At 49.0% G+C, this 1,058,844-nt stretch overlaps 25 protein-coding genes and 2 long non-coding RNA genes across 72 annotated transcripts; 16 read left to right on the forward strand and 11 right to left on the reverse strand.

Annotated features, from left to right (window-relative positions):
• The first annotated feature begins 7,380 nt into the window (after positions 1–7,380).
• On the forward strand, positions 7,381–144,484 carry ANKRD11 (ankyrin repeat domain containing 11). 5 transcript variants are annotated; one of them, XM_065848301.2, is made up of 14 exons: positions 7,381–7,586; positions 31,760–31,839; positions 79,883–79,969; positions 108,537–108,681; positions 116,765–116,903; positions 128,708–128,878; positions 129,890–130,093; positions 131,811–131,953; positions 132,398–132,545; positions 133,214–139,929; positions 141,110–141,208; positions 141,315–141,458; positions 142,531–142,623; positions 143,284–144,484. In XM_065848301.2, exons 4-14 carry the CDS (start codon positions 108,595–108,597, stop codon positions 143,467–143,469), a joined length of 8,130 nt encoding a protein of 2,709 aa, XP_065704373.1. In that variant the 5' UTR covers positions 7,381–7,586; positions 31,760–31,839; positions 79,883–79,969; positions 108,537–108,594; the 3' UTR covers positions 143,470–144,484. The 5 variants fall into 5 exon arrangements, with proteins under 5 accessions (XP_065704373.1, XP_065704372.1, XP_071670642.1 ...); XM_065848300.2 differs by lacking the exon at positions 79,883–79,969; XM_071814541.1 differs by lacking the exons at positions 31,760–31,839; positions 79,883–79,969.
• A 2,907-nt stretch (positions 144,485–147,391) lies between these two features.
• SLC22A31 (solute carrier family 22 member 31) lies at positions 147,392–150,909 on the forward strand. The gene is made up of 9 exons (XM_065848205.2): positions 147,392–147,848; positions 148,387–148,490; positions 148,566–148,720; positions 148,828–148,996; positions 149,321–149,466; positions 149,571–149,679; positions 149,749–149,963; positions 150,073–150,184; positions 150,282–150,909. Exons 1-9 carry the CDS (start codon positions 147,495–147,497, stop codon positions 150,628–150,630), a joined length of 1,713 nt encoding a protein of 570 aa, XP_065704277.1. The 5' UTR covers positions 147,392–147,494; the 3' UTR covers positions 150,631–150,909.
• Positions 150,898–156,977, reverse strand: CDH15 (cadherin 15). Its single transcript, XM_065848180.2, has 14 exons — positions 156,828–156,977; positions 154,857–155,009; positions 154,536–154,691; positions 154,324–154,468; positions 154,081–154,241; positions 153,758–153,886; positions 153,457–153,642; positions 153,128–153,381; positions 152,846–152,988; positions 152,540–152,776; positions 152,235–152,474; positions 151,698–151,834; positions 151,477–151,632; positions 150,898–151,402 (listed from the first exon to the last, which is right to left on the reverse strand). Exons 1-14 carry the CDS (start codon positions 156,876–156,878, stop codon positions 151,205–151,207), a joined length of 2,346 nt encoding a protein of 781 aa, XP_065704252.1. The 5' UTR covers positions 156,879–156,977; the 3' UTR covers positions 150,898–151,204.
• A 4,914-nt stretch (positions 156,978–161,891) lies between these two features.
• On the reverse strand, positions 161,892–222,196 carry ACSF3 (acyl-CoA synthetase family member 3). Of its 8 annotated transcripts, none has more exons than XM_065848497.2 (11): positions 222,070–222,196; positions 221,010–221,203; positions 218,199–218,930; positions 216,486–216,641; positions 206,642–206,796; positions 206,021–206,166; positions 201,322–201,434; positions 187,802–187,928; positions 165,784–165,918; positions 165,078–165,189; positions 161,892–162,174 (listed from the first exon to the last, which is right to left on the reverse strand). In XM_065848497.2, exons 3-11 carry the CDS (start codon positions 218,898–218,900, stop codon positions 162,057–162,059), a joined length of 1,764 nt encoding a protein of 587 aa, XP_065704569.1. In that variant the 5' UTR covers positions 218,901–218,930; positions 221,010–221,203; positions 222,070–222,196; the 3' UTR covers positions 161,892–162,056. The 8 variants fall into 8 exon arrangements, with proteins under 8 accessions (XP_065704569.1, XP_065704570.1, XP_071670648.1 ...); XM_065848498.2 differs by lacking the exon at positions 222,070–222,196 and adding an exon at positions 221,921–222,063; XM_071814547.1 differs by lacking the exon at positions 165,078–165,189.
• A 3,521-nt stretch (positions 222,197–225,717) lies between these two features.
• LOC139829085 (uncharacterized) lies at positions 225,718–234,034 on the forward strand. Its single transcript, XR_011741330.1, has 2 exons — positions 225,718–227,418; positions 231,713–234,034. It is a non-coding gene; the product is annotated as an uncharacterized lncRNA (long non-coding RNA).
• Positions 234,035–248,731: 14,697 nt separating this feature from the next.
• On the forward strand, positions 248,732–277,806 carry CBFA2T3 (CBFA2/RUNX1 partner transcriptional co-repressor 3). Of its 6 annotated transcripts, XM_071814551.1 has the most exons (13): positions 256,951–257,024; positions 265,578–265,672; positions 267,052–267,198; positions 268,560–268,637; positions 269,653–269,894; positions 270,241–270,330; positions 271,993–272,174; positions 272,256–272,512; positions 272,605–272,690; positions 272,900–273,089; positions 273,232–273,300; positions 273,496–273,686; positions 274,352–277,806. In XM_071814551.1, exons 2-13 carry the CDS (start codon positions 265,648–265,650, stop codon positions 274,640–274,642), a joined length of 1,848 nt encoding a protein of 615 aa, XP_071670652.1. In that variant the 5' UTR covers positions 256,951–257,024; positions 265,578–265,647; the 3' UTR covers positions 274,643–277,806. The 6 variants fall into 6 exon arrangements, with proteins under 6 accessions (XP_065704261.1, XP_071670653.1, XP_065704264.1 ...); XM_065848189.2 differs by lacking the exons at positions 256,951–257,024; positions 265,578–265,672 and adding an exon at positions 248,732–248,955; XM_071814552.1 differs by lacking the exons at positions 256,951–257,024; positions 265,578–265,672; positions 274,352–277,806 and adding exons at positions 248,732–248,955; positions 274,251–274,332.
• A 561-nt stretch (positions 277,807–278,367) lies between these two features.
• Positions 278,368–283,832, forward strand: PABPN1L (PABPN1 like, cytoplasmic). Its single transcript, XM_065848493.2, has 8 exons — positions 278,368–278,441; positions 278,986–279,160; positions 279,657–279,759; positions 280,235–280,287; positions 280,770–280,876; positions 280,992–281,079; positions 281,196–281,341; positions 282,094–283,832. The coding sequence occupies exons 1-8, from the start codon at positions 278,422–278,424 to the stop codon at positions 282,131–282,133; spliced, it is 732 nt and encodes a 243-aa protein (XP_065704565.1). The 5' UTR covers positions 278,368–278,421; the 3' UTR covers positions 282,134–283,832.
• Positions 283,833–285,434: 1,602 nt separating this feature from the next.
• Positions 285,435–289,234, reverse strand: TRAPPC2L (trafficking protein particle complex subunit 2L). The gene is made up of 5 exons (XM_065848353.2): positions 289,151–289,234; positions 287,560–287,732; positions 286,531–286,618; positions 286,337–286,416; positions 285,435–285,618 (listed from the first exon to the last, which is right to left on the reverse strand). The coding sequence occupies exons 1-5, from the start codon at positions 289,181–289,183 to the stop codon at positions 285,573–285,575; spliced, it is 420 nt and encodes a 139-aa protein (XP_065704425.1). The 5' UTR covers positions 289,184–289,234; the 3' UTR covers positions 285,435–285,572.
• GALNS (galactosamine (N-acetyl)-6-sulfatase) lies at positions 289,227–335,297 on the forward strand. The gene is made up of 14 exons (XM_065848096.2): positions 289,227–289,371; positions 293,009–293,132; positions 294,313–294,387; positions 295,397–295,499; positions 298,023–298,166; positions 299,056–299,122; positions 299,232–299,359; positions 300,166–300,305; positions 301,485–301,588; positions 307,983–308,119; positions 310,387–310,489; positions 318,846–318,967; positions 329,304–329,421; positions 332,693–335,297. Exons 1-14 carry the CDS (start codon positions 289,273–289,275, stop codon positions 332,777–332,779), a joined length of 1,551 nt encoding a protein of 516 aa, XP_065704168.1. The 5' UTR covers positions 289,227–289,272; the 3' UTR covers positions 332,780–335,297.
• A 5,909-nt stretch (positions 335,298–341,206) lies between these two features.
• Positions 341,207–344,853, forward strand: APRT (adenine phosphoribosyltransferase). Its single transcript, XM_065848097.2, has 5 exons — positions 341,207–341,425; positions 341,752–341,855; positions 342,734–342,867; positions 343,760–343,838; positions 343,958–344,853. Exons 1-5 carry the CDS (start codon positions 341,346–341,348, stop codon positions 344,098–344,100), a joined length of 540 nt encoding a protein of 179 aa, XP_065704169.1. The 5' UTR covers positions 341,207–341,345; the 3' UTR covers positions 344,101–344,853.
• A 1,552-nt stretch (positions 344,854–346,405) lies between these two features.
• Positions 346,406–351,024, reverse strand: CDT1 (chromatin licensing and DNA replication factor 1). 2 transcript variants are annotated; one of them, XM_065848643.2, is made up of 10 exons: positions 350,552–351,024; positions 350,074–350,238; positions 349,760–349,980; positions 349,089–349,283; positions 348,839–348,984; positions 348,453–348,556; positions 347,993–348,181; positions 347,492–347,626; positions 347,209–347,410; positions 346,406–347,114 (listed from the first exon to the last, which is right to left on the reverse strand). In XM_065848643.2, exons 1-10 carry the CDS (start codon positions 350,912–350,914, stop codon positions 346,951–346,953), a joined length of 1,884 nt encoding a protein of 627 aa, XP_065704715.1. In that variant the 5' UTR covers positions 350,915–351,024; the 3' UTR covers positions 346,406–346,950. The 2 variants fall into 2 exon arrangements, with proteins under 2 accessions (XP_065704715.1, XP_065704714.1); XM_065848642.2 differs by having other exon boundaries at positions 349,089–349,286.
• A 2,204-nt stretch (positions 351,025–353,228) lies between these two features.
• PIEZO1 (piezo type mechanosensitive ion channel component 1 (Er blood group)) lies at positions 353,229–378,186 on the forward strand. Of its 2 annotated transcripts, none has more exons than XM_065848027.2 (51): positions 353,229–353,403; positions 360,054–360,149; positions 361,207–361,329; positions 361,640–361,682; positions 361,771–361,933; positions 362,809–362,947; positions 363,219–363,432; positions 363,663–363,828; positions 364,047–364,151; positions 364,262–364,340; positions 364,424–364,515; positions 364,596–364,856; positions 364,975–365,086; positions 365,209–365,387; positions 365,471–365,619; positions 365,808–365,987; positions 366,063–366,151; positions 366,695–366,852; positions 366,927–367,103; positions 367,213–367,338; positions 367,429–367,629; positions 367,708–367,912; positions 368,076–368,180; positions 368,711–368,864; positions 369,397–369,640; positions 370,272–370,368; positions 370,448–370,616; positions 370,696–370,785; positions 370,906–370,994; positions 371,190–371,261; positions 371,841–371,950; positions 372,026–372,122; positions 372,273–372,350; positions 372,441–372,616; positions 372,690–372,811; positions 372,897–373,061; positions 373,132–373,390; positions 373,465–373,653; positions 374,035–374,329; positions 374,446–374,572; positions 374,660–374,807; positions 374,886–375,100; positions 375,563–375,721; positions 375,798–375,945; positions 376,040–376,228; positions 376,317–376,409; positions 376,509–376,681; positions 376,753–376,875; positions 376,965–377,044; positions 377,138–377,336; positions 377,448–378,186. In XM_065848027.2, the coding sequence occupies exons 1-51, from the start codon at positions 353,340–353,342 to the stop codon at positions 377,695–377,697; spliced, it is 7,536 nt and encodes a 2,511-aa protein (XP_065704099.1). In that variant the 5' UTR covers positions 353,229–353,339; the 3' UTR covers positions 377,698–378,186. The 2 variants fall into 2 exon arrangements, with proteins under 2 accessions (XP_065704099.1, XP_065704100.1); XM_065848028.2 differs by having other exon boundaries at positions 372,444–372,616.
• Positions 378,107–381,959, reverse strand: CTU2 (cytosolic thiouridylase subunit 2). Of its 2 annotated transcripts, none has more exons than XM_065848030.2 (15): positions 381,837–381,959; positions 381,266–381,337; positions 380,784–380,862; positions 380,646–380,705; positions 380,512–380,572; positions 380,229–380,338; positions 379,868–380,139; positions 379,656–379,791; positions 379,418–379,549; positions 379,229–379,320; positions 379,041–379,132; positions 378,875–378,956; positions 378,734–378,800; positions 378,599–378,657; positions 378,107–378,496 (listed from the first exon to the last, which is right to left on the reverse strand). In XM_065848030.2, the coding sequence occupies exons 1-15, from the start codon at positions 381,908–381,910 to the stop codon at positions 378,355–378,357; spliced, it is 1,530 nt and encodes a 509-aa protein (XP_065704102.1). In that variant the 5' UTR covers positions 381,911–381,959; the 3' UTR covers positions 378,107–378,354. The 2 variants fall into 2 exon arrangements, with proteins under 2 accessions (XP_065704102.1, XP_065704103.1); XM_065848031.2 differs by having other exon boundaries at positions 378,107–378,501.
• Positions 381,960–381,981: 22 nt separating this feature from the next.
• Positions 381,982–389,009, forward strand: RNF166 (ring finger protein 166). Of its 2 annotated transcripts, none has more exons than XM_065848500.2 (6): positions 381,982–382,175; positions 383,462–383,618; positions 384,408–384,520; positions 384,701–384,815; positions 385,668–385,775; positions 386,818–389,009. In XM_065848500.2, exons 1-6 carry the CDS (start codon positions 382,003–382,005, stop codon positions 386,881–386,883), a joined length of 732 nt encoding a protein of 243 aa, XP_065704572.1. In that variant the 5' UTR covers positions 381,982–382,002; the 3' UTR covers positions 386,884–389,009. The 2 variants fall into 2 exon arrangements, with proteins under 2 accessions (XP_065704572.1, XP_065704573.1); XM_065848501.2 differs by lacking the exon at positions 381,982–382,175 and adding an exon at positions 382,188–382,344.
• Positions 389,010–389,924: 915 nt separating this feature from the next.
• On the forward strand, positions 389,925–393,137 carry MVD (mevalonate diphosphate decarboxylase). Its single transcript, XM_065848329.2, has 10 exons — positions 389,925–390,050; positions 390,740–390,810; positions 390,900–391,014; positions 391,094–391,240; positions 391,311–391,510; positions 391,610–391,684; positions 391,841–392,059; positions 392,140–392,255; positions 392,328–392,436; positions 392,866–393,137. Exons 1-10 carry the CDS (start codon positions 389,981–389,983, stop codon positions 392,944–392,946), a joined length of 1,203 nt encoding a protein of 400 aa, XP_065704401.1. The 5' UTR covers positions 389,925–389,980; the 3' UTR covers positions 392,947–393,137.
• A 486-nt stretch (positions 393,138–393,623) lies between these two features.
• On the forward strand, positions 393,624–396,149 carry CYBA (cytochrome b-245 alpha chain). 2 transcript variants are annotated; one of them, XM_065848138.2, is made up of 6 exons: positions 393,654–393,826; positions 394,511–394,580; positions 394,775–394,849; positions 395,053–395,136; positions 395,212–395,293; positions 395,379–396,149. In XM_065848138.2, the coding sequence occupies exons 1-6, from the start codon at positions 393,769–393,771 to the stop codon at positions 395,559–395,561; spliced, it is 552 nt and encodes a 183-aa protein (XP_065704210.1). In that variant the 5' UTR covers positions 393,654–393,768; the 3' UTR covers positions 395,562–396,149. The 2 variants fall into 2 exon arrangements, with proteins under 2 accessions (XP_071670655.1, XP_065704210.1); XM_071814554.1 differs by lacking the exons at positions 394,511–394,580; positions 394,775–394,849 and having other exon boundaries at positions 393,624–393,826.
• Positions 396,150–396,937: 788 nt separating this feature from the next.
• Positions 396,938–399,197, reverse strand: IL17C (interleukin 17C). Its single transcript, XM_065848554.2, has 4 exons — positions 399,176–399,197; positions 398,542–398,564; positions 397,857–398,182; positions 396,938–397,559 (listed from the first exon to the last, which is right to left on the reverse strand). The coding sequence occupies exons 1-4, from the start codon at positions 399,195–399,197 to the stop codon at positions 397,310–397,312; spliced, it is 621 nt and encodes a 206-aa protein (XP_065704626.1). The 3' UTR covers positions 396,938–397,309.
• A 1,844-nt stretch (positions 399,198–401,041) lies between these two features.
• ZC3H18 (zinc finger CCCH-type containing 18) lies at positions 401,042–448,704 on the reverse strand. 7 transcript variants are annotated; one of them, XM_065848384.2, is made up of 20 exons: positions 448,545–448,704; positions 447,855–447,938; positions 439,692–440,302; positions 436,342–436,426; positions 433,219–433,367; positions 432,866–432,958; positions 432,130–432,287; positions 430,487–430,519; positions 428,847–428,964; positions 427,303–427,601; positions 416,926–417,126; positions 415,864–415,989; positions 414,164–414,265; positions 412,345–412,488; positions 410,450–410,602; positions 408,232–408,392; positions 407,417–407,613; positions 406,016–406,112; positions 404,244–404,340; positions 401,042–402,146 (listed from the first exon to the last, which is right to left on the reverse strand). In XM_065848384.2, the coding sequence occupies exons 3-20, from the start codon at positions 440,286–440,288 to the stop codon at positions 401,948–401,950; spliced, it is 3,009 nt and encodes a 1,002-aa protein (XP_065704456.1). In that variant the 5' UTR covers positions 440,289–440,302; positions 447,855–447,938; positions 448,545–448,704; the 3' UTR covers positions 401,042–401,947. The 7 variants fall into 7 exon arrangements, with proteins under 7 accessions (XP_065704456.1, XP_065704455.1, XP_065704451.1 ...); XM_065848383.2 differs by having other exon boundaries at positions 428,838–428,964; XM_065848379.2 differs by having other exon boundaries at positions 408,238–408,392; positions 448,545–448,559.
• A 1,527-nt stretch (positions 448,705–450,231) lies between these two features.
• Positions 450,232–452,167, forward strand: CIDEC (cell death inducing DFFA like effector c). The gene is made up of 5 exons (XM_065848352.2): positions 450,232–450,408; positions 450,575–450,716; positions 450,822–450,971; positions 451,496–451,680; positions 451,794–452,167. The coding sequence occupies exons 1-5, from the start codon at positions 450,359–450,361 to the stop codon at positions 451,978–451,980; spliced, it is 714 nt and encodes a 237-aa protein (XP_065704424.1). The 5' UTR covers positions 450,232–450,358; the 3' UTR covers positions 451,981–452,167.
• A 1,078-nt stretch (positions 452,168–453,245) lies between these two features.
• ZFPM1 (zinc finger protein, FOG family member 1) lies at positions 453,246–487,216 on the reverse strand. 6 transcript variants are annotated; one of them, XM_065848348.2, is made up of 10 exons: positions 487,004–487,216; positions 472,748–472,870; positions 470,850–470,939; positions 460,947–461,080; positions 458,719–458,821; positions 457,416–457,628; positions 456,803–457,027; positions 456,379–456,474; positions 456,097–456,246; positions 453,246–455,944 (listed from the first exon to the last, which is right to left on the reverse strand). In XM_065848348.2, the coding sequence occupies exons 1-10, from the start codon at positions 487,041–487,043 to the stop codon at positions 453,750–453,752; spliced, it is 3,369 nt and encodes a 1,122-aa protein (XP_065704420.1). In that variant the 5' UTR covers positions 487,044–487,216; the 3' UTR covers positions 453,246–453,749. The 6 variants fall into 6 exon arrangements, with proteins under 6 accessions (XP_065704420.1, XP_071670657.1, XP_071670656.1 ...); XM_071814556.1 differs by having other exon boundaries at positions 456,803–457,024; positions 472,748–472,873; XM_071814555.1 differs by having other exon boundaries at positions 453,246–455,941; positions 472,748–472,873.
• Positions 487,217–492,634: 5,418 nt separating this feature from the next.
• Positions 492,635–727,016, reverse strand: ZNF469 (zinc finger protein 469). Of its 6 annotated transcripts, none has more exons than XM_071814560.1 (6): positions 726,663–727,016; positions 684,689–684,755; positions 587,910–588,001; positions 540,180–540,292; positions 511,250–511,319; positions 492,635–507,171 (listed from the first exon to the last, which is right to left on the reverse strand). In XM_071814560.1, exon 6 carries the CDS (start codon positions 506,988–506,990, stop codon positions 494,283–494,285), a length of 12,708 nt encoding a protein of 4,235 aa, XP_071670661.1. In that variant the 5' UTR covers positions 506,991–507,171; positions 511,250–511,319; positions 540,180–540,292; positions 587,910–588,001; positions 684,689–684,755; positions 726,663–727,016; the 3' UTR covers positions 492,635–494,282. The 6 variants fall into 6 exon arrangements, with proteins under 6 accessions (XP_071670661.1, XP_071670663.1, XP_065704489.1 ...); XM_071814562.1 differs by lacking the exon at positions 726,663–727,016 and adding an exon at positions 724,637–724,785 and having other exon boundaries at positions 540,180–540,228; XM_065848417.2 differs by lacking the exon at positions 726,663–727,016 and adding an exon at positions 724,637–724,785.
• A 5,232-nt stretch (positions 727,017–732,248) lies between these two features.
• BANP (BTG3 associated nuclear protein) lies at positions 732,249–862,133 on the reverse strand. 4 transcript variants are annotated; one of them, XM_065848137.2, is made up of 13 exons: positions 862,000–862,133; positions 852,261–852,405; positions 851,428–851,522; positions 849,949–850,148; positions 833,387–833,509; positions 832,661–832,836; positions 820,524–820,763; positions 804,201–804,368; positions 796,396–796,526; positions 792,958–793,020; positions 790,865–790,909; positions 737,298–737,441; positions 732,249–733,052 (listed from the first exon to the last, which is right to left on the reverse strand). In XM_065848137.2, the coding sequence occupies exons 2-13, from the start codon at positions 852,328–852,330 to the stop codon at positions 732,981–732,983; spliced, it is 1,527 nt and encodes a 508-aa protein (XP_065704209.1). In that variant the 5' UTR covers positions 852,331–852,405; positions 862,000–862,133; the 3' UTR covers positions 732,249–732,980. The 4 variants fall into 4 exon arrangements, with proteins under 4 accessions (XP_065704209.1, XP_071670666.1, XP_071670667.1 ...); XM_071814565.1 differs by having other exon boundaries at positions 792,958–793,029; XM_071814566.1 differs by lacking the exons at positions 732,249–733,052; positions 737,298–737,441 and adding an exon at positions 768,074–768,109 and having other exon boundaries at positions 792,958–793,029.
• Positions 862,134–868,374: 6,241 nt separating this feature from the next.
• On the forward strand, positions 868,375–892,358 carry CA5A (carbonic anhydrase 5A). Of its 3 annotated transcripts, none has more exons than XM_071814568.1 (7): positions 868,375–868,648; positions 878,212–878,409; positions 882,061–882,179; positions 883,776–883,871; positions 884,047–884,109; positions 885,961–886,116; positions 887,473–887,556. In XM_071814568.1, exons 1-7 carry the CDS (start codon positions 868,519–868,521, stop codon positions 887,479–887,481), a joined length of 771 nt encoding a protein of 256 aa, XP_071670669.1. In that variant the 5' UTR covers positions 868,375–868,518; the 3' UTR covers positions 887,482–887,556. The 3 variants fall into 3 exon arrangements, with proteins under 3 accessions (XP_071670669.1, XP_065704398.1, XP_065704399.1); XM_065848326.2 differs by having other exon boundaries at positions 868,376–868,648; positions 887,552–892,358; XM_065848327.2 differs by lacking the exon at positions 868,375–868,648 and adding an exon at positions 876,682–876,920 and having other exon boundaries at positions 887,552–892,358.
• A 3,473-nt stretch (positions 892,359–895,831) lies between these two features.
• SLC7A5 (solute carrier family 7 member 5) lies at positions 895,832–934,273 on the forward strand. Of its 2 annotated transcripts, none has more exons than XM_065847963.2 (10): positions 895,832–896,522; positions 910,261–910,386; positions 920,402–920,507; positions 921,243–921,287; positions 922,647–922,770; positions 923,458–923,561; positions 924,084–924,180; positions 924,528–924,677; positions 925,812–925,989; positions 927,954–934,273. In XM_065847963.2, exons 1-10 carry the CDS (start codon positions 895,937–895,939, stop codon positions 928,007–928,009), a joined length of 1,572 nt encoding a protein of 523 aa, XP_065704035.1. In that variant the 5' UTR covers positions 895,832–895,936; the 3' UTR covers positions 928,010–934,273. The 2 variants fall into 2 exon arrangements, with proteins under 2 accessions (XP_065704035.1, XP_071670671.1); XM_071814570.1 differs by lacking the exon at positions 895,832–896,522 and adding an exon at positions 902,832–903,168.
• Positions 934,274–946,892: 12,619 nt separating this feature from the next.
• LOC136107502 (uncharacterized) lies at positions 946,893–948,307 on the forward strand. The gene is made up of 3 exons (XR_011741331.1): positions 946,893–947,184; positions 947,301–947,443; positions 947,543–948,307. It is a non-coding gene; the product is annotated as an uncharacterized lncRNA (long non-coding RNA).
• Positions 948,308–951,329: 3,022 nt separating this feature from the next.
• KLHDC4 (kelch domain containing 4) lies at positions 951,330–980,043 on the forward strand. 3 transcript variants are annotated; one of them, XM_065848592.2, is made up of 12 exons: positions 951,330–951,549; positions 953,403–953,494; positions 955,368–955,446; positions 956,377–956,475; positions 959,340–959,476; positions 966,660–966,752; positions 967,538–967,697; positions 974,467–974,548; positions 976,496–976,704; positions 977,993–978,392; positions 979,039–979,152; positions 979,445–980,043. In XM_065848592.2, exons 1-12 carry the CDS (start codon positions 951,451–951,453, stop codon positions 979,618–979,620), a joined length of 1,740 nt encoding a protein of 579 aa, XP_065704664.1. In that variant the 5' UTR covers positions 951,330–951,450; the 3' UTR covers positions 979,621–980,043. The 3 variants fall into 3 exon arrangements, with proteins under 3 accessions (XP_065704664.1, XP_065704665.1, XP_071670670.1); XM_065848593.2 differs by having other exon boundaries at positions 979,039–979,143; XM_071814569.1 differs by lacking the exons at positions 951,330–951,549; positions 953,403–953,494; positions 955,368–955,446; positions 956,377–956,475 and adding an exon at positions 957,269–957,346.
• Positions 980,044–986,137: 6,094 nt separating this feature from the next.
• JPH3 (junctophilin 3) lies at positions 986,138–1,042,210 on the reverse strand. The gene is made up of 6 exons (XM_065848569.2): positions 1,041,916–1,042,210; positions 1,040,774–1,041,384; positions 1,024,090–1,024,867; positions 1,004,634–1,004,758; positions 998,867–999,786; positions 986,138–987,717 (listed from the first exon to the last, which is right to left on the reverse strand). Exons 2-6 carry the CDS (start codon positions 1,041,153–1,041,155, stop codon positions 987,637–987,639), a joined length of 2,286 nt encoding a protein of 761 aa, XP_065704641.1. The 5' UTR covers positions 1,041,156–1,041,384; positions 1,041,916–1,042,210; the 3' UTR covers positions 986,138–987,636.
• Between the last annotated feature and the right edge of the window lie 16,634 nt (positions 1,042,211–1,058,844).

The following is a 1,058,844-nucleotide window of genomic DNA, read 5'->3' on the forward strand; positions in this document are numbered from 1 at the left end:
AATGAACATTCTGTTCACCAGGCCTGCGAGGCTCATCTTTCCTGCCCAATTTCTTCATATGCCTTCAAAAATCCGTGTTTCTTTCTCCTCTCCTGTCTTGCTGCCTAGGATGGTTTGTGCAGATTTTTCTCCCTCCCTCCTGCCTGCATGTCTCCCCTCAGGTGGCTCCAGGGCAACTTTTAGGTACCATCACTGTTGGTAGTTCTCCCAGCTCACCTGTCCTGAAGTATCTTGGGCATTATTGAATGGGAGGTTGCTGGGCTACGTAAAATAATAATAAATAATTATCTCCCTTCCCAGCAGGTCTGAATTAGCATCCTCTTTCTAGAAGAGTCTCTTAGGATGTTAATTGTCATCTGCCCCCTGGGATGTGTCTCAGTAAACCTTCTCCCAGCAAGGTCTATTAGCATGTTAATGTCCTCCTCACTCCTGGAAGTCTCTTTGTATCACTGGCTTAATCGTCAAACAGCTTAATTTACAGACACAAAATTAAACTGGTTGCAATTAATCCACATTGGCTGGCCATAGCTGGCAGTGTCGTGGTGGGGAGGTGACAGTGGCTGTGCAGACACCAGTGGCTCCTCTGCCCTGCAGATCCGGCCTGGTGCGGCCTAGCTGCCCAGGAGATGCTGTGTGGCCTCATTGCCACCCATCTCCACTCCACACTGGCTCTCCTGGCATGAGGCTGAAGGCTGCAAAACCCACGTCTGTCCCCTTGGAGAATGTGAGGAGCCTGGTCTGACCCGGGCACACGCAAAAGCAGAGGTGAGACAGGCACTGCAGAGCTGCAGTGGGGACTGACAGCAGAAAAAGCTCCGGCTGGGCAGTAACAAGAGCAGAGCACAAGCCTCTGTTCTCTGCCAGCCCTGCTCAGGCAGGTGGCTGTCACAGAGCATCACATCTTCATCTACCGTGCAGAGGGATCCATGGTGGGGGGTTATTGACACTCCAGCTGTTTGAAGGAGGAAACAGCTCCTTTGGAAATGCCGACTGATGGGGAGGCTCCCTCCAGCATGGGCACAGAGCTGAGACGTGTGGGATCTCCAGTGCGGAACCACGGGATGGAGCAATCGCGGCACAGTGCGTTGGGAACTAAGGGGCTGTGGAACCCCCAGTGCCCCCAGCCACTGCAGGACATCAGCACCACATGCATCCCACCTCCCCTTCGCTCAAGGCATGTCACACATCCATCGATTTTGTGATTAGACCTGTTGCTAATTAGGCCTGATCTATTTTTAAAGAGTTGCATCAATGAAACAGAATTACAGGCTGATGAGAAGTGAAGCATGCAGTGCAGACAGGACTTCACTGACTCCAGCCAGCCAATCGGGTTGAACCATGCCTGCCTTTCAGCTTCACTCCAGCTTCAGTGAAGACAAACCTGCACCCATTTAATGATGGAGGGCAACAAAAGCTGAACAGGTCCAAACTCCAGCACAGACCACCCAGCTGAGTACGGGTGGGCTCACTGACTGCAAAAGCAGCGTTTCAGGTCTGTAGGGCAGCTGGGCTCTCACTGTGACACTCCCAGCCAGCAGATGCAACCCTTGATGTGACAAAACCATCCTGACTGGGAGGACTGGTTATCTACAGACACAATGGAGCTGATTCCTCCTTTCACATGGTGCCTCAGAGGCAACCAGATGGTGAAACACCAGGTGGGAGAGCTGGGGGGTCCTCACTGGTGCCAGCACAAAATGATGCCAGGAATCAAGAGGTTTTGCCCTGTGTGCAGCCAGTGACCGCCACAGCCACGCTGCAACTTCAGCGTGGGCAGCTTGGGCTGTGCTGCATACGTAGAAGTGAGCGCTGTCCCCTCTGCGTGAGCAAGAGGTGACCTTGGGAAAGGTGGCTTCAGTGGCTGCCCTCAGCCTGGCAATGTGCTCCTCTGGGAGTCAGCCAGCATGCTGAGAAAACAGATAGAACCTGATCCAGGCTCGGCCTCGCTGGGCTGTGCTCCAGCCATGACATCACTCAGTAATGCCACGTGTATTTACTACAGGGGAAAGGTGTGGGACTGGAGGCTGAAATCTCTGGTTTATCGCTGAGCAGGTCAGGAGCAGGCAGCAGCATTAGCAGCCCCAGCCCTGGAATTTTCAGGCCAAGAGAAATCAGTTTCTACAGCCAACTCCTATCTCCTGCTTTCGTGCTCCCTGTAAGACAATCTTGCCCCTGTTGCCCTTGTCCCCCTAGTCACAGAAAGCTCCTTACAGATGCCACCAGCCCCTCAGCTGAGCTCAGACTCATTCCAGCCCAGCACTGTGCAAACTGAGCGAATGGATACCTGGAATCAGGTGGCCACTGCGCTATCCACAGACTTCACATCAATAATGAATCAAAGGATTAAATGTAGAGCTGAAGCTGCTAGGAGGTAAAGTCAGACTTTTATTTAACAGATGAAGGCTCGCTGTGTTACCCACCAGGCCAGGACTCCTCTGGGCAGGACAAAACCACACAGCTTGGCGCTGGACAGGAAGCCCCTGCGTGTTCCAGCAGCCCTCAGCAGTATGCATCTCTGTCACGTACCAGATGGGTTTTTTAGATTACTTCTTTGCAGATGACAAGTCAAGGTCAAGGGAGAGATGCTCCCCTTCAGCACAGCAAGGCCAAGTATCCAGGAAAGCCTTAGGCTTAGCAACAAAGGACATGCTTAAAAGACCACAGGCCTGTCCTTCCAGCACAGCAAAACTCCTCAGCAGGGCGAGCTCTGCTCAGCAGAGAGCCTTTTTGTACCAGCCAGCCCCAAACCATCACACTGTTCCTCCAGGAACAGCTTGGGATTGCTGCAAGTTCCAGAGCTTCCCGCTGCCGTGGCCAGAGCCACTTCCCTCCCTGCTCCTCGGTGCACACAGGGCAGCGCAGCACCCAAACAGCTCCTTCCGAGGGGCAGGGATGGCCCCCAGCCCCACAGTGAGGCAGACTTAGGGACACTGCGCCGGGCTACAAACTCTTATCTTTGAGTCATCTTTGAAGACCAGAGAGTTTCAGACAGGTAGGCGACAGATGGCGATAGGCAGGGGATCCCAGGGACTCAGCCAGCGCCTGAACCGCCTGCCAGTCACGGCTTATGTGTCACTAGAAAAGCAAAGGAAATGCAGCCATGAAGGAGCAATGCTCAACACGGGCACCGCCTGGCTCAGCTTGCAGGGTCAGAGCAGGAAGAGGGAAACTCAAAGGCCACGAATGAGCAGATTTTTCCACGGGAGTGCACTCCCCAGAGAGCTGCTGACGCGCGTGGAGCTTGGGAGAAGCCCTAGAACCCATCTGTGTGCAGGAGGAGGCTGAAGTCATCTTCAAACCCCACAGACTGGAGGAGACCGGTAAGCTCCGAGCGAGCAACTGTCGCTCCACACCCCTGAAATCCAGAAACAGGCTAGAAACCTAAAGCCTGTCATTAGGAATCATAAAAACAGTAATTAGAGCAGGACTGTCACGAGTTCACGCCTAGAACATCAATACAAGACATTTCCCCAGCAGCAGGGGCCCACTGCCCTCAGAAAGCATCCTCCTCCAGGGATGCAAGAGGCCTAAACCTCCACAGACTTATTGTCTGCACAGGTGTAACATCCTTTGGGAACCACATAAATAGATTTACTATCTACAGGAGCAGCTCAGAGCTTTGAGAGGCCCAAAAATGCTGCTGCTGTGCAGGCCAAGTGTGTGGTGTAACATGGGAGCTAAATCAGGCCTTGGTGCTTCCCTGGGCTGGTACTGGACTCAGCTGATGACACTGCAAGCTGCACTGAGGAGTTAAACCTTCTGAAGAATGCTGATTTTGATACAAGTGAGCTGTTGCATTAGTTCAGCCTTATTATTTAATCACATCTCCTAGATCTGTGAGCAACCACCTCATTATAAAGCAGGTGAAAGCCCCGTCTTCTGTTTCTTAATGGCATCACAGGCAGGAGGCCTTAAGTTGCAGTTGTCCTTTAACAACAACAAAAAAATACAAGGATGGCTTAAGAGTAGTTTTATTTAAGAAAAATGAGATAGTGCGCAGAGTTAGGGAGGTTTCTGCTGCAGTACCCGGAGCACCAGCTCTGCTCCTTGCTGGCTTTCCAAATGGCTGCTTTGTTTGCCAAAACCATCTCTGTTCAAAATGTTCATAATGACATTACCTAAAACATAAGCCAAGCTTCAAGTAAAGGTTCTTCTCATAAAGATCTTCTAAAGTTTTATTCTCTTGGCCTCTCTGATGTTGGCACTGAGTGGTCACACAGGATTTAGCCTGACGTCTGACCGCAGCTGTCGTAAATCACACATTGTCTAATCTATTAAAAATAGTTTCCCATCTTCATGTTCTGATAGGAGCCTGAGCGGCAGAGAACAGCCCCCACAGTAACACACTGTATTTTTGCCCATATAATTGACATGATGGGAGCTCAGCTGAAGTGGTGAGATATGAACATGGTTACCCATGGGCTGCAAAAGCTGGTGAGCACCCGACACAGGTGCCAGTGCCAGAGATAGACAAGGAAAAGAGTAACAGAGCAAGGACCAAAGCTCACAGAGCTCTGTGCCCAACATTAGTGTCCTTTTAGTTTGCTGTGACAGACAGAAATAGGCCTGAAAGCACATTCCCCAAGTGGCCTAATTTCTCTGCCCTCACACAACGTTCTCTTTCCTCCTCAGCACCAGAATATTTGTTTTATTTTAGGATTTGAGAGCTCACAACCTTTAGTGAAGGATAAAGGTGCTCAACAACTAACTCTAATGTTGTTTGGTTTTCTTTACAATGAAGTTGCAAGGAGCAAAAGCCATCCCAGGGTAACAAAACCAAGCAGATTAAACATTCTTATCACAGAATTCTCACCTAGAAAAAACACGGAACAGCCCCAATTGAAATCATCCCCCCCACTCCCACTTTCTTTCACCAAGTGCTTTTAATGTCCCTCCCTGAAATAGGTTGATAATCCACACTGTTGCATTCAAACAAAAAAAAGGTCAGGATGACAGAGAAAGCATCTAACTTCCGCCTCAGCTCTGGATCTTTGACCTGGATGACATTCATGGCTGTCAATGAAGCTGTTAGAGCCAACTATATTTAGGAAATGAAAAAACGTGTTTCCCCTCTCATCTACTAGCTCAGAGGCACCAGAGAGGCAAACACTTATTTTCAGCGAAGTATGACAAGAAGCTTAATGAAAGGAAGGACAAAACCACCCCAACAACCTTTCTTTTGACTGGTTTAGTAGGTCTTATGGAGGAGGAAGATGGGTAGAGATAAAGACTAAGCCTAAGTAGAACACAGGACCAGCTTAACAGGCTCAGAATAAAACTCTCTCATGCTGTTATTTAACAGCAAAGTCGGACACGTGCTCCTGAGCTGCTCCTGCATCGCTGCCCAGCCCAGCAGAGAGATTTTTCTTCCCAGGGGACTCTTGGCATCCTCAGCACATGAGAACACTCCTTAAAGCTGTCAAATGTGCAACTCGACGTGGAATTGCATGAAGAAAGGGAGTTAAAAACCCAGAATGATTACTGATGAGGTTACTGTTAGAAATAGTTTGAGAGCTGCTGCCCCAAGGGTTCCCCATCCCCAGCAACCAAAACAAATCCCAGTGACGCAGCCACACAGGCAGCTGCCACCCACACCAGGGCACCTCGGCCACCCACTCTGGGTGCGGAGCTGCGCACGTGTCCCCATTTGGTACCTGCTGTGACGATCTGCTCTGTAAACAGGATTCTTCGTCCCTGGGGATTGCACAGAACGTGCTTTACCCTGAGGAAATAAAGGGGCTCTGGCACTAGGTGTTTGGTATGAAATACAGATACACAATGAGCATTCCAGTCTTGCAGAAGGGTCATGCTGAGCTCAGGGCAGCTGCGTTTGAGTATCAGGATCTCCCAACACTTTTGGAGTTACCGTAGGGCTGGAGAGCACAAACGTAACCGGCAGGAACAGCGTGGCTGTCCGGAGACATGATGGCCTTGCTGCGGCTCGTGGCCCAGCGGCAGCCAGACAGGACGGGCACTGGCAGCGCTTGCTCCGGTGCAGGAACCGCGGCATCATGTGGTTGCTGGTCTGCATGGCACCGACAAGCACGACCACGCTTACTTCTGCCGCTTCCACGAGCCCAGTGGGACAAAGGCAGGCGCCTAATCCAGCAAAAGCAACTATCCTCGTCTGCAGAGCCACGAGTTTTGTGGTTTAGAAGAGACCCTGTAAATAAAAACAGCACAAAGGCCTCTTGGTGTTATGCAATCAGCGTCTGGAACCAGAGGAAAAGGATCAGAGAAAAAAAAAAGGCACAACAAACACTATCTGGTCAGAAGTAAGTGACCTGTTCCAGGGCGAGAATGAGCGCAGCTGCTGTAACGCACCCGCAGTGTTCAGTGGACATCACCTGGGGGGCTGGCGGAGAAACCAGCGCAGAGGTGGCAAGGGATGGCATGAGGGGTGCACCCTGTGCTGCTGCACCGACACAGAAACGACGGTTTATGTCAGTAACTTCCAAGCAGTTCCACCCTAATGTGGCCCCTTTTAAAAGCCAAAGCAAACATTTTGCATCAAGAACATTTGATGAGAAGGTGACCGAGGACCGGAGCCCCCAGCCCGTGACCCGCGGCGCGGTGTTCGTGGCAGCAGGCGGGACCGAGATGCCGGTCATTGCCGGTGCCGCCAGCCCCGCCGCACCGGAACGCGTGACCAACCGCCCCCGCGCCCACCGGCGGCCTCTCTCCGCCCAGGCCGTCACCCGGGGCACGTCGGTAGCAAACGCCGCAGCCGCGGCACCGGACACGTAAAAACGGGGAGTCCCCGTTCGCGGTGGCTGGCACAAACAAGGGGTAGCGCCCGGTGCCGCGGCGGACACACCGTGAGGGGACGGGACTGCTTGGCTGCGCTGGGGCCGGGGGCACCGGGGTGGGTTTTAACAACGAGCTGGGGGGCCGAAACTCTAGGGAGAGCCCAGTCGAAACGGACACGGGCCTGACCCTGCACCACCCGCCGCCGCCGTCCCGTGCAGAGCCTTTGCCGGGCCCCCGGGCACTGTGTAGCCAGAGCGGGCCGAACCTCATCACGCCCCGCACGTACCGCGCGGCCCCGCAGCGCCAAGACCGACCCACACCCCGCCCCGGAAACACCGCCACGCTCGTGACCTCTGCAGAGACCGCCAATGGGCGGCCGCGCCGTTAAGACACGTCAGCCAATGGCGGCCCGTCCCTCTCCGCCTTGCCCCGCCTCCCCGCTCCCGTCGGCCCCCGCGCGCGGCGCGGTGTTGGGGGGCTGCGCCGCCGCGTTTCACCTCCCTCCGCTTCCCCCACCCCGCACTGACGTTGCGGCGGCGCTATCCACTCTTCCGCCAATGGGGTGCGCCGACGCGGCGGGCCAATCAGCGGCGGCGTCTCAGCGGTGTCTGATCGGGCGGCAGCGCTGCGAGCCGAGGCCGAGCGCGGCGGGGCCATGGAGCGCGCGGCAGGCACGCGCCGCCGCCACTGCCCGCGCGCCCGCCGCTAGTCCCGCGCGCCCGCCGCGCAGCGCCGCCACTCACCCCCCCGCCGCCCCTCTATGCGGCGGGGCCGGCGGAGCCGCAGGCCGCGCTCCCCCGCCACGCTGCCCTCGGCCTGCTGAGCGCCCAGCGCCGGTAAGGGGCGGCGGGGGGGCGAGGCCCAGGCCGGGGAGGAGGCTGCGGCGGCCTGGGAGGGGTGGGAGCGCGGCCTTGGTGGGGCCGGGGGTACTGAGGGGGTGAGAGCAGCGAGGCCGGGGGGGGCACAGGGGGCGGGGGGCGGACACCGGGGCCGGGCCGCGGGAGAGCGACGTGTTGAGGGGTGGAAGAGAACGGAGCGTTTTGTGGGTGGTGGAGGAAATTTGGGGCTGTTGAAGGCGAGGAAGGGCTGTGGGGGGGGACTGTGCCGTGGGGTGGGTTTGGGGGCTCATAGCTCAGGGGCTGATAAATATCTGGGGTGTGGAGGTCTGTGAGAGCCGTGGGGTGTGTTTGGGGTGGAGGGACCACGGGGCTCTGGGGGTGCCCGTCCTCCTCCACCCCGGTGTTTTTGGGGGGACATGGCAGCGCGGGGGGGGTGTGGGGGGGAGCGCATTTTGGGGTGAGCGCTGTGCGGGGAGGAACAATACCAAAAGTTGTCTGAAATGGTAATTTCCGTTTCCCATTTCATCATCCCTGGGTAGGCGTTAGCTCTGCTGTGAGTGCGCAGAGGATGGAGCTGAACCCAGCTGCCCCAGCCGCGCTTATTTATTTATTTTCCAGTTTAATCTTTAAATTGCTCGGTATTTTTCTCCTTGGAGGAGCCTTTGTGTGCGGGGAGGGGCTGCTGGACACCTTTGCCCCTTAGCAAAGAGACAAAAAAAAAAATTGAACCCAAAACAGCTGCACTTCTGCAGCCCAGAATGAACCTCCCCCAGGCCAGTGGATTGATGGCGTGTTTAGAAAGGCAAATCGCCGCTCTCCCCCAAAGGAGCCCTCCGTGCCCTCTGCCCTTTCCCAGAGAGAGCAGCTGTCTGGCGAGGGGCTGTGCGTGCGGTGGAAAATCGGCCCCTTCATTGAGGCACAAGAGCCGGTGTGTTTACGGGTTGGCTTCTACTCGAAGCTTAGGGATGTGTTTTGATATCCAGTTGCAGGAAAGGGTTCCTCCCCCCTCCTGGTTTCGTACACAAAGTGCTCTCTTACCGCCGGGGACATGGCCCTATAGGCAGAGAACAAATTCCAGGCAGCTCTTGAAGCAAAATTCTCTCTTGAGATGGCTTCTGAAATTGGGTATAGACTGCCTTTTTTTTTTTTTCTCTCTTTCTTTCCTGTGTAGGCAAAGACATTTAGCTGAAAACATCATGCGGATGTAATGCTTTGTAGTGGCTGTGTGCTTTCTTGAAATGCTGGAATTTGTATAAATGTAAGGAACTTGGAGTTGAATGAATTTTGCCTTTTTTTCTGGTTTGTTCATAAAATGGAACATTTTTATATAATCACTCTAATTATTTCCTTTTTTCTGGGAGAAAAAAAACTCTCCATGGAGTCACAGAGAGGGAAAAGGAGATTAACTGTCGCGTGTTTTCAAATGGCATTGGTACGTTCTTTTGTGTTTGCGCTACCAGGAACTAAATATTTGACTTGATTAACTTAAAAAGTTGGCGTTTATACAAAATGGATTTACTGGCAGATTGAAGGCGCGTATTGGAGCACTTTGAGATGGTTGTAGGGGGAGGGGGTTTGAAGTGCTGCGTGGGGCCAGAGCTGCGCTGGCCCCTCCAGTCTCCGCAGGGAAATTAGGCTCCTTGTGCCCGTCAAGCGTCTCCCTGCAACCGCCTGACCTGTTTTCTCACCCTGGGAAGTGCTGAGGCCGTGGAAGTTCTTGCTGCAAGGTGGGGGTCTGTACACAGTCCTACTGCCTTCTCACGTCTGTCCCCAAATCAAAGCCTTGCCTGCGCTCCTGTGTCTGTCCTGGCGTCTGCTCTTGGTGCCTGCGCGTTGCAGAGCTCAGCTTTTCTTTGTGCTGAGCTGCTCCAGGTGTCTGTGGCTCCGGGAGGTGGTGCGAGAAGGTGTAAGACGTGCTGGGGCACATCTGTGTGTCCTCCCTGGCGCAGGGCGCTCTGGCTTGGGGAGTCTGGGGCTGTGTGACGGGCGAGCTGGGACTCGCGGCCCCTCCGGACTCTGAGTAAGCGCCGAGGGTTTGGTTGCAGACCCCACAGCAGACAGAGCTAGCTGCCCATGCAGTGAGTAGTATGGTGGAGTCAGGAGCACATACGAGTTTCTGCCCCCAAACCTGAGCAGTTCTCATCTATTTTCATTGCTTATTTCTGCTCTAAACAGCCGTTCCACGAGCCCTGGTCACGTAGGCGTTAGCGGCTTTGACAGGCTGGAAACTGGAGATGTTAGGTTTAGTGTTTCACAATTGTTTTTACCGTTCAGTTCTGCTTCTGCTTTTAAAAATGAACTCTTGTCTGTATCTCCATTTCATCAAAAACGTTGCACAGGGTGAATTGATTCTTAGTATGGGGGAAGAAAACTCAAAAAAAAAAAAAAAAGACCAAGCCCAAACAAAAAAAAAAAAAAACCAAAACCAGAAACCAACGGAGCACAACAGCCCCACCAAAACAAAAAAACCTCCAGTGAAGCCCTGGGCTCCATTTCTTCCTTCGTGTGTGGCAGCCAACCTGTTAAGATTATTTTATTTTCTACTTATGTTTAGATTGACTAAGTCTCCAAAAATGCTCCAAAGCAAAGTGGAGTGCATGGTGGTGTCGTGCCGCGTTCTGTGCTGCTCAGCAGAGCAGACAAATGTATTTCTCTGGGGTCAGTGAAGACTCGTCGTGTTAATCAATACCGAACCAGCAGCGTTCCCTTTGCAGTAACCCAGATGCAGAACCTACAACTGGTGGTGATTATTTTAACTGTGTAATTGTAACATGGCTGTGTGATGACAGTGTTTCCTGCAGATACTTCAAAGGAGGGTTCCTGACAAGTATATCTTTACAGCGTTTAATCTGTACTCTTTGTCTTTATGTTGTGGCTTTTGGACATGTGTTTGAAGTACTAAGTTTTTTATTTTTTTTCCACTCCTGTTTTTCTGTACATTAGAAGGTGGCAATACTCTGTAATAATGAAGTGTCTCAAGTGTGGGAATAAACCCAGGATTCTGGGGACTCCCACGGTGGCTTGTTGCTTTTGGTTAGTTCTGGATCCATGCAGTGACTAAGGTAAAAACTAGGAAGAGCTTCAAGTTACTGTGAGGAAATGCTGGTATGTTGGTTTTTTTTTTTTTTTTTTAAAAAGTGCTTGAATCTTCTCTAAGTCCATGTGTGGCTTTGTTTGGGGGGAAAATAGGTTCTGTGGTGACCTGAGTCTTAACTGGGACAGTCTAATTACTCTGTGAAGAAATCCTTCTCGGAGGAAAGGAAATGCCCAGGACCAGAGCTGGTTAATTACATTTGGTAAAATTACCCGGTGATGACTTAGTGACGAGGTTGGCCCCTCTCCCTCCCTCCGTGCTGAGTACCTGAATTTCAGGCTCGACAGTCTGCCTGCTGGATTGAAATTCTTCCTCGGTATTAAGATTTAATGGTGGTAGATACCTAGCAAGTAGTGGCAGGTATGGCTGCTTTTCAGTACAGCAAAGCAAATAATACTTGGAAATATTTACATGGTGGTTGTTATTCTAATCGTATTTCCTTGATGAGGCTCTAGTAAAGGTGGTTTGTCTGCTGCCTCTATTGCAACTGCGAACTGTGTATATTGTGGTTGTAAAAGGCCGTGGAGAGAAACTGGTGTCTCCATAGCAAAGATTTTAGCGTTTCGTGATAAACTCATGTATATTTTTACCCCATCTAATTTAAAACTGTCTGCACGACGCTTTACAGGAATGATTTGTATGCAGCTTTTAAATATTTTTTCTTTCCTGCAGGAGAGATGAGAGGCACAGAGCTGCTGTTGGAGGGTGCAGAGCGCTGGGATTCTCACCAAAGTGTCGGGTCATTTGTATGCCACTGGCGCACGGTCATAAAACATCCTCGCATAAATGTTAAAGGGAAGCTTGTGTAGTCAATTATTGGAAATCACCAGCATCCTAAACAGTGCGGGTTTGTGCAGCCAGAGCCTTGTGGGGTGTGGGTGGGCAAACACTGTGGAGGGACAGGAACCATCAGCCCGGCTTGGAGCAGGTTCCACTGTACCTGGAATTTTCAAGCTTTCCTGTGTGAGAACTGGTGTTTTCTGGTGTATTTTCTCATGCAGCTGTTGGGTATTTAAAGATCTTAATGGGAGTCTGGGTGGCAGTGCCAGCTTCATCTGTGGCCGGTCACAGGTGATGCCAATTTGTAATCCTTTACAAGAATATAAAAATAAAAAAAAATAAGCAGCAGCTTAAATGCTAATAGTGAAAAATCTGTTCAGCATGCAGTGTGTGTGTGTAGAAAGCGGGCACAGCATTGGACTGGGGAGTCTCTGTCAGCTGAGGGCTTTTAAAAATCAGTTCTAATTTTTATGCTGTATGTGGAATGGCTAATCCCATAAAAGCCTCGCACCTTTTGACAGATGAAATGCTGCTGCTCTTAACTTATTTGAGCGAAATATTTTTATAGATGGTATTAGCTCTGTGGCTCCGAGGGTAATGCAGTCCTTACACGAGAAAGATCTTGCTTTGATCTGACAGCTTTCAAGATCCATTTCCAATCACCGAGTTCCATTAACTCTGTTTATAATGGTGCCCTCAGACTTTTTTTTTTCTGTTTATGTGACTCTTTAGGGTGTTAACATTTCTGCGTATATGAGTTCTGTTTAATAAACCGAAGGAGTAATTGGGGTCAGAAAAAGAAATAATCATGTTAGAAGGTGTGGTTAATTCTATCAGGTGTTTTGGGCTCCAAAATTCCTCCCCTTGATTCTTCAGTGTTTTCCCCCAAATTGTAGGATGTAGAAAAATGATCAAATCGCCACCAGAAGAGGCCAGCGGGGCAGGGTGGTCCCGTCCCTCTCAGCACCGCCGGCTCTGCCAGACCATGCCGTGAGGACCCGTCCTGACCCTTCCTGCCGCTCGCACTTTTGGTAGTGGAAGGACACGAGCTCCTCAAAAGGACTTGTGAAACCTGTGTCTCTTCTAGTTAATTTTCATTTTCTTCCATGCGTGGTATGAATAAGTTGTTCTGCTTGTTGTGAACAGAGGCTGGAATTGCGTTTCGTGAAGGCCGAGGAATTGGGGATGCTGCCCCGAATCAGCCCGAAGCCTGGGCAGTCCTGGTGGAGCGGGGTGGCGGTGACGGGGTAAAGCGGCTGCTGTAGCAGCAGAAAGTGCTGTTTTTTTCTAGGTCAGGGTTGAAGGCGCTGTCAGGGCGGTGATGTGGAGCATATATTACTGTCTGCATTGTCCCTGCCATATGGATGTGTGCAGCGCTGCCCTTGGCATTCATGCATTGAATTATTTATACTCTAAAAATCCATAGGCAGCCTTGCTTCCCCTGCCTCAAAGAAAACCAAACTTATCCCATTAGTGTTTTTAAAATAAACCTTCCACTGTAAGTCATTGCAGTGGCAGGTGCAAACTATTGATTGTATATTGTGTTTATATTAGTAAACCAAAGGTTACAACGTTCGACATCGCGTGGAAACGTTGAAAAATTAATTCTGCTGTTCAGTGCAAGAGTGTTAGTGCTTGTACTGGGTTCATATGTGAGTGAAGTGCATGCGTGTTTCTTCTTTGGCAAGAACATTTACAGGCTTTGAAAATGGAAATGGGAGAGAACTTTTTAGCATGTGTAAAAGCAGCTTTGTCTAAGCTCTGTATTTTTTAAGAGATTGACAGCTTTGCAGTATAGAAAAGGTCTAAAATAATTTACCTTTAGAGCAGCATAATGCAGCTAAAACTGTATCACAGGCATGGCAAAGAAGGGAGATGTTACCCTGTAAAACATGCACCGCGATCCAGAGGCAGCCTGGGCCAGATTTTGGAAATAAATACTGTGCTGTGCTGAGTATCTTGATAGGAAATGAAAGTATGTGTAATTAGGAACTCCTAATAAAATTACATTAAATAGCTTTAAAGGAAAATAAGGTGAATGGAAACTTCATTATTAAGTATAAAACTCTTAACTGCAGCTTGTGCTGCATCTTAGTTTTCAATAAAGCAGCCATGCAAGTGCTCCCCTCCCCCTGTGCACAGCGTTATCAGCTTATCTGGGTAGGAGTTCAGAGCCGTAAAAACTATATCCTGCTTACACCTTCCAGTCTATCCTATGACCTGCTCTGTGTAAACAAGTTGTACCAGGAGCTCCACATTACTAGTGAGTAGCTGGATTTTCTGCAGGCCCATTGGGTCCAGGAGCAGCCAGGCTGAAGTTCCACCAAGTTCTTGTTGGGAATGGTGTCCTGAGAACTGTGACAGAGCTGGTGTCCTGCTGGCTGTGGTGGTGCTGGGACCCTGGGAAAAGCCATCATCTTTGGGGTAAACTTCACACTTCGGGTGTTTTCCACATTGCATGGCGTGGTGGCTGTTGCAGATTGTTGTAAGGACACAGACTGCTTGCTGCACTGGCCGTCCTTCTGCCGTGGCATTGCACCTCGGACGGACTGAAGATGTAAGCCTATTTATAACGTACTGCTACAGTGATATCTTTAGATAGCTGGATAAGATTAGCCATGCTGATGCTGGGAAGAGATATAGGTAGATGTGGGGAAGGGGGGTGTGGGTGGGGGAAACAAACATCCTGCCCATGGCTGGTGGTTTAAATAGCACTGGCTGAGCTGGTGCTCTAGTTACAGGCTTTGGCTGCTTCCCACAGTGAGCTGTCTCCTTGGTTTCATCTTGCAGCGAGGCACAGGCAGACACGCTTACCCAACGAGATCGTGGGTCTGCAATGAACAAGCCTGTGTGTTTCCGTGTGTAAAACTACCTTTCTGAGCAGTCCCAGAGTTGAACGCACTAGCCAGGTTTGACGAGGAAAGGTTGCGCTCCTTGAACATCAATCGACCTTTGACTCCAACTCTTTGTCCTACCACCTCAGAATGGACATGTGAGAGTATGCAAATTTTGAAAATGAGGAGAGCTGCTACCTGCAGTATCTCCTATGGTTTCCTTCCTGGCTGTAGCTGCCCCTTGTCCCCACAGGGTGCAGGTGGTGGCCGTCCCACTCATCCTGGGGATGCTCTGGCTTTGCCAACAGCCCAGGAGGCTCCTGTGTTTGTGACCCTCGTCTGAGGTGCCTGGCATGACTCAGAGCTGCTCTGTTGTGGCGAATTAAATCACCTTCCCATGTGATCACTGCTGGTACTGGGGTGTTAAACTTGTTCTGTGGGGAGAGCTGGATTGCCTTTGAGTTAGCCCTAAGAGATCAGACGAGAAGTCAACTTTGTGGCTTTTTCCTGGTGTGCTGAGTAGTGCTTCTTAATGAGAAAGCTACAGGTCGTAGTCTTAAAATGCTGAATTTCCTTCAGCAGTCTGCTCGGTCTGCTGACTTCCTCTGCCTCACCCACCATTGTGTTTCTTCCCCCTTCAGTCTGTCCCTTCCCTCCTGTGGTGGAGGTTCTGCTCTGCTCTCGCCTTGGTCCTCCTCATCCAGGATTCTTGTCTCTAATTTTAGCCTGTCTGCCTTTTGACGTTCCCTCCCGTCTGTTCCTGCCTTTCTGCTTTTCTCTGAGATCATCCTCTCGAGATCTGGGCCTTGTTTTTGCATGGTGGGAGGAAACTGATTGAGAATGGAGTGAAGCTGCAGGAGGTGAAGGATCTGGGGGTGCGTTGACTTCTGCCAGGGATGAGATTTTGGGGTGCTGGCAGTGTCAGGTCTGCTGTCATGTGCCTCCTGTGTGTACCACTAATGGCTTGTCACTGTCACCACCTATTGTCTGTGGTTAGACCAGCTCTTTGAATCTTTGTCATATGGATTTGTCCTGTGTTTGAACAATAGGACTCTTTTTCACCATGTTACCAGTGATAGTTGTAGGCAGAATTTAGTCTTAGGGAGTAGTGAAGGGGATGGCAGTCTGCAAGAATCCTTCTGATGGTGTATGCACAGACCTGCTATCTTGTCTGTCTGATGCTAATTCGCTCCATGCAGGCTGCAGTAGAGCCGAGTGCACGGCAGGTCTGGCAGTCCCCGATCCCCTGTACTAGGGCACGAAAGCTGCAAGCCCTGTGTTGCTTCCCTGGAACTGTACTTCATGTTGGCACGCGTTTGCTTACATTTACAGAGAAAATGGCTTTTCCTATGCGGATGCGTTTTTGACACAGTAAGCCGGTTCTCTGCAAAAGGCTGTGGGTACCTGACCCCCAAGCTCGGCGTCCCAAAAGGTGCCTTGGCCTGGTGGGATCCACCTGTGTGAGGATCGTGCTGCGGGCATGATCTCATTTGTGCCCAGAATATAAATACTTGCTGCTGCAGACATGCAGCCTGTGGTTTTAGAAGCACATTTGTGAAAACAACATTCAGCCCCTCTACTGCTGCAGCAAAGAGCTTCAGCAGAAACCCAATCCTGGCAATTAGGGAAGGTTTTAAAAGGAACCTAGCAACTGCTACCGTAGTTCCATTTGCAGATTTATTTTTTTTTTAGCCTAAGGTTTGTAGCTGTTTTCTTTGCGTTGTGTGGAGACAGTCTGCGTATCTCTGTAGAAAGGTGGAGGGAGTCGTGGTTGTGCTGAGATCAGCGAGTAAATGAGCTGAAATGCTGGTGGTGCTGCCGTGGGCTCTGCAGCGAGCGCGGCACAGGGACTGGGATGGACCTGCCAGGGTGTGTTGGGTGTTTGTGGGGAACCCGAGCTCACCTGTGCAGAGTTTTGTTACTTTCTGACCTGACTTGCTTGTGTCAACAGTTGCAGCAAGTGATTAACGAATGGTGCTTTCCCCGAGCGTGGTTATGTAAAATGTTAATACGCCGCGGTTTTTTTCAGATTGGCTTTATAACGTGTGCAGGGCTTTCAGCCGAACTTCAAAGAAGGTAGTTTGCTTTATGGCTGAACCTATGAGCAGTTTTATGTGCAGGGTGGAGTGAACTTGTGGAGAATATTGCAGTTTTCCCACTGTCATAAAAACTTATGATCCTCATGGTTTGAGTATTGTTCTGTAGGTGGAGGCACGAGGCAGATGCAGAGGTCGGGAAGCGCGTACGGAGCAAGTTCAGATGTGCCAGCGGAGTCAATGGCGCCTTCTGTGTTCCCAGCTCGCTGAAATGGGTTCAAAAAGCGCCTTGTGCTCTTTCTGGGTCTTCCTCAGAAGCTGCACCTGTGTTACCCGCGAACACACAGCCCATTTCCATGGGAAAGGAACTTGGCAGGGGACGTGAGCCACGGCTCAGAGGGGGCTTTTTTCCAATGCACTATTTTAAAGCGTTCTTAAACGTGGCGTTTCAGAGGGGAAAAGAGACTGAAAGTCAGTTTATAACCTACTTTCTTTCTTTGGGCTTTTCCTTGGGGAACGAGCCAAATGAATTAAAGAAAAAAACAAATAAGTGGCTACCTCTTGAATGAACCTCATTGCAATTTACTGAATTCCTGCTTCAGAAGATATTTAAAAACTGAGTTATTCCCTAAAAAAAGGACTGTTTAGGCTAAGTGATCGTGGTCGGAGAGTAAGATAACCTTTTAAAGCCTCACTTGTGGGCTTTTCTAAAAGTATCTGGTGGAGGATTCTCATTGACCTGTGCTGCTTTTGAACCTGGGGAGGTACAAGATCCTCCGAGTTGTAGAGTCAACGCTGCAAATTCTGAGCTATAAACCAGTTTTCAATAAATAAGTTATAGCTGATTAAAATAAGTCACTATTCCAGTTTCAGTCATATCTCTCTAAATATTCTGAGTGCCTTAGTCCCTCGTTTAAAACATTTTCTCCTGGGATGAGAAGGTACAAATGTGCTCTTTGTTTGCAGCCAGGAAAATTAAGGGATCACAACATTCAAAAATGTACATGCTAGATCTTCTGAAAAACTGTTCCTTAAAGGGTGTATACTAGATCTGAATGTGCAAATACCTTTGTTAAGGTGGTTTGTTTTCCATTCTGTTAGCTTGGAGAATTCTGAATACATTAAAACTTGAAGAAATGAAAAAAGACTATGATCCTTATCTTTGGCTGATCCATTAGCTGTTCCAGCCTTTTATTTATTTTTGTAAACACATGTGTGAATGTAAACATTCTATCCAGAATGGCCTTGCAAATGTTTCTGCATTAACATATATTGTCATGGAGAATAATTTTCATTTAACTGTAATTTGCTTTATATTTTCCTCCGCGGTTGCCGTGGCAACGCGGTCCGATGTGGTGGCTGCTCAGAGCTGGGTGATGCTTTGCTCTCTAATGGACCTCTGTTAATCACCGCCCTGCTCACCCAAGGAACTGGGATTATTTGCAGCAGGCGCTTTATTTATATAAACTTGTAAGATGTCTGTGGTACCTCAGCTTAATATTCAGAGTTATCAAGGGTGCTTTTCTGTTCTGCAGAAGTTTTAAGAACTGTCTATGGTGATTGCGGAATTGATGTATATTTACTTAGATTTAATGTCTGTTAGACTTCATTTTCAATTAATTTGCTGTAATAGCCTGACTAGCAATGCTCTTTGCTCTGGCTCGACTTAAGACATTAAATCTCTGAAACACAGCGATGAAACATTCGTTGTCCTTATCTATGCATAAAAAGTTGAGTTGCTTTTCCTAATGATGTGTCTGTGCCTTCCTGGGGGTGGTTGCAGCTGGGTGAACACCTTTCGACCTCAGACGTGGCACCTGACAACAGCTTTGGCCAACACTGGTACCAGAGCACTTAGTCACACTTAGAAGGAAAAAACCCAAAACCAAAACAAAACCCCAAACGTTTCCATTTGGCCAAGAGCAGATAGAAGCAGAGGGAAGATGGATTTTAGTCGCATTTGTTGCCTGTCTCTGGATTTGGGGTCTATTTTGCATATCTCGTTTTTGGCCACCATGTCCACCTTGTGCTGTGGCTGCTGTTCTTACCTGTGCCCGTGTTTCCCTCAGATTTCCTACCACCCGTGCTCGGATGCCTGATGTTCTAGGGTACGCTGAGGAAACAGAAGGCTGCTGGTCTCTGCTTTCTGGATGGCTTGTTGAAGCCTTGGGAGGACCTACTACTGAGATCTGAGTCGTGGTGGCATCAGTTCAAGCTGAACTCGTCAATTAGCAAGTGATTCATTTTTGCTTAATAGATTGAGCTAAAGGAGAGAAAAATCAACCACATGGGATTCTCTTTTGTCTGTGTACTTTCATGGCAGAAACCTTAAATTGTAACTTAGAGGCTTGAATTTCACTTGCCTCCCCAGAAACCTCAAACTGAATTTTTAGGTTGGTTTTAGACCTTAGAGGAAACGTGTGTGTTGGCCCTTTGCTGCTCTTCGGGGTGAGATGCCGAGTGTTGGTTACGCAAGTCTGGGTGACTCTGGCACGTGGACGCGTTCGGGTACATATGGTCTCGCATTTATTTCTCGGTACTTTACAGAAGGAATTGAGTAACATTTGGTTCTATAACGCAGCATTAAAAAACCAGGCGTTTTTTCCTGCAATGCCGTATAAACAAGTGCTGATGACATCCTATTTAAAGCGTTTGCAGGGGGAAGGGCTGACTCCAGTTTTATTTTTCTTATACCTACACACCATATTTTAGTAGAATTTTGCTTGCTGTCCGTGAAAGCTGTGCGCTGGTATAAATTGGCTGTTTTTTAAGGTGTATATGCACAGTGGTGTGTGTGTTTTGTTCCTCAGTGCTGCTGCCCTGTGCCCATTGCTGCATGGCTCATGCTGATGCGTTTTTGCCGATGTGAATCGTAGTCAGAGACCAATCTCATTTTAATAAAAGTCTGAGAAGTGGCTGCGCTGTAGTCAGAAATTTTGGGTCTGCTGTAGTGAGAAATTTTGGGTCTCCTGTAGACACCTTGCATTCCCCCCTTTTTTTAATGTCACATAAATGCGCAGAATTGACCATTAGTTTGGGGTCTTAAGCGACATGTTTGGGATACTCAAATATGCCTCTTCAAACACGGTAGAGAATGTGTTCTGACAATGCCGGCATCTCTAAGCTATCAGATGGGACAATTTATGGAACAACTAACACTTTCTCCCTGTAATTCATAGGTTTATCTGAATTTTATTCCATTTTTGCTGGACTTCAGCTACCCAAAAATCAAATGTTCCATACTAGGTGCTTTGTAACATGGAAGTATTTTGTTTGAGAATTTAGTGTTATGTAATAGCGCAAGAAAACACTAGGAAACATTTTTTTGAGCTGGTGTTGAGTTGCTATTTCCAGTATCATAGGAACAGCTTTGCGTGGGACTGAAGGTGGAGGCACACGATGGGTGTTTAGCCCAAGGTTTGGGTCAAGGAGATGTCATTATATCGATGGAACACGGGTGGGCAGCCCGCTTAACGTTTTTAGAAGAAGCGGAAAACCCACACGACCCTGTGGTCTGTACGTAAATGGGTGCAGATGATGGGTAATGTGGGCACAGTATTTGGTTTTTGACTTTTTCCCAGTCTTAGGCAGCTGTCTCAGCAAAGCTTTGAGGTGTGTTTTCCTGAGGGTTGCTTGATGAATTATATTGTGAGCATGGTTGTAGGTATAAATTATGTGGTGAATAAGTGACCTTCTGTGGACTCATTGAGTAGACTCCTGCACCTGATAATTGGGTTAAACATTTGTTAGCACTGCAAGAGCAGAGTGGCTTCGGTGGCAAAGAGAGTATTTGACTCTTTCTGGAGCTTCGCTTTGAGAATGTTTTAAGGTTCGCTTATTTGCCCTTGGGTTTGGTCTGACAGCTAATACCTTATCAGAAGTCGTGAAAAAGTGTTACTTAGAGATAAAACACTGTAAAGTTAAACTGTCGTTCTGCTCCCTCCTTTTCTTGGCCACCCAGACTGAGTTTGAGGCACTTTTCTCCTGTGCGGTGCCTGGCGGATGGTGCTGAATGTGGCTCTGTTGGTTGGTTGGGGCTATGGGAGGGAGGGCAGTTTCTGACACAGACAAACAGTGTGAATGGGGCTGAGCTGTGGGGCAGTGATGAGTTCAGAGGAGCTGCCGTGTGTGGGGTTTCCGCAGGAGTGGGTGAGTTGTTTCCCTGTGGTCCGAGTGGCCTCTTCCCAACCACCCTCTCGGAGCGTGGGGAGATCAACCTCCCACATTCACTGCAACCTGGAGACCCACACCGTACTGCCGCCTGCCAGCCTTTGTACCTAAAAATACATTTGTGCTGCTGCACAACGGGCTCAAGGCATGTTAATCCTTTCTTCTTTAAGAAGGAGACTTGTGTTACTGGCTGAACTATGGGGTAAATCGTATTTTTGCTGCGCAGCGTTACCATTTTTCTTCTTTCAATAGAGAAATGTGGTGGGAATAATTGTTCTGGTTGGAATTCCCTCTCTGACAACAATAGCAGAAATGGGGTGGGGCTGTTTGCAAATGTTTAATGATGAGAAGTTTTGGAGGAGCAAGCTCTCCCGGGCTGCTCAGCCTTCCACGTGATTCCCATTGCTGTTTAGTCTCCGGCAGAAGCGGCGCCGTTCTCACAACTGGCTGCTTGAATAGTTTTGGCCACTTCTGTCTCTTCTGAGCGCAACTGCTTGAGAATGCTTTGTCTGCGTCGGATCTCCCTTGCTCTACTGCATTATCTCATTCAGCTGCGTTAATTTGATTGTAATTCAGCACTTTTTGCCTGGATGAGGAGGAATGAAAGCCTACCAGGCGAACACCCCTGAGTTTGGAGTTGTTGCCGCCTCCATGCAGTGATCTATCCGGCGGGCAGACAGCTTGCTGCCCTCCACACCTCCCTGGAGTTCAGACAAATTCAGACATTGTGCTTCGGCGTTTCTGCCTTACGGAGTCTCAGTGGTGAAGCTTCTGTTTATTGTAAGGCTTTATTTCTAGGTAACTTTGGAGGATATTTTCTGGTAGCGGCAGGAGAAGGGCTGGTTTAGACCCAGCGCTGATAGCCGTAGGTGAGTTTCCTGCCTCGCGTTGAACAGCTCAGCAGCTGATGTTCTCGCTGCGAGTTGTAACTTGCAATCCTGCTGCTTGTTCCCTGGGGAAGCGCGATGGGCGTCTGAGATCTGGGAGAGAGAATGGCTTGCACCAAACCTTGTGTATGTGTAGCTCTGGTCTCTGTGCTGTTTTCTCTGTGTTTCCAAGAGAGATGAGATGTGTTTTTTACCTGTCAAGATATTTGAGATTCAGGGTGTATCTTCCTCCTGCCTTGTTTGGCTGATTTGGACTCACGTGGATATGGGAGCTCATCTGCTGGACTTGCACCGGCTGCACCTGCCGCAGTTCTGGGACCTGCCGCTGGTGCTGGCCGGCAACAGGGCTCAGACAACAGAAACCATTTGTAAGGAAACTTTCTGTGGAATATGGATGGCATTAGAGGGACTCGGGCTTAAAATTAGAAACTGTTTATGATGCACAGTTGTAGTTGTTTACCTTGAACCATAATTATCTTATTTCCTGAGTTAAAAACGTCACGTCAGCTTGCTGGAGCAAGATTTGATGACAAAGGAATTGTTTTTAGCCACCAACAGAGCAAAGAACACTTCAAATGTGTGTCTAAATATGATTTTATAACCTAAAGTATAGCGCACTCAGGGTTTTAAATTGGCTCTGAAAGTTGCGTGGGCTTATGGGTAGGCCATTTGGCCGGGGATCAAGGGACTGAGTTTAATCCGAACTCCCTGTCCTTTTGTCCTCTGAGCGCTTTCCTTGCCACCCCCTGCGCTGTTTGTTTGCAGGAAGGGCTCTGCCCTTTCACCGCTGTGCGCAGGGTTTCTCGGGGTGTGGTTTCACACACGGCGGGTTCACCATGCACCCCCACCTCTCGTTCACCCTCCTGTGCTGGGCGGCTGGGGGCAGAGGAAGATGAGCGGGTTTTCTGCTGGGCTGGTGGGTTAAGCTGATTTATGACCACACGGCGGTGGGAGAGGCTGGGGATCCAGGGCGGATCTCACCGCTCAGCCCTGCTCCATGTCACTGGGAACGTCACCTCCAGCCCTCCTGAGGTGCCGGGTACCGCTGCCGCACACAGACATGCCTTGGACTTATTCTATTATTTGATCTTCGTGCCCTCCTCCTGCCGTTCCCCAGACCCGCTGCTACCAGGGGGTTCGTTTTTCAGGAGAATGGAACACGCAAGGGGAGCGACTTCTTTAATGAGGGCAACTGCTGCTTAAACCTGTTCAGGGCTTATAATAGAAGGGGAAAAAGTAATCAGTGGAAGCTGTAGGTGCTTTCCATTTATGTGATATTTTTAAAGATTTTCGTTTTATTCTATCCTTAACTTGCCAGGACCTAGACAATAAGGGGAGATGCCATGTGTGAATCAGGGAAGCGTGTCTGTGATGGTTTCTCCTTGCGATGTAATTTGAGGTGATTGTAAACCCTTTGTCCTGACTCTGGAAACTGATGACGTGAGCACGTTTTAACGGTGGCATTTTTCACGTTGCTTTCTGGGGACCTCCAGGGTCATCAAGCTATGTCTGCTGCAGTGGCAGGTGACGGTGTCTGGTCCTTGTGGGGGCTGCACGTATCTGGTGTGAGCCCTGGAGCAAGACCTGCATGTTGACGAGAGAAGAAACCCAGATCTGAGTTGTTGAAGTCTCCAGTTGGAACGTTCATGTGGCTACACAGCATTTTCCTGGCCAAGGAGGCTGCAAACCGCTGCTTGGAGCAGGTGGTTGTGCGCTTCTTGGGTACGCCTGCTCTGTTTTTTTCCTCTGAGGGACACTGTGTATGTTCTCAAAGCCTGAATGGTGACTTCCTGGACTCCTCCTTGGCTAATTAGTGTGTTTTAAGTGGGATGCCTGCATCCTTCTCACAAATCAGCTTTCAGAGAGGACAGGAAATAGTTCAGTTATTAATAGTAACCTATATCCAATTTGCCACTGAATTGCATGGTTGCAAATATCTGAGACTGTAAAGGTGACAAATGTGTCTGTCGCTCTTTTTTTCTTCCCAAGAATGGTCTGTATTTTCTCAATGTGTTAAAATTGAGTGTGGAGTAAGAAATTGCCAATTCATATTTTTAAATAAAGCGATGCTCTTCCCAGGCGAGTAGCATCGTTAACCCTCCTTCCTTCCTGGAGAAGAACTTACAAAGGGAATTGGAGTGAAACGGATGAGGAAAGGGCTCTTAGTCAAGCTCCGGGGAAGGTATTCGGTCTAATGATGGGCAGTGTGTCCTGCTTCAGACTTGTATTTAGGAGGAACGAAAAGGAGAAGGCGCCTGAGATATGACGACAGCAATGATCTAACTTTAAATTACTGGTTTGATTCCAGAGAACATGTTTGTTTCTGTTGGGTTGTGGAAGGCCAGCACCATGGAGCTGAATTAGGACAAGTTGGAGCTTCATGATTTTTTAGCTCGGCCCCATTCGGTTCAGCACGATGGGTTGTTCTGAGCTCTCAAAGATGGACAGTGCTTCTGTCTCTTCAAATTCACCTTTGAGTGTCCCTTTTGATGGCGTATCAGCATGTTCTTTACTGTGCATCTTTTCGATCCCCAGTGGTGGACATTCCCCTGATCCTGGGGGTCGTTTGTGTTACGAGTACAGGTGGGTTTTTGGGCGGCTGTGACTGTCTGAGCCAGAGAACCTGGCAGCCCAGTTTGCCAGATGAATCTGTGGTGATTCTGGCTGTTTGTTGTTGAAAACCTCAATTCTGTAGCTTTTACTCAAAACTAAGTTTTCTAGTACCTGATTAATTTATTTTAGTTTTCCCATAAATGTTTCTAATGGTCACCATCTGGGGATGTTACCGCTTGTGCTGTTGAATCCAGCGGTGCTGGTTTTCCTTTATTACTTCTTGTTTGTACGCTCGAGAAGAACGTTTGTTGTCTTTGCCTCCTACCTTTTGCTTGAACTTCTTATGTGTTAGTTTCTGTGTTGGCCCAAAAGTCTTTTCCTACACCGTGCTTCCTAAAACATTTGGTTTTCAGCTGCATTATGTCCTTCATTGTACATGTCTACATGTATGCTGCTGTACTTAAGCTTTCAAAAAAAGTGCTATTCATACTGTCGTCGTATTATCTGACTATAGAATAATTGGGTTGGACATGTACTACTTTTCAGATGGGGCTCAGTAGATGATTGAGATATGGAGGTTACAATTTCTTCTCATTTTCATGTGAACTAAAAATAATCACAGAACTGTTCTGCTTTGAGTATTCACACCATTGTGCATCCTCTGTGTCTTCCAAATGGCTTAGGAATTAACTGCTACCCATACCTGACAATAACCAGCTTGAGGGTTCTGTACCCGTTGACGCTCAGTTTGCTGGCTGGACGACCAACCAGCTCCACTGGTTTGAGAGCAGATACGATACTGCTGTTCTGTGCTGATGGTTTTCTTGGAAACACATTCTCAGGGGCTTAACACGTACATTGGGTTTTGCTGTGTACCAGGAACACTGACGTGTTCTTCCCAAGGAAGACAGTGTCTTTGCTTTGCATGTGCACATCACTTAATGAAGAAATGAACCTGTTTATATGTCTCTTGAAAGAGGTTCAACCAGGCTGGAAAGACCCAGCAATCTTAGGTAATTACATTTCGTATTGGAGCTCTAAAGAAGAAAAATAGTGTCTGGAGGATTATTTGGAAGCACTGGGGCTGACAAACAAGGATGGCTGTAGCTCCCTGGGCTGCCAGAGTGGCAGTGGATACCAACTGTGTTTGGGTGCATAACCATTTTTTTATTTCTATCCATGACAAACATAGCCACTTGCTCTAAGTGAATGCCATTAGAAGGCAAGCATTGTTCATGTACTTAAGACTTCTGTATCCATTTGCTGATAAAGTGCATGATCTTTAACGTATTTAACATTTTTAAAAGCAGGGGAGGTTTTTTTTTTAAGTTACACAGACTAAATCGTAGGCTGGAAAGCAGCTTGTCCTCCAGCCCCAGTCTTGTCTCCGCTTGCCAGGACAGAAGGACGAGCTGCAGCCTTGAGCTTCGCTCCAAGGTTGGGTAAGGAAATTGCAGAAACTGTATTTTGACTTAATACTTTCCACTCATCAGAGAAGCCACAGAAGGGTGGTAATGGTGAAGGGGGAGAGCTGAGGGAACATGCTTGTGTGTTTCTAGAGCTCTTAATTGTCTGCACAGAATTGAAAAATCTGCTCGAGTGGAAACTGTTGAGGCTTGTTGGGCTCCTCTGCCACCCCACGCGAAGGGAGAACCGGTTACCGAGAGAACCAGTTACCGCAGGGATTGCAGCTCTTGGGTTGTGCTGGGGCTCTCACAGCCCCGGTTTTTTTACCCTTTCACAGATCTTTCCGAGAGAAATTCTCTGTAATTTTAGGAGTTGGCAATTTTGACGTATTCTCGAGGGACAGAGAACTTGAAATATCTGGTGTGAACAGATAACCAGTAATGAAGTTGGAACATCCAGTAACTTCAGAGTTGTGCTCAACTGCCTGTTGTGTGTTTGCAAGGGTTACACTCAGGGAAATGTTGGGCTTCTACTAATAATTAGGGTTTTAATTTAATGCAGTTCAAATGCAAAGGTAGTTAAGCACTTTTATGTTGTCTTTTGACCTACTGAAATGAACTGCAGAATTTTTGTTTGAACTTCTCAAGTCTCATTTCTATAAAACAAGACGTAGAAAGGTACCGTACACAAGTGTCGTTTCCCATTCCCCTTTGTAGAGTGGACAGCAGTGGTGTCAGCAGTTCCTCAGGGCCAGCCCAGAATACTGGTGGTGGGAGCTGAGCCCCAGTGTTAGATCAGTGTGTCAGTATTGTGATGAGTGTCATTTAATTGGTTGAAAAGAGCAGAAATCTTGAGGAATACTTGGAACACATTGAAACCAGGTGTTGGATGTCACAGACCCTGGATTCTTTTTGTTTGCTGGAGGTCTCTGAACAGCTGGGTCGTTCCTGGATTTAGAGGACTGTCAACCCACAGCTTTTGTGGCCTGTCGTCTGTGTTAGACTTTCAATTAGAACACTTAAAGGACAATTTGGTTCCACAGGAACCTCATCTTTCCCTTCATGCTTGTTTTGGTGGGATAAATAGAGCCTTAGGCTCTTCAGCTCATGTATAAGTATCTTGATCTGTGTTTTTCAGGACAGTATCAGGTTATTTTGTATTTTTATCGAGTGGCAAAGATGACAGGAGCTTTAAAAAATGTAGATCTCAGCACACATACTGTCTGCAGGGCAAAATAAAGGAACTTTGAGACCAAGAATACATTACCTGCTTAGTTTCTGAAACCTATCAAATTAAATTTTACTTGATGTTACATTGTGGTCACAATCAAACATACTGAAAGGTTTTTTTTCTTTTTATTTTAAACACTAGTGGAATTCTCTCTGTGCTTTGGCATTTTGGTACTGGATGTGTCCTCTGGAAGCGCCGGAGTGGTCACGATTGAGTCTGGTCCCCCGAACGCAGCGTGGATGTGTCAGGGATGCTCAGTCTGGAACCTGCTGATGCAGGGCGTTTCAGTTGAAGGTTATTTATCTCTAATTTCTGCGTGTTTCTTGGAAACAGCCCTTTCTCCCCCATTCAGATCTCCAGTGCAACACCTTTCCTGTTCCCCTCTCTTCCTGATGGCTGTGTGGAGCGCTCTGGATGTTCTTGTCCAGGCTCTGCAGTGAAATTACCCCAAGTGTGGTGATTTTTATTTGCCGTGTGTCCCCTCGAGGGCCAGAGAAAAGGACTGTTGGATCTCGGGGGCGTGAGCAAAACCTACAGAAAGGAGCAGAGCCAGTAATTTCTGTATGTGAAACACTTTGATTTCTTCCCCAAACTCCAGCACTTGTTATTTTGGTTCTTACCAGACTTTGGTGCTATAACCAGGCAAGAAAACAATCCCTGTTGTTGCAGAAGGTACCTACAGATATTCCCGGAAGATAACAAGTATGTGAGGTCTGTAGTACTGGTTGTTCATGGATTCTCCCCCCAGCTCTATTTCCTCAGACAGGTGAATTGCAGTGTGTTTTTCCAGTTTCACAGGTTTCAGCAGGGTGGAAGGTGGTCTGGGTGCTGTGTGAAGCTGTGCAGACACCCCCCGTGCCCATGGATAGCGTTGGAAACGTTTCTCTGTTTCCCTCCCTCCGCATGTGTTGTACCTGCTGGAGCTGATCTGGCAGCCTGAGCTCCCTGTGCTGTGTGTTCTCCACTGAGTGTTTGTGCTGGAGCCCTCAGATGCCTCATTGATATGTTGTCTCTTGCTGAAATTATTTTGGGAGAGGCAGCTGAGCACTGTGACAAATGCTGTCCTGCTCCCTAGAGACCGTTTCCGTTCCAAGTTGGTTTAAACCAGAATCTATGCTCGTGCTGGGATCCTGTTACACTCTTTAGCTCTGGATCACCATAAAATCTGAACTGATGCAAGTCTCTCTTTAAATCTAAACACAACTTCATACTTTTTGCTTCAAAGAAGCACTAATAAGACAAAAAATGTACTTGGTTCTGGAGATGTTGGCCTCTTGATTCTTTAATATCTGACTTTATCAGATGGGTTCTTTCCTGCTCCCTGGAACCCTTGTTGCATTCAATTGATCACATTCAGAAATAGCTGGATGTATAATGTTGAATCTCAAGCACATTCTTTATAGAGACAGAGCTGGTCAAGTTTTATTCTTTTATGGCTGAGATTGATCTATGAATCCACCTCCTGCCTTGCTACTGAGACCAGTTGGTGTTTCCCTGCCAGTCCCAAACTGCTTTGATGGAAATAGTCTATAGTTAATGTGAGTATAGTTTGTTTGTGATTTGTTGTTTGTTTGTTTTTAGGTCACATCTTGTGAGTGTAAAGCGTTTGCCATCTACAAATACTGATTTCTCTAAAGTTTTAAGATACCCTTTTATTGAAGAAGTTTGAATTACTTAATTCTTAATTTTTTCAGTGAACGCTGGGAAAAGTTGCACTGTGTGCTCTAAATCTGAAGTTCACTGATCTGCCTGGGAGTGCAGCAATGTGAATCAATAACTAATCAGTGGGAACTGCTGAGGACAACATGTTAAAGAGCAGAATTTGGTGCGAGAGCTTGGAGGTGTGTTTTTTTTAATGGAACTGTCTGCTTATGCAGAGTTTCCAAATTACTTGATGTTAATATAAAATAAAGCATCGCAGATCTTGAAAGCTTGAGCCTGTTTTGAACCTGAATCTGGTTGCTTTGAACACTTAATTATTTGGTCCTTTTCCTGCCATTTGAGCGTGCAGGGAGGGTGAACGGTTTGTGGTACGGAGTGGGTTATGCAGCTGCACTGAGCTTGGCCGCCGGTCACCAGAGGAAAAACAAGGATGATGACGTTAGTTTGTGCAGTGATACCTTTTCATCAGACTAGAGCTAAGAAAATTGGATGGATAAATGTGTCTGTTCATTATAATTTAAGGGTTTGGAAGTGAAGTTGGTTTTAAATTGAAATGTTGGATTCTGCAGAAGAGCAACATGGTGCGAGCGGCCAGAACACGTGTAGCCAGTGAGGTTCTGCCCAGCATCTTCTGCCAAGGTATTTGCTGTACTTCATAAATGATGTGACAACCATTTCATAAAAATGCTATAGCGTTTGTTGTGGAAGTTACTTGGCTCAGAGCTGATCACTGTTGCAAAGTTACAATACTGATGTATATTTTATATGTGAGCTAAGTGATGAATAAAATTGCTGTATGGAGGCCAGGAAGCAGATATAAATAGATCCTCAAAATTGTGTATCAGTATGTCACGGGACAGGATTCCTGTAGAGTTTTAGGATGGTTTTGTTCAGAATTGATCATGATGGCTACTGTCAGCAAGTAACACTACTGATTTTCCAGGTAATGTAGTTGGAAGTTCAGCTTTTTTCTTTTCCCCCAGTGTATCTTTTGTCTCTGTTTAAGCGGGTATCTCTAATTAGAGTTGTGACTTATTATGGAGGAGAAGAACGTAAGAGGAGTAGGACAATGATGGCGGTAGAGCTGCGGTGCAGGTGTCACCATCGCACCGTGTGGGTCTGTGTGGGATCCCTCAGGGCCCCACAACTCGCCTTGGAAAAATCCATGAGGTAGCCGTATGTCTCCATCTCCTTTTGCTCTTTTGAAACTGTCAGAAAACTTTAATTTGCTTCCGTTTTACTTGTCTGGAAAAGTCTACGTGCTGCAGGGTTTCCTTTGAGCAAGGACCATGCGCCCTTGCATGTTCCTTTGGGTTTTTGGGTTTATTTTGTCCTGTTCCTTTTCACTGTGGTTCCCCAGACTGAACTGGTAGCGGCTCTACCCTGGATGCAGCTGTGTTGCTCATCTCAACATCTTCCCTTTGACTTTTCATCAGGGAGTAGAAGCTTTTCCAAACAAAGGAGGCTCTCCCGGGTTCTGTGTGTGTTCATCCTGGGGACTTTCCTTGATGGTTCTTCAAACCCAGCCCGCTGGAAGGCAAGTGTTGCACATCCAGCAGCGGTTTGTAAGCAATAGAGTATAAAATTGGACTCCATGTCACGAGCTCTGCATAGGCCATCCTGTGGACTGCGAAGTTGTGAAATGGTTATGGGAAACTAAATCTGTTGCTGTTTAAAGCAACGTGGTATGAGCAGGCTGGGCCTTAAAGTGGTGCAGGCAGAATTTGGGAGAATGATAATAGGTTAAAACAAGGTTTAAATAGTGGCTGTTGGCTGCCCCAAAGGACTTCCATGGTAAAAGCGTCAGTATGAGGTGTTGAGAAAAGAACACGAGCAGCAGGGTGTAGGGGGGAGGAGAAGCAGAGTGTGAAGGTCCTTGGGATGGAGCTGGGGGCAGCTGCAAATGGAGCAAGTGAGTAAAATGTTCTGAAAAGAACACAGTTTGTACTTTATAGCTCCCCACTTGCGACTTTCTATATGTAAGTTTTTGAATATAAAAACAGGTTTTAGAATTTTTCCTTTTAGAAGAAAAGGTGATTTAGAAGAAATCCAGATTTTCCATTGTTAGCTGGAACAGGGGTCGGTTGCTGTGTCCCTCAGTGTGGTTTACATGGTCTGGAGGTCGGATGGGACATGGGGTTTTGGGTGGGGAGTTTGGCAGGAGCAGATGTGGAGCTCCCAGTGAACTCTGTGGCCAGGGCCTGCACTGCTGTCGCTGCTGCTTGCCCGGCACAGCTCATTTCTGGTTAAATAGATCCTTTATTGAGCTGCTTTGCTGTGGAAGTAGAACCGGAGCTCAGGTATTGCTGTTGGGTGTCTAATGCACGTTTTGAAGAAATTCTGCGGTTTTGCTTAGAGTGTATGCTGACTCCTTCCATATGTGCAGGTCCCTTACAGCTGCAAGTGAGAACCTGCTAATGCTAAGCACGTATCTGGAGCTGGTTTGGTTCTTCGTGGACACAAAAAATCTGGCATAAGACAGTGTTTTACACATGGCTCTGCCCCTGCTCTCTGGTCTTGCACATTGCAAACCCTCAAATGTGCTTATGAGCAGTTCAGGCTTGCCCTTGCTGGTGTGACTTGTGTGGCTCCTGCCGAGCCATGCAGTCCCAAACGTGTCCCCTCTGCAGCTGAGAAGCCGGCTGGATCACCTGGAAACCCACAGTGACGTTTGTGGAGATCTTGTCTGGAACAGACTAGCTTGCTCTGGCTGGGAGGTGAATTTCTTGCAGTGTGTGTGCCGGTCGGACAGAGAGTGGCAGGTCCAGCAGCAGCACCGAGGCTGTGGGGACGGTCCCCCGGAGCCTTCCCATGCCCCAGAGGGGCACAGGGCTCAGGAACCGGGTTTGGGGCTGGGAATCGTCTGCCAGGCCTCCTATGTACCGGTTCCTGAATGTAATTCTGCTTTGCCTTGTGTTCTGAGAGAACTGGAAATTTGTAGCTGGAAAAATATCTGTGAGGGAGAGCCGTTTAAAAAATAACAGAAATGTAGAGATTTGTAATAGATTAACTGCTTTTCAAAGCAAGGATCCAAGATGTGTTTGAAAGGAAAGTGCTTATGTCCCAGGTAATTGCACAGAAGGTGTTTAAAAGGTGAATCAGTGGCACGGGGCACCCGGGATGGCAGCCTGGGCAGTTCGCTCATCCCCGCGCACTCTGTTGGGTCAGGAGTTTCTCATCACTGGGGATGTGACTTACCTTTTTTCATTTAAAAAATGCCTGTAAAACAACACAGATTGTTACAGAAACCTTGAGACAAGTACATTTTTTTGTTTAGTCTACTATCAGAAAGTTATGGAACTTGGTTCATGCTCTGCTAAGCTTTCCACAGTTTCTTTTATTCATCTATTTGTGCAGACGTGTTATCAAAAGGTTTATTTATCAGAAGGTTTATCTCTGGTTTAGGCGAGGGGTTTTATTTGGTAGCCTTCGTGTACTCAAATATAGCATGCTTGTTGTGAATAAAATTAAATTGTGTGTTTTAGTTTTCTAATGAAATAATTCCTGTGTTTTTCAGATTACACAGCGTTTTTGGGACACACCTCTGTTGGATTTTAATATATGTCCTGCTAAAGACAGCTTTCAACTATGGAATCGGTAAATATTTACGTTGTTTCTGTCCACATCTTTTATTACCCAACAAGTGCTTGTGTCCATGGCAATGTTTTTGTTGGTGTGTGGATATTTTTCTTTTCATATTTTCTTTATTTTCTGAGATTTGAAGGTAAAAATTGCAAAGTTCCGTGGAATGACTTAAAGGTACTAACTGTAATACCTTAGGATGTGTCTTTAGTTCTAAGGTGCCCTTTCAGTTTCATGTTATTTCCCATGTAACAGGTTTTTCCCTGAGTTCAGTGAAAGCCCCAGTGAACTTTGTGGTGGGGACAGTTCTAGTGCTGCTTTGTTCACTGGATTGTGGAGTTTGTTTGGGCTGTTGCGTGCTGGGTATTCAATATCCTCTAGTGTATCATGGGCTTCTTTCTTTCTTTCTTTCTCTTCACTTCAAAAAAAAAAAAGAAAAACAAAACAACGGTCTGTTAAAAAGTGCCAGTTTCTCAATATAATATCTCCTTGTGATTAGTATAATTGAAACAGATGGCACCTGTGTTTCATTTTGGGCAGAGAAACCTCCCAATATGCTGAAACTGCAGTTTGGTGCAGTGTTAGGATTCAACTTTTTGGTAGCATTATCAGATATAGAAATGACAGGCTATCCTGGAGTGGAATTTGGGGTGGGGGAAGAGATGTTTGCTCAGGCATTTTGGAGAGGATGAGATGAGTGGGGCCGGTGCTGTCGGCTGCAGGTGTGACTGGGAGGAGGGAGCTGGTTCGTGCTGGTTTTCTGTGCGTTGCTGGCAGTTTGGTGGTTTTTGAGCTGAATAAAAGCCGTTGTTTGCCCTGCTCAGTGTTGCTGTGTGTGTCATGGCGATGGCGTGAAGTTCAAGGTCATCTCAGTGTTGCCAGAAATGCCATGGAGAGTCTCTCATGGGGAACCTGCAGCGCGGGGCGCTTGGCTGACCCCTGGGCTTGTGCTACAGTGGGATCATGTGTTGAAATGGTCGTTGTGATAAAGGCTGTGGGTTACTCTGCGTGGAAATGCAGGTCTGCCTTATCAGGCAGCTTTGCAAGCCCGTAGGTTTATTTTGTCCTGGGTTTTGAGAAAAAAAAAAACCCACACAGTCCTTGCATTTAGTTTATCCATAATAATTCCAGTTTAGTTTGTCTGTAATAATTCCAAGGTATTCAGGTGGAGACAAGGCATTATTTCAATTTCCCTTGATGAATATTAATAGCAGTAGAGGCCTTTAAAGGTGAAGCAAAGCAGGCAAGGCATCGGTGACTCCCCTGCTGCAGTGGAGCAATGAGAGCAGCTGGAGCAGGAGCCCTTTTGCTGGCTGCTCTGCAGTCCCTGCAAAAACCGAGTTGAATCCTGATGTCAATTAGAAAGCAGGCTGTTTACTACCTATTATATTTCACAGCTTGGTGCAAAGATTTCTTATTATTCCAAGTTTTGAAGTAAATGGTGTTTTGCGTTTTTGCATGCAAGATGTACTTTTAAACCAGGATAGTATTAATTGCAGTGCCTTTCACTTAAACTTACTAAACATTCAAACAGATTTGCATAGTAGACTTGCCCACTGGGCAAAATCACTTGCTTCCTGACAGATTATGGAGCTGTATGGCAGACTGCGTCTCTCCAGGGCCTTCTGTCTGCATCACTTGCCTTTTGGCCACTAATATCTTTTAGGATTATTCCTGAGAGCTTATATCATGCACCACATCGCTGTGGCAGCTGCCCTTTGGAAAAGTTTGCCTTTTCTCTATCTTTTCAGCCCTTTTCTCTCTGGATGTTTTGTACTTTGTGTATATGTTGATGATGGCTCTAGCTGAAACCGTGGATGGAAAAACTTGACAGATGAAGGTTGAGGATGTGTGATGTGACAAAATATTCACGCTGTGTAGAAAGAAATAATTAGTTTCAAGTCAGATGTTTCCCTGTCTCGTGAAACAAACAAAACAAAAAAAAAAGAAAGAAGAGTGATTTTGCTTTGTGGGTCTTGTACTGGGAAGGGACTCGGGTGTGCACTGTGCCGTTCCCGTTGGTTGCAGACCTGGTGTGGGTGTTTCTGTCCCTGGGAGGTGGTTTATTCCCATCTCACATGCCCGTCCCGCTGCTGGTGATGCTGTGCTGCTAGCCTGGTCACCGAGATATTCTGTGTTTAAATAAAATGGAAATACATGGAGGTTTTAGTGGCTGGTTTGCGGTATGACGCGCTGCCCGGTTGGGCTGGCGCTGCGGTGGGTGCTGTAGGCTGTGCTGGTGCAGGAAGGGTTGGGAAACTCCGAGATTTCTCCATTTCGGTAGATGGCTCCTTCATTGCGAAATACGGGAGTTGCTGCAAACATTGCTGCCCTCAGTTCTCTACAACAGACTTGAGATTTTTATGTTTTGTTGTTTTGGGTTTTTTTTTCCTGCAGTTTGTGTAGCAATAACAGCAGAGGTTCCACGCAAATGGGTGGGGAAACAGAGAGTCCAGTTGACTGTGAGATGGCAGCTTCACGTAGCCCGGGTGGCTGCAACACGGCAGCTCTCACACCACAAGTAGGATGGGTATTTTCTCACTGAATTGTTTTGAAAGGTTGCCCGAAACCAGGCAGGTTCGTCGCTGTAGCTGCTTTTTCCTTGTTGACAGCGAGAAGCAGCTGCTGCCCTGGGCTCGCTTGGGACTTGCTGGGTTTGCAGCTCTGGACCCAGTGCTGGTGGGATTTGTGGTTCCCAACAGCTTCATTGGGCAGCACGGGGGTCAAGGCTTTATCCACACAGAGATTACAACAGCTTTTGATGATGGCTTTGGCACTGGTGTTTTACAGAGTTCATCATGAATATGTAGGTGTAAGATTAAAAGAATGAATAAGGTAGTGCTGCTGAACAGAATTGCTTTTCAGAGCCGCAGCCAAGCCGCGTTCTGACCTCCCGAGAAGGAGACAATTGTAAAGCTGAGGCCCGTCGTGGAAAAGCAATTACAGTACATGCTGCCAGGATTGAATTGTCCTCTGAAAGTCAGATGCTGCAATAATGGTCGTGTTGTTTAGGTGGAACGTGACTTTACTTAACTGCTTGTTATTTTTCTATTAATGTTCTTAAATGTGTTCATGAACAGTTTTCAATTTTTACTGCTTTGAGAGAAATAGAGCTTAGTATTCCACAAGGAAGGCACTTCTTTGCATAGAAGTGTTCTTCTGAGCTTCCAGCCTCTTTTTCCACATTTCAATTCTTATCCCTTCCAAACGAGAGGGGCTGGAAGATCACACACCAGCAGCACCACGCGTGTTCTTTCTTTAGCAGGTCGGTCACAGCCGAGCTGAGCAGTGAGGCTCTGGGTGCTACGGTAGGAAATGTTGGCTTTTGTGGTGAGCATCTGAGGTGTGTGAGGCAGGGCCTGGAGCCGTGTGCAGGTGGAATTAATAGTCGCATGTAGCATTAAAGAGGGAACTGTGTGGCTTGGGTTCAGCTGTCCTGCCGTGGGCCTCACCCACCCCTGCAATGCTGGAGCCCTTTCTCTCAGAAAAAATGCAGATTTTGGAGGTGCTTTAGAGCAGCTGGGTAATTTTCCAGGTGCAGGTTTGCCTGGAGTGTTCAGAGGAGGCGATTTGGGTTCGTGCCGGGGGTGGGTCAGAATTCCCAGCCCAGCTCCCTTTGGCTCCACTCAGACGCTGTCCTGCGGGAACCTCAGGTGGGTTTCCATGGCCCTCAGGAGCTGGCAACTTTTCTGTCTGTCTGTTTTCTGGATGATCTACATTTAATTTTTAAAGCCACATCTTCACCGCAGGCAGAGGTGGCTTTATTGTGAACCCGGGTCTCTTCATTGCTCAAAGGAACTTGCATTTTTGGACACCAAACACCTCTGACACCTGCAGAAAAGATCTTTCAAATCCTTCCCTCTACCCCAATGAAAAAGCTGTAATCTCAGTGTAAGCATCTGATTTGAGTGTTTGAATTGCTGCTTTTACAGTTCTCTGTATTTTATCAGAATTTGTTAAATTGCCAATGTTACTCACATGCCACTTTTGGCAGATGCCACCTACGTGCCCTCAATTTGAAGGCACCTTTCAGGAGAAGTGTGGGTAGGGAGGTTCCTTTCTCGCGTGTCAAATGTTAGAGAGTGAAGTGCTCGCATTAATTCACTTTCACCAGCCTTTCTGCTGCTAATAAGCCAACCTGGTCTGTGTGCACAATGCAGTGCCCTTAATGAACAGATCTAAGCTAAGCAGGAACTTCTTTGAAAAACGTCTTGCTTGACTTATTCTCTGGGTGTAGCTCAGTTCTGCGTGTCCACCACAACACCAAAGGAAGTTGTTGGTAAGAGCAGTTCACAACCTCGTGGAACACTGGGCCTCCTTCCTCTCGTGTCCTGCTCAGAACTAGAAGCAGCCATGGCAATAATTACCGAAAAAGATGGAAAATAATTTTTGCTTGGTTCGTTGATTTTTTGACTTGTTTTTGAATAATTTTATTCTCCAAAAGGACTACATTATGGTTACAAAAATCCTATTTAAGAAAGTATACTTTTGAATTAAGATTTTTGCAGATTTGTATCACCTAATGTATTCTACACTTAAAAATCACAGCTGAGTTTAGGAATAAGTTCATTAAAACAAGCTTGTCATGTAGATGGTGCACAGGATCATCATTTCCAGTAACTGGCAGAGTGTTATTAATATTTGATGGGAGAAGGTTCCCGTGAGGCACGTGGTCCGGGTGACACGTGGAGATGATTTCAGGAGGGAGCTGAAGGTTGGTTGGTGTGTAACGACCTGTTCCCGCTGTGGTGGTTGTGTGACCCATTCAGGGTGCAACCTTCTGTGGGTGACGCGGTGCCGGGTCAATCCCGTGTGTCCCTTGCAGGAGGGACCGGCCCTGCAGAGGGTGAGGGGCAGGCTTTGGGTTTTTACTGATTTCTGGGTGTTTTGTGTTCTTGACAGAGGCTGCAGTTGTGATCTGTGCTGGAGACCGCAGGCTGACAGGCTTTGGAGGGAAGGGGCGGGATGACACAAGTATGGCTGGAGTGGTTTGTTTTTGGAGATCTCCATCGTGCCGTGATGCGGTGCAGCTGATGCATTTGGCAGCAAGAGGTGTGCAATCTGTTCTACCCGAGGAGCCTGCAGACCAACGGGCTGCGGATAGACCAGGCTCACTGTTGTGCTCCTTGAATGAATAAGAGTGTAGAATGTCCCTGTTCCTTTATCTTTTACTCTTTTAAATAATAGTATAGAGAGTTGTGAGCCTGATGATGATTTTGGCACTCAAATCCCAGAGTTCTTTAAGGGGGAAAAGTAGTTTTTGGTGTTTGCGGGAATGTGTTCCTGTTGTACGGGTGCTGAGGGAGGCGGATCGGTGACTCGGGCATCTCCGGTGGAACAGTCGGTGTCCGAGAGGTCCTGGTCACCTGCCCCACACCCCGAGATGGGGATCAGTGCTGGGTGGTGTAAAGCGGCAGGAAAAAATGGAGTGTGAGTTACATGGAAACCTTGCATAGAAAACGGTTTGGCTGAACCACCGGAGCGTCTGACTGTGACTGGCAGGTGCTGTTTGTTTCTTTAATATGTAACTGTGGAAGGGGGAAATTGTTATTTTTCTAGGGAAATGCAAAATTGATGGATAGACTTTATAGGTATTCTTTGGAAGGGGACTTCTGATAAAAACAGGAAGTGCTCCTGAGAAAGTCAGTCTTGGCTGTCGAGTCTGAAGATGGGGACTCGGCATTATTGTTATTTCTGTTCCCTTGGTTAAATTCTTGGCAGAGCTTTAATTTTAGAAGAGCAAGGCAACAAGGGCTGAGATTTGCAGGCTCAGTGTAATTCATTACTGACTTAATTAGATGCTTGAGAACTCAGGTATTCTGACAGATTTTACAACGCCGCATGTTATCCCTGTGTTATAGTAGTTTGCTGGACTTCTCCAGCAGAAATTCAGAGAGAACTTCACTGAAATGTCTTTAACAAGTTAATGTTTTAATTAGTATTTTGATTTGGGATTGGGACTGGATGAGGTGGATTGTTTCCCACTTCTGGGGATGGATGGGAGCCAGGAGATTTCGGGGTGTTTTTCAGGACTCCAACCGGATCTGAGTGTGGGTTTTTGGAAGGGGCTGTGCCGGGTGCAGCAGTGAAGCCAATCTCTGCAACACTGGGGGGATGGCTGAAACTCCCTGTTTCCCCCCAGGGTGGTCTCAGCTGTAATGCTTTTAACTCTTGAATTTGGAACAGAGTTAGCAGCTCACCTTTGGGGGTGGCAGCTTGTGAAACTGTCAATACTATTGCCTGTAACCATCTGCTCCTACCACTTAAGTAGCTGCAAAAATCAGTAATTCATTATTTTTTTGAGGAGCCTGGGTGTAAATCTTCTCCCTTGTTATTTTTATGAGCTCCCTCGTTACACAAGACAAGCGTCTCCTCAGTGCTGGAAAGGCAAAACAACATCTTTAATCTTTCATCTAAATTTATTTGAAATTTAAATTCAAATGGTTACCAATATCAGAGGATACTCAGGGTCACAGTAGCTGTTTCTGGCGCCTGGATCTCCCCATCAAACAGAAACGTGTAACTGCACCTGCGGAACTGCTCCTGGGGTTGAAGGACATGGTCGGTGTGTGTACAAGGGGTTTAGGAAATAGATGTTCTGTTTGGTTTTTGTGGATTTGTTGTGGATTCTTAATCTTTATTTAGTTATTTTTGTCCAGGTGAGTTAATAATCCAGGTGGGCTGGCTTTGGTGGTTCTGATGTGAAGTTGTTGTTGGTAATTAGGGTCACGGAGGGAGAGGTGGTTGTGGTGTGGGAGTCACTGGAACACTGAAACAGCATCGATGGTAGGACAGACAGACAGTTATCCAGGGCTGGAGTTTCACTTGTAGGTTTAAATTGCAGAATGGAAATGGATTGATGTCTAGTAATGATGGTGGTGTTTTGGAACATGTGATGCTGGTTACTGGGTTGTTTCCAGCGCTGTCACGGGGGGGACAGTGGTGACACTTTTTACTACAGAAGGACTTTGCAGCCTGAGGATGGGCACTGTCCGGAGGTTTTGCTCCCTTCCCATCACTGGAGTCCAGGTTTCGTAGCATTTATTCTGGTGGTTATCTGATCTACACAACATCTGTTGGATGTTGATGGAGTTTGTGTGTTGCACGTATCCGGACTCATCCTATGATACAATAACGTAAAAATACAGTATTATCTTGCAATAATATACAAGCAGCAATGACCAGAGCAGCTCTGCCCTTGGGTTGGGTGCATCCCAAGGCCTATTGTATCCGCATGGGCTTTGCTGGAGATGGAGCAGGGCCGGGAAGTCCTGTGCCCTCAGCATCATGGCGGGTCCTGCATGCGAGGGGAACAGCACTGGTACGATGAACAAATGGGGAAGCTCTTGGAGGACTTAGGCCTGGCTGTAATGAATATTTTGGAGGATATGCAGCATAGGAGGGTCTCTGAGGACTGAGAAGCCCAGAACAGTGCATCTGTTGTTCCTGGCAGCCACAAAGAAGGACCTGGCATTCCACTGCCGGTTCCTTGTGTACCCTTAGAAAATTTTAATACTTGCAGGCGTTGGTGGTTTTTAGGAAAAGTCATTAGCCTAAAAGTTGTTGTGCATCTTGCAGGGAGACTTGGACTCTGCCAGGCAGAGCTCAGGTGTTTCTGAGATTCCATTATCTGTGACTTTCCTTGGCTTCAGGTGATAACATTTGACATTAATTCAGAGTTTCCTGGCAGTCCTGATGCCCAGTTTGTCCCCACGCTGATGGGGACCCCAGTACTCTGGGGTGTTTGTGCTCCCAGGCACCTCCAGCTTGGCCCAGGCCTGACTCCCAGCCCAGCTTAGCTGAGCTCGAGTGTTCAGCCCAATGCTGACCGTGAACTAACACAGGGGGAGATACATTGAGGAGCTGGGAGAAGGACAGAAGCTGGTCAGTGCGGGTGTGGGGAGGTGCAGCAGGAGCAGTTATTTCATTTTGGGCATTTTCATCCTTTTGTAGGACTTTTCAGCTGTTTAAACTAACGGTCTAAAGATGAAAAGGTTAATGTTGAATAGCTCCGGTTGTTGTTTGTGGGATCCAGACTTACTGCTGGTGTCATATAAGAAGTAGACTTCCTTTTCATGTTACACAGTCAGAAGAGAATTATTTTTTTGTCTTCAGTAGTTTTTACCTCATTGTTGTAGTCTTGTCAATATCCTGTGTTTGTTTTTTACAGGAAGCCTTTCAACATTTTCTTAATTGGAATTAAGTGTTGTATTAGAAATACACGTTTTGGTGGAAGATAATGTAGGAAAGAAATATTCACAGAAATGTATTTTAAGTTAGTAGAAAAACATTCACTGGAGAGCTTTGCTTTGGAACTTCAACTTGTGAGAGGTTTAATGAAAGGTTTCTGTGCTCTTGGGTAATAATAAAGGAATAAACCAGCTGTAGTGCTCCTGAATTCTCTTGAGCAACTAAGCTTGGAGACTGATAGTAAGTCTATTTGTTGTCATCTTCTCCCTTCTCCTGGTTATTTTAGTGCTTTAACGTAAGGAGCACCTGAATATGAATGATGTACTTGAAGGTTTGGTTAAAGATACAGAAACTTTCCTCATTCCCTTGACCTCAATCTTGCTGAAGGTAGGAAAGCTTTTAAAAAATACAGGTAGCGCTGGCTGCACGTGTGCAGCGCTATGTGTACGTGCATATGGATTTTGAAATGTCCCCTCTTTCAAGGTCATATGCAAAGTGCAGGTTACATTTGCTGTAGAAATCTCTGTTATCGGGGGGTTATTCCTGTGGTCTGAGAGGCACCAAGGAGACGTTTTCATCCATCCAGCCCCCGCAGAGCCTGGACCTGGGGGAGCAGAATGTGGGGTCATGCTCTTCACACTGCGGTCCTCACAGCTGCTTCATCTATTTCTTTTTATGTCATACTTGCAAAACAGCACCAAGCTTTGAGATGCTCCTGTGTAAGCTTCGGTGGTGATGAGCAAGAGGATTAATTAGATGTTCAAGGCAGACAACTGGAGCGGGAGCCGTGCGCAGCAGCGGTGTGCAATGCTGGCACCCTGGCTCGGCGCTGGCCCTTCCCAGCCCCGTGTGCACAGACGCCGCTGAGCACTGGAGCAAAATTTAGTAAGCAAATGATGTGAACAAAAAAGCTCCACTTTGATAGTTTTGCACAGGCTGGAATAGTTGTCAGTGAGGCGATTGATGCCGGTTTGATCACCTGGTGGTGTCTTCCTGGTACATCAGGCTGAGATGTGGATTCCTCCAAGATGCTGCTGTAGACTTAGACTTACTGGTTTGTAATGCTAAATTAAGGAAAAAAAAAAAAATTCAAATGAGATTGCAAGTGTGGGGTTTTTCTGTGTTCTGTCCCATACGATTTGTGTACATTTGAGCAGGTCTTGCTGCTTCCAGAAGCTCCTGCCCCAGGAGGAGGTGGTGGCTGTGTCGGGTGTCACTGAAGTGGGTGCTTTGTTTAGGGAAAATTCAGCTTAAAAAAACACCTCTTCCCCATGCGGAGCTTTCCTTTGCTCACAGAAATAAGTTTCTGTATTCGTATTTAATTTACAGTGCCTCAGAGGAATGAAGACAAAACTGGACTGTATTTTTCTGCCTAGTCCTTGTTAAATTTCTTTGGAACAACTCGGATACAAACAAGGAGGACAGAGTGTACTGGGCAAAGCTGTGAGACATTTTTTGTTAAAACCAGAAGTGTTCATAGCTTTAACATTTGAAGGTAAAAACCAGTGAAGTCCATCAGATACCTCAGAGTAGTTCCAGTTACCACTTGCACTTTTCCAGTTCCTTTGCCTGTGTGATTTTGTGTAGCTTTACCTCTTGACACAGATTTAGATTTTTTATTTTCCCCTATTATTGAAAACCTTGCATTTCTGATAATGGCAGTAAAGAGCTGTGCTCTGTAGCTTAGGAGAAAGTTGGGTCATAATTCAAGTCATGGTCCTGGGGAGGCTTCAATTAAACAGCGTTGAGAGGCTGTATTTTGCAGTTTTGCAAAGTTGGATTTTTTTCCTGTTAAAACCTTGGGGATCCCTGGGAAAGGAGGTTGATCCTGTTTTTTTTTTCTGCTGGGTGAGTAGGAATTTAAAACTTCACCCCCCTGCTTTGACCTAGTTATGAAACCCGTGCCTGTAAAGCATTAATTTGCTTTTCTGTAGAGCCACCTTGAGTTTAGACATTAAAGGATGGTGATAAATCTGATAAACTTAGAATATTTATTCCAGTGGGCTATAAACTATCTTCATTACTCTGGAATTAATCAATGACTTTGACTTCTTTTTTCCCGTGCTCAGCTTTACTTTCACAAGGTATAATTAAAAAAAAAAAAGGCTATAGTTTTCCTTTTTGTTCGACTGTGCTGTTGTTGAACTATGTGTGGTTTGGACTGGAGCCCTCCAGAATGTTGGCAGAAGTTCTTGTCTGGAAAGAAGTGGTAATTCTTTTGGGGTTGAAAAATGGGGAAGGAAAGATCGGTGTAGCAGAGATGATTTAAAGCAGAATATATGCGTCAATATGCATCTATCTGAATGTACGGTAAGGTTTGTGTGATTTTACGCAGGGCACAGAGTGATGTTCATTCTGCGTTGTGCAGCCCCTCGAGATGTTTGTGCTCTGGGGCTGCGTGGGGACTTCTGCTTGTGGCTCAAAAACAAGCCAGCGTATGGAAGTATATACATGTATATCTAGACAAACTGAAAGGGGAAATGTGTGCTTCTTTCAGCCGAGAGGATTGTCATCTTCCCTTTTCCTGGACAAAGTAAGAATACTTCTCTAAGAGCAGCAAGATTATTGCATTGGCAATACTGGAGCTCAGAATAAATTCACAAACTCTTCAGGCTGCGTTTGCCAGCAGGAACACGGGCAGCGGCTGCCCCAGCTGCTCATCTCAAAAGCATCATCTTCTTGCAGAAATCTCTGTCCAAAGTCAGGATCAAGCTTAGAGTTGTTCTTAGTCTAGCAATGCTAACTCCTACGTAGTTTATTTTTATTTATTCAGCTTTGTTATGCTGTGCAGGTGATGCACATGCTCTGACTGGAGGGACAGCCATGTCCCTGTGTCTGTGCAGTGTCCTTATGTTGTTTGTGGCCTTGATACCAGGGTCCAGGGCCTTTCCTGGCTCCACGTGTGAAGCTGGGCTGGGATTTGCAGCAAGGTCTGAGCTGGGATCACTTTCACAATGGTGTGTTGTGAGGACCTGTGCACTTTGAAGAAAGCAGGTACGAAACCCGCGTGAAGTGCGAGACGAACGGCAGATATTCCTGCATCACGCTTAAAATCCAAAAATGGAAAAACTCGCTACGTGATTTCACTGTAGTGGCGTAATGTTGATGACTCTGGTTTAGAGCCGTTTTAACAACTTTTGTGACGAGCTGGAGATGCAGAGGTCGTGGTGGGTTTACCTCTAGTAGCCTCCTTTGTACCTTTGTGATGAAGCAACTTAGTATTGAAGTACTTGAACAAAGAATGTATCTAGAAGTGGCTACTGGTCACTCTGGCAAATACTTAAGACCAAAGCTGCTATTGTTTTTCTCTTAGTTAAATAACAGTCAAACTCATGCTGTGGCTTTTTTCTTTTCAATGGCAGTATCATGTGAGTTTCACACATCCCTGGGCGCAGGGTGGGCAGCACACAGATGCATTGTTGAGGTCCCACATTCCAGGGAGATCAAATGCTCCGTGCACCACATCAGCTGCACATCTGCAACTGCTCAATCCTCTCCGGCCCTTCCGGACCCAGGTGCTGTGCAATTACTGGGTTAAAGGCACCGAGAGCTGCTGCTTCTAGGTCCTTTCTGTTGAATTCTGCCTGCTTTGATTCCCTACAGCTGGTGAAACAGTTAGACTTGGTTCAGGCATGTGTGGAAGAGAGCTCATTTCATGCTTGGAATTGTAATTATGTTCTTTTCTTTCAAGCTGCCAGCAGTAAAAGATGTCTTCTAGTGTGTATTATCTAAATAAGCTGTAGCGTTTAAATGTTTCCTTATTTCATTTTAAGAATGTAGCAAAATAAATTGTGCTTACTCTTGTAGTTTTTGTTGCAGAGCAGTTGATTCCCTGTAGCTCTGTCCTGAGCTCCGGGTACGCTCGGTGTGGCTGTGAAGTTGCTTTCCAGAAGCTGCACAAGGAGCCAAGTGAGGGCAACGGAGCCACCCTGACCTACCCAGCATGCTCAGGGTATCTGCTGGTGACAATCCATTCCATCCCCGTCATCTTCTACATTTACAATAGCAGCTGCTTACTTCTAGTGAATTTTCATCTGTTTAATAGAGATGAGCATGAGACAGACTACAGTGCAGACATTAGTTCTCTCTTTAAAACAGCCTTTTTTCCTGAGTTTTGCCCCGTGAGCGGATGTGTGTCAGCGTGCTGGTCAGCAGCGATGCTCCACGTTCACTGCTGGAGGCTGCAAGTCTGGGATTTGGGGCATTTCCATGTCATGCTCTTGGTGCCATCAGCTGGATTGGAGGAGGAAAGAGCCTGACAAGAACACAACTGGTTTTAACTCACCCTTTTGGGTGTATCTGCAGCTTGGATCTGAATACCCTTGCAGTTAGCACCTAATGTCTCTCTCTCCTCATCTTTATTTTCCATGTTGTGCCAGCTGTACAGGTCAGATCCTTCCCTTGGAGGAGAAATACTCTTCCGTGAGAGCCTTTCAGTGGCCCGATCTTTGAGAGGAACGTGTCCTCTCATCCCCTGGCTCGTGGATGTGCCGTCTCACCTTGGGTAGGGAATGCACTTATCCACATCTCATCCCAGCACACAATTCTTCTTCAAACTGACCTGATCTTCTGGAGCGGGCCCTGCACATGCTGTGACCAGCGAGTTTCTTCGGAGCTGAATTTGTTCCCTGGTCCTGGGCTTTTGGCTTCCTTATAGAGATAAACATGGTTTTTAGATGCCGCTGCTGCAGCTTTTCTCTGATTTTTGGGTGTTTGGAGTTAGCACTTGCTCTGCTTCCCCACGTCTCTGGGGTCTGTCTGCTCATCCCGCGGTCTTGAGCCATTTCGCTGTCTCGGTGATTGACTGGAAGTCACAGTGGATAAATCTTTCATGATTGGAAACCACTTAAGCCACGAGGTGGCTGATGATCACTGGTTATTAGTGGAGAGGTTCTACCAAACAATCAGGGAAAATTGAGTGGCAGAACATATAATTTATGACTTCATCCCGGCACTGTGGGGGCAAGTCCGTGAGAATCGACACAGTGAAAGAATTATATTTGACAGATATTTTAAAGAATGACTCCAGTTAGTGTCATTTATGGGTGGAATGTGTGGACAGATCCCAAGTCCAAGCCCTCTTAGGGCTGGTGCCAAAACCAGATATGAAAGAGTGTGCAAGAAAATGAAGATGGGCTATGTGACCGAGGACTTGACTTTTCTGATAGTGGGCAAAAGAACGTTCTAAGGGTTTTTTCAGTAATTTTTCTGTGATAATAAATTTACAGGTCCTACTTAGTGTTGTTTGAAATTCATGCCTGAGGGGGATCTGTTGGAGCTTGTAAATGGAGCAGTACCTCTGCGTTAAAGGCATTATCAACACACGGAGAAGACCAGTTAGAGAAAGTTCTGGAACATTCTGGAAATTTATTGCATTTAATGAGTGCTTGTAAAAAAAATGCCTGTAAAATTATCTCTGGGATATCTTAATTTCTGCCTAGCAATGATATATGGCATAGGAGAAATCTGTTGTCCTTTGAAATGTGTATTAAAAATACGCGGGCAAAAGCCTCAGTGCTCCTGTGTGCAGTCTGATCTTCCTCCTCGTGCAAGTGACAGATAAGTGCCGTTAACTCCAAAGGAGGAAAAACTCTAGAAAAACGTTATTTCTTCAGATGTTTTGTAGTGGTTGTGCCTCTGAAAGTATTAATCTCTCTCTTGTCACAATTTGGCACTCGCTCTCGTTCCCAGCAGCGGTTTCCCTGCTAATCCCCATCTGGAAGGTTTTGCTGTACCTTACATTAATTTCTGATCTGCTCTATGGCCTGACATGGTGTGAGGGTTTGTGTTCACCTCGAAGGACATCGCAGACCTTCCTATCAGACCCGGCTTAAAACATCGGGGCAGTTTAAGTGCCTGTAAGAGTTCCTGGAGCAGTGGCCTGTGCCGCTCGCCTCTGCAGTGACTGTGTCAGTGTTATTCTCTTGTGGCCCTGAAGAAATTATTTGAGAAATTTGGTTTCAGGTGTGGGGTTTCCTTAATGTGAGTAGCTCGCCTTGAAAGTGGCAGATATTGTCACTTGAGCCTGTGGACGGCAGCTGCCAAGTCAAACATCTGCCTGCTCCAGAGGCGGGTTTGGGTTTGGTGCCTTTGTCACTGTGTATGTGAAAAGTTGCTGTTGTGTTGATGAGGATCATCTCAAAGTGTTGTCTCACTTCCTTCTGTGTAAGTGCACAAAAACATTGAGGAAGAATCCCGAGTTTAACCTTTTAAAATGCAGCATTTCTCCTGTTGCTGAACTTTTGGCCCAACATGTGAGTCCATCCTGTGCCTACAAGGATGTGAAGCTGTAGGCTTGGGTTGGGGCTCCGTGTACCGCAAATGCACCCCCAGTGCAGACAGGCCAGGGCATGAGTCTGCTGGGTTTAATCTCAGGTTTTGTAACTTAAATTTTCAGGAGCTGAAGTTTCTGCCAAGTCTCTGTTATAGACCAAAGGTAGGGAGAGAAACCCTTTAGCTAACAGAACATTTATTACCTTTTGGGGTTTAGATTTGTAAAAACAGTTCAAAACGAAGCTTTCAAAGCAGCCATCCTTTTTTCAAACTTTCCAGGCTTAGCCTACAAGGAGACACAGCCTTGCTTGGTTTGTGCGTGATTTTTCCCTTGTGATGCAGTGAAGCTGCTAACGAAGCAGCTCCCAAGGCTCGTGCTCTCTTCAGGATTTGTTATTGGGTCCTGCCGGAGCTGCTGGGAGCTTTGCCTTGTGCCCAGAGTACTAAAGCTCAGTCTGGAGTTCAGACCTAGTGTACTGCTTGTCTTAGCAAAAGTAATCCTGCGATTCCCTGCTATGCCTGGGTGAGGTTCTGCCGGCTTTAGAGAATGTCTGTGGTGTCCAAAGAGCCTGGAGAAGGGAGCTGGCAGTCACACTGCGGAGCGGGAGCGTGTAAACTTAGCCTAAAGATAATTTATGGTTTCTAAAGCTGCTGCTGAGTAAAACTTTCCAAGGCTGGCTTCTGACCTAGCTCTCATCAGTGCTAAAACTGAGAACAGTCATCTGAAAGTAGCATTTTTATTTGTGTTGAGGGGAAGGAGGAAATTAGGCTACCTTGCTTCTCAAGCAGCTCATCCGCCGTAGTTCTGTAGCACATGTGAAATTGTTTCTTTCAAACTCAAACCACGGGGTAACTTTTCCGTTACCTGAGCCTATACTGGGCTTGTCAGTTAAGACTGATTTAACCTTGGCTTATCGCTTAGTGCATCCCGGGTTTTTGCTGGGTTGATTCCAGCAGCAGGCGCGGTGTTGGGGTGGTACCGGACCCGTTCTCGCTGTCCCCGCACACATGGGCCGTGTCTCGCTCCTCCGCAGCAGCTCTGGGGGAACTCGGGGTCACGCCGGGCTGAGCTGTTGGCAGCAACACCCCCGTGTTGGCATGAGCTCTCCCAACGAGGAGCTGGAGAGCAGAGGAAGATTTCTCCTTGTTTTTGCAAATTAGCAAATGAAACACTAAGTAAGTGTCTAAACTCAGTTTTCTTCTGTTGGTTTGAGTGGTGGTGTGCTTGGAAACCTTCAATCTTCATTGGCCCCAGTGCGCTAAAAACACCTTCTTTCCAGCCCAGGGACTGCTTCTATCTTTCCAATACATTTGACTCACTTGCTAGCGAATCATTTTTATAACACTTGAGAAACTGTATAGCTTCAGAAGAACAGGCTGTGTGCTCTGCCTTGTATTGGGGATTCTCTTCCCAAGTATTCTGAGATGCTAAAAGAAAAAGCCCCCTTTGGGGAGCGAGAACTCTGCCCAACCGTTGGGCACTGGCAGGACAGATAGCGGCGCTTGGGTTCATCAAATGATTGATACTGGGTTAACAACAGTGTGTTTTTATTTGGCGACCCATTGGGACAGGCTCAGCAGCCCTTCCCTGTTCCGTGGTAACTGAATTCCTTTCGGCAAAGGCCAAATCTCTATCAGTTCCCAAGCAGGAGGTCGTGATGTTCACATACTGTCCCCCTTCCCCACCCAGGCTGGGGACAAGAAACTTCTCATCTCCCCTTGGGCTGATAGAGCAATTCCTTCTTCCCACAGAAGCTTCAGGAATTTTTTGTTTTTTAGGAAGTGCAGTATTGATACTAATGGTTTTCCAGGGTTTTCTGTATGAGATGGTTGGTTTCTGTTCTTCATGGCTTAGTCCACTGAATTTTGCATCTGATTTGGCATTTTAAAAAGGCCTGTTTTTTTTTTTTTTTTTTTTTTGAGCTGCAGTAGCAGGGGAACCATTGCTTGTGGTCAAAGTCCCATTCATATGTCAGTTTGGGCGAGAAGCAGGGATTATAAACCAGTTCTGTAGTGCTCAGAAACCTGGGAGGTGATGTGCGAGGGTCTGTTGGGCACCCAGTGGGGCAGACAAGGGAAACCAAGGAGGAAGATGGAAAATTTCACTCTAACAGTCAGTTTGAGATGGAGTTTATCTGACAAGACCGGCCAGCCAGAGCTGGAAATATCAGCCTGTTTCTCTCATTACCGAAATACTTGTTTGTAAGTAATTTTGAGAGTGAAGGGCCCAGGTTTGAGTATCTTGTAGAAGGGTGAGGATTTTCCCTTCCTGCCACTAACTGAACACACATCTCCTTATTTAATCAACACATGAATCTAGAGGTAAGAAAACCTTTTCAGAAGGACTTATTTTCAGTTATGGCAGAGGAGTTTTTACTAGTTACCAGTGAGCAGGGTGCAGGGGAGCTGGCCAGGGCAGGTGCTCCTGTCCCTCCTGTGTTTTGCTGCTTTTGAAATGTTTCATCTCAAATAACATGTCTGAGCTGTGGTGAAGGTGAGTGACCCTTTGGGTGAATGTCTCTGTCTTGGGGACAACACTGATCCATTTCTTTGTCCATTTTTGTTTCTTGAATTGTTCTGGCTTTCTCCCGTCCACGTTTTTACAGGGTAGGCACTGACAAGTTATTAGAGATCTTGCTGTGTGTTGTGATTTCTCGCTTTTAGGGTTTCGTGTAGAGAGCATTTCAGTTTTTACAGTTCCCCAAGGAAGTGATGCGCTGCTATTAAAAATAAAACATTGACTTATCACATTTGAGGCCTGGCCTTGTGATTGCAGGAAGCTTTCAAGTGGCAGTGAATTACTTGTTGGCACCTTCAGCCACGGTGCCCGTGACTGCAGTGCCATCAATGGGGGGATGAGAAGAGCCTGGTGAGCCCTGGCCTGGCTGCCCGTGGCCACCCGCTCCTGCAGGTCCTGGTGACACCGTTCTTGGTTAAACCTGGTCTCGGGGTGGGTGTTGGTCACCCGGAGCCCGTACAAGTGTCTGCACGTGGTGAGCGTGTAGAACTTTCTGGGTGGGAGACACAGGGAGCTGGAGAGACGGTCCCTGCGCAGGGACCGTGTGTCTGCTCGAGTGATCCCGACAACTGCTGTGGTGGTTCAGGTGGGTCGGTTTCAGAGCAGCTCTTGTTCTGGAAAATCCAGCCCCCCTTGCAGGGCTTGTTCCCTTTTTCCAAAAACCTCCCGTGTTTGGCAGGATGGGGGTGGCAGGGCTGTCACCTCCCCATGGGACAAGGGTCCCCTCGGCTGCCTGAGCCCAGTGTCCCTCCAGACCTGGCTGTGCGGGGGGCCCTGGGCCTCATTTCCTCAGGAAACTGGGCTAAAAATACAACTGAAACACTATGGAAAAGGTTATACATGGTTGCCTGTCCCAAGCAGCCTCTCCTCCACGTGTCCCTGCATTACGAACGTCCTTGAAGCCTCGTGTTCAACGTGGGCACTCGCTGGCTGTTCCTTATTCTCTACATTCACTGTAAATGTGGTGTTAACAAGTCTGTCTCTTAAAAACAGCTCCCTCCACATCCTTACTCCTGATTTTGGTTTCCTTTTTGATGATAAGAGAACGTCTGTATTGACTGGAGCTTTCTCTGGTGAAAATAAAGCTGCAATTGGAGTCAGAGTGGACATAGAGGCCATTAAGAGCTTATCTTGTAATGAGAATATTCTTTGATCTGAGCATCAGAAATAGAAAAGGACTTGTGGCTGTGGAGGGCTGGAGGGCCATTGGGCTCTGCCAGGTTTTGTGTGCCCATGGGCCCCATGTTTGATGTCCATCTGGCCATTCTGTAGGAGCAAAGCTGCGTGTGGGTGATCACACTGGGAGCTTTTCACCGCATAGGGGGCTTTGGTGAGGCCGGAGGGTCCAGCCCTTCTCACCGGGGTGGATGAGGATAACGAGGAGCATACTTGGGAAACATCTCCTGCTCCTCATCCCTGGTGTTCCACTCTGGTGTCTGCGGATGCTCAGGATGAAGAAAAGGGGTTTGAGCCTGTCTAATGTTGGGCAATCACATTTACATACACTTATAGTCTTAAAATATCCCATTTTAACAAAATTGGGCAGTGTAACCTTGTGTTCCTGGGATACTGCTGCTGGGCACAAGTTTTGTGATCTGTGTGCAGTGGCCACGTGTGGGTGGGATGTGAGGCCCTTCATGTGGGCAGAAACACCAGCGCATCTGGCAAAATTTTTATTCTAGGACTTTATTTTGTCTCCTCCAGTTGTTTAGTGTGACCTGACAGGGAAGAGTCCTGGGCTTTAGGTATAATTTCTTTTATTTACAAAAAAACCCAGCCTGAAATGATTGTGCTCACTCAGGAAGCCGGGTCTTACCTCGGGCTACCCATTCTTGTCCTGTGTCACTGCTGGAGCTGCAGGAACCTGCACTGAGGTCACATCGAGGTGGGAGCTGATCTCAGTGGAGAGGTTTGTGTGAAGAACGGTGACTTCCATGGCTATTAAGAGTCCCTGTTTAAATAGATTGATTTCTTTTAAATATTAATTGAAACAATGACTTGAAATATGAATGTGTTCTCTTAAAGAGCTTTAAAACATCACACTGAAATAATAGACAAATTGAAGCTGAAACATTACATTTTTTCCACAAATATGGACAGGTTCCAGGACCATAAAAAGAGTTTGGAAAGGCTGTAAAACACATGTTAAACAATTTTTACTTGAGGCACCTTTAGAAATCTCTTTTCAAATAAATTAAATATTTAACTTGAAAAAATAATCTTTTTTTTTAAAAAAGGCTCTGGTAATTAGAAACAGAATGCTTCTTGCTTAGCAGATGCATATTTAGAACGCGACACAGTGGCACAGTAGAATAAAATTCCAACCATGTGAAACAGCAACTGTACTTATGGGTGTTCTTTCAAAAAGCAAATGTTTGACTTCACTGGCATAAGGAGATCCTCTGTGTGTTTGGTTTTTAATATTTACTATGGTATATATCCTGAATCAGAATTAGAAAAATAAATTATTTTAAGATTTATAATCTATGGAAAGACCAGGCAGCATATAGGCCGTGTTGCTTTTAGGGTCTTCAACTCCTGGTCTGATCAAAGAACCTTAATATTTGATGCTGAAATTAGGTTATGAATGAAGCACCACTGCAGTTTTCTACAGGAGGTAAAACTGGTGTAACTGATACGTATAAATTGTATGGATAATATATTTAAAATTAAATGTATTTAAGCTTAGCATTATTTGGAAAGGAGGACAGACTTTAGATCTCAGCATAGAATGTACTAATACAACTCAAATGTTGAAGCCATGGGCACTTCTCGAATTTTTGGAGCCTAGACACGTGTGTTTAAATTACGGAGGGTTTTGAAGACGGTGCCTCCTAACTAGAGATTGATTCGAGCTGTATAAATGCCAGTGATATGTCATGTGTTAAGTATGTATTATTTCCAGTTTTTACAGAGGAGTAAATTTTGATATTTAAACTTTTCCAAATGTCAGCTGCTTTTGCACACGATCATCTTGCTGTGAGCGCTCTGGGTGCCACGGAACCGCTTCACGTGTTACCCCGTTCACACGAACTGCTTCAAACGCTGCCGCCCCCCGACCTGGGGGGGTCAGAACTGTGGTGCTGGAACACAGATGTCACCAAAATGGGTCAAATTCAGTGCTAAATCAGTAACAACGTCAATACATGCCAGTTTTGTTATTGATTGGTGCAATAAACATTCCCAGGGGAAACAAATACAATGTGCAGTTGATTCAGCAAGCAGATTGAAAATATTTTTGCCATCATCATCAAGTTTCCCCGAAGCAGAGGCTGCTCTTGTTAGACCAGCGTTTGTCTTCAAAGCTACTCTGAGGACCTCGTGGTGAGGAGGGAGCAGAATATTAATTTAATCTGTTTTATAGCTGCAAACCTGACGGTTTTTCCCTCTCAGGCTTTATTGAACGGAACATAGTTGTTATGTTTGACTTCAAAACCAACCAAACAAAAAGAACAGTTCAAGTGTTTGAGGAGGGCAGGGCCAGGATTTATTGGTCTCCTGAACATGTCCATGGCCATGGGAGCGTGTGTTTATCACCAGAACAACCTCAGAGCCTTTGTGGAAATCCTCACTGGTGTTTTGCAAGCGAGACGTCAAAAATGCCTCAGAACTTGTGGCTGAATGAAAGCGCTGTTGGCCGCAGGGCCTGTCTGTGTGGCTGGACCAGCCTGCACAGCAGGACGGGGAGCACTGGTCTCATCTGGGCCCCCTCCCAACAGAGAAATCCCCAGGGCTGATGCTCTTGGGGAGAGCTCCCTGCTCCTCCTATAGCCACTTCCCACTGCTAAAGAATCACCAGAGTTACGTCCTTTGTTTTTAAAGAAGTTTTCTACACATTATAATAAACCTCTTGTAATTAAGAGGATGATTTCCTGCCTTCTTGGAGGCGGTGTCTCTGCAGTAAAGCAACCGGTGTTACACGGGGTCATTACATGACCAGCACGGCAGATTTTTCTTTGCAAAAGCAGCTTGGAGCTGTGTTCTCTGTGCAAAATGCCTCTGTGAGTCCCATGGGAATACTTGCCAGACTGGGAATTTCTGTGCATGTTAGTCCCATACTAGACAAGATTCTCAGTTCCTACTGAGTAATGGTGAAGGCTGATGACTTTCAGTATTTTTCCTAAGCCTCAGCAGAACTCAGCTGACTTAATCTTTAATGGAAATGTAGGAAAAGGCATAGTTGAGACTTTATATAGTAACCAGTTCAACAAGTTCTGTCATCCCACCTCCCTTGGAGGGATTGCTAAGGAGCTTGTTGGTCTAGATGCTTTTAAGGATGGTATTTAAGGTGTAAACGTGGTTAACCTTTTACACATGAAAGCTTGCTTTTCAGCCAGAAGATACTCTGAACGAAGCAGCAGCAAGGCCGGCTTCAAAGCTGCTCAGAGAATTGTTCGTAAACACACTGTTTCTTAGTGCAAAAGAGTTAACTTTTCTGACCGCTTGTTTCTGAACTGTCTGATCTTTGGATCTAATGCCAGAAAAACAGAAAAACACCATCCATTTTCTTAGGGATGAGGAGGGCTATGTGCTTGCAGTTTGACAGCAAGTGCTTCTATTCTAAGTGGCAGCTTCTCTGTTGGAAAGGGGAGAACTGAAGGTCTCTGGAAGCAGGGGCGGTGGGTTACAGGTCTCTGGAAGCAGGGGCGGTGAGTTCCAGGTCTCTGGAAGCAGGGATGGTGAGTTCCAGGTCTCTGGAAGCGGGGACGGTGGGTTCCAGGTCTCTGGAAGCAGGGGCGGTGGGTTCCAGGTCTCTGGAAGCAGGGGCGGTGGGTTCCAGGTCTCTGGAAGTAGAGGCGGTGGGTTCCAGGTCTCTCCAAGCAGAGGCAGTGGGTTCCAGGACTGTCTGAGCTGTCCACAAGCTGCTGAGGAGCAGAGCTGTGTTTGTAGGGACAGATTTGGTTAACAAACCCAAAGCCCTCATACAAAACTTCGTTTCAGAGTTGCAGATGAAAAGGCACCAAATTAGCGTATGGCTTTGGCTTCTCATTATTTTTAAAAGCAGCACTGTCTTCCAGCCTTGATGTGGTGTGTGTTCCAACACCAAGCGCTGTTCTCTTGTTGACGGAACCTGTTCTTGGTGGGCGTCACCTTTGCTGTGGCTCCAGGTTGCCGTAGCTTTCAGTAACTGGGTACAAATTTACGCAGCTATTAAAGAAATTTCCCCAAATGGCTTGGTTTCTCAGCTGCACTGAAAGTATGTGACTGTTGGAGGGGAAAGGTACCGCTGGTTCAAAAGGAAACAGCTTTTAAAGATAAGTTTCTGAAGAGCTGCCTGTAAAGGTTGGATGGTTAGAGTTCTGAAAATTGTGTAGAAGTCCATAATAGTCACCAGATGCTTCAGAGGTGTTGGAGAAAAACTACTTGGAGAACAGAATTACAGATTTTAGAGGAATTACTTGGGGAAATATAATCATGTATTGTAGCAAAATTACTTGGGAAGCACAGTCCTGTATCTGCATGTTTAGAGCGCCGAAACACAGCGGAGCAGTTCTGTGTTTGATACAGCTTCTGCAGGGTGTGGATGCAATTTGAGTTAACTTCTCAGTTTCATGTGAACTGGTACGTGTGGTCGTGTCGTGAAGCACCTTTTTTCACTCTCTGGGTAGCGGGGTGGGGGGGCGGAATACGGGCTCAGACCCCCTGGCTCAGGGCTCGTCTTTGAGCAGAAAGCCCTGGAGAGCAGGTGGCTGCTTTGCTCGCCGGAGGATGCGGTCCTGGCCGGGACATCTCCTCGGTGCAGGACGTGGTCCTGGCCGGGGCGTGTCCTTGGTGTGGGACTCGGTACTGGCTGGGACATCTCCTTGGTGCGGGACACGGTACTGACCAGAGCGTCTCCTCGCTGCGGGATGCGGTCCTGGCCAGCTCCCTGTGGAGGAGCTGAAGAGGCTCCAAGAAAGGCACATGAGCGGGGCAGGCTGCCAGTGGAGCCGCTGCTGTGCTGGAGCACGTCGGCTGCGCTGGGCACGGCGAGAGCCGCTGCTCTTCTCAGGGTGCAGGGACACCCGGGTCTTTTCTTGGTGCCGTTTAAGTTTGGTTTTGGGCACGGCGGGGCTGTCCTGGCTGGGTTTCTTGGGCGGAGCTGATGTCCGAGCTGAAGCTTTGGCGTCCGAGACATTCCCGTCTCGCATGGAGTGGGACTGACCCGGCGGGCGTGGGACGAGGTGGCCACTGCCCCCGCTCCCCTCAGGAAACCAGACCAGAGGAATTCTTCACATCTGACCATGGCCAGACTTCTTTTTTTTTAAAGGCAGAGCAGCTTTTCAGTGACTTTAACTGAAGAGGACCCCACTCCGTTCTCAGTTCGCAGGGCTGCGTGCTGTGCCGGGGCCTGGCTGCGGTGCGGGCCAGGTTACTGGGGTCACCGTCCTTCCCGGAGCACGTCCCCCCGGCTGTGCCTGCTCTGCTCTGAGTCATTTCAGCTGCTCTGACGCGTTTCGGGGCCGGGGCAGCAGCCGTTTCAGTGCTTTTCTCTGGGTCGTGCGGTGCTGTTGCCGTATGGCTTTAACAAAAAATGCCTGGTTTTAATCTGTTTTTTTGATCCGACTCCTGCTTAAATGTTAAGTATAGAAGTATATTTATTAGGACAGAGGACATATTGTAATTCCTGTTTCTACTCGTAGTTTTTTCTAAACCCATTAAAAGTTATATTCCACGTGGGTTCTTTCTGCTACAGAGTGTAGGTTTCAATACTTCTCAACAATTGTGCCAGCACAGCTGCTTGTGGGCTCATCAGAATTGGATTAGAGATAGCAGATTTTATTTTTATTTTTAAAAAAAGGAACTTTTTTGTCTGGTTGTGTTTCTTTCCAGCTGAGTAAGTTCCTGGATCTGGTTTGCAAGCATGGCAGGTTGGTGAAGAGGATGGAGTAATTTGACATGGCGCTTTTGAGCGAAACCTTGGGTGTGCTGGGACATGCTGGCACCCTAAAAGTTGTTTGAAAGGGGTTGTAAAGATGGCGTTGTTACCAAACGCTGGCTGCAGTTTGCCTGGGTCTTGGCTGTGTGCTTTCTGTTGGATGATCCACTCAGTGCGTATTTAAAACTAAAGCTAAAAACCTTAAGATGCTTGAACACGTCCGTGCGTGTGGAGGCACCAGAGATGCCTGGTGGTTCTCGCCGTGCTGCGGTGGGGTGACCATGGGGAGCCGACTGCTGTGGGTTGCGCAGGACCCGCTGGGACACGTCCTGGCAATTACTCGGGCTTTTTCCTTCTATACTTAAAAATACCTTATAGGGAAAATGAATCAAATTGAGCCTGAGCTTCTGGAGATGCAGTGACAGAAATAGCAAACGGTTTTATTGTGAACTTGCTGGCAAGCGCGAGACATCTCTGCGTTCAGTTTAAAGGGTTTTTCCCCCTCCCCCCACCACGAATGCTTTTCAAATTCTGTTGTCCTATTTGGGCAATGAGGTTTCTCGAGCTGAGCGGCAGGTTCTGATGGCGTGCCCGTGTTTCACGGTTCCTCGGACGAGCTGGGGTAGGGGTGCAGCCAGGGTTTGATGGGAAGATGGAGCCAGAGCCTGTGTGTGGTGGGAGAGCCGGGCGAGAGGAGCCGAGCACGGAGCACCCCCAGGCCCCCCCGCCTGCCCCCTTCCTCCCAGACCATTGTCGGCTTTCCCTCTACAGTCTCCCAAGGAATTAACTTGTCCCCACATCGCGGAGACGCGTACACACCAATTTGGTAAGCTTCCTTGCACCTGTCTGATGCACTTTACAGCCTCGGCGTCACAAAACTGTTTGTCATTCAGGCGGGACAATGTCTTCTTGTCTGCCGGGCTGCCAGCGGGGGGGACACGGCTCGGCGGGCGGATGGGCTTCCCATGTGAAATCAGATGGGAAAACAAATTGCTTCCAGACCGTCGTTTCGCAGGCGGGAGCAGCGATCCTGCTTGAGCTGCCTGGTTGTCGTTTACGTTTTCCGTATCTAGGTTAAATATCAAAGGGTATAAATGTGGGTGAAGAAAACACAGGTAAAAAAAAGAGCTTTTTGAGGGCTCCGAAGGGTCGGTTGATGTTCTGCATCCTGGAGAGACAGGCTGGTGGTTCTGATGGCACTGAAATACAGGCCTGGAGAGATCCAAGGCGGAGGATGCACAGAGATCACTGTTAGTGCTGGGGAACTTTCTGGTCACATTTGCAGAAATAACTTGGTTCTTGTTCAAGGTTTCTTTTCTGGGGAAACTTTCTGCGTAGTGTTGTTCTCACAAGGACGACTCATGCCTGTAAATATCATGAAACCTTGCGTGTGACTCGTCTTGTAAGAATAGCTTTGTGATGTGTGTGTGCCTGGAAAATGTTGGACTGTAGGAGAATCCAGCATTTTTTCCATGTTGGGTAGGTGTATCTTAAAGAAGACTCAGCAATGTGACAGTAACTGTCTTTTGACAATTAAACGGAAATACAGTTCAGGATTTTAAGTAAACATGAGAATTAAAGTTGAGCAGAGATAATCTAGAAGGTAAAGCCCAGACTCACCTGTCTGTACGTTTGCAAAGCACAGGTGTGCTTATAAGCTGTTTAAAAGCTCAATAAACCAAAATGCTTTATATTATATAATACAAACTTGTACATTTTGCCATTATGTGTGGATGATCTGTAAGTGGGGTGGTAGTTCCAGGGGCTCTGTGGTGCTTTGCAGGAATTCTCAAGTCAAAGTCTCCTGTTTCGGGTCCGGTAGCCACTTGGCCCATGGTCATCGTGCTCCGTACCCTGAGCACCCCTGGCACTGTGTTCGCTGGGCCTCCAAAAGGACCTGGTAACCATAGTGCAGCCTGATTGCTGAGTGTCCTTTTTACTCTCCCCTGTTCCCACGTGTCCCCAGAAGGCTGTTATTGAGCCTGAGTAGTGTGCCCTGCACCAAGCTGAACAAACCCTCATCTGTGGGTTGGAGTAGCAGAGAGACATGACAACCTTGGCTGCAGATGTGATTGTGTGAGGGGCCAGGGAAGCTGTAGTGCCACCTCCTTTTCCCCATAGTGTCACATCCTGTTCCTCATAACACCATGTCCTTCTTGCCGTTTCTGCTCCTCTGACAGTGTTGGATATGGGGCAGTTCTGGACTGTTTTGTTACAACCCAACATTTTGGCCACCTGAGTATTCAGCCAGGGAAGTTACCTGATAAATGAATTGTTCTGTTGCAGTAAGAGCTCTGCTGGGTGCATGGGGACAAGCAGTGGCGGTGACAGGAGTCCCAGACAGTGCCATCTCCGGGGCAGAGGTCCTGAATGTCCGTTTGGTTTGTCATTGACTGATATATTCTACCTGTGAAGAGAGCTGAGCAAAGACCTTGAGTAGTGGTCCCTGCTGGCAGGTGATGATGTTGAGGTCCCGCTGATGTCTGTCACCACTGTGTAGGTTTGGTGGGATTTGAATCATAGAATCATTTTGGTTGGAAGAGACCCTCAGGATCATTCAGTCCAGCCATAACCTCACTCTGGCACTAAACCATGTCCCTAAGAACCTCATCTAAATGAAAAATGGTAGAGATTAAAATGGTCGTTGGGTAGTCCCTTTTGAAGAGGAGCTGTGGTGTTTGGCAGCTCATCTCTGGTGTCTGTGTCCAGCAGGGCTCCTGTTGGGTTCAGCCATCTGGAGCTGCGACATGTTCCCCTCCCTGCTCCCCCCCAGGCTGCCCAAGCGCGTTATGACTTCGGTTACTTTTCCCAAAGTTTTACAGTTCCAGCGCAGCTTTCCTGCCTAGACGTCTTCTGGCCCGTCTTTAGTGTGGGCTTGAGGCTTTAGGCAAAACATCAGTCAGCAGATTCCACCCAAGTACTGAGACAAATCAACAGTCTGTGTGAATCTGGAGTGAAGGAGAGGGTGTGCAGGTGTTTGATGGGAGCACCTAGTGAGGCTCTGCTTTCCACTGCGCACACAGGCGACACTGTGCACATGGCTGACCACAAACCATTCAGGATTTCTTGCAGAAAGGCTGAAAAATGTGTATTGCTCAGGCTGCTTTGGGATCTCTGGATGAGCTTTGTTTTGACAGTGGTTGTACCTGTGGCCATAGCGAGGGGAGCAGTGTGCCCCGCTCAGAGCCGAGGGACCAATGCTGTGATGCTGCTGTGAGTGATGCTACCGAGATGGGGATGTGTGAAAAACAACCCCGGTGCTTGTCAAACACCCAGCATCCCTCTCCAAGCTTGAAGATGCTTTGATGCTGACAGGACCCTGCAGCGTTTATGGTATTGAGTGAACACGGGGAGCGAGTGGGTGACAATGAGATGGCCCTGAGCTGGTTCCATCTCCCTGTTGACTGATGTCTTGGGCATCATCTCTTTGCACGGGGTAAAACAGCTCTGCAGCCTCCCTGAGTGTGCAATAGCACTGACGGAGGCTGAAGGCCAGGCCAGGCTCAGCTGTGTGTCAGAGTGCCAAAAAGGGGAGAAAACTCTAACATCTCCCCAAAAGAGGTGAGAATGGTCATTTTCTACCCGTTAGTTTTTGTCTCAGTTTGTAGCACAGTGGAGGGTGTGGAACCGCTGCTGCTGGTGACTGCGGCGGCTCGAGTTTGATGTGTTTTCTCAAGTGACTGTGCTCACAGGCTGGTGATCACGTACCCCAGCGCACCCTATGAGCTCACCGGACCTGCTGGTGCTGCCGCGGGGCCGTAACCGGGAACCCGCACCACAAACTGCAGCTCCTCAGCCCTGCCATGGCAGGCAGGCAGCCTCTCTGAATCAAAGGACATTTGGGGCTGATTGTATCGCTGTTCTGTTAGTAATATATTTGGTACTTTTTAGAATTGAGATCGTTGTGCTGAATGCAGTGCCTGACATTGAGACTTGGAGGCTGGGGATGTGGATCTGCTTTCAGTGGGGCCACAGGAGCTCTGGAGTGTGTGTGGCTGGAGGAAGGGAAGGAGGATCAAGCAAGGGCTCAGCTCACTGCTCGTTTTGCTCTTCTCAGCAATTTCCTGGGCACCCGGACAGAGCAGGGTCTGTAAGGACCGGCTGCTGAGGGAGAACTTCTCAAGCATCGTGATACTTGAGGGAGAAACTGCATGTCCGTGTGCTCAGGGGCAGTTGAGGTGTGGGCTGGGAAGACGCTTTGGACCTGGGTGTCGAGATGTTTGTGCGGGTGAGCACGTCTCCTGCCCCGGCCCCGGCAGCGGAGCTCAGACCCGGCCGGTGCCGTGGGGGTTTGCTGGGCGGCACCGGGGGAGAGGATGCAGCAAATACAATATGGGGAAAGATGAAAAAATGAGTGGGTGGCAAGGAGAAGGAAGAGGAGGAGACAACCCAGACGATGAAGGAAAACAGGATCTTCTGTAAGAGATGGGAATATTGGAAGGAAGCCAGGAAGGAAGCCTGAGAAAATGGAGAGAACACTAGGAAGCCAGCGTTGCTCTGATAATTTCAGCAGGTATTCCTGGCATGCGGCGTCAAGAAACTGTGAAGCGTCTGAAAGCCCGGTGAAAACTGGTGACGTGCAGCGAATAATCTGAATATGTTTGAGTTAAACTTTCACTGTCTTGACATTTTTTCCAGCAGGGTTTGGTGTGTGCTGTTTGCCTGTGTGGGGAACTGCCCTTGGGGTGTGGGTGGGTGTTGTCGTGGCTGGGAGGAACGGTCACCTATGCAGGCTCCTCTGTTCTGAGCGATTTAATCGATTTTTCTGTGGATTCTGCTGGGGATCCCTCCCTGCCAAAAAAAAAGTAAAATCGCTTTTGGAGTTGGTGCTTGTCTATGTAGGCAGAGCAGCCCTGGGCTCTGCGGACAGTGCCTGGATCCAGGTGGTGCTGGGCTCCCACCCCGGCCCCAGAGCTGCCGAGTCTCTGGCGCGGCTCAGCGCGGTGAGACGGGCTCGGGGAGGAGAAGCAGCTCCTGCTCCAGCACCGCAACCCATTGGTTGGTAAAAATAACTGCTGCTGCTGTCAGCGCCAGGCTCGCATCTGGCTTCCCCGAGCGAGCCGCTCCAGCACCGGCTGCCGGGGGACACGTGGTGGGTTACGGCTGCGGTGCCGTCTTCTCCTCTGCTGCCTCTGCACGGCATGGTCGTGGCAGCCCTGTCGTGACAGCCCTGCCAGCTTCAGCCTGTGCATTTGGGAAATGCCTTTGTGTTGGTGGTTTCCTGCAAACCAAGGTTTAATAACAGAACCGCTGCTGCTTGGTAGCCCCATCTTAATAAAACGGGAAACCATCCCTGAGTTAAAGCAAAGCCGTCTCTGGGAAGGCTGTACCCTGCAGCCGGAGGTTTCGCTCAGGGGTTTTTGGGTGCTTATGGAGAAGGTGAACAGCTGAACAAGTGTGCAAACCATGTCTTGCTCCCTGATTGCGCAGTTTGGGCTGAGTAGGTGTTTAAACACAGTTTTTATGAACACAGCCATTTCCAGCGTCGTGATTTCTTTTTTTAGTCTTGTTTTTTTTTCAGCGTTTAAGCTACTGAAAACAGGGAGATACCTAATGGAGGCATGAATGCTCTGTAGACAGAGAAAGAAAATGAAGCAGCCTTGCAAACTTATTGGAACATCTGCATCTGCTCACCTGGATGACTGAGAGTAGACGCTGAACGTTCTACACTCTTTAAAAAATTTAATTACTGGGCTCCAAAGAGTGTTGCAAACCTGTTAAATAGGCCAGCTCAGAGGGTGCCCTGCGGACTGAGCTGCATTCCTGAGCGGGGCTGCTGCCCCAAACCCGGACTAAACTCACACGTGCCGGGAAGAAGAATTGACACACAAAACTGCTGTGGATGTTTTGTGCTGTTAGTCTGTGCTGAGCCCTGGCTCACCCACCGGAGCTGCTGAGCCCGGGCTGTCTGTGCCACACCAGATGTCTCTTCCATTTGCAACCCGTAATTCCTAATCCTTCTTGTGAGAAACGTCTCAAATGGAGCTGCAGGACCTCATGAGCTACTCCTTGCTCTGTCCCGGCGCCTCCTGAGCGCAACACCTCTGGAGACGTCCATCATCCCAGCCCCACAGCAGATCCAGCCCTACGGAGTCCTTGGTCAACAGCCCCAGCTTGGTTTCCATCGATGTGCAGTTTGAGTTGATGAAATTTTTAGTTTTAGAAGTTATGAACTGGCTTAGTAGATACGTGGGATTTTGCAACTGAAGTAGTAGTGGCGTTGCTTCTATGCTGAAAGCATTTGGGAAAGGCTTTCCAAAATTAAACCCAGAGAGGTAGTGGATGCCCCATCCCTGGAGACATCCCAGACCAGGCTGGACGGGGCTCTGAGCAACCTGAGCTGGTGAAGATGTCCCTGCTCATGGCAGGGGTGGCACTGCATGATCTTTGAAGGTCCCTTCCAACCCAAACCATCCTGTGATTCTGTTCAGGTTTGTACGTGTGTTAGAAGGAGGGAAACAAAACCATCCCGCAGCCACGTGTGACTCCATGGGTTTGAGGCCAGCACAGGCGTTTGGGGCCACCAGCAGCCCTGGAAACCTGGCAGCAAAGCGCACTGCTGCAATCTGGGAATTCCCCTTGCTGCTGTTTAAAGTACGAGATACACAGAAGCATTTTTGTTGTAGTAACTAGAAAAATATTTTCAAGTTATCAACAATTTTGTTTTCAAATTACTCAGATTGAAGTGTGTAGCTTTTTTTGGGGGGAATTCAAAACAAGTAGGATCATACCTTGTATAATTACTGCTCCGTGGAAATTTAGTGTTTTTCACATACATGCACAGTCTGTGTCCCTGTGCTTTGATTTGGGAACACTAGCCTATTGTTTCTCTTGTTTCTAATGCAAGTGCCATCATTATATTTTTGTCAGAAAAACTGTTTAAAGTATTGACTGAGCAGGGGACAAATGAGATCGTCTGGTGAATGTGCAGCTTGGGAATTTCCAGAGGTGCAGATGGGCTGAAGGAGGAGTATGAGTATGGGACCACTCTCCACCTCCTCTTTAAGAATTTAGACCAAATACTGGAGTTAGGGGAGCAAAGTCCAAACTGGTCATTAGTCTGATGTCATCTGGGCCTTCAGCTCCAAACCCCTGGGGACAAGGGCAGGGGATGAAAAGCAGCCACCTGACGATGATGTGTTGCAGGTTTTTAAGGCTGCTTTTTCATAACTGAGGAAACTTGGCAAATACCTGATCTACAGAGTCATTTCATGCTGGGATTTGAGATTTTTTTTAAGCACTTAAATGACGTGATTTTTGCTTTAATTTCTCCCTTTCCCTTAACTGAGCAAGGCCTAAGCAGCCAAGCCAAGGCCAGGCAGTTTTGGCTTCTGCCCTGGGAGCCTCCAGACACTGTCATTGCCCCCTGCCCATGTTCTTTACAGTGGACTGGCTCCAGCTGCAGTGTTTGCAGGTCGATTTTATTTTTAAAGCAGATTTTATTCCATAAAAATAAAAGTTCTCTGCTTAAAATCGTGCTCTGATGTTGGTTTAGTATTTCCTTTATTTAAGGTGTAGTGATGGCAAGGAAATAAACTCTTGTGGTTGAGGGCTGTGATGTACAGAGTTAATCTCTGTTCCCTCTGAGGAAGCTCTGTGCATCATGTAAAGCATTAGCTTTCATTTCAGTCATTGATTAACAGCTCCCAAACCTACTCTATAGCCTGCAAATCTTGAATTTTGAATAACAGAGATTATAGCGTGTAGTCAGAGTGGCATAATTTAGCCTCAACTATTTTATGCTTTCTTTGTTTGGTCAGTCAGCTTGAAAATTTACCTGTCTGTGATGAAAAAAAAATAATTGTACGTTTTGCCTGAGCTGAGGTTTAATTTATTTTAATTCCCTGTTAAGCATGCAGGAGTCTGTTCTGTCCCCAGGAGCTGGCAGGGCTCAGCTCCCGGCTCTCTTGGCGCCTCTTTGTAGTCACTGGGTTCCTGGGGTTCTTGGGGGCCCTGAGGTGCAACCCCTCTCCTGGAGATCGCTCTGGTTATGATGGTTGTGACTTTTTTGATGTGCAGACCTTACAGGCTTCTCTTGGCCTTTTCCTTTCTGCTGGTTTAACATGTTCTCCTGCCCAGGTAGAATCACAGGATGTTTGTGTTGAAGGGACGTTCCCAGCTCCCCCAGTGCCACCCCTGCCATGAGCAGGGACATCTTCACCAGCTCACGCTGCTCAGAGCCCCGTCCAGCCTGGCCTGGGATGTCTCCAGGGATGGTTCATCCACCACCTCTCTGGGCAGTCAGTCATCAAACATCCCGGCTGACGGAGGCGACTGCTGACTAAAGCAGCTCGTGAATCAGCGACGGATTTGGGGTGTTCTGCGTCTCCCATCTGCAGCCCAGGTGGGCACTTCACCCCAGGCTAGTACTGGTCTCTGCCGTGGTGAGGGACAGAGCTGGGGCTCGGGGGGCTCCGGCACCCACTCTGCCCCCACCCAGCTGCGTGTAATCCTGGGGGCAATGCTGCGCTGAGCAGCACAGAGAACTCAAATCTTATCTCTACATGGGATTTTGCTTTTTATCTCCCTTCCTGCCTCTTAATTGATAGAGAGTATTACCCAGCACAGGGATGGGCTCTGGGAGATGCTGCCACCGGGGAGTCTCAGAGCAGAGCTCTGACTTTGGGGCTGCCTGTCCTGCCCAGACATTTGCACTTTGTCACTTGCTGTAGGTTTCCCAGCTTGAGGAGTTTCAACATCTAAATGGAAAGCTCCCATGTGAATTGAAATAGCACCTTGGAGTCCCTGGGACTGGGTGGGAAGGCAGCTCTTTGGGCCACGTTCCTGTTGGGGCTCGAAGGAAAGGGGCTTGTGCAGGATCCACGACCCCGCGTGCTGGCTCCAGGCTCTCGGGAGCTGCTGAGCAGTGACCCGTCCTTGCAGCGGCACAGGCTTCACTGCTGGATTCCAGAATAATTTCTCCTGGAAACTGGACTGTTGGGAGGTGCAGCTGTCTGGGGTTTTTTTCTTTCTTTTAAAGTGACTATACTCTTGTGTTCCTCATCCTGTTTTTATGCATTTAACGTGCCACCAGCTTTTTATAATTGCTTCCAACTGAAAATAAACAGCAAGAGCTTTAGTAGAGGTAAAAATACTATTTTATTTCAGTAGGAGATTGGGGAATCTATCGGTAAACAACACAATTCAGCTTCAAAGCCCTTTTCAGCTAAAGTGCATTGTTCATCCTTTGAGCCCTTCTGCCTCACACCCTAATAAAAGTGGAAATCAGGCGTGGGGGGTGGGGAGCAGCAGCAAACACAAGCTGAGAACTGGAGATCAAAAGGACAAACAGAAGCAGAAGGCAGCGAAAGGGAGGCACAAAGAGTCACAGCTGAGCTTGCGAAGGCTCCAAGTGATGGAGGAGCGAAAACAGCTATTAGAAAAGGCGAAGGAACAATGGGGTGAACATAGCATGTTTTTAGCTTTCATTTCGGTTTAACAAAGCCGCCTTCCACCAGCGTCATTGCACGGAAGCTGTGGCCTTAATTCATCTTGAAAGTCACTGGCTGCAAACACGCTTCGCGCCCTGGCCTAGCAGCGAATCTCTGAGGGATGGATCAGTCCAAGGGCCGTGGCTATGGTTATTTTCTCCTAGTTTATACCGTGGCAACACGTTTCCCAGTTTGAGTTGTTTCTGGTTGGTGAGAGCTGGAGTCAAGGGGACTGTGGGAAAGAGGAGCCACAGCCGCCAGCGGCTCTTTTCGCTTAAATTGCCTCTTTCAAAGCCCAAACCTGCTCCCTGAGCACAGCAACAGCTTCTCCAGCCGATTGAACCCGCTCTCAAAACCTGGCAGCCTGCATGCAAACCCAGCTTTGTTCGTAAAGCCTCGAGGCTTTCAGTACAAGTATTTATTGTAACAAATAATTTATACTGGATTAAGAATGAGGAATATTATTTCTGTAGCGCCAGCAGCAGGTGTTACTCAGGCCAGCACTGGCCGAGGAGGCCGGCCTGTGGAGTGGCCCCCGGCATCGCAGCGGCACAGGCTCGGTCTTGCCTTCCCTGGCTTAGCGCTGGAAGCTGCTTATTCCCTCTGCCTGTCTGCCTCAGAGCTGCATGTTTGTGGGGGCTCATCTATGGCAGCCCCTGTTCCCGGGGTGCCCCAGGGCTGGGGACTGCAGGGAGGGGAAGAAGAGGGGGCTTATCTGGCAGCCTCCACCAGAGAACTGCCACCAAGCTGGGCTTTGCGAGGTTTGTGAGAGCTGTGTGGCCGGGGAGATGGCTGCCAGGCGTTCTCAGCTGGGCCAAGCCTTCGCTTTGGCCGTAGGAGTTTCTAGACCTCGGTTTGATTGCGAAAAATAATAGCTGGGCAGGTCAGTGCAGTCGTATCCTGCTCGTCCCGCACAGCCCGTGTTTGCTTTCCTTTGTCTGGGGCTTGTCCTGCTCTGACTTGCCCCATCAGCCTGGCTGGATGCGGCTTTGCAGAGCAAAGGCTTCTCTGGGAGCTGCTCTCTACCTGCGCGCTTAATTAAAAGGAAGAAAGATGTGTTCCAAAAATACTTGGCTTTCTCATCTGACACGGAGTGTGCTGCGAGGCTTGCTGAGCTGGGCTTTGGGAGAGGAAGGAACACAGCGTTGGGCTGACGTAGCATCTGAATAGCCGTGTGGGGCCCAGGGAGCGAGAGTTCAGGAGGGGGCAGGGAGAGTGAAATGGATGCTGAAATCCTGAATCTGCTGCTTAAATTTCCTGTGTCCCTGGAGAGGGAGGGAGCGCAGTTCAGCGGTGCGTGTTTGGCTTGGCTCCCTCTTACCTGCTGTCTCCTCCTGAGCCGGGCGCTTGGGGCAGAGGTAAAGGATGGGGGATTTTTTTTATGTTGCGAGAAAGCACTTTTCCCTTCAGCAGCATTTTCTTGTTTGTGGTTGGATTACATTAAAAAAAATAATCCAGCATTATTGAAGAACGAGTGGGCGAATAGCTGCATCAACTACCATGGTAACTTTTAAAGGGCTTCACCCGTAACTGTCAGAGCTAGATTTTTAGTGCTGTAGTGACTTCTAATGTAGAATAGATTCTAGGCCATTTAATTAATTATTTTGTCTCCTCATTTAAAAATAACACCAAAATCCCCTCTTTTCTGGGCTGCCTTCCTGTTGACGATGTTCTTGTGGCTCAGTCTCCGGGTCACCGTGCAAACCTGCTCTGCTCCGCTGTCCTATTGCTGCTGCGTCCTGTGCCAGCAGGAGGAAACATGGAACAAGGGTGTTCGGTGCTCAGACCTTGCTGGTGGGGCGGCTGATGTCACATCGCCGGGTGTGATGTGGTGCCCATAGAGCTTTGTGTCTGGTCATTTCGGAGGGTTTTGTGGCATTGGGTTCGAGGCAGACTTGACTGTCATTGCACTTGTAGCCTCTGCGTGAGGCAGACCTGCTTTCTGGTTGTGTCCCTGGCAGCTTCCTCTGCAGCACCACCCATCTTAGCTTTGCTCAGCATCCCAGCAGAGTTTAAAATGGTTTCATTCTGAATAATTGATTTCCCGGAGAGAGAGCTGGTGAAGGGAAGTGCGGGGAGTGCTGCAGCAGGAGCCACAGCGCGGGCTGGGGACGGGACCCCCGGGGCAGCCCTGTGGCCCCGCAGACTGTTGTTCCTCCGGCTTTTTCTACCGAACAAAAGCTCTGGGTCCCGGGGAGAGGCTCTGGTGGGATCCCCCCAACCCACTGCCCCACTCCCGCACCTCTTTGTCCCCCTTTCCACTGTGTCCTCCCTGTCTGCGCAGGCAGCGGGTGCCACGGCACGGGCAGGTGGCCGAGTGGTGGCATGGCCGGTTTGCCGGGGTGCGACGCTTCTTAATTAATAGTTCTGAGCTTTAGTAACGAGTTTCAAGATGGAGGCAGCTCCGCTGGCCTCCCTGTGGCACAGTGTGGGTATGTGCTGCCCTACTTCTCTGCATCAGACAGCCCTTTCTGAAGCCCTACAAAGAGGTCTGAATGCATTAGTTTACATGGAATTAATCTCCAGATTCCAAACATGCTTTCAAGCTGGTTTGGCCTTATTTTCCTGCAAAAGGAGGCCAGCTCCGTGTTGTAGGCAGCAACTGTTGTAAGCGAGAGTTGAGCTGGAGCGGTGAGAGACTTGCACAGGCACTATATTCAACCCATTAAAAGGAATTTTTGGCTCGTGGACAAAACAAATTGAAAAATCTCATTCTTTGTGTACCACATCAACAGCGACAGAAAAACAGAGCAAGGTTGTGGGGTGATCCTCCTGGTGACAGCCGTGCCTTTTGTAAGGAGCTTGGGGCCTGAGTTTCGATAGGGGAATAATAAAGATTTAAAACATGCCACAAATGATTGTATAGAAAATCTGGGGTGAGGGGAGCACTGGAAAAATGTCGTAATAGGAGGTGAGGAGCTGGGAGCAGTGACTGAGGTGCGGTGCCGGGTCTGAAATTCCCGGTGCTCCTCGGTCTGTGCCGGAGCGACGGGGCCCAGGAGGCGAGAGGCGACAGGAGCTTGGGCTCCTGGGGTTTTTTGGGGTAACCTGTCAGCCCTCAGCAAGGAACAGTGGTGTGGGGGTGGGGAGCATTGTATTCAGAAGTGGGTGAAATGGAAACGAGCCAAAATTCTGCAAATTTGTAAGGAGCAGCGAACACTGATTTCTTTGAGAAGAGGTTGGTGCGTTTGCTTTCAAGCACAGCCCTGGTAGGAGTATGCAAGGAAATGGAAACTCTGCTCCACTGTGCAGGGTTTTTCGTAATTTAACCAGGCAAAGATACACGAAGATGCTTATTTTGGGAGATGGTGGAATGTTTCTGTGATTTCAGCAAATTTTGGTTTGCATAGAGCATCTGTAAGAGGAGCACACCCACAGTTACGTGTAGTATGTTCTATTTGTTGGAAAAAATGCTTTCCCTTGAATTTGGAAGTGGTTTAACCCAGAGGAATCTTTGCTGCATTTATTTTGCCTCCCTGTTTAGTATCCTAGAGCTGCCACGTTCTCAGTGCTCATCTCACAGACCAACATAAGTCGTTTCTGTCCGAATGATACCCGGATTGCAATGGGCAGAGCTGAGCTCTCAGCTGCAGGAAAATAATTAAAAGGAATTGAGATTGTTCTCAAAAGGAAAGCGTTGAAATGATGGCAGGAATACCCCTGCGGGGTCTTCGCGTTGCACCTGGTAGCCTGCTGTAAAGCTAACAACTCACATTAGGAAGACTTCGTTTAGGACCGGCAGGTTTTTTTCCCCTTGTTGACGTTGAACATGTAGAAGCACGTAGTGTTTGAAACCCGATATGCAAAACACTGTATTAGTAACCGACTACATAACATTCCTGTGCCGCAGCTCGGCTGCCTCCAGCGTTGTGCTGATTTTATAAGCTCGTTTGAGCTGGTGAGGGGGGGACATGGAAGGTGAGAGTGGTGAGCTGGAGTCAGGGGCACAGCCGCTTGCCTTTAGCCATTGACACGGCGGCTGCTGAGCCGGGGCTTGTTTGCTCTGGCCAAAGGGAGGAGATCCCGACCTCACCTGGTGTCTGTGCAGCCCCGAGAGCGTGTGGGTGCCCTGTTACGGCCGTTCCGCTCCCAGACAGGAGGGTTTGGGCACGCGAGGTTGTACCGGGAGGTATCAGCTGGTGAACATTTGGCCCCTTGCCTGTGCAGAAAGCAGATTTATCTTCAGCAGATAAGCAATAGCAAGAAAACACGATGGTGAGCTTTACTGCGTGCTGTTTTTACTCCAAACAAGTTCTTTTGCAAAAATGTCTGCTTTCAGGCAACCGGCAAGGAAACTCAGAAGCCAGGTAGTGTGACAGTGTTTGGCTAGAGAGCAGGTTCTTACTTGGCCGTCTTGGCATGAAAAGGAGATGCTGCAACAAATCGCTCTGCCACTTTAAAATGTATTAAAAAAAAAGATAGTTGAGATCAACAGCGATGCTGGACTAGAGCGCAGCCTGCTTGCTACAAATATATGAAGAAAAAGCCACCAAAATAGAAAATGTCATCATTGCTCGTTGCTGAGAGCGATGGCGGCGCAGGAAGTTTCCCTCCCCCTCCCCGGGCTCCGCTGCAGCCCCGATCAAAAGGACGGAAAGCTTGTTTACAAGATGTATGCAAAATACATTTGGGAAGAAATATAAGGGCTTTACAGACCGGGAAGCGCTAAGAACATTTGACATCATGTTAATATAGGTTGCAGTCTGAGGCTATGGAGCGTGTGACCTGAAGTCATCGTACCGTTGAGGAGCAGACCAAGAAGGCGCGTTTCTCCGTGGGGTTGTGTCTGCTAAACTGCTCGAAATACCCACCGAGAAGCTTCCTTTGTGAATGCAAGCTCATTGTTATCACAAAATCTGAACAGTATGCCAAGAAAAGCGTTGTGTCCGCAGCACCAGGACCAGTGGTGCTGCTGTCCGTGGGGTGGGTTGTGGGGCTGAGCGCTTTGAGCAGCCATCCCGGTGTTCCCAGGTGGGATGGAAAGTGTTTGGAAGGTGGATGGTGGTTTTGAAGCTGCTTCAGAGTCTGGAGTGAATTGGTAAAGGTCTTGCTAGACTGATGGTGGATCTGCGATAGACTCGCTGATGTTTGTGCATGTACAAACAGCCTTCAGCCTCGCTCACCTTCCTCTGCCTCTGGGAGAGAGGCGCTTTCCTACCTCACAGGGAGTCTTAAGGCTTAATCCATTGTTTGTAAAGCTCTTTAAGATCTTTGTTTGGGAGCACTAGAATCTGGAGGATTAAAACCAATTTATTTTTGTGTATCTTGTATAATGTGCATCTCAAAGACTTTCCAAAGAAAGGGGAATTGCGAACCGGAGGGAGATGGCAGGTCCGTAAGGTAAACGCCAGGGAGGAAGCGGCTTGCAGGAACAGAGAGGGTAAAAGCAAAAGACCGGTTCCCCATTGTGGAGACTTGGCTGTAGGGAGGAAAGGGCTGGGTGAGGTAGAACTGTCTTCCTCTTAATCCCACTTGAAGACCCATCTGGGCAGTGCTGCTGGGAAGGGCAGCGTGCAGGTTTTCCCTCTGCTCTGTCTGTGCCCTTTGATCGTCCGTACTGGGAAGCAGAAATCTCCCCTGTTCTCGCCCGGGCTGATTTCCCAGCTCTAAACCACCAAATAAGCTCACAAGAATTAACGTCAGTGATCTGGGCAAGGGTAATTTTGTAAAACCGAGTCTAGAACAGTCAGTGAATGGCCCCACTCCCCTCTCACCGCGCTGTCTGCAGACGTGTGGCATTTGCCCTGGTCTCTGCTCCAACATCCGTGGCCTGCCCTGGCCCCACTGGGGACATCAGTGAAGGTTCATCCTCCAGGGGGACCCTGGGTGGACCGAGACCTTCGCTCCTGGGCTCCTCACACCTCCCAGAAAACTGTCACTGGTTGGGTGTCCCCGTGGGGACTTCCCTCCCGCCGCTGCGGACCTCCCGATGCTGCTGTTCTACGTGCAGGTGCGGGTGCTTCTGCCCTTGGACAGGGCTGTGCCACCGTCCCTGTGCCCCTGGTGCAGCACTGGTACCATTGTCCACAGCTTCTCTTCATCCCCAGAGCCTCATGTGCCAGGTCTGAAGCCCTGGAGAAGAGGTGACCCAGAGCTCTGGACACGGTGCCTTGGCTCCTGTGGGGAGGCACAAGCTGGTGATGAGATTTTCTCCCTGGGTGCAGGCCTGAGTGCTTTGTGTAGGTGCGTTGCCATCAGGTGATTCTCAGCATTTTAAACACTGTATTTTCCCACGTGAACTTGTTTGGGGTCACAGAACGTTTCTGTTTTCCTCTGTCGTAGCTGAACATAAGATGGGGCTGAACTAAAGGCTGCGCTGGTTGGGATTTCTGGTTTGGGTTCCCACCAAAAGATGTCCTAAATACCTGTGGTACAAGCAAGTGTCAAGGCTTCCAAATGATGTCCAAGCACACTGGAGACCCTCAGTATTTTGTTATCTGAGCCCTGTGATTTGACAGAAACGGAGAGCTCAGCAAAGCGACCACCGGCTGGTATTTGCTGGTGTTTGCCTGCCGGACAGGCTGGCGTGGGGCTGGGCTGGCCAAGGCTGCTGTTGGTGAGTGGGTGTAGGTGCGGGCAGGGAAGTTCTTGGCATGTGAGTGTGCTGGAACCGGCGAGGCCGAGTGCCGGTGCCGAGGGCTGCTCACCTGGAAACCACAGCCAGAGAGTTGGGACGGGACACAAGGGACCCTGTGCATCGCTCAGCTGCTGCTGCTTTCCTTGGCCTGGCACCCTAAGGTTGGGTTTATCCTAAAACTAGGAATATTTCTGGTTCCTCAGCACCCCTGGGGTTGAAGCACTTGCTGTGTTATGGGAGCTGCTGACAATTATTTGGGTAGTAGGTGGGACCAGCTCACAGACTGGCTTTGCAATGCCATAGCTAATGAGATTAACGTCGTATTCACTTAAAAAACAAAAGGAGCTGGTTGTTTGAATGGGACTCAGAAGACTCGTTTCATGCGTTAGGGTTGGAAACACAAGCTGTTTAGCTCAGTGAGGAGAAGGTTGAGAGGATGTGATGGGTGGGAAGCGCGTCTGTCCCTGGGGGCAGAGCCTGGGCAGGGTCTAGGGGTACATCCACCTCCGGAACATCTGCTGCCCCCGGGCTGCGTGCCCATCTTGCCTGACACCCGTCCTGCTTGCTTGCTTCTGGGATGTTGTTTAAAAATAGAGAAATCCCTGCCCATTGGATGTTGAAGCTAAAGAAAATCAGCTGAAAAATAAAGCACCAGATTTTTTTAGGAAGGTTGCTGGTGTGAGAATAGCTTATCTTGCGGCTGTAGCAGACCTCACACCCCTTAAACGTGAGGGTGTTAGGCTTGCCTTTAAATACTGTCTTGGTTTTAAAATATCTGCTGTGATTGTCCATGTTTGTAGGAAATGCAAGGAGAATTAACTCAGGGAAGCTCCTGTTCGCTGATACAACTGCAGCAAGTCCAAGGATTTCATTAATTTGAACTATTTGCTTATTTTTACTGTTCTTTCTTCACTTCTTTATGTCTGTAACTCTCTTGCCTGCTCCGCTGATTATTTCTGAAAAACCAGTTGCTTCACAAGGGCACTCCAACGTACCCATTAGCGATGCAGCCGTGCTAAATTCCTGTAGGTCTGGGACACCTTTGCTTTACCCCCTGTGATCTGAAAATCTCATCGGTGCTGGTTTCCCCGCTTCCTCATGCTTCTGTGCAACCTCAGTTCAAAGTTATTTGATGGGGACTTGAAATGCTGTTTGAGCTCTAGAAGTATCATTTCCCTCAGAATATATTTTTTCTTTTGTTCCGCTTGATCTTGCGACTATTAAGTAGTTTTGAATAAAGATTATTTTTAGTCTTTTGCACCCTCTGCAACAAAGCACAGTAGCTTTGAACAGGCACCAAAATTTTCTCTAGCACAGTAGAGAAATTATTGCAAACTTGACGTAAACTTTCTCTTCCCAGTGACCTCGTTCAGTGTACGCAGAGCTAGCGTGCGATCCCCGGCCCCAAACCATCACATCAAATCGTTGTAATGTTAAGAAACCCAACGCATGTGGAGCAGAGGGGCATGAGAACAGGTTTCCTTAGACCCCTGTGGGCTGGGAGTTGAGCATTTCAGGAGAATTTTTCATTCCTGGGGCTTAATCCATGGCACATGAAAAACCCTGCCGGATCTGCTGTCGGAGATTTCATGAAACTCCGCAGCTGCTGGCAGATCTTCAGGTTCTTACTTGGGTCAGATGTAACCTCAGCCGATGTAAAGCTGTGATGCAAAGCATGTGTTGCAGTGGGAAGAGTTGCTGGGGTTGCTGCAGCAGTGGCTGGAGTTGAAATGAGCCCCACGTGCTGTGAACAAGGGCTCTGCCCGCGGCAGCGTGAGGTGCTTGTGCCGGGTGGAGGTGGCGTTGGCACAAGGGAGCGGGGTGGGGAGCTGTGCTGGACGAAAAGGAGAAGCTGGAGATACCGGTTGCATTCAGAAATCTGCTACTGGTTTTTCGTGAGTGAGCAATAGCCTGTAATTCCTGGTGCCTGAGCCCCCTTCTCTGCTGCGTCAGACTAACGTGTTGGAGATATCGCTCATGGTGACATCCCAGCCACACGTTTATTGTCCTCTCCTCCTTTACTTCATTATGTCTTGATCTCTGTAACCTCTGTAACATGTGTACATGCTGAAATGAGATTATCTTTAAAGAGCCCTTTATTAAAAATGTACTGACCTTCCTAATCAGAAGAAATGTTCCTGTAGCTACTTTTCTCCTTTCCTGCACTTCGACAAGTAGTGAGGGCAGAATGGTGAATCATCTCACCAGGGTGACAGTTTGGGCTGAAAACCGGGCGGATTTATCCAGATGCGTCACCACCGTGATGGTCCCCAGCACCCACGACCCTGCCCACTCTGCTCACACAGGGGTGCCCGGGACACCTTCCTCAGGCTGGGCTTGCAGTTCAGAGCAGCTCCAAACCTCGCTAACCTTCAGCTTGATGATGAGCGCGATGCTTGAGCTCCTGCTCTGCTCGACTGACTCGTGGCCAGACTTCTTGGGCAAGCGTTTGTGGCGGCTGCCCGGTGATTTGTGCGTGGTGGGTATGGCTGGTGGCTCTCTGGTGGATCAGAAGACCCTGATTAATGTCCTCACCACTTCCCAACCCAAACTGGCCCTGGGTCCAAGCTGACATGGGACCTGCACCCACTCTGGTGTCAGCAACCCCAGCTCAGAGCGACCACCCAGCCATCCCTGCCGCAGGGCACTGCCGGGCGCCTTGCAGAGGGATGAGCACGCTGTAAAAGGGCATGTGAGGGGCTAAATTACAAATGATTTGAAGCCTCCTTTCAGTGCCTGCTTTTACTGAGAGCTTTACAGCTATTTGAATCCAGTAGCAGGAAAGCAGGCGGTTTCCCGAGCGAGGCTGCCAAACGCTGGTGGCACCCGCGGAGCAGATGGGTGTCGTGTCTCTGCCCAGCCCGGCAGCAGAGCCCTTCCCTGAGCTGTGTGTACTTGTGCCTGGGATCCTGGTTTCCTTCGGGGATTACTGGAAACTCCCCACATCTGTGTGCTGTTTATTGCTTTGGAGCTGATGGCTGGAGGAGCAGGGTGGTCTTGCTGCTTTACCATTGGTAATTATTGCCGGAGCTGACGAGCCTTTCCTGTACGGTTCTGGTGGAGCCCTTGGCGTGCAAGGATGATCAGAGAGGAGGTTTTTTTCCCCTTGTAAAATATATTCCAGCTCCAGTTTGTAATGTGGTGAGAGGGGGAGCGAGAGAAGGGAACAACAGCATTAGCGGATGTAGAAGTAGCTGGAATGAGAAGCTTTTGTGCCATTAATAACAGCCCTGGCTGGCAGCCAAGGCTGGGAGTGTGGGATTAGCCTGAACAATCAAGACTGCGGGATCAAAACAAGGAGGCAGGAACAGCGAGGTCACGCTGCTGCCATCTGCGCTGCCGCAGTGGTGGGAGGCGGCGGAAGGGGAGCCGTGCCGGCAGCTCCCGAACGGCCCTGCGCCCCTGCGCCGCGGCCAGCCCTTGGGCTCCCGGCTCTGCCAGCACCTTCCCGGTGTTTTTGGGAAATGGCTTCTGAAAAACACGAGTGGCTCGATGGGGCTTGGTGGTGCGCTTGGCTCCGGGGTGAAGGGCTGAATGGTGGTTGTGACGGTGGGTTTGGGGTGGGTGTTGGTGTGCCAAGGCCTATTAGCCGCCTGGTGCTGGTTGCGAACCCGTTGGTGACCCGGGGCAGGTGTGCTGCGGCTTTACCGGGGACATGGCAGCATTGCCTGCACCGACCCTTCCAGGGCTCCATGTGCCCTTTACATGGTTTCCAAAGGACCAACAGGAGATTCTTGCTGAAAGATGAATTTCAAAGCAGATGGAGGCAAATCTTGTTCAGCTTCACCCTGGTCTCCATCACCTTCTGCTGAAATACCTTCCGAGAGTATCAGAAAGCAAAATGATCCGCATCATTTACGCTGCTTCTCCTCTGATTCCCCCCCTCTGACCTAGTAAATCTTTCTGTCCTGCAAATGTAAATACAAAAGCTGAAATGCAGTAGAAGCAAAGCAGCGTCCCACAAACAGCCTCCCAGCTCTTGCTAAAAATATCTCTGCGCGGTGCAGTAACTCCCAGGCATTCTTTTGTCTGACTGCTTTTGAATTCCCTAATTGAAGTTGGTTGGAGGGCAGTGCACCAGTTTCCTGAATAGCTCAGATGTTGATTGTGAGTTAAAAAACAAGAGCAAAATTGTTTTTCCTTTGTGCAGCCGTGCTTTTATTTACCTCCCCCCCTCCCCACCCCCCCACCCCTACCTTTTTAATCTCTGTATTTTTACTTGCAATTTTATTTTATAAGACAACTGCATTAAATATATGTGTGGAGAAGGGGCCCAGGAGGCAGTGAGCAGGCAGGCGCAGTTTTCGGTGCGTGATGCCACGTGCACGGTGGAGCCGGAGTGCCGGAATGGTCCAGCCTGGCGCAGAGACGCGCTGCAAATGGAGCTTAACGTAGTAGGAAGTGTTAATAATGGTTCCTAATTGCCTACTAATAACTAAATATGTGGAATTTGGCAGCAATTGGGGTATAGTTTTCTCCTGCAATCTGTCCGTTCCCTCCAGAAAGAACAAAGTTGCTTCACTGACGTACAGCAGCACCTCTTAAATTCACCGAAGGTAATGGGGGAAGTCTTCCAGATCCCGCGTGGCTTGCAGCCCTCGGCAGAGCCCACAAGGGTCCTTCCCTGGGCAAAAACTGCCGCGTCTTGGTCCAGCACTACAGGATTTAGCAGAGGAAGAAGAACAAAATCAGGCTGTTTTTCTCCCTTTTTTCTTTTTCTTTTGAACTTGGAAATACAGCAGCCCAGGCAGTTTTCGAGTGCCGGGAGCACCATGTGTTGCGGGCGGCTCGTCCGGCTCTCAGGGACGGGTCCCTGGGATCTCGTGGGGACGGGTGGAAAAGATTGTGACCAGTAATTTGTGATAAGTCACAGTTGGTCTGAGAAGCTCCCCAGAATATATCTGTTGGGTAAACGTGATAAACCGCGAGTGCTCAGAACTCCTCTGTGGCTGGTAAACAAACACAAATGTTGCTTTCACTCAAGCCTCAGTAAATTAAAGGTTTGAAATTGTGATGGAGATTGGAGAGCAGCTGATTTCAGATACTGCTTCAGGAGCCGGGGTTTATTCAGGCTCTTGGTGATGAGCCGTGTTTTGTAGCTGCTCAACAGCAGCAGAAAAACAAGCACATTTTTTTCTGTTTTCAGGGATAACTGCAGTGAAGCGTGGGGGGCCAGGGCTGTGCTGGTACCAATATACCTCCCCATCCTTGTGCACCTCGGCAGGCCCCAAAACTTCCATGGTGCACGGGGTGGGTGCTGGTGCTGCCCCCGAAGAGGGCGCAGGGACCGGTGCCGCAGCCCCTGGCCTGGGGACACAGGGAGCCAGGCTCCTCCGGCGTTTCCTTGGAAATGGAGCATCTTCGTAGTTCGACACACACAAAAATAGGATGCCTAATGGGCGAGCTGGCAGCCTGCGTGCTGGGTTTGCTGCCGCTCGCTCTGCCGCGGTGAAAAAAATGGCGAAATGGGTCTGGGGGATCCTGTGGCAGCGGGCACCTCGCTGTCGGGCACGGCCATGGGGGCCCAGCTGCCGCCTCCACCTGGCTCTCCTCACCCCCCTTCCCGCAGCAGATGGACTCTGGAGGTGAGAAACACTCTCATTTCCCAGAACCTCTCTTCTTCTCCAACCCCACAGCTCCTGCTGGCAGAGAGGCCAGTGGCGCCGAGCAGGGCTGTGCCGGAGCTGGGCAGGATGGCTGCGGTTCTGTGCCCTCTTAGCTCCTGGGTTAACGTTTAACCTGTTGGCATTTCAGTACCTTGCGTTGTTTGATGTTATGGGGCACTTCGTTCAGCTCTCGCCTACAACCGGGCACAGCTTATCTGCTGCGAAGGAATGTGAAGAATTTCATGGGGAGGAAGATGAGACTTTTTGCTTTCTCAGTGGGGGAAGCCACGTCTGGGCAGGTGACATTGTCATGTTTTCTGTACACAGACAGCTCCCTGCTTTGGGAGCCTGTACGCTAAGTTTCCACCTGGCCAAAGCATTTTACTTCGGACTGTAAACTTTAGAGGGGAGTGCACTCAAATGGAAAAGTTGACGCAGCCTTATCTGCGGCGCAGCCTCGCGCTGATAGAGGAATCCGAGCCCTGGCTTATGTCAGGCTTGAAGCTTTCCCCTTTCCTTCCAGCAAACCGCATACCGCTGCCTTGGAGCCGTTCCTTCATCAGGGGCATATCCTTCAAGGAGCATAGTTTGGTCAAGAATCGGATCTGGGTTCATTTAAAATATATTTTTAGTTCCCCGCCGACTGCCTCTGCTCCCTCCTTGCCTGATGCCGTTTGAATGGTCCCTCTTGGAGGGCTGGGCAAACAGCAGCACCCCTTCTCCAGAAACTTTAGCCCTTGTCTTCTGTAGGCAATTATTCTTGCAGGAGACATTCAGGTCACTCGTTCCCCTCGTGCAGAAAGTGACGCTTCTATGAATGACTGATGCTTAACATAGTCAAGGGTCACCTTACCCAGCTCAGGGTGCCCACGGCTTTCATTACAGTGTGTGGGAACGGCCTCTCAAACTCCTGCCGGCTCTGCCGCCAGCACTTCATTAGCGGGAAAAAAAGCCTGGCAATAAATGTGCCAGCTGTGCCCAGGCCCCATGGCCAGCGCGGCAGAGCCGTCCCAGTGCACCGTGGTGAGGTGGGAACCGCAGCTCCCCCTCACACCATCACCCTGATAACTGACCCGAAACAACGTCTGTGGGTCAGGCTGACATCTGGCACGGCACCGGCACCGCTGCTGGGAGGGAAGCGCCAGCGGGGCTGGAAGGAGCCGGGGGAGGACAGGAGGGAGAGAAAGGACGGACTGGAGCTGTAGGGCAAGATGTGAAACTGGAGAAGGGGCAGAATGTAATGCTCCGTGATTTTTGCAAGCGGCCGGCTGCTTCCACAGGATGTCTCGGGGCTAAGGGCACTGCTTGTTTTCTAGCAAGACCCTACGAAGAATAAAAATAACGGTTGCAGTTAATTGCCACGTATCCATCACGCCTTGGTTTTCATTTGTCTCAAGGCAGGATGTGCTTGCAGATGAGTTTGGAAAATAGCTGAGGATCAAATGTTGCGTTTTGTTCATCAGCACTGAGTATTTTGCTCGCTGTTCTTGTTCGGTGATGCAGATCTGCACGTGTATTCAAAGTCTGTAGCTCATATTACAGTTTCCTTCCTGCCATGGGCTTCTGTTTTCTGTGCTCACACCTTTCTGGAAGCCTCCTTTTGGACTGTGGTACGCTCTGCTTGGTTTTGTATTAAAGGAGTCTTTTCTGTAAGGATTGAGAAAAATCTTTTTGCTTTAGGTGTGTAAAGGGATAATACTCTTTAACAGCATTTCAGAATGCTGAGCCTGCTACAGTGCATTTTGTTTAGCAAAACCCATTTCCCGAAGTGGAGAAGCTTTTGCAGCTGAAGCAGAGGTTGAGGGTTGGTGCTGCGTTGTCCTGTTGGAAATCCCTGTGTGCTCCCGCTCCATCCGGAGCGCCCATCGGCAGTTTTGGGCACAGGCACTTTGTGGCCGTGCAGGGCTGAGATGGGACACGAGCGCAGCTGCGGCACCCCGGGTTACAATATCACCCATTTCTGTGCCGAGGTTGCCCCAAACCAGCTTCCTTTTCTCGGATGCTCTGAACACATCGCGTCTGCAAACAGGGACTGATGCTTGTGACTGAATTCTCTCAGATGGGAATTTACTCTTTTAAAACGGCTTTGATGGTCACACAGAAGGGTTGTTTACTGGCTGTACACACGCTTTGCTGTCTTGGTCCCGTGCCTGGCTAAGAATAGAACCCAGAGCATCACTCTGCGCCCCGTACAGCTGCGGCTCTTGGAAAACTGACTTGCCCGAGTGTTTTGTACGTTTGCGGCTGAGTCGGCAGCGGAGCTGAGGCTCCAAGCTGCCGCTTCTCTGCTCAACCCCCTCATCAGCGTTGCTTCTGAAAGGACTATAGATAGCGTGTGCAAGCTGATATTACAAAAATAAACTTCTCATAACCTCCCTTTGTTTTCTGTAAATCCCCAGACTTGCAGGTCCGCACCATTATCCATGGGCACTCACAGGACCATCCTCACCACCGCGTTCTCCCCACTCTGTTTAATTGCAAAGGAGCCTTTTGGAGCAGCCCTTAAAAACCCCTTTCGCCGCTGCACTATCCGCATTAAATGAATGGGGCTGTTGTACATCTGACAGCTGCCATTTTAATGCTTGGTGTTGTATTTCCTTTCAGGAAGCTCAACCTCACGAGGCAGATTAGGACTGTGAAATCCAGGTTCCATTAGAAACCATTGGAAATGAGTTCCCAGGTTGTTCTAAGGTAAATCAATAATGCACGTAATCTCCCTGGCCGGACTTAGTGACTGAGCCAACAGTTCATTTAACCACTTTTTTTTTTTTTTAAAAAAAAAAACACTTTCAAAATCATTCCTGTTGAGACTTATTTCTCACTCTGAATTGCTGTTACGAAAGGTTTGGGCAGCGTTTGTTTTTGAGCGCTGCCGAAACTTTGGTAATTTCCTCATCCTGGTGCTGAGAAGGAGCCGCGATCAGGGTGGCAGTGCCGAGCCTGGCACCGGTACCGGTGCGTTTGGTACTGGAGGATGCTGCTCAGGGACCCTCTGCTCCCGGACTCACATGTGGGTCCTGGGGGAGCCCTTGGCCTGTCCCTGTTCCCCCCCGGCCTCTTCCTGTCTGGGGGCAGGAACATGTTCCTTTGTTCATGACCATTCCCAAGCGCTCTGTTGTGCCGCCTCTGCTGTTTCACACACCGATCCTGGAAGGAAACAGGAATTTAGTTACAGAATAATCAAATCGAGAAACATGAAGCCTTTTCAGTGTTGCAATAACAGGTCTCGCTAATTTTTAATTTATTTGAAATGAGCTTTAGTAAGTGGATTGTCCTTTCTCCGAGCAAGTATTCCAAATTCCTGAATCTTTCACACTAAATACGATGAGGGACCACTGGTTTTCTCCTCTTCTGTTAGTGAAGCGAGGAAGATGATGAGCCTGTGAGCTCTGGTGCTTTCCCGGCCGGCATCGCTCTGTTCTGCGCCCTGCTTGGGATCAGCCTATTCTGCGTCTGCTGAATTCAGTGAATTTTTGTATGAGATAACTGCTGGTGTCACGTGATAGTCATCTTTTTGATTTTGTAGTAGGTACCTTGCCATTAAGTTTATCGTCTCTTGGAAATTCAGCCTTATTTAACAGTACGTGAACTGTCAGATGTTAAAATCCTGACTCTTGAACCACTAGGATGGGACAAGACTTGGCTTGACATAGGACTGTGGTCTTAGAAACCCTGTAATTCCCCCTTCTCCCCATGCACTGATATTACTATCAGCTTGTTCTTTTTGGCTGTGGCAGAGAGAAGATGGAGTTGCTAGAACATGATCTATTTTGATTACTAAAAATCTCAGCGCTGCTGATTTAGTCAGCTGGTACGTTACGAATGTGGGTTCTGTGTGTTCAAACTGTTCTTGTTTTTTTGTTGGTGGTGTTTTTTTTTTCTACTTAATAAGTTCTCCCGATGGTTGCCATGGAAATAATCCCGGGTTGGGAGGATGCGCAGGTCCGGTCCTGCTCCCCGCCCGCTGCCCCGCGGCTGCTCCACAGCCCCTTTGGAGCTTGGGGTGGAATCCTCCTGGTTTTCAGGGTGCAGAACATTTGCACAAACCATTCACTCCTGCTTTTCGCTGATTGAAGGTTAATTGTGCTTTTCTGTCCCATATTTGCCTGAATCCCGCTCATGTGAAATGCTTCGACTGTTGCTTTGCCGGAGTTTCTGTGGGGTCTGTGCTGAATTAGAGGGAATTTCCCCCACTTGGCTCCGGGTGCTGCCAGTGCCACTGGAGCCTCTCCCGACCCCATTTGTGCCGCAGAGCAACGAACCCGCTTCCTCTGGGCCCGCGTTTTCAACAGCTTCCTTTTTGTGTAAATGTTGTGTTTTTCATGAAATTGCTGCACGTTGTTTTCAGACTCGATTATTGGAATTTTGTTTGTCTAAGCCAAACCTGGGTAGTTCTTGTTGCTTGAAATAAGACAACCAGTCCTAACTGCAGGAAAATTCACATTGTTTTCCTGGCTTCTTACTACTGAAGCTTGTATTTACAGTGGAATTGACTCGTTTGTTTGTTTGTTCGTCTGTTTGAGGTATGGGGTAAATATTTAATGCAGCGTTCAGGGTATATGAATCCTGGTGGGCAGGAGCAGCAGCTCATCTCCCTGCACCTCAGTTTTGCTGGAGCAGTTTCCTGGGGCAGCATCTCTTGCAGAGGCCCTGAAATGGCTCAGGTTAAAATCAAATTGCTTCAATTTAGATTTTGGGCCAAACCAACAGCAGGGTTAAAAACGCTTTGCAAGGGTCTGAAAAGTGGTTTGGTAGATTTAATTTTGGGGCGAGCACTGGAAGAGGTGGGTGATGAGTTGTGGGGACAAAGTCTTGGGAACCATGTTGGGCTGGGCCAGCAGGACATTGTCTCTTCTTTCCCACTGTGGGGTTGAAATATGGGTGAATCAGAGCTTGGCTCTGCATGCTCAGCTTGTACCTGAAGCAAACACCTGTGGGAGATTTTTTATATATATATATATTTTTTTTTTTTTTTTCCTGACATGCTGAAGTGAGCTTCCTACTTCCCCCCTCCCATTTCCATACATTATTGAATAGCTCTTGCTGTGACAGGTAGGAAAACGTGTGGTGCAGCCCTTCGCGTGGCACGGTGACAGACCTGAAGAACCCCCCGGCATCACCCACGTCCCCAATTCCACCCCGGACCCCTGAAACGCTCCGTGTTTGGGTCATCCCACTGACCATGGAGTCTCAAATGCAGATTTTAAACAGCCCAGGCAAGCACCTTAATGCAAATTATGGAGCCCACAACTTGCAGCCAGTGCCCACCATCCTGGTGCAGCTGGGGAGGGACAAACCAACCGTGGGTCCCGCGTCCCCTGACACAACTCGGGGTGTATTAAATTAGCGAGCGGGGTGACAGCTGGGCAGGAGACTGGGAACAATGAAGATAAAGTTGGCTTTCAGCGATGTGACCCTCTGCAGGCTGCGCGCCAGGGGACTTTAAATAATGGATGGGAGCAGGGCCCCCGGCCAGCTCGGTAATGCACAGCGGGTCCGCGGCCGCAGCGCCCGGCGCATCACCCGCCTCTCGCCCAGGCGCTCCCATCACCGGCGTAATTTCGCTGCTTTTAAATAATAAATCATGCTGGGAGTTGAAATACTCCTTCACCCCATTCAGGCCTACTAGGGTGTGTAGCTACACAAATGAATTTTACATATGGCAAGATAAATTTTGTATCGAGCTAAAGGAAATTTCTTGCAGGGGGAGTTTAGCCCTCCTGATATCAGTGACGGGGGTTTAGGGTATCAAAGGCAGGTGGTTCCATCGAGTGGCTTTTGATCTGGCTCGGTGTCTGGAATGATTTTGAAGCTTGGCTTGGGGTCACTGGCCTGAGTTCACGGGTAGTTTGTGGGGTGAAGTTCTCCGATGTTGCAAGTCAGAAAAATCCCCTGGGCTGCGGCCGTTTCCACCAGTGGGTGCACGAGCTCCCCAGCCACAGGAGCTTTCTCTTCCAATGGCTGAAGATTTTAAGCGATGAAAAAAGCTTGATGTAACCCAAAACCTAATTTCTTCTGCCTAAGTCTTTAGATAAAGTCCTGTAACCTCTGCTTATCTACATATGGGTGTGGAAAAGCTAAAATACGCTTTGACTTTTCCAGGCTCTGGGACGGGGAGGGATTGGGGTCTCACGCACATGGAAACACTTTTTTTGATGGACTCTTGCAGCTTTTATGCCCATTTGTGTGGGTCTCCAAGGATTCTGAAAATGGGATTTTTTTAAAAAAAACATATAACTGCTACACTAGAATCTGTGAAATACAAAGTACAGGGGTGTTGAGCATGGTGCAGCAGGACGGTGCTGCCAGAGCTGTGCCAGCCGGTGGATCTCTGACATAGTGATCTGGGGACAACCAGCCTTGTCTGCAGGAGGAATAAAATGCCGGAACGGTGTCACAGGAGATGGCTTAATTTGTTGAAAGAAGATAAGGAACAGATTTTGGTTAAGGGTGTGATTCAAGGTAAGATTAGAAACACGTTTTGACATTACAGGGTGCTGGCACCGAGGGCTTGCATCTAGGTGTAAGATTTCTTTTGTGATCCTGCACAAAAAATCCTCTGCTGTGCTTGACACTGAGGATGACGTAGATGTTTGGGACCCTCTCCCAGGACGCACCTGTCCTGTGTGTGCATCTCATGGGACTCAGAATCTGTGCAGGGTCACTGAAAACGGTGGTTTTCATGCTTGCTAGGGCAAGACTTAAAGAATTATTATTTCCGAATCAGGAAGTGAGTGATGTCGAAGAGCTACATAAGAAAGCGTAAGCTGCTTACGGTGGATTAAAATGACTGACCGTTTAGCTATGCAATTAGATGGGAGATGGTGTGATAAATCATGAGTAACTAGCTTACCTGTCCCATGATGTTGTTTATCTCCGGGCACATGTGCACCAGTTTCCATAGGATGTTTAAACATTTGCATTTAAAGACATAGGGCCATGAGAAGGGGGTGAATGTCTGTGCTTTTTGTTGTTTTCTGACGTTCAAGGATAACTAAGAAACCTCAGGTTTGCCCTACACATCAGCACCTGAGCATTGTGCTTGCTTCTGGCAGGACTTGTGTGTTCCAGGTGAGGCTTCAGCTGGCGCAGTGACGCCCGTTCCCTCCAGCTGCCGAGCATGTGTCCCCACAAAGGTTTGAGCTGTTACCAACCTGGATTTGCAAGTGCTCTGGGCATCAGGAGGCTTTCATAGGGCATGAATGTGTACGGTATTTTAAACCATCCATTGGTCCTGCCAGATGGCCGGGTTCTGGGGTGATTTGGGTACCTGCAGCTCTGCCGTCCGTCTGTCTGGGGCATCGGTGCTGTGAGGCCCCAGGACCAGTGGTTCAGTGATGCCAGGTTTGCTTTTCTCATCCCGAGAACTTCTGCCTTACCTTCCTCCAGCTCATCAGTGTCTCCTTCACCTCCCACGTGTGTACAGCTTGGCAAACGCCCTCAAAATCCTTGTGGTTTTTGGCCAGCTCCAGTTTGGAGAGTTGGCTGGTCGGAGGAGCGGCGCTTGTGTGGGAAAGCAGCTCAGCCCATGCAAGATGCTGTTGAGCGTCTCCTCCATAACGACGTGACTGTTTGAATGGGTTGTTTTCCCAGGTGATGGTGACAGGTCATGGTGTGGCCAGACAGGAGCCCGGCCCTGCAGGTGTGCTGCCTGTGCAGTTCTCACACTAAACGAGTCATCCAGAATTTCAGGCTCTTACTGAAGCTTTGACTCCAAAAGCTCTGAGGTACACAAACTGTGATACAAGGTACAGAGAGGGACTTCCAAAAGAAAAAAATGAAATAGATGAGAAGGATGCCAAACAGACATCGCAGCGGTGTGCTGCGGGCAGAACGCGCGGCTGAGCCCCGCAGGAGATGGGCAGGAGATGGGAGATGCTGCACCATCCATCAGCTGGGTCCCCCCCCCGCCATCCCCAGCACCATCGTCCGTCCTTCCCCAGCACCTTCACCCTTCCCCGCGCTCGGGAAGGGGCCTGTGCTATTCTTAGCCTCGGCAGAGGTGCTACTGCTCCAGCGAGACACACACAGCAGCCTTTGATAAAAGGAGCGGGGAGTAACCATGGCAGTCTGGTAACCATGGATTACAGAAATTAAAGGCATAAAGCAAATAGCAGGATTATCTGTGGCATGGTGGTTTTCTGGTGAACAGAAGGCCCTACCTAACTTCCACATTTAGGTGAGGCACTATAAATTACCTGTAGTTAAAAAATAATGCTAATTAAATTCAAACGCAATAACGATTAACACTGCTGATCTCAATTCACTGAATTTCCTTGCGACTAATTGACAGAGGAAAAAAACCTCAACCCTATAGAGAAGAAAGGAGGGGGAGTTTCTTGCTGCTGGCTCTGTGCTGCATCCCTCTTCTGATGCACCTGTCAAGTTTGCATTTTCTGTTTCCCTAGCCTTGTTATTTTTTATTTTTAGTGCAAGGCACTTCACAAATGAGCCGGGCTTGCCTTGCCCATGCCTTTGTGGGCCAGTGCCCGGGGAGGTGGCCCCAAGCTCTGCCCATGCTGCACCCCGGGGACTGCGTGGCAAACACATGGGGAGTGCCGACACCAACCCCCCAGCACCGTCCTGGCCCTGCTGTCCTGGCACCACTTGCCATGCACCCTGCGTTCTTTGCACAGCGAATATTGCTTTCAAGTTCAGCGAGTGCTGAGACTCTGCATAAATGGGCCTGCTAAAGATATTTTTTGACATTTGCAAATCCCATTAAGCTCGTTTCTCCCTTCTCCTCTCTCTCACTCCCAGCTTCACGCGGGGCACTGCAAAGGTTTGTGTAGCTGGCCGGGTCACCCCCTGCACCGCAGAGCTCAGAAATATGGGTCACAATGAAACGAGGAAAACAAAAAGTACATTGTCCTGATGTGGGATGCTGATGGCTGATTGAGGGACTCCATAAATGGACAGTTTGAGATCTTAATGAGGTACCAAACATGAGGTAATTCGGAATATGCCCCTTTCGCGCTGTCTGCTCGCCGGCACAGCCTTCCAGCGATGGGATCCTCGGCGTATTCCTGCATGATGCTGTTTGAACTGCTCTGTACCGCAGGCAGGGGCTGGCAGCATCAGTTCCTGCGTGAGTCAGTGATAAAAAGCCCATGAGCACATTGTTTATTTTCTTATTTACAAATGATTCTCCTAAGTTGAGGTTATTCCTCATGGCTCTAAGCACAGGGTTGGATGTTGGAGCAGATCTTTACCCTTCGTGCTGTCTGGGGTTATCTGCAGATTTTTCTCCAGGCTTTTCAAAATCAAATTTGAAAAAGGATTTCTGTGAAATCTTTGTTTCTGGGAAATTTCTGAACCAGAGTAGCCCGTGGTGGGACAATCAGCCAGCGGTGCTGTAGGTGTGTAATTACACAGGTTTTGGGGAGCGGGGATGCAAACAAGTTTGCATACATTGAATTACAGGCGGTGTTTTAATAGTATGTTTTTTAGGTCTTGGCTCAAATCCAGAATTTTTTCGTGCTATTATCCTCTATTTACAGCTTTCAGAAATCAGCTGATGTCACTGCACATATGTTTAGAGCCGTTGCTAAGGTGATTAGCTCCAGAATTCAACGCCTACGCAGTTCTGATGAAAGGCTGAGAAACTGCTCGGCAGCGTCTGTTCAGCTCCGTGCATTGTCGGTTTGAACCATCAAGAACCATAAAACAATGTTACCTGATTTTAGGGTGAATACGTTGGCCTTGACTGATAATCATGCATCAGGTGTTACAGGAACAGAACCTTTATGTGCCGCGTTTAACCAAGTCAGAGAACATTGTTCACTGGGAAAATGTTTAAAATTGCCAGGTTCTCCATTCCCAAGAGCCTGTGCAGTGCTGGTGCGTTCAGGGTCTCCTCTGACAGCTTGGGAGGCAGAACTGCCGGCTATAGTTGTGTGTCCTCTCAAATGGAAATTAAATTTACCTTCCTCTCCTCTTGTAGAGAGCGGGATGGAGTTGCCTGTACCAGCAGGGCTGGGACCCCATTACCTGCCAGGCTCCTGCCAGTGCAGCACAAGAACAGCTTTTGTTCATGGCTGAGAAACCATGAAATACAATAAAGTTGCCCACAGCCTGCACCAAGAAAGGGCTGCCGGATTACATTTTAAGAGCATTATAGATTAAAACTGCTTCTGGGTTTAAGTCAGTGCATGAAATGTATATGAAATATCTTCTTTCCAGTCCAGGGTACTTTGGTGTCCTTAAAAAATTAAACCATTTTTAAAAATTGCAGTTTAAACTTTGAAAAGATGTGGATATGTACATGTATTTTTCACCCAGTCATCCAGTGCACACAAAGTATCTTGAATGGTAACAAACTTTTTCTTCCCTGGGCTCTCACTGTTCTCCCACTGTTTTGTTTTCTTGCCCGTTTTTAAAGGATACTGGCTAAGGCTTGGCCTAGTTTGCCCATCATCACACCGTGAAACAGCGCAAACATTCGCCTAACGCAGCTGCCTATATTTTTGTACTATGGGCTGTGCCAATATAGCCCTGCCCAGCAAACAGCTGAGTGTCAGTAGTTGTGCAGCATGTGGTTTTGCACAGACCAGGACTGAAAAGATGATTTTGCTCATTCCCTCCCCTGCTGTCTGCGTCAGGGGCTCAGTGCAGGTGCAGGTGGGGACCTGGCCTGGGTGTCCCTATCACTGGGCCGTGTTTCCAAGGAGGAAGAGCAGACAGGTTGATGCATCGTCCTTCCACCCAGCCCGGCTCCCAGACCTTCTCAGGCCCCTTTCCTGCTCCTCCTCCCCCCCAGATTGTCTGTCTGGGGCTCCAACGCTATTCCCAGGGCCCGAGCAGGGTGAATAGAGGTTGCACAACCCCATGGGGCTCCGCGGGGAACAAAACCCAGATTACGGCCTTTCTGCACAGAGCTGGAGGGGCCAGGGGACATTGATATGCAGATCTGCGTGTCGGGGGCCGCGGCCGCATTGTGTTCACATGTCCACATGTGAGGTTCATGGAGCCACGTAGAAAAGAAACTAAGTAAAATATTCTGTGCTGGAGCGTGGTACGGGAAACGCGGCAGTGATGGAGCAATTTTCCAATACAACCCTAATTCCAGGAGGCCGTTATGACTAAATTGCACTGTTGATATAAAATGTTCACACTTTCCGAACCTTCTAATTTTCTAAGGTTCATTTCAAGTGGATTTTTTTTTTTTTTTAATTTTTTTGCTAGGCTCTGCTTTTGCAAGAATGACATTAAAAATGTGAAAGTTGCTGTTTGAGTGAGTTTTGTTCTGTCCTGGGGCCAGGCTGCCATGCACAAAAGCAGCGGGAGGTTTGGTCATTATCTGATGTCTTTTACATGAGACGTACCCCCTCTGGAGAGCAGCACAAGGCCCTGCAAGTGTCCCCGGGTCCTGCTCACCTTAGGGCAGGTGGCTTCCCCAGGGACTGCCCCTGTTGAGCAGCTCGGATGTGTCTGTTCATGATCTGCCGGTCCCATAATGGTGTAGAACGTAGAAGTGAAGCCTTTGTTGAGAGGTAGGAATGGCAGCGTGCGGATGGTGAACCGCAGGAGAACACTTCTGAGACCAAAATTTGGCGTGAGCTGCAGGAACTGGAACCCATCACGTAACTCTCCAGAAGAAAAAATGTTCTAAAGCAGAAGGAAAATTGATAGGCTGGGTCGGGCTGGCTTGGGGAGCAAGGAGCCTGGGCCAGGAGAGCCCTGTCAAAGAACCGTCATTGGGTTGCTCTGGTTGGAAAAGACCTTTAAGATCATTGAGTCCAACCATTAACCTAACCCTACCAAGTCCACCTCTAACCCATGTCCCTGAGAACCTCACCTCTACCACTGTTCAACCCTCCAGGGACGGTGACCCCACCAATGCTGTCCCTGTGCTCTGTGGAGCGTGGGACCCTGGGGGAACGGAGCTGCAGGGCAGGGTCAGGATGCTGCAGGGACCATAGGAAAACTAAAGAAACAAGATATAGCTGAGGTTTTATCTCAGTATATAAGCATTTTAGGAATTGTACCTTAAATAAATGAACTAGCAAACAAACTCGTAACTCTGAAATGGCATTGTGTATTCTGCTCGGTGCAGGAATCTGTGATGACATTCCTGGGACAGAGACCTGCCCTTGTCAGCGCTGCTGGCCCAGTCATGTTCCCAACATCTGCAGAGAGAGGGAAACATTGCATTTATTTCACCATTTCTAGAAAAGTCTTCTGCCTTGCTTTCAGCCCAGCTTCTCTGAAGAGTGCTGGGCTTCCTCCTGTCCTCGTCTTGCACCTGCTCCGGTGTTGGGGCGTTTTCTGGCTCCTGCAGCTCCCGTCTTTGTGCTGTGGGTGCGAGGGGATTGGGGAGTGCAGAGCCACCCATTCTGGGAATCCAAATAGAGCTCCATGTGATCAAGTGCTCACAAAGAAATCAAGTAATCCATACTTGGGACAAGTTCAGGGCTTAAAATTCTTAATAGCCTTGTTCCCGGGCTCTGCAGCATGTGCTGCGCTGAATATGTTTTGGGAGTCAAAGTCTTTGCTTCTGATGGTTTAATTTGGACAATGAGTATCACTTAATAGTAGCATTTTATTACATTCGTTTCACTCTTACTTTTCAAAGAATCCTTCTGATGCATTCAGGCTCCTGCCCTTTGGATGCTAATGGGTTTCTGCTGAGATTTTGTTTTTGTTATTACGTAGCACCAGGGCTCCCATTTGCAGGGGCTGGGTATGGAGAATGCTGGGCCTGAGACAATGCGGCCATTCACCCGCCCTGATACAATGGGCTGGAACGCTCATCATGGCAATTAGCATGCAGAGCCCCGTCCTAATCAATGCGTTGTGCTGGGCGTCTCGGCTGCGCACGGCTCGTACGGCTCCTGCAAAGCGCTGAGCTGTGCTGCACAGCCAGACCATCCTGCGCGTTTCGGCGCTAAAATAAACGTGTTCCTGGATCACTTTGTACAAAGCAAGAAAAAATTTCCCAGTTTGCATTGTAGCACAAGTGGAGCATCTGCAAAAATCACGGTAGATGGAGTCCAGCGCTATGTCGTGTACAAAGGTATTTTTGCAGTAAAAACCACTACAGATATGGTTGATCCTTGTCCCCTGTGTCTGTGTGGGCTGCTGGAGCCGAGGGACAGTGTGGTGCTGGCTGATGGGGCAGCAAAAGGGGCTCCCCGGGACAAGCCTGGCTCAGCGCCCCCAGACAGGCCTGGCTCAGCGCCCCCAGACAAGCCCGGCTCAGCGCCCAGCACTGCACTATCCCGGTGCCTCTGTGTGCAATACTGCTCATCTTCCCAAGAGCTGCAGGGAAACATTAACTCACAGTGGATTATTTTTGCAGCCTTTCATATATTCTTTTAGTTAGTGCATGTTGTCTCTCCTTACTGACCATCGCAAGCACCTGAGCAGCTCCACGTGAGATATTGTGTTTGATGGAGCAGTAGCATCTCTGTTTTGTCCCAGCGTGAAGTTCAGAATGACTTTTAAATGCACTTTCTGGTAGTATGGTTGTGTTGTGTAAAATGTAAAAAATATCAGTGTTTATTTGGCCTGCCCTGTACCAACCCAGCAGGCTGAAATGCTGACTTTCCTGTTCTATAAGCAACGGAGTAATTGAGCCTGAGCAGGGGAAGCCTGGAGGAGGATCTGGCGAGCGCTGGGGAGAGGGAATCACCCCACTGTCCAGACAGGTGGGTCAGGGTCAGAAGCATCGAGGCCCTTCAGCATCCCCATCGTGTGCCCTCCCGCTGTTTGCTGAGTGTGGTGCTGCTCTGGTTGCACCAGACCTGCTCACAAACCTGCCCATGTAACAAACCGTTGCTGTTCAGCGACAGCCGGGCCTTGAGACCGTGCTCTGGCTGGTGTTTCTGCCTTGCTGTAGCAGGACAACGTTGCAAGTTAGAGGAATTCGTTGAAGTTTGTGCCAGAGGAGCCGTAAGTAGAGGCTGTGCGTGCAGTAAACATACAATCCCAGAATTTGTAGGAACATATGCAAAGCATCATCATCGAGAGCCTGGAACAAAGCTCTGATATGCTGGGAAATACCTGTATCTTCCTGAAAGCAGTGTACGGTTCCCCATTTGTTCACTTGATAACACCTTTTGATCTAATGCTGGAGTAAATTAATCCATCACAAAGTGGGGAACAGAGACTCAGATAAATCCTTGCAGAAACAGGGAAAACCGGCTAACAGGGGAGCATGTCCTGCGTGGCTCTAGCCAGGCAGAGCGGGTTTGTTCTTCCAAAGGTCAAGCCAGCGATCTGGGGGAGGATACCAGACCCATTTAATTCGCTGTGATCCGTGGGCCAACGCAACCACGTTTTGCTGTGGTTCTGTGTCAGAACCGGCGCTGGAGCAGCCGGGTAATCTCAGCCTGGATAATGTGGGCACGGAGAGCCGGCAGCGTTAGTGAACCTCTGGGCCCAGAAAAGCCTGGAGGTTGTGGGGATGAGCCGGTGGTGCCCAGAGCATCTGCTGGAGGGGTCAGGGGGAGAAGCAGGAGGTGCTGGAGGTGGATGAGACGTGTACGATCACTTCAAGAATATACTGAGATGGGGAAATGTGTGGTTTGTCTGTACACCCTCTGGTTTGTACCTTGAGTAGCTCATTATACTTTGTGTTGCAAAAGCCGTTTTTAATCTCTCTCAATCTCAGTCATGAGGCTCTAAGGTGAAAGGGTTTATAGGGACCAAAATGAATCAGGCCAGTCCCCCTGGGCACCATGAGGCCGCTGCCGAGTGACACAGCCCTGGAACAGCTGCACCATGTGATGCGGTGTGCCGGCAGGTGCCAGGGGCTGCTGGACTGCCCAGGGTGGCCAAAACATGACGTGACCCATGGCTGGGACACGAGGCTGCTGGACTCTGTCCCCGGTGGCTCCTGGTTCAGGGCAGCGGGGATCGATTCTGCATCCAATCCATGCCTTGGAAAGGGACAAACACAAAGATGGGTTGGTTCACAAACCGCAAACTAGAAAATATTTTTTCTGCTCAGTAGCATGGCACTACCAGGCACTGTTCAGAAACCCTTGTCCTCCTCTGGACATGTCACTTCGGCATCTTCCTGCTGGAGATCCCACAGCAGCACGGGCTCCTCGTGTGCCACCTCTCCATGTCCGTGGGGCTCCCTGTGCTGGTCCCTCATGCCGTCACCACCATGCCCAGCCCTGCCTGCGCTCCTCCCACTCACTGCCATTGCCCAGCAAGTGCTGGTGTGGAGAAGGAGAAGAGGACTCGTTGCACACATGCTCATCCCTGGTTGCTCCGTTTGCTGTGTTCTGGTTCCACATGCTCCTGGTGTTGGGGCTGTGGCACAGCAGCCAGCACTGGGTGGCACCGGTGGGTTTGTCAGCGAGTGGTGTTTAAGCCAGTTGTAGCTGATGCCTGGCCGTAAGGAGTCTCATTAGTTGTGCAATTTTCCGTGAAGGTTTGTTTGACCTCTGTCAAGTGACAAAGTGTGGGTTGGAGACCTTGCCCTCGAGTCCCACCGGGCTGAGCTGCCTGTCTGAGCTGCAGCTCTTGCCAACATCAGCACCTGGCAGTGTCGGGCGCTGGGTGAGGGTTCTCACTGTTGTTGGGTGAGGATGCAGGAGGGTTCTCAGCGGTGTCTGGTGCTGCTGGCACCTGCCATGGCCATCCTGCCTCCCTCTCCTCGTTCAGTGCTACTGCCATCAAGAACAACAAGCCCGGGAAGTGACACAGTTCAGAGGAACTCCCTTGGCAGAGGGATCATCAACCCAGGCAGGCTCTGCAATTCAGGGCACAGCCCCAAAAATGATTGTGTTTGGTGCAATGGGATGGAAAGTGGGAGCAAAAGCGGCTTCAGGCAGCGGCTGTTGACAAAAGCGATGCTGGGTGAGTGGAGCCTCAAGTCCCCACGGGGCTGAGCCCATCAGATGGGCAGCGCGGTGATTTCAGTCACCCAAACGCCCCTTGATCTGGCCTTAATTCGGGACGCGGTTTATGGAACTTAGCGGTGGATTTTCTGGCTGTGACGCTGGTGGCTGCCCCTCCTCACTGCCCGGTGTGCAGCACGTCAGGGGGAAACCGGCTGGGAGCAGAACTGTGTGTAAAAAATGACAAACGTGTTTTAAAGCCAGATAAATTCCTTCATTTACTTGGTAGTGAGTGGTTACATTGGAACCGCCAATGGAAAGGGGAAAAAAGCCATAAAGATGTTTCACAAAAAATGGTGTAAACCACTTTTTCACTAGGCAGTTGTTAAGCAGTTAGGATAGGAAGTGGTTAGAAAGGCTGAAAAGCGTGTTGAAAACTTGTAGTGGTGCTGTAGGAATTGGGTGTCGCGGTGAGGTCCCCGACAGAGACGCGAATCAGAGCACGGAACACGAAGCTGGGGGAGCCACATGCCGTTTAAAGGAGATGAATAAGAGATGGCCGAGCCATGTCCTCGTCTCGAATAAATAAATAACGTAGGTGTGACCTTTCCTCGGTGTTCTGATACTGTTTGCAGCCTGTGCTCTTGTGTAATGCCCCACTTGCCGTGACCAGCAAACCTGACTCTGCAGCGAGATGATTTTTTTAAAGTTTTTAAGGCTTCCTAATGGCCATAGATTTACAGGGTAGCAGTCACATGTGAGTGGTAGAGAAAGCATGACAAAATTTTGTTTTCCTCTTGTTGTATGAGAGAATTTAGCGCTGAAAAAAAATGTGAAGCCTATGGAACTCAGAACCAGGGAATTTCAGAGTAGCAAAGAATTTTAGGGTTTGTTGCCCATTCTCCAGTGGATCTGTGTGCACCAACTGCAGCGATTCCCTACGATAGACTTTACCCGTACAGCACTGAGGCATCAGCGCTTTCCAATGAATTCTAAATAAATGGCTTCATTTGCAGGCTTGGTTGTGACTCACACCCTTAGGCTGATGGCAGCAGCAGCGTGTTTAACTTGCGCTAAAATGAGGACGAAACTCAGATTAAGGTTTGAGTCACGGGCTAAAGATACAAAGGAATAAGGATGGGAGAGAGAAAAGCAGCGGGTGAAGTGCCCAGACACTGCAATTCCCGTCCGTCCGGTGCGGCTGTGACAAAAGTAACGGGAAATTTGGTTTGGGAGGTCTGAGAGGAGAGTGGGACAGGAGAAAATAAAACACAAACCCAGCAAGCTAATGCCGAAGGAATGGGTGACTTGACTTCAAATCCTTGTACTTTTACTTAACGTTGTGAAAATAGGTTGTGGCAACGTGTGGGTCATGTAGAGTAGGGAGTAGAGGTGGACGTGAAAATAACTTTGGATTTGGTCAGTAGAGACCTCTGCATGTGTAGATGGGAGTGAGATATGGTGGTGTGATACGAATGGAGTGTATTGATCCCAAATGAACGGTGCACATGGGTCCCATACAAACGGAGCACACAGGTCCCATACGAATGGAGTGTATGGGTCTCGTGCAGAGCTGCTGTTTCCCCGGCCACCGGGGTGTGCGGTGGGGCGGCAGGAGGAGCAGGGCTGGTCTGAAGGTCACTGCGCTGCCCGAGCTGCTCGGGCTCATCGGCCTCGCAGAGCAGCACCCCAAGCCCTTAGCCTTTAGAAGAACATGAAAGAATTTCTGTCCGGATCTATTTATATTGATATTCTCAAACACAAGGCGAGTAAAATGTTTTTGGAACTGCTGGGGAGTTCATTTCATGTACTAGAGATACGCAGCCTGCACTTTCCTTCCAAAAATAAAGCAAGGGGGGGCAGGACTGGTGTGTATGGACCGCAGTGCTTTGGGGAAGGGTCTCCTGAGCACCGAGGAAGCTGTGCAGGGACGGGAGAGCCCGTCTTGGCGTGCCGTGTGGATCTGTACGGCACAGGCTGCGTGGGGAGCTGAACAGGTTTTGCAGGAACCACATCCAAGCCGGGTCCATGCGGCACCACGAGCTGCGAGGTCTCTTATAAAACAATGCTCACACAACAGTCTTTGTAAAGTGAAAATTGAGCTGCTGCAGCAACTGGTGCATCCTGAAATCCCTGACAACTGCCTTGTAAAGTTATCTTAAAGCCTATCTGTCTTGACAGTGCCTCTTAATGGCTTACTAATAATGCTCTCAGATTTGCTGGAGCTGTGCCACAGCCCTGCTGCAGGTTCGTGATGATCTGCTGTGCTCTCCTCCAAGCTGAGGTCTCCTCAGTTTTCCACGGCAAAGCTAAAAATCCCCCCAGACCGGCCACCTTGGGAGGTGTTTCCTGGGGCATGGACTGATGTTCAGCAGCATTTTGTATTGCGGTGGAGCCTTGGGTTCCCCATCACCTATAGCAGTTTTGTCGAGGGTGACATGGGAGCTACTGGGGATTTCTAAAAATTAAAGTAATTGCCTGAATTCCACAAGCAAAAATTTCAGCTCCATGAACACATATTGCTACGACGTGGGTTTTGTGCATGTCGGTGTGGGGATAGGGTTGTGTAATCCAGACATACAGCGCTGGATTAAATTATTGTGTGCTGCAGGGTATTAAATCTCAGTGTTTTCTCTGCGGTGGGGGTGGGAAGGGGATTACTGGTGCAGACCAGCATCGCTGCTAAGCTGAAGGATGTTTTTAATCTAAAGAAAAATAGCAACCAGAACGCTTAGCGCATACCTGGGCTTTAGTCATTGCCAAAGAAGGTTTCATGTGCAATCCTGACAGCTCTGCTCCAGAGGTGGGGGCCGCGGGGGGAGAGACGTCAAAGCAAGAACAAATGGAAGCAAAGAGCTTTGCTGGGGAAATATTTGAATGGTTAGTTTTACTTGGTAAACGTTTGGGAAAATGTGCGGGTTCAGCCAAGCAAATGAAGAATCCTTGGGCTAAAATGGGAACAAAATGCAGCATAAGGCTGGGTTTTATATTTAAAAAGTCCTGACGTGCTGCGTGCTCCAGCAAACACGCCGGTGCCAGGCACTCCTCTCTGGCCAGTCTTTCCTCCCGCTCCCCTGGCGTTCACTTACACCGTGTTAATAATTACTAGAATGTACTTTCAGGCAGGTTATTTGTTTTCCCCCCTCATGATGTGCAAGAGCAGATAATGAAATTAATTTGCACACTTTGTGAGTTTGCAAAGCCGGCTGCGGCCACGTTGCCGTGACACTGAGCGGGTGCCGGTGGCTCCGGGGCCGGTGTTTGCACAGCCGGGGCGCCAGGCTGCGAGGGAGGGAGACAGCTCGGAGGGACACGGGGTGTGCTGTAAAACCCCTTCCTAGTGCACTGATGCCAATCAGCAGAGCAGGTAAACAGCCAAACGAAGTCCTGAAATTCCGGTGTTGCTTCTGCAGGTTGTGGAGCTGATGTTACCACCACTCAGGGGCCTGCTGGTGAATTCAGATGTCAGGTTATAGCCTTGTCTTTGAGCAATGAGTCCTGTATCCTCCAGCTCACGGTGTGCAGATCACAGGGTTTCCTGGCAGCGCTGGGCACGGTCCTCGGGACTGGCGGGGTGTGCGGGGTGGTGGTTTTGGTTGGGACCTGGCTGCGTGTCCGTGGGGAGCCCTGGGGAGGTGGCAGAACTTCACTGTGCAGGGGGACCTGCAGCTCCTGCTGTTTTCCGTCCCCTGTGCCATTGTGCTTTGCTGGGGAGCATGAAGCACCAAGACTGTCAAGCTCGACACTCCTGTCCTGCTCTGGAGACCCCAGGGCCGAGCCTGTCACCGGCGTCCCCACAGGCACCCTCCTCTTGGCATGTCCGTGTGCCAGGCTGGGGTTGTGTCCCAGCTTGTGAGAAGGTTCAGCCCTCGGATCCGGAGGCAGAAGCTGGTTGTGCTCGGGGCTGCAGCTCACAGGTGCGGCAGGACCATGAGGACCAAACCCATCCCTTTTCCAGCTGCGACACTGCTCAGAGCACGTGCGCTGTGTGCCGGGTGCCAACCACGTCAGCCTGTGCAGACCTGCAGGACGGGGTATAAATAGCTCCGCTCCGGTTGTACCGTTCTTGCCTGTATCCTGATGATTTACACTGCGGGGCTTGGCTCTGCGTGTCCCTTAGTGTGTTATTTTGATCCATCTGCAGACTGGCTGTGGGCTGCTCTTAGGGCACAGGCTGCCTTTCACTTGTGGCTTATGTTGGATCCCCTGGGGTCAGTGAGCCTTGCTTAGATCCCTCTCTTCTCCAAATTTCGCTGCCGAGCACCATGTTGTCACGTTGGGCTCCTGAGCCCGGGGGAGGCAGACAGATCCAGCACGCCGTTGGGAGACAGACCTGGCTTTTTTGAGGAAGACAGGGAGGCGGCAGAGAATCTGGGTTTTTTCTTTCCTTCAACTTGCCACACGTATGTTTTGTCTGAACGTTGCCTTTTGGAAGCTGCGGGGGCTCCTGGGCGAGCGGCGCTGGGGACGTGCCGTGGGACAGGGACATCTGCAGAGCCTCACGCTTCCCGCGCGGCACGTGGCTGCTCAGCTGCCCAAATGCCGCTCCAAATATTCTTAACTTGGCTCCGTTTTCAGCAAGTGTTTAAGCAGTAGCTTTATAACAAATTGTCTTACAAGAGGCTTCGTGTACGTGTAACTGAATTATGTTCAAAGTTGGGAAAGGCTCTCAGTTCTTTTTGAAGAGTGGGGGCCCTTGTCCTTACAGAGACGATCTGTTAAAGCAGGCCCATTTTAACAGCTTACCATCACTCCTGCTCTGATGACCCACTCAACAATAACTTTGTAGAGAAAATTGAATTTCCCCTGTACAAGAATAAACCCTTTTTGGTAAATGCATTCCTGTGTCTTTATATACAATAGATCACCTTCAATAGCATTGTAGTTTGAGCGATGGAAATGGAGGAAGAAGAGAGGGGAGCTGCAGATTTGCAGAGAATTAACCTTGATTTGATTCTTGGCAAACCAGCAGCAGGACTCTCGTTGTGCCCAAACCTTTCCTGCCATCCCTGGGAAGAGGATGGACACTCGGTTCTTACGTGCGCACGGCCGGGGTCACTGGCAGCGAGCAGAGCCAGGGACAGCCGAGCCAGCGCCTGCTGCACCGGGAGCGGGGAAACCAGGTGGGGAATTTGGCTTCTGAAACAAAACGAGCAGGAGTGACGAAGGTAACGGGCAAGGTGCTTCTTGCTGTACACCTGGCAGCCTGTGCACAGGCGTGTGGTTTGCTGGGAGCCTGTCAGGAGCCACAGCGGGTTCTGATCCTGTTGTGCAGCGTGTTGAACAGCGGCGTGGCCGTGGCTGTCGGCAGCAGACACGGCTGCAGACGGAGCTGCGAAATCCGCTGTTCTTATCAGCGTGGTGGGGCTGGGGGAGTAGTGTGGAAAGTGTGGTGACAGTTTTGCTGGGACAGGGAGCAGCGGTGGTCAGGAGGAAGAATTAACAGAGCAAAACTGTGCGGGGGCAGCTCCAAGAGCAGAGCGGTGTGTGCGGCTGCCTGGGAGCCCCAAAATCTGCCCAGCAGCCCCGAAATCTGCCCAGGAGCACCGGTACCTGCCTGGTGGCCCGAAATCTGCCCAGCAGCCCCGGTACCTGCCCGGCAGCCCCTCCACAGCATCACTCCCTATCCCTCGCTGCCAGCACTGCCGCACAGACCTGGGAACCATCAGGAGCCTTTCCCCTTGCCCAGCCCGGCTGTTGCCCAGTGCTGGCTTCATACCGGGCTCGCTCCACAATGCACAGTGTGTTGTGAGAAAGGGAAAGGCTTCCCTGCACGAGCACTGCATTGACACAAAACCCAAACTTTATATGGCCAAGACTTATTCCCCAAGTTCCTTCCACACTTACAGACTTCCCTGTTTAATGGGAGCTATGAATCAATCTTTTCCATATCTGGAATATTGTGTCCAGTTCTGGCCCCTCAGTTCCAGAAGGACAGGGAACTGCTGGAGAGGGTCCTGCACAGGGCAACAAAGATGATGGAGTGGAGCATCTCCCGTGTGAGGAAAGGCTGAGGGAGCTGGGGCTCTGGAGCTTGGAGAAGAGGAGACTAAGGGCTGACCTTATTAATGTTTACAAATATATAAAGGGTGAGTGTCAGGAGGATGGAGCCAGGCTCTTCTCAGTGACAACCAATGATAAGACAAGGGGTAATGGATTCAAACTGGAACACAGGAGGTTCCACTTAAATATGAGAAGAAACAACTTCTCAGTGAGGGTGCCAGAGCCTGGCCCAGGCTGCCCAGGGAGGTTGTGGAGTCTCCTTCTCTGCAGACATTCAAACCCGCCTGGACACCTTCCTGTGGAACCTCAGCTGGGTGTTCCTGCTCCGGTGGGGGGATTGCACTGGATGGGCTTTCGAGGTCCCTTCCAACCCCTGACATTCTGGGATTCTGTGGAGGAAGAATATCACATGAGTTTGGTATTTTGCTGGGAGTGCAGTGGATTTGCAGCCTTGATGCCTTGTCCCACGCTGGGTTTGGTCGCTGGCGGTGGGTTTGGCTGCTGCACATCGTGGCGGAGGGTGATACCTGTAAGGGCTGGAGGTGGGACATCAGCCTGGCTGTGGTCCTGGGCTTGGTACTGGAGAAGGAACCTCCTTCAGAGCACAAGCCAGCTCAGGTGCCTTGGATATTCTCAGGTGCGGATCTCCTGCCAGGGTGTTTTGGGGTTTAGGAGCCTGGTTTTCTGAAGCCGGTACGGTGTTCTGGTGCTGTCGGCTGGCGATGGCCTCCGGGTCACCTGCTCCAAGGCAGGTTCTCGCCAACACCCAGGGGGAATTATCCTTCTTGTGCCTTTCCAGTATTGGAGGGTGAATAAAACTTTGAGGAATGTGTTAACAGAAGCATTGGGAGGCTAATGTGGCACTTCTGATAGTACCCTCTGTTAGTGAAATCCTCTGGTCTGGAAAATCAGAGCATCTCAGCTTTCCCTGTCTTCCCTTCTCTGCTGGAATGATATTTAAAGGTTCAGGGTTATTTCTGGATTTGTGTTTTATTTTGGTTTTGGTTTTTTGTAGCGTCCATCTCTATTCAGTTGTTGCCCTGTCATTTAAAAGCTGCCAGTAGGATAGCAAACAAATACCAGTTTTGCTGCAGAGTGTTTTGTATATGGATAAAACCTCCGTCTAGAACCCACTGGCCTCAGTTGAAAAGGAGAAAGAAACAGAGAGCCAGAGCGAAACTCCTGGATTTGCAGATGCCAAACAGGAGTAAATCACTGAAGTTCTGTGTTTGCTGTTTCTCCAAAGCTTGATGCCTTCAGGGCTTCTGCCTGAAAAGTGGCAATGTGTGAGATTTTCTTCTGTCGCCTGGTACTTGCTCCTAAATCCACCAAAATAAGCTGAGGTTCCCAGGCCTGGGGGAAGCTTTGCATGTTTGCAGTAGGCACGAGGCTGCTGTGGTGGGAGAGGGAAACCGCCAGGAATTGTGCAAGAGCGGGGAGGAAGATGAATGTTTTGCTGAGATTACCCTGGGCTTTTCATGCTCACAGCTGGGAGATGATGTTATGTGGCTGTTGCGACACTGTGGATTGAACATGAGTTTAAACGTGGACATCCTGCAGGATTTGTTCCAGTCCCCAGGGCTGGAGGAGGCTTTTTGCTGGGGTGTATCCGGTGTCTTGTCCTGGCTTGAAAGGTCCCATTGCAATGACCATGACACCTTTGGCAAAAGATTTTTGGGGTTTCTTTCTTCCTCATGTAATTAACGTGCTTCATCATCATCTCCTCTGGGTTCAAGGACTTGTTTAAGTCATGCAGGTTTCTTTGTAGTAAAAGCTGGTCTTTGTCTTTGACTTTAACATAATGAAGCATGTAATTGGACAGGACTGGGGCAAGAGTCTTGGAATTTTACTGCAGCGTGTATGTACATTGTATATGTGGATATCTTTGTCAATACATGTGTGTGCATGCACAGAGAAACACACTAGGAACATGCAGCGTTTATTGAATTAAAGCAGCCGAACTCTGAGGGCCAGCTCTCAATTCGCTGGTGAATTCTCCCCCTGCATCCCAGCCCAGCTGTGCCACGGCAGCACAGACACCAACTTCCCAGGGCAAACACAGCACAAAGTTATTGGTGATTTAACCACATAATGGAGACACCTCTGCTAACTTAGGCGGCTGAAAATAAGCTCATTCTGCTTTCTGTTCCCTTCCCGAGCCTTCCCTTTCTGCAGCAGATGGGGCTTGCAGGAGCTTTCTGTAGGGATGGCGTTTGCCCCGCAGCCTCCCCTCGGGACACAGCACCAGTGCCAGGACTGGGAAGGTGGAAGATGTGCAGGTGGGGACAGAGCTGAGCATGCCAGCAGACCCTGCCAGCCCCTGGCACCCATGTCCCCACGCTGCCACCGGCACAGCTCACTGCCAGCACCCGCAGGCACCGCCGCTCCATCCGCTGCCCTCGACTTCCCTTAGAGCCAGTCAGTATTGCATCAAGGACAGCAACGGTCAGGAATTGTCTGTGCTAACATGTTTCTCCATCTTGCAAATCGGGCCCAGCTTGTTTTTGGTTCTTGGCTGATGTTCACAAAGCCCTTGAGCTGTGCTTCAGCAGAGCAAACCACAGCCACAGCCGCCTGCTGGCACGGGGGGACCCAGAACCCAAACGCCCCAGTTCCCAAACCGGCCTGGGAACACAGCAGATCATGCAGATTCGTGTTGGTTGGTAAATTTTGCCAGAATAAAGCAGCCCTGGGGAATCCCCGTCTGTCCCGCTGCCGGGACCAGGCAGGCTCGCAGCAGGGGCTGGACCGTGCGTGCCGGGGCGGCTCGTCCCGCTCACATCTCCGTGAGCTGCGAGTTGAGGCTTCGCACTCCCCAACACATCAGGGTTGCATTTCTCTCCTCTTTTCTGTGTGCAGCATGGTTGAACTGACTTTTTTCCTCTTAAATGCATGTGACGTGCGATACACTGTGCAGTCTGCTGAAAGTCAGCATTGCCTATCCCTCTGTAGGTGCACAGCTTGGCTTTGTATGGCTCTTTGGGATGTGCTTAATTAGAGCAATACTTTTCCCCATATGCAGCAGCAGTGCGAATAACTGAGTGGAGTTTATCACTGTTTGAGGGAGGTTGATGTGCAAGCAGTCTGGCAGATGGTTGCATTGGCAGACATGGTTACAGCTCTCCCCTGGTTGAAGCCTGATGGGTTTCTGTGTGAAGCAGAGGGGAGATGGACAAAACAATGAGTCCAAATGGGTGATCTAGACCATCCCAAGGATACCGGTGCTGTAATGGCAATTCCACTCTGAGTGATGGTGTGGCAGCGCCCTGCTCCGCTCCAGCCTTCCTGTCACACACCGCCCGCTCCAAAGGTTTCCCCATCGCAGCTGATCCCAGACTGCTGCTCGGAGAACCGACTGAAACAACAATTTTTAACCTTGGCCAGAAACCAGAGAGTCAGCGGCATCCAGAAGTGGAGCAATATCAAGAGGCAGCTGCATATAGATAATTGAGGGAAGGGTTTGTGGGAAAAACTGCTCCCGGAGAAACCACACAGGCAGAGAGGTTGCTCGTGGGTTCAGGGTGCTGTCAAGGCTCGCTTGTATTTCGGACATTGTGTATCCTGAGAACGGTCCCAGCTGGAGTATTCTGACTCACAGGGCAGAAATTTCCAAATATAATCTCGTTAAATAGCAGCAGTTTGTGTAGTAGAAAATCTTAAGAGTTGTCATAATTCAAGACCATTGCCTGCTCTTCAGATGCTGGAGCGGGAAGTGATGCCTTTGGGTGACATGTGGAGGGACTGTGGTTTGAATTTCACCCCTTACAGGGATGGTTTTGTGTAGCGAGTCATCGCTCGAGAACTGCTGAGGATATGGACTTCGACAGTGCTCAGTGAGGTCTTGAGCATCATCTTGGCCGCGGTCCTTGGAGACGTGGGTGCACGTCCATGTGCGCAAATCACTCAGGCTGAGCTTCTCCGTTGCTTTATTTTCTGCAGGTCCTAATAAACACCGGGAAAGTGCATCTGTTTCACAAATGATTGAAATACTAACAGCTACCTTCATTCGCTTGGCTGGCGTGTGTTTGAGAAAGCAAGCAAGCCTGGACCGAGCCCCACGCAAACCCATCCCGCAGTGTCAGGAGGTCAGGAAGCACTGTGGGTTAAGGCGAAATAAATATTTGAGAGAGGTGGAAGAAAGGACTGTTTTTGTGGGGACCAGGCGTTGATTCTGAGAACAGGAAAGAAGGAGCTGCGCAAAGAGCTGAAGAAGGATGTTTCATCTGTAGGAACTCCTGATGAGCAGCAACATCCCCCTTTAAAAACCAGAAGCAAAAAGATAGCAAGTTCCCCAGGGGAAAGAAAGATGTTGGGTTGAAGGTGAGGATGTGACGGAGCTGTGAAAGTGGGGTGACCCTTCATGTCCCCACAGGCAAGTGCACTTTTCAACCGCTGCATTTGGGCAGGGAAACGCAGAGATCCCTCCATCTCCCTTGTTTTGGTAACAGCTGCAAGAATTAACACCTCACGCTGCGCTATCTTATTAATAGCTAATGGTTGTGGTTACCTGGTTGTAAGGCCAGTGCCTGGAACACGCCGTGTTTGCCGTGCCAGCTCCCGCCGCCCCGCGCTGTGTACCGTGCTGGGGAAAATGGACTTTGCTCTTCTGGAGCCGAGCTGGAGTGCAACAAACAATGGTCCCTTGTTCCCCAAAGTGCACGTCCTGCCAGTGCTCACAGCCAGGTTTAGGTACTTACCCTGAGCTGTGTAGGCCTGACAGGTAAAGGAAAAACTGGTGAGGATCTGGGCTTTGGTGCTGGGAAGAGCACAGAATGGGTTGTGCATGGGCAGCGCTGGGCTGAGGATGTGATGGTGGCTTTTTTGAACACACAGCCTGTTAGTGACGAACACAGGGACTTAAGCGCAGGTGTCACCGTTAGGCACGGCTCAGGGACGGGCTGCACTGGGGGACAAATATCTTGGTGATGGAGAAAGGCACGGTTCAGCATGTTGAAAGACCTTAATTTACAGTTTTTCTCCCCACACTTTCTAGTGCTAAGGCCAGGGGAATAAAATTTTGTGTGTGATCTATGCAAATTGTTATTTTAAGGCAATATTCAAAGATTCGAGGGCACCTGTTTTTTTGGGACGGGGCCCTTGAAAGGAGCCTGAGATTTTAAAATTCTCATGTTTCAGCAGGCCTTGTTCATATTCCAACCTTTTCAGACCAAACAAATGTGTTGAATTTGTGCAAATAACGTCTGTGCCTCTAACTGCCATCCTCACACTGGAGTTTTTTGTAATGGCCAAGAGCCTCCAGCCAGCTTTCTTCTTATTGTCTGGCATTTCAAGAAGCCTGCGCAAGCTTTTTTTCCTCCAAGCTGTCAGGGTATGGGCAGGATGCACCGCACGGGTCCCGGACATGAGTTGATTTGTTGTGGCTCCAGCTGGAGATGACGGGAGCCTGTGGGGCCGGTCCCACGGGGGTGCAAGGGCAGAGGGGCTGAAACGGGCAGGACTGGGCAAAGCTGTTGCTCTGCCTTGGATATAAATCTGGAAGCACTGGAGGACTTCAGCGCTATTTGCTTTTACTCCTGTCAAATATGGATGCTGCTTGCTGTGCCTGTGAGGGCAGGAGGGGTAGGGGTAAGGGACTTAATGTACAGCGAGTCCATTGGGTTCATTAACAAGAAATCCCTCCTGCGAGTGGGGTCCAGCCGTGTATGTCTCGGTCTGTCCCGATCTGTTCATCGCCTTCACTGGGAGCCCAGTCCCGGCTACTGGGTGTGCCTGGTCCCCACAGCCTCCCAACCAGCCTGATGGGACACACCACCCTCCTTTCCCTTCCCATCCCTTTTGGGGCCACTGCCTTTTGACACCCTCCTCAGAAATGCTTGGTCTCCGTGTGTGGCTTTGGCTTGGCATGCCCTGGGCAAAATAAAAAAAATAATAATGAAAAAAAAATCTGCTGATTCCTCACTCCAGCAAGGACAGAGGACAGGATTGGTGGGGGGGGGGGGGTGTGTGCAAGGGGTGATCGTGGCTCGAGCGGTCCCGTGGTTCGAGGGGTGCTGATGGCTTAGGGTTGCTGATAGCTCAAGGGGGTCTCATGGCTCGAGGGGTCTCATGGTTCAGGGTTGCTGATGGCTCAGGGGTGTCTCATGGTTGGAGGGGTGCTGATGGTGAAAGGGTGTTGACAGCTCAAGGGGTTCCATGCCAGTGAGCACAGCCCCCATAGCCGGGCCAGCTGCTGACTGGGGAAAACATCTCATTTTGTTTTCCCAAAGAGATGCGAGGGATTATATTCTGTTGCACTCACTCCATCTCCCATTTCTTATTGTGCAGCAGACATATAATAATCCAGTTCAAGGGGCTTAGTTAATTGTTTCCTAAATAGGAAGGGTGCTGATTGTTTCCTGGTAGGGGAGTGAGGTGCAGAGGGGTGTTGTGGAAAGGGGGCGGCTCCTCCAGCTCCCAGATTAAGGAAGGATTGAAGCCAAAGTGTAATTGTGCAGCCCTAGATTTGTGACTTTGAAGCACTCGGCTGTCAGTCCACTGAGCTGGGGATCGCTCTTCCAACCCGGGAGTTTGTACCTCCCCTCTGACTCTTATTAAACGTGCTTAAAAATGAAATGAAGACTGCGAGCCTTGTTGGTAATTGTTGTGCAAATGTAATACTCCCTCCAAGCTGTTAAACAGGCCAGTGCTCTGTTTACACGCGAGGCAGCCAGCTTTCCAAGTGTAATGAGTCAGCGAGATGAACAGAAGGGGTGCAGAATTAATCTGGCATCCGTCTGGCCTTTTCTCAGTTAAACAGGTTTTGGAAGCTCCACGTGAATAGGTACCTACCCCGGTTACAAACAGCCACAAAGACGTCGGGAGTGGGGAGAATTTATTTGAGAATAAGTTGACAGCGTGCAGGCCATGGAGCAGTTTTACTGAGGCACTGGAAATGACGTGGTTTTAATTTTTGGCTGTTTGTGGTCCGGAGCAGAGTGTGTCCTGGTCCAGCTGTGCTGGCCCTCGTGCTCATGACCGGCGCAAGTGAAACTGCTTGTTTTTCATATCGTCTGCAAGTGCAAATAAATTTCCATTGCCTGGCACGTCTGAATTTCCACTTCTTAGGTTTGCAGTGAATATTGAAGTGAATCTGTGCGGGTGGGCGACTCCATGTCCTCCGCACTGACCTGGCGCTCCTGCTGGCTCCTGTCTCCTCCCCGGCACATGCTCCGGCACCTTAATGAGCACTAGGAGGTGAGACTGAGGGGAAAAACATTCTTAAACTTTACAAATCGGTTAGTGATGGCTGACAGAGTGAGTTCTCGCGGCTGTCAATGTCTGAAGCCACTTCTGGAAGAAGCAATTGCAGTGCCTGGGACCATCGATGTGCACGGGACACCTCAGGCTCCAGGGCGTTCAGTGGAGCTGGTGGCACCTCGGTGTCGCTGAGCCCTTGGCTGGGAGTGTGAGGACAGTGCGGCCGGAGCTGCTGGCTCTTGGCTGCAGGTTCTGTGAGCTCCAGGCTCTCTCCACGGGGCCGAGCATGCCCAAGCACGGCCTGGCTGCCTTTTTAAGGTGCTGTTTTCAGTCAGCCCTTGTGGTGCTTGAACTCTGGCACCGGTGCTGGGCTTCAGGCCCTTCAGATGATGAAGAGCAGGAATTTGGACGCGCAGATTTCTGCAGCCATTCCCTCGCTCTAACAGAAGATTTTTCTCTTTGCATTTTCTCGTTATGGACATGCTGGGTGCGTATACTGAATTTTCTGCACTCTCCCCAGCTGCAGCGATGAGGAAAGCTGATCAGCCTGCTCATGTCTTTGCCAGTTCGGATCCTTTCCTGCTCTTGCATCCAGAAGGAAAGGGCTGGGGTCCCAAAACTCAGCACGACAGCTTGTCCCCGCAGGGAGCAGGGGGCACAAAAAGGCCTCAGTCCCCAAAAGCCTCCGTTCCTAAACACGGGTATCTGTCCTCCTGTGGTGCAGGTGGAGGAGTCAGGGTGGAGGATGAGCTGCCTTGGAAAGCAGAGTCTCTGCTGAAGATGCCAGCGCCGGGGTGTCTTAGCACTGTCTGTGCCTGGTGCTTTGGTCTGGGAATTTGTGCTGCTGCGGGGCTGGGATGGGGCTTCTGAATGACTTTGAAAAAAAAAAAAAAAACAAACCCACAAACCAAACCAAAGGACCCTAAATCCTCTGAAGCGTAAATCAAGCACTTAAATTATGAAGGGATTTCCAGGGAACTTGTAAAATACAAGGCTGATGAAAGCGCCATGCTAGTGTCCCTCCAGCCTGTGCCGCCATGTCCTGCCCCGGCGGCTGCGGTGCTGGGACCAGCACCCGGTGAGAGGCGCTGGGCTCTGCTGGTGCTGCCGCGACACGGGTCACAGTCCCCAGAGCTTCGTCCCCTCGCCTGAGCACACCAGAGGGTTTGGCTCCTCTCCTCTCCTCTGTTTTCTCTCTCTCCCCACCCACAGAATTCCCATCTTGTGATGGAGCACTGCATGACTCTGTTCCTGGACAATTTCCTGCAATTGTAGCTCTGCAGAAACCCAGCCGCTATTATAAGAAGTTAATGGGTGCAATGTGTAGCGTTGTCAGGTGGCAATTAGCTGGGGAAAGAGTTTTCAAATGGTGCCTGTTTATGCCGTTTCAGCGTAAGTACGAGACCTTTGCTGTAGGGCTTGATGTGGGTCACTTCTTGGAGATATACTGTTGCACCGATGCTTTTTAGCCTCTGGTCTCCAGAGAGGAGATATTTTTATTCACCTAAAAAGGCCTCGCCTGCCTTGGCTTCAGACAGTGTTTCTGATCCCTGTTGTAGCTCATGCTTTGCTGTATTTCAGATGTCGGTTGTCTTTTCAGCCCTGTAACCAGGCAACACATGGCAGGAGCAGGCAGCGCTTTGTTATTCCCCAAATTGTCTCACCTGGGCCATGACTGCGGTGCAGGGTGAGGAGACTGTGGCGAAGCACCCAGAACACTGGGCCCCTTTGCCCGTGTCTGGTCTTCTCTCATAACGGTGGCATGTTCAAGAAGCGCATTTTATAAGTAGGTTTTGTAATTTAGCGATGCATGTATTGTTGCTGCGAGTGTCTGGGAATTTGGGGTGACAGACGAGGTGTCCCTGCCCCAGACACCGGCCCGGGATCTCTGTCCCCACACCCCAGATGGAGCTGTAGCCACAAGAAGCTCTATGCAGCTTTGTAGTGATGCTGTAGATGAAGAACAGGAGGGATGTTGCTCTCTGTTAGGGCACAACCCGTTTTAGGCCATGCCTCGCACAAGAAACAAGCCATGTTTGCAGCTGCAGGTCCTGGCTTGCTCCCTGTGTGGAAGGTGCAGGAGCCAGCAGCGGGTTTGCCTGCTCTGGTCTGCGGTGCACGGCACTTGGAGCTGCTCTACCATCCTGGGGTGGCCATTGGAGAGCTCGGTAGGGATCCATCCCTGCGGGAAGCATCTTGCCTTATTTCCCCAGTGGAAAGATCGTTTTGAGACATCTAACTTCTCTTTTCCTCTCTCTAAACAGACGGTTGATGATGAGGCGATGGCAGCATAAATGAAGATCAAGTAAGGAAGGCAGAACGATGCCCAAGGGTGGGTGTTCTAAAACACCACAGCCAGAAGATTTCTCTCTCAGCAACGACATGGTGGAGAAACAAACGGGGAAAAAGGTACTGTGTTTGGTTCACTTGCCATCTTCATTAGGGCTGCTGCCCCTTATGCCTGATGTCTTCAAGCTGTGGCCGTATTTCCTGTGGCCAGAGGTTGCCATGGGTTTTCATCAGCAGAACCAGGTCTGTGTGTTGGCACTGCCACCAGCGGGCTCCGCGTCATTTCTCAGTGGCTGCAATTCCCAGGCAGTGCCGCGGAGACCCAGCCAGTCCGAGCCATGGGGGATGCTTTGGTAGGTTCCCTCTGCAAGTAGTGCACATTTTTAAGGCTTTCTGCAGTACGCTGGGGAAGAACCGAGTAACGCAGGATGGCGCAGGCGCGTGCTGTGCCAGGGAGGAGTTTCTCCTCCTCCCTCTGTGGCTGGAAATGCTGCGTCTGTGTCAGACTCGGCTGCTCTTACCTCACCCAGAGTCTGGGCTCTGAGCGTGGCCTGACCAGCCCCAGCATGTGAGCTGCTCTACTGGAGCCTCGGCTGCTGGGGCTTCGTTGCAAGTGTTCGGGTTTTGACTGGGCTTGAGGTGAGATTATCCAGATGAAATCTGAGTTTGAAAATAAATAAGTTCATGCTTCTCTCCTTCATTCCCAGATTTCTCGTTTTGCTCCAGACTCAAGCTTTGCCTCCTCTCGTTCAGCTTTTCTTCATGCTTCTCAGTATTATTAGTTGTGCCAAAAGCTCGGTATGGATACCTTTAAATAAAAATTAAAACCTACATCTACTGCATTGTGCTATGGAAAAAAATGCCATCCGCTTTCCTGTCACCTCCTTGTCGCAGTTCCTCAGCATCCCCCAGGAGCTCCTGCCAGGCCCCGCCAGCTCAGGCTGAGCTTTGTGAGCACCAGCGATGCCACGTCACTCGCTCTGTCGCTTCCCCTATTGATGACACTAACTCCTCTTATGACTTAAGTCACACTATTGCCAAAAAAGGAAAATGACAAATAACCATTGGGAAAATCCCAGGCGGAAATTTGGTTATTGTATGCGCTGGGAGCACCTGCCCCGTTCCCTTTTCTGCGTTGCCGAGTGTGCGGGTCGGGCACGGGAGCCGCCCCGAGAGCAGCAGCGTAGCTTCTGCATGGATGCTCTGCTGGGGGGACAACAACTGGTGACCCAGCTGCGCTGCTGCAGCGGGGACACACCAGCGTTTACCATGGCAAACGAGGCTGAGCGCAGCAGCGCAGGGTATGCAGATACGGGGTTTTGTCTGCGCCGCGTAAGAAGCTTACTGTTGGCGCAGGTGCTTCGGGAGGGAGAGGATCAGTTATAATATGAATCAGTTCCCCTTTTATTTCATCCACTCGTGGCAGCTTAAAGGCTGCATGTTATTTACAGAGCAGGTTTGTTGAGCAGCGCTAGGGATGCCGGGAGCTGGAGTTATCTCCCGCTGGCTAAATAACTAGGACACGAATAATTTTATGCTTCCCATTCAGAGGCGTCAGCCTTGGAAAGTGGTATCGAGTGAGGATGGGGAAGAGTCTTTCTGCTCACTTAATTCTGGTCATCTCAACAGAGAAAAAACTTGAAGGCTCTTGTCCTCCAGGGACCGAGCTGAGATCCAGCCTAAGTGGCCCAAGCACAATGTGCAGCAAATCGCCCTGTTTCTGGTTAACTCTGAAGCGTGAGCTGGAGCGGTGACTCAGGGTAAAAGCACTTGGTTGTTAGACCTCCACCTTCCAGATTAACAACCTCCTCCTTCCAGACTGCTCTGCCTGCCTGTCAAGCAAGCCACTGCTTTTGATTTTGGGCAGAGCCTGAGCGGCACGCAGGGACCTGCACCTCGGGGCTGCCTGCCGTGGCGCATGGGGCAAGCGGAGCAGAGCAATATCTGCATTGCCACTTAAGTGTTTTCCTCTCAACGCAACCTTCCTGTTGATGGTTAACCTTAAACAGGCTTTATGTTGGGGCTGTGAAGCCCCAGCTCCAGAGGCGTGGAACAGCACAGGATGTTCGGTGGTCCTGGTGTCCGGGCGGGCTGAGCGCTGCAGGAAACACGCGGGTTCTGCACTCGGACACGTTGCAGCCGCCTCCCCGGGAGGCTGCCCTTGCTGCAGAGGGCTCCTGCCCTGTGGAAGAGGATGTGAGCTTCTGCCTTTCAGCTCTAGAGCTAATTACAAGAGGGAACTCCTCCTAGCTCTGCTCCCTGGCCTCTCATGTGAAGGACGCGGTAACTAGTGAGATGTCGTTTGCACTGGCGCAGCCACGAGCGCAGAGTGGTTTAAAGACCGTGTCTGTGTTGCCCTCCAGGGCCGACGGCGTCAGATGCTTCATGTGTGTGGCTGTTGCTGAGCGAGGAACTGTTTCTGCCGGGGTTGACGGGGTGGCCGGTCGGGCTCTACCAGCCTTATAAGGCTGCTCACAGCCTGCCCGGGGCGGGCGCTGGGCGGCCCCGGGGGCTCCTTCTGTTTGAGTTCAGTCTGAAGGGGTTTATAAAAATATGTATGCCATATATGAATAATACTTCTTTCTGGTGTAGATGCACAGATGTACCAGACGCAGATTACTCATGACTTAGACTGAGCAGAGCATCGCAGCAAGAGCGATACCAGTCGTCGAAACCATTTCCTGATGTGCCAGGACCTCTGGCTGTGCGGTCACACTGACTGCTCGGGGGTTGCGGCAGAGGAGTTGTCTCTTTATGGCAAAACGCTCCCGCTTGCATAGTCCAAATTGCATTTTTGCTGCAGCAGTTGAACACTGAGCAGAACAGCACTTGGCCCTCAGTTCTGGATGTGCTTGTAGTAACTGAGCAAACTGGGCAGGCAGTGTTGGGGAAATGCTGACGGTGCTGATGTCCCCTGCGCCCGCGTGATGGGTGGTGGGTCCTGGGTGAGGAAGCCTCATTGGGGGTCACAGTACCTCACTGTGGGACACGGTACCTCTCTGGGGGTCACGGTACCTCACTGGTACCCATTCTGGATCAAACTCAGTTTGCTTCCACAGGAGTGAAGGGGAAAAACTACTACACCTTTTATCCCTAATAATTTTAGTTGTATAAATACATTTTCCTCCTATTTCTTTATTTTTCCTGCTGTTCAAAAAAGTTTTTGCTTTTGCTCCTCCCTCTTCTCCCAATTCCAGAAAAGGGAACATAGTCTTTATTTCTCGTTTCTTCTTGAAACACTTTGGGCTGTTGGGTGTTCCCTGTGCCGGGCTGTGTGTGCAGCACCCACCAGGCCCGACATGCCAGAGCTCAGGGTGACAGACACCGCAGAGCGACGTTCCGAGGAGACCAGCAGCCCGTGGGCATCGCAGGGTATTTCTTACACACCTGGAGCTGGAGGCACATGGAAACAGGGCTTCAGTTCCAGGTGTCTCCATACTCTGGGTAGAAATGCTCTCCATCCCTGTTTGTAATGCGGGGTGCAAACCCTTCTGCCCCGTTTCTCCCCCCACGGCAGAGCCCTGTTCAGGACACGACCGACTCCTGTCTGCGTTAGTGCAGGGGAGCTCCTGCTCTCCCAGCGTTTTGTTTTTTTGCAGCGTGGGTTGTTTTGCCCAAGGCAGCAGTTCGGTGTGTAAGGTCGGCGTGGGCATCACCCAGGGGCACCGCGCTGGAGCCCTCAGTCCTTCTGGGTTTCTCCCAGGCGACCGGCGCCGCTTTTGTTCCTTGCTCCTTATTTTTTTACTAGCGCTACAACTTGAAATACTTTCATTTTGGAGAACAAAGGGCTGTGGGGATTTCCATTGCTGGTAATGCAAGTCTTTGCAGAAGAGGCTGGGCCGTGAGTCAGGTTTTGTTGGTGTGAGTGCGGGTTCTGGCGGGGCCATGGTGCAGGTCTGTGCGGTGCAGGTCTGTGCGGTGCAGGTCTGTGTGGTTCAGGTCTGTGCGGTTCAGGTCTGTGCGGTGCAGGTCTGTGCGGTGCAGGTCTGTGCGGTTCAGGTCTGTGCGGTGCAGGCCTGTGTGGTTCAGGTCTGTGTGGTGCAGGTCTGTGTGGTTCAGGTCTGTGCGGTGCAGGCCTGTGTGGTTCAGGTCTGTGCGGTGCAGGTCTGTGCGGTGCAGGTCTGTGTGGTGCAGGTCTGTGTGGTTCAGGTCTGTGCGGTTCAGGTCTGTGCGGTGCAGGTCTGTGCGGTGCAGGTCTGTGTGGTTCAGGTCTGTGCGGTGCAGGTCTGTGTGGTTCAGGTCTGTGCGGTGCAGGCCTGTGTGGTTCAGGTCTGTGCGGTGCAGGTCTGTGCGGTGCAGGTCTGTGCGGTGCAGGTCTGTGTGGTTCAGGTCTGTGCGGTGCAGGTCTGTGCGGTTCAGGTCTGTGTGGTTCAGGTCTGTGTGGTGCAGGTCTGTGCGGTGCAGGTCTGTGCGGTGCAGGTCTGTGCGGTGCAGGTCTGTGTGGGCGCTGGCGGCACAACCCAAATCAGCCCTGCTGCCTGCAGCTGCAAAACAGCCACACGTAGCTCAGCTGCTCTGCTGGAAACACACGTTTCTTTGCATGGGTTTGTATGTGGCAGATTTTTGCATCTAAAAGAACTGCATGTTTGGTCTTGCTTTGCAAACCGATGTTTGGACAATAAGCTGACGTGGCTTTTATTCGAATGTGTCGTTAATGACCTGAGCAGGTTGGTATCAGGTCTCTCTTGCTGATGAGCAATCGTTGCAGTCAGCACAGACACAGTTAAGCATCATCGAAGCATCGCGGCTTGGGCAGCTGCTGGAGCCGGTTCCTGATCAGTTCGTGCTCCAAACCCTGACAGTGGCTTCTGATGCATCTTTTACCTGCAGCAAGTGCAACTCAGGGTGGGTTCGGTTATTCATATTAGTAAATCTTACAAATAACATAATGTGACAGCAGGGGTTTTCCTGAAGTCGTGGTCTGCTCTCTGCCCTTTGCCAAAGCACCTTCTGTCAACACCAACAGAGGGAACTTGTTTCTGTTGCTGAGCTGCTCAGCACCCCCATTCCCCAGACTTACCCTATCCCGGCCTTTAGGAGCCCTGGGCCTGACTCACACACAGATGTTCGTACAAGCTTCTCTCCAACATCGACAAATTTGGGTTTACTCCTTTTGTGAAACCTGATTCTTGTGCCTTTCAGATGAGTCTGAGCTTAACTTTGAACAGGAGATGGCCTAAAAGTGAAGACAGGTTTTACTGAAGAAAAATACTACGTTCTTCATTACAAAATCGGAAACGATTAGAGAAGTAAAACTTAAAATAAGAAAATTAAAATGCACTATATTTTCAGGAATATGGGTCTCCAGGCTGCCTTAGTTTCTCTGTGGTGGTTTCACTGCAACAACTGCACGTCGCTGCTTTCCTGGGGGGAGCAAAGTTTGGATCTTCTTGGCTCCAATTAGTATAAAAGGTTATCATTCTGCTACTGTACAAATTAATCTTCAAAGCAGTGCTGGGACTGCCGCCACTTCCTTCGTTCCTTGGTGTTAATCTTGCTGAAGGTGCTAGCCGGGCAGCTCGCAGCTGGGTGCACATGGCATTTCCACGCAGGGCTCCCCGGCTGACCGGGAACAGCTTTTGCCTCATTCCTGTCTTCTTTGTCTTGCCTCTGGCACGGAGCTTTGAACAACATTGCGATAACTTTGTACAGGAAGTTGCATTTTTACCTGTCCTGCGCTTTATCCTGTTCCCGGGTGTGCGGAGATCCCGTATGGCATTGGCACAGCAGATGAGCGATCTGGCTGTGGGCTCCACAGCCCACCCGTGCCCACAGGTTCAGCCTTTCGCTCCACAGCAGCCAAATCCAAAGATGAGGGGAGTTTTAGAGAAGCTGTGTTGTAAACAAGCCGTCCTCAGTAGTGTGCTTTTAAGTGGGGTACAGGAGCAGTGGTGCTGCTGGCTGGTGCCTCAGCTGGGTCTGCAGGAGGCAGAGGGTATTCTGGGCAGCAGAGGACACGATGAGATGGGTTTGCTCCTGCTGAAATCTGTTTTAAGGTAACAGACAATGAAAAAATTGTACTTTTTTGCATTGAGCGCAATTGACGTCTTGTTGGAGTGCTCAACATGAAACTGGTGTGTGGAAGAATTGCTGGGGTGTAGGAAACCCCACTGGAGGGCTGGGGCTGAACCGTGTCCTGCCTGCTGCTACCAGAGCAGGCAGATTGTCACAGAGTCAATCACAGATGGTTTGTGTTGAAGGGACATTCCCAGCTCCCCCAGTGCCACCCCTGCCATGAGCAGGGACATCTTCACCAGCTCAGGTTGCTCAGAGCCCCGTCCAACCTGGCCTGGGATGTCTCCAGGGATGGCTCATCCACCACCTCTCTGGGAACCTGGGCCAGGCTCTCACCACCCTCAGGGGCAACAATTTCTTCTTCATGTCCAGCCTGAATCTCCCTCCTTTAGTTTAAAACCATCACCCCCACTGACACAGGGGTGGAACAGCCTGCTCGAAGGGCTGGGGTGGGGAAATTCCCGTCCAGACAGTGAGCACAGTCAGGGCAGGGACGTGTCACTTGTGAACTGTCAGCTGGGACTGTTCCACCTCAGGGTCTTGCAGAAGTGCCTCTCTCCCCCGGGGCTGTCACCGCTTGGTGCTGGCAATCCCGAACTGCAGGTCAGGTGTGAGAGGTGCAAATGCACCTCCCGAGTGTGAATCGGTGCCGGGTTTCACCAGCACGTTGTGGCCAATGTTGTGGCTCCCAACAGTGGAGTAGCTCAGGTGGTGCTGGTGCCCTTGGCGTGGGCAGCAGAGGAAGAGATGAGCATGTGGGCTTCTCTGGCTTTATGTTCTTTGTCTCAGACCCTGACTTTTAAGGGTAAAAATTGTTGGGCTGATGGTTGTCTTGAAGTGCAGTTGAAGTTTTTGAGGGGGATACTGGGGCCACATCCCTGCAGTCGTTACACTCCGGGAAGATGATGCTTTACCCACATCGACACAGCCTCAGGGTGCTCAGCACTGATGCAGTTAGTGGGGTTTGAGCGTTAAACTTGCACTAAACCAGGGAAGGAAAGGCCAGACCAAGTGACCTGTTTGCAACAAGGGGGTCCTAGGCAATGCTCCGTGGTCCCTGGCACAGGTTACACCTCGAGCTGCTCTGAGCAGCACCTGGTGATGGAATTGAACGAGCTTTTTCACGTCAGAAAAAAAAAAAAAAAGACAACAGCATTTAAATCCAGACCGTTTAAACGAAATGCCGGAGTGTTTATTTTGGCTGCTGTGACTTTGTCCTGTTGCTCCACTGACTCCCGTGCCAGGATGGGCTCTCGAGCGGGGCTGCCCTTCGTCGGGCTCCGAAAGACAGTTCTGTGCGCCTGAAGCTAACCATGCCTTGGCCACGAGAGCCACTGTCAGACAGGTTTGTTCACTTGTTTTACCAAAAAAGGGATTCCCCAGCCCATTTTTCCAGTGCTCACTGGGGCAAGTGAGGGGGGCGAGCGGGGGTGCAGCTGGTGGTGTCGCACTGCCCATCGCACCAGGGACGCGCCAGAAGAACCTGTTGGTCTGAGTGAACCGTTTCTCTTTAATCAATGGGCACAGTCTGGTCGCCAGAGAGAAGCTGGGGAAGGGGAAGAAGCAGCGTGTGTGGTGACACCGTGATCCTGTGACCGCTGGCACTGGAGCCACCCAGGACCTGGGTCTGTGCACACAGCATGACCCAGCCGCTCTAAACACAGGAATTTCACTCACATTTGCTTGTCTGATTTTCCAGAGATGGTCTGGCATGATTTAATGTATTGAGATTCTTTTACTTAATATAAATTTAAAGCTTAAGGTCTGGGATTTGCTGGGTTATTGAAATCAGATCTGTCACAAAGCTGCTCGTTCTGCCCTTGTTTCCAGAGCAGTGGCACAGTTTTCAAACCAGCAGCTCTTGCTCAAAATAATTCTGTGTCTCCAACAGCAGAAACACAAGTGCGTGACTTCAGTCTGTATATATTCTCAGCATGCTGAATTCTTGAAGTTTGAGTTATGTACCAGCTCTCACTGTTGCTGTCTCAATACTTGGTGATGTTGTCTCGCTCAGGATGTTTCTTCATAATTTCTTCCAGCTGCTCATCCCGAGCAGTCCCAGCATCACCTGCTGCACCTCAGTGCACATTAAAATCCAAACCCACACGAATAAATGAGACTCTGGGAAAGGCGTTAGGTGGACACAGTTTGGGAAGGCCCTTGTTAATCTGGTCTCTTCTGTTTCTAGGATAAAGATAAAGTTTCTCTAACCAAGACTCCGAAGTTGGACCGGAGCGATGGCGGCAAAGAGGTGAAAGAGCGAGCAACCAAACGGAAGTTGCCTTTCACTGTTGGAACAAATGGAGATCAAAAAGACTCGGATACAGGTACAGAAATGACATATTACACCTATAGAAATGACATATTCCACCCTCGAAATGTGAGTGTTGGGGAGCACCCGGTGTCCCATGTACAAGCGATCCACACTGAAGTGTTCTATCGAATTTCCTGTATTTTTTAATTGAAGGAAGAGGCGTGTGGACACGAGGGGGACTAACTGCGGTATGCACAAACACATCTGGAGCTCAGTGCATTAAGGCCCTTATGTTCTTAATAAAATATTTAGTGGAGAGATGGCTCTGTGAGGAGACAGCCTTTCCTTCGGCTGGTGATCTGCTCTCCTCCGTTTCTAACTAGTCTGCTTCGTGAACAAACCGAGAAGCAGTGCTGGGCCTGCTAGTAAGAACTTGGAAAATGAGAGAATGAAGCTGAGAACTTTTTAAAAGAAAAAAAAAGGGGGGGCAGGAAAAAAAGTATTGCATGAATCTGCCCGAAGTAAACCTGATACATACATGTATGTCTATATAAATATATCTATGTATACCTCTCTAGCCATGCTTTGTTGTTTCGGGGTTTTAAGCTTTTAGTACTTCACTGTCTTAAAGGTGAACAATTAATTCCAGTTGGTGTGTGCACAGGGTGGTGTCAAACACCCGCAAACCTGTCTGGAGGTGCCAGTGATGGCTGGAGCTGTGAGTTTGGTGATGTTGGCCGGCTGGGCCCAGTGGGGTGTTCAGGTTGGCGTTTTGGGGCCCATGCAGGTGGTCCTTGGGACCGTGGGGGTGTTAAGGTGACTGTTTGCCCCTGGTTTTGGGGGCTGCCGAGGCTGCTTTGGGCATTGCAGCAGCACTGAGCAACACGGCCATGATACACACCTGGTTTTGGGGAGCGCGGTGCTGCTGTGGGTGTCCAGCCCGGCTGTGTCGCGGTTAGGCAAGTCACTTCTTGTGGCAGAAGAGTGGCCGGTACACGTGGGTCTTGCCCACTGTGGCCCCACGTAGCTACAGAGATGTTGAAAGGGCTGTTTTGATTTGTAAAACAATTGGGGAGAGCTGCAGGAAAGCTCTGATGCGGAGAAAATAATGGTATTTGGTTGTGAGGGGCTTAGCTATGGCTTTATGGCCAGAGGCTACCGTAGGCTCTTTCTGTACATTTCTGGGAAATCTGCACTTGGAAATAGTTCTGGTAAGGATCACAAATGGTGCAAAGAGATAAATTGGGCTGCAAGTTGGGAATGTGCTTAGAAATGGTCAAAACGCTGCGTTTGCTCCGCTCTGGGACGGTCGGACGTGCTGTGTCAGCCCAGCTGAGCTGCTACCGCTCTCCTCCGGTTCAGAATTGGGGAGGGTGGATTTTCAGACCTGTGAGTGCCGCCCGCGTCCCGCAGCCGCGGTGGGGCTGTTCACGGTGGCACGTCCTGAGGCTGTCCCCACATTTCTGGGAGTTTCCATGCACCAAGTGGTGTTTTTCTCAGTTTCTGGACTCCCTGTCGGAAGAGAAATCACAACGCTAATTCATTTCATTAAACAGCTCACACCGATGGTGGTTTGCGGGGATGAGGGGGCAGTTTTGCGTTCGTGGCATGTGGATGGGCAAGTGCATCGCAGAGTGAATAAATGGGGGTTTGCAGGTGTGTGAGAAGGGGTGACCCAGCCATGGGGAGCAGACGGGGTTACAGACACGGGTGATCCTGCCCCTCTCCAAACACGCAGGGTGGAGAGGCCTTCAGCACTGTTATCCCGACTGGGATAAATTCAGGGGAGAAAAGGCGGCCAGGGCAAGGCAGAGCTGATCAGCCAGAGCCCATAGCTGCTGGTTTTTGTCAAGGATGTTTCTGCCACATTCAATACTTGGTTGAGAATTTAAGCCCAAACTTGCTTCAGGGCTGTCTGAGTGGCAGCTCAGATGTCACGCAGGGCTCCCCCAGCAGCACTTAGCGCTGCTCACAGGGCTCTGCTCTCTCTCTGCGGTGGACATGTTGGAAATGTTGGTGCCGGGGGCAGCGGGAAGGAGCCGAATTCCAGGACAAACAACAGGGTAGGGGCAGATGCTGCTGGGGCGGCCAAAGCGTGCAGCCCCAGACGTCCCTGCAGTCGCTCCCGTGTTACCCCCTGCCTTAGCAGTTGTGTTGCTCTGCATCCTCAGACACATCTTCCTCTTCCTTGTCCACGCTCCCTGCGGGGGCTTTTGCACTCAAAGACACATTTAAAGATGACCTGGGCTGGACAAATGCTGAAAAGGTGGAGGCAAGTCTGTAACGATCTGTTTGGTGGGGAGGAGGGAGCAACAGGGAAGCCTCTGTCTCTTCTCTGAGATCGTTCACTCCAGGAATCAGATGCTTGAGGTGGGAGAAGCCTTAACTGGCACCTGGCACATCGCTCCCCTCTTGCACAGGTCCTTGTTACAGTTCCTTCTATTGCTTGCTCAGGCTCCAGGCTGGCTTTCCTTTAATAGGATTTGTATTTGTGGGTGCACAGAAGTTGCCCCGCGTCAAATGGGGACAGAGGGGATCTCCTGAGCCTGCACTGTGATGAGAAGTCCTGGTCTAACACCCGTCTGGCAGCGCACACTCAAGCAGGCTCTGCAGGATGGGCTTCTGTCCCCACCAAAGGGGCTGCAGCCCCCAGTCTCTCCCCTTCCCAGGCAGAAGCTGCTTTTTTCCTTCTGTTCCTAAACTTTGATTTCAGCTCTTTTGAGAAGTGGGATTGCAACATCAATATTCACTGTGCCAGTTGCAGAGTTGACCTTCGATGGTTTACGTAACGCGGTCACTGCTTCCTGGGCTGCTGCACACAGGCTGTTGTGTGCATTTGAGGGTCATTTTGCTTGCTTGTTCCACAGCCACTTGGAATTTAGCCATAAGGATGTGGGAGCTGGGAGAGCTCTCTTTTTGCCTGTAGTGCGATATTTTTTCCCCTCTTTAAATGTTTAAACAATAGCGTGAGTCCCTCATCCTGATCCGTTGCAGTGACTCCTCTTCCTTAGCACAGCGTCTCTGTTCCTTTTTCCCCGGTAGCCCTGGCTCAGCGGTGACCCGTGCACGCTGTGTGGCACAAGAGAGCTCTGAGCTGGGTTTCCCTCGCCGTGATGGGTCCCCAAGCCCTCCCAGCGGTGTCTGTGGGAGCCCTGGGGTGTCTGCCAGCCATGGAACAGGCAAAGCAGGCGGGTTGTCGGTGTGAGAGATCCCACCTCCCTCACGGCCCCGTTTGCCTCCCCCGTGGCTGCAAACCTTCACCCACAGGATTTATCCCAGGCACCAGTGCCGCCTGTCACTGGGACGGCTTTTCCAGTCGCACTGCAGTGTCCCCAGGAGAGGGGTGTGTTTGGGGACGGGTCTGTCCCTCTCCTTCGCTCTCAGCCTTTCCTTTCCCCTGCCCTTGCAGCCCACTCCTTGCATTGGCTCAGTGTGCGCTGCTGGCAGAGTGCTGACGTGTTCAGAAAGCGAGCGAGCACGTGATTTTATTCTTGATATTTTTGTTTGCAGCACCCGCCTCCAGCACAGCGTGCTTCTCCTGCACCCTGATCCCGACCCAGTGCTCCCAGTGCCGCCCCAGTGTGTTGGTGCAGGGAGGGGGTTTGGCGTGGGCTGCAGGAGGTGCTGCTGCCTGGTGCTGCTCTCAAGTGTGTGGTTTGGGTACAAAGGTTCAGTGAAAAATCTTTTAAAATTATCTCCTTCAAAATGGTTTCTAGAGCAACAATTCTGGCTCTTGGATTCCTCAGAGTTAACTAAACAGTCTGTAGGGGAAAAAAAAAAAAAACACATAAAGCTGTGAACCCCCTTCTGTGCCTGGGACTTCTCCTCCCTCTCCTCTCGCTCCTGCGGCATCTCCCCACATCCACAGACCCATCTCCCCACATCTACAGACCCATTTCCCGACATCCACAGACCCATCTCCCCCCATGCACAGACCGTGCTGAGAGCCAACGTGCTGCCTGGCAGCCACTCAACCAGCAAAGCAGCTTTTTTCCAGCAATTCCAGCAATTTGTGAGGTTTCATCCAAACAACCCCATATCCCCAGCGCTTGGGTGTCCCCAGCCCTCAGTGTCTCCAGCCCTCCAGTGTCCCCAGCCCCTTGCCATCTCTTGCACCCCCCTCCCAGCTCTCTGTTGTGCTCCACGGTGTTTGGAGGGGGTGCTGGTGCCCCCCGGCTGTCGCTGGCACTGCTGCAGGGCTGGGGCAACGTCCGTCCATCCATCCATCCATCAGCTCCTCTCTGCCTCGGGGTGTCCAGCAGCTTCCTCACTCCCAGCCGCAGGTTTCTGAGGTTTTGTGTTGCAGTCACCACGGTTTATTTAGACCCCGTGCTATATTTGTTAAGTGAAAAACCGAACCCCTGGAGCAGCTTCCCCTGAAGGTGCCGCGGGTGCTGCCATCCCTCTGCAGAGCACCTGAGCGCTCGCTCCGTAGCTCCGCCGGAGCACAGGAGGGTTTTGCTTTTTGGGGAAGAGGAGAGAAGCAAAAGCCAGGCCTTTGAGCTGATGGGCACACACAGGAGGGCTCTCAGGAGCCCAGGGGCTTGTAGCTGGCTGGGGAGATGCTGCTGCTGGACCGGGGTTCGCGTGAGTCCGGTCAGCAGGAGCTTAAAGCTGCTGCTGCTTTGCAACCTCCTTCGTGCTAATCCCGTGGGTATGTTATGTGACGCTAATTACTAGGTTAGCAAATGCTTGATGAATCAGATGACCTAAACCATCCTCCTCTCCTGGAGCTGGCTCTCGGGTTGCCTAATGCCCGCGAGTGTTTGGAGCGGCATCGCATGGGAACGGACTCGTTAGTCACAAGTTGCGAGGCTGGCGAGGGAATCCGTGAGAAGCAAATTGCTGGCTTATTAAAAAATGCATCTGCGTCCCAAACCGCGCTCGTTTTCTGTCGCTGGCCTCGCTCTGATGTGTGCAGCTGGGGGACTCGAATGGGCTGCGCTGCATTGGGTCTTTCTTTGGTTGGATAATTTCAGTCCTTTTACTAAAATAGTCAAGAATCTGTTCTCACCTAGCAACCAGGGAGAGAGTGAATGTCAGAGCTTCTCCGTTTCTAACCAGGCTCCATAATGCCGGTACAGTGCGGATAGACTGGCAAACACCAGCCTTCAGATCACCCTTAGAAACTCCCCGTGTGCACCAGCCATCTGGGAAGGGCTGTGCGGAAAAGCAGGTCGTTTTATGACGGGAGTTGCCATAAATCTCCCTCCTCCCCCTGCAATCACCTCCTTAACATGCAGAGTGAGAGGTTGCAGTGTGCTGTGTCTCTGTGAACCAAAAATCTATCAATGATGGCTTTTTCCTTCATACAAGAGCTTTTATCAGCGCTGTCTGCGGTGTCCTGCTCCCGGAGGGGAGGGCTGGCCAGGCTGTGCAGAGCCTTCCTCCCCATCCTCCCTCCTCTGCCTCTTTCTTTTTCATGGGAAATGAAAGGTCTGGACCTGAAAATTGGTCTTTCTCTGAATTATTTGTGCTTAACATGGAGATGGTTGTTTCTGATATAAGCCTCTGGGTTCCTCTTGCAGCAGTTTGTTAGCCAGTGGCCACTCTGGCAAGAAGATGCGTGTACACATTTCTGCACAACCCTGATGTCTGTCCTGCAAGTCTAGGGAAAAAACAAACAAACCCTCTGGCTGTTGCACAGCATTAAACCTCTCTAGCTGAATTATGCTTCTAAAAATTCCTGCAGCTACTGGGTTTGGGGCCTGGGGACACTCTGTCCCCGGGGTGCTGGGGTGAGCGGTGAGGACAATGGGCTCAGCCCCACGCACAGTGACCTGGTGTGTTATCAGTGGGCTTGTTCCTCCCACCAGCATCTCTCCTCCGCTCATGTCAAAGCCGATGTCTCCACCATCATTTCAGCTTAGCCATGCAGGGCGAGTCTCTGGCTCCGACCGTCTCCATCCATCAGATGAGGAGCATCACTGCTGCACGGGCCACCCCACTACAGCTTTTCCTCTCATCTTCCTCCTCAGTTTCCTTTTAGGCACCTGCTTTCATTGTCTCTGCCCCCCGGTTTGTTTGCACCGCAGGCCCTGCGGCATGTCCGTGCGCTCCTGGTGCAAAGTGTCACGTCCTCCTGCATCCTCCCCCAGCCCAAGTACCGGGTTCTCTGCTTTGTGGTGGCTCCGTGCAGCCATGCCAGCCCTGGCTGCCCTTCTCCCTGCGCTCTTTGCGCTTCGCGTTCACCCGACTTCTCCCCTGCTCCCTTCTCTTCTGCATCTGCCCGTGCCGTTGTGCTGCTGCCGGTTTTACACGACTGCTGCCCTTACCCTGCTGCTGGCCTCCCCGCACCCTGGCATCACCACCCACTCGGAGCCTTCCTCAAACCCTGGGCTGTCCGTGGAGCCCTGGGTAGTGTTTAGCCGTGCTGCTGTAAACCTTCCAGCTCCTCATCAGCCCTCAGCACGCGGTGCCCCACGTCCACAGCCCTGCGAGCGTGTGAGCACCTGCACGCCGGGGCTGCCTGCACAGGTTAAACCTGCTCTTCCTCTGCCTTGAGCTGACGTGCTCCAAAATGGTTTATGCCCTACAATTCTGCAGTAAAAATGAGTCACTCTTACGCACGCTAGGCTGTGGATGGGAAAGCAGAGGCTTGTTGGTCTCTCGGGGGTGCAATGCAGTCTCTACTGCTGTCTGTGCCAGTCTAATTTATTCTTATTGATCTTTTGTTTGTGTGCTTGCTCGGCAAATACACTGTTGAAAATCCCGACTCATCGGCGAGCCAGTTTCTCTGTGCAGCGCTGCGATGTTCAGCGTGAGCTGCTTATTTGGAAATGGTATTTTTCCTCAGGGTACCACCTTCTATGCATGTGTTATCATGTCAGGGCAGTTTAAACAGATGCTTTTTGCATTACAGGGCATGAGGTGTTTGTGGGGAGCGAGGAGCTGTGCTGCTCGGGGTTGGAGCTCCCGTCCCCACAACCTGCCAGCGTCACAGGGCGTGTATGAGAAATCTCAGAAAGATTTCCTGTCACTGCCCTTCTCTTGCTGCTTCCCCGCCTCTCTTCTCTGTCCCGCTCTGGCGAGGGCACGCAGAGCACAGCACCCAGCGCCGCTGGGAGAAGCAGCACCTGCCCTGGGACCTCCACGGAGCTGCTTATGGGCTCCCAGCAGCCCCAGATCTGTGCTCCCCATTGCAGCTGCACAAGCATCGTGTGACCCAGAGTCTAATTCGGGCAGGAGAACCACCCGCGGACTGATGCTCAAACCCCTTTGTCCCGGGAACCTCCTCCTGTTCTGCCTTTCGCAAGACTCTCAGCTTTAGCGCGATTAAAGGGAGCAGAAGTGGTTCCCCGGCTGCGTTCGAGCTCTGCTCGGCTCCTGCTTCTTTCCCCTTTAAGCTGGTGCAGGCGGCTCCTGCTGGCGTCAGCGCGAGGGAAGAGCCAAGCAGGAGCCCTGAATTAAGCCGCAGCAGCGCCAGGTTGAGGCTTTGCTCTGGAGGTTTGCACAAGGCTGAAGCAAGCAGCACATGAGCTGCTTTAAAAATAGCTAAATGGAGCTGTGGCTCATCCCCGGGCGCGTCGCTGGGTCTCCTTCCTGCTGGGATCCGTGTGCGCTCCAGCCACCATCTCTGGTCATCAGCCGTGAGGCTCCTTCCCTGCCCACCCTCTGTACCGTGGGTTTTGCGCTTCCACGCAGGGACTGCCATGCGTACAACCCTGCTAAAGGGGTTTTAGTGTAAAATAACCTTGATTCTCGTTTGCTGAGGTATTTACCACTGTGAGTGTTTCTCTTGATTTGCCCGTGTTGCTGCAAGGTGTTACAGAAAAGCCTTTAATCAGAGGAGTGGCCTGCAGGAGCCAGTGGCACTCAGTGCAGCTACCCCTTTTAAATCTGCTGAAAATCAAATTCTGAGTCAAGTCTTCCTGGTTGAAATGAAACACGTTTGCAGCTCTTAGCCTGGGACCAGCCAGCCCAGAGCCTTCCTGGTGCTTTGCTCACGTGAGGCTGAGCAGAGGGTTCCAGGAAGACCTTATTGTGGCCTTTCCATACTTAAAGGGGCCTGTAAGAAGGATGGGGACAGACTTGAGCAGGGCCTGTTGCAACAGGACAAGGGGTGATGGTTTTAAACTAAAGGAGGGAGATTCAGGCTGGACATGAAGAAGAAATCGTTGCCCCTGAGGGTGGTGAGAGCCTGGCCCACGTTCCCAGAGAGGTGGTGGATGAACCATCCCTGGAGACATCCCAGGCCAGGCTGGACGGGGCTCTGAGCAACCTGAGCTGGTGAAGATGTCCCTGCTCATGGCAGGGGTGGCACTGGGGGAGCTGGGAACGTCCCTTCAACCCAAACCATCCTGTGATTCTATGACTCTGCCTGGCGCTTCTACTGATGGTGAGGACAAGACGATGCCGCCTTCGCCCTGGGACACACATGAGCCCGAGTCCTTGGCTGCTTCACCACAGTGAGCGAGAACGCAGCAGTCGCTTTCCAATTTATTTTTATCTTGTTGATCACATGCTTTTTAATGTTAAATGTTCCGTGGAGGAGGAGATTTCTGCAACTGCAGGATTAATAGGAGTTTAGGGGGGTTCAGTTGAGCTTGGTAATCAATTTTTGCAAACACAGGCTCATGCTGACAACCTGCTGCAGCCAAGTAATATTAATGAAAGTGTTCCCATTCTAATTGTGGCTCTGTATGCACAGAGCAGCCCTCCACCACGTACAGCGCTTGTGCATCGCTTGTACTTCCACGACGCTGCCGGGTGTGTGACCCCCTCGAGCATCTTTGTCCCTGGCTTTGCGGCACGGGACGGCGCCGGAGCTGCCTGCGGAGCCAAGGCATGCGGCAAAGCCAGGCTTTCCCCAGCGGGGATTTAACAAACCTGCTTCGAGCGGCGGCTCAGAAGCCCAGTGAGGAGCAGGAAGGTGCAGCCTCTGTGGCTCAGGTGTCCGTGTGCCCGGTGGGATGCACTGCTTGGGCTGCTTGTTTCCTTACTGTAAGCACATTGAATTTAATTTTATTTTAAGCCATTAAAAAACTTTCACTTCCTTGTGATCTGGTTTAATCTTACAGCTTCCAGGGCGACCAAAATGTGGCTTTGGAGAATTAGACTGGGATTCTCCTTCAATGCACAGGTGTGTTTCCCAGGCTTGTATTTGAAGAGGGGTGGCCTGTGCTGTCTGGTCAGAGAGATTCCCTGGCACGGAGTTGCTATTTTTTAAATGTACAGGCTCCCAGGTGCAGGGGGTCGATGGAAATCCTCTGCTCTGGGTGAGATGTTTGCAGTGGGAGAGCAGCAGGCAGTGGCACCTTCGTGCAGGGACAAGGTTTTCAGAGCTGCCCGCTCGTCAACCAGGGAGCACAGGAGATGCGAGCGGCACAAATGGAGCCGAGCGGTGCAGACGTTCCCACGCGCTGCTGCCCTCGTCTGCTGGAGACTTTCGCTCCGCTGGCAGTTTGGTGAATGAACAAGGAAACCTGCACTTCAGCACAAAGTCCGGTGGTTGAGTTTGAGCCTGTCTCTTGGTGGTTTTGCCTGAGCTGCTGGACTTTGCCCAGAGGCAAAGGAGGTTTTGTCCTGCTGGTGGCCGCATGGGGTGATCTGTGTCGCCTTGTACAAAATGACGAAGGGCTGGGTGAGCAGAGCGGGTTAGAGCTGGCGGGCTGCAGGATTTGCTGTTCCCTGGTCACAGGCCGGGTGGTGGGGCAGCGTCTGGATGCCGTTAGTCCATCAAGCATCTATGTGATCTGTTCCAAATCCTCTTGGACCTCCACATGTCCCCAGACACTTTTGCCTCTCAGTTTCAGGGCACTGGAGCTGGGGACCAGGTGATACATTTTGGGGGTTTCCCCTCCCTGGCTGCTGGGAGCCCAAGCCCTGCTTCTTGGAGAGCATTAGCAGACATTGACCTGTTTGCAAACCTCCTTGTATCATCCCTCTAACACTTTCTGGGATTCTCAAAATAACCTTCAGCAAAATAATAAGCATGTTTGGAGTCAGATGTTTGTGTAGAAGGGTGCTCTTGCCTGTGCTCCATCACTGGAGGAGCTGTCGTGCTGCATGGGCAGGGACAGCAGGACAGGTCGCAGCGCTCCTCGTTGGGGGAGCAGGAACGTGCGGCCTTGATGTGATAGATAAATAACCCCCTGGATTCCTCCATGGCTCCTGGCAGCGTCCTGGCCAGAACCAGCCCCTGCTGCGGCCGAGCCCACGGGACCCGAGGGCTGCACGAGTCAAAATTCCTTTTCGTTAAAAAGATTTTTACTTTGTGCTTCAAAGTCACGGGCGGGATTTGCTCTCTTGGAAAGCAAGTGCGGTTGGTTTGAGAACAGAGCTGCTGTTTATGCAGGAGGTTTTGAACAGCTCGGCCGTGCCGGGTGTGTTCATTACATCACGGATGCAGCGACGTGTTTTGCTGCTCAGGTTCTTCTAGCAGCATCAGACTGGCTTTGATTCAAATGGGTGTTGGGGTGCGCGATGTGAGGGTGAGGAGCCACTCACCTGCCTTTGGGAACTTTGATGGCTGCTAAGAATATCAGCAGCAGCACTCTGCACGCAGCAGGAGCCCTGCAGTTAGTCTGGTTATAAACAAACTGTGTTGGTGCTTAGAAATAGATGTGAGCGAAGTCGGATTTTCCACTCGCACGCACCATATCTTCCTTCTGCTGCTCCTAAACCCTGTGGGTTTAGGACAGTTGCTGGGTAGGAGGGATGCAGCTTGGCTGCTGGCAAGGAATTGCCGTGCTGCTCTGCAGATACGTATCCTGCCTCTCCTCCACGAAAGGAAATTTAATTTTTGTTTCCTGAACTAGCACCTCGAAACTGTTCACCATCACATCCCTGCAGTGAGACCGCGGCTCTGCAGCCCCGCGGTTTGTGCTCCCACCAGGCAGCGTGCACAAGCAAGCAAACCAGGAGCGCAGAGGAAGGGCTGCTGACCCCCCTCGCGTGCTAAAAGGATCAGTACTTGCATAAAGAAAACTGGAAAAGTGCTCAAGAAAAGCTGTAGGGTCAGGGTTGTGGCAGAGGTCGGGTGTGCGAGCCGGGCTGAGCTGGGCAGGGAGGGAGGCAGCGAGTTGCACCGTGCTCAGCAGGGACCAGTTCCCAGCAGCTGGAAGCAGGGCTGCTGTGGGAGGCACTGGGAGCACAGCTGGTGGTGCAGGGAGGGCTGGGGTTTGGCCGACCCTGTGCCCACGGCCTGGCAGCAGCTAATCCCAGCTGGATGATTGAGGAGGCCAAGTGTCAGGCTGGGATTAGCGGGATGACAAGCTGGGCACAGGGGTTTCTTCCTCCCCTCCCACTTTTTGGGGGGGTTTTCAGATGCAGGAGGGGATGTGGCTGAATAGTCATTGCCCTGACTGCGGGCGGGTGCTCTGTGCTGGGCTGGAACCCCCACTTTGGGAGGAGAGGACCAGCCCAGTGCTCTTCGGGCCAGCAGAGCCCTTAGTTTGGTGATGACGAGAGCATGAGATGGCAACGTCTCCAATCTGTCAGCCTGTATCTTGTTAGCACTCATTGCTGGTGCTTTTAGATGCCTCCAGTCCATGCTGTGGTGGTACAAGGCTGCGTCTGCTCCTTGAAGCACCATCGGCATGAGATGGAGGCTCCTAAGAGCAAGATGGAAGGTACGATGCTGGCAACAGCCCCACAAAGGACCCGCTCCCTCCCTCTCCCACTGCTGTTTGACAGTTTGGGGAGAACCGGCCGTGTGGTGCATGTCCCAGCTGCAACCGCAGCAGCTGCCACGAGTACCAGTGCCCCCAGCGCAGGTGCCCCCAGTGCAGGGATGCGTCCGTCACTGCAGGCTGTTGTACTTGTGAGATGCAGAAGCTGAGCTGGAGAGCTATTAACACTTTGCTCAGAAACAAATGGGTTTTTTGGTTACAGCAACATTCATGGGTTGTGTTTCTGTGTCTCCTTGCACCACAGAAAAGCAGGGTCCCGAGCGGAAGAGAATTAAAAAGGAACCCGCCACCAGAAAGCCTGGCTTGCTCTTCGGAATGGGCCTTTCGGGGATCCGGGCAGGCTACCCGCTCTCCGAGCGCCAGCAAGTCGCTCTCCTTATGCAGATGACAGCAGAAGAGTCTGCAAACAGCCCAGGTGAGATCCCGAGGGGGTTTGCTCAGAGATTTTGCTCGTATACTGCTCTGTGGGGGTTTCCCCGCTCTCAGTGCTGCGGACCGGATCCTGGAGCGGGGACACGGGCACCCCCGGGCTGTGCTGTGGCTCCGGGCATGGGCCGTGGCTGCCGTTCCTTCCTCCAGTCCACGATGGTGGCAGGAGATGTCCCCCAGGCCACGCTGAGCCTGCCCTGGCCACTTAACCAGAGCTTTGGTTCCACGGGAGCCTCCTCCACAGCACAGCTCCGCGTTTCCATTGGCCTCTCAGCTTGACTCAGTAAAGGAGCATAGTGAAAACAGTTAAAATACCATCCGCTGTGGGTTTTTCAATGTTTCTTGTTGTGGAGAGGGATAGGACCCGTAACCAGTGCAGCTGTAACTTGAGATGCGGAGCAGCTGGAATGTGTTTACCACGGATTTTGTGTTTTAGTAATTTTTATCTGTTGCATACATGACCCCGCAGAGTTTTTAGAGGCACTGTGCTGTCTGTCTGTGCACATCTGCAGCCTACACACAAACATTGCAGCTTTTAGCCACATAGTTTGTTCTTAACACCCATCTAGCAGCTTATGTTGCTGTTACTGGGGGAAAAAAAGTGAAAAAAAAGACAAAAAGCTGTGTTGTCTTCAGAGGGATGAGGTGCTCTCCCAGGAAATGTGCAGCCTCATTCCAGGGCTGCCAGACCTCACATGGACTTGGGAAAAGCCACTTCCCTTAGGAAATGAGGTTTTAGAGTAGGGAGCTACATTGTTTGCCCCTAAATCATGGGGTCGCCTGCAGCCCCTGCAAGGGCCGCAGCTCTCTCTGGTGGGCTTTGGCAGCCTGCAGTTAATATCTGCATTCGACACACACAGGCTGTTCTCTGTCTGCGCTGCTGCCTTACGGGGAGCGGCGTTTTGGGGAGAGGCGACACGAAACGTGTTGCAAGAGCTCCCTCTAAGGGCTTCGGCCTTGCTTGGAATTCCTGACTCTGTTTCTCTCCTCCCTGCAGTTGACACAACACCAAAGCATCCCTCTCAGTCCACAGTTTGTCAGAAGGGAACTCCTAACTCTGCCTCCAAAACCAAAGATAAAGTAAATAAGAGAAACGAGCGGGGAGAGACTCGGCTGCATCGAGCTGCCATCCGAGGAGATGCCCGGCGCATCAAGGAGCTCATCATCGAGGGTGCGGATGTCAATGTGAAGGACTTTGCAGGTAAGCAGCCCGCAGGGCAGCACACCCATCCGGGCCTTTTCCCACCCACTTGAACATTCCAAGAATTGCTCCTGCCAGGAAAAGCAGTTGCTTTTTAACATGGGTTTGCTATTTGTAAAGAAGGGAATTAACCAATAATAAGGATGTAGTCCTTTTGGAGGAGTCTTGCCATCCTTTTAAAAAAATACCCTAGTGCAGATTTGTCGAACTAATAAATCCCTGAGCAGGATCGGTTCCCTTGGTGCAGTTTGGCAGCTGAGTTGCCAGGCTGCTCAGTCTGCCCTGACCGCGCTCCCACTGGGCGGTGACACTGGGCTGCATCCATAGTGACCCCGGGGGCTGCTGTGGCTCCGCGCTCTGGATCTGTGACCCTTTTGTCCCTTTTCTCCAGCCCTTCCATGTGCATGCTGTCTTGGAAGTCTGGAGGGGGGTTTGCAATGGGAAATGGGCTGGTTTAGCTCCTTTTTTTACTTAAAATATGGGAAATTATGTGCACAAAAATACTGAGAAGAGTGGGTTTGTAAAGCCATCGCTCCAGCATTGAGTGGCTGATGCCTGCAGCGTTCTGGGCGCTGTTTCTGAGCACCGAACGTGGGGGTGCCGCTGGCAGGAGCGGTGCCAAGGACAAGGTCAGGCTGCAGCTGCGCCAGCCGGGCAGCTGAGTTAGAGGAGATGATGGTAACACCTGCTCCTCGTCATCCTCCTCCCCATCGGTGCTGCCAAACTCCCGATGCTGGGAGCGGGGAAAGGCGCCTGGGACGGGCACAGCCCTGAGTCCCAGGCGAGATGTGAGCGGTGCCGTTCGCACACCCACACCAGCAGCGGGATGGATCAGCATGGGGCACCTTTTCTTCCAGCACATCCGAGAGCCTGACTTTGCTCTTTGCTGTTCTCTTTGCACAATTTTGGGGCTATAAATAGCTATGCGTGTTCCTCTGCCTGTATGATTAATATCGGCGCTAGACTGAAGTATCGGTTGTGATTAATTCTGGTCACAGGTGCCCCTTTTTAATGCTCCAAGTGAAGGTAACAGAACGAGCTCCCACGACGCTATCAGCAAAATACCGAAGGAGCCAGGCACATTTGCTGCGAAACTTCAAAACATCCTCTGCTTAAAAATAGTCTGTTTGAACATGATAAAATATTTCATTCTGCGTTCTTCAGAGGTTTGTTTGAGAACCAGAGCCGCCGTTACTGTGGAGACCTGCTGTTTGGTTTCTCTCTGCACTGGGCCCTGTTTTGCAGCACGCGGCCGCTTGTTTGGAGAGCACAGAAATATTAGTGAGGTCTGTGCGGGGGATGTTCCAGAGCCATGTCGCAGTTCGGAGCTCAGTCCGGATCTGGGCAGCAGTGTTTCTCTTACAGAGAAGTTGGAAGGGGAAGGGATTTTAGATCTGCCTTCCACACAGCATCAGCAATTCTTTTAATTTCCCCCGCAAAATTTTGCCTTTCCATTTCCCGGGGCTGTGCAGTTGATCTGTTTGTAGCACATTGCTGTGCCAGAAGGAAAAAAGGGGTTGATGTAACCGCCACTGGGGTTGGCAGAGCTGCAGGTTCCTGCTGTGCCAGGGGGAACCGGGCAAACAAGACCAACTCCTTGGCCACCAGAGCCACAAGCCCCTTGGTGTACCAGTACCGATCTGTGGATGGAGGGTTCTTCTCACCGTCTGTAACCCCCCGAGGGTGACGTCCCTGCTCTGTGTCCCTGTGCTCGCAGGCTGGACGGCGCTGCACGAGGCGTGCAACCGCGGTTACTACGATGTCGCGAAGCAGCTGCTCGCTGCAGGCGCCGAAGTCAACACCAAGGGTTTGGATGACGACACCCCGCTGCACGACGCAGCCAATAACGGGCACTTCAAGGTTGGTTTTTGCTGGATTTCATGGCTTTGTTTTTAATTCTTTTTTTTTTTTACTTGCGCTTCAAGCAACCAACTATGCAAACACAGAGATTCTAGTTATTTTATTATGGTTTGCTGCTGATAGCCTTGTAGCGGGTGAGAATTTCCCTGCCCCAGTGCTGTTGAGAGCTTTACTTGGTGTTCCCCTGCCTAGGGGACAGTTCTTTCTTCTTCTGAACTGGGGGAGGGAGTGTGGCTTTGTGTCTTGTTTTTCTCCTTTCTTTCCTGCCCAAGTTGGTTCATCTTGCTGGTTTTTGACTCTTATTGCCAGCTGTTGGCACCGTAAGGTGTGTGCTGAGCACAGGCTGCTTGAGGACATCCTCCTTTTAGTTATCTATGAAAGTTTTACAAAAAACCTGGAATCGAAACATCGTGAGCATCTTCAAGTCTCAATTTCTGTTCTCAGGTGGTGAAATTATTGTTACATTATGGAGGGAACCCTCATCAAAGCAACAGGAAGGGTGAGACACCTTTAAAAGTAGCTAATTCTCCCACCATGGTGAATCTGCTCCTGGGAAAGACCACGTACCCCTCTAGCGAAGAGAGCTCAACAGGTGAGATTGACCTTTGTGTGAACGTGGGAGTGATGTTCGTGGCCTGCAGCTGTCTGTTAATACAGAGACGTTAAGAGGACAGTGAAGTTAGACCCTTGTCAGAATATCTGCACGCTGCTGCCACGGTCAGGAGTCCGTCCGTAGCTGTAACCCAAATTCTGAGAACATAAGTGGCAGCCATAGCTCCGGGAGCTCTAGCTGCTTGCCCTGGCAGCCTACGCTGAGATCACTGCCCTGGTGCAATCGAGATGTAGGATTGGAAGCCAATCACAGGTAAATGGATGTCTTACCTTTGAAATGTGGGTCATATTCCCTTGTTTGCCCCACCAGTGCCACCACTGTGGCTGTGCCAGAACCGCTGCAGGTCTTAATTAGCGTTAATTGGAGTTCCGGTCTTATGGGGAATATCGACCTACGCTGTTTGCAGTCGTAACGCGTTAACGTGTTTTTCTCTTGGTTAAAACCCTGGACGTTGTTTTGAGGAACACCCTGTGTGGGTCTGGATCTCCCAGCCTGGCGCTTGGAGCTTTTAGCTGCAGACATGGCAGGGGCTGGGGGGCAAAGGGGCGGGAGGGCCCTTCGCAGGGGTCACGTCTGCAGCAGATTGCTGATATTCCCTCCCCAAAACCCCTCGCAGCCCTTAACACATTATTCTCCTCTCTCTGCAGAGACCTCAGAAGAGGAGGACGCCCCTTCCTTCGCTCCCTCCAGCTCTGTCGATGGCAATAACACAGACTCAGAGTTTGAGAAGGGTTTGAAGCACAAGCCCAAGGCTCAGGAGCCGCCCAAAACCATCACCCCGGTGAAGGATGAGTATGAATTTGATGAGGACGATGAGCAGGACCGGGTCCCGCCAGTCGACGACAAACATTTGCTGAAAAAGGATTACAGAAAAGAGACTAAAGCAAACAGTTTCATTTCCATACCCAAAATGGAAGTGAAAACTTATGGTAAAAATAACACAATTACACCAAAGAAAGCTGCCCACCGCATCCTGTCGGACAGCTCGGACGAGGAGGAGACCAGCGTGGCAGTGGGGACGGGGGAGAAGCTGCGGCTTTCGACCCACTCGATATTGCCCAGCAGCAAGATTCGGGAGCCCACCAGCACAAAGCCGCAGAAGGAGAAAAGCAAAGTAAAAAAGAAGCGGAAGAAGGAGACGAAAAGCAAAGAGGTTCGATTTGGCAAAAAAAATGACAAATTTTGTTCCTCTGAATCAGAGAGTGAAAACGTGGAGAGTGAGGAGGATGATAGAGACTCTCTGCAGAGCTCTAGCTGTGTAAAGGACTCCAGGCTAGTGCTAAAAGAATCCTCCTTGTTTAACTCTCTGTCTGCCTCGTCGACCTCTTCTCATGGGAGTTTAGCATCCCAGAAACATAATCCCAGTCTTACAGAACAGCACTCCAAGCACTGGAGGACGGACAATTGGAAAACCATTTCTTCTCCAGCTTGGTCAGACGTCAGTTCCTTATCGGACTCCACCCGGACGAGGCTGACGAGCGAGTCAGACTATTCGTCCGAGGACTCGAGCTTAGAGTCGCTAAAGCCAGTCAGGAAGAAACCAGAGCACAAAAAGAAAAACACCTCACACAACACTGTTTCTGAGAAAAAGAATTCATTCCATAGCAATGTGGATGGAGCAATTCCAAAGCTGGACAAGGAGGGGAAGGTGGTTAAAAAGCATAAAACAAAACACAAACATAAAAACAAAGAGAAGGGACAGTGTCCCATCAGCCAAGACATGAAAATAATCAAAACCTTTTCTTTTGAGTTTGAGGACTCTAAACAAAAGCCTGAGAAAGGCTTGATAGTAGAGACAGAAAATCCAGTCGAAAACAAATTGAAAGTGTTAAAGCATGAGCGAGAACATAGCAAGAAAGAGGAAAAGCTCCCCAAAGGTAAAGTGGAGGAGAAGGAATGGTTGTTTAAAGATGAGACTGGAAAATCCTCGAAAGAGGAGAAATCATTAAGAAAAGTCAAAGATGGTAGTAAAGACATAAGCAAATCCTTCAGAGAAGGATTGAGTAAATCAGAAAAAGAGAAACCTGTAAAGGAGAAATCTCCCAAAGAGGAGAAGCCGAGAATACACAAGGAGGAGAGGAAGAAGAAGTCAAAGGACAAGCAGTCAAAATCGGAAAAGAAGAATGAGCTGAAGGAGGAGAAGGTTTCTAAACTAGAGAAAGAAAAATCCTTCAAGGAGGAGAAAGAAAAATGCAAAAAAGAAAAACTTTACAGGGATGAGTCTGGGTTTGACGAGTTCAGTAACAAAACCCAGTTTCCCGAAAGCGAGGACACAAAGTTCAGCCTTTCGGATGATCAGCAAGAGAGGTGGTTTTCAGACTTGTCTTCTGATTCATCCTTCGATTTCAAAGGTGAGGACAGCTGGGATTCTCCGGTAACAGATTTCAGGGAGATTAAAAATGACACCGTGGCAAAACTAATAATAGAACCTGTGAAAGAGGAAATTAAAGACAAGAAAAAGGAAAACAAAACAAAAGAGAAGAAGGAATACAACGAGAAACGTAATGAAAAGGACATTTTCTTAAAGAAGAAAGAGAGGGACTATGTGGACAAAAGCTCTGAGAAGAAAAAGGACCAAACGGACAGACATAAAGTTCCTCCTAGTTATTTGCCTGAAAAAGATAAGAAAAGGAAGGATTCTGCAGAGGGTGTCAAGGAGAGGAAAGAAAAAGATACAGGTGAAACCATCAAAGACAGAAAAGATTCCTCGGATGGCTCTAAAGATCGAAAAGACACCAAAATGAAGCAGGAGGAGCCCTATCGAGACGACTTTAAAGAATACGGCTGCGAAACATTCTTCAAGGATAAATCTGACCCTGAGTTTGGTGGTAAAGCTCTGGAGAGTTGGGAGAGGCACCATTCTGGGAAGGAAAAGGAGAAGAAGGATGCTCCTGATAAAGAAAAAAAAGAAAAGGTAAAGCCAGAAAAATACAAGGAAAAATCCAAAGAAGGTGACAAGGAGAAAACTGAAAAAGTTGCTCCTGAGAAAATCCTGAAAGACAAAGAACTAGACAAGAGTTTCAAAGAGAAAAAAGAAACTAAAGAGAAGTACAAAGACTTGCACAGCAAAGACAAGGAAAGAAAGAGCTCTTTCGACCAGGTTAAAGAGAAGAAAGAGAAAAACTTCTCGGTGGATCGAGAGGACTTCTCCGAGAAAAAGGACGAGAAGAAAGGCAAGGAGAAGAGCTGGTACAGCATCGCGGACATCTTCACGGATGAGAGCGAAGACGAGAGGGACGATTACAGCCTGAGCGGGTTCAAAGTCGGCGACTCCGCCGGGAGCGAGATGCACCGGCTGGACAGTCTGCAGGACAAGGACGACGGCGCGGCCGCCGAGAAGGAGTCGTACCCCGACAAACACCGCAAGTACTCCGAGCGGCAGCATTCCGGGGAGAAGCAGAAAGATAAGGACTCCAAGGAGAAGAAAAAGGACAAAGGAACATCGGAAGGGGGAAAAGAGAAGAAGGACAAAGGTTCCTTTGAAAAACACAAAGAGAAAAAAGATAAAGACTCCACCGAGAAGTACAAGGACAGGAAAGACAGAACGTCCATAGACTCCACTCAAGAGAAGAAAAACAAGCAAAAGCTCCCAGAAAAGGTTGAAAAGAAACACGCCAGCGATGACAAGGTAAAAAGCAAGCATAAGGAGAAGCTGGATAAAGAGCATTCCAAAGAGAGAAAGTCTTTGAAAGGCGGGGAGTCGGAGAAGAGCCTGCTGGAGAAGCTGGAGGAGGAGGCTCTGAATGACTATCGAGATGACTCCAACGACAAGATCAGCGAGATCTCTTCTGACAGCTTCACAGACCGAGGGCAAGACCCAGGACTCACCAGCCTCTTCGAGTCTTCTAACCTCTCTCTTAATGATGCTGAAGAAAAGTTTAAGGACTCTCTCCCTTTACCCTGCTTGCAGGACAAACTCAAGGAGAAAGAGAGGCACAGGCATTCCTCATCTTCATCAAAGAAAAGTCACGAGAAGGAAAAAGCAAAGAAGGAGAAGACAGAGAAAAAGGAAAAAACAGAAGAATTCAAAGATTCCAGCAGCAGGAAGGATTCCACTCATTACGAAAAAGATTTCTCTGTGGATGGGGAGGCTTTTAGCTCTTCCTACAACATGAAGGCAGAGCCTGATGAGGAACCAGAGAAAAGCATTGATTACTTATTTTCTGAAAAGAAAGATAAAAATGATTCTGAAAGAGAGCTGTCAAAGAAGGCGGAAAAAGAAAAGGCTTATGGTTCCAGTGCCATCAGCACAGTTAAAGAGAAAAAGAAGCGAGATAAACACAAGGAAAAATGGAAGGAGGAAAAGGAAAAGCATCGAGACAAACACGCAGATGGTTTCTTTAAACATCACAAAGACGAGCCAAAGTCAACGCTCAGAGACAAGGACAGTCCTCAAGTTACTGCCTTCAAAGATAAATCGAAGGAGGACAACCTCAAATTTGGTGAGACTAAACTGAAGGAGAAGCTCAAGGAGAACCAAGAGAAAGACAAATCAGAGTCCATCAAAATAAGCAACGGGAATGAAAAAATAACCCTTTCCAAAGACAGCGGCAAGAAAGATGCCAGGCCAAGGGAGAAGCTCCTGGGAGACGGTGATTTGATGATGACCAGCTTTGAGAGGATGCTGAGCCAGAAAGACCTGGAAATCGAGGAGCGCCACAAAAGGCACAAGGAGAGAATGAAGCAAATGGAGAAAATGAGGCATCGGTCCGGAGACCCCAAGTTAAAGGACAAACTTAAAAGCTCGGAAGAGGCACGCAAGAGGAGTCTGGATCTGGCAACGAAGAAGCCGTTAACGCTGGATACTCAGCTCAAGGACAAGAAACTGAAAGAACTGGGTCCGCTGACTCCTATACTGTCACCAGAAAACAAGGCTCAGCCCGCGGCTGGGCCAGACTCCAAGGACTGGATCGCAGGTCCCCAGCTGAAGGAGATCCTCCCGGCGTCCCCCCGGCCCGACCAGAACCGGCCCACGGGCGTCCCCACACCGGCGTCCGTCGTCTCCTGTCCCAGCTACGAGGAGGTGATGCAGACGCCCCGGACTCCATCGTGCAGCAACGAGGACTACACGGACCTGATGTTCGAGTGCGCGGACTCGCAGCACGCGCTGCCCATCTCCACCATGTCCATGAACGCCTGTTCCCCGTCCTTCTTTGACAGATACGCCAATGTTTCCAGCGGGCTCCCTGAGAACCCGAGCCAGACCCCAACTCGCACCATACCCTCCACCAACCTCTACCGTTCTATCTCAGTTGACATCAGAAGGGCACCTGAAGAAGAATTCAGCGTCGGGGATAAATTTTTCAGACAACAAAGTGTCCCAGCAACATCAAATTATGACTCTCCAGTGCAGCATTTAATGGAGGAGAAAGTTCCCCTTCCCTCTGTTCCCGCAGAGAAGTTCCAGTGTTTATCTCCTGGGTATTACTCCCCAGATTATGTGGTTTCTTCACCCAAAGTGGAAGCTCTGCACTGTGTACCGGGACCTGTCAGCGCAGTCGCTCAGTCGCCTGAAAGTGTCTTTTCTGGTTTACAAGCAAAATCCTCCCCTTCGCACAGGGATGAGTTGCTGGCTCCTTCGGTAGAAAGTGCTCTGCCCCCCGACCTCGGCATGCCCTTGGACACCACGGAGGAGCAGCAAGCAACGGCCTCCATTATGCCACCAGAATCCACTTACCTACCGCCAATTGAAGAAAACCATTTTAGTTCAGGGATGCCGGAACAAAACAATATAGACTGGGACAACCCTTCTGCCAGGAACCCCGACCCCGCCATTCCTCCCAGCCTGATGGGGAACCCGGCAGAGCACCCTGTCAGCTGGTCCATGGGCTCGGAGCTCCTCATGAAATCTCCCCAGAGGTTTTCTGAGTCCCCTAAACCTCCGCTCTGCTCCCTGGAGCCGATTCACCCTCCAGCAGTAGCCTTCATTCCCACAGATTCCTCCTACCCCGTTTCTCCCATCTCTTACCCTCTGTCCGTGTCTGAACCGGGGCTGGATGAAGTCAAGGAGGATGCGGAGGAAGCAGTTCCAGGAGAAATAGCGAACGCGGAGGAGCAAGCTCCGTACATGTCCCCTACTGGGTTAGACACATTCTTCAATAATTGCAAGCCTCTCCCAGAAGAAGCACCTGAGATACCTCCAGAGCCCCCCTGTGTGCCAGCAGAACCTCAGGCAGAAGCTGTCAGCGTGCCAGAAAGCAACTATTTGGAAAACAATAACGCTGCGCCTGCAAATACAGAAGAGCCGGTAACGTGGCCTGATCCCTTCACCAATACAGAAGATGACTTGGACCTCGGCCCCTTCTCGCTGCCGGAGCTGCCGCTCCAGCCCAAGGACGTTGCAGAGACAGAGATGACAGAGGCAGAAGCGGTAGAAGAAAGTCCAGCAGCAGCTTCAGAAACAAGTGCTGGGATCATCAAAGCGAGCACGTCTGTCATAGGGACCGCAGAGCCGGAGGAGCTGCCGACCGGCCAGGCGGCCCCTGTCCTGCCTGTGGAGACAGAGCCACAAGCAGAGGAGCAGAAACCAGAAGCAGCTGCGCAAGAAGCCACCTCGGAAGCACTGAATGGAGCCGAGGAAAAAGGAGTGGAGGACTCGGAAACGCAGATTTTCCAGCAGACTCCGTCCGAGTCTGCTCAGGCGGAGGTCAAAGAGGCAGAGGCCACGCACGAAGAGCTGTCCTTATCTGGCGGGGTGGCAGAGAGCGGCCCCCAGGCCTGTCCCCCGGCCGAGGGCAGCGTGTCACAGGAAGGGGCTGCGGCCCGCGGCGCCAGCCAGGTCCCCTCTTCCCAGGCAGACACACCTGCAGGCAACGCTCAAGCAGAAATCATTGAACCGGTACAAAAACCAGTAGCAGAAGCTCCCAAACCACCCAAAATAGAAGAGATTCCTCAGCGGATAACCAGGAACCGGGCTCAGATGCTCGCCAACCAAAACAAGCAGAACGCTGCCTCTTCAGAGAAGGAATTTCCTCCAGTGTCTGCACCCGCCACACGTGCCAAAGGCCGCATCTCGGAGGAGGACGATTCCCAGGCTCAGCACCCGCGCAAGCGCCGGTTCCAGCGCTCCAACCAGCAGCTGCAGCAGCAGATCAACACGTCCACCCAGCAGACAAGGGAGATGATACAGCAAACCCTGGCAGCTATCGTAGATGCTATAAAACTGGATGACATTGAACCTTACCACAGTGACAGATCCAACCCCTACTTTGAGTACCTCCAGATCAGGAAAAAGATTGAAGAGAAGCGGAAAATCCTCTGCTATATTACTCCCCAAGCTCCGCAGTGCTACGCAGAATATGTCACCTACACGGGCTCCTACCTGTTGGATGGGAAGCCTCTGAGCAAGCTCCATATCCCAGTGGTGAGTCACCTTCTCTCTTTAAACTACAGCATTGGGAACTGTCCCCTCCCTTGCTGCTACAAGCACCACGAGCGCCCTTGCAATGCCGATGGCACCTCAGGCATGGCTTTAGCTTACTTTTAGATCATGCTTATGACAACAAATCTAAGCCTCAGTAGGTGGATGGCTGCGTGATAAATGCATCTTCTGAGGTGCCATGTTTTTGCAGAGAAGACCTTAGGCTTGGCTTAGGAACCTGAGATTTGTTCAGGATTTAGAGCTAGTTTCTATGAATCCAGTGAATTTGAGGCTGGAAGGCAGAACTGCTTTTACAAGTGGTACAATAATTGGATAATGAACCTAAAAGACTGTAGGAAAAAATGTTTCTTAACCCCTTTTTTGTTTTCCCAAGCACTGATATTTGCCGTGCTGGTAGCAGATGCTCCTTGGCAGCGGGGTCTGCGTTTCCCTGCTGTGTTCGTGAGCGGACTGGCTTGTACAAATGCATCCGTAAACATAAAGCTGCAGGCACTAAATCCAGGATCCAGCCTAGAGGAGGAGAGTCGGTGCCCTGGCCACGTCAGGCTTCGTTCCCGGGTGAAATGCTCAACTCTGCAGGTGTTTCTGTTGCAGTGCACTCCATGCAGGAGTTCCCTTTTGCAGGTGTTCCTTTTTGCAGGAATCACTACACGCCTTTGCCCCCATGCCACGGTGCTTGCAGCCTGTGTTCTCATCTGCTTGTTCCCTCCCAGACTGACCCGGAGCCACCTGCTCCTCTCTTCTGCACCTCGGGCTGTGCTTGGGGAGCACTTTGCTCCCCAGGACAGTGCAGCACGGATCAGGACACAGGCCCCTTCCCAAACTGCTCGGGCAGTATTTCTCCAGCAGCATCATCCCCTTTACCAGACGCGCTCAGGCCCCTTTACAAGCCACCCTTGCAGCGCGTGGGGTGATTTAGGCTCTGGTTCTGCAGGCTGAGCTCGTCTCTTGGCACTGGATACCTCTTGGCCGGTTGTCTTGCCCCTCACTGTGGTCTGAGCACTGGCAGGATGTTGTCCTTTGCCACCAACCTGCTGAGGACATGGGCGGTGAGCTCCGGTGGGGTGGCACCAATGCCCCCACCGAGCCCTTGGCACCCAGTGCTGTGGCTGTGCCGGGGATCGGGCAGCCCCGGCTCTGACCCTGCTGTCCTGTGCTGCAGATCGCGCCACCACCATCTCTGGCAGAGCCGCTGAAGGAGCTGTTCAAGCAGCAGGAGGCCGTCCGGGGAAAACTGCGGCTCCAGCACAGCATAGAGCGGGTAAGGAGGGATCTGGGGAAATCCCTGCTGGGGAAGAGGCCCTGAATTTCCTCTGCTGGAGATACCAAGCCTGCCACGCTCAACGACTTCATTTGCTCTTCCCCAGGAGAAGCTCATCGTCTCCTGCGAGCAGGAGATTCTGCGAGTTCATTGTCGGGCAGCAAGGACTATTGCCAACCAGGCTGTGCCCTTCAGTGCCTGCACCATGCTGCTGGACTCCGAGGTCTACAACATGCCTCTAGAAAATCAGGTCAGTGCCTGTCCCGGTGGAGAAGGGATGTCTCAGAGGTGCTGTGCAACACTCCGAGGGAGACAAGGCTTTTCTGGAAGGAGGGAGGGAATTACTGGTGCTCTCCCTGCTCAGGTGTCTGTCACCCATTATGGATCAGAGGTGCAGGACATCCCACGGGAATCCTCCCCGGCACCTGCCCAGGTTGCCTAATCCAACTCGGTTTCTGGTGTCGCATGTTCTGGGATACCCCATGTGCGTGAAACACATCTGGAAACACGCAGCTTCAGGGAACATCGTGTCTCTTTGGGAGCAGAGCTGACTCATGTTTATTAGTGAGTCTCAGGACCCTCTGCCCTTCTTCCTTCATCAGGTTCATCTGCACACTCGAAAGGTTTATTTTGCTACACTCTGGGATGTCTTTTCCTGTTGAAGGAAGGAGAGAGAGCCATTAAATTGATTTGTGCCTGAACAGTGGCTTTGGAAGAGCCGGCCTGTCGCACAACCCACAAAAAGTGGTCATTTCTTCCTTTGATTTCACATAGTTCAGTGCTGGAGAAGGAGGAATCGTGTCCGATCTCCGCAGCCAGTGCTGTGCGGCTGAGGGGGTCCCCAGCCAACCCACCAGCACCGTCCGCAGCCCCAGCCCCGCAACTGCTGCCCGCCCTACATGGCAGGAGGGTCCTGAACTCATTAGTGACCCAGTGTATTGATCCAGGAGCCTTGGTCTGTCCCTTGGCATTTCCTAAACAAGTGCTGGTGCTTCTCCAGTGACGGTGTTATGATGTAGGGTGTGAGCTGAAGGAGGCAGAGGGGTGTGGGTGCTGTGACAGGCTGGCATGGACAAGTTCTCTGCGAAGTGAAAACAGGGAGTGCGTGTGCATGTGTGTGCGTCTCTGGGGGGAACCCCTGGCAAAGGGCTGCAAGAGCAACTGGGAGCAGCGTGTTCTATTCTCCCTCCCCCCAGACCCCTTGTTTCTGATGCTCGTGTGCCCTAAGAGGGGTTTGAGTATGGCCTGTTAGACCTGTGACTGCTTAAAGTAAGAAAAAAAAAAATCCACCACCTAATCCCCTTTTGTTGTCTTTCGCTTAGGGAGACGAAAACAAATCAGTCAGAGACCGTTTCAACGCACGACAGTTCATCTCCTGGTTGCAGGACGTGGATGACAAGTACGATCGGATGAAGGTGAGAGGGGTGGGGGGAGCATCCACGGGGGCTGCCGGCGCGCAGCTGCCTCTGCTGGCTCCCAAAAGGAGGAAGGGAGACGGGTTCTGCTCCGAGTTGCGTGGCTGGCTGTTCACTCTGCTTCGCGCCATATGGTCTGGAGCTTTCTCGGTCAGCTGAACCCTTGGGGCTCGCTCTTTGCCAGCGACACATGCTGCAGCAAGCTCCAGACCTATGGCCAGCATCAAGATGGCAGGAGCCCACACTGAGCGTTCTGCAGAGCTCTGGGTGACAAACCCTGGCACAGCAGGCAAGTGGGGACAATTGTCCTTTCAGGTGGTGACACAGAGATGGTTGGCAGCTCCTGCAAAGGGATCAGGACCCTTCTTTGGGCAGCCACTGGGGACTGTCACTGCTCTGAGCACCTACGAGCCTTTAAAAGCTGCCCCACAGGCCCTTTCGGGTTTGCCCCTGCTCCTGCTGGAACTGGGCTTGGCAAACGTCCCAAGTCCAGGTTTCCGTCTGTGAGGATGTGTGTGCCATCCCTCGCTCCGCTTGCTGCTCTGCCCACCGCAACGGCCACGGGTCCCCGGGCTGCACAGGCTGGGACGGGCAGCAGGAGCGGTTCCTGCCCTCTACCGCTCACCCCTCACCTCCTCCTGGTTTTTGTCCCCACTCCAGACGTGCCTGCTCATGCGACAGCAACACGAAGCTGCCGCCTTGAACGCGGTGCAAAGGATGGAGTGGCAGCTGAAGGTGCAGGAGCTGGACCCCGCGGGGCACAAATCCCTCTGTGTGAACGAGGTGCCCTCCTTCTATGTGCCAATGGTCGACGTGAACGATGACTTTGTGCTCTTGCCGGCATGACAGTTCCAAACCAGGAGACATCACTGAACACTGGCAAGGACGGGAGCCCTCCGAGGTCGGGCGGTCGAGCTCACATTCACCCTTACCGCTTGCTGATGAATCCCTGGTCAGAGGAGGAGGAAGCAGCTATCGGCAGAAAAACAAAACAATAAGAAAAATAATTGCACTTTCTTCACAACGCGTCCCTCGCTTCCGGACTGACGGCAGCTCCGCCGGGCAGCGGGCCGGGGCGCACCTCCCGGTGCAGGGAGGCAGCCGGTCTGCGCAGCAGTGAGCGCCCAGCAGGCGAGACTGGTGGGGGCACGGAGGGAGGAGGCCAAGGACACCCTTTGCGTGGTGCAGAAGCTGCTGAGCGGGGCCAGCGACCACGCGATTCATGTACTTGTGAACACCGTGATTTCCAGCTCTCTGTTTTCCACCGGTCGCGGATCTCCGCTCGGAGAAGCTGCAGTAGGAAACCATGGGGGGAGGGGGGGTGTTTGAGTTTCTTGTTCCATCCTGGGTATGTCTAAAAACACAAAAAAATTAAAAAAAAAAAAAGACACAAACAATTGGAAACAAAAAGACAGCGTCCAAGTTGGGCAGAGGCGGCTCTGAAGGTGCGGACGGCTCCGGGTCCGCTCGCCGCCGTGGGGAGGAGCGGAGGAGCCGCCTGCGCACCGTGCGCCGGGGCGGCACGGCCGGCGGGGAGATGCTGACGCAGAGAAAGGACTTTGCCAACTGTGTTTTTAATGGAGTAAAATCCATGTGGTTTATATATTTTTTTCCTTTAATCTTGGGCATTTCGTTTCTCTTTCTGAGAACATAACTTGAAAACACTACAGAGCCAATACTCATATAAAGAAAAATTGTATCCCATAAATGCTGTACAGTTTTTATATACATTAACAATGTACTTTTGCTGCCTTCTAGATAATTTATTTTGCAACACATTACTGCACAGTTGTAAATAACTTATGTACTGTAACATCACTTTCAGTTATGTGTAAAGAAATAAATAAATTAATTAAAATTATCTTTGTATGTATAGTTCACCCTAGGCAACACTTTCCCTATCAAGGACAAAATAAGTGCCGGGATGGCGTGTGGTGTCACGTGGAAGCCCGTCTGATACTCTCAGGTATGCGCAGGTCCGGCCGCGGTCCGTGGTGTGGGGATGCTGACCTGATTTTTAGCACCGTGTTGTTTTTTTCCTCTTCTGTGTTGGGTGGTACCAGAAACGCGGCGGTGCAGCTGGTTGTGGCGGGGTGGACCACGCGCCAGCTGGGGGTGCACAGTGATGTGATGGGGGACGTTTGAGCTGGGGCTGGTGGGTTTTACAGACCCTGTGTAGCCGTAGCGGCTGAAAGTTGAGGAGCTGCTGTTTTGGGGCTGCAAAGCTTGGGGAAGGACGGGGGAGACCAGCGCTGCCTGGGACTGCAGGTTGTGGTGCTGGGGCACCGGCGCTCGGTGCTTTCTGAATCAAGAGGCCAGTTGCTCTTCTTTCCTTCTTTTTAATATTGTTTTCAGCCATGTGGAGACAGAGGAGTCTGTAATCCCACAGAAAGATGTGCCTGGATCTGGCAGGAGCAGTCATACAGTGCTGTGCTCAGCCCCCAACGTGTCCCAGTCTGCAACAGCCTGGGAGGGACGGGGGGAGGCTTGGGGACATTCTGGGCACACACATTGCCTGGGTTTGTGGCAGGTGACACATAGCACGGGTTTGCAGGGCTGGGGACACGTGGCGGGGGGGGTTAAGGCAGGGACACGCTGCGGGGTTTGGGACAGGGACACGCTGCGGGGTTTGGGACAGGGACACGCTGCGGGGTTTGGGACAGGGACACGCTGCGGGGTTTGGGACAGGGACACGCTGCGGGGTTTGGGACAGGGACACGCTGCGGGGTTTGCAGATCGCTGCTGGGGCTGCTCCATGGTGGGAAGGAGCTACCCACTCGGCATTGCCCGACTCGCTCTTGGGTTGGGTGCCAGCTGTTCCTGTGGCCATCCTGCTGCCCTGTGCCGGCACCACGGCTCGGGCTTAATGCAGTTGGGAAAGTCGACCCTCAAGAACAAACTTCCAAGAACATGGCTGGAGACAGATTTAAGTGCCTTTTCCGAGACTATGCCTTGCTCACACCTGCTGCTCGGCCTTCTCTGGCTGCCCCCAAACACTCACTGCTGGCGCCTGGTTCTGCTTTCTCTGGTGGGCTCTGCTGGATGCACGTGCTGGGTGAATGTCTCAGTTGCTGCTTTTGGAAGCAGAAACGTTAGAAATGTGGTTGGGCTCCTCATCCTCTGCTCAGCTGGGGGGACAGAGAGGGCACACTGAATTCTCAACCACTTTCCAGCCCCTTTCGCCTCTTTCTGCGGTGCAGGCTGTCGCTCAGCCCAGGCAGCCATGCTCCTGCAGCGGGAGGTCGGGGAGCACCGAGCCCTCCGCGGGGCGCAGGCAGCACAGGCAGGAACGGGCAGCACAGCCCAGTGCTGCCAGTATCGGGGCAACACGCAGGTCCCTGGCAGGACCCACTGCACTGAGACGGCTCCGCACCCGGCCCCCCTGCTCAGCCACCAGCTTTGCAGCTGGTTGAGGAATTTTCCACCGTCCTTGGGCCGGGGAGCTCAAGGGTTTCACTCCAGTGCCTTCCCCTGACCCCTCTCCTGCCTTGGCACCGTGGGCTGGTTGCCCAGGGGTTTCAACAGAGCACAAGAAAGCAGTCACAAGTGACATTTATTTCTTATCTCCAGCCCTGCTCTATCTTTTGTTAAATCACCATAAAATAATCTCTGTAAGCACAGAGATACCTTTAATCAACCATGTAGAGCAAGAAAAGTCCTGTTCTGTCTTCTCAACCCAGTGCTGGGAGGCTCCGGAGCCCCCCGGGGTGAGTTTTCTTCCTGGTGCTGCTGAGTCGGTGGATGCAGGTACCTCCCAGGCCAGGGCAGCATGACGCTCTGTAACGCACCCATGTCACTTTTCCATGCTGAGGTTTGTGGACACAGCTCTGGGTACTGGGGGCCTGTGCTGCCGCAGCCCCCTCGTCCTTTCAACTGTACAATTTCCCAGGGAGGGAGGCAAAAAGCGAACACAGGTGTGGTTTTTCTACCGTTGCACATACTGAGCTGAGTGCCAGAGCAATGCTGCTGTCCCAGAGATAATGTTCGTAAATGGATTTTGGAAAGAAGGAAAAAAAAGGGTGTTTGCAACTCACCTGCTTTGGTGGCTCTTCTCATGAGCTCACTGTGGCACTGGGTGCGAGCAGCTCTCACCAGTTCCCTTTCTGAAGGGGCAGAGCCCACTAGCCCCCTTAGACGTTTAGGGGGACCTGAGTGTGTTTGTGGGTGGTTGGAGCAGGGTCTTGGCATCCCTGGCTGCACCCCTGGGACCCCCAGCACCAACTGGACCTGCCGGTCCCCCAGTGCTTGTCTGGAATCCCAGGGAGAGGGGAACAGAACCAGGCTGGGGGGATGAACAGGGCTGGGAGGTGAGCGGCGGGGGATCTGTGCAAATCGGGCTTTGGGGGTTTAACTGGGCTGGGAGCACAAACCAGGGCTTGGGGAGTGAACGTCTCGGGGTGGGGGGGAAACCGGGCAGGGGGGTGAACCGGGGTGGGGAGTAGTGAACTGGGGAATGGGGTCCGAACCGGTTTGGGGAGGGCGAATGGGGCTGAGGGGCCTGAACCAGGACTGGACGGGGCGAACCAGGCTGAGGGGACTGAACCAGGCTGGGGGGACTGAACCAGGCTGGGGCTGAATGGGACTGAGGGAGTGATCCGGGCTGGGGACGCGAACCAGGGTGAGAAGAGTGAACCGGGGTGTGGGGAGCAGATCGGGCTTGGGGGCTGAACCGCGCCTGGGGAGAAAGAACCAGGCGGGGCGGTGAACCGTGTTGGGAGGTGCGAACCGGCGCTGGGGGGCTGACCCGATGGGGTTAAGGAGGGCAGAACCGGGGAGCGGGGGAGTCCAAGCCGGACGGGGCCGGGGCGGGGCCGCTCCGCCCCCGCCTGCCGGCGCCGAGCCCGAGCGGTCCCCGGTGGCGGCGGCGGGTGATGGCGGCGGCGATGGGGGGGTCGCGTCCGCGGGGCCGGCGGGCGGCGGGGGGGTGGCTGCCGTGCGCGGCGCTGGCGCTGGGCTGGGCTCTGGGGTGGGCGCTGGGCGCCGCGCCCCCCCACCGCTGCCGGCCCGACGCGGCGCTGCTGCCCCCCACGCTGCGGCGGCTGGCGGGGGCCGCGCTGCTCCGCGCCGCCGTCCCGCGGCTCCGCGGCGGCTGGAGCCCGTGTCAGCTCTACCGGTACCGCCCCGCGGGCAGCGGCAGCGCCCGGCCGAACGGCACCGGGCCCTGCACCCGCGGCTGGCACTACACCCTGCCCGCCGCCGGCCTCCGCTCCAATCTCGTCACCCAGGTCTGGGGCGGTCACCGGCTTGGGGGAGAGCCCCTGGGGCCGGCGGGGTCGGTGGTTTTGGAGAGGGCTGGGGGCGACCCCTGGATACAGAAGGGGTTGTGTTTGTGGGGAGAGGCTTTGGGGGTGGATGTCTGGGGAGGGGGAAAAGGAGCCTGGGGGGGGTGCAAGCTGTGGACACCAGCAAGGGTCCCGTGGGAAAGTGCAGGGGGCGGGGAGAGGGACTTTGCATGGGGGAACCAGGGATCCTGGGGAAAGGAGAAAGGTTCTGGGGAGGTAAGGTGGGAGATACCCCTGGAGGGCCTTCGGGGGAGTCTGGGGGGAGCCCTGGGGGAAGGGGTATTGGGGGGATAGGGGACAGAGCTCTGAGGGCTCTCAGAACTGTCCCTCCACACTGAGCCCCACATTTCTGCTTGTGGTATAGGGGCCGGCCAGAGGCCCCCCAGGCAACTTATGGGGTCAGTGACCTTGTCTGTCCCAGCCCTGTGGGGGGGGTTCTGCCAGGACCGCGCTGCTGACGTGTCTCCGCTGTTGCCCACAGTGGGACCTGGTGTGCACATCGCGCTGGAAGGTGCCCCTGGAGCAGACCACGCACCTGCTGGGCTGGACGCTGGGCAGCATCACAGCCGGCCTGGCCTGTGACAGGTAACTGAGGGTCCCTGGGGCAGCCCCCCCAGGCAGGGGGGCACCATCCTCAGCCCTGCTCACTGTCCCCCACAGGTTTGGCCGCCGTTCCGCCTTCGTGGTGTCCCTAGTGCTGGCGGTGCCCTTGGGCCTCAGTGTGACGCTGGCCGTGAACTTCGTCATGGTCCTGGTTGCTCGGCTGCTCTTTGGGGCAGCGCTGGCAGGCGCCTTCCTCTCCCTCTATGTGGCACGTAAGTGTTCGGCAGGGCTTGGCAGTGGTGTGGGGACTGAGGATGCTCCAGGGTGCAGGATGCCCCGCAGCCATGGCACCCACGGTGCCCCCTTGCCCCCCCTGCAGGGCTGGAGCTGTGCGACCCCCCCCACCGGCTGGGGGTGACCATGGTGGCTGGGTTCTTCTGGATCGCTGGGGAGCTGCTGCTGCCAGGGCTGGCGCTGCTGTGCCGGGACTGGCGAGTGCTGCAGGGCGCTGTCACCATGATCCTGGCTCTGCTGGCTGCCTGCTGGTGGTAAGGACCCCCCTGGGCTGGGGGGCTGTGTGGGCAGAGGGGGGCTGCTGAGCTCTGGGACTGGTGCCAAACTGGTACCGTTCCCGGGGAGCACCGGGACAGCACCCCAGTCTGGCACACCTTGCCCGGGGCTGCGCTGGGGATCAAAGGCTGGCCAGGGCTCTCCAGGTGGAGCACGAGGACCCCCCCGCCTCGAGTAAATGTTTGCTCAGGTTTGAAGTTGAGAGTTTCTGGGCAGTGTTGCTCTGAAGCCGGGAAGGGGAGATCAGTGCTGGAGGGGGGCCAGGCCCCTGGGGAGCCCCATGACCCCAATGCTTTACCTAGGTGCCCGGCGCTGCTGCTGGAGTCCCCACGCTGGCTGCTGGCCACCAGACAGCTGGAGAGGGCCAGGAAGACCCTGCAGGCGCTGGCCGAAAGCAGCGGCCCCGATTCCAGCAACGGCTCCTGCCACCAGGAAAGCTTCCTCGCGGGTGCGTGGTGGGGGCCATGCAGCTGCCAGACCCCTCCCCAAACCAGTGGTGCCAGGGGCAGTGGGACAGTGCTGGCTCTAACGCGAGTCCCGCTGTCATGGCAGAGCTGGAGTCCCTGTCTGAGGGGTCTCCACAATCCCGGTACCACGCCGTCTGCGAGATCTTTGGCACCAGGGTCATCTGGAAGAACAGCGTCATCCTTGGCTTCACGGCGTGAGCAGGTGGAGGGGGTGGTTGTGGGGGGGTCCTGTTCACAGCCACCTGACCTTGCTCTTCCCACAGGTTCATTGGCTCTGGCATCCGCCACTGCTTTACCCGCAACCTGAACCCCCACCTGCCCCATTTCTTCTCCTCCTACTTCGTGCTGGTAGGCACTGAGGCGGCCGCTTGCCTCTTCATCTGCCTGACGGCCGAGCGCTTTGGGCGCCGTGCCGTCCTCCTGCTCTGCACCATCCTCACCGGCATCTCCTCCCTCCTGCTGCTGGCCCTCACCCAGTGTAAGGACAGAGGAATGGACAGGGGACCCCAACCCCCTTCGATGGGAACAGGATGCTTTAGGGGGTGGATGTGCAGGCTTTGAGCTCTGATGGTGTTTCCTCCCCCCAGACCTGCTGGACCTCATTGTCCTGACCCTGTCCGTGGTGGGTGTCACTGCCTCTCACGCCGTCACCATGCTCAGCATCTTCTTTGCTAGTGAGGTCCTCCCCACCGTGGTCAGGTAAGGGGGGAGCTGCCACCCTCCCCATGCCACACTGGGGTGGGGGGCACCCAGGCGTAGTCCCCTGGGTCCCCTCTGAGCATGTTTTCTCCCACAGGGGTGCTGGGCTGGGCCTCATCATGGGGGCCAGTTTCGTGGGCAAGGCGGCTGCCCCCATCACCGCCATCCCCAACAGCCGGGGCTTCTTCCTGCACCATGTGGTGTTCGCCTCCTTTGCCATCCTGGCCGTCCTCAGCATCATGCTGCTGCCCGAGAGCCAGGGCCGCAGCCTGCCCCAGTCCCTGCAGGACGGCGAGAGCCAGCGCCGGCCCCCCCTCTTCCGCCGACCCCCCCGGGAGGACCACCTGCCCCTGCTCGCCCCCCACGGCATCCCCCACGACTACTCCCGCATCGCCGCCTCCACCAAGAGGATGCTGAGCCCCCCAGCCGCCCCCTGTGAGACGTAGCTGTGTCCCCCCAGGGTCTTCCTGTTGCTTGGGGGGCTGAGCATGGTGCTGGGACCCCTCCCATGGAGAACAGGGACCCACACCTGTGGTGCTCATGGGGACAGGGGAGTGCACCTGTGACACGTGCAATGGCTGGGAATCAGCGTACCCACCCCACACTGGGGCTGGATCCTGCCCCAGGAGGAGCTGTGCTGGGAGTCCTGGGGCAGGGGTGATGGCCCCCCGGGGTGGTTGCAGCAGGTGCCTGTGGCTGCCAATAAAAGTGCCTTGTTTCTACAAGTGCCTGGTGTGGTGGGGGCCCCGCATGGCACCCTCGCCACCAGCTCCCTTTTCTGGGGTGTTTATTATGGGGGGAAACAGGGGACCCCTCACCCCCCTGGTTCTGCAGGGTCTTTCTCTGGGGTGTCCCCTCTGGGGGTGCTCTGCCTTCCTGTGGTTTGCTGGGCAGGTGTGTGCAGGTGTGCGAACCCGCACGCTGAGGCCTCGCTCGGTGCACCCATGTGCAAAGCCCCTGCACCTGGGCATCTCGTGCACACGTGTGTGTAAACCCCCTCTCGCTGCCCCGCCATCCCCGCTACTGCCCGTACAGGTCTGCCAGGCGGCGGAAGCGTGGCCCCCACTCGCTCAGGTAGTCGTAGTCCTGGTCCTCATCTGTCAGGCTGGAGACGATGGAGCTGAGGGGGCTGGCGATGGAGCCCGAGCCCTCGTAGTCGTAGATGAGGGCGGTGTCGTAAGGGGGAACGCTGGGGTCACTGTCGGCCGCCTCCAGCCCCTGCGGGGACAAGGTGACACCGTCAGCCCCGCTGGGGGGCTGAGTGCAAGGGGGGGACCGGGTCCTGTCCTCACCTCGTTGATGAAGTCCTCGATGTCTGAGGGGCTGCTGGGCAACTTGCGGGGCCCCGGGGGGGTGGCCGAGCTGAGCGGGGCGTCCCGGCGCACCGGGGGCTTGACCCGCGGTGAGAAGAGCTCGGGGTGCCGGAGCTGGTTGATGTCGTAGGCGTCCTGCAGGATGCGAGGGGTTAGGGACAGCCCCCCCACCTTGGACCCCTCCCCCGGGTCCCGCTCACCTGGTCCTCCTCGCCCCCGCCCTGCTCGTCGTAGTTGAGGATGTTGTCGCGCATGTCGTCCCGCGAACGCTGCAGCAGCCCCTTGCGCAGGGCCCGGCGGCGGCCACGCACCCCCGCAGCCCCCAGCCCCGCCAGCGCTGCGGGCACAGCGAGGGTGGGCACGGCGGGCACAGGGGGACGGAGAGGGGGGACACGGGGTGGTGGGGAGTGCTGATTGGGTTGGAATGAGGTCGGTGGGGATGCAGGGAGGGATTTGGTGTGGGGGTGCTGGGCGTGGGGGTGATGGGGTGGGATGGGAGGTGAGGAAGATGGTCTGGGCGGGTCTTGGTAGGGGTGAGAAGGAGTTGCTGGGGTGGGGTGTTGGGGTCATGGGTAGGGACCGGAGGGGGTGTCCTGAACCAGGATGGGTGATGTGTGGGGGACGAGGTGACAGCATGTGCTGGGGGCGGGGTTGGCAGGGGTGGCCAGGACCGGCACAGGGCTTGGGTGCCGGGGGGGCAGGATGGAGGGCTGGGGGAGGATGGTCAGGGGTCTCACCGAGGAGGAGGATGCTGCTGCCGAGGATGATCATCAGCGCACCGAGGGTGACACCGGCCCCAGCAGTGGCAGCAGCCAGGACACCGTCCTGACAGATGCCGTCCCGGCCGCAGTGGCACACAGAGAGGTTCAGCAGCTGCTGCTGCTCCCGCGGGGGGGACCCCGAGTCCCGCAGCAGCAGCGGGAGCGAGTAGAGCCCCTGGGGCAGCTCCGCCAGCACGGCCAGCACTGCATGGGTCACTGTGGGGGAACAGGGGTGAGCGGGGTCACCCCCATGCAGCAGCGCCCCCTCTGCCAGCCCTCACCATTGAAGCGGGTGATGCTCCAGTTGCGGGCGAGCTGGGGGTGCTGGGGGCTGAGCTGGAAGTGGAAGGGGGCACCGTGGGGGGGTCGGTCGTCGTCTGTGGCCCCCAGCAGCAAGTTCCCCCCGCGGCCTGGCCGTCCGCAGAGCACCCCAGCCAGTGGCTGCAGCAGCGGCGCGTGGTCGTTGACCTCCAGGATCTCGATGGAGAGCGTGCCGGTGGCAGAGAGCGGGGGTTCAGCTGGGGGCACAGAAAGGGGTTCAGCAGGGCACAGAGGCGGGGTCGGACGTGTTGAGAGGGGCTGCTCACCATCATCACGGGCGAGGACCAGGGCGATGTACCAGCCACCCTGCAGGTAGGCGGAGGGGTGCAGCAGCTCCCGCTTGGTGCGGATGGTGCCAGCATGGGGGTCCAGCTGCAGCCAGTCCGCTGGATCATACAGCAGCGCATAGCTGTGGGTGCAGGGGGGTGCACGCTGTCATCCACCCCCAAAACACCCGCCATGGGCTGCGTACACAAGAGCCTGAACGCAGTGGGCACTGGGAAGCAATGTGATGGGAGCGGGTGAAAAAACCTGTGTCTGGGACTCACGTGAGGGTCTGGAGCTGGCGGATGTCGGGGTCGCTGGCAGTGTAGGTGGTGACAGGAGTGCCTGGGGGCGCCCCCTCCAGCACACTAACCCGCCGTGGGTTCTCGCGGAAGATGGGCGCCTCATTCACATCCCGCACCCGCACCCGTACGGTGGCCAGTGCCCGGGGGCTGGCGGGGGCTGTGGGCTCCAGTGGCCGCTCGTTCTGCACTGACACCGTCAGCTCGAAGCGGTCCCGCACCTCGTGGTCCAGTGGCTGCCAAGAGGGGCCACGGGTCAGCCAAACCATGGGACCCCTCCCTACAGAGCCCCCCAGCTGTCCCGGGCCCACCTTGGCCACAGAGAGCACACCGTCGTTGGTGTGGGGGTCAGTGTGGATGATGAAGGCGCCCTCAGGGTCGCCCTCCAAGATGGTGAATTTGGCCAGCCAGTTGGGTGATCCGGCCAGGTCCTTGTCGTGCACGAAGACCTTGCCCACGTCCAAGCCAGTCGCCTGCTCCTCCACCTCCATGGAGAACTGGGGGGGAGAGGTGTAGGGCTGGTATCTGCCCCCTGGGATGCTGCTGCCCTGGAGGGTATCAGGTCCCACCCGCTGACCCCCACGTGTCCCCACACCCTGCCCCAGCTGCTACCTCCTCCTTGGTGAACTCGGGGGGGTTGTCGTTGATGTCCTCCAGGTAGATGACGGCTGTGGCGGTGGTGGTGAGCCCATCCCCAGACATGTCAGCTGCCTGCACCGTCAGGTTGTACACCCCCACGGTCTACAGGGAAGGATGGGGGGCTGGTGCTGAGCCCCTCCAGCTCCCCTGGGAGCCCAGAGGTCCCTCAGCTGATGGTCACCCCCCGTGTCCCCACACCTGTGGCTGCTCATGGCTGGAGCTGTGGTTTCACCAGCTGGGGGGTCTATAGTCCCAGTGCTGCCCTGGTGCTGCCCATGCCCCCCCGTGCCCGCTACCTCTCGGTCAAGGCCGGGCCGTGCGGTGCAGATCTCGCCGGTCGTGGCATTGATGCTGAACATGCCGGCAGTGCCCTGCTCCAGGATGGAGTACCGCAGTGCCGCGTTGTCTGTGTCAGGGTCATCAGCATCAGTGGCATCTGCTGTCATCACACAAGTCCCTGCGGCCACAGGAGCATCCCGGTGGGTGTCAGCATGGGGGCTGGCTTGTCCCCACAGCCACAGCCCCCCGGCTGGACCCACCTGGCTCAGCCCCCTCCACCACGTGCCCTGTGAAGACATCCTGCCGGAAGAGCGGCCGGTTGTCGTTCTGGTCCACCACGATGATCTCCAGGTCGGTGGGGTCCTCCAGTGTCATGCCGCCCAGGTCCAGCGCGAAGGCTTTCAGCTGTGGGTGCAAAGTGGGTGGGTCGGGGCCCAGCGGGAGGGTGGAGGCAGCCAGGCAGCATCCTTACCCGAAAACGATCGTTCTCCTCCCGGTCCAGCATGGCGTTGAGGAAGACCTTCCCGCTGAACTTGTCGATGGAGAAGATGCCCAGAGGCTCCTCATCCACCCCCGGCCCCTTGATGCTGTAGATCACCCCCCCAGGCTGCTGCTTGTCCGACTTAATCTGTCCCGGGAAAAGCAGGGCTGGTGGTCCCGAAGCTGGGGGTCTGTCCCCCACCTGGGGTCCCACTCTGCACCGAGTGAGTCTTCCCCCATGCCATGCCCTCATGCAACTCCCCTGACCAGGGTGCCCGCACCCCACTAGCTGGTGAGGGGGGTCCCTGCCTACCTGTACCAGGAGGTGGGGGATGCGCTTGTGGTTCTCCGAGATGCTGATGGGGGGGATCACCCAGGCCCTCTTCACCCGCCTCAGGCCCTCGTGCTGCCACCAGGCCCGGGGGCTGCCCAGGGCTGTGGCACCTGGCTGGGCTGGGCTGGCACCCTGTCAGGGGGACATGGTGCTGCTGGTGACTCCGAAACCACTAGAGTGCCGTGCAGTGCTGGGGCAGGCGGCAGGACCCCGGTGCACAGTGCAAGGGTTACAGTGCTGGGGTGCATGGTGCCATGGTGCATGGAGTCATGGTGCACGGTGCTGGGATACACAGTACTGCGGTGCACGGTCTGGGGTGCACGATGCTGGCACACCCTGGTGGGGTTGGGTCTGGGGGAGCGGAGAGGCTACCCAGCTCCCCCATGGGGGTCCGTGTCAGTCCCCTGACATCCTGATGTGACCGTGACAGGTGTCCTGCCAGGCTGGCTGGGAAGGGGTGTCCCACAAATGACCCCGGTCGTTCCCCAGGCACAACCCCATAACATGGCTGGACTGTGTCCTGTGGGACCCCTATGGTGGGAGTGAAGGGGTTACCCCAGGAGGGCAGGGTCTGGTGTGGCCCCAGCCCATGTCACCCTCACCACACCAATGTCGATGTCACAGCAAGGGTGGGAGGGTCAGAGATCAGTTTAGGCTGCATGGGTGACCTGGCTGGGGCACAGAGCTGGGGTGCTGGGTGGGAATAGGAAGATGGGGAGGGGCTGGGATGGAGCTGGACACTGTGAAGGGGGGGATTAGGAGCAGGGACTTGGGAGGCAGGGCTTGGGGGCACTGCAAGAGGGGCCAGGGAGCTATGTGCGTTAGGATGGGTTTAGGGGCTGTGAGGGACTGGGCTGGGGGGTCAGGTGTTTGGGTGTGTGGCATGGGGGTCCAGAGCTGTGGGGAGCAGGCTTGGGGCTGGGAGCTGGGGATAGGGAGTGGGGCAGGGAGCTGTGCATGCAGCTCAAGACCCCTCAGCTCCATGGCCATGGCACATTGGTCAGGGCTCTGTCCCCAGGGAAGGACATTTGGGCACTGCCAGGCTCTGCACCCACATCTGCACCACCCCCACATCTGCACCCATCCAGCTGCACCATTGGGTGCCAGGGAGCCTCGGGTCCCTGCATGAGGACCCTGCCCAGGGTTGGGGAGTGGAGCAGCGGGGATGGCTGTGCTGGGGGTCCCTGGGGATGGTGAGGGGCTGTGCGGGGACTGGGGGGGGGCTGCATGCCGGTCCCATGGGATGGACAGGACAAGGATCTTGTTTTCAGGCTGTGATGAGAGCTTTCCTGTGGCTTCCAGCTGTCCCTCTGCCCTCCCCAGGCAAGACCCCCCCCTTTGCAAGGGGCTGCTGAAGCTCTGGGTGGATGGGCAGGGTGGTGGGGGAAAGGGGCATTCTGCTGCTGGGGGAGTCTGCCCCACAGATCTGCTTTCCTTCCCCTGCCCTGAGCACCCGGCTATGGAGCCCAGGCCAGAACCTCAACAGCCCCATATGACTCAGGCCTGAAACCACAGTGAGGGGCTCTGGGGGGACATGCATGGACAGGGGGGTGCAGGGGGGTCTGGGAGCACAGCTGGGGTGGGAAAGGGGTGAGCAGGGTGTTTCTGAGCAACTAACCCGCCCCCCATATTCCAACTCCCGGTTCACAAATGCAGGCCGTGTGCTGGAGGTGCAGGCTGCCCCCCGCTGATGCCATCTGTGGGGTGGGAAATGGCCCAAGAGGGGCACTGAGCCCCCGTCACCTCCATCCTCATCCCCAACACCCCCAGGGACATGTCTCTGTGGGGTCTGGGGTCCGGCTGCCCACCAGTACTGTGTCCAGGTTTCCCAACCCGGCCGGCCTTGCCGGGGCACAGAGCTGGGGGGGGTTCCCATCCCCATCCTCATCCCATCCCCATCCTCATCCCATCCCCATCCTCATCCCATCCCCATCTCCCCGCACCCCTTACCCGAGCACAGAGGGGGGCGAGCAGGCAGGCAAGGAGGAGCGGGGGACCCATGGCAGAGCAGGGCGCAGTCCGGCCGCCAGCCCTGAGCCGCTTGTCGGCCCCGAGCTAAAATAACGGCCGGGCTGGCTGAGTGACAGCACATGTGCTGCCGAGCGGGCCGCCCCCCCCCCCGGCCCGGCAGCTGTCCCTGCCGCCCCCCCGGCCCGGAGCCTGCAGCCCCTGCCCGGCGGGGCCCGGCGGGGCGGGCGGCGGGGGAGCCGGGGGATGTTGAGGGGCCCGGGGGATGCGGGGGGGTCCGGGGGATGCGGAGGGACGCGGGGAGGTTCCCGCTGCCCGGCGCTGGGTCGGGGCTGCGCGGCCCCCGGGGCAGGTCGGGCGGGAACGCGGCAGCTGTCGCGGGGCGCGCCCCGGGGATGCCGCGACGGGGCGGGCGAGAGACCCGGGCCCGCTGCCCCCGCCACCACTGAGCCGGGACCGGGACCAGCACCGGGACCGAGACTGACACCGGGAGCGGGAGTAGGACAGGGACAGGAACCGGGACAGGGACAGGGACCGGGACAGGGACAGGCACCGAGACAGGTGCTGCCCGCCCCACTCCGCCGCGTCTCCCGTCGAGGCGAGCCCGCCTCTGGCTCCCCGACCGCTCCCGGGACCGGGGCCAGGACTGGTGCCGGGACCGGTGCCGTCTGCGCTGTCGGTGGGACCGAAGCCGGTGGGGACTCGGGAGAGGGACAGCAGCGTCCCGCGGTGTCCCGGTCGCGGCGGGTTCCCACGGGGTGGAGCGGCCGTGGGCTGCTCCCGGAGCGCCTGCAAAACCCCCCGCCCCGCTGCCCCCCGACCCCCGGTGCCGGTTCCGGCGGCTCCGCGAGGCCGCGGCACCAGGTGGCAGCATCGTCCCGGCCACCGGCCCCGACACAGGCGGTCCCCGGGGTGCCGCAGCGGGGAGCGTCCTCCGCCCGCCGGACCCGGCACCGGCGTCACGGCTGCAGCAGGGCTGGAGAGCCGCCCTCCCGGGAAGGGCGGAGGGGCCTGGCGAGGATCCTCGCCCTCTCGGGGAACCAAGCCCCGGGCCTGGGAAGAGGTGGGGTGGTGGATTGGTGACACTGGTGGCACCGCCATGTCCCTGCTTGGCTGTAGCGGGAGTCCTGCCCGGTCAGCACTGCTCCCCTTCTTGGGATTAGGTGCCCTTGGTGCCCTCCTGATGTGGGACATCATTTGGAGTGTGGTGACAGCATGGGGCACTGACACAGGTAGGGCACCAGGAGCGGGAAAATGATGCAGGATGCAGGACGTGGGACACAGGATGTCCTCTGTTCATCCCCAGAAGCTGAGCGGTGGTGGCAGGGCTGTTGGTGTCCCCAGGGGCAGCAGGAGGGGACACAGAGCTGTGTCATGAGTGGGCGAGCATGGCTGGGCCCTGGCACAGGCAGCAGCGCTCACTTGCCTGTCTGTCTGTCCAATCCCATCCGTTCACCCCGCTTGCCCTGTCACCCTGCATCAGTGTCACTGTGAGGAGCTGCCCCTGTGGCACTGGCTGGGGGTCCTGGCAGCTGCCCCTGACCCTAACACGCCGTGGCAGCAGGGCGGCCGAGCAGATGTTCCCTGCCACCGGCACTGCAGCACGGGGGCGGCAGACGTGACGGGCTCTGACAAGGCGCCAGTCCCAGGTCGTGGTGTCGGTGCTGCCAGCCATGGGAGCTGCCTGGTGCCTGTGGCGTGGCCCTGGCTGTGGCACAGTGGCAGGACCCCCCATCCCAACCTCATCCCCACACCACAACCCCCTACCCTTCTCTCCCTGCAAACTGGGGCTCCCACTGGGGTGCAGGGATTCTGGGTCCCACAAAGGCTGGGTACAAACAGTGCTAGCCCAGGCCTACAAACCCCCCTTGCCATGACAGGTCAGAGAAGGGGTGACCCTATGCCAGGTCCTCCCCTCCCAGTTGCCACCCTCTGATCTGCCCAGACCAGTACAAGAGCTGTGAATGTTGAGACCAGTTGTGCCCGCACTGTGGGTGATGGGACCAGTCATGTTCCTAATGTGGGTACAGCAGGACAAGTTGTGCAGGGGCTGGGGAGTCTGGGCAGTGCCCCATCCCCACCGTGCCCAGTGGTGGGGAGAGCGAACAGCCGGGAGCACAGAGCCGAGCAGTGAGGTGCCAAGTGCCGGCACAGCAGCCATAAAGCCACTGGAGCTTCGGTTTTTATATGGCAATAAAAGATAATGTCAGCTATAAAGCGCGAGAGCAGCTCCCAGTGTTTCGAGCTACCCATCGAGCCTGGGGCAGCTGGGGGGGAAATAGGGGAGTGGGCTGAGGGTAAGCAGGTCCCCGAGTGCCCCAGGGTGGGCTGCGGGCATGGGAACACTGCGGCGGGGAAGGGGACACTGCGGGATGGCTGGCAGCAGCAGTGGTGCTGGTGTTATGGCCAATGCATTAAAGATGCTACTTTGGGTTGTTGTTGTTGTTGTTTTAATGGTTTTATTGTGGGATGGCAGGCCGGGCCTGGCAGGGCTTAATGAAGGAGATTGATGGCTTAATAGCCTGGAGCCATTACAGGGTAATTGAATGGTTGTGTACATATGATCAGGCCATCGATGGGGACATGGCTTGCAAGCGAAGTGCCTGGAGCTGCGGGGGGGACACGTGCAATCCCCATGCACCACACAGGGATGCAGCACAGGATGGCAAAGCTTTGGCCTTGGGGACCCCACCATGTGTCCCCGATGTCTGGGCTGTGTCGGTGTCGTGGGGCCACATCCAGTGATGACAGGATGGAGCAGATCTCCAGGTTCATCCAGTGGCACTGGGTCACCAAAACTGGCCAGCCCAGCTTCCAGGCTGGGCTCTGGGCACCATAACCAGGTGCATTAATGAGGCTTTTAATTAACAGGTCCCATCTACAGGGATGAACAGCAGTGAGGGAGCAGAGATGGGAGCCATGGGGGCCAGCATGGGTAGCAACCCCAAAGCGGGGGCTGCAGCCATGGCCACCGGCACCCCAAGGCTGCACCACCGACCACCCTCCCTGCGAAAGCCACCACCAAGGAGAAAACACCACAGAGCCACAGCCGGGTCCCCATACCAAGGTGTGAGTCAAACTACTCATTTGAGTGTGTGACAGCCAGGTGTTTTACAGTATTTGCTACCTGTGATCATCCATCAAAGCAATCGATAGCGTTCCTGCAGAGTTTTATTAATGATCTTGTCACCGGGCTGGTGCTGGGTGCCTGGGGTTGTCGAGAATGATAGATCATTAAGAGCTTTTGCTGCTATTTATTCTCCAGTGACCTTGTCTCTCTCCATTGTTGCTTGCTTAAGAGTTATGAATGTGAGACATGATAATTTGATATTGATCTATTTGGTAAGTTAAAAAATTTACTGCATCGTTGATGTTTTAACAAAGGAGCTGCTCGGTCCCTCCTGCAGACCGGTGAGAGCCGCTGGTGCTGTGGTGCGGGGACAAGCCAGGCGCTGTGCTGGTGCAGCCACTGTGCCCACCAGGCATGGGACAGTGAGGGGTGGCTGCAGGAGCTCTGGGTGTCCCAGGTGTCCCTGGGGAGCCCCGTCCCAACGCCTTCTGAGCCTCAAGTACCAAAATCCAGGTGCTGGCACTGCCCTGGGAGATGCTGCTGTGGGCAGGGTGCAGGGATGGACAGAGTGGGCGCATGGCTGGGGATGGGATGGGGGGGCTGCAGTGGAGGAAGCATGTCCCCATCTCTGTCCCCATCCCTGTCCCCATCCCCAACCCATCCCTGCTTCCTCTGCCCAGTGCCTCGTGTCTGCTAGGTATCCCCTCCATCTCACAAATTGTCCTCCCAGATGCCTGGGGCTCTGCTGACCACAACAAAGGTATTTGATGTAATTGCTTGTGCTCCCAATTCCTCTTGCCCACTCTGGTGCTTCCAGGGTCCCATCAGCTGGCGGGGAAATCTGGGGCTCCCCGTCACCCCCTCAGCACCATCCCCACACACCACAGGCCCGTTGCCACCACCCAGCCCCTCCTGATACCTGGGGGGTGGACCCCCAGGACACGGCCACCGTCCCCTCCCGGCGTTATCGATCCCCATTGCTCGCTGCCGCGCGACCGGCAGCTCACACTTGAAGTCAAACAGGGACAAAAATCTGTTTATAAAGGTGGTGTTTATCGACACTGCCTGTCCTCCAGGAAATCAATGACCTTCAGACGCGGGTGCCGGTGTCAGCGCACACACACAGGAGCACATGGGGACCGTAACTCACACTGCATCTGCTCCCCAGTGCCTCTGACACCCTGCTTGGCCCCCCTCACCCAACCGTGTGCCCCCCATGACTTGCACCCCTCGCCATGCCGTGGCCATGTCCCTTCCTCCCCTAGTCTGTCTCCCTCCATGGTGGGGAGGGTCACAGTGGTCCCCAGCACCAGGGGGGTCTGTCCCCGGGGTGCCAGCACTTGTCCCCTGCCATCGCTTTGTGCAGGGACACAGCTGGCACAGGAGCACCTGGGTGGGGAGAGGCACAGGGTGAGTAAGCACAGCTGCTATTTATTTGTGATTTGGTATTTATTCTTCACACTGTTGGGAAATGGGAGGTGGGGTTTGGTAGGGCAAGGGGGGTGGGTGGTAGCAGTTGATGGAGTATCACATGGAGAGTAGGGGCCCAGGGGTCGGGGGGACACACTCGCCCTCTGGGGCTTTCCGTCTCTGTAAATCTGACTATGGAGAGAGTTGCTGAGTCCGTGGGAAAGGGCAAAGAGGAGGGAAAAATTACCAGGCCCCACGGCAGCTGGCTGCAAACAGGAGTTTCATCTGGTGAGTAATTTAATCTGGTGATGAGCTGTACATGGCCTGAGGCAGAGCTATAAGGATGCAGAGGTGCTTGTGGTGTCAGCTTTTCACCTGCCTCCCGGCACCTACATGGGGGCTACACAGAGCAACTTTGGCCAGCATGTGCTGCTGCTGCCAGCACTGGCACAGGTGGCGTCCTGTCCCACAGCATTGGTTCCCTTCTGCCCTGAGCCTCCTGCAAACGGCTCCTGTGCAAGGTGGCTCTACAGCTTGGGCTCAGTTCAGCCAAGGAGGAGACCACACAGGACAAACCTTGCTTTTATTGCACTTTTTTCATGGACCAGACTGCAATGAGCCCAGAGCTACTGCTGCTGATCGCTGTTGGGGACACGTCAGTGCCGCTGCAGAGTAAGGACGGGTGCGATGGAGGAACCCCCGGCCTCCCCATCCTGGCCTGGGGCCACGTGCTAGGCTGGGTAAAAGCGCTGCAGAAGCTCCTTCTTGTTGACTTTTCCCATCTGATTGCGCGGGATCTCCTCCACCACGATCAGCTCGGTGGGGATGGTGTATGGCGCCATGGTGTCCCTGCAATACAGAAGCACAGTCTGTTACGGCTGACAGAGCAGCGCTTGAGGAACAATTTTTTTACACTGAGGGTGGTGAGAGCCTGGCCCAGGTTCCCAGAGAGGTGGTGGATGAGCCATCCCTGGAGACATCCCAGGCCAGGCCGGACGGGGCTCTGAGCAACCTGAGCTGGTGAAGATGTCCCTGTCATGGCAGGGGTGGCACTGGGAGAGCTGGGAACGTCCCTTCAACACAAACCATCTGTGATTCCAGCCCCTCCATCCTCAGAGCCTGATCCAAGACAGACCCACTGGGGATTTGCTCCAGGACCCTCTGTTGCAGTGCCCAGCCAAATTGCCCTTGCTCTCCAGGCAGTGGGACCATGGGACAGCAGCTTGGGTGGAACTCTGACCATGCCCTGGTTCCATCCAGGTTCAGTGCTGACCCAGGAGCGCAGCAGGGCTGAGCTGTCGCAGCGTTCGCTGGTCACACATCGCTGTGCTGCAGACCGGGGGAGTGGAGAGCAGTCCCTCTGCAGGATGAGCTGTCCTGGGGGCACCCACAGCACCAGCAGCCTCTAGGAGCCCATTGATGATCCTATGAGCTCATCTCTGCCACCATTTTGCTCCTGCCTGTGCTGCCTGGCCAGACCCTGGACCCAGCTCATCGCTCACTGTGTTTGGGGCTGCCCAGGGACCCCAGTACCCGGCCCTGCTACCACATTCAGCCCCATCGCTGGGGATGCCACCTGTGTGGGGTCCCTAGGCTGCCAGCCCTGTCATGCAGCAACCCATGAGCACAATGCACCCCACCAGCACCCCAAAACACCCACCCTGCTGCAGATTTGTCAGTTCTCCTCATTAGCAATGGGGAGGGAAAACAGCTCAGCAGCGTGACGGCTGCCGGACCCCCTTGTGTTCCTGGTGCTGGTCCCCAAGGAAGATACTGCAGGTGGGTCCCCTCCCTGTGTTCTGCCATGTGCTCCAGCCGCGGGGGGTCTCTCCTCTGTGGGAGGGAGCCTGAGCACTGAGTGTTGCCCCAGTGCGCCTTGCTGAGCGCGGAGGGGGGGCTTTCCTGCCTTCTGTTGCCCGTGTGTCACCAACCTGGGGCCATGCCCAGCTCTGGCAGTGTCCTGGCACTGACTCTGATGCGAGGTGCCAAGTCTGCTGAGCCCTTCAACCATTGCCTGCCCTCCTCCCCCTGCCTGCCACCAGCACCCCTGCCATATGGATGCCACTAACTCGGGATGGCGCCTGTCGCCGGGAAGCACAATTGGAGGCGAAAGCCGCAAAATGAATCACTCTGAAGAGGGACATGTGTCTCCTGCCAGGGAGTGCGAGAAAAAGGTTCAAACGAATGTAAGTGACATAAAAAATAAAGGGGAGAGACAGGGCGAGAGGGAGAGATGGGGGGAGCCTGGAGCTGGCACTGGGCAGGGAGCAGCAGCTCCTGTGGGCCCTGGGTGGGCGGCTGGACACCCCCAACCCTCTGGGGGTTTTGTTTCAAGGGCTCCTGACCTTGCTCAGCACTGGGGGAACAGCATCGTGTCTGCCTAGAGAGCTAGGGACAACAGTGGGGATGGGCACGCAGGGATGAGGGGGAGCAGCCTCGGACGGGGGGCACAAGGACACCCAGAGTAACACCTGAGTGACCTGCAAAGCACAGCTGTGGGTGGTGGAAGAAGGGATCTGCAGGGGTCATGGTGTCCCTTAGGGATGAGCAGCCACCCCGCAGCATGGTGATGATACCCCTCCCCACTCTCCATCGCTCCTGCTGAGGCCAGGGGGGTTCCAGGATGGAGGATCCCAGAGCACCAAACCCTGTACAGACCAGGACAGGCTCAGCCAGGCTGGGAAGGGACATCTCAACTTGCAAGGGGACATGAGCAAACCGAACAGAAGCTGCAGGTAGCTGTGGGTGCCCTGGGAGGAGCAGGAGTCACAGTGGGTTTCGGTGTGCACAGCACAGAGGTGCCAGTGGTGGTGGGACATCCCAGCAGGGGCTTGGCCCCCTTGCCCCAGCAGCCACCCCTGTGGGTTTGTTTCTTTGTTTGCTTCTCTTCTCCCACGACGTGACGGTTTAATCAGAGCAGCAGCCGGCCAGCGAGCATCTTCCTTGCATGTGCTAAATTGCAGTCCCCCAACTGTGATTTTTGCAAATCCAGGGGAAATCTTTAATTGGCTGCTGCGTGGCCCCTGATGAAACAAGTGCTCCTGCCGCTTGCAAAATAGCGCCAGCCTTGCCAAAAATATCCACCGCCTGAAGGAGGGAGTTACCAGGAAAAGAAAGAATTTGCTATTAAATATTTTGTTAGTGGAATATTAGTGATAAACCTGGTGATTCTGCTTCCTGGCTCCTGCCTGCTTATGCTCCCACAGCCTGTGCCCGAAACCTCAGCGCTGGCCGTTCTCTGACCGATTTGAAGCAGAAGGTGCAGGTTTTGATGCTGAAACCTTGCAGGACGCAGGCAGCTGCTCCGTGCCGTGCTCACGGGTACTGCGGTGGCTCCAAGCGACGTCCATGTGCTCTGGTGTCATCCTGCTCTCCAGACCCCACAGGAGATGTCTGGGATTAACTGGGGACTGGGCTGGTGTCCAGCATGGCGGGGGGAAGGTGAGCAAGTGGTGACTGCAAAACCCAGGGAAGAGCTGTGCAAATTTTCTCGCTGCTGAGAAAATATGAAGCTTCCCCTGCCCTGGCACTTGCTGGTGGCTGAATTCAGGGCTGCGGGGTAAGAGCCACTTGGTTATTTATCAAAGGCACTTTTGGGGTGAGAGGCCCATTTATTTCCATTATCTTAGTGGAGCTAAGTTGGAGCTGCGTTTTTTTCTCTATCCCCAGAGCCCATGGTACTGTGTCACCGCCGAGGCCGCTGTAGGCTCGGAGTGTGCTGTCCCTGTGCCGCTCACCCCGTGGTGTCATACCTGGCCCAGTCCTTCAGGTCCTTCACGGAGAGCATCTTGCCCTTGCGCAACTGCACGACAGCGCTGACCCGCTGGCCCCACACCATGTCCGGGGGCCCAATCACGGCCACGTCTGCAGAGAGAGCAGAGGACTGAGGGCTGAGCACCCCAAGCGATTCCTGGCGCTGGGGGAGAAGAAGGACTCAGCACCGCTGGTAGGTGCCAGCGGCAGGGAAGGGCAGCGCGTGGAGGATGCTGTGGGACGTCAGTATAGGAAAACTACGGGATTTTTGTGCTGACACCTTTTCCAAGAAAAGAGCTTTTCATCAAGGAAAAGGCAGGAAGCGCCCCATGGTTTGAGTGAGTCCAGGGGGAGGAATACGATGTACAGGGTGGTGTGGAGCCGGGGGCAGCGCTTCCATCCCCTCGTGCAGGGTCACACACAAGGGCAGGATAGACTTAATTATAGTCTCATTTCCAAAATCAGATGAGAGCTGCTGCTGACTTGGCACTTGGCCGCAGGCTTTGCGGCTTCGGCCCCGAGAGACGAGTAACAGCAGCTTCAAACGCAGCCTGCTCTTCGCTCGGCCCCAGCCTCTCTAACGGGGGGCTGGGAAACAGCCCCCAGCCACGAGCCCTCGGGCAGCCCTGCGTCTGCACTGGCTGAGCTGGGGCTGGGGCCGCGTCCCTGTGCCCCCGCCGCAGGACCCAGGGAAGAGCAGTGTACCTGTGATGTGTGGGTGTGCAAGCAGATGCCGTTCCACCTCCAGAGCGCTGATTTTGAACCCCCCGTTTTTGATGATGTCTACCGAGGTGCGGCCCTTGATCCAGTAAACGCCGTCTTTGTATGCTGCCGTGTCCCCTGGAAGGCAAAGTGGGCTAATCAGGGACCACCCCCTTGTTTCTCCTCTGCCTTTCCTGCCACGTGGATGTGACAGTCCTGGCTCCCTATTCTGGCACATGGGGATGGCCATGCTCAGTGTGATACCCACGACCATCTCTGCAGCGACGCCAGGGATGTCAGCCTGCTCCCAGGGACACGCTGAGATGACCCAGCCACTGCTTTTCTGTGGAGGGACAGGGAAGAATAAGACTTGTGCGTCCAGAAGCTCTTTAATACAGAAGCAACGGACGCAGGAGCCATCGCTGCAGGTGGATGTGGTCCCCAGTGACCCCTCAACACGGTCCACCAGACAAGCAGCTCTGGCTCAGCCCCTTCCTCGTTTCATCTGTCACAAAGACCTCAGTTGTCCCATCCTGGTAGGACGTGACTCCTCCTGGACCTCTGCTGCCTCTACCACTGCTGGGGCTGCTCAGCCTCCATCACGTAGTCCCCAACATCTTCTTCCTCCCACCCGCTGGCCCATGTGATGAGACACCCACCTCCAGCTGCCTATGAAAGCCACGTCGGGTGTTTCCCAGCACCTCCAGCACTGTGTGTGTGTCCCGGTCGCAGTAACCAGTCCTGCCACCCCCTTGCTCTGAGGACATCCAGCAGTGAGGGGTTTCCCTCTGATTCCTGTGTGGCTACTGCTAATAACGAAAGCCGGAGGACAATGTTGGGAAGACGAGACTGCCCTGAGCAACACCTTGACTCCGACCTGTCCCTTCTGTGGGGGGACAAGTCATATGGCAGGTGTGACATGGTAATTAGCTGCTGGCGCCAAAGCCGGGAAGATTGAGAAGCAAGGTCATGTCAGCACAACCTGGCTAAATGCTTAACAAGCTGGCATGCTTTGATAGCTGCTTAAGATGATTACTCACATCCTGCTAATAGAGCCTTTGCCAACCAGGGTGGGCAAGGAGGGGCTGGGGACCTCTCATTTCCATTTCAGAGCCTTAATGGCAGCACCAGGGGGGCCCTTAGCATCAGTCTCCATCCTCTCCTTAATTGACAGGTGCTGCCGTTGTGTCCGCACACCCGGCCCGCTCCCCGCTGCGGCTCCGCTCCCAGACCTCATCTCACCACTGGTTGGAAGGCTCAAATGTGGAGATGACACTGAGATAGGCAGAGCAAAAGAGCAGCTTCCAACAAAGTGGGGTGAACCTTTGCTGGAGTTCCCATGCTTGCTCACCTTGCTCCATCTCCAGGTACGCATTGAAAATCCAGGGCAAGAGAACAGCCTGGGGTTCCACAGCCCAGGAGGACCTGCCCAGCCTCAGGTTTGGGGTAAGCTGTGCAGGTGGGCTTGGGATGGGTTGAGAGCTGGGGACTCCATTGGGTGGCCAAGAGAAAAGCCTCCCCAATGCCAAGCACCATGTGGCCCCTGGTTCTCTCCTACAGATATGAGGTCCCCACTTCTCCAGGGGACTCACTGTCACCCAGCAGAGATGAGGACACCACACCATTTGCAGAATCACATAACAGTTTGTGTTGAAGGGACGTTCTCAGCTCCCCCAGTGCCACCCCTGCCATGACAGGGACATCTTCACCAGCTCAGGTTGCTCAGAGCCCCGTCCAGCCTGGCCTGGGATGTCTCCAGGGATGGCTCATCCACCACCTCTCTGGCCAACCTGGGCCAGTATTTTACCACCATAACTGTAACAAATTTCTTCCTCATCTCCAGTCTGAATCTCTCCTAATCTCAAGTCGCTGAACTCCACCTCTGCCTCACTCCCCTCCTTCCCAGTGCTCCTTCTGGCCCTCCCAGTGCTGCTTTTTCCCCCGGTGTCCCCCAGTTTTACAAAACACTCCTTCCAGCTGTGGAGTTTGTATGTGGTGTGTGCAAAGGCAGCAAGTACCCGGAGATTTCTGGTGTCAAAGCAATGAAATATCAGCATCAGTTGTGAAATTTGGGCTGCTCCCCGAAGAGCTGTGTCCCAGTTCAGCTGGCACATGCCAAAATCCTGACCAGCTCATCCTGCTCAGTTCAGCCCGGGAATGATTAATTGTGCCCGTATTTGCCTGCTTGCCTCTTGGCGCTCCTGCGGATATTGAAGGCTGTGTGGAATATCTTTAAGTTTTGGGGGGAGTTTTAAACTGGAGCTGAGTGTTCGGCTGCTCAGGGTTGAAAGGAATTCATGACTGCTGTGATAAACTACCTTCTGTGCCCAGTACCGCTGTGGCAGGTGTGACTGACACAGGACTGGAGAGTGAACATTAATTAAAAGGTGGCACTGGGGGAGCAGAGAGACACGAGCTCTGGCAGGGAGATCAGGAGCTGCTTATTGACACAGAGAAGACAGGGAGAGGAGAGGGAATTCAGCCCTGGTTCGGCGATACACAGATCCCCTGTTGCTCTGTAGGACTGAAGCACAGGAAAGCTGCCACACTGGTATTTTCTCCTGTGCTGCGATGGGGAGGATGGTCCTGGGGACAGGAGATACACATCCCTGTGTGCCCTTAGGTCTGTTGGGAGGTGTCAACCACAGCTGGTTTCTCTGGAGCCTGTTTGAAAAGCAAAGTGCCAGGGGAGAGCCCATCATCAGAGTCTGATCTCTGCCCCACTCCTGTCCCTCTGTGCACAGTGGGACACACAAGCCCCAGCAGATCCCATTTCCCCTGAGGGAATTCTCTGGGATTTGCTATCGGCAGTGGGATTTTGGGGCACAGCTGTACCATAACCAACCACTGAGCTGGCAGCAGCCGGAGGTCCTGGCACCATGTGCCACCAAGGGGACACACCTCGAATCCTGGGTTCAGTTTTGGGCCCCTCATGCTAAGAAAGGCCTTGAGGTGCTGGAGCGAGTTGAGAGAAGGGAAGGGGCTGGAGCACAAGTGTGATGGGAGCAGCTGAGGGACCTGGGGGGTTCAGCTGGAGAACAGGAGCTGAGGGGAGACCTTCTGATCTCTGAACTGTCTGAAAGGAGCCTGGAGCCAGGGGGGGTCAGGCTCTGCTCCCAGGTAACAAGCCAGCCCTGCACGGCATGGCGGGCGGTTGGCATTATTATTGTGATTACTGTGAGCTTCTGGGACGAGCTCTGTAATTTTCCCCCATCTCTTTCTTTCTGTCTCCTCTCTCCCTGAAGCGGAGCATCAGGCTCTCGCTGTCAGTTCCCGTGCTGACAGGCCAGAGCTCACTCCGGGGAACCGCCACCACCGAGGACAGCCACATTACCCTCTGCCCCACACCATCTGCTACCAGCCCGGCACATCAAGACAGTGTGTGCGCCGGCACATCCAGCGCAGCAAAGGTTTCCTGGGGATTTCCTGGGCCAGCGAGACTAGTTAAAAGGATGCTGTCGTTTGCTTAATGACTCTCCTCCACATGCTGCTGTTTAACAGTGCTAAGAGTGTAGTTTCCAAACCTGGCACTGCACCAAGGGCCTGGGGCGAAGGTTGTGCCCGGCTCGCCGGGGCACCCGACGCGGGTCCTTGTGCACAAGTTCCCCAGCCCTGCAGACAGCCCTGCTGCTGGCAGCGTGCTCTGTTCCCTGTTTTTTTCTGCTCCGTTATTAAAGCTGCCACCTCCAGAGAGCTGCAGCCCACAGTGCTCTTTGCCCAGCAGCCTCGGAGCGCTGTGCCTGTGTGGGTGAACAGAAGTGATGGGGAGGATTTTTTGAGCAGAGAACAGGGCTTTTCCCCCATGAAATGACACCACCTTCCAAGCCATCTTCCTGCTGTTCCTCCTTTCCAGTAGCTGTGCTGGGGGCTCTCGGGGAGCAGTGCAGGGACAGGAGGGATGTGCTAGAAGCAGTTCACCAAACAGTGGCTTCAGCACATGTGTGATCCTGCTTCTGAACCACCAGCTCTTCTTGTCTGAAATGGAAACAACTGCTCTAGCTATCAGCAGGTCATGCAAAATCCTCAGGGCAGGGCTCCAGGTTGTGGGATATCTTGTCCTCCTGTCATATCAGTCTTGTCCCCATTCTGCCTCGGGAGCTGCCCAGCACTATGCTGTTGTTTGAGGAGGATTGATGTGAGCTCGCAGCAGTGACACAACCTCATTTTGGCATGGTGAACCCCAGCAGCACCCCATCACCTCTCCATCTTCACTCCCAAGCCTTTCTATCCTGTGGCACAGAGACACAGCAGCAGGTCAGGACAGCCGTGCCTGTTCTCAGATGCTCCCCCAGCATGGAGACAAAACGGTATTTCCTTCCTTGCAGGAAGCTGTGCAGAGAAGGAGATTTTGGCTGATGAGAAGGTGAGTGTCTCTGACACCACATCCCCATCTCTGCGTGCCCCGGCCAACCTCCGACTGGGCTCCTTTCATCAGACAAAGCAGACAGTGGCAGGAACCGCCACCACACGTGGCTCGGTGCCGGGGCTGCAGCGCAGCTGATGCCGGCAAGGCCGTGGGATTATTGTTTCCCTGACAGCAGCCGTCACCGCTACCTTTGGATTGGTTTCAAGATGCTCCGTGGGCATCTGTTCCGTGAAATGTTAAAGGCTCTGCTGAGCTGCATACTGAACAGGCTCCTGTGCCGGCTGGGCTGCGGGTAGGCTGCACTTTGCTGGAGTTTCAGACTATTATCTATATAGAGATATTTAAATAAATATATATAATAATAATAGAATGGTTTGGGTTGGAATGGATCATCTAGTTCCAACTTCCCTGCCATGGGCAGGGACATTCTCTACTAGACCAGGTTGCTCAAAGCCTCATCCAACCTGGCCGGTTATACATACATATGTGCGTGTATGTATATATAAATAAATAAAACCAAGCACCAGGCTGGCTCATTCAACACCTCAAAGTGAGCTGTGGACATCTCTATCAGCCTGCAAGCTCAGTGGGTACCACACCACAAGCTGGTGTGAATCATGCCATGAACCATCAGACACTATGTAAAAGGTATAAAAGACCTTTTTCAGGTTACTTTTATTTTAAAAAATGAGGCTTTTTGGTAAGATCTGTTTAGAGGTAAGGGTTGTCTATAGATAGCTACTTGGCAATGGCTGTAGGATTGTAGTTTGGTTGCCCAAACCAGCTTTAAGAAGCAGACACATGGCAATGGAAACCCTATTTCCAAACTCAAACCCCAGAGTCTTCTGCAAGAAGGCTTTTCATGTTGCAAAGTACTTCTCGCAAAGATGTAAAGAGTCCTTGTGATTCTGCCACTTGGTTTGTGCCCGTCCTTCGCAGAGTGGAAAGATCTCCCAGGGACTAAGCCACAAGAGCCTCTTTGCGCCCAAGAGCAGAGTTCCAGGAGCAAACCTGCCCTGGTTATGAGCTAACTTCCTCGCCCATGGGTCAGCTTGTTCCGGGCAAACACGGCAACGCTTCTACATCAAAGGTGTCATGAGCAAATATTTGAACCAAATATTGACCAAGAGAACACTTGGGCTGAAGAAATGAAATGCTGAGCAGCCTGGAGAAGCTCTGAGATAGCAGAAGTGCATGGGAGAAAAATGAGAATTTTTAGGTAAATCATGAGGAATGATGACTTAAGCCTAGTCTAGATGCAGAGCTAGAGCTGTCCTAGGGTGTGCTGGAAAAACTCAGCGAACAGTGACAGTGTTGCCCTCATAATGGGTCTGCAGACACAATGACCCTGCTCGCCGGGGAAGATGTCACTCGATGACTGGAAGGACAGCAAGATGAACAATTGTTTGGTAATGTGTCACCAGCTTTGTGACAATGATAGTGTTGGTTGCAATACGTGAGCTGCAGCTGCGGCTCTGTGAGCTGAAAACTGGCACAGCGAGATGACACGAGAGCAATGTGGCACCACGCTGACCCACAAATTGTCACCTGGCCTTTCCTGGCTTCTGGGAGGTTATTCACCATCCCCACATTATTTATATACCTATTTCTTTGCTCTTTATGCTCCCCAGAAGAAATGTGGCAGGCGTTTCCCAAGCAGATGGGAAGCAGGACAGGACAGGCACCTGAGGACGCGCTGCAAGGTTTGCAAACCCGAAGGCATGCAGTTCACCAACACCACAAACAGATCCTGGCTCCAGAGCATCGGAGCCAGCCGATTTTGCTGTTTGCAGCTGCAATATGGAAGATTCGCTCAGGACCTCCCTGCCTGTGTTGTTGGGCAGGGTTGAAGCTGGGCAGATCTGGCACCAGTAACATGTGGCAGGGCAGCAGCAGGGAAAAGCAGGAGGGAAGGGGTGCTGGTGCCTGGGAGTCTGTGGTGTCGGAGGAGAAAGTTTTGTGTGTTATCAAGCCTGGTCTGGCTCGAGGACGTGGCTCCTGGAAGGCAGGAGAGCTGGGACACTGGTGACTCTGTCTCAGCACCCTGCTGCGAATGTCCCTGCCACTCCTGGCCACAGTTACCTGATGCTTTTGCACACCAATTTCTGCACAGCAGAAAATACTGAGGTGTCAAAACGTCCCTTTGAAGGGGAATCTGTTTGGTTAAGAAGAGAGAAAACTGGATTATTTCTACCTTCCTGCCACGGTGGCAGCTAATGTTCTCATGGGAGCTCCAGAACCTTGCTCAGATGATGCAGAACATCCCCCTGCACTGGGCACAGCCCTTGCTCTGGAGAATGGTGCTCTGGGGCAAGGTTGCGTGTCCAGTGCTGTCGTTGCCCACCCCACCATCCCAGCAGAGTGACTACAAAGCACTTGTGGGCCCAGCAGGCTGGAGCTGCTGGTTTAATAGCTCCCTGGCTGCTGGAATAGCTTTTCCAGGTTTGGGAAGTGCCTGTGGAATAAAGGCATGGGTGAGGAGTGCAGGGAAGCAGGTTGGGTCTGCGGGGCTGGCAGGGAGGATGCTGGTGGGCTCTTCCCTCCCTGCAGCACAATGTGGTTCCAGTACTTTCTAATAATAATTAGGCCTGTTGCTGTCAAGGAATCATTCCAGATTTTGCAATTTAAGCCTTGGCTTTCAAATGCGTTGTGCTAAGCCCAGTGCTCCTCAGGGAGCTGGGCTGGAGAGTGGAGATGTCTCATGGCCACTTTTCCAGGAGACACAGAATCAAAGAATCTCTTTTTTTGGAAGAGAACCCCAAGATCATCAAGTCCAACCGTTAACCCAACGCTGGCTCTAAAATATGCTCCTAAGAACCTCACTGACCTGCAGAGACATAGAAGAGACCTGTGTGGCTGCCCATCTGGTGACAGTTCCCCAGGACAGGACAGGATGGCAGGGCCATCTGCAGAGGCCAGCAGACCTCCCTCACATCCCATAATGTGCCCTGGAGACGCTGGACAGTCCATGAGGAAGTGTTTTGGTGGGTCACGCTCCCCTGCTGCAGCACGGACCCTGTCCCATGGCCATGTCCCCAGCCCAGCTCAGGATCAGCTCTGCTGTTTCAGGGGCTGGACCAGTCCCATCACCACCACGAGAAATCAGCACTGGTCGCTCCAGCTGTGCTGAGTGGAAAAACAACCCCCAGCCAGCCCCATTCCCGGAGCCGGCAGCTGGCGTCGGGCTGTCAGGGGGTACTGGGGAGAGCGGGGTGCCCCCAGCTCCGTGCCGCCAGCAGCAGCGAGCGCCAGGCCCTGCTGCCACGCTGTGGATGCTCCTGCCGGGCTCACACCTGCTCTTTTAGGAGACTTCAAGCTTTTTTTTTTTTTTTCCCAAACTCCAGGAGGAATCCCCTGCTGTCAGCTGTTCTCCTGGCACCATGATCCCTCATTTCCAGAGATTTCGTCTCAATGAGGCGAGGTGCTCGCCCTCCCGCATTCCTCCACTCTGCCTTTACCTGGAGAATCGCTGCTCTCACCAGATGAGCGCGTCGTGTTGGGGCTCCCAGCTGGCAGAGCCCCGGGAAGCTCGCAGGGAGGCAGTCGGAATGATCAGTCTTTGCCCTTCTCTGGTGCCTTTCAGCCGAGGATCTCAAAGCACGCCGATCCAGAGGCTTAATTAGGCAGAAACGGAACAGCTGGTGGGATGTGAAGTGGCCTCACTGGCTGCTCGCACCGCAGAGCAGCGGGCAGGAGGTTGAGCATCCGTCTCTGCTCTGCCCTGGGATTAACTCCTGCCTCTCTCCCGCTTCCCTGTAATGATACTTGATGCTCCTGGTCCATCACAGGCTGAGGCAGAGCTCACTCTCTGGCAAAGAGACACACATCAGTGGTGAAGATGATGATTTCTCTTCTAGGTGGGATTGGTCCAACAGTCTGGGCAGGTGGTGAAGACCCTGAGCCTCATCCTGATACTCTCACCAGTTCAGAGAGCAGGGCACAAACCAGGGGACTCGAACCCCCTTCGTCTGAACAGGGTTTTATGGCTCAGTCCCTGTGCCAGGATTTACCAGCATGAACAGCTGAATTGGGATGCAGCTGAGGCTTGTGATGGTTGCCCTGCCTGCCCAAAGGCAGCTGTGGGACCACTTCTTTTCACAGGTTTTACTCCTTTCAGGGCATCTCAATGTCTCACTGGTCCACTAAATCCAGGGAAGTTATTTTTTTGCAGGTAACACAGGCACGGTGGAACCAGGAGGCTGGAGGTGGAAAAACTATGAAGAGGTGAGTGTGAAAGGTTGTCTATAGGAATTAGCAAATCTGTTCTCCCTGCGGCCAAGTGCCCACCGTGCTGGGCAGAGGGATGGGAAGCTCTGCGATACATCTCCGTTACGGACATAGACCTTTCCCTCCCCCCACGCAATGAAAACTGCATCAATAGATCCCCCATCTGCTCACATACATCACACACTTCACTCCAGTTTATTAGCTGGAATAAATCATAAATATTTCATTATACATCAACGACGCTCGACTCCGGGAAGGCGCAATCCATCACCTCGACACTCCTTGCGACCTGCCGCCATGCAATAAGCTTTCCAGTCTATTAAACAAGATTGATACAGTGTGCTAGGATGGACTAGGGGAATTTATTTGTGGAGCACTGGGAGAGGGAGGGCACCGAACACAAGGTGCCACTGGGCAAATGGGAGCTGCTCTGGTCAGCCCCTTAGTCCGGGCAGCCCAACCAGAAAGTGATGGAGCAGCAGGAGGCAGAGCCCTCCCCTGAGCACGGAGCAAGGCGAGGAGATGCTGCAGCAAAGGAGGGCCCACACAGAACCCCAGTTCAGGTCCTGTGGAAGGAAAGGGAGCTCCAGCTCTGGGCTGGACCACAGGGCTGGATTAGCAAAGCTCCAGCACAAAGCTCCCAGCTGTGCCCTGCTCAGCGCACGGAGAGCAGAGCCCGGTGCTGCCGGGGCTGCACGGCAGCAGCAGCTGCTGTTATGTGCTGTGCACAGGTTCCTCAGCACTAAATAAAGAAATATACCTACTCTGGTGCCAGCATTTTGCTACTCTTCGTAGCTCCAGGCTGGTTTTAATGCCACACCTTTTCCTTTCCTTCTGCCTACAGTGGAGGCAAACATTGACTCCAGCTGAGCAGACGCCAGCAGCAAACAGTGGGGCAGCCTCTTCCAGGGCTCTGGCACCCCCAAAGTAAAGAATTTTCTTCTCATGTTCAGATGGAACCTCCCACGTTTCAGTCTATGCTCGCTGCCCCTCACCCTGTCATTGGGCATCACTGAACAGAGTCTGGTCCATCCGCTTTACACCCACCCTGAGATACTGATCAGCATCAATAAGACCCCTCTCAGCTTCTCTTCTCCAGCTGAACAGCCCCAGCTCTCTCAGTGTCTCCTCATCAGAAAGATGCTCTGGACCCCTGAGCATCTCTGTGTCCCTCCACCAGACTCTCCCCAGCAATTCCTTGTCCTTCCTGAAGTGGGGAGCCCAGAACTGGACCCGGGACTCCAACCTGAGACCTCATCCCTCCACATGTCCCTGTAGGAGCAACTGCACCATTGCTGCCAGTAACCTGCCGGTTGAATATTGGGTGTGTAACTGGCTATTGAGTTATCAGTGTCCGATGGATGCTCGGTGAGATGCTAACCTGGCACACAGTGAATCTGGAGCATCCCCATGGCTCTGCTGGGATTGATCGAGGCAGTCGAGTTCCTGAGGGGCATTGACACAGCCCCAGCAACGATGATGTATATGCATGTATCTATTTAATGAAATGCTAAATGATAGGCTAAATATACAGAAGCAACTTTAGCTTGATTTATTACACGGAAATGAATAATGTTTGTCACTGCTGTCAGCCATCTTGGCAAAGAACAGAGGTTATGAGCACAAATTGTAGCTAATTAACAGTAATTATCAGCTCTGAAATTCTGGGCTCTGGCTCCTTTGCAGAGGTCGGTTGTACAGCAGCGTGTCCCAGCTCACAGGTCACTGCTTGGGCTGCCAAAGGCTCCTCACCCCCATCCACCCCAGCACTCCAGCACCCGTGTTCTCTGCTATCAGGCTGCTTTCCTGGGGTTTGCTCCATTCCCCCTCTGCTCCCTGTGGCTCCTGGCGTCCCTGACTGCTTTGGCAGGGAAACACAGCAGGAAAACCCTGTGCTCCTCTGCAGCCCCCTGGCATCAAAGTCAGCCAGAGCCAAGCCCTGGTCCTGACCCTTCGCAGGCTCTTGGATCATATTTTGAGTTACAACAGGACCTGACAAAGTTCCTGTTAATCCTGATCCAGGGTGTGAAGTTGAAATCTTGAACTTGTGCTTTTGTACTACTTTTCCATCCTGTGCAGACCACGATGGTGAGACCTGCCGAGCTCCCAAGGACTGGCTTGCTGCTGTCTCCGGGGCCATTTTGGTTAGAGAATCATTTTGGTTGGAAAAGGCCTTTAAGTCCAACCTTTAACTAATGCTGTCATAGTAGTGGAGCAGCTCTTTGTGGCACCTCAAGTCCATCTGCTCTCACCTGGTCACTTGGACCAGCAAAATGCCTTCCCTGGGCTCATGAAACACAATGACCAAAATTAAATGGGCATTTTCTGCAGGGGCGTGGGGCTGCCCCAGGGCACTGCTCCGCTGTGGTGCACCGAGGGTTTGGTGTGTGCCTTGATCATTAATAATGCACCAAAGGCTCCTGAGGGGAAGAGTTTGAAACTTCTTTGAAAAAAACACACACATGTTAACAATGCACCAATTATTCATGTGGAAACCATCTCCCCCTTTCCAGCAACTTTCGGAGCTCCTGTTTGCTCAGGTGCTGTCGGAGAGAAGAGAGGACGTCCAAAGACCCTGATATGCTGAGGATGACACAGGTTGCTCCCCTGCCTCCCCCATAAAACAATATCTGGGAGTAATAGGTGTCTGTCACACTTTGCGGGCCATCGTCCACGGAGGCAGAGCAAGATTTCGGCACCGTTACAGATTTCTACCTGCATGAAATCTGGAGGTAATTTAATGGCTCACGAGAAAGGAAATAAATCTATTAGAATGGAATTGCTGTTTGTTTACATATCTTGCCATGAACATCACCAGCAGCAGCAGCAGCAGGTGTATGTGCAAGCACCATTTATTTACATAATAAAATTGCCGAGTAGATTTGCAGCTCAGGGGCATCCTCGGCGCTCCCTGCGCGTGCCTGACTCCCATTAGTGCTAATGGCAGGCGCTGCGTGCTCAGCGAGCAGGGAACAGGTCCTCCGACTGCCCTGATGGCTGCAACTAAAAGCTGGAGGGACAAAGATGTCTCCATGGGTTGGTTCCTCTCCCTGACTTGGTCGGGGTGGCAATTGCATCGCAGCCTCAAGCTGCTTTGCGGTCCCCCTCACCTGCCTGCTCCCATGAGAGAAGGGGTTAACCAACCCACTCCCCACTCTCCAAACTTCTCCAGAGACCCCTGGAGTGGTCAGCACAAGGGAAAAAGAAAAGCAGAAAAAAATAAAAACCCAGCCTGGAATGAATTCTCGTCATGCTCTGCAGCAGAGAAGTTTGTTTGTATTCCACAGGCAGCAGCACTGAGCCTGCTGTCAGAGCCACGCTGGGAGAAAGGGCAAACCCTGCCGAGATGAAAGAATGTGAAGCACCAGCACAGCCTCCCCTGGCATTTACACCTGGAAAAAAAAAAGCATCACTCAAGGGCACCTCACAAAGAGCTGTGCTAATAAGGCACTCCTGCTCGCACCGTACGGCTGTGCCGGCGGAGCGGGAGATGGAGCGGTGCCGGGAACATCGGCAGCATCTCCCAGTACCTGGGAGGTGGAAGCTGCAGCTAAGACAAGTCTGATTTCAGCACAGTAATTCTGAGCAGCACTCTCCCTGACTCTGCTTCCAGCCAGTGGGACAAGGGGACTCGGGGACCTGCAGCTGGTCAGACAAGGAGAGCAGACACCCCTTGTGTAGGCTGATAGATCTGTGATACCTTCCTCTCACAGCCATATTTTTTTCAAGGTTCCTTGAGTTTATTAAACCTCAGGTGAGAAGCCGGGACGATGCTCACTGACCCCTCATGACTTGCCCACACATCCCATGTCCTTCACCTTCCCGGAGCCTGTTCGGTGTGAGTCCCCCTGGCTGTGCTCTGCTCCACAACCTTGACCCGACCACAGCGAGTGGCTCATGACCCCACACAGCCCCCGCTCTGCTCAGGAGGACCTTTCTCACCTTGCTCAGTCAGAATGCTCTGCACAGGTGAGAAGGCCAGGCAGGATTTAGGCAGGGCCAGATTAACCCCTTGTGATGCTCAGTCCTGCTGCACCATTCTTCATGTAGAATGCCTCGAGGGGGCATCATCTGGGCAGTCTGGTATTAAAGAACTGATGTTCCAAAGGGTAAAAAGCACAGGGAACTACACGATAGGAAAGATGCAGGTTATTTTTGGTCCAAGAGGCTATAAAACCAGCCAGGAGACTGCAGCAGTGAGGTTGTGGTGGATGTATCAGGTGGGTTCTTGGCTGTGTACCAAAGTTTGGAGCTTGGGGTTCTGCACACAAAGTCAAGGCTGCAGGATCTCTGACGTCTGCAGATGTGTACACAACATACACACATCTGGCAGCTTCTTTCTTTGTGAACTGTGAAGCTCACTCATCCTTGGCACCATTTCACATTCCCGCACAGACCAGGGGGCTCCAGGTGAGTTGAAGGGCTGGGTTAAGGCTGGCGGTGGGGTTGGCAGCTCTCTAAACCCTCAGATGAACAGAGCCAGCAGCTTCAGCTTCATCTGCAGCCACATCAGGGGAGCTTGGAAAGCACCATCCACCCCATCCCCTACAAACCCCAAAGACGGGCTTCCCCGCGTGCTCGAATGGCCAGCGGGCTTTGGCCAGCAAATACAAAAGCACATCTCTGTACTAGTGTTTCAGGGCCTCAGGAGGTACTCCAGCCTGGCCTTGGGCTGGCGTCAGAGCCCCCTTACGTGACATACGCCAGCAGACAATGTCCTGGGCACCAGCTTTCGGCCAGGAGAGGACAACACCAAGTAGATTAACAGAAAATCGGAGCTCAGTGGATTCTGGCAGCATCCTGGCTCCCTCCTGCCCTTGGCAGAGCTGCCGCCCCTCATTTCAGGGTTCACTCTGCCCACATAGCTCAGCACGACCAGGAACCCCAAACCCCTCAGCACATCCCAGACCTGAAGGACAAGCAGCAGCTGAACCCCCCAGACTGCACACCCTGCCCCAAGGATGCCACGCTCTGCTCATGGGAGAGAGCAGATAAAGCTCACATAAAGCTTTGAAGGTTTCTACAAGACTTGGTAGGGTCACCCATCTTCAGCAGGAACTCCGGGGTGAAACAAGGAGGCTGGGAAGAGGGAGCCCCCCTATGTACAGCCAGAATTACTGCAGATGGGTTTGCCCAGAGGACAAGCCAGAAAAGAAAATGGGTAAGTAAAATGAAAAACGTTGTCTGTTTGTTTTTTCACATTAGCATTTAAATATTTATAGAAATCCCTGCAGACAACAAGATGAAAAAGCAAATGCAAAGACTAATAAATAAGTAAATGCTCCAAGGTGTGGCAGCCCAGCTGAACGCGGCTGCCACTCAGCTGCCAAAACTTGGAAGAGCACATGCGTGCATGGCTAAAAATAATAATTGCAATAATAAAAATCTGAGACTAAACCACTCTGCTTTGGGTTCTGCCCTCTGCAGAACAGCTGAGGGATCAGTTACACCTTAGCTAAAGAGAGCACTACCTCTTGTTTTCCAAGCCATGACTTGTCCCGGTCTCTGGCGAGACGAATTATTAAATAACGCAGAGATAACGATGCGAGGCTGTTGACTAAGAGAGGCAGTGGTGGGATCTGGGGAAAGTTATCTGCCTGAAATTGTTTGCTTAAATATACAGAAGCCTATACTTTTGCTTACAGCATAATGCCATTAGTCGTAAGTGAATATGTTCTCAATTGTCTTGAGTGAAACCTAGAGGGATGAGAATTGTTGGAAGCAAAGAACCTGGAGCGATCGCATCTCGGCAGCTCTGTCCCAGCGCAGGGTGCGTGCCAGAGCCTCCCAAAGCCAGAAGTGTTCTGCTCTTCTCCAAACACCGCCACCAGCCCAACAAAACACCCAACAAAAGCTTCAACACTTAACGGCGCCCAGTCTTGGATCACCCCTCCTAAAAGGGACCCCTCACTTTCCAGGGCTGAGGAAGGATGGAAATCAGGCCACCGGTTCCCCAGCTTGTCCTATGAGCCATAATCAATTTGTGCAATCCCCCGAGCCTGCTCCACTTAGGGCTGCGCTGGGTTATGTAAATCAAATGCCAAAAACTGTTCAGCAAGTGAAACAGATTGTGTGGGCACCAGCAGAGTGCCTCGAGCAACGGGAAACCCAGCAAACGAGGAGCAAGGGAAAGCTGAGGACACAAAATAAGGCAGAAAAATGACAGGTGGCCAAAGGTGCAAGGAAGGTCTATTTTTCAACAGATTTCCTCTTGAGCTGGGCATCTCTGGCAACAGGCAAGTGTCAGGACCGAAGATACTCACTATCACCACCCAAGCTTGTGGAACAGTCATCCTCATGGTCAGTGAAGCCCCATTCCCACTCTGTGCTGCTTCAGGGGAAGCTCCCAGTAAGAGATACAAGGCAAAAAGCCCACCAGGACATTATGAGGGTGCACAGCAGCTGGGAAATGGACCCACAGGACCATCAAATTCAAAACCCACAGCATAATGGCTTCATCATTCCCCCGAGCAGCTCCAGCTCTCTGTTCCAGCTGCCCCCGGCCTCTGCAAGGTGAAGCTCCTACAAGAGCTCTGAGAGAGCAAACCAGCAGGTTTAGCTCCTGTCAGATTGTTGCTGGAGTGAAATCTCCATCCCAAGGGCTGGGCTTGGTGGTTTGAACAGGATGAGGCTGAGCAACAGCCGCTGGTCTTGGCAAGGAACAGGAGCAAAGCACAAACCATCTGTACACAGATCACAGCTCTTGTTTGGAGCAGCGAGTTGCCAGTCTGGCATCTGAAAAGCCGAATGCTGTTTGGATTTGGGGTGATCACTTCAACATTCAATCGTTACCTTTCTTACCCTGATGGTCTCTGCTGGGGCACAGTAAATCCACCCCCCAGTCGCTGCTGCATTTCTCTCTCCTGCTGAAGGGGCTTCCCAATGTCCGGTGGCCACAGGACAATCAGTGACAGTAAAGACACACCAAAAACTCAGCTTCACAGCGCCCGAACCTTTAGCATGGAGCAGTGACAATCCCTGGGGCCCCAACCCAGCCACTCTCAAGCCCACACATGCTCTGACAGTGGCTGCACTGGGACCACGGCCCTGTCCTCTGCCCGACTGTTCAGAGGTCTCACTCAGCTCATTTGACACTGACCTTGCCCTATCACGTTTTTAATTTTGCACTGGAAGGAACATGCTACTTACATAGCAGTAAAGAGACACTTAAACGCAAGTCTTGCCAATGAGCCAACAGGCTCTGCCAAGCTCGAGAAACATGATTGTCCAGCCCATTTCTTCACCACATCCTGAGCTCAGCACTGCTCTTCTCTTAACTTGCCAGCTTGTGATTCTCCTGCTAGATTTTCTGAGAGTCCTGCAGAGCTCGGCTTGATGTCTCTACAACACAACCCAGCTGGAGCTGCGGACGGGACTCCCTGCATGAACCCCTGGGATCAAAAGGGAAGAGTCAGTTGGAGCGGTCGGAGCCCCTGTCCCTCCAGGCTGCAGGAGCAGCGTTGCCAGAAAAACGGCCTCAACAGTCAAAGCAAATATAGACCGAGAGGGAACGGCCTGGATTTTGGAGATGTGGGCAACTGCTGTTCCCACCGACCCGCAGCTGGGCTGCGATCGCTCTGCACCTCTGAAAACTGGACTCTGCGTAGCAGAGGTTCTCAAACAAGTGAAGGGTTGGCATCCAAGGTGTTTGATACTAGAGCAGAGCTTTGTAAAGAGGCAAATTCTGTGCCAAAAGCTGCGCTCATTTACAGCTACCAAAATCCCAAGTCATGCCGAACTGTTGAAAACATCCGTCTCATGAGCAGTTAAGGAAATACATGGGTTTTATTTTGCTGTGTTCTGATGACCCTAAGACTTCCAGGCCTGGGACAAACCTGGTATTATCCCCTTATTGTTCAAGGAGAAAGAATAAACACTGAGGCAGGATGCAGAAAAAGTGAATTCTCACTCCACCATGTTAGAAGCATGTGTGTATAAGGAACATTTTGAGATTATAAAGGAATCTTTACACACGGCTGATACACTAAGCACCACACCATCTTCACATTTTTACTTCTAGAAACATCTCTTAATTGAGTGCTGGGTGGAAACGCAAGCCCAGCACAGGGCTGGGCTGGTGTCACCAGAGAGGCTGTGCAGTTGTGCCACAGCCACTGTCCTGGCCCATAAGATCCAGAGGAAAATCAAATCCTTCCTAAAGCAGCACATGGAGAAGTGTTTGGAGCATGCTTGGCATTTTTTTTGGCCTCTCTCCATGTAATTTACAGGAACGTGGGTGAGTGCTGCCATCCTGCCCAACCCATGAGCTTAAACTAGGAGAGACTCAAAAAGCAGCTCCTCAGCCCAGACCTGGAGGGAGCCAACGCTTCACCCTGTGGGCTCACCAAACCCTAAGTCACATCATCTGCAACACATTATAATGAAGGAATAATTTCTTTTAAAAAAAGAATTTGCATTAACTGGATGTGTGACTAGGAAAGACACTGCAAACAAACAGAAAACCTGCAGATTAGGATGCTAATGAGATGCATTTCTATTTATAATCTGCCTTGATCAGACTAAAGTACTTTCTGTTTCAGGTGTCGGTGCTACAGCCACGGATGTAAGCAATTCCCCTGGCAGGGAAACACCTGCTTGTCTCTGGGGGACAAACAAGTGCCAGGGAGGGTTGGGCTGCATGTCACTTGCCACTTCTCCTGCCCCTTCTCCCTGGGGACCATCCCCAGAGCAGGAATGGGCTGTGTCTGGCCGAGGATGACCTGGCCCAGACACTTCCTACAAACATTTCTTCCCCTGACTGGGCATTCACAGCTGCAGCAAGAGCTGGTCCCGTTTTGGAGCAGCCCAGGGTGCTCCCAGCTAAGCCACGGCTTGTCCTTGGTGCCCGAGTTCATAAATCACCGTAGAAAAGCCTGAGCTGAGAGAGCGGCACGTTCAGCAACCACAGACGGATGCTCTGCCCGAGCCCGGCAGCATCCCACAGCCTGCCAGAACTGACAGCTGCTTCTCATTTCTCCTCATGATGTCTTATTCCATTTAATTTTTTTTTTTCTCTTCCCCTGGATCTCCCTCTTTCATTGCAGAACATCAAGAGATAGAAGGTCCACTCCGTTCTCCTTTTAAAGCCTTCAACAACAGCATATAGGAAGTCTTTTGGGCCACAGGAATTATTGTTACTGGGAGTGTGGGGGGGTTGTGACCTGACTAAAAGGATCTAACAAAAAGTCAGTGATAAAACAGGACTTAGCATTGTGCAAAAAAAGCTACAGGGCTGTTTTTTAAAATGCAGCTTAAGGAAATAAAAGATATGAGTCATCATTTTGAAATGTGCATCAAACAAGTTAAATAACTCTTACTTTCTTAACGACATATTAATCAAAGTGCATTGATTCTTGAATCAGATTCTACTACCAACAAGCTTTCTATCTTCTCCATCCTGATGTGTGCATTAAGAGAGTTTTATTCTGACAGATACAATATAGCAATCAATAAAATCTTATTATATGGAGCTGAGATACATGGATTTGTTGCAGGATTTATGCACTACTTTCAAACCCAGTGCTATTTCATGTCTCAGCCTTAACCTGTAATTGAAAATAAATCTCCCTGAATACACCAGATTCTAATTTTCTGGATGTATGGGCAAATGTGAATGGAAGCTGGCCTTCCCTCAGGGAGAAGTCTGCTTTCTGATCGTATCCCTGCCCCATGCACACCACTGAATCGCCACATTCCCCCAGAGAAACCCCCGACCCAGCCCCACGTGCAGCTCCATCACCCTCCCAAACTCTCTGTCCCCTCCCTCATGCCTCCAAAGCTGCTCGGTTGCTGCCTCCTGGGCAGAGATAATGCAACGCGACAGTGGCAGAGCCTGAGTGACACCAGCATCGCATGCCTGGGATGCATGAATACAGCTCAGGGAGCAGGATGGCCGGAGAAGCTGGTGTTTGTCTGCTGCTTCCTCCAGCTCCCGGGGTTTACTTGGTGATTGTTCAGGGAATCATAGAATAGTTTCGGTTGGAAGGGACCTTTCAAGGTCAAATCCAACCCCCCTTCGTGAGTCAATCTTTACCAGTGCAGGTTGCTCAGAGCCCCGTCCAGCCTGGCCTGGGATGTCTCCAGGGATGGTTCATCCACCACCTCTCTGGCCAACCTGGGCCAGGCTCTCACTACCCTCAGCGCCAAAAATTTCTTCCTTCCTTATTGTTTTCCTTCCCTCCTTCCTGCTCAGCAGCACGTGAGTGTGCTCGGGGGTTGCCTGTCCCCTTGCGGGGCTCAGGACAGCTGGGGAGGTACAGCAGGGGACAGGCGGCTGCGGGCGCTTTTCCTTTGGGGTTGTCTCGGCCTCCCAGGGCTCGGTGCCACTTGGATGTGTGACAGCAGGTGGATACCCAGCAGTGTCCCTGGAAAGGCCTGGAGGGAACTTTGATCTAAGCAGCTCTGTCAACAGCGTTAATACAATAAAAATAATCAAATTCACTCAGATGGAAATGAGAGAGACGGAGAAATCAGCAGACAATGGTGCAAATCGGAGGGAATAAAGAGGACGGGAGCAACAGTAAATCACTTACACAACACCATGAGTTCAGACGCTTCACAAAAGAGACACGAGCTTGAATCCATCAAAAAGTCACCACAGCATTGTGCCTTTTTGTCTGCTTATTTTTTCCTATAACACATATGCTCGTACTTGTTCCTTCTCTAACTGAAGGTACAAACCGGGTACGTTTGCCGAGGGATTTCTGCACAATACACACAGCGCCTGCCTCTCGTCCTGGGGGAGAAAACACGGGTTTGCAGTTGTTGCACTAAGCGCCTGTTTTTTATAAGATTTCCGCAGAAAGTGAGCAGGGAGCTGCAGGACTGCGCTGTGAGACGGTGTGGGTGGCCAGAGGCTGCATCACTATTTTTTCCTCTTATCATGGAGGTAATGACCATTCCCCAATGCTCAACATGAGGTTGTTTTCTTGGGGAAGATAGTTTCACGGGAGAAAAGGAGATTTTAATAAAGGGGTTGTCAGTCTGAAAGGAAAATGACTACTGCCATATAAGTGTTGCCTCTTTTTTTTTTTTGGTTCCTACACTCTCTGAAAAAAACCCCATGATAACTCAATTTACAGGAACAGCAACCAGAAAAAGAACTGGCCTGAGGAAGGTACTGGGAAAATAAATCACACGCAGTCAGAAAAGACTTAAAAACTAAAGAATCCTCGGTGAGCTTTGGATTGCACAGCTCAGTGAGTGCCAACCACGGGACACCCCTCCCCGTGTGTCCTGTCACCCCCGAGCAGTCACCTGCCAGGGACACATCCCGACGAGGAGCAGCGCCAGCAACACACCGGGGTGCCCCTTGCAGTAATTATTTTTCATTCGCTGAATTGCCATTAACTATGAGAGCTGAGGAGGTACTTTCACTGTCTCCACATTCGCACTCTCCAAACCCCATCCCTGCTGCAGCTGGTGCACATTCCCCGTGTCCCTGGGGGATGCGGGGACCTGGCCACCGCCTGCAATCACACCGTCACGGTTTTAGGTGACCTTAGGTCACTTGGTGGGGACACATGAGAGTCCGGCAGGGAGAGGAACCTTAGCACAGAGGCAGAAACACTGTTGCCAGGGTTTTGGGAGCACCATACATACACGGCCTCACCTTTAAGCACTGACCTGCACAACCTGCAAGGGGCTGATATCACAGATTATCACCCGACAGCATCCAGGATTTGCCTTTTTTGGATTCTGCCAGTGTTGTTTCCACTCCAAAGTTACCCACCCCTGCTCAGAGGCGGCAATTCACCCTCCAGATCCCAGTTGCTGTGATGGGACACAGCCTCCCCAGCTCCCTGAAGTGGTTTTTGATCATCACAGGGACATTTGTTGTCTCTGAGTGATCTCCAAAGGCTGTCACCGCGGTGGGGACACGCAGGGTGAGTGAGGGGTGACAGAGTTCGCTCACGGCACTGCTGGCTAAATGAGGCTTGGGAAAAACATAGAAACACAGCCCCATCAACCTGACATCCGCGAGAGACGGAGCGAGCGGTCAGGAGCGGAACGAAAGGAAAGAAAGGCAGAGTGAGGGAACGTGGTTAAAAGCTCTCTGTCCTCCCTCAGCAGCTCGGGGACATCGCGGACACAGCCTGCCCGGGTTTCTGCTACTGGGGGGGTCAGCCAGGCATCCCCCAACCCAGCCTGAGGCCCCCACGCCTGCCTCCGCTCCCCCCCTTTATTTCCAGCTCTGAGCTTTGCTCAGCTAGCGAAAGGGTTAAGTTTAATTTATACTGATTTCTATTTAATATCATTCTCTCCCCGTAGGAGCCGGCAGCTGTGAGCTGATTGTAGTCTCTCATTATGCAGTCTGTATCACTAATGGCCTGTGACAAAGGCATGCCATCTTCCCGGCCTTACCCCCGAGAGCCAATTAAACACACATACTCCCTTCCTGTTTGCAGCGCATTACAATGAAATTAAACTGAATTTCAAAATCATTTTCTCCTAAAGACATCTCTTTGCAATAATTAATGCATGCTATTCCTTTGCATCTGAAATATTCATCAGGAGTGTTGACGAAAAAAAATTTTTAAAGCTGATTGCCCTGCACCCCGCACATCGCTTGATGATGCTCGAGTCCCAGCCTGCGGTACCCACCCGGGATGGGGACCCGTGGTGACACTGCTGGCAGGGCAGTGCCACGTCTGCTTCGGGATAACAATAATAATAAATCACAGCTTCTTCAACAACTGCAAATAAGATTACACAGAAGGTATCAGAAATCCAGCCTGACTGCAGACTCAATGGTGCTGCTGACACACAGTAAAAGAGGGGAATGGAAAACAGAATCACAGAATCACAGGATGTTTGTGTTGAAGGGACCTTCCCAGCTTCCCCAGTTCCCCCCCTGCCATGAGCAGGGACATCTTCACCAGCTCAGGTTGCTCAGAGCCCCGTCCAGCCTGGCCTGGGATGTCTCCAGGGATGGCTCATCCACCACCTCTCTGGGAACCTGGGCCAGGCTCTCACCACCATCAGGGGCAACAATTCCTTCCTCATGTCCAGCCTGAATCTCCCTCCTTTAGTTTAAAACCATCACCCCTTGCACTATCACAACAGCCCCTGCTAAAAAGTCTGTCCCCATCTTTCTTATGGGCCCCTTTTAAGTCTGGAAAGGCCACAATAGGGCCTCACTGGAGCTTCTCTTCTCCAGCTGAACACCCCAGCTCTCTCAGCCTGTCCCACAGCAGAGCTGGTCCAGCCTCCGATCGTTTCTGTGGCTCCTCTGGCCCCCCTCCAGCAGGTCCATGTCATGGACATTCATGCCCTGTCATATCTATTCCATTCAGGAACCGTCTTCAGCCTGGTATCCCCTTCAATTCATTGTCCCATATGGTAGGCAGGATTAGACTTAAGAGTTCTCCTCTGAGAACTTGCTGTCTCAGCCACAGCAGCTCCCCTTTCCCCTTTCCCCTGTGGTACCTGTTTTGAACCAGCCATCAGGCGTGAAGGCGTCTGCGGTTTCTCTGGGGCGGTTCCAGTACTCACGGAAGACTGAGGGTCCCTTCACCAGCAGCTCCCCCTCCTGCCCCTCGAGACCCGGGGTCACCTAGGACAAGCAGTGACATGGTGAATGTGAGCGGTTGTCCCTGCAGCCACATTGTCTCCACCACCTGTCCCCAGCACCATGGCTGTGGGGACAAGCAGGACCCAAGTGTGCGTCCTCCAGCCTTTGCCCGCCTGCCCACAGCAGCACCTCCTTCCTTGGGTGGAAGGGCTCACCTCTGTGCCTTTGATATCCGAAAGCCCTGAAACTATCCATTCACGTTACATGAAAACAAGAACTGTCATCCTGGAACCACAGTCATAGAATTGTTTTGGTTGAAAAAGACCTTTAAGATCATCAAGTCCAACCATTAACCCAACCCTGGCACTACCCCATGTCCCTGAGAACCTCATCTCTGTCTGTTCAACTCCACCAGGGATGGTGACTCCACCACTGCCCTGGGCAGCCTGTTCCAATGCCCGACAGCCCTTTGGGGAAGAAATTGTTCCCAAGATCCAACCTCAACCTCCCCTGCCACAATGTGAAGCCATTTCATCTCATCCTATTGCTTGTTCCTTGGGAGAAGAGCCCAACACCCTCCTCAGTCCTGGTGGGCTGACACCTCCCAGCCACTGGCAGAGCAGAGGAGAGCTCTTGCACGCAATCATGCAGTAGATATTCTTGGAAAAGGGATGGTCTTTTCTGAGCCCAGGATGGCCTGATGCAGACCAGCTTCACAAGAGCTCTCTGCACCCGTTCCCACCCTAGCACCCACCAGCCTCAGGAAATCATTCGGGAAACCCCCATCCCCACCCGCTGCCCCTGGTGCCTTGGCACAGTCCAAGCAGTGGGATGCTGGGGGGGCATCACAGAGCTTCCTTTGCAACCTCCAGGTACACCCATCAGGGCACCCACCTGCTCAGGGTGCCCATCTCCCATCTCTCTTTGGCCAGATGGCCCTTCCCTGCGTTGAGTGCTCTTGGCGGATGGATGAAGCTGGTCACAGAGGCTGCATCCCCAAAGACCCCCTCATCCCCGTGTATGTCCCCAGTGTGCTGCTGCCCTCCAGGCCCCTATATCTTGCAGCAACGGTTGCAAGCTGACAGGGTGAGTAGGCAGTTCACCCGTGGAAACAGCCACAGGGGACACCGGCCACCAGCTGCTGCGCTTGGCACTCGCGGGAACCTGTCACCGGGCTGGTAGGGGTGAAGCTCTGTCCTCTGCAGAGAAGGGACACGTGGACCCCTGTTTAACACCAGCCAGGAGATCAGGTCCTGCTCTGATGTTGAAGGCACCACTACCGCTCATCCTAGATGTGTCCTCAGGGATGGGACTGTCCTCCTGCCCACCGCGAGGCAGGGGACGATGTGCCCCTGTGACTGTGCCATGCTGCTGTCTGCTCTGTTGACAGACAGAAACCTTTGCTTTCCAAAACTGTCAGCGTAACGCTTTATTTTTTTTTCTCCCCGAGGAGGTGGCAGGAAACACCATCTGATTTGTTCTCAGGGACACGCGGCTCCTCTCGGGCTCACAGGAAGGTGACGGTTGTGGTGACAAGTTGGTATCCTGCAAACCTGCACGGGCAGGTTTTCTATGGCAACAAAACAAATATCCTGCTGTTATGGAAACCGGGGAATCGCGGGAAGGTCACAGACATGCCTGATGTGGCACAATATCTCATCTCCCCTGCACGTACGTGACTCTGTAATTATATATATATAATTATAAGGATGCTGGCTAAGAGATGAGGCACTAGAGAGGCATGAATGTGGCACCGCTTGTGGGAGAGCATTAACCTCAAGTCCTCTGCAGGGAAGATGTGCAAAGCCACGGTGGGGATGGAAGGTTGCTGTGAGATGTGCCTGTACACACCGCTCCATCCCTTCGCAGAGAACATTCCAGTAACGGGAAGGCCGAGCCGCTTTGTACCCGAGCTGCTGCAACACGGCCGAGATCTACCTGGGACCCCAAAAGTCAGCAATGCCAGAAACGCGGCTGTGAGGGAAAGCGGGAATGGCAGAATCCCTGAGCAGGGCAGACTTGTGTCTCCGCACAGTCTTTGATGGAAACAAAGCTTCTCTAATGGGAAATACTTAGAAAGCTGCTTTTAAGGTACAATTTTTGTTTGATGTAATTTCTTCCTGATGTCCTGTCTTGGAGGGTGGGGGTGACACAGGGCTCTGTGCACATACAACCCAGGCTTTTCTACAGAATCACCTAAATCCCTTGCTGTGTCCCAGGCTGGGCTGAGCCCCCAGAACCCTGCCCGACCATCATCCCCTCTCCCCGGAAGGTGGTGCAGGAGAAAAAGATCCTTAAAGCTGATAAGAGGAGTTTAGCTAAACAAGGACAAGGTGAGGATGGTGCTGGGGATCTGCAAGAACGAGCCTGAAGACCAGACTATCCACAAGCACAGAGAAACTCGGGGTCCAGGGAAGCCCGGTACCAAACCCGGAGCAGCAAAGGGGCAAGAGGCACAAAGCTGGTGCGGGCAAGCGCAGCAGGGATGCGGTGAGTAATGCACAGGAACCGGTGAGGGTGTTTCAGTGCTGGTGCAGATGCTGCCGTGAGGTCTCACACACTGCAGCCCCTTCTTCTCACTCCTTTTCCTGCTGGTCCAGCTGTGGCATCACAAAGTAAGCAATTTCCCTGAGCACCTCAGTGCCTCCATCTTCCTAATTCCAGTTTTGCCCATTGGGTAACGCAGCCCTTACATCCCTGCCAGTGACAACTCCCGGGGACAAGTCCACCCACTCACTTCCCTGCAAACCCTGCTGGATCCCATCCACTCCATCCCCGCTAGAGAGAACGGACTATCGAAACTGCCTGTGTCTTACAGACATCTTAATTACTAGTGTGAGCCTCCGAAGTCAACCCCTTTAGCCGTCAGGCTCTCTGACTCCCCCAAAAGTTGTGGGGGTTGGTGGGGTAAGTAAGGACAGCAAGAACCCGCTAACAGCTGCCTGAGTTTCATCTCCACCTCCTGTCAAGATTTTGTCTTCTGCTTTTTGGCAGTGAACACAAGAATGGGTGTAAATTTGGCCACTCCAAACGCCTTCAGCCCCAGCCTGCCCCGTGGAGCCCTGCACAGGTGTCACACCATATCACACCGTGTCACACCATGTCCCACCAGCACAACCCCGTGCCGTGCCCCGGTGCGGAGCAGCGCAGCTGCCCAGGGATCCATCCTGCACAGCGTTCACCTGCACACTGCAACGTCTTGTGCGAACCCAGCCTTGAACTGCCTCCAAATTTCTTGTCATATCAGCTCCAATTTTGGCAGCGGCTCAACCCACATCTTATCTCGAGCAGAGCTCCTTGGCAGCAGGCACCTCCCTGTTGTGTAATTTAATGATGTTATGGCTGGCTTGCAAACAGTAAAACAGAAAGGCCGTGACGTTATCTTAATAGGATTTTGCTTGCTGAACTCGAAGTGTCACTGGCACTGCTCCCCAGCGTAGCAGAGGGGACACAAACCACCCCACCGCCAGCAGCTTCTGCTGCTTGCAAACAGCATAAATTAAAATTCAAGGTTCAAGGCATTTATCTCCTACAACCTCTTGCATCTGATCCCTGCTGAAATCCCATGTACACCACACTTGCTGGCTGCTAACCCACTTGGAAAGCATTTGTTTTTTGCAGCAGCAGTGTGGCTACCGTGTTTTTCCTTTCTCCATCAAATCTCAGTGGCACCCGTTGTTGATACACCAGATCAACGTTGCAAGCAGCTGCTGAAAGCTTCGGATTGCTAATTGCACAGACATCCTCTGCTCCTAGTGCCATATTTTAATGCACATTTCAACTGCTTTAATGCATTCGAGCAACTTTAACACCCTGGCGCAGCGTGGCCCCGAAGGTTGCTGTTTGATAGCTTTCTGCTGTAAAACCGATGCGGCGAGTTGAGCTGGGCCAGCCGGCGTACTAGATAAGATTACATTTTCCACGCCTGAAAATAAAAGGTTGTAATAAATCCTTTGAAGGACTAAATCTGGGTGATTATAGAATGCATATTTTCCCTGCTTCCATTTTACCTCTTTATTAGGAGGAAGCGAGCGTGGTTTGTAAAGAGCTGGGAATCCCCTCTTGGCAAGCGGCCCTGGGATTTGTTCAAAGTGGCCATTTGTTTTCTTGCGGTCTCTGATATTTGCTGCCCCGCGCTCCTCCGGGAGCTGCGGGAGAGGAGCTTGTAATGGACTTTAATGGAATTAGGGGCTTTTACAAAGGTGGGTGCGGAGCGGCGTCTTTCGCTGGGAAGCAGAGGAGGGACTGTGGATTCTGAAGCAGAAACATGTGGAAGGCACAGAGTGAAAGCTGGAAGGCGAGGCTTGTATGGGGAGGTGATAAACTTGTTATAGGATTGTGAGGAAGGCAGATAAGCTTTTAGGAAAAAAGGCCAAACACATTCAGGTTGCAAACAGTCGGTTTCAGAGGGACACATTTAACTTCTACCAGACCCCTCCTTCCCCCTAAAAATAATAATCTGATCTCTGCTGTCCTTGCTCCATGAAAAACCAGTTTCCCCACAGGCAGCTCCCAGCATCCCGGGCTGGGCACCATCACTGACACAACCAAGTAAAAGCAAACCCATTTCATTTGGGGGAGGAAGGTGGTGGTTCTGCAGCCCTGCCTCCTCCTGCGCTGCTCCATTTGGAAGCGCTTGGCATTTTTCCTCACCTTGTAAATAAGTGATTACTGTGATCAAAATAATTAAGCAACCTAGCCTTTTAAGTGACTAATAGAAGGCAATAATTGATATGCGTGAGGTTTATGGAAGCGATGGAGCCCTTTTAGCAGTTCTTGCAGAGTAGTTACTTTTTTCCTGTTGTTTTTGTTTGTTTGTTTTTTAAGCATACCAGACCACGGAAAATAACATAACCAGGCCTAAAGAGCCATCCCAGCTCCCCCCAAGCACCCCAGGGTCGAGCTGCACGCTCCCTGCCCCTCACAGAACCACCCACAGACCCCTGCAAGATTTCAGGGGGCCCAGAGAGCACTACGATACAGCAAAGCCTTTCCCCAGCACGGTATCTGACAGCTCAGACCCTGCTTTTCCCGCCCAAGGGCTCACATTACATCCCATCCTGGCGCGGTGGGTGACAAGAGAGATGAGGACACGTTCACCTGCCCCCTAAAAGGAGCCTGGAGCCCAATAATCCGCTTGGCAGTGCCTTTTAATCACTGTCTCTCTGCGCTGTATTTGAATGGATGTCCTAGAGGTTCGAGGCTTCTAGAGCATCACCCAATTCCCAGGCAAGCTGAACTCTCACGCATGTTCATAACTAAAAATTCCCTGCTACAGTGCGTGTTTCTGTAAAAGCATTATCGTTCCTCCGAGGTCCGTGTCCTGCAGCATCCTGCAGAAGGCAAGCAGGAGGCAATTTAGGCACAGAACAATTTTCCTCCTGGTAGAAAAAGGCAGATTTCTGCTCCTCAGGGACACAGCACAGAGAAAGGAAAAAAAAAAAAAACCACGACCAAACCTTGATCAGAAAACCCCAAGCCCAGACTGTAATCTATGAGGCCACATTTCACATCTGTTTTTGCAATGTTAACTTTTATAAAAGGGCTGGGAATAACACAATCAATTTACTTTTCATTTTGGAAGGCTATAAATTTAAAAGCAAGGCTGGTGCACAGTGGAGCTGGAACACTGAAATTTACTTTCAAAAAAGCCAACCCTCTACTTACAGCAAATGTTGCTCCACTGCAAACAAAAGCGAGCATACATATTTTTAGGCAATACTGATTTTTAGAAGTCACTAGGCTGATTACCTCCAGATGATCCCAAAAGAACCACAGAAAACAACCTAAGTTTGGGAAAGGTCAATCCTCTCCACAGTTGCTCCATGGAATCAAAACTTCTTGATCTATATTAACACCATAAATTAGACATGTCACACTAGTCCAGAAACATCAACAGCCTTCCACGCCGCTGTTCTCATCCCTCTTGTTTGCAGGCTTCAGAAGATAATAAACGAGGTGAGATGTCAGCACATCTTCCCACTCCCTCGGCTCTCCTCATTAGAGCAAAGCTCCTGACATGCCCTCGCAGCGCCCGCCCCAGTTTTGCGCTCGGGGGCAGGAAGAGGACCAGGCAAGGATTCAATTAGTGGCCCACCTTCGGTTCGCTTTTCATAAGCCTTGCTTAAAAGCCGAGGTCAGGGAGGCTGGGATGTGCTGCAACTGCAGACGATCATGCTGCCGAGAACCTCTAATTGCTTCCTTGTGCTGAAACAGGCTGCAGCAGCCAGTGTCTTCTCCCTCTGGCTGGAAATGCTCCGGGGCAGATTGTCCCTTTTTCTTCTGGATTCTGCTTCTGCATCTCCCCCTCCACATCCAGGGCTCTTTGGCAAACACCTCCAAGATGTGCTACAGCAGCAACAGCCTCCAGGACCTGATGGAAGCCCAAGCAGCACATCATAGAATCATGGAACCATTTTGGTTGGAAGAGACCCCAAGATCACAGGAGGAGGCAGGTTCTAAGTACATGGGCTGAACCCCCAGCTCAGGACGACTCAGATGTGAGGTTGCAAAAACTGAGCAGGAACAAGCACCAGAGTCTGCGTGGGGAGAAAACCCCGCTTCCATCCCACACCTCACAGCACCAAACTCAAATACTTTCGTCTCCCAGGCTCTCCTGGTACAGGTAAGGAGACAGAAAAGGGCTGAAGACCAAAACCAGCCACGAACAGAGAGGAATCCACCCACCCCAGGTCCCTGTGTTAGGAGAACCAAGACTGCCAGCCTGGAGAAGGGGACCAAGGACACGTATCCCAAGTCTTCCTCCTCCTACAAGGGGCAATGAAAGCACAAAATGATAATAAAGAGATTAACAGAGGACATTGAGGGTGCTGTGGCAAAAGTCCACTCAAAGGAAACACTCAGGGAAAGAGGATTCTTCTTGAGAGATGGATTCAGTTTGAGTGTGCAAGGAAATAGTCTTCTGGGATCAAGGCTGTTCCTGTGGTAAGAAAAGTTCTCTGCTGAGAAACACAGGGACATGACGCAAACAATCTCTGCCTCCACTTTTAGTACTGTGAAGAAATAAAATACAGCTCTGGCGACAAATTAAATAAAAACCAAAAATCAGAGGACAGACAGAAAGAAGGAAAGAGACATAAATACATATGAGAATGCAATTACTGACCGACTGAGGAACTGGATGTGATCAATAAGGAGCAGCTAAAATGTTTACAAAGTAATGAAAGCAGCCTGGGCAACAAAACAGAGAAACTTGTATTACTTGGGCAGGACACAAAACAAGACACTGAGGAGATGAGAGGAACATGGTGAAACAGAAATTGTAACTGGAATATACACAACTGCAGCGTCCAACGCTGCGAGGGCTTTGGAAGGAGTTTTTGGAAGAAGCAGAAGCAAATGGAAAATGGGAAAAAACACAGCATGAGTTTTCCAAAGGTGGATTGTGCCAGAAAACCTGAGGATTAATGTTCCAGATCTAACCCAGGCTGCCTTGTACAAAACATTCCCCACGCTGCCTGCCTGGGAGGTGGCTACTGATGTGAGAGATCACAGGGCTGAGGGTAAGAACTGTGAAGTGGGTGAAGACCCGGGCGGAGGTGATGAAGCCCGAAGCATTCAATGAGTGCCTCTGGTAGCCAGCCAGCCTTCAGCTCTCCATTGCTCACCTTGAATTTCACCCCAGGTAACAGTCTGATCCTGAATCAGTGACTTTCTGTCCCAGTGAAAACATCCTATGAGGCTTCAGCACCATCCAGCACGTCTTGCACATAGGAAGCAAGCTGCTGATAGGAGATGGAACTGGGATGCTGGAGGTGGGCATCACCATCCAGAGACTTGTGGGATGTACCAGTGCATGAGAATGGGATGCCGCCAGGACAAGACCAAGGAAAATTGCACCACTGGGAGATGTTCTAAAGTGTAGGAGCACTGAGGATAAAGAACAAACTGGTTTAGGCTGAGGTCTGGTTGGGATAGGAAAAGATGAAGCCTCCAAGACAACCTTGGCAGCTCAGTGGTGATGAAGCACCTTCGCACCGGTTCTCCAGAGATCTGGGGTGAACGTGAGCGAGGTGGAGCCATTCCCAGTCCCCTCCACAGGGACATCAACAGCCAAGACCTCCAGCTTTAACAAAGGGTGACAGATGATCAGAGGGATGATTGGAGGCTGGACCAGCTCTGCTGGGAGGACAGACTGAGAGAGTTGGGGTGTTCAGCTGCAGAAGAGAAGCTCCGGGGAGACCTTAGTGTGGCCTTTCCAGACTTAAAAGAGGCCCATAAGAAAGATGAGGACAGACTTTTCAGCAGGGTCTGTTGTGATAGGACAAGGGGTGAGGAAGAAATTGTTGCCCCTGAGGGTGGTGAGAGCCCGGCCCAGGTTTCCAGAGAGGTGGTGGATGAACCATCCCTGGAGACATCCCAGGCCAGGCTGGACGGGGCTCTGAGCAACCTGAGCTGGTGAAGATGTCCCTCCTCATGGCAGGGGTGGCACTGGGGGAGCTGGGAAGGTCCCTTCAACACAAACTGCCCTGTGACTCTATGGAGGCAGCTGCCCCCACATCCGCAGAGGTGCTGGCACCACCAGCAAGTGCTGGCAGATGGTAGAGACACCAGGGGGGCCTGGCATGAGGGGCCAGAAGATGCTGGTGGCTTTCGGGAGGGATGGCCGCAGCCGAACCAGTTCCCATCCAGGACGACAGCTTGCATATGGATAAACAACGAGATAATTACAACCTTTGAGGGTGAGAAAAGCCCGTGGCTGCAGCATCCTCCTGCTGCCAGCTCCTGCATCCCGTCCATCCTGCATGGCTCCCTTCGCAGCCTCATCACGAGCAAATTACTCGCCATAAAAGCCCTGGCTAGAGCATGGCATTAGATACAGCTGTGAAACCATTTATCTATTGATAGACCCCTACTGTCACGGACTGGGGTTTGGCTTTCACGCATGCAAGTAATTTGGAAACGGAAAAAAAAAAAATCCAACAAAAATGACAACCCAAAAAAATCTAACAACCAACAAACAAACAAACAAAGAAGGAGAGAGACAATACTCGACAGCTCGCAGGGTCTCCAGGCCTCTGCCAGCTGGGAAGCTGAGCATATGAAATATGCATCACACCAAACAAAGCAAACTGAAATGTTTGGTGCTGGAGAGCTGTAACCCTTTCCTATGCGCTGGAGCCAGGCACAGGGAGAGCGAGATCCCCGGGCTGCCAAAAAGGGGAAAAAAGACCAAGAGAAAAAGCATCCAGGGCTGTGGAGCAGGAGGAGCGCTGGCAGCTTCCTCTTGGTAAAAAGCCAGATCCTGTAGAACCAGAGGAGCCCAACAGGTAGCTCTTTGATGCAGAGTGATGTTCAGGAGCTGCTCTGGATGCGAGCGGCTCCAGGAGAGATGGCTGGGATGGCCGAAAGCAGGGAAAGCTGCTGCTGTCACCTGATGTCCCCTTCCACACCTCTGCTCTGTATGGCAGGAGCAGCACTTCTCCAAGCACGTGAAGGGAGAAGCTGGGGGACACTGCCAGGTACCAGCACTGTGACTCTGGTGCAGACAGACACCTCCTGCCCCACCACGGGTGACCCTGTCCCACATCAGGTTGTAGAGCATCCTTGGCTGGAAAGAGACTGTGCAGTGAGGGGATCTCATCAGGTTGGAGCATCTTGTTTTGGTGTTGGCAGTGATGGTGCAGCCCCATCCTCCTGCCTGTCACCCAAGAGGAATCATAAAGTCAGGCCTGGGCAGGGACGGGACAAGGGAGAAAGCAGGACATGGACAACAGTCTGACTGCACGTCTCTGTGTCGGCTCAGGAAACCAGCTCACAGCCCCAGCAGCAACAATTAGCAAGGAAGTGGCATGAGAACCAGCTGGAAAACCTGAGCAAACCGACTGCAACGGAGCACAAGGCTCAGGAGAGCTTCAAGGAGATGAGAGCATGTGCAGGAAAGGAATCCAGCACTCTCATCAGGGAAGGGAGAAAATGAGGGGAGGAACAGAGCACCAGCAAACTTTCAGCTAAGTAGGTTATTGATCTTCAGGGTGTGCCAGGAACCAGCTTTGCACATTACAGCAGTCCCCTGCCGCCAGCACGGGCAGTTACCGGATGGCGGAGCAGAAACACTCCCCAACCTCCCGCTCCTGCCACCCACACGTCTTCCTCTGCCATCCCCGCGGATGCCACCAAGCTCCTGTTTGCATCTTGCTGCGACAGGACGCAAAAATACGCCCAAAAGGTGACAACATGAAAGGAAACGGCACGATCCCCCAGCATCTACTGGGAGAGACTGTGTTAGCGAGGAAGAAACAGCTTGGAAAAAGTCTGCTGTCTTCTGTCAGCGAGAGGCAGCAGAAGGCAGAACACCCAGCCCAACACGAGCAGGGAAGGCGGTGACCTTGCGAGGCTCGGTACAGCTCAGCAAATAATTTCCTTGGCAAAGGCAGACGCTCTTTCTGCTCGCCGTCAAGAGGGTTTCTGCATGGTGCAGCTGAGGTGTGAACGCCTCGCAGATTGCCCTGACAATGCGTCTAACCCCAGCACAGGGATCACCCACTCACAGGAGCCGAGAGGCTGCAGAGAAGAGACAGCCAGAGCTCAACACCGACCACGGTGCTCAGCATCCTGCCAGATTTGCCCCATGTGCTTGCCCCAAGCCCTCTGTGCTGCATGGCATGGCCACCCCACAGCACCATCACCCCATGGCACAGCCCCATGCCCCCCACCACAGCTGGGACCAGCTCCGACCCGCAGTTTCATTATTATCTGTGCAGCGGCACAGATGTGCACAGTGTTTTCCGTGTACGGAGAGAAGTCCCTGCCCTGCAAGCCGCATAACCGAAGCAGACGGTAGGCGCTCCCCGGCTGCCAGGAGGTGCTTATTTCCAGCAATCCATTATGTGATATTTGATAATTTCTCATAGCGGCAATGCCAAACCAGACAGAAATGCCTGGAGCAGGGATGGGGTCTGGGATACTCGTATCAAACCTGGGCAGAGCAGACGCTGGGCGCTGCGTTCCTCCTGACGTAGTCCCTACTGCCACTGTCCCCACACTGGGACCCCTCTGCCTTTGCCGGGACCACACCACCGACCTCCCAGCCCTTGGCCACCGTGCTGTAAGCCTCAGAGCCCTCCTGCAAGGGAGGTGAGGAAGCATTTGTTTATCCCTTCTCGTAGGAGGTAAGGGAAAGGCCAAGCCAGGGTTGTCTCATGGCATAGGGATGGAGGGTGACACCAACTGCGGGGGTCTTTTCACCCCGGGGACAGCCCCTCCACCACGGAGGAGCAGATTTTAAACAAAGCCAGGCCTGTCTTTGACTGGTAGAGCATGATAAGCATTCGGACTGTCAGATCCTCCTTGTTTTAAATAAATTCCACTGACGTACGCCCTTCTGACATATATTATTAATCAAGCATGATGCGCACAGTGCGCCAGCAGCAGCATCTTGGGGCAGGAGCAGGTGAGGTTTTCCGCCTGTGCCCGCCGGGGTAAAGCAGTGAAATGACACCATTACAAGAGCTGTGCCACCATGGCTGCCGCCTGCCCTGCCATGTGAAATCACACATGGCCTTACAAACACCAAACTCCTGGCATCTTCACTTGTCCATCTGTGCCAAGACACAACAGGAGCAGGGGCCATTTTTCCATTGTCACGGCCCTTCTGACAGCCCCAGAGCTCCTGGGAGCACCATGAGACATCAAAATGGACCTAAACTCCCTGTGCTGGGGAATGAAGGGTGTTTGTGAGAAATGGCTGGGATAAAAAGGCAATTCCTCTACCTCAAATATAAACTCGAGCAGTCTGAAGTCAGAGAAAAGAGAAGAGTTGTGTGAGTCTCAGTTCTCTGAAGCCCTGGGGCTGGTGGGATTCCAGCACTACACACAGGTCATCTGGGCTCCCCTTCATCTCTAGTCACTCAATACACCAGAAGGAAGGGGAAAGCGTATTGAGCAGAAAAAAAAAAAAAAAGTTTATTTTTTTTTCCGTCATAATTCAGAAAAACAACATCCACATTTCATCCTGGAAGCAGCAGCACTTTGGGGATTCCTGCGTCTGAGATCTAATTTGTAAAGCATCTAGGGATCCCTTAGGGTAAAAAAAAAAACATTGTAGGATCATTATTAAAATAGACACATAATATTTCATGTCTCAGTTCCACACAAGTGGCGGAAAAAAAAAAGCCAAGATCTAACTCTGGGATGAGGGGACAAAACCGTGAAATGTAACACTTATCCATTGAAGTAAAGTGATAAAAACGGGATGTGGCTTCCAAGGCACTGAGTGGCCACCCTGGGTCTCCTGCTTTGCCCACTGTCAGCACAGATAATCTAGAGAAAAAAGAGCTTTTTTCAAGCTTTTCAGCAGTCCTTAGACCAGCAGTGCCTCTGAGGATTCCCTGCCACAGTCCAGGAAGCTCTTTTCAAACCCCTGGCGTGTACATGGTGAGATGAGAAGCTGTTTCCCCAGAGGAACGAGCGAAGCCACCTATTTCAGGCTGGATCTCACGCCTGCCTGTCTCCCAGCCCCCGGCGCACAATTTCTCCCTCACACGCAGTATCTATCCGCTCACTCGAGCCCGTACATCACCTGGCTATTGATCTGCTGCTGGCGACGTGAACTGCACCGCAATGAGGGTGCGAAGGAGACGTGGCAGGAATGCAGACCCTAGGTAATTGTTTCTGCGGGGACAGAAAGGGACTGAGGCAGAGGACAGCCTGGACTTTGGGCTGGAACACACAGCACCACAACACGGGGCAGCTCAGGGGAAAGGGGCCCAACCGCTTCACCATCGAGGATATTGGACTTCCAAGAGCAGAACTGCTGCTGCAGACACCGGCTGGGAGCTGGACTTCCATGGAAACCTGACAGGTTTCCCCCTGCACTGTTTCGAAATAAATGCAACCCCCAGGAGTTCCAATTCTAACTGCTAAATTCCTGATCAAACCCAGTGGAATATTTACAGACCCCATTTCTAGATTTTTCCAACGCTCATTCTTTCTTTGACTATTCAGTGACTCTTTAGACTACACCAGGGTCCATCTGAATTCCCTTCAATGCCTCATTCTCACCTCCCGCAGTAAACTTCACCTTTTTCTCCTGGCTTTCAAAGGCCAGGTGCTGCTTAAGCCACCACCTTCCTCTGGGGCATCAAAAGCCTCAGCAGACACAATACCATCTTATCCCACAGCTTACAGCCCTTATACCACAGTCTTCACCTCCCACCCCCATGCAGGGGGGTGGGGTGATCTCTGTCAGATTTTGCTCATCTATGCAGCAAGGACAACACTTCTACAGTCCATAAAGTACCATGGCTACAATAAGCCATAAGGAATATAAGAAAAACTCTACATATCACCATTGAGTTCCTAGGAATAACAGCAGAGCAAGTTACTCCAGGTTATATTATCAACCCTTAAGGTTTCAAAGGGCTGGGGAGGAGGGAACTTTTCATGGGTCAAGGTGACCACAGCTAAGCACTACCTGTGTATTGTCTTCATCTCCCTGAGCGTGGATGGTGTAGGAGCGACCACCGTTCTTCAAAGTCTCAGAGGCAATGCACACCTTCACCCCCGGGAGCGGGGTGCCCACAGAACCTGCAAAGGAAAACAACACTGAACGAGTGGACAGACCTTCTGGGAACCACCAACATCAAGGATGCGAAAAAGCAGTTGCTCATCTATCAACAGCATCTACAGACTGTGCTGGCACTAAAGAACTTCCTAGCAGGGGGGCTACCCTTCGGGAAGGCCTCGATCACATCGTATGTCTGCATGCAAATGTCACTGCAGTGCAATGCGCCACGTTTGCTGAGCAGGCAATGTTGGAAATGCCTCAGAAAACAAATGTGTCTTCAGCCTTGAACAGTCTCTCTTGGCCAGTCTTTGAAGACATCAGCACAGCTTCATAGCTCAGTAATGAAGCTGTCTTTTTTTTTTTTTAAGAAAAAAAAACACCGTAAAAGCTACAGAGAGATGTGAAAAGAAAGAACACAATGATTACTATAGTGGCTCACTGCTCCTCTATAGCCTGGACCTGACAGAGAAGGCAAAGGCTTAACTGCGAGCATGGCAAGGGATTAGCTCAGTTTTATAAGACATCAATAAGCTGTATATAAAACATCACAGGAGAAAAGCAGAGATCAAAACCACACAGTTCTTCCACAGGTTTCAATTTTCAAAGCCAGGGAACCTGACATGGTGTCACCAACAACTGCTATTAAGCTCCAAGATGGTTCTGTGACCCAGAGCTCCCCAACCTGCAGCATCCCCATCCCCTGGCTTAGTGCATGTTCTTGGTGAGCACCCAAGTGCCCAGCAAAAGGGCAGCTTTGTGCTTTGTTCCTGCAGACTCTGGCTGACAGAGGCTCTAGGCTCAGCAGCAACCAGGAGCTGTTGGCATCTGTTGGCTCAGCAGGTTTCATTCTGCATCTCAACAGCACGAGACGCCTCTCGGTACAAGATGATGTCTGTGACGTTCATCCCCTGAGAGGGATGTGAGCGCAGAGCAACCTGTGGCTCAGGAGGACTGAACAGGTCTGAGCTTACACCAGTAAGTGGACTCTTTATTTAACACATGATCGTTTTTTTCCCCTGAAGAGGCTCTGGTTGATGATGCTTTTGAGCCCTGCTAGGATTAGCTCAACACTGGAAGTCCTCAGAGCAGGGTGTGCAGGACCTGGAGCTCAGTGCTGTCCTTCTCTTGTCTGTATTTCAGGCATTTTCAAGGTTCAAGCGGCATTTTCTCTCTTCTGGTCTTATTTTCCTGCTCAAGCCCTGGAGATCTGAGATCTGTGACATCATGATTTTGTTTGCTACATTGGTCAGTTGCCATGGAAATCGATATGTCGTCCTAGCCCAGATTTATGGCATCCCCGCAGGATCTGCTGAGAGCAGATGGGCTATGAGGGAGTGAGATTTTATTGCAGCAAAACTACCCGAACAATTAGCAAATCTGGAAAGAAACAAACAGAAAGTGACGTGGCAGTTCCATGATGTGTGTCTGTTCAACGTGAAATTGCCTTTGGCTTTCAGGTCAGCCAACACACAGCCAGGTCCTTCTCTACCACAAGCACCTCATCTCATGACCAGACGCTGGTGGGAGTTGGAGAAGAGGACTCAGCAGGGTGAGGAGGGAGAAGTCACCGAAAGTGCCATGTTGAGGTATTTCTGTATTTTAAATAGCCTGGTACCTGCCACGGTAGACTCTAGAACTCAAAAATCAAGTACGAGCCATGGAAAACATGCCAAATGTGTGCTTTCCGTGACTTGCAACTTGCTTTTTGAGGTTTTTTTGAGCACATCAAGCTTGCTTGAAGCCACCTTCTAGTCTTCTCCAGGAACATTTTCTCCAGGATGACAAATGCCTCATGCCTGCAAGCCAGAGCGAGGGACAGAGCAGACACCACACAGTCTGGCAACGCTCATGGAGCAACAGGGACCAGAGCAATGAGCTGCCACAGCCTCTCACAGATTTGCCATTGCTGGAGCCCCTCAAATCAAACCCACATCAGCTGGGTGTCCTCCTAGAAGATGCTTCTCCCCTCTATGCAAGCTGCTGACCACGGTGCAGAAATCTAAGGGACTGATGCATGGGCAGCAGAACTAAATCCTTAGTGCCCACTTCCACTCTCAGTCTTTGAGAATTAAATACCAAAGATCAGCACAGCACTGCCAAACAAATCTGAACACACAGAACAGGCAACGTGTTCCCCATACAGTGCTTCAGGTCACAGTTACAAATGCAGTTCCATCAATTTATCTCCTACTTGGCTAAAGTAAAACCAAAATGCAAAGTAAGTCCCTCATGGAGAGCTGTTCCCTTATACTTGATGTGAAAAAAGCTTTCTGGTATTTTAGGAAAAATTACAAACTCAGAAATCAACACCTGTAAAGGCTGGAAACGCTCACACCACTGATTAGAGCAACACAAACCTGATAGCATTAATACAATTTGTGCAAAGACAATGACTAGAGCTTCTCAGGCCCATCTGCAGTGTCAAGACACACATTGTGCCAAGTCCAACAGGTAAGCAGAAGGTTGAGTCCATTCCTAAAAGAACGGCACCCAAGGTCCTTCACCCAGATCGCAATCGGGGTGATCAGAAGGGGGCTGACACTCAGCACTGGTTTCCTTTTGTCCAAAGGGAAACCAGGGAGAAATCCCTGCTCCTTCCCCTCTCACTCCCTCGCAGTTCTCTCCAATTTGCAGACTCCTGAACGTTCAGAAGCACTGGCAACGTGCCCGCGGTGTCAGCTCCGCCGGCATCAGCCAGGAAGGAGTGACACTGTTATTCTTTCACCGGTTCCCCTCTGTTTAAAAAAGTTGTCAGCTCTTTCCCAGATAAATTTAATTGGCCCCGCGGTCTGTGTCCTTCAGTATCTGGGGACCTGGATGCTGTTATGTGCGGTGGCGTCCTGGGAGAATTGAAACAGGCCAACGATAAGGCACTCAACGATCTCACTGTCAACAATACACAGAGTTCCCGCTGTAGGAGCTATTAGCTGCCTCTGATCTAAACCTCCAATTAAAGTGGTGATTAGGCCCAGTGAGGCATTCTCTGTCCATGAATTATTCATCTCCCTTCACAGTAACAGCACCAGGGGGGATTAGAATGAGAGTTGGTGAAAACAGAGGCATTTTAAGCAGGGTTTTAACCATATACAAGCAAACATTTATCTTTCAAATCTTTCATCTTTTCTTCTTCTGGAAATTAAAGCCCCTCTGTCCCTTCAGGCCCATGCTGCGGGTGGGGAACAGCATCATGCTGCCAGGGACACCGGTGGAGACACAGGCAGGATGGGTAGGCTCCGAGGACTTGACATCAAGCGAGGGAAGCCCCAGGACTGGAGAAGGACATGAGCTGCTTTCATTCCAGGAGAAATCCCCTGGCAAGTGTGAGGATCCCTGGACTGACCCACGGGGCAAAGTGCCATGCTTGCAGCACTCCTTTTTTCAAAGTAAAGCTAATTATTGCTTTGGCCAGCGTGCAGGTCTGTGGCCACCACTGCCTGGCATCTGCTCCTGTAACACCAGTGCCATCCGAGGTCTTTTCTCTGGATATTCCCTCCTCCAACATCTCTCTCAGTCATGTTATTTTATGTCCTTTCTCCTTTTGTCTCCTGGGAAATTTCTGGAGCCTCCACTCATTTTTTCCCCTGAAGATGAAGGAAAAGTAAATGTAACCATGTCTCAGGGACATTCAAACAGCACTGTCACCCTGCAGTGTGGTGCTCATGGGGAGCTCGAGCAGGTGGGAATCTCTTTTCCCTGCCTGTTTTCCCTCTCCTGCTCCCTGGGACAGGATTTCTGGGGAAGGGAACACAGGCTGAGCTGAGATAACCACAGTTCCTCTGCAGAAAGTAAACCAGAGCTTGTATTTTGTGCTGCCCCTGAGCTGTTCTTGGGTGGAGGAGCCAGTGCTGGTGAAGCTGTGGCTTCTCCTCTCCCTGTGTGATCCCTGCAGGGACATGGCTTCTGTGACCTGTGGGACTGGGATGCCGGGGGAAGCCACGACACCCAGGACAGCCCCCCACCCAGGTAACATCAGCCCCCCAAAACACCGAAGACCAAGATGATGCATCTGGTGCCAAGCACATGCAGATGCACGTGGAGAAGAGAGGGTGGATCAGTGGTGGGCTGGGCTGTTCCGCAGACAGATGGCCATGTTTTTAACCAAAGGGAGGGTGGGGGCATTTTATTTATATTTTTACTGTTTCAGATCAATTTCTTTCTAGGTTACATAAACTACAGATACTGAGAGGAGTTACAAAGCGCAGCTACAAGAAGTGAGGGAAAACAAGGAGAGAACAGAAACAGAGTGTATAACGAGGTGTGACAATTTCTAATTCCTGAAGAGTTAAAAAAGTTGCACTAAAATAAGAGTGAGCAGACATCCTGTTTTAAATATTCAGCACAGATCGGTTGGACATGAACTGCTGCGTGAAGAATCCTGTGTCAACACTAGACACAAACACAACTTCACAGAGCAGGAGCTGAAGATGCAGTCCCACCACCACGCTTGAACTAAAACTCTGGACATAATAAAGCATCAACATGGACTGTGCCTCCTGGACAGAATGGTGATTAGATGTACACTCTCTGTGAGGAGAAAAAAAAAAAAACCCAGAATACTTCAGAGCCAAACGCCTCCAAGCAGCGTCCACACTCACGAGACTCCTACCTGGGACACGGACTCCATGCAAAGGGTTAGAAAGTGCCATCCCAATCTCGGTCATCCCATACCTCTCCAGCAATGTGTGCCCTGTGATGCTCTTCCACTTCTCCAGGACAGGTACGGGCAGGGCTGCTGAGCCTGACACCATTAACCTGGCACAAGGAAACCCAAGATAAGAAAGTACGCAAGATCACCTTCGCTCCAGGCAATTCACAGTCTAACACAGGGTTACATAAAGCCAGCTCCCATGTAAAACCTTAAGACAGAAGCCCCAAAAGCTTTTTAACCAATACCAAGGATGTTCATGACATACAGAAGATTGTCTGACTGCGGTTTAAGTTAAGATGGCACAGCGTCCTAGAAGAGATCCTGTAGTACAAGCTTAGGTTGCAGGACAATGCCCTTAGCCTTGTGTTATGTAGGGTGACACCTATAACAAGCATGCAGTCCCCTTCTGGCTTTACCATGCAAGAGTGGCTCACAATTAAACAATGTCACCTTGGTTCTGTCGAAGAGACACTAAAGCACAACCATCAAGAGGCGATGGTGAAAAGAAACCTCAGTAGATCCATGGTGGGGACAGCCAGCTGCCAGCAGCCCCTGCCCACAGGGGTATCACTCACCCACCTGATGTTTTCCTGGCAAAAGGCACGCACGAAATCCTGGACTTGCGGCTGAGAAAAATGCTTGTCGTAATACTCGATCAGCTTGGCATAGATGGTGGGCACTGCCATGAAGACACTAATACGGGGAGCTTGGGTGCTTAGGAGCTTCTTCCAAACCTAGAAAGGAAAGGAACAAACATGTATAAAAATACACCTCAATGTGAAGCGTAGAGGGAAGCAATCACCAGCGCTGTCAATGCCAATCACTCAGCTTCACAAACAGGTTCCCAAGCGACGGCCTTGCAAACGCTTCCTGGGGCAGTGACCCCCCCAGCTGCTCCTGCGAACGGTGTGAGGGGAACCTGAGGGGCAGGAGTGCAACAGACTGGCCCAAAGCAAAGCAATCCCAGTCACAAACAGTCCAGCCTCTGCTGCCAAAGGTTCCTGGAAAGCACAAACTGGAAGCCCGTTGTGCACAGCTCATCCAAGCCCAGAACACCAGCTCCTAACCCTCATCATGCCCCTTATTGCCCAAAGCACAATATTCAGCTAATCTCAGCTGGGGATAACCCACCTGCTTTCACTCTCAATGAGCACAAGATGATGGAAAATGCATTTTTAGTACTGTCATGTTACAGCAAATAACTTGCTCCTGAAGACATAAGCTTGTGGCAGAATCAGTTAATTCCCTTATCATGTACAGCTCTTCAGAGGCTACACAAAGCCTCCAGCTTTTCAAAGCATGGGAGCTCTTCTTTGGAAAGACACTAAGCCACAGCCAAAGATACACAGGTAGGAGCCCACAGACTCCAGCCTTTGAAGGAGAAATGCTTTTAAGCTGGATGGCAGGGCTGGGAAGAGAGATATCACACGCTTGAACTGGGAGTGAGACTCCACCACAATGGAAACGATCATCTTCTGGTGAGCGGGTGCAGACACGTCCCCAGTGAGCTCAGACCAGCCAGCAGAAACCACAGGTAAAACACAGCTTAAAAAACCAACCAAACAGGAGGGCAGGTTCACCAACTGCACTCTTCCCAAGAGGAATGGTCCCTGAGGGACAGACATTCTTCAGTTGCAACCCAACCTGTGGGAACCACAAATGGGGGCAAATTCCAGGAGAACCAGCTCTGCTGGGGGAGGATGAAGACCAAGCGACTCCCGGCTGCTCTCGTGGCTGAGCAGCTCCCCTGGAAGCAGTTAGCAAAGGGTATGAGCCATAAATATTGTGATTGTGCCCACTCCTCCTACACCTTGCCACTCTTCCCCCTAGGTAAACTCTTCTCAAGACAGGAACAATCCAAAGCCATCAATAAATAAAAAGCTACGGTGACGGTCGCCTCTTCCTCTCGCTCTAGTCCCTGCCCCGGTGTTGACAAATGTATTTCCTAACAGCTCCTGACACCGCGTGCCGCCTCTCCCCTCCCTGCCCGCGCACGCTCAGCTGCACACAGACACGTGAGACGGCGAGAAAAAGCAGGAATTGATGGAAGGTGAACAAGTGATTCTCCTTCATGCTGTCACTCTGCCCCTTCCCCTCCGTCCTGTTTGCTCGGGCTCCATTTCATTACTTTCTACTTCACTGCGCCAGTGCCGCCTCCCCCTACACCTCTCACTCCGCTGCTTCAGAACAATCAGCTCCCAAAAATAAAATAAAAAAAACCAAACAGCAAAACCACAACAAACAAACCCACCACCACCATATTGTTATTCTTAATAGAGCAGGACACATCCAACAAAGGCACCATCCCAATGAACAGACGGGAGCTCACACTGCTTCCCAGCTCAGAGATGGTGCTCAACAGGGTGAGACAAATGCAGGAGGTGGAAACCCCCCGGACACATCAGGAGCTGCAAGATCCCCTTGGTATCAGGAAAAGCAGAGGAAGAACACGACTCGCCTGGACTGATGGGTGACATGCCCAGAGAGGGAACGTTGGCCTTGCAGAAACCCCATCTACCCGCACAACACCCTAAAACAAGCCGGAATAGGCAAAATTGCATTTAGGAGCAACTACCCCCTACCATACTCCTCCCAGCTCCCCCCAAAGCTCTTTTTCTCTCCAGTCCCCCCAATATCTTCCCCCTTGGAGCCACAGGATGGAGAAGGGCCTCTCCAAAGGCAGGGCTGGATACACGGACCTGCTCTGGCAGCCCGGTGTGAGATGTGATGGCAAGCGGGGATCAGGACCATGCCAAGAGTATTGAAGGGAGGCAGATGCTCAGAGCTGCTGGATCCTTGCTGTGTGATTTTTTTTTGTTTCAAATTCTCTTTTCCTCCACAAGTCCGGAGCAGCTGTGGGGAGTGCAGGCAGACTTCCTGTCTGGCCATACAGCAGAGTTATTTTCACATGGATTTAGATTTGAAAAACAACAAAACCATCTCTCCAAAACATAGCAGATCTCTCTTGTACTCCAGAGTTCCCTGTCCCTGCAGTCCTGCTCAGCTCCTGCTCCAGATAAAATCCTCCCTATCCTCACACCAGCCAAGGGAGTGGCTTTTTTGTGTCAGCCTGACTCGCCCCCGCAACAGCCCCTTTCCTGAGGATAAGCAGCTGCCTTTGGATTTGTGCCACCAGCTGCCGGGGTGACCTGCTGAACAGCCAAACATCTCCACCTGCTCTGCTCCTGCTCAGCCAAGTCTCTATCCTACCCCCGTGTTTTATCAGCACCGAGCCGCGGTACAAAGCTGGCAAACCCAAGCTCTCTGCAGCACCCGAGCTGTCCGGAGGGTTTGTCACCACCCAACCAGCTGTAACAGCTATTTCTGGTTTGTACCTATAACTTCAGGGTTTGAGAGAAGAATCTGGGAAAGTCTTGTTACCTGGGACTAATTAAACAATCCTGGGGCTTAATAAGGCTCGTGGAAAGAGCCCGGCTTCCCCTTTCAGCACCCGGCATCCTCCATCGCTGCCGTGCTCAGAGCAGCACAATCCATCTCCCCCTCTGTCAGCCCACGTGTCACCGTCACCACATCAATCACGCATGCACAGGGTATCGGCAGCACGTCATTTCAGTTTATGCTGCTCACCTGACACCTCAGGACTCCAAGCGCTTTTAAAAGAAAAACAAGGATTCTGGAAGTAAACACAGTGTCAGACACAATGGAAGCAGCAGCCTTCCCAAGGAAGGTGTTCAGGGATGGACCAAGATTCCCTTTAGGATAAACAAGGGTTAGAAATAAAAAGCTTCTAACTGCAAGAAAGCAAGAGTGGGAACAGCTTCCTATCAGTGATAACAGCAGCAGAAGCCCAGGGCTGCTCCAGCCAGCAAAGAACCGAGAGACCTCCTGTTCCCAAGAGCCTTCCTGTCAGCCCAACATTCCTGATTTTCTTTCCCTCCCACTGCACAAAAGCATATCTGGGCAATTCCATGGGCTGGCCAGTGGGATTTTGCTACCAGTAAATAAAAAATTAAAAAAGAGGAGAAAATTAAACCAGCAAGTACAAAACAACTCGAGTGAGAAATAGCTATAAGATTTTTCCCATGTATTTCTTCCAGCACACAGATGGCAACAGAGGACGGAGGAACACGAGAGCTGCTCCAAGAGATGCTCATTCCATCCAGCAACCTTCCCAACCAGCCTCCAGGTCACCTGAAGGAAGAGGTGCAAGCACAGAGGAGAAAAAGGCAGTAACTTTTTTCCTTTACAGAAGCCTCACCTTCAGTGGGAGATGCACAATGTCAGAAACTAGACAGAAAACACCAACTCTACCAACATTTGGACATCTTCTAATGCAACGAAAAAAGAAGAGAAGGTGTTAACAACCACTTGCATGCTAAATCTTGCAAAACTTTGCCTGATACAGGACTTCCAAACGCAGCCAGAAGAGATGCAGGCAAAAAAACCTAAAAGCTGAAAAGAAAACAAATATTGGCATGGATTTTCTGATCAGACCTCAAAGGGATAACAGACAGCCCATGCCGCTGCTTCTATTGACAGATGCAATAGAAGCTCCTCTCTTCTATAAAATTATTGTATCATTTTCAGTTGCTATTGAATTTTTTTAAACCTTTTCAGAGGTAACAATACCCTTAACATAAGGTTAAATCAGCCCTTTACTCCCCTTTTAATAGGGGAGATGGTTTTGTGTTTCGCATCGATTGCTGCCACGCGGGGAGCAGCACCGGCAAGGAAAAAAGGGCTGCCTGCAATTTTCAGAGCCTGATCCTCGTGTGGCGAGACCCTGCACCTAACGCCGAGCACAGAAAGCTCCGGTAACTCTACACACACGTTTGACATCGGTTTATCTCCAACAAAGGCAGACGGGCACGACGTGAGAGCATCAAGGGGAGCTCTGCTCTCCCAAGGACTGAGCCGCGGATGCTTCGCGAGCAATATGAGAGAGAAACATTCTTCTCTTCAAAGGGAAATTGGGCCCTTGGTGGCTTCATCTCATGTTTGTTATAACCCCAAACTGTTTGTGCTCGGCATGACTCTGGTTTTAATCATTTATTCATCAGCACGGTTTGATGGCCCCTCCGCATTCCAGGCTGAAGCTTTTAAACCCTTCCTACGCTGCAGGCATGCTGAAAGGAGCAAGTGCTTTCCCTGGGACCTGGTAATATAAATAAATATGACAGGCTCTGGTTCCATTTTTTATATTCCCCCACACACATCAAAAGACATTACTCCGTAACAGATGCTGAGGACAGACGGCAGATCTGGGGAGATGGGAAGAAAAACCTCGAACTTTTTAAAGCCAGGTCTGAGAGAAGTGATCAAACATAATCCATTCACTAGTGACCTGCTCCTCCCTCCACCGACTCCTCTTTAAGTCTGAAATAAAATTGCTCCACTGAAGCCTCCCATTAACAGATGAAAAGACAATTGCCTTTCTCCAGCTGAAACTGGATAGGAAATGCAATCCCCAAGCCGCATCTTAGCAGTACTTGGTTATTGGAGATCAGACTGCCTGGCTTGGATTTGCTTTTCTTTTAAAAATAAGCTAAAAGAGCTGGGCAGAGTGATGTTTGCAGAAGTGACAGGCCCAGGGGAGAGGCTCACCACGGTGCACGCTTCTCCTTCCTGGGGGCAACCAGGGCTGCCGAGCCCTGGATCTCTCCGCGCAGCCCGGGGAAGGCACAAAGTATCAGCACCCGGCCTGGTTCGCACGGGTAACGGCAGCAACAAGGACAAACCGCTTGCTCGCGGATCAAACTGCTGGGCTTCAGTGCAGGGGAGTAAGCGTATGGCACCAGTAACCCCGGAGCAACACCCTACACGTCACCTCAACGAGCATCAGGTCACAGCACCCTCCCAACATTGGAAAAACTGCCACAGGTGAAAAAAACACTCCAGGCACATTGAGGGAATTAGTCTCAAATCGCACGCTGACTCCAGGGACTCATTCCCAGCAGGACAAAAGCCTAGAAAGACAGGTCCAAATATAATTAACAATTATGATGGCTTTGCGTGTGACATTGTAAAGCCGGGTATGATTTTTAGAGGGCTTGATCCTTGGAGGCACCTTAAGTCAGACACGCAGGAACGTTGGCACCAAAACAACAGTTCTTTTTGGAACTTTAGGGCAGTAAATCTGCATCTTGGCATATTTATCACGGAAGCGGCTGCAGGGCACAGACAGCGCTGTCATTCTGCAGGCAGCACAGCTCCAAACCTGCCCGGCAGAGCCAAACGGGCAGCATACACCACAACTAGGTCACAAGGAGCCCAGATTTCTATAAGCTGCCCCCATCACTCACCAGAGCAAGCTTTTTTTCCTTCAAGTTTCTGAATACTTTTTTTTCCCCTCCTGCACTTAAAGCTAAAAGGCCTTCTGGGATCCAATCTCATGTTTATCAACACAGAGAGCTCACAGGGAGCCTTCGCTATCCAAACATATTTCCCTTCAGGTGACATCAGAAGTGGTCCAAGGCAAAGAAAAGCGGGTGCCATCGTTCGAACTCAAGAGTGAACCCATAGCAGCTGAAATCCCCAGCAGAGGATCCTGCCAAACAGCCACCAACCTCCCAACCCACTCCAAAAGGCTCCTGTGCACAGGGTGCCAGGTCCCAATCCAGGATGGGGACAAAATGTGACTGTCACAGCAAAAGGACTGATACAGAGGACACCTGGTATCGATGGGTCTGTCTTTATTCCTGACATTTCTATCAAACAGTAACAGCCAAGGGTGTGCTCGGCCGTAGCGACTGCCACCAAATTGATGCGGGGAAGGGAGATGGAGAGAGGGAGTCCCTGGGGAATGAAGGCTCCAGTGTCTACTCGGTGCAAATCCCAAAGCTCCCAAAGCCCTTCAAAAAGCACCTGGTCATGGGCTTTCTCAGCTGTCTGGAAAGGAGAGGGCTCACCTCACACTCCTGCCTTAAGTGGAGGTGTTCATCTCCTCTGGCCAACAATTTGCACAAAATCAGTACAAATCCAGCAGCTTTAAAATTTCCAATCCCGCATACGAAAAAAAAAAAAAAGGCATTTCAAACAGGTTGAGAAGCAGCTGAAAAATGCTGGCTGCCTGCAAACAGGCCCATTGCAGCTGGAGAAGCACATTATGATGGGAGGATTGCATGAGGCTGCTTGGGCTGCACTTGCTCTGGCTCCTGCCCTCCCAGTTCTCACCCTTGAAAAAAGAAAAACAAAATAACGTCAGAGCCACCCTTGGCACACACAGCTGCTGGGAGGAAGGCACTTCCAGGCTCACTGCTGGTCCCAAGGGCTCCCCATGCTGATACGCTGCACCCCAAGGACTACACACACCCGAGGATTTCACAGATCACGTACAAGTGAACTGTAACATGGGAAATTAAGGGTCCATTTATAAACCCTTAATAAATGATTAATAGATGCAGCCGTATTTTTTAATAACTTACAATAAAGAGATGCTACAGAAAGCTTCAGCAAGACAGTCTTAACAGATGGTGCTATAAAGTGAATTATAACATGTACAGTAGCTAGTGCAAAGTAATGGATGTCCTCTTTTAATAAAAAGAATCTGATTTTTATGCAGCAACTTTCACGCTTGAGGCATCTCAATACACTTTAATGAGCCCTCGTGGCCCCAGGGATAGCTTGCACACAGTCGCGGACATCGGATGCTGTTTTAGTAAGAGAGCGGATGTTGGTCAGGACACTGGGGTTACTCCAGTCTCAGTTTTTAACCTTTCCTTGGACAGCTACCAAAAGCAGACAGAAAGGTCTGAAAGATGTCACCTCCTAACACTGCACTGCAGGGAACGACAAGCAAGTCTTGGGCTGGGGCTTGAAATGTCTTCTAACTAAGGAGGGAAAAAAATGATAATCACTACCACCACCAAAACCAGACTGGCATCTGTATCCATGACTATAAGGCACGCCGCAAATTATGTAATTTAATAAACACTGTAATAATAAAGTATTTATTTTGTATAATGAAGTGTTAGTGATTAGAAACCAAACACACATTGGGCATGCTGCTGCGGTTTCTCTTGAACCCTTGCCAGTATCACTCAAGGCTAAATATGTCTGCAGCAGGTTGAGAGTAAGTTCCTCGCCTTGTTTTGATCAGCCTGTCAAGTGTTTTAGCTGCCATTCGAGTTTCTTTATATCACACTATAATTGGCTGCTTTCTCAAGGTGCAGCAAAGGGAAAAAAAAAAAAAACAACAACAAAAAAAACCAAAACCACACACAGCAAAACTCAGGCTCCTTTTGCAAAATCCTCCACTGAAACTCCGCTGCTTTTCTGAAAGCTGATTTCAGTAGCAAAGGGCATTTTGTAAACAGCTGGTGAAAATAGACTGGAACTGAAAGGCAGCTTGCATTAAACTCCACAAGAAAGCCTTATTTACCCTCATGTGCTTCCTTTGTAGTGTCGATCAAACCACTTCCAGCTCCCAGGGGAGGCTCTTGGAAAAATAAAGGGTATAACACAAAAGAAAAAAAAAGAAAATTACACCCTTCAGAGCCCAAACGCACCTGAGAGCCCTCAGCACAGTGCGCGCCATGGCAGGGACACTCGCCATGCCAGGGACACCACTCGCCACACTGCCCTCCCTGCCCAAGTTCAACCTTCAGGGTCATGGGGACACCTCCAGCGCTGTCCCCGCTCACCCTTGGTTGTCAAATGGAGGGGACAGCTGTGATGGGAGCAGGCAGGTGGGGTGTCCCGCTCCGCTTCACCCAAATCCATCCTTCAGCCTCAGCTCACTCATTTGCAGATGTCGGGAGAGCGAGCAGACAAAGACAAGGGGTAGAAGGGACAATCGATCACGGGTGGCACAGGACGTGGAGAAACGCGCCCTCCAGAGGGCTCAGCTTCACTGCCAGCACCATCTTCTGACACCTCAGCAGCGTCACCGGGGCTGGGAGCCCTCTGAGCCCCAGCTTTGGTGGAGAACACATCCCCACTGCACCCTGAGCTTTTGGGGTGACACCCCAAACATGGGGGAAGACAATTTGGCAGCAATCATGGAGGAGACAGCACTGGCTACAGCTGCCAGGCGACCTTCCTGCCACCTCCTACCATAACATCCTACCTATTTACCCAGGAAACATAACCACCGAGCTGCCCCTCTGGGATTTGGGGGCTGTTCCCCCACAAAGGACCAGCACTCATGCAGTAACTGGGGGTTCAGGTGTCAGGGCCATGCTGAAGCACGAAAGGAAGCGTGTGTTTTCTGTGGTTGCCTCTCCAAGAAGCAGATATAAGAACCAAAGAATCGCACAGTGCTGCAGTTGCTCAGATGGGAGCCCAGGCTCACCCTTACCCAGCAGCAGCGCAAAGTCGCCAGGGTGTATCCCGCACCTTTGCACTTTGTCCTTTCAGTGAGACAAAGCTGCCCAGCATGCGAATAAATATGACTGGGTAAAGTACCCTGTTTAGGTACAAAGCACAGGCTTGACAGGCTCTTTTTGCTTTCCCAGGGAGTTCTGTACCAACAGCACACATTTACTTTCTGCTACAAGGTGGCACCAGCACCTGCAAACCCCACTGCAGACCCCAACATCTCTCACACCCACAACACTGGGAGACGTACATGAACGGTGCTGGACCCCAGGGGCCAGTAACTGTACAAACTGTTCCACCTCGCTGTCAGTTGTCCTGTTTCTAGTGCCTTTTCTTCCTCTCTTTAGGTCAGTTGCCTGCTGCTGCAGCAAGGAACAAAAGAAGCAGAGCACTGGGACTGGCATTTTCTCTCTCAGCTAGAAAGCAATGTTATAAGCGCATCTTTACTGCACTCCAGGTTTCCCTCCTGCTACCTTTACTGCAAGAAGCTCTCCACTTGCAAGCTCGCTCTCATATCGCTGAGTCTAAACCAACAGATCTGTTCACACTTGTTTCTCCATGGAGGAAGAGCAATGTTTCTGTGCAAGCGATGAGTACCAGTATTTCTCTTACCTGCACTTCAAGAAACTCTAGAGCTTGTGCCCTGTCATGTAACATAACACAAAACATGTTGGGCATAGGACAGGAAGGGCAAACACAAGCTACAAAAAATAAAATACCTCACAAGCAGTATAACGTCAAGCAATACATGGCTAACACACAAGAGAAAAATCCAGTATTTCCACTTTTCCTGGCACTGGAGAATTAACAACCTTGTTCTGGGTGTAGATGCTCTCAGTGGGTGTGTGGAAGGATCTGGCTCCAGTCAGAGACTCTCAACATCATGAGGGGGGACAGTGTAATGTTACCATCACGTATGTCACGCTTAAATAAGTTGTAGCCTCCAGAAGAGCACGTTTACCCCAGACTGAGTGTCCAACCAAATGCTTTTTTTCTTTTTAACAGACACTTTGTGAACCACATGCAGCCAGTGGCTAAAGAGGCTGGAATTCGTTATGAACTTATTTCCAAAGTTGTCCTAATTACAATGCACGGGGTCTCGCTGCTGAATTTCAAAGACAACGCGTGATCCCTCCAGGCTTACCATCTGTGCGCTGAATTCGGGTAACATGATGCATGTCGCTCCCACCCAGAGAGGACAGAGCAGCTTATTGATCACCCCGTGGACATGATGCAAAGGCAGCACGTGCAGGATAACATCTTCCTTCCTCCACTCCCATTTCTCAACCAGCCCTGTGGTCTGTAGAAGAAAACATGCAACCCAGTGTTAGGACAGGAGGAAAAGATTCTCCCTACTCAGAAAACCCGAGGTCTCCAGGCTTCAGATCCCCTGGGCACAGCTGGCTGCAGAAATCCCAGACCTGGAACAATGCCTGGGCACAAAAATCTTTCCTTTAGGGTCAGAAGTAACAAAATTCCCACCACAACAGTAGAATACAAGAGTAACACCTGCATCTTGTCAGTGTCTTCATACATAGATCTAAGTCCTTCCTCATTACTAAAAAATAGTCAGCAATGATTTTAAGTAGGATCTACAAAATTATCAGCCTGCTGCTGCACAGGCGGAGTTGGCAGAAACAGGAATCAAAAGCCTAATTTTCCCAGAACTCTGTGGGACACTGATGACACTGGGCTTTTAGCACCTGTAAGGGATAGGCAGGAGGAACAGAAAAGTCACTGTCTGATAAGCAGAAAGGAGGCCACATGTTAGTAAAAAAATATTAGTATATTAAGCTTCTAAAACACTCTGCTATGAAGGGCTAATTATCTCAAGTATTAGACCCCAGACTTCTGGGTGAGCAATGCCCTTCAGAGCCCAACATTAGCAACTGGAAAGTTTATTTCCAGCCATCTAAAAATAAAAATAAAAAAAAAGGCACCATATGAATAGCGGAATTCAGTCATGTCATTCCCAACCCTTTTCCACAGGGCAGGGAGCAGGTTTTAGGCTTTCTGAAGCCAGCCCAAAAGATGGTGCCTGCTCAGGCCACTTCCCAAATGATCAACATATTTGTGAGGGAAGAGATTCTTCGCCCAATATAGCTCAGCCCTGGCTCTATCCATCACCACTTCGCACCGCTCCCATCGCTGCCGCATCCCAGTGCCCAGAACAATGCAAGCGTTCGGAATCATCCGTAAGGTACGATATATTCCCTGCCCTTTTTCCCTAACGGCATGAATCTATCAGTTGCAGGCAGCGATAACCAACCGGGGAGGGAGTCAGCACGCTCACACAAACTTTTAATTCCTTTTGGCTCAGAGAGCTAATGGATTTTTTGCCTTGGGGATATATAGCTGAATAATGCACAGACTTCACACAGCACTATATAGGGCTGGGCTAAATCATATTCCAGTTAGAGGCAAAGATCCTTTCTTAGTCACAGTGAAGAAAAGCAAACTGCAAAGAACGCAGTCTTTTTACAACAGGTCTCATCCCTTCTGCTTTCCAGGAAAGCAGAGAGAAGAGTCCAAAAGGACAAGGTTTAGAGCCTCAAACACTCCTCAGAGAATCACAGAATCATTCTGGTTGGACAAGACCCTCAATAACCTTGAGTCCAACCATAACCCAACTCTAGCACTAAACTATGTCACTAAGAACCTTATCTATGTGCCTTTTAAACCCCTCCAGAGATACACCTTCTGTGTGTTCACCTTAAAAGCACTGAGGACTTTTGAGATACAGCCCCATGGCTCTGGGCAGGAATTTGGTTGTGTGTATTTGTAACCCCAAAACACCTCCAAAGACCAAGAGCTCTGTAACCTGGCAGGAGCACTGCAGAGGGGAAGCGGCACTCACCACAGCTTGTACGTTCTCATGGGTGCTGAGGACGCCTTTAGGTCTTCCCGTTGTCCCACTAGTGTAGATTATCATGGCTCCTCTGTCTTTCCACGAGGAGCAGGTTGTCAAGGGACCCTCCTCCATTGCTGCAGGACTTGCGGATCCATTGCTATGAGACCTAAGAAGTGGCAGAACTGGGACTCCCAGTTTCTCAACACTGGGGGTTATTTTCCCCAAAAATTCCTCTGCTGCGATGACCAGAGCACTCTGTGAGTCCTCAACCACATATTCCAGCTCTTGCACTGGGTGTTTCTTGTAGAGGGGCACTGCTATGCCCCCGCTCATCCAGGAAGCCCACTGGGCCACCACATACGAGGCATCATTGGGACACAAAAACGAGATCCTCTCTTCCTTCAAGTCCCTGCTGGAGCACCCCAGAGTCCTACAGATCTCCTGGGACAAGTGCAGGCTATGGCTGAGAAGGTCCCTGTAAGTGTGCTCACCGTTTTGGTCAATTATGGCGATTTTATCACCAAAAGCCAAAGCCCTAGTGAAGACAGGGGTAATGTCACTGCTGTAGGCTGCCTGGGTAGTTTGCAGAGCCCTGTGGGGACAGCCGGTCCTCTGCTGCCCACACAGCCCCCACCTGCCGTGGTGCAAGTCCCCGATGAGGCACCGAAGGGCTCGGCTCGCTTGAGGGAAGAGCAGGGAGACCAGCATCCTGCCAGCGCCGCTTGTTTCGGAGCAATTCTGCAGAAAGCAATTATAGGAACAGATAAGTACACGCAGCAATTACCCAGGGGGTTATTCCCACAAAGGAGAAGTGGCAGCCTTGAGCTGAATAATGCCCACTGTATTATTAATGTTTATGCTTCAGACTGCTGCATCCCCAGTGCACTAAGCCCTGGTCGGATAGAACAGGAGACAGAGACCCTTCCCTATGTGGCCTCTGTGTCCCCCAAAACCAGTATAACTTAAATTTTTAAACAGTTTTCATCAATCAGTAATATTAGGACACTAAGTAGTGGCTACTTAAGGTGCCACTCGAACTCAGTGTGACCAGCAGTTGAGGAAATTAAAGACAACGATCCCTAGCTCTCAATTCACAGTTTCCACCACTGTGGTGAAACACCACCTTGCTCTGTGCTTCGAGTTAGGCAGCACGGAGCTAGATACGAAATGCAGGCCTTCTCAGGTTTGGTCCAGTCAAGATTATTTCCTGCATGAGCTTTCCTTTGAGCAACAGCACAGCTGAGTACAGGAACGTGTCCAAACCCTCCCACCTGATGGATCATCCATCACTAACACCGCTCCAGCTCAGTCGCATTCTTACGTGACACAGCAAGCGATTCACAGCAAACAGCAGCAGGGAAGTGCGGTCCTGCACACCCTGACCTGGGGGTTTAGTACTTCTGAAAGTACCAACCTGGCAGCTGATCAGAGCATTGGGACAAGCTCAGCTCCACTTGATCTGAGCCCAGTCTAACCATCACCGCAGTCACTCTGCCAGAGCAATGACACAATGCACAGGGACATTTCAACACAGAAAAACCTCCAAAAGGGAACAGGGAGATATAACAGCACCAGTAAAGGTTTTACAGGAAGATCATGGCTGGTACAAACATCCCATGTTCTGCCTTTGTGCTTAGACAGCACGATGACATCAACCTGCTCACTCATGGGAGAAGTCAGCAAAAAGCCTCTTGTGGTGACTGGTAAGAAGTCCCTGAAGCTCTGAAGTTTGCTCTTCACCCCTCTTTTCATCACCCTCTCCCTTTGAAAGGGAAAGATTTGTGTCATAATATCAGACAGTACTTGGAGCATCTCACAGAAGCATCAGGGAAAATGCGAACACACAGAGCAAATCCCACCAGAATATAACGGGGAGATGGGAGCCCTGGGGACCACTGGAACACTCTGCAGGGGAGATTGCTGGTACCACAGAGACGAGACGAAAACGAAATAAATTGAGAGAACTGAAAATATGCCTCAAAAGAATCCTGACCCCCCTCTGCACAGAGCCTGGAAGCTCAGCAAGAACAAGCACCCTTGCTGTACAGAGAGCATCACCAACACCAACAGGGGAGCAGAGAAGACAGAACAGAGCTGTGACAGAAGAAAAAAGGACTTTAGTGCACAGCCTGGCTAACGGTTGCTAGTAAACGTCCCCCCTGAGGCATCCCTGGAGAGATACTGGGACAAGGGAACAGAGCCCAAGGATGACAACTTCTCGCTCGGTAAGAGTGTACGTGACATTTCCTCAATGCTGGCAATAATGACTTGATTTAAAAAAAAACCCCAAACAAACAAAAAACCCCAACTTTGTTATCAGTGCCTATTAGTGGAGCTAATATCCTCAACTTAAATATCCTCCCAGCTCAGCTTCCCACCATGGGGAGGAGCTGAAACAAAAAGGATCCCAAGAACTGGCAGCTCATGGACAAGCTGAACATGGCTCAACCCAGCTCAGGCTGCTCAGACAAGGGGTTATTTTTGCACAGATGTAGCCGACAGCCCTGCAGTCTCTCCCATCCACCTTCAGAGCATTTCTCCAGCCAGACACTGGCTTTGCACATATTTTCTTTTGCATATCGACCTCAATTTCTGCTTCTGCAAAACAAACTTGTGATTTAGTGCGGAAACATCTGGTAGGGGGAGAGGCTTTAAACCCAGAGCGTGGTAACCAAGTACACTCATGACATACACCGTCAGGATGGAAAAAAAACAAAACAGGTCATGACAAAGCTCACATGACAGATTTCCATTTCTCTGTAGGGACTAAAATATAAAATAAAGTGAGAACACCATTCGTAACACACACCAACTCACCTCACTCTGACCTGTGCCCAAGGTCAGCTCACTGGTGAGATGTCAACACTCCAGTCATTAAGAGGGGCGTTAACTGGAAGCAACCCTTTGCCAGGATCCCGCTATGCTCCGGTCCAGCGCAGTTAAGTGCACTTGGCATGCTCGCTGTTCCTCGCACGGCTCTGGAGCAGGTGTTAGCTGCTGCTTCAGAACAGCTGCTTCCAAAAAAAAATTAAAAAAAAAAAAAAAAAAAATCACATTATCCCCTTTTCACCACAGCGCCAGTCTGGATTTAATGGAACAATAACCAGCAGCACCTTCAGCCAGGCCTGGGCGTTTATGGACTTCATAGAACAAGTGTTGACGGGGTGTGTACAGACTCAGACACTCAGGACAGGGTGAATTAGCACCAGGGGCCGTTTTCTTTACCTGCCTGTTGCTTGGGGGTAACTGGGACACACACACACACACCCCCCCCCCACCCCGGCAGAGCACGCGTTTTTCGCTGTGGGGCCTCAGCTTGGTGGCAGTAGCACAGCAGATGAGCGTTTGCTGCCTCCACCTCCACCTTCTATGGCTAAAATAAGGAATTAAAGCGGCTGAGGAGCTCACACGAGCTCCTGTGGCACCACCAAACCACCGCATAGCGCGGCGGAGCTGAAGCCACGAGGCCGAGCCGCTGCAGACCCCAGCCCCGCCATCTCCCCGAGGTTTTACTGCTCTCACACCCCGGGCAGGGATTCCAGCCCCAGCTCCCTGCCCCGCACGCCAAACCCAGAGCAGCAGCAGGAAAATCCATCTTTCCCTCATTTCCCAGCTACAGCGGGTGAGGATCGGCCCCACCAGGCCCATCACACCCGCTGTGAGCCTCCGCCGGGCCCAGACACACGGGACGGGATGTTTATGTTGTAATTAAAGCCACCGCTACTCACGGCACCGGGCGGGGTACCCTCCTACCCCCCACCCCGGGGCCCGAGCGGGGAGCAGAGCCGGGCCGAGGGCACCGGGACACGGTTCGGTTCGCCCCGGCTGACGGGACAGGCCAGGGCGGGCCCGACCCGCCGCCTCGGCGGGGCCTCACCTGGCGGCGACACCGCGCCGGGGACCAGTCCGGCCGCGAACGGGCTCCGGCGGAAACACAGCACCGCGGCCGAACGTTCCCCCAGCCCCGCACCCGTTTTATGGGGATTTGGCCCCAAACCGCCCACTGGGGGCGGGGCTCGGCGGCGCAGCGTGCCGGTGACGTCACTGCGTCCCCCGGCGGCGTCACCACGGTGTGCTCTGATGTCATGACAGTAAATGACATCATGGAGCTGCAGCCCTGCCTGGGGGTGCCAGGCTCATGTGCCAAACAGCTGGATTAGGGCAGGGCTGAGGAATGGCCTGGGCCCCTCCTGGGTGGGGACAGGCATCCAGGGGACACACAGACATCCCAGGGATGCATAGACATCCCATGGACACAGATATCCTGGGGACACACAGACATCCTAGGGACACAGGCATCCAGGGGACACACAGAGGTCACCACACCACCACATGGCAGCTGAGCTGAAGCTCTCTGGCCATGGCAGCACCGCGTTCCCCTCCCATTGCAGCCCTGGCCGTATCCCACTTGCCAGGCCTGGCTGGAGGGCAGCCCCACACTGGGGGGCCGTGGCACAGGACATTCGGGTGGCACCGACCCCGCCACAGCCCCATGGCACCGAGCAGAAACCCAGCCCAGTTTAGTATTTTCAGCTGGTCTCGCTGCAGATTTGCATTCACCTCTCCAGCAATGGGGGACATGTGGGATGCACCCAGGGACACAGGGCTGCCAGCGCTTTCCCTGGCAAGGCCTGACACGTGGCCAGTGACACCCATGGGTGATGGCACAGTGGGGAAGCCATGGTGGGATGAAGCAGGACTCCCCACATGGCGCTGCCAGCTTGGTACCAGGATGCTGCCAGTCCAACTGTGGGATGGGCAGCGGGGCTGCCTTTGCATGGTTGAACGTGGCCCTTGTGCCGTGCAAGTCGCCATGTGTCAGCCTATCTCTGGTGGCACGTGCCCTGGTGCTGTCCCCTCTCGGGCCCTGCAGCCCGCTCCTCCGCTGTTTTTCCACTGTTGCGCAGCGGTGCATGAAGTGGGGCAGCCGGGGTGACCTCCACCCACCTCCCTCAGGTGCGTTTCCACCAGGGCTGGGGCCGGCAGCCTAGCCAGGCGCAGCGGGGCTGGGAGCGGAAACAGGGACAGAAGCCCAGCTCGGGCAGAGCCCAGCCATGGCAGGGGGCGGGGCACCAGCCCTGTGCCAACCATGCTGCATGGCGCCCTGTTGCACTCCTCCTTGCAGCACAGCTCCGTGCTGCACAGCTCCCTCCCCTTTGCACAGCTCCCTGTTGCACAGCTCCCCATTGCACGGTTCCCTCCCCATTGCACATTTCCTCACTGCATGGCTCCCTCTCCTTTGCACAGCTCCCTGTTGCACGGCTCCCTCCCCATTGTACAGCTCCCTGTTGCATGGCTCACCATTGCACAGCTCTGTCCCTGTTGCACGACTTCCTGATGCACAACTCCCCGTTGCATAGTTCCTCACTGCATGGCTCTTTCCCCGTGCAGCACCCTCCCCGTTGCACAAGTCCCTGTTGCGCAGCTCCCCAGTGCACAGCTGTTGCATGGCTCCCTGTTGCACAGCTGGTCCCCTGTTGTACAACACCCTCCCCATTGCACGACTCCCTATTGCACAGGGCCCCACTGCACAGCTCCCCATTACCTGACTCCCCAGTGCACGGCTCCCTGGTGCACTGCTGTTGCTGTGCTGCCCTGCAGATGTGCCCTGCTCCTGCCACCACTGCTTTCATTCTCCTTTTTACACTTGCCATCTGTCACCAGCCTCTCCCACTCTCCGTAGGCTGCAGGGATTAACCCCCCTGGGTGGGGGGAGCAGGGGTGTGTGCCCACAGGGTGTCTCTGGTGACAGTGGGGTGCCATCGTCCCCAGGGGCTGAGGGGGACAGGATGCATGGGGTGGGGACCGGGCTACGACAGCCGTGGATGCGTGCACCAGGCAGGATGATCCTGTGTGGCCCCTCTGGATTGTGCAAGGACACCCACCCTGGCAGGGTGACAGGGTCGTGCTCCCCCCTGACCGCAGCGAGCTGCCGGGCCAGCTGGCTGTGTGCGCAGCAGATGTCCACCCTGAACCACCCTCTGCCGCCCCGTCCCCCGGCACCTGGCGCCCACCAGCCATCTGGAGTTGGCCACATCTCTGGAGACGATGCTCAGCCCTGGCCGTGAGCAGCACTCGGCCACCAACAGCCATCCCGGGGGCTGCAGGGCCAGATGCTGCTCCCCAGGGCTGGAGGGACGAAACTGCTCCCTGACAGTGCTATCGCCAGAACTAAGGGAGCAGGTTACGGTTTATTTAGTTTATTTAGCTTATATAGCAGCTGTAATGCCAGCTCACCCTTTGGCTGCATGGGAGGGACACGTGGTACTCAGCCCTGTTCTGTGTATTGGGGTAGCAGGGACACCCTGTCAGGGAGGGGATCAGTCCAGATGTGCCATCACAGCTGGGAGCAAAACACCCAGTGCCTACAAAAGCTGAGACCGGAGTGCACTGTAGCCCTGCCCGCTCATGGACCCCCTCGCCCTGGGCTGACGGGGCTGCCTCCGTGGTCCCCCTGGCAGCGGGATGTCCCCAGGCTGTCACCACGGTTCCTCACCCTCTCCCAGCTGGGTGTGAGCCCCACAGCCTGCGCCAGCAGGAAGGTTTTCTGCTTGCTTCCCCCCACCCCGCCTTACCCAGCTCACTGATTAATTATGGATCCAGTAGAAAGCTTTTATTACATTAGCGTTTACTTGTGGCAACATCCGTATTTATTAAAAAAAAAAAAAAAGGAAAGTAATTACTACAGTGGTGTAAACACCACAAACACCGCTGGGTTACAGTGAGTGCAATGTTCAGGGCGAGTGCCATGGCTGCTGGTGGCTCCAGCCTAGTGGGATGGGGTGGGATGAGATGGGGTGGGATGGGATGGGACGGGATAGGGTGGGATGGCGGCAGCAGGGGCTGCCCCCACAGTGCTGCTGGGAGTGAGGATGGATCATAGTGAGGCAGGAGCCTGCTCATCCTCACTGGGACACAGGTGGCCATGTCTCCAGCTCTGTCCTGCTCCAGCCTAAGTGGGGACAGAGCCAGAGCCCGTCCCGAGGCCCACGACTGCCACCGAGGAGGGAACAGTAAACAAGGTGGAATGAAATGTTTGTTCTCCCTCCATCTGCCGATGCCTAATCTCCCACCCATGGCCCTCATGCCTTGTTGCCTCCCAGCCCCCCTAATCTGCTCCCCACCAGCTGGCGGAGGGTCAGCACCGGGGCCACCAGTCGCTGCTGCAGCCACGTGCTACACAGCATCGGCACAACCGGGAGGCTGCTGCCATGCAGGTGGCCAGGCCAGCTCGGCCATATGGTTGGAAAAAACAGATTAACTGTCCCCATTTTGGGGTTTAACCCCTGTGCTGCTCTGCAGTGGCAGGAGAGCATGAACCAGGGGATAGGGTCCTACTACTGTCCCCCTGTGCCTGCATCTCACCCAGCACGAGCATCCACTGCTGGACCCGCTGACCACACCGGGGTAACAGGGGACAGGCCAGTGCCTGGGGGATCATGGGGGACGCGATTGCCATCGGGACTCCCTGGGGACAGGAGCAGCTCGAAGACGCTCGTTGTGAAGTGGAGCCGTAAGTGCCTCCTGCGTCACGTGGCGAGGATAAGTGCAAAATGGCCCTATTATGATAATTGCACAAAATTATGATTGATGGAGATTAGCTGCTTATTTGAAGAAATGGCAGGCGCACGTGTGACACGGGCAGGCCAGGGGATGGGGGCACAGGCAGAGGGACACACTGGGATGGCTCCACGGGCTCTTCCTATGGCATGGACCCTCGTGGTCACCCTGGGAGCTGCTGCAGCCCTGGCTGGGATGTGCCACCATGTGGGGACACCGAGGGCTGCATGGCCCCGTACTGCTGCATGCAAGGTTCTTGGTGCATCTTGCCAACCCGATTAACTGCAGCTCTGATTAGGGGGTGAACCTGTGAAATGGTGACGGCAGGAGGGTCTGTCTGTGCCATGGCCAGTGCTCCTGGTGCTCTGTCCCACTGGGTTGTGCCATGGGGCTGGTGACAGGGCTGGAGCAGCCCTGTAAATGCAGCTCCCAATGAATGACTTATTTGGGGTGAAGCTGAGCAGAGGATTGGGTGGCTCTGAGCTGGCAGCCCGTCCTCTGCCTCCTGCCTGACTGTCCCCACCAGTGTCTGATGGCCTCAGGGATCCTCCCGGCGCATGGGAGCAACCTGGGCTACAGCGGGTGCCCAAGCCACACTCCTGCTTTTGCCTTCAAAAAACCACCGAGACCAGGAATTTGGGGAAGAAAAGCCAGAGAGGCTGGATGGCTACGACACTGACGGCTGGTGGGATGGAGCTCTGGCACACCGGTGCTGCCGGGGCCAGGATTCTGCCATGGGGTGGGGACGCCACTTTGCACGAGGCTGAGGTGGCTGTGCAGGGTGGCACGTGGATGGAGGGCACCCCAAAACCACCCACCCATCACTAAAAGTCCCTCCTCCACTCTCCCCTTCCCAATTTCCCCGGCCCCCCTGTGTGGCAGACGGATGCTGGGTAAGAGGTGTGTCTGCCGGAGCCGCGCTCGCCACGCAGCATCGCCTAGCCAGGCTGGTCCATGCTTGCCATGCCCAGGATGGACTCTCCCAGCTGGACTGGGGGCACCAGCAGAGACAGATGGGGCTGAATCTCTCCATGTGACACTAGCACCATAGCCAGGCTCTGCCAAGGGACAAGGACATCACCCAGCTGGCTGTGGCGAAGAGAAGGGGCCCCAGCGCATCCCCCACCACTGGGCACGGCGAAGCCAGCTCCTGTCTCTGCCGCTTTCCCCTTTTCCTCCTCCCTATTTGGCTTTTGGCAGCGGAGCCACGGTGGCGGCTGGGGCACACGGTGCCGGGGAAGGGCTGCCAAGCGTCGGCAGCCCCCCGCCGTCCCTGGCCCGCTGTGCCAAGGCTGGTGGCTGGCAGAAGGGCTGCCTGTGCCTGGCAGGTCTCCGGCAGCTGCGGGAGGATCCCTGTGCCGCGCTTGCTGCCAATTTCCCTGCGAGCTGGCACCACAGGCGGCTCCGGAGGCACCGGCGGTGAAAGCTGTGGAGGACGGATTGTGAAAGGGACAGAGGAAAAAAAAATAATGGACACATGCCATCGCTGGAGCGGTGAGGCTGCCAAAACACCAGCAGGCAGCACAGGGCCAAAACCCGCCAGCAGCAGAGAGGAGGGTCTGGCAGTCCATCCCGGCGCGGGTGCATCAAGGACAGGCAGCGCGGCAGAGGCACAGCACGGCCAAGGCGGGACAGGTAGCAGATGGTGGAGCCGGAGAGGAGAGAGGTATTTGCCGTCGTTTTAAAGGCTGTGTGTGTGCATGTGTCTACTGCTGGGACTTCCCGTGGCCTCCCCGGCCATCCTGCCACTCTCCTGCCCGTGGCCTGCCCGTCCTTTGCTGCCTGCAGCTGCTGCCTGCACAGGCAGGCAAGAGCTTTGGTGCTGGTGGCTGCAAAGGTGGCTTTGCTGTACCCTGGCCACACACGGGGAGGCTGCGGCTTTGTCTGGTTGGGCTTTGTCTCCTGCAGCAGTGCCGGGAGCCGCGTGGGGTGGCCATGGGGAGGGTGGGAACTGAAGTCCCGCCAGCGGCAGGGCTGGCATGCGGGAACTGTCCCCTACTCCCAAATGGGGGCTATGGCCAAGCTGAGCTGGGTGGCTGGAGAAGGGGAGCATGGCCAGGGAGACCTCAGCACCCACTGCCATGCTGGGCAGAAGGAGGAGGAAGAGGGAAAGGTTGAAGGGCACTGGGGAGAGGTGCTGGGAAGCTCATAGTCCCGTGGCTTCACGGGGGTCATGGCCACGGGACGGTGGCTGAAGGGTTTGGGGTTGGCTGAGGGGTTCGGGGGTGCAGGTGGGTGTGAGGAGTCGTGGGGACAGGGCTGCAGGGTGCAGGGCAGAACCTCTGCCTAGCAGCACCAGTGCTGGCACGGGTCGGTGACAGTGCTGCCCACCCCATGATGCTGGAGCGGAGTTGGAGCCGGCAGTGGACGCTAGCGTGTCAGGTGCACCGTGACTTCACAGCTCCACCAGCACCTGCACCAAGGCAAAGGGCTCCAGCTGGGCCTCCCGGCTCCAAACCTGGGCACCGGGGGAAGGAAGCGGCACGCCTGATTGGAAAGAGATGTTGGCGATGCCAAGCCTCTGCAGCACCCCGACTCCTGCCTGCTGCTCTGCACGCCTGAAGGAGCCAGGCTGTGGCAGGGATGTCTTCTCTGCATCAACACCCCCAGGACAAACCTTCCGCAGGGTCCCTGCCCCCTAGCACCCATTGCTTGCTGTAGCCAGGACAGGGGCTCAGACCCAGAGACACTGCTGCATCTAGCTTTGAGGGCATCAGCATCTCCCTGGGAGGGATGTGGGGTGAGGAAAGAGGAGCCATCCTGTCCCACCCCATCCCCTCCCATCCCACCCTATCCTACCCCAATCCCTCCCATCCCATCCCCTCCCATCCCACCCTATCCCATCCCGTCCCCTCCCACCCCATCATCGCTGGCCACGCTGGTCCATGGCTGCCTGCCCCACAGCCAGCCCGTGTTTTGCAGCTCTGAGCTGGAGGAACAGCTCTGCCCACATCAGATATTGGGATTAAATGCGGTGCCCTGCTTGGTGATGGACAGATCATGCTGCAGCTGTGTCCCCAAAATATCCCATGGAGATGGATCAGAAAACATCCCTCCAGCAGCCAGACAGCACTGCCACAGCCCCCCCATGTCATGCAACCCTCCCAGGGCTGCCCTTTCCAGGAGGACAAAGCCCTGCTCCTGCCCCATGCCTCCAATCACAGGGCCGGGGGGGGCAGAAATGCTCCCCATGCCACAGGACGCTTTCCCCGTCTCCCCCTCTTCCTCATTTTCCTCCATATTTCACAGTTCCTGCTTCCTGCACAAGGCGGGGGTCTCCTGGGACCCCAGCCAGATGTTCTCCGCAGCACACCACATTGCTCTCCTAATGAAATATTCATGGAGCCTCTCCGCCTTTCGCCACGGAAGCCTTCTGCAGCTCCCAGCCATGGCAACGCCGTGCATTCCTGCAAAGCCGCCCGCGGCTCCCGGCCCCCAGCTTCCCGCTCAGCACCTTCACACAGCTCCTCCTTCCTCCTCCTCTTCCTCCTCCGGGCAGTGCTGGAGGGGGGCCGAGGCATCATTCAGGGCACAACCAGGGCCATGTGCTGGGGACACTGGTGACGCCACATAGCTGTCACCCACCCCAAGGACAGGTCCATCCATGGCTTAGGGGGCTGGCAGGTGGGTGCACACTCCAGGACAGAGGGGTCTCACCCACCTCCTGCCAAAACCACCCCCAGGGGTGGCAGAGCCAGAGGCTTCATTTGCCAGCATGGCCCTGGTGCTGTCACCAGCTCCCCGACAGCATTAGCAATGCTGTGCACTATAATCCAATTAGGTTGTTTATGCAAATAATCAGGTTTTATGTTTTGGTAAAAGGCTTAAATAACCTTAATCAAAGCAAAAAAACTGATTTTATCTCCAGCAGGGACTGCAGTTTGTGGGGTGGTGGGCAGGACACCCAGCCCAGCTTGTGACACCCTGTCCAGCTCCTGACACCCTGTCCAGCTCCCGACACCCTTCCCAGCTCATACATGCCCCTGATGACCCCACGACGTCCCAGGGGCTCAGCACCAAGGATCGTGTAGAAGATGCTTTGCCCAAGCCCAATGCTGCCAGAGGGTTTGAGCTGTCATAGGGGGTCCAAGTGCCCTTCGGTGTCATGCCCTGCAAGCCCCAGCTTGGTCGTGTGACTTGGAGGGGCCAGGGGTGAGGGTTCCTTTGCTCACAGCCACCCACTCAGCGAGCCCGTGGGGGTTTCCTTGCCTGAAGATCATTAACTGAAACTCCAGAGGCATTAATCACCCAGAGCAATAACTCCAGGAGGGAAGGCCAGGTGTGGGGTGGGCATGGGGAGCAGCGGGAGGGTGCTGGGGTGCAGGTTTGCTGTGCCAGCTGGGGACAGGGGGACATGTCTCTGCCACAGCCACCTCTGGGGCTCCCTGCTCCAGACACTGAGCATCTGACTCTCCAGTTCTGGCCCCCCAGGGCCCCTTGTCACCACAGTCCTGTATGTGTCCATAAACATGGGAGCCTCACTCTGCACCAAGGCGCCAGGCTGGGGGCATGCAGGAGACGTCACCAGTGACTGGTCCAGCACGCTGCCACCATCTGAGCCGGTGTCACCCATCTGCACTGACAGCATCAGAGCATCCCAGTGCCAGGAGGAAACACCAGCAGCTCGAGCTCGGGTCAGGCATGGCAACACGAGGTGGTACAGGGGATGGTGTCACACTGTCCCTGCACCCGCTTGGGGACAGGCACGGTGAGGCAGGGAGCAGGACTGGCTCTGGAGGGCCATGCCTGCTGGCGCTGCCTCCCTGCACACCCCGAGTTTCTGGCAGAGTAATAAGCTATGCATGTAGTGTAGAAATAAAACATGTTCCGCAGAACAAATGATGTTAATTTGCTGAGAGGCTCTGAAGCTGAGTATTAGCGAAATGCCTTGAGGGAGAGAGCGGCAGCTGTGCTGGAATTAATGGCAACGTGCCGAATTAGCACCGCTATGCATCATAGTCAGAGGGAAAAATTACCGGAGAGAGGGGGAAAAACAACCCCTTCTGTGCGCCAGCCCTGACCCTGTGGCATGCTGTGGAGCGAAGCTGGCCACGGTGGGTCCCAGCACCCGTGGGTGCCCTGCCCAGGAACACGACAAGGGAGGCTGCTTGCTCTGAGCTTGGTGGCCTCCTCTGTGAAGCTGTGTCCTCAGGAGCGCCCAGCAATCCTTGGGGATGCCCTGCATCCCTCCAGGCTGCTCAGCATACCTCTGGGGTGCTCGACACAGTGCCAGGGTGATCAGCATCCCTCTGGGATGCTCAACATCCTCTGGACCAAACCATGCCATTGCATCTCACCCCGCTCCAAGGGACTCTGTCCTCCAGGGTCTGCATCCCTGCTGGTCCCTCATTCCTTCCTGTTCTTTCTGGGGGGTTATTTATCTCCTTGTCTATTTATTTCTTCCATTTATTTCTGGTGGTTGAGTGTCTAAAATCTGGAGATCCTCATTGATTCCTAACAATGCATCTGGCTTGGGCTCCACAGCTTCCTCCAGAGCATCCATCTTCCTTCCCACCGCCTTCCGCCCGGCCGCCTGCCACGGCGTGTCCCGGCGAGCGGGAGCACGCTGCGGATTGTGCATTACCTCTTAATGGATGGTTCCAGTAACGTCCACGCCTCTGATGAATATTTAACACCAACATCCATCTCTGCTGCCCAGCAGTGGGGGTCGGTTTGACTGGTCAGAGCTGCAGAGCTGGTTTTGGTGCTGCCAGTTCTCACGAGAAAATGGGCTTAGCCTCTGTGTGGCTGAACCCAGGCCTGTGTAGACACTCATGAGCAGTTAACCCAGCAGAGACTGGCTGGTAACATCCTAAGCTGCTTTTCCTGTGGAGCCCTCACCATCCCGTGTGTCCATCGCAGTCTGCGGCTGCTCGCCCCCAGCAGTTCATTCCTGGTGTAAAACATCTCCCTGTTTGTCCTGTCACCCTCAGCCTTTTCTCTTGTTTTTGCCTCTGCAGATCCCCACGGGTGCCACCTTCCTCAAGGGATGAGGCCACACTGGACGGAGCAGCCCCCAGATGCCACTGTGCCACTAAACCCTGTCACAGGACGGTCCTGTGCTGTGGGACATGATGTGGTGGATGCAGAGGTGCCACCGATCTGGTCCTTGCTGGGATGTGCCAAGAACTGCTGGTCTCCAAACCCACTGGGACATGGTGATGGAGACCGGAACCCCCCTGGGTTTCAGCATCACCAGGAGCATGTCCAGGCAAAGGAGAAGGTTTGTCCATCTGGAGGTTTATACATCCAAACACCAGGACATGTGGAGCTTTACCAAACATGCTCAGGCCCTGCTGGCTGCCTTGCGGGCCGGGATTCAGTCTGGGGAGGAGAAAAGTGTTCATAGCCACGCTCCAGACCACAGGAGCCCAGGAGGCTGATAGTGGCATCGCCCAGCGGGACCTGCACAGACCCACCGCTGGGACCTGCTCTGCTGTCCTGGGACACTGTCATTCCTCATCCCACTGCCCCATGACCTGGGGATGCTCCAGGGTCACTGGTCCATCCCCAGCCCAAACTGGGAGCTCTGGGTGCTCATGGCTCATCTCTGCAGGACGGGGCCATCCCACCTCTCCATCCCCGGGCTGAGAAACCTTCTGACCCGGTGGGTTTTGGAGCAAGAGGGATGAAGCGGGAGGAGGATGTTGTGGGTGCTGAGGGTGCTGCGGGTGTCCAGGCAGGGCGGTGGGGGCTGCCGGTCACTGCCAGGTTACATCTGCCGGGGCACGCAAGAGTGACTCCAGATGCATTAGAAGTGCCGTGCTCCAATTTCAATTTCATCGTCTCACAATCATTTTCAGGCTCCTCTTAGTGCCACATTAACGAAGCCTGCTCGTTTGAATGCATAATTAGCCCAAGCATTCTACCTCGCTAATTTCGAAGCAAGAGCGGGGGGGGGGGTGAGGGGGGGAATTTGCATATTAATTTAGCAGAGGGAGAGAAAAATTGTTTACCACTTGCTTCTTGCTGTTGATCACAGCGGACTTAACTCTTTCCCGGGTGCCATCTGGAGTGGCAGAGCCGGGTGCTGGGCCAGCACGTGGGACGGGATGCAAAGGTTATGAGGCAATTAAATCCTCCCCGTGGTGCCATGACTGGCCAGACCACCCTGCCTGCCTGTGCTACTGGGAGCCAACTGGGGGCACTGGGGCTGCAGCCTCCAGGAGCACAGGGAAGGTGAAGGGTGGCCAGGGTGGCAGTGCAAGCCTGGGGTGCAAAGTGCCGTTGTCACACCCCCCACCCGGGGCATCAGGGTCCCATCCTGGGTCTGTCCCTGTCACCCTTGGCGAAGCTGGTGCAGTGCCAGGTGCAGCCCAGGGATGTCCAACAGCATCATTCCCCCTGGGTCCATGCAAAGTCCACTCTGCCACCCTCACTGACATCCCCCTTGCCTTTTAGCATCACTCACCCATAATATTAAGAATGTCGGATGCCCACATGTGCCAACCCCAACAGTCCTTTACAATAGGGTGGCTCATGGCATCGCTGTGCCCGTGGACACGATGCACACACACAACACCCACGGGCCAGGCTGAGTGGCCTCGCTTGAGCACCGACAACTCGCTACAACCCCCTACCGCTATCTCCCTTTGTTTGGGAGGCTGTGGGCGTCTCAAGCTGAGGTTGGAGGTAATTTGTCTGTCTCCTGCAGTGGGCTGTCATCTCGCATCTGTGAACCAGTTCCATTTGCGCTGCCATTAAAAAAATCGCAGGTCTGATAGGTAGTAAAAAAAAATTTTTAGAAAGGAGAAAAACCTCTCAAATCCAGCTCTCATGAGCTCATCACATCTGCAACCACCCTCAAATCCAGCTACTGCAGATATGACAAGCCATATTTTGGCCTTTGCACCTCCATCCTCATCTCATCTGGACTTCCCAAAAAGGTTGAAATCACCCCCAGAGAGTCTCTGCCCCGACCGTCCACCTCGTCTCACTGGTGTGGAGCTATTCCAGCATGTCACAGTGATTTGGGGGACAACCTCCATCGCTGGCATCCCTGTCTGGCTCCTGCATCCCAGCGGGCAGATGTATGAGGGGTTCATCCTACGCCTGTCCGTGCTGCCAGGCCGTGCTGACTAGGGGACACCCCGCATGTGGCTCTGGGGTCTCCGGTGTGGCCGAAGCGATGCCGGCACTGCCACAGCGCCTGGGGCCGGCTCGCAGAGGGTTAACAGCTGATTACAGCCTTTGTCTCTGCATCAGTGTACATAATGCGCCCCGCATTTGCATACTGCAGTGTGCGCTCAATTAAAATGAACTTTTAATTTCTTCTAAGTAAATTACTTCTTCCCGGTACGTGACGCGCACAAATGTCAGAATAATGGGAGAGCCTTAATGAGCTGAGAATGAGGGGTGGGATGGGGAGCACCGGGGCCCCCACCCCCTGGGATGCTCTGCATCCTGCAGCCTCCCCATGAGGTGAAAGGATGGATCCTGCCTCCTTCTGCCTTCCTTGTTGGTGATGGGGACATCCCTGCTGCCACCTGGAGAGCTCTGCAGTCCTCAGCTCCTCCTGACACATCCCAGCAAAGGGCTGAGCTCTCCGGGTACTGCACCCTGGCATTCCCAGATGTGTGGGGACACAGGGACATCAGAGCACCCCTGCGAGGCGCTGAGCTCTCTGCATCCTGCCCACATCCCAGCACATGTAAACCTGTCACCATCCCAAAACTTCTCACTGGGCCATCTTCTGCCCAGGGTGCTCCATACCAGCCCAGGGACTTGCTCTGCCCTGCCCGTGGCAGCTCAGGGATGATGCTCAGCGGGGACATGGAGTCCTTCACCCCGACCCTTCTGTCTGAGGCTGGGGACGACTGCGTGTGCGCGGGGGCCAGATGGCAGGCAAGATTACTGGAATTTGATTTTCAGATAAATCACCAACCTGGATGAGTGAGTGCTGCTCCAGATGCATTATCCGTAATCCCCTGGAAGGGAACCTTTCGGAGGAGACAGTCCCTGTGCCAGCTTGGCAGCAGCTGGGTAATCCCGGCTGGTGGCAGGGTCCCGCACAGCCCGGAGGGATCAGCTGCTCCCCAGCCGCACCGCACTGTGTCACCCGCCGTGTGTCACCCGCGCTCTCCACGACCCACATTCAGTCCTGCTGAGCAGGGTTGGGAGCAGAGCAGATGGGACCAGCTGGAGCTACACCAGGAGCACCCGGGCAGCAGGACGAACCTGTGCCCGTGGCGCCCACACAGGGCTGTGGCTCCCGCTCGGCTCAACGCTGTGGGAGGTGGCCAAGGGGATGTGGGGGTAGCTGCCAGGTTCCCCCCACCCCACTGCTCCACAGCAATGATGTCCAGAGCAACCCCACTCTGCCCAGTGCTCCCAGTGTGGGGGCCACAGAGAGCCCCACTTCGCTCACCCTCCCAGCCCAGCCTATCAAGACCAGCAGAACTGCCCAATTAAGTCCTAATGATGCCCCTCCACTCATTTCACTGATTAATTGGGATGTGGGAATAACTCCCAGGCTGTGGGGCCAGTCCTGGGGAAGTGGTTGGGGAAGAGGACAGAAGGGACAGGGTGGTCGCAGACAGAGCCCAGCACTCATGGGGGCTGCCCAGCCCCTCTCAGGGGTCATAGAATCATTCCTGTTGGAAGAGATCCTCAAGATCATCAAGTGAAACCATAACTTAAGTCTAGCACTAATCCATGTCCCTAAGAACCTCATCTCCTCATCTATATGCCTTTTAAAGACCTCCAGGGATGGTGACTCCACCACTGCCCTGGGCAGCCTGTTCCAGTGCCCAACAGCCCTTTCTGGGAAGAATTTTTTCCTAATATCCAATCTGACCATTCTCTGGCACAACCTGTGGCTATCTCCTCTTGTCCTGGTGCTTTGGGCTGCCCAGTGGAACTGGCAGACTGCAGCTGGGGGAACACGGGGGTGCAGGCACTGGGCTGTGCCAGGGGCTGAGCTGGCTCTTGCTCTCTGCTCCAGCCTGGGGATGTGCTTTGGACCACATTGAGCTTTTGGGGCTTCTTGGGCTTCCCCAAGCCCTGGGGCTGGCTCGGTCCCACCTTTGGGAGCAGCTCCTGCAGCTCCCCATCTCCTTCAGAAGCTCAAATTTGGGGACTCCCCAACTTCTGCAGATAAATGCAAACTGCAAGCGGAGGGGATGCAAGGTCCAGGGCAGAGCCCCCCTGTCTCCCATGCCACCCAACCCAGCACACCCACAGTGCCTGGGGCTGACCCCGATGTCCCAGGCAGCGGTGACAGATCATGCCTGATGTGAGACAAACCATCCATCATCCACCAGGGATAGCAAAATGGGCAATGGCGCATCGTGGCACAGGGCAACCATATCCGGGAATGCTGCCGATCAATGGGCACATTAACCTGTGCCTGCGTCCCTCCCCAGGGGCTGGGGATGGGTGAGGGGAGGCGGCAGATATTAATTTTTCTCTGGTTCCCAAAGGAAGAGGAGATGGGAAAAGCCGAGCAGGGAAAGCAGAGCTCGGTCTGGCTGCTCGTGGTGCCCTGCTCTAGCACAGCTCTGGGAATGTCACCGCCATGTGTACGAGGAGGGTGCTGCCACGGCTCAGCTCTGTCCCCATGAAGGGAAGGGTCCCCAAGCCGATCGTGACACAAATGCATATTTGTGCGAGCCAGCAGAAATACCAACCATGGCCACTGCTGGACTCTAGTTTTACTTTTACTCCCCAGATCTCCTCTTTCTGCATCCTCATTTACAGGGACTGCTGGCCCATCTCCCCAGGCTGCTGGTCCACCTCTCCAAGCCCTGATGCCATGGAGCCAGGACGCAGAGCTCTCAAACACTGTCACTTCTAAGACCAAGTGTTACGCATCACCTCGTCCCCCTCCCCATGCTCCAGTGCCCCCCTGATCCCCCCACAGCACGGTCCCAGCGGCAGCCCGTGTGCCACCGCACGAGCAAGGGAGCGTGTGCCGGCAGCAGCACACGGGAGGCGAGTGAGACCACGCTTTCCCCCCAGTGCCAAAATTTACATTGAACCACAAATTAATTTCATAATTTTTTCCTCTCTAATTATGCCAACATCTGCTGCAAGGCCCAAGCTGTGCACATGCATTTTAATACATCCCTCCCCCTCATCTCTCTCAGCACTGAACTTTTCAGTAATTGTCGTCAGGAGAAGGGCTCCTTTCTGCGGGAGGGAGAAACGAAGGCTGGCAGTGAGCAGGAGCATGCAGAGCGAAGTGCAGGCAGCACTAGGCAGGCAGGGACCATGCCTGGATTGCAGGCAGCTATCGAGGCCACGGCTGGTTGCTGCACCATGCCGGGCTCAGGATATCTGCTCTGCCCCAGGGATGCTCCCTCCCAGGGCAAGGCCAGCCATGGCTGGAGGTACCTTGCTTGGCCCAGGGCCAGGGAAGGTCCCCTGTCCCAGGACACCTTGGTCCTGTTTCCATCCTGGCAGCTCCCGCCACACTTCCCCACGCTGCGCAACAGGCTCCGAATTTTTCTCTGCTCCTTCACATCCTGCCTGTAACAGGACAGGAGTGCTGGGGGCAAGTCCAGGGGCTCCATGCTCAGCCTCCTGTGTGCCATCTCCTGGTGTTGTCCCTGTCACCCATGGCTCTGAGCGAAGCAAGTGGTGTGGCATCCCCCTCCTGTCCCCCACTGCATGTCTGCTCCCACTCAGGGAGATGTCTCACGGCCTCGTTGGAAGACACAAAAGGTCATTTGACGGCAGAGTAATTAAAACCTGACAATTATCAATTCAGAGCAGTGAGCTCCTGGCCTGGTGAGCGCTCCGGTCCCTCTGTGTGAGCTGTGGGATACGGAAGCAGAGGAGGCACTGGGGAGGGAATGGCGGGATGATGCATGTCCCCTGTGCTGGGACCTCACCTTCAGCCCAGGCAGCTTGCTGGAGAGCCTGCAGGGATGCTGTGCTCTCATTAGATTGTTCATCAAGAGATTTAATTAAAAGGCAGCGGGATGAAGGTGTGCTCAGCTGCTCCACTCTGAGGAGGGAAAACTCCAACCCCTGGCTCGGGCTGTAGCTCAGAGATGCCCCTATGATTGGAAGGGGCCCTATCCTGCCAAGGCCTGAGCACCAAATGTTGTCACGGGCCGTGGCACCCATGGCACAATCAAGGGGGTGCAAACCCTCTTCCCTCTTCCCGCCCCCCCACTGCCACGGATGCCGCTGCCACCCAACCTGCCCAGCATCACAGTGTGGATGGAAGCCTCATTCCCCATCCCAGGGGGTTCGGAGCTGAGCCCCCCCAGCTCCGTGCTCCTGCAATTAGTTACAACTATAAAATTAATCACAGCGCTGGGGCTCTGCTCCGAATCAGCTTGCAGCAAAGCAGGATCAGTCCCTGGGGCTGAAGCAGGGGGGATTTGTGCTTTGGGGCTGCACATGAACTCTGGGGGGGAGGCAGGGACCGAATCCTGCTCCAACACCATGAGAACAATCAGTGAACCAGCCTGTGGAGAAGCAGAGTCAGCAGAAACGGGGCTTTGGCCACCATGGGGGACCCTGTCCCACAGGATGCCCAATGGGACACCAGGAGGCACCCACCCACCCCACGGAGCATTGTCCTGTGGGGCAGCAGGGGCATCCCGCACCCATGTGCGCTGCCAGCTCTGGTGGCACCCCGATGCGACAGCAGGAGCGGGGCCGTGGCAGCCCCGTTGGGCTGCTACTGCCCGCAGCCGGGAACAGATGGCAGGCGACAGAAGCTGCCGATGAATAATCCACGTCTAATGAGCGCCGCTCCCCGTCGCCCGCCCGCTTCCCGCGCCGCCCCACACACGCATCCGCTTGCTCCATCTGCGCCCGACGCCTTGCACAGGGCCCCGCGCCGGGTGGCCCTGCCATGCGCCTGGCACCCAGGGGTGCTGTCCCATAGTGGGCTGCATCCTGCCATGAGCCTGGCACTCAGGGGTGCTATCCCATAGTGGGGTGCACCCTACCATGAGCCTGGCACCCGTGGGTGCTGTCACATACTGGGGTGCACCCTACAATGTGCCCGGCACCCATGGGTCCTGCTCCAGACCAGGGTGCACTCTGCCATGCACTTGGCACCAGTGGTTCCTTCCCCATACCAAGGTTCCCCTGTCACGCATGTGGCACCTGTGGGTCCTGCCCCTTACCAGGGTGCACCCTGCCACGTGCATGACACACGTGGGTCTTACTCCATACCAAGGTGACCCAACCATGTACATGTCACCCATGGGTCCTGCCCCAGACCAGGGTGCACCCTGCTCTGTGCTCAGCACCCATAGGTTCATCCCCATGGCAGGGTGCCTCGTGCACCTGGCACCCACCAATCCTGCTCTGTGCTGGGCTGTCCCTACCACCCTGTAGGTGCTGAGGGAACAGGGTGGCCCAGGGAAGGTTCTGAGGACCCGCTGAGCACCCTGAATACCTTGCCTGAAAATGCTGCTGAGAAACCAGCATCACTTGGGGTGGGAGCCCCGAGTTTCTCCTCATGAGGAGCACGCAGGTGAGTTTTCTATCATCAGGGAAATGGGTCCTGGCTCTCCATGTCTGGGATGCTCCATTTACCAGCTCCGAGGGATTTGTGCCTCCATGGCCTGATGGCCCCGGGTGATCTCCTGGCCATCACCATCACTCTGCAGCAAAGTTTCCACCCTGGTACCTCTCACCATGGTCCCTGGTTCCTGCATGGGGTGCTGGGGCTTAGTGGGCACTGCCAGACAGCGCCTTGGGAAGAGGAGGAGGAGGATGGAAATCAAAACTCTGATGGATTGTAAAGCTATTGAAGTGCCAGCGAGTAAACTCCATATTTTTAACGGCATTTAAATGCCTCCAAGCAGATTAATAAGGTCTAGGTAATAGCAGAACCAGTCTATATTTATTCTATCTTAAACGCCAGTTTGTCAGGCTGTATTAATATTGATGGTAAGGCTTGGATTGAGGACAGTAAACGCTGGGACTTCGCTTTATCTCTCCCAAACAGGCTGCCTCAGCCCCTTTATCAGGGCTGCGGCTGCGGCAGCAGCTGCCTCTTCAAGGGCTCAGCGCATCCCCTCTCCCCCCCCGCTCCCTCTTTTTAATCAGAGGAGGAGAAGTTGCTGGCTTGATCGTTCCATTTTTATCTCTTTTATTTACTCCATTTTCATGTCTTTCAGTGCATATTTTATTCCCATCAAGGCAGGACCATTGATAGCTTAAGCTGTGCCCCCCCTTGGCTCCCCCCACACAGCGTGACGGGGAAGGACAAGGGGTAATTACCAGGGAAGTGCCCCCCTGCCCTCCCCTCCTGCTCCACAGCGGCCGTACACAGCATGGCCCCCCACGAGGGGATGAGCTGTGATTTGGGGGGCTAGGGGCTGCAAACTGTGCTGCCCTATATGTCTCCAGCTGTGGGGCTGAGCTCAGGGATGGCTCAGCAGCTGATCCCCCCACCAGAACCCACTGTCCCCCGCCTCATGAGCATCCCTCACTGCTGTCACGGTGTTGCTGCAGAGGTACCCATCCCCACTGCCACCAATGTCCTGGAGCATCTAGGACTGACCCCCACATCCCATCCCATCCCACCCCATCCCATCCCATCCCATCCCATCCCATCCCATCCCATCCCATCCCATCCCATCCCATCCCGTTCCCCTCTCCATCCCATTTCATCCTATCCCCATTCCATCCTCATCCCATCCCCTCCCCATCCCAGCCTATCCAACTCCATCCTCTCCCACTGGCACAGCTCCAGCCACATTGCAGAGCAACACCAGGCACACTAGTACCCAAAAAAATGTTTAAATGGGTTTCCTGGGTTTCCTGGGGCTGTGCCACCAGCCCACTCAAGTGCTGTGGGTTAGGGGTCCCGCACAGGATGGCTCGGGCTGCAGCGGAGGCTGATGATAAACCCGTTTTCTTCCTGAATATTCCCCAAAGCCCAGATTCCTGCCTGGTTCTTCCCTGCCAGCATTTGAAATTCAAAGTACACTCTGCCTTGATTAGTTCTACAAATCATCCAGCTGGGGAGCAGCCGCGGGCCACGTGGCTGGGGCACAGGACCAGCACGGCTGGCGTCACCTCCCCGGTCCCGGGCTCTGAATATTCACAGCAAACTGTTTGTAGAGCCCTTCCCCTCCACGAGTGGGAAAAACAATGCAAAGACATTTGCAAATGGTTTCAGGTGAGTAGCGCTGGCTATCAACTCCACTGGCAACGAATGTGAAATAATCATAATAAATGCTAATTGCAGGAGGAGGGTTGCAGCCTGCCACGAGTTTTAAAGATAGTCTGTAAAAATCTATGCAGGTAGCAGGACAAGTTCCAGCTTGTGCTATGGGCATCCTTGTCTGCTCACTGTGGTGGCCTGTGGATCCCGGCCGGCCCCAGCCACCATGGCCAGAGCAGCTTCTGCTCCCCCATCACCCTCGACCAGCAGCAAAGCAAACAAGTTGAATTTAATAGCCATTAGTCCTGGCAACATCAAAGGGCTCCTCTGCTGGAAAATGAAAATCCTCATTAACTAATAAAAAGCCCATCGCTCACTCTGTCTCTAATATAATTAACAGCAGCCAAGACTTCAATTAAGGTTTTATCCAAACTTCAAAATGCCACTCTCTCTCTTTCCATAATTACAGTGATCGCAGCAGTTCCAGCCTTCAGCAGGTTCCTCTGGCCGTGCACACGCGTGTGCGCAGCCCCTGTGGCCGTGGGGACAGCACCATGGCTGGGGACACAGTGCCTGGGGCGGACATCCCAAATAGGAAATGTTTGTGCAATTTGCTGCTTGGCCGGGTGGCTCTGACTTCAGCAGGGAAATATGCTGTGGGTGATGGGAATGGGCCAGTTTGCCCCCAGCTCCCCTGTGGTAGCTGGGGGATGCTCATCTGGCTCTGGGGATGGCAAAGGCTGGGGCTGGGGAGCCTCATGCCGCGTTATCACAGGAGTATGTCACCCTGTCCCCCAGCCAGCATCCTGAAGCCCCAAAGCCACCCCAAGGGAGGTGGCAGCATCGGCTGACTGCCCTCAGCCTGCCTCAATGTCCCTGGAAGGATGCTGTGGACAGTAAACCCCTGTCACCCTGCCTGGCACCAGGACACTGGCACTGTCACAGCCATGGCAATGATGTCCCCAAGCCCAGTCCCAGTCAGCTGCTGCTCGTCGGGCAGGAGACCCCTCCAGCCTCCATGCCCATCCTCACACCTTCAAGCAGGAACAGGAGTCATGTTCGTTTTAGGAAGGAAAAGAGTGACTGTGTGACTGAAGTCCTTAAATCCAAATAAACCACAACTTTCATAAACCCATTTTTCCTCTTTTTATTAACCTGGTAGAACACTGGCTGGGTTTTTGCCCTGTCTTTCTCCCAGTTCGCAGCCTCCCTTTCCCACATGCCACCCTTTGCAGCCCCGAGGCTGTAAGATGTCGCTCCCCCAGCCACCCATCAGTGCCACCAGCTCTGATTTGCAGTGTTCAGGACCCCAGGAGGTTTTCAGGGTAGGAGCTGGGAACCTTTCCCTGTTCCTCTGGGAGGTGATGGCCACAGCACAGCCTCAGAGTGGCCCTGATGGCAGCAGGATGCTGAGTGTCCCAGGGACACATAGGGATGCTGCATGCCTTGGAGATATGGGTGGGGGGGATGCTGAGCAGCCCATGGATGTGCAGGGATGCTGGGTTTCCTAGGGATGCAGTGATGCTGGGTGCCCCAGAGATGCACAGATGCTGGGTTTCCCAGGGATCCTGAGTGCCCCAGGGATGTGCGGGGATGCTGAGCGTCCTTGGGATGCAGGGATGTTGGGTGCCCTGGGGATGCAGAGGAATGCTGGATGCCCCAGGGATACAGGGATGCTGGGTGCCTCAGGGATGTGCAGAAGGATGCTGAGTCCCCCAGAGATATGCAGGGATGCCAATACTCCAGGGATACAGTGATGTTGGGTGCCCCGGGGATGCACAGATGGTGGGTTTCCCAGGGGTGCTGAGTGCCTCAGCAATGCAGGGAAATGTCTGAGCACCCCAGAGATGTGCAGAGATGTGGGGTGCTGCGCTCATGCACAAGACAACCAATGTCCCACGCTGGATGGGCTCAAGCCCTTGTTCCCACACGTCTGGGGACCCAGGACAGGCAAGGGAGAGTCCAGCTGGGTGCATTGGGGGAGCAGACCTGTCAGGAGACACAGATGGCAGCTCTCTTGGAGTGACGGGGACCATAATCCTCCCCATGGGTCCCATTATCATCTCTATCTGGTGAAAAAACTCTCATCCTGGATGTGTCTAATCCTAATCACTCCCTATTGCACAGGACCACTTCAGACAGGCCAGACGGACAGACGAGGCCTCCTCCTGCCCCGCATATCTGCACAGGCAGTCCCCAGCCCAGGGGGGTTGGGAAGAGGCCACCCCTTTGCTCCTAATCTCTCTGCCAAGCCTTCATTTAAAAGGGGATTTGCTGTTTATTCCCTCTGCAGGCTGTGTGATCATTACAGGGGGTCAACATCTGATCTGGGAGAGCCTTGTTAAAAAATAATAATGGCATGCTAATTTGAGAGAGGGGAGGCTGAGGGGCTGGGTAATGCACTGGTGAGGTTCCAGGCCCAAGAGCATCACTTGGACTCGTTGTCTGCAATGAAAGGTTCGCATCTCTGTGGCAGCGGCCAGCCAGGGATGTCACCGAGATGTCCCTTTCAAGCCGCCTCACTTGCTCGTTTAATTCAATCCTCTACTGCTTCCACATCCCTATCTATGGCAGCGGTGGGTGTGGGCAGGATGGTCATCACTTGGGGGATGTCTCCCGCTGCCTGCCCAGCCCTGGGGCTGTCTGAGGCTGCTGGGAGGGGGGAGAATAAATCCAGAAGGGAAAATATCCAGCAGCAGGTGCAGCTTGCGACAGGTCTGAATGGCTGCCAGCCAGCCTGGAAATCCCAACCACATCTGTTCTCATCAGTTGGACACCAGATGGGCCCTGGGTTAGTATTTTGGGCTGGGGTTAGCTTGGGGGGGGCTGAGGCAGAGGCAAGGGGGGCTGGCTTCCCCAGCCTGGGCTGATCACACGCCACCTGCATTCCCCCGGATATTTAGCCCTGTATTTTTAGCACATTTTGCCAGCTGGAGACCAGATCCCTCTTGGGGTGTGGAGTAGGTCAAGGCTACAGCAGAGACCCCAGTGCTCCCTGCCAGCCCCAGCTCTGCTCCCCACTTCTCACCCCAAATCCTCTGACAAAACTCTGTTCCTCGCCCACCCTGGTCCTGCAAGCATCTGTCAGGCGAGAGCTACAGTGCCCTGCATGCACAAAAGCCCTGCTGAAGTGCTAAATATTATAATATTAACCCCCAATATTCTTCGCCACAGCCGCACATCTAATTACCCAGTGGATTAGTACTGTCTCAACCCAGAGAACATCTCATTCGCATCCTCGTGTCCTCCTGCCCCTGGTATCGGGTTGGCACAGGAATGGCTGCATCCTCCTGCATTGGTAGCTCCAAAAACTGCTGCACATGCTGGGGCCGGCCCTGTGTATCCCAGCCCCATGCACCTCAATCCTGTGTACCCTGGCCCTGTACACCCCAACCCTGTGCACCCAGCCCTGTGCACCTTAGCCCCAGGCACCCCAGCCCCACAGGATGAGATCCCAATCTCCCTGCTCACTCGCCGTCGCAGCAGATGCTGCTCACCAGCCTCCCGGCTTCTGCCTATTTTCAGGAGCATGTTGGTGGATAAATCTGGCACCATGTGGGCTTGAGGCTCCTGGCAGTGTGGTGGCTGCTGCCCCATGCCATGTTCTCGGGCGTCGTGTCTCCCTGTGAGAGCTGGGAGCATTGAGGGCACAGATGAGGCCATGCGTGCTGGCTGGGGCTAAGAGGGTCCCCAATGGCTTTGTCTGGTCTAACGTACAAGCAGGGGGACACCACCACCTGCCTGCCCCTTCCTGCAGGGCTGGGGTGATCAGGGCAGCTCTTCCCTCCTCATCTCTCTCTGAGTTCCGTGACCCGGCCAAACTGGGAGCCCACAGCTGCTCCAATAAGAGGACAAAAGCGATGAATGCAGAAACACAGCTGTGGGGAGTGGAGCACGCAGGGACTTGCATGCCCATGAGGAGGAGGATGTGCCTTCCCCCAACCCTGCCCCTGCCCAGCTGGGAGACTGCAAGGGGCCCTTTCTCTCTACATCTTCCCCCAATCCCACTGCCCCTGTGCACACACAGACCCATCACTGTCCGCATCCCACTGTCTCCATCTCCATCTCCATTTCCATCATCTCCGTCTCCATCTTTGTTTTCATCTTCATCCCCATCCCCATTCCCATCCCCATCTCTGTCCCAGTCCCCACCTCCATTTCCATTTCCATCCCCATCCCCATCTCTATCCTCATCCCTGTCCCCATCCCAGTCTCCATCCCCATCCCAATCTCCATTTCCATCCCCATCCCTCGTCCTCCACCCCGAAGCCTAAAGGTGCCGACACAGCCCCAGGGACCATCAGGGATGCTGCACCCAGGGCACAGAGCCCAGCACCCTGACTGGGGACAGCTGCGCGTCCCCGTGGCTGGCAACAGTCGTTCTGCTCCCCTCTCTTCCTCCCCTCTCTCTCCCTTTCTGAAAATTGATAATTAACCTTTTGTCCATGGGGCTGTTGTGTTTATTTGGTGCAGGCGGCTGCAGGGCGCTGATATGGAAATCGCAGCCTGCAGCAGCTCCCTGTCCTCCCCGCAATCTGCAGCCGTGCACAGCCGTTGGGCAGAGATAAGCAGGTGCTTATTCACGGCCCTGCAGCTGCCTGCGAGGGCAGCCCTACCTGATCACTCCAATCTCGGTGAAAAACTACTTGAGGTTAGGCTGCCGTGATGGAGAGAGGTGATAGGGACCGCGCCAGACAGCTCCTCCAGCTCCCGCTTCGCCTCCACCCGCGTTTCTGCCTCCCTCTGCCCATGTCCTCTCCACTCCTTCGTCTCCTGCTCTGTCTTCCTTCTTATCTCCCTCTCCACATTCCTTTGATTTCTTCTTTTTTTTCTTTTTCTTTTTTTTTTCCTCAAAGAATTTGTCTTTGTGTTTCATGTGAACTCTCAGCAGTTCCCGTCTCCTGGCTCAGCTGCCTCTCTCCTTCCCATCCCCAGCTCCTGCATCTCCTGCCTTTGCACCCACATCCACATTTCCCTGGGCTGGAAGAGGCAGGTTTAGGCATCGGTGTATAAACCTGCATCCCACCCATCCCATCCCATCCCATCCCATCCCATCCCATCCCATCCCATCCCATCCCACTCGACCCCATCCCATCCCATCCCACCCCATCAAAACCACACACTTGTATGCAGCCCAGGCCATGTGTGTCCCACCCCACCCCAAAAGGCAGCACCCACTTTGGGTGGCAATGGTCTCTTTTCGGTTCCGGCAGCTGCCAGTGATGTTTTGCTTTGCTCACGGATTATTGCTGTGACTTCCTTTCACCTCGGGTTTCCCACCCGGGGGTGGCCGCATCACTGTTAAACAGAAAAGGGAAGGCAGCGGGTGCTACAGGCGGCAGGGGGGTGTGTGTGTGAGCACCTCCGGGGGAACTCCCCAGCACCGGGGCACTGTGCGGTGCCAAGCACGGGGTTGGCGCGGCCCTGGTAAGTGTGAAGGTGGGTGGCGGGTGCCCTGGCTGCCCCCGGGGTTTCTGCCCTCCTGCTGCCCTCATGCTCCGAGCGTGGGGGTGGTGGGAGCCCATCCTGCTTCTGCACCGGTGGGGGAAGTTTCTGCTCTGCAGCAAACCTCTCTGACTCAGAGAGAAACTGGCTGGGAGCACCAGCAAGCTCCCCAGAGGGTTGGGGGGGAGCTCTCCTGTGCCCCAAGATGTCTGGGGTTCCCCCCATGCTGAGGCTGACCCCAGGGGTTCCCCCCACACCAAGGCAGACCCCAGGGTTTCCCTCCATGCCAGGGCATTCCCCATCTGGTGCAGGCGCCTGCAGCTGCCTGGGCAGGTGCTCTCCTGTTTCCCTGCAAAGAAAACCCTCCGGCTGCAGGTGACACAGGGGACACGGGGCCACAGCTGGGGGGGATTTTCCTGGCCAGCCCTGATACCCTCTGGTTTCAACTTGCTGCCCTGGGACACTCCCCAGGAGCCACCACTGCCATTTAATCCCCCATGCACTTTCTGCCTCCTGGCGCAGGTGAGCCTGACCCTCACTGCACGGCAACTTGGCAAAACCCCAAACCAACAATGCTGAGCCCACCTGGGCCTGTGGCCACCCATCCCACCAGAAATAAAAGAGGAAGAAGCAAGAGCACGAAACACGGATGTAAACTCTTCTGCTCAGTGGGACAGGCAGCTGGGAGCCCTCCCCTCCCTGCAGCCACACGGTGCCAAAAGTCCTTGGTCCCCATGGCCGGGCTGCTCTGCCTTCACTACTGGGGTACAAGCATCACCACAGTGGATGGGATGGAGCTGGGATCCCCCAGCATCGCTGGGATACAGGATTCAGGTCCAGGGCATGCTGGGGGCAGCTACAGCATCCCCCCTCCAGTGTGCAGCCCTGGCTGGGTTGGGGCTGCAGTTCGTGGCCATGTGGTCCTTTCCCCTGGTGCATCGGCCCCATGCTGGGGCTTTCCCTCATCTCCCTGCAGCACCCAGACTGTGATCACCATCCCCTGGGACCATGGGCTGCACCCAGAGGAAAGAGATGCTGCAAATCTTGCCAGTGACACCCCACTTTACCCCACTCTGCCTGCAGCCTGTGTCCCCGCAGCACAGCACCTCTCACCTCCACACTCTGGGACCCTCCTTCCCACTTACCCCCCACTGTCCCTTTGCCATTGTCCCCCCTCTAGGAGCCCCAGGCCACGGACATGAAGCGGGGAGCCCCGAGTACCATCTGCGAGAGCCCAGGTGGCCGCCGAGACACGCCATCTGCTCAGCCACCTTCGGGGACCGTGCAGGCGCTGCTGTATTTTTAGGACACGTTTCCTCCCTCCCACCTGCAGCCCAGAGCTGCCTTTCAGTTTTCTAACAAGTTGTTTCTCTTGCTGGCGGCTGTCGCAGAGCCCAGTGTCTGGTGCACAGAGGGCTGGTGTGGGGGTGCAGGGATGGACGGCAAGGAGGGGCTCAGCACTCGCCGGGGGGGTTATCCCAAGTGCCGGGTGGGTCAGGGTGATGCCTGGAGGAGGCTGGTACAGGGACCCCGTCTGGCTCATGCGTGGTGTGGATGCTGCAGCTGCAGTCCATGGTGTTGGCAGCAGCCAGCGGACATCCTTGTCTCCATGGCTGTCCCCAGGTAGAGGGGTCAGCAGGTCGCAGGGCTGTAGCAAGGGCAGTGAGCCCTTGGTGTTGCAGCATGCTGGTTGTGCTGGGCTGTGCCATGCTGGCAATGGTGTGCTACACTGCAGCAGCTGTGCTGTGCCAGACTGCACCACATCGTGCCAGGCTACACCACGCTGTGCTGCAGCTATCCCCATGTGGCACAGGCTACGGCAACACGATGCACCACAGCACCATCCTGCACCACGCTGTGTTGCACCATGCCGGCCATGCCATGCTGGGCTGCATCATGCTGTCTGTACCGCACTGGCTTGTCAGTTCAGTGCTGCACCTTGACAGCTGTGCCATGTCATGCCATGCCACACTGTGCCACATTGTGCTGGCTATGCCATGCCATGCTGCATGGTGCTGCCTGTGCTGAGCTGCACCCTTGCCAGCCATACCATGCCATATCATGTCAGTTCTGCTATGTCGTGCTGCACCATGCTGCTCATGCCAAGGCGCACCATGACAGCTGTGCTCTGCCACGGCAGCCGTGCCATGCCATGCTGCACCATGCTGGTGCTGCCATGATGCATGGTGCTGCCAGTGCCAAGTTGCACCGCGCCAGCACCTCACAGTGAGGAAGTGAAGCTGGCGTGAAGGGGAAGTTGTTGGGAAGTCAGAGCGGAATGGCTGATAGGGAAGACAGAGCTGGGCTTGGTCACAGATGGTTCCTGTTGGGGAAGGACACGGGTGCAGCTGCCTGGTCTCCCCCCGCCCGCCGCATTATCACTGCCCGGCAGCTGTTCACCTTCCCCCTCACCATGGGACACGGCTCTGCTGCCACCCCGACCCCGGTTGTCACATGAAGGGCCCTTGAAGCAGGGCAGGACACCCTGCACCCCACTGCACCCCACCAGTGCTCTGCATCTCCCTCCTGCACTGACACATGGGAGTAGGCTGGTTGTGCCAGCCCCTGCCAGGTTCATAGCACCGGGGTGCTGACACCCTCCCAGGATGCCCAGAGGACCCCACAAGCAGGACGACCACCTTTCCTGGGCCAGGGCAGCGGGCAGGACCACCCAAGGTAAGGCCGAGGCAGCAGTGGGAGGAAGGCGGTGGTGGGTGGCTGAGGACCATCCTGTGATGCAGGTGACTCACCCCAGTGTCACATGCAGCCTCGGGGGACAGATGCTCCCCGAGGGCAGCACATGGCTGGTGCCCGTCAGTGCATTCCTGTGGGGACCAGCTGGCAGGAGCAGGGAGCCAGGGCATGGCCAAACCTGCAGCACCATGGGGCACCGTGAACTCACTGGCACAGGGACCCATTCAGAGTCTGCTCTGCAATTAATCTTAATGAATAATCAGCCATGGTTAGGTTTCATTTACAAAGTTTCAGTCCTCTGTTTACTGGGGTTTTTTGTTAATTCTCGGGTCAGTGGCTCACGTGTGGCTCAGGAGCGTGCTTCCACGCTGGCCTCCAGCAGCGGCTGCATCCTGCGTGCAGCAGGTTTGTGCCACCAGGGTAAGGATCCCACCTCATGGCAACACCAAGGCTCTGTATGACCAGGGCATCCCGTGGCCCTGTGTTGGGGCATCCCCCCAGCAGTGGCCATGCAAAGGGTGAGGGGCATCCCACAGCCCCCCACCAATTTCAGGGGGGCCCAGGGCCTGTGCCCAGCACGGGCAGGAAAGCGACTGCCGGCTGAGTCACCGGTGTTTGTCTGTCCCAAGTGAACAATACTGGCCCTTGACCTCACTTCCCCTCGCACACTGCACTCCGTGCCAGCACGGTGCTCCAGCCGCAGCCGCCTGCCCTGCCACCGGTCCTGGCACCCACCCCACAGGTTGGGGATGCAGAGAGGACAGGGGGGAGGGCAGCGGTTGGGGGGCACCCTGTGTGCTGCTCCCATCATGTTGTGCCAGTTCGTCACAGCTGGGAGCTGCGCTGGGGTCCCTGTCCCCAGACCTGCCACCCACAGCAACGTCCGGTGCATTCCCAGCGAGGGGCATCCGCCGATAAGGCGCCGGGAGCTGGGCAATGCCACAGCGGCTCGGCGGGCGCCAGTGACCGGATGGCTGCAGCCAGGGGAGCTGTGCAGATTGCTGTGGGCTTGCTGAGCTGCCGGTTAGGAGGTTGGCAGGAGAAATGTTTATTTTGTTGGCCAAATATCTCTGCAAACTTCCTGATTTCCTTGCAGCCGGCGAGGCAGTGATAGGGCTGGTGAAGCCGTTGCCTGCCCCGTGCTCTGGCTTCGGCGTGGAGAGCTGTTATCTCCACCATGCAGCAGGCAGGGAAGAGGTGGAGAAAGGGAAATGAAATACAACAGAGGTGGCACATTTTTTGCTCTTGATAACAAGCCCTGCTTTTAGCCTGGGAACTCTGAAACGATGCAGGTGGCCAGAGACATCCGCAACGTCCCCCACTGCATCTGGACATTGTAACGAATCCCAGACGTCCCTGCCGCCAGCCCGTGGCTCCCTGTGGCACGACACAGATCAGCATTGACCTCTCCGTGGCCAGAGCTGAGTGTTGGGGCATTTTGACTCTGGCGGGGGCCTGAAATAAGTTCCTTGTGGGTTGGAGTGACGGCAGGCTGTGCCACACCGCCTCCCGCTAGCTGCGATCGATTTTTGCAGGGATGCAAGGTGTTGTAAGTGCGATGCAAGCTAATTACATTCCCATCGTTAAAGAGCCTGGTGCAGGCAGTTGCAGGCTGTGGGATCAGGAAGGATGGGAAGCAGGCAGGTACCCCTGGTTTGTAGGGGAGAAGGGGGATGTGAACCCATGGTTAACCCCAATGGGGCTGCCCACGGCAGGGCTGAGTGATGCTCCCAGGTCTTCAAGCCCTGGCGTCGCACCAAGGTTATGCATCCCCAGGCAGTGTCAGGGGCCAGGCCCCAAGGATGTGGCTTTTGTGGAAGCTCAGCCTCCCCATGGCAAAAAAAGGTTGGAAACTTGGCCCCCAGCAGCCACAAAACTTTAATGCACCCAGAGAATGGTGCCATATCCCAAAGTCTCCCTGTCTTTAAGCCAAGCCGGTGATTTTTTGGAGCCTGCAGCACAGGGTAAGCAGGAATGATAAGCAGTAGGGGCTGGTTTCCCTTTGAATGCCACAAAGCAGGAACGAATCTGTCAGCCAGGAAAACAGGATTTATTTTTTTTTTTTTACTTAATGTTCATGGAAGTTGTGCAAAAGCCACAAAGCCTCCAGGTCTGCTTCCCGGCGGTGACAGCCGGGGACTGCTCCTTCCAGCCCTTGGCTGAGGAATCAAGGGGCTGAGGTGGCTGTTGGGGGGGTGACCCCAAGGTTGGGGACCTCCATGAGTGGGCACAGAGGGAAGCCAGGCGCAAATGAACCCCCTTTCTTCAGCAAGGCTGCCAAGTGGCACTTCCTGCTGAGCAGATGTCACCGTAGCGGATGCAGCTGTGGCGGGCGATAGCCGGTGGGCGAGCAAGCTGTCCTCCCCAGCCACTGCCTCCCCAGCAGCCCCTTATCTCCCCCACGCATTCCCCAATGAATTAACGCACAGGGAAAGGCAGTGCCAGCCAGGGCTCCTGCTGCGAGAAAAATGCCAAGGAAAGAGCACCAGGGGCTGCAGCCAAGCTCCCACCGCTCACTCCGGGATGGATTTAGGTGCTGAGATTCAGACCATTGAGTCTGTGGATGCGGCCAGGGCAATGGGATCATCGTGGATACGTTGATCCTTCCCAGCCCAGCAGCTCCCGAGCACAGTATCCTCATGGGGATGTTCTGAGCAAATGGGTGCCTGTGCAAAATGCGGCTTTGCATGGTGCGACAGCTCATGAGCTGTCCCACGCTGTTCCCAAGCTCTGGGCAGGCACCGCTGGCACAGCCACATCTAGTGAGAACCACAGAGGCACCGGGGATTCTCTGGGAAGGAGAGGATAGAGATTGAAAAACCCTCTGTCTGTTTAAACAGACAGACCCGCTGGGGGTGACACAGGAAACCTGTGGCACGGCAGAACTGAGCACCGGCACGGCTCGGTGCCTTCACCTCCAGACGAGCCTCCCCAAGAGCCAAGCCACGGCAGGACCCCCGGCACGGTGCAGTGGAGGGGCCGCCAGTGCCCACGGGTGCAGGTCTGCTGCAGTGTGATAAACCACCACCTTGGGCTTTTTTAACAAGCCTGAGGCTGGTGAAGGGGGGATGCAGCCTGAACAGCAATCAGCTCTTACCAGCACATGGGGAAGTGACGGGGCTGAGCCCAAACCCGGGCTGCGAGGGCTGAGAAGGGGAACAACATGGTGCTGGGGAGATGCAGGATGCTGAGCAAGAGCTACAGGGAGAGAAGTGGTGGGTCAGGATGGATGGTGGGGAACCGTGAGGTGTGAGAAGAGACCCCAGCACCGTGGTGACTGCAAAGCCACAAGTGTGGCACAGGGCTGGGGCTGCCCCAGCAGCCGCGTGAGCTGGTGGCACCCACGACATTGCCCCCCAACCATCTGCTTGGCCTCGATAGCTGCTGGGGTCATGTGCGCGGGCAGATAGCGGGCCTGGCTGGCGCATGGTGGTGACCATTTCCTGCAAGGGTTGGTGCCGGTTGCCCTCAGCTGCCTCCACTGAGCACCTTATCTGCTGGTGTGCACCGTGCCAAGCCCCAGTGTCCCCCGCCTTGTCTCCAGGCTGTGATGCGGGTACCCCCTTTGCTTGGGGCAGGTCCTCAGCATCTCCCTGAGCATCACTGGTGCAGCATCTCCCAGCAGAGATGGAGGACATCCCTCCTCCCCATGGGTCCCATGAGCAGGAATGATGGGTGATGGTACCAACACCATCCTGCAGGACCCAGACACCCATGGGGGGGTACTGGTGGCATTGGCAGGCACAGGGCAGGATGTGCAGCGACAGGGGATGCTGGTGCCTCCTAACAAAGGCAGCAGGAATCGCCATAGCATGTGCAGCAAATCCCCGCACTGTCACAGGCTGCACCATCAATCACGCACCAGCGTGACCAACACCGACTCGTCACCAGAGTTTCCATCCTCTCTGCTGGGTGGGAACCACAGGGCCCCATCCTGCCCTGGCTCCAGATTTGCTGGGGAAAGGATTGCCAGGCCGGGGCTGGGACAGATCCAGGGAGGCTGTTGGGCCTCGGCAGGTGTTTATCTCCTGGCCCGGCCATCGCTCTCCCACTGCAGCAGAGTGGGGCCACCGGCTCTGCCCAAGTGGGGCTGGTCCCATTGTGTGCCCCACTGCGCCATATCCACTCCGTGCAGCTGGGGAGCTGAGGGATGGGGGATGTTTCCCCATCAGCACTGACCCCAGTGATGCCAGATCCCCCTTCATCCCTACCCGTGGGACCCACATGTGCTGTGGGTGTGTGGCCGTGGGGCACAGGGCAGTGCCCAGTCAGCAGCCACCAGGCCGGGTCGGGGGGCATGAAGGGGTTAAGCCGGGGAAGTTTGCTCACTGGCGGCAATGATTTAAACCAGACAGAAAGGTTCTGTCATCCATCACACTAACAGCCAGATCATTGTGTTTTAAAGTGTCTGTAATTGCAGCAATACAGAGACTGGGAGAAAGATAAAGGCTGGGAAGATGCAAATGGGGAGGGGAAGCACCAGCCCACTGCACCCAGCAGGGAGAAACCCGGGGAGCCCTGGGGCCAGGCGTGCTCGGGACTGAGCGGGGACAGGGATGGGGACAGGGATGGGGACAGGGATGGGGACAGCCGAAGGGTGGCCCGGGCATCCTCCTGCCTCCTGCTGGGGATGATGGCACTGGGTGGGTGCTGGGGCATCCCCCCAGCAAGTGGGAGCATCCACAAAACAGCTCAAGCAAATAAAACCAGGGACAAGCGAAGGCAGGGAAAGGTCCAGAGTGGGTGCTAGACTCTATCTGCTTTACTCAAAATACTACCTTTATATTACTTCTGTCTTGCAGTAGCCAGCTCCATCATTATCCCTGGCTCACTTCTCTCCCTATCTCCTCTCTGTTGGAATCTAGGGATCCCTGGGAACAGAGTGCAAAGGATGCTGAGGTCCTGCCCAAGGTGTGCAAGGAGGTGGCTATGGGCACAGCCACGGGTGCCAGGACTTTGTCCTGGTGGCCAAGGCCATGTGCAAGCACGCTGGCAGGGAATTCTTAAAATTCAGACGAGTCTCACCGAATAAAGCGGGCTAACACAAATGTTTATTTTCACAGTAGTGAATTATGACTTCAATAGACCAAAATTACAGGCTGCGCGCGTGGAATAGAAACGAAGCAGACCCTGCCACCCAAACGTTGCTGGGGAGGATGTGGCATGGCTCCCTCCTGCCCAAGCTTGGTCTCAGCTAAACAACCTTGCCAGATATTTGGTAGCACCCTTCAGCTACACCTCAGATTAACCAGGAGCTGGAGAGGTCGTGGCTTTTCCCAGCGAGTTCCTGCGAGGGACCCGCCGGGAAAAGCCACGACCTCTCCAGCTCCAAGAGCGTTGTCACCTCCATGGTCAGGTCCCTGTTCCCAAAGGAGCCCTGTGCTGGCACCCCAGAAAACAGGGGCTCTGCCATGGGGATGCTCTCAGGTTGCCTTGGTGGTGGCTGGTGCTCCCCCATGCCTTGATGTGTGTGCCGTGCACTGTGTGCCCAAATGTGCATGCCGCCAGTATTTGCATTTGCCATGCTGTGCCGTCTATGCAAAGCCAGGGGGGCAGCGGGACGGGTGTGCAGCTGCGCACGGGGGCGGATTTTCCTCCACTGCTGGTGGGGCCATGACATTCATCTGCAAAAACCTTCTTGAAAATGGTCCCATGAAGAATGACGGCAGCGTAGGAAGGGACAGGAACAGGGACAACCCCAGTGCTTCAGGCAGGGTGCACAGCAGCAGCGGGTGTGATGCTGTGCAGTGCGCAAACTCCGTGCCGACCAGTGTAGGTATGAAAAATTCAGACCTGCTCATTCCAATGAAGCAGGGAAATGCTCTGAACCTCCCCTGATGTTGGTGCTGGGCCACTGTGAGAGCAGTAGGACAAGACACATCAACTTTTGGGGGGAACAAGCAGGACAAAACTGGAGCTGGAGGTCAGAATGGCCAAGAGTGGGGTGGAGGGGGCTGGCTTGGGGTCTTGCAGCACTGCCCCTCTGCAGCCCTGTCAGTGGGGTGACGTGGGTGGGAGTTTGGCTGTGCAGTGGCCAGGTAATGGCCATTTACTGGCTGTGCAATGGCCATGCAATGGTCATGCAGTGGTCACGTAATGGTCATTTACTGGCTGTGCAATGGTCATGCAGTGGTTATATGATGGTTATGCAGCGGCCATGCAGCAGTTGCCTTTGCGGTGTCTTTGCAGTGACTGCGCAGTAGCTGTGCATCGGTCACGCCAGGGCCACGCACTGGCTGTTGAGTGGCCGTGCAGCGGTTCTGCAGCAGCGGTGCCACCCAACACCCCAGCAGCGGTTGTGCAACAGCCGTGCAGCGGTGACTCGCCGCCTGGCAGGGCCGCCGCAGTCCCCAGCGCCCAAGCCCTGGGAAGCGGGCGAGGATGAGTCATACAACAACCATATGGGCGGCAAAGGCTCTGCACAGCAACTCGCAGAGGGAAGGCAGCTGCCAAGCAGAGTAATTACGCAAAGAGGCAAGGCTTCAGCTCGCAGGGAAATTAGCAGGGCTTGCGTTACCCGGTGCACAAGCAAGCAACAACATCGTAGTAGCTTTTGAGGGAGAGGGAAATTTTTAGTGCTCCCCCCAGTTGGCTTGGGGCATGCAGGAAGGGCACGCCGAGGGGCAGGCAGCCCTGCAAATGCATGCACAGTCATGCACCGCTGCCATGCACCACTGCCGGGGTGGGCCCCGCTGGCATTCCCGCAGCCCCGGTGCTGCACAGCCACCCTAGGGAGCCCCTCCAAGGCCAAGCAGCCACCCTAGGGAGCCCCTCCAAGGCCAAGCAGGGTGGGGGGGCACCCTGAGACCAGGCAGGGATGAGTGTATGGACCATGGAGTGCTAACAGGTGCTCTGCTTGTGGGGTTTATGGCTGCGCGTGTGGCTGCTCCTGCTGCAACCCCGGCCCTCAGGCCTTTGGGAAGCAGAACAACCACAACTCCGGCCCCCTGCTGCCCCCCAGCCCCTTGCAAACACCCCCACCCTGCTCCACCCCCTGCAAGTCCCAGCCCGGGCTCCTTGACTGTTCCCACGACCCCAGACGAGCCCTGGGCCCATGCCCTTGCTGCCACCCATCCCACACAACCAACTCCTGGCCTCTTGAAAATCCCAGCCCTGACTCCTTGCAAATCCGCAAAACATTTGTAGCCACCCACCCACACTTTGCAACTCTCCATCTTCAGCAGCCCTCAATCCCTTGTGATCTTTGAACCTTTTGCAGACCCCAGTCTCCTGCAGTCCTCAAACCCCGTGCACCCCCTGCACGGCTCCCCGCGGGTTCCGGTGCAGTCCCCAGGCCCCGTGCATCCCCCATTGCCCCGTGCAGCCCCCGGTGCCGTGCAGCCCCATGTTCCTGTGCAGCCCCAGGCGCCATGCAGCCTCGTGTCCCCGTGCAGCACCATGTCCCCGTGCAGCCCCCCAGTGCCGTGCAGCACCGTTTCCCCGTGGAGCTCCCCGCTGCCCTGCAGCACCGTTTCCCCGTACCTCCCGCTCCCCCTCCGTTGCCGCGCACCCCGGGGGTCGCCGCTCCGGTGGCGGCGGCGGGGCGCCCCCTGCCGGGCGCGGTGCAGGCACCGTCTAAGGCAGCGGCGCGGGCGGGCGGCGCTCACTCCGGGGCGGGCGGGCGGCGCGGCGACAGCGGCGGCGGCAGCAGCGGGCGCTGCGGGCGGCCCGGCCCGGCACGGAGCGCGGCCGCGGACGCCCCATGGCCGCGACGCGGCGCCGGAGGATGCGCCGCCGGGCAGCGCGCAGGGGGTGAACCAGCCCCGCGGATTTACCGGCTTCTCCTTCTCCGCCCTTCCCCGCTTCTCCGGTGCCCCCGCTCCGGGGGGAGGGGAAGCGCCCTGACGCCCGGGCTGGCGGCCCCCGGTGGCCCCGGGCGCGGCGAGCGGCGGCGGGCAGGTGTCGGGGGCAGCCGCCGCCGCGGGGCCGCGCTCCGCCCGCACCGGCCTTAACCGGGCCGGGGCCGCCGCCGGGGGCCGCTACCGGCTCTGCCCGCTCCTGTCGGCCCCTGCCTTGGGACTTACCTCACGCCGCCGCCACACCTCAGGACGGTAAGTGCCGTCCGCGGCCGGGAACGGGGACGGGGAGGCTCCGAGGGAAGAGATGCTGGGGATGCTGCCGGTGCCCGGGGCGGTGCTCCCGGTGCGCAAGAGTCAGGGAGGCTCTCGGTTCTCGGGTGGTGCTCCCTGTGTGCAGGGGAGTCAGAGGCTCACGGTGCCTCGAGGATGCTCCCGGTACGCAGCGGTCGGGGATGCTCCCGGTGTCGGGGAAGCTGCCGGTGCTCGAGCCAGCGCGGTCCCCGCCGCCGCGCTGTCTGTCCCGGTGCTTGGTCGTCCCGGGACTCGTCGCGGCGGCGGAGCAGGGCAGGGCGAGCGGGGGCACAGCCGGGGCGAGCGGCCATCGGGGCCGCCGTCCGTGCAGCGGACAGCGCTCGGAGCGGTTCCACCGGCGGAGGCCGGGCAGGAGCGCTCTGTCGCCACCGTGGGCCCCGCTCCCACCCGCCGCGCTCACGCCGGGGCTTTGCCTGCGCTTCCCTCCCTATCCCCAGCAGCCTCTTTCCGAGAGCCGGGCCAGCGTGGGGTGGCCCAGCATCCCCAAACCCACGCGAGTTTGTGCCCACCCCACCGCAGCAAACCCCCCCAAGTCGTGGGTCCCGACTTCTGCCCGGTGGGAGAAGTCGTTTTCATCCCTGCATCCCTCTTCCTCCTCGGACCTCCAACCCGCTGGCTCCACATCCCGCTCCGGCCGCTGCCAATTTAGAGATGGAGCCGCATTTCATGGCAAGGAGCTGATCCACTCGAGAGAGTTTGCGGGGAGGAAATAAGGGCTGATTTGGGAAGTTCCAGCAAACCTAGGGCTAGTTTGGGAAGTTGCAGCTGCAGCAACGTGTTTGCACACAAGGACATGGGTCCATGCTGGTGACACACACCGTGTCCTCGCATGTGCTGGGGAACAGTTGTGCTGGATGCAGCTTTGGGAAGGAAGGCTGGCTCGGGGAGCCTCCAGCTCCAGCCTCAGCAGTGTCCTGCTTCTGATCTTCGCAGCCATAATCACCATCCGGCTCCTGCTTTCCCTTCAGAATTGCATTAAGCAGCGTTTGCTGGCGTGCCTGGCTGCCTGCTCCAGCCTCGCTTTGCCGGGAGGGTGCTGTCGGTGTAGCAGTGGAGCAAGGCTGGCATCGCACTCTGCTGTGGCTCCACCGTGACGCTGAGCCGGGGCACAGCCGGCTCTCCCCAGCACTCCCCTACGCAGCCCTCACCGCTGGATGGTGCCTTCGGATACCGCAGAGCGTTTCCCTGGTTAAACGCACCTTTTGTTGGAATTTTTCTTCCCCTATTAGCCAAGAAAAACTTTGCAACTTTCCTTCGCTTTCGGAGAGGAGCTGCTGCTGGGTTTCATTTTGTTTTTTTTAATTAGAGGTCACGTGCATGTTGACAGTGTCTTTGAATCTAAGCGATGGTCTCGTCTCTAGCTTAGAAAGAGCTTTTGAGCTCTTGCCTCTGTTGTTTTCTCTCTGTTCAGGAACAAAGAGATTTTTCTACCTTTAATTAAAAGGAATATTAATTCTCCTCTCCTTTGCTGAGTGACTTGAAGACACTCTGCAAACATCCGTCTGCTCGGCACTGCGGTGGAGTGAGCTCTGCTATGGTACAAGGCACGGAGATGTGGGGGGAACCATCCCAAAACCCCCAGCAAATACGGAGTAGCAGCCAGGAAGGATGCTGAGAGCCCTGGCGTCCGCAGTGCTGGGGTGAGGAGCCCCCAGACTGAGCTGCCTCCCGGGGCGGGCGCCTGCGGCTCCTGGGGCGGATGAGGCAGGTCCCTGCACGGTTCCACGCAGGCAGAAGTTTTGAGCATTGCTTTTGCTGTGGCTGGGGAGGGAAGTGGAGATGGACTCGGCTGTGCAAAGAGGTTTTTCCCTGCCTGCTGCTTCCTGGCTGGTGTCCGTACGGGCAGGTAAGAGTTTACCCAGGGATGGCCAGATGTCGGGCGTGTTTTGTTTGAAAAACGTGGGACTGCAAATGCTGGCTTGTAGGGAGGAAAGGCCAAGCTGTTTGTGTGAGGGGGAGGCTGTTCTCCCGTGGCGCTGGATGCTGGCACGAGGTGGGTGCCAGATTCAGGCAGGGCAACCTCATGTGGGTGCAGGATTTGCCTCTGACATCAGGAACTTCCAGGATGCAGGATGGAAAAACACTCCAGTGCTCGGCCCTGCCTCAGGCTGGGAGGGTCGAGCAGCTCCCCGGGCTCTGCCCGTCACTGCGGCGCTCTCAGCACCCCCGAGCACAGTGGCCAGCGTGCTGAGGAGGGGGCTCTGGCAGGTCTCGCAGGAGCTGGGGGCTGGCGGGTCTCTGCTGATGTCCCCTGTGTCTCTTCCCCAGATTTCTGCTTCTGAGCCGAGGCTGTTTGCAGGCATGGAAAACCCTGGGCAGGATGCGGGTGGTGTGGCTGCGTGATGTCGGCTTTGCTGTGGAGTTGGGGTCTTGGCTCCGCTCGCTGCTGGCAGCCGCTTAAATCCCCAGTGGGGTCTAGAGGCTCTGCAGGGTGCTGCAGGTGCTGCAGGACCCCCGGGGAAGGAGAGGCACCCCATAAATGTCTGTTATTACATCCCTTAATGGGGGTCAGTGGATTATACCGCTGAGCTCAGTGCAAAGCTGGGCTTAAACGCAGCTGCTGGGGCTGAGGGGATGCGGGTCAGATTCTGCAACCCGGGCTTGTGCTTTCCAAGCTGGCCCAGGGACAGGAGCTGGATTTAGACAAGAGGGGTCCCCAAGTTGGGACCAGTCCTTGCAAGCTTTGCGATGGCTGGCGCGGGGGAGACCAGGCTGGTGGCACAGAGGAGACCCCCCTGCCTGGGCATCGCTGGTGTTAGTGCCATTGCCCAGCTGGGGGTTTATTTTTAGATTTCCTGAAGCTTGTTTTCTGCTGTCCCTCCCGGCGCACTCAGACTCCCCAGGGGCAACCCCACCTTGACGAGCCCGCAGCTTTCATTTGGAAGATGCTGACCAATGTTTCCAGAAAACATCCAAGGGATTTCCTGTTTATTTTGCGAAATTCTCATTGATATTTTTTTCCTGTGATGTTTGATTCAATCTCACACGAGCAAAATCGCATTGAAATGGAACACTCAGTTATAAAACAGACAAAGAGTCAGTAAAGCAGCGGCTGTGGGGATGCATGGCTGGGTCCGGCACCCCCTCGGAGCCATCACCATCCTGGCGTCTGTGGAGCAGGATCCGGCGCGGGGTCCCTGGGGAGCTGGCGGTGCCTCGGCGTTCCCACGCTGCAGGGACCTCACTGGGAGCTCCCCGCCAGCACTGGCGTGTGGATGGGGATGTTTTCCCTTCCCCAGCTGCTCTCTCCCTCCAAAATGCCCAGAGTCCCTTGGCTGCTGGTGCCATTTGTCCCCACTTCAGCCATCAAGGCCACCTTTGGGCACTGGTGTCCCTGTGCATGTGGCTGAGTGGCTGCAAGAATGGCAAATTGGGGGTGTTTTAGCCTGAACCTGTCCCTGCCTTTGAAGAGCACTCAGCTCTGCAGCTGGGGCAGGCACTCAGGGGGCTGGGGTGGTTTTGGGGACCCCCTTTGGCAACATGTTGACGGATCGGTCGCCCTTCCAGTGTGGTCACGCCAGTGATGCACCCCAGCCCTTGCACCGGGGAGGGGTTTTGCAGCAGAGACGTGGGTGTTTCCCGGGGGGCTCAGCCCCAGCCCCGCACCACGACACTCTGTTTGCTCTCGGTGTTTTCTCGGTATATTTAATTTCCAGGAGCATAAGGCAGCTGGGGAGCAGTTAGGGCATGTGTGTGTCCACCCGCCCTGCCACGGGACGGCTCAGACAGCAGCGCTGCAGGCAGAGTTTGCAGCAGATACTGTGCCCAGGCTGGGGGGGCTTGGAGGGGTCATTGGCCCATCCCGATGCTCCTCCAGCATCATTGGGTCGGGGGACCCCTCAGCCAGACCCTCTGCAGGGGGGAGCCCCGCTGTCCGGGCTCTCTCTGCACCGACTGGCCACGTCGCTGCCGCGGCTGTTGACTCACAGGCTCTGACGCTGAGTCCCGGGGCTGAGCCTGAAATGCTTTTCCAGGCAAGGCTGAAATGCACAAAATGTTCGACTTGTAAAATATGTAGCGTGAGAAAATAGCCTTTTCTGCTCTCCTCCTCGCTGCCGCCGCTCCCCTGCCCCATCTGCTCGCTTGGAAAGTTTCCCACAGCTGGGGGGGGCGGGCGAGGGGCCGACAGCATTCAGGGTCCCTCAGCAGTTGTCGGGAGATGCCATCCACCCCACGGTGCCCACGCAGAGGTGATGCCCCTTGACAGCACAAGGGGTCTTGGGGGTGGCACAGGCACCTCGAGAATGCGCTTGGTCCATGAGGATGCTGACCCTGCAGACCCTCCTCCATCCTACCCATGTGCTTTGGCATCCTGAGGTTTCTCTCCCCGGGGACACATTCTGAGAGCAAACGTGGGGCTGGCACTGGGAAAGCCAGCCGGGCTGTGCCGCGATCACCACCAGCACGGGGGATGACGCAGGTGGCATTGGCGTGTCCCATGGGGTCTGGGGTTTCCAAAACGGGGCAATGTGGTGCCTCTGGGGAGGGGCCTGGGAAATACCCCTGCATGGTGCTCAGGGAGGGGCCACCACGCTGGAGCTGGCCACAAGCCACGGTTTTCACCAGCCACCTTCATCCATCATTATTTAGGAACACTTCGGATCCTTGCCAAGAGCAAGGTGGGAAACAGGGATTGTAAGCATGCTTTCCCTATTCCCCTGCCATCCTTTTTGCTGCCTGTGTGTAATTAACAGAGTAATTAAAAACAGGATGAGTTAATTGGTATTCATTTATGTGGCAGATGTTTTTAATTGAGATACGAAACAATTTACCTGTTTACATAAACAATAGCAAATGAAGGCTTGTAAAACAGAGAGGGCGCATTTTTTGGGGGGGGGGGGGAGGGGATTGGGGGAGGGAAAGCTTTTTTGTTGTTGTTTTGAGGAAAATCAAACCCATCTCGCTCCTCCCTGGCCGCATGGGAGTCGGCTGGCACTGCCAGCATGGAACCCGCAGCCAAGGCAGTGGGTTTGGGTCCCTTGTCTCCCTGGTTGTGGCTGGAGAAATGGGGTTTGTTTGGTTTGGGGTGTGTAGATGAGTGTGGTCCTGGGTGCTGATGTCCCACATGGAGCTGGGACACTATGTGTGGGACATGGAAGGGGACTGGGTGCTGGGGTCCCAGCTAGCTGCCCTGGAGCCAAGCAAGGAGCATGTCCTGTGGTGTGTCCCCCGGCAGCACCAGGTGTCCGCAGGGTGTTTGTTGGCACCGCCGGAGCAGGCAGCACGGCTGGGGGCTGCTCATGTGATGGGGCTGCGGGGAAAACAAAGCAAATCATGGAAATTGAGCATGGCGCAACCTGCGCTACTCCTGACATTGGGTGAGTGGCGAATGTCCCAACCCAACAACGTGGGACCCATCCCAGTGCACCCACGGGCCAGGCGAGGATGACAGGGATGAAGGCTGGCTTGCTGAGTGGTGCCAAGGGCTGCCGTAGCGGTGTGAAGGTGGCAGGTCCTGCTCAGCTAGGGGGACAATGCCCAGGTTTGTGGGCTGGCTGGCACAGCACTGTCGCCCGTCCTGGGCCAGGCTGCCACCGTCCCCCTTGCTGGAGGAGCAGAGCAGAACAAGACTTGTGCCGTGAGCATCCCTTGGGCATGAGCATCCTCAGGAACATCCCTGCCTACAGGAATGCAGACAGGGCCACGGTGCCTGGCAGGGCTGGGCTCCTCTGCCAGCGCTCCCTTGGCACCGCTGGGCACACCCATGTCCCGTTGTCCTTGTGGCAGCCATGACCTGCAGCCATAGCTCCCATGCAAGTTCCTCCCTGGGCCTGGAGCCAGCCAAAGCCAGGGTCATTTACATCTTGTGCAGAGGATTTAATTAGTTGGCTTCCCTTTTAAAAGGCTTCATTTGTGCCAATGAATGCTGGGGCTCGTATCACTCCCTGCCAGCCTGGCTCCCCAAAATGTGTGCATGGGGCAGGCTGGCAGTGAGATAAGTGCTGGGAGTCCCTCAGCACCCCCCAGCATCCCACAGCCGCTGTCCTGCTCTCCCCCTCCATGTGCAATTGGGGATGAGCCACCTCCAAGCTGCCTGCTGTCACCTACCCCATTGTCACCACATCCCTGGGGGGATCAGGATGGGTGCAGGGGAGGAGGGAGATGACGGTGCTCTGCAGCTCCCACCACCTCTGCCATGCACGTGGCCGGTGCGGCTGCCTGGCCGCCGGCGCTGCCGTGTCCCTAACGCACTCCAGCTGGGACAGCTCGGTCCCTCACCATCTTATCAGGGAGTTGTTCTTGGCCACGGTGGCAGCGGCAGCTGAGGAGCCTTTGTTTCGGAGGCAGCCTGGCTTTGGGAGACGTCGCCTCCAGCATCTGGATTTCATTTGTGGCCATTTGGAGAGCATGAAGGATGCTGGTCTTTTAATTCCCTTTTAACCCCTTCCTTGCCCAAGGAGACTTGCCCAGCCTGGGAAGGGAGGAGTGTGGGAAGATGGAGCTTTTGGATGGCCACAGCCAGGGCAGCTACCTGCCCTCTCCATCCACATCCCCGAGGAGGTGGAGGGCACAGGAGAGTAGCCAGCCAGGGCCGGCACATCCCTGTCCACATGCCCAGCTACTCCCTGGCCCTGCCCAAGGCTGTGCGGGATCGTAGAATCACAGATGGTTTGGGTTGAAGGGACGTTCCCAGCTCCCCCAGTGCCACCCCTGCCGTGAGCAGGGACATCTTCACCAGCTCAGGTTGCTCAGAGCCCTGTCCAGCCTGGCCTGGGATGTCTCCAGGGATGGGGCATTCACCACCTCGCTGGGCAACCCTGTGCTCACTGCCCAGGAGTGACGGGCACCCTGGGGCTGGGACAGAGCCTGCAGCAGTGGGACAGGCTCCCTGGGGCTGTTGGAAATGGCAGACGCTGGGCTGGACCGGCTGCCCAATTTGCTGCTGGGTGCTGGGGCTGCTCACTGGTGTGCGCAGTACTGGGCACTGGTGTCTGCCAGCCAGCATGTGCAGCTGCAGGATGCCGGGTGCTGGTGCCCACCAGCATGCACAGCTGAGTGGTGCTGTGCATTGATCCCTGCTGCTGTGCACAGCTGCAGGATGCCATGGTTGATGCCTGTCTGCATGCAGGGCTGTGCAATGCCGTGCACTAGTGTCTGCCAGCACGCATGGCTCCAGGATGCTGTGTGTTGGTGCCTGTTGGCATGCACGGCTGCAGGGTGCTGTGTGTTGGTGCCCACCAGCATGCGTGGCTGCACGGTGCTGTGTACTGGTGCCTGCTGGCATGTACAGCTGCACGATCCCATATTTTGGTGCCCACTGGTGTGTGCACAGCTGCACCAGGCCATGCATCAGTGCTTTCCACCACCCAGCACTGGGGAGTACGCAGCCGAGCAGCCCCCCTGTCTAAGCTCTGGAGGGGCAGAGGACCAGCTATTGGGCTCTCCTGCAGCTCCCGCCCTGGAAGAGCGATGCACAGTGTGAGAAATTCGGGTGTCGTTGGTACTCCATGGGGTCACAAACCCTGACCCCTGTGGTGCTGCTGGGTGCCACAAGCAAGCCAGGGCCAAGCTGGGCTTTATCAGCTGGTAGGAGCTGCGTTGGGGTGTCACCACAGCAGGGACAGTGCCTGGGCCAGTGTGCCAGGGGTTAAACCCTCCGGTGTGACAAATGGGGGGCTCAGGGTCATGTGGGGGAGTGCGGGGTTCAGCATGTGCTGGCCCCGGGAGGCAGGGTGGGGGACACCCGCTCCCGCCAGCCAAGGAGAAAATACTAATCCTTTTATTTTTATATTATTACTTATTCATCTGGGCTGCACAGGCCTAATGGAAACCAGATGGAGGAAAACAGACACAGCCCCGAGCAGCTGGGACAAATTACCCCAAAGAAAGAAAGAAAAAAAAAAAAAGAGAAAAAATAATTCCAGCAGAGTTGGAGTCATGTTGGGGAATTATTGTTTGGAGGCAGTACTGGGGGGCTGCCCCGTGCCCCCTGAAATTCCCTTCACCCACCATGGAGCTCGTCCCATCCTGCAAATGTCCTGGGTTGGTGCTCGGATACTGTGGGTTTCCCGGGCACTGTTTGTTTTGGGTGTTTCTGGGCCTGGGCACTGACAAATCCCATTGGGTTTGGTGCCGTCCCTTGTCCCCGTGCCCGCACAGTGATGTTTGGGTTGCAAACACCTCAGGGAAAATTTGTGACTTGGAGGAAAAAAAAAGGAGAAGACAAGAAAAAACACAACCAGGCCCCATTTCCCCGGGTGTTTGCCCAGCGTTGTGGAAACTTTCCTCCCAGTGGGAAGTTGTGGAAAACTGTGTTGGTGCCAGAACGAGTGTATCCATGTTTTGCCCTCAGTGTGAGCATGTATATGGAGTCAGGACAGCGAGGGGGATGGGGATGGGAACTGGGATGCAGGCAGGGATGGGGATGCAGGCAGCAATGAGATGCAGGATCGTGTGGGCACCCAGTGGATCAAGGCTCTGCAGCTGCACAGCTGCAGCCACCCAGTCCAGGTCATGCTCTGTGCACGCTTGTGGCTCGTCCTCTGCTTTCAGAGATGGATTCTGCTCCGCTGATTGACGGGGGAAACCTGGAAAGCTGCAGAAGCCTCACCCAGAGACGGGCATGTCCATGAAAAGGAAAATAAAAGGTGTTTTTCAAAACATACCATTTATTTTGGAAGGCCCTGTAAAGAAATCATGGTTTTATGGGGAGAGATGCTGCTTGGTCTTGAGGTTTCTCCTGAGGCTGGAGTGGGAGAAGGGGACGAGGAAGGGGACACCGGAGCATCCAGGTGTCTGCAGGATTATGGTGCCCCCCGGGAGACTCAAACCTCCATGACGGGGATGTTCCGTGGTACTGGAGCCACCCAGGAGGATGCTGTGGGATGACGGTGGTAACAGCTCAGGAGTCTGGCCCTTACTGCTGGCTCTCCCATCTCCCCGTCCTCTGCACACAGCGTCGGCTGCAACACAAGCCCTGATAGCATCTTGCTTGGGATGAGGCCCTGGTTTTATTTAGCCTGGACAGTGTGCTCTTGCAGGGTTCAATTAATCTCACAACAGTTGCGGCAGATTAAGCATGCATATTAGATTAGCGCTGATCAGCCGTGCCGGGCGGGCAGCATGCCGGGGCACAGCAGGGACCCCGCGGCCGGGCGACGGTTGTGGCTGCCTCTTCCTTCTTTGGCTGGGGCCAGTGGTGGTGACGGCACAGGCTTGGGAACGCTGATGGATCGTCACAGCTGCCCACACTTGGGGCCACCCGTCACCGCCCAGTGTGGCAGCCGTGGGACCAAAACCTTGCACTGGGTCTGTATCACCGCCGTTTGGAGGGGCCGGTGCTGTCACATGTCCCCTGGGGATGCTGCTGCTGGGCATTATGTGGGGTTGCAGGGCAGTGGGAGGGATGTGGGGGAGCCCAGCAGGTGATGGCAGGGAGCCCTGTGTCCCCGGTGTGCAGGACCCGGTGCCTCGCGGGGGTCCCCAGGGCTGTGGCAGGACTGTCACTGGTGGGTGTGTGTGTCCTGCCATTGCTGCTGCCACCGAGCATGGGCTGTAGTGAACACACAATATACCACCTGGGATTACAGCGGCCCTGGGCACAGCTGCTGCGGACAGCCAGGGGCTGGTGGGCAGCCAAGGATTCCCGAGCCATGGGCAGGAGGGTGCCGAGGTGACAGCAATGGCTTTGCAGGGACACACACATGCATGGGGCAGAGCTGGTGCTGCGCGAGCAGAGTGGTGCCCTGCCCTGGCCCCACCACGTGCATCTGTGCCGGGCACAGGGCATCATCCCCACCACTGTGCAGATGAGTAGGTCGGTCGCTGTCCTGCGGGCACACAGGACACCAGGCACTGTCACCACTGCCCGAGCTCTGCGCAGGGTTGCTGCCATCGTGCATTGGGGAGCAGAGATGTCCAGGGCTGAGGTCCCCAAGGGTCCCCTCTGCCCCCAACCCTGGTTGATGGGGACAACACGGTGCTGCCTGGCACACCCGCCTCACCGCCGTGTGCCTTCTCCCCGCAGATCCCGCGGAGACGCGGGCCGCCACCATGCCCGACTCGCCAGCCGATGTGAAGACGCAGTCCAGGTCCACACCGCCCAGCATGCCACCACCGCCGCCCGCCGTCACGCAGGGAGCCACCCGCCACCCGTCCTTCATGCCAAACACCCGTGAGTACCAGGCTGCCAGCGGGAATGGGGTGACAGGCAGGGGGGCTGCCCGGCTCTCTTTGACTGCGGGTCACTCGCTGCAGCAGTGTCCCTGCAGCCCTGTGTGGTGCTGGCCACGCCAGGGGTGACGTTACTCGTCCTTGTGCTGGAAAAGAGTTTTGGCTGTGCACCCTGAGCCCTGGGTCACACCTGTGACTGTGGGGAGGATTGTGGCACTGCTCAGTGGCAGCAGTGCTTGGGGACAGAGATGTCCTGGTCACAGGGTGGTGGCACAGAGCAACGCGTGGCCCTGGGCACTCTCGCCTGGAGGATGCTGTGGGCTGGGGCTGTCCCTGCAGGTCAGAGCTGGCCCTGTCCAGGGTCCCAGACACATGGGGACTGGCCTGCCCATCCACATGTGGCACCCAACAGTGGCAGGGGAGTGTTGGTGGCAGGGGAGCGTCACAGCCAGCTGCCATGGCAGGGATGTCCTTGCCCTGCTCAGGCTATGGTGTGGTGGCATCAAGGGGACTTGGTGGGGACTTGAAGTTTGAGTCCTCAGCCTGTGTAGCATCGTTGAACTGGGGGAGCCCCGACACGCTGGTTGCACTGGTGGCACCTGGGCTGGTTCTGCACCCACAGGGTTGCACCTGGGATCAGTCCCTGTGCTGGTATCACCATCCTGGCACACGAATGGACAAGGGACACATGGGGCAGGATCCGGGCAGGCAGGGGCTGAGCAGTTCCCCTGGCCAGACCAGTGGTGGCTGTGCCAAGTAGTTGCTCCGGCTCTGCTGGGTCGTGTCCCGGACACACAAGCCTGTGCAGGGGGTTTGCTCATAGCTGCTTCTCGCTTAGAAACGCCATTGGGGAAGAAAACACTCCAAAATGCCCCCCCTGAGCTGCAACCCCTCAACAGCCGCTGTCATCGCCACGGCCCTGCCACCTCCTCAGCCAGATGCCCTCTCATTAGAACTGGGTTTGCGCTCAGCTGCGATCTGAGGGGTTTTGCTTTTTAATCCCAGCCCAGTGGCAGATGCAGAGCCCTGAGCTTGGTTCGGTGTGGGATGAAGGGGCAGCCTTGTCCTGGAGTGCCACCATGTTTTGGTTGTTCTTGGTCTTGGGGAAATGTTGCAAAATTCCCCTTGCACTGGAGCTGTGCAGGGCTCGTTCTGAAATGCAGGGACCATGTGCGGCAGCCAAGCATCCCTGGCTGCGTTGGGATGCAGGGACCCGGCTCCATCCCCGGCACGTCTGGGTCTGGGCAGCTTCACCCACAGCATGTGTGTCCTCGCCAGCAAGGAGCGCTGCCTGCAGGGACCCCCTGGCCGAGAGCTGCCCCCTCTGCTCTCTCATCATAGCGTGTTTTATTTTGCTTGCAGATCGAGACGCTGGCCCTCCGACGTTTCTGCCTCGCGGCCGTTTTCATGGTTGCTTGAAATGGTCGATGGTCTGTCTTTGTAAGTAAAATGAAACATCCGCTCTCATGAGAGACCCGAGCGGCAGCCAGAGCCCCCCGGGAGGTGCAGGGTCTGGTGGAAGGCACAGTGTCGTGGTGGGGCTTGGGCAGGGTGTGCTCCCCCACGCCAGCCCCTCTCCCTGACCCGGTGGGTCACGGGGATGCGAACCCCATCCCTGTCCCAGCTGAGGGACATGTGCGGTGTCTAACTTAGTAACGCACCTGTTGTAGGAATAAAAGCAGTTGTGGCCGACAGGTTATTTTTGGCACCTCTTTAGTGGGCGGCTGATCCTTGCCTGGCCGGAGAATGAGTGGGAGCCCGCCGACGCAGGCAGGGCAGGCAGGGCGGTGCAGGCAGCACAAGGTTAGTGCCATCCCAGGAGCTGGGTGCCGCGGGGAGAGGCACGGTGCATGCCTGGGTGCCGCGAAGCAGCATGCACTTGGGAATGGGGTGACATGTGCCATCACCTGCGCCGGTCACAGAAAGGTCCCTGCGCTCACATGATCTGTGCAGGGCGCTCGTGCAGGAGAAGGGACCTGCCACACTGCCGGTTGGCATCCCCAGATGTCCTCTCCCCAGGTCCCCTGGTGCAGGGCGCTGCGGGCAGCTCCTGTCCTCCCTGTCTGGGCAGCGGGGCCAGAGGTGCTGGGGTGCTGCAAACCAGGCTGGGCTCTGCAGAAAACAGCTCGTGGCTTCTCCCTGGGAGAGCTGAGCAGCTCCCGGAGGCGCAGGATGGAGCCCCTGCTCTTGGGTGGCTTGAACATCGAGGAGCAGGATCAGGCCCTTGCTGCGCTGAGGCATGCATTGCATGCCATCCCTCCCCACAACCCCTCACGGCACCAGGGACCAGTCCAGGATGTGGCCGCAGGGATGCAGCAGCATCCCAAAGACCGGCGGATGCTGCCAGCCCTGTGGTACCCAGCAGGATGCGCCAGTTCCCTCATCCCCGCCTTGTCCCCATGGTGCCAGGACACATCCGCCTGCTCTGACTTCTCATCCCCCTCTCTCCTCGCAGTGATGAACGGGAGCAGCCACTCGCCCACTGCCATCAATGGGGCTCCGTCCACCCCCAATGGGTTCAGCAACGGGCCAGCCACCTCCTCCACTGCCTCCCTCTCCACTCACCAGCTCCCCCCAGCCTGCGGCGCCCGGCAGCTCTCCAAGCTGAAGCGTTTCCTCACCACGCTGCAGCAGTTTGGCAATGACATCTCCCCTGAGATCGGGGAGCGGGTGCGCACCCTCGTCCTGGGGCTTGTGGTATGTCCATCGGGCACAGCGGGGCTTGCAGGGTGATGCCATGTCTGGGGATCCTCTGGTCTGCTTTTGGGATGGGGATGCTGCTAAACGGGAAAAAAAATAGGGTCCTATTGGTGGATTGACCTAAATCTGGGAAAAATGGAGGATGTATTTTCAGCATCTCCTGGGATCTGCATGGCATGGTTCAGGGTTGAGTTCCCGCTGCTGGCAAAGCCTTGAGCATGGTTTTCCCCTGAGTGTGGCAGAGTCAGCAGAGGAGCAGAAATGGGGAAAAAATTGGGGGAGAAGCAGCAAAGCATCCCCGTGGGGTGCGAGGGCATGGGCTGAGCCCGAGCTGTCCCCGCAGAACTCCACGCTCACCATTGAGGAGTTCCACGCCAAGCTCCAGGAGGCCACCAACTTCCCACTGCGTCCCTTCGTCATCCCCTTCCTCAAGGTGGGTCCCAGCCTGGGCACCGCAGGGACATCGGGGTTTGTGTTGGCAAAAGGGGGTTTGGGGGGTGGCTTTGGGGTCCCCCCCCAGGCATACGTGTCCTCCCTGCACACCCAGCTCCTTGCATGTGTGGAGTCACATGAGGCCGGGGCTGTTTGCAATAACGCAAGGGGTTTGGCCCAGCTGGGAACCATTTGCAATTCATTAAAAATCCCCTTTCTAAAATTTGCCTTTTAATTCCATGCTGACTCAGCACTGTCACCCTGCTCTGGAGGGATTCACCGATCACTGGCTTGCCTGGCAGCACAGGCGCTGCCGGCAAATGTTCAAGCCGGGTGTTGGTTGTCCCCTGTTAGCAAAGGAATAACAAAAAAGTGCAAAAAAAGCCCCTTTTCCACCTCTCCCTCCCCAGCCCTGCAGTGCAGAGGTCCATGCTCGCCGCAGGAATCCGCCTGCAAAGCTGCCAGGACAGTTGGCAGGGGAAAGCAGAGCTGGGGGGGACAGCAAAGCCCCCTCGTCCACCTGCACAGCTTTGCAGGGGACAGTGCATCCCCAGCCGCATGGCTTGTGGGGTCCCACTGGAGCTGGTGGCCCCATGGCTCGGCTGGGAGCCGTCCCCACTGTCCCGCTGCCAAGCAGCCGCCCTGGCACCCCGCTCCCAGCTGTTCCCACCGCCAGCTCCAGATGTTTCTCATTATCCTAACTGTAACCAGCCGTCCTCGGCATGCTGCCCAGATTCAGGGGATATTGCTTGTTTTGGTGAGGTTGTTCCCTCCGCCCCAGGCCAGGGAAGGAAAGGGTCTGTCCCACTCGCCGTAGTGTGTGTCTGTGGCATAAATGTGTCCCATGGAGGGGGTTTGGCTGCAGCTCAGCTGCCTGAAGAGCAAACCAGAGCTGGCAGCCAGGCAAAACGGGGTCTGTTGCTTCATTCTTGCTGCTCCATGTGCTCCTTGGAGCCATGGTGCTGGAGGAGGACACGGTGGGGAGTTCACAGCCGCAAGGGTGCCAGATGTGCTGGGAGCTCCTCAGGGCTGGGGGTGCAGGTCCCCAGGCTGACCACCCCATGGACAGGGTGGCAGAGGTGGCTGAGCTGGCCGGGAGGAAGATGATGCTCTGCAGCCCCTGTTGGTATCCAGGAGGGGTTGGTTGAAGCTGTGGCCATGTCAGGCCCTGTGGGGTGCCATGTGTGTCCCCCCTGGCACAGGGGCTGGCCAGGGCACGCTGCAGGGAGCGGGGTCCCAAGGATGCCATAGAATCACAGGATGGTTTGGGTTGAAGGGACGTTCCCAGCTCCCCCAGTGCCACCCCTACCATGAGCAGGGTCATCTTCACCAGCTCAGGTTGCTCAGAGCCCCATCCAGCCTGGCCTGGGATGTCTCCAGGGACAGTTCATCCACCACCTCTCTAGGCACCTGGGCCAGGCTCTCACCACCCTCAGGAGGAACAATTTCTTCCACATGTCCAACCTGGATCTCCCCTCCTTTAGTTTAAAACCACCACCCCTTGTCCTGTTATAACAGCCCCTCCTGAAAAGCCTGTCCCCTTGGGGAAGGTGAGCAGGACCCCAAAACTGGGCTGCGCTGGGGGGGCTGTGCTTGGGCAGCTGTGCTTGCGGAGGGTTGAGGGGGTCTGCAGGGCTGTGGACTGGACTCTCCCCCCTTGCAGGCCAACCTGCCGCTGCTGCAGCGGGAGCTGCTGCACTGCGCCCGCATGGCCAAGCAGAGCCCAGCACAGTACCTGGCACAACATGAGCAGCTGCTGCTGGATGCCAATGCCTCCTCACCCGTTGACTCCACCGACCTGCTGCTGGAGGTGGGCGAGAGTGGCAAGAGGAGGACGCCAGACAGGTGCGAGCCAGGGGACACATCCCTCCCTGGGCTGGCGGGCAGCGGCACGTGCCAGGGACCGACTGTCTCTCCTCCCCCCAGGACCAAAGAGAACGGTTTGGACCGAGACACCCTGCACCCTGAGCACCTCAGCAAGCGGCCGTGCACCATGAGCCCGGCGCAGCGCTACAGCCCAAGCAATGGGCTCAGCCACCCCCCAAATGGGCTGGGACACCCCCCTGCTGCCCCCCCACTGCCCCAGCACTACCGCCTGGAGGACATGGCCATGGCACATCACTATCGCGACGCATACAGGCACCCCGACCCCCGGGAGCTCCGTGAGCGCCAGCGGCCCACCGGTGAGTGCTGGGGGGGAGCAGGGGGCTGGGGAAACCCCCAAGGAGAGAGGGGTGCTGCAGGGGGGCTGACCCCCACCCTGCTTGCCTTGCAGCGGTGCACGGGGCACGGCAGGAGGAGGTGATCGACCATCGGCTCACCGACCGGGAGTGGGCGGAGGAGTGGAAACATCTCAACAACGTACGTAGTTTTCCCTCCGCGATGGTCCCACTGGGCTGGTGTGAGCGCTTTCCCTCCCCCACCCTAATTTGCCCTCTGTGCCCACCATGTCCCCCCCACATCTTTTCTCCCAAGCATCCTCTGCTCCCAGACTGACACACCGCCCAAATCCACCCCCAGCACCAGGAATGGCGGTCCCCCCCGCAACCCTGCCATTTATCCCCCCACAGCTGCTGAACTGCATCATGGACATGGTGGAGAAGACGCGGCGATCGCTCACAGTGCTGCGGCGGTGCCAGGAGGCCGACCGTGAGGAGCTGAACCACTGGATCCGGCGCTACAGCGATGCCGAGGACATGAAGAAAGGCAGCCCGCCCTCCGCCCGCCCCCACAACAGCTCCTCCGAAGCACCTCAGTTAGGTATTGACCCCCGGGTCTGCATTTGGGGAATCTGCGCCCCTCTCCGGGGTGCCTGTGCTGTTTCCCCCGGGGGTCCGGCATCTCTACCGGGGGGTTCAAAGGGGACAGCATCTCCTAACAGCATCACCCCTTCTCCTTCCAGACGCTCACCGGGAGTTTGCACCACGGTCACTCTCCGGGTACATGCCGGAGGAGATCTGGAGGAAGGCTGGTGAGTGCGGGGCAGGCACCAGTACCCATCGCTGTGCTGAGCTGGTGGGGTCTCTGCCCCATCCACTCCCTGCGCTGTGGCTGGGGCAGGCGGGGAGATGCTCGCAGGTGGTGCTGCCGCAGAAGGGGACACGCGGTGTCAAAGCTGGGGGGATGCCGGCACCTCCCACATCACGCTCCCCCCCCTCACTTCCAGAAGAAGCTGTGAACGAGGTGAAGCGCCAGGCCATGTCTGAGCTGCAGAAGGCCGTGTCGGATGCCGAGCGGAAAGCCCATGAGTTGATCACGACAGAACGAGCCAAGATGGAGCGAGCCCTGGCTGAGGCCAAGCGCCAGGCGTCCGAGGATGCCCTGACCGTCATCAACCAGCAAGAGGACTCAAGCGAGGTAGGAACCCCAGGGGCACAGGGTTGGTGGCAGCACAGGTGTTTGGGACGTGTTCCTTTTGCAATCAAATTCACATCTGTGTTTGTGAGCGTGGGTACCGGGGGGATTGCAGCAACACCATGGGGTGGGAAAAAGAGGGGATTTGTTTGACCAAGCTGGGAATGGGGGGCATGGTCCAGGATGGGGGAACACAGTATGGAATGCAGGTGCATGGTCCAGGATGATGCCTGTGGTCTGTGGTGGGGTGCATCATTGTAGCACAGAGGGTGTTGGTCTTTTCTGCCAAGTAGCAAGTGATAGGACAGGAGGAAACAGCCTGAACTTGCACCAGGGGAGGCTGAGGTTGGATCTTGGGAACAATTTCTTCCCCAAAGGGCTGTGGGGCATTGGAACAGGCTGCCCAGGGCAGTGCTGGAGTCACCATCCCTGGGGGTGGTTGAACAGACGGAGATGAAGTTCTCAGGGACATGGGTTAGTGCCAGGGCTGGGGGAATGGTTTGATTCAGTGATCTTGAGGGTCTCTTCCAACCAAAATGATTCATGATTCTATGGTCTGGGATGCAGGTGCATGGTTCAGGATGATGTGCACAGTCCAGGATGGGGGTACCTGCTCCAGGCTGGGGATGCAGGATCCGGGACTGAGCTTTACCTTTGCATCCCCGCAGAGCTGCTGGAACTGTGGGCGCAAAGCCAGTGAGACCTGCAGCGGCTGCAACACCGCGCGCTACTGTGGCTCCTTCTGCCAGCACAAGGATTGGGAGAAGCACCACCACGTCTGCGGGCAGACTCTGCAGGGGCTGCCGGCCCCTGCCGCCCCCGCCGGGCTGCCCCCGGGTCCCTGCCAGCCCGACGCTGTGGCCACCATCGCCAGCAGCCCCAGTGACACGGGCTCGGCGGCTGCTTCCCGAGCCGGCACGCCGGCCACCCCGGCTCCGCTGGAGACCGCGTCCCGCTGAGCCGCCCCGCGCCGCCGCCGCGCTCCAGCACACACGGACTGCACTGGATGCAATTATTTCCTCAGCTACCTGACTTGTGTGACCTCCGAAACGACCTCTCTAGCTCTCACAAATAATCCTCACGGATCCTCAAACTGGGCTTTAAGTGGAGTTAAGGCAAATACCGGTCTTCTCTGTTCTCTCTGCTGTCTTTCTTTTGGCTTTTTTTTTTTGGTTGGTTTTCTATCGGTTGGGGGATTGTCATTCTTTTTTTTTTTTCTCTTTTTCTTCTATTTTTTCTCTCTGGATGTGGAGTTTGGCCACAGCCTGGCCATGCAGTGACATGGGAGAGGCCGGCCCGGCCCTGGCTCGCATCGGCGCTGCCAAGGGGCTGTTTGCAGGAGGGAACAAACTTCACTTCTTCGTCTCTGTCTTCTTTATATTTTTTCTCTTTTTTTTTTTTTTTGTAAAAAAAAAATAAATAAAGAAAATAAAAAAGAAAACGTCAAACTTTTTGGCTTTAAGTAAGAAATTGTAAAAAAGGGAAAAAAAAAAAGAAAAAAATCCAAAAACCAGACGACGCCAAGTCAAGCCGCGTGACGGACGCTCACCTGTAACTACCTTGCTAGCTAGCCAAGAACAGACCGGACTCACCTCTGCTCCAAAGGAAATCCAAAACCAAGGAACATCCAAATGTCTCTCCACTGCCAAAGTTTGTTTCATTCTGTTGTTGCTTCCTTCTCCTCCCTGCAAGGATGGATGGATGGACGCACCCCCCGGGCTTTAAAGAGTTTCTATTAAAATAAATAAATAAAAAAAAAAGTGTTTTTTTTCAACAAAAAAAGCAAGTCGCTGAGGCATGGGAGGAGGAGATGGTGGCTGAGAAGCGCCAGAGTCGGCACATCTCTACCTCTGCCCGCTGCCGCCCTGGAAAAAGAGAATTCAAAGGAAAAAAATGAGATTAAAAGACAGATTTTGGTTTTCCCCCTTCCCGGAGCCGTCGGGGGACACCTGCGGCTGGACCCCCCAAACCCCTTGCTGCTGGGCTGCTCCCACACCCCGCGTCGGATTTATTTTGCAAGGATTTTTAAGAGGAAAAAGGAAAGGAAAACGAGCACCACCTCCTTCCTGGCCGAGGAGGCAGTCAAGGACAATGTCCATTATTTTGTATTTCTCACATCATTGTACAAAGCGCAGAGGACAGGAGTGCAATACGGAAAGTCCCCCGGCCCTGAGGAGGGCAGCCCCGGCGGGCAGGAGTGCTGTATGCTAATGTGAATGTAAATAGTCTTTGCAGAGGTCCAAAAAGATAATAATAATGATGATCGTGATAATAATAAGAGACATTTGCCAAATAAAAGATGCTGAGAACCCGCTGGAGGCTTTGGCGTGGGGGAGCGAGGCTGCCGGAGGCGAACAGAAGTTGTTGTGCTCGATAGGAGCTGTAGTTTTTCCGCATTTGCAAAAACCATCCTGTGTGTTTTCTGTAGGGGAGGAAAAGGAGGGAAGGGCTGGGGACTGGGTTGTTCTGTGCAGGGGAATATTCTGTGCACCCCAAGACCTTGGTGCATCCCCCCCAGGGGATTCTGTGCACCCCAAGACCTCAGTGCACCCGCCCGGGGAGATTCTGTGTACCCCAAGACCTCAGTGCATCCCACCGGGGGGTTCTATGCACTCAAAGACCTCAGTGCATCCCCCCGGGGGGATTCTGTGCACCACAAGACTGGGAGATTTGCCAGGTGCCCCTTGAGTGACTGTTTGCTTTATTTATGGTGTGACATACGTGATATTGTCTATTTTTCTTACGTTTCCTGAGAAGAGGTAATATATAAGAGTATTGCAGATGCACCTGCTGTGGGGCTGCCTGCTCTGCAGGTGACTGGCCCATCCCTGCCCCTCCAGCCGTGGGTGTCCCCATGTGTCCCCACATGCCCCTGGCCCTGCTCCGCACCAGGGCTCTGCCTCTACCTCCACCTCACCAGGAAACCAGGGACGAGAGCATTTCCATGGAGTCTGCTCTCGTTTCCACTCCCTTCACTTTTGTTTTTTTTTCCATTTTAATTTTTTTTTTTTTAATAATAATAAAACTACTCTAAAGAACTTTGCATTGAAACCAAAAGCCAAGGGAGGGGACGGGCAGTGTGGTGCTAGCAGATGTCCAAACCAGAACGACAGCTTTAAAGTGTAATATTTCCCAAAAAATTAGTGACGCGGGGAGGATGGCAGCGGCGGCGCGGCTGTGGGGCCGGCGTGGAGGTGGCTGTGGTGGCCAGGAAGGTGCTGGCTGGAGTGATGGGGTATTATTTGGGGTGTTATTTGGAAATGGTGTTGGTGTGTGCGGGGGGTCCCAGTCCCTGCAGGGAGGCAGAGCCTCAGGTTCTGGGTGCAGCACCAGGCTGGAGGAGGTGACAGGAGGGACGTGGCACCAGGACCCCATCCCTGGCAGGTGAGGGTCTCTCCAGCTCCTTCCTTGTATTCCCAACCTGAAATCCCAGCTGAAACCAAAGTGCCACGTCCCAGCGAGGCTGGGCAACCCGGAGCCGGGGTCCCACCCCTGCCTGGGCTTTGCTCTATTACTGCTGGAGCCACCACAGCCCCCCTCCTCACCCTCCTCCTCCGGGGCCTGCCGGGGTCCCCTCTTCTGCTTGGGGTGTCCCCCTGGATCCTGGTAGGTTTGAGGTCAGGGAGAAGATGTCACCTTGTTCCCAGGTCCCAGGCACTGTGCTGGGGTGTCCCCACCACAGTGACAGCCCCGGGGGCTCCTCTGATGCCACCACACGTCACAGCTCCGGGAGGGAGGTGTCGTGCTGCTGTTCCCCCTCGCTCACAGCACCGGTCCCTGGTCGCCCTCCCCATGCAGGGCTGAACACTGCCCACATTACCCTGCCAGCCCTGGGGACAGGGACACCAGGGCATGGGGGTCCCTGGAGAGTTGGAAACCAGAGACCCCTCCAGAGCTGGGGGGCATGGCGGCAGCCTGCCCTGCCCCGCTGAGTGGGTTTTGGGGGCCAGCCCAGAGAGATGAGGTGGTAGGACTTTCCTTCGGCATGCTGTCTCCCCCCTTGCTGTTTCCTGCTTTCTCTAAGTGTACTGTATGTTTGACATGTGAAAGATGTAAACTTTATGATTCAGGTTATGTCTGTTCTTAACTCTGTATCTGTGTAATAAAGACAATTTAATATCAACCGGAGGCTTCGGGCTGGTGCTGAGTGCCCTCTCCTCCCTCTCCCGGCAGTGCCCAGCACGCCATGCCCCCAACCCTGCGGGGGTTGTTATAGCCCTGGGGTCGTTCGCTGCCCCGTGTCCAGCTCTGAGGAGGGGTGTCTGCGGTGACGGACATTAACGGTTGTCCCCAGGGAATCCAAAGGGATCTCCCCTCCCAGCTACAAGTGCTGCAACCCCTTGGGATGTCCTGATGCTGCCCCTGTGCTGGGAACAGCTGCTGGGAGCTGGCTGCGGTCCACAGCGCCACCAGCGGGGCTGGTAGACAAGGAGGGCCGGGGGGGAGTCCCCAGACCCCGGGGGTCCATGCCCCGCCTGGCCACGCATGATGTCGTCCCCCCGCACACACGTGTCTGCTGCCGCCCCCGGGGATCGAACTCTCAGCCCCCTTGTTACAGCTGGGCACGGCCGCCGCTCCCGCCCTGCCGGCACGGGGCGGGGCCTGGCGCGGTGCCCTGCCCCGATTGGCCGCTGATGTCTGAAAGTGGCGCGCCGGCGCGAGGGACGCACGTGGGGGCGGGAGATTCGCACGTGGCGCTGCTCGGCTGGTCCCACCGGCTCCGCGGAGGCAGCGCAGCATGTTCGGGGGCCGGGCGAGGTGAGTCAGGGCCGGTGCGGGGACTGGGCTGAGGCTCCCTGGGTTGGAGCAGGGCCAGATTCTCACCCAGGGGTGCGAGAGTTTGCACCTCTGTGGGCTTCAACCCACATCCCGGGGCTGGAAGGGTGCGGGTTTGCCTTTGCTTGAGGGAAGCAGGATCACATGCTGCTCCCTCTGGGCAGCCTGGGAGCTCTACTGGTTGGACAGGTCCTGCTGAATCTTCCTCTTCCCTGCCAGCAGGCAGTGGTGCTTACACCTGTGGGTTTTTTCACCCAAGGGAAGCTGCTTTCAGGTCCCCTCTGCAGCTGCCTGAGTTGGGAAGTGGCTCAGTATGAACCGGAGGCCTCTCAGTAGCCCTCACTCCTACAGTTCTGGGGTCTTGCTGCAAGGTTGCCTGTGGTACTGAGAGCAAACAGCTTTGGTGGTGCCTGTTTGTCCTTCTGCTGGAAGCACCCTTAAAGCCTCTACCTGATGTTTTGCTTTAGGTTCTGTGTTAAATTTCTGTCTGTTTGTTAAATGGCTTTTTGTCCCTCTTCCTGCCCAGTCCTCTCTTCCTGGACACTTCAGGGATCTGGTGGAAGGACCCACCGTCCATGGCAGCAGTGGAGGAGCCCTGGGATGTGACAGAGCTGGCAGCTCTGTGGAAGCCTGCAGATGACAACTCAGACCTGAGCCAGCTGGAGGGGGGTGGCAAGAAGGAGCTGAATGTGCAGGACCTGGTGAGTACCTGGCCAAGGGTGGAATCAATTTTCCCTGTTTCCCTAAGGAAATGGGAAACTTTCTGCACATCTCTTTAAGTGCTGCCAAAAATTAAGATGTTAAAATTCCTGAACTGAGAAGCTGGAAATTGAATTGTCACTCTCTTGCTGCTTGGCTTTCACTGCTGAGATGTCTGCCTGGCTGAGTGAGAGTCAGTTGGTCCTGGTTGTCACCAGCTTAAATCTCCGGTTCCTTCTGGCAGCTATGGTGCTGCTGAGGCATCTCTGCTTCAGCACACGCTACTTTGCAAGCAATCACGGGAAAGGAAACATTTCCTTATTCTTTCTCCCCAGTGGAACTGCGAGCTGAACTGCCTTTTCATGGGACAGGCTGTTGTCCCCAGCAGCCAGGCCACCATTGTCCCCAGCACTGCAACATCCCAGCCCAGGGCAGGGAGCAGCATCGGGGTGTCCCTGCTCCGTGTGCTGCTCAGGCAAGTCTTGGTTTGGGTTTCAGGAGCTGGAGGCCATCAAAGCCAGAGTACAGGAGATGGAGAAAGAAGATGAGAGGCTGAAGAAGTTGGAAGCCGAGAGCCGCTTCCTCCCGAGCTCAGAGGCAGGTACGGGCTGTTCCTGGGCGCTGCTGTCCCCTCGGGGGCACAGAGTGGCAACTGGAACCAGAACAGGCGGCTCTGCCGCTCCTGGCAACCTGGGACCCACATAAGGTGACTGAGGAATGGCGTCCCAGGGATGGCATGATTCTAATGCAGGTTCTATCCCCTCTTACCTCATACCTGTGCAGGCCAAGATGCAGTAAATTAATTTAATTAAATTTAATTCAGTTTAGCACCAACAGCCCAAATAGAGCAGTCATCCACTGTGGGTTTTTTTTTTTTGTGAAGGCAGAGGGAGCAAGGGGATGGAGGAGGCAACAGTGTGGGGGGTTGGACATACCCAGATGTGACCAGGGACCTGGGGAGCTTTGCAATGTGTCAGCTCAGTGGTGGCCGTGCTGGGAGAGAACGTGCACAGACAGATGTCCCTCTGCCAGAGAGCTCCCATGACCCCATCCAGCACAGCCCCTTGTCTCTGCAGGTCTCATCCCAAAGACAGCCGAGGTTGACCAGCGATCCGTCTATGTGGGCAACGTAAGTGGGAGGCCTCGGAGCAGAGTCCCCCTCGCTGTTCCATGTGCAGCTGAACGTATGTCTGAGAGCCCTGTCATGGGGGCCCAAACGCCCCCAACCAGAGGCTGGCTGGTCCCATCCCAAATGCTTTTCCTCTGCCCAGCCCAGACTGGGAATGTGGCTCAGCACCTGCCCATGATCCTCAGCCGCTTGCAAAAAATCTCTTGCAAGCGTCAGCTCCCCAAAATACCCCACCGGCTGCTGTGCATGGTGCTGCCTTGCTGGTTCCCTTAAGGGGGGAGAGTTGTCTCTTGGATTTGGGTTTCCAGGCTGGAGCATTCAGCTGGAAAAGTGTCCTGAACCTCAGGAGATGATGAGGCTGTGGTGACAAGCTGTGACTGGGGTTGGCCCGGCCCTTTGCCTCCCTTGGTGATTTGTGGATGCAGATCCACAAGCTGAGGGTCTCACTGGTGACACTGAGGAACCCAGGACTGTCACTGCAGGTGGACTATGGGAGCACCGCGGAGGAGCTGGAGTCCCACTTCCACAGCTGTGGGCAAGTCAACCGAGTGACCATCCTCTGTGACAAGTTCTCAGGGCATCCTAAAGGGTCAGTCCTGCATACAGGGGCTGGGGTTGAGGCATCGGGGGTGCTGCCCTGTGCTCCCCAGCCTTCAGGAGCAGCGGGGTGTCCCTGGGGCTCTGCTCAGCCTGTCCCCTTGCAGGTACGCCTACATCGAGTTTGAGGAGAAGAGCTCTGTGAAGGCTGCAGTGGAGCTGGATGAGAGTGTGTTCAGAGGCCGTGTCATTAAGGTAATTGCTGGATGAGGCCCTGGGGTGGTGCATCACTCCATCCCTGCTTCCAACATGGGGCTGTGCCAAACCCTGGTGCTGGCAGCACTGACTGAGCCCCCTCTGCCACCTTCCAGGTCCTGCCAAAGAGGACCAACATGCCGGGCATCAGCAGCACCGACCGTGGGGGCTACCGGGGCTGCTTCCAGGCCCGGGGAGGGCTGTCCCAGCGTGGAGGCTACTACAGAGGGCAGCAGCCAAGAGTGCGAGGGAGGATGTACAGGTGAGCAGCTGGCAGGGGGTTTCCTTGCATATTTGGGTCAAGATCTCGGTGGAGTGGGGTGTCCCCAGCATGGGGATAACTGTCCCTTGCCCGGGCTGTTCAGCATTTCAGCTTTGTACCTTCTACCCTGGCACAGATGGGAGGATGGAGAAAGAGCGTCCTATTGGAGAGCTGTGCTAGAAATGTCTCCTGCCTGTCACGTGCTGTTAGCATCACCTCTGTGTCCCTGGGGTCGGCAGGAGCCTGGTGGCTGTCTGGCTGGGACACGGGCACCTCAGGGGGACTGTGGGCAGCAGAGATGGGGAAGGACAGATGTGAGCAGCCAGTAGTGGCGTGGCAGAGCCATCCCGCTGCTGTCCCCATGTCCCTTTTGTCCCTGGCATGGGACTGGAGCTATTCTCCAGCTCATCTCACTGCAGATCAGCTTCAGATGTGTCCCAGCCTCTTTGGCACTGTGGTGGGGAAGCAGAGAGGAGCTTTAGGGGTGGCAGAAACACCTGGAAACTCACCACTGTTCCCCCCTATCCCTGTGGGGGCTTGGGGGTGGTGGGTGGGCATCCCACACCCAGCCTGGCTGGGCCTGGCTTTGGGGGTGTCCTGTCCTTTGGGGGTGCGCTGGGCTCAGTCAGGGTTAGCTGGAGCAGGAAGGTGAGTCCCAGCTCCTGGGGGTGGGGAGCAGGTAGCTCTGCTTTTTGGCATCTCAGCTGAGCAATGCCCCTGTGCTTTAGGATGCTGATTTTGTTCATTTTCAGGGGTCGGGCAAGGCTGCTGCCGTGGTATTTTCCATACTAGAAAGGACTTGGACTGCCCCTGGTGATGCCGATGAGACTGAAATGAGGAGATGGGATTGGAGTGATTTGAAAATACGCCTACCGAAGCCAAAAAAGATTAATTTTAACATGCTGTCTGCTTGGCCGTGAGGATTAGTGGTGTGGCAGCTATGTGCCGGGCTGCAGGAGGGAGGATGGGACCCACTTGTACATCGCCAGATTCCTGCTGGCTGCATGGGAGGAACTCACCTCAGCTTTGCTCAGGGGGTTGCACTTTCATCCAGAACAGTCTTATTCCAGAGAACACCCTGTCCTGGGAAGGGAAGAGCTTTCCCAGACCATCATCCTCATCCCACAGGAAAGGGCTGTACTGGAGGGTTTGCTTTGGCTTCTCAGTGTCCCTGTGCCCTTCACCCTCAGTGAAGCACCTTCAGCTTTGCCAGATGTTTCTACAAGAGCTGGATCCTGCTTTCTCCTGCCCACAAGAAGATGCTGAAGACATTTCCAAAGGCTTTTTAATCTTCTCCAAATCAGTCTTGGGTAGCAGCTCTAGACCTGACTGCTGAGGAGCTTTTCCTTTATCAGCCTTGTGGGTTTCTGACCTTACTCTTGGGAAGCTGGATGGAGCCCCATGATGTGATTTGGGTTTAGGTTTAAGCTCGCTGCTGCTGTTGTGCATCGAACATCCCTTGCTGTTTCTCTGGAAGCCTCTGTATCTCCATGGTGCTTAAACAAGACGTGGGTGTCACAAAACCCTTCCTTCCTTTTATTTCGGAACTCAACAACCCCCTCCTGCCTCCTCCTGCTTTTATTCCGAAGCTCAGGGAACAGAGTCCTGCTTTATTTTACTTCTAGCAACATTACAAAATCATCTCTGCTGTTGCAAATGGGGTCTGTTCTCCTCCTTTCTTCTCGGCACTGTTCCTGCTCCAGAGCCCCACATGGGGATGGTGTGAGCCCAGCTGAACCCAAGGGCAGGCACCAGAGCTGGGTACCAGGAGCAGGCGCTGCCTGGAATTTCTCCTTCTGCTGATTCCTGAGCTTTGAAACTGCTCATTTTTAAAGGAAAAGCTTTGTGCTAGCAGAGGTGGGCTGCAAACACCAGCAGACAGTGTTAGCCTGTGAAGTTCTGCATTGAAATCAGGTTTATTATGTAATTCTCACACTAATCCTTCGGGATCCCTGGTTAGGATTCCTTTAACCCAGATGCAACAGATGCGACTGATTCCTAAAGCAGCTTTTCACAGCTCAGAGGGCATTGCCAGGCAAAAAAAATCCTACTTTTTTCCTTTTTCCCTCCCTTAAGATCTCAAGATTTTTTTTTAAAGCTTGGGGCCTTAACTCTTGATGTGTTGATTTTGCACTTTGCTCAGTGTGGACTGTGCTGCTGGGACCAGCCTTGATCCAAGCCACCCTTCAGCTTAGACTATAAAACTGGCTTTTTCTAGAGCTTTTAAACTTTCTATTTAGTAGCTTTATGAGTTCTTGAGACTTAATTTTTAACAAAAACTACTTTGGGGTGTTTGGACTTCTCTTGTAGAAGAGGAAATACTGAACTCCTGTCTCTGTGAGTGAAAAAAGTGAAGATTTTTATATGAAAACATTTTGCAATAGCAGTGTACAGCTGTGCCTTGTTTAGATGGTGGGAGAGGCTGGAACACTTTCATCTCCCATTATTGGACAGGTTGTTGTTGATTAAATGTATTCTTAAGTTCTGTTTGAGAAAGTATTGTAAATGTCACTTATTTTTAAAATAAATGATCCTGCTGTGTGAACCTCATCTGCAGTATGCTGATACCTTCACTGACCTGCTGTTCTCCAGGACTCTTGTATCCTTTGGAGCTGTGCTGCTATTTTATTTTTTATTATTATTCTTTTTAGTTATGTTGTATGTATTTAACTGATTAGCTGCTTGACGAACAGGCTGCTGCCTGTGGGGCAGACTTGGAGTAGAAGTGTGTGGAAAGCACTGAGTAGCTGCTCAGTGCCTACACCTGCATTACCTCTGCTGAACTCACTGCACAGCCTCCTGTAGTGTGAGTGTTCTGCACAAGTGATTAAGAAGCTGGGATGCTTTTCTCGCCTAGTTTGTATTTTTTTTCTATATAAATACCTGCTATTGATTTGGCAGTCCTTAATTAGAACAGCAGGGAGCTGCAAGGGGAGGTGATGCTGATGGAGATGAGTTTGGGATGAGCTGGGGAGCTGTTCAGTCCTGATGTGATCTCTCGGTGTGGATTTATCCCTGCTGTGGTACCTGGGTTAGAAATAACCCTTAATGTGACTGGCCTGGTGTCATGGAGTTCAAAGTGACAACAGCAAATCCTGTCAAGTGTGAGTCACCCAAATATCTTCCCCAGGAAGGCAGGATGGGTGCAGGGCTGGTGATCAGGTTGAAGGTGATGCTTTGAGAGCAGCTATTTGTCTGCCAGAATTCTCAGTGACTGGGGTTGGAGAGAAACTCGCAGCCTTCACCTGACTTGCAGAGTTTTGCCTTTTCAAAAGTACATACAGGTCTGAGTGCTCCCAGGTAAGAAAAAGTAGCCCAAGCAGGTTTGAATTGAGCATTGGGAGGTTCAGCCTGGAGAACAGGAGCTGAGGGGAGACCTGATCTCTGAACTGCCTGAAAGGAGCTTGGAGACAGGGAGGGTCGGGCTCTGCTCCCCAGGAACAAGCGCCAGGACCAGAGGAAACAGCCTCAAGTTATGCCAGGGGAGATGGAGGTTGGATCTTGGGATCCATTTCTTCCCCAAAGGGCTGTGGGGCATTGGAACAGGCTGCCCAGGGCAGTGCTGGAGTCACCATCCCTGGAGGGGTTGAACAAATGCGGAGATGAGGTTCTTAGGTATGTTGGTTTAGCGGTGGCCTTGGCAGTGTCAACAGTTGGACTTGATGATCTTAAAGGTCTTTTCCAACCAAAACAATTCTCTGATTCTGTTCCTGTCAGAATGAACAGTCCCGAGCAGCAGCAAAGGGGCTGGCAAAGAGCAGAAGGACCTGCTCCTGCTGTTGTGCTGCTCCTGCTGCAGAGGAACTGCTCTGAAGCACCAGGACTTGTGGGGAACAGGGTCACTGTCTGTCCCCCTTGGCTGACTGTGACTGAGGTTGACCCTATGAATAATTGCTCAGCTGCCTCGTGCAGCTGTGCTTGCTCTCATCACAAGCACAGCAGGAACTGCTGTTTTTACACAAAACCCAAAGGCACAGCTGTACTTGTTTGTGTTGGGGGCAAACCTCCTGTATGACACAGCTGACCTTCTCGTGTTACCTGAAGGTATAACTATGCTATACTCAGGTTTGCTAGAGTAGAAATGCACACAGACTTTGCAGGTGTCAAGTTTATTTTACATAGAATAAATTTAAATTATTACACAGAAGGAAGACAATATATACATCCCTTTGCAGGTTCACTCCTGTACACAGGGAATGTTCTCAGCGCTCAGATGAGAAGGGGCAGAGCCTCAGCACACCTGCATCATCATGGAGTTCACCATATTATCAAAAGCTCTAGAGAAGGAAACAAACACACAATATTAAAGGAAGCAGCTAGTTCTGCACAGCGGGGCTCTGGTAACAAAAGCAATTCCTAATGATGTCTTTTACTGGTTAACAGGTTGGCTTTCCCTGAGCTGAATCCATGGGTTTACTCCTTAACTACAGCTTGTGCTGTTGAGTAAATAGTGACTTTTAATTAAGCTGAAGTAAGGACAGGTCTTGTCCTGGCTGTAGCCCTGCCTCAGCAAAGTGGAAAAGTTGTTCTTGCCTGGACAATAAAAACTCCCAACACTATTAAAATTCCCTGCAAATTAGAGATGAGAAATGGGGGCACTGGCAGTCACAATGTGAAGAATTACATGTGCTGAAGCCCATCTGTCCTCACCCAAGGACAAGCGCAGTTGTTCACTCTCTAACCTGCTCTACTAAGCCATGTTTATTTTCATATTTACCCATTAAACAGGCAATTTTTTCCTCCACAATAAATGAATTTTCTTGAGCCAATGTTTCTAATCACAGTTCTGAGGTGGGAGTGAGAGTTCAGTGTAACTTCTCAGGAGACCATTGGAGTTTTTGTTTATGTGGAAACAGCCCCAAACAAACACAGCAGGTCTTCACTGAGGCAGTTAGAGCCTGGTCAACCACAGGGATTATGCTCTTGGTCCTACTACATCATTGTGCACTGCAAGCTCCAGAAAGATGACAAAGATCAGAATTATGATCAACTTACCTGGAATTGATGCGGTCCCCCGGGTTATAAAAAGGGTTACACATTATGTCCGTGTATGAATTATGCAGCTTTCGGAACATCTGAAAAAGGATTGTAGTTTAATTTTTTTTTATTTGCTTCTCAGCACTTTATGAATAAGCGGAAGTAGCAAAAGCACTGATGTGGCAAGTTGTGCTTCGACTTCCTGCACTTACGCTGCGGATCTCATTGTCTCGAAGTGCTGTGTTTGAAGAATCCACCACCATAACAAACTTCACTTTCGAATTGGTCACGTAGCCATATCTGTGTGGCTGTTAAGGCAAGAGCTTCTGACACACTGGAGACTGGCAAAGCAACTAAACCAGGGCTGGAATACACTCAAAGAAACAAGTTGAGAGGAAACATCCCATTCTTGCTGCGCCCAGCACATAACTAGGACTAGATGAGGTCAGCAAGACACTAGATTGCAGGAACCACATCCCTTTTCTACCTGATTTCTGCCATCTTGGGTAAATTCAGGTCAAGCTCGCTCCTACACTGGCAAGTAACACACGCCTTGAATTTCAGAAAAAAGCTCCCACTATTTTGAGGGGTTCTCCATTCTTAAGAACCATTTCAATGAGACAGCAACCTTATTTATTCTTGTTTGGGAGGCCAGAGAGACCTGGAGATCTTCTAATATCAGCCAGTGTGACTGCGAACTTAAAAAATGAACAATCAGAAACCCAAAAGTCAGGTCTGTTACAGCAGGTAACTTCCATCTGTGGGATTCAGAGAAAAGGCCAAAGAAAGATCAAAAGATCAACTTTGTGGCTTGAATACACTGGGATAGCTGTGGCGACAGAATACAAGTTTTAGAGAAATCAGGCCACATACCTGGGATTTAGGTATTTATAGAGGTGACCCAGAAAACACCTTCATACTCCTGCTACTTTGGAGTTTAAATGAGAGAGTCTAAGCTTTGTCCTAGTCACAGTCAACAGTTTTAATGAAGCACAGAATAAAGTATCAAGTTTATGAAATATGAAGTCTGGCTGCACCAGACACTCTCTCAGCTGCTGAACTGACCAGGGCACCAAACCTGAACCTCTGCATGACAAACTGGTCAGCGATCCCAGGTTTTTTGCAGTATTTTCTGCTGCTGTCTTTAATGTGGTGCCAAGTATGGAGGTTTCCCATGCGGAGACCCTCACAAGTGAGATATTATAACTATGCTGGCATGGCAAAAGGCACGAGAAAGATACACTTTGTAGTCTTCAGTTGGGTAAAGGAGCCCCAGGTACAGTTCTCTCTGATCTACGAGAGCTTTGCCCATCGCAGAGATCTTTTCATCCACGACATCGAGGGAGGTGTGCACGGTGTAGTGGAACTTCAGCTCATTCTCGGTTGGGACGCTCCGGATGTAGAGGGGATAGTTCTGCGGAGGAGAACAAATTATGTGAACTAGGACTGACCATTCCGCTGTATGAGAGCGGATGCCCAGACAGTGCTTTCACACTAACTGCTGCTGTTAGGTGTGAGCTATTTTAACCATTTTATGTTCATAGCTGTTGCATCACAGCCTGCTTTACAGCGCTTGTGGAGATCTGTCTCCATAAACCAGTGACAGAAGAATGATTTGCACAGGCACTGCCCTAGGCTCAGGTCTCTCTGCTGCATGACCTGCTCCCTTGCCCCCGCATGGCCTGTCCCCAGCTCCTTTTGAGGACAAACCTCCCCTTATCCTGGCAGCAGGTCAGCAGGACAACACAGGGCACACTTGTGCTTCCCCTGCCCTTACCCCAGCAAAATTCAGCCTGCAGTGTCTGTCCTGCTCTCCCAGTACCTGCCCAGCCTCTGCACCACTCCCCTCGCCCCTACTGAGGCCTCAACCTGAGAGCCAGCCCTGCTACTGAAACAGAGAAACAAACCTAACAGCAGAGTCAATTATACTGTTAAGCGCATTCTTCATTTTATCAGCACCAGGGAACACTGGGGATCATCCTCCATAAGGGCTCCAAAAACTGGATGGTCCTGTGTTGCTTATATTCACATAATTATTACAGTTTTTGGAAAATTTGAAATGAAATACATCTGTGCTAAGAAATAATTTATGACATTAGTTATAATTGTTTAGTTTCTTACAATACATCAGTTAATTATTAGTTAAATACAAATTAAGCATCCTGCTTCTAAACAACGTATTACTTTTCTGTCTCCCTCTTGTCATGCAGAAGAATCTAAAACTTGAAAAATATCCCCTCGTTTTCATGGAATTATTTCAGCTGAAAGAGACCCTCAGGATCATTGAGTCCAACCATAACCTAACTGTAGCACTACCTCATGTCCCTAAGAACCTCATCTAAACGCCTTTTAAAGACCTCCAGGGATGGTGACTCCACCACTGCTCTGGGCAGCCTGTTCCAATGCCCCACAGCCCTTTGGGGAAGAAATTGTTCCCAAGATCCAACCTCACCCTCCCCTGGCGCAACCTGAGGCCGTTTCCTCTGCTCCTGGTGCTTGTTCCTTGGGAGCAGAGCGCAACCCCACCTGGGTCCAGCCTCCTTTCACGCAGTTCAGAGATCAGAAGGAGGCCTCCATTGTCCAGGCTGAACCCCGCAGGTGGTTTGGCAGGTGCTCAGAAAGCATTTATCACGTCAATCGCTTAATGATGGGTCGCAGCTTCTCCTCGCCACAGCCCCACCACCTCAGTCCCAGTCCTGCTGGCTTCACCCCTGCTTAGCCCAACGCCCCCCCAATCCCATCCGGCCCCGCAGCCTGAGCCCCAGACGTGTTCATGCCGCACGGCCACGGCCCTGCCACCCTTCTCACCCCCTCTCAGGGTTCCCCGCCCACCTCCTTAGCGATCACGGCGATGCACACCGCCATCTTGGCACCGCCTCTACCGGCCCGCAGGCCCCGCCCCTCCTGCGCAGTCACGTGAGGCGGCGCTCACGTGACCCGGGGCGACGGTTGCCATGGCGAGCGTGGTGCTGGTGCTGCTGTGGCTGTGCTGGGCCCTGGGCCCCGCCGCGGCTTCCGCGTCGCCCAACATCCTCCTGCTCCTCATGGACGATGTGAGTGGGGCCGGAGAACCCCCCCGGGGGAGGGCGCGCTTGTTACTGGAGCGGGGACAGGGCTTGGTCTCACAGCGAGGAAGTCACTTTGTGGGGTGGGGATGACACTGAGTGGGGCATTAGGGTGGAGGGAAGGGACGATGTTACCGGGGACAGGGACCTGTGATCAAGAAGGGGGACAGGTACCTGTCCTCAGAGAGGGGCTGGAGTTCCTGGGAAGGGATTAGTGTGGCTGAGGGGGATTGTGGCCTTGGCCTCACAAGGTTCTTGTTAGGGGGTGTGGGCTGGAGAGGCTTTTTATTGGGGTGTGAGTGGGGCCTTTGTGGTGAGATGGGGGGAACTTTTATTGGAGTGAGAGTGGAACCCTTGTGGTGAGATGGAGAGGATCGTTATTGGGGTGAGAGAAGGACCTTCGTGGCGGGAGGGGGTTTTGTCATTTGTGTGAGAGTGGGGCCTTTGTGGTGAGGTGTTTGGGCTTGTCACTGGGGTGAGAGCAGGACCCTTACGGTGAGGTGGGGTCCCAAGGCTGGCGGGGGGGCTCCCATGGCCACCCACCCTCTCCCAGGCCCTGGTGATGGGTGCTGAGCGGGGCATGGCTGCAGTGAGTGCCTGTGCCTTGCAGGCAGGGCCACTGGCAAAAACATTTTGCTAATATCTGGGAAATCAGTGTGTGCACAGGACATCAGAGGTGCTGTGGGGTCGCTGCGCTCGCAGGTCGTCATTGTGCAGGGCCTGGGTCTAAAGCTGTGCTGGTGCTGAGGCAGAGGCCTTTAAATAGAGTTTTCATTGTGTTGGCCCCCCTTGAGCCTTATCCTGCAAATAACTCTTCTTCTGGACATCCTCCTAAGTGCATATGAAGCTCAATTTTTGAGCCTGGCAAGATTTGTGTTTTGTGAGCGTATCTTGAGTGTTTATTTGCTTCTTTGTTCTCTCTGGCACTCTGTCGCACCGAGTCCTGCGGAGCAGAGCTCTCCCTGATGTGCACAGTCCCCCCAAGGTCACAGTTTCCAGGTTCACACGTCATCCCGTCCAGGTGATGTGGCCTCCCTGTGCTATGCCACTCCCTTTGTTGGGACAGCACGTGAGCAGGGGCTGTGCTGTGATTCATGATCACGGATCTGCAGCACAGTGATTCAGGTGCAGCTCACAGGTCAACGTGATGATCTGGAAAAGTTTGATTGAAATAAGCAGGAATAGTTGAATAAGTTTGGAAGTGCTTAACTCTGAAAGTAAGTAAGCAACTGTCATGCTCGGTTGCTTTCTTTCTCGGGTCCTTTCCAGATTTTGTGCAAAAAGTGGTGAAGACATGAAAGGAAGACCCAGGCCTGGCATATCCCTGCCCTGTCCCTCCTTCAGGGCAGAGCTGCCCAAGGTGACCTGCACTAAAGACACTGTAAACCTCTCCTTATTCCTTCTGTGTGGCTGTCCTGCTGAAAACAAATGAGACTCTCAGATGTAGAAAGTCAAGCCCTTATGCAAGCGTTTTGGAATCGGTGCTTACACACCTACATACCTTACCTAGAAGTCTAATCATTTGATCTACCAGTCCATTCATAATGACTGAGCAATTATCTCTGCAGTCCTTGGCAAAGGATTCTGTTCACCGGCTGCTAAATGTTGAAAAACAGGGTGTCCGGGTGGTTTTCAAACCTTGATAGAATCATTCTGCAGTTAAGCCTTGTTTTGTAGCCTACAAAAATAATTGTGGCAATATCTTCTAATACTAGCCATGGGTGTACTGGTAGTAGTGCTGAATAAGGTGCAGCTGCAGTGTAGGAAAAGAAACTCCAATACATTTCAGGAAATGTTTTTAGAAACACTGACTTGCCCCCTGAAAAATGGAACAAGAAGAAAATTATTTCTGCTATTTTTTGCTCTCTGAACTGGGGAGCAGGGGAGTGCAATAAATCATTTAGAGCAGAAATAGTCACAGATTTTTTTTTTTCCAACTAAAAGTCTTAGCCACATGGGTAAGGAAATACATTAATTTCCAACACATTCAAGGTGCTGCCGTCTTTCTGTTTTGTGTGTCTTCTGATAATTTTGTGTCGCCTTTCAGTGTTGGTAGTAGAAATGTGTTGTGTGCCATTTTAAGCTACTCTAAAAGCTGAGGGTGGGTCTGTGACTCGAAGGGTGGGTGAGCTCTAATTGCCTGTTTGGCTCCGTTCTGCCAGTTCAACGTGACTATTTTCATGGTGTTTCTACGCCAAGATAATGTGCAAGATAATGATCTTGTGAGCCTGGTTCTTCTGGCCACTTGAGCCTCCGGCAGTTCATCTCAATTTTCCAGCCAGGAATTTTTCCCCCCAAGCTGACATTTGTAATTTTTAAGATGAAAGCTCCTTGGGACAGTGATTGTCTCACTCTAGAAGTGTTGTTACAGCACGAGACATGATGAGGCACAGATCCCGAGTGGAGCTTCTGTGAACTATTTATTTATTTAATATGCTGTTCATTAAAGATACATCTCCATGGTCTTTTTTTCCTTTGATCCTTCAGTAACTTCTGTGACTCTGTCACTGTGTGTGACTCAGAGCAACATGATATTCTTTTTTTTTCTTTCTCCCTTGATGATAAAGATACCAAAGAATCGAGAACTTGGCGGTGATCCTGTCGAATCCATTTTAATTCCACATCCTGGTGTTAGGTGGTACCATTTAATTGCTTCTCACTCAAAGCTCAGCAGCCGGTTCTGCAGCTCACCAATGGATTTCTTTTCCAAACTGCACCACCGCAGTGTAAATGTTGCACTCTCAAATGGGACCAGACAGATGGTTTTCCAAACATCTCGATACATGACGCCCTCTCTATCAGTTGCTCACCTGATACGCATCCGTATTAAAGAAAGCTATTGCATTTTTTAAAGCATAATATAATCTTTAGCAACCTTGGTGCCTAATTGCTCATTAAGTTGTTCCCTTCTGGAACCTTCTGTTTTAAGTCACTTACTTTTATTTGGATTATTACCAGTAATAGTTTTCAGCAATGAACACAGACAATGTGACGGTAATTTTACGGTTCTCCTGGTGCGTGACCCCTCTGAATCAGGAGGAAGACACAGAGTGAAGCCACTGCCTTGCAAATAAGCAGAGTGAGATATGATGCCACTGGCAGGTTTCTTTCCAGAGTTTGCTTTTAAAATAGACGCTTATTCTCTTTTCTGCAGCACTGGTTTTGAGTTTAGACCTTTTCCTTGTGTTTCTAGTTATATGTACACAGATGGAGAGAGAGATGCTGAGGTGGATTCTTGGGGTCTGTTGTCCAACACAAAGACACATAACCAGGGGCTGCAGGATCAGACTTTGCAGCTCTAGGACACTGAGTCTTCAGACACTTGAGTAAGAGCGAAGGCATTAGGGTTCTTACCCAGATCTCAGTGTTTTAATGCCCGTTAGCAAGTAATTTAATCACATGTGCCTTGCTTTCCCATTTACCAATGAAAACTGCAATAGTTCCCAGCTTCCCAGGGTTGGGGAAGATCGTTCTTATCACACTTGTGAAGTACTCCCAAAGCAGGGAAGTAAGCACTATAAAGATTTAGAAATTAGGGCATATGTTAAAAGTGTTATGTGGGCCCAGAAGCATTGTTGTTATGGTAAAGTACTTTTACATCTCTTGGTGTGTTCTTTTGACACAGATGGGTTGGGGCGACTTGGGAGCTTTTGGAGAGCCTTCCAAGGAAACTCCTAACTTAGACCAGATGGCTTCAGAAGGGATGCTTTTTCTGGATTTTTATACTGCCAACCCCCTCTGTTCTCCATGTAAGTAAACTGGGGTATTAAGCTCGCATATAAGCATGCCAGCTTTGGAGGAGATTGGGATGTTTGCCAGCGTCTGACATGAGCTAGCGACCAAACCAGTGATTACCCTCAGGGCAGAGTTTGGATTTGGTGCTTTGATCTTCCATTTTGCGCCCTTTTTATTTACGTATTGATTGCAAAACCTACAATCTTCGGTTCATACAAAGCAGTGTTTCGGTGATCAAATCGGTCCAGCTAAAGGATATTTTAAAATATTCTGGTTTAATATTCTAGCCTCAGTCACTGCAGTTTTTTCATCTTTCTTATTTTGAGCTAAACAGACAAAGCAGTATCTAAACTGTTGCTGAGCACAGTTTGTATGTAGTTTGTCCAATTGCATGGGCTTTGGTGAGACCTTCACACCAGGAATGCTTGTGTCCTGGTTTTGACCCTGGTGGTTTGCAAGATTCTTGGGGAGAGACAAGAGATAAAAGAAATGTTTGAGTCTGGGAGACACAGATATTTTTATCATTGTTGGTTTTTCTGTGTTTTTTTATTTTTCTCTTTTTTTTTTTCCCCCAAACCTGATTGGCAGCCAGGAACTGAAACAAAAATGAGAAACAGGGACTTTCTGTTTGGGCTTTCATTTTGGATGTCATTCATCAGTGTGCTGATGACGTCCTCGCTCAGAAAAGGCATGTAAAATATGCTGAAGTTCCACTCAGCCCAGTGGTGGTTCTGCATATGCTTAAAGTTAAACGTCTGCTTAAATGTTCCCTGCAGTTGGGACTTGACTTTTACTGTCAAAGCTGGACGACTCGCTCTTCGCTGTTACACCGTTTCTGTTCAGGCAGGCTTGACAACTGAGCCTTAAGCGTGTAATCAGTTTGTGTTATGATTTCCTCTTAAATATATATGTCAAGTATTCCTTTAATAATTACTGAGATAGGAGGGCTGCTGCATTGACTATTGGAAGTAATTGCTCTGCAGCAGTGGGTAGTTTAATAGAGAGGCCAAATTTCAGTCGGGTTTTTCCTGGAATAACTCAAGTTGTGTTGGAGCCCAACTGTCGCTGTGGCTGGAGAACAGAGTGATCTTAGTAGCTGGCTGTGGCAAAAGGACAGTGTGCTGTTCTCAGCCTTAATACAATAATATTAATAAGAGAATGCATGTAAAATAAACCAATTTCTGTTATTTGCAGCAAGGGCAGCGCTGTTGACGGGCCGTCTCCCGGTGAGGAATGGTTTTTACACCACGAACGCACACGCCAGAAATGGTATGGGCTTCATTCCTGATTTGCCTTCCTCTCTTGGTTTCCCTCTGTGCTTCGTAGGAAGTTTTGCTCTGAACAAAGGCTTGGCCTGGGGATGTTCCAGAGTGGCATGAAAAGATGACCATGTTAACTGCCCGTAATAAGGGTGAAATTTATTGCTTCCTCCTCATCAAGCAGAAAACCTCCTCAGATTCAGAGACATAAACAAGGCTGGTTGATCCATTTGCTTCTGTTGGCTGAGAACATTTCCTCTGGGCAGTCTAATTGGCGTCTGGTGGAATAAAGTCACGTGTGGTGCATGTTAACACCCAGAGGAAAGAACAAGCTGCTCACAGTTTTATTCAGCAGCCAGTTTTCTAACTCGTTTCAGCCCTGGCAGTTTTATAGCACTGTTGTGGCTGTGGAACTTCCAACCAGTTCATAACATTTCTGAGTTGATTTTTGGTTCCAGTGTGACAGACATCACATGAGATCACACACGCACGGGCAGGAATCTGCAGCTACCTACCGATTCACACCGGGTCTCAGCAACATGCTTGGCCGTCTCTGTCCTTACCAAAGTCATGCCTCGGATTCTTGAGGGCCAGAGAACTGTGGGAGTCATCTAATTTCTTGCAGTTTGAGCAAATTTATTGATCGTTTGTTTTAGGAAAAATTAAAAAAGCCTTCATTTTAGAAAATATAAATTAAATTTGCAAGAGTAAAGACAACTCCAGTGCCCTCCTAAAGCACTTGCTTTCTTTATGACCCCCCCTTTTTGAGGGTTTCACCTTCTTTCTGTGACAGCAGCCCCTGTGTTTGTTGGTCATGGTGAGCAAGTTGGTGGATCTCCCTTTGATCTCCCTGAATCAACTTGTTCTCTTAATCTCATGGTTTAGGAGGATTTACAAAGACTGATATTGCTGGGATTTTGAATTAATTGCTCTTTCTGATAAAGTAATAATGCTTCTAATGATGGCTGCCCGTGAGCTTTTTGCTCTAATAATCAGAAATATTTGTTTGTTTTATGCAGCATACACACCACAGGATATAGTAGGAGGAATCCCAGATTCTGAGTTACTGCTTCCAGAGTTGCTGAAGAAAGCTGGCTACACCAATAAGATCATTGGCAAATGGTACGCTTATTTTAAGATCTCTTACTTTGAGATTTCAGTATGCATGTGTATGCATTTTGAAGGAGTAGTGGAACAAGCAGAACTGCAGGAAAAAACTGTTTTGAAGCTCAGATGTCCAATTTTTGATATCTGTGGTGGATCTTCCCCCCTGCTGTGATCAATTGCTGAACTGAGTGTTACCATTACAAGTACATACATCTATCTCATACAAAGAGTTGAAGGGGTTTTCATGTGTGTGTGTATATATATATTTCTAAGCTCTTCAACAGTTTGTGCTTTCATCCATGTATCACACTACTTAATTTAATAAAAAAACACCAAGATGTTCTGTTGGAACTTGCCTCCAGCACCTACATGCTTTTTATCTTTGGCCCCTGCTTTATGTTGGGGGGTTTTTTGTTGACAGAGTGGATTTGATCATGAAAGCTGGGTTTTTTTGGGGGGGTTGAAGTGTGTGATATAAAAATAGAGATGCAGACATCTCCAGGGCTATGCTGAAGATTGTTTGTCGAGTGCAGAAGGTCTGGGTGGGTAGGGGTAGACTTATCAGGATGGTTGATACCAGGTGTTTTAAAAGATGTAGAGGGCTGATCCAGCACTCTGTGGATATCGTCTTTTGACCTTATGGACTTGCATGAAAGGATGGTATAATCTTTGTAGAGGATACAGAAGAACTTATGAAAAAACAATGTTTTGCACTGTCTGAAAAGAATCAAGGGAAAAGCCCAAAAGGTACTTGGATCAAACAAGCGCGGTGGAATTACTAGTGTAATATGGAAACTGGTGCATTTGTAACATTTGAATTTCAAATGCACTTGTGAGCTGTAATGGAATCCCGTGGGGTCTGAGGATGTCTGAACAGTTGATTCACAGTTTGGAACAGTGCTGCAATAAATAAATGTATAAATAGCAACTTCAAAACTACATAGACAGCAGAGGAGGACTGCTTGGTTAACAGAGTAATTGTTAATGAAGAGACTTCGGACAGGAGAAGTATCAGGAGGACACCATTTAGGAAAATAATAGAATACATTTTATTTAACAGTTTCATTAACAAGTTAAAGAATGAGATGGGATTGTGGTGAGATTCACCAGTGCTGCTGAAACTGGAAAGCAAGCAAACTAACCTGAGACAGCGAATTATTTATTACTGCAAATCCAAGCAGCAGAGTGGCCGTGAAGAATCAGATCAGTGGGCTGAATGCAGTAAGATGCAGTTCAGTGCTAATAAATGTAAATTCATACACTCAGGGAAAAGAAATAAACAACGTCAATACAGATTGGTTCCAGGCAGTTGTTTGGAAACCAGCAAATCTGGAAGGAGCCACGGCTGCTAGCAGGAAGGAGATTAAATATGGGTGTGCAGGGTGCTGTCACTGTGCACCCAAAACCATGATCCTGGGCAGGACTGGGTCGGGATGCCAAACAGCAGTGGCCTCTCGTTTGTGCACGCCATGAGGTGTAAAGAAATGCCAAGTGCAGGAGTTCAGTTGGAGTCTCATGCTAGCTAAGCACAGCATTTTAGGGCTTTGAAAGATTTTTAAAGTTTTCCAGCAGAAGATTTTTATATCCTTTCAACATCTCTTTTTAAAACTCTTCAGGCTGTCCTGTGACAGGAAGTTCCATAGTTTAATGACATGTTTGCAAGTCAAGTGTTTTCTATGACCATTTTAGAATTTGTTACATTTAATTAAATATCTGTCTAGTTTTTGTGTTGCATCTCAGTAATTATTTGATACCTTTTTCAAGTCTCTTCCTCTCTAAGTTCTCTTAGGACTTTCTTAGAATGAAAGTATTTTTTCATGTCTCCTAGGTTAGAAACAGCCAGGAACAGCTTTGAATTATTTGGTATATAAATGAGGATAGAATCCTACAGGTCAGACTTGCAGTTTAAGTTAAATCCCTGAGATGTGACCATGATTGGAATGATGATTATCTTTAAAAGAGACTGGGAGAGGATGTGTATTCTATATATTCAAGATAGGATAAAGGAAGGAAAAGGAGAATTTGCAGTACAGAAGTTGGAGGTTAGAGAGGAGCTTCATGTTGAAGTTAAGGATGGAGAATTTTCGAGCTGCATGGTAGAATGGAGTTGTCAGCAGGAGCAGCTTAATGTGTTTTATGTTCATGTGTGCACGTACAGAACTCATTCTCATTTACATTCAGGTCTCTTTGTACCATTTTAGCAGCATGTATACTCCATAAAGGGGATGCAGATGTAATGGTACATTTCATTTTACAGCTTATTGATATAAAAGTGACTTGTCATAGAACAGAATCCTTAAGTAAAACATTACGTGTGTCTTTGCAATGGCTTTGGGCAATACAGTCCCTCAGTTCAGATCATTGGGACAGCATGAGAGAAGACACCAGTGGCACAATGCTCTGCAGTCATTTATTTGATTAAAATGCTTGAACTTCTTCTTCTTAGGCAAATATTGTTTTTTTGCATGCCATTCTGATGAGATTATTATTTGCTTCTTTGCAGTAGGATTTTAACTCATCTGTTTCTTTTGTTCCTAGGCATCTGGGTCACAGGCCCCAGTTCCACCCCCTTAAACACGGGTTTGATGAATGGTTTGGATCCCCGAACTGCCATTTTGGACCTTTTGATAACAGAGCACTCCCCAATATCCCCCTGTATAGGGACTGGGAAATGATTGGCAGGTAATTCACCTACTTGCCTGGTAATGTTATTTTCTTTGCTTTCCCTGCTGACATGATCCTTCTCTTGTGTGGTTGTCCGCCTTCCTAAACTGAAGGTTGTGTCCAGTTCTTTAATAGCCACTGACTTAACCTCCATGAACTAGTCTCGTCTCTTTTCTAAATCCACTCGTATTTCTGGATGCTGCAGTATCCTGTGCCAGGATCTCATCTCTCGCTTTACCCTTACACTTTTGAACAGGACTTTCCCTCTAGTCTGGGGATGGCCAATATCCAGCCTTGCAAGGCCTGGGTGGTGGTTTCCATTGGAGCTAAGACAGAATTAAGGGAAAGCCTTGTGTGGAAAAAACATTCTATGCTCCAGATCTCCAGCTTGTGCTATTCTTGTCCATTCACTTTCAAATCTGGTATCATCTTATTTCACTTGTTGTTATTCTCCTGAGGACTGTCCCCTGCCCTTCTTTGCTTAACTGCTGTCTTAAGATATTTCTAATATAACATTTCCCAAGCAACCCAAGTTCTGATTCTGGGATTGCTCTGTTTCACTGAAAGTTGTTGTGTATTTCTGCAAATCTTACACATCAAACAGCTCTCTGTTGAAGGAGTAGTGGCCTCAGATCTTTAAGCATACTGCCGTTATTCTAACAGCTTAACAGGGAAGAGTTGGTGGCTCAGATTTGTCCAAATCTTGCAGTCATTCATTGGGATCTAGCCCTTTCACTGCTTTCTCCCATAAGAAAAAACCATGGTAACATTCTTTTTAATAACTGAAGAGAATTTGTGGAGTAGCAACAGTGACCCGCTTGTGTAATGAGGGGGAGAGGGAAGCCTTTTAATGTTGTTTATTCCTTAGGATTGATTAGTTTTTCTCTCTGATTCATTTTATCTTCAGATATTATGAAGATTTCAAAATTGATCTGAAGACAGGTGAAGCCAACTTGACTCAGATCTACCTGCAGGTACTTTCATTTTAATTCTGGTTTCTAAGCCACAGTGACCGTATTTTTTTTTGGAGAGATTTAGATGACAGAACGATTCTGTTAAACTCCTTTTTATTGCTGTTTACAGGAAGCTCTCGATTTTATTAGCAAGCAGCAGGCCAGCCAGCAGCCATTCTTTTTATATTGGGCAGTTGATGCTACCCATGCTCCTGTTTATGCCTCCAAACAGTTCCTGGGCACTAGTCAGAGAGGACTGTAAGTCTTGGGTTTGTGGGTGTTGGTTTTGTTGGGTTTTTTAAAATTAATACCTTGTGCTGCAGAAACAGAAAACCTAAGCAATGTTTATTAGATCCAAGCATATAGATAATTTCTCAAAAAGTGTATATGTGTGCTGAAATACATTAGTTAGTGTGAAATTTGCTTGGATTGTTCTTTTATAATTTTGCTATAATCTGAAATGAAGATCATGTGACTGAAATGGGGGAGAAGAGGGAGTCTAAGCTCCTTTGCCAGTCGTGTGAGTAATGAAGTGCAGAATGTGGCACAGATGATTTTTTTGGAAGGCCTTTGTGTGATGAATGCCTGTTTTAAAAGCCTATAAACCAGACCAGCAAGTAGAAAAGCATGCATGAAAACCACATTTTACAGGAAGCAGAGAGCTCTGTTGATACTGTGAGCCTTGCTTCTGAGAGGGCAGTTTCAAACCAGCACCCATAAGAAAACCATGTTATTAGCTTCAAGTCTACTGCTTTGCCACCATTTAAGAACTTTATAGCTAAGTTTATATTAGTTGCTGGTCTCTGTCCATGAGTGGCTAGCATTTGAACAAATTTTGACTCTTAATAGCCAAGAGAGGTTGCTCTCTGCAGGTAGGAGACACAGGTTTTGCAGTGACAGTGGAAAACTTTATTCAGTACCTTATGCATAAGAAAAGTATTTCTGCAGCACAGGTCTGAATGACATCCACTAAAAGCGTTGTGGCCAATTGCAACGTGTTTTATGCTGTGTGACACTTTTCTTCTTTTGCTGCCTTTAATGTTTTGCATCCACTTTTGCCTCAGATATGGGGATGCTGTGCGGGAAATTGATGATAGCATTGGAAAAATCCTGAAACATCTTCAGAAGCTGGGGATCAGCAACAACACTTTTGTGTTTTTCACCTCTGATAATGGGGCTGCTCTCATTTCAGCTCCTAAACAAGGTGAGTCTTAGATGAACAAACCTGGGCTTGGATTGTGAAATCAAGGCTTAAACCCCCATGTCTGAGGGGGAAAGAGACCTGTACCTGGGATTTTTCCTTCATGCAGTTCGGAGAAGCCTCAAAGTGCAAACCATTTACGTTTAGCGTTAGCTTGAGTTTGTTATTTCTGGTCGCTGTTGGAGGAAATTTCCCTTGGTTAAATGAAGCTTTGGCTCAACGCAGCGGGGCTGTTCACCTGTGTGCATTTCCACTTTGTGCTCCACTGTCAGAGGGTGAATATTTTTAAATGTATTCAGGACCAGGCAATTTAGCAGGGTGTTTACTCTCCAACTGCCAAAGACATAATTGAATTTGTGAGTAATTACAGAGAGTTCAAGAGTCCTTCCTTCTTCAGCTCTCATGAAAAACAGCGAGGAAAAAAAAAGTATTTTTGTTACTTTGCAAGTTTTCTTTTGTTTAAATGATTGTTTCTCTCAAACAGAGACACTGCAAATTGATTTTATAAGCCACTCTCTTCTGTTTGGAGGCAGGCTTGTGGTTGTTGGACCACAGAGCAGGGAGTCTCCTGAGTTCTGATTTCAGCTGAGCCACTGTGTTTGAGTCTGTGTGACCTGGAATCAGTCACAGGGCTTCCCTGTTTGCTCTTCAGTAACCTTAGCTAAAAGGCTGGGTTAAAAACCCAGGTATTCCTGCAAAGCACTTGCTGTCTCTGAGATTGATCATCCAGGGAATGCTTGATCATTTTTCTCATTCTCGTATCTATCTAATACTGCCTCTGGTACTTTAAAAGGACTATGAAAGAAAGTACTATTTCTACCTGAAAAGGCCAGATTTCCTTTAGTTACAAAGAGCAATTAACATCCTTAAAGGGAAGGAAAATGCCAGTGGAGTATTTTCTGTTTGTTTGTTTTTTCTTTGGTTGATAGCAAGCTGTGTTTAACTGTCACTTTTTCCCCATGCTGAAAAAACACTCCTAAAATTTCATTATGAAAGGATATTTAAAAAACAAAGACAAACAAACAAACAAATCCCTGGAATACCTCTGGACATGTTATTTGAAGGATTCATGCAGAAATTAAAATTAATTTGAAACTAGCCTAAAAATTTCCTGTTGACAGTGTCCCTTTCAAATATGATATCAGCATATCACAGTTTTTATGCCTTCTTTACTCTCTCTAGGAGGAAGCAATGGTCCTTTTCTGTGTGGCAAACAAACCACCTTTGAAGGTGGCATGAGAGAGCCGGCTATCGCCTGGTGGCCCGGACATATACCTGCAGGAGGGGTGAGTATCTGCTTTTAACAATTCAGATTGGTCTTAAGTGGCCTGAGCTGAATGGAGTGGTTCTTGCCAAGTTCAGGCTTTGGATCAGACTTTTAACATGCCCAGTGTGTCAGTCCAGATGCTCGTCTAAATAAGGAGCTGAGTGCTACCCCTACAGAATGATGCCGTTCCCGTTCATTATTGCAAATTGGCATCTAGAGTGTCTATGATCAACACTTCTGTGAGCGCTGGCGGTCTGGCCTTCATGTCTTCCTGCTCTATTTAAACCCTTTAGTCTTTTGGACCACAGTATTTTTAGTGGGTTGTGTGTTTGAACAAACTGGAGCATAAAACCATTTTGCTAACATGTGTCCCAGTCCAGAGCAGGAGTGTGCTGCCCACATGCTCTCTGTGCCCTCAAGTATCAAGTGGTTTGACCCTCATGGCTCCTGCTTTGCTATTTGATAAAAATTCCACTTGGGGAGTTCTAGATACCAGACTATTGCTCTTTCCTGCCCGCACACAAATTCAGATATGATCACTTGAAAATAATCCTCTGGTGGCACTACCAGCCTTTCCTGTCCCAGTTCTCATTAAAGAAAGATGCAATCAATTCTTCTGCAGGCAGGGTTCACAGTAAATAATACAGATTCCCTCCCCTTTCTGAGCATCTCTCATCCCTGAAGAAAGTGATACTTCGTTAACTGAGCACTTTGCTTAAGACTGCAAACTATTCATAAATAAAACATTTTTCTAAGCCGCATTCCTTTTTGGTGGTTTAATTGAGTCAGGATAATGATAATTTGTCATTTACATTTAGGAGGAAGCCATCAGATGGCTTAGATCTGCAGCCGAGGGCAGGAGAGTCGTTTGGTTTCATCATTTTTAAAGAGTTCACAAAACCTACTAGGGATGTGCTATTATTTTTTTAATTTTAAATGAAAACAGTCTTTTTGTTTAAATTTAAACATTTCCATAAAGCCTTTACAAGCCAAGTACAACAGCCTTGAGCCAGCATACGAGAACATGAAGCTGAAGCTGACTGCTTTGTTTTGCATGTCCAAACAAAATAATGTGCTAAAAGTAAACATGCGTTATAAATGGGGACAAGTAAATACCAAATTTAAAAATTCTTTCCATTGTAGTAACTCTGAGGATAATTAAGAACATGAGCAGAGAAATCTGCTCATTTTCTGCCTGTAGCTGGCTGTACCCCTCGCACAGGTAGTCTGCACGTAGCGCAGCGGTGACTGTATGTGGTGCAAACCGTTCTTGGTAGCCCGAGGAGCCGCATGGTTTCCGGCTTGAGTCCACACTTGCAGCTGCTGTTTGAATTCTGTGAACAGGCATTTCTGTGCAGGGTTCCTGTGTTTATGCAGGCGGGGGAACTGGGCGACGCCGTGCTGTCCCAGGCCCATGCATGCTCAGCTTAAGGTTAATCGGGCAGGTCCGTACCCGAAAATCCACTCCTCCACCACTGCTGATCTCATCCTTGGTGCTTGAGCACATGCTTAACTTTAAATCCTTCCTATCCTGGGCTCCATCGCACGATGCTGCCTGCCAAACATCTGCATGTGCAGGTGTTCTGCTCCCAGATGTTCTCTTGGGTACCTCAAGAAGCTGGCTGTCCCCAGGACAGGCTGCTTTATTCTGAGGTAGATCCCGTGTGATGCTACTGATACGTCTATATGTGACAGCTACTTATATGTCTTTTCTGCTTGTGTTCTTGCCATCGAGGCTCCAGCACTGGTACCCGCAGCAGCACTGACCGCAGGTGAGAGGTTTGGCTTTGCTTCTGTGTCATACAGCTCATGCTGTGTTGGCCTGTAGGGTGCCTGTAGTTATTGCTTTGTAATTACCTGGTGTAAGTAAAGAGACATGTATTTTCTCGTACCTCTTTGGCTTCTTTTCTCTATCTTCCAGAGTCTGTAGCTTCAATGTCTTCTTGACTGCAAGTTTAAACTAGTCAGCCTAAGTCCTGTGTAGTCCAAGTAGCTGGAAAATGTGGGAAAACTGCTTCAAAGCCTCTTGTTACTCTTTCTTTGCAAAAGAGCTGAAGAAAACAAAGGCTTGGGAGCACAAAGCTGAAGGGTCAGCTCCTCCTGCTTGCACCGGGGTTGCTCCCAGTGCAACGGTTGTTCCTTCCCAGCCGAGAACGTTTCAAGAAGCAGGCAAAGGGGCCAGCGACCACTTCAGCCGCAGCCAGAAAAAGAGCTGGTGTTTTTGGCCAGTAAAATCCAGTTACTGGGTGAAAAGCTCATCCCACTGCTGGGATCTAGCAGTTTATTAACATCTTATTGATACATAGGACTGGGGTTTTTTTGTTTCTATTAAAGGGTACATTTGTGTGCTTAAAGAAAGGAGGACCTTTTTATTTAAACAAAAGAAGGTAGGTGACAGGGTTGTGAACACTCAACAGGACATTGATAGAGGTTTGGAGAATTGGTGCAGTCAGCTGATTTGTAGTTTTTTGGGGGAGCGGGCTGCCTCGGGAGCTCATCTTGCTTTTGGCATCAACATTCAGTTCATTCTGGTCCCCCATCAGGAATATTTATTCACACACAAACAGCCTTTCTGCAGTTTCCTCCTCAGCTATGTTTTCCAGGTGAATTCACAACAAATCAGCATTTCAACATTCCCCACATCACATCTGCCTTCTGGAAGGATCCAGCTGGAAAAAAAAATAAAAAAAAAATCATATTCTGTTGGTATTTGCATCCTCCCCTCACCCTCCTCCCCTGCCTCTCTCGTGCCTGCTTTCTGAAGGAGAAAAGAACATATCAACCCAAAGACAGCATTGCAACCTTTTCTTCACTATCTCCCATGGGGCGCAAATTGAAATTGAATTAGACAGGGATATCAGGTCTGCTCGCTGTGATAACTGTAAAAGGATTTTATTTAAAAACACCCTGACATTTGTTCACCCAGTTTCAAATATTTAGCTTTCCTCCTTTCCATTCCTGGCGGGGGCGACTTTATTAATTGTCGCCTTTGATTCAGAGTTAAAGCTTGAAAGCACTGATAACAGCAGTGGTGACTATTTCTTCTAGCGACGTGGCCCACAGCAAAAGGATTTCATTTTCTTAAAGACGTTATGTGTATACTGAGAGTTTATTAAAAAGAAGGGGGGGAGGAGGGGGGAAAAATCCGTTCTTACGTGCGTAATACCGGCTGTTTCTCACTGATACGAGCAATATCTGATCTCACTCTTTTTTATATATTATTTATTTTCTCTGGGCTGTTGCCCTCACTGGATTTTTCTTTTTCTTCTCTTAAAAAAAAAAATGGGAAAGGCAACTAGAATGAAAGAGCACTGTTGACAGGAGAAAATGGTAGGTTTTTTTTATTTTTTTCTCTGAAAATACTTCAAAGTTTTATATAAATATTAACCTTTTTTTTTTTTCCCTTCTTCAATGTGGTGCTGCAGAGCACAGATAAATCCAAGTGGCTGTGGCATGGGCATTTAATTTTCTTAAGAAGTTTTCTCTGCTTCATGGAAAAAATGTTGTCTGAGACCAGAAACGTAATGGGATGATTAAAGAGAGTCGTCTACATCTGGTTATGGTTAATAAGGGCCAGCACAAGAAGACCATGGTGGCCCCACAGGATTGTCACAAAGCGGAGTATAAATTAGGTGATATTAGAGACGCAAGTCTCAGGTCAGTGGTTGCCTCTTGCAGCCTGATATCAAAAGGTTGAGGCGAGGGAATGGAGCGACAACAAGAAGAGGGACTTTGGATTTGTGTTATAAATTGCGAGAGGTTTAATTACAGAAAGTCTCAGCCACCGGTTTGCCCACCCATTCCTGATGTAGCAGTGTTTGGGGTGCAGCCGTGGGCCAGATCTTCTCTTTATTCCCCGAGCTCTGCAGATGCTGTTCTGCTCTCCAAAGGTGCGCCTGGGGGGCCGAGCATCTTTGCTGAGGTGCCGAGCACTTGTAATCTGCTTTGACTTCAGGGGGAGCACAGCACTCCCAGCACCAGTTCATGAGGCTGTCCAGCTCTAAGGTGTGAGCTGATGGTTTGGGTTGGATTTTTTTTTTTTTAACGTGTACTGTTGTTTGGGTTATTTTTTTAATGTCAGTCCTTTTTGAGAGACCAGAGGAGAGCCCATGCAAGGGGCCGGTCCAAGGCACGCACAGCACTGTCTGCCACAGCTCATCTCCTGCATGACACAGCCAGCTTTGGTTTTCCCCAGGTCTGCGTTTGCCAAATGGCCCCAGGGAGAGCAAGACTCAGGGTTACCCTGTGGGAGGGCTCAGTGCTGTTTCCTTTTCCACAGGAAAGTTCCCCAGCCTTGTCTCCATGCAGAAAGGGAACTTCATGTCATTATCCTGCTCTACTCAGTACTTGTCAGACCCCAGCTGGAATCCTGTGTTCAGTTGTGGTCCTCACTGTACAAAAAGATGTGGACAGGCTGGAGAAGGTCCAACATGACCCAAGGGCTGAGGGGACACCTCAGCACCATGTTCCAGTATTTAAAGGGCAGCTCCAAAGCAGCTGGAGACTCCCTTTTTACAAGGAGTCCCATGGAAAAGACAAGGGGCAATGCATACAAGTTGTTCCTGGGGAGATTCTGATGGACACTATGAGAACAATCAGCCATTGGAATAATCTTCCCAGGGAAGTGGTGGATTCCCCAGCACTGGACATTTTTCAGGTTCAGGTGGACAGGGCGCTGGGCCAGCTTGGCTAGACTGGGCTTGTGCCGGGAAAGGTTGGACCAGGTGATCCTTGTGCTCCCTTCCAACCTGGGATTCTATGATTTTACTGTTTGCTTTTTGTGGGGGCTTTGTGGGCTCTTCTCTATCTGTCCCTACCACAAGAATGGGCTGAGCATGACCCCTTCCAGGCTGTCTGCTGCAGGACTATCCATGAATAAGGCTCAATCTCAAATGCCTGAGACCTTCTGCAAGATCTGTTGATCTTGGTCAACTCATCCAACAGCTTTCCTGGGCCGGGTTTCCATGCTCAGGCTTCCTCTTGCACTTAGCACTTTGCACTTGGATTTTGTCTGGCGAGTTGTGGAAGTATTCTTGCATGCAGCTTTAATATGGTGTGTTCCTGCCAACACCTTTTGATGAATGAAAGCCATTAAAATTTGAAATTACTGTAATCAAGTAATGTGATATTGTAATGTTAAACTTGTAATCGGTTCCCTGAACGTTGCTTTCTCCCATTTCTTCTTTTAACTTGTTAATTCTTCCTTTAACTGTTTGCTTTTTTTCAGCCCAGTCTCTTAATAAAAGGCTTAGTGTCCCAGCAAAAATAGCATTTTCCCTTCAGTTTTTTTTTCCTAGAGCCAGCATTTCACAAAGATTTGTTTATCATGTTATCATTTGTTGTCATATTTAAATAATGAGTGTCAGCTTACAGGCTGGGGGTTTGTTTGTCGTAGAGAGAGGATTCAGAGATAAAAAGTCTTTGATGGTCCCGGCATCGTGATGTTCACACTGGCATTTGCAAGGCTAGAACTTGGATTTGAGTCAGAAAGTGCTTCTGTACTCGCAGATGTGGGCTTGTATCAGATGGCTTCTTGTCTCCAAACAAGTGGTACAGCTGAAAAGTCTCTTCATGTTGCGTCTTGGGCTGGTGCATCCTGGTGCAAAATGGTCTTGCTCTTGATTTGAATGTATCTGCTTCGATTCGCTGTGCTAATTAACCATCCTGCAGCAGATAACCATAGCGTACCACAAGCAGGCTGGGAGCAAAGATTCACAAAGAAGCGGTCAGAACAGACTTTTTAGGTTTTTAAAATACAAATCAAGACCAGAGAGATAAGTATGGCTTCCAATTAAGGAAGGGAAAAGGAAAAAGAAAAAAAAAAAGCTTGCACATCTCTGTTGGAGCCAAAACCAGATGTTTTTCTCCCCTATTAAAATATATACTAAAAATACCACAACTTTACAGTTCTTGAATTGTTGGAAATGGTTTGCAGATGAAGTCATCAGGCTCTTTTTGTTATTATCCATCTATCCCTGTGCTTTCTGGGACTCTCTCAGGGTATTCTGGACTCCAGAGATGACCTGGAGAAGGAACAAATCAAGAACTCCTTTTTTTTCTTGGTTTAAGTGCTGATTTTTCAATCCACAAATGATTTGGAATTTGTTAAATTAAGTTGAACTTTGCAAAAACATGTTCTTGGAAAGAAGATACTTCGAGAGAAGTGAGAAGAAAATGAAAAAATGGATCAAAATGCAAATGCTCCCTAGAAGTGGAGAAATCTGGATCATCTTTATGATTTCAAAAGGAGGTTTGCTGGTGACTGCAGCACCATAAAGGGAGGTATTCTCAAAAGACGCTTAGCAGCGAAGGAGATTCAGGCAGCAAGACTTCTGCTTGGATGGAAACCAGCCCGTTTCGGTTTGGCTTTTACTGAAGGTCTCTTTGCAAATGCATTTTCCTTGGTTTTTCAGGTCAGTCACCAGCTGGGCAACGTGATGGATCTGTTCACCACCAGCCTCTCCCTGGCGGGACTGCAGCCTCCCAGTGACAGACAGATTGACGGCATCGACCTTTTACCTGCCATCTTGCAGGGCAAGCTAATTGACAGGTTCGTTATGAGCCCAGAGCTCCGACTCTTTACCTCCAAACTGAAATAATGCCAAATTTGGGGTTAGTTTTTAAATCAAGTTTACAGACATATTCTATAAACTGAATTAACGCATCGTTGCTCCTGCTCAGGGAGGTGGGGTAGCAGCAGAGCTTTACGCTATGTGTTAATTCCGCCGTGGAGTAAGTGGACGTGGGATTTCCTGACATGTTGTCATACAGTGGAGTCTGGGGACAGTTGTAAATGTCAGTGGGTTAGCAGGGATCCCTGGAACAACATATGGCAATAGGAGAGATAAAAGCCTGAGAACTGGAGCCTGGGTAGAGGAGAATACATTATTTATTACTCAGAACCATCCAAGAATATGCTGGGTCTTTATAGCCTTGGCTTGAGAGAGTCTGGAGGTAAAGGCTGGGCGTTGTGGATGAGCTGGACACCCACCTCCCCCAGGGTCCTGTTTCTGTGGATGCTTTTGCAATAACAGATTTGGGTTAAAGACCCGGGATGTTTCTGTGCCCGGAGTTGTGCTGTCAGGTACAGGCACCGAGATCTGACAGCAAACACCCTTGGCTCCCTCCTTGGGAGGACTGAGGGTCAAGAGAGGTCTTGTAGTTGTGATTTTCATAAGGAATTTGCCAGCTCAGGAAATCTGAAAAGAAATATATTCTTTCTCTGTGAGACAGCAAGGAAATATACGCATGGAAAACATATTTGACTTTTTTCTGTGTTGGACATAAGGCTTTGTTCCATGAAACTGCTTTTGTGCCCTTTAATGCAAGAAGCATGTGTACAGCGTTACCTGAGAGCTCGGCCAGCGGCTGCCGTGAGACATTGTGTGTTTCTCAAACACAGCCTGGCCCAGCTCTGCTGCTGCAAGTTTGTGAAGCTGCTTCGTTGGCTTAAAAGAGAATTTCAATGCAGTCACCAGCCCCTTGGAACTGCTGCTGTTTGTGTTACAATAGCAGTCACTCCAGGTGCATCACAGCTTTTTTTCCTTCCTTTTTTCCCCTTCTTTGTGTTCATTTTGTTTTGTTTTGTTTGGGCTTTTTTGGTGTTTTTTGTTTGTTGTTTGTTTTTGTTGTTGGTTGGTTGGTTGGTTGTTTTCCCAGACCTGTCCAGGTCACTGTTTCCATAGCCCCCCAAAACTTTCTAAGAGCTGCAGTTGTGCTCTTTCAAGCTTAAAAAGGAAAAAGTGAATGATTTTAAAATAGAAGAGCTTTAAGGCCACTCCTGTCATTCAGGCATGGATATTTTAACCTTATCTTGCATTTAGGGACTGTTTTTTCAAGGTGGCATCACCGGAGTGGGTAGTTTTTTGCCAAGTGGTATCTCTGAAAGAAAGACGGAGATGTACGTACTGTCCCGACAGTGATAAACAGTGATAAACGATCTCATCAGCAGCCTGAACCAACTGGACAGAAGAGCTGACTAAGGTTGATGTCTTTGTGTGATGAGCTGCACCAGCAAACGAAACCTCTCTCCTGCAGATAATCCATTTCAGTAAAATTTCTTACTGTTCCCTCAAAAACCAGGAGCGTGTTGCTGGAGAAAGCCACAGGACTGCTGCTGGGATGCCCAGGGCAAGGGTAGTGTGCATGTACACAGCTGCAAACCAAATGCTCTGAGCAAAGGGCATTTCTCAAATGTATTTTTAATTAAGAAAACCTCCGGGAAAAAAAACCTGCAATTTTCAGTGCTATGTTTTGGATGGTGCAAAGGGAGGATTTGGGCAAGAAAATGGGCAGGAGTTAAAAATCAAGCTGCTGGGTTTTCCTGTATGGGGTTTTTCTGAGGTGGCGTCCAGAGCCGGCCAGCATCTGGTGTCCTCCCTGGCCACCCTGTCCCCATGACACTGACGGCACATAACTTGGTGCTGCCGTCACGAGGAGACTGATTGTCACACGGGCTGTATCCTTGTTTCACACACACGTGCCATTTCTGAGACATTTGGTGTTTAAATCGGTGTGCACCATAGGAAATAACAGGGTCTGATAGTTCAGGGATTAACAATCACTGGCAGGCAAGCCGTATAATGTTTCATTCTTGCGCCCTGTGAGCTCTCAACTTGATGAACGCTTTTAAAAAATGTTAATTGAAAACCTTGCAGCGGAGACTATTAGGAGGCAGCCTGTTTCTGCCTGATAGCCGGATCGGAAGCCAGACGCCATTTAAGTGTTTGTCTCCCTTATCAGCCGGGCTGCTGCGGCACTGGCTGCCCGAGCCCGTTGCCTTGATGTTTCTCATGCAGCTTTGCTCTCTTTTCTCAGGCCCATATTCTATTATCGTGGCAACGAGATGATGGCGGTGAGAGTCGGGCTTTACAAGGCTCACTACTGGACCTGGAGCAACTCCTGGGAGGAATACAGCAAGGTAACGGGACATCAACCCGCACCCTGCTCCCATTCGTTCTCCTGGCGAAAAGTAGCCCTTGAAAGCAGAGATTTAAATTGGGGAATGTCACCGTGCACTTGCAAGCCAGACTTTTATTCACAGCCTCTTGAGATCTACCAGATTTACTGCAAAATCTAAGGGGACTGGTGTCCCAGCACCTTCCTGCTGAAGTTGGAGAGGAGCAGAGGAAAAGGAGCAAAGTCAGAGTTGTTCTGAGAAGTGTTCACTTCAATCAGCACTTAATGTCCTTAATATTAAGCTTGATAATGCTCCTTAATATTAAGCTGCTTTCCCTGCTGAAGTCTTAGTTTTCACGTGTACCCTTACAAAGTTTGGAGTCCGATGCCAAATTGATCCTGTATCTCGCAATATCTAATACAAAAGACGTGGTGCCCTGAACTATTTAAGTGAAATAGGAATGGCCTTGTTGTTTTGTTTTGTTTTTTCTTGAAAAGGAAAAGGGAAGCCGTAGGAACCACACAGTGGAAAGAACAGCGGTTGTTGAAAACAGTAGAGTACATGTGTTTAATCTATTATCAGCACTTCTGTGAGCCCGTATCACACTCTAAGATGTTTTACATTTTATTTCCCAAAGAGGCACAGCTTTTGTAATTTCCTGGCTGATCTTCTCACAATTGGATGTTAAGCACTATTATTTTTCTTCTTTTGTATCTTTCTTGCCTCAGACTTGGGTACTAAACTCTGGGGCATTTCTGCAACGGCAGGTTCACACATGTGCCTTGCTGATTATACCTTTAGACATGAACTAAATGCATTATGGCACAGCTCTCAGCAATTTTGACAGCAGGCTGGTATTGGGGAGGGATTGTTTGTATGGGCATTTTTTATATCTTTTTTTTTTTTTAACTTAGAGTGGGTCCTCAAGGCATTGCAGGTGCAGAAATAAGTGCTGATGACATTTGTGGATGTAAAAGTGCAGAGTTGCTTTCATTGGGATGTCCTGGGGGTAGAAGGAAACGTCAGCTCCAAGGGAGTAATTTACATTCAAGGCTGTAAATATGTGCATTTGTCTTTTTAAGGTTGTAATGCTCTAGGAGTTGAAGTTTTTGTTTTACGTGGAGTAAGAAGGAGAAAGGGAAAGGGGAAGGGAAAGGGAAAGGGGAAGGAAAGGGAAGGAAAGGGAAGGAAGGGAAAGGGGAAGGAAAGGGAAGGAAAGGGAAGGAAGGGAAAGGAAAGGGAAGGAAGGGAAAGGAAAGGAAAGGAAAGGAAAGGAAAGGAAAGGAAAGGAAAGGAAAGGAAAGGAAAGGAAAGGAAAGGAAAGGAAAGGAAAGGAAAGGAAAGGAAAGGAAAGGAAAGGAAAGGAAAGGAAAGGAAAGGAAAGGACACTCTGTCTCAATGTTAATTCTACGCAGCTAAAATGAGATAGTATATTTGTTTAGGTTAGTATGTGAGTAAAACTGATACATCACCCATGGCACAGTGTGGAGGACTTTCCCTGCGTGAGACTGAGCTTGTGTGTGTGTCTGGGTGTACGAACAGGCACAGACGCATCCTTTTCCCACGTGCATGCAAGATAATGTCACACACACATACCTAGTTGAGAAGTAAATAAATTACTACATTGATCTCAACTTATTTGTACATGTCCGAGTATGTGTGTAGCCATGATAATGGGGACCAGTTACTCATTTCAAAGGCTTCTCCTGCTGTGAGCAATGGCAGTTGTGCAATTAGGGAATATTTATTTCTTTCTAAGTCTTTGTTTAAGTACCGTCTGATAAAAGTCAGCAATTATACTGTACATCAGAGAGATGATTAAAAATTCACTTGCCTTCCCGCAGCTTGTATCACACGTGGTTGATGGGGGTAAAATTGGAGCACATTAGTGGACAGCCCAGCCATTAACAACATGCGGAGGAAGCTGAGGCTGAAATTTGTTCCAATTCTCTTCATGTCCTCAAGCCATTAATTACAAGCCTTGCAAGTTTAAAAGTAGAAATAAATCAGAATGCAGAGCAGTTGCAGAGTTCCAAGTCCTGTTGTAGTTTTGTGATCTCATGATACTGCTGCCTGTTTCAGTGCCCGGTACTCTCAGCTGAGTTGATATCGGGCTACAGTGGCGCTGCCAGAATCAAAAATGCCAATTTGTTTTCTGATTTAATTTGAAAAATGTATTTAACTAGATGCACGTCTGTGGCATTAGGTATTCTGACTGTTGGCGGGATTGCTGTTCAATAAGTTTGATTTGCCATCCCAGTAGGACTTCGGCTAATGAGGCCTTGTTAATTGTATGATCTTTAGCATGCGTCCTTCCCTTATTGTGAATCCAGTATGAAGACTTGTTAAATTTCCAAATGTGAAGCTCTTTGTGTCAGAAGGTCCAGACTCAGATGGATCTGCTTGGCATGTCATCCATTTGAAAGAGGTCTGCAGTTGGCCAGATGTGTCAAAACAGCTGTCTGCAAATTTTTGAGAGGTTTGTTTTATGGGTAGTTGAGTGTCTCGTTCTTTTGACAGATACACGGTGCATTTTAGCCAAACCTCCTTTCGCTTTCAGAACTCCCTTGTTACTTGACAGTGTGGGAAATCATTGATACAGGAAACTTGTGCTGTTTTTAATCCACGTTTTGTGCGTTTTTGTTTGACTTTTAGATGAGATTGTACCATTAAAACACCAGAACCACATTTTCCTGTTGATATTGGAAAATGTGAAATTGGTGCGTGTCCTGGGTCTGTTTAGGGCTACCAGGTCTTTCAGGATTATCTGAAAAGAATGTGTGCGATTTTGGCCTCTAACCTGAAAAGCTCTGTGTTTGGATGCAGTATAAGTTAGTTAAGGAATAAAGTATGTATATACAAATAAAAATGTACCAGAGAGAAGCTGCTTACAGGAAGCACAGCCTAGGAAAGCAGAACAAGGATATAAATGCTTCTCTCTTTATGGCACTTGGAATATTTACACTGGAAATATCCCACACAAGCAGGACATGGGTTTCCAGTTGTCTTAGACTCCCGTGACGTTAACCTACCCTTACAGGTCTGCATCCTCTACCATAGGGATTAAAACTTGTCATCTGTCACCAAGTCAAAGTATGCTGTTCTGCTCTTCCTAATTTTTGTTTTATTTGGTTTTTAGCCCTCAAGCAATTCTTTTTCTAGTCCAACTCCCAGCATAAAGTCTTGTAGTTGTCCTCAGAGCTGGAGGATACCTCTGCTGTCTGTTCTGCTGGCTTAACTTGATTACTTGGGTAACTTGCATTCTTGAATGGTTAATCTCTTGCAAGCACAGAGGGAAGGCTCGCTCAATGGAAGTGAGTGAGAGCAAGAGCTCCATGGGACATTTCTCCTCCAGATTGCACAGGATGCTTACCTGGCTTCCATCTCCTTTCCTAGAGGTGGCTTGTGTTTGGCATTCGAGAAGTGATAAGTGGGACAGAGATAGAAGAAAGGAAACGTTAACTTGAAAACTGTGTTTTATATTTTTAAATAGTAAAACAGTAAAACATTTCTAAGTAGTTTGGTAGAGGGAGAGAAAGCTTCACCGTGCACAAGGACAGAGTCCCTGTTGCTCTAGGACTGGTAGATATAAGCACGTAAGCTTTTCCACCATCATTGACCACCTTTCTTCTTGAGCAGCGATAAAAATAGCCACGTGTGGTGTGTTGGGGCAGAAGTAACAACTAAAGATAAACTGGGGGAGATCCCTCTCTTGTGCAACCTAACATACAGGACTTTGGCGGAAATCTTGTGTAAAATGCTGCTCTTGTTGCTCTCATCATCCATCCTTGTTCATTACCAAATTCAAACTGGATTGTAAAATGCGTGACAAATAACACATGCAAACTTGGCTTTTCTGTTCCATTGCTGCTGATGCCCACAGCCACGATGCTGGGTGCACATTTTCCCACTCCTAAAATACGAATGCTCAGTGTCTGCCTTGTTACCAGTTATTTTGTCCACTGGATTGAAGGAAAAGGTAGATTTCATCCTCCTTGTTTGGAAGGAGAGGTCTGAAAGAGGGGAAAAAAATGGGCGTTCTCTGTGGATTTTTCTGAGTAACTAGTAAGGCCTTCAGGAATTGCCCAATTTAATGGTATGTAGCAGAGACAGGAGTATGAGCCAGCAGGAGAAAGGAAATTTCCTTCTCTCTGCCTGCCACAGGAACCATCCCGTAGAGAACAGTTCTTGTGCCATCTGAGAGCGGTGATGCAAGAAGGGGAAAAAATAATTAAGAAAAAAAATGTGGAAAACGCCCTTTGGTTCATTGGAGAGTGGCTGATAACATCAACCTTCCTGCTGCTAGCTTAGTATCTCCTTAGTAGCCTTCAGTGTTTTTTCCTGGGGGCTCCTGTGTCTTTAAATGATTGGTGTGGGTGCCTGCCAGCAGAGCCGATTGTTTTAATGTAAAATGCCAAAGGGGTTATTCCTGTGCAGCCTGGCTGATTGCCCTTCTCCCCGACGTGAAGGGATCGATAAAGCCTTTTCTGCGAGGGGGATGTGAAGTCAAGTAGAACCTCACAAATAATGACATTTGATTGTGGTCCTCTGAGCATATGAGCTACCCATTGATCGCTTCTGCTTGAGAGCCGCCGGAGGTTTTGCTGATCTGCCCATCTTCTGGGGTCTCTTCCAGACAGTTAACACATTAGAAGCAATTTTTCTTCAACAGGGGTGAAGCTTGGCAGCCACACTTTCAGGTGTCTGGTCATTCAGAGCTCCGGTTTGGGAGGTTTTCACTGGGAATGGCCAGGAGAACAAGAACGGCTACATACCCACGCTGTGGCGAACAGCAAGAAACGACGTTCCCAGCTTTAATTAACTGCTGTTCTTTTCTCCTTCCAATATTTTGCTGCTCTGGGTTTTGTGTGGCAGAATGAGGAGCCACGACCAGCAGACAGAGCCCAGATCTGCTGCGCCGCTATCGAAATCTGCAGCCGCTCATAGAGTCGGAGGGATCTGGGTTAGCGCCAGGGTGATGAATTGCCAGAGGGCTTAACGTTAACACAAGTGGTGATTCCATCACTTGGCGGAGAGCCCAAACTGGCAACCGGCTGTATTTGTCTCATGTCTGTATTGACATAGCATCTGTGGTCCATTTGCTCTGGAAATTAAAGCATAAGCTGTGCAACTAACAGCCGCTAGATCTTACGAACGGAAAAACAATCCAAGCTACACGATTGCTGGGAAGAGGGGCAGAAAGATGTGCTTGTTGAAAGGTTTACCCGATGTGTGGGAAATGTTTGAGGTTTTGTTTTGGTTGGTTTTTTTTTTAAAAAAAGGAGGATTGCTGGAATTTCTCCTCCAGCAAACAGGTCTGCACTGTGGCGCAAAACCCCGCACCTGGGTAAGAGAGCGGGAGCCAGAGCTGAGCTATTTCTGGTTGCCATCTGATGCTCTTTTACCGGCTCTCTTAGAAGGCAGAGACCTGACGTGCTCCAGATAGGATCTTCTGGTTTGGCTTTCTTGCTTTTATAATTGAGGAGAAAAGATCCGCAAGTTTGTTTAAACACAGCGAGTGACCTTTCTACTTTGTGTGATCAGTATTACCTGTAAACATGCAAATTACCTTGGACAACACACAGAATAAAATATTAGGCGTGTGCTTTAACCGGCTATTGATCCCTTGCATATTGTTATTAACAGTCTGCCAAATAAATAGCTTAAAGGAAATAAGAGCATATGGAGGGGTAGTTGATGTGGGTTCTGTTATCCTGGTGGAAAGGGCAGGCGTAGCTGCCTCTTTGCTCTTCTCCCACATAACATAACTTGATTTTTGGGTGAACTGCCCTCCTGTTGGCAGTGCCCGAGAGCTGAAGTCAGTCCCCTGTCAGTGTAAATGGGGGGAGCTCCTCTGCAGCCTGGGGAGTTGTTTAATGAAGAGCAAGAAATTATCCAGTATTTAAAATTGTCATTTAGGAGAGAGTCGCCGTCCTCAGCAGGCCCGTTGTCCTGCCTGGGGAGCAGAGCTGGGGGGCAGCTCCTTCCGTCCCATCCAAGACGCACACAAGGACTTTTGCCATGTCCATCCCCCTCAGTACCATGCATGACCAAATCTACACACTTTCCAAAAACCAGAGGCACTGTCCAGGTGCTCCAGAGTGTGGACTGGCTTGTCTTTAAATAATTCTCAAATCTCAAGCAGATTTAATTTATACTGATTTTGCTCCAGAAAAGAAAAGCGATCCAGATTTGGGGATCCCAGACTTTCAGATCTGTGGTATAGCTGATTTTTTTTTCTTTTCAGCCTGGGAACTGAAAATGCTTTGACTTATAAAATAGGATGAGATAGAGTTGTGGATGAAAAGATATTCTTTTCTGTCAAAGGGAGAGAAGACTGGGCTCCTCCAGGATCTGTAGTGTAGGTCTGGCTCTGATGCAGGATGATGCCTTGATCAGGGGTGTGAGGATATCATTTTATCTCTTATTTTTCGCTCATTTGTTGGTGAGCAGGTAGAAGACATTTTAAGTTCTCTCTGTAGGCTGAATATTGGCAGTCAGGCAGTACATAAAAATAATAATAGTCAATTTTATTTGCGGAGATAAAGTTGAAAGGCCTTTGAAGTTTAAAGGGTGGCTTCAGCCATATTTTAAGAGAGTTATTTATCAATGTTGGAAAACGGTATTCTTGATTTTATTTTTAAATGTATTTATTTTATTTTTCCCCCAATAGACCACTTTTGAAGAGGCCATTGAGTGCTTAGATTAGGAGGACAAATAACTTTTGGCTGGTGGCATCAGGCAAATTGTCGCAGCAGATGCAGCCTGGACTGCATTCTGGAGTCTCGGCTACAAGGTTTTTGTAAGAAACGAGATAAAATGTAAACAGAGCAATGTATGAACAAATGCCCAAGAGACTAAAATCTTCTTTCAAACTAAAGCATTTGCAGCCGAAGAGCATTGTACCAATTAGCGGGCTCTTAATTAAATAGCTTGTTTGATTCGCATCCAAATTGTAATTTGGATGTTATGTAGGCTTTGATACCTTGTCATTAACTGTTCCTTTTGAAAATAAAAATAAAAATCTATTTTACACTGTGTGTTTCAGAGGCCGGTGGCGTCACAAGGTGGAAAGGTCGATCATTTTTGTATCCATTTAAAGTCCATTATTGGTCGGCCACTACAACCTATCAAGCAACTCTCTTATTTTTCCACTCAGTGATTCAGGAATCTATAGCTCTGTGCAGATAAATGGGATTTCATGGGCTTCTAAACTTCTTGCTTTATTGAAAAGCAGAATATTAACTGCTCCACTGACCAGCTGTCCATTAAAAACACAGGATATTTTTAGAAAATTGTTTGCCAATCAAATCCTACCAACATCTGTAGAGACCCTTTTCAGTTTGTTTTGTAAGCAACTGCTACAGCTGCTTTCCCACCTCCATTGAAATATTCCCGTTTACCTTCTCTCCATGTCTCTGTCCGTGTCTCAGGGCATTTTGAGGTATTATAAGGAGCGCGGCATGTCAGCTGGAATTGTAAAACTGAGCTTTAACAAGTCCATTTGGTGCTAGTCTTTGCTGGTCTGTGGGGCTCCCTGCTTTATTTGCCATTCAGTGAAATTACTGCTTTGCATTTTGAGCTGTTCCCAGGGCTAAATGGGTTCCGTTTGCCTCCCAAACCAGGCTCAAGGCGGTTAGGGAGCTCGACACCTGGCTAATAACCAGCCAGGCTTTGGGAGGCGCACACCCCCCAGAGGCATCTTTGGGAGGCATCTAACCCCCCAAGACTTGAATTTTGGCGACAAGAACGTCTCCAGACTTAATGTATTTTCTTCCAGCCACACTGTCATCCCCCAGTGAGTGCTTCTCTACCAGCCTGCTAGGAATCAGATCAACAAATGCACCCATTTCTTTAAAATTAACCAGGTTTGCTTTGTTCTGCAGTGCAACAGATCCTTCAGCTCAAGGCGGGATTTCAGGGATGCTCCCAGGTGCCCATTGCCCCTCAGTTTAACTGGATGTTTCCCCCTGGACTGTTGCTTCTTGATCAGAACTGCCAAGTGATCCGATCCTCTCTGTGTGTTTCTAAGCCACAGAAATCAAAAAGAGAAGATCCTTTCCACATACATAATTCTTATGATTAAATGGTTTCGCCTCTGTCTTTAGTTTTGCCATTTCACTTTAATGAATATTTTACAGAGATTATTTTTTAATAAGATAAAAATGTGGAGCCTGCTCCAGCTCTTATGCCAGTGCAATACCAACATTGTCACCTTATTTTACTCCATCAGATCAGAACCCATTTTGCAGACCCTAACTTCAAAATAACTCTGCGTTTTGTGGGTATATTGGAGCAAGGTGCTGAAGAAAGTGTCATCAGCTAAAATTTTGCTCCCTCCCCTGCTTCCCCCCGATATCTCTCCTCTTCACTGCAGGGCATTGATTTCTGTCCTGGGCAGAACGTCTCCAGAGTGACAACACATACGCAGGAGGAACACACGGCGCTGCCGCTGCTCTTCCACCTGGGGAGGGACCCTGGAGAGAAGTACCCATTAAGGTGAGTCAGTTAACGAAGATGTGAAAACTCTCAGCACTGTCAGTGTGTGATTTATGTGACTGATTTGCCTTGGTAGATGTTTCTTGCAATCTGCTTGAAAACCATCCCAAAAAGCCATTACTGGCGAGTTGTACTGGGAACGGAACAAACCTTCATTTTCAAATGGTCAGGTTAGTGATGTGCGCGTGTCCAAGGCTCGTCAGCCACGTCGTTCTTGTTTTGTGTCCGACCACCCCTGAGGGAGGAGGCCAAACGTGCACTTTTGGACAGGACAGGACTAATTGCAGGGCAGGTATGGAACGAAGCAGTGGTGCTGGTGAGTGTGTGCACCGGAGCTGTGATTCTCTGTGTTTTGGGGCTAGGAGAGAAATGTCAAGTGATCTTTGCACGCTGCGGGTTGCTTTTCGTCTGTGCACTGGAATCTGTGGAAGGCAAATGTGGCGTAACCTTCCTGTCCCCCAGCCCCTGCTAAAGGAGCTTTTCCAGAGGGGCTTTAGCAAGAGAACTTTCTGCTTAGTCCTGTTCCCTCATGGACTCTCCTGGCTGTCTGACTCTGGATCCATTTTCCTATAAACCTGCTATTGTAACATCTCCGGCACACACCATTCCCTGAGAGATTTCTGTAAGGATTTACGTGGTCATCAGCCAGCACAGCCCACGTACAAACCTGCCACCTCTAAAAAAACCTCCCAAAGTGTCCCCATCTCCCTCCCTCTTTCCTTCTACTGACTGAGTTTTACCCTGTGGCAAAACCAGCCACGAACGGGGGCACACAGACTCATCCCTCACCAGCGGCTCCCACTTAGAGCATGTGGAAATAAAGATAAAACCAGTGCTACCGTGACTGCCTGCGCAGGAATGGTTTTGTGCAGCAGCTTTAACAGAGAGATGTTTTCTGAGCTGACAGGACTGCAATTACTCAACTGTTTTAAATAATTGAGTGGATACGCTTGCTCCATTACTTTCCAAAGAACTAAGCCTGTGCTGTCCACTAAGTGTTTTCACTAGAGAGAGAAGGGAAGGGAAGATATTTTCACTTCTCTCTCACTTAACAGACGAGCACCCTAGAGGTGCATTACGCAGCATATAAAGCTCTTTGGAAGCCCAGCACGTTAGCTCTCGCTTTTTATTGCATTTCGGCACTAATGAATAAAACAAATCTGCAGCTCCTGTATTTTAAATTCAGCTCCATGTAACTACGCTACTGGGTTGGGATTCCAGATAAGACTATGCCCCGCTTGGTTTAACAACTAATTTATTTTAGGACAATAAGTGGATAGAAATGACCTCTTTTCCAACAAATGAAACAAATGGGTAGTATTAAGTGAACTGTAGTTTGCCTGCGGTCTGCGTTTCCCCTGGATTTGAGGGAGAGGAGCTCTTCCCAAAGAGGTGTTTGCAGGACTCCTGCTTCCCTGTTATTTAGATGTTCCTTATCCCAACTGTGGCTTGAGCATGGAAATAAATGCCAGTGTTACATCTGCAATCATTTCTCCTACAGTTCCATTGATTTTTGGGCACTCACAAGCTGTTACTTTGATTGAATTTTATGGCAAGATTATGACACGATTATGGAAAGCTGTGCTGTTGTTTAATATGCAGACCCTAAAAGAAAGCCTCTTTTTAGTACATGAATCTTCCTTTCTGCAGCACATTTCTGTTTCTATTGTCTTCTCTCTGGTCACAATGGAAAACTCATGGGAAGTGGGTCTCTTATATCGAATGTGGTAATTAAATTATCCTCATTTGTGGAGCTGTTACTGTAGTGTATTTTTATTTAGCTTAATTATCCCCCTTGGCAGACAGCCTGTTGGGAGTCCCGACACTGATGTTTCTCAGGAGGGACTCCAGCGTTCTCCTCCGAGCGTCCGTCTGTCCGTCTGTCCATGCCGGGTGTGCCGGCCCTGCTCCCACTTAGCCGGCGTTGGCCCCACTGCTCCATCCCCCCACATGGCTCTTTCACCAGTTTGGCTCCTCTGCTGTGTCGTTATGTTGCCAAAGCATTTAGAAAAATTTGCATTGCGCTCCTGATGTACCGATACCTTTCCCTCTTTAATTTACTTTTACCACTTTGCTTTGCTAAATCTGTACTGGATTTTATCGGGTTTTGTGCTGCTGTTCTGGAGGTTGTGAAGGAGCAGCATGGCACACCGATGTCCCATTCTTCTTGCCTGCTTTTGCTCGTTTTTTATTTCATTTATTCCTTATCATCTGTCGTATCTCTTGGTTTGCATTCATTTGGAGCAGAGTCACATGCAAAACCACCTGTAAGAGGTTTCATTGCTGTGCAAGAAGGCCAAATGTCACATGAACCTGCAGAGAGATCCACTCTTTATATATTTGCGATCTCACAGCTGGGGCAGCCTCGAAATCAGGCAGCTCAGTCAACTGTGGCAACACGTCACTTGCAGGGTGTTTGTGTTCAGGCCGCCTCGTGTGAAACATCTTCAGATCACGACACCGTGCACACAAGGTGCTGCATGACACTAAGAGACTTTTTCAAGGCTACAATTTCAGTTCGTCTCCGAACACAGGGATCCGCCTTTCCAGTCTTTGTTGAGGATCCAGCTGCTGAAGGGATCTCTGAAGATGCAAGCCCTTCAAGATGTAGAGACAGCACGTAAAGCTTTCAATTCCCTGGGTTTCACGGTGGAACAGAACAAGTCCTTCCTCTGTCTGACAGTTCACTGAATTTCCTGGAGCCTGCCTGGAAGCAAAAATTTATTTCCCCGAGGAGCACTTTTCATGCAGTGGAAAAACTGGTCAGGCAATTACAAGCAGGTCCTGTCATCACGTTGGGGACACGTCTGGCAGTTCTGAGCCATATGGCACCCTGCACTTAGGTTCCCCTTCATGTTAGGCTGTGTGTGCATCCCCCGCACGCCTGACTCTAGAACAGACGCTCCCAACAGGGTTGTGACCGTCCCTTGCTGCTCCTGCCCCTCTGGACCATCTCCTGCACTCCAGCTTTTGCCAAGGGACACGGTTGTGTTTGCCCCCTTCGCCTTGAAAGATAATCACTGATGCTTCTCAGCCTGAACTGGAGCTTCACCCCAGGAACCCAAGAGCCTCACAGACTTTGTTTTGCCAGCCGAGATTCACAGCAGTGCCAAATGCATGTCAGGAGTTCTTGCACTGCCCTAGCTTGCCCATATTTACTTCATCGCATCAACAGCCTGGATGGAGCAAGATCCCATCCTGTAAGTTGACCTTCAGGACTGACATGCTCAGCACTAAGCATCAGATAGGTTAATTAGCAAGCTGTCTCCTGGGAAGAGGACAACTGTCCTGGGAAATGCGTTGAGCAAAGCTTGGCACCGTAGGACAAGCTCGACATTTATGTGGCTGCAGGATGATGTGGGGCATGAACATGCCTGCAGGTACTGATGAGGCAAAATTGGCATCTGGAGAGGTGCTTGTAATAACAACACCTGCAATACCAGGGTATAGATGGGCAATATGTCTTGAAGAAGTGTGCTTACTGATAAATAAGCTTTTCTTTGGTTGCCAAAAATGGTAACGTAACTGCACTTGCATAAGTAAGAGTTGCCTCATTATCTGGTCCTTGTGTAGTGAGAAGTTCGTGTCTTTTGTCATCCAAGAGATTGACTAGATCTGTGTAGGCTGTAGGATAGAAGATATTTATATATATTTTTTTTTGTAGCTCCCAACTTTAAAATATAAATAAGATTGTGTGTTAGGCAGCACACAAATCAGAAACGTTTCTTGAAGTCCTAAGCAGCATTTTGTTTCCTCCCTAGGTGTAATTAATAGGGAGTTTTGTTTCAAAAAAACCCACTCGAACTGTGGGGTGCCTTTGTTACCAAATTTATCAGGATGCAGAACTAAAAGATCTGATAGGTCTTTTTCTTTACTAGATTGTGTTATGTTTGCGGTATTGTGTGTCCACTAAGTACCACATAGGGAACTTGTTTGTGAAAAATTCAGTGAAATTATCTCTTGGTAACATCTTCACAACCAGTTGTCAGTTTTATTACCCAAGTCCCAGATGACTATTTATACGTGCCTTTACTAAAATACTCCATTGCCGGTCAGGAAGAACAGAAGTAATAATATATAGCAAAAGCTGGTACAGCTTAAAATACCGTTAACAAAATACCCAATGCAGACTGAAGTAGAGTGAGTGTTTTGGGTCAGGTGGCAAAGCCAAAAAAAAAGAATTCAGAGCAGAAATCTCTGAAATTTTGTCAGTTTTAGCCAGAGGTGCAAAGCCTTAATAACATGTAAATACAGGGTGCTCACGCCTTGTTGATACTCCAGGTTAGTAGTGACTTCTGCTTAGAGCAATTACCCCCTGTTCAAAACTGAGTTTACTAAAATTTGAACGTCAAAATACCTGTGTTTTACTTAGGGCAATAGATTTTACTGCTATGGAGAAAATGGAAGTGATAAGGCTTGGCTGATGAACATAATGATTTTTAGAACACATTAATTAACAAGAGAGCTCACAAGTGCCTATTTCGAGCAGATGGAAAATCCAGGAAATCATCAGAGAGGTAATTGCACTGGTTATGGAGCCAGAAAAGAAGGGAAGAAGCTCCTGAAGGGGAGCTAAAGGGGAAAGGATCTGATAGAAACGTTGCCAGTCTTGCCGTACTGATCAGGGCAGAAACCTCTCCGTGGAGAAAAGAGAGAAGGTGCAACAAATGTGTATAACAAAGAGCCAGAATCTTGCTCAGGGGAGATGCTGACTCTTCGTCTTCTTGAAAAAGAAGGAAATGGCAGCAGCTGCAATTGCAGGGGCGAATCAGCTGCTGCCACAGGAGAGGTGGTGTTGAGGAACACTAAAATTCTGGAAACTGTGGAGAGCTGAGGGTAAAAGAGCCCCTGCAGTGCCAGTAAAAAACATCCAGCATAACCACACGGGGGCTGGATGCAGAGAGGTTGTCAGACGTTTGCAAGCCAGGCGTGACAGCCGCTACACAGCCAGCTCCGGAGGGAAGGGGGCTGAAGAAAAATACATCCATGGAGGAGAATCTCTAGCCTAAGATCAGAGGTAAACTCATCGCGATCGATCGCTGCCCCCTGCCCAGTCCGGGACCAGCGCTCTGCATCGTGGCGCATCGTCTGATCAACCTGGAACTCCTGTGTGATTGTGGCAGCCCAGCAGCCTGCAGGTATTTCAATGAATCTGGGCTAGAGTAGCGCTGTATAAAAAAGGAATATTGAAGTAAAAAGCCATCTGAACTGGTTTCAAAAATGCAAAATGCAGTTTGAAATGGGCGTCTTCTTCAGAGACAGGTTGGGGCAGTGCGGCAGTAGCCTGAAGGACACATGGCTTAAATTCTGCTTCAGAAATACCGCTGAAGCAACCAGTGGGAGGATCAGATGGACAGTCGTTACCTTCTGTCACCCATTCACGCAGATACTAAGGCTTTATGTAGTCGTTCTGCCTCCACCCCCTCTGCCATTTGAACACTGCAGTCACTCGCAGTGAAATGCAGCAGAAAAGCAGGATTCTTGCAGCCGTGGAGTTCCATGAAAACAGTTGGCTGGGTAGAGGATCAGCAGGATCACATCTCCCTCCTGCAAGGAAAGCTGTGGACACCACTGGAGAATCCACACAGGGGAGAGGCATTGTCAATACTCCAAATATTCCTGTGGATAGCCGACCACATGCCCAGTGTGGGGTAGTTGCAACTGGGTCCCAGCAGATGCTGCTGGACCAGACCCTTCAGTCTTCTCTTTGGTTCCTTTTTTGCTTTTCTTCAGCCCTGTGAGCCTTTCCAGTAATTTTAAGTTGCCATGTTTCAGAAGCAGAGCCCCAAACCTGTTGTCTGCCTCATGTATTGTGCAGACTTTAAATTGCAAATAAACTTGATAATACAAGAGAGGAACTGAGGAAGACTGAATAACGGGACAAGATCAAGACTTGGATACTGCAGTGCTGAGCAGCCTCACAGCACTGATAACAGATAAAATCAAATTACCTGAATCTGGGTGTATTTCACAATTAAAAATAATGTTTTTAATTAAAATAATTCCGGTGGAGAAGGAAGTAAAATATATTTCATTAGCCAAGTTTTATGCTCTTGCCATAACTTCACGTGTGTCTGGTAAAACACGCTATAAATCTGAAAGCATCTATTAAGAGCCCTCTGTCAGTTTTTTATGAAGCACACTATATAATACCCATTTTGATACATTCCTCTCAATAATAATGCAGTCCTGTCACTCCCAGGATAGACATACTGCGCTGTGCCCATACGGGAATCATCAGGACAAGATCTAGATATTTTAAAATGCTAAAAATCCTGTTTAATTTGCTCTGGTTCTGATTTGAGGGTGTATTGATGATGGTGGAGAATCGCCCAGACCTGAAGGTGAAAGACTGACGACTGCAAGAATAAACCAGAGCTCTAACACCAAAAACATGGACAAACCCTCCTTACAAACCTGAATTTCAGTGCAGGGCATGGGGGGGTTAACGGCAGAGCAGGTTCCACGGGGCTGTTTGGCTGGGGAGGAGATGGGAGCAGATTGCCAAGGCGCAATTACACTAAATGAAGGAAGCAGAGGCCACACCTGTGCCTGGGACCCCGCGCTCACAATCCAGCCCTGATTGGATCTCCTGAGACTTCCCGGAGGTAAAGTGTCAATTAGTGTAATGACCCTGGACTTTGTCCACTGCGTTTGCTCGTTCTGAGTGTGGAATAATTTCGTGTACGCCGGGGGATCTCTTTTAGCAAACTCCTCACAACACCACCTGCTCACCCGCTCGTTCTTCCCGTGCTATTCCCAGCTCTCCTTCAGCAGGACTGTTGAACTGGAATACAAGATGCTGCATGTCCCGGGGGCAGCGAGCTCTGCATCTTCATGCACACAATAATGCCCAAACACCTGTATAGATAATATAATCTTTTTTTTTTTTTCATGTTTGGAACAGAGATTGTAGCAAACCCAGCTCTCGCAGCCCAGTCCTGCATATGCATTCAGGGAAATGACAGGACTTCATCGTGTAAGAGTCTCCAAACTCCATTAACGACTCAGACTGATTACCATGAAGTAATTATCTCCATCTTACATACAGAGTAAAGGCACTCTTCTCTTACAGATTTTGTCTCAAAATGCGCTTCTTGTGTAGGGCTGGAGACAGTTTTAGCCCTCGGTACGCAGTCAGCAAATGCTTTACAAACCTCTGTGTGGATTTTGGATTTGGAGCGCTTTGTGGAGCTAAACAGGTCTGTCTGAGCAAAACTGGAGCTGGTCAAAGCAAGGAATCTGGGCAAGGCAGGATAACTGACCCCAGCGCAGCTCTGCTTTGTCTCAGCAGGTGACTCTAGTTTGTCACCAACGCCAGCCCCGGGGCTGGTGCCATTGCAGGCATCGCCGTCCCCTGCTGTGCACGGAGACTTGATACGCGGCCGGATGAGGAAGATAGTTCATGTGCTTAATTGAGGCATCAGAAGACGATCCATCATGATCTTCCAGCATTGAGTGACACCTCATAGCACGCGGGGTCCGTCACTGTCGTGTACCTCACCGCGAGGAAGACAGCTGCAATCGGATATGTTTTAAGCTAGCGTCAACAGGTTGAGCCATCTTAAGAGCATGTTAAGCCCTACTGAGACAAGGTTTATAGGTTAGCGGTATGACTTGGAGCATAATCTATACATGGTCTTTAGCTTTAGCCAGCTTTGTACTTATGTGAGAAGTGCGAGTCTTTTCTATGCGCCAAGCCGTTTCTATCACGCTTTAGGGAAATCATTCAGCCTGTGCTAAATGCTGAAATAATCTGAAAGTGTAGAAGCTGCAGGGAAGAGCAGTTCAGAAACACCAGGGGCTGAGGTTAGGCCAAGATTTCCCGTTGCTGCTGAGCTTGCTGAAAAAGCCAGGAGTGTCCTGAACGTGGGAATTAAAGCAGGATGATTTAAATGACTCGAGCTTACTTTGTTATACTGCGGCATTCAAGTGTCTTAGGCTGCTAATGAGCAACAATACTGTGGATAAATGCAGCAGTTAAGATTATAGCAAGAAGATTTTTTTCATTGCAACAGGACTGGCATATTTGGAGCAAAAAGCAGCAGTCATGACAAAATGTTGTTTATCTTTCATCCAGACCACAGCTGTGTTTTCCGCTGGTCTGTCCAGATTATAGCTAATTTGGAACCCTATATATGAAAAGCCGTTAGGATGGATGAAATTGGGCTATCTCTTTAGCACTTAAATATTTGCAAAGATGCTGTGGAGCTTAATTAGTTAGCAGCAACATTTTATCTTATGGGTCCACTTCTGAAAGAAGATCTTCAGTGCTGGAGAGATGACATAAGTATGTGACAGACATAAACACATTAGATAGTTACAAGAGCAGCAGTAGGAGGAATGAAATGATTTGATATTTAGAGTATCTGTTAGACTCTAACAATCGATTAAAATATGTATTAATTCATATTAATCCATATTAATCCTTAATATGAGTATCTTAATAAAGTGTGATTAGCTTTTGGAAGAGCTTTCAAATCCTGGCACAATAGGTGCATTAGAAATCTGAAATACTGAAATACACGTGTCTCCCTAAGCTGTGTTTCCCTTCCCTTTCTATCACTGTGTATGTCGGCTTTAATATATTTCCGGCTCCCCCGTTTCATGCCGCGTCCAGCTTGGATGTCCGACACGCCGTGTGCATCCCTGGTACTCGCCTGTAGTTTCAGGCCAGCTCCTGCGGTGTGTTTGTCTCTGCAGCGTTTTCTCTTTGTGTGCAGCCCTTCCCGTGCTTGCTCTCCTCTGCGTGTCAACACAGGTTAGCATTAAACCTGCTCTTTAAATCTGGTTTGATCTTTTTTTCCAGCACGCTGCGGGGCTGGCAATCCTGTGCGCTTGAAGATAGAACCAAGAGGTTTCCAGATAGAATCTCTCCAAACCGAAGGGCCCTTGTGCCACCGTGATGTGACACTGGCTGAGCTCAGTGATTTCTGCCTTGAGTGTCCTCACCAGGCTGGGAGTCTGGGATGGTCTGTGGCGGCTCCCAAACTGCTGCCGCTCCCCCTGGTTTTGGAGAAGGGAGCTATGAGTGCTAAGGTGGGATGTGTGGAGAGAGGAACAAATTTGGGAGCTTTGCAAGAACCGTCTGGATGTCGGGGTGGTCCCACAGATCCCCCAGCCGGTCCCGGCCATGTCCTCTCCACCAGGATGCGGCCACTGGGTGTGAGAGCAACAGATTAGTTTGCTCGAGCTTGTCATTTCCAATTCCCTTCCGCTTCTCTATCAGCAAAGCTCAGGCCCATCCCCACAATCAGCTTCTCTCTGGATGGTTGCCGAGATGTGATATTTATAGGGTTTACTGGAAACTGTTGGCACATTACTGGGCTTCGAAATGGGATTGTTTTTCAAAGAAGGAAATTAGCTGGAGTGTGGGGCTGGTGGCCAGCTTGGACTGTAAGCAAAGGGAGCCTGAGGTCAGGACCAAGCTGCATTGTTTCTTTTATCTTCAGAAGCAATTTGCCGCTCTCTGTTTTTTAAGTGACTCTTAACGTGATGGACAAAATGAGATCATTGGGTAGTAATCCTCCATTTTAGAGGTACTTGAAGTATTAGTGAAGTACACCCTGAACCACTTAAACAAGTACCTACTAGAGTAATTGGGTGGATAAAAATCTGGTAATTTATAACCCGGTATGAGGGCTTGGAGCATGACAGATGGGTCCCAGCTTGGAATAATAAAGCTCTAATGGAAGAATGTAGATGGGGCAGAACCCCCGGGTGGATGTTGCGAAATGGCGAGGTATTCTTGTCTTGGACAAGTCGCTTCTATTCTTCTCCATCTTCCTGTTTGCATAATATTAGTTCATCTTACTTGGTGACTGTGAAGTTTTACTAGCCAACAGTTGTATTTGAAGCGCTTAGCTTGAGAACACCCTTGAAAAACAAAGTATTGACATTACCTTTCTTTCCCTACAATAAACACCTCCACGTGATACACGTGCTTCAGAAAAGCACTAGGAGGAGTGGAGGACAAATGTGCAGAGAGCTGGGTGACCTTGTGTGACACACCACAAGTATTGTCTGGACAAACTTTCTGTACTAATGCGTCTGGCAAGGTGTCTGTCCTGTACCTAGGGTGTCTCTCATGGTAATTGTTTAAGGCACAACCCCAGAAGCACCTTCTTGGCACATGCCACCCTTCCTCCTTGGCAATCAGCTCAAGCTTGCAGCATATCAGCTGTATCCAGCCAGGCTGGACTCCATCAGCCCAGATGCTTCATTCTCCTTCGCTGTGGCCCAGGAAAATTCTTCTGACATAGCTCAGTGATGTGGACACTAATGATGCTGTGCATGAAGCACCACTAAGAACTCCAATGTTTTTTTCCCATTCTAGCTTTACCAGTGAAGAATACCAAAGGGTCATGGAGCGAATATCCATTGTTGTCCAGCAGCACAAAGCGACGATGGTGGCAGGGGAGCCGCAGCTTAATGTGTGTGACAAGGCCGTCATGGTGAGCGCTTAAAGAATATGTACATTTGAGTATCCTTAGCTTAAAATGTATTTTGTAAAGGCTTTTAAAATGTCATCTGATGCTGGGAAGGGATGGAGGAGAGCTGAATGCTCCTGTGTTAAAGGGCTGTCTGGCTGTTGTTTGGCGAAGAGGGCTGTTTGTTACCTGTGGAATGCAGTAGCATAGGAAGGCTCATACGGAGTGGGGTTAGGTCTGGAAAGTCTGACAACATGCTGTGGTAAACTCTGTGGCTTCCTTCCTTAGAGATACCGCAGCATCTACAGCTGTTGATCTTCCTTCTCCTTTCTAATCCTTCTGCAAATCTCAAAAGTTCTCTGTGCTGTAAGTGGTGGGACTGGGACAGTGGCTCTTTTGTCAGCGATGTGTGTGAGTATCTTTGGTCTTGCTCAGTCTCCCTTAATTCCACTCACGCTTGACTTTTGCAAAGCCTTTATGGCTTGAAACGTGACAAACATTTTCAATTCTATTTTCTGCTTCAAATTGCACGTTGAAAACTCACAGTTTGGCTTTCCCGTCAAATGCTGCTTGGATTGTTGAGAACCCAGGAAAGAAACGGTGTAGTTTGTAGGAAGTAAAGTTGTTGGATGACAAGAGTTTGTGTAGTCTGAGGGGATGTGCCTATAGATTGTCACAAAATGGTAACGGGCGAAATCTTTCTGATGCTGAAATAATCTTCTGAAGCAGTCAGTACCTGCTGCTTAGGGTCTGTCCCCAGCCAGCCAGAAAAGTACAAAATGTGGAGCTGTGTCTTCGTAGTAAGAAGGCAAAGATCTTTTTTAGCTTTGTCACATCTTTTTATTTTTGGATGTTAAGTAGGAAAAAGATTTGAAGGACCATTGTTTCAGTCTTGTTTGCTTTCATTATTCAACTTTTCCCTTAATAAATACTGTTCTGTGTTCCTCTGGGACCTTTTGGGTTCAGAAGTTCTCCCCAGTGCCTGGCTGCTGCCAGAGGCCCGCACTGGAAAAGCATTTCTTCTGTGCTGGCTCCGGCTCCAAAACTGGTTCATAAACTGTCAGAATAGTCCCCTGTTCTGTGACTACCCTGGTGTAGTGTGTTTAGGTGCTGGGAAAACATCTGCTATCCCTGTTGTCAGCAAATAGTGTCTTTGGGTTGCCTGATGGAAAAACAGCTGGACTGGAGATCCCGGACTCCGCCCCATACCCCAGCCCCACGTTTTGCAGCCCATGGGCTGCTGCTTCTGCTTCGGCAATGGCAAAGCACTGTGGTGCCTGCCCAGGCCATGCTCCAATGCTTGGCCAAGCTCAGACCACATCTTTCAGGGCATCTGGGGCAGAAAAGCCTTCCTAGTGGGCTGGAGGGGTCTTCTGATCCCAGGAGAAATGTTCAAATCCCAGCAGGAAACCTTTTTACATAGTGAGTTTTCTATTCTATGTAAACTCCTAACAGGCTAGTTACACGGTCACTAAACTAAAATAAACAGGCACAAAATTTTCACCTTTTGAGACCAGAGATGAAGATAACCAGATCATTTTGGAGTGATAGTATTGCTGGGGTTGATTGGGCCCTAAATCTGTCTTTGGGGGATGCTGGGAGATAAATATCACCTACTAATGCTAAGCCTAATGCTACCTTCTCAATTCTGTCATCTGTTTATTTGCTATGGGCATTTAATATCCTTTCTGGAACAGAGGAGAATTGCCTTTACTTACACATAAGCAAAGCAGACAGATCTTTTCGCAGCTGCTGCAGTCACAGATTGCTGTAAGTGCAGCAGCATCAGCGCTCCTGAGCTGGGAAGGGTTTGCTGGCTCGTCTGTGGCCAGTCCCACCAGCAGCTAGGAGGAAGCTCCTGCCGAGCCTGTTCTGCTGCGTTTTCCTCCTGTGGAGGCACAGGAGAAATCGCTCCCTGCAGTAGAACCGCACTGGCTTGTCTGCATGTTTAACTCGCAACACACATGGTGTCCTCAGGGCTCTTGTGCTTAAGCTCAGTCCAGGAAAGTCAACTTGGACTGCAAGACTAAAGCAAATACCATTTGTTGGGGTTGTGTTGTTTGTTTGTTTGGTTGTTTTTTCCAAAAGAACAAATATTTCATTTGTTTTTTTGGAGGCATCTGAAATTTCCAGCGGTGGTTGTGCATGTTAAAATTGAGAAACAGATTTAGAAAACAGCGTTGATTGTTCTTAAAGTGTCTGGAGCCCTTCATGGGGTGCCTTCCACCAAAGGTCCCCTCTGCTCTGCTCCCTCTGCAGCCATAGCTGGTGTCTCACTGCCATCTGTTGTCAGCTCGGTGGAATAGAAACCTGCTCCGGCATTTTTTCTGAGGTTAAGCTTTTTACTCTATAGGAATTCAATTCCAAGAAAGCATAAATGATTTGAAGGATAAAAATGAGTAAAATGAAAGGCAATAGGTCAGAGCTGAACTGACATTTACTAGGTGCCAGCAGGAACCTCCCATGGATGGATAGACCTGGAGAGAGGGAGAGATAGAGAATGAACACAAAAGCTTTTTGAAGGCAGAATGGGAACTGTGACCATTCACATTGCTGCAATCCCGAATTTAAAATGATAAAACTCCATGAAACTGAAGAAATTTTAATCCAAGTTCCTTCCTCCCTTAATCCCTTTGGAAGATGCGGTTTCCCTGCTGATGTCCTTTCTCTGTTGTGCACATGCTGGAGGAAGGTAGTTCAAGAAACATGGAAACAAGAGAGGCAAATATTAATACTTTTGGTCTGCATGCACTGGAGTAGTTGTCTTATAAATGCCTCCTACTCCATCTGTTCATGAATTCACCCATCAAAATGCTCATTAGAACATGGGCATTCTTACCTCTCTCACACCCTTGGCCTTCTGTTACTTTTTGCTTGTTTCCTCAACAAGGTGCGTGGATGTCTTGATGCTAGAACAATAACTCTTTTTTCTGGATTCAAGGAAAATGAGGAGTTTCACCTCATGGTCTGCTTGCTCCACTCTACTACAGGAAAGAGAGGACGGTCACCAGAGTCCCAGCAAACTGCATTTACACAGGAGACACCGCGGTATCCCAGGAGAGGGAATCTTCTGCTGCAGAACAATTTCTACTCTTTCCCAAAGCTTTGTTTTGAATTATGTTTGGAGTTGGGAAGTTGATGAGCCAGGAGCGTCAGCTGCAAGAGGGGCTTAGTTTTTCACGCAGGACACAAGAGCGTCTTTGTGAGAATCAAAAGGGGTTGGTTACGGTACAGGGCTTAGCAGATAACGTGGTATGAATAATTTTTCTGTGTATTTTGTGTTTGTTTTTAACAGAACTGGTCTCCTCCGGGCTGTGAGAAGCTGGGGAAGTGCCTGACACCGCCCAAGCCTGATCCTAGGAAGTGCTTTTGGCCTCACTGATGTCTGCAGCTCTCAAGACCTACACGGAGAAGCTATAACCAGCCGGACACAGGGTTTACAAAGCATGTCTTCTCATGTTGGCACTCCTGTTTACACAGAAAGGGTGTGATGTATCTATGATATCATCATTTGCTCTTCCAAGAGGGCCAGTGTTTATATTGCTAGTGCTCAGGGTTTAGCCTGGAATCCTCTGTTGTTTCAGTTGTTTCCGTAAATGGTAACTTCTCAGTGAAGACTCTTTCAACTGTAAAAGCTCTCTGGACAACCACAACTCTACCACCACCCCAGAAACGCCGCGGATGCACCATTCCTCTTCCTCCTTCCACCCAACCTGCTCTCGCAAATCATTGCTCGTTCGGATGCCCCAGCAGCAGCCATGGGGAACTGTTCAGGAAACACAGAGCCACCAGAAAACCCTGCCCAAGCTGCCCTTGTTTTGCTTGCCTGTCGCTTGTTGGTTTAACATTTGATTTCCATTGTGAACTTTTTGGACACCAACTTATTTTTCTTTTCTCCGTAAGCTTGCGAGCACTGGGTGCAGCTGTATGGCCCAGAGCGCTGCTGTGCATCGCTGGGTGCAAGCGAGTGCTCCCACCCTCCCTTCCTTCCATCTGGAGCTGCAAACATTCCCTAGGTAATGGTATGAAAATATCTGAAGATAGTGTTTTTGTAAGTATTGCCTTATCGATGGTGTGCAGGATATTCCTAGGGTGCTGGGGGTCAGTTGTTCATTTAAAGGGTTTTCTTCATTTCCAAAAACCTGAGTCCAAATATGGTTTAAGTCACGCTTCTAGTCTCATGATCTGGGCCCAGCCAACTGCAGGCTCAGAAATGCCCGTTTACATCAGACGTTAACTCTTGACCCTGTTTCCAGCGTGTGCTCTCTGAGGAATTCTTGTGCAAACTTTCCACAGCCTGGGTGTAGCACGTCTTTAAACAGAGTTCACGGTAGATGCCGATCCTTCTCACAATTTCACATTGCAAATTTCTCATCTGCCTTTCAGCCTGTTTCACACCCTTCGCTATGGCTAAAAAACATGTCTGGAACAAAACCGAGCAAAGTTACTCTGGGGCTTCAGGGGAGCAGCTAGAACAACACTGGAAGTGCTGTTTGCACCACTGACAGCCCCGCTTCCACCCCTCTGGGATTTTACAAGTACACGTGCCCTCTCTGCATGGTGTGGTGCTGCATTGGGAAAAATCGAGGCGCTCTGTACGTGCAAACAGCCCTTCTTCTTTCCCAAGCAAAGCTCGGGGCTGGTTTGAGACAGGCTGAGAGCTCTGCTCTGTGTCTGTGCTGCTGCTCCAGGCTGCTTCTTACCCTCCCCTCATCCCAAACGCTCTCCTTCTCTCGGTTCCCATGGTTTATGCCACCTGTAATCCACTCCTCAGTAATTCCTAGTGTATATCTCATGAAGCTGGATAATCCTATAAGATTGTAATAAGAGCAGCACTTGAGTCGGCTCTTACTGTTCCACCTGTCAGGAGTCACAGCCTTCATCGGCTGGCAGAGCCTCTGCATCTCTCTGCACATCTGCAAATGGTGCTCGTTGATAGTCTGAGCTGCCTTACGATGTTCCTAATTGTCCTTCCAGTATACCAAGGCATTTCCAGTTCATCCATAACATTTCTCCTTGTTTTGACATAGTGGGGATAGCTCAAGTCATGGGAGATTCTGATCAGCCTGTTCTTCAGTCAGGACTCGCTGCAGTCGTGTGTGTCCATCAGCACAGGAGACCAGACAAAAATCAATAGCTTCCCGTTTTCTGGGTGTTGTCCACCTCTGCTTTAGTTCTTCTGTCACCCAGAATTGTTCAGAGCCCTCCAGTCCACGAATACCAGCAGATGAAGATACCACCAGCGGAGGGAGTCCAGCGCTGCAACTCTCTGAAAACCCTTGTCAGCTCTCAGATCGCAATGAACGCGCCTGCCGTGAATTGTAACAGTGCTTTGTCTTTCTGCGTCCTGCTTATTGAGAGGTCACGTCGCAGGGTGGCAGCTCAGCAGCTCGGCACCAGCCCAGACACGTTTCTCAGCTCTTTGCATCTGCAGAACGCACGTTGCGAGCGCACGGGCTGCCCCGTGTCCCCCGCCTGCCGCTTCGTCCTTCACTCTTTCACAGCTTGCGGCTTTGAAAATCTTTCTTTTTCCCTCTTGGACAAGCCATCCTGTTCTCAGCACACCCGGTGTTTGTCTGGTTACCCAGCACACAAAGTCCTCATTCCTCATTGAAATAATTTCCCTGTGCATAAATTCTGGATGTAAACTTCGCACTAGAAAGCTGGCTGCTGTAAGTGAGTTGACTTCATGTCTGTTTATTATCTGCTTCATGTCCCTTTCTTATAAAAGATCAAAGCTTAATGTGAAGAAGCTACTGCTTTGAATTTGAATAAGAATAATAGTTTTACAGCTGGATAACTAAGGAGGATTTTAAATCAATGCCTTTCTCAAAGATGTACATATTATAAAGTTGTGAGATAAAGAACTAATGAAGAAAAATAAACTAATTTATCAGAAATGCATTATACAATTCATCTGTGCGCACCTGTAAAACAACTGAATAACACCTTGCCCTGGGACAGTCTCACAGATACGCCTTCCAGGTCATGGGACTGACCTGGGTTAAAAATAACTTGTTTTGTTTTCCCTGTATTATTTTTAACGTGGATCAATTTCCCAGCCCACGCAGCTGCCCAAGCGCAATTCCGAGCCTGGTGTGGGGACCAGGGATGGATGCGACCGGAGGCTGCGGCCACCAGCCACGGCCCCAGCTCCAAATCACCCTCGGATTAAAAAACACAGACATGCATCACCACATCTGCCCTTAATAATTATCCCAAGCCTCTGAGCTGAAGCTGGGCCGGGTAATACTTGCCCAGTTGGAGGAACTGGCTGTACTAGAGCAGATATTGGCTTCACGGGAGCTGCTGCAGGACCTGCCTGAGGTTGTGTGAACGATAGTGATAGGCAGGAATGGGGCTACTGGGATTTACTGATGGTCGGGGACACACAGCTTGAAGCTGGTTTGTTGGTGGCTTCTTTTTTCAAAACATACAAGCTAAAGGAATGACAATGTCTGTCTGAGACCACGTCTATGTGATTCCTTTCTTATATTTAAATATCTGCTACAAGCTTAATATCCACTTGTGCTTAAAGTCCAAGGAGTTTATTCTTGCCTTTAATTTCCAATTAGCTGAGCCTTTCGAGTCTCCCTGCTCTGCCCCAGAGGCTGTGTTATCATCTGACCCTCCATGCAGAGAACCTCCTGAAATGGATGTAGCTAATAATCGTGGAAAAAAGTCCTACTGCATTCCCAGTCTATAGCTTCAAAAATTGGAGCCTTGATTTAAAATCCAGCAGCGACAAATGGATTATTTCGGTGGCAAATTAGTCTCTGTGGACCAACAATTTGGGGATCTGAGGACTGGAATTGGAAATGAGAAAGATCAATTCCGAACACTTAGAGCCAAGGTTAATGCCCTGGAAACTGCATTGAGTGCGGCGATAAAGGATAACGCGCCTCTGTGTCCTGAATGGGAAGCTGACAAACACAGTATTAAACGTGAAAATGGGCAAATTCGGAATGAGAGCGAGTGATACCTGCGTATTTGCTAATAAAATGTTACATGCTGTCTGGGGACTGAGTTTTCAGGCAAGCGCTGAGGATGGCAGCGGCTTTTCATAAAGAAACTGGAAATAATATCACCAAGGATGAAGCTGTTGAACTCGGGACAGTTGCTGCCACCTGGATGCCTGGTGGTGACTGGCTTCCGAAAACCGCCTGGTTCCACATAAAGCAAAGCAGATGAGATGAGGATCTCCTGAAGACTGGAGAATACGTTTTTCCCAGTGAGGACATCTCTGCAGTCACCGTGCAAAATAATTTCAGCAGCTGCAGGACCTTTGGAAGGTGAGAAGGGTTTGATGTGGGGATCCGGTGGGGGGTGGCGCTGGGAGGTGGTTCATTGTCCATGGAGTCGCCAGCAGAGCCAGATGAGAAATAAACCCCCAGAGATCTCGCTGTTGTCCTCAGCACTGGGAAACTTCACAATCTGCATCTACTTTTCCTCTCCCAGAGTTCCCCCGAGTGCTAGTTCAGTGTCCAGATCACTGTTTTGCAGATAGAGTGGCTTGTTTTCCATTTTGTTTTCAGTTACAATAGTTTTATTTTCAGATATAATACTTGTAAATAGACTTTTGCTTTTGTTTTCTGGTAGTATTTGAGGTGAGGTTTTTAGAAAGCAACACAGCGGTGCCTCTTGAGTTAAACCATTAGTTTTTAAGAACAGTTGTAAGGGAAGAACTGAAATCCCATTTTAGGTTCTTTTTTTGTTTTTTTTCCCTTTGGAAACTGGCTACTTTAACCACCAAGAAAATACTCCATTTGCCTGTTTTCTTTATATCCCCTTCCACCGTTTAGAGTTTTGTTGTTGCTTGAAGCGTAGTTGGGATCATATAAATCCGCAATAAAGGTGGATCCCTAGCCAAAAGCCTGTGGTCTCTTTGCAGTGAAAAAAACCCCAAACCCTTTGCCATCCAACTTCTCGAGTCTGGCAGCTCTTTATGCCTTTGTCCCTCCCAGAGTCACTTAACACTCTTCTGGGCAATACGTCGGTTGGTAGCACGATTCCCATCTGGAAGGGATACGGAGCCTGAAAAGCCCATGGGTGCATTGGCCAGCAGCGAGGAACGTGTGCCAAATCCATCCGTTCTGGATCAGGTTTTAAATCCCCTCCCGGCTCGGCCAGAGCAGGAGTTTGGTGTCTCCTCCCAGGGCCTGATCCAGCTGCTGCCCCCGGGAGCTGCTGGGTGCTGGTTCATGGTGCCTTCACCTCTTTTTTGGGGGCCAAAGCTCCCTCATTACTCGGTATGGATGCCTCGGTCACCAACCCAGGGAGCTGGCTGGGGAACTGCATTCTTCTGCTGTTGAAATAAGATATGTCAAATTTGGTTTGTTTTTTTTTTTTTTTAAATGGGTTTAAAGTGCATGCATTTCTAAAGCTGAAATTGAAACGTTCCAGTGGATTTGAAAGGAAATTTTAGTTCTCGTTTCCCCTCGTGGGGTTTGTTGAAATTTTGAGCACTTTGTTCCGCTTCACACTGAAGTTTTAAAATCCTTAGTGGAACAGAAACTTCCACACTCAGCGCAGCTCTTCTAATTGCCTGGTTAAGCTGATTAGTTAGCCCACAAGATTTTGTACCCCGTGGTCTTTATGTTCACAGGTTAATAATATCTCTCATATCAGGATCTCCAAGCACTTTTAAATCACTGGTTGCTTCTGTGTCCAAAAGAGGGGCAAAGCCAGTGTCATGGGACCACAGGACCATAGTGTCCCCCTGCTACTGGTGTCCAGAGCTGCGGGGTGACACAGAGCAGCCCTAAATCTCCGATCCACCAGCGGATGTCAAGACACCTCCCCGGTGATATTCCGGAGCCCGAGTCCTTTGACATCACATTTGGAAATGGGTCCTAGGAAAGTTCTTTTCAGATGGAAATTGCAGTAGGAGTCAGCGCTGTTGTTTGAAAGGTTGAACAATTACAGGGAAAATTAATTTACTTTGGATGTTACAAACCAGTCTGTACTGGTAGGTGCGATTCATATCCTTTGAAATGGAGGATTAATGAGGTGAAGTTCTGACAGAGATCTGAGAAATGTTGTTTTTTAAACCTGAGCTGGCATGCGGCATAATTTCTGGCAGCTGAATCACTGGAAGTCTGATTTGGTGTAACCTTTACGCTTTTCCTGGCAGAACTGATGGTGTCTGAGGGGCCCGATCCCACATCAGGGGACGGATCCCTGCAGATGCTTCTTCACCCGGCTGCTGGGCACAAAGGGACCGGTGGAAGCTGTGAACATCTCATCCTGGTGAGACCTGCTGGTTTGTCTGGGCACAAGGGGCCTGGGAACCTCGCTCAGCCTCTAGAAAAATATGCTGGTGTCTTCTGCTGGTGCTGGTTTCAGTGGTGGTTATGTAGGAGGGTCACAAACAAAGGTATGATGGAGACCCCAGCTGACGGATGCTCCCTAGTGAGAGGCAGAAGGCTGCCTGCTGTTTGCACTGAGGCAGGAGAGCCCTTTCCCAGCTCCTGCTTGTTTCCACGGGTAGGCAGATAAATTCCATCACTCCCATCTGCCAGAAAGAGGGGGAGTTGCTGGAATAGCTCATTGTCCAGTATCATGGTTGGGAAGGTTACAAGAGAAACCCTTCCAGCTCATCCGAGGGAGCGAGGGTGTTGCAAAGCTCCTGTTCCAGTGGAAGGCTGTGTGCTTCGGCTGTGTTTGCTTCGCTGGAACAGCTGTTAGAGAGGATTTTTCTGGTGCCAAAGAGATAATCTGACTTCAGGGAAAATCTTAGTCTGTAAGGGAATGGTTGTGAAAGGAGGCACGCTGCCCTCCTGTGCTGTCTCTGGCAATGAGAGCTTAACAAGAAAGGGAGCAACCTTTGGATTGGCCTTCAGCTCGTCTCATTTGCACCTTGGGCCAACATCCGTTAAAGAGGTGCCTTTTGCTGCCTGTAAATGAATTAAAAAGAAAACAGAGCAGTGGAGGATTCAGTGTGCGGCAAATTATTCCTGAGGGTTTCTACCAGGCACTGGGAAATATGCAATGACACAGGATGTGTTGGATGCTGGAATGTGGGCAGAATCAGGTGTCCCGTGAGCTGTGCTGTGCATATGAGCCCATCATGGCTAGTTCGGAGAGGAGAGCAGCTTCCCCTCCTGTGCCAGAGCTGCTTCTCATGGCAGGGAGAACCACGGGGTTGTTGGGAGCAGCTGGTCCAGCAAGAACAGGAGAAAATAGCTCTGCATTCATTCCCAGCCCACAGGGTCCACATCAAATCACTGCAAAATACCCAGCTGGCTGCTGTCACTGTCACATGCCTTGAAAATAGGCGCTAGTGGCTGTCCAGGTGTGGAGCTTTGATTTCTGCGGTGGGTTGTACCCAGATGCATTTGGACCAGATCCAAGTCGTATTTGCTCATGTTAAGAGGAGATCTGTACTCGCTCAGCAGTCCGGCTCCTGCCCGAGATGGATTTTGCGCAGACAAGCGGCTGTTTGCCCATCGGGCAATGGGAGACAGGAGCTGTGTAAGGGTGCCCTGGCCCACTGTACGAACGAGTGACACCAGTAGCTGCTGAGCGGTCAGTCCAGCACCGAGGGTGCCCAGCCTGGCTGTGTTATCCCCCATGAGCGTAATCCAAACCAACGGTTTTAACAAACACAAAATTCCAGGGATTCACAAGAGTTGACGAGGGACAGAAAAGCAGGAAATAGTTTAGTGCTAACAGACTTGCTATCTCTGCAAGGCGCTGGGAGGAGTGAAGGGAGATGGAAGTGTAACCCCTGGCCACAGGACTCCTTTCCGAAGCTGGCTGGGGCAAGGCAGGGTCCCAGGGCGCCGTGCCCTGGAGAAACACGGATCCACACGTTGCAGGTACCAGAGCACTCTTCAGAGGGGAACTGAGACTCCCTGTGCTGGGGCACCAGGGCTCTCTACAATGAGGGCACCCAGCCTCTGTGCAGCGGGGTACAGAGCACTGTGCATCTCAAAGGAGGGGACATCGAGATACGGGAGCTCCCTGCTTCGAGGTGCTGGTGAGATCGGGGCTTTCTGCACCAGGGTGCCAGAGCGCTACCTATTGGGGGACTGGGATTCTGTGCCCTGGTGGGATCATGGCTCTGTGCATCAGGGTACCAGAGCTCCATGCAACAAGTGGACTGGGGCTCTGTGCATGAAGGTGCTAGAGCTCTGTCCACTGGGGTGCCATAGCTCCATGCTCCAGGGTGGTGGGGCACTGTGCTGCAGGGGGACTGGAGCTCTGTCCTCCAGGGTACCACACTTCCATGCACCAGTAGGACAGGGCTCTGTGCACTGGGGTTATCAGAACCCCATGTGCCAGAGCTCCATGCGCTTGGGGGATTGAGCTTCTGTGCCCCAGGGTGCCAGACCTCCATGCACCAGGAGACTGGGGTTCAGTGCACTGGGCAGTCAGGGCTCTGTGCACGGGGGTGCCAGAGCTCCATGCACACGGGGGACCTATGCTGTGTAAACAGAGGTGCCAGAGCTCCATGCACCAGAGGGGGTCAGACCTCTGTGCAGGGGGTTATTAGAGTTCCATGTGCCAGAGCTCCATGCACTGGGGGATCGGATTTCTATGCCCTGGGATGCCAGACCTCCATGCACCAGGAGACTGGGGTTCAGTGCAGTGGGGGGGGCCAGGGCTCTGTGCACCGGAATACCAAAACTCCACGGACACAGGGTGCACGGGGGTGCCAGAACTTCATGCACTGGGGGCCTGGGGCTTTGAGCTCCGGGGACTGGGGCTCCGTGCACTGGAGTACCACAGCTCCATGCACTGGGGGAACTGGGGCTCTGTGCACCGGTGGGACCAGAGCTCTGTCCCCCGGGGTACCGGAGTTCCATGCAGCGGGGTAACCAAGCCCCGTACCCCGAGGAGCCGGCGCTCGGTGCGGGCTGTACCCGGAGGCGGGGCGGTGCGGAGCCGCCCCTCCGGAGCCCCGCCCGGCGCTGCGCGGTGCGCAGCTGCGCAGTGGGGCCGCCATGAGCGAGGAGACATTGCGGCGGGTGCGCGACTGCGTTCGGCCCTTCCCCGACTTCCCGGTGCCCGGTGTGCTGTTCCGGTGCGGCGGGGATGGGGATGGGACTGGACCGGACCGGGCTGGGCTGGGCTGGGGCTCGCTGCCAGCTCCTCTGCATCCCCCTCCCGGCATCCCCCTCCCGGCATCCCCCCCCCCCCCGGCATCCCCCTCCCCGGCATCCTCCCCCCACGCGGCATCCCCCCCGCCACGGCATCCCCCCCCGACATCCCCCCCGCATCCGATCGTTCCGCTCGCCCGCTCCTGGCAGCACAAGACAGGACCCGCTCCCCCGGGGCTGAGCAACTCGCTGGAAAGCCAGCCCGACCCCCGGAGGTTTGTATTATAACTGCTCTCCCTCTTCGTTGCAGAGATATCAGCCCCTTGCTGAAGGATCCTGCAGCTTTCAGGACTTTGATTGATCTTCTGGAAGATCATTTGAGGGCATCTTTCCCCAAAATCGACTTTATTGCAGGTGGGTGTTGGTTAAAACATCTCTGAGGCCAGTGTAGAGTATGGTGTCCTCAGGCTGCCTGGGCGGAAGGTGTGGGGAGGCTCCTCTGCTAATGGGGCAGCAAATACTGTAGCCTTTGGTCATTATAACCACCCAAATGTTGGCCTGTGTCGTATGGTAATACCGGCCAGGTTATACCCATAACTTACTTCTGTAGTTTCCTGAAATACTGGTTTTGGATGTGGCAGATGCTATCTAATGATACTTCAGTGCCAGTTTCCTAATTCATTACTTTCATCATTTAAAAAAAGAGTCAGGAAGTACTGCAAGTCTGATGTAAAACTCTTACAGGCATGCCCGTAAGGTCTCGCATGGTCCCCACAGCAGGCAGACCCTGTTCCAGCATGTTTTCCTTCTTAGGGGACCTTCTCAAGCCAACAGAAACAGCCTTTGTGGTGATAAGGAGTTAGAGCTCACCTGCGAAAGCGGCTGAGCATGGCAGTGCTCGCTCAGGGCTGGGCGACAGCCCAGAGTTTGAGGCGTCTGGACCAAACCTAAGCCAAGTGCCTCATGATAACTGAAGCCTGAACACCAGTGGTGCAAAGTCCCTGGCTGTGTGGCCAAACTGATACCGGGTCTTTGCTGAGCTTATCTCTAAGAAGGAGAATAAAACGGGCTGATGGGGGGATCGATGTGGTGCCCTGAAGCCTGTCAAGCAGCGTATTTTGGTGAACACAGGCAGTGCAGGAGTGTGGTGTGTGTGTTTTTAACCCACAAAAATAGCTATATGAGCAAATTGTTTCTAGAGACCTCCCTGAATGTGGGAGGGTAAAGCTGGGGTGTCATACAAAGACACCTCTGGTCTGTTCTGAGTGTTTGTGCTGCTCTGCTCCCCCCAGGCCTGGACTCACGTGGCTTCCTCATCGGCCCCCCGCTGGCTCAGAGGCTGGACATCGGCTTCGTGCCCATACGGAAGAAGGGGAAGCTTCCCGGCCCCACTGAGTCAGTCTCCTACACCCTTGAGTATGGCAAGGTAATGTCCAGGGGAGACAAGAGGGTCTCCAGGCTGGTTGGGGCCGGGGTGGGGGGGGGGCCGCCGGTTCAGCAAGGAGGCGGGGTGATAAACCCAGCGGAGGGTTCCCCAAGTTGGGTTTTGCAGCTGATGCTGATGGTTCAGGAGCAGCGCTGAGTGTCCCTGTGCCCTGGTGCGGCAGCTCCCTCCCGAGCCACGGACGTGCGCTCTGTGTCGGTGAGCCGCGCTGATTTGGGGGGCGGGGGGGGCAGTGATAAGACTTGGTGCTAAATTGCTTTCTTTGGCTTGAGTTCAGGGGCATGAACGTGGAGCGTGTTTCCCACTATTCCAGTAAGTGCTATAAGTAAAAGCCTTTATTGCATGGCTTCAAAACAGAGTGCTTGCCTCCTAACACTGCAGCCTCTCTGATTAAAGAGCCTAATAACACACAGCATAATAACTAACAGCAGGTAGGGACCAGCAGCAGAAACACCAAATCTAGGTGTTATTTATGAGTATTGTTTGGGCCAACCCCTGCCTGGGACAAGTTCCTCTGACACAGGACATGCCTGTGACGGTTTGGATCTGGCTCAGCGTTCCAGGCCAGGGCATTACAGGAGATTTTCCCCACTGGAGAACTGCTTCGGGATAAGGTTTCAAGATGGGACCATAACTCATTTGATGAATGTTCAGGATCTTGATGTGCCAGAGGGCTGGCCCAGCAATCAGCTAACCTGCTGGATATTTCCATGGCAATTCCCTGTAGCTAGAGCATGTGTTTTTGGGGGGTTTTAGGTGCTGAGTGTTAAGGCTGATCTCACCAAAGACTTGTCTGCATTCCACTATGTGTTAGAAGTTGAAGTGTTTCTCTGTAAGGCAAGACTAAAATGAAGCTGCTCTTTCCACTCTGCAGGCTGAACTTGAAATCCAGAGTGACGCCGTGGAACCGGGACAAAAAGTAGTTATTGTAGACGACTTGCTTGCAACTGGAGGTGAGAGAAGAAGAGGGTGTTGGAGCGTGTGGAACCCACATACTCAGGCATTGGGAGCGGTGGCCGGGGGGGTTGAGACTTCCCCCGGCACTGCTCCTCGAGTGACGGTGTTTCTGCAGGTACCATGTGTGCAGCCTGTGAGCTGGTCAAGAGGCTGAAGGCTGAAGTCCTGGAGTGCCTGGTGATCATAGAGTTAAAATCCCTGAAAGGGGTGGAAAAGCTCAATTCCATCCCCTTCTACTCGCTGCTGCAGTACGACTGAGGAGGAACCAGAAGGGAATTACTCAGTGACTCTTTCTGGGTGTCACAAGGGGGTGGGCGGTGGGGAATCTACAATTTTAATCCTGACCAGATGCCATACAACCATAAGTCTTATTTATTTTCCAAGCCACAGATTAAGGTGTGTTAACATCCTTTTTGGAGTTCATCCTTTTGGGAAGAAGGAACAGCCTGATTGTTTTGGAGGGTCGAGACCAAGATAGCTTCACTGATTCTTTTTTTTTTAGGCGACCCAAGCAGAAATAATGCTGCTGAGGCAGGAGCGGTCTGACAGCTTAGAGGGCCAGAATTCCCCTTTGGTTCAGCTGCCTGGGAACCCATTAAGTTTGCCAAAGAAACACAGAAGATGAGCACAAAGTGATTATTTGTTTAAGGGATAAATCTCTAATTCTTCTGCTGCATTCTCCTTGGGGCATAAGGATGTGGAAAGGATGATGCTGGTTTGAAGCCCATTCTTCTTGTTGTGTTTGGTGTCAGATAAGGCCACGGGAAAGAAAAAAAAAAAGGTGCTGTTCTTGCAGCTGAGCTCTGGTGGTCTCACTGGGGTTAATGTGGTGGATGACGTGGGGTTTGGAGATGCTCCTCTAGCACAGTTCAGTTTGGTCACAGGAGCAGCTAAAACCTAGCGTGCCAAAACTTTCACATGCCTGAAAACGTTAAGGACTGTGTCCCTGTCCTAGCAGGGGCTGAACTCAGTGGTAAAATAAATGTTGACTTAATTTTTGTTTTTTCTAAACGGTCTTAGAGCTGTTCTTGCAGTAGCTGAAGCCGTTCACTACCCTTGTGTCTTCCAAGCCCAGGCTGTGCTGTGACCCCCCCCTTGCCACCCCAGTCGTGTGGAAAGAATCGCTTGCCAGGACTGAGCAGTTCAGGTATCTTTTCTCCATGCCTGACATCCACCTTTAGCTGGTCCTACTGGGTTGCGGTGGAAATGCCCAGTGGAGCACAAACCAAACCCCCGCAGCTCTGCTCGCCTTCCCATCCCACGCGTGGGGATGCTGCGCACCCTGCTCTTACACTTGTAAGCGCTATTACAGCTATTTTTATCACCATTTCCTGAAAAGCCACTGCAGCGGATGCTCAGTTTGCACTGAGAAACTCCATTCCCCTGGGAGAAACCTACCCCGGGTGATCGTTTTCGCAGCCAGCTCCTGCGCGGAGCCAAGGGCGGCAGCGCCGCGCACGCACACTTGGCACCAGGAGACAGTTCCCACTGCGAGGTAGAGAAAGGAAAAATCGGTTCCACCCCAAAGAGCCGTGGAAAGCAGCTGCGTGCTGTGGAAGTGAGCGCAAACCTGGCCAGTGCCAGAGCTGGCGGCATGCGGGGCCAAGGGTGACATCAGGGAGTGTGGGGACGGGGCCTTTGTGCTGGCCGGGGTGCAAGCAGCCCTTGGTGTAATTGCTGGTAGAGACGGGGCTCTGAAAGGCTGGCTTTCAGGCAGGAGGAAGGGTTTTTATGTCCCCAGCAGCAGAACAGGAGCTGGCTGCGAGCTCCCCTGGGGCACATGCGTGTGCCTGCCCGGCTGCCGAAAGCAGCTCCTTTCTCCCAACCCCAGCTCTGCTGTAGTGAGGTGTTCAGCATAGCCCATACCCAGCCTCACACCCCAACCCTGTGCATCCCTGCAGCCTCTGGGCTGGGTTTAAACCTCCTCCTTGCAACCAGGGCTACCTCCTGCCAGCATTACTGGCCAACCAGCCTCCAGGATGCCAAGCAGGGTCCCGGAAGAGAAAGAGGAGGAGGAGGAGGACTTGCCTGCTTCCTCGGGCAGTGCTATGAGGCTCAATGCCGCCAGACCCCTGTATCAGGTGGAGGAGCTTCCCTGGACCAGCACATCCCCCACCCAGATGGATGAAGGACAGCCAGCTTTCCGTGTGCATCCTTGATGTCCCAGGCTAAAACCCATCAAGTTTGGCTCAGAAAGCAGTGTGATGTGTGCCCGATGCCATGCTGGGGCGACACAGCTCCCACCTCACCACCTGCACCCAGTGCTGCCCATCCTCCCAGGCTGTCACCTCCGCAGCCATGAGCTCCCTCTTTGTCCCTCCTCCAGAGCCACTTCAGCCCAACGACACGGCTTTCCCCGGGGAAAAAGCCCCCCCGGTGCCCACCCCCAGCCCCGTGTACAAAAGCCACATTCAGTTCTCTGCAAACCCACGCTCACTTTTTCCAGTAAGTCTTTCTCCAGGAGCTGGACGGGGACCCAGCCCTTCCCCGCGTGTGCCGGCCGGTGCCAATTGCCATGGAGAACCGCGGGGCTAACAGACAGGCAGCTCACTGAGGCAGAGCACTGGGTTAACGCAGCTATATTTAAAACATTTAATACAAATGTGTTTTGACAAGTCCTGTAGTTGTTTCCAGCAAGTGCTGGAGATGCGTTTTTCCCTCCCTTAAAAACAGAACGAGGCACAGAACTCCAAAAACATCAGTTTGTGATTTCTTCTCTCACTCCTTCCTGCCTGTCACCTCTCACCCTGCCCGGTCCTGCCTCCACCCCACCAGGGCCTGGTTAAAGGAAGAAACCTGCATCAAACCTTGGGGAGAAACCTCCAACACCAAACCTGCAGAAGGCAGCGAAGCCAGGAAGAGGTTATTTGCTCCTCTTCATCACTTGCATTGTCACCCCAGGACTGCCTGCCTTCAGCTCAAGGGTTAGGGGAGCTACAGTACTCATGGACCCTGGCAGAGTAATTAGTTAAATTAAGGCATTTTGCTCTTCTTCACACACCCCTGAGGGATGAGCCTCCCATCAGCCCACACCAGATCCCGGAGCGCAGTCGGGTTTTGCTCCATTTAGAGAAGATTGCACGGGGGAAGCCTTGACCCTCAGGGGGCTCAAAGAGCCTCTGCCTCCTTCGCCGCCTTGGTGAGCCGCTCCGTGACCAGCCCCAGTTCCTTCCCTTTGTCCAGTTTAATGTAGGTGTCTGTCCGGAGGACGTGGATCCCCACCCAGTCAGGCAGCAGCTCTGCGAAGAGGCGCAAGTGTTTCTCCATCTCGCCTGTGAAAAGGAGCAGCAGTGGCCGCTGAGTCAGAGCTCTGCTCCCCAGCCCCTTCCTCCAGCCAGGAGACCCCCCCGCCACTGCATTTCCTACCGGGAGGCATCTGCATGTCACAGCTGTCGGCCAGCCGGGCACAAACCACCTCCATGGGCAGTGCCAGCTTCTTCTCGGCCACGAAGACGTTGCGCAGGACGCGGGCCATGGCCGGCAGCCGCCCCAGCATGGCCAGCCGCTCCTCCTGCCCTGCGTCCCGCGTCATCAATGCCTGCAGCTTCTGCGCCTCCTTTGCCCGGATCTTGGGGAGTAGAGAAGACAGGGGTGAGACACCGGCAGGTCCCCCCCACCTCGGCGTTCCAGCCAGGAGTGAATTACTCACCCTCTCGAGCAGCGCCTGGGACACCCCTTTGAGAGCGCTGGAGGTGCTGGCAGGGGATGGTGCTTTGGAAACCGCTGGTTCCCCCGCATCGGCTTCAGCGGTTCTTAGGGCCAGGTTGGCGAGAGCTTTTTCCATCTGCTCATGTGGAAGAGGGAGGAGGAGTTGGGTTACAGCTGGGAGGAAGGAGAAGTTTCCCCTCCGCCGCCCCCGCCACCGTCCTGCAGCCCAGCACTCCCACCCCAGCGCCTCTGACCCATCCCTGCCTGCACTGAGGATGCTTGGGGTGTTTCATCTCCTCTCCCAGCTGCGAAGTCAGGACTGAGAGCTCCTCTAAGCCTGAAACGAGTCCTAGACCCCAACTTGCAGTGCTAACAGCCAGGCTGGTGCTCCCACCTGCCGATACCTCAGTGCTCCCAGTCCCACAGCTTCAAAACGACCCTGCCCAACCCGTATCCAGTAACATTTTCCGGGAAAGAGAACCAGACCCCAGTCCCAACTCACCTTGGGGGGCAGCATCCCCCGCGCTGAGCTCAGCACCTCCTGGGCTGTGCTCAGCCTGTCCTCCCGCGGTGGCTGCGGCAGCTCCACCGGGCTGATGTCCGGCACCTCATCCACATTGAAGCGGGGATGCCAGCGTGTCAGCCTCTCCTCCGGAACCACCATAGGAGGGTTGAGGGCGGCCAGGAATGCCTGGAGAGGGGCGAGAGCTGCGTTGTGGCGTCTGCGGGCCAGGTACGGGGGAGCCAGCCGTTGCCCCACGGTGCCAGCATAGTTTGGCAGGTTGGTCAGAGGAAATTCAGAGCCAGGAGATTCCAGCCCCTATCCTCTCACCCACACCACGTGCCCAGAGCATCCCACAGGAACCAGTGACATCCCTCAGCCAGGACACCAGCCTGCTCCTCTAGATAGCGACCAGAGCAACCCTGGACCCCAAAAGGGAAGGCTCCAGGGGAGTCCTCACCTTGTGGTGCTGCTTGACAATGTTCACCAGGTTGCGGTTGAACTCCTTCCTGCGCTCCAGCAAACGCGACGCTGACAAGTGCGGGCAGCCGTCCACCTTCTCCTCTGCAAGGAGACACGAGTGTCACCCACAGCGTCTCAGCAACACCACAACGGGGCCAAAACCTTGAGAACATCAGGAAGGACAGGATGGGAGCCCCTCTGTGCGGCTGAGTCGCTGCCAGAATCGCTGCCCTGTCATCCTACCACTCGCCCCAAAAGTGTTTTTTCCACTTCCAACGTGTCAGGTGATTAATGGAACAAGCACAGAGCATCCTGGTGGATTCATGGATCCCAGCCTGCATTGAGTGACCCATGGCTCTCGTGGCCTCCTCGAGCCATAGGTACCTTCCCCCAGCACAGGCTCCAGTGTGAGCTGGTACTCAGATTTCTTCACACCACTGCCGAAGGTGGGGATGTTCTTTTCCTGGCGCAGCCGGTACGAGGTGGGATACACTGCCTTGATCTGCCCCACGTGCCGCTCCTCAAACTGCCTGCAAGAGCACCAGGGATGTCAGGAACCCCAAGGGAACACCAGCGCATCAGCTCCCTCTCCAGCCAGGACCCCGAAATGGGCTACTCGCTGCCGCCAACTCACTTGCGCATCATGTCCTGCACACCCTGCTTGACCTTGGCGAAGGTGATGGTCTCAGCACGGTTGAAAAGCATCCCAGCGATGGTGTCCACGCTGCGGAACATCTCCGCCAGCACCTTGAACTTGTAGGGCAGTGTGAGCCCCGGGGGCAGCTCCTGCGCGAGCGTGTGAAACCGCTGGTATGCGGGGGGCTTCTCGCTGCTGGGAAAGGAGGGGATCAGCATCCCCCAGCACACAACAGCCACCAGCTACGGTGAATGCAGTGCTGGGACAGCCCTGAAGGTGCAGCCAGAACCAAAACCAGTCAGGATGGATGTCCCACTGCCGACAGGAGCCCAGGAGCTGGGTGCCCACCCCACTTAGGCGACACCTCCACCTCTTCTTCCTGTCCCCAAACTCTTCTCTGAGCAACCTCTGCCAGTGCCTGGGTCACATCGCCCACCCCGGGGACGTGGATGCCCCAAGGCAGGGGCAGCGTGGACCACACTCAGAGAAGCCCTTTGCATGGAGTGGGGCTGGTCAAACTCCCACAGAGCCCCCAAACCCTTCACAGGGCTGGGAAAAGCCCCGCAAAACCACTGCAGGGCTGCACAGCAGCAAAGGGCTGTGGCAGACACCGGGACACCCCAATTTTCCCTCCGATCAGGGCCTGCACCCCCAAAACCTCTCGTCACCTGGCTTCTGCCGCAGGAGCTGCCGCCCTGGTGTCCCCAGATGCCCCAGTGTCCCCAGATGTAGTTCCGTGTCCTGCTTTCTTCTCACGGATCCGCAGCTCCAGTTGCCGCACTTGCTCCAGATGGTTCCGCAGGTCGGAGCTGGCCCCGGCGGGCACAGGTGGCAGCTGCGTCAGCGCTGTCACCTTCTGCAGGCGGCTGCGCAGCCCAGCGAGGTCCTCCTGAGTGGGGAGGGGACACATGGTCAGAGCAGGGCTGGCACACCCGCCAGAAACACAAAAACATCAGAGCAGAAAGCTGGACTTGTCCCATACCCGCTGCAGGCGCCTTGTTTTCCCTGGGGGCGCTGTGCCAGGCTGTGTCCCCCCATCCTGTCCCTGGCTGGGGGACTGGGTGGTACTGGCAGGGGGGTGTGTTACCAGGTCCAGCGAGGGTGCCATTGGGGGACAAGCAGTGGCTGGAGGCAAAGGGCTGGTGGCCTGTAAGAGAGCAGAGGAGCATCAGAGACTGCCGGGGGTATGCAGGGAACCCCCCTGCCAGGACCCCTACCCCAGTGCCCCCCCAACAGCCTTGAACTGGGTGGGAGGAAGCCATAGGGGGTCTGTCCTAAGGGCAAGCCCTGGTTGGGGGGCCATGTCTGCATCAGGAGAAGAGAACGAGCCCTGGGCGGGGGGTCTGCATTAGACGAGGGAATTAAGCCCTTGGAAGGAGGGGCTGCTCCTGACAGCGCCCCGATTTTACACTCCCACTCCCCTCATCTCAGGGCGCACCCCCGCCCCCGGCAGCTCCTACCGCCAGCGGCGGCCCCGGCTCCGCGTCCCGCTGCAGCTCCAGCCTCTTCCGCGCCGATTTCCCGCTCGGTTCCCCGGGCCGGGTCCCGGCCGGTGACTCCGCTTCCATCTCCCGGCGGCTCCGCTTCCTGCCCGCCAGCCCCCGCACCGCCGGGGAGCCGCTGCGGGCCGGAGTCCGCGGAGAACCGGGCAGCGGCGGCGGGTGAGCGCTGAGCCCCGCCGGGGCACCATCCTGCTCCACCTCCCGGTGCACCGGGGACCCGGCAAGGGCGGCTTTGAGCCGGCGGCCGCCGCTGCGCTTGGCCGGGGCTCCGGTTGCCGCTTTGGTGCTGCCGAAGAAGTCGGTGAGGCGGAGCTGGGCCATGGCGGTGAGGGTCGCTGTCCCGGTCCCGATCGCGCCAACACGTGAACCGCCACCGCCCGTGCCAAAAGCCGCCGCTCTTGGCGGGAACCCGCGTGGCCGCAGGCCCGCCCACCGCGGGGCCGGGAGGGGTCACGTGGGGCGGAATTGGCGCCACGGGGTTCTTAAAGGCGCTGCGCCTCCTATACCGTGCTGCTCCACGTGGGGGCCAGGGAGGGGCTGCCCGGTTGCGGGGGTCAGACCCGTTCTGGGGGACGGTCCTTGGACCATGCCCGGTGCTGCGGCGGCTGGTGACCCCTGTGCCCGTTGCAGGGATGGAGGATGCTTGGCCCTCGGCTGGTGCAGAGCACGGGGGCTGCAAGTTGGGGGACCCCTGAGGAGGGGGAGAGCAGGGCAAGCAGTTCCTGAAATGGTGCTGGCCCCGCTCAGCCCCTGGACTGGTGATCACCCCTCTTATCTGCTCTCCGCAGTGCGTGGGGCTGGGGGCTGCTGCTTTGCGGCTTGCACGGGGCCAAAGCCCTGCCCAGACCTCTGCGGTGGCTGTGGGGTACCTCGAAGGACAGTGCCGCTGCTGCCTCCCCTACATCCCTGGTCTTGGGCAGTGGGTGCTCTGGCTGGGAATAGCCATGGGGCTCCAGAGGCACCTGCAGCACCCCCTGCCCTGGCACCCCCCTGCCCCACAGCATGGCCATGTGCTAATGGCACTGCCCGGACACAGGAGAAGCATCTTTGCCCATAAAACACCTCGCTGGGCACTCAGGCTGTATCCACAGCACATTATGGGGCCAATCTGTTCTCCAGCATCTCTCTTAAAGCCTAAGCAAGGACGACAAAATGGACCAGGGCCGGATTCAGCTGCACAAGGCAGGACTCTGGGGTGCCGTTCCCTGTGCCCATTTACTGCCACAGCCTCCGTTCTCAGTCTGGCTGCGGTGCAGTGGGTGCTCGGGCTGGGAGCGAGACGCCGGCAACGGGCGCCATGCACCACCCTTTCCTGGATCCATCTGGATGGGGGGATGCAGCCCCAGGCTTTTGCAGTGGTAATTTCTGTGCCTGGGTCTCATGCAGAGTGCCGTGGGTCAATGTTGACAAGCTTTTTATTTACACAAGTGAATCCCTCTGGGGCCCAGCAATGAGGATGGATGTGGCCAGGCAGAGTGGTCGTGCTCCTGCTCTGAGGATGTTCAAAGGTGGTTTGGGTGCCCACAGCCCATTCCAGCTCCCTCGAGGGGCTGTGCCCAGCAAAACTCACCTGGATGCGTGTTCAGGGGCCCTCAGGCCCATCCTGCCTGTGATTTGGGGACTATGGCATAGGCAGCTTCTGCAGCACATCTGGGGTCTGGGCCTGAGTGGGGGTAAAAGCCCCAAGGGTGCTGGAGGGACCCAGGGAAGAGAGTGGAGCCCACCAAGCTGGGGAGCGGATTGGCAACGTGCCAGCTGGATGTCAGTTTATTAAGTGCGTTTGGAAAAAAAACATGGGGAAGCCAAAGAATGCGGAAAATTTCATGGGCTGATGGTTCCTGTTAGGGGCTGGTAGTTACCAGCACTGTCTGGGGTGCTGCCCTGCAGTGCTGCCCCCACCGCTGGCACCTGGCTTCTGTGGGTGTGACCCTGCACCTCACCGCAGCACCCGGCTCCTGGGACACGTGGTTGTGCACCCCGGTCCCCCCACCTGGACACCTAATTCTGTGGGTGTGTGGCCGTGCATCTGGCTCCCCAGGGTGTGCAATGCACACCCAGTTCCAGGGATATAGGACTGTGCACCCAGCTCCAGGGACGCATGACCCGGCTCCCAGGGGTGTATTCCTGAGCACCCCGCTCCAGTGCAGCACGGCGTCTGTGCCCAGCGACTCTGCCTGGTGCTGCGTTGCTGCCCCAGCTGTAGGGCTCCGGCATTTCCGAGCCCCGGCCCTGAGCAGAGCACTCAGCCTCAATTACCTCCGGCCTCTTTCGTTTTTTTTTCCTTTTTTTTGTTAAACGGAACAAACAGGAAACACATCAGCTTTATTTATTTATTTAATAAATATATATGTTTTTTTCCCCTGTTGCAACAGCCCAGTGGGAATCGGGGGCGACACTGTAGAGTCCATGCTAGCCCCCTCTCCCCCTCCGGCCGCAGCGCTCTGCTCCGGCGGCCGCCCCCGCTGCCGTCGGGGCTGAGACCGGCCGACTCGTGTCAGCAGTGGCGGGGCTGCAGCGCCGGCGGGCGGCGCTGGGCTGGGCTGGGCGGGCCGGGCCGAGCCGTGCCGGGCCAGCCCGCTGAGGGGGGCGGGCGGTGCCGCTTATAAAGGGCGGCGGGAGCGGGGCGGGGGGGGAAAAGCGCGGTTGTTCGTTGCGCTCCGGGACCGGCCAGCGGGGCCTGCCCAGCCCCGGCGGGGCGGAACGGTGGGGGCTCGGCGGGGCATGGGCCGCTCCGCCGCCTGACGGGATGGAGCGGCGGGCGCTGTGCGCCGGGATCTACTGGCTGCTGCTGCCGCTCGCCCTGCTCGCCGGTAAGTGCGGCCGCACCTGGGGAGGGTTTGGGGAGGAATGGGGTGTTGGGGTGCGCAGTGTCCCCTCGGCTCATGAGCCGGGTCGTGGTGCTTCCCAACCCTGGAAGAGCCGCCCCAGGAGGTGGGGGACCCCCACATCTCCGTGGGGACACCTCCGGTCCCACGGGAGACGGCCCTGCACGGCCCCCCCAACCCCAGGAGCCCACTTTTGGGAAACGCCGCAACTTCTCCGGGCTGGGTGTGGGGGCAGCGCCGCGGGTATGTGGGTCTCCCCCATGCCGGCAGAGCCAGCGGGCACCCGCACCCCCAGCACTGGGCACATGGGGGCTGGTTGGGGCTGAAACCGGCCTGATTTGGTCACGGCCGTGTCACCCACTCGCTTTTCTGCCTCTTGCAAGGTGGGGAGGGCAAAGAGGTTGCTGGGACGGCCCGGCTGCCGGCGGTGCTGGGGAGCAGCTGCGATGGGCGGTGCTGGGGGGCTGCTGGCACCCATCACGGCTCCGTGCCCGGGAACAGTCTGGGCGCCACGGCGGGGCTTGGGGCAGCCACCCCGGTGCAGCAGGGCCGCGGCTCCCGGCCCGTTTGCTGCCTTCGGAAGGCAGATGCACCACCCACCGAGGCAACCGGCTGGCTACCGGCCTGGAAAATACCCGTGTCCTGGGACGCGCAGAACAAGAATCGTCTCTTTGAACCCCGGCTGCTCTGGGGAGCCTATTCGGAGACTCTCCGTTTACCTTGACATACACGCAAAGGAAAAACCTCTCCATAAACAGGATTGTTCAACGGGCTCCTTGTGCCCGGGCACGGGCAGGGTCCGAGCTCACGCTGGGGTGTTTGCAGCCCGGAGAAGCGGTGGCGTGACTTTTGGGGTAGTGTCACCCAGAGCGGTGACATCCAGCCTGTCCCCGCTGCATTTGGGGGAGCCGGGCTGGGGTACGCGGTGCCGGCCGTGCCGAGCCTCGCTGGCAGAGGAAGTCGGTGACTGTTGAGAGAGAGAAAAAAAAAAAAAAGCCTCTTTTTATTTGCTCTGCTTTGCTCGAGGAGTGACTCAGTGCATCGCGCAGGATGTGAGGAGGTTAATTATAACCCTGTTACGGACGGGGCTGGGAAGGGAAGGTGGCCGCTTGCACAAGGCCCCCCCGGCCCATGGGGCAGCAGCCGCCCCTCGGGGCACCGGGGCCGCCGGGCGCGTCCCGTGGGTGCGCGGGGCGACACGTGGCCTTTGGGTGCGGCCACTCGCATGGGGCCCTTGTGCCCCAAATATGCCGCTTTGGCCCCAAATTGCACCGGGTTGATTTGCCCGTCCTCTCTGCTTTGGCGCGGGGTGTTGAGTCTGGGACCTGCTGCCTCCCGTGGCCGGTGGCGTTAGTGTCATTGTCGCCCCCCTGGTGAGCTCGTAGGTGGCTCGTTTAAATTTGGGGCCTTCCTGGGAGAGCAGCTCACTCCTGCTCCAGCCGCTTGTCAAAATAGCCGTGGGGGTGACTCAGCGGGGTCTAGGGAACCTGGAGCCTCACACCCGCTCCAAGGGGGAACTGAGGCACGGGGTGGGATGTGGCTCATCCCGCTGCACCTTGCAGGGGAGGAAGAGCCCCGGAGCACGACCCGCCTGCAGCCCTTCCTTCCCCAGCAATTAGGCTCTCCCCAAGCGTCCGGAATACGTTTCCTCATGGCTCCCAGCCAGCTTGGAGTGGGTGGAGGCACAGGAGCTGCCCCCCACAGCACAGGGCAGCCCCCCATTCCCACAGGCTGGCACAGCACCCCACAGTGTGGCTCGCAGCCGTGCCACAGGCCATATCCACACCCGGGGCAGGGAGCTGCCTCAGCTGTGTCCTGCCTGCAGGGATGCCGGGGTGCACCGTGGCGGGGGGGCACAGCCTCTCAGGCATCGCACCCGTGGGGTGGCCGGGGTGGGGACCCCCAGGCTGGATGATGCTCCTGAGTCCCAGCTCCTGTGTGGATCTGTGGTGCTGGGGCAGAAGCCATGGGTGAAGGTGGCAGCGCCCCCTCCTTGGGGCTGTGGTGTCCCCCACACCGGGGGGCCTGACCTGGGGTGAGGTGAGGACATGACCCCTCCCGCCTGAGCTTCCTGCCCGGCCAGGGGGTGCAGGGGAGCCCCTGGAGGGGGTCCCGGCCACCCTGGGTGCTGCAGGGGCCAGTACCCAGCTGGGCGCTGGTGAGTGTGTGGGCTGCAGCCAGCTGCCTCCTGCGGTCAGGTGCTTTTTATAAAACCAAGGGAAATAAAAAAAAGAGAAGGAAAAAAAAAGAAAAAATATTAAAAAAAGCCACCTCTATCTCCAAGAGCAATAACTCCTGTTTCCTCCCCAGGCACACATGGGGATGGGAGGTGCAGGGCTGGCTGCCCATGCTCTGCGTGTGCCCCCAGGACTGAGCCTTTTGCAAAGCCCCTGCACAGCCCCGCTGGGGTGGGTGATGCTGGGGGGGCTCCCTGGGGGTGCAGCGGGTCCCCACACTGCCTGTGGCTGGAGAGCAGCTCTGGGTCAGGGGGAGTTGCTGCAGGCTGGGCTTTCGGTGGCTTTATTGCTGGCAAAGCCCAGGTTAGGCTGGGGTTAACCCTTTGCCTCCTTTGTACCCTGCTTGCAGCAGAGTCCTAGGATGCCCACTGCGGCTGGGTGAGGAGAAGGGAGGATGTTTTTGGACACTGCTTGGCGCTGCCAGGTGGCAGACACTGTCATGACTCCAAGCTGCACCTGGGAAATATTACAGTGGGTCTGGGAATGCCCCTGTGTGATAGGAACGCGTGTCCTTGTGCGCAGGTGTGTGTGCAAGCAGCAGACATGTATGGGCATCCTGGTGCTGAGCCCACGGCTTTGAGGGCCTCAAGGACTGCCCCTGTCCCCTTGGCATGGGCTGTCCCCATCCCCGTGTATGCAGGGACTGCAGCCACAGGGCTGTGGGTGCCAGGGGAAGAGTTGTCCCCAGGCACTGCAGTGGCAGTGAGCACCTGTCCCCAAAGCCACTGCGTCCCCTGTCCCGTTGCACGAGCTGCTGGGGTTTCCCAGGCTGGCAGCCGTGGCACCCGCTGGCACCCAGCCCGGTGCCCTCCGGGTGGCATCCCTGGGGAGCGGGGCTGGCTGCTGCCTCGGTCCTGACAGAAGCGGGATTAATTTTCCACAAAAACAGGATACGGTGGGTGAACCAGCGGGGCTGCTCCCTCATCCCGGAAAGAGGAGCCGGGGCTGGGATGGGACTGTGTGGCCACTGGCTCTGCCGCCCATGGCTCGCTGTTTTGGGGCTGAGCGGATTTTGGGATGGGGAGAGCCTCTGTGGCTGGGGTTTGTTAACCTGCCTCTGGTTTGCAGCCAGCGGGTGCAGAGCGCAGGGTCCTGTGTGCAAAGTGACACCTTGGGGACACTGTCCCCCGTCCCCAGGGACCCCAGCTGGGGGGTGTTAGCCAGGAGGCAGGACCTGGCCACAGGGATGTGGCTTGGCGGAGCTGCCTGGCCCTGGCAGCAGGTAACGGGCCCGTGTGAATATAGCAGGGCAGGCAGGGAATTAAAGAGCTCTGCTAATTAATCCCGAGCGGCCGCAGGTCCCTGTAGAGCCCGCGGCTGTGCCAGTGCCAATGGGTGTACGGGCTGTGCATGGCACTGTGGGGCTGGTGTGTGGGACTCCCCCATCACCGCTGGGATGGGGGGAGCCCCCTTTCCCCCATGTGGCTGGGATGGATCCATCCCCAGGTGCTGACTGGGCAGGGATGGTGCCTGGTTTGCAGGGAGGGGGCTGTGCCAGACCCCAGACCTCTCTCGCAGCCGCCCTTCCCACTCTTCCTCAGCCCAATTGCAATGGGAAAAACCCAATTGCTGGTTCTCCCCAGCTGCCCCCACCCTTGCCACTCTGTCCCTGCCTTCCCCTGCAATCCCCGATGACCCCCTTCCCCTCCCACGGGGAGATCTCAAGGGGAGATTAAAGGCTGGCGTGAAGGAAACCCAGCACATCTCGCCCAGCTCCGCGACACTGTGATTTATCCTCCTCCCGGCACATTAACATCGTTAATAATTGAAGCGCTGCTGGCTGCCAGCACCGGCTGCGGTGGCGGTGACCTCCCCGGCAGCTCCCGAATCCCCAGGGTCACAGGGCTGGGGAAGGGGTAATTTGGGGTGCGGATCCGGAATAATGTTGCCGGGGGATGCTCAGTGTGGGCCAGATCCTGCCCTGTGTGTGAAGCAGAAGTGAGACCGCAGGGTGCTGCGGGTGATGGATGCTGGTGGCACGGGGAGGGGGACAGTGGGTGCCAGCACCCGCCAACCCACCTGACTCTTGGCGGAGATGATTTTGGGGTGTGGGAGGGCGGGTTTTGCCGCGGGGCTGCTCTCCCCACAGGCCAAACTGGTTTTTCTCCCCACACCAGCGCTTTCCCTGCTGTCAGCACCCCGGGGAACCGGTTCCCTCCAACTGCGGGACAGAGCACCCACGCACCACCGGCATGGCATGCCCCGGCCCTGTTGGGATGGTGTGAGTGCAAAGCCGGGCACTGCAGGTGCTCCCAAACCACGCTGGGGGGGCTGCTCCCTGCCCGCCACACCATCAGCATCTTTATTTTTTCCATTTTTCATCCTTGAGCTCTTAAAAGCTGGTCAAAGCTGGTGAGCACTGACCACCCTCCTGAGAGCTGTCCTGGTGATGCCTTGAGATGGAGCCACTGGCCAGAGGGTCCCATGGGTGCTGATTCAGACCCAGGGTGCTGTGCATTTGCAGGCAGCTGCTGCCAGCCCTTTCCGGTGTCACAGACCACCCCAAACCACTGCCACTGGGATGCCAGCTCTGTTCTGGCCCCTGCCCAGGGCTGGTGTCCCCAGTCCTGGTGGGCTGGGGGCATAAGGTACGTGGGTCAGGCTGTTGCTCTGGTCTCAGGTGGTCCCTGCAGCATATGTGTGCCCAGTGATGCCCGTGGGTCTCCCTGCAGCTCTCGGGCAGACCCTGGGCGATGCCAATGGCACAGCCGGTCCCCCCGCTGCCACCAGCACCCATGGGGTGGCCACGGCTGGGACAGGGGCTCACGCAGGGCTGGTCCACCCAAAAGACCCTGCCCTGTTGCAGGGGTGGGATGGGGGGTGCCGGTGGCCGGGGGGGCTGGCTGGCTCCCGCGTCAGCTCGCCCCCGCACCGGGACGGCTCCTCGCGGCCCCGTTGCCGCTGGCGCGGGAAGGGGAATATTTGCTCTGTGAGATCATGGTTTGCCGAAACGGAGCCAGCAACGCTCCGCAGCGTGTAAGGAGGTGACACGTCCTGGGGTCACCACAGCGAGGCAGCTGGTGGGATGGCGGTCCCGATCCCCCCACCCTGTGCCCACCACTTGTGCTCACAGGGGGAGGCAGCTAGGGACCCTGCAGTGGGGCTGGGGACTGGCTTTAGCTCCCATGGGTGCTGTGTGGGACGTGCGCTGGGCTCCTGGGTGCCTCCTCTCCTGCCACTCCTGCACCCTTGCAGGACACCCCACTGTCCCCAGGGTGCCACACCATGTGTGTCCCCCTCCCAGGCCACGCTGTCCCTCACCCCAGGATGCGCCGTCCCATTGAAACCTTGTAAACACAGGAAGGGCCGTGCCGGGCTGGCAGCGCTGAGCATGTCCCCTGGCGCCGGCCTGTCCCCCCGCCACCCCCAGTCCCGTGGGGCTGGGGGCTGCCTGCTTGGCTCCCTACACCTCCCCTTCTTCCCACGGGGGGTGCCAATGGGGGCACATGCTTCCCCTGGCTGCGTAGAGCCAGGGTCCCCAACACTGGTTCTGTGTCCCTTCCCTGGGCTGCCCAGAGGAGGCCCCTCACACCCAGAACAGGGTCCCCTCAGCCTGCCGGGGGGGTCACGTCACTCTGGTTTCCATGTGCTGGCTCGGTGGGTGTCTTGCAGCGGCTGTGCCCATCGCTGTGGCTTCAGGACTGTCCCACCGCTGGTGCATGTGCTGGTGTCTGTCACCGCTCGCCCGTTGTGTGCATGCAGCCCATGGGAACGCTGCGTCCCAAGCTACGGTGGCAGCTGCCTCGGGATGTCCGCACCGCTAGGTCCCTGTCCCTGCCGGTGACAGCTCCGCAGGGCACTGGCTCAGCCCGGCTCCCTGCCCAGCTCCTCCAATGGTTTTACGCCTGCAAACAAGCTGTAATTTAGGTCTAAAAATAAGCAAGGGGGAAGGTGTTGAGCTGGTGGTGCGCCCAGTGCAGGGCTGGGTGCAGGTGAGTGGCTGTCACAGCCCTGGGGTGGCAGTGGGTGGGGGTCCCAGCCTGGCCATGGGGTCCCAGCTCAGCCGCAGGGTCTCTGCAAACCTTGGCATAAGAACAATGTGAAAATGCAGCAGATTTCGCTCATTGCTTTTGTCCCCCTGTCACCCCACACATCTGGGACCTCTGGTGTGTGGCCCCTCCCTGTACCGGTCACTGGGACTGCCCCAGCCCAGCCTGCTGCCCATGTCTCCCTCATCCCACTGGCATCTCTGGGGGAGCTTGAGCCCCTGCCTGGGACTACTCATCATTTTGGGGTGCATCTCACTTTGTGGTGTCCCTTGTCTCCTTGGGGTGTCACTTGTCACAGAGGTCAGGGTGCCATCCCCAGGGTGGGGGAATGCAGTGGGGATCCTGGTGGGCTGAGACACCCTCCACGTGCTGCACCCCTGGCACTAACCTGCCTGTCCCCTGCCCACAGCCTGCCTGTTCCGCTTCAACGTCCTCTCCCTGGTGTATCTGCTGTTCCTGCTGCTCTTGCCCTGGTTCCCAGGGCCCAGCCAGCATGGGGCCGGAGGTAAGGGGGTCACCAGGGTGGGGAGCGGGCAGGGGGTGGGCAGCGTGTGGGCAGACCCAGTTCAGGTACCTGCCCTCCTTCCCCTGCGGTTTCCCCCTGGCCGGGCAATGTGGCTCCGTGTGGCAGCCTCGCTCTGTTAATTATAGCCCAGTGCGGCTATTAATAGGTCTCCAGCTGCAAAAATGGGCAGTTTGGAGCCCCAGCCTTATTAACCCAAAACCTCAGGGCTGGGCTGTGCCCGCCAAGTGGGCAGGGATGGATCAGGAGCCGCCTCCCTGCCCTGCGCGGGGACGTGGGGCTGTGGGCGCACCTGGGAGTGCAGGGGATGCGTGACCCATGGTGGGTGCGCAAGTGCATCCCTCCCAATGGCTGCATGGGGCATGTCCCCCCACGATGGGTACCGGGTGCCCGTAGCCCTGCCTGGCCCCTGCCCGCTGTGCCAGGCTGTAACACAGCCCGGCAGCGCTTGGCACAGCCGCAGCTAAAAGCTCTGCCCTTTGAATATTTCATGGGCTTGCATGGCCCCGGGTGCTGCCGAGAGCTTTTGCCTAGATTTACAGGAAAAAAACAAATGTAGGGAGAGTTTTTGGCCCAGGGCCACCCCCTGGCTGGTGCGCAGCTGCGGTGGGCTCACTGCCTGTCTTGTGGCCAGGAAAATGGGTGGGTGGGATGGGGGCACAGCTGCAGCTGCTGGAAGGTCTGACAGGGCTCATGATGTGGGGAACCCCCACCCACAGCTCCCTCACGGGGACCTTCCAGCACCAGGGATGCTGAGCTGCATCCCAATGCTGGTCCTGGTTCATCGAGGTGGGAGGGTGGTCCTGGGGCCCTGCATTGCCCTGTGCCTCAGTTTCCTCAGTAATGGAGCAGAAAGGATGCTCTTAGGATGTGCTGGGTGCACAGTGAGACATGCAAGGTCCTGGTGGGACACTGTTCCTTGGGCAGACCCCTGATATCTCCAGACACTCCTTCCTGGGGGTGCTGGGTTCCCGCTGTGATGGTAGTGCATCCCAGAGTCACCTCAGACAATGGGTAATGGGGTGCTTGTGTCCTGCAGGTCACACTGGCCGCCTCCTCAAAGCTCTGCTGGGGACTAGCATCCTCTTCCTCCTTGCTCACTTCATTTTCCAAATATGCCTGTACACGCTGCCCATCCTGGACCAGCTGCTGGGGCCCAGCTGTGAGTACCGGGCATGGGGACAGGCTGCCGGGGGGTGCCCACATGTCACCAGTGCTGGGTACTGTGGGGAGAGTGAAGCCTGGGGGAGCAAAGGTGTGGGAGGGCAAGAGCAGATGCGGGGCCACTAAGGCTCTGCAGGGTCCCAGCTATGTGCCCAGCGCTGGGGACAAGCTGAGCTGTGCCATGCCAGGGTGGGTGCTGTGCTGGGCACAGATCCCATCCTGGGTCCCCGTGGATGTGAGGTGTTCTCCCCACGGGGATCCGCTTGTTCTGGGTCTGCCAGCCTCAGCGCCTCCGTCCTTCCCCGCAGGCAGCACCTGGGAGGTCCTCGCCCGGCATGTCGGGGTCACCAGGTAAGGGTCCCCTGGTGTGGGGCTGGGGGCTGGCAGTGAAGAGGTGGCACCTCCGAGCCCTCTCCCACCCTGTTTCCCTCCCTCCCAGGTTGGACTTGAGTGACATCCCCAACTCAGTGCGTCTGGTGGCACCTGATGTCGGCATCCTGCTGGTCTCGTCCCTTTGCCTGTGCCTGTGCCGCCGCCTTGTCCCCAAGGCCAGCGCTGCTGCCCGCAGCCACAGACCGGAGTCCCTGGAGCCCCTTGAGCAGGTGAGAGCCACCCCCAGTGTCATCGGTGGTGTCCCGTCCTCCACATCCCCCCAAACTCCTGGGGCACAGTGGCTGGTGCCCGTCCTGTCCCCGGGGAGGGCAGCCTTGGCATGGGGACATCCTCAGTGGCCAGGGACATAAGTGGGGGGCAGTTTTGGCTGACAGGCAGTGGTGGAGGCCTGGGTCATCGTCCCGGCATGGGGGTGACTCAGCCCCATTAGCTCCCACGTTGCCATAGGAACCCTGGCAAACAGCTCAGCCCCGCAGCTGCTGGCAATGGGGGGACCGTGGTGCCCACCTCTTAAGGTTCTGACTGGCATCGTCACCCCAAAACTGCTGTGCTCAGGAAGGGCAGTGGGGTGAGCGATCACGGAGTGCTGGCACCCAGCGTGAGCTCGCTGGTGGGGCACCGTGCTGTACCAGCCCTGCTTGGTGGTGCCAGCGCAGCACTGGCTCACCCAGGCACACACAACCCCAAGATGATGACACCCCCCAGCCCAGCAAACACCCCTGGGGGCTCAGTGCCTTTTTGGGGTGCTCCCCGCTGGTACGGGTGCTCGCCTGCCCGGCTCCAAGCGTGGCCGGGCTGTAACCAGAGCGCAAGGCGATGCGAATGCCTTTGCCGTGAGCGCGGGGCCAGCGCGGGAGGCGGCCTGGAAAAAAGCTCAGTGCTGGGAACCCGGGTGCTGGCGCCAAGAAAAACAGCCGCCTTTCAGAGGCACTTTCCAAGCGGTTAATGAGATAAACACGGCCAGGTGCCGGGCAGGACGCCCCGGCCATTCACTGTGCTCTCCCTCCAGTGGGGAAACTGAGGAATGGGAAGCAGCAGCCTGAGGCCACCATGGGGTTCACGCCACGCTCTCCTCACTTGGCAGGGGGAAGAGGAGGATGTGGAATGGCACAGTGGCATGGCTGATGGGGACACGCCACTCAGTGCCAGGCTGCGGGTGACGGCGCACTGGCTGCTCTGGGCGGCTGGGAAGGGCCTGGCTGTCCTGCTGCTGGCCTTGGCTGGTGGGTATGGGATGTGGGGGGTGTGTGGGGAGCTGGGGGGGTCTTGGTGGCCAGGATGATGGAAGGGATGCTCAGTCTGGGGGAGAAGATGCTCAGTCCAGGGGGAGATGCTTGGTCCAGGTGATGTTTGATCCAAGGGGAAGGTGCTCGGTCCAGGCGATGCTTGGTCCATAGAGGGGATTCTTGGTTCAGGTGATGCTCAGTCCAGGGGGATGCTCAGCCGGGGGCTGCTCGGCCGCGCACTGACTGCCCGCGGGGCACTGCTCCCCAGGGATCACCTTGCCCTCCGCCTCCTCCAGCATCTACTACCTGCTCTTCGTGGGGCTGTGCACATGGTGGGCCTGTCACCTCCCTGCCAGCCGCCTGGCCTTCGACACCCTCTGTGTCCTGGTTGGTGTCTACGCCGCCTGTCACCTCCTCTGCCTCTATGCCTACCAGGCGCCCTTCATCCAGGGGGTCTTCCCACCCCCCACAATCTGGGCACGGTGAGTCCCCAGGGAGAGGGTTGTGCCACGGGTCCCTGTGTCACCCTGGTTGAGCAGCCAGCCTGTCACTGCACTGGGTCCCCATCCCACTGCCAGCTGCAATGGGTCCCCAGAAAGGGAAGCCAGAGGGTGCCTGGTGACATGACGTGCCATGCCAGCACCAAAACGGGACCCTGGCTTATGGTGGCGGTCCAGGTTTGGGGGTAACGCCACCTGCTCTGTCCCTGCAGGGTGTTTGGCTTCAAGGACATCATCCTGTACCGCAACTGCTCGCAGCCCAATGCCCTGGTGCTCAACACTCACCACCCCTGGCCTGTCTATGCCAACCCTGGCATCCTGCTCCTGCTCTACTACACCGTGGCCACCCTGGTGAAGCTGCGCCGCCGGGATGCCAGGGTGAGGGGCTGTGGGGCCAAGCTGGACCCCTTGCCCGATGCACCCCACTGCTCTGCCTGCCCCACTGCTGGCATGGGGGGTGGGGGGTACCCGATGGAGAGGAGGTGGGGGGCAGGGTGTGCCTGTGGCTGGGGGGACCCTCAGAAGGGGGATGGGGGATGACCCTGCTCCCCCAGCGGCTGCAGTGGGTGCCCTGAGCTGGCTCCTGCCCTTTGCAGAGAACTGCAGCACCAGCACAGCCACCAGCCAGGCGGCTGGAGAGGGAGCTGATGGAGCTGGAGAGCTGGCCCAAGGACACGGGTGGCGTGGCTGAGGACACCAAGGTGGGTTTGGGGGGCTCTACCCCCAAAGCAATGCCTGAGCTGTGGGGAGGATGAGTGCAGGGTGTTCTGGGGATGCCAGGGTGGGCTCTGAGCCCTCTCTGCCTCCCCAGCCCATGCTGTCCCCCACCACCGGGAAGCCGGAGACCGAGAACTGCACTGTCCACGTCATGGGCAACTCACCGCAGCTGGGTAAGCCCATCCCCATCACCTCCCCCTCCCCAAGGCCTGCTGGTGGCTGAGGGGGCGGCTCACGGTTCCCCTCCCCATGCCAGGCAAGAGGCGTCCAGCGGAGCGGCTGCCCCTGCAGTCCCTGAGCCACGTCATCATGAAGCAGAGCTATGTCTGCGCCCTCATCGCCATGATGGTAAGGGGGAGACGGATGCAGGGGGACAGATGGACACCGGGGGTCACACATGTGAGTGGCCGCATTCTGCCTGTCCCTAGGTGTGGAGCATCACGTACCACAGCTGGCTGACCTTTGTGCTGCTGCTCTGGGCATGTCTGATCTGGACGGTGCGAAGCCGGCAGCACTTCGCCATGCTCTGCTCACCCTTCCTCCTGCTCTACGGTGTCGCACTCTGCAGCCTGCAGTACGTCTGGGCCATGGACCTGGCCCCTGAGCTGCCCACCCGCCTCGGCTTCCTCAGCCTTGAGCAGCTGGGGCTGGTGCACCCCAAATATCCGTGCTTGGACCTGGGGGCAAAGGTAAGGCCAGTGTCCCCGTCCCTGTCCCCACTCACCCCCTGTCCCCACTCACCCCCTGTCCCCACTCACCCCCTGTCCCCACTCACCCCCTGTCCCCACTCACCGCCTGTCCCCACAGCTCCTGCTCACCCTCACCTTCTGGCTGCTGCTGCGGCAGTTTGTTAAGGAGAAGCTGCTAACAAGGAGGTGCCCAGCCACCCCGCTCCTGGAGGTGACCATCTCAGATTCAGGTGAGTGTTCCTGGTGTCACCCACCCAAAGGGACCCTGCGCCAGGTTGAGCATCCCCAGGATGCGGGTGCTGGGTAGCAGGGGGACCCACGTAGCCGCTGCAGCCCGCTCCCTACCCCCCAGAGCCCAGCCGGCACCGGGACGTGCTGAAGGCGCTGGGTGTCCTGGTGCGGGATTTTTACGCCAAATACTGGATCTGCGTCTGCGCTGGCATGTTCATTGTGGTGAGCTTCGCCGGCCGCCTCGTCGTCTACAAGATTGTCTATATGTTGCTCTTCCTCCTCTGCCTCACCCTCTTCCAGGTAGGGGGGCTGGGGACCCCTCCTGGGGCTGGGGACCTATCCTGATCCCCAGCGTGTCCCCGCTGATGCCTTTGTCCCCACAGGTGTACTACAGCCTGTGGCGCAAGGTGCTGAAGGGCTTTTGGTGGCTGGTGGTGGCGTACACCATGCTGGTGCTCATCGCCATCTACACCTTCCAGTTCGAGGACTTTCCGATGTACTGGAGGAACCTGACAGGTCTCACCAATGAACAGTGAGTGTCCCCAAGGGGTCCGGGCCACTGCCAGCCTTGTGGTGACACCAGGGCATGGCCAAGGGATGCATTCGCCATGGGGAAACTGAGGCACAAGTGAAGTTAGGGTTGAAGCCCAGTGTGACAGCTCAGTTGCCATGCAGGGGGGCTGGATGCGGCCCCATGCTGATGCCCCCCTCCCTGCACAGGCTGGGCGACCTGGGCCTAGAGCAGTTCAGCGTCTCCGAGCTCTTCTCCAGCACCCTCATCCCGGGCTTCTTCCTCCTGGCCTGCATCCTCCAGCTGCATTACTTCCATCGTCCCTTCATGCACATCACTGACCTGGAGCACGTCTCTACTGCCACCCCACCACCCTGCCACATCCCCAGGTAGGGCCCTGAGCCAGGGTGACCCCCCCTGCACCCCAAAGCCTCCATCCCCATGCTGACCGCTCCTCCCTGCAGGCCTGAGGAGCTGCATGGGAGCCGGCTGCTGCGGGATGCAGCTGCTGCCGAGAGCGCTGTGATGAGCGACTCTGACACCGTGTCACAGGGTACCAGGGGACAGGGATGGATTGTGGTGTCCTCCAAGCGAGGAAAGGGCTGGGATGGTGTGGAGGTGGATTTAGGGGTGTCCTCCAAGTGTGGGAGGGGACACAAATGGATTGGGGCGTCCTCCAAGCCAGGAGTGGGCTGGGGACTGCAGGGATGGATTGGGGTGTCCTCCAAGCCTGGGAGGGTATGGGGATGGATCGGGGTGTCTGCTGAGCCAGGAAGGGGGTGGGGGGGTTCAGGGATGGATTGAGGCATCCTCCAAGCAAGGAAGGGTATGGGAGGGTGGGGAGATTGATTTGGGGTGTCTTCCAAGTGTGGGAGGGTATGGAGGTAGATCAGGGTATCTCTGAGCCAGGAAGGGGGTGGGAGGCTACAGGGATGGATTGGGGTGTCCTTCAAGTCAGAAAGGGGGTGGGTTGGGATGTCCTCTACGCCAGGAAGGTTGTGGAGATGGATTGAGGTGTCTTCCAAGCACGGGAGGATACGGGGCTGGGTTGGGGTGTCCTGTGTGGGGATGTCCATGACAGTCCGTTTCCCTGCAGGGCCCACCAAGTGGGGACTGGTGCTGGAACGCCTGATCGTGCTGGGCTGGACCTTCTCGGACATGCTGACCCGCGGGCAGGTCTTTGTGGGGCGGCTGCTGGAGCTCCATGTCCTCAAGCTGGTGGCTCTCTACACCATCTGGGTGGCCCTGCAGGAGGTACCAGCCTTGGGGTGCTGGGGTGGGGGAGCTCAGCCGGACACCCTGGGGTGCTGATCCAGCCACTGCCACAGGTATCAGTGATGAACTTCTTGCTGGTGCTGCTATGGACCTTTGCCATGCCCTACTGCCGCTTCCGCCACATGGCATCCTGCCTCTCCACCGTCTGGACCTGCATAATCATCGTCTGCAAGATGCTTTACCAGCTCAAGATCGTCAACCCCAGCGAGTACTCCAGCAACTGCACCCAGGTACCCAGGCAGCCCCATTCTTGGGGTGTTTGTGGGGGGTTCCCCAGGTGGAGGTGGGGTCTGGTGGTGGGGTGAAGGGTGCTGACACCTGGTGGTGTCCCCTCTGCAGCCCCAGCTCAATGCCACCAACTTGAACCCAGAGGAACTGGGCAACTCCACATTGTACCGCGGCCCCGTGGACCCTGCCAATTGGTTCGGCATCCGCAAGGGTTACCCCAACCTGGGCTACATCCAGGTAGGTGCAAGGAAACCCTGTCCATGGGGACCACCTAGGGGGATGCTCGGTGGCATGCTGTGGTCCTGAGCACCCCCTCGTCCCCACCAGAACCACCTGCTGGTGCTGCTTCTGCTGGTGTTCGAGGCGGTGGTGTACCGGCGCCAGGAGTATTACCGCAAGCAGCACCAGCTGGTGGCCCCTGTCACTGAGACCATCTTTGATGACATCTCCCGCGAGCACCTCGACCATGGCCTGGGCAGCTGCGCCAAATACTTCCTCAACTACTTCTACTACAAATTTGGCTTGGAGGTGGGGAGCGGGTGCTGCGGGGGGGTCCTGCTGCTCGCAGCATCCCAGCGCTGAGCCTCTGCATCCCCTCACCGCCAGATCTGCTTCCTGATGATGGTGAATGTGATCGGGCAGCGGATGAACTTCATGGTGATCCTGCACGGCTGCTGGCTGGTCGTCATTCTGACACGACGGCGGCGAGCAGCCATCGCCCGCCTCTGGCCCAAGTACTGCCTCTTCCTCGTCATCTTCCTCATCTACCAGTACCTGCTGTGCGTGGGCATCCCGCCTGGCCTCTGCATGGGTAAGGGCTGGGCTGGGGGCACCCAGCTTTTGCGTGGGTGGGGGGCACGCAGCCTTTTGTTGGGTCAGGGAGAGGAAGGTCTGTGTGTGGGCAGGGTGCCCACCCTGTGTAAGGGGTTTGGAGGGGGCTGGTATCAAGCCCACTGCCACCCCCCCCATCCCAGACTATCCGTGGCGCTGGAGCCGGACCCTCCCCATCAACTCAGCACTCATCAAGTGGCTCTACTTGCCTGACTTCTTCGTTCCCCCCAAATCTACTAACCTCATCAGTGAGTAACCCCCAGACAATGGCATCCACTTGCCCGTGGGACACCCCAGCTCCTGTTGCAACCCTGCCCATGGGGTGCCCTGTCCCTCTTGCCCATGGGACACCCCAACCCCAGCCACGGTGGGGGGTCCCATCCTGCCCCTGGGAAGGTGAGCAGAGGGAGGGGGAGGGAAAGCAGGATGGGGGGGAGGGGCTAGAATGGCACCACCCTTTTGGGGATGAGCTGTGGAAGAGCCCTGCCCCATTTGGGGAGGAACTTGGTTGAAACCCCACCTCCTTCAGGAAGGAGGCGGGGCCTGGGGAGAGCCACACTCATGGGGGGGCTTGTTTAAGGCCACACCCCCAGAGAAGGAGGGGCCTGGGGAGAGCCACACCCCTTTGTGGGGAGTACAAGGAAAACCACACCTTGGGGGAAGAGGGGGCTGGAATGTCCCCGCCCCTTGGGGAGGGGCTTATGGCTGCCACACCTGCTTCTGGATGGGTGTGGTCTACCAGAGCCCCGCCCCACCAGCTTGAGCCATGTGCCTGCAGATGATTTCGTGCTGCTGCTATGTGCATCCCAGCAATGGCGCGTGTTCGAGGCCGAGCGCTGCGAGGAGTGGCTGCGGGCGGCTGGCAAGAACACCGACCGGCTGGACCTGGAGCGGGACCCCCACAACCCCACCCCCAACTTCATCCATTGCCGGTGGGCACCCACCCCCTTCTGGGGCTGGGGGACATGGGGATGGGACCCCCCTGGGATGAGTCACCTTGAGGGATGGACAGGATGAAATCCCTCCCAGCCAGTGAGACCTGCTGAGATCCCCTAGGATGGGATCCAAACCCCAACACTGGGACAGCTTTGGGAAGCTCCGACCCCCATGTTGGGCTGGGACAGGAACCCTCCAAGGCTGGAACAGGAACCCTCCAAGGCTGGGACAGGACCCCCTGTCGCTAGGATAGTCCCCAGGCTGGGACAGGAGCACTCGAGGCTGTGCTGGGGGTAGATGCTGTGGTCCAAGACACCCCTGGTGATGATGCAGAATGCCTGTGAGCACTGGGACCCCATGGAGTGGGACAAGGCACTTTATCCTCCAAAAAAGGGCTGATGCGGGACTGGGACCGTGCTGGTTTGGCTGGGGTGTGGGGGGGCACCTTGCTGCACCCCAAACCTGGGTAGTGCCAAGTGTGGGTGCTGGGAGGGGTGGGGATCTTGCTCTGAGTGCCCCATCCCACAGGTCCTACCTGGACATGGCCAAGGTGGTGATTTTCCGATACCTCTTCTGGTTCGTCCTGGTGGTGGTCTTCATCACCGGGGCCACCCGCATCAGCCTCTTTGGCCTCGGCTACCTGCTGGCCTGCTTCTACCTCCTCCTCTTCGGCACTGCCATGCTGCGCAAGCCAGTGCGGGCTCGCCTGGTGCTCTGGGACTGCCTCATCCTCTACAACATCACCGTCATCATCTCCAAAAACATGCTGTCGGTGAGGGATGCTGGCCCGTGGCCATGGCACAGGCAACCCCTGGGGAGGGGAGGGGTGGCAGCACTGTGCCCCTCATGCTGTCCCTTGGCAAACCCCGTGCTCTGTACTGGGTACTGGTGACACTGAGTCTCAAATCCTGGGGTCAGTTTTGGGCCCCTCACACTAAGAAAGCCCTTGAGGTGCTGGAATGAGTTCAGAGAAGGGAACAGAGCTGGGGAAGGGGCTGTAGCACAAGTGTGATGGGAGCAGCTGAGGGACCTGGGGGGTTCAGCTGGAGAACAGGAGCTGAGGGGAGACCTTCTGATCTCTGAACTGCCTGAAAGGAGCTTGGAGCCAGGGGAGGTCGGGCTCTGCTCCCAAGGAACAAACACCAGGACCAGAGGAAATGGCCTCAAGTTGTGCCAGGGGAGGTTGAGGTTGGATCTTGGGATCAATTTCTTCCCCAAAGGGCTGTGGGGCATTGGAACAGGCTGCCCAGGGCAGTGCTGGAGTCACCATCCCTGGAGGGGTTGAAGAGACATGGAGATGAGGTTCTCAGGGACGTGGGGTAGTGCCAGGGTTGGGTTAACAGCTGGACTCAATCTTAAGGGTCTTTTCCAGCCAAAATGATTCTCTGACTCTCTCCTTGCAGCTCCTCTCCTGTGTCTTCGTGCAGCAGATGCAGAGCAACTTCTGCTGGGTCATCCAGCTCTTCAGCCTTGTCTGCACTGTCAAGGGCTACTATGACCGTGAGCCTTGGAGGGGTCTGGGGGCTTGAGGGTGCCAGTTTGGGCTGCTGCCTGACCTGCCTGCATCTCTGCCTGCCAGCTAAGGTGATGGGCAAGGACCACGACTGCTCGCTGCCTGTGGAGGAGGCAGGCATCATCTGGGACAGCATCTGCTTCTTCTTCCTCCTCCTCCAGCGCCGTGTCTTCCTCAGCTACTACTTCTTGCACGTCATGCTGGACCTCCAGGCCTCTGCCCTGCAAGCTTCCAGGTGGGGCTGGGGTCCCGGAGGGGTCCCTCTGGGTGCTGGGGTGCAGGTGTCCCCCCTCACCTCCCCGCTGTCTCCACAGGGGGGTCGCACTGTTCAAGGCCAGCACCCTGAAGAGGATGCGCTTCCACCGGCAAGCCGAGAAGAAGTCGCTGGCCCAGCTGAAGCGGCAGTGAGTGGGTTTTGGGGGGCACCCGGGACTCCACCCCATGCAGCCACCAGCACCCTGGTGTGGGTGGGGGTGCCACTGGGGGCACTGGGGGGGCGCTCTGCAGCAGCCTCTGCCCGACAGGATGGAGCGTATCCGAGCCAAGCAGGAGAAATACCACCAGGAGCGGCTGCCCCGGGGCTCCGGAGAGGGACAGGATGAGACTGAGACAGGTGAGAGCTGGGGGGTCCCCCCCTGCACCCCCACCAACCCCTCTCTGGGCACAGCCGTGTGACCGTGACCGGTTGCCGATGCTTGTCCTGGTGAAGCCACACAGAGCATCGTGGTGACTCCCCTGGCTCACCCCCGTGCTAGGGTGGGTGCACCGAGCGTGGCCGTGCTCAGCACCCCCGTCTGCCATTCCACAGCGCCCGGTGACCTGGCGGAGCCGTCCCGGCAGAGCGAGCGGTGGTGGCGGCCATGGTTGGACCACGCCGCAGGTACTGCCCCACCACGAGGACATGACAGGTCCCCTCCACTGGGGACCACTGACACCCCTGTGGAGCAGCAATGACGGTGCTTCTGGCACGGTGTCGCCCTGCATGTCCCCTGTCCCCAGGCTAGGCCGCAGGGCACTAACCAGGGCTTCTCGTTTCCCTATAGGGTGTTGGGCTGGTTTTGGGGTTACTGGCATCGGTTACCTCGAGACACTGGCACTGGAGGGACCTTGGGTTGGGGACATGGGAGTTAAGTCATTGACCTGGATGTCCCAAATGGGTGGCATCCCCATGGGTGTCCTTGGTACCATGCCAGCAGTTCAGTGCCAGGCAGCAAGCCCTGGGGAGATGGCAATGGAGCCAGGCTGGGCACTGACCACGCTATGCCACCCCATGCCATGCCCATGGCCACTGGCCGTGCTCTGACACCCTGCACCATGATACTAGCCATGCCGTGTCACCCCGTGCTATGCCACCAGCCTTACTGTGTCACCCCATACTATGCAACCGGGTGCTGGCCATGCCATGACGCCCCATGTCGTGGCATCAGCCATGCCATGACACCCCATGCCACCCTGGCAGTGCTGCACTCAGGTGATTACTTCCTCTTCGAGTCGGACAGCGAGGAGGAGGAGGAGGCAGCGGTGCCGTTGCCAGAGGAGCCGCGGCCAAACAGGCAAAGCGCCTTCCAGGTGAGCACAGACTGGGAAGTCTGGTGGGGGGTCCGAGGGTGCCCACAGGGTACTGACAGCCCCTCTACCCCCAAGATTGCCTACCAAGCCTGGGTGACCAACACCAGGACAGCGCTGCAGCAGCAGGAGCAGCAGGAGCAGCCGGAGTCGCCCACTGCTGAAGTGGCTGCAGGTGGGTCTGGCTCACCCCAAAATGGGGCTGGGGGTGGGAGGGGACACAGCTGTGTCCCACACCCGCTGTTTGTCCCAGCAGCTGTTGGCAGCCTGTGATGGGGCATCATCTCAATGGGGTTACTGAGCTGTGTGGATCTGACCATTGCAGGGGACAGCGGCAGGACAGAGGAGCAGTTGGAGGCACCTGAAGAGGCTGAAGGCCAGGTGGAGGAGGAGGAAGGCTCTGGTGCGTGGGCGTCAGGACTGCAGCGCGGAGGGATGCTGGAGGGGTCCAAGGGAGTGCAAAGTGACCCCCTCACCCCTCTCGTCGCCCCAGCAGAGCATGGCAACGTGGTGCAGCGGGCGCTGAGCACCCTGCGGTTCCTGTGGGTGCTGTGCCGGGCCATGGTGGACGGGCTGACTCAGTGGCTGGACACCTGCACCCGGGAACACACTGACATGTCCACTGTCCTGCGCCTCGAGAGATATGTCCTCACACGCCGCCTGGCCACTGTGAGCCCCAGGGCGACGCAGGGATTGGGGGGGTGACAGCCCTGCGGTGGCACTGACCCCCTGCCCATTGCAGGGAGACGACATGCACCGTGGGGTCCTGGATGAGCTCTACCTGCCGCCAGAGGAGGAGCCCCCCGAGGAGCCGAGCACAGGGGGGTCTGGTGTTGCGGACCCCCAAAACAACATCACTTCCAGGCAGGTGCATAGATAACCCCCCGAGGGGCCAGCAAGCAGGGGCTGGCAGGCTGGGGACTCACCCCTGTCCCCACATTGTCCCCAGCGGGCACCAAGAAGCCATCCCTCCCCCGGTGGAATGCCCACTGCCCCCCAGCAACCAGGAGCAGGTGACACCCTGGGGGTCCCAGGAGGATGTGGACGGGTCTCGAGAGCTGTTGGCCCAGCCCCAGAACCGCAGCCGGACGGCCAGCGAACTCCTCCTCAGCAGGTATGGGCATGTGGGGACATGGGGCTGGGGGGGGCAGTGGGGCCAACTCACCCTCCCCTGCACCCCACAGGCGCTTGTACTTCCCTGAGCTGGAGGAGTCGGAGCAGTTTTATCAGTCCCACAACCGGTTCCTGAAGCTGCTGCTGGCCGGGTACCGCTGCGTGGCCGCCCACTCCGAGCTGCTCTGCTACTTCATCATCATCCTTAACAACATGGTTACTGCCTCTGTCATCTCCCTCTTCCTCCCCATCCTCGTCTTCCTCTGGGCCATGCTCTCCATCCCCCGGCCCAGCAAGCGCTTCTGGATGACGGCCATCATCTTCACGGAGGTGGGGACAGGAGGTGGCCAGGGAGGGGACGATCCTACCTGGCTGCCACCCGCTGACCCCCATTGTCCCCGCAGGTGATGGTGGTGGTGAAATACCTCTTCCAGTTTGGGTTCTTCCCCTGGAACAGTTACGCCATGCTGGTGCGCAACGAGGGCAAGCCCTTCTTCCCACCCCGCATCCTGGGCTTGGAGAAGAGCAACCGCTACATCAAGTACGACCTGGCCCAGCTCCTGGCGCTCTTCTTCCACCGCTCCCTGCTGCTGGTGAGCCAGGGGCTGAGGGGCTCCTGGTGTGCTGGGGGCTCTGGAGAGCACCCAGTGGGCACCCCCAAGGCACCTGTTGCTGGTTGGGTTCCTGGGATGCAACAGGATAGGGAGTGGGATGTGTGGGGTGGGGGGCATCAGGAACAGGCTAGACACCAGGAGGAGATTTTGTACATTGAGGGTGGTGAGACCCTGGCCCAGGTTCCCAGAGAGGTGGTGGATGCCCTATCCCTGGAGACATCCCAGGCCAGGCTGGACAGGGCTCTGAGCAACCTGAGCTGGTGAAGATGTCCCTGCTTGTGGCAGGGGTGGCACTGGGAGAGCTGGGAACGTCCCTTCAACCCAAACCATCTGTGATTCTATGACCGCTCTCCTCCCCAGTCCTACGGGCTGTGGGACCATGAGGAGGACCCCTTCCCCAAGAAGAAGGCAGAAGTGGAGCGGACAGAGGATGAAGAGGAGGAGGAGAGGCGGGAGGAAGCAGCATCCCCACTGCAGCCAGGGGGTGAGGAGAGGATGGAGGTGCTGACAGAGCCAGAGACACCAGGCACAGCTGTGGGGCCAGAGCCAGAGTGTGATACCGTGGGGCAGGAAGAGGCAACTGGGGCCACACAGCTCCGCTTCAGGAGGAAGAGGAGGCAGGGGAGGAAGCAGCTGGAGGTGGCTCTGGAGGAAGGTAAGCGATGGTTCCCATCCCTTGTACCCTGGTGAGAGGTGAGGCTGATGTCCCCAAGGGCAGGACTTGGCCTTGCAGGATCCTGAGCTGTCACCCATGCTGTGTGTCACCCACAGGGGATGGGGAGGGAGAGGAGGAGGAGGAAGAGGAAGAGGAGCAGGAGGAAAAAGAGGCAAAACAAAGCCATGCTCAGAGGAAGCTGAAGGCATTTGGGCTGCAGGTCAAGCTCTTCTTCCTCACCATGTGAGTGCCCTCCGGTGGTGGTTGGGGTGCAGGATGTGGGGTGCAGCCCCGGTCACCCATCCCCTTTGTCCCCTCTGTCCTCTCCAGGGTGCAGAACGCGTACCAGCCCGTGCGCGGGTTCTTCCGGGACATCCTGCACACCCAGCAGCGTGCGGCCACTGATGTCTACGCCTTCATGTTCCTGGCCGACGTGGTTGACTTCATCATCATCATCTTCGGCTTCTGGGCTTTTGGGGTGAGCAGGGGAGCTTCCTGCAGGGCTTCCACCGTGGGGTTGGGCTGGGCCATGCCCTGACCCCTCCTGCACCTCCAGAAACACTCAGCGGCCACCGACATCGCCTCCTCGCTGTCGGATGACCAAGTGCCAGAGGCGTTCCTGGTGATGCTACTCATCCAGTTCACCACCATGGTCATCGACCGGGCGCTCTACCTCCGCAAGACTGTGCTGGGCAAGCTCATCTTCCAGGTCATCCTGGTCTTCAGCATCCATCTCTGGATGTTCTTCATCCTGCCGGCTGTCACCGAAAGGTACCAAGCATCCCCTGAGGATGTCCCCAACGGTACTGCATGATCCTAGGGTGGCAGCTTTGTTTCCCCAAGCCCAGCTGGTGGCCCAGCTTGGCCTGAAGGGTGACATCTCTACAACAATTGCTCTCTACAACTACCTGAAAAGGAGATTGTAGCAAGGAGGTTGTTGGTCTTCTTTCTCAAGTAACAAGAGACAGGATGAGAGGAAACGGCCTCAAGTTGCACCAGGGGAGGTTGAGGTTGGATCTTGGGATCAATTTCTTCCCCAAAGGGCTGTGGGGCATTGGAACAGGCTGCCCAGGGCAGTGGTGGAGTCACCATCCCTGGAGGGGTTGAACAGATAGAAATGAGGTTCTCAGGGCCATGAGTTGGTGCCAGGGCTGGGTTAATGGTTGGACTTGATGATCTTGAGCACATCTCTTCCAACCAAAATGATTCTGTGATTCTATCTGTCTCCCACAGGTTGTTCAGCCTCAACACGGTGGCCCAGCTGTGGTACTTTGTAAAGTGCATCTACTTCTCGCTCTCAGCCTACCAGATCCGCTGTGGCTACCCCACCCGCATCCTGGGCAACTTCCTCACCAAGAAATACAACCACCTCAACCTCTTCCTCTTCCAGGGGTACGGGACGGGGCCGCACAGTCCCCCGCCTGCCCGAGGGGTGCCATACCAGCCCCCTCTCCCTCTGTGCCCCCAGGTTTCGCCTTGTGCCCTTCCTGGTGGAGCTGCGGGCTGTCATGGACTGGGTCTGGACGGACACCACACTGTCCCTCTCCAACTGGATGTGTGTGGAGGACATCTACGCCAATGTCTTCATCATCAAGTGCAGCCGCGAGACGGAGAAGGTACGGCCCTGCCATGCTGGGAAAGGACCCCCAATAAGCCCCTTGTTGCTTGAGGTCCACCCAAGCCCACCTGTCACCTGGTGCCCCCTCCCAGAAATACCCCCAGCCCAAGGGGCAGAAGAAGAAGAAGATTGTGAAGTATGGCATGGGTGGCCTCATCATCCTCTTCCTTGTGGCCATCATCTGGTTCCCGCTGCTCTTCATGTCACTGGTGCGCTCTGTGGTGGGTGTCGTCAATCACCCCATCGATGTCACCGTCACCCTCAAACTGGGGGGGTATGAGGTGAGGATGCAGGGGGATGTTGGGGTGCCCAGCCTGGATGCCAGGGTCCCCTGCCTGGGTGACAGCACCCTGTCTTTCGCCCCACCAGCCACTGTTCACCACGAGCGCCCAGCAGCAATCCATCCAGCCCTTCACCCCCCAAGACTACGAAGCCCTCACCCACCAGTTTGAGCGGCAACCGGTAAATCCATTCCCACAAACCTGCCCCCAGCTCCATCCCACTGGGTGCCCGGGGGTGTCCTTGGGTGGAGGCTGAGCTGTGTCCCCACCCCGGTGGCAGGTGGCCATGCAGTTCATCACGCTGTATGGCTATGAGGACATCGTGACCGCCCGCATCGAGGGCAGCTCGGGCTCGCTCTGGAGCATCAGCCCCCCCAGCCGGGAGCAAATGCGGCGGGAGCTGCAGAACGGCTCATCCGACATCACCATCCGCCTCACCTGGACCTTCCAGAGGTACCACCAGCCCGATTGGGGAGGGGAAGCCTGTTTGTATTCCCCCCTTGCTCAGCCTGTGCTGCCTGCAGGGACCTGGGCAAGGGGGGGACGGTGGAGCACACCTTTGACAAACACAGCACCGACCTGGAGCCTGGCGCGCCCCAGCGCATGGAGCTGGCCCAGCTGCTGCAGGGCACCCGCAACACCCCCGTGTGAGTGTCCCTGGGGAGGGAAGTGGGGGCTGGACGCCGCCCATGCTTGGTGAGAGTGTGCCCCCCCTGCTTACCCCATTCTTTTGCAGGCAAGTGCCCAAACTCTTCCCCAAATATATCCGCGCACCTAATGGCCCTGAAGCCCCCCCAGTCAAGCAGCTGCTGCCAGGTGGGTTACACCATGTCCTCCCCCCCAGAATAAAAGGCTGTTGGGGCACAGCTGTGGCTGTGCTGTGCCCTGATGGTGTCACCCCCCTGGCAGATGGGGAGGACAGTTACCTGGACGTGGAGGTGCAGCTGAAACGGGAGCGCACGGGCCCCGCCCGAGGGGGCAACAGCTTCTTGGAGTGGTGGGTGGTGCGGCTGAAGGAAGCCCCCCCCGATGATGGCCACATCCTCCCCATGGTCATTTTCAATGATAAAGTCAGCCCCCCCAGCCTGGGCTTCTTGGCTGGTTACGGGTACGTATTGGGGGGTGAATGGGGAGGGGGGTGGTAGGGACCACCCAGCTGCACCCCAAAAAGAGTGCAGGGGGGTGGGATACAGGCTTTCCCCCCCCCACAACCTTGTAGGATCATGGGGCTGTATGTCTCCATCGTGCTGGTGATCGGGAAGTTCGTGCGGGGTTTCTTCAGCGAGATCTCGCACTCCATCATGTTTGAGGAGCTGCCCTGCGTGGACCGGATCCTCAAGCTCTGCCAGGACATCTTCCTGGTGCGCGAGACCGGCGAGCTGGAGCTGGAGGAAGAGCTCTACGCCAAGCTCATCTTCCTCTACCGTTCCCCTGAGACCATGATCAAGTGGACGCGGGAGAAGGAATAAGGGGAAGGGGCTCCAGGCCCACCCTGTGCCCCCCTGGGGGGACATCACCACCAATGCCTTAACCAGCCCCCCCAACTCTGGGGCTGTATCCTGCCAGGGGAGGCAGAGGGAAGATGTTTTATTTCTTACGTTGCCGTCCAGCCTGCGGAGACCACGTTGTGCCTTCCCGGGGCGGGGAGCAGGAGCTGCACCTCACACCTGCTGGGCACCCCTTGCTGCCAGGCAAGGTGGGGGGGCAGGAGCCAGCTGGTGCCCCTCTCCGCTCTCTCCCCTGCTCTAGAACCAGGTTTAACTCAAAAGCAATAGCCCCCCAGCCCCAGGGTGGGGGGCCCTGGGCCATAGCACCCCCCCCCCACAGTCAGGGAGGGGAGCTGGCAGCCCTAGCTGGACTCTAGACACTTGTTGTGACTTTGTTTTTGTTTTTTTTATTATTAATTCAAATGGTTTATTTATACAGATATCTAATAAAACAAAGCTGAGGCTTTCCCAGCTGATGTGTGGCTGGGGCAGGGGGGTGCGATGGGATGGGACTGGGAACGCTGGGGGTACCAGCACCCTCCCCCCAAGATGGGGGCTGGGGGCTCTCCTTGCTTCCTCAGCTGTAACCAAAATGGGATGTAAACACAGCTACCTGGGTGCCAGGGGACCCCAGGGGCTCTAGTCACCCACCATCCTATGGGAGGGGTGACATCCTGCCCCATCAATGCCCCAGAGGGACGGGGATCTGTCCTCAAGACTCTTCAGCTCTTGCTGGGCTCCTCGTCCTCCCGTGGGACCTCCAGGCTCTGCTGTTCCATTTCTGCACTGCAAGGGACACAGTGTGGGACACAGGACACGGTGTGGACAGAGAGATGTGGCATCAGGGGCTGTGTGGCAAGGAATGGACCCTTTTCCCCCCTACCTGCGGATCCTGCGCTGGGCCTCAGCACGCACATAGGGTGGCAGCGTGGCGAGGGGACCCTATGAGAGAGAGGTGACACAGCTGGGGACCCCCGCCCCCAGGGAGAGCTACCCCACCGCACATCAAAAGCCTCACCAGTTCCTTGAAGGTGAGGCGGCAGCCGTAGCATAGCAGTGGGATGTAGGCGGCTTTGCTCTCAGCCCTGCAGGGACAGGGACACTCAGCGGGGACAGCGTGGTGACCCCGGTGACACCAGTGTCCCACCTCCACACTCACCGTGCTGCTGGGGGGTCCTGGCAGCACCCATTCTCCTCCGGCTCCTCCATGATCAGCGTGGGCTCCAGCGCCAGCTCCTCCTCTGCAAGAGTGGGAGGACAGGGGTGTCACTGGGGGTGCGTGGCTGCCCCCCATAACCCCCGCACCCCCCACCTGCCCCACTCACCCCCAGCGATGTCCAGGGCGCACAGGCAGAGCAGGCAGCGCTCCGACTCACTGATCGCCTTTGCTGGGGCTGGGCTCAGCTTCTCACCCGTCCTGCAGCCAATTTCTGGCGGTGAGCAGGTGCACCCCACTTGTCCCCAATCCCCCCAGTCACCACCCTGGGGTGTCCCTGTGTAGGGGACGCCATACCGGTAGACGGTGCTGATGGTGGCGGGATAATCCTCCTGCAGCCCCAGGAGGAACCGCTCTATCAGGCGGTGGATGCTGGGCTTCTCCCGGCGCTGGGGGGGTGAGCAGGGGCAGAATGAGGGGGTCCTGTCCCCACTGTGGGGACACAGAGCTCAGGATCCCTCCACAAGGGACAGGGGATGTCCCTACCTTGGTGCAGAGGGGCGGCGCGATGACGGTGGGGACGTGGAAGAAATGGTTGTAGAAGGCGATCTCCTTGGACGTGTAGTCCCGCATGGGCCGTACCACCAGCACGTCACCATGGCGGTCGTCCATGAAGCCCTGTGGGTATGTGGCTGCTGAAAGACCTCCCCATGGCATTATGTCACCCTCTGGGTAAGGACAGGCCACCACCAGCTCAGGGACAGGGTGCGGGTGGGCTGCTTACTGTGTCAACAGCAAGGAAGGCACCGCGACCCAGCGCCAGGTTGGTGAGGAGCTTGATAGCCACACGGGTGCAGCTCTCGCCTGTCATCACCTTGGCGTAGCCCTTGGTCCGGGCTGTCTGCAGGATGAGGTGGGTCCTGGGGGACAAGGTGACATCAGCTCAGTGTCACCGCGCCATGCCGGTGTCAGCGCCGGGCAGGATTGTCCCCTCACCGCAGCATCTGCAGCAGCTCCTCTCTCGCCGTTGACGTCTCCACGGCCTCAAAGAGCTGCAGCAGCTCCTGGGTGCGGGCAGGGGTGGGCAGGCGGGGGGCAGTCGGGTCCCCCACCTGGGTGCTGGGACCAGGTGAAAAAGTGCCACCATTCCTGTCCCCCTCCTGCCGCTGCTGCTGGATGAAACCCTCCACGGCCTCCTTGTAGGACGGGCCGGGCTTCCCAGACCTCCCCGGCCCCGGCCGCAAGATGGATGCGGGCAGCTCCAGCGCCTGTGGGGCAGAGGTAGACACCGGGGAGGGGTTGGAGACATCCAGATGTGTCCCCCCACCCTGGTGTGTCCCTCCCAACACCCCTGTACCTGCTCCAGGTGGGCCAAGTGGAAGGGGAAGCCAGTTGCTTGCAGCAGGGCCTCCATGTGGGCCAGGCTCTGCTCCCGCTGCGCCAGGCTCTGTCCCCGCACCGCTCCCTCTGCGCAGCACCGCCGGGGACATTGTGGTCAGAAGGGGACACCCAGCTCGTCCCCACAGCCAGTGGGGACACCCCAGGGTGCCACAGCCACGCTGGGCTTGGTGACAGCTCCCAGCCCTGGCATAGCACAGAGCGACCCTGCTCTGGGAGCGGGGAGCAGGGCTAATTCTTACCGTCAACATAGATGAGGCTGGGGACAAAGCGGAGCTTCTTGGCTGTCTCCCGGCTCAGCCCCTGGCAGAGGCGCAGGGTGAGGGGCTGAATGAGCCATATCCCCCCCAAACCCTCCCATTGCCCCCGCACTCACCTCCTGCACCTGCCGGAGCATGGCACTGGAGGCCGGGCCCCCCGACAGCGCCAGCAGCACCTGCAGGGACAGGAGGGCTGGTCACTGGCCCCAGCAGTGCCACACAGGTCACCCCCATGTCCATGTCCCCCTCCATACCTTCTCTCCTGGGAAGATGACACGGTTCTTGCCCAGCATTGCACGGAACTTGTGCACAAAGTAATCATGGAAGCAGCCGCTGTGGGGACACGGCCGTGAGCCACAACGTGTCGCACGGCCCCCAGCAACCGTGTTCCCAAGCCCAACACCCCTGAGCCCCACAGCTCCAAGCCTTGATGGCCCCAAGACCCGATGTCCCTGAGAACCAATGTTCCCAAGCCACAATATTCCTGTACCCTGCTGTCCCCAAGCCCCCTGTCTCCAGGCCCAAACATCCCCAAGCTGCGATGTCCCCAAGCCTTGATGTCCCAGAGACCCAATGTCACCAAGCACCAATATCCCAAAGATCTCATGTCCCCAAGCCCTATGTCCCCACACCCCAATGCCTCTGCACACTATGTCCCTGCACCTTGTGTCCCCGCATCCCGATGTCCCCACACCCCGTGTCCCCACACTGAGCAGCCCCCATCCCGGTCCCTTACCGGCAGAAGGGGTCCCCGACGCGGATGATGAGGGCAGCAGAGCCCCCGCACTTCATGCAGGGTCGTGGGTGGCTGCAGGGACACGGGGGTCACTGGGGCACCGGTCGCCGACACACGCCGGGGGCGATACCCGGCGGGGGGCGCCGAGATCCAGGTCCCCGGGGCAGCACCAGGAGTGTACTGGGGCGAACCGCGGACAGTGCAGGGGGTACCGCAGGTAGCACCGGGAGATACCGGGGATAGCACCGGGGTGGTATCGCAGGTAGCAACGGGGGTGGTAGAGGTGGCAACACTAGAGACAGCACCAGGGGGTACCGGACGGATAACGGGGACAGCACCACATGGCAGTTAACGGGGGGTACCGCGGGTACCGGAGGGATAGCGGGGCGGCTACCGGAGGGAAACCGGAGCTAGTACCGGGGGTCTACCGCTGCGGTAGCAGGGAGGGGTTACCGAGGGCAGCACTGGGGGGAGTTGCGGAGGTACCGGGGGCAGCACGGGGGGTACACCGGGGGCGGTACGGCGGACAGCACCGGGAGCGGCCCCCCCGGCTCCCGGCTCGGTGTCCTACCTGTGCCCCTGGCCGCGGCGCCGTGCCGGTCCCGGTCCCGCCCCGCACCCGCCATCCTCCGCCGCTTCACACATGCCGGCCGCGCTCGGCCCCGCGCCGCTCCCGGTGGTGACGCGGCGGCGCGCGCCGCTACGTCACTCCCGCCCCTCCCGCGGCCGCCGCCGCCATGTTCCGGAACCTGCTGGTGGCGGCGGCGCAGCGGCCCCAGGCCCCGGGCGGGTCCCCGCGGCCGCCACCTCCCGCCGGCCCCGCCGCCGAGGCGCTGGAGGCGCAGTTCAGCTGCCCCATCTGCCTGGAGGTTTTCCACCGCGCCGTCGGCATCGCCGGCTGCGGACACACGTGAGCCGGGGAGCGGGGGCGGCGGGGACCCCCGACCTGGCCCGACCCCCGGGGACGGACCCGCCGCGGGCACTGGGCAGCGGCCCCTCTCTTGCACCGGGGCCCCTCCGGGCCCGCTGCCCGGTCACCTCAGCCGTCACCGGGACCCCCAGCCCACCCTGCCAGCCCGGTACGGGGACCCCCAGCCCAGTAGTAAGGATCCCCCAGACCGGTACCGGGACCCCTATCCCACCCTGGCCCGGTGCCTGGACTCCCAGCCTGGTACTGGGACCCCCAGCCCAGTACCGGGACCCCCCAGTCTGGTACCGGGACACCTGTCCCACCCTGTCAGCCCAGTACCGAGACCCTCAGTAAGGTACTGCCACCCCAGCCTGGTACCGGGACACCTGTCTGACTCTGTCAGCCCAGTACTGGGACCCCCAGCCCAGTACCAGAACCCAGATTCCACCCTGTCAGCCCAGTACCAGGACCCCCAGCCTGGTACTGGGACCCCCAGCCTGGTACTGGGACCTTGATCCCACCCTGCCAGTCTGATACCAGGACCCCATATTTTTCCCCCTCCCTTTAGCCCAGTACTGAGAACCTGGCACCAGCTCCCATTCCCCAGCACGATCCCGGGGCTGCTCCCCCCATGGGTGCTGTGACCCCCAGTACCCATGGAAAGGCTGAAGGGAGCTGGTCCCCTGATCTGACCAGTGTTGCGGTGACACCTGGTCCTGCATTCATGGTCAATTTTTGGGACACTTTGGTCTCTGTTGAGGCTGTGGCTTTGCTTGGTGCCCCAACCTGGTCTTACTCTTTCCCTTGCACCTCCTCAGCTCATCTGGGGCTGGGGGCACCTCATGGGAGTGATGCCAGGGAGCTGGGCAGGGGGCACCTGTTCTGGGTGGGCAGGAGGAGGGAACAGGGACATGGTGACAATCGACTTTGTGGGGGCCAAACTGCTTTACCCCCACACCTGGGGGAACCATCGTGCACTTCCCCTCTGCTGCTTTGACTTCTCATCCATGTTCCCGCGGGCATGAGGACCTGACAGGTGCTGAGCCAGGCTCTGACGTGCTCACCGGCTTTATCCCCGTGTGGCCTGGGTGCTCAGCACCATTTTTTATTTGGCTCAGCTCAAATCCACTCCCGTCCACGGGTCTCAGAGCAGCAGCCTGTCCAGGGAGATCCTTTGGGTCGTGGGCCGTGCCTGCCCTCCCCTCAGCCTCTCCTATGCTCTCAGTTCTGTCCAGTTCTCCCAGTGGGGCTGCTGGGCTGCTTGACGCCACTCTCTGTGTCCCCAGGTTTTGCGGGGAGTGCCTGCAGCCCTGCCTGCAAGTGCCATCCCCTCTCTGCCCACTCTGCCGCATGCCTTTCGACCCCAAGAAGGTGGAGAAGGCATCCAGTGTGGAGAAGCAGCTCGCGTCCTACAAAGCTCCCTGCAGAGGCTGCAGCAAGAAGGTAAACCTGGCGGGGGGGCGCTGGCTGTCCCCCTCCCATGCGAGCACGGCATCGTTTGGCTGCCAGTCCCCCAGCCGCAGTCACTTGCTGTCAGTGATTCGATTTGTGGGATCCCCTGTTTGATGGGTCCCCAATTGCACCAGTGAGGTGTGGTGTCCCCTGCATGCATTTGGCAGCAGACTGGAGCTATAGTTTGACAGTGGGGACCTTCAAAAGCAGGCTGAGGTGTTCCTGCCGCACAGGAGAGGCTGAGACAAACCATCTCTGCTGCTACTCCTAACCGGTGGGAGGATTTAGGTCTTGCTTAAGGTGCTGTGATCCCAACAGCCACAGGGGACCTGAACTGGCAGTGTGCCCAGGCCCTGGTCTGGGACGCTTCAGGGACCAGCTGTAAGTTCATGGTGTGTCTCCACTGATGCATTTTCTGGCTCCTGTTAACTTTGGGAATCTTCTTGTAACTCCCTGGTTGTGGCCCAGGAAGGATCCCATATAGTGTCGGGGCAGTTTGGGGTTTCCATTGGCCAACAGTTCCTCTTTTGCAAAGAAAAACAGCATTGGTGCTGCAGTGTGGCTTGTGCGTGATCTCTGGGGACACGTATAGCGAGCGTGCAGCCCCAAATTTCTGTCCTGCAAGGAAGGACGGGCTGGTGCAGCGTTTCCATGCTGACATGGGTCTGTCCTGCACAAACCAGTAGTCGCTCTGACCTCGGTTGACCAAAACTGCTCTCCTGAGCTGTAGCGGAAGGTGTCACAGCCTCCAGGAATGTTTCTTCTCTCCTCATTCTCCAGGTGACTCTCGCCAAGATGCGCTCTCATGTCTCATCCTGCGCGAAGGTGCAGGAGCAGATGGCCAACTGCCCCAAGTTTGTTCCCATTGTCCCCACGTCCCAGCCAATCCCCAGGTACTACTGCATGTCGGGCAGGGAAACGTGTCCCTTCTTGCTGACTGCACTGGCACTTCCTTCCCTTACAAGCCTTAAAATCCAAGTGTGTGTTCTGTTTTCCCCTGGGTAATCACAGGGAGAAATATCAGTCCCCCCATCACTTCCCAGGGGATCTGAGCTCATCTTTGTTCTCTTTAGCAACATTCCCAATCGCTCGACGTTTGTGTGCCCGTACTGTGGCGCCCGGAACCTGGACCAGCAGGAGCTGGTGAAGCACTGCATGGAGAACCACCGCAATGACCCCAACAAGGTGGTGAGTGATGCCGGGGCGCTGGGACGGGCTGGTTTTGTGTGGGGTAACTCCTGGAAATCCAGATACACAGGAGCTGATGCATCCGAAGCCACCAGCACGCAGACCTGCTGCTTCGCATGGAGTACAGCTGTTTCCAGATGTTTGATTTAAATCTCGTTTAAATCTCGTTAAATCTAGTTTGATTTTAATCTCATTGACCAGACGCTCTCTGGAATGAGCTGCCTCTGTCCCCCTGTGCCTGTGACCTGCCTGGTGTGGGATTTCCTCTCCCCATCCTCGCTGGGTTGACAGAGATGGTGAATTTTCAGCTCTGGCACCATCTCAGACGTGAGGAAGAAATTGTTGCCCCTGAGGATGGTGAGAGCCTGGCCCAGGTTCCCAAAGAGGTGGTGGATGAACCATCCCTGGAGACATCCCAGGCCAGGCTGGACGGGGCTCTGAGCAACCTGAGCTGGTGAAGATGTCCCTGCTCGTGGCAGGGGTGGCACTGGGGGAGCTGGGAACGTCCCTTCAACACAAACCATCTGTGATTCTGTAATCTCAGAGGTGCTTGTGCACATGTAAGTAATCACCAGGTTAAAGCAGCCTGTACCACGTGCCAGAGGCTCCCTGCAGCAAGGGATCTTCCTGGAAGGGGGTGAGGACCCCCCTATTTAGCACATCCCTCTCTGTGAGAGAAAGGGGGCCCCCACTCACCTCTCCCTCATGTTGTGGCTGCACCAGCCCTACCAGGGGATGGGGTGGCACAAGGGTCTGTGCCCACAAGTCACGATTCCCCTTTGAGTCATGATTCCCCTTCGAGTCAAGACTCCCCTTTGAGTCAAGACTCCCCTTCGTCCCTGCCCTCCGCAGGTGTGCCCGGTCTGCTCAGCCATGCCCTGGGGGGACCCCAGCTACAAAAGCGCCAACTTTCTCCAGCACCTTCTCCACCGACACAAGTTCTCCTATGACACGTTTGTGGTGAGTACGGCCCCGAACTGAAACAGAATCATCTTCCCCACATCCCACGCCAAGCAGCTGGGAGATGAAACCGGCTCTTCCCATCCTGCTTTTAGCCCCTCGGGAGGGAAATGGGATGGATCCTCCTTTGGGCTTTTGAGAGACACCCCAAAAGTCAATTTATTCAGGCAATAAGCTCCAAGCAGACTTTATTCTAGCCAGAATTGTTTAACAAAGAAAATCAACTAGAAATGGGGTTTTAGCCAAAATTATTCAGCACTTTGACAAGGGAGGCACATGGCACATGTGTAGCCCCACTTAGGAGACCCCCTGTGGGTGTGGGGCTGGGCCCAGGCAGTGTTTAAGCTGGTTGTCATTGGACACACCAGGAAAAAAAGAAGAGGAAAATGTTAGTGCTGTATGTGAAGATGGCTTCTTTCCTCTGCGTGCTCCATTAAAATCTTCCCCTGAGGAATTTTAACAAAAAAGCTTTTTTCTTTGAGGCTTCATACATCGTGGGAGGGAGCAGACGGGGTTTGGGGGGTCTGACTGCTGCGTGGGGGTATCCATGACCACCCTTGTGGAGCTGCTGACCCCTCCTGTGTGGGGGTGAGGGGGTGATTGCCCAGCCCTGGCCCCAGGGACCTGGGGAGGCTTTGTCTGCATCCTGCTCTTATTGCAGGGCCATTTGGGCATCCTACTCTTATTGCAGGGCCATTTGGTGTCGGGGCAAGGGACCCACAACTATTTTATGAGCAGATATTTCCAGTTGAGGGAGCAGTTGCTGTGTCACATAAACCCAAAGCGGAGCGGTGGGGAAGCCTCTGTTCTTGCCCTTTGGCTGTGGCTTCTCTGTGGGAACGTTTCGCCCCTGACCAGTCTAAGAGCAGAGCTGATGTTGGCAGGAGAGGGACTGTGGGCACAAAGGACACCCCAAAATGTGCATTCCGGGGACCTGTTTGCCAGAGGAGCTGGACCCTTGCAGCCTTGCTGGCTCAATGAGCAGGATGTTCGATGGGGGCTCTGTGGCCCGACTGTCCTGACCATCCTTCTCTGTTTCTAGGACTATAACATTGACGAGGAGGCGGCGTTGCAGGCTGCCCTGGCACTGTCGCTCTCTGAGAACTGAGGGTGACCGCGGAGCATCCGTTTGGACCCTCCTCGCCGCACCGTCTCCTTTTGCACACTTGGCCTTCCCGTTGGGGAGACACAGAGCTTGTCACCCCCCCGGACACGTGCTGCCACCTCCCGTCCCTCTCCTCTTGGGGCAAATCCCACCTTGTTAAAGAAGGTGGAGACTCTTGAGCGTCGCGCTGGACTGGTGAGCGAGCAGAGACGTCCGCTGCTGGGAGGAGAGAGGAGTCAGCGCCGGAAGGATCTTTCCGCAGTTAGATGTTTCATATCCATATACGGAGTATATACCTGTATCCAGATCTATTTATTATTAGATGCTTTTTGGCACCATTTTGTCTTCACGCTCTCTGTTGCGGTTAAATAATAGGTACATAAAACTATGATGCATTTTGTGCAGAAATGCCCTAGTTTGAAACTGCAGTCGTCTGCCTCCTTTTTGAAAAGGAAGAAAACAACATGGAGCAACTTTTTTTAAACTCTTCAAGGCTTTTTCCAGAGACGTCGGTCTGTCCCATGCCTTGTGCTGCAGGCAGGAGCTGCCTCTTTTGCCACGCTGCATCCTGGGGTGAGACATTGCCCTTGAGTTCCTTGTGATGGCAGATGGTTCGGAGGAGTCCGCAGGGATGGCGTCCGGTGAGCCCCTCGCATTCCTCGTTTTGTACTGGCTCTTGTGATACTGAGTTCTTGCATTTTTCTACATTAATTGGCGTGACGCCTTTTCCACGTTTTATAGAGCAGCAACAGAAGCTGTTACTCTTCACGCTGCAATATCTGTCACCGGGGACAAGAGTATTTTTATGGAACATTATTAAGAAAGTATATTTTTAAAAAAAACAAATGAACATGCTGTGGATTTGAAATCGGGTGGGAGGCAGGAGCCAGACCCCCACGGGACTCTGCGGGGGACATGAGAAGCACGCGAGCATCCCTTTCAGTTTTTTTTCTGGGCTGTTCCCTCCCCTCCTCATCGTGTTTCTCTGCAGGTGGATGCTGATGCAGGAGAGACCAGGTCAGAGCAGCATCTGGTCGGGTGCTGAGCGAGGTGTGGTTGAGCTTTTGATGGCTTAACCTTCACGGGCAGAGCTCCCTGGACACGGCCACAGGCAGGACGTAATGCCAAGTGCTGGTTTTCTGTCTGCAAGCGAGCAGGCAGGTCGGTTGTGCCACGCTGGAGCTGTGCGCGGAACAGCCGGGTCATGTCTGGTGATGGGCGCGCAGGGGGAACGTCTCCCCACGCACGATCTCATCCCCAACGCCAAGCATCTTGTCACCCTGAAATAGGGGGCTGCATCCCCCTTTCCCAGGTCTCTCGCTGGGAGTAGGGCACACCTGGGCAGATGTTGATCCAAGGGATGCTCCATAGCGTTCCAGTGACTGTCCCCTCTGATCCTCCGCAGGGCTTTGCAGAGAAGGGGTGTGGGACAGCCCATCCCTCCACGTGTCCCTGCTCGGGGAAGTGCCCTTTTGGGGTTTATCCAAGCCTTGGCTCTCACTCCAGCTCTGTTCTAGCAATACTGTCTTGTTTCTTACTTTGATCTCAATACTGCTGGGTGTTTTGGGGGCTGTGGGCTCCCCTGTGCCACTGGCAGCTCTGCGAGGAGCAGGCAGAGGGCAGGGAAAGGCTGGAGCTGCTTGGTTCCCCTCCCTCCAGACAGGCTGGCGAGAAAGAATGGGGTCATCCCTTACCCACATGGTCATCCTGGCACCTTCCCAGCCTGGGGGACATCCCTGGTGGGACAGGGAGCACTGGCATCTCCCAAAAGGGACCCAGGAGGGTTTCCCAGCCCTGTCCTCAGCTGGGAGTCTCGAGTCCCAGAGCAGCTCTGGCTTGTAGGGAGCTCCCTGCCTCTGAGACAGCACTATTAACCTCTCTGTCTCCTTCTCCCTCCTCTTTCTCCTCCTTTTTGCCCTGCAACACCAGAGCAGGGGCAGTGAGAGCTGCTTTTGTAAAGCACTTTAAGGCCCGGGATGTGAGCGCTGCCAGCCGCGCTTGTCAGTATGTTACCCGCCACTTTTTGCCTAACTAGAACTTTTAACGAGACGTACTGTTTTTTGAAGAAGAATAAAATCAATGAGGTATTTGTAGCAAACCATTTTTCTCAATAAAGGCAGTTTCATCCATGGGTGGCTTCCCTGTGTGGTCTGTGCTCCACATCCTGCCTTATATGGGCTGCTCCTTCTCCAAACATAGGACGTGTCTTTACAGCTTTGTGCCAGACTCATTGACTCCTGTTAATGGTGCTGCCATGGGGTTTGGCAATGCCATTTCATCACCTCGGACCTCCCCCCTGCCCTGGGTGTTGGCCAGGGGACCACAGCGGGTGTCCCTTGGGGTGTCCTGGCTCCAAGCCCCTGTGGGACCGTTGGGGTTCCCCAGGGACACAGGCTGCATCTGTGTCCCCCTCCCTGGGGCTGGTGTCCCCTCAAAGGGGTCCAGGGGTCCACCCTTGTCCTGGTGCTGGCCTGTCACCTCTGGTTTAACGCCAGCCAGCAACTAGGACCACGCAGCCACACTTCCATGTGCACCTGGAGCTGGAAAGTGGCAAAACTGTCCGTGATTTCCCTGGCAATAGCCAGGATATTGGCGTGTCCTTGTGTTCTTCTCATTCCGACCCCAAAACACAGCCTTGCTACTGGGAAAAAAAAAAACAAAACAACTCCACTGGAGCACTGGGGTGCTGCTGGGATAACTGGGAGCACTGGTGCATTGGGAAAACTGTGGTTTCTGAGGGCACAGGGAGCACTGGGGTGACACTGGAGCGCTGGGGGTGTTGGGGACAGAGGACTGTCGAAGCGCTGGGAGCACTGGTAGGTACTGGGAGAGCCCGGACTCCGGGCTTGGCGCAACAGCGCATGCGCAGCTCCTGCCCGACTCCAAGATGGCGGCCTCGCAAGCCTGTCCCAGCGCCGGCAGGGCGGGGCCGCTCCGTGGTCCGATCGCTGCCATTGGATATCGTGTGCCGGGTGCTGCTGCGCCGACCAATGGTGAGGCGGCGGCTTGCCACAGGTGACAGCCACTTGCATGGCGCGGGGGCGGGGCTTGAGGCTCCTCGCATTTTGCCGGGAGCCCCGGGAGCGGCAGCAGCAGCGCGATGGCGGAGGAGCGGGCGCTCGCCATGGTCACCTGCACGGCCCCGGTCAACATCGCTGTCATCAAGTACTGTGAGTCCCGGCGGCCCGCGGGCGGGTGGCAGCGGTGGCGGCTCTCCCGACGGCCGGGACGCTCCCTCGGTGCTGCGGAGCTCCCGGGACGCGACACCCGGGCGCAGACGCAGGGCCAGGCGGGTGGAGACCCCCGGAACGGGGTGTGGGGACGGGGCTGGGACCTGCGCGGGGTGTGAACGGGCAGAGATGCCGTGAGGGCTGTGCCGTGTCATGCCACGCTAAAACAAAATGTCACAGAATCAGGGAATCGTTTTAGTTGGAAAGGGCCTTTGAGATCATCGAGTCCAACCATAACCCAGCCCTCGGACTGACCCACGTCCCTGAGAACCTCATCTCTGCTCTCTCCAAACCCCTCCAGGGATGGTGACTCCAGCACTGCCCTGGGCAGCCTGTTCCAATGCCCGACAGCCCTCTGGGGAAGAAATTGTTCCCGAGATCCAACCTCAACCTCCCCTGGTGCAACTTGAGGCTGTTTCCTCTGGTCCTGTCACTTGTTCCTTGGGAACCAACACCCTCCTCACCACCCTGGGCACAAATACTGAAAATATTGATTATAGCTACAATAGCTCAGCTTATTCATAAACAAAATGAGTGCTTCAAATACCCAACACCTCTGACAAGCTGTAGCGTGCTGTGCCAAGCAGCACCGTACCAAGCCGTACCATGTCGTGCTCTCTCTCTCACAGGGGGCAAGCGTGACAATGATCTGATCCTGCCCATCAACTCCTCCCTGAGTGTGACGCTGCACCAGGACCAGGTTGGTGTGGGGTCAAGGTCACGGTCAGGCCCCTCTGCCCCACTCCTGCCCTCCCCAGCCCTCCATACTCACCCCAACTCTCCCGACAGCTGAAGACCACCACCACAGCTGCCGCCAGCCGGGACTTCACGGAGGACCGGCTGTGGCTGAATGGGGAGGAGGCCAACGTGGGGCACCCCCGGCTGCAGGCCTGCCTGCGGGAGGGTGAGTGTCCCCCACCATGGGCACCCCCAGGACCGGGAGGGGTGTCCCCCATACCAAACCCGCACCTGTTCCCCCACAGTGCAGCGCCTGGCCCGCAAGCGCCGAGGCGGCAGCGCCAAGGACGTGGGCCCGCTCAGCCTCTCCTACAAAATCCACATCGCCACCGAGAACAACTTCCCCACCGCTGCTGGTTTGGCGTCCTCCGCTGCCGGCTATGCCTGCCTGGGTGGGTGAGCGGGGACGTGGGGGGTGGTGGTGATGCGGTGTCCCCCCTTGACCCCATGCCGTCCTCACAGTGTCGGCACTGGCGCGGCTGTACGGCGTGGAGGGTGAGCTGTCGGAGGTGGCACGGCGCGGCTCGGGCAGCGCCTGCCGCAGCATGCTGGGGGGCTTCGTGCAGTGGCAGCGGGGCGAGCGACCGGATGGCCGGGACAGCCTGGCCCTGCAAGTGGCCCCTGAAACGCACTGGCCGGAGCTCAGAGTCCTCGTCATGGTGGTGAGGGGGCTGGAGGGGATATGGCTGTACCTGCTGGCTGGGTGGGGTTTGGGGGGACGGTGCAGGGGGGCTGTGTCCCACTGTCTGTGCTCCCCCCAGGTCAGCGGGGAGAAGAAGCCGGTGGGCAGCACAGCGGGGATGCAGACCAGCGTGGACACCAGCCCCTTGCTGAAGGTACGGTGCAGGGTTTGGGGTCCCATTTCCTTTAGCTGGGGGCATTTCTTCATGCTGGGGGGCTGCGCCTGCAGTGCCACTCAAGCAAAGCCCAAAGGCTAACGGTGCCGTGAGTGTCCTTGAATGGGGATGACCGTGACCCTCTGGCTGCGGCAGCACCGAGCAGAGGTGGTGGTACCGGAGCGCCTGGAGCTGATGATGCGGCACATCCGTGAGCGGGACTTCGAGGGCTTCGGGCAACTCACCATGAAGGACAGCAACCAGTTCCACGCCACTTGCCTTGACACCTTCCCCCCCATCTTCTACCTCAATGACACCTCGCGGCACATCATCGCCCTGGTGCACCGCTTCAACACCCACCATGGCCGCACCAAGGTACCAACCGGCCCTGCACAGCTCCCACTTTGCTGTGGTCCCCAACCAGGTCACTGTGTCCTTCCTGCATTCCACTACAGGTTGCCTACACCTTTGACGCCGGCCCCAATGCTGTCATCTTCACGCTGGCCGACACTGTGGCTGAGTTTGTGGAGGTGGTGAAACGCAGCTTTCCCCCCGCCACCAACGGGGACCAGTAAGGACGACTGCATCTCTTACTGTGGGTGGAATGGGGTGGCTGGGGACTGAGTGCTTGCCCATGCTGCAGGTTCCTGCGGGGACTGCCTGTGGGCTCGGCCTCACTGTCGGAGGAGCTGCTGGCGGCTGTTGTGACGGAGCCGGTGCCAGGGGCCGTTCGGTACATCCTGCACACCCAGGTAGGGGAGCTATGGGGAGACTTGTGACAGGGAGGCCCCATCACTGTTCCCAGGGGGTGTGTGGGACCCCATCCCCAGGGGCGTGCATGGACCCCCATCCCTGTCCCCATCCCCAGGGGTGGTACCGGAGACCCCATTCCTGTCCCCAGTGGTATGCAGGACCCTGTCACCATCCCTGGGGGGTTTGTAGGACCCTATCCCTGACCCAGGAATGTTCATGGCCCCCCATCCCTGGTGGGGTCTGTGGGACACCATCACTGTCCCCAGGGGTGTGCAGGACCCCATCCCTAGGCATGTTCTCACTGCCATGACCCATGGGGTGGCCTTTTGGGGTCTGGGGGGCCCAGATCTGTCCCACAGCCCCAAGGGGGAGGTCTCTGGTGCCCCTAACCCTCTCTGCTGCCCCTAACCCTCTCTGCTGCTCCCCAGCCCGGCCCCGGTCCCCAGCTCCTGGATGACCCCAGTCAGCACCTCCTGGGAGCGGATGGGCTGCCCCACCGCAGCACCTGAGCTCTGGGGATATCGCCATGGACATCGCCAGGGACAGCCGTGATGTACCGGGGGCTCTGCCAATGCCACCCGGAGGGCTCAGGGTGCTGAGTCTGGCCTGGTGCTAAGGTGTCCCCAACCCTGGGGTGGGATGTGATCTTCCAGGGCTGGTTTTTACTCTTTTGTAAGGAAATAGAGGTTTTCTGGCTGCAGTGCTGTTTTGAGGTGTCTGGGCTCTGTGGGTGGTGCTGGGGGGAGTGGGCAGTGCTGACTCCAAGGTGGGGGGCAGGGGACAGCTGTGGATGGCCCTGCTGGGGCTGATCCTGTCCCCTGTCACCCCAGATGTATCTGCTGGGACCGATCCTGTCCCACATCACCCCAGACACCCCTGTCCTCCTGCACAGCCCCTGTCCCCTGACATGTCCACTCTGGAGATGCTCGTGTCCCCTATCCCCTCAGTTGTCCCTGCTGGGACTGCTCCTGTTCCCCCACGTGGCTCCTGTCCCCCCGTGTCCCTTGCAGGGCTGGTCCTGTTCCCCCACAGCCCCTGTTCCCCTCTACGTCCCCAGGGGCTGGTACGGTGTCTCTTTGGGAAGAGCTGGGGCGGGTCCCCGCGGGGGGCGTGGCCTGATGGATAGGGGGCGTGGTCTGCAAAAAGGGGGCGTGACACGCGGAAATAAGGGCACGGGCTACGGGAAAATGGGCGTGGCCCTATGATTCAGGGCGTGGTCTGCGGTGAATGGGCGTGGCCTCGGGCGAAAGTGGCTGGGTTACACTGTAGCGGCGCATCCGCCTTCCGGGTCCGGACGAGCGGAACGGAACCGAACGGGACCGGGACGAACCATGGGGCAGATCGAGTGGGCCATGTGGGCGAACGAGCAGGCGCTGGCGGCCGGGCTCAGTGAGTGCCGGGGGTGCGGGTCCGGGGAGTGCAGGGGCAGGACCTGGCTCCTGCCGGGGGTCCCGAGCGCCCCTGTCCCCCGCAGGAACCCCTCCGGGCCCCCCGGCTGAGGGTGTCCCCGCACCGGGGGGAAGTTGAGCGCCCAGCGGGATGGGCAACCCGGCTCCGGGAGGGGTTTGGGGGCGCTGAACCCCGGGGGAACAAAAGGGTACGGCCCCGCTCAGGAGGGCGGCAGCACCAGGGGGACTTGGTCCTGGCAACCGGGGAGCGACGGGGGCTTCCGGGGTGGCGCAAACGGGAGGCGCCGGGGACGATCGGGAAGTCCTGGTCCCGCTGGGGATGCGCAGGGCAAGAGTCTCCCCTCCCTCCGCTTGTTCTCCTCCCTCCCCTCCATCTCCTCCCTCCTCTCCCTTTCCTTTCTTCTCTCCCTCCCCTCCCTCTCCCCGGCTTTCCTGCCGACTCAGGGCAGCCAGAAGGGCGCAAAGCTCGTGGGTGAAGGCGACATGAGGCCACGGGGACAAAACCCTCCCCCCGCGAGCTCCGCACCCTGGAGCCCCTCAGGTCACTTCCCTGTGGGTCCTGCACACAGCATCCCCCCAGCATCGCGCATATTGGGGTTGTATCCCGGGTTTGGGGGGCTGTGTCCCCAGGCAGGCCCCGCCCAGCCCCGCTGTGTCCCTGCAGTCATGCTGACGGGCGGGATCGTGGCCGTGGCGGGGCAGTTCAAGGGCTGGTACTTCGCGGCGTACGCCATGTATCCTTACCGAGAGGATGCCCGGGGCTGGGCTGCAGGAAAAACCTGCCCTGATTGGAGTGGGAGACATGGACGGGGGGGACGCACCATCCTCCTCCCCACTCTGGGCCCAAATCACTCTTTACCTGCCCCAAACAGCCCTTTTTTTGCACTAACCCTGCCCCCGAGAGCCCCTTTCCTTGACCCCCCCTCAGCGCAGCAGGTGTTTTGGTCTGCCTGCTCGAGTACCCCCGGAGCAAACGGAAAAAGGGCTCGACCATGGAGAGGTGGTAAGTGGTGTGTGCCCCCTCCCCACTCCCAGAACTGGGGGTCCTGATACCCCCCCCAGCCACAGGAACATGGTACCAGGGCTGGGAGCAGAGCTGGATGGGTTCCCTTGGGGAGGACAGCATGGTTGCTGCAGGGGCTCCCGGAGCTGGGTGCCCCCAGGGTGGGGGCTGGTCCCTCTGACCCCCTCAGTGTTGCTCTGCAGCGGACAGAAGTACCTGACGGCAGTGGTGAAGGTGTTTGGGCCCCTCACAAGGAATTACTACATCCGCGCCATCCTGCACGCTGCGTAAGTGGGGTGTGGGGTCGAGGCTGGGGTACAGCCCTCCCTGAGGCCCCCCTGAACCCCCAATCTCTCACACAGCCTGGCCGTCCCTGCCGGTTTCCTCCTCTCCACCATCCTGGGCACTGTCTGCTTGGGCATTGCCAGCGGCATCTACCTGCTGGTGAGTGCAGAGCGGCTTTGTGGGGGTTGTTTTTTGGGGGGGCTGGGAAAAAGGGCCTCCCATGCCCACTCCCATGGCTTCGCAGGCGGCGGTGCGTGGGGAGGAGTGGAGACCCATTGAGCAGAAGCCCCAGGAGCGGCCACATGTTGGGGACACCATCAAGCAGCCCCCCAGCAACCCCCCGCCCCGGCCCCCTGCTGATGCCCGCAAGAAACTGCCGGCAGAGGTGGGGGGGCAGGTGAACCCCATCCCTGTCGAGGCTGAGTAACATGGAGCCCCTCCTGCTGCTGCCGTGCCGCTCGTGCTCCTGCTTCCCAGCTGCATCCTGGTCCACTGGGAGGAAACTGGGGTGCCTGGATCCTGGTGATCCCCAAATCCCCAGGGGTGCTCAGCTCCTTGCTGGATCTCTAGTTCCTGGAGATCCCCAAATTCCTGGGGATGCACAGATCCCTGAGAGGTTCCCAGCTCCCTGAGGGATCTCCAAGTTCTGGAGATCCCCAAATCCCCAGAGATACTTGGATCCCTGAGGAATCCCCAGTTCCAAGGAGCTCCCCAGCTTCTGGTGGATCGCCAAGGATGCCCCCATCTCTGGGGGATCCCCAAATCCCTGAGGATGCTCAGCTTCCCAGCTCCCTGGGGGATCCCCAGCTCTCCCAGCAGCACCAAGTCCCCTGGGGGATCCCCAAATCCCTTAGGAACCCCAGTTCTCCAGGGAATTCCTAGCTTCCCAAGAGGTCCCCAGGCCCCACAGCCCCTCGGGGATGGGGGCCGATCAGGCAGCTCTGCTCCTTGCACTGGCTCTCACTGTTTTTTGTCACTTCTGCAGTTGCTGTTGCAATAAAAGGTGGGAAAACTGCCAGTTCCCCCTTCTTCTGCTCCCCTGGGGGGCTGCAGCTGCTGGGGCCACGTGTGGGGGTTTTAAGGATAAACAGTGCGATTACGGGCAAACCCTGTGGTGCAGCTGAAGCTGGGCTGGAGCAGAGTGTGGCCGCTGCAGGGCCATGTCCCTCTTGCCCCAGGAGGGGGGCAGGGAAACGTCCTCAAGGGCAATAGGGGCAGTGGGGTGAAGCTGGAGGGACGGGTGCGGTGGCATATTGTCCCCAGGGCTGGTCCTGTGCCCAGGTTGCACCCCAGAGGAGCCCCCAAACCCGGAGTGACCCCCCAACAGGGAAGGTGTGTGGGAGAATTTCCCTACCCACTCCCACTCGTGGGTGCTATAGGGTGACTGGGTGTGACGTGTGGGGGACAAGGGACAGTCACATCCATGTGCTGCATGGTAGTGACATATTCTTGACCTGGTTGGGCATCAACCGCTGTTCTGGCCCCCCCCCCATGTGAACCCTGGCCTCATGGGGGGTGCAGCCGCCCCAGGGCACCCGTGGATGCTGGCAGGACACGTGGGGTGGCCCTGGCAGGTGGCGCTGGGCCTGTGGGTGCTGGGGGCAGAGCTATGGGAAAGGAGTGGTGGGGAGCCGCGGGTGCTGGGGCTGCCCCCCTCCAGCGCTGGGACCACCCTCCCCATTGCCTCCCAGTTGTACTGGGTGCACTGATGCTTTGCTGAGTATCGCCCCATGGGACACCTGTGTATGTGTCCCCATCCCTTTGCCACCCCATCTCTGGCTGGGAACAGAGCAAGGACCATGCTCAGCGGGGTCGTCCTTTATTTGCTGCCGTCGTTAAATAGCACACATAGAGGAAACAATAAATAGGTTTTGGGGAAAATAAATAACCAGCGAACCCTCTGACAGTGCTCGCAGGGTCTGACTGGGGGGCCTTGGGCACCGTGGGGTGATGCCGGACCCCGAGTTGCAGCCTTTGTGGGGGTCAGAGGGGGATCAGCAATAAATACGGGTTTAAAAAAACAAACAAACCAACCTCAGCAGCAAGGCTGATAAATAACTAATAAATAAGAAAGTGATGGGTTGAGGGCTGTGGGTGGGTGCTCTAAAACAAGCACGGGTGGGGGTGGACGCGGTGACACAGTCACGCTACGGGGCTCCACGGGAGCTGGGGGGCTCAGCGGGCGGTGCGGGGCAGGACGCAGGTGCAGCCCACCGGCACCCTGATGTAGTCCACCTCGAAGGTGACAAGGCCGGGGCCCGTGGGACGGGGACAGGGCTTGCGGCGCAGGACCATCATGGTCTGGTGGATGGCCACCGAGTTGAGCGACGTCGTCTCCCGCCCCGTCTTGACGTCCACGCAGCCGCTGCACAGGCACTCGGCGAAGGCCAGCTTGCGTGGGTAGCGGTTCTCATCCTCATCGATGCTGTGGATTGCGGGGGGACACGGTCAGTGAGCCCCTTACCCTGTGCCCCCCAAGTCACCCCTGTGCTGGGATCAACAGTGCCAGGTAACAGGGATGACACTGGGAAGAGGTGTGAGAGGGATGCTTGGGGAAAGTGAGGCACAGTGTGGCAGCCAGGAATGGGTGTTGGAGGGATGCTTGAGGAATCTGAGACACAGAACAGCAACCAGAGAAGGGATGTTTGAAGGATGCTTGGGGAAACTGAGGCACGGTGCGGCAGCTGGTGCAGGATGGGGGTCCTGGGAGGCACACACTCACCGGTAGCGCCACGGGGAGATGGAGCGCTCGTTGGGCTCGCTGCGCAGGCCGCTGCGGAGCTGTAGCACAGGGCAAGCGGGCTGGCGGTGGCGGCGGTGGCGGCGGGGGTGGCCCTCGGTGGCCTCCTGCACGCGCTCCAGCTGCGGCACCAGCTGCACCGGCACGTAGTGGTCCCAGCGCAGGCTGCGGCCCAGGAGCTGTGCGGGGGCTTCACCGTCCCCCAGCTCCCCCACGCTGTAGCAGCGCACGTGGGGGTGATGCGGGGGGACACGCAGGCTGGGGCACGGGGCCAGGGCAGCCAGGAGCAGCAGGGCAGAGAGCCAGCCCTGCGGGAGAGCGGGTCAGGGGGACACTGTGGCTGGGGACGGGGCACACAGGCCTGCACACATATGCACACACACAAATACACAAAAATATACACAACCAGCACACATCTATATACACACCCATCCTCACAAAGTTGTACATGTGCGTGCACACATGTATGTAGCTATACAGACACAGAGATTGCCTGTACATACACATATGTGTATATGTATATGTATATATATATATACATGTATATATATATATATACACATACACATATACATATATATATATATATACACACAGAGAAAGTACCTGAATATACACACAGTGCACACAGTGCACGAACACACACACTATCAGCACAAACACCTACAGCACCAGCACATGAGCATCCACCTAGGGAGACAACAGCACATGTGACTAACAGACTCTAGTACCAGTGTGCACGTGTATAAATGTAAGCACACATATACACCTACATGCACAGCATTGCTCTTCCATGCGCATACACACACACACATATACATGTTTTTATGTGCTTGTATGTCTATATATATATATAGGTATACACAAATATACACACAGACAGAGTACCAGCACGTCTATCCAAACACACCTCCCCCCCCTCCCCAATATAGCATGTGTATGTGTATGCATGTACAGCTACACAGAGAATAACCGTACATACACATATATGTGTGTGTGTGTGTGTGTGTGTATATATATATATATATGTAGGTGTATATATGTATATGTGTGTATGTATATATATGTGTGTGTGTATATATATATGTGTGTGTGTGTGTGTGTGTGTGTGTGTGTGTGTGTGTGTGTGTGTGTGTGTATATATACAAACAGACAATGCCTGTATGCACATGCATATAGTGCACCAACACGCACACTATCAGCACAGACACCCGCAGCACTGGTGCTTGCGCATCCACCCACAGAGACACCGGCACTTGTGACTAACACTCTAGTACCAGTGTGCACACGTGCGTACGTACAAGCACACATATACACGGCCATGCCGCATTCTGCCCTTCCATGCACGTACATGTTTTTTATATATATATATATATATATATATATATATAGATATATATACACACACACACACACACAGAGGTTATAAGAACATGTGCAGCCACATGCCCAGGGGTAACAGCACATACAGACATGCATATATGCAATCACACACATATCAAACACACATATATACAATCACATACATAAATTATCGGCATACACCCAAACTAATCTTCTGTGTGCACAGACACACCCCCATCCGCACACACCGAGCCAGGCACATGTGCGCACACCGGCCGGCCCTTACGCGTATAGAGCGCTATACTCCCCATACACACACGTGCACCTCCGGCAGCACACACACACAGACACACACAGACAAACACACGCACACCTCCGTGCCCACCAGCTTGACATGCACAGACACACGTGTGTCACTGGTACCTCTGCATCCACACACAGAGCAGCACCCCATTTCCACCCCACAAGTGCTTATATACACGTGTGTACCACAAACCATGAACAGACCTCACCCCCCCCCCCCCCCCCCCCGCCCACAAATACACACACGTTCTCCCCATCCCACCCCCAGCAATGTCCCCCTGCACCCCCGTTACCATCAGGTGGGCGTTGCAGGAGCACAGCTTTGGGGATGGGGGGGGAGGGTCCCTTCCGAAATGCTGCCCTGGGGTTGAGTGGCTGCTCCGCTGCTGCCTCCGCCTTTATATAGCGCTGGGCAGGTGATGTACACACACCTGGAAACTCCGGCTGCTGCCTCCTCCCCGTGCCCCGGCCCGACTTCCTCCTCAACACCGAGCCTTCCAGCCCGGGGAGCAGCTCCCGCCACCCCCAAAAATTAGGAAAAGGGGGTGGCGGGGGCTTGGCTGGAACGGGGCGTGCGCCAGTTTGATTGCTGGGATGTTGGTGGTGGGTTAGAGCATCGTGGGACGAAGCGGTTGAGGTCACAGAGTGCTGGGGTGCGGGGGGTACAGGGACCCCGCGTTGGTGGGCACGGGGTGCCCCGAGTCCCCTGCCCAGCCCCCTGTGCCCATGGGGACGCGCTCCCCGTGTCCCGTGCCAGGTCCTGTTGCGCAAACCCCGCGGTGATGTCACTGTCACCGGCACATTCCCGCAGAGCAGAAATCCCGAATGAGGCAACTCTGGAAGGGCTGGCGGGTTTTGTCTGATCACCTCGGTCCAGGGCACGGGATGGGGTCAAAACGGGACCGCGGTGCTGAGCAGAGCGTGGGAGGAGAGGAGCCGGTTCAGGGATGAGCAGAGGTTCATATTCTGATCTCATTTTTATGTTAATATTTATTCATCTTATATTGTTTTATTTTAATTTCATCTGAATTATTTTATTTCAGTTATGTTATTCTATTTATTTGATTTTTAATATTTATTTCATTTTTAATATTTATTTCATTAAACTTTATTTTTATTATACATTTATTTTTTATTTTCTTATTATTTCCTTTAATTATTTATTAATTTAATATTTTAATTATCAATTTAACCATTATTTAACTATTTAGTTATTTATCTTAATTACTTTGAAAGTGATTTATTAATTTTATTTACCATTTCTTATGTATTATTTATTTTATTATTTTTCCCCTCCTCTGCTCTCTATCCCACACAGCAAAGACACATTTGGGTTCACTGGTGCTCCCTGCCAAAGCCTCACCAGGACCGCAGCAGTGGTGCCCAACACCTTTGGCGTGCAGGGAAATGCCACTGGGTCAGGGTCTGTCCCCATAGCAGCCCAGTTGTCCCAGTACAGTGGGAAGCACAGCACTGGTGGGAGGAGGAATGTGGGAAAGCAATTTTGCACGGCTGCAGGACCAGGTATAGCTACACTTTATTTTTCCTGCTGCATCAAGTCACCTCCAAAATGGGTGCAAATCCCACTGTTTCAGTAAAAAAAAACAAACTGAACACTCGGAAGATGGGGGGAACAGGCTCCTCACCCCAGGATGGGGAGAGAGAGGAGGGGAGCAAGCAGAGAACCGCAGCAAAAGGAAGAACTGGTTATCAAAATACTTTATTTCAGGGAGATCCCTCAAAAAAAACAAACAAACCAAAAAAAAAAAAAAAATGAAAAAAAAAAAAAGGACCCTCCTTGTCAGACCGACATCCCCACAACACCTTCAGGGCTCCTTTAAATCAATTCAAACAATCCAATGCTTCAAATAAAAGACAGGTCATTTTCCCAATCAGACTTTAGTCAAGAATATATATATATTTTTGCTCCTGGGGCGGGAGGGCAGGGGGAGAAGGTGATGTCGCCAGTAGTTCACAGCAGTTTTCGGCTCTTTCGTTACACAGTATATGGAACTGCATCGCTGAAGACACTCAACACACAGCGGGGCTAACTAGGAGAATACAACTCGAGGCTAGCAAAGAGGAGAAGAGAGAAAGAGGGAGAGCGAGAGCATCCGACGGGGCTGGAGTCCTCGGTGCAGGATTCACACGGAACCGGCGCCGGCAGAGCCAGGGACGGGCCCCGCTTGCCCTTCGGGAGCCGGAGCGAGTCCTCACGGGCTTCTCAGCTGACAAACTTCAACATTTAATTTTTGATTTTTGTGTGTGCAGGTGGGTTGGTTTGTTTTGTTGTGGTTTTTTTTTTTTTTTCCTTAAAAAGAATCGCAGCCAAAATAAGACAGAACTGCAAAATCCCAAAGTGGCCGCTTGTACGCTATTTATAAAAACATGAAGAGTCACTAAGGGGCAGAGTGACGCTCTCCCCACTATACTTTCCCCGGGATTTTGGCCCGTTTGCGAGCGATGGCATCTTCCACCGCCTTCAGCTGCTTCAGGAGCTCCTCCCGGCGTGACAGGGTGCTGGACTTGCCCGCCTTGGCGCCTGCGGGACCCGGCTCAGCCGCTTTGCCCGGGACGCTCGTGACTTTGCTGGAGCTCTTGGACTGTGGTGAGAGTTGGCGCTTCCTGTCAGGGAGAGAGAGGAGAGGGTGGTGAGATGGTGCTCACCCGCAGCTCACTGCGCTGGAAACAAACCCCTTCGGTATGTGCTCTGTCAGAAAACATCGCTCTGAGCGCCAGTGGGGAAAAACAGGGGCAAGGTACAAGGTCTGTGGTTGGAAAACTGGCTTGAAGAGTAAAAATAATAATAATAATAATAATTTGTTCTGGGGAGAATTTTAAACTTGGTGCAACAGGATGCTGAGATTCAAAGCTGGTGCTACCATGACAGCGACCCCAAGGGCTGTGCCAGCTGCTGTGGGGACACACACGTGCTCCATCACATGAGCAATGAGGGGACAGTGCCACGGTAAGTGCAGGGCAGCTCTGAACGCCCCCGGCTCTCAAATCCTTCTCCAGGTGTCCCAGTGAGGATCCAGCGGTTGCGAGGAGCTCACAAACACGCAGCGCCGTGCTCCAGTTCTGTGCCAATGTTGCTCTGCTCCTGTCGAAGCCATTGCTGCAAGAGCAAAGCAAAGCCGGGCGACACTGCTGGCCTCACACAGGGAGGACAACAGACACCAGTCCCCATTGCTGGCTGTAGTGGCTTTTACTGGCTGTGACTGGGGCTGGAGAAAAGCAGCCACTGGCTCTTCCCAGCACAGGTCACCGCTTCTTACAGTGGGACAGGACAACAGGACCAGGGAGTGGAGCAGTGGCACGAGGCGGCCGGGGTTTGCAGCGCTGCCAGCTCGGTAATGCACCAAAGGTGCAGTGTGAGCCCCAGCTGCTGCTTTAGAATCATATTCATAGCATCATATTGGTTGGAAGAGACCCTTAAAATAAAGTTCAACCATAACCTAAATCTAGCACTTGCCTTCTAATGACTCAGACCACTTGGTAAAGCTGTGCCACTGCTGCACATGGCAGCGGTGGGAGTCACTGTCCCCTCTGCTGATGCCACCTGCACCCTTCTGTACCACACTCAAAGACAAGCTGGGTGATGCTCATGCAGCCCCAGGGAGTTCCAAACGGGACACAGAGTCACCGTTCAGTTGCCCTAGAGAAACCCAGCATACCCTTACCCACCCCGGGGTGGTTGTGGCACCTCAGACCCACCAGTGACTCCATCAACCCACACAGCAGCAAGCAGAGGAGGGTCAAGAACCAGGGGTGTGGTCACCACCACTGGCCTGGGAAGGCTGAGGTTCCTCTTTGCTGCTAGAAAACAGGACCTGAGGGCTGAGGAAGGACAGGGCTGTGGCTGCTGGGGCTTGGGTTTGGTTTGGGAACACACTGACACACAGAAATCGAGGCTCGCTCATGCCCCGGGCTGAGGGGAGGGGATGACATGAGTTTGGCTGGCCAAGGGATGCAGGACAGGGCTGTTTGTTTGCTCCTGGAGATCCTGGGGGAGATGACACCAGAGACATGCAAAGCAGCACCGGCTGGCTGCGGGCGAGGAGGACAGCGGAGGCTTTAGGTGTGCTGCACAAGCCTTGAGCCAGCTGGCTCTGAGCTGAGCCCAGCCCAGGTCCCTGGAGCCACACATCCAGTTCTGCAACGGGATCATTTGCAGCACAGCAGTGGCTACAGGCTGCCAAGAAACCAGCCGTGAGCTGGTCACCTGTCACCAGAGGGCTGGAAAGGTGCAAAGCCAGGGCTGGCCACCACACAGGGCTCACGTTTTAACATCTCGCAGAAGCACAGCGAGCAGCTGGGGTACATTAGGCTACAAAGCAGGTGCCACAAGGACCTCAGCTGCAGGTGAAGGGGTGTATTTTCTTTCTCATTAGCACTACGTAGTGCTAACGAGAGGCAGAGGTGCTGGCACGAGCTAGCCTGCGCCTAACCCAGTTGGCTCCTCTTGCTGGGACTGACCTCAAGAAAACTCCCCAAGGCTCCTGCTCATTTCTGAGCTGGAACGGTTTAGCCGGTGGCTTCCGTGTGAAGCCCTGAGCACCTCTGGCTCCTGCCCAAGGAGCTTCGCGTCCTTCCTCTTGCTGGGCCTCCATGGCAACTGGAAATTACAGCCAGAGCCCTGGCAGGAGGGACTGAACCGTTGGAGAATTGTGAGCCCCAGCCTGGTCAACAAGGGACCCGGCAGAACAAGCAGACACTAACCTGTCTGTCTGCGCAGGAGAAGGTTTTGGGTTCTGGCCCCTCTGTCGCTCTTGCTTCGGTGAAGAGAGTCTCCCGGTTGCCTTTCTGTCACGAGAACCTGTTGGGAGAATTAGAGGTGAGACATTCTCACTCTTCGCCCACCACACCGGCTCAGCAGCATTGGGACTTTCTCTTCAGACTGACCAGATCCTGCAGCAAAAAGCCAAGTCCAGCAGCAGCCAGAAAAAGTATCTACTGTTGTGTACGCTGTTTTCAGAAAAGCTCATCAAACCAAAGGAGGGGAGATTCAGGCTGAACATGAGGAAGAAATTGTTGCCCCTGAGGGTGGCGAGAGCCTGGCCCAGCTTCACAGAGAGGTGGTGGATGAACCATCCCTGGAGACATCCCAGGCCAGGCTGGACAGGGCTCTGAGCAACCTGAGCTGGTGAAGATGTCCCTGCTCATGGCAGGGGTGGCACTGGATGGGCTTTGAAGGTCCCTTCAACCCAAACCGTCCTGTGATTCTCTGATTTGTGCCAGGACATCGGAGCGCAGGTGCCTTCTGCTGAGTCCCAATTCAGCCAAGGAGACTTTGCCACTGGGAGGTGAGACTGAGTTGCCTTCGGGGCTTCTGTCCCATTTGCCACTGCTTAAAAACGTTTTATAACGTGCAAAGTATGTAATTACATCTACATCTATAAATCAGCACAGTTTGCTAGGTCGGCCCATTCCTTTGTCTGCAGCTCAGCCGCAGTTGTGAACTAAGATCCCAGTGAACTTCAACCTCACCCAGTCCCTTCCTCACTGCCTTTGCAGGAGTCAAACACAACCAGGCTATTAGCACAGGCGTTTATTTCTTTTCTGGCTGGCACCCAGAGTCAACAAGATACACCTACAGCTGAGACAACAAGGAAAACAACATCACGTGTCAGTGCTGGCTCCTACGTCAAAACCAGGCACCTCTGCCTGCCAATGATTCCCCCTGTTCTTTGGCAGCAGAGGCTGAAGGGTGGCATTTAGGTCCCTTGCGAGGTGCTGAGGATTCAGACAGAGAACACTTGGAAAGCCCGCGTCCTTCTAAACATACGGGGCAGATCAGTTTGTGTCACATACAAGTGGGGAAATCATCTCATTTGGCAGGACGGGTGATGTGGCCAATTACTGGATCCAGCCCGGAGCCCTGGCAGCCCATGTTCCCTTTTCAAGCACTGCCGCACGTGTTTCTAGCAGGAAGACTAAAATCCATTGCGATGCAGAGAACTATGAGGCAGAACAGACCCCGGGACACAGTAAGAGGAAACAATATGACTTCCACAACCACATCCAATACTTCACTAGAGAGCAGGAGGGGAGGGACGTGAACCTACTGTGGAGAAGAGCACGCTACATCTTCAAAGCAAAACATCTTTTTTTTTTTTTTTCGGAGGGGGTTATTTTTGCAGTGGAGTTCCACAGACATAGTGGAGCCGAGGGACTCTCAATGTGCACCACAAGACAGCTAGGCACGATCGGGTTTGTCCTGCCCAGGGCTGACCTCACCTTGCTTACTTCACAAACACAAGCGTCTCACCTCCACCGTGTTTTTGCAGCAGGACAGCTAATATACCTGAGTTATCTAGCGGCAATCGCACACTCTGAGGTTTTGGAAGGACACACGCCTGTAATTAACCTCTCCAGTGAGTGGACTCTTGCAGCAGAGGCTTTCACAGGACATTTGTCGCTCGAGCATCACCTTGAGCGGCACAGCAGGAACCCAGCCAGGCCAGGAGTTCCCAGGACAGCTGATTTCTCACCTCTGTCTGGGGACAGGTTCGTCCGTTTGGCTGGAGGAGAGGTCGGCCTGTCTTTGTCCGCTGGCTCGTATCTCTTCCTGCTTCCTTTGTCAGCTGCCTGAAACGGAATTAAACCAGACAATGGAGCTGAGCAGCCACTTCCCTCTGGGGAGGGAAGCAGGCAGAGATATTTCCTGCGACGGGTGCTTGTGATGCGCTGCCTGGCTCAAGTCTCCCATTAAATTCTTTGTGCATACCAGTCCCAACCATCGCTGGCATCAGGGCATTCCCGTGCCGCCATAAACCGCAACACCCTCTGGCACTGGAGCTAACATTCTGCTGTTTTTGCAATTATCAGAAACAAGAAAATAGCATTTTGTAGAGTTTTTTTTGTTTTTAGCAGCACCAAGGATAGCAAATATCACAGAGGCATGTGGAGCTGTGACTTCTGCCAGGGTCTGAGCATGCCAGCCGGCAGTTATGTGTCACCGCACACTCCTCCCCACCAACCACGCTTCACAGCCTCGATAAAGGCGCCTCACGTCACAGCACAGGGAAGTAGAGAGAACCGCGGCCTCAGACTGCAACAGGGAACTTGGACTGCCAGAAAAAAACCTTAATGCTTCAAAACCAGGAACCTACTGGGGACAACACCCTGCTCTGGCACAAAACCCTGCAAAGCCAAACTCTCCCACATGATCTAGATTTAGACAGGATATTAGGGAAAATTTCTTCCCCAAAGGGCTGTGGGGCATTGGAACAGGCTGTCCAGGGCAGTGGTGGAGTCACCATCCCTGGAGGGGTTGAACAGATGGAGATGAAGTTCTTAGGGACATGGGGTAGTGCCAGGGCTGGGTTATGGTTGGACTCTGTGATCTTGAGGGTCTCTCCCAACCAAAGTTTTATCTGGGTTGCAATCTCAGCTGAAGGCACTGAACTGGGAAAGTGGGCTCACGCGTGAAGGGGAAGTAGTCAGGTTCCCTGCGGAAAGCATGGCTGGTGGCAGCATCCCAGAGAGGCGAGGCCATCACTACCTCCTGACTCAGTTAAGGACTCGTCAGCAGTCGGATCCGGAGCGGGCAGCATGAGGAGCAGAATTTCAGTGGGATCGCGCCATGCACGCCTGCGCCCAGCTGCTGCGGCCTTCGAGAAAGCGGCAACCAGCCCTTGAAGCTTCGGCAGGAATGTGCCCCAGGGGAGCCGCCAACACAGTCCCAAACCGAAGCCACCACAGGGTGTGTTGCTGCCAGACTGGTTCTGGCTGCCGCCCTTCGATCCCAGCTGCAGAGCTACCCGGCTGAGCTCACCCTGCCAGCACGGAGCCAGCAGCTCCCCTTCCAGAACCCCCCAAAGCCCAACATCCACCCCAGCCGCTCCTGGGACCCCCAATGTGGGGGGAAACGCACCCGCCCCACCTCTCACCTTGTTTAAGAGCGTCAGTTTGATCTCTTTGTGAGCGCTGAAGCCCCCTTGCTGGGACTGCGGGGCCGAGGGCTGCTGGCTCTGGAGGAGCTGCTGAGATTTGCTCCCCTGGGTGGGTTTGGATGATTTCAGGAGCTGAGTGGGCACATCCCGTTTCCGCTTCTCCTCTTTAGCGCTATCTTCTTTTTTTGACTTTCCTGTAGAAAACCAGAGAGCAGACGGAGTGACTCGTGACCGATTCCTTTCTCTTTGGAGGGCAGGGCAAGAGGATGCTGCTCCAGGGACTGAAAAAGCCCACACCAGTCAGCACAGCACATGGCCTCAAGGTTAAAAGATTCAGGAAACCAGAATTTCCACAAAGAGGATGCTTGACATAAAAGACAAAGAACAAAAGACTCCTGTTGCCAACTCTGCTACGGTCTAAAAAAAAAAAAAAAAAAAAAAAAATCGAGGAAGGGCAACATGATGCTGGAGTCAATCAAAAGATTTAGTGTCACCTCACAAGGGTGACAGAGAACAAGAGAGGGGGCACTGGGCAGCACTCCCAGGCAGGAAAAAGCATCTTTACAGCCAGAGACACATGGATGGAAGGATATGAAAGTATACTTGCTCCACAGCCTCCCTCCTCCATGGTCTTACCCTCCTGAGATGAAGCCTCTGGGTTCCCCTATTCTATACCAGCCACAAGCATCTGCCTCCACTCAATAGTTTTGCTGGAGCCCACAGTATCACCAACCAAGCTGTATCCAGATCTCTGCCCCTACCTTCTTTACCCAGGACCCCTTGAAGAAAAACAAAAATAGCAAACCAGGTACCTCTACCTTTCTTCTGCTGTGCTGGGGTTGGGGATCGGGAGCTGGTGGAGGAGACGGGGCTGGCCAAGTCCGCATACATGTCTTCGGAGTCGGCGCTGCGTACGGAGCTGCTGCTGGAGGAGGCACTAGAGACAGAAGAAACGCTGCTCACGCTCAGGGACCTGCAAAGAGCCAACAGCCCATTACAGTCACGAATGCACCAAGAATCGGGCAGCGAGGAGATGAGACACCTTTGTTTCAAATCCTCTGCGTGGCTGGGATGTCAGAAAGCTGATCAGTTCGGTAACAGCCAGGGATAGACACGAGCTGTGTCTCTTGGGGTGCAGCTGATATGAAAAATCCCAAACATATTAGATGCAAATCTAAAGTATTGTTTATTTATCAGCAGGGTTAAGGTAACATGTAAACAGGTCACTGTTACCCCAGGTAAACAAGTGAAAGCAGAGTGTACACTGTCAGGTACAGGTCAGTGTTATGGCTCAGGTCAAGGGTTTCCTGGCGATGTTGTTGTTTGTCACACATTTATTCATGGAGGCTTTAAAAGCCCTGGAGTCCCACAGCTCCTGCCCAGCTCCCCAGGGTACAGGAGAGCCCAGCTGCCTGTTTTGAGGATGCACATACTGCCACAACCAATAATGACGGGAAAGACGGCTGTAAGATGGCTATCTTCTAATAGCGCCCATCAGATGGCTATCTCCTAATGGATTCACAACATTAAAAATGCCAGACAATCATTAAATTCATTTGAGGAAGACTTTCTAGTTACAAATGCATCAGACAAAAACACAAGGCTGTGCACCAGCCTTCCCTTCGGGGCCACGTCGCCACCGCAGCTTCGCTACGCTGAAGCGGCTCCAAAAGTCCCAGTTAGCTGGGAACCGGGCGGCATCGCAGCCACTGCCGCGGGGACCGGGCGTACGTTAACTACGGGAATATTTTGGCAGTTTCTGCAGCAGGTTCTGCAGGCCACAGCAACCTCTGTGCTGCCAGCACCGTCTGCACTCACTTGCTGGAAGCGCTGGGTTGTGTACGATTGGATGCAGCTGCAGCACAGCCGTGCGCTGGAACAAGCTGCAAAGTCTCTACCCGCTGGTATCCCAGCAGAGATGAGTTTTGCAAGGTCTCAGCGACTGTGGCAATGGCAACTGGATGAGCCAGAACGTCCTTCTGCAGGAAAGCTCTTGGCTACAAGGTTGTGACAGCAAATCTGGTGCGGGCACAGACTGTATTTCCTATGCTTCCTCCTTTTCCACATACCTGTAAAAGCAGCAAGCGTGGCCTCAGCGCCACACAAGCAACATCTACATTAAGTTTTCTCCACCTTCTCTCAGAGCCACGGTGCCTGAGCGTTCTCTGAACCTCTTGCATCACCCTCCTGCCTGATCTGATGAATGTGACAAGCATGTAGTAAACAGGTTTGTATTTCCGTAAAATAACGCGGATGTTGAAGCCTGGAGTTTCACAGAGCTCAGATATGTGAGTTACCACTGCTCAGAGCCAAGTCCTACCTCATCCACTAGTTCTATACTACTGGTCTACTTTTAAACCTGTATCACAGGGAAGTGGCGTGTTTCAGGGCTCTTTGTGAGGTGTCAGGGATTCTTGTGTGCGAAGAGGGGCGAAAAAAAAAAAGAACTAAGAACTTGACAGAGGTTTATTTCATGAGTTGACTGGAGGGAGTTAGCTGTTTACAAATCCCACAGACTAACAGCCACATAACTATTCACTTGGGGCTAAGCACAAAGGGAACTGGCCACACAACTTTACCAGCAAAGTAAAAATATCACTAACTGGGCCTTGTAGGTGTTTTCTGAGCTCCCTCTCCTGATGGGCCACACATGTTCCCTAAGGACATTCAGTCACTGAGCCAGTGGCAGTTTAGTAGAGCAAAGCTGTTACCTTGTAAACAAATTAGCATGTGGGATCACCCTGGCCATAAAGAGATGCTTTGGTCACAATTTAGGTAAAAAGGGACGGTTTGGCACACATGACAGATGATTTTCTTGAATAAGCCACAAGGACATTACCAGCATTGTGCCACTGTTGTGATTTAGGACTTGTAACGCCACACAAAGAAATAATCTTGTGTCACATCCTAGTTACCTATAGCTTCTGGTACTTGAAGCTAGAGAGTTTTAGCTGCAAGAAATCACAACAGTCAGGAATAGTTACAATCTCTTCTTCTTTCAACAAGAGTTAGGAAGGATTGTGGCTGTACCTGGATTTCCTGGACCCAGATGGGGAGTGGGAAACTGAGGCAGACGATGATCTGGAATGAGATCTGGAGAGAGAGCGAGACAAGGACCTGGATCGGGAGCTGGAACCGCTGTAGCTGCTGGCACTGCCGCTGATGCTGCCGCTCATGGTCCGCCTGCAAGACAGCAAACAACAGCCTCACCTCGCTGCGCTCTGCCGGGAAACGGGGTTAGAAATCACTGACCAGGGATGCTTGGAGCAGGATGCTGTTGTCCTGTGTTGTGTACAATATCAGTGGTTTCAGATGGTTCTTCTCAACCTGGCATCCCTATTCCTGTTTTCTGCACAGTAGATGTTTTATGCAAGATTGAATAACGCTAATAAGAGCCCGTCAAAGAATGAGCTAAAAGCACCTTAATCCTGTACGGATACCAGAAGCAAATGCTTCCTACAAAGAAAAATTGCAAACTGCTTGATGCAGTGGGACTCACTGGTATTTCAAGCTATAGAAATAATTCTACACATTTTTTGCAACTATCATACCAGTATTAACAAATAGAACTGTTTGCCATTTGCAGAGCAGGGAGTTTGTGTGGGTATAAGCACAAAAAAACCTCTAAGACTGGAGTAAAGATTAAGGGAAGGTGACTAAAGACATAAAAATTATTATTAACTAGTTAAGGTAAGTGAAACGGAAACTACAACTGACAGAGTTTTTAGGGAAAAGAAGCTGCCATGATCAGTTCACACCTATGGAGACATAACTGCTCAGCCCAGGCCTTTTCTTCAGCTACCGAGAAGAAATAAGAGATGTAATCCCCACACAAAAATAAGAATTGACTTGTGATACTTCTGAAAACCTGAACAGAAAACAGACTTACAGCCATCTTCAAAACATGGGAATAAAAGCATCATCCAGTGATCCAAGAAAACCACCTATGCCTTACTGCAGGGATAAAACATTCTTGGTGCTCATGAGACAGACACTTCTATTAAATATGCTCCTTGCACACCAAGCTACTGCTTCCACAGACTAGGCACACACGTATTGTACCGCTATTTCTAAATTACTAATGTAAGAAGGATGCACAACAAATTTCAGCTGCGCTTCGCCGACCTTGTGTCCCTCTGAGAACAGGCGATGCTACCCATGTTTATCCTGTAACATTTCTACATACAGTAGTACAATGGATTAACCTGGTAAATTGATTTAAATACAGACAAACGCTCCTTGTTTGAAAACCATCAGAAGCCTCTCTCATTTCAAATGCAAAGGGAGGAGAAAAAGGACAACACAAACAATTAGAGGACAGAGAGAGAACACTCAAAACATTCAGGATGAAGCCAGGAAGAGAGAGCAGAGCAGAGGAGGCAGCGAGATGTGTACCAGGGAGATTTTCCTCCGCTTCGCCAGCAGCTCTGCTGGATGCTGATGAACCAGCTCCTGGGACTACACACAAGAAACACTCCCTGCACACTGTCACGTGTTTGGAATAAACAGGGCCCAAACCCATCATCATAAATCTCGACCCTCCAACGTGTCAGATCTGCGCTCTGGACCAAACACACCTTTGCTGTGCAGCCTCCACAACCAGTCACTCCCAAACTCTGCTTTTTGGCACATTTGTGGTTGGACTCCATGATCTTAAGGGTCTCTTCCAACCAAAATGATTCTGTGATTTTATGATTTCATGTATTCCCCCCTGACCAACCTTCAGAGACAGGAGCCACTTGCTGTGGGAAGTCATCACATTCCCCCCCAACTCCTTCCCTCTCTCCCCATTTCCTTCCAGCCCCAGGAAATGCATTTCTCCTTTAATCCTGGAGACTCCTTGGAGTTGGTACTCCCAGGAGAAGCCCAGGATCTGCTCTATCTTCCAGCAGATCAAGCCTCACTCCACCCCGCAGCTTTCCTACCTCCTGGGTGGAGTCCTGGTCTGACGTTCCTTCCTTCTCGCCTCTCGATTATCCCCCGGCTTGGCTGGCTCCGGTGCGGCTGTTGTAATTTTAGCGAGCAGCTGAGGGACTGGAAGGGCAGCAAGTTTCTTCACAGATTTTTCACTACAAAAATCAAAATTTTCACGTGCGTGATTCATGTTGGTAGATACAGAACATGGTCATTTTCAAAAGCGATGAAACGCAATAATGTTTGTTAACTAAGTATTATATAGGTAGAGTTGCTGTAGCTCTGGACACTCGGCTATTTCATCAAAATACTGTCAAATAATACAAATTCCCTTAAAGGGATCTGTTTCCCATATTGTAAATCAAGCCACCTTTTCAGAGATGAGTCACTATACAACAGCCAGTTTTGGAGACATTGTAAATTAACTAATGAAGTAAGCTATATGGAATTGCTATTTCCTATCCATTTGATTCTTTGCATTTTTATTCAAAACACACACACCTTTTTAAAAGCTCCCAGTCAGGTTTCAGAATCAAATGCACAGAGTTTATGCCAAAATGCTCTTTTTCACTCCATCACATGGACCAGGAGGGTGCAAATGTCCCTTGGCTGGTGTTACCCTGCAGAACATTTAACTGGTAATCCCATGTCGCTACACAATGCTTTTTGTGACTTTATTTAGCACCCACTGTGCGAGACAGCAACCACTTTGGCTCTTCACGCTGCTTACTCCTCAACACTCCAACCTCTGCTCCAATAGCTGGTTACTACTCAACATCCCCAGCACTGACATTACACCTAGTATTAACTGGGGTGGAGGTGGATGTCTACATAGAGAAACAGGGACTGTTAATTCCTCCTGTTGTGCTTAAGAATATCTGTATTCATCCCCTGCAGAACACAGGATTAGGTCCATGCGATATTACACAGCAAAACCAATCCCCATGCCAGAGCTGGCTGGTGCCATGTGTCACCAAACCAGCACCGCAATGGGAACTAGAAGGTGTAAAGACATCACTGCAGGTGGGGAGCGTGTCCTTAGAGGGTGGAACCTTCTGAGTTGAGAAGAAAAAAATAAGAAAAAAGCAGGTCAATAAGGTACATGAAGTGTGGCAAAGGGGACTGTCCCATATTCTGTAGAATTCAGGGGATTCCCATGATCTAATTTATTAGCAGGTCACCTGAATAGAGGTGACATCACTACGGTGTTGTGTCACCCTTCAACATATCCGTAATTTACTACGTATTACAGGAGTTTGTGAAATAGCAACTTCAAGTATTCAGAGGAGCACTGGCATAATCTGTCAACCCAACAGTTTAATTGCTATAGCACTGTTCTGATTTGTCTCCGATATTAAAAGCAGATGAGGCTGTGTATTAACTAAAGCTACCGTAATGAATTGAACTTTCTTGTAGCTCCTGTATAAACATATATCTGCACACAGAGAATGTTAAATAGTAAATCATACATGTGTTTAAATAGTCATGTATACATGATGGGCCTTGACGTGGCCCTTAGGGAGAGAGTTTAGTCGTGGACTTGGTACCGTTAGGTTAATGGCTGGACTCCATCTGAAGTGTCTTTTCCAACCTAAATGATTCTATATAATACTTAAGGCCATCAGTACATTTTAACTCAGACTTAATAAGTGAAAGTGTCATCATTTAATTAAGTTTGTGAAGCTAAACGTTGTTCTACATGGGTTGTATTTTGCATCTTCCATTTCTTCCTTAAACTGTCAAGCAGGTCAGAAGGGTCTGACTCAGGGATTCAACTACTACTTGGAGGTTTTTCTTCACGGTGTTATCACAACGGAACTGAAACCTTACCCTTTACCCGCCGCTGGTAACAACTCCCCTTTAGCCTTCGCAAGCGGCTTGTGTGGAGATGGTGTTGGAGAAGGAGAGGGTGAGGATGAGAAGGACCGTGACCTAGAAAGGAAGGACAGAAGGATGGAAGATAATTTTCTCCATAAAATAGGAATGTCTAAATAGCATAGAATACTTTTAAACAAAATATGCATCAAACAAAATATTTCTACTTATTTTCTGGGATTGCAGAAGGCTTTCCTGGCTTTCAGTGCTAACACTCCCTCCTTTGGCCAGGAGCTGCATCCCAGGAACTAGCCCCTGTGGGTCTGAGCTTATCCCAGTTTCATATCCAGACTCTGCTCAGCAAGACTAACTCCTGCCACCAGATCAGTTGTGAAAGTAGAAAACCAAAGGAAAAAATAGGGTCAGCTGCAAGAGAGGGACTCTCAGGTATTCCACACCAACACCTGAAGCTTTCTCAACACTCTCTGTATTCTCTCCTTAGGGAGAATATGTCTACAGGAACATAAGTAGGATTTTGACTCGCAAGTTCAGTATGATTTGTTTCAACTTGCTTTATGTTCCTGTAACTCCTAGTGCAGTGACAACCTTTCAAATAGCAGCAAAAAAACCAACCAAACAAAACACCACCTTGGGAGAAAGACACAAAAAAATAACTGGATATCTGTAATTTCTAGAACACAAGGAGAAAAATTAATCAGAATATATCAAAGCCAACAGATCAAAGGGTAAGAGCTATTTCCCAAGATCAGGACTGACCAAAGAGGCAAATCACCCACGGAGTTCAGCAGATCTGGGGTTCCGGTGATTCACTCTGCTGCCAAGACTGGAAGTGCCCTTCTTGCAGCCTTGAACTGCAGAGAGCCAAGAGGCCTTGGTGACGGGATCGCTGGGGAACACTTGGGTACCTGGGTGTTCCTCACCCTCCCACCTCCAGAGAGAGGCACGTTAACCAAAGTGTGTCACCTACGCTTGGTGTTGTCCTGCAAGGAGCAGCCTGATGCGGGGTGGATGGGGGAAGGTCAACCTTGAATCCAGACCAACTCCCAGCTGAGACTTTCCTGGGAGAAACCAGCTCTCCAGAAGTGACGCTGTGTGATCTGCTCCAGGTATCTGTGTGATTCCAGCCCTGAAGAGGAGCCTATCTAGGGAGCCAGTTCTCCTACTATGCATATTCCAGACTTGGGAAACTGTCTGCAGGGGGAAGGAAGTGGCAGAATAATAAACCTGCCTCTGTTTAGTCAGCATGGGACACCGACGTGCTACTTTGAAGTGTCAGGACTATCAGAAGACACAACTGTTTTAATAAATAAATGTGATTTGCCTCTTTAAATAGAAAATCCAGTGCAACAGAAAAGAGATGGCAGTAACTTTTTTCCAATCATAAAATGCAAATGATGGAAATGTTTATCGCAGCCAGGCTCCTACAACCGCTTGGCTACTGCAGGCATGGGAAACAGCCTGGAACTCGTGGGTGGGGGTACTGGAGAGAGGAGGGGTGGCTGACATATCTGCTTCATCCAACCACCCAACCAACAGGATGCCTTGAGCCTTATCATACTTCCCTCCCCCAAGAAAATGGTTTGAATGTTTTATTTCAAGAGTTGCCTATTTGGTTTCAAGTAGCAGCAGAAATAGCTGTTAGCAAGCGCTTGGCAAACAGTACAGCATTATTTTCAAAGCCAAGGAGCCTTTACCTGGACCTGCTGCCTGAGAAGGAGCTGTGTCTTGAAGAGCGACTAGAATAAGAGCTGTAAGAAGATGATCTGGAACGAGATCGTGAGGAACCTGACCCGGAATAGGTGGATGAACGAGAAGAGGACCTGAAAGAAAAGGATTAAAATTCAGCACTTCTTGAGAAGTCCCCTGAGACCAAGGTCTTGTTTCCCGTATTCTCTTGCCAAGTTCTCAAACACTGCTCCAAAAATTCCCTGCCTTCTCCTGGGTGCTCTGCCAGGACTACAGCCTCTCCTCGGTCCCCCCTTTGCTTTTAGAGAGGATCCCACTGTTTCTACCCCCTTTACACCCTTAAATAGGCCTCCCCCTTCTTTAGTTAATGACTTTTTGTCCCTTTTTGAGAACTCTGTCCACACAATTTTACGCCTTTTCACCAGGCAATCCCCTGGTACGTTGGGTTACACAGGCTTGAGAAAACAGAAAAATCTCAGGTGCAGTGATCCCAGCTATCTGCTTCAGGAGGACTTTGGCTTTTAGATCCCTATCTTCAGCGCAGCATGTTCCTCATTCCTCTCTGATACTTTTTCCCCCTCTTTTCAGGAGTTTCAAGTTCAAACACTTAAAGAAAATGGATCCAGCTTATGCCTCAACTCTCCCAGATTCAGGGTGCACCTTTCCAAAAAGTGTTTTTTATCTTGCTTGCACTGGTTTCCAAGCTTCAATTCGAGCTCAGATTTTTACTGTTTCCAGCTCTTTCTGCTCCTATTAAGCTCAGTTTTCACCTAGGCGAGCTACTGATCATCTTAGACTGCTTCCCAGTCTAATTTCTCTGAAGTGATTTTTCCGAGGATCTGTCTTTTCTTAATCTTCGACAGATCACATCACAGCACCCACAGTTAGGTGACCTCTTTAGCTTCCATCTCACTACCTATGCGCTAGTGTCTGCAGCTGTTAACTGAGCAGCAATTCTTGAACTGCTTTCCCAAACATCTCAATATCATCTACTGACCAGAGAGAGCCACATCACGTTCCCTGACACACTAACGAGGCTCAGATGCCACACGCTCTTTGCCTTCCCTCACCTTGAAGAGCCAGAAGCAGACGCTGAAGAAGCGGAGGTTTTTCGGCGCCTGCGGGCACGGCTGGGAGAGACAGAGATGCCGAGTTTCTTTTTGGGGGACTTGGATCGGCGCCAAGGGTCCTTCCATTCATCCGCTCTCTTGGACTGAGCGGTGGTGATGGTGGTGGCCTCCTTCTCCTTCTTTGGTGGCTCAGGTTGACGGCTGGAAAACAAAGGGGAGTTAAGCAGCTGGGAGGTTTTTATGTAGTAAGGCTAATAGAAGCACAGGGCCAGGAAAAGATCTGAGAAATTAATCCTTCATACCAGTATTAGCTCTTAACCTCCACTGTGGGATAATCAGCCTCATTTTTGGGTGATGAAGTGTTAGAACATTTTGTAAATCACTGACTGCAAGCCCATCAAAGCAGCAGGACCTGCAGGTCTGCTGTGGAAGTGACCTGCCAGCTGATTTCAGCTTCAGCTCTTGGCCTTCGGGAATTGGAAAAAGCACACACAAGAGGAAACTTGGTTCTTCTTATGCCTGTGTCAAGTACGCAGGACTGGAGCGACCCAAACCTGGCAGAGACCCCGTGCAAACATCCTAAACAGATCGAGGACAGATTTTGAATGTGCATCTGAAACACCTTCTCAACACAGCAAATTGCTGGGAACAACCAGCAGGCACCAAGGGAAGAGACTCAGCCCAAATTACCCTCCTCCAGTTCCCTTATCAGGACACCACGTGGGACTGTGTCACCAGCCTTACCATGGCCAAGAGTCACCCAACTGTTCTCACCCGTACAAAGGGGACAGTTACCTCAGCAGCTGAGCATAAAGCAATTTATAGTGGCTGTTTTATCACCATATTATTCTGTAGGTGCTTATAAATACCATTAAATATGTGCCTTCCTGTTGTTGATAACCACCAAGACGTGACAAATCAGGCCAGACACCCTCCATCTCCTCCCTTCCTTTTTAAGGTCTCCAGTTGCATTTCCTCTTTTTCTTTGGTGTTCTGGGTTTCCCTTCACCTCCCCGACCCTCTGAAAATAATTCAGTGTTAACTTTTCAGCATCCACACTGAATAGTTCCGCAAATATTCCAGCCTGAGTTTCTTCAGGCTTAGACTTTATTACCTCTCTTATCTATGGGTGATTTAACTCAGGATTTTTCCTCACCCTTACTCTAATCTGCACACGACTGTTCGATTACCTGCTCTTAACCTTCTCCCTTGTGTTTTATGCAAAGTCTGTGCTTGCTTAAAGGTTTATGAAGTCTGCCATGCTCATCGAATTACCAGTACAATGATGCGCTTATTTCTTTTCTCAAAATAATGAACCCTCTTTGCTCTGAGAATTTGGGGGAGGAAAAGCACAGTTCAGCCAGTACCACCCCATTAGTCACAGGACCGAAGCAACCACTCCCCACGCGCCTTCCTCCACCTTTTGAGATAAAAAAGCAACCTCCAAGTTTTCTAATAATTCTGTGGAGCGTGTCTCTTGCCACAACACTTTTTCAGCAGATGACAGGATAATTAAAGCTCTTCGTTAGCAGCCTGTTCTGCCCTTTGAAGGCTTCACTAGTCACTAAGAGTTCTCATCACCTCCTTGTTTGGCAGTATTAAAACACAGTCTCAACACAGCTGAAACTCCTACGGCCTCTCACCTCTTCCCTGACTTCAGAACTTGTATTTGTTGACTTTAAAATCCAGTGTAGCATCCCACTCTTCCCCTATCTTTGCTGACATAACCACAGCAATTTTACAATTTGTCCCACATCTATCTCGGTATATACAGAATTTTATGGGAGGAGAAATTCTTCTTTCACGTTCACCTCTCCCACAAACACCATCCCAGGCTCAGAAGAGGACGCTTACGTATTAGCACACAAAATTGCTGACAGCCTTGTATGAGAGGCCCAGGCAGGGTTATGGCTCAGCATTATTCACCAGCATCTTCATTTAGCACCATCGCCCTTCCAGTGCTGCTCTGACATACGCTGTTTAGCACAGCACGTTATTTGCAGTGGGTTGGTCTAGTTTGCCATGTTACAGCCACAACTGTATCTGAGTATCTAATCATGGAGAAAGACCATGACTGAATAAGCGGTTGAGATAGACCAGATCTATTATTAATACTCTGGTAACACTAAATAGTCACAGCCAGGATGAAGCCCTCACTCCAGCAGATGTAGTATAAACTCATTTTGAAGTGATCTTGACCTCTCGAGTATTTTTGAAGCAACTAAGCACAAAGCAGGATGCAAAAGGGGGTCGGGAACAGCCTACCCACCTCGCAGCAAGTAGGAGAACACCAAGCAAGGATGCTCAATGCTATGTGTCCCGCTCTGATGTCCCTTCCCAAGGAACCGCAGTCTCCATCCTTTGGGAGATGTAGGGGGAATATTCTGCTGACACAGGTGGGCAGAGGCAGTTCCACCTGGATAAAACCTACTGAGAAACTTTCCACCGCAGTGGCTGAGGTGACAGAAACATGAAAGCCAACACTAATAAATGACCTTGTCCCTCTCCAGACAGTAGTTTTTAGAAAGGAAAGTCTCCTACAAAATTTATTCTCTTTCTGTCATAAAAAGCAGCCTGCCCACATTCACATCCCGAGAGCTGGACCTCAGCTCCAACCCCACAGGGGAACAACTCGCGCTGAACTCTACAGCTCGGAGTGAAGACGACTGCGAAAGCAAATCTCATTACTTGCACCTATTACCTGGTTTGATGCAATTCTCTCTTGATGAAGTCATTTTCTGGGGGAAAGGCTTTTTACCCGAGGAAAACCACAACAGAAAGCCTCATGTCTGGAGAGGCTTTAGCTTTTTGACTCAGCAGTAAATATATCACCATACTATAGCCAAGAAAGAAAGATGATGCTCTAGTCAGGACATTTTCAAAGGCTTTCCTCAAGAGTTACCTGCGTGCCCAACATGTAGCATCACCAAATAAACTTGTTCAACTTAATACAAGGGCCCGGTATCTGATGTCGCTTGGCTCGTCTCCTCCGGTGGAATCCAGGAGTCAGAATTGAAAGTAAGCCAGAGCAATCATCAAGATCCTCACTGACATCTCAATTACAGCCTCTATGAGTTTCACCAAAGAGACTATTCGAGGCTCGCAGTCCATGAAACAGTTGGTGTTTCAATCGAATTTACTCTTGCGTACTGATACCGTGCAGTTAGGCCAACCTAGTGTGCTTCGGCTGGCAAAACAACTCACATGCTACTGAAGCACACGTGTGAATTCCTGTCTCCCTTTTTCACCAAATTCCAATTTTTGGGAAACATTTCAGATATTTGAAAATTCACACCCTGATCAGGTAAGCCTATGCCATAAGGTTTAGAAAAAATTAGAGCGAGTAAGAGACAAGATAGACTGATCAAAAGCATCTTAATTTCCTTCCAGAGCCACTGCGTCACCCGGGCACGACCAAGCTCTGCAGAGCGTAGCTATTTCCGAAGCCCATTTTAACCTTAAAAATAACTAAATGCTTTATTTTCCAGAACGAACACGTTAATGCATATTTGTCTGGAATCTAATTACAGCAATCAAGCGGAGAATTGAAGCTGAACGTGGCTTTGGCAACGAGAGGAGGAACAAAGCACAGGTCCAGCTGGCAGAGGCCAAGCACAGTGCAGCTCAGCCAGCTCCCCACCGCACGCACAACGGCTCCCGAGCAAACCCGCTTTGAACCACGGCGCTGAATTCCACAAGAATTTGGACTGGGAAAAGCAGAGTTTTCCTCCTCGTGTATTATGCAAGTGACACTGTAGCATTTCTAATCTTAGAGGGGAAAATAAGCTTCCTGGGGAAAGCGCTTCCTTCCTTCCCCCTCCCTGTGGGACGCAGCTCCCACAGGTAACGTAAACCTTGTCACCCACCGTCACCGGTGACGTCAGCCTGGCTCCGCGGCTGCTGTTTTGGCCGGCAGTTACAGCTCAATTTTCTGAAAGAGGAAAGTCCACCAATGATTTAAAAGCCTTTGCGTCTCTTGCAGGGAAGCAAGCGTTGCGTCAGCAGCACCGGCACGAATCTTCCTTCAGTGTCAGTGGAATTTTCCAAGGAAGAGGACGCGAGGAATGACCGGAGCCACGTGTCAAGGCAGTTGTGAAGGGACCTGCAACTGCTGCAAAATAAACTCCAGCGATGTGCATGCACACTGGATCGTTTTTCCGTCTATGGCACAGTAAAGTCACTTGTGTGGCTGGAGAGGGACAACAGCTCCCAAAAGCCACCTATGATGGGAAATGCTGAACCTTGAAGTCGCTGTTAATTGATCTTGGTGAAATATTAGCAAAGGATACGCTTTTCTCAGGATGTTTCGATCTAAAGCAGAGTTATCAGTTGCTTAAAAGAAAAAATTCTTCAAAGCCTGATGGGGCGAGGCTTTTAAATTAAATAGTGGAGATACAATCTGAACCTGCAGTATGAAATCATCACAGCAGGCAGATAAACATATGAGAGACGTGATCTACCCTAAGGGCTGAGCATTTGACGCCTTGAGAGCCTCCTCGAGATGAGAAGTACCCGCGTGCAGCGATTCTGCCCCAGTCTTTGCAACGTTTTAATAAAATCCAGTGTGGGAGATCTCGCCAGTAATTCCATCTCTGAAACGTCAAAGAAAAACACATTGAGATCCACATCTGAGTCACTCGATACCCTTCATCTTGATTTAGGGTTAGAAAAAAATCTTTCTCCTTTTACCGTGGAAGGGGAGGCAGAACATCAAGAACCGCGAAGACTAACAAGAACTCCAGCCATCAGAAATGCTTTGTAGAGAACTTTGAAAAGTTTTGCTGATTTAGTTCAGAGAGATTTTATTATTGTTAACTCCCCAAACGAACTGGGAGCATAAACAAAAGCGAAGCCGTCTAACCAGGTTCCATTGCTCCAGCTGGAAGGTGCAGCACAAAATAAAACGGGGATGTAAACAAGTCATGAGAATGTTTATTGCCAAAGTGTTCCCATACGGGGCACTAGAGTCTGAAAAACCGCAGAGCAGCACATGGAGAAGGGAAATCCTCTGAAATCCTCTTCTGAGCGTTGCTGCACCGTGTAGCACTGAAGGCAGCGCAGCAGAGTCGCTGTGTGTCCAAGGAACACAGGTCCAGCTCAAGACACAGCCAATAAACCTCAGTTTAGCCTGGGAAACACAACAACCTGGGGCCATTTGCTTCTCTTAACTCACTGCACTCCAAGAAGCCACTCAGGGAAGGTGCAGACACCTGGAGAACTCATCTGTGCATCGTGATGGAGGTAACTTTTCCCCCCCTCAGTGACTCCTCATGGATGTTAAAACTAATTCCGAGCGCTGCAGGGTCCCACTGATGACTGACTCGAAACCTGGGAGAGCGCAGAGCTGCCTGTGCTGCCTGCTCATCCTCCTCTGGCAGGACAAACAGGAACACGTGAAGGATTTTCTATGAGAAACAGGTGACATTTCCACAGGAAAAACTGACAGAAGACAAAATCTACCAGGCTACAGCACCATCTTTATACAGCAGGATGAGATCATAGAATCAGAGAATCATTTTCGTTGGAAAGAACCCTCAAGATCATTGAGTCCAACCATAACCCACCCCTGGCACCACCCTGTATCCCTGAGAACCTCATCTCCGTCTGTTCGACCCCTCCAGGGATGGTGACTCCACCACTGCCCTGGGCAGCCTGTTCCAATGCCCCACAGCCCTTTGGGGAAGGAATTTTTCTTAATATCTGTTATTACTAAGCTGAGCAAAACACCCAGTTCCATTTGAGTAACAGTGGCTTTCGCACAGAGCTCCTACACGCCAAAAATCAGCAGTGGATCCAGCCGGTGGCATGGGGAGACCACTAGGAGCTGTGGGGAAGGACGACGATGACCCAGGAACACCTAGAATTACAGATCCTTCAAAAAAAGAAAAAAGAGTTCAGTCTGTTTGCGACTGCACATGAATCACTCCATTTGCATTCCCTTACTTTTGCCACTCATTTATCTAATCAACCTCATTCCAACACTTTCTAACTTGCAAGCCTTGGGTAACCTGCATTCATTGATTCTATAGAGCATCCCATAACTGGGGGCTGCTGCCACCCCAACAGAAGCTGAGGAAGGAACATTCTGAGTCTTTCGAGTTTTACAAAGGATTTATGATTTGCTACAGAACAGCTGCCCTTTCTGACATTGCTTTAAATTTTACCGTGGCCCTATTTGCAGGTGTTATTTTTATTTTTTTAATGGCTGCGTAAGTGCACTCCATCGATAGGCTTTGGCGCAGCTGAGGAAAACTTCCTTCCAGAAAAACTGTTGTGTGTGCAATAATCACAGGACGGTTGCTCGGGATGTTGCTCTTTCCTGGCAGCTTCGCTGTCACCTCCTGTCCAGACTCTGGGACATTTCAGGACAACAGTTGCCTCCTCACCCCACAGATTCTGGGGTCTGTATCATGGACTCTGACCAAACTTGTCTGCGTGGAAACAGCTTTCAGGTGACACTTCAGGACAAGTCTGCTGCCCTCACCAGCGGGTCCAATTCCTTAACGTCCCTCAGTGCTTTGGAAGTACAACTGCTAACAGGTCCCATGACATGAATTGCGTTGCCTAACGTGCTCCTGAAACAATCAGATTCACTTGGATGATGGCAGGATAAAGACCTGTGCAACAATAGGAGGATTACAGCAAACTACTGTGTGTGCAAGGCCTTCGCTCGCAGCTAAAGGCCAGCAGCCTGGGTAAGAACACCTTGTACTGCACTAAGTCTCTGCAAATGAAATATTTCATGCCGCTTCTTTATCCCTGAAATGCTTTGCACAACAGTGAGCTAGACTGGCAAGGTAGAGATACAAAGCACAAATCTTGTACTCAGCAAAAATCAGTCACAGCCTGGGGCATCAGAACTCGTTCTGGAGACGGGAGCACGAGGACAGCCAGCCAAGTTATCCCTCTGATCCACCAGCAGTGTCCCGGCTTGTTTAAGTGTGTGGTGTCTGACGAGGGAGGAGGAGGAGAGGGAAGAATGACTTTACTAGCATTGCAAAATCAGATTATAAACTTCTTGGGGTGCTCATTTTAATCTTACAGGGGGTGGTGGTGGTGGGGAATTAAAACAACAAAACCAAAAAACACAACAAAAAACCCCAAAGCACAAAGCAGCCATTGCATGCTACTTCAGAAAAGGCCAATCCGACATCCAAACACTGCAACCTCTTCTTTTAAAGGGTTCAAGGAACATTTGGCACTGAGTCTCTCAGGGTTTACAACCTTTGTTGTTTGTTAAGTTCTAATCCTTCTCATTTGTAGCAAACAGCGATGCCAGGAAGTCCTCTGGCTTCTGTGTTATTAACCTTAACTACTCTACTGTTGTTTAGAGATCAGATTAAGCCTTCCTGCTTTCAATATAAGGGAAAGGGAATTTGTTTTCACATTCCTGGCTATTTGCTTTTTGAGTTTTCTTCCATCCCTTTTAACCCTGCATTCCATATATCACTGTTTATTCCTTCCTCCAGCCTCTACTCAATGGAGCTCATAAGCTGATGGACAGACCAGCATCTACCTGTAATGACAGACACCCTCAGCACTGCCATTGGCAAAGCTCCTCGCTGGTTACACAACCTCTGGGGAGCAGTTTTTCCGTCTCCCCAGCTTGTTGGGAAGGGAAGAGCAGGCGCGCGTGGGCTCCGGCTGGAAGCGGTGCTGCCTTTGCTGCAGGAATGTTAACGGGCAGCTCGGCGCGTGACGACGCCCAGAAAGGCCGGACCTGCCAAAAAGCTGGGATGCAGTGATTAGGGAAAGCCCGGAGTCTATAAATAGAGCCGCAGGTGAGGGTTACGCCACCATCGGGCATCCTGCTGCCCGGGAAACGCGAAGTAATCGCAAGCGTTTTACACATTAAACAAACTCGGGAGCTGTTTAATCCCGAGGTGCCAAACCTGACCCTCCACAAAGGTATTTGGAGAAAAGGTGAGATGGCTTGAATGGCCGCGTTGCCACAAGGAAGTTTGGAACCTGTCAAAAAAGGTGACGTGGGAGAAAACGGCATTGCCCAGAGCCAGGTCACACCGCAAAGGTGACAGTGGCTTCTGGGGAACGCTGCTGGAGGAGGGGTGTCTGTGCCAAGGGAAAAGAAGTTATCTTGGAATCATTCTGGTTGGAAGAGACCCCCAAGATCATCAAGTCCAACCATAAATGCTTTCACTGTGTTTAAAAAAGCTTTTCAAAAATCTTACTCCTGCAGTTTTATTTTCTCTGCAAACACCCACACACCTGTAAATGCTGTGGCAAGAGGGTTCATGTTGACACGGGCTTCAGCTGAAGCGCCATTGAGAGCACGTGGAGATCTGCCCTCCGTCACACAGGGCTGTGGGGTTTGCTCCTAAGTGCTCCCATTAATTCCACTCTAAGAGCAGATACAGTGTGTAAGTGCTGACCTCAGATTTTTTCCTTTTAAGATTTTAAAGCTTTACACTCAGTACTAGCTCCCTATTCAACACAAAAATTAACCACAAAAATAACAAATGCTTCTTGCCACCCGGTTTTAAAGCCCCACAAGATACGAAGCCAAATCAAACCCTGCTTGCTGACCCTCCCTCCAGCCCTATGGTCACCAGCGTTGCAGGACAGGACAAGGCTGAGGACATTTCCAATAGCAGATTCTCTATGATCCACTTCGAGAAAGAACAGCAGACTTAGAACAAAAAAAGGACTCTTTAATTCAGCAAGACTCATCTTAAGCCTGATTTGGAGATCCAAGAGGCATCCCCAGATCTCTTAAATGGTGCTTATACCAGAGGGACAGACACAGGAGGGGACATGGAGACCTGCATCCACAAAGCATGTAATGTCACAGACACCAGAAACCCTGTCTCAGGACAGGACAGACGTGGACCTGTTGGAGACGGGCCAGAGGAGGCCACAAAAATGATCTGAGGGCTGGAATAGGCTGAGAGAGTTGGGGTGTGCAGCCTGGAGAAGCTCCAGAGAGATTTATTGCGGCTTTTCCAGACTTAAAAGAAGCCAATAAGGAAGACGGGGACAGAATTTTGAGGAGGATCTGTTGCAATAGAACAAGGGAAGATGGTTTTAAACTAAATACAAAGCCCCAGCACCAGTGTCAAGGGAAGGAGGAACCAGCAGAATCGTCCTTGCGTGTGGTGATCCTGGTCACAGTGACAGTTAATGACTAACAACTCGAGCTGCCAATCAGCTGATGTCACTTTCATCATCATCATCACATGGTTCTGGACAGCAAGATCTCTTCAACACTAACCCAATGAGAGCACAAACCAACAGCAAATGTGGTAATTAAAGTGCAGAAATTATGGTTGTAAATTAAGATTATAATTATATGTAGCATACAATTAAAAGTATTCCTATAACCACTCTGGCAACTGCTGCTGCAAAGCGCTCACAAGACACATTCAAACTGTTCTGAAACTGTGACTTCCTCTTGGAAAAAAGGGTCATCACCAAAAACCAGCTTTCCATATAGTAACACCAATAAAAAATTCTGGGTCAGAAGACTATTCCCTGCTCCCACCTGAAACCACACAATTCCACATGGCACCTCAATGCCCTTCAGCAAGAAATTTGATACTTTCCTCTAATTCTGAACCAAAAGATGTTGTCTTATGGGAAGTTCTAATGTCACTAGTTCTATATTCAGCTGTGATATTTATACAGCACTTTACAAAATATACTTAACACACTGGTAAGCCACGGTACTTAAATAATTGACAGAGAAACAAAATGAGAAACACTACTGCAATTCTGAGACTTTAGTCTGTCTGGTTCAATTTTCTCCTTCACACAGATCAGAATCAGGATTTTCAGAATAAAATGGGCAGTCAGAGTCAAGAAACCTGGCTCCACACTGCAATTCCACCACAATGCCTAGCAGAACCCAGCAGAGAATCACTTCAAGGCACACGGTCCCTTTACCTTTTCAAGCCTCTTTTGGGAGTTTTACCTAATAAATCTCCAGATGATTCTGCCCTCCACAAACTCCCAAACCAGCCCTGATTTATCTCAGAGGACATTTGTCAAGGCCTCATGGGGAGTCGTCACCATCCGCAGGACTCTCTCAGCACTGGCGCTCAGCCGGCCTCCCAAAACGTACTTGAGCCTCAAGGGAACAGAGACAAGCTGCACATTTCCATCCCTACAGGCTGCAGGACAGCTGCTCTCCTCCCTTCACAGTCAGGTTACGCGCGCTCGGTTCTTAGCAATGATTTAGCTCCACTTAGTGGCCAGCAAGACTCATTTAAAGCGTTGCCTTTTTCTTCAAACCACCGCTTTACTCAAGAGCTGTGGATGAAAGGGATCTCCTCCGCTCTGATCAGCATGAGCCTGGCTTGCGATCCACAACTAAACCAATACCAGCTAAAACGTCAAGTCTGATTTCCAGCAAACACTTACCTCGGTAGCAGTGGGGACCGGGGCTTTGGTTTTTCTTTCTCCTTCTCACGTTCCCGGTCCCTGTCCCGGTCTCGGTCCCTGTCCCGGTCCCTGTGCTGTCTGTCTTTCTCGTCTCTCTTCACCCGTTCTCTCTCCCGTTCCCACTCTTCTTTCCGCCGCTGGCGTTCCTTGTCACGCTCCCGTTCCCTTTCCCGTTCTCGCTCCCGCTGGCGCCGCTCCCGTTCCCGCTCTCGCTCTCTCTCGCGTTCCCTTTCTCGTTGTCTGTTCTCTCTTTCCCTTTCCCGTTCTCGCTCTCTTTCCTTTGAAAAGAAAAGAGAAATCATCATTGACACTGCAGTAATATCTCCTAAGAAAGCAGGTAGCAAGGTTTCAGAGTCTTGGACCATGAACAATTACAAACACCCTCCCATGTTAGAGCAAAGTATTGTGATAAATAATAATCTGGAGCTTTCTGGCCATCACCATTTGCTGAGCAGGCAGAATATGGAGAGAAACAAAACACTGCATCATATTCATCATCGTTGTAATTTTCAAAGGCAACAGTCAAAGATTAATTTGGCTTATTACGCTTATTAAAGAAATGTATTGATGGTCACAAGTATTTTCTCTCATTGCTAATCATGTTTGTAACAAGCTAATTAGCTTTAAAAACAAGCACCATGAAAATAATTGACAGTGCATCACATGCAACAATAGCGAGGACAGGGTCCTGTTTATGCACTGTTTCTGTAGAACAGCAAGATCTTCCAGCCAAAGGAAAGTCACTTTTTAAAGCAAGTGAGAAATAGCCACTAAAAAGCTCCCCACCGAGCAAGATTTATTATTTTTGCCACCACTCTTGAGGCACCACAGTTCACTTGAGAGCAAAAGGAAGCAGAAGAAAAAGTATTTTCCCTGGGCTCTGCACCTCCCAGCAGTGCAACACCAACTGAGCGCATCTGGGGTTTCAGCAATGGGCTGGATGCTCTTCTCCTCCTCTGACTCAATCCACTCGTGTAACTCCACCAGCAGTGGACAGTCACCCTGGAGCCTCTGTCTGTACACACAGCATGCCTGTCCAAATCTAATCCCTTTCGCCTGTCCCCATAACTAACAAGCAAACCGTTCTTCAGTTGGGTTGTTTCCTGGAAACTCCCTCCCTCTCCAATGTTTCCAAGAACAGATGCAGATCACAGAATCGTTTTGGTTGGAAAAGACCTTTAAGATCACTGAGTCCAATCTTGCACTGGACTGTAGTAAAGTTAATAAGCGCCGCCCAACTGCCTGGTGTACAGAGGAGAGGCCAGTGCACATGGAGAGGAACCTCCTCCCCATCTCAGAGATGCTTTTGCCTTCATCAAGCTGAACCAGAACATCCTCCCATTCCTGTGCCTGCGGTGTGTTCTGTACAGTAAAGTAATGATTTAACTATTTGTAAGACGAAGCATCGTGAAAATACACGGAAAGCCCCGTTTCAATCACTGCACTGGAAACGTGACAAGAACAAGAAACCTGGAAGAAAAGTCGAAAGGAAAAGCGCGGAAGGGTGTTATTACCTTACTTACTCTGTAGTTACGGTATGGATCTGGGTCTGTGTACTGAACCCTGAAATTCTCATACTGCCCACCACGCCAGAACCGTTCTATTTCATAGTCATAATAGGGATCTGTATAGGGATCAAGCCTACAATGAAAAAGAGGGAAGGTTAGAGAGGGAAATATCACTGTGTCACAATACAGAAACACTATGTATTCTAGGTCAGGTCTCAGTCGCTGTGCGCTGACCAGAAAAAACATGTTCAGTGGAGTATGACTGTACAAAGTGGTTTATTTTCTACACATCCTAAATGGACAGAAACAGTCTTTTTTTAAGTGAAGCTTATCAGAGAAAAGCACAAACCTTTCTTGATAAACACACAAAAAAAGAAACACTACAAACTAAATTCAGCCTTCAAATCAATGTGGTAAAAATACAGAAACACCAAATTGCTTTTTATAGCCACTTCAAACGTCGGCAAACGGAAAGAACATGTTTTGCCTCATTGATTTAGAGCTGCGTTTTCTGTCCATGCACACACAGCTGATCTGTGGAACGGATTGGGATCTCCGACTCCCCTGCCATTGGAGGGGGTGGGTGCATCCCAGTGCCACCAGTACAGGACGAGCTGTTGCTGAGCTGTCCACTGGGAGAAGCCAAGCTTCGGGCTCTGGCCAACAACACTCTGCCCTATGTAGCCTGGAATGACTCTATGCAGTGCAGGTAACTGCATCTGCAACTGATATTCTCCCTGGAAAACAAGTGCTGGTCCCCCAGCACAGATATCGACTGGCAAACACAGAGCACCCCTGCCCAGTTGCAAAACTATAATTACTTTTGGGGAGGAAAACATTCTAACCCCCCACCCCAATCCTTAAATCTGCAATGTTTCCACTGTTTGATCATTTCTATTAATGTTATTTGATGTTTTTTTAACAATATCTAATCCTTGCCAGTCACCTGGAGTGAAAATATCAGATCCACTGTAGAGGTGGGGAGGTGGGTACAGGAAACAAGAAACTTCCAGGGCCACAGAGGAGTCGGTGGCAGAACTAAGATTATAAAGCAAGTGCTCTCAAATTCCAGATTATCCATAGTGAGACTCTGGCTTGTACCTGAGAGGAATAAAGGGCTCACTTTCGCATTTTAGAAGTGCCAAATAATCTAAAACAGGCTAAGATGTGTTGCCCTGCGAGTCAAGCAGCTGTTATTCCTTTCAGCGTGTTTAAACGGCTTAAGATTTCTATTTTTGTCCGAAATGATAAGCCAGGGAATCTTGGATAATGATGCTTAATTCGGCAAACTCCTGATGCCAACCAGACAAAAGTCTGCACTCAGCGACACCAGGTGTTCAAAGAGAGACACAAAAAATCTCAAGCTCCATCAAAAAAGGGAACTCTTGACTTTTTAACCCAGCCTCAAGTCTGGATCTCCCCATTCCCTTCCTGTAGCATTTGTGGACATTTTGTTCATTTAAACAAGCATCACCTGCTGTGCATTTAGATAATTCAGTGTTTAGATCCCCTGGTGAATAATTGGTATGACCCAAAAAATAACATCTGACTGGACAGCGGTCTGTGGCCTGGGAAGTTTTTAGAAGTGCAATGGAGAAAGGAAAGGAAATATTTTCTTACAGTTGCAACAGTACTGGAATCAAAGACCTGCTTACCCATAGTTAATGTTTTCTTTGATGTCCACCTCCCTATAGTTTTTTGAAAAAGAAAAAGGGATTCATGAACTATTTAGACATCCTCATATGTCACAAGACAGTCCTGAAAGCATTTATTAACATCCCAGCTGCACCACCAGTGCTCAGTTTGCTGCAATCTGTGCAATAAAGTGTTTGTGAGAGAAAAATCACCATTTTCTAGAGTTCACAGCAGCAGCAACTTCAGAATTTTTGCCTTTACACACAATGAAGATATTTTAATGCCAGAGTCTGGTCATGCATAAAGGCGCTTGAATTTTCAGGAATTCCATTTGTTTGATTACTTCTGTGTAACAATGGCAGATACAATACATTTTTTCTTGACTACATAAAAAAAAAAAAAAACAGAAAATCCTGTACCTAACACGACAATTCTTACAGCAGTCAGGCAGTGGCATAAAATAACAGAATGTTTATGCTAGTTTTCATATACAGTCCTAAAACAAAGATGCTATACGGTCAGCCCACAGAGCACTGATGAGAATATGTCCCAGGTGCAACCGAAAACCTCAGAGAAGACCAAAATATAAACTGATTTCTACACAGGAAAATATTAATATGAGGCAACTGTTCAGTTACAGTCTGCAAAACTGAGTCAATCTCTTCTTTTTAAGAGAGGGAAAGGAATTAAACTCCAGAGCAAAGCAAAGACTATGGAACAAAAGCTTAACCTGCTCCTTTTCAAAGCTTTTTTTTGCAGTTCATTTACTCTAAGACAGACAGAACCAAGCCTTGCAAACACATTCTCTGTGAGTAGAAATAATCCATAATCTGTACAGGTAGGAAGAACAGAGGATGTGTAAGCAAGAGCAAAACAGATTTGCCTGTATTCCTGCAGAACACAAGCCTCTCTCTCTCAAAAATAATTTTTTGCATTTGATTTCTTGGCTCAAGAACTACTAACAAGCGTACCAGAGATGACTTATTTATCCTTGCACCCTATTCTGCCATGACAGGAGTACGTCTGGGGTGTCCAACATATTTTGTTTAACCTCCTTAAAAAAACAATCCCCGAAACACTTAAGTTCAGGGTGTTTGCTTTGGTCCAGGCCATGCCCTGACGACTAACAGGTTTGCTTTCTGAGCAGCGTCTTACTAAACAGTTTATCTGGGACTGGTCAAGATGTTTGTTAAGACCAGTTGCTGTGGCAATGCCCTTGCAAATAAACACCCAGCTGGTCAATAGGGTACAACTGCTGCCCTGGAGCTCTCAGACTTTGAGCATAATGCAACTTTGCAGCCCCAGCTTTTGAAACTCTCATGAGTTGGAATAAGAAAAACAAGAGGAAAAAAAAAAGTCAGAAGAATGCACTGATGGGAGGCAGGTAATGCACAGCTAGCTAGTGTCCTGGAGGGGCCAGTGTGCCAATGACACTGAAGGCAGAAAAGTTTAAAGATGACTGGAAAGGAAGTTGGAGTTTAACTGAAGTGACTGGAGGCAGCTCAAGTTTTTAACGGGTGTTCACACTGCTCAATGGAAGTCGTTTCCATTTTCTGAAGCGAGCATTCCTCCAATTTGGAAGAACACATGAACCAAACTCTGCTGCACTGCACAACATTTCCCACTCATCTGTCCCATGTACAAAATCAAGACTGCATCTTACGCTGTATCTCTGACGTCTCGGGTGATGCGGTAATTCCAGTCGCGGAAAAACTCGTTTTCTTTATCAAATTCACGCTCGTCTTCTCCAATAGTCACAGTGAACCTCTTCTCCTCAAAGTCAGGCTCCTGTTCTTTTCTCATAGTTGCTTTTTTTAATACCTGCCATAATACAAACATAAAAACATTACAAAGAGAGAACATTTCTGAGGCACAGAGAAACAAAGCATTAAAAATCCTTCGCTTGGGAGAAACCTGCTCTTTCAACTACTTTTACACAAGTCTCACCAATGTGCAGGACATTGGACTTTTCTTGATGTAGAAAAGTGCAATTCATTATTCCATCAGCTCACAACAGCAGCAGAGAGGCAATAAAAGCTTCACATGTGCTGATCTCATTTTCTGAAATGATCTGACATGTGGATCATCTGGATGCTGCAGAAACACATACTGAATTAAGGGATCAGCTTAAAGAGTTTTGCTTTGTGGAGGGCTTGAAATGGTTAGGGCCACAGACTCGCTAGCTCATGTTAATATAAAAAAACCAAACCTGGATGCCAGCTTGACTCTACAATAAATGTGATATTCAACAAGGCACAGCTAATAGGTAAAAGGAAGGCTCCTTAAAAAGACCAAGACACTACCAACTCCAAAACCAGCTCTTCTAGCATCCTGCTCCAGATGGAACAGGCCAGCAGATTTTGGAGATGCTGAGCACACTTCCCGAGGGTGCCATTTACCTCTTTCGCATGGCGGAGTCCCCTCTCCCAGGCACTTTCTGTCGGAGGGTCTGGAGGAGGTGGAGGTAAAATTTCATCAACGACTGGCCCTCCCTGTTAGAAAGGTGAGGAGAGGAAGGAGATGGACACTTGACATTAGTTTTAAGTATCAAAGTCAGGATTTGTAAACAGTTACCCCAGAGAACCTCCAGATACTCCGGTGAGGTATCAGCAGTACACCTCTGGCAGCTTCAAGGCCACCTTTTAAAAATCACATATCCAATAGGCGCTCAAATAAAATCTTCACTTCTAGAGCAGGAGACAAAGGCTGTGTGCAGAAGCCATAAATTCACAGAACAAAAGTGCATACATACCCAAGGGTTGGCTGGCATGAGCGGGTGAGGGCCAATGGGAGGAGCGCCGTTTGGGGAGAAGGGCTCAGGCTTGGAGATCAGGGAGTAGTTTCCTTTGTCATTCACGCCAGGGTGAATAAACCGACAGTTCATGCCCCAAGTACAATGACCTGTGGAAATACAGTTCTGTTAGATCCCTGGATGCCTACAGCGAGCATGTGTTCAGCCTCACAATCATTTAAAATCCAACAAGGAGTAATACCATTTGAGGTATATAGCTTTTCTTCTCTCTAATTTTGTTGAGATTTACCTGTTTTCATATATATAGACAGACATTTGCCACTCCCCACCTTCCCAGGGAGGACAAATAGATCCAGTCGCAGATGGATGAACGTACGAGAACCTTGTTTCGCTGGGAGAAGAGAGGGATAAACACATACATACCATGAAGCAAATGCAGTAATAAGCCTATGAGTTCATCAAGTCTCATTAATGACAAACATTTCAAGTTAGGAGCTTTACCTTTTCCAGAAGACAATAAATATAATCTGACAGCAAAGAAAGCATCACAGCACGTTCAAAATAACAGCTCTCTGGTGAGGCACGAAGTACATCAAAGCTTTTCTCTCTGACTCCAGAGGCTTGCAAGCACAGAGCAGGAGGAGACATCACCATGGAAAGCAACAGACATCTGAAGCTGCTCATCAGCTTCAGGTACCACCTCAAAAGAGATGGTAACATTCAGGCTCTCTAACAGGATATAAAGCTGATTCCTAACTTGAATTTAGCTTGCCGTAGAAACAAAACCCTGTTTTCTCGGCTGGCTGGGTAACGTGTCAGAAATTCACACTGCACCTGGGTCCCTGGAAATGCTTCTCCACCAGCCCCAAATTAACCACGAGCTGGTGTTTTCAAGCAGAGGTAACACTGGATGCTTCTGTACTGTCAAACATCAGGAGAACACAAAACCCTTTGCACGGCAGCTCACAGAGCAATGTGGCCTTTCTCAATGCCCGAAATCCTACTGGGGTGTCACACACAGTTACTTCCCTGACAAGTAAGAGGTCCTGCTATGTAGGGCTGGACATCAGCAATTTCACTGGAAGGTGAGGTTGAGGTTGAATCTGGGGAACAATTTCTTCCCCAAAGGGCTGTCGGGCATTGGAACAGGCTGCCCAGGGCAGTGCTGGAGTCACCATCCCTGGAGGGGTTGAACAGATGGAGATGAGGTTCTGAGGACATGGGGTAGTGCCAGGAGTGGGTTATGGTTGGACTCTGTGATCTTGAGGGTCTCTTCCAACCAAAATGATTCTGTAACTCTAAGCCAGTCATTCATGCCTCTGGACAGACGCGGCCACGTGAGTGCTCCTCAGACACGGCAAGGACAAAAATCCATACAGCTTCAAGGTCCCTGATCTTCCTGGTGGCAATCAGGCTCTTCGGGGTGAGCAAGAGTGGATGTCAACGTTATCTGAACCCACGGCAAATCAAAGGAAAACAACTGCGGCAGGAGATCCTGCAGCCTGAACTTTGACTCAGGCAAATATTTCCATGCTGCGCGAGGTGCACGTCACACCGAGGATCCAGGAACAAACAGCTCTGCTTGCTGAGGGACTTCCCTGTGCCACCATCATCACGAGCACGTTCGTGTCTCAGCACAGGCAGAAAATCTGATACCGGAAGATATTCAGGAAGCCACGTACACAATATCTGATGGTCACGTCTCTGGAAACCCCCTAAGCCATTCCCGACGTTGCATACGCCACTGACGCAAGGAACGAGAGACTCCACCCTGCTCTCCACCCTTCTTCTCATTTCAGATTTTCAAAAATTGTTTCAAGGGTGATTGTAAATAAAACCAAGTAAAGAGTAAACAGCGAGATGAAGCTGAAGGAAGTGGAAGAGACCTATAATCAGTTTAAATAAGAAAACTTTTATGAAATCTACTCTCCACACTAAATAAAATTGCAGGATAGTCTAAGATAGCTCTCATGGTATTGCACAAACTTTGGGGAATGTCCTACTAAAAAGATTTTTAAAAAAGGAAATACAACTGGTTAGATTTCAAAGTTTCAAGTCTTAGGTCTCGCAGTAAGAGAGAGCTTTTGTGATTTCCTGCCCCCGTTCTTTCCAACTGAGGCTGACAGGTCCAATCCTACTTCAGAAACGTGGTATCTGACACGGTGAGGATCTTCTGGCTTGAGGAAAAAGCTTTTATTTACACAAGGATTATTTTGTATTCCAGCTGACCGCTTCCTCCGCCCAGGGAGAGTCCTGGCCACCAGCACATCTCACCCGTCAGGGTCAATGTCATCCCTCGAGCAGGTTTCTGGGTTCCTTGTGAAAACAGCTCTACTTGAGTTGTCAACACCTGACAGGACTGTGCTGGCAATGAAGGAACCTGCTCAACAGACACGTTCGCAGGGGCTGCAGCAGCTTGGCAGATGCCGACATGATTTCACAATAATATTTCTTATAGAGAAACAGTATTTCTAGCCCTATTTTCAATTTTAAAATTTCATTCAATGCCTTTTAATAACTGGGGAAGTACGACAGATATAGGAGATATATATATATATATATATAATTTTACATATAAATATAAAAATGTAGTATAAATAAATATATAAATATATTTTATATACATATAATATACAAATATATTTTTATATATTTACATATTTATTTATTTATATTTTTATATATGAAGTGCCCATCACCATATCAATAAACATTCTTTGGAACCACTCTGATGATGGAGGTAAGAATAGGAGAACTTTTTCCAACAAGTTGTTTTAGCAACACATGAGCTTGATAAGAAATAACGAGTATTCACCATTTTTGTTTTCCACAGATTAATCTCTATGCAATAGCCCAAGCAGTTTTATTCCATGCTGTTCTAAAAACGCTAGCAAGTTTTCCTTAATTTGCTTCTACTGGGCTCAACCGACTAAGACTAAGCAAAGCAATTTTTGCTCATTGGCACTATGTAAATTCAGCATCTGGCCACCAAGGAAGGAAAGGTGACACTGAGGATGCCTGAGGATCGGTTTATCATCTAGACAGCAGCTTAACAGGTACAAAACCAAACAAGAAAAACGACAGCATCTTTGCTTTTCTCCCACCATTACAGAGTGTCATTACCCTTCATGAAGAAGCGGCAGGTGGGACGTGGTCTCACTTTTCTGTCGTTGGGGTCTTTCACTTCTCCTTCCTCCAAGTCATCATCCTGGAACAGACACACAAGCCGACATGTCACATGCTGCATTTTCTGCAGCGACCTGACATTTCACAATATGGTCAAATATCAGTCACTGAAAACACACCCTGGAGCAAAACACAAGAGAAAAACAATATAAACTTACAATAAATACCCCACGGCATCTTCGCGACTTGCCGCTACAAACAGGAAGATGCATCAACTTTGGCATTTCAAAGGCGGCTTCAAAACCCTCCAGGCATTACGGACACCTCAGTGCCATCACAGACCAGGGCTTTTAGCTGCATCATTTTACCTGATAAATCCTCAAAGGCTCAATATCAACAGTACAGTGGATTAAGTTCTTACACCTCTGCTGAACAAGGCTGGTTGTGCATTTTTAACTGACAGCAAGTGCTAAGTAGAGGCACCTTCACGCTCTTTCGAGGCAAACGAGCTGAATCGTGTTACCTTTCCTGCCCGTGGGTGCTGGCGTGGGGCGATGCCACCGCCCCCAGAGCCTCCAAACCGACTGTCCCCTGTCTCACGTCACCCCTGTTTAGCTCAGGCCAGCTCCTCCCGTTCCTTGATTTAAAATACATAGCAGCATTCCTGCATTAACACAATAACCCAACCCAGACATCACACAGCAAGTTCTGAAGGACGACTGCTATTGCAATAACTTATTATAAAACGCTTCCCCACAGCGCTGAGTGACAACCTCACACACAAACTTTCTGGGGGAAAAAAAAGTCAGATATTTCTTCCAGTCCTTTCTGGCAACAACCTGGTACCTTCCCATCCACTCCTCAGCTCCACACTGGAGTTGTGTAGCAGCTCTAAGAAAACTACGTTATCCCCAGGAAAAAATTCTGGGAGATGGAGGTTGCTTTGCAGATTAAGAACCACAGGGAAGGAGTGCGAAATAAGAGTCGTGAAACGCCTCCAGAAGAAAGTTGTTGAAACTTTGAAGCATCAGCCTTTGCCTTTGTTCTCTGGGCAAAAACAAACAAACAAAACAAGAGAAACACACGTACACAACAAAACTGACACAAAACTAAAGCCAAAACAACCCCAAACAACATAACCAAAAAATAAAGCAAAACCAAACAAAAATACCCAAGAAGCCTTTTCAGGTGCAGCCTAATGAAGCCAGAGAAGTCAAAAGGAGCTAAAAAGAGGTGGCAGCACAGAAGGCAAAGGTGTACATGACCAGAGAGTTGTCAGAGGTATCTGGCAAGGAAATCAGTTAATTATCCTAAAAAGCACCCTCGCTCTGTCTCCATTTCATCAGCAGAGAAGTTTTTAGTGTATAAAAGGCATTTGAAGAGTGAGCAGCTGGTGATCGCCGTCCTGGCCTGCGGCAGCGCCAGCAGTTGTCTACATGGAAAGGTGAGAAAAGTTATGTACTTTGATCAATGTAACAGCTGGAAAGGAGGAAAAAACATAATTTGGCTGTAGATAAACAAAAGATTGACAAAGAGGTGGGTTAACAGCCTCTTCTGCTGCATTCCTCTGAGGGCAACACAAGGGGAACTCTCCTGAACAACAACAAAAAAGACTATGCATATATTCAAATTAAAATTTGCTTTAATATTCCCCTCCCTTCACGACAGAAGTCTGAAAGCAGAATAAACGCAGAGATTTAACAGTTTCCCCCAGCACTGGGACCGCATTCAACAATGTGTGAATGGTATAACCATCCCAGCTCTGCTGCTTTCAAAAGAACCGTGTGAAGTCTTTGCAAATGTTGTACTTGAACAAAAGGCAAAGTATTTATTTCTGTGAGGTCTCCTTGGAATCAGGCAGCTGGGAACCCTGTTATGAGTTAATGTATGAAAACCAGAATACAGATTCATCTTGTGCTTTGTAAGGAGAGCGCTCCCAAGAATGCCTCAGCCTCTAAAGGAAAGCATTCATATTTTAATCAAGAGGCAGGCACAGAGTCAGGACTCCAGGAATTTTTTTCCCCCTGCCTGGACACTCCACAACACACTGGAATTCCTTCGAACTGAATCAGAAATATGCAAAACTTCCAGAAAACATGTTTAACAAAATTACCTGTGAGAACAGGCATGATATTTTTAGCAATAAGACTTGCCAATGTACCACTAGAGTAAAAAATACACAATATACTATAAACACTATTTGGATTCAAGCAAGGTGTCTGCCAGAGCAGGAACCTACAGGAAGGTTTCTAGGCTACTGCCAGAATTGCTTTGTCCTGTTCTGCCTGTAAGAGGGTGACTGTCTAAGCTATTAAGCTATATTAAATACAACTGTGTACTGCAGTGCTACAGGTGACAAACATGGACAAATAGTGCTATTTGCCCTAATCATTAATGTACTTAAAATCAGTTTTTGATTTTTCTACATTGCTGGTGGAAATTCAGAGAAGGGAACAGAGCTGGGGAAGGGGCTGGAGCACAAGTGTGATGGGAGCAGCTGAGGGACCTGGGGGGTTCAGCTGGAGAACAGGAGCTGAGGGGAGACCTTCTGATCTCTGAACTGCCTGAAAGGAGCTTGGAGCCAGGGGGGTTGGGCTCTGCTCCCAAGGAACAAGCACCAGGACCAGAGGAAACGGCTGCAAGTTGCACCAGGAGAGGTTGAGGTTGGATCTGGGGAACAATTTCTTCCCCAAAGGGCTGTGGGGCATTGGAACAGGCTGCCCAGGGCAGTGGTGGAGTCACCATCCCTGGAGAGGTTGAACAGATGTGGAGATGAGGTTCTCAGGGACATGGGGTAGTGCTAGATTTAGGTTATGGCTGGATTCAATCTTAAGGGTCTCTTCCGACCAAAATTATTCTATGATTCTGAGACTCGGATGCAATAACGAAGGGGCTTTCCAGAAAGCTCAGCATCCTCCATTCCTCTTCCACATGCCCAGATACTGCCAGAGCCCAACAATGAGCTCAGGGCCATGAGGTTCCCACACACACCTGATGCCTCCAGCACACAGCAGCCACTACAGCACCAGCTTCTCAACATAAATTGGCGAGACAGCTTATGAATGTCACCCATGGCCAAGTTACGTGCTGCCAGCATAATTCAAACATCCTCTGAAAGATGAGGCAGAATAGTTTCTACATCCTAGCCACTGCATTTAGGACCTGGTACATCATATGGTCTTACCTGCAAGGAAAAAGTGTGTTACTTGCACACTGGGGACACAGCTAACACAGATATTCACACCAAAGAAGGCAGTCACGGCAGCCTAAGAGCCAAACAGTTCTGAAACATGAGGACATATCTCTCCCTGCAGGACCGTGTCCACCTCGGACCAGCTCTTACTTACATCGATCTCTCCATCATCAATCTCTCCATCATCTTCTTCTTTCTTCTTCTCCTTGAGAGGGTCCTGGCCATCCTTTTCGTCATCACTTTTACTGCTGGATTTTTTCTCATCTTCATGGGCATCATCTCCTTTATCCTCTTCCTCATCATCCTCACCAGCAGCTTTCTCACCATCCTCCTCTGCAGCAGCAGCACTTGTCTCATCAGGAACTTCCTCATCATAGTCCAATTCATGCTCATCTAGTTCACGGGTGACAGAGGACGCTTCGTCGCCTAGGTCATTTGTCCGGTCTTCCTCCTCTCCTTTGCGAGGCGGAGGGCTCTTCAGCTCCCCACTCTGCTCGTTGTTGTCAGACTCCTGAGACTTGGTTTCGCTCAAGCGATCTTCTTCATCCGAGTGGTTTTCCTCTTCGCCGTGACTCAGTCGTCCCCTGGCTGCCGCCTCCTCCTCCTCCTCTCCCAGGACGCTGCCTTGCCCACCATCTCCATCAAGGTCCCGGTCTGAACCGCTCTCCTTCAGGACTTCATCATCAGAAAGCTGCTGGTCCTCTTCGTCAGGAGAGCAGGGGTTTCGCTCAGGGCTGTCGGAAACGTCCATCAGTACCCAGTAGTCTGCACAGGGTAGAAAATAACACTTGTTATGGGAAACAAGCTGGGAAATCAAGAAAGGCTCACCTTGCTGAATTTGTACTCTTGTGCTCTACTCCCTGAAAAATGAAAGGTTGCTTGAATTCATGAACAGGGTTTATCACAGTATCTTCAAGAAGGAAACAGAGTTTAAACTGCACATAAAAAATTGATTACAATACTGTCCCAGACTAGATAAGACCGTGCCACCCTTCATGCACAATGAAGGAGTGTGAGGTCGGGATTTCATCTACAAGCTCTACCAGATGAGGCTGCACAAGCTCTCCCACCAAACCAGCACCAGAAATGCCAAGGTTGCCTCCTCTCCCCAGGCACGACCCACATTTCTTCTGTGAGCAGGATAATGAGCCTCCAAATGCAGGGTCAGATTTCCAGGTGTATTTTGAACTATAAGCACATGGCACCGCAAATTGCGCAGACTCCCAAAGAGGGACAGGAACACAACTTACAGCGATGCTGGAAAAACAGCCTGTTATTTACAGCATTTATCAGACGGCTCCAGGAATAGACACAAAAGCAAGGACAGTACGCAGTCATGAAAACTCCTGGATTTCTAATCAGGTTTAATTTAGGCAGCACATGTATTGCCATCTAATTGCCACCTGCTTTATAAAGCAAAGATTCAAAATTCCTTCAAAGAAGCAGATGATAATTGTCTACATCATGCACTTGCTAGAAGTTCAGTATGAATACGTGCTGGTATGAATAAGTTAAAAATTAGATGTCTGCTTAGAATGAGCATAATAAACTCAACAGAAAGGGGAAAAGAAAAAAAAAGCACCCATATATCTATTTATTTTACACCAGAAAACAAAAACCCCGTGAATGACAGGAGAACTGTGTGACCCAAGGAAGTAGCTGAGCTGTCTCTTACTAGGACGATTACTGGCTCACATTGAGACAAAAGCTCTTGGTGATTAAAAACTCTTACCCTCCAACCATGGCCTCTTGCTGTAACACGTACTTAGCCTTATAAACAACGATGGGACTCCTTCCTCAGCCCCCTCAGCAATAACCAACGGTGCACAGAAGAACCCAAGCTGAGAAAGGTGCCTCGGTAGGCTTTCCAGCACCAGCCAATGCTCAGAGAGATAAAAAGAGCCACAGTAGTTCTCTAGTTGTATTAATACTGGTGGAACAGTTTGGAGGTATCAGCATCCCCCTTTCCAGGGGACTAAATTCACCATTTCAATGTGTCACCTCCTCCTCCATCCCAAAGGTCTGTACAGGAACGGGCCTGGGCAGCCATCACACAGAAATGAAAAGCTAAAGACAAACCCAAGGCTTTCAGAAGCATATTAAGGGCTAAAGAAAAGTCACAAGGTTACAAACCAACAGGACTTCTTCATCTGAATACATGTTTGACTTTGGCTGTTCCCAGCAAGCACATTTCCTGCTGGTGCAACAACAACATGGCATAAGTCACCAGATTTTTACCTGTTATTTTTAAGAATCATAGAATAGTTTGTGTTGAAGGGACGTTCCCAGCTCCCACCGTGCCACCCCTGCCATGAGCAGGGACATCTTCACCAGCTCAGGTTGCTCAGAGCCCCGTCCAGCCTGGCCTGGGATGTCTCCAGGGATGGTTCATCCACCACCTCTCTGGGAACCTGGGCCAGGCTCTCACCACCCTCAGGAGCAACAATTTCATCCTCACATCTGGCCTGAATCTCCCTCCTCTAGTTTAAAACCATTGCCCCTTGTCCTGTCATAACACACCTTTCTAAAAAGTCTGTCCCCAAGCGTCTGTAACCCTTTGAGCAGAAATGCTACAGGTACAGGACTCCAGTAGCTCCTTTAAACACATCCAGTAATCCTGTCTGAAATAAAAGTTATTACCAGTAGGCAGCTCTGTGTTACTCAACCTTTCCCTGACCCAGCCCGTCGCTTTTCTCTGCTGGGCTCCTCCGACTGATTCTGCATCATAAAGCTTCTCACCTGCCATCAAAGAGCAAGACCAGCCAGGGGCAGACACCCCAAGCCACAGCACTCAGCCATGCGCTGGCAACGCCATCCAAGCAAATCTGAGCCTTGGTAGCATCCAAACCCCTAAATATTTTGGAAATGAGAGAATCAGAGATCTCGGTGCTGAAATTCGGCAGGAGGGGAAGCGCGGGGAATGTGCAGCATCTCTTCTATGTGTGCCTGGAATCAGGAAGGCACGAGAACTTGGTTACTTGTGCTACTCATCTCCTCCTTCATCAGCTTTCCAGGATCAGGGCTGTTTTATTTATTTCTTGTACACTGCCAGATGAACCATCATCACCACGATAACATCTCTTGCCTAGTGAAGACATTATTAGCTGGTGTTTGCAGCAAACTCTCCTGAAGAAAGTCACACTCAAGAAAATGCTACTCGTTATACTACAAGAGGTCTGCAGAGAAGGACATGCAAAATAACATAAAATGAAATACACTCCCAGAAGCGGTACAAGTCTATGTTTGTACCTAACACATGTGCTCTACTTCAAGTCTTCAAAGATATTTGTTAATTGATAAACACAAGGATGATCTAAACATTCAACAGGGCCCCAGGCAGCAGAACAGTCACATTCAGAGCTCCCAAATGGCTGCTCTTGTTTTTCTGCACATGTGAAGAAGCTGGTGCTTGCTCACAAGCCAAGTTCTGATTCTACTGAAAAGTTAAAAGCCAAATTAAAATACAGCAATCGCCTCCTGGTGACAGCGGCTCTGGGTAGTTAAATCAGATGTAATCTCAAACAAATCATATTCTTACTGAGCCTGTAAAGGTTGATGTTGAGGTCATGAATGCTTGCACAAATTGTTACTGGCTTTATGAGCGATTTTATGGCAGCAATTTTAATTGCCTAAGTGCCTGAGAAGTTACACTTAGCATGCACATAGAACAACTCGGCACGTTAGCTCTGGAGGGTCAGACTCCAGAGGCAGCAGAAACAGAAGAGCTGTCAAGTGCAGATGTAGTCAGGAAATTTGTTTCCCGATTTCTTGCAAATAAGCAGCAAAGAAAAAGCGTTTGAGTGAACTCAGTGCCCCCCTGTATTCAACACCAAGACCTTCTGAGGGATGGGGGAAAACAAGGATGAATCATTCTCACCACCAGCTGAGGTGATAAGTGTAAAACATTCACCTCTGCTGGCAGCTATTAATGCTGTTATAAAACTCCAGCGCATCCCTCAGTTACAATAATTTCCTATTAATTTCCATCAGCAGCAATGATAAGAAACACAATAAATAACAGCCCAAGTGAAAAAAAATAATCCAAGTAGTCTGGTTTTGGTGTGTATTTCCCTGGATTCAAGAAACAGCAAGTTTTGGTGATGGGCCCCACATTCTCCCCAGTGCCTCCACCTGCACAGGCAGGGAAGCAACACACAGAAAACACATATAGCTCCTATATACACCAATTTCAGTGAGAGCCACGGCTCAGCCAGTCTCCAAGGGCTGTTGCTCCAAGTCCACCAGCAGAAAAGAAAAAATACCCCTAAACCAATGATTTTTGGTTCAATCTTATGCGCAACAGCACGTGTAGAATCGCAAAACCAGCTTCTGGGTGACAGCAACATTGCAGAAGCACCATCTGATATGGGAGAACGCCTGTCACCCAGCTAGGTGGAACTGCTTGTAGTCACTCATTTGTAGAAAAAAAGAAATAATTGAATATTATGTAAGGCAAGAGTACCAAAGAAAGATTCTTGTGAAGTGCTGGAGTGCTTGTTACAGCCACTCAAACTTCCTTTCAAGCTCCAATTGACTTATTCTTTGCATAGTAGCAAATTTAACTCCAGTTTAAAGTGCACGTCCCAAGTGTTGTCTCAGAATAATCCATAAATCAGTTTATTAAAAATCCCTCAAATCTTGCAAGGTTGGTTTGTTTTGGAGTTTTTTTGGAGGGGGGTGTTTGGACTTTTATTTATTTGGGTTTTTTTGCTTTCCACTCTCCTAGAGCTAAACAAACAGGCAAATACTAGAAAAATCTGAGAAAAATTACATGGAAGTATTTAAAATTAAGCAATACTGACGTAAGTGGTAGAGCAGAAATCCACAGGTTTCATCCCTCATCATAAGCTTGGAATTTTTGTGCCTTAAAACCAAGCCAGTTTCCTACTGTCTTCACAACCGGTTATAAAAGCCAAAAATTAACTTCTACCCTATAGGTAAGATTGTTTGACTTCTAGCTTAGGATGATGGGGCAAGAACCAGGTATATAATAATACTTCTCATTTAGCAGCGTTTTATCTTTAGAGGTGTCTTTAAAACTACAGGCAGCTCAGGCAAAGCCAACTTTGGTCAGAGCTCACAACCCCTTCTGTGACAAAACTGACTTAATTTGCTCAAAGTGCACTGAATTTCCATTTTCTGTGTGTCTGAAGCAGGTTCAGAACAGGTCGCTAAGCCTTTCAGATGAGACTTACAAAACTTTCACTTTGCCAGGCTGAAGCAGCTGGTACAGCCTTCGAGAGGCCATGGAAAAAATGCAATAATAGGGTGCACTTGCAGCCAAAAATGTGGTTTTTAGTGTCTCTAGAAGCACCTGTGCATGCCCCATTGAGCTGAACACCCCTGAAAAGCATCTCATATGTTCTTAATAAGAAATCGAGGATTTGGCAGCTCAGCTTCCCAGTCATGCCACGTGCAGCAAGCACAGGCCACCCTTGCAGAGGTGAGCCAGATGGCACCTGCTGTCCACACAGAAAACAGTTGGGTCAAGCAAGATTTTTTGCTCCAGCTGCTCCTTTTGGGTCCTCATGTCCGCAGCCAGTCCCTGTTGGCTCACAGTGTCCCTGCCAGTGCTGCAGGACAGCAGGATTTGAGACAATATTGGATCTTGGGAACAATTTCTTCCCCAAAGGGCTGTCGGGCATTGGAACAGGCTGCCCAGGGCAGTGGTGGAGTCACCATCCCTGGAGGGGTTGAACAGACAGAGATGAGGTTCTCAGGGACATGTGGTAGTGCCAGGGGTGGGTTGATGGTTGGACTTGATGATCTTAAGAGTCTCTTCCAACCAAAATTATCCTTTGACTTGGATACAATAAATAATGAAGCGGTTTATCTTGGTCTCTGTTCCCATTTAAGCCTCAGAAATTACTAGAAAACATTTAAAACGACACAGCTTCGCCCCAGCTCACACACAGGTAAAAAGGCACTGCACCTCGAGGAGCTGTCAGGGAAATTTAAATTCATCTGCTTCAGCCACATTGTATTTTTTCCAAAGCAGCCTTGACACAGTACTACAGGGAGTAAGAAAAAAGCCCTTTGCTACACAAGTTGCTTTCTAAAACTCAACTTCAATATTGGCAGGTGACCCCAGGATACACTTTAAATAATATTTTCAACCTTACACTTTTGTGAGGTGATTTGCCCAAGGCAAGAGGCAGACGAGTCAGAGTACTGGAATTCTTAGCAGCAGGGCTGTTTTCAAGATGAAGCTCAACTTCTACTCTCTGTTAAACTTGCAGCATCAAAAGGAAGAAATTTTTCTAGTTTTAGTCCATGGTCACCTCAGACACTAGGGCAGAGCAGCGTTTCACAGATGCTGATTCTGGATCTGTGGCTCTCGACAGCGCTTCTTGCTGCCAGGAGGCTCAAATCTGTTCCTTGTTGCTCTGTGCTGTGCTGTTTTCAACTAGAATTCAGGATAAGTTTAAGCAACATCTTTAATTAAGCAAAAAAAGTTAAGTTTTGTGCACAACTGACTTGCTGCTTCAGGCAGTGTCTTGGCAGCAGATGAGCCGGAACTAGTCTGGAAAGGACTAGCTCAGGATGGCAGCTTAATCTAACTGACTACAGCATCTACAGGATAAGCTGCGAGTTAAGATGGGATTTGAAACAGACACTGAGGAGAAAATACTCCAGTCAAGCATTATTTCCATTCATTAAATTACTCTCCCCTCCATGGCTGAACCTCTATATGGTGCCACAAAAGCTTTTTCTGAGGGAACAAGGAAAACGCCTTGGATACAGTATGGGAAATGACAGCTTGAACCGTTCCAGCACCTCTAGTAGCAGGAAGGCGCCTAGTACCAAATAGAAAACAGGAGCTTCAATCTTGAAATGCTACAAATTGTCAGACAGATGGCAAGAACCAAACTCAAACCCAACTTGTGTAGCCCCACGTCAGAGCTTCTAGGGTGTCCATGGGACAGAGCACAGGGCAGAGGCCAAGCAAGGAAGCTCAGAACATCTGTTTTTCAGGCAGAAATCTTTGAGATAGCAGAAAGTGGTTTTTCTCCTTTCTAACAGCCAAACAGCTTGACGCAAAATCAAAGCATTTCCATTAGAGACACAAAAAGCACAAGTTAATGCAGAACAGAAAAGTTCTCGAACATGAGTACAGGTGAAGAAGAATAACAGGTGAGTTCAGGAAATAGTGCTGACAGGACAGGTGAGAAGAGAAACAAACCACAAAAAGATTGGAAAACAGAAAAAGAACTGGAAAACAGAAGCAATAGACAGGAACTACAATGGGGGAAAAAACACGGAAGAGTTGTGACAATAGGTGAAAGAAATAAAATTACTTTTGATCCAGGAGCATCATGTAAAACCGAAAAGATGCGTAGAAAAAAAGCAAAGCCCCCACTCCTTTACTTTGAATGAAACTATGGTCGTTAACAGGGTTAGTTAACTAAATACAGACTTATCTGCCATCCTCAGAGAAGCACTGACTTTGAAAATGCACAGCAAAGTTCAATTACGAGGAAGCTGTCAGGGAAGCTTTTAGCACAGAAAACTGAGCCACCTTTCAGAGTTAACTGAAGAGAATTGCCCAGTGACAGCCACTTCCAGCCAGCTGAGTTTTAAAGAAGAGCTCAGAGAGCTCCAATCCAGAACATTCACGCCAAGTGGATACGCTGGTGCTACTCACTGCTGTCAGGCAAACTCTGGGGCCAAAACTCAAAGAGAAACGGCGTCATAAGCAGCTGGAGTTTGTTTTCATAGCACACCTGATTTTCCTACTGCTGAAGCACACACGGCTCTTCCTGCAGCTCTCTGCTGGCAAATGCTAATTTGGAATTATTGGCACCTCAGTCCCATGACAGAAAACAAGACCGATTGTCCCTGTATTCTGTAGGATTCATGAATAATCACAATCAAGAACCTAATTTTGCTCAGAACATTGGATCAGATGTCTTGCAGGAGTTGTCGTGATTACACTGCAGCCTTTTTCTTTAATCTAGGCCAACCTTAGGAAGGCAAAGAGAAAGAACTCACACTTCGGAAGTATTGCTCTTGCTACAGTCAAAGCAACTACGACCAGTTGCTTCAGCAAAGCTGAGTTACCAACAGCAGCAAAAGAAAATATTCTTGGCGTGGATGTTGAAAGGGCAGCTCTGAGAAGAAACAACCCCGCCGAGACAATTCACAGAGGGAATTTAAACCATCTGCGCTGGGCGGCCAACACAAACCAGTGTTATGCGGGTGACGCACCCACCCATCATAGGGATGAGATGTTCCCATCACAGGATGGACACCCCCCTGATGCAGCCGGTGCCGCTGTGGGTTCCTCACACCCCACCCACCCACCCAGCTCCCTTACCTCCCAGGGCCTCCTGCCAGGCTGAGCTGCTGCTGCTGGGCCCCCCAGGCCAGGGCTGGTGGGGCTTTCCCTGTTCCCACCTGCCTGGGGAGGGAGGACGGTCAGAGCCACCCACAGCCCTGCGGTCCCACCAGCCCCTGTGTTGCCCTCCCCAACTGAAACTACCCCCTTCCATAGCACCCGCCCAAAACTCAAACTCCTATCCAAGTTGGTACTGCCTCCTTCCTCCCTTCTGCCCCATCTCACTGCAGCTGCCCCTCCCCCCCCCCCCAAATAAAGCTGCATTCCCACCAAACCCTCTCCCCAAATCCCCCCACAAACTAAGGACTCTCCACCGCAAGCACCGCCGGTCCCCATCTTATCCCCTTCCCCGTACTGTCCCCCCCGCAGCCCCCGCTCCAAACTGGGGCTACTCCCCCATCGCCTCCAACTAGCGCTTCCCTCCCCAGACCCCCCTTCCCAAACCGCCCCATCCGTTCCCAGCGAGAGCCGTCCCTTCTTTCCCAATCCCCCACCCCGGGGGTCCCCCCGCTCCCCAGCACCCCCCGCCGGGGTCGCCCCCAACTGATGCCGCCTCCCCCCTCCACGGCCGCTCCCCCCGGCTCCGCCGGCGTCCAGGCCCGCCCCACCTCCCCGGCACTAGGCCGCAGCCGGTGCCCGTTGAGCGCAGCCGTGCAGGCAGCAGCACACCTGGGCGGACGGGCGCGACGGGCCGGGCTGGGGCGACGGGCGGAGCGGGGCGGGCCGGGGAGAGACCCGGCTCGGGGACGAAGCGGCGGCGGCGGCGGCGCGGGACGGAGCCTTCACTCGCGGCGGCGCAGGGCGGCCATGGCGTGACGTCATCCAGGCGCGACGGCGCTCACGCCAGGGGGTGGGGAGGGCGCGCTCCGCTCGCCGCTCCCTTTCCCGAGCGCGCGCGCGAACGCGCGCCACCTCCTTGGCCGTGCCTTAAAGGGGCCGCGCGTCCGCTGGGGAGCGGGTGTGGACAGATGTGCAGGACGCATACAGATGTGTGCGCACACGTGGTGGGGCACAGAGAATCGTACACTCGTTTTGGTTGGAAGAGACCCTCAAGATCATCGAGTCCAACCATAACCTAAATCTAGCACTACCCCATGTCCCTGAGAACCTCATCTCCATGTCTCTTCAACCTCTCCAGGGATGGTGACTCCACCACTGCCCTGGGCAGCCTGTTCCAATGCCTGACAGCCCTTTGGGGAAGAAATTGTTCCCCACATCCAACCTCAACTTCCCCTGGTGCAACTTGCGGCCGTTTCCTCTGGTCCTGGCGCTTGTCCCTTGGGAGCAGAGCCCGACCCCCCTGTCTCCAAGCTCCTTTCAGGCAGTTCAGAGATCAGAAGGTCTCCCCTCAGCTCCTGTTCTCCAGCTGAACCCCCCAGGTCCCTCAGCTGCTCCCGTCACACTTGTGCTCCAGCCCCTTTCCCAGCTCTGTTCCCTTCTCTCAACTCACTCCAGCACCTTAAGGGTTTTCTTGTCCTGAGGGACCCAAAGCTGACCCCAGGATTCAGAGTGCAACCTCACGTGTGTGCAACATGAGGAGGGGTGCATGGTGCATGCACACGAGGGGTGCACACACAATGTACACATGAGGAAGGATGTATACATGAGGTGACATGTGCAGGTACACATACACACTACATGTAGGCGCACAGATGTGTAGGTGGACATGTTCAGCGCAAGGGCTTCTTGTTCTGTTCCAGTCTCCAACCTGGGGCCAAATTCAGCCCTGGGAGATGTCCCAGAGGTGCAAAATGCCCAGGAGGCTGCTCACGGGGGGTGCTGGGAGCAGAGTCACTGGGGGCAGCCGGGAGGAGCAGATGCTGGTGGGTCTGGGCTGGAGGAGGCTCCCTTGGGACAGCCCCAGGGATGCTCCTTCATCACCCACGGGTGGCCCTTTCCCCTGCATTGACCACACCCTTTGTGCCAGCAGGAGATTGGCTAAGGCAGGAGTCGGGGGGCTGAGTGGGCGGAGTCTTTGCATGGCCGATATATAAGGTGGGGTGGGACTAACTGAGGGAAGAGGTTTTGGTTGCTTGGTGGAGGTAAGTAGGGATGATAATAACGATAACTGGGGGGTGGGATGATAACGGGAGATGGAGTAAGATCCTCGGTAGATTCCTGGCTGGATGTGTCCCTGCAACAGCAAGGTTGGGGTCGTCCCCATAGGCACCCCTGGCACCCCAAGGCCTTTATTGCCCCCCCATAAGGCTGGGGTGGGGGGTGCAGCTCTGTGTCTCACCTTTGCTCCAGCGCTGACTCAGTTGCACAAGGGCTGTGCTGGCAGCAGACTCTGCTCGGGCGGCCACCAGAGCAGCCCGGCCCTGGCCAAAGGGCAGGCACGGCCCCCGTGTAAAGGCAGTGGTGCTGGGGCGCTGGCTCAGTGCTGCGCTGAGCTGCTGGTGGGACAGGGTTTCCTAGAGAGACCACTCTGCCCAGGGCTGAATCCTTCCTTCCTGGCAGGCTGGCCCGTGCTCCTCGCAGAGATGGATTATGCCAAGTCCCTGAGCCTGCGCCTGGCTGCCCCTGTCTCCAAGTAAGTGCTGGGAAGCCACTGTCCCCAGGGTGGGCGATGTGGGAGCCCTCCCTGTTTTGACATCTCTTGGCTCCCTGAGTGAATGTTCTGAGTCTTGGAGGGGGGTCTGGCACTGCCTGGGGCTGGTGGTGGGTCTCAGGACACCCCAATCCCTCCATCCCCCCAGATGTGTCTCGGCAAGCGCCTCCATGACCCAGCAGCTGCTGTCGAGCCCGACCCCACGGCCTCGACCCTATCGCATCTGCAACTGGGACCGCAGCCTGCGCAAGGGCATCATGGCACACAGCCTCGCTGACCTGCTGCGCCAGGTGAGCCGGGGGCTGTCTGTCTGTCTGATGCAGGACTGTCTGTCCGCCCAGGGGAGTGGTGGGCTGGCCGTCTCCCAGCCCCGCTCACCCCCAGCACCTTGGCAGGCTCAGAGCACGCTGCTGGCCCCAGGTCCTGTCTCGGTGGTACTGGATGAGGACGGCACGGTGGTGGAGACAGAAGCTTTTTTCGAGACGCTGGAGGAGGGGACAGTGCTGATGGCCCTGAGCAAGGGGCAGAGCTGGGCTGCCTCCAAGGTGGGTGTACCCCTGCCGGGGCAGAGCCTGGTTTATCCCATATGCATTCCATGCTGGCATTATGCATGTTGGGGTTCTTCAGTGTGGAGAAGAGAAGGCTTGGGGGAGACCTTATTGTGGTCTTTCTGTACTTAAAAGGGGCTGATAAGAAAGAAGTGGACAGAATTTTCACTAGGGCCTGTTGCGACGGGGCAAGGGTTGATGGTTTTAAACTAAAGGAGGGGAGATTAAGGCTGGACATGAGGAAGAAAGTGCTGTCCCTGAGGGTGGTGAGAGCCTGGCCCAGGTCACCCAGAGAGGTGGTGGATGAACCATCCCTGGAAACATCCCAGGCCAGGCTGGATGGGGCTCTGAGCAACCTGAGCTGGTGAAGATGACCCTGCTCATGGCAGGGGGGGAACTGGGTGAGCTTTGGAGGTCCCTTCAACCCAAATCATTGTGTGATTCTATGATCAGTGATGCTGGGCTGGGTGGTACCCAGGATGCTGGATGAGGTGGGTAACCCTGGTCCTACACCACCCTAGACACCCGGGTACCAGCTCAGCCTGTCCCGCAAGCCCCCTCGCAGGATCGATGTCGCCTGCGTCACCTTCGACCTCTACAAGACCAACCCGCGGGACCTGGGCTGCCTCAATGTCAAAGCCACGCTCTACGGCACCTACAGCATGTCCTATGACCTGCGCTGCTATGGGGCCAAGCGGCTGATGAAGTGAGTGCTGGGGGAATGGAGATGGTTTGGAGGGGTGGAGATGCTGCAGTGGGGCACCAGGCCTGCTCTGTGGGGTGCAAGGAGAGCTGCTCACCCCCTTCCTCCCTGCCCAGGGAAGCCTTGCGCTGGACACTCTTCACCATGCAGGCCACTGGCCACGTCCTGCTTGGCACCTCTTGCTATATGCAGCAGCTCCTGGATGCTACGGAGGAGCCGAAGGAGGCAGAGAGCAGCCCAGCGCTGCAGAACCTCCTGCCCCACAGCCTGCCTCCCCTGCCCCGCAGGAAGACACTGCAGTGAAGGTCAGGTGGCCTGTCACCCTTTCTCTGTCACCATCCCCATCCCTGGGGGTCCCAGCACCCTGCTAGGTCAATGCCTGGGGGGAGGGAGCTGCAGTGCCCAGCACAGCCTCTCCTTAGCCAGCCGTTCTCTGTAATATCTATTATTCTGTAAATATATTTATTTAAGTAAAGCTCCTGTGCCTTCAGCTGTGGCTCGTCTCTTTTCTGCAGCATTGGGGAGGTTTGGGGAGGGCTCAGCCACTTGCCCCACATGGCACACTGGGGCTGTGGTGCAAGAGTCTGCAACAATGGGACCTGTTGCAAGTGCTCCCAAAGGAGCTGTGGCTTTTGTCCTCCTCTCTGTTACCCCATGTCCCACCTGGCAAGCAGCTGAGTTGGCATTTGCCAAGCCATAAGGAGGGGATGGTGCAGAGGGGGTCCCTCACCCCAAACCCTGGGGCAGTTGGCACAAAATATGTTCTTGCTCTGATGACAGATGTCCCTGATCCTGTCATTGGCACCCAAAGGGCTGTCAGGGAGCTTTGGGGGGGTGTTTTAGCCCTTGATATCCCCAGTCCCGTGGACAGGGAGCTGCTGCACCCCCCAGCCTTGCACAACCCCATGGGGAATCAAACCCTCCCGCAGCACCAGGGATACCAGACTGGGAAACAAAACACAGCCTGGGGTGACACTGGGTTATAGTGACCTGGCAACTAGGGGGCAGCTGTCCCCAAGTAGGAAATGGGGAGCTCAAATGGTCCTTGCTGGCAACTAGGGGGCAGCTGTCCCCAAGTAGGAAATGGGGAGCTCAAATGGTCCTTGAAATGTGAAGCAGGGTGGGGAGGGGACAACTCAGTGCCCTCCTGTGCTGCAGTGGGATGAGATGTGGGGAGAGAAGCTGTGCTTAGGGACATCTTCCTGTGACAGGGGACAGGAGCCACACTCACCTGGGGACATCTCACCAGAGGGCACTGGGGCTCCAGCACAGGAACAGCTAATGTGGTAGAACCCAGAGCCGGGCTTAGGGCAGCAGGGCCCACCTGTGGCTGTGAGGGCTTAATTAGCCTGATAATTAATGAGCTAACAGCCTGCAGCCTGGTTGCACTGCCCCATGGCACCTGGGGTGAGGTGAGTGCCACTGGGGGGACAGGGACACTGTGCTCTGCCCCACTAGTTGCAGGCTGTCCCTGCCATACACATACCCACCGTCCCTGACCCCCATGGGGTGACAGTGGCCTCTCCAGCCCCCGCAGCATCCCCCCTGCAGGCAGGTGGCAGCCTGGCTCTATTAGACATATTTATTTCTGTACACACTTATACACACGCTTCCCAGGGTTGCTCCATCCTCATTCAGTGCTGTCTCCCCACAGGCTCCACTCTGTGGCGGGGGGCACCCCCTACTCTTCTTGGGGTGCCTAGGGTCAAAACACGCTGAGCCCCCTCCCCATCCCTGTAGTGTCGACCTGGGGACAGAGCCCCCCACAGTCCCCCAGCCAGGGCAGGGCTACGCGCCTTCCCTCTGCCTCAGTTTCCCTGCAGCATCCACCCCGGTGAGGCTCGGCATGCACTGGAGGCTGGGGGGGACCGGCCCCCCCACCAGCACTGTGCTCACATGGAACACACGGGATCCCCAACCTAGGGCAGAATTTGGGGATATCGGAGGCAACTCCAGCTGCTGAAGCCTCCTGGGGGAATCCTCCATCACCCCAACCCCCGCAAGGGAGGGTGTCAGCCACCGGTTCTCACCCCTGCAGCCCCCAAGCAGTGGTAGGGATAGCTGGGGGGGCTTTACTTGACGTGCTCGGCGGCGTGGGAGGAGCAGTAATACTTCTTGTGGGCGATGAAGGTGGAGAGGCTGCTGAATTTGATGTTGCAGAGGCGACAGTACCTGTGGTTGCCATTGGGCATGGGGCTGGGTACAGCCTTGGTTGGGGGGGTCTGCACCCCCCTGTCCGTGTAGGTAGGGGAGGTGGGGGGCTTGCGGGCGCCTTCCCGTAGTCCCTCAGGGGCTCCGGGCGAAGTGGGGGGCTGGGGCGACGTGGGGGGATGGGGGCTGCTGCCGCCATCCCGCCCCTCCTTGCTGTTGAAACTGTCCCGGTGGAGGCGGGGGGCAGGCGGGCGGGGCGGTGACGCGGTGGGGAGTGGGGGTTCGGGTGTCCTGCCAGCACCGGGCACCGGGGTGTCAGGGACGCCCTGCCCGGCCACCGCCGGCTTGGCTATGAAGAGCCCGTGGGCGTTACGGAAGTGCTCGAGGAGATCGCCCTTGATGGCCCCATTGAGGGGACAGTAGGGACAAGCAGAGAGAGGTCCCTTTGTCCCCATGGGTGACAGGGGACCTTTGGGGTGACGCTGCAGTGAGTCCGCACTGGGGTAGGGGACGCCGGGGCTCCCTGCTGGAGCCACCCTCACCCGCATGCCTTCGGGGTCCCCCTCGCCGGGGCTGTGCCGGTCCTTGAGGGGGGCAGCCATGGCTCCCTTCATCTTCTGGAGGTGCTCGAGGGTGCGGGGCTGCAGGGGGGTGGCTGGGCACTGGTACTTCTTGTGGGCCAGGTAGGAGTCGAGGCTGTGGAAGCTGATGCGGCAGGCGGTGCACTCGTGGTAGTCGGCCAAGGGCAGCAGTGGTGCCGGCGCCGGTTCACCCTGGCGCCGTGGCTTCTTGCTCAGATCGATGGGACCCTCGGTGTCTTGGTTGGCGTGGGGCGAGGGGGCAGCCCCCGGTGGGTCGGGGACTGGCAGCGGTTCGTGGGCAGGTGTGGGTTCGGCGGGGCGGTGAGTGGCCCCGTGGATCTCGTAGAGCTTACGGCGCTTGCGGGTACGGAGGGGTTGGGGGAGGAAGGGGACTTTGGGGACAGTGGGGCGGCGGAGCGGGGGGTCATGGCGGGAGGCACAGTAGAAACGCTTGTGTACCACGTAGGTCTCGTGGCGGCTGAAGCGGATGTTGCATGCCTCACACAGCGTCTTGCTGGGGTCCTCATCCCCCTCGTCTCCTGCTGAGCTGCTGGGGCTCTGGCTGTCCTCACTGCACCGTCCCGACACCCCCTCCACTTCAGGAGACCCCGCTTTGCCGCTTCCCTCCTCTGTTTTTACCTCTGGTGGGGCAGTTGGTGGCGTAGCATCCCGGCCGGTGTCCCCATCTCCTGCCAGTGTCCCCTGACTGTCACCCGCTGGGGGGGACAGCAGCGTCCCTGGAGTGGGAGCGCCCTTGGGTGCCCCGGGTGGGGCTTTGAGCTTGCGCACCCCAGGGGGGCTGTCCTCGGCCAGGTGCCGGCTGGAACAGTAGAGCCGCTTGTGCACGTAGTAGTTGTTGATGTTGTTGAAGGTGATCTCGCACTCGAAGCACGTGGCACCCTTGGGCGCCGGCGAGGTGCCGGTGTAGATGGTGGGTGGCACGGTGCCACCATGACCCTGCTTCAGCCGGCTGTGCACCAGCTCTGACATCTTCGCCAGGATCTCTGATGCCTGCGGCACCACCGCGGCTTCGTGACCAAACACGTACTGGGGGAGGAAGACGGTACCACCAGCCGTGCCCATCCCTGGCTCACTGGGCACCGGGCTGGAGCCTGGTGTGGGGCTGGCGAGCTCAGACTTGACCTTGGCTGAGGACAGGCTGCGGGGGGATGAGGTCCGGGAGCTGGGGCTGCCACCCCCCTCCATGGGGCCACTGCTTTTCGGCACCTCTGCCTCGCTGGCTGGGCTGCTGGCAGGCTCCTCCTTGATGCGGACAGGCTCACTGGATGAGGATGAGGATGATGATGATGGTCCTTCCCCGTTCTGTGGCTGGGTGGGTGGCGAGACCTTGCCAGCCCTGGCATTGGGGGGCGAGGCAGGTGGTGCTGGGGGGGCCACCGCGTCGGGGCCGGGCGGTGGGGTGGGCAGGGGGCCGTGCAGCACCACGTGCTGTGGCAGCGCTGGCAGCCCCTCGGGCAGGAATGCCGGCAGGCTCCCCTTCCGCAGGGACGTGTTGTTTGTCTGGTTCAGCCCTGCTGAGGGGAGAGAGGCACTGGGTCACCCCCCTGGCACAGCAATGCTTCCCCCGTCCCCCACCTCCCTCCTCGCCATTTGAGGACACAGCCCTCGGTGGCAATGCCAGGCTGTGCGTGGGGCGCTGGCACGTGTTGCCTGCCTGGGTACCCACCGGGGGTGAGGGGTTTGGCAGCGGGCAGGGCTGGCCCTGGTGAGTACATCTCTCCCTTGGAGCCTGGCTGGCAGATCATGTGGTTGGTGACAAGGTGGCTATAGAGGATGTCCCTCGTGGTGGAGATGAAGCCACAGCTGTGGCAGACACCTGTGGGGAACATGAGGCTGAGCAGGCTGGACACCACCCGGCAGAGACCCATGGGGAGTGGGTCCCCATCCCCAGGCTGTGCTGGAAGGGACAGGGGTGTCCCTATGGGGACGCTGGGCAGCGCTCACTCACCATTCAGGGTGTCCGTGTGCACTTTCAGGTGACGCTCGCAGTTGGCTTTCGTGGTGAAAGCGGACAGGCAGATCAGGCAGACAAACGGCCGCTCTCCTGCAGGACAGACAGACAGGCAGACACCTCAGCACCAAGGGAAGGGGGACAGGGATCACAGAGACAATCCATGGCCTGTGCCAGCTAAGGCGGCACCAGCTGCAGGAAGCAGGATGCTCCTTTTGTCTTTACAGGACATGGGGGAAGACTTAAAAGGGAGCAGCCCCAAACCAGTAACCTAACTGGGGTAGAACCTCATCTAACTGGTCACTGTGCTGCAGCCCCGCTGCTTCTCCACTCTTGGGGTCCCTGCATGTGGCTTGGTGTCCCCAGAGTGCAGCAGCATGCCATGCCATGCCACATTGTGCCATGCCGTGTCGTGTCATACCGCTGTGGCTCCGCATGTGGATCTCCAGGGAGCTGGCACTGGGGCAGCTCTTCTTGCACTGGGGGAAGGGGCAGACGCGCTCGTTGGGGTACGTCTCCTTGGGCTTCTCCTCCAGGGCGGGCGAGCCAGCGCTCTGCCGGCTGGCGCAGTAGTACATCAGGTGGGCTTGCAGGTTGCGCTCGCTCCGGTACCAGATCCCGCAGTCCTTGCATGGGAAGACATCTTCTGCAGAGGGGACAAGGATGGGACATGCAAATTTCCTCTTGATAGGACAAGAGGAAACTGCCTCAAGTTGTGCCAGGGGAGGCTGAGGTTGGATCTCGGGAACAATTTCTTCCCCAAAGGGCTGTGGGGCATTGGAACAGGCTGCCCAGGGCAGTGGTGGAGTCACCATCCCTGGAGGGGTTGAACAGATGGAGATGAGGTTCTCAGGGACATGGGGTAGTGCCACTGGTAGGTTATGGTTGGACTCAATGATCTTGAGGGTCTCTTCCAACCAAGATGATTCTCTGATCCTGTGATACGTCACTTGCATGACAGGCTGGAGACCCTTGGCATAGTCCCGTGGGCTGCACCATGTCCCCCTACCCCGCCATGCCCCCCAGGGACTCACTGTTGACCACGGCAGTGGCCAGGATGGCAGCCATGCCCGCTTGCTGTGGCAGCAGCTGGATGTCCGAGCGCAGCGCAGCCGGGTAGGGCGAGTCACCGGGCTCCGCTGTCACCGCATGGTGGTTGGGGACAGCTGGTGGCTCTGCCACCACGAAAGCACACACAGGCTCATCTTCCTGCAGAGCACGCGTTGTCCGGCACCACAGGGCTTCGTCTGGGGGATATGGGGACAGCGGTCAGCACGGACCTCCCAGATCCCCGTCCTGCACAGCTCTGTGCCCCTTGTCCCTTTCTGTCCTTGTCCCCTCTGAGCCTGGTGCTTCCTCCCGGCCATGGCTGAGCCCCGAACTGCCTGGAGATGGCAGTGTCTGCCTGTGGCCAGCGCTGCCTGCACCGCCCTGCCTGCACTGTACTGCCTGCATAGCCCTGCCTGCATAGCCCTGCCTGCACAGCCCTGCCTGCATAGCCTTGCCTGCACTGTCCTGCCTGCACGCAGCCTCCCGCTCACTTTTGCACCCATTCTGGAGCCCCTGCTTGCATCAATGCTTGCACAGAGTCTTACACCAATGCGGGCAGTAACACTTGCACCAGTGCTTGTGCTGAGTTGTGCACCAATGCTTGCACCAACACATGCAGTGATGCTCTCACAGAGTCTTGCACCAATACTTGTGCTGACTTTTGCATTAACACTTGCATCAATGCTTGCAGTAAAGTTCACACTGTCTTACACTGTTGCATGCAGTAAGACTTGCACCAAAGTTTGTGCCAAGTCTTGCACCAATGCTTGCAGTAATGCTTGTACTGAGCCTTGCACCAATGTTTGTGCCAAGTCTTACACCAGAACCTGCAGCAATCCTTGCACAGAGTCTTACACCACTATGTGCAGTAATGCTTGCAAGGAGTTTCGCCCCGATGCTTGCGCTGGCTCTCGCCCCAGCTGCATGCACTAAAGTTTGCACTCATGCCTGCAGCAACATCTGCACCAGCTGGGACTCTCCTTATGTCCCCTAGCAGCCAGACAGCTGGGGAGGGCTGGGACAGGGGACCAAGTCCCAGGGATGTGGGACAAGCCCCATGGACAGGGGACAAGCCCCAGATACAGCCAGCGGGGCATCATGGAGGAGAAGCCGCTGCCCCAGGTGTGGGGGGTCCCAGGCAGCAGTTGGGGTGGGCAGCCACCAGCAGCAGGCGGGGGGCTGGATGGGGACATGGACTCATCCCTCTGCAGCAGCACCCCATCCCTCACCCCAGTGCCAGGGCAGCTATGCCCGACCCCCCCAGAGCCCCCAAGCACCGGTACTGACCCTTCCTGTAGATGACGGCGTTGGCATCGGGCTCTGCGGGCACAAGGGGCAGGCGGGACAACCAGCAGCTCTCGTCCTCCAGCACCAGTGTCACGGGGGGGCTCTGCCGAGGACAGGAAGTGGGGCTGAGCACTGCTTTCCGAACGGGCAGGGGTCAGGGTGGGGGGGTGGCAGCAGGGGGGCTGTAGTGCTCCCTGCTCAGCCTGTGCCCAGCTCTGCCTTCCTGCATCTCTAATGAATATTAATGAGCAGAAAGAGGTGGTGATGTGGGGGGGGGGAATTAATCTCCCTGATCCTCCGATGGCTGCCGCGGTAACGATATGAAATCTAATTATTCGTCCCAATATTTCTAAACCCTCCGACTCAGCCTGACAGTGGCAACCGGTTGAGGCCTTATCACCGGCAGGAGCTGAGTGCCGGCAGCGCGATAACCCCCCCGTGTGCCTGTGTTGTGTGCATGTGTTGGCACACGCGTGTGCACATTTCACAGGACCCTCCCCTGCCCCTGTGGAAAGTGGCTGGGAAATGGGACTGGGGGGTTTTAGGGACCCCCCTGCGTGAGACACGGGGACAGGTGCTGCTGGTGGCACAGGGGCTGGGGACCGCAGTGGCCCCACCATGTCCCACACCAGGAGGGAGAGGTGTGTCTCTGTAGGTATGTGCTGTGCACCGGGGGACCTGTGGGTACCCCCAAACAGAGGGAGGCCCCTGCAGCATCTGTGCACCCCACAGCACCCCAGGGTGCTCCCAGCACCCCAGGACGCCTGTTCCGGCCCCCGTCGGTGGCCCCAGCCCCGTGTCGAACCCTTCCTTGTTCTCCCCAAACAAAGAGGTCAGTGTCCCCGCTCTGCACCGGCCCGATAACCATCGGAAACCCAATCTGCTCCACATCCGTCGGGACGGCGTTACCAGGGCGGCCCCACTGCCCCCGCTGTGGGCATTGCCCTGGGTGGCTGGGAGGGATGTGGGGCAGGGATGTGGGGGGACAGCCAGGGGTGAGATGGCACATGGGGCTCTGCCAACACTTGGCACCCCTGGGCTGGTGCTGCTGGAGGGTTTGCACACCCTCCCGAGCAAGGCTGGTTTTGGGGGAGGCATCTTCCTCCCCCTCGTCCTCTTCCTACTCCTCCACCAGTGCAACGATGGGCACATGCAATGCTCCATGCCACAGCAGCATTAAAGCCACACAGTATTTCCAGTTTGCACAGGGCTGGGATAATCTCCCACATGGAGACAGACAGCAGAGAGAGGCAGGATTTAGGGGAGACCCCCTACACCCCCCCCCGACCACCTCCAGTGACAAAGACGAAGGAACCTGAGGGCGACAGCCCGTATCAGGGATGGGGCTGCGATTCCTTCCTCACTTCCCCGAGCAAAGATAGGGAGGGAAGAGAGTGGTGGAGGAGAGCAGGGCTGGGAATCATCAGCTGGGCTTGATAAGGGAGCTGCTGAAATGGGAGCAAAAATATTTAGACAATAAATGAAGTATCAGAAAAAAAGCTGGGCATATCTTTAAGAAATCAATCATCCTGTACCGGGTGTATGGACACACGGCGCCAACCAGGAGATAGGGAGCCAAACTGGGCAGATAAGGGTTAATCAAGGATTTAATTCGGCAAAGATAAACGGGCCTGAGCTAAAAAAAATGAAAAGAAAAAAAAGAAAAAAGAGCGAGGGAGACAGGAGGAGGAGGAGGAGGAGGAGGTGGGGACAGAGCCTGGGCGAGATCCTCCGGCCTTGAAGAGCCTGGGCCGGAGCTGCTCTTGTGCAGCTCCAGGGAGATGCTGGGGGAAGGATGCGGCTGGAATGTGAGGATCCGGCACCTAAAACACACCCATGTGCACCCACCCTGACACAGCCACCAGCCCCGGTGCCCCCCGCTGCCTCCTCTCCCACTCCAGCGCTTTCCAGACACAACCAGAATCCCTCGGAAGCAAATCTTGGTTGGGAAACCCAAACCACATCTCCTCTGTGAGGACACACGTGCCACCAAGCAGCCTGCAGCCATGTGCAGGAGGGGACAGGAGGGGACAGGCAGCATCCTGTACCCCTGCCCATGGGGACGCTCTGATCTGGGGGCAGCATGTGGCAGGGAAACCTCCCGGGCACCCAAACCCGAAGATATCCAGGGGGTTGGCAGGGAAAATCCCTCCCAAACTAACTCCTTTCTTCAAACAACTTAATTCCTTGGCATTTTCCCTGTCACCATCATCGACAGTGCCCCTTACCATGTCACTGTGCCCTGGCGATGCCAGCTCGCTGTGGATGCTGCCCTGGAAGGGTCCCCAGGAGAAACCCTCAGGGAGGCTCCTGCGGCTTCGCACCCGCCGCTCCCCATCCTGCATGGCCAGGTCCAGCTCATCTGCGGGGAGATGGGCATAACATCAGCACAATGTCCCCAAACCAGACCCCTGGCTGCCCCAGGTCCCCGGGGATGTGGGCACCCACGTGGAGCCCAGAGCTGCAGGTGGGTGTCCCATGGCTGTGGTGAGTGGGTGGGATGTGGCTGCTCGCAGGGGGGGTCCAGGCACCGCACAGCAGAGCGGAAGGAGCGTTTCCCATCCCCGCACCCAAAGTCACAGCAGCTTCAGGGCTTAATGGCTTTGATTATCTGATAAGCCCCTGGTTTAATGGGTTAGATAACATGTTAATACACTATGAAGGCTGCTCTAAAATGTTTTAACTGTGCCTTTGTCTTTTGGAGCACAGATAAGATGGCAGGTAACCAATACGCAGATGGATACATGCTGGCTGCCCCTCGCCATGTGGTGGGATGAATGCTGCACCCCAAAAAAGAAGATGCTCCCCAAGGACAGAGAGTCAAACATCAGGTCAGCAGCCAGGCAGGGTGCCCAGGTCACCCATCTGCAGCCGGGAAGGCTTCTGGCACCCTGGGGTACTCCAGGGCAGAAGTGGGGGGTTCCCCCATCACCATGCCAGGAAAAAGAGCCCCCCCAAAAGCCACGCACCCAGAGCCCATGTCCTTCGAGGATGCTGCAGCAGCCGCAGCTGGTGCCCTGGTCCCGTGGGCGGGGAGGAGGCTGCGCGAGTTTGAAGGCAAAATTGCTTTCTGAGCTGGGAGCACGGGGAGGATAAAGCGATCCCATGGTTGCAGAGATTGAAATCTGATGTGTTTATTAGCTGGGCTGACATGGGGATCCTCTCAGCGCTGGGCTAAGTTAAGGTGAGTGACTGGAAGTGCTGGGTGCTGAACGCAGGTTGGCGGCACCCATGTCCTGCTGTCAACCATGGGTCCCCTCCATCTGCCGAGGAGGACGCTGTGCCACTGGGGATGTGGCTCTGAGTGTGTCCCAGGGGAGCAGCCAGTGTCCCTTGGCAAAACCCATGGGGAGCTAGGTTGGAGAAAAGGTCTGTGAAGGCATCAAAGGTCCCTGAGATCTTCAGCTGGTCCCTGTGCCACAGTCAGTGTACCGAGATGTGCTCTGCCTGCCATCCCCTTCCTGTGGCACCTCCTGCTCGCAGCACCTCGGACCCTTTGACCTCGCAGCCCTTGGCACTGGCACAGAGCCAGAATGCTCCACAATCCACCCTGGCCATGGGGATCCTGGCTCTGTCTCCCACTGGGATTTCATCCCCAGCAAAGTGGTTTTGGGGGTGTGCACATCCCCAGCATTCCCCTGCCCCACGTACCCAGCATCCGCCTGCCCCATGTCCCCAGCATCCCCCAGCCTGTGCCCTCACCAGCTCCATCTCGGCATGGGGAGGAGAAGGAGGGCAGAGAGAGGTCTGGGACCTCTGAGGAGCCGATGGGATTTATTCCCTGGCACAAACCGATGCCCAGGACAGGCAGCAGCAGCCCCACGCCTGGTTGGTCCCTCCCTCAAAGGAGGTGGGAGGCAGGCAGGGAGCAGAGCCTCCAGGGCAGGATGTGGCCGTCACCGTGACCTCGGGGCTGAATGGGGCAGTCGGACCCTCGCAGGGTGCACGTTGCTCCACGTTTCCACCAACCAGCTCCCGTCTGACTCCCTGCCAGGGTGCCAGGCTCCCTCCAGCCCCTCTGTTGAGGTCCCAACATCCCCACATCACTGGTCCTCACCAACCTCTAAACCCCAGGAAGGTGACAGCAAACCCCCAAGACAGCCCCAAGGATGGTGGCTCCTCTCTGGCTTTGCCACCCCACAGAGCCTGGCTGCTTTTGGGGAATGGAGCCCAACCGCCACCTCTCCCCCTCCATGCCCCCTCCCCCTGCTTTTTGCCCCCCCTCCTCTTCCCCCCGTCTCACTGGTAATCAGCGGCGTTTGGGTCAGGAGACCATGTCTCCGAGATAAGAGCGTTCGCCTGACACTTCCCATGTCAGAGCACTTCATCTTCTGTGTATCAATCCCCAGCAGAGAAAACACGCAGGCACTGATAAAGACAAAACCGTTCCAGACAGGGGGGACAAAAATAGTGTTGCCAGAGCCGGCCCCGCTTCCCGCCAGCGCCCCATGGCCACGGCACCGGCTGGTGGCCCAGTCCTCCAGTATCACCCCAAAAACGGGGTAGTGGTGAACCCCAGACAGCGGTGCTGAGCAGTTCTCTGTCTGGATGGGTGCCCCTGTCCCTGACCAGTGACACTGCCAGAGCCCCCACAGTACCTGGTTGCACCCACATTGATACAGCAAGACAAAAAGAGAGGGAAAAAGGTAATTTTTCAAACTAAGCACATGGCGTTGCTGCGTTTGGTACGAGGGGAACAATGGCGGGATGGGGCGGCCTGGGAGATGCTGAGCGTTCAACACTGGCTGCACTTGGGAGCAAAGCTCAAAGCAATCGAGCTGCGTCCCCACGTGGGGACAACAATGCAGTGGGGGGTAATCCCCTTCCCTACTCTCTGACGGCACCGGATTGTGCCGCATCGCCCTGCCCGCACCCTGGGAAAAGCCAGTGCCAGCCCCTGGGGTGCCCCAGTGCCCCCCAGCGAGGAACAAAGTCCGTGGGTGCAGCCCCCCTCCCTGCGGGATCCCCCCGGGCAGGTGAACACCACCCTGGGTATCTCACCTGGCCATCGGTCCCCGAGCAGGCGGTGCCCCTGCCGTTATCACAGGAGGGTTTATCTCCCAGATCATTAACCAAATGGGGCAGGGACCTGGTTGTTTGCTTTGGGTCGCAAAGAAAAGCAGCAGGAAGGAAGGAAGGAGGGGGAAAAGCCCCCCGGTGAGCTGGGTGCACCTGCTTGGTGTGGTGCAGCCCCCAGTGCTGGAACACGGGGTGCCAGCGTTGTTCCCTGCCCCCCAGGACCGACAGCGCCTGCTCGCCCAGCGCTGCACCTCAGTTTATCTCCCCATCGAGAGATTTCAAAGAAATAGGCTGAGCTGTGCCGGAGAGCAAAGATTAATCCTGTCATCACACCATGGCCACGCAGCAGGCGGTTGATGGCTGAGAAGGCACTGCTGGCACACGGGTCCCTGGGGACATGGGGGTCCTGGCTGGGGACACGGGGAGGGACGAAGGCCACAGGGTTGCAAGATGCGGCATCACTGTGCAACACAGCTGCATCGTCCTCTGGGATGGGGTGAATGCAAGACCAGTGTGTGATGAAGATGAACTTCTGCAAGAGCCCATCTGCAAGGTGACCCACAGCATCCATATGGCCAGGGAGATAACAGAATCATTTTGGTTGGAAAAGACCCTCAAGATCATCGAATCCAACCGTTACCCCAACCCTGTCACTAACCCATGTCCCTGAGAACCTCATCTCCATCTGTTCAACCCCTCCAGGGATGGTGACTCCAGCACTGCCCTGGGCAGCCTGTTCCAATGCCCCACAGCCCTTTGGGGAAGAAATTGTTCCCCAGATCCAACCTCAACCTCCCCTGGTGCAACTTGAGGCAATTTCCTCTTGTGCTGGCGCTTGTTCCTTGGGAGCAGAGCCTGACCCCCCCTGTCTCCAAGCTCCTTTCAGGCAGTTCAGAGATCAGAAGGTCTCCCCTCAGCTCCTGTTCTCCAGCTGAACCCCCCAGGTCCCTCAGCCGCTCCCACCACACTTGTGCTCCAGCCCCTCACCAGCTCTGTTCCCTTCTCTCAACTCGCTCCAGCACCTCAAGGGTTTTCTTGTGAGGGGCCCAAAACTGACCCCAGGATTCAAAGTTTGGCCTCCCCAGTGCCCGGTACCAGGGGCTGAGGATGCACCATTGGGGGCTGCACCGAGCTGTGCTGGCTTCTGCAGCACCCATGTGTTCTCCTAGATGCTCTGGAGGTGCAGCCACATCTGTGCATCAACATTTGCTTTTCGTGTGGGAGCGAACAGGAGGGAAAAGCACATCGGTCCCATCGCAAGGGGCTCCCACATCCACACAACTTTCATCAAATCCCAATGAACCGGCTCTGCCCCTCAGTGAGGACCCGGCTCAGAGGTCCCCACAGTATTTGCAGCTGCCTGGATACTATCGGGATAAATACCGTTATCGGGGTGTCACGGGACCACGTCCCAGTATCAGCTGCGCGTTGCTCCTATTAATACAGCACTTTGTGACTGGCCCTGGGGGGGGCCACGACGTCGGGTGCAGCCTCCATATGAGCCCTGGTGATGCTGAGTCTGGGGAACCGAGGCGAACTTGTGTACTCTGCTCCCATCCCAGCATGTGAAGGATGTCCTCATGGCACAGGAACCCGAAGGTGGAGGGAGGATGGATTCATCCACCCACCCACCCATTGGTACCTAACCTCCTGTGGCTGTCCTGCTCCCCCCCCGGGGAAAATTGAACTGGAGAAACCCCAACACCCCCAGCCTGGCGCCGCCGCACACCCCAGCTGCTGTTTTTAGAAGCGGCGAGTGCACGGCGGCGGAAGGAATAAATCCTGACAACTCAACTAGTGCAATGATGTGATGGCACCGCTCTGATAAGATGGAGGGAGCCGATTGGGAAGAGTCTTAAGCTGCGAACACGCAGCATCTCCACTCTTCACCTCCGCGCACAAAGGGAAATCTCTCCAAAGGGGCTAAGGAGATTATCCCGGCTTTGCCGTCCCGGGTGCTCGAGTAATCAGGGCAGCCTTGGGGACGACAAAGGAGTGAGGAGGGTTTAAATTCCAGCCTTGCTGGGCTGCGCCTGCTTGGGCTCAGCCTGGGGTTGCTCTGGTCAAGCTGCCATGGATCGAGGGGGGATGGCTGTGGGAGAGCTGGACTGCCGCTGGTTTTGGGGTGCAGGGGGGCACCCCACTGCCCCGACAGGGCAGGAGCCAAGGAGAGACCTCTGCCTTTATCACTCCTGCCCATCGCTCACAATTTATTGATTTTTTTTTTTTTTTGACAGAGTACAAAAGCAAATCTTTATCAGGCTGAACCCTGCCCCTGGCTAATGGAGGAGCTGTGACCTATAGAGCAGAGCGGGCACCTCCCGGCACCCGGGAGTGAGGATACCCGGGGGCTGCTGCACCCCAAAAGGGCTGGGCACCTCGTTGGCCAGCTGTGTGGCACAGCTGGCAGGCGGCAGCAGCGGGGCGGGCACCAGCTGTGCCACACGTCACCCCGTGATGGCCTGTCCCTGACAGCCCACGTCAGCCGGGGTGCCCTGCCCTAGCGGGACGTGTCCCGATAAGCTGCTCCGGGACGTTTGTGTTCAGGGTGTTGCTGTGTCCTGCTGGGATGTGGCCCTGAGGGAGTCCCTGTCCCCAGGGGGTCCTTGTCCCAACAGGTTCCCCATCCTGGGAAATAAGTGGGAGCTGTGTCTACAGGGACAGGAATAAACACCAGGAAAAATATCAGCAAGAGCTCAGGGAGGATGGGAAGGAGGAAAACTTCCCAGTTTCCCCAGGGGTGGCTGGACCCCTGTGCCAGAAAAATCCTGTCCCTGCTCTGTCCCCACTTGTGGGGCTGCTGGGACCCCCCAGGCTGGTGCCAGGCAGCGGGTAGGGGTGACGTGGGGGGACAGGAAGGCAGAGGGGGGGGCGGAAGGGGAGCGAAGGGGCCCGGAGCCGATGCAGAGGGCAGATATCCCCTCCGGAAAAGGGGGGAGGCACCACAAGGGCCTGCCTGCAGGAATTGGGGGGGACACCCAGGGGGACAGCACCCAGCTGGAGGAGGGGAGTGGGAGCTCAGCCTCACACCAAGCCTAAAACCCACCGGGTCCAGAGATCCAGCCCAGGGCAGAGCAGCAAGGTGGGCCTGATTGACAGCTGTCAATCACTGTGAGACAGGCAGCATCAGCCTCAGGGCTCTCGCCCCACGTGTGCAAGACATTTTTCTCCTTCCCAGGGGAAAATGGAGGGGAGGATGGGGACAGAGAGGGGGACAGTTCCTGCAGGTCTCAACAGTCCCCAGCGTTGCCTGACACAGCAGTGTCCCTGCACTCCCGCAGTGTCCCCAAACTGGTCTGAGCATCCCTCCACCCTGCAATGTCCCCAGGTAGAGGTTGAACTGAGAGCAGGAACCTGCAGGGACAGACCCCAGCAGGGACAGACCCCAGCAGGGACAGGGTCCCCTTCGATGTCCCCAAGCCAGGACAGGTGCCACCACCCGTGCTAAGATCATCCTGCTGCATTCAGTGCCCACATGTGGCTTTGCCAGACAGAAGCCAGGCAAAGGAAGAAGGGGTCAGGATCCTGAGGAACCCCCCAACTTGGGGGGCGACTGCCCCAAACCCCCAATTCTCCCCAACCTGCAGCAATCAAACACAAACATAACTATCTGCCCCTCAGCCCGGCTCCCAGCGATAAAAAGAAATAGCTGGAATAATTTTTTCCCACCCACACATACCAGAGCGGAGGGGAAGGGGGAGCGAGGGGGCATGGGCGGCACAGGGCCATCCCTCCGGACGAGCTGTCCCCTCCTCGCCGTGCCCTGCTTGCCCTGATAATCAACCTTGAGGTTTGCAGACAAACTCCGGGCAGTCGGAGATTACTCAGGCAAGAGTCGTGGCGCAGATAAACACAACCGAAGGCGAGCGGGAGGCAAAGGGGAAGGCGGGGGGGGAGGAGGGAAAGGAAAGAAAAAAAAAATGCAGTTTTAATTAGATGCACCAAAAATATAATAAGTTGCCCTGTCCCATCCTGATATCCTGCACACAAGGCTGGTGGTGAGGATGGAACCCGGGTTCTGGGAGAGGTGGACCTGAGCCATACTCCATAATTAACCCAGAGCCATCGTTAGCACCCGTGAGCAATTAAATAAACCCTGGAGAAGCCAGCAGCAAGGTGGGGACCCAAACAGTGAAGTTGATGTAGGAAAGGGAGTGAGGAACCCTCGGAGAGGCCAAAAGCCACCCAGGCTTTGTGCCCGTCTGCTCCATCCCTTCTCTACTGGTGGCCCACTGGTGTCCCCACAGGGACAAAGGCAAAAAGCTTCATCCCACCTTGTAGAAAGGCAAATGCTGGCCAGGCTTCCCCAGGGCTGCTCCTGGTGGAGATTCTCCAGGATCTCGTAAGGTTGTTGAGCAGCCGGTCCCTCCACGGGGCTCAGCTCTCCTCTGTTCTCCTGTCCCAACACCACATCGGTGACGTTTCTTGGAGCTTTTCACCTTACCCCTCTGCAAAAATCGGCCTGACATGGTGAGGTTGGTTGGGCAGCGATAGGGTGGAAGGGGAGGTGAAGGTTGCAGCTGCTCCCAAAATTCTCCACTATCAACCCTGCTCCAGAGCAAACAAAAACAAGCGGGAAAGATGGAAACCTGGGGCATGGCTGAGAGCAGCTGGCAGGGCTGGGAGGAAGGATTTGGGGTGGTTTGGGGGAATTTAGGGAGGATGGACATCCCCTCTCCAGCCCCATCGGAAGATGAAGGCACAAGCGGGCACCATGCACGGCCACGCTCCACCCCAGAACAGAGTCGGGGTGTCCCAGCACCCCGACACATCTGCAAAGGCTCCCACTCTGCGGATTACAGCCTCCAGCTCCCAGGGATTTGCATATCAGCCAGGCAAGCGACAGCCCCCTCCAACAGACAAGGTCATTTCAAAGATAAAACAATATTCCTTCTCCCTCGCCAGCACGCGGGGCCAAGGAGCCCCATGCAGAGCTCCCGGCACGGTGCTGCACCCAGCGGGCAGGAGTTTTGGAGACCCAGAATGCAAAGCCATGGGGAAGTTACATCGGTAGCCCCCCAAAAAGAGCCAGGGGAAGGCGAGAGACCCTGCAGGGCGCGAACAAAGGCACCCAGGAGTAGCCCGCTCGCCCCCCCCGCCGCGTCGCATCTTTGCAGCTGCCATTGCTGACATACGGCGGATCCTGCCTGATAAAAAAAAGAAGAAAATTCAGGCTGCTCAGAGTTTCCCTTTTCGCCAGCTCCATCCCTGATAAGTGCAGAGCCTGCAGAGTGCCTGATAGACGGGGCTATCGCGGCGGTTGGTGCGAAAGGAACACCCTATCGCTGCAGCATCGCCGGACCGCCATCAACTCCCAGCCACACAGAAATTAATACCACTCCAATTACCAGAATAGAGATGGGCTGGGAGAAGGCGATAATAAAATCTCTTTTACATAAAGAATGCAAATAACCTGCTCTGGCGAGGGAATGGGGGGAAGGGGAGGCATGGCCAGAGCTGAGGCATCGTGGTCCGTAGATGCCGGTTCTGCCAAAATATGGGCGTGCACTGTGCCATGAACCCCCTGGGCCATTGGGACAGCTGGGGGTGACACACCGGGATGCCAGCACAGGGGATGGTGGGGACAAAAGGCCGAGGAGCAGATAAAGAGGAGCTGGGGGTGGCCTCACGGCTCCTTCCTGCCCGGCACGCAGGAAGGGCCGGGATATCAGCAGGACCGGCCAGTGCTTCCCCTCGGCCAGGGCGGGACGGGGAGCAAGGACGGGGCTCCCCCGGGGCCGTGGGGATTTCGGCAGCTGCTGCAGCACGTGCGCCGGCAGCCGGCGGTTCCCATGGCCCAGCCTGTGCCAGAGACTGGCGGCCTTGGGGACACAGCGGGAACCCCCCGTTGCGTCCATCGCTGCAGAGCGATAACTGTCCTACATCACCCCTTTCCATCGCATGCAGCTCCGAAAACAGATCCGCCAGTATCAATCCACTGCGAGGAGCAGGGGGTGGGCAGCGCCAATGGGGCCCGAAATGTGGCACATCCACCCTTGGGAGTGTCACAGAATCCCAGACTGGTGGGGTTGAATGGACCTCTGGAGATCATCCAGTCCAACCCCTGCTAATACAGGGTCCCCAGAGCAGATCACACAGGGTCATGTCCAGGCAGGTTTGAATGTCTCCAGAGAAGGAAACTCCAAACCACTCAGGGCTGCCTGGTCCAGGCTCTGGCACTGTCTAAAGAAGCTTCTCATGTTCAGATGGAACCTCCTGTGTTTCAGTCTGTGCCCATTGCCCCTCACCCTGGTGTTGGGCATCACTGAACACAGCATGGCACCTCTTGACACCCATCCCGAGATCTTTGTAACATCAATAAGATCCCTCTCAGCTTCTCTTCTCCAGCTGAACAGTCCCAGCTCTCTCAGTCTCTCCTCATCACTAAGATGCTCCAGATCCCTCAGCATCTCTGTGTCCCTTCACTGGACTCTCCCCAGAAATTCCTTGTCCTTCCTAAAGTGGGGAGCCCAGAACTGGACCCAGGACTCCAGATGGGGCCTCCCTCACCAGGACAGTGCAGAGTCTCAGTTCATGCAGTTCTGTCCCCATGCACCCATCGGGTGCCGTCTCCATCAGACAGGCGCCCGCAAACCCAAATCTGCGCCAAGAACCCCAAGCGTAACCCCACAGTGGGAAGGTTTGGAGATAGTGGGGCGATAGGGCGTGGGGTACCCACAGGGCTGCCCGGGTGCCAGCGGCCCCGGCGCGGAGATGCTGAGAGGGAGATAGATGGTTCTATTCGCTCCTTGGGGTTTTGATAACCATCGCGAAACCACTCGAGCGGCGCTTTTGTGGTTGCCAGGATGTTTGTTAGTGCCCTCGCGATGCAGGATGGGGTCCAAACCCTCCATGCGCCGGGAAGCGTGATGCCAGCCATGGTGCCAGCACCCCCACTGCTCACGGATTATTTTTTTTTATGGTCTCAACAATGGCACAGGGGACATGGGGGACCAGAGCCACCATCCCAGACTTCCTCTTCCAGTAGAAGTGCTGCTATCTGCATCCTGCCCAGCTCCCAGTCCTCCTCATACTGGTTTTCGCTCTGGCTGCTCCAGCCTGTAGTGCAGCTGGGATGGAGCAGGATGACCAGCTGTGCACAGGGGACTCACCTGGCCCGTTCCAGGCGTCTGGTTCCTGGGGATTTTCTCCAGGATCCGGCTTCTCCGGCTCCTTTGGACTCTCCGGGGCATCTCTGGACTCTGCGGTGGGAGAGGGAAGGCAGTTGGTCATGCATGGTGGATTTCAGAGGTGACATCCCCTGGTGACAGGACCACCAGAGCGGTGCCACCCCAGGACCAGGATGCACACCCTTGAGGATGTGCATAGGGGGGTTCCCCCCTCAAAATTGCTGTGTCCCAGCAAAACCCCCATTACCCAGTCATGAGGTCCCCTGTGCCCCACATCCAAACCCACCTGTGCATCCTTCCCAAGCCACCTACGGGTGGGCACCCACCTTCCACCCCAAACACCCCAATCTCTCCCACCCCACTGTGGGCCCCACGTCACTCGGTTCAGCCCCGCCTCCGTCACGGCTCTATTTGTGGCGTATTCATAGCAACTTGATAACAATTATTTTCTCCATTAACTGCTGCTGGAGATGCAGCTGATAAAGCCAATCTGCATATGACAGTGTGGAAGATTAGCGCCCAAAGTACATGTTTGCCTTGGCGTCCCGGGCGGATAAACCAGCACGGAGCCCAATCGATCGGCGCCAGAGCGAACACCCAGGGGTGACGTCACCGGCATTGGAGATTATTAATACAGGTGATAAGCGGAATGATTAACATCAAATAAATCAATCACTGGGTATAAAAGTCCTATTATTTTTGGCTATAAATCAAAGTGCCTGGCATATCGATTTTTATCCATCGCGCTGAAAGCTTTAGTGGCCGTTATTGCTGCTTGGCGTTATCTCTGCTATCACCTTTTTATCGAGGCAGCCCAGTGCCAGGTGCAGCTCTGCGCTCGGGCTCCCGGCTTCCTCACCCCCAGCCCAGCTCCCCCATCTGATAAAGTAGCATTGCCTTCTTCCTGCCACCAAGCAAAGTTTGCCGGCGAACCCTCCCTGCCCTGGCGTGGATCCCCCCCTTTCCCTGATTGGCTCCAGTGGTTTTAGGGGATGCTTTGCCCCCTGGTTGCCGGTGGCTGAAGGCAGCGGGTGCTGCCGGGGACTGGCCGGCTCCATTAGCCTTGCCCTGCCGTGGTTATCTCACAGGGCACTGCAAACATTAACTGATTAGGATTTGCCCCCACCTCCACAGGAAGGAACTTAAGGGATATCTGGGGACTGGTTTAGCCCAGTCCTGAAACGCAGCCACCTCTGGGGTGGGGCACAGGGCGGCAGGCAGGGGTGCGAGCAGGAAGCAGGCAGCAATGTCCCTGTCCCCTCAACCCCATCCACGGTGTTGCCAGTACCAGCACTTGCAGCCTCGGTGGTTGCTTTGCACCCTGGCGGGGACATTTTGCACCCAAAGGGGTCACTTTGCATCCCTAGGGGGGGTCGCTTTTCACCCCAAGAGGTCAATTTGCATCCCTGGAGGGGACACTTTGCACCCCCCACATCCTTCCACTGCCACCAGCAGCTCAGCACCGGGGCAGGTGAGAGGTGCTGTAACGGATCCAGGGTGATGATGCTCATTAGCAGCCATCATGGTGACCAATGCGCTCCGGTTTCCAGCAGCCCGTCTCATGGCCCCCCGGCAAAGCCGAGATTGCTGCTGTCTGTGCCGGCCATGAGGAGCATCCTCACTCCTACCGGTCACCCCAGGGCCAGGCTGTCCCCACTGGGTCCTGCTGCTGGCCAGAGGGATGGAGCACCCCAGGGAGGTCTCACTTAACCCACAGCCCATTCCCTGATGGGCGAGCAGGCTGCTTCATTTGCTAATTAACATCATGCACCAGCACCAGACGTGGTGCCCAGGATCCCAGCAGGTTGCTCTGGCGGCAGAGCCTGTCCCCACAGTGGGGGGACATCATGGGCAGCCCCCACTGTCGCGGCCACGCTCACCTTCGCTGCCAGGGGGGCTGGAGGCATCGCGCTCGGCAGAGCCCTCGCGGTCCGAGGCAGCCCCCTCCCTCTCCAAGGGGCTCTTCTCCCCCACCGGGCCGTCCTCCATCGCTGCCAGGGAACCTGCTGAAACACACACAGGGGTTACAGGGGGAAAGAAAACCCCAAAAGGTTTTCACAGTTGGGAAGCGTAGGATGCGGGTGATGTGGGGTCTGGCAAAGGGCCTTTTCCCTGACCCACTGTGGGTGTGGGGCCGGCAGGGAGAAGAAGCCCCCTCCCTTGGCAGCATCTCCCTAGGGTCCTTGTCCCCTTGCAGGGGTGTTTACAGAGTCATCACCTTGAGATGGCCCCTGAGGGACACCTGAGTCCCCTGTAGATACTGTGGGGAATGAGCTCCATATCTACGGGGGATGTGAGCAGGGTCCCCTTGTCCCACAGCTGCGGCACAGTGGGGTGTCCAGCCCATTGCACCCCTCACCCACAGCTTCCCACTGAAACCCCGGCACCTGCCCTGGACGGGGTGAGGGACCCCAGAGACTGTCCCCCCCAGCCCCCAGCCCCTTTGTCTGATGGGGACCCACAAACCAGTCCCCCCACGCCATGTCCAAAGCCCCAGACAACGGGGGACGCTGCAACGGGGACACGGGGTGCAAGCAGGACATGAAGCGTGCAAATGGGGGACACCCAAACGGCCCTGCCAGCCCACGCTGCCATTTCCATGGCAACACAGCATCCCCCATCCGCGCCAAAAATCAAGGAAGAAAGAAAACAGTGGCGCACGCGGCTCATGTCACACGAAGCCGCACCGGGGGCTGCCCGGTGCCCCAGATGGCACCGTCCCACCAAGCCTGGCACATGGGCAGGGGGACACGGCGGTGACAAACCCTCTGCAGACCTCAGCTGCTCTCCGTGACTCCAGGCATGTATATTTACAGCGGGAGAACAAAGAGCCCATAATCTATACAAAGCAGACAACAATGAGCGTGAATAAAGAGGCTGCCGGAGAAGGGAAGGCAATTTATTCTAATTCTGCTAATTTCAGTTCCAGCACAATTAAAAAGGCTCTGATAATATTCAGAAACAATCGCCAGCTAACAAATCGTTTCTCTCGCTGTAAATGAAACATTGTTAGGCTAATTTCTTCTTTCACGCCTTCACAGCTCTTGGGCTGATGATAAAGTTAACCCGACTCTCGCCTGCTCCGTAGCTCAGCACCCCCAGCCTGGCCAGGGAGGGATGGACGGAGCCAAGGAGGGATGGATGGGGTTGGTACCACATGTGACACTCACCCAGAAGTGCCCAGACCCCAAAACACCAAACCCTGGCCAGGAAGGAGGTGGGGATGCCCTGTATAAATGTAATTGTATAAAGCCCAGAGTCTGGGTACCACAGTGTCACCAAGTGCCTACAGGGATGATGGGTTGCCGGCAGCATCCCAGCAAAACGTCACCACGGTCCCTGGATGCACCCAGAGTGTCCCATTGCAGCATCCCGCTCCCATCGTGTCCGCCCAGACCCGGGGGATGCTCTGGCCCCGGCAATCCTGGCTGCAGGGGTTAAATGAACTACTGGAGAGCTTAAAAGAAAAAAAGGAAAAAAAGGGAAAAAAAATTCAAAAAAAAGCAAGCAAGGGAGCACGGAGCAGGGAGCGGAGCATCACTTCTCCGGGATTGCTGGAAGCCCTGTGCAGTTATCACCGCACACAGCCTCCCTCGGCTTGCCTGATCTGTCTATTCTTCATTAAGCAAATACGCTGAAATGGAAATGAAAACATAATAGCTATTTGATTTTCAGCGAGATATTTTGCATATTGGTTCAGTGCTGATAGTGGAATTTCATCAACTCCCTTTTTTCATGCTTTAAAACTGAATTACTGAGGCTGGCTTTACAGAGAGGGGACGAGCCAAAAAATACTCCTTTCCAAGATACTCCGCTTCGATGATTAACTCTTCTCCCTCCCTCCTTCTCCCTCTTTTTTTTTTTTTTTGATAACAATGAAGGATTTTTTTTTCCCCTCTTTAAAAAATAAAAATTACAGCGACTGTAAAAACTTGCGGGAAGCGGAGGCGATGAGCCCGTGTCACAGGCTGGCAACGCGGGTCCGGGTGGGCGCAAGGGCTGGCATACCCAGTGGCAGGAAAAGCCGTCGTTATCGAGGTAATGATTTGACCATTTCACTCAAATTAAAGTACTCCCGGTGCAGGAACAATAAACCTTTTCTTGATTCTTTGCGCTTGGTGATAAATTAGATAAAAGGAAAAAAATAATATAGAAAATTTAAAAAAAAAAAAAGAAGGCTGCCAAGAGCGAGACCCTGGATGCTCCAAAAGCCGGTACGCAGACAAGAGCAAAGTGATAAGAGGCCTTGATAACAGATAGAAAATAGCAACAGCCCCAGACTTTCCCACCGGCTCTGGAGCGAGGAGCAGGAGGAGGAGTCCCCATGGAGGAAAGCGGGCCCTGGACATAAAGCACGTGCAGGCTGGTGGCAACTGGCTTTCATGCTCATCAGCATGCACCCAACTCCAAAGCACGATTATTTTTAAAAATAAAAATGCTGGGTGGGTGCTGAGCCCAAAGGAGGGCTCTGGGAGCAAGGGGGAGAGCGTGGATTGGAGCAGCAGCCCAAACCTCACCCACAGGCACCCCAAACCTCCCCAGGGTGCTTGGGCCGGAGTGTCACCCCCGACAGGGTTGAAAGGACCCTGGGGACATCCCCAGCTCCACCAGGACCAGACGGGCAGTAGGATGGGGACGCTCATCTTCATCCTGCCAGCTCCTCCTCATCCTCGCACCGGCCCTGAATCCACCTTTCAATTAAAAAGAAACCAAAATAATAATAATAATAAACTCTTCCTAATAACCATAATACATAATGAGCCTCAATAATAATAAGCATAAAGCCCCAAGCAGACTCCCCACCAGCACCGCCACGATGCTCATCCAACCACCTCGCGATGGAGATGCGGGGAATCCAGCCCAAGCACCGCTGTCCCAAAACCGCCTTATTTTCCCCCAAATTTTGCAGCCGTGAGCAAAAGGCTGGAGGAGCAGGCACAGACACTGGGATTTCCCAGGAAAACTTGCTCCTGATCCTTCCTTGCACCAGCTGCAAAATAATTTTGGGCGACTTGGTGGGGATTCCCTGGGGTCTTGTAGCGGGGTTGTGCCGTGTCAGCCCTGCAGCAACGCCCAGCGAGCAGCCTGGGCTGCAAATCCAAAAAACCACCAGTATCTGATGGGACACCAGCCTAGCTCTTCTCACCCAATATTTTTTTCCTCCGGTATGTATTAATGTTTGCTTTTACTGACGACCTCAGGTGCCCCCAAATCCCTTCCCCTGGGGATGAGGGATGCCAAGTGCCGAGGGCAAATGAGGTTTCAGTGGCTAGAAAATGATGCTGGTACTAAAAATTCGCATTGGCCAGTGGGTTATTTTTTCCCCTCCCTTTGGTTGATGCTGCTCCAAAAACAGGGGTCCTGGGGCAAGACTTCACCCCAGTACCCCTGTTTTTGGGGAAAATGGACCTTTTTGAGCACAAACTAACCTTCTGCCCTATCAGTCTGGTTGCAGCATCCCAGGTCTGGGTTCCCCCCACGGATAGCGGCACATGAAATATCAGCCCTATGCATGGAACCGATAGCAGTTGGGGCCATCCTATCTCTAATTTGGGGCCTTTCTCCATCACCCCCAGATAAAACTTGCCCTAACCCTTCCTGCAGTTTCCTGTACTAAAAAGGCAATGAAAAAATTAATATTTAGGGAGCTGGTAGGTGGAGAGGGAATTTATAATAATTTATTATTAAATTAGGCATAATTTATCCAGAAGGAAAGTGGGGGATGCTACCATTGCTGGTGGGATGCTGCAATTGCTCACAGAGGGGGGGGATTTATAATAATTTATAATTAAATTTATAAGGTATTTAGGCCTAATTTATCCGGGAGGGTAAGGAAGGTGGTAGGGAACACTGTGATTGCTGATGGAGGGATGTTGCTGTTGTTTGCAGGAAGGGGATGCTGTGATCGCTCACGGGTGGGTTGCAGGTGCTGTGAATGCTCAAGGCAGATATTTATAATAATTTATTATTAAATATATAGTATATTTAGGTCTAATTTGTCCAGGAGGGGAATGAAGGACAGTGGGAGATGCTGCAATTGCTCCTGTTGGGGGGAAAATTATAAAAGTTTATAACTAAATTTATGATTTGTTTAGGCCTAATTTATCCAAGAGGGGAATAAGGCATAGTTGGGGTTGTGGTTGCTGACTGGGGGAGAAAGGTCATGTCATGTCCCCACCCAGGAGCATCCCCATTGATCCCCATGGGATGCAGCACCCTGAGCATCCCTCCCCACTCTGGGGCAGCGCTACCCCAGGAGAGCCTCCGGCCGCAACCGTCGGGGGGGAAAAAAAGAACCAGGGAGAAGCAGAGCCTGAGAAAAGGCAGCTCTGCTGATAGGGGAGAGATTGGTTTCAGCCGGAGCTGCTCCCCCTGCCAAGTCCATATCCTATCTGCGCGGGGTGCAGTTACTTAACATTCATCACCGCCTGAACTCTGTAACTTTATCAGCGGCCGAGCATGGCGCCATCGCCGAGCCCAGCCATTCCCGGCGCTCAGATAGGGCCGATAAACCGCTGATAGATTACAGGAGATTGTTTCACTTCAGGGGCCGCGATTACTAATACTAATAGCGAGAGAGCCCGCATCATATCAAACAGTGGCTGGAAGGGGGGTGGGGGAACGGGCCACGGGGGGCACAGGAAAATAATGAGAGAAAGAAAATACAGGGACAATGACAATGAAGTGACTTTATGTTTCAGATGGGGTTGATAATGCCCTGATAGATTTTAAGAGAGGAGAGAGTCTAATAGAGCCATCCCCAGCACATCAGATGGATGGGAGCAGATTGCTCTGTGAGACGGGGATGAGACGCTTAACATGGTCCTGCCTTCCTTGATGGTGGAGGGTGAGGGGGCGGGCAGAGCAGGGAAGATTTGGTCAGAGCCCAGGAGGGAAACTGAGGCAGCCAGCAAGAGGGATCAGTCCTTAACAGGGAACCTGGGGGTGTCCTCCATCCCAATCCCCAACCAAGAGCAGCTGGAAATGTTCAATCTGACACCGCTCCTGGCAGGATTTGGGCAGCCCGGGGTCAGCCCACAGCTGGGGAGCAGCTGGATACCCCAAATAATCCATAAGGAAACTCCATCCATGAATTTCAGGCTCCAAATGTGCAGGAGCATGCAAGGTGGCACCGATGTGCACAGCTCATTGCCACCACTGCTCCCGCACCAGGTGCCTTTGATGCTGGCCAAAGGGAGTTTTTCTGGGTGAAAAAACCCTCAATTCTGGTGCTTTTTCTCCCACCTGGAATAAAGCAGTTTCAGCAGGGAAGGGCTGGGGTGGATGCTCACCCAGCCGCATGGCCACAGAGCCCATCAATACCAGGTGACGGAGAGGCCAGAGGTCAAGCTCTATGCTAATCTAGCGACAAATTACCCTGGAGATGCCGCACCAGAGCCACCCCCCCACCTGTGGGAAGTGGCTTCGGGTCCCACCAGGTCCATCCCACTGCCAAAAGCTGCTGGGAAGGGAACGGGGACAGATTCCAGCCTGAACTCCGAGACTTTCAGTTCACGACAGCACCAGGTGAGGACAAGGATCACAGACTCACAGAACGTCAGGGATTGGAAGGGACCTCGAAAGCTCATCCAGTGCAATCCCCCCGCCGGAGCAGGAACACCCAGCTGAGGTTACACAGGAAGGTGTTCAGGTGGGTTTGAATGTCTGCAGAGAAGGAGACTCCACAACCCTCCTGGGCACCTGGTCCAGTGTCTGTTACCTTCACTGGGAAGAAGTTTCTTCTCAAATTTAAGTGGAACCTTTTGTGTTCCAATTTGAACCCATTACCCCTTGTCCTATCATTGGTTGTCAAGGGGGGAGGAATGGGGGCAAGGATGATGGTGGACACGGCCCTAAAGTCCACCAGACCCACCATAGAAGGTGCTCTGGTTGGGGAGTCCCTGCTGCCCTCAGCCCCCAGTGCATCCAGTAGCAGCTCCCAGTGCCATATTGGACCACTTTGGGGTCCCCAGGCAGCAACAAGCAGGGGCCAGGGGGGCTGCAGAAGCAGAAAAGATCCTCAGCAGGTCCAACACGGTTGGGCGGTCCATCTGCAAGAAGCAGGGTGGGCTGCTGGCAACAAGCCCAGCCGATGAAGGCCACTGGGGGGTGCTGGGACAGCATTGTCCCCAAACACCCCCGTGCCAGGACACCCCCGGGGCAGCTTTTGCTGGACCAGCACAAGCACCCCCATCACCTTCACCCCAACCCTTCTCTTCCCCCAACTCCAACCAGAGTGGCGGTTCACGCACACCAAGTTTGCCTCTGTGCAAACGCGTGTGCCTGCGTTGCCTTTTTTTGTAATTTTTTTTTCCTGTTCTTGGCATTTTGGTGGAGCAAGATAAGGGTAAAAAACAACAGAGCTGCTCAGAGAGTGAAAAAGGGAGATAGATAACGCAGATACAGACTCCTACACAAAACAGTCCTGGCTTTATCACTGCTTTTTATCACAGTTCCTCTAAAAAAAATAAAGAGAGCAGCCCAACTGGAATGGGGCAGCGCATTAAAAAATGAACTTTATACTGTTTGCTCTTTAGTTTTATATTTAGATGAAACCAACTTAGATTCTTGTGGTCGATACCTTTCCCAGTACAAGGAACCAAAAAGTCTGGAAGCCCCATTTGCTCCGTCAGGGACAAGTGAGGAAACTCAAGTATAAATTAGAAAAGCAGAAGCTAAAGGAGCAGCGTCTTGTCCTAACACCCGGTCTTGCTTGAGGCTATGGGGTGTGATGGTTTGAGCTTCTTTAAGCCTGGATGGGCCAGTGGGATTAAGCTGGTCCTGAAGCATCCCAGGGGAGTGGGCAGCATCCTGCAGCAGAACCGGAGATGCTTGGGCTGGAGATGGGTGCAGAAAGGTCTCCTAAGCATCCCTGAGTCCCCTCCAGTGGCTACTGGTCCCTGGGGACAGCTGGAGCCCACTCAAGATGCCACAGCTGGCACCGGGATCCCAGCCATGTGGCATCACCACAGCCAGCAAAGCCGAACACCCTGGCACTTGAGGACAATATCTCCAGCCCAGCAAGGGGACACAACTACATGTGCAAATACACCCTGGCCACACAGTCCCCACAAATTATTTGCCCACGGTGACCCTCCTGTTCCGGAGGGCACTGCACGGGGCTCTGCCCTCCCACCGCCAACCCCGGGCACAGGCTGGGGAGGGAATTTCAGAGCAGAAAAACCCCAACCCGCAGGGCACGGCCAGAAAGACGGGGGGGGAATGGGCTGAAGGTTTTTCCCTCCCCGCGCACTCCCTTCCCTACCTTCTTTTTGAAAAACATAATTTATCTGTGTATTATCAAGAAATCCAGACACTTTAATCAGTGAGCTATGAAGTCAGTATTTCCATTCTTATCTAGCGGAGGAGTGGAAATGGAGAGCAGATAGGCAGCTCCGAGCTGGTCCGTGGTGGGGAATGTTAATGGGAGGAGCGGCAGAGCCATTGGCTACCGAGCTGCCGCTATCGCTGCCATTATCGGGGCGTTATCGAGGCAACCATCGCAGCGCAGTAATGGGGCCAGTTCAACTTTCCGCATTATCATAGGAGCTGGAAGTAGCATGAGAGGCCTCAGCTGGGAGAAGGAGAAGCCAGCGAGAAGCCGAACTTCCCGGCGGAGCAGGGAGGGGGAAGCTAAAAGCGGATTTTCCTCCACATGGTCCCCTGAGCTGGCAATGCACGGGGTGATGCTCTCCTGATCGGGCATCCTTCGGTACATTCTGAGCATCGATCCCGAGGCACATCCCCAAACTCTCACGCATTACAGGTACCGATTCCACAGGACATCCCCAAATCCTCATGCATGCTGAGTACCAACCCCAGCAAGCATCCTCAAAACTCTGGATACCAACCCACCAAGCATCCCCAAAACTTGGTACCGAGCCCATGGAGCATCCCCAAAGCGACGGGGCCACGACCCCCAGTTCGCCAAGGACGAGAGAAAACAATGCATCTATATTTCATCAGATGAACAAATTAGAAGAGCACATTTCCTCCACGCGCTATCAAACGGGAGATGTCAAGAAAATATGTTGATGTGAGAAAGAGGAGATAAAGAATTATTTTGAAGGAAAAAAGCCGTGGAAGGCTCTTATCTGGAGTGACTCATAGGCGCACACTCCTTAACCCCACTGCAGCCCAAGGTCAGCAGTTACATTCCTTTTGGCATTTCAGCCCTTCCAAAAAAACACGTTGCAGCAGGAACAATGCGGAGCCTTTGCCGGGCAGCCATCGGAAAAGGGAACCGTATTACCCCCGAAACACTTGAACTTTCCTGATAAAATAAGTAGCGGGACAGCAGCTTGGCCAAGCCGGAGAGTCCAAAAGCCCTGAGTCAGGCAGCAAAAACAGTCATGGGACCTGTCACACACACACACACACACACACAAAAGAGATATATTTGCCTCCTGCTCCCATTCCTGCTCTTCTCCAGCAAGGCGGGGAGCTGATTTCTGCTCCCTCCAGGAACAAAAATCCACGCCCTCGGCACAGCCACAGGACCCACGAAGCCAGAATGCAATACAGGGCTGGCAGAGAGGGTTTTTCCACTTTTTCTTCTTAAATAAAGTTATCTTAGGAGCACAAGGTTTCTCTGCTCCTGCTGTCTCCCCAAGTTGCTTCAACCAGTGCTGGGGGCTGCTCACATCCCGCTCGGGTCCCAGCGCCAGGCTGTGCCGCCGTGGATGCTCTGGGCTGGTTTTTTCTCCACAATATAGCCCCAGCCAGTGTTTTCCAAGGCAAATTATGGGCCTTTTTTTTTTTTGTAGTAGAACAGACAGCACACATGGAAAACAGTCTCTTCCCTTTGCTCAGAATGGGAGCATTTGAGCCCAAATCCACCAACACCACACAGGGGTCTGCCCTGGGGCTGAACCAGCCCCACTGCTCTCAGTTTGGGCAGCGTTGTCCCTTCCTTTCCCAAGGACATGGGTGGCATCAACCCCATGACCAACATGGGGCTGGGAACATCACACAGCATGGGAAGCCCTGGGGATGCTGTGGATGTGGTGACACCAGAGGACTTTGCCACCCAGAGACTTGATGCCACCTTGTCTTTGTGATGCTGCGAGCGCTGGGTGGCTCTGGTGGGTCCCCGGGAGGGACGGAGCTGCCCCTCTCCAGAAACCACAGGTCACCTGCACCAGGGCACTATCTTCCACGACAACCAAGGGGAAAAGCTTGCGTGCCTCCCAAACTCGGCTCACAACTTGGCTCAAGGGGAACTTGCCACTTTCTAGGTGACCTCGTGATTCACAGTGGAAAATAAGACCTTGCCCAACTGTGCAAGTTCAGATCCAGATCCATAAATTCCAGCTAGAGGTGACATTCCTGCTCTGGTGTGGGACATCAGGGATGGTCCCCATGGCATGGGCACCGCAGCAGCTGCCCAGGGAAGGGCCATTGCAGGGGTGTGGGACATAGCAGACACAAATCAACCCAACCCCAGCGCCCACAGGTCCTGGAAGCGGCCGGCTGCCAAATCTGCTGCAGCCTCCCTCACCGGTGTGGCTGCCGGCAGCGATGTGCGCTGGGGCTCTCGGCAAAACAGGTTTTACCATGTCACCAGGTGCCAGCCCAGCTCTGGCACTCGCCCTCCAAGCATCCCACACTTGCCCGATGCGGAGATTGGGATTGTCAGGAAAGACCATCCTGGGGATACACCCTGAGCAGGGACCGAAAATGGACTCAAAGGGTGACCTGGCACTGCAGGAAGCACCTGCGTGGGATGGCCATGACATGTGCCATGGTTGGCAGAGCACGGGGCCGGTGGCACAGATCCCCTTGGCCACCATCAAGGTGCCAACCCCTCTCCCAGACATAGGGTCCACAAGGATGCTCTCACCTGGACCACTGGTGATGGAAGAGGAGAAAAACATCTTCCAGCGTCACCTGTGGCTCGTCCAAACCCTACACTGAGCAGTAAAATGGATTTTTGCTGTTGCCAGCAGGAAATGCTCACCATGGTGGGTTCTCCCGGGTGCATCCCACCAGCCCCGCAGCATTGTCAGCCCAGTCCCATCCCACCCTGCAGGCACTACGATGGGTCCTCACCTCCGGGAGCTTCCAATGTCACCCATGGTGCATCCCGAGAGGTTGGAGCCTTCTGGGCTGGGCAGAGCCCCTGTGGAGGCAGATGCGCTACCTGAACCCCTGCCTGCACCCAGCAGCTGTCACTTTCAAGATGCCACTGAGTCAGGGCTGGCAAACGCCTCAGGGAGGGTTTGCACAAGAGGGGAGGGGTTGGCATGGAAGCAGGCGGCACCCGTGGGAGCAGCAGACACGTGGGACGTGGGGATGCCACCCCTGGGATACCAGGAGCAGGGCCAGGCATGGGGAGAGGGCTGTAACACCAAGGCACCCCCTGAGGAGGTGCAGAAAATAACCTGTCACCCACCTTGGCACCAAGCATCCCTCCTCAGCACGCATGGATGGGGAAACTGAGGCACGGAGGCTGGCAGGAATGGGAAAGTGCAGCAGTATCAGAGTGATGGGAGGTGGGGGAAAAAAAAACCAAACACAACAGTAAAAAACCAAGCAAGAGGAGGCAGTTAGTCACCTGCACGGACCGAAAGGAGAGGAGCAACTCAGTGGAGAGGAGTGAAGGCGGGAGGCGTGCCGGAGCATCCCACACCACTGCCTCACCACGCCGCCACTAAAAATAGGCACTGGGTTGGCCACTGTCGTCTCTTTAGAAGAAATGCAGTTTTCCAAGCTCCTGGGAAGGATGGCTCCCACAGTCCAGCCGGCACTGTGATCCCCATCCAGCACCAAGACCCCCTGTTCAGCACCACGACCCCCTGTCCGGCATCACCGCAGAGCCCACGCAGGACCGGGAAGCAGCCGAGCTTGCAAAAGAGGAAAGAACAAAACAAAAACCCAAAACAAACCACCCCATCAAGAGGTTTAACAGCACAGATCACGCTCGCTATCTAACACCATCTAATTGTAATTAAAGCAAATCCACACGCAAAAATATGACAGTGCTTTCACTCCCCGCCCCCCCCACCCCCCCAGCCCATGTGTTCACCATGATGAGCAGAATGGGAGATAACGATCGAAAAAGAAAGTCAAAGCTCTCATCAAACTAATGCAACATCTGCAGCTGATAACAGGCGCTAGGGAGAGCTCAGCTTGTTTCACACAACACATGGGAGGGAAAAGAAAGAAAAGAAAAGAAAAGAAAAAAAAAAAAACCAAAAACCAACAAAAAGCACACCTTGAGAAATAAAAACACATATGCAGCTGCCCCCCATCAGATAATTAAAGCGCCTGCGCTAATCATATTTGCCGTGGAACAAATTGTTGGAGCCCTTTTGCCCCTCTTTGCTGTGTTTGTTGTTGTAGTGAATCCTGCTCCGGTCTGGTGGGGAGAGATAAGTAGACCTTATCTCTATCAGGATGGAGATCTGCACTTATCAGGAGCTCAGATCTACTGTAGCTGAAAGCAGAATAGAAAGGGAAAAGGAAAAAAAAAATAAAAAAGAAAAACCACAACAGGCCCTTGCAACTATTACAAAAAAATGTTCCTTTCCAGTTAATTTCGGAAGGGGGAAAAAAAAAAAACAACTAACAAACCTATTAGAACAACAACAGAGGGAGAGGCACATCAGCAAGACGAGATCAATCTGTGGCTTATCGGGTTCCCCATCGAGACCCGGCGCTGCGGGTGCGGAGGAGCTGCCAGCAGCCGCTCTCATCAGCCCAGTGCCCGCACTCCCATGTTTGAAGTTAATAAATATAACAGGCTATCTAGGCTGGAGATCAGCTCCTGCTTCGCTATCAGCCCCTCACATCTATCTACCAGCAGAACAAAAGACAGACGCACACAAAAAATAAAGAAGAGAAAAAAAAAAAAATCCACCACCTCCTCTAAAGCAGCAGCAGCTGCAGGAAGGTTGCTGTTTTCACAGCCGCGGATGGAGCGGGGGGCAAAATGCAACTGTCCCCCCACGGCAGGTACCCCGAAAAAATAAATGAGTAAATGCTCCGCGTGTTTTCTCCGCTATCGGAAGCCACCATCGAGATGCAATCGGCTTGCAAAGCCTCAGCACCGCGTGTCGCCGCGCAGAGGGGGTGTCGGGGGGGCTGGAACCCCCGTCCCCCTCCATTCGTGCATCGCTGCAGCCCAAAATGCAAAGAAGGTTAAAGCAGCTGGTTAAATATAGTCCGGTGTCTGATCTTTGTCTTATCGCTCTTGGCGATCGCCCGCTCTCCCGCGAGCCTATCTGCACATCGCATCTAGCTTTAAAAAAAATAAATAAAAAAGCCCAACAAAACCCAGAAGAGATGAAGCCAGAACGAGAACATAGCGTCACCCAGGAAAAATAAAATCAGCAGATACCAATCTGGATGAGGCTTTTTTTTTTTTTTTTGTGAATGCTCCAGCCGAGATGATAAAAAAGATAGACTTTGTGGAAACAGGTCCGGTCTGTACATGAGAGGAGTCTGGTTACCGGAGCCCTGATTCATGCAGACCTGCCCTCAGCGGCAAAGACGCTCTCGCCGCGCTCGCCGCCTCTAATGACTGTTTTCATGTTGACACATACAGGAAAGGTTCCAAGCTTTCAGCTTTTAATCAGTTTTGGCCATCGCCGGCGGCCCTGAGATCAGCCTCCCACTTTTTATCATTTCTTCACATCTCTGTAGAAAAAGCAGCAGGGGAAGGAGATACGAGCCGCCTTCGCCCGGCCAAGCTGCCGCGGCCTCGTCCAGCGCTACTTTTTCCCCCCCACAAAGGTCCAGCCGGTGAGTGTCGAGGCCGGACGGTGGTCCTGCCGTCGGTGCATCCCCCACATGGCCCTATCGCCCACATCGGTGTCGTTATTTCGGCGGCTGCGACGCTACCGCTCGCTTCGGGCTTAACACTCCTGGTTTAATGAGCTGGAGTTACCCAGGGAGGGATCACTGGGCAGCCGGGCTTTTTGCCGAAAAAAAAAAAAGCCGCGGAAGTTGGATAAAGCTAAAGGAGAAAATTATCACCAAAAAAAAGAAATATAGAGGAGGCAGCTGGGACTATTTTTAACTCTACCCGGGTAAAAGTCTAGCTGAGCTTTATCACTAGAGCAATCACCCAGGCAGGGAAACAGGTAGGTGCAACTCAGCCTTGCAATTATTTCAAGAGAAAGATAAAGCCTGATTATCACATGGTGGCCAGCCTTCCCTATCCTCCCATCTCCCTCTTATCGCCAGCTTCCATCGACTCGATGGGGAAAGGAAAAAAAAACAACACATCCACACAGCAGAGAGGAAGGGAGAAGAGCCAAGCTGAGCCCGGCACCGAAAAACTTCCATCACTTTGCAGAATTTCTCAGCGCAGCCGGTACATCCCCACCGGACCGAACCCAGATCCCGGCCGACGGGTTGGATCGTGGGGAGCACGACCCTCCGGGGACGGTGTATCGGGAGGGGGGTGACCCAAGTCCCATAGGACCCCCATGGTCGTCCCTCCCACTGTCAGCCCGAGGTGTTATTGCCCCGTCCCTGTCCCGGCTGGGGTGCGAAGGGAGAGCCGAAGGGGCCACCGGGCAGGGGACAAGGCTGAGGCCAGCGCGGGCAGCAGGGACAATAGAGCTCAGCAGGGACGATGGCACCAATGGCGAACAGAGGGGGTCCCCGTGCGGAAACGGGAACCCCTAGCAGGATGGGAGAGAGGGCCGTGCCCGGGGTGAGGAGCTGCTGGCAGGGCTGGGGTGCCCCAGGGGGGGTCGGGGAGCCCCGGCTCCCGGCGCTGGATGGGAGGCAGGCGGGGGAGATAAGATCACAATTTCAGGCCGTCCCGACAGAGCGATGTTATCAGGATGGGACTTGCAGAACGGAATATTTTAAAGCCTTATCAAGGCCCCCATCGGGAGCCGGTACCGGAGCCACGGCGCTGGCGGGGGGAGGCGGCCAGAAGGCGGAGGCGGTGGAGACGGAGACCAAAGCGAGCGGCTGGTAGCGGGACCGGGCACCCACCGCGGCCGTCCCGGGTGGGCACCGGGGGGGGTAAGGGAATACGAGGGGCTGGGCAAGACCGCGTTCCACCGGGGGCGAGGGTGTTGCCGCCGGGGGAGTGGTGCAAAAAAATCGAGGGGGGGAAAGGCAGTCCAGAAGGAGGGAGCTGGCGGTAGCAGGGGGTGCCGGTAGCGGGGACTCACGTTTGATCTGCCGGGGGTTGCTCTGTTTCCTCCTGGACATCGCTCGGCGGGGGGCGAGCCCGGCGCCCCGGCTGGCGGCTGGGAGGGCGGCAGGTGGGTGGCGGCGGGCGGGCCCCCGGCTGCTCGCATGCCCGCCCGCCCACCCGCGCTGCCGGGGCCGGGCCGGGCCGGGCCGGGCCGTGCGCGGCGGAGCGGAGCCGCCGCCGCCGCGGGATTTTCTCAATGGGGCGCCGCGGCCGCTCAAACCCGCGGAACGTTCCACGGGGGCGGGGCCTGCCCCCGCCGCGCGCCGCCGCGGCCGCCCATAGGCCACCGCCCCCCGAGGCCCCGCCCACCGGATGGCGTAGTCGCGGCGCGGGGAGGGGCGGGGCGCGAGGGGGCGGTGCCCTCCGGAGGGCGCCTGATCCGTGCGGAGGATCGGGGGCGGCCCCTACACCAGGGTTCGCGGAGCCTCCTTCGTGTCCCCAGCCACACTTTGTGGTCCCCGCGCCCCACATGAGGCCCACGGTCCCCTGCCTTGGGGCTCCGTCCCCCACCTCCTTGTGGATCCTACTTTCTCCGATCCCCGCTCCGGGGTCCCCAAGCCCCTCCGTTGGGACCCAACTGCCCCTTCAGGGGTCCCCAAGCTGCTTCCGTGGGGCGCCAGCACCCTTTTAGCGTTCCTAAGCCCCTCTTTTGGGACACCGACCCGCTCCATTACTGTCCCACCCCTCCCCCCCCCCACTTTGGGATCCCAATCGCCCTTTGCACCCTCCTCGCAACTCTGTGAGGTCCTAAACTCCCAGGGGGCCACCAGTCCCCCCATTCTGGGACCCCAGTCCTCCACAATTCGGTCCCAACCCACCCTTTAGAGGTCCTCAAAGTCTCCTGGGGGACCCTCAAAACCTCCTGGAGGCAGGGGCCCAAATCTTTCTATGGGGTCCAGGGTGTCTTTTTGGAATCCCAAAAGCCTCTTAAAATCCTTCTCGTTTGTACATGGACAGTCCAAAAAGTCCCACTTGTGTCTTCCAGGGTCACTGTCACTCTATGGGGTGGGTATGGCATAAGGGTGTTGGGGTCTCCCCCACGGCATCATCCCATGCCATAGGACCCAGTTCTCATTGTGAACATGCAGCCAGGTGGCAATTTTAGGGCTAATTGCAGGGTAAACAGGAGCCGCTTATGTTTTGGGTCCATGATGGGCATGTTTCTGCTACCAAAAATAACCATTTCTGCCAAACCGGGTCGTGAGCTGTGGCTGATCTCATCTCGGGGGGGGGTCCCCAATTAGTGCTGCAATTTTTGGATCAGTGGGGGAGCAGGGGGCTGGTGGGCTATGGGGACATGGCACAGCACGCCTGTGTCCCCTCTCCATCTGTCCCTGAACAAGAGGTGTCCTCCCCCTGCTCTTTTTCTTTTTTGAAAGGGTTTTTAATTAACTTCCTGTTCCAATGGTGGCCTAATGACTTTTAAGCAGCACATGATTCCAGTAAAGAGGTCAAGCCGGCAATGAGGATGTCAAAAGAAATTAAGTTAGGAATTAAGAAGAGTTCCAGGGGAGTAAAAAAAAAAGCACATAGAGAGAGGGAGATGCTGCTGAGGACAAGGCTTTGCTCTCCCCCCGCCTGGCCGGCCATCCCCCAAAATGACCCTGATAGCATTTTTCACCTTGTTTGGCCCCGAATCGCAGCCTTCCTGGAGACCGTCACACCGCAGGGCAGGCAGCTCTGCTTCCAGAGCCTTTCCCTTCCCCGCCGCTCCCGTGTGTAATGAAATCAAGCGCCGGCTTTGCAAGGTCCGGCTCAAGGAGGCTTGAGTGGCCTCTGCTTTGCGTCAGCTGTGATGGGCGCTGACTCCATCAGGGCCTGGGTGATGTGGAGCTGAAGCTCTGCTGCTTTTGGGGCGGTCTCCATCCCCCCAGCATGGCTGAAGGAGTTTTAGGGTTGCAGAACAAGCTGGTTCCTTCGGCACATCCACAGCATCACCCACCGGCACCACTCGCAGCACTCGTGTTTGCTATTTACCCAGCAGGCTGACTTAGGCCAAGGCAATTAGACAAACTTTTTAATTAAATGCAACGCCATTAATTGCATGGACCTGGGGGGTGCTGGGGATGAGCGTACACAAATAAGGCACCCAAATTTCCTCTGCTCAGAACGGCGCAGAGGATGTTGGCTCTTCGTGCTAGAAGAAGCAGCAGCAGCATCATTTGAGGAGCTGAGGGGACAGAGTTTGGTCACTGTCACACCCTCGGGGGGCCGCTGCATCTCACCCTTGCCATAAGAAGCCAAAAAAAGCCTCGAGCAAGCTGGCAAGTGCCAAACACAGCGTGAAACCCTGCCCTGGGGAGGGCAGCCCAGCTGCGGGGAGGAAACAGGTTGCAGTCCTTCCCCTTGCACATTCCTCACGAGTGTCCTTTTAATTAGCTTTTTGGCACTGTCCCAAAGCCTCTTCGATTCCCCCCGGCCTGAGAATTTGCAGTCACATCAAACAATACCAGACCAAGGGCTGTATCCCTGGTGTGGGGACGTCTCTGAGTCCCACATCTCCCTGTCCTGTCACCTTACGCATCCCACCCTGCCATGCAGGGGACCCATGGGTGCCCCTGCGCGGGGACACAGGCACAGTGCCCATGACAGCGGCATGGCCGGGTGTTTTTTGTCTTCCCCAACCCCCGATCCCATCGTGTTTGCAGAGAGATTGTTATAGGGTAACAGAATAAATAGTGTGTTTTCCCGAGGAGTGAATTACACGCCTGCAGAGCAGAGATAATGCGCGAGCAGCCGTTTCCCCCATTGTGAGCGCGGTGACATCTTTTTATGGAGCTGTGTACATTTGTATTAGTGCCAATTAATCTGGGGTGATATTATTAGAGGTGCAGGGAGAGGAGGTGTTGGTGGAGGAATGTAAATGGAAAAAGCTAAGGCGCTGCCTTGGCCATATTTCTGGGGGGAGGGGTGGGTATTTGTGATACTGGGTGCTGCACTGAGCACCCCAAGGGGGTCTGGGTGCCTGTAGGACCATGGGCTGCCCTGGCTGGTGGCATCATCTGCTGGCACAACTCTGCCAAGGCTGCAGAAACAGTTGCAAAAAGTCACGTTTTAGGGTTTTTTGTCCCTCGAGGAAGGAATGGCATCTCCATCGCACAGGCTGGGACCCGCGGGGCTGGGTGCTGGGTGCGCTGCGGGGGGACCCTGCCACCTGGTGGCAGCAGAACCTGGCCCTGGGTGCCACTTGTCACCTGCCTGTGGCTCAGCCCCAGGCAGCTGCCAGCAGCCTGGGGGCTTTGCAGCTCGGGTGCAGCTTGGGGACAGCTTGGGCGCAGCTTGGGGACAGCTTGGGCACAGCTTAGGCCTGGCTTACTCCTGTGTTATCTCTCTGTCTCGCCCAAATCTGCCATCCCCACATGCACCTAGGCTCAGGGTTTCCCCACGTTTCAGCATCAAGGATGCAGGAGCCCATGGGTGCGCGTGGTTCCCATCACACACATGTGGCCATGGGGACATGGGAGCTGCAGTTTAAATTCCTGCTGTGCAAGGAACAGCCAGATTTGACTCAAGAGAAAGAAAAAAAATTATAAATCTTTAGCCCCAGCTAGCAGCATGACAACCATGGTGGATCCTGTTATCCCCTGGCCTTTATGGAGAGGCTTAAAGCACCCCCAGCTCAGAAACTTGGGTGTGCGGCTGAGAAGAAAAGCCCGCTGGATTGTGGGGGGGGCTTGAAGGGCAAACAGTAGCTTGAGGAAAATTTAGGGTGGTGGCAAGAAGCCAAGAAAGGGACTTGGTGCAACGCCAGGCACCCTCCGTTCAGACCTGGCCACCCCTTGGCTGGTGGCAGGGTTGTCCCCATTGCAGAGGGTGGGGATTGGGGATGAGGATGATGCAGGCCAGTGGGACCTCCAGATGTGCTGTGTCCCATGGGTGCCCCCCTGTGCCCTGGCACCCACCAAGCAGTGAATTAATCTGCAGCTGGGAGATGCTGCCCAGCTTTGCTGTCCTCACTGGAATGATGTTGACGGGGACCTGAAATCTACCAAGTGACGAGTGCTGCTGGATAATGCAGGATGCAGCAAACCTGGGGCAGTTTAGGGAGCTGATGGATGGTGGAGTTCACCTACTTAGCAGGTGTTGGGATTGCAGGAGGGCATGGAGGAATAAAAACCTCCTCTCTATCCTAGAGAAAAAAGGGAAGAATTCAACATTTCATCTTTCAGAGCTGCAGGGATGATGCCAGCAGCTCTGCGGGGAGCATCGCCCATGGCCTGAGCTGCAGTAAGGTGGATGCTGCTGTCAGATGGGGTCCCCACAGCCAGTGTCCCCAGGACGGGTCCCAGCCCCTGCAGCAAACCTGTGGCTCCAGGGGGGCTTCATTTCCAGATCATGAATCCACGGGTGCGGGAGAGCTCCAGCACCAACTGGGCATGAAATACTCCCCCGCCCCACAGTTCTGAAGCCCTGGTGAAATATAGTAGAAGGAAAACATAAAAGTCCCATTTCTAGCTCCATAATATTTCCTGCCAAAACCAAAGTAAAATGTGCTGCCTTAAATTTTCTGCAAAATTCTTCTGAGGTTATTTTTTTTCCCTAAATTAAGCCATACTAATTATTTTCAGCCACTTTATCTCCACTCTGCAACACACCAGGAGGGTGCAGGCGGCAAGCATTTTAAGCCTCCATAAACAAAAGAGTAGTTTGGAAAATAATTCTATCAATTAATCAAATTAATCCTGCAGTTTTAGTTACAAGCCCCAAGTGGCAAGGATTCCAGCCTGCGGTGAGGAGCTATCTCTCACTGACAGCGTTTAAATGTTGTGATTGCAACTGTAATTAAAGAATATAATATGCCTGGCTTTGTGTCAGCCTCCTACCTTCAGACCTCAGCGCGGTGCTGACAGAGGTCAGCTTGAGGACAAATGGGTGATGATCAAACTGGGCCATCACCAGCACCAATTAATAATGATCAAACTGGACCATTGCCATCATGAATTGATGATGACCCAACTAGGGCATCATCATCACCGATTGGTGATGACCAAACCAGGCCATTGCCATTACCATCACCAACTGGTGATGACCAAGCTGGACCATCACCATTGCCAGCTGATGATGACCAAACTGGGCCATCCCCAGTTGGTGATGACTAAACTGCGCCATCATTATCATCATCGCCAATTAATAATGACCAAACTGGGCCATTGTCATCATCAATTAATAATGACCAAACTGGGCCATTACCATCACTAATTGATGATGACCAAACTAGGGCATCATCATCACCAATTGGTGATGACCAAACTGGGCCATTGCCATCGCCAGCTGATGACGATGAAATGGGGCCTTCACCATTATGTTGGGCTTTTTTTTGCCCCCGCGGGACAAGACACCCATGTCTTGAGCAGGACTTGGGCAAGATGCAGTGGGGAAGAGGAGATACACAAGGATCTGCACCATTGAGAAGCTCCATCGCTTTGCAAATGATTGCAAGGTGATAGCAGTGACACCAACGTCCTCCTGTGGCCACTTTGCGGAGGACACCATGAAGAGCATCCAGCTGTCCATTAGAAATATCATCGTTTGATTAGAGACGTGCATGGGAGGAGGGGACCACGGGGTATGGGACACATCCCACAAATATCACGCAGACAGGAAATTTCTGTGAAAATATTGGAATATATTTGAAAAGATTACTCATGTATGATTTTACAGTACCACCCCATATTTTCATCTCATACTTTATTTAACAATATTAAAGAGGCACTTTAAAAGCACACATACAACATCATAAAACGGCGTTTCCTGCTCTCTCTGCTTCTCTGACAAAATATCAAAATAAAAACTTTTGACAGAACACATTGCACCCAAGGTAAATTACCTACAATATTTTTATACAATACAAAGAATTGTAAAGATACATATTAACAGAATAAAGCCTCTTTTTTTTTTTTTCCTTTTAAATCTAAAACAAAACAAAAAAATAATAATTGCAGGACAGACGCAAAGTACTCTGACTGTTCATATCACATCAGTGCATTACTTCACCTCCTTGACTTGGGAGTATTTCAATAGTATTTTTAATTATCTTCCATGTCCTCGTTTGCACCTGAGATTTCTTTCTGGATTCAAAAGTTCAGTTGTATAACATGCTCGTTTAACTTGACATAACCTTTTCAACACTATGGAGTACCAGCATACAGGATTTTTTTCCCTAAAGTTGGATTTTAATTTTTTTTTTTCCTGCTTTGTTTTCCTCTACAGGTAATAGCTACTTCCTAATGGTTCCCTTTTATTTTTCAATCAAGGAAGTCTGTATTCACATTACAAAAGAAGAATAGCACCAGTAACTGCATAGTAAAAAGCGGATACCTATAGAGCCACTAACTCGATACAGTAAGATAGTTTAGAAGTGATACCATTGAGGGTACTCGGACAGTACCGGTTTGGTGCGGTAAATTGGCACAGTTTTGTCATTGCGCAAAAACAAACAAACAACAAAACAAAAAACAAAACCTGCCACAAACAAAAAGAAAACACACACACATACAGACAAAAAAGAAAAAAAAAAAAAGGCAAACCAAAACAAAACCAAAACCCAACCCTAAAAAAATCAGAGTTTTTCACAAGTGTCAAGGTGCAGTTTGCTCGCGGTGGCGGCTCTTCTCCGGTTACATCGTCTACAGTGGTCACAGAATGGCAGCTGGTTCGTTTTTCTCTTGACGATGTAGAAATAAATTCATAGGGATGGCTGTCAAAATATAGGAAACTTCACTCTTAATTTAATTTTTTTTTTAATTGTATCATCTCTTAGGCCAGCTCCCAATTAAATGAATTGTATGGGATTATTTGTGCAAAATCTTCAAAAAAAAAAATTTGCTTTCTACAGTGTGCTGCACCTTATGAATAAGACGTCTATGGAATGAAGTTCATCTCTTCAAGTACTTTGTACAAAGATAACACAGACACAGTCTCAAAAGGGTCTGAGATTTGCAAGTATCCTTGTAACCTCAGCACTTCTGCAATAAAGCAATTGCTCTTGACGATTCAGTCTGCCCAAAGCGATTACAATTTCAGTTCATGAAAATCATCAGCAACATCAAAGTTCTAGCATTTGCATGATAAATCAGGTGAATTAAAGTAGATTAGTAGACACAAAGCAAACTATTTCACAGAGGCTGCAGTGCAAGTTCATTTAAGCTAGACAGAGAAATCATGCTACACAAACGAATTTAATGCTTTGATAATTTTTACCCTTGCAAACCCCATGAAAGCAGCTGAGGATCACCATAAGTCACTTCCATAAATTACTCTGAAGTATCTCGTCTTAAAGGAATTTTAAAGCTAGTTAATTTTTGCCCAAAGAGTTGGCTTAGCAGGTTGTTCTGGGACTCGGCAGTGTGGTAGCTGGCTGAGCCGCCTGGTTTGGCACCCCGGGCAGCACGTGGGCCGTGCAAGGGACCTCGCGGTGATGACGACGGCCCCTTGGCCAACACTTGATGGAAGCTCTTCCCCAGAATGGCCTTCCTGCGCTTCACGTCCCCATTGGCATGGCGGAGCTCCCCCTTCTTCTGGTTGAAAGTGTCCAGGACCATCTTTTTCAGTTGGGTTCCCGGTTTGGGTTTGGGTACCAGTTTGTTGCAGTGCGTCTCCCTCTTCCCAGAGGAGAGGGCAGAAGATTCAGTGTTGCTCCAGCCAGCGCGTTTGAGCTCGTTGGCGCTCTCGCTCCTTCCCGGGCACAGTGTTCGGGCTTTTTTCTTTTTCTTGTCTTCCTCCAAGTTCTCCCGGGAGCCAGAGCTGCTCCGGTGGCCTGAGGACTTGTGTTCTTTTCCTCTCTTGGGATGAAGCTTGCTGGCAGCTTTGGTGGGCTCCACATGGCTGTGTCTCATGGTGTTGCTGGTCGCCTCGCCTCTGGGGTGGTGGATGGTGGATTTGCTTGGGTTGACACCTTGGTCCTTGGCATTAGCACTGCTGTCCTTGGTGTTGGACTCGGGAATGGCCTTCTCCTTCCCCAGACCAGGTTGCTGACCCTCCTCGGTGCTGTTGCCATGGCTGTCCATGACAGGAGCAGCCCCACTGCTGGGTTGGCTACCCACAGTCTTCTTCTGCAGGGTTGAATCTTTGGAAGCTCTGTTCAGCATGAGTGCAGCTGTCTTGTCCTTCAGGGGCAGGGGGTGGTGGGCAGCTTCTGGAGACATGGCTTTAGATGAGCCTTCCCAAGAAGAAGCATTGATGGCACTGGGGTTACCCCACCTGTGGGTCTCCTTAGCTGGTGGAGCCTCTGTCTGTGGGGAAGGAAGTTCTGAGACCTTCTCAGCAAGCTGGAGAAATGGGATCCCATCCATGGTGTGGGTGGCCGCATGGGGATTTTCCAGGACACCTGCTATGTATTTGTCTTTGTTACCTATGCTTGTTCTTTTATGGGCATCGGTGTAGCCATGTTTCTCGGTGAGGTGCGGAGGAGAGAGTTTTTGGTCCATGGCCTGGTTACAAGCCAACCCAGCAAGGTCAATGGTAAACTCAGGCGAGTCCAAGAAAGGAAGTGGTTTCCCATCAAATGCTCCTTTCTCCAGCTCCTCAATAGACATGGCAGCGATATGGCCGAGCTCCGGACCACTTGCCACGGCCTGTGGCAAAGATGGGGAGAGGCAGGGTGGTGGAGGAAGGGTGTCAAACTGGGATTTGTCCATCTCTGCCAGGAGGTCAGAGAAGTCACCCACCATGTCTTCTGTCTTCACGGTGGGTTGGGGTGCTCCTGGGTCAGTGGATGCTGTAGGGAAGGAGTCAGTGGGAGCTTGCAGGTTGGGCCTTGCAGCCTCTACCAGCTGAAGGTCACTAGCATGGTCCAGATGGACTGGTGAGCTGCTGTGGTGAGCAACCTTCCTCTTCTTGCTTGGTGGCACACCCTCCTGGAGAGACCTGTCCTCTTTCACCTTCTCCCTGCCTTCTCTGCAGGCAACACCAGGTCTCATGACCCCTCTGAATTTGAAAGTCTTGTTGCTTCCTGCCAGGTGCTTCTCCATGTGCCGGTCGTACTGCTCTTTCTTGGAGAAGGTGTAGTTGCACATGCTGCAGATGAAGGACTTCTTGATAACGTGCATGACGTCTGCGCAGAGCTCGCACGCGTACAGGGTGGTGTGCTTGATCTCCCGCTCCTCTACTATCCCATGCTCCCGGCTGAGGTGGTTCCGAAGCTCTTTGGGCTCCTGGTAGAACATTGGACACTTGTGGCACAAGTAAATCTTCTGTAAACTGTGCACGACCAAATGCCGCTGGAGCTTGAAGGGTTTGGGAAACTGTTTGCCACAGTGATGACAGTCCCTGGAAGGATCCTTGCAGTCTGGGTGCATGGGGACAGACTTTGGGGTGCCTTCATTTTTTGCCATGTGCTCTGGAGATGGACTAGCTGATGTTTTAGAGGAGCTGGGTGCAGGTAGCTTCACCTTGACATTACTTTCCAAAGGGTCTTTCATCGCCTTGGCCTCCTGCTCAATGGGCAGCTCCTTGGGGCTCTTGCTCTCTCTGCTAACCCCATGCTTGCTGCTGGCGTCGGCGTGCCGGGAGGACCTGCTGGGCTTCCGATACATGATGGTGTTGAGGAAATGGGTGACAGCAGCGTTGTCCTCACCGAAGCAGGCTGGCAGGCCCATCACGGACTTCTGCGCTTGCCCCTTGCGAGCAAACTGGGTGGCGTGTTCCCGGAGGTGCTCGTTGTACATCCAGACGTCTGAGATCTCCTTCAGGCACATCCCACAAGCCCACAGACCGGCTTTGTTTTTGGCGTGCTTCTCCTTCAGATGGTCCCTCAGCTGCTCCCGGGAGCTGAATTTGCGCTGGACGCACATGTAGCAGGTAGGTGGAGGCGAAGGGTTATGGGAGAGCTTGTGGAAGTCCAGCTCCCCCAGCGTCAGGAACCACTGGAAGCAGACTTTGCATTTGTACTGCTTGTCTTTGGCCTTGATGGTTATCTCACCACGGTTTTTCCCTACCTTCCCATCTTCCAGCTTACTTCTGTGCTTGCTGTGCTGGCCTGGCTTCAGCTTGAAATTCATGGCATTGTCCTCCCCATGGTCAGGAAGGTCTTCACAAGGGCTGAAGAAGCATATGTCTCTCATTTTCAGCTTTGCGTTCAGCATCTCGATGTTGATGGTATGAAATTCGGGAGAGTCTGAATCTTCATTAGCCTTGCCATCGTAGGACTCCTCCGCCAGGTCGGGGGGCTCAGAGCTCGCTTCTCTGCGCGAGCGCTCGTCCTCAAGGTCCATCAGAGGCTCAAACATGTCCTCGGCAGAGAGGCTTTCTCCCTCCTTCTCCAGACTCCCCCAGATGTTCAAGTTGGGGACACTGTCCACTTGGCCATTTTGGCACAAAAAGGTTAGCATGTTGTCTTCCAGGTCTATGTCCTCCTTCCCTTGGTCGGTCTTCTCACTGTCTGACCTCAGTTCAGTGCTTTTAGATTCGTTGGGAGCAGCATCTCCACTTTTGGCCTTGCTGTCGTGACACATGTTTAGCATTAACGAATCATCAACAGAGATGGTTTCGTATTCACAAGGGTCATCCCTGGTGACACAAAAAGGGCTGGTTTCGCTGAGGTCAGAAGCCAATCGGATCGTGAAGAGGTCGATGGCACCCGCCGGCTGGAGGTTCACCTCAGTGACAGGCTTGGGTTTCTTGCTGCGCTTTCCATACACCCGTGTGCACCTTCTCCGGACAAACTGGTCATCCTGGGGGAAGAGCTGGGAGAACTTGGAGTCATCATCAAACAAGCTCTGCAGGTCCGAGGTGGCCGCACTCTCCACACAGTGCTCTCTGCCTGGTGGTGTGTCTGCCTTTGCCCATCGCTTTGGCTCTGCAGGAGGAGGGCTGGTCCCTGGTGTGGTCTGCAGAGCGCCTTGCCCAGGAACCTTCTGGGTGGTTTCCAAATCACCTGTCTCCACCAGAAGGCCTCCTTCTGCAGAAGCTGTGTGACCCTGCGGGGCATCGCTCTGGTTCCCAGCGCTGCTGCCTGCTGTGGGACTGTCTCTTGTCTCAGCATCCACCTCCTCTGTGCTGTCGCCACCACTATGCTGCTCTTTGCCTACCTTGCCCAATCCCTTCTCCACTTGCTTCACAAACCCGCTAACCTGTTTTTTGCAAGCCTGCATGTCTTCCCCTCCATTTGGATATTCCACCTCCCTGGAAGAGGAGACTGTGCCTGTTACTGATTCCTTGCTGATCATCTCCTTTAAAGACACCATCCCATCGCCTATGTTCTCTGCAAGCTCAGGTGCACAAGGGGACTGTTTAGCTTTTCGAGAGTGCTGGGATGAGTTGGACCTATTTTGTTCCTCTGTGGAGATGCAACCATCTGGCTCACACAAGCCCTCCAGGACCCTGGGCAGACTGGGGATGAGTTCAGCAGGGGGAGAATCTGCATTCTTCTCCAGTTCACATGGACCATCAGACTCATTTCCATTGGGAAATACCTTCGCTTTCCTTCTTCTCACTTTCCTGTTTAGCTTCTTTTCAGAATTGCTGTTCACTTCTCCAGGATCTTTGCTTTGGCTCCTTCTGCCCTTTTCTCCCTTCCCGGCTTGCTGTCCCAGGTCCAGCTTGCCAGCGACCACCTCAGCTGCTCCCCTTGTGTCTAAGCGTGGTCCCTTTGCCTTCATCTCCCTCTGTAGAACCTGTGTGCGGTGCAGCTCCTGGGACATCTCGAAGGAGATGACGCTGAGGTCGCTGAGCACTCTGCTGACCACTTCTTCCATCTGCGCGTTGGGCTCTTTCTCCAGGTCTGGGCAGATTTTCTTGGGGATGTGGTCAATGTTGGTGGTTGGCATCTGTGAGATGCAAGTTTTCTCTTTGACTGAAGCTTTCATGCTCCTCCTGGACACCTTTTGGGCTGTTTTTGGTGTCTTGTCTGCAGGAATCAAAGCGGACCTGGGAGTCTTGCTGGGCTGTGGTACACCACTGTTCTTCACCTGGTGCTTGACAGCTTTGTGCCTGGTCAGGCCAGGTTTGGACCGGAAAGAAGCTGAACAAATGTCACAGGTCACTGGGAGCCCATTTGGCTTCTTTTCTTTGTGAAGTTCATTTTGGGAAGGGTCTGGAGTACTGTTACACGTGCTGCCCTCTCCTTGGCCCACACTGCTTAAGACACAACTCCCGTCTTCTCCAGCCCCATGGCTTTTGGGTTTCTCCCCTTTTAAACTCTTTTCTCCGCTCTCTGTGGTTTTGGAAAGACCAAGTCTCACCTCTGCTGCCTCTGAAAACTCATGGCCATTTAATTTGGCAGGACCAAGATCTCCAGTTCTTGAAGGACCTTTGCTGACAGCAGCTGGCACCTGCTGAACAACAAAACCATTGGACAAAGCCTCTGTTTCACTTTGATGCTTATGTCCATCATCAGAGCAGCTTTCAAGGTTCTCCTCTTGATTCAGGTTTCTCTCTCTTTCTCTGATTGGCAGAAGATCTGTCATGGCCTGGCTTGGGTAACCTTGGGTTTCCAGAGGAGTGGAGTTAACGACTATATCTGTGATGGTGCATGCTTGATTTTCTTTAAAACAAGAGGTTGACAGCACAGCACTGGTGCTTTCAGGTACCTCTTTACCAACACCCTTTTGGCTGAAAGGTGGTGAGTAGGCAAGAGAGCCGTCCTTTCCATGTGGTTTCTGGAGACCATTCATTTCCAAGACAGAGCCCCCCAGACCACTGGCGTGCAGCAGAGTGCAGGGTCGTGCTGTCCCTTCTCTTTCAGGTGGTCCATAGCTACCCAAAACGTTGTCAGGGAGGTGATGGTGACCATCCTCGACCACCTCCATGGGCACAGCCCCACAGTGATGCAGCGAGGGAGGAAACGTGGGTGGTCTTCTCCACATCCCTTGCTCTACCAGGTCCATGGTGGGGTGATGGATGCGATGGCTGTTGGTCTCCGGAGGACACCTCTTCATGACAAATGAACTTGATGCGTCAAGCAGGGACACACTGTATTTCTTCTCAACTGAGAGCTGAGTGCTGAAGCTGGGGACCTCTCCTCCCTCAGCCTCAACACCTTGCAAGCATTTGAGGTGAGAAAAATTGGTCACCAAGGGCATGCTGGCCAGAGATTCGCCTGTGTAGTGGCAGCCATTGAGGGACAACTTCTTGCTATTTCCTTCCCTGGGAACCTTTGCACTGACTGCTCCAGCACTCATCTCCGGCACCAAGTGGTGATCCTGGTGGAGATCCTCCTCAGAGGGACCGGTGGGACTGGTGGGATCACTGTGCAAGGGCTGTGTCCCCTCTCTCACCTCATTCCTTTCCAGCCTCTCTGCTGCTGCACTGCCCAGCGTCTCTTTCTCAAGCAAACTATGGCTTAAATGGGATTGCTCATGTTTTTTGAATACCAAGGTCACTTTGTTTTTATCTTGCTCCTGCTCTTCCATGAGCTGATCAGCTTTCTTTCCTTGTCCTGGCAGTTGGGTCACCGCTGTGTTTTTGAGTGGCGAGAGGTCATTACACTCTTGGGAAACACCATCTGCACGGATATTAATGTCATTCAGCTCCACGTGTTCATTTGCTAAGTCCTGCAGCTCCATTACATTATTTTGCAGCTCTGGCTTTGCAAATGTGGATTGTTTTGCACGGTAAGAGCCCGTTGAACCCAATGACTCCGACTGCTCGCACCCACCAGAGAAAAGCACAGCCTCTTTTGCTGGGGCAGCAATGTTTTCCGTCTTGCCTCCAATGGGAACATTCCCCTCCCCTTGAGCAGGGCAGAAGGTCTGAGTTTCCCCTTCCACGGGACTGCCGTTCTCCTCTTTCTGCTCTGTCTGAATGTGGGCTGTGGTGCAGGGCTGGCTGGGAGTGAGCAGCATGGGGAAGCACGGCATCAACAGCTCCTCCTCGTTGCTCTTCACCGTTCGGGCAACGAAGAGCTGGAGCTGCTGCAGAGGGTTGGCAGCCGTCTCTGGGGATGCCAACATCTGTTGGGAGCTGCAGTCAGTCTCCTTGGGCAGACTCAGCATATCAAACAGCAGAACTTTTCGTTTGCTGGCTTTGTCACCATGTCCAGGATCTGGATAGGCGGTGGGGCTCTTCCTCTCCTCTGCTTCTTCCATCAATGTAGACCCGCCACCATTCCCTTTGAAGTCTACGGTGCTTTTTACCATTTTGGGTGACTTGGGCTTGCTTAAGGGTCTTTCTTCTGTATCTGGGACCTCTTTGATGTGACGTGAAAATGGGAGATCCATGGCTGGGGTGGGACCTTGCTGAAAGCTCAATTCAGGTTTAGGGTTTGGAAGATGAGCATCAAACTTCTCCAGCTCTGCAGCATCAGTGAAGCCTTCATCCACTTTCCCTGGCACGGGGAAGATCTCAGCATCGCGCTGGCATCGCAGGGATGACAGGGGATCTTTGGTCACTTCTGCTGCCTCCAGGGTCTTGGGGAACACAGTTACAACAGGGGAGCTTTTTGTCGCAGGGTCTGTGTAGGCAGGAGCTTCTGTTTCATCTGGTGTGTGTGAGCCAGGTAGGCTTTTGGATGAAGAGCCATTTTCCATCTTTCCAGGGCCACTTTCCTCAGCAGGTGCAGTTCCCTGAAGCTGCTCACCACTGTCTTTGGAGCAGAAATGTCCCATGGCAAGCGGAGCTGGGGGGCACATCCCTGTCTGCAGTGAACCCAGCTCCACCGGGCAGGGCCAGGGCTCCTGAGGAGTCTTGTAGTCCCCACGGCTGCTCCTCACAACCGGCTTCTCACCCCCCAGCTTCTCCTCAACACACAGGCTTGAACTGCCCAGCTTATCTGCCAAAAACAGTCCTTTCTCCTGGCCCGTCTCTTGCTTGGCTGGCAGCGGTGGGAACTGCTCGGCGGCTGGTCCTTGCAGATGGACAGCGACGTCTTGCTCAGGTTTCTGAAGGGTGACGGATGCCTCGTTATCCAGCTTGCTGGTCTGCAGCTGACTCTCCAGCTCTGTGACTAATCGCTTGATCTCCAGCTCATCGTCTGATATGTTGTTCATAAAAGTCACGTTATAATCCGTTATCCTGTCTGGCAGTGGCAGGGAGAGTTGGCTGGTAGGGACAGGTCCTTCCTCAGGGAATTTCTTGGCTAGTGGCTTCTCCACCGAAAGGCTGTGGAACTGAGACATGTCTTCTGGCAGCATTGGAGTCACCTCCTCCATGAGGGACCACTCTTTCTCTGGCATGAATGGTGGATACGGTTGCTCAAACGGCAGTGGCTTGCTGGGGGTATTGGTAAATGTTGTCACATAACCGTCCTTACTGGCAGATACATTCTCATACAGTGGTGGATCGAACTCAGTGACAGGAAGCTCTCCAAATATCGAAGAGGAATCGAAGCTGAGAGGGGAGGAGACCTTGCCCTGTGGTGTTTCTGCAGCGTAGGGGGAGATGCTGGTGTGCTTCTGCTCGAAGGAGCTGGTGTTGATGTCATCCCGGCATAAGTACATGTCATCCATGTGTGAGGACTCCAAGGCTGGGGGCTTTGAGAAGAGATTGTCATCGTAGTGACCAGGAAGGTCTTTGGGATTGAAAAACGCGTTGTTGGTGCTGATACATGGCTCGGGTGCCTTGGCATTGAGCATCATTCCCATGGCATCCCCCTCGTATGGTGCAACTGCCAAGGCACCTGATCCATGTGCCTTCAAGTATTTGATGTCTGTTTCCGAGTAGGCAGCACTCCCATTGCCAGGACTAGCTTCATTACTGCCCTGGGATGGAGCAATTAGCTCTTCTGCATGGTACTCCAGCACGTCACCTGCAAAAGGGGCAAACTGATGCCTCTGGTTGACTGTGGACACCTTGGGTGAGTCCTGAGCCTCTAGGCTGGGTTCTCCTGTCTCGCCCTTGTGCTTTTCTGCTTCTTTGGGCTCTTCTGTTCTCTCCTTACAGCAGAGCATGACAGGACTCCTGGACGTGCTGGGCAGCTGCTCGTCCTGGGGCTGCAGTGATGGCTCCTCCTTTGCACCGTCCATCGCAGCAACATCTGGTTCAGCGCTTGGATGGGTCCTGGAGCCAGCTACCAAAGGTTTGGCTGAGCCCAACTGCCTGCTCCCCTTGGGAAAGTCCTCTTTGCTCTTCTGGCTCTTCTTTGGGCTCCTGTCCTCAGGAAGGCTGAGCGGAGCCCTTGGCACCCGTGCTGAGCCACCTGAGCGTCTCCTCCTCTGCGTGCCCCGCTTCTCGCTGCCCAAGCTGGCACCATCAGTGCAGGGTGGGCTGGTGGCCATCTCGCTGGGCACGCTGTTGCTGTGGTTGCTGCCAGCAGATGACTGGCTGCTCTGTCTTCGGACTTTGGTGGCACAATCCTCCTCTTCGACAACCTCTTGGCTCGGGACCCCCTTGTACTCCTGTGTCTCCCTTTTCTGACCATCCCTTTTCCGGCTGTAGCTCCAGGCTGGGTCTTTCTCTTTGGATCTCTCAGTTCTTCCTGGGCGTTTCTTGCTAAAGCTGTACTTGGTCCTCCCGATGAATCCCGTGCCTGGCTTCTTCCGTCCTCGGACCTTGCTACGCTCTGCCCCATCATCATCCGAGTCAGAGATGTAGTCGTACTCCCGAAACCTGCCCTCCTTGGCACCTGGTACCAGCCTCTCAGTGACTTGGGGGAACGGCACCTGCTTGCTGCTCTTCACCTGGAGTTTGTGGAGCTTGTTCTTCTGCTGCACAATCTTGTGAATGAGCTCCTTGCTCCATGTCCCACTTCGGGGATTCCGCTTCTTTATATCCTTCATGGAGAACCGGGGTGGCTTGGAGCTCTTGGTGTCAACACCCGGTCCCACCTCACTCTTTGTCGGAGGCTCCTGGCTGAGCTTCCTGGGATGTTTTTGGCTGGAGGTGGACTTGGAGGAGGTGGTGGCCAGTGGGACACTGTTCTTCCTGCCTGCCCGCAACTTGGGCATTGTCTCTGCTCCCACCGCCCTGGGATCTGGTTCCTGGGCTGCCAACCTTCGCGCCACCCTCCCCTTGTGAAGGTGCTGCTTTCCTGCCCCTCTTTTCGCCCGCTCCCCACGTGGGTGCTTGTCCTCATAAAAACTGCTGGCTTTGGGCTGGCCTGCTGCCTTCTCCTCTGCTGCTGCCTGCTTCGATTTGCTCTCCAAGGCCAGGGCTTCCTTCACCTTGTGGGACATTCCACTGCTGGTCGCCTTCACACCCGTCAGCTCCTCATCAGCAAACACATCGATGAAGCTGCTGTCGATCTCTGGGTTATCCGACTGGTACCCCAGGCCGTTGAGGGCTTCAGTGATCAGGCTGTCCAGCTTGGCGTCATCAATGTCCAGGTCGGAGGCGGTGAGTGGCAGGGAGCTGGTGGCGAGGCCATTGAAGAGGCTGCCCTTCAGAGCATCTTCCTTGCCCTCGCTTTTGCTTTCCCCATCCAGCAAGAAGTCATCGCTCTTGTTTAATGCCAACAAATGTGCTTGTGGGTCTGGAGAGAGTCCCAGGCTGGGGGACTTGGGGGGTTCTGGTGGGAGTGCTTTCCGCCCCTCGGCTGCCCGGGGAGCATCCTTAGCCTCACCCTGGGGAGCAGTGGGATGGGAGGTGCAGAACTGCCGGTGCTGGAGGAAGGAGGAGAGGTTGCTGTAGTTCTGGTCACACTGTTTGCAGGTCAGGAGCACGTCCAGCTGGTCCAGGCTGGCACTGCTGAGCGAGTTGGCCAGTAAGTGATGGGAGGAGTACGGCGGTGGAGGCTGCTCCCCATCCAGCCCATCCGAGCATCCTTTGGCTACCTCCATGCCGGGTTTGTGGAACAGGCTTGCCGGGGCACATTTCAGGAGGTTGTCATCTTTCAGAGCATCAGGAGGGAAGTGGAAGGACTTCATGGAGTCTGGGTGGTGGTAATGAAGGGAGCTGGAGCTCAGGATGTCAGAGGGGTGGAAGGTTTTATTGCCATCCTTGGGATGGCAAGGGTGCTGGAAGAAGGGAGAGGGGGTCAGCGCTCGGGACATCTGGCTGTCTTCAAAACCAGGGTTGAGCGGGCTGCTGGACATGGGGGAGAGAGATGAGCAGGTGCTGCCGCAGGTGGGGTTGGGGACAGGGGACGGTAGTGGGGACTCGCAAGGGGAGGCAGCCACCAAGGCTGATGGCGGCAGGACTAGTGCTGAGCCTGATGAGCTCCTTGAGGGAGGAGGAGGAGGACCTGCTTGACCCATGTTGTAGAAGAAGGCTTTGCTTCTTGAATCGCAGGCAGGAGACCCTGGTTCCTTCCCACTCTCGAAAGAAAAAGCGCCTGTTGAATTGGGGTCTCCCCTCTGGACCCCGATGCTCTCTCCCGATACGAGCTTTTTGCCGTGATACCCTGGAGAATTACTTACAAGGGGCCCTTTCTGGGCCTTCCCGCTCCCCTGCCACTCCGCTGTGCCCAGGGGGAAGGGGAGCTTCTGGCTGGTGACCTGTCTCGACAGCTCGAGCCTGTTTGCAGTGGGCATTGCAGAGGCGAGGTGTATTTGCTGCCAAGGCATCCTGGCATTTTTCTGCCTGTGCTGCCTCTGCTCGGGGCCAGACTGGCACTCGAATGAGAACTGGTTTCCAACAAGGTTCGAATAAGGTGCTGAATTCTGGTCCATGAGAGAAAACGCCTTAGTGGCACCTTCCCAAGCTTGCACAAGCCGAGGGTGGGTGGGTGCCGTAGTGGGAAGGCTTGTCTCGAAAGGCACGGATCCTGCATTGGCACTGCCCGTGGAGGAGCTGCAATAGGCTTTGCTCGGAAAGTGCACTTGGGAGAGAGAATTTGGTGGCATGTTCCTTCTCAGAGGGCTGCTTGGGACCAGCAGCCGCGGGCTGGGGACACTGTCTTTTGCTGGGGCTTGCCTCTTCCCAACTGGCTTTGGCGTACTAGGCGAGTGTAAACTAGATGGAAAAACAGCTTGGTTTTCTTGGAAAGTGCTTGGGTTTTGGTCGATAGCACCAGATGACGAGAGAGCACCGTTGGGGTCGGCAGGATGCCGTGGAGGGCCGTGGTGTGGGGCTGGCGGCGGGTGCAGGAACGGTGGTGGCGGTGGTGGTGCTGGCACAGGCAAACCATAGAGCCTGCCCTCGGGGGACACGCTCTCGTAGGAGCCACCGCTCAGCACCTCCTCTTGCCACTCTCGGGAGGACGAGTGGAAGGTGAAGGTGCCGTGACCCAGCTGGCCAGTGGCCAGCCCCATGTCCAGGTACTCCTGGCTCCCCGCATCGCCGCGGTATGGCTCCTTCCCCGAGTCGTGCAGCAGCTGGAAGGGGTATTGACATGGCAAAACACCCAGAGTGTGGCCACCGGCTTTACCACCCTCAGGGAAAGAGCTGGGCTTCTGCACTGTGATCCCGTAGCTAGCACCGGCAAAGCTCTTCTCTGGGGAGGGCCAGGACTCGGCCCCGTTGGCCTGAAACTCTAAATAATGTAGCTGCCCATTGGTGCCGGGGGTCTTGAGGGGGATGCTGGCGGGGGGCTGCCCTTTGGGGGCATGGGGGGGAGTGGGCTGTGAGGTATAGTTGGTGGAGGTATGGCCGGTGGCATCGGGAAAGCAGTGGCTGAAGCCAAGATCTTCTTGCCGGAGCTCGGCCTCGCGCTGTGGGATGCTGGGCACATTGAAGCGGTAGCTGCCGGCCACAGGGCCGCAATTTGCCTCCGGTTTCTTCGGCGGTGTCACTTTCTGCTGGGGGTAGGCGATGCCGATGGTGGGGTTGGGCCGGGTGCCGGTGATGCTGAGCCGGTAAAGCTGCTGGTGGCCCCGCTCGCCCTTCCCTGAGCGCCGGCTGCGCTCACGGGCTCGTCCCTTCCCCGAGGGTGACTGGGGGCTGCCCTTGACCTCTCCCCAGGTGCTGTCATTGCCAAACTTGGGTTTATGGTGAAGGGACTTGAAGTCAATCTTCCCCGCTTGCTGCGGCCGGATCACGGCTTCCCGCTGGCTGTGGGGCTCCTTGTCCTTGGGGACGGGGAATGGGGATGTCCCCTCCCTGCCGAGCACCCTCCCGTCCTTCTCCTCACATCCAAAGTCCTTCTCAGGGTCTTTGGGGCCAGTCTCAGTATCATCGATGGTGTAAACATGCTGGGTCTCTCCAGTCATGATACCGAGGAGGAGGGAAATGCTACAAAGCCCCGTTTTCCCGTCCTGCTGCGAGCTGCCGTCCCTCCGTCATGGGCATGGTCCTCCGCTGGTGGGCACCTGGTGGGGGACAGGGGCAGTGGCTCCCTGGGGCGGCGAGTGGTCCCAAGCACTGGTGGGGCTCTGCCGCATCCTTTCAGACCTAGAAAAACAAAGAAAGGGTGGCTGTCAGGCAGGGAGAGGACCAGCAGAAAGAGGGGGGATATTTTGGCCCCTTTTCTTGGTGCTGTGGTGGGGAGGGGGATGGAGGAAGGGGCAGCGCAGCCCCCCTGAGCATCCCTGGGGTGAAGCCTTCCAGCTTTGGGCTCTTCAAAGGCTGCTCAGGGCATTTCACCTTTGGCAAAAGCTGCTGAGGGAGGCACTTTTTTTCCTCCCAGGGAAGCTATTTCTGGGTACTTCTTAGCAACATAAGCAGAAAAAAGATGACAGAAGAGCTCCACCTACGGATTAGCAGGAAGGGCTGTTGGGCTGGGCTGGGAGAGGTGGTCTGGCAAGGGCTCCTGTGCCCCCATGTCCCTGTGTCCCAGCTCCCATGGTCAGAGGGATGATGACGTGCGTGTGCAGCATCCCTTAGACATCGCTGCCCCTCCACCGACCCATTGCTCTGAAACCCCAGAGAAAGGACTTGAGCTTCTGCTGCCTCTGCCTTCGCTTTAGCTGCACCTACAAATTGCCCTCATGATTTTAGACTCTGTTAAGTAGGTGAAAGAATAAAAACAAAGTCCTAAATTCACCAGCTGGTTTTACGATACAGGAGCTCAGGGTATTAGACATGAAGCACAAGTTGAGCGCAGCCTTTTAAAAGGTACCAGGTAGGATTTGAGCCCGAGACACAGGTTGTATTAAAAAGAGGAGTAAATGCCCGTTCAAAAGAGTCTCTTTTTAAAAGTCTACTGGAAACAGAAAGTGTTTATTTCTCCTCCATCACTAAAAACACCTCTTTACTCTCTGCTGCAGAGGGCAAAGGCATGATACTTCTGGGAGCTGGGGAGGGGGTGACCTGACTCTAAATAAGCATGAAATTCAGCTCATTGGTCTTCTCCTGGGTCTAATTCTTACACCTCCCCAGCCCCATTCGGGGTCCACCCCACGCTGCACAGCCTCGCTGTCCCTGCCCAGCAACGATCTGAGCAGAAAATGAGAATTTCTGCAAGAAAAGGGGAGCGACCTGCATTTATTCGGGGTCTCTCAGCTCCTATCTGATGCTTTGCACACATAAACAGCTGGGCTGAGCACCCAGCGCCTTGTGATGCTGCGACAGCATATATGCATTAATAAGATTATTAATAACATTATCGTGTATATACAGAGAGAGCTGTTCCTGCTGCAGAGATGCTGTGAGCAGAGAAGGGAAGGCAACGCAGTGGGGAGCGTCTGGGGGGGCTCCCCTCTCTGATTTAAGCTGTAGGGCTCAAATTCCTCCACAGTTACGGACCCCACAAAGCGAAATGAATCCCGGGCTGATAGGGCCAGACCCCATCGCACTCGGTCCCTGGCTAAAGCTCACACGCGGCCCTCGGCCACGCTGGGGTTTTGCTTGCAAAACAATGCGCCACTTATGCCGCGTCCAGCCACAACTGCGGAGCCTGTTTGTTGCTGTTTAAATTTGCAAAGGCTCCTTGCCAAGATAAAATACCCAAGGCCAGCGCTCGCTACATTATCACAGTTGTGCTCTTTCAGCCACATAAAGGAGCCTTTTTTTTTTTTCTTTTTTTTTAAGGAAAGGCTCATTTGTGTGTCCGCAAAGCTGCAGAATTTGCATGGCAAGGGCTGGGGTTTGCTGGTGCATTAGTGCTGAGTGCCAGGAGAAACAAACACCCTGATCCCTGCTCTGATAGAGTGATGGAGATGGGGACAGCAGAGCCGGTGGCATGTGGGACTGTCCCACAAACCAAGGGGATGCCTGGTGATGGTGGCAGAGCCTGGGCAGGAGATGGGCATGAATTTATCCCATGCAAATGGTAGATGATGCATGGGGATAAAGGCAAGGTTTAAATTACGGCTTTGTTCCCCAGACTCTTGATGCTCGTTCCTGCACCGGGGCTGGCGGTGGCCCTGGTGTGATGGGATGACAGCCCTGGGAGCAGCACAGAGCAGAAATGTGGGATCTCTTGATGAGGCTCAGCCGGTGCTGCTGCCCATGGTGGGGTCAATAAGGGCAGCTGGGTGTGCTAATTTCAAGTGATATTCCCCAGACAGCTGCCTGCATCCATCACCAGGGAGCTTAGGTATCCAGCCTAAAAATTGTTTGCCCCTTGCTGGATGGGAAAACCAGAATAAAATGAAAATAGGGACCATTTCATCTTCTTTTTTTATCCCATACTCTCAGCCTCCTCCTTAGCCTGTCCTCATGCTCAGGCTCCTCTTTGGGTTATCACCAGCATTGCTTCTCAGTTTTTTATGTTTCATCTCCTAGGAGAGGAGGTGAGAAAGGATGGGATAGGGCAAAAGAACGTTATGTTTAAAAAAACCCACGTGATATTTAGCAATAGGCTGCCTGGATGCAGGGCGAGCACTCCCTGTCCACAATCGTGTGTCCTGCTGAGTGCTCAGCCCTTTCACTCAGAGCATCTTCCCATGCTGGGGCTTTCCACAGCCGTGGTGTGGTCTGGGGACACAGGGGACAAGCCAAACAGTGATGGCAGAGCCCAGGCTGCTGCTCTGTGGGGCAGGTCTCATCCTGCCGGGAGCCTCAACGTGTCAGACAGGTTGTGATTCACCACCCTGGCTCCCCGGCACCAGGAGCAAGTGTCTCAGCTCCTTGCGCCCCAAGAGTTGGTTGTGTGCAAGGGGCAGAGCTGAGGGTCCCCTGGGGCTGCCCATGTCCCCCGAGAACCTCGGCACTTCCCTGTCCCATCAGCACTTATTCCTGCAGGGCTATCCCAGCACAGATGTCTTTGGGGACTGTGTCACACCCAGCCCTGATGGCACCTCCCTCCCAAGAAAGAAGTGCCATGAATCCCACCAGCAGGATGCCAAAGCTTTGCATCTCAGCTGGGACACCATACAGGGACCACACCATGAAGACCAAGGGGACCATCATGTCCCCATGAAGACCAAGGGGATCACCACATATCCAAGAAGACGCAGGGAACCACAATATCCCCATGAAGACTGAGGGGACCACTATGTCCCCACCGTGGACAGGGCAGCAACAGGTGACACATCCCCCCAGGGCAAAACAGCAACAAGGCAACAACATGGTTGTGTGAACAGCAAAAAAAACCCCAACATCCAACAAGAAAACCCCAGCAGCTGCTGGAGCAAAGGAGGATGAGCGGGCTGAAACGGCAGAGAGGCAGGTCCAGCCAAGCATTGCTCGGGGCAGAAGGCAAAGCCCCCGCTGGGTGACATGGGACAGCCGGGTTCAGCTCGGCTCGGCCTCTCCCTTGCATGACCTTGGGTACAGCAGTTAATCGCGGTGACTCACCCTCCATCTGTAAACCAGCCCGATAACGCTTCCCCTCGCCTATCTGCTCTCTATCATCTGTTGAGATTAGCGAGGCAGGGACTGTTCTTGCTGTTTTATGCACAGTGCCCAGTTCAGCAAAGCCCTGGTGGGGCTGGGGGATGTCCAGGGATGAGTGCAAGGGGCTCTGGTCGGGGTGGGGGTCCTGAGGCTGTGGCTCTGGCTGGGGGCTTGGGATGGATGAGGGGAATAAACAACCATCCTGGGATGGGCTGCCATTATCGGGGTGGGTATCGTGGCCGGCAGCACTGTGGTTTTGGCAACGGCAGCTCAGGGACAGGCGTGGGAGTGGGTGGAAGGAGAAAAAAAATCAAGGTGGCAGCTGGGTGGCATCACCCAGGCAAATACCCTTTCCTATGGGCTTTCACCAGCTGCACAAGATGCAGGGGTGACTCTGAACATGTTTTGGGTTTTGCCCCCATTAAGGGGAATTTAAGCACTGCCTAAAAGATTTAAGGCCTGCCCAGGTGGGTTGATCCTATCCAGGCATGGCTTTGGCTGGGGCTGTGAAAAAATCCCTTTTTCTTGTGAACTGGCCCCTCCTCAAATCCTGGAGCCTCTTTAAAACTTTCTACCTCTTGCAGCCGGGCTGCTGTGGGGTGAGAAAAGCAGATGGTGATGTCCCTGAGCATCCCTGCAACTAGGGTTTGGGGGGGGGCCAGGGGCAACCCCTGAGCCTGTCAGGGATGAGGAGGAGTGTATCTGGCTCCCAAAAATAGCATCCAACCCCACGCTGTCAGCTGGCCCATACCTTGGCACCCTCCGCTGCTCAGCTACTGCCGGGACTCACTTTCACCTCCCATGAAATATGAATTTCTTGGCTGCAAAGGAAAGAGAAAAATATGTCAGGAATTTGTGTTTGGCTTGGTTGCTGGCACCACGGTGCGTGGGGAGCACTTGGCTTCCAAAAGGAGGGGTTTCCACCCCAAAATGCCCTGTCATGGCCACCTCCATCGGGTCCCCGTGGGTGGGCGGCTTTGGCCAGGTTCATGGTCATAGGGGGCTGTGGGAGTGAGGAAACTGAGGCACAGATGGAGATGGGGTCCTGCCTCCCCCTCTCCTGCATCCCAGCTCCATCCCTGCATCCTGGCCATCGCTGGGGTCCTGCAGACCCAAAGCCTCACAGGGGCTCATTGTCGCTGCAGACAGGATGTGGCCCCAAGATGCAGGAAATGTCCTCAGTGGTGTGAGGAGGAGGAGGAGGAGAAAGGGGAGGCTGAGGACAGCCAAAGCCCAAACCACAGCCCAGGGAGTGCTCAGGGCACTGGCCAGACTCCAATCTGCTGCCAGCCTGGCCCCATCCTGCATGCAGTGATGGGCGCAGGGTCCCCTCCCCGCTGTTCCACACCTTTGGTGGTGCTGGTCCCCATGACGCCCAGCTCCTGCCCATATCCACCCCGTATTGTGCCAGATCAGGCCACACACCCAAAACAGCAATTGCATCCATCACACCTTCGAGGGAGCCGGGAAAAGGCACTTTAGTGGCAGTCGGGGGGATTTTAAGGGGTCGCTGTTATATCTTTGCCAGCCCCAGGTCCAACCTGGAGTTAACCACGTTTGCTACTTGTGGGTCACACTCAGAAACATTAAACTCTGCTCTGGCATTAACCCATTTCTGGGACAAATAAAGAGAAAAGTAAATCTGGTTCCTGGCATGATCAAAGAGTCAAAGAATCATTTTGGTTGGAAAAGACCCTCAAGATCATCGAGTCCAACCATTAACACACCCCTGGCACTACCCCATGTCCCTGAGAACCTCATCTCCATGTCTGTTCAACCCCTCCAGGGATGGTGACTCCACCAATTATGAGCTGAGCCCTGGCTGTAAAGGACCTTGTAAGGGGCGCTGGGGATAATGCCGGGGTGCACACACACGTGCCTGCCTGGACGGACCGGCCTGGCAGTGTCAGGACAAGGAACACTGCAACAAGTTGTTCCCAGCAGACTTTTCTGGCCAGAGGAGAAGTTGTAAGTTTATTCGGAAAGTTTGTTTCTTGCTCGCAATGTTCCCAAATCGATTTTCTGGATCTGAACAGGTCTGAATTTCCAAGCTGGTACAAATCCAACTTTCACTTGGGATTCAGATTTTGCAAACAGTCCCTAATCGGTCCTTGTTTTTTTAATGCAAAATAGTGGGGGCGGGCAGGGCAGAGCCTGGCAGCTGCCCTGGCACCCCAGGAGGTGTGGGGGTGTCACAAGCCGACGTCTCGGCACCGTGCCCGGGGTCCCTCCCCAGCCTGCCTGGTGCTGCAAGGGGTTGCGTGTCTGGCAGAGGTGACGTCCCATGGGAGGTGGCACCAGGAGGTGGCTGGGGTGGGGGGAGAGGAGAAGACACGGGAAGAGGCTCGAGGTCACCCCAAGCTGCAGGAAAAGGGATGGATAGATCAGGGTGACCTGGCAAAGTCATTCCCCGGCCAGGCAGTGGCGTGGAGTGGGTGACAATCAGCCATGGCCACTCGCTTAAGTTCCATCCCCGGCCACGGCAAGGGCATCTACGGCTTTTCCAAGAGACTGCAGTGGGTTTAATCTCCCCCAGGAATCAGCAGCAAGGCCGGGCCTGACAGCAGCATCTTTGTAGGGCTGTAATAAAGAATGACTGATTTTTGACATTTATTCAAGAAATATTAATCTTTCATTTTCCTCCTAAATGCTCCAGTTTGCTAAGGAACTATCTGTTACCTAAGTGCTCCGATAAATCTTCTAAGGTAAAATTACATGTTAGATGCTGCCAGAAGGGTACATTTAAGAATGCTTCCTAAATTATCAACTGCATTAATCTTAATTACTTGGGTAAAAGTAGAGTCTGGCATTAGGGTGAACTAAATTGAACGGGTGTTTGTTTGTCTTTATCATATCACATATTTGAGATCATTTAACAGAACGCAGATAAAAGGCAACGAGGTACAGAGCAGCTGCCTAATGAAAATGACGGCTCCGGATGACAAAGTGCAGGCAGGAGGGGACCGCTGGGACCCTTGGGGACCCCAAGGTGGTGGGACCACCCTGGGGCAGGGTGGTACATGGCCAGAGGAGCACAGCAAACAGACCAAAAAATCAAAATTAACTCCTTAGACACCCCCAGAAGATTGGAAGGATAAAAGCAGGTCAGTGTCCTGCTGGGTGCTGGGCAATGGGCTCTGGGTACCAGTGCATCCCGCATCGCCCCGCAGTTGCCATGGCAACCATCCTGCTTCCTGCTGGGGCAAAAATGGATACAGCGGGATGCACCACGGCAAGTTTTTTTCCAAAATTTGGCTACTGTCCTGCTTATTTGGAGAACCGCGGTGTGCCTGAGCACAGGCCCTCGTCTCGAGATGAGCGCATCACTCAGGATTTTAAGGCACAGAAATGAAATTAAGCGTGGGATTAAGCGCTCTCTTGCACTGGGGCCTTGGAGAGGTATTAAATATTGCTGCGATGAAATCTCGTCACCTCCCCAGGTCTGCGTGACCTGGGCAGATTTGTTATCAAAGCGGAGTGAATTTGCATAAGCCAAAAAGGAGGATTTTTGTTTTGTTTTAAATTTAACTAAAATTTGTCTGTTGACACCCCCGTGCATGGGATGCTGAAGGGGAGCTGGTGGAAGGAGAGAAGAAATGATGCTGCTGGATATATGTGTAATGGATAGATTTTGGGGAAGAGGAGCCCAGCAGCAACACTTTGACCATTCCCAGCCCCAGCTGACCCTCTCAGGCATCACCATGGTATCCCCCCTTTCCCCATTTTCTCAAGAGAGAGACCCACTCCGCGTTTCCCTCCCAGCCTTCCATGACCTCAAAACAAAAGAAGAAAAAAAAAAGCAAAAAAGCAAAGGCGATGACACCATTCCCAGGCCAATATCACGTTTCCTTCCTCCTGGCGGAGCCTGGGTTTGCTCCAAGCTGCTTTTTCCCCCACTCGCAGCCCTGGTCAAACGGGGACAGGAAACCTGAGAGCGATGAGCACATCGCCGGGATTTTCACCCAAAGTTAATTAAGCTCCTTGTCCTTTCGGCATCCTGCTGCTCGGGGATGGGAGGGTCACGGCAAATCAGAATCTGCCCCATGATCATTTGGCTGGTTCTGCCTTTGGGCAGGCGCACACACATATCTCCGTGCGGAATTAATTGGCTCATTGCAATTAACACAGTCACAAACTTCAAATGGGGGTTTTGCTCCTGCCTCGGTGTCAGCGAGCGCATGAATCCAGCCCCCATCCACTGAGGTCCCGTGGGTGAGTGACTGGGGACAGCCACATCCCTGCAGGTCCCATCCGTCCCGTGATCCCACTGGTGACACCCACCTTACCTAGCCCCAGCAGACGAACTGATGGACTGTCACCTCCCCAGCCTCTCTGAGAGCAGCAAAATCACATTATTTCTCCCCAAGATGAGCGGGCGCAACAGTGGGTTTCAGTAGATGGAGATGGTGACATGTCACAGATGTCATGGGTGGCACAAGGAGCATCCCAGCACCAGTCAGCACATTCACCACCAAGCAGGTTCAGCTCATCTTGTCACCTTGTGCTTGTCCCTGAGCTCAGGGTGACCCTTGGCACCGTCACGTCCATCCCTGGACACCTGGACACCCCCTGACACCCATCTGTCACCATCCCAGGGAGTCATCCCCAGTGTGGGTGGTACCCACAGCATCCATTCCCTCCCAGTCCAAAAGTGCTCCCGTCCAGCATGAACCAGTTACCCAAGGATCTGACAGGAGGAGACCACTGCGAGATTTGGGGGCTTTTAAGCTGTCAACTTTCCTATAATTATTAACAATGTTTTAAATAAGCTCTCTTCTGAAATTTGCTTCTGAAAGACAAGATTAATGAGCATTTCCTTTGGGGATTTATTGCAATGTTAATTATTCTCTTGCAGAAATTTGGTTCAGAATATTATCAGCTTTTTTTTTTCAATTAAAAGTGATTATAATTTGCTCTGTATAAAAGAAAAGTGGATTTAAGAAAAAAATATAATAACCTCCCTTCCTGATTAAGTATAATAGTCAAGTGATGGAGATAAAAGTAGCCAGTGGCTCTGGCAGGCCACGCCGTGCAGACATGAACTTGGTGTCCCCCCCAGCAGCTCCATCCCTGGCGGGGTCCAGCTTTTGGGATAACGGGATGCTCAGACTTGCAATAGATGGAGATTTCCTGCAGAGGGAAGCAAAGGTGTCTGCAAGCAGCCGCCCAGCGCGGTGCCAGCTTTGGACAGGGGGAATCAGGGAGGAGAAAGTTCGGGTTGGTGAGACCCAGTGAGGCTGCCCCAGCACCCACCTTCTCCCAAATAATGTTGGGCTGCAAGTTCAGGACTTGAAGGAGAGACCAGGAGATGCTCCTTGGGAGAACGATCCCGGTGGGAACATGTAGCAGGAAGGTGTTGGTAGAAATGGTGGTTTCTCTTTTCACTGAAGAAAATGCCTTTTTGCACCAGGAGAAGTGGGACTCAAGCAGGGACAGCCCTGGAGAAGGGGCTCCCGTCCCAAAAACGCATTCTAGAGCAGGCACCAGTGCCTTGCTGGTTCACCCGCCGTTTGCCCTGCCCAGCAGACATTCTTCCTGTGTCTCTCAAATGCAAAACATGCCGAAAATGCTCCGAATACAAATGCTTGCTTGGTGGGGGACGGATCCGATTACACCCAGGGCACAGGGGGGGAGCAGCCCCATGCACGGCTTTGCTGGAAAACACCCTGCAGACGGCACAAGAACCCGAGACACGGACTGCTGCGAGCCTGGCTTTAACCCCAGACTGTCCCTGCAGCGGCCCCGCGGCTTGGCTGGGAGAAAGCAAATGAGACGATGAATTAAATGACTGGGAGATACCCCGTCCCGGCACGTCCCCCTGGGACCGGCAGATGTGGCCGGTCCCAGCCCATGGGGGCTGTCCCGTCCCTGTCCCCTGGCACACAGATGGGATGCTTGGAGCTATGTGGACATATCTCGGGTGCCACCATCCCTGAGGAGCCTACACATTTGTGGTGCTGTCTTGCGTGGCTCTGAGCTGGGATCACATCCCCATGCCCAGACACCCAGGTGAGGGGTACATCACCGACCAAGGGGGATCACGGGGGCGACGTCCCTGTGAAATCCCTGCCACTCCCAGGAGCGATTCCCACTCCATCCCCATCCTCAGCTGTCTGTGACCTGCAGCCATGGCGCAGATGTTGCTGCAAACCCCCCCAGCCACATCACTCCCCATTGCTACCGGAGAGCGGGCGCCCCGCCAGCCCCCGCAGCAAGAGAGGATTTTAAAAACATTCCCTTAATTTACTGCCTTTTTACTGCTTTCCATAAGCGATGTCCTTTGCTTGGCCACAGAAAAACAAGCGGAGAGCAGGTCCTTGCTGCCCAGCCCATGGTTTAACTCTGTTCCAGAGCATTTCCCCACCGCAGAAGGGAAAGCAGATGGAAAGAGGAATGCCTGGGAGGAGCGAATCACATCCCAGAGAGCAGGGAGGGCAGCTCTGGAATTTTGGGGTGTCCCCTAATTCAGGCTCCCTCTCCCATGCGTGGGGCTGGGATGCACCCATGGGTACTGCATCACCACGGGGAGCTGCACCCATGGAAGGTGGGAGCAGAGCCATGGTGGTTTTATGGAAAACGACGCAGTTTGGCTTCCTTGGGAAGGGGCTGCTGCTTGAGGATGAGCTTGGCATCGCCTCCAGTGCCTTGCACAGCATCTCCCCAGGATTCACGGCAGGAGGGATGAGCCACGTGGGAAACCACAGCATGGGGCTGAGGTTTTCAGAAAGGGCTCAACGCTCAGCCTTCCAGCACCACCACTCCTCACCAGGATGGTCCCCGAGCTCTGTTATGTCTGAGCTGTATAACTCACTGGCCACCCAGAGCTGAGCTTTTAGCCCACGCCAGGGCACAGGCACGCTGGGAATGTTGCATTTGGGGCAGCGGGACCCCAAAAAATGAACTGACCTGGTGCAGTGCCCTCGCGTCCTGGCCATTTGTGGATGCCGGTGCTGAGAGATGCTCTCTGTTCTCACCGGGAGCAGAAACACTCAGGGCCAAGAAAAATGCGAGGAGCTATAAAAAGGCCGGTGAACAGAGGGACATTCATGGCGAACTTCAATCGGCCGCTTCGTAAAGCTGTTGGTGGCAGTGGGGATGGGTACGTGGCCCCGGCAGCCGTGGGCAGAACTCTGGGGGCTGGCAGCTCGGTCCTCTGCCCGCCAGTGTGACGTGGACAAGACAAAGCATCAGTGAAATCAAAGCAGGGAGGATGTGCACACCCCACTGGTGCATCCCTGGTTTGTGGGGTGAGAAGGAGCTGGACTGAAATCCAGCCATGCTTTTTGTTGTCCTTCCCATGTAACTGGTCCCTTCTGTCCCCTTCCCAGGAGGGTGACACAGCCCATGGCTGCAGAGACCCTCCTGTATCTCAAAACATCAAAGCTGGGTGGCGGCTCAGGTCAGGTTTGTTTGCAGGTGCTGAACATGAGTCCGGCACATGCCTCAGACTTCAAAGGCTGAGTAATGAAAAGTGTTTTTGCCAACTGGTCTCCAGGCACGCGCAGCCCTTCCTGCTGGTCCAGCTGCTGGTGGCAGATGTGGGGACACGTCCCTGTGCCCCAGCCACGAGCTCGGCAATACCAAGGTGGAGAAAACCCACCGAGAGGCTCCATGCTATTTCTTCTGCCTTTTTTTTAATTTCTGCTTTTCTTCTTCACCAGGCACCATCTGCGAGCAAGCACGGTTGAATAATGCCAATATCCATCACCCGGAGAAGCCCAGGCTCTGTTTGCACGGGAGGCATGTTTTCTCCAGGGGCGCACCAAGTGACAAAATCCCCTTCCTCACATCACCGTGTTTTACTTTCATCAGTCAAAAATAATGAACAGAGGATATTTCAAAGATCTGAAGAATGGCATCCTGCAAATATTTGCCTTTTGCTGGTGCTGTGTGGGGTGGAAAAACACTTGGGGTCCAAACCCATCAGTGATGCTTCACTCTGGATACCAGTCCAGGATAACATCCCTCCTTGGCGTGAGCTTGCAAGATAAAAGGTGAAGATTGAGAATCTTCCTTCTGCTTTGGGCTATCATTTTCAGGTACAGCAGGAAGATTTTTAAAAGATGCTTTCTCAGGAAGAGCAGGTTGGAGACAAGGATGAAGCTGCTGTTCCCACAGGGAAAACGCAGATGCTCGTGGGGCTGAACCCCAGCAGTGATGCTGCAAAGAAAAAGTGGCTGGAAAGCACAGAAATGAGGTGGGGATGTGGCCATCGACCTGGGCAGCATCACCAGGGACCGGGCTCTGTGCTTTCCTGTGTGTTTCATCCCTTTCCTCATCTTCAGCCACTGAAGAAGGAATGAAAAAGAACAAAAATCTCCCCGCAACCCTCTGGGAGTCCAGAAAAAAAAGTGTATTTTTATATCCTGGCTGGAGAACTGAATTCTTCCAAACAGTGAAATTTTATATATTTTTTTTTTTTTAATTTAGCTTCTGAAAAATGGGTGAAACCCACCCGTTAGCGGTTTCTTTCCAGAGCCCAGTGCGGGCAGATGCGGGCAGGAGATGAAGGGGCTCCGGGCATCACTCCCCATTCAACGGGTTCATCCCGGGATTATTTTTCCTCTCCCTAGAACACATCCCAGACAATACCTAATCCCACGGCCACCGGAAACTATTTATTTCCCTCAGCTATTTAGCAATGACCGAACCAGCACTAACGCAATACTACTAAACCCCACATACTTTTACAGTGAATTCACAGACCAAGAGGGTTTTTTTTTCCCCTTCACCTGGAGATTTAATGCTGCTGGGAGCGGGGAAAGCCGAGCGGGATATTCGTGTCGGTGTGGGGAGCAAATAACTTCATGCATCTCTCATCTGCCATGCTCCTTTTCCTTGCGTTTTTCCAGCAAAACGTTGCAACTAATAATTTTCGCACATGGTGCAAGGGCTGCCGTAAAGCGGCTGCTTATTTCATTACCAGCCGCGGGTGCTATCGGGTTTATGGAAAGGGGGTGTTGGAGAAGGGCCCCCCGCACCCCGTGGGGTATCGCTTTACCCCGCCACTTCCTGCCCAGGTGAACCCACACAAAACCCGCCTGTGTGATGGAAAACAGTCGGGACCCGAGACGCGTTTCCAACGGAAAACACAGGCTGCGATTCAGCTTCTTTTCCTTCCAAGACGTTCCTGCTTTTAACACAGAAAGTGGCATTTATCTCGGGATTCCTCAAAGCCGCAGTATGAAAAAAAAAGAAAGATACATATATATATATATATTTATAAAATTAAATATAGATCTGGGTGTCTGCCCGCATCCCGTGGGGCATTGCTGTGCCCACGCTGCCTGTTGCCTCGGGGTGGTCAGTGCCCCTCGGATGCAGGGGGATGCTCCCAAAACAAACCATCCTGCACAAACAACCCTACAATAACAAGCCGGTGCCAGAATCAGTAAGAGGAAAACGGTTTCTCCATGCTGGGTCCTCCTGAGAAAAAGCCGAGATGGGGAGACAGCACAGTGAGAGGACAACTCCCTCGCAACCGCGCCTGCTCCCAGTATGTCCAGTATCCCGACACCCAGCCCGCCTTCCCCCCGCCACTCTTTAATCTTCCTCACCGCCCGTTTCTAAACTGAGAGTTACAATTCTCAACCAGAGCAAGACTTTGCTTGTGTGTTTGTTTGTTGTTTGGTTTTTTTTAAGCTGGTTTGCACAAACACATTATCAAGGGGAAAATGTGCCGCCCGCCTCTGCTCCAGGCTGGGGCCAGCAAGCACAGAGGGGGCTGCAGGGGACATGAGGACTTTGCCCATCCTGCCTCGCCAGGGCCAAGCCAAGACAGAGCCTGGGGGTTGCTTTTCCCTTTCATCGAGTGCCAGGTTTCAGCCCAGGATTTATACAGTCAAATCCAAAATCCCTGGAAGGCAGGGCTTGGCGCAGCGGGAACGCAGATGCTGCCTTGACCCTCCTGCTGTAATTATGCCACCAAACTTAGAAAGCAGCGGAAGAGCCCTATGTAGCGCTGCAATTAGGAGGCTGTTTAATTACAGTGCAACTGTGGATTGTTTTCCTCTCCCTGGCTCCAGTTGCCAAAAACCAGCTGAACATCAGGAGCTGTGTTGCAAGGCGGCTCCCTGGTGCTCCCTGCTCCTGCATCCTCTGAGCATCCCTGATACTGTGATGCACATGGCTCTTAGCACCCCAAATCTGACCCATCCCAGATGTACGGCCCCTCTGGGTCAAGAGCAGACACAGCCGGGGTATCCAGCCGGGGAAGGAGCCACCAAAACATGTATCTGCTTGATGAAAGATGCTTTCTTCAAGCAACAGACTTTGTTCTCCTCTCTGGGTCTCCTCCTGCCCAAAGCACGCTGGCTGGCCTCAGGAGCAGCCAGGAATGATTTCTCCCTGTCAGCCCAGAGATTAAGATGGATATATGCGTGGGAACCAGCAGCAGCGATGGAGACAACACGGGAGAGCAACTGATTTATATCACATTGCCCCTGCAAATGCCGCGCATAAATCTGCTGCTTTTCAAGGCAAAGCGTGAATCAGAACAGCTCCGCTCGACTTCGCTTTATCTCCTCACTGCGTGACTCATCCTTGGAGCGTGGAGCTGGGTTTTCTATGGAAAAGTGAGGGATGTACACGGTCAGCGAACTGGCTTTGCACCGGGGATGTCACTGTGCCCAGCAGGAACGGTGCCACCACCAACTCCCTCATTGCGTATGAAGAAAATGAGAGATCAAGAGAAAAAAACCCAGTTGTTCCCAGACTGACACAGGCAGGCGCACACCAGTTTGGGCAGAGCCAGCTCAAGTCCCCTGTTCTTGCTCACAGATCTTGTGCTGCATTCCCAGGGTTTAAGCCCCCTGAGATGCTCAGCAGATGCTCCATGGATTTATACAGCCTTGGCACCAGGAGAAGGAACGCGCAGGGGGGCCCAGAGCGCATCCCCAGTGTTGGCAGCTCCGACGGGGCTACACAACACTGAGTGAGGTGGATAACATGAGCAGGGTCTGGCATTTTCTGCAGGACAGTTCTAGGTAGAGGGCACTGCTGAAAGGTGAGATGCTAATGTTCAAATATCAGGGTTAAGGCATTCTGAAAGTGGGAGCAGATCTGGGGAGAAAGACTGCGGGAGCTTTGTGTTCCCACCAGGGCTGGGGTCTCCTCCAAGCCTCTCCCTTGCCGTTCTTTAAAATGAACCAGCACAGTGGCTTAACTCTCACAGCTCAGCATTTCAGCCCTAGAGGAATCTATAATGATATCAGTGATCAGAAACATCCAGGTCTGCTGGCTGGTAGGGAAAAGTCCCTTTTCCTCTCCATCCTGCTCCTCCCCCATTCCCTATGATGCATTTTCTCCTGTTTCAGCCTTTTACAGAGGGTTTTGTGGGCAAGCTCCAGACTGCAGCTCGAAGCCAGTTTAAACCCCAATCCCTGCCAAAGAAGTACCCTGGAAGCTGCTGTTTCCATCAGACCCACGGGGCTGTGACAGTTCATCCACCTTGATTGTTCAGCGGTTAGCAAATGGGGATGAGCATCCTCCAAGACGCTCAAGGCACCGAGTCTTCTCTTCCCCCTGCCGTGGCCGATCACATCCCCTGCATCATGCAGGGAGGCGGCTCCTCTTGTTTTCACAGCTGACAACAGGTCTGGAGAGGCTGGTGGGGAGGAAACGTGGCAGAGGGGTCGGCCGGCAGCTGTGGCCACCGCTGCCTGCACATGGGCTTGTCCCGGGGCTGCGCCGATGGCGAAGCTTCTGGATCTGCGGCATAGCGGGGTGCAGAGGAGGTTTTCCAGGGATGAGCCTCTGCTCTGAAGCTCTGCAGAGCCCTGTGCGCTCAGGAGCATGGGAGGAACGGCAATGTCACTTGGGTTGCCCGTGAGCCAGCAATGTGCCGTGCGGCCAAGAAGTCAATGGTACCTGGGGTGCGTGAAGGAAGAGTGTGATCAGCAGGCTGAGGGAGGTTGTCCTGGCGAGGCCACATCTGGAGTACTGGGTCCAGTTCCGGGCTCCCCATTTTAAGAAGGACAGGGAATTACTGGAGAGAGTCCAGCTACAAGGACGCTGAGGGGTCTGATGAGGAGAGACTGAGAGAGCTGGGGCTGTTCAGCTGGAGAAGAGAAGCTGAGAGGGATCTTACTGATGCTGATCAGTATCTCCAGGGTGGGTGTCAAGAGCATGGACCAGACTCTGTTCAGTGGTACCCAATGCCAGGGTGAGGGGCAATGGGCACAGACTGAAACACAGGAGGCTCCATCTGAACATGAGGAGAAACTTCTTTACAGCCGGCGGTGTGGACACAGTGAGAGCTGTGGGGACAGCCATGAAGGGACAGATGACCCAGCACAGTCCAGGGATGTGCCACCACCCTAGACCTGGTGGCAATAACGACGCTGCTTGAGATAAAAAACTGGCTCCAGAGAAAGGCCAGAGAACCTCTTCCCTTCCTTCATTCCTTCAATGAGCTGCTCTCAATAAAGTCATGAGCAAAAGGAAATATATACATATATATATATTTATAAAAGCAGACTGTCTGGGTTTCCCCTCATCGCACCCCACTGTTGAACACTTCCCAGAAGCCTGCGGAGAGCTCGGCTCAGCCCAATGCACGCCTGTCCCCAGCAGCCGGTGTCACAGTGCAACTGCCATCGGCTTGTCCCCCCCTGCAAAAACAACAGTCGAAAGAAAGAGCACTTTTGTTTCTTCCTCCTCTATTGACACAGCTGGGAGGGCTGGAGCTGGGGGAGGTTCCTCCTCCGGAGGGTCAAGAGCCTCTGCACATTCACTTTGTAGCTTCAGCAGTGCTGGAAGAGGCAAAGCTCCTTCGCCCACCTCGCCCAGGCTTGCTGGATGCACACAGAGCATCCTCTACCCATGCCAGGGTCCCCAACGAGGTGGCAATGGGGAAAGACGTGACCCCTGCTGCTGCTGGTGGGTCCCCTTAGATCTGAGAGCCCCAGGAAAGATCATTCCTAGGATGTGCAACCCCAAAGCTGTGGCTGCCGGCATCGGGCTGAGCAAACCGAGCTGAACCGATCCATCCAACGCTCCTCCCGCACCCATCCAAGCCAAGAATGCTCCAATAATCCTGAGGGATTTGCACTGGGGGCTGTGCCATGCTGAGCACCAACCCCTCCTCTCCCTTCCATTTCTGCTGCAGAATTTACAGCGCTGGCTTTCACTGATGGCCAGTGCAGCTATTGTATTGCCATTTATTCTAAGCACCCCAATCACTGCTGTGACACCACAAGGAAGAGACTAATGAATAAACCATAGAAAGGAGCTGTATGCTCCCCTGTAAATAAGCCCCTGGATGCTGCCGTGTGCGTGTTGGCAAAGTGCCGTGATTAGCGGGGGTTTGGGGAGGGACATGGCTCCATCTCTTAGGGCAGAATGTGCCCTCCAAGCCAAACTCAGGGCCTTATCCAGCCAACGTTTAAGAGCATGAATCATCCTGACTGACACTCCCCATGAGCATCACCTCTGAGCATCCCCATCCTTGGATTTACACAGATCCGGGGCCGAATCCGGCTGCCCAGCTGCTGCATGATCGGCGGGTTTCCTCCTCTTTGCCTCTGAGGCAAGAGACAAACGCAAAGCATTCCTTTATCTCCCTGCCTCTACCGAACGACAGGCAAAGCAATAAAATGCCTTTTTTTTTTTAATAGAGCTGTAAATTTAATTTCCTTTTAAACCATTTGCTTCCACTTAGAACTCAATGGAAATCCTGTGCTGCTGGCAAAGCTGCAGCCTCCCTGTCCTGCCATCAATGTATAGAAGCCGAGGGCAACAGTTTTTGGATGAGCTTAAAAGTTGATGGAAGGGAACATGGGGTGGGGGAAGAGAGGAAAATTCTTAGGGCATTAAGGGCCTATTTTCCATCTTCCTCAAGGAAAGACCTTAAGCTGCTTTATGGGGCATAGTTAAGACCGTCTCTGTCTGCAGAACAAAAGTTCAGCCCTGGATATTGCTCTGAAGATGCTTGTCACTGGTGGCAAGGGGAAGAAAATAATGTTTTTTGGGCCTGAGAAACTGCATGGGGCTCTAGATTTGGTGCTACGAAGCAAGAAGCAGCAGCGTGGGCTCATGCACATGTCGGTATCTGCACACTATTGGGGAACCAGAGGGAATTTTCCCTGGTGAGCGGCACTGGCATCGCCCACCCTTGGCACAGGAGGTCAACCTCGGCACAAAGCAATGGGTGTTGGGGTTGATCCTGTGGATCGACCTGCAGCAGGGCATGGATCAGGGCAGAGCCTGCTGCTCACCCATCCTGGGAGCTCCTCGTTAGCGTGTCCTTTGATGAGAAGCAAACAACCGGTTGCTATGCCACGAAAGATGCATGGTGGCCCTGGAAGTCTGGAGCACCCATTGCTCACTCATCTGTGGATCTAACATGAACCTGGACCACTTCTCTCCTCTAAACCCCCTCCAGCCTTTGCACAGGAGGCAGTTTCAGTCTGGATCTGCAGCAGCCACTGTCACGGGAAGGAGCAGGACAGATGGACAGTGCTCTACAAGGATTCCTGACCCAGTACCTCACCCATGGCTCTGAGAATCCTCCACTGGCGCCCAGAGCTGGCACCGAGCTGTGGGCACACCCTGGGGACCCGTTTTGTGTCTCCTGCCCAAAGAGAGTGGCCGTATCCCCATCACCCATCTGGGATCTGAGGACTCCTTTGTCCTACTTGGGCTCCTCGTGAGCTCTGGACGTGTGGAACTCCCTGGTGTGGCAAATCCCAAAGGCTGGAAAGGCCATTCCTGGTTGTGCTGGACAGATTCTCCTGTGCTCCTGCTTATCCTGTGCCACTTGAAGCTGCTTACTGGGCGCTGGATCTGTGGGACAAGGGAGCAACCCGGTTCAGCGGGGAACACCTGCATCGGGATGCTGGAGATGGGCTACAAGCCACTGCTGTAGGGACACTGTCCTGCAACCCCGGGTTATCCAAAGTACAGCAGCCTTTTGGAAGAAAAATGAAGCTTCTCCAGAAAGCCAGCGTGGGAATTTGGGAATAGCTACCCATCCCAACTGGGGGGGATGCTGCAGTGGGGTTTGCAGGGGGCCCCACCAAAGCTGCATGGTGCCAGGGGACAGCAAGGGGACAGCAAGCGGACAGCAAGCACTCATGTATGCTGCTGTCCCTCCTGCCTGCATGCTGCCCTCCTCACTGCCAGCATTGCCAGGCTAGGTGACAAAACCTGAGAGCTGAAGCATGCCAAAGGACACAGGCCACTTTCTCCCTGCCTCACAGCCTGCTGATCTTTGAGCTCTATTTTCTATCCTGCTTTTTTAATTAAGTGATGAGGAATGAGGATAAAAAGGCTCAAAACAGATCCATGGGAGATTTCACTGTCTGTGTCGGCACCAGATTTCACCCCTGAGCCCTCCCCTCCTGCCCATCAACTCCCCCAGGGATGCTCACCAGGCTGGCATGGGGTCCCCAGCCCAACACCCAGCACCCTCCTCACTGCATGCTAGGGAAAAAGCTGCTTGTAAACACTTGCAAACACCTGCAAATCCCTGCTCTCCAAATCTGCACCATTTCAGCTAATATTCAGGTTGTTTTAGGGGACAGAGACCCCCGTCCTGCTCTGTGCCCGTGCAGCACCCCAGCACAACATGCCCAGGGCTGTCAAAAAATATAAGAGTATAAACAAGCAATAACAGTTACACTTTAAGCCTAGCTTAAGGAATTGCACGAATCAAGCTCAATTCACCCCCACGACCCCGGAGGCAGCTGTGTGACTCACAGCTGTGGATGTTGCTCATTAGTGATGTGGGACTCATTTGCAAACCAAACCCAGCCCATCCACACCCTCCTTAATCCTCTCCAGGTGAGCAGAGCTCCCAGCACCGACTGCTCTGGGCTGGTCCCATCCTAGAGCCGTTTGCTGCTGCTTCAGGAAAGCTTCGTGCTGTTGCTTCCAGACGGATCCATGGCAACTCCAAAACAAAAGCTCCGATCTTGCATCTTCTGCAAGCTCCCAACCCAAGTGGTTCCGGCTGAGCCTTTGAACATCCTTTGGTGGCCACGGTCCTCAGATCTGAAGTTGGGGTGATCCATACCAAACCTAAACCTAGTGACGAAGGCTGCAAAACCCCCTGAAATTTAAAGTGTGATGTGAAGGCCACTTCAAAGAGCTGTAGCTTCCTACTCGATAACATCAGGCATCTGGATCAAAGGCTGCATCCTAGGAAGTCCAGCAAGGGAAGGGAAAATCAAGTTGCTTCCTCTAGAGTGTTCCTCGCTGCTGAAAATCAGCTGCTGGTTTGGGATAATTAGACCATCACATTAAAATTATAGATCATGCCAAAGTGTTTTTCTCTAAGAGCTTTATGGGGTTCAGAAGTGGTTTGCTAGCAAAGAAAAAGGGTGCAGCAAGTCCCCAGTGCTTTTTGAACCTGGTCTTGTGCATCGGGTACATCCCGCTCATCCCTATCCAGGGATGTGGCTCCCAGCTTTTCCCACCCCAAAGGGGATGGGAGTGAAGAGGACAGCTGCCAGCACACCCTGAGATGGAGCTGGCAGCTGGGGACAGAGGGACACTCAGCCATGCACAGGATGTCCCAGGCAGGTCTCAGGTTCAGGAGCATCCCTTGCTCCCGGTGCCTCTTGGCAGCTGGAAGTGGATATTCCTCTTTTTAAAGCTGCTTCCCAGCTTCCATGGCAGCTCCAAGCACGGCTGTGGGCTTTGCAATCCTCCGGCTTTTCAGTGTTCCCAGTTGGCTGATTCCTGCTGGCTTTGCTATCAGTGCTCTGGTATGCTGGTGATGGGAGCTGGAGAACAGCCTCAGCCCACCCTCCCACTCCGATAATCACAGAATAGAATCACAGAATCATTTTGGTTGGAAAAGACCCTCAAGATCACCGAGTCCAACTGTTACCCCACCCCTGGCACTACCCCATGTCCCTGAGAACCTCATCTCTCGTCTGTTTAACCCCTCCAGGGATGGTGACTCCACCACTGCCCTGGGGAAAATAATAAGGTGAGAGTGAGCAAAGTTCACCTGGCTGGGGGTTCCTCATGAGGCTGGGCTCGCCAGGCTGTGGGATGTCACCCCAGAATGTCAGCCTGCGATATCCTTGTACCTGCTCACCTGCCATTAGCCCTTCAGGACATGCGGGGAACTGCCTACAGCTCCTCCAAAAACACTTGGTCCCAAAAGCATCTCTCAAGGGAAAGGGATGTGGTGCTGCTCCCAGCTTTGCAAATGCAAACCACCTCTTTAATAAAGCCGTCTCTGATCACAACACCTTGAGATAAGCCCATTTCACCCCCAGCAAAACCCCAAAGACACCACAAAAGCCTGCGAACACTCTGAGCCCTGTGGGCTTTGCACCGACTGGATGGAGCAAACCCCCTGGCACCAACTCTGGAGGTTTGGGGCTGCTCAGACCCACCTGATGCTGCCAAGAACATGGAGAAAGGGTGCTGGGGACAAATCAGGGGGCAGATGTACCAAAAAACACATGTGCCATGCACACATACCATCAATCATTGCTGAAATCCCTCTTGCAAACCCATCCTTCCCTCTGCCCAAACACATCGGGATGTGTTTGCCAGGTCCTGGTCCCCGAGTGTCGATGGGGGCTGCAGCAGAGACCGGACTCGGCGAAGGCTCCTCCTCATTCTCCTGCCCCTCATTTCGCATCCCACAGCAGGCAGGGACAGCGGATCCTTTCTCTGCCCTCCGCCTCCGCAATGATTAGTGCCTTTCAGGAACAGAGGTTTTTTTTTGGCTAGCCGGCCCCAGATGAATAGCTCTGGGCAGAAGTGAGCAGACAGCATCCCCTGTATTCCACCCTTCATATGAAAACCAGATGCCACGAGTATGGTTACAAATCAAAGCTGACAGGGGGACGAGAGGTTTACTTTAGCAATTGAGAGAGGGCACGAAACCTTTCAAAGAGGGGGCTACCGTGCAGCCCCCCGACACACAAACCCTTAATTGTATCAGCCCCAGTGCCTGGAAACCGCCAATCGTCATCCCCTTTTGTGTTATTTACACTTTCCATTGGCTTTTCTAGAAATGATAACTGAATAATGAATTGATTTCTGGGGAGCCTTTTATTTTTGTTAGTTTTAACCCATTGCTGCATTTATACAGCTGGTTGGGATGATGCGGAGCACGGCTGAGCCTGGAAGAAAAGCCTGGCTCAGGCAGTGGCAGCATCCTGATGGGTCCCGCGCTCTAATGAACTGTCAGCTTGCAGAGGGAGAGCTGATGAAACAGCCAGGCTAATGTTTCGTGACAGCCACGATTTACTAATCCATCCGAGAAATAAATAGGAGCCGTGTGGAATGAAAGCGAAGTTCAAGCCCAGCCCTCGCTGGGGCATTCGCAATGAAACAAAACGTCAGGTTTTATAAATGACCTTTTCATGTAAGTCCCCAGGGAGGCCCAGGAGGAAGAGGGGGGCGGCTGCCTGGGGAAGAGCTTTGAGAGCTGCGAAGGCAGGAGCCTGGTGCTGGATGCAGCTGTGGTGGGATGAGGGCTGCAGGAGCAGCAGGGAGATGCTCTCCAGCCTGCCTGGCCACAGGACCACACCACCAGCAGCATTGGGGTGAGCACCTTCTACATCTGCAGCACCAAGGTGTGCATCTCCCAGATTTGTAGCACACACTGGGATGAGCATCTCCCAGATCTGCAGCACACGTTGGGATGAGCATCTCCCAGATCTGCAGGTGGCATCAGGGTGAGCATCTCCCACACTTGCAGCACACATTGGGGTGAGCATCATCCAAATCTGCAGGTTGCATCAGGGTGTGCATCTCCCACACCTGCAGCACACATTGGGGTGAGCATCTCCCACATCTCCAGGTTGCACCAGGGTGTGCAGCTCCCATTTAACCCCAGAGCTACAGAGAAAAAATCCTAGTTTAGATCTGTCTCAGGTGAACAGGACTAAGCCCTCGATTTGAGATGCCGGGCAACACTTAGATGTGTTGTTCCAGTCCTGGAAGGTTTCTCCAGCCCCACCAGAAGCTGTCCCGGCTGGGATGCAGGGTTGCTTTGAAATCTTCTCCCCAAGCCGAAGCCTTGCGCTGCTCATGCCACCAGCTCGGAGCGGCTCATGCAAAGCGTGGTGGCTTTTGATGCCGCAAAATTTCCTGGCTTGCTCACTCTGCAAACCCGGGCTGCCGGCAGCGACACCCTGACAGCTGTGGGAGGGATGTTCTATTGCAAAATCCGTCGGGATGCAGACGGGATCCATGCCGTGCGAGCCCTGTAGCCGTCCCAAGGACCTTGCTGTGAACCCAGGGTTGTGAAACTCTCCCCAGCCGACATTCCCATCCGGGGAGCTCCATCTGTCTGGCTTGTGCATCTCCCAGGAGGGATTTATCTCTACTGGAAAAAAGGATTTTTTGCAGAGCAACCTGCCTCCCCGCAGCCCTCGCTGCCGTCACAGCCCAGGAAACATTTCAGCTCGGGATTGCTGCAACCAGCTGGCAGCAAAGATCGCTCGGACTGTGCAAGTGCTTTGGGATGAAAAGTATGTGATAAATTAAGATTACTACTCTTCCCTCTGATCAGCCAGTCACTGGTTTCCAGTGCGGCGCTGGCCAGAAAAGTCTCACCGAGGGATTCTGGCCTCGCCCCGAGAGCTTGCGGTTGAATGAAAGCAGATATTTTACACCAGCGTCCAAAGTCTGCTTTGGGCTCTCGAAGTGACAGAGAATTCACCGCAGCTTTCGTAATCTCTTCCAAAATTAATTATCCTCGCTTCTCAAAACCTTCCTGCTTGAATTGCTCAGGCTGCAGCTCTGGTGGCGGAGCCAGCGATACCGCGGAGTGTGCGACGGGAGAGCCTCTGCCACCCTCCAGGCAGCTATATTCAACTGGATTCTCATAGCTTTTTGCACTAAAACCAGACTTAAAGCTCGTCCCTAAGCTATCGGCATCACCGTGCCTTGCTCCTGTGACAAGTCCTGGGCTCATCGCTCTGGCTCACGGGCAACCCGGGCACTTCACTGGTGGCAATTTGCTGTGAGTTGGTGCTGCACCAACCTGCATGTCATCCACAGCCACCTGCAGCATCGCTTTACGCTGCTTCCAAATTAAAAAAAAATAGTCCTGAAGTGTGAAATACAGCAAGCAGAAGGAAGGGATCCCTCCAGGATTCTCCAGGAAACATCCACCTTGCTTATGATCACCTTGCTTGTGAGGCCTTGCTTGCAATCTCCTTGATTGCAATTCCTTACTCACAATTCCTTGCTTACAATTGCCTTTCTTGCAAGTCCTTACAATTCCTTGCTTTGCAATTACCTTGCTTGCAATTGCCTTCCTTCCAATTCCTCATCTGAGACCACCCACAGCCCACCTAACACGGGACCCCTCGCATTTATAAAGTGCTCAAGAGCCTTATCAGAGCAGCGTGCCAGGCTCAGCTGAAGCTTCAACACCTCCCCAACGGATGAACTTGCAAAATCCTCAAAAATTACATCAAAGTCAACTTGGCACAAAAATCTGCTGATTTTCTGCAAAATCCAGAGCAGTTGAAAGGCAGGAAAAGCAATGTGTATGAGATCTGCCAGGCACCGTATGTGCATGTATCTGAACATCAGGGCTGCCTCTGCCATGGCACAACAAATGGCAATGAATCGCTTCAAAAAGGCCACTAAAACATGTTCAGAAGGACTTTATATGAAATAAAACACTGGGTTTAGTGAAAATGCTATTAGGAAGCACATCACTTGCTGCATTGCTAGAGCTTTGGGGAGAATATTATGAAAAAAGGGTTTATTACCCCAAAATGCAGGTGTGAGCCATCAATGATTATCAGCTGAGAGCCCATATTTTCTATTTCAAGAGCAATGCTCCATCATTAAATTTAGGGTTTTTTTTAAAAAAATTGTTCCAAGAGGATGCTGATGGGATGGATGAAGCAGAGACCCCGCACACACAGAGGATGGGATGGTTCCTGCACTGGGAGCATCTTGTGCTCAGCCATGTGCCCGTCTCATCCCTGTCCCTGCGCCCTTTGGTGACAGACACCACCGTGGGCTTATACCACCAAGGATGGGTCCCTTGGCACGTCCCAGCAGCCCAACGCCGCCGTGTTGGGCATTTTCAGCGTGGAGACGTGGGAATCCTCCCTGTCACCATCTCCCTCCCGCGCCTCTGAACGCCGGCCAAGGAAAACACCATTGTGTCGGGAGCAGCCGAGGAGCCGGTGCCAGCAAGGGCCGAACAGCCGGTTCATTGTGTCCCTCCGGCTGCCGGCTTAGCTTGGGGTTAGGTCAGCCTAAGTGTGCAGCTTTTCACTTCCAGCCTTCGTTAATGCCTAGAGGAAATGAGAAACATTACACGGCGAGGCCAGTTTGCATGGAAGGCAAATGTGGAGAAGGAAAATAATCCTCTTTCCACGACACGATGCTCTGGCAGCAAAAAACGGCCCAAAACTGGAGCGGGGCTGCTGTAAAACATGGGGTCAGTGGGTTGGGAGCGATGCCTGGCCGCTGGTCCTTCCAGCTCCTTCCAGCCCATCCCCTCCATCTGCATCCCATCCCCCAGGTCACTGGGATGTACAACCAGGATTTAGGGGCGCTCCCACCCCAGTCTGCTCCTTCCACTCCCCTTTATTAATGCATTTGCTGAAAAACAGGCATCCTACACCAGATGGCCAACTCAACCCCTTTGGTGTGTCCTCTGAGGGTTTTTCCAGCTTTGGAGGGGTTGGAAGGGTCACTCGAGGTGAGGGGGTGACACTGGGACCACAGCGGGTGAGAGTAGATCGGACATATCCCCACGGGCTTCCCCTTTCAGCTTCATTTCACAAATCACCTGAAATAAGGTCATTTTAGTTCAGCTGCTCAGGGCTGTGCAAACACCTCGTCTGACCCCAAACCCTCCAAAAGCTCTATGAGCTTTCCCATCCCCAGCTGCTCCTAGACCTTTCCTGCAGATTTTACAAAGTCTATGCGTGAGAGAGAAGAGCAAGTGCAGCACCTTTGGCACCCTCACCTCTCTCTCTGTTCTGGTTATAGACAGATTTCTAGTGAAACCCTTGGTCTGGAGGTGTGAAGCACCCACCTCTCCCTGCTTCAAGGTGCCCGAATCCCTGCTCTGGGTGGGAGCAGCTTGTCCAGACAAACATCTCTCAGCCCAGCTCGCTCTGCTCCATTCAGCATCCTTGTCCCATGTTCCCCAGCAGCTAGCACAGCCCCAGCTCCTTGACACGGGTGTCTAAACCAGTTTCTCCCATTTCTCCCATTCCCGGGCTTCGCTGTGAGCACAAGGAACCCAGCGCTGTCACACGCGCGTGCATCTTCGCTCTCTACTATCCAAGAACTTCCCAGGCCCTTGTTTTGGTTTCAGCAAAGATAAACCATCAACATTTTTAGGCACAGAGGGACGGCTGGATAGCCTGACCTGTCAACATCTCGAATGGAAAACAACCTCGTCAAGTACTTGGGATGAGGTTCTAATTACTCCCCACATACCAGCCTGCATAAATACAGCGGAGCGGTCCAAGAAAAGCACGCTTCCGACATGAAGAGCTTTTCCCGGCGTTAAACGCCGTCTCCTTTGCCCTGGGAGCCAGGTTTCGTCTCCAGTAGGTAGCAATTTGTTCCTGCGGGGTTTGCAGGGTTTGATAGAGGAGCCCCAGCCCAGGCGGCATTTTTCCGAGGAGGGAAAGAGCAGCAGCCACCGCGGTGATGGGAACAGCGATGCTGGAGGACACAGACCAGGGTGGGCACATCCAAACAGTGCTGGTGTGGCCTTGTGGGCTTTGGGGACATCAGCCACATCGGTCTCAAAGCACCAGAGGATGCTGCGGCATGCTGATGACAACCCACCGGTTCTCATCCTCCCCGGCTTTGCTGCTGGGGGAGCTGAACGGGAAGCAGATCTGATACTTTATTCATGGCACAGGTCAAACCCCTTCATCTTCATCAACAGCTTCCAGGCTCCCACCTGCCCTACAGGCATCACAGGAGAAGAGATGCTGCCCCAGAAAAATGCAACACATTTGCTTGAAGCAAATCCTCAGTTCCTGGCCCCACGTCCCAGCTCCTCAGAGGTGTGGTTCTGCTTCCTTGCAGTAAGAAATACCCTTTTGGGAACTTCCACCTTGACTTTGGACAACTTGTCTTCGTTGGGATGACTCCAGGCTTTGGGGAGGCAGCTCCTGCTTAAAACCCCTGGTAAATCAGTCCTCCCGCCCTTCCAAACATGGCAACGGCACTGACGAGGGAGGCTGGGACAGGGATGAGGATGGTCCAAGCCAGGGCACCTCAGTGCTGCTGGGTGGATTTGTGTTCATCTGTCCCAGTTAATCACCATGAGAACTCTTTGCTACAAACCCCCTCTTTCCCACTCTCCATGCATCACAACTTCAGCATCACCAACAGGCAAGGGAGAAAGTTGTTGATGCTCAGGAAAATGTTCAGGAGAGCAGAATTCCCTGGTTCAGAGTAAAATGACCCCAAACCGCAGCTGGCCCGACCATCAGCTCTGAGGATACATGACCAGGAGCAGGAGCAAGGTTGGGCTGAAGGGGCAGGAGACTCCTCAGAAGCCAGAAGGATCCCAGCAGGGACTGGAATGGACACCTGGATCTGAACTGGCGCTGCCTCAGTTTCCCTTCCAGCCTTTTCCCTGCCGTGGATATTCCAATTCTAACCTCCCAGATGATAAATTGCTGCCCAAGAGAAGGAAAGCAGAGCTGCAGCTTCATGCAACACGGGAGGGTCTCAGGGGAGCTGCAGCAGTCACAGGCAGCGGTCGCAGGCAGCGGTTTCAGACAGCGATGTTGCCTGGGCTGTTGGAAGCCCCACGTGGGGGACCTGCCCTCTGCAATCCATTTAGCACTTGGCACCGCTCAGAAGGGCTATTTTTAAAAGGTATGCAACTGTCCCAGAAACCCAACTTTGAAGTGTAGTTCAAGGCTTTGTTGTTGTGAAAAGAAAGGGCTTTTTTTTTTAACTTTTTGTAATTAAATGCAAACTCGAGTGAGTTATTGGATCAGAGCCGGCCAAGGCAGGTCAGCTCCATCCATCGGGCTGGTTTTACCGCTCGTCTGATAGAGCACTGGTGTCCCCTCCGCTCTGTAAAATGCTGTGGTTTGCTGTCAATTAGAAAAATTCTTTACCTGGTCACTGATAAGTGCCAGGAGAGAACAGGGCTCTGTCCCACCCAGTGCAGCTGTAGGGAAACCATCCCCAGGCTGGGTGGGGTGGGCAGGGATGGGGCTGAAGGCAGTGCCGGTGGTTATTCCAGCTTTTCCATGCTTTTGCCCAACTTTCTGCATCTGTTGGGAGTCGGCGATGCCTGACGCAGGGAGATCCGGCAGGAGATGTCTAGAGGAGCACTTTGCATCTCGTGGTTGCATGGTTTCAGATGTGGCAGGCAGAGTCACGAAGCTGCTTTAGCTTATCATCCCGTACGGGACCGGAGAGCAGCCTTTTCCCCTTTGCAGGGCTACAGGCGATCCTCAAATCTGAGTCTGCAGCAGAAAAGGCTGGAGTAACACAGTGGCTCCACGCACAGATGAGCTTTGCATTGTGCCCAGAGGGAATAATCCTGTTCTTCATCCTGGGAGCCCCGACTGCAACAGCACTGTCCCACTAAGAAGAAATACTAATGCATCCTGCAATGCTGGGAGAAACACAAGGGTCACCTTACACATCCCTCCCAGGGAGGTATTTTGGAGGTGTTGCTGAGCGGGAAGCCCTGGGCCAGCCGCCGGTGTCAGTGCAGCCTGGTTTTAACCTGGGCTTGGGCAGGAGGGTGCTAATTAAACATGACAGCTTGACAGGAAGGGGCGTTAAATAACTCCTGCCACCCCGTTTGTCTGGGCAGTTCTGCGCGGCCATGGAGAGGGGGCAGGCGGTTCCCCTTAATTAAAAAGCAGTAGATCCAAACCAAAAATAGGTAATTTTTTTTTTAAGGAGACACTGACAGTCGCCTGCGGCTGCATTGTTCACATGCCTTCTGCAGGAGATCTCTATCATTGCACAGGGAGGATACGATAGCTTGAGTTCTGCATCGGGGGACACAGCCGTGCCCAGTTCCGTCCCAGGGAGTCCCACAGCCTGTCCCACACACAGGGCACTGGTGGGTAACACAGGGATGGAGAAGACCTCGCTGTTGGGCAAAACCGTGAGAGGGGAAGGAGCTGGTGCCAGGCGGATTTCAGAGCAGTGGGCAGGCAGCAAGGGTTGGCACGGGGGAAGTGGGCTTGCAAGGAGGCCAAAACACAGAGCAAATACCTGCAAATACTCATGTGCCGCGCTCCCTGCCCAGCGTCTGCCTGCCAGCCCTGCCAGGACAGGAACAGGTGAGCATTAAATGTGTTTAAAGCCAAAGATTAAGAGAAAAAAAAACAAAGCAGATTAAAACCCAAGAGAAAACACAGGGGACAGCGTGAGAGCTGGTCCTTCCTTCCTGGATTTCGTTCCTGCATTTGCGAGGCCCTGGAGAAGGAGGGCGTGTGGGTCCTGGTAAAATGCACACCCTCACATCCCACCACGTGGAGTGGAGAGAACTGATGCCAGTGACCCTGCGAGCACGGGAATGGTGACAAAGGGTCACACCTTGGGCTGTTTTGTCTGTCCCCATGTCTCTGAGAGCATCCCATAGTGATAGATCTGGGAACAGTCCCGAGAGAGACTATGGCCATAGGAATGCTAACTCTGGTCAGCATTGACTCCAGTCCTAAAGCTCCAGGTTAAATATTCCCTTCTGAACTGGCGTTGTGATAAATTTGGACGGTTTTCTTAGAAAAAAATGCCCCATCCTTTTCCAAGATATGTCAAGTTCTTGGTTTCAGCCTCCTCCACAGGCTCGTTGCTCCAGGGCCTTTGGGGGCAACAAATAAGCAGAAACACTGGGTCCCAGTATCCTCAGGTGATGCTCTGATGGGAGATCCCGGCTCTTTGACATCCGATGGGCGTTATCCTGAAAAACTCACACCATATGTGCAGGCAGGTACGAATGTCCCGGGTGCCCAGGGTGCACAGTCTGCAAGACACTTGAATTTTCTCTCCCAACTGTCTTGCCGTCCCACAAGGGCCAGATTTCCCTGAATCCTGGCTCTGGTTCATCAAACCTGAGGTAGGATGTTGCTTTTTCCAGCTCTCCTAGGATGCAGAGAGCGCGTGAAAGCAGCAGCACGGGATTCCTGGTGTCACAGGGATGCTGCTAAACGGCTTGTGGACCATCGCTGGGCTGTGGTGTGCGTGCCAAGGCTTTAAAACCAGCAGCACCCTCACAATGATGCCCTAGGGAGTCCGGCCAGCCAGCAGCTGGGATTCATAGGGGACCAGGCAAACACCAAACTGCTCCGCAGTGTTGCACGGCTGCAATGTGGTTTCCTCCCTCACGTCCATCTTCGCTTCATTTGCGATAACAGAAAAGGTGAGGGCAGGCTCAGGCTTCCTGGGAAGCCACATCCACACAAGTGGGTGTGAAGTGACAAGAAACAGCATCAGCCATCCCCTCCTCGAGTCACCCAGCCTCCCGCCATAGAAGAGGGTCCCTTCCCATGCTGGAGTGGGAATTTCAACTGGTAAATCCTTTCTCTTGATCCCAAGCAGATGATGGACAGACAACACAAACATGTTGGCAAGCCAAGACCATGCTCCCTGCAAGTTATTCCTCGAATAAGCCCAACTCTGATTTCGCTTACGTGCATGTAAATGAGATCTAACCCCATCGGGGCCGATGCTGCTGCTCCCCATATGTCAGAGGAGCCAGGCTGAAGAATTAAAAGTTGGGTTGAGGAATTAAAAGCTGGGTTGAGGAATTAAAAGCTGGACTGCAGCCGGAGGTGAGCTTCTGCAAAATGAATGCCCAGCACTCAGGAGCAGATACCTTCAGGGGTTGATTCCCAGCTACATTAAGGCCCCTTTATGCTCCTCTAGCCATGTAAAGAGGTCTCTAAGTGAGTGTAAATTAAATTTAAGTTACTTTTGCTTCCTTTTTAAGGCCCCTTTATGCTTCCAATGAGTGGTAAAGGAGCCTTAGTGTGACTGTGAGGCGGGCAGGCTTCCCTGCCAGGCACAGGCAGGTGAGAGCCCCCCTGTGCTGCCTGCGCTTGCCTGTAAAGCAGCATCAGCAGCTTTATGGGGTGCTGGCTCCAGCCCCGTCGGCGTGGGTGCGACCGGGACCGACATCCTGGGGACAGCGAGTCTCTGGGCAAAGGCACGGCGGGTCAGCCCGAACAACACTGGGACATCCCGCATTCATGTGTGGCCAAGGTCTCATTTCCAAGGACAAGACAGACTGGGATGTGAATTTTAAATTTCCAGGAGGTTTTTTTCCCCCGTACAGGTGAAAGCATTTCCCCACGTGCCCTGGCCAAATACAACACAGGTAAGTCCATTCTGCCAAAGAGCATTTTCCCTGCACCGGCCTGGTGAGGACGTCACTTTCCAAAGCTCTTGGCTGCTGGTGGTCTGCAGCCAGTTCTCGCATGTATTTTTTATAGTGCCAAAAGCAATTCCTGCCATTACGGCTTGTACAACGTTTGCTGACCGCAAGAGTGATGCTGCAGCGTACAGCACAGGTGGGATGTGCTGCAGTGCCAGCACCTCACCGCAAGCCAACCGCATCCTCATCCTCTCCTCCCAGGCACGAGGACCACTGACACATTCCGACGTTCTGCACAACCCAAAAGTCGATCTTTGACCCCAGTCCTGTGAGTCATCCACCAACAACTATAACAAATATGCTCAACTCATCCCAAAGTCCGTCTGTCCCCATGGCATCTGTCCGTCTGCACACCTTGTGTAGGTGAAGCCCCAGCCTGGCAAGGTCCCAGCTGGGGAAACCCCCTCTCCCAAAGCACTCAGGTACCCAAAATCTCCCTCCTTATGGGGCCGCTGGTTGGTTTTGCTCTGCCAGGTCCAGGTTCCCAAAGCTGCTCAGCCTCGAAGGAGTTAACAGAGCAAGAGCGACTCGGATTCCTCCACCTAAACCCTCCAAAGTCCCCGTATAACCAGACTTGGCACTTTGCGAAAGCTCCACAAATCCAGAGGCTAAAACGTGCTGCCTTCCGTTCGTTCGTCAAGAGAAGGCAAGTCCCAGCTAATTGAGGAAACAGAGCCTTCCCCCAGCTCCCTTCCAGGTTGCTGCTTTATTTAGCGGCTTTTTCCCTTCTTTTTCCTCTTTCTTTTTAAAAAATTTTTTCTTTTCTTCCCAGAGCAAACATGAGGAAAAGAAAGTGCAAATTAATTTGTTGGGGCAAAACTTCAACTTCTGATGCTCCCCAGCTGGTGAGGGCTGTTAACCCCGTGGCTGCCCGGTGTGGGTGGGTGCGGACACCCCGGGGTGCAGCATCCTCCAGCCCCCTGCGTCCCGTGGGGGGGACATGGCCTCGCTCCTCCACTCCCCACACAGGGAGAGGCAACAGGAGCAGGAAGGCAAAAGGAAACGGTAGCAGACAACTTCTTTTTCCCCCAATCTCGTTTTTTTCCTTAAATCTCATTTTTTCCCCTAAACCTCAGTTTTTTCCCTTTTTTCCCTTGCTGCTGCTGAAGGTTTCCTGAGCGTACAGTAGATTTTTTTTTTTTTTTAAACTCCCTGTGATTACTGCACACGATTCAAAGGAAATCTGGGAAACCAAATTCTCAGCTCTCCAAAGCAGCGAATGGAAAGTCACTTAAAGGGACTTTTGCCTTAAAGCGGCAGCAGCGCTTTTCTGCGGCGGCGAAGAAAAGGGGTTAAACACCGTCCCTCCCCCCGCCCAAATAAATAATAATTGAAATCAAAGCAACACGACCCGGCTGATCCCTCTGTCGGACAGTGCAGAGGGTTCGGGCCACCCCAGGTGACAGCGCATTCGCGACCCAGCTCCTCTGGTCCCCTCCAGTGTCGCCCTCCCGGGGCAGTGGAGAGCGCTCCCAGGGGGGTGATGCCCATCCCAGGGATGGGGTGGGGGGGACACCAAACGGGTGGGGACATGTCAGCACCCCACGGTGTCCCTGCGTGTCCCCAACGCTCTGCCACACACACGATGCTCGCGGGGTGGGGGGGAGGTTCTGTAAATCCACCCGGCACAAGGGTTAAAGAAGGCGGGGGGTGGGGGGGGGGAGGAAAAAAAGTAAGGAGGAAAGGAAGCACCGACATCAAAGGCAAGTTCTCTGCTCAGCAGATGAGCAGATCTATCTACACTTCATATTTTTTGCAGCTGAAGTCGGAGTTTTGGGGGGGGGTGGGTTAACTCTTTGTCTCCCGGGGGGGTCACCCCACCAGGGCAGAGGTGACATGAGGGAGGTGGGATGGTGGCAGGTGAGGACAGGAGCAAAGCAGAGCCCCGTTCTCCGGGGGGTTCACCGGAACAGCCCCCAGCCCGAGGGGATTCCTGGCATCTCCAGCTGCAATCCAGGGGCAGCCTTAGCCCTGGGGGGTGAGTGGGAAAGGGGCTGGCACTGATTATTCTTTTCAAGTTCTGGGGTGACACAAATAACCCAAATACTTCTCAGCAAAGCAGCATCATTTTTTAACTCTGACAAAGCTCGTTGAGTCATTGAATGAGCAAGAAATGGGAAAGTGGGGAAAAAAGTTGCGTTAAAGGGACTTTGCAGAGCAAAAACTCCGGAGCTTGCAGCAAAGAGGGTTAGTGAGGTGAACAAACCCTGGGAAACCAAACCCCCAGCACTGACATGTGGCAGACAGCACATTCTCCTTCCCCCCCCCCCAAAAAATCTTTCAACCAAACAAAAATAATATTTACATGACATCAGGGCGCAAGCCTTAAATGACAAAAAGGGTGTTTACTCACCTCATTATAAGTCGGCTGGAGGGGAAGGCTGCGCTCTCCTCGGTGAGGGCTGAAAAATTAAAAAGTTGGGAAATTAAGAGCTGCCATCTGGCCCCGTGCAGTTCCTCCGTAATCTGTGTATAAAAAGAGAAGTCTTCATTACTGACCACAGGCACGGAGCCGCACTGCTCACGCCCCCTCTGTGCCGCACCAGCCAGTAGCGCACAGAAGTTGGGCTACGGGAGAAGGAGACAAGCTGAGCTGAGACTATAATGATTTATCTGCACCTCTGGTAGGGAGAAAAAAAATAATAATAAAAGGATAGGAAAAAAAAAGAAACAGAGGCTTTGCTCCGAATATGACACGGGAGGGAAAGCGAGTCTTGTAGTTGCAGAAGGGTGACAGCCGCAAGGATGTGCCAAGTCCCTAAGGACAAAAAAACCACACACCTCTTTAATCAGCCCTTTAGCCAAAGCCTTAATTAAAAAAGCTGCTACAAAATATCAGATAATGGATTGCATTTTCAGGCCCCTCTGGAAAACCAGCTCATATGGCAATGTTTCTCAACTCCTGCCAGAGCAGGGAAAGCTGCCAGTTTTAGGTTACAATATCAAAGGCACACATCCTCCCTGCTCCCCGTTACACCGGAGTAAATCCAGAGCCACCGCGCTGCCTCCCCGGCAGCTGGGGCTGATTTACAGCGGGGCAGGATCAGGCCCTGTCCTGGCAAAGGGCCGCGCTGCTCCTGCCTAAAGCATCCACAATTTGGCCTCTTTTTCCCTCAATCTGTGATCAGGTCTGCTCATGTCTCCTGGTTTAAAAAAAAAAAATAAATAAATAAAAGCAGCTTTCTCCCAATTTGTAAGGATAAAAGGCAGAGAGGATTATCTGCTTTGCGCTCCTCTGACAGCGGGTATAATATCTGAAATCCCGCTCTGAGGTCAATACGACTTTCCAAAGCACGAGACCGACTGGCATTTTTCACGTTGCGGTGATTATTCCTGGAGCTCCGTAAGTGCAGAGAATGAGTTGTCATCTAATCTTGGCAATCAAGTGGAATTGAATAAAATCCCTGGACTGGATGCCATCCAAGCGGCTCCGAATGGAGCAGCCCCTGGAAGAACACGCGCTTATTTACAGCAACAACTGCAAACTGCCTCTGAAAAGTCAATTTTGTGGGCGGCAATAGCGGGGCTACACCAACTCTTGACATTGTTTGCAATAAAGCTCAAGTGGTTTTGAATTACTCCTATTTAACATAACTTTTTTTCTTTTTTTTTCCTCCCCTTTCAGCCCCAGAAATGAATAAACATTTCTTGGCATCACTGGGTTACACTGTGCCCTGTTTCACGCGGCACGGACAACCTCCCATCCATGGTTTTGCTCTCATGACGTCCAACACACCCTATGGAAACATGGTATATAACAATAATAATACACACCAGTCTGGATCAAAAGCTCTCCAAAGGCCTGGGCAATTTCAGCAAAACGCCTATTTTGATGAAAACCAGAACTAAAGGCCTGAAAAATGCTGCTTTTGACCAGTTTGCCTCCAGTCTGTCCCACCCAGCCTGAACCCAGCTCTACATGGGTGAACTGGTCCAGGCTGATGATGCTGCCCAGTGCTGCCCAGCACTGCCCAGCTTCCCGGTTCCCCCCATCGCCCTCCCAGCACTGCCAAGGCTTCAGCACAGGCTCAGCTTTTGCTTTTTAAAGGTAAGAACATGTGTGGTTTTTAGCAGCAGGTATTTCCTTGGGGAAAACACCCCAAAGCATCCTCTGAAGAGCAGGTGACCTCCAGGCATCCCTAGCAAGGAGGGTACCACCGCGTCGGCTTCTAGCATCCGTTTGGCAAATACCACCGTGAAACGCTACACACAGTCCCCAACAGAGCTGGTTTTAGCCAATGAGGTAAGTCCGGAGGAACTTTCCCAAAGCCAAGAGAGCTACTACAAACTGAGCCCGGTCTAACAGGCGCTGGCTCCCGGTCAGGGACTTGTTTAGAAGACTCGTTCACAAGGCAAAACAATGAATTTTGAAATACATGCTGTATTCATAGATTTGTTTTGAGCACACTGACATGCAACCACTTGTATAATTGTCACAGAGCAAACATCTTGTTATACACAATAAAAGAAAAATCTTGTTTCATTCACTGCCCCCCCAGTTCTGTGCTTTTTGCCTTGGCCAAGACGTTTCTCATGTAACATAAATCAAACCCAGGTGCATCTGTCTCCATGAAGCATTTCACTAATAAACGTTACCTAAAATACATATATGACTGCATTAAAATAAAACCCAGCCCCTCATTTGGAGTAGTCAGAATTCCCTTTCAGACTCAAGAACAGTGGTTTCTCCCCCCAGGTGGTGACAACCGCATCAGCATTTGATGCATTAGATACCAGGATCAAAGTGCCCTGTTCTTCCTCACTGTGGATTTCTTCTGTGATATCTAACTTACATCCAAATTTCCTGGAAATCAGTTGGGCTTGAAACTCTTCTCATCTTATACACTAGAAAAAGACGTTTTCAAGCAAGTACGGCTGGCCGCGTGCTTTTTTTTTTTTTTAATGATATGAGATTATAAGCATATATAAATTATAAATTATTTATATACTGTGGTATTAGTTAGAAGTTTTTTCTCCTGCTTTACTGCCTTTTAGCTAAGGGCTTTCAGCATTGGGCCATTGCGGACCGGACAATTTGCAGGACCATTGCCGTGACCTGCAGCAACGAGCTGGGTCAGGACTGGGCTTCGCAGCTCCTGTGCTCCATCGGGATGTTCCTCCCCATGCCAGCCTCCTTGCAGGCACGTACCCATGTTTGCACGAGCAATGGGGTGAAAACAGACTTTGGTTTGCCCATGTCAAGGATGTCTGACCCCAATCTGAATCCACAGCTCTGATCAGAGCCTTGGAGCACAAGGGCTGGCCAAGGAACTGCATGAGATGGTCCCAAGGAAGGTGGTGAGGACACAACCTCAGAGACAGGCCAGAAGCTGAGTTGTGGCTGGGAACTTTGCAAGCAGCATCGCTTGGCTGTGCCGTCTGCTTGCTCTTTATTTCAGGCTCCTCAAAACCACAATCCAAGTGACTACGAGCAAGAAGTCAGAGACCAAGGTGACGGTGATTGTCCCTACCTCTTTGGGATTTCCAATGCAAAACGCCACTGCAGACCTGGCTGCCAGGACTCATGGGACATTTTGGAATAGTGGCTCCAGACTATGCAATCCACAGAATCAGGGAATATTTTGGGTTGGATGGGACTTCCAAAGGTCATGTAATCCAGCCAGGTAGCAGCGATGCGCATGGTCTGCTCAACAGGGAGGCTGAGTAGCTGAGCATGTTTTTGATTTCAAGTCCAATGGGGTTTTCAAGGTGGATTTCAAACCCACAGCAGTTACTGTTGTTAAAAGAGTATTTGTGGGGATGCACTGTTTATGGGACAGAAGGAGTCAACGCCCTTCCCACCATGTATGGGTTTGCAGGGGACAGGCCAAGCCATGAAGAGCATCTATGGGGCCCTAGTCACCAGTACTAAAGAAGAGACGGCACCTCTGCAACTCCGTTTTCTACCTGGGTGCTCATCACCTGAGGTCCCCACACAAGCCCTCATCTTTGCATCCTTCCATGCAGAGAGGACAACCACTGGCATCAGCTGAAGGGAAAGGGTGATTCAAAGGCAGCAGCATCATGAGATTCAGGGACAGCATCTCCGAAAAGCCTGGCTGGCTTCAGAGAGCTCCCATCAAACACGATGAATTGCCCATGACTCTGAGCTATTTGTGAAACCTCCAAGAGTGGCAACTAGAGATAAATCAGTGATCAGGAAGCTTAAATTCACCCCAGATGAACCCTCGCTACTAACAGAATAATTGCAAAGCACCAAAAACCAAATGAAGTTCAATATGGCTGCAGACGACAGATGGTCAATGTAAAGCTAACGTTTTGCTATAAATTTCGGTTGAAAAGCCTGTCCCTTTCCCAGTGAAAAACTCATTGAAAGTTAATTTCCTTCACCGGCTCATCCATAAAAGCGGCAGCTTGGTACGAGAGCCAGGCCAGGGCCGCGGGCTGATCTCATCTGGAGGTGATGGGGGGTGGTGGACGCCGTGGCTGCTCCGTGCTGCCTCGCTTTTGCTTCCCAAAGCAAATTCCCTCGGCATCACCCTTCCGTGACCCTCCGTGCCCCAGCACGGATTTCCTCCAAACTAATTTTCTCGCTCTCCTCTAATCTCGCTCGGGGAAAGGTTTGCTGAAGAGCTTGACTCCAGAAAGAAAAGCTGACATCAACCAAACTCGCTTTCTGCCTGGACAGACCCACTCCCATCCATCCCATCCTTGAGATGGGTTTCTGCTGCCTATTTCCCTTTTATAAAAGATTTCAACTGGCAGAATCATAGAATCATTATGGTTGGAAGAGACCCTAATGACCACTGAGTCCAACCGTTAACCCACCCCTGGCACTACCCCATGTCCCTGAGAACCTCATCTCTGTCTGTTCAACCCCTCCAGGGATGGTGACTCCACCACTGCCCTGGGCAGCCTGTTCCAATGCCCCACAGCCCCTTCTGGGAAGAAATTGTTCCCAATATCCAATCTAAATCCGTCCCACCTGCAGCTCCCCAACCAGCTTGCAGAAAATGCTGCAAACCCATTGCTGTGGTGGATGGAAACAAGCTGGACTCAAGGGAAACTGAGGCACGGGTCAGTCAGGGCAGCACTTTTTAAAGGTTTTGGCTTTCTTGCTCCCGGCAAAGGGCCGGAACACGCGCGGGGCGGGTATCTGCAGAGCCCTGACGCTAATAGGGTTGGAGCATCTCATCCCAGCGCTTCGCAGGCGCTGGATCTGGGAATCCTGCTAATGAAAGGCAAACAGAGGAGCTGCAGCGCAGAGGCCCAGGGTGTGGTAACTCTAGAAGGCAGCAGAGTAGGGATGAATGAAACCTTTCACCGTGGTCCAGCGCAGCCAGCGGCACACGGGCTTGAGGAATTCGAGAGCTCTGCGCAGCAAAGCAGGCGGGGAAACACGTTTTGTGGGACGTGGAGACACAACTTGCCTTTAATTAGCAGGCAGGGAGGACGATGGAGCTGCTGCAAGAAGCAGGGGGGACGCGCCGCGCTGGATGCAGACACCCCACAGGGGGAAAATAATCTGTGTATCAGCAGTTTAAAAAGGGGATGAAGGAGGCTGGCTTCCCAAATGCTGAAAAGCTGTCCTTATTTTTTCCTGTAATTATGTCTCTAAGGGATCACTAACATTTACATTTTTGTGCGAGCTGTATAGTTTATTCACAGCCCCGCTTGGCAAAAGGCTCTGCTAATAAATAGACTTATTGATGCTTGGCACTTCTATACATTATGCTACATCCACGCTCAGACAACCAGCCTATTTTAACCCTGTGCTATATTGTGAACAAATTCTTCTCCTCTCCGGTGAGCTCCCCCCAGCCCAGCCATGAATGGCCGCAGTGTCCAGAGCCGCTCGCCCCTCTGCCTCCCAAAACACTCACAGAATGGGGGGAAAAAAAAGCCAAAAAAAGTAAAAGCAGGGGGGATAAAGATTCCTTCACAATCTCTGCCTGGGTTTATTTCACCTTCCCACCCTCCCTCCAACCTCTTTTCCCACTTCAAAAATAAATATATAAGGAAAAAAAGCAGAGGAAATGATTCCTTAATGATTGTGCACAAAAATCCTGTGGCCTTGCTCCCTGTTGTCTTCCTCCTGCAGCCAGAACAAACTCTTTTCTCCTGCCCCTCATCAGGGGACATTACTACGGGGAAATGTTTTCTCTCCCACACTCTCAGCTGGCTTGAAATTATTTATATGCAACTTATCTGGAAGCTTCACCCAAGCCCAAGCAGCACTGGGTATCTCCAGAGCGGGGACAAAAGCCTGGGCAAGGTCAGTCAGAGCCGTAACCTGCTCTCAATATGATCCGTGACACATGCAAAACGAGTTGGGGAGGTCTCAGTCCCCTCTACCATGGCACACGTCCATGCCATGAAACCACTCCATGTGCCGGAGGGTTTGGGGAGCAGGACCGTTCCTGGCTCATCCCTGACCTGCAGGAATTAGCCCAGTCTGCTCTTAAATTTTTACAATTTTTTCTTACAGCCAACATCTTCTTTTTGATCTTTTTTTCCTCCCTGCCCTGCGCATCCCTGCCCGCAGCTGCTGAGGCTGCCCAGGCGCAGGGAAGCGACAACCCACGTCCCAGCAAAGAGCTCTCCTTGCCCCAAATCCCTCTCCAAAGGGGCAAAAAAAAGCATTTCTGGCAGACAGCAGCATCGGGATGGCTCCCAGCATCCCTGCTCGCAGCCCAGGGCCGCTCCGAAGGCGCATAGTACCCCTCTGTGCCTCCGGCACGCAGCACCAGGGACACATAGATGGCATTATATTTAGCTGGCCCCAGATCTCGGGCATAATATTTTTTTTAGCAGCGGACTAAATATTTTTAACATATGCAAACATGCATGACTGAGGCAGCTACAGAGCCGGGGAGTTGGGATGTTGACGGCCTTCCAGGGCGGAACAATGTCACCTTTCTACTCCCTGTCCCTGAGATGAAGACCGTGCAAGCTTGAGAGGAATGGGGAGAAAGGGGCAAAGAGAAATGTGGAGGCTTTTCAGGGTGAATTTTGCAATGGTATCGCAGTGAAAGGGTCCACACTCCTCTGAGGCGCAGAGGTGAGGATGCACAGAGCAGCGGTTTGTCTCTCGAGCAAACATACCTGCGTGCGCGCCCGGCTTGGCCGAGAGGAAACGTTCCCGGCTTTAAGCAAACGGAAAGGTGCCGGGTCAAATAAGTGGAGCAGAAAGTTCTGTCACAGGTAAATAGGTCACTGTCAGCCCTGGGGTTGAGCAGCGCAGCCAGGGACATGCCAGCCATCCCCAGGTATGTCCCCCAGCGCTCCCGCCCTTGCTTTACAGATGGGGAAACGGAGGCAGGGAGAGGCAAGGGAACCGGGGCTGGTGGCCAGAGTCCTGGCATACTGTGTCAAACCTCTCCTGTCCTTCCCTGCATGCTGTGGCCATCAGGCTGGGTGTCCCCTCACTCGTGCTGGCTTCATGCAAGCCCAGCCCTTGGGGTCCAGCAGCTTTTGAACAGCAAAAGAGGTTCAAGGGGAACATGACAGAGTTTTCCAGGGAGGAGAGGAGCTATGGGGATGGGGCTTTGCCCCATGGCAGCTCTCCCGGCCCTGCTGGGCAACCTCCCCACACCATCAGCCCATCACCTGCATTGCTGGTTCCTTATCTCAAAGCATCCCAGCCGTTTCTCCTTGTTAAACAGCTGCAGCTCCCACAAACAAGACACTCGTCTCGGCAGCATGTTATTGCTTCCAGGGAGCCAGATGTGGACAGGAGGCACACGCCATCCCCCGCCGGGACTTTGCATCCTCTTTCTTCCCTGCAAACAGACACTTTTACACTGAGAAAAAAGCTGGACCCAGAATACCTCTGTTGACCAACAACATCCACCAAAATCTCCCTTACACCTGGGATGGGGCTGATATCACCCTCCCTCGGTGCAGAGCTGGGGCACACGAACTGTCTGTGTTTCTGACTGACATGAGCACAAGCCCTAATTCAGCACACAGAAGTGCACAATGAGGAAGCTATTGTTGCTTCCAAAAGCAAGAGCCAGATTAAATAGGAGCATATTCCTGCTATCCTTGCAAGTCACTGCATATTCAAAGCAGCTCACAGTGATTGAAGGCACCAACCCAGGATAGTCCCAGCACCAGAATACCCATTTTCTAGCACAGACAGGTGATGTCCCCCACAAGTAGGCGGTGAAAGCAAAGAGGGAATCCCAAGGTCACATCAGCTTGAAGTGTCGCAGGCTTGACACAGAAGCATTACGTGGGGTCGTGGCTCAGAGGACACACTGCTCTTCAACCTAAAGGAACAACACAAGGTCACGTTTGGACCTGTATTTCTTATATTTTAGCAAACAAAAGTGTATTTGCACCCAGAGCTGCCCTGGTGCCTTTGGCTGGGCAGAAGGGGACGCAGGGTGCCGGGATTTGGCTGCTGGTGCCACCAGTTCTCTGCAGCTGGGACATCAGGGGCCGACATGAGGATTTTGCAGCTTGGCTGTGCTGGCACGGTGGCGACGTGCAGCCGAGGCTCAGGACGTGGAGGAACGTTTGCTTTCAAGCTTCCTTTTAAACTCTAATAAAAACAACCCAAGCTCGCCTGGCTTCTCCCGCTGAGCCAAAAAACTGCAACCTTGTGCCCAGGGGCGAGAGACCAAGCAAAACCTGGCAATGGACAGGAGTGAAACGTCGCCCTGAGGAACTGGTGGCACTGGCTGAGCCAGAGGGGACCACGGCGGGGTGGCACCAGCCTGGTACGTGTCCCGCAGCCCTGCCATGCCCGCAGCACCAAGCCCCGGGCAGGCTCCTGTTTGATTTGGAAAGATGTGCAATGACTTCTAGAAGCACCACGTTCCCTCTCCAATGAAATCCGCAAGGCAAGTGCCAGCTCGGTGACCGGGGAGCAGTTGAAGAGGCCGGTGCATTATCTTGTTCCCCGCTCCTGTCCCCTTCCCTGCACAGACCCACTGCTGAGCCCAGGCTCTGGCACTGTCTCAGCCTTGCAGATGCGAAACTCAAGGGCTCAATTTTCTGGCTATTTAAATGTAGAAAGATTGTGATTATGTCCAAAATAGGTATCTTAGAGGTGGCTGCATGTTGCTAAACCCTTACCTGTACCTTTTGGGTGGAACAGATACTGCAGAGCATCCAGCTGGGATGGAGCCCAGCCAGACCTAGTCTCCCGTCCCAGTGTCACCTGCCCAGAGTGTCACCACATCTGTTTCTCCTGTTCTTCTTGGTCTTTCATGGATTGTACTCAATAGTGCAACAGGACTAATTTTCATTTTCCATTTGTGATCAACTGAGTTAGTCTTGGATTTTCCAGTTTCATAACTTCAAAACGAAAACTTTTGGGTGGTACCTTCAAAAGCAGAAGCACTGAGCCTGTCCCTGCCTCCAAGCCAGTCACAAACTCAAAAGCGTTTAATCCTTTTTCTTCTCTTTTTTTGCATTTTGAATTGAAGAATAGCAAAGAGGGAACACCACCTTCTTCTTCTACCCATCTTTCACCCGGCCATCCCCCAGTCCTGCAGGCACCATCCCAGCGTCACTGTGCTGGGTCTGGATGGACACGCGCAACGTCCCATCCTGCTGCATCCTTCAATGTCACCACAGCCACAAGCTTTCCCAAATTTCTCTTCAGCCCATTCAGGCTTTTGCCCTGCACCCCTCTCTATCCCGGCTCCCTTTACACACCGAGTGGCATAGACCCTCTTTAAAGTCTTCCTGTAGATGCAGAAGCTCAGCCTGAATTTTGCTCAAGCACTAGAATAAAAATAATCTTTTCACAGAGTATCAAGCCACATATGTGTTAAAAAACATAAAATAAAAAGATGAGGAGGAGGACAAGGTTGCTGCCCCAGTCTGCAATCACCACTCCCAGTGCCATGTCCTCTCTCCATGTCTCACCATATCTGAGCACTGAGATGAAAGGACACCTCACAATTGCTGCTTAATGCCAGATAAGTGTTTTTCCTCAAAATTATGGGAGAGGAAATTCAATATTTTTTTAGGACTTGGCTTTGCATAATAATGACCGGTGCGGGGAGAACAATACGTTATTCACACTCAACACAAACAAGCACCTTCCAATAACCTCACACCTCTGACTGTAACCAAGCCATGGGTCAGGCTGTCCCCAACTGTCGCCCTCAGTGCTAGCACGCCCTGCTGAGGCCACCCATCTCCCGTGGAGGGCAGCAGGGTGACAGCCTTGTCTTGTGTCCACCTCCAGCAGCAGAGCCCCCCATGAGATGCTTCACAAGGCTGGGAGATGCAGGATGCAGTAATGTGTATATATATGTATGTATGTACATATATATACATATATATATATATACATATACACATGGGGGTTGACAAAAGAAAGAAAGAAGATGCCTTTGGCCGATGCTCCTGAGAGGTTTCAGAACCACAGAGAAGAAATCTCAGTCAGGTCAAACAAAGGAAGACAAGGTTGTTTCAGCCACGCAAAAACCAGCTGAAGGTGGAGACTAGAGCCTTGCAGCCCCACATCACACCAGACCCAGCTTTTATCATAGAATCATTTTGGTTGATTTATTTGGTTGATTTGGTTGGAAGAGACCCTCAAGATCATTGAGTCCAACCATGACCTAACTCTAGCACTAAACCATGTTTCTCAAACATGTCTCACCATGTCCATGAGCCCAACCTGCTCACATCCTCCACCATTGTGACATCCACCCTGGGTTATCCTGGACCAGCCCTGGAGGCCGAGACCCTTTTCTGAAGAGAAGCAGGATAATCCAGCATCTCTGCACCTCCATCACTCAGCAGCTGGACCCACGGCGATGTTAGCTCTCTGCCCAGGGCAGCCAAGGCACAGAACGTTATTTACATCTTGATAAACACCAACACATCTTTTGGAGCAGAAAGCAGCTTTCGAAATATACAGCAAAAGGGAAAACGAACAGCAAATTCACCAGCCAAAACTTTCACGGAGAAAAAGCACTCACTGGAGCTGGGACTCCATGTCCCTGATCTCTTCTCTTCCTCCACCAAATCCTGGTTCTTCTTGTCTCCATCTTTTGCCATTTATTCCCTCTGCTCCCCTGCAGCCCTTTCGGAGCAGCTGCCCTGTGCTACCAAACAGCCCACAGCCCCGGGGCCAGCTTTCCCAGCACTAAAAGCCCACTTATTTCTGTTTGTCTTGACAAAACAGTAGCAGATTTGTGCTATAAATCCCCATTAATGGAACAATCTACATTGGCTTGTTCCCATTAGCACTTTCCAAAGGAGAAGAGGTTTGTGTGCGTGCAACATGCGTGTGGACGTGTGCACGTGTCCCCCTCCTGCAAACAGCAGCCGGGGCTTTCAACTCATCATCCCCCCATTAAATGCCAATATTCATAAAGCAGAATCTAAATATTTCAAATCCTGACAAATTTAAACAGGCAAATGGCTTGTTGAGTCATTTCCTAGATGGCTTCTTTCAAACAAACGCCTGACACTTAATCCACGCGTATGCTATTCATGGAAATAGGGGGAGCACAGGAGCTATGTGCAAAGTACATGAATGCCCCTTAAGCATTGTTTAGGCAAAAAATAGCTTTTACCATTGAAGTGAAGGAGGATAAACCCAACATGCGATGAATCCTCAGTTTATCATCAGATATCCTAAATATCCACCAAAAATCAATGAAATCCACCCACCCAAACCAATGCAATGAGATATGAGTCCAGTGCCTCGATGCTCTTGCTCCAGCCAGCCCAAACCCTCAGCCTTCTTCTCCAAAGCATCTTCCCAAATAGAGACTTATTTCCAGCAGAAGCAACTGGTTTTGGGGCACAGACTCTGCATTTCACAGCAGACTGACTCCAACGCGATGCAGAACAACCTTGCCTTAATTCAACTGACTGCCCAGCCAGTCCCTGGTGAGTAACTGGGAAAGACGAAGCCCTCAAAGGAGTTCTGATCAAGGGAGAGTGAGAGGCTGGGTGAATCCCTCAATAGCAGCTCAGTCCTGCTTGCTCCAGCTCTCTGCATTTTCTAGCTGCCATCGCAGAGCTGATCTTCCAACAGCATCCCAGGGGATACAGCAGCTACATCAGCTGCAAGGTAATGCACAGATACACAGCTCTCAATGGCTCACAGGACCTCTGCCGATGTCCTGGTCTCACTGATTTAGCCTTGTCAGGTTCCAGAGTCCTATTTAAACCTCTTGATGTGGATAGAGGAATAAGTGCATTAAGAGTTGGGCACAGAAGGGCTCCAGGGAAGCATGTGCAGGTGCATATAAAAGCAGGAGGTTCACCTGTCTGAAGCAGCAAAGTTGGTGCCGGCATAACAGCGCATTCTGCACTGTCCCACGGGCTGGAGAGCTCCTCAGCTCCAACAGAAAACCAACACTTACTCCTCTCTCTCCAACCACTCTGTCATGGTTTAATCCCAGCTCACAACTAAGCATCATGCAGCTGCTCGCTCGCTTTCCCCAGGTGGGATGTGGCACAGAATCAGAAAGGCAGAAGTGAGTAAACTTCTGGGTTGAGAGCAAGACAGTTTAATAGATAAAGCAAAAGCTGTGGATGCAAGCAAAACAAAACGAGGGATTAATTCATCACTTCCCATGGCAGGCAGGTGTTCAGCCATCCCCAGGAAATCTGGGCTCCATCCTGCATAACAGTGATTTAGGAAGAAAAATGCTATCACTCTGAACATCCCCTTGACCCTCCCTTCTTCCCCCAGTTTTATACGCTGAGCATGACAACATATGGTGTGGAATACCCCTCTGGCCAGTTGGGGTCAGCTGTCCCCACAGTGTCCCCTCCCAGCTTCTTGTGCACCCCCAGTCTCCTCACTGGCAGAAAAGACCTTGATGCTGTGTAAGCCCTGCTCAGCAATGACTAAAACATCCCTGGGTTATCAACACCGCTTCCAGCACCAATACAAAACACAGCCCTGTACCCACTACGACGAAAAAAACCTAACTAAATCCCAGCCAAAACCAGCACATCCTCCTTGTCCTCATTTTGGCCGTGCAGCCTGTGTGTGCTACAGCTGGGAGCTGCCCCATGGGGTGCATCCCGATGAGATGTATCCTGATGAGATGCATTCTGATAGAATGCATCCCAACGGGAGGTATCCTGATGGGAGGTATTCCGATGGGATGTATCCTGATGAGGTGTATCCCGGTGGGGTGCATCCTGCAGGGCTTCATCCTGGTGGGATTCCTCTTGCCAGGATTTCTCCTGCTTGTATGTTCGCCTGTGGCAAACAGGTGGCGATGTTGTACTCCAGGATTTCAGCTTCCAGCCCCAAAAAGCCGGCAGCTGCTGTCAAAAATTCGCACTCAGAGTCTCCCTGGCCTGTGTGCCACCTGGGAAGCCTTTGAGAACCAACAAGAGAGGTGTTGTGCTGAACCCGAGCTTTCTCCTTCATTTTAACGAAAATAAACGCAAGCTGGAGCTTCTCTTTCAAATTTTTTTTTCTTTTAATTTTATTATTATTTTTTAAATCAAGGCAAGGGGTGAAACGTCCATCCTTTGCAAGAGCATCTTTCCCTTGAGCTTCAAACTGAAGAAAAAAGTTCAGCTTGCAAGGGGAGCAGAGAGGATGCTTTGGGGAAGGTGCATCATCCTGTTGTTGCAGACACAGAAGCTGCAGTTGAGATACACGGACCTGGGACATCGCAAGGGTGTACCTCACGCAGAGGGAAAAATTTCTGCAGCAAAACAGAGATCTGTCCTGTAAGACGACTTCCATCCACAGCAGGTACCTGCACTGCTGGAGCACGAGGTCTGCAGGGACCTGTGAGCACCTGAAGCACCAGAGAAGATAACAGGGGTGTCTGGTTATTGTGCTCATACCAGCCATCGGGGAGGGGTCTTGCAGGAGACAGGCAGGATGGCCCCTCATGGAGCAATTCCACATCTCGGAGAAAACCAAGTGCCCGCGGGGTGGTGGATGCCGTGCACACAGGGATTGCTTTGTGTGCGTCCCCAAGGGACCAGAGGCACAGAGGGGAGTGGAGATGGTAGCAGTCCATGGCCACCACTTGCTCTGTATCCTCAAGAGCACCTGGAGTGATGCTGCCGCCCAACACCTCCACAAAAGCAGAAGCTGCCAAGGGCTTCGCATCGCTGCATCCTGCTTTTCCAGAAAAGCAAATTCAAAATCATTGGAGTCCTTCTCTGAACAGAGTTCCTGCACTGGAGCCTGTCTCACAGTCCTCATCATTCCAAAGGAAAGCTGGAAGCTCCTCCGAGCCTTGCCCTTGCCATGCCACTGGGCAGGAGATGCCCACGCTCTCAGATGTGGTGAGCGAGGCGCAGATCGATGCCGCATTCCCCAGGCTGACGCCACTTCTTAGCAAAGCCCCCGTGGCTCTCAGCACTGTGGCCAGGTAGGTTCGTGGGTCACTGGTGATGCCAGACGATGGAGAGCGAGGGGACATGGGCTCCAGATGGCACCGGGACAAAGAGCTCCATCCTCCGAACAAGCGCTGCCTGTGAGAAAAAAGCCGAGCGTGCCATGGAGATGATGAACACAAATTCAAGGGGATCCTCAGCAGGTTTTGGGATGGTGGAGGCTGGAGACGTGAGGGAGCATCCACAGGCACAGCGAAGAGCAGCAAGATGAAAAATGATGGCAGTTTGCAGGTGAAGAAAATGATTCCCAGGATGAGGTGAGATGGGCTCTGTGCTGTAGGTGGTGTTTAAGAGCAGGTTGGGAAAAGCAGCTGCATTTCTCTTCTGGAGAGATTTCCCTGACTTTCTGCCTGTCCTCAGTGCTTCTCTTGCAATAATCTGTATTTTGCTGATGTATCACAACGCACAGCCCAAAAGACCCATCTTGCAGGGGGTACAGGAGTCATCTGAGGTCACAACCAAACTACTGCTGAGCTCAGGAGACAGGGCCCCTCTACCATCCCCAGATCCCATCCTCATCTTTCCACAGCTACCGGCATCACCGAAAATTCACACTCTGTGACACAGCCCACAGGATGGCAAACCAGGCTCAGCAACACACAAGTGGCTCCAACACACCTGCTTTTCTTGCAGCAAGACTTACTGTCCCCAAATCCTGATAAATTATGGCAGCATGGCCAGCCTGGGAAAGCCACCTTGGAAACAGCACACTGAATAAAACCATTATTTTTTCAGAGGTTTGCAGAGTAAATGTTAGCTTTGTGCTCACTTGGTATTCCCCTGAACCTCAGTGGTGGGATGGGCACCTCCAAAAATGATTCCTGGTCTCCCATCTTTGGATGGAGCTTGGGCATCTCCCCCAGACCCCAGCCAGCCCCTGCGGGGAGAACTTCCCTGAAATATCTGCTGAACAACTAAAATCTTGAGGATCTGCATAAAAACCCAGCACTGACTATTGCTGGGTTAACACCCTCATCACCTAATTTCCCTCTGTTAGCTGGCACACGGTCAAGGCTTGACCAAAGTGCACAGAGAATTAGCACACAACATCCAAAATGTCCTGTAACTAAACATTAAAAAAAAACAAAAACAGCCTTAAGGATGGAAACCCATAAATCCCAGCTTTTCACTCGTGCTAGCTAGCAGCCAGAGAAACACACGCTATTTGAAACTGCCATAAATATTGGGGGATGTCTGATCCCTGAGGGCCGGCAGATCTGCGGTGTGGATGCTGTCATCGGGGATGGCGTGGGGAGCAGCGCTGTGCACCACTGACTCACGCTGCAGAGATGCTGGGAATCAGCTGCAATTCCCCTTGTTTGCATAATCTCACATATTTTATTTGCTTTAGGTTGTTGGTAACTGTTGCTTAGTAGTGAGCCAGGGGCCCTTTCCCACCTTTCCCCTCCAAGGACAACCAGCCAAAGTAGGCGGTAAAGCATCCGAGGGTGTTTAAAGCACATGGGACCTGCAGGCAGCTCCTGCTGGATGACTTTCAGGTCCCCGAGTGCTACGATCCCCAAAATTCGGCAGCAAAAATCAGAATAACGCAACTAGTTACTCGTTAATTTGCATTGGATGCACAACCAGCCGGTTACGGTGCAACTTGAGATGGGGCTTGAGAGACTGACAAAATGACAAAATCCAGGTCCTGGGTGGGATGAGGTGCACTCCAGCTTTGGAAAGCACGTTCCCATCTTGCTTTGAGGGCAGCCGGAGCCAGCCCGACAGCCAGGATTTGCCACCTGCAGCTGAGCACGGAGCTCAAATCCTACCCACCAATAAAAAAATAAAAAAGAACCATCAGCTTTAGATTTTCCTGAGCGCCTCGGTTCAGCCATGAGTCCTGTTGGCAGCTCCCTGGGAGGGCACGCAAGGTGAATCTCCATGTCGCTGTTTTAAATGATTTGGGGTGTATTAAGGAAAAGTCACCACAAGAGCTCCGAGCAGCGAGTTGGGCTTGGGGAGGGGGCACAGAAGCAAATCACAGCACCCAGAAAACCTTGCAAAGGGTCACCAAGGGCTTGTCCACCTCAAGAACCTTCTGTGGGTTCCTCTGCTTGCACCCACTGCGGGCAGGACACAAGATACTGGGGTGAGGGGGCTAAGAAAGGAGGCAATCCTCCCTGAATTTTCTCTTATTTAATTAAAGCTGCACTTGCAACAGGAAGAAAAAGCAGGTGTTGTGGTGTCCCCAGGTGCAGCGGGGATGCAGAGCAGGGTCTATCGCAAGGATGTGCAATGGCACAAAGTGCATTTCCCAGGAGCAAAGAGCTCCTACAAAGGGAAAAACCTCCCAGGAAGGTGTTCCCATGGGCGGACATGTACCCGTGCCCCTCCATCGCCCAGGCACACGGGTTTTAAGGGGTCCGCTTGGGGCTGGGATGCTGCTGAACAGAGACATATGGTTTTTAAGGTAACTCTCATCGAGATTTTCGGGCTATAACGGGATACGAGGAAACAAGGTGCTCTTGATGTAGAATTAAAAAAGTAATTGTGCCGCCAATCTCACTCGGAGTCCCTAGGCCCCAAAAATTCACTTAATGTCAATATCACGTTAACCTCCACATAGATAAAATCAGGGGATTTTTTTAACGGACATATTATTTGCAATGAGGGGCAGGGAATTACAGGAGTTCACATAAACCCAGAAGCTGCCTGTCTGTCTTCCTCAAAATACGCTCTCAGTGTCACAAGCCTGGACGCTTCTGCAATAGGAAAATTAAAACTACCGTGAGCCAGAAAATGCAAAATGCGGGGACAGAGCTGAAGCCAGGCTGAGGATCGGCACGAGCACTGAGCTCAGCGCAGGAGTTGAGTCGTCGGCTCATTTCTAACCGCTGTAAAGCGATACACAATCATCTCGTCCCAGGAACAGCCCCAGGAACTCATCATCTTGAACGAGTTAATCGCATCTGGTCAGGAGCAAAACCTCTTCTGGCATATTTTGCTTTGGTTTACGATAAACAAAAATGCATGTTTTCATGGTGTGACTTCTTATAAATTAAACAGCACTGTCGAGTCATCAGCTCCAGCGTGGATTGTCTACATAAGAGTTACTGGGCTTAGTCTTAAGACAGCTGCTTAACTAAAACTTTGCTCTATCCTAAGTATCTAGATTATTGTAAAAAAGTCTCTTTTTACAGAAAAGGTAAGATCTGAGCCCGCGAGCCGCTGATGCTAACGTGCACAGGCTCTAAGAGCAATGATGACAAAACCTCAACACAGTTTCTTTGCAAAGCCATAGAAGAGGAGAACAATATTTTTTTAAGGGTAATAAAACTGTCCATGTATTTTTTCAAAGGGGGACTAGGGGGTGAGGACTAAAGCAGCTGGGCTCAGCTTTACCGCCCGCCCTGGGAGCGGTTTTCCAGCCCTGCTTTCCCGGGAGCTCCGTACCTGAGCGCAGGGGCTGGGTTCGCCGGGACATCGCCGTCCCCAAACACCAACTCAGCAAACTTTCTGCCTGCCAAACGAGCACGAAAACACCACCGTGTTTCCAGAAACATCCCCCTTTCCCCACCCCCAGCACTGCCACGACCCAACCGCCGGCGTTATGGAGAAACCCAAGGGATTTTCCAAGAGAATTGCCCTCACCTTTCCCGCGGAGCGGGGAGCTGCCCTTTGCTGTTTTTCTAGTCTCTCACTATCTCCAAGTCTTCCCGCAGCTCCTGCCGAGCTGGAAATATCATTAAGCTCCAGTGAAGCAGACAAAAAAAAAAGAAGGAAAAAAAAATCCCAAGGAAAGCGTTGCAATATCCAAAGGGAGGGGAGGGAAGCGACGGGAGCCCCGGGTCCCTGCTCCACCTGCGTGCGCCTTGCTGGGATCCGGCGCTCCCCAGCCGGCGTGGAGCAGGCATGAATTCTTCTCTGGTGTCTGCTGATGACTTCACTTCATTAGCATGCTCCTGATAGTTCTCTCTGACTGTCTTTTTTACTGACTTTAAGGCTCTGCTAATCAAAATACTGTAGCGTTTAACTATTTCCTGACTCTGGGGTTTGGAAAGATGAAAAATCTGCGGGGCAATAAAAGCCGAGCAGGAGCAGAACTTGCGAGCCGTGGTGGGGACCGGCCCCAGAGCTGTCCCAGAACAACTGCTGCTGTTGGGGTTTGCAGGTCACAACTCCAAACACCTTCCAGTTTTACATACTTGATGAGGGCGAAACATCTGCTGCAATGGATCTTTAGGCGCAGGCGGGTGCAAAGAGGAAAGCACCTTCCACCTTTGGGGATGAGATTTTCCCCGTGAAGCAGTTTGTGTATTTATTAACCTGTAACACCACATCAAATATCCCTTCAAGACGGGGTGGTGGCACCCAGGTGGGTCCCAGGCGGTGCCACCTTCCAAAAGTGCCACCGCTGCCATCACCTGCTTGCTCTGTGCTTTGGGAGCAGAGATGGCTCTCTGAGGTGAAGAAAAATAAAGCTGCGTAAGCTTTGGGTTATAAAAAGGGAAAGCAAAGCACAGAGAAATAAAGCAACTTTGCTGTGATCACACCTGGAGCGTGCGGCAGGGATAAATACCCAGTTCAGGGCTCCCAGGTGTTTTCTCTTTGGGTTTCTAACTGGTTTGGAGTCCATGTCAGATTTTACTTTCACAAAGGAAAAACAGGAGCATGCTTTACAACAGCGGGATAGGAAAAAAAAAATCATAAAAAGAGAGACCACATCAAGCATATGTGCAGTTTTCCCTGTGTGTGCGTGTCGGTACCTGGTTGCACGTACCATGCCTGGTACTCGTGATCACGGGTGTTTTGGGGAATGCACGCAGGTGCCCATCAGCACCCAGACACGTGCCCGTGTTCACCGCGTGTCCCAGCACTCCTGAATGCCACGGGGAAGCACATCTCGCCATGCTGACATGCAGTTGTGCACACGCGTGTGCGCGCGCATGGGGCGGGAACACGGGCTTTAACCATTTAGGTCCCTGCTCCGAGCACCAGCGCTACCCCCAGGAACAAACCCACACCTGCACTCTTACCTAATTAACACCCTTTCGTTACAACTGCAAAAACTGGCCCCAAAAAAGCCTTTAATAAAGGCCTGCCGCGGGGTTTGGGAGCCGCTGCCGGAGCAGCTGTGGGGTCCGTCGGGCTGGACGCCTGATTCATCCCCAGCAAAATGAGGTCAGGAGCAGATGAGTCTCTGAACGTTCATTTCTTCGCACAGGAGGTGACCCACATTTTTTACTCCTGATTCACAGCTCAGCTGCAGACACGGCTATCTTTAGCCCCAGAGAGAGACACAGAGAGGCCGAGGGCCCCTCGGCAAAAGCTGTAAGGTCCAGGCTTCCGAGGGCTGTGATTTTTTTTATTATTATATGTATAAATACACATACATCTTCTCCTGCTTTCTACAGCATCTCTCAGAAGAGAGCAGTACAAGTTTCAAGCACAGGGTTGATGCACTAACCAGAAGTCCTGTCTGGGCTCCAGGAGGATGGGGGTCTCCTCGGGATGCACCCACTGGGTGCCCACCCACCTGGAGCCATTGCAACCCACGCCGGGACCCGGCGTGGAGATGGGAGGGGGGGATTTTGAAAACCTTCTCACTGATGGGACCAAGGAGCCGCCAACATCAATCTTGCATCAGTCCTCAGGATGGGGGACGCTCCTTGTCCGGTCATCATGCCCCCTCAAGAAGATGGAGGCCCTGTTTATGTCGATAAGGGTAGAGGATGCTAAACAAATCTGTTCCCAGCTCCAGCTGGTCCCAGTACAATTCCCAGGCGGTTTCCCGGTGCTGTGGAAGATGAAACTCTTGCGGTCATGGCCGTATCCAGCACCCAGAGCGCAGTTGCACAAACGATAACATTTTAGCAATGTTTATCCTTCTCCTTCAGGGCGGGATTTTATTTTATCTGTTTTCAGAGCCCTAAAGCACATGTTTACTTTCGCGATGAGTAAAGTCTCCAGCACTGGCACGGGGGAGCCTCCAGCGCTGGTGTGAGGTTAAGCATGTGCTTAAAGGGCCTGGACTAAAAATGGCTTGCTTTTTTTTTTTTCTTTTTTAAGCAAGGCCACGGTACAGCAAAAAGCACCGTCCCTGGGACTGTTACCTGAGAGCAATGTACAAAACCAGAGGGTTGCTCCCTGCAACCACCATCCTTGGGCAGAGAGAAATGGACTTTAAAGCTGGCCCTAAATGGCCCCAATTCTGATCTATCACTTGAAGGCAGGAGCCGGAATCCAGAGTCAGTGCCTAGCTTTGTGCCTTTTCGGTCTGACACTGGCACAAATTGCCTGATTAAATACACTGACCCGCTCACAGACCAAGTGGTCTCCAGAACTGAGACAGGAACCTGAAGAGGTTTTGCTGGACCCTCGAAATCACATTGAGCTGTGCTCAGAAGAGACTTAGGAGCTGGGACGGATATCCTGCTATCCTGAGATCCTCTTCCGCTGCCAAGCAGCAAATTGGTGATACCTTATTTCATCCTACTGGGATGGAGGGGATGGTATTTGTCCACCAGCTTCTGCTGCAGGTGGGCACATCTCATGCTGGCCATCTCCCTTACAGCCTGCAAACCCATAAATATCCCCCTTTCACAGTGAGGGCTCTGCTCATGTCACTACATCAGATATATCTTCATCATAAACTTGATTTCTCTCACAGGTTTGGATGGCCTCCCTTTGAAAGAAAGCATGTAGCTCCCAACAATTCCTTTCCTAATGTCAAGAAACAGCCATTTAAAAGCCATAAACCCCAAGCAATGCTGCTTAAACCGGGGGCGTCAGATCACAACCAGGGGAGAAAGCCCATGCACACGTCCAGCTCGTACCTGTAGTGTAACCACAACAAGAAAAATTGCAGGTCTGGCACTTATTCGACAGCTACCGTGGATTAGAAGAGAGCATGAATTTAAAGCGCAGCAGCTATTCCTGACTCGTTCTATGTGTGGACAACAATCACACAAAGCTGTTGCCCCAAGCCCCCAGATCAGGCAGGTTGGGATGGGGGGCTGATCTTCATCCAACCTGGCCTTTCCCTCCCAGCTATACCATGGGATACAACTCAACTATTTCATAATACAAGTTGGGTAAAACCAACAAAACAACAGAAAAAGCAGTGGCAGAGAGAACAGCCCTCGTTAAGCTAACCCTAAAAGCACCAGGCGACTCCTCTGAAACCTGCTTATGATGTCGCCGAACAACAGACAAGCAAGATCCCATAGATCCAGCCTGCACCAAAGGCGGAATGGGGATGAAAAGCCAAAGGAGAAGGGACGTGGAAGCAACAGGCTTCCTAGAAACCCGACAGCCACTGTGCACATGGCTTCTACAGCGAGCAGGAGGCATTTAGTGGCCTCTGTGTTGTGGGGAGATGCTCTGGGATGGGATTGAAGTGGCCTGAATCAGACAAAAGCATTTTGACAATAACGCTCTGAGGCCAGAAATTAAATCTGAACAAAAAGTTGGAACTCGCCCAGCAGGGATCATACGGCATGAGGAAGAGCTCGCTGGCTCCCAGCTGTCTGGAGAAAGCCACCCTTGCCACCATCCCCAGAGCTTGTCCTCCACCCTCTTGTAGAAAGCTCGTCCCGATCCTCATCCTCTCAACCCCACCAACCGATGCTGTCATTCCAGAGTCTGACTCTGCTGCCTCCACCCCTTGTCTGTTCTTCCTGCCTTTGCTTTGAGCAAGAGCAAGATCCTCCTACGCAATGCCATGGTGAGCTCTCGCAACACAGAGCTGTCCTCAAGAACACAGCTATGGCAGTCACAGAGATCTGTGCAGATGGAGCCAGGGCCTTGAACATGAACAAGAAGCTTGTTACCAATACCCTGAGCATGGCTTCTGCAAGAAGACCCCTGCTGAAAAGCACCAAGAGTTCAAACGCGCATCTGAGCAGAGACGTGTTCTTCCAGCAACGTGGTGTGGTTGGAGAAGGGCGGGTTGGAGCATTGCGCCATGTGCTCCCACGTACCCCAGGACACCTGTCCCAAAGACAGGAGCTCCAGAGGCCAGACCTGACCTCAGACACACAGTTCTCCCATCCAGCCTCCTCATCCCCATCTCTGGAGAGACCTTCACAGAATTCCAGCCTGGCTGGGGTTGAAGTGACCTCTGGAGATCATCCAGTCCAACCCCTGCTAACACAGGGTCACCACAGCAGATCACACAGGGTCGTGTCCAGGAGGGTTTGGATGTCTGCAGAAAAGGCAACTCCAGACCACTCTGGGCAGCCTGGTCCAGGGCTCTGGCACCATCTAAAGAAGTTTCTCCTCATACTCCTCCTGTGTTTCAGTCTGTGCCCCTCAACCTGTCGCTGGGCACCACTGAACAGTCTGGTCCATCCCCTTGACACCCACCCTGGAGATATTTATAAGATCAATAAGATCCCCCTCAGCTGCTCCAGCTGAACAGCCCCAGCTCTCTCAGACTTTCCTCGGCACAAAGATGCTCCAGACCCCTCAGCATCTTTGTGTCCCTCCACTGGACACTCTCCAGTAACTCCTTGTCCTTCTTAAAGGACATTTTTGGCAGTAACTCTCTTCTCGCCAGACATGACAGAGCCCTGAGAGGCAGCTGCAGCCCCCGTTGCTGACCCCAGCTTCACATCAGCATGATCCCCCACACCGTGGGTCTCCCAGGCAGCCCCACCAGGCTCCCAGAACAACCCCCCATCAAAGGCCTGAGAGCCAGCATGTGTCTGCAGCTACAACACAGGCAGGAGCCAGAAAAACTATCAACATCAAAGATCAGATCCATACATCCAGTCACTTGGGACAGCAGGGGGGGAAGAAACAGCCCCCAAAATCGAGTAGAAAACCATCAGGCTGCATTCTTAGGAGCGGAGTTTTGTCGACACCGTTTCTGCCGAGGGGAGAGGGATGAGCAAACGAGCAGAGGCCACCGAGAGGGTCACCAGGAAAAATGCAGATGCTACAAACAGCAGCCGTGCAAGCAAAGTACACGATGGGAAACGCTTCCAAACTGCTTCAGGAGCGAAGAGGCAGCGCTTTGCTGACAAAGGCAAACCAGCCCCATGGAGGGACGGATCCAGCCCCATGGAGGGACAGATCCAGCCCCATGGAGGGACAGATCCAGCCCCTTCTCCCCACACTGCCCCAGCATCTTCAAATGCCTCACCAGGGGCTGAGAAAGGAAAGAGATTTAACGGAGAACCAACCAGACACAGTCACCTTTCCCAGCCCCTGCGATGTGCACGGATTTCAGCAGTCACAGAACATTTTTCTTCAGGTTTTCACCTTTTTCTCCTCCTCCCATGCCAGGGTTTGTTTTCCCCCATCACCCAAGACAGCAGCTTGTTGCTGCAGGGCTGCTGGAAGTTCACCAGTCTGTGATGGGGGAACGCTTGGGAAAGCTGTATCTTTTGCTTTGCACAGGGTCAGGCTGATATTTTTGATGAAAGGAGCAATACAACAACTATTTTTTTGTAGTCTCAGAAGCAATGGGAGTTCACACACACCTGCAGCCAGAGTATTTGCTACCCAGCTTGATACTTTGCTAAGCCCAAGTAAATCGTCCCAGTCTCAGGTGGGCGCTGAAAAAAAACCCTGATATTTTTGGTTCATTGCAAATTCCAGTGAACCTGGAGGTGCTGAGCCAACCTTAGGTTAGCTCAGAGCAAAAATTTGAGGCTTGATGAGCTGAAAAGCTGTGGGAAAAACCTGTTTCAGGGTGAGCATGGTACCTCATTCAGACCAAATCACCTCAATTCTTGTGGCGTTATGGTGTTTTTGAAGGAAATCGAGGGTGCTCCCATTCCCAAATGGGACTTTGAAAGGTTTTGATATGTCCCAGGGTTTTTAAGTTGAATTTTACCACAATCCCCGAGGGTAAGCAGGGCAGGATCCGTGCGGCAACCCGCTGCTGTGTCCTTCCTTTTCCCTTTTGCAAAAACTGTTTTGGCCAAAATTTCCCTCCCATTTGCATACTGCTTCATTAACGGACAGGCTGGATTTCTCAGGACTCTCATCTTTCTTCTGTTCTGTTTCCCAGAGATTCCTCCATCGGCCGCTTCCCCTGTCTTAGTGCCTGGTGTTTGGGCCCAGTAACATCCCCCGGGCAGCTAGAGAGACGTAATATTAAAAAAATAACACAGAAAACACCTCGATTTTCACCACCAGCCTCTAAGATCCATTTTCTTTGAAGTAACAGGGACCCTGATGCCACACAGACCCAGCTTTGCAAAGCACTTCAGCCCAGTTTTAACACTAAACTGCATCCTACATCCCAGCGACAATCTGCACAGTATTATCAACCACCAAAACTCTTTATGTTCGTGATGCCTTGGAAAATAAGATGTTCTCCCCAGATGGAAAATGTCACCACCCAGGCAGGCACTCTGGCCAAGGCATCATTCCTGCATCAGTACATTGCATCGCCATCCAATAGACCCCAGATGGGCTCTGGCCTTTGAGAAAAGCCACCTCTCAGCATCACCTAAAACCCAAGAGCTGTGCTAGCCCTCCCCTTTCTCATTTTCTGGCAGCTTTTTAGTGAATATTCCCATTAAAAACCAAGGAAATTGCATTAAAAAGGAGCGTGTTAAAATAGCTTTAAGGGCCTGACTCTAACCGACACCTACAGTTACAACACGTTTTGCCAGAGCGTGAATCACACGTAGTTTATCGGCCAACATGGGTGATTTCCATTATGCAGCCCGGAGTGGTTCGAGTCTGCTGGGCTGTTTGGATGGAGTTTGGCACAATCCACTTGGACCTTCTCCCACTGGTGGTATAATTTAATTTAAAAGCCTTTGACTATTGTAGCCCTCCAAAGCAATAGAAACTAAAGGGGTGGAAAGGATGAAAAAAAGGCATTTTTTGTAGCTGGCCTGAGCTGTAAAATAGAAATCTTCCAGCAAAAAGTGGAGAAAATGCGTCTCTCAAAGACATTCGTCTTCACTCGTCGACTGTAGCAGGGAGAGGGGTTTATTTATAGGCTTATTAACCACCAAGGCAAGAAGAATTTCATGATTTTTTAAGTGGCGGCTTGGTCCACTGGGTTTAGGACCCTTCAGATTCATTTGCACCCCATGCAGAAGATGCTTTTCCTTCCACAAAAATACCCAAAAATCTGCTGTCCTCCAAGCACACCCAAAATTTCCAGGTCTTCTCCTTGCACCGGTGCTCGCCCACATCCATATTTCTCAAGCAGATCCTCCCTGCCAGCTTGGATTGAGCTTGTGGGAGAAACCCAGCCAAAACAAGCGATTTCTGTGATATTTTTTAAAGGTTTGGTTTGGAATTTTTGCTCCTTTTTGACACATACAACAGCAATACCGCTGAGGGAAAACTCGGCACTTGAGAACAGCGCTAGGTCAGAACATTTGATTTCTAACAAAAACACAGTTACTTTCCAATTTTACAAGGGAAATGTGAATTTAAAATTTGGTCAGATGAAGCATTTTCACCGAAAAATCCTACCTAACGTGGCCTCAAGGGAAAGCACTGGAGGGTTTTGTGGGGCGGGAGATGGGGGTCTGTTCCCTCATGTGGAAAGAGGACACTTCTCATCATGCAGTTCTTATTAAAAATGCCAGGGTTAGACGAGCTTTGGGTCCTTCTGGAAGTTGGGGCCAATTTTGCATCCTCTGCTGCCTGGTTATTTTATTTCTAATACATATTTTCCCCCTCCAAGCCCTTCTGCCTTGCAAGAAGTGACATTCACCAAGGACCAGGTTGGGCTCAGGGACCCACCAACTTAAAGTGACGCCTCAGTCTTACAAGGCAGCAGCCAAATCCCAGGGCACTGCCACAATTTGCTTCATTTTTTCCAGATATAAAGATGATTTGAAGCATACAAAGACAAGACGCTTGTCCCTCCCCAGCATCCGATAGCTGCCGGATCATCGTTCTGTTCAGGGCGCTGCTGCTGTCGGTTCCATCTCCGTGTGGGCATCGACCGCAGGCAGCTGAAAAATCCTACAGCCCCTTCCCCATGGTCAAAACAATCCCGGTCACCACCAGATACATCACCTGGGAAATTTTTGGAAAAAGATATTTGTCCTCTAGGACATGTGCCTGCCCGATCTGCGGACCAGGCAAAGGCTTCTGTGTTTCTTAAGATAGAGAGGCAGAGTGCCCGGAAAACCAGCGTCAGCTACTCATCAGCACAGGGGTGAAAAACGGCAAAGGCTGAGCCGAAAGGGCAGGTACCTCCACAGAGCTCATGAGCGTCTGTCGGTCATGGCTGGTGGCCAAACCCCTCCTTTTTAGTCTGAATTTTCTAACAGCTCATGGCTCCGCAGTTTCACGTGAGCATCTTCTGCCTCCACTGTTGTTTCCAGTCCCACCTGCTCCAGCTTCCCCCTCTGCCCCGGAGGCTTCGGCAACAAGTCATGGCATGTGGGTTTTTTTTTTTTTTTTTAGCAGCCTGACACATGCCAAACCTGAGAAAGAAGCTTGATAAACCCAAGGTCAGGAAGGAATTCTAACTCAGCTTAATTGCGAGGAGGCAATTCAGATCTGTAATGTATCTAGACAGGCAATACAAAGAGGTGAGACAGATCGTGTGGGAGCAGGTCAGCAAAAGCTACAGAAAATATAAAGGGATTAGCTTGATTTTTCATTTGGGTTTTTTGGAAATCACATGTTCTGCCAGGCTTTCTTAGAGGCAAACATTTTTGTCCCACAGCCAGCCTTGCCAGCCTCGAGTGTGCAAAAGTCCTGAGTCAGATTTCGAAAGGCAAAGCGATACCAACTTAAAAACAATTAGACTGGAAAAAATCACTTGATTTTTCTATTCCAGTCCCTATCCCCGCTCTTACAACATTTTTTCTTTGGTTTCCACTTAGGTCGGTTTTATTCTAAATGAACTTGCGAACCTCCGCGAATCCCGGCAGCTGGTGCTTTGATGGACCCAGTGAGTAGCGCAGGATTCGAAGTTCCATTGCCAAAGCTGGGGGCTGCATTTCTGCTGGCGGGGGCCAATGTCTGTGCTCATCTGTCTTCTCTGTCCCTCTCCCCAGCTCAGGTCTGGATCTGGTTGCTGGTTGGGATGAGCCACCAGAGGGGAATCCTCCTCCCGAGCACTCCGGCCAGCACCGATCCCAACCATGGCCTCTGTGCCAAAGCCTACAATTGGGAATAAATCCCTTTCACCCCACTTTCATTTGCTGGATCCAGCGTTTGGGCCAAAAATCTTGCCGGCAGGTCCGAGTCCGCCGTGCCTCAGCCACCGCCTCTCGCGCTGCCCTTCCCTTCCAAGAAAAATGGAAACAGGAGGCCAAGGAACTTTCCTACACCGCATCCAGCTTTGCCCGCTGCCAGATTATCATCGTGATATTATATTAACGTGCAAATAATGATCGCTCACAACAAAAAAAAAAAAAAGAAAAAAGAACAGAAGGCGCACACCAGTGAGAAGCAAAGAGGAAAGCGCAGGAGCTGCAGCTCAGCCTTTGGCAGGACTGGCCACAACAGCAAAGCACAGATGAGCAGGGACAGCATCACTGAAAGTGCCCGGCTCAGCCCCATGCAGGATCTGCCCCCCAAAAAACATTTTTAGCAGCCAAGAGCCCCTTCTCCCCCATGCCCTGTGCTGTGGTTTGCCCAAATGGGCTCCCTGAGCTCCGTACAGAGATGCACTGTCAGGAACCTGCATATTGCGATCATCAGCGCTTTGCCTCAGTGACACAGACCAGAAAGGAGATGTAAGACGCGTTTACGTGATTTGATCTGAGGGGATTAAGAACAAGTTCAATCAGATTATTATTTTTTTCCTTCTTTCAAAGACACGGTAATCTCCAAACTGATCCCCTTTAAAGAAGCAACAATAGCCTTGGGAGGTAGGATTTCCACCCATTTGAGGCGCTTAAAGGTTCAGTCCTCTGACTTCTAGGTCTCTGCATGAAAAAATCTGAAAGCAGCAAACACTACATCAGCACTCATATTAATACTGGGCTTCCTATCCTTTGATAATCCCAAATCTCAAGAGATTGGTGCTGCTTTACAAACCACTGACTGTGCAGACCCACACGAATGCACCAACAACACTGTTAGAGGAAAATTAAAGTTGCAAAAGCAAAGTTGGACACACACAGGCTGGGGAGGAACAGAACCCATGAGAACCGGCTGAGAATTCAGATAGAAATCAGAACAAAATCCCTTTGGGACTCTTCTGGGCAAAGCAGTGTTGCAGCTCTTGTCCATAAACAGATATTTCTTTTTTCTCCACCCATCACATCACCATTAAACTGTAGGAACTGGTACTGGGAAAGACTTTCTAAAAGAAAAGCAAAGAAATGACTTTCAGGACCCACCTCAGGATCTTAGAGAAGAATAAACGCAAAGCACGGCCTGGGCACACTACAATGTGGCTTGGGAACATCAGCCCTGGGTCCTGATGGCCCCAAGAGGGTTGTACATATTTATGTGCACATCAAAACATCCATACGCCCTTAGATCTGTGCAATAAAATCTGCAATGCAGAGCGCCAGCTTCCTTCAGCTCTGCAAGTCACAGCCGAAGCGAGCTCCAGAACACCAAAACAAGGTAATTAAGAGCAGATTTGGCCCTCAGCACTTTTTGTATACAAAATGTTTTGGAAACTAATTAAAGCACCGTCCCAGGCAACGTCGTTACACATCCTGAATGCCACAGATGTCCTGGCGAGTGGCTCTGTGTGAGGATGGGGAAAGTACCAGTAACCCCAAACTGGGTGCGATGGAGCTGCCGCATCCCCAACATCTTGCAACTGGCCCTCAGAGCAGGCGCTGGATTTACGAGGTGTCAGAGAGAGGAGGGGATGTCACTCGCAAAGGATCATCTGTTTCTCCCCCAGAAACAACGCTATGCGTTTTTAACTGAGTTTGAGCTTAAAGGAAACCTGGGTTTCTGCTGGTGGGAAACTGGGAGGAACCAGTCACACCAGTATGCTGCTACCAGGCAGAAAACAACGCTGCGATGTTGAGAGCTGCTGGACCATAGTTTTATGTCCCTCGCAGATACCAGAGCTTCTCAAACTACAAAATATCCTGAGATATTAGAAGAGTGACTGGTGCCAGAAACCTCTTTTGTGGGAGGGACCAGAGCGGGCTGTGAGCTGGAGTGACCTGAGGGCTGCTGGGGTATTGCATTTGGTGACTCTCACATTTGTTCGTGTTTGCATTTAAACAATGGGAACAGAAAAACTCTCCTTTCCTGAAAAGCTTAGCAAAGCTGACCTCAAATGGGACGCAGCAAAAACTGACACTGCCGGATGGGCGATCAGGTGCAGCCCCACACTGATGCTTTACGAGGGCTCCTGACATTGGGTTTTGCAAAAACCATGACATCTGGATAGAAAAGAAGATATTTTAATGCCATGATGCATGTTAAATGCATGGAAAACATTTCACCTACATTGCGGTACAAGACATACAGAAAGGAGGAGCAGCCTCCAGCCACCACCCTCGTCTCACCTGCACCCCCCCCGAGCAGCACGCAGCAACGCACTGGGTTAACAGCTCATTTCTCACAGTTTATGATGAGGAAATGGCTTCTTAGCTCCTTCACTCCCCTGCAAAGGCTTTACTGGTGTTTTTGAGCTCTTTGGCAGCCCGTCTGTGGGACGTGCCAGTCTGCTCAGGTAGCAAATCCCTGCAGAGGTCGTGGTGACTGCATCCCAGTAACATCCCAGTGCCTGCATCACAATGACTACATCCCAGCAACATCCCAGTAACATTCCAGTGCCTGCATCTCAGCAGCATCCCAGTGCCTGCATCCCAGCAGCATCCCAGTGCCTGCATCCCAGCAGCATCCCAGTGCCTGCACCACAGTGACTGCATCCCAGCAGCATCCCAGTGCCTGTATCCCAGCAGCATCCCAGTATCTGCATCCCAGCAGCATCCCAGTGCCTGCACCGCAGTGACTGCATCCCAGCAGCATCCCAGTGCCTGTATCCCAACAGCATCCCCGTATCCTGAATAAGAAGCACTTTAAGCTCTCTTTCCATCTTCAAAGTTTCTACAAATACTCAACTTTGATATAAAAATATAGGCAAAATCCGCAGAGGGGTCACGGGGAACTGAAATGCCCTGCTCTTTTTCTCCACTAAATAAATCAAACCCCAACTGGGTTGAACTTTGCCTGGCTGTGGATTTTATTAATGATTCAAATTATTTACTGACATCTTGAGACAGGCCCCAATCACAGCATAAAGAGACTAAGCCGTAGCTGCATCCCAGCATTTCCATCATGCATCCGAGCAAAGCATTCGCTTCAGCTCCTATCTCCAGACAACAACAGATCAAAACAATAAAGTTGCAGGAAATTAAAAATGCATAGCATTCGTCACCATTTCTATGCCACAGCTTTCACCTTTTGCTTTTTTGCTCAGCAAAACCAGACAGAAACCATTGTCTCTGCCTGCTTATTCTTGGTCAACCCTTTGAAATTCAGAAATTCCTCTTGGGAGGAAACCCAGTAAAGACTGACCTTTCTTGAAACACTCGTAAACCTTTTCTAATTTTTCCTTTTGCCTTAATGTTCTGTGTTTTTATTGGGACCCAAATGTAGAGTTATTCTCCCTTTATATTTTCCTCCCCTTTTTATTTTTGCCACTGAATCTGACAGCAAACATCCCAGAGGAGAGGGAGTTTTCCACCATTTCTGGTAGCAAATTCTTTATGTTTCATTTTAGCCTTTTGTTGCTTCAAAGAAACAGCTTGAAATCCAGAAAGGTTCCAGATTTGCCAAGGAAATATGAAACATCGTAATAGCTCTAATGTTAGAGGAATTTTTAAAAGGTTACATAGTGGAAAAATAAAATATGAAAACCTTGTGGAAGCAAGGAGGTTCCTCGAATGCTCCTGCCAGCCCCCCTGCTACTGCAAAAAAGGGCGAAAAAGGGGGGGGGAATGTCAAAAATCCCCCTTAAAAGCAAATTTCACCAAACAGAAGGAAAAGTATTTTAAATCCCACGAAGCAGAAAATGCTCCAAAATGGTAAAAAGCTTTTCTCAACGTTTTTCCCATAGCTGACCTATTCTAATAATCATTTTCACTCTCTTTTTCTGGCACACACACCCAAAACCGCTGTGTGCATGTCCCTGAAGCTGCCTATGTACTTTCAAAACCTATTTTAAATGGAAATGAAGCAGTAATGGAAACAATTTGATTTCCTATTAGCTTTCCTAAAGCCATTTTGCTACAAAAACCTAAACTTCAGGCTTAAGTCCTGCCGACAGATGCATTTTAATTCTGTTTGCTGTTGGTTTGCAGGGCTGCCCTGACCCGAGCGCGGAGCTTTGGGGTTGGCACAAAAATCCAGCTACACATCACGGCTGGGTTTGCGGGCAGCCAATCACTTTGGAGATAGGAACCAGCATTTCAGGGAATATTTTATATATACAGAATAAAATAACACCAGCAAAGAGCTGAGGTATGGACCCTGCCCATCACGAGGTGCCCAAATCACCAAGTAACCTGCATCCCCATTTTTGGGCACATCATCACTAAACAGCTCTAATAGAAACCAGGCGCTGGTTTATTTGCTTCTCCGTTTGACTTATCAAATAAAGTAGATGTTGCCACTTCATTCCTCAGCCAAGAAAAGCTTCTTTTTTTTTTTTCTTCTTTTTTTCAGCTGTTATTTTGCTTGAAGAATGAGGTGGTTTATGAGCATTTTCTTCACGGGGGAAAAAAACGCTCCAAACTATCAGCCCGTGCAGGCAGAGAATAAGCTGATTTTTCAACACTTCAAAATTATGTCATAAAGGCCCAGAAAGAGGCTTTGGCGAATATATAAACACAGAATCCAATAGAAGTCACAGGGTGATTAACTAAAACGAATGTTTCCAGAGGAATAATCTCGACACAAACAGCCACATGCTTTGTTTAGCTAAATGAGGAACAGCGTTTTGGCTGCTGTCAAGTGTCTTTTTTTAACTGAAAAAAAAAAAAATAAAGATATTTGAGGAAGATTGGCTGTTTTATATAAAACGTAGTGTCAGAAGCAAAAGTCGTACCCAATGAGCCTGACCTTGAGAAGTTTTACCTTTACGGGATATATTATTATATGAGGGGTCTGTGCCCATGAGGGTGAATGAGCTCAGGGCTAAATGCCCCCTCCGCCTGCTCTGCCTGCACATGGTTGGACTCGATGAGCATCTCTTCCAACCAAAATGATTCTGTGATTCCATCTCACCCAAGCTGCCCTCAGCCGCACACAGGAGGATGCACTGATTCGGGGTGGGATGCTCAGAGACGTGGTGCAAAGCTCCCTCTTGGAAGCAGCGCACAAGGAAAGGGGAAGCTCCTCGTTACAAGCCCATTAGTCATCAGTGTGGTCTGGCTGGATGAACACCAGGACAGGAATATTTGCTACCTGCTTCTTGAGCATCAGGCGGCAACGGAACATCAGCATCTCACGCATCGCTGGACCATCGGCATCTCGCGATCACTTAGGGCGATGGATCTCTTACCGTGGACGTAAGAGAAAGGTGCAAAAATTGCTGATTTTTCGTAGGTCAGCAGGTCCAAAACTGGACTTTAAGTGATATAATATAACAGTAATATTGACCACGGCAAAATTAACCTCCTGGGCAGCCTCCAAAAGCTCCTTTCCTGGGAGGTGGCTTCGGCCCCAGGGGCAGCAACATGCACAAGCTGTCCCCCTCCAGAAGTGATGCGCCCCACTCCGTCACCTCCTGCCCCTGCAAGATGCTCATGGCAGCTTCCAGCAGCATCTCCCCTGCTGAGCAGAGCCGCTGTAATGGGACACGGATGCACAGGCAGACCCATGGCACAGCCTGCCTGGAGCCCCTTTGGCAACAACTGTGATGCTGAACTAGAGCAGTTTGTTCAAAAGTGGGAAAAAAAAAAAAATCGTAAAAAAAATACATATCAATCTATAAAAACAAAATTTAAAATACAAGATAAAGTAATATATAAAATTAAAAATATGTAAAATAGAAAAGAATATAAAACAAAAATAAATATATAGAATATAAATTAATAAAATAATAAAATAAAAACAAAATAAAATTTAAATTAAATGAAATAAAAATAAAATAAATATAATAGAATAAATAAAATAAAATAAAATAAAATAAAATAAAATAAAATAAAATAAAATAAAATAAAATAAAATAAAATAAAATAAAATAAAATAAATCCTCCCTTCTCACAACTGAAGGAGCAGCTCGTGGATTGTGCAATCACATAAAACTCCGAGCGAACGTTGGGCCCTGGAGGGAAGTTTCCTATGGAAAGATGTAAAGCGCAGAGGGGCTGGAAAGGCTCCCGGGGAACACGCAGCCGCCCAGCGAGGGGCTGTAACCAGAGCTCACCGCTCCGGGAATGGCTTTAACAGGGCACTTTCCTTCGTACAGTGTGTGCCTTCAGCCGCGAGTTGCCATGGAAAAGGGTGAAGCTTTGAAGTAAATAGTCTGTGCGGTGACGTCCCGGGCCAGGCTATAGACTTGCATCATCTGATTTGCATTTTATTCCCATTTTTCCCTCCCTGTCACCTCTTAAGTAGAGACGAGCACAAAAATCCTCACAGCAAAGACCCTGCAAAACTGCTCTGCAGCACCAGCTGAAACTTCATTTAGAAAGTTTTCCTGGTACAAAACCAACCCAGAAATGGGAAAGAAAGGCAGGCACAGCAGCTCAAAGGTTAGAAAATTGACTTTTAGCTTCACCAGCCTCAGGATTCAGAACCTAAACCCTCATCCAGGACAATGCTTCAGCACTCAGCTGAAGTTACGCGGATGCTTAAGCTCACCCCTACTCTAAAATAGGTAAACTCATCACCGTGCTGACTTGAGGGACATGGGGTCTGAGGAAGAGGGGGAGATTCTGGATGGGACAGAAACTTATCCTGGCCGGGCAGTCTGGGCAAGTGGTGGCCACGGGCATGTCTGGGACATCAGCACTCTGAATCCACAACCCATCCTTCAATAGCAGCCACAAGCCAGCCGAAAACGCTACTTTTTGTAATAGCATGATACATAAATGTTAGGTCTGCACACTCTTATCTCTTTAGATAATCACAAATAGATGTGTGTCTTATTTCCCTGCCCACTTTCCTCCCCGGAGCTGAGGGTGCAAAACGGGGACAGGAATAAACGTGCACAAGGTGGTGGATTAACAGGCTTTAAAGCATCCCGGTGAAAGCCCTTGCACAGAGGCAGCAGGGACCGCGTGAGAGGAAAGGCAGAAGCTTCCCTCAAAAGATGTTGAGAGGCAGGAAAGCTCTGGAGGAAACACGCTTGTTGGCAGTAATGCAGAGGTGTGGAAATACGAAGCAATTAAGACAAATGGCAACTGTGAAACAAGAGCCTGCTGGACCGGGAGACGTTGCTTACGACAAATAAACAAACCCAGAGCCTGATTGCAAAGACAGATATTCACAGGAGCTGCTTCTGCACCGAGAGCTGGAGCGCTTTTCTGCATCCAGCGATCGCTCCGCGCTGAGCACGGGAGATGCTGTGTGGCCGCAGGATGCCGTCCTGTTAATTAAACGGTTGTCATCAGATAGACAACCAATAAACAAAGCCACAACCACAATGAAAGCAAATAACCTGATGGTGTGGAACGTGGGGAAGAGACGTGAGCAAGGCCAGCTGTGGCACATAGGAATATCTTGTTAGTGCAGCAGCAATTAGCAGCTGCTCTGGTTTAATTGTACGACACCCTTAATCACAGCACAGCAGGCAATTCCCTACACTTTCCCTTCTGGTAGACACTTCTTCCTCCTTAAATTAGCTGTGTGGACACAGCTCATTAATACACACACATGCAAAGCTTGCTTAGGCCAGACACAAATACGCACTGCCTGTTTTGCTCGTGTTGATCTGGCTTCGGCCACCTCAAAGACTCAGACCCGAGCTCCAGAAGATCTCCTGGGACTATGGAAATCCTCCGCAACCACCACATGTGGAGGAACCCTTTGAGTGTGCTCAGGAATTCCAAAAGTTTACTGGGAAAAAGCGGGGGAGAACAAGATATTTTAAGCAGAGGAGGAGGCTGCGGTATGACAAAAGGTGAGATGTTTTGCTAAGAGCTCACAAAACTCAGTGCAACCCTTGGAGGGTCCGGGGGGGCTGATGGGGAGCTGGGCTTAGGGGAAGTCCTTGGCTGAACCAGTCCCAAGACCTGGCTCAGGACCAGGAGTAATCACAGTGTCCGGGGGTCACCGGATCCCACTACAGCTGATGCTGCTGGGACCAGTTACCAGCTTAAAGATAAGCCCAGTTGCAGGTGCACTATGGAAAAGCAGAGTTAAAGCCCATGATGAGAAGCAGTATCAAAGACTGATTAAGGAGAAAGAGGTTTAAAGTAAGAAGCATTATTTAGATAAGAATGGGCGCTAAACTGAATTAGGTCCAAGGTGAACAAAACTGTTCAAGCAGCAAAATCGTTAAAGGAAAGCTCTGCATAGGATAATAAAGTGTAAAAATGTAACAGGAGCAGGCAAATTCCTAATAACTTCCCAGATTTGGTCAAGGAAATATTGGGATTACTTCTCATTTTGGCAGAAGAATAATCCCTAGGATAATGGCAGAAAGGTTTTGAAGGTATAAGCTGAGCAAATGGGCTGGCTGAAGCCATGAACCAGAGAGATGTGCAGATAGGCAGGGGTAGATATTATCTTTTCAGCACTAGCTAGAAAAATGTCTGTCTGTGCTCTTCACTTTCTAACAAACTTAATCGCTTCATGATGAACCAATGGCGTTTCCACTTCCACATGCTTTTGATATTACTTAATAAACTTAATTAGAGAGCAGCCATCATACTGGAAAAATAACATTTCGGAGGGTTCCCTCTCCCTGGATAGGAACAGGCCACATTACATAACTGGATTTCTTTGCTGCTCCGTATTATCACAATTGGGTTAAATTCCACTATTCATTTTTACAATGCACAGTAAAGATAATAACTGTAATCGTTTTGCAAGTAGGTAATAAAATGCCTGTCTGCCCAAGCTTGCAGGTAATGCCTTAACAGATATTGGATGTTATTAAAAAAGGGTGTTCTGAGTCTGCGGCTCTTCCTACACAACCTAAGAATTAAAGCCACGAACATCCTGTGTGCAGGAGGAAAAAAAACTCTGTGAAGGGGCAAGCGATATTACCTGTAGGGATGCCAGGACAGAACCTGCCTGGATGAATTATTTTGGGGATGAGATGGCAGCTGGGAGAAGCCCTTTTCTTGAGGTCACCCCAAATTGAGGGGACTGGGGTGCATTTCTCATCTGACGCACCCCACAGAACCCGGCTGCTCAGCATCTGCTGGGGATGGGCATGCACACCCTTTCCAGACGGTTGGAACCGAAAGCAAAACCATCTGTGTTGGTTTGAGGGAGAATGAAAACAACTCATATACATTTCAGCCCTAATGTAAGGCACGTTGCTGGGATGAGGGTGAGGGTTTGCCGGCAGATAAATCTTGTCATCCGACCAGGACAAGTCTGCACCGTGTGATGCGCGGAAGCAGCAAAGCTCGCTCGCTGGTTCAGCACCCTCGGCACCTTGTGCAAGCCTGGACGGGGATCCACGGGATCTCTCCAGAAAAACCCCAGGGCTTGCTACTTCAACCACCCTGCTTCCCGTGAGCTGCATCCCCGCAGGGATCTGCTCCTACACCATATTGCCCGTACTTCACATCACCGTGCTCTGGTCCTTCCTCTGCTTCTTCCGTGCAGCACACTCATGTTTCCGTTTTTTGAACTTACGGGACATTATCCAACGGTTTGCATTTGCTAAGTCACATCCAACCTCCTTATGACTTGCAAATTATACTCTGTGAGAAAGAAGCTGGCACATTTAACCAGCCATTAAGGGTTTGTTATTTTGAAATTATTTGTTTCAACAGTCAGATAACCGGACCAGCTTTAGCAGTTCCTCCCTGATTTGGAGATATTTCAGCAGCAATATAAATTTCAAGGCTTTTCTACAATCCATAAGAAGAATACACAAGCATACAAGATTTGAAGGTGAGTCTCCCACCCCAGCCAGGATTTCTGGGTCTTTCCATCTGCAATGGGAAGTCAGTGCACACAAACAATAGGACAGTAGGAAAAGTCTCATGGCTACAACTGAAGATAACCACAAGCAGAGCAGAGATTGGTTTTCAACCCTCAAATGATTTTTAAGACTAAAGATTTTCTTCTGTCTTTGCTTTCCCATAACAAGTTTTCAAGCTTATTATGATATTCCATTAAAAATGTGATTAGCTTACAAGAAGCCTTGTGATGGTTTTGAGAGCCTGTGTAGTGTCTGTGAACTCTGTTTGGTCACTGAGGACATTTTATGTCTACGTTTTATGAGTGAAAACCTCCTAAACGTGGAGCTTATCTGTTTTTCACATTGCCTGTTTCCACCAAAGAGCCTCTGGAAGCTCAGCAGCCAGAAACACAGGTATGATTTAGGCAAACAGTTTTTAAAATCTGAATTCCAGCTCCGAAATAATGAAGCAACAGACTTGATGAGATGTCGGGATCATATGTTGGCGCTGGGGAAGGATCATCTGGAAAGGGATGGGAAGATTATGAAAGAGAAGATCTCTCAGAGGTAATTTTTGGAAATAAGCCACAAAAGCAAGAAGGTGTCTGTGTGGTGGAGGAAAGCTCAGGTGCACCAGAGCAGGAGCAGAAAGGATCTGGGATTATTTAGAGGGCTCAGACTTGCATTCAAAGACCTTTCAAGAGGCATTAAAGAAAAAAAGGCAGGAAAACACACCTGGGCACTTATTATTTTGTCTAAATCTATGCGTTTGTTGAGTTAGCTAAAAAAATCCACTGGGGTTTCTTTGAAATCTTTGCAAAGTCTATATCTCTGCTTTATCACATCTCCTTGAAGAGGTAAATTGCAAAATCACCACACTACTCACAATGGATGAGTTTCAGCTGCTGAGGACTCAGAGGGGGTTAAGCCCTGGAAACGCAAATCTGCAGAGCACCCAAGTGGCCCCAGGTGAATCCCTTAACCCATTTCCATTCTTGCAGCCCAGTCTGCCATGGCCCGGATGCTTGTAGCCACAGCTCTGCTCTCCCTGGGCAACTCTTGGGCCTCCTAAAGCGCAGCAACAACGAGCAGAGCTGAGAGGAGGGAGAGGGGGGTTAAGAAGTGATACTACACATCATTGGAGGGTCGTAATAATACCTGGCAACAACATAAGCAATCAAAGGCAGCCTTTAATCCTGATTTTTCCGGCAGTTGAGTAATAGTTGCAATGTTGTTTTAATGTGAAGGTGAGTATTTAACTGGGGGTGGCTGGCGTGCTCGCACACAGGTACGACTGGGAGACAGGATGCAGTAGTATTTGCCAGTGAGACAGAACAGAAGACGAGAGATAAAGAACAGCATTACGCACAGCACACTACATGCTCACACAATAAAGAGCATTATTTCATTGCTCTTGGGACCGTCGTGCAAACTAATTAAAAGGGTATTTCAGCATATTGAATTAATTACTCCACTGAGGGCAAGAAAGATCTTATCAACGGGCGTTTTGAAACCTCATTTGCTTTAAAAAATGTACCGGATTGGTAATAATCTCAACAAGTGAACTGGCAAAGTCAAGTAGAAACCCAGGTTTTGCCAAGGTTTGCGCAAGGACGAATGTTGTCCCTTTGCAGCCCTGCAGATGCCATTGGCCAGGGCACCGCAAGACAAGCACTGAGCGTCACTCTGTGCACGGATATTGTTCTCTTGGTGGGAAATCTTCCTTTCTCTTTAGCTTAAAGAAAGGAATTCTGGCTGGAAAGAAAGGCTGCAAGGAGTGAGTGATTTTGCCCAATTCACCTCTCCTGAAGGAGATGCCACGTTGTCTCCTTACAGCCACATAAAGCATCACTTGTGCAACTCCCAGCTCATGGCCGGAGCTTTGCTTTGGGATGATTTTACCTATTACAGTTCCTAGACTGGAGATGGTTCATGTATGATTGACAGGGGCCTCCTGCATCATCTGCTAATGCCAAAAACTATATCAGACAGTCCTCAGAGACACAACCAAACTCCAGCCCCAACCAGCCAGCGTACTACTCCCACTTCTCCCACGAGAAGGACACGCGTGACTCACTGCCATGGACTATGCCAAAGTATGGACTGGTGTGTCTGAAGAATTAAAATAGAAGTAAAATGCCTTGGTTTTCCTCCCCATGCCTCCCAGCAGACCCTTGTGTGGTGCAGCACACCATAGGCGATGATGACATGGCATCCACCGCCTGCATGGTCCTCACGCAGCCCAGGGGCTGTAGGGCCAGAGGTGCTTCTACTCAGACATATCTTTGCCCCATCACAGCCATAAAGTCTTTCCCATGGTCCTGAAGTCAAATCTCTGAGCAAAAATCAGCACAAAACCAACAAAGTCCTGGAGAGCGTGAACGGATGCCAAAAAGATAGATGGGAAAAACTTGCATTTTCAAGTGCCAGAGAAGACAACGAGACATAACAAAGCTCTTTGTTTGGGAGAGGGTATTCTTTGGGGAAGAAGAGAGAAGACTGGAGAGGGAGCAGGGGGAATCCATCCCACACCCACTCCAATAGTTCAAAAATTCTATCAAAGCCAAACATTTCTCATATCCAACCACCACATTTTGGTGCCAGAGAACTCCCAGGACAGATAACCTCCCTGAGAAGGGACATGTCCTGGGTTGGTGTAGCCAGCTTTCCTGATTTTCTATAAACCTCATCACACTTTCTGCAGCAGATGGACAGCAGGGATGTGCCAGGCTCATCATGAGCACATGCAACCATGTTTAGGTCCTACAGGGACTGGGATGGGCACAGGGGATCAGGCTGAGCGTTCGTATTGCAAGAGAGGAGCGGTAGCAGGGACAGCACAATGTGTCCAGGAAGGAGCAGGGAAATGGGATAAGGTGTCATCTCACCTCATGTCTGAGAAATTACAGCTGAAACACACAGCTGCTGCACGTGGGTGTCTCCGCAGGGATGTCAGCACAGTCAATCACGCCCCGGGTACACGGAGATCCCAGCCGGCAGTGACATGAAAACCTCTGCCAGCTTCTGGCAGCTGATTTGGAGTGACTGGGAGCTTAACGGGTGTTGCAGCAGAGCTTCCATAAACCAGTGCAGGCAGCTGGGTGTTGTAAAGCAGCTCTGTGTGCTTTCTGGATGGCTGTTGCACATCAAGAAAACACCCGTTACCGCTTAGAAGGATTCAGGTTACGCAAAAGTCTCTTTTTAAAAGACGCTGGAGTGCATGCAAACTTTTAGCCTCTGCTTCCAGAGGAGGTGATACATCTATAAAGGCAAACACATGAAAACTGGAGTACCTGGCTTTCCTGTCGTGACCTTTCGGATCTCCCAGCCTGGGTCTCAAGACATACAGCTCACCTAGGCTTGGTCTAATGTCTGTAGCAAGCTCTGACCTTCTCCTCCAACCCCACGGAGCTGCAACACCTTGACCCTGGGCAGCAAGGACAGAAAGCGGTTGCGGGAGCACCCACCATCTCTTGGAGCAGGATTCAGGATGTGTTAAATCCTCTGCTGAGTATCAGCTTGGTATCACAACAGAGCAAAGCTCAGGATGTGTTGCGGGGTGATTTCAGGCAGAGGATGGGGCGCTGGAGACAGAAAGACATCCTCAGCAGGCTGCTGCTGCAGCTCCCCACTGACACCTGTTTTAGGACATGTTGAGTGCCATTGCGTGGCTGTTAAGGAGGTGATTAGCACAGGAGAAGGTGTCTGAGCTTTAGATGCCTAAGGTAAGGCAGGTGAATTCACGCTTCATCTGCTCAGGAGTTACCACTCAGAGCAAAGACAGGATGAGCCACAAAACTCCCCACTATCACAGAAAAAAAAAAAAAAAATTGAAAAGCCCCTCGAGTGCATTGACCTCCCAGCGAACTGCACGGCAGGAAAAAATGTCACCTCTCAGTTTGGAGTAGCTGCTATTTCCCCTGTCGCTGCCGTTACCTGCGACAGCAGAGCTGACAGATCCCACCTGGCAGCAGGCACAGTGCTGGTCCAGGGACAGACGAGCTTTGCTCGGCCGGGCTGGGTTGCAAGGAGCAGCTCCCAGCATCATCACTGGCTGTCACTGCCACCGCGTCCCTTGGGATGGGAGGATGGGGGTCCCCAAGTACGGGAAACCTACTCCTGGAACCCCGAAAAGGACTGCAGATTCTGCAAAGCACCAACCACGAATTCTGATAATTTAAGTGGTTATAGCAGCAGTTCACAAACACCCTTTTTTCCCAGTCAGAATTTGCCAACAGCCAAGACGATGCTATTTAACACTGAGTCCGCTGCTGCCATCGTGCTGACTCTCAGAAGTCACAGACAAGGCACACTATAGGCTTAAAACCCCCTTAATTTAGACAGACTGTTGATTGCTGTCTGCCATTTGGGTAAAGCATCTTACCAGAGATCTCAGCCCGCAGCTGACAGGCCAACCTTGCAGCAAGGACCCTCCTCGGTTGGGAGCTGGGACACCGCCAATGCTCACCCCGTCACCGTGGCATTAGGCTTTGCAACAGCAGGTCTTGAGAACAAAGGTTCAGCAGCATATGGCAAAACCCAAGCAGAAAATTACAAACATTGATTTTTTTTTAATTTTTTTTATTTTTTTTTTTAATGCTGTTTCCCATCCAGGAACAGAGAACAACACGGAGTGTGCTGGGAACTGCGCCCAGGGAGGGGATGAGACTCGTGCAGAGTGAAGATGGCTCTTGCTTAAAGGTTATTTGCATTTTTAAAATCTCCTTCCCCTATCAGCAGGCTGGTGTCTGGATTCCGACAAAGCCCGAGTACATTTCCCAGCTCACTCTTATGGTCTCCTACCCCCCTGTTTCCAAGAGAGAAAATGCAGTGGTACAGCAGATGGCTTGAGCTTACTCCCATCATGCAAACCAGAGCTTCAGCTTTTGCAAAAGCCCTTTTGAAACCCCTTGCTCCGCTGACTCAGGGACCCTGCTTCAGGCCCAAAATACCCACAGGAAGCCTCGTCAAGAAACAGCAGCAGCAGAAGGAAAGACAAACCAGCAGGAATGCTTTGGGATGTGAACAGCACATGTTTTGCAGCCTTTGGATGCAAAGGAGCTTTGCAAGGCTCTTCGCTGCCCCGGCCTTAGGGAAGCCCAATGCCAAAAATGAGGACACGAATATCCTTTATTCCCCCAAGCACCAGCTGAGCTCTGTGCAGGACAACTCAACTGCCTTGAAAAGAAAAAGCACCTTCCTCACTGTAAAACCTGTGGTCATTATTATTCAATATTCTCTACAGACTTGCTTTTGTGTTGGCATCTTTTCTTGGTAGAATAAACACCAGGACAACTAAAAATAATATGGCCAAAGCTGCTGGTCCCTGGATGGATGGACCTGGATTTCAACAAACTTAAATGCCTTTAACCTCCTGGTATCTGCTCCTCACTCACCGCAACTCACCCATCCCAAAGTAAAGCAGCACCAGCCTGCTGATACCTCCAAGTGCTCCTCCAAAAAACAGGGAGCTCCATCATAGTTTCTATGGTAAAGACTGCAAAGCAAACTATTTCAGCGCCAAAAGGCCTCCCTGCACCAGAGAGTGAGACATGAGCTGCTGGAAGAGCTTAACCCTGCGTGTGGGACAAAGTGGCTCAGGGCGTCACGGCCATCCGAGTCATGGCACTGCCTCAGCATTCTGCCCTGGCTGCATCGCCCCTGCTGCTAATTCGGGGATGTGCTCTGTCCCGCCAAGGGCTCTGCTTCGGTTGCTACGATAACAGGGATCTGTTTTCCCCGCGCCCCCGTTCACACCTGATGCTGGAGGAGTTTGACCTTCTCTCCCCTCCAACAGCTCGTTATGGTCAGCAGGAGATGGAGAGAAGAACGTGGCGAGCGCTCCAGCAGAAGGAACTGGAGCCCAGCTTGAAAACACAGCTAATAAACTTGAAAGCCTGAGCCTATTTGAAGCCAGCTCCTTGATTTTTATGATAACCCAAAGCATTGTTTGAGAAAAATGCAGCCTCTCCGCAGCCAGGGCTGAGGCAGAAGCACCTTCCTCTAACTGCACCAGGCAGAATTGCCAAATCCACCAGTCGCACCAGTTTGCTTCAAGCCATCAGCCATCTCCGCCCCAAAACCGTGCCGTGCCCTCACGATGATAAATAATCATCTAACTAGAGGCTGCTGAACTCCATCAGGATCAAGCGTGTTTTCCGAGCATCTTTTATCCTCCCCGTTGGTCCGACTGAACTCTGTGCTCCCCCCATGGCGGTAGGAATTTCCTGCTTCCTGAGACAGCAGTAAATACTTAAATATGCTAAACGAGACGCTGTGATTCTGCTCATATTTTGGAAAATGGGTCCTTGGCTTCTGCAAGAGCTGCCATGGCCCGCGGCACCTCTCCCAGCCCACCCTCGCTCCCCACCCCGGCACGGGGCATTTTTTAGCCAAGTCTTGGCAACAAGCCACCAGCATTTTTCTGGTACCAGCAAATATCGCAATTCCCGATTCAGCAGGATTTCATGGAGCCTAAGAACCGGATCATTTTTTTTTTTTCTTTTTTTTTTTGTTTTTAATAGGACTCTTTCTCCCTGTTGCTGCTCTACTTCTAATTCTTAATTGGACAAGGCAGGCTCTTTCCTCTTTCCAATAGGGTTGTGCAAAATTATGAGATCCATTAGCTTTGCAAAGAAAAAAACACACAACCTTCTCAAATGATTTTCAAATTCTTCCTTGGAACACATGTGCTCTGTAGCAGGGTAATTTTGTTTGGGGTAATTCACTTGTGCTAATTTCCTGTAAGTCTTGCAAGATATATGACTATATATTTTGGTTATTTTCCACATACATTCAGCACTAAATTCCCTCGGAGCAATATTTACATGCAAAATATCTCCAGAGATGATAGAGGGTTTTTTTTTGTTTGAAGGAACAGTGGAAATGCCCGGTGGATCAGATCACCGGCTCGTCCAGTTCAGCGCTCATCTGAGCTAGCAGCGAGCTGTTATTCCAAAATACACAGATACTGCCCCAAACACAGCCCCAACTTCCCCCGAGGTCCTGAGCCCTTGGAATTGTCGTTCTAATTAGTCCGCGTGACTTCATTTCAGTAAATTGCTCATAACTGAAAAATGCTGTTTCTGTAAACCGCAGGCAGGTTGAATGGTGAACATCAGGAGTTGTATGGGATATTTAAGATGTACGTTTGAAAGGAGTAAAATTGGAAGAAGAGGCAGATACTCAGTGCCCGAGAAAGACGAGCCTTAGAATCATCGAATCATTTTGGTTGGGAAAGACTTTTAAGATCATCGAGTCCAACCATTAACGATCTTATTATAGAGCTGATAGATGGATGATGCCTGATCTCAACAGAAAATGGTGGCTTTTATCTGAAAAGCTTTTAATAAAATTCCATGCAAATTTAAGTAGAATGATAGTGTGTCCACTAGTATGAAATTTTACAGCCCCTATCACACAGAGTATTTAAATTGCTTTTAACTTCATGATGCAGAGAACATTTAGAAGCAAGTCTATTCATTAATATGAACTTTAGCTTAGGTGAAACTACTATGTTTATCCACATTCAAGTTGGAATTAAAGTAATTATTAAAAGAAAGGGGACTAACACGGACTTCATGCTAACAGTACTATACTGATCCAGGGGTTAAGCTGAGCGTTTTATTTCCTTTTAAATCATGGCGGCTTTTCCTCAATATAACCTCGGTTACGGGTCAACACAAGGTAAATATCTACCCTTTCTTTCGGTTCAGCTGTTGATCTCCAGATCCCAGCTGGCCACCGAGCCCCCGTTATAATTTGCTTTCACCTCCAGGTGGAGCGTTTCGGTTGCTGTTGCAGGGCTGAGCCCCGCTCTCCCTCCCAGCTGCACAGACACTCGACTGGACACCACGCCACGAAAAAAAGGAATAAAACAACCCACCCATGCACAAATCCCAAATGTCACCCCACGCTTTGAGTCACCGTTAACAAGCGAATGCTGGCCAAGCGATTCCTTGCCTTGGCGCACGTGCAATAAGACCCACCGGCACCATCCCTCGATGCTGGCAGTGAGGATAAAATCACACAACCATTTAGGTTGGAAAAGACCTTTAAGATCATCGAGTCCAACCGTTAACCCAAGACTGTGTAAAGGGCCTGGGTTCTGTGACGGGTTGGATTTTGGGGACGTCCCAAGCGGGTGATGTGACGAAGGGATGCAGATCTCGAGCACCTTCCCCACGGCAGCGTTGGCTCCCCCTCGGCAGCAAAAAGTTTTGGTTTTGCTGGAGAAAGTGTCTTGTTCCAGGGTGGATTTTCATACTCTCAGAGGCAAGAACTGGAAAGCCCGTCAGGGAAAAGCCAGGAAGGAAAAATTGCAAAACAGGAGTGGAGGGAGGAGGGGAGACATGGATGAAAAACCACCCTCCTCACTTACAGGAAGGCAACTGGGAGAAAGCATGGTGTGGAAATGAAGTTCGCGAAATAAAGGGAATTTAATGCTAACCAAAACACCCAGACACAGATGAACTTAATCATACTGAAGTGAGCGAAGGTCATTAAATAAACAGCAAAAGTCAACGTGTGGAGATTGGGAATATATTTAGCTATCAGCTCTTAGGGAGAAAAAATAAACATTGGGGATTGCACAGCAAAAAGTTATCTGAAACACTGAGACAAAGAGAAAAAAAACAAATATGAGCCTTTGCTGACACATAACGTACATAATGCCTCATTCAGAAGGACGTGGGCTGGGGTTAGGAGCCATTTAGGAAGGTAGCGCCGCAATGGCAGGGGGATTTCCAAGGCACTTTATATGCATTTCCCTTCTCTGATTTCTTATTCTTTTGCACCGTAGTCCCACCACCACCATAAAATCTGTTACCATCGACTGTGGTTGGTATATTTATTGACAGCCATGGGCTGGTCCTTGGCTGCTGGCTGACCCTTGCGTTTCATCTCCCATTATTGCAATCAGTTCCCTAACTGCAAAGCACAGTGGCTTGGACGCACGAGTGTCCTTGTCAACCATTTGCAACTCTGTGGTATGAAATGGGATATAAATTTTTACACTCCTCTGGTTTTCCCTTCTATCAACTTGGCAAGACTTTGCATTTTTTTAAACAGATGATCCAGGGTTAAGCTCTCGCTGATGTATTTCACATTCATTTTGCCGTTGCAAGAAAAAACTGTGCAAAAGGGGCACACAGCTTTCCAGCCTTGGTGTAAAATGGATGGCCTGGAAACCATTTGTGAGCTTTTGCACAGAGGGACCCTCACACTGGATCTGATGGTGGTTGTTATTTGCAGAGCTCACCTGGCTGTCTTCTGCATGAAAAGGTGTCTGGGAAACTTGTGGGACCCATAAAATCAGAATTGGCCGGTTAGTCACCTGGAGCTTTTGACCTCAAATCACTCTTCAGTCTCCTGGATGGGGAGTTTAACTGGTTTTTATAGGACACATGCTGAATAAAAAACTTGAGCCAATCTTTTCTGTCACACCTGCACTGCAGAAATATCTTTGCAAAGTGGGTAAGCAGAAGAGTAATTTTCCTGGTATGAATAAGCAAGAGGCCTTTATACATCCAAATGCAGTGTTTAGGAGGGGGGATGGATGCAGAACTGTTGCAGGATTGTTTGTGGAGCGATGACTTGGAAATACAAGGGAATAAATCATCCTCCCTGAAATGCAAGCCTATACCAAAGAGATACCTGGACTGCAAACGCACACGCTCAGCAAAAGCAAATAAAGAAAGATCAGAGCTAAAAATCACAGATAAAAATCAACCCAAGATCCAACAGGGATGTGCACTGACTCCTGTAGCTGCTTTGAGAAGTATTAACTCGAGTTCTTAACACCAGCAAAACCTCTGCTGGGCCCTCTAGATCTTCCTGAGTCATCAGAAGGTCAAGAAAACAGCAGGTCACTGGATGCTTGTCAAACTCCATAGAAAAAACCAATAAAGCCATTTATTCTACGCAGGAATCAAAACCAGCGCATACAAATTTCCGCTCCCAAAAACGTTTCGATGATTAGCTTTGATTAATGGTGCTGCCAGAGGATCATTCATCAGTATTAACTAACAACATCTTTTTCAACATTATTTCCAACTCCCTAGAAGCTGGAAAGCTACTTTTATAACATTCTTTTTACCCCATTCCCATCTGCATACTGGTTTTATATTTTTTAAGGGTTGCCCATAAGACCTGCTCAAATACAAGAGGGTCGGTGAAAATGGGCTGTGGGCATCTCTTCCATTTGTTATTGTCGGGTTGCTTAGGAACGCCTCTTAATGGAGGGCTGCTCAGTGTTCTTGGGCTTCTAGAGTGATCTTTTTTTTTTTTTTTTTTCCCCAAAGGAGAGAACTGCCCTAAAGTCCTGAATCTGGAAAACAGCGGCCTGCAATAATGCTGGTTTTGCAAAGATACAGTGTAAGAAAAGATTAGATCACGTTTTGGGCTGCAACAGCATCTTATGAGCACCAAAGAGAAAGGGAAGGTAGAAAACGTGTCCCAGGATACAGAACCTGGAGCACCCAGAAAAACACAGGAACCAAGCATGGTGGCATATACACATACACACACACAACCTTGAAGGCCAAGATCTCCATGCTGCTCGAGACATTCCCCGCTTCCCAACGGTGGGATTCAAGTGCTGGCTTTCATAACCTGAACATCTGGTTTCTACAGAGCAGTTATTTTGGAAGGTGCAGTAAATTGTGACTCACCCTATAAGTAGCACCATGTCATAAGAACGTATATGTATGTAAGTCAGGAAGGTACAACCTCTATAGCTGCAAATAAAACCTCACAAGCAAAGTCCTGTCCCTGGGCACAAAAGCACAGTGGAGAAAACATTCTGCATTGTGTTCATCGATTTACCAGTTCAGGAGAAATAAAAGGTTACTTCCTTACCGTTCCTTGAGTGAGTCGGCACTCTGGTGGGCAGCAGAGCTGTCTGGGATGGCCTCGGCGTTAAGCTGTGCCCCTCACCTGCTGCCAGACACCTTTGAGAAGATAAAAAGAAACCAAAAACATCATGAGATTTTGTTAGCAAACAAAAAGGTCTTTGTTACCGCTCCTCTGTTTTCTCACTAACCACTTTATCTGAGGATATTAGCAATAAAACCAGCAAGTAGTGGAAAGCACGTAAGATACGTTAGAAGAAAAAGCTAAAAGGCAGAGCAAACATCACTTGTGACAGTGGTGCCAATGCCCGCTCTCCAGGTACAGGACTAGGAAGGACTCTCCATCAGGCCACACGTCTCCCTTCAGCTGACATGATGCTGCGGATGGAGTCAGGGCTCCTTGTAGCCCCCAAAACTTTGTTTCTTTTCCCAAACACCTTCCAGTCTTTATAGTTACCAGCGAGACCCTTGGCAGAAGCAGTTCCCCTGGGCTTGGGGAGATAAAGTGGTGGGGACTCAAAGTGCTCCTCTCCAACACCACCTTCCCAGTGCTAAATTTGGGCGTTTCCAGGAGATCGGAAGAGGCAACAATAAACTTCAGGGAAATGCAGGACTCTTCCCCTGCTTCCTCCTCTCCCTCCATTCCTCTCCAAATCCAAGTGGTGGAGCAACCAGAGACTAGTTTGATGCACCTCCTCTGTCCCCAGCCCCCCGGCTCCTGGGACAGTCTGCCGTGGGTCAGCTTTCCACCGAGCTCCAGAGATCAACCATTATTCTTCTGACAGCTCGGGGGGTGTTTGCAGACCGCTGGACTCACTTTCTGTCACTGCAGATAGGAAAAAATCTCCAGTCATCCAAAAATGGATTCCAGCGGCCCCTCCAGGTAATTCTTGAACATTGAGACAGGCCTGGAGAGTGATCATTCCCTTCTTAATCCCCTGAAAACATCCACGGGAACGGCAAACTGGCTTCCCCCACATGTCTGCCCCTTCCCCTGGAGCTCCATCTCTCCTTGTTCGGAGTTGGACAGACAAAAGCTGCCTCAAATCTCAGCTTTTCCAAGAGTTTAGTTTCAGGTCAACGAGCCTATGAAGAATAATTGCATCGAAGGAATGGCACCTGTCATCGCTGTGATGTGATGTGGCTGGAAGGGCTTTCCCCAGCAGATGCTGGACCACATTATTCCTGAACCACCTGGATGTTCCTCCATCCTGGAAATGCCAAGACCTCATCCAGGCAACTGGTGACCCTTCACTCCTTTTTCCACCAATATGCATTTATTTTTATGTCTTAATATAATACATATTTATAATGTTTATAAACACACTCTATGTGTCCATAATTAATGTTCTGTATTAAACTAATATTAGTTTAATGGTGATACAAAGGGGTATCAACTATGTAGTAGGTAGAGATTGCAATGGTAAGAAAAATAAAGCTAATTACGTACTCCTTCAGCAAGTCATTAACAGGCTCGTATATGCTTCAGGAGCAATTTTCAGCAATCACGCACCAGCCCTTCCCAAAAATGAGCTGCCAGACAAAACCACCTCCTGCCAGGGCACCTCTGCTTTCCTTTTGGCCACAGAGCAGAATCCTCCATTGAGGTACACGCACATGTACACCCTGCATCCATTACCAACAAAAACTGCCGAAAACAAGCCAAAAAGAAGGCAGCACACATGAGGGATTGCAACACATGGGCAAAACTAGAAATGGCTCTTTGTATATGTGCTTTTTTTATTTTTTTGGCTAGGAAACGCTAGCAAATGAGGCCTCGTTTTGCTTCAAGTGTTTCCCGTTTTTAAAGCCTGTCCGCAGTTGTGTATATAGTGCTCTATAAATATTTCATTGAGGCCGCAGCACGAGCGCTTTTCCTTCGAGTTCATCCTTGGATGTTTGCTTTTCACTGTTCAATGATGCTCAAGCAGGAGCTGCCTGGAGCTGACCCTGAGCTGTCAAACGCCTGTGTGGCGCAGACCGGGAAGTAGAAGTGATGATAACAGCTAACAGGATCACATAGTTATGATTTCTAGAGTTAGCATCATCAAAATGCACATATTTTTCTGTCAAGAGTCTGGAGACCAAACCGTTAAATAGAGTTTTTTCTCCTTTTCTAATCATCAGCTCACTTAAAAAATGGGAAGAAATCAGAATATCCTACCACCTCCTACCAAAAGTGGATACAGCAGTGTTTCTAGGGACTATTGTGTTGAAAATGAAGATTGCAAGATACAAGGAAAGAGAAATTGGGTATCTGCCCTCCTCAGGCATCTTCCGAACTCTGGGGATGACTTGCTGGAACAAATGTCACCTGAAATGTCCCTTTTCCCAGTGCATCCATTAATGTCCACAGAGAAGGAGCAACAGTTTGCAGATTAAGGTTTCTCCTCCAAAAGCCTTTTTGGTGATCCCCAACGTTGCCCTGGTGGGTTCTGTGCAGGATGTTTCTCACCCCTTTTCCTCCATCCCCTGAGGATTTTCCTCTTTGTTTGCATTAATATCACACGTTCTCTTTCCTGCCTCTCCTTAGGACCGGATTAGTTCTTTAGTAGGTCTAAGCCAGCACGAAGGATCCTGTCCAGTTTGTTTGCACCCAATTCAAGAAAAAAAAAATAGGCCCTACATGAATGAAAAAAAAGGAAAAGAGAAGAGAAAGCATGATGCCAGCAGTTTTCATGGCATTCAGCAGGGCTGGAAACAGCGACAGCAATAATTGCCCATAACCTCCCAAAACTGCGTGTCACAGATTTTCCGAACGCTGAAAAATTACAGAGATATATATTTGTAAGTAACCACCAGACTCAATCAGCTCATCTTGACCAAATACTCCACAATGACATTATTCCACAATGGCATATGCCTTAAGAGAAAACCACAGCATTCTTGGACCCCAAACAGAAACTCGACACATGTAATACCTAATACTAGAGTGTACTTTATACCCTGTTTTCCTATGAGTCATTTTCCATCCCACTGTCTGCTGAGAAATGCTTTTTTGTTTATTTATTGAAGATTCTCTCAATGGCTTTATTGATGACAGAAGAAGGCAGAGATTCGGCATCCCGGGGACCTGCCACCGAATCTCGCCTAACTAAAGCCATCTGCTCGGGACAGGAGCCGCAGCCACTGGACCTGCTGCCAAAATCAGATTTTTAAAGGGACAGTGCTAGAGTGGGTGGGATGCAGACTGGGCTTTGCATTTTAAAACAAAGTCATGTTATTAAAAAAAAAAAAAAGGAAAAAAATAAGACACACATATTTTTAAATTTACTGTGAGGGACCTGGGATGGAAGGATGAAGTTGTGTTGTTTTGACCATCAAAGCCCAGTTTTCTTGACACAAATGGAAACACCCCCAGGTCTGTCTGGAAGAACCCGTGCTGGGCAGCTTTTCAGCCAGCACAATAAAATGGGCAATGTACCATGTACCAACCCAAAAAAGCAAAACTGGCTGGTCTCGCTCAATAGTCCAAAGCAAAGGCTCGATTAAGCCCTCGCCTGTGCTGGTATCTGCACAGTGGGACCCGTTACAAGCCAGCATTGGCCCCGCGGCCACGAGGCGAAAGGAAAATAAACCACCCATTTATTTAATAAATACATTTAATTGCGCTATTTGATCAATCGTCATAATCTCAACAGCTCAAGCCTGAGCCATGGGGGTTTATTTTCCAATTTAATCTTGGCAAGACCCATTTAAACACTATAAAGTGAGTCACAGCATCAAGTGGGGATGTTGCAGGGAGCTGAAGGGTGTTGGATGGAGTTGGGGCTGCTGCGAGCTGGTACCAAGCCAGGCGAACGCAAGGGGGCTATTCCAGCACTGACAGCAACAGTTCCAACCTTCGACAGATGTTTAACCAACTAAACCTCCTCATTTTGAGTCAGGGTACTCAACTCTGCTTCCCCAATCTGCTTTGGCAGTGAGCTACAAGGTCGCTTAATAAATGGAAGGCTGAGCTTTCCTTCTCCTCCAAAAAAGAGCTCCAAGTCTTTGCTTACAGGTTATGTTGGGGTTTTGCTGGATGTTAGGACTTCTAAATGGAAAGGAGGAGGAAAACATGTAGGCAGCGGTCTCAGCCAAATCCAGCCAGCGCCTATGGGGAGGGACTCATCTGAGCTTTCTCCATCATGCTTGAACTACACAAGTCTGACAGTCACCAGCTGAACAGCCCAAATGTCAGAGATCAACAAACACCACAAGCCCTCTGTGCTAACGGCTGATAAAACAAGCAACAACATGTTCACAGTCTGCAAGGGGTCAGATTGACCCATGGTCACGAGCCATGCAACAGGCACCATGAATCAAAGGACCCGCAACAGATCCACTTGTTTCCTGATGACGACCGTGCCACCGGCATCAAGGAGCACATTGTGCAGAGCTCTCGGCATATGGTGGGACTTGCTGTTCATGTTAAAACTAATAGTCACAGATCTAAACTGGTAACATTGGGAACACCCTTCCTTCAAATAGAGGTTCTGTTTTCTCCAGCTTCAGCCAAATAAGAAGAATGAACTCAAACATATGCATTTATATACACGTATCATAAACAACACAGCCAAGTCAGCTCTACCGACCTATCTGTGGTGCCAACAGGAAATCCCTAGTGCAAATGTTACACATTTGCCTTATATTCATTCTTAAACAAAACGAGCAAAGGTCAAAACTGAGTTCCCGTAGGAGGGCACATTTGCTGTCCAGATGGTAACAAAACATAAAAGCTTTTTCTGTGAGCAGAATGGACAAATAGACACTCTACAACCCTAATGTCATCCCGACCTTCATGCTGTATAGTACACGTATGCTTCTTCCCTTGGGCTTACGTGGCAGAGATGGAGTTGGGTCTAGCAAAGCAGAGGGTAGGGAGGGCACCTTGTTCAGAAGGCACCTGGGTCTTGTATAGTACCAAGCTCAAGGAAGCTCACCCTATAGCTCGAGCACCTTTATAAAGTCCTGATACAAAGTGCAACCTCAGGATGAAAACCCTGTCTGCAGCACATTGAGTTTCATTTCCAATGTTGGGCACTACCCTAAAGTGAATCAAGAGTAAACTCTAAAAACAGGAGATCTGTTGGAGGAACAAGAGAAAATAGACCCAAGGCTGCGATAAACATCAATTTAACTATATTTCTCAGGACAAAGGGGTTAACTTGCCAGTTTCTAGAAAGCACATACAAAACATTATTATCAGTTTGTCTCTCTTAGGAAGAAGTACCAAGGCTCAGCGGAGCAGGTTGTCTTCAGCAGCAACAGCTTCCCACCCTTCGGCAAGATGCTTTAACTAGGGATTTCTGTTCTAGTGGTGTTGCAGAGAGGCTAGAGAGCTTGTGAAGAGCTGCCAGAGGAGGACAATGACCTAGGGAACAGTGCTGTGGTGACTTTTCCCATCTACCGCTGGCATTACAGCCATGACTTGCTATGCAGGGGAAGACAAGGAGAGGCCTGAGCTCTCTGAGTTTCCATCCCAACATCAGCCAGTGGTTTGGTGACCATGCTCCGAGTCCCACGACAAGAAAGACGCACATCACAGCTTTATCCAGACCGCAGCGCAGAACTCCCCCACAGAATGCACTGTGCAAAATCTCAAAGGGAAAAAAACCCACCAAAAACGACATGGCCATGGCCCAGAGTCAAAGCGCCTAGGTCCTACGTTCCTGGAAGCAATACTACAGACCAAAAGCTCCAATGATTCCCAGTTGATTCAGTTTTGTTTTCTTGGCCTAATTTCTTTCAGACTGTCAATAGCTGCAAGTCTTCTACAGAGCCAAGCATAAATCTAGTTAAATCTTGACTTATCCCAGAGCAAAGAAATATCCTTATTGTTATTCTAGCCAGGAATGCATACATTGTTATTGGCCTGAGAGTCCAATCAATAGCCCTGGAGCAAAGGTACTGCCCACCTGCCACCTCCTCTCTTTCTATCTCACAAAGATCAAGCTTCTTACAACATGTTTGTAGGTTGAACTACCAGGTAAGAATGAAGGTCTGCGATGGCAGAACCGGTGCTCTTCAGCTGCGGCTTTCATCTCTCACTCCAAACACTGAAGCTAATGCAATGTGAAAACTATTACTCAATCGTAAGAGGAAAGCTAACTCTCCAGGACATTCTGAAACATGCAAATATAACCATGATCTTTGCCATTTGCAACACAATGGAAAATTGCTAATAAAAGTTCCTATTGTGTTGGGGATGTAACACTAACCGCTTGGTATTTCTCTCTTTCTCCCTTCCCCTTTGCAGCCATGCAGCTAAAAATGGCTTAAAACTTCCCAGCTCAAATGCTCAAGGTCAAACAGCGCTGTCGAAGCACAAGAATGAAGGGTTTGAAGACTGTCCCCCCGTTGCTCCCTTCCAGGCTCAGAGGACGCTCCTGCTTCATGCTCCAAGCCTGGGAGCACCACCTGCAACTCCAGCTGGAGCTCCTTGAAGTGCAGGAGGCTGTAGGACCCCCCCATAGCCCCCTGCTAATGCCACTCCACACTCTCAGCACCATACCACGGCGTAAGCCTGACCTCCCCCTTCCCTAAAATTTCCGTAACACCACATCAGCACCATCCTTCCCACCCAGATGCTGCTCACATTGCCTCTGACCCATCCCACATGATGAAGGACCTTTCTCCATCCTCGTGGCTGGGAAGGCACCTTACTTTGGACACAGTTCTCCATTCTCCTTCCTCTCAAGTCAAAACCCTGGTCCCGGCCCCAGGAAAGGAAGCACAACACAGGAATTAAAATCTGGGTCAGTATTTAAAGGCTGGATGCCCAAAGCAGGTTTCCTTGATCCATCTTTTGGCATGGAGACAAACAACCTGATGGCTTTACAACCCTCACAAGCACCTGCAGCTCCCGGCAGCTTCTTCAACAGGGTCGGTGCTTGCAGGGATGCCAAAGGATGGACTGAAAACCTGACTCTAGGTTCCCCATTTTGAGAATTGCAAGTTTTCCTGAGGGTCTTTCCAACTCTGACTCACTTCCTCCCTCCCCAGGCTTTTAGGTTCAAGCAATTAAGTGCACTTGATGCTTTTCCCCACAGCATCCTTGGTCCTATCAACATCTCGTGGCCCAGAGCATCAGCATCTGTTCTCCGGCCCTTTCACGGGAGGAAAGTGTAGGATTAGACTGTGGTGCACAGGAGATGGAAAACCCAACAGAGAGCCTCAGATCTTGACAGGCTGCAGGAAAAACACCCGTTACAAGGCAACTGGGGGCAATTAAGGGATTTCAGCTGACACCAGTGGCTTCAGTGTTTCACCGAGGCAGCCAAATGGCTTTATTTCTGTGTATTTGTTAATAATCTCATTATTTACAGGACACATGTGCTCTCTATTACCTTCCATATTCCAATATTGAAGGGACATCTGAGGTTGGTTAGCCTGTTTGTAACGGGTCCATCTTCAGCTTTTTGGTATTTCCTGGTTGGCACGTGACCAAATCAACACACTCCTCTTTCCACTTAAAAAAAGAGTCCCTCCAAGGGACTGTATTAAGCAATTACCTTGTTCAACAATTCTGAACGTACAATCTGCCTTGGGACTTCACAGGCTTTAGAAAAAAGAAAACCCAACTCAAAACTGAAAAATGACAACAAAACATAAAACCTCTCTGGTTCCTGTAGTTGTCCACTGGTGAACGCAGGCAAGGAAAACAGGTTCGGGATTGGGAAATATTTCAAATGAAGAGGTATTTCAGGGTTTTGTTTGGTTTGGGGGTGATGGTGGCGGTGATTTTTAGGAGGACTGGAGAGGTAGCTGCAGATGTCAGATGAACATCTGGAAGCACAGGACATGCTGCCAGCACCTGAACCTCTTCTACTCACTTTCCCTGTTTAGCTTGCAGCTGACAGAGGCTCAGATGGAAGAAGCCCCATGAAGCAGCATCCCTGGATGCTGAAGGCATCTGCTCCAGCTAATTTAAGAAGCAGCAGCCTGAAAACCGAGGGGTGTTGGCATCTATATCTCCTGTGCCTTGTGTATTCCCACTCCACAAGGTACAGCTTTGCTCTCCCTGCTGGCATTTCTACATTTCATGGTGCTGGTGTTTAGCAAACCTTTCCTTACAGCACATTTCTTTTGTTCTGGGAATCTCAGCCTGGATTCAACAACTGGTGCTTTCAAGGAGATAGAATTTGAGGAGGGTCTCCAAGCTGTTGGCTTCAGCACAAGTCAGTGACCCATCCTCAGCCCCAAACAGGCACCGTCAGCTTGGTTTTCTCATGCCCACCCCTAACCAGGGCACAAAAACTGGGCAGCAAATGTGCTCCCTTCCAAACTTCACCACCCCCTGAGGCTGGTCCCACGGACCAGCCCACCCCACCATCAACCAACCAAGCCAAGATCCTTTGAATGCAGTATCGGACAGCTTAGAAGACTTATTTCTGCAAACCACATTATGGAACCAACATGCTGATTTCTCTTCTAAATACATGCCCATGTGCATCCATAAGAATGGGTATATACATTTCTGGACAGTTGGCATACCACAATTATCACCAAAACTAGAAGTGTGTAGTGAGTCAGATTAAATTCTTCTCCAGGGCAGACAAAGACAGTCACAGCTGGATCCAGAGGTTGACACACCAGATCAGAGGGGAACTGAAGGGACAATTCCCAGCCTGGGCACGTGCAGAGATGTTAACGCAGATCATACCCTTCTTCTGCCCCACCACAGACTCCCAAAAGCAGCTAAAAGCCATGTAAACGTGATCCCTGACCAGCCTGCCTCTGTCCTTCCCAGAATCCACCTTCAGCATCATGACCTTACACATCAAGGAGGCTGTGACTGCCAAGCAAGGATCCAATGTAGCACGTGCCCGTCAGCTGGACGTGGTGAGACCATCACAAGCTGCAGCTCGTGACCACCTTGGTTGCTGCCAGATCCTGCCGGCACGGCTTAGATAGGCAGATCTGCTGGCATTTTTAACTTCTCTGAGGTTCGCGGGTGGCCCAGAATATGACAAAATATTGAGTTGTTAGCAAAGCAGAGAGATTTGGGCTGGAGTTCCTGAGTAGAACTGCCAGATGTGTCACTTTTACTCAGAGCTGAATTGGCAGATCATCACTGCTGGGGAAAAAAGCTGGAGGGGAAGGAAGGGAAATCAAACAAGTTCTCAAGTCACCTGTTTTCTTTATGCCAGCGCTGCCAGCTTCACACCGAAAAGTCCAGCCTGTAGATTTAACTTGTGCAAAACAGGATCCCTTCTCCACTCATTCTGCTGCTCTCTCTGCATCCCCTGACTTGAGCCATTCCCAGGCATCTCACACCTAATTATTTCCTATCCCTAATCAGTGTTCTCATGCATCCACCCCTCTTCCTCATCTGTAGCTGGTTTTAATCGGGCAGCTCAGTCCTCAGCGGCCAGAAGTTGTGCAATCCTTGCGCACATATCTGCCACCAGCCCTGCTCCACCTCGGCTGCTGTTTGTTTTAATCCCAAACAATGAGTCTTGAGGACTTTCTCCAGTCTGTCTATTCAGGGAGAAGCATCAGTCACTGCAGAGGGAGAGAGGGACTTGTCGAGATAATATTGCAGGCTGATGCTTAATCAACATGATGGCCTCGTTAACAGCACAACCCAGATAACGCAATCCTTCCAGCGCTGGAATCCCTCCTTGCTGAGCACATGCATAATAAATCAAGATGAAATTTGGTGGGAAAGAAAAGCCTTGCTCTGTTCCCATGTGCTCTGGTGGTACAACTTTCCACCCAAAAAACTTCTGCTGGGATGGAGCAACCTCAGATAATCAATACCTCCTACAAGCACCTCCCTGAGTCCCAAAATACCGTTTCCCAGCTGGAAGGCAGTGGGATGACCCCACAACGGGCAGCTGGAAATCCGTGGCAGCCATTGGCAGAGATGCTACAATTAATTCCCCCTGAGTAAAATCAGGCCCTGAAATGCCCGCACCTTCAGTCAGTTGCTTTGGAAAGCTCTGCTTTCCTTTTCCACTGCTAGGGGCTTCAAACCTGATATGGGGACAAGAGAGATTCTGGCCTATTTTTTTTTTGTCCTTCCTGGGACTCATTTTGCCTGCCTGTGGATCCTAACCCGAGCTCCTGCCTGCCAGGAGGAAGCAAATAAAACTTCACCACTCACAAGACAGCCTGAAACCACCATGTCCTGGCCCCAGAGAAGTGAAGCCAGCTTGGCATGAGCTGTGCTCCCAGGAGCACATCCACATTCAGTTGAAAACCTAAATACCTAAATACCTGAATTGAAACCCTTTGGAAATGGTGGAAACAAAAAGGCCACAGATCTATCCTCCGTCCTGCAGAATGGAGCTCTGCCTGGCAGCCGCCCATTCCACAGGGGAAAAAAAATATTCCGCAATATCTGTTTGTTTTCCATTCATCCTTTCTAGGTAGCCTGTGCTGTGTGCTCGCCTTGTGAAGGAGCAATAAGACGAATTCAGGCACATTCTGGACAATTTTCCCCATCCCACAACTGCTCCCGGCCTGCTGATGCTGCTGGTATGCCCTGAGGGCTACGAGATAAAGAACTGACCCAAGGCAGAGAGCTGTCTTCTCCTCCTAGCCTCAGGTCTCTTGGAAATATCAGAAGGAGGATTATAGCTTGTGAATATCCACCCCAGCAGAGGCAGCACGCTGGAGAAGTTCAAGGAAGAGGGATGGACAGAAAGGCCAAGAAGCAATCCAAGAGCACAGCGAGTTTTCATTAACACTGACTTCAGATTTGGCTTTCATGCACTTCTCAAGATCCAGGCTGCATCACATAAAAGGGCAGTTTTTACCCCAGTGAACATCATGGTTTAGATTTACATCAAGGTTTTTGGTTTGAGTCTGTTTTGCCTACTGTGGGAATTTCTGGGTAACTAATTTTTGCTTGGGAGCTCTGTAGATGATGGAGCCCTTTTCAAAAAAAGCCTGTCGCATACTTCTTGGGATCTCACCTTGCACTTGGCAGCAGGAGGAATGTGACTGCATCTACCTGACATCAGGAAAAAATCCCTGTGGTTTGGATTCAGAGAATTTTAAAAGCACAGGACACAAAGAGTCCCACAGGCAGAAACCACCAATACTCATACAACCTCATGTCAAATGCTCTCATGTTCCCCAGCTCAAGACTCTGCTGAGTCTCTTGATCTATCTGAGGGAGGGTGGTGGCCCCTGCAGACCAGGCAACGCAGATCCCTCAACAGACCCATTTGTTCACAGCTCTGTAATCAGAGACAGGCCTGAGCAAGGTCCCAGAACAGAGAGCATCTAAATCTGGTGGAGGCAGGAAACTTTGCAATTCAAACCCAACCCCCAGTTTTCTAAGAGACCCTGAACTTTTTAATGGGGTTCAAGTATAAATCCACTTAGGGATTTTTGAGATGTTTGAAATCTGAACTGACTGCCACTTCAGGGCTTGGACTCAACTCTCCATTTTTTCTCCCTCCTTACTTCAATATACTTAATTTTCCACTTATACCAGAATAACAGAATTCCTTCTCCAATGGTTACTCTATAGGGTACCAGTACCTTGTAGGGAACTTCTTGTCAACTCAAAACGAAAATCTCCAAAGCGGCTTCAGTGCAAGTGCCAAATGTGGTTTGCAGCTCTGTCTGAAAACAGGCAGAGAGTGACTTAGGCGGATCTTCTGGAAACTTGGGTCCTGTCTGTCAGTGAGCTTCACCTCCATTTCCTCCAGGACTCTGGGACCTTCGTCATTCCAAAGCCCTTTTAAAATGTCATCACTTGAAGGAGATGCAACTCGGTGCTTGAGCCAGGGCTGGCCTGCTGGGTGATGGAGTGATGAGACTGAAGCTTTGAACTTTGAACAGTCTGGAAAGCCGGGAGAAGCCAGAGCAGGCGCTTACATCACCCTATCTCAAGCATGGATTCTCCCCAAGCCTTTGCCTTGTAGCCACTGTCGGACAGTTACGGGAAGCCGGGATGCTGAACGAATGAGTCATTGTGGCTAGATGCTCTCCTGGGAGGAAGGAGCAAGAGTTTCCTCGCAAGAAGTAGCTTTTTTCCACTGTAAATCTTCTAAGCACAGTGATGAGTCTGAAAGGTCACTGGGGCTTGGCACTGGCTTGGCAACCGAGAGCCAAATGGCTTTGATGGGAAAGACGATAACGATGTCTAGTTCCGAGTGCCTCTGCTAACAGGCTTCACTTACAGCTTGTCTGATCCACTACAGACCAGCTTGCTTCACCTCCCAGCTGCTCTAAGGTAGGCAGAGGTCAAACACAGGCTTTTGCAGGGCTGGAAATTCTGGTGCTACCTAATGGAAGGGGAATTTGGTTGTTGGCTTCAACAAGGGAAGGATTTTCAGCTAAGATCCTTATTTGTATTTTGAGAGGGGATCTCTGGTGAATAGTGAATGAAACGTGTGTGTATTCTGAGGGTTTTAAGTGGACCCAGAGCTTTTGAATTCGTGGTGAAGGTCCTGAACAGGTACACCATCAGCGTTTCACCCTCATGAAGACCTTAGTTTTGCCATTCAAATCAACGGGGTTCCTGATAGAAGTCAGTATCTTCCACACATAATTGTCATTCACTGAAATCCCTTTTCTTGGATGTGGAAGAGGAGCATCAATGTTAAAAGGCTTATAGATAGTAAACGCGTCATCTGGAAATCTGGAGAAGATTTGCTGTGTTCCATGATGGAGCTGACACTGCTCTGACAGCTGCGGCACCCAAGAGCAAAGCACTAGAGGCTTGAGCATCCTCAGGGGTGCTCTGGAGGGTGGGAGATCAAGCCCCCAAAGCAGGTGTGCACAGCTGTGCCCATCCGAGACTGACCTCCTCAGAAAGGCTGGTGGTACCACAGTCGGAGGAAAAGCCAGGTAAAAGAAAAGAGGCTGCCAGAAGAAGGGTGAGAGGAAAAGTAGGATGATAAAGATGACAAAAAAACCCTCTGTGCAGTTGTTCATCAGCATTTCTGTAACACTAATTAAAAGAGATAGGAACAACCTGATGACACTGGCTATAATAATAACGGCTTTCCAAAGTCCCTCTAGCTCAGTATTTTGCCGCTAAAAGTGGCCAAAAGCAGAAGTCTAGGGAATGGTTTAAGAATACAATAAACATGCTGTATTTCCGCCCCCGCCCAGAATATTCTCCCAGCCCCAAAAAATGCAGCTCAGGGACTTCCTGAGCTGAAGGAGGTGTTGTCTTTGCATTAAACAGGACTTGTGGGATTTTCCCTCTACAAACCTCTCCATTGTCCCTTGGTTAATAACAAAATAAGAAAAATAAACATTGCAAACTATTATTGATGATTAGGTGTCAGCCTGAAATGCATGGAAAGAAATCTAAATTAATTCACCTGCCAGGTCAGAAAAAGCCCCATTTCTTCCTTTGACAACAAAATCTTGGTTCATTAACAAAAGTTCTGCAGTAAAATCTTTCGCCTGACTTAATGGGACTGTGCTCCAATGTCCTTGGAAGGATTATTTCAACACTCCAGGCTGAATCAGTTGGTTCATTAAGCAGCAAAGGTTGAGAAAATCCACAAGGGATTTCTTCATTGAACATTATTATTACTTCTACAAAATGTCTCCCTTGATTTTTCAATCAGCTGTGAGTGAGTTTTTGCTTTTCAAGCAAATGAATCAGGGACCCATCAGCACCCAAACACATCTGTGTGGAAGTGTTAACAGGCCTTTTGGGGTGAACCTTTGGGATGGAAAATGGTATTTAAAGGCATTTGGTAAGGAGGAACGGCGGGGGAGATAAGTCCTTCCTCATTACACATCTGGAAGTGGCTGCAGCTGTACCTTTTACCCCTCCACAAAACCACTATTATAAGGAATTTGCCATTTGCTCTGTGCCATTCCCAGCGACACGCGACCTGGGTGAACACAGAATCTCACGCGCAACGTCATGACCCTTTCGCACATCCCTCCGTGCATGGCATCCCAAGAATGCTGCTCGAGCTCTCTGCTCCGCTGGAGAAATGGGGAGCGTGTTCAGCAGGATGTGTCTGGGCAGAACACTTGGCCTGGAGTACCTGCCTTAGCCCCATTTCTGAATCAGGAATTTCCGCCTGGTTTAAGCAAAGTTTTGTTTTTTGCCACTCTTGGTAATCATTATAGAAAATTCCTCACTCCTAGTATTTTTTTTTCCCACTATGTCTCCCTTTTACCAGTTTGATGCTGCTTTGTGTTGTCTTTCTTGCACATCTTGACCATACACCAACATAGCAGAAATATAAATTCCAGACTAGCTGCAACATCTTCACTGCGTATCACAAACACAAGGCTCTAATCTGCAGTGATAAACAGACACTATGGTGAGATTGACCTCCAGCTCGGTACCACTGATTTTTTTGGAGGTTATATAAAAATTGGGCATGAAAGCATCAAGGAAAACAAACAAACAAACAAACAACAAAACCATCATGCAGCCTAGCAGCTCCTGGCTGATGGTCCATGTACCACCAGTATCATGCAAAACAACTGCAAGAAAAATACACATGCTCCTTCAAAAAGAGCAAACATAGCATGAGGAAAAAAAAAAAGTCAAATACCAAATAGGCATGCGAAGTCTAGTTCCATTTTTGCTGGTTCTAAAAGCAACCGCTTCCATGGGCATTGCCTTTGGACAAGTGCTGCAAATCTTGGATTTTTTAAAAAAAATTATGTACCAGTCCTTCAGCTACAAAGTGTGATGGAGACAGATCTGGTCTCCCACCTCAAGGCAGGGCAAACCGTATGTCAGAGCATATCTGAATACAAGCAACGCAGGAGATGCAACTCTATTTTGGAAAAAGGAGGAGAATGGCACCGAGTCAACACAGCAGCAGGACAGATGAAGAAGAAGGAAAGAATCTCCTCATCACACAAAACTGCCAGATTCCTCATTTCCATGGCAAATACAAACACATCCCTCCATCTCCATGCTTTGTGGCTCAGGGCTTCCTCCCATATATCATGGCACTAGCTAATTGACATTTAAATCATTAACAGTGCGCTAAATTTGTGTCACGGTCCCCTGCATCCTTGGGCTGCTGGCTTGTTTTTGCAGCCCATGTCCCAGAGAGGAGGCACTGCTTTTGTTAACGAGGCCTTTCAGCACCTACTCAGGATTGTTATTGGTCTCTTAATGAGGGCAAAGGTGTTTGTGGCATTTAACCAACTCCCTAATTAGTTTATAGCACAAACGTTCCCTGTTGAGGAGGAAATTTATGAGCTTGAGTTTGTCCCTAAGAGCAGCACTGGGCAGGGAGCTGATGACTGCAAACGCTGCGGGCTTCTCAAGGCAGAGCTCCCACCAACCCAGAGACATCAAAAAACCCACCCTACCAAACGGCCGGTCCATGGGCAGGAACCTCTGGCTATCATTGGACACATTTTGCTGGCATTGGAGAGCATGTTCTTCTACTAGGTATAATGTTGGAGTCCCAACACCATGAGATGGACCACTGCAGACGGAGACAACACCCCCATGTCTTCATTCTCCTCTCCAAAGCTACATTTGGGTGACCTACAAACTAATTTTGCTTCAATTCTGCATCACGACTCTGCCCGATGTCCCTGGCAATGCCGGGAGGGCGTCACTTGAGATGGGAACAAACTCAATTTGACCTGGGCTCACAGTGCTCCTCACCCTCAACAACAAATATCACTGCACATGAAGGAAGATTCTGCATCTTCAATTTTGGATGTTTCAGAGAGCACATAGGGTTTCACTGCTAATGGAAGAACAATTGTGGTGGAGCTTCAGAAACTTCTCACATTAAACACTTCAGAAAAAGCAGCAGAAACCCAGAGCTTTGACTGAATTGCATCTGAAACCTTTGGGACTTGAAATCCCCAATGCAACTGCAATACTAAGACAAGAGCTACTATTTGTTAACATCCTCTTGAAATCATACACTCAGAAATGGCCAGTGACTGGAAATAATTTCCCATCAAGTTTTAAGTTAATTTAAAAATGTTATAAATGCATCTTGGATTGCTAAAAATGGTTTGCTTTGCTTTCAACTATTAGATTCTTTCACATACATTTTTGAGTAGGATTTAGGAGAATTTCCAATGAAGAAGTGGTTCCAGCCACCATACAAATGCCTTCCTTACAAGATCCAGAAGCCTTAACATTTAAAAAAATGTGATATAAATTTAAAAAAAGGAAAAAAGCCCAGCATGTACATGCAATGAACTTCATACACGTCCACGTCTTCTGCACGGGATGAAAAGAACATTTAACACAAACCACGTTGCAGCAGCTCAGCTTTGCCAGGGCCGAGCCGGTGACCGGGGACGGAGCCCATGGCATGTCCCCAAGCTGGGCACTGTGGTCCCCAAAATGCTCAGCTCACCGAGGGCAGGCGCTGCCCCCCACACACAACCCCTCTCCCAACAACCTCTTTTCTGTTTGCCCCAGCAGGAACAGCTGTTTGTTTGGGTTTAAGTTGCAGCAAACAGCTTAATGCAAAGCAGGAGCAAACAACGGCGGGGCTTGCCAGACACATCGCATCCTCCCTGCCTTTCGCCTGCAGCTGCACTGGTTCTCTTTGCATTTTTTTCTTCCTACGAGTGCTTGGGCTGAGTTCACAAATAAATTGGTTGGTAACTCTGACCCCAGCCCAGGTAGGGGACTGGAGAAACCAGCTTCACCACTGATAGGATAAGGCTGAGCTTGACTGGGACAGCAACAGCCACCCCCCACCAGCCTGATGCCTCCTTTCCCCTGGTTTCCCCTCCTCTGCTCCCAAGTGTCCACCCCTGGCTCCTCTCCAACATCCTCACACTATAGAAATAATCAATGCTAATCCTTCAGACCCATTTTCCTCTGTTTTTTCCCAACATCTATTCTCTAGTCCTTGGTGGGCACCCATGTGGGTTGGCCAAGGACTGTTCCAAGCAGCAGTTCCCAGTGCATCCCCCATTCCTGCCCCAGCACCGTGAATTTATCGGCAGCATCGGCTCATGGTGGTTGTGCAATAGCTCGAGGACAAGTGGAAAACTCACACTTCAAGTAACGAGTTTCAGCTCTGTCTGTATAGGACAATAAATCACCCCTTCGACTTTTCTAGTCTTAAAATATGTGGAGCAGAGAGCAAGGATGTGGCTGACGAAGGAAGACTGGAAGGACTGAGGTTCCTTTTGCCAGAAGGAAAAGATGACAGCTGAAGAAAGATGCAACAGCAGTCTTCACATCTGCAGCAAAGAGGAAAGGAATAAAATATGCTCCGCATCCACTGTGCATAAGACAAGACATGCTTGAAGATATTCAGCACCACAGTCTGAACAATGAATCATGCTTTGTAGCCAATGTCACATTCCTGAAAAGTCTCAATAAATGAAAATTTTGGACAACGACAAAGTAAAACCAAGTGAAGCATGCACATTTCCCCATCACCCAGGGCCAACACATCTCACCAAAGCTCCTCAGCACCCTCAGGGGCTTTTTAGCTATAATTGTTTTATTTGTTAGCTGGAGATGATTCAGTCTTTATTAATAGCCCAAACAAGATGATACAACAGTGTAGTAGAGGAGAAAAAACAAAATGCTGTGCTTGCCTGAAAATTTAGGGGAGAGTGGCAGGGAGGGAGAACTGATTGAGTCCAACGAGGGGCATGTGCTGGTGTGAGTGTGGTGACAGCAAACTGCCCGAGACATTCAGCTGTCCCCTTTGCTGCTGTCCCATTAGGTGACGATCGTGGTCAAGCTCGTTCGTCGCTCTCTGCCTCTCCTCCAAAATGGGCGCAACGCTGCTGCACATCTATACAATGCACAGGGATGTGGGCATTACCCATAGAGAAACAGAGGCATTAAAACCACGTGGTGTTACTAAGTTTTCTGTTTAAACCACATGGACAGCCCCTTTTTTTTCCAATTTCTGATATGTCAATCCCTAGGAGAAAGTCTAGTCAAGTTGCTTAAATGGCGAGGAACTCAGCATCTCTTTCCTACCAAGCTTTCAATTTAAAAAGCATTACATAGATGTAATTGGATTCGATTGCTACTACACATGCCATCTGGGGCTGCAGCCACCGAGTAATACTCAATATCAAAATGATTGTGTTTGGCACAGCCCCTAATGAGGGCAGCTGCAGCACAGCCCCGCCAAGAAACTGTCAAAAAATGACAATCAAAAATAATTATGTAAACCAAAAAAAAAAAAAAAAAAAGTATAATTGCCATGAAAACAAACAGGCGATACTTTTACCTCATATGCCCACAGAAGACAAGTTGCATGTTTAATATGATCTGCTTTAAATCAGGAGGACGATGCCCGATTCCGATTCGTGAGGGAAAGCAGCGCAGAGCAGCTGCTGACAGACGGGGACCAAAGGTGCAAATTCAATACATGTTTTGCCTCTGCCACTAAAAATATAAAGGCTGTTGCAGTGTCATCACCCACCCCGCGGGGACAACACTTCATCGTCATGACATCTCAGCAGCTTCCACGGGGGCTCCAGAAAATCCCCTCCAAAGGAGACATACCCGTTTTAATCACCGTGGGGAACCATCACCAACATGCACCGTCTGCACGTGCTACAGAGCAGTGCTTTCTCCAAAAAGTCTGGAGCTGCTTGCATAAAACACCTGCTATTGTTTTCCCTTCATTTTCAGCTGCTAATTAATCACTTCAACTTCTAATATGTTTATATCATATTTTCCTAATTTTCTTTTGCCAGGTAAAAAGTTTGATGTGGCTTCCCAAGGAAAAGCTTCAATGCCAGTGCAGGAAGGAACACAGGCCATGACCTCTCATTGAGGCACGCTCGTCATCGAGTTGAGCGATGTTGGGTGGAGATGACAGCTTTCTTTTTACAGTTTTGAAATAAAGCACTTTGAAAAATGCAGCAGCAAAGTGAATTTAATAACTAGAGCAAATCTGAACCAAGCTCCAGATTCACACTGGCATTTTGCATGTCCTCTCCAGCCATCTTTCCTGGAGAAACCCCTTCAGTAACGCGGGTTGGGTTCCAGCCTTTCTGTTGAGGTCACCAGCATGTTGGCCAGTTACACCACTCGTGACAGCAAATTTTGCTGCATGGGCATCTTTTCTGCCTTGTTGGTGACTGAGATCCACCACCTTGGTTTCTATAAGTTCCCAAACCCTCATCACCCATCAGGGCTCATCGGCTGTGGGCTGGATGTTAACCATGAGAGACTCCATATCGCACATTATCAGCCTCCTAAGCTGCTCCATGTTCCCCAAACCTGGGTATTAACTTCTCTTCTCTACATCATGTTGTGGTTTGCGGTGCTCTCAGAGGAGCCCAGCTGAGCTGGAACAGCCCCATGTGCAATCAGACAAGGGGGGAGGAGATAAAACCTTGACTTTTTGGAGTCAGCTCCAGAGAGCACAGATGGACTCTGGGAAGAGCATCCTCCACCGAGCCCCATCCTGCGTTACCTCTTTTTTACTGTGCAGTCGCTTCTTGTTGAGGCTTCCTAAGACCTGGAAATCTCCATTACATGTCACTGTACTTGTGCTCAGATAAATTACATGCTGTGACTTTAAAGTCAGTAAACAAAAATACAGAATATATGTGTTCAGTCACAAGGATCTTCACTAATGCACTATCTGGTGCTCTATAGAGGGGGCAAAGCTCACACAGGGTAAGTTATAATGTGCCTCAATGGACCAAAAGCTTGGCTACATATTCTTGTTATCAAACTTTGCATCCTACCATCCCGCTGGCAATACACAATTTAGACGCAGGAGTCTCTGCTCTCTTTGCTACAGACACAACTTCCACTGACCACAGAGAAAGCTGTGTCACATTCTACAGAGAAGACAACCAGAAAACTAATTCAACTTCTCCACTGCTTTGAAAGTCAAATGCTGCTTTTGTTTTCAGGGGTTTGGAAGGTAAATATTCAAGACAGGCCTAAACCAGGACATTCAACTCCAAATCTGAGTTTTCCCCAGGTTCAAGGGTACAAGGATCCAAGGTTTTGGTTCAGCAGTGAAGTCTAGCCTTCAATTTCTCTCAAGCTCAGGGATGTGTGGATCAAAGTACAGATCCTGGCCCATCTCTAGGAAGGATCATACCCCACCCAATGAGCCACACGCCAACACCTTTGTGCAGGAGAGAGGCATGTGACCCATGGTGGGAACCCCTTAATCCAGGGGAACCCCAGGAGAAGCTCATCAGGTTGAAGACCTCCAGAGAGATCAGAAGTTGACCTGGGACTTCGGATCCCTCCTCTGTTATCAACTTGCTAAGCAACATATTTTTTTTCTTTACCATGTCTTCGCTCTCTCTCTGTAAAATGGCGGCAACTCCCAGCCTAAGAAGGGTGTTGTGAAGACAAATAAATAAGAGAGTCTAAAGCATCTGGATACTTGTGCACTGCAGCAGCCTCAGCTCATCCCATGAAGAGCTGAGGATGCTAGAACAAGCAGCACTCTACATACTCGATCTTTTTATCCCCCCTCATTTCCATTTCCTTATAATGGCTCAAAATCAACTGGACCATGATGCTTCCCCTACTTCGTCTAAACTCAGAGAAGAAAAACCATAAACATTCAAGCAACATCTACTGAACCATTTCACTAATTGACAAATGAGGCAAAAAACCTTCCCCATATGTTCATGAGTACATCGAGTGTTTATGATACCAACCACAATGTTGCATTAGCTGTGGCCCTCGCAAGAACATAGCTGAAAGTCACAATCTTGTCTTTAGACTGAGAAAGAAGATAAAACAATGACAGTTCAAATGAAAAAGAATTAATAACAGCATCTAACACTAATAAGCACTTCCATAACATTTTACATCTCCCATATTTTATGCAAATTAATTATTTCCATAAGCAACATAAATGCCACACGATGCACAACTCCAAAAGGATCACGGGCAACCCTGAAGCACAAGGAATAAGTTTCCAAAGCATTTATCACCCTGGTCTGTCCATTTTCCCCTGGAAAAGATGGTAGCACATCCGGGAGGAGACTCAAAGCTCTGCAGAGCCGTGTATATCAGAGCAGGCAGGAGCACCAGGGCCACAGGAGCATCATCCAAAGAGACAGACCGGTGCCAATGGCCCTTCATGATAAAAAGGAATTCTAATCGCATCTGAAATAGGGGTTTTAACAGCTAAAGCCGGATCCATAAATAAACTGAGATTAGAGATCATAATTTCTTTTGCTTTGTATAATAATATCCAGACCCAACTGTAAGAGGGAAATTCTGCACAGCATTAGCATCCTGCGCTCGCCTCTGGCTGCAGTGCGAGGATGCGCAGATGTTGTGATCCCGGCAGAGCCACCATCCCGCTGCTGGGGAGCATCCTCCCGGTGACCGTCACGGCAAGGACATCGGCTGTGCCACCAAAGGGCTCGACAGCAGCCAAAACAGCAGCAATGAATGGGAAAAGCACCTTGAAACAGCTTCATGTCACCCCAGAGGTAGTAAAATAAGGACTCTGAGAGGTCTCCAAGCAGAAGAACACAGGCATCAACATCTACAGCGAGAGGGACGCCGTTCCTGCACGCACATGTGGCTTTCAGAGCTGGCACAGAGGGACTCTGGTTCACATCAGGAGCACCCACGTGAAGGGGTCACGCACTGCAAGGATCTGCATTATCTATGCTATCTACAACTTACTGAAAGATAAGACCTGTGAACAGAAGTTTATATAAGGGAAAAACTGGACAAAGGACTTCAGTTTGCATTTGCTTGCTTCTATAAACAGAGTCTGCTTAGTAATAAATGCGACTTGCTATGCACTTATGATGAGTGACTTTCAAAAAGATGGACCCAACTTCAAAGATATAGTGATTTCAAACTGGGTCCATCTTTTTGACACACGCTATAGTTTCCACCAGTAGGGAAGTCCACCTGGATCTCCACACACATTCTCAAGCACTTCAAATGCGTGTCTATTTTCAGAGTTGCTGAACAGCCAAAATTCTGGCTAAGTCATTGCGGGTACTCACAACCTCCAAAAATCACTCACCTATCCAAAGGGCCAATTCAGCACACACATGACAAGCATTACAGCACTGGAGGAGATCCACTGAGGTGGCTTGGACTTGGATGCTGTATTTCAAACCAGCCACTTGCAGATAGCCCAGAGAAAAAACATTTCTTCTCCCCAGATTCCCTCCCCACTGAGTCAAACCCACGGGATCCAAAACACACCATGAGCCAAACTGAAACCTCACTCATGAAGTCTGGCAATAACCAGGTCAACCCCCCTGTCTGCCTGTCTCAAAGCCAATGATCACAAGGATGATTATTTTAATATTTATAGTACAGCGGTACCCAGAAGCTCCAGCAGAAAGCAGGACTTCATCCCGCCACCCTCTGTGCAAACAAAACTCTTTAGAAGCAAAAACTGCCTCTGCTCTGAGATGCTACAGGAGCTGCATCAGAGGTTCCCCAGGTGCTCTATAAACCCAGGAAAAAAAGCTTATAAAAACCATGCTGCAGGGGAAAATGGGAAACAGAGAATGCAAGAAAAGGCATTTCTCCATCCATAACCATCAGAACTCCATAAGGTTGTTTAAAATAAGGAACAGAGACTGTTTTCCTTGTGGAAATCCTAAGTTTATTATTAGTTATGCCTCTGAGTATAAATAAATATGTAACGGATGGCATATTGGTTAATTCCCTTCATTGTGCACTTAATTGCTTCCTTGTTTGCTTTATACTTTCCACTCTGCTTTATCCTCATATTTCAGCATAAGCTCATCCCTTCCATGTTTGTTTATTGTGTCTACATATTTCCAGAAACTGAAAGGTCAAGAAAAAATATTATTTGTTATGAAACTTCCTAGTACTAACAGTGCTTCAACACAGAGCACAGCTCCCGCCCTCCCTGGGCACGCAGATTAGTAGCTGAGCCTGGCTTATTCCCAGCTCAGACACCCACCAGCCTGAACACCAGTCAAACCAGCTTGGTTCCAGCAAGGAGGCAGCTTCCCTGAACCATCTTCCCATTTTCTTTCCCAGACAGGAGGCTTGTGTTCAAGCACTCAGCTCACATCCCTGAAGAGGACATTCTCCTAACCCACAGGACAGATGCTCCTTGGGCAGGGATGCTGCCAAAGCAGACAGATCCCTGCCAGTACCTCCTCACCCTGGGTTTTGTGGGGCCACCCTTGGCTGAGAAATGAGTTGTCAGCCCTTTTGGCATCATCTGATGAGGTTCCCAGTACGACCAGTGGTTTTTGCTACGTGGATGCCCCCATGTGTGAGTCGGAGCTGAGACTGCTGCGTGCTCCAGGGCACAGCGAGCACCCCAGGGAGACCCCAGGGCACTTCGGGACCTGGAGCAGTGACGTGGTTTTAAAAGGTGATGGTGTGACCCAGCCCTGACATCCTCTACATCTGCTCCCTAATCCCCACTGAGCCACAACCCACATCCCCGCTGTGAACACGGCATCATGGGGACCTCTGCAACCCTCCTTGGAATACATCACAACCATAGAATCACAGGATGGTTTGTGTTGAAGGGACCTTCCCAGCTCCCCCAGTGCCACCCCTGCCATGAGCAGGGACATCTTCACCAGCTCAGGTTGCTCAGAGCCCCGTCCAGCCTGGCCTGGGATGTCTCCAGGGATGGTTCATCCACCACCTCTCTGGGAACCTGGGCCAGGCTCTCACCACCCTCATGATCTTCACTTCAAAAAGGAGAGGGAGTAGGCTGCAATCCTCACGACAAGAACAGATGCCTTAACAGTGGAGTCTTCACAAGGAGCTCTAGACACCTGGGAAGCAGTTTCCATGTGCGTTTGTTTGATGGAGAAAGTATCACATTTGCTCACAGCAGAGACACGGGCGGGAAGTGTGTGCTCAAGATGAGAGCATATTTTGAAGGTGAATGCATGAGGGAAGTCGTTCTGAGTTCATTATTGGAAGTACAGAGAAACAAGGTTTTTTCCAAACAATTATTAGATCAAGATGACATTTGTGCACAGCATACAGATGCACCAGCTGTGGGTAGGAAGAAACGTGTCCTGTAGGATACAGCTGTACAAGTAGGTGTGTTGTGGAGAGTTTTTCCCTGTTTCCCTAAAGCAGGGCAGGACAAAGGGTAATGGTTTTAAACTAAAAGAGGGAGATTCAGACTAGACGTGAGGAAGGAATTGTTGCCCCTGAGGGTGGTGAGAGCCTGGCCCAGGTGCCCAGAGAGGTGGTGGATGAATCATCCCAGGCCAGGCTGGACGGAGCTCTGAGCAACCTGAGCTGGTGAAGAGGTAGGGGTGGCACTGGAGGAGCTGGGAAGGTCCCTCCAACTCAAACCATCTGTGATTTCTATGGTCCAGGAGCAGGCAAACCCGGAGGCACCTGTGGAACCACCTGGAATCTCATGGGGGCAATTACATTCTCTACCAACGAGATGCCAAGAGTTGCAGACACCAGGTTGAATAGAAATTTAACATGGTGGAAAGCAGAAATAGGAGCTTTGTCTTAATACCCTGCAATCTCCCTTTGCACCATGCTCCCAGTGAGCAAACTTCATCCTTCCCACGGGGCCGTCATCCTTCTCCCAGCAAAAAGACATCCTGTAGTTGCTTCCTTGGGCAAAAGGAAGGTATTATTGCTCTCAGGACCAGCGGTTGGTCCTGTTGCAGAGGTGAATTGAGTCATGTGCAATGTTTCCCCACCCTGTCACCACCACCAGCCCCCAACTAAAACCAGTTTTAAAATTTTATTTCTTTTTTTCAAAACTGCCCTCAGACTATAAAGCTGCCCGGAGTTTCCAACAGGCAACCGCCTGTTAGGACTCCCGCCCTCAGTCTGGTTAGTCCTTGTGCTTCTCAAAGAAAGGGCTGATTTTTGGTAAGCAACCAGAGGCTTAAAATTCTTAAACTCAACCTTATTAGAGGTAAGGAGAAAAATATGCAGGGATGTGAAGCAAATTCCTGTCTAATTCCTCAGGAGATCCAATCAATGGAAGACTTCTCCTCTCTGTTTATTTTCTTCTCAGCAGAAGCCCCAGTCTGTCCTCTTCCAAAAAAACCGACCGTGCTCCACACCCAGGAGCTGTGACATCAGAGGATATTTTAAGAAAGCAAATTTGTCCCCAACCCAGGTTTGGTCTCGTTCCCTTTCCCTCGCGCAACCCCAGGCTCGCTGCAGAGGAAAGTCAAAGCTGGCTACTGGATGCCAAACCTGGAGGTAAAGTGGGAATTTAAAAAAGAAGGAATTGTCTTTTCCAGTAATTTCCCTCAGAAGAAATAATATGCTTGGCTTGTCTCTCTGTTGATACAAGGGTGACTCATTAATCCAACAATGTGAGACTGTTTTAAGGTTAATGGCAGGCATCTAGAACTGGCATCGTGTCAGCTGGCAGCTTCCGAGCTCAGCTAAAAAATGCACTTTTATCGCTGTAATATATCCGGAATGCAGCCATACCTAAAGATTTCATTCTCAGACTAATTTTTTAAGGGTATTCTCAGAGTCTATTTGCTCCTGGCACTGAGTTTTGCTTGAAAATTACCCTTGCAAACCACACTTGAGCCCACTCTTCACGTCTTTGCGGTACATTAGAGCGCAGCCACACCTCTGCGTATTCTCATTTTACCCAGGTTTGGTCTAACCCGAAACTCTGCAGATGAATATGGACTCGGTCAGCACAGGCAGGAGTTTTATAACTCTCTCAACACCCATTCGGCACCAACCCTTAGAACATATCTGGGAGTTCGCTCCAAAATGTCTACTGACCTCCACCTGAGAGCTGAAAAAAACCTGTTCTCCCTCAAGTTTACTAGTTTTTCAAGGAGATCTCCAAGAAAAACAACTAGCAATAGTGGTATTTCTGCTATGAGGGAAGGAAAAAAAGAAAGAAAGAAAAAAAAAAAGAAGAGTTAAAATAACTACTTCCACCCTTCCTACATCATAAAATGAAGAGGAGGGAAAAAACGGCAAGAATATTCTCTCCTTGCACGTCATCTCTGAATTTTCCTTTAAGAGATGTTTGCTTGGTTGGTTACAGCCATCCTGTGGACAAATGCCTACATCCTTACTCACAAACAGCCCAGGCGGAATTCCCAGGGAAAACAGTGGGCCAAGTCTTAAAACCGCTTCATCCAGTCCTACCAAAGCAGGGCTCTGCTGGCCAGGGCCACGCAGGGAGCCAGAAACTCTGTCCCCTTAAAGATGGCCAGGCTGCCTTAAACAAGAGAGAATGGGAAAAAAATATAGCTATTTTTCACCAACAGAAGCTTCTCGTCCCTTCTATGAGGAACGCTAGGACTCTGAAATGCTCTCCCATGATGCTGCGGACAAGCAGAAGGGCAATGCCAGCTCTGTGGACTGAGCGGCCATCCCAAGACCCATTCACCGCAAGATTCATTTCCAATAGTGGCTAAAAGCCATGGAAAGAATATAAAAAACCAGAAGCAAAAAGCGATACTCCCCCATTATCGTCTCTCAACCTCCAGCTTTTTTGCGTCACCAAGATGCACCACGCCAGGTGCTCCATCTTCGCAGTTATTAGCCCTTGGCTCATGCTCCTGCCAAGGTCCACATGGGGCAAGTTCTCTGCTGGGCTTCCAAACCCCACAAGCACACGTAGCTTCGAGGCACAGTGTATCCACACTTGCGAAAGCAGCCTGATGAGTTTAGTATTAGTCAGGTTAGGCTTCATTAAACATCTGCTTAGTGTTTGTAGGACCATGCCTCCATGCTCAGGGTTGTTTTTTTTTCAAAGATAATGATCCTTTTGCTGTCAGATTCCTAGTGACAGCACAATACATCATTCTAAATGTGGGCAAAGCTCTCAAAATGCAAACCTGCTGCTGCAGCTCTTTCAGAAATGTGCATAATATTTTAATCAGCCCTAAAATACCGAACTTACACACCTATAAGCAGAACAGACAAATCCCAGAGATTCAGGATTAAAACACACATCTGCTGTTAGGTTTTTTGACAAACTGGCCTCCATTTATTAGATACATGGAAGTCACAAAACGCAAATAAGCCCAATAAGTTATCTCTGCTTTCCATCTTAAGAAATCTTCCAGCTTTGTCTTGAGGAACAGACTCCATCACAATCTCAAACTTGTCACACATGTGCCACAAGCCTTTATTTTCCTGTACCTGTGCCTATTTTACTGAACTCCCATAAAAAAAAAAAGGTCCCTCATTAACAGCCCTTCTCTTGCTCTCCATCCACCCACAGCAGCCTGAGGACCCTGCTGCAAACTCCCACCCTCATTCAACTCACCTTCTAGAGTAAAGTCATTATGACAGAGAAAACTCAGCCATTGGGAAGAGCCTAGAATCGCTGCCTCTCCAAGGGGTCACAGTCTGAGAAGGGACATTGTCACACATCCATTTACCCCCATCGCTTTGTGCTCTCCCTTGCAGGGAGCTCGTGTTCTCTCTCCACACCAAAGAGCAAAAACAGAAGCCCTCATCTCCTTTGCAATTGCTCTTAATAAATCTTAATTAGCATAAGAGATCCAGAAGCTCCAAAGCCACCCATGCACCTTTTATCCAGTAGGAGGGAATCCAAGCAAAAAGCCTCATCTGCAATCAAATGGTCTGCTCCTCTTAAACCACACTGACGGTTCCCCTCGGCCATCCTCCTCCTCTTGCACATCCAAGGCTGAGATTATACACCCATTTCCCTCTCATTTTATGAATGGCTTTTATTTTTTTAATGCAATTTGTCTCCAGGCCAGAGAGCCCTAAGAGGAACAGATGTAGGAAGAGGGACAACTAAAGGCTTTTTAAAAGCTCTGAAAAGCCATGTCGCAGACTTCGCTAATCGCTCACAGCTTTCATTACTGTTCCTCTTTCATTTTGCTGCACGTAGAAGTTGGTGTAGTCAAAGCAAAGGGCTGACGGTGCGAGGGAGAGGCGGCTGAGGAGGACCAGCTGCTCTACTGGGTGTCCCACACCGCCCTGCCAACACAACGTCCTCCAGATCCGTCATCATCCTCGTGCTCCTCCAGCTCGGAGGGTCCCGGCCACACTGCCCGATTCTCAGCAAAGCCCAGACCTCCCACGTCCAGCCACGTGTGGTTTCCTCCAGCTTCATCCACTACGTGTCCTCCTCCTCCTTGTTTCTCCATCCACCCAAGCCCAGCCCCAGCTGTCCTCCAGCTCCTCTCCGTGTCACCCTGACATTTCAATTTTCGGCTCCTAAGCAAGACACATCTCGGCCTTGGCCTGTGGCACCCAGCGGACAAAGAACAGCTGGGAAACACTTCAGCCCAGACAACAAACCGTTTTCTAGAATTTCAAAGGTCAGGAACTAAATCCATCTTATTGCACGGTGGACGGCGTTTTGCCGTGATGCACAGCCAGACCCTGCCACCGCTGGTGTTTCCACGGTGTTACGGGAACGCTTCTGAGGGGGTCACCGCTCTTGCGGGATGCTCGAGACCTTTTGGAGGACATTAACCCAAGTACCACACATCCTGCGTTCTCAGAGTTCATTTCAGTGTGCGCAAAGGCTTTTCCCTTTCACTATTTGGCCCCTTTCCCTGCTGGCTGGGTGCCTGTAGCTGGCAGTTCAAGCATCCCAGCAGATCCATAAATAATTCAACAGCTTGCTAAAAAAAAAAAGCGATCAATCATGTTTATGTTTCTGAAACATGCAGAAAACATGGGCAGAGTCAGAGACCCGGAGTACCAGGAATAAGTTGGGAGAAGCAAGGGCGATATCGTAAGGCAAAGCATCAGAGAAACCAGCTGCAACAGAACCAAACTGTTCAAGGAGAGGGAAAAAACCCTTCGACTTTTAATTAAATCTTCAACAAAATCAAAAACCCCACAACTTTTCCATTTCCAGAAGAGCTTTTAGGGCCCTAAATAGCCATGTGAGAAGTTCCAGCCAGAGTAAAGCCTTTTTACACATCTTCTGGTAGCATATGCTTTACAAATCACACGAGAGAAAAGCATGCAGTACTTTGGCTATCCGTGCCTATTTATTTCTCAGCTCTAGGAGCAAAGTATGCCACAGAGACAAATTTCATCCATTCTTATGGCTACTGCTCCTCTGCTGATATGCAAATACCAGCATTCATTCACACTGTCTTTGAAGTTTATTAGTCCACTTTCCACACTGCTGTTATTTTAGCAACACCATCCCAACCAGAAATCGTAATTCCATATCCTGCACTCTGCAGATATTGATGTAAAAATTAAAAGACTCTTTTCTTGTACAGAGATCTCCAAATCTTTCTGGCAGGGAGAACGTCTGACAACTGACTGGGCTCCAGCCCATGCTGCTAAGTGCTGTTTTCTTTTCAGTTTTCCTTTCTTTGGCTGTTGTGCTAGATGTAGTGAAAAGAGACAGGCTCGTTTTTTATTTACGTATCTCATATATATGTAAAACCGGGATTTTATGTTAGGATGGGAACGTGCCAGCATTCCAGACCCCACTGGTCATGCACACCGAGCACTGACAGCAGAATGACACGCTGCCTCTATTTTTTGCAGCGTTTTCACTCTAGAAAGATGACCACACCAAAGTCCTGGGGAAGACTCAAATGCTCTTTTTCCTCCTTATTCAGTGAGAAACATGGGAGTGGGGATGAACTTAGAGTTGAAATAGGCTGTTGCTTTTAGCTGCAACAACTGAGCAATAGGGTTTGGAGCAGGACCCTTGGGTCAGGCTTAGATGCCATACACACTTCCTTCCAACTCTCTGCAGTCTACCATCACCGGATTAAAAGCCATTAAAGAGGAGGATAAAGACAATGAAAGACTTTAAGACAGAAAATATTGCCTTATTTTTAATTGTTGCAAGTGCAGGTGTGTTCACAGTGAAGTATCAAGTAGAGTTTTCAATGGCTGAAGCAGAATACCTGCTGCTGGCGGGGGGGCTGTGTTAGACTGTAAGAAAAGTCCCCCACGGTATCACAGCTCCTGCTGAAGTATCTAACACAAGCCCACCGCTCACCTACATGGTGATCAGACACGATCCTCGCTCCTTTTCTCGTGGTGCTGCTCTACTCGTGGCTTTGGAGTAACAGAAAAGCCCCAAAGCAAGAAGACAACTGGGAACATCCCAAGTTCCTTTTGCAAGACCTCTTGCCTCTGAAGCAAATGGTTCTAATCCAAAGTAAAAATAGCAAAGAAGAGTGTAGCTGCTTGCAAATGCCAGGACCTATTTATTTTCCTGGAAGCAGGCACACAGCCGAAAGGAGCAGGACATTTTAGATTACTGGCCCAAGGAAAGAGAAATCCTGATAGATTTCCTTAAACATTGCAAAACTCTGAATTACCCTATTGACACTCCGTGTCCCACATCATTTATCTTTCAGTCATACACTCAAATCCAGCTTTTTACGAAGCCAATGGCGCATGCATGTTTTCAAAAGCTTTGTAAGCACAGTGACACATCCAGAAGACCATCTGGAGGGGACACCTCCCTTCCCAGCCCCCCAGCCTAGTGTGTTCCCCACGGAGCGGGACGCTGCCCTTGCACCCCCTGCACTGCCCATGGGACCCCAGCTCTCCTGCCACTGCTTCCAACCACCCTCCTTGCAAACAGCTTCACTCCATCCCTCTGCAGAGATACAGGTCTAGAGCGGAGTCTCACAAAGGAAAAACTCTTTCAGCCTGGCTGAGAACAGGTAGAAGCTGTTCCTGCTGAGAGCATCTCCTTTTTTTTTCCCACTCCTTGTTTCACCTTCCTCACTTGATGTCCATAACAAACCTTTCTTATTCAACTCCATTGCACCACACTGAAGCTCGTAGAAGCGTGGCCTGCAGCCACGACAAAAATAGAGATGTTTTGTGGTTTAATCATGGGTTTGATGAACAGCACAGCAAGAGTCCCCTTACAGCCACCAACTGCCCAAGATGTGCAGCTTTACAAGAGTGCATTGAAATAAAAGATTTACATAGAGATGCAACCACCTTTTACTGCACTAGTTTGCCATGTCCTCAAATGTCACCCCGTAGCAGGGAACTGCTGGATTTGCCTCCAACTGGGAACAGATTGATGCTCCATGATGATATTTCATGGGACACTGGGTCAGCTGAGATCTCAGAGTCAGCTCACAGCAAAAATACCCAAACCAAAAGAACCCCTAACCACCCAAGAAATATAATATGTGCAAACAGAAAACCTCACCCTTTGTCACCAGAAACCTCACTTTTCGTTACTAGAAAGATAAATACGAAGGCAAGATGAGGAAGGGGAGATCAGGTGTCCCTTGTTCAGCCCCCTCTGCAGACTTTATGCTCCTCAGACTGAAGGTTTTGGGGAAACTCCTTTACTTGTTACAGAGGTTCTTCACATGGCCAGAAACAGATATACAGGAGCAGAGGAACACAGCCCCTCTAGTGTCCAGTCCAACCCATGGAAGAAGAGCAACAGAAACACACTGACACCTCAAGGCAAGGACCATCATGGTACCGCTGCAGTGAAACCTGAAACATCAACACGCTCTTAACCCCACCAAGGAACAGAACTGCCTTATAGGTCTGGCAAAAACAAACGGAAAGAAGAAAAGAAGGAAGGAGGGAAGAGGAAGAGCTGTGGTGGTGGGGACGTAGTGGCTGCACCCAGTGCCTTGTGCCTGGGAGGTGTGTGGTGGGTGAAGCAACACCAGCCCATGGCAGGAGACGGTGTCAGACCCATCTGCAATGTGTCTTCATGGCCAGGAGGAGGGTGCCGGCTGCAAGCCTCTGAGTGAAAAGCTGTTTCCAACATGTAATTGCCTCTGGCACCTTCTGTGGGACGGATGGGTGTTTAGAGGGTGCTTGTAATTCAATTGCTTCTGAAGGATGAAAGAGGCTTTTTTCCTCTTTCCAGAGAAAAGAGAAGGAAAAAAAAAAAGAAAGAAAAGCAGAAAAGCATCCAGGTAACAGTTTCCTTTGGGAACAGAGTCCTCCAAAATGTAGGTGGCAGGACAAATACATTTCTGGAGAAGCTATATCAAGAACTTGGCCATGGTGAGCTTCCATCCAAAACATGCCTTATTGCTGTTGGGCTAGGAGGCTAATTGCAAGTCCAAAGAAAAGAGAGAGAGAAAAAAACCTCAATGGAACTGAGCTTTAAATACAGTAAGTTCCAAATGCTATTTGGACGCTGGCAAACACATGCTCCATTTCAAACTCGAGGAGAAGAGAAAACAAACATGCCACTACTGGGAACACCCTGGAGGTCTGTAGCTGGGGATGGAGAGGAAGCTCCCTCGCCGGCCCACACAAACACACACACAAGCTCAGGCAGTTGGATCAGTCGCTCAGAACAGAAAAGGAGGAAATATTAAGCACTTTTGGAGGCGGACACTGGTCCCATGTCTCCGGAGACCTGCCCTGCCACATTGCCCGCAGCTATTTCAGGGCCATCCAGAAGAACCCGCGAGTAGGTCCCCTGCCAGCTGGACATCGTCATCCCAGGGGGTTTGAATCACACTTTTGGCATCTGTTCCTGGATGGTGCCAAGCAGCCAAGAAATGCCACCCGGCACGGCTAAGGAAGCTCCACTTCACCTACCCACGGTATAAAGGAGACATTAGTGATTTTTAATATGTTTTACAAAACCAAGAAGTGCTCAAAATACCCCACCACACCCTGAGGGGAGCAGAGTGAAGAAGGAGACTAGTGAATCAGACCTGCCTACTTTTAGTTGGTTTAAGAAAACCATAAGGTAATAGAATTCACAGCAAGCCTGGATTTCTGCAGGAGACCAGCATTGCCACCCATTCTCCCTTGAGCAACATCCAATATGTTCCCTGCCCTGCGCAAACCATCAGCCAGAGGCTGAGCTTTGCAGAAAACCTCTTCCATCCTTCCCCACCCCGCCAGCTCCCACCGCTGCCTCTTTCTCTGCAAAAGGCACAACTGGACCTGACAGCAGCACTCAGCAGCCTTTGGTTTCTCCTGAGGGTGGATTTTGGGTAGAAGAATGGTGGTATATGGGGCAACAGCTCCCCCAAAGGGTTTACACATCCTTAAGGCATCAGCAGGATTTGGTGGGAGGCTCATCACCTCTGCTGACCGCCTGCATGTAATTAGACCTGGGAGTGCACCTCTGGCAGGTCATTTTATTTCACTCCTCCTCACATGTTCTTTATGGCCCCCCTGGCAAGATGTCTAACAGCTTCACAACCGTAAATGTGTTCAGCTGTGGGAAGGAGGGCAGAGCTGGCGGCTCCACTTCACAGCAGGAGGAAAAGGAGGAAAGTCGCTGGGGAAACATGGGCCAAAAGAGAAAATGGACTTGGATCCCACTTAATCTAGAAAGCCACTCTGCTCAAACAAGGGGTAATCTCCCTTGTGAAGGCCAACTACCATTAGCAGCAATTAAACATCTCGAGTTTGTTGTTTGCAAGGCTCTGGTACAGAGGACACCATGGGAGATGCTGTGCGGCAGTGGGATCTCTGCAGCCCACGGCATGCAGTTGGGGTACGGCTCTCCAAACACACCAGTGGTCACCCTGAGCCTGCCAACAGTCATTCCTCCCAAGCCAAATCAATCCCATCTTCGGCTGTTCTCAGCATTTTGGGGTTTCTTTTCCACAAATGTTGTGACACAAGCGATACCATCGCTGCTGCTTTGCAGAGCACCCAGCACAGAACCTTTGCAAAGACTCCTCCAGCAAATTTGCATCTGTGAACACACAGGTATACTGCACAGTGTGAACAGAGAATGAAAAGGCAAAGGTAAAATTTATAGATGCTTTACTCCTATAGATGGCCTGTTCCCAGGATATTCTTAAAGGAAGAAACTTTCTTTACTTCTTCTTGACAGTAACAGATGTGAAAATCCAGGGCCTGCTTCTGATGAGCAGACAGGCGACTCATCTGCTGCAAAGGGGATGGGGAGCAAGGTAAAAGAAAGGAGAAGATGACCCTTCAAAGTAAACAGCATCAGTGACCTAACTGACATCTCTTATGCAGAGATGGACAAGGGAGGATTTATAGGTGGGGAAGGTAGAACAAATTAAGAAACAGTAATTGTTGCCATGCATAGCACGCATGCTGAGACGTGATGGAGAGCAGCAGTTTTCTCCTTGCCCATCACCTATCTGGGTCCAGCTCCCACGTACAGGACACGTCCCACTCGCCTGCTCAAGGGGAATGCAGATCTGAGGCTGCTGGACTAAAATTAATTAAGATGGTAGATGACTGACCAATCCTGCCTATAATACAAACGACTTGCTAGAGACCAGCGCAAGATTTCATTTCCTAAAAACATTCACAGCCATCCCAGGAAGGGTAATTCCCATTCGTCAACTTGAGTTTTTCCTGGCAGTACCTTCTAATCTCTTGGCACCAACGTGCGAGTTAAAGCAAACAGATGTGTACGTTTGCAAATCTAACTCCTGCATGCAAGTCAGGTGCGAGAGCCGATCTAAAGCCCTGTAACAAATGTCAGGACTGCATTTTGATGACAAATTCAGTTTTGATTAATTCCCTTAAGTGATGCATTTCCCCAGAAGATATCAACCATCCATCAGGAATTTGGGAACAAATTTGTCTAGGTTTTGCTCTGTCACATTTCGTTCTCTCTAGAAGAAAAATCCAAGTTTTCCCTCAGGCAAAACTCTTTTTCTTTTAGCTCCAGCACGATGTCATCTGTATATGCCATCACTAAACTGTGCTCTCCGAACTTAGAGAGATCATAACAAATCTAGCAAAACCAGCTGCATAAAGCTAGTTTTTTGTAAAATCACCTCGTTTCCTTGAGCACGCCCACCAACATTTTCTATTATCCTCGTGACAATACATCCACCTTACAAGCAAAGCTTCTGTCCAATATAACATGTTGTTTCACCCACTGTCAGGTACCCAGTGAGAAGTTTCCATGGAGCGCTGGCCCCGTGGCAGTGATGCTGCTGTGCTTGGGGTCAGCCTGATGGATGGGATGAGGAGAACAGGTCCAGAACAGCTGCCCAGATGTGCATGCCCACCGCTGGCCACGGCAGCAGAGCCCAGCACGGGCTGATTTACAACATCAGCTGCCTGGAGCTCCCCGTGTTGCTGCACTGTCTCAGCACAGGACAGCGTCGCTCTGCCCCATCCTGCTCTTGCACCAATGAGGATATTGGACTGCGAGTTTCCCTCCTACCAGCACCTCTGGTACAAGCTACGGCATCAAAAATACATCAGGTGTGGGTGTGTGGAGGTGCCATGCGGCACAGCGTCATCTGTCTACATCATCCATGTCCGCCAGGCACACCCAGGATCAGGGACACGCCGCAGCACGTGCACAAACCCTTCTCCCCACTGACTTTCCTATTTTCTCCTCCTCACAACCCTGCCAAGCGCAGTTCTCTGTGGCGGGGGAGGAGGGGGTTGTGTAAAACCCCAGAGGAACCTTTGAATTCCCCATCAGCAGCCAAGTCCTTCGGACAAGAGCTGCTCCGCACGCAAAGCTGCCGGGACAACCGAGGGCGTTTGTCAGCAGGATTTCCCTCCCCGTAATTTAAGGCAGGCGGGTGTTCTGAGAGGCTGCAGCCCGCCTTCCTACAGCAAAAATCCTGACAGAACTCGCTAAATCAGCCAATTTGTTAACACCCAGGTACACAGGGGCTGTGCGTGCAGTCACATACACAGGCAACTACAAAATAGTTGCTAAAACACGGACAAAAATGACCAGAAGAGAAAAACAGTTTGGGAGAGCAGGGGGGTGAGCTGCTGCCCATCCTGTGGTTTCCCATCTCCTGGGTTCCTTCTCCTGAGTCCATTGGCAGCATAAGGTTTGGAACTAGAAAATCTTTAAGGTCCCTTCCAACCCAAACCATTCTATGATTCTGTGAAACGGGAGCCAGATCCCATGCCTGGAAGGAGGATCCTCTCCTCCTCCTGCTCGGAGAAGCGATGCTTTAAACTAAAGGCCAAGTCAGCTGCAAACCTGCCCAGGCAGCTGAGGAGCCCTCAGGCTGAGCTCCTCGTTTTTACCTCTCACCATCAGCTACAGCTCAAGCTGGTGCAGTCCCAGAGGTTCATTGGCAATTCTGGCAGGAGATGCCTTCGTTTGTCCACAGGTTTCTTCATGACATAGAGAGGACCGTGTTTGGATCTGTGCCATGCAAATCATGGAATCATTTTGTTTGGAAAAAACATTTTGGTTCTTCACTTAAAGAAGACACTAAAATAACAATGAGAAAATCTGTTAAATCGGTGATTTTGCATAGTCCCATCTGTCAAGCAGCAAGGTTCCCAACACTTTAGACCTCAATTTATCTTTTTACTTTATTTGGAGCCATCAAGGGGAAACTGGATGATACAGAACTGGAATCTAAAACGCAATGGAACCAATTCAGAAATACCAACAAATAGTAATTTCACTTCTCCCCAGGGTTCACATCCTCTACAGATCCATCTTGTGGAGCTTTCGGAGCCAGAGGGGCAGAAGTGAAAAAATGGAAGATCAAGACAGGTCTATATTTCAAACACACATATCTACCGCTGAACAAATCTGGATGCCTGTGAGAAGATACAAGTTTTTGACTGAACAGAGACTTCAGGATTTGGCCAAAGTTTCCTTTTTTTTGAGAATACCAGAGGAACTGAGTGTTTAGAAAAGCTGGGCAGTTCCCCCCTTAAATCAGTTATCACTGCAGTCCAGAAACAGCTGAGACATGCAAGTCTGGTCACAACTGACATCCTAATGACTCAACGCTCTATTAAAAAAAAAAAAAAAAAAAAAAGTTGGCTAAGTTTTACTGGGCCAGGTGATGGAAATAGTTTAGTCAACTTAAAAGAAAACACAGACAAAAAATCATCTCATCAGCCACAGCCTGTGTATGCAGCATCATACATCCCAACACCAGAATGGAAGGTAAGGTTGGAGAAATGAATCTAGAAGGCCCAGAGACCAAATGTATTTATGGGATAAACCTACACCTTGCTGACAGGGAAGGAATGCATTCAGAGTCACCAAATTTTTATAGGCACAGACTCATCTAAAGCAGAATCAAGGGAACCTACAGAGAGATAGTTTTCCTTTCCTTTACTATTATTCAGAATACTGGAAAACAGATAATATTTAACTGCTGACATACAGAAGAACAACTGCGGTTTTAGACCATTTTTGCCAGTGCTGTTACAGCCTGGAAACATTTTCCTACACCAGGACTTGCACTTCCCAACCTGTGCCAGATCCATCCCATGAGGACTTGGTCAGAGTTTGGCGTCAGCAACATAAGATGTTGCAAGAAGTTATGGAAGAGGAGAATGAGTACATCCTGGTGGCTATGGCTGTCTAGCCAGTATCTCCCTTACTGCCGCATCCCACGTATTTCAAATTCCTTTAAAGGTCTTTACTATTGAGCCAGTCTTCTGCGATGCTGGGAATCTCCATCACCACCAAGTCAGGAAGAACCACAAATGGGTCATACCTTAAAAAGCCAAACCAGACTTGCTCCTAAAGCATTCCTCCAGTGTGAATTATCCTCAGACAGGATCAGGAGGACAGATGTGTGTTGAGAAAAACAGGGCACAGATAAAAAAGAAACATGACTTGCAGTGAACAGGGTCACACCGTGGAGTCACCAGCAGACTCGGGAACTACCCTCCCACGTCCCTTTGCTGGGTGACTCCTCACCAGCAAACAACAAAGCGTGCAAAGGAAGCAGATCTGAAGGACGCGGCAACGGTTTGTTTGTGTTCCTGCTTGATCGCAGCTGGATGTTGCTCAGAGGCAAAACTGATGGGGACTTGATTTATTTATTGCATGATGTACGCAACTAAAAAATATGGCACCGAACCCAGAGTTCTGCAGAGTCTGTTTAAAGGCGAACATAAATCAAAAAGCACGGTGGAAAACACAAGCTCTGTGTGAGCTCTTACTGCACCCCACCTCCACCTGTTCCCTTTTCATTTGCCCCAAGCTCGTCAAGAGTTTCACAAAGTGCTGCTGGGACTCAGCCCCGCACGTCCGTCCCCATGCGCTGGTGGACGCCAACTCCTGCAGCACTTGCACAACCCCATGTATAAAAACTCAGCCTGACCTATCCCCGCCAGCAACTGCAAACATCCAGGAAAACGGTAACCAATATGCTCGGTCATTTATTTTTCTCTTAAGGATAATTTCCCATATTGGTTTTTGGCTCCTGTGCACGGTGCAGGACGGGTGGCTTCTGCTCAGGCACAACCGCATCAGGTGCGTTAGACCAAGGGAAGAAAAAGTCACTTTAGAGGCTTTACTGTTGATGTCTGTTTATACTTTACATAACAAATCTCTTCACTTTTAAAAACATTGTCATCTCACCTATGTAAAATACGTATTAAAATTATAGCACAATTCACACCCAGAATACGCAACCAGGCCATGAGCTTTCTTCACTCACAAGACACAATCCAGAATTACAAGCAACTTGGACACACCATCTAAGCTGCTGCAGGGGGTCTTTCACCTGGAGAAGGGTGGCTTGCTTCTTTTTGCCAAGAAATATAAGCAACCCAGAGCCCACGGAGCCCAAAGCTAAGTTTGTCCTAGCTGGTCACAAGATACAACCCTACAAAACAATCATACGACTGGATCAGGTGAAGTGATCACATCCTGATAGTTTTTTTTGGCTGCATGAGGTGATGAAGAAGAGTAGGCACGTGATGGCAGCTTGTCACACCACCACACGCACTCACGTGTATAATTTAGACTATTCTGAAATAACTATCTCATTAGTGATGATGATCCAGGGACAGGATTATGGCAGCGTTATACGGAAAAAGCATTAGGAAGTTTATAAGATTAAACACCTTTTAAGTGCAATATGTACATACAATAAGGAGCCTCTCCAAGGGAAAACATTACTTCCAACTTCTTACCTATGACGGAGAGTTCCTCTCCTCCTGCCAAGGTTGAAATTTAAGACTAATCACGGATTAAGCTACAGAAGAAAATCCTTTGTCCCTGCAAGTTTTAAATCTCTGTGAACGTACAGTGGTTCCATGACAGCGTAAAAGCAAACCCCGTCCATCATTTCCTCCCGAAGAAAGCCCAAAGCAGCAAGTCAAGTCTTGCTCCCTACAAATGTGCTGGAAACATAATAAATATTATTAAATTCTATTAGAGACTACAAACTTGAAAGCCTTGTCTGGGGAAGGGGGTAACTTCTGACATAGGGATGATTGATTTCCAGCAGAGTTAGGAATGTGATGCTTACTTAATAGAAGTAAAATACATATATTTAGGTTTTCCTCCTCACCAGGAAACTACAAAACCTACAGCTGTGTCTCTGTGTGATGACTGCAGTAATGATGAGCTACTGAACAAGGGCTCCTCAGTGGTAAGGCAACAAGTCAGTCCCAACCCATATCATTCACGGCTAGGTACACACCACCGCAACATGACAGATGAGCCCTGGCAATTGTATATCTCTGAAAAGCAGAGCAGAAAAAAATGCACAAAAAAAATACACCACACATAATGATGCTAATGTGCCAAAAGACTTTGCTTTGTGTCACTCCTGTGTTTGACTGTGCTGAAAAAAATCTACATGTGCGTGCAGAGAGACAGATTTTAATACCTTCTTGGTGCTTTAATACTGGCTTTAGTGCTTTCACATGATTTCCTGGATCGTCAAGTGGAGATTGCTGGAAAAACTCCATGGACAAAGTAGCCACCATCAAGAGTGGGTGCCTAGTTTTGCCCACGATGGGGGTGTTGGGGGATCACAACCCAGCACCACAGTACACAGCTCACTCCGCATCCTCTGCTACATGTGGTTCTTATCTTGCTCCTCCTTGGCTGGTTCTCCCCAACTACAGCACCAAAAGCACAAATCCCTCTCCGAGGACAAAGCTGGTGAAGTTCCATAACTGAATATGACACCAGGACTCCCACGCACTCCCTGATGGCCAGTTGAGCCCAACCCTTCCAGCCCAGTCACTTCCATTGCCGCTTCCACGAGTCTAAGGTTTCTAAGAACTGGCTCCAGGTGCTTGGAAGCTGTGGATGCAGCTAAAACAGCTCACGGGGCCTTTAGCCTGGACGGGCCACAGAGGACAATACAAACCAAGCTGGGGTCATTTAACATCAAGCCCACGAGCCTCCCACTTCAGCCAAGCTTGGGGAACACAGCTGCGGGGAAGCAACATGGGGATTAACGTCCTTTCCCGTCTCCACAGTGAAGCTTTGGGAAGTGAGGTACAAACGTGGAAAACCTGGTGGCGTGGGCTTGGAAAGCCAACGTCTGTGGCCAGGGGTTAGAGCCAGGGACAGAGTTGCTAACTAAGGTCCTGTTTTCTGCTTGGACAAGGATATGCTGTGCATCCTTGGCCAACAAAGTGCTCTGTCTGAGCTGGGGAACAGAGATAACGGAGATTAAAGATACCGCGTGCACGCAAAGAACTTATTATTAGCACAGCTTACAAGTTGGCAGGAAGAAGCGCAGGTCCTGCCCTGGGTAGGGCAGAGGGTAGGTGCACACAGCCTGTTCTGTGTATTTTTTTTTGGTCTGTAATCGTGCTCTGCTGTCATTAATACTGTACACTCAACGTGAGGCTTTCCTGATGTTTGGAGCCCAGCCACAGCCTCCAAGTTGTGTACGCAAGGTCTGTCCTGCTGTTCTTGATGGCTCAAACTGCGCTGCCTGTCCCAGGAGCATGTTATTTTCTGGGGGAAGAGATTCATCTGGTATTAAATTATAAACTAAAAACCAAGTGCATTGGCAGGTTTGGTTGTTGGGACACTAACTGAAGGCTGCTGGAAAGGCTTCTGGAGATGTTTGCAAAGAAAAGGAGAAAGGATTGGGAGTTGAGTCAACCAGCACGTTACACCAGAGCCGGGTGGAGATGAGGAGCAAACCAGTAGCTCATGACCGGCGTTTACATTGGTTTTAAGCATCAGGTCTCAAACAGAGAGCACAGCAGGTATTATCTGAGCTACATTAGGAGCCTTCTGCTTTCCCTGGACCATGACTGACTAAACATGGACACGTGCTGTAGGCTCTTGCGTCTGAGCTGGGCAACACAGTTCATCATTTCAGAGTACAGAGCTCACTTGCAAACAAAGAAAACACCCACGTTCATCAATAGGGTCTTTGACAACATGAATTAATCCATTCCCATTCAAACACCTGAGGAGAAAAGGGCAAAATACTGTTGGAACTAAAGCAGCTCCTAAAAACACACATGGACCTTTGGAGTTGTTCTTCCCTTGGTCCAGCAGAATAAGCCCCTCCAAGAGCCGCGTTGCCCTTTCCAGTTAGGTGGTAGGTAGCAACAAAACTTCCCCAAACACGAGTCAGCCTTAATATCATTATTCTTTTAACAGGCATGAGAAGATGGAATGGGTGAAGAGATTTGAAAGATAAACACCTCTCAGGTATCCTAAGCTGTGGCACATTTGTTATCACAGACAAACACACCAAGGTACCATGAGAGCCACACTGAGCTTTGTGGAATATCTGAACATCTCCAATGCAGGAGGAGCATGAATGAGCAGAAAGGTAGAGATGGAGAAATGAAATGACCCAGAAACAGGTTTTTCTGGGTTCTCTTCCAGGAACAAGACTAGAGACACATATGCATGTTTTGTCCAAAATTAATATATCTACACTTTGATTAAACTAATCCCAGGTAATCGCAGCATTTCAGCTACCATCTCTCTCGGGAAGCACAGCGATCTTTCTTTCTACTTTTCCTCCACTGGCCCAGCAGCAGGTTGCTGTTAGCTTGTCCTGGGCTACGTCAGCGGCGGCTAAAAATAATTATCCTTAAAGGAAATCCAAACACTGCAATCTCCTCTTTCACTCACTACCTAATTAATAGTTTCCAGGTCACCATGGCTTTCTGAGAACATCTGTTTGTTTTCACTATATTCAAGGAAAGTCAAAGCTGGCCTGAAAGGGGAATATGAAAGCGTGTTTCGTGTTTGCATAGTCTCCTTTCCACAAACGTGTCCGGATGTTGAGGCCTTTGAGTAAAAAAAAAGTACAGTCACCAATGCGGATTCATGACTACAAATCCACAACGCATGCAGCCATAGTTCAGAGGGTGTTAACAATCTCTGCAGACACTAGGAACGGAGGGATTACCTGCAGGTGCTTTTAGGAGAATTTTTGCAAAAATACAGAAATACATGTGATTATGTAAAAAGACACCAATGAATTAAAGTCTTTGGTGGCATCATAGGGGGAAGTCGCAATCAGGCACGTTTTTGGCATCTGGTTTTTACTCTTGGGCGAGACATGAGTCAGCACGTGCAGACGTAGATAAGGTCCTTTATTTTTGTTTGAATGAGGTTTGCGCGTATCCAGTCTTCACATTTATGGCAGGGTACATTCGCCTTGCTTTGCACAGACTTGGCAAGAGGCAAAACACTGGGTGGCCCTGAGTTTGTCACGCAGGCTGGTGACACTGCTCTGCTGCAGAAACATCGAGGTGATGCAGCAGCCCAGCTTCTCTCTGCTCCAGATCTGTACAAAAACGCATGCAAAGCAAGCACAACAACTGCAGCAAGAGTATTGGAGGTACCTGGCAAGAGACACCAGAACAGGACAATGAATGTACCATTAACAAAGATGGAAAATCTTGGATAAACTGCTCCAGATGACAAAGGCTGGAGAAACAAGGAGTCAACAGCGTGAGGATGAGCAGAAGTAACAACAGGGAGATACAGCCCTCAAAGGTAGTTTCTCAACAAAGAGCGATGGGCAATAAAATGAATGGTGGCAGGGAAAGAGCTGGAAGATGAAGGAGATATGACTGTTCTGGCTTTCCATATATCCAGGGACAGGACCCAGCACCAGGAGCTCCCTCAGAGTCTGTCAGCACCTTCAACCCAGCCATCAATTCACAGCACAGCCCCGATATGACTCCCAAGCCGTAACACAAACAAGGCGGCTCCTCAGCTCAGATCCCAGCTCATCCCCAACCGCGGCCAAGGACGAACATTCCTGCGCACTGCGTGCCAGAAGGCAGCGCGCTGCCTGGGCTGGGAGGCGCTGACAGAAATTAAGCAATCACTCGTTATTCTTCGTTGTCAGAGCGCTGTTCCACCCAAGAACACCAAGTCCTTGGGTGACAGGCACTGGAAGGGCCTTTAGTAGCTTCTCAAGTGACATCAGCTCTGCAAGCGCTTGCAGACGAGCAGAAATGAGTTCTGTGCGTCCCACTGCACCTCGCACCGCACACTCCATGGGGAAGGGTTCGCCCGTGCTTCCCCGCGTTGGGGTGAAGCCAACATCACGGTCCGTTCTGTTACTGGCACCCACTCGGGCTACATCACTCCCTCCTCCCTGCAGGAAGTTTTTCAAGCAACAAGAGCAAACAGACAAAACCAAGACATGAGGCCAACTACATAGCTTTGCTGTTTCTCCAGAACTGCCAGTCCCTGTTGATAAGTCAGCATATTGGTCACCCCATCCTTCCCTGCCCCACTGTTCCCCCTGCACTGGGATGATGGGGGACTTGCAAGAATATTCCAAAAATAATCCTGCTTAAAATACGAGGTCCTGAGATGTGATGATATTGCAAGGGGTAGGTGTATCTCAGGAGTAATTAGGGCTGAACATTACTTTTAATGTCTTTCTCTTTTTACTTCATCAAGTAGACAGCATGACCAAGACTGGTATTTAACCTCTTTCATCCTCATTTTTATGCTCTAACATCACCCCAAGACACACCAGTGCCTGGCTCTGATTTCCCTGCCCTGCTGCTCGAGACATGGAAAAACAAGCGCGGTATCACACAGAGCAGCCTCACTGGTATTTGCTCCATTTTGAGAGCAGCTATAATTTAAAAGCCAAACCCAACGTGCCATTCTGTTTACCGTGGGCAGATGGAATAACACGTGGCGCCTGGAGCGGTGGGACAGCACGTGGTGGGTGCACGGAGGAAGGATTCCAGAATGGATGCTGAGAACTGCAGTGCAACTTGGACACTAGTTATAATAGCTACAGGGCCACTTACTTGGCTATACTCATTTTCCACAGCTTTTCTTAAACAGTAACAATAACCTGCAATGAAGCAACCCTAAAATCGTGAAACCTTCATTTAACAGTTTTCCCTAGCACTGGTGAGACCACAGCTGAGCCTTCTGCTCTCCATTCCAGACCAGCATGTACAGTCAGGATCAGTGTCATGGCCCTTGCATCCCAACCCCCCTGCCCAAACCACAGCAGGGATCCTCTTCAACCACAAAAAATACTTTATCTTGGAAAATCAAGACATTTTGTGGATGCGCTCAAACAGCTTAAACTGTTGTGTTAAAGCGCAATGAGCTGTACGGTTCACAGAAGCACATCCTGACCTTAATACGCTCATTGCTGACTTGGACCGCAGTTAATTGACATCTGAATGTGCCCTTCTTGCATGTTAAGAGCATCTAACCCGTGTGCACTCGAGTCAAGAGCAGAGTGACCACAGACTCCAAGTAGCAAAAGATGGAATCTTGTCCGGGGAAAATGGCTCTTGGGAATGGGCATCAGGGAACGAACATCCGGAAAGTGCCACTTCAAGATCAAAGCGTTAATGAAGCACTCATTTGTTCTCACGATGAGAAACCTCGGCTGAGAAAGCACCCATCATGTGAAGACTGGCAACTGCAACTCACAGTCACACAAAGAATAAATGACATTCAGCGGCTTATTCAAAGGGCAAGAGAAGGTTATATTTTCATTAGCAGTCAGAAGATTTTTATTTGTTTTCTCCCCTCAGCAAAGGAAAAAACCAAAAATAATCCTTTAAGTTCGGGTCAACCAAAATGCATGATCAATCCCTTCATTTTGCTTTGGTAGTCTGGATAAATTTTCCTTTTTGCAAAAAGGATTGCAACGCAGGCAGGTTATGAAATGTTACTACAAAATGGACGAACATGAACATTTAATTCTGAAAATGTTGAAACAAAACATAGCTGCCCTTTACAAAAATATTAACTACTAGTGCCAATCCAGTAAATATTTTCAGTCAACCCCAAAATCGCATTTCTCGGCAAATAAATTATCCTGAAAAAGGTTGCCCAGATCTATGCAGACTCCAAAAACAAAGCACTACACTATTTGAGCTCAGAGCAAATCTCCATCACCACAACCATGCTCATGACTTGGATCCACTCCGAACATTTCCAAGCCATTACATGGGAACATATTTTTAAAAAGAACTTTTATCAAAGTGATTTGTTGGTGTTAAGTTTTATTCTTTGAAGGAAAACAAGAAAAGTAACGGTATTTTCCTTCTTTATTGAGGAAAAAATGAGGGTAGAGATAGGAATTCTGACTGACCCCATACCAGGGACTTAAACAAGTTAAATGATCCATGTAAGCAGAGATACAGGTTCTGAAAACACATGACTCCATTACCTGGCTGTTAATATTTCTATATTGTCCTCTGCTTTGCCAGTCCATTTTGTGGGCTCTTGTAGTGGAAAAAATTGAGGGATTTTATAGCACTGGCTACACAGAAACAAGCCCCAGCTGATGCTAATGGCAGAACCGTAGTCCCACTTGAGTTCGGTCTGTTATGTTTTATTTCATAGTGTTGACAGCAAAATCCTTTCATGTTCTGGGAAAACAGCAAATGGCCTCTAATAAAAGAGCAAACCCATGACCCTGCCAATTAAAGTCCTCCAAAGCAGGCGTCTCCGCTCCCCACGAGTCGAGACTTTTCCTCTGTTCCCAGCACCTCTTACGCTCCAGCGGAGTCCAAGAAGAGAAGAACCAGCACCCAAAATTCACTTATTATATAGCAAAACAAACACACGTAGATACCTGGCACAGATCTGCTTCTATGTGAAGACACCTCTCAAGAGACAACACATGCGGACATAAGCAATAACATGAGTAAGTCTTGACCCTTCGTGAGGAACAACATCCAAAAATCAGAGCCAGCGGAAGCAGCACAACTCTGGCTCATGCCACCCAAAGATGGACTTGAGCTGCACAGATCCAGCAAGACTTTTTTATTACAATACTAACCAGAAGAAACACAAGAAACAAAATACCCAAAACCCCTAAGGTTTGAAAAACTGATTAAACAGGAGCTGAAAAAAGTTTATACCTGAGGCTTATGTCTTCTGTCTATCAAAGGAACTAGACTTCATATTACTATGGTAGAACGGAAAAGTCTGCAGAGTGAAATTTAAATCACATCTTGAGCCAGCAAGAACCACTGTCCATTCAAACCACCACCCAAACCTTCCATTTAACCTAGTTTAGTCAGCTAAGCTAAATCATCTGGGCACATGCCATTAAAGAGAAGATCAAGAGACGGCAGAAGATGAGAGTTCTGCTTTGTCAGTGCCCCAGCCCTCCAGTGAAAAGTTCTCAGGAGTCTAATGCTGCTGCTTGCTTTGCAAAGAATGCCTTGTCCCTAACGAGGGATCCCCACATTGCCCCGCACAAGCTCTTCAGACATCTTCATCCTTTTTTCTCCCTTTTTTCCCCTCCCCCAAGACTTTCCTACTTTTCATCACTAACATCAGCTTTCCCAAGAAATTAAGAGGGCTGAGGTTGGAACGAAAATAGCCATCATTTGACATCACATTCCCCATCAATGTGTCTTGCTAATCAGGATAAATCCAGTCTCAGCTCCTGGCAAAGCTCCTCCTGGAAGAAGATGACCTCTCAGACTAGGTCAGCATGAGATGGGAGTTCACTTGCTCCTCAAAACAGAATTGTATTAAAAAAAAAAAAAAAAAAAAAAAATAGGGTCTTATTCTGTTCACATTTACAACTGGCTCCACGCTGGGGAAATCCAGCTGATTTCCTTGGAGCTGCTCAGAGTTTACATCACCAGGAGCACGAGAAGAGTCAGGCCATTCGCTGTGCGTGCTTCGCAGCGCTGGCTCCAGGCCATAATGATCTGATCTCAATCTACATTTTCATTAAGCTTGTGGGTGGTTCAAGAGAGAGGGTTTTATTGGGCTCAGAGACAATAGGGTGCAGCTGTGAAGTTTGCATCCGGATCTGAACTTGCAAAGAGTTCAAAATCCAGGGTTTTGGGTCAGATCCATCTCGAGCATTAGTTTTCTAGGTATCAAAATACCACCCTTGGGACTCGTAAAAGTAAGGCCAGTTCTGGCACACAACGGTGTAACAGCATTGCCCTCCACGGAGTCTGTCCTGATTTACGCTAGAGAGAGATCAAAATCCATGCCAGGGCAGCAGGGATGTTGTGCTTCACGTTCATTGCCATGATTCCAGTGGACGCAATAACATCTGCTTGCTCCAAACCAGGAAAATATCCTAATGTGCTTCCCATCCATTGGTTATTATTGCCAGAAAAACTCTTAAGTGTATTTGAAGCTACTATTTTTTGTTTTGGGAAGATCTGCAACACAACTCCTCTGCTTTCACATCCAAATGGTCTCTTTTTCGTCCTCCTCCCCTTCTCCCTGGCAGCTGCTCGTGCTGCATCTGTGCCGGTTGTGCGAACCGTGCGAGCGGGTGTGTTTTCAGAGCTGGGAACTGGCAGCCGGTGTCCCGGTACCCGCTGTGCTCTGGCTGCCGCTTCGCTGCGGCTCCGCGTGGCTTTAACCAGAGCTGCTCGGGGCTCCAATCATTTCATGCTCTGCGGAGGTTTGTGCTTTTGGGGAGGGTGTTACAAAAGCTTCGTAGTCAGGGATTGAAATTAAGGGGGGAAGCACAACCTTGAGCTTAGATACAATTGGCCAAAACACGCTTGATACTCAAACTAAAGGGTGTACGAGCTGGGGACAGTTTTCCAGCGACAACCCACAGACAAGCACATCCCAAGAAAGCTTGTAAAGACCACGTGAGCTTCAACCCAGCTTCCAAAACAACTGAGATCCACAGTGCCATGAGCTTTTGGATTCAAAGGAGAGGGAGTTACTGCAGGAACAAGCCCGAGGCTGCTCTGCAACAACTGCCCCTGCTCACATCATGAGCTCCTTGCCAAAGGGAGGCAAACAGAATGAGCATTAAAAGATGTTTAAGCGGCTCCAGACCTCTCGTGTTTGCCATTAGAAAGCTGGACAGTCACTAACAAGCAAGTGATGGTCAGTAACTGGTCACCTTGCTAGCCCAGACTCCTGGAGGCTTCAGGCATGATGCAATGCAGGGCAGCTCCTATCAGCAGTCCCAGCAGCTTTTTCCAGGACTCAAGATGTTTACCCCAGTAATTATTTTTTAAAATTCATGTTAGGTTCACATCAGCATCTTCAAACGCTGAGAATGCTTTTGAAAAATCAACAGTATGGAAATATTTAAACCTCTAATTTACCTCTATCAGAGAAGTATATGAGACAATCCTGATTCATTCCATTCGCAAAGATTTTTACAGGTCTGAGTATGGGGTTCAATGCCCTGCCCCCTTTCCTTCCCAGCTGAAGCCAAGCACCACTCATGGGGATACCAGCTCTCTGGGGAAAGGACTCCCCACGTCACAGATCTCTGCCAGTTCGGACAACTTTAGCACTTGCTAACTAAAAGGCTTATTTTTAAATGAAAATATGCCATTTCCTCCTCTTAATATCTAAAACACTCATTTGCTTTAGGTTCAAGACCCTTTGAGAACCTGAAAACCTGATAAGCAAAAGCATTCAGGTTTTGGCTACTGAAAAAGAAAAATCTCAGATCAGAAGCCTGTGAGTTGGTCAATATTTGAGACAGAGCTATGAAAAGCAGCTGCAAAATCTCCACTGAGTTAAGTGAAACTGCTCTCATCTCAGGAAGCTATACGCAACTTTTTTTTTTCTCCCCTGTTAAGTGTACCAGCTTTAAAATACAGATTCTCATTTAGCAACACAGTATATGGACAGCCTGACCTGAAAACTTTGTATTACGGAAATCCAGAGGCAGACAGAGGCTCCAAGAAGTTTGCATCTTATCCTGAGGATGGAGGACGCTGAGAAGCATCACAACCACCAGCACCCCCACGCAGCCAACACGCTAGAGCTTAAGAAACACATTTACAACAAACAACTGCTTGTGCGAAGCCATTAATTTCACATTTAGCAGCGAAGCATCTGTTCTCTCTGAAAGCAGCCTCCCAGCAGATTAACTGTTATCGTTCTCACACGGTGGGATCAGCAAACACGAACGACCCACCTCTCAGCACGTGTCACCTCTCGCTGCACCGCGGGGTCGGTGACACCCCCAGGTGCTGGCAGGAGCCCCAGTACCGTGGCTGCCAGGGGAATTTGAGCCAGTACGTTTAAGTACATTCGGTTTAAAAGGTCAGGTTGAGAATCGCTTGCACGCTTCTTTACGTCTGGAAACAGGAGGTAAGCACAGCCATGTAGCAGGGCTAAAATACATCTTAGTAAGAGATTCTTGGAAAGTTTTATGGTCTCAAGTGTCTCCACCTTTGGCCAAGAGCAAAGACAGACTTGCTCCCACTTAGTCCATCTCAATCGCAAAGGGGGGGCCTTCTACAGCTGCATAAAACTGATGCTGGTGGGAATTAATACACACAAAAATTCCTATGGAAAGTCAGTCCATCCCCTACTTACTGCAGGGTTAAACAGTGATGATCATTTTATTATTTTTTTTTTTCAAACTGCCAGATTCATGTTGAGGAGTTGGGGAAGAGCCACGCTGCTGCCTCATCACTGAGCTAACAGGTGACCAGGGACAAATCCCTGTCTGCACCTCCAAACCCTCCCAGCCCTGCAGCACCAGCGATCGGAATCGGCTCTTCTACCCTTGGCACTCTGCTGAGGACACTGGCACCTCCATTACTATCAGCATTTCTTCTGCTGCCTGATTACCACCATTTAACCAGGTATCAGAAACATGAAAATATTGCTGGACAAGATTATGCACCTCGCTGATGGTACAAAACGCCCCTGTGATTTCTAACCAAATTACTTGGGAACTGTATAACAGACAGTGATATACAGAAAAATTGTTAATCAATTATCCTAACGACATGAAAGACAGAAAAATTGCGTTCAGCAAATTACATTACATTATAATGACATTACTATTGAAGTCGGCTTTAGTTTAGGTGATGCTTGCTAGCACGAATGGATGGGACACTTCAAAGCAAAGCAAACTCCACTGAGCTCAAGAATAGAATTCAAAGTATTTCTCCACACATCTAACACAAAAAAAAAACAACCAACCAACAAACAACAACCTACAGACCACACTGCCATGGGATGTCATAGAGGCCACAAAGTAGCGGGATTCAAAAGGATTACATATCTATACATAAAGCGAGAATATAGGGAGTTTTCATACGAAATATTGGGAGTTTCAATAAGAAACACTGAAAAAACAATTGTGGAGTCTGACAGAGCTGTACAGCCCCTCTTGCACCAGAGCTTTTGGTGAATTTTAGCTAGGGAGGGTCAAACCCAGTATCAGTTCCCTCAGAGCAGGTGGTCCCAGTGCCAGCCCTGCTCGGATGGGCTGACAGCCAGGAGCAGGATTACGGCTCTAAAGGTGCTGGGTGAAAAACATCAGCCCAGCCAGCCCGCAGCAGGTCTGTACAGCCCACGGGTCCCGAAGGAGAAATAAATGACAGAAATCAAAAGAGAAAAGGCACCCAAGTGCAAAGAGCAGAACCAAACCGGGCAGGGATTTCTGCCTCTCATTCGTTTCAAAGGAACAGCAGCTGGTAAGACCCAAAGCTGCCAAACTTGACCTCGGCAATCTCCCTCCCTGTCCAAAAACCTTAAATCCCATCGTGGGGGTGTTGTGCCAGCTTTAGGAACTTGAGCAAAAACCAGAACCAGCTACAACACAGCAGCTGCTCCAGCAACATCCCAGGTAGGCGGCAAGTTCAGAGTGCACAACTGGAGCTGAGCCAGCCCAGCCAACATCTGGCTTCACTTTATATCATCTGTTGATTCTATGCATGAGGATACAGAGCACCCACATCTTCCTCTGTGTTTATCTGCTCTCAGGATCCTCGCTGCAGCCCCTCACTTTCAGCTGTTGTGTTTTTATTTGGTTTGCCCTAAAAAGTGTTCCTTAATTAAACAGCCATTTTTCTGGGTATGTTTCTGATTGTATCATATATAAACCAGACCCCTGACTCTAGATGTACATTTCTGACACAAACCAGCTCTCCATAGAAGTTTCCCAAACCTTAATTACTTTGCTTTTTGTTATTGCTTTTCTGCTTTAGAGGCCAATACAGGGTCTTGGGACAGAGAGCCTGAAGCTGCGGTCTTGAAATTGCCCACAAAACAAGGACAATGGCAACACCAGGTTTCCTGCCCATCTTTTGGGCAGGTGCTGCTAAGAAGCCACGCCTGGAGAGTGGTTGAGAGCCCCTGACTCTCAAGTTCGGGTGATAAACTGGGATGCCCACATTCTTTCACAATGTGGAGAAACACTTAGACGAGGGGAAACCCCTCTGTTCTTTCTCCCATTCCTTGTGTTTTTACTGTTATGTTACCACCTCCCCTTGAATATTCCAGCTGATACAGGTGCAGAGTTAGGGGATTTTACAGTCTTTTTTTTTTTAAATCCTAGCTGCAAAATGCATCAGACTGGAGCACTTCGCTTTGCTCATCTCAAGGTGCTTCCAAAAGAAACGGCCAAGCACAAGGTAAGGAGGCACCATGACCTCCTTACAGCGGCTGAGCATCAAGAGCCAGCCCTGCAATTCAATTAAAGAGCCGACCTTCCAAAGCCGTTGTTAATGGTCTGCAGGCAAAGGGAAGTGCTGTCCAGTGAAGGAAGTTGGAAGGATCAGTGAAAAGCTCGGGGAGTTCAGCCGGCTGCTGCTGAGCGGATTATGTTACTGTTAGTTCTTCGACTTCCTTCCATAGGGACACTTACGTATATTGAAAGCTGCACGAAAAAGCCACACGCTCTTCAGACCAGCCAGCAGTTAAACCATAGATCTAAAAGTTAGGATAATGGAAAGAAAGGCAGATGCAAAGTCCCATTCAGCATCACTGAATATGGGCTAATAAATCCTCCTTGAGGTTTCCAGGAACCCAGCGCATCTCAATTGCATACTGGCGCTTTTCTTTCCAATACACATTGTCAACACAATGACATAAGTTAGCGCATACATCCCCATACGTGCGCCTCTTGTCCAGCTCTTCGTTTCACTTGACTCACCATAAACATGCAACTCCCACTCTTTTGACTTCCACTGTCATTAATCTTTCCTTTCTTGGGAAAGTTTCAGCAATGGGTTAGTCTAAGCCTAAGGTGGTGAAGTCATTGACGCTCGCGGAGCTGTTGGGGGAACTGACTCAGAGGAGCAGTGACTCACCCGCCTGGGACGAGCTTCCAGGGCTCCATATGCTCACTCCTGGATTCAGCCGGTCGAGAGGGCTGAGTTAAGACACCAGCCACTAAAATGTTCCGGAGTTTAGCACAGACGCATCAGGAATGCTGGAGAATCAAGCGGCGTTGCAAGATTGCAAATGCGATGCACGTAAACGTGAGTGCACACCCACCTCCGCACCTACAGCCTCAAGATGAAGACAAGAGGTGTGTCTTCACAGAAAACCATTAAGAAATCACTTTTGCTCCTGTTCCCATGCTTCTGCCACAGATTGAGGTTGAAATGAGGAGGAAACCTAGACCAGAACTGCTCTTTGGCAGAGCTACCTGGGAGCAGACACACAGTGAGGACAGTTCTGTTTGGCAACTTGCTTGTAGGAATATATATGTAGGTATATATTAATACCTTTGGCAAATAAAGGATCATAAAAAGAAAAGTTGGTTGGCCTTCCTGGCTGGGCAAGGAACATACCTTAGGTTAAAAAACAAACTTGCATCTGCCTCTGAACCTCCCTTATATGTTGCCGATGTCACAAATCAGTGTCAGGCCGAGAGCACGTTACTTATGGAAAGCAGTTCACCAGCAAAACATAGGCATGCACACCTTTAGTGAAACACAGAGAACAGTATCTTTTCAATGAGTTCCAAAAAAGTATATTTATTAATCTGCTCTCATGATCCAGAATGACTTTCATCTAGTGTAAATCATTAGGCTGACAATGCAAATGAGGCAAAAGAGCAACCACATGTTTCACTGTGAAGTTATTCTCTTTTTCCCCTTCCCCTATAATCACCTGATGCTAATCCCAAAACCTGCAGACTTTCCTTCGCCCCCCACCTTCTCACTAGCCTTGGATTTATATCGGTGCCTGGACAATGTGGATTTCTTTCATATGGAGAAGAAAACTGCTCAATGCAGGTCTTCTCGGAAGCACTAAGACAACTCCTCAACACTGCCTTAAAATGTACGCGTTTCTGTGCAGGCTTAAAAAGCCTATTTCAGCATAACAGATGCATAAAATCAATTACAGACTGTTAAAATGGTGTCACTCCTGTGTAAAATGCCCATAAAGGTAATTGGTCTGTCCCCTGCATCATGTAAATTGCTTCAAGAAGTGCTCCAGGAGGCCAGCGCTTGGCCACCGCAAAGGAGTCCAAGAAATAAAAGCAACTTGCATGTGTAAAGGCCATTTATAGATGAGATCCGAGCAGAAGTAGTCTCCAAGCACATGGTTCTCCAGGATATTTTGGTGGGACAGGGGAACTGAGTTCTGGTGGGCTCCACCAGGCCAACCTGCACTTTTGGGGATGTGACAATTGGACCCGAAGCTGCAAGAGGTGGAAGCCCATCAAATTTGTGGGAGAAGGGGACCAGTGCTGCAGGCCTGCTCCAAACCACAAGGAGTTACTGGGAATGTGTCCACTGGTGACACTGGGCTTTATACCAGACACCATGAACATATGGGAAGGTATTTAGGAGATTCCTGTTCTTAGGTATTCATGTGCTTTTTGGCGTCCTATGAGGGCCTTACCTGCACTATAATACTTCAGAAATCTAGTCCTAAACACATAAATTAATAATGAAGTTATTGGCATGAAGAACTATGGCTTAATGGTATTTTGCAGGCATTCCCACAAAAGTTCCTACAATGCTGTAATTTATACTGGCATTTATCTTGCAAAATAACCACACATAAACAGGCATTTGCTAACTGAACAACACATGCACACATTAATACAGTGGGGCATTGCAAACCCTCCCAGGTCTCAATACTGGTGAAAAAGTGCATGCAAATGACACTCAAATTTGCCTTTCTACCTGTACATGCAAGACGCTGCTGTTATTGCACAACCCAGACTCTCCATCCAAGGGCAGACACAGGTGAAGCAACACCTCTTCATTGCTATTTCCATACCGTAAAATAAATGCATACACAGTTTTACAGTGTGTAAAACACACTACCTGAACCACAAAAATCTCTGCCTTGGGGAGCTTAAAGTATTTAAAAAAACATGTTTAGGTAGATCTGTTGGCAAGACAGAGGAGGGTAGAGCTGCTTTAACTACTATTTAACTGGAAAGCAAGCGGCTGTGGGCAGTTGTGCTTGATCCTGACGGCAACTCTAGACAGATGTGGAAGAGATTAACCTCACGTTAAACAACATCTGCTGAAAAAAAAGAAAACAAAAAATACAGGTAGGAGGAACAACAAAAAAATGCAGGTGGAATACTGAAGTCCTAGTTGGATGTTCCAGCCAATAACTACATAGACACAAGCTCAATGGAAAAGTGGATGAGTCAAGAGAAAAAGTGCCCAGAAAAAGGAGAGATCTTTGCCTTCGGTTCTCCCTTTGGACACTGGTACATCAGGGGGCAAAAGATCTCTGCCAGCCAAAGGAATCTTATTTTCAAGTTGTCAAATGCAGGCAGTCAGAATAATGGTGTTTCAGTGTTTTTAGCTAAATTTTATCGTGAAATTCCACAGGAAGATTAGATTACAGTAAAGTTTGTTTGTTCTTGTCTTTTTTTTTTTTTTAAATTTCCTCAAATAGAACCCATATTAAAATTATATATTATACGCAGCATTTCAGTTTTTCCCCATCCTAACTGCCAGTAACATCATTAAAAAAAAAAAGTCCGGTAGCACTGTTTGCAGTGAAATATGATTAATCTACACCAATCACTTCCCTAATCTTCTTCCCAAGGCTGGGAAACCCATCCTGTGAAACAGTATCACCTTCCTCAGGTTTAGTGAAGCATCTATAAACCTTTATAAACTTGACCTTTAAAGTCAGGGCATTCCTACATTATGTGCATGGCTATAGGGTTACGGAGTTTATACTTAGTTTTTGATTTTCATGTTTTATTGGTCAGAGGTAGGAAAGGCCTCTCCCTGTCCTGTCATCCATCCTTGGCAGATATGGCCAACAACAGATCCAAGGTGCTTCAAAGTCCAATGGCAAGTGCTGAAAACTCAAAGCACCATCCCTGGAGTCTCTACCACCATCTTGGTGCGGGGAGTCCAACATGCATTAAAGAGACTTCCCAAGCCAGCTGAAATGCTTCGTGATTTAATACCTCTCCACCCAAGCCTCAATACCACCACAAAAATGAGAAATAATGTCAAAAGCTGATGAGAAACCAAGCAGAAAAGGCAGCTCGCCCATCTGGGCAGGCAAAAATGTTTGCTGTCCATTAACTGACTCAGAAGTTGGAAATCCATGAGCCATCACGAGAGTCTTGATGCATTCGTTGAACATTATATTCTGAGAAACACAGGGCTGACAGGGAACCTCTGAATGTTGCTGAGCAGGGATGTTTTCTGCCCGCGTGGGAAAGAAGTGTCTTGCTCTTCTTCCCTGGGGAAAAGCCCTACCACACACCCAAGCTCTCCAGATGCTTTCCAGGTCTGCCAATGACTCTTAATTCCAACATATTGCAAATAGAAGTGGGGCATGTCCACAGCCAGCAGTGCCCTAATGGGAAGAGAGATCTGAGCTACTTTTGGAACAGAGAACAAAACATCTAACTGGGCTTTTAATGTCCACCTCTGCATGCTCCAAACCAGCCCCCATATAATAAAATACTGCCCCAGGTGCCCCAGGAACCTTGGCATGATGGTCCTGCAAGGCAGGCATGTTTCTGACCTCTTCCAACCACATCTTGACCCTACATGTACTTTTTTGGTGTTAGATAACATGATAGAAAACCCAATTAATAAAAAAGTTCAAGACAGAAGGAAGCCTGCTCTCCAAGTGGGTGCAACAGGCCAAATTAATTTCCACCTACACCTTCCCCTATTTTTAAGGTTGTATGACTTTCCTTTCAAAATGTGCCTTGAGCATTTGGATGCCCAAGGATTACTACACCAGTGAAAGCCAGAATCCAAATCCTAGAGATGGCTTTGCAAACTCGCTCCATAGACGTCATAAGGATTCTCCTGGGAACTGGATCTATGCAGAGACAAACACGCAGCCGGCAAACAGAACCAAGTCCAAGCTGTTGTGCAAAGCAGCCAAAAAAAACCAAAAAACACCAACCCCAAGCCACCACCCAAAATACCTCTTCCCTAGTCAACAGGCTTTCATAACCAATTAAAAGCCTCATAATCCTGTGGACGCGACCTAAACTGGCAAGTCTGGCAAGGCTTTGGTTGCCAGAACAAAACACCACGAGGACTGCTGTTGTCAGGAATTTTGCCACTAAAACAAAACAAAAAACAACCCAAATCCGACCACTTTTAGAGCTTTGTTATCTTCCTATCTGCTAGAATTGAGATACTGGTGGTTTGCAGAAGCTGCTGGCGCAGACCCAGCTCTCGGCAGTGTAAATACAGCCACAGAACATGAGGCTTTTCACAAGTTGTTTCTTCTGAGTGTGTTAATGTGGCTTTTCAGATGGTGGGAGATGGAGAAACACTTTCTTCAAGGAATCCTGTGTTAGTCTGCTTTACATAAATCAGCACCAAACAGCAGCCAAATTGTTTCAGTTTTCAACTCTGACTTAAACATTTACCAATCTCATTGGAAAACCATTGCTTGACGCTCTGACAACAGGGGCTGTTGAAATTAGAGATGCTTGGGTCTTTCTAAGGAGGTTTGCAGAGACAGATTCCCAAAGCTCCCTTTGTGGTGATCCTCCAGAGACGCGCCTGGCCGTCCTCCTGAACATCGCGCGCCTCCAGGCTACCACCAAACTGCATTAACATTTCCAAGGGAGATGGGTCTAAATCAGAAGATCAGATCCAAATATCCCTAAAGAGGATACAAAATCCAAACCAAATAACTCAATCTAGGCTTCAGACTTGTCCATCTTTTCTCTTACAGGAAAAGAAGAAACTTCACCTTCCAAGATCTCCAAAACTGGAAGTACATTAACATCAAGGTCTGTGTGCTGCAGGCATCCAAGCCAATACGTTAGAGATTTAACATCTGAGAAAAATCAAGTCTCATTGCTAGGGATCTGAAGTAGGATGCAGGAGGCTTGGAGTCAATTCCATACAGCTATCCAGGGTTAATCTTTCTCAGTCTTCAAACACCATATGCCTACATCAAGCCCAATTTTGGAACAGAGATATTCTTTAAAAGCAAACAGTCCAATCCCAACAACCAGTAAGCGGGTAAACAGAGACCTGTTCTTCAGAGGCAGCTGAGATGGGCCACAGACCAAACTAAGATTTGGAAAACTGACAGCTTTTTGTCATGCAGGAATGCTCAGGTTTGGATCTGAAGTCAACAGCTTTGGCTGATCCATAAATCCCACCCGCAACTCACCAGCACAAGAGGTTCACATTTGATTAAGCTTTATGTAATCAAAGTGGTAGACTCTTATCCAATGCAAGCAATCGCTAAAGATTTGCCCATCAATCCTTTTTAATGCTTCATAATCAGCAAGCTTAGTAGTTCCAAAGCCATTAAGTTTGCAATGAAGGAATTTATCCCATTAACCCTGCCAAATGTTTCAGTTTGCAGAACAGGAGTTGAAATGAAGCGGCCAGGTTACACCTGCAAACATAAAACTGAAGAACGAGCTCTAATTTTCTTCCAACAGTGTACACATGTCTGCCTGAGGACTGCTTAATGAGCACAAGATGATTATTGGGCAGTCATCACGCTGACATTTTATCAACCATCATCTACTCTGGGCAATCTTAGGCTTCATCTTTCTAGGATTTAAGGTGTGGGCCAGGCACAGCAGAGCACAGATGCAAAGCTGTGCCTAGTTTGCTCACAGCAGAGCAGTTCTGAAAGGTCAAATAAAGGGAAACCAAAGTGCATTTGCAGTGGCACAGTCTCGTGTTTCTAACACATCTTTCACCTTGAACAATGCCTAAGCCAAGCACTTCCCAAGCTACGCCTTGGAAGGTTTTGCTGGACTTGTGCCCATGGTTGTCAGCCGCAGCTACACCTTCCACACGGGGTTTGTGCAACCGCCGGTACTGAAAGAGCAGGAGCTGTCGTGCACAATGTTTTACAGGCACAGCAAGATGGTCTCAGAGCCGGTAAGTTTGCTAATTAGCTAAAGAGGGAATATAGGACTTGGAGGACTAAAGGAAGGTAATAAACAGTACCAGGCAGTTTGCTTGGCGTTGTCCTAAACCTGGTTGCAACCCGGCTATCAGAGCGAGGAAGATTAAATGGCTTCAAAGGTATTTGCATAAATTTTGCCCCAAGTTCGAGAGGCAGCAAGAGGAAAGGATAAAACAAACAAACAAAACACAGCAGAACCCACAAAAGAGAAGGGAATTACAAAAAAAGAAAAAATCTCAAAAGAAAAAAAAATCTCTAAGAAAGTCTGGAGGAGAAACACGAGACAGAGGATGGCGACACAGATACTGGTGAAGGACAAAAAGCAGGGCCACAGGCAACAGAGTCCTGGAGGACAGGGTCAGAGCCCTTGTTAAGCACAGTTTGCAGCTGAACAAGGCAGAGTCTAGAAAAGGAATCAGTGGAGAGCAAAGCCAAGCAGCATCTTGGGTGAGCTTGGAGGTGCAGAAAGGGTGAGAGACCACATGGCAACTCACAGGGGGCTTAGGGGCGGCGAACAAAGTGCTTACAATGAAATGGAATAACGTGTGTTCTGGGGAGCAAGAAAACCAAAGTAATGGGGAAGAAAGTTGGTCGTTTATGAGTTTTTCCCTTGGAAAAAGCTCATGCAGAAAGGGCAGTGGGGACTGGAGAGGGCGGGGAGCTGGAGCAGCTCATCTGCAGCAGGACTGCAGACCCTGCCAACAAAAACCCCTGCAAACAAGGTGTGAAACACGCTCACCTCCGAGTTCACCTTCCCCAGGAGGGAAACTGAGACCCTTCGTGCCCCAGCCCCAACATGGTGAGATAAATGTAAAACAGTGGGATTTATTTTCCTGCCTACCATATGGAGCCAATATGGAAAAGCAGGTGGAAAGTGGCTTATGATTGCAAGTCAGGAGACTTCTCATTATGCCAGCTCTACAAATGACACCACTTCTCAGCAAATTGGCTGGAATTAATTCACAGAAATGCCAGGTTTAGTCATTATAACGTCTTGCAGTGTGTTATAGTTCAGATGTATGTGACGTTTCCAGCAACAGACACTGCCACACTTCTCACAAGGCGCATCTTGCAGCAGGAACTCTTCATAAAATAAATTCTATTAATGCAATAAATCCGTGGTTCAGTGGGAGCTCCACAAGGTTCAAAAGTACAGGTTTCAATAACAATGAGACAGAAGCCCCTCTTCGATATTAAGTTTTTCCTATAAATCTACAAAACACACATTCACGAACTCATAGTGCTGCCCGCTCTCCCTCCCTGGAGAGGTGGATGATTTCACCCAAAGGGACAAGCGATCTTTAACCAAAAAGCAAGCGCTCCAAGGTCCCCAGGACCCAGTCACAAAGCTCTCTTTCATTTGAGATTGCCTCGACCACAGGCAAAGCCAAAAAAGTCATCAGAGGTTACAATACATTAAAGCCTCATGCTTAAAACATTGTCCTCCTCTCCAAACCTGGGGCTCGGCTGCATTAAGAAACCAGTTGTGATTCGTGGCTGTCATGCTCTGGAAAGGAATTTCCCAACATCTGTCCCAACGTGGGCATGGAGAAAATGCAACAGGAGCTGGAAGTTAAAAAATCCAATGGGAAAAGCAAAGCTGGTCTCGTCTCTTCCCATCATACGGCAGCACATGGCGTGGTCAGCAGCCACTGCAGATGGACCCACACCCCTCCTTCCCCTGATGTTTTGCTTCCAGTAAACCCCCAGTTGCACCAACAATCGGGCGAGGTGAGGATCACTGTCTAAAACAGCCATTTCTGATAATTCTAAAACATATGCAAAGGTCTTCCAGGAGCAGACACAATAAACAAGCCAGGCAAGCGTATTTTCAAAAGCACCCCATTCTTTTACGTCTCTTTTCCTCCCTAGAAATTCCAAAGAAAACCAAATTTCACAGCAATATCCCGTGTTCTTTTCTCTTTTTTTCTCCCGTGGGGAAGCACACCAAGAAGAATCCATTCATCACAGAACCTTCCCACACCAAATCTGTCCCTCCTGGCTCCAGCGCTGCCAGAGGGAGCTGCTCCGGCAGGCTGGGCTCCAGACCTAGGCTGAGCCTAAGTGATGCCCACACAAAGTTCCAAATGTCCGTTCCCACATTTCTCGCTATTCTTCTCATTCCCCAGAGGGAAAATGCATCTACCACCAAGCAAGCTGTAAGCAGCCATGGACAGGGTCATGTTGGTACATAGACCTGGCTGCAATGACCCAGCAGGCTTCAATTAAAAAAAAATTAAAATATCTTTGCTTTAAAGTATGAGAAACTCAAGTAACTGCCTATAAATAATCCTGCTACTTTTACTGTAAAAAAACCCAAACATTTTTAAGTGTATAGAGCCCTTTCATTTATGTACATATAGCAGAGATCAAATTTATGTTTCTCTTGCAACTATTAATACAACAAAACCAGCAGAGACATCCAGAATCCTCACAGCATTATAGAAACCCAGAAATATTTATCATCAGGCATCTGGCCTCTTAGTATCTGAAAGGAGTACTGGAGAGAATGACTGGAGAATGCATTTTAAAAGATTTACTTCCCTCCTACTGAGAATTCAGTGTCTGAACCAGGAACAAACTCTGAAATGACATAATATTCCATTAAAGAAAAATATGGCACAAATATTTTGTCTGTACATAAAAATCATAGTTTTAATTAAAAGAAAAAACATATAGCGGTCTTATCAGGGTTTTTGGCAAGAAATAAGTGATACATTCAGTGTTATACAACCAGAAACTACTGGAATATTTTTTTTACTTCATTTTTATCTACCCTGAGACATTTCTCAAGCCGAGTTGTTGGAAGGATCTTATTCTGGTTTTGCTTAGAAGAATAAAATGGATAATTGTATTGCTTAAATACATTTTAATTGTGTCGTTGCAGATCAGTCCCTTCGAGGTCACTCTCTCGAGTCCCTCATGGGGGAGAGTTCCCTCACACAAGAAATTCCACCTCCTCCATAGCCTGGCTCGTTCTCCAATTTTTGGCATGTGCGTAGTACCTTTGTCCAGTTTTGGTTTGCACCAGTTGCAATTCCAACTAATTTCTCTTGGAAACAAATTCAATGACTCAAACACAACACAGTCCAAGGCATCAGCTTCTTGCCTGGTTTTTGGTGGAAATCATATGACATTTTCCCTTCTTTGGCCTTCCGCATGGTTCCCACCCCAAAGTGTGAAATGACCTGAGCTCCTTCAAAACACCAACTCGGGATGGGTCATACTTCATTTAGACCTGTATTTGTTTTGTGTGGGTGAAATCCTTTCTCAAGCAAAAAGGAACACATAGTCTGGGCACCCCTAAGGATTGACCCAAGCACTTGGAGCTGCCTCATTGTGTCTTGTTGAAATCCACAGCTACTTATGGAGATCATCGCATCGAGCAGGCACGAGCATCGCTGCCCTGTCCCATCACTTAACGTGCCCCTTTTTGACCAGTGGAGTTTAAGCCTCACTAGTCCATTGCACAATTCCCTGCAAAACCATCACACTTTTATTGTCCCAGCTCACTTTGAGCATGCCAGTGGCCACCATCACCACCAGCCTCTCCTGAAGAGGCGGGAGGCCACACACGTCGCCTGTGTCTACGCAAGGCAGCAATCCCAGCTGCAAGAACCAACACTGGAAATCCCAAATGGGCAGACCGGTCCTCTGTACTTCGTGCCAATATCTTGATAATACTCCCCGATACTCTAACCAGCGAGTCAAAGCAGAGTCACCCCACAGTTATTTCGCATCAGGACTCTCCGTGCCCCACTGTGCCCCTTGCAGCAAAGCTCAGCAGGGATCTGCATCTGGTCCCACCGAGCAGGACCAAGTTAAAGAAGCCTGGGGATGACTCACGTCACACACATCATTCTGGGCTTCTGGATTTTATTTTTACTTCAGCAAAATATTCAGCTTGCCCTGGAGCAAACCTATTAGTCACGCTCGCTTCTGGGAACGGTCAGAGTCCAAAAGGGATCAAGAGTTATATGTGGTTTCCTTCTTTTTGATTTGATTATTATTCATCAGGAGTGAAATTCCTTCCTCTGCAGAAGCCCTATCTATCATGCGTCCCTTAGATGGAATATAGGTCACCTAATTTCACCCTTGAAGAAACAAACATTTGCTGAGAAAAATCCCTTTCAGATTCCTGAGAAACTTTTTGGAACAGAAGAAACATTTGCTCCCCAGCCCCAAAACCCGACTCTGTCTCATTTTAAGTCAGAAATGCTTGTGTTAAAGCTCACAGTCTCCATCCTTTCAGAGGGATCTATCCAGGGAAAACAGAAACTATTCAAAACAGCAAGTCATATTAGCATAGACGGAAAATAAGACCCAGACAATAATTAAGGGATTTAGTAGGACACTTGGGACGTTCCGCATGCACGAATTATTTGTTGTGTTTATTGCAATAGCTCTCTATGATTCAAAGATAAAACCATCTGCTCTAACTTATAGCTATAACTCAGATACAAGATGGATCTCAAAGCAAACACGTGCAGTCCTTGGGATGCTCCCCGGTATGCAGTGACTAATTCCTCCAAGAGCGGACAGTGCACCCCAGCATCTCCCTCAGCAAAGGGTCTCCAAGTTCCCTTCCAAACACGGAGAAGACCTGTCTCAGCTCTGCTCATCCACACGCAAAACAGGCATTTAAGCACTAGACGCAGTAAAAAGTAGACGCTTTCCTCATCTTTTCATAGAACAACATGTCCTAGGGGAGAGGGGTGGGGTGTTCTGATTAGTAAGCAAAGCGAAAAGAAGATAAAATTCAACTCCGACCCACTTCCAGCCATGGGTGCTTGTAGGGATCCTCCCTCCAAACTGCCCGTCTCTCGCGCTGTGACCATCTCTCTGAACACCTTTCTCTCTCCGTCCAGGTGGGCAGTAAATCACTGGCCAGCAGAAGGTCAGCAGCTCTTGCTTAACCATTTCCCAGCAAAATCTGTGTCTACAAACACAACAGGAACTTTCATGCACACACCAACAGCTTTTTGCGGTATTTTATGGTGGAAGAATTGCCATTTAAGAAAAACACCATTAAACCCGGGACTATTTTGTGTGAATTACTTTCACTGGGATGTAAAGAATGTGAAAAGTTTTCACAGTTTTAGTTGGACTGTAAGTACCTCTATATTAGAAATATAAATAGCAACTTAATCCAAGACAGACCTTTTCCCAAAGGGAAAGAATCCCTCGGACTTACTCCAACCCATCCAGATTTTATCTGACTCGCTGCTAATCCAGCTAAGTTCTTCCATGCTACCAGTGACAGCGAGACAAAAAAAAAAAAAACCAAAAAAAAAATCACCGTGGGAAAACAATAACTTGTCTTAAAACCCTCGTAACTCAGTCACTGTCTTCAGACACCATGTCCATTAGCAGGATATATGGCATTTATCACTTCCAATGGTTGTTCTTGTCAGGGGTAGCAAAGAAATGTGGTTTGTGAAATGGGGAAAATGTGAATGTGCCTCTAAGAGATTAAGCAGAGTTGCATCTTTGCTGGATCTGGCCAAAAAAATAACCAACCACCCCACACCACAATACACAAAAAACCCACAAAAACCAGGACATGCTGGTGCTTCTTGACCCACAGCTGAGGTTTCCATCGCTCAACCCACATTAATCTGCTTCCTACCAGTTTGCTTTACCTTTTAACCATCCGAATTTCCCAGTTCCAGCCAGTACCTACAAGTAAAGATCCCAGCTCTCTCCAGTTCAGAGGCAGGGGAAGAGGACATGGAGCCCAAGTGACCTGCACAGAAGCAAGAGTCTTGTGAACCGATCACTTGACGAATTATAGTCCCTGCTCTGTCTTATGATCATGCTGGGCTGCAATTACATAAGCTGCAAAAACTAAAATATTTCTCCAGATTTACAGGTTTTATTAAGTTTGACCTACTAATATGTTTTAAAGTCAGGATAGGCGCAATAATCTATTGGAGGATAAAACCCAGCTCTTGTTTTCCCTAAGCCATAATGGACCTTAAATTGTGTTATGGCAATACCGATATTGTACATGTGTTTGCCTCTGCTACAAAGCTCTATGAAGCATGCAGCCATGTGATATCAGACAATAAAAGAGACATGAAAAATGTAAAGATTAGTTATTAAAAAAACCCCAAAACACAACCAAGGATTCTGAGTAGAATCAATCAAATATCTTTCCACTGCAAAGGGGAATATACCTGCTCATAGGTATTTTGCACAAGGTCCATTGTATGGATTTAAACAGACAAATGATTCCACAAACAAGACCCTAATGCGAGATAAACTTGTATATGTAAATAAATGAATCCCACAGATTTCACCTTCAAAGACTCAGAGATTACTGCTCAGCTTGCAAGATGCAACCCAGTGTAAGATACTTAGTGTGGGACACAGGAAGAAACTAAGAAGGAAAAAGCTGTAATGAATTCTGAGAGGAAAAGACGCACATAATTGAGTGTCTTGATTGCTTTTAAAGCACTTCCAGAAGTCTGCCTTATTTTTTCAAATTGAACAATAACTACGTATCTAATCAGAATAAGCTTTCACAACAGCAGATAAATATGTATTTCTAAAGAAATAAAACAGAAAATCAGGGGCTTAAAAAAAAAATAAAGCTTCAGCTAGACTTGCAAAGCATGCACGTGTTTGCATTTCACAGCAAGGGTGAAGAGCACAAAGGTCTTTTGATTCCACAGCTTCCCCCAAAACACAAACACCCCCCCAGACCTCTGGGCAAGGTTCCAGCTGGAAACACAGAACAACCATTAAGACCAAACAAACAAAACCCCAAAACAAAACAAAACAAAAACAAAAACCCAACCAGAAAACTGCCAAAAACCATCCCAGCTCCCCCTGATCGCCTGTTGCCTTCAGGAACAAGGTCGCAGATCCCGCTGGTTCATAGGAAGAGGTCCAAGCCCCGGTGAGCGTCCCCTTGGGTCTGTTTGAGAGGAGGATGCGGGATGGGGAGAGCACAGGACAGGGCAGGGATGCAGCCCTAGGACAAACCCCACAGTCCATGGCCCCGAGGGGTCACCCCAACCCTCCTCCGCAGGGGCTCCAGCTGCCGTGTGGGTGGCAGGGCTGGTGGTCTGCAGCAAAGCTGTGGGAGACCCTCACCTTGAAGGTCAGTGCCTCCACACTTCTTTGCATTATTCTCCGGGTGATGGGATCCCACAGGATTCTCCTGGTGATCTTTCCCAGATTCTTCTCCAGGAACACAGCAGTGACGCACCTTCAGCTGTAGATTCAAAGGCAGCGTCTAGGCTACGTTCACTATTAATTACCGCATCTCTGTTCCTATTTCCCCACTTATTCACCAAACAATGTCTATGCAGCCAGTTGACGCAAGCGGTGGGTGATCCGGAAGCCAACTGCAGCCCCTGGGATCACTCCATCCTGCCCACTCATCCTCACTGTGGAGAAGTGGCCGTGTCCACTGGCAAGAGCAGGGACCTCCAGCTACATCTGCCGGAAAACGCATCATTTCTGTGTGGTCCTCAGAGGGAGCCCAGCGTTGCTGACAACATCTCCACTCCCCCACTTTCCAGCCCAATCAGGCTTGCTCCAGTGCACAGCATAGACCATCCTGAACTTTAGCATCTATAAAATCTGTAGTGTGGTCATTAACTGTGTCATCGTACAAACACTTCCCGGCAGTTTAGCGCTTTCCTGTTAATTACATTCCCCGAGCCTACAAAGGAAAACTGCAGCATGGACAGATGTGGTTCACAACCCCTTCCACTGTTGGAAGGTTATGCCCAGGAGAGAGAACATGAATGAAGGAGTGAGGTGAGAGAAGGGAACCGAGCTGGGGAAGGGGCTGTAGCACAAGTGTGATGGCAGCGGCTGAGGGACCTGGGGGGTTCAGCTGGAGAACAGGAGCTGAGGGGAGACCTTCTGATCTCTGAACTGTCTGAAAGGAGCTTGGAGCTGGGGGGGGTCGGGCTCTGCTCCCAAGGAACAAGCACCAGGACCAGAGGAAATGGCCTCAAATTGCACCAGGGGAGGTTAAGGTTGGATCTGGAGAACAATTTCTTGCCCAAAGGGCTGTCGGGCATTGGAACAGGCTGCCCAGGGCAGTGCTGGAGTCACCATCCCTGGAGGGGTTGAACAGACACAGAGACGAGGTTCTCAGGGACATGGGGTAGTCCTAGATACAGATTATGGTTGGACTTGATGATCTTGAGGGTCTCTTCCAACCAAAATAATTCTAATGACAGGCAACCCTGGCTAACCCAGCTTGCTGCTCCTCTTCTGAGCTCTTCCAGCACCAAGCCTCCAGGATGCTCAGTGCTGTTCTGACAGTAGCACTGGACCAGCTGTGCAGCTGCAACACCTTGATGCCAAATCAAAAGATGGGTCAATAAACAGACACCAATAGGACTTTGATACAATGCTTTATACTGGTCATTTGTCATGAAACAGGTACCCTGAGAAGAGAGTTTGTAGTTATCCTGCCCCTTTAGAAGGGCATGTTATGACATGACAAGAGGTGGTGATTTTAAATTAAAGGAGTGGAGATTCAGGCTGGACATGAGGAAGGAATTGTTGCCCCTGAGGGTGGTGAGAGCCTGGCCCAGGTGCCCAGAGAGGTGGTGGATGAACCATCCCTGGAGACATCCCAGGCCAGGCTGGATGGGGCTCTGAGCAACCTGAGCTGGTGAAGATGTCCCTGCTCATGGCAGGGGTGGCACTGGGGGAGCTGAGAAGGTCCTTTCAACCCAAACTATACTATGATTCTCATCCTAACTAGCCAAACAAATCCATTATCCTTGAAGGCATCAGGCTCAATATTACCAGGAGATGTTGCCAGTCCCAGGGGCTGCACAAGGAGGGTCACAGAGAGCAATTCCTCCCTGCTGAGGAAGATGTTGAGAAGACAAGCCTTTGAGATCCCTGGCCTCACCTTCATAACTTGTCATTATTCCCAGATTCCTCTTTGCATGCTCAGATCCCTTCCCCACACCTGGATGCTCAGAGGTGTCTCCCACCCTCCCCAGCAGCTCCGGCCATTTACATGTCCTGCCTGGGACTCCTGGTGAGCCAGGGACTCGCTGCAGCTCCCCTGCCTTGGATCTACAGCTTGAACCTTCCAAACCTCCTCCTGGTCACAGCACCGAGAGCTTGTGCTCCTGTGCAAGCCTCCGAGATCCATCCAAACATCTGAGCTCACATCTCACTGCAGCCCCGCATGGGTTGCAACACCTTCAGTGAACACACAAGACAAATGGACAGAGTGATTACTCCCACTAAACCTAAAAAAAGGAAAAATAAGGAAATTAGGGATTTTTTTTTTCCCCTCCCTCTCTAAATTGCTCCATAGATCAGTAACCACAAAGCAAACAATTGCCATCTGCAAAGACAGTGTTCTCCTTGCAGGAAGGAGAGGGGGTGTGGAAAGCGCTCTCAGGAGAGGGCTCAGCTGCTGAGGAGGATGTTCTGATGAAAGACAATTAAATCAGAGCTCATTAAAAGAAGACAGGTGGTTTTTCTCTCTCTCTCTCCCCCCCGCCTTATTTCCCCACACACCAGTATTTGTTACTGGGAATAGTCTTGGCATGTCACATCCCACCACCAAGAAGCCCCCATCCCGGCCTCCCCCTCTCTTCTGGGCACCAGGGGGATGCACTTTGTGTCCAAAAGCCAAGGGTTATCACCTGCATTCTGTAGGAGGGAAAGCAGCACAGAAAAGGAGAACAACACACCCAAGGACTGAAAAATAAAGTCCGCAGGTCCAGTTTCCACTTTGTCTGTAACACCAGAGGAGGATTTTTTCACGTCATGAAGTTTCCCCTTCCACTTCTCCCTGCATATGCAGAAAGGTAAGGAAAGCCCACAGTAAAGAGTAGGGATCCCATGTTTTATCCCGACTCATTACTACGCAGTTCATTTTGTGTTGCTCAGCTATTAAAATTTGATGACAGCCCAGAAGACAAGAGGAAATACCTCATTTTCACAAGCATGCAGAAAGAAAACTCATGTGTTCACAGGAAAGCTGTAATCTTAGCTACATCATCATCATCACCTTAACTCTACCTTTTCCCATCCCAATTCAAATGAGGCTTAATGTTCTCTGAGCAATAAGGAGCAGGAAATTAGAAGTTTCAGTACAATCCTCAGATGCACCGAATCCCCAAGTCAAAAACTTGCTTGCCACTTGTGCAAGTTTGAAAACTTAACTAAAGGGATTTTTCTTTTTCACTTTAACAAAGACAGGCGAAATCCTGCAAGGCATTCAGCAGAAACATAGTTTAATTTAACATGCATCCACCACAGCATAAATGTATTAAAGACATTAACATTACAATGAATTTAATCCAAATCTATATCATAATAGGGCCAGATGTTTGCTCTGACAATGAGCTCAGAGGACCTTCCACGCTCATTTACACCAGCTGGAAATTTGGCAGAATAGACAGGGAACATTCGAGTTTCACAGAGCACCATAAAGATGTGCTAAAAAGAGATGATTTGAGGCAGAGCAGTGCCCTCATTTCAGCTATCGCCTCAAATCCCGATTAAGACAGTGCTTTGGTCCAGGCACTGCTGTTAATTTTGCTGTTGTGATCCTGATCATAAGATCCTTTGCTGCAAAATATAAAGGGGGAGAGAGAGCCCAAGTCCTGGCAAGTTCATCTTTTTATATGGTCTGGAATTATCACCAGCCTTTGCACCAACACCTGAGGACCACTACAAAAAAGTTATAAACCTACACATTATTTTCAGTTTCCAAAGACAAATACAAAGCAAGATGAAAGCCCCGGCACCCAGCTACAAACCATTCATTCTCCACTCAAAGTACTACAGCATTTTCAAAAACTACTGAATTACCTTTAAAGACTCTCATGAACTAAGGAGATGACTGGCACCTGTGAAAACATATTTTCCAACTAATTCCAGTGAAGAAAAAAAAAACCTCATCCAAAGCAAACCTGAAAGCATTGCTCAGAACTGACACATGAGAATGATTTACGTTACACGTTGATTGATAACCGCACACCGTATTCTTTGGTACCCAGTATATTTTTGTTATGCAAGATTTCTAATAATGCTCGCACAGTTCAGAAGTTCATATTTTGTTTGCAAAGGTTCACTACAGATATAAAAAGAAATAATCTGTAGAGCAGGCTTCAGTTATCGTATGATTAAACCAACTTGAGCAAGAAGGACAGGTTAATTTTTCTTCCTAATTCTTCCTGTTCTACACTGAACAACCTACCCCAAAACCTATTTGGAAAATTTCCTTTCTGGGCCTACAAATAGGTTTCTGAAATACCACTGAAGCAGGCGTAGTTTTATTAAAAAATACGTAAATCAAAGACTCATTTGTTCAAATGCTGTTCACATCTGCTACATCATTATTCCTCAGAAATACTCAGGAACTCAGCATTAACATATTAGCTAGAAAGAGAGGGTAGCAACGCATCTCCCTGCTTGGTTCTTCATGAGATACAATTTTTAATTTTCTTTTTTAATTGCTCAAAACTACACATTTGTATTTGGCCACAGCTTGTTAGGATGAGCAGACAGTTCAGAAAAATAAGAAGTGGCCCACACCCTGAAAAAATCTTTTATCGCCAGCATTTCAACTGAAGAGCGACATTTTTTTGAGGTTAGAAAACCCATTTTTACTTCTTGAGCTCGTAAACTTCTACCCCTCTCTGGGAATCCAGGAAATTAGAAAAGACTCTGAGGAAAAGGTTTTCTGGGGAGCATTATGGAAATACGAAGAGGCTCCCCACATCGCGGGGATTTGGGACACAGGCGTTCCCCGGGCTCGGAACGTTCCCAACATCGCTGTTGACTCCAGCCCAAGTCATCCCTGACAGGCTACAGGCTTCGAAAAAAACCCAGTTTATTAATATTTTCATGCGTGCACAGATACAACATCCACACGTGCACAAAATCCATGCAGTCGCGTTGCAAAAAAGCAAGAGCTGCATCCGGAAGCGTTTTGGAGATGGGGTGTTCACATGCGCGACACAGCATAAACGTCAATATAAAGCAGGGTGCATGTAGCTTTTTAGATTTAAGCTTTACAAGCACATGGAATTAAACACCAGCAAGGCACTGGAGGTCTCCACCGAGAGCACAAGCTCTTACCCAATGGTGTCCCAGGGGTTTTGTTGATCTGCTCAAGAGCTTTGTGTTTTCGGAAGGACCAGCCCAGCGCTCCCTTTGAATTTGAGCCCTCAGTACTTACACACATGGTCGCAACCACAGAAAGTTCAGCAGCGTAAAGTTTTACAAGAAATCACGAGGAAAAGACAGAGCCCTGTCTGTGCAAAGGTATAGGGAAGTAGAGCACAATTTACCATGAGTCCCCTTTTTACCTCCAAATAACAGTTCACAGGTCCTATGGGTAAAAACCACCATGACCACAAGTCTTCTAAATTTGAATTACTGTATTAAAAAGTCCCATTACAAGCCATTCAGGTCTGTCATGGGGTTATAGTAGCAGACATTTTATAGCCTTGCTGTTGTTCTTGCAGTTGGCTTCAGAGTAGAAGGGAAGTCTGCAAGAAAATATATTCTTCTGTAGCCTATAAATACCAGTGACCCAAAATGTGAGGTGCTTATGCTGGCAGACTTTCAAGACATTATGTAAAGAAAACGGATCCCTCTATTCGTGATCAAATTCACTCTTCGTGGGGAACCTGCTAAGCAAGGCAAAACACAAGCTCTGTTTCCAAATTTACTAAGCTCAGCCTAAAACTGGGATTATTATCTCATTGGTGATGGGAAGATCAAGTATTTTAAAAACACCTACGTGGGTAACAGCATCCATGTCGTAGACCAGATGAAGATTGAAGAGCTAAAGTACCAATAACAGGAAGGAGTTTTCCTAGAACACATATCAGACTTGATAACATTGTCATAGATGGGTTTATGGACACCTTAGTACAAGCAAACCAAAAGAAGATTTCAACTGAAAAATCTGTGGTTTTCTTTTTTTTCCTTGCAGAAACATGTCAATATTAATGACAAGATCATTGGAAAATTTCACAGCAGCTGTGTTTTGTTGCACCATTCCTTTGCATAATTATAAACAATACAAACAAAATTCACTATTTAAACTTGACATCATCAAAATTTAAAATTCCCTCTTTTTCGGTATTCTTCTTGATAGATACCACTCCACAAAAGTGTCCTCAAGTACACTGTTATTCATCCCAGATAGGGCCTTTTTTTTCAAAAGATATAGGAACTTTGCAAGAAAAATTTAAGTTTTCAGCTATTTGCAGTCATCACCCAATTATCAGCCAACATCACAGAATATCTGTCTCACAAGAACCACAGACTCACCTAGGATCTTCTTTACAAGGTGGGGTTTTTTTTCTTTTTACTATTCAGAGGATGCATTCAGCTTTATTAAGAGCAATAAATATGATCTAGAAAAGGTCCTGTTTCTAATCAAAGATAGAGAGGAAAAAGGATGCAAATTGGAAAGGATGCAGTTGAACCAAGAGGAAAAAAGCTGAAGAATAAGTGACAGTGACCTACTTCTATCACTTTCCAATCTGTTTTCATGCTTGCTCCATTCTGAAAAATGGCAAGGATTCTGTGCAAAAACAGAGGAAAAAAAAAGGGAAAAAGGAAAGGTTTACTTCTGTAAAGTCAGATTAAATTTCTGCTGTGGGAAGGCAGGGCAGGATGATGTCATTCCACCTCCTGCTTTCCATCAATTAGACACATTAAATGTGCATCACTAGTTATAGAGAAAAACCCAGAGTAGCTACGTATCGCAGATAGGCCAAAGAAAGGAAATAAGATAATTTCCTCTTCAAATGCCACACATTGTTATGATCTTTTTGCATTCAGGTACCACTTAAATAGTTATCACAGCCCACAAAAAGTGGCGATAAATCATCAAATCAATGTTTTCCAGGCAAGGAACCTAAACCAAAAAAGAGCCCAAATCCCAAGCCAGAAATCTAAAGTATTCCTCAAGGCTTCCTGACAGGCCACGGAATTTGCTCTTCTACAGCTGGATCTGCGGTTGAACACGCTCTGCATCTGACAATTAACTTCTTTAAGGAAATATGTTTCTTCCTTCCCTTCATCATCTTCAGATTACGACCGGTCTGGATGGCTTGAGAGGCTGGAACGGGACACTGAAGATGTCTACTGCATGGATTTGTTGCCAGTGTTCGATTTTGCAGTGCCTGTGCTTTATCAGAAGCATGCTCAAACTAATTGGGGAAAAAAGTCCAGACGTGTGTTAATGACTTGCTCCGCATCAAGACTTGGGCTCGAGGCAGCATCCCTTGGAAGGTGACTTACCAGAGAAAGATTTGGTGTTTTTCCAGGCTGTGGGAACTGGTAATGGTACAACAGAGCTAAAAGACTCTTTCAACCCAACCCACATCAATCCAGGCCAAAGAGGCTCGTTTTGAGGGGTTACAAGAAACGAGCTGAAGAGTCTTGGGGCAGCGTGTTGGGCAGGTGCCCATCCCAGCAAATGGCCACCAACACCAGCACCCCTCCTCCCCAGCCGTTTTCGGCTGCTGTGATAAGTGATCTCACCAGTTGCAAAACCATCTCAAAGATTAGGAAGTTATTTCAGCAAATGTGACATTTGCACTGTGGCCTATTTTGAGGCCACCTGTGCTCAGGAGAAAAAGGCCACTCAAGCATTTGTCACCAGGCACCATCTCCTTGGGATGCTCCAGAGAAGTGGTCCTGGACCCAGCTGAGCACATCTAGAAGCTCAGGCACCAGGAAGAAAACAACTAAAAACAGCTGGATCAAGAAGTTAAGGGGGAGGACAAGGATCAAAATGCCACACTGGAGCACTCATCAGGCTCAGGAAGCGTGCAGAATGCAAATAAAAATGGAAATAATTTTGTTTGCTACAATTCGGAGATAAAGCACGTCTAACCTTATCTGAAAGGACTGTGACAAACCCAAAGCAGAGGCTGCGCCTTCCCAAGCAAACACAAAGTCAGACCAAGAAAACAGAACCAGAGACAGTTCATCTCAGTATTGGCTTTTCACAATTAAATCCGGGTGTGCGTTTGCACAGAGGAGCTCACTGAAATTTAAGCAAATAGCAGCAAACCTCAAAGAACAGGAGAAATCTCACTGCATCCCCAAAGTATGCAGAAGTGGAGATGTTGCAAAGATGCCAACTGGCAGGAAATGAAGAGGGAACACAGTATTCCTAAGAAACCTCCTCATTTTTCCCATTGATGATCTGAGCCAATCCAAAGGAGCAAGGAGGAGGGGGGAGCTCAAATTTTTCCCCTAAATCAGGGTAAAGAGGGAAAGAAAACACTATAATTTAAAAATGAGCAGACCACACAGTAAAAGAGAAATAAAAATAGTAACAGAGAAAGCAAGCTTATTTTCCCTTAGTCTTTCCTAATTTAACTATTTGTTCAGGACTAACTTTGCAAGATGTACCAAATTCAAAGGTTATATCAGTTTTCCTCCCATGTTCATCAACGTACACACCAGATGAGCTCATGTGAAGCCTTCCCAGGTAGTCTGGGGACCTCACAGCCACTGAGGCCAAAAAACTTGGGCAGAGACCCCAGGCTGTTTGCAGCTGGTGGCTTTGCCCACCCACAGCACCTTTTTCATAGGTGCCAGAGACAAAGTGCAGTGGCTGAAAGCGGCAAAGGGAGGTGTGATGGGGTTTGCAAGGGGAAGAAGCTCAAAGAATCCCCTTTGCAGGAACACAGGCTCCTTATGGAACAATAGATTTTAAGAGACAGATTCGCCTTTGCTTTTTAGTTTATGTTAATGACTTCCCTTAGCCTCTACATATATAAGGGGTCTGAAAATTTCCCCAAGTCATTTATTCACAGCTGCAAACCACAACTTCCTATCTGCCTTAAAACAGAAAATCCTAGAATCATTTTGGTTGGAAGAGACCCTCAAGATCATCAAGTCCATCCATAACCTGTATCTAGGACTACCCGATGTCCCTGAGAACCTCATCTCCATGTCTCTTCAACCCCTCCAGGGATGGTGACTCCACCACTGCCCTGGGCAGCCTGTTCCAATGCCCCATAGCCCTTTGGGGAAGAAATTGTTCCCAAGATCAAACCTCAACCTCCCCTGGTGCAACGTGAGGCCATTTCTTCTCCTCCTATCACTTGTTACTCAGGAGACAAGACCAACCCCCTCCATGCTCCAACCTCCTTTCAGGTAGTTGTAGGGAGTCAAAAGGTCTCAGAGCATTGCCAGCAATGTTTTGTGCCATTCCCTACGACTGAAACATTTGTCAAGAATAATTGAGATTGGAAACTAGAGACACCAGATGGGACTGAGTCAAGATTAGCCATAAGGATGTGCCCTTTCTACAGCTGCATCAATTGTGATGCATCAGAGCTATAAAGAAAAGTCCTGAACACCACAGAAACATGGTGTTGGATGCCTTGAGCCATACAATATTTTTATCTGCAATTTTTCCTGCTCGTGCCCTGCCCTTGCCTCCCTTCTCACACCACCGCTCTCCTTCACCTCATTTGCACTTTGCTGACACTGTTTCTTGTTCTGCCCAGGCACCACACTCAGTATGACAGATCCCAGCCGTGGCCCCCAGGCGCTTCCGTGATAGCGCTAAATAACGCTTGTAATAACATAGAAATCATTCAAGGAGCCTTCCTAGGAAGTTTTAGCACTCTATCTCCTAAGCAGTTTTCTCCTGTGATATCTAACTTGTACAGGAGTTCCCTAAAAGCATCTTACTTAGACGCAAAGTTAAAGATGAAAGACAGTTTTCTTCTAAAGCTTCTAACGTTCACATAGAAGCAGTTTCTGGCTAAAGCTCCTCACCCTTATTCTTTGCTCATAAGGGATTAGAAATGTGGAAAGTCTGGAGAAAGCTGGACAAGGCTACACCAGAAGCAGATGAAAACCAAAGCCCTCTTCCCAGAGACCTGCTCAGCACCTCCATCACCTCACCCCTGCCCAGCCCTCCACCCAAACACCCTGGCCAACAAAACAGATTTTTAATCATCCCTGGACTACATAAATTTTCATCTTGTTCTGCTCTTCTCTCTCATTTCATGGGCTACATTTGGCTATAAGTTAACCCCTTTCTGATCAAGTTAGGTACAAGCAAAGTTTCCTCACCACTCTTCTTTTTAAGCCATTCCTGACAGATTCATCCAGCTACCATGGTAGCTCTGACCATTGCCATATCTACACTCACCTGCAGAGACAAGCATGGGTAAATACACATGGATTAATTCATCGTATAGCCTGTGGTCCTCCCCTCCCTGCTTGTGTGCCACAGCCTGGGGTCATCTTTCCAAGAGGAGCTGCCAGAAAAGCCCAGTTCCTTGATACTACAGCAGGGTAACAGCATTCACATTCACGTTCACATCCACATACATGTATTTGCATTGTACAAACATCTAATGTACAGTGGGGCATGTGGACACACAACTTACTGAACGAGCATATGCTCAAAAAATCAGCCTTTGGAAATTCCTCACTGTGAGGAATTCAGACCTTTCACTGACATGAAATATTCTGCGAGTCCGACGCTCAGGATGTGGGAAACACATCTTCCCTCTCTCCTCCTCCGAGTATCTGGTTGCCTATTCTGGCTTTTATTACAACACCTTTACAACCCCAATGTCCTTCCCCAGACAGCAGCCCTTCCTCGTGTCGCAGCTCAGACCATGGGATGTTAACGCGAGCAAATGGTTTGCAAAGGTCAAGGCGACTATTTGACCCTCTCAAAATGTCTGGATTCCTTCGGGATTTCCCTCACTTTCTCTCTCGTTACTAAAAAAAGAGGGTGAAATGAGGGAAGGGGGGCAGCCAGCCCCAGGTGCAGCCCACCCCAAACCCTTCCCAGCCAGCTGAGCTCCCCTATGGGCATCTGCTAAAACCTCTAATATCAGCAGGAGCGATCAGGTGGTCATGAGACATCAAGCTGCCGTCAGGAAATTTCTCCACCGTGGTTTGAGGTTATGTCTTTCAATATTATTTTCCTCAATCTCCCTTTTCTCTTCTTGAAAATAATCAGTTCGCTCAGATTCTTGCGGTGAAAAGCTTCCAGTAAGTTCCAGCGTGGAATTTAGGCAGAGGGACAGATTATCTGCTTGCAGTAGGACACCTCACTTAGAGCAGCCTAATAACATAAAAATGATATATTTTAAGTCCTGCTCCCCTCAATAATACCTTTTAATGTACTCAACTCATTTTAACATTATAAATAAAAGTGCTGGCACACATGGAGGTTTCTTTTGGAAGGGGGGAGCAGGATGCTCTCCAGCTCCTTAGCCTCTCCGAGGTTTGGTTGCCAACCTCGGAGCTGGAACTCCAAGTTACTTTAATAAGCAAAATATTCCATTTTCCATGTATTGTTGCTCTTCAGAATGGATCCAGTTCTTGGGAGTGACGATGAAAAGCTGCAGATTTCTTCGGAGCAAAAAGCAAACCTCATCAAAACCGTATTACAGACCATTAGGATGCGGCTCTGACTGTTGCCTGGACAGTCAGCTTCGTATTTATCCAGGAAAGGACCAGCTCTGACTTGCCATGTGGTGTCATCTCCATCAGCTCTCAGGTCCCTCCTGCTGCTGAAGGTTGGGTCACTCTTACCCCGCTAAGCCTCAGTGCAACAGAAGCCAAAAGGATTATTTCAAGCCCACATCCCTTTGCTGCTATGAGTCCCAAAAGTCTGGAAAACTGCAAGCCCAGACCCAAAACTTGGTACTTTGAGATCATCTTTTCATGTGGGAGGTTGGAAATAGCCCTGAAAAGATATTATCAGTGGTGCTTTCCATAGTTTTATGAACAAAACTTTCTCTACTTTTTGTTTTTAATAATTCCAGTGTAAACTGGAACCTCCGGGGGATTTTTCCACACGTACTAACACATTCCCTACATCCCCCTTGGATGCGGGTCTGTTACTATAGGGATGGCTCATGTGTTGCTGACAGTACCGAGCATCTCATTCCCCAGGAAAGAAGAGCTGAAAGCCTTTTGCTGGAAAAACAAAAAAAAAAGTAATTAAGAGAAAAGAAACTTGGCAACTTGGAGCTGATCAGGGGGGGAAGGAGGTAGCATCACCAGCACCCGTATTCACAGATGGCCGAGAATACAAATACCTGCTTACAACGTGGCCTCAGAGGTACCAGAAAGTCCCTGTTGCCTTCAGGAGGCAGGTTGGCTTCCTGGAGAAATGGTTTCGTTGCTTCCAGTGACTTAATCCCGAAGAAGGGTGGCCACCGGGCCGGGGGGATTGCTGGCAGCCGTGCAGAGCCGCTCTCCAATATTCCCTGGCTCAGCCGCCTCCCCAAGCACCATCATCTCCAGTCATGCACAGAGCTCATCTCGCCGCTCCATGGAGAGTCCCCAGGCACCGGCTTCCATACGATGGGTTTTTCTATTGCCAAAAAAACACTGAACGACATTGACCTCCGCGTTTTGGCATCACCGCTTCTCATGGAACACGCGTCTGCTTTCACATCCAACTAGGATAACTGAGGTTGTTTTTGTTGTAATTCTGATACAGCTGCATGACTGAAGAGTCATCGATGGAGCTGTTATGACCTGGTCCGCTGCTCCCCAGAACGCTGATCGCAAGCAGACCAGCTGAAGAGTGGGTGTGGAACTGGCAGAGCTAAACCAAGGGCTCCCCACCCCATCAACTTCTCCTTCCCTCAAGGGTCTTGCACTAATAAAAATGGGTGTGTTCAACGTTACGCCAAGAAACCAGAGTGGGATTTCGGTTGTGTAAAGCAGGCGAGCTGCGCTTATCCTTGCAAGGGCTCAGGATTTGATCCCAACGAGGGCCATGGAAGGATGTCCTGGGATGAAGCTCTTCCAATGCCCACACCGTAACACCATTCCAAACGAGGTATGTCCACCCAGACCATACCTTATGGTGCTTCTACTCTTGCTTTCCCCAACCAAGCATAGGCACCATAAAGGGTCCTAGAGCATTCAAACTCTGAGGTCCTGGATGCCAAGAGACACAGTGCATACCCACCACTGAGGGACTCACATTCACGATCAGCATTCCTCGGTGTTACTCATAATACAAAAGCTACTCATAATTTGTCGTGTCCACTCCTAGAGCTAAAACCAGAGACTTTTGGAATGGACTCAGTGCAGCCATCTGAACGGGTGCAGCTGCAAACCCTTGTAATCTCTTCCCATCAGTGTGGGTGACAGCAGCTGTGGGCTGCTCCACCAAAGCTGGACCCAAGGTGAAGTCCAGTGCTGCAGAGAAGGTAAGGTCCATCTCAGAAGACGTTCAGATTTTGAACCACGGTCTTATTCCAGAGCAGGAAAAAGCAAACTTATAACCTTGAGTTTTCTGCAAAGAAACATCAAAGTCCAGGGAAGGAAAATAAAAAGGAAATAAACCCAAAAATCTTAATTTCAGGTCAACTGAAATGTTCCATTGCACTTTACAGCCCATGTATGCATTTGCACATGTAAGGGTTGGGTACATTCTTTTAATTAAGACTATAATCAAGGTAGCGTACCATTAGAACATCCCAAATCGCTTCTGTGACACATCACACTTCAGGAAAATATACCTCAAATCAAGAAGTCTCTCCTCATTTTTAGGTTCATCTTCCCTCACAGCCACACACAGAAAACAGCAGATTCAACTTCCCACTTCACATTGAGTTACAACTGCTACGTATCAGCCAGCCCTCCCTGCTAACAAATACATCCTGATCCTATCAATCCTTGCAAAGCTTCTGGAATGGCTTTTGTTTATAAAGGCAAGACCTACAGCAGGACACTCAAAATATTTCATATTATGCTATGCTACAGTGCCTTGACTGGCATGTTCAAAAACACTTGGAATAGATATGACCAGGCTCAGAGCTCTCAAACCTTCTCCTGTTGTTGGGAATTCACATGCAAAGCCAGTATCGATGACAAAAGAAAGGCAGGGTGGTGAAGAGAAGATATTCTCATGAGAGGCATTGGCATTGTCCAGAAACAAGAAAACCTCCCTGGGAAACCGTATCCTGTTTCATACATATATCTGAATTTAACACTTCACTGAAATCTCTTCGCAGAAGCACTGAGATCTACGGCAGAATAACCAAGGTTAATTTTAAGTGTTCTAGGAAAAAAGAAACCCATCACTAGAATTTCTCCCATATTCTGCTCTCCATTTGTTCCTACAAGTAGACCAAATATACTTTGATTGTGCAGGTACCTTCCCTGACAAAAAAATGAGGAGGAGAACACGGGTGGCTGCATTTCATCAGCAGCAGTTTTACAATATTTTCTTCCGTAGGATCTTTCTTCTTCCGTAGGATCTTTCTTATGTTTAATGCTGTTCTCATCAGTCAAGAATCTCCCACGTCAACTTACCAGCACAAAATTGTCTGTGATTTTCACACTCAGCCAGACAAGTGGCTGTCCTACCAGAGCCACCAGCAGTACCTGTAGCATCCCCAGGTCTCAAAAATAAGGGCAAGGGTGTCCAAACCACCAGAGCAGATGCAGGGCTGGCTGGCTGCCTATCACTCAGCTGTGTTGCAAGGGAAGTCGAGGAACGTCAACAGGTCGTGCTAGTACCTCAGAGTTCCCTGTCCCACAAGGATGCTGCTGCTGTTTTGATATAAAAGCCTACGCTGCACGCGCAAACAAATGACCCTGATGCCCATTAACGCCTCACAAACTCACAGTCTTTATGAGAATACACAGTAAGTTTAAGAATCAAATTTGCATGAGCCCATTAAACATAAAATGCCAGAGCAACAAAGCGAAACTCAGATCATCTAGGCTCACTTTCTAGTTTTGCAGCAGATTTTCCTGCTGTTCTAGTTTCCCATCTAGGAGGAAAACAAGAACATTTCCTACCCTGAGTATGCAGAGCACCAAGAATGGAGCCCTTGCCACAGCCCATAGTCGCTCCTGCACTTCAAAGTCACTAAGGTCCAGCACAAACCTTGGTAAGCACCACAACCATCAGCCTACAGATTTCCATAATGTGACACAACAAGGTTGCTATGTCCTAGCAAAGTCACAGCAAAAGTCAGACCATCCTATCAGCCCCAGCTCAGACAGGCTTAAGCAACATAAGCTGATGATTTCTGCAAGTGACAGCGCCAATGTCACTGGGAGGTAAGCCCAGAATAGACGGCTTTCTGAAAATTAAACTGTGCGGGCATGCAACCAGCTATTTGACCGCACATCTTTTGTTATTTATCTCCCCAGCTGTCACACAGTCTGTATAGTCACCAGCGACATACCAGTGGACATGCATGCACACACACATACACTGGGCTTTTCAAAAAATAGCTGTTGAAAAACTGCCTTTGGGAAAACATCTGCAGCTATAGACTCCAATCCACTATCACACCATGCTCCAAAACTCCAGGCTCAGTGAAATGTCAATGGATGTCCAGAACAAAGAAGAGGTCTACATACACAACCCACAGCAGCAGCTAAATTAGGAGTCCAGTTGCTCTTAGTGACCTTCTATAACTCTTTTTGATAGACTTCTAAAACTAAATTCCTGTCTTGGGCTGAAATCAAGATCTGGAGATGCCCATCTCTTCTCATTGACTGCAGAGACTCTGAAGCTAAATGGGACAAAAGGGAGATGTTATCCTGGACATGGAAGAGTCAACCACAGAGTTTGCACACACCAAATTCCATCCTGCACATCGCCATATCTAATGTTTGTGCAAAAACACCTCCCCAAAGCAGGCTGAGAAGAAGGTTCCTTTTATCCAGGAGCACAAGCTAAAGGGCAAGGGCAGACTTGGGACTTCAGATCTTCAAGAAGCTAACACAGAGATGAACAAGCTTTCCAACCAAGCAGCCCTTGCTCAGCTCTCTCTCATTGCCACCAAGGCAGTGAAGGCACCAGACACACACACCTGGTATAGACTGGAGCAAACTGCAGGTTGCATTAGCACAGAGCTCTGTATCAGCTAATTAGCTCTGCTAATTAGTACAGCAGATACAGCTGGGTACAAAAAGCAGTTTGGCTGTATCACTGACCTATCTTTTATCCTTGCACAGCACTGCAGGCACCTCTCAGGTGAAGCAAATGAGAGATAATAAAGGAAAATAGTGAGACAGACCTACAGTCCCTGTTTCTACTTTCTTCTCTTCAACACCTTTCCCAAGAATTTCAATTCCAGGTCAGGCTCAGAGGACAAAACCCTGTTCAGCACATCTCCTTTGAAGCACCAGTAAATGGCAATAATGGTGGGTAAATGGTCTGCACTAAATTCCTCCCTTCCTCCTCATGGCAGGAAAGTGCCCAAGTTCAGGGTCAGACAACGTTGCCCTGGCCCCAAGTCAGTTTTAATCAAATGAGCTTCCAGGTAAAGCATAAATGAAACTAAACCCAATTACAAAAGTGAGGGGGAAAAGCATATAAAGCATAAAAACTGAAGAACCATGATTGAACAACTTTTGCTACAGGAGAAAGATTAAAAAAAAAAAAAAATTAGTGGTCTCCGAGCCCAAAATTTGATGAATTTATGAGCTATCAACAGCGTAACAGGTTGGAAGCTCTGACTTCACAAGTGATCAGCACCAGACGTTCACGGGAAATTAAACTCTCCCCAGAACGTGCCCCGGCTTGGAGCTCTGCACCACCAGGGACTTCACCCTTGGCTCAGCAGAAGAGCACCATCAGGAAAAGAGAAGAGTACGATAAGGAAAGATTTGCTCACGTGCAGATTTTTGAGAGATCTCAGCGTGTTCTATCTTGGCTACACTTCGGCACTTAAATACGCTCCAGACCTGGATGGCTCAAAGGGACAAGCGTTGTTTGAAATCTCCAGACCTCCAGGAAATAAATGGAAAAACTTTTATAGTTAGCATGCAATGGAGGTCAAGGGCAGAGCACCGTGTACTCTAAGTGTTGAGATGGATGTACATTTAGGAAACCAGATTTGTGTGTTCAAGCTGGAAGGGTCGTGGCTTGTCTAGTCACTGGGGGACCATCTCCTCCACCCCATCAGCAGGGAGGGAAATCGGGGACTTATCTCCAACGTGTGGGCCAGGAAAACCAAAGTCATACATTTGTCCTTTCCAATGCGAGATGATGGATGCGAAGTGACGCACAAAGCCAGCACAGGATGCATCCCTCCTTGCAGAGAAGGGGAAAAGCGCAATTTGAAGGGCTCAGAAACGCGTGGGCTGCTCTGCCATCCGTGCCTGCAATGGTACAATCAGACACCGGCCACGGCACTGGGCTCGCAGAAAAGTCACAATCTGGTGCCCATCCGCGCTGCTTGGAGTTTATCAAGAATATATTTAGTCCAGGAGTATTATTGGTGGTTACTAGCACAAAAACATGTGATTCAATCAGCAGCAGCATTTGATTCCACCAGACCACAGTATCATGTGAGTCCCTGTAACAGCCGTGGTTCCCTGTTTCCAACGTCCCAAGCATTTTGGAGCATTATTTTTTCTTATTTATTGCATGCTACACAACACATTGAATTAAGAGAGACTTGCTGCCTGCTGAAATTTAGACCCACCGTGTCCCATCCAGATCAGAGCAAAACAGCTTGGGATTGGGAAATACAATACGCTGTACGTGATTTAACCCATAAATCCATGATTTCACTGGCACAGCTGCTATTTTGTAACATCAGACTAGACATCAATAAGGAAAGTTTGCTGGCACCGCAAAAGTCTATCATGTGGCTCAGCTAATTAAAAACTGACCTAGTCCATGATCATTAAATGTTGTAATCACATGCCTGCAAGTGATTAGATGGAGAAACAGACACCCCCCCAGCTCCTCCTGCCCACAGATCACATAGACCAGCAGCAGAATAAGTCCAACTCAGGACTCCCTATGCTCAACCCTTTTCATAAACCCCAGGCCTTGGCTTTTGCCAGAGATGAGGACCAAGGAGTTTTGATGGTTCATTGTCTCATCTTGCTCCACAACCCTGTTTTTGCCAGATGGGGAAGAGCTGGTGTTGACTTCAGCTCTCACAGACAGATGCCGTTTCCCTATTTCACCAAACGCTTTGTACTTGAACTGGATTTCAGCCCTGGCGTTAAGGCTAATATATCTTAAGCAGTGCTAGAAAGGTGATTTAAGTGGAGGTGATATCATCAGCTATCAGAGGATGAATTTCAGCCCTGGCACTCAATCCTTGACAGGTACACGAAGACAGAGAAATTGATTTTCAATTCTCTTGAAACTTTGCACACCCTAATCTCAGGACTACGTATGTTCAGCAGAATGGGAAAAGTTAATTAAGGGCAGATGAAAGATGATGGAAGTAGAAGAATGGATAAGATGGGACAGATAAGAGGCAGCATATTCGTTGGAGGATGTGGAGAGAAGGTCGCATTGAGAGCCCTTGGCTTACGGGATTCTTCACCCTCAAAAGCCCCAAGTCTGCCCTGAACTCAAATCCCTGGTTCTCAGAACAAATCACAAAGATAGAAACTATATTTTCCTGAAAGTGCCAGCGTATGCCAGAGAGATACCACCACATCTCTTGCACTGGCTTCACCTACATGTAACAAGCATCTCTGCCGCTGTTCACCACGTAAAGGGGAAAAAACTCCTCCAAATCATGACAGTAAACAACAAAAACCACACATGCTCATTTATAAATCCCTTTGTTCATCTTGATTTGTTAGATTCTGATTACCTTAGTATTTTTACTCCTAGACATTTAGGGATTCATTCACTTGTGTGTGTGTGTGATAGTTTTTGTTTGTTTGGGGGTCTTTTTTCGGTTGGGGTTTGGGTATGTTCTTTTTTCTTGTAAATCTTGTTTAACTCTTATCTCACCAGCAACCTGTAGAGCTTGTGGTCACAGTGTGATTCTGCAGGGTACTCTATCTTCTGACAATCCAGTTTGCTGATTTTTCAGTTTAGCTGAGTATCTCTTTTCTTGCACATCCTCAGAAAGAACATTTAAGTCAACTTATCTTGCCTTTATACTCCTTCCAATGACTTCAAAATTCACTATGGGGAAACAGCTCCAAAATATTAAAATACTAACCCTTTTCATTTCTTCTGATTCTGAATTCCTTCTTGTTTTGCTGCCTCCTTTATGAGATGAATTTGCTATAATGGCAGACAATATTTCAGGCACAGGCATTTAGCCTATTTATATAATGGCAAGATATTTTCCATATGTTTTGTACGCCCCTTAACACTTCTGTTTGCTTTTTTTTGCCCACTGTTGCATATGGTGCCAAAGGCTACACTGAGCAACCACAAAGAAGTTTAAGTACTTCTTCCCGATTAATATAATAAACTCAGAACAGAAAAATTGTAGAAGGACCTCCAATTATTTCTTTTACTGGGGCTTACTTGGCATTTGTCAGTGAAAAAGTCATCTCTTATTAGCATCTTCCAGTGTCCTCCTGGCACCCAAGCAGTGCCAGATTCCAGCACCACGTCAAAGTTGACAATAAGCCAACACTGAAGCCAGATGGCCTAATGGCTACTGCAGGGTCTAGTGATGGAGGCAGGACCCAGAAGGAAATAAATGACCCTGTTAGAAGCATCATAAACAACATACATGTAATGTATCCAGGATTTGCTGGGTGTGAAAGAAGGGAGAAAACACCATGGGAAGGAGACTCTGCACACAGTCAATATTCTCGCTTTATCAGTTTTCTAGACTAAACTACAAGTCAGCACACTCACCAGCAATACGTTGTGAATGCAGATGTACTAGAACCGTTTTGAAATTGTTCCTTTCTCATAAGGAGAAACTCAAGATCTTGCAAGTATTTCCATGAAATCAAAAACCCAACAACCCCAGATTGGCTCATAAACAGGCCATTTAATTGTCTAATGGAAACCCAGGTTCAAATCACACACCCAGGATCAACCTTTATAATGTCAGAGCATACCACAAGAAAAGGCAGTGCTCAATCATTTATACGAAGAGAAACACTGAGAAAGGCAGAAATTGTGTATTTGCACATGTGTTGTGTAATACAAGTATCTTTCCACAGACAGGTTTGCCTTAACAAAGCTGTATCTTCCAGTCTATGAGCTACATTACGGAAAAGTTTCCTTCAATTTTAGCCAGAAGCGCTCTGATATCTTAATAGGTGTTGTTATTTCTAATTAACATTTCAAAACTCTGGTACACGATGTCCTCAGTGGCCAGGTCCAGCAGGGGGATTGGACTGGACGATCTTGCAAGGTCTCTTCCAACCCCTGACATTCTGTGACTCTGTGACTTGGCATGTAGTTTGTAGGGCTCTTGCCTCTGTTGATGTACTATGGAGAATAATGTCTTGGTAACCACCTTTACTTACGCCTGAAAATGGCAGAACAATTCCCATAAGTAAATGCAATTGCCAAGACTACTCCATCCTAAGTTGAGTGGCAAGACTGTTTCTAGATATACAGTTTAATATAACACTGTGTTTTCCCCTCAAAAGCCTGTTATGGTTGCAGTTCTCATTTCAGTGCCAACGTGAATGACATTATTTCTTGGAAGGACACACATCCAGACTACCATAAAGTTAATAATTAGCCTAGAACGTAAGCATTCTGTATGTCAACATTTCAGCATCTCACTGGCAGTTTGCAAAACTCCCAGAGCTTCTACCACAAGCTGCATCACCTTCATGCCAGGATGCTACTCTCTGTCCCGCTGTGCTCCAGGCAGAAGTGGAAACATTCCATCCTGCAGCTAAAGAACACGGGTAGGAGGGCTGCGTTTCCTACCTCATTCTTGGATTGTTTCTCTTCAAGGGTCTCTGGAGATGTTCCATCATTCCTGTCCCAGCCATCCTTCCCTCTTTTTGCCCTATACCCAGCCTACAGTTTTGTTAGGTTTTTTTTTCTCCCCACACTTGCAATCCTGTCTCCTGGAAAAAGAGTTTCCTCCTTCACACCTCGAGCAAACCAAAAGGAATTAGTCACACGTCTTCACAGCTCACCAGAAACTCTCTCTCAAACCTCACACAAGCAAAGCCTTTTTAATTGCTCTTCTGTGCTATTTCCTTGCACCACACACTATATAATGTGAAAAGATACCTTATTGTTCTTGCACAACTTTCCTTTTTAGTATAATCCGCAGTTCTTCCGTCATTCATAAAGCAGAAAAGCACTTTAATAGAAAGGCCAACTCCCCAGAGGCCGCTGGATTTACTGAGCACTGACAGGGCCCTTGGTGCTCCGCTAACGCAGAAGAGAAAGAGGAGCTCCCTCTCCAAAACGCTGATGATCTAAACTCGAGATGACAGGATTATGGCCGTGTTAAGCAGTGATCTGGCTCTGCACAACCCCCAGAAGATGACATGTTCCCAACCATACAGCACTTAGAGGCCAAATAGATGTGCAGCATAAAACAAGCTCCGAAGGAAAGGTTTCTAGGAGAATATTTTTCTTTTTTCTTAGGTATTTAGGCTGCAGTTCAGCAGGTTATTTCAGCATCAGATTAGTCTCACTTAGTCTCATGCCTTAACCTAGGAACATGTTTAGCTACACTGCTGAACCGTGACCACTTGGATTTAAACTGAGTCAAAACCCGTCCTTGCAGCAGGGAGATCTGTGAACCAGAGAGATACAGGATGAACCAAGATCCTCCCAGCTGTGCTGGGTGTTTATCAGCATTTTACATTCTAACATCTCATCACTGCATGATGTTGTACAAGAACTGCCGTGCATACATTGCACAGGTTCACTTTAAGGAGATCTAAAGGTGCAAAACAAGCAATTGATTTTCTCAGGCACTGTTTTTGCACAGAATAGAAGCAGCCAGTTCCAGCTTCAGTCAATCCAACTTGTAGGCACTAAAGAGGTCCAAGGTTGTTGTTATTTGATTATGCAGGTCCAGTGATGGGTCCAGCCCTTCAGTATCCCAAATAACCAGGTTGTGAATGGGGTTTTATAAGTTCAACAGCCTCCATGTTAAGATTTGCACAAATTTGGGCCCTGGTGGCTCCTACTAAACAGCACCAGAAGGAGAAAAATCTTCCATTCCAGTCAAGTTCCATCTGTTCCTGGCACAAGTCACTGTTGCTTCTTTTTAAGAACCCAGCCCATTTGAGATATTTATCTACATCAATTATGTACCTACACAAAGCTAATGGAAACACATGCAGTATTCATACTGCTGCCGGACCAAAGGGCAGGGAAGAGGCATCCAGCCATTGTTGTGGTACAGCACTTTCCCCGGCTACGCGGTCCTCACGTTCTTCTGGCTCTGCAAACATCAATGCTGTTGCACAACACACAAAATAAGTGTGCTCAGAGACTTTTATCTTAAAAAAAAGAATGAAAGCTTCACTTTCTGATAACATCAAAAATTTACAGAACGGGAAAACTCTAAGAAAAAACTAAATACTATAAAATCCTGGAAAGTAATTAATAGATTTTTCTGTGCTTTCATAATAGCATTCACTTGGGTAACCATAAAAAGCGATTATTATGGTAATAAAAAAGGATGAATAATTTATTATAAATCACAAACTGTTCCCTTCCAGAATTCTAAGATGACCATATGCATATGAAAATAATCTCTTAAATGTGTATGCTTGTTGTAGCCATTGGGCCAGAAAATGTTTCCCATTCTCTAGAATTTTATTTGATTTCTTTTCCAAAGCCTTCCTAGGGAACTGAAATAAAATGGAAGTGTAAACCTGATGATATTGGTACCCAACTGTAGCTGCAATGTTGTTTAACCCACATCTTCCCATTTATTTATCACAGGGCTCAGCTTTGTCATCTGCTGCATTTCAAAACACATAGAGCAAGTTAGAGGAATTGCATATTGACCCCCTCCCAAATACCAGGATATTCTCAATAATTGACGTTGAGTATACACCAGGACTACCAGTGAGGACAGAACAATAGAAAAATAAGTGAAGCTCCTTCCAAAACAAACAGCCATAATTCAGTATCTGAGACTTCATAAATTACCTATTAAAACCAGTAGAAGCTAGATCAATACAGCATAACTGCCTGGTTTGGATTTCACAGATGTTAAAAGTGTTCGCAATCTGGAATTAAACTACACTAATCTAAACCATAAATACAAACCATCATTTGGGTTACATCCTTAACCCTCTGGTTCAATTCATAGCTCAATCTTTTAGAGTTCAACAAGCAACAAATAAACCTTACAGAAAGATTTTTGTTCCTGTCTAGTGTAATCTACTATTAAATAAGTCCTCACACAAACCATAATGAAATTCAGTTTATTGTAGTTTGTAAAATGTGATTCTCCACCTTGATAATTAAAAAGATATTGTAATAAAAGTCTTTAGTCCTCATGTGCTCACATATGTTAAGATCTGATTTTTATCAGAGCAGAAAGATTATAAGAACGTGGGATCACTGTTACAGCCTTTACATGCAAATACAGTTTGAGGGGGGAATACTTTGGTCTTAAATTCATAACAGGTAGGAAATTTAGAGCTCTGAGCTCTCAGTAGCCACCTTCACATTGCTGGACCAGCCCAGACCACCGAGGACCAGCCTCCCAACAAGGGCACTGGGGCATCATTCAACAACGTTGCTTCCATCTGAAGGTCTCTGCACCAATTCCAACATCCCCAGGCCCTTGGTTGGGATCCCCAGACCCTCGTTGGGATTAGGGCCACTCTTCTGCTTTGGAGTCAAGGGCAAGCTCAGAGCAATGACTCTGGTAGTCAAGTCAAGAACTGGAAGTGCAGTGTTGACCCCTTTCAACCTGAAGGTTAGCTAATAGCCAGCATCTTCTTGCCTGGTTTCCAAGAGAAAGAGTTGAGTAGCTCCCTGTTTAACTGAAAAACACATACACAAAGTCATTTTTCCCTGACTCCAGTAGGAACAGAAGGAGAATTTCCTTGCAGACACTTCCAAGCCTACCTTCATAGCCAACACTCCCACTGAGAAAACTCTCATTCTCTTGGCATCTTCTTGGGGTACAGCACCATCACTTCTGGTGATTTCTCCTGGCCCGTTTGTCACTTCTGACACATACAGTCTCACACACTCACAAGCCATCAGGGCTCCAGCCCTGTACTCTGGGAAAACCCGTCAAATTACCCTGAGACAGTTTGGATTCTGGTTTCCTGCAAATTGCTTTGAGCAGCAATTTCTATTGTTCTAGTTATCCTGGCCAAAAATAAGTTTATTTGTTTCTCCCTTCAAGCTGATGCAAGAGCTGGTGGCTGCTCCTCTTGTTGGGAGCAGAGGATTTATTATACCAACCACCCATCAGAAGGACCATTCTGGAGCTGCATCCTCATCAGCAGTGACTGATGCAAAAAGTCTGCTGGATGGAAAATGGGATCAAGTACAGGGCAATGCCACCGACTGCAAGTGATGGGCAGATGCTGCACATCACCCGCAGCCCCGCTGAACGGGGCCCTGCGCTCCAGGCGCTCACCCACACGGACATCATCTCTGGCTTATGCAATTCTGCTCCCCTTATGAGTTCCCTTGGCTGAATGCAGCATCCTGGAGCTGAACATGGGATCTCAGCCACTGGAGTAACCTCAAAGGGAACTCGACTGCAAAATATAAACCCTTCATCCAAACGCATCGCCCTTCTTAAAAAATCCAGCAAACACACCCAATTCTAGAAAGCGCCCAAACTTCATGCTTATTTAACATGCATTCTTCAACCTCATAAGAGATTAAAGACATCTAGCCAGATAAACACTCCCGTAACACAGTTTAAGAAAATAAAGTCTCTGCTCCCTCCCCTTCTACAGCAACGAAGTTTGGAAGCACCAGGGAAGAAGGCTTATAAGCCTCAAAAGGCTTAAGTCTTGCCCCTAGATTAATTATTCCTAAGTACATTCAAGAAAGCAAGCACCCCCCAACCCAAGGTGGTTCCCAGCACAGATTGTCCCCCACCAGCGCTCTGCCCATCGCAGCACGATGGAACCGAAGCCACACACAGGCATCTCCGATTCATCATGTCCAAAGGGCATTAATTTGTAGGTGCCTTTATTATAGCTCTACTTGAAGCACCACAGCATTTCTAATTATACAGTTACACATTTCTAATTATGCCAGTTATGTATACTCATCTGTAATTAAGAGTATTTATTCATATCTAGGCATATATAAAAATACCATCTCTATATAAAACACCTAAGGGCTTTACGCTGAATAACTTTACTCGGATAAGTCACTGTAGAAAGAGAAGACAAACTGTTTGCGAATTGGAAGAGTAGCTAAGGGTAAAACATGACAATAGATGGAAACAGGAGAACACAAGGACTGTTGTTACCACATAGAGACTGAATATTACTATACAGAGCTCAACCAGCAAAATGATTGGGGTTTTGCATAGAACAGGCCAGGACTGGAAGCAAGATAATGCTAAAGCAGCAGCACAGGAGGGAGCACACAGGTTTCTCTCATTTTTAGAGTCTACAGCAAACCAACACCTCCAAACTCATTACATATTTGAAACAGTCCCACCACAGTGACAATGAAAAACAAAACAAAAAATAACAGCTAAAAAAAAAGAAAAAAAAGAACCAATACCAAAACCCCACCACACCCCAAGCAGCAATATGTAATACACATATTAACGTTGAATCTTTTCTTTCGGGACTATTCTGAAATTGCATTCTACACCTTGATCTCCAGTTCTTGGCACATGAGCACAGTTGCTGCCAACTGCACACAAATGCACACAAATTTCTAGAATCTATGCTGGCTACAGCATGGAAGTCAGGAAAATAGAAAAAATCCTTAGGTTCCGCCCCCCCCCCCCCCCCCCAAAGAAATTAGTTCAGTGTACTGAACTATGAAGTATTATAAGAAGCGCTCATTCATTTGCACGCTTTGAGCTATCAGTACACAAAAGCCTCTACAGCCATCATGCCATATAGAAGATTAGGATAAAAAACGACAACAAAAAACCCACAAACCACCAAAACACATATAAGGGTGACGGGTCAGCCTTAATTTCTTCCTGAGCCTCCAAACCCCAGGTCTAGTTTGGTAAGGACTTCTGGTCCCGGCTCCTCTCACGAGAGGGCACTGTTCTGTAGGCTCCGGGGACATCACAGCCCGAATTCAGCGTGTGCTGCAGCTGAAAATTGTTGCGCCAGCGCCAAGCAATTAGACCTTCTCTGGAGAATTCACTGTACAGCGAGAAACAAACCTGCCAAATAAATCGGCATCTTCAAACACCTTAGGTGATCCTTCACCTCAGAGACCAGCATCACCCATTTTTTTTTTAAATTATTCTTTCCTTTTTCAGAAACAGCTTGATTCTTCTGTTTTTTCTCTTACCACAATTATCAATATTATTGTTTTTCAGACATTACAAGACAGAAGCTGACCCCACGCAGGACATGAGCTTTTTGCCATGGGTACCTGTGCTACAGAAACCAGGAGTGAGAGACTGCAGATGGGGTAAAAACCTCCAGAAAACTCCCAGGCTGGATGAGCTATTCAAAGTTATCTGAGTATTTAAGGTTTAAGCAAACAGATTGAACAACTCTGATTAAATCTAGTGATAAAGTAACCGGTTAGAAATCCGAGTGATGCTATTGTGCCTCGAACTTGTACATCAGGCAGAAAACAGGTGCCAACACTTCAGGTATCTTGGTCTGCAACTAAGAGGATGTAGAAGAAACAGAAGGAATAGAAGCAAAGTCCTAGCCAAAAAAAGCAAGCTAGCAGGCAGGTGTAATAAAGGTTAGAAAGCACACAGAGCTGTTGTTGCTCAAGAATAAATGCTGGTGAATTTATTCATTTTAGCAAAATCATTCCAATTTACCTGGCCACAGACCACATGGTTTATGTTTTGCTTTTGTCCCAGTCTGACACCCTTTCATTACCTGCTGCATTTTGACACGTTCTCTGCCCTCAGAGCACAAGGGCACAGCATTCATTACAGCCTTCTTCCCTTCTTCCCCTCCTCCTGCGACTTACTCAAACAAAATTAACAGGAAAAGGTATTTTATTATTTAAAACACAGGCATCTGCCTCCTGTCAGGTCCCAGTTTCAGGCTTCTGTATTTCTCTTGCAGCACGTGTTGACAGATGCTACATTCCTCACACTACCGTGAATTTCTGCAGCAAGAGAAAGACAGAGGCAGACTACGGCCTTGAAACATAAGCGAGGCAGGAAATTGCTATCTGTTCATTTGGTATAAAAAGAAACGTATGCACAGTTTCTCTAAAGACAATAACGTTCTTACGGAGGAACTGGGACCAATGCCTCCCGATCAGACTACCTGCACCCCAGAGCATTTTATTTCTCTCCTCATTCACATTTTAGCTTTCAAAATCTTACAGGTAAGTGGCCAAAACCCTGTATCAGTCTCGTCATCATGTCTGGTTTTCATGTGCTTTTTCCTCTTTCTGTGCAGGAGGCTCGAGCGAGCACCACGTCACATAAAAGCAGCATGTGTGCAGTCGGGGTCCCAGCCCCACTGCACTGGGGGCTCAGCCTCCTGCTGCCAGCCCTGTAAACACCATTCCCTACCATACTGGTGACCACAGCCAGCCCAGAACATCCCTCCAACCCACTTACCAAACGGACTTCACTGCAGAACAAGTGTTGTGTAAAGCCTTTGGATCAGAGGCATCCTGCACATGCCATGTTGATCGTTAAGCGGAGGCTTTGCTTAAAAATTAAATAACCTGAAGGTGTTCTGGGTCCAGCAGTGCTGTGTGTTACCAAGGACAGAGTGCATGCCTGGAACAAAACATCTTTTGTCCTTAGGTAGCCTGTGAACTTCCTGAACTCATCCAAGCCTACGAATGGGGAGTGCATCTCTACATGCCACACCAAGGGATATTCATATCTCCCTTGCCAATGCTCTATTACTATGGAGTCATTATATCATCATCTGTATTTCAGAGAGATGTTTCAAAACATCTGGTTAGCTTTAAATGCACAAAACCACATGCACACATTAGTATTTTTCATGTTAATCTGCTTCTCCCGTGGTTATGAGAGAATGCAAGAGCAAATGAACCTCAATAACTCCTGATTGATGATGGACATTCTGTTTACATCTCGGCTGACAACATGAAGGTATTTCCTCTCCAGCTGCAGCCAAACAATGACAAAAAAGAGAGAACACCACCAAAACCCCTAATCACGAGTCGTGGACTCTGAGCCCGCTGTCTCCAGGCCACAAGAGCTCCAGAGGTAATAACATCACAGCAATAAATACACAGCATCCTTCATCCCTGTTCTAAAGGGATGCAGATGGACAATATCATAGTACCTATTGCTTAGAGGCACTTACCTCTGATCTGGAAAACATTTAACACAATAGACATAATTAAACTTGCTTACTCAGTTTTAGGGTAATAGAAGCAAAATGGAACTGGACCAAGAGACAAGATGGGCACTTTGTGGCTTGCCAAGAAAATAGAAGATCTGCTATTTTCAAGGACTCCAGGGAGCAGGGCATCACCAAGATCAATCCCCCAGCTTCATCACAATATAGGGTATCACTAGGTGACAACAAGAAATCATCACAAGTCACATATCTGACCTGAAAATACTTTTTCTGCATTTTCACTTTCCCAATGTTGGCTCTCCCAAAATAAAGTATTTATTCTGGTAAGTTTGGTGCATGGGGGATTTATTGTCACTCTCTGCCTCAACAGAACTCTCTCTTCTGATGAAACAGAGAAATGTGACAAGCAGAATGGTACTTAAAGATGTATTAAGAATCAGACAGAAATGAAAGGAAGAAATAATATATCCAGAGCTTCCCTCGTCTTGCCAAAACCAGTCTGCCTGCACTTCAGAGCTCCTGGAGCAAGACATACAACCGCCCTGGGTTTAAAAATTTATTCTGTAAAGATATCTAACAACCATTTTCCTTGAGCAGACTTCCATCTAAATATTTTTTTCTGCGTTTGGAGAAAACTCCAAAGCTCTATAGCTGATAACAAGCACTAGCCCCAAGAGCTCGAGCTCCTTTGATGACCATCCCGGGGACAGGAGACACAGTGGGCTGAGCCAGCACTGCCTGTTGCGACACTCCAGCCAACAAGAACGTTATCACATTGTCTCAATCTCTCCTTCTAACCTCAAACAACACCCATCCTTTCCAACAGAATCCAACAGGATTTTCAAGCTAATTTAATTCATAAAGCTTTGAGTCCTGAAGGGACCATGATATCATCTGTTCTGATCTCCTGCATCACCCTGACCATTACATTTCACCCACTCACCCAGCTGTACAAAGCCCAAGAACTGAAGCCCTACAATTAAAACTTAATTTGGGTCCTGGCTAAATAGCCCCTCCCATGCACACAGGCTTGATTTGACAAGCACCAAGAGATGGTAAATCCTCTGTGGCATTTAAACTCCAACACATGCTTTGTATCTAACTTAAATGTACTGGGTTTTAGCTTCTAGCTAGAATTCTCACTATATCTTTCCCTTCAGTTGCCAGAGTTTTCTCTCTCAAAATGATCCCAGTGCATACATACCAAGTCACTTCATTTGTTTCGTTTTCATACATTCAACAGATTAAAGAGTTTTTAAATATCTTGCTTTCCCCAGCTTTCAAATGATTTTTCTAGCCCTTTTCCACATTGGCTTCTATTTCTTGACAGCCTTTTGAAAAGAAGAAGGGAGATCGAACCCACACGGCTTGGTGGGAGAACACAAGGTTCTCCTGCATGCACATCCCAGCGTCACACTGGGATTTTTTTTGCCAGCCCGGTGCCCTGGGAGCTCGTTCTGCCTTTCACAACGGCATTTATTTCTACCGGTACCACTCGCCTGCCTTGTTCCCAGAGCTCCATCCGCATCAAAGCGGGTTTGATTTCCATAGGCTGAGCTTCCCAAGCCTTCCAGACCACACGGCGCGTCTCCTTTAGTCACCGCTCCACGCGTCCCGGCCAGAGCATGAGCTGTTCAAAAGCCTCATCGGCATTAATTTTATCATTACTTTAGGTTGCTGATGAGACGATGGAATAACAGCACGCCAAGCTCCACAAAGCCCAACAAGAAACCTCTTATTTCACAAGGTCTCCGTGATAATGACTATTTCTTCAGATGTATGGGCCAATTCTTAATCCACTTGATGTGTGAGCTTTATGCTGTAAATGTAAAACGCTAATTGCTTTCTTCAGATACACATCCAACTTTATTTCAGCTACCTTTGTCAACGAAATCCTTGAAGAATGAGGTAACTTTCTCTTGACAGTTGACCTCCATTTAACAAGCATCCACCAAACCCCGCATTTGTCTACAGAACCACAACTGGAACGGTTTATTAGCGCTTTCTTCTCCGCTACAGGAAAATTTGCAGGCAAACAGAGTGAGCAATCAAGTAGTGACAGTTTACTCAGTTGTGAAGCCCAATCTATCCAAGTATCAAAGGCAATGGCTGCTTTTCCCAGTACTTTGCAAGGAGAGCAGAAAAAACAGATATAAATATCCATCAGTGCAGGGCACTCAGAACAGAGAACATAGGGCTCCCAAGAGATGATCGTCATCCTATAACAGCTCTCCAGAAGCACTGACATTCACTTCAAGAAAACTCGAATTGCAAGGTAAACAGAGCCCTCCCATTTCCCTAATGTTGGTCAAATAATGCCCCGTTCATTTATCCAAGCAAATCCAGCTCTTCGTTTAACTCACAGCAATCTATAAACAGATTGCAATTCTTCCACAAGTTTCTCCAGCTTTTTGCTCTGATAAACAGCCTGGACAGACAGACTGGAGTTGCTACAGACAGAAATGAGTTACTATGAGCCCCGGCTACCAGTGCCACTCCATTAGTCAACCCAGGCCAGATGCTCGTATGTCTATCCCAGACCCAATGATCAAAGGCTCAGACAAATTACAAGTCTCCCCAACTGGTTCGCCAGTTGCCCACCAAACAGCTATAAACATCCAACAAGTCTCTTTAGTGAGTAATAGGAGGAGAATTCGCGAGCGGCCGTGCAAGCACTCTCAACGTGGATTCTCTTGTGAATATTTATTCGCACAAGTATGCAACGTGATGTTGCTTTCCCACAAATGTTCTTGCCAACGCAATTTTTTTTAATTTTTGTGCTCATCCAAAGTGGTTGGGGAATAAACAAAGAAGCGCGATCAAAAAATACCAGCGAAGCAGATCAGCAAATTCTAGATGGAAAAAATACTCAGGGAGGATGATGCCGAGTGTGTGATGGGAATGGCTCAGTGCCTACACACTACATCATCTTCCCTGTGCAGGGCAAGAGGGCAAATTCGACTCACTTTCTCTCCTTTTGCAGCCACACACCCCTTTCCAAGCGGAAATAGCTAGAGGTAACGTATAATAGTAAATACTAAGAAGAAAACATATGAAAACTATCACATAAATGGGTAAAGTACTTCATGCAGTTTAATCATGGAGCCAGAACTCAGCATCGCCTCAGGCTCTGTGGTCATTGGAGCATGTCATAACTTCAACGCGATGAAAAGAGATTGGGGTTCAGCTCGACAAATGCTTTAAAGTATTTCAGAGGCTTCAGAAATGCGGGATGTCTCAGGTCACACATGGGGCTTTTCCTCCTGACATGCTACATCTGTGATAAGAAACAGCTGGGAAATCGATTGTTTCACTCACGGTTGCAAGAACGCAACCAAAATCAGCAGGGACACCGAAGTCCTTCATCCAGCCCTCATCACGTGCTCCTTGAGCAATTGGAAATAAAGACTCTGGTTTTTGCAAGGCCTCCACATACCATTTGATTCACTCTGAACAACACAATATCCAACCTCTATTCCCAAGGGCCCCATCACTCTCCAGTTTTTGTGAGCAGAAGCATCTTCTGGCAATTCAAAAAAACTTTGGGATGCTGGCAGGAGGTGGGCAAAATATGTAGATCAATGTCTTGAAAGCAAAATTAAAACCCAAATGCAGTATCTGTCAGAGCATAGAGACCTTTCTGAAGCGGCACTAAATGAAGAGATGGCACAGGCAGCACAAACATGCAATGCAAGGAAAGTACCTGGTGCAGGTGTTCAGGAGCTGGGTTCATGCAGGACAGAATCAGCGTGTTGAATCAATAATCCCACCTGGAAAGGGAAAGGAAAAAGTGATTAATATTTTTTCAGAATTTAAAATAAAGATCTTCCAGAAACTACCAAAATAAAGATCATGTAACTTGTTAAGACTCTTAACACTCATTAAACACACTTATTCATTAAATGGAGACTTTGGTTTTTTTTTCCTTTATACCATTAACCTTTTTCTGTCCTATAAAGGAACTTATAATAGCTGCCTCCTAGCCTCCAAAAATATTTTGTTTCACAAACAAAGTGCTTGGAAGAAATACCCCAAATCATCTTTGAAAGAAAGTGTGAAGTCTACCAGGCAATTTCTTGATAGCACAAACGTGACCATGCATCCCATACAGCCCACAGAAATGTGCAATAACCTTGATGAAATACTACTTTTTAAATTTTGTTTTAATCTTATCTGCACTAAAAGAAAAGCAGAATCATTTAAAACAACCAACCAACCACATTTAAACAAATACCTAAAACTTCGGGGAGAGGGCTGTTATTTCCATGAGTGTAAGTGACTTAACAGCCAAGCTGTTTCAGCAGAGCAGCAAAAACAGGGTTGGAAATCCAAGTGGCACTACAGGGCAAACAAGCTCTTTATTTGTCTGAGACCAGAGTGTCTTTTCTTGCCTTCAAGATGAGGTGAGGACGAGTAAGATCTGGCCAGGCCAGGGGGTGCTCACACATCCCTGCTCCCATGTTGTCTCATCCACAAGTCTCCAAACATTTGATGCATCTTTTAAAAGTCCCGACACACAAAGGCTCCCACACCAGTGAATATTTCAGCTATGCCATTCAAATTAAAGAATAAATCTCAAGCCACTGGAGTGGCAGAGAAACCCAGTGTTGATTTCACCCAGAACCACCGCTGTCAGAACACAAGTTGAAATGCCATTTTATTTATTTATTTATTATAAATCTCAGGATTTTTAGCAACCGACTCATGATTTCTAAGCGTGCAGGGTTGGCAGAGTTGCAAATGCTTTTTGACTCATAGTATTTGCGGGGGAATCCCCAACTGGCCTTCACTTTGAGCAGCTTTAGAAACAGGTCTGGCAGGGAACGTGCCTCCCCGTTCACCATGGCCATCGGAGATTTGTCAGCGATCTATGGCAAAGCTATTGCACAATAAACAACACAGTGTCCCCTTCAAACACGGCCAGTGTTTTGAAATCATACCAAGAACGCTGAAAAGATAAATATTTGTGGGGTTTGATGAACCGCAGTGCTGTGCTAATGAAATCAAGGCTTAAGAAATGTGCTTGGATTGTCCTTTACCCAAAATGAGTAAGGCTTCACTGTAAATATTGCTATTCAAAGAAACAATTTACACACTGTCTCAATGGCAGGGAGACTACACATGGTAGATCAAAGGCAGATGGGGGAATCTTTTAATTGCACTGCAGTGAGGAGCCTTAAACCAGCGTTGCCTCCTCCTTCCTGTCACTTGCTCAGCGGTGACAAGGTTTGCTGGTACCATCATACATGATAACAGACGAACACCTGAACTTGGATTAATCATAACAATCATTCATTTCAACTCCACTTCCCTTGGTTTGATGCTGCCTGAGATGCAAACACAGAGGAGAAACATTTTGGGAAGGCAAGACAACAACCACAGGTTGAACTGAGGAAATCCTCCTGTGTTCAGCCATCCCCCTCCGATTGCAGTAACACCCATGCCTTACTTTTAAGCCCAGTTTAAGGATGGAGAGGCCAGCAGCAGTAGGACACAGACCCCTCCAATGCTCTTATAGCGCTTTGGGATTCTGCAGCTCAAGAGTTACAACCACAAAGTGGCACTGAGTCCCAGCTCCTTCCCTTCCCCGCCAGCTCTCGCTGTGAATCCACCGGCTGGACTCGAGTTGCAGACATTCTGCTTTTCCCACCCTGTAAAACGCTATTCCAGAAATTCCATATAAACGCCTTTCACATCGCATTACATTCCCCCAGTAAAAATAAGCCAGATAAGAAATGCCTGTCTACGAGCGTTACGATCATACTTTTAACACATCTGAACTTCAAAGAGGAAAAACTGCCCATGCCAGCAAATATTTGCTGCAGCCTCTACCTCCAGCGTCTTTCAGGTGTCTGATAATCAAGTTATGCCATGAAACACGTGCATATTAACAGATTCCCCAACCATTCTTAGGTGGCTGATAAGCTTCTTAACACCACTGACCTTCTAAACCCCCAAAACAATCAGTGAGTAAGCTTAAAAAAAAAAGAAGAAACGAACATATGGTAGCATGCTTGAACACAATGGTTTTAAAAGGAAATAAACGCTCTCTGTAGACTCCACATCCTCTAAATCCATTTTGCAAACAGATAAAAGACACATTGTAGTTGAGTCTCCACCTAAAGAGCTCCAGCAGAATCTAGGTCAGGGCGCTCTCCTAGGAACTGATAAATTAATCAGTGGCGCTTCCAAAGGGGGTTTTGACTAATGCAGTGGTTTTATATAGGAACTGGCAGCCACCGCCTTTTGCAACTCAATACTCTCCAAAAGGCTCAACAAGCTAAAAGTTATACTTGAAAAGTGCTTTTGAGCCGGTTGGAAAAAACAAGGTTGGATTTGCCCTTATTCAAAGAAAAAGAAATTCTAAAAATTATGCTGTGCACTGGTAACAGCAGCTCCAACAAGAGGTGTCCTCTCCTTGCAGGTGACGCCAATTCAGCTGCTCAAGGTCTCACCATAAGTGGCTGCAGATCCAACAGCACAACCACCAGATCAGGGTTCCCATCTCAACCATAAGCTGCAGGTGTCCTGATTTTACCCCGTAACTATTTAAACTGGGAACCAGTCACAAGAAGTTTTCTGTGGCACTTGACTCAAGCAGGGCCATCTTTGCTGGCTGGAAATGAAGTTTCTCCTCTCAGTTCTTTGGGACGAGGACTCAGGACACGGTTCCTCTTGACTGCATTGAAGGAACTTCACATTTTTTGCCCAAAAAGTCCAGAGACGTGTATTAGTTCTGACAATACTTGGTGGAAAAGAATCCGAGGTCCAGCGTGAGCCATTTGCTGCCTCCAGAGAGATGGAGGGAAGCAAACTGATGGGAGTGGGAGCATTTCTATCCAAAAACAAATGTTTTGTCACTCTCTATTCCTTTCAGGAGAGAAAAAAATACCAAATGCGCCCTCGTAAGGTCTTGTTTTCATTCCTCTGTGGAACTAAACCACATTTTAAACCTCTATGTTTGTACAAAGCAGATTTTTGTCTTCTGATCATTTTAACTTTCACTCTATCATCAGCCAGGGATGCTGCCATTTCTCCCTGGCCATCCTGCCAAAGGGATGAGTTACCCAAATTCTACAAGGACATGAAAAGCTCTTACTATAAAGACAACTCCTGATTTTATTTATTTATTTTTAAGAGGAAAAAAAAAAGGCACCTCAGCTTACACAACCAGGATCCAGCTCTGTCCTATCTGAGCCTTCCGGCCTCTTCCCTCTCTCCCAAATCCAGCCCCAAAACCTTTTGGCCCCACACAATGCAGGTTTTGACCCTGCTGAGCTCCTGCACCTGCAAGATCTGGGTCAGAGAAAGGCAAGAAACTGGGCATTGAGGGATAAAAGTGACACTACCACCCAATTTTAGCCATTTTCCAGCAGCCCGGTGTGCAGATTTGGTGCAAATTCTGCCTTCCTGGACCCAGACGGGCTTCTCCTCCCACGCTGCCGGGTGTCACGCACCCTTCTCATCTGCATTTTGATTCTGCTGAGGCAACGCCAACAATTTCCAGGGGTTTCCTTGGTCAACACTTGTTCTGTCACATGCTAAGGAGCAGCTAAAATCCATTTCCTCCAGCGCACACCAATGCCCAGAGCGGGCAGATGAAGCCACCAGGGCTCTGTTACAGCAGAAATGCTTCGGTGCGTTGGTTCTCTGCACGGCACCAAGACGGGAATGCTCACCAACAAACAGGAGAGAACTGCAAAGAGTGTCAGCTCAATTCTGCATCTCTGATTGCAGCCATTCAAGAAAAAAAGCCAACAAAATTTTACAATACAATTGCTCGCACTTTTTCTCTATGGATGCCAAATATCACTCAAGCTCCTACTGAAGGATATGGGTGCTACTTGGTGTAGCAGCACTGTCAGCTCCATGAGACACGGTCAGTGAACAGTCACAACCACTTATGATCTGGGACCTCATATGAACAATAAAACAAGTCACAAAGGGGTAAATCCCCCAGCCAGCCACATTCTGCCCAAAAAGCAACAGCAAAGAAGTTGCATCCAACTTCCCATCCTGTGCCGAGTAAAGGGCTTAGTTTTTCACGTCAGATGTAATAAAACCAGCATCATGGACATAAAGCTATCTCCTTCATTCTTCTGACCCACTATCTTCTCCGGAGTCTGCAGTCTCACTGTATGAGCTATTTATCTCAAAACTCACATAAAGAATATTTTCAGGCTGTGCCATTGCATGGGAAAGATGCACTTTAAGTTAACAGCTTGAATTAACGAGCCAGTAAAACTGAAAATGACCTTCTTTGTAGTTCTTGGCAGAGGAAGCATCAAGTCTTCCCTTTTTTTATTAGCATGGCAGAAGATGGGTGAATAGAGAGCTGCTTATGGTATCAAATGTTCTATTTCCATTTTGCTTTCTAACAAATAGAAGAAAAAACTCCTTTCCTACAAGGGCTCCTCTCAGACACAGGCTTTGACTGAATGATAAACAGTATAATTATATTTTAAATAGGCTGCCCACAAAGAATCAGTATTCAAACTATCTGCTGCATCCCTCACAGCTGAAAAGGCTTTGCAGGGAGAATCAGGGGAAATGAAGAAACTATTAAAATCACATTTCAACAGAATCATAGTATTTCTCGGTACAAGTCCATTAAAGAGATCTACTGATACCTCCATCTCCCATCGAGATCGTGTTACTCTATTTCTGTAAAATGGGATGCTAATTTACTAGGAGCGTGCTGCAATCTAATTCAGAAGCTGTACATTTCTTCCACCCCGATAGCATAAACCAAGTACCCCCCCTTGTGTGTGAGATGCCAAGAGGGCAGATGTGCTCCAGATGTGCTCAGACACACACTGCCCTCCCATCCCTTTGGTGGGAGCCCCCAACTGCCCACACATCTGCCCCACAGGGACACCCTGGACTTGTCATTGGATGTTCCTGCACATCCCACGGGCAATTTGGTCCAAGCATTCTCTTCCAGAAGCCGCCTGGACTCCGTGCCACACAGGATCAGACACGCTGCCACAGCTTGGTCCCTCTTGCATCCTGTTTTTTCTTCCCAGCTTTTAATACTGCTCTTGTTGCACACCCACAGATCTCCAAGCACTTCCAAATGTTAATTTATTAAGTTCTGCAGTGCCAATACACGATGTATATACCATCACACCCGCTCCACAGACAAGGATATTATTAAAGCCTGGACTACAATACTTTGCTCCACAACATAAAGTCGTGAAATTGGCCCTAGTGACATCACTATGAGTCCTGCCATTCCCTCAGAGACCAGGATTGGCACCAAGACGTTTTTGCATGCAGCCACACTCACTGGCCAAGCCCATCCACTCTCCAGTGCCATCAGACGTGTCTGATCAAGAAGAGGATTTAGGGTTTTTTTCTGAAAGATTGTTCTACTTTTAGCCAGTACTGTTGTAAAGCAAATGTGTATGCTGTAGATCAGGGATCAGCAGAGCTCATGCTTCCCATTTACATCACTCCCACGAAAACCAGCAACTCCTTATTGCAGATTTGGGCAGTCCCAGTGCCGCCCAGCTGCCAAACCCACAGCCACTGCCCGCCGGCCGCCTCCGCTCCGGAAAAATCCTGGAGGAACAGGAAACAACTTCTGCAGGTGCTTGGTCTTAATGGAAAGTAAATCCTGAGGAAATAGCTTTTTTTTTTTTTTCTAGAAAACATACTCAAGTACAGACATAAGCACTTGCTGCAGAGGTTCAAGAGTGCAACCATAAATGCCAAGAACCCTAAATCATGTTTTCAAAGCTCTTCAAATACCTAACAGGTGAAGGCAAGCCCTACAACTAAATCTCCAGAGAGGCTTTAAAAAAAAAAAAAACCCAGCTCGGCTGCTACCTAATCCCAGAAACATGTAGGCCCTACGGACACTTACAGCAACTCTAAAGACTTCCAGGTATCCAATATTCTGCTGCCAGTCAGGCAAGTTGAATTTTACTCATGAGAACTCAGCAACTCAACACCTATTCCCAGACTTCATTAAGTCATAATCATCAATACTTTATAGCAGGTACCCAGTGATCAGGACCTTTGTTTTACGTGGCTGCAGAGCCCCGCATCCTCCTGCCAAGGAATAAAAATAGACATATAAACTCACAGACCAGCGTGGTTTGGGATTCTGGTGTCACCCCTCACTTTCTTTTTATCCTCTTTTGATGAAGTGCTGTAAAGATTCACTTGGGAACAGAAAGTCAAGATTCAGGACACTCTGATAATTACCCTATCTAAGAAGGCTTGTGGTAATTATTTCTTTAATTAGACCAAAAAGGTGAAAGCATCTGTTTAGCACAGAGGTGTCTGGTGCTGATGCTCTCAAGGGATTGCAGCTGTAACGAGAAGAGACTTTGAAACAAAAGTGAGGCAAACATCACAGAATCTACTCCAAAGGCCATTACATCCATTTAATTATTTCAGACAACTTCCCAAGGTTTTCGATCAAAAACAGAAGTTGCTTTTTATCCAAGTTCACAATGTTTTCACTAGAAAAAGTACTTTTATTCCCATTTTCCAGATACGGAGACCGAGGAACACAGAAAGCTGACACAGAGCCTAGAATAGGCTCACTCCAGCTCCCCACCAAAGACACAGCGACACGAAGGAGAGACATCATCCAAAATTCATCATTTGCACAACTAGCAGTAAAGGTTTGCACTTATTTTCTTATTGCAACACACAAAAAAAGAAAATCGGTGCTCTCCAAATGAGGGCAGAGAAGCAGAAGAGAACACTGTGCATACCAGAGTCACTATATAATTATTTAAGATTGCAAGGGCCATCACCCTCAGTCAAGCTTCCAGGTTCACAAGGAGAAAACAATAATAGTAACATCTAACATCAATAAGAGTGAGGTACTTGGTGCATCCACCTTCCAACATGTGAAAGCTATAAAAAAGGGGCTTGTAAGAAACAATATATAGGCATACCTTTTGATAACATTGAAGAGCACAGGAACAAGAGGGATGAGGTTTTCAGAGAAACAGAGAGAAATACTAAGAGCTGTTTCGCTACTAGGGAATATCCCTCTGAAACCGGAACAGTTTCTATATTCTGAGACTTCACAGCCCCAGGGCTGAGATGCTGACACCAAACATTGCTGAAAACAACAGGGGGAAGGAATAGGATGAGCTTTGCATCCGAGACAGCTATAATCTCTCCTAACTCGGAGCAGGCAGCACAGTAGCAAAACTGAACCAAGAGGGAGCTCAACCAAACCACAGCTCAGCCTCCCACCCACACACCAGTAAATCACAAACCATTAAAGTCAAATAAAGGCAATTAAGAGACACAGAGAAAATAGACACCTCACTAACCTGCTGAGCTCAGCACCTGCTGCTCAGGAAGAGAAGGAAACACTAGAAGATGGCCAGAGCAATGTCCAAGTACCAGAAGAAGTGGTGAAGTTTCCAAGGTCAGCATCAACCCAAGCATAGCACCTCACAACCCAAAATCCAAAAGGTTGGGGAGACTCCCCAAAAGGGGAGGTTTGCTACCTATCTTCCAACTCCCTCACTGTCCCTGGCAAGCTATTAAATGAGAAATAAACCCCCAAAATCCAGACAATACCTTTCCTCAACACTCACCCAGCACTTATGGGTAGCTCTGAGCCCACTGCCATGTGTGGCAGCTGGGCTGGGCGGGATTGTCCCACCCGTCAATCGCTTTCAGCTGTCCACAGCCACTGATTGTCCCATGTGGGGCTGGGGGTGCACCCAAGCAAGGGCTGGTACCTGTTGCAGAGCATCACTGAGCCTGGTGCTCTCATTCTCACGGGCACTTATTCCTAAGAGTAATTTCAGGACTTATTTTTTCAGCAATGCTCCCTGTCTGTTCTAAATGTGGATGATTTCCTCCCCCATCATATCTGCTTTGCTCTGGGAGCCTAAACAACATCAGAGCAGCTCCCAGAGCCCCTTGCACACCACTGAAACAAGGTGCAAGGGGCTCTTACAAACACTTTCTGCAAACCCTGGCTAACGGGGGGAGTGTCTCCAGCACACGTGCTGCTAAAAGTGACGAGAATCATAGAATAACTGTGGTTGGTAGAGACCCTCAAGATCATTGAGTCAAACCATAATGTAAATTTAGCACTAACCTATGTCCCTAAGACCCTCATCTCTATGTTCAACCCTCCAGGGATGGTGACTCCACCACTGCCCTGGGCAGCCTGTTCCAATGCTTCAAGACCCTTTCTCTGAAGAAATGTTTCCCTACAGAGCATGTGTGGGATTGTCTGCATTCACATACTGACACAAACAACAGCCTTTGCTTGGCTTTTCAGCTCTGGGCTAAAGGAAAGTGAGACAAAGCTGGCACCTCTGACTCCAGCCAGAGTTACAGCAGGCATCAGCACCTTAAAAAGGTGCAAGAAATCACCCAACAGAGCAGGAAAAACCTGATCCTAATCCCACCTTCACCATCACCACCTGTGCTAATCTGCCATCAAACCTGGGGCTGATCTGGGGAAGGGGAGTGGGGAAGAGAGCACAGACCTTCAAGAATGTGGCAGTGTCTCAACAATCAAAAAGTCTGCAGGGCTGAGAAGCTGAAGTTTTCACTGGAAAAGGAGAGGAAAGCTCAGACACTGGGACGTGTTACTGCGTATCCTGTGCTATCAGTGCTCCTCCCTAAATCCAACTGCTTTAAATCATGGCAATACACAATAATAATCTTCTAATAATTACTGTTTAAAATCCAGGACTTTTATTATTTTTAATGTATAGTGTTGCAGAGAGAACTTCCAAATGACAGCAAAGTGCTTCTTAAACTGAAAAAAACCCCAAACCAAACAACACAGGAGGAGGCAGAGGAAAGTGAACCCCAAATTTATTAGACTTGTGAGACCTCATAATTTGAAACCAGCCTTGTAAGGTTGGAAGCCAGGTCACAACTCATTAAAAGCAGTGAGTGAGCTGTGAGTGTGAGCAAACAGCACATGGTACAGAATGTGAAATGCACTGAGCTACTGGATGTGGTCATATAAAATCCTTCATTTTCTTATTTATTTAGTTTTTATGCTAAAGGTGGGGCCAGACACATTCCCTCATCTGCATACAGAGACCACAGAGGCAAGCCTGAATTATTTCCAATGATCAAAAGCTCCATCTGCTTCCAGCCTAAATAAGTCACAGGGGGTTTTTTAACCAAACCAGGGTGCTGGATAAAGCTTTGCTCAAGGGACATGCTGGTCCAGCCTGAGCGCTAAGCCCAGCCTGAACAGAGGGGCAGACTTACAAACAGCATCTCCCACAGAGCCAAGCTGTAGCCTCTGCAAACTGAAATTTTCCAGTTTTCTGGTTTTGTTTTCGGTTTTTGTTTGTTCGGGTTTGGTTTGTTTGTGCTTTGTTTTTCTGTTTTCTCCAAAAGGAGCGATAAAGGGGACTGACCAGCTGTGAGGATGAGGGCTGTACCTGCAGCATTTCCCAAGCAATGGGTTGGTGCTGGGCGAGCTCAGCCGCTGCTTTTCTGCAGCGCAAGGACAAGCACCATCACCCAGCTCCCGAGCTGGAACCGGTGAAATTCCCTGGATCCATCCCACAGACGGACCGAAGCCTCATGCTGTAAAGCCGCCTTCTGCAGCTGTTACCCTGCATATCTGCCCCGGCCTCATCACAAACATGCTCTGCTCCATGGGCAACATGCAATTTTGCTGTTCATCACTTGTAAAATCTTTTACGATCTGCAGCGGAACGTGTCCTTTCTCTGCAAAACTACTGCATGGGGAACAGGCAGGTTTCTCCTCTCCCTTCTTCCACCTGTGCTGCTTCATCTTCCCTCAGGACAAGTCTAAAAAGAGCTGCCTGTGTGCTGTGTATTGGAGATGGGAGCAGCGCTAACGGCCCTGACAGCAGAGGATGGAAGTTCTCAAGCGCAGCCACCTTCATCTTGTCCCTAACACAACCTTGGGTTGCTTCTCAAAGCTTCTACTCCTCAGCAAACTGAAATCCGAGAGGTGCCTGCACAACCATCTCATGGAAAAGCTGGAGGGTGTATGGAAGGGATGGAGTCTGGGGCAGCCCCTGCTCCTGCTGTCCCCAAGTCCCTGCAAAGACCATCAAGTCACTGAATCACAGCGGTGCCAGGACGCCCTACAGGAATCACCGTCTTGCTTAAAAGACACGCGGCCACTATAGCTGGGTCTATTATTTTTGAAACTTGTGACCCAGAGGTGAGCCAAGGCATATATTTATATTTAAGGAGATATTTATACATCTGCAGGACTCCAAGAGGTGGCTCGGTTTGGCTTTAACACTTAATTACCTTGCAAGACGTCTTGTAAATCTTGACCGCAACCACGCGACCAGCCTGCTCTTCCAACCATCCTCTTCCTCAGCCTCGCAGGCTGTGCTGACCTCAATGACATTACGGACGTGCAGAAAACGCAGAAGCGGGACCCTGAGCAATAACACAGGGAAATGCAATTTCTGGAAGGCAAGAGAACACCGGCTCTTCTCCAGCCCCGCGTTTGCAGACTGACTTATGAGATGTAGTTCCTATGGAGAAACCTTTCACCACATAGTAACGGTGTCGACTCTGCTTTTGGAAGAGCAACAAAATTGAGAATCGCCAAGATTCCTCGTTCCCCAGCAAAATGTGGCCAAGGGAAAGCCAGCTGTGACACCCCTACAAATATGCTGTATGTGAATGCTGGAGGGCTGGATGGAAACTGGATAACACACCTCTGGTATTTGCAGTGTATGCATTTTTTTCCGAGACCTAAGCCCATTTTCTCGGGGTTATAAATCAGTTATAACAAAAATTATTTCTCAATACTAAATACTGCCCAACAGTAATTTTTAAAACATATTTTAAAAAAAAAATTACTTTTGGGTCACATTTGCACAGGTTCTGCTCCTGAAATTTTGTCCCACACCTGTCTGGTCATGTAGAGCAGGACCGTACTCTGAATTTCAAAAGAAATCTTGCAGATTCAATAGCCTGGACTCAACCTACAGGAAAATAGTAAAGGGAATGCCGGTCCTTGGCAGGTCAGCTGAATCACACCGCTAAACCCTGCCCAGTGCTTACACACCACCGAGATAGGTGCGCTGTGTAAATACTTAGGAGCAGCTATCTGTGCAAGTACTAATTGAATTTCCCAACCATTTCAGGCTCAGTCGTTGTGGAAAGCACATTTTCAACCCCCCTCAGGGGACCTGGGAGCACAAATTCCTGCAGATTGGTAGAATCCCCATTCCTCACCCTTTAGACACTTTAAAATGACGGTTTGGGGAGCTGGAGACCCGGGCCACAAGTCAGTGTGTTTTATTTAGCCACCTAAAATAAGGATCTGCCATCCACTTGCTGGAAAGTGATAACAGGAGAGCGTCCAGGACCAGAAGGATGTCGGATGCTGATCGTAGGCACCCTCAAGCGAGATGATGGTTGGATCCAAAATCAGCTCCATGCACACAAGGCAAATCCCCGCACACAAAACATGGGAGATTATTGGAAGTCAGCCCCTGGCAAAGATCAACAATGGGCAACTTGAGCCAGGATTTGAGCCAGAAATCCTGGAATTCTGTGAATGTACCTGCTCCACAAACTGCAAATTCCTGCTTTTCATCTGTCAAATCTCCGTTTTTATGGCCACAGATCACTGCCTCTGCACCTCGCTTTCCTTTGCTGGCTGACAACGACTTTGTCCTTGGCTTTGTTGAGTCCTTCCTACCTCTCCAAAAATAGACTTATTTTTTCCACTTTAGATGTATTTTTAGCCATTACATTCCTCTCATCAAAGCAGGCAGCAAACATTTTTAAAGATATTCATCCTCCTTCAGTGGCCTGACTCCAACCTCACATGGCATGGCATAAATTGGGAGTAAACTCCCTGAAGTCCAAGAAGTATTGAATAGACCTAAGAGTAGCGCCACTCTCCCCAGCAGGGAATGTTGCTATAAATTGTCCCAGTTTCAGTCTTAACCTTATAGAGAAGCCGCTAAGTGCTTGGAGGCTGAATTGACTTGGTAAAATCTGCCAAAATTGAAGGAAATGGCATTTGTAGACCAGCTAGGTCTGCTTGTCTATATAGTGGATATAGTTAAAAAATACAACTTGCTCTACAACAATGTGGAGGAAATGCTTCAGACACAGGATATACACTATTTTTGTCTCCGATAGGCGAACAGCTTCATCTTGCAGGGAGAGCGCCATAGGTCTGTGCTAATCGCGTGACTAGAATTCAGTGTGAATTCCAGGTGAAAAGGGCAATAGCAGGAGGTCTGCAGCATCCCAAACTCCTCCGCAAGACCCTCATCTGCAGCAGGATCAGAAACAGATGTGAAGGCAACAGCTCCCGTTCGGTTCGACAGCAGCACCTGAGCTGGGGCGGATTTCCATGCCGAGCAAGTATCTGTCAGCCCGCTGAGAAAAGAGCCAAGAAATGGCGGGGGAAAGGTTGAAATTCAAATAAAACTCAATACCTAGAAAATGGGGAAGGTCAAATGGTGCCACTGCAGCACTGTATTTCATTTCATTTTGGATACGGCGCAAGCCAGTCTTTACGGGAGGAACATAACGCTGGTGTCATCAGATTTTTCTCTACACCACAGTTTTGCAGCTGGCAGTGGAAATCGGGTTGGTCCGAACCCCTGCACAGGGAAGGGCTGCGTGGGGAGGCTGCTCAGCATGGGAAGCTTTGCAGACAGCGCTAATGTAACCCAAATTTTTATATAACTTCAAGGATCTGTGCATTAGAAGATGGGAAAGCAGCTCTCAGAAAGCTTCATCTATCAGACGGCTGCTGGAGGCGGGGATGCTACTCCCAGGAGATGATGCTGTTAACCAGTGCACATCTCTGTCCCATTGTCACCCAGGGACACCCCACCAAAGCCCAGGCAGCTCTCAGCTCCTGCATTCAGCGACTCTGGGGCTCCCAAAACTTTTCAGCAGTGCCCTAAGCTGCCCAGCCCGGTATCCACTGTCTCCCCTGGGGATTTGTAGTCCCAGGAGAAGCAATCCCAGCACCGCCCTGATGTGTCTCGCAAGGGTTTCCTTTGGATGAGCTGCAGTAAAACAGAACTGAAAGAATCACAGAATCACACAGAATCCCAGAATGTCAGGGGTTGGAAGAGACCTCAAAAGCTCATCCAGTGCAATCCCCTCGCCGGAGTAGGAACACCCAGCTGAGGTTCCACAGGAAGGTGTCCAGGCGGGTTTGAATGTCTGCAGAGAAGGAGACTCCACAACCTCCCTGGGCAGCCTGGGCCAGGCTCTGCCACCCTCACTGAGAAGAAGTTTCTTCTCAAATTAAAGTGGAACTTCTTGTGTTCCAGTTTGAACCGCTTACCCTTTGTCCTACCATTGGTTGTCACTGAGAAGAGCCTGGCTCCATCCTCTTGACACTCACCATTTATATATTTGTAAACATTAATAAGGTCAGCCCTCAGTCTCCTCTTCTCCAAGCTCCAGAGCCCCAGCTCCCTCAGCCTTTCCTCACACGGGAGATGCTCCACTCCCTTCAGCATCTTGGTGGCTGCGCTGGACTCTCTCCAGCGGTTCCCTGTCCTTCTGGGACTGAGGGGCCACAACTGGACACAATATTCCAGGTGTGGTCTCCCCAGGGCAGAGTAGAGAGGAAATGAGTAAAGTCGAGCTGGAGGAGCAGGAGAAAAGTCTTTTTCAGTCACCAGCCCAGTGGAGCTTTTCAAACTCACGTCTGTGCCCATGCCAAAGCTCTGCCCATCTCCATCCCAGCCCCACCACCAGTTTAAATGAGCTGGGAAATGCTGTGGTGCTCTGCCTTGTTCCTCTCTGCGTCCCTGCTAAAATTCACTTTACAAAACCCTGGCACAGGTCCAGCTCTCTCTCCCGGTCAACCCCAGACCCTCGGTAGCAGCAGATAAGCTGCATCACTTGGGATGCGGGAGGTTCAGCGAGATGGGGAAGGCGGGGGTCAGGAACTGATGTGGATTTCTTCAAACTCTGCAGCCGGTAAAGGTGAAAAAACGGAACAAACAAACAAACATCAAAGAAGGGATCTCTGTGATCTGAGAATAAAATTAAGCTGGGGAAGACTTCAAATTTCAGCATTTGCATCATCCCTTTCTCATCTGCCCTTGAACAAAGACAGATAGTGAAATACCTCTGAAATAAGAAAAAATATTAAAAATGTGATAGAAATGCCGTTAGCATGGGGCAGGAGCACCTAATGTTTTATCTTGATCACCAGGACAAAAGGTTCATTAATCATGTTGCACTATTTTATGCACCATATCTTATCTTCAGATTGCTCCCTATACTCCCTTTTACAGGACATCTGTAAGCAGAAGTGACAGCAGTAAGATATTGATTAATATTAATATATACCAATGTTCTTCACTGAAATTGCTTTATTACTTTACAAAGATGTGAAGACAGGCAGCACTTTGCCCCCAAATGCAGCCACCTCCTGGGTGAGATCTGCCCACCAGCAGAATATTTAGGATAAGAAACGGAATATCCTCTAACAATGAGGAAAAACGTAAGGCCTTAAGGAGGGTGGAAATTAAGGGCAGAATATAAAAATTAAGACAAGAACTACACAAAATCACTTCTCTCTTGGGAGAGTGCTAACAGACCTTTGGAGAACACGACTGGTGCAAGACCCTGATTCTTCATTAGATATGGAAGGAATGTGAACATTCATTTGCATATTTTATGGCTTGGTGGATAAGGTTCCCCAGTCATCGATTACAATGTGTGTTTATATGTTTTACAGAATCTCTTGGCAAGAGAATCAATTCTCCAACATGTTAAATATGGGGTGTGTTTATGCCTGGGTGAGGAACAAGCAGATAGAGCTGATTTTTAGGAGAAAGCCCAAATTCCTATTTTCCATCAAACGACCATCAGCAGCACAGCCATAGGATTAAATAAATAACAAAAATCCTTTGCAGTTCTGAGCCTACACTCTAATTATTCCTGGTGTGCACGTATGGACACAAGCAAAGGGTGGGATTGAGCCGAATGTGGCCACGGGTGGGAGATGACCACCAGATCTGCCAACTCTCTACACATGGTCTTAGGAGGAGTCTGAAGGGTGTTTTTTGGGGAGAGCGGGATGGGGGACACAGCAGCCAGGAGAGGACAGAGGCACCAGACACACGTGGGTGTCACTGGCACGGCCGAGCTGTCTGGGGATGTCACGGACCATTTGAATAATGCGAAATAGCGGCTTGCTGGAAAGAGAAACGGCGTCTTCATGAAGTAATGACCTTCAAAGAGGTGGAGACTGAGAGTTATGAACCCATCGCCGCACCCCCTCCCGCTTCCTAGCTCATGTATAAACTTACGTAATGATTTATTTGCATCCTGCACGAAAACAAATGGATGTTTTACATATTTATATCGTAAGACAAACTGATATTTAAGCTGATCAAAGACGGCGGCAGATCTGGAGGCGATTACAGCAAGTGTTTTGTTAACTGAGGTCACGCTGCGTTTGGTGCGGGTGAGGCTGTGGATCTGCTCAGCACATGTGAGCAGGATGAGGGTCAGCACATGGAGACACACGTTCAAAGTCCGGCCTTGCCAAGAGCCCTGACAGTTTGAGCAAAACTGAACCTTGCTCCCTGCATCAGGCTTTGGTAATTACAAATATTGGTCAAGGGAATAAATATTGTACTGTTTGCAAAACAACAAAAAAAAAGAGTTCTTCAGAAGCCTAAAGCCTTTTGTCTCTAATAGAAAACAGGGTGGCCATTCTGTCCAGCGGTTTCTGAAGTCTGTGCTGGGAGATGCATGGATTACCAGCCTCCTGGGACTATGATTTCATCAGTTCCCATCCATCAGCTGAGCTGGACACGTCCTCCTGAGCCACTGCAAGCAGAAAGAACCATCCAGCAGCTCACAAGTGGTCCATAGCTAACCTGAAGTGCAATCAGCTATCAAATGTGATGAGGGAAAAGCCATTGCCAGATTCAGGGAGAGGCAGTGACTTCTTTTGGTACTGGATAACACTTCTGCAGTTTTTCCAGGTGCACGTTCAAAATCCTCATAGCCAGGGCTCTGATGTGAAAAGCTGCAAGCTGCCGGCAGCAGAAGAGACAGATGCTTAATTCTGCAGACCAGCCCTGGCACATCAAAGCCTGGCTCAGAGGGACTTTCCTCTCCAGTATATGAGGTTATGCACTTAACCGTGCTATTTATCAGGTGCCCCGGTGGAAATGGGCAAAGGATAAAATGGTTGTCATGCTTGTGTTTGCAGAGCCTGGCGGTGACTGTGGCTGGGGAGAGGTGACAAGATCCAGGGATGAGCAGCTCACTCCAGCCTGGTAATCTGGAAATCCCGCTCCCCCATCCCACAAGCTGCGTGTCTCCCAAGGGACGCAGGCAAGGAGACTTTCGCAACATGGGAAACCCAGAGCAATGCTGATGCCAGAGATGTCCACAGTGCATTCCTTGCCACTTAACTAAACGTCACCACAGTATGTTTTATTTCTGTCTGCTCCCTTTGAAACAGCAGCTTCCCGCTCTCTAGCAAACTTGCAGCCTCCCAAAGTCTGATGTTGAAAACGCCAAACTGTCCCTGTAACGGGCAGTGAGGAACTTGCCTTCTCATTTTCCAGCCTTCCAAAGCCACGTCGTGTCCCGCCACCCTTTCCACCCAACCTAAATGACCATCCAAGGAGGCAAAGCTGTTCCAGGCTTCCCCTCTCAGCAACATCCCTGCAGAACCTGGTGGCAACGGCGTGACGCAGAACTGCGAACAAGCTGCTGAGATGGGAACAGTTCTCCTTCCATGTAACATGACGCTGAAATTAAAAACGTTATCTTCCACCTCCTTGTCATCCCAGCTCTCTGCAACTCATTACCTTTGCTTCGGCTCCTTTTGGCTGCCGCGGGAAGGGCGGCAGCTGCAGCCTGTGGCTGTCTGCACGGGGCACATCACGTTCCCCAAGCTGCAGCATCCCAGCAAGCACATCTCTAATCAAGGCCGTGTGTACCGTGCAGAGGATGAGGCTCCCTCTCCCTTTCGCTCCCTGCATCGCTCCCATGTCAGCGGGTGCGATGATAAAACACTCACCGAGCTGGTTATCAGCCTGTCTTGGGCGGGATACGAACATCAGCACCCGCTGGCTCTGAAGGGTGGTGGATTTAACCACTGCTGATGGGAGGTCTGCTTTGAAACACAGAGCAAACAGACTCGCCTCAGGTGGAAAAATCCCCGAGAGGCTGAGAATTCAGAAATCACAGCAATTTTTTGCAAGGCTTTTCTGTAAGTGCCCATGAAGGTGACTATGGGGCCATCAATTCAATGCTCTGACTGTTGAGCACTTCGGGGATGCTCTGGGATGGATGAAGCCAGCCCGCCCGGCAGCAAACAGAAAGCTTTGCTCAGAGTTTCCTCACCTCCAAAAAACATCCCTAAAAAACAGTAGAAGCCTGAGGATTTAACAGAAAAGCTAGAGACTTGTCTTTTCTGTTCCTTTCAGCAGGACAAACAGGTTGGAGCAATCTGTCTCGCTGTGTATGGGTCAGAGTCTACCACAGAAAAGTAATTATTTGGTCTATAAAGGGACGTTGATACAAAATATGTGAAAGAACTAAGACTTCCCATAGTCAAATTCCTGCATAATAAAATAAAAGACAGAGACTTCAAACAGCATCCTTCAGAAACTTTCTGGCAGATAAATAAAGAGCTGTGCTTTTAAAGAAACCACGGGAACGGGAGCTGCTACGCAGCATTTTGCAGCTTTTTGGGGGGGAAATGTCACAATTCACAGCATCGACACTCACCAAGCAGGGCTCCCAAAGAGTTTTAAGCAAATTTATTGCTGGTGAACAGGTTGAATCAAGGCTACATGCAGCCACGACTGGGGTGCGGAGCTGCCACAGCCCACACCCCGCTTGACACTGAGAATGTTCCAAACGTGGGATGGAAAAGAGCAATAGCCCCATGAACATCTCCTCCTACACCCTAACTGGTGTTCAGACACAATACAGCATGAGCAAAATCCTGTTCTGGGGGAAAACCCCACTTCTGATAAGGGTTTGAGTCAGACTCGACTGCTTGGAAAAACTTTGGCCTCTTTGCTGAGGCTTTTGGGAAGGGTTTGTGTTAGTGCTGATGGGTTTGGGGGGGTTTTGTGACACCAGCACTGTCTGAACTGGATGGAGTGCGGGACAAGCAGCTTCCCGTTAGCCAGAGAAAGACCTTTGTGGGATCTGCCCTTGCGTTTCAAAGACTTGCATCACCAGAGTATGTTGGCACAGTCTGTATTTCACCGGTCACACAGAAACGCTGCTCACTCGCGGCTCAAACTGGGATGGAAATAAGCAAATGACATCGAAATAGAGTTTCACATCCATTTTCCCCAATCAGCACAATCCCCTTTAATGTGTACTTGGTCACTTCAGTCTCTGCGTTCTTGGCACGTCTAGGCCCAACTTCCCATCTGCATCCCCCAAAACCGCTGCAAAGCCCTCAGAAAAGGACAGATTTCATAATTTTTATCTGAGCTTTGTAGACAACATTCATCTTCTCCGACAGGAACCAACTTGGTTTATGAGCAAGACGACAAATCAGAACGCCACGAGACCCGGGAGGGCCTGGATTGTTTGAGCTGGCGTGTTCAGGGGCTGAAGCCTTCAGAGTTTCGCATTCGTTTCCAGTTCGTCCCTTCGCATGTGGAAGCACCGAGACCGTTCAACACGTCGGTGCTTGCAGGAGACTAAGTGGGGCCAAGTTGTACACATGGAGCGCAGAGCTGGGGGCTGCAAACATGACGTTTGTGAGATGGGGGCTCCCTCCCGCAGCCCCCCGCCCTCCCCTTGTCCCGTCGCCACGTTTCTGTTGGCTCCTGTGCCGGCTGGGCTGCAGTACAGGGGATGAAATAATATTTGGACGCGCTAAACGTTAACAGCAAGGGTTCGCTCGCAGTAGCGTTGCGTGCCGGCGGGTCTCGTAGGGTTTTAGGAAGGAGATGAAAGGCTGTTTGCCTGGTTTCATGGGTGGAGAAATGGTTCACAGGCCATTTCAGTGTGGTAAATTGGGATCTTCTGCCATACAAAGCCCTGCTCAAGATGGAGAAACACCACCAGAAGGTCTCTAAAGCCTCAGGCCAGTTGTGCACTTAACATCAAAAGGGGTTTTGGAAACCTCATTTCCACCAGGTTTCTTGCAATCTTGGGGTGCCAGAATCAGTACCAAACTGAGCAATGAGGGAAGCAAACAAACCTCATGCTGAACATCATAAGGTCCAGATACATCTATCAACAGGGACAATACAACACAAATCAGGATTCAGACAGAGGTGAAATCCCCCTGTTTGTGGATGAAATGTGGCAGCTGCTCCAGGAAAGGCAAGTGAACCAAAGCAAATTCCCTGCCTGAGATGGAAATCCTGGTTTTGCAGACTATGCCCGTTTCTCAAGGAAACACCCTGTCCTTCTGTGCCCAGGCTGGATTCTGAGCAGAGAGGGAAGAAATATTGGTCCATAAAGAGAAGACACACCTGATGTGCTCCCCCGTGCTTTGATTAACAACTGTGTTTGCATCAAATACCTCTTCTTGGTTTACCCAGAGCCTAAGCAGCTTCCAGCAGCGTGAAGAGACTCAACACCCAGCTCAAGGAAGGAGCCCTTGACGTGCCAGAGATCTCCAGCCAGACAAAGCAGCCCAGTCTCAAAAAACACAGTGTCCTGCCATGGAGAGGGTGTCTCCACTGACCTTACTCCATCAAAGCTTCCAGGTTTTGTTTGCTTGAACTCTCAGTTCCTTCTTTATGGTTCCCTGGAGCGGACATACTCATCACGGACTACGCTCCAGAAGAGACCCGCGGCACCGAGATCAAATGGCCAGACGGACTGTGCAGATGCCAAGACCAGCGCTGTGCAGAACAGGTCCTAGGAGGTGGTGAGACCAATTCACAATGAAACAACTGAAAAGGCTGCTCCGGTTGTAAAAAGCCCCTCAGGAGAAGTTTCCAAGCACATTATTTCACGCTGAACAGAGCCAGCTGAGCCGCGGAGGAGCCTGGGGCTGGGTTTATCCCAACAGCAGGTGCAGTGACATGGAGCTCACCGCCCACCAGCCAGAGCCGCCTCCGTCCAGCATGGAGAGGCACCTGGAGATTTGGCGCGTGCAGCTCAGCAGCACCAATGTGGTTTTGCCTTTGGCTGAGTTCAGCCTCCAAATCCAGTCATCCGTGGGGCGTTCCAGCAACAGAACTGCTCCATGCCTAATGGAGAAGCTTTTTCTCTGCAATTAAATGAAAACGTGCAGAACTGATCCAAGAGATCAGTTCACTCCATGGGTTTTTTTTCTTAATGTGCTCATCACCGTGTACAGTGGTTGCATTTGGCACAGCACACGCATTTTGCTCACAGAAAATTTGGTTGGTGAATTTTGGCAGCGGTTTTCCAAAGACCTGAAAAGGGGGAGGCACCAAACACTCGGAAATTGCCGTGGGAGTTAAGCACACAAACAACTCAAGCTCAACGGAAAATTCCAGATGTCATTAGGAAGAGATGCTGTGAGTTACTGTGCATCTCCTGCCATGCTCAAGTCTAGTGATGGCCCAAAGAGTCCAACCTCCATAGAGAACTTGAAGCAATCAGGAACACAGGTCCATTCTCCATCATCCTTTGAAGGTGACCATCACTAGCCACATTTTTCACCTTGATGCTCAGATATAAAAATCATCCACGAGCAGCCTCTAGTGTAGGGTCAGTTGAAGTCACAGCTTGAGGGATTGTCCTTTAAAATGTTTCCAAGTAGACAACTCCAAGCAGTGGGAGAGCCTGACCTAACTCCCCAAATTAGAAGCTGTTGAAGGAGTGCAATGCACTGAGTCCCTCACAGAGACAAGACTAGACTTCAGCTCTGTTTTCTGTTCCTCTCCCTGATCCCATGCTCTTTCTCACATTTGGTCCCTTGCACACCATTGTAGCAAGAAGCCAAAGGCTCCACCAGCACCAACAAGCTCAGCCCACTTGTTTTTGGTGCACATCCTTCCCACCTCAACTGTTCATGAACCTCAAACAACTTTCACAGCAATGGGTCACGTTCCAGCCCCTGACTTCAACCCCATGAAAATTCCTTCAAGCCAGCCAGTGGTTTGACTTCTGTAGGGGCTTCCCTGGGCAGAGCTGCACAGCGGGAAGAAATTGGCTGCTTCCCTGAAATAAAAGCTTAACAAGACAAAACAACTCTATAAAAAAGACTGCAGTTGCCATCCACTATTGCAGAAGCCAAACTAAAAGAAGGATCTATCTTAGGTAGAAAATGATTGATGGTGTCTGCAGCTACACAGAGGGTAAGGTTTGTGGCTGGGGGACAGGGACCTCTTGAAGAACCAGTGGTCCCCTCCTCTGGGCTTGCAAAGAGCCGGGATGATTACAAAGCTCCGTGGGCAGGTACCGCTGTTTCCCTTCAGACAGAAAATGGGGGGATATCGGAGTTAGGCCATGATGCCAGCCGCATCCCTGGCAGGCGATGGCCCAGTTTAGTGGAGAAGGTTTTGCACCATGGCTCTGAGTAAAGAGCTGTGACCACAACTTGGTGGCCCAGCCAGATGTAGGCTACAGATTTCTCGAACACTCCTGAGAAGAGCAGCCCTGCTGTGCTTTATGTGGAGCTGCCATCAATTTTAATGCTGTTTTTCAGAAATTCCCACTGATGATGGGGACAGAACCCACATCCTTTCATGGCAAAGCCTCCATTTGTTAGAGCAGCAGGAAATGATGCTGCACATTTCTAAGGAGCAGAGGCCCTCTTTACATAAAGGGCCAGGGAAGACTGGAGAGAAATATCATCATAGGGTTGGAAAAGAAACATAGGAGTGTGGGTTGGGACCATGATATTGCACAGGAATGGCAAAGCCAAGAGGGATACAGCTTCTCGCAGGCAGTGAACATGCTGCGCTTCCCACTCACTGTTCTCCAGTATTTTTTTAGGTGTGTTGGAAGTAAAAAAGTGAAGCAACACTTTAGACCTTTTGCTATTTCTTACAAAGACTTCTGTAAGTGTGTGATCATCAAAGCAAACACAATCCGAGACCACCCTTACCAATCTGAACTAATCAAGTATCACTTTGCATGAAAATTACCCAAAAAATCCTTATATTAAAAAACACTAATCTCTATTCAAAGTCCAATCACCGACCTCAACAGCACCATTAGCAACTTCAATCCATTTCCGCGACACCCCTTGTGTCCCCAACATCCCACTGTGTCTGTTTGCCAGGACTCACCTTCCCAGTGGTGACCAGGGCTGGTCCATCCCATGGTGGCAGAGCCCAAATTTTGGGTTTTGCTGTGGCTGGTCTCTGTGTGCTCTCAGCAGCTGCTTCCCAACTGTTTGGCGGGCCCCAAGAAGGACCAGAAGACGCATTTCCCAACTCCTTGCCCCAAGAATTTAACGTGCGGAGCAGAAGAATAAACCCACGCCTTCTCTTGGGTCACCGATACCCCGTTGCACCCAGCACTTGAATTACCAGCTCAGACCAAGCCTAATCCTGCATCAAACCATTTCCTCAGAGGTGTATTAGCCCTTCCACAAAGACGACCAAGGTGCGTGAGCAAAACTTTCCATCTCCTGGGCTTGGACAAAGCGATGCCAAGGCTGAGGAATGGGAACTGGGCAGGACTCTGCCTCAGTTTTGCTTTTTAAGGGCTTTTCTTGTGTTGTTTGAAATTTTGGTTGGTTTCTCCATCTGTTTGCAATTCTGCTGAGGTTTGGGTGTTTTATAGTTAATGAGAAATTGTTTTATGCACCCCGAGCTATTATAAGTGGGAGAAAGGGTGGGGGTTCTTGGAAGCTGTGGCTACGGACAGCTGAGTAAAGCAGATTTCCTACAAGGCCCTTTAAGTTTTGAGTCAGCACTGGGCTGCTCCAGGGGACCCTGCAGAAGTCTCTGCTCAGCGCAGATGCTGTCCCCATTTTCCTGCTTTTTTTACTCAAAAGGCTCGCAGCAGGGAGCCTGCTCTCCCCCGCAGACACACAGCATCCATCCCTCCCACACTGGAAAATTCGATATACCCCATTGCTACCCAGCTGGAGACACTTTCACATTGTGCCTTACCAGCCCCTATGCTGCCTTAGGTTTGCTACAGACCCCCAAAATGACTCAACACTAGACCTGTGCTACTGCGAAAGGGAAGAATTCATTCGTTTTACTACAATACAAAAACTCTTACTGTGATTCAAGATGGGGTCATAGGAATGGAAAGACCTTCTCAGCAACCCACGCACTAGTTTGGCTCCCAACGCTTTCTCCATCTGGATCCCACCCAGCTGAAAAGCTGTCTGGTAGCTCACAGGGTTCTCAAAGGAGTTCTGGACCCTACTCAAGTCCTTATCCTGGGTGTTGGATCAGCACAGCCTGTCCTTTTCTAACCATTTTCTCCCCAGGGATCGCCTCTTGATTCAAATCTCACTGCCTGTGGTTTCCTCTACTTCGTAAGCTTGGTACTTAGTCAAGATATCAGCTTCTATTTGTTGAAGGATTAATTCCTCTCGCTGCCTTGCTTTAGAAATGTCCGTGCCCCTCGGTCATGGTTAAACTGAGTCATTTTCTGGCCAGACACAAGCAAAACTGCTGAATGGACAGGCAAAGCCAAAGGACCAGCTTGGTCCTTAATTTGACTACAAACAAATCATTCATCCGCTGTGAATGAAGCGTTCCCAACAGAACTTTGCTGTAGAGCCTCTACGCATTGCAAACTGTCCTGCCCACCAACGCAAACACATCTGAGAGATGTCACCTCTCTGCTTTACACAGCTGTGTAAGACAGCAATTACTTTACTCACTGCTTGCTCAGGAGAGATGCTAGGTATGGCACTAATACAGCAACTATGGGTTGAATAACCTCAGATTTGGGGTGTCTGAGGTTGAGCCACTCTGGGGTATTTTACTGTTTTAAAATCAGGCAAAACGCTGGAATTTAAATCCATTGGGAGTAAATCCCTGCTGGAATGGGCTGGGGAGGATGCCGGTGGGTCTGAAACTCTCCCTTAGCATCTCCAGTGCCACCAGTCCAAGGGACTCTCCATGCACAGTGCAATAACAGAATCATGACCTGGCTTCATTTTAGCCACCACTTCTGTAGAAATCTGGGTATACCAGAGTTATTACAGGAACAGATTTAAGCCATAAATAGTAGCAGAAACAAAAATAAATTAAGAGGTGCAGGCAAAGAAGAACAGGCCTGTTTTCAGCTGAGATCTGGAATGACATAGCGAGATAAAGGCAGATGCTGCTCCAGATGGCAGGAGCAGCAAAGCAGAAACGTTGGCACATGCTGTCACCTGCTGTCTAGCTCCTTTTGGAGTTGGTTGGCTTTGATTTTGCCAGCAATTAATAGGACAGAAGCAGAACCCAGAGCAATGCAGCACTTTATCTCCCAAAGCAGGAAGGAGACAAAGCGAAGGCACCTCCCTGCAGTGCAAGGCAAAAACCACAGGGTTGTGGAGGAGCATTCTGAGCGCCTCTCTGTCCCAGATTTTAAGCAGACTGATCAGCACCAAGGCAATTAGTGCTGTGTTTGGAGAGGTAAGGTACGATGTGACCAGCAGCTGTCACCGCTGTGGCCAGGCTCCTCTCTGAACAAGCCAAGGAGATGATGTTCCTCCATCCCAAGCTCATGCAAAGCCTGCTCAGCAGCCCTGGAGTATTTTTCCTCCAGGAGGTTCCTGGCAGACAATCGGCAAACACTTAAGAGACAGTAACGGTGGGTGGAAGCCAGGGTGAGCTCTAGAAGTTTTGGAGACCGTTTTTCATGTTTTTTTCTGGAGTGTTGAAAGAAACCCTTCATCCTCCATAACTCTAGGAGCTTGAGAAACACACCAGGGTGCTGCTGGATCTCTGGAGCTAATTAAATCCAAGCACCGAGGCTCAGCAGTCAGAGAAAGCTCGTTGGGCTTTATTGGTTCTGTCAGCATTGCAGAGGTGTCTGCTCAGCAGCCCTTCCCCAGCTCACAGAGTTCTGCAACACCCCCGAGGGTCCATCTCAGGGTATCAAGAAGGCCAGGGCAGCAATGCGATGGTTTTTCCACACCAGCAGCACCTCAACGTTGTGCCCAGGCTGTAAGGACAGGGAGTGAGATGCTGTCCCCAGGGAGGGGACAGGCTGCTGTTAGAGGTCAGTGCCTGGATACTTTGAAGAAATTGGCCTCAATGACTCACCAAAATGAGGTTTACATCACAGCCTGGATTCAACCCCTTGTCTGCTGAGGCCCAGTCCTTTCCCAGGCAGGAGCGTGTGGGAAACATGAAGCTGTTTCACAAACCGAACCCATCTGTCGGGTGTCCCAGTGCACCCCGTTTTATCAAATAAATCTTACCCACATTTCCACTCACACTGAGCAAATGGTTTTCCAGACAGCACCAAAGAGGGAGAACAAAGCGAAGGAGCTGTGTGAATCTTCCCTCAACTCGCTCGTGTGACCTCCCAGTCTGCCAACCGGTGAGGGCTTCGATACGTGAACCTCCAAGTGTGTGCCACCGAAAGTAAGTGGCTTAAAAAGGGGAAAACCATAATTAATAAACCCCCTTTTGTTCTGCTTGGACGCAGCTGAGGGATGTTGATATAAAAAGCACAGGGAACTGAAGCAGAGGGAGAACGTTCTCTTGCCTGCCAGTTGTGTTGTTCACATCCAGCTCACTCTCAGTAAGAAAACAGAACCCAAAGCCAAAACCATCCCCGTGCCGAGCTCCGCACTCACATCCCCATTTGTATTTTTCCAAAAGATCGCTCGTATCGTGCTCCTGCTTTGCAGTGCCCAAAACTACAAGATGCACGTTCACCCCATTCGCCCATCACGGCGCTCGGTTACCACAAGGCGGGAGCTCATCAGCCGCCTCCACGGCTTCTCGCTGATTGTTATTAATGATTTTTAATCCGATGCTAAAGAGGTGAGGCCGGCAGTGCTGCGGGTAACAGCTGTCTCTGATTAACTCTGCATTGCGGAGTCGTTTTTGTTTGGAAGCCCACAGCCAACCAGAAACTCCCTTTGGAAGGTCTTGGTGCCATTGTGTGAAAGGGGAAAAAAAAAAAAAAGGGAAAAAGAAGTACAAATCTCAGGAGGCGATTAATTTATCATCTGCTTCTTGCTAACGTGTGTCCACAGGATGAACTCCTGTCACAAGACAGGGGAAAAACCAACCTTTGTAAAAGCCAATCTGGAGATTTCCCCAATCCCCAAGGAAAACAAGTATCTGCTAATCTCAGAGTCTCTGGGCCAGAGCTGAATATCCATTAGGCTGGGTCAAAGCCAAAACTTCAACTCTAGTCCTCCACTTCTACTTTTTGTGATGGTTCTTTGTGCACACGATGCAGGAGAAGATGGACAAGGGGACTCAACAGGGTCCTGGGCCCCCCAGCTACATAGGCAAAGACACATCAAAAAAAGCCACGAGGCCACCGAGATCTCTGTGGCTCAGGCTGAATCTTAACAAAGGTCTCCAGAAGAGAGAAGGTGGTGATTAACCCCTCCAACCCATCTTGCTCAGCCCTCTCAGAGCCATGGACATCTTCCAAAGCGGTAATTCCCCAGCGGAGCAGACCACACAGATGGAACCAGCTGGAAGAAAGGGCTTTAATTTTTCTTTTTTTCTTTTTTATGGTGTTGTTTTAACCTGCAGACGGTAATTCTAGGAGGGGCAGCACATCTACTTACATTTCCTTCTGCCCAACCTTAAATGACACTCAGAGAGATAGAGAAAACACTACCACAAGGACACCATTGGGGGTAAATCCCAAATCTTCACGTCTGCGTCCTAGGACTGAGCCTGCAGTTGCAAGCAAAACAGCAACAAAAATCCCAAACCAAATGAACCAGAGATTTGTCTCTCCATGGCCATCATTTGTCCAGCTGATGACATTTCGGGGATGCTACAATGCACCTAGAAATTAAAACCACAAAGGGCGATATAATAAGCCAAGACCCTTTTTCTCTCCCAACACAGGAGTCAGCTGCTGAGCACATATTTGCATCACCGTCCTCTGGCAAACAGCATCAGAGCAACTTTTGCCACCAATTTGATGTTTCTTTGCTAAAACCGCAGGAGAATTTCCCTCTTCCACCACCAGGGACCACGGAGCCCAAGGCATGAAGCCCATAAACCTACCAGCTCCAGCACCCATCACAGCACGAGATGCGTCCGATAACCCACCCACTCATTACCTGCGTCACAAAACTGTCATTTCATGGAATTTTAGTTAATTTTTCACACGATAACTGCATAAGCATTTTTTGCATGTGGTCAGTTGTAAAACCTGCCCCAAGCTTCCCTTTAAAATTGCTCAAGTGTTATTTAAGGGGAGGCAGGAAGGTTGTACACACTGAAAAAACAGAACTAGAAAAGCTTCGAATAAATCTTTTTTTGTCCTGCAGAGTAAAATTATTGGAGTTTAAATCAATGCTTTTTTTTTGGAGCTGCACCTGAGAGAAGGTTTAACCCCCTGAACAAGCATTAATTTAAAAAAAAAAAGGAAGCTTATTAGCTCTATTCTTCAGAGGAATATAAGTCCTGTATTATTAACAGCATCAGGGATTATTAAAAAATGGTGAAAGCAAATTAAAATCTAATTCTGTTCTCACCATTTCCTGATCTCTCATGCTTCTCCTATCCTGGAGTTCGAGATGTTGCACAAGAGGGGAGGGATGCAGGGGACACGCCACGGGAAGCCCTTGATCATAAGCAAACCAGAGCACCATGAAGAGACCCAGCAGATTAACTCATTTTTGTCATTATTACATGCAGCATCACTAAACATAAGAAGCTCAACGCCAAACTTCAGCAGGAGAATAATTAACACCCAGCCCCTTGAACACATTCACTGGTGTTTCTATTTCACCTTTTCCTTTATGATGTGGCCAACTCATGCAAATTACCATCATTTGTAAAGCCCTGAGCAGTTATCTTGCAAGATGCAAACAAACAACTGCTCATCTTCCACGCAGAATGGCAGCAAGGTAGTTAAAAGGGAGAAAGAGATAAATCTCCTTACCTTGTTTTTTTTTTGAAACACCTCTACACATCCCTGTGAACACTTACTGCATGTGATATTTATTCTCCAACAGATAATTTCATATACTGCTGCAGTTCCAATGTTTTTTAAAGGGATGTGACACCAAATCAACCAACCTTGAGCTACTGTGGCTGTGGGCGCCGGTCACTCTGCACATCTCTCTTTTTTTCCAGGGGAAGAACAAAACTGCCTGGCAAACAGGATCAGAATCTGTTTATGTGTTAACGTGTTTTTTCAGATCCACCTCAGACAAGACAATAAAATAAATAAAGGAGGTTAAGAAACAATTGGAAACAGATTTCCCCGTGCTGTTGCTTCCAAGATCAGACACGCAGGTACCCCGAGTTTGGTGAGCACACAAAACTCCTTTAACAAATCACACGTGCAAACTCTCCATCATCAACACATGCTTGGTTTTCGTCTTTTTGCATTTGTCCAAACACGAGGGTTTTCCAGGGAAGATGCCATTCCTTTTAGAAATGTTACATCCATGGATTCCTGCAGAGCACAGGAGCCGCTGCTTTTCTCAGTTACTTTCCCAGACCCCGTGACAATCGCCCATAAATACCAAAAAATCCACCGCTGGCAGGTGGATCTACAGCTAAACACTCCACGAGCATCAGGTGTCTCCAGGATCTGGAAAATGTGAGAGAGGACGCAAAATCTTCACCGTTCCATGGATGTGTCTGAGCAGCCCCTGGGTCACTCAGGGGAGCGATGGGGAGGACTCTCTGTACGTGTCTATGCAGGTATTCAGCATTTCTCCGAAACATCAGGCTAACTTCTTAAGGAAAATCACTCTGTATAGGGCAGAAAGGTATAGTCCATTCTGCCACTGAATATTTTTCAGACTAAGATGCTATTGCTGGTGATTTTGGCCTTATGTTCAATTTGCCTAAAACCCTACAGAAAACCATAAAATCTGGTGGAAATAAATCCGTGCTATAAAGCAGAACTCATACTTAGAAAAAGAATTCTGTACAGTCCTTGTTCTAATCTACCGCTGATGTGGTACTTTGGGGTATAAATGCAGGAACACTCCCGGTTAGGAAAATCCCGTGACCGCAGGGACAGACGAGAAGCAGCGTCACCACTTTTTATGGCTTGGGGAGTATAAGCAGAATTGACAGAAACAGCCACTTCCACAGCCCCTTTTGTTCGAAAAATCGAGCTTGAGACCCAAAGGCTCGGTCTGAAGTTCACCAGTGAGAGCTAAAAATGAACTGGTTTCCATCTTACCAAGGGCCCCAGAAAGCTGGAGAAGAACTGGATAAAAGGCACGTACGAGTCCTCCCTTCTGGTAATTGCAGGCGGTTACTCAGAACAACCTTTGCTGAAAGAAATGTTACTTACCACTGATGTGACTATAGCCAGGGACAAACGGGGGGAATAAAATGGTAAAACTGGTGTGGAGCCTGTACCTCTCCTGACTCCCATCCATTTTCCTTTTCATCACCTACATCACTGCATGGTATCTGCTTTGATCATTTTTTTTTTTTACTGTGTAATCACCAATAATAACTTCTGCTCACTAGGACTATTAGGCATGTTTGTAAAGTGATTTCCTACCCCTGAGAGACCGTGCAATTGGATACCTTGTGTGCTAACCAGGAATTTTATCTAATTCAACATATACAGGGGCCTGAGGCCTTGAGGAAATTAACAATCCAAATAAATTCTGCTGAGGTTTAAAAGATGAATTATTTTAATAACACTGAACTTATATTGGATTCTGGTTTGGAGACAGTTCTCTGCAAAAATCAGGCAAAACGTCTCACACAAAGAGGGATTTGACCAAACTTCAGCTCAATTGTCACATAGTTTTCCGTCTCCTTTCCTTGCATTGCTGATTAACGAGATTATTTATGTCTAAGCACAAGTTCAGTCGCCTTTCTTTATCCAGAAACTTGTTCTTTCCATGAGTTCCAGAGAAAAATGAAAGTTAGAGGATTAAAAATAGAAGAAGCTATCTCCAGTGACTTTTGCTTCTGGCGTTTCAAGAGCTGTTCCTTGTTTTGTTTGCTTTATTTCTTGCCTTTTTGTCTCCCTCCTCTCCACAGCAAAACGCAAAGGTCAGGCGCTGCCAGGACACACGTGCCTCCCGCGGCAGGAATTGCTCCGCGGCTCTTGGCAGACACAAGAACCAGACGGTTCCCCTCGATCCAGCCTCGGTGAGATCCCCACCGAGCAACACGCTGTAAACACGAGATGGGAACCCTGAGTCATAGTCTGGGGCCAACGGAGCAGATGTCTCTCCCAGATGGGTGGCAGATGCAGAGCAACAAGGGAAGGTGCACGTTGATGGATAAGTAAAAAAATCGGTAATTGAGAAAGAGAGTGCACTTTATATTTAGCTTCTGTGCAGAAGAACCTCAGCTGTTCCATAGGGTTTTAGAGAAGAAACAAAATAAATTAGCTCATGGGTGAGAAAGAAGTTTCTGAGCTAAGAATAACCTGCCCCAGGTCTTTCTGTGGAAGGTGAAGTTCAGCCATCACTGCTGGAGTCCTTCGTAGTTTCCATTGTGTTTTATCCCAAAATGGATCACAACTGTTTCTCATAGGATGCTGCAGATACGAAATGTGGCCACCATGGTGGCAGAGGACAGTGATGAACTGACCAACAGGACTGTTCACAAGAGACAGGGAGAGAAAAGAGGGAATTCAGAGTAATTGCTTTTATACCCCATGATCTTTACCAGGTACGCTGTGTCAGAGTGTACTTCAGAACCATTAGGGGTGCAAACACTGAATTTAAGTCTGACCTGGAAGGAGCCACACTAACAGATGTCTGGTGGCCAGTACGACTGTGCACCTCTGTACAAAGGGCTGTGGTGTGAAGCTGCAGCTTCTCAGGTGGCTAAAAGCACTCAAGACCTGCTGTTTACCTTGTCTGGTAATTAATTCACATGTTACAATATCTAATTTCTGCCTGGCACACCTGTGGTGCAGGTGTAAGAGACCCAGCAGCTCTTCCATGTGCATCCCAAACACTGTGCAATAAAGAAACACGTATTTTCTCCTGTTCTTTGCTATATTCTACAAGTGACAGACCTCCCCTACAAGACTTCCCAGGCAGAATAACAGAATCATTCTGGTTGGAAAAGACCTTGCAGATCATGAAGTCCAACCATTAACCCAGCACTGCCGAGTCCACCTCTGAACCATGTCCTTGGCCTTTTCAGGTGCCTGCCCACAATATGCACACAGGTGTGCTCAACAACCAAATCTGTAGAGCAACAGAGCTGAAATTCTAATGCGGACAATGCAGAAAGCTTCTTGCTGTTGCTGTTGGACAGATCTGGTGGCCTCCACAATCTCTGTGATGCCAGGGCTATGGGTGAAAGCCAAAGTTCACGCAGGAACTACCCATCAGTTCCAGCCCAGACAAAGCAGCAGATCCCCTGGCTCAGAATTGCTTTAGCAGTTTCCTAAGGTAAATACACTATAAAGCAGCACCACAGGCTTAGCCAGCTGTGGATCAGTGATTCTTTTATGGTAGAAGTTGGTGATATCTCTAGCAATTCACTAGCACCAGTTACTTAATAGTTAAAATCTAAATAGCTAAAATAGCTAAAAAGAGTATAAGACTCTCAAACAGTGTCACATCTCCCAGCTTGAGCCCCTCTTCCAGTTGTGGGGAGTGAGCAAGCGTTGGACCAGCATGGGTTTGGTTGTAGCAGATGCGCTGGAATGGGTGAACCGCAGTTTCAACCTGGTCCCCAAAATGGAAGCAGATGGTCACCCCAGGCTGCCAGGCCACCCTGCTTCTCTGCTGAAGGTTCCTTTTACCCAAAAGCAGTTCCCTCCTCTCCAGGGCTCCCAAACAAAGTTCTAAAAACTAAACTAAACCAGCTCCCCCTGTCTTGAGCTCTCTGCTTTGGTCCTGGCCTGGCACGAGTCCTGCAGCAGCACTCAGGTTCCTTCTAGGATAAGGAAAAGCTGCCACTGGCAGATACAGCTCCTCCCAGGCTCTCTGGGATGAAGCAGCGGTTGCCTACACATCCCAGTTCCTCATCATCATGCCCTGCAGCTTATCCCCAAACTCCCACTGGTCCTTTAAGGTCCGTTAATGAGACAACCTTGGTGCAGTCCCTTTTGGCTTGTCTGAATTTCAGCTTTTCTAGGAGAAAAATAAAAAAAGCCTGTTTTAAAAACCCTGCACTGAGAAATACTACTGTGATGGCCCCGTGTGTCGCTGGGTTCTGTTCTGTGCAGGACGGGACAGGGATCTACTACATCTCCAAAATTCAGGGTCTGGGTCTGTCCAGCAGTTTGGGATCTTGCTTATCCACACCTGTGACACACAGAATCACAGAATGTCAGGGATTGGAAGGAATCTTGAAAGCTCATCCAGTGCAATCCCCCTGCCCGAGCAGGAACACCTGGATGAGGTTCCACAGGAAGGTGTCCAGGCGGGTTTGAATGTCTGCAGAGAAGGAGACTCCACAACCTCCCTGGGCAGCCTGGGCCAGGCTCTGCCACCCTCACTGGAAAGAAGTTTCTTCTCATATTTAAGTGGAACCTCCTGTGTTTCAGTTTGAACCCATTACCCCTTGTCCTGTCATTGGTTGTCACCGAGAAGAGCCTGGCTCCATCCTCCTGACACTCACCCTTTATATATTTATAAACATTAAGAAGGTCACCCCTCAGTCTCCTCTTCTCCAAGTTCAAGAGCCCCAGCTCCCTCAGCCTTTCCTCACACGGGAGATGCTCCACTCCCTTCAGCATCTTGGTGACTGCACTGGACTCTCTCCAGCAGTTCCCTGTCCTTCTGGGACTGAGGGGCCCAGAACTGGACACAATATTCCAGGTGTGGTCTCCCCAGGGCACAGCAGAGGGGCAGGAGAACCTCTCTGACCTACTGACCATCCCCTTCTAATCCACCCCAGGTACCATTGGCCTTCCTGGCCACAAGGGCACAATGCTGGCTCATGGTCATCCTGCTGTACCCAGGACCCCGAGGTCCCCTTCCCCTACACTCGACTCTTCTACCTATCAACTTATCCCAGTGCAAAAAACAGATCCCAAATGGGATCCCTCCATCACTGTCTCCTTCTAGGTGACAGCCAAGCCTGAACTGAAACTGACAATGGAAGACATAGACCTAAGGATACTGATATTCATGCGTCTGTAAACGTCACTTTCACTTGGCCAAGTGCCTTACTGGGTACATCACACATGCTGGAGAGGAGAAAGAAGACAGAAGTATTGGGAACCACAGAACTGGAAGGGATGAAGCTTTTGGTGGCAGAGCAATGGGGCAGAGCCGGAGGAATTCTGAGCTCTGTGAGGTGAGCAACACGGCTCTGGGAAGGACGTGTCTCCACAGGACACGTGTTTGACGTCCTGCCAAAGGCGGGCTGGCCCTCACGATGGAAAAGGACCTTCAGCAGTGGTTGAAATCCAAACTGTGGTGTTGATGAATTACAATAATATATATATCTGAAATACTTTCTATTTTATTAATGAATAAAACAGGATCACAGAATGAAGATTAAAAAGGAATTCAGCTGAATTCAGTGAGCTTGTTAACTGAGTGGAAGCTTTCACGGCTTGAAGTGAAAGAGTCATTTCTGGGAATGCATGGAACTAAATAAAAAAAAAATAATTTGAAAGTGGATTGCAGGAAGCAACTCTGTACTAATAAGAGAATGGACTAGATCAGACCTGCAAGAGCTCAGATGACCCATTGATGATGAGAAGATACAATGAAGCTGCTGGACAGTGAGTAGGAAGCACACATTTAGTGTTGCTGAAGAGTGCGCGTGGGGAGAAATTGCTCCCAGTAGCTATAGGCTAGGCTTAAAATACTGTGAGGAGTTGAATGAGAGTAGCTGGTCTTGGCTTCATCTCTCAGCCATAAAAACAAGTGAATTTAAGACACAGGATAAATAGAGGTAGAAACAAGTGCAAAAGAAACAGAAAGTTTATGTACATTAGCTGTTTATAGCAGGAGAATGAGTCAGTCTATCCCAGCATTTTTTTATTTTGACCCAGATTAAGCCTTTAGCATATCCCCACCTTGAAACTGGAAAAAGCTTCTGTATGTTGTATATAAATAGAAATTTTCCAGACACATGAGGACAAGTGCTCAGACTAACTGGACAGACATGACTCCACAATGCAAAACTACCATCAGGTTTTAGTACTATTAGTATTACTTAGAAACTGACCTTATTTACGGTAAATGCTAAGAACGAAAATAATAGAAGAAAGGGAAAAGCTAGGCATGTTTACACACTGCAGGATTCCTCATCCCACTCACTACAGCAGGGTGCTGGTTCCTGGATTGCCTGTTCCCCCTCCCAGCAATCACGTAGCTGTATAAATTTAGAGATCATCTGTCACATGGACAGACTCTGCTTGATGTAGAGCCCAACAGAATTAATAACCCCGGCCAGGACGAAAGCCAAGACAGATTGACACGTCACCCAGTGCTGGTGATCACACTAGTCTGAGCCTAAGCTTCTCCCAAACGAGCTTTCTTGGGCGTGACATCTATCCCTGTGTTTTATCCCAAGACTTGTGTCTCTTCCACAATCAATACAGCCACAGTTGGCTAATTCCAGGTTCCTTTAGTCCATGTGGGGCTATGGCTGAGTTACCTAAAGGATTAATTCTTACCTGGATCCAAGAAAACATCAGTGATGGAAAGAAAATGCAGCTGCTCTTGCAACACCAAAAAGAAGCCAAGTATGGAGATGCCTCCTGAAGTGGCGAGGAACCCCTCGGCTACAGCCGGCTCACACAGGGACTCACTGTCCGTAAAACTAAACTTCAGAAAATGCAGCTAAAGGAGCTCTGGGCTTTCCCTGCAAAAATCCATGGGATTCCTGGGGTGTCTGTGATCCCAAGCAAAGGCCAGCAGCTGTCTGCAGCTGCTCCCCGCCTAAGCCGGGCCTGGAGAAGGTCACGCACGGACTATTTGGAACAAGTTGGTGTGCTAGAAGGAGGCCTCACGCTAAACAGCCCCGAAGAGCTGGGAGCGGATTTACTGGAACACTAACCACCAGTGCTGCAAATGCAAGACAGTATCTCGTGGCCTGGGCAGCTTTGATCCATCTTTGCTTCTGGGATTTTAACTTTTTTTAGTGTCTTGAATCAAATACAAAGCTGACAAAACCATACAATAGCGTTAGTTCAGGGAAGGCTTCGTAGAAACAAGAGACGGTGCTGCAATGGATTTTAAAGCTGAGGGGCACAAAGCAGTATGGAGTCAGCAAAAGGTGCACTGAAGTAATGAGGTAAAACTCAGGGTTTGGTGCAGAAAACTTGGTCTTACTAATGGTACCCAGAGCTGAAAAAGATGCAATTATTAGGAACCACAGAGCATGGAAAAGAATCAACAGATTTGTTGTACTAGGAGGTTACTGCAAGAAAAAACTCTGTATAGACAAAATAAGAATATATGAAAAAGAAACATTTTCCATCACCTACAGAGAGAGACATTTTTCAAGAGATGTCTAACGCCAAATGTATTTCTGTGCTTGATGCATCAGCAGTGTTCTGGCAGGTGCCCTTAGGAAAATAAAGTGCATGTTTGTGGGCATTCAACACTCTTTGAGAGACACTTTCCTCAGCCTGTCGCTTGGGTTGAGTTCAGCACCAGAGGTGTTTCACTGGAAAATACAACATATTTTTGCTGGTGTTTCCAGGAAGGTTCCAAAGTCTACAGGGCGATGCTTACATCTGGGGAAAATCTGCAGAAAAGGCACGACAGAAAGCTCCAGTCCACTTTGGAGAGAGCTGGAGCTGCTAAGCTAAAGCTGAATTCCACATATGGGAAATAAAGGAAAGATATTCTGTTATTCTGTATCAGGCGGAGAAGAGTTTGGCAAGACGTACCCGGCTGCCCCAACAGATGAGGAGATGCAAGGATTTCCTGGAATGACGATGTGCAAACAAAGCTGCCCTACTTCAGTTGCTCAAATTAGCAACCTGGGAGCGCTACTGTGCAAAAAGCTGTCCTGGGCAATGAGGGATGATGATCTTCACAGAGCACATGTGGGAACCGAAGCAGCAAGGCTTGTCCTTAGACGTGGTGATATTCTTCTTGAGAGGAGCTGGCACAGGCTCCATCAGCAGCATGGCCAAAATGAAGAGCCATGCCACACATACCTTGGTGCTCACAGAACTAGTATGCTCAAAAGAGATAGGGATTTTGGCCACAGTTGGTGGTTATGTGTGTAAACACAGGAGTCCCTCCTTGAGGAAAGGAGGTGTTGTCTGTCATCAACCACAAACCTTGAACATGATCGGGATCCACGAACACACGGATCCCTGGAACATCCGAGGCCGGGCTGGACGGGGCTCTGAGCAACCTGAGCTGGTGAAGATGTCCCTGCTCATGGCAGGGGTGGCACTGGGGGAGCTGGGAAGGTCCCTTCAACCGAAACTATTCTATGATCCTATGAACACAACCATAGTCGCTGCCAAAAAGATGCTGGCAAGGTACTCCTTGAGAACAATAATTCTGTTTCAGCTACGAACACACGATTCGCAAAGCAGATTAAAATGTCTGGTTGGTGCACGCACACTCTACACTCATTTGTTGCTCTGGTGATGCCAATAACAGCTTTGTATGTTGTGTTAGCAGCAACACCACCATGCCCTGCGCCCAGAGACCTGCTCACCCCCAGAAGAACCCACATCGCCAAAACAGCTCTACCACATTCAGAGATCTCCTGCTCTAGAAATTTTGTCAAAATAAACTGGATAAGCCTCCCTACCCAAATATTTAGAAATCAGTCTGTATATATTCTTGGAAAAAATATGGATTGCAAATGCCAGATCGCCTGCAGATAACAAGATCTCACAGGTAGGCACTGCATCAAGCTGGTGTACTCCTAATACATCTTTAATCTCGACAGGATCTTTTGGGTTGGTGACGGGCTTTTTTTTAAAGCAGTCGGATAAGAGAGAGATGTTTTACACTAGCTGAAGTAAACAACCCTGTGGAAGTAGGTAGCTCAGGATTGTCACATATGGCAAAAGCGGTCAAATAGTCAGACAAAAATCAGCAGCCTAAAAAACTTGTCACCAAGACAATGCAGGTACATTGTCACTAAGAAAACAGTGGGTGATCTGGATTATTAAATCTCTTTCCGTGACACAGCTTGATGGAAGACATGGCAGCCAGCAAGATCAAGCTGATTTTTGCTAAATATGGTGCCTCAAATAATAGTCCTGGTTGACGGGCTTTAGTCATCTATAGTAAAATCGGGGTCTGGAATTTCCTTTCTACCTTGCTCCTGTTATCACCAGTGCAATGGTTTGGTGTCAAAAGCCAAAACAGTGAAGGACCTACTAAAAAAAAGACACGGAGTCAGACTCTCATCTGAGTGTTTACACGCTGTTATTACTATTGTTATGTTTGGCGAGCAGAGGAGTGTGTGAGTGGGGACACCTTGCAGAGGCGCTTTGAAGGAGCAGTTGTTCGTGGCTCCTGTGCTGCCCAGATGCTCACGTTACAATAACGCAGAATAAAGCCCTGAACGAAACAGGGCCCTGCTAAAAGTCGTGGCTTGAAGTCATCGCTGAACAGCTCAGCTCCTGATTCCACCGGAGCCTCTTAAAGCCAGAGGTTAGAAATGACCATCCCTGGGAACAAGCTGGTAGGAAAAGAAGTTTTATAGGGAATTCTGGTGACGGATCTGCGGCCTCCCAAATATTTGGGTGATAAGGACTCAGCAGATTGCAGTTGCAAGAAAGGGTTTTTTTTGAGAGATCAGTGAGTTTGATCTGTAGTGAAGGGCATGGTAAAGCTTTTAAAGCAGACTGAAAACCAGAAAATGTTTCTCATCTGCAACCTTCAGTCTTGGTTTTATTAGTGTGTGCTAACTCCAAGCTCATTATACTTAATCATAACATGTAAAATAACTTAAAAACTACAAATAACACTGCTTAGGCATTAATGACTAAAGCTGCTGAACTGGTGACAAGCAAAACTCATTAACTACTTACTATTAGTCTCCTATAAATAGGTAGTAGGTGCTGCACAAGAAAGAAAGGTTGGTCCAAGCCTCGAAGAGATGGAAGGCCCAGAAAGACAAGGAATAAAGTGCAGGAAAATAACATCATATTTAGGAATTACATTAATATTTAGGCCCAATAGGAAGTCGTCTCAGCCTGTCAGCAAGTGAAACAGTCAGGATTTTCATGGTAAGCATGGAAAACAACACACCATAGAGGAAGGGACTAGAGAGCAAGAACTAAGTGTTGTTTACATGAGAAATTTTGTTCCTGTCAAGTGCAAGGGGCAGCAGGGGGAAAGAATAGATCTTAAATGAGACACAGGATATAAGATGAGGACAGGCCAAGAAGGACTGAAAAGTACAGACAAGTATTTGATGTGATAGAGAAGAAAAAGCCAAATAAGAGGAAGTTTCTGAATGGATATGATTTGGGTAAAAGTCAGTGCTCATCAAGGCCAAGAGAAAAGGATGTTGCATTAATCGAGACATGATGAGATAACAACTTGGACAAGAGTTGGAGCTGCGAGGAAGAAAAGGTTGAACACTTATGGTTGAAAACACTTAGTACGGGAACAGGAAAACAAGAAGATGTTTATTGGCCAGAAACAGAAGGAAAATCTCTGTCCACCACCTGAATTGTATCAGCTGAGACAAGTCGTCCCAGGAGATGCTCCTTCCCCTCCCACATTGTGCAGCTTCCTCCTCTAACTCCGCTTCCCTTCCCAGCTTTCTGTTATCATCTGGATGTCTATCTGCTCTTTTGCAAAGGACCTGACCAAGGGAAACAGAGGGCTTGTAAATCCGCCTGCCCGAACGTGGCTTTTTGATGTCTGGAGCACAGAGACACGCTGCTGAAATTTATGGTTTCCAAGGAGGATTGAGAAAGGGAGAAATTTATGTTAGGAAAATGTGACTGTCATCTCAGTTTATCTCCCAGCTTTGTAATGGAAAACAGGCATTTTACAAATACATACACACAAAGCCCAGCGTGAAACCGTTTATGAACTCGAGCACTTTAACCAAGAACCATTCCACAAAGACTGGTAATAATAATGTTAATAATGCAATAAATCACAAGTCATCTGTAACCTCACATCAGCGTCCACCTCGCACCCTGGTGAGAAGCAAGGCAGCAGCATCTCTTCCCTCTTCCATCCTGTCGGTATCGACCAAAAGACTTGGGATCCTTCGGACCAGCAGACTGACCACAAACACCCGGAGTTGTTCCAGAAGCTGTTGCACATCACACAAATAAAATGTAAAGCTACAATCACATTTACTGAGGACGCTTCAAAGCGATGGCTCCAGTAAAGCCTGTCCTAAACACGTGGGTTACCTGCTCTATGCCGAAGCTGACAGATTCCTAGAGCAAGCCAAGCAATTAGCTGGAAGGGGTTAAGCCATTAAAACAGAAATGCTCTAATTTGTATATTGAAGAAAACAGGCACATTTGCATTCCCGCTCAATGAGTACGCTTTTCAGTCCTCCGGCAACTCATTTGGACTTTTGAATTTACAGCAGGAAACACCACAGATTATGCTTCAATTTATTTCTTGAGACTATTTGCAAGGAAACCTGAAACTTGCATCAAGACAAAAGAGTATCTATTTGATTTGGTACCAAATGATTCGAATTCAAAGCTACCTCCATTTCTGAAGTTTACACCAAGCCATTTCAAAGTATTTAAACCATTTCGCAAGCGTTTAGACAGGAAGCTTTTCTATACTCACCCTGGAGGAAGTGGTGGCACTACTGATATATGTCCTGCACTACATTAAGTGTGGCTGTGGAGTTATTTATGTGCTTTTCCTGACTTCTTTTGACACAGGAGTTGATTGCAGTGCTGTATGATTACGTCTGCATCTCTGAATCTTTCTGTCTCAGCTGGAAAGTCTCAAGTTCCAAGCTGGGATTCCCTCTCCACCCCCTTCTCATGTACTTAACCCTCCTTCTGCTGGAAGCGCCTGGTAAACATCCACTAAAACCTCCTGGGTCCAGAAGACTGCAGAGAGCAGGAAGGCAGCATTTTAAGAGAAAAAGCATTTCCTTAGATGCTCTCTGCTTTTTAACTCTGTGCTATAGGAAAGCTTTTTAAAACTATTATTTTTTTTTTTTAACTATGGACTCTTAGAAATTGGTCTCAAAGGAATACAATTTCCAAGTCTTTTTTTTCTTTTCTTTATAAAGAAATTGTTTCAGTCTTATGATCTTTATCAACTCACCCCACCTCCCTCGGTCCCCACCTATGGACAGAAGCATCACTCGTTAGTAAGACTCGCACTGTCGGCTACAAACAAGCATCTGTGCATGAGAACCGATTGCTTTTCTGTTCCACTGGTCACAACTCAGCAAAATGCACATTTAGCCCAACTCAACCCTCGTCCATTAGGAGCTGCGACACAGAGAACACGTTCTCCCGCTCCATGGATGGCTGTGCAGGGGGACAGAGCTGCCACTGTCACCCGATTTCTGAGCCCAACACTTCCCAAGTGACAGTCCTGTGTCCGCCACTGTCCATTTGCCATCGTCTTGTTCAGGTCTGTGCAGACCGACACAAAGACCAGAAAAAAGTGGAGCTTAGCCTACTCTGACGGTTTGTAGCAAACCTCGAGCACAGTGATTGTATTAATAGCCAAAACTCACATGCTACAGCTTCCATTTCCTCCCCAGAACCAGCATCCTAGATACATCACAGACCCCATCGCCATCGTGTATTTCTCTGGACACAGTAAAGGACGAAAACTGAGAATGGAAACCAAAAAGCTACGTACGCTGTGATGAAACGGGGGTTGGTGGTAATTTAGACCAGGACCGCATGTTTGGTCACTTTGGGCAGCACTGGCACAGCAGCAGCAATTGCCACCTCCAGCCTGGGAACTTCTCCCGAATTTCCCCCTCATGAGGAAACCTTGTGTCTCTCAGACACATGAAAACTCCAAAATCCAGCTATTGAGGAAGATCAATTACTCTAGATAAAATAAATATTAACTTATACAACATAAGTTTCCTTCCCATCCTTCCTCACATCCTAGCAAGTGATGGACAACGGTGTCAGTCATCGGGATGTTTCACTGTGTACACTTGGTATTTCCACATAGGTATCTGTTTTCAGTGCTCCTTCCAAGTAACTATCAGAGAAATGACGCAGGTAAAACCAAAATAAAAGCAAAACCACAACAAACCTTCCAAAACATGCTCAAGCACTTACTATCTATGGAGCTTTATCAGTGCCAAGCGTGTTGCATTTGCTCAAACAAAGGAATCGGTGCAGAAAACCACATCAATCCCTGCAGACATGCACAGAGATCAAAGGTCCTTGCAGGAATATTCCTACAGAAGTTGATTTTCTGGTGGAAAACATTAATACCTTCCACCTCTTACAGAAAGTATAACGAAAGCAAAAAATGATTTTCACTAACACTGAAGCACATTCAGGCTTTTCCCACACAATGTAAATGCAAGAAAATGTCAGAGGTGGAAAGATTAGACATGTGATATTTTTTTTTCCTTTTTTTTTTATATTCTGAGACAGAATGTGCCCGAGAAGCTCTTAGTTTCATTATAATGGTCAATTTAACAGAACTCAAAGAAATTGCAGGCAGAACCCAGACCAGATGTAACCCCCCCACCAAGACACTAACTATCTATTTAAAAACACAGTAAGGCATAAAACAAGATACAAGGCTTATAAAAATTAAGAAAATAAATTTAAAAAATCCAAAGCAAACCCCAGGCCTTCACCTTGCCCCTGCCTACCTCCAGCGCTGCTGTCCCTTGGATAGAAGTAGCACAGTTTTGTCACTATTGCATTGCAAATAATGAAGAACTTCTGAGTGCGAACCACCTCCTGGGGCTGCACGTTTAACTGCAGAAAGGAGCGAGAGGAACCTGAATGAATGAAAAGGGAGGAAGGGATTCAAAATAAATCAACAAACTGTTTCTCATCTTCTCCTTGATTCCTCCCACCTCCTCTTCTACGAACATTTGGGCTTTTTTTTGTTAAATTTCCCTTCTGGTTTTGCTGATGAGAGCACAGAGCCCATTAGAGCAGAGGGATTAAGAGAGTTGGAAGATTGAGTAATAAAATTGCTGTTAAATAAGAGCAGCTCTGCAGGGCAGATGGGCCGGGGAGGGAGCTCAGCGGTTCACACGCGCCGGCACGGGGAGGTAAAGCACATCATTTGTGTCTCATTAAATCCTACCAATCTGGGGTTATTAGAGAAGGGTTGCGACACCAGGGAGATGGAAGCATTTTGGGGACGAGAGGCACCAAATTACAAGTTTAGCTGCTGTTCTCAGTGCGAATTGCAGTGCCAGCAACTCGTTTATTCACCTGGGTGCTTGCAAAAGAAGGTTTCATTTTGCTAAATTAATTTTGGTTACTAAAACTGAAAATGTTACTAATTAATGGCAGACACATCATTTCCAATTGTGGCAATTTTTGTAACTCTTAAATAAGCCAAGTAATAAAGTTACTTCCCCCCTGTGTACCAGGCAATGTCTGTAACCCTTCTTGTTGTTTTTTTCCTCTGTTAAACGCAATTCAGATCAAGGGTTTACAGTTTATTTCTATTTAATTAGAGGTGGCCAGCCAAGCTCCTCCAGTAAGATCAATGGGATAAAATGGATCTAGGTTGTTCATGCAGATTAAAAGTAAATGCTATAAGAAATGGGGGAACTGAAAAAAAATATCAAAAGGAAGTGAGAAGAAGCTAGAAGTGACTTCTGGCACCAAAGCAGTAGGAGGTGAGCCAACCCACGAAAATTCAAGTAAACAGACAGCCATTGACATATAAATATATGTATATGTATATACAAACACATCAAGCAAGCCAAGTGCACTTTTCAGCTAGTCAAATGGTGTGAGGCAGCTCCCAGATTTTTTTCTCCTTTACTGAGAAAGCCAATGGTAAATTTAATATATAGTTCATCAATTAAAAATTGAATTATTTTAAATATACATACAGGAGATTTGTATTCTCTGCGGTAATAACGCGAGAGAAAAGCCCATTTGATTCCAATGTACTTGCTTCGGTTCTCAGATCGTGATACGATGCACTCAACAGTTTGAGAAATAAACCTCGGTGCATCTTGAAAACAGAAATCCCAGCGATTCTGTAAGAAAAGTGGGGAATTGATGTGCAAAACAGGGATATTGATTATTTTCAAACTGAATACCATAAACGTCCAGATGGTGTCACAATGAGGGACAATGACCAGCCTGTCCTTACAGCGTAGCACGGAGAGACGTCAGGCTCAACTCGGCTTTCCATCCAGGCTTTTGCTGATCTGTTCAGCAAGCAGACCAAGTTTCCTTCAACCCGTATAAAAAACCTGAAATAAAATATTTACTGGAAGGTTATATAACATACATTAACTTACGCTCAACCCAAGCTGCAGGACAGAGATGAAACTTGACAGTTGACTTAAACATTCCAAACCACAGATTGACCTGAGGGATGGGAAGAACAAAACTTTTGCCAGTCAATTAAAAATATCCATGCTGATGACCCAAATCCTAAAAATATATTTTTCTGCTTAAAATATACAATTTTGCCTTTGCAAAATGTATACTTTAAAAATTTGAATAGGAAACAAGCACGAGAAAGCTTTCAAAATTGAATTTGCGTAAGTTTAAAAAACAGCAAAACAGTCAAACAAAGGAGACGTTTGCTCTTGAAATCAACCTTGCACGTGAAGTTGTAGATGAGGAAGAACAGGTTTTCATAGAGTTCCATCCAATTTATCACGCTAAAGAACAAGACGTGATTAAAAAATCCCCTGGCACCTTTTGGGAGAGGAGCAGCGTTAACCCCTTGCCCTGGCAAACCGCCCATGAGCCACCGCATCCCGCTCGCTTCAGCTCTTCCTTCATCTCCGCTCACTGCACGGGGAATTATTCCTATTTTGGTGAGGTATAAAACAACCTCTAAATACGTCAAACCTTGTTTAGCAGGGAAATCAAGTCTGTCTGTTTGTAGCGGGGCATTAAATGCAATCTGAGTTTACCCCAAACACCACTGGGAGTGAATGACTTTCTTATTCCCGGCTTTATTCAAGGAAATGAGGTTTGACTGTCGAGTACTCGTCTAAATCAGCAGAGCTTACGGGAGAGCTTGGGGATTGCAGGGAATGAAAGGAACGTTCTTAGTTCCGATAATGGGAAACAGTTTTTGGTGAATTATCGTTACGGCTCTAAATTTTCAGTACTTAGATAATTAGGAATTCAGAAGGAATTCTGATTGCCAACAGAAGTTTGTGCAGAGTGAGATTCTACAGTGATTTTTTTTTTAAGGTATTGGTTTTCTCACTGTATTTTCTACCACGAAACTCCACAGCGGTTCTGTGAAGCGGATAATAAAGCACAACCCAGCAGAGCACAACTGAACACGTGCCAGGATCTCTGTGATGGAGACAAGCGCTAGAGCCACATTTTAGCCAGAGTTCCTTGCTTTATAGGCAAACTGTCAATACTGAAATGCTTAAAAATGCAGCATGCCAGTTTATTTGAGTCACAGAAGGGCGTTCTTTTTTATAGTTTTGTTTTGCAAGACAAAATATGCAAAACTAACAAGGAATGAAAGAAAGAAAAGAAATAACGCACAACCTTCACTTTTTTTAGACCAATCTCTAGTTGTACAATCCATCAAAAACCGCAACACTTCGATTAGTTTTTACAACAGGACCATGGAAGTCTTTTTAAGAATTCATGAGATGGATGCTCCTTCAGGTGGGATTCAAGATAAAATGACCTGAGAGGTCATGATAATGGCACCATCCTGCATGTGCAGCCACAACTATATGTCAAGAATTTCAGTACAACATCAAGATAAATGGTGAGGTCCCATCTCTGGTGAACTTAATATCGAAAATCACCAATGGGGCCAAGCAGGGTAACCAGAAGCTCTCCTCCTCCAAAGCCTCCATGCCTAAACATTATTACACAAAACAAAAATCAAATCCATTCAAACAGTATTCTGCAGGTCACAAGATGAATTAGAAATAAAATATGCAGGTGATCCTAGTCTAACCTTACAAGAAATGTCCCCCCGAAGACTTTTGGCCATCTGTTTTCAATCTCTGCCTCTTGGACAAAAGCAACATGAGGACAAAAGAAAAAGTTAAAACAGAGGATGTTAGAAGGTTTGCTGAGGGGGAAAGAACCTTATTATTGAAAAGGCAGAAGCTGTGAATAACAAAAGGAGATATAATGAGAATTCATTTCTAGCTGACCTGCTGAAACGGTCAGTCTCAAAGGGCAGAACTACATCCATGGTCAAACACCAATGTGTGTGAACATTGAGCCAGGCAAAAATCCCCAGCCCCCCGCAAGATTTTAATTCCTTATCTTGGAATACATTTAGGATTTCTTACTGTTATGTTGATATGCTATTGCTATGATAATCTCTGTGTGAACGTGCTCTTCACACTTGCACAGAGCCTCACAGAGTCCTCACAGTCACAAGCATTTCCAAGGAGGGGATTTGTTCTTCAATTGGTCTTCTCAGGAACAACTTATTTGTACGTGACACACTCTGTGATGTCTAGGAAACACATAAAACATTCTTGGAGAGAAGACATTTCTTCCCTGGACAAGGACATAAATCCTCCAAGGACATAAAACGCACAGAAGGGGAACAGGGATGGGAGTTCCTCATGGGAATACCTGGCTCGGTGTTGAAGTCTCTTCGAACTATAAACACAGTGTGACAGAGCTCAGACTAACGGAAACATTGGCATAACACTGAGAAAAACTCCCCTCTCGAGGAACATGCAGTCATAACATCTGAATGCACAGGAGGGGCCTTAACAAGTTGCTCTCCTTACCTATTTATTTCAATTGATTTGTACACTCTCCATTGCACACTGGCAAAGGAGATTTCATTCTCTTGATATCTAGTGAATGCTACTTCACTGTTTGATACGCCTTTACAATTGCTTTTAGCAGAAGAGCCTGGAGCATGCAGCCGTCTAGTGGCTAAAGGAAACCTCTCCTGAACTCAGTTTCATCTTGCACCTGAGCTGAAAAATGCAAAGAGAACAGAATTCTTAGTCACACCATCAAACAGAGACAAACACCCTGCAGTTCAAATGCACGCGTGTTCCCCTGGAAAGCAGAAGATGCCCAGGGTGCGGAAGGAAAGCTGGGTAAGAAGAAAATATTCTGAAAAAGACAAGAAAAACGCTGTGGCTGCTATGAATATAGCAAGAGAGCGGTATGTGGTAGCACACAGCAGCTTTGCCATCCCAGCTTTCCGAGTGTCATTCCCAAGTGATAAATTATTACTAAACGGCCATGCTAAAATGTACAGGCCTTGCTTTATTTTTAGGCTTCTGTTTGGGTGCCAAGCTCTTCAAACACCACCCAGTCTGAGAAACACTATTAAAAAAAGAAACTGAAGAGGAGCCAAATTCTTGGCCTGTTGCAAACATCGCATTCAATAAGCTGTGGTTCAGTCTGCATTGTACTTGTGCGTCAAAAAATATCCTAAGGAGAAGTAGGAATTTACATAAAGTGTAATACTTACCAGGGACAACGTGCCCAGAAACTGGATGTGCTTAACCCTTCCTTTCACCAAAAAAATACAAAGTTATCCTGAATTCAGCCATGTAGAATTTGTGAGTATGCCTCATTCACTGATGATCTCACAGGTCTTTTCCAACCTAAATGATTCTATCATTATACGTTAAATGCAGTATGAGCCACATATAGACAATAACCATATAACAGAAATAGCTGAAAAACAAATACAAAGCAACACCTCCCCCAGCAAACTCTGTATTTTTCTAAAATGTGCACCATTAAGATAACCAGGTTATTGCAAACTTATCCTTTCCACTCAAGCTTAGCAAATATGAAAATGCAGCTTTCGTGACATCGGTATCACATTTCCCATAAGTTTCAGTGGAGAGGGGATTTCACCCTCCTGCTGCAGGTTGGATAACAAGCCGGGTCTCAGATTTTTGCAGCCCAGCTTTGGATGGGTGAATCCCAAACTGAGGAATTGGTACAAATACCTGGACAAAGGAGGGAGGAGGAACTAAAAAGGGAGATAGCTCAGAAGAACTGTCCACATTTTCAACAAATTATTTCATAAACTCATTGTATAAAATAGGACTTACAAACTCAAAAGCTTAACTATCACATTTTTCTCGCACTGGAAATTTAAATAGCATGATCTAAGTTTGATATCTTCCTCATAGGCTAAATCTTACTCCTCAGTTTGCCGGCAGAGCTTGCCAGAGAGCATCTGTCTTTAAGTGCTCCAGAACTACACTCCTACAGCAGAGTCCAGTCAAACCGTATTCATCCCTAAGGCAGAGAGCAACTTAGAGCTGCACTATTCATAAATACACATTTATTTTTCATTAGAAATGCATAATTACAGCATTTAAAAGCATTTCCCCCTAGAAAAGTAGTTAAGCAACAGTACAAACAAAATCGTTAGTCTTCTGCAAATACATTTTTCATTACACTGAACAGAAAACACCAACAAAAGGCTAATACTTGCAGTTATGGGATTTCTCTTTTTTTTAAATATTTTCCATTTTTGTTATAAACACCATCGCAAATAAAAAAAAAGCTGTTTAAACAGTGAAAAATATTTGAGCTTTTTGATTTCCTATATGTGGTAAAGCAAGTATTGCAAAGCAGCAATACACTTCCTAAGATATCTGCAGACATTCAAATGGCTTATTTCACAGAAGAAACGAACAGGATGAAACATTTAATTTAGTCTCATGGTTTTGATTCACTAGATTTCTTTCTCTTTTCCTGAAAGAATCTTTTGTTTTCTCTTTAAGTGTACCTAAGTGCAGGCCATGTATTTGTTCTGCAGGCCCAGATTCTCGCTTGATGTAGCGATGAAGCTCCGATTTAATTGAATGGTTCTGATTTATTTCAGGTGAGGACAACCAGATCATCAGAGCTCTGCTCTTTGCAGGAGATGTTCGTGGTGGGACCATGAGTCTAAGAGGCATTTCCGTACTCGTGTTCTTGCACGACGATTACAGCACTTAACTTCGGACCGGGGCTCACGGATGTCTTGGTTGACGCAGCTTTTTGCGATTCTCTTACTGAATTTGGATGGCTCCATGTTCTATCTGCATTTCTGGTTGGATTGCTGATTGAAGGGTATCAGTGCCCTGCAAAAGGAAACGTGACATGAGTAAATCTATATAGAAGTGCTTTCCATTGGTGTAGTCAAGGGAATGTGAACATATTATACTAATTTAAAGTTATTTTATATATCAGTGCAAAATCTGCACGGATATCAGCTCTATGACAGAGTTGAAACGGGAATACACTTACAAAGGTATCACAAATAACATGAAGAGTCCATGTGAAGACTAAGTAGACTAACGCCCTTCAGACTGGAAAGAGAAGGCTGAATAATGAAATCACAATAAGGAGCCACAAAATCATGAGTGGCACAAAGACAGCAAATAGAAAACAATTATCCTCTCTTCCCAAAAAAGAACAAGCTCTAAAAAAGAAACAAAATAAACCCCATGTCTGGCACAATGTGCGGAAGCTGTGGAAGGAAGGACACGATGGACGGGCCAACAACTCGGGATACGGAGCTGAACTGTGTTATGGAAGGAAAGTTCACCAAGGGTGGTCACAGAGAAGAGTGTGAAGTCTTAGAACTACTGTAGGTAAAGACAGCAAAATTACCTGTTTGCCCTGTGCTGGGAACTTCCCCAGCTGGTGCAGGATATGGTCTGAAACCACTGACTTCACCCACTGCAGTCTTCCTCTGTTTTGTGTAAAGTGAGAGCAGCACTACTATAGTGAACTTCTTTCTCAAATAAAATTCTTCCTACAGGCCTGATTCTACTCAGTTTCCAAGCAAAGCCAGTCCTCCATGAAACAAAATTAGAGTGAACACAACTGACTGAAACTTTCAAATGAGGTCTCCTTAAAAATGGCATTATTGCCCAGCAGCAGTCGGACAGTGACAGGATAATCCCACAGCAAACTGTCTTTTTAGCCAAGTTAGCCAGAGTAAGGAAAACTGGATTATGAAACAAACTCCATCTCTAGAGCTATAAGACATTTAGCATTTAAGAACAGCTGTATTGGCTTGGATAAAGTCCATCACACCCAATAAGCCTTCCCTTGATAGCAGCCAATATCACAAACATAGATAAACTAAAAGAAAAGGGCAAGTGTTGAATGATACTTTCCTGTAGACTCCCTCAGATTGCGGAGATCTGCCCTTGATGGACTTTTCCTCCATAAATTAATCTAATAGATGCTTTATGTAATACCCTGGATACAGAATTATTTCTGTGGTAGTGCTTCTGTAATGGAAAAGTTTTATTTGAAGCGCTGTTTTCTGCTCTCAGCCTGGTATCTGCAAGATGATCCACAACCAGATTTCCCATCCTTTATGTTTTACCATGCAGTCGCCACTTATTTGTTCCAATGAAAACATTGGAGGTTCAAAATTATAAAGCATTGCTCCTCAATTAAGATTTTGTTGTCCAATTATTTCTGTTTGCCTCTCTGCCATGTTATCAACAGTTGCACACAGATACAAGATTTTTTTTCCTTTATAGGTAATTTGGTGTTTACTTAAGTGTCCAATAAATTAGTGCCAAAGTGGTGAATATTTCTAACGGATTCCTAAATTTGGCAGCAGGTAAGTTTTGACGTGATCAAAGTTTTCTTTCTCATTAGATGAAAACTGTATGGAAGTAATATAATTATCACACAATAGCGAAAACAGCAATACTGGATATTTATCCTGCATTCAGACCGGAAGCAGAAGACTGTCCAAAGAGATCACGGTATCACAGATTAGAAGCACCTCTTAGGTTTGGCATTGCGTTTTTTCCCAAATCGAACAAAATTTACCACCGGCATATGAATTTGAGCACAAAATTAATCCAAATATTCTCTGCCATCACCACATTCTGTATTTATACATTTTGCAAGCTGCTATAAGTAACAATACTATTGAGACATGAAAACAAATCAACCAAGCCTAAATCCCCAAAAATGAATCTGATTTCAAACGATACCTCCCTCCCCACAAATGCATGTGCAATTTTATGCCAGCAAAACATTGTTCATATATTAATATTGCGTGTTTACATACACGGTTTAGGGTCACTAGAAGACTGTTAGAATCCAAGTTATTAATGCTTTTGTCTACAGCTAATTTGCAAATACAAAATTGTGCATGAATACAGTGAAAATACTAAGTTGAGGTGCATATTGGTGTCAGCTTCAGCTGCAGTCAGAAAGGGATTCATTTCCAACAGCCTCAGCCCTGCCCATGCAATTGGTTTCGAAAAAAAGGGTCAGAAAACTGGTGTCTTGTTTTCAGACATCAAATAAATTCACACTTGTGGTGTTTCAAACAGGGAATTTATGTGGGGCATAACATCCAAGCCAGGTGGATAAAAGACTTTGCTTTTATAAGCTTTGATTGATAAATTGATTCAAAATCACTGAGACTATCTCAGTACCTTGGCAAAGTACTTAAAAGGGGCTGATAATAAAGACTGTGACAGAGTTTTGTAGCAGAAAGGACCTTCTGTGATAGGACAAGGGGCAATGGTTTTAAACTAAAGGAGGGAGATTCAGGCTGGACATGAGGAAGGAATTGTTGCCCCTGTGGGTGGTGAGAGCCTGGCCCAGGTTCCCAGAGAGGTGGTGGATGAACCATACCTGGAGACATCCCAGGCCAGGCTGGATGGGGCTCTGAGCAACCTGAGCTGGTGAAGATGTCCCTGCTCATGGCAGGGGTGGCACTGGGGGAGCTGGGAACGTCCCTTCAACACAAACCGTTTTGTGAGCCTACGATTCTAAAGAATTCTATGAAAACAGATGAAAGTATCATTACAGCCTCTCTCGCGGGGTCTCCCCTTCAGATAAAAGATCTAAGATCAGTAGGACTATCCATCATTTTAGCCAAAAAAAGCTATTGGACTATCCACATAACTCAGACTAACACCAATACCAAGCGGGTTACTCCAATTCACTAACGGATCCTTAGTTTTCAGCTTGTGTAAACTGAGGAAATATTTATGGCAAACTTATTTTTAGTCTCGTCTGTTTTCACTTTCATATTCTTCTCATTTTGCATTCCTGTTCTGCTTCTCTTCAGCTTTGTATACATCTCTGTGGTTAACCACAGTATTAAAGGCTAACACGGTGAAGAGAAGAGGAATTCCTCCGGTGGCTGCCAGCTGGGTGGGAGATGGGTGCCCGTGTCTAGAACCGAATTCCGTAACCTCCTGCCCATGGGAGGTGGCGGCTGAGAAGGGAGGACGGGCACGAGGAACAGACCTGGGAAATAAATCCATGAGAGGTAAACTGGAGAATTTCCCAGGCCTGGAGTGAGGAGAGCAGCACAAAACCACCTCTCGCTACCTGGTGCCTACTTGTTTTATTAATTGCATGCGACCAGCAGTACTTGGGATTTTACAAGAAATGAGGCACAGTCCCTGTAGCAACACTCTTATTGTTGAGCTTACTATTAAAAGTGACTATGAATAAAACACTGAGAAGGTTAGTGCAGAGATGAGCCTGGAAATGAGGGAAAAACAATTTGACAGTGAGTTTGTAGCCAGATCAGAATTCTCTACTAAACTAACATATGTATGGGACAAAAACCCACGCTAATATTGGCTGCTAAGGATACCATTAAGTTTTGGCCAGCAAGCAACAGCTTATTTTTCCACAAGCATTTGGTGTTCTCTAGAAAAGGAGCCGACTAAGTGGGGTTCACAGAAGAACGTGTAACCGCTTTCAGAAGAACTTCTGACAACTGTTTTAAGCCAGCGTTCCTGTGTTGCCACCAGTCGCAGCTTCGAGCTGATGAGAAACTTTTCCTGGGCTCAGATACGTGACTGTTCAAACTGATTGAAAAAGAAAAAAAAAATAAAATGAAAAAAGATAATTATTCCACCGTAACCAAGAGGATCGAGTGTTCACTTCAAATTGCTAACATTGCGACTCCTGCGGGAAATCCAGGCTGTTGATCAAAATAACTGGAAAACTGCTGTCAGAAAGGGAATAAGATTTTTAAGAGAAACCTCAGTCTGAAAAATACTTTTCAGATAGATTCCAAGTAAGTTTTTTGCCCTGTCCTTTAACGTGGCTCTCAGCCTTCAAGGATGCAGAAAAACAATGATGACCAAAATAACTATTCTCTAGAGGCATTGAGCAACAACACAGAAACAGGAATAGGCAAAGACCATTTATACCTTTAACAAAATGATGTTTCTTATTATAGATGATTCTTTTTTTTTTACAGTTTGGAAACAAGATGATGAATGCAATGGGTCTGTAGCATTTGCAAACAGATATATGATTCACCTGACAGATGTTTAAATCAAGTTATGTTCAAATGGCAAAAAGATACGTATACGTACTTGATTAGCCGCAGAGTGGTCTGTCACCGGGGTCAGCTGCACGTACTGGACCTGGATGTCGCTCCCCTGGAGCGGGGACCCATCGACGCCCGCCGAGGTGGGCTCTGCAGAAGCCACCGCGATCAGCTGCGCGCCCTGCAACACCTGCAACGCAACCCAGAAACCCCGGTAAACACAGGCAGAAATGCATCGTGAACCGCCTAACTCAGAACAGATGCAAAACCAAAGAGCGTTAAGAAGCAACACAGGGAAATTCGTCTATGGGTAACAGTTGCTTTAAATCATGTGGGTTTCCGAGAGGACGTGGTGCGCACATGGGAAGATTCCCATGCTAGATGCTCACCACATTTTGCCTTCTGAGATTCATTATTCTGTTGCTGATTATTCAAAGTGGGACGGACTTAGACACGACGAGTGTGATAACATCAACGGCACACAACGGGATCGCCGGGTAACGCTCTTACAGACCCGAGATGCTCCTTCGACCTCTGACAATCCCTTACAGTAACGTTTATGTTCCTGTTGTATAACAAGGTGTAGACTTCAGAATTACTGCTAATTGATGCTCCACCTGCATGTGACCGGTGGAGACTGTAAGTCTTCAGAAACCGAAGAAGAGTTGATCCATCTAAAAGTGCTTGCTTCAAAATGTGTTTAAACTAAATTTACTTCTTGAAACACAAATCAGAACAAAATGCCTGAATATAAGCAACAACTCCCCAACTGCGTTTTTTAAATTCAGCTACAATACACATCTTTAGTTTTAATTCCTACACGCCATGACCAATGTATTTTTAAACTATGATTTTTGAACTGTGACGAACAAAAGACATCTTTCAAACGAAGGAAAGAGAGCAAAGAACAAAAATAACATTCTCAACCCAGGTTCTTCTTAAGCAAGTTTGATTTCTCAGCTGATGTGCAGGTGGGTGGCCATGGGTGGGCAGAACAGAATTTCTCCGGCGAGTGTGGGAGGCAAAAGGAGGTGACCCCCATCAATGACCTTTAGGGGTGTTGTCAGGGTTGGATGGGGACCTTGGGTGTTCTGAGATGCAGTAAAACTGCAAAAGGATGCTGCATTTTGTTTTTATAGGAATCAGCAAGATTCTCTCATCCGACGGTATTTATTTTGGAACTATATGATACATAGAGTCGGAACCACATCAGAGTCTGTCCCCAACCAGAAAACCTAGTGAAAAATGTTTCTCCAGAGAAATCAGAACACTTTAGCAAATATCTGTAAGATACTGGAGAGTCTCTTGGAGATATACGGATTTGAGAATGGCCACCAATGTTCTCAAGTACATTTTGTGAACTGGCAAACCTTGATGTCGCAAGCCTTGTTGCCTCAAGGATTGTCACGTTTCTGGGGAAGACAACTTTTGCCTAAATTAAAAAGCAAGATTTAAGAGCCCATTCCCTCACTGTTCCCATCACCTTTCAGGATAAGAAAACGTTCCCTAACACCTTCAGACAAATACAAATTCAAGCTACTGAGCCTGAAGGTCCTGATTTCTATTTTTCATCCCTTCTTCAGTGAGACGCTTGCCATACAAAACACGCTAATAAAATTAGTATTAATAATGAAAACCAGCCACTTTCTCTGCTCCCTTCCTTTCCATTTAAAGATCATTTTAGTCCATAACTAATAGTTCCCATTTAACATTCAACTGCCAGGGCAGGAAATAAAATTAAATAAAAAAATAAATAAAATATAATAGGTTTTCCCTCAGCTTCTTCCAAAATTATCCATAGTTTCCAACCATGGCTCAATTCATATCACATCCTCTGCTGATTTTACTTATCACTGAGAATTATTCTTCTAGAAGCCCATAACTTACAACTTTTCTCTAGACCTCAGTCTTCAAAAATAGGCACCTGGTTTGGGATACCTGAACTTTATTTACCAAACCCATCCTTTCCTCAGGCTGGTCTTGCCACATCGAGCCTTCTCAAATGCATTCTTGCTACCGTTGTGAGCTTTTTTATTAATCTAGGCAAGCACATATGTTTGCCTACCTATAAAAAGCTCACAAGCAAGAGACACTGGGATTTTTTGTGTCTTTTTTCCAGCATTTCTTTCCACTTCCACTGCAGGAATGCAATAAAAGATGACTTTTTTTTTTTTTGAATCACTGAAAGACTGGTTGTTTATAAAAGGTTCACATCTGAAAATCCTGTGACACTTATGGCCAGGAAGCAACTATTTCAGTAAATGTTGCACAAAAGAAATGAGTTGTGCATGGGAAAAAGGAAAGATGTTAGTGAAAGGCTCTAGCTAAAACATTGCTATAATAAAAGGACAGTCTGGGCCCAAAAGTGTGAAGATGCTCATGGGTTTAAATGATTCCCAGAAAATTAAAAAAAAAAAAAAAAAAAGAAAAAAAAAAGAAAATATCTGTTTCTCATTTTCCTAAACCGGCATTCACCATTGACGGCAAAACTACATGAATACAGTCATTTAGTGGATTTACAGATGAGTTTACCTGAGGCAAACGGATGCTATATTTAGGCCCAGAACTCAAAGCTTTTTAGCATCAGAAATTAATGAGTTACGTGACAACATTAGAGGTTCAGACTAATCCAAGTCTCCATCACCTTGGCATTTAGTAAGGAAACTGGACCAGGCAATGCCAAAAGAATGGAGCTGGAAGAAAACCAACCAACCAACCACAAACAGAACAACCCACAGCATTTTCTCCCATAAGATTATCTTTTGTAGTTCTCCATTTCACTTTATGAAGCAGAGCAGGACCCAATATACAGAAACAAGTCCACTATAGAGGATAATAAACTCTAAAAGAAAACGGATAACACCATCTACTTTCCACCCTTTCCTCTTTAAGCCCCTGGTTCAATTTACCCAAGATCAACTGTATTGGAAAACTCATGTCTGATAGCGGCTGATACAAAGTTATTTTGGCGATTTTACAGTCCAGTTCCAATAAAATTAAAGTATTGACGCTATATTAGGTAGTGGCAGCAAAGGATGGACTGACCCAGCTGTTCTCGGAGCAGCAGTTGTCTTCACGCTAATATCGAGCAGCATTAATTGAAAACCGTGGTAACCCTTGCGCTGCATTTATCCACCCCATATGCATATAAAGTAAGAATGCATATCGCCTCATGATGTGCTGTCTTTGCACAGAAATAAATGAATAAAATAAAATAATAAAATTCACGTTCAACTTGTAATTCTCTGGAACAAACACACAGCTGACAATACGGGCCAAGGATCACTACATATTGCTGCATATTTGCTACGCTGTATTTAAAATTAAGCAGCAAGTATTTTGATAGAATTACCAGACAGTTTTAAGGACTAAGTTTTATCTTCCAAACTTTTTCAAAATATGAACAGCAATAAAAGACTGGAAGTTCTTCTTCCAAAAAGATAAGGCAGACAGATGGCTCGCAGTGTTACAGAGAGTATCTGCAGCTTTTCTCTCTAAATAACTAGTGATGAGAAGCAGAGGTACCAGTGAGCACATGGAAGATGTTACCCGTCCTTCCCAGCATTTATTGCAACCCTTTTTTAAGCAGAAACCACCAAAATACGAGGCCTCTCTTCTTTTTAAGATGCGTTCTTATGGCTGTTGTTTTTCTAACTCAAACTACTAAGATCACACTAAAGGAAAGCAAGAAGCCAAGATATATACATCTCAATATTTTTCGTAAAATAATGTCTTATTTGTCAAGCTGAGCTTGTTCTGATGATCATTTCATTATTAGCAGCATCACCACAAGAGAAAAACCCATCTAGACCATAACATGTACTCCAATAATGGTTCATATCCAGAGCTTTTCCAGAAATTCACAGGCTTTTCTATTCTACTGTTACAAAAGGCCTGATCATTACCTAGATTGTCTTACGTACCAGAAGTTGAAGACCCTTGCACTAAGCAACTTCCATGAAAACCACAGCTGCTTTTTGAAATATAACGTATCTTTCAGAGGCCATCCCATCGTTATTTTAAATACTCCAGTTGACGGAACATCTCCCACGCTGCCCCATCTGTCTGCTCATTATTCCCTGCAGAAAAAGCTTTTGGATGTGAAAGAGCATATTTTATACTATGGTCTAATATATAATATACCTGGTCTAATAAAATAATTCCATAATATTCGTTCTTAGAAAAATACATTGCTTTGCATCTAGCTTTATTAAAAAGCAAGTTGAGTCAATCATATCTAGTAATCTAGGTCAGAGTGTTAAAATGACCTGTTACTTTCATTATTTAGCATTTAATTACTCTGCCATTTACATCTCACTAATTATTCATTTGCTGTCATGCATTTGATTAAAATACTGAACAGCATTAGTCAAAGATATTTGCGGGGAAACCCCAGAAAAACGTAAATTGGAAGGTCTAAAATTACTTTTTGCAATATTTCAACTAAATTTGTTTGAATAAATTTAACACCGGCTTCAATCATTTGCTGTAGGGCTGAACTTTCAAATGATCTGAACAGCATGTTCCAAATATAAAGCAAGTCAATCCAGCCTACAAAAACAAGCCCATTTTTAATAAAATAATGCTGATTCACATTAAGTATGTGAACATGTTTTAATTCTTAGCTAATTACCCTACACTAAGCTGGGCATATTTACTGAATTAAAAACACACTCCTCACAATGTCTGTGCCCAGACACCAAAATATAAAAGCAAGTGAGGCCAAAGCAAAGATTGAGATATTAAGTCCCTTTTCCACTTGAGTAAGATAGGTGTCCTCAAATATTGCAGTGCTGTATGATAAGGGATTTGCAGAAAATTACACGGCAAGAGGTTTGGTAATGTTAAGGTAATGTATTCCTGTAAATGTCCCAATATGTTTCTCTTAAAAGAAAAGTATGTTTGATTTAAGATAACTGGACACAATATAAAAAAGATCCGCTGCTCTTAAAGATTAGGGTAAGATTCTGAAATTAATTATCTAGTTTGTAAAGCATTACTGAGAGCCCTTCCCTTACTCCAACAACAACTTGTATCTAAATTTGCTATTTATTCCTTACATAAAATGTGCCAATACAAAAATAAATTCAGCGTATATAAAAGTCTAATATATAGGAGTTCACAGAGAGAGGAACTCTCCCTGCTGTGTATTTCTAAGTGCGCTGAATTGAACCGTGCAAAATGTGACCTTAAATCTGTCAAAACTTCATTAACTAACACCCCTACAGAGTCATATAACCCAGAGCACCTCCTTTAAATTCCCCAAACTAAAAGGCATGAAAAGCGAAACCGATTTCAGCTTTACAGAGCGCGGAAAAATGAAAAGGATCATTCCACAGGACATTTTTATCAGCGGCGTTATTTCCTCGCATAACAAATAATAAACCACCTCATCTGCTTTTACTTTGAGCGCATCCCCCAGTGCGGTTCCACTCGGTAACGTCTACTCTGAGATTCGATTATGAAACCTGGAGGAACACAAACTGCAGCTTTTGCGGTTACTTAAACAAACTTCGCAAAAATTGCCATTTTTCTGGCTACCTCGCTTGGATTGAGCCAGATAAGTGACGGCAAATTGCGGCTTAGCGTATTCAAACCATCTGCATCTCGCCGAGCCCTTCCACCTCGCAGCTGAAAACCTCTGTTCCAGCGAAGCCCAAGGAGAAAGGCTCAGCCTCAGAAGACTAAATCCACTCAATAAAGCCACTGAGATTTTCCAGCACTGTGGTTTTATGGAGCCATCAGCAAAATGTTGTAACAGGTCCTGAGTGAAGAAAAACGAGGCACGCGGAACTGCAGGAAGATGGAAAAGCGTGGCGGACGTTCCTGGTCTTTGGTAACATCCCCTGTACAAGCTTTTTTGGGGAAAAAAAAAAATACATTTAGAAATAAATATTCTGGCGTCTTTGAAAAGTGTTCACATCTAATTTGGTAAATGAACTGGAAAAATATACAGCGTAGAAAAAAATCATAATGCAGTTCATGTGGTCTTTTTTTAAAAAAAGGATCTGCTCTCATTATCACTGTCTCGCTGAACTAAGTACAATCCAACTAAAATAAGGAATCTGACCCATGTTTTTCCACCTATTTAAAAACACGTAATGTATGGAAAAGCCACAAGACTCCCAGCCTCTCCGGAGGTGAAATGTTGCAGCCTAAATTTAAGTGAACACCTAAAACCAAAGGTTCAAAGTCTCCCCCACTTTCAGCTCTTACAGGACAAGTTAAAGGCCCCTCAAGAGACCAACAGCTCCTCTGAGAAGTGGTTGGTATTAAGCACAAAACGGTAATCAGTGTAATTAAAACTTTATCTGTGAACTGTTATACTGGCTGAAAAGGACATAAAGTTAATTACTAAGGAATAAAAACCTAAATTGAACTTTATATCAAGTGATCTAAATACAAGGAGATTATATTAAATCCTTCTCTAAGCAGTCCACATGTACATCAGCGGTATTTTTTAACTCGGTATCAGAGGTATTATTAATTATTGATACATGGACAGTGGTGGATGCACCAGCACCAATGGATAAGAAAGCAAAGAGTGTTGTCCCAACAGACTTTGGGGTCCCATCCCCTGCAAGCCAAGCACTGACCTCCCTTTGACTTCAAGCAGAGATGGGCTCAGGCCCTACAAAATGATGAAAAATACACCAAAACAAAAGCCAGACTTCCAAATACACTTTATACCAGCACATGTGCAAAACTTCATTATAATTAATTGGCAGTTCAACGGCAGATGTAATTTCAGTAAAAATGACTCGGTTACGGAAAGAAGAGTTACCTCATCTAAATTCACTGTATCAAATTAAATGGGCTATTTGGAAGGATGAAGCTTGTAAGGAAATCTGTATTGTACATCTGACTCATCTTTTGTATGAAGATACTCTTAATAAATCATCCACCAAGGGAAACTTCTCAAAACAAGGTTGTGGTTAAACGACAGCTCCTCTCAGGCGTTGCATTTCCCAAACCGCAACCTACAGTTTAACGTCAGTTATTGCACAAAAGGTGGGGAACCTTCACCTGCCAGAGTTCCCTAAATCAGGTAGTTTTGGTATTTTGTGGCCACCTTCTCCTCTGAGGCCAAGGCCCTGCTTAATCCATCTCTCTGCTGGTGAACCAATGTTTTACATCATGCAAGCTACACGGATGCACCTGGAGATATGACTGCCAGGTCACCAACCCACCCAAAATTATTTCATATATCCTAATAACCTTCTGACGAGAAAAAAGAAAAACCAGAAATACACAACTAAGCTTTCAGCTCAAATCAGCCCTCAACATTTTGTTATAGCTTGCAAAATCTTTCGAGTTAATTCAGGCTAAGAATGGCTACGATTATTCAAATCTATGCAACTTCAACATTTTGTGATGAAACGTCTTACTGTTCGCCGTAAATACAATAAAATTAACGGAACTGTTTCCAAAAGAAAGGTTTTTCAAGAGCAGACAATTAAATCTCTCTATGATAATTAATTATTTTGAGCAACACTACAGAGGACTTTGGCTTAAGTGTTTGGGGCTTTTTTCCCCAACAGAATGTTATTTTTGGGTTTTATTCAGCATCAAACTGAGTGCTATTAAGAAATGGCTGGATGGTTCACAGAAAAACGCTACAGAGTCAAAGAAATCAGCCTAAGCTGTAGCTGCCGAGGGCAAAAGCTCACGAAACGAGCCGGACACGAGTGACCCAGACTCCGACTGACCAGCTCTGCTGAAGGTTATTCGAGTGAATAATAAATGGTGACTCACACGGCATCTGCTGGTGGGAAACTTTTTGTTGTGACATAACCAAGCCAAGATCCGTCCTAAAGGACCGTCTTCCTTTACAGCTTTATGTGACAAGTCCCCGCTAGCCTAATAAATGTAAACACGGCTTTAAATGTCACCCCGCTGGTCCCAGCCTCAAATTCCTGACGGGATTAGTTACGCTGAAGACAAAAGGTCAAAATAAATGCTCAAGTACTTTCCGCATTTACTACAAAATTCTGCTAAAGACTTCAGGCAATTTCAGCAGAAACAGCGTTCAGTCTTTTCATAAATAACTTTGTAACTTTTCATAAATAACCAGAAAACTTGGACTCTCGGTGCTGCTGAGAGGGTGCATCTCCTCTGATGAGGCTCGTAGTAAATATGCCACTTAAAAACATTAATAGTAAGACCAGATCACTGAGGATCTACCAGAATCACGCACAGCTGTTATTTTGCTTAAAAACGCCTAAACCAATTTATCAGTTTCCCCTCGGAATGGTGATTTTACTCTGATTCCAGAAAGAAAATACGTTTGGAGGGAACTGCAAATGTTTACATCATAACTGGCAGTGATTTTTTTTTTTTTAATACTAGCAAAATAACATCTGAAAGTTTGGCTCTTGTTGCCAGGGTAACAAAACACTGCTCCTACCGTACACTGCGGGATCCTATTAAATCGGAGAAATATGGATGGGAAAAAAAAGCACATGCGACAACAGCATGAGCCTTTAATACACAGAGGACCAGAAAAGTTCTAGTGTTGCAATGTTCAGGAAAAGTCCTAAGGAAAAGAAAATTAATATATTACCTCCTGCACTTTAATTACAAAATGATGTCATCAGCTCAATTTATATCAATCAGTATCAAAGGTGCATAATGGCTACAAAAGGAAAACAGAAGAAAAATGGTAGGAACAACCACAGAGCGGAGTTAATGTAACTGTGCCTGGACTATAAATCAGGAGTTGGAGAAAGTTATAAGCCAGTACTTGTCAATTAAAGAACACTTAAATAAGCAAGCAGTGCTCCTGAGAATTACCTGAATCTCATTAATAAGTTTCTTACAGAAACTTGCACCAAAAAATAGACAGAATTCAAGAAAAAAAAATCCAGGAAGGGGAAAAAAAATAAGAAATATACACTTGACAGAAGTTAAAAAGCAGATTCAAACACTCATTTTTTTTCCCCTTTAACAAACCCAGGACCTAAGGGAAGACGCTCTTTGATTTGCATAGACAGGAATCCAGAAGGTGGAAGTTTCTGTCTTTAGTTTTGCTCTTAGTTTTTTTCTAGTCACATCAGAGCAGGGTATATACATTTCTGTACTCCAGAATTTAGGCCAGAAATACACATATGAAATGGCTGGAGTTTAGAATTAAAAACATACGGCAAGAACACCTGGACTTCTCAAAATACGTGGACAGAAGGTTACGGGATAACAGCAGTAAGAGAACTGAAGTACCCAAATGTATCTCTAATCTTGGCTTTTATCTACAAGTAAAGTTCATGTAAAAACAATCCAAAATAATAGAAGTTTCACCTACTTCATTTAAATTACTCGCACTGCAAGGGGCAGTGTCATTGTAAACTGCTCAGTGTGTTCCAGTGATGACCAAAACTAAAAGCAGATGTAATGTATATTAGAAGCTATATATTATGTTCCACCTCAGAAAATCTTATATTTCATGTCAGAAACATTTTCAGACAATAGCTCTCAAACAAAAGCAATTAGGAAAAATGATTCATTTCTTTCATTAAAGCGGATGTTCTTACACGTATCCGCTGCCATTTTTAAAACTATCATCATTTTGACAAATTTAATAACGGCAGACTCCCACAAATCACCATCCTGCGATTTTCATCAAAGCTCACAGATAAGACATCAGTTATATAAATACTTTTCTCCACACGAAGCCGTATCGTATCAATTCAGCTTCTCCATCAGAAGCTTCTCAGTAACATAATTTCGCATGTGCTTTCCCTTTAGTCAATGCGCTAAGCGGACAAATGTTTCCAATACCCTGAGAAGAGCTGGGGAATTGGTGCTTCTTCCCCACCAGCCTTTGCGATGATGCAAACATGCCTCCTCTAATTTAAAGTCATATAATGAAAACGAATCCTAACAGCGCGCCAGTTTGCTTGACTAAGTCATGTTCTACGTGTCACGGTACTGCAAATGATCCTTGCCCAATTTTGCAAATGAACTCCTGGCTATTGAATTAATTTCCTCCTTTATTTTTCTCAAGTTGGAGCCAGTAACCTGACATGTAAGAATTATGTAAATTCTTAAAAACGTGAATTGCCAGTTACATTCCACGTTGAGAACACAAGATTGGTAATGATTTTCAAAATTTTGTTTTTGCTTGCACGTGTTGGCCTAAGACACGAAGTTCTGCATGGGAAAGCTTTTCCAGAGAAACGAACAGTACAGAAAATAATGAAGCAAAGAAGAATAATTAGTGATTGTTTGTCCCCTCCACTTCCTGCATTGCTTAGAAAACCATACCAAGCCATTCTAAACATATCAGGTATAAATCATTCAAATGATTGTTTTGGGGGTGGAAAACAATTGGCACAGTAGTCGAGTGTCTGTTCTCCCCTGGAAATTCAGCTTCACCATATTTCTGTTGTCAGAGCAATTTTACCCTTCAGGAGCCCTGCTCTCGCTGCCTCCCCAAGGTTTTGTGCATTTACCGGCACGTGCCGTCATTTATTCGCCCGTTCGCTTACCACGTGTGTTCACTTTCCACTTCAGCAAAACCCACGATTACTGTGGGATGAAATTACCGGACGCATCCATCAGTAACACAGCCTCCGAATCCTCCATTTCATTGCTGTAGAGCTGGAAGTTTCACCTGTGCGGAGCTTCCAGACATTAATGGCCCGTGGTTGAACTGAAATCTGCAATCACATTTCGCTACCAGCTGAGCCGAAGGCCGGCCAAAGGTCTTTACTTTCTGAAGCCGCGTCCAGATCGTGTTTCCATACATCTTAAACTTTCCGATCATCATTTGGATTTTTTAAAATGCATTTTTGAACAACTCTCAATTTTTATTATTTTTTTTTATAAGAAAAGGGAGAGGAATATGGAGTGTGAATTTAAAGCAGACTTCAATGAAAGCTCTGGACCCAAAACTATTGTTTTCTTAGAGTACACATCTGGTTTTCCCCAACTTGCTGCCAGTTCTGTAACTCAGTTTAATACCCAGCTGGGATAATGTAAAACTAGCATATAACCTAAAATAAATGCTAGAAGCACATATTTTTGTTCAGTAATACTTGTATGCATTAAGTTCAACTCGAGTAACGTTCTACCCACGTATCAAAAAGTTTGCATCAATGGAGGGGAAAAAAAAATCACGCCCCAACCCAGGCACCGCGCACGTGTGTGGCCACACATGTGGAAAAGAGAGCTAAAGCTCACCAGAGCGGCATAAAATCTTGCTTTTAAAAGGTTAAAATTACTTGTTTTTATAATCAAAACACGCGTTTTTAAAGCAAAGACATTTAAAATGTGGTTTTCTCATAACATCAGAACGGAATTATCAAAGCGTCTGACAGCAGTGTGCTGCAGGAACGTTCCCCCGGCTGCTCGACCCGACCAACTCCAAACTTCTTTCTAATCTGTGCAAAGTACAAATACCTGCTAACATCTTTAATTGTTAGGAAACTAAGGCCACTGGAGTGCATAGAGGAAACTGCTGAAGAAAACAAGCTGAATCTACAGAATAAGCTTGTATCTAAAATTATCTTATTCTGGCAGCTTTGATAGCCAAAACATAAATCAAAACCGTGCAGCAATAAAAGTGACAACCTGATAATGTTGTTGTGAAGGCTGCTCAGAGGTGAGCGTGGAGCAAGGAAAACAGGGAGCTCAGTTCCAAAGCAGTTTCTAAAACGTTACTGAAGGAGTTTAAAGAAGTGTCGGGAAAGGTTATTCCTCCTTGCAGCCCATTAATGCATGAATTATTTTGCCTTACATTTTGTTATTCACACAATAACTTTATATCCTCCAGTCTAAGTCTGGCTCTACAAGGCTGGCCCTTCTCATAGAGATGCATGAAGGCTTAAAATGGGTTCAGAGTTCTAGGAAAAAAAGACTATAACAAAACCAGCAAAAACTGAAACAAAACCATTTGGACTTGATCAGATCTGGTCCTGATACAAATTACAGCACTTCTAAACCAGCTTTGCAGCCCTCACAAGGTTTCTGAGACTGCCTTGGGAATCTAAAAAGCCAAGATGCTATTAATATAAAGATTCCATATAGCATGTGCTCATAAAAAATCTAATACAGAACACACAACTTTCTTCTGAAAAATTCAACATGTAAAACTCCAGCAAAACAAGATCATTAAGACAGGCACCCTGAATGACCTTAATCACTGCAGCTCATTAACTCTGGGAGACTTGGGCCCTGAATTCGCAGTTAATAAGGGAATTTTGGAAATATTTCCTCTTATATTTATAATTTCTTTCTTTTCTTAGAAACCTGTTCTTCTCCTGGTACCGACACATTCAAGCATTTGCCACAGCAAAAAGATAAAAGCAAAGGAAAGAAGAGAAGGGTAAAACAGACTCAAGGCTGCAGAACGTTTATAGCTTACCAACTATTCCCTCTGATACTTTGCTTTTATTTACCTGCTGATGCGAATACTGCTTTTTCCCCCCACATATGACTTAGAAATTAGATCACACAAAGCACAAAGAAACCCACTGAATAGTAAATAAGCCGTAGAGGAGACAAGTAACAAAATGGCACTGGAAAAGATTAATTTAAACATTTCTTTCCCTTTAAACCACAGCCAGATCAAAAAGTCCTTAGTAATTATCCATCGTAGCATTTGAGATAAATAATAAACCACTGAACAGCACAGAGCATCATTAGGCAGTGTTATAAAAACATGCACTAATAGTTAATAATTAGATTTTAAAGTTTAAATGGTAGTGGACAGAATCTACCAGACAAACACTGAGCAGGAAAACTTTAATAGGCTTGCGAGAATTTAACCTTCAAACTACATGGAGATGAAAACTTCTAGCCATCTTCACCACAATAATGACATCCTATACGTGACAAATCGGGGGTTAATTTAATTGCCGAGTGTCCAGATAGACAGATGGAAATACTGAGATGAGGAAGACTATGAAATCTCGTCCCACCCTGATCACGTCTGATGGCGCTCGGGTCCATCTCACGGGTGGTTTTAGACAAGCAGGTTTTTGCACCATCCCAGGATGATCCTCCCCTGCCTGCAATCCCCACATCTTTATTATTAGGGCTCAAGCACCCAACGCTCTGCTGCTCTGCGCTACGGGGAGCAGAGTTGAACCCAACTGCGAATGCAGCTGTAGTTTGTCACTTTGAGACAAACACACTCCTGGAATTTGCTCCTTCGTGCTGCATTTGATTTGCAGATTTTTCAGCCCATTTTCCCTCTGAAATCCTCTGTGTTTTCAGTGGCAAATACCAGCATTGTTCTGGGGAATGACCCACTCAGCTGCTGGGTTCACACCAGCGTTTTTGCTGGATATTGGATTAACATGTTCCAAAATGTCAAGAGGCAACTCAAGAAAAAAAAACTCAATTTTTTTTTTTTTTTTTTTGTGAGATAAGGTTAGTCATAAGTAACATTTACAATTGAAATACTATAATTTGAACCTTTGACAACCTTTGATATTTCTTCGCTTGGTTCAAAATTTATTACAGCACTAATTTCCAGCAATGAACAAATGTCCCATCATTTTGACCCAAACTACTGGTGACATTTACTGTGGTCCTTTCAGAAACCCACCCAGGGCTGATTTACAAAAAGCTGCATTGAGAGCAGGAGCCAGCTCCGTACAGACTGATGTGTGTCCTTAAACCATTACGGATCCCGTGACATAAACCATCGCTGGGGCCACTGACATCCAGAAATGAATTTCTAATGCATTAGGGCAAGTTCTACAGTTCCCTTTGGACTTTTCGGAGAACAGAACAAACCTGCGGTTGTGCAGCCCTTTGTATTTATCAATAATGAGCAAAACTACATATGAGAGAGTTTATTAACATTACTACTGATAAGCGTCACTTCCTCCAGCAAGTAACAAGTGCGGATCTTCGCAGAGGCAAAGATTAAATTAAAAAAAAGTCAGTTGACATTGGAAAAATCAGTCTGAACTTTCTTAACAAGGAAATTTTCTAAGTACTTAGACACTGCAAACAGTAAAACTGCTCAGTATTGAGGGGTAAAGGTGTACATGAAAATACTCAATATGGACAAAACCATAATAATGGCACAAGACGGAATCTGAAAATGCCTTTCCTGCATCTCCGCGCTCATGCACATTTATCTGTTTAAGGAATCTAAAAATAAGGACGCAGGGACAAACAAATTCCACAAAAAGCATTAAGAGAGAGAATGGAAACTTCGAAGCATCCCTGCCTGTTGGACTCTCACCAGACTAACCTCAGGTACTCTGATAATAATTTTTATTAGTAGTCTAATAATTTTTATTATGGTGGAATATTGATGGTATTGAGGAAAAAAATAAACCAGCCATCTGCTGTAGTTGCACAAAACACAATTGTTCTATGTGAAGATAAACACAGTGGACAGGATTTATATCTTGATAAACGGTCGAGAAAAACCGTAGACATTATATTGATGAAATATTAGATTCTAAGATAATTGAGCAGTAGGTAGAATCGCAATTAGGTTTTGTTGTGCTGAATTAATTAAAAACTGAAAACAGAGGGGGAAGCGCCCTGCACTGAGAAACAATTTGAAAATAGCTAAAATCTGAGAAATCACACTTAGTCCTAAATATAAGCTCCAAAGTCCGTCGGCAAGGGCCGTACTGACTATAAACAACACCAGTCGCTATTCAGCTTAAAGCGCTTGACCCAGAGCCAGCTGGGCAGGCAATTAACGTTATCTTTCAAAAGCTTCCAATGGAATAGTTTAGATATATAGATAAAATTCAAAATACATCATATTTATCACTGGAGAGGGAAAAAAAAGGGAAAAGTAAACATCAGTTTTATTGTTTTTACTGTGGCTGGAAATCAGATTTCGGACTGAAAGGAAAGGACAAACAACACTCGGTCTTATGTCTAAATATGTTTGTTCACTGGTTGATAACTGGGGCAGGTTTCCATCCAAGGAAAATAAAGTCATGAACCCAACCTAACAAACCAAAGGGCGAGAGAGGATTCAGTCTGCGTGATATTAAAGATACAAATCATGTTAAATTACGTGCTAATAACGAGGCAGCTCGGAGTTTCACAGACCAACAATTTCTCACGCTTACCCAATATTCTAAATGCTTCTGGCCTCGATCTTTCTCTGGGTGCAGCTGCTTTACACAGAAATATGCAGAGATTTTGGCCCCCGACTTAGACCTGAATTTGCAAATCAGCAGCAGCATCCCCGGGATAACACGCGGGTTTATCACCTATTTAGCGCACCTGCCACACAGACTGGGCCAGAAATGGTCAAGAAATATATGTTCTTTTTAAAAAAAAGTGCAATAAAACCTTCATAAAGTTGCTTTACTAATCGTGCCAGGCCACTTGGAAAGCTAAACTAGTTTTAATATCACAACTGTTGAATATATTTAAAAGGAAAATGAAAGGGAGGATGATTTTGCTTCAAAATTTCAATAGATAAAATCTATCATAGAGCTCAAAAGCACAAATGAAAAAGAGTAATAAGCTGCTAATCTCCTAAACATTTCCAAGTTTTTACTTGCTCAATGTAAAGAAAGAGAATGGTCGCAAAATTCCTTTAATAAGATATAGATTCTATCGATCATCTATGACCAACACTGCTAAAAACATCAGATTAACCTGTTGGGAGAACTGGAAAAATTTTCCTGACTTTGAAAGTTCTGCTTTCCATTTCTTCAACATCGTTGTTGTCTATCTTAATAAAAAGCCAAGAATTTCAAACAAAGAATATTTATGGGGGTATATTTCACATCTACGCTGTAACGTTTCTGATTTACAGGGTGGCACTATGACCAAAAATTTCATCGAAAAAAACCTAAGGATTTTGAAATATCTGGCTGATGAGTGACGAATTGTCGGTCAGCTCTGAGAATTAAGGCACTGGTAGCCCAGCTAAACAGGAGCTGCCCAGGTACAGAGTGTTCTCAGCAAAGTGTCCAAGGCTCTGGAAAGTGGCTCATTTTTGGACTCATGGAAGGGAGGACTCCCGGGGCACACACTGAGCTCACGGAATGTTCAAAGTGTGTTTTCTATGTAAAACACACTACATTTTGAACTTAAAACGGATACCTAAATGGCATTATCATCTTTTCTCCTGTGGAATGATTCTGTCAAAGGAAAGAATCTTGTGGTAACCTGGGCGAGGACTCCAGCCACAACAATAATGAAAAATGCTACACAAATAAAATAAGTGGTCAGTATAAGAGCCTTGATCAGATATTCCGAAGGACAGACCACTAAGCCCCATTCCCAGTATTGCTTAAAGGCAAAAGAGAGAACAACTCACTTTTGCCTCTATACATGGGAAAAAGCTTCAAAATTAAAATTATGTATTAAACGCTTCTGGTTTATATGACATCCCCAGCTACAGTAACGCGTTTTCCCAGGATTTATCTTTACAACAGAAGAAAAAATAGCGTTATTCCTTGCATTAGCAGGAAATTTAACACTTCACTAAGCTGAGTCTCAAAGCACTGAGGTGCACTTGACTGTAAAGACTCAACACGCTCTGTCTCACCCAGATCCAGCAATCCCAGTTTACTTAAGCTGAGCACGCGGAGTGCAGCCTAAGACAGACCTGTGGGGACCTGAAGCTTCAACTCCAGGTGGGTCCCCGGTTCTTGCACCCTTTTTTCAGAACACAACACAACGTCATCTCGACTACTATCTAACTAAACACCACCGAGGACCTTTACAGACTTAGTCATTTATTGCTCTGTTTTGTTTTATTGCGATCATAACCTTTTCATTAGCTTGTAAATTAATGATGTGAAAGAGTAAATAAAAACCAAGGATGAAGACGTTCCAAAGGTGTCGTGGATATGTTTTAATAAAAATATTTTGAAAACAAGTATTTATATTAACTGAAACAAACGCCTTTAAGTTCCTTTACTTCTTTTATATGTAGCTTTAGGCAACCGCTACATGAATGAAACATTCCACAGTTACCTACTGAAAAACAAACATAGTTCAGATATTAAGATTAAAACCAAACTCATTAAAAGACACCAATAGCTGACTTCAGGCTACTTCTGCTAACGTTTGGTTAACACTTCACAAGGGATGGAAAGCATCTAAAAAGTATTTCTAAAGCCTTTGGACTTCAGTTCACTACAAACAAGTTTTTCTCAAGGAGGCTCAAATTCACTGTAGAGGTATAGAGACCTTAGCTAGAATCTTTTTTTAAGGAATATACACATCAAAAACCTATATTGAAAACCTGTATAATATACATAATGACATAAACAGTAGATTGCAGGGCAATTCTGCATTAACAGAGAAAAGTGTGAAATTAGCACTTCTTAGCCCTGCAATCCCTGTTCTATTCTTCCTTAGATGTGTATTGGTGTGTGTATATATCTAATAATTCAAATAAACTAGTCATTTCGCTTTGTCAACAAAATTAAAAGCTTCCTGAAATGACTACACTTGCAACGTATCAAAGGAGAATTCATTTATCTGAAATGCAACAAGGAAATCAAATCCACCCCAAAGATTTTTGGGGAAAAACTTCTCACAAATGTGTCGAGGTTCCTCTGTCCACTGAGAATCACCAAGTATTGGAACACAACTGTTAACGTGGAGCAGAAATGCACCGAGAGCTCGGAAAACACAGGGGAATGCAAAAATCCAATGGTTTTTACATAAAGTGAGTTTTCCTATGTAAATCTGCGCACTCTGCTAATTCACGGGAGAAAAATGGAAGAGTTTTCTCTTATTAGTCATAAGCTGCTCTGTAAAGAATCGAGGCTCAATGGGATCTCAAAGAAAGCAGAAGGAATTAAGTCATTTTCCTCCAAAAGCTTCTTTGGTTTCTTCCTTGGTAAAAGCAGGAAAAAATCTATTACGAATCAGAAAAATTGTCTGACAGTGTAGACAAGAAATCCAGAATTCTCTATTTTTTTTTATCTTAGTTCTCTACCAACTTAAGCGATCTTGGGTAAGTCGCTGCTTCCACCTCTGCACCTGTACAATGAGGTTGTTATTATACATAATAGATATAATACATAATATATAATATACAACACTAACTCCTTATAAGAACATTTGGAAAACTGACAGATCTAAAGGCTCAAAATATGATAACCAAGGGTATGAGCTGCTTCTAACAGCTACAGATCGTTGGCAGCAACACCACTGCACTTAAACACAGATTTAAAATGGCCAATAAATCTCTATGCCTCTCTGGCAACCAATTAGAATATGTGAAATTTTATACAGGATGAGTTTTTACGTCCCAGAATTTCCTCTGTGCAAGCGGTACTTCAGCGGTCAAAACTACTAAATAGTAGGTGCACCCAAATTTGTAACTATGATGGCCATTAAAAAGACACTGCCAAAGAACTGCATGTGAAAGGACTTCTAATTCAAAGCAAATGTCCTCATTCATTCATGCACTTCTGAAATTATAACACTAGGACCTTGTAATAATGCAGAATATTTGTGATCAATTCCTCAAGATTCTTCCTGAGATCTGTTTAAATGCAAAAGGTAGAGTAACACAAAATATCATCAATGAGATACACTGCAATTACTAAGTTTTGGATTTTAAATCATGCACCAAACAAAAACAGTTCTGCTTTAAAAGTGGCAATACTATATTCCTTACACTGTGTATCTCAAATGTGATTTGTTATCCTATTAAAGAAGAAAATTCTCTATCCAGCTGAAGGCAGGCAAATCCTAATGTGCTAATTATGATTATTTGGACAGTGTTTAATTTGCAACTGTAATGAAAAAACAAACCAACACAAAATCCGTGCAGACTCAACAATAAAAAGCCAACCCACAAACATATGTGTACAAACCAGAAGTTCTGCTACTGTTTCAGATGCTCTTTCTTACATTTGTTGTATTTGTTGAATATTATGTGGTACATTCGTCTATGCTCGCAGAGACATTTTCAAAAGATTATTCTAGAAAGTTTCTAAAAAAAAAACATTTTTACCTTCCTGTAATTAGGTCCACAGAAATAACCCATGTTTTTAAAGGCAAAAGATCAGTTCTGTTTGTGGAATCTTTGTTTAATTTAGCAAATGTTGTGGTCTAAAACTTTACTTTCTATGCTGTGCTTAAAACACCTGGCCTGGACAAAATCCTCTTCTCATCGTCTTTATTTTGATTAACCTCTTCTATCATTTTCCCTTCATAACTTTCTTCCACAACATTTCTCTGAGAGCAACTACACGATAACGCCTTTGTTCTGGCCAACCCCCCGTTCTCGTGTGTTCTACAGCACTACACATAAACCAAACCCGCTAAGAACAACAGGATTTCATCTTCTGTTTGATTTATCTCATGGATGTTATTTTCCGTTTCATAGGTGATTGCAAGAAGAGCAAATAAAAAGGGAAAAATCCAGTCAGAAATTCTCTTTTTGTGCCAATAAACCCCACTCGTTCCCGTTGGCTCCCACAGCCTCGGGAGCAGCTCAACAAAGCTCCAACCCATGAAAAATAAGTAATAAGGGGTTACATTTGTCAGAGAGTGGAAATATTTCCAATACTCAGGCTTTTTATATGGCACATGTGTATATATATGCATGCATACATATTTCCCTAGCTTGCCAAATTAGGGAAAGAGGTTCAATATTCTCTTAATTTCTGCCTAAAAAAAGTGAATAAATTTAAGTCCCGGTGTTGTCAGATGTGCACATTTTCCCAATTTGAACCAATTTCTGCCTCCTCCCCAGACCCCAGGGGCACTTCACACATATTTCATCCCTGGACTCCGAGCCCTGAGAGTACATAGAAGGGTTTTCAGGGAATTGTTGGGAATGTTTCAGCTTCGCACTGATAAGGCAGAACGACGGCAGCCAGGAGCGTGACCACAGCGAAAACAGACAAAGGTAAATCCACTCCTAAAAAAGATTTGTGTGTAGTACAAAAGTTTCAATTAAATACAACCCAGTGCTGTGTATTTAGTACAACGCAACCCTGAGCTGACATGTCACACAATGACAAGGGGGAACTAAAGAACGGATTCAACTATTAACGACTGTCGAGCCTACGAAGCAGAAAATACCAGGCAACTAAAATAATGAGACTTTTTGTAGCTGAAAACTTCAAGGTCTGATGTAGGTTCTTGTCAAATCAATGGCAAAATTCCCAGGAGTCTGAAATGGAATAGCATGAAATGAAAGCACAGAGTATAAATAACCAACACTAACTCAGAAAAAACCAAAAATTCAGCTGAGAATATGAGTAAGAGCCACATGAGCTGGGACACTTGAGATGAGGTGGTGAAACCCAAGATGCCGTCCCCAAAAGCTGGGGTATCATGATGTAACCTCCAGAATTAAGGTAAACACAGAAAACTGGATCCCGTTCAAGGCCACAAGAGCTTTTTCTGCAAGTGCAGATCTGTATATTTCTCCTTTAACACCTCTGCTCTGCCTCCCCATTGCCCATCTTTAGCTCACATTTTTAGGAAAGCTACAGCCACAGGTAAGTCGACATGAAATAGATATACAAGCGTACCTACACACAAAATCTTGGATCTTTCCTTTTTCAACTGCAGCGTGACACATCCTGCAAGCAGTGAGTATATATGGAATATTTTGTTGCTTTTACATTGACTAAGCCGACTAAGAAAATTGCGTGGTGTTTCTGTTCAGCTGGAATTAGACATTTATGGCTCAAAAAAGCCTGTTCTTCCCATACAGAGCAAACTGTCCCACAACAGGTAAAACTAAATGCTTAAGAGTGACTCTCCATAACAGGACATAAAAAAAATTAAGTGGGTAAGCAAAACTACATTAAATCCCTCAGCATTCTCATTCATAATTCAAGTGACTTTCATTAAATTCAATCTCATTTGGCTCAAAAGTGAATTAAGATAGATGAATTAAATATGCTTGAATTCTGTAAAATAGCGTCCACGCAGGGACTTACTATGGTTTAAAATAATCCACTAAATGCAGATTGTTGGTTAATTTAGATAAGCTTTTTGAAGGATTCTTGTACAGACGAGCCCCACAGAACAGAGGTTCTCTCTAAAGGATGAGCTCAGCACAATTATCAAAGGTATTCTCATCTATAAATCTACCATTTTTGGATTATGCTCTTAAAACATAATATAAAAACGAACCTGTTGACATTTGCAGTGCAGATCGGTGCACACAACAACCACCTGCTCTGCGCTTACTGCGGGTGATGCTGATTAAACAGTCGTTGCAGACATCTGTACAAGCAGAGTTCATTGAATGCAATCAATCTCCTTTTTTATGGTTATTTTTATTATTGTTCAGTTTGTTATTATTCAGTCTTTCTTGTCAGCAAACCAGGGTCAACTTTCATAAAAATTACATGCAAAATGTGCTTTTTTTTTTGTAGTAAGTCTAACCTTCTAAAACATGATCTCCAAGATCAATGTCCACAATAAATATCTTTCTATCTAATGCAATTATATTTCCCTTTTTATTAGAAAGCTTTATTTACTGGGTATAGTAAGCCCATGCCCATTGACTCTAATCCCCTCCTTTCACCTGTCCCCTCTGGGATGGCCACAGCCAAGGTCTCATTCCCGTCACCAGCCGTTTGCAGTAACGCCTGCACCATGCTATCCGTAGATATTTTGGACACCGTTCAGTTCCAGTCAGAACTCTATTCGGATCATGTATTACCGCCATCCAAACAAATCCCTTGGGGTATTCCCCTCGCTCCAGGAGGCAAATGTTCCTGGAATGTGGGAACTGGTGCCAAAACCACGAACAAGCACCCTCTGCCTTATGAGAAATAGATTGAATCTGCTCCGGAGGTCACAGCGCAGGTGACAATCAGAACCTGCTTTTCTTCCTCCATCTTTCACACCTCCAACATGAGACGTTCAATAAAAGAGAGAAGGGACAGATAAATATTCAAAAGGTAATTTACAATCTTGATGTTACCATTTAATTACCACAGAGTTTTGCCACGTCCTGCATCGTTACTAAGCCACAAATACACAGCCCACTGCTCTATAAATCAGCACAAATTCTCACTTGCGCAACAACATACAGTAATAAAACATTAGCACACGGATCCCAAACCTACTATTTGATTACTACCATCTAAAGCACAATACGGTTTTCCATGTGATAAATGCAAAGAAAGCCAAGGGCACGCACATCTCGCGTATGAGCACAGCCTATACGCACATTTTGAGAACGCTACGTGCGTTTTCCATGTATCTGCTCACAATCCCTTTGAAATGCTGCCAAAGCAAAACCTAAAAAACCTCTCGCTTACCGAGAAGGTCCCTGCAGTGAATATCGTAACATATCCATCAAGCACATCTACACATTTCCAATTACTGAAGACTTAATTAATAGAGTCATTAAAGGTTTAAGGGTTCCTTTTCTCTGAGGAAGGTGATGCCAGTCCCTGATGAACAATTGTTTTCTAGGAGCTCTGTGTTTCTCATTTCAAACACTTGCAGCTAACAGCAGCAAGAAATAACTCCATGAAAAATCTTCACAAGAAAAGCTTCATTCAAGTATATTATGGTTTCATTTCAACACACTCTATTACACAGAAATTGGAACAAAATCTACTATGATTTTAATGTAGCCTACACAAATACACATCAATTAAACCACATGGTAAAAAGCCAGGGGCAAGTTCTATATTGCTGATACCTGTGCTTACTTTGAGAGCTGTGGCTTACGGATTATCATTAAATTTCTGAAAAGGGAAAGCCAAGCCCCAGCTCTCTCATTTATCTTTCTCAATCTTCATTGCAATCCCAAAACTGGAGTTAACTTTCACCTTCTAAACACAACTTTCAAGGTAGTCACTAATAGGTTTTTTTCTGGGAAAGATATTAATGTAATTTTAAATATTTCAAGTGCAAAAGTGCTGAGAAAAATGCCATGTGCAGCGCTCAGCGCAAGGCAGGAGGGACAAAGCACAACTGCTGAGCTGGGTCTAACAGAGCAGGTCTGTCCTGCTCGCTGCCTGGGCCTCTTTTGGCCACACTTCACCTTTGCCAGACTCACAACTCATGTCCAAGTTGTTTTTGAGCCTTCACTAGGGTGTTCCTTGGAACGAATAAACACCAAACCCATGTTCTTGACTCATTATGGCTTTAATTTTGTTTTCCACTTATTCTGGTAGGGATGGGTTTCCCATAAGGGATTAATTCCCTGTGCTACCTAGGCTCTCCAAGATTTCTGTTTTCACATGCAGGACAAGAACATTTTTGCCCGAAAGGAACACTGTCATTTCAAGAAAAATAACAAATTACTCTGTATATTGGGTCAGTATTATCCTGCTTTGCATGGCAAACTATTGCTGATAGTCAAACACTTCTGGAAGTTGCGACGCGATGTTTTTGCTGTAGGATTTTTATCACGCATACAAAGTAAAAAGCTGAACGCTTGCACTTCTCCTGGTCTTTTGTTATCTGAGTTTTCAAAAGAATCACTTCATGGAAAAGATGGGAGTTCTTAGAATTTCTGGGTTTTGTTAAACAAATTTTAAAGAACAGAAGGTTAAAGTTGAGAAATGCCACTGCTATTGTTGGCCGGCTGCTTGTGAGTTGTCTGAAAATATATATTGGGGAAGTCTCTCTGTAAAAATGGCCTTTCGTTTGGATAACTGCAATAAGGATTTGCTTGGCTAGGGTGTCCACAGGAAAAAGCTTTACGTGTGCAATTTTTTCCATAAAAAGACACACATTGAAAATAGAAATGGCTGTATACAAGTCTATACATAGAAAAAAATACTCAACCATTTAAAAAAAAAAAAAAAAGAAAATTAAAAATTAAAATCTGCCCCAGATAAATTAAAGTCCACTCAGCTCCTACGTAGCCCTTTTTCACAAGTACTTTTGAGGAGACACTTGGATTCAAGCATTTCAAAGCCTGAACCCAGTGACTTGGGTGACTCTGGATATGGTCCAGAGCTTATCTTTTCATTTAATGCCAAGTTTTGAACTGTCAATTCAGTAAAGCAGAAGCACAACGCCAAAAATATTCTTTAGCAGTTTTTTAGCACCCTGCTACTGTTATTTCACCCTTCTAAATCCAGCTGCAACCAAAGAATCTCAAAACCCCTGCAGACATTAGTTAATTAGACCTTAAAATTTGGTCATGAAACTACTACATTTTTGGATTGGTTTTCATTGCATTTCTGCAGTGATGTTTCAGGCAAACAGTGATTTAATTGGTAAGGAACTTCATTTGAGTTGAAAATGCGAAATTTTAATATGGATGGGGCTTTAGCCAAGGGGACCTTTAACTCCCTGACTCTCATGTTCGTCCTGGAGAAATGACCCAAATGTTGTTCTTAAGGAAAAAAAAAAAAAAGGATGGGGTAAAGATACAGTCTGAAACCTCTTGGTATCCTCGTTCTGTATCAACAAACCCTTCTGGTTCAGCTCTGGCTCAAATAATTGAATTTTGCATCAACTCTTTGTTTTACATAAACTGAATTAGGCAAATAGTGCCTATACTTTTTTTATTCCTCTTTTAGTAAGAGTACAGGAATAACCACAGACACGAGCAGAGCTTAGGTCTTCTTATTTTGAATTCTGTGTCTTCAGCTATTAGCTTGTGTATCATCTGTACATAACTGCATGCATTACTATCCATACGCAATTGAAGACGTGTTGATAACCCATTTCTATCCAGAGAGATAAATGACATTTACAAAAACAAATCTCTCCTTTCAAAACCCAGCAGCTGGTGCTATGAAAATACCCACCACACAGAACAAGCGTTTCCTCATTTAAAACAACGACTTCTTGCGCTTTTCTTGTGTTTGTGACTACAGAAGGAGGGAAGTCTACAGTCTGAGGTCTCTTTCGGGCAAAATCTCCCTCTGGTTTGTAAATGCAAGCTTGGCAATGCACCACAATCCATCCGAGCACAGAGCTGCGTGCACCGGGGGTAAATTAAGTTGCTGCACAAAACGTTACTACCCAAATCTACAGAGACCCTCGGGTGTCTGCTTAAAAAACACAGAGTTTTTTACCTTCCGCGTCCTGCCCGAGGCAGCTGGATGTCGAATGTTTCTTGTTTAAGAGCTTTTAATGCAGTTTAGAAACACTGAACTATTTAAGCAGATGTATCTAATTCCCCTCAAGTGATTTTACAAAATGAATTTAATTCCTCATGAGTGTTTTGAATGTCTTTCCCCCCCAAAAAAAAAAGAGAGAAATGCCAGAAATGCAGAACTCACAACTGAGCAGTAACAGACCTTATCTGCAAACAACTCGAAAGGGGGAAAACAGTCCTTGTTTCAGCCGTAGTTGTATTTACTAGTGAAAAAAAGAACGTTAAAGTAGTTCACAGTACTTTTACTCAAAGTATAGCGCTTATAGAATGCTTTTCTTCTTAAATGTACGCTAATAACAACATATACGCAACCTCTGTTGGGAACTGTAGCTCGTCGGCTCACCTGTGAAGGGGCAAATCTTTTTACGACTCTGTATTGATTTCCTGATATTGGGAGAAACACTACAGGATTTTTAAATTGTCAGGGATTTTTTTTTAACCTTAACAGGCGGATGACAGAGCAAAGTGCACGTTCCAGGGGATACTGAACCGTTCTGATGACAACGGAATAATGCAGAGCAGAAATCTGAACCCACTTCACAACACATCAAAGCAGCAGGTGAAAATTCAGCCCCAACAAGTGCAAGTTAATGCCACACAGACCCACGAATTAACTACATACATTCACGAAAGAGAAACGCCGTTAAACAGGGGTTGTCATGTCAAGCTAAGCAGATGTGAAAGGCACGGGAAGCGAGGAAATTTAAAGTGTTATGTCATTTTGTAAAACAGTATTTAGTGCTGTGCTTTTAAGCATGTGTTCAATCTTAGCTTCTCAATCTTAGAAACAAACCAGAAAGAGAACACAGAAAGCAGCCCAAAAAAAAGTGGTAAAATACATCGGTGACCTAAAATGTTCTTTCATGTGGAAGAGGGGTTGGAAAGTTTAAAAGATCACTAAGACAACAGACACAATAGGGCTCTATTTGACAGAATAAAAATATCTCCCTGCGCTGTACTGCTTGAGTTCAGCGCCACGAGCCGCTCTCCAGCTTTGCTCTTTTTTCGCAGCATTTCAATTAGTTTCCAACTGCAAACTGACAGTTATTTCAGCTCGTGCAGCACGTTTGTTTTATGCATATGATAACATCAGGTCCGGTTATCAAAATTCCACTTAACCCGTGTCGAATGGCACGACACAGGCTGAAATACATCTTGGCGGCTCGTGCTGCGACGCCGACACGTCGCTCAAGTTCTTGCTACGCAAACGGCGTCGGAAACACCTGAGCACAGCGGGGTGGGATGGGGAAGCAAGAGTACACAGGGGAAAACAGGCATTTGGATTCAAAAAGTGGAATATTACTTACACGAAGCCACGCTTGAAATGATAGGAAAGGCTCCCAAAACAGTCAACTTATTTTCTTCGCTGCTGTTGCAAATTAAGAAAAACCCCAAACTGAATCTGAGCGGCAGGAAAATGTTTTTGAAATGAAAGACTCGATCGCAGAATTGAAAAACACATCAAAGCGCTGCAACTTAAAGTCATATTTATACGTGACAGAACAACTGAAACTGATACTGCGGAGCACGGTTTTCCTTTAGCAAACGGACGTGTGATGACAGCTGAAGTGACTAATAATAATACTTATTAATTTTGTTCAATACTGAAACATTATTAAAAACTACAAATATAAATCTCACAGCCTGATGTGAATTTATTGCACCTTCAACAAAAAACAACCGGGAAAACTAAGAGACTCAAAGATAATTATTAAATAGCAGAAAAGTAAGTCAGTTCTTACCAATTTCACGCTCTTCGCTATCTCGGGGTGTGATGCAGAATCTAAACTAAGTGTAGGGAAGGATTCCTCGCTCTAAAATGGCTCATCTTTAACATTCCTCCTGAAACGTGAGCACCCTCTTCATGGCAATTCACTATCTGCTAGCTACAATTTTCAGGATGTACGTTCCAAATACATATTTCTTACTCCTTTGCTGAGCGGAGTTAAACTTTTGTCAACTGAAAGAAAGCAGATGCAGCTGGAAACGCAGCTCAAAGAAAACCACGTTATACACTCTGGCTTTCAGCGAGTTAATGGGGCTCTGCTTGGCAAACAGGTAGAGGAGAAAATGGTACTTTCTAATCACTCTCTAAAATAGCAAAAACTTGAGAAAACTTTCGTTTTTTATTTTAAAAAAATCCTTGTCTCATTCTTCCTATACATCATGAATTTTTACACAAGCATCCAAATAACACTTTTTCAAAATGCCTTAATCTGCATCTTCCACAAACATCAATATCAGAGAAAATCACCAAGGCAGTCCATGAAAAAACAAAATTTCTCCTCTATCAGTAAAATCTGCAGAAAATAAAAACTTTTCTTTTTTTTAACACATCTGTTTGACATCAAGAAGATAAATTTCTTTTTTAGAATCCTTCAGCCTGAACGTAACAGGACTAACAGTGGTAGTAAATTAGAGAGTATTTTTATGTAAGCCCATGTATTTTACCAAGACAGTAAAATCCTTCCACCCATATGGGTTTAAATATTTTTATACAGGATATTAATAAATGGGAAAATGCTAACAGAAAGCATATATTCAGTAGGGTATTTTCGCAATATATCCTTTAATCCGTTATCCTCTAGCCAGTTTCTGGATCATTCTTCAAAATAAAAACTAATTATGTTATCAATGAAGAATGTTGCCAAGGGAGTAAATTACTTAAGGGATCAGAAAAGCATTTGTAATTCTACCATTTCTTAACAAAAAAAAAGCATCCAACCTGTTCTCTTCTTTGGCAGGAATGTGTTAAAGCTTTGCAAAAATCAGTTTTAATAAAGGAATTACCAAGTGTTCCCTTTTTCCATACAGACTGTAAGACCTTTTTCTCCCGACACGATGGGTAGCCAACATGCAAAAATAAACTTTTTCTTAGATTTTTGTATTTAATTATGTATTAAACACCAGTGATATGTTTTTCCAGGATGTTTCTGAAACACAAGACTGTTCTGTGCACCAACTGGTGATAATTCCATCATCTACCACATCCCCAGGCAGAGCAGCTTCTGAACAGACCGGGCTATGGAACACACACAACAGACCACATCCCAAATTAACCTGATTATTGCAAGGTAAGTTCTTCCTCTGCAGTCGTGGTGCAAGTGCTGTCAACAGTAGTGACACTGGGACTTCAGTTCTTGGTACTTTTAAAAAAATACAATAGAACCTAGCTCTAATTTATTGCATACAGCCTTACACGTGATAAGCCTTCAGCAATGCAGATGCTTTGAGTTGACAGAAAAGCCCACTGTTAATTAATTGAGATTACTTTAGAAAGTCACTAAACGACTTCACCAGACCAAACAAAGCCTGGCCAAGAGTCAGCCAAAGGTGTCCTGGGTCACCAACCAGAGTGGGGCAGCTCTAGGCCTGGACACCTTGCCCAGGAGGTTCACAACACGCATTATTTGCTGGAAAAGCTCAACGCAAGGAGCTGGACTGCCCGTGCAGTGAACACATAGAGCAAATCAACCTCATAAGAGCAGCAAAACAGCTCCTCCTCCTCATCAGGGAATAATTTGCCCATAAGAAAATGAGCTGCCTGCATCTCTTAACAAAAGGCTTGGTTGTTATTGTCGTTAAACCACTGGCACAAAATCATATGCTTACTACCTAATTAATCCAGTCTTGTGGGTTTGAAGTTAATGTCATCAACTTGTTCAAGAGAAAAGCTGCAATGACCAAATACCTTCAGTTAAAGTCAAGAGGACAAATGTGAACTATCCATACTCTGCTCCTGCAGAACATCTTGGAACTCTGACAGCTCTGGGGTGTGCAGAGCAGCTCCTCTTTCCCCCAGTTCATTGGGGGGAAAAAAGAGGGAAGGTGAAAATATCTGCATGCTTCTTAACCTGCACAGCTGCACATTCTGAATCTTGGGTTTATACTGGGACAGTCACCAAGGCCACGCTGCTGAGGGTTGCGAGCACTCTTGGAGCAGACACCGGCACTGAATTGCCCTCATGTTTTAGCATCCAGCTTCGTCGTTACAACTGTTACTAAGATGCAAGGCCAACACAATCCCAAGTGGCAGCACACACTGAAAGTGCAGCTTGTATCCAAGTGCCCCCCTTGGGATGAACTTGGTTTTGCCTTGAAAAACAACTGAGAAGAAACTCAAGGACCCATGCGATGATCTAAACATTACCAGAAGACATTCACCAATGAAGAGACAGCAAACACGTTACATCCCCTGGCACTAACAAACGCTGCTGACAGCAGGATTGATTGGGAAATGCTTCTAAACGTTGGGATTTCAGCACTTTCAGCAACCATGGCCAACCAGGTTCGCACAGTGTAAACCCATCATTTCTGTAAGCCTGTTACAAAGTCTTGGTTGCTTTACTCTGCCCTACCATCATTTTATGGTCAAGGATGAGTCACTAGAGCAGAACACTGCTGGTCCTCTTGAACTTGCAAGGGGTGGATGAAAGCGTGGGGGGGGGAGGGGGTTCGCAGTCTTGTAGGCACGTTCCTGACTCAATGCTTTGCTGCTCTTACTGAAACCTTGCCTATATTTAACAAGAAGATGACAACTATGCCGGTAGAAGGAAAAGCAAATCTACCTCTTGAGCATGCTTGGTCCTTAATCTCATTGAGCAGTTTCCTTGCTCGACGTTGAAGAACCGCAACAAGTCAAGCCACCTAAGAGCTCTTGGGCTTCTCAGGGTCTTTTGGGGTTGTCCTTGGCATCTGGGTTTGAAATTGGCACCATCAACCTGCTCAAGAGAGAGATTTGCTGGCCCAACATCTCATCACCGCAGGTTTGGCAAGTGGAATATCTGCAGCTGCAGGCCGTCTTGGGACACCAGGCTCTCTCCAGATGAGAAAAGGTACCTGCAGCCTTTTATCTATTGCTTGGCTTTTTCATGTTCAATAATCTGAATCCAGGAGAAGACAGGGAAGCTGTTGTGAGCATAAGAAATTTTTCTTCCACCTTTAAAAGAATCTTACAGGTTGTCAGTGGCAACTAAAAAAACCCTGCTTTCATTGTCCTGCTATATAAAAGTAACTAAATCAAAAAGTGATGCAAACTGCAGGAAAATCTCAGTAAGCTACATCCACACAGGAGAGGTGAAAAGAAGCAGACGTTGCCCTTCGAGCCCTGAAATGGCAGAACTGATATAAAATACAACTCCTAGCCCGGGCATACAAACAACCACAGAGGAACGTACATATGGCTGGATTTTCATGACATTGGGAACAATATGTTTTACAAGGGAAATGAAAAACAAAACTGTTGTACATCAACATAAGCCAAATTAAGGAAATATTTCAGTTTTGAGCCTGGGCACGAAACAAGAGGGATTAAATATTTTTCAGAAACTAAAAGAAGACTGTGTTTATTTCTTTCCTAGCACCATCAACCACATTCTTTTCCATATAAGTTAAGTCCAGATTTCACAAGAAAAACTTTCAGAAAAGATTTGGTAAATAACCTACATTATTTCTGATACAAATTTACGCATAGAAAGTAACATGTTTATAAAAAGCAACTCTTCTAGAACCCTAAGAATGCTTTTTAAAAAATTCTTTTAATATTAAAAGAAATATCTGGCACACTTGGCACACAACCAAGTCCATAAGAGTGACTAATAGAGCCAGAGGCACAAGGATGGAGCCGGAATGTGCCTGGGTCATCTGAAGTCCCTAACCCCGCGCTGAATGTCTAAGGTTTGCTGGTTTGTTTGGTCTGTCTCACCGGATGCTTTCCTTGGCACTCATACAGGGCAGGTTTTTTGCAGTCAACTACATCAGTCGTCAACTATAAAGTTCTGAGCAGTCATTGTTAGAGAGAAGAGCTCCGACCGAAGCTTTGGCTGGGATATTAAATTCTAAGTCATAAGAACCTAATAAAAGACAAAAATAGTCTTATAAATATTTATAATTTATTCTTATTACATTTTATTTATTACTGCAGAAAGTATGAACCATGGAAAATTACACAGAAGCCATCAAGCTTAGCATATTATATGCGAAAAGATCATTTTTTACATTCTGGAAGCAGATAAACACAAAGGCTTCTAAATAAATCCTTTAAAGCTCCCAACCCAAGACAAACACGCAGATTGTGATTGCAGAACGTTCCTGCAGAGCGTTTGTCGGGTGCTCTAACAGTTCCATGTGGTAGAAATAAACCCTCTGCTGATAGGACAGCGGCCGCAGTTAAAAGCTGGAGCACATCTGGTTATTTTACACATACTAAAAACGGTTTCTTTTTCAGACATGCAACGACCACTAAACAAAAATTGTGAAACCAACCATTTTTTGCTGTTAAAATATTTTGACAATACCCAAGCTGCAAGTCTTGAACTGTGTCGTTGCTTTTACAGTGGAAATAAAGGTTTTTATTGGCCCAAACCGCTACTACAGCCCATAGGATGCCGGGACTCGCCGGGTCTCTTTCTCCAGCGAGGATGTGAGCTGTGAGCTGCAATCAGTGCAAAGCTAAAACTGACAACTGAGTTGTCAGAACTCAAAAAGCAGGGTGTTCTTTTCATTACTATCTATTATTCATAATACAGAAACTAAAGTTAGATTTGTAAGTTAAACTTAACTTAAATATGCACAAGAAAGTTATTCACCACTTGGTCTTAGTTCTCCCACAACAGATAAACTTTCCCTAAAGTGAATTGTGACCAGATTTTGCCCTCTGACACCTTCTTGCACGGTAACCAATAACTTTTTTAGTCTCTTCTTTTTGAACAAGAGAGAGAAATTCAGATCGTGATGCTGTGTAGTGAAAAACCCTTTTGATATTATTCAAAACAAGAGACCTGTGTTTATTCTGCTACCTGGAGCTCTTTGCCTACAGGCAGCATCAGCATCCAAAAAAATAAGCTGACTTGGAAGCTTTTGCAATAAAACATAAATGGTCGGCAAATGAAACAGTGCAAAAATGGTAAGGGAAAAGGAAAAAAAGAAAAAGAGAAAAAACCCAACAAGCTTAGACTTATCCTCTTAGTTCCATGTATTTAACCTACATACTTCAGGAAGGAAGCAGCCGAATAACAAACCAATTGCCCTTTTTTGCGAATCACCTTCATTCTCAATGTTTTGATCTCAGCCTTCTCATAACCTTGAAATCCAACGATAAAATTCCAGAGATATTATGGAGACCACAAGGGTACTTAACCGGAGTGTACGGTTACAGATATGACATTTAGAACCAGGCCTGGAGTTGGCTGGACAGACTCTCCTAATATCATAAAAATAGCCTTTTCTTTCCCACATTTTACTATCTGTCTTTGTTTATTCAACCATTCAGCAAACCCAGCTGGATCACAGACATTGTCATCAAAGAAACATTCTAGGTCAGCCAGAAGTGGATGCCGATCGTCTAAAAATAAATAGAGGCTTTGTCACTGGAGTATAATTTTAAGGCCCCTGTAATGAATAATGGAATAGAAGAATCTTTCCAAGCAAGTGGGATACATTGATTTCAACAGAAAGTTTTCACAGTTAATCTGAAATTCACAGTTATTGTAAACTCCAGATAACCTAATTTTTACTTCAATAAAAATGATATAAATCTGCTTTATTAAAAGGTTTGGTATTTTTTTAAATACTTAAAGAGCTGCAGAACAGCTTGGAAGATGGATGAGACTAGAATTTACCTATCACACAGACAAGAAAACTGAAATGATGCGGTGAACCAATTTCCTATAGGTCACCAAAAGGCAGAACTGGGATCAGATTTCACACTTTCTAGCTCTTATCCCTGATATAACGCACAAATTATTTCCTCTAAGCTAAAAGAGGAGACAAGATAAGAACACACAGCTTTATCAGTATAGCTTAATTGCTAAAGATCTTAAAGCAGCTTAAATAAGAAGCAGAGCACCTACAGAAGTCAAAGATGTTATAACAACTAGAGCCTGGCCCTGTAAACATGTTCATTTACTTAAAAGAAAATACTTATCTAAAAATAAATTCCTTTACAGAAGTTTTTAAAAGCTACTTCCTCAATGGTTAAATATAGAAGTTTTCCAACTGACACGTATCCAGAGGTTTGGGGGGCAGCAGCGTGAGGGTCATTTAGACTCAGAAACGTGACCATTTCAAGTTTTTAGAAATGAGAGGTTCTGCTGCAAATTCCTTCAACTTCTTAGAAAGAATCCCACCTGCCAAAATGAATTCAAGTTCTGTTAAGAACACAGTAATAATTTATTTGACTAGAATTGCAGAACCATTAAGCCAGACCCAAGGTACCTCTTTGTTATCTCCTCTTCACACACAACGAAGAGGGACCAGGAGGGGAAATTTTCCATCTTCAGTTATGCAAAGAGTTCAGGTTAACAGGAACCGCACATTGGATGATTTCATGTTTTGTATGTAAAGTTTTTGGACAGTCTCAGTTCTTATGGCAATAAAATACTACATATTAAGAAGATTTGTAATGCAGTAATAACCTCACATATTTCTTAAACTCTATTAGTGGCTGTACTTCTTCATGCCCATAAGTAAAGTTACTTTTTTCTACAGTTACACTTAGCACAGGATTTGAGAAGCAGCAGTTTTGGCTTTCTGTTCAGCACTCAGAAGATTACATGACGTGAAGGAATGGACTACGTCCCCAAGAACCATAAATTCAAGGCCTAAAACAACAAAGTATGTCAATATTTCTTTTAGGAATGGGAGTCACTAAATTGATCTTCACAGAGCTGGTGATGTTTTTCACTTGTTCAGTATTTTGAAATCATCAAGATAAAACATCCAAATAATGACCTAGTAACTGAGTAAGGTTCAAGTGAATATAATCCACTACTTCTTGTAAAACCAGGGAATTACTGAACACATCGGTAAACTCCTGGCATTGCCTCTGTGAGATATAAGCTCTCTTATGCTTTTGACATCTGATGTTGCTGTAAAATATATTAGAAAAAAAATAACATTTCTTCAGAAGGAAATCCAACTAATTTCCAACCTTCCATAATCTGCAGAAATTGTTTAAAATCTAATGCAAACTATCCCAGACACAAATAGTTTTCTTTTCTAATTGGCTGGAACTCTACCACTACTTACAAAAAACTCCTAACAAAATACTTCTTTACTGCGCTCGAGTTGTGTAAGTGTTACAACTCGAAGTTTCTTAGGTTTCTCAAAGCGTTCATGATAAAAATAGTCTGAAAAAAAAAAAAAACAAACATTCAAACAAGAAAAAAGAAAAATCATAAAAGGTTTTGCACGTTTTTCTCATCAGGTTGGATTCCAGTTTTCTATTAAAGTTATTCCAAGAAAGAAATGATTCACACTCCCCAAGTTTAAATGCTGAGAAATTTATGGTATCTTCCATCCTCACCCTGCCTGCTCCAATGAGCCTGCAAGCAATGGAAATTAAAAGCCGCAGCAACGACAAGAACGTGAAAGCAATGCTTCCCAGCCTCTGGGGGAGAACATGTCGGATACTTGTGACCGCAAACTTGCCTTTGTTTACTCTGTTGTGAAATACTTCATATTCTGATCAGTTCTGTGGTTGAAAGAGGCTTAATGAATAAAATCTGCTTGAGAGATAATACACGGACTGTTGTGAAGACGATTCCCTGTAAACATTGATACACAAACACTACCATGAAGATGTAAAAGATAACGGCTGTCTGAAGTTACTCTAAGAACAATCTCATAGTATTAATTGACACAACATGAGTGAAAACGCTTATCGACATATCTATCTCTTCAGAAGGAAGAAAAGCTGTGAGGACCCTGTGATCACAATTTTCTCCTTCTGATGAGATACAGACAGGCAGCACTCAAAGGGAAAGGTGACAAGACAACACGGGACATTGTACGCAGCTGGAAGAGTTTATTTCTCCTAAATTAAAAGATCAGCTCAAGGGGAAAATTTAAGGAGCTGGAACAATCTGGGCTCGTGTGGTGGTTTTGCTGAAACACTTGCTGAGCACAGTTGGCTCTGCCGGCCCAGCCAACTGGCCAAAGCGTTTGACAAGGCCTTGCCCAGGGAAGCTCGGCTGTTAGGAGTCCCAGTCCCAAATATCACATTCCCCCCGTTCCAAGTCAGAACTTAGAAACACATTAAGAGATTTAAAGAGCACCATTAACATAACATGAAATATTTACGGTCAACCTTGTGGTTATGCTATTTATTGTTCAGTTAGGAAAACGCTCTCTGTGCCAGTGCTTGAGCCTTCTGGGGTCTCTAGAGGTTCTGCTAAGGTAACGTTCATGGTGTCATCCTGCAGAAGTGTTTTCTGGTAAAATCACCTTTATTATCTCCTGGAATTTGTGCATCTGTCTTCTACTGTGTATTGTGACTCTCACCCACAAGCACAGGATAAGCCCACGAGACATCCCTGCTCCGTGTAACCGTTCCTTCCCGCCACAGACCCACGCTGTGTCATCTTCATAAGACAAAACCAAGACTGTTATTAATACATTAGTCTTACGAGATCTTTTCAGTCCAAGTCTTTCAGACATCACTTTCTATGCAGCGTAGACATTCTTGTTCTCATTCTCCCCTTGGACAAAACGTCAAGAGGTGACACTCAATGCTTCATTGCTGCTATTCTGCGATTTCACTGGATCCAGTACAGGTTGGTGTGCAAGGGTTTTAATGCATCTGAGGCTACCATAAACTATTTAGATTAAAACAAACAAACAGTCATAGTGTATGTCTGTATGTCTTTAAACACTTTTTTTTTAACAGAACAATGAAAACACTAGTTTGCTACTGCTAAATAAAATCTCCTCTAGTCATTACCAGGCCTCCTGAATTCACACACTGACACTGGAGATTTGCTGCCTTAAGCCTCCTGCTGCAATAGTTTTAATTTTAAGTACTTTCTGCACGATCCCATCCTCTCTGGTAGCTCTGGCAAGTACAGGCCACATTGTGTCTGAATCTGGACAGTCTTTGTGCATAGTTGGTTTTGATCAGGTTGACATGTACTAAATTTAACTCTGGTCTTTGTTCCACTGTGCTTTTTGGCAAAAGCTCGAGAAACAATGTCTGCAAACAGAAAACGTCTAATAGTTTTGTGTTTCATTGGCTAATCGTATATGCAGTCAAAGGAGCAACCTTTATATATTCTAGTGGGATATCACCCACTTGGCAATACCAGTTAGTGGCTGATGGTCAGTTGGCCTCTCAAAGACAAATCAAAACAACTTTTCACACAGCTGTTGTTAAAGTCAAAGCTTCCTCCTCTCTTTGACTGTACCGGTGCATAATTGTTTTTTTTAGCAACTACACATACCACTTCTTGAGCTTTCGTTCTGATTACACAGAGAGAAAAGAAGTGTAAAGCCAGAAAACTTAAGTTATTTCAGTACTGTCACAGTTCTGGGGCTTCCTTTGGGTTTGGTTGTTTTGGGGTTGGGGGGTCAGGGTGCAGAATTTGTGGATTTGCAATCAAGCCCATAAGTTTTCTTTACCCATCAGCATTCTTTGGCTGCTGATTCAGACAATTTCTCACATAGAATCTCTCCTGCATCTCCTCCTAGTCCATCAGGACAGCACGGCAGGAACAGCCACACCATTCCTGGGACCTTTCTCCACAATCTTGTGCTTCTCCAAACATGTTACAGACACCACAAGGATTTGATACTCTACATGGAGATTTCTTCCTCGTCTCTTCTTCAAACTGTAAACTCAGCTATAAAACTTCTTCTAAATCCACTGCTCTGGACACCCAAATCCAGCTCCTCTCCTCCCACACGTACCAGCCCTGGATCCATCCCACCCAACACAACCCCAGCAGAGCCGTGTCCTTCGTTCCTCCTCCCTGCCCTCGCTCGTCGTTCTGTCCCCCACCTCCAGACATCCCCCTCTTCTGCTCCTGCTCCTCTCCCAGCGCACAAACCGACCCACAACCCGAACATCTTCACTTCAAGCCACACATCATCTCCTTCTCCATGGGGCCCTTTCCAGTACACAAGCTCTGCTGACCACAAGTCAGACTAACTCCAGCATGTTATAATATTTATCGCCTTTCCTCCCAGCTGAGTACATATCCAAATATAGCGACAGTGCTGCTGAGACTCAAAAGAGATTTTTCAAGCATATAAATACAGACGAGACCGCTGCAACGACCATGCACGCAGTGAATAAATAGTTCTGGCAGGCCAAATCGTCCCCCTGGGCTGTCCATTGGCCATCGCTGCTCTCTGCTATCAAAACCATGCTATAATTTTCAACAGAGCATCTCTGGTGTTGAACTGAACTCAAATGATTATCTGAGCAAACGGACTCTTTCAAAAAGATCAAAATGCAAATAAAAATATAATGATGCTTTTTATGGCCTCTTCTTATGGTCCTGCTGTCCTTGTGAGGAGGAAAAACGGCTGGATTAAACAAAATGAATTATTTAACACATTTCTGCTGGACTCCAGCTCTATGATCCCTGTGGTTTGTGGCTGCAGGTCTCTTGTCCTATAGTATTTTGTGTTCTTTCTCATGGCCGCAGCAGCAGAGCCATATCCACAGTTTTTACCACAAACCAATTGACAAATTCTACTGCTTTGAAAAGTATTTTGCTCCAGAGGATCTTCCAGCAGGTTGCTACAACAATCTAATCTCTTATCACAGAAACAATTCAAAAATCCTTCCAATTTGAAAAAAATGGTTCTTGAGATTCTGATTACTTGCAGGATTTTCTATGATTTCAATCACTTTTAGCGCCTTCTCTCTTCAAAGGTAAAAACGCATCTCTGCCTTGTGTTTCAGATCTGACTGGAATGCAGCACCGTTCCAATTCCTTCCACCCAACTTCACAGTTACCTTCCCCTTGTAGAGTTGAAAGAAAATTGTTCGCTGTCTCAAGTGAGTGAAAACCAACTGTATTTCTTTTTGCTGTACTCAGTCCATTCTTGTTTAAACTTTCCTGTACACCGGGCAAACTTCAACTTGATGTGTGTTTTACATCCTCCATTCTCCCACTGAGGATATCTTTTATTTTCTTTTCCTGCTTCGTACCACATGGAATCACACAAGATTTTCTGAAAGACTGTATGTGCACATTTGTGGTCTTGTTGCTTCCAAGGAAGTATAGGGGGGACGGATTGACTATGTAACATTGACAGGGCTGATTTAGAATGAAAAAGATTATATTGATGGGGAAAAGCAGCCTCAAGCAACTCAACTGAAATGGCGCTAACACAACAACATCAAACCATCAAGCAGAAAATGAGAAATTACCACTCCGACTGAAACGCTGTGATTTTCACATGAAGTCATAATTTGGGATCACACGAATGGGGTTGGGCCAGAACCTCTGTGCTCCTGCCCGCGCTGGGATGAAGGAGGTGGAACCCAAGAGCAATGGAGCTGCTCAGGTTTTACCTGGTGGCCGCTAAGGAGCCTCAGGGACCAAGATTCCCAAATCCCTCTGAATTTAAGAAAAGCTGTTTCAGTCTTTGAAACCAGCTCTGCAAAAGTGGCATGAGCATACTTCAAAGGCACCAGCAAGGTACGTTCATGAATTTCAGCAGAAAGGAGCCGAGAAGGCAGCGTTTGATGGGGCTGTGGGAACAGAGACCAGGGGAAACCAAAGCACAGCCAAAATAAGAAGATTCTTAAGGAGCCAAACTTTTCCTGGAGCAACTAAAGAAAAAAGATGCCAAAGACTATCCTGAGGGAGAAACCAGCGCCTGATTAGACATATGGATGACTATTGTAAATAAAAATGTAGGAGAGCAGAGAAAGTTGACTTTTTGACCTAAAGAAAGCAGCTCAAAAAGGCTTCAAAGAACAGCACAAAAATGAAGGGTTTTATTGAAGCTAATTCTTAAGATAGTACTATGCAGTCCTCAGAAGATCCGTGCCTATTTTTCCACAAGGAAAAAAAAATCCAGAGTCAAAATAATTCCAAAGCAATAAATTTACAGCTCACATGCAATACAATATTCTAGTACCAGAGAGGTCTGTGCAAAATCTGTGCAAGTCAGAGAACTGGCTTCTGTCAAGCCCATACTTTCAAAACCAAAGTTTCCCTGCTACCTATCAACACTGCTTTCAAAACACAAATATAAGGTTTATGCTTATTTTAAGGGGATGCACCTAATCCAGCCTCACCTATACAGGCATCTGGGTCCTCCGTTTCCTTGGGTTCTGTTCAACTGCCCTATTTTTGAGGTTATAAAGGGACGTTATAGCTTAAAAGACACGTTACATCTCTGGCACAATTTAAAACTGAGATTCTAGAGAAAAGTTACCTGATGTCCACTGACACATGTGAAGATGTAGGAAATATTTAACAGCAAAAGGTCTCAGTAACTGAAGCGCTGGCCACGTTTAGCATCAAACCAAACCCACCAGTGCCACAAGCATCTACACGACAACAAACTCCTTCGCTACACAGGCGACATCAGTGCAATTCATGCAGCCAAATTCTCTCATACTGATTCATATATTTAAGTGTTACTTATTTCCTGCAGATTTTCTAATGGAGGGAGCAGAGTTTTCCTTGATCTTGACTACGGGCTGGTCTCAACTCTGACACATTCGCACTCGAGGTGACAGTTTCATAACACGTGGTTTGTGTTTGCAAAACCATCCCGGCCAGAATCATCGGCGGTGAGGAAATCAAACGTCTTGGGATGCCCCAGAACACCGCTCTGCTCTTAACCTTGCCCTAGAGCTCTTTTTTTTTTATTATTAGATTGTAAAACTTTGTTCACTGAAACCAAATATTTTCCTTCGACAGTAGATTTCCTTTCCAGCACATACAGTCTTTCTGAGAAAGCACACAGCTGCCTAATTATGTCTTTAAACTGGTCTTTTAATTCCTCTCAGCATTGATCGGTCAGGGAAAATAATTTTAAATGTGTATTTTGTAACTACCGAGCTGGCTATGACACCATCATCCCCAACACTATTTCAATAACAGGCTTCCCTGAGAGAGGCATATGGCAACTGTTCCTCCAAATATTTTCCTTTTTAAAGTAGCTATTCTCAAAACAATTCTCTCAGCTACAGACTTAAATCTTTGCGCTGTCCATCACAACTACAGACAGGAAGGAAAAAGTGGAATTTTATCTTCGCTAAGAACGCATCACAAGCTCAATGCATCGAGCACGGTCACCACTGAGAAGTCGCTGCTGCTGTCTTCTGGTTCTTGTTTTATGGTTTGGGTTTTGGTTGGTTTTGGAGGGATTTTGTCTGTTTGTTTTTTGGGGGGGTTTTTCTGGGTTTTTGTTCGGCTGGTCTGGTTTGTTTTAATTCAAATTCCATGGCACCTACAACTGAGCTACATGGGCTACATGCTTGAGAGAACCTGCATACGCACCTATTCTTAACTTCCCAGGAATAAGGACCACGTCTGTTTGTAAAATTCAACAGAAATAACTCCTTTTGAACACGAGCTCTTGCTGCTGATTGAGCCTGGCAGGAATCGTTCCCTCCAGCGCCATGCGATGAAAAACAGCGCAGATAATGTCATATGGACCATAAAACATAATGGGCCATAAAACTAAATACATCACAGCCCCACGGGGGCAGCTATCGGTGTTATTATTGCTCAGCAAGTTCATACTCTTTCATAAGATGATTCTAAACCAGACTGGATCATTTTTTAACACTGGAAACAATTCTGTCTTGTATTTTTCCCTTCAGAAAAACATTTCATTTTGACGTATTTTGGCTTGAATACCCCAAAATTAAATGTTTTTTCTGTGTTTTTGTCCCATAATTCCCTACTTTTACTGCTTATTATATTGCAGTTTTTCTCACTGAAGCAAATAGAGAAAGAACTTTCCAAATCAGGGAAGAGGAAGCCTGGGGATTTTTTAGCTTTTAATTTTTGCACTCGCTTGGGTTGCAAAAAGCAAGGATTCTTATTTCATTCAAACCTTTCGCACCAATTTCTGTTTTAACAATAATTACAGCAAAAAATGCAAACAGATGACAAATCAATTTATCATCTTAATAAAACGTTTTACTTGAAATGGAAAAACGCAATTCTCAACAAATTCGACATTTGGAATTAATACGGCATTTGTATGAATTCCGCAAAAAAAAAAAAAAATTCAAAATCAATGTCAGTTCTTGTACTGACATCAAGGTCTGCCTAATAAAAACCAAACCAATTCACCGCAACGGCTGAAGTCTGTGACTTTTAAGTTCTCTTCTTGCTCAGAACAAGAGGTGCTGGACACCATGTGCCATTACAGAACACACTGGCTTCTCTGGCGTGTTTTCTGGGTCTGAGCAAAACTTATTGAAAAAGATACTATTCACTTTAAGAGGATAATTTCACTAGCATTGATTGTCTTTATGAACTATGCTTCCTTTTTTTACAACTATGCACCAGTCCACAGTTAAAAGGATGAGAATTTTTCATCACAGGAAACCCTGAAGAGGAAAAGCTATGGATTTGCCTGGAAATTTCAGTTACTTAAGGAGAGAAACAATAGGGAGGGTCAAACTATCTCTCAGCCAGTACTGACAAAGTCTGAGGAGTAGGATTGCACTGCTGTAATTCTATAATTTATATAGATGTTAGATGGAGGCTGAAAGCAGAAGCTTAGTCTTTCAGGCAGGAGACAAATTATAAAACGCGCAATAAATACTTATGAAACCATTTGGCTTGCTCTGATGTAACAGAACAGGAAATAAAATTAAAACTCTGCTAAAACCATCAGCCTGGAGCGAAGCTGAGAAAGCTCCCACTTTGGAGGGCTCGGCATCGCGTGATCGCGCTTCGAAAGCGCTGCAGGAAACCAGAGACTCGCACTGAGGCGCTCGCGGTGCTGCTGCTGGCAGCCACATCAACAGCACCAAGATTGTCCCTTCGGTCAACTCTCTTGCAACATTCCAGGAATTCTTTTACTCCTCTAACTCCGCGAGCTTCGCTGCAAGTTTGCAGCAGAGCTTTGCAGAAAAACGAGTGATACGGGATGACTGTGCAGTGAGAAGGACATTTAAAATTCAGCGGTATTTAACCAGGGTTTCTAGAGCATTACAAGCTTTAAATGTGTTATCATTAAAAAGAAAAAATAGTTATGTTCATAGAAAAAGAGGGTCCGATTCTGACTTCAGATGTTCTTTGTGTGTCATTCGTTTCCCATTAACTGCGTCACCCTTCATCTACACAACCAGAGAATAAATTCTACTCTTCTAAAGGTCTATGACACGTTTTTTAAAAAATTAAAAATCAAGTTTGACAGCAGTCTCCAAATACATTCCTTCTTCCTCCTTTCACAACAAAACATACACTACTCAGTGGATGGGAAACTAAAGTGTCTGTATATCTGCACTAAACTAACTTCAGAAAGTCACAGATATTGGTAAACCAAGACTTGCATTGTTCAAAGCACGTGATCTCCATCTCTAATGAAGACATTCGCAACTTATATACCTGTAAAACGCTACTGTATAATGGTATTTTCTAAAAGAACTGGAGAAAGTGCCACCTGAAAAGTTTCATCTACCTGTTTCCATGTCAATCGTTCAGAATCATGGATTTCCTCAGCTACCATTTACCTACTCCAGATAAAGTACATGAACTCAAATGAGAATCACCTTAATTTGGAACATCTCCATGGAACAGGGTGCATCTGCTCCTCCTTTTTGGGGCTTTTAAGTCTCTACCTACATAAAGGGTCACGCAATGTACTTATGAAACTCATGAGTGATTTTTTACTCTTGTTAAGAATTCAGCGTTGAACCAAGCGGACTCCAAAGAATGATAGAACTGTTAGCACCACTTGCAAAATAATTAGGCCAGTGACAAATGGTTTTGACAGTTCCGTTCCCATTATGCAAATCTAAGTCATATTTTGTTTAATTCAGAGCAGATGATTTCCCGATCGCTCTTTTCTTCAGGTTTCAGATAGTGCCTGACACACCATCATCAATAACGAAAAATACCCACCAAAGCGTAAAATAATCTGGTATTTTACCACACACCTCTGAAGATCAGCACCTTGTTACTGCCCAGATACACAGACAGTTGCTCCTCTACAAGATCTACAATCTGGACTCACACCAAAACGCAACCCGTTAGTACAGGGCTGTGCAAAATATACACAGGGTGAGTAGCACCGACAAAAATTCTGTTGAGTTTTGGCAAATCTGTGTGCAACCCCGGGACACATTCTCTTTTCTCTATGCTTAAAACCCATTTCTACCACCCGACCTTTGCGCTGACAGCACAGATGTCCTGTCCTTGAACACTATTGTCTTCTCGCTATTTATGTGAAATGCTGAAATACCTGCCACCTGCAAAAAAGAAAAACTCAACAATCAAAAAATCTCACAGCACAGTTCTGGAATTTAAAAGTAATGATCAGTATTTTTACAGTAATTTCTGCTACCCTCAGAAACCCAGGAAAAGTTTCAGTTTTGGATTCACTGCTGTAGAACCAACTCAGAAGTTACACAGAGCAAGTCCTGGAAGTCACACGCAAACTAAGGGTAAGATTTGAAGACCACACTTCAGTGTCACCACTGATACCTCATTTTCAGAGTCATTACGATCTACCTATAGCAAAACAGTTACCTAGAAAAAATTCACACTAACGTGGTAAATAACTTAATTCTAACACTTCCTCCTGGTGAACTCTGTATTGCTGCTTAACACAAATATTTAGCAACATTCCAGAAGCACGGAACAACATATTTCAGGAATCAAAATAGTTGTAAAAAAAAAAATTAAGTGATTTATAAAACAGATTCATTCATAGCTCAACCATGGTCAGAGCCCAGAGTTTCCATAAAGAAAAAGAATATTCATGTACTGGTGGGGCCAGTATACGATAATTAACCCCAGCAGATTGGAGCAAATACAATGAAGCAAGTTTATCATTTAAAGTACTTATTCCACAAAGAAGAATTTTGTTCACAGAACACTAAAGCAGCGGCTGAGGTAAGACACAGTGGCCAACTTTCTAGCCGTACTTTCCAAATGTTACTCACGGTAAACAAATCTCAGCTGATTAAAAAGGCATCTGAGATCAGAACTGAAAACGGTGCTGTTGATGTGGGATTTCAGCGTCTACAACAAACAACGCGGTCATCTTTTAGTTTTTGTAATGGATGTGCTTGAAATAGAAACACATTAACTATTAAAAAATCCAGCAAACTATATGGCATCATATACAGCTTGTTCCAAGTCAGCATACAAATCACAAAATTCGGCTCTTTGATCATCCCTTTCCAATTTATTAGCTATTCGCTCAGCTAGTTTGAAATATTTTAAGGGTTCTGGAAAATTAGACTGAAAATATATTAGAACTATGGAAAAGATTAAATACATGGACCACAGACAGAAAAGTCAATCAGCTGGTCAAATCTCACCACGTTTAACATTATCTTGTTAAAACCCTGTGTAAATCACACAAGTCTTCTTCTAAAAAGATAAGCTGGTTCTCCATGTGCAATCAAGCCGCTGTGGTTTAGTTTTTAAAAGGGAAAAAGTCATTGTTTTAATGGAGAGGAAACAAAAAAGGGGAGACATTTCCCATCTCCAGACACCTAAATCGGGAGCAAAAGTGAAATATCACAAAACGCCATCGATCATTTCATTTAACCCAGACAGACAATACGGAAATCTGGAAACAGATTTAAGTCAACAAGATTTACCACTGCGTATCACATACTGGAGGGATTAATTATGTTAACGGTCTGAACTTTATCCTCGCCGTTGGGTGACCTGACAACACGTACACACGCACACACTTCTTTTGTTTTTCGTCAGGATGAAATGAGATCTCCCCTCGTTGAGCAGCTCAGCGATCACCAGGGGCTGCAGGCAGCAGGAGGGAGCTGAGATCCAGCCAAGAATATTCCAATTAGAACATATCCAGTATCAACCCATCACGGGCATTGACAACCTAATCGTACCAACCACCCCCAAAATCCTTCTTGGGTTGGAATTTGGGATGCAGGGCAGTGATTTCTGAACGCACGCATGTCCCTGATATTGAAAATAACCGAGCGGGGAACTCAGAGAGCATATCAAGTGGAACGGGGCTGGGATGAGGGCAGATCCGCAGCATAAAGACAGAGCTCATAGCACAGGATGAGAAAAAACCATAAATGAAGAGCACTAAAAAAAAATAAACAAAACAAAAAGAAATGATTTCTCTAGATTAGCACAGCAAGATAGCTTTGTGATGACTGCTATTCTACAAGCGGAGATTTTTATTACTAAAATCTCTAATAAGAGGCAGCTCAGACCTATGCCTTCTATGAAGGTGGAGAAAATTATTTTTCCTTATATTTAAAAGATTATCACTTCATATCTCATCTCTTATTATTAAGTTTACAGCAATATTAAAACAAGATTTGGGTGAATAAAGAACATAATATACTCCAAAATAGAGAACATATTCTTTGGAGCATTATAAATGCTCCTGTCTGCTTGAATGGAATTTTAATGGAACAACCCGCCCTCTTAGAAGAAAAATAGAAAAAAAAGATGACAGAAAATATGATCCTTTTCCAAAAGCTCCATTAACCAGGCTCGCTTTACAACCACACACAGATCACTGAATCAAAGTACCTATAAGAGCTTAACAAATCACCTTTATTAATTCTTTCCACCAGTCAGAACATTTTTACAAATAGAAACAAATAACTGGGGGGAAAAAAGATCCTAATACATATCAGCATTAAAATAATGGCTGATTTTAATGTATCTCTGTACATTTTACTGCTTTAGATCAGCGAGCCAAAGAAAAACCAAATCTGTGATGTGAGAAAGGTACCGGTGTGAGGAGATATTGTCCTGGGACTGGGACTTGTGAACGGAGACTAAAATAGTTGTGTGACATAATGTCTAAATCTTGAGAAGCGCTGGGGAAAGAGACGTTTAAAGCACAGACATTATATTATGTGCTTACAGCCAAGGATCTGCTGGAATTTACTGTTTGGTCCCAAAACAAATCTTTACCTGCGTCACTGAAACACAGCATGAAAACGGGGGCAAATTGGAACACGCGCTTATAAACGGGGAGCTATTTCTTTATTGTCACACTTCGCCAAAGTGACCGAGAAAATGCTATAAATAGGAGATTTTGCTGCCAGAAACTTTGTTTACTTTGCCTTCTGCAGGGATTTTTTTTCAGCTTATAAAGGTAGGCTGGGTCCAGGTTAGAAAAGACCAAAAAAGAAGACAAAATATGGCATGGCTGTTGATGTATGGTAATTAATTAAAATGGGGAAAAACTTGAAAAGCTTCTTAGAAAGGCAACTGTAAACTTTTCTAGATGTTATCTCTCAGGTGCTAAACTGAGAACCTGGATGAGACAAAGTGTTACCACTGCAAAACTAAAGGCATCACCACAACTGCCCACAAGACAAAGGACTTCACATAAAAAAGCAGAGCAAATGGCAGCAAATAACAAAGTGGCTGATGAGGAATTAAAAGAAAGTTCAGCATTTTTCGAGAAGCGCTATGGACCAAGGATGTTCATTCTTTTACCAAACGGTAAAACAAAACTTGGCTTTCTAAGGCTCAGCCCAGGTCTCTGCACCTGATGGGCACTGGTGAACTGCAGAGGGTACAGGGCAGAGGCTTTTCCTAAACTCACATTTTAATCTGCAGTTCAGCACCTGATTTAACAACAATTAACGACCTTTGCTAGACTACAACACAGAAATATCCACACACCAAATCTTAAGCACATTAAACCAACTCAATATTTGTTTTATTTCCAAAGTAGTAATTTCCTTTCTTCCACACCTGAGAATCCTAGTCCAGCCTGTCTCTTTCTTCCTTGTTCCCTTCCCACATGTAAAATCTGAATACATCTATCTGACAAGAACCATAAAGTTCTCATTCCACCCCCTATTACATGGAGATGAAAACTTCACCACACACCAGATCAATTCATTTGCGCATTAAGGGCACAAATGTATAAGAGTCACTGCTTGGCCAACACTCACACAAAGATGCTGCCTTTGATTTCATGAAAGAGAGAGAAAAAAATGCAAAAATATTCGCTAATTTTGCAAAGAGCCTTTTAATCACTCCCTACTCAAGGCTGGTTAAAAGAAACCAGGTTAACCCAGCACTCAGGATCAGCAACCAGGTCATGAAAGATTATTTTCAATAGCTGGAAATTTCATAAAGAAAATTCATCCAAGCTGTTATTTATTTCCTACTAGCTGGCATTAAATGCTGATTTTAGTTAAGGATTGAAAAGGCTGGGAAATGCTGTCAGTTCTACCTGATACAACCAAACAAAAACTCCTAAAAAAGCAAAACTGGACATTTTCTGCGCATTTTCAGGGCAAGGACTCATTTTGTCTTGTCTGCTCGCTCTCCCATTTCACACCAAATTAAACAACACTTGCAGAAGAGGTGGAGGTTCTAGGAGTCCCTGCTAAGCACTCTGAAAACAGGGATGTATTAGCATTTATTATGATGAATGACATAACATCCAATTTCAAAAGGACTAAATTGCTTCAAGGGTGTGCCAATGTACACCCACTACGTCTCGGAATGGAAAATACAGGAATAAACATGTGGAAAATGCGGAAGTGCTGATGGCAGGTGTAACAATTCCTACACTCGAGAATGGGCCATGCTGCTGGAAAAAAGGAGTTTCCTCCTGACGCAGCTCAGGATCCCGTTCTCGGTGATGTATCAAACCTGGACGTGGTTGGGTTTCTCCATAAAAATCAAGCATTATCTTCTGGCACAAAACAGCAAAAAATTAAAACTAAATGCAGCCAGTTGGTAAATGAAACTTATGACCCAATAAAATCTTTGGGGATGTGATGCTGCTGACTCTCAGGTACTAAAGATTCTTTTACTGGCTTTCCAGCAGCATGTGCCATAAATAAGAAGATGGGGACAGCATAATGGAAAGAAAAACCACTAAAATCTCCACAAGGTGAAGGAGAAGAGTTGTATGAATAGCAGCGATTAGGTATTGTTGAGTGCACTGCTCAAGTTTTGCCTGGGACATCCCTCCCACCCCCTTTTAAACAAAACTGAGTTTAAAGAAAGTGTTGAAAAACATTTTTAAGCAACAAAAAAAGTGACCAAAATAAAGAATTTTGTTGTTCTATTGTCAAATATAATAACCTGGAGTGAACGATTCGTACAGATTCGCTTGGGGAATCTCACACCGAGGGTGACAAGGATGCTGGAGATGAGTCGTGATCCCCCTGGACGGCATCTTATCCCGCTTTACAACCACAAAAAAGGTGCAAACCTTCTACAAACACATTTTAAATTCTGCACTTAAACTAGACCTAACATAGTTTATTACAACTAACACAAATATGTTCCTATTTTTCTTATATATTAATTTTTCTAGAGACATTTTGCATGTTATTGATCACCTAAATAGTAGGAGTATTCCTTACGCTTTCTTTTTTTAATCCATATATATTTGTAAGTTTTAATCCAGTCAGCTGTTGTAAAATTAAATGTCTCAATATTAATCTGCTAAAATGCTACTTTCTCTAGCAAACTACGTTTTTAGAACTAAAAAGTATGGTGAGTGGGTTTGATGTAGTTTGAGAAGCAGTGCAAACACCTCTCCTATAGAATGGCAAATGGCATGGTGTATGTGCACAAAGGACCATTTTCGAGGAAAAAAAAAAATCTTAATTAAAATGCTCATTTAAGTATTTTAAGCAATCTGACTTTATCCTTAAATACATTGTGCTTCTACATTAAATTTGCATACAGCACATTTTGTTTCAAATCTATTCTCTTCATTTTTGCTCCTGAAAACAGAGCGGAGCTGCAAGACTCTAGTATAACCTATTATTGAAGAAGCATCAGTTAGAAATAATAATTTGGTTTTATTTTCCAAAACCATCCGAGCAGATTTAAAGTTCCAGCTGTACTATACCAGCTTCTTAATTTGTTGTTTTTCTTGTAACGATGCTGTTTGTTTCTCCGTGCAGATTATTCAAAGCAGATGTGCTGAACTAAGGAAAAGCCTTTTCGATCGGCTCCGGCAGCTGGAGCAGAGTTGGGGTCACGGTCCTTGCACACACGTGTGCGCACACACACACCCCCCTGTGCACGAGGACTCGTGTGGTGAATGTGTCACTGTCCCCACGTCCCACACTTTACATGTTTCTCGCACTTCAAATTTCCTCCTTGTTTCTTCGAGCTTTCGCCGAGAAAAAAACAGAGAATCATCTTAATACTACTGCCCTCTACTGCTTAAAAATGAGGGACAGGGAAAAACTCCTACATTGCGTTAATTCTTGACTGAGGAACTTGAATGAAGAATTTTAGTATTTCAAATCTGGAACTTTTTAATTAGATGCATTGTATAAAAATTAAGAACTGCGGACGATGGTTCTTTCCTCCATTTCTGATAATATAGTATTATTGAAGTTGTTAATATTGATAGAAACGGCAGTATCTATTTCAAAACCTTTGTAAAAGCAATTAAAATGAATATTCAGAAAACAAATTAAACAAGTTTCTTTCCCAACAAAATGACATCTGCTAAATGGATTAAAATGAGCAGAAGTCAGTTAGTTTGTCAACACATTTTTGTTTGTTTATCTGAAAACCATGCTTGATTTATGGATTAAATTGGACCTTAAAAACAAAAAATGAGGCGCCCCCACTGAAAAGCAAGGTGCGAATATCTCCGGAATGATCAGGGAGGTAAACAGAGACGCACAAACGAGATGTTTAAAATGTTAAGACTGTCCCATCGGTTTGTAAATAATTCTCTCCACAAACAAACCTGTTCTCATTTTAGTTTGACCCAGTCACAAATCAGATTCCCTGTTATTATGTAGAATTACCAGACTGGTTTTCCCTTGCACAGTTGGGCCCGTTTCTCCATCGCTCCAAGCTGTAGCAGCTCACACTGCGGGGACAGAAACGGGACAGACGTCTGAGCTGAGGTGATGGCGTCAGATCTCCTGAGTTGCATTACGGGGTGCTGAAACCAGATCTGAACCAAAACCAGATTCATTCTCCTCCCGAGGACATTAAAGATGAACCCTCACTCCTCTATTTCTCATACATTTTATAGTTAGAGAGATAAGAATAATCTCCATTCCAGTCTTTCAGGCACCTGCTACCTCACAGCCCTGCAGTCTGCCGTATTTTCTATGTCACTACGGTAATTTCCCAAAAACAACTTTTCTAATCGTGGATTTGTATACTCTCATACAATCATGACACATGAGGATGCTTTTCTAAACCGTACTTGGTGAGCAACCTCCACAGCCCCATACACAAACCACCCTCGAAACCAGAGCTGCCACAAAGCCCGGGGAAAAGCGCAGAAAACAATCACGCGATCACTGCTCCACACAAATACCCCATCGAGCAGCAGAAAAATGTGTTATTCGTGTGATCCTCTCTCTCCATGCATGTAACTCAGCAATTACAGACAGGTCTCCCCCACCGCTTCAATCACAGACTTGCCTGGAAGAGCCTCTGTCCACAACTGTACAAGATGCCAAGTTTCTTTTTGAAAAATATCAATTCTGCAGGTTTATTTCATATACACACAGTAACAAGACTAATACTACACAATCAATCTACCCTGGTAGCTTTTTTCTGCCAAACCCACCATAAATGCCATTTATTCTGGATTCTCCTGCTTCTTCTACTGTACCTACAGACACTGACACTAAGTGAACTAAATGCTGCTACTGTTATTAATTTTTCATTCATTGAGGAGAACAAATTGTCAGCTCTCCAGGAATACGTTTAATCATATTTTAGATTTTAAAACGCATTAACTTTTTAATTTAAGAACTAAGGCTATTAGTTGAAGACCATTTGCCTGGTGTCATTTTAATTAATTTCTAAATTGGAGAAACTGTGAGGACGTACAACACTGAATGTCTAAAATGCAGAATCAAGGGATGTCAAACTACTGAAATTGTCCCATTCTACCTCTTTATACCCCATATATATTATTTCTGAACGGTGTGGCACGTGTTGTGCAAGAAACATTGAACATCCCCCAGGATACTGAACACTGAAGCTCAAAGGAAAAGAAGGTTGGAGTCAGGAGAAAGGATGGCAAGTCATCAGAGGAACGAGAGACAAATTAGAAAACTTCTGTTAATCCCTAAGTATAAAACACAACGTCCAAAAAAACTCCCACTGGTCCATGGCTTCAAGTGTGAGTTAATATGAAGTCTAATTATTTCTGCAGTTTTGGTGTTTTTATTAAACGTGCACTGAAACATGAGACTCGCAGCTAATAGAACACATGTGTAGGTAGCCAGCGTTCGTTCTGGCACGACTTCATTAGTTCCACCAACAATGATGCCAGAAAAACAACATCTAAATTCAGTGCAACTACCGGGACAGACAATTCAAGAGGGGCAGAAAAAGTAAAAATCAACTGGTAGCATCCTGCAGAGAAGCCGGTATTTAGTACTTAACCTATTATAAATAATATCTATCGCCTTGGAAATTTGGCTGATAAAAATTGCACAGTTTAATGCCATTTTTTTGCTTTGGTCCGTACGAAACTTGAAGCTTTATGCTTTACATCAGCACTAAACCTCACCTGAATAGAGAGAACACCAAACATCTGTTAAATGTACAATAATAGGTGGAAAACAGCAGCATGAGCTGAATTTTCAGAGGGAATATTTAGCAGCCAAGGTCAGATCCAGCACCATTAGTGCATATACATTAGTCAGCTAAAAATATTCAACAACAGAAGTGCCACATTATTCACTTTCCTCATTATCGATATTCTTCAGTGGCCCTTGGCAGCGTGTGTTTGAGCTTAAAACATGGCAGGAAAAGCCGCTCTCCCAAAAAGCAACAGACAGGTGGGAAAACTACAGAAATATCTTTGCTCCCAGGTCGTGTCCAGCCGACAGCGAGCTACCGGATCCTTCTGACTTATGTTAGCGCTGAACCGTATCGTGTGACAGGTTCTTGTGCTCTTATCCCACTGCGAGTGCCAAGGAAAATGTATTAATTTCCACTTCCATTCTTAAACCACAAACAGTTTAGTTTAACTCGCTTCCCTTTGCAATTTTATGAGCTAACAGCATCAGCTGATGAGCAGAAACCAGTTGTGCCCCAGACCTTCCCTCTACCCCCTCATGCAGGAATCATGTGAGAGCGACTCATCCACTCCAGCTTAAACTGCTGATTAAAGTTGCAATATCTAACGCAGAATGCAGATTAAAATCCCCCATAATATTTGCTTGCTCCTGTCTTTTGGTCCAGTGGAAAATGGTTAAGCAGCAAATACTTTAGGAGGAGCAAATCGTGCACAGGTGGCAGGTGAAGTGTGACAGCGCTGGTGACGCCCCAGGGACAGCGGTGACGCTTTTGCACCAAAACACAGCTGAGTGCACAGAGGAAAAAAAAAGACAAACCAGCACTACATTTGTTCTCAAGGAAAGTTTAAAACCAGGGCCCAGAGTACAATTAGTTACAAAATATTAAACACTGGATGCTAAATGGATTTTCCTGCATGCACGACCATTTAGGCAGAACCAAGATCAGCCCAAATATGATACTGATGCTTCTATACAGATAAGCTGATGGTGATTTCAAAACAAAACAAACAAATAAATCAATCAAATAATGCTTTTTTCCTTATCCTGTGTGTGCTCTCAGACACTTCAACAAACATACATCACGTATCCATCTACATGCACTGACACATTTACAACACTTTTCTTCCACTGTAGCCTTATTCTGCTAGTCATTTAGAGGTAATTTGGACAGATGTAATTTGAACAATTAATACTAAAACAAAGGTTCTGACACGTCTCCAAAAAAATCACTTTTCCTAATCGCAATTCTGCAAAAGTACATCTGATTAAAGTCTCAGTAAAAAACACTTAAAGCTGTTGTGGTTATTATTGTTGTTATTAAAATACAAGTTAGTTTTCCCTTCCCTATACATGGTCAAAAGTTCAGAGTGCTGGTAACTTCTCGAGGTCTTTGAGTTCACGACGTGAGCCTTTTCAACTCAATTCAAGTTGTAGCCATATGCTTCACAACTTATTAATATTCAACAGGAACAACAAAAAATTCAGAACACATTTAGTCGAGCGGTCTGGCCAGAAAGCTGCTTATTTTATGCTGTGGATATGTTCATATAGCTCAACATTTAGTAAAGTGTGTCTGACATCAAATGTTAGCAATTTTGTTGACACCTGACATGGAAATTCTGCTAATTTAATCACTCCTTGACTCATCACTCAAAGTAAAAGCTGCTTTTTCGTACCTCATATGTACATAAGCACCTGATAAAGCCCTCTTATCAAAAAAGAACAAAAGCAGATGTGAAAGATCCCTTTCTCCCAAGACAGCTGTATAATGAAAAAATAGCTGCTTAAACCTCAGCAATAAATGTTCTTGTGTTTGTAAGGACTGCAACCCACATCTGGCCACAGCGACCGCTGATAAAAAAGAACAGACTGTGCACGATGTGATCAATCCAGTCAGTAAACGTGACGGTGAAGAGGCCAAGGAGGTATAAAACAATAAACAATAAAAAGTGTCTTGCAGAAGTAATGAAATAAACTCGGTCAAATACTCGGAGTCCACAGACAAAATACTTCACTTGCATCTTAGCATTTTGCAAGTTGTTTATTTTAAAAGACCAGAATAGATTTTCCTCTTTAAAACGGCCACTAATAACGTGAGATCATTCCAACTGCAACATTAATTTTAAAGACCAAAGTAAAAATGTTGTTTAAAACTCAGTTTCGTTCCTACCTGCCCATCTTGACCCACATGAACTTGATGTATCTGCAGGTTGCCCTGAAAAATAAGAGCATTGGCAATAAGTACAACTTTGGAATTTAAAAAAGTTGCTCTGTCCTGCAAAAGGCCTGTTTCTCATTTCATGATTAAACAACTTCAATATTAAGGAAATCTATTAATTTAGGAAAATCTGCTGAGAGTTATTTTGGCAATCCAGCTAAAATTCAATGGTCAGCATTTAACCACACGGGATAAACAGCTCCAAAAGTGAGGAGGTTTTTCAGCACCAGCACATTTTGGTTTTTGAAAGTTACAGGATTTTCATGCAAAGTTTGTTTGCATGGCTTTTGAGGTAAGATTTTTATTTTTCCTTATTTATCCTAAACTTCCAATTTAAATGAAAACCCTGACTGAACTGGAATGAGCAGCGCAATTCTTTTACATGTATGGAGCGCTATTTGCTACTTATCATAAAGTTACTGCCTATACTAACAGATTTTTTTATTTTACCAAAATTCGATAGGGAAGACCAACATAGTTGTGTTACAGGAATTACATCTACTACAAAAAATTCTCAATATGCAAAGTATTTTAAAGGAAACTGTATCTATAAAATCTAAAAAGGAAAGCAGTATTCTTCCCAAAATGAAGTTTTATTCATATGCTCAGAGATGTTAAAGGCACACTTAGATTAAGGAAAAAAAACAGTTTCCCAAACACAGACGTGCAGTGAAATAGCACATTACTTTGAGGAAAAAAACAGCAATTCTTTGATTTGCACGTTTTCTGTGTTTTCTCTTACTGGCAGCACTTCCTTTTATTTGAAGCTGTGTGCATGGTAATAAATTTAAAACCAGATGTTTTCATCTGTCTTGGACAAACGTCGCCCTTAAAAGTCGCACATACAGGAACTTCAGACGAAGCGACTGGGCACGGGATGTGCTGGACCCTCGGGATCAATCACAACCCGGATCTGCTGAACCACATTTTTTTCAGTGGCTCTTTACCCAACAATTGTTTCAGGTTTGTTGAATCACACCATTAATTCCTCTAGATCCAGAACATTTTGATCTTTTCTCATTTCTCTCTAGGTCTGACAAGCTCTTCAAAGAAAACTGCCTTTAACTATAATATTTATATAATATTTAAAATCATGTTTTTTCTACGATAGCTAACAGTATTCCTCCACACCAAAAGTGGTTTTATGAGATGTGATTTAGGGTAGTTTGGAAAAGGATTAAACCAACCCACAAGCAGATATGCTTAACATTGAATAAAAAAGCTCAACAGTGATATCGTATAAATTAAAATTGTATTCTGCATTTCTCTTTAACCTTACTTTGCTATTGTTTCTTCACGTGAGCAAACTAATCTAACAGCCGTCTGAGCAGTTAGAAACCTCTGTACTTTCTTAGATAAACAACAACAGCACTCGCACTCAGGTAAATTTACCTGGCTTTTTTGCTCTTTTGCCCAAGTGGTTAAAAAAAAGGCCAAATTGGAGGGTTCAGGGCTGGATTTATCCATTTCTATTCTACTGTACTATTTTTATGGAAAAAATTAGGAAGCACAAATACTGCAGTGCCAGATTACTTGGTCAGTAACAAAGATAAGTTCACTTCGTTCTGCAATCCATCTTCACTAGATGGCGGCTGAAGGTTTCTCCAGCTCCTGTTCAACAGTTCCCACAATTAAAGACACTGAGTATTCTGAACACATTTAGTTCATAAACCTAATTAAATCATTTCATTTCTCCATGGCAGTGCAAGCACCTAAGTAATTTACTCCGTAATTACTAAATTTCCAGCCAAGATCAACAGCCACATTCAACAATCATTAGCAGAACACACACACGGAACTGTCTTGGCTGGGCAAGGGAAGGGAAAAAAAGCCCAAAACAGAGAAATATCGTATTGCATTTAGTGGCCAAAGGCACATTTCACCCCTGCTCCACGACACACTCTCACTTCTACCCACACTGTGCATTGGAGCAGATCTTACGTTTTATAAGAACGGATTAATATTTTTAGATATTGAATTTTTAAAAAAATATTAATAGGGCCAGGGCTGCGAGTTCCCCCCAGCATCTCCCCCTCTTCGCTCACCTCGCTGTCCTGAGTGATCTGGACCTGCTCGCCCTGGGGCACCTGGGCGATGTGGAGATGACCCTGCGGGATCCGCAACGAAAGAAAACACCAAGGAGCATCAGGTGAAAATCATAACCAGAGGAAGAAGCTATTACTTTGGATTCATTACAGCTTAATGCATGGAAGTGAAATGCATATTCAACAAAAAGCACTAAAGACAGCGTTAAAACAGTGCGTCCATATTTCCCCATCTTTTTACGCAAAGTATAAGCAGAAGGACTTTGAAGAAAGAATGGTTCATTTTCACATAAGAGGAAAGAAAACGAGCATAATAGTAAATAATGCTGATGTAGCGCATTTCTCCATAGACACAGCATCTGCATTTTTGATGCACAAAACATAGGACTAACTTGCTTCGGTCAATTAGCACTATGCCTAAAACATTAATTGCATTTGAAGACCTTGGAAACTCAGTTCTTAAAACGTATCGACAAGACAAACTACTCACTAAGTGTGAGGTTTTAAAACATATCTGTAAGTGTCCATATACCTTTGTACATTCACATAGTTGTGGTGAAGTACAGCACCACGCCACCGACCGTCTTTCAATCTGCCATAAATCGTCATGAAGTCATTAATTTGAATGTTGTTAAGCTGGTTTATGTTAGTGGAAAATCTTCCCTAAGAGTTTTAATAATGTTAACACTTGGTATTGCTGACCATCCCCACCACTTCAGAGCGGCATCAGGCCCACGATTTGATCAAAACATGGCCATGGTGTGGATGGAATTCCTTGTGCATCCTGACCAGTCCGAAGTCTTTGCTACTGTGATTTACCTGAAGGGAGATTGGATTCTAAATAACCTACTTCAGGGTTTAGAAGGCTTTGTGTTCATTTTAATATGCCTGCATGAGACAGAGATTAAAGATAATCATTTGGAATTCTGTCAAAGGCTGCTTTTATTTTATAACACAAGAACAATTGCATGTGATTTTCAAAGAAACACAGATCCCTCTATTTCAAACAGTTTCATTTCCTTTGGAAGGAAACTGTCTATTTATAGGGAGAAAAAACATACTGAAAGTATCACTCTGACAATAGAGACTGTATATAAAATCAGAGCACAGCCCAGTCCGTGTTGAGATTAGAATCACTTTCCCTCCTTAACATCAAGCTCTCGGGGCTCCCAGGGAAAAGCACTGAACAGTTAAAAGATCCATTCATAGTGTCTGCAAATGTAAGTAATTCTTTTTGACCAAAGGGAAGAGGGAGAAGGTGATGGTTGTAGTGAATTTTTCCCAGATTCCACAATCAATTTAAATTACAGTTGACTGGTCCAGCTCTTTTAATGAGGCAAACTTTCATCACTTAGATCTATAAACACAACCATTTTGTCTATTATGTGCATGTATTTTGTATTATTTTCCCGTCTACCTTGCCTTTCTAGACTTGAAAACTACTTTTCAGCAATCAGTTAAATCTCATAAAAAGATCTATACAGCAATTAAGAAAATATGCTCTTTAAAATATATAGGGAAACCAAGATACAAAGAAATTCAAACAATAATACTGTAACGTTACGGCAGAAGTGAAGTGGAACCTTTGCGGGCAGTTCCTGCAGAAGGAGCATTATTTCACTGAGGATGCTCCCAGCTGACAGGAGGGAAAAAGAAGTTTGTAAGTTGATTTCTCAAACTTCTCTTTGGTCCTCTTCCAAGTTTGAGAATAGCAACTCAAAGCATTTAGGATCCAGTTCAGTTAAGCAATTGTTCTCCAGGATTAGCTCCTTGACTTCCATTTAGATCATATGGTGTCCAGGTATGTAACAGGAACGGAAAAATCCCTCTGAAAACCAAAGGGGCGGCCCAGACTTTCCAGCCCCATCCAGATCCCACAGCCGACAGTTCCCACCATCCCTTACACTCCAGTTCTTTCCTTTCTCCAAGTTCATAAGCAACTTTTCTCCTTTGGAAGAACGTGCTCTCTGTTGCAGCCTCCTCTCCACGTCTCTTCCCATTGCTGGCTGGAGTTCCTCTCCATCACTTTCATCTCAAACTCCTTCCATTTCCATGCACTCCTTAAAAAAATATTCCGGCTAACATATAAGTCCTTCTAATCCACACTTCCAGCTCTGTGAGTTGCCTTCAACACTTGTCCCCCAATTTCCGTGACACTTTTCTCCTCTGATTCTACTGCTACTCCGCTAAACCTTCTGCAGGCCTTACAGACGTGTCTTTTTTGATGATATTCCAAAAGCACCTGCCCTTCATAGCCCATTTTTCATCATATTTCTTTCACCGTCGCCCTTTGCACGCTTACAGTTTGCAGCTCTACATGACCACACTGAGTATTCCAGTGTCAACAGAGAGTTTTCAGTCTTTATGTGTAAATTATTAAATTGGGCAGACTTGCTGCTTCTCTCATTTGAGGAGAGAACACTATAAATATTTACCAAAGATGCTTCGTTATCCTGCTTCAGACTCTTCTTTGCAATGGCATTGACTAAAACCTTTGCAACAGCCCGAACACTGGGTACCACAGTTTAGATTCTCGATTTATATCTCTCAGGAATTCTTGTTTATTTGCCCATTTCTGCCTGTTTCTTTAGCCCAGTTTCTAACCAAAGTACCTTCAAAACACTAAAACCATCGCTGAAAAAGTTTATATGTTATGTGCCTGCGCATAAACCCAAAGCCTGAAGATTTAAAAAACTAATGGTAGACAGATTTCACACATTAAATCCTCAGGTTTCTACCACAGGAGAATAAGTGCACAGATCTACACCAGTATTCCTGAACGCTGCATGTCAGAAATGCCACACAAACCAGTATTTCATTATTTTCTCCTGCTTTTTTTTTTTAATTTGAATTGAAAACAATCCCTGTAGTCAAATTGTGGCACACAAGAATTAAAGCCAAGGAGACTTTTTTCAGAGTATCATATATAAAAATAATCATGGCCTAAGTTATGGTAGGATTAAAAAACCATCAATATTTATAACTTTGACTTATATACATGTATCTAAATGAATACACATGTAAAGGATTCAGCTAACAGATGTTCAAAAATGCCTCAGAAGCCAAGTTCATTAAAAATGAAAATAAATAAATGTATTCTTGTTTTGAAAATCATAGATAAAACTACCTCTGAAGTTTAAATCGTGCACTTAGTAGTTCTGCTATTATTATTAAAACAAATGACCAGGTAGAAATGAGTAAATTCTAGATACAGTAATGAACATGCATTTATGTGTGTGCAAACCCTATGTGAAGAGTTTTGCCAAGTAACTCTAAAACATCTTTCATGACCCTTCCCTGTTTATTTTCTGAAAATCACGCCTAAGCAGCGATGACAGGTCACTTTTTCAAAATAAAAAATTAAATTTCAGCTGAAGCAAAGCTTGCAAGAATCCAGATAGTTTAAACGGGATGATGTAGAAAAAGCGGAGTACATACTACTTGGACTTGGCCGTCTTCCCCGATCTGGTGGATCTGGACCTGCTGCGCGTTGGCGAGCGCGTAGTGAAGCGCCTGCGGCTGGTTCTGCTGGAGCTCGGTAGCAGCTGAAACCGAACCCTGCGAACCCTCTGAAAGAGAGACAAAAATCCAGGGTTATTCTTATAGATCTCATACCAATGGCCATGCAACAACGCATGCTTAAAATCTGTGGAAAACAAATGCGGTCAGTAAGGAGATGCAGATCATTTAGCCATCAATGCGTGGTCACTGCTCACCTGTAGATTTGCTACAATTCCAAGGGCTATTTTGTCTCTGAGGAAGCACACATTTAAAAAGCATCTTCTGATTACAGATTGAAGATTCTGCAACTGTAAAAGTTGCATCCCAGCAAAACCACACACATTTCCTAAGCAGTTCTACCCTTTATTTTGGTCACCTGTGCAGCTGAGAACTATCAGTGCCACCACCAGGATATATTTGAAAAGCCATCCTGTAAAATTGAAGTCATTATATGAAGGATACCTCTCCATTGTTTTTCAAGATCCATCATTTATAATTCATGCTAACACACCCAAGTCTGGAATTATTATTTTTAACTTCAAAAAAGCAGGTTGATTTCTTGACCTGGGTGAATTTCAACACTACCTCACACTGGTTTAAAGCAATTTTTTTAATGCATTTGGTGTCAGTGAAACTGAGACACTAATAATGTCAATAATTGTACTGAAAGGACCAGACACTAATACTGTGTATGGGTCTTCCTAGAGATTAAGGCACCATGAGCAGGTGAAGGTATCACTGGGAACCATCCGTCCTTTTAGGAATCAGGAAAATCAACTAGAACTATCAATCAATGACACTTTTGTTTTGCAGCACAAATGACCAGTTCAAGTTCACACTGGTAGGAAAAACCTGCAAATCTCGCAGTATCACACTAAGATTCAGCATCAGTCCTGATTTTCTTACTTTTGTTTTTAATTTGAGACATCTTGGAGAACGGGGCTGTCATTAAGGGCTTTTAGACTAATATATTTGAAGGAATACTTTTTTACATACAGCATTCCCGTAAACACGTTTAACATGTGTCTTTTGCTATGTCATAAAAATATATTGAATGAAGTCTCTGAAGCAGTCTCTGAAGTATTAAGTGTTTTACTATTTTTCTAAATTATTTATTGCCCTGACAAGGCAACACAAAACACATTTACATCTAACATGTAGTAAGATTCAATACTATCGGCCTTTCAAGCTGTTCAGTTACTGGAAATTAGAAAGAAAATATTTAAGAAGAGGTGTCACTCTACTTCCACTGTAGGCCATTTCCTTACGAGACTTTATGTATTGTCTAAATAAGCACCAGACAGATCTCATCCTGCTCACATACAGCTGATATATTTCGATTTTTAAAATGACGGTTCGTTTTTTTCTGAACCAACACAGCAGGAAACCATGTTTCGCAAAATTTTAATACTTCTACTTAACACTCTAAGATTTAGACTGAAAAGAGAATGTTAATTTTGCAAGAAGGAGCTTTATCCACTCATACAAATATTTTAATGGAAATGTTCTTTAATAAAATCATCCTTTTGGATTTTTTTCATCCTGTCTGTAAATGCTTGTGGACGAAGATAATTTTAAAGTCTAAATACAGGAACTGGAAACTAACTCAAAACCACCAAACTAGTATTTACTTAATTGTTGAAAAGTTCAGTTGCTTAACAATTCAACTAGACAGTTCTAATTATGTTAACGATCTGCAAATCTGTAACTACAACCAGAACACTTACGCAGTAACTGAGTGAAACAGAACAAGCACATGTTTTTGCTATTGGACATACATCTTCAATCCCTTACATTTGACTGGTAGGTAACTGCAGAATATTTATAATTTCTTCTAGTCCTGTTGCTCGCTGTGCAATTCCAGCACGGCTGTCGAAGGGCAGTTTGCTGGGCAGAATTCCAGATGGGATTAACAAACCACAATTGGTCGAAAAGCCCTGTACCCAGCATGAGAAACTGTCAACCAAATAAGAATGTGAACTGTTCCAATTCTAATACAGGATCACGCTTTCCATTGCCAGTGGCTTTGTCACAGTCACTGAAAGTAACGGATATTCTAGAAAAATCATCTGCCTGAGCCTCTTTGCCTTTTGCTTCTTCTCTCATCTCCATTTTGTCAGTCTGAATAATACTTTATGCATTTCCAGTATTTTTTATTTTACAGATAGCCTTTTATTAGGATGATAAATGGCTAAGAAAGCCCAGTAATTCACCTCACTGCTTCTCACAGGTACTGCTGGTCCAGCCTGCTGGGGTTTTGTCTTTCCATCCTGCTTCCCATGTAATTCAACAGCAGAGTCAAGTTACAACTCAACTTCTGGTCAAACTGCAGTGTCCCAATACTTATTTCTTCATTGAGATGTGTGTGTATACACACACATGCATACATACAGAACTTCGTGTGTGCAGACATATAGAGTATGAATGTAAATACACATACACAGACAGCAAATCTGGACATGGGTGAGGAAAAACCCGTGTTTCACTTGGAGATTTAATAACCTTCTAGCAGCGCTCTTCCTCTAGATTACACTGCCCATGACACAGACTGCAATGCTGTACTGCTGAGAAAACACTCATTTGTAATGACTATTTATTTTCTGATTAAGTAAGTTATTAAATAAAAGAGTAATGAAGAAACAAGAGCTGCAGCAGATAAAAGTATCTATTTGCATTATATCCTAAGCACATCTTGAAATACATTTTTAACTGTAAAGTCCAAAGGCCTTTATTTGTAAACCATCTTTGCTTCACAGATGCCAGAATTGATTACACTTTTTGGAGGTGGGATCAAGTGACACAGGCTGAATTCAACACACTGTACATCTCGTGTTGTCACTTATAAATAGATTTCAGTTTGGCTTCACTGTAACAACCACAGTTGGGTTTTCTTTCTTTTTTTATTTTTCTTTGTTGGATTTTGGCGGAGTTTTTTTCTTAGAAGGAAAGGATTCAACAGTGTCTAAAAACAAAACATCCTTTATAAGTATTGTTTTTCCCCTCTGAATCTCTGACCAGACAAAAGTAATATTTATCCACTTTCAAACATTCCCCATTAAAAACAAACACCAACATGAATAGCACACAGCTTGAATAGAGGATATGTCAACAGTTATAAATCACTATCATGTAAACTATCTAGCCCCACATTTACAACTTTGATGTATTAGAGAATCCCTGGCACAGAGAAGCCCAACAGCTGAACTCGTGCTTCGAAATTTTCCGTTGCACGAGTTACAAAAGGGCACTTGGACACGAACCGAATGGTTTCTCTGGTGCTACTACGGAGCACGTTGCCCGTGACACCGCCAAAGCGCCTTCGCTGCACGGAGCCGCTCTGGAGCCACCCACGCAATGGAAGATGCTGCACTGACCCTGGTGATAAAGTTGTGATACTGGGGAAAAAAAATATAAACTGCTGAAATATTCCCTCCTCCCAAGCTGAAATGGGACCTTTCACATTTTCCATTTGTTTGCTGCACGTGTTTCTGAGCCCAAGTGAGGTTGTGCTCTCAGATGGACGTTGAGGAGTTGGCGCAATCGCCCACCGAAGCAGCTTTGCTGTCACATCGCCACAGTTCATCTTCCACACACATTGCCAGGATCAGACTTGTCAGACAAATGTAATTTGTAACCGTTTCAAGAATATGTGTGTTTAACTCTCGGCTGAGAGCAGCTTTAAAATTCGTCACTTTAAAGGCAAAACCTTTGGCATTTTCTAATTCTTGCCTATTCTATTTCGTATTTATCAGTTGAGCATCTGGTTTCTCCTTTTGGAAGGACACGCAGGAGGTGCAGACTCTGGGTTTGTGTTTATTCTCCTTCCGTGTTGTTATTCAGAATTCTTTTCCTAGTGCACAAGCTCCCACCCTCACACTTGCACCTACAAACTAGGACATTCTTTGGTGCTTCCCTGATGTTCAGTCCTATTGAGGAAAGGTTAATGGTCAGATATAGCAAGGCCATCCTCAAGAATAAAAAGCAGGAAAAACACCATCACCCAACAATTAATAGAAATAAAAGTGTATACTGCAAGCCCTTATCTCAACCTGACTCATCCAGTGCTAAATGCCTCCAATTTTGCAGAACAGCTTTGAAGATTTGGCTGCACATCCCTTTTTATATGTGACATCTTGGCATAGGCTGAGCACTTCAGCCTAAATCTACATATAAATCCCAAAGTCATAGAACTAATTAAAAATTCCAACATGGAAAACTGTGATAACAGCCTTAACAATCTTAAGAGAAATTAAAAGAAAGGGAGAAGGCACTCTCCAATTAATCCTCCTCCCAAAAACCTCATTTCCTACTGCCTTCCCTCCAAAGACTGCTGGCGTTTCTAAAAAGAATATCTAGTTAAATTATCATGGCAGCCATGTGCATAACTCTTGTCCAAAAAAAATTAAATAAATAGAAGCACACATTAAAGACTGAAGTGTTGGGTCCAAGAAGAGCAGAGCAAACCACTACAATTAATACCTCAATTCCAGCAAAAGGCAACAGCTTCAAAGAGAAGAGCCAGGTAAAATACGGAAAACCAATTTCTGCCTAAATAAAACAGTCTGTTACAACTTAATGCAACCTATAAATGTTGTGTCGACTGTAAAGCTGCATAGTCAATTCATTATAGAACAATCTCAATTAATATCTTTGGGGGTGAAAGACACATATTCATTTAGAGTTTCCTACCAGCTTCCTTAGACACATCTTCGCAGCTCAGCTCCTCTGAAGCTCTTACCCCTTGAACGCTATCAGAGAATTACACTAAAAACTTATAAAGCTACATGAGGACTATGGGTTGAGCCTCCTGCTTCTCTACGTCATTCACGTAGCTTAATTCTCATAGCTAATTAACTGACATGGAGTAATCTATTAGTTGGTGCAAGCAAAGACAGGTATTGTGCAGCCGGCAGCAGCCACAGCAGGTGGAGACCTGACATAATGCACTGAGAAGCTGATTTTAACAGCTCTAATACAACCAACAATAGCGGGAAAGACAGTTTCTCAAGTAGCCAAATTCCAGGTCCTTCAAGGCTCACCTTAAATTGCCCCCTGAAACAAATGTTACCATAAAAACTGTCTGGGTTCATATGTAACACTTTAAAAAGCCGTATTTGACAGCTATGTTGTCATAACTGTGAAATACAGACCTCCTTTACTTCAGAGCTGTGAAATATGACTTCTCCTTCCTGCTCGCTGGCAGCAGGAATTCCGCTCCATCCACTCTACAGTGTGTATAATAAGGAACAGATGCCTGTGAATTATGATGCTGTAATTCCATCGAGGGGTTCCAGGGACGTCGAATCACAAAGGCAAAGTCTGAGCAGTTCACGGAGTTACCTGAACAGAGCGGTGGAGTTACAGCCCTGTCATGCAAAAGTTACCTTCTTAAACATGTGTGAATCTACGTTTTCCCTTGCATCTTTTCTTCTCTTTTCTCTATTTAATCATCAAGCCTCTCAAACTGCTCTCTTGTTTTTCCTCATACCTCCTGTTCTTCCTTCAGGTGAAATACCACTCTCACTGATTTTGGAATGCAAATTATTTTTTCCAAGGACTACTCGATTCAGAAAAGCAGTCTGGTTTTCCTAGGAGCTTTTTCACAGCGGGTGCGAATGCAGCAGTGAATTCATCTCACATCTTTACAGCCTCCCAGAAAATGATGCCAACGACATTCTGAGTAAGAGCAGTATTTTAAAGAATATTAACACAAGGTTCTGAATCCATGGGAGTGTTTTCACATACCGTTAGCAAAGGCAGCTGTTAATGTCATTGCTGGTGCGCTGCTTTTGGCTGCGCCTTCGGTAGAGTCCTGCCAACATGCCAAGGCGCCTCAGCCAACCGTCACCACCTTCAGGACAAAAGCCACCTTTCCAAGGACCTCTTTGCTATTTGGGGACTTGGGAGGTCACCTGTACAGTGGGAGACCCAGGTGGGATCAAATCCCCTGGGGAAATCCTGAGATGGACGGAGCGAAGGAGCCGGCTCAGCTCCAGCCACACGAGCATCCCTGGGCACCCAGCCCAAAACACCATGGGGGCTCTTGTAGCACCAGCTGGTGAGCGTCCGTACCACGCGATTCCACCTGCACATCACTGAAATGCCACGAGTTAACTCGGGTGTCTCTGTACCCATGGAAAAAATTACTCACAAATCAGCTTACTGAAGCCAAGAGGAAAACAAATGAGTTTTCAACTTAAGCACAACGAAAACCACCAAAACTTATTATCTTATGGATTTTTGAAGACAAGAATTCACAGAGCCTAGTCTAAGTTACACATCTCTACATTGGTTTCCACATATCTCCAAACCAGGAGATTAAGATTTCATATTTTTTAATAATAAATCCCAACAACGGCCAAGGAGTACGGTCTAATGAGCACAGGCCCATAATATTCACTTACTACTGCATTTTTATTCTAAAACGCCGATTGTTAAGACACTGAAAATAAAAATCCCATCAACATATATGGCTTATGGTTAACATTACATTGATTAGTTGTTTTAATTTGAGAATTTTGGATATGATTCTCAGTTCCAACACATAAAATTTTCCACTGAAAGCATATTTTGGCATTCTTTGCCTGAGATACAGTGGTTAGTGTTAACATGCAACCAAAAATTTTATGCAGGCAAATAAACTTACTTCCTTTTCTTTGGGCTCACTTCCAAAACACTGGTTTTAATATATGATGTACAAATGTCCCGTAACACTGCTTTATATTAAAAGCATGAGCCAGAAATGTCCTAAGAGAACACTTCTTAGGTCAGTATTTTTCATTTGTTATTATTATTCATGCCTACATACCTATATGGAAATATAGAATCACCTACAATGTATTTAATTTCTTCACAGAAAAATACTTCAGGAACAAAACTTAGCACGTCCTACTAAATGGAGTGAACACAGTGAGATTTATTCACTCCACTCCTCTTAAGAACATGAGTTGCAGAAACATCCTGGCCTACTACTCAAAAAATTGAACATGGTAGAAAAAACATATGAGAGCACAAAGCTGCATGTGCTGAATTTCTTCAGTGAGCAGCTGTGGGTGGACGTTCTCAAGCATCTCAAGAGAAGCCAGGCGTTCAGATATCGTACAAACCAACAAAACCAAGCTCTCTCACACACTGGAATAATACGGCACTTTCAATTCTGGCAAATCTGTATTTTACTACTGGTTTAGAGACCAAGTCTCTTCTCCCTCTTTGTGAACACACACACACCTCTCTTCCTTTCTAGGTTCGTTAATGTACTGCAACCAGAAGAGTGATTGCAATTTGTAGATGAAACAGTTATTAGCAACTCATCCTACCAGGGATCTCCAATGGGAGAAGCCCCATGAGGCTGCGAAGGGCTCAGAGTACCAGGAGGTGGTTGGTTTGCACTGAAAGCCCACGATGATTTAACTAGGAATGGCTGGCATCACTTAGTACCTGGATCCACGCCTTGAAGAGCACTGTAGACACAAACACACCGCCATAGAGAGGCCTCTTTGCTGACGATAAATGGTACTTTAAAAAAAGCACAATAATATAAAATCCACTCCAAAAATTCAATTGTGAGAAATGTGGGTTTCTCCATTTGCCTTTGTCACACAAAAATATTCACACTTGTGTGTGCAACATGCGCCTGTTGTCAATACAACATCAGATCAAAATAATTTCCAGGCATATTAAAAACCAAATGGCCTTATTACCATAAGGTTCTATTTCCGTTGGGGTTGATGTGTTTTTTTTACCTGAACCGCTGTAAGACGATGACGAAGGTGTTCGCCTTGAAAAGCTTTTCACAGCCAGGCTCTGCCCGCGCTGTTTCCGCCTCCAGGCTGTTCGGCATTTGGAGTCGATGCTTTGCTTGATTCGGTACCAGTCTGATTCCGTGATTCCGAACTTGTAAAATAAGTGACCTGTTATTAGAGAGAAACGCAAAGGGGTGACAATCAGCACAAATCTGTATTTTCTGAAAAACGCTTAGACACGTGCTGTCATACACACAAAGTGATCAAAGAAACTCTGAACATTCTAGAACTGCCCTGATCGTGACGCTGCCTAAAGGAACAGAGCGACATTATGAAAAATGCCAAAGCTCTGCAGCAGTGTGACTTCAGCAGCTGTACACCAAATTCAGCAATCATACATATACACAGTTATATATTTAAAAGTGCCAGCGGTCCATGAAATATCCTTATCTAAGCTTCTATCCAAGGAAAATGCACTATTACGTTTAAGATGCGCAACACTGATCAACAAAAGCATCCAGCACTCTGAAGCCAAAAGTGGATGAAGCTTTATTTATCACGGATAGTGCCCCACAACACATCTGATAAAGCTCTATATAAAAAAAAACAAACCAAACTCTTTTAAAGCGCAGTTCACAATTCATCAGAACCCAATAAAGACGCAATACAAAATTATGATCTTCTGAAAACGTTACTACCAGTATTAAGTCATTTAAAGAGCCACATTACGTGCTTTCCAATATTCGGTGCTAAGTTGCCAAACTCTTATAAAACACAACATTGACTTACGAGTTGAATGGAGTATTTTGAAACAAAGCCCAAAGAGACCGGGTCCCACTGCTGACTTAAACCAGGTTCATGATCGCCTGCAACCTCCACACCCAAAAGGGAAACCCAGTTATATAAAAAAGAGGGAGCAAAAATACTATTGCAGGTATGACAAATATTTGTTTCAACACCTGGACAAACTGCTTTAAAACAGGGAAGGAAACACATTGCGCGTTGCCAGTGGTTTCAAGGTCCTGCTACAGACTTTCACTGTTTTATTGTAGACCTTAGAGTGGTTTGAGTTCTGCTTAAAGCATCAACAGTTGAAGACATTTGACTGTATGGTAAGAGAAATTTAGAACCCTCGTGGCTGCAGAAAACACACTTGAAAAGGTAAACCTAAAGGTTCAACACCTGCTAATTAAAACAGAACTATCTGAACATATAATTTCACTATTTCTCAACTTTTCAGATTTAAATGTGCAATACTGCAATTAAAACTCAGTCCAAAGCTGACATATACATTTTTACTCATTGTGACTATGCTTGAAAGATCTCTTATAATTCTTATTTTCCTTTTGGTATCAGTTTATTTCGATACCCTAGAAAATATAATAATCTTTTCAACCTCCTGGGTTTACAACTTTTTTTTCAAAAGAATCCTGATCCTGTGAAATACTTAAGTTTTTTTTATAGCCCTACGAACAGGACATGGTCTGCTCCTGTAAGACAAATTATTTGAAGCCTACAGCCACAAAACTCCAGTTTTGCACTGACAGCTTTGTACTTTCCTTTGTATTATAAATGAGCCAAGAGTCCTCAGAAATGGAAATTTGCAGGTTACTAATCTAACGTAGTCAAGTGGAGTCCTGTATCTCTTAAGTTATCATCATAATTTTTAAACACAATTGCTTTACGAAGCTCTAAATTATTTATTATAGATCTGTTCAAAGAACAATTTGAAATAGAGAACACACAGGAGGAAAACACTGGCATCAAAAAGCCAACTCAAAAGCACTTGAAAGGCCCCACGACTCTTCACTGACATCAAGGACGTTACTTCGAGACGGCTCCACAATCCTGATGTTCAGTCCCCAAAAACGGACAAGAAAAGCAGGAAAATCGCCTGCAAGTATCATCTGCTGCTCCACAACAGTTTCCTTTCCATAGGTGTCAGCAAAAGGAAAGCACATTCTGTACTGTAAATACTGAGACCACATTTCTCAGACTAATCTATTACTAATGCGCACTACAGAGAAATGGGTTTATAAGTGTTTGCAGTGATGTCCAATAAAAATAGTTGTGCTTTAACTCTTTATACAATGCTGTCAGTACATACAGAAGTACTTGTGCAGTCCTACATAAAATGGTCATATGCTCTGTGGTCATTTTGAAAAAATGTCCACATTTCATTCAGAAATACATTTTAATGACTTTCACATTCTGTGCTGCTTTGTCTAGAGAAGCGACTGAATCAATGAAGAAAACTCCCACAGAAAAGCAGTCCAGCTAGGAATTTTAACTATTACAGAGTAATCCATGGGATATTCCTGGATTTCATTTAATTCAAAGCAGTGTAAGTTATTTGGGACCAGATATTCCCAGGTGCAGTGACCATCCATCCCAGGAGACCCAGACAAGACCTGAAGACAGATCATGGGGCCAGAGTTGCGGTACAAAACATCCCAAAAATTGTTCTGTTGAGGGAAGGCAGGAAAAGATGACCTTTTACTTACTGATCCCAGAACCTATCATGTAATCGCTGTGATGAGGAATGGCCATGAAATACCGGACAGAGAGACCATCACCTCCACGGAGAGAACACGAGTACAGAGGAAAACATGGAATGCGGACAACGAGCTGAACAGGGGAGAATCGGAGATGATGATTTCAGGCTAGAGGGACCTGAGACATCAAGCACATATTTTCAAAGTCCAATGTGCTTCTTTCTTTTTCCTTATTCATAAAATCCCTACTTGGCTGGTGCAGTGGTGGAAGGTGTAAAAACTGGTACAGACCCATCGCCTGCTGTTCACACGGATTTCTACTGTAACCGAACACTCAGTCACAGTAACTGCATGTGCAAATCAGGCATGAAAAATTAGCCTTTAACTACAAATATAGTTGATATAAAAGTTAAATGAGTTTCAGATGCGTAAATCTATCCAGTTGGTACTACAATCTAAACTGTTATTCTTATGAACAGGTCTTTAACGACCACATTTCACAACACTTCGCTGATGACTGAAGAAAAATCTAATGCTAACAACAGTGGGGTATTTTTTAGGGAGATAAAAAGTTCGCCGTAATATTAGAAATATGATTTACCTGGCGCAGAGAGATACATCCCAAAAACACGTGCAAACAATATTAGAAACTGAAGCGTGCTGATTTTCTGTTCTCTGTCCATAAGCGATCCCATGCAGCAGAGCTCTCAGCTGTCTCATCCCAGCATGTCAAACACCAACAAAAGTCAGAAAGACAGCACTAAAGCGAGATACTGCAAATGAGACACTGAACTCAGGGAAGTCCGTATTGGAAAAGACAGAAATACTTCAGTGAGAGGGGATTTGACTTTTCTGGAACATTTGCTAGTCAAAAGCAGCGTGAAGCGCTGTAATTTGTGAGCAGTGCGGTGTCTATGAGCCACAAAACAACCCTGCTAAAAAAAAAAATACATTAAAAAAATACATTCAGCAATATAATTCAGCACTTTGGCAAAAAGACAACAGTATTTTGGAAGACAGATGCACTTATACAAGAGTGAAGGATTTCGATCATCTAAGGCTGGCGGTGTTTTTCGCGATCTTTTTCTTTAGGACAAGCGGTGGTTGCCTTGAAAACAAAGGATGTGCTTGTTTTTAAACATGAAGGGTCCAAAGTTTGCTTTCTTTGGGAACCGCACTTCCTAACAAAGCTTTCTAGGAGAACACACCAGAGACTTTAAACAGTTCAGTTATTTAATAAATCGCAAGAGCTGGAGCGATTTCTATAGAGCAGCTATGGCTAGAAGAGCAGCCTGGGACACAGAGACCAAGGAATTCAGACACACGGACCGTTCTGCAAAGGGGAAATCGCTTTGCAAGAGAGAACCCACCTTCACATCTTATCACACAACAGCTGAGGAGGAGGGCAGGTGTGCAGCAGGAAAACTACAGTCAGCTTTCAAAGCCAGCAGGTACAGGACACTGAATTTTGCCTTGCAGATCAGAAACACAGCACATTTTTGCCGAAGTTCCTATAAAACTAAAAAGACGACTGACACAACAAGTTCTAGAATGTTGCTTGTGCAGCACTAAATAAATCTTTCTGTGTTTCAAAGGGAAAACAAAAAAAGCTTGGAAATGCAGTGAGGATGCTCTGGTACAAATGCAAAAATCATCAGCAATGGTGTCTGAAATGACTCTATACTCCCAAACTTCTGGGGCATCTAAGGAACAAAACAGGGGGAGAAAGGGTTGAAGTTGTTGGGTTTTTTAACAGTTAATTAGAAAAAAAAAATTAGAAAACCCCATGAAAACAATGTTCCTGAGAAAGTAATCCTTTCTTTCTTAAAGGTCAGAAGTCAGTCAGCAGACAAAACAATCCACATAAAACAGTAAATTGTAACGAAATTTAATTAAGAACAAATTGAGGAGGAAGAGAAGACATTTGCAATATCAAAACCAGACATGAAATATTCCATCTTGATACTGCATTGAAAAGCAGCCTCCTGAAAAACAAACTTCATGTCAAGAGCTTGCAGTTGGACGTTGCTGGTTTGTGCTGCTTCCCATTCTCCACAAATACCACATTTCTTTAGAAAATTAAAAGGTAAATCATTATTTTCCCGGACTTGGCAGAGCTCCCTTGCTGCTGTTTATCCTGAGATTCCCTCTGCTATTGTTACATTTTGAAAGATAAGGGAAAGTGTTATCCCCAGAGGATTTAACAGCCATATGTATAAAATAAAGACATATTTACATTAAATGTGTAATCCAAACAGATTTGGTTAACTGTTCCTTCCATTTCCAAATTCAACATCATTTTTAAAGGCTGGAGAAAAAGCAACAGGATGTCATATTCAAAATGCAAATGATTAAAATGATGAACAGAATCTTTGTTTAATTGACAAGAACGTGACGGCTATTATGAAAAACAAGGGCTTCAGATTCTGCCTGCACAGAATCATGAAGAGGGGCGATTATTTGGGGGTTTGGCTCACAAAACGCATTTTTTCACAGAAGGGTCATACATTTGGAGTTCTTTTTATGAAGCGTATGACAACAAAATCTGCTGTACTAAATACTGGAACAGCGGAGGCAAAAATTAAGCACCTCTGAAGTTACTTCTTGCGCCTTCAGGCTTTGATTATCCAAACATAATTATGGTCGTGCATCAACCATATTGAAATAATTTTAAGAAGAGTAATTGTTTACTCCTTTGACAGCTGGAGAGGGGTAATGTGCACAGCTGGGAGGTGGATTCCCCTCCAAACCCAAGGGTTTGGGGTTGGGATGCAGGAGGGGACGGCAACATCAGGAAAGAAAATCCAGCTATCAAACACTTACTTGTTTTCCATTTTAGTGCCTTTGTTTCACTGTTACATTCACACCTTTCAAACAGCCATAAATTTATACACCACAGTGTGCACATTTTGTAATGCAAACTCTATTCGCACAGCCTCAAATACAACTGAGATCCTATTCTGCTACACATGCCTAAAGAAGGATTTACTAAACCTCTGTCAGTAACCGGAATACTTAAAACAGTCAAATACTAAAATCAAACACTATAAATTTTCACAAAATGTGAAGTTTTTCAGGATATTTTCAACTGTCAGCTTTTAAAGAAAAGAAATAGCCTGTTTTCCTATGTACAGAAGATCTGGTTAAAGGGGATTTCCACAAACACGATTCTACAGAAAACAGGTTCTTTTACTGTACTCTTCAACTAAGTTATAATAATACATAAACCTCAAAAATCCATGTTAATCAAATCGCTTTCCACTTGGACAACAGGAACTCAACTCTATCCTAGAGACCACGAGGAGTCTTGTCTTAGGTAGCTTTATGACAAAATGAATCATCTATAATTTTACAACTGCTTTACAAAAAACACCCAGAATTGGTTTACCTACAGCAAGAAAACTACATCTGTCATGACAAGAGAGTGAGGAAATTCATCTCTAGCGCTAAGAACACGATTGAAAAAGCCAGGCACGTTCAAGGAAACGCTCCAGATGTGAAAAACATCAGTGAAGTCAGTGGCCTTCAGTGTGAGCACGTGATGAGACAATTTAGGGAATAAGGACGAACTTTAGGGACACCACAACCTGTTTTTTCCAGCAGTCTATTACTCACACTGCGTCATTCTCCTGCCTTCCAGATGCCATCATGGGTGTTACATAAATACACACATCAGCACATTAAGGAACCAAACTCTAAATGTTGTTTTTTCATACCTTTGACAAGGCAAGTAGAATAAAAGCGAGACTGTGGACACCAGTTTCTGCAGCCAGACCTCACATCGGCCCATCGGTGGCCCCAAAATCCCAGTAACAAGGTTGTGTAATTACCCCAAACTGGGACTACTATGAAATTCCCCATACTCAGGAACGGGTTGAGGCAGCGTTCTGTCACTCCTTTGCCTTTTAGAATTCAAATCTCCTAATACACATGGAGCCAGCACATTTTTGCTATTTCAAGAAAGTCAATAATTTAAACCAATGTTTTCTCACCTCAGCTCCTAAAACAAAGTTTCAATTAAGTATCTATCTGGTAGAGAAACTTTCTGGGATGAAAAGGGTGCGTTTTGCTGAACCTGGATCAAAGAAAGCCAGAAAAAGTGTTAAACTACAATCAGCAACTACTTATCCGCTGCTAATTAACTGTTCAGACAATCTGCCAATTACAATTCTAGGCAAATAGAACAGTAGACCATTTGGAAGAACAGGTAATAAAGTTTTCCTCAATAATATCACATTATCATGTTGAGGAAACATTTCAGAAATGAACTTGTTTTAAATAACTACCAAACAGCATACAAAGTGGTCGCACATTCAGGTTTGTGTCTCAAATAACAAATTACAGTGAAAGGGAATTTTTCACTTCTTCAGTCGTTACAGCCGGGTCAATGTGAAGCTGCAGATCTGGATGCAGACAGACGGCTGGAAACTACCTCGTGCATCACACATCAAAGGCCTAATGCAACAGACCTTTCACCTGTTGTAAGCAATTCCTATATATCTTTCGGCTTCAGGTAAAATACCCGGTCTCCAACAGCCAGATAGTCTGTTGGTTGCTTGCTTTGGTTTTGAATTGATGAGAAAGCAGCAGAACCCAAAAGGTGTGAGGTCTCTCTTTCTCTGTTCTTCCTCTTTGTCAAACACAGATAGAATGGCTTGTATTTTAAAAGATTAAAAGCACTTTGACACCAAACATTGCCCAAGAAAAGGCAGCACCTTCTTGATGCTTATATGCAGATCTGACACAGATTTCTTTCTGGTAATGTTCCTCAAAAGAAATAATAAATAGCTTTGAATTGTCAGAATATTTAATATCTAATTTCATTAAAAGTTAATTTGTCAGAATATTTTATTTATATTTATTAATACTTAGAATATTTGCCTTAATATTTATTTTCTAACAAACCACAGAACCAAAGGAAACAAAATTAATTATTTTAAATATCGATGTTCTACAAATTAAAACAACCCTTGAAATTCTACAGGACCCTATAAGAAGTTTCAAAACCAGAAATAAAATTAATTAGAATCTAGAACCTCCAAATTCCACCAACGTATTGTATCCTTTTCTAAAAGAGAAGAGCTGCTCCATTCAGACACACCTTAGCACCTTTCTAGAAATCTATTTGTATTAATTTTGGCTTCCAAGAGCCAGCCACACACAATCAAATGATGCCATCTAGCGGAGCGTCCAATTTACCGTTCTGGCAAGAAATTTCAGCATTTTCATCCCCGCGTGTGTTCGTTTACTCCGACCCCGAAGTCCCTCACAGCCGGTGCCAAGTGCTAGAAAAGGTCAGAACAACAGCACCGTGAAACAGCACGAAATCACTCCAGACCAAATCAGAGGGTTTATAACCTGAAAATGGAACAGTCCTCACACCATCTACTACAGACTTGCCCCAGCTCATATATTACATGAGAGGTGCTCCACTGTGATGATACTGGACAAATCACATACATTTGTTTGCATTTTTTTCCCCAATTTTCAAAAGAAAACACACTGCTTGCCCTAAAAACCACCTTGCAAAAATCGAAAATGATGCAGCAAATAAAACAAAATGCCTTGAAAAAAGATCTATGTTCCATTTCCTCTCAAAAATATATAGATGAATATAACATTCGGGTTTCAGCATGAAAGAAAAATCGCATGCTTCATGTAACTATAGCTGTACCGCTAAAAATTGCCATGGCAGCATTCCATACACTGCACGAGCATTTTCATCCCTAATGGCTTTTCGTGAAGATTCAGACCTAAAGATTCCAACACTTGCTTGACTTAACCGGCCACTAGCAATCTCCTTCCAAACAAAATACCTGATGTGCTCATGATAACAATTTACCTTCTTTTTGCATAATAAAAATGCACTTACGGGATTCCATACTTTGGAGTTGTCTGTTAAATTTCCCTCTTAGTTTTGCACATTCAGAGCATTCACTTACGATCAGAGTGAGCGAGCAAAGATCCTACTATTAATATTTCTTTTGCTCACTGGGAGAAACAATCCCACAGGGTTTATCAGACGTCACTCTGTTTTGGAATGGAACATATCGAAGTATATGATGTGTTTACTGCCAAAGGATCAACTTACTGCTTGAAATCAAAGCCTGGTGCTCAAAACAAATGGAATCACCCCAACTGAATCAGTAACGCTCAGTCAAAATAAATGCTGCTGATTTTAGGGAGCAGCTGCCAATAAACACACACCAGGTCATTTTTGACAGCTATGATTTTACAGAGAAGTTGATTAAACAGCTGTTTTGTCTTTTACACAGCAGCAGAATGTGATCTGACAGGATCGGGAGCAGAACCGATGGAAAAAGGAGGGTTTTTGCTGACCCCCCCTTCCCAAGCCATCCCCTTGCATAAGCCCTCGCCACGGGGCCTCGGGCGCCCATCTGGATGGCAAACGCTGCCACACGTGCCGCCAAGAAAAACTGCCTTTTGAATCAACAACCAAAATTTCTCCCCTTCCGAAGGCGCTTGTGGCTTTGGAAAGGGTTGGCACAACAGAAACCCAACGCTGCGGGACTTTATTTACGTTTGACTCGCAGTCGGCTTGAGGCATCTCCTCACCTCGCTTTTTAACCCTTGTGGAACAGAGAAAAGCAAGTGCAAAGCCAGCAAAGGAGAAGCTAGGCAACCTTCTGGAATTCCAGTTATGAAATTTCATGAAATCACAGCTCTCCTTGCATGCAGTAATGCGTTTTCCAGATGAATGTACATTATTTTTGCACTGATCGATCTGTATTTGGTGGCTGAGCTGCTTTTCCTCTCAAAATGTCAGGCATCAAATACTTTCCTAGAATCTTCATGTCTTCTAAAATCACACCGTAAAAGTTCAATTTTGTCATTTACAGGCCTTCGACAGTAAAGCAAATGTTTGTCTAGAATCCATCGGAACTTCCTTAGGATATTTTCTTTACGCAGGGACTGAGTGTGAGTGATGCTGGGTAACCAACAGCCTCTGCTGCAGATGGGGAGAGTAAATCAAATTCCGCATCCTTCCAAATAAAGTAGCTTACTGGAGTTAAGTAACTTACTGCATGCTGGAGTAACTTACCCTGCAGACAGTCATAACACTGGAGAAGTTCCATGAACAGAGGAATCAGCCCCAAGAAAACCGTGATTAGCACAATGGTGACGCAAAGAGTCATTTGTGACTTCCTAGCTTGGATGGATCTGCAGTATTGATAAAGATGATTTTTGGACATCACACTCAACACCTTGACTATAAAAGGTCCAATACTTCTTGCTGACATCAGGTTTGGGCTTGTTAATACATGAATCTGTAACAATTTCTAAAATCCATACAAGAGTCCCCTGATTTTCATCAGAATAAAACCCAGCGCTTTTTCAACTAAGTTATCTTATTTGCAGCAGTAACTTTCCCCATGAGCACATCTTACAAATTACACAACTTGCCTCTTTTTTCATTACACGCTCCTGAATCACACATTTAAAGTCACTGAGAAAACTGCTTTCATGCTCACGGACTTATCTGAATGTTTTTAGCTGCCTCTCAAGAAGTGAGGACCAGTGCACTTCAGCACGTCCTTTAAATAAGTCTGGCCAAAGTGGAAAACCATTGACAGGATGGAAGAATCAGCTGGAAAGAGACGGTCCAAGTGACCTAATGCATCGGTTTTCTTCTTTCTGCAGAGCCTAATAGCCCAGAAGTGCTTGACAGCACATCATGCACAATCAAGTTCCACGCAATCACGGCTGCAACTGACAGGCCGAGCAGCTGCTTACGTTCGGGAACAGAAAATTAAATTAAACGCTTGTATAACGTAAGAACAACAAGTGAAGGGTGAGAAGGAGAGAGGAAACACGCTGCCAACAATTTATTTTATTCCCCCAAATTGCTGCTTTTATTTCAGTTTTATTAAAGAGCAACTGGCCAGGAAAGTAATTGAAGTAAACAGAAGTGCCTGGGAAAGAAGGAAACAACAGCCAGCATTAAATTACAGGCCTTACATAACGTCAGTAAGCAAGTGCCAGCATTGATGCCATTTATGAGAACTGCGGTGCTGAGATAAACTCAATGGGTTCTCATATTATCTTCCTGCCTCCCCTCAAAAGAGGTTATCACTTCCCTCCATGTGGCAGCGTTTAATTGATTCACAAAGCAGCAGCTCTTTGGAACTGAAGGCAGCTCAAAGGAACAAAACAGCTGAAAAAAGCAGCACTGCTGCAACACAAGGCCCTTCCCAGGGGTGCCGTACCAAAAAAATTAATGCTTTCTTTCCCTTCTTTCTATTTAAAGATGTGCTGAACGCTCAAATTTTGCTTCATATGAGATAGTCCAACACCTCTGCAAACTCTGCCCAAGTTGTGCTCCCACCAACAGTCCCCAACTCTCACGGAATTCAGAATGAACCACATGCAGCTCTTTGGAATTTCTCAGACGGAGATGGTCCACGTGGTAAGATGCAGAGCAGAGGTTTGGACCAGCGGACAGCTCAGGAGAACCTGCTCCACCTCCATCTGCCACAGGCACGATGCTGCAGAATTGGGCAAACTCTTGTCTGCTTAGACTCAATCCAACTGCAAAAGGAAGCTTGTCCTGCCTCTGAGCCCTGGTCTGGCAGTTGAGAACGCACTAGGGCATCTGATAACACCGCGGTCCTCACAGGAACAGCCCGAAGCAAATCTTTATTTCCAAAGAGCTACAGTCCACGGTATTTATTACTATGAGAAGAAAATGTCGGTAAAAAGCACTTCCAGGGACCACAAGATTAGCTCATCCATGCGGATACAAACCACACCACTACTTTTCAGACTACTATAGCTTGGAAGATTACTTAATGTCCTATATAATAAAGAAACAGAAGCACAGGTTAAGCAGAAGACAGAGATAGTCCACAAATTCCTAGCCCGAGCGCTGCCACTAACCCATTTCTCTTCCCCAAACCTCCGCAGTATCTAAATCACGGCTGATTCTTGAGTCAGCCGCTCTGCCGGGGTGGATGGATTGAATCAACAATTAACAATGTGGTCACAACAATCCGAGTGACAAAAATTCATCAATTTCCAGTGCTGATGAAATATTAAAGAGATGGAACAAAACGCCAATTTGAGAAAGTCTGAATTTTTCTTGCACTTCTCCAACAGTCTCCCGATAGAACCCAAGGTCACACCTACAACTGCTGACGACCAGGACATGTAACCATCTCCTTTGCACTCACGTGTAACAGTGTTGTAAACCACTGGATACACACTACACACTCTTACAATTAGTGACTAACACAATATTCAGAAATGAAACACATGAAGCTCAGCATTATAAACAGGAAATAAAAAGAAGTCAAGAGAGTGCAAAAAAAAGTATACAGAGATGAGGAAGGGAAAAGGGAGATAAAAGGAAAAATGGGTAGAGTTTATCAAAATGGAGCAATTAAAAAGGCTTTTTAAAGTGGAAAAATGAAAAAAATACTAAATATATTCTGTATCTAGAGTGTACACTTTCAGTAACTAATGTTTATTTATATAAAACCTTCTATATAACAGCAACAGTCTGCAGTATCTCATAAAACAGATCCAGTGGTGGGAAACATCAGAGCTAAGGGTTTGTGTATGAGAAGCAACTTCCTACCCTTCCTCCGGTATTTAAAAGCAGCATAACAGTTAAGAAAGACAGAACAGAAATGTGGTACATCTGCTGCTTATCCTGCATGGCTCTTAGGATCAAAATCTTCATTAAAAGCAAATGAGAAGCCACAACAGTAGTGACTCACTGCAATCTGCAGATTTCTGTATGACAAGTTACAAGCTCCTTAAACTGGCCCAACCTGCATCATGTTTGGGTTATGTACATCAATACATACATATATATATATACACACACATAGACCAATCTGACATACATTACATAATCAAGCAGGAGTCAAACGTGGTTCCTATTAAAGAAACGTGGGTGGTCTGCTTCCCAAGTAGTGTCTTGTCAATGAATTTTGGAAAGCAAATACAGCATTTAATTCAATTTGAACAGCCCTCTGAGGAGGACACAGTTACGTATCATTCTCCTATCAAAGTGGGTTAATTTCTCTTTCAACTAGCACAGTCGAACGGTACTTTGCTGGAAACGATATTACAACACAATAGAAACTCCAAGCTTTGATTACCGATTTCTTTCTATTCTATTCTATGTTTCTAAATGCATCTAAAAAAGTAACGTGCCACTTGAAACAGAACATTGTTTCCCATATAGTTAAAAATCTGGTTTTATCATAAGGCATTCTCAGATAACACTTTTTTCTTATGTTACGTAAATGACAAGGGTGTATTCTGGATGGAAAAAATGTTAACCCATGAATCTGTGTGAGAGTTTTTTCAATATGTGTCTACAGTTCCCTGAGCAACAAACAAGTGTATGGAGCCAAAAGAGGATTTCTGGTGCCCAATAAACCACCAAAGGGCACAGGTTCCCCTTAATGCAATTTGTGAATTTGTATCTCCTTCCTCTACCCACCCACTTGTTCTGTGTTTAATTTGTAGGTACTGGATCTTCTATTCTCTTGTTATAATGGAACAAAACTGACAAATATGTTAAAAATGACTGGTGATAATCTGCAAATAATCTGCAGATGCAAGAGGTTTTCACAGAAATGAAACACTAATAAAGTTACACATGCAGGAAATAACGAACATTATTTTGTTTTCACTTCATTATCCAGATTATTTTAAAGAATAAGAATTATAGATAGATTTTCTTTTATGAACTTCAGAAATCCCCTCTCAGATTTTTCCAAGGTGAAATGTGAAATCCTCCTTTGAGTTACAAAGTTTCTTACAAATGCAAAACTCCGAATTTGGAAATCTGGTTTTTCAACCTCATTTGTGGAGATCGCCATAAAATCTCAAAAGAGCTAAACCTGTATTTTCTGTTACACAAAGAAAATTACAACTGTGGATGTTCTTATATCACATTTCACCAGAAAACGTCTGCATTTTTAGTAGGGTTGAAGTAATGAGCTACTTAATGACATATAGTGTGTTTAAGTCATTTTGGTTTCTTGCCCAAAAACCACTGCCACCCCACACACAAATTTATACCACAAGTGAAAACTTACACTTCCAAAGATAAACTCGCATCTCTGCTGCGGTAAACCTTACGCAACATATCAAGAATTTGTAATAAACATACTTCTCGTTTCTGCCTATTATACAAAATATTCTCTCTATTAAATACAGATTTAGTTGGTTTTCTTTTTCTTCTAGAAAAATAAAGGAAGGAATAGCTTGCCACTGACAAACTTTAAGAAACTTGAAAGGAAAAATAAAATCGTTTCTATTGGCTTGAGCTTTCTAGCTATGACTGGTGTGAGGCTGATGACATGAGACTTTTCATTTAAATTCAAAATAATTCATCAAATATTACTGCTTGGAGCAGAAGCAAACCACACAGCTGGGACAACAACCTAATAGAGCTCCCATGCATTGCAATCAGTTTTTGGTACATTTTATGGAACGACACTTCACCACCGGAAAAGCAAAGTGGGGATGAACGGCACATCCCAGCACCTCACTGACAAATATTGGGGATGAAATTGTGACCCAGCTCAACTCAACAGCGGTTCTGCCACCAAACACAGCCAGAGTCTCATCCTCCAAAGCTATGAGTTATTCCGGTGCTCACCCACACCATAGCGGATTCATAAACCGGCCACCAATATCAGATTTCATTTTGACTAATTATTTGCCGTGATGATGTGTTATTACAGGAAACCATTTCTGGCTCAACGTCATTCCTATTTGCTGTTTCATTGTGTTTTCATGCATTTTCTTAGTTGGTTGTCACAGGATTCTTTGCCATTGCTGATAGCAAATCTCAATAACCATTAACACTAAAGTACCCAAAAAAGTAAACTCCGGTCAGATTCCCACAGGGTGTATCATTCCAAAAACCACAAAATCCCTATTCCGTTAGGCAGTGGTTCTCAAAAGAAAGCAAAACGCTTGTCAACATGAAGAAGAAATAAAGATACATTTCAGATACCTGGATCCCAAAGCTTTCAAATTGTGGTAATGACATCAAAGGCCCAGATGTGGTTTCTGTCCCGTCACTTGGAATGTGGTTGCTCGTGATCAACTGTGGGTACAATTCTGCCACCACAAACCTTTGCCAGCTGCAGGGATCGCTTCTATAATCCAATTTTCCATGGCCACAACGCCTCACATAAACGACTTAATCCCCAGCTTAAGCAGTCACATGAGCACGTTCTTGCCCCATGCTCCCATTTTCAAAATCCTGTTCTTCTTACACAAATAGTTATAAACTCATTTGATTCGTGCTCACAGATTTAAGGGGTTGGGAAACAGGTTGCCAGTGAGTTGCTTTAACGCTGGAACAAGAATCATTTCTTCACATTTCTAAAAACTGTTGTCAACAGAAATCTAAGTTTGAAAACCACAATAGAACATGGCCATTTACCTTGATCAAAATTACTCTGAATCATAACCTCCCTTAAAAATACATATTTAATACATTTGCAGCAGGAGCCTGAAGGCTTCTGCTTAAGGTGTGTAACGAGACAAAAACTGGTCTAATGCAACAACTTGAACAGGTTAGTTTTGCCTTCCAATTTTCCCAAGATAGCCAGTAAATGGCTAGAAACAAATGAAGGTTTCCTCAGCAGTCTCAATATTCTTCACGTTTTCCTCCATGTAACTATCAAACCCGCTGCCCTAACAGAAGCGTAAAAACAAAACATCCAACTCTTCAAACACCACAAAGTCAGCTCTCTCTGGCTATGTTCTTAAGCCTTAATTGGCATTTCAAATTGGCAATTGCACACAAAACACTCTAGTACAACAAATTACTCCCACTCTACTAATCCATTTGTGACCTACATAAGATGCGACTATAAAAGATCTTTTAACAGGGCGATCCTACTGGTATATTAAAATGTAGTTCAATTAGAAAAGTTGGTCATTTTTAGATTCTCTTTTAATTCAACACTAACATTTACATTTGCTTTCTCTTCACAAAGAGCTGTAGCACTTTTGTGAGATGCATGGCTGTTTGAGAGGCCTCCACTTACCTCCTTTACTAGAAAATATCTACACCACAGTCTATAGAACAACCTTGACTGTCCCCAGCGGATTCCCCAAGTAATATTGTAGCAGAAGTCACCGCATCAGAGCAAGACACATACGTCCAGATTCTGTTCTTAAAACTGGTGGCTGAGCCTACGACATTCTATATGCAAAACACATTTGATTCCTTTTAAATTGACAAAAATCTCATCTTCAATATAATATCTGCTCAATACTGCGTGATAGCTTTAGTAACCAAAAAACTCATGCAGACTGGAACAGACACAAGTACATTTGCATCGTATGAATTCCTGTTATGAATCCACAGACATGATGATATTTAATCTCTCCTTTACCAGAGACTGCAAAGTTCTTTCATCTCAATGACAGCAAGTCTTTCGAAATAATACACACAAAAAAACTGAGATTCAAGACTTACGCTGTTTTGAACATTTAAACAATATTTAAATGTGTGTAATTTTATTGTTTATTGCATTTTCTGAGAAAGTAATGTTTCTCCAATATTTACTAGATTTGGTGCGCTCACAGCTGGTACTTGCAAAGAAATCTGAATTCAGATTTCAAGATTGAGGAATTTCTGGTGAACACACACAACAAACTGAACTAAACCAGCCCATTAGGATTCCTTCATAAACAAACACTAACAAAACATCTATTGGCAACAACAATACCCACCCCATTCTTACAAAACGTAGTTTAACTGCAAGTAGAAGTTTCTGCCTCATCTACACAGTATAGATTCAAAAGTTTCGGTGTTAATACTCACAGCGAATTCCGTAAATCATGAGAGGATCAAGTTGCTTCTTGCCGTGCTTGCCCTGGCCCGACAGGTTGGAGATGGCCTGAATTTCCCGATGGAAGAGATAATCGAGCAGCGTCAGCGCCATCTTCTCGGCCGTGCGGCAGTTGGTGCTGATGTGCAGCATGTCCGCAGGGGTGATGGGGCAACGCACCCGCATCTCAGGGTTGTTTTCATCGCCGAGCCACGTGCCGTTGGGGTAATCCTCTAAAAACAGAGATTGGAGAAATTCTCATTGTGGCACAAAATGAAACAGGCAGGTTCAAGTTACAGTCAATTTCTTAAGTCATCATGAGCTCTTCCAATTTTCTTCGCAGTCTCCACAAACTTCTTTTAAAATCTAGCATGACAAATAGGCCCACAAGATTTATTACAGATAAAAAGCTATTCTCTAATCCACACCAATGGTGACCAGCAGTGATTGCCATCAATGTTCTGGCCTACACGAGGAACTGGTGCCATTAGTCCAGATGTCCTGCTTGCTCTCAGATATCGTTTTAAGCATCTCATACTAGAGGCCAAGAGCTGAAAGAGCTCACTGCAATCACAGTGTCCTCATCCATCATGTTAGTCATCCCCTAAAAATGAACATTACTGCAACCCCATAATATTCTTAAAGTACAGCTAATCTCAAGCTAACAGTTTTGAACCACAGTTTTCCCCAAAAGCATCAGATGAAAATGAGTCTAAGCAAGACTATACATTTAAGAAATTATAATAAATAGTGAGCAGGAACTCAATCACTTAAAAAGTGTATTTTGAGCAGTGACAATCATTCAAAATGTAGCCAGAGATACCAATCAAAATTTTGGTCTTTCATCAGATTTACAGAATAACTCTACATTATTTCCTAAACACATTTTACCAAGGAACAGGACCAGCATAAAGATTGGTAATCACATGCCAAGTGCATCTTCCCTTCTATTCAAGTATAAGATCATTAGCAGCAGAACCAGACCAAACTCCTCATCTTGACATACAAACATTTTAAATACAATGAAGTTTGTTTCATTTCTGTCCAACCCTCTCAGTTAAGCAGGAAAAATACTATTCTTTTTAAGAGAAATATTAAGGCCTCACTGGAAATGAATTTTTGCAGCCAATGCCAAAAGTTAGTGGATTCGAAACTAACCAGAAACTAGAACCGAACTCCTAAGGATGAGCGATCCCTACCCAAGGGGAGGATGCAACACAGGACCTGGGATGAGACACTCACTCCAGATAAAAACACCATTTCCAGTACAAATCTTGACAATGCTTATAGGAACTGGATGGAACAACGTTCCAGTACTATTTCAATGTTCACTGACAAAAACCATTTGGATTTTATTTCTATGTTTGCTCAACTTTTTGGAGTGAAACAACATTTCCTGACATAGGAGTCACTCAGCCCTTCTACACTGGAGCTTGACAGCATTTCGTTGTTGTTTCACTTACCTTCAGAATGGTAAAAATGTGAATAAATCATTCAATTACATGATTTACCTTTCATTACATGCCTCTAAAGTCCGGTTTGACGGTATATACAAAATCACAAACCCCTGTTTTCCATAACCCTTCCAGTCACAAATCAGGGTGACGGGGATCTGACAGACGAGCGAATCCTTTCCACATTGCCCAGGACCCCTGTGCGAGCAGCATCTTTATTTCCAAGTACTGGCACAGGTTAAGCAGCCGGCATTTCACTAGACTACAAGCCAGAAGTACGCAATAAAATACACCATAAAAGCAGCTCAAAACACTAAAAAAGACTTTTCCAATATGACCTTTGGGTTGAGTCATACCACACGTCAGATGCAAGTTTATTGCGATGAATAATGACAGTACGAAGCAAATGCTAGATTACGCAACACTGATACATCATTATAAACATCAGATTATCAACTATGATAATTTGTAAGGGAAAATATTTACTGCTGAAGTTTGTAGCAGTTAATCCCTCAAACTTTTTTCTGTTGAAATCAGGACTTACTCCTCTGTTCTGAATATATTTTCGCGCACTTGCGATTTTTTTTTCATGTATATTTTATTTGAGCCTTACTTTTTATCCTCAGCTATGTAACAGGGCACACTGGCTGTTTTCTGCTCACAGTACCAGGTGCCATCTGAAAAATAAGGTGGTTCAGCTGAATGATGATTGTTTTGAATGCCCCGCTGTCTGGCCTCACCACGAGCCTGGTGAACATAATCAGAGAAAACAACAGCCTGCTCCTGAAGATAAATCAACTGCTTTAGAAAAATGTGGGCAGAGCTGGCAAAGCAAAAACATCTTTGGGTAAGTGTGGAAGTTTTTCAAAGAAATTCTAGAAAGCCTAAGTAAATTATTTTATACCCTATCAAAATCTTAATTCCTTAGCAGTTGACAGAATTACTATTAGAAATGAGTTATTACTATGTATAGAACACCTTTCACCTGCAGTCTTGTTTAACAAATGCTATCAATGTATATAAACCAAAGATTTTTTCCAATTTGCAAAAAAAGTCTGCCTTTTTTTCCTTCACTGGCACCAAGTCCAGAACATACTGTTTTTACCACATGCAACTGTTCTTTTATTGCTAACAGCCTGGAAAAAAGACACTATCTGGTTATTCTGACCTATGAACACAAGCCCCACATTAAATTATCTCTTGCATTTTCCTCCTGCTTTAAAAGCTTCGACAGAATAGAGAATTCGCTTTATAATCATTCTGCATTAAGTGGAACTTGCATGACTCAAGTTAACCATGACTCTACTGTCTCACTGCAGCTTCTTGAGGGCACAAAAGCTTAAACTATTCCTTCTGTAGATCAAAATAATTCCTAGTCGCCTGCCAGCACATCTGGCACTTTGCACAGAGTAAATCCAATGAGATCGGCACCCAAAAAACTGGTGAAAAGAGGAAGCGTGGGGGGAAAAGACACCGAGTAAGGAAAGAAACACAGGGAGTTTGATGGACATTCTCTCTAAGCAATTAAGTACATAAATACTATTGATTAAAGCTGCGTTATTCGACGCTCCGAGCACTCAAGCGTCCTTTTATGCTTACTGAAATGGTTCTTTATGGGTATTATCAGGCATTATAGGTAATATCTAGATGGAATCTAGAGGAGGCAGGTTGTTTAGCAGATATACTCTAATAGCCAGACCCCGAGTCAGGACTTCACCAGGCCCTGTACAACCACAGAGCCGCTTTATTCCTTAAACATGACCAAACCGCAAATGACGTGAAGGGTTGAAAAGAAATAACAGCCAACACACTCTGCTTAAAAATAATGAAACATAAATGCAGACACTCATCCGTAACCCAGGCCATCACGCACCTTTCCCGTTTTGCCCTCAAGTATTTTTCTTTCGCTAATTTTCCTAACGGCCTTGCTGCACTTTGAGTGCTATGTGGAAAGGTGCTTCCTTGTGTTTCTTCACACCACATATTGTATCAGAGAAGTGGCTCTTGATCATTTTTACTCCCAGTGTTAAAAGTCCCGACATTTTTATCTGATTTACTCTGCACTTGGAAGCTCATTTCAATGACAGACTAATATCTCGCTCCTCTTTGGTGCTTTTTTAAGATCTGAAAATTTGCCTTTATCTCCATTTTACTGAACCCAGAACTAGTTTGCTTTTCAACGCCGTTTTCAAATCTTTTTTACCGTATTCAGTCCATTTCTTTTATCTCCCAGCACAGCTGACCGCTCCTCTCATTCGGACAGGAGGCGGCTGGGGCTGTTGCGCAAAGAATTTCTATGGGAAGAGGACGAGCTGGCCTTAAGGTTAATATAAAAAAAATTAAGCCAAGAGAACAAAAAAAATCAGACAAGAGTCACTGTGGCTTTCAGACTTGCTCCCAATGTGTGTTTTTCCCCGCCAGGGAGATGACACACACTTCGCTCATCTCTGTTGGGTGCAAATCTGGCATTTGCAACAGAGAAAAACAACTGGTAGCTGCAGTACAAAGGCAAAAAGGTGAATTAGTCTTAAAAAAAATCAAAATGTACAAAAATAAAGCCTCATTTCTAGAGAAATTAGATAATATTTTGGCTGATGCACAAAAGATTTGACATAATCTTTTAAAATAAACTTCTGTCAATTAGGTCGAGTCCTTCATCCTGCAAGAGTTCACAGGGTAGTGATTAACTGACAGAGACTGACTTCGTTAACTAATGATGATTAAATATAAGGAACAGAGTGGTAGGCTATATGTTAACCTACAAATCTCAAATGTGATTTAAAGCTTGTGCTAAAGGAAAGGTTAAAAAACAGCTTTAAAGCTCTGCTCACCAAAACCTTCTCTGACCACAAAAATCAGTGAAGATGTGGGGATTTCTGGTCAAGGGGAGCGAACAACACACACACGTCCACAAACAGCAGAAACCTGGACACAGAACTGGAGTTTTACACTTGACTGGCGGGGATAAAAAGGTTTAATTTCCATGTAAAGATAAAAGATAGATAGTCAGAAGAGTGTTGTGCTCCAAGTCTGATCTGTACGGCACAAAGGGTTTGGTTAATGGAGATACAGCATCGGGTAATTCCTGGGTCGCTGTGGTCAGAGTACCCCCGCGCCACACAAAATATTCTGAAAATATCTAATATCCCACACTCACAAGTTCTTCAGTTCTCCAATAGACAACAGCCAATGTGGACGAACACACATGGGCACACAGGACTTGATTCAGCAAACACGTTGGTGTGCACAGAAGGCTCAGTATAACATCCATGAGATGGCTTGTTTGGTAAAAATAAGGCCTCAGTTTTAGTATATGGTTAAATCCATGAGAGAAAGAGGAGGTTCACTTACTTTATGACTCATGGAAAGCCAGGGAATTTACTCACCAGAAGTAGAAAATGAGGACTATGAGATCCCCTGTAATTTACAACGCTCAGTTAAAAAAATTCAAGATAAAATTAAGAAAATTAAAAGCCGTGCACTCAGAGGGATTCTTAAACCCTTAGAATAGGAGTTTCATGTCAGAAAAACAAATTTCTAATTTGGATTTTGCCCACTTTCTTGTTTATCGCCTCTTTGTTATATTTAACTTTACACAGTGGACCAGACTTAATTCAAACATCGCTGTGACAGACAGAAAAAAAAACATCACTCATTTGTTAGCTCCCAATAATAATAATAAAAAAATCTAAGCAATTCAATTTCTATCGTTTTCTTTGGCTTTAACAAGTCACTGAAGCTCCTGAAGTCTCATCAGTGTCTTCACATCGGCTGCATATGATCTTGGTTGAAGGTACAAAAAGTTGGCTATTTCCAAGTCCATTCTCGCTGTCTGTATCCAGTCATAAGGAGCTTGGCAGGAACAGCAAAGTGCTGCAAATGATCATCTAACATGTGAGATTTGATCTTGCAGTGAACTGAAAAATCCTGCAGACAGATAAGTCTGGGCCACGTACACATAGCTGCTTGGATTCCCATTTGGAAAACAAATTCTAAACCCTATTTAATGCTACGATTGTCAAGTTACTGTTTCAGATGCAAAGCTGAAGAGACATTAAGTGACTAAACAATTTTCTATGGAAAAATATTACTCATCCTCTAATTAAACACACTATGTAGACCAGTCTTCCCTTATCTCCTCCAAAAATATTCATGTTTGCATTTCTAAGTCTGTACTTTTGATAGTTTAAAAACGCAGTAAAAAGAATGCAGAGAAAGCAGATACAACACAAAATTATCGGATACGGTGCCAAACGTCATATGTCAGTGTATCAAGCGTAAAGTTCACTGAACCAAATTCCAAATCAATGGATTTCACAATTTTATTTATATCACTTAAAACCAGCTTTCCTGGAGCTCTGTTCATCTGCATACTTGGGAGATACTAAGGACAGTGTGTTTGTTTCTTAGTAATTTCAAAGTCTTGGCTTTGGCATAGACATTTAAAAAAATATATCTGCTTTTAAAGCAACATAGTAATGCTGAATGGGACATTCTTATACCACAAAGATGAAAGGTCCTGTTCTTTTTCCCTTCCATATTAAAAATAGGACAGTAAGTCTATTGTGAAAGACTTAAAAGGATGACACAATGTGCTTTAATGTTTTAGGAACAGATGCTCCTCTTGTTTGTACAGCAAGTCACAGATTAAATATTTTAAATGTTACCATATACTAAATACGTGTATGAACAACATTATGATATTCCCTGCATCCTGAAGCTCCTTGTATCTTGAAAGCAATATCTAACATTAAGCAAAATAATGCTCTCATTTCTCCTAGAGAAGTGTGTGCATACAGAATAAACACGGTGCCTTAAGACGACCCACTCCTTAGTTGAACAGTCAGTACTCAACATTTGAGCTTCCTTGAGCTAAACTGAAGCAGTTGCTCGAGTTTATGTCCATAAAAAGGGAAATTCTGTTTTTACAAATATTCTAATGTAACATCTTGAAGAGCAAGTTCTTGTAAAGCTTTTCAAGACAAAACTCAGCACCTTCAGAGGTAAGATCTAACTGCCTGATCACAGCAAAATTTGTCAAAAAATTAGTAAATATATTTGGATAGTAGCTACTCTTTGCTTTCTGCTGTTTGTACACATTTCTTGGGAAACAGTACTTAACACTGTAAAATTTTGAAACTGCTATTTAGTGCAAACTTGAGACCAATCAGAAAGAGTTCTTTATTAACTGTGTTCTTCTATATATGAATCCTGAGCAGTTCACCCAACAAATGGAAACCACAAGTAAGCAAAAGCCACACTTTCTGACCATTTTCTACAAATCCAAGAGTGTAACACTCTTAAATCAGATTTGAGTATTGCAGAAGGTACTATGGAAGTATAGAACAAATACAATGTTCTTATCCAGCAATTTTATAACCCAAGAATATGAGAACAGGCAGATTACAGAGAGGGAGGTGACAACACACATTGAGAGGGTATGTACCACAGAAAAAATATATATTATCTTAAAGGAAGTATCTTAAAAGAAAGGTATCTTAACTATGGCTAAGTTTTATGTAAACACCATGAAAAAAAGAGCAATTTTATGAGCTCTAAAGAGTGCCTGGGGGATGGCAAAGGACTGGGTCTTCCTTCTGAAGAGGGCACGTGAAATAGGGAAAGAGAAGATGACAGGGTTTAAATCACAAGTTTGGAAAATCGTATTTCTAACAGCTTTCTGAACACAGGCCAGAAAGAAGGCTTTGCAGTAAATAAGATGCAAGGTAACTGGAACCTAGACAAAAGAGTGTTATTTTCATCTCAGACGTTGTCTATTAAAGTCTCCTTTTAACCACTGATCATTTGAAAATCTACTCACCATTCTTACCAAACCTTATTTGTTCATAGCTACTGCAACTTGCTTTTCTTCGTCTAATGCTAAGACTCTTCAGCTAAAAAAACGTAGACAAATACATTTGAGAATGTCATAATGTTTTTTAATAGCTTTGTGGTGAGCATGAAAGCGCACATGGCTGCCAGGTTACGGCTTAGTCAACTGGAAAACCAACCCTCGACAGGATTACAGCCACATACCAGAGAATTCATTAAAGTCAGAAAACAATATAGGTACTTAATATCATAGGTTTAAAACTTCTGTAATTTAAAACTAGCGTGGATCTAATGTTCTTCACAGTATTATTTTTTGCAGCAGACGGCAAAATCTAAAACAACATAACAACGTTAGGGCGAAAGTTTTTGTGAACAGAGAATTCCGGAAAGGCTCAATAAGGTCTCTCTGGAGAGCTGAACTCCCCAACTCCCTCAGCCTGTCCTCCCAGCAGAGCTGGTCCAGCCCTGGATCATTTCTGTGGCTCCTCTGGCCCCTCTCCAGCAGGCCCATGTGTGTCCTGTGCTAGGACCCAGAGCTGGACCAGCACTGCAGGGAGGTCTCAGCAGAGCGGGGCAGACAGGCAAGAATCACCTCCCTCCACCTGCTGCTCATGTTCCTTGTGATGCAGCCCAGGACATGAGTGGATTTCTGGGCTGCAAGTGCACATGGCAGATCATGTCCAATCTTTCATCCATCAGAGCCCCCAAGTCCTTCTCCATGGGGCTGCTGACCATCCCTCCATCCCCAGCCTGGATTGATACCAAGGGTTGCCCCGACCCAGATGCAGGACCTTGCACTTGCCCTAGTTGAACCTCATGATGTTTGCATAGGTCCCACTTCTCAAGCTCGTCCAGGTCCCTCTGGATGGCATCCTGCCCCTCAGGTGGGTCACCTGCACAACTCAGCTTGGTGTCACTTGCAAACTTGCTGAGGATGCACTTGATCCCACCGTCTACATCACTGATGAAGACATTAAATAGTACTGGTCCCAATTTGGACCCATGAGGGACACCACTTGCCATCAGTGCCCATCCAGACATTGAGCCATTGACCGCTACTCTCTGGTTGTGACCATGCAGCCAGCTCCTCATCTACTGAACAGTCCACCCATCAAATCCACACCTCTCCAATTCAGAGAGAAGAATGTTGTGGAGGACAGTGTCAAAGGCTTCATAGAAGTCCAGACAGACAACATCCCTAACCCTTCCTTTGTCCACTGACGTAGTTACTCCATCATAGAAGGCCACGAGGTTGGTCAGGCAGGACTTGCCATTGGTGAAGCTGTGCTGGCTGTCCCGAATCACCTCCCTGTCCTCCCTGTGCAGTTTCTAGCAGGATCTGTTTCATGGTCTTCACAGGGACAGTGGTGAGGCTGCCAGGTCTGAACTTCCTGGGTTCCTCCTTTCTACCCTTGTCAAAATCAGGTACGATGTTTCCCTTTTACCAGGGCCTTCACCTGACTGCCAGGGCTTCTCAAATATCATGGAGAGTGGCTTGGCAACTACATCAGCCAGCTCCCCCAGGACTCCGGGATGTATCTCATGAGGTCCCAGAGATTTATATTGGTTCAGCCATGCAATTCTGCACGGCTTCAATACACCTGAGAGAAATATCAACTCCATTCCCATCACATCTGAACTGACTGCATTAAAAAACATTTAACACACAGAGTAACTAAATCCTCACAAACACAAATGGACAAACGAGGTTTTTGTAACAGTTCCTGAAGACCTACAACAGCTCATGAGAAAAATAACATGGACATCAACACAAGGCCCAAATGATGATGGTTTAAAAACGTTCTCCATCAATCAATTGCTTACAGTTTTTAAGCCTAATAAGAAAGCTGATGATTAAAATAGGGCCAAGTTTGTTTAAACTGAGTGTATGCTGTACGCCAAAACTACAGTAAAAACACATTCATGTCAAAACTGGACTTCTAAAAGAGGAAAACACATCTATCAATTGTTGACATTTGCTTTAAACACTTCTTATTGATAAATGTTTGTTTCTTGTTGCATTAAATGAGAAAGATGTGTAATCCATACTGGTGGATTTCCCATCCAGGGTGGGAAATCGAGACAATGAACAAGAAAAGTTCTCTGTTTTTGAACACAAGCTTCCTCCAGATTCAAGAAAATGCACACAGGGCTTTAGAAAAACACAGCAAAAGCATTAATTTTCATCATATTCGCACTGTCTTCATCTACCAAAACCTCGCAGAAAAACAGTCTCTATCCGAATTCTTAGATACATGCATGGTGAAGAGGTTTGTTTATAATGCTTTACAGACCATTAACGGCATCTATAAAATGGATAAGCACTTTCAGCTTTCTGAAAAGCAAAAGAATTAAGTAACTGTTGCTCAGAGAAAAGAGAGAACATGTCTTAGTGCACATGCAAAGAGTAATATACAACTGAAGATGGAAAAAAGTCAGAGTGTACAGTCAGAAGAAAGAAAAAACAACAAACCATCCCACCACTTATTCTAGACCATTATTGGAATGGAGCTCCGAGCCTCTGTATAATTATTTTTCAGGAATAGAAAGGCAATAACACTCATTTTTGAACTACCATAAATAATTCAATGCTCTTCGAAAACAGCAGAGAACAAGTAATGCCTTTCTATAAATCTAAATTCGGAGAATATCCAGAGGTCAATGACGTACCCAAAGCCAGGGCAAGGCCAACGATAAACGGTTTAGTTTTGATTTCTGGACACAAGATGACTGACAGGAGTCAGACTGACAACCTGTTGTTTAGTGTCTGTGTGTAAGGCCTGAATTACACCACTCTCCACCATCTCCTATTTTCTAATAAATCGAGATTCCTTTGAGCAATTCGAAGTCACTCAGGAGTCTCCAATAGATGATGAAGCAAAGCTGATGGGTGCAGTAGCTTTTGCCTTTTACTGCTGAAGAAAGCGAGTCTGCGCAACAGACCTATTCTTCTTCATCACTTCATTTATTAATAATTTCATTTTGTGACATACTTCAGGATCGTTCGCTCAGCATTCCTCTCATCCTCATGAGGGCAAGAGGTATTAATCTGATTCCCAGAACATTCATCAATCTCCGAGAGATTTTTAATGGATGAGAGTTCTAAAGGTCTCAAGAAAATCAGATCTGAAGACTTAAATGGATTAGCCGTTTCTTCAAAATTTACATGTACAACAACAGCATAAAAGGCCCACAACACGTTTGTCTGTGCAAATGTGCCAACCAACCAAGCTAAAAAGGGCATTATAAAACAAATCCCCTCCTCATGTTAGAGACTTCGTTCCTGGCATAGCAGATGCAGAGCTGTATGAAATATTAACAGATTCCACATTTTATATGTATTTTCACATCAAAATATCAGCACTAGCTGCAATCTGATGATTTTTTTGAGAGGAACGCCTCCAACAGCCTCGGTCTTCTTTAATTCCCCATTGACTCCAAACAAAACCTCCTTCAGCAGCAACCGTGTCACAACACGCACAGGACAGGACCCAGAAGCTCCGTTTGAAATGCACGTGTTGTCAGAGGATCCAGAAAAGCTGAAGAATCCCAGGTTCAAATGTTTCTGAGAATGTTGTTCTAAGGCAATCTTTGGTGCGTGAGACTTTCACTAGACCGACTTTTGAAGTTTTCTAATTATCAAAGTTTTAAAGCGTCTTGTTTATGCAGGAAACTCACCATCCAGAATTGTTCAGTTCCAAAATATTTGATTAAACTCTTAAATACTCAGTTTCAGGCTATCTTGAATTAACCCTTGCCACTAATTGCATCATAACCTGTGCACACCCAACATGCTTTTATCGATAGCTGGAGATCATGCAAAAGAAACTGGATCACTCGTATATCAGAGCCCTTCTGTTTCAATGTTAGAGATCAAAAAGAAAATGCATTTGCCTCCTAAGTACAAAGGTTACCTCCTAAATACATTCTGCCGCCACAAATAATTTATTTTCTCTGGTACACAAATGTAAATATGAACTGCCACATCCAGAATTACACCTAAGTAAATATTCAATAAATGTTTAAAAAAAAGGTAAAATTATTAAATGGAAGTCCAGGATTCATATTTCATACTTCTGAATCACAAGAATCACCGATAGTTTCAAACGTATGCTAATTTATCATCATATCTTATTTTCACCTAAAACTCAGTGTCCCTTATCCCATATTCTTTGTGATTAAAATATAGCAACTAACATTCATTTCAAGATTGCCAAACATACAAAACAACATAAGGTTAATCTAAAATTCTCAGGCTTCACTACATTTGATTTGTGTCCTAAGGAGTTTTCATAAAAATCTGACACTACACGCTATCCTGTTAACAGTCTGTATTTAATATTAATTTCCTTGTTAAAATAACTATTTTACACTAATAATAATGACACAAGTAGACTGTCACAGTAAGTTACAGGAGGAGATGAACTAGTAGATTTTATTTTCCACAGACGGCATTTATTTTCCTGAAACCTTATGTCCCTGTGGTGAGAGGCAGCCCTGCGGGTTGCATGTTTTAATTAAAAGGGTTTAAAACGTAAAGCTACAGTGCTATAGTGGGGTATACTGTTTAAATTTTACAAGCCATTTGAATTAGCTGTGCAAAATTAGTAAAAATAAAAATAATAATAAATATAAAAATAAAACAGAAAATATTTTTAAAAATAAATAATCAAGTAAACTATTCATTTATATTCCTTCACTCCTACCTGAAACTTGCTGCATTGCCTGACAATTCTCGGTAGGACTCACCACACAATCTCTGATGCTTTCAGTGGAATCTCAGTTCCTTCAACCACCACATTTACTTGGCTCAAACATCCTCCCAGTTAATCAGTGAATAGTACCTTCAGAATTCAGCGTAATGAGCGTCACATTGTTCCCGATACTTTGGCTTCCCAACTGCCCGCTGTTGGACACGGAGTCGCTGGCCTCAGAGCCACTCTCCCCGTCCTCGTTGTGACTGTCGTCGTGCCCCGGCACCTTCACCACGATGGTGTTCTGCCTGCGGCCGGGAACCGCGCTGCGGAAAGCAAAACCACGTCACTTTGGGAAAATACGAGCCTCAAGCAGGAATTGCATCGTCATAAGGGAGTGAAAAACAGTAATTAACAAAATTTAATGTATTAGAAAAGCTACTCCTTTAAACAAGACTACTCCTGTTTATAACAAAGAGCTCTCCCGCAAAATAAAGTCAAAGGGAAATAGCAGTAGAAATGAGAAATTTTAAATGCACACTCACTAAATTTGCATCAATTGAAAAGTCTAGGCCCAGTGTGCAAAAAAAAAAAGTTATAAAAACCTAAATAATAACATCATTTTCTACCCAGAATGTCCAGTTCCACTTCACTTAAAATTTGCTTTAGATAGTACAAATTTTAACAAGCCTTACTGGGCTGCTGCACATTCTTTGGTTGGTTAAATACAAGATGTTGGCATGTTCTCAAGTGATCATTTTCCCCCCATTATTACCCAGGACATCCCCCATTTTGCACTTCAAATTGCTGCAGAGACTGATATAGATCTGTCAATGGAGGGAACGAAGGGGGAGGATTCTCGGAACTGCTACTAACTTGCTGAGGATGTTTTCCAGAGAATCGGCCGCTCTGCTCAACGGCTCTTCCTGCCCAACCATCTTGGCTAGAATCGAACTCTGCCGGTCGTTGTTCAGGATCACTGTGGTCTGAGGAACAACACTGCAGGACAAAAATCAGAGAGGAAAATGGAATGTAAAGGAGTAAACCTTATAAATAATACATTAACACAGTCTTAGGGTTTAAATAGTCTACTTAAAACCAGAGGCTGCCTCTAAGCTTTGCTCTTTCTCCCAGTATCACATTTATGTATCAAATGCTAAAGCTGGTAATCCATCGAATTTGACATCTGCACCATTTCAAGTACTCAAATTCTTTCGGAGGACAGATGGTTTCAACGGAATTATATAAAAGCCCACGACCTCTGGCAAAGTGATAAAGAATTAAGTGACTCAAGATCTGCAGGAGGAAATCTGTAAATCACAGCTCCAAAGAGCCACCAAATTCTTGTTTTGAAAAGTCCAAGAGTGAGCATGTTCAGAGGTACTACAGCCAACTCACATGGCAACGCACTGGGTTTAGTAAGATAATTCCTAAGAAAAAAAATGTAAAAGTATTATTGCAAAATTATGAGCTTAGTTAAAAAGCGTGTATCATTTGGGAGGGCAGGGAGACAAAAGTTGGATGGGGAGCATCAGAGCAGAAGAGGGACAGACTGTAACTGTAAATAGTGACCAGACTGAACTTGTGTGCATTTCATATAACAAAAAAAAACAAAACAAAACAACTCTAAAACAAACAATACAAAAACATTTAGTGTGTGGGAAACCAGAAAGCCTTCTCTATCACTTCTGATGACAATTTAGAAGGAAATAACTAAAGAAGTGTTGCATGGAAAAATGCACTAAGTCTACACTGTAATACAAAAGTAAATATGAAGCAAATAATTGTCTCCAGAATGCAGCTTATCATTTAACTTGGTTCCAGAGATTATTACTATTATTCCCACACCATTACTCAATCTCCTCAGACATGGTTTTGATATTCCAGACTGTTTCCACTGTGTTCATCGTAAATTTAAGGAGACAACCTAGAAGCAAATGCGTGGGTTAGTGGCAGAGAAAGCTTCCTTCTTGTTCTTTGCTTCCCACAGTAAACAGTCCACTATTGTCTTTACTGGTCCAACATCTCAAACATGAGTGATTGTCATTTATTTTTCTTAACTGTATTCCTTGGCTAATTGTTGTAACACAAATTAAACTAATCTGATGACAGCAACTGTTTATTTCAGCTGCAACAGAGTGCCTGCCTGCTCGAATATTCACAGCTACATCAGACTTTAAGTGCTACAGTATCTACCACTAAGACCTAAAGAGAAGATAAGAAACTGTCAGAAGAGCTAACAATAGACGGATCTCAGTTTTGGCACAGATAAACTGGTAGACCACAGGTTTTTTGGATGCAGAAAGCCCCAGGGCCTGATGCCATCCTCCCTCTCACAGCAATTGCATCGGTTGCTAAAACAAACGGGATTCCTCGTGGGCTGCCAGCGATGTGATGGAGTGAACCCTTGGGGAAGCTCTGCAAGATGTTTGTCAGACCATAGACAAGTACAGCATGTGCGACGGCTTTTCACGGGGATGTGCAGTTCAGATTGTATTAAGCAATAAATGGAGGCTTTTCGTTGGGTGTTTTTAGTTGCTATCTAGAGTACAAGGGGTTATGATGCTACCAGAGTCACCTTTTCCAAATTTTCTATGTTATCAAGAGGGGAAAAACCTCACACATTTCTTACCACTTAAAAAAAAGAAATGGCAGCTCAATGCCAGAATCTCATCTTTAAAAAATCCCACACCAAATCCTTGATAAAACACTGATCCATGGCAATGTCGTCAGTGCCCCAGCAACGTGTTCTTGTTATTTCCCAAACTGTCCAAATGGTGACATTTGAACTTTTTACAGACCAGTTTAAAATGTTCAAGAATTTGATGCTTCCTTTTAGACACTGCTCTTTATCACCATCTTCCTCGCAATCACTTCTGAATGCCTGTTTAAAATGTCACTTACAAAAGCTTATTTTTAATGAACACTCTGAATAATTAATTTCAGCTGTAGAGATAAATGCAATAAAATTACACTTTTTAAGTCCTTAGGATTTTGGTCCTATTAAGTTTATATTTGAAAAAGAGGCTTAGCCTAAAATTGGACATAAAATAAGGAAGAGGTTGGGGGGGTTTTGCCTTTTTAAGAATATTCATTTTTAAGGAAGACAATATCTAGAAGTAAGCCAATGGTATGTAAGTAGTTTAAGCAAATTTAGAATAAGGAAGTACTTTTATACAACCCACCAGCACAGATTTATCCCCTCTTCAATGCACCCATCTATGGTCAAGCTTGCTTACTTCAACACATAAACATTTTTTTCCAAATGCATCCCTAAAAAAACACCCATGACAACACTGGTTCCTCTCTAAGAACTAACTTTCCTCAGTTAGTAGAATGGATTATCAACAGGAAAAATCTACCTTCACTGTTATTTTGGGAGGAGCCACCAACATATCATTTTCCTGAGATGTGTTTTCCTGGCTAAACAGAACAAAGGCAAAACCAGATCCCACAAACACAAATCAAATCTCTGTAACAAGCCACAGCAACTGCCCAGTTGCCCATCAATTGTTCTCCATTTGGAAATAAACTGTTAGCAAGGACTCAAAGAATCTGAGATGTGTTTTGAAGAGAAAAATGGAGTCACGCAAAAACCACAGAGGTAGAGAACAGCCAAAACCAGCTTTTGGAAATGTTTGGCACAGCACAACAAACCTACAACCACCAATTAACCCTTCTCAGTGATTCATCTACCTGAGTAGGAACCCTGCATCTAGTCTGAAAATTACTGAATCAAGTTTCTTGTCTATTACCAGTGTTGGATAAAAGATTATTTTTGTGGTTTGTACCTACTAACACAAAGACTCCAGTAAAATTCACTCAACTCTTTTTCAGTCCTAAAGGAAAATTAATTTATGTTCAATGCTTAACTCCTGAAGAATGACGCTTTCCAAAGCAGTCTGCACGAGGAGGATGAAAAGGCCTTTCCATTCAAAACATCCTAAATATGAACTAAGAAACTACAGTTCTGGCCTTTGCTCTACCCAGAACAAGAACGGCCACAATTTGCTGACAAATTCTGACAACAAGGCAGCTTGAGGGGGAAATTTTTCAGAGCTGATGCTGTGAAACTTGAGCGGTTACTTATCTGGAAGAAAAAGAAGTAACAATTGGGACCAATGCAAAAAGGCTCCATTACGTTTGAAAAGGAGAGTTTCAGAGGATTGTCTTAGAGCCCCGTTCATACACAGGACAAGCAGATATCCAGACATTCCCTGCAGATACCAGAATTTGCTTCCCAGTAACTTCCCCGTGAAATGTTCCATTCTCTGCTTTCAGATTCACTCATTTACTTTAAACAGAGAAAACAGTAAGAAATCTGCTGAATATACACAAAATTAAATAAGGAATTTTATGTCAATTCAAAACCCTGGGCCAGCCTGACAAAGTCCATCACAGGAAACCATTAAATATTACACAGCCTCATGTATCCTTATACTGGATTATCCTAATTCCTTTTTTCCAGTCTGTACATCTCACACTGAAGATGAATCAACTTTAATTACTATTCATGTACTAAAATACAGAAAACAAAGGTCAGGAAGAAGCAGGAGGAAAGCTGCTGATATTCAATCAGATCCCAAATGAAGCAATTGTTCCTATGAGCACTGCCAGTATTATATTCATGAAGAAGATGGAAAGAAAATACTCCGAGGGGTCAGGGGGAGTCCAGACCCCGCTGTTTCCAGTTGTGTTCACAGATTCCTTTCCCCGTCAGCATCGGAACTTGGAGAGCCTGGTGCTGCAATCTGCCTATTCTTGGACACAACTTAGTAAAAAAATTCAAAATGCATGCAACCTACAGAATTTCTTTAGATGCAGCTTACCAAATAATCTCTTAAGTGACAGGTGAATATATTTCTAACAACAATAAACGACTTTCAAGTGTGCATATTTAGTTTCTGCCTTTGTTTTTTTTAATATAAAAGGACGTTCTATATTTTGCATAAGAAAATTGCTGCCAAAGGTAACGTTCAGTATGGAAAACGTGCGAGTCATAGATATGATCATTAGTTTAACTGCTGGGTTTTCACTGCCAATAACCTGTCAATTGCACAGAACGCAGCAATGACATAAAAGAACTTTTGGCAATACCAGGACGATCGATGTCTCCTCCTCTCTCCAGATGAGGTTTTCATTTAGAAAGAAAGATAAAGCAAAAGGAACTAACTGACATTTCTATCTTCCACAAGGTACACGATCAAAAGCGTTTCTCCAAATGGATGAAAATTACTTGTGGAAAAACTCAGATTGAAATTTTCAGACATTCTTCTTCTCTTAGACACACTTCCATAGACTAGTTAATGGAATATTTATAGCAGTGCTCAACCAGTTAAAAAGATAAACAAGAGTTTCCTCTGTTTTGGGCATTTCTGAGCCTCCTTTGCACACGTGAACATTGAAAACAAGCAAATCAGAGCTTGGAGACAGAGCTGAGCTCATAACCGTTCAGGTGGCACCATCCACGTGCGCTGCTCTTTCTCATATTTATAATTGGAGGTCACGGCAAAACCCACAGAACATGTGCTGATCTCCTTCACGTCCTCCTCTGGCACATGTTCCGGAATGAGCTGCAGAAAGGGAGGAGATGAGGATGGTAGGTCCACCCAAGCACAGCCCTAAGAAAAGCAAGGCTGGCAAGGAGACTTTTTTTTTCTTTTTTATCTTTCACTAACACTTGTGTCCATCTTTAAGAACAGACACCCTTTGGATCTTTTCATCGCTATTTAGAAAGATGGCCACCTGCTTCCTTTGCCCTTCTGCACACGCAGTTAAGATTCCCCATCCTAACAGGAATAAGAAAACTGACTTATGAATTTACACTATGGTAAACATGAAAAAAACCACAAACTGGCAAAGCATACACCAAATTACACTGGATTTATGCTAAAAAAATGAAGACAGTTCCTCATCTCCAGGGAGAGAACAAACTTTCCAACAACCAAACCAGCAAGATGAGACCAGTGGGACACCCACCGTGAGGCACTGAGTGGTATGGGCACTCGAACAGTTAAAAGATTTTAATGTTCCTAAACCATGCATTCGCCTGGTCGTAGCCAATTGCCAGAAAAGCAGCAGTGTTATCCATCATCTTCAGTAAGAGTTCAGTCATCAAAAATTATCTTTGGATTCTTTGCATCTGGAACATCAGAGCAGACATTATAAAGATAGCGCTAACAATTAGGTCCGGTGAAAAGACAAGCCAAAGTACACCAGCCATCACGGGAGAGATGGATGGATCTGAAAACCGAGAAAGCTGTAATCGATTTATAATAAAGATAAAGCAACAGCATGTTTTAATAAATGCTGCATTTAACAGTTTAGGAACATTTGAAAAAAAAATAAAACCTTTCAGCTCAAGTAAGAGTCAGACATTACATTATTTACGTATATTTCTGTAGAGCTTATTGTACTCAGACTTACCTACAGAGAGCGCCCTGAACTGGCTGACTATCAGAAAAACATAAATTACTGCCCTTAAGATCAATTTTATTAACCCCTTTTAAAAGCTGCTAAAATCTGTTGTGGATTATTCTGCTCAGAGACAAGTTAAACACACCTGGACAAGGAAGCAGAATCATTCACAATTGCCCACACCTGTTGCCAACTAGTTCATCAACAGCCAGATGACAACCGACCCGAAGAACCCACCTCTGAAAAAGTCAAGCTTATTACCTCAGGGATTTTACAACACCAGCACGTATAGCACAAGCAACTTCATACCCTGTTTGGTTTTCCTTCGTTAATGAAAATAAGTCTCTTATTTCAAACACAACTGAACTCCATAAAAATTAAATGCACAGCGAAACACAGTCTGCAAAGAACCTTTTGGCCTAAGCAGACACACAAAAGCAGTAAAATCAGTATGTTCAGTCCACATGCAAGCAACATAACTAGGACTGAAAAAATACTATATCAGAAATGGCATTAATTAGTCGTCTTCTACTTCTGATTATGGACAAGGACAGGCCATGACTTACAATTAACAGGTTAATACAAGCCTCTTAGAAGATAAATGACAGTATAGAAATAATGTCACAGTTGTTACCCTTCTTCCAGCCTTAACTTCTGGAACTGCTGCTGAAGATGCCATTGAACACGCAACGAGAGAGGCTGATCCATAAGGGAAGGACACTCATTTTCCATAACAAAATGTGTGGGCTTGACTGATACTGAACACAGTTACTATGAATGAAACGATCCACTGCAGCCTTAGTACTAAACCAGAAATCTCTGTTTAGAAAACACTGTGTGAAACCAAAGACTTTGAATCCTTTATTATACAGTCAGCTACTTTTAGATTTATTTTCCAGATTTCCTTACAAATTCTAGTATGCCCTATCAGCCTAAGTCTGACTGGTGTGGCTGGAAGTTTGAGGGTGACAGAAGTAGCGTTATAAACCAGCTTTCAAGACACTACTTCCAGTAACTGAAGCCTCGACCCTCACCAGATAAACTGCAAATAAAGAAAACACGAGGTTCCTGCAAACAGAACTCAAATACACAGCTCTTACAGAGCCTGTTTGTAAATAATTTCCACCATGTATCTCTGTTTTTCTTGCTTTTCATAATTACCCAACCAGTTATATACACTTGCTGCCACAGGCACATTTTTATAGCAAGGTCAAGGATGTTGCTACTCTGAGAGCTGGTACTGGGTCTTTCATTTCCATATACCCCAAAGGGCTGGTAAAGAAGCACCATCCTTCACTTTTACAAAAAAATGCAATTTTGAAAGTTATTGGGAGCAGATTTCCTGTCTCATACTCCACCCTTCCATACGGAACAAAGAGATTGAGCCTAAGATATGCAAAAATGTACAGTTCCACAAAAAGGAAAAATTCTCTTTGGAAAGACACTCAGACTCCAAACTGTGGGTTTTTTACATTTGGAAACGTATTGGTGAAATAGCATCTGCTGCCAAATAAAGCAGATGGGAGATGGGCTTTTTGCCATCTCGCCAGCCTTGCTGAGCCCTCACTGCACATTCAGCTGCCCCATCCTTCTGAAGCTCCAAACCCACCAATAGCTCTTTTCCACCTTGCTTAAGTAAAACTAGGAAGCTCCAAAACCACCTCAAGTAATTTCTCTTCAGACTGTATTACTATGTATTATTTTCTGTAAGCAGAAAGACCCGCTGTTTTTTTTAAAAATACTATTACTGGTACTTTCATCCAGTGCAAACTCTTCCGCAAATTATTTTGAAATGTAACTGAAATTTCTGTCCTTTCCAAAGGAAGGCGAAAACTTGTCCCCTTTAACTGATGAGCTGTTCTCCTCTTCATTCGTTTTGTTGTACTTGCAGAACTAAACATCCCAACTCACAGGACAAGTTTCCAGGGAGTGCTCTTACTGGTGCATTTTCAAACTGCCCAGCATCTCCAGTGACTGCAACATTAAAAACATTTAAATTCTCAAAACTGGAATCCAAATGAATATATAAGGCTTTTCTGCCCCCTTCTGTTTATTATATGCCTGATAAATTACTTCTGAAAATACACAGTATGTAGCATGTGCTTCCATAGTCCTGTGCACTGCTTCAAAATATAGCAAGATTTTTAGAGTTTCACTAAAATGTAATACTGATTTTCAGCCATTTTACAACATTCAGGAGGTAAAAACTTTCATTAAACACAACAACCCTTTTCAATTGCTTATTTAGGTAGAAGGCAAAGCCTGAGCCACATGAAAGCACTTGTCCTGAACCAAATTTCAAGCCATGCACCCTTTATTTCTTGAACGCAAGAGCTGGTCCTGCTCACAGAACCATGGAATTAAAGTTCTGCTTTCCCAGAGCTCATCCAATGTGACCTTATGGGATTTGGCAAGGGGGCAGGTTAACCCACACTTTTAATACTACTACAATTGGTTTAAATGTTCTCAGACACTAATTACACTTGTAAATCTGTGTGTAAAACTCAAAGCCTTTCTGATCCCCATGCACGTCTCTCTTTCATTCTCAGATACTCTTAACAACTAAAGGACATTGCTTTCTAAAACATCTTGGCACAAGGGGCAAATTCCGCGCACGTTCGGTTCTCTCGTTTCTTAGTTTGCTGTTACAAATAGCAAAATATTGCACCACAAGGCACTGCACACACCTCCATTTCTGATTTTGGTGTCACAACTTGCACAAAAGGTTTTTCTTTACAAAACGAAAATAAAAGGATTCACTAAAGTCTCAGATGCAGAACAAAGTTCCTGCAAATTAGTAAAGTGGGAATAAATAAACTGTTTGCTCACATGTGGTTCAGAGCAAGCACAAATTACTCACAATGCTTTAAACCTTCATATTTAAAGGATTTCACATTTGTCACGGGCTAAAGTAACAACCAGGAAATGTTTCTGTATGGTTACATGGCAAATAGCAAAATATTAAACCTTGTAACACATCTACAAGACCGAAACCTTTGTCTAAAACTTCAAGGAACTCTGTTACCTAGCACTTTCTTTTCAGTGTATATCGCTGAAAATCTTACCCAGCATTACATTTCAGAATTCAAAATTATATCTTCCTACAAGTTTCTTTCTTGTGTTTTAAGCCTCACAGGCACATTTTAAACACTATCACCACAACTGAAAAAATTCAAGCCACACATTTCACATTCACTTCTCAGACATAAGTTATCAGCTGCTACTTGCTGGGCTCTCATTTGAACCATTAGACTTTTATAAACAATATTTCATCAAAAACCATTAACTTCAAAAAAATTGGACTCGGGAGAGTGAATCAACACAGTTCAAATCATGGTCAGTTTGAAAAGTTTTATAGATTAAGTTCCATCCCATATACGCATGAATTATTGAACCCTCCAAAACACAGATGAAATGGTGGTATTAAATTATTTTAATTCCATAACTGACCTTGCTCTCTCAACTTAAATGCTATGGGGAAGTTACGCATTTTTTCTGGATTTATCAAATCCCAGCAACAAATTACTAAACACTTGGCTCTTCAATATCTCCATGCAACAATAATGGAATGCAAAATTCCAATGAGAACACTGGTGTACAAGCTTCTTAAATTCAAGACACCATTTCTCCTTAGGCCTGTGTGAATTTTAACTCCCAATAGTGAAGAGAGTAAATGTAAAACCTTCAAACACTGATACATGAAAGTTAGAGCACTTGCTGATGGTCTGTAACAAAAAGTAGACAGACAATCAACAGGACGAGTTTAATTCAGAATATGGCAGTCTCCAGCATAAATACCCAAAGCAAGAATTCCAGTGTTTGCAGCACTGCTGCTGTAGATCATACAGGACACAGTAAATAACGATAAAAATCACAGCCATGAGCGTTCTAAAACCATTTTCAATATAAAGCTGTATTGATCCTAAATATAATGAAGCACAGAAGTCCACTTGATTTGTAGCAGGTACTTCTACACGAACCAGCTGTTTCAATACAAGTAAAATATGAAGATGTAAATCAATATTCTTACTAGTGAAGGACCAGAATCAACCTCAAGATGTTGAGGCTGGTAAGTTCTTGTGACAAATTAGAAGAGTTTGGAAAACATGGTTTGCAGGGAATCAAAGATGTCAAGTATTGTTTTCATACTGCAGCCAAACTAACACTACACAGCCCTGGATAAAGAAAGAGGGGCCGACGTCTAATCCAAGAACTCCTGTACGTGATACATTCCGTTTCATACACTGAATTTCGGAATGCAAGATAGAATCATAATTTAGAGATAAGTATGTGTGTGTGTTTATACATGAATGAATGTGTAAGAAAAAACGTTATAACCCGTTTCGCAGTAAGGTTTAAAAAGAAAATAAATAAAAAATAAGAAGAAAAAACACAGATCACACAACAGGAGATGATAGAACTGAAAAGAGAAACCCAAGAAGGCAGGAAAAGTAAGAGCATTGTGGACTAATAGATGCAATTATGAATGAAGTTCAAATTCTGGCTCTCTTAGCCAAGCTTCCACTTTACCAGGAAGATTTTATCAAAATATAAAAATTTTGCTTGCATTTATGTGCTCTTCAAGAAACCTGAGATTCTGAACAAAATCTTTAAATTCATAAGAAGGGGTAAAATCCTCTCAAGTCATCAAGTTTTCATTGTGTTCATATCGACTTTGTTCCCTAATTGTGAGTGTAATGAAGGTGGTGAAAATGGAGGAGACAATTGAGTGATTTTCCAACAACCCCTCCATAGCCAGACAAGAACAGCATGAAAGAGCCATTGACACCAGGGCAGCACCATCACCCTCCATTCCTCCCCAAACAAACCCTTTCATTTGAAACAGAACTCTTACTGGCTGAAGCTACAGACATGACACTCAAACTGGTAATTTAAAATAAATGTTTGCACACAGCATCATTGACTGATGACAGCAAGTGACGGGGGAAGGCTGTTAATTTATGGATAGCACAGGGTTCAGGCCAAAACAATGACAAAAGTTCAGTTGTGTTTTTGTCAGCCCCTCCCAGACTTCAAGGTTTGCACTAAAGACTGTGCGGGGTGAGGCCCCAGACAGAGCTCCAAATGAAAATATCCTGCAGGATAAATAAACCTGCCTCGCTTGTAGAAAGTGCCACGAATTTCTGAAAAACTGAAGAACTCCAAAGCTTCTCCAAATAAAATCTTTATAATACATTCTGATTAACACCCCAAATCGCTGATTGTATTTTCAAGACATTATCTGTAACGCTCCACTGCCGCTCACCCCCCCAAAACAGGGTTAATTTTCCACCTTTTGCTGACCTGCCTGGGTTGTCCTGAGGACAGAATCTGCTCCCAGGGAAATATTATTTCAGGCCTATGGTTCAGTGCATGAGATCAGGCTCACAGCAGGGAGAATAATGTACCTGCAACTAGAAAATAAACCATATACCATCTTTCATCAGGATACTGTGCTCCTCAATTCATGCTTTGTTTCAAACTGGCTACTTAAAAATCTGCAAATGGAGGCTCTTCAGACCTGGAAAGGGTGTCTTTTCAGGAAGGGACAATTAGCTCTTAACTTCATTTAAAGAAAGTAACAATCCCAAAGGTTTACAACGTTAATTTATCACTGAACTGAAAAAAAAAAAAGAAAGAAAGAATAGTCATAACTTGGATGGTTGTTCACATCACCTAATGATTTACAGTATCAACTTCAGCAAATGTGGGCAGGAGGTTAATTATACACCCCAGAGACTCCACAGCCGCTATTTAGCAATAAGAACTGAAGAATTACTATTCTTTTTTAAAGCCTGAATTAGCATAGCAGAATAGTTTAGTATAATCTACAGAAAACCTTACGCTAAACATGTGACAAAAAAGAAAAAGCTATTCAACACCTGGAAACGTTAAATGAGGTTCATCAAGGGGTTTTTAACTCACAGAAAATATATTGATTTTTTAAAAAATAGAATTCTAGCTATTTTGTTTTATTATACCAATACCTTGATTACATTTCTTTAGGTTTGTTTGGTTTTCCTAAAGGCTTTATGCAGGAACAACAATAATTTTGCTAAATCAAGAACAGTCACCCTACAATTCTGTCCAAGCCACATCTCCCTGCTTCACAACTTCATTTGAAATCATCTCAGTTTTCAACTTCGCATTATTTGACAACAAAAATCACTTGTAATCAAAGAAACAATCACACAGCAGAAACACCGAACTGGAGCTTGGCAACTCTGAAGCCAAAAGGTTTTGCCAATTGGCACATTGCAAACAAAGCAAAAGAACAAATCTTGCTCTTCAAAACCTAATACACCCTGTTGATTAAACTTAACGGTAAAACAAATATATTAATGATCAACACCTACAAAAATAAAGCAAGTCCATACATTCCTTCTGGTATACAACTGCATCAATGCTTCTCTTTTAGCATGTAAAAAAGTATTTTGTAGCTTAAGATAAAGACAAACTCTGTTTTCTGAAACCAACCAACACACAATTAACTGCGGACGAGACTAATGAGCTCCACTTTAATAAGCTGATGTCTAACCCACCAACACGGCTTGTCCAAGGCCACTCTATGAGCTCTTTGAACAAAACCTGAGTGCATTAAACTCTGCAATTCCATTTAACTCTCCAGTTCCCACCAAGGACACAAACACACGCAATTCTACCTCCACCCTTAGTGATCAGTACCTTTCATCATTGGCCACAAACGCTCACAGTAAAGAACCAGATGTGTGTGGTCTGTATTTCAACTGCACCCTGAAAAAGGCTCAAAAAAATCTGAAGGAAAACTCCATTTACCCATGAATTTCTGCATTTCCTCAGAAATACTTCTATTATTAAGCATGAAAAAAATATCCATTTTAAATTTAAATCCTATCCAAATTTAACACATTTTTTCAAACTGCTCCCAATTACACCTATTTACCAAAAATTTCCAGAGTAACAGAGCAGAATTGTACAGTGTAGCATTTGCAGAAGATCCATAAAAACAAATGATGGAGAGTTCTGTGAAACCAAAACAAATTCCTATGCTATCTGAAGCAATCAACCTTAACGATTCATACTCGGGCTTAGCCGCTCAGAAAAATGATTAATGGAAAGACACTGACAAAAATAACAGAGTTTCTGGACTAAAATCTTTCAGATGAAAGATTTTTCTCTAAAACATGGATGAAATATTTTAGTCGCACTGTCACACTGCGTGTTCATCAATTTATAAAACTCAAGACCTGGGCACACACTAAATTTCAAACCTATCATTTGAGGCTGCCACACTGACAGGCCACCGGGCATTGCACCAGTTCTCTTATCCAAGAAACTTTCAGCAGCTACTGGAATTTTTGACCAGCATGGTACCTCATCAAGAAAAGAAATTAGAGATTTTTAATAACCATGCCAGGAAATGTCACAGACAGGGGAAAGCATGGCTGTACCAAAGCTGCACAAAGGCAGACACAGCTCAGAACATCAGGACAGTACACGCACTCCGTTACTAATTTATCACATTACTTTGCTACTGTTCTTGGCTCTTTTCAAGCTCCATATAGCTCAACATAACTCTGCGCAATCTAAGGATTTTTGCCATCCATTCCACTAGTTCTGAAACCTCCTGACAGCCTTTACTCCAAGAAAGAAATTTAAGACACTCTATATTAAGACTGTGTCTTTGTGGGTGATCCTGACAACTATGTATTTTTAAGCAGCAGCCACCAAACATTGAGAAAATATTTGATAAAATTCTTTTTTTTTTTTCCTCTCAAATAAAACTAGATTTACCATCATGTTGTTTCTCCAATCCCAAATAATACATTTCATTGTGATGACCAAATCTGACGAAAAGAAAGAGGTCTGAGAGATTTAAAACACTAAACACTATGGCTGGGGTAAGGATGAGCCCAAACACTACAGCCCACTAACAGAAACTCTGAAAGGTCCCAGTGTTACTCACAGCACCACCTCCATGTGTTGCTGCTGTGCAATAGGATGAAGATTCCAAACCCCACATCAGGAAGTGTCCTGGACTTTTTCCTCCAAAACATTTTCCATCTCATAAATTTGGAATTACTTCCTTTCAAAAGGAGTTTCCTCCGGTTAGTTTTTGCTGTAGCTTACACTTCTTACTTGGAGATCTAAACTACTGTTCCTCTGTATCTTAACTCTCATACAAATTATTCATTACACAGTACCACGTACCCTTTATTCCTTATCTGCGCTGCAATTAGTCTGTATATAATGAAGTACCATAACAGTGGATCAGAGTAAACAATAAGAACAAAAGAACTGAGAACACAATCCGGCTTTCATGAAGATGTACTCACACAAAACATTAAGAGCAGTAGGCAGCACTGTCACTTCCGAATTCAACATTTTGTAGTTTTCCAAGAAACATCGGCAAGCCTCCAAAAATCACATACCCAGAAAAGGGTGTTGGAAGATTTCCACACCTATCATCCCTCATGTGTTTAATAAAGAGACAGAAAGCAGAACAAGAGGCTAAAATGCACTGCATCTCTGTCCTGGCAGATCGTAACATGGGGTGGGTGGTTCCTCATATACTGCAAGTCTCCATTAAAACTTCTGGTTCAGTTCACTAATAAGAATTTTTTAAACTTGGAAACAACAGCTTGGCAGGCAAAAAAGGTACGAGTTATCCCACTAAATCAATGTGTTAAGTTTACTAGAAAAGACAACTTAGCATTGAACGTAAATCTGACAACCATTACACAAAGCAAGAGTCTGGCCTGCCTAATCATAGAATCGCTTTGGTTGGAAGAGACCACTAATGCAGTGATACGGACAGATTGCATTGATCACTGCATTGTACACCCAGCCAGGGACAGTGCTGCACACAGCCCAAAATTCCACATCGCTCACAAGGCAGCCCCTGTGCAGGCTCTGAACTCACCGCCCAGGCTGGAAATACTCAATTCCACCAGCAGCTGACACAGAAGACAGCTCCTCTGGCCAAGTTGCCCTCATTTTCACATGCCCACCTAAGCATATTTCAAACTGACAAGTCGTAGGAAATTAATTTGAAAAGCACAAATAGCACAAAGCAATCAAACTGTGTGAATTTATAGCGCACAGTTAATACACTTTATTGTGTGCACTGCTGTAAAACAAATTTTGACTCTGTTAAACCTGCACCAAATGAAGTCAAGTAACTAAATTACCAGAAAAACTGTAAACAAAATTCACTGTAGAGTGGAAGAGAAAAGATCAAAGCCTAAGGTATTTATCAGAAAAAGAACAAGAGTTTGCTTTCATGGCAGCGTAGCACCATCTGGTTGACATGCCTTTGCTAACTACAATGTTTCTGGTAAAGCAGCAAACCCGGTGTTGTTGCAGTGGCAGGAAGAGGAGAAGGAGGTTGAAAAATCCCCTTCGGATGCAGAATCTGAAGATCACTACCCAAAATACCAACTCCTGCTTGCAGCTCCCCACTGCCATCTGCAACGTAAGGGGAAGAGGAAGCCAATACTGAGCTCATACAAAAGAACACTCTATGCAGAGTTTAATTGTAAATTATCAAGTGATAACGGTTCTTATGAATGAGAGACTGGGAATTCAGTGAAACGTGAAACTGAAGTGTTGCTAATGCCAAGTTAAACCCACACACCTCTAATTATTTTCTTTTGAGTCATATAGGCCATAACTGCTAAAAACAAAAAACCCTCAGTGTTCTATTGGCCAGATACATCTGATAACGGGCGACTTCCTACCAACACTAACAAATACCTGGGGTAGAAAATCTTAGTGTCTTCAAGACTTCTATCTAAATTACGTTCAGACTGAGAAGTTGTCATCATAAATTTGTACACACAAACCAAAACATTAAACACCAAGCTCCCCATTAACACACAGGACAGATTTCCAGTGGCTACAGAATTAAAAAAATAACCTCAGGTCTGACAAATTCCATAAGAAACTCCAAGTAGTACAATTTACAAAGCATTCACGGAACATGACTTAAATGATTTAAAGAGGGTTTCTGGAGAAATAATTATTCATTAAGAGTACTTAGTGAAAACGTTGGTGTGATACTTCAGTGACTTGCTCTGTGATCCAAACAGTTATTCCCTGTACTTTATTTCTTTTGATACAGAACTCAGCCATAATTGACCTCTTCAGTGTGTGACTGCGCAGCCTTCAAAACCACAGGTCAATGCAGACACAGCACCCACTTGGAAGAAAAATTAAATGGAAAAGGGGGAAAACAGGCTGAAAAAGATAAAGTTAGTACATCTCAACTACAATGGTATGAGACGTGACAGTTGCCTATACACCTTTGTAATGGAGAATAAAAAATTATTATTTAGAGAACTATTCAGTGTTTTTAGCTATAAAAACATGAATGAGGGGGGAGAAGTCGTTAGACAATAGAGTCTTTTGATAAGCATATTTCTCTGGCTGGAATCATGTCCATGGTAAAAGGACGGGCACATCAGGATTTAGATATTTAAAACCACATTAGGCAACTCATACATAAGGTACTGCAGGTCAAACCTGCTGTTTCATCCAAGTGGAGTAGATTATTTAACAGATTTTCCATTTCCAACTTCTAACCACAAATAAGCACAGAAATTCTAGCAAGAGTCTTTAGAAAACAAATACATAAGACAAACTCCATTGTATTTCTGATGAATAAAAATAAAATGAGAAGTAATTAGAAGGATGATGAATTCATTAACTCAAAGCAGCCACATAAATAAAAGCAAAGCAAGTCTAAAAAACGTGTCTAAAATAGCTGATGAGACTTTTCCAGAGGATGGATGAATCAGTCTGGTTTAAGTCAAAATGAAATGTGGAAATAGTTGCAAACTGTCCATGGACCAGTGTCTCATTCTAACTCTAAGTAACATCATGAAACTGGTATAAAAATTATCTTTGAGATAAATTAATTCTACATTCATAAGCAGCGGAGTTCTTGACAGCTAGACAGAAAGCTGCAGAGCTGGATGCCAAATAAACGGATTTATGTTCTTTTTAAAAGCGCATTGATGAGTAATTTGTTCTTTTCTTACCATCGGACTTTATTGCACGTCTGTGTAGCACCAAGAGGAGAACCTGCCACCATGGGGACTTGGATGGGGCTGTGCTGTTTGTTCATGACGAGATCCAGCTTCTCTTCCAATGATTTACAGGTGGCCTCTAGTGCCAGCAGCTTGGCCTCGATGCTGTCCAGCCGCAGGCATATTGTCTGATTAATGGAATACAGGAATGACTAGAAACGGGAGAATGCAAAGAAAATTATTTTAAAAACTTAGGCATTAATCTTCAGCAACATACACATAAGGATGCTCCAGATAAATTTGACTGGAAAACAATCCTAAAGGAACCAGCAGTGTGCCTAGTGACAAAATTCAGCCACGTACAAAACTGATGACATCCAGAAGCATTTCAGCATTCTCAAATTCCTCCAGATCTTTATTTAGAAGCCAAAAGCACCTGAGCCAAACACATTTTCACCTAAGCACTTTGTTAGTGTGATTTCATACACCACAAAATCATTCAGAATGACATGCCAAAGCCTTTCATTCAATACATGGAAAAACAAAAGGATTATAAATCAATGAACGCATTGTCCTGGATAAAGTGAAGTAAGATTTTTTTTTTTCCCTGCCCAAACAGATAAATTTAGATGATTAGGTGGAAATTATATCAACACAAATAACCTCAGACACAATTAATGCCGCTCACTTCAGTTTTCTCCTGAACAGCAAAGCAAGAAAAGCAAATAAATAAAATGTGTTTTCCTAAGCAATTTTATTCAATAGAAATCATATTCTACTTGGTTTCTCTTGGGAAAAACAGGCCGTTCGAGGGGAACATTACACACATTCTCCTGTGCAAACAGCAGCTGTGCCACCTTGTGGCATTACAAGGAACACAGCTAATCCAGCTGGTTTACAGCGCAGCTCTTCCAATACGGAGCTCCAGTTTCCACCGTCATTTCAAAAACACAGAATTACATACTATTTAATGTGCGGGGCAGGAAAATACTATTCACATGCTCATGTTCCAAGATCAAAGCATCACCTAAAGCACAGCAGTGAGAACAGCTGGGGAAGGTGTGCAAGGACAGAAAACCCTGAACCAAACATGACTTAGCTATTAGGAAAAGGTTGTTAGCTTAAAATAACTTAAAACATGCTGAAAGTATCTACAAATTGTAACAAAAACACATGCCCAAGTTTATCTTGTAGGTGAAATTCATTCAGTTAATTAGAAAAATATGCCAATAGCAATGTTTTGAGTCAATGGACTAATTCTGATGACATTTTATATTGCATATCAAATTCCTGCTACTGGTTTTACACTGGAAGGTTAGCCAATCGTGCCGATTTTAAAATTTATGCACAAAAACAAACATTTACAAGAGAGCTATGTATAATTCCAGTATTATGCATAAACTGTTTATTTTACATTCTTTTGATATATTCCCCAAGAAAGTTAACTTAATTGGTATTGCGAATAAAACCAGAAAAAGGCATTATCACAACCTTAATAGAGGGATCCTGGCAGTTAATTTCTATCCGCTGACGTTTCAGACCAGGCTCTACATCATCATCTGTCACTTCATGATTCTCCAACACAACTGCAAAGAGACATAAGCACTGTCATAGTTTATAATACACTAGCACAAGTCCCAAATTAAAAATACATCAAATTGATAAACCAAAGAAATCTAAAAGGCATTTATTTATAAGCACATACTGTATGTATTCTTTTACACTTACTTGGGTTTTGTTAAATACATGACAATGGTTTACTGCTTTTCTAAAAACATTTATCCCATCAATGACTGTAGCTGACCACAACACATTTTTGCTTAGAAGGTCAAGTTCTAACCAAGTGATATGACAACATTTGCTTTCAGAAGCATGGGGGTTTTTTTATTTTACTGTCATTTTGTTATATATACAAAGAATGTTAATAATGTATGAGATAAACTGTTTTACAAGTAAGACAACAATTGATAACAGATGGGTGATAGTTTTCATTTGAGGGAAAGCCTGAAACATATATTTCATGCGGAGAAAAAACAAAACACTGCTGCAGGGCATATTTCATTCCAAGTTTTCGGCACTAGTCTACCTGTGCACAAAAAAGGCCCAGGCAATAAAGCCTTTAAAAGAAAAGTAAAATAAAAAGATAATCTGATCTGAAGAGTATTAAAGATATACGAGTTAAGCTATTTAAATGCCTCTCAGAAAAAAAAAATCTGCAGCACTGCTTTACATTTTTAAGAGAAGTTCAACAGTGATTTGCACCTTGTTCATGGGCAATACTTCAAACGATCTTTCTCAGGCCATGACTACCAATCCTACCGTACCTGGGTTATCTGGAGTCAAGTCTTCCACAGCAATCTGAACAACATCTGCCAGATCCTGCTCTGACATCATTCAGAACCAGGCAGCGATATCCCGTCACACACCACTGCAGGTCCCCGGAGAACTGATTGGACAAGTCATGCAATCCTGAAAAACAGCAGCAAGAGGAGTGTTATTACAGGTGTACTTGATATATCAACACTGCCTTGAGTTTTTCATTCTTCCTCTCTAAAAGAAGATGCAGTTTTTAACAGAAGTGACCAACCTACAGAGTGATCATCCAGTGGCATCAACTGCTCCTTTATCAAAGAGCTACGGACTGAACCACCTGCATCCCCTCTATGCATAAACCTTTCTATATTAGGACCGAGTCAAGCTCCGGCTTTCCCCGCTGATCCACCTTCCTGCGTTTTCCCAGTGGACAAAGACAACACTCAGCTTTGGAGATTTGGCAGCTCATCCATATAAAATACAAAATAAAATGTTTTATTTTACATAGACTTTTTTGTTTTAGAAGTTTTAAGAGCCTACAAAACCATTCCTAAATTGCAGGGTTTTAATTTATAAATTATTACTTAGCTCTTGGAAAGGACCAGATCTGAGTATTTAGTCCTGATGTTGCAGAAGCACATGAAGCTCCCAAGCCTCATCAGATTTGCAATTACTGCATTCTGTAGAGATCAATATGTACATGAAATATCCTGAACGTATGGATCTTCACAGGCATCTAAAATCCTCACAAACATTCAGTGAGAGCAGCTCATTACACCTAGACTTGAAGCAAAACTTGACCATTTTTCTTGGCTATTGAGCTTGCCTGGTTTTTCTATAGCCCAATTCTGATTAAACCGTTTTCAGAATATGGTCCTGATTTTAAAGCCAAAATATTTCTCAGCCCTGCTTCCTTGGAATTCTCTGTCAAGGTTATTTATTAGTGTTTTAAGAGAAACTTTCAGCCTGTAAAATTGAATTAAAATCACCGGAACCACTCAATATCTGTGCTTTCCCACCGTTTACAAAAGGGTGGACAAGGAATACCAAGAAATCAGCCGATTTTTTCTTTTTTAACCCGAAGCGGAACACACTAGAGAGATTTGAGGTTTACCAATGGAAATAGTCATTCATCCTTTAAAACTGACACTGAATCAAATCCAACTATGCAGAAAGATTTTCCTCTGTGCCTGTTCCACTTGAGCACACGAAAGCCATTCAGCCAGACAGGTGGAGCAGAAATTATTTGAAGAGGGCCACACGACCTATAGAAGAATTTTGAGAGCAGCCTGCGCGCTGTGAAAACCCATCTCCAGAGGACTCCCCACACATCACAGTTGTTTATTCAAAATACCCGCACTGCCAATACTGAGTCATTTGAAATTCTGATCACGGTGAAAAAAATATAACTGCTGGGCCAGCACAGAGTGTGGCAGCACGCCCGAAAAACCTGGCAATATCTAAGTGCATGTGGATGCCATTTTGGCAAATTATGTTTGCCATTTCTGAGAAATCCTGGGAAGCAGCCAGACCTAACATAATAAAACAGCTGTGCTACGGTTACTGTTTCATAATGTCACAAACTGCTAGCAATATTTAGTAATATTAAGAACCCTGCCCTCAACTTGAGGAACGGCACCCGCGACTCCAAATGCTAAAAAAGGACAAACAAAACCCAACTTGAAAAAACTTCGTCTATTTACACGATTTAAGATTTCCTGATACTCCACGTGTTGCATTGAAACCAGTTATAGCTAGAAATCGATATTTCATAAGACAGTCCAAAGGATTTGCACGCTTTTAAATCCACTTTAATACTTCATGTGATGCACGTATGTAGCCTTCTAAAATTCACTATTAAAACTTTCTGAATTAAACCTTTCTTCGACACAAACAGAAAATAATTTCACACTTCTGACACCTGTCCTGCACCTCTCACGGGCCATAGTCGGAAAGTGTTCAACCTCTCATCACAAAAGAAGTACCGAAATATTCTGAGAGTCTTAAACAGGTGTGTAACCACCCAGCTATGACTGGCAGAACAGCTACTCCACATACACAGCAGTGTGTCTTCATAACATCAGTATTTATTTCCATTTAAACACATTTTATTACAATTTCAGCAAGTCAGACGCAGCTCACAGGCAATTAGCGAGAGTCCTGACAGAACACATTGCTGCCTCTCAATGGGCACAACAAGTGAGCTCCTGGATCAAAACAGGAGGGGAAAACAAATAAATGTGATCTTAATGCTGGATGTGTGTATTAGGAGTGCCCGAGTAAGCTACACTGGGTACTGCAAGCACAGCAGCTATCACAACTTGAATAAAATGCTCCTCTTCCAAGTTCAGATTTTCAATTTCTAACAGAGAATGTTAGCAGTGGTCTAACCTTGCTATCAGAACTAAGGGTAAAAGTCCAATAAAATTTAACAGGATTAGAGTTAGTTTATCAGCTTTAAACAGCCTCAGTCAACAGATTCAGAATAACTTTGCCAATATAGTTTCCACATATTTTACTCTGTGAAGTATTTACCAGTATTATTTCCTCATGTAAAACTTATTTTCTTGAAATTTGCTATGCTTTCTCAGCCCTATTCTTTTGGGTTTTTTCCCTTCTTCTGGCTGAAACCCCAGTTCCCATTAACTCTAAATCAAGTGTATGAACATTTGCATTAAGAAGCCAATGCTGAAATATTACCTGGAACAAATATTATGCTGTAAGAAAAAAATATTAACGGAAAGCCAGGAAGCGAGGACAGACTCCAACGGGGACATGAAACGTGCCCCCTTTTTCTCCCCCAACCAGCATGTGGAGGTTGGATCAACAGAGCAGTATTTTATAGTCAATTAACCAGTATCTGGAGGAGGCTTGTACGAGACAATGGAAAAAACCTCTTTAATATATAAACTACAGGAGACCTTGGCCAGCCCAACTCCAACCGAGCTGTTCAGGTGGATCCACTCTGCACTCATCACTTCTCCAGAGGGTTTTTGTCGGGGTTGGAAGAGATGCCTTCAATTCTTATTCAACCAAAAACTGAAAAACCAGGTTAGGGTGTGTATCAGAGTGATCTGCTCCCACCTCAGCCCCTAGTGCCTCCAAATCTCAGTTACCCCTCATGTTTCTGACCCTTCAGGCCTCGTCCATTGCGTAGCCAGTTCCCAGATCTTGTCCTGTCCACCCTTTCCCCACTCCAGACACCACCTTGGTAACCTCGCCCTGCAAACCCACCTGAAACCCATTCCTGTCGTATAAAGCAGCACTCATTAAAAACTGTGTCTCATTTTAATCACAGCAAATAACAGAAATAATCACACATGGCAAGCATACTGCACCTCCCCAAAGGAAAAAATATTTTTTCAGAACAGTACAAAGATGCCAAGATGGAACAAATATCAATGTGGAGGAACAGAACTAAATCTTCCAGTAACAGATGCAATCTATTTCATCACCTATCAAAGCTTTAAAATATTAATTGCCCTATGTGTGTATTATGAGTTTAAAGTAAAGACAAACATTCCTCCCGGTTCTTGGCTTTTCATATTCAGAAACAAAGCCCAAAAGGGGAACAGAGAATTCATCCCTATGACCATTTGCTGGGACATGGCTCTAGTACGGGAACCCCAAAAAAAACTCATCAGAGACAACTAAAGGTTTACATTTAAAGAAGATTACAAAAGCACACTAAATATCTCTGCCAATGCTCTTACTCAGAATTGATACACTTAACACAGAATTAGTCTTTGTTTAATTAAGTAAATTAATATTTGTAAGCAACTAAATTAAATTCACCTGAATTCCAGATTAGGTTTTCCACACACAAGTTTAATGCAATTTATCTATTTTAAAACATTAATTCAAAATAATTCTTCTGAGCAGTCCCTTGTAAACAAACCTATTTAGTGAAATATCTGATGGCTTTACAAAGTCACAGGGCATCATTCCAAGGTGTAGAGTCAAAAACATCCAACACCTTGTTAACATACAAAAACATGCACAAAACATAAATCTTCTCTCTCCTATTAATTAGCGAGGGTAAATATTCTATTTCAAATAAACAATTTCCAAAGCTCTAGTCTATATGGAGTGTTTAATTGAACGTCTCTGATTTGAGCAGCTAATCGCTGCTCTGGTTAATATTTCTCAGTGCTATTGATAAATGAAAAAACTTCTCTCGCAGTTCAATTTGCACAATGACAAAAATTTACTTCTGGTTGTACAAAAAAAAGCTGAAGGATGCCATTTTACTTTGTCCAGCCCAAAAGCCTCAACTGTTTTTCCTCTTCATTTCACTCTTCCTTTAAATTAATTAAGGCAAATTTTCAAATATGTCATTTCTGCTACAAATATTCTTCGTACAATGACTATTGGCCAATCAGCCCATTTTTCTGAGCCTGGTCCCACAGAAAGAACTGGGAAATCTTACTATGATTTGATACATTAACTCATTCACAGGTATTCCAAGGTTCAGAACCTGACAAGGCTCTTCTAGTCTTGCTCTGTGACTAGCAACGTTTTTATAATCCTGAAGTCTGGCTCTTTCTCTCAGATAAAGTCACTTGGTCAGCTGGAACAGATCCTTCCTACACTAATTAATAATTCCCCAACAAGCCACATCAGTGCAAATGTTAATGCACTGTGACAGATGAGGAATAACAGAATGAAAATCTACAATTTAACAGCATGCAGGGTTAAATGTGCTGTAAATACCAGCACTACCCTTACGCTCCAGCTCTCTGAAGCTGCAATCTATCAAAATATGGAATTGAAAATTGTTCTCAGAGTAAGGATGGAAAGAAAAACCTTACACATCTTTATCACTAAAAACTATAAAGGAATATAGCTTCCATCCTTATTTGCAATCCACCTTAAACAACAAGTAAAAACATTGTATTTTAAGTAAACTTCTTAGTAAAACCACACAAGCATTTCTGTTCAACAATTTAAAAAATTAGCGTAACAATATACAGGCGTCTTCGGTTCAGCCAAAGACCAGGAGGAAAAAAAAGTCTATCCTCCCAAAACATGACAAAAATATTCCTTATCAGTGAAAGCACGGACACCAGCCATAACATTCTGGAGACAGATCTCTAAAACAAAGATCACTCACAGAGATGTTCTGCTGATGGACTCCAGGACAAGTTCTTAAAATACAGACAGCAGGAGAAAAAAGGAAACAGCTGCTCCAAGAACAAAAGATCTTGAAATTTTGGGGGAGTGCAAAATCTTGCAGGAAGGTAGAAATTCTCAAATATTGCTACAAAAGCTCACAGTATTATTAATGTTTTATTGTTTTGCTTCTAGAAGTGCTGCCCTTTTTTAAAAATTATTCTACCTGGTAGAAGCTGTTTTGCTCGCATATCTTTTTCTAACTCTTCTAATACCCTGCTGCTGGCCATGACCTACAACAAACTAAACCAGAAAGACCATTGTCCCGCTTTCCAGCCAAACACATTGGGGTAGGAGCAAAGAGAGCGTCACAGCCCCTGTAAAACACTCCTGCCACTGCCACAGCTTCGATATGGCAAAGATTCCCAAGTGAGCTCTGAGGGATATGTTAACACCCATTACAACTACATTTTCAGGTACTTAAAACATGCAAAAACGTCTTAATTTTACAGACATATAATCCCATTGAACTTAACAAGACTACCCATATGGATTTGATATACTTCCCATACGGTCTGGATATACCTACGTGTTTGCAGGCTCAGTGCCTTAAGGCAGAGGTCACCTTTCTGCATTGTGGTATAATTACTCGGGACACAGATCATTAATGTTATGCACAATTTATACGGCTGAAAACCAGCAAATTCAAACCAAGAACTGCCCCGACAGCAAACGCAGAACCAGATGTAGTCATGTTTTATTGTCTTCATCCACTAGATGGAGAATTTTTACTGGTAACAGCTCAAAAAAATCCTGCAAGTACCTAAATTCAAAGAACTTCCAGAATTACTTTCATATTATATGAATGTCTTGGAGAAGTTCTAACCATGCTTAGAGGATTTTTGAGATCAGTAGTCCATATGTCCTTTGAGCTTCAGGTAACCACTCCCATTTGAAGTGAGAAGTTACTACTTTAATAGCAATACAAATACCTGAAGTTCCTTTGGTGTGTGCTTTGTAAGACTCTCTTGCTTGGTGCCTGCCTTCCATCGACAGAAAAGTTCAACTGGAAAGTCACAGGGTTAGAAAGTCTGAGTTTCCTCTTTGCAGGAAAGAGGCTTTGCCTCCCAGAGTTGTTCAGTCTCAACAAACACCCCAAGAACAGTATCCACTGTGACAAGCACTTGTCTCAAATCAAAAGGAAATTTGGGCAAAATGCTTTATTCTCACATATTCAGCTTGCCTAAGCCAGAACCTTTGACAACAAAAAGGAATAATATCACTTATATTTCTTTTCTAGAATTCTATATTCTTCCTAGCAGGTGCACTGCTCATCTTCTATACACCAGAAAAACTTTCCGATCCAGCAATTGCAGGGGCACAAGGACAGACCCCAGCGTTGCCATAGGCTTCTACTATCAAAAAGCACCACAGTCAACACAAAATACACAAGTAGTAAAGTGCTTACTCAAATGTCTTCTAACAATTTACCTCCTGCAGCTATCTAGAAAAAGAGAACATTCAACCTGTTGAAACAGACCTCAGCACTGCTTTAGAATACATGGATAATACTAATACTTGAAAATTCTTACCAAAAATACTTATGAAAATAAACTGAAGAGCATCATTTCAGTAGAAAAACGAAAAGTGAGCAGTTCTTCACATTCTGAAATACTTCCATGAGTACAGTCTGATCCTGTTTTGCCTTCTCCCTCCCTCCTCTAGAAAAAAAAAAAAAGTCACTCCGGCTTTCAACTTGCAAGACTATATATTGACAGGATGTTCAAGAGAGATGAGTTGGTACATGTAACAGCCACATTGGTGTCCAAGGATCGGGGAGGGAAGGGGTGTACAGCTGCTGTACATTCACACCATGGGGAGGAGAGAGCCATCCTTTTTTTACCCTAAAATACAGGTGCTCCCATTTGCACAGGAAAATTTGAACCTAATGTATTTTTTCCCTTAAGTCAGGGTTTTACAAACCAGAAGCAGGATAAAATAATTCTGTTCAAAAGACAACATTACAAGTTATTTTATTTAAAGCCCCAAATGCAAAGGATTTTATGAAGTTAATCCTTTTGTGCGCTTTTGCTTAAAGCCTCAACACACAGTCTAACAAGTGGTAGGCAAAGCTAAGAATTTAACAGAGCTTTAAAAACCTAAAACTGCAAGGAAACAAGCGTATGATGTGACTTTAAAGACATTTTATTATTTTTACCTGAAAAAAACTATTTAGCCTTTTAATGAATATGTGAAAAACAGAAAACAAAATTATGTCAATAGTTAACAACTAAATATCAACTTTCAAACTAAAGGAAATGAAATCTGTGAAAAAATATTTTATTGGCAAAGTTTAGCATACATAGACATTTTATTGTTCTAATTCTAACCATTAGCTTCACATTGTCTCCTACAAGTAGCTCTTGAGGTTCTGCTCAGTTCACATAAAGAGCTTCTGTAGATCTCTGGACCAAGAGCTTCTGTGACAAAGAGAAACAGCCACCTCTTCCTTTCCAAATCAACGGAATGAGAGAGTCTTTACTAAGGAGCATCACAGCAATTTCAATTCAGGGCATTCTTCAGTGAAAGAGATGAAGACATTCACATTCAGGCAAAATAATAAAGGCATGGATTCTTCCCACACCAACAGTGCTTTATGAGTTATGGGAAAAGCTCAAGATACAGAACAGGGACAACCTGTAGTCCTCACAAATGTGAGGATGTCACTGTAATTAACGTGGGGCTGAATCCCACAACACAGCATGACTCCTCACAAAACCAAGATAAACCCAGAAAGAGCACTTCTGGTTACAGGGAGCTACGAATACAAGCTCATCGTTCTTCACCAAATCGCTCCAAACCAGTATAGAACATGTTGTACTGTGTTAAAAACAATACAGGCAGGAAATGCCTTTTTCAAACACATGTAGCACAACATGTGCTGATGGGAACCTTTCAGCTGTGAACACTGACAATCAGCATTCACTATATTGCTATCATACTCTTAATGTTATTATTCAATTACTCTGAATGTTATTAATCAATTACTCCTTCAACAGAGCCTTAAAATTTAACACCTGCCCTGTAACGACACAACTTAAACTTGGCTGGGTATTTTGGACATTAAAGCCAGTTACTGTTAATGTAAAACAGATTATATGTTACAAAACAAAGTTACAAAATATTTTCATGCTCTGAAGGAAATGGAATGTTTCCCAAATCCAAACTCAATCTTTTTAACTCTCTTCAAGGGCTTTTCATACATTATTGAAAACTGAACTACCACGATTAAATGCCAAGATGTCATTTAATGTATGGAATAAGGCTCATACAGGTTCAGAACAAAATTGTTATTCTGGTCATTTTCTATGGGGAACCATTTCAAACATATATTAATACTAACAGGGAAAACCCATTGTTTCAGGAGACACTACTATGAAGTTATTAAGACAAAAGGGGGTTTTGTTGGGCTTTTTGTTTGTTAAGATCTTGCTTGATTACTCAAAATTCTACAAATTCTATGTTTGCTTCTCGAAAGCCAGACATCAACACAGCACTACACCTAAGGTAACCTCACACAGAAGGTGAAAAAAGTAGCAAAAAATGGTTCCCAACTGACATTTTATGACAACATGAAAGCTGCTTCCACTGAAGCAAGCAGTCAGCTGCTAATACCCATCCAAAGTTGTTTACTTAAAAAAAAAAAACAAAAAACAATTTAAAAAAAAAAAAAAAAAAACACCACCTTCCCTTGAGAGGTCTAAAAATAAACTGATACATAAACTATATGCCCCATGGCAGGATAAAATTACTATATTTGGTTAAATACACAACTTCCTACTGTAGAAAGATTTAAAAAAATATATATCAAAGGGCAGCACTTGAATTGCAAATAAGGAAAGAGAGAAAACCGAGTGTGTCGTTAAACACATCACTAATCTGAAGAGAGCAGAAAATGCCACCCCGAGATGGATGTGAAAGCCCCTTGTGATGACTCAATGAGCACACACACAAAACGGCACCTCCGGAGGCTGTTTTTTCACTCCCTCTTTGCAGGGATGAAAAAAGAACCGGCCCCTTTCCACCCGCTACCTGCGAGCAAGGGAGGGGGCGCAGCCAATGTCACCAGTGTCACCAAACACTGACACTCCTACAACACGGGGGGAGCGAGTGCGCCCAGCGCTCCCCTCCCAACCCAGCCTGCGGTGCAGAACCTGCCCCGTCCTGGTGGGAGAGGGGGACACTGTCCCGGCCCCGACCGCCACCTCAACTGCCGCAGGGCTGAGGGAAAGCAACGGGGCAACGCTGAGGAGCCGCAGATGGGGGGGGACACCCCTCCTCAGGCCTGGGTGCGGGGAACGCAGCCGCGGAGCGATGTGGGAACAGCAGTGCCCCCGGAGGGCCCGGCTCCGGCGGCGGGAGGAGGCGAGGCCCCGGTCGCCCCCCGCCGCCCCGTCAGGATGAGGGGGCCCGCGGCCCCCCCGCCTCGGCCCCTCCCCGGAGCCGCCGCCTCGCGGCCCGTGTGCTCGGGCAGCGCTGTGAGGAGCAGGCGGGCTGTGAGGGCCGGGGCTCAACGCCCGGCGTCAGGCCCCCCGGGAGCTCAGCCCCAGCCGTCCGGCCGCGGGGCGCCGCGGTTACCGTGTGCGGTGCCGAATTCTCGTGGTGTTTGTCGAGCGGCTGCGATAATGGCGTCCTTCCTCGCGAGAGATCTCCCTCTCCGCAGGGCGCAGGCGCCACCGCGCTGTGCCCGCTCGGCCCCCGCCCGCCCCGAGCGCCCGCGCAGCCGCACGGCAACGGCGGCCCCACGGCCGCCCCTTCAGCGCCGCGCCGCCGGCTGAGACTACAACTCCCAGAGGGCAGCGCGGCGGCTCTTCGGCACCGCCCCCGCCGAGCAGGCCGGGACCTGTAGTACCCGCGCCCGGCGCAGTGCATGCCGGGAACTGTAGTCACAGAATCACAGAATGTCAGCGGTTGGAAGGGACCTCGAAAGCTCACCCAGTGCAATCCCACTGCCGGTGCCCTGCGCTGGACTCTCTCCAGCAGTTCCCTGTCCTTCTGGAACTGAGGGGCCACAACTGGACACAATATTCCAGGTGTGGTCTCGCCAGGGCACAGCAGAGGGGCAGGAGAACCTCTCTGACCTCCTGACCACCCCCCTTCTAATCCACCCCAGGTACCATTGGCCTTCCTGGCCACAACGGCCCAGTGCTGGCTCACTAGTGCTCGTCCGCACCACGCACCTCACACACAGCACCCCCCGCACTCATGCATTGCACGCACACAATGTCCCCTCTTTTCCTCCCCCTTTCACCCTGAGGTGCGCACCCAGCGCTGCCACCACCCTGAGGGCTCCACAAACCCTCTTGCTCAGACTAGGACACAATACAGCCTTGTGGTGCGCCCCAGCATCTGCCAGGATTTTGGGCGATGCAGCCACATGTTTTGTGTTGGTGTCCTGCAGCCTGTGATCATGGCTCTGCGACTCCATCTCTGACAGCATCTCAGGGCTGCTGCAAACTCCAGTGTCACATCTCTTCTTTAATAAGTGTCTCCAGACCTGCCAGGCAATGTAGCCACGGGATTTGGCCAGAAGAGCTGTCAGCAAGAAGATTAAATATATCCACACCTCGAGAGCTGCACTGACATGTTCCCTTTTCCTACTCCTTCCTCTGGTCCCTCCATTAAATTTCTTCCTGTTCAAATGGCTCCTGCACACTTGCATTGCTGAAATGGGATGATCTCAATGTGAGCTGTCATATTAAGGAGAAAAATGTCACCACGCTCAGAACGCAGCTGAGGAACAGGCAGCAAGTGGGAATTTGCGAAATTAGCTCATCAGACTGATGCTTCTGTTGCTTTGCTCCTGCATTTGGTGTGAGAACAGAATGACTGGGCGAAGGTGGAAAACCTTCTGTTCACCTTCTGGGAACAAGAAAAATATGCAAAAGCACAAAATGAAGCACAGAGGAAGTGTGCGCGTAGCTCTGAAAGAAGACAAGGATTAGATTATTTTACTATAACCTTATATATCACAGTGTTGCCTGAACAAGATCATCATCATACTCCATTTTTCAGCTTCAGCTGTAGCTTTTTCATGTTCAAACTTAAGGTGTCCAATGCAGGATTTTTGTACCTGTATGAAGTTAAACAGTGTATGTCGCAAAGGCTCCAGTTTCTAAAGTGTTTCAGACCCCAGGGGACCAGCAATTCCTCCTGCTCATCTATGTGAGAGTTACAAAGTCAGAGAACAGGACTCAAGAAGTTTAAAGTTTCAGGCAGGGAAATTTATGCTGACAGAGGCACGAGTGTCTTGTCTTCCTTCAACAGTGTTCATAACGACTTCTCAGGAAGGTGTTTTCAGTATTAGAGCTATCATGAGCCAGGGAATTAACAACTGGTGTGTTAGGAAAACCCTTGCTTCTGCTTCCAGATTTGTAACCATTCGGCTGAGCCTGTTAATTTATTTATTTATTGTGTTCTCTTCCTTCGCAAGCAGATTAGGAAGATCAAAGGTTAAACTACTTACAAACTGACTTTTCACACAGGATTATTTCACGCTTTGCTGCACAGATTTGCCCTGCAACAGGTTTGCCAAACAGTTGCTGCTGCACTCAAGCAATTGCCAGGTCTCAGCTAAATTGATGTAAATATCAGTGTAGCTGCTGTGGAAAGTTGCTACTAAAAGCCTTTGCCATCATAAACCAAATCTGACGTAAAACCTGTCCTGTCTTCTCACCAGTACATTCCCTCCCAGAGAAAATTAACTCACGTTCTCCTGAGGATGCAAGATCCTGCTCCTCTCTGTATGGTCAGTAAATCATTTCTCTGCTAAAACAACACAATCCAGAAAAAACTTTCATTGTCATAAACCAGTTATACTATCTGTCTGCAGTCATCAAATTAACTCCAGGAAATAACTGGTAGAATCCAACTGATGTCTACATCTTTTAGCAGAGATAGCAACATAAGAAAAAACAATACAGCAATTTCTCACTAACAGTCAAGACCTACTTTGTGCTTATATGAGAAAGCCCAGATTTGGGATTTAGTCCTTAATTTACAGTACCAACACACAAATTACTTACCCAAGGATAATTGTCTCCTGTGCTTCACAACCTCCCAAGCTTTATGAGCTTTCAAAAATATGCTCATCTGAATATGTCTGCAATAATGTAATGAAATTCAGTGTAAGTCCCCCTTTAGTGAACAAAGGCTTCACTTGGCCATGGGTGCAGAGATTGCCCGTGAACAAGCACCAGGAAGACATTGATAACACTGTTGTATTCTGATTTAAACCATGGTAACTTGCTCAAGTGCCTGCGTCAAATCCATTCTTATTTTCTTTCCCTCTTATAAAAATGAGTAAGAACTTCAAGGTGCTAATACATCAATTTCACAGAATCACAGAATGTCAGGGACAAAAGGGACCTCGAAAGCTCATCCAGTCCAATCCCCTGCCGGAGCAGGACACCTAGATGAGGTTACACAGGAAGGTGTTTTTAATTTTATAGGAGAAAAGTACATTTTATTGTATTATTCTGTTGTCCCACATAAAATAACAAGATATTTCTTTGTTGTTTTATTTCCTCACCTCTTTCATCCTCTTTTTTTAGTCTCTCTCTCTTGCATTTTATGTATGTGCTAACTTTTCTCTGTCATGTTATGAAGAATCATTGGGTTCCAGGAAATATCTAGCTTACTTTACCGTTGTATCAGCATTCATTTGCTATTGTTTCCTAAGGAAGCTGCTGCTTCCACATGTTTTGTGTGGATCAAGAGAGATTGGTATCTCATTCATTGGTTTCCTTTTTTTTTGTTAGGAAAAAAAAACCTTACCATAGCATCAAAGGTAAAAAATTAACACACTGTGCACACAATTTTGCAGCTGCATCAGCGGCAGGAAGACAAAGGTTGCCAAACAAAGCATTTGTTTAAACAAGTGACAGGCATTCATAATTATACTCGCTGCCGAGCATGAGAATATAGAAACAAAGGCACGAAGAACACAGATGATGTGATCAGGGCACAGAAGGAACTCCAGAATATTTGCTGTAAGAACTCTGTAGGAATAATTTTATTTCCTGTGGATAAAATCCTTGTTCACATCCTATGCTATTAAAACAAAAAGGGTATTTGAAGTTCTGACTCCGTGTCTATTTGAGTTACTTTATTTTCTATATAATAACTCTCATAACTGGACAGGGACACAAACACATCCTTGTGAACACAGCACGCACTATCTTGTGACATAGTGATGCTTAATTAAAAGTTACATAAAATACATTCTGTAAACAACAGTAATGTCCATGCTATTTGTAAATTTGCTGTAGCATTTCTCCTTTTATCGAGAGAAAACTTTTCTGCTGTTGAAATCTGTTGCCAGGTTTCCTCCTCTGAGTACAAACTTCCTCATCACTTCCTTTTCAGACACCATCTCCATTTTCAATTCTCTCAGAACCGTTCCTTGATTTTTATTACAGAAAACAGGTCAGGATCAAGTGGGTTTTGCTCCTGTATCTCCTTCAACCAGCGCTACAATGTAGGGCAAGACACAGACACTTTCTGTTCTGGCTCTGATCTCACTTCTGGTTTATGCTGGGTAAACCCCATTTTATTCAATTAAGATATTTGTAATTTTCATGAATGAGAATGGAAGAAAAGGCCTTAAATTCCCCTAGCAGAGAGAAAAACATCGTTACATGTTTGGTCATCCAGCTGGTCAAAGTTTGCGGTCTTGTAAGGTAATTTTGTCAATCTGAGAAATGAGGTGAGGAGGGTCAGGCATGATTTATTTACATGTTGTTCCATCTCCCTGTATAACATCATGGGGGATTAAAAAAAAAAAAAAAAAAAAAGATAGCAGGCTATTCCCCTTCTCAGAAATTTGCCATTTTGACGAGCTCTGCATCTGCACTTTGCCCAGCGCTGATCTTCCCAGGATCACGCTCACAGCTGCTCTCGCTGCCCTTTTACCTCTTTGACGCGGCAGATACCTTTGCCCGGCATTTGCTGGTTTGTCCGGATTTGCTCAATTTGTCACAGACCGTGTTGACTCAGTCAGGTACCATTATCATAATCATCAGTGTTTCTTAATCCACTGAGATTACCAAAAGCTTGAAGGGGTGCTCATCACACTTACTGATTTTAGAGGATTTTATCCTTTTCTTCAGACTGAGAACTGCTTTTTCATTCAGTGTGTAGTCCCCACCTTCACATATTTTGAGAAATCCAGATACAAAATGTATAGCAGCAATGCAGGAGCTTGATTTTGCAGTTCTTCCACAGAACCCCTTTGCTGTCAATGATTTGCTCCTAGATATTGTGAGACAGCTGAGAGACTCTCAGCATTAAGAGACTCTCCTAAATAGTAGGTTTTGGAATAGTAAATAGCACAGATAAGCCACTTTAGGACACTAAAGAGGATTCCCTGAGCCTTGAACTTACACCCCATGTGATAAACATCATCAAGGAAATAAGTTCTTAATTCAAAACACTGCCATTTGTTAAGTAAAACAAACACACAAAACTCCATTGAAAAATATTTCACAGATTATTTTATGGATTAAGAAAGACGTGGGGTTTAATGGCAAATTTTTAATGGCAGAATGTTAATGGTGTTATGGATTCTGCTCGCTGTCATTGATAGATTCTGTAGTTTTCAAAATACGTACTTAATGGAGGAAAATAATCACACAGATTTTGTAAATACAAAAGAATTATTAAAGGCCCCACAACATGATGCTTTTGCCCTGTCGTGACCCTGAGGGCACTAACAAGCTGAGAAGCTTCACCTGCAGCCCCCACCCTCAGCCCTGCCCAGGGGCCAGGAGCATATTTAAGCCCACCCCTGGGCCCATAAGTGTTGTTGGCCTGTTGCCTTCAGGTTTGTCTTTGGGATGGACTTTTGCCCTGTTTCCTTTTGCTCCTTTCTGAGCTCACTGGTTTGTTGCTTGCTGGGTTTGAGACTGTTTGGGGACTCTTTCACTGAGGTGCTCAGAGTCTGTGGGTGGCACTCAGCTGGTGAGGATACTGCCTGTGTTGGGGACATCTTTGGTTCCCCATCCTCAGAGAGCAACTGGCCTGTGCTGCTCCCTGATGTACACAGGAGCCCTTTCCTAATGGCTGTTTATCTTCTTCTGCAGTGTTATGAAAAGTCTTTAGAAAAATGGGTTGCTTGGCCCAAGAAACTACAGCTCTAATTTGGAAGCCTGTGCCACTTACATGGATTCCAGGTATGGTAGGAACAGTGAACACCCTAAAGAAAGTTACAGGATGGGCTTTCTGTATGTATCTTTCACTTAACAAAGTTATTGGATTGCATGTGGGAATAATAAGAGTGTAACATTGTTCATCCTTTCATCCCTAAGAAATGTAGGTCAGGAAAACCTCTCAATGTGCTTTCCCCTCCCCCCCCCCCCAAAAAAAAAAAAAAAGAAAAAAACAAAACCCACCCATTTCAACTGGGTCAAAGTGGTATGTGAGTGGGAGGAGTAATGATGGTTCCTTGTGTGTGTTCCTATTTCTAGTCTATATACAACATTATTCCTCTCATGAGATGCTTAATAGTTCAGAAGAACAAATTTCCTACCTTAAGGCTGTGATGGCACTGTGTTGTGAGCTAAGAAATGTGGCTGCTCCCCTTCCTGTTCTCCTGGGCAAACCTTGTGTATCTACCTGGTTTCTGTGAATTCCTTAGTTTGAGTAATCAACAGTTCTCAGAATTGCGGCTGTTAATGACAGCAATTCATAGCTATCAGTATTCAAATATACAACTATTCAAATTCAAAGAATGCATGCATGCAGAAATGATAAGAAACCTCACAGACAAGAGTGGTTTCTGTAACCCCTTGGTCCTCTTGGGGCCAGCTGAAAAAGAACCTGGGAAGCACATGTAGAATAATCATCAACCAGCTGGCCCTCCAACAAAATATAGAGCCAATGGGGAAGCCAGTCCAATGACAAGTTGAAAATTAACTATTTGGTTTGCTTCCCCTCACCAACCAGGAAAGGGTGCTCTCACATTTTTTATAAATAGCTCTGGCAACCCCTCAGTTGTCTTGAAGCTGTATATCCACAGGTTTTTTTTCTCCCCTCTGTTGACAGGTTGCTAGACTCTGGAAAGCTCCTCTGAAGATTTTAAGTGCTGAGGTGATAGCAATGAACGGTGTGAAGGCAAAAACCCTGGCGCATTTGTACAAGCAGCTGAAAACTCTGTGGAGGCCGGCAGCAGCGCCGGTGCAACTCTGCAGCCTGGCCGCCTGCACGCGGAAAAACAGGAATGATGCATGTAAGTGGCTTTAATTTTATCAAAATAGTACCAGATATCTGCATAGCAGAGATGCAGAGGGACAAAGTCAACAAATGCTAAGTGTTGCTCTTCTTTCTTGTTTGTCAGCTAACCAAAAAGGGAAATTTGAGAATGTGGCTGAAAGATTAGAGAGTGAATAGAATGACAGAAACTAGAGATAAATCATAAAATTCAATACAGTATTTCTATGTCTGTGCACAGGATTAAAACATTGTTACTTCTGCTGTGTCAGCGGTATTGGGTTGTTTGTGATTATCACTTTCAACTACAAGGAAGAAACAGACTATAAAACCAAAACCTTTCAAATGTGGTGTATAGGAGATCTACAATTAATCGCTTCCTAAGATGCAGGATGCTACTGGGAGATGTCAAATACCTAGTTATTTAAAATACTGATTAACTTATCTACAAATAAGATCAGGCCAGCCCAAGATTGAGTGTCCACTCGCTTGTGTGCAGATGTCAGCTGGAGCAATAGCATAGAAATATTTTTACATCTAGGAAATCCTTTTGTTTCCCATCTTTTTCTCTGTAAATGTATACAGCTTAGTAACTTTTCCCAAAGAACAGCCACATCCTTCCTTGAATACTGAGATGTGATTCCATTTTACTTAGATTACCAAACCACAAATTTTGTATTTACTTAACTGATAAAAAAGCAGGTTTTTGTAACAGATACAAAACAAAGCAGAATGGAGACAAGCACAAGGCTTTGTTTATATTGAATGCCATAAGAAATATTCAGTAACTTTAAGTGTTTCATAGCACTGCACTTGTAAATGCATTTTCGAAGATGATGCCAAAGTACTTTCTGCCACTGAGTGACTAGAATTTCAAAGAACCTGGTAGAGTAGCTGCCAAGCGCAACGTGCACTGTTGTATATTCCTAGACATGGAAGCTTTGTGTAACATATAGCATGCAAGCTTCCCTGTTACTCAGCACAGCAGAAATAATTCAGAGCACTTTTTATAAAGATAGTGTTTGCAGTGGTTTTCAGAGTTCTTAGTCTAAATTTTTTTTTTTTCCTGCTACTCAGAATAGAAGATGTGAATTGTATTCCAAAAGCTTAGCACAGAATTGGTCCTTCAATCTGGTAGCAGAACTTGTTAATACAGCTCTTCGCCTTCTTTTTTTAAAAGGTGCCTTTTAAATCTATAGAAGATGCCTAATTCCAGAAGCAAGATTAGCATTGAATTGTTTCAGTAGTGAAACGATCACAAAAAGAGCCTAATTCCTAGTGCAAAATTTAAATGAGTCACATATGCATCCACAATGGTGTTTGTCCCTTTTCTGACCTGTGTGGAGTTTTCTCAATACAGCTCTAGTCTCTTAAACTTTTACTTCCTTCCCTGCCAGTGTTTTTTACAAGCATGCTCAGAAACTTGTTTTCCTGTTAAAATAAGGAGAAGAAAATATTGTTCATCTATTTAAAGAAAAGCACTACAGTAACATTTATAAAAGCAATGATTCAGCCTTATAAAATAGTGGTTTTTCCAATGAATTCATATTAATTAGTCTGTATGACACAACAAGGATTTGTGCATATGAGAGAACTTCTTCTAACAGTCACAAGCAATGTACTTTATCTGAAATTTATCAGCAAACTTCTCCAATGTTGCAGACTGAACAGCTAAAACCAAACCTGTGCCAGTAACTGTAACATTTGGGCTCCCACAATGCTGCTCATTGTGTGCAGTGACATGAATTACGGCTTCAGAGGGGGACTCCAGAGAATCCACTGTAATTGTGGTTAAAAAGTTCTGGCATTATTCTGTGTTTTTATTCATTATTTTTTATTACTTATTCATTGTTTTTATATTTGAAGACATAAACTAAGAATGCAAGTGAATATTCATTGCAAGTCTAAGGATTTCCAATTTCAGAAGCTGCACAGACAATATAAATCAACATCCTTCATTAACAAAGTCATGAAATCCATTAATCAGCAGCACAGAATCTCTCTACACAGTTCCTAATTCTTTTGCTTGTTCAGTATTACTATACCACAAAACTTTATGGCCTATAGTATTAACTTCAGGAATGGAACATATTATGGTTCAGTGTTATGTTTCTGTTTCAGGAAAGTATTACTCTAGGAAAATTATTTGAAATTGTTCAGTGGAGTAAGAAGGTGGAGAAAAGCTTGAGATTTCTGGATCTCCACATGTGATGGAGAAAATAATTATTCTATGGTTACCCATGGTTAATCAGTTTTGAGTAAGGGGTTAAATGGTGCCATATTTTTTTGCTGTGGACACTTGTCCATGGGGAACTGTACTGAGAAACCAAAATTCACTCAATGGTAACAAGCATTCCAGGAAGAGATAACACAAGGCTGTTTCATCATAAGACTGTTGCTGATTAAATCAATTACAATTGCTATCTACCTCTTTTTACTCTCATTCCTCTTTTCAATTTAAGACAGTTGCTATTTATTACTTAAATCTTTCTGCTCCATGACATTCATGCAGGAAATGCCAAACCAAACCGATGCAGGAAAGCGCTATCTTTGGAATGCTGGTTTTGGCTGCCAGTGGACAGACATTAGTTCTGCATCCACCAGCCGGGGGGTTCCTCCATCTGGTAGCTCGACCCTGCACACAATGTCCGTTCCAATTGAAAAGCACAGTCAGTTAAATTCTGCTATTCCCAGCTGACAGTGTGAGCAGCCCTTTCAATGACGAAAACTTCAAAGAAATGGTAAAATTGGACTAGTGAGCTCTTAGGTAATGTCTTCAATGTGAAGTTCATTGTTTTCCCAAACTTCAACTCTCATCTTTCTCCCCTCGTGCTTTCTACCTACAGAACTGGTCTTTCCCTCAGCTGGGTCTGTCACTTGGCAGGTAACTCAGGCATTTGCTCTGAGGACACATGTTAAATAATCCAAAGGCTGACACCTCCCAGTGCCATTTCTGGATTCCCTTTATGTCCCCACAAGGACAAAGGTATTTTTCTATAATTCATTGGAACTGTAAAAACACTGCTGAGAATCATGGTGTACATGTAGGAACTTCTAGTGAACTACTGCAATACATGTCTGAACAAAACTCTGTAGTATCTTGCACAAATACATGGGGGCTGTGGTTTCAGATACCTTTTATAGAATCATAGAACCATTTTTAATACAATAGAGAGTGAGTAGCTGGAAATGCTCTTCATAGTGATTTTTAGTCTGAGTGTTCCCTCACCCTAGTAATTATTGCCAGAGCAGACCTGAATGGCTTTTTTTCCTTATCTTCCTTATCTTTCCTTATATCCTTTGTTACAAGAAAAGCAGAATCCTTCAAGTTTGTTTGTTTTAAGAACTGTACAACACAGACTCAATCCAGGTGTGCCATCTCCAGGACTGCACACACAATTGCAGTAACTACACAAGTTGTTCAGGAGGAATCTTCTAAACCCTTTCCATGCAGAGTTACTAAGCCTGCATGCATAATGTTAGCAAATGTTTTTATACAGAAAAGATAAAGCCTCTGTTTGCTTTCCCTTGCCAACTGGAATTACCTCCTCCTTATCTGGACTCAGCCTCAGCCACTGCCTTCTCATCCAGGCTCCTATCTCAGCCAAACATTCTGGAAGCAGAGAAAAGCTCAGCGTTTCACAATCTGCTGCTTTCCTGTTGAGCTTAGAGTGCTCTGTTAGTTACATCCGTTTGATAAAAAGCACTGGATGCTTCATCAATAAACTGGCCGACATCACAGTCCAACTCTGACATCAATTCAGCAGAACCTTCAACACCTTGTCACAATGTACCTCGGTCAACCATCGCTGTTATCCTCCCAAATCTTGATTCTTACTAAAAAAGCTTCAAAGAAATCAACCTATCTTGGACTTCCTCTGTAATATTCAATCCAAGTGGCTGAAGCAGAGCCATGGTCCTAAGTTTAAAATGGTTCTTTATTGAGTTTCACTGGTTTTTATTTTTCTAATTGGAGTGTGTTGCTATAGAAATCACCGCTATACAACTTGGGACAAAACCACATCTCCTACAGGTGGGTGGGGTTTCTCAGCCATCCCACCACTCTATCCTCCCTGTTTCACTTCAGACCTGGGTGAGCCTTCTTTGAAAGTCCCTCTGTAAACTAATCAAAGTGCTTTATTCAACAGGTCTTTTTTTCTTTTTAAAGATTAAACTCATAAAGACTGAAATCCACTGAAGCTGAGTCATTTTACTCCTCATTCTTACTTGACAACCACCTGAGTTCATTTCCTTACTCTTCTAATTTTTGTAACCCATATGTTAGAACTCTGTCCTCCCCAGGATGCTTAAAGGGAATTTAGAAATGAAACACTGGAAAACATTTTGTCTTTTTCAATCAAGTTTACAACAGTGTCAGTTGGCAGTAAATCTTTTCATTTAACTGCAAGAAGCCTCCAAATACTATAAAATTAAATGGAGCATCACTCTGTCTGTCTGGAAGGTTTTAGCAAAATAAATCAAGCACAGATGAGGTTGGTTTGTAGCAGATCTCTCTTCAAGGGTGACTCACATCTTGGTCATGCTTGTTATTTTACAATGTTTACTATAATTGTTCTGCCAGTACCATAGAGATGCATGTAGCAAAGCTAAATAATAAACTAGACCCTTCCTCAGTGAGCTGATAGTAAATGAGGCACGCATAAAGCAAAGGGTGCAAACCGCATGTTATCTTAATTATCACCTTTGTTGTTGTGTTGTGGGTTTTTTTTTCCAATTTTGCACATTTGAAAACAGCCTCAGTAGATGAGGTTTCTATTTCTCTTTCCACACAGATTTTGCATCACTAACTCACCCAGTAAGCCAATATTCAGATTTCTGGTTGTGGTGTTCCCTATACACACAAACCACTCTGAGTTCAGGAACAAGAGAGAGCATAGCTGAAACCTCCCAGATGGCCCAGAAATGTAACCATTTTGGAAAAAAACATGAGAACAACAGAGATAATGTAATTCTGGCTGCTGTTGTTCTCCCCAGCTCACTGCATCTGAGCCACGTCTCTCTTGCATAAACCACCATCTCTAGCTGGGACACAGCCAAGGAGAAATTCTCTGTCTGGAATGGTCCAGAAAATAAGATTTTGGCCTCACTGGCCAAGTGCTGGGAACAAGGTTTAGGCCTTTTGTTTCCTTTGCACTGGTAGTTTTTGCCTTTTTGTCTGCAGTTTCCAAAACAAACCATGCCACTGCCACTGAGCTCATATTTTGAAGAGTTTTCTTTAACCCCCTAGAAAAGTTTTTTTTTTTTAATTAAATGCTGAAGTTTTACTGACACTTACGCTCTGTAAGAAATAGCATATGCACACAAACCAGGAACAGATTCTGTGAGTGATTCAGAAAGGAAACAAAACTGTGGTAGATCAAAATTATTTCTCTTTAGTTTTGCACTCAAACAGCCCATCATTTCCGAAAGCCTACACCATCAGAAATCTCCTTTGGTTGTGCTGTTCAACCCACAAGAAATGATTCATTCTGTTCAGCTTAGTTGCTCTGTAACAAACTTCACATTTTAAAAATGTTGCAGGATCAAATCATTAAAAAGCTTCACAAAGTTTGGTCATCTTAATGCCACAGTGTGAAGCAGTGGAGTTGGAGGCTTTTTTTTTTTCAATTGCTTTTAGCATACATAAAAGTGAGAGTTGCACAGAAACCAGGTTATGCTCTGCAACAGTAAGCATCTATGTATATGTTAGTTAATTTAGTGTGACTTCTAAACAGCCAAAGGTTATCAATTGTATTTAGAGGACATGTCACAGAAGAATGGATCATGAAGGAATGACAACCTTGTTTTGTCACTAGATGAGAATAAAACCCAGTATCTCTTATACTCAACATTGAAATATTTGAAGCTATGTCTGAGCTGCCTGCTGCCATTAAGCATGAATCTCATATGGGCTGTCCTTGTGACCAGGAACTACCTGTTAACTCTGAAGTAGCTTCAGCAACGGTCACATCTGACATGTGCTAAATACAGTTGTGTAACTGTGATCAATAGGATACTAAACTATGATTAAGCCTGAATGAATAATGATGTTTATGGGCAGAAACTGTTTTCAATTTTATCAAGTGCCTATCTCTTCTTCTTAAGTTACAGGACGCTGTATGTTGAGAATAGTAAGGTTAGCCAAACCGAAAAACACTGAGTCAAATCAAGAATTCATTATATTTGCAGTTTAATCCTACTACACAAAAAAGGAAGGCATTTTGGGGGAATAGGGGAAAGTAAAATGAAATTTAAACCCAGGTTTAACAACCTAAGCTTGCATGTTTTTTGTGGTCTTTGCACATCTCCTGATGACCTGTTTTCTGATCATGTAGCCACTCCAAGCAAACTACTTGGCCAGATTTCAACCTCCTCTTATTTAACTCAGGAGTACTTTAAGTTTGTTACACTATGAATGCAATGGAAACTTCTTACACAATATTGTAAACTACAGCAAGCTCTTTTTGATTGGCTTGAGTTGAGTATCTAGTCTTGTCTCCATTTCAGTAAAACATTCTCAATGCTACACCAGATTCCTCATGCAAATTTGAAAGTACTCACCCTAACATGATTAAAAATCTCCAAAAGTTAAATGCAGATTTGTAAAATGATTGTAAGAGAGTAACTATGAAATACAATTCAAAGCAGGTGGCAGGATGAAGGGCAGGAGCTGAGGCATGGTGTTCTGCTCCTGGCTGCCCAACGGACCCAGCAAAAATGAGGACACTTACTTCATCTTTCTGCTTTTACTGACACCGCCAGCTTTCTACTGACTGCCCTTTTTGCTTTGTGTTCCTCACTGGCAGCTGTAACACAGAAAAGTGCAAAGAATGACCAACGTTTTAGTCACAGTTTCATGGAGGCCTGCCTTGAGCAGTGTCATGTAATCAGAATCATTTCAGCTGGAAGAGACCCTCAGGATCATTGATTCCAACCATAGCCCAACTCTAGCATTAAACCATGATCCTAAGAACCTTGTCTAAATGCCTTTTAAACCCCTGCAGGGATGGTGACTCCACCACTGCCCTGGGCAGCCTGTTCCAATGCCTGACAGCCCTTTCCAGGAAGATTTTTTCCCAATATCCAACTTCAGCCTCCCCTCGCACAACTTGAGGCTATTTCCTCTTGTCCTATCACTTGCTACGATCACTAGTTGAATGGGCCCATTTTACCATCCCAGGATGGGCCCATTTTGGCCTTTGGGATAGATGCAGGTGGGTACAGTGCTCATAAAGTTAACTTCTTAAAACTTTTCTGTGTGTGGTTTGGGGCAGAGACCCTGCTGAGCCAGACCCACCCATACCCCTTTGGGACAGGGATCCTGCTCCAGCTGGAGGAAACTGAAACCTACTTGACCAAAACTAACAAGACAAGAATAAACACTAATCCCCTGAAGTGTGTAAACAACCCCTGACGCTATCACCCTGAGGGAAGGTTCATTTTTGGGGTGAGTCACACATAGGGATTAACCTGACCATGGGAAATGGCGAACACCCACCCATATGGAATCACAGAATGCCAGGGTTGGAAGGGACCTGGAAAGCTCATCCAGTCCAACCCCCCTGCCAGAGCAGGAACACCCAGCTGAGGTTCCACAGGAAGGGGTCCAGGCGGGTTTGAATGTCTGCAGAGAAGGAGACTCCACAACCTCCCTGGGCAGCCTGGGCCAGGCTCTGGCACCCTCACTGAGAAGAAGTTTCTTCTCAAATTTAAGTGGAAACTCCTGTGTTCCAGTTTGAACCCATTACCCCTTGTCTTATCATTGATTGTCACCGAGAAGAGCCTGGCTCCATTCCCGTGACACTCACCCTTTATATATTTGTAAACATTAATGAGGTCACGCCTCGGTCTCCTCTTCTCCAAGCTCCAGAGCCCCAGCTCCCTCAGCCTTTCCTCACACGGAAGATGCTCCTCGCCCTTCATCATCTTTGTTGTCCTGCGCAGGACTTTCTACAGAAAGCTCTGCCCTCTCCTCTTCTCTTTCTCAGTGTTGTCACAGGACAAAATGCCGGTGACAAACGCCTCGGCCCGCCCCTGAAGGAAGAGCTGCCACCCTCCTCGCCTCGCCTGAGGCGGAGAAACGCCCGCCCGCCTGAGGGGCGATAGCAGCGGGGGGGCCGTGCCGGAAGGGGCCGCGCTAGGCTGGGCTGGGGCGGTGGCGCCCGGCGACTCCATCGGCTGCTCCGCGATGTTGCTGCTGCTGCGCCGGGCTCTGGTGGCCGCCGCCACCCGGCGGGGGACTCGACGGTGCAGCCTGGGCGCCTGCTGCTCTTACCGCCTGCGAGACGCCCGTGAGTGCTGCCGCCGCTTCCCTCGGGGGGTCCGTCCCGGGACAGGCTCCCTCAGGCTGGCGCTGCCATCACCCTCCCGGCCTGAGGAGAGCGGGTCGTGTCCCGAGCCCCCTTCGCTCTCCCCGCCAGGCTCTTGTTCCCCCGCCCCGGGGCAGCCCCAGCGCCCGGTTCCCTCCTGAGGGAGCTGCCGGTGCCTCCGAAGTTTGTGTAGAAGAGGCCGAGTTCAGCCTGGCTTTGTCCGCTGTAACATCAGGAAATGGCAGTTACAGTAACAGTTGTGGTACTTTGGGGGGGTGTTTTGCTCGCTCACCTCTGTCTTACCTGCGCCTTGGTCACCGCGAAGTTTGCCCCTTGCTGAGGAAACCGAGGGGGAAGGTTGTTTAGCAGCCTCTCGTGTGAGTAGTTTGTCAAAGGATTTTATATTTTTTTTTTCTTTCTCGTTGCAAAAAGCCACAAGCAGTTGTATCTAATGAAACAGCCGGTAGCACTCTGCTTCAGGTTCTCTTCATTTCGGGTTCGGTGGATGGACAGAGCACAAAAAAACTTCTGTGGGTCATCGATGTTGGGGGACAGCGGGTGAACAAGTGCTCCCCAGCCACACAGACCACAGTTCTGGCTTTAAAAAGAATAAAATCCTGGGGAAACTTCACACATCTGCCCTGCTCGTGGCAGTGTGAGGTGCCCAAGCTGCCCCCAAAATCGGTAGTTTAGGCTTTTACACGTGTGAGGATCAGCTGTATGTCCTGACTGCATAAAGTCGTCTTGGTGTGTATAGGTGTGGGTGTTCAGAGCCCTGCCCCCTCGCCATGGTGAAACCCCATAGCAGATGTAGGCAAAAAACCGGCACCTTCAAGAGTTTATTTTTGCTTTGTAGTGGGAATTATCCTGTGGCTGGTGTGATCTGACATGATCGAATGGGTGTGTAAGGAAACATGATGTGCTGAGACTCTGGTAAAGCTGTAAAACAAAAGCCACCTTAAAATCAATTGGCAGTAAAAGGAAAATAATTTTCTGAGAAATACGGGAATAGAATTTATTTGAAGAGCATATTGCAAATGAGGAAAGGTATCAGCTCCATCGTAAGTCAAATTACTGCACTTCCCTGTGGAGCTGAGTCATGCAACTGGAATGTAATAATATTTTTTTTTTTACTTTCCTGGTCATCAGCTGACTTGAATTAGCCTTTGGAGCCAATATGCCAAAGCACCTTCTCTTGCCAAAAAGTTCTGAAGCATTCAGTTGGAAGTTCTGTATCATGCATTAGAGCCTGACTCTCTTGATCATCTTCCAGTGCATCCGCTTTGGCAGAGCCCGCTTACCATTCCTGGAGGCACCCGACAGTCTCCTATCAACATCCAGTGGAGAGACAGTGTGTATGACCCCTTCCTGAAACCTTTGAATATCAGCTACGATCCAACAACGTGTCTTCACATCTGGAACAACGGATATTCATTCCTGGTTGAGTTTGATGATTCTACTGATAAATCAAGTAAGCAAAACTCAGAAAAATTGATTTAATGTCTTACTAATACTTAGGAGAAATATTTACATGATGTAAAACCACAGCACAAATGTTGAAAATAAATACATGACGGAAGAACGCTTTACCTAAACATGGGTTTATGGTGATGGGAATTATAATGCAGAAGTTCTATATAGGCCTTGCTTTTACTATGTATTTATTACCATGGTCATTGTGCACAAATCCTCTGTTGTAGGTTGAAACTTATATTTACTGCACAAACCTGAAGGCCCTGCTTTTTTGATTAGGTCTCATAATACCACAGCTTTATCTACATGAGTCAATCTTCACTCATATGTATATATATCTACTTACTTTTAAATGAGATTCCATCATTACACTTTAATAAAGTAATCTGCCACTTATCTCTTCTGTGGTGTTAGCAGGTATATTTAATGCATTTGAGGTAATCGGCAGCAAAATGACTTGCAGTTGGAAAGCATACATACTTATCTCAATAAGGTTTTGGAGGATTAAATAATAGTGAGCTGCTACCACAGGGAGCAGGTGTGTGTATTCCTGTGCAGGAGTCTGTGCATGCAAAATCCAATTATGCATTCCAGCAATTTGTTATGAATAAGCGCACTGACCTGAGCAGCTTTTTTTTTTTTTTAAATGCTCAGTAGAGTTGACTTGACTCAAAATCAAGATATTGCTACCAAATTCTAGATTTCCTGTCTGTTTTTCCTTTTTAAAGTTGACTTTACCAAAGGATATTGCTGGTATTTATAAAGAAGATATTTCGTAAAGGTGGGTGAACTGGTAGCAGTTGCTTGGGGATATTGTGGAGCTCATGATTCATGTTGTTTGCTCAGCTTGACCTGGAGGGAAAAACTGAGGGACCCTGGGCAAGTTTGAACCTGTTTGATTTATTTATGTTTAAGGTGACTGCTTACCATGAGAGATGCTAGAACTTTGTAAGGGATTTAGTAATGCTCTTGGGAAGGAAGCTTCCAGCACGCTAGTAAACAAATGCTTTGTCTCTGTGGTACCACTTTTTTTGGTTGATGTTTGGGAAGAGGATGATTGCTGTGATAGGTAATGAAGAAACCAAGCAGTGCCCTTGTGTTCTTACAGTACAAACTGCTATTACGTTAGTGAGGTGGGGTTAGAGGAGAGGCTGAGATGGAGACATCACTTATTAGCTCATTAGTGATTTTAACTTAGTAACTCTAGATTGGTTTTCTTTTAATTTAGCACTCTTTTACTTTATACAGCCACACCCCACTATCTGTTGAGGATGCAATCCTGAGAAGTGTTATGATTCACAGTTTGATGGATAACGAAGTAATTTTTTTCTGCAAGAACTGGTGTGGAGGGGAATTGCCTGCAGGAGGTTAAGGAATTTAAATACCATTTAAATACCCAGGGACAGTTTTATGACATAGAGACAAGCATGGGGTGATTAGGACTTTCAGAGACTGGCTGCTCAGAGCACATCACAGCTCTGCAAGTTGTTATTTGCCTTGCCTATAAAACTGAACACTTGAGGTAAATCTTTAAGTATGAGTGATCTTGCTGCCTCTGGATGGCTGCCTTATCATCCTCCTCCTCAAATGAATTAAAGTCAATGAAGGGTGATGATGGCATTAAAGGATCTGTGATAGAACTCCAAAATGACAGAGAAACAACAGGTCACGGGGTGTTGCTGGATAAATGGCTAAGTTTTCAAGTGTCTGCCTCTTTTCTCCACCTTTATTTTCTTTACTGTTGCTATTTCTGGTTTTTCTTTCTGCCAGCTTATGTCTAACAATAGTAGAAACCCAGAGAAGGGAGCTTATGGATAAACAAGCAAAAAAAAAAAAATTGAAAGAAATCGAAACAAAAGATGAAAAAGAAAAAAACGAAACGTGCATCCAGGATAGACAAAAATGCCGAACTCCTCAGATGAGGCGAAGCAAGACCTGGGCAAAAGACGAAGGTAGTTCTGCCATGGGGGGTTTGCTCAGGAGCAGAGCAGGAGGATGAAGAGGGTGTGGGGCAGGTACGTACAGAGCGTGGTCCTGGCTGTGCTTCAATCCCATCTGCAGGGAACGGAGGCTGAAACACAACTAGGGCTACAATAAAAAGCTGATGTGATCGTTTCCCCTAGTTGTTGTTAGAATTCCTTTAAACTGTTTTGTTTTGAAATTATCAAGACTGGGATTATGAACATGATTGTAGCCACTTGGGGGTTCACATCACCGCAGAATCAGGAATGGATGGTGTTAGAGCACAGAAACTTTAATTCTGAAAAATTTGGCAGTGTGGGCCATATCTTCATCCCATCCCCAAAAGTCATCTCTCTCCACCATGATTTGTTTTTTTTTTTTTTTATGATGGTCAGTATTGCACTTACGCTAAGAGCTCAGAAAATGTCCATTTTCCTAGCTTGTTTTAGCTTATTTTTTTATCGCAAGCAGGCCTGTCTAGTTAGGATTTCAAAACTGCTGGCTGGCTTTAAGGGGAGGAAAAAAAAAGACAAGAAAAGCTCTTAATGCCTCTCATTGTTTTCTCCTTAGCATTAAAATGATTAACTTATTTTCAAAAGTAGCATTGGGATTATGTACTTTAACAAGTGGTTTGTTATAAAATTTAACCATAAGGTACAGTTAAGTAAAAATTGGCAAATGGGTCTCTACAATTTGTTGTTAACCCTTTGGAAGTAATTCTGGTCTCATTTACCAGATGCTGTGGTGTAAGAACGAGCAAGGAGACTTTGCAGGATGTTCCTGGTTCAATTAGGAGGAAATGAGTAAAACCCAACAGCACACAGAAAACTAGGAATAGACTTTTTCATTCATGTATTTGCAAAATGATGAGAGGCCCTCTGAAATCAGGAGAGCGGACTGAATATTTACGTTCACTTGTGGCGAAAAAGGCCTTAAAGTTTCCAGAAACCCAGAATTTTGCCCATAGCCAGACTGTAATTTTAGATGCTTTGTGGAGTGTAGCTTGAACAGTTTACAGTAGGCACAATATTAGTATATTTCTGGCTGTGCAGGAAATCTTTTAATGTTGGTTAGGCAGGCTGAAAGCTCTGAAGCAGAGTCTGAAAGTTGAAGCAGGATGGTATGTTTGGATTTTTGTAACTTGAAAAAAAAAAAAAAAGCAGAATTAAACGTTTGGCACAATGTACTGATTTTTCTGGCAAAATTGGATTTTTGAAGTCTGGTATTGTCATGAGAAATTTCAGTATTTTTCATAGATATTGAGGCTTTGCTGGGATGTCATTTAGTAGATCTGTTCATTGCTTTGTCATCATACATGTATTTTCTGGTAAGGCAGTTCTTATATACCTTCTCAAAGAGAAGAGTATAGAATAGAACATGTAATCACCATGACTTTGCTCAACTTGATGTGAATTGGAAAAAAAATTCCCTTGAGGATGAGGAGAATATTTAGTTTCAATTGGATATAGGTGATTCAAACTGCAGGGGAAAATTGTCACCAATTTTCTGATAGCAAAATAAATTGTAAAAATCGCCAAGCACTAGGGGAATGTTTCAGTTAAGAAAGTTGTTCCACCTGATATTTTTTTTTCCTGGACAAATTTATGTCAAAGAAAACCTTCTTGTTACTTGTCTGGACAATTCTAAATCGTGTTTATTAAGATATGTGTCTTGTTTTGTTTTTTAGTAATCGTTGGAGGTCCCTTGGAAAACCAATACAGGCTCAAGCAGTTCCATTTCCACTGGGGAGCTATAAACGAGTGGGGTTCAGAGCACACAGTTGACAGCAAATTCTACCCGGCCGAGGTACGAGATGAAACACTGAACAGTGCAGATATTTGTGGGGACAGAAGGCTTGGACTATGAATACACTACATGCTAGAAAACCCCCAATTTGCAGAATTGCAGCTTACTGCTAAGGGTCAGACCTAGTAGGTGCCACAGCTCATCTGCTGCTGTATTAATAAGTTCATCTTCACTGTATTTTCTGAAGAAGAACACAGTCTTAAAATTGAACCCTGTCTCCCTTACTGAAAGTTTCAGTAATGTTTTCTTCTCCCCAAATGTTCCCAGGGGTTGGACAAGCTGATGGCAGCGAAGTATCATTGCTATTCCAGCTCTGGCTGGATGGGGTTCCACAGCTCTGCTTGTCCTTCCTCCTTGGGAAGGGGAAAGGATGAAACTTAAAGCAAACTGAGAGCACAGTCAGGTCTTAATGAGCTCCCAGGTCCCAGCTAATGGAGTGCAGATCAGGTGGACAGCAAATGTTAAGGTAAATGTGCAAGCTCACATCTCAATTAAAAAAACCAAAAACATGCTTTACCTCTGAGCTGCAATAGCAAAAAGTTCACTAGAGGTGTAGGATTGCACAGTCCTTACTGCTGTAAAATTACTTGTTTATTATTACTAAACGCTTGCAAAGAAACAAATGACATACTAAATACTCCTTTCAGAAAATATTTTAAAACAAAATGGAAGATGATTTAATTCTCACACCCACACCTGTAACTCTAGAAGCCTGGTCCTGTGATCTATAAAATAACTGTCTTGTGTATGTGACCCCAGAGCTGTGGCTGATACTAGAGAGTTTATTCTAGTCATCAACAGTTTTTTGATTGTTTCCTTAAGTCATTACAATAATATACAGCAGAGTGCTATGATAATACAGTGGTTATCATCATCACTTTATTTTCTGTTTTCAACTTGGAAGCAATTATTAAAGTAGCAAAACTTTTTTGACTAAGTAGCTACTAAAAAAGACGGAGCAAATGGGAAAAATGCAGATTAAGTTGCTCAGAGAGGAAAGTGTGACAGGTATAAATACACAGTGACAGGCCAAAGAGGAAGAACTTGAAAGATGCTTATTGCTTATTTTTGAGATGTTTATCTCCCGTTGATGTGTTCATAATGATGCCTGTCAGCTTGGCAAGATATTTATAACCAGCAAGACTATATGGCTGAGTTTTGGGGCTGCTGTTGGCTATCTAGGGAATACATAAAACCCCTCAGAGGGATGCTTGGGTTGGACTCTGAGAGCTTCAAAGGAACCTTCTGTTAAGTGCAGGAGAATGTTCCTCAGCAGAACAGCGTTCTCTCTTCTTCCTGCTCAGAAGTACAAGGGACCTTCACTTCCAGGCACACTAAGCTTTCCTGTGCCTTTAACCAGCATCCTTGCAATCAGTTTCCCAAAAGAAAATCCCTTTCATATCTGCAAAATACAGTTTATGGTTCTTTGGCTATTGTTTCAAAAAAAAAAAGAGGAAGTGAAGTGCAATTATTTTCCAATAAACTTTCGCTCCTCATTTTTTGCGGCTCACTGCGGTGTCTCAAATTGCCAAGGACCAACAGTAGCAAAGAACAAAAGTCACGTGCGTGTTGATTTCTCATTCATTACTATTTCAGTTGCATTTGGTACACTGGAATGCCGTTGCGTACCCAACTTTTGAAGAAGCTGTAATGGAAGGCAACGGCTTGGCTGTTATTGGAGTGTTTTTAAAGGTAATTTCACTTTGTGTAATAAGCTGTAATGATGCCTTTTTCTTTTCGTTTTGTTAAAACTGATTTAGGATAAAATATTTCTAGTTCATTGTTGTTGTTTTAAAAAAAATACTGATTAAGGTAGATTTGTAGAATATCAGCTTAACAATTCTCTTACTCCCACTTGTCTTTGCAGTTGGGAGCACATCATGAAGGACTGCAGACACTGGTTGATGCCTTGCCAGCAATTAAACACAAGGTAAGTATTTAAGTGTCCCACCCCTTGTCACTCAGTGTAGCTAAAGCAGTCATTCAACACAAAAAATACTTGGAGAATAGCAAAACATGACCAAATGCTTCCTTCCCTAACTGTCAGTCGGGGGCCTGATTGACACCTTGGGTGAAACTGTCGATTATACTGGGAGGAAGCTCATTTTTTTGAGGAGGAATTGTATACTTCAAGCTTTCCAAACCTCTTGGTTTAAGAAATGATGCCCTTAGAAGGGCGTTCATGTGTTTAGTGCCTGCCCTTCCAATTCCGTTGAAACACAGCAGTGGATTAGGTTTTTTTATGGTGTTTAACTGGAAGGAGCTTTCTGTGCTGTGTAAAGTGGTAGTTTATTTCTTGTGCAATTAAGGCTTTCTGATTTTTTTTGGTCTGATCTTTGAAGGGGAGATTATTTTTTGCCTTTTCTTTTAAACGCTACGTTTTCTGCTAGGGGAATGGGACTCTTTCTTCATAGCTGTGTTCTGCCAGGAGAGGGAGCGCTGGGTCTCTGATAGCGCTCAAAAGCAGCTCATGCTCCTTTAGGTGCCCGTTTCTCTTTGAAAGTACACACGAAAAGTACACACCGTGAACTTTGGTGGCTTGTAAGCACATCCAGGTGAAGTCACTGTGCCATTGTTTATCAGAGTAAGGATTTTTTTTTTAATCCAAATAAACCTGATATTTATGGCAGTGCAGTGAAAACTCTGCTACGTAAATGCCAAACAAGTCAGTTCAGTGCTAAGAAACCTACAAAAACCAGTGAATATACACCCATTATGAGAATATATTTTACAGTATATGAATTTGAAAGAAACTAAAGTGAGGATCTTTTAAAGAAAGAGTAGTTTCAAACATTAGGCTCATTGAGCTGCATGTGGGCTGCTCCAAAAGGGATCTCATTTCCAGAGGGTGTCAGTTACCCAGCAGCTGCTCAGCACTTGATTTAAAAAGAAAAACAAACCTTTGTTGCCTTGTGAGCATTATCACTGACTTCAGCTGCAAACCCTGAGAAGCATCACCCTGCTGAGGAGGAGGAGGAGGAGGAGGAAGGTCGGATAATACCCATTTGATGGCCTTAACCTTTCTCTCTTATGTGATGGGTGAAAGTTCCCATCTAGAATCTCTTGTCCAGCTCCCTATTTTTGGAAAATTCTTTATTGTAACATTTCTTAGTGGGAAACTGATAACACCTATATAAGGAAAAACAGATTTTTCCTTTCCTACATTGGCAGCATATCCTGGAAATACCCCAGGAGTAAAATGTTTGTGTAGGAATTGTGGGCTCTGAAACTCCTACCTGCTGGCTGGTGTCTCACTTGTGGGAGAGCACGTTCTGGAGACATGAATACTGGACGTGATTTAAATAAAATTTTAGTCCTCCTCCCTTTCCCCGCTGCCTAAAGTCACGTGTTGAAAAGTAAAAGCGCTGTTGTTTGCAGTGAATGACGTATATCTGGCAGAACTACTCAAACTTATCCCACCATTTATTCTTTCTTTGTCCTGTTTGCTTCCAGCTCCCACAAAGACATAGTCGGTTGTTCCTTCGCACTCCTTGTTTCTTCTGCACTGAATTCCTAATGGCTGTTGAGGACAACAGAAATATTTAAATTTTGTCTACTCACTGCCTTCTATGCCTCAAACCCAGCTTACCAATTTTCTGCAAGTTTATGGGGTTTTAAATTTTTTTATGTAGATCATTATTAGTATTCACAATAACTAGTTTTTCAAATGCATGCATAACATGTGCAGTGTTTCATCTCATTGTTAAGATCTCCCTGAATCTTCTGTCATTTTTTTTTTCTAAACCCCAAATTTTTAAAATAAATTCTTTCTGGGATTTAGGACACTGTGATCGAGTTCGATGTCTTTGATCCCACCTGTTTGATTCCTTCATGCCCTGATTATTGGACCTACGCGGGCTCCTTGACTACTCCCCCGCTTACCGAATCGGTCACGTGGATTATCAAGAAGAAGCCAATAGAGGTTGATGAGAATCAGGTAAATTTTGTGCTTTTGTTTCAAATCATGCCGTACCTGTTTGGCTGTTGCCACAGAGGGGGAGATGCACACAAGTAGTTCCTTACCAGCACCAGTAATTCGCTGTGAATACACAGAGATTAGCGGCTGTAGGCATGTTTATACTCAGCTGTACTGTCCTTGAATTCCTTTTTTTTAATTCCCTTTTAAAAAGGACAGAAAGCTAAAGTTTTCAGCAAACGTATCCATTACAGAAATTATTTCAAGTGGAGGAGTTTGTGGTCAATAGTCTGTTCCGACACCAGCCCGAGCTTGTCACCATGTGCTGTCTACTGCTTTTAATTTTAGAACTTCATGTTATTCCTTGGTAGGTGTAGATACAAGTAGGAAATGGTCAGAAGGAGGACTCATTGGAATTGTACTGAAATCATGTTTTTTGTTGGAGGTTTTTGGGATTATTTTTTTGTCTACTTGAAGAAGTGGAGTATTTTGAGGGGCATTACAGCATGGGACAAGTGTTAGAGAGTTTTGCAAACCAAGTAGGAATGAACAACCCCCAAAATCTACTATTTTTTCATGGTTTAAGAGGCACAGAAAGTTATCTGTGCACTGTCCCTGTTTTTTGAGGCTTTGACCAATGAGTCCAATGACATGAGGCAAAATAGTGAATTTTTTTTTTACACAACTTTAGCATAGAGCTGTTCCATCCAGAAGGTCATGCTCCAAACAAACACTAACTCAAGAACAGGCATGTACGTGATCTTCATGGTTCAGTTTACCTAAAGGAACAGGACAGGAAGAACTGAAGACTGTTAACAGAGCAGAAAGAACTGAATGCCTAGTGTGTCATTCTTCTTTTCAATTTAAACTTTTTCTCTCTCTTTTTTTTTCTTGGCTCTTCACTCTCATTCTTTTATGGCATAGAAATACTCATAGTTTACTTAACATCGTCATGCCCTTGTGAGCATTAAAAGCTGATCTGCTGCATTCTTATTTTAATCCCCAGTTATAAACCTCTGAGAACAACAACTATGTAGATTCTTGCTTGTTGAGGTTCCCTCTTTTCTGCGTGCCAGTATATACATGTCTGAATAAAATAACAGAATTCCAGGAAAGGTGTAAATCAAGAAAGTCTGAGAGGTTTATTTAAATATGGTGTATGTTCCCGTATTTGAATGGGAATTGTTTCAGTCTCAGATGTTGCCACATTTGAGATTTAGTTTGCCTAAAGATGGCAGGTGACTGACATTTCATCTTCCATGTTGATAGGGATGATGGTGTAATCTTTCTCAGCAGCTGACAAAGAAGTGCCAGAAGTTCATGCTACAATTTCTCAGAATGCAAATGTAATAATACTTTTAATTTTTTTTTTCCAAGCATGAATGACTGTGTCTTGTTGTGAACTCCACTAATTCTCCAGTTAAAGTGACAAAATGGGACATTTTCTCCTTCTCAGCTGGAGGCGTTTCGGATGCTGCTCTTCACGTCAGATGGTGAAGAAGAGAAGAGGATGGTTGACAACTTCCGCCCTCTTCAGCCCTTGATGAACCGAACCGTCCGTTCATCCTTCCAGCGCAGACATCTCTTGGATGCTGAAGTTCAACCCAAGGACCGTGCTGAGCAGGTCAGGCCATAACCGGCCCATGAAATGTCAGTCCAGGCTGCAATACCTGGATGTCACTGACATTGTTACGTATTTTTCCTTTTTCCGCAGTGTGTGTGTGCTGTACAGTTTCACAGCCAGCCGGTTTCTGTTCTGCTAGGTGCCGTTTGGCTTTCATTAGAGAAGCTGCGGTGTGTTCTTAGTTTTGCCTTTTTTAAGAAATAATATTAACCCTTTACAAATTGGCTTGCATTAAAGCAGGGATTCATAAGGAATTACTTTGACAGTTACAGGAAAAATAAGGGCAGGAGATCTTTTGTCCTGCCTCTTTTCTGAATTGTTCAGTGTCTCCTCGAATGTTCTTCCAGTGACTTGTGTGAATTAATAATCCCAACTAAAAACATGTTAGCAAGCAGGATGTGTGAAGAAGTGAAAAGTATTAATACTGACCAGGTCCTTTTGTGGAATTGTTTCAGAGGTTTGAGAACAGAACTAGTTTTTCTGGTCGCATACACAGAGACATTTTATCTTCTTCCTTTTTCCTTGGTGCTTAGGATGATGAGAAGGAAAAAAATTCCTTACAGAATCGAACCTCTTTCCATTCTCTTGCCTGCATGACCCATGTTTGATATGGATGTCACAGCATGTCCACTCTCAAAACCACAAGCCAGAAGACCTTTTCTAAAACCTTATAACAAATGCAGACGCCTTTAGCTTTGGCAGCTTTTACTTTTCTGTATTAATAATGTGCCAGGAGAAGAGAGATGAAGAGAATGCACCAGTATCTCAAGACTGGCAAGAGCAGTAAATTAGGCAAAAATGTCCAGTTGATTCCAGGAAATTGACCACATCAAAGGAAAGCAAAATCAGATAAACCCCAGCTGACCCTCCCAATGGTATTTGTGGGGGAAAAAAAGAATTCTGAAACCTAATCCAGTGCTAGGAGAGTATGGACAAAATGAAGCATTCGGATACTTGAAATTTTTTTTTCATAAAGCACCAGTGCACTCTCTTCAAAGTTTTGTCTTTTGTACTTTTCTTATAAAGAGAGTTGTCTTGCTTCAGGACAACTGGGGACCACATTGTGTTATAGCACCTTATGATAAGGAAGCGAAGTGGTGGTTGAAATTGATTTGTGGACCAGACAAAGCTGTTGTGTAAGCTACCAGCTGTGGAGCCTTACCCGAGTGGGAGGGTCCTGTTGCCACAAGCATTATCTACCTCTGAAGGATACTATTAGACTGCTACCCTGTTTCCCTGAAAATAAGACAGGGTCAGTATTAATTTTTGCTGCAAAAGATATTTACATTTTTACATGTATAGCTGCCTGGATACTATTTAAATTGACTTTTTTACAAACAGTAACTAGGGCATATTTTTGGAGTAGGGCTTATCTTCTGAGCATCCTCAAAAATCCTGTAAAATCACGCTAGGACTTATCTTCAGGGTAGGTCTTATTTTCGAGGAAACAGGGTACTAGACGTAATTTTCTCTCAAGCACCTTTCTCATTGGCATTTTATACTTTACTGTATTTAAGCATGCCTGTGTGTGAAATTAATGTACCAAATGTCTGGTCAGATTTTCTGAGGAGGAGCATGTCTGTCTGTAAGCTCATGGTGTGATTTTGATTGATTGTATATGAGGAATCTTGGAGAACAGATGTTCCTTGCTCTGCATCTGCCGGTGAGCAAGGTCACTGGTTGCTGCTGTGATTCAGCACAAGTGATGCCAGCACACTAGCTCAGAATTTTAGAATCAATACTTTTTATTTTTTAAGCCCAAGTGTTCAGTTTAAAAGCACTTTAACACTTTTTTGCGTGACCCTGATGATTTTAGGGCTTTTCAGTGTTCGCTTAAACAATGAAGTGCCCGGGTCCTGCCTTTGCTTCCCTAATCGCTCTACCTCAGGCTGTTGTTATGTTGCAGCAGTTGTGCCTTTCTCCCTTGGCAGTTTGGAATGTGTGCCCTTAACCTCAGAGTGGCTCTATGCAGTAAATGTAAGAAAATCTCTTTTCTGTCCCCACATATCCTACGTATTTTTACTGTCTGGTGTATTCCATGTGGCAGGATGTATCTTCAGATTCATTACCTCTCCCAGGCCCGTACTGCTCAGAAGAACCTTACCATCTTGGGTGGACTCTGTAGAACTATACAATCTATATGAACTTGGTTGAACTATACTGTATTTGGCATCATCAGACAGACTTTTCACTGTGCTCCTAATCTGCAGAGTCACATCAGTGATGGTTTTGCCAGAGAACGACAGGTTCCAAAATAATTTTGGAAGGGACGTCTGCAATTCTGGCACCAGCAAAAGAATTCTTCTATGTTCTGCCTGAGTGTACTTGATCTAGTTGGGGTTAAGCTGGAGGTTTTCAATCAGCGTGTTCTTGGAAATGCTGTTCTGAGGAGGACACTGTAGAAAGATGGCAGTGATGCAGAATGGGCATGGATCTTGTCTGTCTTTGAGATTTTTGCTACTCATTATTAGTAGTTAGGAAAAATGTAATATAAACTCATCTTAATATTGCCTTTACATTTAAAAATATAGATGACTAAGCTACCTATAGGTAGCCTGCATCAAAATATTAAACTACTGCCTTATAAATACTGAATATGGTAGAGAGGACTGAAATAGGCTCTGTCAGATCAGTGAAGAGCCACCTGTTTGTTTTATTGATGAAGACTTACAAGTATGAAGGGAACAGCTTGTTTAATTTGGATCAGTTTGAATTACCAGCTAAAAACATACATGAAAATTAAGTGTGCTTGACATTGCATGTTAAGACAGCATTTCTGAATTAGTGTATAATCTCTTATATAAAAGGCAGTGTTTTCTTGGGGCTATCGGTTTAAGTTCTTAAAAACAAGTGAACTATCCAGCCTTGCCTACCTGAATGAGCCTTTGAAAAGGCTTCATGCAATTGGTCCAAGTTTTTTAGTTGCCTTGATAATTTCCACTGAGTTTTTGTGGACCTCTAATCCCCTGAGCTTGTTTCACTAGTTAATGTAGCTTTCCTAGCATATGCAAATACAAAATACACGTTTTGTTCTTAGGGTACTACTGTGGTGTAAAGGTTTTATCTCCAGATGTCTCATAATGCTGTAGTTGTGCTCATACCCAACCGAGTTCTCCATGGTCAGGTTTGCTCCACTGAATCAATTTTTCTCGTAGTTGCATGAATCTCTTTCTAAGATGCTCATCATCATCAAAGGTAATGGTGAATATTCTATTTTCAGTGCTCTATTTAAAATTCTCAGAGGTTTACTTATTTTGTTAAAAGTATAGTCATGGAAGCTTTGGAGAATAAATGTATTATCCATTCATATGGTTAATAAGCTATACTCCATATATATTTAGATAAAGTCACATCTGAAGATACTTACATGAAACTAATGAATTGTGATTTTTAGCACTGATAGTTTCAAATATCTGAAAACAGGGTCAACATAGAAAATATTAACTTGACTGTGTTACAAAAATAAGCCTTACAGGGATTATCTGTTACAGGTTTTTTGCTGCTTTTCTGAGTCTTACATTTATATCACAGTGTTTTAGCACCTCTGGGGAAGGCAGACAGTGTCTCAGTTGCAGGGTGGATTGTTGTTGAAATTAGCAGGCTGGAAGTGAACAGAAAGGGGTATTTTGTTTGTTTGTTTTAACTTTTATGTTACAATAACTCTACTGGCCTTGCAAAAGCTAACTTAAAGAAAAATAATTGTTTACCTGCACGTGTATGTAAAACAGGAAATGGGATATAATTCTTTTGCTTTGTTCTCTCAGTTGCTTAGGGGTGTGAGGGGAATGATTTGATTGTTGGGCTTGAGTTAATATTTCTAATGATTTTGCACAACTAAGTGAAAGTCCCTTTGAAAGGTCTCTGCATGGGAATCTTTAGGCTCTTCTTTTAGGTGGCACAATACAAAAGGATCAGAGCACACGTTGGTATTTGTCCTTGCATGGTAGTCAGTTCCATCAATTAATACTGTGGCGGAAGGTGTTTCTGGGGCAACAAGTACTAGGAATTAAAGACTGTAATTGAAATAATGTTGAAATATTGAAATAATATTCCATATTCCGACATTCCAGAACTTTCATACCCGGGCACCTCAGGTGTTTGCCAGCATGTGTCCCTGGATGGGCTTTTGTTCTCTCCTGTCGCCATGGCTTGAATTGGTGTTTTTAGAAGTCTGACAGGAGTGTATCTTTTGGCTATGAAAGCCATAGAAATGGAGAATGTTTTGATCTCAGAAAAACCCGCTGGGTTTTAGAATACTGGAATTCTACCTGGTTTACTTTTGAGGAAGCGTCCTGTTTTCTGGTCAAATTCGTAGGCAATAATGCTGGCATTAACATTTGAATGCCTTGATTTTGAATGTCTTAACTTGTATTCCTTGGCACATCTTTACTTTTTTCTTTGTGCAACTTGTTTACATGGCAGTTGTTGCATTGTGTATTTTAATATACGTTATCTGCCTAATCATAATTTACGGCAATAATTGTTTTTGCAGACAAAATGTGTAACAGGGAATGTCTTTTGTTCTCCTGGGATACAGGCCTTTGTCCTCAGTTTTTACCTGCTGTAAAGAAACTTGTAGCTGCTGTATTTTAAACTGTTAAAATAGTGTGAGACCATCCAATAAAGAAACACAGAGAAACACGTGTCTCTATCTCATTGTGTAATTAAGCTCTTCAAGTTAAAAGGTAGATTTTCTGTCAGGAAAATAACACAATTCCTCCTTGAGAATGAACCAGTTCATTAGGAGTGGAGTCTAATCAGATGTCAGACATTCTGTGATACTTAAAAGCGATGAAAGACTCTGCTGAACTGTATTACAATTGGAATGAAAGAACAATGACCTCTCTGTTGCCGCTGTGCTGATGGAAGGCTATCTAATTATTTCTTACATTCAGCTAGATGCAACATGTCATCTAGAATGGGATTCCAGATTTTGAGGATCTTTGCTGAACTACTTCATTTAACGCTGATCATTAAGCTCAACCTGTCAACTAAGCTCCTTCTTCTGTGGTGTAATTGGTCTTGATAAAACTGAGCGATGATCTGATGTGTGGTGTAACTCAAGAGTTTCACGTTTAGTGGTTGTGGCTACAAAAATCTTATCAAAAAAAAAAGAAAAAAAACTTTGAGTACAATAAATTATAAAAATTGGGTAATCAGGTGAAATAAGCATTCATTTCTGTCTCACTGCTTAGCTGTGCTTAGAGTCTAGATATCGTATAGATCCCTAGAATTCATTCCAACAAATTTCCATTTCTTTTGATGGGAACAGTAGATTACATTCCTGGTTAAGGAATTCCCTCCTAGGATAATTGCAGGCAATACTTCCCCAGAAGGCCTCTCAAACTGCGGTTTGAGCTTAGAAGCTCTTGTTTTAGTGTAGCTGAGACGTTTGCTGAAGAAATGGCTTATTTGATTCCAGCAGGCTGTCTTATTTTGATCAAGGCAGCTCTCACGATAAATGGTTAAGAACATAGACATTACTTGTAACAAATGGCCAATTTACTTCTGATATCGGTAATTATTTGTCTTTCTGACAAATAATTCTTTCCGCCTTTCTTTTTGATGTGACAAACTTGAAGTGCCTGAGTATTAGCATATGGAGAACTGATTGTTTAATCAAATAGTCTTCAAAGATTCTGCAGAATAACTTGGGGGCCTGAGGAGAGTTAATGTCCATGCCCAGAACTGATAATAATACTTGGCATTTGGGAAGTGCTTTGAAGATATAAAGCACTATACGAACACACCCTAACACCGTGACTGCAAAATAGGTATTTTCTCAGTAATACAAATGGAGAAACAGTTGCAGAATTAACTCAGATTAATTTGCAAGACACACAAGTATGTGGTTGACTTTAACTATGGCAGTTCAGCAGCTGCTGCTCCATCCCAGGGTTTCCAAGTGGAAATGCTGTCAAATCTGAGACCAAAGTCTGCAAATTCTTAGTTGTAAATTTCTTAAGAAATTTCCTTTGGAAGGATTGGATGTGGAGAGAAAAAGATAACTTGGTTCCATTCTTGTGAGAGTTAAAGGAAACATCTGTGAAATAGGTTAATATCAGGTGTAAAATGTTAATTATCAAGCAGTTAATATATTTGCCTTAAGGTAAGAACTTAGTCCAGAGCATTGGTGAAGTAAATCCATTGATGAATGATTTTGTACAACCGAATTCGAGCATTCATCTGAAAATACCTGAAGAATACTTCTGATTTCAATTCCAATCCTGTCTGCTGGGTCCTGATGTCATGAAGAAATACAGACAATCCCATATGTTGTAGGCACCTGTTTTTTTGTTTTGTGATTTTTATGGCCCTGTGAATGTTTTGCCTAGCATAAAGTATGAAATACACTAACAAGTAAGTGTTGGTAAATATCACTTTGAGAAATAATCAGTTTAGATTACAGCTGTAATGTAAAGCTAGAAAGCTAAAGAAAGGCTTTGGGGGTTTCAGGGAAATTGTGTGATAAACATGTGTTGCTGTTTATTTTGAATTAATTTTCATAGTCTTTGCCATCTCTTCAGGCTCCCATTTCTCTTTGAAAACTAGGAAATAATGTGCTTGGTGCAAAGGTAATTTTTCTCTAAGCATTTTTCCTAAATATAGGAATATTATATCCACGAAGAAGCTGTGAGCAGAGTTTGAAGCCCCTGGGCCAGCAGCCACTAGGTGTCAGATTCTGATCAGCACTGCAAGGATTCCTGTGATGGTGATGCCAATTACCAGTGCCAGGTACCCCAAAATGTTACTAAAAATGTTGATTTTTCTCCCCAGAATGCAGATCTCAAGTTTATCTGAGGTATCTTACAGAAAACCTCCTGACTGACCTTACATCTCTGAAGCTTTCAAGGAGGAGGATGGTCTGAGGAAGAAGGACGCTGACCTTGTGTTTGACTTGTGGTGTGACACCAACTAATCGCTTGCTGATAAACAGCTCCTCAAAGGTACCAGTTCCACCTCTCAATGGGAATGATTGTTGTTGAGAATCAGGGTTTCCAGTTTTAGCCTCTGCACCTGTCCCACAAGGACAAGAGGGAGTCTGGATGTGCTAAAGAATTGGCTCCTTGGGCAGTGTTGTGAATTATCCAAGTAAGTCTCCTTGGATGCAAAACCTTTGCCTTCACTGAGGTAGTGTGCTAGAAGTTGTTCATTTTGCCTGCCTGCTTGCCAGATTGGTGAATTTAATATTTTTCCTTTGCAAAAGTGTCTTTTTGGCGATCTTGTCATCCGCAGTGACAGGCAGTGCCTCTGCAGAAATGCAGGTGATGCAGTGACAGGGCCTTGGCCTGGGCTGGAGTGAATGTATCAAATGGGTCTCGTTGGCTTGGAGAAGAGGAGACTGAGGGGTGACCTCATTCATGGTTATCAATATGTAAAAGGTGAGTGTCAGGAGGATGGAGCCAGGCTCTTCTCGGTGACAGACAATGACAGGACAAGGGGCAATGGGTACAAACTGGAACACAGGAGGTTCCACTTAAATATGAGAAGAAACTTCTTCTCAGTGAGGGTGACAGAGCCTGGACCAGGCTGCCCAGGGAGGTTGTGGAGTCTCCTTCTCTGCAGACATTCAAACCCGCCTGGACACCTTCCTGTGGAACCTCAGCTGGGTGTTCCTGCTCTGGCGGGGGGATTGCATTGGATGGGCTTTCGAGGTCTCTTCCAACCCCTGACATTCTGGGATTCTGTGATTCTCTGAAACAGAAGTGTGCTGAAATCAGATGGGGCTGGGGGGACTCTGGGAGATGCAGGTTTTGCTGAACTTTAGGTTTGCACACACAGACACAAACATTCTCCTTCATAAGAACACGCAGCCCGGTGTCGGCAGAAGGATGAATGGTAACAAGCCTCCCCCTCTGGCAGCTGCCACCCAAGAGCCCCCCTGTACCCCAGAGGTGTTTGGGGGGCTGCACTGATCCCTTTGCCCCCCCTCTCCCCGCGGGATCTCTCGGTCCGCAGGAGGTGGATGCCCCAGGGAGGGGGCGGCCAACCCCGCCCCTGCGGGGGTGCCCGAGCAGCCTGGGGCGCTCCCCACCCTCCTTCCTCCTCCCTGCCCTCCTCCTCCTCCTGGAAAGGCGGCCGGCCCCGCTCCCCGCCTCGGCGGGAGGCGCTCTCCTCACACCGCCCACCGCCGCCGGAACAAAAGGGGCGGCTGCATGGTGGCGGCGGCGCGGCCCGCCCGGCTCCGCGCTCTCTCCCGCTTCCCGCTCCGCCACCATGTCGGGCGGCGGCACCGGCAGCAGCAACGGCGTGAAGAAGAGGAGCCCGGCGGGCTCGGCCTCCTCGCTGGCGCAGGAGGAGGAGAAGCAGGCGATGGAGAAGATGCTGGATGCGGCGGGCGGCGGGGCGCAGGAGAACGGCTGCGCCCGCTCGCCCGGCGCCGAGGGCGAGGGGGTGACCCTGCAGCGCTCCATCACGCTGCTCAATGGCGTGGCCATCATCGTGGGCACCATCATCGGCTCCGGCATCTTCGTCACCCCCACCGGCGTGCTGCGGGAGGCCGGTTCGCCGGGGCTGTCGCTGGTGGTGTGGGCCGTCTGCGGGGCCTTCTCCATCGTGGGTGCTCTGTGCTACGCTGAGCTGGGCACCACCATCACCAAATCCGGCGGGGATTACGCCTACATGCTGGAGGTGTACGGCTCCCTGCCCGCCTTCCTCAAGCTCTGGATAGAGCTGCTTATCATCCGGCCTTCCTCGCAATACATCGTGGCTCTGGTCTTCGCCACATACCTGCTCAAGCCCATCTTCCCCAGCTGCTCGGTGCCCGATGAGGCCGCCAAGCTGGTGGCCTGTCTGTGTGTCCGTAAGTACCCGCAGGTTCCTGCTGCCCCACGTGGCTCCCGCTCGCCATCGCCTTCCCCAAAAAGTCCACCCGAACAGCCGGTTGCCTTGAGCCCGTTGCTTTGTAGGAGAGGCACCATCTCTCCTGCGCTAAACTGGCTGCACACTGGGGTGGGTTTTGGCCGTTTTGAACAGCGTGAGTAGGAAATGTAGCCACATCCCTAATAAATTGAGCAAAAAATTCCCAAAGTGCCGGTTGTGTGCTAGCCAACCTCTGATTTCCAGCAGCGCAGCGAGCAGCGTGTTCGTTTTGCCCGTGCGCTGGAATGGGGTTTGTCGTGTTGGGGCAGGGGAAGATCCCCTGGTAGCCCTGCAGTGCTGAGATGCTGCGGAGCCTGGGATGGGCGGGTTTGTGCAGACACACAGGAGGATAACGTGCAGCTGGGAAATTATCTGTCACAAGCAACTGGTGCTGAACACGGCCTGTGCTGCAGTGCCTGATGTTTTCAGCACCAGTTTTGAGATGAGGCGTTTCTCGGCTGGGTGTGCACGGGTAACATGCCCAAAACCTGTGGGTTTTTTTGCTAGTAAACGCGGTGTCTGGTGAGAAGTCGCCTTGCAGAGAAGTTTGATCGTGCTGGGGTGAACTTGGGGCCACCCGTGTCTGCCAGGGCACACAAATCTCTCCTGCTGCAGTTTTTATCATGTTGCTGGTATTTTGGGGTCTGTGGTTTTGCCAGTGAAGCCCCATTTTTCCATTGATTGCAAAGTCACCCCATCGAAATCCGTTATTTAAATACAGGACCATTCATTTTCTGCCTTTCTCCCCTCATTTTCTATTCGGTCTGTGTTCCACTCCACTGGTAGTTCTTGTGCCATTGTGCAGGTGGATATTGGGAGAGGGCATAATTTTTGTGAGGCTTTTATAAAGCATTGATTTGCTGCACAAAGTTAGAGTTGTGTGATCTTTTTGTTTTTCCATTTTGAGGTTGTGAAGCAAAGTCTATGTGTTCTGTGCTGCCCAAAGGGAGATTGTGTTGGATTCCGTCCCCCTCTGAGCGTCGCAGGCGTTCAAAAGTTGCAGCACATGTTCATTATGGAAGATACATTTTCTGCAAATGTCTTCATACACAAACTGAGTCTTTGGTAGATATGGTATATGGCTGGTATATATAAGATAAATAACAGGCAGGGCAGCAAATTTCTTTTTTTTTGGGGGGGGGGCAAGATTGAAGCTTACTTATTCCCCAGCTAAATTTTTAGGAGTATCAGGGCAAGTAGATGGGTGTGTGGACTTTGCATCTCAAGTTTTTAGCGAAGCGTGTGTATTAAGGAAATACAGTCACCCAGCTGAGAAAGCTGTTGCAGGGTTAGAAAATAGTTCTGCTGATGGGTTTCCTGCCTTGGGAAAACCTGGTTTTAGAGCTTTCCTGCCAGTCTGTAATGTGGTTTCTTCAGTGGCACAGAAAAAATGGCCGTGCACGCACGTGGCTTCATGTGTTTTGCTGAGAAGGTAACAGCATTGATTAGATGGACTTTCTTACTGTCTTATGTAAGTCAAAGTTTTACTGTGCAAGAGCATATTGTAGTTGACAAGGCCTTTAATAACATGTTTCTAATAATAAGTAACTTTTCATCTGCGGGATCTCCCCCTAAATAGATGGGATGAGGCATCTCTATTCCCATTTTACAGATCAGAAAACAAATAGGGGGTAAAGCAGATTTGCCCGTGGTGGGACCTGTTCAGTGACAAGGTGGGTCACAGTCCAGAATTTCTTCATGCCAGGTCTCATTCACAGTTATGCTTCTCTAATAGGTCATATAAATGTCTCCAACTTGCTTTTGATAGCAATTTGTAGTTTTCCTGAAGCAGAATTTGTTTTCGAATCTTTATCTTGAAATTCCAAGGAAAAGGTTGCTGGTTCTACAAATCTGCATCATTTCCATGTGTTTCTTCTTTAAACTGTTTTCCTCACACACACACACACACACCCACCCCCCCCCCACTGGCTACTATTTTGTTTATGCTTTGAGTTGAATTTTTGTTTGTCTCCTTTGCTACAAAAGGTTGGTTCATCATGCATCGCCTTCAGCAAGTTCATTTTCTGTAACTTTGATTTTTGGAGTGAGCTTTTCGACTATCTGGTGCCAAAACCACATCATGAACTAGGAACAATAAATGGAGTAAATCTGGTCCAAGAACTCAGCGAGTCGCACAAAACTGCTACAGACTAACAAGCGGCTTTGTTCCATGGTTGTTCCAAACGTATCCTTACCCAGCGAGATATTATTTTTTCCCAAGAGCCCCAGGGTAGGAAAAATGACCTATTTGTGCGTATGCTCTAGAGCACATGTTAACAAGTTATCTCAAAGAGGGAAAGAACAGGTTAGGAAGCAATAGGGGAATTTGGGGCCCTGGACCGGGATACAGTTGACTTATTATTTAGCTAAACCCCAGCTGTCTAGAACAGAACCAGCTGTATTCTTTGTGAAGTTTGGATCTATACATAAAATGCAATTGGTGACATGGTTTCTAGTAAAAGGAGAAACAACAAAAGTTGCTTGTTTCCACTTTGAGTGTTACTGGTGTTGACCAGTTGAATAAATGATGTGTTGTTTGGTATTTGCCCCCATGAATGATAGAAATCAAATTCCCAGGCATTCAGTCTAAATAAATCAGTCTTGAAAGAAAGAATGAATAGTTGGAGTAGGGGATTTTGTTCCCCTTAAGGTGCTGAGGAAAACAAGTGTGTGGTAAGTAGAATTTAACTACAAATAGGTATTTTCTGCTATCAAGGTTGTAATCTACAGACAGTTGGTATGCAAGACTGTTCTTCCATAAGGCAACAGGAACGTTTATTATGGTTGCCAAATAAAAGTGTGGGAATTCACTACAGAAAATCTTCCTGCAGTGAGATGGGTCAGACTGTTAATCGTGAAACAGCCAGTGCTCCCAAGTCCTAAGAATTTGCAGGTTGGCTTCGTGCTTTTCAGGCTGCAGGTTACTTGGGTAACTCATAAGCTGCATGTTATTTTACCTGTAAGATTGGATGGCTGATACTTCTAGAACTGATAAATCATAAAAGCAAATGCTAAGGGGTAACAAACACAAAGTCTACCTGGTATCCAAGTATTTTTGAACAGAAAAAGTTCATGAAACCGAGAATTTGTGCGTATGTGTGAAAACCCGACAATAATTTGAATTCCCCTAGATATGATCTCATGTAAGCCAATTTTAACACTTCTGCAGAGGATGGAGGGACAGTTACTGGGTCCCGACTTTGCATATTTGATCACATCTACATTACAGTATCATATTGCACATGGCAAAGAATTAAATTACTAAGGATTCTGTACTTTGTGTCTTGGGTGCATGTTTGAGGCTATGCAGATGAAAACCCATTGTATTTCTTGTTGCCTCCTCTTTTTTTTCTCTTGAGAGCATCACAGTGGAACATAGATTTGCACTGCACTTCCAACATACTTGTATCTTTTTCTGCAGTTTTCTCCAATTTATTTTCACTTTCAATTAAAAAAAAAACATACTCTGTAACAGAATAGTTAGGTAGCAAGTGTAGTTTTGAAAGAATTTGTTGATTATATATGTTGCAGGACCACCTTCGCGTAGCAGAAGCAGAATCATTGTAGAATTGTTTAATCCTGCCCTTTTTCTCCCATTGAGGAGGTGGCGTCATGAGCAGTGCCGTGGAGCAGCAGCCAGCTGAACGTGCATCTCTGGCATCTTACGGTGCTCGTGGGTCCGATCCTCTTTTGCATTTCTTAAATTGGAACTGATAAATGTTAATAAAAAACATTTCTAAAAAAAAATCACAGAGCAGAACCTAATACACAGCATATGTGGATGTATCAAGGGTGGAAAGTTTCAAATTGCCCAGTAAAGATAATGCACATATTCCTTATTTCCACCTGTTAATTTGCAGAATTCTTGCCTGTTACAGCTCTTTGTGGTACAGAAAATTCCCTGTAGATTAGAGAAACGGGATAACGCTGTTTCCAGACCTGAGCTGGTTGTTGCTTGGTTTTCCACAGGTGGCTGAACTGTTCTTCCTACACACATTCTTAAGCACAGCCGGCCATGCACCCCCTGTGCGCTACATACCAGCTTATTCTATAATTTATTTATTTCTTGACAATATAATCTGCTCCACAGAAGCTTGAGAGACTCTGCCAGTCACATATAATTTTACTCTTGATCTTCAGCGTCAAATCAGTGGTTTGATTGTTAGCTCTGAAGCCATTTATCACTTATTAATTATATATGCTAATCTGGCACTAATAACCCCAACAATGCTGCAGCAATACCTGTAGCAAAGCTGCGGGATTTTAATCTTCAACATTTCTTCTGACTTCCTTTGCTGCTTCTGAAATACTATTTTGGGCACTCCTCCCGCACGCATGGAATTCCAGTGAAATGGTCACATATTTGTCTCTTTTGTCATGAACAGCCTAATAGTGGAAGAATTAGCAGCAGTCAGCGCGGAGCTGAGTCACGTCCAACAGCTCGTGTCCTATGGAAGCGTCAGTGCCCGACACCCACGCGCACGTTGTGACTTATGGACGGTAACAAGTCCCAGGGTTTGACAGAAGCGTTTAGACACGTGCCTTGAGCGCTTGCCAGATTACAGCTGCAGTCTGTAAGCGAATATTCAGTGTCAGCATTTCAACTGGAAGCCGCCTCTGTTGAAATCGGGAAGGTCTTTATTTAGTATTAGGGTTTTACTTGAAATCTGACAGTTTGGCTGTTTGAGCAGCTGGTTAAAGTGAAGCTGTGGGTGGATTTTGGACCCATCAGGTATTAGGTGGTAAGCAAGGCGAGTACAAGATACAAGTTATGCTTGTCTAAAATAAGTTTATTCTGCAGCATTGCTACTTGGAATTAATCTGCCAGGACAAGCAGGGCGTGAAGCTTTTAATGTTGTTTTTTTTTTCTCCTTCAAAAAAGTGGATTAAATGACTAAGCCGTATCAGTAAATATGCTTTTGTTTGATTGGGTTGGAAGGAAGGGGGCTTTGTAGAATCCCTGGTGTATGGGTAATGTTGCAAGACTGAGGTTGCTTTTTTAAATCTGTGTTTAATGAGAGAGAGTAGCATTAATGAAAACAGCGTCTGACACCAGCAGGACTCTCCTGAAATGGATGAAGGTCTGGAGGTCTCTTGAAACACAGCGAGCAGCTACTGCATTTCTTGGCACCCCTCTCTTGGCCTTCCCAACAAATGTCTCATTAAATTTTATTGTAGTTGAATGATTTACATTACCACTGAGATCCTTCAGAGCCTTTCCTGACATGAACAAATTGGGAAGGCTTTTTCAGAGGAGCTCTCCGTGGTCAGTGTAACTCAAAGCAGCATCACTGGGTATTTCAAGTATTCCAGTAGTCCCACGGTCGCGGTGTCAGATGTGGGCGGCAGATCCAACGTGATGGATGAGAAAGTGGTTTCTTGCCAGAGCTGGATTCTGACCCTCTGCGTGACATGGGTGGCATGACACAAGGTGAAAACCCGCCTGCAATTTTTCATCAAGTTCACGACCCAGGATTTAGTGCTCGATGCTGAAATTCAGGCACCTTCCTGTGGATTCGTGGATCCTAATTCAGCACAACTGTGGGAAGGTGCTTCTCTAGAAGTGTGGACCGGGTAAGATGCCACATTTTGCAGGTCCAGGAGCTGACAATCTGTTTAGCAAGGATGGTGACATGTCTTCAGGGCTTAGTGTGCACATAAAATATTAGTAAGTGTTGTTTTCTGTTAGAAAGATATTTCATAAGAGGTAGGCATGGTGGAAAAGATGTTTAGCTCATGATAGTTATGGGGTCCTTTTGATTTGCTGGGAATGGAAGAAATATGCTTCTTTCTCCCATGGCGAAGTCTATGTTTTGTTCGTCTTGCTGTGGTGAAATGACCTGCTTTGTGGAACCACTGCACCACGTAATCTAGAAACTTTGACAGTAAAACCACAAGTGTCTTTCTAGGGAGACAAAACAGTAACTCCTGCCACAGGCTGGGAGTTTGCTCGCCTGGTATTCATAAAGTCTTTGTAGTTTTTCCATGTACTGCACAGTTTGAACAGTGTATCGCTGCAGTTACAGTCTCTTGGTACCGAAACCATAGGTGCGTTTACAGGCTTGAGATCCAATCCCCGTGGTGTCTGCAAACCGTGAAATTCTTCACCGAGCTCATCCCCGGGCAGCCCTGGTGCCTTTGGCCCTGCCCGCGCTGCGCTTCTTGGCACAGCTCTAGAGAGAGACGGCAAGTAAGCGCTTGTTAATTTATTATTGCGGAATTCTGGAAGGTTGAGGGCGTGGATGCTTCTGAGATCCGCGTTGAAATGCCGGCATCATCCGTCCTGCTTGGCGCTGCCTTCTCTGGCTCCCAGCGGCTGTTCCAGTGTCAGGGGCTTTCTGGAGGTGAAAGGCAGCAGAGAGATGGAGCTGTGGGACGTTCAGGGTGTGTGGGGGTGTTTGTTGGGGACATCCTGAGCTTGTGGTCTCGGTTAGAGGTGGGTCTGGGGCTGATTCCTTTTCTTAAACTCCAGGGGCAGGGCAGCATTTGCCTTCTTTCACCTGTTGTTGGTTGGTGCACCCATTTCCCGATCCCTCAGCAGTGCTGTTTTGGGAAGAAAAATAGAGGAAACCGTAAAGCATTGCCAGGTATGTTTATTATTATAAGTTAATTTTAATATAGACACATTTGCTCTGGGGCCAAGCGCACCTTTCCAACAGCCTCGTGCCACTGTTTCCCTTCTACAAAACGATTGCTCTGGCTGTTAAGTTTGTCCCAGGACTTGTCCTTGAAGAAGCATCTGCAAGGTTTTTCCTTCTGCTTTTTCTCTTTACTACCTTGCAGGGCACAAGACTTCACTCAATACCTATCAAGCTGAAATTTCCCTGACCATTTTCTGTCCATGTCCTTGTATGTATCTTTCAGATTCTGCTATTAGAAACAGACACCTGAGACTGTTGGAGAACACTGTGGCACCACAGCCACCTAAATATAAAGTGGGGTTTTTTTGGCGTTAGTGAATATCCAAGGCACTGATGTCCTCTTGGTTTAAACCACTGTAGTCAGTACAGCGTAATTCCATGTTTATAGTGTGTGGAGTAACTCTGTTTTTGATGTGTCTATAACCATTTGTGGGCTTAGGCAGCAGTTCTGTTTAACATGTGTGGACCATTTTGTGTCTGTGCCGTGTGCTGGTGTCGTCCGTGTGGGAGGTTTCTTGGTGGTCACGGGCGCAGCTTGTCTCATCTTTATGTGAAACCGTGTTGCACCACCTTTGGTAGAAAACTGTTTGTCCACCACCTGCACTTTTTATAAAGAGTAAAAGGAGAAGCCTTTGCTGTCAGATGGGGAACTGGAAAGGAGCTGAGAATTGTTCTGTGAGGAGAAAATCAAGATCATCCAGAAGCAGATGGTAAATGGAAGCATCATCTTCCTATTTAAGGGCTAAGTGCTTTGGAAATGTGTGAGTTACAACAGGAATCGTTGCATGACTCATCCCCTGTGTGCTGAGGGTGTTAGAGCCCCTGTTTTCCTGGCAGGGGAGCTGAGGTGGAGGATTTCCCTTCATTCTCCCCCTTTCTTTTTCCACAAGTTTCCCACCCTACCACACATTTTCATTCTGGTCCTGTAGGATCAAGAATAGGAATCTCTGAATAACTTGCAGTAAGTTAAATGAGTTTACTTCTTTAAAGCAAGCTACTTAGATTTATCATTGTTCAGAGGTGTGTCCTGAATTATATAGGAAGCACTACAGGTCAAGACCAGGGCAATGTATAGGAGATGAAATAAAGGACAGAAGTGACATTGTGCGAGGCTCCCAAGGTATGTAGCCTCTCACACAGCATGAATGCAGATCTGCCAGTATCTCAAGAATTCTCACATCGTTTTCAGAAATGTTTCACCTGAAAAGCTGCCAAAGGTCTCGGGTTGAGCAAACTGCCATCTCCCCATCAGCAAGTTACCTATAACTGCTGGAACTGGACCCTTTTTTCCTGCATGAATGAGAACAAGTGTGCAGAGCTGCAGATTGCCTGTGGTTTCTTTGCTTTTTTCCCAGACGAAGCCTCCCTGAGCACTGCCTTTGCTCCATCTCTGATCCACAGCCGTGTTCCATTACCCAGGAAAGCTGTGGCTCTGCCTTTTTCTATAGGATAGTTGCCAAGAGCGTTGCATCATAAATGCATAAATGCCGAGCCGTGGGTTACCTGTATTAGAGCTGCATTCACGTAATGCTTGCTTTGGGCAGAACCACGTTCCCGCAGGGTGGTTTTACTGCGTCCTGCTTTGCTTTGCAGACACAGGAGCTGTTGTTACACACAGCGCGTCCATCACGGCCTTGTTCTCTGTGGGGATTGGCGTGATCCCTTTTAATGTCTGCTTTGTAGGGATTTGTTCCTGTTGTCATCTGGAAATTATGTTTGGGAAGTATCTTGGAACTTGGGAGGTCAAAAGAACATGTGCATAAAATGTGAGTTATTGGGGGGCGAGGTTCTGGGTCCTGTGTTGGGTTTTAGGCAGTTTATCCTTGGTTCCTGTCACTGATGGGGAAATGAGCTGACTCGGCAGGTGATGCCCGCGGAGCAGGTTCAGTGACGTGCCTGAAGCCAGATGGGTCTGTTAGGACAGAGTAAATAACTGAAGCTGGACCCGCTGCTTGTCTTTACAAAGCCAGACTTCTCTTGGAAAGCCTCTGGCTTCCCCTGTGGCTTGAGGGTCTTGAAACGGAGCTCACCTCCTCACCAGAAGAGATGAAGGTGTGAACACCAGTCACCAACGAGTCTCTTTCCTGCTTCTGTCAGATGTAATAAGAAGTATTAATAAAAGTACTCCCTCTTACATCTGCAGTCACAGCAGTTTTCTGGCTGCGATTATCCCAATTATAGAAAGCCTTTGGAGAGGGGCTGCCGGATCAGACCGGCCGTGTCACGTCAGGTCGTGCTGAAATCTATATTCCCAGGATGATTCCCAAAAACGGCCCCGGTGGGTCACGCTAAAGGTCTCACATGGCTGGCTTCTGGCACTGGCCTTACGAAAGGTGCTGCAGAAAGCGAGGCAGCGCCGTCTGATCTTTCCCTGCGTTGTGTCATTGCCCTGATTTACAGTGGAGCCGTGGCCCTGCAGCTCTGCCCCGTCGTGCGGGTTCATCCGAGGCGAGGGGAGTGGTGCCAGGGGCGTCCCGCAGCCCCCACATCAAAGGAATAAAACTTTCTGCTCTAAGAAACCCAAGCCCTGTGCTCTCCTGAGAAGCCGAGCAGCCACTGCGATTTGTCTTGGAGTTTACTGAAGAACTACTCGGTCTGTCTTTCCGTCTCGGTGTCTGTATGATTTTTTCCCGATGGGTGAGGCTGTAGTAACTCCACCACGCTCCTTTAGGAAAGACAAATATTATTCCACGGTGGGAAAAGCAAAGCAGAGAGTTTGTGACTTGAAGGGCTCTGAGTCACGACTGTCGTGGAAGAAGCTCAGCCCCGGTCAGAGTTCTTGCCCCAAGTGTTTTCCTATTTTTATGGAGCCTGTTTATCTGGCGCCGATATGTTTTTAAGGGCTGAATACAGACGTTTCCGTTGCTTTTCAGTTTTGGACTGTGTAGAAAGCTTTTGCCTTTTATGTACATCACTGCTGCCCCACGGTCCGTCCAGCAGACTCCGTACAGAACCAGAACACAAAAAAAGGCCCCAAAAAAGTATTTAATGTGGTGACTGAAGCAGCTGTTGTCAAAGAAGCAGAATGCCTAAACGGGGAAGGGAAAGACACTGTCACACCTCTAAGGCTTGTCTTCACTAACAGGAAAAGTGTGCTTTTAGATGCGTTAGCTCATCCTTTAAATATCCCTCTGTAAACAGGGAGAGATTTATTTTTAGCATAATCACTGGTCAAAGTGAATCCTGGATCCTCTGCTCCCTCCCCGTCCTCCCCGTTGGGATTCACCAGAGGTGTTTTTAGTAGATGAATTGTGATCTGTGCTGAGTGATATTTCGCTGTGGTTTTTTTTCTCCCCCCTGTAGCACAGACATACTGTAAGTTCACCTTGCTAACTTTTATTTTCTCCTCCCCGTGTGTCTGGACAGTGTCCCTTTTAGCACACTGGCTGGAGGCAGATATATCACAATCTGCTGCAAGGTGACAGAGCTGTGACTCTGCAAACCTCCAGTAATCCTGCCCTGCTGCTTGATGCTGAAAAGCCTCCAAGCCCAGGCATGCCATGTATTTCTAATTAGATGCTCCATATCTCTTGGGGTGGAGGGACCATGGGACAGGGGATTAAATCTGGGGGAGGTTTGTCTGGGTGGTTCTTTACTGATTGCTTTTGGCCTCGTACTGAAGCAGGTCAGGCAGATTCCAGCTTTGACCTGTGCAGGAGCCTGTGGGTACAGAGTGTCCTTCCCAATGGAAACAGCTCTGGGTCATTTCAGCCTCACCCGCTCCAAATGCCCAGACACCCCCAAAGTGCCAAAGGGAAAAAAACAAACAAACTGAAATTCCATGTTTACTTCTGGCTTTAATTCTTGTAGGATAAAAGGAACCTACAAGAGCGCTGGAGAGGGACTTTTTACAAGGTCATGTAGTGATAGGACAAGGGGTGATGGCTTTAAACTGAAAGAAGGGAGATTTAGATTAGATAGGAGGAAGAAATTCTTCTCTGTGAGGGTGGTGAGAGCCTGGCCCAGGTTCCCAGAGAGGTGGTGAATGCCCCATCCCTGGAGACATCCCAGACCAGGCTGGACGGGGCTCTGAGCAACCTGAGCTGGTGAAGATGTCCCTGCTCATGGCAGGGCTTGGAACTAGACGATCTTTAAGGTCTCTTCCAACCCAAACCATTCTATGATTTTTGGATCATGTGTATTTCTTTGTGAAGATGTTCAACCCCTTCATTTCTCCAAATTTTGAATGCTCTTGTATTGAGATGACACTAGATCCTAGGCGTTTAGTGGCGGGGAGAGCCCATGGTCCTGAAAGCCAGCATCGTATTCTGGGATGTGCAGCCTATTACATGGGGTCTGGCTTTGCTCTTCCCTGCGTACAGATCCCCTACAAGCAGCCTTTAGCTGAGCAGTATATAGGCGCGCACTTAAATCCTCTCAGCCTGTTGTGCTGTGGCTGTGTTGGGCTCTCAAATCTCAGTGAACAAATGATGCAACTCGTGTCCCTCCTTGCCTATGTGTGCTCTGAGTCACCAGGAAGTCCTGTGGCTCTAGTCTGATGGTTGCTATCAGACCCAGATACTGCCGTCCCTGGAGACCAAGCTCTCGGGCAGTCCGTGGGTCTGTCTGCGCCGGTCCGTGCCCCTTTGCTCCAGGAAGGCTGTTCCCAGCTCTGGCCTGGGCTCTTTGCGTTTCTCTGAACTCCCACCAGTGCAGTTGCTTTCCCACAGGCAGGGCAGGGTGGCAGTGAGCCAATAAAACCCTTTTAAATGTCCAAATACCCCTTCCTGGTTTTATTTCTCGGTTTACAGTGTATTGTGCAGGCTGTGGGAAGGTGCCTTGAGTCTGAGCCAGTGAGATGGAGGGAGATGGTGAGGGAGCAAAGCCAGGTGCTGCCCACACCCTGCAACCATCTCATGTTGGAGGTACAGCAGTGAGTACACGGTGTATCAGTTCTTCATCTGCACATCTGTGCTCTGGGTACCCCCAGCTGGGTGCTGGTGCGTAGCTGGGAAGTTACTTTGCCTCAAAGCAGGGGTGTGTTGTGGTTTTCCCTGTGATGCTCAGCATGGTGAAGGGTTCGTTTATCCAGCGGGTGAAGGGTTTAGAGAATAAGTCTTATGAGGAGCAGCTGAGGGACCTGGAGGCTCAGCCTGGAGAACAGGAGCTGAGGGGAGACCTTCTGATCTCTGAACTGTCTGAAAGGAGCTTGGAGCCGGGGGGGAGGTCCGGCTCTGCTCCCAAGGAACAAGCGCCAGGACCAGAGGAAACGGCCTCAGGTTGCACCAGGGGAGGTTGAGGTTGGATCTTGGGAACAATTTCTTCCCCAAAGGGCTGTGGGGCATTGGAACAGGCTGCCCAGGGCAGTGGTGGAGTCACCATCCCTGGAGGGGTTGAACAAAAGTGGAGAGGAGGTTCTCAGGACATGGGGTAGTGCCAGGGGTGGGGTAATGGTTGGACTCAATGATCTTGAGGGTCTCTTCCAACCAAAATGATTCTATGAGTTGAAGGTCTTAAGGTTGCTCTTGCTGGACAGCAACCAGGCCATGCAACTACTTTTATTTCTGCCTCCCACCTTTACCTGTCGCCTTCTTCTCCTGTTCTGAAGCAGCCTGTGCAGCTCAGCCCCACGGGGACAGGACTGTGACCAGAGACTCCACTGGCAACCCAGAGAGATTGGTAGCCTGATGCTGGGCATCCTTGCATCTCCTCCGGGGGTTTGATTAAGGCTGAAATATCTTCATCAAATGCTCTGGGCTTTAAAGCGTGAGTGCAGATGTGGCCTCAGGAGAAGGTGATCCGCATCCAAGCTGAATATTCTGGAGAGCAGCTGTGGTCGAGGCAGCGGGGTCCTGTGAGAATGAGATGCAGGATGTGGGAAAGAGCCTCTGCACAAGGGCAGGCACCAGCCTGGAATGGATCCCACTGGGAAAAGCCTCCAGGTCATGAAGAAAGGTCGAGATCTGCACCTCCCCGAGCCGCTTGGTAACTGGTCACCTCCAGGGGCTGGTGACAATCTGGCGTGGCGGCAGTGAGAGGTGGTTCTGTGCAAGGGCGGCGGGGAGGGGACGGCATCCAGCACAGGGGGCACTGTCATCCTCTGCATGACATTTGCCCATCTCTATAACAAGCAACAGGGGAGCGGGGAGAGAGCAGGGAGTGAAAACAGGGTGTGATTTGGGAGAGCAGTAAAGGTTTTAGCTTTTTTCTCTGAAGCAGGTGAAACTCAGCCAGTCAGCAGCTTTATGGCTTTAGTCAAGTTCATGCTGTCCCTTGCCTGGTAGGGGTGGCAGGAGCAGGCAATATATATGGGGAAAAAAGGGGGAAAAAAGCAGGAAATTAGGCTTCATTATTTGCATTAACCACAGAGCAACTGGTAGGTAGTGGGAGCTTCTTGAGAAGCAAAATACCAGGCAGGGAGGCAGCGTGAGTTCAGAGCAGCCACAGAAAATCCAAGCTGTTCGCTGCTCTGGTCGGAGCATCTCCCAAAGCCCCCAGCACCGCCCCGGCACTGCCGGTCGGGCGGATCGAGCAGAGGACGAGGGTTTCCTTCGATCCAGCGGCTGTTCCTACCGGTGCTGTTTGTCTCGCGCTTTGATGAATGGGTCAGGACAAGGACGTCTTTTCCTTTGTGTTTCTGTGGTGGACAGCGGAGTGTGGCCTCGGTGGCCTTTTAGGTGCTGTTGTTATACAAATAACTATATATCAGTTCTGAAAGCTTGTCCTGACATTTCTATGGTGTTTTCACACAACTGCAGTGTTCCATTGGATTGACTTAACAGGGATTGCAGCTGGGCGCTTTGGTGCTAATGGTTACAATAACCCTTTATTTATATGCCCTCAGAAATGTGCTTTCCAGTGCAGCAGGGCAGGTCCTTGTCCCAAGAACCGTGTGCACTATTCAAACTTCTCTTGCCCAAGCGAAAGACAGAATAGAGAAGTGCAGGGCTACAGAGCTTCACTTTCAAAAAGTTTCTGTTTTAGGAAGAGACTCTGTGTTTGCTTAAGTTTTAGCAAAAAGGAAAAGCTGACTTGTTACGAATGCTTTTGCATTTTAGGTGTTTGACTGAAAACTGACATGTCTCCTCTTTCCCCCAGTGCTGCTCACAGCGGTGAACTGTTACAGCGTGAAAGCTGCTACTCGTGTCCAGGACGCCTTTGCTGCGGCAAAACTGCTGGCCCTGGCTCTGATCATCATCCTCGGCTTCGTACAGATTGCAAAGGGTGAGTGTGGTTCCTTTTGCTTCTGAAGGCAGTGTGCAGTTAAAGCAAAGCCTGGGAATTAGGGCTAAAGCCTGAGTCCTAACCCAAGCATTTCAGAACCAGCTTTACGAGCGTGCTTGGGGGATATTGCCATTCCATGCTTTGCAAAGGGCTGAGTGCTTTTGTGCATTTTATCTGGGAGATTTCACATTTACCTCACTGAAATTATGCTCGATTTCACGCTGCTGGAACCCAGCACGTACCACTCAAGGTCTTTTCCATTTAGTTCGGTCACCGCACAGCCTCTCCCTTGAGATTGCAGAGCTGCCAAGTCTATGGGGAATTAAAACTTTGGTGCTTTGGCTCTTGGGAGTAATTTCTGTAACTGGGGGCTGGTCGTGGCCATTTGTTAGTAAGTATCTGCATGTGCAAACCAGCCCCCAGTAATTCTCATTCTTTCATAAACTCCCCTGCACACTTTGCTGCTTTGGGTCTGGAACAGTTTGGTTGAGTCCGTGGGGTCACACAGGGACACCTGGGTCAGGTGGGGCTGCAAAAACCCCATGATGAACGGGGATATTAGGGCTGTCAGCTGACACCAGCACACGTGTCTGTCAGGTAGCATCTACGAATGAAGATAAAAATGGGAAGATAAAGCAAATTTTCTGGTGGTTTTACTTGTTTTCTTCATGCACACTTCAAGTCCTCTCAGGGAGATACTTTTTCCAGAACCCATCTGGTTAACTGAGCCACACAAATGAGCTTTACTGTGTGCTTTTTTGTGCAAGTTTTGTGAAAATAAACTTTTCTTAGGGAACAGTACAGGCCCTATTTGCCAAATGTGGATAAAAGTCTATAGACAGTTCCTCTTGTCCCTGCACTTGCAAATCTGTGCGTTCATGTGTGCACGTGGGTCTTTTTAATTCCTGTCTCAGCCATGGGAGCCAGTGCTGTCTTTGCAGAATTTCTTGCTTTATCAGAGGTTTTATTTTCTCCGAGCTCAGTGCCTACGCTCAACAGGAACATTGTTTGAGGCTTATCACAAAATATACCTCCTTCCTCTTCGTAACTCCCCAGGCTGCTTTGCTGAACTTTGTTGTTTCTCTCTTAGAAGGAAAGGGATAAGTAAACATAAATCTCTGCTAGTTCTTTAACATTTTACCAATAAAAGGTCTTTACAATTGTTTTTTGCTTGCAGGTAATAATCTTAATTTGCTTCTCCACAATCACCCTCCCTCTGCACTGTGCTCCTGTCCTTTCGTTGGTGGTGAATCACTTTCTGCCCTGGTTCCTCGGGTATAAATTCGTATTTCCATTGACTTATTTTTGTAACCAATAAGGGATTTCAGTCTCGTGTACGAAAAAGCCCCACAAAACCAAACCAAAACAAAAACCAAAACACATCTTATGTTCTTCTGTCTGAGAAGGTTTTTATGTGTGATGAAGCCCATTACAGTTTCAAGTTTTTGTAGGTCTGGAGAGGTTGCTACGGCTCGTGTGCATCTTGCAGTACAGCTCATTTCATGTGCTGTTTAGTTTCCTGCTGAACCACCTGGCTGCTTCAGATGAAGTGAAGGATAACAAGATCAAAAGGAAGAGTTAGTCGGTAATGTCTGAAGGCAAAGACCTTTTCTTCCTGTCTGTGCACACAAGGCTCAACCTGGAGCAAACTGGTTCAGAGCAGGAACCACGTTTACGCCTTACCCTAAGTGGCACGTTACTTGTCCTCTGTTCCTATTTTACAACACACTGCCTGGGATTCTGCCTGTGGTCCACCATGGGTTTTATTAATCTCCTTATGGAAGCTGCAAGCTCTCTGGTAAATCCTTAAGAATGTGCAAGCCCCTTTCAGATGCCCTTCCTTTGCTTCCATGTATATTTTGCAACTTTCTCAACCTTTTCTTTAAATCCTGCAAGTTAACTTGATCCTTTTATGTAGCAGAGATACATCAAGAAACTGTCTTTTTGTCCAAGGAAGACACACTAGCATCACTTAAAGCCTACTGAAAATGGGAAAGCACTGTTCTTCATCTTCACCGGGGCAAGAAATGATGGGTACAAGCAGCGAGGCAAGGGAAATTTCAATTAGCAAGTAGAAAAACACTTTTAACTGGAACGCAGAGCTCAAGTAGATTGTCTGGGGGGGCTGCCTCACTGGAGATTGACAAGAACAGGTCAGTAATGCTTTTCCAGAATAGGTTGAGTTGAACCTGGACAGACCTGGCGCACCCGGGAGCCGCCGTGTCTGTGCTCCCGTGGCTGTGCTGTGCGTTAGTGGTTCCATCCCAAACTGTGGATCTTCTCCAGGAGAAACACTACAGACCCAGGTTTAAGTGCTGAACCTTTGGAATGTGTAACTTTTTTCTAAGAGCCTGTTTTATCTCTCAGGTGGGCAATCCTGTGTCCCGTACGTAACCACAGTGCCTTTGCTGCTCCTCTGTGTGCCCTTGTTGCCTTTTACACCCATTCCAACACCCTTTGGACAAAGAGGACTCTTCCCTCTACCAGGGTGGGAAATTGAGGCCCAAGCTGTTATTGGGGTGAAATAGGCACTAAAGGGGTTTGTCTGGGGCTGCAGTCGCAGTGGTGAAGGGGCCGCATGTTCCCATGTTGCTGCGGGCGGTACCTGAGCTGATTAATTTGCTTTAATGGGTCCTGTCCCATTGCTGATTTATGTTTACACTATCCATAAACAGAGAAAAGGAGCAATACCACTGTTTCTTGCTCAATTGTGGAAACTTCTGAGACTTCAGAATTTTGTCTTTCTCTGTATTGACCTCCCGCCTCCAGCTTTTGGCTTTTTTTTTCTTTTTGTCCTTTCACTGGATATTTTCATTAATGTCAGGAAAGCAGTAACATCTCGAGACAAAGAAATATGTGGCAATGTTACCACACAGAAAATAGTGTTTCCTTGTGATCTTTCTGTGGACAGCTGTTTTACATCAGTTCTTTCATGCAGCTTCAAAAGAAGAGTAGAAGTTGGTTTCCTACTTAAACAGCCTTTCTACTACTTGAAAGCTGACTCGGTATAGCTGACCCATTTGGGATGCAATTATTTTACTAATACAAAAGTTACATTTTAAGAGCCTTTGCACGGCTAGAGTTGCGTTGCTTTAAAAGTCCAGTGTCCTCGACTTGGAATATTGGTGTGTAAGACCTCATATTTGGACCACCAGCTGTACAACCCACTGGTCTGCAGCACTTAAATAGTACGAACAACTTATGGCATAGACAAAATCAGGATTTTTTCACCCCACTGTTACTAAAATCTGTTTTACCAGCTCTCACAAACTGGTCCAGTTGGGTATTAAATAGTAATCTAGACATGAAATGGAAAAAAAATGCTAATTATTAAGGACACACTAATGCTTTTTACATGGAAGGAAATTCAGGAAATGTCTTGATGTCAAAAATATCTAAAGAAACGTAATTGCAGACGTGTCTCAGATATATTATTTTCTGTTGTCTATATCCCAGGGTTCCTTAAACATTTATCTGCTGTGCACGTGGGCAGCGCTGCTGTGCTGGGCGATTCCTCACCAGCAGTTCTGCTTCAGGGAAAAAAAAAGAATTGGGTATTTAGGACTTAGGGAAATAGAATTTAACACTCGTTTTATTGAATTATATTTATTGAACGTATTGTCTCTTTTCTCTCTCAGTGCCTGATTTCTGATGTTGAATTTCTTGTCCGCCTCGAGTGCCTGTTTGATGGCAGCAGCATCATTCAGACTCCCTTCATTGGGCTTCTCAGAGAGCAGCAGAGTTGCATCTGCTGATCAAGCACGGGGTGAATTAAGGACAAAGTAGGCAGGTTTAACTCCAGACGGTTTGCCATGGAGAGCTTACAGTAGACAGAGAGTTTTGGGTTTAATTTTTTATTTCTTTTTTTAAATAGATGTGTACAATATCAGCCAGAACTGACACCCCACGCCCCAATATCTTTTGCTCTTTATCAGAAGGTATTTAGAGGCGTATTGGCAGCTGGTAAATTCTGAACCGAAATGAAGGTTCGAAACTTGGGTCATTCACGTGTGCTGAGCGTGTCTGAGAAGCCTCCTAAAAATATTATCTAAGCACTGCAGCTGCGAGGGCACGCCTTGGTGCTGTGGGTGTGATGCACATCCGGGTGCTACTTTTGTTATCAAATCCCGTTGCCTTTTGCTAGAAAAACACCCGTTTGATCTCGCCTTTTCTCTGTGAGGGTTATTTTGCCTTTTTTTCTGAAAAATCTTAAGAAAGACCTGAAGGAGGGAAAGTTTCCTCACCCTTCCAGATTTCCTTCTCTGCTGCCAGTGGCAACATCGGTTGAACGTCCCCAAAAAAGGCCCTTGAGCCAGGTGCGCGGTGAGAGCCGGGGCTGAGCCGATGAGCTGGGGAGCGCAGGATGCTCTGGGGAGCAGGAAAACTCGCTTTTGTGGCTGGTAATTAAAATCTCAGGCTCCCTCGGGTCTCAAAGCACAACAGCGCACAGGTTCTAAGAGAAAACAAGAGCGGTCCTTGAATTCTCTTGAGTTTGCACCTACATTTAATCATGCTTGGCCATCCAGAGATCAATGAGCACTTAGCATAGCGAAAGAAATCTGCCACAAGTTGTCCCTTGACCCAGTCTCACAACCTTTTGTGTCCATAGGGTGAACCTGATGAGCAGGTTGATGTTTAGGAACGTGTTTTCAATTGATTTATTTATTTGATTTCCTGCCGCATCAGCCATGACCTGTTCTTTTGCTGCCTGCGGGTAGATGCAGCCACGTGCTTGCACGCGCGGCGTTGTCATATGCAGCAGGGTACCTGTCACTGGTGTCTGTGCCTGGAGGGACCAGTTCACCCAAGGGACCAACTCTAGGACATGAGAATCTACCCATGGTGGAGCTGTGGGTGTCTGAGATGAGTTTGGAGCCCAAATCCAAACCAGATGGGTGTTCACCCCACCAGCCCATGACTAATGCGCACTGTAGATCCTCTCTGGCAGGCGGGAGGCAAAGCCTACGGATAATAAATGTCCTGCAAACTTTTCAGTGTGTCCCTGCAAGTTGGGGCTGAGGCTCGTGCACATGAAAAGCGTGCCCTGCAGCTGCCCGTGCTGTTTCTTGTTATGCTGGCATTCAGAAATGCCACTATAATAGGAATTTCCAGCAGTAACCTTTGAAAGAAAACTATTGTGCTTCCCTTCCTCGCCCTCTTTTTTCACAGAGAGTCGAAGACCATACTGGAGGAGAGTGAGAACAAGGAAGCTGGGAAGGTTGCCAGCATCCTGCACCTCTAAATCATATCAGCCACGCCGTGGAGATTAATGAGATGTCTTAACGCTGGAGGGTTGATACAACACAATTATGTTTTATGGGCCTCTTGCTCTCTAATCTTTGGTTTCTTTTCCAGCCAAAGGTGGATGCAAATGCGGAGGCCAGGTGGGGATGCAGGTTAGTGTGTTTGCAGCTCACCCGCTCTGCTTTGCAGTGAGAGCAGCAGTTCATTTCTGCTCAGACAATTTTTTTCTTGCCCCCTCTGCCCAGAAAGAATTTGGCAATTATGGATTCAAGGGTAGAGTTCAGCCTGCTGGGGCTTTTGCTTTTTACAAATGCAAAGCTGCCTGTCCAAAAATGAATAAAATGCATTTAATAGCAACAACAAAAACCCCCAAAATACAGAAGTGGTCAGTCAGTGACCTGTGCTTCTTGTTGTGATCACTGAGTTTGAGTGGCTCCATATGCACGCCCTTGGCCTTTAGCGATGATGTAAATTTGTTTGTTTAACTTCACATGTGGAGGTTCATTAACTCTGCAGCATGGAAATGTGCCTTGACATCTGAAAAGCTGCTTTATCTAAGAAGCTGTAGCTCGCTGCTTGTTTTTGGTGTCCTGAACGAACTACCAGATGCTCAGCTGGATCGGGAGGTGCTGGGGGCTGAGCAGCACATCTGGACCTGCCACCGGGACCTGCTCAGCGCTGCTGGGCCCTGGGGGGATTTTTGGGCAGCTGACACAAGAGGCTTTGTTGGTTCCTCATTTTTCCAAATGCAGCCACTGCAGCAATGCAGACATATTTAACCAGAGAGCAGCTAATACTTTGGTATTTGCTTCTTTGCGTCTCTGTCTGGATCTCCTCTCTCTGGCTCTCTAAAGTCTTTGGTTGCAGCAAGTTTCTGTGGATGCACACTTAACCTCTTGTGCAGATAAGAAAAGAAAGACCAAGCTTCTGAAAGTGGCTGGAAACCCACTGGGCGGTTTGTTTAGGGTTTGCTCCTTGCTGTTAACCTGTCCTGATAGGGACAGACAAGGGGACATTTAGGAAACACCTTTCCACGCTGTGCTAAGGATCAAAGGGACCCTGTTCATCCAGGGCTTCTGCTCTGCCTCTGGGCTTTCTGGCTCCCAGAGTCCACACGGTCTTTATTTCTCATTAGCAAATGTTATGCCAGCAGATGCAGAGCTTGTGAAAATTGGGAGGTGTTTGCTTAGGAGAAAGAGAGTAAAAGATTTTTTGGTGGTATCAGCAGGATGTAGAGGTAATAAATGTCATGTCCTGGTGGACCATGGCAAAAGGAGGAGTTGTGGAGCTTGAGTGGTGTGTGAACCCAAGAGCCGAGACCTTTGGCTTCACCCTTGAGGAGAAATAATATTGACAAAGCTTCCCAGCACTGGGAAGAGAGAGGAACTTTCCCCTAAAAGAGAAGGAAGTTGTTGAAATGAGGGGATGTGTCATAGCCCGTCCACAGCTGGTGGTGAGAACCACGGATGTGACCAGGAGCTCCAGCTCCTCCTTGGCTGCCCTCTCTGCTGGCCCAGGCTTTCTGGTGGTGTCTTTCAGATCTGTAAACTCATCTGCTGCGGGACCCACGTTTAATAGCTGCTGTTGAAAACTGCTTAATGCAAAGCTGTCTGCAGGGTGACAGCGATCAGAGAGGAGCAGACGGCTCGTGTGGCCGCTGAGCGTGCGTTTCCTCGGGAGCCACCGGCTGCCCAAGAGATGCTTTCCTCGCCCTGGCCTCTGGGCGTTTTGTGCTGTCTTGTTTTTCTGACTCAGTCCATTGAACTCTTGCTGCTTCTCTCAGGAAATGGCTCAACAGCTGAGTGGATCTTCTCCTCTGGGGTTTTTCATATATGCAACACATCTCTCCCTGGCTCGGTTTCTTCCATGAGTGAGACGCTCTGAGGGCCCCCCTTTGTCTTCCTGAGCTCTCTAGATGGCTGTGTTCCCTTTCCTCACTGTTTAGGCAAGTTAAAAATATTTAATTATCATTAAATGCTTTCTGCAAGAGAAGATTGCTGTGCTATTAAAACTGGAACGGACATGACTGGGGAGCAAATGAACATTTTCAAAGAAAAGGGTCTGAACACGCAGCGCATGGACCTGAAATAGGTCCCTCCCGCAGAAAGGCCCCAGGTGACCCATTGCAATTACCAGAGTCTTGGCAGCTGGAAAGATCAGCAAATGGGGTTTATGTCAGAGCTTGTTACCTTAATTTGGTTAATTGTAGAGCAGAGTGCAGTTGAGCAGCCAGTTCAAACCAGGTTTTGGAGCGGCGGGGTGCCGGGCAGGGCATGGCGGGGCCTGGGATGCTCTCGCTTGTGGATCTCTCGCTCGTGGGAGCAGTTGAGGCCACGTTTGGCAGCCAAACCTGCAGATTTGTAATCCTTGATTTGATCCAAAGTCTGCAGTTCCAACCTGGAGAGTCCAGAGGCCTCAGATGCGTGGTGTGAACTGTGGTGTTGTTCTATGCAGGGATAGGAGTTGGACTTGATGATCCTTGTGGGTCCCTTCCAGCTCAGGGCATTCTATGAATTGCATGTTCAAGCTTGAAAGATGTGGAGTGTCTGGAACCGAGGTTCATACCTCCATGTCGAGCAGCAGGTCCTAATGAGTGTTTGTATTAGATGAAGGAGGTAAAAAAGACTGTGCTGGACCATCTACCCAGTGTCCCCATCCTCCACCTGGGGCCAGCCACAAGAGTCGGTGGGTAAGTGTAGGAACACGGGGCACATGTGATGCTTCTCGGACGCTTCCCCAGCCTCCAGTGCCGCTCTGGGTTTGTGTTGGGATTCTCTTCCAAGGATTTGCAGGTACAGAGTCCACCCACTGCATTTTACAGCTTGGCCCACGTGGGCAGACATCTGGGGTACATTTCCACCATCACTGCTCCAGCTTGGCTTTTTTGCTCCCAGGCATATAATGTGATGCCTGTTACATCCCAAGGGGTGTTTGAAACGCCCGGAGAGCTCACCTGCTCTCCCAGTCCATCCATGCGCTGTTCCAGTAGCTAATTGCAGGCACTGTTAACAAAGAAATGTATCTTATTCCCACAGCAAAAGACCTGGAAAGAATAGAGCAGTAATTATTCAGGAGAGGCATAAAATAAACTCAGGAAAGCTGAGCCTGAGGGATCCAGCAGAATGTGATACCGTTCACACCCACCTCCTGCTCAGCCTTTTTATTTACAGCCAGGCCAGGGCATTAATGCTAAATTGAAATTATATGACTGAACCTATAAACCAGGAATTAAGGTTAAACTCGTGGCATTTTGTCAACCTCTTTGCATTTCCTGGCTTCCCAGTTATGCTGTGATGTGCATGTTCCAGCCTCACTTTTTAAAAATTATTGGTGCATTTTATTATAGTAAGGAGATTCACTGGCTGAAGGAGCATTAAATACAACCAACATATGCCAAGGTGGATTCAGAAAAGACCTTCCTAGTGCAAGGAGGTGCTGGGAGAGAGGAACAAGGCAAAACCAGTGGAGAATGGCGATCTGCAATGAGCAGAACCTTAGGAAATTGGTGTTTCCCAGACCGGATTTGTTTTGGTCAGATCTCAGTGAGAGGGAGAAAGGAGGTGAAGGGAGCAATGTTGAGGATGGTAAGATTTGGAGCAGTCCCTTATGGAGCCTCCCGCATGAAAGATGCACCAGCAGATCAATAGTGCCATCGGGAAAAGTCCCCCTTTCCCACCACTGCAAAGATGAGCATGAGGCGCTAAAAGATCTGTGGATCTGTATTTGTTCCTCAGCCTCTGCAAATGCGGCTTTTGGTGGCGTAGGGGGGTGAAAGTTTATTGCGTGAGGTGGGAAGAGAGGCCATCCAGAGGAAAAATGCCTGGTATATTATATTATTAGCATCCATCTCCTTTCCCCAGCTGCATGTTCTGGGCACCTTGTGCTAAGAGATGAAGGGTTAAGCTCCTGGCCCTGCTGACTGCCATGTGATGCAGCCGCTGGGGCGATTAGTAAAGATCTGTGCCCTAAGAGGAATCACATGGGCTTGCACAGGGTGCAAGCCGCTGAATCCCACCCGGCTCCTGCTCCCATCCTCGCCCAGGGGTCCGGTGGCTTTACCATCCCAGCCCTGCACCCAAGCTCCACATCAAAAGGCAGGGAACAAAGCGACTGCAGAGCATTTTAAAGCAAAATAAATAAACCCTTGCCTGCTCCGGGAGAGTTCTTACCAAAGGTACAATCGAGTTGTCTATTTATGGCTTTTTATTTCAAAAGCAGATACATAACAGGAACTTTAGATATTCCAGCCCTAAAGAAGAGAGCTTCTGATATTCAAGCCCAAAGAAGCTGACTTCCCCCAATCAAAGGGATTGCCACAGCCCTCTGCTTTATCAGGTGGCTGGTGGGACCAGAGGAAATCCTGGGTTTCTGCTTTGTGGGGTGGCTGGTGGAAGCAGAGGAAATCCTGGGTTTTTATCGAATGAAAGCAGCTTTCAGTTGAGAGGGCAATGTGACAATATCTGTGTGCGTAGGATCTTCCAGCAGGAAGGACCCCCAGAATGTTTCACATATCTGCATGATAGCACATTGCTGTGTGAGAAAGCTTGAGCTCTTGGTAACGACCAGTTGCTTGCGACAAGTATATTTGACACTGATTATTTGGTGCATTACTCCACATGAACCACACACTGTAAAACTGGAGGAATCAGCACGACAGAAATCTGATCATTAAATATCCTAACAGCAGCTTTTGCCTTCAGGTTTCTTTGTTTCCAACAACCACAAAGGCCCCTGGGGTTCATCGATCCTTTCTTGTTTTTGTTTTCTGCAGGTGATGTGACGAGCCTGGCTCCTGAGCACTCCTTCAAAGGCACAAAAGTAGGTGTGGGGAACATTGTGTTGGCTCTGTACAGCGGTCTCTTTGCCTATGGAGGATGGTAAGATGCAGCCCTCTGTCTCTTTTCTCTGCTAAATACTGTCCTTCAGTCCTTTGTCCTCAAATTGTATTTGCACCAATGGTGTGGACTTTCCATCTTGTAACCAGGGCAATGAGGCAGATGCTTTGGCTTTGCCTGCTAATGTTAATAGTCTTCACGCCCAGTTTCCAGCCAGGACATAGAAGCACGAAGAACTGGTGGAACCTGCGCAGTTTGCTATAAAAACAGCCCACTTGCAGCCATCCTCGGCCCTGTTGCTGGTGGGACCAGCTCTTCTCCTGCTGTCACCCCTTCTCTTGCAGAAAAGCTGGCACCGTGGTGTGCCACATCGACCAGCCCCATCCAGGGCTTGTGCTTCGCAGGTTTCATGCTGTAGGTCTTGGGCTAGTCATAGAATCATAGAACCACAGGATGGTTTGTTACCAGCTCCCCCAGTGCCACCCCTGCCATGAGCAGGGACATCTTCACCAGCTCAGGTTGCTCAGAGCCCCGTCCAGCCTGGCCTGGGATGTCTCCAGGGATGGCTCATCCACCACCTTTCTGGCCAACCTGGGCCAGGCTCTCACCACCCTCAGGGGCAACAATTTCTTCGTCATATCTGGCCTGAATCTCCCCTCTTTCAGGATTTGGTCTTTCAACCCCTCCTAAAATTCTCTTGTAGATAAGTAAGACAAGGGGCTTCATTTATTCCAGGGACTATAACCAGAATTAACCACTGTTCTTTTTAAATTGCAGGAATTACTTGAATTTTGTTACAGAAGAGATGATCAATCCCTACAGGTAGGTGTGTGTCCTGTGATGACTTCCCTGGGGGGAAAACTTGTCATTCCTGGGAAGTTCCTTCCTTGTGTGTGTGACAGGGGTTGCTGATCAGGCCAGAAGTCAAGGTCTTTTTCTAGGGAAATAGAAAACAAGATAAATTAATGACATTGTTCCTCCTGGGAATAGGACAAGGAAAATAATAATCTCTGTATGAGCCGGGCTGGTGCTTATGCTGTTTTCCTGTACCACTAATATTATCAGTATTATTGGAAGGTCCTATTTCCTTGGCATGGCACCTCTCTGAATTGTAGGCAAGGAAGAGGCACTCGTGGCTTTATTAGTCTCTTGTATAAACTCCCACAAGTGTCTTTGTGTGTACATACGTTTGTCACGTGCTCTTCCTGTTCTCTTGGGATATAAGCTGCTTTCTGCACTGCTTGTGCCTTTTGGGGTTATGCAGGGGACCTGGTGAGATGAGGGTGAGCCAGACCAAAGCAGCACATTGCTGAGAAATCAGTTTTTTTCTCATAGAGAAGGTTCCTGTGGGTCACTGTTGATACAAGCTTCAGGGCCACTTGTGCAAGAACCTATTCCTGGCTGACCCTGGCAGTGATTAGTCCCTGCTGGGAAGCATAAAATTTGATACGCCCTTTCCTTGACAAACGTGGTTATAAAAAAGTGTTTGCAGCTTGCAATTATTTTCTTGTCTTCTGAATGCAGTCATGGTATTTGACTCTCTCCTCCTGCGGCTTTGAGCTTCACTAGACCAATTAGACGTGGCATCAAGCAGCGTTTCCTTTTTCAGTTTCCGTTCACAAATGAAGTTAGACTATTTGGAAAAGCAGATTTGTACCAAGGCAGCCACGTCTTTACAGACCCACTTAGGCTGTGTCTCAACTGATTTGCTTTGGGTTTCATCAGTCTGGCCAGCTGCACAGAGTTAGAGCCTAAACGCTGCCCCCCAAGTCCCTGATCTTTCCATCTCCCACAAGAAAACCACCAGCACAAATGCTTCTCCATGTACTAATGCCACTGGCTAGCAAGGGACATGGGGGGTTAATTTTTAATTAATTGCCTTTGCAGTGATCTTGGATTACTGCTTGCCCAGACAGCCAGTCTCTCCATGCAAAAAGTCCCTTCTGGCATAATCCTTCGCTCTACATCTGTTGGCCTCCGGGCTGTTCCCGTCTGGGCATCTTCTCCTCTCTGAGGGGAGCAGCGTGTGGCTGGGAAACCGGACACGCCGAAGAGCCAAAGAAGAGCAGGGCGGCTCAAGCCAACTTTAAATGAGCTGCAGCGTGAGCCACCGGTCCCCGGCGTCAACAGCTCCTTTCTCTGAGCCGCAACGCTCCATTACAATTTATGTTTTCTTCCTAGAAACCTGCCTCTGGCTATCATCATCTCACTACCTGTAGTGACTTTGGTTTATGTGCTGACAAACTTGGCTTACTTCACCACGCTGTCGACAGAGGAGATGCTGACGTCCGAAGCTGTGGCTGTGGTAAGATACGTGCATGTCTGACGTGACTCATCTGTTTTCCAGCGCTGGTTAAATCAGACGTACAGTCTCTGCATACGTCTCCTAGTTCATTCCAGGCTGATCCCGGCTGCTTAGGAAAAAAAAGAAGTTGATGCTTGATGGGAGATAAAGAGTAACTGTGACGGGAGCAGGGAAGGACAGCGTGATACAAAGTGGGATTAATCACAGACAGTAGTGAGGGTGGGCAGACAGTTAACGCTGCTCTTAATTCATAAATATGCAAGGTTGCTGCTGGCCTCATGACTTATCATCAGCTACCAGAGCATGATATTTATGGGAAAAGGTCATTCAGTCAATAATGAACTAGATCTCTCTGTATCTTCCTTGTTTTAATTAATAGAGAAAAACAATGCTTCTATTAATTGAAATACCATTGCATGACCAGGATTGTTCAGTGCTTCAAGGGGAATGTCGCAGTCCAGGGTGAGCTGGTCTGGGCCATTCAGGTGACAGTGCTCCATCCTTCGGCACAGTGCCCAAAGATGCTCTTCTTTTTTGCAGTTCCATAATATGCTTTTTCAGGAAGGAAGAGCAGCAAATGGCAATATGGAAAACTCAGATTTCTAAAAATATTACAACTTTGTAGGCTGCTGTGAGTTCTTTTGGGCATTCTGAGTGTGAATTGTCTGTCTTGTTGCCCCCATTTAGGATTTTGGGAACCATCACCTTGGTGTCATGTCCTGGATCATACCCGTCTTCGTTGGCTTGTCGTGTTTTGGATCTGTTAATGGATCTCTCTTCACTTCTTCCCGGTAGGTTTCTTGCTCAACTTTGTGGGTTTTGTGTACAAGTTGTGCTTAATTCTGATTTCATTTGGAGTTGTCCTCCAAAGAGTGGCTGTGGGTAGACACAAAGTCCTAAAGGGTCTGGAGTCCATGTGGGGAATGCCAAGAAAAAAAAAAGAAAAAAAGACTTTAAAACCCTCTTCAGTTTAAAGGAGACTTTTTCAGTGGTCTTAGTCTTCTGTTCCTCAGGCAAAGTCCTGTTGAAGTTATTAGAACATAAGCAAACACAGGCTTGGGGCTCAGTGGTGTTGCCTGAGAAAGTGGCTTTAATGAAAAGCAGAAACTTGTGCAACTTCAGGGCTGAGAATCCCTCCAGAAAGAGGAGAAGGGACGGGGCAGGATGGGGACTGAGGACGTTCCAGCTCTGACACACATCTCCATCTCCCAGGTTGTCTAAGGAAAGTCTCTGTCTCTGGAAAGGAGGATATAAATACATCTTTATGTAAATACGTGTTTTCTTCTGTTCCTGTCCTGTCTCCCCCACCTCAGGCTGTTCTTCGTGGGATCCCGAGAAGGTCACTTGCCTTCAATCCTGTCTATGATTCACCCCAGGCTTCTCACTCCCCTACCATCCCTCATCTTTACGGTAAGTACCGGGGTGATGAGCATTGACCTGGTATTGGGAAACAGGTCGGATCCCATCAGAGAGGTTGGAGGCGGGTATTTGGGTACCTTGTCCGGACACAGCCATTCCTGCATGCACCTACAGGAGAGGACAGACCCTTCTCCTTCTCATCCTACCCTCATGTTCCATTTCTCTTTGGAAATAGCTCCAAACACCAAGCAAAAATGGTTTAAAAGGTAAAAAAATAATCAGCCTGATTCTTTTGGCCGATAGCTCTTCTAAAATACCTCTATTTAGTGTTCTAACATATGCAGTTTTGCCTGCGTCTCCCTTTGCTAATGGCTTTTATGTTTTTTTTCTGGATGCAGTGTGTCATGACCCTGCTCTACGCCTTCTCCAACAACATCTTCTCAGTCATTAACTTCTTCAGCTTCTTCAACTGGCTGTGCGTGGCTCTGGCCATCATCGGCATGATGTGGCTGCGTTACAAGAAGCCGGAGCTGGAAAGGCCCATCAGGGTGAGAACAACGTGGGAACTGGGTGGTGGGTCCTCCCCGAGTCCCTTCTCAGCACCAAGGGAGATTCAGCAGGTTCAGCTGCTTGTCCTGTGCAGAGGAGAGACCAGGACTGCAAGCGTGCGGGGGAAATGTTGTGTTGTAGGTAGCGCAGGTGTCCCTGTTGCAGGGAAATCTGCCCAAATTGGAATCGGTGCTGGAGGACTTGCCGTGGCCATGGGGACATGAGAGTGAAGGAGGCTCTGGGGCTCAGTGATATGGGGTGTTCTGGTGGGGAAGCCCCCTGGGAAGTTCTCAATGACTAACGCATTCCCCAGGACAAATCACAGGCTGCAGCTCTCAGTGAAACACTCTGTACTGTCATGGAATTCACTTTAAATAGTTTTTTAATAAAGCAGTCAAACCCCCGCCCGCAGAGATGAGAACTTTGTTCTCTTTGTCCTTGGCCAGCTTGGCAGTGCCGTGTCCCATCTGGGAGGAGGCCAAGACCATGTCAGCCACAAGCATGTCTGCTGTCCTTTAAGGCGAGATTCCTGCTCACCCCAGGTCCCTGCCAGGCAACAGGCAGCCAGACAGAAACAAACTCCCAGACCTGCGCTGGTGCCTTCCCAAAGTAACTCTTTGTGGGGTATTGCCTTTGGTTTTTGTTTTTTCTTCGAAGAGCACTGAATTGCTCAGAGCCGTGTGGCCAAGTCCCCCCAGAAGCCGCAGTGAAGATGCTCTGGCTTGTGCTGTGGTTGCTGCTGAATTTGATGCTGTTGGTACAGGTGCTTTTTGTAAGGAACCGTTCAACAATGGAAGTGGGGTTGAAGAGGGTGCTGAGAAAGGCTCATGGCTCTTGGCAAGCCACATCTCTGTTTTGCTGGTTTTAAATGTACATGTTAGGTGGGAGCCTACATCTTGTTTTCTCCAGAATTGAAGAGTATTCCCTAAATCAGTACCTTCCCCATGGCAGTTCGAGGTCATGGTCCCCTTGTTCAGAGCACAGGGACAGACAGGATCACCGTCCATGTGGGGGTCCATGGTGGAATATGAACTCCTTCCCTCCACAGGCTGTTTGAGGAGATAAACTTTACTGGAAAGTGCACCCTGTTTCCCTGGGACAACTTCTGACCTGTCCTTTGGGTCCTTGTTCAGGTGAACATCTGCCTGCCCATCTTCTTCATCCTGGCCTGCTTGTTTCTCATCGCTGTTTCCTTCTGGATGACGCCGAAGGAATGTGCCATCGGCTTTGCCATCATCTTCAGCGGGATCCCTGTTTACTTCTTCGGGGTCTGGTGGCAAAACAAGCCCAAGTGGGTTCTCCAAGGCATCTGTGAGTATGACCAGTGGAGAGCGAGGGTGCAGCCTTGACTTTTGCTCCAAAACCAGCAGTTTCCCAGTGAGCGTGCTGCAGCTCGTAGCACCGGCTGCGCTTTGTGAAGTGGAGGCTTTCAGTGTCTCGGCTCTGAGACTGATTCTTATTCAACGGTAACAAGTTTTAACCTGATGATTACTTTATCTACCAAGCACCCAAAACGCACCCTGGCTTGCAATAATGGCAAAGTTTGGGCCAAATACTTTTTTATTTTTTTTAATCTTGGCAAACAGGTTGTTGTTATCATAGAATCATAGAACAGTTTGGGTTGAAGGGATCTCAGGCTGCTCAGAGCCCTGTCCAGCCTGGCCTGGGATGTCTCCAGGGATGGTTCATCCACCACCTCCCTGGGCAACCTGTTCCACTATTTTACCACCCAGTGGAGTGTAATTTGCTGCCTTTCTTCTACCTCCTGTAAAAGCACGGGGTCGAGCCTTTTGTCAGCAGAGAATCCATTTCTAGTGGAGTAGGAAGGGAGAATAATTCACAGCATAACAGTTGGCCTCAATCTGACTGTTGAAAATTCAGAATTAGTCCAAATCCATCGCTCAGCCAGTGCTAATATTTCTGATCCAGTTGATGCTCTGTTGCCACATTTTGATGTGAAATAGAGCAGAGAGAAGGGAAAATCCCCTGGATGTTTTCTCTTGGAAGGTTTATTTTTAGGGTTTTCCAACAGCTGACACTATACCACGGTATGTTTTGAAGGGATGGAGATGCTACGCTTGTAACATCTTGTCTCAAAAACTGCATCCAGAAAGTCAGTCCATGTTGTCCAAGTAACTGAACTCTACTGTCTGCCTCCCAGCTCTCCTACAACAGGTTGACCTAGAAAAGCAGACAAGTAGAAATGCCCGGCCTTGGCTGGATGCTTTTTATGAAGAAGAAAAAGGCTTTTAACTGTGCTCAGCGCTTGTTATTCTTTTTTCACCCCCATCTCTCTCTCTCTCTCACACTGATTTATTCTGAGCATTAGGCTCAGTTCCTAGAAAAGCCATTTTTGAAGTGCCTGTGTGGCAAATTACCATATTAATTGTTTTCCACCGCCAAAGGCTTGTAGGAGAATATAGAAAATATTCTGAGAACACAGAACAGTAATCCTGCAAATGTCCAGTTAGAAACATGAACTTTAAACACGTGTATTCATATATTGCAGATAATTACATCACCTCCAACTGATCTGAGTTTGACTTTGTGCGTCATTAGAATTAGTGTTAGCTTTACGTGGCAAGACTGGCTTGTGACCTCCAAACACGCAGCACAGGTGTTGTTTGCGTACCAGCCACCAAAACTAATGGGTGGAAAAGTAAAGTTACTTTGGTTTAGCCCCTTTCCTGTGCCAACTTGCATCTGAAATCCTTCCTTTGCTCTTCACCTGCCCTGTGCAAAGCAGACGACTCTGCCTTGTGTGCAGAATTCTGAGTTGGTTTAGTCCTGGGTACTCCAGCCTTTAAAGAACTGTGTGCACATACAGCCCAGGTTTTCAAATTGGAAGTAAAAGCATCGGCTCATCTTCTTTTTTTTTTTTTTTTTTTTTTTGGTGCCCATTCCTGCTATTGTGCCTGGCTCAGTTTTGGCTGCTCGCAGCTCTGGCATCCGAACATAGTTACTGTATCACCATGCAATTAGAAACTAATTGTGCACAGAAGTGCCGGAGCCTCTCTCGGGGCAGCGCAGCATCCTTGCTGTGGATACAAAGCTCCCAGTGTTGGATGTTTAAGTTCTGGGCATGAGTAGAGAGCAGCCTGTGGCTCGTCTGCTTGCAAGGCTTAAAGTGTATTTGGATTAATCTTGCTCAGAACCGGAGTGGGGAGGCAGATGAGTCAGCCCTTTTCAGGCAGAATAAAACCAACCGAGACCATGATACATGTTGGGTTCTCTGCATGCGATCCCTGACCTGAATTTTCCTTTCTTCCCTGTAGACTCTGCAACAGCCCTGTGCCAGAAACTGATGGAAGTGGTTCCACAAGAATCATAAGCAGGAAAAGCAGAGACATTCAGCTCGAGGAAACGCACAATATTATTTTAAGATGACACAAGGAGAAAACGCTTCTGATCCCTCGTAAACGAAACCTAGGCACTGGAGCATCCCGTCAGAGTTGCTTCGTGTCTGACACCATGTCCCCAGCTCTGCCTTGCCTCCTCCAGCCCCTCCATCACCACCCTTTATCCTGGCAGATGAGCAGCCCTGCCATGAAGTCTTGGTACGAACATGGGTCAGGAGGAGGAATTCCTGCTCCAAAAGGGTCCTGCCCGTCCAGCAGCAGCGAGTCCCATCCATCTCTGTGTGTGTGTGATGCTGAGGGCTGCATTTCAATTCGGTTTGGGTCTGGGATCCCCCAGATGATGGTGGATCTGTTCACGAGCCCAGTTTAAGTGTTGCCAGCCCTATGGATGTGCCTGTATCTGGGGCTGGGACTGTCCTGAGCCTGACTCAGCTGCCTCACCTGCTCAAGGGGGGTGGTTGGGAAGCAAAGTTTGGCTGGTGTTGGCTCACGTGCTCACACACACACACACACGAACTCGTACCAAAATAGGTGCTGCTGGATGCTGTGGACTCTGCCCACTGGCAGTGACTGAGGTGAGACAAGGCAGAGCAGAATCAGTATCAGAGCAATGGGGTGGGGAGCTGCGTTTGTGACGAGCACGTGGGGTCCCCGGCCACTACAGCTTTTAACTCAGTTCCAAGCTATGTCCCTGCTGTTGAGCCGGTCCCATGGGATGCTCTGCGCCAGAATGTCCATCCCGTGGCCCTGTGAATTAGCACTGGGGCAAGTGCAGGCCTGCGGGTGGAATTCCTCCTGATAAACCCAGGGAATTGCAATTAGCAGAAGGCCAAGTCCTTGGCTTGCTCACTCCATCCTTTTCTGTAGATGGACTATCGCCCAGCATGGGGTGAGCAACATCATGCTCTCCAAATGGTCTGTTTCTTTGCCTTCAGTGTGATTCATATCATAGAATGTCCTGAGTTGGCAGGGACCCACCAGGATCATCAAATTCGCCCCTAAACCATTTGCAAACAGAAAATAAGGGTGGATTTCCCACGGCTCATTCCCTAGGGTCTGTCACTGCGCTGCCTGTCACCGTGCCCTTCGTTCTGCTGTGTCTCTTCTAGAAGTGCAGTGGAGATGGGACCAAATGGGGCTGGGGGTGGAGAAAGGGGCAGATGTCCCCAGGTGGCTGGAGCTTGGCTTTCATCTGGGTCTGCTGTAGATGGTCTGTTCCGCTCAAAGCAGCGGGGACTGGCAGCCTCTTCCTTCTTGGTGCAAAACTGCAGCATCGGGTTTGGCTTGGGGAGGTGCCCCCACCAAGACCCTCCCGTTCAGGGAATGGTCTTTGAGCACAAACCGTGATCCGCATGTGAAATCTTGTTTTGCTGTAGTGGGTGGTGCATCCCCATAACCCACCCAAAATTCCTCTAGTTCCCGAGTAGTCAAACCTGTCCTCTTAGGAACATGTAGCTTTATTTGGTCAAAAGCATCATCTTTTCAGCAAAACTGCAGTTTGTGAACACTTTGCTCATCATGCTTCTGCGCTCAAGGTGATAGTTGGAAATCAAAAGCATCTTTTCCCCACGAAGTGAGTTGCTTCAGTCTCTGTTACAGATCTGTTTTGTGCTTGTGCTTTGTGCAAATAGGTTGTTGAACTACTTTCTCCGCAATATTTGTGTAAACTGAGCTGTTTGGAAGCCAGGATCCTCCAAGAGCTAATGCTTTCTGCTGGATTTTCTTAGCATAGAGTTCTTTTGGATGAAGAGGCATTAAGGACACCAATGGTACTAGTTCACGCTTTGTCTTTTTCAGACGTTCTTTAGCAAAAAAAGAGTGTGTGTCCTAGCAGGTGGCAGCTTCTCTTGACGTGTGTGTGGCGATGACCGTGGTTGTGTTGACAGGTGGCTGCGTGCAGCTCTTTGCTATCGCTTTGTCCACCACGTGTCGTTGCTCTGAGGCAGGAGGAATCGGTGAGACAATCATCACGCTGAAAACCTTTTGCTGTCAGGTCGCTCATTCCGTGGCAGCACAGGGTAGAGACACCCAAACCAGCTCAGGTACCAGTTTACACATGTTGATGTTGAGCTCTCCTGGAGCTCAGTGAGCCTGTGGGGAGCTGCAGCTGGTTTGAGTGCATCTCCAGTGCAGAAGAACCCAAAGCTACGGCCGGTGCTGGCTGTTCAGGGACCTACGTGCAATGAATTGGAGCATCTCAGATCCAGTGCCTGCCGAGAGGCGTTTGCATAAATAAGGTCGCGAACCATAAAAACCTGAACTCGATTTTTTGAATCCTCTTCAAGCTGAAGGCTGAGATGTTTTGGCAGGGTGGTGATGGGCTATCACTGCTTCTCCTGGACCTGTTTCGTGGAGAGGGAACCTCCGTCTGTCACCTTCCCGTTGGTCTGCAGGTTTTTTGGCTGTAACGGTCTCAGGGCCTGGGTTCAACACAGGGGCTCTCAGTGCTCACATTACATGTAGTATATACCAGCAGAATTACTTGTGATGCAAAGGAAATTATTTTGACTCTCAGCCACCTCACTCCGATGTAAATTAGCACTCCACGCCAAGCCACAGAATGCTCAGAAATGGGGCCAAATCTCCCAAATGTGGGGGAGTTGCTTGGTTTGGACACAACTCTAAATGACTTTCATCAGTGATGAAAACCACCACTACATTATATCCTCTTGGTGAACTTTTCACACTGGTTTTAAAGAGGAGATGTCACACTGAGAAATATTTTTTTTATTATTATTAATTAACTGATCTTAATTAAATCGTTAACTCGCTTGCTTGCTCTTGATGAATTTTCATGATTCTTTTCTTGCTGCTAAAGATCCTTCTCTCGTACTAACCTGCTGGCTCTGGCATTGATACCATATGTTTCGTGGTGATCTCACCAGTGTCTCCATGGCAACAGAGGTATAGGAAGAAACTGAACCAGGTACCTGCACAGAATGACAAAAAAAAAAAAGTTGAATTTGATCAGCCACAGCTTACATCTCAAAGTTTACCTTTTGAAATATTTCTTTTAACCTCGATCCATTGACCCCGTGAAAGGGCTCCTCGCTGCTTGTGGAATAGACGCGTCACAGAGGGCAAGGGGAGCAGCGGAGACTTCCCAGAAAATCCCTCATCATTCCCAGCAATGGGTGAGAGGTTTTTCTGTTGTTTCTCTGTTTGCTTGAGCTCTTTGGAGCCCGTGATCAGTCACACCTGTTGCAACCCACCAAGGGGGATAAATTCCTCCCCTAAAGGACACATAGAACCACAGAATGTCAGGGGTTGGAAGGGACCTTGAAAGCCCATCCAGTCCAGTCCCCCACCGGAGCAGGAACACCCAGCTGAGGTTCCACAGGAAGGTGTCCAGGTGGGTTTGAATGTCTGCAGAGAAGGAGACTCCACAACCTCCCTGGGCAGCCTGGTCCAGGCTCTGGCACCCTCACTGAGAAGAAGTTTCTTCTCATATTTAAGTGGAACCTCCTGTGTTCCAGTTTGTACCCATTGCCCCTTGTCCTGTCATTGGTTGTCACCGAGAAGAGCCTGGCTCCATCCTCCTGACACTCACCCTTTACATATTGATAACCATGAATGAGGTCACCCCTCAGTCTCCTCTTCTCCAAGTTCAAGAGCCCCAGCTCCCTCAGCCTTTCCTCACACGGGAGATGCTCCACTCTCTTCAGCATCTTCGTGGCTGCACTGGACTCTCTCCAGCAGTTCCCTGTTCTTCTGGAACTGAGGGGCCACAACTGGACACAATATTCCAGGTGTGGTCTCCCCAGGGCAGAGCAGAGGGGCAGGTGAACCTCTCTGACCTACTGACCACCCCCTTCTAATCCACCCCAGGTACCATTGGCCTTCCTGGCCACAACAGCCCAGTGCTGGCTCATGGTCATCCTGCTGTTCCCAGAACCCCCAGGTCCCTTTCCCTACACTGAGCCACAGTGACCGTCAGTTTGCTTTTCTAAGCAGTATCTGCAGTTAAACGAGGAACCGCATGAACCTATTTCATACAACAGTATTCTGCAAATACAGCCGGGGCGGTCGTGTCAGTGGAATGATTTAGGTTGGAAAAGACCTTAAAGATTGAGTCCAACCACAGAGCCGTGGCTGCATATTTCTGCAAGCGATGGCTGTGCCGCAGCAATCCCTTGGTCCTTACATTAAGCCCCCATTTCAATTATTGCTCTTTTTGGCTTGTTTTTAAGTATTTAGAGTCCCGGGCAGTAGGTTGTTGTGGGTGTTCACGGAAGAGCAGGGCAGGGCCTGCGGGACCGGGGGCCAGGAGCTTCCCCACCCTTTGGGTTCCTCTTTCTAAATGAGAAACCTAATGAGGAAACCTCCAAATGAGGGGAACCAGCCCTGCCAAAAGCTCCTGGCCAAAAGTAGGGGGGGAGTCTATGTCATCCTAGGTGGATTTATATTTTTTCTTTATTTTTTTTCTTTTATTTAGCTCCCTGCAGTATTTGCAGTGTTTTCCATCTCAGATACCGCATTTCGTTAAACACGCTTTTGTTTCTAACGGAACCTTCTGTGGTTACTAAGTTCAAGGGGACTCTGTCGCTGTTGAACAAAGTTTAAAGACCCTTCAACTGGACCGAAACTCATAAGAAGCAGCTTTGTTGTTCTCCAAACCCTCTCCTGGCCGGCGGCTCGGGCAGGGGAATAAATTGGGCTTTCCCCCACGGCCACAACTTCCCAAGGGCGGAGAGATGTTTGCAGCGACAGAGTCCCAGGCCGGCTGTGGGAATGGCATCCTCTCCATCTGGGAGATCACTTGTGCCTCCAGCCAAGGCTACAGGGTCCTGGGGCTTTAATAAAAAATAATTTTTAAAAAATAATAAAAGAGAAGGAAACAGCCAAATGTTATTATGCAATGCTCCGGCTGTTTGAGGCTGTTCTTGTGGGACACCAGCTTTTCCGTCAGTCAGTTGTGCAACTCCGTTTCTAATGGCATCCAAGGGGAAGGTGGCGTTGGCTGTGGAGAGTGAAGGTTCTTAGTGGAGATCAGGAAAGGGCTGAGATGGCTCCGGTTCCCGTGGAGCTGGTCTGAGCCCCTGGGGCTGAACCACAGCCCTTGGGAGCCCCATGAGCGTCTCCGAGCCAGCAGAATTTGGCTGCTGACAAAGGCGCTTTGCATCTCTGGCGGCTTCTTGAATTACAGCCAACCAGCCCTGCGCTGGTTTTGCCCTTTTCTTCCCAGTTTACACGGTCTGAACTGGAACTAGGTTGGGTGTAGGTGTGTATGGGATGCTCCCGGGCGCGGTGGAACCAAGAGCTCCCAGTTTGGTGCAGATGTTCTCACCCATGTGATGCAGCGGTAGGAAACGCGGTTGCCCATAAGGAACTGATGTCCTGAGGGTTATTTCTTTGCTTTTAGCCCCCTGTTTCTTGCGTGAGAAGGAGTGTCGCGTCCTCCAGCTGTTGAAGTGTTAATGAGAAAAAAAAAAAGAAATATTTTTTTAAATATTGAATTAATTTTTAAATGGCCTAAAAGAGACTTTATATCTGCACCTAAATTATTCCCCTTGGGTGATGTTCATCTCGGACGCTCTCCCACACCCCGGCGGTGTGGGACGGGGCTCCGGCTGCGTGTCCTGCGCTGGGATGAATTTCACACATCGGGGAAAACAAAAATCCTTATTTGTTCAGGGGACAGGGTGAGGTCCGTGTCCCGCCTCAGTCCTCGCAAAGGAAGAGTTTTAAGTGATACCCGGACCTTGCGCTGGGATCGCAGAACAAAAGGAGGGTGACGTTCACTTCTAGTGAATAATCTGACTTTTCAGAGATACCTTTCTTCTAAAGTTCATATTGTTGGTTTTGTTTTGTTTTTTAAACAGAGAAAGAAAAAAACAGGATCTTAACATTCAGAAGAATAATCTAGATCTGATTTACAATTTTGTTATATTTGGTTGCTTTAAAAATATTTTACTAATTTAAATGTTGCTGTAGATGACATTCTATTTATTTTAAGGGGTAAATATCTTTTAGTCTTAATACTTCTACAGTGAGCACTGTCTACAATGTTTGTGTTCCTGTCAACACAGCTATTCCACGGCTGACCGAGTGCTGGTCAGCCCGTAGTAACTTAATCAAATTGCCTTGTAAAACAAGATGTCTCCTGCAATGTAATTTTTTTCTAGTATTTCTTGATTCTTTTATGTCTGTGGTTAACAAATCTGTTAAACGTTCGGGTTGTTCTATGTTTTGGGTTGTTGTTTTTTGTTTTTTTAACAAAGAAAGCTGAATTACAACTCTCTTGTTGCTGGTCTTTGCCTCTATAACTTTGATTTTGCGGGTTGCCGCGTTTATCTGTTTATCCCCCAGCACCTGACTTGCGTTGCCAAGTGTTCCCCTTGCAGACGGGTCTGAGCAATGACAGCGTCCGTTCCTCTGCCACCATCCTCCTTTTGAAAATTCAAGTTACCATTTCTGGGTTTTGCACGTGTTAAAACTAAGGGAACGGGAAAGTGGGTGAGCTTTGGGCCAAAGGTGGGAGCAGATGGCTGCAAAGAAATCCCAGCAGGAATGGGAGGCTTCAAGTGGTGCTTACATAGCCTGAGTAGATGTTATACGCACGTTTCATACAGAATTTTAGGTGCTGTGGTCAACTGATGTCTTGAACAATGGCATAATTCGTAGGAAAAAGGCAATTTGTGATTTACTCTTGAGCATTGTGGCTATTGCAGAAAGTAACGCTGGAAGAGAGAATCTGTGATGTTACGGGCTCAAGCTCAATGTTCTTGTAAAACCAAACCCCACTACCACAGTAATGTATATATATGTATAGTTTTTATATACTTATATATAACTTTATAAAAAAGAAGTTACAAGTGCAGAAATGAGAAGGCAGTTAGAAGGATAATGTGTGTGACAAGGGGCACAGAGGCTCTCCTGCAAAGCATTAGAGACTCTTCATGGAGGAATTAGAGTAGTCTAAGGAAAACATCTCTCAAAGCCAACATGACTAAACAGCAGAATAGCCTGTGCCATTAGCGATTTAAAAGAGATCATTCAAAAAGTGACACTTGTGGCCAAAGAAGGAAAACAGAAGAGGGAATAAACTCTGGCAAATTCAATAGAAAACCTCGATAAGAGCAGTCAGCAGCACGTTCACCAGCGGGACACTGATGGCACGAGATGTGGTGAGGCCCGTGCTGAGCTGCAGAGCGCTTTAGCAGACAGATAGGGCAGTAGCACAGAAAGAAAATGAGTTATTTTTTACTCGCATCCGTGTTTGCTCCAGCCTTGCTTGGAGACATTCCCGTGCTGCAGCTTTTCTTCACGGGGAGCGAGCCCGAGGAATCGCTACCAGACAAAGCATCGTGTTGCAGAACAAAGCTCCAGCTGTGGGATTCCGAGGATTCGAGAGCTGCAAAGGGTCCCAGAGCGATGAAATGCTGCCAGCAGATGCGTGTTGCAACCTGCCACACAACACGGCAGCGATGCCCGTGGTGTACGAGGTGGCAACCGGGATGCCGGGACAGGTAAAGGGTTCAGGAGGAGCCCAGGCTGGTTTTAAGAAGCTGTTGTAGAGGATACAGAGAGATGAAGAAGAGCATCTTGGGGAGAAGCACGCAGCTTTGATCCAGAGAAGTCAGTCCTCAGCAGAGCACCGAGCTCCCAGCACTGGGTATCCATGTCACTGAGCTTCCCGTGGGCTTTGAAAAAAGGAATTAAGTTTCAGTGATAATTGTTTGGGAGAGCGCAAACACTGGGAGAAAATAGTTAAAGGTGGAGGGAGGTGGTTTGCAGAGCTTGGCTGTGGATCTTCTCTTGGTTCAGGTCAGTTCTGCACACACAGTGAGAGGGACAGGGTAACAAAGTCTTTGGGAGAAGGAGCATTTTTCAGCCTCATCCAATATAAAGCTGATTGCAGTGAGGGATCTCCTGGCAGGGCAAGAAAACTGCAGATGAGGCGAGTGTTAGGATGTGAAAAAGAAAATTAAAAATGACCATGCTGCTGTGTAATGTCATTCCACGTGCCCATCCTGAGCTGCAGGACCAGGAGCAGGGGAGGACGGGCTCACTGTCCCACGAGCACCGGGTGAGTGCTTGGGCGCACAGCCCAAAACAAAGGCAGGAAGCACTGTTTTCACACACGACGGCATTAATCACGCACTCGGCGTCAGGGGATGTTGTTGAGACAACTTTTACATGTGTATTAAAGTTCAAAAAGAGCTCGTATAAAAGGGTTTGTTATTTACTGCAACGACCCTCGGTGCAGCCTGAGCCTCAAGGAGCAATGTCCTTGTGAATCCGGAGCTGGAAGTGATGAGACCTCGTAGTTCAGACGAGTTTCCTCTGGAAGATCATCACCGCTGGCTGCTGCAGACGTGGTCCTTTGGCCACGTGCTGGCTGTTGGCTCGCTCTGCGTTGTCCTTTCCTTTGGTGCTGCTGCAGCAGCCGTGCCTTCATCTCCGGAGGATGAAGTTGGTTCATCGCTGGTGGTAGATGAAGCCACACACTGGGCTTTGCCTGGGAAGGACATGCTGCATGGAACCATATGTGGACCCAATGCAGCCCCCAGGCAGGACCAAGCTCTCCAGACCCATCTCCTCACATTCAGTCTGGTGGCTGCTGGTCCTTTGTTGTGAAGAGAGGGGGCGGGCATGGGAACACAACCCATCTGCTGGACACACGGGCAGCGACACTGATGTTTTTCCACCCTTGAACCAAAAACACGACATTTTTCCTCCCAAACCCCACAGCACCCGTGTATTTGAGCAGCACGGGGGTCTGACAACCAAGGAAGGGTGAGCCCTGCAAGCAGCAATTAAAATGCCTCTGCAAACTGGAGGCAAGCCCAGCATAGAGCAATAAACCAGTTGTTTATTTGAAGATTTGTCTGAAAGATGAAAGACATTAAATATGTTTGGGTTGGGAAGAAGCCACTAAGGGTGGGGGGGTGACACGGGCCGGGAACCAATTCAAAGGTGCAAACAGAAATGGGAGAAAGAAGCTGACGAGGAATTGTGGATAGAACTAATAAAGGGATCCTCTGAGGCAGGAATATTACTACATTAAAACAGACACAGTTAGGAGGAAATTTAATAAAAGGAGAATTGGTGTTGAAAAACTTCCTTGCAGCAAAATGCACCCAACAACAAAATTGTGCCCTTAATATTGAAGCAGTAGAAGTTCTGCTGGAAGTCCTTTTTCTTTTTTCTAAAGGAGCTGCTAATATTTCACCTGTTCTACACAAGCCATGAAATAAGAGTCGCTTCAGACCATGCCGGTCTGTCCTGATTTTGCTGGAGACCTATTTAAGGTGTCAGAGCTCAGTGACACCAGATTTGTGGAAGAGACCTTGAAATATAACAGAGGATTTTTTACAGATAACTGTAAGTTTCCCTCACCCCGCGTTTTTGCCAAATCTGCAAGTTTTCTGCCTGTCTCAGGCTGCCATTCCCCCAGGACGGATGGCAGAGGACACAGTGGTGCAGTCGAGGGGAGCTGGAGATCCGGGCTCCCCCCAGCCAGCACTGTGCCTGGCTGTGCCTCAGTTTCCCCAGCTGTGAATGATCTTTCTCGCCCCCTGAGAACAGATTAAAAAGCGCTGCCTGAAGCGGGTGAGGTGATAAGTGCTGGGAATTCCCCTGGTCCTCATCCAAGCTGCACAATGAGGAAGGTAAACCCACATTTGAATCCCGACATCAAATTAGAGAACAGGGAAGTAAGAAAAGAAAATTCCTCTTGCCTGAGCTTCTCTTTGCTAATTTAACCTGCTCGTCCTTCAGACACTGTCCTCCGGGGTCACCATGCAGATACCCTGTGTTCCCATGAACGTTTGCTGGAGCAGAAAAGGTGCCTGTTGCCTTAGTGGTGTTAAACGGGTGTCCTGGGGAGCTTGTCCCTGGCTTTGGGGAGCTCAGAGCCCTTTCAGCACAACCCACTTGCCCTCCATGAGCACCCGGAGCTGGGAAAGAGCCGAGCGGTTTGGATGGGGCTGGCGTGGCGCTGAGCTGGGGAAGGATGCTGGGGTGAGGGGCAGGGCCTGAGACAGCGGAGACAGGCAGGACAGCAGATTATGTAAGAAAAATAATTGATTTTTTTGTATCTAGAGCTCTTTTCAACACCTCCTTTTAGAACTGATTCCCTGCTCCACAGCCAGGGCAACAAGCGCTGAAATGATCCAGCTTGAGGATGCCGTCCTGCTCCCCCAGCTCTTCCACCTGGGTTGTCACCACTTGTCACTGTGTCCTTTGGAACCAGACCCCATCACCAGTGGTGGCAGGGACATGCACAGCTTGTGAAGCAGCCTCGGTGGGTCGGGATGCATTTGTCCATGGCCGCCTCCGAGCAGACCAGCAAAAGGTCTTTATACTTCCTCTGACACCGTATTTTCTGTCTACACATTGTGCCAGGCTCTGTGCACAATTCAAAGCGAGCTTTGAGCAGCATGTCATTAAAGACCTCTCCTAAAAATGAGGTACTGTCTGCAACAGCATCAAGTTATGAATCTCGTAACCTGCAGAGCAGCCACTCGTATTATCACAAAAATGAGTAATAAAAATAAAACACAGAGAGCTTTGTGCATGCTAAGTGCCATGAGCAAATTCTAAGGACGTGGCGATACGCCTGTACAAACCCTGAAAGCATAACTACACGGTGGGAACACGAGCGTGTTCTCCGCTTTGGATCGGTTTTCTGTCTGGTTTGGTCACCATCTCCAGGAGTCTGGCTCTGGATTTCAGTGAGGTCATTTCTGCTCTAACTTGCCCAGGAAAATCAGGGACTCCCCCCTCTCCCCACGCAGCTCCTCGCCTGGTGGAACCGTCGGGTGAGAGCTCGTCCCTCTTTGCCTTTGGCTTTGCAGAGCTTGTAAATCAGGTCTGGGCATCTCAGGTATTCGGGAGCTGCGTGGAGGTGCCGGTGCATGTTATATCTGAGGGCATTGTTGCTGCAAAGACACCAGATCAACTAAAATAAATAAAATTTAAAGAAAAAACAATGTCTGGAGGGGATGTGTTACCCTGCCAGGAGGAGGGCAGGTGGTGAAGCTCCTGCTCAGCCCATAGGGATTAAAGCCCTGCAAGGCTCCGTGTGATAAAGACGTAAAAACATAATTGGGCTTGCAAGGACTTGAAATGAGGTTGCTGCTGGCCCTGGATTTCATTAAACAAAAGTCAGCAGATCAGTTGTACACAGCTAATAAAAACAACAAGTACATGCAATCTTTCTGCATCGAGTCTTGAGAAAATCAAGCTGAACATTTTTGGGGTTGTATCAACAGCAGTTGGGGAAGCGATTGTGTGGCCAAGGGAGACCTGGGCAACTAAAACCACGCGAGGAGGAGCTCAGCATGCACATCCTGCTGCGAGGACTGGAAAGGATGCCCAGACCTGCCAGCCTACCCAGTAAAAGCTGCCTGCCAAGCACTGGGATGTGGGCACCGTCGGGCCAAGGAAAAAGCCATTGTATGTCACAGGGACCCAAAGGAAACTCGCTTGGGCGGCCACACACTGGGCGTTACCACCTTCACTATTTCTTGCATGGTTGAAGTCAAGTGGTTGTTTGGATCTTTAAAAGATTTTCCAGATGTCCCGAAAAATTGCAGGAATCACAGGGCTGGGAATATTCCTCCCGGGCTGAGCTCCCCGCAGTCTCACAACCGTCCATCTGCAGCGTGGCTCCCACTAAATGCTATTTAGCCATTTGTCAACGTGGTGTTTGCACTAGGGCGAAAAAAACAAATAAATTCAGATTGACCGAGTCGCTTGAAACAGGCTTTTCAAAGAGGCGCTGGCTGTCTGCAATGTAAAGAGTTTAAGCTCTCACATGACACGTCGGGTTGTGCAATTCCCCAGGGATCAGCAGCAGCTCCAGACGGCGCAGTGGTCACAGGGGAGAGCAGCCGGATGGAAAGGTCTGGGCTGACGAGCTGCTAATTAGACAAGTCCTTCCTCAGGTAGAGAAAATAATTGCTTCAAAAGAAAAATGCCAGTTCCTAGAAGAAAGCCATTTAAAGCCATGAAAATCCCAACGTAGACCAGACCCTCTGAGTAACCAAAAATGGCTTCTGCTGGTCACGTTTGTTTTTTTAGAAGGAATATTCAGGGATGGAAAAATCCTTTTGTCACTTGTTCATGTTTGGTTTTTTCCATGTATCTCTAATATTTTATAGAAAAAGCCAGAAGCCTGGCATTACCTAGTTAGGAAGCCTGCAAGCCACAAACCTCTCTGGCTTTTCTTTAGTTTCCATATTTAATTAGAATTAATACTTAAGCACAAATAATCTGTCTTTTTTCTAGTACCCCACGAAGCTTCTGAGCAGGTGCTATTTCTACTGAGCAAAGGTTAAACAGCTTTTGTCTGTCTTATTTATGAAACCAAATTGGAGAGAATCTCCTTGCACCCAAGTCAAATGAGATAAACCCCAAACTCTTGCAAAATACCCTCTGTGGGATTTTCTTCTTGCTATGTGGGCCAAATACCACCTGGATTTCTTCCCTGCACTCAGCACAGAAAAAAATAAGCCTCTAAACCCACTTTTACAGCCCTCTTAATTCCGTCCATGGGTTTGCAGCCTCTTCAGTATCTGATGCAAGACCCTGCCAGGGGTTGTTAGATCAGCAGAAAACAGCAGGAGCCATTTTGCAGCCCATGGGGTGGGAAAGTGCCCACAGAGGCACAGGTCTGCTCCTTTTTCCCCAAAAACTGGGTGCTCAGCTTCCTTCCTAGCAGGAGGTGCTTTTTTCAAAATTTCTTTTTGCAGGAAAGGAGCCTTATACTCAACCCAGCAGCCATGAGGCTGCTCAGCGCGGAGCTGTAACGGCGTCTCAGAAATGGGCTGTTTTGCTACAGAACAAGATCCCCAGCAGAAACACAATTTACTGCAAATATCGGTGATTTAATCACCTTCTTGTTATGGCCTGTTCTCACCTGGGCACGCAAAAAAGGCTTCAGCCTAAGAACTTTTGGATGCTGAAGCCAGCTCTGTTGATTCATGCAGGGGTTAGGCGGGGAAGGATTTGATTTTTCTTTACCCTTATTAAATGAATTCCAGCCTTCCTGTGTAGCTGCACACCCTGCCTTGTGTGCCATCATCTCCCAGGCGCCAGTCCTGGTGCAAATCATGGTGGGATGAGTGATGTGTTAGGTTTTTGGAGTGGTTTGCTCCGATCATCGACGCAAGTGCCGTGAGGGTTGATCTGCTGCATCCTCATCCCCAAAATCCTGCAGGGATGGGGACCCGCGATCGGCAACCCGCAGCAGCTGCACGTTCAAAAAGAAACCACAGACATGGGGGAAACTCCTGTCCCACCCACCTTGGAGCAAACAGCATGGAGATGAAAAGACAACGTGAATCTCGAGGCTGGTGAACTGCAGCCAGGTGTGATGGACCCAGGGCTTGGGAAGAGATCACAGAATCATAGAACATCAGGCTGGACCACAGGGATCATCTGGTGCAAATTTTGATGTGTCTGGAAGGATACAATGAACAATCACAGCAGGAGCAGTCGGAGAGGCAGGGAGAACAAATACCATAACTAGAGCTCAGCAAAAATAATCTCCTAAGTGAGCAGCATATGTCTGTATTTCTTTCCTACCCTATCAACCATTCTGTAAATGTCGTAATGCTTTTTGAGAGCAGATTTGGACAGACATCTGTGGAGCTGTAAAAATGCACAAGTTTCTACTCCTCCAAAGCACAGCCAGTGATAATAAAAATTACCAAGTGTGTACCCAAAATATTAAAACCAACCAACTGGTCAAACAAAACAAATTTACTAGTACATAATATGTAAGAAAATTCCTGGAGATTTATCTCTTGCTTCAGTTAAGCACTGCTGATTTGGTAATACAGTTGTGTTTTTAACAGTTGTTGGATGCCTATTTGAGTAAAAAGTCTTCCCTTGACACACTGATGTCGAAAATGTAGGTACTGAGTTTGCAATGGATGACACAAAATACACTGACATATATAACGGACAGTACAAAGCGGCACAAAGCACATTAACATGTCTAAGGAAAACTGACCTGGGATGAAGAAGGGAATTTGATTCTGGATTAGATCAAAGAGCAAAAGGCGGGCTGGGAAGAGCTTGATGCTGGTGCTGGTTTGGTGGTGGGGCCGGTGGAGGAGCTGGGAATCCTGCCCTGTATGAGAACCCCAAAGGAGTGGCAGGAGAAACTGGGCCACAACCTTTCAGTTTGGTCTGCAGCCCCTTGGCAAGTGGAGGGCTCTGGATAATGCTGCTCAACAGCAACTCCCTGCACTGTTTGGGTGAAGTTCTTGGGGTTTTAGATCAATGGAGCTACCACTCAGAGCAAAACTGGGTTTGGTGAAGTTCCCTACACTCAGCTCGCTGCTTCTGCCCGACAAAATACCAGTGGCTTGTTGAAACCCCGCTGCCCTCCGGGTGCAGCGGATAAAGGTGAAAGATTTGGGAGGAATGAGGAACCCCAGCCCATGCCTGCCTCCAAATAAACCCTTTGCCAGGCAAGTCTGTGCCTGGGGAGAACTGCCAGCCCATCCCGGGAGCTGCTCCACAGCTCAGAGCATCGTCACATCGCTCTGCTGTGGATTTGTCCGATTTGTACCCATTCCCACTGATCAAAATCTGAAATCCAGCCTGTGGGAGCTAACAGCTCTGTGCAGAAGCAACAATCTTCCCAGCAGACCCTATTGCGGGATGTCCCACAACAGCGGCATGGTGCAGAAGGACTCACCGCTCTGTGTGGGCTGCACAGCATCTTTATTTTGTGGTGTCTTGAAATATCTGTACTTTTTTTTTCTTTTTTTGGTGGACTAGCATTCCCCAGTGCCACAGGTGAGCAGGAGGAGTCTGGCCATGACGGTGGCAGAGGAGAACGGGCAGTTTCATAAATAAAACCCCCGAGTCCTCCTGACGCTTGTCCTGCTCTCTCACTTTGCACCTGGAGAGCAGGGGAGATTATTAAATATTAATGAATTAATAAAAATAAATAAATATATTACACCAGAGCTGGCCCTTTGCATGGGCAAGAGAAATAGCACCGGGATGGGCATACTGCAGCCCACCGGCCGCGATCCCCCTCCCTCCCCGTGCCGGTGGGTTGTTTCCCTTAATGGGACTGTTTATCTTGTGGGAAAGCGTGAAGCTGCCCTGAGTGTCAACAGCCACCATAGAAACCCCGTTTACACTCCTGAGCTTTGCCAGACAGCGCTGGAGAGCAAGCAGCAGCTATCAGAGTCAATATTGGTTTTCAGATGGGACCTAATTCCCCTCTGCTTCATCAGCAGAATGGATCATGTGCGGTGTGTCAGATTGTGTTTCACGTGGTTATCTTTAGAATAAAGCCGTGCTTTCCATTCAAAAAGCACAGAAAAAAAGCCCGCTGTGACATATCGCCAAGATCTGGTTTTTGCTTTCCTGTGTGCGTCTTTTCTTTTCTAGTAAGAGAAATGACATCATAGGTCAGGAAACCAAAATGGTTATTTCCAAGTGAAAACAGTACATGGTACAGTGATAGAAAAACTGTTAATGGATATTATTTTCACTGGGATTGCAGCTTGAGGTTAAAATTAAACCTTTTCTTTAAAAAACAAGTCAGTGATAGATAGACAGATATGGGAGCTATTGTGGGACCTATTACATCATGTCTGTAAAAACACCCTGAAACATGTTCAGAAGTGGATGTGATGTCATCTTTTAAAATCAAAATCATACTAATTGCTGGAGTTTGGATCGATCCAAACACTCAATGCAGGAGATTATGATGGTGGTAAGCTGGTGGGCTTTGCAGATGGAACATGGTCTTCTGCTGGAAGGAAAAAAAAGAGTTTTATCTACATTTAATGGTCTTTAAATTGCTAAACATCCCTAGAGGGTCTGCTAAGTTTTGGGGGTTCACAAGGAAGATTAAGAAAGAGGTAAGAATATAATTGCAACCATGGAGCAAGTGTCCCATATCTCCTGTTCCATGCACGATTTTTCGCACCCACCACAACCAGCACAATCAAACCAAAGTACAGACCCCACTCCGGCAGCTCCTTCTCCGAAAGGCCAATGCTTTAGGAGAACATTTCAGCTCACAAGAGTGGTTAATATACCCACACGTACCTTTTTAAGCCATGGAGAATAAACAAATATTTTCTTTTCTTTTGCAAAACCACAAGGAATCTTGCCAGGGTCATCTTCTCCTGAGGGTAAATGTTTAGCATGATAAGCGATGTATGGAGCTCTCTTTACTGAGGGGTTAACAAAACCAGCCTGAACTGGAGCAGAGCATCCCAAATCCCTCTGTCATGCATTGCCCAGACTGGTAAAGCCTTGTCAAATCAAGGTGACAGCAGCAGGTACAACATTAAGTAAATAATCTGGTCCCAAGAGCCATCACAGCACTACCAGGAAAATCAAATGCCACTCAGCTGTGAAAAATCCTAATCACCCATTAGGGTGGGGTCAGTGGCTTTTTGTGAAGATAAAACAGAATTAATTTCATCAATGTTGCTTTTTTCAGGAGTGAGGTAGGTAAAAATCCAGCACTGAAGTCCACTCTTGCCATGAGGCAGGTTGACTGTTCAACCACCTTTGGCCGACGTGGCCCTCACAGGGTCGTGGACACATCGTTCGAAATGTCACAGTCTCATGTCTCACTAGCCTGGCAGTCACTAGCACTTCTCTAAAGTCTAAATTAAATCTTTCTCTGCTAATATAGACACCAGCCTCCCACCCTACCTGCCATGAGATTACTACAAGTTGTAGAGACAGAGCAAGAACGGTGAGCCACTGAGACCGGGCAGACCTGCTCCCTGATGAACTGATGGAGGAAAATCAGTGCTTGGAAGCATTTGAATGAGAGCATTGTATAATATCAGCCTGGATATTACAACAAAAGGCAGGCAAGACATAAAACCCTGCTCTGCCACAACCTGCTTTCATATTACCAGGGATATCATTTGTCCCCAGCATTTCCTTCTCCATTAAACACTCCTCTAAAATTCTGTGTGATGAAGGGGTTTGTAATGGGAAATGTGTTGGCTCGGTGTTAACAGAGCACTGAATATTTTTCAGTGAACTTGTACCTGTTTACTGAGGGAAAACAGGACCAATAACTGTACACAGTGGCTGGTCCTTTGTGTCCAAGAAAAGGCAGGACCTGCAAACACAGTGCCTGCTCCGGCTCTTGGACATGGTGGGGCTCCATCACCACGTGTGCGCTGTTCTGGCATCTCATGGCAAAACAAGTCTCCCTGGGTGAAAAGAAAGTGCTTGGACTTCTTCTTAGGCAAGCAAAAACATAGGATTAATACTGATTCCCTGCTGGGGCTGCTTTCTGTGTCACCTAATTGCTGCGGATTTAAAAAGGACACACTACCTGAATGAGCTGGAGAAACTGAAATACAACGGATTTCTTCAACTAAACAACCTCCGTTCACTGGAGTACGTTGTGCTGCTTCTCTGCTGGCATCCCCAAGCCTGGCCCTGGGCTGGGCTGTACCCTTCCCACCAGCAAGAGCTCTGCACCTCCACAGATGATGCAACAGATCAGCAATTCTTGCAGCATGGTGAGCAAACCAGCTCAGGGCCCTTCTCTGCAGAGGAGCTGACATCTGGTGGGACATAGAAGCCATTGCAAGTCTTACCACATTCCAGTCTGGGTTGCATCAGACTTCGAATTTGAATAATAGGGAGGAAAAAAATGGTTGTGTACCTAAGGGCAGGGGATTTGAAGGTATTTTTGGTTGCTTTGTTCTTATGAGCAACATGACCTTTCCTGTCCAGAACTCACTTCTCACCCAAGCTTTCTGGGGTTTCCTTTTACTCACTTCTGTTCCACCCAGTTCGCCCATTTATACTTCTCTTTAGAAATGACAAAATGCATTCAAATATACCTCGGGTGCTGTGAATGGGGCTGAGCCCCAAACTGTGCGCCCTATAACACCCTGACCCCAGGATGAGGTGACATGTACAATAACACTGGCATTTAAGAGGAGCACCTCTGTGTCACCTTGGTACATAAATGAGTAGAAAAACAGCTAAACTTGTTCATAAATGAAATGGGAAGAGAGCAAAACAAGCCTGATGACAGGTAAAGAAAAGAGGTTTCAGCTGGTATTAGCCAGACTCCATCCCTGATATGATGAACCCTTCTGCCTTACGCAGGGAAGATTAAGCATCTCTAAAGAAGCTTAGGTAGCCTAATTAATGGTTCACTAGCCTAATTAATGAAGATCCAGGACAGACGGAAAGGCAGCCTAAGTTTTCCGCTTTCTCATCACCGTTCTGAGAACTGGCACACTGACTCAAGCAGATTGTTGGGGGCCACTGTCACAGAAAGATGTGACAATAACTGGACAGAGATTTTCTGTGCAGCTGCTGGAGCATTTTAATCAGAAGCAGTTTCAAGGCTGGGCTGGTAAATATTGCCATGGCTCAGTGACACCGCGGCCACCTCGTACACTTGAAATAGCACCATCAAAGCGGCTCTGATGAAATAGCGGAGCGGAACACCAGTCCCTGCAGCAATCCACAGTGTCTGAAAAAGGAGAAGTGAAAGAAATCAGTGACTCATGATTAAGAAGTTGGCTGCTCTGTGAAGATGTTTACAGAGGCTGACTTGAATAACATCAAATTATTAGTTCCACCAAGAGTCCCATCCTCCTGTGCTTACTCATATATATGTGCACGCACGTGTCATTGTATAAAGTGAGCAAAACCTTTATTTGTAATTTCTAGATTCTGGTGCTTCTCGTCATGGTGGTAAATTGTAAAGATGTTCAGTAAATGGTGGGAACAGCCCTTCCCCATGTGGCAGCTGTTCACAGCAAACAGCTGAAATAATTCAGCAATCTGAATGCTGGCTGGAGGAGAAGGTGTTTGCCCCAGAACAGGATCCCTTGGCAGCACAAGGCAACTCACTCTTCACCCCTGTAGGCAGTTTCAGCTGTTTTACACACATCAGAAAGTATATAATTGTCCCAGGACAACCACCCTTAAAATGCTGCTCAGCTTTGTCACCAAGCTGGATAGTTTACTACCCTGGCAATGCTCCTCTATTCCATCTTCAAGGCCAGGACCAGTGCTTGTGAAAAATGACCTTGTTTTCAGACCTAGAGCTGTCTCCCACAAACGAGCCTGGCGGGACGCTGAAGAGTGAAACGTTTCAGCAGGAAATACAGATTAATGCTCCCTGCTCTGTGTCTACCACGCTTCTCATCCTGGCACTTTGACTGTGAGTAAATTCATTAAAAATGAAGCAAGCGCAGCCAGGCTGGGCAAGCTTTACATGTGCGGAAATATGGTGTGGAGGGGCTTGGTTTGGCATTAAAACCAAATGTACTATTTTAGGCATCAGCTGTTCATTTTGGTGCTGAAATGGAAGCATCTGCATTTAAAGCCTGAGGTCAGAGAGGGGAGATGAATGCTCATGTGCTCTGGATCTGCGGTGGAGAAATTCTTACTTATTTGCCATTCATCAATGATGGATTCAGGTGAGAATTTATTTTATTAATTAATTAATTTATTTATTATTCATTATTCATTATTATTCATTAAAACCCGTGTTTGTGGGGTTTTTTTTTAATCTGCAGGTGTTTTCCATATGTTAACTGGACCTGCTGTCTTCATTATTACTGGCACTGATGTTAATAATTAGTGCTATAACATTAGGGTGCTTATCTAGAATATGTAAAATTGCTGTACCATTATTAATGGTCAGAAGTGAGCCTTTCTAAACCACTCTCCTGCTCTGTCTTGCTTTTTAATTATTTCTCTGATGTTTTCTTTTTAAAAACGTGGAAAAGCCAATGAAGTCCCACTAGAATAGCAAAAGTAAGGGCTTTTGCAGATTCACAGAGAATTTGTGGCTTCAAGTGTGACAGTTTGCTGATGGATTTAGACTGATGTCCCTTGGGACCTGTATCTGAATAAAGCCATGCTTTGTACTTCCCTCCAGGGAAGCCTCTGCTTCCTCTGTTTTCAAGATATTAAAGCACCAATTTCAAAACAGAAAATTCAGGAAGCCAATTGAATGGCCATGAGATATTATCAGCTTCTGGTTATAAATGAGCCTGAATGGAGCAAAGAACCGTTGCTGACTCGCAGCAGCCCCCTGCTTGGCCCAAATCCCGTTTCAGGTGCTACACCCGCGAGTGGGACTGTGAGCATGGCCAGGATAAAGCCACGAATTTTCTGAAATGAGGCACTTTTTCCACAGTGAGCCTTGGTTTTATCCACGTGCCCTTCCTTGACACTCAGCCGTGTTTGCCTTTGGAGACAAATTACTTTGAAGTGCTGTCACCAGAGCCTGGGAGGTCATACCATTTTGTGGGTTTTTTTTCTCCTCTGTATTTTACATGTGTGGAGGAGGACAACTGCAGCCTGAGCCTGGAGGAGACGGAAGGATCTCGTTTTTGACTCGTTAGCTGAAGTTTTGCTGCATGAATTATACACCATCCAGCAGTTAAAGAAAACTTTTCCTGGGTATCCTGACGTGTCCCAGCACATACTCAGGACTCGGAACCCTGCTGGTTTCCAACACGCTGGTGTTCCTGGGTGTTACGCTGGTGTGATTTTGTGTTCCCTTGCAGCTCTCTCCTCTTGCTCAGTGGAGCCTACACCAAAATCTCATTAGGGCGGATCCCACCAGCATGGTTGAGGCAGTCCCCACTCAGCAGCCCCACAGTTTTCTGTTTGCTGGCCTTATCTTCACTCTCATCTTTCTACACAGGCAGTGTCAGAAAACTCTAACGTACCAGCTCTTTGTACAACTGCAATGCATTTTGTGGTTGATTTAGTTACTGTGCTGTCAGCATGTCCTCCCGCTTATTCTATGCCATTAATTCCTTCCTTGCTACTGGCTTCAGAAAGCATTAACAAGGGAAAAATAAATCAAGTGTTAGAGCACAAAGAAGACTTGTGGGAAAAAGCTTTTGAGTCTTTTCTGAAGCTTTCATGCCTGTTATTCTTTACTTTGCTGATACAGCTGGATTTATCATCCTGTTGAATGTGCATATTCCAGACTATAAAAAAATAACAAAGTAAAACCACGTGCTCTCTGTATAGATCAGAACTGGAGACAGGCTGCCAGATATAACAGCGCAGGCCAACTTCATAGCAGTAGAACAAAATGTGCAAACACAGGCAAAGTCAAGCTTATGCTATTAATATGTCCCTCAAAACAAAGCGGAAACAAAAGCTGAGACATAACAGAGTGTGAGAACATCTGTGTGTGGGAGCGTGTGTGCGCGTGAACTTGGCCATGTTCAGGAGCACACATCTGTCTGCCAGCTGGGTGCAGATGTTTGTGTGACCACGAGCAGTACAGCCCTGCGTGTCGTGTGGGAATGCGGAGGACCCTTACCTTTCAGGGTGATGAGAAGCCTGTGAGAAGAGCTCAATCAAGTCAGTTTTGGAGTCTTAAATTCATGTTCTGGGGCATGGGTGCTCTTATGTCACTTTCTGCAGTCAAGGTGTCCATCAGATGAAGACACATCTCTTAACAGTTACCATCATGTCTACAGCAGGACTTCTCGCTGGGGTGGAGCAGGGGTATATTTATCCCTGAGAAGTTCATGCCTGGTTTCATGCTTATATTGTGCTTTGTGTTTTCAAAGTGCAGCACAAAGTTTTCTTTGTCCTTTCATCTTTTTTTTTTTTTTTCCCCCCATATAAACCATGAGAAACTAGACTATACAGTTCAAGAGATTGAAGAACTGACACCAGGAGTGTTCTGCCCCACACAGCTCCCCGTGTGGTGGCTAGCTCCAAGTATCTGAATCTGCACTTGGAAATACAGAAAATAAAGTTTTGAGAATGCAATTTGAGCTCACAGAGCTGAGGATCCCTGTACACTCAGTTGTGAAAAAGACACCTGTGCTGTGGCACCAAAAAGGCCGATGTAAATGGGGGCAGGATGAGCAGGGTGTGGAGGACATGGAAGACTTCTTGTTTCCCCAGTAAATTGATGTTGAGTGAATACTTCAAGAGCAGGTTTCACAAAGATGCAGTCTTTTCGATTTCAACGGCCCCTCCCAAACATTAGAAGAAGATCTGGCCCCAGAGAAATCAGTGGCTAAACTTGTGTAGGCATCGGGAGGGGATGGATTTTCACATGCTGGTGCCTTTTTGAGGTTAAAGACCAAGAAGCAGCAGGGAGACTTCCCTGTGGGTAGCACCAGGGAACTCGGCAGAGCTCCCACATCTGATGTCGGCTGAGAAACTGCCCCATTCACTTGACCTGGTCTCTCTGTAGCTTTCTGTTCACTTCCTGTGCAAAAACATCGACATGCTGCAGCTTTAGTTGTGACCCAGTGTTTTCAGAACAACCAAACATAATGTTGATCAGCATGTATGTTATCCACAACCTCAAAATATTTTCCCAGCTCTTCCCTTGGAGCTTCAGGGCTCTGCGTTTCCAGGATCAGAAGTTCAAGTGTAGGCAGACGTTCAAAAGCACAGGATTTGTCCTGCAATTTCCGCAGCACGTAATGGATGTTGGGTTAACGTGGCGAGCATTGAGCCGAACCTTCAGTGGATGTTCTTGCTGGTTTTGTGTGGCTAACAGTGGTGAAAAATCACCCCGATTCCAGGCAATGTGGGTTTTTGTGGGAATTACAGTGAAAAATGTGATTCCACTCCTTCCTTGGGAATGAGAAGTATTCACGAAGGCCATTATGAACCCCAGGGGGATGAATGGAAACTCACAGCTCAAAGATTTATTTGAACTCATATTGACAACGTTACAAGCTGGTTAGGTGTCCAAAGTAGGTGTTCTCCCAGAAATTTTGTCTGGGCTCAGCATCTGCATGAAATACCATGTAAAAACCAAATCATCATTATTCCTTCCCCACCATCAAGGGGAAAAAAGCTGCCCAGCATCTCCTCGCAGTGCTCACCGCTTTCATCGCCTTTCCGACACCTCAGGTCTCCGAGACTGGCCCGAGTAAACCCCATTTCCAAAACTTTGCAGCTGAAAATGAAAACACTTGCACAACCCCCCCAATCCCTGAGATATTCAGCCCATGGTTCATTTTCATTTCTGCACAGGGCCTTCCCCAGATCCGCCTCACACCACAGGTGTCTCCTCAGCCCTTCCCTTGGCCAGGAGGGGCCATTTTGTGGGTTCCACGGGCTCCTCAGGGCAGGAATAAATAGGAACGTGTGTCAAATGGGGGTCTGGACTCAGGGTGGGTGAAAGGCCGTATGTGGAGCCGCCTTAAGGCCTCTCCCCGGCCCGGCAGAGCTCACAGGGCCGGGCTAGGCCAGCCCCGGCCTGGAGCGGGGCAGCCGCGGGAGGGAAGGGCGGGTAGCGGCTGCACCGAGCCCGCCAGGCCCGCAGAGGGCCCCCGCGGCTGCGCCGCTCGGCCGAGAGGCGGCCCGGGCCTGCAAGCCCCGGGCCAAAGCGGGCGCCGCTGCCCGCCCCACCGTGCGCCCGGGGCGGCCAGCGCGGTGCTCCCAGCGCGGTGCTCCCAGCGCGGCCTAGGTCGGCCTTACAGCTATGGGGAAGAAAGGGAAGCGGGAGAAGAAGGGCAAGGGGGCCGAGAAGACGGCCGCGAAGATGGAGAGGAAGGTGTCCCGCAGAGCCAAGAAGGAGGAGGTGAGTGGGGGGCACGGGGGCTCCGGTAGCCCCGGCCCGCAGGGTCTGGGCCCCCTTTGGGGCGATGCGGCCCTGCCTTGGGCCCTCGGGGCGTTTTGTGAAACGGGACCTGGAGGGAAAACCGTCGGTGGAGGCACGGGGAGGTCAGAGACAGGGGTATTTCAAGTTGAAAGGAGTGTATCCAGACACAAGCGGTTATAATATACCTTGGGTAGGTGCCTTGGGTGAAGATAAGCTGCTAAATTAACGTACACTGTGATTAAGTTACAAAAGATGTACCCATCAGTAACCAATTGACATGATCAGTGCTTTCTGACCACCTGCAAGACGAGGGCATGTTTTTCAAGTTTTAGATCCTTCTGCATGAGAAGAGGGGGGCAGGACATTAAGTGATACATTGTTTAGAGGCAGAGGGCTTAGTTTATATTTCAGTAATAATTAATAGATGCATTGTGAGAAACCAAACAATTATAACTAATATCATCAATTATAGAAGTATGTCAATTTATTTTTTTTTTTTAATTGTAATGTGTATGTAATAATTTTGTGAATATAAGCAACACAAGAGCATCCAGTCTTTGGAGCCCTTATGGAGGATGATCCCAGAGCTTCCCGGCGCCGATAAAATAAAGAATGTGCTTAACAGTATCATTGTCTCTGCTGTTAAGTTTATTTCTCCATTTTGTGGGTGCCCCCTGGTCATCACCCTTGTACCCCAAGATGTGCAGGCCAGGGGGTTTGAGGTCAGTGCACGTCTTTTGAAACTTTCAGGGTTAGTGTTAAAGCAGTTCTGGTGAAAAAGTATTGCTTGGGCTCACACCTGTGCACTTGGGGAAGACAGTAAATGAAAACTGCTACCAGGAAGACTTTTGCCATGTTGCTGACAAGTTGGGAGCAGCATGTGACAGTGGGTGTAAAAGGGCAAGAAAATTCAGTTTAAGGGTCCTGCTTGCTTTCCTTCTCCCCCATGCTTTTCCTTTGGTCTTAAAAGCAAATGAAAATGTTTGTTTAACTCAGTTGTAGAGTGAGTGCTTGTATTTAAGCCTTGAAACAGTTGCCTTTCCCTGATCAAAACATGGTGTTCCTAGCATAATGCAAAACTTAAATAATGGGAAAGATACTAGTGTATATTGATAACGTCTGTCGGGAGAGTTGATGTCATGCTGCAGGGGCAAAATGCCCAAATATTGGAAATCTCTGCTTTGACCACACTGTGGTAATGCAGTTACTGAGAGGGAAAGGTTAACTGAAGGGAGGTGGGGAGCAGTGGGGGTGTAGGAGAGACTGTGAATCAGAAACTCCCTCCACCTGCAGTCCTACTTCTGCCCTTGCAACTTAGTGTATCTGCAATGTGGAGGCAGATTTTGGTTTTGATTGACAGAAGCCAAAAGGGAATAAAAACATGTACAGGTTTCTCTCCAACTAAAGTATGAACTGGGAATAAAAAAAGTTTCCAGTTCCATTTATGCATTTTTCTGTTGCAGATGAAAAAGAGGGCTGGCTGGATTGTAGCACATATTTGTTCATCATTTTGTTAAGGCTCAAATGGTTTGTGTTCACTTTTGCTGATTTACACAGTATTTCTGCTATGGGAATAGCAGGTGTGCACTAAACTTTGCGTATCATCCTTTTAGGACTCTTCTGAGCAACTTGTTAGTGTTTAAGGGGAGACCAATGTTTAAAGCCTCTGTGGAAGTACTCGGCATCCGTTTCTGATAGTGGAATGAAGGGAACATAAATAGACAATTAAAAAAAAAAAGAAGAAATTGTGAGAGTGAATGCTGGTTTCATATGTGTGTGTGTGTGTGGCTCTGTGCATGTCGAGGAACTCATGTCTGGCTTTTTATTTTCAGGAGGACCTTGAAGCCCTGATAGCAGAATTCCAGAGTTTAGATGCTAAAAAGACCCAAGTAATTGAGACATCCTGCCCACCTCCCTCACCCAGGTGAGAGATTGTATCAGGCTTTGACTATCGCTTATATGGAAGTTGATGGTGCTTTTAAGGACATTTGTTTCTGTCAAGTTATTTCCTGAAAGTGGAAGGCATAATATCTGGCATAGCTGATATCTAGAGTTAATTTTATAATCTGGTATATTAATATCTAATATCTTAATATCTTTGTCATGCACAAGGGGGTCAGTGTGCCCTCAGTAAGTTTGCAGATAACACCAGGTTGAGTGGAAGAGGGCAGGAGCCTCTACAGAGGGGCTGGATCAGTGTGCTGAGGCCAGTTGTCTGAGGTGGAACAAGGCCAAGTCCTGGCTCCTGCGCTTGGGTAACAACAACCCGACAGATGCTGCAGGCTCAGGGAAGAGCAGCTGGAAAGCCCCCTGGTGGAAAAGGACCTGGAGGTGTTGGTGGCAGCGGCTGAACATGAGCCAACAGTGTGCCCAGGTGGCCAAAAAGGCCAACAGCGTCCTGGCTTGTATCAGGAATGGTGTGGCCAGTGGGACCAGAACAGAGACTGTCCCTTGTACGGGACACTGGAGAGGCTGAACCTCAAATCCTGGGATCAGTTTTGGGCCCCTCAGGCCAAGAAAGCCCTTGTGGTGCTGGAACAAGTTCAGAGAAGGGAACGGAGCTGGGGAAGGGGCTGGAGCACAAGTGTGATGGGAGCGGCTGAGGGACCTGGGGGGTTCAGCCTGGAAAACAGGAGCTGAGGGGAGACCACCTGATCTCTGAACTGCCTGAAAGGAGCTTGGAGACAGGGGAGGTTGAGCTCTGATCCCGAGGAACAAGCGACAGGACGAGAGGGAATGGCCTCAAGTTGTGCCAGGGGAGGTTGAGGTTGGATCTTGGGAACTATTTCTTCCCCAAAGGGCTGTGGGGCATTGGAATAGGCTGCCCAGGGCAGTGGTGGAGTCACCATCCCTGGAGGGGTTGAAAAGATGCAGAGATGAGGTTCTTGGTGACATAGTTTAGAGGTGGACTTGGCAGTGTTGGGTTAACAGTTGGACTTGATGATCTTGAACGTCTTTTCCAACCAAAATGATTCTATGATTTTAGATTGAATCCCTGGTTAAAAAAGGGACCAAAAACTTTTTTGGCCTTAAAATCCACTTTTTAATCATCCCTGAAAGGCGGCAAAGCAGGGTTAGGTTGCAGGGCTTTGAGGAAGAATAAAAGTTAAAAGGAAGTTTTGGATTCAGGCTCAAAAGCTGAAAGGACTTAAGAGGCAAAAGGATGCGTCACGAAATACAAGACCCCACGAAGTGTAGGCTTGGGGTCCACATACTTCTAGGTTCTGTTTTTGTCTGTCCTGTGGCTTGTTAGATAAATGCCTTTCTCTGTGATACCTGTTTTTCTCTCTGCATAATGGGACAGGTCAGTATGATGCTGGTGATCTCACAGGGGTCAGTTCCTCCTTGGGAGTGCAGAACACTTTGGTGGTGCGTAGATGAGCAATGACCAGTGGTAACTGCAGAGTAACGACGCAGAGAAGTCGATCCGAGACAGCCCAGTTCTACTCATAGTTATGTGCCCTCATAAAAATAATTTTTTGTTCTTGACACGCCAGCATTAAAATTCAAGAGCTCACGTCAAAAGGCATGTTAAATGACAGTGTAACGTGTGCTCCTAAAATAGGAGATTTCAGACAATGTGAAATTAATCTTGCTGGGAGTTTTTAAGAAGTTAATTTCTTTGAGGAGTTTTTAGCCCTGGGGTGAATATCACAGCCGAGTAATTTGGCAGATGATGGAGAGATGTTTGTGGCCAGAGGGCAGAGGTGCTAGTGCTGGCTGAGTTAAAGCTGCAAGCTTCTGAGTTTTACAGGACTCTTATGCTTCTGTTTAGGCCATTCCTCTTTCTTTTGCAGGCTGAACAGCTCCCTCTCTGCTCACCCTGAGAAAGACGAATTGATCCTTTTTGGAGGTGAATATTTCAATGGCCAAAAAGTAATGTATACTTCCATTTTTTTTTCTTCTTTATTCTACCCTCTCCCTGCCTTTTACTGTAATTTGCATGAGTCTCATTTGAAGTGAAATTCAAGGCAGCAGTCATAAAATATGTATTTGTCCCTGAATGAGAGCAAAGTAGCCTTTTAATTCTGCCTTGATACTGTCTCATGCCTGAGAGTTGGCAGGAAGGAGACATGCTAGAACCCATTAAGGAGTCAGAGTGATTGTCTCGGCATCAATATTTCAGGGCTTCATAATTTCTCCAGACTTAATTGTAGCCATATCTGCCCCTCATTTCTGATAACTATTGAAGAATCTGTATCTTCCACTTTTCAAAACAAGGCACTTCTGTGGTTTTGCTGCTGGCAAAGCATTGTCTGCCTGGAAGATGTGTATGATAGCAAATATTTGCAAGTAGGCACTCTTGTTACTGAATTTCTGCAAATGTTTCTTGTGCTTCTGGAGTCAAACTGGTCTTTATGACCCTCAGAAGTTGTACATACTGTAGTGTGAAAACTCAAGCCTGCCAGTGATATTTGGCTGCCTGAAGATGTGACAGGCTAAACTAATCCTGCTTGTTTTGCAGCCTCAAGCTGTTTCTGTCTCTGAAGTTGAGCTGCGATTCAGGCAACTTTAACTTGCACATCTGTATTTAAGCTCCAACTTCTTAAGTCCTCACGTGTCCAACTATCACAGGCTTAACGAAGGGTTTGTTAAAGAACAGTCCAGTCCAGAGGATTGCTGAAAAAGCTCCTGGCTCCTCAGCCAGTGCAGGAGGTTGTTGTCCTTCCCTGCCTGATGAGGCAAAGCTGGTGCTGTGTGTCTTCTCCCCGAAACTCACAGATAACCCTCGGTGTACCTGTGCGTGGACAGACTGACCCTGTCCCATGGAGAGCCGTGGTGACGTGTATTTTCTCTTTCTAACAGACGTACCTGTATAATGAACTGTATGTTTACAACATCCGAAAGAACAGCTGGTCTAAAGTAGAGATCCCCAACCCACCACCACGGCGATGTGCTCACCAGGTAACATACTGGGTGCCAGGGCAGCAATTGGGATGTTCTAATGCTGCACTAAAGGTGGATGGGGGTTGATTTTTTTTTTTTTTTCCCTCCTGAGGGTTTCTGGCTTCTCTGCATTCTCCTTGTCATGGTGTCACTTCACCTCTTCTGCTGGAAGCCTGTCCAAGGTGCTCTTCTAGTCATTGTGGAATGATGATTTGGGATGAGAAGAACATCGTCATCATAGAATCATTTTGCAACTGTTGGGTCTGTTGGGTTCACAGGACTCGCAGGGGAGGCTCTTTGGAAGATGAACTGTCTTGCTGCATTATATAGAGGCCAGCTCAACCATCCATAATCCCAGGATGGCACCGAATTTTCAAAATGCTGGTCTGATATAACTTAACATTTGACCAGAGTGCCATGAATGGAGTCGCTGTGCATGAGTATTTCCTTAATGCTCACAGACCTACAATGAACTGCCAACACTGGTGGTGTGTGTCCTGCCTTTGGATTGCTGTCTTTCTTTTTTTTTTTCCCCTTGGCAGATAGGCTGCTTTTCTACCGTCTGCAAAGGCAATAGACAAGGTTGTCTGAATTTTTCTGGGATATCATGACAGTCCCCTAGAATTCACCCCTCTGGTGCCCGTGTCATTGAGGTCACTGACTGGTGATGATGGAGGATTTGGGTTTGTTTACTTCATGTGAACACCTGCACAGTAGAAACTGGACCAAAGACTTGTATTTTTTGCAGGTCTTTGGCCCTTGCAAGCTGTCTGATAGATTATTTACCTGTTGCAGCAAGTGGCTGGGTGACTGGTACGTTGCAAAAACTGCCAGACAGGATGTGAATGTTATTTTCCTACCCATGGCCAAAGCTCTTTAGAGCTTCCCGGTAAGATCCAATACCCTGATTAGGCTCATACACCCTTGTTTTGCTTACACTTAAATACCAGTCTTGCTCCGAGTTGTGTGTCCTTTCTTGAACTAAAAGGGTCTGACTTAATTTTTGCGCTAACCCCTGGTGCCTTAAATAGATCTTGATTTCAGAGGCCAAATTCCCCAAGGAGACCATGAATTCCAAAGCTCATTTCTCTGGGTGAAAAGGAGGTTACTGTGCGGGTGAGGAGCTGAGAGGGGCTTGTCTGGTGCTGGATGCCAGCAGGTGGCTGTCGAGCAGCTGAATCTGAGCTGAGCAGGCAGCCTCACATCGGGGAGCTGCAACTGGGTTACAACAGCAGGAAAACGAGAAACCCAGCTGAGGGGTCCTGCTTCAACAGTGTTTTTTGTCTGATAATTAATTGTAGTTGCACAGGAGACAGTTCAACCTCATGGTTGACTGGCTTGTTGTCTTCCTTGTGACTTTATTTTGCATGCATATTCTGCATTAGCTCACAGGTAAACAAAAATGTGCCTGTGGGTTTGTATGTGCAGGTTTTCAGTCTTATTTGTTATCTCTGGTCTCTGACACGAGGTCCTCTGAGTTACACTGGCTTCATGACATCAGTTCAGTGAAGCTGAGATGAGAATAGCCATGGGTGGGTGTTAGTTGTTTAAGGAAAAGCTTTGGCTCTGTAATGAATGTTGAGCCAGCTCTTCAAAAGGTCACACACAAGTATGAGCAGGCTGTTGCATATACATTCCCCTTAAAGCTTTTAAGCTCTAGATACCCATGAAAATCAGGCATGGATCCCCCTTTGTTCAGGTACCTTCATGTTCCCACAAATCCCGCTTGCAAACACACCCCATATTTTCTCATATGTCTAATCGGTGCATGTATAGGCTGGTTTATGTCAGGGCATGATCATGTGTCTGATGCTAAAGATCTTCTTTGCTGGAAAAGAGAGCCATGTAATGAAGCCCTTCTTAAGAAAGAGATCATTATCCCAATGTTGATTGGTTATGGGAACCCTGCAAAAATATGTGTGGAAGAATTTATTTTTAGTGTAAACATCCCAAGAGGTCGCGGTCAAGGAAAAGATTTGCACAGTCACATAGTTTCTTTTTTTGGGATTCTTTAATTTTTCCTTAGTTCTTATGCAGGTAATTTTAAGGAAGCAAAGTCTTCCTCTGATCTCCCTGCTTTTAAATGTCAGATTGCATCACAACAGTGTTTGAGTGCTGCTCTGTGCAAAAAAAACCCAAACCAAACCCCTTTCATACTCTCTGCTGCTTGCCCTAACCAAAGCAGTAACAGTCTCTGCTCATTTCCTTCTGTGTTTGAGGGCTTTTTGGTTGGTGGGTTTGTGTTTTGCTTTGTTTTGGTTTGGTTTGTTTTTTTCCGTCAAAGGGAGCAGAAATGCTTTTCAGGTTTGAACTTAAGCTTGGCTTCTGTACTGTTTGTTGGTTTATAATGTACAAAACCTGCAAAGGGCAGTTGTGCACCGTTAATGGTCCAAAAGATGTTTCCCTGCATTACTCTGCCCAGTGCTGGGGTGTTAGATGTGTCTTTGAGGCACAAAGTGTCCCTGTTCCTCACATGGCTCAGAGTTCATCAGTATTTCTCCTGCAGGATTCTATTTATGTCGCTACAGGATGGGTAAAATGCTGCTGAGCCTTAGCTGTGGAGAGGTTTCCTTTCAGTGAATGGAGAGATTTGAACAATTGTTAAACTGAATCCCAAGATGCTTTCCAGGGAACTTTGAATTTGTAGAACTGGAACTCAAGATGGCCCTTTACTATAGGGAAGGTGTGTTAAACAATGAGTAACTTCCATTTAAAACTCCCCTTCCTTCAGCCCAGAGAGCTGTTGTTGCCAAGAAAGGCAGCAGCAGCCACTGCCACTTGTCTGCTCTCTGGTATCTGGAGGCAGCTGCGCATTTGATAGAGTTCTCCTGTCTCTGGTTTCTGAACCCTTGTCTGATCCAGCTCTTCCTTTTCTCTGGCAGGCAGCAGTGGTGCCCACAGCCGGCGGGCAGCTCTGGGTGTTTGGAGGCGAGTTTGCATCTCCCAACGGGGAACAGTTCTATCATTACAAGGATCTCTGGGTCCTGCATTTGGCTACCAAGACCTGGGAGCAGATCAAGTAAGTGATGTGCTCTGACGTCAGTGATGCTGACCTTACAAGGAACTATGCCAGCATGAGCTGAGTTTGATTTCTGGTGTAATGCTGTGATTTCTCCACTGTCCACTCATCTTTCCTTTGAGTACAGAGGTGCCCATCTTAGAAACAGCTTCCAGAAAGATGTCAAAATGAGAGATGTGTTCCAGGTCTATTGAGACCAAAACTATTTTATTTAATATGCGATTTTTGGAGCATGGGTGTGCTTGGGTATTAGTTAACTGAAGGAGAGAGTATCATGAACATCACTCTGTCCTCCCAACCATGGTGGCTATAGATGTCCAGCTTCAAAACAGTACTTGTTGTGCCATCTGCCTGGGCTCCTCCTGGGCTGGGCTGTACAAGACTAGTATGGGGGTCTTGCCCAGTTTTACCATTGCTTGAGAAGACAGCTTGTGTCTATCCACAGAGCCAACTTCACTCCTCATAGCTGACATCTGCTGCTTCAAGATTCCTTGGGATAAACAAGCCATTAATTCAGACCTGTCAAAGGAGATCGGTGCCAAAAGCCCTGGTGGTGTTTGACAGGAGTTAAAGTGTCGAAATATCTTCTGTGGATCTCGCCTAAAATCCTCTGCTAGTGTTCTCCTAACCTTTAGCTTCTTGGTTTGTTGCTCATTTTTATATTTGCATGAGATAAGGAGAGGTCTGGTGAGTGACCCAGTGGACTGAGAGGCAGGAGATGTGGCTTTGGTTCTGACTTTGACATAGACTTTCTCTTGGACTTTGGGATTGCTGTGACTCTGGGGTTAGTCAGAGCCCAGCTTTGGGTGGGCTGGAACTCCCGTACATTTGACCCTCACGGTGGCACCAGGGAAAGCAGCAGCTTTTGGAGACTTGCTTATCTGCTGTTTGACCTGTCAAGCTCCTGGTGATGAAATCCATGTCTGTCCTTCAGGTGGGAAGCCCTAAATTTGTCCAGGCTGATCACTTTTCACCTTGCTTGCAGAGTGTGGCCGCCTGTTGTTGGTATCTGTCTCTTCTTGCACAGTAATTGAGAAGGTGATTTAGGAGGGAGCAGAGATGGATACCTGGGCTCTGCCTTGGCACACGCCTGAGGCCACACAGTGAGTCATGACGCTTGTCTGCCTTTTTCCCCCTCCCTGTGAAATGGGAGCATTGACATTGCCTGACAAGGGAATTTGTAGGTTTAATTTTACTAATGTTCATGTAGCAGTGTAGGGACTCTGATGTGGAAGGTACAGGGAGACTACAGAGCCGAAGTGCAAAAATGCAAAGGAGTCCACAACAGTCTGCGTTAAAAGGATCCCAGCAGCCAACTGCTCTCTGAGAATCCAGGGATCGTGCTTTTGAGTAGCTCTGGGATGCTGAGGGAAAACTGTTTGATTTCTAAGCAACTGGTTCTTGTCCATCAGTGTGGCTCTTGGCTCCAGACCTGTCATTTGTTCCAGAAAGTCGGGTTTATTCTAGAGTGCCCAGCTTGTCTTTGAGAAGTGGGGGTGAGAGAAAATCTCCAAAATGATGGAGGGCTCTTTAAGAGGTGCAAGGATTAAAAAGACCTGTCACTGTGCAGGCTGATCTGCCTATTGTTGTTAGGCAGAAGCTGATGTAAACTGTGACTGTACCCCTCCCAGCTCCCCAAAATAACTTCTGAATCCCTTGCTCAGCCTCAGCCAAAGAAAGGGGATGAACTCAAGTGCATTGCATCCTTATGGGTTTCATGTGAGCAGGAGTGGGGGACAAAGTGATGCTCTCCATAGAGTCCCTGCTGAGAGAAAAGGTTGACATTTCAGCCAAACTCTTGGTTGAAAAAATCCTCACCGGAGAGCAGTGTTAATACCCAGCTGCAGGGAGAGCGAGGGCGGGAGATTGTTTTTTGTGAGCCATCAGAGAATCCAGATGAGGCTTCGTTAGCTCCACCACTGATAGTGCAAATTGCTCTCTCGTGAGTTTGCAGATGCGTTGCTGTAGAGCTGATTTAGGGTTTTTTGCTCCCCAAACAAATGCTGCAGTACCTGACCTGCCTGGGAAGAGGAAGGAAACGAGGTGGTTAGGAAGCTCTACTCATCCTGTGTATTACCCTATGTGGGAGGGCAGCCTCAGGGATGCTGGATGTAACTTACACTGCAGAAGTGCCTGTTCCCTGCCTGGAGCTGAGCATGAAGTTTGCACGTGCTGCGAGTTGCAGGATTCCCCCTGCAGTCCCAGGCCCCAAGTGGACTCAGACGGCAGCAAGAGATGTTGTTGTGGTGGGTTGACATGGTTAGTGAGGAGCCAGCTGGGCAGGGTGGGCTCCTGGTCCCACCTGGGGAGCAGGTTCTGGGGACCACGCTCTCCAGGCCACCCATAGCCACCCATGGCCAGGTACTGGCTGTCACAGGTCACCTTGGCTACCATGCCACAGTGGGAGGATGCATTTGGAGACATTGGTACTTGATTGTTTCTCAATACATAAAAAGACAGATGTTTTCTAAGTGAGCATCATAAATTCCATGGGTGAAAGTGCCATGGATAGATGATCTTTTCTCTCTCTCTGCCCCATGCAGGACTTACTCCATCTGAGCTTCCTGATGTGTTTGGGTGGACGTCTGCCTTTCAGCCTTGCTGGAATTTTGAAAATGCCTGTGCCCTGGTCCCAGTGTGCGAATAAAACAAAGTGCATCTCCTCCCCATCCTTGGGCAGAGCTCCAAGAGCTGCATTAATGAGGCATCTGGTGGAGGAGGCTGGGAGGGGATGTCTTTGTTTTAATGCTAACCTGACTGAGTGTGAAAATCAAGTTTCTGCTGCCTCTTTGCTTTTCCATATGGCATCTTGATTACAATCTGCTTGGCAAGGGGAAGAGGAAAGGGCAGAGATGATTGTTGAGTCGTATGAGGGATTTTTTCCTTACTTCTTTTAAAACTATCACCGTAACATGTGCTGCATTTCACTTCCTTCAGCATTTTGCTTTTCTGGCCAGGGAACCCCATTGCTGCTGTCATTTTTCCATGTGGGTTTCTCATGTCTTAGGCCAAGCACTTGCTTATTTTGGGTTGGCATTAACTGGCTGGGGTGACTGATGGCAGTGGGGGTCAGCCTAGGGACTGGTGGTATTGAGAGGGTGAAAATGTTTGGGAAGACTAAATGGAAAGGGCAGATTGTGTAGGTGTGTTGGGTCCTGGTGAGGCACCAGACCTGGTACAGTAACAGGCCAAGCAATGATTCCATGTGTCCCATGTGCGAGCAGTGTTACCTGAATAAATGCCTGGTGATAAACATTTGGGGTGCGGACTGGTATTGAGTAAGCTCAGTTGTGTTTGGAAGGCATTGTTTTAGTGCAAATAATACAGTAATATATTTATTCTTCATGAAATGTCTGAACAAGAGAGACAAAGTTTGTGTTTCATGTAGGAAGAATCGTATGTGCCCTATATGAGGTGGGCTCGAGTGTATTCATTTTTGTGTCTTGAATAGCTAAGATGACCCTGCTGTGATCTGAACTTGCAGTTCTAGGAAATCTAGTTATTCCAGCCCCACAGCTTAGATTTCAGACAGTTATGTTGTCCTTCGTGGCCTACAGTTCATGCCACAGACCATCTTGGTGCTCTAAGAGCCTTGACTGTAAAACACTTTGGAAGAGAGAGCCTCAAATAGCTCATCCCTGTGCTGTGTCTGCCAAGGCTGCTGGAGAAGCGGTTCTCCATTATCTTGTAGCACAGATGACACTGGTGCCAGTCTGCTTGACAGTTAAAATTTGCTATATTTACCTATATTTACTTGAATTTTGCATGCGCAAAGGTGGCCCGAACACAACAAAACCCAACCCACTACAAGACTTGCCAGCAACTGACTTTGACTTATTGCTACCACCTTATGATGTGTGTGAGGCACAAGGTTGCCACAGTGCATGAACTGTTTGTCACTCTGACTTAGAGCTAAGCAATATTGTAAGCTAATTGCCTCATTCCTTCCTGGAGAGAAGATTCTAATTCAGTTCTGTGTGGCCCAGTGCACTCCTCAAAGGGAGACAGGGAGCATCACGCTTTGGGGTTATGCTTAGGAATTGGCAGATCCCTCCTCTGTGTAGTTCTTTCTCTTATTTTTGAGCCTGCATAGCTCCCTTCCAATACTACAATGTTAATGATACTTCCCATAACAATTTTGTGAGATGTGGTGCCATAAATATTTCAGGGCAACGTTTCAGGAGCATATGTTTAATGCAGTTTACAGAGAGAACTGGAGCAGTCAGTGCAGTGCAGGACGCATTTCAGCATAGGTTTGTTTCTCATTAACTGCTCTTTTTGCTCACATGCTGTCACCAGAAAGATCAGATCCTCCAACACAAGGTAGAAAGGTGCATTGGTGTTAAAAGAAAAAATAAGCATATTTGGTGTACCATTGAGCAGGCTTCCTCTGTCAGCCCAGAAGTGAGCCTTGTGAGCGTGTTCTCCGATAGATCCAAATGTACAACTGTTGCTTGACTTTGCGAGGGATTTGATTTGAGGATTTTGTGCCTTGTGGCAATTACGTGTTCACCTGTGTATTCCTGACTGAGTGTACAAGCACACGGGTGCATGTGTGCGTGTGTTGCTGCACAAAACAGTTGTTTGCACTCACAGGTGTAAGATGTAAACCTGAAGTCGTAGGCTTCAGCTACCTCAAGTACTGGAGGTTAAAAGTGCTTTGTCCTGAAATGCCCCTTTCATGGGATGTTCTATGCATCATCACTTTTATTATTGTGGAAATGTTCCAGGCTTCATCTCAGCATCCTCTGGATGAAGGAATGAATTGAAAGGTAACTCACGTGTGCAGTCTGTAGCCACTGTATTTAATTCTTGAATCTGGGAGCTGAATTTGGATCAGTTCAGTTACTGTAAGTCTCAAACTAACTCCACAAGTAAAAGCAAATTCCTTATGGAGCAGTTCTGATCAGCCTCATGCTGTGCGTGTGTAGAGCCGGTCCTTATCCAGACTTATCTTTTAATCTATTTTTAAAAAAAGTCTGGAGAATTTACAGCTCCCTCCCACATGTCTGCTTTCTGGTGTCAACCCCACGAAGCAGACTCTTAATCATGAAGTCTGTGAAACCGTTTCCAAAATGCTTGGTTTGGCCCACGAGCACCAATACAGGTGAAAGGAGATGGTTGGCATTTGGGAAATGAGTCTTGGAGCTGCAGCAAGTACCTTGTGGAGAGGCAGCTTGGTTGTTCGTTACTGCCTGTCCTAATTGACTGTTCCCTTTGGTTTTTCCACTGTTGTGTTTGGAGACCAGGGACGAAGGACCTTGGCTGTATGAATGATGTTAAAATACTTTGTAAGGGCGGTTGTTGCAAGTTTAGGAGGGCCTGTCCTTACATCAAAAGCTATAAACTTTCTTTGTAGCTGATTCCATCAATGTGTAATGCAATGATATAGTACTGCGCAGGGTGAAGCCCCCTGGAACCGCATTTCAGCGTCTGTTCTTGCACTTTGTGTATCTAGTTTAAAGAGAGGGGAGAAGAGCCTCGTGACTGACAGCAAGTGGTCCTGGTGCCAGTGAGACTTCTCTGAATTCAGATCAGGCCCCAGACTGGATGGTTTTCTTTGTGGCTTTGAGTGACTTGTACACTTATGGGAACTTGTTTATTAAAACTCATTGATGAATAAACTTTTTATTGTTCAGAATTAATTTTTGACTTGGAGGAAGCCTGTTAGAGAAGCAAGGCAGAAGATATTCTCTGAGAACAGGATTTTATTGTTAAGGTTGATTTTATTTTATTTTTTAATTCTTTCTTTCCTTTTTTTTAAAAAAAAGATTTAAACAGGTGCCATCCTCTGGAATAATAACGTGGGAGATTTGTTACAGAAGAGAAAATAATGATTTCAGATCTTGATGAAATTAATACTAGAGGTGCTACTCTGCAGGATGATACTTAAAAATCCAGTAAATACCTAGAAAATGCCACTCTCTGTTAGAATAAAAAGTCCAAGCAATCAATATCAATTCAGTCTTACCCAAATGCTGCTGTTCTGCTTGGAGTTTTTCATTATGACTGGTGTGAGATTGTCATTTTTGATGGTGAGTAAGGGCCCTCATTTTCTCTCTCCACAGAAATCTCTCACCGCTCTTCACAGCTGCCTGCTGCCAGTTCAGTCCCAGCAGTGGGGTTGTGGCTTTAGGTTTTGCTGTAGTTTTCAACAATGAGCAGGTTTCTCGTTTATTTAGGCCCTGATTCTACAACCACTTCACATGTGTCAACCCTGCCGATTTGAGGAGCCCCCTGGGTTCAGTGGTGCTTTTGGGGACTCCTCAGCGAGAGTGAAAATGTGATTGATTAATCTAAGAGGGCAGAGAACACACAAAGCAAACCCTGTTTTCTCTGCGGTTTGGCTTAAAGTTGCTTTTGTTTCAAGAGTACTTGAAGTTGTTTCTGTTTCCTCTGTGTCTGTGGGTGCAGATGAAGGAAGGTGCATCTTGGTTGTCTCTCAGGAATGTCGCTGCCAGCTGCCCGGCTTCGCGTGAAGCTTTTGGATGTGCCAGATGGGCTGTTGCTGCGTGTTCCTGGAAATGGAAGTGGCACATTTAGCTGAAAGGTCAGGAAGGCTTGAAAGAGCAAAACAGGGAAGTGTAGCTGCTTTTTAATGTGTAAGATAATAACAATGACTTGTTTTGTTGCAGTGTCTTTGCTCTTGAGGAAATATAAGTAATTTAGAAAGTCTTCTCTCTAGGTTGATGTTTTATTTTAATGGGAGGTAGGTGAGTGAACACATGATGGGTATGTGATTTGCTAAGATGTTAAAGGAGAGTGGATGTCAGAACTAGTCTCTGGCTTTTATTTGATACTTGGAGAAAACACCTCTGTCTCGAGTGCCTTTCTTGCAATTGTGGGAGTTAACTGCTATTCATTAAACTCTCCTGAAAAATTAGTTCCTGAGTCATAGCAGAAAAGACTTCAAGACTTTGGGTCTTGTTAGAGATGAGATGGCCAATCACTAGGAATAAAATTGTTACTGCAAAGTGCCTGGTGTTGGCAAATGCCAAGAGTTTTAGAAGAGCACACGTACTCTTCTGGATAAAAAGGCAGTGAAGTTCTCCATGGTTTCCCATTCCAGGAGAACAGAAGCTGAACTCAACCAGCCCAGCTGCCAGTGACTTCAATCAAAATGGACTGACACACTAACAGGAAAGCGAATTTTGCTGATAAGTGGATTTTTTTTGCATTTCAGGGCATCAGGAGGTCCCTCTGGACGAAGTGGACATCGAATGGTTGCTTGTAAAAGACAGCTGATCATCTTTGGAGGTTTCCATGAGAGTGCGAGGTGGGTTACTGCTGGTGGTACAGAATCCTCTGAAAACAACCAACCAACCAACCCCTCCTCCCAAAAAAACCAACAACAAACAAAAAAACCCCACTCAAACCAGAATTTCACCAGTAACAGAAAACTGGACTTTAGTGGATTATCCTCAGCAGTACTATTACTGAACTAGACCTTTATGTTAGAAAGACAAGTGATCTTGATTTAAAGTCTTGAAGTGTTTGAGAAACCATTGTACCACTTATCACTGAAGTAGCTACTCATCCTTGTAGCTAAAGCTCAGTACATCACTTTTAGCCTCTGAATCTTGTCGGAGAGCCTTGTCTTCCTAGAAACATCTCTAGTAAGCTCTCACATGCTACGTGAGGTCACAGCTACAGTATGTGAGTTGCCAAGTAGAAACAGAACAGGGATATATGTATATTTTTATTCCCGCCCCTCTAGACAGACATAGTTCTAATCTGTTTTCATCTTTTGTGTTCTGGTTTGAGTTACCTTGGATTGGGTTAAATGGATAGACTTGATGAAACCTCTGTCAGGAGTGACGTAGATAAAAGAACCCAGAGAGGTCTTGCTTAAAGGAGCTTTGTCAAATGCAAATTGTTGCACTGAAGTAGTAACCTTCACCCAAACAAATCTTCTGTACGTTGCTGCGACTATGGCAGGAGAAAAGCTATGAATGCAAGGAGTTGAACGAGGTCCTTGTGATCTTCCTGAAATTATATTTTATACTGTCCTAAGTAGTGACCATTACAAAAACCTGTGGTGTGCCGATTTGCTCTCCATAGGGATTACATCTATTACAACGATGTGTACACCTTCAATCTGGACTCTTTCACCTGGAGCAAGCTGGCACCATCGGGGATCGGGCCTGCTCCAAGATCCGGCTGTCAAATGGCTGCTACTCCTGAGGGCAGCGTCATCATCTATGGGGGCTACTCCAAACAGGTAGGAGAGACTTTGTGATAAGCCAGTGCAGTATTTCCTGGATGCTCAACAGAATAGTTGATGGAAGAACTAAGGGACTAAAGTGAAAACTAAAATATGACAAACTCAAGTTACCTGAATGGGGCCGATTTGACGGTCTTGACCTGTGTTGGCTGTGGAGTCCTGTGTTTTGCGTGCTTGGAAAGAGCAAAATGGAGATCTCTGTACTGCTGCTTGCCTCTGCTCGAATCACAAGCCTTGTCTCCGGCGCCAGAATTAGTGATCTCGTCACATAACTGCCCGCTGCTCCGGCTGACGATGTGTCTGCACGTCAGGCACCCGCCAGATGTCCAAAAACCACTGGTAACAAGAGCATGTGTTATCCTGTGGTTGTGCCAACTCGAAGTAAATGTGTGGTTGTGCCCTTGGATTGTTCGTACACAGGGTGGTTCAGGCTGCCGTGAATCAGTGCTGCTACCAAGAGAGGCAGCTTGTCTTCTAATTGTGCCTTTCTTATGCCACTGTCTGCTGATCGTGGAGCTTATCTTCGTTAAAACGAATTTTGTATTTTCCCTTCTGATGTGATCCACTAGAAGAGGTGATGTCACAGAGGTAGGAGAATAAATAAGTGGGAGAAACGGCAGTTTCACTGCCAGCTTAAAGTGTTCTCGGGCAGTACTCATCCGTGTTCCGGCACTTGCAGGTTAGAAGCAGCAGCTGCCAGGCGACTTATATTTTCTTGCATCGGTGAAAGGGTTAAGGGAGCAGCACTAGTTAGCAAACTCAATAAGCCAAAGAAGACTTTTGATGAGCACCAGGCTTCCTCTGCTCTGCTTCTTGCTTTGTTAATCATGGTAATTTATACTGGATAGCCCTTTAGACCATATGTCCTCATCGACCAAGTATCCCTCTCTCCGTGCTGGGCGGGAGGAAGTAAATATTTCATTGAGCAAAAGGCTCCTGCAAAAGCTTTTAATGTTGCGAATGCAGACAGAAGACCCGGATCCTGCTGCTGCTGTCTCGGTGGAAAGGCATCGCTTCCAGCAGTGCGGCGCTGGGGGAGGAGGACGCCTTGTTCTTCTGATGTGAATAAATGAACAAAGAAGAAAAGCAGGGAAAGGGAAGAAAAGATAGTCAGTCTGTATATTTAGAAGCATTTGTGCCTCCTCACGGCCTGCACTTAGGGCTCTATCTCCTCAGATACACATTTGATTAAATAGCAGTAACAATACAGAGGCATTTTCTACCCAAAAGGGATTTGTCCTCTTCCTCTCTCTGTCCTGTTTGCTCACTGTGGAGGGTGGGAAGGAAGCACGAGCTGCATACTGTGCTAGATGTAGATCTCTCATAACTACTGGAAGCCTCTGGGTTTTACGTGCACACTGAGCACCATAAAAATATGAAAGTTGCTGCATGTTTGCAGTTGCACTCTACGGGAGTGGGCTCTATCACACTGCTCCAGGTTGTTTTGAGCTAATAAAAATGAAGTAGAAGGGATGGAGAAATACAAAGCTGCCCTCAGCCTTTGTGCAGGACACTGAGGAAGGATCAGAGCTGGGTGCAGTTCCTCTCCAGCTTGGAAAACAACCACTCCTATTATGAATCTGCTTCCTTTGCGATACAGAGAGCTGAGTCTGCTGCTCTCTGTGATGTGCCATTCCTAACAGAGGCTTTGCTTGTGTCTACTGCAGCACAGGTGAACTTTCAGGCAGGGATGGTGCAGCTGAGCTACAAACCCACCGGAGCACCAGACACAATTTTCACTGCAGCTTGCTTGAGATGCAAAAGCAAGAAACCGTTAGTGTGCTCCTGAAAATTTAATTCAGCAAGATTTAGACCCTCTAGGAGAAACACAACTTCATTAATGTGTGGCTAGTTAATTCTCCTTAAATCTTTGCTTACAGCTGATCTTGGAGCTGAGTCTCTCTGGGTTTACTCTGAAGTGATGAGACTGTGTTTGGCTTGTGTACTCCTCCCAGAGTCATTGGCTGGGGTACTCGTGGGAGAAATAAGAGGTAGAAGGTGGAGGAAATGATACTTAATTGGATGCACAGGAGAGGACCTGTTCCTTGTCTCCAGTTAGATAGGCAGGTGCTGCATTCAGTATTGCTGTGAAGATCTTTTTGGTCACATGAAGACATTTTTGCTTATGAAACCAGGCAGGTGTCCAAGCAAAGCGCCATCCACCATGTCATGTAGGGATTTCTCTTCAAATAAGAGACAGGGCTAAGTTTCACATGTGTTGTAAAAAAAAAAAAAAAGGTGTGGATTTACGTGGATCCCTCCTGAGGCCAGAGCTGCTACCAGGGATGTACGTAGTGTTAATTGGTTTGGATGGAAGAGGAATGGAAATCATAATAGCTCCTCTGTTTTAGTATCAGCTATCACATTGCTAGAGGAGACTTGTGACATGTGAGGCTGCTTTCCTGCGACGGGCAGTTCTGATGCATTATATCCTGTGATCCCCTTACCCTTCTAAATCTGCTTTGAAGGTCTGTACCGAAAGAGCTCTGTGGTGCGGTGTAGGGCAAAAAGAGATGTAAGCCCAGGAGATTCATGGTTCTGGGTGGAATTGTGAGCATCTTTGTACCCAGCTGGCTGTTGGACCTCTATAAAGCCTGAGCAGCACTGTCAGCTTGCAGCCAGGGATGTTCCTCTGATCGGGTGATCGATCTGCCCGTCCTCAGCCTCATCAACAGGTATCGTGGATGCAGAAGCAGAGATTTGGTCCCTGCTTCGATTGCAAAACTGAGCGTGGAGGGTTAGTTTTCAGTCACATCTCTCAGTCCAGGCCATGTTGCTGAATTCCCTCCTCATGTGACCCGAATAAGAAAGTCTCTTTCATGGTCAGAAAAGACCAAGTGACTTGTCTAAGTCACTCCAGTGCTTTTATGCAGAGCGAGGACAAGAACCTTGGTACCCAGACCTGCCCTTGCCTGTGCCAGCCTCTAGATTTTGCTGACCAGGTGGGGAACAACCATGATACAAATGGTGACAAAGGAGCTTTGCAACCCCGAGTGCAACTAACTTGAGATGTCAGTGCGCAAATTGACAAAAGCATGCCTGGTGTTTCAAAATCCATGATTCTTAGCACAACGGTGTCTGTGTGTTTCATCTTCAGCCTAGAAATGACAAAGGCAACTGCTACAGTCCCTTATGGATGGGGATGTCGTGGGGGTTGTCAGCTCTGCCTAAAATGTCCCTCAAAATCCTGCGAGCAGCTCAGACTTGCTCTCCTTCTGATCTTAAAGATGTGCTCACCTGTTTCTCATGCTGGGGCTGGGGCTTGCTGCAGCAAGCTGCATTCTGGGCTGTGTCAAGCAGTGAAAGCTCTCTATTGCTAGGCAACATGAGTGCGCTGGGCCTGACTGGCACGGCAGATGCAGCCAGGAGCGGCTGGAGGTGAACGCTGCTCTACCTTGAAGGTGCAAGAAGCCTGGGAGCCATGGGAGGGCTGGCATTACATGCAGGGTTTTTTTTTCTAGGTTTTGGGGTGGGTTTTTTTTAGTGGCGAGCTTTGCAAAGCTGCATTTGGATCTGGCTGGGAGATTGCTTGTGGCGGGGCTGAAGTGTTTGCTTGGATTGTGAGGTCTGGTGGGACCCTCTGTAGCTCTGCCCGCTAAGGGCTTCTGCTAATTGGTTGTATTTAGCCAATATTGATCTCTTTAATCAGACACATTTAGCATGTTATGCACAAGGAGTGCTGATTCCCCTTCTTCTCAAGACCAGCTCTCTATGTCCAAGTTTCCTCCCCCTTTGACAGCCTTGCTGTCTGTCACTGGAGCTAGGGGGTTTTTTTAGCTAATGCCTGTAAGCCTCTTGTAACTTGCTAATGTACCTGTACGTGCAAAGAACAGGCTGTGGATATCCGCGCCAGTTTTGTGCTTGAAAGCAAACACCTGGAATTTAAAGGCAAGAAGGACAGTGTGGGGAAGAGGAGCCTCTTGTGCCTGCCGGAGCGGTTTGCTCAGGGCAGTGGTGTCCTGGTTGTGAGGGGATTGATCTCTGAGGCAGCGATGTGCTGCTCTGCTGATGAAGTCTGCTTTTGAGCCAGTGTGAGTTGGGGAAAAACAGGCATCACTTTGACAACAAATAACTCCCACTCTACCTCATTGGGGGTTTTCTCAGCCCAAGAAGCTTTGTCATGTTTCATACGCAGCATGTTTACTACAGGGAGCCATGTGGTTTTCAGGAGAAAAATAATGCAGTTATTCTACGTGGCTTGTACAATAGTGAAGCCAACTGCTCTCTCAGTGTTTGATCTTTCCCTTCTTTCTGTGCAGATAACACACATCTTTCCCCGCTCCTGTGTGTCCCCTGCACATACAGACGTATGCTCCATCTGGCATTTGAGGACAAAATCGACCCTACCTGGGACTGGGGAGAACGTAACCACCATTTCTGTTATTGTTAGCAGAGATGCACCTCGCAGTCACCGGGGTGCACGTCAGTGCTGTAATACAAGGTGTGAAGGCTCCTGCCCGTCCCTTTCCTCTGCTCACCTGTCCCTGACAGCTCTTTGCTCAGGTGAGGCTTGGAGGGGTGTTTGGCCGTGAGGGACAGATGAAAAAGCCTGCTGTATCTTGCCTGTCGACAGCTCGGTGGTGACTTGTGCTGCTCTAGACCTGTGTGACAGTGAATTGTGATATTGCCAGAACATGGCATGGTGACTCACAGCACTTTGAGCTTGAGAGCTACTGCTGGAGAGGCCACAATACACACACCGCCAGGCTCTGACCTAGTGTACCCCATACTTACAGCACCTTTCCTAGAAGGTGTTTCTTTCCCTTCTGCCCTGGCAGCTCTTGCTCAAGGGTCTGTTCAGAGTGGGCAGCTCCTAGCACCTGCAGCCACGTCTCCAACACCAGAGCTCCTCTAACCGTGCCTCAGAACCACTCACCGATGCAGAAATTTGGCTTGCTTGTTTTCCATGAGAGCTGGCAGTGGCTGAAGGGGCAGTCGCTGTATAACCTTCAGAAAACAGGGCTGTCACTGAGATCTGTTCCTGCAGGCTTCCTGTCCCTGTGTGCTTGATGTTCTGTTGCTCGAGGACAGCAGGTGGAATAGGACAGTTGTTGATTTGACTGAAGTGGTTGCACAGAAGAGGATCTCTGCAGTGTACACATCCCGTCTTGAAGAGTGTGTGTCTTTGAGTTCTCTAGCAGGCATTTTAGGTGTGTGTGGAGAGGAAGAAGACACGTGAGCCACAGCCCCAAACTAACAGATTTCCCAAGATAGCACTACAGGCAGAGCCTGGTCCTTGAGTTAACTGAAACTTCCCTCTTGCTGCACTGCGAGCAGAGTTCTGCTGTTTCCTCTGGACCTTCATTATCAGCCTTCTCTGGAGCTTTCCAGCATCATCCAGGTTACAGCATTGTTGTGCAGTGCCTCAAACATGCTTTGTTTCCCTTTTCTCTCTTCCACCTTTCTAAGAATTCAATATTGTTCCTACAAATTGGATACTTGGCCATGTAATAAGAACACAGCATCCTCTGCAGTAACAAAACCTGTCAAGCATAAGGCACAGTGTTGGGTACAGATTTGCAGCAAGACCAGGACAGCACCGTGTTGCTCTGCTCCTGGCCCTAGCCTTATTCTGGCAGCACTCACACAGCTCGGCAATGCTGTTGCCCCCAGGAGGAGGGGAATTACAGGGAATCAGGAGCTCTGCGTGAAGGGCTGGATGGGTAATGACATTAATAAAAGACCTCCTACAGTGGTGTTGCATAGTGCTGCTTTCAAATGCTGCATGTTGCTTATGAGCACTGGAGTACAGGGGCTGACAGTGAAGGGAGCAAAATCACATTTAAAATGATGCATTTAATTGCCTCAGCTGAGGCTTGGTTCTGCTCTTGCTGGTGTCTTGCTGTTGCCTTTAGTAGGGGTGGAAGTGGGGCTTCTGTTTCTGTTTAGGAGAAAAAGCTGTTGCCCGAGGCTCTGTGGGCCCTGAATGCTAAAACTGGCAGCTGCAGTCGTGGTGCGCAGCACGAGCTGCCACCTCTGCTACTCCTGCCGTGGGGTGGAGATGTGGGGGTGGCAGGGACCGAAAGTCTGTGTGCAGGTCGCAGGTCTGCACTTAAACTCGGGCCTTGGAAACGATACAGCACAGACGCTCTGAGCTTCTGCCCAGCATTTGAGGGCAGGATCCCAGAGAGCTTCACAAGCCCTGCGGAAAGTTGTTGTGTGCTGCTTTGGAGTGGGGATCTGCTCCTTTTATAGCTGGAGGAGCAGAGGCACAGGTGTTAAATTAGTCCCTGGAGAGCACCCGATACTCTCTGTGGCAGAGTAGAAGGCAGAACTGTGCATCTCTCGTTTCCTTGGTGCTGCCCATCCTTCCCTTCTCCTGCAAAACAATCCATTTTAATCCCTTGTGACAATTTATTTTCCTTCTCTGGGTGCCAAAATTCCCACTCTTAAACTGCATCCTGCAGTGTTGATGCGGCCACAAGTCGCAGGGTCTGTGTCACAGCCTGGTTGTCACAGGCGGAAGTTGCTTGTGGCTCATCACAGTAAATACTCCTGCTTTGAACTCTGCTTGTGAGCTGCCTGATGCTCCAGAGTCACAGTGTGACTACCTGTGCGTCTTCTCCTTGCCTTAGCCGCAATATTTGCATTTTCAGCACAGGAATGTATGGATTCACGCTGCGATGAGGCTTATCTGTGGGGTGGTGAGTTCAGAGTGGCACATCCTGGTGTGAGTTACCTTCCAGGCATTGAAGAGTTGGACCTCCTGTGTTTTGGGCCACTAAAACTGTTTTGCTGAGCATCTCTGTCTTTCCCTTCTCTACAGAGAATTAAGAAGGATGTTGACAAAGGCACCCTGCATACAGATATGTTCCTGCTGAAGGCTGAAGGTGCAGGCAAGGAGGAAGGTGAGCGACTGCTGCAGCTCGGAGGGCTGTGCTGCTGGTGATGCTGCAGGACTGCGAACACAAATGCTCTCTCTTCCTTTGAATAACAGACCCCAAAACCTCAAGCCTAGAACAAAATTTCCCTTTTAATGAAAAGCACTGTGCCCCAGTGTTTGCTTTGGGGCTAAACACAGCAGATGAATTGATTTTTAAATATTTCTTTTTTCCCAGGAGTAGCTGAGTGCATTTAGGTACTGTGACTCAGCTTAAAAAGAAAGGGACTGGGGTGAAGGAAACAGCAGCTGCAAGGAGACATTGGGGGAATTATGTTCTCATTTTATTTCTGTGCGCTGGAGAAGGACGGGCCACCACAAATGCAGGTAGAATTGCTCGCTGCTGCGCTCTGCAAAGGGAAACGTAGGTGCTTGTTGCTGCAGCACATGGTGCTGCACAGCGGTTCTGTCCCCTGCTCGCACTCCCTTTACAGCCCAAAAATGTGAGGCCGTGTCGGCTTTGCTGAGCAAAGCCTGATTTCAGCACTAAGATAAACGGTAGCTCTGGCACAGCAAAATACTGGGGGACGGGAGCTGCTTGAGAAACTTCTTGGAGGAACTGGCAGAGCTCTGTAGAAAGGTTGGGGTATAAATTTTATCAGAGAATAATTTCTGGCTCACAGCTTCATCAGTGTTGACACCTCCCAGCTGGTCCTGGAATAGTCTGAGGTGGAGTGGAGGGTCTTTGGCTCCTTGCATAACTATGTGAGAAGCTCTGGCCTGCACAGCCACATGAAAAGATATTTTAGGGATTTTTTTTTGGTTTGTGTGTGGGAGGGAATTAAAACAACATTTTGAAATTTCTGTTCTCTGGGACATTTTGATCACTGCTTTTCTGTTTCGCAACAGAAAAGCTTTGGGATTTCAAAATTCTCTGCACTGGAAATCCTTGTTTTGACAAACTCTGGTAGTGGTGGCTCATTTATAGACCGTAAAGATAAAGGACTGGGCTGTGACCTCATGAGATTACCTGGTGCAGGGATATTATCAGGAGTGGGTTTTGGTTGATTGGTTGTTTTATATGTGAATGTCCCCAGAAATAGGAATTCCATCACTTGCCTCAGGAGGGAATGTATTTTGTCATTGGCTTAGGGAATGGGACAGTGTTCTTTGAGCTGAATTTCTAAAATGTTAAAATTGTGACTGTTTTATTTAAAACTTAGTCTTAAAGTGGAATTTGAGGGGGAGAGTTGGTCCCATATATTGTCTGGATCCAGGCCCTGCTTGCATTATGTCCTGTTTACCTTGTTGAAATTGTGGTTCCTTCAGAAACACAGTGCCCAGCCAGTGCATATGTTTTTCCCAATCTGCATTTTAGGGGGTTGCTGGAAATCCGGAATAGAAGGAACTGGAGAAAAAGTGGTGGGTTTAGAGCACACGCCTTCTCCCGCTGCTGAGCCCTTTAAAAAAGTGCATTTGGGTCTCCTTACAACAAACTCTACTTGTTCTTGGGATTTAAGGCAGTGGTGCAAGTTGGCAGATAAAATACTGTAGTAGAAGGGACCTGTGGGGAGAAGTTGGTGGAGGGTGAACTCATGGGATAACTGAGGTTCCTTTCCTTAGTACTCTTAGGCTGTAATAAGTCCTGGTGTGGACTCCACCCTCCCGCAAAGGTATACACACCTTTCAAGAGGCTCCTTGCCCCGGAAAGCACACCCTGAAGATCACTCTCTGCATTTGATTTTATTGAAGAAACGACAGCTTTTTAGGGGTAGAAGGAATGTGTGTACTACCTGCTTGATTGAAATGGAAACACAAGTGGGTTTGATGATTGTTGTTGCTGAAGGTGCAATTCTAAGAGTGTCCAAGATGGGTTGTTGAGTTACTTGCTGGTGAACTCAGGGGCCTTGGAAGATACGAAAACGATCTGAATTTTGCTTTGCTGACGCTCATATTTGCTTTTCTCCATTACCAGACAAGTGGGTGTGGAGTCGGCTCAACCCATCCGGAGTGAAACCCACGCCCAGGTCTGGCTTCTCTGTGGCAACTGGTCCCAATAACCGCTCCCTTCTGTTTGGAGGCGTCCACGACGAAGAGGAAGAGGAGACCATTGAAGGGGACTTCTTCAACGATATTTATTTCTATGACATCGGGAAGAACCGCTGGTTTCCTGGACAGCTAAAGGTTTGTTTTAAAAATAACACAGATATATTCAGTTCATTCTCCTGGATCATCTGACATGTGCCCTTTGGACCTTTTTTTGCCTCGTACGGCGTTCTCACGGTGTGGAGCAAACCTCTTTTTCTAATAACTCAGGGTGCTCCAGAAGCTGAGTCACCAGATGTGGCTGCTGCTGTGATCAGTGACCCACTGGTTGCCAAGAGAGGGAGAGGCTGTAGAAATGAAGCTGGGGATGTGCAACTCCTGCAGGTTTTTGCTACCAGACTGACTAAATTCTGTAACTTTATGCAGTTCCTTTCCTTCCCTTCCCCAGCACGCAGCTCCTCCTGATTTCCATGCCCTGCTTCCTGCAGACTGTTTGGGGGCACAAAGTGAGTGGGGTTCAGGGAACCCCCCTCATTCAGGACTCCAGCTGTGTGTGCCTGTTGTTCTGCAATGCAAAGTGAATCAAAGCAGCATGAAAAACCTATTTATGGTGTTTTACTGGAGGCCGGCTCCAGGTCAGGTGTGTAAGTCTGACGTGAGATAGTTCAGTAAAAGCTACTGTGAGAAGATCTTTGGTTGGGATCAAAAACCCTCCCTCTTTTCCCTGGTGTTGATGAGCTACTAGAAGAGATGAAATATTAACCTTGGCTCATCAGAACTTGAGAAATGTGGCCCTCAGCTCAGATCTTTGATTTTGTATGAACTGGTCTCAAGGTGGGGGAGTGAGGTGCAAATGACATGGTTGAAGTTCCTTCTTTCCACACCCACTGTTTCTGGCTTTGTTCTCAAGAAGAAGTCAATCACATAATAACAGCAAACTTGCACTCAGATGTTTGCTTCTGCCTTCCTGGCTGAGTCTTCTCCAGCCTTTTCGGAGACCTGGAGTGTTTCCTGGTAATGCGCTGTAATTTAGCACCCAGTAATTGTTTTGATTTCACAAAATGGTGGGTTATTTTCCCTTGCTCCTGTCACAGACTAGTGGATTCTGTGTGTGTTTGTGCACCTGCAAGACAGGGAGCGAAAGAGCTGTTTTGTGTCTCTTCAGCACATGCTGCCATTAATAAAGGAAGCGACTCCACGCTGTGGGTTCTCCAGGAGTTTCATTGCTCCTGGTTTTATGGCTGGTAGAAGTTCACACTGAGCGGGAGGTTGCGCCTATCGCTTGAGACTAACAATTCCAGTGAAAAATAATTGAATTCTCCCCGCTACCTCCCAGGAGCATCCATAGTATTTGTATTAACTGGCATACGTGCTATTAGAGGCACACAATTCACACGCAGTTCCTGTTCTTTCTTGCTATTAACAGGGACCGAAATCAGAGAAGAAGAAGCGAAGACGTGGCAGACAAGCTGAGGCAGAGGGTGCTGGAGATGAGGTCAAGAAGCAACGTCCACAGGGCCCAGTGGAGATAGTCAAAGAGGTGGTGGCAGAAGATGGGACTGTCATGACAATCAAGCAGGTGATCTCTGGGCCTGCAGCAGAGAAGGAGAGGTCTGAGTCGGAGGAGGAGGAGGAAGATGGAGCCTTGGGCCAGCAAGTGGAGCCGTGCCCCCGTTCAAATGCCATGCTGGCAGTGAAGCACGGGGTTCTCTATGTGTACGGGGGAATGTTTGAGGTGGGCGATCGCCAGTTCACCCTCAGTGACCTCTACAGCATCGACCTACATAAGATGGAAGAATGGAAAGTGCTAGTGGAGATGGATCCAAGTAAGTTCTGATGGTGGAATCCCTCACTCTGCCTTTGGTGTAGCAACTGCCAGGATGTGATTTCCAGCAGCGCTGTATTTTAGAGAAAGAAAAAAAAAAACCAAAAACCAACAAGTATGGAGCTTCGTCTGGGGTGTTGATGAGCTTTTGGTTAGTGGTTTGGGTTTTGTTTTTGTTTTTTTCCTGGACAGAAAAAGGCTTAGGAGTATGTGCAGTGTGGTGTGGTATGGTCACCGTCACTGCAGAAACCTGTCTGCTCCAGACCTTTGTGATCACTGTAGAGAGTGAGCTCTGATCTGTCTGCTTTGAAAACCAAGACATGTAAGCAAAGCGTCTTTGGTCACTGGTGACACATTCTGGCCCGTGTGTCGTGCTGTGCCACCCTTGGCCAAGGACAGGGACACTCTTGCCTGTCCACCCCTTCTCAGGGCAGGTCTTTAGTGCTGCACAGCACGTTGCCATCAGCTGGGGTTCTCTCTTTTTACTTTAAATGTGCAGTGTGTTTGCTGCACGCTCTGAATACACTGGGCTGTTCTCTAAGGGGCACATCTGTATGACCTTGCCCTGGCACCCCCCGTGACAGTTCTGGGTGTCAGAGTGGGAAACGGCTTCGTATTTATTTTTTCTATTTTCTGTCTCATCAAAGAGGCACAAGAATGGCTGGAGGAGTCGGAATCAGATGATGAGGATGATGACGTGGAAGGTGCGGAGGGAGGGGAAGAAGAGGAGAGCTCTGAAGAGGAGAGTGAAGGTGAGGGAGGTAATGATTCAGATAAATGTTGTCTTCACACTAAGGTAAAGTGGGTTGTAGTACAACACCTGCTGGTTTTGCTGCCAGCCTAGAAGGCCTCCCTGGCATCCAGGTGAGTTTTCCAGCAAAAGCAGAGTTTGCACAGTACACTGCTCTTGGGGTAGAAGAGAAATTTCATTGCTTACTGATAGTATTTTAGATTATTACACTTAAACGCATTAGCTGAAGGGTACTCTTGGCCGGGTTGACACATGGAAGAGCAGATCGATTTGTGACCTCTCTTTCTCCCGTTGTGTATCAGGAGAGGAGCAGCACCCGGCTGTTGAGCCTGAGGAGAAGCACATGGACTATCTGTCCAGGACAGAGCAATATTGGATCAGACTGGCCCGCAGCAACATGGGCCCGGACGCCAAGGAGAAGAATGTGGTGAAAGTCGCACACGCCATGGCAAAGACTTTCTATGAAGATTCAGTTTAGATGTTGTTGAGGCTGTTCCAGGAGCAAAGGAAGACGCTGGGAGCAGCGGTTCGCTCCACTGACCTCAGCCCAACGTGCCGGACAGTTCACATGTCCAGAAGCCACCCTGGTGCTCCACATTTGCCAGTTTTGTGGGTGTCTCTGTGCTGACCAGTCTCCAAACACCTGCTTGATTAATGCTCTGGACATGCCATTATTCTCCTGGAGGTTGTGGGAGGGTCTTGAGGAACAGATTGCTGTCCAAGCACCTGTTCTGTTGAGCCTGGCGTATACAATACTGTTGTACTTTTGTTCAAAAGTTGTTTTGAGTCTGTCAAGGCAAACTGCACATCACAATGGTTCACTGGTCCCACATTCCCTCCCCTCACCGAAGCCAGAATGTGTCTTCAAGGGTTTCTACAATAAACCTCTTTGGTTACATCATCTTGGTTTTTCTCAATCCTGTATTAGCTTTTCTATTTCTTTTTCTCCTGCTGTGGAAGAGGGGTCGCTGTTCCCGCTGTGAAACATTCAGGTAATGGTTGTAAGATGCACCAGCAGCCCTGAGGTGTGGCTGCACCGCCTGGAGAAATGAGAATCCTTTGATACCTTTTCTGTGTGAGAGCCTCTGTAACCCGTGATGCATTTAACAGGACAACTCTCTTCCTTTTTAATGTTACCTGTAGCAGGTTTTGCCTTTGCTTGTGGAATTTCCCTGCTCGGTTGGCTGGTGTTTTTTACCCCTGATTCAGCCCCTTTCCTCACGCCATCACTTTCTGTCCAGCCCAGCAACACTGTGGTCCGCAGGGACGACAGATGGGACACAAGTGTGGCTGCTGCAGCAAACAAGGGCTGACTTGAGCTGGCAGCAGCAGGCCCGGGCTGTCCTCGTGCAGAGAAATGCGGGTGCCACGGGTGGTGTTTTGGCAGAGGCATCACCAGGGAACCGGCTCTCGGGGAAGCAGCGGTAGGTTCTGCGAGGGTGTTTAGAATATAATAAATATTAAACAGAGCGGGCTGCCAATGTGATTTAATTGTCAATATAAAAGTGTATTTGATAGGGAGGTACCTTGTGTGTGTAGTAACAGGGGAGAGGTGACAACAAACCATTTATTGATAACGTAGGAGAGACTGCAGCGCTGGCTCGGCTGACAGCGTTGGTCGCCCTGTTGTCCTGGCATGCGGTTGGTTTGCAATACCTTGATCTCATTGACATCTCTGTGTGTGTGCGATGTCTGTGGCTTTCTGCGCTAGTTTTTGGGGAATCTGCCACTGAGTTGCATTTGCAGATTTTGTTTTAATGTTTGTTCTTATTTATTTATTTCTGTTTGAAAAATAGTGGCTTTAAAATCACAGCACCTGTGTGCAGGACTCTGTTCCGAAGGCCCAACCAAACGGAGGAAAGACTCACTTTTTGCCTGGTGCACTTTTGTCAATTTTTGCTTTTTCAAATACAGATACACACCCTGAAGGAATTTTTCCCCTGAGCTGGAGCCGGGTTGCGGCAGTGCCAAGGGTGAGGTGTAGTTCTGTATGAGAAGATTCTCCCTCCCCCTTCCCAGGTGGAGAGACAGTTGGATGAGAGAAGAAGACGCATCAGATGAGCTGGAGCATGTGCAAGGATAATCGGAGGATTTTCCTTCCTTTACCTCGAGGGTTCTGGAATGTAGTCCTAATTGTACCAGGTTTTGACTGGAGAAGATATAGACTGGAAAAGCTGTAGACAGGAAGAGAAATTATTCTAAGGAACCTGTCCCGCTCCCGATAGCAGCAGCGTGTTTGTGCAGCCTTGCACGGGTACCACAGCGGAGGTTTTTGTGGGGGACACTTTGGTTTCCAGGGCTGTTGTTGCTCTGCTGGGCGGTTGGGCTGCCCTGGGCACGCAGTTTGGCTCAGTTCTTCCCAGAGCTGGGGTTTTTGATGAGCCAGCATAGGTGGCTTGGATCAGGAGGCTCCAGTGGCCGTCCTTAGGGTGCATGATGAGAGGATCCTGTCTTGGCAAACTGTCCTGGCCTGAAAATGGAGGTTCAGTTGTCAGCTCTGAGAAAATGAGGCTGGACCAGCCTGTGTGGGGACTGGAGCCCACACAAGGTCCCTTCTCGCTGGAACATTGACTGGAATTAATTCTGGGGCATCTGCAGCTGCTGTTCAGCAGAACCAACAGGACCAATGCAGCATTCTCTGGAGCGCTGCAGCCAGCCACAGCTGGAACATCTGTCTGCACACCACAGCCCATCTCTTACGGGTGCAACTGGAAGCCTCGGAAGCTGTCGTGTGTTCGGTGAGCAAATGAAACCTCTGAGGAAAGGTAAAAGTTCTCCCCTAAGCAGGGAGGACTGATGATTACTGCTACAGAGGTGGTCAGGAGAGGATGGGCTCTGCCATGGTCTTGAGAAATGCAAACTGTGATACTTTGGTATCAAACCATCACGGTACCTTGCTCCTCTGAACAATGGCTAAAGTTCCACTGAAGCCTCTTGCTGGGTCAGATATCTGGTCTTTTTTTTCTGGTATTGGGTCCAAAATTGCCTTAAAGAAGAAGGTGAGTGTTTTGCAGGAGGACACACAAGGGTGAAGTGGCTTATCTGAAACGATACCCAAGAGAAGGGCCAGGGCTACAACTTGGTGGAAAACCAGGAACAGAGAAACTCCAGCAGCATCTATCCAACAGTAGTTATTCTTGTCTAACACACGCAAAGAACAGCTTGTACTTTTTTAGTGTATGAATGCCCAGATAAAACTCAATTATTCCTTTGGCATCCACAAGACCATTGTTTCACTCATCTCCTTGTAAAGGGGTGAACATATAAACATTTACATAGGAGAAAAAGACCTCAGTGTGTTATTGCATCTGGAAACAATCAAGCTGTAGCTCAAGCTGAGCTTGTTTCTCTTCCACATCAGTGCTGTGGTGTGATGGGGGCATTGAATGGAATGAACCTGGCTTTGGGTTCTATCAGAGAGCATCAGGGCAATGGGGCTGACCTAGGGACAGGTGCTGTTTGCAGATGGACAGACCATTCCCGGCACCTCTGCTCGTGGGGTTTTGCTGGCGGCGAAGCTCAAGTTCGCTCACGCCAAGTTCTGGTTCCTCACGGTGCTGCCGACCTGCTGGGGTGGCTTCTGGAGATGAACCAGCCCCCAACTTTTTTGCTGGCAAATTGCTCCTTTGTCAGACTTATGCTCCGAGCTCATCTCATCCTTCCTCATGTCTTGGAGAGAATCTGGGTTCATTCACCATCTGTTTTGTATCGGCAAAACTTCTTTCTTGCTCCAGTAATACCATGGGTGGGTCCAACCACTGCTGAGCAACCCTGAGCGCATTGTGTCTGCTGGCAAGACAGAAAAGCTGAAGATGCAGATGTTCCTACAAAAGCAGGTGCCCGAGGGATGGGCAGTGGGAACGGGAGCATTTTGAACGCTTGGGCTTCTGCTGGGAAACAGCTGCTGGCCCAACAGCTGCACCATCCCTGCTCACTAACCACAGCGACTGCGCGTTTCAGAGAGACGAGAAAAGAGCTTTGAAAGCTGCTCCATGCTGAAGGGCTTGGGGAGTAAATCTCACAGCTCTGCCTTCTGACGACACCAAACACCAGGAACCAAAATGCAGCTGCTGCTGGGGTGGGGACACTGCTCCGGTGGAAGAGGTGAGGGTTGTTGTCACGATAAAACAGCTGAGTCTGAGAGAGCCTGAGCCTTGTGACGCTATCGATGCTGTTCCTACTGTAGGGAAATTTGGGGATAAAAGGAAATAGGGAGGTGATAAGGATTGTGAATCTATTGGGAAGCAGTGAAGTGGAACAAATAACACCTGTGCATGAACTGGAGTCTCTCTAAAGTTCATTTTCCATTGACACTTCCATGGGGAGCGTGCAGCCCACCACAGCATTTCTAAGCTGTCCATCCAACAGAACCTTTTGGGCAATACTCAGCAGCTCTCATGACCTAGAGAGCGACATTTCCCTTATTGTTATGGAGCCTGAGCTCTGTGTCTGAGTTACATATTGGACCTTTGGGCACTGAGGAGCAGCCATGGGGGTTCGTTGCCTGTTGGAACTCCCTTGGCATGGTCAGGAGGTATTTACGGATACCCTGGAAAAACAGGTTGGTGGTAGCACCGAAGCAAAGGGCCCGTGGGTTAATATTAGTCAAAACAGAGCAATAAAAGGAACTCGAGAGCTTGAAACACCTCTGAGGGAGGCACAGTCCTGGTGGATCTGTTGTTCCAAGGCATATGTTTAGTGCCTGCTGTACCCCCAGTTGTCTCCAGCGATGGTCCAAGCCTTGGGATCAGCACAGACCTGCTCAGGGAGCGTCACTGTGAAGGTCACTGAGAGGCAACAACACAATGATGTGATTCATTGAGGGACTGTATGAGAAGCTGGACCGTTTCCTTGCGCCAGGAGAACTTCCCACCACGTCAAGAGTCTCCAAGGTCCATCTTCTGTGAGAAGAACTTACCACGTACAGCAAAGCTGTGCAGCACGGGCAGGAGACCCAGAGCGACCTCTGCTCCATTCTTCTTTAGAACAATTCTGTGGAGCAAACCTCACCCTATGACAGCTTGTAAAATTTCCTACTTTTCCATCCCCCTTTAATTTGTCAAAGCCTGTCAGGACATCTAATTAGTCCTTGGATTCCAATTAAGTCCTTCATCACCGAAATGACAGTATTTCTCCTCTCATCCCTCCTCTTCTGATGCAGTCTGGATTTTTTAAACTATTATTATGATTTCCAGCAATACTGAGGCTTCGTAACTCCACGCAAGGTGAATAGATGCTGCAACAGCTCAGGATCTCTGAAAGCTCAGGCCCTGGAGACTCTCGGAGGATCTGCATCTCGGGTCCAAGCCAAGCAGACGCTGGATGGGTGGTGAGAAGCTGCGGTGGCACGAACAGGTGGAGGTTCGTGTTCCTTCCCAGAGATGTGGTGTTGAACCATCACTCGCACTGGTGGGGTCTGGCCGAAGGACCCGGGTGTCCCCGGGCGGGGGACACGTGGCTTTTTCTCAAAGCTTTTACTGGGATGGTGGGAGTTGCGCTGGTTCCTCCAGCCCCTCCTTGTGTTGCAGGTGCTGCTTGTTCCACTGTAGGAACATAAAAATACCACTGCAGCCTTAACAAAAATGATATAAACCTTCAGCTGTTCGCATGCATCTGTCAGTGTGGACATAAAGCTGCAGGTATGGACAATTTACATAGATTTATATGGCACGATGACAGACATTTTAATGTGCCTGAGGTAGATACGCATGAATCCAGGGCTCATAAGACAGGAAAATATACTGAATTACCTCTCTCTCTGGGCTACTTCTCAAGAATATTTCTGGCCCTGGGCAAATGTGAAAAGCCCAGAAATAAGACAAATTGCTCGGCTCCCCATGATTAATAAAGGAATCATTATTTTTAAACATGTGGCTTGGGAGCCAATTAATATTAGTCTTCGGCTCCCTTTCATGCTGGACAAACCTCAGCTCGACTGAGGTTTTAACCCGTGGAACAAAGAGATGAAAAATCCAATTGCGTTGATGTTTGTACATAACTGCTGGTACATGGGCAAGAGCAGGAATAACCAGTGGGTCACCAATGTGAAAGGGCTACTCAGGAAATCCCCAGTGAGTTTATCTGATTGATAACAAGAGGTAGTTTTGTGCCGCTTTATATATATATATCTAAATATCGTATTGTGTTTGCATGTAACTGTTCAACCTGCTCCTGGTGGGATCTTTGTGCCATGCACTTGAATATACAAAAAAAAAAAAGTCCTTGAGAGTGTTTATAAAGAGCTGCAACCAGGATTACAAAACACATGGATGAGTTCCTACGGCTGCAATCACAATATGTCATTATTTGGTTCAAGTACGCAGCAACCAGTCAAGAGTAAAAAAGATGACTAAGGACCGAAAAGGAAAAACACACATAAAAAATAGAAGAGGTATGAAGATGATGGACAGATACCGTGGAAAAATAAATTTAAAAGTTACTGGGGTCTCGCTGCCTTCAGTTCTCACTGATCCTGTCCACCCATAGCCCTCTGCCTGAAAAGGGAAAGGAAGAAAAAGCCGCGACAGGAGGGAATAAGACCATATAAGGAAAAGAACTGAATTTAACTGGCACATGCTCTAATCCTTAGTTTATTTCTGGTTAAAAATATAGCAATCCAGTGCAGTGTAATAAGAAATCTGCTGAAAAGGTAGCAGAGAAACAGCTAAAACCAAAGCAAAGCAAAGCTGAGCCCACAAGTCAGGGCTTTACCCAACAACGCTGGATGTGAAATGTCGAGGAGGATCTTCTTTTTTTTTCCCTCCTCCCCCACCCCTAAATTTAACTTTTTTGGGGTTTCATCCCACCCCCGGTTGCTGCCACACTCAGGGAGCTGCCGCAGGGAGATCTGAGGGTGGAATTTGGTCCCTGGACGTACCGAATCCCAACCCAGACGTGTGAACCGGCCCTAGGCGGTGGAAAAGCGAGGGGACACCATCAGTTTCCAAGCGATCGAGGTAAGACCACTCTCTTGCGACTGGGACCAGAACAGCTCAGAACAGGGATACGGCATCTTTAATGAGTATGCATATTATCAGTGGGGAAGGGGAGGGGAGAAAATCAAGGCAGGCATATTACAAAGATGGTATAAACGAACAAATTAAGTGACATAAAAAAAAAAAGAAAAGAATACATCCTTAGAGGCTGCCATTGCCAATGATGTTCTTTTTTTTTCTTTTTTTTTTTTCTTTTTTTTACAGGGACATGTTGGAAGCTGGAATATACATCCTGCATTACAAAGTGCAAAATACTACATGCTCAGAGCCCAAGCATGATGTCTGAAACAGTCCACAGCAAGATGTAAGAGACAAACCCACCACCCTCTCCCTCCTCTCTGGGACATGCTCCAGTGCTCCTCCCCAGATGCCTTGGAAAAACAGTTGTATCTGATTTTTGCTTTGTTTTGTTTCATTTTTATCCTGAGGGGATCAGAATTGAGCCCGCTCTCCCCAGTCCCTCCCCACCAGTCTGCTCCCCAGCATCTCGGTGCACGTGTGTGTTTGGGTTGGGATGCTCAAGTAATGCTGCTTGGCACTGCACGGTGACCAGCAGCTACTTAATTCGAGTTGCTGAAGGTACCTGTGTATTTTTGGGGTGAATCTGGGTACACATTTTTACCCAGGAGAAATGAGCTGTGAGTGAAAAGGAGCCCTGGGTGGTTTTGCTGCCTTGTGTGGGGGAGCAGCCTGGGGAGGAGTGAAGGCAGGAGGTGGTGGGGCTGCTGCTCACGCCTCGTGTTCCCTATTCCCCCCCACCCCGAGAAATTTAGCAAAACACCAATTGCTGCTTTATTGAAAAAAAACCAAAACAACATAACAAAATGGGGCCCATTGCCCTTCTCCCATCTTTCACATCTAGATGGGGTTCCTGCCTTTCCTGGGCTCCTCTTCTCCTTCTTACAGCAACATTGCTCCATTTGCAAACAGACAAGTAACAACAATACCAGTTGCCCAATTTTGCTTTTCTCTCCCATTTACTTTATCATTAAAGCTGTTGTGGATTTTCCTGGGAAACTCAGCCTGGAGCATCCCAGGACCCGGACACACAAAATCTTTCCATGGTCCCCTCATCTAGTCTCCATTTGGGGGTTCGTTACTGTTGTTACGAATATATGGTTTTTTTGGGGGGGAAGAGGGGAAGGGAAATGAGGTTTTATTTTGTTGGGATTCCTTCTCATCCTTTCCAGTGTTGGGGGGGCAGAGTGTTGATAGCATTTTGCCATGCCACACAGCATAGTGTTATACAAGCAAAGAATTTTGGCTAAAATCCAAAAAACATTACCCAGGAAAAAAGGCAAACTGTGAGTGAGACTCGATCATTTGTTGTTCTTCTGTGAAAAGACTCGGAAATTGTCGTAGGACGGTTCGAGTTATGATTTCTCCCTTTTTGTTCTTGTTTGTTTGGTGTATTTTTTTTGTTGTTGGTTTTCTGTTGTTGTATTTTTTCTCCCATTCATACATGTAACTGTCATTTTTGCAAACAAGACAGTCTTGAATTAGATGAAAAAGTTAATAAACAAAATGGCGACTCCAATATTTAGTAAGATCACCATGACTACCAGGATTGGAGCTGAGCCCTGGAAGAGAAAGAGAAGGAGAAGAGTTAGAGGACACGTTGAAAGTCCATCTGAGGTCACCTTGTCGCTGGGTCTGGGAGCTCACAGGGTGAGGAGACCCCAGAGAACAGATTTACACCCTCCAGCAAACGATCCCGAAGTGCTTGGGGAGCCTCGCTGAATTTTTGCAGGCTGCTGCTTTAGTGAGGAAGGTGTGAATGAAGATCTCCCATAAGGGGATGAGGTGAGCGATGGGGAGATGCAGGGACATAAACCCAGATCTTGTGCCTCTGTCACCATGACGATAAACAGGTCACCCCTCAGTCTTTCATCTAAGGACGATGTCCCAAAGGCAGACACTTCGTTCTGCAAGGACAGACACGAATCCCTGTCTTGTGTCACTGACAAGAATGACCTGGACGCTGCCAGGAACCCCTTTCCTCCCTCCCCACAGACATCCCTGGTACCGCTGTCCCTCATATGCCTGAGTGACAGCAAAGCTGCCAGACTTGGCTTTTCTGTGCCACTTCAACGCTTAATTTCCACCTGTTCTGAATCCTAGAATCACTATGTTTGGGACAGACCCTCAAGATCATCAAGTCCAACCGCTACCCCACCCCTGGCACTACCCCGTGTCCCTGAGAACCTCATCTCCGTGTCCGTTCAACCACTCCAGGGATGGTGACTCCACCACTGCCCTGGGCAGCCTGTTCCAATGCCCCACAGCCCTCTGGGGAAGAAATTGTTCCCAAGATCCAACCTCAACCTCCCCTGGTGCAACTTGAGGCCGTTTCCTCTGGTCCTGGTGTTTGTTCCTTGGGAGGAGAGCCTGACCCCCACCCGGCTCCAACCTCTTTTCAGGCAGTTCAGAGATCAGAAGGCCTCCCCTCAGCTCCTGTTCTCCAGGAAAAGGAGAAATTTAAATTCTCATTTACCACAATAGAAAATGTACACCAGCAAGTCCTGAGACAGACTCCGCTGTTGTGCATTAGCACAAATGGTACATAAGTCCCAACGGGAGCTGCTGACGCAGCATGTGCCACACAGACACCTGGATTCACACCCACTGGACCCATCCAGTAAGGCAGCAGTTGCTTATGGACTCCCCCAGGTAATGCACATAGGAAATCTGGCCTTAAAAAAACAGCTAAAATCGGTTACTTACCCAGAGTGGTCAATGAAAAGGAAAAAAATATATATATATTGCATCATATAGCTGTTTGAGGATGGTTTGGAGGAGTCTTCAAAGGATATTTCCCACTGAACACAATTGCTTGTACAGGTCTCCCAATAACAGCAAAGGTCAGGCCAGTACCCAGTGGTCTGTGTTAAGGCTGCATTTTGGGAAAGCTCTAATAACCTTTCCTGAGGTTCCTACGGACCAAATTAAGTTCCTGGGGACTACGTGGAAACCATTGCAGCAACTTGAATCACAGCTGGTCCATGTCAGACACCCATCACAGGCTGGGCTGAATCATAGGATCATGGAGTAGTGTGCGTTGAAGGGACATTCCCAGCTCCCCCAGTTCCCCCCCTGCCATGAGCAGGGACATCTTCACCAGCTCAGGTTGCTCAGAGCCCCGTCCAGCCCGGCCTGGGATGTCTCCAGGGATGGGGCACCTACTGACTCTTGAAGCACAGCCCATGAGCATCAAGGCTGTCCAGACACCTCGTGCTCGACCTGAGGAAGTTGTTGGACCCTACGAGCACCCCAGGAATGACAGGAAGAGGCCACCCTACCTTGGGACTGCAGACAACCCTCCAATGCATCTTTCTGCAGAACACTGGCCAGAAAAAAACCATCCCCCCTGCACCTCGTCCCTGCCATAAAACATTTGCCGTCACAACGCGTGAACGTGGCTCGCATCAGGGCGAGCAAGCGTGTGTGCAGGTAGGTGGTAGCTATTTCTTGGAGTAGCTGGTATCCTCGTCTATTCTTGCTGCAACGGAGCTGTGCCAGCTTTAATCGCCTGGAATGGTATAAATGATTTTCTCTATGTGCCTGTCCTGGTAACAAGTCTCCTGTGGCTGCTGGGTTGGCATGGGGCAGGGGTGGGTGCCCTTTTTTGGTAAGTCCTTGTACCACTCCGCAGAGCTGCTCGGAAAAAAGAAAAGGCTCCTTGCTGTCCAGAGATGGTTTCTGTTCTGAGCAGGCTGATTCAGCTCGCATTTGGGAGTGGGTGGGAGCGAGGATGCTGGAGCTTGCTGGAAAAGCATATTTGTAGCTTAGCAACAGGGTCAAAGGAAGCCAACCAAATGGAGGGATTGCAGAGAGCCTCTCCTGGCAGCCAGGTATCCACGCCTGACTGCTTCCAGCAAATCTCTCCTCCTGCAACCACGCAAAGCCTTTCAAAGGCAGAAACCACCCCCCTGTTGCCAATCCTTCCCCCCCAGTCCCAGCCGGCTGCTGCCAAGTGCTGCGATGCGATGTGGTATTTACATTTGGGGGGTTTAGCTTCATTTCAAAAGATTATTGGGTTTTATGATTATTTTTTTTTTTGAGCTCGTGTTAATATAATAACAGATTGCGAGCGATTATCGCTGTCATTGTTTCTGTTGGCAGGGCACCGCAGAGACACAAAAATGCATTCGGTTCCCTCCACCTCGCAGCCAGGGGAGGACTTCACTGCTCTCGCATCAGCCTCCGTCCACTCGCCGTTTGGCTTCTCCTGCCAAAGCAGCAGCCACCATTCCTGCTCAGACTATTAGATCATTTCACTGCCGTGAAGGAGGCAAAGTCGTGCACCAGCTGATGTGAGCCCGGGGTAATCTGGACGCTGCTTTCTCCTTTCTGACAACAGGCACAGAGCAGGACCAGCTGCCTCTTCATTCTCTGGTGTTTGAGCTTTTACTCTCACAAACATGGACACTTTGGGACGGAGCTGTTGGCCTGACCCAAATCCCAACCTTTTGGTACTTGTGTTCAGGGGATACTGATGGGACAGTGTCCTGCGAGGGAGCACGCCCTCCATACATACACCAGTACACCCCTCGTCTAGAAAAATGGAGGGAGAGGACAAAACAAGCAATGTGTAGCCACCCACTTACATCAGCAGCAACTGGATTCACCTGCGGAAATGTTTTTGCTCAGCTCCATGCTTCAGTGTGCACCTATTTGCATCTTGCATCCTCCGTTCGATGCAGAGGCAGGAACAAATGCTGGGTTTGCTGCCGCATATGCGGGGTCTTCCACATTTGCCAGCAAATGCAACCCAGAAATAGGATGACCTGGGAGGGGAGGGGTCTCTGCAAACTGAACAGCTCAAATCCCACTGTCTAACAACCTACAAATTCTGCTTTTTTTACAGTTCCCTCTCTTTATCAGCCTCTTCCCTGTGTGAACTCCAACTCAGGCTCTCCAGGCAGCAATTGCAGGTCCGGCTGCTTCCCCCGGTGAGATGGTGGCAGCTGCTGTGGATAAGCAGCTTTATGACTACGAAGCTTCTGTCTTAGCTCCAGTTACAAAACCTGCCGCACTTCTAAATGCTTATGCCTGGCTTCTTTCTAAGTTGTAAGGTCTTTGTGCCTTAACCTCTGCTCAGAGGAAACGCTCGCCCTTCTCCCCTTTGATGGGAGGATGTCCTGGGATATGTGTCATCCCATCCTAAGAAGCGATTCCCACTCAGTACAGAAGATTAATCACTTCTGAGTTGGGAAGAGCTGTTTTGCTGAGCCCAGCCTGGCAATAGGTCAGCGAACTCCCTTTTACTGCAGCCACAGACGTGGTTTTAGAACTCGCAGCTTTTGCAGCTCCTCACGCCACACACGCGTCCTCTACCGTGAGCCACCCGCCTTCAGAAGGAAGACATATAACCCTTGATTTGCAACTTTGCATGTTGCTTTAGTAGTTCGCTGGTGCTTTATCTCATCTTTGGCCTTCTCAAGACTTAGAAAAGCCCAAAGGAATCCCCAAAGCCAGTGGTATCGCAGGCTCTGGGGTGCTAGAAAGCCAGAGGTCAAGTTGATTTTCCGAGCCCGGGGTTTGTGTGTCACAGACAGCAAAGCAGCCCGCAAAGCTTTTCTTTTTTTAACTATATGTATTTTTTTTTTTAGAAAGCTACAACGCTCTCTTTAGCCCCGAAATAGCAGCGCTAAAGCGCTGGGAACCGCAGGGATTTGTTCGAACTGCCCTGCCTGTCATTGCGGAGCCTCCCAGCGCAGTGCCCGCCGGTCCAGAACCCGCTTTACTGGGAAGCAGACGCCAGTTGGCAGCGTCCTCTCACCCAATTTTAGCTGTCTAAATGTTAGACATCTAGTCTGTGCTAACACCAGCTAGGCTGTCTGTAGACCGAGTGACGTGAGACGAATTCCACCCAGAACAGTAACCCAGCCTGGCTCCGGGAAAGGGAAAAATTCAATCAAGCTTTGGTGCGACTAAACATCATCCAGCGCACCGGGTGATGGCAAGTCTCATCTGGGCTGGGATTTTATATTTTTGGTTTTTATAGTAAGATCCCTGGGCTCCTTGGTAGGAGGAGGGAAACATCTGCCAAGGATGGGCATGGTGCACCAGTAACAGCTTCTGCATCAACAGGGACAGGCTCCAAGGACTAAGATTTCCTTCAAACTCTAGAGGGCTAGAACAGAGACCCAAATCCATAAAAACACGAAAATGTGAACAAGCCCTTGTTATGGCACAGGAGTAATAACGGCAATTATGACTCTGGAAGTAATGAGTGAAGGTTTCTTCCAGCCTGCGGTTTTTGGTACTTTGCAGCTCTGATGGTGGCTCCACTGTTTCTGCCCCTCTGTCTTGTTTGTTTTTATCCTTTAACTGTTGTGTAGCAACTCAGGAGTCTTACTGGGAATACAAGGGACAGCTGGTTTACAAATACTATTGTAGCATAATTAATTTAAGCATTAACAATCCATTATTATCTGTTATCGCATGGTACAAGCTCTGTCTCTCTGCCATGGAAACCATAGTGCAGGTTACCCAGGAATCCCTCTGGGATCTATTAAGTGTAATTACTAAGGACTTGGATCAGCAAAAAATATATATATGCATTGTTTTCTAGCCTCAGCACTGCGGAAAGTGCTGAAAACTTAGCAGCTCCATGACGTTTGTGCTGAATTGTCACAGAATTGCCAGGAAGGGGCTGCTGTGAAACGGTTAAGGAGCAATTAGCAAAAGGAACACAAGGGATTCACTTTGCCTTTTCCAGCATGTTGCAGCATTTCCTGTGACTCGAGGAAGGAGCCCAGGAGATGCTGAACGTGTCAGAGGGACAGGCACTGGATACCAGTGTGTAACTGAGTGGGGGTACAGAAAAACCTACTTTTGCAGGAGAAAAGTGGCTAAAGTGAATGCAGGGATTTACCCCAAGATGGTGTCTCTTAATTTTTCTTTTTATTTATTTATTTATTGTGACCTCTGGTAGCTGGGAGTGAGCTGTATGTTTGGAGCTATATGTCTATATGTTTTTAACATTTTTTTTGTTCTCTTGCAGTCAAAAGTTGGTGTTTGGCCCCAACTTTTTCAAAGCTGGAAGATGCGGAGTTGGGCTCAAAACCCTAGAATGGATCCGGGCTCACAGGAGCAATGTCAGCGAGGTGATCTCTCCAGGTACATCGAAGGGCCCCCGAGATTAAAAAGGTTTTAAAAGGACCCTGTCAAGTTAAACATCACATTTCTGTCTGAACATTATTTACCTTGTGTTGTTACAAGTAACGCCTGCGGTGTCTGTACATGAAAGAGATTAGAGGATGAACAGCTTCCGATTATTATTTATTTTAAAAAGAGACAACCCCCAAACGGTTTGTGCCTGTGACAGCTCTTCCTGTGCACTGAGGATGCTCAGACCTGGCTCATTTCTAAAGGAGTGATGGCAACTGTAGGACTGATCCTCCTTATTCCCATTTAATTATAGTTTATACCTGTATGTGCCACGGCCCTTTGAGACTGGGGTTTGAACCTGTTTGGTTGAGATGAGAGAAATAAGGAAAACCCAGACACGCCTGTGTGAGGAGACCTGGGGAAGGCTCCTGCTGGGGAAAAAGTAATAATAATGGAAAAACCTGAAGGGGGAAGACTGAGAGGATCACAAGGATAACCCACAGGGTTTAGTCCCAAGGAGGCTGACCACAAAAACGTCCCCAGACCCCTTTCCAGCAGACTGGTCCATAGATAGAAGGGAGCATCTCCATGCACGGCATCAAGCCTGGTCTGAGATGCAGGTGAAGCTTCACCACTCAAACAGCAGATGCTTGTTGGGGACAGAGCAGGCATCCAGCTGTTATTTTTATCTCATTTTACACCCTCGAGGGCTCAAGGTGCCCAACTTTTCTGAAAAAAAAAACAACAACCAAACAACCCGAGGTCAATCCCTTCAAGAAGAACCTTGCAACCGCTAGAAAAAAGGAGCATCCATTGCTGGCATCAGCAGGGAGGTGCTGTTTCTGGGGTAAATCACTGTGCTCCGTCCCCCCCGCCTCGCTCCATCCCTGCCCGGCACTGCCTGCAGATTGGCTGCTCCTCCTCCCTTTCCCCAGCGACAGCAAAAACCTGCTCAGAATATCTGGATGGAAAATACGCCCCGCGCACAGTGAGCGAGCAAAGAAGATGCTGCAGCTGCTGGAATCCTCCCCAGCGGGTACTGGGAGGTGACAAGGGGGGTCTTTGAGATCCCCAACCCAGCAGACGCCTCCAAAACTCCATTTGCTGCAACTGTTTCCCCTGGTTTGTTTCCAATAAGAGGCAGAACCAGAAGCAAACAGCTGAGACCACGGAGATTTTATCCAGTGTGTGACAATGGGAGAAAATACCAGGGGTGGCCGGGGTGGGGGTTTATTTGGCTGCTGCACTGTGGTCAGGCTTTCTCGATGAGATGAGACGGGGATTTTTAAAGGGCCAAGTCTCGACCCTACTCACATCTCCAGGGTGCCTTTAGTGAGACCATAATGTGTCCCTAGAAGTCTCCATCTAAACACCCGTGATTGCTCCCGCTAAATGAGGACAGGAAGATGAATCAGGCTCCGTTCGTGCCTGCACACTGGCCCTTCTCACTGGTGTGCTGAGGATCTCTCTGCCTAAAACACTTCTTATCCCTTTTAGCAGCTGCAGATGTTCAGCACCTGCAGAAAAGGAGATATATTGTTTTTTTTTCCTCAACCCTAAAAATGTGATGTGTTTTGTGCTGATGGATGAAAGCGTCACTGGCATTTCAGAAAGCCTCTTTCCCTTTCCAGTGCCTCGACAATTCCTTTTTTCCTTTCCCGTTTTAGACATTTTCAAAGGCTCTAGGAACCTGTGAAGCGTTCAGGCACTGGCTTGAGCTTTGCGTCTCTTAAGGCCAGAAAAGATGGTGACGTTCACGTAAGTCCCTTAATCCGACAACACTGACTCTGGTCCTGGTGTGTTGGTTCCGTTTTCATCTGCCCGAATGGTGACAAGTGATGTGAGTTTGTTCTGTGTGTGCAGGGGTCACTGCACACAGAGACACAGAAAGATCAGGTGGCTTTAAATGGAATTTTAAAGCGTTTGTATGACTGCAGCACTCGCTTGATGATCCTGAAACCCCAAAGTCCCCTGATAGCGAATACCAAGCAGTGCTGAATTTCATCAATGTTATTGAGCGGTGGCCTCAAGAAATGACCTTTCTAAGAGCAATTTTCAATTACTGATGTGCAGCCCCAGTGAAGGGGAGTTCTGGGAACCTCTTTTTAAGGGGTTGGTGAAAAATGACTGAGAAGAACAAAGTTCCTGCAGCTCATATAGCAACCTATACCTCTGACTCCAGAGGTCTGCATCCCCATCTGGGCACACATCACAAGAGGCTGGACACCAAGGGACCCCGCCCCGAGCTGTTCCAGCCTCATTTCTAAGATAGAAATCAAGAACTGCGGGGAGAGAAGTGATAATTTTAAGACCGTATTTTTGCAAGACCTGCATCCCCACCCCATTTCCTGCCCAAAGCTGGAGCTGCCACTCCAATGCAGAGCCACCCCAGCGGGCTCATTGATGGTGTGTCTAGAGCTGGTTTACAGCAGATTATTTTTAAAATGAGCTAACCTGCGATGATGACCTCAGTTCTGTGCAGGAATACTCTAGGTAGGCCAAAAATATCCCTCCCCAGCTAATAGCATCCTTCCTGCTCACTGGCAGGCATCTTCCTGAAACAGCCCCACTGCCTGGGAGATGAGAACTGTGGGATAAATCTTTCCCCCTAAGCCTTCCCCTCCTCTTCAGGGACTCACTACACTTGGCCAAGTTGGAAATGCTTTGAGATCCTCGCTGGCAGGTGCAGGCGAGGTCACAGTGTTAGGCAGGAGGCTGGGACACAAATCACCGCGCCTCCCGTTCCTGTCCTGCACCTCCTTCATAGAGTCATTTTGGTTAGAAAAGACCTTTAAGATCATCGAGTCCAACTGTTAACCCACCCCTGGCACTACCCCATGCCCCTGAGAACCTCATCTCTGCATCTGTTCAACCCCTCCAGGGTCGGTGACTCCCCTGCTCCTGTCCCACCACCCCCTCCCTGCCAGGCCACTGGAACAAAACCCTGTGAGCATGGTGCAATTCTCGCTAGAACAAATAGTTGCTGGCATTGTAGGTTATTTAAATCCACATATTATCTCTTCCTCTGTATTACATTAGCTTCCTCCCAAACCTTCGCCATCTGTTCCACCCTCGGTTATGAATGTGAGAAAACTGAACATGCTGCTTCACAGCTACAGCACTTAAAAAGTATGATGTGCATCCTAATGGCTTTGCTGTGCGCCTTTACATGCAGGCTGTGCCCCTTTGTTATTGCCTAGGATTCACTTGAAATAGCCATTAATGTTGAATTAGTGGCTATTTACCTCCAGCATCGCAGCTTGAGCCCTCCTCCCTGAGCGGGAGGTTTATGTCTGATGGGTCAGTGATTTTAACTTGGGTGCTTGGGGAGAGACACCAGATTGTGCCAGCGATCTCTCTGAGGAATGCCGGGCTCTCAGTGAGGAGAAATGATGGTTTCATTCCTCCTTTGGGACCTGTGTCCAGGTGGTAGATGCCCCATCTCTGGAGACATCCCAGGCCAGGCTGGACGGGGCTCTGAGCAACCTGAGCTGGTGAAGATGTCCCTGCTCATGGCAGGGGTGGCACTGGATGAGCTTTGAAGGTCCCTTCAACACCAATTATTCTGTGGTTCTATGATTTTATGATTCAATGTCTCTCCCAGCTCCCTGCCGCTGCATGAGGTCACATTATCAAAGGTGCTGGACCATCTGCAAGCCCCACAGACTTCAACAGGGTCGATGTCGGTGCAATTACTGCTGCTGCTTTTCCCCTCCGAAAGCCTGTCAGGCTCCTAACGCTGCCTGTCATGTCTCGAGTGCTTCACAGGCATCTCCGCCAGCAGGTAAGGACAGCCCGCTCCGGCCCGGCACTGCTCACTGCTGTGTGCTCAGGGCTGGCATCACTCACAGCTTTTTATTTTTCTCTCCTGGACTGGCAAGATGTGTCCTACGGTGCAGTCCGCTGGCAAAACACACTGTGTTCAGCTCTTCTGAAATGCTGTGTGGGTGATTTCAAGCCCGCGCTGAAAGCTTGCAAGATGAATAGGAAGGCAGAAAGCTCCAGGGCTGTGTGTGGGGGTGATTTATCCACCGCCACAGCAGGGGAACGGTGGTGGATCTGTCGGTTGGTCCTTCCTGCATCCCGGCTGCTCACGGGCTGCGGATGCTGCTGCTCCCTCTCCCTTTGCTGCAGGTGCCGACACTTTTGCTCTGCTGGCAGAGCTGTCGGCAGGGCTGGAGGAGCAGGGATGCTGTAGGTATGGCAACGGTAATCAGAAATGAGGGACCACAATGCCTCTAGCTCAAACTTTCAGCGTGACAGACAAATGTCATTTCAGTGTCATGATCCCTGTCTCCCAAGCATCATTTTCTGCTGCCCTGACAGGGGGATTTAACATCTTTCTTCTGCCGGAGCCTAAAATGTCACTGCCTGAGTTACACATTTTGCTTCTGTTGTGCAGGTCTGTGCTGGGCGGTGGGACATCCAGCAGCATGGGACCAAATGAGAAGAATAAGTGAGGAAGCTGCTCTCAATGGTAAGTCGAGAAACGATCAAAAAAGGGCTGGAAAGGACCTAAAAATCCCACAGCTCGGCCTTCTCCCAAGGCAGGTTGGGCTGTATCCAAGCTGTATCTGAGCTGCAGGTTTCAAACCACCTCCTCCCGCCACCATGGCCTCCCTAAGCAATTTATTCCAGCCCCCAATTCAATGGGAATGGCTAAAGGCCAACCACTGCCTTGGATGCTTGAATTTAAGCCCATTAATTCTGTTCGTTGAGAACAGATTATTCCCTTCCACTTTGCAGCAGCTGTTTTCTGTGTTTGCAGATCACTCCGTCTCCTCCAGCCTGAACACCTTCAGCTCTTCCCAGCAGCCCAGCGTTAATGCCCAACACGTCCTTGTCCCTCACAAAACGAGGAGCCCAGGCCTGGATGTCTCACAAGGGGTGAGATGTGCTTGTGCTCTTCCAGTATGACGATCTGGAAGGCGATCTGTGATACCACCCTGACCTGCAGAGTTCTAACAGCCCACAACCCTTGCTGTACTCACTCACTGCTTTCCCTGCCTGAATACTCTTCCTGAATTGCATCCCCTTGTCTGCATTTTGCCGAGACTCTTTGCATTGCATCCTCCCCAGAGGGGCTTGTACCTCCTCCTGGCTCAGCAGCATCCACACATTGAAAAACCTGAGCGGCACTGCCCAGATCAGGACAGGAAAAGCCGAGCAGTGTCAGCTCAGGAACACAAACCCTTTGCAATGTCCCCTGCTCCATGACCATGGCTCCCTCCTCCATCTGGGTCAGGTCTCCCATACAATGCGGTGACAAAGCTGCTGTTTCAGCACATGGAAGCATCACCAACACTTCGCTTATTCCTGCAGCTTTCCACCAGGCGAATGCTTGAAACCCCAGCAATAATATATTTCTATTGCTGGCCCCGGATTGCAAAACAAACTCAAACTTGCCCCAGTGAATAACCTGCTGTTCCCACCGAGACATTCTGCAGAGAAAACCCCACACCAGCTTCCAGCAGAGGCTGTTACGCAGGATGGGAGAAGGAAGGGGATTCAAGACAAAAACCCACAATAATTCAGGTTCAGCTCTGCAATACCACAACAGCTCTGCACCACGTTCCTCGGCCAGATTTCAACACACAATTTTTGCCTACTTACCGTACTGGATTTGAGCGCATCCCCATTGTCCTCTTCAGATTCTAGTGCAACAGGTAAGGATTTCTGTGGCGGGGAGAAGGTTAAGTCCCACCTTAGTAGCCGAGGTTCAGCTTTGTCCCCGAATCTCAGGTTTTCCAGTTTCTGCACCGTGGGCTCGGCAGAGGAAGCTGGCCTGAAATTCTCTTTGTTCTGGGACTTAGACCTCAGTCTCTGAACCCCGAAGCCCCGCTCTTCCCCGCGGTGGTCGTCAGCCATGCTCCGGCAGGGTCCTCCTTTGCTATAGTGTCTTTTTTGGGTGTGAATCTCTTGCATATAAGAATCCATCCTCATGAGGGGCTTCATCTCCATCTCGTAGTTGCTCATTTTCTCCTCATCTAGCTCAAGCAGTTTGGAGCTCCCTGAGCTGTGGTTGTGGGACCTGTGGTGGGAAGTCCACGAAACCGTGGCCGGGGAATCTGTCCACCTCTCTCTTTGCTTGTGGTTGGAGGCCGAATGTTTGTGTCCTCCGCTCCGACCTCTGTAATCTTCAGGGACGGAGCTCGACCCCAGCTGCCCGCTGCGCAGCGTCCCGCTTCTCACGCCGCGCGTCCCGCCGACCTTCTCTTCGCTCCAGCTGTTGGGGCGCAGGTAGTCCCCACCGCGCCCCTCCAGCAACATCTGGATCTCCCCACCCCTCTCTTCGTCCACCGAGACCTGCCGGGAGAAGTGGGCGCCCTTGTTGCGGCCGGCGGGGCCCAGGGGCGGCGTGGAGGAGGGGCTGGCGGGGAAGCTCTGCAGCGGGCTGTCGTCGGGGGTCAGGTCGGACGGGGTGGTCCCTTTGCGGTACAGCTCGGGGCTCTCTTGCTGGAGAGGTGTCCCGGTGGAGAGGACCTCGATGTCATCGCTCGAGTTCTGGCGCTTGGGTCTCTGGCATTCGAGCCCTTTTTTTAGTGTGCGTGTAGTTCGGAGAAAAAGGAGAGAAGGAGAGAGAAATGCAACAGGGTTATTTCTGTTCTGCAGGGCAGCCACCAGGTTTTTTTAAGTCAAAGAACAGGACTGAAAGCATTGGGAAACCGCAGTGCAAGGTCAGGACAGTAGCAGGAAAGCACAATAAACAGTTTCTGCCACTATACCAAGAGAAAAGGCAATGTCTGTTGGTTTTACACCAAACCTGCTGTCAACCCCAGCACCTGTGGAGCCAGCGGCTGCAGCCCGGCATGGGGAAATTGGTTTGGCACCAGCTGCCGGCATTGTCGAGACGCTGTTATTGTGCACTAAGGTTGTGTTTCTCCACTGCTGGAAACACAAGAGCTACCAACCCTTTTAGAAACCACCTGGCACCCCCGTGGCTCTGATTCAAATGGGCTCAACAGCGGCTGCTCCTTTAGTGCCCGCGGTTCTCGCCGTCCCTGCTGCCACTGGGCACCTGCTTGCTTGGGGACACGTGTGGAAAACCGTGTGGATGTATTACAGGTAAAAGGACTCACAATTGTTTTTCAGCCCCAGCAACATGGGGAAGCGGCTCATGATGCAGAACTGGGGCAGGTGTGCAGGCTTCCCATTTAGAAAAAGAAACAACGCACAAATCATATAACAAACAAGTTTCCTGCCTCAAACAGACACGGAGGCAATGGGAATTTCCCCACTCAGCTCCCCTTGCTGGACCACACACGGGCCGTTGTACCTTGCATGTTTAGGCAGGATTAAAGCAGCATGTCCAGGGCTACATGAGTACAACATTCATCATCATCTCATCTTTACGGTGCTGAATGCACATCCTGCCCTTTGAGCCCAGAGCACAGCCCAGACAACGCCTCCCTAGGGACAGGCACTTCAAGGGTGGCTGAGCATCTTCTGCTGGAGGTGACCAGCTGGTAAGAAACATGTCGCTTCTCCAAACAATTAAAAAAAAAACCCTGCAACTTATTAATTATTGATGAAGCGCCAAATTATTTCAAGGGAGTGCAAGCTAATAGTGGTTAATTCTCATTTTACCCTCTCAAGGCATAGTTGTTCCCAGCTAAAGCCGTGCTAAATTACGTGAATAATTTGATAAATATATTAACTGCCTAATGCCCCTGAAATGCATCTAATTGCAATTGCTATGGCTAGACAAGAAATGAGTCTCAAAAAAGAAGAACTCAATTTCTTACCACGGTTTAAAAATAAATGCTCTGAGGCGCCTGCTCTAATCTCTTCACTTCTGCTGAGTAATTTTCTCTATCACATCTTCTTGGGGAGCTGCTGCCGCCGGGACGTGTCTGTGTGTCTGTGCCCTCGCCCACAGCCGTCCCCGCATCCCACCGCTCCCTGGTCTGGACACACGCAGGAGCACGGGGATGGGTGTCCCATCAAAGTACTTGCAGGGGAAGTAAATAGTAGCAAGGCTTGGAAATTTCTTACAGAAGCAATTTGTCTATGGGAAATTAAGTCTTTTAATGACTGTGTGTTTATGGTTTTTTGCTTTGATTTTTTTTTGTATTATTTGCTACGGAAAATTCTGTTTGTGTTTTGGGACAATACTCAGATATAGTTCAGTTTGAGTTTGTTTCCTGTGTCTCTGTTTGTTTGCGGGAGACTGAACCTCCTGGGATTTACCTGGAGCCCCCGAGCAAGACTCGTACTGGTGGGAAATTTTGGTGAAAGAGGCAGGTGGAGTTCACCCCCTCCATTTTTATGCAGAATAACTGTCTCTGGGGAAATATACAGACTGATTTTGTGGCTGTTGTTGAGATGTTCCCATTCCAGCCACCTTTCTGTTTCAAAGTGGGGAACTGAGGAAATAAATGGCTTTGTATGAGAAAACTGTAAAGCCAGTTATCGAAACAGGCTCACCCAAGACTTGGGGTGTCCCTCTTTATCTCAGGCTGGAGATGCAGGGACTGGAAAGCTTCCCACCAGCTTCAGTGACCCCAATGGCATAACCAGTCACAGCCTTGCTACACCTGCTGCTCCTGCATTTTAGCTCCAACCCTAATCATCCCTGGCCCCCCAGCCCCACGATGGAGGTGAGAAATCCCAACGATGCTCTAGAATCCTCAACGCAGACACCCACACCGGGAAACATGTTATTAAGCTCCCTTTCATCCTACATCTCTCCCACCTGGGCCTGCAACGAGCTAATTCCACCTCTCCATGGGTTAATTGCCTGAGTTTTGGCTCACAGACAAATGGGATGGAAATGCTGTGGCACGGCCGCCCCTCCAGCCCCAGACCCGCAGGCGCTTCCTCGCAGAGGAACTCAACAGATGCACGGTGCTGTCTTGCCGGCTTTCGACACCCGAGGATGTGCAACAATTATTCTGAGCTAAAATTAGTTGCTGAGCACGTGATGTTCCTGGAAGAACAGTTGTGAGAGCGTGAAGGAGGACACAGAACACCAAATCTGGATTTCCAGCAGGACCGAGGCAGCCGTGCTTGGCCGTGGCATCTTCAAAGCCAAGGACGTGTTCCTGGGTGCTGCCGTAACCCTGAAGAGCCACAGAGGGGGTTCAGGAATGGTGCTGAGCTCCTGCCTCTGCCACTGACATGCTGCCGTCACCTTGGGGGAGTCACTTCACCGGCACCAAGCAGCCCGTGGGCAGACAAGCATGGCCAGGAACCGGGGAAGCACAAGCACAGTGACCGTGACAGGGGCGTGGAAGAACCCCCAGCAGACAGAGGTGGAAAACCACAGGTGAGAGGGTGATACAGGGCACTGAGCAGGGACTTGTTTTTGCTTTTTCCAGGTAAAGGCCTTGCTGCATCTGGGGTTGCTGGAGCCAGTGCCTGCCAGTCCGGAGTCTTTGTTTAAACAGGGGCTGTGCTGCAGGGATGCTCTGGGTCAGGGCACCTGGGGGGCTGATGCTGGGGTGAGCACAAACCCCCTTGTGGTGCTGTGAAGGTGGGTGGCACACAACAGTGTGCAAAATGGGCACATCCATCACCCTGATGGTGTGCAAGGGGGGCACATCCAGCACCTACAATGCTGTGCAAGGGGGGCACATACAGCACACACAAGGCAGTACAAGAGGGGCACATCCAGCACCCACAACGCCGTGCAAGGGGGGCACATCCAGCACCCACAATGCCGTGCAAGGGGGGCACGTCCAGCATGGCAGCAGTTCACCCCGTCCCTGGTGCAACCCCTGCAACTGGCCACCCCTCGGCTGTTTGGCAGCCCGAGGTTACAGGGTCTGCAGGGCGACGTGGCTGCTCACAGCTATTATCTGCCTGACTTGGTCCACAGCTGCATCCAGGTTTCCCGACACATCTTGGATGGTGTGTTTGTTTTTTAATGTGCTCTAAGTGGAAGCTCCTTCCCCCCAACTCTTCACTCACACACAACCCACCCAGACGTGAGCACCAGAAACACAATCCCCAGCACAAGTCAAGCACCATGTCCCCATCTAGAAGCTAGTAAAAAATGTATTACCTAAAAATATCTTTTCAAGAGGTGATTTAAAACAGCAAAGTCTCTTGGCAAGAGGAAATGGAGATGAGGAATATCTCAGGGCTGAAGGAACCCCTGGGACTGCACAGCCCTGCGAAAAAGCTCAGATCTCCGATATACAAATTGCACCTCTGCAGGAGGAGAAATGCCGAGGGGTGTTTGAACAGGGCTGTGTGTGCTCAGCTCTGCATCCTCTGCTCCCCGAAATGCCTATCCACGCGTGGCCATGTCCTGGATGGGTTTGCTACATGCATCACCCCAACCTGGGCAGGTTTGGAGCCAGACCTCAAAACCCGGCTGGCTCATCACTGCCGAGCCGTGGGATGCCCCCAGCCACCTCCGCAATTGCGGTTAAGTGAGGACTTGTACATGGGCTGACTGGTCCAAAAGATGCAATGATCCCTTTTTCCCAGCCTCGGGGAAAGGCACCGCCAACGTGAGTCACTGGCACCAACCCCTGGAGCAATGAAGCCGAATGAGTAATCTTCAGTTACAGAGCTGGAAGGGCTAGAAAAATAATGATAGACGCCTCCTAATGAGGGCTTGGTGCAGGGAAACTTTTGAATAAAACCATTCACATATATTAATTGCTATGTTAATTATTGCTGTGGGGACTTGGAGCTTTCCACTCCCACTCGAAGAAGCTCTGCTTGCTCCTGGACAGACGCAGCCACCGTGGGGTGAATCCTGCCCGTGCATCCACCTGCTGCAGACCCTGCCTGACCGCGGCTTCGCTTCTTCCTGCCCAAAACTCATGTCAACGAGCAAAAATTTGGACAAACTGGCAAAAAAAAAGCCAAAGAAAATGGAGGAAGGAAAAGCCACTGGGTAAATCTCAGACGTACATTTTCCTGATGCACACACATACAACCAATTTGCACGCCCAAGTGAAGGATTAGGTACCAACATGTGCCAGCCCAGCTCTGCAAGCCGAAGTGTTCAAAAGAAATAATGAACCATAAAAGCCACAGGGGCAAAAAATCAGTGATCGACCTCCCCTGTGATCCATTGTTGGCATTTTGCTTTCAGAGCTCTTGTTGGGTTTTTTGTGTGCAACCATCAAGGACTACAAATTAGAAAATTAAGGTATTTTGGTGTGAAATGAGGAGACCGCTGTAATGCCAGGACTGCACAGGGTGGAAGTGTTGAATATTGAAAGCCTTGTGCTAAAACCCCCGAAAACTGCTGTTGCGGGGTGGTTTCCCAGTGAGGACTGGGAGCTGTGGGCACTGACGAGACCCTGCGCAGGGCTCGTGTTCGGGGATTTTGGGTCTTTGCAGGGCTGAGAGGGGCAGAGAGCGGCACAGGGTGAATGCTGCACCCACAGGGCCGGCTGGCACAGTGGCACATACTGACCGTTCTCCCTGTGCTGGAAGGAAGGCGAAAACTCTTTGGCAGTGATCCTGGCGATCCGCGCCTCCTCCTGCGCTTTCTGCGCCGCCGTCACAGCCGCCTCCGCCTTGGCCCTGGAATGAGAGGTCCTGCAAGGCGACCAGAGAGACAAGGACCACGTTAGACATCTTCCCTTCACAGAAAAACCCAAATTGTCTCCACAAAACCCTTTTGCTCTAACCCCCTTTGGAGAAGCCAGGAGCTTGGGCTTGTTCAGGGATGGGTGATGTTGCAGTGATAACATGTTCATGAACTTCTTCTCAGCCTGCAAATCACCTGGGCAATGTGGAAAGAGGGACAGGATGCTCTGTGCCCTGGGGATGGTCCCCTCCATCACGCATCCCTCTGAGGGGACCCCAGCCCAACCTCTGCGTCCAACCCCCGCGAGCCTCTACAGCTCAAGGCCTGAATTTAAAGCAAGTGGTTTTCTTTTTTTTTTTTTTAACTAAAACCATTTGCTTTTGGATGAAAAACCAAATATTCCCACCCCCTCCATGACATGTTTTGTATAAAACACTGGATGTAAATACAAGTGCAGTTTGTCACCGAGAAGAGATATAGGAGTGGGGGTTTGCCACCGGTACTGCCTCTAACACCCCTTAATGCACCTTTTGGGGGGCATTTTTTTCATTCTGGATGAGCAATCATGCCCTGCGTACACCCATTACCAGCGATGCCCCAGACACTCATAGTCGACGGTATTTCACCCCATTGCTCAGGATTTACACCCTCTTACACAGCCCCATCCCTGCGAGCATCCTTTGGAGGCCGGTTTGCCCCTTTCCCTTAGCTAAGCTATCGAGGCACTTCAAAAAAACGCCTGTTCCTATCCACCCTGCTGCAGGCTGCATTATAAATAACTCAGCTGATTTATTTTCCCTCCAAAATCAGGCCCTCCATCTCCTTTAATCTTTCTTTTTTTTTTCCTGCCGCTCTCTGAATTCCCTCTGATTTTTTGACAGCTGCTCGGAGAGGAGTGCCATTTCTGACAGCCTCCTATAAATGGAAAACCGGGGCAGTGATGTGCCTGGAGTTGCATCGTGCGGCACAAGCCCGGGATACAAAACCACCTTTGTGAGCATCTGTGCACCAGCACCTCCTTGAGCCCGGGCGAGACGCCTGGTCCTTGTTCCCAGAGCTGACCTGTCACTTGTTTTCAAGTGCTCACAAGTTGCCTTTGCTCTAATAAGTGCTTTATTTATATAAATTGGCTGCTTTGTAGCCAAGGAAGCAGATACGACCTGTTCTCCTGTAGCTATTGAAGGTGGTGGAGTGATGCTGTCGCTGTTCCCATGGGTCCAATGCAACCAAAAAAATGGTTTTAAATGTCTTTTTACCCACCCTGTCTCCAGCTCTCTCTGCTCCACACTCATGCAGGGCTGGAGTAGTGGACAAGCCCAGCACAGCCCCATCCCATGGCAGATATCCCAGCTCAGCTCTTTCAGGAGGAGCAGGGATGCTCCAAGCAGGAGCTGCAGCAAACTGCTGGCAGAGGAGGCGCAAACTGCTCCCGTTTTTGGCACAAACGTGGTCGGTGGGAAAAGCTGGGGCATCAGACCCACCGAAAAACCACCCCAGTGCTACGGATGGTGCCACCTGAAGATTAAAATTAGGATGCTGACTTTGAGGTTGTTAAAACAGCATCTTCCATGGGGGCTTCTCAGTGATGTGGATGCCGGGTCCTGAAGATCCTCCATCCGTTTGACCCTCCTCAAACTGCTCAGGCAAGGGACCATCCCTCCCATACACAGTTATACAGCAGGCTGCCGGTCCCCGCTGGCCTGGTACAAGGGATTAATAACGTCTAATAGTGTCTGGACTGAACTCAGCAGGCAGGATTACACACTGCCTCCCTGGAGATGCCACCGCAGGCACTTCTCTGTCACTTCTTGCCAGGGAAGGAGGCTGGACAAGCTGAAAAGCAGCTTGTGCCACTTCCAAGGGTCCTGGGGACACATGAAGGCACCTGCAGAGCGGGAGGTTGTGCTGGGAGAGCGCATGTGGAGCCACCAGCCGTGCTCCCCTCTCCAGCATCCATTGCCTCCCCTTTTTTCACCAAAACGGGTCAAATGCATAATTCCTGGGGGAGGGATGGATTTCCATCCCTGGAAGACTTGCTCCCAGCGACTTCTGGACTAGTCCATCCCTGTGGGCTCCAGGATCAGCCCAAGTAGAGCAGCAGCTTGGGGCTCTGGCCTAGGAAGAGTTAAAAATCAATCACATTAATTAAGCCATCTCCGATCTAAAATATACTCAATACCCACAAAGCGGATCTAACATTGAGCGCTCCACAGAGGCACAGGCAGGCTTAATTGTTTGTAATGCTCTCTAAGATGCTTGGAGGAGAGACGCCGTCGGAGTGAAAAGCAGAATTATGGTGATCTATACATTGCATAATAAAATACATAAGTATTCCCAAATAAATGCAAGTAATCCAGTTAGTGCTCGCATGACTTTGTCACATACTAAATTTAACAGCTGTCTCCTTTATACATGCCTGCTGCTCGTAGCGTGCGCTAAATCTTAATTCCCCAGCTAATTGCTTGAGTTTATTTCCTTGTAAAGCGGGTCTTTCTCCACAACACATAGATGGGGCTTGATCTAATCACTCTTCTCCTTTTGCTGTAAGCGCTGCTATGAATCTTTCCCAGACAGAGGCACCATCCTGGAAACCAGAGTCAAAATAAGGCTGGATCCTTCCCTACAGATCCATCACAGCTGGAGGAGGCTGGGAATGCTCAGCAGTGGAAGAATTAAACCGATCTTCTTGCATTGCTCCTTCCTGACCTCCTGTGGTGTCCTCCATCTCCTAACGAGTTGTTTGCAAGAGGACCTTGTCCTTATCATCTTGCCCCAGCTGATTACAAGTTGCACATCAGCTCAAAGGTGCTCAGCTGGGTTTCATCTGCCATCAATGGTTGAGAAGGGGAGAATGGGTGACAGATCCCAGTGTGATGGAGATGCCCAGAGCTCTCTAAATATCAGCACACCCAAGCACAGAGGGACTTTTGAGGATGGTTCTAACCTCTAAATCACATTTTAGTGCATTTGGCCATCCAAGATGAACTGGGGGAGGGTGTTTTGGCAAGGGGTGATGGTGAGAGGTGGTTTACAGCTCTGAGGACCCAAGGGTCCAGTCTGGGTTGGGGCAGGGTGTCCACGCTGGGACTGGCTTGGGTTATTTGATTTATTAATTCTTTTGCCCAGCTGACTCACTCTTCTCGGAGGATGACCAGGCAAGTGGTCAAACTGGCAAGAAGAGCTGGCAAGAGGCAGGGAAATATCCCAACCAAACAGATTTCTGTAAATCTTTGCATATCTCTTGTGATTTGGCCAGAACTGACAAGGGAAGGGATAATACCTGTGAGGGGTTCGTGATGCCAAGTTTATCAGCTCTGGTTAATCTATAAGAAGCTGGAATAAACTGATTTGCAAGGAAGACTTTGGCTTTTTAGGAATGCCAATGGAGACTCTGACCTGGATTTGCGTGAGTGAAGAGCTCCTGCTGCAAACCTCATGCTTGAGGTTAGTTTAGCCAAAAAGGGGTGAGTTCCCAGTAAAATCTGTGGCACCTGAAGGTTTCATGAAGAAACGAAGCAAAATTAAAACCAGACAAGGCAGAAGAACAGCCAGAACAAACTGCTTAAAAGTTAGGCTTGAAATTAGAGCAAGTTTATGGACCACCAGAAATTTATCTGAGCAAAGGTGGGTCTGTTCAGGAGTCGTAAGCGCAATGTCTGTATTTGCAGAGATGGCACCTGGTGTCCAAGAAAACCTGTTTTGTTTCTGAATCCTTCACCTCCATCCAACTTTCTTTGAGCGCAGGGGTAGTGCAAATGGTGAGATGGAACCAGACAAGGGATTCGCCTTTCTTGTTGCTTTTTTTTTCTTGTAGTCCTGTATGAAAAACAGGCTCTTCTTTAATAAAAAGCAGATAGCAGACTCTTTGAGTATGTTCGGGGCAAAGGCAGCTGTGTGCTGGACACAGGGGGAAATCCACATTATTCGTGGTTTGAATGCAAAAAAAAAAAAAGCATCATATGGGCAAGATTTCAGGAACAGAAGGTCTGTTTCCCCATGGCAGCTCCTGCTGGGGCATTTCCCTTCTTTTGCAAGTAAGCTCCTTGCTTCTCCGATGTCTCCGTGAACTCCAAGCTCGGCCAAGGGATCCCCTCCTTGGTGGGATGGAGGCTTGACAGGGAAGTATGAAACTGCTGCTTTATGGAGGGTGGGTTTTGGGAGATCCCATGCCAAGAGCTGCTGGAAACCTCCCCTGAGTTCTCCAGATAGTCCCAACTCCTTGACACACACAAGACTGCAACAAGCCCTAAACCCTTTGCTCAGTACTGAGCTGATTTCAGCAGGGCAATTAGGATTTAAACTTTCCTACCTTGACTTTGGACCTAAAAATCGACCCTCTTGCAAGTCAGCCCAAAAAAACAAGCTCCTGGTGAACACAACAGGGTTTGATGTCTTTTCTCCCTTGTTTTCAATTTCTTTGCTCAGATGGAGAGGCTGAAGGGATGGACAGACTGATCTAATTGTCCAGAGCTCATAAATGAAGTGAGAAAGCTGAGATCAAAAGAAAAATATTAAAACTATTATCAAAGCCTTCTTCCTCCTACCATATAGAAGGAGAAAGCCCTGTGCTCCATATTGTCATGGAAAACATGCAAACTCGCCAAGTCTTTGCATTTGGGCAGATGAGCACTGGCTCATCAGCAAGGATGGAGTTAATGAGCCTGTGAGCTCATCCTTGGACATAATGAACAGCCTCAAGTTTTCCTAAGGGGCCAGGCTGGCTCCATTGGATTCACTTTGTCTCGCAGGTCAATATGTAATCATGCAGCTTTTTATTTTTTTTTTAAATGCATCTTTATCTTCCTATAGCAGGAATGTTTTTCCCCTCCATTGCAGAGGTTCATGTATTTTTCAAATGCCAAAATTCAATTAAAACACAGCTGCAAGAAAATACTTCAGGAAAAATTCTGAGAGAGCATTTTCAGGGTGTTCCAGCCTCGGTGTTTCACTCTCCCCTCCAACCATGGCTCTGTTTCACACTTGCAAAGCAGCCGGGTTGGCTCAGGGATGCACAGGGACACATTGGGATGAACTTTATCCTGGGAGGGGATGGCTGGACGAGGAGACAAAAAGCAGCTTTTCAGTCCAACCACCCCATGTGCAAAACCCAGGCTTGCATGAGCACAAGATCCTCAACAGTATTGACTCAGCAGGAGTTATTTTATGCTCCCACTGGCACAGCAGAGAGCAGGACCCCTCCCTAATTGCATCAAGCCAAGATGCACCAAAAGCAAAAGTCCCCGAGTGATCAATGCTGTTAACTGAAACCCAGAGTGGAGGGGAGTGGGTGAGCGCTGATTCCAGCCTCTCCCAGGGCTATCCGATCACTCTGCACCCCGCAGAGGCATCTCCCCCATGCCAGAATGGGATCGATAACTGCAACCGGCACCGGGGAGGGATGAGAAGCTTTGAGGCAATATCTCAAACCCTACTTGCAAGGAGGCTCGGCTCAGCTGGTCTTCACACTCTCCTAGATGGGACAAATTGGGCCTGAATTATTAATAACCGCTGCAGACTGTCTGGCTCTTACCTCTGCGGGAGTATCTCTGATTTAGGGCAGAGCTGCAGCTCCTGTCCTGCCTCCCTTTGCCCCCGGCGTCAGCTTCAGTTCAGCATCCTTCACCAGGCACAGCCTCCCACCTCCAGCACCTCTCTGGCCCCCCAAAAATGCTGCAATACCTGCAAGGTAGGAGCAACCCAGGGCCAGGCTCTGTCTAGACATTTCCTTCAGGGAGCAAGGAGATGGCACCAATTAACAACCTGTTTGTTAATTTTCCCTATCTGGCATTTATTGCCCCGATAAAACCCACTCTTAATTCCAGCTTGACTCTTTTCACGGCTCTCCTGACTTGGTAGTTATTGCGCTAGGCTTGCCTTGAGTGATTTGTGAAGGCAGTAATACAGTGCCGGTACTCAGGGGGTGGAATATTAGACACACCAATTAGCTAGCTGTGCATAAATTCCCATTTACCTGCTTATCGCGAGCATATTTGCCTTGCCCGCTTCCTCTGTCTGCTTTTTCCTCCCCCCCTCATTGCTAGAATTTTTAATCAAGAAGAAAAAGCAGCTAATGTGACCTCTGACATGACGTAATGCAGCCAAAAACGTCTGCTCCGGCTCTTTGAAGCCAGACAGAAAGCAGGTGCTGTGCATAGCAAAGAGAAAGCCTGGTTTCCCCTGCCCACTGCCAGACTTCATGGCTCTGGATGGGGATTTTGGGGTGGGAGGATGGAGCATCCTTGCCTGAGCTCCGTGTGCCGGTGCTGGGAGCAATGAGCTGGGATGGCATGGGGCGGAGGGAATGATTACTGAAGGTTCTGAAAAAATTACTCTGAAAGTCACGTTTCACGAGAAAAGTCTTGAATTTTTTTGAAAAAAAAAAAAGAGTCAAAACCTTTAATCATGAAAAAAAGCCTCGATGCGTTTGTTTGTTACTGCCCAAGGAGGCAACAATATAGAGAAGCATGGGAAGTGTTGTGGTCAAAAGGCCAAATCTGAGTTTCCCTGTGGTTATACGCTGGGAAATGTAACGTTACGGGGGAAACTGTTCCCAGGTAAGCTGGAGGACCCTGTGGAGAGCAGGCTCCCATGTCCAGGCTGGGGCACGGCACGTGCGGGCTCTCTGAAATTCGTGGAAACAGGGATGGAGCCAGTTTTCATTCAGCTCCTTGCTTCAGGAACCTGTGCCGGATTCTTCTCTACCTTTATATTTTTGCAGCTCTTACAATGGGAGAGCAAATTCACAAAGGTGGCATTTGCCGTTTTGCACTGAAATACAATTTTTTCATCCAAGTAAGAGAAAAAGAAGTATCCCGGGCTGTGCGCTCCTGCCCTGTGCCTTGCCTTTGAGTAGACAAAATGAGTTTTGCTGGAGAACTGAATTCACAATGTGCAATGGTGCAAAGTCCCAGTGGTCTGGGGCACAAGGATGAGCCACAATCAAATGTCATGTCCCAAAATCCTGGAGAAACGTGGCCCAAACCTCAGCCCAGAGCAGGCAGCAAGTTGCATCGTGACATCTTGGACGTTCCCATCCCTGGAACCCTGAGTCAGGTCCTTCCCAACAGAGAAGGATGGGAGCAGCCAAAAGGCCATCACATTGCAATGCTCTCCATCCAGCATCCCCAAACAGTTGTGGGGCTGCTTGGATTTGTTTCATTTATTCCTGTTGCTGCTAAACAAAAAAATTTAGGCCCTGGCATGAGCAAACCAAACTCCATTAACCTCAAGGGGCTGGGCTAGGTGGAGTTGGTACCCAAAGGCACATCTTTCACCGTTAGCCAGGACCCTGCCAGCATCTCTTTGCCCAAGGGACATGCAGAATAAGCAGAGTCAGGCAGACCCGTGCATCTCCCTCCGGTGGGTTTCCTTCCTTTTAATTTTTTGCCCCACTCCTCAGCAAGGGCAAAGCTGATGGGTCTTTTGCACCGGAGACGACGCACAAGCTGCCCTGAGATGTTATTTACAGCTCACAAGATGATTAACATCTGGACAGGGAGTCTCGTCTCCTGCCATCTGTCACTTGTGATGAAGCTATGGAGGATGCAGGTGAGCGAGGTGGCCAGGCAGGACCTGCCAGCCCAGGAGCTGCGCTTTGCCTTGGAAAAAGGACAGATTTAGTGACGTCGTCCCCACCATGGTCCCAGCCTGACCGACCAAAGGAGACAGGTTTGGCATCACTCCAGACCTGTTTCCTGGCTCAAACATGGCAGAGATGGACAGCGATGGACCACGAGCTGGCCCCAAATCAGACACAGTGGAAGCAAGAGCAAACTCCAGCTCCAGGGATGGAGTTTCCCCTTTTCTTATAAATTGATAAAGACATGAGATAATTGCTGTGATGCTGGGAGTGTCATTAGCTTCTGAGAAGCTATGGGTGGTGATGCAAAACCTGTAGGAACCTGCTCGGATCAGAGTTTGGGAAGAATTAGCTTCAAGGAAGGGAAAGAAGTGAGCAGGGGGGATGCTGCGTGCTTTCCAGATGTCTTGGGGTAGGTTTCCATGATTTTACTGGATAATTGTCATGTACATAGTGGAAAAAGTACATAATGGGCGTGTACATAATGGGTATATATATAACGCAAATGGGAAACACTGACGTCCCCTTCTTCATGCTGTGCTCTCGCGGAGGGCCAGCAGACAGCCCTCCACGCAAATGTCCCAAAGGTACAACCACGCCATAAATACTCCCCTAACCCTGCGCAAAAATAGCACATTACAAATGATCCTGCCACTTCCAGGCAGGAGGCAAAACAGGTTGGAAGAAATCACTAACAACCCTCAGAAAATTAAAAACAAAATAAGAAAAAGCCCAAGAAAAAAAGCAAGTGAAGGCACCAAATCTCCAAGGAACCTGGGCAGTGCTGGATCATCCGCACGCTGCAGATCTATACTGTCTGTATTAAACGCAAAACCAGAACAGCAGAAAAGCCCTATATCAATGCCGCATTTGGGTGGAGATTTTTAAATGCACAACAGGCCAAGTTATAGCTCCCCGAGCAGCCATAACTCAGCCTGCCTGGACATGTGGAGCGTTGGGTTTGGCTGTACGTGCTGCTGACTCTAATGGCTTCAGGCTGCATCCCGCATTCCGCTCGCATCGCCCTGTCTCTGGGCAAGGCTGGCTCCAAAGGCGGCACCTCCAAGCCCTCATGAGCCCGACCCTGCTCACTATGCCGGGAAGATGCAAGGATTTTTGGTGGGAGGCTTGGCCGTGGCAGGTGTGGATAGGCAGCTTGGTGTAACGTTACCTGGATTTATCAGGGAGGAGTTTAGAGATGTAGTTGGGACATGATCACCCCTAGTCCAGCCACAAATTTGGAGGAACCTTCATGGGATAGATGAAGGTGGTTAGAAAAAGCCTGGCTCAGTATGGATGCCGGGTGCCTCCTCCTGCCATGACCTGGTTGAAAGGTGGAGGATTTGGTGGACCATCAGCATCCCACCCTGACCTCCAACACTATCCCCAAAATAGCCCATTCCTCCTCGTTTTTCACACTGACCTCCTCACTTCGCTGATGCCATGCACGGGATGAAGAGTGGGGTGGAAATCTCAAAGCCAAAGGTGCAAAATGCAGCACAGAGAAACTTAACCAGGCCATGGGCTAAAGGAGATGAGGGAGCCTCTGGTTTGCCTTATGGGAAGCCTTAAAATCCCTTTGAGGAGCCATCTGCACAGCCTGGCCCTTTGGGAATAGTCAGGAACTTCTCCTTACAGCCAAGGGAAAAGTCCTTGGAATAAGAGAATTCGGGAAGCTCAAGCGAAAAACTCCAGGTGAGGGAGGCAATGACAGGCAAGCAAAGCCGACCTGCTGGTTTAATTTCAGTTTCATTTTGATGTCTAAAAAACAAGTCAAATAAAATTCCGAAGCAAAACACAACGGAATAGCAAAGAAAAGTATTTTTCCCTTTCCTGACCCTTCACCCTGTTCAGGTTTTTGGCTGCAATTCTTTGGCAGTTTCACAAGTTTTGGTCACCTCAAGTAAAACAGACATTTGGCAAATGAACTTTCCAGGCAATTTTTTTTTTTCTGCTGCTGAAGCCACAAAAGCCCAGAAGACGCAGCGCAACGTTGAGCTCATGGTTCTCCTTTCCCTTGGTGATGGGCTGATGGACAGGGACAATCCATGATGGCCACACACTGTTTTAACCAGCCAACACCCAACAGCAAAACCCACCCTAGTTCAGAGCAAACTGCAGAAAAAAAATCTGATGCAGAGTCAACGACAAACTCATTTAACTGAACTTAATATTTTAGTGCCAGCACAGCTTGGACTGAGGCCAAGATATGGAGCTGAAATGGCCTTGGGAGAGCTGACGGATGCTCTCCAGCTGTCGGAGGGGACGTGGTTGATATCCAACCTCTCCCACTGAGACTTCTCCACCACCAGCCCTGTGGGGTGGAAGAGAGGACGTGACAGGGTTCTAAGGGATGGGTTAAAACAGGCCAGTCTTCTGAGTGATGGAAAAATGTATTTCTATTGCCAGGGCCCTAAGAGATGCTCAGAAAGCAAACACCATGTCCATATCTTGCTCCACGCAGCTGGGAAGAGGCTGATTCCCTACCTGGAGTGAGACATTGGTGTGTTCTGTGCACTTCTTTCCACATTCAGTCTCACCAGGATCGACCTGGTGACCACAGGGACCTTCTCTCTGCTCTAAGGGGCAACCACTCCCAAAGCGGCTGGTCAGAGACAGCCACACATGGGACACGGCAATGTCACCTCCATCCCTACTGCCACATCCAGGTCCCATGTCTGCACACTGGGAACCCCCAGGAATGATGAGAAAATGCCAACCCAGAGAGAAAATTCCAACTCAGAACAAAAATGATCCCCAAGGAAAACAGCCAACATCCCTTAACCCTATTGCTTACAGCATCCTGGGGGATGAGAACCTTCCTTGGCTGTGCCCCAAACCCAGGGTACCACCATCCCTCGGTGCAGCCGAGCCCTGTGCAGAGTTTGGCTGGACACAGACCTGCACGGAAGTCTCATCTGGAAACGGTACCCACCAAATCCACTCTCCTAAAAAGCAACATCAGATGCTAAAAAGCTGCAGAAATATGCTCAGTGCCAGGCTGCTGTCACTGGTCTCTGCAGCTCTGGTCCCCACGGGGAGGAATAGAGGGGACAGGAGTGTTCAGTGAAATTTCTCGTTGTCTGCATGGGTTTCTCCTCCCTGTCAACTGGGTGTTTTGAGCACCCAAGAGCCCAAAAGCCAGTCTGCATCCCCAAAAACCCCATTTCTCACCAGGCATCTGAAGATCAGGGAGTCAGGCGTGAGCTGCAGGGTCTACAGTGGGTTTGCCCACTTCTGCACCCAGCTTGGATCCTCAGCTGGTGGGTGCTGCTCATCCTGGTGCACCCTGAGCATCCCATGGGACCCCCCGGGTGAGATGCTGCCACTGGGGACCACTGGGGCAGTGAGTCCCCAAAAGCCGATGTGCCCCAAGGCTGGCAGACGCCCTACATTTGTGGGTCTGTGCTGCTTCCAAGGCAAAGCCAGTGAAAATTTCCATGTAAGAAGTCAGCAACACACGAGGGGAAGAGACCCAGAGCCCAGCTCTGCCAGGACAGAATCTGGGCTTTTAATTATTTATGCTTCACCTGCGTGCTGTGGTGATGAGACAGATCAGAGAGAGACGCAGCCAGATAACGGAGAGAAGGCTGCAGGCTGTTTCCCCGGAGAGGCCATTTATACAATTCAGGTGAACCCAGGGCTACTGACCCCTGCCCAAATCCTGCCCCACGCCTCTCCCCATGGACAGGTACCTTCTCAACAGCATCCCTGGCTCTACCATCACACACAGTCGTTCTCATGCAGATCCCCAGGAGTGAAAGGTTGGGGAAGAGCTGCCACCTGCCACAGCTGTTCGAAGCTCCCCAGGGATGTTGTCATGTTGGATGGGGACCGGCTGTGGCCACCTGCCAGCAAGGTGGCTGTGGGACAGCCCCTGTGACTGCTGCATCCAGGTTTGAGCCCGCAAACTGATTTCTCCTCCATAAGGGGGTCCAACCCCAAAGAACTGCTACTCAGGGTTCAGAATGGCATCATTGAGCCATCGAGCCTCACAAAGACACTTCATGGTGTGGTGTCCACCTAGCTTGGGTTCCCCATCTCCAGCAGGTTTTGCTTTGAGGATGGACACTAGACATCCTTTAATTGAGCAGAATTAATTCAGAAAATCTCTACGCCCTGGTCCCGTGCTCCCTTCTGCCCACTTGGCTCCCATCAGGGTGCACCCAGCCCATGTCCCATGGGACGCTCCTGATGCTGAGCTGGGAAAACCAACACTCCTCCCTTTCCATGTCCCTGGAAGGTGACACACGGTGACAGGACGGGGCGGATTTGGGCTGTGGTTGCAGCAAGGCTGTGCTGTCCCGGTTGGCAGCAAAGGGCTGCTGTTCGCTGGTGAAAAGGGCCGGGAGAGATGAGATAAAATTGAAAAGGTCTCACCAGACAACGAGCTGAGCTCCAGGCATAGCCACGTCACTGCTGCCATGGGATTTTAGGGTGCTCAGCACCCTGAAGAATTGGGATCTTCCTTAGTCACAACTTTAAAGGGATAATCGATCGGATCCATGGGTTAAATCCCTCTGGGATTTTCAGGGGGGAAATTTGCTTAGCAGGGTCTATGTTCAAATCCTTTAATTTCCTGGATTAGGAAGCCAGGACAAGTTTGTCATTTGTCCTGCATAGAGGAGGCGACAGAAACCTCATTGCTCAAAGCTTTACAAACTGACTTGCAAGAGCCTTGTGGGACTGGGACCCCCCATGGCAGTGACAGTACCCCAACATCCCAATCGTTGGCTGTGGGGAGAAGTGATGCTCATGAACACCAGCAAGGAAAACAACATTTTTGCCCAGCTCTGCATTTTCATCTCTGTTCTCTGGGGTTTTCGGGTGGTGGGACACGCTGGCAGGGATGCTATGCTCAGCATCCCTCACTTCTAGCCCTTGGCCTTGGCTGTGGGCTTGTGTGTCACCCCACCAGGCTCCCAGCAGCCGGAGGGTGAGGATGAGGATGGAGGGAGCGAGGGGCAGCGAGGGGCAGCGAGCCAGCCCGCCTGCCAGGCAGCTGCTGCGGGTGGATCCCTCCCTTCCCTCCCAAAGATCGCTGAGAAAAGCAACGCTGCAGTTTCTCCTCGTTGAATAGGAAAAGCAGCAGAAAGGAAAATCAGGGGCTGTATTTTTTGTTGTTGTTGGCTTTTTCTTTTTTTTTCCCATTCTGACGAAGGTCTGCTCCACTCAAAAGCAAGCGCACGAGGAAGAGGCTTCACCATCCTCTTCTTCAGCTCATTCCCTCTTCCCTGTGTGGTGAAGGCAGTCAGGACAGGCGGGAGGTTATTTTGTTAGTGGGAGGAATCTAACACAGCTCAAGGGGGCTGAAATAATCCTGCACCATCTCCTGAGAAGGGCTGGATCCCCCTCCCAGCTCACGTTACTTCATCACGACCTGGCAATGTTGGAAATGATTAAATTAAAGCATGTTGCACATCTGGCTCATGGAGCCGGGGTGGTTTACCTTGTATTTGAAGAGGGAAGGTGAGGGGAGCCGCCGAGTCATGGTTGAAGGATGGGAGAGCAATGAAGGGAAAGGGGCTGGCGAAACCACACTGAGCTGCTCTCCTAGAAGCTAAAAAAGACCCTGCTGAGGTTTTTTCCAGTTGGATTACTCTGTAAAGCATCATTCCTATGAAAAGCACTTAATTTTTCCAGCGTCCCTACGCCCCGGGCAGCAGGGTGGCAGTTGGGGACACGCAGAGCTGGCCCTGCGCAAGCGTGACAGCTTGTCCTGACTTTTGACACGGCCGCAAAAGGGCTTAACGCTGTTAAGTCTTGTCTGAGCAGGAAGTTATTAAATTGGCATTGCAGGAGGACTTAAAGAGTCACAGTGCAGGCAGCAGGTCCCCAAGAGCAGCGGGAAGGACGTGATGCTCCAGGACGCCACGTGGGGATCCACCATTCCTCGAATGTCCCGGACTAGAGGTGGAAATTGTTGTTGAGTCAGAGGCATCTGTGTCATCGTGGCTGACAGCAGCACACGAACTGGAGGGACAACAGCTGATCCTAATCTCCACCGCCCGCGCCTGACCCCTATCAACACGGGCGGGGAGGGAGGTGGCAGAGGGGACAGTCACCATGCTCTGCTCGGCTCTGTCAGCGGCACAGCCTGTTGGAGGCTGCCGGCCCCGGCCTTTGCTCCTCTCTGTATTGCACAAGGGCTGTTTAGGAGGGAGGGAAGGCAGGGAGGAAAAAGAAAATGCTAATGTAAAGAGAATGACCTACCCCAGCTGATTTCAGCCTTTGAGTCACTTCCATCCATCCATCCATCCATCCCTCCTGTGCTTTTCTGCCTGTTGCTCTGTCCTCTGCACCCCTCAAGGAAAGGATGGAGAAGGGATGGAGGGTTCACGATCATAGAATCATCAGTCACAGTCTGGGTTTAAGGGACCTTCAAAGCTCCCCCAGTGCCACCCCTGCCATGAGCAGGGACATCTTCACCAGCTCAGGTTGCTCAGAGCCCCGTCCAGCCTGGCCTGGGATGTCTCCAGGGATGGTTCATCCACCACCTCTCTGGGAACCTGGGCCACGCTCTCACCACCCTCAGGGGCAAAAACTCCTTCCTTGTTTCCAGCCTGAATCTTCCTCCTCTAGTTTAAAACCATCACCACTTATCCTATATCACAACAGGCCATGCTAAAAAGTCTGTCCCCAATTTTCTTATTGGCCCCTTTTAAGTACAGAAGGGCCACAATAAGGTCTCCCCGGAGCTTCTCTTCTCCAGCTGAAAACCCCAACTCTCTCAGCCTGTCCTCCCAGCAGAGCTGTTCCAGCCTCGGATCCTGGGCCAAGAGGTGCCCAAAAAGGGGCTGGACAAGGTGTGGGAGACCCCAACACACTTGATCTGAACCCTGAATTGTTTGCTCAGCCCTGTCTCCACAACTGGTTCTGTTGTAACCTATTTCAGCTTCAATCTGCTGCCACCTCGTCCCCATCAGCCCGACCCGAGGAAGGGGACACGCACCAGCATTCCCCGTCACCCACATCCCCCTTCATTCCCCTTCGCCATCCGCAGGGAAAGCCCTGAGGTGTGATTAGGGTGACACTAATGCAGGACCCCCGCAGTCGCAGCATCCGAAAACCCAGTGGAAACCGTAAATCAAATGCAGTCAAGTACAATCACAAAGCTGCAGGCACAGGCCTGAGAGAGCATTAAGCAGCATTATCACGGCTCGGCATACTGCCGGTAGTGACATTACCGCAACTTAAAATGTTTGGGATCAGAACTGCAGAATCTATTCTTTTCTGTTGGTTTTGCCTGGGCTGCACTTCCATTTTTTTTTTTTTTCTGAAGAAAATACCTGTTTGGCTCAAACAACCGTCTGCACTTTGCTGTTCAGCTCTCCGGGGCTTTTATTTGCGTTCCTGCTCCCCATGGTACGTCAAACACGGACGGATGCTTCACCCTCACTGCAGCATCCTGAAAGAGCATCCAGGCTGAATCCAAACGTTTTCCTTTATCTGTCCTCGCTGCCAGGTTGTCTTTATTTGCTTCCTTTTATTTTTTCTCCAGTTTCCCTTTCTGAAGTCAAATGACACCGTGTTAATTTGTAGCCCGATTCCTCCTGAGAGTATTGAGCTTAATTATATTTTTCTCATCGTTGGTGAATGGCTTGGCTGTAATTACGCCTGGAAGTGCATTAGTTGCTTAGGACTAACCTGAGAACAGGATCCCCTCCGGGGTGCTCGGGCATCAGCTGCTCCAAGGAGCTGTTATTTAAGGTGTTGAACAATGGGACCTTGCGCTGGAGAGGAGTTGAGTGCTCATCAAATGTCACCCATCTCTGGGACTCACATCCCTAGCACTGGCGACGTCCCTTCCTCTCATCAGTAATCCAACCATTAATTACAAAACCTTGAACTGTGGTAGCAGAAGGAAAGCCTGGAGAGAATCAGGGTCTGTCTGCTTTGCATTAAAACTGCCATCATCTGTCGCAGAGAGCTGGGGATGGTCCTCTGCAATGCTCCATGTTCATCTGTCCTCCATGGCCAGCATCTATGCTGAAAGCCAAGGGGTGACGATGAGCTTTCTGGCCCACCTCTCTTGCCTAGATATTATATTTCAGTTGACCAGGACACACTAGTGCCTATGGACAATTTGCCTTAGGTACCAATGTTATCACTAATAGTGTCTCCGGTGCATCCTTCATCCTTCCAAGGCAGCAGCAGGAAGCGTGATGGCTCCTGGCTCATATGAGGGGGGAATAAAACAGCCCAGAGCACAAAGAGGACACCCTGAACCTTCATTTTAAACAAGCTGGAAAAGGGTTCCCTTCCTGGCTACCTCTGAAAACAAATATTTGATATCAACAGTAGTTTTTCAGATCTGATTCGTAGCCTTTTTCACCCATTCAATTTACACAAACTATTTCAGTGAGTGGGAGATATAAGAAGAAAGCAAGTGTTATTTCATTTTAATTGCATCGAAGAAAATTTAGGAGAATCATCTACCGAACCTAAAAAACTATTCCCTAAATGAGCTTACTTTTCTGTGTCACAGATAACATTGTGCTCTGTTCAGACTAAAACAACTTTAAGAATCCAATTTACTTGTCTTCAGTACACTATGTTTTTAGCCTACTTTCCTCAGGAAATGGGGCTTACTTATGTGATTGTGCTGTTTATATATCTATATGCCATCACTCCCACACTAATAACTTTTGAACGTGTTGGCCAATTCCAACCAAATCTGACAGAGAGGTAGAGTTTTCAAAAATACTGAATTCTCACAAATTTAATGAAATACGTGGGTGGGCACATATTTTCCCCCACCAAGGGAAAGGCTGCAGAGTGAACTCAGCCATATTATTAGACAGAAGAGAATACACACACACACACACCAGCGCTGCTCTAAACCCCCAGGTGCTGGTAAGCCAGAGCTCACATCGGTTTTAGATGGGGAATATCACACCCCTGAGCCCCAAAACCACCAAAAAGAGCATCAGGATCCTCCGCCAATGCAACTGCTGCCTATTTCATGCATTTCTTTCCATTTGGACGATGTGATTTTGTTTGTGGACACTGCAGGGGCGTGTTTATTCATTTAGAAGCTTTAAAATTAATCTGACTAATTATATGAAAGCCTTTCTAGCTGGTTCTAGGTTTGCAAAATCTTGCTGTGCTTTGGTTTGGCATGCTGAGGAGAGACTGTCAGTGCAAAATACCCTTGCAAAGGGAAGAGCTTGAGCTGCAGGATCATGGGTTTCACACAAATCATGTCTCCTCACTCGCATTTTGAGCTCCTTGGACCTCTCCTGCATGCAGCTGAATCACAAAGCCAAGACACTCTCCAAGACCTTGGGGCTGAGTCTACACGCCCACCTAATCCCACCTGCCCTGTGTCTCCAGCAAAGCCTAAACCCCACAATGGTTTGGCTTGTCGCTGATAGATTTTGGGGTCTCAGCATGAACATTAACACAGGCAGTGAAAATTCCCGGGACGGATGTCATCAGCAGTGGGTAACCCAGCGCTAATGCACCGTGCATCACATGGGAATCTGTCCATCGCCAGCTCCTGCAGCGAGAGACAGGCTGTGCAGATCAATAAAGGGCTTTTCAACACACCAGCGGCCCTCGTACACCGCAGGCAATGGCTGTGCCACAAAAAGAGCAAAACCCTGGCTTCCCAGTACTTGTTTTCTTCTACATGTGTCTACTCAAGAACAAACTAGTTAAGACCGAGCAGAAATGGTGGAGGGAGCCGGGATGCAGGATGGAGATGTCAGGTTACTCGCAGAGTGTTTTCTGGTGGGACCAGGTTCAGTCTCTGACAGATTATCCTCAGAGCACTGTGCTCCCATTTATTCATTTCTTTGTATATTCACCCATGGCTAAAGGGGTCCCCTGACCGGTCCCCACATCCCACAGCTTTTCTCCTCCTCCGTGCACATGCATGGCCGCAGGCTCCATCCTCCCTCCCAGCACCGCTGCTGCGCTCCCGCAGAGCTCAGGGCCGCAGTACCCAGCTTTCCTATCCAATTTGATTATTTCCTTCTCCTCTCTCATAATTAGAAGGTGGAATGCTATATGCCAAGAGCTCATTAAAGTATTTCCAACGTGAGGGGGGCATTTCTCTACCAACTCCTGCTCTCATGGATTTCTAGGACCATCACTGCCTGGGGATGGAGGATGCTCAGATGCTCATCCCACAGCAGACTAGAGCTCCACATTTCCAGGGCTCAGGCCCTTATATCGAGGCACTTGCATTGCCAGATCACAGGGAAAGATTTTTTCCGCTGCTCTGCAGGCTGTTTCCTACCTGGCAATCTAGTGGATTTCTTTTTTTTTTTTCCAAAGCTTTGACAACAATTTGGTACAACATCAGCTCGAAAACATCATCAAGCCCAAATATGCTCCCAAAGCAGGCCTGGGAGTCTCATTCACATTGCAGATAAGTCATCAGCAGAGATGCTGATAAAGATTTCAAGTGTGACTCTGCATACAAATCATCCAGATCCAACAATTAATCCAGCACAGGAGAATGGGGAGGTACATGGGTTTTTCCCTTTACCCCAGCCCTTTTTCCCCAGCCTGGCTGCTATGTGTGATGCTCACTCAGAAACCAGAAAGCATTGAACATGCTGTATTAAACCATCCCCAAAAAGTGATACAAAGGGCCCTGAATTTGGCAGAGGAGCTCCCCTCTTGTCTGGGCGCTCGCTAAAAGTCACAAAGCTCCAAGGTGCTCACGTTGCCCCTGCTTTGAGCTGGCAGTTGGACTCTATTTCAACCCAAAGTAGACATGAACCATTTTTTCCTCCCTCTTGTTTGTTTTCAGCCAGATCAGGGTCCTGTTCTGAATCACTGAGCAGCTCCATGATGGCTCCAGCTGGCCCGGGGAGCAGGGGCTTCCTGGGCCTTGTAGGGATTATTTGGGTGCCCAGATCTGCTGTTTTTTAGCAGAGCCTCAGGCATGGCAAACTCACCCCAAGGATCAGCTGCAGTCAGGGATTTGACTGCTTTCCTACTCCAAACCTCTTTTGGGAACAGAAATAGCTGTGAATCCTCCTACCCCTGGGATGGCTTCTCTTGGATATAATTCAGAGGATCAGGGAAAGAGCATCTCAGGAGCTCTTCTGCTAAAGGTATCATCCTGTATATTAAAGAGGCTAAGGAGAAACGGGGTAAATAAGCCAATATATCCTAAACAACAGCTAGCACCAGCCTGTAAGCCCCACACAGTGACCCACAAGTGCAGTCCCACCACGGTGCCACCACCCCTTGCAAAGGTTGCAGTGAACACTGGGTGACCCGGCATGGTCTCACCAGATGGTTCGGGAAGGTCACAGAATCATAGTCATTTTGGTTGGAAAAGAGCCTCAATATCATTAAGCCCAACTGTTAACTCAACACTGTCATCCACAGCTCACTTAAAGTTAGCAGAGGGACAATTTAGTTTGGATCCACCCCATTTTGAACACTACCCATGATGCTTGGGCAAGCCCAGCTGCTTGGCTTTCCAAGCTCCCTCTTCAGGGTTCAGAGAACCACAGAACAGTTTGGGTTGGCAGGGACCTTCAAAGCTCATCTAGTCCAATCATCTTGCAATGAGCAGGGGCATCTTCACCCAGATCAGGTTGTCCAGATTACACTGATCACTGCCTGGACCAACAGATGCTCATCACAACACATGTCCAACTCCAGTACCTTCCTTAAAATAGCCCCTGGAGCACCTACTACTGCGAAAAGACTCATCCCACTTCTCCCATCAAACCGCAACCATTGAGACAGGACCCTTGCTGAGACGCCACGTTAGGACGAGGACCACCCTACCTGGACGCCGCGATCTCCGCTTTCTGCTTGGCGATGGTGGCTGCCCTCTCGGCCGCCTCCATGGCCCGATCCACCTTCTCACGGATCTTGCTGGCCCGCAGTGGGATGAGGTTCTTCCTCTTGCCGCTGACCAGGACATTCTGCTTGTACTTGCCCTCCTCCTTGGTGCCGTCAGGGAAGGTCATGCAGCCGTAGCCGTGGCGCTTGTTGTTGGCCCATTCTCCCTCGTACTTCAGCCCATCCGAGCGCTGGCTCACCCCGAAGCCCGACCGCTTGTCGTTCTTCCACTCACCGACGTAGATCTCAGTGGTGGTGGCGTCTATGTCATCTTCGATGACAGAGAGCTCAGCTTCGCCCTCGCCCAGGCTAATGGTGGAGTTGATGTCACTGGCGGTGGAGCTGACCGTGCTCATCCCGGCTTCGCTCCGGAATGAGCTCTGCTTGCTCCGCTGGCTAGCCAAGGAGCTCTTTGACTCGGACTTACGGAGCTTGAGCCCGCTCAGCAGCGACCGTCGGAATATGCCCTTCTTCTTGCTCTTGAGGATCTCGGCATCGCTGTGGGCCATGAGGACGAAGCCACCACGGGAGACGGCGGGGCTGCCGGCCACCGCCGGCGAGGAGTCGGGGTGCAGCGCCGTGCCGTTGGTGTGCTCGCTGCGCAGGGAGTTGATGGACGTCCTCAGGGGTGACCTGATAACCGCAGCCATGCCGTAGGGAACGCTCTGGCGGACGCCGTAACCCTGGCGCATCCCTCCGACCCACTGGCCCTGGTATGTCCCTGGGAAGAGGAGACAAAAAGCAAAGAGGGGTTTCATGGCACAGCACCCTGCCGATGGCTAACAGCATCAAACTGCTCTGCGAGTCCTTTGCAAAGCGCAGCTCTGGATGCCAGTCCCATCCCTGCAACAAGGACTGTAATGTCACGTTTTGGGAAGAGAAAACAACATTTTGGTGAGACTGCAGGTGTGCACTTCAGCTGCAGCCTGCAAATACTAGAAACCAGTCAAGGGATAGGGAGTGATGTTTCCAAGAATTGCCCCTTGGAGCAAACCCTAATTTGGAAGGGAAGGGAACAGGGGAGAGGCAGGGGAATCATTATCCAGGAGCAGACTCTGATCCCATCCGTGCTGCCGGCAGTGATCAAAGCGGATGGTATATTACAATGCATTTATTTATATACGTAGTGTCTTTCATCCGGCATGTAGCGGAAGGGAGGGGCTCTATAGAAATAAAGGCCTCACGGGGAGAGATCCATTTGGTTATTCTCAGAAACGTGCCCCTGTTTGAACTCCTACATTTGCGTGGGCACTTACAGGAGTTGCTTAACTGGTTATTAGTGGGATGAAACACACACAGGACCTTGTCACGGCACTGGGAACAGAGGCACAAGGATCCCATCCATTATGGGAAGCACAATGCCCACCCTGTGCACCGCAACACGTGGTGGTAATCTGCCTGGGGTTTATAATCCCCTCCCCTCTGCAGCTCGGCCATTGGCACGCTTTCGCATTTTATCCCAGCCGGTTGAACTGCGGGGCTGGTTTTTATTCTTAGCTCGGCTTAATCTTTTCTGGACTAGCTCAAGACGCAGTGATTCGCTGCCCACCTAAGCTCACGGGGCAGACTGATGAGCCCAAGGACGGCTCCTTGCCGGGCACTGGTGCTACTGCGATGCTGCAGCTGGTCCCAGCCCGAAGCTGCTGCCTCTGTCCCCGGCCAGAGATGCAGAGAGTAGGGTCCTGTACCAGGATGGGCGCAGGCACCACCTCGCAGCATCGGGACCTCCCTTTGTGCCGGCCAATGGAGTCTTAAAATAGACTTGCTGAAATAGTCAACCCTGTAGGAATCCAACCGAAAAAGCCCTGGTGACAACCCCCAGCTCAGTCTGGTAGAGGTTTTCCAGCCCTTCTCTGCACAAGATGCTTTTTGCCCTTAGCAACCAGGCTGCAACACGTAGACATGAGTGACCTGTCGGGTCTACCTGAGCCAGTTCTTCTGGCAAAAATATTGTTCCCTGAGAACTATTTGCTTTGTTGCAATGTTTTCTGTCTCAATATTTTCCAACAGCCCAGCAGAAAGGATTATTAAAATGGGCTGTTCTGGCCATCCCCATCCCAGATAAACCCTACTCTGGCTGCAAGGAGCGATCCCAACCCTATAGCTACACATCCTTTTGCTCCATTTCATTCCTCATGCCAACCCTACCCCCAGGAACCCCTCAGAGGTTTCCACCGCCCGGTTCCTGGGGCTCAGCAGCAGCTCTGGAGACAGCAACGTGCTGGAGCGGCTCACACTGAGCACGGGAACTGCTTATGGAGAGCATGAAACCAACACCCAGGCACATTTTGGCATGAATTTTCACATGCGTCAGCTGTGATATCTTGACTTGCAGAAACCCCCCAGGGTTTGGGCATCCTTCCCGGTGCTCCGATGCAAGCAACCCCCCAGGTGCAACATTATCTGGGTGACAGCCTTCTGCACCCAAAAAAAAATGCTAGGGGACCCCATGAAGTCTGTCTTGGAGAAGGGACACGGAGAGGCAGGGCCAGGCAGGAAGGATCTACTGAGTGTTTATAGGATTAGCAGTGGGGAGGGAGGCAGAGCTCTGGGATTACAGTGAGCACTGACAGGGCAGGGCAAGGATGGGATGGTGGTGCTGGCAGGGAGGAAGATGTGGGACAGCCAGAAAGACGGCTGGCAAACAGCTCAGAGGAGATATCAGACGTCCTCTGTTGAGTTTGAACAGTGAGCTTGGCTTGTCCTGGTTCAACCCACTTTGATGTCCCCAAGAAGCGATGCTGTGCACCCATGGCTCTTCCTGTGCCCAGCAGCACCTGTGACAGTGTCTGTGGCAGGGGAGAGCCTCCCAAACCAACTGTCCATCTCCTAGAGGCCTGGCACCATCTCAATCCCCTTTCTGGTGCCTTCCCAGAACACGTCAGCAGGACAAACTACTGGGGGTGGTAACAGCTGGGTGAGAGAGGTTTCTCAGAGCACCCCTGCAATGCAGCCCCCAGGTACCTGGGGTGTCCTCACACCAGGCTCAGCCTCCTCTTTCCCCTAGAGATGGATTCAATGAGTTTCAGGAAAAGACCATAGAATTTTTCTTGGAAAAGAGTTTTAAGATCATCAAGTCCAACCATTAACCCAACACTGCCAAGTCCACCTCTAACCCATGTCTCTAAGCACCACATCTCCACATTTGTTCAACCCCTCCAGGGATGGTGACTCCCTGGACAGTCTATTCCAACACCTGACAACTCTCTTAGTGAAGAAATTTTTCCTAATATCCAATCTAAACCTCCGGGGGCACAACTTGAGGCCGTTTCCTCTCATCCTATCACTTGTTATTTGGGAGAAGAGACCAACACCATGCTACAACCTCCTTTTAGGTAGATGTAGAGAGCAATAAGATGTCAGTGAGGGCAAGGGGAAACGGAGAAAATTTCCCACACGAGATCTGTCAGAACCAGCCCTGCTCAAGTCCTGGGCTCCCTTCCCTTGGCTGAATCACTTGGCTCAGTCCCTGGCCCCAGGGCAGGTCCCTTGACCTCCCCATCTCCTGGCAAATCTGCAGCTGAAAAAAATAAGCAGGGATTAAACTGAAGCACCGTAAAGCAAGCGCAGCCCTTTGCTGAAACCCGGAGGCAGGGAGCAGAACGAAGCGCTGCCGGAGCAGCCGCGCCAGCGCATCTCAGCTGGAGCAGAGGCAGCAAATTGGGCACAGCGGGTTCCAGCTGCAGCCTGTGCGTATCTCCAGAAAGGCAGAGGTGCCCGACAAGCTGTCATCTTCACACGGCCTCAAAACCTACTCCTAGAACTGCATGGCTGCCCGGAGCAATCACTGCATCTCCTTGGCAAGGCTGGTTTTTCGAAGCAGAGTATGCAAGGACGTGAGGAGAGCAAAACCCAAACCCCAACTCGGCTTTCATGGGTGTCATTGCTCTCCCGTTTGCTTCCCTGCCTCTGGGGACTGTCTAGGAGGGGACATTCACCTCCCTGATGGCCAGCGAGACATCTGGCCACCTTCATGGCCACCAGCAGATCAAAGCGCTTCCTTCTGAGGAGCTGATTTCACCCTTCCTCCCTCACCCCAACAGCACTCCTTCCTCCATCTGACTTCATTACCTTTTAAACCCCTAAATATCCCAGGATTTGGCTGTGAATACTGGAAGGTCTCAGAGCCATCTGATCTGCATTGCTAAGCACTGTCACCTCCTCCCCTTGCACTGCTCAGCTTAACCTCTGCCCCTTCACATTTGCAGATATACGCACAAAGCTTAATCTCACAAGGAGCCAGGAGACTCTTCCTCCCTGCAGAGGAAACAGGATTTTATGATTTTCCACTTTCTGTGCCAGGATGGACAGTCTACAGCTATTTCAGAGCTGAAAAAGGAGCGGTCAATAGGAAATCCATGCAGGGGGGAACATCAGATGGGACTGGGGGTAACAGGACAAGCACGTCTGATGCAAAACATCCCCAGATTGATCTGATGAGGTGCTGAACGGAGGTTCTTGAGGACTTCAGTGCAAATGCAGAGAGCTGAGCAGCTCCCAGGGTCGGGGCGGAAGAGCAGATGCCCTTTGTTGCTGTGTGCAGGAGGGGAAGATGCCTCCATTGGGATGGGAAGTGGGGAACAAGTCAACGCTGCTGCAGTCCTGGCCACAAACTGATTACATTGCCCAAGCCAGTGTTCCATGATGGAGGAGGATCACTGGGGAGAAAAATGTGCCAACCACTTCCCCCAGCCATGCAGGTCACTCTTATGGATGCCACCAAGATGCCACAAACATCCATCCCCCCTCTGTGTGACCCTTTTGCACCGGGAAAGAAAAGAGCAGCCAAGAAAGTCTTGGACGGAGAAAGTCCTCCTGAGCTCGGTATTTTGTGACTTACTATGGTCATACAACCAAAGCAGCAGCCACTTCTGCCCTGTAGCCCTTCCTTTACTGTCAATATTTGCAAAATGCTTCCTGAAGCATTAATTGTATGCAATTAATGGAGGGGTTGCATCGAGGAAAATTCAGCATCCATTGTGTGGCCAGGGCAGCATCACGCAGGCAGCTGCAGGCAGGGCCAGGGTTGGAGGGAAGTTGTGGACAGGAGCAGATGAACAACAGGAGAGCACTGGACAGCCCAGCAAAGAAATCTCAGCCACCAATACAACCCTGCTGAAAAAAAGGCTTGATCCTGCCCTGGGAATGGGAATTTTGCCATTCATCATAGTGGCAGCAAAATCAGAGCCCAAGGGAATAAGCAGGTTGTGCCGGTTTTACCCCGGTGAATATTTCTTGTCTCCTGATGTAATTGCTCCAGCGGGATTTGGCCAAGATAAAGGCGATGCCAAGAAGGGCGAGGATGTGTCCACACGCGTGTACACGAATGGAGCAGAGATAAGGAGAGGGTGCAGCCTGAGGCTGGGAGAAAATAACTGAAGTCACCCTGAAAGATGGATCGGGGAGAATATTCCTCTTTGGGAAACAGCAAGTGGAGTGTGAGAAAGGGGATGGGCTCATGAGAAAGTCAAGGAAAATCAGGATGGGATGGAAAATCAGGATGGGATGGAAACGTGGAGAGAAGAAAACAAGCAATGCCTTTGTTGGTCGCTTCCACCTGTGTTCTTAAGCTTGGGGTGTGCTGTGGTTTTTTTTTGTCCAGCTCCCCTTGGAGCATGGCTGGATTCTTTCCAAATGGCTTTTAACACTCCTGCAGGAATTTCCATTGCCTTGAGGACCATGCGGAGCTCCATCCCCAGCTGGAGCCAGCCAGGCTGGAAGCAGAAAGTGGGAAGTCACTGGCCTCCAAAGCATCATTCCTGATGCTCCAGAATATCGTATGTTTTGAGAAGTGACAAGCACCAAAAAGTAATCTCATTTGTTGCAGTTATTCAGTGCTTTCTCAGCATTTGGCTCAGGAGGCTGAAATTCATTCTGGGAAGGGAGCAGAGAGTCTGCAGGGCTGCTCCTGTTGTCCCAAAAATCCCTGAAATCGGGGTTCGCCCTGGTTTGTACCCTGCAGAAATGGGGAAGTGAGTGGGACCCCATGCAAAGCTGGGTGCAGCCTCATCATCTCCACATTCCCTGCTGGTAACAGCAATAATGCAGTGGCACTCCAGCAATTCAGACCCATATTGGGAAGACTAATCAGTTCCTATTGGCAAAGTGCTCCAGGAGGATCTAAGGCATTGCAGACACCAGGAAGAACAATGGGTTTCCATTAATTTCCTTGTCTTTGCTAGTTTTGGATTTTTTTCCTGAGGATACCCATCTCCATCTCCATCATCTCCATCTCCATCTCCATTTCCATCTCCATCATCTCCATCTATCTCCATCTCCATCTATCTCCATCTCCATCATCTCCATCTCCATCATCTCCATCTATCTCCATCTCCATCATCTCCATCATCTCCATCTCCACCTCCACCTCCATCTCATCTACCTGGGGTACAGCCACTGTGGTGGTGCTTGTGGGCCCACGACCGAGGAGGGACTCACTTGCTCTTGCAGACGAGGTGTTCACCACGGTGGGAAGAGACAACCCAAGAAGTTTGCTCTTCCCACATGCAGCACATGAGGCTGAAACCTTGGGCAAGAAGACAAATCCCTTCATTGATGCCATTTGACTCTGTACCAGGTGCTTTTTGCCCATAAGAGAGTGATGGAGAGGGAAAGAACAGGTGAAACATGTAGAAAATGGCCTTTCTGGCCCAGATGGAGGTGGCCTACGATGCTGCACCCGGCAGGTGAAGGTGAGGAATGCTACGGCATGGAAAGCACTCAGCTTTGTCACTTGCTGCCCTGGTGTCCACAGTTCACTCCTGTTCACGGAGAGATAGTGAAGATCAACCACGATGCCCAGGGGAGTCCAGCTTTCAGATAAATAAGCAGCACCTTAGGGCATGCCGGAGCAAGAGGTGGATTTTGAATGATCCAGATGGAAGCCCTAAGGGATGGAGATGAGCTGCTCACAGCCCAGCAGTAAACATGGGAGTTCCCTTGGCTGGAGTTGGGACCATTCGTTTGGATATAAACCTCATCCATCTTCACTGTGGCATGAGAAGGAGACAGAAATCAGGACTTTTGGGGTTGGAATGGCTGCGTTTTCTTTCCTCCCTCCCTCCATACCCACAGATCTGGCATTTCGCAGGCTGCTGAGCCCTCTGGCTCCACTCCAGGAACACCATTAAGTACCAGCCTTACGGTCTGAAGTCTCCTCACAGGTTTTTCCCGAACCGAGATGGCCGGTCCTGTTTCCTGCAGGACACGGCCCTTGGCGAGCACACGGGGTAAAGCACATTGGGAGGTTCGCACAGCCCTGCCCCGCACGGAGAAATTCAAGCAGTGACTTAGGATGTTGTAAAGCATTTTGAGGTCCGTGAACACATATGTATTATTATCACAACGTGACCTTGGAAAAAGTCTAATATTTAGGACAATATTCTTTATCCTTCACTAATGCTGAGTTTAAAACAAACAAAAAAAAACAACACAAGTAACCCACCATCATGGGTCTACGCAAGGTATTTCCAGGTTAGTTAAAATACTCAGCACCATGGGTGCAGCTCCCCAGGCCTTCCCAGCACATGGAGCAGCCGGCAGGTTTCTCTGCAGCAGCCTCTGTCCCATCCCTGAATCACAGCCAGATCCACCCATTACAGTGACTGCGCTGGGCAGTGATTCAAACCTCCCGGCTCGCTTTTGCCACTTCGCGAAATTTGGGAACGAAGTCTGAGTTGCCCAAAGTGCCTGTCCACTTTCCCAAACCCAGCATGAAGTAATCAGTCCTTGCAAATTACTAGTTTATCTTGCAAAGGATCTTTCCCGGTATGCTCACCTCCCCTCTTATCTCTGAACTCTGCAGCGTATTAATTAAAGACATCTGATGGCAATAATTAGGCCGGTCTCTTGAATTACAACAGAAGGAGCAAGTTTTACAGATATCACTTTCCAGCTATTAAATCACAGAACAGTCCAGGGAGGATTCACACAAAAATCTTGCTTTGCAGCTCAGAAACATCTATCCCAAAGAGACGCATGAGAGAAATGAGAGAACTAGAGGATGCTATTAATAATAATTAATAATTCGTTATGGGGACATCCTTGTTGGCCACACCAGCTGATATCCAGCAGTCAGGGGGTCTGGCTGGTAAAATTGTGTCCCCCCAAAGGTGCTACCTGCGCGTGTGGGTCCTCCCGAGCACGCACGTGGGTGCATGTTTGCTGCCGAGGAACCCAAGAGCCGTCCTGCCACCACTGTCACTCCCAGCAGCGGGACAAGCATTGCACTGGGTGACTTGCATTCCTTGCCCTGTCCCCAGCTGCCACTTGGAGAGCAGAGATTGTTCCCCAAATCCCACGCTGCCATGATATGGAGGGCTGGGACTCACCACCTGTGTCACCCACGGTGAAAGGTGGGAATCGGTGACGGTGCATGTCTGCAATGTCACATGGATATGGTATCAGTGGCAAATTATCCCCCACAGCCCTGCCAAGGCTCCCTATGGCTCTACCCATCACCAAGCCACGCTAAAAACACAGTCAGATGCTTCTGCTGTGGCTGCTTGTTTGCCAAAAATACACTCTGGTAAGCGCTTACACAGGGGAAGAAATCAAGTATGGATATTTGAGTATGCAAATACTATCTGCAGGCACAAACACGTGATGGGTGTTAGTCACATCGCTTAATGCGAGGCTGGATATGTACATACACGATGGGAACGGTGAGGTTTGAGCATCCATGGAGAAGGGGAAGGGACAGGAGAAGGGAGAAGAGAGATGGACTGAAGAGCTGGGTGCTGGGCAGCATTAAGTCTGTTGCTGGGGCTCAACAAATAATAAATTACAAGTCTGCAGCTCCTACCAGCATGGTTAGCTTGCACTTTTTAAAGCTAAGGGAAACCAGCCAGTGGGGTGGTTGGGTTTGGGTGATGTACTGCAGGAGGTGGCTTTGCAAACAGGTCGAGATGGGTGCTGGAGACGACCGAGCATCTCACTGGGCACCTCTGCAGGAGCAAGGGCTGGGGGCTGGAAAGAGGACATTGCTCTGCAACCAAGAGATCAGCACAATGAAGCTACTTTCCCCGCTAGCAAACATCAATATGCACCATGGTGTTGCAAAGACTGCTGATATTCGCACTTACAGACGGGGAACTGAGGCACAGAACGAGAGGATGAGTTCCTCCAACAAAACAACTTCTGTTACGGGTACAAAATAGCTTTGCACAACCTACAGCAAAACTACAGCAGGACAGGGGATGAGGCAAAGCCCTGAAGCTGATGTGATATCTCTGAGAATAACCCCAGCTGTAGGAATTAAACTGTTTTTCCATAGGGAATGGCCAGTGATGAATATGTGCCCTTATAATATTAAGGAGAAGTCACTCCATAAAAATCACAAATGGAAATTCAGTTCGGATAACATCTGCATGAGGAACATTCCCCCAGACCCACCACCAGGTTTGGGCTCAGCCAACAACGGTTTTTGAGGCATTTTGGCTATTTGCTTCAAGGTAGAAAAACTCAAACTTGCTCTCCACCGTGTGCAGGAAAATGCAAGTCCGTCCTGAGCATTCCCTCCCTCTTCCCTCTCATTGTTTCTGTATCTCCAGCTTCCCGGAGCCTGTTTGTGTTCATTAGTAATTGCCTTTTCCAGCCAGCATTTGGAGAAATGCTGCAATTATAATGACAATCAAATCTCAGCATCGCTAATTCTGATGGGGCTCATAATGTGTCTCAGGCCAGTTGTGATTCTTCTTAAAGTGCCAGGTCCTGGAGACAGGGGAAATAACAGCTTTTCAAAAGGAAAGAGGTAAAGAAAGAAATTTCTAGTCTTCCTGGGAATGGGAAGTGCTGGGTCCACTGGAAAGGGAAAGTCAAAGGGGCATCATCCCCTGGTAAAATGGGTCCATAATGTTGCCCAGGGTACCTGAATTCCTGCAGATTTGGCCACCAGTTGGGTCCAAAACTGTGAGGAGGCTTTAGTGTGAGGGATGTGAAACACATTAACATATCACTCAGCACGTTTATTACGGCTAATGTGCTCCTCGCACAAAGCAGAGTGAAATCAGGCTAATGCTTAGTCCATTAATCCGCCGGCGCTCTAATCCTCATCGCAAACTCTGTGATCTCACCCCATTTCTCAGCAGAGCTCATGGGAAAAAGGGTGAATTCTCCAGCACTTGCAAACAGTGCTGGGTGCTGGCACTGAGGTTTTTCTGGGGGGCTGCATCCCTTGGGAGGGGTGGGAGATGCTCAGCATCATCCCATGGGATTGGGGATATGAGGCTGCGCCCAGCGTGGGGACGGCACAGGGTAGGACGAGGCAAGAGCAGGGTTTATTTATTTCTTCTGAAATAAATTATTAATCCCTTATTCAGTCCAAGGAAACACTTTGCAGACCCAAAGTGATGCCCCCGCGCAGGAAATCTTATCATTCTGGTGATCATCTTGGTGCGAATATCTGCAAACGTAGAGACCTTGCTCTGGCTGTTCACTCATTCATGAAAATTCATGATGCTCTGCTGTATGTTAAGGGTAAGTGGAACCTCTTCAGGGAATAATTTTGGGAAAGGAGTGGCCGTTCTAAGAGAATGCTCATGCATCCATTGCAATTTTTAAGGATTTTTGATTCAAAGGCCAGAATCTGTCTTTGAAAAGCCAATATCTGAATTTTGCTGATGTCTGAATAAAGCCAATATTTGAAAAGCCAAAACTCCAAAACATAAACACTTGCCCCTCAAGTATTTTTTTTTCCTTCAAGCTCCCCTTTTTTTGTTAACAGTTACATACATTAACTGTAAATTAAACAGCTTATTGTGGGGGCAAACTAGCATCAAGAGTCTTCTGTAACTATTGCAAACTCCTGCAATAACAGTCTTTCCATGGTCAGGATTTCAGGCAATGCCACAGTCAGACCCCAAAGAGGTAAAAACTGCCAAAAACTCACAAGACAGGTGCTAAACTGTAGTGTTGCCTCCTATGAGACCATCATCTACCTCATTCTGCCTGGCTTCTGTGTCTTCAAGTCATGCCTACATTAATACAGATCATTCATCAACATCAGTGTTACCTGAGTCAAAGCATTCAAAATTTATCAGGTTCATTTGAAAATCAAGGCATTTTTAAACAGGAGGCATTTTTAGCTCTCGTCTGCTGGTTTCCAAGCCTGTAAGAATGACTTTTCTGCAATAGTCTGGGTGGAAACCTTGCTTCAAAAATGAAGCAGAAAATCTTGCAAAATCACATGATTCCACAAGCTGGAGCTTCAAGGAAAAAAAAAATGTTCAGCTACAAGAGCAGATGTCACCCAACCACGAGGAGGTCCATGGGATATCAAATCCTGTCCCTCTTATCACATGCAAATATCCTGAGAGTTGCATTAAATGCCATGAGAAACCCAGTCCAGTGTCCCCAGTGAAAGGACACTGAAACTGTGCTTTTGGAAATTAAGTCACCCTCTATTTTGAGTCAAGGAGAGGTGGGTAAGGGGGTCAGGTCACCCCAAGGCTGGGGTCCTACACCACCCCCTGAGCATCACACGCTGGATAAAACACTCAAGAGGAGGGAGCTGGGGTCTGAGCCTGCCTGGCAATTCCCATCTCCCACACTTTTCCCTGGGGTCAAAATCCTTCTTCCTCTGTCCTGAGCTGTACCTGAAACGAAGCAGCGTGTTCCAGTGAGATAAGTAATTACCATGAGTTCATATCATCTATTTTTAATGACGCTGGCCAGAATCTTCATTTAGTATTTTGATTCATGTTCGGCAGGTCCTGATGTTTCGGTTATCGCTCTCCTATAACCCCTGCTGCACTGCAAGCATCTTCTGTACCACATCTAGATACTGAGATGCTTCAGACACAAAGTTCGTAGCTTGTTTTTTTTTAATTAGCAGATTTTTAACAGGTTTAATAGGACCAGCCAGGGCCATGCTGGGATTCTGCAGGAACTGGGAGGACTGGGGATCAGGGCGCATTTGTATTTGCTTGTTGCCACCCACTGTTGAAAGCGCATCAACAATTCCTTCCCGGCAGCAAAAATAAGACAGGAGCTGATACTTTTAAGGTAATTCTGACATCCATGCTATGAATAGATGGCAGGGAAATTTGCCCTCCCTAGTTGGTTCCCTGCAGCTGTGGAGTAACCTGTGAAAAACCCTGGTATGGAGAGAGGCACGAGGCAGCTGATGCTGCCGCCCTTAGTGGTGGTTCATCCAAAGCCACTTTTTGGCTCAGGACAGGGGCAGACAGGCAGGTCTCCACGGCATCCCTGCTCCATCCCCTCGGAGCGGCCCTTTACACTGGCAAGGGACCTGCTTTTGCAAAATATTGCTGTTTTTCATCTCCTCAACCACTCCAAAGCCATTTGGTTGGTGGCTCCTGGCGCACCTGCGAAGGAAGGGGCTGGAGGTGTCACCGGTGCCACCACAGAGATGGGGAAAGTGGGACACAGAGCAGGACAGGCTGGGAGAGGAGAGAGCCCACACCGGCAGCTCCCACCGCACCACTTCCCTCTCCCCATCGCTCACAAACCACAAAAAATCTCCCAGCCCAGGCCAAGAAAACCCACTTGCCTACTCACACCGTGCTAACAATGAAAACACTAATTATATTTCACTCACCTATCAAAGGGATGATTCATTTAGGTGAGTGGGCACGGAGGATTACACAAGACGAACACGGCGACGTGGCCGTTTTGGGGTAGCCCTCCTGAGAAATGAGGCTGCGTGGAGCACGTGGATACCCGAGACTGATGAGAGGGTGGCAGCAGGAGGGACCTGCATGTCCCCCATGGACACCTCGAGCCTGGGGAACCACTGCAAGATGTTCCCTGAGGGTTGGCCAGACAGCGGGGACATGGGAGAGCGGCTGGTACCCTCCTCAAGCTTCCGTCTGGTCTCAGATCCCAAATGTTCAGAGAGGTGGAGGGACGATGAAAATAGCGTTGGTAGGGACAGAATGGGTAAAAGCAGATGTAGGGCTTTCTTCATCCACTCCATGTCACAGAATCACAGAATCACAGAATGCCAGGGATTGGAATGGACCTGGAAAGCTCATCCAGTCCAATCCCCCCGCCGGAGCAGGAACACCCAGCTGAGGTTCCACAGGAAGGTGTCCAGGCGGGTTTGAATGTCTGCAGAGAAGGAGACTTCACAACCCCCCTGGGCAGCCTGTTCAGGCTCTGTCACCCTCACCATGAAGAAGTTTCTTCTCATATTTAAGTGGAACCTCTTGTGTTCCAGTTTGAACCCACTACCCCTTGTCTTACCATTGGTTGTCACATCATCCACCCCAACAACCATGGCTTCGGCAGTGAAACCCAAACCCAATGCACAGCCCAAGGACTCCTGAGACAAGTCTGCAGTTACAACCCAACCTGTGTAAGGTATTTCCAAAGGGTCCCAGGAGTTACAGAACCAGCTGAGATGGCTCTTGATCTCCAGACCTGCTTGGAAGAGGGTCTCCAATGCGAGGTCCCCAACCCTCCAGAGAGGTTCCACCAGCTCCAGCAAGGGTGACGGCAGTGTCCCCAGCTGATCCAGGAGGCTGCAGCCTATTTTCCCAGAATCAAGGGAGTAATCCCACTCCAGGGCTGGGCTGAATCAGGCCCAGCAAATGAGTGGTGCAACTCCAGCACCCAACCAAAGCAATTCCCAGGAATTTATGCAACATTGGAGTTCTGCTGGATGGGGGCAGGGATTTTTGGCAGAAAGATAAGGACACGGCAGCAGTATCGCGGTTTGTGGGGGGTCCAAGTAAGCACTTGCGTGCAGGGGGAACACAGGACAGTGCAGGGAGGTGCATTGGGCATGCCTCGGTGCCAGGGAGATTTGGCAAAGCGTGGGCTCCGAGGGCAACAGTGAGGCTGTGTTTGCTTATTTGGGCCGTGCACGGTTTGCATTTATCTGTGCACGGGTCGGAGGGGGCTGGGGGCAGCCCACGAGCGTGTGGGTAACACGAACCGGGGGGGGCGAAGCGGCGTCTCGGCGTGGGGAGGAGAGGCGAGTGTGCGCGGCGATGAGCGCGTGTCCGCGTGGGAGGTGCGAGAGCTGCAAGCTGTGCGTGGGGGAAGCGTGGGCACATGCGTGTGTGTCTGTGTGTGTGTGTGTGCATGGCAGGCGTGAGCACCCGGCGTGGGGGGGGACACAGTCCCCAGGGTGGTGGCAGCGTGGTTCAGGCCACCACATGCCACATCCTAAATCCAAGCACCACGCGCCAACACGTGTCCATCAGTCACGCAAAATAACACCCCCCAAGATAGCGCCGGCAACTGTCAGTGGAGCACTGAGATTTGCCCTTACCCACTGTCGCGCAAGGAAATGGTAAAATTGGAGTGAAAACCATGAATTCTGGGGCACCTCACTTCCTGAGCTTCGCTGCGCATTTAGGGACCCATCCACTAGCCTTGGTTGATGTGCTAAAAAGATAAAAATGCAAGGGATGAATATTTATCTGTGGGTGGCAAGTGACAGATGCTGGGGCGAGGATTCTAGGATACTTCAGCTTGATGAAGGTAATAACTTGAATAGATTAATGAGAAACATCCTTCCCAACAGTTGCCTTCTCTGTGCAATTGCACCCCTCCAGCAGAGCTCCTGCACACACCAGCCTCTCAGATCCAAACGCACAAAGTTCATAAAGGTTCGGTGTCAAAAAGGCTGGAAATGCCCAACTTTGGTGATTTCCACCCAGAATGGAGACAGGCAACTGGGAAAGGGCCTCTGGGGACTTGCAACTGAGTTGGTGATAGTGCAATTTTGGCTGGCTTCAGTCACTCGGCAGTGATGGCCCAACCAAAATAGGGGTAAAGCTGGTGTGGAGGAGCCTGTTCGGGGTGTGCACAAGCTGTCCCAGCTCTCAGCAGCAGGAGAGGCTTGGCCACAGGTACCATCACTTTGCACATCCCCAGCACAGCTGTCCCCTCCTCCAGGACAGTTTACAGAGTCCCTGGGGGGAGAATTGTGCTACAGACCCTGCCCTTGTCTCCCACTGATCCTCCTAAAACAACAAATGTGCAATAAAGCTTCTCCATCCCCGAACACCGAGGAGCCAGGCTGGCCTGACAAGATGGAAGAAAAAGCTCTTTGCTTCTGGTAGGTTCTTAGAAAGGGTGAAACTGCCGGGAAGTCGCCCTGATTTGGAGATGCTTCCCAGGTTTCCCAAAGAGCCACCACGCTGCAGTTGATGGGGAAGGTACCGGGGTGGGGGCACGTGTATGTCCGGGGACGGGGCCAGCCCTGCAACAACCCTCAGAGACCTGGAGTTTGTCAAGACTTCTGTCTGTCTGTCCCTGGCAGTGCTGAGAGGGGAGCAGGGCGACGGCACCGCTGTTGGGAGCACACAGAAACCGCCCTGCGCCCCCTCCCCGTCCGCTTTGAACGTGGGAGACCGTGGTTATCCTCTGAGCGAGGTTTATTCTCAACGGGAGGACTGCTGGGATTTATCCACCACTTGCAAACACACACCCGGCAGATTCCAGCTCAGACCCCAGCATTATTCCAGGCGGTTGAAACAAAAGGTTGCAGCTCTATTTTCCTTTAGGAAAAAGCCACCAGCACAAAATCACCATTAAAAAAAAAATAAATAAAATCGAGAGATCATTCAATTTCTCCATTCCAGAGCATAAAAGAGCAGCTGCAGGTAACGTTTAATCTTCCCTTCCTGTATAATCACAAAGCAGCAAACTGGGTTTTCTAGAGAAAGGTCTTTGCAGCACCTTTCAGGAAGGCTGCGATGGAGCTCATCAATGCTGCAATTTCCTTAATGTGGCAGTCCTGGAAAACCATAACGCCTTAGAAAAAAAATCCCAAACCAGCCTGCTTTAAATGGACACGCTTGCCAGCAAAACAAGGGGGCAGCGCTGCCGAACGCCCCCGGCCCGGCAGGTAGGCCTGCCTCCGATTATGGTGGCAATTTCGATGGAAGTGGCCACAAAACATGCGAGAGGATGATACAGCCACTTACAGCACAGCACCAGCTGTCATCCTAATTCGACCCTAAAGCTTTTTAGTCCAGCAATTTTTCCAATCTCTCCAATTGGGTTTTCTTGTTTTTTTTCTTTAATCCTAGTTTCCCCTCAACATCTCGTTAAGCTGTGTTGACGGCAGAGAATAGCTTTGGTGATCCCTCTGAGCCCCTACGCTAAGCATTAAGCCGTAAACTAGGAATGTAAGACTCTTGACTGAATTAAAGTCTTTTGCCCGGTATTATGAAGCGCGGGGCCGCGTTTGGAGGGGCTGCGGGGCGTGCAGAGACCCCAGCCCCTCGCTGGAAGCATTTGCGGCATCGGAGCTGCCCCCACCCACCCCAGACCCCCCCTGCCCTGTGTTGCTTTGATGCAAATCCTACAGGTACCAGTGGTGCAGTAAGAACTGCGAATCCCATGTGCAACTTGGGCGTCCCCCCCACCAGCATGGCCAGCTCCCCTCCCTGAAAAAAGACTGGTTGAGGAGGAAGGGGGGAGGATCTGGCACCCAGAGACCCACTGAACATTTCGGGCTACCTGTGGCAGTGGGCTGTTGCCATGCTGGGCTGGTTTGTTTTCTCCAGGGGGGTTACGAGCATCCCGATCTCCAAGCTAGCAGGTTGCAAACTCGCAAGCTCCAGCCCAAAGCCAGGGTCCCCCACTGAAGGCTCATCCCCCCACATCACCGCCCGCCCCGCCAGAAAGGTATGGATGCAGCACCTACCTCCATCCGAGTAGGTCTCTGTCCCGTAGCCATCCTGTAATCCATTGCTCCAGGTGCCTTCGTACTTGGCCCCATTTCCAGTGCATTCTCGGACCCCGTACCGTCCCTTAAATCCATGGGTCCACTCTCCTTTGTACACCCACTTCCCCTTGCTCTCCATGCCAATGCCATGGCGCTTGCCCTGCGCCCAGGTGCCCTGGTAAGTGTTGCCGCTAGGCCAAGTGTAGACCCCCAGCACCTCAAAGCCGTGACTCCAGGAGCCCGAATATTCACCTTGACCCTTTGGGCCGGTACAGATTCCGTGGCCATGAGCCTTTCCGTCCTCCCAGCCTCCACAGTACGACCCTCCATCGTCAAAATTAAACCTTCCCCCACTGGACATGCATGTAATTCGGTTTGCAAATCTCCCAAAAGGTGAAAAAAAAAAAAAAAAAAAAAAGGCAGAAAATAAAATGCAAATGATGACTTGGGAAAAAAATAATAAATTAAAAAATTAAATCAAATCAAACTAAATCGCAATCATGCACCAGATCCAGGGAGCTGCTTAAGCCAGTTTCTTGTGATTATTCATTCTCGGGGAGTATGTTCAGGATCAGTTCTCTCTTCCCCTGCTGTGGAAACAGTATCATTAAAAAAAAAAAAATAGCAGCAAGAACAGCAGCAGCTATTGGGTTTTGGTGCAAACGACTCCACCTAAAAACCATCCAAGGCAGGGAACGGGGGTGGGGGAGGAAGGAAAAAAAACAAAAAAAAAAGAGGCCAAATGCCAAGAGCAGGAAAAATGAACCCCGAGCTGCTCCCCGCAGCCCGGCGCACCCCAAAGGCTCTCACAGCCCCCGCGCCGCCATCCGCGCAGCGCTGCCCGGGCGGCCGGGGCTCCGGCGCGGGGCCGGGGGGGGCGGCGGGCGCATGGCGGGCCCGGCGGGGCCTGGCGGGGCCGGGCGCGGCGGCTCAGCAGCAATGCGGTGCCTCTGCCGCCTCCCGCTCCACTCCGCTCCCACGGCCTCTCCCGCAAACGCGCACGCACCCCCCGCGCCCTAAAAACCCGCCATCGCCTCCCTTATCCGCCCGCCCCCCCCGCCCCTGCACACACACACACAGACACACACACACACACACACACGCACACCCCCGCCGCAAACCTCACTCCCGGGGGGACCCGCTCGCCTCGCCCGGCGGATCCCGCATCTTGGCCGGAGGATGCTCGGGGCTTGGATGCTCGGGGGTTTGGGGGGGGGCGGGAAGAGGAACCCTCTCCTGCGCTCTCCCCACGGCCTCTCCCCCCCCCCGCTCCTTCCCGGCTCCCCCCCGGGGATAAATCCTGCTTAGGAACGATCCTGGGCTTTCTGCTCTGCCTCGGCTCCCGGCTCCGGGCTCAGGGTGGATTTAAAGAGACAGGAACTGCGTCGCTTTCGCCTCCCACCCCAGCAGGGCCGCGGCCCCCGCAGCCCCCGGCCACCTGGGATGCTCCCGGGGGTTTATTGATCCCTTCATCCCTCCATCACTGCGCTCCGATGAGACGAGGGGCGACCATGTCCCCCGCCAAGAGCCCATTTGCAGGTGGGTTGGGTGGGGGGGACACAATGGGAAAGGCCAGACGCCTTGTTTCAGCAGCACCGACACCAAGTCTCTGGGCAGAATTTGCTCCGTGCACACTGCAACACAAATTATTTATTCATGAAAAGGCCGTGCTGCCGCTGGGGGTTTATGGCAGCAGTCCGGGCTGTATCCCTTCCCAGCTGGGATGCTGCGCATCTCGGTCCCCTCCCTTCAACACAGAGCATCTCATCGGGATCCTTCCCATCCGCCGGGAAGGTGCAAAACAGCAGGAGGATCTCGCCAGTCCTGCCCGCAGATTTTTTTTTCCCTAGGATTGCTGAAAATATGAACCCCCTCCAGCCAGCAGCGACAGCTCACTTCGTGCCTTTGGAGCACGCCAGGTCCTGGTCCTGCCACGCACTCTCTTGTTTCTAGACATGCCAAATATTTGTGGTATCATGGTCTCCGTGCGGGTCTGTATGCATGCATATATATATATATATATTTGTATTAATACACGAGTGTATTAATGCATAAGTATTAAAGGGGAAGCTCTGTTTAACAAAAATTTAAAAGATGCTCACAAGTGCCTATAACGCGAAATTTGGGCAATGTACAAAAGCATGATTCTTCCAGAAAACCTCCAGCAGGAGTGTCGGGCGCACCGGATTGTGTTCGCATCCCACCGTTACTGGAGCGCTAGTTTTGAGCCAGGACTATCGGCTCAGATTTGAGATCTGGCTCAGCCAGGACTCCAAGGAGAAAAATGAGCTGTAGAAACCCTGGCGATGGAAACCCACAGGATTTAGGCATGTGCATCCCGCTGGAACGGTTGCACTCAGTACCTGCCTCGGTTCCCCACCTAGCAGGACGTTTCACACTGTGTTTTCCCACTCAGTTGTTTGGGTTTTTTTTTCTATATTGATGCATTTTCTTGTCCATCCATTGAAACACATCACATAGGGAAGAAACTCTTCCTCTCCCTCAGCTGGAAGAGATGCAACCAGAGTGGGTAGAAATGCCCCCACTGAATCATTTTTTTCAGTTGAAAATATCTTTTCAATCTACACCAAGTCCTTCGTGAATGCAAGAACTGTCCTCAATATACACTGGGGTTTGTTTTGTTCTGTTTTCCTAAAAATCCCATGCTTCAGGTACTGCATTTTTTGGCAAATGCAAAGTCCTGATTTTTTCATGGAGAGAGCCTTTGGGTAGAAACCCTCAAACTTTCCAAGAAAAACACTACAATTGAAGTTGCTTAAACACATATAAAGAATTTTGGCAGAGAAACAAAGGAATTCCAGCCCCCTTCTGTTGTTTTCTCAGTAGTCTTACACAGTTATAGTAGTTTTCCATGTTAATTAGTGGCCAGCCCTTCCTTCTGAGGAGTTCAATGGGGTATAGAGACCAGAGGCTGAATATGCACCAAGGTGCAAGAGACCTCTGACCAATGCAGGATGCTGCTCCTGATAAAATAGGTGTTCAAAATAACAGCATTTTTAGTGGTACCCAGTGAAAAAGAAATCACCAGTTGCTGAGAAAGCAGCAAGGAGAATGAGATTTACTGGTGACAAGCACCAGTGCACGGCTACCAGGATGGCGTGTGGTTTAAAAAAGTGGATTATTTTGGGAACGGCACCTTTGTGTCGGATGAGGAGGCAGTTTCTGCACTAAAGATGCAGCCGTGTGTTACGTCTGTTCACGTCCTCATTGAGGTTTTGTCTTGCTGCCCTGTGGCTGGAGCAGAGGGTTTGCTCAGCAAGGGCCATCTTGGTCATTAAAGGGTTTAAGATGGGCTTCAGGAGGCCTGAAAAATTAAAGAAAAATAAAGAACACTGTGAGAATATCAGATGAAGGGGCTGGATGGAGAATTACAGACATCAGGGCTATCATGGTGTGGCAGCCGACCACAACACAGCCACATTGCTGTCCCTGAGCCCAGCCCCAAAAAAATCTGGTTTTCACAGCCTTTACCCAAAGTTCAGGCTTTAATTTAAAGTAAAAACTCACACTCCAATCATCCTCAGTCCTTACTGCCTCGGGAAGTCCTTTCCAGACCAGTTCATAACTCCTGGGTGCTGCTGATGTGCCAGAGGCTGAGGGAGAGGAAAATACAAATTTGATTTCACACCAGCCCCAAATACCAGGGGCTTTTTCCCTCTGGAAGATGCTCTTGCCACCAGCAAATGCCAGGGTGCCCTCAAACTGCAGAGGGATTTCTCCAGGACATTTTACTAACTCTGGAGATATTTCCCCAAAGGGTAGAGACACATTAAACAGGGCCATCAAGTGGGTTTTTTTAATAATCTGGTGCAGGTGTGGATGAGGGGAGTGAGATGACGTTTGGGGTAAAAGAATAATAGTGAAAAAAATACAATAAAAAGCAAATCAGCTTATGATAAATAACTGAGTACAGATGGGGGAAGACAAAATAGCATTGGGCAGCGGGAGCGATGCAAAATATAGAGAGTAGAATTAATATCTGTCCATTCCCAGTGTGCCTTGCAGACAAAACCACTGGTGGAAAGGCGCAGATTCCTGGTGAGTCCCATCCAGCCCTTGTGTGCAGAAACCCCCCAAAAGGAGCCACTCAGGGGGATGGGGATGCAGGCAGTGGGTTTTGGTGTACAATGCGGTTCAGAAAGACAAGTGCATCAGGGACTATTTGCAGAAAACCTGCTGGGAAGTTTGGCTGCTTAAGAAATTTAAAAAACCTGCCACCGAGCAAAGGGAGAGAGAGGATTAGCTGGAGGGATCCATGCTGCTGCTGCATCCTCAGTGTGAAAGCGGTGGGATGTGTCTCTAAAAGTCCAGCTGCCCAGAAAAGCATTTCAGGCATCCTGGGAAGACGAGCGGCTTTTTCCAGGAATGTGATCCTGTGAAGCACAAGAAAGGATGGGGAGAGGAGGAGGAGGGACGGCTCGGCCACAAGGTATAATCTGAAGGCTTCTCAGCTCAGTGAGGACTATCCACGGGGAAGATGGATTTTCGGCACTACCAGGAGGACATCAGGGGACCTCCCAAACTGCAGGCAGCTCCTGGGGGTGCCCGAATGATGGTGAAGGGGAAACACAGCAAAGTCGCCCTAAAAAAAAAAAAAAATCACCCCTGTTTCACATGGAAAGAAAGGAAAAAGGCAGCTAAAGGTGGAATTAAATATCAGGTTCTTTAAACCGTGTAGGGGGGGATTGTGTTTTCCTGGAGCTGTAGAGCTAAACCAAGCTCCATCTCAAAGGGCAAAGCTCCTGGGGGGACCCTGGATGGCCAAGTCAGGGGCACATTAGCCTGGTAACATAATGGAGGAAGAACAAGAGCACCAGTACGTTAAAAAAAAAAGAAAGGAATTGGAAAATCACGGGTTGCAAAGAAAATTAACGGCAGTGGCAAAAACCACCAGCACAAGGTGGAATTGCTAAATACACAGCATGACACTGCTCCTCAGGCTGGAAGGTGATGGGGACATTTCCCTGGCCAGGGTATTGCAGCCCTGGGATACAACCACCTTCTCTATCCAATTTCCACTCGTACTTGGGGGTCTCGATGTGCCAAACCTGATCCGCACCCCCCTGGGAATGGATTGGGAGCAGATGTCTCCTTCTCCCAAGCAGTCCCAGCCTGGTTCCAAGTCATTAGCAACATGGAAATAAATGATCCAGAGTGTTTCTGGATCAATATCCCAGGAAATAAAGGGTGAAGCATGAAGGGTCTGCGGCAGACCAGCACGCTGCATCAAGGACCCAACACAATATTCTTCTTTAAACAGCCACGGCTATAATATCTAATAAAAGTCTTGGGATCACTGGGGACTTCAAACCAAGCAATGGATGCTGGAGGTCTCGATCTGCCTGTATTAAAACATCCTCAGAATTTCTGGGGGAAAAAAATCTAAAAGATAATTTCCTAATGCAAAAAATATTGCCTCCAATATGAAGGAATTCCACGTTCAAGCTCACCCTGGCAGGTGGAGATGAATTTCTCACTGTATTAGGCACAAGCAATCATGGCTTGATTACATTTGTTATGTGCAAACGAAGTAAAGCTCAAAGCAGCAATATATATATATATATATATATATATGTATACTTGCCACTTTAAAAGGTCCCGTTTCACAGAGCAGAAAATAATTACAAGTCAGATCAATTTGGAGAAAGAATTTAGATGAAAAATGTGGTGAAAAGGGAGAAGCCTTTAAGAATTTTTTAGCCAAAAATCAGCAACACAGACAGAAATATTTGTTAAAAAAAACCCCAACACGTCTTGGAAAGGAAGTAAAAGAACCGCCAAGACTAACACACAAAATGCAAACACACAAAAAGAGAAAAGGGAAACGTGTAGTAATTAACAAACCTCAGAAGCTAGGGAAATTAAAGAGAAAAGGATATTTTCTTTCAAGCAAATAAGACCTGCATTAGCAGGGGGCCAATATTGTGCAGAAATAGGAGATTTATCAATCATATAGAAAAGGTAGAAACGCTCAGTGCAGGTTTCCTCCTGGTATCGGGTGGAAAAAAAAGACAATGTGCTCACAAAATACTTTCCAAGAGCACATCGGAGGGACACTGAACAGCAAGCTGGTGGAGCTCGGTATTTTTAAACCAGCAGATCTAAATAACTCGCAAGAGTTGTAAAGGAGGTGGCCAAGGAGCTGTCTGGATAGTTAATGGTGATTTTCAATAGGTCTTGGAACAGTCACTGGAAGTGCCAGAGGACTGGGACACCGCCAGTGCTGTGCCCACGCTCTGAGCGGTGAAGAGGACGCTGATTTTAAGCCTTTAAGCCCTGGGAGGGATCTTGGACAATTAATGGAACCGCTAACACTGAACTGATAGATGGAGAATTAAAAGAAGGCGATATAATGAATGGCAAATAGGAGTTGGAGGGAAATGGGCAGTGGTGAGCTCACTGTCTGTCACCAGTGAGGTGATGAGGGCATTAGGGAAAAATAATCAAAGCGATGCAATATCCTTAGATTTCCCACAGCCCTGGGCTTGGGCCCAGGCGATGGATTGATCGGGAAACAATACAAAATCAACAGGGCCTGCACAGAATAGATTAAAACCGCAGAACTGAGAGGGCTCAGAGGCCAGTTGTAAACAGTGAGTAAGAGTAGAGTAAGCGTGTGTGTAGAGGCATCGCTGGGGAGCAGGTTTGGGCTGTTGAATCATAGAATGATGGAATAGTTTGAGTTGAAGGGACCTTCCAAGCTCATCCAGTCCAACCCTGGCTATGAGCAGGGACATCTTCACCCAGATCACGTTGCTGGAGAAGGTCTGAGCATCCTACCTGTGACACCAGCAAACACCAAGGAGCTAAATGCTGGGGAGCAGAGCAACCTGGGAAGGAAGAGGAGGGATTTGGTCTCTAGTTCCAGCTCAGAGCTCTGCACAGCCGGACTCTCCAGAAAACACATCTCCAGTCAGTGGTTCACAACCCCCAGGCTGCTGTGGGTCCTGCAGCAGCCAGAGGGATGGGGGAACCGTCTGGGATGGCATCAGACTCTATACGGGTGTTTTGAAATAAACAGGGCACCTCCCACCCCAGCTCAAATATTTTTTGAGAGTTTCTTGCCTTGCGTGTCTCTTCTGGGCTTGAATGGATGGTACGGCCACCACCTCGCAAAGACCAAGCGCAAAAGCCGGAGTATACCTGAGGTCTAAAGATATTAGATTGAAATACACAGCTTTGGAAACTGGAATGATTTTCATTTTCGATTCCCGCTCATTTCCTCCCCCAGTTAATTGAATTCCACGAGTACACAATCACCCGATTTTGTCTCCAAGTTTTCCCTTATCTCCTTGGTCTCTAGCTAAATAACCCCCAAAAACAATCAAAGAACAGAATGATATTGCAGCAAGCGGGACTACTGCTAATCTTCCGGTAGATTGTAGCTTATGAAAATGATTGAAATGGTTGAAAATTACATTACTTGAAGGAGGTCAGCCTCTGAGCTGTAAGTAGCATTTTTCTTTTTCAATATGAGGCTGCTCCAATGCTAATAATCTCTCACAGGTCAAGAAAAGTCAAGACCGGGGTTAACCAGAAAGAGAAACTCCTGCATGTCCTTGGATTTAATACCAGTTTGCAAAGAGCTTAGGAGAAAACGCTGAAATGTTTTGCATCCTGCAATAACACTCGTTGTCTCAGAGGGGAAATGGGTTTGCAGAGAGAGGAAGATTGGGGATGGTTAATGGGCACAAACCAGGCATGTGTACAGTAAATTACCTTGATTGTCGTCTTTGTGCTGGGCATGGGCTAAGGGCTTTTACTGGTCACCAAATGTATCGCATTAACCTGCTGCATACAGTATGCGCCTGTTTATCCTGCCAATTACTGCAAATCTAATCAGCTTTGGCCGGGTAAAAATAGAGCCATTTTCCGTGTGGAAGTCAAGAGGCACAGAAACAGCAGCAAAGAAGCTGATCCTGATCATCTGAGCACATGGGAGGGAAGATTCACAACACTGGGAGCATGGAATGTGTTATGAAGCTTTTTTCCTTCTGGCCAGATGGATCTTTTCCCCCAGGGTGATGTTGTCCCCAGCACCCACCAGGCAGCCCAAGGAGCTGGGGAGTGTGGGAACCTTCCCTGAGCACCGGTGTTTTGTGAGTTTTCAGGAGCAAAGGAATAGAGCTGCAATTAGCTGGAAGGGACGAACGAGTTGAAAGCGATGCAGGGGAGGCTGAGGTGTGCACGAGGTATTTTGCACTAAGGGCAAAGAAAGATGAGGGGTTGATACGGGTTGTCATTCAGTTTGGGGGAACTGCAAGTTTAGGTAAATTGGTAGATGGCTGACGACCAGATTTAAGTTCCTATGGGCAAGTGTTTTCAGCAAAATCAACCTGCTATTCCACGTAAAGACCCACAAAGCAAATATTCTAGGAGAACAGGAACAGTACCTGGTTCCACAGGTGGTAGCATCTCATCCTCCTCCTCTCACTCCATCCCTCTGTGATGTTTGCTGAAGGACAGAGGGCATTTTTGCCCACCTGCAAGCCATAACATAAAGACAAGGGAAAACAATGTGATTTTTCCCCCAAGACATCCTATTTTCCCTTTTATTTCACTGGATCACCCTACAATAAATACATGTCAAGCTGTTTGTTCTTGGTAAAACCCAGATTCGTCTCACGGTCGCAGCTTGTCGTGCAGAGTGGTCCCGTTTGCCCTTCTCATCCCAAGTGGAAAAACCTCTTTCATCAGCAATACAAGAACGTAATTTATTTGAAGGGACTTGGCTTCCCCAGCCACCCCCATTGCCCTGTGTTTTCCACCCTGTTATTCTGCTGCTGCTCTCGTGAAAGACTCGAAATACCCCTTGGCACGCCAGAAAACCCAAGGTGACTGATTTTCCACTGCTGAAAGATGCTTGTGAATAAAACCCAGGTAGCCAGTCTTAACCAAACAAAACACGACCTTCCTTTCAAGCCTCCGAATTTTATGTCTGCAACCAAGGAGCGGGAATGCTGCCGATAATTAAGGGACATCTGTCACACGCGTGTTCCTGCTGGTTTTGTCAGGAAATGCGGCTGACATAATGCGAAGGGAAGAAACCTGCTTCGGAAAGCGAGTTGGCATGCTGGGTTCCATCTTCATCATTGCCACGTGCCAAGGCCGCTCTTACCCGCGGATGGTGGAATGGGCTGGAGGAGCAAACGCGGGGCTCGTCACCCCGGTCACAGCCCGAAGCTTTGCCAAACCTGGCAGCAAAAGCTACGTCTGGTCCCTCCGTCCCACCTCAGTCTTGACACAGGCTTCAACTTGCATGAGAATTCAAAAAATAAACAGCTGGGAGGGCTTTTTTTTAAAGATTTGGGATGTTTTCTGGAAAGAGCTTGTTTTTTCTGGCTTCTCTTAACAGCCACAGAAAGTCCCCTTTATTTAAATTCAGGAAGCTCTCATAAGAACTCCAGAACTTTTAGAGATGAAGGTTGCAATTATTGGCCAAAATGGCTTGTTTGTTTGTTTTTTTGTTTTCCTCAAGCTCTCAATGGAATGAATACCAATATCTGGTTTTACCAGTGGGGAAACTGAGGCAGGGACCAACGACACGTTTTGCCAAAGGTGACCCAGAAAGGCGGTACCGCGGCTGTCATGCAGTCACGGGCAGAAGGAAACACTCGCTCCTCTGCTCTGCCCCTTTGGAAAAGGTGCTTCTGAACCCCGGGATCGGGATTTGCTTTAAACTGAAGAAACAAGGCTCCTTCCCAATCTTCAAGAGCACAGAGGATTATCAGTGCTCTGCAGTGCATCAGCCACTCCAGTTGCCAGCATGGACCACCGGATATTTAGGCAGGATTCTCTTCTCTGCAGGATCACCTGCAAAGCCAAACATTGAGCTTAAAACCTTGGACACTCAGGAATCAACCAAGTAACAAGGGATTACATTTGCAGCTTAATGGAGATGCCGATGTACGAATTTCTGTGTGAATAATGAATGTTTGGAAATGCTTTGAGCGTTACAAATGGTCAGGACAGTGTATTTTCCTGTGTTCAGAAAGCCAGTGGCACTAGTTCCCAGAGTTGTTTGGACTATAGGAGTCTAATAATTCATAACATAGAAGAAATGTCTTTTGTCGAAGCAAGAACACATGGCAATATAAAAAAGTTGACACTACTCATATTCTTTTCTTATGAAATACTGTCACACAAGGATGTTCAAGGATCATCTTTTTTTTTCTGAGAAAATAAACAGCTATGGAAGGATTTATTCCATATTTGATCTATTTTTTCAAACCAGGTTTCTTTCTTACAGCCTGTTTTGTAGGGGATAGAAGCAGATGCACTCTGCAGTCTGGAATAGCGTGTCTAGACTGTCTAAACACACGCAACTCCTTTGCTTCCCAAAGGAGGAGCAGAACGCTATCCTACACATTCCATGTGTTGTGCTTAAAAAAAAAAGCAAAACACAGTCCAAACCTCCACAAAGCTCGAAGCCGGATTCATAGGATTCCAAGATCTGCTTAAGGAATCAGCAAGCAGGATTCGGGAGTAGTTAAGAACCGAGTGTATTACATGGTACCTATTAACATGGGATAATCCAGGAGGAAAAGAAAGGGTGAGGGATAAACGAACATCACCCTAGAACAGCGAGATTTTTAGAAATCAAGCCACGAGGATTCTAAACCACCAGATTAGCTCAGCTGTCGCTGTCAAGAGATGCCCCAGGCACAAAGCACGGGAAGCGGCAGGGATGGAGAAGTAAAGAGTATTTGAATTTTCACTGTGATGAAACACACACCTTGATCCTGCCGAAACGGAGCATCCCAGGAGAACACGGTGATGACTCTTCTGAAGTGGAGGAAAATCTGGATTTGAACTAAAATGCTCATCCCAGACACATGGAGATGAACAGAGCTCCCCAAAAGAAGCGGAGCTGCAGGTTACATCCTCTGTCTTCCGTATTGTTCACTTCTTACCCAGTTTCATTTTCAGCCAGGAATAAAATCTTCCTTGGGCTTTTGCCTCCTAGAAAATGCTCTTCTCACAACCACCCCATGCTCCACCTTCACCCTCTGTACATATTTACCGGTATCACTTGACCCTTCCCTCCAAACTTCCTTTGTGATTAAAACCACCAGGATTTTCAAGAGCCTGTGAATTCTGGACAGTTAATTCTGGAGAAGGTGTCAGGCTGAAAGTCGATGCCAAATCAATACCTGAACCAATTTCTCAGTTGCCTGGAATGCCCCAGGGCCTGCTGTCTTCATTAGGAAACCAAAGAACATACAGGGGGCTGGATTTTTAAAGTTAAGTGACCCAGGTCAAACTCCGGAGTGAAATGCCTCCAAGTTATTTGTTGAAAGTGAAAATGTGGAAGAAATTGGCTTTCGAGCCACATGCAAACACCCGATTGAAGGCCAGTTTCTTCCAATTTTTTGGTCTCCGGCTCCGAATGTATCAATTGTGCATTGCTCTGGAGCGCTGCAGCACATCCTTTGCTCCGACAGAGATGCTGGCAGCGCTCAGTCCCGTACAGGATCCGTCCCTAAATCTGTGTACAAAGCTCCAAAATCACAGCAGCCTGCTTTCCCTGCTGGGCAGAGGGCGGCGGAGGGGCATGTCTTAAAAAGGGGAGATCACATCCCGGGGAAAAAAAAGCAACAAAACCAGAACCATCTGAAATGAAATCCTGGCCCAGCTGAAGTCAATGAAGGTTCCGCCACGAGTTTGAACAGGGTCGAGATCGCGCTCTGCCAGCAACACGTGTCTGTTTCGCTGTCCCAAAAAGACTTCTTTAAACAAGAGCAGGCTGCCCATGGTTTTCATCAGTCTCAAATATTTCCTATGTTTATTTTCTTGGCCAAGCCCCAGATTTGCCAATTGCTGTACTGCACACTCTGCCGGCCCGCGCTCCCTCCCATGTAATCAGACGTCATATTTTCGCTTCCTATCCCAAACCACCGAGCTGTGCCACTCTGAGTCATTAGTCCCACCCCATGCTCCTCCCCAAATATCTCTGGTTTATATTTACTCCACAAAATGCTTCGGGTTCATTTTGGGAAGAAAGATGCTTCAGCAATGCAAGATGACACCATCCTCGGGTGGCTCTTTCCGTGAGGATGCGACAGCAGCCTGGCCATTTGCTATTCCTGTCCCATGAAATCAGAGTGCTTCAGAGGTATGAGAGGGGCTGGAGACTTGGGTGCGGGGGTTTTTCTTTAGCCATGGGAGCAAGGGAGCAGCTGGAGACGGGCTGTCCAAGGAGGGCTGCCCAAGCTCTGCGTGGATCGCGTGTGAACAACAGATTCCAGCCTTGCGACACCAGGGAAACCACCGTGACCAAAAGGATGTCCTCGGCAAACACCATCACTTGGCCAAGCACTGTTTTATTGCAAAACTGCTGTCTCAGACTAGTTGCTTGCTCCTTTACCACCCCTGGTTTTTCATCTGTCAGCTAGAAATAATTGCTGGCATATTATGCTAAATTTTGGGTCCAGAAGGACCAGTTTTATCCCAGAGCTGGGGAAAAAATCCAGGTTGTGTGCTGGCTGCTGGTATTGCCCTCACCTGCCTGGCCAGAACACTCCTGCTTTATGCTGAAATCCCGACCAGAAAAGCGCAGAGCAGCCCTGCTGCTGGGGCTCAGGTTTGGCCCTTCGTCCCATCTGCTCGGAATCACCCACTGCGGCTGGGACGGGAGCAGACGGCTCCAAACCCTGAGCCATGTTGGCTGGAGTCCCCAGGAAAAGCTGTCAGTGTGGGACACAGAGCCAAGCAGTGCTGGGCTTGGGGATCTGGATATACTGGCCTTCCCTTCCCATCACTACTAGTACCTCTCATTTTGCAGTCCCTGATCCTAAGAAGCATCATATCCCCCAGTTAACTCATCCACCAGAAAGCCACGTGCTCCAGAAGAGCCCTGTGCTGGACGGGCAGATAGGGAAACGAGGAATAGGGATGGATCTGCCTGGCGTTGCACCATGCATCGCTGCAGAGGCAGGTCAAGGACAACGATATCTCCTAGTCCAAGGCTTCGTCTTGCTTTTTCCACATGCTTTTTCTATGTGCTTTTTCCATGTGCTTTTAATATGTGCTTTTTCCATGTGCCCCCTGCAGTTGCACCGGGCAGAAAGACAGGGACCGCTGTCCCATGGTGTACCCATTGGTGGCCTTGGGGACAGGAAGAAGAGCCAGGGTCTTCATGCTGCTGGGAGTGACTGATGGATCTGAATAGCTTCGCTGACACTTTCCCCACAAAACTGTAGATCTTGGAACTGTTTTTCCAAAGTTCAAAACTAAAAAGGGAGTCTTTCAGCCATGCTCTCTCCCAAAGTTTGCGTTTCTTTTCAAAAGCCTGAATTGGGAGGACTGAGGTGCTTTCCCTTTTTAAAAGTTCCTCTTATTTTGTTAATCTCCCGCTGTTAAGACTGATCTCCTGATTTCTTTGGATTGTCTTTTTTTAGCCCTGTAGGTGGTTGTTGCTAATTATTTAGCAACATCCGTGTTGAAAAGTGAAAACCAAGTCCCATCCTGTCGGTTGTTTTTCCCAGAGCATCACCCACTAGAGCTACCACCTCTTCTTTCACTTTTTGTGGTTAATAGTGGTTTCTTTAATGATTATTTCCTATTTATGTTCAACCAGTGCCCAAAATCCCTTGGCAGCATGGAAAGACCATGCTCTCTGTATTCACTCCTTCAAAACACGTCTCTGCCCCATAAAACACCCGCCCTGCAGATGAGACCCCGGAGAGACCCCTGACATTTCACAGAGGGAACTGATGACACGAGGCCATTCCTGACAAGTGTCCATCACCCCTGTTTCTCACAAGGATGCCCCAACCCTTTAGGCTTGTGCTTTGGGCCCAACAGCTCTCATTTCCAGACTGAGCAAAGCCGAGTTTTTGCAAGTCCACCCTATATAGGCACAACCTAAAGTGGGGACAGCTGGACTGCACACTAGTCTCACCAGCATCCCATGAAGCCCAGTAAAGACGTCTGCCATCCCAGCCGATACTCCGGTTCACACACAACGGTGTGAGGACGGCTTTGCCTTATTGAGTTTGCTGCGGGCTGTCACCTGCCGATGTGCTTTCGATTTACAGCTGCCACATCAACTCTTCTCCCTCTGCATTTCAGCACATCAGCCAAGTTCCTTTAGTTGGCCTGGTTGGGCAGCACCAGGATTGGGTGCCCCAAATGGACATGGATTTGCCTGGTCCCAAAATGTCCAGGACAAAGTCACGTTTTCCATTATTTCTGGGGTTTGCAGCAACAGTAGGTTCCTGGCACCCTCTAATGGAAAAGATAAGTCACTGAACTACCATCCTCTCGGTCCGTCAGTCTTGGCTCCTGCGTTTTCTATTTTTAATCGAATATCACGGTAATAACTCCTGGGCAGGCATGATACACCCTGTGCCATCACAGACCCTGAGAATGTGCTGAACAAATGTCAAGGCTGCCATGGGGAAGAAGAGGCCGCTCAGCGATCGCCTCCCGAGCCCTGGACGCCAGCACGCCCAGGGATTGCTGCTTTCGTTATGGAAATGAGAGGCAATAGCTCATCAGCTCTGACATTTGTGCCTTGTTTGTGAATTTAAGACACATGCTAGTGGGCTAGTCATGTTACATTGCCCATCCTTCCCTTTCCTTCTCCTCTCCCACTGCCACATTGATAGGGTGGCATTTTCTAGGTTATTTTTTCAAGCTGAGCAGCCTGGAAGTGTCTCAAATCTCTGCCCAGGTTCAACTGGGCTCTGGAGCTGGTTCATAAACAGAATTACTGCTTGAATTATAAGTTTTGGGGTTTTTTTTAAGCTTAGCTCTTGCTAGAAAGTGAGATCCCTATCCCAGGTAAAAGAGGATATTTCTGCCCAATGCGAACCTGCCCAGCACTGACCTGCCGACAGAGGAGGCAGAGTACAAGTAGGACCCAGCCTGTCGATCATGCTCTTGTCCTTTACACACACTATACTCAGAGATAAATAAAATCATTTAAATAACGGTTTAACACAGTAAAATCTAATTGTCAGGAAATATCAGTCCATGCCGGTCCCAAAGCTCTGAATTTACTGCAGCGTGCAGAAGTTTTGCAAACTTAGCCGGGTGTAAGGTGGTATTTCTCTTGGCAAAAGGCTCCCAAAAAACAATGCAAGTGAAAGAAAAGAGCAAACTGCCCCGAGTCTGCCAAATGTGCCGTTGCTGACACCGAGAGTTTAACACCCCCAGAGCTACCTGCCCATCTTTTGTCTCACAACAGAGAGCAAAAACCAGGCTGCAAAGTGCCAGATCATAAAAAAGCATAGAGAACCAGCATCCCCTGAGGGCCAGCTGAGACTGTTTGATGTCTTTTACTGGTGAGTTTAAGGCAGAGTTGAACACAGACCTCTGGAAGTGAAAGCCAGTACTCAAATCCAGCAGGTCTCTTCTAAAATCCCTTTAAAATCCTTTTACTTTTCGAATCCCAGTTTCCACAGCAACAAGACACATGGCTCTCTGTGGAGTTCAGGGCTATAAATAAACCCTAGATCTATAGCTGTGATATTAGCTATGAGGGCTTTAAAAAATGGCATGGGGTAATGAAGTGAAAGGATCCGTGCTGAAAGGAAACAAATTTAATGAGGAAAAGATGGTTCCTAACTTGGTTTTGGGTGTAGCTTTGAACAAAGGAAAACCGACAAAACACACTGCCTGGTAAGATCCTGCCTTTTCTAAGGGTCCTATTGATTTAAATCAAATTGTTGAAAACGGTGCCTTGCAGTCTCTGTTTTACATATGTTTAAGCTCTGTGTTTCAATAGTTTTCTTAAAAAAAGGAGGAGAAATGGCTATTAGCCATTGTTTTCACAGCGTGGCTGTTCTGGGGAAGCTATTAAGCAGCTAATACTGGACCAGATTTTAACAGCCTTATGCATATCGAACCTTGCCATACCAGTGACTCCACCAGCTCCACTTTAGAGAGGAAAAGGACTTGTACGTGTGCTAACTTTAAAGCCGTATTTTAATCCTAATTGATTTTCTGACCCGGGACTGCCTGCCGAGGAAGATGCTGTTCCATGAGACGCAGTCAGAGGGCAGGAATTCGGGCTGCTGGAGCTGGAGAAGCGCTGTCCTTACTCCTTGACATCAGCAGATAAACAAAGATGCAATCCCAGAAGGAAAGATAAATATTAGCTGTGTTAGAGGCAAAGAGGAAATTAAATAACTGTCACATGGCATAAAAACAAGCTTGTCAGGGGAGAGAGAACTGGCGGTTTTGAGCTTGCAGAACAGATTTGTATACAGTAGTGAGGAGGAGGAGCTGGGGAAGGAGAAGAAAGGGAACACAAATCAAGGAGTTATTTGGAGTTTTCTCTATTAAAGACAGAAGGTCCATGTTATTCAAACAGATGTACCGCATATCACCCGTTTTCTGGTGTTTGTTATTTTAAGGATGGTCTTAGGAAGAAAATAAATGCCACTTCGAGGCTCCTTTATATCCATTTTAGGCACTCTGTGGAGAGAAGAACAAAGAGCAGGGCTGTGGAGATTCTTCTGGTGGGGCATCCTCTGCTCCCTCCCCAGTAAGCAATTGTAGTGACTTACTGGGAAGGAAAACCATCAGTTGCTTTACCTTGGGCTCTGCAGCAAGACTGGGGTAATTCATTTAAATGTGACCCCTTCAAGTTCAACCTGGGACCTGATGGTCAGTCTGGGTCCTCCCCAATCTCATCACCAGCAGGAAAGATTGTGGACATGATGGTCTGGGGTTGTGCCTCTTCAAATTAATTTGCTTTGCAAAATGGAATAAAATAGGAAGCAGAAGGACATTGAAGTCTCCCGTGAGTGACGCCAGATCAGGTTTTGCTTGTCCTGAAGGTGTTGGCTTGCCCATGGTAAGAAAAGTCAGACATAAAGCACATTATTCTGGTCACTAACACAAGTGGTCCGATGGAGAGACCAATGCAGACAACATTGCGTGTTACAAATCTGACAGCAGGACAAAGCCGCCTGCTGTTGAGCTGAGTCCTGTACGAGGCAGCTCCAACAACAGCACATCCACCAGTTTGAACTGGTGCCTTTTTCTAACATTGCCACATTCCCAGCAAAACTGCGCTGTAGGAACTTCTTGGTGGGAAACAAACATCACAAAAATTAACCTAGTACAGGGAAAAAAAAAAAAAAAAGAAAAAAGAAATGCCCAGCTGCAAGTTCTGGGCTCAGGGAGCAAACATTGAATTCCTGCACCGTCTGCCCCAGTGACATTTCTGGATTGAATCATGTTTTCCAAAGGACTTTCAAGTTTCTATGCTCTGTGGTACCACCTAGTCTGGATTAAAGCAAAGCAAAAGAAGAAACATGAATAACCTTTCCCTTCAGAGAACACATCGGGCATAAGACACACACTCTAGGACTGATGATGCACTTCTTTTCCTGTGACTAATTGATCATCAAGCAGGACATTTGAGAAGTAGCACTTTCAATAGAAGACACAAGAAGCTGGAATAATAAAGCAATAATAATAAAAAAAAGGTATTGCAGAGGAAGCAGGCACCAGGCCCGCTCTCCAAGGGCTCTGTCCTGCTCCCCCTGAAATCAAAAGGAGTTCTGGAGTTGGCTGCAGTGCTAACAGGAACGGTCCTTAAGGCGCTAATTAGTACAGCTGGCTGAATAATGCATAATGAACAGTTCATTCAGCTAATTTCATCTCTTTTTCTATTCATGAATTGCCTGTGAACCAATCCAAATTTTCTCATTTTGGTCGTCATTCAGGAGTTATTTGTGGGTTTCTTGAAATCATCCCCAGTGTGCGATTCCAGTGTGCACTGCAACTTGTAAATATTTGATGTTTGCACAGAAGTGTGTGAAGTGTGGGGTGAGCAGGTAGGGCAGGTGACATTATCCCTCTTTTCTCAGCTGATATTTATGTAACCAAGTGCATTGGGAATTTCAAATGTTGCAAAGAAATACTGAACTTTACATTTATATTTGGTAAATACTTGTGCATGTTCCTCTTCTTCCTGCTTTCTCCTTGATCATTGTAAATGGATCTATCTGGTTAGTGACATCCTGACCAAAGGCAGAGAGAGGAGGGATATGATGTGAAAACACCCCAAG

Source organism: Patagioenas fasciata, chromosome 13 (genome assembly GCF_037038585.1).
Source record: "Patagioenas fasciata isolate bPatFas1 chromosome 13, bPatFas1.hap1, whole genome shotgun sequence".
NCBI lineage: Eukaryota > Metazoa > Chordata > Aves > Columbiformes > Columbidae > Patagioenas > Patagioenas fasciata.

What these genes read in the sequence shown, in the direction of transcription:
- ANKRD11 (XM_065848301.2), top strand. Translation starts at nt 108,595, where the DNA reads ATGCCCAAGGGTGGGTGTTCTAAAACACCACAGCCAGAAGATTTCTCT. An exon ending in AGAGTCTGCAAACAGCCCAG is followed by an intron (nt 128,879 to 129,889) that starts GTGAGATCCCGA and finishes TCCTCCCTGCAG; the next exon opens with TTGACACAACACCAAAGCAT. An exon ending in TAGCGAAGAGAGCTCAACAG is followed by an intron (nt 132,546 to 133,213) that starts GTGAGATTGACC and finishes CTCTCTCTGCAG; the next exon opens with AGACCTCAGAAGAGGAGGAC.
- SLC22A31 (XM_065848205.2), top strand. Translation starts at nt 147,495, where the DNA reads ATGGCGGCGGCGATGGGGGGGTCGCGTCCGCGGGGCCGGCGGGCGGCG. An exon ending in CCTCTCCCTCTATGTGGCAC is followed by an intron (nt 148,721 to 148,827) that starts GTAAGTGTTCGG and finishes CCCCCCCTGCAG; the next exon opens with GGCTGGAGCTGTGCGACCCC. An exon ending in GTCCTCCCCACCGTGGTCAG is followed by an intron (nt 150,185 to 150,281) that starts GTAAGGGGGGAG and finishes TTTCTCCCACAG; the next exon opens with GGGTGCTGGGCTGGGCCTCA.
- CDH15 (XM_065848180.2), bottom strand. Translation starts at nt 156,878, where the DNA reads ATGGGTCCCCCGCTCCTCCTTGCCTGCCTGCTCGCCCCCCTCTGTGCT. An exon ending in GGCCCGGCCTTGACCGAGAG is followed by an intron (nt 153,887 to 154,080) that starts GTAGCGGGCACG and finishes CCTTCCCTGTAG; the next exon opens with ACCGTGGGGGTGTACAACCT. An exon ending in GAGCATCACCCGCTTCAATG is followed by an intron (nt 152,475 to 152,539) that starts GTGAGGGCTGGC and finishes GTTCCCCCACAG; the next exon opens with TGACCCATGCAGTGCTGGCC.
- ACSF3 (XM_065848497.2), bottom strand. Translation starts at nt 218,900, where the DNA reads ATGCTGGTCTCCCTGCTCTTCCCTCAAGCGAGCCGAGCCCTTCGGTGC. An exon ending in CCGAATTCAGCGCACAGATG is followed by an intron (nt 206,797 to 216,485) that starts GTAAGCCTGGAG and finishes TTTCCTTTCTAG; the next exon opens with GTTTGGAAGAAGCTCCTAAG. An exon ending in TGCACACCCACACATCACAG is followed by an intron (nt 165,190 to 165,783) that starts GTACACTGCTCT and finishes CTCTCTCTGCAG; the next exon opens with ACGTGGCCGTGATTGGGCCC.
- CBFA2T3 (XM_065848189.2), top strand. Translation starts at nt 248,886, where the DNA reads ATGCCCAGAGGACCCCACAAGCAGGACGACCACCTTTCCTGGGCCAGG. An exon ending in AGTGGAAACATCTCAACAAC is followed by an intron (nt 272,691 to 272,899) that starts GTACGTAGTTTT and finishes ATCCCCCCACAG; the next exon opens with CTGCTGAACTGCATCATGGA. An exon ending in AGCAAGAGGACTCAAGCGAG is followed by an intron (nt 273,687 to 274,351) that starts GTAGGAACCCCA and finishes GCATCCCCGCAG; the next exon opens with AGCTGCTGGAACTGTGGGCG.
- PABPN1L (XM_065848493.2), top strand. Translation starts at nt 278,422, where the DNA reads ATGTTCGGGGGCCGGGCGAG. An exon ending in CCTCCCGAGCTCAGAGGCAG is followed by an intron (nt 279,760 to 280,234) that starts GTACGGGCTGTT and finishes TTGTCTCTGCAG; the next exon opens with GTCTCATCCCAAAGACAGCC. An exon ending in TCAGAGGCCGTGTCATTAAG is followed by an intron (nt 281,080 to 281,195) that starts GTAATTGCTGGA and finishes GCCACCTTCCAG; the next exon opens with GTCCTGCCAAAGAGGACCAA.
- TRAPPC2L (XM_065848353.2), bottom strand. Translation starts at nt 289,183, where the DNA reads ATGGCGGTGTGCATCGCCGTGATCGCTAAGGAG. An exon ending in GAGACAATGAGATCCGCAGC is followed by an intron (nt 286,417 to 286,530) that starts GTAAGTGCAGGA and finishes ATCCTTTTTCAG; the next exon opens with ATGTTCCGAAAGCTGCATAA. An exon ending in GGGGACCGCATCAATTCCAG is followed by an intron (nt 285,619 to 286,336) that starts GTAAGTTGATCA and finishes TTCCTTCTCTAG; the next exon opens with AGCTTTTGATAATATGGTGA.
- GALNS (XM_065848096.2), top strand. Translation starts at nt 289,273, where the DNA reads ATGGCGAGCGTGGTGCTGGTGCTGCTGTGGCTGTGCTGGGCCCTGGGC. An exon ending in AATAAGATCATTGGCAAATG is followed by an intron (nt 295,500 to 298,022) that starts GTACGCTTATTT and finishes TTTTGTTCCTAG; the next exon opens with GCATCTGGGTCACAGGCCCC. An exon ending in GGAGAGAAGTACCCATTAAG is followed by an intron (nt 318,968 to 329,303) that starts GTGAGTCAGTTA and finishes TTCCCATTCTAG; the next exon opens with CTTTACCAGTGAAGAATACC.
- APRT (XM_065848097.2), top strand. Translation starts at nt 341,346, where the DNA reads ATGAGCGAGGAGACATTGCGGCGGGTGCGCGACTGCGTTCGGCCCTTC. An exon ending in CAAAATCGACTTTATTGCAG is followed by an intron (nt 341,856 to 342,733) that starts GTGGGTGTTGGT and finishes TGCTCCCCCCAG; the next exon opens with GCCTGGACTCACGTGGCTTC. An exon ending in ACACCCTTGAGTATGGCAAG is followed by an intron (nt 342,868 to 343,759) that starts GTAATGTCCAGG and finishes TCCACTCTGCAG; the next exon opens with GCTGAACTTGAAATCCAGAG.
- CDT1 (XM_065848642.2), bottom strand. Translation starts at nt 350,914, where the DNA reads ATGGCCCAGCTCCGCCTCACCGACTTCTTCGGCAGCACCAAAGCGGCA. An exon ending in GCTCCTGCGGCAGAAGCCAG is followed by an intron (nt 349,287 to 349,759) that starts GTGACGAGAGGT and finishes CTCCTTTCCCAG; the next exon opens with CAGCGAGAAGCCCCCCGCAT. An exon ending in GGAGCCTGTGCTGGGGGAAG is followed by an intron (nt 348,557 to 348,838) that starts GTACCTATGGCT and finishes GTCTCCTTGCAG; the next exon opens with AGGAGAAGGTGGACGGCTGC.
- PIEZO1 (XM_065848027.2), top strand. Translation starts at nt 353,340, where the DNA reads ATGGAGCGGCGGGCGCTGTGCGCCGGGATCTACTGGCTGCTGCTGCCG. An exon ending in GCCGCTCGCCCTGCTCGCCG is followed by an intron (nt 353,404 to 360,053) that starts GTAAGTGCGGCC and finishes CCCTGCCCACAG; the next exon opens with CCTGCCTGTTCCGCTTCAAC. An exon ending in AACCTCTTCCTCTTCCAGGG is followed by an intron (nt 375,722 to 375,797) that starts GTACGGGACGGG and finishes CTGTGCCCCCAG; the next exon opens with GTTTCGCCTTGTGCCCTTCC.
- CTU2 (XM_065848030.2), bottom strand. Translation starts at nt 381,910, where the DNA reads ATGTGTGAAGCGGCGGAGGATGGCGGGTGCGGGGCGGGACCGGGACCG. An exon ending in CCTTCCTTGCTGTTGACACA is followed by an intron (nt 379,550 to 379,655) that starts GTAAGCAGCCCA and finishes ACATACCCACAG; the next exon opens with GGCTTCATGGACGACCGCCA. An exon ending in CAGGACCCCCCAGCAGCACG is followed by an intron (nt 378,801 to 378,874) that starts GTGAGTGTGGAG and finishes CTGTCCCTGCAG; the next exon opens with GGCTGAGAGCAAAGCCGCCT.
- RNF166 (XM_065848500.2), top strand. Translation starts at nt 382,003, where the DNA reads ATGTTCCGGAACCTGCTGGTGGCGGCGGCGCAGCGGCCCCAGGCCCCG. An exon ending in ATCGCCGGCTGCGGACACAC is followed by an intron (nt 382,176 to 383,461) that starts GTGAGCCGGGGA and finishes CTGTGTCCCCAG; the next exon opens with GTTTTGCGGGGAGTGCCTGC. An exon ending in TCTCCTATGACACGTTTGTG is followed by an intron (nt 385,776 to 386,817) that starts GTGAGTACGGCC and finishes CTCTGTTTCTAG; the next exon opens with GACTATAACATTGACGAGGA.
- MVD (XM_065848329.2), top strand. Translation starts at nt 389,981, where the DNA reads ATGGCGGAGGAGCGGGCGCTCGCCATGGTCACCTGCACGGCCCCGGTC. An exon ending in GCAGGCCTGCCTGCGGGAGG is followed by an intron (nt 391,015 to 391,093) that starts GTGAGTGTCCCC and finishes GTTCCCCCACAG; the next exon opens with TGCAGCGCCTGGCCCGCAAG. An exon ending in CCCACCATGGCCGCACCAAG is followed by an intron (nt 392,060 to 392,139) that starts GTACCAACCGGC and finishes ATTCCACTACAG; the next exon opens with GTTGCCTACACCTTTGACGC.
- CYBA (XM_065848138.2), top strand. Translation starts at nt 393,769, where the DNA reads ATGGGGCAGATCGAGTGGGCCATGTGGGCGAACGAGCAGGCGCTGGCG. An exon ending in GGCGCTGGCGGCCGGGCTCA is followed by an intron (nt 393,827 to 394,510) that starts GTGAGTGCCGGG and finishes GTGTCCCTGCAG; the next exon opens with TCATGCTGACGGGCGGGATC. An exon ending in CCAGCGGCATCTACCTGCTG is followed by an intron (nt 395,294 to 395,378) that starts GTGAGTGCAGAG and finishes ATGGCTTCGCAG; the next exon opens with GCGGCGGTGCGTGGGGAGGA.
- IL17C (XM_065848554.2), bottom strand. Translation starts at nt 399,197, where the DNA reads ATGGCCGTGTATATGTGTGCTT. An exon ending in GGCCGTGTATATGTGTGCTT is followed by an intron (nt 398,565 to 399,175) that starts GTACGTACGCAC and finishes TTGTCTCCCTAG; the next exon opens with GTGGATGCTCATGTGCTGGT. An exon ending in ATCTCCCCGTGGCGCTACCG is followed by an intron (nt 397,560 to 397,856) that starts GTGAGTGTGTGC and finishes CGCAATCCACAG; the next exon opens with CATCGATGAGGATGAGAACC.
- ZC3H18 (XM_065848383.2), bottom strand. Translation starts at nt 440,288, where the DNA reads ATGGACGTTTCCGACAGCCCTGAGCGAAACCCCTGCTCTCCTGACGAA. An exon ending in TTCTCAGGCAGCAGGTCCAG is followed by an intron (nt 414,266 to 415,863) that starts GTAAAGGCTCCT and finishes CTTCCTTTCTAG; the next exon opens with GTCACGGTCCTTCTCATCCT. An exon ending in TCTCCTGCGCAGACAGACAG is followed by an intron (nt 402,147 to 404,243) that starts GTTAGTGTCTGC and finishes TCTCCCTGACAG; the next exon opens with GAAGCGCCAACTCTCACCAC.
- CIDEC (XM_065848352.2), top strand. Translation starts at nt 450,359, where the DNA reads ATGGATTATGCCAAGTCCCTGAGCCTGCGCCTGGCTGCCCCTGTCTCC. An exon ending in TCGCTGACCTGCTGCGCCAG is followed by an intron (nt 450,717 to 450,821) that starts GTGAGCCGGGGG and finishes GCACCTTGGCAG; the next exon opens with GCTCAGAGCACGCTGCTGGC. An exon ending in AGAGCTGGGCTGCCTCCAAG is followed by an intron (nt 450,972 to 451,495) that starts GTGGGTGTACCC and finishes ACACCACCCTAG; the next exon opens with ACACCCGGGTACCAGCTCAG.
- ZFPM1 (XM_065848347.2), bottom strand. Translation starts at nt 487,043, where the DNA reads ATGTCCAGGAGGAAACAGAGCAACCCCCGGCAGATCAAAC. An exon ending in CGCCGTCATCTACAGGAAGG is followed by an intron (nt 457,629 to 458,718) that starts GTCAGTACCGGT and finishes CATATCCCCCAG; the next exon opens with ACGAAGCCCTGTGGTGCCGG. An exon ending in GCACACGGACACCCTGAATG is followed by an intron (nt 456,247 to 456,378) that starts GTGAGTGAGCGC and finishes TGTTCCCCACAG; the next exon opens with GTGTCTGCCACAGCTGTGGC.
- ZNF469 (XM_071814560.1), bottom strand. Translation starts at nt 506,990, where the DNA reads ATGACTGGAGAGACCCAGCATGTTTACACCATCGATGATACTGAGACT.
- BANP (XM_071814565.1), bottom strand. Translation starts at nt 852,330, where the DNA reads ATGATGTCAGAGCAGGATCTGGCAGATGTTGTTCAGATTGCTGTGGAA. An exon ending in ATCGTCTTACAGCGGTTCAG is followed by an intron (nt 796,527 to 804,200) that starts GTAAAAAAAACA and finishes TCTCTCTTTCAG; the next exon opens with AGGGTTCGCAGGGTTCGGTT. An exon ending in AAGACGGCCAAGTCCAAGTA is followed by an intron (nt 793,030 to 796,395) that starts GTATGTACTCCG and finishes CTTTCGTTGCGG; the next exon opens with ATCCCGCAGGGTCATCTCCA.
- CA5A (XM_065848326.2), top strand. Translation starts at nt 868,519, where the DNA reads ATGAACGGTGTGAAGGCAAAAACCCTGGCGCATTTGTACAAGCAGCTG. An exon ending in TGATTCTACTGATAAATCAA is followed by an intron (nt 878,410 to 882,060) that starts GTAAGCAAAACT and finishes TTTGTTTTTTAG; the next exon opens with TAATCGTTGGAGGTCCCTTG. An exon ending in TGCCAGCAATTAAACACAAG is followed by an intron (nt 884,110 to 885,960) that starts GTAAGTATTTAA and finishes TCTGGGATTTAG; the next exon opens with GACACTGTGATCGAGTTCGA.
- SLC7A5 (XM_065847963.2), top strand. Translation starts at nt 895,937, where the DNA reads ATGTCGGGCGGCGGCACCGGCAGCAGCAACGGCGTGAAGAAGAGGAGC. An exon ending in TCTCTCTTCACTTCTTCCCG is followed by an intron (nt 923,562 to 924,083) that starts GTAGGTTTCTTG and finishes CCCCCACCTCAG; the next exon opens with GCTGTTCTTCGTGGGATCCC. An exon ending in GTGGGTTCTCCAAGGCATCT is followed by an intron (nt 925,990 to 927,953) that starts GTGAGTATGACC and finishes TCTTCCCTGTAG; the next exon opens with ACTCTGCAACAGCCCTGTGC.
- KLHDC4 (XM_065848592.2), top strand. Translation starts at nt 951,451, where the DNA reads ATGGGGAAGAAAGGGAAGCGGGAGAAGAAGGGCAAGGGGGCCGAGAAG. An exon ending in TGCCCACCTCCCTCACCCAG is followed by an intron (nt 953,495 to 955,367) that starts GTGAGAGATTGT and finishes TTTCTTTTGCAG; the next exon opens with GCTGAACAGCTCCCTCTCTG. An exon ending in GGAGAGTGAAGGTGAGGGAG is followed by an intron (nt 979,153 to 979,444) that starts GTAATGATTCAG and finishes GTTGTGTATCAG; the next exon opens with GAGAGGAGCAGCACCCGGCT.
- JPH3 (XM_065848569.2), bottom strand. Translation starts at nt 1,041,155, where the DNA reads ATGTCCAGTGGGGGAAGGTTTAATTTTGACGATGGAGGGTCGTACTGT. An exon ending in GCGGAGATCGCGGCGTCCAG is followed by an intron (nt 1,004,759 to 1,024,089) that starts GTAGGGTGGTCC and finishes GTCGCCTTGCAG; the next exon opens with GACCTCTCATTCCAGGGCCA. An exon ending in ATGCGCTCAAATCCAGTACG is followed by an intron (nt 987,718 to 998,866) that starts GTAAGTAGGCAA and finishes TTTCTCTTCCAG; the next exon opens with GGCTCAGCTCCAATCCTGGT.